This window comes from Leucopleurus acutus (genome assembly GCF_964270905.1).
Source record: "Leucopleurus acutus genome assembly, chromosome: 6".
Taxonomy (NCBI): domain Eukaryota; kingdom Metazoa; phylum Chordata; class Mammalia; order Artiodactyla; family Delphinidae; genus Leucopleurus; species Leucopleurus acutus.
In genome coordinates this window covers 46,589,207-47,669,367 of record NC_139149.1, presented here as the reverse complement: position 1 = coordinate 47,669,367, position 1,080,161 = coordinate 46,589,207, and the positions used below count along the sequence as shown (strand labels likewise).

General features: G+C 38.6%; 6 protein-coding genes and 2 pseudogenes across 27 annotated transcripts; 4 read left to right on the top strand and 4 right to left on the bottom strand.

The window, feature by feature from the left end:
- Positions 1-8,156: 8,156 nt before the first annotated feature.
- Positions 8,157-125,396, top strand: PLA2R1 (phospholipase A2 receptor 1; the record flags this gene model as incomplete). Its single annotated transcript, XM_082841351.1, is given in 35 exon segments — positions 8,157-8,220; positions 8,223-8,283; positions 8,285-8,336; positions 8,338-8,367; positions 8,369-8,544; positions 8,546-8,688; positions 22,774-23,157; positions 26,180-26,353; positions 37,678-37,851; positions 43,059-43,172; positions 43,990-44,133; positions 47,369-47,563; positions 48,859-49,016; positions 51,897-51,995; positions 55,253-55,365; positions 65,372-65,541; positions 77,304-77,506; positions 79,047-79,192; positions 82,742-82,826; positions 85,059-85,191; positions 85,765-85,800; positions 86,268-86,425; positions 91,914-91,978; positions 98,385-98,488; positions 100,046-100,185; positions 107,844-107,961; positions 108,652-108,782; positions 109,155-109,302; positions 112,460-112,698; positions 114,275-114,443; positions 116,302-116,442; positions 118,282-118,398; positions 119,677-119,853; positions 122,568-122,776; positions 122,778-125,396. Coding segments are annotated over 35 exon segments (4,815 nt in total). The 3' UTR covers positions 122,823-125,396.
- A 50,091-nt stretch (positions 125,397-175,487) lies between these two features.
- On the top strand, positions 175,488-307,145 carry LOC309963253 (CD302 antigen; the record flags this gene model as incomplete). Of its 4 annotated transcripts, XM_082841539.1 has the most annotated exons (40): positions 175,488-175,581; positions 181,147-181,518; positions 187,349-187,519; positions 190,189-190,353; positions 196,785-196,895; positions 198,022-198,162; positions 200,630-200,824; positions 201,763-201,920; positions 203,992-204,102; positions 204,656-204,744; positions 204,868-205,037; positions 207,391-207,590; positions 208,159-208,301; positions 219,569-219,650; positions 220,575-220,643; positions 223,066-223,180; positions 226,728-226,763; positions 227,155-227,330; positions 228,001-228,068; positions 228,350-228,429; positions 229,018-229,157; positions 231,204-231,309; positions 231,541-231,701; positions 237,165-237,294; positions 240,460-240,686; positions 244,845-245,010; positions 246,495-246,662; positions 247,867-247,983; positions 251,389-251,583; positions 254,243-254,469; positions 256,025-256,193; positions 259,824-259,973; positions 266,328-266,450; positions 267,952-268,119; positions 292,266-292,376; positions 298,687-298,803; positions 299,607-299,780; positions 301,054-301,080; positions 304,466-304,669; positions 307,047-307,145. In XM_082841539.1, 39 exons carry the CDS (start codon positions 175,488-175,490, stop codon positions 304,666-304,668), a joined length of 5,625 nt encoding a protein of 1,874 aa, XP_082697665.1. The 4 variants fall into 4 exon arrangements, with proteins under 4 accessions (XP_082697665.1, XP_082697664.1, XP_082697666.1 ...); XM_082841538.1 differs by lacking the exon at positions 307,047-307,145 and having other exon boundaries at positions 304,466-305,083; XM_082841540.1 differs by lacking the exons at positions 292,266-292,376; positions 298,687-298,803; positions 299,607-299,780; ... (1 more) ...; positions 304,466-304,669; positions 307,047-307,145 and adding an exon at positions 269,892-270,070.
- Positions 307,146-307,584: 439 nt separating this feature from the next.
- MARCHF7 (membrane associated ring-CH-type finger 7) lies at positions 307,585-356,022 on the bottom strand. Of its 7 annotated transcripts, XM_082841546.1 has the most exons (10): positions 341,737-343,944; positions 329,924-330,119; positions 328,128-328,280; positions 325,406-326,510; positions 321,847-322,016; positions 315,850-315,959; positions 312,855-312,968; positions 311,329-311,377; positions 310,569-310,686; positions 307,585-308,862 (listed from the first exon to the last, which is right to left on the bottom strand). In XM_082841546.1, exons 1-10 carry the CDS (start codon positions 341,941-341,943, stop codon positions 308,775-308,777), a joined length of 2,310 nt encoding a protein of 769 aa, XP_082697672.1. In that variant the 5' UTR covers positions 341,944-343,944; the 3' UTR covers positions 307,585-308,774. The 7 variants fall into 7 exon arrangements, 6 of the variants coding, with proteins under 6 accessions (XP_082697672.1, XP_082697673.1, XP_082697671.1 ...); XM_082841547.1 differs by lacking the exon at positions 310,569-310,686 and having other exon boundaries at positions 307,587-309,200; positions 341,737-343,943; XR_014326288.1 differs by having other exon boundaries at positions 307,588-308,843; positions 310,627-311,377; positions 341,737-343,943.
- Positions 356,023-356,112: 90 nt separating this feature from the next.
- BAZ2B (bromodomain adjacent to zinc finger domain 2B) lies at positions 356,113-737,883 on the top strand. 10 transcript variants are annotated; one of them, XM_082841894.1, is made up of 41 exons: positions 356,113-356,214; positions 357,606-357,793; positions 411,673-411,772; positions 439,505-439,868; positions 534,018-534,060; positions 604,448-604,594; positions 623,467-623,655; positions 628,037-628,198; positions 629,141-629,334; positions 635,478-635,681; positions 635,999-636,394; positions 640,736-641,342; positions 642,997-643,290; positions 644,463-644,523; positions 645,310-645,418; positions 645,688-645,789; positions 655,670-655,880; positions 661,715-661,807; positions 661,923-661,984; positions 666,707-666,772; positions 668,454-668,519; positions 669,918-669,962; positions 670,182-670,208; positions 671,444-671,509; positions 681,123-681,263; positions 683,656-683,910; positions 684,877-685,091; positions 685,947-686,021; positions 686,850-687,093; positions 694,207-694,269; positions 695,286-695,430; positions 709,707-710,362; positions 710,751-711,024; positions 711,205-711,360; positions 711,741-711,901; positions 716,385-716,695; positions 717,084-717,219; positions 721,964-722,110; positions 729,259-729,521; positions 729,783-729,926; positions 734,351-737,883. In XM_082841894.1, the coding sequence occupies exons 6-41, from the start codon at positions 604,450-604,452 to the stop codon at positions 734,502-734,504; spliced, it is 6,639 nt and encodes a 2,212-aa protein (XP_082698020.1). In that variant the 5' UTR covers positions 356,113-356,214; positions 357,606-357,793; positions 411,673-411,772; positions 439,505-439,868; positions 534,018-534,060; positions 604,448-604,449; the 3' UTR covers positions 734,505-737,883. The 10 variants fall into 10 exon arrangements, with proteins under 10 accessions (XP_082698020.1, XP_082698017.1, XP_082698025.1 ...); XM_082841891.1 differs by having other exon boundaries at positions 628,031-628,198; XM_082841899.1 differs by lacking the exon at positions 623,467-623,655.
- On the bottom strand, positions 426,728-427,624 carry LOC309962998 (small ribosomal subunit protein eS6-like; annotated as a pseudogene). Its single transcript has 2 exons — positions 427,396-427,624; positions 426,728-427,280 (listed from the first exon to the last, which is right to left on the bottom strand). The product of its transcript is annotated as a small ribosomal subunit protein eS6-like (transcript).
- LOC309963265 (Golgi-associated RAB2 interactor protein 4-like) lies at positions 469,503-471,279 on the bottom strand (annotated as a pseudogene). Its single transcript has one exon. The product of its transcript is annotated as a Golgi-associated RAB2 interactor protein 4-like (transcript).
- Positions 737,884-750,568: 12,685 nt separating the features above from the next.
- Positions 750,569-827,266, top strand: WDSUB1 (WD repeat, sterile alpha motif and U-box domain containing 1). Its single transcript, XM_082841727.1, has 11 exons — positions 750,569-750,639; positions 752,843-753,299; positions 755,133-755,317; positions 759,262-759,354; positions 764,085-764,178; positions 778,759-778,792; positions 780,052-780,092; positions 780,173-780,279; positions 781,005-781,184; positions 789,648-789,788; positions 826,849-827,266. Exons 2-11 carry the CDS (start codon positions 752,902-752,904, stop codon positions 827,004-827,006), a joined length of 1,431 nt encoding a protein of 476 aa, XP_082697853.1. The 5' UTR covers positions 750,569-750,639; positions 752,843-752,901; the 3' UTR covers positions 827,007-827,266.
- Positions 827,267-830,805: 3,539 nt separating this feature from the next.
- TANC1 (tetratricopeptide repeat, ankyrin repeat and coiled-coil containing 1) lies at positions 830,806-1,060,139 on the bottom strand. 2 transcript variants are annotated; one of them, XM_082841889.1, is made up of 27 exons: positions 1,060,045-1,060,139; positions 1,005,843-1,005,945; positions 987,607-987,686; positions 957,788-957,988; positions 918,856-918,960; positions 907,679-907,809; positions 906,453-906,639; positions 892,987-893,250; positions 886,478-886,600; positions 885,365-885,646; positions 884,438-884,595; positions 881,840-882,071; positions 880,521-880,687; positions 878,125-878,732; positions 873,552-873,660; positions 872,166-872,288; positions 863,026-863,262; positions 861,010-861,195; positions 858,516-858,594; positions 843,190-843,323; positions 841,479-841,602; positions 840,950-841,125; positions 837,831-837,963; positions 836,377-836,468; positions 834,562-834,708; positions 833,548-833,648; positions 830,806-832,876 (listed from the first exon to the last, which is right to left on the bottom strand). In XM_082841889.1, exons 3-27 carry the CDS (start codon positions 987,665-987,667, stop codon positions 831,439-831,441), a joined length of 5,598 nt encoding a protein of 1,865 aa, XP_082698015.1. In that variant the 5' UTR covers positions 987,668-987,686; positions 1,005,843-1,005,945; positions 1,060,045-1,060,139; the 3' UTR covers positions 830,806-831,438. The 2 variants fall into 2 exon arrangements, with proteins under 2 accessions (XP_082698015.1, XP_082698016.1); XM_082841890.1 differs by lacking the exon at positions 892,987-893,250.
- Between the last annotated feature and the right edge of the window lie 20,022 nt (positions 1,060,140-1,080,161).

The window sequence follows — 1,080,161 nt, the reverse complement described above, 5'->3', positions numbered from 1 at the left end:
CTGGCTAAATACCACACACTGGGAAAGCCGTTAATTGAATTAAATTGATATAAATTGCTGTCTAGACTAAGGTGAAAAACTAGTTCATTAACTCATTATGGACCTTGGCCCTTAGCCCAATGAATTTTTACTTGTTTTCACCCCTTAGTACTCCAGTCACTGTGGGTGTTATTAGTTAAAATACCATAGTACTGGTAAATCACTACATAAAGCAATATTTTGAACACATCCAGAAGTGTTTAATAAATGGCTGGGGGAAAGCTGCTGAAAGTACATATTAAATAGGTTAGAAAACTCATGTCTTATGTAAACCAATATTCTCTTTTATCTACAGTACAGTTTCCTCTTAATGAGATAGCTTATTATGTGAAGTTAATGAGTAGTTCAGGGTAGGGCTTTAACAGTAAGTCATTTAAGCTCTCTGTCCTCATCAGTATATAATGACTGTAATAATACCTACTTCACAGTGTAACTGTTGTGGGTATCATCTAATAATTGTAGTTACATCTCATGAGCACTCACTACTTGCCAGGTTTTGGGTGTTTTGCATGTATTATGTTATGGAGTGGGCACTCATCGTGCTCCCTTTTACAGAAAGGAAAGAGAGGCTGGGCGAGGCACAGTGATTTGGTGTAGGTCACAGAGCAGACTCCCACCCAAGCAGACTTACCTCTTCACCACCACGCTGTGGATACAGGTAGCACTCCAGAAATGGCAGCTCCTTGGAAGAAACACGGTCTATCGTATGGCTTTTTTCTCTACCCAGCAAGAGACCAAATCAATCCTCAGTCTTTGTTTGCCCCCCAGATATTTTTTTTATGTAAGTAATAACAATAATAAAAACTACCTTTGCTGAGTGTTTACTCTGCCAGTCACTGTTCTAAGCAGCTTCCAGGTATTTACTCTTTTAATCTCCATAACAGACCAATGAAATGGCGCTATTATTGTTCCAAGTTTGCAGATGAGGCAACTAAGGCACCTGGAGATAAAACCTGCCCTAGTCATACAACCAGCAGATGACAAACCCAGGCTCTGAGACTGGCAGTGTGGCCCCAGAGCCCCCTCTGTCTGCCTCAGCTTGTCCACCTGTGATCATGAAGCCACGTCCTGTGAGATCCCCTCATCATCATCAACTTCTCTCCTGCCAATATCTTCAACTCCCTGTAGGTAATATCCTGATTGGGTGACATCAATCTGGATGAAGCCCGGTGTCCACCTTCTCCCTGCAGGTAGCTGGGCTACGGAGCATCATTAAGAAAACAAAAATCCACTCTAAAATCATAGTCCCTGACCACATCTGGGCCCCTGGTTATGCCCAGATTTCCGGCCACATTTCCCCAGCAGCTCTCTCTGAGGACGTCAGAGCCAGTCTCACCTCCTCTCCCCAACTCCAGCTCTCCACTCATGCTCAGCAGATGAACGCCCCTGCTACTTCACAGAGAAACTAGAACTAGTTTATAGATTTACCTGTGTCTACAACCATTATTTCCTATATTCCTGCTATCAAGGGAGGCATCACCTTCCTTCCTAAAGTGAATCCTTTCACTTTTTGCTCTGGAAACTTCTTCCTTCTCGAGGACCTCACTCTGAATTTTCCAACAGTAAGTATCTTTGAATTCCCCCTCTCTGCTGTATCCTTCCCATCCGCATTTAGATGTGCTCAAGTCGCTCATCTAAAAAATAACAAAGTAGGGCTTCCCTGGTGGCGCAGGGGTTGAGAGTCTGCCTGCCGATGCAGGGGACACGGGTTCGTGCCCCGGTCCGGGAAGATCCCACATGCCGTGGAGCGGCTGGGCCCGTGAGCCATGGCCGCTGAGCCTGCGCGTCCGGAGCCTGTGCTCTACAACGGGAGAGGCCACAACAGTGAGAGGCCCGCGTGCCGCAAAAAATAATAATAATAATAAATAAATAATTTTAAAAAATTAAAAGTAACAAAAATAGCAGCAACTGGTTCACCCTCATCCGCAACCATATACGCACAGCCTGTGCAGCTATATGTCCTGCGCCCCACGGCCACCAGCAGCTGGGAAGAGTCGTCTTAGTCATCCCCAAACCACTGACGTGCCTTCTCCTCCAACCATTAGGAGCACTCTCCACAAGGTCATAATTTCCCTCCTCGTCCCCAAATCCAGTGCACAGTTCTGCCCTTACATCCATTGATCTCTCCAGAGAATATGGAGCTGTCAATGATTCTGTCCTTGAAACATTCTTCCCCAGCTTCCAGACACCTAACTCCTTCTCAGTCTGTTTCTCTAGCTATCCCCAAATGTTGTTCCCTATGATTATTTTCAGGCCTCTCCTCTTTTCTCTTGACCTACAACAACCACATCTTCTCCCATGGTTTTAATCTACTCCCATGGTTTTAATGATCAACAACAGATAACTTCCAAATCTATGCTTTCTGACTTTAATACACATATATGGAACTGTCCCCTAGACATCTTCACCACCCTCTCAACGCATCCCAGACTGAAACCCTACTCCTTCCCCAAACTTGTTTCTCAGAGGATGAAGCCACTAGGTTGCCATGCCAGAAATGGGACATCATTCTTGATGACTCTCTCTTTCTCCCCAACACACCCGCTCAAACACTAAGTCTTGTTGATCTGATCCTTCCTCTTATACATCTCACAAGGTGTGTTCACTTTCCCCAGTCTTCTACTGTCTCCTTTCTAGTCCAGACAAGAGCCACCTCTTTATCCAGGATCCTGCCGCAGCCTCTTAACCCTTATGAATTGCTCACCTCCAGTCCGTTCTCCATACTATGGCTGGAATGTTCTTTCTAAAATGTAACACATAAATCTGGTCACAATGAAACCCCCTAATGGCTCCCTGCTGGCTCTAGCATAAAGGTTTTTTAACATGATTTAAGACCTAATCTCAGCTTTCCTAGTTAGCCCTAATGTTCCTAGAACCTCCCACCTCAGTACCCAATAAAAGAACTTCTCAAACACCTCATGTCCACTCTTGCCTCTATTCCCTCTGTTTGGAACATTTTTCTGCTCAGCTAAATCTCTCCTCTCCCATCAGCCCCTCATTCCCATTCCCAGGCAACCACTCACCTGCTTTTTGTCACCACATTTTAGTTTACAGTTTCCAGAATTTTATGGAAATTGAAGCATAAAGTATGTACTCTTTTTTGCCTAGCTCTTTCACTCAGCATAATTATTTCAACATGCAACCATGTTGTTACATTCATCAGCTGTTCCTTCCTTTTTATTGCTGAGTAGGGTTCCATTGCTTGGATATACCTAAATCTATCTATCTAATCATCCGTTGCTGGGTATCTGAGTTGTGTACACTTTCGGGCTATTACAAATAAAGCTGCTATGAACATTCGTGTACAAACTTTATATGGACATGTGTTTTCATTTTTCTTAAGTAAACACTTAAGGGTGGAACGGCTGGATCATATGGTTGTTGTACCGGATTGAATAGTGTCCCCCCAAAACCATGTCCACATGGAACCTCAGAATGTGACTTTATTCAGAAATAGGGTATATTCAGATGTAATTAGTTACAATCAGATCATACTGGATCAGAGTGGTCCCTAAATGCAATACTGATGTTTTTATAAGAGAGAGATGAAGGGAAGAAATCCATATGATGATGTACTACAAGCCAAGCGATGCTAAGGTTTGCCAGCAGCCACCAGAAGCTGGTTGAGAGGCAAGGAACAGACTGTCCCTCAGACCCTCAAGATGGAACCAATCCTGCCGACACTTTGATTTTGGACTTCTGGCATTCAAAATTGTGGGAGAACTAATTCCTGTTGTTTTAAGCCACCCAGTTTATGGCGCTTTGTCACGGCAGTTCTAGGAAACGAAGTAGTTATATGTTTTTTTTTAAAAAACTTTTAAAAAGACTGTCAAACAATTTTCCAAAGTGTTTGCACCACTTTGCATTCCTATCAGCAGTGGGTAAGAGTTCCAATTTCTCCACATCCTTGCTCGCACTTAGTGTGGTCAGTCTTTCTAACTTTAACCATCCTAATAGATGTGTAGAAGTATATCACTGTGGTGTAAATTTGTATTTCCCTAACGTCTAATGGTCTTGGAGATCATTTCATGTATTTACTTGCCATGTGTACATCTTCTCTGGTAAAGTGTCTACTCAAATCTCTTGCCCATTTGATATTTGGGTTTTTCTTATTATTGAGTTGGAGAGTTCCTTATATATTCCAGATACAAGTTCTTTATCAGGTATATGATTTGCAGATATTTCGTCCCAGTTGGTGGCTTTTCCTTTCATCCGCTTAAGCATATCTTTTGAAGTTAGCTAGCTATTCAAGGTGCCAATTTGGATGCCACGTTTTCTTCGCATCACTTTCTCTGAGCCTCAAGCTTTGATGAGTGGCCCTTCTAAGGACTTGTCAAGTCTCAGACACATTCTCATATCATGACATGCATTGTAATTGTTATGATATTAGTTTGTTATTGTAATTGCTTGTTTACCTATTTGTTTCTCCCCCAGACTCAGAACTCTGTGATCATGGTCAAGGACTCATCACACCCTGCTCTCTGCTGCATCCTCCACACCAGTACTGAGATGGACAGAACATGCTCACGTTCATAGTCACTGTCTGTCTCTCCAGACTCACTGTCCGTAGTTCTCCACCCTGCACTGTGTTCTGGAAAGCTGACTTCTGTGGACTCCTGGACCACTGACTACGGGCTGGGTCAGCCAATTGGAAGAGATCAGAGGGCAGGAGAAGAAGGGACAGGCTCTTCATTTTCTAAGCTTCCCCCCGACAGGCTCCAGTTTGGTAACAATTGCTCTTCTCCTGTCCTGCCAGATGGCCCCTGTCGCAGAGGTACAGCTCTCATGAGGTCCCTATAACTGCTCCCTCCCAGGTTCCTTCAGGCCCCGATACAGTCATGACAGCTTCCAGCACTGGCTAGAACCTAGGTCTTTCCCTTCCTGTTTCGGTTCCCTTCACTCTGCCCATAACTTTGTAAATAGTGTTTCACTATAAACCACTATAAATCAGGGTCTCACCCTTTCTTGCGGCGACTCTGATTCCTACAGTGCTCGAAATACATTTGTTAATCTTGACCCTCACCATAACCCACACATTAAGTAAGTTTTAAATCCTGAATCTTCTTCACCATTTTCGTTCAACATCATTCAGGTTTCTAATATTTTTCTAGAGTTTCAAATGACTCCATACACTCTATTCCTGTCCACCTCCTTCCTTCCTTCCCTCCTTCATTCACTCACTCAGCAGAGACTTTTGGAGAATTTACTAAGGGCCAGGAACTGTGGGGCCCTGGAGAATCAAAGAGAAGGAAAATGTAGTGGGTTCCTCAAGGAACCTACATTCAGGTGAGAGCTATAAATAAAGAAGTAATTCTAATTCAAAATGATGGAAGATGTACAAGGCCTGCAGGTGCAGGTGTTCCGGGCCGCAGGGGGCAGGAGACATCATTTCAGCAGGACAGAGGTCTGCAGAGCTCGCTCCTGAGCTCCCCTTTGCTCATTGCTGCCCTGCTTCCTCCCCACACCCTCACAGCTCCCATGAAAGGACATTGAAAATATGCTAGACTCTGTCCCAAGCACTGCACAATCTTATCTCATTTAATACAGCAGCAAATAGTACCATCTGCATCTTACACGGAAGGAAACTGAGGCTAAGGAGACTAAGTAACCGGCTGGTAAGTAGCAAAGCACCTACTTTCACCATCACACTACCCTACCTCCCGAATCTGAAACAGGCGCAAGACCCGGGTATGGGGAAGGATCATTTTCTTGAAGGTGTAAGATTTTGCCACAGATTTCCACCTCAAAGAGATGAAAACGAGCCCTTCTGGAATCTTCTAATCATTGAATAGGAAATTTGGTGTCAGTAGGCCAGGAAGCTGTCATCACCATTCTTCATTACGCTAATTGCTTTGAAGGTGAAATATGGCTGGTTTCTCCTCTTTATCCTGTTCATATTCATAGCTCTGCTACTTTGGAATATCATCTGCTCTGGGTCAGGGAAGGCTTTTTCCCCCCATTAGAGAGAGGATACAACTGAAGCCTATAGCAGGTGGATGTCTCACCGGGATCCCACAGCCAGTGGGAGGCAGTCCTGTGTCCCAGTGACTGACCTCGTTTGCCAGGCTGCCCAGTAGCCACCCGTTGCTTCAGCCAGGCCCGCCTACTCACTCTCTCCCGTGCAAGCGTTTCTCACTCCAGACTTCGTATTTTCTCTCACGACTTCCTCCCATCCTAGAACAGCCTCTTCCTCCTAAATACCCTTCACCCCATCTGAACACATCTAGCCCTGCGCAATCACTCTAGCCCCTCCTGGCCTCTCCCACTTTTACGTTCACTGCACTGCACCTCACCAAAGATTAATATCAAGGCTGCACTTTCCTATTTAATTATGCCACTTGGATCACGCTCGGCTGCCTCAATAGATGCCAGCCCACTCAGACAGGGCTGAACCATCTGTACTTTGGGGTAATTCCCATAACACATGATGTAGTGCTGAGTCACAGGAGAGATTTATAAGTACTTCATGACTGAGGTCTATCTAGTCTCATATGCTGAAAGCATCCTTTTTCTGCATGTTTCAGGCAGGGATACTGACTTCTATATGTAATAATATGCTATTGACTCAGGGCACACTTTGGAAGTTTTCACATTCTCTCAGCCACACCTCTTACTCCAGCCACCTCTGCAGCAGCCAGCCCTGCACAGGTTCCCTCTGGGGCAACGTGACAGCACCTCACCTCTGGCCATGCCATGCACCTGTTGCTGCCTGCCACAGGGCTTTCCGGTTGCCAAGGCACGGGACCAAGCTTGGAGCTTACCACTGCTATGGAAGTGTGCAGAGGAGTTAATAACCCTAGGACCACCTTCACTAGCAGAGACGGTCAGCCTAAGGATAAATGTTTCCCCCCTTTCCTCTTCTCCCCAGGACAGACAGTTCTGAGACCTTCCGAGGCTCCTGCAGGACTGAGCGCATGTTGCTACGACAGTGGCCAAGGCAGTAGCTGTCCTTGCTTCCTTATTTCACTCTGATCTTCAATCCCACTCTCTGCCAGAGATCTCAACCCAGGCTCTGCTTTCTGGAGAACCAGGCTAAGACAGTTTTATTAGTCTGGTTGGGCTGACTCAACAAAATAGCAGAGACAGGGTGGTTTAAACAACAGAAATGTATTTCTCACAGTTTTGGAGGCTAGAAAGTCCAAGATCAAGTTCCTGAGGGTTTTGGTTTTTGATGAGGTCTCTCTACCTGCCTTGCAGATGGTTACATTCTTGCTGTGTCCTCCATTCCTTAGTGCCTGGATGGAGAGATCTCTCTCTTCCTCTTCTTATAAAGCCGACCTGATCTAGGACCCCACATTCAAGACCTCATTTAAACTTGATTAACTCCTAAAATTCCTATATCCAAATACAACTACATTTGGGGGGTTAGGACTTCCACATATGATTGGGGAGCTGGTGGGACACAATTCAGTCTAAAGCTGACAGTGTTACTCAAAACTATTGGTTTGGTCTTGGCCAACAGGCAGCTGAGAAAGGCAAGGTTCTCCAAGACCCCATCACCTTCCTTTTATTTTTTTAAAGCTCCCTTTTGCTTTCTTCCCTCCTCTTATGTTTCAATGACTAGCGTCATAAGCAATGTTTTGTTTAATGACTGTTTAGGAAAGATCTTACATTAGCCTGTTCTCATAAATATTGAATGTTTCTAGTGTTCCGCCAGTTATTTGAAAGACTACCCTTAGAAAGACTACATTCTAGTCAGGGCTTCCTAGTTTAGGGAGGAACTTTTGCCAAGTTAAGGAGTAACCTCTTCTTAGAGCAAATCACTTTGCCTTTCTGGACCGGTTTTCTAGGTATAAAGTGGGACAACGCGGTAACAGCTGTAACACAGGATAACCCAGCTATTTTGCTGGGTTAGGAGGATCCAAGGAGAGGGAAGGGGGAGGTAGTTTTTAAATGGGAAAGGAGCTCAACAATGGAAGAAGCTTCAGCGTACCCTGGAGTGAGGAGGGTGGAGACCCCGGCGCACCCCCAGGGATCTCTGGGCTCCACATTCCAGGGGAGAGGAGGTCCAGAGCGCTCCCAGCGCGCCTGGGTCCGCGGAGCAGCTCGGTTTCCTCTAAGCTGCCTGCTGCCAAACCCGCAGCGTTTACCATAATCCGGGTGGCTTACAAACCCAGATGTCAGACTTCCCGTCCCAGATATTCTCAACTCGCTCACCCCCAACTCCTATTTGGCCTCCGCAAGAAGGAGAGAGAAGGCTGGAAGCAGGAGGCGCGTGCACGGGGCAGCTTCACCCCTCCTCTCTCCCCAAAGGCAGGAATTTCTGGGATGGGCAGATGGTCCACCCCCTCCTCCTCCCTCCCGCTCCAAGCCGGAGTGGGTAGGGCGGGGAAAATCTCCTGGACTTTTCCGCCTTCCAGCCCATAACCCCGAGTGTCCGCACACTGTGGCGACAGGGGTGACGGTGACGGAGTGGATCTCCGGGACGCAGGGGTGGCGAGGCCTGGGGGAGGGGTGGAGCGCGGAGGAGGCTGCGGTCCCGCCTCGCCCACCGCAGGGCCGGGCGCAGTGTTCGGCGAGCCCAGTGGTTAGCGATGGCGCTGCTGTCGCTGCTGCCACCGCTGCTGCCGCTGCTGCTGGCGGTGCCGGCGGGCTCCGCCGAGGGCGCGGCGGTGGCACTCACCCCCGAGCGGCTTCTCGAGTGGCAGGGTGAGTGTCCCCCGGCCCAGAGGGACCAGATGGGCACGTCGGGGGCGGGGGGTGGGCAAGAGGAGGAAGGGGCGAAGCTGGGGCGGGCGAGGGTGGCCGGGATTATACGGTGGCCCGCGTCTCTGCCGTCCGGAGAAAGCCCTGCGGATGGGCTAGTCCTGCGCCGGGACAGGCCCTGCACCCCCCTCCCCCGCCCCGCTTCCTCCAGGCCTCGGTCGGGGGCGCGGCGTGGGGCGGGGCCTCGGCTCGCAGGCGGTTCGACTCGGCTGCGGCCGGGGACAAGCTGCACGTAGGAGGGTAGGAGATGTTTCGAATGTAAACTTTCCTGGAGCGGTGTATTTGGGAGGACCATCTCTGGGATACATGACGGCAAAAAGATGTCCCATTTTGTCCCCTCCCAAAGCAAGCGCTCTGGGTGTACGCTGCCACCTGCGGAGTGGCCCCAGCCTGGCTTCTCCTCTCTGCCCCTTCGGGAAAGAAAACAATCTTCTCTGTTAACGCTTCTCAGACCAGATAGGGAAGAGGAGCCCCTGTGGCCCCAATGAACTTGTGAGCTGGAGCAGGTTACCCTCTTTGCTCTTCAGTTTCTCCCCTTTGAAAAATGGGGCCTGTGACAGACATAGGGCCACTGAGGGTAAAATGGGATCCTTTGCAAGGCGCACGGCAGGCCGGCGAGCGGAGAGTTCCTGCGGAGTTACCATGGCCATATACACGTGTACACGGGATCAACGGATCAAACATTTATTGAGCACCTACTGTACACAAAATTCATAAAGGGCTATGGACAGAGACAGAAAGAGAGATCACCGCTTTCGTAAATAACTGTATGGGCTGCCTCTGAGGCCAAGGAGCCAGCGTGCAAAAGTGCAAGCCCATGTGTGAAGGGAGGAAAGAGGTTGGGAGAAGCTAAATAAACCAGGAGAAGCCTCCAGCCAGCCTCCATGCTCTCAGCCTTTGGGGATGAGCTTGGACAGAAGGAGTAAAACATGTCACCAATGTCTGTGTTTATTTTTTTCCCCTCTCAACATGTTATGTGTACATTTTGGAGGTAATCTTCTCTGGACTGTATTCTCTAGCATTCCTAGGAGGCTTTACCGGGGACAGGTTGAGCAATTCTTATTCTAAAGTGGCCGAAGGTCAGAGGCCTCTTACCTCCTTTGTCATTTCAATAAAAATGCTCCTGCAGAGGCGCCCGTGACCCCATGGGGGTGATCCGTCTTCACAAACAGTCGCTGTGCCACGCTTGTTTCTTTACATTTTAAAATGTGGGTCTTGCCTGGGCACTAAATGTCTATCTAGAAGAGGGCAGCAGCCGGGAGGACAGAAGCTGGAACCTAGCCACACAGAGAGAATGCGCTGGTGTTCCTCTGAGCCAGGATTAGCACTGATGGGCTAATCGCTTCTATATGTAGCAGATCCAAATCCCGGCTGAGGTAGTTGCTAATCAGTGCCTTCTTTTTAATAGTCAAGGACACTATGACGTTAGAATCATCCACTACCTCCTGTCCACTCCAGGTGACAGTTTGCAAATCTGAAGGCATTTGACATAGTTGGCATAGAGATTCTTCAGATGTGAAAATGCTGCTCCTAATTTCTGAAGAGCACAGAGACTGTGTGACATTGACTGCTCCAGTCCTCACACAGGCTCCCCTCCTTGACTCCAAGCACTCACATCAGTGGAATTTCAAGTATAATCTAGATGGGTTTAAAATCAGGTTTGTCCAAAGATGGAAAAACAAAATCTTACCGTTAGAAGGAACCTGAGACATTGTCTAGTCCAGCCATCCATTTTTCAGATGTAGAAGCTGAAATACAATAGTGTTTTTTAGCTGTGTTTGGGCTCCTACGTTTGCCCCTGTGTTCACTGGACTACATTAACTTACTCTTAGCCATGATTGGCATCCCCAGAGCAACCAGGAGAAAATATGCACCTATGTCAGTTTCACATCCACTAATAAGGGATAGGTAGTAATACAAGGCAGATTATACATAGAGTGTTTATCATCTGAAAATTTCTTTGATATGTGTTACTGATTGATCTCTTATTTATTATATGCATTCCAGCCTTGAGAGGCAGATGATGGATAGTATTGTGCTGACTTTTCAGTCATTTACCAATAAATTTGTACTAAAAAATCAGTAGATACAGTGTCATATAGTAGTTAAGTTCATGGGCCCTGGAACCAGACTGTCTGGGCTCAAATCCTGGCTCTACCATTTATCAGCTGTGTGACCTTGGGCAAGTTACTTAAGCTCTCTGTGCCTCAGTTTCCTCGTATGTAAAAAGGGAACTAATAATAGTACTTACCCAAGTATTGTCCTTTTGTTTCAGTATCACCACGGTGCCCTCTTCCTCTGGCCAGTCCAGACCATTTTGACGTGTTGACAGCCCTGTAACAATTACTTCCCTGTGCACAGCACTGTACATGGCATGTCTGCAGCCTCTCTCCTACCTCTAGTTGCTATAGCAAGGGACCTCATTGTGGTTCTGAAATCTGAGCCCTTCATTCTAGCAAGTGCTAAAACTTGATAATTTCATTCAAGTACCCCAGATACTGGGAGGGTAGAGGGGAGATCAAGGAAGGGGACAGGGCATCCTGGGGAAAACTGGGCATAGTCTCTGTGGAGGTTGCTAAAGGAAATGAACTGGGGGCAAGTAAAAGAATTTTGAAGCGACGTTGAGGGCTGAAAATTATAAATGTGAAATGGCCCCAACCAACATAGTAAGAGAGCTTCCCCTACAGCACTCAGCTTCCCAGCAGCAGGGGTGGAGGGAGCCCATGGCTGTGTCAGTCCTCAGAGACGGTCAAGGTAGGCTCTTTTGAATGGCCAATGACCAAGGGAAGTGAGGATGAAAGTAAGGAGATGAGAGAGACGGCAGAACAGGAAGGGTAGTGATTATACAATGGAAATAATGAATTTTGGAGGCGGGTCCATTCTCAGTAGTGACCAGGTCCAAGGTGTTGCTGCAGAAGTGGTCACTAAAACGAGAACAAGTGAAAGAAGGTCCTCGGAGCAGAGGGGGTCAAGGAACCGAGTGTCCAGAGCAGTACAGACATATACGTCTGAAACAGAAGTTTCATTAAAAAACACCCTTACCTGATACGATGTGCTGCTACTTTTCTACTCTGTTCTACTCTATTTTGCTTTGTAATGTTCCACTCTATTTTGACTTCAGAGTGTTGGGAGTGAAAGGCCTTGGGGTGGGGAGGCCAATGGAGTGTTCGCTGGAGTCACGTAGTGAATGTGAGGAAGAGGTTCAGGGCGGTGCGCTCGGTATGGAGCAATGAAGAGAGGATGCCACGAAGGAGAGGTTTCTGAAAGAGGGTGGTGAGAGCCACCCCCTGGAGGCAGCAGTGGGAAGGAGTCGTGACCCTGAGATTTTCCCCTTAGCTCCCATTTCTAATACAAAGGTCAAAATGCCCCTCACCACAGCCAGCTGGGTGCCGTTAGTGCCTACCCTTCCTTCACAGGTGAAGACAGGTTGAGTAACTTGCACCTACAGGAGCTTGTAGAGTAGGGATGTGAACCGGATCCACAAGCACTAATGCAGAGGACCCCTGTGTAGCCTTGCGACCTGATAAAATAGCTCATTCTTATCCCGCTGTTTGCTGGGAGCATGTGACTTGACCTTGTGACAGGAGGAACAGGAGGCCAGCCTCTTGCTCTCTTCAACTCCTCCTTTTCCAAACCTGTGCTTCCACATGTAGGAGTAAATATTTTCACAAAGCCGGAATGTGCAAAGCCATTGATTTTTTTCTAGGCAATTTATATATCCCTGGGCAATGAGCCATTCTCCTAATCTGGGGATTTGGAATTTAAGTAAAAGCATGATCAGCTCCTGGTTTAGCTGCCCTGCCTGGCCGTCCATCACTCCAACCCTCGGACTCTGTTTCTTCCATCTCCGTTCATCATCTTTCAGAAACTCTTCCACTTTATACTTTTCTCATCCCATTTTCTCTGACTGGCTTCTTTCCTCATGAGCCTTTGAGAGTCAGCATAGACTTCCAATTTTTCTGGTCCTTTTTACTCTTCCTCATTAGCTCCTAACCTCTTTTCCTATTATTGGTTGTCACAGTAACTGATACTACACCATGTGGGTTCCACGCCAATTACCAGAAAGGTTGAGCCATACAGAGTTTCGTTGTCCCCTCAGCTTCCCTTCCTTGAGCTAAGAGTTTGCTTATTTATATCAGGGTTTCTGAAGAAACAATTCTTTGTTCTGCCTCTTCTGAACTCATCCCTATGTGATGAATCTTCATATAATCTATCAAAGTAATGTATTTGAGACATTTATAGACCCTTGTCTCCATCTTCTTTTAGAAATTATCCTTGAAAGCCTTTTAGGAGATGTTCCAAAACAAAGCTAGGAACATAAATTATATTTTTTAATTGATCAGAGTGAAAAGAAATATTACAATTCATAAAAGAAACAAACCCAAGAACACCTTATAAACACTACAGTGAGTCACTTAGGGTAGAATATTTTATAAAGTCATTCAAGAAAAATGGAGGAATTTTATGAGAATTCCTCTAAACTGGGTTCTGTGATACAGAGCTAAACAAAATAGACAAGAGTTTTCTGCTTTCATGCGGGGCCACATGACTTTCTAATTGACTATACTTTCTAGACTACAACAGTTCCAAAGAAATATGCTAATGAAAAAATTTCCTTATTTCTGGCTTTTTGCATCACACTCTTGAGAAATTTCCTTTTTGGTTATGAAAATATAAACAGGAAATTCAAAGTAATTATTTAACTATAAACATTGGTCTTATTTTGCTGCTATTTTTCACTACCCATGTCCAAAGTTAAGATCTGTTTTTCTCTTACTAACATTTATAAAGGGGTCGTAGTGACTGAGGTAGTCCTTATCAAGATCCTATGAGGACAGCACTATAATTAATTAAGCCCATTGTGCAGATGGAGAAACTAAGGCAGATACTCTCAACCTCAAGCAGTTCTGCCCTAAAAGAAGTGCTCTGTGGTTCGCCAAGGTCTTTTTTCCACAGTGTTAGCCTTGGCCAGTTAACAGGGCAGTCTTTATGGGCGTGTGACCAGAACTGTCTCGTAGGGCTCCATGCTCAGCAGGGCCTTGCCCTTGGGGTTGAATGCTCTGTGGTTTGGGATCTTGGAATTCTTAGTAATTTTTTCTTTTTTTTTCTTTTGGTACACGGGCCTCTCACTGTTGTGGCCTCTCCCGTTGCGGAGCACAGGCTCCAGACACGCAGGCTCAGCGGCCATGGCTCACAGGCCTAGCCGCTCCGCGGCACGTGGGATCTTCCTGGACTGGGGCACGAACCCGTGTCCCCTGCATCGGCAGGCGGACTCTCAACCACTGCGCCACCAGGGAAGCCCCTTAGTAATTTTTATTTCTGAATTTGTTCTTTGGGTATGAAAGAACCTGTGGGACGATGGAGCACAGACCAAGAGATTAAAGCCTCCAGTAAATCTCAGTCCCTCCTCACGTCACCTCCCCATTTTCCTTGGGTGGGTTTTCAGCCTCCCCGTCCATACTCCTGTGCTCCGTCCACCATGGCAACCAGGTTGCCTTGGGGCTGGGAAACTGGAGGCCCAGGGCCTGGGAGTGGATGGCAGTGGTATATGGGGGCAGGACAAGGCTGCTCTCCCCACCGGGTTGGCAGCACCATTGCATGTTCCGTGGGGACTGAGTGGGGACCTATCACCTGTCTCCAGTTCAGGTACTGAGCGTGTTCCCAGAGCTTTCTGCCATGGAGGTTGCAACCCCTCACAGGCCCACGGGAAGTGAAGATTGACTGGACTTCCCTGTCCCCTCCAGGGCCCTACATTTTCATTTTACTCTGGGCTCTGTGAATTACGTAGCTGAATAAGAAGCATGGGACTGTTATGAGTTGAATTGTGTCCCCCTCAAAATTAAGATGTTGAATTCATAACCCCCCAAATACCTCAGAATGAGGCCTCATTTGGAGACAGGGTCTTTTCAGATGTAATCAAATTACAATGAGGTGATTAGTGTGGGCCCTAATTTAATATGACTGATGTCCACCTAAGAAGGGAAAATTTGGACACAGAAATACACGTAGAGTAGATGATATGAAGAGACACAAGGAGAAGACAGCCATCTACAAGCCAAGGAAAGGGGCCTGGAACAGATCCTTCCCTCACAGGCCTCCAAGGAGCCAACCCAGCCGACACCTTGAATTTTGACTTGTAACCTCCAGACCTGTGAGATAACACATTTCTGTTTAAGCCACTCAGTTTGTGGTACTTTGTGATGGCAGCCTTAGCAAACAAGTACAAGGACTAACAATATATCTACCATTAAGAGTTGGATTTGGTTGTGTTTTCTTTTTCTTTCTTTCTTTTTTTTAAATATTTATTTATTTATTTGGCTGCACCGGGTCTTAGTTGCGGCATGCTGGATCTTCATTGCCATGTGCAGGAGTTTCAGTTGCGGCACACAGGCTCTAGTACGCGGCATACGGGATCTAGTTCCCTGACCAGGGATAGAACCTGGGCGCCCTGCATTGGGAGTGCAGAGTCTTAACCACTGGATCACCAGGGAAGTCTCTTGGTTGTGTTTTCACTTCTGTCTCCCACTTAAGTAAATACATATTTTTCTTAAGTGAGTATATTCTCAAAGCAGATAAGATGGATAGCTCAGTGTAAACGCTTCTGCTTTCAATAACGTCACGTCATTTCCAGGGTTGTTTGGTTGTTGGCTGAGTTGTTTTCTGCTTTTGTTTTGGTGACCCAGTCTTTGAATCATATCCCCCAGGGCTTCCACACGAAGGCATGTTGAGGGAAGTTTAACAATGTTCTGTCTTATTGTTTCTTGCCATAACATGGTCTTCTGTAGCAAGACTCCCTGGTGACTGAGATGGTATATTTTCAGCACAGTCTATAAGATGTTAACAGAGCTGCTGTAAATAATGGGTTTTACACCAGCAATGTCTGAATGTCTGTTAGATACTTTCCAGTTAAATAAAGACAAAAATGATGGAGGAATAGACTAAAAGCTAAAAGGAAGAAAAATGTTTTCAACTCAGTTTAAAAATTCACTGGTAAGATACAGAGACACAGCGAAGAACTTTGAAAGAGAGAAGATTTTCTGCAGAGGTCAGAAGATCTACTGCTAAATGTGATGGACGAAAGGGGAGGTGGGGAGGGAATGAGAGTGGCAGAGTGGCGAGAACAGTCTGGAAGGGTTAATCTACTTCACACAGGGGTTGGTGACAGGCAATTTGAATCCTGACAAAACTAGAGCCCGGTGTAGCAGATTAAGCCAGGTTTAATTTTTCCTGCATGTGAGAAAGTATTGTATGCCTCGTGGAACTTGGAGTGACGATTTTGGGAGATTAGAAAGAAAAGAGAAGAGAACATGTAAAAAGATTTAGCAAGAGGGGTCCCACGGGCATGTGGAGGGGGTGATTATCCAGGTTCAGAAGCTGCAGGAGAATAAAGAAGGCTCAAAGTCAAGGACAATGCTAGGGCAGGGAAAGAGAAGAAGTTCTGAGACAGGACAAGGGCATATTTTAAAACATACTTAACTTTTTAGTTGATTATAGAAATCAATTGATAGGAAGCCACGGGCTTTGTTAAGTACTGTCAGATTGTCAAGAGATAAACACCAAATCTCAGATGATCTGTGATAAAAATGCAAGTATTCATGCAGAGATGGCCAAGGAGGAGAGAACACACTTTTCACTTTGTTCTGTCCTTTCAAGTACAATGCACATGCTGCATACTGCAAACGTCAGAAATTCCTTGCTTATTGGTTTGGAAAGTCATATTAAGAATCCAGCTTCTCTGCATCGTTCAGCCATGAACGGGACTTGATTCAGCCCCACACAGCATTCCTTCCTGCTACAGAGTAATCTAAGTAAGGAAAACAATCAGATCTGAATCGGAGTCACTGGACAGGACAAACCTGAATTTGTGTAGCTGGAAAATGTCGATACATCTCAAGAGAAAAGCTGCTCAACTTTAGATTGGTTTCAGGGCAGAGATGCCCTCCCCATACTTCCTGGACCCTTTCCATGCCGAAACTGAGATACTGTCAGAAGAGCAAGGAACTGGACAGATTCAAGAGATGCTCCGGGGAAGGAAATGCGTGAGCCCAGCACCAGCTGTGTGGGTAGATGGAGTAGAAGAGGTTTAAACCCAGGAGAATGGAGTAGGAGATTGAAATTGGAGTGCAGTTGGCAAGCTGTGGGCTTCCTATTAGGAAGCTTGTCTTAAACATTGCACTTGACGTGAACCATGCATTTGAGCGTTTCCTTCCAGTTCCCATAACATGGAAGGGCCCAGAGGCCGGTTTATACGTCGGTTGGATTAGGTGCCACCGTCATGGTGTTATTTATTAAACACCAGAAAACCCTTTGATTGCCTAAAATCCACCATAAAAAGAGGATTTCTTTAGGAATTGTTTCATTGTTTGTTTCAAGTGTTGTTTTTTTTTTAATCAAAAGAACATACATCTCACCAAGGCTTAACATTTCAAATCATATCTTATTTATGTAACACTTCATACCTCAGCCAGTTCTAAGAGGAGCTGTTTAAAGTATAAGGCGACACTAAAAGGTGGGTGGAAGTGATCAGAAGGGGTGCTGAGCATGAAATGGAAGGGCCTCAAGAGGAACTTCCTGCAGGGACCCCCAGTTGGCACTCTTCCAACTCTAATCGCAGCCCTAGGCTTTAGACTCCAACCTCATGGTATCTTAGGGATTGGCTGGCATCTGACAGTGTATCAGATTCCTGAAGCCAGAAAACAAGTCATTGCAACTACCTTTTCCAGAATCCTCCCATTCTATCGAATAGCAAATCCTGTCATTTCTTCCCTCTTTGAATTCTCTCTCTAGTGACTAGAGTCTAACAATTCCCTTCCTTTCTCATCACCACCAGTTGAACTGACACCTCTGTCTCTCTTGCCGGATCAAAGCAATAGCCTTCAGACTGTTCTCCATTCTGCACGTGGGCTGTCTCAACCCAGCTAAGTGAGAACTCCTCCAGGGCAGGAACTTGGACATTTGTCTCATACCTCTACTCTCCTAAAACCATGCTGGGGACACAAAAATGCTCAATAAATGTTTTTATCGAATGATTTACCACCCTGATTCATCTTCCACACCACAGCCTCAGTCATGCCTTCTCTTGTTCCAAAAATTCCCTTTATCTGAATAATATACAAATTTTTGAATAAAATTTAAGCTTTTCATAAAATGGCCCCAAACCACCTCTTTCCAACTCTATATTCTACAACCACCAAACACTTTTAGAGAGTGAGGTACTCGTCACCCTAGAGCTAATTATTTTCATCACCTCTGAGCTTTGATGACTTTTGCTCTGTCAACAGTGCCCCCTGGCCCAACCCTTCACCTCTCTGTCTATACCTCCTGCACTACCTGAACTCTCCCTCTGTAACGAGGACAGGTACCCATGCTGGTCTAGTTCACCCATGTACCTCCATGTGCAACAAATATTAGGTCCCTATCAAATGTTTGTTGAATGAAAGTGTGTGTGTGTGTTCTTGTGAGAGAGTGACTGATTGATTGATTTCTCTGATCTTCTAGGCCAAAGTGACCCCTTCTAACTCCTGCCTTCCACCTTATTGTGCTTATACCTCTTACGTCAATATGTATTTTGGCATTAAGTTATAGTTCTTCCTGTACACTTCATGATGTACTCCCAGGGAGAACATCAGTTCCTCGAGGGCAAACACTATGGCACATATATCCTTCTATCTGCAGGGCTCCTAACACACCACCATAACAGGCGCTCAATTAATGTTTGTTTGAAATTTCAAGTCTCTCACTTCAAATTATTTGGCAACAATCTACAGCAGCTCATTTTCTGCTTTCTAGGTTATAAATGAATGGATGTAAATAGAGTTAGACCTATATGGTTTTCACTAAGTATATCAATATAAAACTTCTAAGAAAAAAATGGATTTGGAAAAAGAAATGTATAAGAATGATTCAGTTAAATGAGCTTTACAGTCCCATCCAGCGCTGAAGTTCATGGTTCTGGGTGTATGGGTAGGGAGTCTCCTGTGCCGTGTCCATGTTCCTTCCAGTGCTCTTCTGCTGTCTCCTCCCTGGAAAATGGGCCAGTACGTGCACACACACACACACACACACACACACACACACACTCCACCTAGAAAGGTCTGATGACACTGAGGTGCCGTGTCCACCTCACACATGACATCACTTGAAGATCCAGTCAAGTGTTTTAAATTCTAGTCTATTTTCTTTTTCTTATCTTTCATCCCTTGTTTTTAAGGGCTTATTTTAAGTGCAGTTACAACGTTTACTTTGGAACTGATGGAACTCCCTTCTTTTCATTAACTAGGAGACTTCCCATGATTCCAGAACGAATAGATATCGTTTTAAAGAACAGATATTTAGATAAATGATTCCTCTATCTCTGGTACCCTACACAGTGCCTTCCACATAGTCAGCAACCAGTGAATGTTTGTTCAATGAATGAATAAATAAATAAGTGAATAAAGAAATTCTCCTTCCATTCCTTAGAAATACATGTGACCTTGTGAGGCCAAAGGGTGGATCTAAAATCATCTTGTCTTGAAAGGAACTCAGAAGTAGAAAGTAGCGCCCCTATCTTCTATGGATTTTATTTTATTTTTTAAGGATGAAAATCAGTTTATAAGTTACTTCTAGTAAATCAATCCTTTTTCTCCTCCTAAACTTACAATTATTAAGGGAAGTATAATAGCATTTTACTGCAAAGAGATTTAGTAATTCTGGCAGTACTTCATTAATCACTTAATCAGTGTTCAAGCAGAACTGATGTCCTTGACATATATAATCAATCTTGATTCCTCCCACATTTGATCTTCATCCTTTTTGAAATCTGTCTACAGACACTAAGGATGGGTGGCTTATTTTCATCTTATGTTTTTGTTAGAGATGACTCATATGCACATATAATGATAATCTGAATATTGATACCTATATTGGGTTTCCTCATAGTCTCTTTGAAAACAGTTGTTTTCTCTTCAGTGAATTTATGGAGATTAATGGTGCTAGGACCAGATTCTATTATAGCTTAATGGGAAAATGGGATTGGGCCGTTTTTTAGCTTAGTGTGACATATTATTCTTTTGGTGATGGCATGTTTATTGTTATTGGTAAGCCAGAGCTACTTGTTTATGATACATTCTGAGGAACTTTTCCAAAGACACATCCTAAAGGCAGCTGGGCTTAGAAATATGATAGCACCCTAAAACTGAGCAGCAGGGAATTAAGTTTGTCTAATATCTTCTGCTTTGGAAAGGTGTTTTTATGACCAGTGGTAGAACTACAAAAGCTCTGATTCTACCACTCCTTTTCTCTTAACACTTAATAATTTGGACATTTTAAAACATTATTTATTCATCTCAAGTTTTAGTGATTTATAATTTCCATGTCCATTTACTTACAGACCACTCATTTACCCATCCATACACTGCTGGTTAACATCAAGCATTTCTGTCTTTCTTGTAAGAGAGCTGCAGCATAGACTTTACAGGTTGACAGTGTGGAAGATGAATAGATGAAGACTCAATTCATAATCTCACATGTATTTGAACAAATGAGACAAAGATTTTGTCACCTGGTTATTTGAGGAATATTTTTCCTCCATGAAAGGTGATAGCATGGTATTTCTGGATTGTTTAAAACTAAAACGTCTACACCTACTATGTGCTGCAGAATCTAAGGTAAAAATGAGCTTTTGTGCTCATGTTACAAGTCTTTGGGGGTATGCTCAAATTAGTACTCTACAGGTGTTCAACCAGACCTACGGCTGGATCTGCAGACTAAGAATCAGGAAGCCAGAAAGATGGCAATGACAATAATAACAACAACTCACATTTACTGAGTTCTTCCCGTGCCATGGTAGTGCATGTTGTGCTTTGCAAGGGTTATTTAATGGAATATGCTTAACATCCCTATGAGGTGAGTATCATACATATTCCTAGTTCAAAGAGGAAAGGCAAGGCTCACAGAGATCGAGAAATTTGCCCAAAGTTACAAGTCTGGTCTGTGGTGGATCTGCCTGATTCCAGAGCTCTCAACCACCAGCCAGGTAGTCTACCCACCTATCTTAGGTGTATAAACTGAGGCACAGAGGGCTATGGTACAGCCAGTGAGTTGCAGAGCTGGATATATTTGAACATATATATTAGATAGAAGCTAAAGTACAGAACAATTATAGTAAAATAATTATCCTTTAGTGAAAAATTAATGGGACTCTGGGCTAGCTAGAAAGTTATTAGTAGATTACAACAGAAATTAAGGTTAACATTCTACCCAGGCATGAAAAGGTGAATAGGAGAGCTGGAGAGAAGGTTAATAATTATCAGAGTCCACACTGCATTGGGGAGAGGTAGATTTGATCTTGAATGACTATACTAATAACTACACAGACATGGGCTTCATTAGGAAAACAAATTTCCTGATCTAAATGAAATCTCCCTAAAACAGTTCATTCTCTGCCCCCTGCCCCCACTCCTTTCTCTTTTGTTCTGATGTATGGTGATCAAAGCAGTTTTCTGACAACTATTTCAACTCCTCAAATATAGGGTTATAAATAAGGTTATCAATTATTACATGAAGTATAGCTTCCATTAATACACCGACAATCTTTTTTCAACAGTGTCTTAAGCGATTTTGGTTATTGTAAATCCGTTCTCCTTGGCCTGAGCAACTTTAGAAAAACAAAAAGAACTTTTACCAAAATGAAACATTCCAGTGCATGAGCACGCTCATTCTGCAGTGTTCCCAATCTCTGGAAGGCTCTGCCTGTGTCCACTACGCCCCTGCCACCGCACACGCCTGGCCCTAAATCACAGCCGTTTTAAGGGAACCTGATAATGTCCCTTTAGATTTTTGAAGAATGGACAGGAAGTAAGATGTGAAAGCAGAGCCTAGTGAATAGAACAAAAGAGCTCTTGGACCTGACCAGACAGTCTGCGCTGAGTAACCCAGCAACCATGAGCCTAAGTAAGCAGCAGCTGCTGGCGTGTTTAATCAACATCAAACATTTACTGAACTTCCACGATGTGCTCAGGACACTCTGAACTTGGATAAAAGAAGTCAGACATGATTTCCACCTTCAAAAACCCTGTGGGAGGACATGTTCATAACTGTTGTGTAATAGATGCCTTCCAGGTCAGCGACTTGAGGTAAAGTCAGGTAGTGGGCAGGTAGATACCACTAAGTCCTGGCTGGGCCCTGCCAGCTTTTCCAAAGGAAACTCACCCAAATCTCTTCTTCTGGCTCCCAAAGATTAGCGGCTCAGGGGTATATCACAAAATGCCTCCTTCCTCCACATTCCCACGTGGCCTATGTGGTCTCAATCCTGTCACAGTGCTCTTGCAACCTCTCATGTACCTAGGTGAGGGGCCTCACCTAGTGTCCTGGACATCTGTCTGCTGTTGCCCAACAAGGATGGTCCCAGGAAGAGTCCATCCCCATAGCGTATGTCCCCATCCTTCCACACCTGATGGACGCAGCACAGAAAACAAATGTGGAGAAGCATTTTTTCTCACCAGCATTGCGTCTTATATCAAGATGCAAAGCAGCCCTTGACTTCTATCCTTTAGGTTTTCTACTGAAATCTGATGGTGGAAATTTTCATTTCAGTGGCTCTTGATTCAGCTGCCATATTCCTAACATTCAGGCACTTGTCTGAAGAAAACCAAAGTGTCACCATGCCTCTGGGCACCCAATGTCTCTCCCTTGCAGCGCTGAGGATTATCACCAGTCCCCGCTCTCTCTTCAGTTGTGGCGAGCTCCTTTTCTATCAGTACCATTCCAGAGTGCATTCACAAACATCCCTTGTTACTGGAGGGCCAATGCTGTCTTAGACCAGAGGTTTTCCATTAGCTCTAATAAGTCCATGCATGCTTCCCAAGAAACTCCTTTGTTTTGTGCAAATCAGGCCCCTGTGGTGGACCCCACACATCAACTTCAGATCTGTTTGCGACAGCCGTCAGTGTGACATATCACAGCTCAGACATGCACGTTGGGATCCTCCCGACACTGGTTAATTATATATGAAGATTCTATACCATATCTTCTATTTTGCTGTTTCAGATAAAGGGATCTTCATTATCCAAAGTGAGAACCTCGAGAAATGCATTCAAGCCGGCAAATCTACACTGACCCTGGAGAGTTGCAAACCACCCAACAAGTACATGCTGTGGAAGTGGGTTTCAAACCACCGCCTCTTTAACATCGGAGGCAGCGGCTGCCTGGGCCTGAATGTGTCTAATCCAGAGCAGCCACTGAGCATATACGAGTGTGATTCCACCCACATCTCCTTGAAGTGGCGCTGTAACAGGAAGATGATCACCGGCCCGCTCCAGTACATGGTCCAGGTGAAGCACGACAACACGCTTGTGGCCTCCTGGAAATATCTTCATAAGTGGGTTTCCTATATGTCAGGCGGTGGAGGCATTTGTGAATATCTGCACAAAGGTAAAAAAGAATTTCAACCAAAGTACGCATGAAATGATATGTTTAGCAAGTTTCCCCGTAAGTAAAGATTTGTAAAATATATGAAAGAGGTGCACAGCACCTAGAACCTCCAGACACTTCTGCTAAATACAATTTAGTTGCTTACTCGCTTACTGTAAAAGGATCACTGGAGGGGGCTTCCCTGGTGGCGCAGTGGTTGGGAGTCCACCTGCCGGTGCGGGGTACACGGATTCGTGCCCCGGTCCGGGAAGATCCCACATGCCACGGAGCGGCTGGGCCCGTGAGCCATGGCCGCTGAGCCTGCGCGTCCGGAGCCTGTGCTCCGCAACGGGAGAGGCCACAACATTGAGAGGCCCGCGTACCGCCAAAAAAAAAAAAAGGATCACTGGAGTCTTGGAATGGGCTTGCTAAATTCTGCTAAAGAAACAGAACTGCGAATTTGAAGGTATTAGAGGAGAAAACACTTCAATAACTTTGGGAATCAATGGAAAGGAGAAAGAACAGGAGGACGAGGGAGAAAGAAAATAAAAATAGAAGGAAAAGATTTTTTGAAGTTAGACTTTCAGGACGAAAATAAGAGCCTCTCCTGTCAATATTTCTTTTATTGTAGAAACTTTGTCCCATGTATGGAGTGTGTCTGCAGGGCACCTCAGTGCCTCCTAAGGCCTGGCTGGCATCCGTGTGGTGGTCATGTTACAAGGCATTTATTTATTTAATTTATTTTTTAAAAGATTTTTTACATGGACCATTTTTAAAGTCTTTATTGAATTTGTCACAATATTGCTTCTGTCTCATGTTTTGGTTTTTTGGCCCCGAGGCCTGTGGGATCCTAGCTCCCCGACCAGGGATCAAACCCACACCCCCTGCATTGGAAGGCGAAGCCTTAACCACTGGACCGCCAGGGAAGTCCCGTGTTACAAGGCATTTCAAGGCAGACTATTGTCAGGGGTTATTTGGTGTGTGCCGGGGAGTAGGAAAGCACGGTTTTGGTGGCAGGTAGGGGGAGGTGTTTTCATTTTCCATAGTTCTGTGATATTTGGTATTTTTAAGCAGAGAAAGAAAGCAGCTTAGTTCTGAAATTCTGAAACCTCAAACCTGTTTGTCAGGCTTTGTTTTGTAGCTCTCTTCATTCATTCATCCACCCATTCACCGTCCATCACGCATCCATCGAACACTGACTGTTTCGGTGCCGGGCATCTGATTTACAAAGGCCAACAAGACAGGTGTGGTCCCTGCCCTCGTGGTGCTCTGTAGAGTCATGGCTTACTAAGAGCTTCTATTTCTAAGAATTCTAGGAAACAGAGCAAGGAGCTACCAAGATCTAAAGCAAGACTTTCTCCCGTACCTGCGAGAAATGGTAAAGAGAGACAGCCAAGGGCAAGCCATTTTCAGGACTCACTGCAGTAAAGCAAGTGCTGCATACCAGCACACTGAGTAATCTACCGTTCTAAGGAAGAACTTGGCATGTTGTTCCAGGTTAACATTTTAGCCATATGCCCACGCTCACGATGCATGCAGAGGAAGACTGAGTAGAAGGCAGAGGAAGGAAACAAGAGGATGTGTCCTGGTATACCAGTAGTTCCTAACAGCCTCAACCTCTAGGGCTGGTGGTGTGGAGTGAACTCAGGCAACACCCGCCCCCCACCAGCTGTGGGAGAGGGTGGGAATCTCCACAGCCAGCCCCTTCGCTCCAGGACCTACTGATTTAATTGAGGGTGGCCCTGATCTCCCTCACTATAGAAAGCCCCAGCTGAGTCATGAAAAGTTGTTGTTTTCTGCTTAAGGCCAAGGATGACTGATCATTGAAATACTCTGAGGGAGCAGCCAGCCGGCCACTCAGCAGGGCCGTCTTTCTCCTAGACCACTGCTGGGGCCTCCAGCCGGGCATCCACTTTGTCTTCTCTCTGTGTACATCCTGTTTGCCACTGTGCACCCCGTGAGTCTTTAAAAATCGGATCATGTGACTTTCCCATTCAAAACCCACTGAAGACTTCCCACCGCCTCCAGGGTAAAGGTCAAAGCCCATGATGTGGCAGAACCGGCCCTCTGTGAGCTGACACTCCAGTGCCTTCCTGGTTCTGCCTCACACGGGGCCTCCCTGCGCTTCCCCGTCCGCCCCTCACAGTTCTTGTCGCAGGTCCCTCGTGCTCCCCGGTACTTGCTGCTCCTTATGCCCCAAGAACTCTCTTCCAAAGACTTAAACCTCTTCCCCCAGTTCTTATTCAGAGAGGCCTGCCCTGACCACCTTATCAAAAATAGTGCCTCTACCCCTTCACACACACACACACACACACACACACACACACACACACACACACACACAGTCATTCTGCTCTTACAGTATTTTTTCTTCATGGTACTTACCACTACCTGAAATTACATGTTTACTTGTATATTTGCCTTCTCTTTTTTTCTCCCCACTAGAACAGAAGCTCCATATGAAAGCCAACTTTTACTCATTTGTTCATTATTACATCATATACCCAGTGCTGGACACATTAAATGCTCAACAGATGTCTGCTGAATGAATAAATTAATAAATGCCTATGAACCTCTAGATTCAGATGCTGATGGCTGATGTATTTGGGGACTGGAAGATATTTTAAAGTGAAATCTCCAACTACATACAATATCTTGAAATAACCAATAATGGAAAAGAATCTGAAGCTGTATACCTGAAACTAACACAATACTGTAAATCAACTATAGTTTAATAAATAGATAAATTTTTTCTTCTCATCCATTCACAAATATGTATGCTACTGTAGCAGTGCACCATAGTGAATAAACAAGGAGATAAACATACAAACAAACCATTTATCAGCATTTCCCCTGAACACAGCACTCAGCCTTGCACTTTTCCATACACTATACACTGAAGTCCTGAGGGTTCACTGTGGTAAAGCGAGGGCCTTGCCCAGTGTAGATTTTCAGTCAATAAAGAATGCATTCACTTTATGACAGTTTCCAAAGATAAAGCTGACATACTACTTATTTGACTTTGTCCTTTTCTTTCTCCTAGATTTGTATACAATCAAAGGGAACGCCCACGGGACACCGTGTATGTTTCCCTTCCAGTATAACCGGCAGTGGCATCATGAATGTACCCGGGAAGGGCGGGAAGACAACTTGCTGTGGTGTGCCACGACCAGCCGATACGAAAGAGATGAGAAGTGGGGATTTTGCCCAGATCCCAGTAAGAATAAAATCTAGTCTTCCCCGTATGTCGTGAAGGAATCAAGGACGATTAGAAAGTTATTGTATCTAAAGGAAAGCACTGAGATTGATCTACTAAAATCTGAATAAGCTCTTTGATTCCATTTATCCAGGCTTTGATTTTGTGTTTGTTTTTGCCTTGAAAAGACAATTCTGATGTATATTCCTTTTTTTCCCTAAGTTTGAAAGATGTTAATTAGCCATTCCTCATTAAGTTCAGTACATAAGGATGCTTTAACCAGAATCAAATTATAATACTCTGTGATCTCATTAATCCCAGCTTCCAGGAAGGATACTTCAAAACAAACCTGAATGTGTATAAAGCTCAGTTATCCTTCCAATCCACTCCCTCTTAAGAGCTGCCTTAACTTCTCCATGTCCTGACTGCTTGCTTTGCCCATTGTCACGTCCAGGCATCAGCTGGCCCTTGATGATCTTTTAAAAATCACAGTCGCCCTTGTTATTTCTCGACAATGAGTTCTTGTCTTGATTCCCTTTCCTTGTTACTCGATTTCTAGCTATAACCTCAAAATCTTTTTCTCTACTTAACCCAATTTTCAAGGTCCAATGACAGCTGCAACGTTCTAATTTTTTTTTTGTCAGTTAGTACTTTATTATTTTATTGTATTTTCATTTAGCTTAAAGGTTGCCAGTGGTTCTTAAGTATTGGGGGTTATTTATATATACCTTCTACTTTCTGTATTCAATTTCCTTCACCTTGGTTTCTGCAAGGCAGAGAATATAGCTTTTGCAATCTCTTCATCTTCCATGCCTACCTTCCCTCGGCATAGTTAACAAAATGCCACAAAGAAATTGAAACAAAAAGAAACTGAAGAGATTAACTCCAAAGAATCTGATTTATAAATTGCCTGTTGAATTGTTTTCTAATCTAAGAGCCAGTACAGCTTAGCGAATTAGAAAGAGTGTAGGTTTTGAAATCGGAAAGACCAAGGTTGGAGTCCTGCTTCTTCCCAACAATGAGATCCTGAGTCTCAGCTTCCTCATTATAAAATGGAGATAATAACAGTACCTATTCGGGTTATTGAGAGGATACAATTAGATGATGCACCTAAGCCACTTATCATAGTACCTGGTACTCACCAGGATTACCATCATCATCATCATGGCATCATCAGGCCTAATTTATCCTTTCAGCATGTGCTTCTGAATCAATGATCCTACGTCTTTATTATCTGTCAACAGCACTAAAGCTAAGCATAGTGTTAGGACTTAGGACCCTCTCTTCCAAGAACTTGGCCTCTAGATGGAATACAGGACAGACAGATTTGCTCCATGCCTGGAAATGCAGACTATATTTGACATGATGCTCTAGAATCACCTGGGGGATAGTTTAAAACATATATCCTTGCCCAGTCCCGGAGATGCAGTCAGCGTTTGCATTTTTGACAAGTGGCCCAGGTGATCCTGTGGCAGATAATTCTTCATCAGATAATTCATAATATGCAGGTAGTTCTACGCAACATACATCTATATACATGGGTGATATCAAGACATTTAGCAACCAATCTAGTATGAGCTCTTGGCCAATCCAAGTGGAGACCTTAATGTGGAGGTTAGGAGTCCCAGAGGCCCACTGCTGGTATTAACCCCTTATCTGCTGTAATGTGAGGGGATGCTGAGGCAGCAAGGGGCACTTGAGGAGCTCAGGACAGCAGCTCCTCACCAACCAGCATGAAAGTATTTCATCATTTATTGACTGTCAGATCATCAGCCTTCTCTATCTGAATCTGAATGTCTGTATGGAGGTTTATGTGCATGTAATCCCTACACTGCTCGGATTCTTGAGTCAGATGTCACATTATTTACATCATCTTCTCTTTCCATTTCTATCTCCAGTAGATGTCATTATTAAAAGTAAAGAAACCGGGCTTCCCTGGTGGCGCAGTGGTTGAGAGTCCGCCTGCCAATGCAGGGGACACGGGTTCGTGCCCCGATCCGGGAAGATCCCACATGCCGCGGAGCGGCTGGGCCCGTGAGCCATGGCCGCTGAGCCTGCGCGTCCAGAGCCTGTGCTCCGCAACGGGATAGGCCACAACAGTGAGAAGCCCTCGTACCAAAAAAAAAAAAAAAAAAAAAAAAAAAAAGTAAAGAAACCAATACTAATAAGATTAACATGTATTTCACATGGCCCTAATACTGTTTTAAACTACTCTATTCTCCTTGAGATTCTTTGAAGGGCACTGTCACCATGCTCTGTCACTTTAGCCAGTTATGGTTTCCCAGGTGGAAGCCTGGGTTTAGTTGTGCCCAGGGCTTTTCAGTGCCTAGACTATCTATTTGTTCAGCTTCCTACAGTTCAGAAGCGTCCTCCACTTGACAGCTTGCCAGATTCCAACTCTCCTAACCTTTACCACAACCACCAGAGAGCATGTTTATTTGTGCAGTGCTAAATTACATGTCCAGTTTGCTTCCTTTCTTGTTACTTTTGGTTCCTGGTGGCCAACTTAAGTCAAAATGATGTGCTGGAGACTGGAATCTGAGCAAGCAGATAGTTCTTTCCATGGGGTCAACGAGTGGACAGAATAGAGAGGAGTGAGTAGATTAAAGCAAAGATTCATACTTCTGTATCTCATCTTCCTTACACAGAAAGTTTTTAGTATCTCAATGTAGAATAATGCCCTTTTTTAAAAAACGATTGTAAGTGATCACAATGTAAATTTAGTGCCAATAAACACATACAAAAACACACTAGCAGGGAGGGATATGATAAAACATCTGTCACTATAGATCTTCAGGAACAAGGATGATATAGAAGAATATTTCTAGGTTTGTTTGCAGGCAATTCTGTGTCATACTGTGTCCATCCTGGTTGTGTGTCTTACACAGCTGGAGAGTTAGGCTTAGTAGTTTGATATATTTTTAGGGTACCAACCTCTGGGATGATCTGATTGCCCTGGAACCTTATTCACCTGATACAATTTTTATCAGTAACTTGAATGATGTAACAGAGCAGATAGGTACCAATATTGATGTATGACTGCCAACCTCGGCTTTGTCAGCGGTATTATTATGTGTCTCTTGTCATGCTGCTCTCTCACTCCCAGCAAGGGTCATACAAACCTCTCTACTCTCCCCTGACTTCTAACCCTGCCCTACATTCTCCTTCCCAACTCTTAAGAGATGACCTCAATCCCTACCTCTCAAAGAGAACCGGATCCATCAGAAGGGAAGTTTTGACAACTTCCTGCTCCCAAGCCTTTAAGCCTACCTGGGTTTGCACCCATCTCCTTTTTCTCCTTCCTGTGCAATAGTGTTCCTCCTCCTACCTAGGGCAAATCTCGCCATCTGGACTCTGGAGCCTCCCATCCAATCTTCTCCAACTTCTATCTCAGTGTTTCTCAAAGTGTGGTTCCAGCAGCATCAGCATTCTATGAGAACTTGCTAGAAATGCAAATTACCAGCCACATCCCAGACACCTATATCAGACATTCTAGAAGTGCAGCCCCAGCAGTCTGTGTTTTAACAAGCCTTCTAGGTGATTCCAGTGCACACTCCTACTCTAACATAGATGAATGATGGATCCTTCTCATTAGCAGTTAAACCTACTCACGTCTTAAAATAACATCTTAAAATAATACAACTCCTTCATTTCCACTTCAGCCTCCTGAAAATACCTATCTCTCATCCCCTGCATAGACAGACTTCTCAAAAGAATTGTCTCCCCCGCCTCACCTTGCTTTCATTCCTCAGAGCACTGTCTCTTCTTGGCTTCTATGAAGATGTATGCCTGACCTCCATTTCCACAAACCATTCATTCACTCTTTTCCACAAATATGTATTGAACACTTGCTATGCACCAAGCACTCAGCTGGGTGCTGTGATTATAACCACAAATGTGAACGATGAAAGTCATGGTGCCTGCCCTAATGAAGTTCACATTCAAGTGAATGCTGCTGAAGGGCCTGATTTGACAAGGTCTGAAACTAAGTGTTTGCTGGATCTGGCAACATGGAGGTCATTGATGGCCTTGACAAGATATATACTCTAGTTACCAGATTGAGTGGGTTAAAGAGTAAGTGGAAAAACAGAAGAGGAAGGAAGGAACACTTCCCAATTCATTTTATGAGGCCAGTATTACCATGGTACTGAAACTAAAGACATCACAAGAAAAGAAAACTACAGACTAATATCTCTTATGAATATACATGCAAAAATCCTCAACAAAATACTAGCAAACAGAATCCAACAACATATAAAAAGAATTATACACCATGACCAACTGGAACTTATCCCAAGAATGTAAGATTGGTTGAAAATCTGAAAATCAATTAATGTAATACCTATATAAATAGGAGAAAGGACACACAATTATCTCGATAGGTGCAGAAAAAACATTTGACAAAACTTTATATCCCTTCATGAAAAAAACAAAACTAAACTAAAAACAGAAGAGAATGTCCTCAACCTGATAAAGGGCATCTCTGAATAACCCACAACCAGCATACTTAATGGTAGAAGACTAGATGCTTCCCCATAAGATCAGGAATAAGACAGACTATCCACTCTCAACACCGCTATTCAACATTGTACTGGATGTTCTAGCCTGGGCAAGTAGGCAAGAAAATTTAAGTCATCCAGATTGGAAAGGGGGTTGTAAAACTATCTCTATTTGCAGATGACATGATCCTGTATGCATAAAATTTTAAGTAATCCACTAAAAAACTACTACAACAAATAGACTCATTCACAGGATACAAGATCAGTATATAAAAATCAATTGTATTTCAATACTGTAGCAAGGAACAATCCAGAAATTAAATTAAGAAAACAAATCAAAAAAGAGACAGACAGAAAACAAATCCATTTATTGTAACATCCAAAAGGATAAAATCCTTAGGAAAAATTTAACGAAAGACATGAAAAACTTCTCTCTAAAAACTACAAAATATTGTTGAAAGAAATTAAAGAAAATTAAATAAATGGAAAGACATTCCATGTTCATGTGATCAGAGGACTTAATATTGCTAAGATGGCACTACTACAGCAATCTTTATCAAAATCCTAGCTGACTCCTTTGCGGAAATTGACAGGCTCATCGTAAAATTCGTATGGAAATTCAAAGGACCCAGAAGAGCCAAAATAATCATGAAAAGGAAGAACAAAGTTGGAGGACTTATACTTCTCATTTTCAAAACTTATGCAAAGTGACTGTAATCAAGACAATGTGATACTGTCAAAATGGAATAAAACTGAGAGGCCCCACTTATGATTAATTGATTTTTTGACAAGGATGCCAAGACAATTCAATGGGGAAACAATAGTCTTTTCAAAAAATGGTGCAGGGAAACTGGATTCCACATTCAAAGTAATAAAATTAAACTCCTATCTCTCACCTTATAAAAAAAATTAACTCCAAATAGATTTTTAAAACTTACATGGAAGAGATAAAACTATAAAACCCTTACAAGAATACATAGGGGTAAATCTTCATGATCTTGAAAATGCAATGAATTCTTAGATATGACACCAAAATGCAAGCAACAAAAGAAAAAAATAGATAAGTTGAACTTTATCAAAATCAAAAATTTTTGTGTTTCAAAGGACACAATCAAGAAAGTGAAAAGACAACCCATGGAATGGGGTAAAAAATTTGCAAATCAGATATCTAGTAAGGGACCTATATCTAGAATATATAAAGAACTCATAACTCAATAATAAAAAGACAAAAATCCCAATTTAAAAATGGGTAAAGTGTCTGAATAGACATTTCTCCAAAAATAGATTTACAAATGGCCAATAACCACATGAAAAGATGTTCAGTATCATTAGCCATCAGGGAAATTCAAACAAAAACTACAGTGAGATACCACTTTACATCCCACAGGATGGCTAAAATCAAAGAGACAGACAATAACAAATGCTGACAAGGATATAGAGAAATTGGAACTCTTATCCACTGCTGAAAGGATTGTAAAAGGATACAGCTGCTTTGGAAAACAGTCTGTCAGTTCCTTAAAAGGTCAAACATTGGGTTACCATATGACCCCTAATTCTACTCCTAAGTATATATCCAGGAGAAATGAAAACATATACCTACACAAAAACCTTTACACAAATGCTTATAGCAACGTTATTTATAATAGCCAAAAAATAGAAACAACCCAAATGTCTACCTATTGATGAATGCATAAATAACATGTAGTATACCCAGTAGTATTTAATGGGATATTATTGGACAATGTAAAGAAATGAAGTACTGGTACATGCTACAACATGGATGACCATTGGAAACATTATGCTAAGTGAAAGAAGCCAGTCACAAAAAGATCACACACTGTATAATTCCACTTATATGAAATGTTCAGAATAAGCAAATCTATAGAGACAGACACTAGTTTAGTGGTTGCCTTGGGCTGGGGGTAGGGGTGAGGACTGAGGGAAAAATGGTAAGTGACTGCTAATGGGAATTGGGTTCCCACAAAAATGTTCTAAACTTGATTGTGTGATGGTTGCACAATGCTTTGAATATACTAAAAACCATTGAACTATATACTTTAAATGGGTGAGTTATATGGCATGTTAATTATATCTCAGTGAAATTGTTTTTTTTAAAGAGTAAATGAGAGATGAGAAATTGGAGACAGCATACGTATAAAAATATGTGATTAATGGGGGTAGAGAAAAGGTAGAGACTGCGATGGGGAGGCCAAAGGAGGGATTTTTTTTGTTTCTTGTTTTTGAAGGATGAGAGCTGCTAGGTCACCTTTGAATGATTCTGGAAAGGATCTAACAGAAAGAGGTTGAGGATGCAGGAAAGTGAAACAATTGGTAAAATAAATATGGTCTCTCAGAAGGCAGAAGGAAATAGGGTCCAGATCAAAGATGGACAGACTGACCTTTTATGGATGTAAAGACAACTCCATGGGAGGGAAGAAGGAGAGGATAGTACAGGTCCAAGAAGGTTGATGGATTAAGTGATGGGGAAAATGAGGAGAAACGAGTCCAGTGGCTGTGGACTTTCTCTGAAGAGGGGGAAGAAAGAGTGAGAGGTTTGGACAACAGGAAAGGTGTGAAATGAACACGGTGGCTGCTGGGAGAGCAAGCTTTTTAGGGAAAACCGGTAATGTTTCCAGGAAGTATTGGGGGTGGTTGATAATGAATCCATCGGATGACTTTTCTTGGCAGTGCTCATCTGTTGGGTGCAGGCATGGAGCAGGCAGATGATTGGGTCCCTCTGTTGGAACGTGCTCCATAAAGTCACTAATGGACTCAGTCCTCATCTTACTGAAAGATTCAACAACGTGTAACAAACTGACACCATCTTTTTCCTTGGGCTTCTGGGGCCCACACCTGCTAGTTTTCCTCTTTCCTTTGTGGCCACCACTTCTCAGCTTCCTTTGATAGCATAGTCTCCTCTGCCTAACTGCCTTTAAATTCTGGTGGTAAGCTTGGGAAATAACATGAAAAAGTTGGAACATGGTACCTGCTCTCCTGATACTTAATTTTATCAGGAAAAACAGACAATCAATAAGCAATCCCATAATGCGTCATTTAATCTCAACTGTGATCAGGCCTGCCAAGGAGCATGTAAAGCATTGGGGATGAACAGCAGAAATTGCTGACTTGGTTTGGTATCCCTTTTACATGAGATTTACCAACAGAACACTTTTCAGGGAGCAGATATTCAATAACTATTTGCTAAGTGTATGAAAGACCAAAGAGAGAAAAATAGTAACTCTGTAGCCTGGAGTTGCTTCAATAGTATAAGAGTTCTTTTTTTTTTAAAAGAATTCAACCATTTTTTAAAGTGGCAGGAAAGATACACCTGGGACAATGACAAAGCTGTATACTTAGGGATGACAAAAAAGCCGTATTAATAGAGAAGGAGAAATGGCTGCATCTCAGTCATAATCTATAATAAAATCAGTGTTGACATGAATATACTTCAGTTCATTAGAAGAAAGGTGTATTTTGAAAGGGAAAAAAATCACCATCATGCAAAAGATTTTTGGCAATCTTTCTTCAAACAGTAGGAGGTGCAAAGATATATAGGATGGGCTTCCCTGGTGGCGCAGTGGTTGAGAGTCTGCCTGCCAATGCAGGGGACACGGGTTCGAGCCCTGGTCTGGGAAGATCCCACATGCCGCGGAGCAACTGGGCCCATGAGCCACAACTACTAAGCCTGTGCGTCTGGAGCCTGTGCTCCACAACAAGAGAGGCCGCGATAGTAAGAGGCCCACGCACCGCGATGCAGAGTGGCCCCCGCTCGCCACAACTGGAGAAAGCCCTCGCACAGAAACGAAGACCCAATGCAGCCAAAAATAAAAATAAATAAATAAATAAAAAGATATATAGGACATAGCTGCTTCCTTCAAGGAGCTCAGAATTTAGCGACAGAAGAGATGATATAAAGACAACCAAAGATGCAAAGAAATATAACAATCTGATGGCATCCCTTAGACTAGAATTTTTCAAGAAAAAGTAAATGTACCAGCCTACAGTTTTCAGTGGCTTAGAAGCAGAAGTTAGTTATGAATAAGCAAGAGGACTAAGAATAAATACACGCAAATGCCCCGGGCCAGGACGGGACCCTGTGGCAAGGGAGTTCCTGGGGAACAGTCTCTGAGGACAAGATGAGCATGCAGGAGGCCTCCTGGGGAGGAGTCTCAGGATCGATACACACGGAAACGAAGGGAAGAGAGCAGGATTGCACAGGACGGTGATGCAGGGCTGGTGACTCCCCACACTGACCCACAAGGAGTTCTCAGGCTGGATTTGCCCCTAGTTGGGGTGAGAGGAGGGGTCTTATAGCCCTGCACTGACCAGTCATGGTTTGCAGACTGCACTTAGGAAGGGAGAGTGGTATTGGGCAAGGAGCCTCTTCAGCCAAAGCAATCCTTGAAGAAGGCTTCATGTTGAGAGGTGTCTGCTGGCAGCTGGGGAAATTAGACCTTCGGTCCTGAAGGGAGATCAGAAGAACACATCACAGTGCCCAGGCCCAGGGTGGCACGTTCATTCCACTTGTTACCATGAAATCTTCAAATCGGATCCATGGAGTGACACGCAGCCCATCTAGAGAAGCAAAGAGAGGACTTGTGTCTGACGGCATAGAAATACAAATTCTTATATTTTAGTTACAACCAAATTTTAATGACAAATGGATTGCCTTGTTAGAAGAATATGGGCACCTTTTGCAAACATTTGACTGGGAGTTTCCTTTTGATTAAACTTAAGAACTGGCACACATAACACAAAGCCAGGGGAGATCTAACAAAACTGGGAAGTGTAATTTGTAGCCCAGACAGGATCACCTGTAAGCCTCTCATCTTAACTGTTTAATGTATAGAATTCAGGAAGATTTCTGCAAAAGGCTGCTTTACGTAGCTTAATCCATGTCCTGTTGAAAGGGCAGGACCAACTGTTGGCAAAAATGGGAATGAGATCAACTGAAGTGTCCTCCGAACCTTTTCTTATCATGGCATGGCTTATCATGGAGGTAATTAGGACTTATTATCAAATCTTTACCCAAGGCAGTAGATGAGAGGTAGGTACCCTATACCCAGATCTCTCCTTTTGACATCCTTCTCCTATCTCCCCTTCTGACATCCTACTATCTTCTAGTAGCCGAAGGCTACTCATACCTGCTCTCCTTGGGAAGTGCTTCAAATGATTTCTTTCAAACCAGGGTTTCCCAGTGTTTGCTTTGTGAACCATTTGCATTAGAATCAGTAATACGTTAGAAAGTCAGCTTTCTGAATCCCACCCCGACCTTCCAATTCAAAATCTCTGAGACTGAGAACCAGGAACCTGTGTTTTTTTTTAAGAAGCTGGCTAAGTGATTTTTGTGCACACTGAAATTGTAAACACTCCTCTTTCATGGCCTCAGCTCTCACACAGGATGAACAGGGCTAAACTGATGTCTGATAATGCTTAGTGTGTTGTCCATCTCCTGGATGGCATAGCTTTTTAACTGAAGATGGTCTCTAAGGGTTCAAACTCAATGGGGAAATTTCAGCCACCAGGGCAAGATGATCACTGAAGATGTCCTCCTCCCTTTCTCTTCCTCTTCCTACAGTTTTCCTTGGTGATAGACTTGTCTTCTTGGTGATAGATCCTCCTTCAATCTTGGATCCTTCTATAAATACACGTGTCAGTCAGGAAACTCTGTAGACGACCTTAGATTTATATAATAGCTTCTCCTTAACTAACGCCGTTCTGGGGAAGGCACATTGCAACCAGATATGAAAACAAACTTTCCACATTCCCAAGGGAGCCATCTAACTAAGTATTGTGGGGAAAAGAAAACAAACCAAAAAGATTTCATTGTCAAATAAGTTTGAAGTATACTGAATTAAAATGAAGCTGTTTCTTTATTAGAGAACTTCTCAGAGGCTTTAATATGCTGCTGTGTATTATGAATTCCCCGGAGGAGGCTACACATGCACTGTCCCAGCTTTTCTTGGAGAGCTCTTGAAGCTGTCATACTCTGTGGATTGCACTTCGGGAAAAGTTGTTCTAGATTTTAGCAGATTGTCTGCTCATCAGTTACACTCATGCTGTAGCGTGGTTCCCATTGTCTGAAATTCTTCGGCTGAGTTTGACTCCAGGTAATTTTTATGGCTGCTTAGGTTCACCTTAGGGTTTGAGTTAAAGCACCCAAAGTAGGTCTTCATTTGCTGTTATTTCAATAAACTTCAGATTTCAGAGCCACGTCTCATATTTTATTAAATTTACTTTTAAGCAAACTACACAATCCTTGGCCAATGTTTTGCAAGTGGATTTTGCTTCTCCTCCTTTTGACTGAGAGAACTTTCTTAAACTAAATATCAGTGTTCCTGTTCTCAATGTGTATTTGAAAACTTCTGTTCATTTTAGAGTCATGTTTCTACTGTATCCCTTTTATTCCATCTAGCATTTTGGTATTGGCAGGGAAAAGCTTTTTGAAACAATATTTGCATCTATCTCAGATAAATACTTCCGTTCACACAGCTTTCAGTATAAAGTTCTGACTTTAAAGAATTCAGATGTTATTTTCACAAATATCTATACTCCAATTGTATTTCCTTCTCTTAAAAATAGCTAATGTCATTTTCCCAGAAAGGATCAGAGCTTCTTTATTGATAATTTCTTGAACTTCCTTTCAGTCTTGAACAGGTTTTACCATAAAGTGTTTACGGGAAAACAATGCAGATTTCATCATAAAGACCTAATCAAGAATAGATAAGGGCTCTGAAGAAGTTTTAGGAGTTGCAAGTTGGAATCACGCCATTCAAATTCATCTTAGAAATATATCGCCATATAAATAAAATAAGATTATAACGTTTTAATGGATTTTGTTTTCAGCATCTACAGAGGTGGGTTGTGACGCTGTCTGGGAGAAGGATCTCAATTCACACATTTGCTACCAATTCAACCTGCTTTCCTCCCTCTCCTGGAGCGAGGCACACTCTTCATGCCAGATGCAAGGAGGTGCTTTATTAAGTATTGCAGATGAGACTGAAGAAAATTTCATAAGGAGTAAGTAGGTGGATAATGCACATTGATGTCGGTACAATTAAAATGATTGGTGTTTACAGTTATGTCCATGTATGCCAAGATGCCTTCTGGAAAGAAAAGGTCCCTTGGAAAATATTTTTCTGTTATTAACATGGCCCAAACTCACACCCAGAATTTTGACCTGAACCCTGGGCCATTCCATTTGACACCTGGCCGTGCCTCTCTTATTTTCTCCCCCCTGGAAAAGAGAAGTTGAGGCTACAGCAAGGGACCCAGGAGAATTTTCAGCTCCAACAAGTGCATAGGGAGACTTCCAAACTTAAGTCCGAATTCCTGCTTTGCTGGGGAGCTTAGCCATTCCGTTTCCATTTATAAATAATTAAGCTGTTTACTAATTAAGCAGAATCTTGCCTGTCAGTCACTGTGTGTAGTAGGGTTTCCAGTGGATGCCAAAGAACTTAAAATTTAATTGGAAAAGCAAAAGCACACACATGTTAACTAATGCTGTAAAGTAATAACATAAACTGTCAAAAGACTGCTAAGGAGCTGGGTCTGATCTGTTTCACCTCTCACCTAAACTCTCTTTTTACTTCTCTTTTATAGATTAAATGTGTTTGTAGATGGGTACATGCAGCATTTAAAAATCTTTCTGAAACATTTGAAAGTGTCACAAAACTAGTCACTTTCATTAAAAGTTTCTGATGCTTTTTTTCCAAATTATATTACACATGTTTCTTCTAGAATAACAATAATAAAATTATTCTAGGATAATTTTAAAAGTTCAAGTATACAGAAAGAAAACCAAAGGAAAAACTCTCATAGTTCCACAATCCAGAGATAACCATGTTTCTTCTGCAAAAAAAACCCCATACAAATGCATGCGTAATCCATAGTATCTATGAAAAATGCTATTGAATAAAAAGATGAGGCGGTTGTTGCACAGAGGTTAGGAACAGGGGCCAAAGAGCCACCTGCATGGGTTTGAATCCCACCTCCATCACTTACTAGCAGTGCTAAAGAAGTAACTTAGGGCTTCCCTGGTGGCGCAGTGGTTGAGTGTCCGCCTGCAGATGCAGGGGACGCGGGTTCGTGCCCCGGTCCGGGAAGATCCCACATGCCGCGGAGCGGCTGAGCCCGTGAACCGTGGCCGCTGAGCCTGCGCGTCCGGAGCCTGTGGTCCGCAACGGGAGAGGCCACAACAGTGCGAGGCCCGCGTACCGAAAAAAAAAAAAAAAAAAAAAAGAAGTAACTTAACCTCTCTGTGCCTCAACTTCCCCCCTCTATCAAATGGAAATAATAACAATACCTACTTTTTGGTGGTGAAAATTACATATTATAGAACAGGTGAAAATTTAGAAAAGTGCCTGGCACACAAATCAAACACTCAGTATGTGTTAAACATTTAACAGCAACTACGCGCACAGTTTAGTAACATGCTTATATAATTTACCTGCATAGAACGAACATCTGTCCGTGTCTATAAATACAGATCTATATCATAGTTTTTAATGGTTACATAGTGATACAGGTTAGAGATAATATATTTAGCTAATCTCCAAATATTAGATAGGGATAGGTAGGTAAAATTCTTTATTTTGTTTTTATTTACTTATTTGTTGCTACGTAAAACCATCCCTCACATACCTTTGTGCATAGATCCCTGATTATTTCTCTCTAAGTTTGTAGAAGTGGATTCACTGGGTGGAAGAGGAAGCATATTTTAAGGCTTTTGAAAGTCATTAATAACTTCTAGAAGGATTGTAACAAATGCATGAACAGTATAGTTCTGCCCTTTTCCCCACAGACTTGCAAAAGTGGGAAATTATCACTGAAACTGATCTGAGTGAGTCATATTGCAGGAAAACACCCATTTCCAAAATCACTATTAGCCTGTAATGGTATTTATAGAAAATTCTGTGCACCATTTATGAATTACAATTGTTATCTATTTTGACTGCTGGGATCTTCAATAAGAGGGTTTGGACTTAATCAGACTTGGATAAAGATTAAAGGAATAAGATATGTCAGAGACTTTGATTTAAATACCACAATTTTATAATTAGATTTCGGGGATTGTTTAGATTGGGAAAACAGAAGAGTATTCATAAAGACAGAAGCTTGTTCTGACCAAGGTATTTTTTAATGTTGAAAATAGTCTACTGTTTCTTGTTAATCGCTGATGAACATTAACTATGGTATAAGGAATTATCTAAACTGCCACAAATGCCAGGAAATAGCCAAAGGAATTTCAGTTTGCATTTATTAGTATAGAATTGTGAGCCAATTTACTTGTAAGGCTAAATAGACTATTTTTGTACTTTTAAACACAGATTAGAAATTATACAATGATTTTTTAATATGTACTGTTAAAACAGTCACACAGAGGGTATTCAAAATAACTCTAAGGTAAGAATAATTAATACTTAAATATTTTAAGTAGATTACTTGAAAGCAGCACTTGGCACTTACCCCGATATGAAATGTGGAAATTTCTCCGTCTTGTCAATCCATCTTCCATTCTGCCTTCTGTCATGATGACACCAGTTAGATGATTTAATCAAATGGTGCTTTTGGAAGGACTAACCAAATAGACATTAGAAAGAGACTTGTGTTTATGCCCCAGAAACTTGGAAAGGCAGAGCCCATGAATGCTGTTCCTGTCCAGTGATTTCAGGGATCTCAAAATTATAAGGCACCTTTTTCTCTTTCCTTAAAGGTTTAGCTTCTTCCAGTTTTCCACTGTTGTTTCAAAATACCCAATCACAGAAGGTGCTGCAGCCTTGTGATGTGAATGCACTAATCTTTACAACCTTGGTGACCATACAATCGATCATCCAGACTGAGACCCTTTGAAGAGTAAAAGGTTCTGCCATCAATACTTATTCTGGAACTACCAGGATAAGCCATGAATTTTCCAGGCAAACTGGGACATACAGTCACCCTATTTATCACTCTTATCTGTCAGGGTCTCAGACTCAGGCAGGGCCCCTGCATCTGGCTCAGAATAAATTAGGTTCTGAAGCAGATGAATCATAAGGGATCAATGCTGTCCTTTATAGATTAGAAGATTCAACGGCAACATTTGAAAGTGTCACAAAATTACTTCCACTAAAGTCTCTGACACTGTTTTTTCCCCAAATATTACAGCACGCGTGGTACATGTTTGTTGTGGAGTAAATTTTTAAAGTTCAGGTGCACAAAAAGGAAAACCAAAGAAAAATTTCCCCTAATTCTACAATTTTGAGAAGCCATATTTTTCTACACACGCATGTCAAGGCACATGTTTCTACATAGCACTGATAACAAAATTGGAATTGAATTAAAACAGGAGGAGCCGAGGCACAATGGTTAGGAGAAGGGGCCTACAGAAAGCTTTCTCCCACACCAAGCTGAAGAAGCATTTGCACTGCTCATGGCCCCAACCTGCTATTTTTTTTTTAAACATCTTTATTGGAGTATAATTGCTTTACAATGGTGTGTTAGTTTCTGCTTTATAACAAAGTGAATCAGCTATACATATACATATATCCCCATATCTCCTCCCTCTTGCATCTCCCTCCCTCCCACCCTCCCTATCCCACCCCTCTAGGGGGTCACAGAGCACCGAGCTGATCTCCCTGTGCTATGTGGCTGTTTCCCACTAGCTATCTATTTTACATTTGGTAGTGTATATATGTCCATGCCTCTCTCTCGCTTTGTAACAGCTTACCCTTCACCCTCCCCACATCCTCAAGTCCATTCTCTAGTAGGTCTGTGTCTTTATTCCCGTCTCACCCCTAGGTTCTTCATGACTTTTTTTTTTTTCCCTTAGATTCCATATATATGTGTTAGCATACGGTATTTGTTTTTCTCTTCCTGACTTAACTTCACTCTGTATGACAGACTTTAGTTCCAACCACCTCACTACAAATAACTCAATTTCGTTTCTTTTTATGGCTGAGTAATATTCCATTGTATATATGTGCCACATCTTCTTTATCCATTCATCTGTCGATGGACACTTAGGTTGCATCCATGTCCTGGCTATTGTAAATAGAGCTGCAGTGAACATTTTGGTACATGACTCTTTTTGAATTATGGTTTTCTCAGGGTATATGCCCAATAATGGGATTGCTGGGTCATATGGTAGTTCTATTTTTAGTTTTTTAAAGAACCTCCATACTGTTCTCCACAGTGGCTGTATCAATTTACATTCCCACCAGCAGTGCAAGAGGGTTCCCTTTTCTCCACACCCTCTCCAGCATTTATTGTTTCTAGATTTTTTGATGATGGCCATTCTGACCGGTGTGAGATGATATCTCATTGTAGTTTTGATTTGCATTTTTCTAATGGTTAATGATGTTGAGCATTCTTTCATGTATTTGTTGGTACTCTGTATATCTTCTTTGGAGAAATGTCTATTTAGGTCTTCTGCCCATTTTTGGATTGGCCAACCTGCTATTGATCCCTCTACATACTCTGGTCCCGTGGATTCTGCTCTCCTCTTGGCCAGACAACCCCCATTGGCTCTCGACTGGACAGCCCTTCCCCCATTTCTTTAGCATACCTGAAATTTGAGGGCTTGCCTCCTGGCACTAACAACACTTAATATGCCTTCTGCTTCCTAGCCAGACCCCTAAGGAAAAGGTCCTCTAAGTTGTTCAATTTTTTTAACTGTGAAATATTTCAAGAGTATTGACAAGTGTAAACATTACATCTCTGCACACACATACCCATTATAGAGATTTAATAGCATTTCTTCCTATTCCTCTTTCTCAGGGCCTGAGGTAGCCTGAGCTCAGTGTACTTGGGTCCTGAGCCTCCAGATTGAGGCCACCAGACACATGTGGCAAAAAAAATAGGAAGACAGAGGGGCACTTTGTAGGACTAGCCCTGGGCACTTCCTCCTTCCTCCTCTAAAACCCTCAAGTGGGTAAGCTCACACGGGTCAGATGGTCTCAGATTTGAAACCATGAACTGTTGATGGATTGACGACCGTTGAGAGGCAGCATTCCTGTATGCTTAGATTAAACACTGCACAGTTGCTGTCAGTGAGCCTTTAGGAGACTGCCATGTTTCTCAGGTTGGCTTTTTTTACTCTGAAGCACCAGGGTGGTGTTTAGTGGCACTTAAACTCTTTTCTGCCATTGATGGAGTTAATTTATGACTCCATGCCCCAGGAACAGGAAAACAAGAAAGACGTGTAACATTGATATTTTTTTTGAAACTCCGTATTTCTCTTATTTCAGAGCACTTTGGCAATGAAGCAGTGGAAGTATGGATAGGTCTGAATCAGCTAGATGAAAATGCTGGTTGGCAGTGGTCGGATAGAACACCACTCAACTATCTGAACTGGAACCCAGGTACCTGCAGCGTTTTGTTTACCTTCAACAGGTGGCATCTTCCCATAGCCTAAAATAGCAATATTTCCCACATATGTATACGACGTGTTATTGTGAAAGTGGCTTATAAGCATTTTTAAAGCCTGATTGAATTTCTATAAGGCATGCTTTTCCAAACGAGAAAATGGAGGCCAAGAAGGTAAGCCAAGGGTGCATGAGGATTTGGGTCAAAACCAAGATTCTAGTCAGTTGTTTTAAAAATAGCAACAGAGATAAGAAATTAAATCTCAGAAGTAGATGTTTATGTACAGATTGTTTTCGTATATTTTTCCCTACTCTCTCCTAGTCAATTTCCTCTCTCTTCAGTTAACCTTTGCCCTCCAAAGATATGATCAATTACTGTCTTACATCAGTATGTCTCGCACAAAAAAACGAAAATTGGTTTTTCTTATGGATTCTAAGTCAATTACATTAACTGTGTAATACAACGCACTCACATTCTGTTTAAATGTGTTGTTTAAAAGATTGTTATAGTTGAACCTTGAATAACTAGAAAATATAATAAAGTACGATTGCATTTTGTGAAAAAAAAATAGCAACAGATTGAAAAATATCTCTCTACCTTAAAACAATAAAATCAGCTGTTGCTAACTTTGGGAAATCATTTCATTGTCATGCCTGGACTTCAACTGCAAAATCATAAATATAATATCTTATAGGATTTACTACATATGCCAAAGAGAAGGGCTGTCTCCTTGATGCTAAAACTACATTTCAGTATATATTGAACTAACTGCTTTTGCTTCTAACATTAAGTACACACATATTGTATTTTCAGAAATAAATTTTGAGCCATTTGTTGAATATCACTGTGGAACTTTTAATGCATTTATGCCAAATGCCTGGAGAAGTCGGGATTGTGAGTCCACTTTGCCTTACATATGTAAAAAATATCTAAACCATACTGATCACGAAGTAGTTGGTGAGTGTTTTTATTTTAAGCTGTTTTTATAAGTAAGTTGCTTACTTGCCCTCTCAATATATTCAAAGTCCTTTATTTTTTGCTAATAATTTATAATTTAAACTTAGCTAAGGCTAGTTTTTATGTGAATAAAAATGTGTAACAAGATAAGATCTGTTATTCCAAAGGCACCATGAATTTAATAAATGCATTTAGGTTTTTACTAAAAACTAAAGCAAAATAACCTAAGCATAGAAAACATTTTCTCCCTCTCTTTTTAAAAACTTTGCTTTCTTATTCATTCTGCCTTAGAAAAACAAGATATGCTTCATTTTCTATTCTAGTTGAGTTTTATTTATTTATGGTTACCCTAGAAATTAAACATATGAATTAGAAAATAGTTTTATAAAATTATTTACTTCATTGATCTCCTATCATACTCTATATCTCTTGTTAGTAATACTTCCTCCTTGAAATAACAAACAAAATTTTAGGTGTACCTAAGACTTAAATACCACATAATTACAATCTAGTACCTGAAGCTCAGTTATTTCTATTGTTAAGATCTATTACTTCTTCTTAGTTTCTATGGAATTAATGTCTGAACTCAGGAAGTAGAGATAAAAACATAACCATTTTTAAAGAATCATTACCAGCATAATTAGAAACAACTCTACATTTAAAACAATAATCTGAATTATCTTTCTAAAATATTATCCCTTACAGTTAAGCTTTTATATTTTATTTTATTTTTTTATAGATTTATTTATTTATTTGGCTGCGTTGGGTCTTCGTTGCTGTGTGCGGGGTTTCTCAAGTTGCAGCGAGCAGGGGTTACTCTTCATCGACATAGGCAGGCTTCTCATTGCGGTGGCTTCTCTTGTTGTGGAGCACAGGCACGCGGGCTTCAGTAGTTGTGGCCTGCGGGCTCTAGAGCACAGGCTCAGTAGTTGTGGCTCACGGGCTTAGTTGCTCCGCGGCATGTGGGATTTTCCGGGACCAGGGATTGAACCCATATCCCTTGCATTGGTAGGCAGATTCTTAACCACTGCACCACCAGGGAAGTCCCCAATTAAGCTTTTTAATTTATGATGTTATGTTAATTTACAATATTGTGTTAGTTTCAGGTGTACAGCAAAGTGATTTAGTTGTGTCTGTGTGTATATATATATATATATATATATATATATATATATATATATATTCTTTTTCAGCTTCTTTTCCATTATAGGTTATGACAAGATACTGAATATAGTTCCCTGTGCTATACAGTAGGTCCTTGCTGTTTATCTATTTTACATAGAGTAGTGTGTATCTGTTAATCCCAATCTTCAAATTTATCCCCCCCTTTCCCCTTTGATACCCATAAGTTTGTTTTCAATGTCTGTGAGTCTATTTCTCTTTAATAAGTAAGTTCACTTGTATCATTTTTTTAGATTCCACACATAAGTGATATCATATGACATTTGTCTTTGTCTGACTTACTTCATTTAGTACGAAAATTTCTAGGTCCATTCATGTTGCTACAGATGGCATTATCTCATTCTTTTTTATGGCTGAGTAGTACTCCATTGTATATATGTACCATATCTTCTTTATCCATTCATGTGTCGATGGACATTTAGGTTGCTTCCATATCTTGGCTACTGTAAATAGTGCTGCTATGAACATTGGGATGAATGTATCTTTTTGAATTAGAGTTTTCATCTTTTCTGGAGTTTTCAGGAGTGGGATTGCAGGATCATATGGTAACTCTATTTTCAGCTTTTTAAGGAACCTCCTTACTGTTCTCTATAATGGTTGTACCAATTTATGTTCCTGCCAACAGTGTAGGAGGGTTCCCTTTTCTCCACACCCTCTTACAATTAAGCTTTAACTTTTATTTTCCTTTAAGTAGCTAAGCCTAAAGATATCGTAGAATATGGGGGTGAGGAGAAGAAGCATCTCATCATTTTTTTACGTAGAGATTTTTTCATTATGTCAAGAATGTGCTGACATTGTTATCACTGTTATTGTCCTGTCCCTCCCTCTTTTCCTTTCATTTTCCTGCCTCAATTTCTTCTGTCTTCATTTTTTTTCTTATGCCCTCCTGCACTGCCTCCTGCTATCCTTCTTTTCTTCAATTTTATTTGCTCTCCTGATCTATTAATTGAGGTCAGAAGACCAGAAATGATGGCAGCTAAGCTAAGTTTGTTTGGATTATTTGCTGTTGTTTCAAGTCCAAAAAATACTTTTGATGATCTAGTCCAGTGTCTTCCAACTGTGCATCCAGGGTCCCCAGGTTCCTTCCTTATCTCCACCCTTACGTCAATCAGAGAAGTTCCTCTTTTATCTTTTTATCTTACCTCTAGAGTGAAGTTTCGGGTTCATTTTTTCAAGGGGTTCTGTGACTGTGTTTTTAGGTTGATATTATCTATCTATCTAAGTGTTCTAACATTCATCCACTGTGATTCTAATAGCTGTCAGAGTCCTAGAAGTGATTTTAAAAGAATGTCTTGTTTCCCAAATTAGTAGTGAAGTTGTTTCTAACTAAGTTAGTGCTTAAGGGAGGCACCCAGTTGTGGTTAATAAAATAAAGTAAAAATGCTGTCATCAGGCTGGGGGCAAGCTCCTGGAAGAGGAGAGCCAAAGTTGGCATGCACACAGCTGCCTTCCCTGCCAGTGTTAAAGCATCATGGCATTATTTTGCTGTAAGTCGAACCCAGAGTCCATATGAACCCAGAGGGACATCAGAGGCACTAAGCCTGACCCCCAAAATAAAAGCTATCATCTCTGCTCTAGATAAAGTGGCCAGAATTTCAGATTCTTTTCAGCTGAGAATAACTATCTACCCCCTCCACCTAATACTGTTTATAAAATCCTTTAAAAAGCATTTAAATTGTGTTCCATAATACTCCTTTTTTAGTGTAAAAAGGTTTTTTTAAATGGATAGCTCTAAATGCTAAATTTTATATCTAGCCCTGACTCTCACTTTGGTTGTATGACCTTTATCAAGTCTCCTTAACCTCTTTGTGCCTTAGATAGCTCATCTGGAAAATGAAGCACTGAGATCCATTAGATCCTAGTCCAGATCATAGATGGGATCCTTTTCAAGTCTGAAGATCTAGAATGCTATGATCTATATCTTATTGAATCATATGCTTCTGTTTTTCGAATTTAAAAAATAATCATATATTAATGGTGATTTATATTGGGGGTAATAAGTAATGTTAAAACAATTGTGGTAAATAACTTTGTTTTTTGTTTGTTCAAACAGAAAACGATGCTTGGAAATATTATGCTACCCACTGTGAGCCTGGCTGGAATCCCCACAATCGTAATTGCTATAAACTTCAGAAAGAAAAAAAGACCTGGAATGAAGCTTTGCATTCTTGCCAGTCCAATAACAGTGCATTAATAGACATAGATTCGTTAGCAGAAGTGGAGTTTCTTGTAACCCTCCTTGGAGATGGTGAGTGCCAAGTGTCTTTGGTTTAAGAAGTATGAAATTAATGTAGTAACTCTCTTTATTAGTGAAGTTGAAAAGAAATTAAGCTATTTAAAATTGATTCTTTATGGCACATGTATCTGAAATTTCCAAATAATATCCAGGAGTGAAAATTCACTGAATTTTTACAAAATACATATTCAGAAACTTTGTAACATCTCATAGATGCCAGATATATTACATGTTTTCATTTTTGGGTGTTTTTTTTTAAGGGGGAATGGTCATTTCCTGAAATTTCTAATTTAAAAAACCTGAACCTGTAATTTAGCATGATGAGCACTAGATAGCAGTAATGTGCTGTGGCCATGTAATCCAAGCAATAAAGGAAATTCCTTACAAAATTGATTATATTAAAATAACTTTAGCCAGTGAAAATGGGTAATTTATTTGGTGTGGTGTTTTTCAAGCTGTGTAGCATGCTCAGGGGTTCCAAGCTCTGAGGCCTCCGCCCAGCTTTACCCACCAGAGCAGATCTGCCCCTACCTATGTCATATATGGACATAGAATTCTGCTGGAAAACATTGAAATCATTGACTGAGAGTAAATCTTTTTTTAGTGGAAAAATCCGGCGTCTACTCTATTTCAATGTTAGGTTTTAGTTTGGAGTGAAAACAAAACTCCTCTGTCATTGTTCCTCACCCTTTGCATTTGGGATTGAAAGAATCCTGTGGCTGCCTCTGTGTCAGCGGGGCACTGGAACACTCTCCCAGCCACCGAGCGTCTTTTCTCCCTACCTAGACTGGCCAGCTTTATTTTATTTACTTTTCCAGCAACCCCACTGCTCCTATTCAATGTTTCTAAGAATTTCTGCTCCTTTTTTTTCCCTAGCCAAAAGAAGAAAAGTAAAGCTAGACATCATTAAAAGGTTTTTTTCTAAGTGCCTTTTCTTAATTCGATTGACCTTCCTATTTTTCCTTTTTCGGGGTAGAAGAAAAACCAGACTTTGCAGATCTACTTTCCATACTGTAGCACGAACTAACTAGAGTCCTGGCAATCTGACTTGCTTAAGCTTTCTCCTTGCCCTGGCTTTCACTGACACTCTGCCTCACTTATAAGGCCTATGTTGAGCAGATCTAGATAGATTAAGGGGGGAAGGGTTTAAGCAGGTATTTTATACCAAAACTTAAACAGGTTTCATTCCAAGAAGAAACAAAGAAGGAATCACATGCAAAGTGGTATATATTGGTAATAGCCCCTCTGTGTTATCACCTTTGCAGATACTAGGATTCTTGTAAGTAATTTACATTTATCTCTTGCAGAAAATGCATCAGAAACATGGATTGGTTTGAGCAACAATAAAATTCCAGTTTCCTTTGAATGGTCTGATGGCTCCTCAGTCATCTTTACTAATTGGCACACACCTGAGCCCCAAATTTTTCCAAATACAAGCCAGCTATGTGTCTCAGCGGAGCAATCTGTAAGTTGATTCATTTGTTCAACGCTCACTTTGCTGGACTTGTACTGAGGGCCACCTGTGCCAGGGACTTGAGCTGTGGCAGAGACCAAGACAGGCACAGTGCCTGCTCCTCCTGGGGCTTCCACGCTAAGCAGTAAAACATATACACACTAAAAACACATGGTAATTATAGTTGTGATAATAGCTCTGAGGACATAGGTTCAAGATGGTGAGAAACTTGGGTTGGGACAGCTACTTCAGACAAGACAGTCAAGGAGGGCTCTCTGAAGAGGTGACATTTAAGCTGGGACTTGAACAAAAAAAAATCTCTTGACGAGCAGGAGAACATTCCAGGCAGGGGGCAGCTGCCCAAGGCAGGCCAAGGCTTGCCATGTTTGATAATCAAAAAGGAGACCAGGATGGTGTGGAGGTATGGACGGTGAAAGGTGGTAGGAGATGGGGCAGGAAGAATGCAAAAATGTGAGGCTTATAGGCCTGGGATAGGACCCACTAAAGGGCTTCAAGTAGATGAAAGCATGATCTGATTTACATTTTAAGAGCAACTGTGGCTGCTACATAGAGAATTGATTGGAGAGAAGAGAGTGGAAGCAGAGAAACCAGTTTGGAGGCTACTCCTGTGGTTGAATTAGAGTAGTGAATATGGAGACAAGAAGACAGATTCAAGGATCCTCTAGAAGACAGGAATTGTTGCTAAAGCAGATGTGGGGGTGAGAGACAGGTAGGTTTTTGGTTTGAGCACCACCATTTTGGTGGATGGGGGTGCCACTGACCACCCTGGTGAAGATGAGGGGAAGAACCAAGGAGTTCGGAAATTACTCTGGAAGGTGATGGTTTTTAAGCTCCATTATCTTCTTAACATAAAAGGATTTCAACACTGCATGTAACCTCTTTGAAAACTGCAAATCAATGGAAAACCTTGCTGTTTTCTTCACATGAATGTGATGGTCCCAGTGACCTTAACATTACACTTACCTTTATGTGCTAGTCTCTCATTTATCTAAAACCTCTGATTATACAGAATTTGTTTCATCCCAAGCCATTTGAAGGGTTTTTTATATGTTTAGAATAGACAATCTCTTTGATCAGATAGCTACTGAGCTCACTGGTGAGGTTTTAGGAGGTTATTGGGATTTGGTAGGCATGCTTACTCTTTTAAGACACCGGGATACCATATCAAGTTCCCCCAAGAAGCAGTTTATTAAATGTTACTTAAGTAGCTTGACAAAGTGATTGTGCCAGCCAAACACGGGAAATGTCTAAGCACTTACTTTTTTTTTTTAAGCCCTTACTTTTATGACACATTTCATTGTTTTATCTTTCAAGGCTGTCACAAATCCATGCAGTTACAATGATGGTGCTCAGGCAGTGTCTCAGAGTCACACTTGAGGGGGAACAATGACCTCTCCAAATGTTTGTTTTGGGTGTTACTCTGCTGAAAACCACTGTAGTTTATTCTACAGTATTTGATGCTTTATTGGTTCATTAGTTTTGATATAATTAAGGTGATCTTCGTTTCCTATTGACATTCTCCTTTTTTATTTGACAGACATGGGTATCTCACTTAGCATATTCACAAAGCAGGAGCCAACATTTGGATGGAGAAGTTGTTTTTAAGAGAGTGAGGATAGGTATTAATATTATTGGATGTGTTAGGATGATGCTGCTGTAAATGTGGTATTTTGTGGCCCCTTTTTAGCAACTCAGTAGCTCCTTAAACAGTAGATGCATAAAAAGTAACACTTATTCCCTTAAAGTTGAACTCAATATGAATGTAATTATTATAATTAACTAGTTACCTAAACATGGTCGATACCTCAATTTGAATCTGAGAGGTTGGTAACCATTCATCTGTCCATCCAATAGTTACTAAGCAACTACAGTGTGCCTGACAATATCCTATAACTGGATGGTTTGCTGGAGACTCCATGGGGATGGGCTACAAGGCTGCTCTTACAGGTGAAGGCGTCAGCCTCCTACATAGTATGTTTCTGAGGGTCATGGAAGAGCTCTCTACTCACCTAAAACCCTGCATGCCCGAGATACCTAAATTTTGAATTTGAATTGTGTGAAAATTTAAATTGTGTTGGTTTTAGCCTAAAGGTCTGGTTTGTGTTAAAATAAAAAATCCTTTGGGAGGATAAAATTTTAATCAGTTAGCAGTTATTGTATTTCATCATCAACGAAGGATATGAGAACAGCCTTCATTAGAACTAGGAGAAGACATGAAGGTATCTGCCCGTCATATAAAGAGGAAATGGAGTGGGGCTTTGGAGAATTCGTGATGAAGAAGGGTACTGGGGGTTGAACATGAAGTTCAGCTATGATAATGTTATCTCGGGTGATTCATGGTGCTTTCCAGGCATTTCCCCAGCATCAGGTTTATACAGCATCAGGTAAGCAGCAAAGCATTCAATTTAACACCTAGAAGTGATTGGAGAGAAGCAGCAGCATTCTCATTTGGTCAGGGGAATAGTTTCATATAAGTGGTTCTCAAAGTGAGGCCCCCAGACCAGCAGCATTCACATCAGCTAAAAGCTTGTTAGAAACACAAATTCTCAGGTCCCACCTGACTTACTGAATGAGACACACGGATCCCAATCAACTGTGTTTTAGTAACCCCTCCAGGTGATTCCAGTGCACACAGAAGATTGAGAATCACTACTTATCCCATCTTTAACGAAATACTGAGAGCAGTTTAATGTAAAGCCAGACCTCCCACTCGTATGTAGAGAATCAACCTTTTCTAACACAGGATCCTGACACATTACGCCCCCTTGAAACATGCATTATTAATCATATTTTAATTCAGAATTATTGACTTTGATTATCAGCATCAATAATGGAGTGTATTCATTCATCTTGTAATATTTTTCCTCTTAGGAGGGACACTGGAAAGTTAAAAATTGCCAAGAAACACTTTTTTACGTTTGTAAGAAAACAGGCCGTGTCCTTTCTGACACTGAATCAGGTTGCCAAAAGGTAAGAGCTGTGAACACTGCAGGGACTTCATAACCAGACTGATTTATCCACCATCAAATTAAAGTGAATCTCTCCCCGTCTCTTTCCTGCCTTGGCTTCCTCCTCTCTCTCTTTCCCCTCCTTCCCTTCCTTTCTTCTTTCCTTCCCTTCTTTTTTTTCTGAGTGGGCTCTTGTAACAAACCAAACAATTATCAGCTAGGGGCACATGAAAGATTTACAGCTCTTGGAAGGATTGTTGTCTTACCATCTATTTCCACCCAAGACTAGTTTTCTTTTGAGATAAGAAATGTAAATGATCCTGTTATACCATCTGTATAAACAATGCCTATCATGTGATACACTGTCTCACACGCGGTTTTCATTGTCTTCCAATGAAGACTGTCAGAGTGAAAGCAAATGCATTCCTTTGAGTCAGAGAGTGACCTTCTGTACCCAGAGTCTTGTTTTCCTTTTCACTTTTCTTAAACTTGAATATTTGAATAAAATACAATAACAAAGAGAAGTGCATGTTTGCAACACATTTGTTATTTAGGAAAGGGATAATAAAAATACTTTGTATTTTAAGTAATAAACTATTTTTGGTACTTAAAGTACTATTTTCAGTACTAAAAATAATTAAAAAAACATACTTTAGGTTTAAACTTTAAAGGTAGAAAATAATCTGTCTTAAATTTCTTAAAATACATTCAATATTCTGCTGTGTTACAAAAAATTTATCTATCAGTGTCCTTAGCACATGCATTCCCTCTCTGTCTCATCACACACACCCACACACACACACACACACACACACACACACGCCTAAAAATTTTGGATTTAACTATTGGAGATTTTTATGCTGTGTGAGTCTCAAAATGTTCACAAATCTGGTTTTTATGCAATTCTCTTTTAATTATTTTCTCTTCTAATCCAGTTACTTATGTTCCAATTAAACGATAACCCCTCTCTTCAGAAACTGCATTTGATTCATTCATCCACGTGTAAGCATATTAGTTACTCTTCACACTTTAGCTGAACAATACATGTGCCATAGCTGACACGTGACCAGACGTCTTACCTAATGATTACATTTCCTGAATTAGTTATTACTGATCACTGATCTAATCTCTATCTGCTCAGAAATATTGAAAAAAATCCATCCTACAGTGGCTTTCAAGGCAACTCAACATGTTTTATTTATGTCAAAAGAGTAATTAACTTCTTACACAGCAGAAACAACTGATGTTCTATCTAAACTTTTGTATACTGCTTCCCTCTTTCTGACCAGCCTTATCAATATTTAAGGATTCTGGGTTCAGAGCCAGTTCTTTACTCTTATGGCGAAATTCCATTAATTTCTTTATGCATCTATGAATATGGTTTCGAAAGTTTCCTTTCTTTTAGCCATCTGCTTCAGTGCAATTCTCTAAACAGTCTGCACATGCAAAACCAACTTACAAAATAAGTCTGGATAATTTCAAAGCAGAAATTTTTTAAAATTTTATTTCCATCTGAGTCACTTTTGGGGGACTAGATAATATGAGCAACGTTTCAGTACTGTCACCATCATGATTTCATGTAAAATGAAATGGCATCTCATGTACAAAGGATATTCACAAATACAATCAATTATTCTTCCCGCTTTCATTGTGCGGACAAAGGCTTATAGTAGAGTCTTTGTTTTCCGGTTATTACTATGCCACATTTCCCCCTCTTTCCTTGAGCCTGTTCAAGTTCTTGGGTTTTTTGTTTTGCTAAGCAGCCTATGATCTAAAAACCACTAATGAAGAAGGAGTACTTTGTCAGAAAGGTCAAATTGTCAGCCTTCCTCCTCCTGTCCTTCCAAATACAAAAGCAGTCTAACCTCCCTGCCCCCTCTGGAGTGACCCACGGAGGGGTTCTGGCTGACACTGTCAATTACTCACACAGATAAGGCTGGGGAGAGAAGTTAAGGGAGTGAATTCAGAGCACATCCTGGCGGGCTGGATGTGGTGCTCCTGTGATCCATGCCTCATTTAATAATGTTTTGAACTAAAATAGCTTATTTCTAAAATAAGATTTTTCTCTAATTTACTGCAAGGTTGAGACATTTTCTGAGTAGTATAGCAGAAATCATTTTATATCTGATCAAAATCTGGCAAGTATTGGCATGACACAAAATGAAGTGTATTTTAAAACTGGTGAATACATAAAAATAGACTGATAGAAGTGATATGATTTTATAATATTGGAAGAGAAAGAACTAAAATAACTAAGTCGAAATATAGAAGACTAATGAACCCATGTCTCCTGTACTGTATGATTTTAAAGAATAGAGCCACCCTTCTTTGCTCCCAGGGCTTAGCCATACACGTTTGTCATTTTTTGTCTAGGTGCCAAAGCTTGTTTGCTTTCTCTCTAAAAGGCTAGCCAGTTGACTAAGGAGTAATCTTTACCAAAAAGTATATATATATATTTTAGCCAATTTCTATTTGGAAGCTTGACGATCCAGACAAAACCATTCTGGATTGCACCAAAATTAGGTTCCAGGCCAGTATATCCACTAGTCTCTCACTTAGATTATCTAAGTCCCTAATCTCAGTGGGATAACATGAAATAAGCAGTATGAAAGACCCTTAAAAAACAACAACAACAACAACAGTACAGTGTTATCTAGATACTTATGTCCTCTTTGCTCATACCGAGTTCCTGGCTCTATTCTGGGGTCTCTGCCTGCATTTTCTCCCCTTGATTCCCAGAACAACCCCATGAATACTATTATTATCCATATTTACAGAGGAGAAAACTAAGACACATAGCGATTAAATAAGGTCACATGATGGTGGAGCCAGGATTCAAACCCATGCATTCTGTCCTTAAAGCCAACATGTTCGATTTTTACCATCCCATAGGAACCATTTACAGTAAATCTTATAAGTCTGAACAGAGAGAGAGAGAAGGAGAGAGACAGACAGAGAGAGAGAGAGAGAGAGAGAAAGAGGAAAGGAGAGAAGGAGAGATCTTGAGTGAATGTCCCTTTTCTTTAATTTGCTTTTAAGGTTTTGGGCTTAAAGATTTTAAATTAGTTAAAACATTTAGGTTTTAAGAATTAATTAAACAAATGTAGAAGTGGCTGTAGCTAATGGCAGATAGAATAAATATAAATATATCAAGACAAACATTCAAGTTTTGAGTGGGTCAGAGAAGAAACTGGTAAATGAGAATACACCAAAAATATATATATTTTACTGTTTAACTAAATCAGATTGTGTCCTTAATTTTCATTTTCCTTGTTTAAGGGATGGGAGAGACATGGTAGATTCTGTTACAAAATTGACACCGTCCTTCGAAGCTTTGACCACGCCTCCAGTGGTTACTACTGTCCTCCTGCACTTGTAACCATTACAAACAGGTAAAATAGAAATTTTCTATCAGAAACATGCAGTGCTTTTTGGCCGTGAGGGTTCTTGGGATGATAAAATCTAGCCACAATCAGTAACTAGTGAAAATCTAAAGTGTACTGTACAACAGAGTATTAAGTTATTTAAATTATTGATTTAGATGAATTTAAACCATACAATGTTAATTTTTTTTTTTTTTTTTCTTTTTTTTTGCGGTACGCGGGCCTCTCACTGTTGTGGCCTCTCCCGTTGCGGAGCACAGGCTCCGGACGCGCAGGCTCAGCGGCCATGGCTCACGGGCCCAGCCGCTGCGCAGCATGTGGGATCTTCCCGGACCGGGGCACGAACCCGTGTCCCCTGCATCGGCAGGCAGACTCTCAACCACTGCGCCACCAGGGAAGCCCCTACAATGTTAATTTTAAATTGATTTTTGAGTAACAAATAGTAAAATTTAAGATGTCTTTTATTTTCCATAAAGATTTCTTAATTACCTAGCTTTGCTAATATATTCAGTTGTAATGATATTTTATCTAAGTGCTTGTAATAGAAAAGAAATATGTTATTTAAATATGAAGTATTTTTTAAATGTAATGTGTATGAGTCATGTGGAGTTTTTTTAGAACAAAAGTAAGTAAAACTAAACTGTGGAGGATTTTCAAATGCTTCCCCATTGCTTCTTAGGTCTACGTTTGTTTAGATTTAGATTTCTCTATGCACAGGTATCTTTACCATACAAACAGAGAAACTGTGCCCTTTTCACACTCCATACAATTTGCAACATGTTACAGATGTGTAGCAAGGGATAAAAGTACCAACATCAGAAGAGACCTCAGTGTCATTATCAATGCCAGGAGGACGGTGAGAGCTGGGAGACAGACTCCTCCGGGCTGAAGACAGAATCAAGGTAGAAGTCTTCAGTGGTTCCGTGGAAAATTATACCCACAAAGCAAGTCGCTTGCTTTTTTACCGAGGTCATTGCCTTTAAAAAAAATCTGTTGAAGACCAGGAATCAGGACAACTGGTGCTATGGTTTTATCTAGAGACCCCTTCACATGCAGGTCTAACCTGTAGGAGGAATTCTGTGTGCTTTCTCTGCTCTCCCCACATGGGACGTCAACGTCAAAGCTGCCAGTGTTTCCTTCCTCCTCTTACCTCTTACCTTCTGTCTCAGTCTTTCCTCCAAACAATGCACAGGAATGCACACATATACACACACACATACACACACACAGAGGGACAGATTGACCGCATTTGGCAAAATAAATTGCCGGGTGAAATATTTTATGCTCAAGAAACCCTTTCTTCGGGGCACAGCACTACTTCTGATGTATCTCAGTGTTGTTTTTAGTTCTCCCTTCTCCTTCCCAGAATAGCTACCAGGCAGAAGAAAGCCTTTATCCTCAGCCTTGTTCACCCACCCACAAGCTTTCGAGAGTACCTTGGGCTAGAAGTCCTCCAGTCAGTGAGTCAGCATTGGACTTTATTCAGGATCTTGATCAATGAAGATATGCTCTTTCGTTAATTATAATGTTTTTCACTGAAGAAGAAGGTCTAATTATTTCACCTGTTTTTACATCTTATTCTTTCTTTTTTTGTGTGTAATATTCATTGAGTGTCTATCACATACCTGGCACTGTGTTAACTACTTTTCATATGTTATCTGACTATGCAAAAATCAACAGTCAAGAGTTTATTAGAGGGACTTGCCTGGTGGCACAGTGGTTAAGAATCTGCCTGCCAATGCAGGGGACACAGGTTTGAGCCCTGGCCCGGGAAGATCCCACATGCCACGGAGCAACTAAGCCCGTGTGCCACAACTACTGAGCCTGCACTCTAGAGCCCACGAGCCACAACTACTGAGCCCACGCACCACAACTACTGAAGCCTGTGCACTCTAGGGCCCATGCTCCACAACAAGAGAAGCCACCGCAATGAGAAGCCCGCGCACTGTAAGGAAGACTAACCCCCGCTCACCGCAACTAGAGAAAGCCTGCGCACAGCAACGAAGACCCAACACAGCCAAAAAATAAATTAAAAAAAAAAGTTTATTAGAGAATTATTTATTGAATATCTATACTGTGAGAGGCATCATATTAAACACTGGCATGCTGTACAAAAAAATAAATAAAAGGCATAGTGCAGTTGCCCAGGTACCACTTGCAGGCCAGCAGCAAAAGAGATAGAACATAAACGCATGAAACAAGTGAAGAAAGTGGAATAACACAATAAATGGACAAACTCAAAGTGACATTACAGATAACTCATAGTGCCAAAGTGACCCAGGTAAGGCAGAAACCTGTTAGAGTTCAAACACTTCATTTTCTAAGAATCCTTTGGGGACCTCATGCAAATGATAGCAAGTGTCTAGAAAACAACCTACTATGTTTCATTTCCCCCAAAACTGAATAAGAGTGTGTGCTGTGAATACTATACATTTTTTTATAAACTGTATTCAGTAGCCAAAGCTGATGTGTAGTCCAACTCTAAAACAGATCTATAGCTTGGGTAAATTTGTTTTCATCCCCTCCTCGACCTCCTAGGCCCCCCAGGTGACCTTTTGCTGGCATGCTACTCAGTCACCAGTCAAGCCCCCGAGTACTACATGTTAGTCCCAGTGAGGCATCTCTCCCAGGCAGTTAACATGCATCAACACTGCCTTGCAAACATGTCTGCATCCAGAGCAATGACTCAAAACTGAGACATACAAGTTGAAGACAGGAAGTGTCCTAAGCTCTTGATTTTTATTCATTCGGACCTTATAAGAAACAAAGACCCACGGCATACTGTTCTTTGAGTGACAATTCACATTCGAGTATTTTTCAATAGTATCTTTTGTCTGAGAAGGTTGGGCAGTAGATGGACAGTCTCCTCAGATCCAGGAGTATCCACTAGCAACCTTGGTAATCATTTTCTTCCATTACTGATTTCCTGTTTGAGTTAAGACACCCCTGTCACTCACCAGTACCCAAGCTTGTAGCTGCTAATTGATTTTCTGCTCTTCTGCACAACTGAGCAACAGATTTTATGGGCACAATTAGAACCACCTGCTACAAATTACGTCCTTCTTTTGTTATGGGGCAACTGCTCCTGGCCTAGGACTTTTAACACTTCGTGGAAGAGAGAGGGGAAGAAAAACAAACCCTTATTCCCAAATAACAGAATTTTATTTGCTTGCTGTTAGAAAATTTTGTTAGGCCTGGCCACCTGCTTTCAGACAGAGCAGGAATGCAAAACTTGAGTTCCAAAGTTACTATGGATAATTGTCTAAATGCATGTATATCTAAACCTTCGATCAATCAGCCTTGGAATATTTGTACAAAATAATCCAAATGACATTCGATTTTGAGAATTTTGCCCCAAATGAGAAATGCTGCAATATCTCATTTTTTCCTAAGTTTAAACGTGCATTATTTGCAAGCATTTTTATAGCTCTGCCGTTTTCTTGCAACCATATCCCCTAAACACTTTTACAGTTAACTTTTTAATATTGTGGAAAAATATAATACATAACAAAATTATCATTTTAACCATTTTAAGTGTACAGTCCAGTGGCATTAAGTACATTCATATTATTGTACAAACATCACCACCATCCAGCTCCAAACTATTTTTCATCTTCCCAAACTGAAATTCTGTATCCACTAAACACTAACTCCCCATTTCCCTTGCTCCCAGCTTTTGGCAACCACCATTCTACTTTCTGTGTCTGTGAAGTTGACTACTACGGTTACCTTATAACTAGGATCATACAGTAGTTGTCTATTGTGCCTAGTTTATTTCACTTATCCTGATGTCCTCTAGGTTAATCCATGTTGTAGCATGTGTCAGAATGTCCTTCCTTTTTTTTTTTTTTAAAGAAGATGTTGGGGGTAGGAGTTTTTATTAATTAATTAATTTATTTTTGCTGTGTTGGGTCTTCGTTTCTCTACGAGGGCTTTCTCTAGTTGTGGTAAGCGGGGGCCACTCTTCATCGCAGTGTGCGGGCCTCTCACTATCGTGGCCTCTCTTGTTGCGGAGCACAGGCTCCAGACGCGCAGGCTCAGTAGTTGTGGCTCACAGGCCTAGTTGCTCCATGGCATGTGGGATCCTCCCAGACCAGGGCTTGAACCCATGTCCCCTGCATTGGCAGGCAGACTCTCAACCACTGCGCCACCAGGGAAGCCCTGTCCTTCCTTTTTAAGGCTGAATAATATTCCATAGCATGGATATACTACATTTTGTTTATCCATTCATCTATTGATAGACACAAGATACTTCTGCCTTTTGGATATTGTGAATAATGCTGCTATGAATATGAATATCCAAATAACTTTCAAGTTCCTGCTTTCAATTATTCTGGGTACTATACCCAGAAGTGGAATTTCTGGATCATATAATAATTCTATTTTTAACTTTTTGAGGAAAAACCATACTGGTTTCCATAGGAGCTACAACATTTTACATTCCCACCAGTAGTGCACAAGGGCTCCAATTCCTCCACCTCCTAGCCAACGCTTGCTTATTTTCTGTTTTTACATATTAGCCATCCTATGGATGTGATGTGGTATCTCATTGTGGTTTTGATTTGCATTTTCCTAATGATTAGTGAGCTGAGCATCTTTTCATGTGCTTATTGGCATCTTTATATCTCCTTTGGAGAAACGTCTATTCAAGTCTTTTTCCCATTTTTGAACAGAAGTGTTTGTTTTCTGTCATTGAATTGTAGGAGTATTTGTATATTCCGGATATTAATTGTTTATCAGATACATAATTTGCAAATACTATCTCCTATTCGTGGGTTGCCTTTCACTCTGTTGATAGTGTCCTTTGATGTGCAAAAGTTTTTAATTTTGATTAAGTCCAATTTATCCTTTCTTATTTTTTTGCCGGTGCTTTTGGTGTTTTATCCAAGAAATCACTGCCACATTCAACGCCATGAAAAATTTCCCCTATGTTTTCTTCTAAGAGTGTTACAGTTTTAGCTCATATGTTTAGGTCTTTGATCCACTTCGTGTTAATTTTTGTAAATGATGTAGGGTAAGAGTCCAGCTGCATTCTTTTGTAGGTGGATACTCACTTTTCACAACGTTATTATTGAAAAGACTGTCCTTTCCTCATTGAATGGTCTTGGCACCCTTGTGGAAAATCATTTGACCATATATGCAATGATTTATTTCTGAGTTCTCTATTCTATTCCATTGGTCTATATGTCTGTCTTTATGCCAGTATCACACTGTTTAGATTACTGTACTTTTTAGTAAGTTTTGAAATCAAGAAGTGTGAGACCTCCAACTTCGTTCTGCTTTTTCATGCTTGTTTTTGCTACTCAGGATGTCTTGAAATTCCGTATGAATTTTAATATGAATTTTTCTACTTCTGCCAAAAAAAAATCACTGCGATTTTTACAGAGATTGCATTCAATCTGTCGATCACTTTGGGTAGTATGGACATTTTAACAATAAATCTTCCAATCCATGAATATGGGATGTCTTTCCATTTATTTGTGGCTTCTTTAATTTTATTTTTTTAACATCTTTATTGGAGTATAGTTGCTTTACAAACTTGTGTTAGTTTCTGCTGTATAACAAAGTGAATCAGCTGTATGTCTACATATATCCCCATGTCCCCTCCCTCTTGCGTCTCACTCCCACCCTCCCTATCCCACCCCTCTAGGTGGTCACAGAGCACAGAGTTGATCTCCCTGTGCTATGCAGCTGCTTCCCACTAGCTATCTATTTTACATTTGGTGGTGTATATATGTCAATGCTATTCTTTCACTTTGTCCCAGCTTACCCTTCCCCCTCCCCGTGTCCTCAAGTCCATTCTCTACATCTGTGTCTTTATTCCTGTCTTGCCCCAGGTTCATCAGAAGCTTTTTTTTTGATTCCATATATATGTGTTAGCATATGGTATTTGTTATTCTCTTTCTGACTTACTTCACTCTGTATGACAGACTCTAGGTCCATCCACATCACTACAAATAACTCAATTTCGTTTCTTTTTATGGCTGAGTAATATTCCATTGTATATATGTGCCATATCTTCTTTATCCATTCATCTGTTGATGGACTCTTTGTGTCTTCTTTAATTTCCTTCAGCAATGTTTTCTAGTTTTCAGTGTACAAGTCTTTTGCCTCCTTTGCCTCAAGTTCGTTCCCCAGTACTTTATTATTTTTGATGCCATTGTAAATGGAATTATTTTCCTTTGCAGATTGTTCATTGTTAGTATATAAAAATGCAACTGATTTTTGCGTGTTGACTTTGTATCCTCCACTTGCTGAATTCATTTATTAATTCTAACAGTTTTTAATTTTTTGGTAGAATGCAGTTAACTTACTTTTTAAAAACACACTTTGGGGCTTCCCTGGTGGCGCAGTGGTTGAGAGTCCGCCTGCCGATGCAGGGAACATGGGTTCGTGCCCCCGGTCCGGGAGGATCCCACATGCCGCGGAGCGGCTGGGCCCGTGAGCCATGGCCGCTGAGCCTGCGCGTCCGGAGCCTGTGCTCCGCAACGGGAGAGGCCACAACGGTGAGAGGCCCGCGTACCGAAAAAAAAAAAACCACACACACACACATTTTGGTTACCCTTTTTAAAATTACACAATAGAAACATTCTCATAGGTATAAATTCAAGCAAGCCAGAAGAATATCGATTAAAAAGTGAAAGTGCCCCCTTACCTATACTCTTGCCCCCTCCCAGCCAATCTCTCTTCCCTTCCCAAAGGTAACTGCCACTAAAAGTTTGCATTGCTCTTCCAGGTTTATTTCTTGTGTACATATTAGATGTATTTTCTAATTCTATATTTTTCTTCTAGTCTTTTGAAAGAAACAATATCCAAAAAACTTAACATTTCTAGTTCTTGAGGAATACCGTCAGAAACTTCTTGCAGTAGTGGTCATGACACGCCTCCCATTTGAAAACTACTGATATTCTACTGCCATTCTTCATTTAAAAGAAAGCAATTTATCACTTTAATATTAGTTCAGCAATAGAGTTAGTTATTTGAAAATGGTATCAAAAGTGCTAACAAGTGTTTTATTGGGAGAAATACAATTGCAATTACTCAGCTCAAAGCTGAGTCCCTCCTAACCAAATCATGTATGTATATATATATATACATATATATATATGTATATATATATACACATACATACATACACATATTGTTTAAGTTGAAATGGCTCTCTAGTGAAGCTACTTCCAATGCATTACGTTTTTTCAGTCTCTGGTTTTAGGTACCGCAAACACAGTCATTAATTACTGATTTCTGCTAACTACTGTGTTATTCACAGACAAGAAACATCTTTTTTTTTTCAGCTACTTATATCACTGGCTAAACTGATGAAGAAATATAATGTTCAATTAGAGATTTAAGCATAAAATACCTTTTTCAAAGTGTGCATTTTTGAAATATAAAATATTTACTTTGAAATGAAAAAATGTGTCAAGTATGCCAAAAAATGCATTGCTATCTTCAAATTGCATTTTTTTAAATTAAAATTTAATGTTTAGCACCATAAGCAACAGATTCTTCTCAAACTGATAGAAGTTCAAGATACACTTGTTTTTTTCTGGTTTACATTGAAAATAAACATTTGATCGCTTGCCTTTTTAAAGGATTGATGGGAAATTTTTTTTTCTGATTTTTAAGAAGTATTCACCTACAGACTTTGATTTTATAAGTAGGTTATAGGCAAAATATTTTATCCTTTGTTTTTCTGAAGAATAACAATTTTTACTTTACTGAATTCCTCAAAAAATACATAAAAATATGTACATATGGTTATTGTTTGTTTCTTAAATCATAATAACATTTAAATTAAACAACATCAGTGAAACCAGACAAAAAATCCAGATATGAAACTCTGGAATATTCTCAAATGAAGAATTCTAAAACACAGGGCCAGAAAAGACTTTAAGAGGTCATCTGCTCTATTACTGTTAAGCCAGAGTTTTCACAACTCTTTAAGTGTTTGAAGCCAAACAGTGAGTGATAAAGAATATAAAAAGATCTCTTGTTTCTTTATCAGTTGGAAACAGACACTCAAGAGACTGCATGCTGTTATCCAGAGTTAATTTCTTAGAGTACATGGTTTAGAAAAAAGATATAGTTGCTGAATTTTGTTATTAACAATGCCGTCTTCTAAACTGGACCAGGAAAAACTAGAGTCCTGTTTTTATCTGAAGGTTATAGGATTTAATGTATTAGTATTATATGTAACTGCTTAAAAGATATACTTGCCAATTCAAAAAGCAGATTTGTATTGTTTTGAGCAATGATAAATGGTTATAAAATAGCAAATCAGAGTGGACTAAATAAATCTAAAACCAACAGGGGACAAAAGCAAAGTGTTGTCATGAATAATGATACCAGAAGCCAAGCTCACAGACAACGTTCTCTCTCCATTATCCAATAAATGCCATAGTACAAGGTAATGGAAGAACCAGTGATGTCCCCTGGGTTTAGAACCAGCACAGTGCCTAGTGGTCCTGACCGTAGCCTCCATGGTGCAGTGCCTTGCTGGCCTCCTAGCATTGTAGTTTCAGGCACCAGCTATGCATGATAATGATGCTACTCTGCCTCAGAGGGGAGAAGGAAAAATAGATCCTATGTTATAAGAGCACGGACCAGTGGAAGTGTAAGGAAACTTACAGAGCATCTAGAGAGTATTTACTTTTATATACCTTCTTTTTTTATATATACCTTCTTTCTGAAGCATGTTTATGTAAGGTTCTGCCACTGCAATCTGATTTAAAAAGAACTTTTCTAATTTCAAATGTGTGCTATTTAGATTATCAATAGACTATCTGCAGAAAATATTCACTAAAGCATATGCTCTGCAAAGATGAGTATCATGGGTGCCTCATAAAACTAACTGTTGCTAGTGATGTTCATAAGGCAGTTAAAAAGTTTGCCTCTTTGTGTTCTTTTCTCTTTCTCTCCCCTATTTCCTTTGAGACGCCTCTATTCTTGAATGACCCCATTTCTTCTGCTTCCTTTAGCAAGTTAAAGATGCATGGTAATGAAAAAAAATCCAAAATCAGATGAAAAAGTCTAATTTGCTTTCTCCTTACGTTTCCTGGATAATTTCATCAGGCGTTTCCTTTCTTAATGACTCAGCGGGTCTGGCCAAAAGTTACCACTGTTTGAAAGGTGTTTCTTCAAAACTTTACATGTATTGAAAGTAAATTTTTCAAGATAGTTTCCAATTTAGCTTAAAATTTCAATGCTGGTTAAAGTTTAATACACGGTTCTGTTAGGTATTCATGTGGAAACATGTATACAAATTTTCTAGATTCTGCTTTCAATGCATTCATGTTGAAGAGGGAGCATTGCCAGCAGTCAATGAACACTAATTCATTCAGCCATTTGGGGAATATAGTGGGTGTACTTCTTTGGATTAGTTCCTAAGGTTTTAAATTTATCTTCAGTGAATATGCACATCTGAACGCATTTGAATAAGCCAGTGACTCCATGTGCCTGTGAACAAACTGCTCTGGGAGACATAAAATTGCTACTCCAATTTCTGTTCCATTCTCACCAGGCAAGTGTGGTGGGTGGGCGCATGTGAACCCTGTGTCCGGCAGATGCTCATTCAGAAAAGCATAGGGTCCCTCCTCCTCTCTCTTCTCCACCTCCCCCACCGCCACCTCCCCACCACATGCACATTACAGCATGTGTGTGCTGTGTGGCCTAATTACACAATAGGGCATATGTTGCGCCAAGAAATGTATTGCTAGCTTTCTGGACTTTACTACCTACACTCCGAAACTGGAACCGGACTCTGTTCCTTGAAAGAATTGAGCACCACCTTTGAGGATCAAATTTTCCTCACTCATATATTTCTGGAAATTGCACTGATGTTTGGCATTTATTAGTAACATTCAGGGTCTTTGAGTATTTTTCTGTCCCATGTTCTAAAGAATTCATGAGAAATGCTTACACGGGTGCCATTCTGTGCACCTTGTTATGTTTTAACGACATTTCTTTATTGCCCAGAAACTTACTATAATCATTTCCTTTTTCCCTTTTTCAGGTTTGAACAGGCTTTTATTACCAGTTTGATCAGTAGTGTGGTAAAAACGAAGGACACTTATTTTTGGATAGCTCTTCAAGATCAAAATGATACAGGAGAATACACTTGGAAGACGGCAGGGCAGAAGTCAGAGCCGGTGAAGTACACACACTGGAATGCACGTCAGCCCCGTGAGTAGAGGGCACTGTCACACCACTTCTCCCTCCTGTTTTCTTTGCCCCCAAATTCTATCAACCTCATGGTCCACCTCCTCTGATTCTTCCTTAGTGTTTTCTTAATGCATAAATCAACTAAAACAATTACCACCGGTTCTCAGCGGTGATATATGGCTAGCCATTTTTTAAAGTATAATTCATATGAGTCATTTGACGAGTTCAAGGTATAAATTCATTGCTCAAGACCACACATGCCTTTGTTAGCAGAAGTCCAGTTTCTCCCTCCTAAAGTCTTTTCCTCATCCGCCCTCATTGTCCAAGAATCTCAGGGGCTTACTCAGTCCAGAATACTCTGTCATACTTCAAAGCAGAGTGAATGGGCACATTTGAGCATACCTAATCAGTTCACAGTCACTGCCATGTGACTTTGCTGTGGAATGTTACTTAGGTAACATTCTTGCTAGTCCATCTCCTCCATGGACTTCTGTGGTACCTTAGCCAGAATTTCAGAGTTACAGGTCTATTAATTCACCATCCTGTGCTCAGCTCTGGATCCCAAAGCATGAAACTGTGCCGGAGAAGCTAATGGTTTCAGCCATAATCTACACTAAAACCAGGCCCTGTGGACCAAGCTTTAGGCCCTTGTGTTAATCTTAGGTCACCAACCTAGATCCAACACACCTTTACCTCAGTGTGAACCCTGTTTGGATGCCTGGATCCCTTTATTTTTTTAAAAAAAAATAAATTTATTTATTTTATTTATTTATTTTTGGCTGCTTTGGGTATTTGCTGCTATGCACGGGATTTTTCTACTTGCAGCAAGTGGGGGCTACTCTTCGTTGTGGCTTGTGGGCTCTGGAGCACAGGCTCAGTAGTTGTGGTTCACAGGCTTAGTTGCTCTGTGGCATGTGGGATCTTCCCGGACCAGGGCTCGAACCCATGTCCCCTGCATTGGCAGGCAGATTCTTAACCACTGCACTGCCAGGGAAGCCCTTGGTCCCTTTCTTGCCTGGGGATCTCAATCAGGGCTACCCCAATAGACAATAGGCAATAGGTTATCTTTAAATTTGTATCTAGAGGAAATGGGTTAGAGGCCTCAAGCTCCTCCCTGAGGAAAGATAACTATTATTATAATATTATAATAATTGTTATCATATATCACATATATAACAATAATTAGAGAACTAAACACCAATTAAAATATATTTTTAGAGTGGTTCAAAAAATAAGACCCAAGTATATGTTGTCTAAAAAAACCCCACTTTAAATACAGACACCTATAGATTAAAAGTAAAGGGATAGAGAAAGATATCCATGTTAACATTAATCAAAAGAAAGCAGGAATAGCTATATTAATTTGACACAGAGCAGACTTCAGAATAAGAAAAATTTCCAGGGATAAAAATGGACATTACATAAAGATAAAAAAGTCAGCTCTAAAGAAGACATAACAATCCTTAATGTGCATGTACCTAACAACAGAGTATCAAAATATATGAGGGAAAAACTGATAGAACTCCAAGGAGAAATAGATGAATCTACTGTTATAGTTAGAGACTCTTAACACCCCTATGACAGAAATGGACAGATCCAGCAGACAGAAAATCAGTAAGGACAAAACTGAACTCAACAGCACTATCAATCAACTGGATATGATTGACATCTAGACTACTTCATCCAACAACAGCAACAGCAGATTACACATTCTTCTCAAGCTCATGTGGAACATCCACTGAGATAGACTACATTCTAGGCCATAAAACACACTTAACAAATTTAAAACAAGTCATACAATGTCTGCTCTCAGATCACATGAAATTAAATAGAAATAAAGAACAGAAAGATAGCTGAGAAAATTCCAAAATATTTGGAGATTAAGCAGTACACTTCTAAATAACACATGGGTCAAAGAAGAAATCTCAAGAGAAAATTTTTTAACATTTTAAATTAAATGAAAATGAAAATACATTTATGAGATGAAGAGAAAGCAGGGCTTAGAGGGAAATTTATAGCACTGAATGCACATAATAGAAAAGAAGAAATATTTAAAATCAGTAATCTAAGCTTCCACCTTAGGAAACTAGAAAAAGAAGAGCATATTAAATTCAAAGTAAGTAGAAGAAAAGAAGTAATAAGAATTAGAGCAGAAATCAATGAAATTGAAGACAGGAAATCAATAAAGAAAATCAATGAAACTAAAAGCTGGTTCTTTGAAAATATCAATGAAATTGATAAGCCTCTAGCCAGGCTCACTAAGAAAAAAGAGAGGAGACACAAGTTACTAATATCATAAATGAAAAAAAGGGACATCACTACAGATCCCATGGACATTAAAAGGATAAAAAAGGAATATTATGAGCAACTCTATATCCATAACTTTGACAACCTAGGTGAAATTGACCAATTCTTTGAAAGACACAATCTACCAAAACTCACACAAGAAGAAATAGACCCTCTGAATAAGCCTACATCTATTAAGAAATTGAATCAGTAATTCATAACTTTCCAAAACAGAAAGCAGCAGGCTCATATGGGTTCAACTGGTGAATTCTACCAAACATTTAAGGAAGAAATTATACCAGCTTTCTACAACTTCTTCCAGAAGTTAGAAGCAGAGGGATACTTTGTAACTCGTTCTATGAGGGCAACATTACCCTAATACCAAAGTCAGACAAGGACATTACAAGAAAAGAAAACTACAGACCACTATCTCTCATGAACATAGGCACAAAAAATCTTTAACAAAATATTAACAAATTGAATCCAACAATGTATAAAGAGGGTTACACACCTCAGTCAAGTGGAATTTACCCCAAGTATGCAAGGCTGGTTCAACATTTGAAAACTTATTGATGTTATCCATGACATCAATAGGCTAAAAAAGCAAAATCACATGATCGTATCAATAGATGCAGAAAAAAGCATCTGACAAAATTCAACACCCATTCATGTTAAAAACTGTTAGCAAACAAGGAATAGAGGGGAACTTCCTCAACTTGATAAAGAACGTCTACAGAAAACCCACAGTTATCATACTTAATGGTGAAAAACTAGCAGCTTCCCCACTAAGATCAGGAACAAGGCAAGGATGTTCCTTTTCAACACTCTTTTAAACATTGTACTAGAAGTCCTAGCTAATGCAATAAGACAAGAAAAGCAATTAAAAGGTACAGATTGGAAGAAAAAAGTAAAACTTTGTTCACAGATGACATGATTGTTTATGTAGAAAATTAGAAAGAATCAAAAACAATTCCTGGAATTAATAAGCAATTATAGCAAGATTGCAGGATACAAGATTAATGCTCAAAAGTCAATTGCTTTTCTGTATACCAGCAATGAAAAGGGGAACTTTAAATTAAAAACATATTACATTAACACCCCTCAAAATGAAATTTTTAGATATAAATCTAACAATATATATAAGATCTATAGAGGAAAGCTATAACCTTTAATGGCAGAAATCAAGAAGAACTAAATAAATAGAGAGAGATTTCATGTTCATAGGTAGACTCAGTATTGTCAAAATGTTACTACTACACAAATTGACCTACAGACTCAATGCTATCCCAATCAAAACACCAGCAAATTATTTTGTGGATATTGACAAACTGGTTCTAAAGCTTATAATGAGAAGCAAAAGACCCAGGATAACCAACTCAGTACTGAAGGAGAAGAACAAAGTCAGAGGATTGATACTACCTGACTTCAAGAGTTATTATAAATCTACAGCAATTAAGACAATATGGTTTTGGCAAGAAAAAAAAAAAAGACAAATAAATCAATAAAAAAGTATAAAGAGCCTAGAAATAGACTGACACAAAAATAGTCAGCTGATCACTGAAAAAGAAGCAAAAACAATACAATAGAAAAAACTTTTTGACAAATGATGCGTGGCCAATTGCACATCCACATGCCAAAAAAAAAAAAAAAAAACTAGACACAGGGTTTACACCCTTAACAAAATTAACTCAAAATGGATCATAGCCCTAAATGTAAAACACAAAGCTTTGATATTCCCAGAAGAAAAGATAATAGAAAACCTACATGACCTTGGGTATGGTGATGACTTTTTAGATACAACACCAAAAGCAAAATCCATGAAATAAATAATTGATGAGCTAGATTTCATTAAAACTAAAACTTCATTAAAACTTGTGCTCTGAGAAAGATAATGTCAAGAGAATAAGAAGACAAGCCACAGAATGGGAGAAAATATTTGTAAAAATCATATCTGATAAAGAACTGTTATACAAAATATACAAGGAACTCTTAAAACTCAACAAGTAAACAAAAAACTCAATCTAAAAATGGACAAAAATCTTAAAGAAGATATATAGATGAAAAGTAAGCATATGAAAATATGTCGAACATCATATGTCATTAGGAAATTGCAAATTAAAACAACGAGATACTGCCACACACTTATTAGAATGACCAAAATCCAAAACACTGACAACACCAAATGCTGGCAATGATTTGGAGCAACAGGAGTGCTCATACATTGCTGGCAGGAATGCAAAATGGTATAGCCACTTTCAATGACAGGTTGGCATTTGCTTACAGAAGTAAACATACTCTTACCATACAATCCAACACTTACACTCCTTGGTGTTTACCCAAACGAATTGAAAACATGTCCACACAAAGACATGCATACGGATTTTTTTTATAGAAGCTTTATTCATACTTGCCAAAACTTACAAGCAATCAAGATTTCCTTTAGTAGATGAGTGACTAAACTGTGTTACATGCAGACAATGGAATATTATTCAGCGCTAAAAAGAAATGAGCTATCAAGTCGTGAAAAGACATGGAGGAAACTTAAATGTGTATTACTAAGTGAAAGAAGCCAATCTGAAAAGGCTGCATACTGTGTAACTCCAACCATATGACATTCTGGAAAAGTCAAAACTATGGAGACAGTAAAAAGATTAGTGGTTTCCAGGGGCTGGGGGAGGGAGGAGTTTATAGGCAGAGCACAGAGGATTTGGAGGGCGGTGAAACCATTCTATATGATACCACAATGGTGGATATATGTCATTGTACATTTGTCCAAACCCATAGAATGTACAACATCAAGCGCGGCCCCTAATGTAAACCATGGGCTTGGGGTGATAATGATGTGTCAATATAGGTTTTAACAAATGTACCATTCTTGTATGGGATGTCAGTAGTAAGGTACGTGGGGCACAGGGTATAAGGGAAGTCTGTACCTTCTGCTAAATTTTTCTGTGAACCTAAAATGCTCTAAAATATATTGTTTATTTATGTATTTATTTTAAAATCTATACTTTTAAAGGATGCATGCAAGGTGAAGTAAGACAAATTAGATTCTTTGTGTATAACCATCGGTTTAGGAAATTTGTATATAAACCGGCGACTGCATAGCTCTAAACAAGAAACATCACAATTCACTCAATAAACAACCTTCTCATTCTACAAATTTATGAATGTTATTAAAATGCAGAGAATAGTAAAGTTCCATGTCACACTATTACTGGAAAAAAAACCCAGGTATCATTTCTAATATACTTTGTAATTTTGTTAGGAGTGTCTATACCTGTCAAAATAAATTAATATATTTTGAGTAGACAAAGTTCTTAGTTTTTAATGTTATCTTCCTTGGGGCATATTTGAATGTCTAAAATTTGGAATTGAAGCAGAACTCCTTGTCATTCATAAGTTTCTGCTGTAATTTATTTGAGTGGCACTACTCTTTTTCTCTTTTCCCTGAAGCAAAAATAATACCGTGATGCTCAGTTTGGCTGCTCAGGCTGACTGACATTGAGTAAATTGTCTCTGAAAATGTAAATCTTTTTTTGAAGAAAATAGCAATATAAAAACCCCTGTGTTTCCTTTTTTTCTTTTAAATTGCAGTTTGCAGAAACACCATCCTAAATGACATTTTTTTTTTCCTGCCTGTCACAAAAGAATCCAATAGCTTGGTTCCCATGTCAGAACCTTAATCCAGCCCAGACTGACTACATAAATTGACCACTGAACAGGAAGCCTGCAGCTTTTTATAAACTCAGTGAAGACTCTGTCTTTATGTCATATCATCAAAATATTCAATCTGTGGTGGAATCATAGTCCTGCCATTTTTTCAACCTTATATTATGTTCACCAAATAGCATAATGAACCACCATATATACCCATCACCCAGTGTCATCAATAATCAACCCATGGTCAATCTTGTTTCATCTATACTCCCACCCACTCCTCCCATTTCCCATATTTTTTCATAGAAAATCCCAGATATCATATCATTTCATCCATAAATATTTCAGTGTTATCTCTAAAAGATAAAGACTCCTTTTTAGAAACATGACTATAATACAATTATCACAACTAAAAGTAATTAACTATAATTCCATAGCATCATAAATCTTCAGTTAATGCTCAAATTCCTAAATGATTCATAACCATTATATAATGTATTTTAGAGTTCTTCATTTGAATCAAGATCAAGAAAAGGTGCATGCACTGTAATTGGTTGGTATATCTCCTAAAGTCTGTTTTAATCTGGGTTTTCCTCTTCCTTGCCCACTGTCGTTTTTTAAAATTTTTATTTGTTGATGCAAATGTGTTTGTCCTGTAGAGCTTCCTTCAGTCTAGGTTTTATTATTATTTTTTTTTTGTGGTACGCGGACCTCTCACTGTTGTGGTCTCTCCCGTTGCGGAGCACAGGCTCCGGATGCGCAGGCCCAGGGGCCATGGCTCACGGGCCCAGCCGCTCCGCAGCATGTGGGATCTTTGCGGACCGAGGCACGAACCCGTGTCCCCTGCATCGTCAGGTGGACTCTCAACCACTGCGCCACCAGGGAAGCCCCTAGGTTTTTTTACTGTATCCCCGCAACACATTAAAAATGTGTTACTCTTCTGGAAGAGGCCCGCCTGCTATTCTAGGAAATAACAGTTCACTAAAGAGTATATACTGCTTGTTGAGCTGGAAGAATAACAATATACTACCTTTGGTATAAAAAGCAAACATTTGAGTATTCTTTGCACTGAGTGTCACAGTGCTAATAAATGGAAGTCTTTAATATAAAAAAAAGTTACTCTATTCTTTTTATTTTTCATAAAATTGATATTTTTAAAAAGTTGGAACCAGAGGCCTGATCTGAATCAGACTCTTATTTTTTTGGAAAGACCATTTCATAGATAGTTGTATGCTCCATATGGAGGCATATAATGTCCAGTTCTCTTACTATTTGCAATGTTAGAAGCCATTAATGATCGATGCCTAGATCCACGGATTCATTAGGGATTTCTTCATAGCTTCATAGCTGGGATATTTCTATAAAGAGATAATTTCCTGCTATCCTTACTAAAACAACAACAAAGAGACTATGGTACTTGGTATTTTAAGAGAAGTAACCATTCAGGTAAAACAGGAAAAACAGTTTTGATCCATACTAACTAGTGCCACTGATTAAAGGGAAAGATGGCAAATAGGGCCTTTCTCATTTAGGGAGAAGCTAATGCATTAGAAACCTAAATGTACTTTGTACTTAGATTAAGGATTCAGTATAAATGGAGGCTGCTCTATGGTGAAAGAAAACAGGTTAGTCCATCCTTTAAGACATTCAAAAATACTCTTCCAAGTTATATTAGAGTTTCACAGTTATTTCATAGAGAAAATTTTGCATCCATCCATAACTCAGGCTCTGTGACAAAAGGTTTGTGTTTCTAGATCTAGATAGCACTGTGAAAAAGGTATGTTTCACTCATGGGATAACTCCAGAGTATTTACCCTAATTGTCTCAAGTCAGTGGAAATCTTCTCTCAGTGACAAGGAAAATGGGATTGCTTAGTCAGATCTGTTTTCTTGAAACTGCCCTACACATGGAAAGGAGAACCGTATCTAGCCAGCAGATAGATAGTTATCCAGATAGCTAGTTATCCATTTTAGGTCGCATCAGAGTACTGAAATGAACCAACACATAAATGAGGACAAACAGCCTCATTTCTGAGCACCCTTTGGGTATTTCCCATATCTTTTTATAAATATATAGGTAACTGTCATACACACTAAAGATGTGGTAGTAGATCTTCAATGAAATGCTATGGTCTCACAAAGGAGAGAAGCATGACCAGGGGAAAGAGAGGGAGCTCCATAGAAATGGAGAAGCATAGTTAGAGGGGAAGCTTCAAGCATTCATTCAACAGCTATTTATTGAGTGTCCACCTCCTCTGTACCTTGACATTGTCTCATGGTAGACTCAGTTAAATATGGTTTCAAATTCCAGATCAAACCCTCAAGAACTACATGGCCCTAAGACAAGTTACTACACCTCTGTGCCTTGGTTTTTCCATTAGTGAACTGTAGATGCTAATATCCACCTCAAAGAGGTTTTGAAGTTAAATAGGAAAAAGACCATATAAAATGCCTAACATGGTATCAGGCAGATAAGCAGAACTCCATGAAACCTCACCTTCCCTGACCCAAAGCTTCACTTTTCTCCACAGAGAAGGAGAGGAGAGAGATGGAAGGTGGCTGGGGCAGAGGGCCTGAGATTAAGGATGTGAAAGTTGTTGCAGGGAAAGGGAAATGAGTAGACAGGCTCAAGTAAAATAATTGTCTAAAGGCCCAGTTATGATTCCCTCCTGCCCTGAGGCCACAAATAGATTTTGTTTATTTTCAGGTATACGGCCAGAGAAGTGAAAGATGGAGGCTTTCCCAGGTTGGTTCAATTTACTACAAGGCTAGATAGCTTTACCAAATTGAAGAGACTAGACTAGTTGGTTCAATTTACTATAAGGCTAGATAGCTTTACCAAACTGAAGAGACTAGACTAGTGAATTGGAATTTCTTAATTAACTGAAAGTGTTCCCATTTGTGTTTGATGGAGAGGGTAAAGGGGCGGGGATAGAGGGAGGCTAAGGCAGGTGAGGAGAATCAGTTCAAATGTGAGATTCACCGCTAAGGGATAGGATGACAGTTGCTCTTTTCCAGTGGGAAATGAGTTAATCAAATTGGAGAACAATTTCTCTGGGAGAAGAAACACCTCTGCTCTTTTCCACACCCTACCCTTATTATCTGGCTTTTCAGGCATCCCCACAACATAAAATTATAAATTTGGTTTATATCTCCCTTAGCCCAGTCTCCCTTTATTATACCACTTTACTGCTTCTTTGAGGCTGAGACTCTAAAATTTAGGTCAAATGTTCCATTAAGTTAACCATTTTCGAATACCAATAACACTACCGCACACTTTTTATCTTCAGAGCAGTTCACAAACATCTTCTTCACTAATGAAGATGAGTTGAATATCTAGTGTCTAAAACCAAAGCTATTTAATCATTGTCTGATGTGGGAAAGTAAGACAAAATGCAAGACCAACAAAAAAGTATATTGCATTTTAAACTTGCTGATTTGAGCTTTTTAAAAATTCTTTGAACATGCAGGCAGAACCTGTGCCACAAAATCCCAGCTTTTGTAATGAAAACAGTCAAAATAAGAATAGAAGCAACATCTTAGTGATGGTTTTAGCCCTTCATAGCTTTCAGGGAGCTTTTTAATATATTATTTTATCAGATCTTCATGAAAATCCATAAGAAGAAAAGGAATTATTGCCCCTATGTTTTAGACAAGGCTTTTTGTGATTTATGAACCTTGAGTTTCAAGTTACTAAGTATTTATGCTGGGACTAGAACCCCAGAGTTCAGACCCCAAGTCAAAGGCTGCTGGGAAGGAAGGATGGAAGAGTCAGGTGGGAGTGTGTGTTTTTTCCTGCTCTTTCAACTAGAGCAATTCCATCCATATACATATTAGGTTTTCGGATTCCACATGGATTTCCACAGTTCAATTTCATTCGAATTTCATTACACAGAGCAGGCAGCATCTCCTCTGTTGTTCATGACCCAGCTAGATTGTGAGCTGCGTTCCACAATTACACTCAGCAGGCCTGCAGTGCTCCATCACAGCAGGGGCAGTGGCATGCTATACTCTCTCCCCTGCTGGGCCCCCCAGACTCCACCTTGAACTCTAACTAGCTCTTCTGGCCAGTGGAGCCAACTGATGGCCTTTGTGTGGACCAACTCTCTCTGTTGACTTCCATTCCTTCTGCATGTCACACAATCATGTTTTCTTGTTTACCACTGGTCATTTTCATCTCCGTGGGTCTCTTTGACCATCAGCGTGCACACACACATACGACTGTGAGCTTCCTGCAGGTGTCTAACACGGGGTGTGCAACCAGGATTGTTGAAGACACAAACACTCGTGTTGCAGCTTCATTATTCTTTCTCCTTCTTCAAAAACTCTTTTCCATTCCTTCAGGAGGAATGTAAATCTTTGTACATCTTCCTCTGTCTTCTTCCTCCTCATTCCACTCCTCATTATCTCTCTCTTTAGTCTTTCTATCAGCATTAAACAACCAAAACATGGCTGGCAAGGATAATGTCAATTACCCTGTATCTACAGAAATTGAAGCCATTACTTCTGAAGGGAAATTAAGCAAGACAAATATCTAGTACCAAGTGACTACATTTTTTAAAGTGCCTTTAGGTCCAGAATCGTCACAAGTCTTTAGATGCTTCATCTATAATCGCTTGCTTTTTTAAAAGCACTCCTTGAAAACTTTTCTCTCCTTTTCAAACTTCAGCTCAAATGTCAGTTCCTGCAAATCCTTTATTGACATCCTGAGACTCCATCACTCCTTCTGAAGTCTCCCCACAGAAATTTTAACACACTGTTACCATAGCACTTAATCCATCATGTTTGCTGCCATTAATCGTTTATTTGTTTGTGTCTCACACTAAACTAAATGTTTTTTGTCCTTCTATCTCAAGCAGCTAGTAATATAAAGCCTAGTCTGGTACATAGATACAGATGCATAATTTTATTGTTGTTGTTGAATGTTGATTTAGTTAATTGAATGATTGCTCTGGATTGATGAAAAAAGAAGCTCATTTTTACTCCATTTTTATTCTATTTTTGGAATGGGATTGTTTTCTACTAGTCACTGAAATTTGAAGTGCATTTTTTAGCTGTCTTATGAGTTGTACACATTTGATGACAAACTTGAGAATCTTAACATAGAAATTGCTTCTATGGAAAAATATGTTTCATCTTCCAAAATGTTCAAACATATGCAAAAGAATAAAATGGAATTTGTCCATAACTAAATGGTCTTTCCCTTTTCCCTGATGTCTGCCCCATTCCTGCCCCCAGAATTTCACCCCTTTTAGAATATACCTCATTCTCTCCACTCTTCCATGGTGTACAGTTTGGTTTTCTGTTGTGTACCTTGCAGTCTGCTTTACTCCATCATTTATGTATTTTTTTCCTGTTGAATCTATTTCCCAGAGGATCAACACCATGCATTTTTCATTGTTAATTTTTCACAGTAGGGTTTCAAAGCACAGTGTACAGGGTAGGTATTCAATAAATGGTGAGTTAAATTTTCCTCTGCACAGTTAAAAAGCTCAATCATTCAAAGTAGAGGGATGTTGGCATTTGATGAGATATGGGGGATATTTCAGTCCCAAGTTGGAACAGCACCTAATTTCCCATAATTTGCCATCTGAGCTCAAAATGCCCCAATTTTAGGCTTCATATTCTCTCTTCTCTCACTTTGCCATCTACTATTCTCTTCTCCAGAGATGAAGAGAAATGAGACGATCACGCCAATAAAACATCCTTTTTCATCTTTATTGTTCTTGTCTGGATGCTTCATTATGAGATGTCAATTATTCAACACTCTAATGAGCTGTCTTCCAAGCACAAAACGTTCTAGTCATCTGGTATTAAAGTGTTGTTTTCTGCTTTTAGGCTACAGTGGTGGCTGTGTTGTCATTCGAGGAAGGAGTCCCCCTGGTCGCTGGGAAGTGAAGGACTGTAGACACTTTAAGGCAATGTCCCTGTGCAAGCAACCAGTGGAAAATCAGGAGAAACCTGAGCAAGAAGAGAGATGGCCCTTTTCCTCCTGCTATTTGGATTGGGAGTCAGAGCCTGGCCTGGCCAGTTGCTTCAAGGTAATACGAAGGTTACATGGGCATTCTCAATGGGACCAACATTATTCATACAGATTTACAGAGAGATAGATATAGAGTGAGATATATAGATGTAGAGAGAGATACAGATATAGATATATACACATATGTGTGTGCGTGTTAGAAATGTCTTTTTGCAAATCATCTTTAGATCCTAGATTTAAATCAGTATCTACAATCTTCTTCTCGGAAATACATTTTTGAAATATGATGTTTTTGTTTGGTGGTTTTGTCTTTGGTTCATTGTACAAATAGAGATTTCCAAAATCCTGGGAGAAAGTTCTTCTCCAGCACCTGGGCACATGAAGCGCAGAATGGAGACAGCCTCTACCTCTAGAAATACTGCAGTCTCATAGATGGCCTGAAACACCTGTAATATACTAAATTTAAATGTACACAGGTATAATCCTACATTAAATTCATGGAATAATAGGCCCAGAAGTGACCACACAGAGCAATAAGTTAAACCTTAGAAATGAGTAAACTGCGGCATGAAGTGAGATGAAGTGATTTGCCCAAGATCAAAATTATTTATTGACAGAGTTGGAATAAACTGCGGTCTTGGGACTCCCAGTCCAGTGCTTTTTCTACTACACATCACCCTGATATGTCAACAAATACATGGTGTGTTTGATGGGCATAGCAGTAGGGCTTATGAATTTAAAGTGATTCGAGAAAAGGTTCCCAGCGGAGGTGGGTTTTGACATATAATTTAAAATATGGAAATGCTGTGCTGTGGTCCATGGGACTGGGAAGGTTATTCATCCTGGTCTCAGCAAATCAGAGCCTGGTGAAGCCTGGCCGCAGGGTGCCTGCCGGGCATTAGAGACTCAGCATAGTGTCAGGCAGTTAAAAATGAGAAGGGCGCAGAGGCCAGAATCTGAAGCTCCAGGTCTTCAGTTCCTCACCCTTGACCTTAAATAAAGTCAAAAGTATGCCCGCCATTTGACTGACTTCTTCCTGCTACTGTGAGGACAGCTGAGAAACAGGAAAGAATTTAGTCACAGCTAAGACCCAAAGACCCTAGAAATATACCCGCCCTAGGTCCCAGGTCTCATTTCTCATTTCTTTGCCTGGGTTAGCCAGATTCATTCAGCTATGGAATACTAGGTCTAATCCTAGCTCTGCTAGTTTGTGGCTGTGTGACCTGAAATTTGTAACCTCTCTTATCCTGACTGTCCTCATCTCTTGACAAACATTTTATTAAGGGACAAGCATATCCCAGTCACAGGAAATTTAGGAGGGGGAAAAAAAAGCGTTCTCAAGGAGGAAAAGAGTCCTCATCTGTTAAACAGAGCCTATCATATCCTCCGCATGACTTTGTCATGAGAATCAAATGAGGTAATGGTATTACAAAAACTAGACACACTTTAGTTCAATAAATGTTATTTCTCCCTACTCGGTCAAGCTTTTAAAGTAGAACAATGACAACAATTATATTATTGTCATCTTCTTGTCCAGAATTAAACAGCCTCACCTTATTCATGACCGTGTCAACTTTTTTTTTCCTTTTACTACACAGGTATTTCATAGTGAAAAAGTTCTGACGAAAAGAACATGGAGAGAAGCTGAAGAATTTTGTGAAGAATTTGGAGCTCATCTTGCAAGCTTTGCCCACATCGAGGAAGAGAATTTTGTGAATGAGCTTTTACATTCAAAATTTAATCGGTAAATACTTGTTAATTTTGAAAAATTTCAGTCGCATATTTTGTCTCCAAGTAATGGCTTCTTAGGCATGAGTATCCCAATATCGGGGGGTATTTTGGATATTCAAAATCTCAAGTATTTAAGTCTAAAACCAACTAAACACTAGTTGGGAAAGAAAAATACATACTTACAGTTTTATATTTATATTGCACTCACTACTCATTCCATAAAACAAAGAACAAAGTGAAGATTGTTTTGATATTTGAAATCTTTTCTGTGTACCTCAAATCAGAATTTTAGAGCTTTTCTGCCAAGTTCAGAAATTATCTAGCCCAGTGGTTTTCAAAGTGCTGTCTGAGGGTCCGGAGGGTCCTGAGCCCCCAGAGCAGGAGAGGCCAAGTGGGCAGAGCTCCTGGTTCCCTGCTCACTGACTCAGCAGGTCCAGCCAACTCCCCTTCTAGTTGTTTTGTATATAACAGGAGTCCATGTGAGATTTGGTTTGAAAAAAAGAAAGTCCCACTAATTTTTTTAAAAAATTCCAATCCAACCTTCTAATTTTACCTCTGAGGAAACAAGCATTCACTTGTCTGCATCCATTTTGCAAGTTTACAGAATATTGAATTTAACGAAGTTGGAAAATCAATCAAATTTAAATTTGAAGAAACATAGGAGGTCTTGTGCTACCTCTGACCCAATACGGGAATTTCTTCTACTTACATTCCCGTGGTCATCTACTGTCTTCATCAGGGGTCCCCAACCTCCGGGCCGCAGACCAATACTGGTCCGCAGTGTATTAGGAACTGGGCCACACAGCAGGAAGCGAGCAGAAGAGCGAGCTAAAGCTTCACCTGCCGCTACCCATTGCTGGCATTACCGCCTGAACCGTCCCGCCAATCCCCCCACCCCCGGTAGTGGAAAAATTGTCTTCCACGAAACCAATCGCTGGTGCAAAAATGCTGGGGACCACTGGTCTACATAATTCCTTTCAGTTTCAAAGTGCTCTTTACTTGGGATAAAACCCATTCCATCGTTGGAGGCTAGTTTCAAAGATCAACTTTCTAGTAAGCCAGGTCAAGTCTACTCTATTTTCAAATATTTGAAAATAGCCATCATGTTCTCTTTTAGTAAGTCTTCTCATCCCTTGGCCTCTTTCTCTAGAATGTTCTTGTTGGTTAGCATGTATTTTGAGAATATCTTCTATGGAAGGGACCCTATTATATGCATGGGTGGCTGGAGAATGCAATAGATATGACAGACAAAATCCTGCCCCTGAGGATGTCATGGTCTGGGGGCGGGGGCATGCCCCATATATATGTAACACAAATATAATACCAGGTACTCTGTTCCAAGCTCTGGAAATCTGAAGTCTCAATGAAACACTTACCTGAATCTCAGAGAAAATCCAGAACTACTTTTTGAGGAAAATCCTGGCCTTCCCCACAAGTTTCCTTTAGGACCCTCCCCTAAGAAGGTTAATATGTAACATCTATCAAATTATTCATCTCCAGTATCTACAAAAATGACCTCAAAGGTGGGAATATCTCCCAGTGTGTGTCTCATGAAGTACTCCAGGGGAAATAGGGGATTTTGTGGTCAAATATGTTTGCAAAACAAGGCACGATCTTGGAAATTTGCCATATACTTTAGCATTGTAAAGGCTTCTAGAAGGAAGCAATTTCTTTGACTGCAAAACCCTTTTTTTTTTTTTTTGAGACCACTTACCAACATCCCATGGAACTTCTAGTCCCTGCAGGAAATGCTGGCCTGAGACCATACTTCCCAAATCTGGCTGATTCTCACACTCACTTGGGAGACTTTTTCACACAGTGCCCTCTGGTCTCACGCCAGAGCCGCTGAGTCAGATTCTCTGAGGCTGAAGAAAAGTTCAAGAAGCTTCCTTGTCGATTGGTTTGCTAGTCTGGTGTGGGGCCTCAGATCCAATGGAGATGTGATCGTCTCCACTTTTCTAAGTTGTAACTTGGCTTCATGACTTCAGCCCCTTGCAAAACATCCTTTCATACTTGCATATTGTGAGGTTTGCTATATGAAACAACACATGAAAACTGCTTCCAAGTTTGCTGTAACATCAAATTTCATTATAACACTTGTATTTATATAAATTCTCACACTTGGAATGTCAAGAATTTAGTGAATTTCGTGTCAAGTATCTATCAAATTATTGATCTTCGGCACTTAATCACGAAAGCTATATAACGTATGTTTTACTTTTTGTCCAGACTGCCAGGGAGTTCAGTCAAATCTCATGCTTAATTATACCAAATAAACCAATTCTCATAGTTAGCATACATGCTTCTTCTCCTTCTTATGGCGCTGCTTTTCTATTTTATTATATTCATATTATATTATATTAATTAAAGTTACATAATTTTAGGAAAATGAGGAAGAGAAAATAAGTACCAGTTCATCGTTTAGGAGCCAATATACAGCAGGAAACATGTAAAATTCTAAATTCAGTCAGGAAAGGAATAAAAAGCTCTCAAGGCAGGGAGAGTGACGTGAGTTTTCAGCCTGGCCATTAAGATTAATATGCCTGGTTTAACCTTAAGGCAGCATTCTCACCTTCCCACAACCTTAAATGTAAGTTATTATCATGGCAGTGACCAATGCACCTCAGTGATTCTGACCTTTTCTAAGTCACACTTTACTTTCATTTGTATCGTTCAGGCAAAGGAGCTCAAATATCTGAGAAGGGGATGCTTCAGAACAGGCTTTCTTCTGTGCACTAAGGAAAATAAAGCATCTGTCATGACTTCTGGATCTTTTAACTCTTTAATTCTTCAAAATTATTCTCAGAAAATTATCTTAGTCAGATGATTCCTTGTATAATTAGGCTTTATTGCTTGATTTATTGAGTGCTCTCTGGTTTGACGCATTCGTCCTCAGCCTAATAGGAGGGAAGATGGTTCTCTGTGGGGCTTCTCACCAAGTCTAACCAGTGGTGACGGCTGAAGTTAATCTACCGTGCCTCAGACTGGTTTGCTGTGGATTTACATTGGGACATTTAAAAAAAAAAAAAACCAAAAAAACAAATCTGCTGTGTACCTTTTATTAAATGGGGTGGTGGTGATTAACCTTCAGAGAATACATGAACATTTGACAAAAGAACAACAAATTAGAAGAGTAAAGTAGTATAAATAGTATAGTAAATTAGCAAATAAATAGTCCTCTAGGGAAAAGATGTTCCAAAAGTTCTTACCAACTTGCTTTCATGTGTTCTTGTCTTAATTGAAAGATATTGCCATTCCTAATGAACATGCGAAAGCCATGTTCTCAATACGGGCTGACTGTTCCCCCAGCTGCCCATCACCAATGAGCACACCATACAAACCAAGAGAAATGGGAAGTGAGATTAATCTTCTCTCAGTTCATTTTATAGCTCAGGTTTTGCTTACAGGAAATGTTCAATAAATGCTTGCTGACTTGACCAGTTTTGCCAGTAGCATCAGCTGTTCCCTACACAACTAAATACTTTAAAATATTTCTTGAACATTTTACATAATGTTGTGAATTCAACGGGAAGAGCCAAGTTTTTGTTTCCTCTCTTCATAGGACAGAAGAAAGGCAGTTCTGGATTGGATTTAACAAAAGAAACCCACTGAATGCTGGCTCTTGGGAGTGGTCTGATGGAACTCCTGTAAGTCTTTCCAAGCTAGAGAAAAGAAAATGAATTCAAAGCAGGTGGCCCTGGAACCACTTGGTAAACCAACCAAGAGAACCTGGAAAGAATGATCATCTTCTCCATGACCCAAACCTAAATCAAAAACTGCACCAGACCTTGGTACCAAAAGAGTTATTTCAGCAAGGTCTTGAGAAACCTTTGCTAGCCAGATAGTTCTAAAGCCAGCTATAAGATCTCATCCCCAAAAGGAATCAAATTCTCTGAAAAAGCCCCCAAAACCATCTCCCATGTGAAGAATCTCCAGCAGAGAAGCAACTGTTCTCTAAAATAATACCAGGCTTCCTTTGCACCAGCACCCCCCCCCCCACACCTCTGCTGCATAGCACCTGATTGTGTGAGTGTGGGACCCTTGTCTGTGTCACAGTGAAAAGAAACATTTTCAGTTTCTCTCACTCTAAAAGAACAGAAATGCCAGCCTTAGAAACAGCTCCTCCTTCCCAGACAAACCAAGTTATTTGGAAGGGAAAAAAAAGACTTGCTTTTCATTCAGCCTCACGTGTAAAAAAACCTCTATGAAGGAAAGAGGGAACTCACAATTACGTTTTGGGTTTTTTTTTTTTCAGGTGCAATGAGGATTTCTCAGATTTTCCTCATAATAGGGAAAAAAACAGTAGCAGTATCCCAGATTAAAATGAGATCCATCTGAAGCCACATGCAAAATCAAGTTAGGCACATGCAAAATCAAGTGATTCAGTTTCACCTGTGAACTGGGGTTAGCAACAGCCTGCAGTGAGCATTTAATGCAGCTCCTGTTCATTGAGCCCTAATTATGTTCTGAGCACTGAGCTGAGTGCACTCCTGCATGATCTCATTTCATCCTTACAGTGATTCAATACAGTGGGTATTAAAATGATTAAAGAGTTTGCCTAAAATAATACATAAGAGAGACAGTATTTGTACACAGGTTGTCTGCCTCCAAAGCCACAATATCATAATGTCTCCTCGTTGGCAAAACAGCGGCAGCCAAACTTTGAAATAGTAAAGATCAATAGAGAAAAGGGATCTATCTCTAGGCCTGCTACATAGATGGTGTTCAAATCTGTAGCAAGGAAGGGGTTTGCGGAAAAGCTACATGCTTATAGTGGGAACAAAAATAGTAAGAGTGTGCTAGTTTAAAAAAATAACGATTCTACCCCAGTACTGCTTCTTTGAAAAGGGCATCAGGACCAGAGAACAGGAAGAGATCTTAGAGATCACCCAGCCCCACCCAACTGTTTTGCTGATGAAGAAACCAAGGCCCAGAGAGTGGAAGGGGCATAGCAGGGTCGACCTACCCCATAAATGGCAGCCACCACATGGCACAGTTGGGTGGTTAACATTAATACGGCACTTGGAGAATAAGACGTGGTACATAGAGGCTGAGAATGCGTTTTAGTAAAACAAACAAACAAACAAAAACTCATCAGTAATAGGAGAGGAATAGACAATTTGGTTCAGAATCAATGAGATTAAGCGATGAAGCAGTGGACTGAGTCCCTTGCCACTTCCCTCTGGACAAAATGAATATCAAACTCATGCCATTCTCTGAATCTGAGCTTATATATATTTAAGTTAGATGAATGGTTGCATGACCGTGTAGATGTTTGAGGAGTATAAATGGTTTCAAAACCCTCTTTTTTTCAAATTTTGTACCTCAGTTTTACTCACGGTCCATCCCCTCTTCTGTCAAGTAGTCATCAAATCATTGAGAAGGTTGAATCTCTAGTCGCTACCCCGTTACGTGATCATTCCTGGAAAACATTGGATAGTTTCCTGATTAAAGCTAGGGTTGACTTAGAAGTCAGTGATTAGAGACTAAAAGCCTAGTATTTATGCAAAAGAATCTACATCAAAGGTGAGACTCGATTCTGAAAGATCCTTGAGCCTCTAAACAGTTTACCCAGGATCCCAGGGCTAGCCTAATCTTGCCAGTGAGAAAACAGTGCAAGTTCATCTGACTTGTTCCTTCTGGAGAAAAGAGTAGAATGCCTCTTAAAGAAAGAAAAAAAAAAAAAGGCATCTTCAAGAAAAAAATGATAAAGCTTTGATCAGCTTGCTTTTCACAAATGTGGAACCACCTTTAACTGGCATCATAACCTACTTCCTCCAGAAGTCTATTGTGATTTATTTACAGGGATGTCTTTTTGATCTTTTGAAACTTTTTGCGGGGGATCGTTATTAAGGAATAATGAACTTCATCTGCTGCAGGTTGTCTCTTCATTTTTAGACAATAATTATTTTGGAGAAGATGCAAGAAACTGTGCTGTTTATAAGGCGAATAAAACGTTGCTCCCCTCATACTGTGGTTCCAAACGTGAATGGATATGCAAAATTCCAAGAGGTAAAAATATTAATAAGATCTTTACTATTTGTTTGCGTTCTAATAATCTATAGCATTTTCCCAAGTGAACAGTTACAGAGGTCTAAAATTTAAGCACCCTGGAGCACAGTACCAACAGCCTTCATGATGAACCAAATTGTACTCTTTTAGCAAATAACGTATCATGGGGGAATGAGAAAAGGGGACACCAGTGCAGTACGCTAACTTAGTAGGAAATGAAAATAACTGCCTATGTTGTGGAATACTGTATTTTGCAAGTACAACCTGGAAGAAATGTCACTGTGACATTACAGGCAAACAAAATTACTTATCAAATGAGTAAGTGAAAGCACCTGGCACAGTGTGTGACACACAGTAGGCTCTCAAGTATTCACATCCTTTTCTCTTTAACCAGAGGTCTCTCTTGAGCTTCCTCTTCAAGTTTGAGAACTTACCACTTTCCAAACAACACCTGGTTCTTAAATGATCTTTTAAAAAGCAAAGTCCAAAATATTGTGTTTAGACCTAAAGTAATTCAGAGATAGTATACCTGTAAGTAAAGTTCACTCAAACCGGTTTGCTTTCACTCTGCAGATGTGAGACCCAAGATTCCACCCTGGTACCAGTATGGTAAGAACTATCCTGGCAGTTCTTGAATTTCTAATTCTGTGCTGTTTTGTAGCATTACTGTGTTATTACGTAGCTCCAATCGAGTTTCTCTTTTCTTGTGTCAATTGAGAACTAATTTTTTCAAATTAACAAATTCATCATTAATAAATAATCAAACTAATAAATGTCACTAAATATTACTGAAGACATATCATAGCTTAACTCCATTTCCATGACACATGATTTAAAAATATGTATCTATCCCAGACTTTTGAATATACGTGAATGTTTCTTATATGAAATAGACCAAGGAGAATAAGTAAATTGTATACTTATTTATGTGTGGGAGTGGGTGTATACACACACATTTTCTTAATGCTGAGTGACCAAATTACACATTTGGGGTCAATCATAGTATACCCTGTTTAAGTCTGTATTACATTGCTCAATAATTGTTGCCTCACCTGTGTTGCTTATTTTTCTTTCAGATGCACCCTGGCTCTTTTATCAGGATGCAGAGTACCTTTTTCATACCTCTGCCACGGAATGGTCCTCCTTTGAGTTTGTCTGTGGCTGGCTGCGCAGTGATATTCTCACTATTCATTCTGCACGTGAACAAGAATTCATCCACGGCAAAATAAGAGCGGTACTTAAATATGATTAAATATGAGAAACTCAGAGCTTAACTCCTTCTTCTGTCCTTGAGGGATTTTGTTTTTATATTACTTCAGACATTTATCTGTTTCATTAAAAGTCTTAGATTTTTAAGAACTGTTTTTCTTCCTGTCACAGAGATTTAGAGCAAATAATGGAAACACAGGTTTACGATGCTGGTCAGTCATTTCACTTCTCCTCATGCTTTTTTAGCAACAAAGGATGAGTAAATAGCATTTTATTGTTTTTGTGAGGTTCATTCCATCATTCAATGCATATTGAATGAGTCTACTCTTCTAGGGGCTGAGGCTCTATCAGTGATTAAAATAGACCAAAATTCCTGCCCACCTGGAGTTTTTAGTCTAGTCTGGGAAGGAAGACTGTAATCAATATAAATAAATAGAATTACATAATATTTTAGAAAAAGATAAATGGATAAATGCCATGGAGGAAAATAAAGCACAAATGAGCGACAAAGAGTACTGGGAGGTGCATGGCTATTTTAATGTTTCAAATTTGACTTATAAGAGTACAATATTTTTTTAGACTCTATGCAGAAAATGGTAAGGAGTGGTTCTCCATTTCAACTTCAGATAGAGAAATCCTTTGAGAAGCTAGGCTTGTTAGAAAGCAGCATGCAAAATCCATTCAACAATGAATAGACTGCCAAGGAATAGTGTTGGTTTTCAGTGTATTTCTTCAGCAAGCATTTATTGAGCATTAGGTATGTCTCAGACATTGTGGTATTTGTCAAGGACACAAAAATAAAATACAGTCAGTGTCTTTAAAAAGCTGGAAATAACATGATGTAATAAGGGAAAAGGGAGCAGTATGTACAAATTACCAAGGGGGCACCAGGGAGGAAAAACCTCATTCCCAATTTTCCCTAGGAAATTGTTGAAGATAAGAAAGAGCCTTTTTTCTTTTCCCATAATTTAACATTAGTTCATGCTCTGCAGGAAGCCTTGGTTGCTCTATCATCTTTTCCTATGCTTGTAAGCTGACTGTTAAAATGAAGCTCTGGATTAAAGCATCCTTGACTTGTAAGAGAAATGTCTCCCCTCACACCTCATTGGGCTTTCCTGTTTCTATAACTCTGTTTGATACACATACAGCCTGTGAAGTGCATGCAGGTTGGGACTACTACTGCATTTTGATGGAAAAGTCAAGAACCAGAGGAGTTAGGTGACAACTGCACGGCCTTACAGAGACTCAGTGGCAGACCAACCATGAGAACTGGATGTTCCCCAGTATTATTGGTTCATGCATTGTTTTACTTCTCTTCATCTCCTACAAATGGAACACTCAAGCCAAAACTGTAATATTAAGTATCAACAAATTACATATCATGACCTCGGAAAATACATTTGTTTCTTTAGCTAGACAGCAGACTCCTCACCCCTGGTGGCAATAACGAGATCATGTGAATGGCTAAAAAGGAATCCATGGACATGCAAAGTGCACGTCCCAAGAGGAGCTGATATTTGGCCAATACTTACTGTAACAGTGTCAAGCACGGCTAAGTACTAACATTTAATGGCATTTAATCTTTCTAAGAACTCTCTGTGGGAAGTTCTATCGTCAGCATAATTTACAGATGAAGAAGCTAAGACTCCAAAGAGGTGAAGGAACTTTGTTACACAGCAGCTAAGTAGTGGAATTTGGAAGTGATCTCAGGTCATCTGACTTACAAGGTCATTTTAAAAAATGGCCGCAGGCAGCAGAACAGCATATTCATTACATTAAAATGCTAGTTCTAAAATCCATCCAAAAAAAGGAAACCCTTGTTCATTGTTGGTGGGAATGTAAGTTGGTGCAACCTCTACAGAAAATAGTATGGAGGTTCCTCAAAGAACTAAATCCAGCAATTCCACTCCTGGGTATATATGTGAAAGAAAAATGAAAACACTAATTCGAAAAGATACATGCACCCCAATGTTCATAGCAGCACTATTTACAGTAGCCAGGACATGGAAGCAACCTAAATGCCTATCAACAGAGGAATGGATAAAGAAGATGTGGCACATATATACAATGGAATATTAGTCATAAAAAAGAATGAAATTTTGCCATTTGCAACACGTATATGGACCTAGAGGGTATCATGCTTCGTGAAATGTCAGACAGAGAAAGATAAATACTGTACGTTATCACTTATACGTGGAAGCTAAAAAACAAAACAAATGATTAATATAATGGAACAGAAACAAACTCACTGATACAGAAAACAAACTAGTGGTTATCAGTGGGGAGAGAAAAGGAGGACAAGATAGGGGTAGAGGATTAAGAGATATAACCTACTATGTATAAAATAAATAAGCTACAAGGATATACTGTACAGCATAGGCAAATATAGCCATTATTTTATAATAACTTTAAATGGGGTATAATCTATAAAAGTTTTGAATCACTATGTTGTATAGCTGAAACTAATATAATATTGTAAAACAACTATACCTCAACTTTTTTAAATAAATAAATAAAATAAAATAAAATCCCTCCCCCAAAGATGGCTGTCAGCTATGTCTCAGATATGCACAGTAAAGGGCTTCTTTGATCGTTCCAGCAGAGCTTAGCTCTTTTAGGAACCTCTGCAGGTCTTCTCTCTTAACCTTTCCCTTAATTCACTCTCCCAGTCTTTGGTTGTTGGGAAGTCAGTGGAAATGGCAGAGTTAATACCTCCCATTGAAGGGAAGAGTAAAACCCCACAGGCTTAGACATTTGAAAAGGCATAGCCATTGCCATGATCTAGTTGAGGACTAGATCTAGTGATCTCAAACCAGACAAACCTTGTAGTGTCTTATATGGCAACATTATTACCTAACCTATGACCATATTAATAAAGAATGCCCTGTCAGTATTATGGGTGAGTGGCTGACTGATCTAACACTGCACTGTGTCACAGAAGAAAATCATCATAGGGAATGTGCAGACCAAGAATGGAGCAAGAAAGCCAAATGGGAAGGGTATCGATTTAGAAAAAAGAATGCTGTACATTTCGAAAGCATTTCTTCCTCCTACTTAGTTTATAGCAGTTAGGCAATGTTTGTTGGTGGTAGCGGTGGTATTTATGGTGACCATTTACATTTCTTAACCAAGAAATCCCATGTCTAAGAATGTCTGGCTGGAATGAGTCAGTCCGGAAGTTCTGGATGAGGAACTAAACATGTAGAGGTCATACCACTCATTCTTGTGGCATGCCCATCCTATAGTTACAGGAAGAATAAGAATTAAATAATTAAATAGTTTTAAAGTTACATATGTATTGTATAGCTCCTCTAAGAAGAGTAGTAACTCAGAAATGTGAAAGACAAAGACAACATTCAGTTGGGGAGTAGAAGAACTAATTATTGAAAAAGAAAGCTGGATGCATTTTTTTAAATCTGAAGCAGAATTTTTTTAACAGAATATTTCCAGCTTGGAAAAGTGATGAGTCAGAATTTCCTCTTTGACTAACAGAAGACCACAAGGCATGATGTGAGGGAATTTTTGAGTACTAGTTTTTTGAGCCACCTTGTTGGTCAGATTAATGCCAAAAAAGTAAAAAAAATGAGCACTTTAGGAATTGTTTGACATGAACTAGCATTTTTATGCTGTGTTGTACGATATTTGCATTTCAAAATTGCAATTTACTCTTACTTTTAAAATTTTATTTCAAAATATTTCTAACAAAAGTATATCAAATCTATTAGTCATCTTCAAAAATCTGGTGTTTTAAATCCTTAAAATAACTTGGTTTTGCTATTTTTATGGAAACATTTTAAGAGATGACAGGTTGTTCTTCCTTATACTGCTTAGTAGATTAATATACTGGCTATTGCTGTGGGTTATTTCTTTTTGGTGTGTTCTTCCATATGATGCTATCTATAATGACTGCTTTTCTGTAACAAAACATAATTGATACTATGAGGTACACGGTTGTATCACATTTTTTATACAAAAGAATACTAACGTCTTCTATTGTTGCGGTTTCATACCTAAACTGAAATTTACAACATCTATTTTTCACATTGGATTTTTCACTTTGGGTGTCTCTATCTTGTCCTATGAATTTCTGTTCCATATCACAACAGGTTGTGATGTGCCCTGTGGAGGATTACCGTGCTATAATCGAGGTAGTAATAAATATGCCACTTAAGATGCAGTAGTTATACTTCATCTTTAGAGGTCCTTAATTGGGGCAGTGAACAATCGGGCCATGATTTCCACTCTTGTTGCACATAAGACCTCTTTAGATTGAATGAAACTGTTGTGGTTCTTCCACTGATTTCAAAGCCAGTCTCCATGGACCCATTCTAAAATCTGACAATAGGAGTCTAAATTCAGCATGTAAGAACACGTCCATGAAACAACAACTCAGGGATCCAAAATTATAGTTGCTCCATCTTGCATTATTTTCAAATTGCTGATATGGCAGACAGCCACACTGATTAAGGAGTAAAAATACCTGTGTATAAATTAGAATGTTAGAGAGCTATTAGGTTCTGTTGTATGATGACCTGAAATTCACATGGAAAAATATTTATATATCTTAAAATGCATTCCCAAGTCTTTACAGAAGAAATGAAAGTGTAAATTTAAATGTACAATGCCTTCAAATTAACAGGATTTTAGCATAAAAAATTAAGTTACATTTCACACACAGCACACACACAATAAAGAATATTGATTTAAAGGCCTTAGAGAAATCCCTAAAGCCTGTTCTTCTTTTATAGTTAAAGAGGGAATTTCAATTTCCTGGGTCATAAGTCCAGTATTACATCTGCTCTAATGTGCATATGCATGTGCATGCCTATGGTGTTTCAAGTTTATTCTTTATCGTACTGGGATCTATGTAATAAATAATGGTGTAAATTCATAAAATATATAAAGGATAATTTTCTAGTTGTCAAACACTGGAAATACTGTAGTATTATTTTGTCCTATAATGCAGTTTCCATTTGAATGGGGAGGATGCTAATACTTAGTTTAAAAACTTACCAATCAGACTAGTGCCTAAAATACAAATTATTTTTACTATTGAGGTCTTTGTGCCTCGAATTGTTTTTCAAGTAGGTGGCATGTATAGTAAACTTCTATAAATCACTGAGCGCATAAACCACTAAATTTTTAGTCAAAAAAGGAATCCACATTCTATTTTACTTTACAATATTACTTTTTAAATTCCTATTATGAGAGTTAAAGAATTTACTTTTAAACATATATAGGAAACATTGTAACAAAGTTATGGCATGTTGTATGAAACCAAAATAGCTTTCAATATTTGATTCCAATTTTCTTACATAATGAGGAGGGAGTAGTTTAGAATAATGAAGTTTCAGGTCTTCTAAAGATGCTAGGCCTTAGTGTACTCTTCTTTAGATAACTGGGTAAAATACTGAAGAATAGAAAGCTATTAACAGTGACCCCATTAATCTTAATAGTGAAAAGGGAAAAAAAGTAGGATAAATGCTGACATTCTCTCTCTCTTTTTTAAATAGCTATCAAAGTATGGTGTAAACTGGTGGATTGGACTTCGGGAAGAAAGAGTCAATGATGAATTTCGGTATGGACATTGATTCATTTGCATTTAACTTTAACAGGTTTTTATTTGCAGAATGATTGGACTATATCTTAATGGTTAACTTGTTGAATAGGAGATTGGTTTAAGATGGTGCAGTAGAAGGATATGCTCTCACTCCCTCTTTAGAGAACACCGGAATCAGAACAAACTGCTGAACAATCATCAACAGGAAAACACTGGAACTCACCAAAAAAGAAACCTCACATCCAAAGACAAAGGAGAAGCCACAATGAGACTGTAGGAGGGGCGCAATCACAATAAAATCAAATCCCATAAATGCTGGGTGGGGGACTCACAATCTGGAGAACAGTAATACCACAGAACTCCATCCACTGGAGTGAAGGTTCTGAGCCCCACGTCAGGCTTCCAAACATGGGCGTCCAGCAATGGGGGGAGGAATTTCTAGAGAATCAGACTTTGAAGGCTAGCAGGATTTGATTGCAGGACTCCGACAGGACTGGGGGAAACAGAGACTCCACTCTTGGAGGGCACACACAAAGTAGTGTGCACATTGGGACTCAGGGGAAGGAGCAGTGACCCCATAGGAAACTGAACCAGACCTATCTGCTAGTGTTTGAGGGTCTCCTGCAGAGGTGGTGGGTGGCTGTGCCTCACTGTGAGGACAAGGACACTGGCAGCAGAAGTTCTGGGAAGTACTCCTTGGCATGAGTCCTCCCAGAGTCCACTATTAGCCCCACCAAAGAGCCACGTAGGCTACAGTGTTGGGTCACCTCAGGCCAAACAACCAACAGGGAGGGAACCTAGCTCCACCCATCAGCAGACAAGCAGATTAAAGTTTTACTGAGCTCTGCCCACCAGAGCAACAGCCAGCTCTACCCACCACCAGTCCCTCCCATCAGGAAACTTGCACAAGCCTCTTAGATAGCCTCATCCACCAGAGGGCAGAAAGCAGAAGCAAGAAGAACTACAATGCTGCAGGCTGTGGAACAAAAACCACATGCACAGAAAGATCCACAAGATGAAAAGGCAGAGGGCTATGTACCAGATGAAGGAACAAGATAAAACCCCAGAAAAACAATTAAATAAAGTGGAGATAGGCAACCTTCCAGAAAAAGAATTCAGAATAATGATAGTGAAGATGATCCAGGACCTCGGAAAAAGAATGGAGGCAAAGATCAAGAAGATGCAAGAATGGTTTAACAAAGACCTAGAAGAATTAAAGAACAAACACCTAGAAAAATTAAAGAACAAACAAACAGAGATGAACAATACAATAACTGAAATGAAAACTACACTAGAAGGAATCAATAGCATAATAACTGAGGCAGAAGAATGGATAAGTGACCTGGAAGACAGAATGGTGGAATTCACTGCCGCAGAACAGAATAAAGAATGAAAATAAATGAAGCCAGGGCTTCCCCGGTGGCACAGTGGTTGGGAATCCGCCTGCCAATGCAGGGGATGCGGGTTCATGCTCCAGTCCAGGAGGATCCCACATGCCGTGGAGCGGCTGGGCCCGTGGGCCACGGCTGCTGAGCCTGCACATCTGGAGCCTGTGCTCTGCAGTGGGAGAGGCCACGACGGTGAGAGGCCCATGCAAAAAAAACAAACAAACAAAAAAAAGAAATGAAGACAGCCTAAGAGACCTCTGGGACAATATTAAATGCAACAACATTCATATTATAGGGGTCCCAGAAGGAGAAGAGAGAGAGAAAGGACCTGAGAAAATATTTGAAGAGATTATAGTCATAAACGTCCCTAACATGGGAAAGGAAATAGCCACCCAAGTCAAGGAAGTGCAGAGAGTCCCATAAACCCAAGGATAAACATGCGAGACACATACTAATCAAATTGGCAAAAATTAAAGACAAAGAAAAATTATTGAAAGCAGCAAGGGAAAAACAACAACATACAAGGGAACTCCCATAAGGTTAACAGCTGATTTCTCAGCAGAAACTCTACAAGCCAGAAGGGAGTGGCATGATATACTTGAAGTGATGAAAGGGAAGAACCTACAACCAAGATTACTCTACCCAGCAAGGATTTCATTCAGATTCAATGGAGAAATCAAAAGCTTTACAGACAAGCAAAAGCTAAGAGAATTCAGCACCACCAAACCAGCTCTACAACAAATGCTAAAGAAACTTCTCTAAGTGGGAAACACAAGAGAAGAAAAGAACCTACAAAAACAAACCCATAACAATTAAGAAAATGGTAATAGGAACATACATATTAGTAATTACCTTACAATGAATGGATTAAATGCTCCAACCAAAAGACACTGGCTTGCTGAATGGATACAAAAACAAGACCCATATATATGCTGTCTACAAGAGACCCACTTCAGACCTAGGGACACATACAGACTGAAAGTGAGGGGATGGAAAAAGATATTCCATGCAAATGGAAATCAAAAGAAAGCTGGAGTAGCAATACTCATATCAGATAAAATAGACTTTAAAATACAGAATGTTACAAGAGACAAGGGAGGACACTATATAATGATCAAGGGAATCAATCCAGGAAGAAGATATAACAATTATAAATACATATGCATCCAACATAGGAGCACCTCAATACATAAGGCAACTGCTAACAGTGATAAAAGAGGAAATCGACAGTAACACAATAATAGTGGGGGACCTTAACACCTCACTTACACCAATGGACAGATCATCCAAACAGAAAATTAATAAGGAAACACAAGCTCTAAATGACCCAACAGACCAGATAGATTTAATTGATATTTATAGTACATTCAATCCAAAACCAGCAGATTACACTTTCTTCTCAAGTGCACACAGAACATTCTCCAGGATAGATCACATCTTGGGTCACTAATAAAGCCTCAGTTAAATTTAAGAAAATTGAAATCATATCAAGCATCTTTTCTGACCACAATGCTATGAGATTAGAAATCAATTACAGGGAAAAAAATGAAAAACCACAAACACATGGAAGCTAAACAATACATTACTAAATAACCAAGAGATCACTGAAGAAATCAAAGAGGAAATCAAAAATCACCTAGAGACAAATGACAATGAAAACACGATGATCCAAAACCTATGGGATGCAGCAAAAGCAGTTTGAAGAGGGAAGTATATAGATATACAAGCCTACCTCAAGAAACAAGAAAAATCTCAAATAAACAATCTAACTTTACACCTAAAGGAACTAGACAAAGAAGAACAAAAAAAACCCAAAGTTGGCAGAAGTAAAGAAATCATAAACATCAGAGAGGAAAGAAATGAAATAGAAACAAAGAAAACAATAGCAAAGATCAATAACTAGAAGCTGGTTCTTTGAGAAGATCAACAAAATTGATAAACTATTAGCCAGACTCATCAAGAAAAAGAGAGAGAGGACTCAAATCAATAAAATTAGAAATGAAAAAGAAGTTAGAACAGACACCACAAAAATACAAAGCATCCTAAGCGACTATTACAAGCAACTCTATGCCAATAAAATGGACAACCTGGAAGAAATGGACAAATTCTTAGAAAGGTATAACCTTCTAAGACTGAACCAGGAAGAAATAGAAAATATGAACAGACCAATCACAAGCACTGAAATTGAAACTGTGATTAAAAATCTTCCAACAAACAAAAGTCCAGCACCAGATGGCTTCACAGGTGAGTTCTATCAAACATTTAGAGAAGAGCTAACACCCATCCTTCTCAAACTCTTCCAAAAAATTGCATAGGAAGGAACACTCCCAAACTCATTCTACGAGGCCACCATCACCCTGATACCAAAACCAGACAAAGATACTACAAAAAAAGAAAATTACAGACCAATATCATTAATGAATATAGATGCAAAAATCCTCAACAAAATACTAGCAAACATAATCCAACAAAACATGAAGAGGATCATACACCATGATCAAGTGGGATTTATCCCAGAGATGCAAGTGTTCCTCAATACATCCAAATCAATCAATGTGATACACCATATTAACAAACTGAAGAATAAAAACCATATGATCATCTCAATAGATGCAGAAAAAGCTTTTGACAAAATTCAACACCGATTTATGATAAAAACTCTCCAGGAAGTGGGCATAGAGGGAAACTACCTCAACATAATAAAGGCCGTATGTGAAAAACCCACAGCAAGCATCATTCTCAATGGTGAAAAACTGAAAGCATTTCCTTTAAGATCAGGAAGAAGACAATGATGTCCACTCTCACCACTATTATTCAACACAGTTTTGGAAGTCCTAGCCCCAGCCATCAGAGAAGAAAAAGAAATAAAAGGAATACAAACGGGAAAAGAAGAGGTAAAACTGTTACTGTTTGCAGATAATAAGATACTATACATAGAGAATCCTAAAGATGCCACCAGAAAACTACTAGAGCTAATCAATGAATTTGGTAAAGTAGCAGGATACAAAATTAATGCACAGAAATCTCTTGCATTCCTCTACACTAATGACAAAAAATCTGTAAGAGAAATTAAGGAAACACTCCCATTTACTATTGCAATAAAAAGAATGAAATACCTAGGAATAAACCTACATAGGGAGACAAAAGACCTGTATGCAGAAAACTGTAAGACACCGATGAAAGAAATTAAAAATGATACCAACAGATGGAGAGATATACCATGTTCTTGGATTGGAAGAATCAACATTGTGAAAATGACTATACTACCCAAAGCAATCTACAGATTCAATGCAATCCCTATCAAATTACCAATGGCATTTTGTACAGAACTAGAACAAAAAAATCTTAAAATTTGTATGGAGACACAAAGGACTCCGAATAGCAAAAGCAGTCTTGAGGGAAAAAAACGGAGCTGGAGGAATCAGACTCCCTGACTTCAGACTATACTACAAAGCTACAGTAATCAAGACAATATGGTACTGGCACAAAACAGAAATATAGATCAATGGAACAGGATAGAAAGCCCAGAGATAAACCCACGCACCTGCGGTCAACTAATCTATGACAAAGGAGGCAAGGATATACAATGGAGAAAAGGCAGTCTCTTCAATAAGTGGAGCTGGGAAAACTGGACAGCTACTTGTAAAAGAATGAAATTAGAACACTCCCTAATACCATACACAAAAATAAACTCAAAGTGGATTCGAGACCTAAATGTAAGACCGGACATTATAAAACTCTTAGAGGAAAACATAGGAAGAACACTCTTTGACATAAATCACAGCAAGATCTTTTTTAATCCACCTCCTAGAGTAATGGAAATAAAAACAAAAATAAACAAATGGGACCTAATGAAACTTCAAAGCTTTTGACCAGCAAAGGAAACCATAAACAAGACGAAAAGACAACCCTCAGAATGGGAGGAAATATTTGCTAACAAGTCAATGGAAAAAGGATTAATCTCCAAAATATATAAACAGCTCATGCAGCTCAATATTAAAAAAACAAACAACCCAATCCAAAAATGGGCAGAAGACCTAAATAGACATTTCTCCAAAGAAGACATACAGGTGGCCAAGAAGCACATGAAAAGCTGCTCAACATCACTAATTATTAGAGAAATGCAAATCAAAACTACAGTGAGGTATCACCTCACACCAATTAGAATGGGCATCATCAGAAAATCTACAAACAACAAGTTCTGGAGAGGGTGTGGAGAAATAGAACCCTCTTGCACTGTTGGTGGGAATGTAAATTGATACAGCCACTATGGAGCATAGCTGGAGGTTCCTTAAAAAACTAAAAATAGAATTACCATATGACCCAGCAATCCCACTATTGGGCATATACCCTGAGAAAACCATAATTCAAAAAGACACATTCACCCCAATGTTCATTGCAGCACTATTGACAATAGCCAGGTCATGGAAGCAACCTAAATGCCCATCAACAGACGAATGGATAAAGGAAATGTGGTACATATATAGAATGGAATATTACTCAGCCATAGAAAGGAATGAAATTGGGTCATTTGTAGAGACATGCATGGACATAGAGACTGTCATACAGAGTGAAGTAAGTCAGAAAGAGAAAAACAAATATCGTATATTAATGCATTCATGTGGAACCTAGAAAATGGTACAGGTGAAACAGTTTCCAGGGCAGAAATAGGCACAGATGTAGAGAATAAATGTATGGACACCAAGGCGGGGAAATGGCAGGAGTGGTGGTGGTGGTAGTGTGATGAACTGGGAGATTGGGATTGACCTGTTTACACTGATGTGTATAAAATGGATGACTAATAAGAACCTGCTGTATAAAAATAAAATTAAATTAAATTTTAAAAAATTTGTTGAATAGCCTTCAAACATTATCTTTAACTTATAAATTTTCATTTCCCTAACCACAGACATGAATTTATTTTTAATTTAATAAAATATTATGCCTTCAGTCCATATCCCAGAACTCCAAAAATGGTGTTGGAAAATGAACGTGCAGAATGAGAGAAGACCTTTAATTTTTTGATTTTCCTGCAGCTGGAGAGATGGATCACCAGTAATATACCAGAACTGGGACAAAGGAAAAGAAGAATCCATGATTAATCAGAGCCAGAGATGTGGCTTCATTTCATCCATAACAGGTTATTTTGTTCATCCACTTTTGGGTTTATAATACAAACATAATTTTCAGAAGACTTGAAGTCTCCTTTTCATTGCATTAGTTCAGTGAGAAGGTTTTGTTTGGTTATTTTGCTTTTCAACTGAGTGTGTTTAATTTTATAAGTCTTAAGTCTTAAGGATGACCATTCCTACAGTTTATTCCATGCATTCATGTTCTTGAAAATAATTTACATCCAGATAAGTCCTTCCTCTTGAACCAAAACTACCAAAAATGGGCCCACTGAAATGGGTTAAAAATTGCCTGACAAATACTATTCTCTATGAAATTTCAACATGGGGCCATTTTTTAAAATCTCTTTGTAGGATCCAGTTTATAATTGGTCAGAACTTTAACCTCTGAAATTTACTTTCATTTTCCCATTTAAGAAAAATTTTCATTGAATTCAGTGTTCTTTTTTTAACACCAGGCATTAATTGCTGCCTGCCTTAGAACACCAACTCTTTGCCAGTTGGATTTAGAAGTACATGCACATTTAAGATGGGTTTTTAAATTATATTCATCAATACAGTGTTATTGGGGTTGATTGTCCACTCATATCCATCCCGCTGTTTCTATCCAATAAAAGGTAATGATGTCCCTGACTCTAACAGATTCTCCCAAGTCAGGAGAGGGATAAACATGGAAAGCAATCTCTGATGTAAGGGCAGCTGCAGAGAAAGTTAAGAGAGGAAAAACCATGTTGTTAATCAGCTCGCTTTTGCCAGCAGGTGTCACAACAGCCTACAGAAAGGCTATTTGTGATTCTGGAAGAATGGCAGCTAATCGGCATTGAAAATAGCATTCCGGCCCCTCCTTCAGAATGCCAATATCTTTTTGGCTTATACCCCTCACACTAGAAAACTGAATCTGCCCTTGCAATTTACATGCATCCTTGCCCTATTCTGGAATTTGTAACTTGAATGCAAATGAAATGCATTCTATAAACCTTTACTCTGAAAGTATAGCTCTTCTAATTAAAAGAACATTTTCCAAGAGACTGAGGACTTTGGGCTATATTCCTGAGGGCATGTCTCTAAATGTGTGTGTTTTGTTTAAGGGTCAGGGTTCAGAAGTGCTTCTTCCTTAGAAGTTCCTGAGTTATTTTTTCTAAATTATTATATTTTTAATAATTATAAAGTAGAAATGATCATCTATTGTTTTAGAATTTTTTTATCTTGAGGTTGAATACTTTAAGTCAAAAATATTACTCTACAAAGTATTCTTTGGCTAACCAAGTCAAATATTCTTAAAACTTTCATCAGTTTTGTGATTGCAATCGCAGTATTTGTTTAGATTTTTTTTTTCTTTTGCATTTGCAAACTTTCTACATTCTTAAATTAGAATTACTGATTTGGCACCTTGCCCAGTTAGCTCTTGTCACTAGAGAATTCTATGATTAGTAGTTAAATTTAGTTCAATTTCTAGATTTAACAAAGTCTGGTAAACCACAGCAGTCATAAAAAAACAGTGACCAATAGAGAATGCCTACAAAGAGTCACCATTGTTTCTGGTCATTTCTAACCATTTTCTCTTCCAGGACTCTGGGCTAGTGAAGAGTGTTCAGTTTCTATGCCTAGCATCTGTAAGCGAAAAAAGTTTTGGATCATAGAGAAAGAGAAAGATACACCAAAAAAACATGGAACATGTCCCAAAGGATGGTTATATTTTGACTATAAGGTAAACTTGTTTTCAAAAAGTTGCTTTTGTTTCTCTTTTGTAGGTTTTACTTTTAGAAAGTAATCAAAAAGCAGGTGTGGCTTTGAAAAACTATGAGTTGTCCATTGGACCTGGAATTTTTTTGTCACAATTTTCAAGAGATTTGAGAAGTTTTCTATTTAGGGACAGATCTCTTGAAATTAAAAGGTGTTGTCAAAAACAGCCTTGACACCACCCTTCATACGTATACTCAGTTTTTGCTACTGACATTGTCATTCATTGCGCTGTATGACTGTTTCATTAGGGGGGATGTGGATGCGTGCACATGTGTGTGGGCGTGTGTGTGCGTGTGGGCATGTGTGTGGGGGTGGGCATGTGTATCTAGGCCCTGTTCCCAAATGAGCTGTCAGCTCCAGAGGGCCCAGACTGTGTCTTCTTCTTTTGTGTCTTCCCTGCCTGGAGCCCTCATAGAGCTCTATCCGCCTTGTCAACTGCCTGACTAATAACGTAGCTCCGTCAACTTTGTCTTGAGACTCATATAGCTGGTACTTCCATGCAGAATTGGATTTTTTTTCTAAATGGCCAGTGGGGATACTGTAAACTAGATTTATTATTTCTGATACTGTCTCCAATTAAGGCTGAGACTTCCCCTCTACTCCTTATGTTTTAAAATAAAATAACTTTATAAGCCTTAGGTGGAAGTAATTAAAATGTATCTCAAATTATAAATGTTTAACTCTTTGATAATTAAAAACTCAAACTGTGTCATAATTTCATATGCTAGTATGAAATTGCTCCTCCATCATGGACAATTTTCAGTCTATGTGTTTAGTTACATGGGTAGGGCATTGCCTCCCTTGTGATCTTCCTCTCATTGTTAATTTGTGAAATGGGGCCATTTGGACTTAATACACATTTATTGAGCACCCACTACGTATCTGGCACTGATATTTTTAATTGTGGTAATATTCACATAATATAGAATTTACCATCTTGACCGTTTTTAAATGTATAGTGCAGTAGTATTAAGTATAATCACACTGCTGTGCAATGACTCTGCAAACGTTTTTCATCTTGTAAAACTGAAACTCTAAACCCATTAAACAACAACCCCTCATTCTCCCTCCCCACAGCCCCTGGCAACCACTATTCTACTTTGTCTCTATTAATTTGACTATTTCGGACACCGCATGTAAGTGGAATCATACAGTACTTGTCCTTTTGTAACTGGCTTATTTCACTTAGCACAGTGTCCTCCAGGCTCACCCATGTTGTAGCATGTGTCAGAATTTTCTTCCTTTTTAAGACTGAATAATATTCTATTATATGTACATAACACATTTTGTTTTTCCATTTATCCATTGATGGACATTTGGGTTTCTTCTACCATGTAGCTAACTGTTTCTGCTGGCAATTTCATATATATATAATGAATACATATATATATATAATGAATATATATATTTCTTGTTTTATTGAATTTTTAAAATACACAGGATTGTTATCCCATCTTACCTATGAGAAGGCTGAGTCTAATAAAATTGTGTGGTTTTTCTGAAACTTACAGCGAATAAGTGTCAGGCTGAGAATCAACCTTAAGTTTTTTGACCCTGAGTCTTGTCCCTTTCCTACAGCTGCCACTTCATATAAGAACTTAAGAATTACCAATCACCTTAGCTCTATGACACAATCAGTCCGGAGGCACTGTGAAATATTTTCTAAAATAATATAGTCATTCTCTAAAATGTTATATAGTATTGAGACACTATTTTTAATAGTTGATACCTTCAGTCTGCTTCTTATTTTCTCAAACCATAAACTCTTTCTACCAGTTGTAAATTATTTATACATTTCAATATGACAAACATAGCAAATATTCAATAGAACTTGAGTATAACTAAGGTTTTTATTAAAACCTTTGACAATTAGCTTTTTATTGTGGTAAAATATGCATAACATAAAATATGCCATTTAAACCATTTACAAGTGTACAATTCAGTGGCATTAATTACACTCACAATGTTATTCAACTATCACTTCTATTTCCAAAACTTATCATCATCCCAGACACAAACTCTGTAATTGGTTAAGCAATAGCTCTCTATTCCCCATCCCCTCTAGCCCACAGTAAGCTCTAATCTATTTTCCATCTCTATGAATTTGCCTATTCTAGATAATTCATATAAATGAACTCATACAATATTTTCCTTTTGTGGCTGGCTTATTTCACTTAGCATAATGTTTTCAAGGTTTACCCATGTTATAGCATGTATCAGAACTTCATTCCTTTTTATGACTGAATAATATTCCACGCCACATTTTGTTTATCCATTCATCTGTTGATGGACTTTGGTTATTTCTACTTTTTAGCTACTGTGAATAAATCCGCTATGAACATTGGCATACACGTATCTGTTGGAGTCCCTGCTTTCACTTCTTTGGGGTATATACCTAGGAGTGGAATTGCTATATCATATGCTAATTCTATGTTTAACTTTTTGAAGAACAAGCAAACTGTTTTCCACAGTGGCTGAACCATTTTACAGTCCTGCCAACAGTGTATGCTAGCAATTTTTCCTCATCCTTGACAACACTTGTTTTTTTTGTTTTTGACAACACTTGTTACTACCTGTCTTTTTGATTACTGCCAACACTAGAGTCTAGTGTTATCTCACTAGATTTGGTTTTGATTTGCATTTCCCTAATGACTAATGATGTTGAGCATCTTCTCATGTGCTCATTGACCATTTGTATATTGTCTTTGGAAAAATGTCTATTCGACTCCTTTGCCCACTTTTTTATTTGGGTTATTTGTCTTTTTGTTATTGAGTTGTAGGAGTTCTTTATGTAAAACCCTTATCAGATATATGGTTTGTAGGTATTTTCTCTCATTCTTTAGGTTGTCTTTTTACTTTATTGATAATGTTCTTTGATGCACAAAAGTTTTTAATTTTAATGAAGTTTAATTTCTCTAATTTTTCTTCTGTTGCTCATGCTTTTGGTGTCATATCTAAGAATATGTTGCTAAATCCAAGTTCACAAATATTTACCTCATGTTTTCTTCTAAGAGCTTTATGGTTTTAGCTCTTATATTTAAGTTTTGGTCCATTTTTAGTTAATTCTTGTACCTGATAGTTTTTCACAACTATTAAAACAAGTGCATCCCATGTATAAAAAAGAATATTTTAAGGAAATTCATGACAAGTCATACCCTTGGCATTAGAGAAATAATTCTTAGAAACTTACAATGGTTGTTTTTGGTTTACCCTTGGCCATTGTCCTTTCCTTAAACTTTCTTATCTACACAGCTTAGCTATATTCCATGTTTCCTCCTGTGTAAACATGGGGAGTATGTACCCATATAGGCATGGTAATAGTGATGGTGCAGCAGACCCAGGGCAAAAGAGCAAGTGAATGCTTCCTTTGAAAGAATAAAAAGGGGCATGAGTAAAGCATAGACACACACATGAGAGGAGAAGGGCTTTCTGAGGCTAACTATGGAGCAGGATTAAAACACCCTTATGTAGCTCAGAGGGTATTTTTAATTTTTATTGATAACTAGTAGCTAGATTAATGGTTCACAGCCCTGATCAAATATTTAGAATCACCAGGTGGGCTTTCTGAAAATATCAAGGTGCAAGTGACATCCTAAAGATTCTGATTTAATTGATCTGCATGGGATCCAGGCATCAGTATTTTTTAAGAGCTCCCTTGGTTATTCTAATGTGCAGCCAATAATTGCCCAGCAATGCAACAGTTACACAACTTAGTCTTCTAATCATTCAGAGGATTTGATTACTAAAGATAGGGTCACAGCAGGCTTCATGAGAGGGTGACCTTTTACAGAGTGAGATTTCAGGGTCCCCAAGTGTGTCTCCCCACCCACAGTGCTCTCCCCTGCATATTAATGGCTAAAATCCCACCACTGGAGTCTCATTCCTTTGCCTTAACACTTTCCATTATGTTTTTTAAGGGAAATATTTCTGAGATGGCCTCATCTGTCACCTACACTTTGGGATAAGTGGGTTTATCAGATCATTAGAAAAGGTGGGAATAGGAGGGTTAATAGTTGAGAGGAGTGGAAAGCCCAGTGGGCATAGTTCTGACTAACAAAAAAAAGCTACAGAAGGAGAACTGGGAGATAGCAACGACAGACATTACTGACTTCAGTATTATGAATAAGCGTCACTGTATTATGTTCCACTAAACTTTGCTTCTCGTTTGTCAACTTCCTAGGACAAATTTTCATTGGTTATTTCTAAGAAAAAAATCCCACTTGGTTGACTCTTCACCTTTAAGAGTTTCAAAACTGAAATACCAGAAGTTAAGTGTCTTTTCTCATTTCTCATATTTTCCCCATGTTTGATGATGTAAAAGAGGTTTGACCAGGGATTACCCCAGGAAGAGTGAGTCAGTAAGATACTTGTCACAGCAGAGTTGTATGTAAGAGGAAGAAATTCTCTGTGTATATTAGATTAACTCTTGGGCTTCTACTTATACATTTTTATTCAGGGACCTGGATTTAGTGCTGATGGCTGCTTTGCACCATCTAATTTTGGATTAGCCAATATTTGGTTTCATGCACGACACAGTTTTTCCTTAAAAAAAAAAAACACTCTCTCCTCTTTTAAATTATTGAAATTCTTAGCACTTTATTCATTCATTGCATTTAACTATGCTGGATATTGGCAACTCAATGGTGAGGAAAACAAATATAATCCCTTCTCTTTGGGAGCTTACAGACTAGAGGGGGAGAAAACATTAGCAAATCAATCAGGAAAATAACTCTAATTTACAACTGTGACACAAGCGATGGAGAGTTACACAGTTCCATAAAAGTATATAACAGGAGGACCTGACTGAGGTGGTCAGAAGGACAGGAAACATTAAAAGTAGGGGAAACTACATGTACTAAGGACCTGTGGTGAGAAGGAATGTGACATACTGAAGAAAGTAAAAGAAGCATAGAGAACTAGAATGTAGAAAGTGAGACAAAAGAAGTAGGCAAGGGCGATTATTGTGTTAAGAGTTTCTGGTTTTTATCCTAAGAGCAATAGGAAACCCTGAAGGGTTTTAACTAAAGAGGGATATGATCATCAGGGTCGAGTTTTGAAAAGAATCATTCAGGCTGCAGTACCAAAGATAGACTGGAGGAAGGCGAGGTTGAGGAAAGTAAGAGCAGTTAGAAAGATATTGCAATAGTCCAAGCAAGAGATAAGTCCTTTGGGCTAAGATGATGGTGGCAGAGACTGTGGGGTGGTGGGAATAGGGAGAGTGGTGACGGTCTCAGAAATGAGATGTCCAAATGGTAGGACCGAAGGGGTGATGAAGGTGACTGAAGGGTGAGAAGACGTTCAGGTTTCAGATTTAGGTAAATGCATGACTGACTATGCCATTCAATGTCAGTAAGAACACTGAAAAAGGACCAAATTTGGGAGGAAGATCATGAATTCCATTTTCAAGTATTGAACTGGAAATGACTTTGAGACAAAAGAGTTTTATATTCAAAACTCGTTTGGAATACAGTAAGGTATCCTTAATTCACAGTAATATCAGAGATGCATTAAACTTGATCACATTTTGCAAATCAGTAAGTAAATAAACAATTTAAAATTGAGGGTGTTGTACTCCATCTTGCTACTTTGCTTTAATTATTGACACAATTTCAAAGTGTGTTAGTAAACATGTTATATTTTTAGAAACAATGAAGTTGTGGCAATGGGGGTCTACACTCCCATACTCAAGCTGGTAAATCCTGGCTGAGGCAAACAGGGTAGGGGGTGGGGGCTGGGTGGGAAGCGGGGGTATGTGTGTGTGTTTTCTGGAGAGATTTATTGAGCTAAATGAAACAGTGAGGTTCATTGGTATTTATGAATGGTTCATTAGTGCAACCATCTGAACACAAGGTGAATTCACATTAAATGATAAGACTTTCTAATAATTAGTATGCGCCACTCTTTGGAATTTGTAATTAGAGGAAAGAGGCAGAATGAAAGGAAATTGATAAAAGGGTAGTTGTTATAAAATTAAAACCCTTTAAAGCCAATTCCATTTCTTTGTGAAGCAAATAAGGTAAAGGGGATCAGAAGAAGAGAAAATGTACTTCCTCTCTCAGTTGGCAACTCAAATTCAGGCTAGATCAGAGTTTCTGGTTTTTATCCTAAGAACAGTGGAAAATCCCTGAAGGGTGACATGTTCGGAATTGGTTTCTGAAAAGAATTACCTGAGCGGTACTGACATCAGGGGCTGGATAATTCCTTGTTGTGAGGGACTGACCGGTGCATTATAGAATGTTTAGCAGCATCTCTGGTCTCAACTCGCTAGCTGCCAATAGCAGTCACCACCCCCTCCCCCCTTGGACTGTGACAACCAAAATGTCTCTAGACATTATGAAGATATCACCTGAGGAGAAAAATGGCCTTGTTTGAGAACCACTGGACTAAATCCAGAATCCTGAGAATGTCATTTGACAATCATTTCAGGGTCTATTGGCTTTTACTTTGTTGCATAAATATTTACTGAGGACCTTGTTTGTTTTGCTGTTCAAAGAGGAGCAACACTTAGTCCCTCTGCTTTGTAAGGAGTCTATGACGGTAGGGAAGGGATGGGGGACTCATAAACTTAGAAATTAAAGAAGGATGCAGAAGGACGCGCTCTCACGTGGCATGGAGGTTGCCACATTAGCCTAGAATAATCTTGTAGCTGGGATTTTCTCAGTGGCAGACCTCAAGATCACACCTATCAATGACCAGGGTTGGCTATGTTCATTAATGAGAGAATAATCCACATGGAATATTTTTGGCATAAAGTCTCTCCTGACTTCTCTGGAACTTTGCCTGATCTGTTGCAGCCTTTCTCTTCTATCTTTCCCTCTCCTCTGACTCCATATAGCCCAACTAACATGATTAAATTTCACTGATCTTGGTGAGGGCGTGATTTTCTTCAACTTGCCTGATCTGCCTAGCAGTTACCATTCCATATTTCTCATCCCATAATAAGTAACCCCTGCCACGCCATAGACATGATTCTCTCTCGAGTGAAAATCAACTCTCACTGCCAACCCCACAGCCAAGTTCCTTTTGACCTTGTTGGCATCCCTCCCCTTTGTTTCTCCTTCCTAGGTTTCCTTGGTCCTCCCTTGCTTTTCTTCCCACCGGGCTCATTTTTTTCTTTTCGGGCTCTTCCTCATTGACTTTTGGACCACATGGCTGACTCCAAGTATTTAGTGAATTTAAATACCTGATATGGTTTGATTCCTCAATATTCCTCTCTCACTTAAAGTGAGGAAGTGTATTTGTAAATAAAATGGAACAAATCTATTAACTACCACCAAAAGAAATATTTTCAAGATTAAATCCTCCACTGTAAACTCTGCAGTCAGGCTGGCTCCTTTTAGAAGGAATGCTATTTTTCCTCCAGCTGAAGACATCGTTCTGACATCCTGCATCCTCTGTTCCCGCCCGATGCAAATGTACAAAAGGCACTGACTCACCCTGAAAGCTGGTCTTCTTTGTTTTTCTTTCACACCTCTGGAGCAGCTGGGGGGGGGGAAAAAAAAGAGTCATTTCTCTGCAAGAAAATTATAAAAAATTTTCAAAGCTGGTCCTCAGTATCTTTAGGAAACTTTTAATTCATTTAGAAAAATATGGAAATGAATGCTTTTTTGGACATTTTTATAGTGCCTTTTGATGAAAATCCCCAAGGACCCAAGCGATTGGAAGAACTGGACATCTGCTCAAGATTTTTGTGTTGAAGAAGGGGGGACACTTGTCGCCATTGAAAACGAGGTGGAACAAGGTAGAGTACTCAATGTTCAATCAGGCAAAAATCACCATTTTTATTCAAGCGTCTGTTAAAATAGTCCTCCAAAATACTAACATTTCCAAATCAACATTTTAAGTGTTATATTGCTGGTGACACGTAAGTTTTCAGTCTGACCTATAAGGTTTATATCATGACATCTGTAAAAGTTAGTACACTCCATTGTTTACAAACTGCTGATTTTGGGGAGCCTTTTGTCTCACCAGGCGTAGTGGAAAGAATAAGGATATATTTATGATCAGCATTTCAAAATGGCTAAAATAATCTGAGGTATAGTCGATTATAATTGCATGGTATAATTTTTTAGATCCCTTTAGAGTTACCTACACACTTTCATTTGCTATTTAGGCAATAATCGTATACTTTAGTTAAGTATAATGGATAAACCCTCTTTTGTTTAGAAAGGCATTGAATGAACACTGGAAACTGTTTTACTAATGATATGATGAAATCCCAGGCTTAGCCAGCTAATTGCTGTCAATTTAAACTGAACAAAAGTGACAGAGACGGCATCATCTTAATAAGGACAAAGTAACAAATTCCTACAGTTGATTCGTAATTAAGTTTTGCTATCATTTAAATAAAATCATAGCTATAAACAGAATTTGATGATTACCCAAATGGTTTATATGGTACTAAATTTGATAATGTATTCTTATTTTTCAGCTTTCATTACTATGAATCTTTTTGGCCATACCACTAATGTGTGGATAGGGTTACAAAATGATGATTATGAAAAATGGCTAAATGGAAGACCTGTGTCATATTCTAATTGGTCCCCATTTGATATAGTAAATGTAAGTTTTAAGATTTATTTTTTAGAAATCATTTTAGCAAGAGATCCTATTTGAGACTTGTTTACTGAAGTTTTTCTTTTTTTTACTTCCTATATTTTGTAGGCATAAATTTTTATTAGTTGGTTGTTAATATATTAATTTTTAATAATGTAATTTCATATAATTGTCATGTGTTCCATGAATATAATTTCTTTACTCATCACAATAATTATTTATTTTGTGGGTTATGAACTGATTTGTGAACAGGTTTATTAAATGCAAATAAAGGAATAATAGTGTTTGAATTTTTTAAATTATGTCCTTAATAAAAATAACAATGTTATAATAACGTTATATGTTACCATTTTTAAAAAAACATGTATTCTTTTGAAGATTCCAAGTCATAACACCACCGAAGTTCAAAAACGCATTCCTCTCTGTGCCTTGCTGTCAAATAATCCTAATTTTCACTTCACTGGAAAATGGTATTTTGAAGACTGTAGAGAAGAAGGCTATGGGTTTGTTTGTGAAAAAATGCAGGGTAAGAAATATTTGTTTTTTTATTCCTTTCATTTCCATGGCCCACCCTTCTCTTCCACATTTGTTTTACACACTGTATAAATGATAGTTTCATAGCTAAGTGCCAGCACTTATTTTTTTAAGCTTTACATATATATGGTCACTTAATCTCCACTACCTCAGGGTTGTGCCCCCTAGTGGGGTTCTAAGGACTCCAGAGACCACTTGAGTGATGACCAAGTTTATGCATCCATCTTGGTCATATTAAAAGGCTTTACTGCTTGTTCTAGGATTATGTGTCTGTTCAGATATTTTAAAAAAGACACTGAAAATATGTTGGAAGAGAGTCAAGGAAATAAACCAACTCAATACTTACTCCTTTCTTGGAACCCTAAAATGGTCTCTGTGGCTAAATATGGCAAACAGCACGTTTCCAGATATCAGAACCCCCAATGACTTCTGGTATGAAATACCAAAGCTATAGTATTACAGGTAGCCAGTGGGGGCATGAACAATGCGAATACACTGTAAGTGACCTTGAGTAACAAAAATAAAAACAACAACAACAATAGCTCACATCTCATGCCTTTACTGAGTCCCAGGCTTCCCTAGAAGGCCATAATTTGTGTCTGGAGCTGTGTGGAATTCTAGGCAGCCTAGGCTACATATGCTTACTTGGAATACGAATTATACCTCTCACTGTTGCATACATGTGAACTCTTTGATGATACTAAGTATCAACCCATCCTCAGAAAAGCTGTTCCTGAGAAATCCTCTTTCCTAGTTCACAGTTATCACTTTAGCATGGTAGTGGTCAGGAACTGAAAGATACCAGATCAGCTATAGCAAGAGTATTATGAGAAGAGCAGAGTCTCATCAGAAAAGAAATAACATCAATACGTCATTACTTGTACACTTATGATGCACCTGGCACTGTGCCTTGCTTTCTATAAGTATTGTGTCATAAAGTCCTCCCGACACTTCTATGAAGTAGGTAAAAGTCTCCACATTTTACAGATGAGGAACTTGAGGCTTAGGAAAAATAAGTAACATACTCAAGTTCTCTCAAATACAATGATTCTATTCTAGGACCTTGATGTTGACCTCTTCTTGAAATGTACTCTCTGACCACTTTCTCTCTTTGATATTTTTGGGACTAACAATGTTTACGTTCTTTTGGAGATAGTATAGAGCAGTGGTGGTGGAGTTCAAATCCCACCTGGGTTCCTATTCCACCTCTATAAATAAACTGTCAGTCAAGTTTCTTATCTTCTCTGAACCTTGATTTCTGCATCTGTAAAATGGAATAATAACTATCTCACAGACTCTACATATATACAATGCTTAGCAAGCTCCTAGCATGTGTTTAACAAACAATTGTTGCTTTTGTTATTATTGTTTCTATTATATTATTATTCAACTACACAAGTTCTTGTAGTCTACAGTGAATATCCAAATTCTGACTCCTCTTCTTTGTGTGCCATGTGAGTATGTGTTTACATTGGGTTTCGAACCTAAAGTCTTTGAGCTGCCTGAAAGAATAAAGATATCTGAATAAAAAGAGAGACAAGGGCAAAGTCAAGACCCCCAATTTTGAACTTGGTTTCCAGTGGATCTTTCTCAGGGCAGCAGATGGCAAAATCATAGTGCTCAAAATCACTTATGTTTTGAAACTTGATGAAATCAATAACATAGGGAGAAACTCATATATGTGAAAATACAGGGGCATGTCTTAGTGGGGAAAACCAGTTAAATTGGTATTTGGGTCACACATACAAAGAATTTCAGTTACTTTAATGTTAATAATTGTTATCATTTTTAAATGGCTACTTTGGTATTATGTTGGTTTTGTATAAATAACATTTAGTCTTGGTACATCAGCTGGCAAACAGACTTCTACGAAGAAAACCAGATGATGAAAGTGTGGTCCATCAAAATTTAATTGGTGAATAGATTAATTTTACTTTGGTTTTACAATATGTACTACTGCTATACTGAGGTAACAGTTTCAGGAAAAGTCAAAGCCTCACCCTGCCATTTTTATTTGGGAGAGTGTGACAAGAAGAGGAGAGGAGAGCAAGAAGCAGCATTTATTGAGTGCCTGCTGTGTTCCACATCCTACAGTAGGTGCTCTATGTGCATATCTCCTTGAATTTTACCCGCACGCCTCTAACGAAGGCCTTAGTAATCTCTTACAGAGCAGAAAGTTAAAGTTTAGAGAGATTAACTAATTTGGCCATTTAGGGTCAGGACTGCAATCGAGTCCCAGGTCTTTGGACCTATCCACCATGCTCCTTTTCAACCCCAAACGTGATAAAAACCAGTATACAGAGAGAAATCCCAGCCACCTTGGATCAGACAGTTGAGAAATGCTTACCTTTTTTGTGTGTTTTAGGATGCCTAAACTCGGCCTAAAGATAGTACAGAACAAAAAGGCAAATGCTCTTAGTAAAGAGGAAACATCTGTATGTAACACATGAGCTTGGTTCTCACTTGATCACAGCCACTCATTTATACAAAGCACCAATGATCATGTGTGGGAAAACCTTGCCTTTAATTTATAAATCTTGACTCTGATAGGTGACATATTAATAGTAATGGTTTCTAAGAACTGTATGTATTTCTAAGCATTAACTTATTTTTTAACTTCTCTTTAGAAATTATACATGTTAGCATTAAACATGATAGCAACTATCATACAGTCCCAGAAGTTTAATAAAGTATTATATTTGAGAATATGCACTTGTAAATTGTGTTTGCAAAGCAGTGTTTGACTGCATTATATATGTTAATATTCTCTTAGTAAGTATTAAGTTCTGCCAGCGGCATGCGTTAGGCTGAGTGTACCTAGTAGAAGTAAGCTTGCCTAAGGAGATCCTATCAGTTCCACCAAAAAGTAGTCAGTTTGACAAGGGATTGTCAAAACTGAGAAATCTAGAAATGATTCAATATATGTTTATATATATATTTAAAACTCATTCATTAAATTTCCTAAGTGTTTTCATTCTTTAGTATCACCTATGCTTACAGGTATTGTCTTCAGTTTGAAATAGTCAATTCTGGGAAGAAAAACTCTGATGTTAACGACAGCATGGATCATTGTACGGGGATCCATGCTAAGCTTTGCCTCCCCCTTCTCATCCAGGTTCTACAAATAATTTTTATTGTTCTTTTTCTAGATACTTCTGGACACAGTATAAATACATCTGATATGTACCCAATCCCCAGTACCTTAGAATATGGAAACAGAACTTACAAAATAATTAATGCAAATATGACTTGGTATACAGCACTAAAAACCTGCCTGATGCATGGAGCAGAACTGGTCAGCATTACAGACCAGTACCACCAGTCTTTCCTCACTGTTATCCTCAACCGGCTAGGACATGCCCACTGGATTGGACTGTTCACTGAAGATGTAGGTGTCCTAAAATCCCTTGGACAATCCTTGCATAATTAAGTTTCATATCTATATCCTTAGTGGTATAGCCACTGAAATTAGCACAGAAAAAAAAAAAGCCATGAAATAACAGTAAATGTAACATTTAGGTAATTGGATTATACAATAACTACTGACCAACCTCATGAGCAGCATATAACTACAAAAGGTGTCCCTTTTTAGGGTAAACATCTACTTGCCTAATTTCTGGAAATTCATGCCCTTCAAAGTTTCTCTGAAGATGTCTGAAAAATTTCAGGATACTGACTTATATGTGCACTGGAACACATACTGAACTCAAGCACCTGCGTTTGGGTAATATGTTGCCTTTAAAGAATCCCCAAGAAAAATGAATCATGCTTCCTGCATAGAAATCCGGTTATTAATTAATGCAGTACCCCTTGGAATTTAACATGTGCGTTATTTTCCCCCTCTAGGGAAATGGTTTGGAAAGTAATATTTTTAATTTTTTAAAATAAAAGTATTACACACTCAAATAGCGAAAAGTAAATCTATTCTATCCTGACCTCTAGTTCTACTCCTCAAAGTTAATCACCGTAAACAGTTTCTTGTGTGTCATTTAGAAAGTTTCTGTGTATGCATATATATACACATGTAATGGATTAGTATGTATATTTTTTAAAATATAAATGAGCTCATACTATATATACTGTCCTTAAGCTTGCTTTTAATTTAGTATACGTTGTTCAGCTTTCTATGTCAGCTCATAAAAATCTAATACATTCTTTGAGACAGCAGCATATATGGATATACCACAATTTATTAAATCATTCTCATGTGAATGGACATTTGGGTTCTTCCCAGTTTTCACAACTCCAAACAATGCACAACAAATATCCTTGTACAAGTAGGATAAATCCCTGGGAATGAAGTTGCTAAGTACCCTTTATAAATTTTAACAAGGGATGGTACCAGACTGCCCTCTAAAATTTTGTGCCAATTTACATGCTAACAACAGTGTATGATGGCATCTAGTTTTTTCACATCCTTGCCAACACTGGGTATGTCAAAATTTTAATCCTTGCCAGTAGGATAGGTGAAAGGATGGTATTTCATGGCTGTTTATTATATTTTTGTATTACAGAATTTTTAACTTTATGTAGTCAATTTTGCTTTATGGCCTCTGGATTTTTTTATCAGACTCGGAAAGATTTTTCCCATGTCAAGAGTATAAAATATTTAGCCAAGTTTTCTTTAGCACTTTTATGTTTTCAATTATATGTATGAATCTTTGATCAATCTTAAATTTATTTTGGTATAAAGAACAAGATATTGATTCAACTTCACTCTGATTGCTTACCAGGAAATTATGGTGGGAGGGAACCAAGGATTCTCCAAAACTAAAGAAGATATTGCTTATGGCAGATAGTCCTTTTTGTCAGGCCATACCCACAAGCTGTCCTAGACTTCCTGAAATATAAGTCTAGATGTGGAAATATAAATCCATGCGTGAAGTGAGAGCTGCTCAGACAGCATTGGGTGACATTGCCAGCATTCATTGGCAAGGAAATGATGGCTCAGTTTCCCTCCACAGAATGGTCTTAATTTTGACTGGTCAGATGGCACCAAATCCTCCTTCACTTTTTGGAAAGACGATGAGTCATCCTTCCTGGGTGACTGTGTTTTCGCCGACACCAGTGGACACTGGAGTAGCACAGCCTGTGAGTCATATCTGCAAGGAGCCATTTGTCATGTGCCCACAGGTAGGTTCAATTCTATTCAACTCAAGAAATACATACTGTGAACCTACTGTATGCAAGGCACTGTGCTAAGCAAGAGCTGTGAGGGAAAGTAGTAAGAAGTATCTGCCCTCGAGAAGTATTCGGTCTGGTAGGTGATGTACAAATAAGTGTTACATGAGGCAGGGCTACCAAATGATATAAGAGCCATAGCAAGTGCTGTGGGGGGTTAGCAAGAAAATGGACACATCAGATCCACTCAGGGAAAAGCAAAAAGCCTTCTTGAAGGACAGGACTGTGGAGATTGGTCTTGAAGAATGGGTGTGATCAGGAAATGATGGGACATGGAGAGGCATTCTGAGCAGAAAAGCTTGGGCAGACATGGGAGGAAGAAAGGACTGGGCATGTAGCTGAGCAAAGCTGGTGTTGGGATTTTCCTGCATGGCAGGATTTTGGTAAGAGAGAGGTAGGAAATCAGGTTAGAAACGTAGGTTAGGAGCATGTGTGGAGGACCTTGAATACCACTGAAGATTTATGTTTAAGTCAAAGATTAATAGGATTCTAGAGCATCATCATCACCATTATGGTAATAATATTTGTATTTATATTATATATGTATATATAAAACATGACAGTAATGATAATAGTATCTCATTACACTGAATGTTCACCTCGCCCAACCAGATGAGCATTATTTTAAAGATGAAACTTAAACTCAGAACATTAAATAGCTTCCTGAAGATCTCACAGATGTCTGTCAACAGCACCAGGAGCAGAAGCCAAGTTTCCTTGATCTCTGATGTCGTGTTTATCCCATTAAATCAGGTCCCCTTTCCTTTGATTGCTATGGTGTACAAAAAGAAATTTCCTTAACACTAACTGGTTTCTTTTTAAATCTCTCATTTAGTAAGTGTGCATGTATTTACTTACTCTCTGGATACTATAAGTCAAATAGCACATATATTATGTAAGGTCAGCTCAAAACAATTCAGGACAAGAATATAAATGATAGCCATATGTATTGGGAAAGCTAATTCTCCTTCTAAAACACCATGAAGTTATCCTTCTTTTTTTAATAACGCTACATTTATTGAGTGCTTAAGTGACAGGCACTAGCTCACCTAACTTCTTAAGTTGTAAGAAAGATGTTATTGTTAGCTCTCTTTTACGTGTGTGGGAGTGTGTGGAAGATAGGTAACATACCCACAGCCATGCACCTAGGATCTCAGTGTGGGTGCGTCTGACTCTCATGCTTGCCCTCTGAAACAAAGACTTCCCCCAATTCCCCTTAGTTATGTGTTGTGTTATGTTATGTCATGATATGATATGATTTCTTATGTTATGATATGTTGTGTTATGTCATGTCATGATATGTTATACTATGTTATGTTATGATATATTATGTTATACTAATGTTATGTTATGTTATGATATGTTACTTTATTGAATGCTTTATTTTCTCTAAGTTGACTAGCAGGTAAGGATTTACTAAATCTTCAGCACTGAATGGAACACATTCTGTACATTTGGAAGTGTCTTTTACCAACTTCATTCAGCTGCCAGTATTTCTCTGAATCACATCCCCCAGTTTTTCCAACCTTTAGGACACTAATTGTAAATATTAAAGATAACACCCAAACTAAGCCTATGAAGCTATGCATGAATATACCCTGTTATGTGTAGGAAAAGATTATTTCTGCCAGACATGCTATAAGCCATTCCAGTTTTGTAATCATTTACATTAAACCCACTCTTTCAGAGTATTATCATGAAACTCTCATTACATATATTTATCTTGGTCTTTCATAGAATGTAATGCAATGTTTATCTCAATAAGTGAACCCAGTCACCACCCTGAAATCATAACTCATTTTGTTCATAGAAACAAGACCATTTGGATACCCAGAGTTGTGCTCAGAAACATCTATTCCCTGGATAAAATTCAAAAGTAATTGCTACAGTTTTTCTACCATCTTAGACAGTACGAGTTTTGAGGCTGCTCACGAATTTTGCAAAAAGGAAGGTAATTCTTTTGTTGTGGTAAAATGCTTTCAATGTGTTCCTTCTTGACATTTCAGTAAACAATGTAGTTTTCTTCATTTGTCTGATTATTTAGTGATTTTAGAGGCAACAAAAACAATTGAAAAAGTAAATATTATTGAATTTGCTTGTTTGGGGGATGGCTAAAATGTTCAATGTCCAGTATACAATTAAAAACCCAAGACAATATTTCAGGATACTGCACTTTACCAAAAAAGTGTTCCCTTTGAATGAATTTGAATTATGAATCTTTAATGTTCCTGAAAATTAATATTCTATTCTTTAAGTACAAGCTTGTATCTTTTAATAAATGTCATACTACTTTTAAAATTCTAGTCAAAAATTACTTATTAACAATGGAAACTTTCACTTTTCAAAGCCTGAGCTTTTTAATTTTTTTATTGAAGTATAGTTGATTTACAATGTGTTAGTTTCTGGTGTACAGCAAAGTGATTCAGATATGGATAGATAGTTAGATATATAGATATATATTCTTTTTCAGATTCCTTTCCATTATAGGATATTATAAGATATTGAATATAGTTCCCTGTGCAACACAGAAGGACCTTGTTGTTTATCTATTTTATACATAGTAGCATGTATCTGTTAATCCCAAGCTCCTATCTTATGCCTCCCCCAACTTTCCCCTTTGGTAACCATAAGTTTGTTTTCTATGTCTGTGAATCTGTTTCTGTTTTGTAAATAAGTTCATTTGTTTCATTTTTTTAGATTCCACATATAAAGGATATCATATGATATTTGTATTTCTGTCTGCCTTACTTCACTCAGTATGATAATCTCTAGGTCCATCCATGTTGCTGCAAATGGCATTATTTCATTCTTCTTTATGGCCAATATTCTATTGTGTATATATACCATATCTTCTTTATCCAGTGTCGATGGACACTTTAGGTTGCTTCCATGTCTTGGCTATTGTAAATAGTGCTGCTATGAACGTTGGGGTGCCTGTATCTTTTCAAATTAAGAGTTTTCACCTTTTCTGGATATATGTCCAGGAATGGAATTGCAGGATCATATGGTAACTCTATTTTTCATTTTTTAAGGAACCTCCATACTGTTCTCCATAGTGGCTGCACAAATTCACATTCCCACCAACAGTGTAGGAGGGTTCCCTTTTTTCCACACCCTCTCCAGCATTTACTATTTGTAGACTTTTTGATGATGGCAATTCTGACTGGATAGCATCTCGATATTATTGAGATGATATCTCAGTATAATTTTGATTTGCATTTCTCTAATAATTAGCAATGTTGAGCATCTTTTCATGTGCCTGTTGGTCAGCTGTATGTCTTCTTCGGAGAAATGTCTAATTAGGTCTCCCGTCTATTTTTTGACTGGGTTGTGTTTTTTTTGATATTGAGCTATATGAGCTGTTTGTATATTTTGGAAACCAAGCCCTTGCTGGTCACACTGTTTCCAAATATTTTCTCCCATTCCATAGGTTGTCTTTTCATTTTGTTTATGCAAAATTTATAAGTTTAATTAGGTCTCATTTGTTTACTTTTGCTTTTATCTCTTTTGCTTTGGGAGACTGACCTAAGAAGACATTGCTATGATTTATGTCAGAGAATATTTTCCCCACATTCTCTTCTAGGAGTTTTATGGTGTCATGTCTTATATTAAATCTTTAAACCATTTTGAGTTTATTTTTGTGTATGGTGTGTGAAGGAGTGTTCTAACTTCATTGATTTACATGCATCAAAGCCTGAGCTTTATGAATTATGGTATAGAAGACATTATTTTAATTGTATTTACATGTAAACACAAATAGTTATTCATTTGCTGTTTGTCTCCTTTATAGGATCTAATCTTTTAACAATCAAAGATGAAGCTGAAAATTCATTTCTCCTAGACCAGCTTTTAGCTTTCAGTTCTTCTGTCAAGACGGTTTGGCTGAATGCTCAATTTGATGGTGACAGTAAGTGACTGGGTAGAGAAGAGGAGAGGGCATAAATAAATACACAATGGTCAAGGTTGATGGAAATGGCATCTGCAAACCAGAAAACTTTCCTTGGATACATTGCTGTTTAAAAAAATACCATATATCCTAAAGCCATGTCTTCCAAAGACATCATTGCTAACCCCTTTTTATACCTTCTTGCCCTTTGAAATAATCCCAGAAAACCAAAAATGAAAACAAACAAGTTTATCTTATACTTAATCTTGCATTATGAAGATGCTTGGCTGGAACTTTGTGTTCACAGACTTAGTCATAGACACCAAACCATATTTACTTGAAAATACCCCAGGTTTCTAAATGTTATAAGAGCACAACAGAGTTATGGAAATATTTCAGTGATAAATAGTGCTAGTAGAACTGTTATTTGCTACTCATAAAAACCAGAGTTTGTAATCAGACGAGAGCATGCTATTCTTTTCTTTATGTAACTGATGGTTGTTGAAAGTACTTGTAAAGAAAATTACTTTAACTGGTATAGAGAACTTGTTACAGTGGTGTACCAAGGTAGAGGATGGGTCCATGCTGGCAAGGAAGAGTATTTCAATCACCGACATTGCTTAAAACTGCTAGCACAGGGTGATAATAAAAAGCTGACTGACTTATGCTTAGTTTTATTGTTTGTTTTAAATCCTTATCACCTACACATGGATGGATTCTACCACTGCCCCCACCCCTTGGTATACCACTGGCTTGCTTTTTAAAGAAGCTCATTGTACTCTGTGCTCATAAAGGACTGTTTGCAACTACTTGATTTCTAAGATATTCAATATACTGAAGTAATGAAGTTTTTTTTCTTTAAGCTTTTAAGTCCAAACTACAAATTTTATTATTCTATCTATAAATCTAATAAATTTTAAGGGGCACTTTACAACAAAAAAGAAGCTCACTGTAAAATTCTTTTAGAAAGTTATCTACTTTGTAATGATATAGCTGTTAGGACTTTAAATGATTTCTTTAAATTGTTTGTAATGATAGGGAATATTTCAAATTCAAACTGTTACATTAAGAAACATGATATCTTGAATGAACTAAATTAGAAAAATACATCTAAAATAAAGAGAGTTGTTCACAAGGCAATTTCACTTATACCTACCTTTTGATGTTGAGTTCATGACTGTTAGTGCATCAGATAAGGAGAGAGTCTCATTAAATTTAGGGGCTGCTTTTTAAGGTTCATTCCAGACTTAGTATGTTTGATAACCATGCACATAATTCATGTTAGCATTTTTTCCACAGATGAAACCATAAAGTGGTTTGATGGAACTCTCGCAGACCAGTCAAACTGGGGTATTAGGAAGCCAGAGATGGACCACGTCAAACCCCATCTGTGTGTTGCCCTGAGGATTCCCGAAGGAGTGTGGCAGTTATCCTCATGTCAAGACAAAAAAGGATTTATATGTAAAATGGAAGCAGGTGGGTAAAGTTAGAAAGTAAATCTTCATTTTGCTTCTACCTTGACTAAAGTTGACCCACCTCCTTAGCACTTAAAGCTTTTAAAATCTAAGTATTCAGAGAGTATTCAGATAGATTCTAACATTGTCATCTTGTTTTACATCAAACAAGTCGGAGAACATTTCAGCTCCTTCCTCTGATATGAAGGAAAAAAATCATTATAAATCAAATCAAAGACTATGACTTTCTTGTGTCACCCTAGCTGTTAACTTAATGGGCAAAAAAAGAAGTTCACCTCAAGCAAATAGAGCTGGGAATGTAAACCAGCAACCCTCATTCTGGCAGCTTCTACTCAGAATTTTAAGCTCCATCTTTGGTCCCAGGAAATATAATTCAGGTCTAGGTATCCTTGTTGTGGATAAGTAGATGCGATTCTCTACTGCAGGCCATAATATATTATAAAAGTCATATAACTTGATCTTGAGCTATATACTTAGGTTGTGGCGATTATAAATAATTTTAGAAATATAAGCCAGAAAATTCTAGTCCGTTGCAAATAATAGAGCTTTCTAAGAGAAGACATTAACAAGGATCATTAACAGTGGGAAGGTGTTTATAGTAATCACAACAGTTTCTAGATGCAGGTATTAACAAAGAAGGAGGGATTGATATGGCCTGGGCTCCTGAAGACAACTTCATAGAGGGGATGAGTCTTTGGAATCGCAAAAGATAATGAGAATAGAGGAGGGAAGGAATATTGGATAAAAGGTCCAGAATGACTAAAGGCAGAAATTGAGAATGAGCTTAGACTGGACCACGTTAGGTGGTGTTGGGAATAAAACCGTATTACTGTAGGATCCATCCACAGAAAGTGCTGGGCTAAAGAGCTGAACTCCATGGTGAAGGACGCAGGGGACACCTACATGCTCTAGAGACACCAACAGTGGAGTCACACCCATCTGATGTAAAGGGAGACGGTTGTAATTTGAGTGATAGAACTGGGAACAAAAAAGGGAAGGTGGAAATGGGAAAAGAGAATCATCAGGCTTTGGTGACTGATTAGATATTGGGAATTAGAACAAAAACTGGTAGGTGTGGGAACCAAACTTTGAAGCTCTGAAAGTGTAGGTATCAACTCTGTGTGGAAACCATGACTAACCTATTAGTGTGCCCAAGCAACTGCTAGCATTCGACTATCAAGAACAAATCAGAAACATCTTATGTCTCTTCAGGACTTTAAAGCTTCCTGTACTACATAAGACACCTCTTTTATCCTACACAGCAACTTTCCAAGGCAGTGAAGCAGATACAGTATTCCCATGTTACAGATGAGAAAAGTACTTGTCCAAACTGAGGCTACATGGAGAACTACACTCCACATTTTCTGATTCCATATGCCCCTTCTATACCTGCCCGCTGCCTCCATCCTGAGAATGAATACTCGTTCAACAGTCTTTAAAAAGTATCTTTACACATACACCATACTACATGTTTTCAATAATATTATGCAAAATTATACAATATTATTTTAAAATTGCAAAATCGAGGTGTTTTTTTTTTTAAAGTGTATTTTTGCTATTGGTAATGTTGACATTTCTTTTAAGAGTGAATGAGCATAAGTAGTGCACTAAGGCACTTCCTCCACTCACAAATCCTTTACTGCTCTGCCTCTGGGTCATTCCCTACATATTTCTCTGGATCTTTGCTTAGAGCAAAAATAGCAGAGTTCAAACTTTGATATAGAGTCTACTTGGAAAAGATACATTCTTACAGTAGAAAATCCTCAAACAGGAACCCTCTAACTTTTTGAATGGAGGAGCTATTATTCATTTCCCAAGATTCTTGAGATCTAAAAGGTGAGAAGGTCCTGATTTTTTTAATCTTTGCAAAAAGCCAGGGAGGTTACCGTTGCTGGACCAACTCCACATCAGATCCCAACAAAACTGAGTTCCTTGCAGGCAGGGACTATATTTTACTCATATTTTTAATGCAGCACCGTGCTGAAACTGGATGGGGATTCTTCAGCTTAAAAAAAAAAAAGCAGTGTATGTGTTTGTGAGCACTAATAATGATTATTATAAATCAGGGGTCAGCAAACTTCTCTTTAAAGGACCAAATAGTAAATATTTCAGGCTGTAGGAGCCATATGGTTTCTGTCACACTGCCTTTGTAGCACAAAAGCAGCCATAGACAATAGAAATATTATTAGTGTGGCTGAGTTCTAATAAAACGTCATTTGTGAAAACAGGTGCCCAGATTTGATCCATGGACCATTATTTGCTGAGCCCTGCTATAAGCAATGACATAACTTTGCTGATTAAAAGGAAATTTTGGTCTCAGTATTTTTTGTATTTGGTTTTAGATATTCACACAGTAAAGGAGGATCCAGGAAAATGTAGGATTAGAACAGTAGTGAAAGTTTTGATTTTTCATAGAAATAATAAAATGGAAAGTAATGGGCTTCCCTGGTGGTGCAGTGGTTGAGAGTCCGCCTGCTGATGCAGGGGACACGGGTTTGTGCCCCGGTCCGGGAGGATGCCACATGCCGCTGAGCGGCTGGGCCCGTGAGCCATGGCCGCTGAGCCTGCGCGTCTGGAGCCTGTGCTCCGCAACGGAAGAGGCCACAACGGTGAGAGGCCCGCATATCACAAAAAAAAAAAAAAAAAAAGTAACTATGTGACAGTATCTATCTTACTACTTGTCATTGAAGTTTTCTTTTTTTCATCTTCTTTCAGGACCAAGTCACAGCATTATACCCCTTGCAGTAGCAGTGACACTGATAGTAATTCTGGCAATTTCCACACTTTCCTTCTGCATATACAAGCACAATAGTGGTATCTTCAGGAGACTTGCACAGTTTGGAAATCCTTACTATCCTGCAACCAACTTTAGTACAGTACATTTAGAAGAAAATATTCTCATTTCTGATCTTGAGAAGAATGACCAATAATAATGAAGTGAGAGGATGCCACGGCCATGAGAATGAGTAAAGAAGAGTACTTTCCTTTACAGACCAGATGCCGCTCTAATGTGAATCGTGTCACCATTTTAATTATTCTTAAAATGATTACTGGTTTTGAATTGTAACCAAATCAGATAGGTGTTCATTTATTCATTTCCTCGAACTGTGATCTATTCTTTAAAAGGGGAGATTTTACAATGGCTATTCTTCAGAAAACAAAAACTATTAAAAGAAACTCCCAAATGAAAACTCTCAAACCAATGTGAATAATAGTTTTTGCATTAATATGCTTCTACCAAAAATTTTTGGGAATTTTAAAACTAATCTGGTATCTATTCAGACATTTGCCAATACTCATTCCATTAAAAGAGAGAGGCAGAGAAAAGCAAAACAAATTTTAAAGTCCTACACTTGTATAAGAGAGGAAAAAAGAAAAGGCTTTTGAGAGGTTTCTTGTTTGTTTTTTAATCTGATCAGTTTAACAGCAGGGTTTGGAAAACACTAATTTCTAAGCTTAAAACTCACAGGTTCTGGGCTCTATACTAGTATTTAGGGTGACATTCATTTTTATTAGTTCTGACTTCTCAAACTAAAGGAGAAGAAAAATAACCTTTCTTTAAATAGTAAAAATCTTGGTTAGCAGCACAATTTCATAAGCAACCATGCAATGTGGCCTAAAATCATCAATTACTAAATGATGACGAAGTTGGATAGTTAAAAAATCTTATAGATAAGCTCAGAGGGACTTGTTATCCTAATACTGTTAAAATCCACAAGCTTTATCAAAGACTAAAGGTATAAAATGTATATATACCACTCCTAACAACCAAAAGATATAAAATGTAACTTGAATTTAAAGGGGAAAAATGAAAGATGTGAATTACAGTTTCATCAGAACAAGACAAGTACTAAATAAATTACTCTTCAGCAGTAATCTAGATACCTTTGCTATATAAAGGAGTTTATCTGGGGAGTTCTATTGAGTAAACTAGGGTTTGGGGGAACCGACTCCATTTGCATTGGGCTAGTTCATGCAGTCAGGAAAAAATGATTAAAAGTATGATACTATCCATAAATTAAAACTCATAGATTTGACCTTCCTTCATTAATTTCTTATAAAGTAAAAGGACTTCATAATCAATGTTCAAAAGTTTACTCATTGCGTAAATGTTTACTGAGTTCTTGTTAAGAACCAAGAGCCATTCTAGAAATTGGAGGTATTGGGGCGAGCACTTATTTTTGAATGAAGGAAAACCTACAGTAAACCAGTAAAGAAATGCATAAGAAGAAAATATCAGGTGATCATGAAAATTAAGTAAGGTTCTGTGATAGAGAGAAACTGGGGGAGTCTCCCTAGAGTGTGCATTTTAGTTATTACAACCAGCTGCCTCAAAACTGGTGACAAGTAGTCACAAGATGGAGCTTGGGAGAAAGTATGAATAAGTTTCTAAGTGGAAAACTATCATCATTAGAAATACAATTTGAAGAACGTGTCCTAAGAATGAAGTCCTTGCAGCCTGAAATAGTTAATACAGCTTCCAAAAGCAGCTCTTTGCTACTGCTGTGCAGTTTACACACTGAGACAATCTACTTCCATAATTTTGTTTGTTTGGGGACTTTATTTTTTTTTTAAGATATTACATTATGTGACAGTTGTATATTTATGACTCAAAGGAAAAATTGGCTTGGACTAACCAGATGTTATAAAAGCTCAATTTAATAATCTGTCAAGTGAAATTAAAGTTCTGTTCTTTTTAGTGGACTTGGTAAAAACTGCTAATCAATTATCCTTCCAGTCAAGGTATATTGAAGTTGAGTCGTCAGTCACACATAAAAATTTGACAAAGTATGTCATTAGTAAAGTGCTTCTGCAGGAAAAAAAAAAAACTGTATTGCTTGTCAGTGCTCTGTACTTTGATATTTAGTATTGAAACACATCCTAATGGACAGATCACGCGCTGCTTCCCATTACTGAAATTTCAGAAATAGGAATTACTGAAATACTGTTTTATTCACATACGTGCACTTTTAAAAACTTTCTTCCACAACTATTTTTAATCTGAGCTAGATTTCATGCTATACATGAAAAGAAAAAAGTAGCAGGGTCACAAACTCATTCACACGTAATTAACGTGCCCCCTCCAGAAAACAGTCAATTATTTCCTATAACTCTGAGTAACAGAAAATCTTGGATTTTTCCAACTGAAGGTATACTGGGCTCTTCCAATTACAGCAGTCTTCTTTCAGTTTAAATGTTTCTTCTATTGAAAGTTCCATTCCCTATCAAGGGTGCATTACATGGTCTCACTAGATAAACATTCAGTCTTCCGGAGTTTCCATTCCCTCCTCAAAATGGTGGTTGGATGTATGAGAACTTGTTGTGTCCTTGTGGTACTGTGGGGAGTAGGTGATAACTGACTGTGTCTGTGTTATCTGGTGTCCACTGATGGTGGCTGTCTGGCCCACACCTGGGAATTCTACTGGCGTCTCTATGAAGTTTGTATTTGGTGTAACCTGTAGTCTAGTCTCTTTGGACTGGCCCCATCCTGGCTTTCCCTGGCATTGCCTTATCCCTGGCTGTGACTCCCATTCAATTCTGCACCTGGACATTACAGTTCTTGGCAATAAGGCCATGTCACCTCTGCAGCACTATCAGTTAGTTACTCCCTTGGTCAGGGGAGGCTTAATACTGGACCAAACAATCCCAAAATCTCATTGGCTTAACACAGCAAAGGTTTATTTTTCATCCACACTAACATGGGGTTGCAGGAAGACTTCAGTTATTCATTGGTCCAGGCTCCTCCTAAATAGTAGGTCCTCCATCTCCTAAGGCCTTGGTTGCCTCAGTGGGTCCCCTACCTCTGCCTGACAGAAGAAATTAGAGATCTATCTTCGATTAATTATGTAGCTTCCATGGGCTATTGAAATACATTCTCTAAGTTAACAGTCTTTAAATTGAGAATATGTACCCTGTGGATGCATAAAGACTTCCAAGGGATACAGGGGCATGGAGAGATATATATATATATATATTTTTTTTTTTTTTAGCAGTACGCGGGCCTCTCACTGCTGTGGCCTCTCCCATTGCGGAGCACAGGCTCCGACGCGCAGGCTCAGCGGCCATGGCTCACGGGCCCAGCCGCTCCGCGGCATGTGGGATCTTCCCGGACCAGGGCACGAACCCGTGTCCCCTGCATCGGCAGGCGGACTCCCAACCACTGCGCCACCAGGGAAGCCCCAATATTTTTAAGGAGCTCAGTTTCCAGACTCATTAACCTTTATATATATTCTTTCTTAGAATTGACTTGCCTGAGATCAGGGTGTCATGCTGGTTCTTCTTTCCCACCTCTTTTTGCAGAAATGTCCTTTTCTACCTCAAAAAAAAAAAAAAAAAGACATGTCTTTTACTCCAAATATTATGATGATGCCTTCTCTTGGTAAAATCCTCCATGGCACCAGACAAAGACAAAATTTCAAAATAATGATGTCAGTGAAACTTCTCACGTAAATTCTCATGTCTTCCTCTGTTTTCATACATTTTTCTGTTAAGGATGAAGTGGTGGATTAGAAAAGGGTTATTTTGCCCCATGTTAGGATAGTCTAAATATGCATTGTGTGTGTATGTATATATATATATATATATATATATATATAAACTGCAGGAAAGATAACTGCCTTCCTTTGAGACTTTATCTCATCCAGCCCCTGTCTATTATGAAAGACTATTTCTGGAGAGAAAATCTAGGGAAAGCAAAGTAAAGACAGTGCAGCTATTGATAAGACCCTGAGGTGTTACCTTATCTGGGCTAAGAGCTCATGGCAAGACTTTGCGCTTTACTTATCTTAGATTTCTAACTGAGCTTTGGGGATGAGTATTATCATGCTTATTTGAATTGCAAAATGAAATCAGACTTTTTTTGAACATTGTCTTATTTGGATCATTTCTTTGACAATGAAGATTGGCTTTACCAATTAAGTTTTATGATGAACATTTTCATTCAATTGGATGAATTATATGTGCAACTCCAGTGTTCTGATTAAAACATGTATTCATATAAAGACATTTTAATAGAAAAGTAGTATCAACAAAAGTATGATGAAATTAACAATATTTTATTTTTCCAAACCTTACTTTGTATGCCAGGTAAAGCAAAGTGCCCGTAAGTGAAAGAGTAACAGGCAAAATTGATAGTCATTTTTAAAAGGAGTAGAGAACTCAAGTTTCTGGGTCTAGAAACACAACATGGCACTTCCGCTCACATATCATTGGCCAGAGTTATTCACAGGGTCCATCCTAACTGCAAGGAAGTCTGGGAGGTCTCCCAGTGTGCTCAGGAAGGAGAGGATAATGGAAGACAGTGAGCACCAGCAATCTCTGCCAGATTTTCTCAGCACATATAGCTACAAAAGAAAGGGAGTGCGGGAATAGAATTCATGCTGAATCCTGGCTCATCCTAGCAATTTTTAATTAATATTAATTACCTTCTTCTATGATACATCCATTTCATTAAGAGATGCGTTACCTATAACATTTTAGTTTTATATATACTATTTATTAAGCATTGTAATATATTCATGTTGGTCTGATCAACTGTGTGCTGATAGTAATTGAAATGGCAACTCAATACAGAAGAAAATGTATAACACTGCCTATGTTCACAGGGAAATTTTTAAAAATAATTTTAACTTATATACATATTTTACTACAGGCAAATATGGCAAGGAAATGAATAAAATAGTTTCAAGAATAAAATATTAGGATAAAATTCTGTGTGGAGATTAGAATGGAAATACAAGACTAAACAGAAAAAGAAACAAGAATCTCTGACTGCTAAGAGCTTGTTTCTGTGTGTTTCTATCTTTAAATAGACTATGATAGAATTCTAATTATCATGGTATCACCAATCAAAAGAAAGAGAGCTCCTCGGTGAAGTGGTTGATTCCAGGTCTGGGGCAGGAAAAATACAAGATGAAACTGAAATATCTTGTGATGCTAGAAAGTAAGGAAATGCTTACAAAAAGATGGGGTCATGTCCAAAGGACATAGGACTAACCTGAAGGAGTCCCCAATGGCCAAAATTGGAACGCTTTGAGAAACAAAATAAAAATAGTACTGGATTTTAAGCATAGAATAAATATCTATGAATCCATATTAATGTAAATAAATAAATGAATGAATAAATAAGTAAATTGGGGAGGAGCAACAGTTCTTTTCTACAGAAGAATCCCAATTAAAAATGTAGAAGGAATGAGAGAAAAATCACCATTAGGAAAACACAACAGTAATCATTGTCACAGGCAAGATCCACCAGTGCGTGCTAAAATTCGTGGATGAACGTTTAAGGAGAAACGGGAAATGTTCATAGCTTTAAAATAGTGCCTCCAAAATAGTCATTAATTACAACTGGAAAGTACTAACTTTACAATGGAGAAAACTCTTTAATCGTGTAATCAAGGTTAACTTAAGCAGTAATAAGCCACATCAGTATCATGTATCCTCTAGAATGATGCCCTGAGAAGGGCACACGACTTTTTTGGTATCCACCCCAAAATAATGTATAATCCCAATTTAACAATAAAAAAATCAGACAAATCCGAATCGACGAACATTACACAAAATAATTGATGACTTCATAAGTGTCCAGGTCATGAAAGATAAGGAAAGATTGAGGAAATGTCACAGATTGGAGGAGAATAAGGAGCCATGACAACTAAATGCAAGGTAGAATCCTGGATTGGATCCTGGAATGGAAAATGCACATAATGGAAAAATGTGAAATTAAAATCTATAGTTAGTGGTACTGTATCAGTATTAATTTCTTAGTTTTAATGATTGTACTATGTTTATATATGTACCATTAGAGGAAGTTGGGTGAATGGTGTATAGGAATTCTCTGTACCGTGTTGGCAAATTTTCTGTAAATCTAAAATTATTTCAAAATAAAAAGTTAAAAATCTGCTATGATATTAGATTCCACTGGATATATTGAAAGGGTGACATGACGTGTTTACTTTTAAATGTCATTATAATTTGATGAAAATTGCATCCTAATTATAAACAATTTTAGATGTCAAATTAGAAAGGCAGGAAGCGATATACATTTTTTTTCAAAATTCTTTTAGGAAGTATGCAAGCAAAAATTTTTGAGGACTACTGCTGTATGACATTCTTTTCTCCTGCCCCAAATGAGAAGGAAGAAAAACCCAACTTTTCTTCAATCCGTCTATAACAGCTCACCTGGTGGAGGATTTGGACAAACATAGGTCTTGTCAGCCACAGTTACTTCTATTTGCTTTCTGGCCTCTACGTTCTTCTTTTAATTCACCTCCATAGTGTCTTATCAGCACTTCTAATTCTCTCACTTGTGCTTATCCACTACAACCTAATGGCTTAGTCTTCATGGTAGACAAAGTACAGAAGGGGAAAAAAACAAAACTTGCTTAGTTTCCTCTTTGTTCTTCGGGAACGAGCATTGGGAGGTATTTCAAAATGTTACATCCATCAAAATTCTTATTGCCAACATTTATAAGAAACTTTGTGGTGATTATTACTATACATGGTTGGAATCTTTATTCTCTCTTCCTCCACCCCTCAAAACAACGATAAAGAGCAGCAATTGGCAGGGCCAAGTCCAGCCTGCTGCCTGTCTTTGTAAATAAAGTTATTGGAACACAGCCATCCTCATTCATTCCCTTATTGTGTATGATCACTTCCAGGCTACAACAGCAGAGTTGAGTGGTTACAACATTGATGAGCAATTCTGACCAGTAAACATTTATTGAGAGCCTACAGTGGCCCAGAGAGGGCCCTAGGTTCTGGAGCTGCCAGTATGAACAAAACCCCATCTCTGTGCTCATGAGGTCTCAGAGGAAGAGGAATATGTAAATAATAAGTGTAATATAATGCAATACAAATATAAACAAGATGAAAAGAATCAGAAAAAAAGGGTACTGATTAATTCTGTCAGGTAGAGAAAGAAGCTTGACAGAGAGAGTAGTGCCTATTAAATAGTAGAAAATTTTAGATAAAAGAGATTTCTTTGATATCTTTTTGAGTTAGAAAGAAAGTTTTTAGTTTGGGGCCAATAATGAAGAAAAGATGTACCGAATTTGCATACACTTAACTTTTGAATCCTCAGAAAAAAGACAATCACAAGAATGGCAAACATTATTACCTTTGAACTAGGGCTAAATCTATTTAAAGCCAACTTGTTTATAGTTCTTCCTAGTTATTACTGGAGTGGAATGGAAAGGGTGAGTAAATCTGCATTGCTGATCATACCATGGCATTATTATTTACTTCCATAAACAATTTCAGTTTAAAAGTCTATATTATATCACGTGTTATATGAGCAACATAATTAACACACATTACGGCTCTCTTAATTCTTAGGCATAAAAATATTGGCTTATATTGAAAAAAACTAAAGGTTTTATAATTGAACATTAGAAATAAACACTTAAAAGTTATATCTATTTTAGAAACATTGACTTAGCTGTTCATGGTTCTCTAAAGATGAAACTTTTGGTACCTTGGATTACTTACAAGAATTTACAGCATTCAGAATCTTATCTCTGATGTTTACAACTCAGTATAAAATGACTGAAAACTCGGATTTGTTCACTTTTATGTTGTAAAATTTGAAGTACAATAGTGTATGCACTTTTTAAAATTCAGTTATAATATTCAGGCTTATATAAAAGGTTAATATTTTAGGTGTACTTATAAATATGTTGAACCATATGTTTTATTTCTTAAGTCAATTCCATTAGTACTGTTGCAATTTTAAAGTTTTTTAGAGAAAAACAACAGTGTGCCTAAATCTAAAATACTAGATAAAAAAAGTGAAAATCTGCATGTGTTTATAAAGCCTAATGAAGAATTCTAATTGCAAAAGAAAATCTGTAACCAAAGCCACAAAATGAGTACTATGTATACCAGTGACCTTCTTTGCTCAGAGTTAATTAACACAAGCACTTGCTTCTTGCAGAGCACTTTGCTGTAATTTAGAACAAATTAAGGGAAAAAATCATTCAAGTGCTGTTTTCTTCACACCATGAAGTGAGCACGATGGGCCAAAGTTTACTCATTTAAAATATTGTCATCCTTTTCTTGTAATTATGAGTAGCAATACCTTTTTTTTCCCAGGCTTCTATTTAATAATGGAAATTGATTTTTAAAACTAATATAAAATGCCATTTTCCGTTTCTCATTTCTCCTAAGTCTCTCATTTACATTAAATTCAAGCATTATATATTATCCTGGGTATTTTCCAAATATTTTGAATTTAATATGGCAAATTATTAAAGGAACTTTTCCATATTTTTCTGCCCCTCCTCCAACCCTGAAATTGCGACTTTATTACTGTTTCTGTTCGGTAGTTTATTAATTAACCTGAGCTCCTTCAGTCCCAACTTATGAGGTCATGTCCCCAAGAGGTTGTTTAAACTTTACTCTTCACCTTCTCTGACAGTGGAGCTTTGCAGGAGCTGGAAACCCAACTCAAAAGATGTAGGAATCAGCAGGAGTCTTACCTCTATGGAGTTTGGTTAGAGGGGAAGACCCAGAACAGAAGGCAGAATCAGGAAAAACTCACTGGAAGGATTAGGGAGGAATGGGAACTTAACAGGGGTGTTACCTCATGTGTTACCAAAAGCTTTGGCATTCCTGATTAAAAATTTGATTCTGTGGAGACTGAGAAATTTGTTCAAGACTGAGCATCCCTGAACAGATGCAGTGTTTACCCAAGCCATCAGTACTTGCAGTCTTCAAGCAAGGGCTCCTCTGGTTGGACCCAAAATTGTTTTATTCCCATTTCACTCCCTGTGACACCTAAAGGTGCAAAGGAAAAGCAGTCTCTCTGCTCACTGCCCAACAAGCGGTGCATCTGAGTGAAGCAGCGCCTCCTGGCAACAGGGAAGGATCAGAGAGCCTGGTGACTCTGGCACTCAGTAGAAACTCCCTGGAGTTGCTACCTCAATTTATACTCCCCAAGGGAAGTTTAGAGAGATATTGAGCAAGAAAACCAATTTGTTTATCTTCTGCTTTAGAAGATAATCTGTAATCGCATATTAGTAAGTAAATTTCCTGTTCCATTTTAATAATAAACTGAATTTGTTTAAAAATGTAGTTCCATGGGTGGTAGCCCCTATAATTATCCTGTAGTTATTATCATTACTCATACTGCATTTGAAGCACTCTCATTTGACTCAGTTGGGATCTCTAGTTAGGGAATCAAAAATATCAGTTACAGCAAGGAATCGTAAAAAGTGATAGATGCATAGGTAGCATAGACATTTTATTTTTCATTAGAACACATAAATCTACATTTATCCACAAACGTCTTGGTATAGGGACAGTATCATTCATTTCAGTATGGCTTCCTGTTGGTCTCGTGTATAAAGCATATCCGTAAGGTTTCCTTCAAAATCACTGGTTTCATGGTCTTTAGTGGAGTGAAAATTTAAAGATATCTGTAAGCCAATCTGAGTGCAAAGCCCTAATTTTTTATAATTTTCCCCAATATTTATAATTGTCTTGCTCAACAACAGAATTTTTAGCTATTCGCCTTTACTGAGTCTTTGCAAAGCTTTTAGTTTTCATAAAAGAATTCTCTTTTTATACTCATATTTTGCTTCAAAATTTAATTAAACTATAAAACTACAATACCTAGTACAACTGGCATAAATGGATTTGGGAACAGACACAGCCCATCACATTACCCATGTATATGAGAGAATTGGCGGGAACGCAGCCTTGCCTTCATTTTTTTTTTTTTACTCTCTGGAATGTCAGTGCTCTCTGAGAGCACCTTACAATGTAGTGCCTGTTTTCTTTTTCATTTTTTGAATTTTATTTTATTTATTTTTTATACAGCAGGTTCTTCTTAGTTATCCATTTTATACATATTTGTGTATACATGTCAATCTCAATCTCTCAATTCATCCCACCACTACCACCATCACCCTCGCCATTCCCCCCCCCTTGGTGTCCATACGTTTGTTCTCTACATCTGTGTCTTTATTTCTGCCCTGCAAACCGGTTCACCTGTACCATTTTTCTAAGTTCCATACATATATGTTAATATATGATATTTGTTTTTCTCTTTCTGACTTACTTTGCTCTCACTCTCTAGATCCAACCACGTCTCTACAAATGACCCAATTTCATTCCTTTTAATGGCTGAGTAATATTCCATTGTGTATATGTACCACATCTTCTTTATCCATTCGTCTGTTGATGGGCATTTAGGTTGCTGCCATGACCTGGCTATTGTAAATAGTGCTGCAATGAACATTGGGGTGCATGTGTCTTTTTGAATTATGGTTTTCCCTGGGGATATGCCCAGTAGTGGGATTGTTGGGTCATATGGTAGTTCTATTTGTAGTTTTTTAAGGAACCTCCATACTGTTCTCCATAGTGGCTGTATCAATTTACATTCCCACCAACAGTGCAAGAAGGTTTCCTTTTCTCCACACTCTCTCCAGCATTTTTTGTTTGTAGATTTTCTGATGATGCCCAACCTAACTGGTGTGAGGTGATACCTCTTTGTAGTTTTGCCTTGCATGTCTCTAATAATTAGTGATGGTGAACAGCATTTCATGTGCTTCTTGGCCATCTGTATGTCTTCTTTGGAGAAATGTCTATTTAAGTCTTCTGCCCATTTTTGGATTGGGCTGCTTGTTTTTTTAATATTGAGCTGCACGAGCTGTTTATATATTTTGGAGATTAATCCTTTCTCCGTTGATTCATTTGCCAACATTTTCTCCCATTCTGAGGGTTTTCTTTTCATCTTGTTTGTAGTTTCCTTTGCTTTGCAAAAGATTTTAAGTTTCATTAGGTCCCATTTGTTTTTTGTTTTCATTTCCATTACTCTAGGAGGTGGGTCAAAAAAGATCTTGCTGTGATTTATGTCAAAGAGTGTTCTTCCTATGTTTTCCTCTAAGAGTTTTATAGTGTCCAGTTGTACATTTAGGTCTCTAATCCATTTTGAGTTTATTTTTGTGTATGGTGTTAAGGAGTGTTCTAATTTCATTCTTTTACATGTAGCTGTCCAGTTTTCCCAGCACCACTTATTGAAGAAACTGTCTTTTCTCCACTGTATAGCCTTGCCTCCTTTGTCATAGATTAGTTGACCATAGGTGGTTGGGTTTATCTCTGGGCTTTCTATACTGTTCCATTGATCTATATTTCTGTTTTTGTGCCAGAACCATATTGTCTTGATTACTGTAGCTTTGTAGTATAGTCTGAAGTCAGGGAGTCTGATTCCTCCAACTCCAGTTTTTTCCCTCAGGACTGCTTTGGCTATTCGGGATCTTATGTGTCTCCATACAAATTTTAAGATTTTATGTTCTAGTTCTGTAAAAAATGCCATTGGTAATTTGATAGGGATTGCATTGAATCTGTAGATTGCTTTGGGTAGTATAGTCATTTTCACAATATTGATTCTACTAATCCAAGAACATGGTATATCTCTCCATCTGTTTGTCTCACCTTTGATTTCTTTCATCAGTGTCTTACAGTTTTCTGCATACAGGTCTTTTGTCTCCCTATGTAGGTTTATTCCTAGGTATTTTATTCTTTCTGTTGCAGTGGTATATGGGAGTGTTTCCTTAATTTCTCTTTCAGATTTTCTGTCATTAGTGTAGAGGAATGCAAGAGATTTCTGTGCATTAATTTTGTATCCTGCTACTTTACCAAATTCATTGATTAGCTCTAGTAGTTTTCTGGTGGCATCTTTAGGATTCTCTATGTATAGCATCATGTCATCTGCAAACAGTGACCGTTTTACTGCTTCTTTTCCAATTTGTATTCCTTTTATTTATTTTTCTTCTCTGATTGCCATGGCTAGGACTTCCAAAACTATGTTGAGTAATAGTGGTGAGAGTGGACATCCTTGTCTTTTCCTGATCTTAGAGGAAATGCTTTCAGTTTTCACCACTGAGAATGATGTTTGCTGTGGGTTTTTCACATACGGCCTTTATTATGTTGAGGTAGTTTCCCTCTATGCCCGCTTTCTGGAGAGTTTTTTTTATCATAAATGGGTGTTGAATTTTGTCAAAAGCTTTTTCTGCATCTATTGAGATGATCATATGGGTTTTATTCTTCTATTTGTTAATATGGTGTATCACAGTGATTGATTTGCCTATATTGAAGAATCCTTGCATCCCTGGGATAAATCCCACCTGAACATGGTGTATCATCCTTTTAACGTGTTGTTGGATTCTGTTTGGTAGTATTTTGTTGAGGATTTTTGCATCTATATTCATCAGTGATATTGGTCTGTAATTTTCTTTTTTTGTAGTATCTTTGTCTGGTTTTGGTATCAGGGTGATGGTGGCCTCATAGAATGAGTTTGGGAGTTTTCCTTCCTCTCCAATTTTCTGGAAGAGTTTGAAAAGGATGGGTGTTAGCTCTGCTCTAAATGTTTGATAGAATTCACCTGTGAAGCCATCTGGTGCTGGACTTTTGTTTGCTGGAAGATTTTTAATCACAGTTTCAATTTCAGTGCTTGTGATTGGTCTGTTCATATTTTCTATTTCTTCCTGGTTCAGTCTTGGAAGGTTATACCTTTCTAAGAATTTGTCCATTTTTTCCAGGTTGTCCATTTTATTGGTATAGAGTTGCTTGTAGTAGGCTCTTAGGATGCTTTGTATTTCTGTGGTGTCTGTTCTAGCTTCTCCTTTTTCATTTCTAATTTTATTGATTTGAGTCCTCTCTCTCTTTTTCTTGATGAGTCTGGCTAATGGTTAATCAATTTTGCTTATCTTCTCAAAGAACCAGCTTTTAGTTTTATTGATCTTTGCTATTTTTTTCTTTGTTTCTATTTCATTTATTTCCTCTCTGATCTTAACGATTTTTTCCTTCTACTAACTTTGGGTTTTGTTTGTTCTTTCTCTAGTTCCTTTAGGTGTAAGGTTAGATTATTTATTTGAGATTTTTCTTGTTTCTTGAGGTAGGCTTAATTGTTATAAACTTCCTTCTTCAAACTGCTTTTCCTGCATCCCATAGGTTTTGGATCGTCGTGTTTTCATAGTAATTTGTCGCTAGGTGTTTTTTGATTTCCTCTTTGATTTCTTCAGTGATCTCTTGGTTATTTAGTAACATATTGTTTAGCTGCCATGTGTTTGTGTTTTTTACGTCTTTTCCCTGTAACTGACTTCTAATCTCATAGCATTGTGGTCAGAAAAGATGCTTGATATGATTTCAATTTTCTTAAATTTATTGAGCCTTGATTTGTGACCCAAAATGTGATCTATCCTGGAGGATGTTCTGTGTGCACTTGAGAAGAAAGTGTAATCTGCTGGTTTTGGGTGGAATGTGCTATAAATATCAATTAAATCTATCTGGTCTATTGGGCCATTTAAAGCTTGTGTTTCCTTATTAATTTTCTGTTTGGATGATCTGTCCATTGGTGTAAATGAGGTGTTAAGGTCCCCCACTATTACTGTGTTACTGTCGATTTCCCCTTTTATGGCTGTTAGCATTTGCCTTATATATTGAGGTGCTCCTATGTTGGGTGCATATATATTTATAATTGTTATATCTTCTTCCTGGATTGATCCCTTGATCATTATGTAGTGTCCTTCCTTGTCTCTTGTAACATTCTGTATTTTAAAGTCTATTTTATCTGATATGAGTATTGCTACTCCAGCTTTCTTTTGATTTCCATTTGCATGGAGTATCTTTTTCCATCCCCTCACTTTCAGTCTGCATGTGTCCCTGGGTCTAAAGTGGGTTTCTTGTAGACAGCATATATATGGGTCTTGTGTTTGTATCCACTCAGCGAGCCTGTGTCTTTTGGTTGGAGCATTTAATCCATTTTTGTTTAAGGTAATTACTGATATGTATGTTCCTATTACCATTTTCTTAATTGTTATGGGTTTGTTTTTGTAGGTCTTTTTCTTCTCTTGTGTTTCCCACCTAAAGAAGTTCCTTTAGCATTTGTTGTAGAGCTGGTTTGGTGGTGCTGAATTCTCTTAGCTTTTGCTTGTCTGTAAAGTTTTTGATTTCTCCATCGAATCTGAATGAGATCCTTGCCGGGTAGAGTAATCTTGGTTGTAGGTTCTTCCTTTTCATCACTTTAAATATATCATGCCATTCCCTTCTGGCTGCCGAGAAATCAACTGTTAACCTTATGGGAGTTCCCTTGTATATTATTTGTCGTTTTTCCCTTGTTGTTTTCAATAATTTTCTTTGTCTTTAATTTTTGTCAATTTGATTATTATGTGTCTTCACGTGTTTATCCTTGGGTTTATCCTGTATGGGACTCTGTGCTTCCTGGACTTGGGTGGCTATTTCCTTTCCCATGTTAGGGAAGTTTTCGACTATAATCTCTTCAAATATTTTCTCTGGTCCTTTCTCTCTCTCTTCTCCTCTGGGACCCCTATAATGCAAATGCTGTTGCGTTTAATGTTGTCTCAGAAGTCTCTTAGGCTGTCTTCATTTCTGTTCATTCTTTTTTCTTTACTCTCTTCCATGGCAGTGAATTCCACCATTCTGTCTTCCAGGTCACTTATCCATTCTTCTGCCTCAGTTATTCTGCTATTGATTCCTTCTAGTGTAGTTTTCATTTCAGGCATTGTATTGTTCATTTCTGTTTGTTTTTTGTTCTTCTAGGTGTTTGTTCTGTTAGTAGTTCTAGGTCTTTGTTAAACATTTCTTGCATCTTCTCGATCTTTGCCTCCATTCTTTTTCTGAGGTCCTGGATCATCTTCACTATCATTATTCTGAATTCTTTTTCTGGAAAGTTGCCTATCTCCACTTTATTTAGTTGTTTTTCTGGGGTTTTATCCTGTTCCTTCATCTGGTACATAGCCCTCTGCCTTTTCATCTTGTGTATCTTTCTGTGCATGTGGTTTTTGTTCCACAGGCTGCAGGACTGTAGTCCTTCTTGCTTCTGCTGTCTGCCCTCTGTGGATGAGGCTATCTAAGAGGCTTGTGCAAGTTTCCTGATGGGAGGGACTGGTGGTGGGTAGAGCTGGGTGTTACTCTGGTGGGCAGAGCTCAGTAAAATTTTAATCTGCTTTGTCTGCTGATGGGTGGGTCTGGGTTCCCTCCCTGTTGGTTGTTTGGCCTGAGGCAACCCAACACTGGAGCCTATGTGGCTCTTTGGTGGGGCTAATGGTGGACTCTGGGAGGGCTCACACCAAGGAGTACTTCCCAGAACTTCTGCTGCCAGTGTCCTTATCTCCGCACCCCCACCTCTGCAGGAGACCCTCCAACACTAGCAGGTAGGTCTGGTTCAGTCTCCTTTGGGGTCACTGCTCCTTCCCCTGAGTCCCGATGCACACACTACCTTGTGTTTGCCCTCCAAAAGTGGAGTCTCTCTTTCCCCCAGTCCTGTCGAAGTCCTGCAATCAAATCCCACTAGCCTTTAAAGTCTGATTCTCTAGGAATTCCTCCTCCCATTGCTGGATCCCCAGGTTGGGAAGCCGGACGTGAGGCTCAGAGCCTTCATTGCAGTGGGTGGACTTCTGTGTTATAAGTGTTCTCCAGTTTGTGAGTCATCATCCAGCAGTTATGGGATTTGATTTTATTATGATTGTGGCTCTCCTAGCATCTCACTGTGGCTTCTCCTTTGTCTTTGGATGTGGGGTATCTTTTTTGGTGAGTTCCAGTGTCTTCCTGTCAATGATTGTTCAGCAGTTAATTGTGATTTTGGTGCCCTCACAAGAGGGAGTGAAGGCATGTCCTTCTACTCTGCCATCTTGAACCAATCTCCAGCCTTGCCTTCATTTTAACAGCATATTTCACAGAGGGCTTGGCTGGCCCACCAAGGCAGTGAAGTTTTCAGCTTCTTCTTCAGCTGTTAGAGTTTGAGATTTACTCCAAACACAGGAAGTGAGAATTTCCCTCAGAACTTAACTCTGAAATCCACACAGAATGGATCTGAACATAAATAAGCAAGTCATCTAAAAGAGAGAAAATAGCTCCCCAGGCCACCTGTCTACCGTCTAGATTTCAACTTGATTAAACATGTCCGAGGAAGGGAGTGGGGAGGGGAATCACTGCCCCATGGAAGTAGGCTCAGAGACAGACATCCTCGACAGTGTTGGGGGCAAGGGGAATTGGATATTGGGCAGAGTGTATTTTAGCATTCCAAAGACATCCCTGGGTGAGATGGATGTATTGTTAAACCATTTTACCTTGTGGTGTAAGCATAACTATCTTGGTTCTATTTCCATGCCCAACAAAAACCTCCTTAGTGTAGATCTGCCTAGTGTTGTGAGAATGTCTGACTTCCCAGACTTTGAGTATATTAGGCTCTTAGGAGAATGGTTGCCTATGGTAAAGGAAATAGCTTGAGACTGTGATTAAATTGCCCATGCAGCTTGAAAAACGGTGCTGATTGTATAAGTACTAATCTTAAATTTCTCATTGTTAATTAATACAATGGCATTTTGATAGCTACTTCAGTCTCCTGTGTGGTTTTGTTGGGGCAGTGATGGGTCCAGAATGTTGCAGTAGGAGGTACCCAAGGGTGGGTAATCTCATTGGAAAGGGGATCTAGATGCACGGAACTTATGCTGGTACAGTGACTGAAGAACAGGTCATGGTGCTTACTTGGATGGCAGAACAATCATAAATTGGCATAAAAATCTCTACCCCAGATTTTGTGGGTGTTTAGTTAGGGTGAGTCAAGGCATGACATCCCGTAGTCCCAGAGTGACTAGGGTGAATTTCTGTGGCTTAAAACCGAAAACCAGATCCTGGGACACGGTTGTGATCTTCAAGGTCCATCCCATCTCCACTTAGCCTCCATTTCCTGTGAAGACAACTAGGTTTCTTCTACCAACTCTCATTCTATTGATTTCACGGTAGTATTTAAGGGATCACAGATGTTTCATGAACCCTGTTTTCCAGATAACAAAAACAAGGCTTCGAAATATTCTTTGATTTAACCAATGAATGATACATGGCTAATTTGTGGCAAGGTTGGAATTAGAATCTGTCTCATGATTCCCAGTTCCAAGCTTTCATCAGTAGTCTGTGTTGCCCGCAGTTTGGCTGACCCCAGAGCACTGTAAGAAAAGTGGAGGTTCAGAGGAGTGAGGGGGATGGTAGACCAAGGACAGTGAAAGAGGCTGGGCTATAAAGTCAGAGAAGGGCATATAGGCTTCTCAGCTAACCCAGATACCTGGGAAGTTGAGACATAGTTGCAGTTCTGCTTTGGAATCCAAACAGGTCTGTGGAGCAGGGAAGAAGCCCCAGGTAGAGCTCTGAAAGTGGGGAGTTGAAGGAAGAAGATACAGGAGGGGGATTCAGGAAGCCCAGAGGAGATCTACAGAATACCTGACGAACAACTAAAAGCAAAGTTACCCATCTACTTTTTTTGATGGACCTTATGAATAGCAAGATTTCCTCCTGCAGTCCTGGATAGTAGCAGGAATTAGGTTGGTTTCTGTTTTGTTCTGTGTTCCTAGAGACCAACATATTCTTGCTAAAAGCTAGTGCAGTCAGTCTGTCAAAAAAAAAAATCAAATAGTCTGGTAAGAAATGCCATGGCTTAATAGTATTACAGTGGTGGTAGGTATCTTACAGGTTGTCCAAATAACTGTGGCAGAGCAATAATTCTACATTTTGAGGTGCATGTGTATATAAGACAGGGAGGGAACCATGTAAAAGTTACTGAGATTAGCATTTATAGCAACTACATAGATGTCAATGTAAATACATTTTGGGCTCTTCTGTATAAATAATCTGAGAACATTGTTTTTATTGTTGACACTTAGCTGTAGGTTTCTAAGACACACTTAAAATCCAATTTGTTCCCTTGAGCACTTTTTTGTGAATCTGGCAGCATAACAAAAACTTTCTTTTGGAGACCCAGAATCAAAGTGATGAAAAAAAAGTTGTGAAAAAATTTATTTTTTCTTTAACCTTAGAGGCTTCCTATTTCTTTGATGAGAGATTTTATTCGGGAAGGGACTGTTATGACCTGATTGACAATGATCTTGGCTCCTCCAGACACTGACTGAAAAGTTTGGGGCAAATACCTAACACTTTCTGGCACTCCGCTTCTCATTATAAGATGAGAATCATAACCATGTCACTTTCTTACTTTCCAGCACCAGTCACTTCTTCCTTTATTAGATATGACTGGCATTTTTAGAAAAGTATATTTTAGTCCTTGTCTCTCCCTTGGGTTCTAGAGTGGTTTTGTGTATATCAAACATTCACCAAATGCCCATCTCTGTTTTAACGCCAACCCACTCATTCGATGTGACCTTTGTGGTTGGGGGAGGAAGGATGAAGGAGAACTGGAGAAGTTTTGGAAGCTTCACTCCATGAATTAATACTTCTGCTTCAGCATAATTCTGGTATTTGATCAAACATAAAAAGCTTCGAGCTTTTAATGTCCTGCTGACACCAGTATCAATAAAGCATTGAAATGGAAGCTTTCTGGCGGCTGATTAGAGGGAGATTTTATTTCACTGACTTTAAGACTAAGCATACCTTTTGGTAGATTTTTCTCAAGGGTAAGCTACATCATGCATTATAAATCAAATTCAAGAGCTTTAATAAAGGACCCTTGGTAATATATTATCACTATGTTTTGGAATGGCGATAAATGACTGCTTTTTATAGTGTAATTTAAAATAATAATATGGATTACAGTTGTGTTCAGTCATGAAAGTATAATCTAACAGTTTGGGCTTATAATAACCTTTTTTCCCTTGACAGTGTCCACTCTAATTTTAGCCCAAGCATGGCTTACTTGGGAATGATTTACTGTGCTTGCTGTTAGAGTCTAGTAGGGCTGAACATGTGTTTAATTGGAGTTTTACGTTGTTGTCTTGAAAAAGCTTCACACGAAAATGAAATTGAAAGCTGGAGGATAAAGACTGTCAAAGTGTGAGCTGTTCCAATATCAAAAGCATGACCCAAGCTTGCTGTACCTATAGGGGCCCTCCAGGAAATGGGGAGCTCATGAGAAGTGGAACTGAAGAGAGTTTAATGAAGGAGCTATTTATAAAGGTGTGGGAAGGCGCCAGGGAGCAACAAAGGACAGTGAAGCACCCAGAAATTCCTGCACTAGGAGACTTTACCACCCCAGGCCTGAAGAGATAAGTGGTTTTGCTGTTCCTGGATCTGGAAAAGGCTGTGGGACTGGGGCAGGGTATGGGTGCTGTGGCCTCAGTAGAAGAATGTGGTCACTGTTCGGTTGCATTTAGGCAAGGAGGGAGTCAGGGAGATTTGAAATCTCTTTGCAGAGTCTCCCATTGGGTGGACCCAACGAAAGCTGGAAGGCAAGGAAGTCCAAGTGATATAGTCTGAGTTACAGAGCAAGGTGAAGACAGGTGGGGCGTGGATTTGGAGGACCATCCAGCATACATACCAGACTGCAAGTGAGGAAACATGAACAAAACTGATGCTAAGAGGACGCGGGCAAATGGTTCCTGGATCAGCCCATTGTGGTCACTGGCACCTTCAAGAGGAAAACAAGCCCGACTTGAATAAGAAACGAGCCGCTGAGAGGAGCGACAACATGGAGGCTGTATATAAACTTTTTTTTTAAGTGCGGGAGTAGAAAGAAAGATAGCCAAGAACGGTTATTTTACAATGAGGGACATTGAGCATATTTCAGGCCACTGGGCAGGAATCTGTAGAAGGTGATGAAAATTCCAGAAGAAGAAAAGGAGGGAAATAAGATCCTAGAGGATGTGGGAAGGGTTGAGATAAATACCAGCAAGTGGTGGTGGAAGGTGGTGGCTGGAAGAGAGAATGGAAATGGGGACAAGCAAATCTTGGTATGGCTCCTTTAATTCAATGTAACTAATATTTACGATGTGTCTACTATAAGCAAGTACTCTGCTCGGAACTGAGGGTTTACAAATTTGGGTAAGGCAAGCCATGACCTCAATGAGCTGAGGAGCAAGCCACGTTAGACAACCTGTAATGTTCATTCAACCTTAAATGTGCTATAACTTTAACATTTTTAACTGAAGATATCAATAAAAACAAATTAGAATTTAATAAGGTCAAACAAGATACAAATTGCTATAGGAGTTCAGGGCAGGAAGCAGGCACTTGCAGCTGGAAAGGTTTCCAGGAGGAAGCTGGATAAAGGATAAAAACACACAGTGGGGATGATGAGTTTGGAGGGTTTGCCAGAGAAAACAAAAGGTATAAACAAGAGCACACACACACAAATTGGATGTTAGAGAAGATATGCATTCATTATGAGGCTTCCCAGCATTTGAATCTCTTGTCTGAGGTTCCTCTGAATTATGAGGCAGAGAGCTATCACTCTAAAAGCTGAAAGGTCAGATCCTCAATTGCCCTGTCACCTCTAAGTCCAGGACAGAGGCGCATGGGTTAGATTCATCAATTAGGCACACCCACCACTGACTGTAACAGTGGATGTCACTGCAGTGGCTCTGTGACATGATTTTATCCATGGTTTCCCATCTACTGACTAGATTCATTTTCAGAGCCTGGTTTTCCAGCCCTCCCAGCAATTCCACACGCTCTCTGAATCCATTCAATAAATTTCTTTTCTTTTTAAATCGGCTATATTTTCTTTATCTTGCTTGCAACTAAGAATCCTGACAGATATGATAATCCTGACCAATACTGATGTGGAAAAGCTCATAATCCAGCTTAAATGAAGAACTGGGGGGATCCATTAGCCAAGGCTATGTCAGGAAAACAAAAAGCTCTCTAAACACATCAAGTTAAAGGGGATTTAACACAGAAAATTAGAGGATTACTCGGTCTCTAGAAGGTCCAGGGAAAAGGTCAGAGCAAAGGTCAGAGAAGCCACTGCTGGAATTCAAGGAATTTAGAAATGCATACATTGTAGAAACCACTATTGAGGATCTCAGCCCTCTGCAGCAGCAAAGTAGGTGATTCTCAGGCGGAAGCCTGGAAATCTTGGCATGTCTGCCCAGATGTCTGCCATCCACAGATGCTCATGCACTTGCGCATACCTGCAGCTGGAAAACAATGGTTCTCCTCTTCCACCTCGCAGATCTCATGGGTTCAAATGTTGCTAGGACCAATTACTTAGCTGTATGACCTAGGGCAAGTCACTTAAACTCTGAAAGTCTCTGATTATTACCTTAAATCAGGGGTAATCACAACTTCTCAGAGTTATATGAAAAGTGCTCAGCACAGTTTGGCATGCAGTGAGTGTGTATTAAATGTAACCTGTTACTGCTTAGGCCTTGAACCTCCATGATCTGGCTGCCACCTCTTCTAGTACTGACACTGCCCCCAGCAAGGCCCCCAGTGACCGAGTTGTTAAAGGTGATAAACATTTTTCCATTTATTAGAAGACAGCATTTTATTTAATTTCTTCAAGGTATTCCACACTGTGGACCCCTCTCTCTTAATTAAAACCCAGTCTCCAAAGTGGGGCATACAAGATGATTCACTTGGGTGGGAAAAGAAAATCTTGCAACTTCCATTGATTGTAACAGGCACCATTATTTTATGTATCAGTAAGAAGGAAAAACCATGCCAATTAAATGCGATACAGCTTTCTTGTCATTTACACGTTTAGTTAATACTTTTTACAAGAACTCTTTTAGCTTTATGTAAACTTATATATTTATTTAAACTTACAAATATTGGTGGTATGATTCGTTGTGACTAAATTCATATATGTGTGGACACTGATGTCGTTTCAGCTCCCTGATAGACAGACATAAAATGGGAAAAATAAACATCTTTTACTAAATAAAATATATTTAGTTTATACCTAAAACTTAGAGAAATTAAGTTTTACTAATAGTTACTTATGGATTGATAATGTTATATGTATATAATTCATAAGTAAATATATATATATGGGTATTGTTCAAAAAAGCTATCGATTGGATACACAATTTTTAAAGTTTGCAGACCACTGATTTAAGCCATCTCCAATAAGTAATAGTTTCATGGTTTTCTTCCTCCACCTTTTCTTTCTGACTGTCTTCATGCCTCCTCTCTCCCCTTCCTCCCTCTTTTCTCCTCCATATTAGTATTCCCTAGAATTCTTTCATTGTTTAGACAGTCCTATAACTTCATCTGATGACTCTCAAATCTCTGTCTCCAACACAGATCCCTCCTGAATTCCAGACTCAGTGAATTTCTCCACATCCATACCATTAATACCTCAAGTTCACCAAATCTAAAACAGAATTTGTCTTCCGCTTAAAACCTCCCCCTCCTCCAGTCTCCCTTATCACAGCAAATGGTACCATCATTTGAGTTGCCCACTTTAGAAGCTTGGAATTTATTCTTTCAATTCCCACTTTCCACTTTCAGATACCAAACCTTCCAAATAGCTCTGGAATATGTTACCTGCTCTCCTTCTCCACTGTTACTGTTCTAATTTAGGCCCTGGCTGCAATAGAAACTAGGTTATGTTAAAGGCCAATAGCTCCATCCACAATGTAAAATTAAAATGAAAAAATAATTTCCATCATTAGTTTATCATGCTAGAGTTACCGAGATCATCAAAATGGTCCAAAACCAAGACATCTGCTGCTAAAGGGTGTGTGCCAGGACTCAACACAATATTGTTTTAAGCCAATAATTAACTGGGATGTTGAATTGATTTTTTATCCCATAATTTGGTGTCTAGTGACTTAAGTATCTGGCTGCTAGAGAAAATCCTATTTTTATTTGGCAAACAATTTTAGACTGGATTGATTAGCCATGAAATGAATGCAAGTGATTTGCACAGCTTAAATATGCACCTAATAGTTTAAATATGAGATGATCTTGACAGCTTTCCAAATAGTGCTGATATTCTAACAGAGCTATTCACTAACATATACCAATATACTCCTTACATAATACCATTACCATCCCATGTTTTCTTTATATCTCCAGAATTTCCCATTTTCATCTTGACTAAACTCCTAAATTCTTCATTCTAACACCTTTCAGCGATGATGGACTGCGGCAAATACAAGACAAGCTACACAGACGATTGCAGCTTTATGGCTGACTTCATTCTCCTCTTCCAATATTTACAAGTTAAATGCAGACAAGTTTGGTTGCAAAGTACAAAACCCAAGACCACAGTATACAGTAAGAAGAGAAATGCAAAGAATCTCAACTGTACTTGGATTGAGAGTCATCAAAGTAAGTTTCGTTAAAATAATTGGGAAACCTAATTGTATAATACTATAAATAACAATTATATCTCTCACCCTTTCAATAACAGCTTATAATATTCAATGTCCCTGAGGAGACCTTGAAGATGGGAGAGGAGTAAGACGTGGAGATCACCTTCCTCCCCACAATTATATCAAAAATACATCTACATGTGGAACAACTCCTACAGAACACCTACTAAATGCTGGCAGAAAACCTCAGACTTCCCAAAAGGCAAGAAACTCCCCACGTACCTGGCCATGTGGCTGACAGGGTCTTGGTGCTCCGGCCACGTGTCAGGCCTAAGCCTCTGACGTGGGAGAGCCGGGTTCAGGACATTGGACCACCAGAGACCTCCCGGCCCCACATAATATCAATCGGTGAGAGCTCTCCCAGAGATCTCCATCTCAACGCGAAGACCCAGGTCGACTCAACGACCAGTAAGCTCCAGTGCTCAACACCCCATGCCAAAAGCTATCAATTGGATACACAATTTTTAAAGTTTGGAGACCACTGATTTAAACCATCTCCAATAAGTAATAGTTTATTACAATAAGTAACTAGCAAGACAGAAACACAACCCCACCTATTAGCAGAGAGGCTGCCTAAAATCATAGTAAGTTTACAGACACCCCAAAACACAGCAATGGACACAGTCCTGCCCATCAGAAAGACAAGATCCAAGCTCATCCACCAGAAAACAGGCACCAGTCCCCTCCACGAGGAAGCCTACACAACCCACTGAACCAGCCTTACCCACTGGGGCCAGGCACCAAAAACAATGGGAACTACGAACCTACAGCCAGAGAAAAGGAGATCCCAAACACAGTAAGTTATACAACATGAGAAGACAGAGAAATACGCAGCAGATGAAAGAGCAAGGTAAAAACCCACCAGACCAAACAAATGAAGAGGGAATAAGTAGTCTACTTGTAAAAGAATTCAGAGTAATGATAGTAAAGATGATCCAAAATCTTGGAAATAAAATGGAGAAAATACAAGAAATGTTTAACAAGGACCTAGAAAAACTAAAGAGCAAACAAACAATGATGAACAGCACAATAAATGAAATTAAAAATTCTCTAGAAGGAATCAATAGCATAATAACTGAGGCAGAAGAACAGATAAGTGACCTGGAAGATAAAATAGTGGCAATAACGACCACAGAGCAGAATAGAGAAAAAAGAATGAAAAGAATTGAAGACAGTCTCAGAGACCTCTGGGACATTAAACGCACCAACATTCGAACTATAGGGGTCCCAGAAGAGGAGGAGAAAAAGAAAGGGTCTGAGAAAATATTTGAAGAGATTATAGTTGAAAACTTCCTTAATATGGAAAGGAAATAGTCAATCAAGTCCGGGAAGTACACAGAGTCCCATACAGGATAAATCCAAGGAGAAACACCCCAAGACACATATTAATCAAACTATCAAAAATTAAATACAAAGGAAAAAATATTAAAATCAGCAAGGGAAAAACAACAAATAACATACAAGGGAATCCCCATAAGGTTAACAGCTGATCTTTTAGCAGAAACTCCGCAAGCCAGAAAGGAGTGGCAGGACATATTTAAACTGATGAAAGGGAAAAACCTACAACCAAGATTACTCTACCCAGCAAGGATCTCATTCAGATTCCACAGAGAAATTAAAACCTTTACACACAAGCAAAAGCTAAGAGAATTCAGTACCACCAAACCAGCTTTACAACAAATGCTAAAGGAACTTCTCTAGGCAGGAAACACAAGAGAAGCAAAAGATCTACAATAACAAACCCAAAACAATTAAGGAAATGGTAATAGGAACATACATATTGATAATTACCTTAAATGTAAATGGATTAAATGCTCCAACCAAAAGACATAGACTGGCTGAAGGGGTACAAAAACAAGACCCATATATATGCTGTCTACAAGAGACCCACTTCAGACCTAGGGACACATACAGACTGAAAGTGAGGGGATGGAAAAAGATATTCCATGCAAATGGAAATCAAAAGAAAGCTGGAGTAGCAATTCTCATATCAGACAAAATAGACTTTAAAATAAAGACTATTGCAAGAGACAAAGAAGGACACTACATGATGATCAAGAGATCAATGCAAGAAGACGATACAATAATTGTAAATATTTATGCACCCAACATAGGAGCACCTCAATACATAAGGTAAATGCTAAGAGCCATAAAAGGGGAAATCGACAGTAACACAGTAAGAGTAGGGGACTTTAACACCACACTTTCACCAATGGACACATCAACCAAAATGAAAATAAATAAGGAAACACAAGCTTTAACTGACACATTAAACAAGATAGACTTAGGACATTCCATCCAAAAACTACAGAATACACTTTCTTCTCAAGTGCTCATGGAACATTCCCCAGGATAGATCATGTCACGGGTCACAAATCAAGCCTTAGTAAACTTAAGAAAATTAAAATAGTATCAAGTATCTTTTCTGACCACAACGCTATAAGACTAGATATCAATTACAGGAAAAAAACTGTAAAAAATACAAACACATGGAAGCTAAACAATACACTACTAAATCAAGATATCACTGTAGAAATCAAATAAGAAAAAAAAAATACCAAGAAGCAAATGATAATAAAAACATGACGGGGCTTCCCTGGTGGCACAGTGGTTGGGGGTCCGCCTGCCGATGCAGGGGACACGGGTTCGTGCCCCGGTCCGGGAAGATCCCACATGCCGAGGAGCGGCTGGGCCCATGAACCATGGCCGCTAAGCCTGTGCATCTGGAGCCCGTGCTCCGCAACGGGAGAGGCCACAACAGTGAGAGGCCTGCGTACCGCAAAAACAAAACAAAACAAAACAAACATGACGACCCAAAACCTATGGGATGCAGCAAAAGTAGTTCTAAGAGGGAAGTTTATAGCAATACAATATCCTACCTCTAGGAACAAGAAAAATCTCAAATAAACTACCTAAACTTTCACCTAAAGCAATAGGAGAAAGAAGGACCAAAAAAACCCAGAGTTAGGAGAAGGAAAGAAATCATAAAAATCAAATCAGAAATAAATGAAAAAGAAATGAAGTAAATGTAGGCAAAGATCAATAAAACTAAACACTGGTTCTTTGAGAAGGTAACCAAAATTGATAAACTATTAGCCAGACTCATCAAAAAAAAAGGGAAAAGACTCAAATCAATACAATTAGAAATGAAAAAGGAGAAGTAACAACTGACACTGCAGAAATACAAAGGATTATGAGAGATTACTACAAGCAACTATATGCCAATTAAATGGACAACCTTGAAGAAATGGACAAATTCTTAGAAAAGCACAACCTTCAGAGACTGAACCAGGAAAAAATAGAAAATATAAACAGACCAATCACAAGCACTGAAATTGAAACTGTGATTAAAATCTTCCAACAAACAAAAGCCCAGGACCAGATGGATTCACAGGCGAATTCTATCAAACATTTAGAGAAGAGCTAACACCTATCCTTCCCAAACCCTTCCAAAATATAGCAGAGGGAGGAACACTCCCAAACTCATTCTACAAGTCCACCATCACCCTGATACCAAAACCAGACAAAGATGTTACAAAAAAAAGAAAACTACAGGCCAATATCACTGAGGAACATAGATGCGAAAATCCTCAACAAAACACTAGCAAACAGAATGCAGCAGCATATTAAAAGAATCATACACCATGATCAAGTGGGGTTTATCCCAGGAATGCAAGGAATCTTCAATATACCCAAATCAATCAATGTGATACACCATATTAACAAACTGAAGGATTAAAAACCATTTGATAATCTCAATAGATGCAGAAAAATCTTTCGACAGAATTCAACACCCATTTATGACAAAAACTCTCCAGAAAGTAGGCATAGAGGGAACTTACCTCAACATAATAAAGGCCATATACGACAAACTCACAGCCAACATGGTTCTCAATGGTGAAAAACTGGAACCATTTCCACTAAGATCAGGAAAAAGAAAAGGTTGCCCAGTCTCACCACTATTACTCAACATAGTTTTGGAAGTTTTAGCCACAGCAATCAGAGAAAAAGAAAAAAAATAATAAAAGGAAAAAGAAATAAAAGGAATCCAAATCGGCAAAGAAGTAAAACTGTCACTGTTTGCAGATGACATGATACTATACATAGAGAATCCTAAAGGTGCCACCAGAAAACTACTAGACCTAATCAATGAACTTGGTAAAGTAGCAGGATACAAAATTAATGCACAGAAATCTCTTGCATTCCTATACACTAATGATGGAAAAGTCTGAAAGACAAGTTAAGGAAACACTCCCATTTACCTTTGCAACAAATGAATAAAATACCTAGGAATAAACCTACCTAAGGAGACAAAAGACCTGTACACAGAAAACTGTAAGACACTGATGAAAGAAAGATGATACAAATAGATGGAGAGATATACCATGTTCTTGGATTGGCAGAATCAACATTGTGAAAATGACTCTACTACCCAAAGCAATCTACAGATTCAATGCAATCCCTATCAAACTACCACTGGCATTTTTCACAGGAGTAGAACAAAGAATTTCATAATTTGTATGGAAACACAAAAGACCCCGAATAGCCAAAACAATCTTGAGAAAGAAAAACGGAGCTGGAGGAATCAGGCTTCCTGACTTCATACTTTACTACAAAGCTACAGTAATCAAGACAGTATGGTTCTGGCACAGAAACAGAAATATAGATCAATGGAACAGGATAGAATGCCCAGAGAAATACCCATGCACATATGGTCACCTTACCTTTGATAAAGGAGGCAAGAATATACAATGGAGAAAAGACAGCCTCTTCAATAAGTGGTGCTGGGAAAAATGGACAGCTACATGTAAAAGAATGAAATTAGATCACTCCCTAACACCATACACAGAAATAAACTCAAGATGGATTAAAGACCTAAGTGTAAGACCAGACACTATAAAACTCTTAGAGGAAAACATAAGCAGAACACTCTATGATATAAATCACAGCAAGATCCTTTTTGACCCACCTCCTAGAGAAAGGGAAATAAAAACAAAAATAAACAAATGGGACCTAATGAAACAGAGGCTTTGCACAGCAAAGGAAACCATAAACAAGACGAAAAAACAACCCTCAGAATGGGAGAAAATATTTGCAAACAAAGCAACTGACAAAGGATTAATCTCAAAAATATACAAGTAGCTCATGCAGCTCAATATCAAAAAAACAGACAATCCAATCCAAAAATGGGCAGAAGACCTAAATAGACATTTCTCCAAAGAAGATATACAGATTGCCAACAAACACATGAAAGGATGCTCAACATCCCTAATCCTTAGAGAAACGCAAATCAAAACTACAATGAGGTATCACCTCACACCAGTCAGATGGCCATTGTCAAAAACTCTACAAACAATAAATGCTGGAGAGGGTGTGGAGAAAAGGGAACCCTCTTGCACGTTGGTTGGAATGTAAACTGATACAGCCACTATGGAGAACAGTATGGAGGTTCCTTAAAAAACTAAAAATAGAACTACCATATGACCCAGCAATCCCACTACTGGGCATATACCCTGAGAAAACCATAATTCAAAAAGAGTCATGTATCACAATGTTCATCGCAGCACTATTTACAATAGCTCGGACATGGAAGCAACCTAAGTCTCCATCGACAGATGAATGGATAAAGAAGATGTGATACATATATACAATGTAATATTACTCAGCATATTAAAAAGAAATGAAATTGAGTTATTTGTAGTGAGGTGGATGGACCTAGAGTCTGTGAAACAGAGTGAAGTAAGTCAGAGAAAAACAAATACCGTATGTTAACACATATATATGGAATCTAAAAAAAAAAAAAAAGGTTCTGAAGAACCTAGAGGCAGGAAAGGAATAAAGACACAGATGTAGAGAATGGACTTGAGGACACGGGGAGGGGGAAGGGTAAGCTGAGACGAAGTGAGAGAGTGGCATTGACATATATACACCAAATGTAAAACAGATAGCTAGTGGGAAGCAGCCACATAGCACAGGGAGATTAGCTCGGTGGTTTGTGACCACCTAGAGGGGTGGGATAGGGAGGGTGGGAGGGAGAAGCAAGAGGGAGGGGTATGGGGATATATGTGTATGAATAGCTGATTGACTTTGTTATACAGCAGCAACTAACACAACAATGTAAAGTAATTATACTCCAATAAAGAGGTTAAAAAAAATATTCTATACCCCTGCATGATCTCCCTTATCACTCATCTCCTCTCATTGTAACTGTCCTAGTTAACACTCTGCTTTCTCTTGCTGGACTTTCCTAACAGCTCTCCCAGTCTTACCAACTTTAAATGTATCCACAGCTGGCAGAGCCATCTTGTCACCTTTTTAAAATGTAAATCTGGTTATATGTTTTGTTCTTGTTGTTTTGGTCAAACGCTTTCAATGGTGTGCAGTACACAGGATAAAGTCCAAGCTCCTAAGTGCTGCACACAGAACCTTTTCTTGACATGGCTCCACCTTACCATCCAGCATCACCTGTGGCCACTTCTGCACCGACAGACCTTGCTCCGCTTCTAGGTATCCACTCAAGCTCCCAAATGCTCTGCACTGTGTCATGTCTTCATGACACTGCATATACAAGTCTCAGTACTAGTAAGTCCTTCACCCCTCTCCCATATAACAACCTCTTTCAGCTCCCAGAACCTCCTACTCTGGAAAATCTTTCGCTACTTATCTAAGCAAAATTAACTGGTCCCTCTTTTAAGCCAGGACCCTGGTGTTAATGTGTCTCTACTGTTGCACTGAATCCTCCTAAATCATAAATGCTTCTTCACATGTCTCATTTTCCATTAGGCCCAGAGCTACTTGAAGAGAAGGACTGTATCTTGTCTATTTTTATATCTCCAACACTGACTTGAGTAGCTAACAGTAATAATAAATATTAGTGATTACACACTAGGACTGTCTCAGGTGCTAATCTAACTGTTTCCCTCATTTAATTCTTACAATACCTTTATGAATTAGGTAATATTATTAGCCCCATTTTATAGATAAGAAAAGTAAAGCACAAAGTAGGTGCTTAATAATGTTAATGAATATTGTTGCTTTTTAAAAAACTTAAAGTATTCATATCATCATTACTCCTGAGAGCTCCCAGATACTATTACAACATGAAGTGGGTACCTTGGCGCAGCAGGGTAGATGCAGTGGCATGAGGATAGCTATTTGATTTGGAAAGACCTAGATTATCTGCCATTCTGAATTCAACTCCACATATAATGGGCTTCAAGATTAACTGCTTTGTTTCTGTTTTTGTTTTTGTTTTCACATGCTATACTGGCTCTGTAAATCATTTTCCCCTTCCCTGATCTTGTCTGTACCTAAACAACATGAATCATTGGCATTGGTATTTCTTGTCCATTCCCTTAAAATGTCCAATACAGAGATAAGGTTGCCAGGCCTGGGAAGAAAAAAATGCCCACCTCAATACCACTGAGTGAGCAGTTCTTGTGCTAATTTAATATTTATCTGGTTTGAGTCCTTCTCTCCAGCAAGTCTCACTATTAAGATGGATTTGAGAGTTATCCTATATTGCAAGAAACAGTTGTTCTGTGAAACTACAGTTTTGCAATTCTTCAGCTACATCACTGCACATGAGCACATGAACTTAGACTGTTAACCAATACTGGTTATTTCCAGAAAGCATTTTCATTTTAACAACTCCAATATGCTGAACTCAAATGCATAATAAATGGGGGGGGGGGATGGTGGCTGGGTGGAAGATGAGAGGCTGAGGTATTTGTCCAGGGATTGGTGTCAAATCACACAGTTTGTAGCAACTACCTACTGCCCACCATGAAGCTGGCTCTGCCAGTGAGGTAGAGAAGTGTTACAAAAACACCTTCAGTTTCTAGACTAATTCATCAGAGATACCCACCACCCATACTGAAAATCCCAGAAGGATAAGTTCAGTAACAATCTAGTTAGTCCTTCCAGGTGGAATCCACACCTCACCTGACATAGGTGAGGAAAAGGGAAAACAGAGCAGAATAATAAAGTAGTTGAACCCAAGGATTTGACTATCTTGTTCTTCTGTTGTGGGAGTCACGCCTGTTGTCTTTACTTTACACTTAAGGTATTCTGTCATTACAAAAAGCAGTGATGGGGGAGTTCCCTGGTGGTCCAGTGGTTAGGATTTGGTGCTCTCACTGCAGAGGCCTGGGTTCAATCCCTGGTTGCGGAACTGAGATCCCGCAAACTGAGCAACATGGCCAAAAATTTTTTAATTCCTTAAGTTTTAAAAAAAGCAGTGATCGAATAATAAAAGACTACTTCCCCAGGGGAATGAGAGAGTTCAGCTGGGTGAAACCATGGCACATGCCCACAAACAAAGAATTCTGTACACTTTTACTTCTACTCTTTTCAACTCTTTCTACTGCTTCTTGCTCCTGGATCCTGCTGCCTCATGAATTCTTGCTAACTCTTTGTATTTGTCATCCCGAGATCCATAAGAGAGAGGACGTGATTAGTTCCACGAATCACAATAGTCCCTGCTGAGCAACCTCTAATGCCAGGCCTGTAGAACACAACTAACGGTGCTCTGTGCAGATCCCCTCTGGTGGTTGTGCTATGTCAATGCACTTCAGTCTTGCAGTGCTTTCACTCCCAGCAGCCAGCACCTGCATCTCTTTGTCAGGGGGCTGCCCTCAAGTTGCATAAGGCCCAGCTTTTTCCACATGCACAGAGAGCAGACAGTGCCTGGGAATTGGTATCCCCACCCCAGCCTCAGCTTTTGGCCAAAGACTGATGAGTATGGGAGTATAAATGCCCCAGCTCCCTCACCCCTAATGGGATTGTCTGTGATGAGACCCACATGTCTCCAAACCTCTCTACAGAACAGTTACAAAGTTACTTTCTGTGGGGCTTTGCTTGACATCCCACCCTTGTTTGTCTTACTTTTATCCTTGTCCCAGGTCCACAATGCTCTAGATTTTTCTGGGAATACTTCCTATCTCAAGAGTCCTGTGACAGTGAGACAAACCCTACATCCTATTTGAAGATTCTTTTCAGGAGGGCACTTTCACACAATTATCCCAGGGCCTGCTTTTGAGGAACCCATCTCAGAAAAGGCCATTTCATTTTTTTTCTTGAGAGTTTTCAATCTGCCCTTCTTAACAGCCTACCTTATGGATTTTGGTTTATGTTCATAGAAAAGAATATTTCATACTCTGTTAAGCCATGCAGAAACTGGCTCTCTTTGAGGCAGAAGCCCATCTTTGATCTAATCAGCTGTGATTGGAGCTGCAGGGTCATGTGGAACAGAGAGCATCGTAATCTGTGCATACCCTTTATCAAAGGCTTTGGCCATAGGCCTTGGCAGCCTCTCTGAGTATGAGAAACAGAATCTCAGAGCCAGAGAGCTTTCCTGAGAACATATTCATATTTATTTGGATAATGCCTGCTGGGCATAAATATGGCAAGGGGATAACAAGTAAAGGCAATAATTGCGAACTGTGTATGTCAAATTGAAGAAACCAAAATGCTCTCTGTAGTGGAAATGATGAAAAAGTGTGGAAATGATAATGTGTCATTTGTAATCATAAAGCAGTACCTTAAAATATGAAAGACAAAGATGTAATAAACAAACTTGGGAGTATAGTATCAAGAGGGAAAGCACACCTACAGGTATGCACGTGCACATGCACATGCACATGCACACACACACACATCAACTCTTTTCACTAAGAGCAACGTGAGGTTGAACCATGTTTAAGAACCTTAACAGTATCTCCTTAGTTTTCCATTAACTCACTCATAGGGGAAGTCTGACCACCCATGGGGCAGAAACTGTTTACAGCTATTTACAAGATAGCAAGGGTATACATTTATTTATGGTTGTATTCTGCTTTTAATTTTTGAATTGTTAGGTATCTATCTTTCATTCTGTAAATTGCATACAGAAACATGGTAGGTGATTTACAGATTAAATCATTTAACTGTAAGAATAATAAAACACTAAAAAAATCCTTTAGACTTGATAACTACTTACCTTAACTCACACACAGACATCACAATACAGCAGTAACACTATAAAACAGCCATGAAATGAAAGAAATCACAAACACACAAGGTACTTTTGAAGGAAATGAGAAGAGAAAGGTCCACAAATATTCCACCCCCCCCAAAAAAAAATTCTATCCAAATTTGTTTGTGATGACCTCATACAGCACAATCACCCAAACTCTACCCACAAAAGGGAGGAAAAAAACCCCAGTGTCCTTTATGGAACAAGCAAAGGTTTTAATTTTTATTCTTGAATTATCATCCATTGTTGTTGCCTGACAGGATTTTTTTCTTTGCATTAAAAGGAAAAGATTTATATATTTGACTAACTTAAAGTTTAAAACGTCTGGAAGATAAAGGAAAAAGATATACATCAAATTTGTAAAAGATATATGTAATACATATAACTGAAAAAGGTTTGGTATCCAGAATATATAAAGAACTTCTAAAAACCAATAAGAAAAATACAAACAAATAAGTAGAAAGACAGCAAAACAATGACTATCAACACACAAAGGAAGAAGATCAAAAGGCAATAAACACAGAATGCTCAATCGCTGACGACAATATAAAGCAGTGGAAACAGAGTTCACATTGGTGAACTGAGAGTTCAATTGCTCACCATTTTGGTGAACAATTGGCGACATTAAAACAAGTTGAATACACATACCTTAATTTCTAGCAATTTCCCTCCTAGCTGTATATTTTAGAAAAAGTTTCATTCATGTACCCAAGGAGTCACATGGCCACCAGTTTCCTCATCATGTGTTCACCAAATATTAATTTATCTCCACTGTTTTCTTTTGTGTGGAGCTTCTCTAGTCCTCATCCATCTTTTGATATGAAGGCAATGCAGTGCAGAAGGTTTGAGAGGAAAGAGTCTGAACTCTCCAGGTTGCTCTGCACATAAGTATTACAATCAAGAAAGATGCTTTTTTTCTCACACCATATACAAAAAATAAGCTCAAAGTGGCTTAAAGATCTAAATGTAAGACCTGAAACCAAAAACTCCTACAAGAGAACATAGGCAGGACACTCTTTGACATAAATCACAGCAATATTTTTTTGGATCTGCCTCCTAAGGCAAAAGAAACAAAAGCAAAAATAAACAAATGGGGGCTTCCCTGGTGGCGCAGTGGTTGAGAGTCCGTCTGCCGATGCAGGGGACACGGGTTTATGCCCCGGTCCGGGAAGATCCCACATGCCGTGGAGCGGCTGGGCCCGTGAGCCATGGCCGCTGAGCCTGTGTGTACGGAGCCTGTGCTCCGCAATGGGAGAGGCCACAACAGTGAGAGGCCCACGTACCGCAAAAATAAATAAATAAATAAACAAATGGGACTTAACTGAACTCAAAAGCTTTTGCACAGCCCAGGAAACCATCAACAAAACAACCTACTGAATGCGAGAAATTTTTGAAAATGATATGACCAATAAGGGGTTAATATCCAAAATATATAAACGGCTCATACAACCCAGTATAAAAAAAACCAGCCTGATTAAAAAGATGGGCCAAAGACCTAAATAGATATTTTTCCAAAGAAGACATACAGATTGTTAATAGGCACATGAAAAGCGCTCAGCATCGCCAACTATTAGAGGAATGCAAATCAAAACCACAATGAGATATCACCTCACACCTGTCAAAATGGCTATCATCAAAAGATCTACAAATATATTACAAATATTGTCAAGGAGGTGGAGAAAAGGGAACACCTGTACACTGTTGGTGGGAATGTAAACTGGTGCAGCCACTATGGAAAACCTCCACTACGGATGTTCTTCCAAAGACTAAAAACAGAACTACCATATCATCCAGCAATTCTGCTCTTGGGTATATAGCTCAAAAATTCCAAAAACAAAAACAGTAACTCGAAAAGACACATGCACCCCAACATTCATAGCAGCTTTGTTTACAACAGCCAAGACATGGAAGTAACCCAAGTGTCCATCAACAGATGAATGGATAAAGATGTGGTATATATATACAATGGAATAGTACTCAGCCATAAAAAAGAATGAAATTCTGCTATTTGCAATAACGTGGTTGGACCTAGAGAGTATTATGCTTTGTGAGATAAGTCAGACAGAGAAAGACTAATACTGTATATTATCACCTATATGTGGAATCTAAAAATAAGACAAACAAATGTACATAACGAAACAGAAAAAACAATAATAAAAAGCTTTGCAGTGGCTCTTACCTGACTTTGAGTCATAGCTCTGCCATTTGCTAACCATCTAGCTTTTGGCAAATTTTCAAGCTAAGTCTCAATTTCCTCATCTGTTAAGAAGGGCTAATAAAATCCACCTCAAAACTAAGAAACTAACATTGGTGCAATACGGATAACTAAACTACAGACTTTATTTAGATCTCCCCAGTTTCTTCACTAATATCCTTTTCCCAAAATCCCATCCAGAACATCACATTATATTTAGTTGTCCTATCTCCTTAGTCTACTCCTCTCTGAGAAAATTCCTCAATCATTCTCTATCTTTCATGACCTAGACACTTTTGAAGACTAATGGTCAAGTATTTTGCAAAATATCCCTCAACATGGGTTTTCCTGATGTCTTCACATGATTAGACTAAAGTTATGGATTTTGAGGAAAAAATACCACGAAACTGATGAGTCATTCATTACATCATACAGAAGGTACATGATATCAACATGCCTTATTTCTGGTGATATTTGTTTACCTAGGGTTTTTATTTTGGGTAATTCATTAAGTTGTTTACTAAGTCATTGCATTTAATATATATATATATGTTTGAATATATATTCTTAAGTTGAAGTATAATTCTATATGTTATATATCACACATATATGTTATATAACAAAACACATATAAACAATTTAAATGTTTTTAAAGCTTAAAAAATATAAACCAAAGAATAGGAAAAGATATTTGTAATATTTATAATTGAGAAAGGACTAATTTCTAAAATATGCAAAGAGTTTCTACAAACCAATAATAAAAAGATAGACAACTAATTTTTTTCAATGGGCAAAACACTTGAACACATATTTCACAAAAGTGAATATCCAATGAGCCAATTAACACATGGAAGGGTGCACAATCTCATTAGTCATCACAGAAAAGCAAATTAAAATCACAGTAAGATACTACCACACATATACCAAACTGGCAAAACTTAAAAGTCAGAAAATCTGTTGGTTTGATTGCAGAGCTACTAAACTCTTCTACACTGCTGGTGAGAGAGTAAACGGGCAAAAGAACTTTGGAAAATAGTGTGACATTATCTGTTAAAATTTGATATATTCAAACCCTGTGACCAAGCAATTCCACTTGTGCAATATTCTCAAAACAAACACATGCACTTGTACATCAGAATATTTGTACAACAGTGCTCAAAGTGCCTTATTTCTATTTGCCAGAAACTGGAAACATCATCAAATGGATAAACAAACTGTGGTATATTCATCCAATGGGATATACACAACAATGAAAATGTTAAAAAAGCACAGCTACACACAACAATGTGAATAAATTTTACAAACATAGTATTGAGCGAAAGAAATCAGATATAAAACCATACATAGATCATGAACCCATCCATATGTAGTTCAAAAACAGGCAACACCTAAGGGGTCTATTTGTAAGAGTTCCAACTATAAAGTAAATCAAGGACATTATTACCATGAAAATGCAAATAGTGGCTACCTCTAGAGAGGAGGGAAGGGTGTGTGATAAAAAAAAAAAGCTTCTGGAGTACTGGAAATATTATATACTTTTTGCCTAAGTGATGGTTACATGGATATTCACTTTGTAATTGATTATACTGTACATTGATGCTTTACATACTGTTTCATATATGTTATGTTTCAAAATAAAATATAACAAAACAACTGTGCCATCAGTGATGTGACAGTATTACTGGGGAAAAGACATACATATATGGAAAAATTATTGAAACAATACAAAACATATGATCAAATGCCAAAGATAAGAGGTATTGCTATAAGAGGTCAAAGAGAATAGGCTTTGAAGGATCAAACTTTGCACAAAAGAGAAAGGACAGTCCAGGTTGGCGGAACATGAACAAAAGTTGCATATTCAAATTTCCAGTGGTTAGTATGGAAAAGTAATGAATGATAAAGTTGAATAGGTAGCATTGGATCAGTTTAGTAAGCCCCCTCTATTTGATAACATGTACATCTGTGTTAATGAAGACATGAAATATTAATACCTACTATTTATTTGTTGCTTATTTTGTGCTAGGCAACTTAAGGCTTGCAATAATCTTATGACTATCATTATCTATTCTTTTTTCAAATGAGGAAACTGAGGCTCAAGTTAAGAACAGTGGGCCCTCTGCACCCATGGGTTCTGTATCCAAGGATTCAACCAACCACGAATCGAAAATATTTGGGAAAAATTCCATAAATTTCCAAAAAGCAAAACTTGAATTTGTCACATACTCTAGCAACTATTTACATAGCATTTACATTGTATTAGGTATTATAAGTAATCTAGAGATTATTTAAAGTATACAGGAGGATATGCATAGGTTATATGCAAATATTACACCATTTTATATTAGGAATTTGAGCATCCATGGATTTGCGTATTCAAGGGGGGTTCTGGACCCAATCCCCTGCAGATACCAAGGGAAGACTGTATCTTGCCTAAGGACACAGCTACGAGTAGTGGGGTGAGGACTCATGTCCACATGTTTTGAGTTTAAAGCCCATGATGGAAATAAGGACCAACCTATCAGGAATGAATACTCCTAGTAAGTAGTTGTCTCTAAATACCATTTCCTACTTAAGGAAGCAAAGATCTTTAGAGAAGTGGATGATTCCAGCTCTGAAACCGGACATGTACAGGTTAAAGCTGAAACATCTTGTCATTCCAGATCACAAGGAAACTATGAAACTCCTACAGCCATGACTCTGCTGGCCAAAGTGGAATGTCAATAAATATGATAACTACAAGGGATTAAAACACATAAAATATGACTAAATGATTTTTAAAAAACTAAAATCTCATTGGTCCCCTTTGGAGGATGCTAGGGAACCACCTCCTTATTTTTAAAACTGATAAATAAAGGGAAAGAATCAAGCATTTTCCTGCCTTTCCTATATGATTTGTAGCTCTGGGTAACCAAATAGTTGATAAGGGAAAGCTTCTCTTTAAAGAAGCATCCAGCTAATAAGTGAAGGAAAAATGGTAGAATTAGAACATCTCCCTTTTCTAATTCTTAATAAACTAAAGATTCCAGGTAATGATCATCAGTGGCTGATAACATCACCAAACAACAAGAAAAAATATGATATTTTGTGCTCCCTGACAGAAAAGTACCACACATAGGAAATAGTACTGTCAAGAATAAGTTGAATCTGAATCTTATAAAGCCTACTACTAATTTATAGGAAATATGAGGGATAATGGAACATGTTAAACAACACAACACTGATGCAATAATAAAAGTTCAGACTGTGAGAAATTCTACAAATGAGCTGGCTCTTCCTCACACAAGTACAAGGGGAAAAGAATGGAAAGACAGGGTGCCCAGAGATTAAGAGATAACTTAAGAGCTATATCAACTGGTGTCAATGTAAAAGCAAAAAACATTTATAAGCTAACTGGGGAAATGTGAACACCAGTTGGATATTTAACAGTATTAAGGAATTGTTGTCAATGTTTTTACGGGAGATAATACGGTTGCATATTTTACGTGATCTTATCTTTTAGAGATGTATGCTGACATATTTACAGATGAAATATTTGATGTCTGAGATTTGATTCAAAATAATCTGTGAAGAGTGGCGAGTGGGTCAGAGTACAGATGAAACAAGACTGGCCACATATTGATAACTGCTGAAGGAGGGAAATGGGAACAGCAATTGTCTCTACTTTGGGTGTCGCTTTTACATTCTACAGTAAAAAGTTTTTTTAAAAGATTTAAACATGCTCAGAGTCTCTCTTCCTCTGATTCATGGAGAAGGAGAGACAAAAAATATTGAAGAGGGGAGAAGTGTGATTGGGAGCACAGCTAAAAAAAAGGGGGGCTGGCTTTTCCTCCAAGGCTGAGAAAAAGATAAGTTTACAGAGAAGAAAAATAGAGACCTAGTGAACTCACATCAAGTGGCCTCTAGCCTATCAGCAAAGTGAGAGGAATGTTCCTCTCCATGGAGGAAGCCCATGGGGAGATGGAACTGGGTCCTGAAGAGGAAATGGTTTGGACCATCTGCTTTATGGAGATATTAGTGAGTTGACAAAAGGCGAGCAAATGGTAAAATTGGTAAATACGGTAATGTCATAGGTTCATGCCCCTAGGTAATAGAATTTCTTAGTAGGATTCTCACTATTACACTTCACATATATTTCTAAAAATTAGCAATCCAGCATTCTTAACTTCACCCTTAACTAGCAGGTTAGGTGGTCCTGAACTTTGTCCCTGGGTTATGAGTCAGCTTTGGTATATGGTCATAACACCTCTGATTTCTAAAGCTGGAAAACCTGACCTTCTTTATCTTCTGCTAAAGTTGGAAAAATAACTGTTCTAAAGTGTAAACCTGATCAGTTTCCCCGAGAAGCAAGGACTCCTAGGCTTTGGTTATTTATCATTTGAACTGTTGTTTTCTTGGAACAGATTTGGGCAATGGATTTAGTTAATCTGAGAAAAGAGCCTCCAATTACATAAGTAAAAAGCAAACACATCACCTCAGTTCTTGCCTCTTTGACAAAACATAGTGAATGCACGTCTCTGGCAAAGTCAAAACTTACCCCTTCATCGCATTTCCCACATCCAGAAAATCATCTGTACCACAATTATTTCCTTATTCTTCAAAGCATGCTCCTTTGATGAAAATGTTTCCTAGAGAATTCCCACCATGCTTGAGATATTGCACTCCTATCTGAAACACATCACTGATCTTTACAACACACTCCTACCAGCTACACAACTCCTACAAACATCAGCATCCTCTTGATCTGTGACCCACCCTTGCACCATCACCTCACACCCAAATTCCACCTCTGCCCCCAATCAGAAGTAGCTTGCTAGCCCTAAGTTGCTCTTGTTGGTGTTTTGGACTCTTCCTATGAATCTCAGGGGTCTACAACTAACCCCTTTAGTGTTCCTCATATCCACAATGGTCACTGAATCCTCTGAGCCTCAGTTTCCTTGTCTATCAAGTGAGAGGGCTGATAATGAACTCCAAGATCTCTATGAGCTCTGTAATTCCACAGTTCCTTGGTGTCTGTGCATGAGGTTAAGTCAAGCAAGTGAAAAAGTCTACCACATCGACTCCTTGTCTAGTCTCTTGCATCAATGTTCTGTAGACATCCTAACAGAGTATTTCCTCATCTGAGAATTCTACAGTTGAAAGTCTGTGAAGGAAGTTCAGTTTACTTTAACAGGAAGAGTTGTTTAAATTTTTTTGTTTGTTTTTTAAGTGGATGAATTACAATCTCGTCTTTGACCTTTGGGGTCTATGTCTATGACTATAGTTCTCATGAGTTTAGTTATGACCAGGAATAAGCACAGATCTTTATTATCATAGTGTAGTGGGAATTGTTTAAAATTTATTCTTAGACCAAGCCCTTGCCTGGGTCTCCTGGGTCTTCCTTACTACACCTGAGACCATCTGTGGGCAGCCTCAGTTTAAATGCATCCCACGCCGGCTCTCCTTATGCCACAGCTCCTTGTGCAGTGAATACACTCCACTTGCAGTTTTTCTTGTTTACATACTAACTCAATTTTGGATGCTGTCTCAGGTATAATTTTTTTGTAAGTTGAATCAGTATCACCAAGGTCCAATAAGGAGAACAAAACAAGTTCAACAGAAGAACTTTACTATCGAGAAAGAACTAGTTACAGAGGTGTTGGAGGGGCTAAAAACAAGCGCTAATGAGGCTATGCAGAAGGTAACAACTACAAGAAGCTACTACTACCCATGAGGTCTGAGGGACAGAAAAGGGCTGGTGCTATCAGCACAAGAGCCAGGGCTACCCTGTGGGAGCTAGAACCTTGGAGAAGGAACCATTCAAAAGGAGCTAGAAACAAAACAGGGGTTGCCTGGTGGGTGAGGCTTCCAGGCAGGAGCTGGAACCACAGAGGAGACACAGCACTGCTAGACAAACTTGCAAAGCAGAGAGGAGAGAAACACCTCAGGGCCTCCCCTTCCCAAACTTCCATCTCCTGTCAGAAACTCCCACTAGCTGAACCTTATCAGAAGGCAGTGGGTGAGGGAGCCTGAAAAATGCAGAGCAGCCCCTTGGGAGTCAAGGGAGGGAAGGTCAGGGAATGGATCCAAGAGAAAACGGACAAATAACCTGTACAAGAACTGGAAAAGGAAATACAAATAAACAATAATCATAGGAAAACATGTTCAACCTCATTAGTAATCAGGAAAATGCAACTTTAAACCACAATCAGATACCATTTTGCCTCCCACCAAAAATGTTAAAATGCCAAGTGCTGATGGAGATGTTCAGCAGTGGAAACACATGTGCACATCACTGGGAGAGCAGAATGGAAAGCGCATTGACATCGTCTAATAATGTGATGCTGAACATACACTATGCTCCAGGAATTCCACTTCTAAGAACACACCCTCAGGAAAATCCAGCAATGTGCACAGGAGATGTGTACAAAAATGTTCACAGAAGCATTGCTAAGGACAGCAAACCACCCAGCTGGAACCTACCCAAATGTCCACCAAAAAGAGAATGGATAAAGTGTGCTTTATTCTTATAATTGAATACCACGTAAAAATGAATGAATTATACCTACAAATGTCAACACGGATGAACGTCACAGGTGTAATTTTGAGCAAAAAGGAGAAGTAGGAAAAAAACTTGAAATGATTCTATTTGCATAAAATTCAAAAACAAGCCAAGTTATATACACTGTTTAAGAAATGAATCATAGATGGGAAACTGTAGACAATGAATGATAATTCAGAGGAGTGTTACTTCTGTGTGGTAGTGAGGTGGGTATAATCAGGAGGAGGCCCCCAAGCATAGCCACTCTTTTTTAGGTATGATATACTTTACAATTAAAAACATGACTTCAGGGGGGACCTTCAAGATGGCAGAGGAGTAAGACGTGGAGATCACCTTCCTCCCCACAAATACATCAAAAATACATCTACATGTGGAACAACTCCTACAGAACACCTACTGAACACTGGCAGAAGACCTCAGACCTCCCAAAAGGCAAGAAACTCCCCACGTACCTGGGTAGGGCAAAAGAAAAAAGAATAAACAGAGACAAAATGATAGGGACGGGTCCTGCACCAGTGGGAGGGAGCCATGAAGGAGGAAAGGTTTCCACACACTAGGAAGCCCCTTCACTGGTGGAGATGGGGTTGGGCAGGGGGGAGGCTTCGGAGCCACGGAGGAGAGCGCAGCAACAGGGGTGCAGAGGGCAAAGCGGAGAGATTCCCACACAGAGGATCGGTGCCCACCAGCACTCACCAGCCCGAGAGGCTTGTCTGCTCACCCGCCGGGACCGGTGGGGGCTGGGAGCTGAGGCTCAGGCTTCAGAGGTCGGATCCCAGGGAGAGGACTGGGGTTGGCCGCGTGAACACAGCCTGAAGGGGACTAGTGCACCACAGCTAGCCGGGAGGGAGTCCGGGAAAAAGTCTGGACCTGCCTAAGAGGCAAGAGAACATTGTTTCCAGGTGCCAAGGAGAGGGGATTCAGAGCACCGCCTAAACAAGCTCCAGAGACGGGCGCGAGCCGCGGCTACCACGTGGACACAGCGACAGGAATGAAACGCTAAAGCTGCTGCTGCAGCCACCAAGAAGCCTGTGTGAAAGCCCAGGTCACTTACACCTCCCCTCCCAGGAGCCTGTGCAGCCCGCCACTGCCAGGGTCCCGGGATCCAGGGACAACTTCCTGGGAGAGCACACGGCATGTCTCAGGCTGTTGCAACGTCACACCAGCCTCTGCCCCCACAGGCTCGCCCTGCATTCTGTACCCCTCCCTCCCCCCCCCGGCCTGAGTGAGCCACAGCCCCCTAATCAGCTGCTACTTTAACCCCCTCCTGCCTGGGTGAAGAACAGACGCCAGAGGGCAATCTACATGCAGAGGCGAGGCCAAATCCAAACATGAACCCCAGGAGCTGTGCGAACAAAGAAGAGAAAAGGAAATCTCTCCCAGCAGCCCCAGGAGCAGCGGATTAAATCTCCACAATCAACCTGATGTACCCACCAACTGTGGAATACCCAAATAGACAAGGAATCATCCCCAAATTGAGGCAGTACACTTTGGGAGCAACTGTAGACTTGGGGTTTCCTTTCTGCATCTACTTTGTTTCTGGTTTTATGTTTATCTTAGTTTAGTATTTAGAGCTTATTATCATTTGTAGATTTGTTTATTGATTTGGTTACTCTCTTCCTTTCATATATTTTTTTTTTCCTTTTTCTCTTTTTGTGAGTGTGTATGTGTATGCTCCTTTGTGTGATCTTGTCTGTATAGGATTGCTTTTACCATTTGTCCTAGGGCTCTGTCTGTTTTTTTGTTTGTTTTTTAGTATAGTTTTTATCACTTGTTATCATTGGTGGATTTGTTTATCGGTTTGGTTGCTCTCTTCTTTCTCTTTCTTTTTTTTACTAGTTTTTATTTTTTATTTTAATAATTTTTTCAATTTTTTATTTTAATAACTTCATCTTATTTTATTTTTTCTTGCTTGCTTGCTTTTTTTTTCTCCCTTTTCTTCTGAGCCGTGTGGCTGACAGGGTCTTGGTGCTCTGGCCGGGTGTCAGGCCTGAGCCTCTGAGGTGGGAGAGCCAGAGACCTCCTGGGCCCAAGTAATATCAATCAGTGAGAGCTCTCCCAGAGATCTCCATCTCAACACTAAAACCCAGCTCCACTCAATGACCAGCAAGCTACAATGATGGATAGCCCATGCCAAACAATTAGCAAGACAGGAACACAACCCCACTCATTAGCAGAGAGGCTACCTAAAATCATACTAAGTTCACAGACACCCCAAAATAAACCACCAGACACGTTCCTGCCCACCAGAAAACAAGATCCAGCCTCATCCACCAGAACGGAGGCACCGGTCCCCTACACCAGGAAGTCTATACAACCCACTGAACCAGCCTTACCCACAGGGGGCAGACACCAAAAACAACTGGAACTACAAACCCGCAGCTGTGAAAAGGAGACCCCAAACACAGTAAGTTAAACAAAATGAGAAGACAGAGAAATATGCAGCAGATGAAGGAGCAAGATAAAAACCCACCAGACCAAACAAATGAGGAGAAAATAGGCAGTCTACCTGAAAAAGGATTCAGAATAGTGATAGTAAAGATGATCCAAAATCTTGGAAATAGAATGGAGAAAATACAAGAAACGTTTAACAAGGACCTAGAAGAACTAAAAAGCAAACAAACAATGATGACGAACACAATAAATGAAATTTAAAATTCTCTAGAAGGAATCAATAGCAGAATAACTGAGGCAGAAAAACGACCTGGAAGATAAAATAGTGGAAACAACTAACGCAGAGCAGAATAAAGAAACAAGAACGAAAAGAATTGAAGACAGTCTCAGAGACCTCTGGGACAACATTAAATGCACCAACATTCAAATTATAGGGGTCCCAGAAGAAGAAGAGGAAAAAAAAGGGACTGAGAAAATATTTGAAGAGATTATAGTTGAAAACTTCCCTAATATGGGAAAGGAAATAGTCAATCAAGTACAGGAAGGGGAGAGAGTCCTATACAGGATAAATGCAAGGAGAAACACACCAAGACACAAATTAATCAAACTATCTAAAATTAAATACAAAGAAAAAGTATTAAAAGTAGCAAGGGAAAAGCAACAAATAACATACAAGGGAATCCCTATAAGGTTAACATCTGATCTTTCTGCAGAAACTCTGCAAGCCAGAAGGGTGTGGCAGGACATATTTAAGGTGATGAAAGGGAAAAACGGACAACCAAGATTACTCTACCCAGCAAAGATATCATTCAGATTCGACGGAGAAAATAAAACCTTTACAGACAAGCAAAAGCTAAGAGAATTCAGCACCAAAAAACCAGCTTTACAACAAATGCTAAAGGAACTTCTCTAGGCAGGAAACACAAGAGGAGGAAAAGATCTACAATAACAAACCGAAAACAATTAAGAAGATGGTTATAAGAACACACATATCGATAATTACCTTAAGTGTAAATGTATTAAATGCTCCAACCCAGTCATAGACTGGCTGAACGGATACAAAAACAAGACCCGCATATATGCTGTCTACAAGAGACCCACTTCAGACCTAAGGACACATACAGACTGAAAGTGAGGGGATGGAAAAAGATGTTCCATGCAAATGGATATCAAAAGAAAGCTGGAGAAGCAATTCTCATATCAGACAAAATAGACTTTAAAATAAAGACTATTAGAAGAGACAAAGAAGAACACTATGTAATGATCAAGGGGTCAATCCAAGAAGAAGATATAACAATTGAAAATATTTATGCACCAAATATAGGAGCACCTCAATACATAAGGTAAATGCTAAGAGCCATAAAAGGGGAAATCGACAGTAACACAAAAAGAGTAGGGCACATTAACACCCCACTTTCACCAATGGACAGATCATCCAAAATGAAAATAAATAAGGAAACACAAGCTTTAAATGATACATTAAACAAGATGGACTTAATTGGTATTTATAGGACATTCCATCCAAAAACAACAGAATACACTTTCTTCTCAAGTGCTCATGGAACTTTCTCCAGGATAGATCATATCTTGGGTCACAAATCAAGCCTTGGTAGATTTAAGAAAATTGAAATCATATCAAGTATCTTTTCCGACCACAACGCTATGAGATTAGATATCAATTACAGGAAAAAAACTGTAAAAAATACAAACACATGGAGGCTAAACCATATGCTACTAAATAACCAAGATATCACTGAAGAAATCAAAGAGGAGATCAAAAACCACCTAGAAACAAATGACAATGAAACACGACAGCCCAAAACCCATGGGATGCAGCAAAAGCAGTTCTAAGAGGGAAGTTTATAGCAATACAATCCCACCTCAAGAAACAAAAAAATCTCAAATAAACAACCTAACCTTACACTTAAAGCAACTAGAGAAAGAAGAACAAAAAAACCCCAAAATTTAGCAGAAGGAAAGAAATCACAAAGATCAGGTCAGAAATAAATGAAAAAGAAATGAAGGACACAATAGCAAAGATCAATCAAACTAAAAGCTGGTTCTTTGAGAAGATAAACAAAATTGATAAACCATAAGCCAGACTCATAAAGAAAAAAGGGAGAAGACTCAAATCAAGAGAATTAGAAATGAAAAAGGAGAAATAACAACTGACATGGCAGAAATACAAAGGATCATGAGAGATTACTACAAGCATTATATGCTAATAAAATGGGCAACCTGGAAGAAATAGACAAATTCTTAGAAAAGCACAACCTTCCAAGTCTGAACCAGGAAGAAATAGAAAATATAAACAGACCAATCACAAGCAATGAAATTGAGACTGTGATTAAAAATCTTCCTACAAACAAAAGCCCAGGACCAGATGGATTCACAGGCGAATTCTATCAAACATTTAGAGAAGAGCTAACACCTATCCTTCTCAAACTCTTCCAAAATATAGCAGAGGGAGGAACACTCCCAAACTCATTCTACGAGGCCACCATCACCCTGATACCAAAACCAGACAAAGATGTCACAAAAAAAGAAAACTACAGGCCAGTATCACTGATGAATATAGATGCAAAAATCCTCAACTATATACTAGCAAACAGAATCCAACAGCACATTAAAAGGATCATACACCATGATCAAGTGGGGTTTCTCCCAAGGATTCTTCAATATATGCAAATCAATCAATGTAATAAACCATATTAACAAATTGAAGGATAAAAACCATATGATCATCTCAATGGATGCAGAAAAATCTTTCAACAGAAATCAACACCCATTTATGATAAAAACCCTCCAGAAAGTAGGCATAGGGGGAACTTACCTCAACATAATAAAGGCCATATATGACAAACCCACAGCCAACATCGTTCTCAATGGTGAAAAACTGAAAGCATTTCCACTAAGATCAGGAACAAGACAAGGTGGTCCACTCTCACCATTATTATTCAACATAGTTTTGGAAGTTTTAGCCACAACAATAAGAGAAGAAAAAGAAATAAAAGGAATCCAAATTGGAAAAGAAGTAAAACTGTCACTGATTGCAGATGACATGATACTATACATAGAGAATCCTAAAGGTGCCACCAGAAAACTACTAGGACTAATCAATGAATTTGGTAAAGTAGCAGGATACAAAATTAATGCACAGAAATCTCTTGCATTCCTATACACTAATGATGAAAATTCTGAAAGAGAAATTAAGGAAACACTCCCATTTACCATTGCAACAAAGAATAAAATACCTAGGAATAAACCTACCTAAGGAGACAAAAGACCTGTATGCAAAAGTTATAAGACACTGATGAAAGAAATTAAAGATGATACAAATAGATGGAGAGATATACCATGTTCTTGGATTGGAAGAATCAACATTGTGAAAATGACTATACTACCCAAAGCAATCTACAGATTCAGTGCAATCCCTATCAAACTACCACTGGCATTTTTCACAGGAGTAGAATAAAAATTTTCACACTTTGTATGGAAATACAAAAGACCCCAAATATCCAAAGCAATATTGAGAAAGAAAAACGGAGCAGGAGGAATCAGGCTCCCTGACTTCAGACTATAATACAAAGCTACAGTAATTGTGCCAGTATGGTACTGGCACAGAAACAAAAATATAAAATAAATGGAATAGGATAGAAAGCCAAGAGATAAGCCCACGCACATATGGTCACCTTACCTTTGATAAAGGAGGCAAGAATATACAATGGAGAAAAGACAGTCTCTTCAATAAGTGGTGCTGGGAAAACTGGACAGCTACATGTAAAAGAATGAAATTAGAACACTCCCTAACACTATACACAGAAATAAAGTCAAAATGAATTAAAGACCTAAATGTAAGGCCAGACACTATAAAAACTTTTAGAGGAAAACAGGCAGAACACTCTATGACATAAATCACAGCAAAATCCTTTTTGACTCACCTCCTAGAGAAATGGAAATAAAAACAAAAGTAAACAAATAGGACCTAATGAGACTTAAAAGCTTTTGCACAGCAAAGGAAACCATAAACAAGACGAAAAGACAACCCTCAGAATGGGAGAAAATATTTGCAAACGAAGCAACTGACAAAGGATTAATCTCCAAAATATACATGCAGCTCAATATCAAAAAAACAAACAACCCAATCCAAAAATGGGCAGAAGACCTAAATAGACACTTCTCCAAAGAAGATATACAGATTGCCAACAAACACATGAAAGGATGCTCAACATCCCTAATCCTTAGAGAAATGCAAGTCAAAACTTCAATGAGGTATCACTTCACACGGGTCAGAATGTCAATCATGTAAAAATCTACAAAGAATAAATGCTGGAGAGGGTGTGGAGAAAAGGGAACCCTCTTGTATTGTTGGTGGGAATGTAAATTGATGCAGCCACTATGAGAACAGTATGGAGGTTCCTTAAAAAACTAAAAACAGAACTACCATATGACCCAGCAATCCCACTACTGGGCATATACCCTGAGAAAACCATAATTCAAAAATAGTCATACCACAATGCTCATTGCAGCACTATTTATAATAGCCAGGACATGGAAGCAACCTAAGTGTCCACTGACAGATGAAGTGGATAAAGAAGATGTGGGACATATATACAATGGAATATTACTCAGCCATAAAAAGAAATGAAATTGAGTTATTTGTAGTGAGGTGGATGGACCTAGAGTCTGTGAAACACAGTGAAGTCAGAAAGAGAAAAACAAATACCCTATGCTAACACATATATATGGGATCTAAAAAAAGAAAAGGTTCTGAAGAACCTAGGGGCAGGACAGCAATAAAGACTCACACGTAGAGAATGGACTTGAGGACACAGGGAGAAGGAGGGGTAACCTGGGACGAAGTGAGAGAGTGGCATGGAGATATATACACTACCAAATGTGAAATAGATAGCTAGCGGGAAGCAACTGCATAGCACAGGGAGATTAGCTCCATGCTTTGTGACCACCTAGAGAGGTGGGATAGGGAGGGTGGGAGGGAGACTCAAGAGGGAGGATATTTGGGGATATATGTATATGTATAGCTGATTCACTTTGTTATAAAGGAGAAACAAACACACCATTGTAAAGCAATTATACTCCAATAAAGATGTTAAAGAAGAAAAAAAAACATGACTTCAGGGGCCCTAAAAGTTCATACTCCCTCTCCTTAATTGTAACTGGCAATAAAATAATAGTAACAACCACACACACTCATGCAAATTCTTGGTATCTTCACTTATGGCTACTGACCATGGTCAAGTTGTTGATACTGTCTGTGTTGTTTCAGTTTCCACAATGAGTATAATAGTAATAAATAGTAGTGAAATGGCACTTCCCTGGTTGCGCAGTGGTTAAGAATCCGCCTGCCAATGCAGGGCACATGGGTTCACGCCCTGGTCTGGGAAGATCAAGGCCTGCAGACCCTCACTTTCACCCTGATTTCTCTCTCTTTTAAATACCTAGACCTCCTGTTACCTGCACCATTTATGAGGCATTTACCACGTATTTATTCTTTTATGCATCCAGCAACTCATGGGCTAGGTACTGCGAACATAGAAGTGACTAAAATAGATACAGTCACCACATTCATGGGTCCTATGGCCTGGGGAGGGAGACAGACATTCAACAAACGAGCAAGCACGTAATTATTTAATCCAGCTGTGCTGAGTGCTATCAAGACAAAGTGTGGCATGCACTGAGAACCTGTCACAGAGGAAGCTCCCCTAGCCTGCAGAGTCAAGAAAGATTTCTTTGAGGAAGTGACATTCAAGTTGAGGCTTAAAGGATACACTGCTTTCTACTGTCACCATAGACAATAAATGTTTATTTAGGATCTATAACCTAGGTGGAATGTCAAGGCACATGTACTTACAGAAAAAATAGCCACAGGAGGTAGCACTACCAAGGGAACAGAATGTACCTTCTACCGATGATTGGAATCCGGAAGGTTAGAGACTGTCTTAGAAACATTTTATATAAAGTATGAGATTTGAGCAGGGCCTTAACTGGAAAGGTGGAACTAAGACAAGGATGGGGGAAAAGAGGAATTCTTGATAGGGGAAAAATATAAACATATGGGCAGAGATAGGAAAAGGCAAGACATTTAGACAGGTTGCTTGAATCAAGGAGTGACATAGGAAAGTAATTAAAGACAAAGAGTGGGGTCATAGAGGGGCTTGCTTTATCTTACATGGAATTTTCTTCCTTCTTTGAAGGAATGGCCTTCTTTGAGACTCTCATGAAAGCCTTGGACCCCTCCTCATAAGAAAGAAAGAAAAGAAAAGAAAAGAAAAGAAAGAAAGAAAGAAAGAAAGGAAGGAAGGAAGGAAGGAAGGAAGGAAGGAAGGAAGGAAGGAAGGAAGAAGGGAGGGAGGGAGGGAGGAGGGAAGGAAGGAAGGAAGGAAGGAAGGAAGGAAGGAAGAAAGAAAGAAAGAAAAAGAAAGAAAGGAAAGAGCATTCATAAAGCTGCATACAATTTCAGGGGTTCACAATCCCCCTGAACTCCCATTTAGGAACCCCTGCTATAAGCAAGTAGCGCTGAAAGGGTGTGAGTGAAGGAAAGGCAGCACGTTTCAGACCATGTTTAGAAGCCTTCACTTTCCTGAGAGGCTAACAGCTGTTGGCAGTGAGGTTAATTGAGAAACTATTGCAATATAATGCAAGCCAGAGCTCATACCGCCCTAGGCTAAGGTAGCAGCTTTAGGCACTCATTAATTAAGTAAACTAATATTTATCGAGAGCTCACTCTGAGACAGGCCTGGTTCTATTAATGAAGAAAAAAAGATCACTGCTGTCAAGGAGCTCCAAGCTGGGCAGGATCAGAAAGGTAAGCAGCCACAGACGTCGAGGGAATCAGAGCAGTAGCAGATTGTCTTACCCAGAACTTGCCACTGCCCATTCCCTACAGAATTAAGTCAAAGTCTTTAATATCTTGTTCAAGGCATTTCACAAAATAGCCACATCTCACTTTTCTGCTGTCATTTCCACTTAGGCCTGCATGACAGCTTCTTTCAACACACACCTGCACCCTGCAGGGTGGCCACACGGGACTCTTGACTATCTTCTGACACTGCTTTGCCTTTTCCTGCCTCTGTTCTGTCAGTATTTTCCTCCCACCAGCTATGCCTGGTCAAATGCCTACCCATTACCCATGCTTCAAGGCCCAGTTGAGGTGTTGCCTTCCTTGAAGCTTTGTGGAGTCTCCCCATTCATTCTGCCCTGATTTACTGTGTGTGCCTCACTCTCCCCCAGTACTCAGTAAGCTGGAGAGGGCAGGGTGTCATCCTTTGATCTCATCCTGGGAAGTGCCCAGTTCCTGTGCTGACAGGTGCTCAATATATACACTGAACCCAAAGGCAGGGGCTTGGTGAGAGAACAGGGCCAAGGGAGCTTTGGAAGCCATCATCCAAGCCTTGGTGGTTGGCATCAGAAAAGGTAAACTTCCTATTCACCTCCTCCTGGAAGAATTCACCCTGTAGGGAGGGAGGGAGGCCATCCCCGGCACACACCATGCGCTCAGATAATACGGGTTTCAAAATATAGGACATTCAGATCCAGGTAACTTAGATCACCCTGTTTATAATGATGGCGGTTCCCACAGGCTGAGGATAAATTCTACTCTCACAATTACCAGTTTTGGATGCAGACTTCCATATTTCTATTGGATTATTATTGTTGCTGTTTAATTATTAAGAAAAGAGCTTACTTGCAAAAGCCAAATGGTTATAAAGCCTAATCATCCTTGGAAGTATTATAGGGTCACTCGAATAGCTCTTGCTTTTAATTCTTTAACAACTGTGGGTCGAACCTCATTGTGCCATTACCTCACCTTTGTTTGCACTATCAAAATACGCAAGACGTTGCCAAGGACGACTGAATTCTTTGGCTCGACCGCAGCTGTAACAGGATGGGTGCACATTTCCCTCTTTGGGGTACGAGGGGATGTGGGTGCCTTCCCAGGCCAACCGTGCAAAAGGAAGAAGTCTTGCCTGACTGAGGGGGGCTAGGCAGAAATCAAGGTCCTAAAATGAACACTCACCAGGGCAGTGCCAAGTCCCAGCAAGGGCCGCGTCTCCTCAACTTTACTGAAGAAGCGGCGGGGCGCAGGCCCCCCTCATCCGTTAGTCTGGGTGACGCTCTGCCCTCTGGCCTGACGCTCACCACCCGCCTCCTCGCGGGGCCGCCCTTCGCAGGTGCGCAGAGCTCCTTACGCATCGCCTTCCCGCCTTGTATCCGCCCCGCCCCCCCCACGCCCTGGGACCGAGGACGTGCTGATCCGATTGGCCGAGGGCGGCGGGGGCGGGTCCGGAGCAGCCGGGGAAGCCAGGGGCCAAAGGCGCTGGCGGGGCTGACTGCGCGCAGCGGGAGTGCTGGGTGCTGAGTGCCCCCGAGGACTCGACTGACCCGCCCGAGCCGGCTCAGGATGAGGACGCGCTGGGCCACCCCTCTCCGTGCGGCGGAGCTGCTCGTGCTGCTCCTCCCGTGCTTCGGTCTGGTGGAGCCCTCTGGCCGCTCAGGTAACCGCGGGCGCGTCCGCTCGCCGGCCGGCTAGGGACCTCGACGTTGCCAGGCCGGCTGACTTTCCCCAGTTCGGGTTAGGGCTGCGCTCCGGGGTCACGTCACCTCTGCTTTGCTAGGGGCTGGAGCCGGACAAGTGAGCCGAAGGGAGGTCCAGGGAGAAGCAGCTCCATTACCCCCCGGGGTCCCGGAGGAGGGCTGGGTGGGGCGTGGGAGCGCCGGGCTTTTCTCGTGCTGAGGGCGAGGAGTCCACCGTAGCGGAGGCACCCAGAGTCTTTTCAGAACGAGGCTCCCGCTCCTTCCTCGTCCTCTCTCCTCTAAAATCTTGCTTCCCTAGAGTATAGGGCTCCTTAACACCACCACCCCCCCAAGTCCCATCCCGCCCATCTCGCCCCTCCTTCGTCCCTTGGTCACCTTGGCCACTCAATGTCAAGAGGAGCTTTCCACCCACAGCGCCAGAATGAGTAACGATGCCCTGACTTAACTGCGCTCATGGTGCACATCAAAAAGCCATGTCTCCTACAGTGACCATGGCCGTGACTCTGTTACGATGCCCTCCCCCAGTGCCTCGAGCAGCGAGCGTTTCTTCTACTTGGCTTCTCAGCTCCAGACGACCGCCCCATGCCCTACCCCAGAGGCCGGTGGTCCCGCGGTGGAGCTCAGGTTGCTTGCCCGGAGACCTCCTGCCTGTCGCTTCAGAAGCAGGACCAGGATCAGACACCCTTCGCTGATGCTCTGGGCAGTGCTTGCCGCACCAGCCCCTTCGCGGCACCTGGAGTATGCTTTTACTTTCTCTTTTTGCCTTGGCCAAAGGTGCGCTGAGGATTTTGTTTCTTAGTCTGGCCGCTTAATAGGCAATCCATGAGCCGTCCCTACCTATCACTTCCGTCATCTTGTCTAGATGAGGAAGTAAAAGATGGTCGAGGGAGTTTTTGAAAAGCTTCAGTTTGCTTGTGGCATTTACTTTCTTTGCAGCTAAACTGAGTTACTATCTGAGTTATAGTTTGTTCAGAGTATGAGTGGCATCGTCTTATCTACATCCAGAACTTTTTAGTTGACCCTGTGCTGATTCACATTTCTGTGTTCTTTGATCCTCCATGTTGGAAACTACCTAAAGGCCTTTACTGCTGTGAGAAATTCTATTCTGCCTGCCCCATAATCCAGAGAGAAAATTTTCACCACAGCGACTAACTATAGTCAAAACACTCTAGCCTTTCAATCACTATACTCTTGGTTTCCATCTACATTTGCTTTAGTCTTATCTGTTTTGTCTCCCCCACAGAACTCAAGACTTCCTTAATTTTTGCAGTCTCTGCAATCGCTGGCCTTTCTCCTTAACCCAAAGCAAAGAGCACCAGCTTAACGCCATTCTTCCTGCACTAGGTCCTCGCAGGTATTTGTTTTCCTGCATCCTTCCCCACCTTGAGCAGCTGCTCTGATCAGCTTACACACACCATCAGACCAGACTTGTGGCCCTATTAAGGGAAGCGCTGGAATTTTGAAACCCTAGCCACTTGGGTAGCTTGTTGGCAGTATGCCGGCTTCATGATGCTGGTGATGGCGTGCACTCCATCCCATGTACGCAGCTAGGTTTGCGCAGGTGGTCTCCATTGCTCAGACGCTGGAGGAGTACCTCTGTGTCCTTGGGGAAATGCCAATTGCTTAGTTAACTTTTTTTGCCTCCTTGGAGAGCCAGCAGCTTGAAGTAAACTAATTCTTCAGGGACTTCTGAGGTTCTCACCAGCCCACACCACCCAGTCTGAACCCCATGACTTTCTGACTGCTAGTACACTGATGTGGACCCAGGTGTCACTTCAGGACCTGTTTTTTGTTTGTTTGTTTTGGCTTTATTTATTTATTTTTGGCTGAGTTGGGTCTCCGCTGCTGCACGCGGGAGGACCTGTTTTTGAACTGGCAAATCCAGACTTCTGAGTCTCTCCTAGTGTACACTCTGTGCACACATGGTCGCAGCTCCACAAAATGCTTAGCAGTGTGGGCTGTGGAAGTTCCCCTGAAACTAAAAAAGCTGCAGTCTTCATCGTTCTTGCCTTCCCAAGCCATCTCTTCTCCATTTGTCTGTGGTTACAAAAAGTTGAGGTCCAGCTTCTCTTTGGAATGTGCAGAACTCTTTGGTTTAGGGCTTGTAACAAAGGAGTTACTTCACAATCAGACAATAAGACATAGTTTTCCTGTGATGGTCTAAAAATTCATTTTCAATTATGATAATGCTATGTAGCCATTTCCTCTCAAACACCAGTAAAATGTTTATGTAAAACGAAACATTAAAAAGTGCTGCTAGAGGTGTTGAGGCTTCTTTTCATCAACCTCTGTCTTTTAGACTTGTCCCAATATTGTATTTGTAGGTAAATATTAAAATTCCATTTAGGGCCAGTATAAAGTGAACAAGATGCAATATAGGGCTATCAATAAAGAATCTGTTTTATAAATTGCTCTGCAATCACCTTTTCAAAGTGTAATACGTTTCTGATATATGTCATAGACCCTTATTAAACAAATTTTCTCAATAAATTATTTTCACACCTTCTTAGTTCTTCCCACTCTTCAACCTACCCTCCCAATAGGGTCGCAAGACTGGGGCAGACTGAACGCTGCTTCTTAAGGGTAAAGAAAGATAGGGGAAAACATCATGAGTACAAGACTCTCCCTAGGTTATGTATTATGTACGAATGCTTACACATACATCATGTATGAAGGCTAATAACAAGTTTCCTTAAATCATATCAATAATTAATGTATTTGCTAAGTGATCACTATAGGTGTCAAGCATTGATATTACATACTTGGTTAAAAGACAGATTTAGAATGAGGCAGGTATCTATAATCACAGATGTTTGCGATTAGGTAAGAAGCTTGGCAATTCCTATTCAATGTAGCTACTCCACACCTCTCCTGTAGTCTTTCAGAGGTCCTACAAGCTTGTTAAGTCCATGGGTGTCCTAAAAGTTAAACATACAGTAAATGGGAAAGGTTAAATTTTTTTTCTCTTCTAAAGAGTACTTATAAAGCAGCACTGTCACTTAAGTGCACATGCCCAATACAGATGGAATTCAAATGACCTAAAATTCTACTAGCATGACATAATAAAGTTGTGGACATCTGTTTAAGAATAATATGCAATGAACTTAGCACAGACCTGTAAAGCCTACAAGGCTAGAAAAACTCAGTTAGTAGAAGCATAGGATGTTAGTACTGGAAGTGACTTAGATTTCTTATATCCACTGCTTTCATCTTACATTTGGAGATTAGAAGACCCTGAGGAGATTAATTGACTTCCCCAAGGTCTCCCAGCTAACCAATAGCAGAGGGAAGTCTTCAGTCTAGGACCCTAACTCCTTATTCCACTGCTCTTTCCACTATTCTAAGAGCTGTAGCTAATCCATTGCATTCTGCAAAGGCAACTTAGAAAATCTAGAACTCCAGATTGCAAAGGTAGGCAAAGCTGGGGTCAAAGGGCACAGAGCAAAGTGCCCAGGAAAGATTATAAAGTGCAGGGAGATTATAGGGCAAGAGAGGGGACGGTTCCAGCAGGGGTGGCCACCGCCCACTCTCCTGCAGAAGCAGACTTCTTTTTTTCTGCGGTAATTCCTGATACTTTGGAACACAGGAGAGGTGAGAGGGAATAGGTTGGGAAAGAGGTACATCACAGTCTGATAATCTTCTAAAATAGTACATTTTCCTTTTTTTTTGTTAACTATCCTTCCAAGCTGTGCCCATAAAATAGAGAATGGCAGAGTGATGTCAAAGAAGAGTGAGGGATGGAAGCTGCTATCCAAACAGATCTAGCTGCAACCCTAGGCAGTATTTTAAAATACCAATTTGAAAGCAGAAATAAAGTTTTAAAGGATTTTGTTCTTGTTGTTCCTGTTGTTTCTCTTGGTGCTGCTACTGCTTTTTTTTTTTTTTTTCTTTTGTGGTACGCGGGCCTCTCACGGTTGTGGCCTCTCCCGTTGCGGAGCACAGGCTCCGGACGCGCAGGCTCAGTGGCCATGGCTCACGGGCCCAGCCGCTCCACGGCACATGGGATCTTCCCGGACCGGGGCACGAAGCCGTGTCCCTTGCATCGGCAGGCGGACTCTCAACCACTGCGCCACCAGGGAAGCCCCTGCTACTGCTATTTAAAACAAACAAAACTTCCGTCCAAAGTTCAAACTGGAATTGGACTTAATTTTATAGTTGTTATTTGCATGGTGAAATTTCCCCTCAAGGCCTTACTTAGTGTGAGAATTTTTAACTCTGCAAGCCTGTGAATTATTACTAGAAAAGGTGTTTAGTGTTAGTAAAACCACTGAATGTGAGGCTGGTATCAAAATCAAAGTGCCTTTTGAGAACTAAAATCTTACAGCTCCTTCTGCTGAACCCTTTGGTTCATTGACAGAGATTGCTTACGTTTGTCTAAACTATTTCAGCTCACCAACATGAGGTTCTGTGCTATACCTTCAAAAAGTGTTTCTTTGTCGGAAAATGTTTCTTTGTAAAAGCACTGACCAAGTTGTTCAATTGTGGTTTTCTGTAACAGATGTGACTCTTGCTCCACAAACTCAGGTGTGCAAGAAGCAGTGTACTACTTTACTTTCATAAAATCAAATTAAGTTTTGTTCTGAGGTCCCATTCTACCAGATTAACAGAAATTCAGTTTCTGTCACTACTGAGGTCTTCCCCAGCTCATGCAAAACTGCCAGGGAAGCATTCAGGGAGATCCCTCCCTTTGCCCTCAGCTCACACTGATTACTTCTGAGTTTCCCGTTGTCCAAACCTACTGGGTCTTGAATCCTGTGGCTCAGGTGATTTCTGGAGCTCAGGTTTGACCTTCCCGGGTGATCCAGGTGGTCAGTCCCCACATCCCCTCCCCAGGGGCATCCTGTCACCTTCCTGGAGGTTCAAGAGTGGAGCTTGTCATAGGTCCCCCTACCGTCAGAACCCAGGCCACCATTTCCTCTCATCCTTTTATCTCACTATTCTGCTTCTACCCTATTTCCTCTCAGACACATTAATGTTATATAATAATTTACCCTGCTGTAGTAGCCAAAGTGTAAGCAAGGCAGAATTGCAGTCCTGAATAAGCTCAGGATATCTTTCATTGACTACAGGTCACTTATCTAAAGAAGATGAAAACTAAGGAGTTTCTTCATCTTATTAAATAAGGGGGAGAAATAGTTCAGTGAATGGCAATAACAAATATGCATAGTATTCTAAGTGCTTTACATGTATGAGCTCGTTTTATCCTCACATCTACCCTATGAAGTGCTGTTTTACAAAGGAGGAAGCTGAGGCATAGCAGGTAGATAACATCCTGATCACATGGCCGGTAAGTAGCAGAGGCAAGCTATAAACCCAGGCAGACTGGCTCCAGAGCCCATGCTCTTACACAACACTGAACTGCCTCTCTGGCTCTCACTGTCCTCCGACCTTGTGTAGAACATTACAGTTTATACAGCTTGGAGGGTCTTAACAGTCCAGGGGTGCTCCTTAGCAAACAGGGGCCAGGGCATATCAACCACATAATTCAGAATCCTGAAATGTCTTTTCTGCCTGTCTTGTCTCAGGTAATGATTCATTCACCATCGTTAATGAAAACACAGGCAAGTGCATCACGCCACTGAATGACTGGATAGTAGCAAAGGACTGTGATGAAACCAAGGACATGTTGTGGAAGTGGGTGTCCCAGCATCGACTCTTTCATTTGCAATCTCAGAAGTGCCTTGGCCTAGACATTACCAAACCCGTGGATTCCTTGAGAATGTTCAGCTGTGACTCCAATGCCATGCTGTGGTGGAAATGTGAGCACCACTCTCTGTACGGAGCTGCCCAGTACAGGTTGACTCTGAAGGGTGGGCATGCCATAGCAAGTACCAATTCATCTGATGTCTGGAAAAAAGGAGGCTCAGAGGAAAACCTCTGTGCCCAGCCTTACCATGGTGAGTACTGGAGAGGCACATTGACTCATTTGCTGCTGTATTTGGTGAAAGTGGCCTTGAACATGTACCACTGACCACAAAGAGAGTCATACACTTGTGAGGGGAGTGAGCTGGTGTTTAGTTCCAGACACCGACGTCAGTGCCATTTGCTTCCTTTAACAGGCAAGGCTAGGAGAGGTTAGGTGCCTTGTCAGAGGTCTTGCAGCCATTCTGTGGCACCCTGGGATTCGAAATCTCTCCGATGCCTGAGCGTATGTACTTCCTATGATTACATCCTGAACTCCAGAGAAAAGGAAATGTTAGAGGAACAGGAAGTCCTCTACACAGGATAAAAGTGAAATGATCTAGTAAAGTTGAACCTATTCTAAGTTAAAAAAGAAGAAAGAGAAAGGAAAAAAAAGGAAATGAATTTCTTCTTGTCTGCAGATTTGGATGTAATGGAAAAACTTTAAGAGTCTTGCGGGCTTTACTTTTATTTTTGGCATGGCTATCACACTTTGATATTTGAATTTATGATTCAACATTTTAACAGTGGACTTTTTCCTCACTTCCTTCCAAAAATAAGTATATGAATACAGATCTTCCTCACTAACAATGGGGTTATGTCCCTATAAACCCATCATAAGTTGAAAATATCCTAAGTCAAAAATGCATTTAATACACTCCCAATGAACATCATAGCCTGGCCTACCTTAAATGTGCTCAGAACACTTACATTAGCCTACAGTTGGGAAAAATCATCTACCACAAAGCTTATTTTAAAATAAAGGGTTGACTATCTCATGTAGTTTATTGAATACTGTACTGAAAGTGAAAAACAGAGTGGTGTGTGTCAGTTGTTTACCTTCATGACCGTGTGGCTGACTGGGAGCTGTGGCTGCTGCTGCCCAGCATCATGAGAGAGGATTGTACCATGTACTGAGAGCCCAGGGAAAGACCAAATTCAAAGTACGGTTTCCATGGAATGAGTACCGCTTTCACACCATCACAAAGTCGAAAAATCATAAATCAAACCATCGTAAGTCTGAAACTGTCTTTGTTGCCTTTGGGGGAGCTGATCATGAACTTTGTTTTGAGTCTAGAGACTCAGTGATAACAAATTTCTAAGTTTAGAAAGAAAGAGTAGATTCACTTTTTAAACCTCTAAATGTAAATTACCCAAGCAAACCTTTTTTTCATTATGTTGCTCTAACTTACATCAAATGTTGGTGCATACATATATGTATATATATTTAATTATCTAAGTCTTAACTATTGTCTGTGCTCGTCTTTGTACATTTACATAGCTTTACAGAGATTTTCCTCTTCTCTTAAGCTAAATTTGGCCTCCCATTCTTCTTGTCTGCACAATTTTTTCTCCTAGGGGAACCTCTTTCTGTTTCCTAGTGAAGATGCAGCAGCTTCTGAGATGTCAGGTTCTGCTGTTACGGGAAATATTAGAGAATCAGAGATGGGATTTTCCTTTGCTTTAGTCATCATCCCTTAAGTAGTTGAAAAGTCTGCTTCTGCTAGCCACCTTCCTCCTAACCTTAAAGAGCAACTGGGCTTCCCTGGTGGCGCAGTGGTTGAGAGTCCGCCTGCCGATGCAGGGGACACGGATTCGTGCCCCGGTTTGGGAGGATCCCACATGCCGCGCAGCGGCTGGGCCCGTGAGCCATGGCCGCTGAGCCTGCGCGTCCGGAGCCTGTGCTCCGCAACGGGAGAGGCCACAACAGTGAGAGGCCCGCGTACCGCAAAAAAAAAAAAAAAAAAAGAGCAACTGCTTTCTGGATACCACTTAATGGCAAGCTTAAATTTTGTGCTATAAAAGCCTTTCTGTAACTTGGCAGCTAAGAGAAAACATGGAACCAAACAAATTGCCTTTTGAACTGGATTTGACTTGTTTTCTTGTATTTGTTCAAGGATTAGAAAAGATAATTTTCTTGGCAGGGCTCTTCCTGTCTCCTGCTCCTAATTCTTTTGAGGAACGTAGTTGTAATTATAAATTCCTCAGTCCCCAAAATGCCTTTATCTCAACGTAACTGGTTTTCTTTGTAATCCTATGTGTTTTATTTTATGCATTTATAATATTCTGCTGAGAAGGGGGCTCGTGTGCTTCACATGGCTGCCAAAGTGATCAGTAGCACAGAAAAGATTAAGAACTCACCTAGGGGACTTCCATGGTGGCACAGTGGTCAAGAATTCGCCTGCCAATGCAGGGGACACGGGTTCGAGCCCTGGTCCAGGAAGATCCCACATGCCGCGGAGCAACTAAGCCTGTGCGCCACAACTACTGAGCCTGTGCTCTAGAGCCCGCAAACCACAACTACTGAGCCCACACACCTAGAACCAATGAGAACAACAAGAGAAGCCACTGCAATGAGAACCCGTGCACCGCAATGAAGAGTAGCCCCCGCTCGCCACACTAGAGGAAGCCCATGCATAGCAACGATGACCCAACACAGACAAAAATGAAATTAATTAATTAATTAATTAAAAAACAAACAAAAGGAACCCACCTAGGGTGTCACCCCAGAGAAAGCTAAACAGTGCTCACCAGCAAGAGCCCATAGGCATAGAGTGTTTCTAGACCTTAGCAAATACAGTATTTGGAACACTAAATTTCCAGATAAGAAACTTAAAAATTTCTAAGAAAAGATGCATGTAGTCCTGACTTATCAACATATACCTCGAGTTTTAACATGCACAGAGGCCAGGGCCAAACGTGCCTCTTCTTCATTCCTCTCCAGGTGACTTGTACCATCGAAGTTGCATATATCAGAAATCTACAAGTCACTCTACAGTTGCCCTGCTTTCTTCTCCCACCATTCAAATTCAATCAAATATTAAGTCCTGGCAATTCTACTCTTTTAAATTTATGCAGTCCCTTCCTGTTCTTGGGTTGGAGACTGCTGTCTTAAGTTAGGGACTTCCCCTAGGACTGCTCTCTCAGACTCCTCATGTTGGTCCCTGCCCCCTCCTTCCTGTCTAATTGTACAGAATAAGAAAGATAAGATACCTGAGTTCAACAAAATGAAGTTCAAGGTAACCCAGCTTGTTACAGCAAAGCTAAGGCTCAAAACCAGCATTGTGTTCCCCAAATTTAGCTTCTTTTTTTGGGGCCTCTCACTGTTGTGGCCTCTCCCATTGCGGAGCACAGGCTCCGGACGCGCAGGCTCAGCGGCCATGGCTCATGGGCCCAGCCGCTCTGCGGCACGTGGGATCTTCCCGGACCGGGGCACGAAGCCGTGTCCCGTGCATCGGCAGGCGGACACTCAACCACTGCGCCACCAGGGAAGGCCAAATTTAGCTTCTTTATTTCTCCCTTGACTTTTGCTGTATAATTTCTTTTTTTTTTACCTCTGATATAAGAACATTTATCTGTCGTTGTGTCCTGGGTTACCTCTCTCCCCAACCCCCATCCTGTGTGAGCCATGTTTCTCTCAGAGAAAAATTTTAGCTGTATAAATTTTATGAATAAATTGCTCTTGACTAGCATCCAGGTATGCATTTATATCATTAAGATATCTTGACCTCACTAGCAGTCTTCAAGTTTTGAATGTTTGGTGAATCATGCGGAGGAAGTAGACAGTGGAGGGGTGGCTCCAGAAGTGTCTACATTCTGAGCAACTCAGAAGCCTGCCGAGCTCTCTGAACGTTGGAACTATTTTGTCTTGTGTTACCAAAGAGATTAATGTTAGTTTTCAGGACTTCCCTGGCGGTCCAGTGGTTAAGACTCTGTGCTCCCAATGCAGGGGGCACGGGTTCGATCCCTGGTCGGGGAACTAGATCCCGCATGCAGTGCCGTGCGGCCAGAAAAAAAATGTTTTCCATGTAAGCATCTCATCTCACAAATTTGTGCCTATCGTAGAATAAGCTGCTGTCTTAAGGCTGCCATCACCATAAATTCATACATTCAGAGAAGGTTCTTCTCAAGAAAGCCTGTGTCTCTGGGGAGACGCTTGGGACTTAAGAGGTCCAGTAGCATCGAACAATGTGCAAGAATAAAACTAACACAGTATTGTGAAGCAGTTTTACCCCAATAAAGATCTATTTAAAAAAAGAACCCTTAGTGAGCAGTTAGCATAATTTAGCTGCTGCTCTTGTGGTGGTTGTTCCATGTTATCATTCTTCAAAGCATATTGTGAACAGGAGAGCGTTTTAATTGAAGCCCAGCTTTGAGCTATGACACTACCTTGGAACCTGAGAAAGCAGCCATTGATGTCACAAGTTGTCCTTATATGTCAAGGACTCTAATCAGAGAGTCAGTTCTCATCCCTGGCACAGCTGAATGACTGAATGTTTCACTTAACTTTGCAAAAATGGGGATTTCACAAACAAGTGTAATACTTGCCCTACTGATCTTGTGGGCTGATGGGAAAGAACAAGTGAAAGTGCTTTGTATTACAGAAACACAAGGTTTTACCAAAAAACCCTGATGGTTCTACAGATGATAGTCATTGTGCTCAGGGACTCTCCTTTTAAGTGCTGTAATTTGGGAAGAGAAATTGGTCATGAGCTATTGGGAGTTTTGGTATGGTTAAAAATAAAACATGCTAATAAGCGGAATCCTTACAAAATATAAGGTCAAATTACTCTTTAACAGAAGTACACTGTTCAAACCCATTTATATGTCAGAGGAAAATCCAATGTTCCTTAAAAGATTGTTTGCAAGTAAAAGCATCTAGATTACTCTTCCTTTTGCTGTACTGCTGCTTAATACATTCTAAACTGTCAAATTAAGTCTCACACTTAAGTTAAATGAACATTTGAGAATAATAAAGGATATGGAATCAAATTCTACCTTAAGCACACTTTCAAGCAAACCTATGAGACATTTTGAGGGACCCTAATAGCCTGGTAAATGATGCTAAGATCTGATTACTATGCTTTACCTAATAGTCATTATTTGATCTGGTAACAACCACGGTTTTAAACAAATTAAGGCTATGGAAAAAAGTGAGCGAGATAGTCACAAGGTTAGCTGTTCTATAAGACACCTCTCCAAAAGAACTGTTATCAACATAAGTATTTAGCACTTCCTCCAGCATTTCCAGACATATTTGAGGTTAGAATAATTTTTCAGTTCCTCTCTGTGTACCAGAGGAAATTGTTAAAAGGAAAAGCTAGTTCTGCTACCTTGCTGGTCACCAGCTGGTTCCATGACTGCCTAGCTGAAGCTGGTTCTTCTTTCAGAACCTGAATTACCATGTCCTGCCCTCTCCAAGAGACTGCTGAGAGACTCAGCAGCCCTTCGTCCTCCTTCCTCAAAATGCATAGCCTCAGTTCTACCACCAGACTGTAAACAACAGGGCTATTTGTGCATCTCTCTAACTGCACAGTTAGTTTCAAAGTCCACAACCAGCCTCAGTGATTCCAAGGTATTTTCTAGCCTCACTCTTACTAAAGAAAATAGAGTGTAAGTTTAATCTCAAGCGGGGCACCCCTTCTGGTGAAGTACTCTGCTACCCGCAGTAGTCAGTTGATCCTTACTTGGTAAAGCTGGAATCTTTTAGCTCTTCATCGCATCACAGTTAATGAAGCTTTACATGGATCATCTCATAGAATCTCATGAACAACCCCATGAACCCCATATCATTATTCCTAATTTGCAAATGCAGAAACTGAGACTGATAGAGGTTGGAAAGCTTGCCCACAGACACACAGATGATCAGTGGAGGAGCCGGCATCCATGCTCTGAATCTCCACACTGTGCAGCCCACCCAGATACTATATTCTCATACATGTGAAAACGTAATCTTGGTTTCACAACAGTTTTAGAAATTAGTTAACTAAAGCTGATTATCCAGTTTTTAACTCTTCTTTCCTCTACTTTCTCCCCAACCCACAGAGATCTATACTAGAGATGGGAACTCCTATGGGAGACCTTGTGAATTTCCATTCTTAGTTAATGGGACCTGGCACCATGAGTGCATTCATGATGGAGATCGCAGTGGGCCATGGTGTGCAACCACCTTAAATTATGAATATGATCAAAAGTGGGGCATCTGCTTACAACCAGGTATGTATGGGCTGGTAAACTTCATATGTGGAAGGGAAAGGATACCATTCCTATGAGGCAAAAGGGAGAAGGAAGGGTCCATCGTGACTCAAAAATGACGAAAACAAATATCCTAGAGAAGGGGTATATATTTGAGGAAAGAGAGAGAATTCGTGTGTAGCTAAGAACTTACTTTCAGAAGTAGGCCAGGAAGAAAACCAAGACAGAATGTTGTGATGGAAGACAAAGGATGAGGAAGTGTTCTATACCCGCAGATACCTTAGGAAGGGGAAATGGACCAGGCAGGAGCAGTCAGGAAATTGCTGTTGGCCTTTAATAGAGCAGTTTCCAAAAAACTAGTGTTCAAAGAAGATGGGTGATAGTGGACTGAGGAAGCTTCTTTTCAGATGATGGAGACTTAAGTATGTTTATTGCCTGAGTAAAGAGCAGCGAACAAGAGACAGATATCCCTATCCCTCTCAAAATTGGTGACGTTGTTCCTTCCGCTGTACCTGTACGTTGGTCAAAGCATTTTTTCTAGTTGCTTCTTACTTGAAGCAAACTCTTCAGGATGTGCTAAAATATTCATTGTTCTTTAGAAAGAGAGACCAAAGCAGCAGCTGCATCTGCATCTCAGTATATAACCGAGACATATTTTCTCGATAATCTGGTGAGAATTACAGGGGATCATGGTACCTGACATGTGATGGGTGCCTAAGAAATATTTTTTAATGGGCAATAAGTTAAAAGAATCTACAGTAAATGGAAAGGAAAAAGCTCCAGGCCTAAGTAGTAATAGTTATTACTTAAAGTAGTAATAGTTATTACCTGGCACTGCCGAGTGTCAGGTACTATTCTAAGCATTCAGCCTTTCTTAACTCATTTAATCCTCACACAGTTCTATAAAGTAGGTACCATTATTTAGCACCATTTTACAGATGAGCAACGTGAGGCACAGGGGAGTTAATTCATTTGCTTAAGGTCACATAGCTAATAAATTTCAGAGCTAGGATTCAAACCCAGGATATCTGGCTCTGAAGTCCTTGCCTCAAATAACTGTACTATCCTGCCTTATTCAGTAGTCAATCTGGTGGTATTAGTAATACCACCACCAGAGCTCAGTTCTCCTTAAGGGAAGCTGAGCTTCAAAATGCAGAGTCCTAAGCAACTTGAAGAAATTATATTGAGCCAATGGTTCTCAAACTTCAGGTTGCAACAGAATCACTTGGAGAGTTTGTTAAAATACAGATTTCTGGGGCCTTGGTTGATGAAATAGCCTGTCTGGGTCAGACCATATTTGTGTGGAGCCGGGTGGAGATCCCAGGATTCCTGACCCTTATTCCCCTGTGTATTTATCCCATTCTACCTTGCTGCCTTGACTGACATGTGTCTTGGTGCCTTTAGCCTACTTTGGATGGAAGGGGGGATTGTCAGTGCATTCATGTGACTCCCTTTCTACAGAAGAAGCAAGATTGTGAGTTTCTCAAACCTGAGAACTGCCAAACCATGGAGACTGTATTTTATAGCAAACACACTGCCCTCCTGCTGAAAGTTTCCAGATTTACAAGTGTTGGCCTTAGTGGTAACAAAGAACCTTTAGGCAATGCACTTGCAAATCCACCTATTTTGTTTTTACCAAATATCAGAACAACCTCTGTTGTTATTGAGGACATTCAGAAGTGGCTGAAGAAGCAGTGTATGCCATTCAGAAGATCAACAACACCAGACTTAGACAACAGTACTCTGGTTATAGCTTTGCCACAAACACCCCTATATCTTTGTTCCTATCTGTGAAATGAAGACATGACACAAAATGATCTCTAAGGGGCCTTCCAGCTTGAGAGTCCATAAGTTTGACTGGTTATGGGAGACCCTTTGGAAAAACCCCAAGTGAAACCTGGGATACGCTTGACATAAGTTATGTTGGTTTTTTCTTCTTGTTGGGAGCACATAGGAGGCTGTGAGTATATTTTTGAACTAGTTGTATCAAGACCTACAAATCTTGTCCCAGAAAGAGCTTGAAGGTTCTTCATCTGAAATTATACATGCTTTTTAGATATTTGTGAAAGAAAATGATGTTCACATGCGTATCTGTATGTTTATAAACACATATATGCACGTATATATGTACATATAGATATACAATGCATGTATAATGTTAGTTATATAATATTTGTCATATATTAAATCATCTATTAAAATATTAAGGAGAAAATGGACTGAGTTTCCCAAATAAGGTATCACTAGGCTTTAAATCTTGGGCACTTAAGCAGCATGTCTAAACACACACACATGCATATCCAGTGGTTTCACTGCAGGCCATGAGCAAACCCCTCTGCAGTCTGCCACCATCTTTAAGTGAGCTCAGGGGTTGAGCACAGTTGAAGACTCCTACTTTGAGGCAGAGGGTAGGCATGGGCTAAAACATGGCATTGTAATTGATGGGGGTGAAGGGAGGGTAGAAGATAGGAGAGTGGAAGCTTTATCCAGCCTAAGTCATTTCCTGTCCTATGACTTCAGTTTTTTTGTGTAACCAAAGAATCAAAACGTTGTCCAGTAGAACAATAACAGCCTCCATTTTAGCATATCCTAAGAGTATGCAGATTGAATGGCAGTATTTGTAAGCATTCTAAGTAATAGACAACATTGTGCCCTTACTTTATGATCACTAACGTATCTTTTTATCAAAGAAAATGGCTGTGAAGATAATTGGGAAAAGAAAGAGGAGATGGGAAGTTGCTACCAGTTTAACACTCAGGCAACTCTTTCTTGGAAAGAAGCTTATGTTTCATGTCAGAATCAAGGAGCTGACTTACTGAGCATCAACAGTGCTGCTGAGTTAACTTATCTTACAGGTAGGTTTAAGTTGCGTGTGGTAGAGCAAATTGCTGCGATTGTAAAGGTGCTGTCTGCCTTCTGTTTTCGTATCTAGGTATGTTGTTTTCTGCATATATTTATCTTTTCTTGGGATTTAAACTTCAACACCAAAGCCCACAAGTAAAAAATACTGAATATAATCCTATTCTGTCTATTGAAAATGCATCTCATGATAGAGACCAAGAGAGGTTAATATTCAGAAAACGAGGTGAGGTAGCAAGATTAAACTGCTACCTGAAGCCTAGGTGAAAGGATTTGAAGAAAGGTAAGCATTAAACTCTTTGAACATTGAACGGTAGAGAACTTGAGGAAGGTGGAGAAGGTGGCTGAGTCAGAGTAGATCACCTCAGTAAAAAATCTTCACACTTGAATAAATGAGTTCAGTTCCACATCCGTAGATTCAACCAATCATAGATTGTATAGTTCCGTAGTATGTATTTAGTGAAAAAATCTGCATATAAGTGGACCTGCATAGTTCAAACCCATATTGTTCAGGGGTCAACTATAATTTAATCATCATTACAACACCATAAGACAAGTATTTTTATCCCCACTTACAGATTAGGAATTGATGTTTAGAAATAATATACCCAACATCTCAGAGCTATGAAGTACCAGAATTGGGATTTGAATATCAACATGTATAACTCCAGAGCCCTTGCTTTTTTACTATAGTACTTACTCCTCTTACATATCTTTTTTTTCTTTGTTTTCATCATTAAAAGTCTACTGGACTTTCACATTCCCACCAACAGTGTAAGAGGGTTCCCATTTCTCCACATCCTCTCCAGCATTTTTTATTTCTTGCCCTTTTGACAACAGCCATTCGAACAGGCATGAGGTGATGTCTCATTGTGGTTTTGATTTGAGTTTCCCTAATAACTAGCCATGTCGAACATCTTTTCATACGTATGTTGGCCATCTGTATGTCGTCTTTGGAAAAATGTCAATTCAGATCGTCTGCCCATTTTTCAGTTGGGTTGTTTGTTTTTTGCTGTTGAAATGTATGAGTTCTTTGTATATTTTTAATATTAACCGTTATAGGATAAATGACATGCAAATATTTTCTCCCATTTGGTAGATTGTCTTTTTGTTTTGTTGATAGTTTCCTTTGCTGTGCAGAAGCTTTCAGTTTTATATAGGCCAGTTTATTTACTTTTGCTTTTGTTTCTCTTGCCTAAGGAAACATATCCAGAAACATTGCTAACACTGGTGTCAAAGAACATGCTGCCTATGTTTTCTTTTAGGAGTTTTATGGTTTTAGGTCTTACATTCAAGTCTTCAATCCATTTTGAGTTGATTTTTTTGTGTGGTACAAGATAGTGGTCTAGTTTCTTTCTTCTGTACATGGCTGTCCAGTTTTCCCAATACCATTTATTGAAGAGACTATCCTTCCTCTGTTGTATGTTCTTTGCCCCTTTGTTATAAATCAGTTGTCCATATATTCATGGCTTTATTTCTGGGCTCTCAATTCTGTTCTTTTGATCTATATGTCTGTTTTTCCTGCCAATACTCTACTGTTTTAATTACTATAGCTTTGTGGTAAAATTTGAAATCAGAGAGTGGCTACCTCCAGCTTTGTTCTTCTTTCTCAGGATTGCTTTGGTTATTTGGGGTCTTTTGTGCCTCCAGGTAAATCTTGTTTATATAAAATTTTGTTCTATTCCTGTGAAAAACCTCATGGGGAGAACTTGAGAGTATTGTGTTAAGTGAAATTAGTCAGACGGATAAAGACAAATACTGTACGGTTCCACTCATGTGAAATATTTAAATAAATAAACGAACAACCCAAACCAAACAAAAACAAACACATAGATACTGAGAACAGAGCAATGGTTATCAGAGGGGAAGCAGGGAGAGAAGTGGGTGAAATGGGTAAAAGGGGTCAACTGTGTAGTGAAGGATGGAAACTAAAATTTGGTGGTGAGCACGCTGTAGCGTGTACACAAGTTGAGATATAATGTTGCGCACATGAAACTTCTGTAATGTTATAAACCTGCGTAACCTCAAAAAAATGTCTGCTGGTCTTTTGTCATGCTTTTTGGCTTAAGCTTTATTCAGACCTCTTTCTTATCGTTTTAACCTTTTCCTGCGTTGTTCGGGACTTAAATAATCAGACGTCTTGAATAGAAATCTGTCAAAGAAGCATAATGGGCTAGTGTTTGGCAATGGAATTCTATTCCAGACCCCGCTGAAACCTTACAAAAAATATTTTTGAGAGTAGACAGGACCAATACATTTAAGTCTCCCAAAATACTGACATTTGGAAACTGATAGCTTCAATGAAGGAAAAAGGTGTCAAAGTGTGACTATCAACACCATACCAAACAATCTAATGATGCCTTTGGAGGAATAAATGTTGCAGGGTTCCTTTATGCATCAGTTTTCTTTAATAACACATAAAAGTGAGAAAATGTGTTGAAGGACCCAGTTTTCCCCTATCCCTGGCCAGACACTCCCCACATTTTTTGCATATCACTAATTTTAGAGGTACAGCCCTTTCTAGTGATCCAAGCTTCTCTTTCACTGTGAGTGTTCTTTAGGGATATCAGTATGCCTAATTATGACTGCCGGTTTCCTAAGACCTAAGAAAGCTGTACTTTAACATCTGGAACATTTCTTGAAGTCCCTGTTAATATTGTGTTCCTTCCCTGAAAACTACCATGTTAAACAGTGGGCTAGGAACAGTGGGGCCCACAAAAGTGAATCAGAGATTTTGTGATCAAAGTGCTTGATCTACTCAGGGAAATAAGAGTTGTACATACGCAGAGGATAGTGGAGAATGTTATTCCTAAAGGACCTCAGGGTTTCGCAGCTACTAGTTAGGTGGGACTAGGGAATTTGCTGACAGAAATAAAGCAGAATCAGCTCTCTTGAAGATAAATCCCATGCAGTCTAAAAGAACTTTCTTTCTCTTTTGTGCCTGCCCTGCACCTAATTAGCTTGTTTCGATTTTGTTTTACTAATACAGGGACCTACGGTGGGGGATTTGGTTTCCTCAGCCTCGCTGGATTCTGTTTGAGAGTCTAATTTCCTATGGCTCTGGCCTTCCCGGGGACCTGTAACCACAGATTCAACCCCAGAGCTCAAAGGAGGACTGAGAGTCCCCAGAGCAGGAACAACACATTTCAGTTCTTTCAAATTTATCTCTGGCCTCAGGGGCTGCTCACTTTGAACTACCTTGATAGTGACCCAAGGCTAGAACACTCCTAGGTCAGGGCCTCTGCTTGCTGTGGCCTTTCTGGTGTTCATCCCAGATGCATGACCATTATCAGGCCCTGCAGTTTCTCATTGTGGGAAGAGGAATAGAAATATAGGGTCATGTCGGAATAGGGGTGTTGGGAACAGTCAAGAACATATAGCTCATTGGACTCGCCCATTTGATTAGATATAGGAACTTACGCTAGCAATCATCTGATTCTTGATGGCAAAGATGGGCATTGATAGAGTCTCAAATTGGTCAACGCCCTGCCAAACAATCTAATGATGCATTTGGAGGAAATGCATCATAGCTTTCCTTGCCTGGACTCTATGAAGGAAAAAATCAAGCTCCAAATTGTCCAGGCCATATAAGAAATCCCTGCCCTTTGCATCTGCCCAACCAGGGCCCTTAAAATTTATCACACCCACCTGGCACGAGACACATAAAGAGCATTTGAATTTACCAACACAGTCACAATTTTAAAATCTTATGATTCTAGTGAAGAATAAGTCATCATCAATACAGATCACAAATAGAACATTGTGATGAAGTAAACAAGAGCCTGACACCCTCCAAACATCATTTCGTTCCATTGTAAATGTGTACTTGTCATGTGCAGGCGAACAATAGGATTATTCATAGGAAGCAGTAGGATTATTCAGACTTCCTGCTGGGGGATATCTGGAAAGTCTTCATGGAAAAGAGGACATTGAACTTGGGATAGATGGGAAGGATTGGTCCTCTATAGTATCCCTGGTTGGATTGGTCCTCTATAGTATCCCTGGTTAGAGATGAATGAAAGGAATTCTGAATGTCAGGGTATGGTTGAGTCTGGAGTACCATCAATATGTCATAGTTCCCAGGACTTCTTTAGGAATGCTGGAAAATCAATCACATTTACTAATGAAGAAAGATTTAGATTAGAGTAATTCCTCAAGGTCTTGCTATGCCAGTGCTGGCAGCCTTTGCTTATGCTAACAAGGTGAAAGGAAAGGATAAATCCAGAGTTCCCTTCAACATTCTCCTCAAGCCATCTACCCAAACATCCACCTGCTCCTTCCTTAGTACAGAGAGTATCCTTATCATCTATCTCCTTGAGAAAAGTGAGGTGAACCCTTAGTTTGTCACCCTCACACTTACAAATTTATCTATACTGTTATTTCTCCAGCTCGTTCAAGGTTAACTACTTCCTCCAAGCTCATTGTATCCACATCAACTGTTTCTTCTATCTCTTATACTTTTATCGACACTCACTCTATTAACTCTTCCCCAGTAGGCTATAAACTTGTTTAAACTTCTACCATTAAAAATTTTTTCCCTAGACCCTGAAGCCCTACCTCTGTCTTTCACAGTAAAGCTCCTGGAAAGCACAGTGTATCCTTAAAATTCACTTTTTTTTTTTTTTTTTTTCTTTGCGGTACACGGGCCTCTCACTGTTGTGGCCTCTCCCGCTGCGGAGCACAGGCTCCGGACACGCAGGCTCAGCAGCCATGGCTCACGGGCCCAGCCGCTCCATGGCATGTGGGATCCTCCCGGACCGGGGCACGAACCCGTGTCCCCTGCATCGGCAGGCGGACGCTCAACCACTGTGCCACCAGGGAAGCCCCTACAATTCACTTTTAACCTCACATTTATTCCTCACTGGAGTGATAATTGGGCCTCTGTCCTACCACCCTCTTCCCAGACTCCTGCCCATCCCTTGGATGTTGGTGTCCAGGTTACTGCTCTTGGCCGCTTTTGTCTTTGCTGGTGCTATTTCTGCTTTACCCAGGGATTCTCCTCCACTCCCAGGTGTCAGTTCTGGTGAAGTTACTTGTTTTAGGCATTTGGGTTCTAAAATGTGAAAGTAAGGCAAAAATTACATCTAGTCAAAATTACCCTCAAAGAGCCCTTAAAGTGTGGATATGGTTCTCTGCATGCAAATCACACAGATATATCTGATATGTATGATGGAACAAAATCCATACTTTAAGAATTATTTGTACTTATATAATATATATATTATGTAATATAGAATTGTATTTTATATTTATATATAGAGATACTTGAATTATATATATAATACTATAATATATCATACAGAATTCTCTGGGAGGAATTGAGAAACTGTTATCATGGTTTTATTGCTGGGAATATTTCAACAAATTTATAGAGATTCCAGCCTGTTAGCTCTTCCTGTTTGTCAACATCATCCTTGTCTTCTGTAGACCATTTCATTAGTTGCTTTATCTCTTCCACCTGGCCTTTAATATCTTCAAATTCTTTGTGATGTTGATAAAGTCGTACCAGGTTCTTGAATAATGGTGTTGACTTCCTTGACAGTGGTGTGAAAATCCTTACAATTGTTCGCACATTCTTTTTTTAATACACATGGCCCCATACAACAAGCATGATTGCATCCATTGCTTGTGAGCATGTGCACATTGAGTGGCATATCAGCACTTAGCTTCTCTATTTAAAGTATTTCTGCTTCTCTTTTTCTTTTGTGCTAATGTCATCTAGTTGTCAAATAATAACTTTGAATGATGCATCTCAACTGTAACACGAGTGTTTGTGTGTGTTTGTGTGTGTGTGTGTGTGTGTGTGTGTGTGTGTGTGTGTGTGTCCCATTCTGTATCTCCAGCCTTAATGTCTCCTCTGGACTCTAGAGTTGTATATCCCTTGCCTAGCTCAGTACATATTTCTGAAGCAGTACTGGTTACACTTCATCATTTGGGGATCCATATCTGTGTCCTACTAGATTGAAATCGTCATGAGGGCAGGACTTTATCGTTTTGGTTTTTATGTCCTTAGCACCTGGCAAATGATATGTGCTTAACGAATTTAAACTGTCAGTCTGGAATATAAACAGACCTTCAAAACTTAGATATGTAATGGAAACTACTTTTTCTATATCAGTACAAGAGGGTTAAAAGTAGATAGTGAAACATCTACTCTGAGAAAATTCTGTTCTTACTGGAAGAAAGGGAATTGGACAAGCTAATGGGAAAGCAGCAGCGAATTAACTTAGCAGCCTTTGGGTTTCTCCATAGACTGCAGTTTTGTTGCCTCTCACATCATCTGCCTTTGTTGGATAGACAGCCTCCTACAGGGTTCCTGCCTCATAATCAAGGCCTTCAGATATTTTTGCTATTAGTATAAACTTAAGTCTGACTTAGATAGTAACAGGTAATTTTGTCACTTTTTAAAAATGTGTAATTCTTACAGAAAAAGAAGGCATTCCAAGAATTTTCTGGATTGGTTTAAATCAGCTGTACTCTGCTAGAGGCTGGGAATGGTCAGACCACAAGCCATTAAACTTTCTCAACTGGGACCCAGGTAATTGCTCCCTCTTCCGCTTACTATGCACAGAGCACAGTCTTCAAAAAAAATAAGAGCTTCCCATCCCCTGAGAGCTTGTACAAATTTCAAACCTTGACAACTCTTATTATGGTTACCTCTCAGAAGAATAGTTTTTCCTACACGCTTGTGATACCATTATAGGCAAGTTGACCCCCAGCATGGGCAACTGAGCATTTGTCCCTAATCTTTAGAGTGACCCTGCATTTTTAGATAGGAGCAGAATGAGCCCCGCTACGTGGCCCAGGAACCATTCTGTGTCCCTGAGAGGACTTGACGTGTCCATGACTGACCCATGTTGTGTTTCATCTGCAGCTTAACTCTGATATGGAAATAGTTCCTCAAACTGTTGGTGTCTTCCGCTGCAGCACCCAAGTACTGACAACATAATGGTTATATTTTAATACACAAGAAAAGACCTTAAAGAAAATTTTATACTAAATAAACAAACCCTAACTCACTAACTAGCCAAAATGCCTTTTTCCCCCCTGGAAGGAAGGTTTAGATACCTTTTTAAAAAATAAAACCATAGGCTTCTGACAAATGTAGAATGTAAAAGTTAACACTAACTTCAGTACCAAAATATTCTGCATACATATAAGAAAAACAAGTTAAGCACAATAAGATACCAATACATGGGGCATTTTAGTTAATGGAATTTTATAAGTAGTAAATAAATTTTCTATTATCTCAGTAAATAAAATCTTTAAAGAGAATTTAATCTTAAAGCCTTAAAGGCATGGCAGAATCATAAATCGGTATTTTTATTGTGTAGGGTAGCAAATTAAGAGCTACTGACCACAAGATATGACATGCAAGTTGGTTTGGGGCAGAGGTTTGGTTTTTGGTTTTGGTTTTTAAATTAACTACAACAGATCAGAGTATTCCTGCCCCCCCCACCCCCACCATATCCTGTATTTAAGAAGACATAGGTAAGCACATGATTGTCTATTGCAGCTTAAACATTTCAATTTAGTTGAAAGTTTTAACTATTTTATGAGTCCCCCTAAAAGCAGAAAATTAGGAATACAAGTTATTTTTTTCTAACCACCACCCTTGCCCCCAACCTTCTTCTTTTAACTCTTTGAAAATCCTGCTGTTCAAGATGTGCCGAGTGCACCTATAATTGACAGATCAAGCTGTGCGAGAATGGATGCCGACTCGGGTCTGTGGCAGAGTTTTTCCTGTGAGGCTCAACTGCCCTACGTCTGCAAGAAACTGTTAAATAACACAGTGGAGTTGACAGGTACCTTTCTCACTTCCTCCAACAAAGAGGTGCCACAATTACAGTTTTGTGAAGTCAAGTGAATCCATTTCAGATACCTGTTTTCCCCTTTCCTTCACCTGATACTACCAGTGCAGGGGAGTATTTGGTTTTGAACCTGTGGTTAGACATTATCAACTCCACATGAGTAAAGCTTTGGTTTGGTATATGCCCATGAGAAGGCAGAGATATTCTAGATAGGAAATATATTTCTGTTCACAGGTGGCTCTTCTTTCTCTAGAGCAGAGTGGTTTCCCCAGACCAAGAGCATCAGCTTCACCTGTACCTGTAAGAAATGCAAATTTTCAAGACCTGCCCCAGATTCACTGAATCAGGAACTCTGAGGGTGGGAACCAGCAATCTGGGTTTTAAAAAGCCTTCCAGGTGATTCTGATACACACTCAAGTTTGAGGGCCACTGCTTTAAGGCCAGGTCTTACATATTACCTACCTCCGTGGGAAGTAAAAAATGATGGACACGGGAATGTTCCCACCCCCTTCCCCACAATGCCCACCCCTTCTTTGCCCACCTCTCTCTCCTTCTTTGCCAGACTAGTTCTTTGTGTTGCTAAGTCAGGTAGAAAGGAGGGGTGCAGATGGACAAAATATGTACACAGAGGGGGTTTTTTCCAGGGAGTTCGGGGATAAGAGAGACACAGGACAGCTGCAACTTCTGAGCTGCAGAAAAGTTTAAAAGTTTGAAAGAAAAGTCTTTGAAAGAATGAAGAAGAGAAATACCCTACTGTCTTTCACAGCGCCCACCGTATACCTGGTATTTGATTAAATCCTCACTGAATAAGAAAAACTAATACTTAAAACTGGGAGGAGAAGAGGAGGTTTTAAAATGTCTTGCTTTAAGGAATGTTGGGGGAAGAGAATAAAGCATAAAATTTCTTATCATCCAAATAGGAGCATAAAGCTATATTTTAAGTTTAAAAAATAATAGGGGAAAATGAACATTTATCTTCCAGGTTGATTCAAACCAAATTTAGTCCATACAATAAAAGGCATAGCAGAAAAAACAGCACAAAGAAAATAAACCAGGATGACTAATGATAGATCAAATAAATATCCTGTAGTATCAATTGTTAAGTAAATCAAGATGCTTCCACATGATTGAACAGTAGGCATTTATTAAAATAACTGTGCCAGCAGGAAAATACAAAAAGCAGAACAAGGGGCTTCCCTGGTGGCGCAGTGGTTGAGAGTCCACCTGCCGATGCAGGGGACACGGGTTCGTGCCCGGTCCGGGAAGATCCCACATGCCGAGGAGCGGCTGGGCCCGTGAGCCATGACGGCTGAGCCTGCGCGTCTGGAGCCTGTGCTCCGCAACGGGAGAGGCCACAACAGTGAGAGGCCCGCCTATCGCAAAAAAAAAAAAAAAAAAAAAAAAAAAGCAGAACAAAATCATATGCCTACCTATCATTTTAATCTTGTAAAAATATGTATTCATAGAGACAAAGAATAGAATATGAAAATAATTATTTCAAGTTCAATTATGGGTGTTTTTCCCTCTGTTCTTTTATTATAATTGTAAAATATCATAATAATGAGTGCTATTTCAGAACCTTAAAGCTAATTGAGTTATTTTACAAGTGTGAGAAGCTGAACCTGAATTTTATCGTCTAGTAAAAATCAAACTGTCCACATTTTTAAGATGCTGTGTTTTCTTATAACAAACATTCCAAGTGGTCCGAATCCATGAAGCCTGAAAAGCCAAACTGTTTTCTAGTTCTTTTAAGAGGGGTAGGTAGAAGTATTTTGTATGGTTTATACCTTGCTCTTTTTCTCTAATCTTTCTTGACCATCACTTGAGTGAGTTATATTATAGTCAAAACAAAGAGTCCCTCATTCCATGGGCTGTAGGACTCGCAGAGGGGAGGAAAGAAGAGGTCCAGAGATGCCCTTTTCCTCCAGTGATGCCATTTCTTGGGTGTGAAGTGAATAAATGTTTTATTATGTTGCTTAAATCTCTGCCTGTTCTCTGTTCAACAGTGAGCATTAATGCACATTCCTTTGCTAAGCTGACCATACATGAAAAGGAGGCTCAACTTCATAATCTCTCAAAGTCAGAGACTGGAGGGGAACCTCACAAATCCCATACCCAGGAAGAGATTTGTCAACAACTGGCTTACCCCACACTTTTCTTCTGTCTACTAGGACTAAGGGCAATCCCTCTTTAAATAGTCTGTGGCCAGCCATGTAGCACATTTGTATCCCTTTAAAGTCACATTATTATCTGAATCCCTGCAGTCACTCTTATGATGTTATGTATACATTAGGCACCACAAAAATGCATGTCACTGTACCATCTGACATCACATTCTCCAGTTTTCCAGAAGTCTTATGATTCAAGAAAGAAGAATTTGCAATTCAATATTCAGGAATTTAAATATTGATTCAAAATAGATGTGTCTTTACTGGAATATAAATAGCTTCTTTTCCTCCAGATGTTTGGACATACTCGGATACCCGCTGTGATGCAGCAGACTGGCTGCCAAATAATGGATTTTGCTATCTGCTGGTAAATGAAAGCTATTCCTGGGATAAGGCACATACGAAATGCAAAACCTTCAGCAGTGACCTCATCAGCATTCATTCTTTAGCAGATGTGGAGCTGATTGTCACAAAACTCCATAATGGGGGTAAGTTTTTAAGATATCCTCTTTGAGAGGTTTAAAACATTTGAAAGTATCCCCGTTTTCAGATTCTTAGCAAGAATGAAAAGCTTATAGTTTGATCCTGTACATCAGCATGGTCTAATAGAATTTTCTGCAGTGATGGAACCATTCTGTAATCTGTGCTGTCCAATTCAGTAGCCACCAGCCACTTGTGGCTTTTGAGCCCTTGAAATGTAGCTAGGGCGACTGGAGAACTGAATTTTTACTTTCATTTCATTTTAATTGATTTACAGTTTTAAATAGCCGCATGTAGCTAGCAGCTACCAACCTGACAGTACAACCATCGATTGAATAATTTCCCTCTTCTGATAAGCTAAATGCTGTTTAAATTACTCCCAACACTTAAGTGATGATTGTTTCACTTTTATAATTATTTGAAAGCTGAAAAATGAAGAACGAAACACTAGAGAGCCAGTATTAAGACCTCCTCCTAGGATTCACCCATAGTAATAGTAAGTACTAGATACCTATTCTGTGCCAGCATGGTGCCAGCTGTTTTACCTGGGAAGGCAGTATAGTCATTCCATGGCCGTGATGGACAATATCCTTATTCTAATTGGAATATCTATGACTGTATTTGTAGAGTTTCATTATTTCTCATAAAGCAAGGTTTATCTAAACCAGGTATCAGGAACATCCAGCCTACAGGTCATAGTACAGCTGTTCCACCTGTGTGCCCTACCTGTATAAGTGACCTGAAAAGCCCTCATCATCGGGCCTGCCTAACTTATCAATACTTTTACAGGTTAATTAAGAGTACCATTTACTGAATTAAAATTTTAAAAGAAAAAAAATACCATCAAGGCTCCTAACACCCCATATCAGAATGTAAAACTCAGTAGCAGTGTACATATTGAAGGATGTAATTGAGTAACCAAACAAATAAAACATTTTTCTTTTAGATGCCAAAGAAGAAGTATGGACAGGCCTTAGGAACATAAATACACCAACTCTATTTCAGTGGTCAGATGGTACTGAAGTTACTCTGACTTACTGGGATGAGAATGAGCCACATGTTCCCTACAATAAGACTCCCAACTGTGTTTCCTATTTAGGAAAGGTAGGAAACCTCCTCAAGTTTATTTCTATCCTTATTGTTATACCTGAAAATCTAATAATAATAATAAGATGACTTTGGTTGGGATATTTGTGTTTAAGCTGGGAAAGAAAATAAAAGGTAATAACACTGTAGACTGTCTTTCCAGTAGCTGCTGAGAAAAGGTAAATAAAGCAATTACTAAAGAAGCAATCCAGTTCCTGTCTGAGAGTATCTTCTCTGGTGTGAAACAGATCAAGAGAATCCCTTCAGAGCTCAGATCCTTGTGCCAGATTGCTTCTGAGAAGCTGCTTTCTCTCAGTACCACCAGTGTGATATTTAGCAGGTAGCCACAATGTGACCTGGAAAATCCCATCTTCTCATGTTCAGATCAAAGTAAGCCAACTTTAAGAACTGAAAAACTATTGTTAAAAAATTAGGTCTGACTTTGTTCAGAGACTATCTTACTCCTATAGAATGCATAAATGTTTACTGAGCATGCTTTGGACTTTCAGAAGAGTCCAAAATAAACTATTGAGCCGAAAGGACATACGTATCTCTATATTTTTGTTTGTAGCACTTTCCTGTGGACTCCTAATTGTTTGGGAGGCCAGTCGTGTCACTCAGACTTCTAGAGAGACTTAAGTGGAAGCCATAAATGGTAGGGCTATTTAGAAGTGTTTCAATAGTAAAGATGTGTAAAGTAAAGGTGTAAAGCTGAATTTAGAAGGGTGTCCCATTTAATGCTCTATTTAAAAGGGTACACAGGATATCTTTAAAAGAGTATCAAAGATAGAAATGAGGTTCCATAGGCCAGAGTGAACTGATGGCTGATCTAGACAGCTTCCAACATTCAAAACTGACCCGCATCACAATTGACTTACTAAAATTTAATTCAAAGAAAGCAGAGTGACTTAAGCAAAATCAATGTTAAGGAGCACATTTGAAAGCTGGAACTTTGACGTCTAGACTGAAGTAGAGTTGGCAGAAACTTTTGATTCTAAATTCTTAGGGAGTAGCTATTCTAATCACCATCATCATCTTAAATATGAGGAAACTCAGACAGGGAGATTAGGTGACCTGCCCCAAATTTTCTTTTGTTTGTTTAACATCTTTATTGGAGTATAATTGCTTTACAATGGTGTGTTAGTTTCTGCTTTATAACAAAGTGAATCAGCTATACATATACATATATCCCCATATCTCCTCCCTCTTGCATCTCCCTCCCACCCTCCCTATCTCACCCCTTAGGTGGTCACAAAGCACAGAGCTGATCTCCCTGTGCTATGTGGCTGCTTCCCACTAGCTAGCTATTTTACATTTGGTAGTGTATATATGTCCATGCCACTCTCTCACTTCATCCCAACTTACTCCTCCCTCTCCCTTTGTCCTCAAGTCCATTCTCTACATCTGCATCTTTATTCCTGTCCTGCCCCTAGGTTCTTCAGAACCATTTTTTTTCTTTAGATTCCATATATATGTGTTAGCATATTTGTTTTTCTCTTTCTGACTTACTTCACTCTGTATGACAGTCTCTAGGTCCATCCACCTCACTACAAATAACTCAATTTCGTTTCTTTTTATGGCTGAGTAATATTCCATTGTATATATGTCCCACATCTTCTTTATCCATTCATCTGTCGATGGACACTTAGGTTGCTTCCATGTCCTGGCTATCGTTGCCCCAATGTTTTTTAACCTGTGGACAAACTGGCTGTGTCATATGGAAGAGGACTAGAACTCTGGCAACTCTGTGGGCTGGGTTCTTCTCTCTTCAACTTCTGTATAGTGTGCTTTGGTGGTTTTATTGTCACACTTATAAGAAAATGAAATTCATCCCCACTGTGACCTTGAGGTGATGCTGAAGTAACAGGCTTCCAGGTTTGTTGGGTAGCATTTTCTAGGAGTATGTTCTCAGATTTAATCATTCATTTATATTCATTTTCTCCCCCTCCCTTTCCTCCTTCCCCTCCTCCCCCTCTCCCTCCCTGATAGTTGTGGGAAGAAACTATCTTGATTTAAGATAAGAGTTCAATTCTAAATATGTGGCAAATAATTTCTCTTGTGGGAAAAATTATTTTCTGTTTTTTAAAAGCTAGGTCAGTGGAAGGTCCAATCATGTGAAGAGAAACTTAAATATGTATGTAAGAAAAGGGGAGAAAAATTGAATGATACAAGATCTGATAAAATGTGTCCTCCAGATGAGGTATGTAAAACCCCTGTGGAAGTTTTTCTAAGCAATATTATACCTTCTTGGTTAGATATAGTAGTTGAGACTTAAATGCTTTAGACTTGGAAAATAGAAGAAATTACTAGGTTCTGTTCATTTATACATTAGAGCAAGCCAGAAGGTGGTGAATCATAGATATCGACACTCTTACAGAAGAAGGAAGAGTTATAGGAAAAATAATTATCTATTCATGAATTTCTATAAAAATGTATATGATTATATCCTCAACGCTAATTTTTTACTTCTCTTACTCGTATTATTCTTATTCAAAAATAATTGAACTAACAACTGTTATACTCTTATGATGAGCTAGGCATTAGGGGTAAAGAAAGTTAAGACATTCCTTCTGTCTGACACAGGCTCACAGGCTTATGGAGGTTTTCTATGAAATTGTATCCCACTCTCATCATGTGTTTAAATTCCCTGTCCATGTCCTTAATTTCCCTTAGTTGTAAGATGTTACTTATGTAACAGAAACTGGCTTGTTATCAAGTGCAGAAGACAGTGTGATATTTTTCCTCTGTTTTAGGGCTGGAAGAGACATGGAGAAGCCTGTTACAAGATTTACAAGGATGAGGTCCCCTTTGGAACCAACTGCAATCTGACTGTAACTAGCAGGTGTGAACTTTTAACTCTGGGTTCCTTTGCTAAATAATCTTCCTAAAAAAAGTGCGTCTTCAATTTATATAGTATTTCAGTCACTGTAAAAAAACACCTACTAATTTGACTCTCATTTTGTAGATTTGAGCAAGAATACCTGAATGATATGATTAAAAAGTATACTAAGTCTCCAGAAAAATACTTCTGGACTGGCCTGAGGGATACAGATGCAAGTGGAGAGTATAGTTGGGGAAGTGCTGGTGGAATAAAGCGGGCTGTAACCTTTTCCAACTGGAATTTTCTTGAGCCAGGTGAGTGCCTTAGCCTTGAAAGCAGTAGAATACAGTGACTTGTGAAAGGGAGCATTCCTCCCAAATCTGTTCTTCACATACCTTTGAAATACGAAGGAGATGATGATTTTCAGGACTAGAGTCTGTCTACGGAACCATAAATAGAAGCAGCGACTATGTCTTCCCTATGAAATCCTCGGCAATTACCCAATAAAAGCTAGAAAACTCAGTTCTCAGAAACCACCATCTAATGGCACAGAGCTAGAAGCATCAGTGTGAGTTTGTTATCTTTTCCACGTAGTCTCAAACAGAACCTAGAAGCTTCATTGAGGAGCACTTTACATTTTCACCTCTCTGCTTCTTAACTTCTTTCTGCAAAATTGAATGTGTTTATTTCTATTATTCTCAATGGGTGAGAATTAAGGAGGCAATGTATTATAGGTATTATTTATTCTGAAAGGTAGTTTATCCTTCTTTAGCCTAAAGCGTTGACCATAATTAGCCATAGAATCAGAACATTTGAGCCAGAAAAGGCCTCAGAAGGCCCTTCTGATTTTAGAGTTGAGAAAACAGAGGCTTAGAAAGGTGACGTACTTGACGAAGGTTACCTGGTTACTGAATTGCTAAAATCCAGATCTGATTTCTAATTCAATGCTTTTTAGAGGACTTTCGCTTTTTATGAGACAGCATTCGACTTTTCTTCCTTTGAATTATTTATATTTTCTTATGTTTGTATAATGGAATCATGAAGACCATTTTTATAACGTAGAAATTGGAACATGTGAATGTGTAGTTAAAAACACTGTTTGAAATAGAGAATGCCCACAAAATTTGTAATACATGATCATCAGTATAAATATGAGTGGTATTGATAATAACAAGATCATCTTTTTACTTGTAGAAGATGGAGGATGCAGATGCTAATCCTGGTTAAATTTCATCTTAAATTAGAATGTTCTAAAATACAAAATACATGATTTCTTTTATAGACACTCAGACATTTTAGAGTCAGTGTCACATTCTTCATGGATAAGCCTCAGTGGTGGGGGGCAGGGGTGCTTAGGAAGTAGCTGTAATAGCTATTCTCTCAGTCTGTAGCCAGAAAGACTGCCTGTAAGTCCTCTTTACCATTATTTCTCCCAGATTCAACCAGTTTGGTTTGCATTGGGCAAGCCATGGATAGGGGGTAGAATAAGAGAAAATAGCACACCCATCCAGGGTAACACAGCATTATTTTTCCCAGTTCCTTGTTCCTCTTGCTGTCCTTGTATAATGAGACATGAGACCATATGGCTTCTCTGTGTGATGGAATGGAAGTTGTCCTTATTACTTTGCAATGTATGTTCTTCTTGTCCTCTGCGCATTTCCAGCAGTGTGATGTAATGGGAAAGGGAGCATGGCATTTTGCCAGACAAATCTGGGTTCAAGTTCTGACTCCTCCACTCACTAACTATGATTGTGGGCAAGTCACTAATTCTTCATCTGGAAATGGATCTGACAATACAAACTATCTTTTAATGTTGTAGTGAGTAAATAAAATTCTGGCTGCCATAAAATTAATAGTAAACAAATGTATATTACCACACACCTCCTTCTACCTTTATTGTACCAGCTCTTCCTTTGGATCTGAATCTGAGAGTCTTGTTTTGAGGTTTACTAAGTTGCTTAAAAACTGTTGAAAGCTGTTAGATGAATATGAACGATTTAGACTGTTCTGAGCACCATAGTGGTTTAGGGTACAGCTCTACACACACACCACCTAGATTCCAATTCTGGATCAGCAGCTTTCTCACATGTGACCTTGGACAAATCACTAATCCTCACTGTACCTCAGTGTGACAATAGAATCCACTCTATGTGAGGATCAATTCACTTAATCCTCTTAGAATAGTACCTGGCAAGTAGTAAACACTTCTCTGTATTACTGTCATCATTATTATTGTGAACAACACATTTATTTCCTCCATTTTCTTTCCTATTCTCTCTCCCCACTTTGAATCAAATAAAGTGTGTAGCTACTAGAAAATGTTTGGGCTTTAATTTTTTAATGTTTTTAAAAAATATTTATTTTATTTTTTGGCTGCGTCGGGTCTTAGTTGCAGTACCTGGGATCTTCATTGAGGCATGCGGGACCATTGTTGTCGTGCACTGGGTTCTCTCTAGTTGTGGCATGCAGGCTTCTCCCTAGTTGTGGCTCACGTGCTCAGTAGTTGCGGTGCACGGTCTTAGTTGCCCCGCAGCATGTGGGATCTTAGTTCCCTGACCAGGGATCGAACCCGCGTCCCCTGCATTGGAAGGTGGATTCTTAACCACTGGACCACCAGGGAAGTCCCTTTAATGTTATTTTTAATTAAACTTTTCTGTTCAACCCCAGCTTCTCCAGGAGGGTGTGTGGCTATGGCTACGGGAAAGTCTCTTGGAAAGTGGGAGGTGAAAGACTGCAGAAGCTTCAGAGCACTTTCAATTTGCAAGAAAATAAGTGAGCACCCTGAGCCTGAAAAAGCAGCCCCCAAGCCTGAAGACCCCTGTCCTGAAGGCTGGCATAGTTTCCCCTCAGGTCTTTCTTGTTATAAGGTAAAGTAATATTCTCATTCAATCCCTCAATGAAGCTATCTGTCTACTATCCTAGTCCATGTTTTTGTCCAAACTGTGCTCCTTCCCAGACATATACATCACCTACTGAAGTGTTTGGGAGCACAGAGTCCTTGTCAGGGTATCATTGAACCTCTGGTGTCAGATGACTCATTCCCATATAAACTCATGTGCTAGCCAAAAGAGCAGGGCCAGAGCCAGAACTGGCTCTTTCCTAGGGTTCTTTTGTTTTGGGAAATTGGGTGAGCTGCATGCCATGCTAATACTTTGCTTACGATTCTCATATCCCTTTAATTATTGTTGTCAAATGAAGAGTTCTGTCACTTCTTACAAGTCAAAAATTTTACTTTAGGGTCCGTGTCAGTCTGGCCTCTAGTTGACACTTTCAGCAGAACCTGTCTGTGTCACAGTATATGGACCTTTACCTATGACTTTATTACGCTTCTAAGAGTCCATTTCAGGGGCCCACACATTTGACTGTAATTGACTTTGAACTTATGAATACTTTATGATTATACCAGGAAACAAATTAACATTATATTTTGTTAAGCTATTTCATATAGAAAGAATTGTAAGAAAGAGGAACTGGGAAGAAGCTGAGAGATTCTGCCAAGCACTTGGAGGGCACCTTCCTAGCTTCAGTCATATGGATGAAATAAAGAAATTTCTTCACTTTCTAACAGACCAGTTCAGGTAATACTTTTAGAATGAGATCTTCTCTGTTAAATTTGATGTCCTCTAGATATTCAGAATTGACATGTTTTATTATCTAAAAGGGTTATTCAGTACTTTAACAGTCATTCAACATCAAACATTTTTATGTACAAGACGCTATGAGGGATTCAGAGATGAAGGAGACAGAGTCCCCACCCTTTGTGTAGTGTAATAATGTCCAGCAGTGGGGATAAGAAAAGTATGGTGGAAAAATCTAGAACACGAGTAAGGAGAGGCCATGGGAATTTAGAGGAGGGAGGTAGTGTTTCTGGGAGGTATAATTGGGGAAAATGTTATGAAGAAGGATGGTTCTTAGGAATTAAGGTAATATTTGAAAGTTAAGATGGGAGAAAAAGCCAGGGAAAGCAGAGCATAAGCAAAGGAACTGGGACTAGAATATACAGATATGGTGAAAGAGAAATGAGCTAAAGAACTTAGCTAGAAAATGGAATTTGGATATAAAACTAGAACACCCTTTCTTGCCAGGGAAGGAGTTTAATAAGTCAATAGACAAAAAACAAACAAACAAAAACAAAGTGTGTGTGTGTGAGAGAGAGAGAGAGAGAGAGAAACAGACAGACAGACAGACAGACATGGTAGGTAGATGCAGAACAATTAATTATAAGGCTATTTCTACAGCTGGTAGAAAACTACATTGAAGAAGGGCAGTAAGATGGGACAGTAAGGAGGTGATCAGAGATGTAACAAAGATGGAGTCAATAAGCCACTGTGATTTTGATGTTATGTAGAAGGAGGATTCCTGAACAGTTTTCTTGATGTCCTTAAAGATAATGTGGAGAAATATGGCCAAGGTGTTGCTGCCGTAGAGGGAATTTTTTCTGAAGCTTTGGGGACAATCATAGGTATGAGGGGCTTCTACTTCACAGTTTATTTTTCCCCTCACTTTTTTTTTCTTTTTTAAGAGAATGAACTTTTAAATTTATTTATTTATTTATCTTTGGCTGTGTGGGGTCTTAGTTGCAGCATGCGGGATCTTTCATTGCAGCACATGGGCTCTTCGTTGCAGTGCACAGGCTTCTCTCTAGTTGTGGTGCACAGGCTCCAGAGAGCATGGGCTCAGTAGTTGTGGCGCACAGGCTCTCTAGTTGTGGAGCGTGGGCTCAGTAGTTGCAGCGCACAGGCTCTGTAGTTGTGGTGCGTGGGCTCCAGACATCGTGGGCTCAGTAGTTGCGGCACACAGGCTCTGTAGTTGTGGTGTGCGGGCTTCAGAGATCGTGGGCTCAGTAGTTGCGGCGCACAGGGTCTGTAGTTGTGGCATGCAGGCTCCAGAATGTGGGGGCTCAGTAGTTGCGGCGTAATGGCATAGTTGCCCTGCGGCATGTGGGATCTTATTTCCCGGACCAGGGATCAAACCTGTGTCCCCTGCATTGGAAGGCAGATTCTTAGCCACTGGACCACAAGGGAAGTCCCTCCCCTCACTTTTTGAATCGAAAAGAAGACCAGAACTTGGGGTTTCCCTGGTGACGCAGTGGTTGAGAGTCCACCTGCCAATGCAGGGGACACGGGTTCGTGCCCCGGTCCGGGAAGATCCCACATGCCACGGAGTAGCTGGGCCCGTGAGCCGTGGCCGCTGAGCTTGCGCATCCGGAGCCTGTGCTCCGCAACGGGAGAGGCCACAACAGTGAGAGGCCCGCGTACCGAAAAAAAAAAAAAAAAGAAGACCAGAACTTGTAAATCAAGGATTCAGGGTATACCAGGCAAAATTATGGAAAAGAAATCACCACCTGGACATACCCTAGTGAATACTTTCCTGATCGTTTTGACTCAAAAAAACAAAGACTTCAAAGAAAAATAGCAAAAATAAAACAGGTGCCAAAACACAAAATCCAGCTAGCCTTCTTCTCTAGGACATTAAATATAAGAAGGCATTTTAAAATTGACATCTAAAGAGTTTTGAACTGGAAAATGTGGGCAATGTGTTGATCTTAGTTCCCAGTTGCGTGGTTTTTCATTTGTGAAGATAGTAATTGATAATGCTCCCTACTTGAAAAAAATTTCAGACATATTCCAGTTGAGAGATGAATAAAAATCAAAACACATGAACAGGTATTTTGTTGTTAAAGAATTAGAAGGAAGAATGCATAACATAAAAACATAGCCCCAGTCTAAATAATGCAATATATGTAATTATAAAATTACCCTAAATTATCCTAAAGTTAGAATGTAATTATCCTAAATTCTGAAAGAGAAACAAGAATATTTTAATAAAACCAGGTGTTAACTCTGGTTAATACCAGAGTTTATAACTCTGTTTATAAATAAAAACTGAGATGTAAAGAGATAAAATGATTATGAAAACTGAAAGTATAATAAATTCTTCATTTTACCTGGAAATCATATTTAGAAACACAGAGTTTGTATTTTTTTAAAACTGTAAAGAGTATGTTCATCTACTGAATATGTAATGAGTGGGAGAAAAAAGGCCCATACAGCAAATTATAAAGGAATAAAATAACAAAGCATAAAGCCTGGCATAAAGAAGATGGCAGAAGACCAAATGTATCCATTATCAGTTATGTTTAAGTCCAAGTTTGCAAATGTGTTCAGTAATGAAACCCAACTCTATGCTGTTGAAAGATACCTAAAACAAATCTTGCCAATTAGTACCTTTCCAAAAGCCCAAGGAATATTATGTTCTTTTCCTGGAAGGAAGGGACCACAAAGTGTTTCAGAATCAAAACATTTTGATAAAATCCATATTTTCTGACACTCCTTTTAAAATTAAAACCACTGGCAACATTTTCATATTGCAGCAATAATTAGTGCTGATTAGCCAATGGCCCACCAAAATGTGGCATCACTCTCCAACTTGTTATGGTCTCCAATTTATTACTCCTTGGCCACTTCACTTATGTTATTTTATTTCTTTATAATTTGCTGTATGGGCCTTATTTACCCAAGTAGCATTGAGTTAATAATCACAAACTTAATGCAAAAATTAGAATGGGAAAATTAAAATAATGGGCAAAATTATATTGTGTAAATGTGAATGAAAAAGCTAGAGTTGTAGTATTAATATTAGATAAAGTACAATTGAAGTAAAAAGACATTAAATGGGAAAATGCGATCTTATTATTGATTAAAGGTACAATCTACAGTGAAGTTATAATAGTCAAGAACCTTTACACACTTAAAAGGTATCAAAATGTATAAAGCAAAAATATTAATTATATTGCTAAAATTTTTCAATAAAAAATAGTGAGAGACTCTAACGCTCATCGCATTTATCGATGAACAAGACAGGTAAAATAGAAATAACATAGAACATATGAATAGTATAATTAAGGTTGATTTAATAATACCCTCTTTATTTATAGATTAAAAAGTCTGTATATACTTCCCCTTCAAGCTCTTTGCCTGGATCACTTAAAATAATGGATCTATTAGTTTAAAAAAAAAAAAAACCCTAACATTTCAAAGTGGTAAAATTATACAAGTTACATTAGAAGTGAAATCAAATCCCCATCACCTAAAAATTCAGTGTTTTTAAAAAATTTTTTATTGGAGTATAGTTGATTTACAATGTTGTGTTAGTTTCAGGTGTACAATGAAGTGAATCAGGTATACATATACATATATCCACTCTTTTTTAGATTCTTTTCCCAAATAGGTCATTACAGAGTATTGAGTAGAGTTCCCTGTGTTATACAGTACATCCTTATTAGTTATCCATTTTATATATAGTAGTGTGTATGTATCAATCCCAGTTCCCAATTTATTCCTTTCCCCCCGGTAACCATAAGTTTATTTTCTACATCTGTGATTCTTATTTACAAAATAAACATTCAGTGTTTTTAAGAACTCTTTTAGCAAGTAAATCAAAACTGTATAGATGATAATAAAAACACTCATTCTGAAATTCATGAGATACAACCAAAGCTATAGCTGGAGGTACAGTAATAGCTTTAAGGGCTTTAATTAATTATTTATTTATTTTGCGGTATGCGGGCCTCTCACTGTTGTGGCCTCTCCCGTTGCGGAGCACAGGCTCCAGATGCGCAGGCTCAGCGGCCATGGCTTACGGGCCCAGCAACCCCACAGCATGTGGGATCTTCCTGGACCAGGGTGCAAACCCGTGTCCCCTGCATCTGCAGGCGAACTCTCAACCACTGCGCCACCAGGGAATCCCAGGGCTTTAATTATTAAACAAAAATAATGAAAATAAACATTCACCTAAAAATTAAAATATTTATCAACATAAATAAAAGGAAACCATAAGAAAGAACCTAATAAAGATAAAAGTGAAATGAATTAGAAACTAGAAAAGCAGTAGAACTGACAAATCCTAGAGTTTTATCTCTAGAAAGAAAACTACGAAACAGAGGAAAAAAACCTACTGATGACTAAATCATGAAAACAAAAAGAAAACAGTTACTTAAAATGAAACCTAAGTAAGAGATTATAAAATCCTTTCAATGGAGAATTTTTTTAATTGGTAAGAATCCTATGCGTAATTCTGTGTTATTATAATGAAATTATTAAAGTGAACAATATCTAGGGAAATATAAATTAGTATATAATTGACTTAATAAGTGGAAACCCAGTATTCCAATAGCCATGGAAAAAATGGAAAAAGTTAACAAAGAATTTCTTCCAAGAAAAAGATAGGAACTACAGATATGGTTCTATATGTGAACTCCTTCATATTTTAAAAAAGAGATCATTACCACGTATTTCAGTAGTACAACCAAGAGATTGTATTCCATTACATAGAAACTGGTGCAAGCATTCAGTTTATTTCACAAATAGTCTAATTCTGATATCACAACCTGTCAAAGATAGCACAAAGAATTATAGACCAACCTCATATCTAGACTTGAAAAAATAAATACTAACGAGGGATACAATAACAAATGCAGATACACTGCTTATTGCATGCCAGATAATGTCCTAAGTATTTTCTACTAACTAATCCTTACAACGGCCTATGAGGTAGGTTACTATGCCCATTTTATCTAAATGGGGAGATGGAGACACAGAGAAGTAAAACAACTTGCCCCAGGTTATGTAGTTAGTAAATAAAGGATCCAATATATGAACCCATTAGAGCCCATTTTCTTAACCAACTGTGTTATAGTACCTCAAAATAACATGCCTTAATCATGTAGGATTTCTTCCAAGAGTACAAGGTTGGGCCAGTATTAGGAACTCTATATATCTAGTCAAATACGTGATCATCTTAATAGGTGCTGAGAATGCATCTGGTAAAATTCACTATTCATTCCTGGTTTTATATATAAATATATACTTAACATAATTAATATAATTAACACATAATTTCTTATTAAATTAAAAATAGAAGTGTAGTTCAACCAATAGCCATATGACACTTAATGATTAAACATTAAATGCATTTCCGTGAAAGTCAGAAAAAAGGTAAAGATGCCTAGTATCATCACTTTTGTTGATCTTTGTTTGGAATTTATCCCCTGTTCAGTAAGATTTAAAAAAAGAACATTGCAACATGCAAGTATTTATAATGTATTAAGTGGGAAGAAAGGCAAATTATAAAAGAGTAGAAAATATACTATTTACATCAAAAAGTAGACTGCAAAACTACGTCAGAAAAGATCATCATTGTTACCTCTGGAAGATAAGATTTTGAATGCGTGTTTAAATGTTTGAACATTTTTCCACATTTTCCAGATTTGCATTAATATGCTAACATTGTATTTTCTTCATTAAAGCAAGTAAAGTCTCACTACAGTGTGCTTGGAATCTGACGAAAAATACAATACATGCGTTCCATAAATAATCATTTATTAAGCATCTGTTGTATAATTTCTAGTATTTTAGACTTCATTTTCTAGCATTAGAAATTAATATTCAAAATTTCATTGCACACTAAGCTAATTTGAATATACAAACTCTTAAGTTTCTTTCAAGGTGAGTGTTTCTTAGCTACTGCCCACAACCTTGAGAGTAGAGTATAATGAATGCAATATTCAGACCGAATCTTTCCAGACATACATTTATTAAACAGTCATTGAAGCAGGCAAAAAACATGTTATATAACCTGTCTTGTAAGCTTACAACATCCCGGTAGTCTGTCCTTTGAGGTTCCAGTGACCATCTTGCATGGAACGCTCATTTGAGGTAAATGTGACAATGTTCCAAAAGCAGGATTCTTCTGTTCCCACTATAGCTGGCATCAGGCAGTCCCAGTCACCTGACCCAATGACTGGACATGGGATCATTAAAAGATCAGGCCCCAGGGCTTCCCTGGTTGCGCAGTGGTTAAGAATCCGCCTGCCAATGCATGGGACATGGGCTTGAGCCCTGGTGCAGGAAGATCCCACATGCCGTGGAGCAACTAAGCCCGTGCGCTATAACTACTGAGCCTGCGCTCTAGAGCCTGTGCTCCACAGCAAGAGAAGCCACCGCAGTGAGAAGCTTGTGTACTGCCACGAAGAGTAACCCCCGCTCGCCGCAACTAGAGAAAGACCGCACACAGCAACAAAGACCCAACGCAGCCAAAAATAAATTAATAAAAATAAATAAACTTTTTTTAAAAAGAGGGATCAGGACATAGATCCTTTTCCAGTGGTACAGGATACCAGCCTCACCAGATTCTCATACCCCTTCATGAAGAGTGAGAGTGTCCCTAAGTATTTTTAGCTCTTCCTCATATCTTCAATTTTACCAGTGAGTGCCCATTTCTAAGATCATGCTGATTAACAAGCTTCTAAGTTTGCTGATATTAACCTATTTCTGACATTTACTCTGCTAACAACCAAAGTCTCAGGTACGGCTTTTGGACTGCAGTCTCCCTTGTGGTGGCTGCCTCTGGAACATAACCTTTCTAATACCCTGCTGACCCTCCCTGAAGAGAGAATTTCAGCTGGGCAGCTTGCTAGCCCCTAGATCTCAAGCTTGACACACACAATATCATACTGTCTAAGCTAAAGTATCTTTAAGGAAAATACTGACATAAACAAACTGGGTTTTGAATCAAGTTCCTAACCCAGCAAGAGATTAGGAACCTTTAAGTGGTTCAGGGAGCCGTGGATAAGTACTAAGCAATGAGGTTGTGGATACAGTCAGCCCTCCATATCCACACGTTTCACATCCGCAGATTCAATCAACTTCAGATCGAAAATATTTGAAAAAAATTCTGGAAAGTTCCAAAAAGCAAAACTTGAATTTGCCTCATGTTGGCAACTATTTACGTAGTATTTACACTGTTTTAGGTATAATAAGTAATCTAAAAATAACGTATACAGGAGGACATGTTTAGGTTACATGCAAATACTACCTCATTTTATATAAGGGACTTGAGCGTCTTTGGATTTTGGTATGAGGGAGGTCCTGGAACCAATCCCCTGTGGATACCAAGGGGCAACTGTATTTGTGGGAATCAGTTGATGAAAAATGGAATATCATATATGATATAAATGATCATTAAGAGCTTCTATATACAGAACAAATTACACTAGAAAACAAAAGTCTGAGAGGTAATTAAGGACTCTTTCTTGATTTTTTAATTTCTAGTCACACTTGATGAGTTCTCCCCCTCAATTAAAAATTTAAAAATACAGGTTCATTATGTAAAATTGGGGAATGTAAAAAATGATAATGAAGAAAATTAAAATCACCTCAAATCCTAGCTCCTAGTTATAAACTTAGTTAACATTTTCTGTAAATCTTTTCCATTTTCTTCTATTCCTATCATATACTTTATTTTCTACAGAATATACAATGATTAGGTTTTTTTCTGATCACAGAGGAAATGTATATTGAATTTAGAAAACAGAAGAGCACAAAGGAAAAACACATCACCATAATCCTTTCACTCATAGGGACTATATTTTATTTGTACTCATCCTAGCAGCTAATATAGTACCATGTATTAAGCAGACTGTAACGTCTGCTTAATACGTGCTCCATTAATAGATCATTTGCCCATGCTATATTTAGACAACGTATTCTAAAACTTATTCAATATTATAACCATGGCTTGAAGGGAAGAAAGGAAGCCAGCCCATTTATATCAGAAAATGATTCTAAAGCTTATTCCTTGAACACCTTAGCTTTTTATTTCAGGGATTGACCTTGCTCAGCAAGACGTCCATTGCCCAAATTGTGTTTTGCCTGCCAAGGAATAAGGTCAGATTACTGCTCTGCTTCTCACAATCTAAGTTCCACGTCTCTGTATTTCAATGAAAAGGGTTCATGGTGCACCAGATCATTAAGGCTCTAAAATCTTTGCAACTCTTAACAGCAGCCCACCAGGGAAAGCCATTGTAGAACGAAAGTAGTTTTAGGATTAGGGAAGAAAGCCTTGTTTGCAGTGCGATTGCTGCTGTATGCACTACCTCCAGTGATGTGGCATGAGTGGATTTGGATATAAATCTAAGGCTTTGCAGACTAAGCGCCCTCATCAAATAGTGTTTACTGGGGGTTATGGTTGAGGTGCTGTTTTCCTTAGGAACCAGACGCAGCAGGAAATTTGATTGAGAGTAGAAATTTTAACGCAAATACACAAAGTAACCTTTCGTGCAATGTCTTCTTAACCTCATAGCCTTAAAACCATATACTTAGTGTTTGGAGCAGAAGAAATTTATATACAGAGAGAAATTTTCAGTTTGATTTACTTCCTCAGTTATGATCCATTTCTTCCCACAAATTTTTTTTCTTCCCTCGAATTTTTGAAAATCCACATTAGAGGTGTGCAACAATTAATGTGATTTCCAATTTCTTCTTCTCTTTACCTACCTACAGACAAATCAGGCCAAACCAGGAAGAAGTTACAAATGAGGAAATATTTTCCACCTCTTACCACACACACACAAAAAACCCACAAGTAGCTAGTATTTACTATATTTATAACCGAATAATAAATCTCTTGAAATGGAAGCTGAAAACTATAAAGGTCTGGGTTGCAATGAAGTTCAGTCTCAGAAAGTAGTGAAGATGAGAAGCTTCGGACAACGGGATAAACTTCTCTCTAGGAAACTGTTCTCTGAGATGCAGCAGAGGAGGCAGAAATGGGCTTGAATGCAGAGGTTTCTAAGGGAAGATGGGGAGCTAAGAGCAGACTGAGTGGAAATGGTGGGGCCAGACCCCTAAAGAAGCTTTCTGTGGGAGCTGCCTATAGAGTAAATGCAGATGGCTAAACGATCTTTGATCATCTTCCGGTCGTACTGTTGATTGTGCAAAGAAGATAAAATATCTAATGCTTACTTTAGGGAAACACAAAATTCCGCCCAAATTCTCCAGGCCCAAATACATAATCTACAAAAATTAGAAAGAAGTGAAGTTTGAGGAAGCAAACTTGACCTCCTCTTTATTTTAGCTGTCTGACTTTAATTATAATGTATATGGCAATTATCTAGACCTGGTGGTTTAGAAATCCAGCAATAGGAAAGTATGATACATTTGGAAGTCTGTAGGAAAGTTCTGATTAGTTGAAGACACAAACTGCAAAATCCTTTTTTAGCTGCTAAATTCAAACTAGACTTAATTGTCTCCACTGGAGTTATCTTAACTCTGCAAATTGGTAATCTTTCTTTCTGAAAGAAAACAGTAAAACAATAAAAACTGAAAGGGGACCGCCCTCATATTCCATTGCAGTAAGTTGAAAAGCTTGAGGTTGGTAAGGTGAAAAACATGCTTATTGATGTTAAAATATGAGGGAATGTTGAACAGAGGAAAGAGACGAAGAAAAGCAGTTATTTCATTAAAAAGTGAGAAATTAATTTAAAATTAAGTTTGTTCCTGCCTTGGATTCACTGGCAAATATTTTTAAATGCAGACTTACTCTGTTTCCCAGCAGTCTTGTAACTGTACGTTCCATACATTCCATATATTCTACTGAACTTGAGAGTAGGGATTAACTTTAGATTTGGATTCTACCCCTTTTCTAATATGTGTTCTATTTATACTTAGCATTTATATATGCATTGTTTTGCATATATAACATTCACTCATGTACTGGTGGTACATGACATATACAATCAGAAGGTTAAATTATATGGAAATAACCAGCATCACCAACCCACCACCCCCGCCAAAAAAAAAAATTGCATGGTAAATGGTCTACTTTTTAAGGCCTAAGAAGTATACTATATTTTAGAGAGTATTTTCAAATGAAGTTAGAGGTGGAGAAATTTCTTATGGTTATATCGCTTCAATTTATTGAAAATATCTCCCTGGTTTGAGTATAAGTTTAATTGAGGGGAAGGGATCACTTACAATGTATGTCCCTGCCTGTATATGTTGTTGTATGTATTCTTCCTTGGAATGCCTATCCTTTCCCTGCTCAGCCAACTTGAATACTGGCATGTGGTAAACACTCAGATTATGGCTCAAAAGAAGTGTTGGCAATTCTTCAAAGACTGTCTTTTGTCCTACTAACTCTACAAAATGTTTCCTGACTTCCTACAGTCCACAGTGACCTGTCCTTTTTCTGAAATTTTTGTAGTACTTAAAATGTATGCAAATTTTTATCATTTGATGTTTTTCAAAAATGGTCTCATATTTTCCTTGTTCATATATATCTTGTCTCCCTGACTAGTTTATATGCCACTTGAGGGTAGATATTATGTCTTGTACTTCTCTGTATCATCATTGCTCATAGCTCAATGCCTTGTACATAAAAGCATCATAGTTATGATGGTTAAATATATTCACTTAAGTGATTGCTTAATTATATTGCTCTGGTATAACCCATGGAGTTTGGTATTTAGAAAATATTGATACTTGAATGCTTGTTTTACTTTAAACTTAGTGGGCAGAGGGAATTAAATTTTTTTAAAAATCTCATTTAATAAAAGGTTAGCCAAGCCAAAGGTTAGCCAGGTTCTTCATTTTAAAGAAAAGATACTTGATAGTTATAGACAAATGCTTTAAGGAAATGCTATGTTTGTTTTTGTATCTGAAAACATTATCTAAAATTGAAGCTCTTCAGTAAAAGTTTTGAAATAGTCATATACTTTTTTCCCCCTCATAAGTTTTTCAAAGCAGAATAGTTTTTGCCTTTCATATGAAGAAAATAACATAAAATTTAGTTTAAAAAAGTCTGGTACTTTTTTGATAGCTACCCTGTAAATAGGGTTCAGTTTCATTTCAGGAGACTTGTTTATATAGCTTGAAACTATGTTTCTCAGTTAGTGAGAAGGTCTTCTGAATAAGCTTACATGTCTTAAGCATTTTAGAGATGTGGATGCTAAATGTTTTTGCCAAATGCAGTGCTCAAATTTTCTTAACATTTCCTTTTCACATAGTGACCAGCGTTGGCTTTGGATAGGTTTGAATAAAAGGAGCCCTGACTTACAAGGATCCTGGCAATGGAGTGATCATACACCAGTAAGTTTAATCTTTCTCGTTTAGGATAATATGGAAAGAGTATTTATTTCAATAACAAGAAAGTTGATTGTTAATTAATATAGCCATACAACCATTAAGTTATGTAGATGTATCTTTATTGAAATGGAAATAGATTCACATATATGAAGTGGGGAAAAATAAGTTACTAATCTCACTTTTATTAAAAAAATAACCATACACATAGTCTCTCTACATATAATCCAAAATACATAAAAATATAGATATATAAATATAGCGGTAATTTTGGGGTAGTAAAAGTGATTCTTTTTCTTTGTTTTTTTTTTCCTTTTTTTCATAATGAGCAACGTTTATTTTAATTATTTAAAAATATGAGTTATATAAAAAAGAAAGAATTTTAATTGGAGGAAACAATTCAGGAGAACCTTAAAAAGTCCTTAAATATTATTTCAAATGTTTACATTATCCTAAGGAGAGGTTTTAGGTAACACTTAGAGGAGCAAATTATTCTCAGGTATTAAATATTTGCTCCACATTACCGTTGTGTCAAGTCATTGTGTGTTCTTTCGAAATGTAAAATTCCTTGACTTCATTTTCAAATTGTAGCATATCCAAGAATAGTCAGTCGAATAACTAACATTTCAACACATGCATTTAAAAAAAGTATTTTGCAAGCTCCTGCTTCTTTATGACTCCAACTGTGAACTTAATACATGATTAACCTCCACTTCTGAAACTGTAGCCTCCTTTGTTTGGAATCTGAAGACCTCATGGCATTTTATAAGTCCTCACGTGATTTAGCATCCTGACATAAAAAAGAAATGAAAAAGTTTTCCTCCCTTGGCATTTGAACACACTTGAGTTATTAAAGCTGCCTAAATTACATCTAAATTGCAGATATTTATACATCAGTCTTAAATTATCAAGCCTCTCTTGTCTTTTAAGGTGTCTACTATTATCACGGCAAATGAGTTTCAGCAGGATTATGATATCAGAGACTGTGCTGCTGTCAAGGTCAGTACAATGCTGGAAAATCTGCATATTTAAAAAATAAATCTGGCAGTATGTGCAGTCAGGCAACAGACCCATGAAGTGCCTTTTGCGTGTGGAGCATGATATTGGGTGCAGTGGGAGGTTAGAAGTACACCCATGGCCCAGCCCTCAAGCAACCTAACTGACACTTAATTTGAGAAGATAAAATTCATATTCAAGAAAGACGACTCTTGTTACTATGCAGTAATAAGCTCCAAATGAGTGGGCTGAGGAGGGTTAGTGAAACTCAAAAGAGGAAGTGATTTCTATTGCCTATTTCCAGAAAGAGGTGGGACCTCAACTGGACCTTTAAGGATGGATAGAGTTTGTACAGGTAGGATAGGGTAAGGCATAAAAGAAAGTGGGAGTGGAAGGGAGAGGCTAGGGCAGTGAGGGGAACAATGCAGATCAAGAAGTTTTAGTTGGTGCTGTGGTTGAAAACAAAGGTGGGAAGTTAGACTGATGCCAGGTTAAGGAGTTTGTGCATTTTTTTGGTAGGCAACAGAGCATGATTAACGGTTTTTGTCAAGAACTACGGAGGGTGTGAGAAGATTCATCTTGAGGCAGATTTCAAGATGCAAAAGATAGGACCAGAAGACATGGAAGACCAGTTAGGCCTCTTCCTTTGCAGACTTCATTTGTTTATTCGTTCCATAAGTAGTATGTCCAAGCAGTCTGTGATGCTCTGGGGGGTCAACAATGACAAGATATAAAACAGTCGTTGTCTTCACAGAACTTACAGTCTCGTAGGAGGTAAAGACAAGTAAAAGGGCAATTACAAGGGCTATGACAGACAAAGTGTATGTTTTATGCAAGAACAAGAGTGTTCCAGGAGAGTAACAATGACGGTGATGATGGTTATGATACAGCAGCTAACGCTTGTTGACTCATGAGCCAGGCACAGTCATGTCACGTATATTATCTCACTTAATACTTAAGCAACCTTGTCAGGTAGGTACTGTTACTGTATCCATCTTACGGGGAAGAAATGTGAGCTCTGAGTAACTTACATGATTACAGAACTGAAATTTAAACCCAGGTGTATGGGTCTACTATGCTATGTATGGCATTTACAGAAACAGTCAGAAGGGGTATTTGTTTATGGAGAAAATAGTAGTACATTTTAGTTTTAACTGATGTCTTGAATCCAGGCTTGCAGTAAGAAATATGCTGTAGTAAGTTAGAATAAAGAAACTGGAGTTGAAGGAAAATGTTCATTAAAAAAAGAGTTCTCTAATGGCCTAGTGGTTAGGATTCTGGGCTTTTACTGCCAGGCGCCAGGTTCAGTCCCTGGTCAGGGAACTGAGATTGCACAAGCCACGCAGCGCGGCCAAAAAAAGAAAAAAAAAAATCGCAAAGGGCCAAGAAGTGGATTTGAGGCGATTACCAACATTTTATAAAATGTAAGAGGATGAGGAGGGAGGAGACATCTAGAAAATATCTTTGCTATGTAAGCCCAAGAAAGAGATTCAGGAAGATGATTGACCAGAAACGTTGCACGAAGGTTGAGACCAAGTACTGAGAAGGCCATTGGAAAGCATTATTTCAAAGTAACTGTTTTAGTAAAACACTCTGTAGTATCATGCTGTTTTTATAGAATTCCCAGTTTAACACATGAAAGAATGAAAACTTAATAGAAGTTTGTGAAGTTTCCAGAACACTGATGCAATAAACTACATTCTATGCAAGTTGTGTCCCTATGTGTGAAAAGATTGGAAGAACCTACCAAAAAAACTAAATAGAAGAGACATTGATCAGTAACAAGGCCAGCTAGGGCAGTGTCTGGAAGGAGAATCTTACCTCACCTGCCACCTTCTAACCCTCCAGAATGTTGCCCTTAAGAGATAGCAGTCCAAAAACTGATGGATGCTCCTACCAGGTCCTGTCCTCCCCTTTCCTTTCCCTGTTGCTTGCTGCCTGGAATTTGTAGAGAGCCATCTTAGACCACACAGAGGAGGGCAATATCCCAGAAACACAAAGCAACGCCAAAGGTGGAACTTGGGCCCCTGATGCCAGAGTTTTATGTCACTTTTCACAGATCTGCTGTGATCACAGGCTGGTGTTTGGAAACCACTGAACCAAATATTCTTTTCTAGCTTGATCTTCCCAAAATTTAAAGTTGCAAGATTCTACAATTTCATATCAACAAAAAACAGAAAAAAAAAAAACCAGTAATTTGCATTTTGGACATAAACATGACCCTATGCTATATTTTATCAGTCCCTTTGAAGGCTCTTGCTTAGACTGTTACTGCTTAAACACTGCATTCTTTCATGTGTTCATTCATAAACATATCCTAGGTGCTAGAGCTAAAGCAGAGTTAAAGACCATAGGGCTTACAGTTTAGTGTTGTATAAGGGCTGCATCAACTTGAAAATATTCTACAATCCTCTTCCTCCTTTAGGTCATTAATAGGCCATGGCGAAGAAGGTGGTATTTCTATGATGACAGAGAATTTATTTATTTAAGGCCTTTTGCTTGTGATACAAAACTTGAATGGATGTGCCAGATTCCAAAAGGTAAATTTAGTTATTCCTTTTCACAGTCTTCTCATGGGAACTTGTGAATGCTGAGCCAGAGTACCTAAGAGGGCATTTTAGTCTCTAATTATAATTTTAAAAGCCTTTGACACTACAGTTAATATATTAAGCTCCATCCTGCCTGACTCCTACCCCTAGTAAAATGCTGCCTTATTGAAATTAGAGACTACCTTCCTCTTTTGTCATGAAAGAAATTGTATAGGAGATAAAATTTAAGGCTAATTTAGGGAGATTAGGTCTTGGAATGAAGGATTATTTCAAGTGAAAGGAGAGACGAAGTAGAGGGAATCATTTTAATTTTTACTGTGTTGCAAAATGAAGGACGAAATGAAGACAGGCTTGGGAAGAATGAAGCAGGTCCCCAATCTAAATTTTACAATTTAGAAACAGTTTTCAGTGAGCTCAAAATTACTAGTAGTTTATCTCATTCAAATTCAGGAAACCAGTTAGCTCGATAGTAGAGCCTTTGGTGACAAAACAGAGAGAAAGGGTAATAAATAGATATCCTTTTACTTCACTTTTTAGTAGGAAAATGTCAAGGATGTATTACAGAAAATGTTAAGATTTTAACTCCCAAATTATTTTTAAGCAGATATTAGATGCGTTAAATTAATTAATATAATGGTAAATGCACAGGAAGTTCCAAAATGAATTTCTGAACTGAATGTAAACAGATCATTGAAACTAAAGGGAATTCCTCATATAAGTTTTCAGAAACCCAAAGATTATCTCATGGAACTGCCCATTAGGAGATTGTTCTTCTTTCCTAAACAAAGCTACCATCTTGCCTTTAAAAGAGCTTCAGATGCAACATCCAGTGCAGTAACTGGAAAGTCTCTTTCACAGGGCAAACTGGGGGGTCATTAATAAAAGGGGAATTGTGTGTGTGTGTGTTGATGGGGTTTTTCTTTTTTGTGTGTGTGGAGTTTATTTTTATTTATTTATTTAAATTTGTTTATTTATTTATTTTTGGCTGCGTTGGGTCTTTGGTGCTGCATGCGGGCTTTCTCTAGTTGCAGCGAGTGCGGGCTGTTCTTCACTGCAGTGTGTGGGCTTCTCATTGCGGTGGCTTCTCTTGTTGTGGAGCATGGGCTCTAGGTGCGCAGGCTTCAGTAGTTGTCACGGGCTCAGTAGTTGTGGCTCATGGACTCTAGGGCACAGGCTCAGTAGTTGTGGCGCATGGGCTTAGTTGCTCCGCAGCATGTGGGATCTTCCCAGACCGGGGCTTGAACCCGTGTCCCCTGCATTGGCAGGCGGATTGTGAACCACTGCGCCACCAGGGAAGTCCCTGATGGGGGTTTTCTAAAGGAGAAATTATACCTGAGTTAGTTAGTCCTGATTATTGATTAAACCTGAAAGAAGAAAAAAGGAAAACCAGCTTGGATACCTTTCAAACAAGTGGCAAAGTAACTAATATATAATCAACTTGGACAATATCTCTGGCTTGAAGCATTAGTTGTGACACTCCTATTATTCTTTGGTATTTGGCATGCCACAGAGAGTGTCACTGCTCCCTCCAAAGTATGCTTTCACTGGTAGCTGTTCCCCTGCCTCATGTTTGAGTACTGAGGCAGACCCTAGAGTATACACCAGGAAAACCTTAGAAATGACAAACCAGTAACCACAGGAAATATTATGAAGAACATATGGTTTTCTTTTTTCTTTTTAATGTATTTGTTATTTTAAACAAAAGAGAAGGGAATTAACTAGCTTAGCAAACATAAATCAGGTAACCAAATAAATAAATCTTTTAAATAATTGCACCCCTGCTCTCTCCAATACAGAAACAAAATTAAAAACTAAAGAACTTCCTGCCTCAGCCTATTTGCAGTCATTTGAAGCAATCAGTGATGGTTTGATCCAGGGTTTAAATGTTATATTAACTCCCCTTTGACAGTCCCTAAATTTCTGAGTTACAATGTGTCACATTCACTGGTTGGATATTTTCTTGGCTATTAGAACAGCCAAAGCCTGCTCAACTGGACACTTCTGTATTAATCTGTGTTTTCTGGTTTTCTTAAAACAGTTTACCTCTTCAATAGCCCAAATCACCAAACCTTTTCTCTAGCTCTTGCCTTTTTTATTACCACATACAGCTGGTTCTAATTAGTCCCCTCCTCTCTAAAAGGGATATTTTGACAACCTACTTTTTTTTAATTATCATAATCACTATGGATATATATACTTTTTAAATATTCCTTTTTAGTTGCAAAAACAGTAGCAAAAATAAGGTTCATAAAAGTGTTTTTAGGAAAATGACCTATAAACACAACTTTTTTATATTGTGTTTCTTGATACCTTGTACACACATGCATGTTTGCAATCCTGTGTAAAAAGGCACCTTTTATTTTGCTTTTCTTACTAATTTAAATAAATTTAAAGGTTAGCCATAGCTTCCCCCAACATACAAATGAACAGAATTCTTTGACAAGATTACAAACAAGAAACTATGTCTATTTTTTTAACTGATTTGCAGCATTGTTAATGGAAATTATCCAACATACAGAGGACTGAGTTAGAGAGAAAAACCACAGATGCTGGATATATAGGCAGTCCTCAAAGTAGGGTCCTCTCGTGCATTGGCCCTGATACAATAGCAAAATTAAGAACAGCTATTTTACCCTGTAATTTCTAAAATTCCTCAGATTATGTCTTTGGCTTGAAACCATGTGACCTATGACCAGCATAAAAAGGGAGAGGAAAGCAGCTAGCATCCTGAGAGGAACTGTTCTGTGCCTGGCCCTGTGCGGGGTGCTTGCATAGGGGTGATCTTATATGATCTTTACATTGTCTTTGTGATTTAGGTAGGAGAATTTCATTTTTATAGACTAGAAAGTTGGGGCTCAGGGAGTTAAACAACGGATCCCAAGTAGCACAGCAGCAGAGTCTGAGGGCGTTCAGACACTGACTCACCCAACTTCAAAGACCATAATTCTTTGTACGGTACCATATTTCCTGCTGGGTGAATTTTATTATTTTCTTCCCAGTTTTGTCTCTCATTTTCTCAAAAGTTTCAGTACTGGATCACTGAACATTTTTTTCCAAGGATATCTTGGGAGGCAATAAACTCTACCAACCTAGGTGTATTCAAATTGCATTAGATGGAGACGTGGTTCCTGAATAACCTCATCCTACAGTGATGATTATTTTGGCGCATGTTCCTTAGTGCGTCTATGTAATGTATACAATGTATTCATTTACTTATTTGTACTTTCTAATTATTATCTATACTTTATCCATCTAGTCTTCCTTTGTGACTTCCGTGATGTAAGGTAGAGAACTGCTAGTAATGCTGTATTAATATTTAACAAATCTGCCTTTTTGGTTGCCACAAGAACAACTTTAGTGTGGGCCCCACAAAATTCAGTGTTATGAAGTGATCATAACATGAAAGGAGATGGTTTGGCCAGAAATGGACAAATCTCCGCCATACTGCAAGTCCTCCTGAGTTAGACTAAAGGCACTTATTAGTACGCCATGGTCTGTAATTGGATACTAAACTTAAGCCATTTGCTTTCTTCTACAGGTCGTACTCCAAAAATGCCAGACTGGTACAATCCAGGTGAGTTAAGAAAACTAAAATGTATCCAAAGCTGCTTTTACCTTTTCAGTGACGTATTTAGTTAATTATTTAAGGCCAGGCCTAAGTGCCGGCTTCTTCTCTGTCGTGTCTTCAAATGAGATGAAGTACCTCCATACAGGGAAGGTGATTAGCTGGTGTGGGGTGAGACTCTGAGGCTGGATTTATCCTTCTCTGTGAGTACAGGAGGGTAACAGAGTCGCTCACTGGCTCAGGAATCCTTGGTTGGATCCTTCCAGGCAGCACTGCCCTGGCCAAAGAGAGCCAGTAATCTAAATGGATAATTATTTATAAATAGTTTTGAAAAATAATCCATGCTGAGAGGGTACAGTTTGGTTTATGCAGTCATAATTGTGCTATTTTTCTTCTTTAGAGCGTGCTGGAATTCATGGACCTCCAGTTGTAATAGAAGGGAGTGAATATTGGTTTGTTGCTGATCCCCGTTTAAACTATGAAGAAGCCGTCCTGTATTGTGCTAGCAATCACAGCTCTCTGGCTAGTGTAACATCTTTTGCAGGACTAAGAGCCATCAAAAACAAAATAGCAAATGTAATTTAAAAGAACGTATTTTTTAATATTTTCTTATTTTTACATTTATTCTGTTAAAAAAATTTCAAAAATCTAGAAAAGTTAAATGTTCCTCTCAAGTAAAATTTGCCTAACAACATATAAGTTCATCACTTTGGGTCAGAAAAGTTAAAAAGAATTGCTTAATGTTTTAAAACATTCAAGATTAATTATTAATCTCAGTTGGTAAGATGAGCTTCAACAGATAATATAAATTAGTCTAATTCCTTGTCACGTTTTTTACTAAAAGTTAACTTGGTAGTTAACTTGAGATTCTGTTTCTAATAATAACTAATTTTGCAAAATAGTTTTTTGGAGGAAAAATAATTTGTATATTTTAAAATTTATAACTAGTAGCAATAGGATACTATATGTCCAATTAATATATGCCCGTAATTACAGTGACCATATTTTTTGTATGCAAAATAGGGCCTGTGAATATAAAAAGAGTTTCTAAACTACTTTTTTCTGTGAAAGGACCTGGTTTATGTAATTTAGAGACCAAAGTAATGAATATCTGGAAATTATAGTGGTTTGTGGTTATGATGGGCCAGGGTATAAAAACAAAACTCTTCTAGAAAAGTCAGCACATATAAGGATGGGTGTTTAGTTGTTTTTTGTTTTGTTTTGTTTTTGTGGGTTTTTTTTTCAGATATCTGGCGCTGAGGAGAAATGGTGGGTGAGAACTACTGACCAGCTAATAGAACGTCGTTTTTTGAGGTATGTGACATCCTTGATGGTGCCTTTGTAAAGTTATCGTTTAAAAGAAGCAGTCCCAAATCCCTTTTTACTAAATGGAGTACTGTTTATAATTAGTTTTGAACATTAATCCATAAACTACCTAGACTAGAGAAACCAAATCCTTTAGCAAATGAGCATCAAGAAAAAGTAGTATAAAATAATGGCCTAACATTAAAATTAGAATTAAAATTACTTCAGGAAACAACAGAAGGGAACATGTAACTACGCTATGAGCTGACACATCTCTTATTTTCTTTCAGCTCACGACATCCATTTCATCACTTTCCTATAACATTTGGAGAGGAATGCTTTTACCTCTCTGCCAAGACTTGGTTTAGCGGTAAGGTTAATTCCAAATCCTTTAACGTTCATTACGTAATATGTGAACTTCAGGTTCAATTACTAGCTTGATCTCGCTTTCCTTTTGATTATATGTTTGGCAGCTTCGTCATATTCTGATTTATTGCTGATGACAGTAGATCAAGTTCCAAATGCAAATAAAGGTGCTTTTCACTGTGAATATTTTGACTTCCTTTATCCTAAAGCAGTTACTTAGAAATAAACTGACCACTTTCATAACCAATAAGGATATAGACAAATTCACAAAGATGAACAGGCAGCAATTCTAAAGTATAGTTTAGGTCCCTTTCCCCCTCATTAGCCTTCTTCAACTCTATTTCCTGCCATCAGGAACCATAGTAACTGTGTGTGTACCAAGTATGTTCATTTTTATAGGCAATATTTGTATGCTACAACTTACTAATATGAGTGATAATAATAGAAGACAAAAATAGCTAGGGAAGAAAAGGAATATATTTTAACCATTTGGGAAAGATTGATTTAAAGAGACTTTCTTCACTACAGGATGGTTTTAAAATGTGCTGAATGGAAAATTCTCACCACAGTAATCCTACTTTTCATTTCTCAGACATACATAAACCAGCAGACTGTAGTACGAAGTTGCCCTTCGTCTGTGAAAAATACAATGTATCTTCATTAGAGAAATATAGTCCAGATTCTGCCGCTAAAATACAGTGCTCTGGGGATTGGATTACTTTTCAGAATAAGGTAAAAAGAGAATTGCTACGTTGTGCAAATGATGATTGCTTTCATGATGGTCATATGGCCTGTGGCAGAATGGCATCCCACCAAGTAACTTCACTAAGATAGACTCTGCATATTTCAGTATCTCACCTGATTCTCTACATTTTCAGAAACGAAGTTAACTCTCAAGTTAATCACGCGTACAGGTCTTTCAGAGTACCGTGTTCCTGTTCTGTTGCTACTGACACTTAAACTGCCAAAGCTGATCTTTCAGTGAATAGTAATATATTGACTAGTCAGGACTATCTCTTTGGCATGTAGGAAACTGGCTTAATTTTCTGACTGATAAATGTTCCCCCTTAAGGAAAACATCCAAGCAGCATTTACCAATCAAATTAGACCAGCATTTCCCAAACTACTTTTTGGGAATATACACATATGCTAACAAAATGTTAATCATTGATGTTGCTTCCAGAGCAGGGTTTATGATTAAGTAGCTTTGGGAAATGCCACATTCTATATTTACTTCCTTGAGATGCACAATTCATATTGGTGTATGTATCTCTTAGGAAATGCATTTGGCTGCTAAAAAGATTACTATAGTATGCTAAAACATTTATTCTCTCAGATAAAAGAAGTTTGAAGATAAGCAGGCTGGGGTTGGTATAAAAGCTCTGTGGTCTTCAAAACCAGGCTTCCTTTGTCTTTCTGCTCTGCCATCCTCAACTTATGGCTTCCAAGCTCAAGTTCAGGGTGTTCTCTCTAGAGTCTTTTCTAGAAGCCACCCAATGACTTTATATTTCTCTGGCCATTCCAGTCTGTAAGGAGGCTGAAAAAAAAAAAAACCCATTTTATAGCATGTTTCAAGGAACACAATTTGGGACATGCTACTCCACACTAACATGATCATAATATCAAGAAGAAAAAGGAAGAGGTGTGTCTGACAGCTGAAAGCATCTGTAGTAAAGTTAAAATATTAGGGGTATATTTTGACTTTTTAAAATTTGGACAATCTTCCCCCCCCCCAAAGTACTAGATTAATTTACATAGCTGATGTAAATTTATGTGGTTTTTTTTGTTTTTATTGAAGTATAGTTGAATGAAAATATATTAGTTTCAGGTGTACAACATAGTGATCTGATATTTCTATAGATTACACACCATAAAAGTTATTATAAAATTACTGACTATATTCCCTTTGCTATGCATTACATCCCTGTGACTTATTTATTTTATAACTATTAGTTTGTGTCTCTTAATCCCCTTCACCCCATTAAAATATCCTGTCAAGAGACAGGGGCATGATTTCTTTAAAAATGTGGTTTTTCTAATATAAGGTAATGATGAAGAATACATATTTGAAACCAAATGGAGCAGAGTCTAAATGCTGACCATACCGTGCTATGGCTATTTCACTTATGGGTAAAGTTACTTAATGTCCTTGTACCTCAGTTTTCCCATTTGTTGTGAGAATTAAATGAGATAATACTGTGCAAAGTGTTTTAGGAAGGAAGCACTCAATAAATGGGAGATTTTTTTTAAAAGTAGCTCAAGGACTACTCTTCAGTTGCTTAAATTAAGTGTAGAGTTGCATTCTTGGGACTTCCCTGGTGGTCCAGTGGTAAAGAATCCACCTTACGATGCCCGTGACATGGGTTCACTCCCTTGTCAGGGACCTAAGATCCCACATGCCATGGGGGCAACTGAGCCTGCACGCCACAACTACTGAGCTCGCGTGCCTCAACTAGAGCCCACGTGCCACAAACTACAGAGCCCACGCACCCTGGAGCCCACGCGCCACAACTGGAGAGAAGCCTGAGTGCCGCAACGAAGAGCCCGCGTGCCGCAACTAAGACCTGACGCAGCCAAAAATAAGAAATAAAATAAATAATAAATAAATCTTTCAAAAAAAAAAAGAGTGTAGATCTGCATTCTTTTGGTACTACTTTGTGAGTGTCTGTATCTCACAAACAGAAAATTAGCAGCCTTCTAAAAGATGAGGCATTTTCTTCCTATGTGAGCTTTCCCATGTGTGGAATCTTATACTTCATATGTGTTCTTTGTTTGCAGTGCTTTTTAAGGATCAAACCTAAGTCTCTTACATTTTCTGAAGCCAGCGATACTTGTCACACCTATGGTGGAACCCTTCCTTCAGTGCTGAGCCAGAGAGAACAAGGTAGCAGAATTGTTTCGTAAACATGTTTTATTCTGATCTGGAGGCCATGTTTGTGTTGGGAGGCTGTGGGGAATTAACACATACAAAGAATCTTATTAAATTACTTTTTACAGAGTAGGTGAAAGATTATCCTGGTAGTTAGATAAGCAAGAGGTATTCATTGACATTTTTAGTATATCTCTAATTTGAATAAGTCAAATGTTTTTTAAAAAAAAAAAATCTTTCTGACAGATTTTATTACATCCTTGCTTCCGGATATGGAAGCTACTTTATGGATTGGTTTGCGCTGGACTGCCTATGAGAAGATAAACAAATGGATGGATAACAGAGAGCTGACATACAGTAACTTTCACCCATTATTGGTTGGTCGGAGGCTGAGAATACCAACAAATGTAAGGTTGTTTTTTTTTTAATCGGTAAACTACGTAGCTCTATGAAATACCTGAGTCTTCCACAAATTATTGGATTAAGAACAAGGGCCTATTTCATGAGTCGACTTATATGAAACGTCCAAATAGGCAAATCTATAAAGATAGAAAGTAGATTACTGGTTGCCAGAGGCTAAGAGGCTAAAAGAATTTGTGGTGATGGCCTAAAGCATATGGGATTTCTTTCTGGGGTGGTGAAAATGTTCTAAAATTGATTAGGGGTGATGGTTGCACAACTCTGTGAATATACTAAAAACTATAGAATATATGCTTTAAATCAATGAATTATACCGTCTATGAATTATATCAATAATGCTGTCACAAGAAGAATAACAACAGAGCTTCCACAGCCTTCACATAGATGTCCTAGTTTTTCATAGTAGCATCAGATTCCATAGCACTTATTTCATAACCATGTAAAACCATCAATAGTGAGTTACAAATAGAAGCTAATATAAATGCTTTACTTATCATCTTGGAATTTGGAGCTGTCAGCCTCAGTCTCCTGAGGTTAAAAAGTACAAAGTCTGTGGTTAGTGATCATTATTGCCTAAGATCTAAATGTAAAGAAGCTATAGAATGGAAGAAGGCATTATATCAACAGTAGTTACCCTGTACCATGATATTGCTGCCCACTACTTCTGTCTTCCTTATTTACTGGATACAAACCACCTTTTGCACAAAAGGCAAAGATTAAGAGATTAACTTTAAAGTTGAATTCCAAAAGTACATCCTAGACAATATCAACTGATATTCCTGATGCAATGGAACTTTGCTCAACGTTGACGTTGGTGGTAAAGGGAACTCTGCAACATGTGTAATTATGTACAAAGTAAATATCAAAATAATGCTTGGTTATTGTAGAACATTTGGAAGTTATAGAAGAGTAAACAAAATAAAGAAAAATATCAACCCTTATCCTGCTTATACTTAGGCTGGTAGCTTTTAAACTTTTAACTCATGACCCATAGTAAGAAATAAATTTAAATTACCATTCAGCACATAGATATAAATATAATATTGAATTGAAACAAAAGTTTCAGGAAATAATACTTACCCTTAGAGCTTATGTTTCTTTCTTTTCTATTCTACTCTAGTCTGATCTAGTCTAGTCAACCTATTTTCTGTGTTCTATCCTATTCTATTTCATTGTCACAAATAAGAATCAAGATCCACTGAACTGGTTTCATGAGCTACTAAATAAGTCTCAAACCATATTTGAATCCTGATCTAGGAAATCACAATGAATATTTCAGCATTTTTCTTCTAGGGCTTTTCTATACATTGTCTTCTTGACATAGATGAGATCATAGTATATATACTGTGGTATCTACTTTTCTCACTTAGTATTATATCATAAGTAGTTTCTTATGCCATTAAAAGATGTGCTTGATAAGCATTTTGATGGCTGCACAATATTTCTTGATAGATATACCATCATTTACCTAAACAATGCTGGGTATTTTGGCTGTTTCCAGTTTTGCATAATTCTTAATAGTGCTGCAATTAACATCTTCATGCATAATCTTTGCCGTATATTTCAGGTTACCTCCCTAAGATAGATTTAGGAAGTGATATAGCCAGATCAAAAAATATAAGTAGTTGTAAAACTCTGGTTACCAAATTGGTTTCCAGAACGGTTTATGAGTTTATATTTTTGTCAGCAATATATTGTGACTACTTTTCTATTCATACCAGTGTGTTAATAATTTCCAACATTTATTGAGCAGCTAATATGTGTCAGACACTCTGCTAATGCATCACATGCATTATTTCATTTAATCTGCACAATAGATGTGAAACAGTCTGTACTCCTCTCCTATCTTAGAAATGTGGAGACAAACAGAGAGAGTCATGTAACTTCCCAGAAATCATGCAGGGTATGCGTGCAGGGTCGGCATTTAAATCCAAGTCTGCAGAGTCAGCATTCTTAGCTTCTCTACTGCATTGCTTCTACTACAATGCTCTAAGGAGAATTATCTTTTTAAAATTCTTGCTAATTTGATAGTTTAAATGATATCATATTTTCATTTGTATTGCTCTGATTTCTAATGAAAACATATAAATTCAGTAATAATTTGAATTTCATCCAATGTGAATTTCTTATTCCTTGACAATTTATCAAAGCCTTCATGTATTTCTTATTGATTTTATGACTGTGTAAATACTAAGTGTGCTAACCCTGTGTTTCTTGCATTTATTGCAGATATTTTCACAGGTTTTTTTTTTTCTTTAGGTCTAATACCAAAAATATTACAGAAATAAGTTTTGATTTTTTTGGTATGTGTTCAACTCTATTTCTTTTTTTCCCCTCCATTGCTTTTAGGTTAGAAAGTCCCTCATGTAAATGTTAGTTAAATGAATGCCTTTATTTTCTTCATTTTGTTTTATAGCTTGCTTTTTTGTTCTGACAATATGATACATCCATGGTATATGGCATATGTTGTCAATGGTTACTTAATCCTTTTCCCTAATCCTGGCCAATTGTCTAGCATCATTTGTTGTATATACTTCCATCTGTTAAAATCAATATAGAATGCCTTTTTTATCATATGTGAAGTGTGCATGTGTATGTATCTGTGTGTGTATGAGACATATTCTTGTATAGCTCCCACACTGATCTAAATACTATAATGTTGCCATATTTCAAAAAATATAATAGGATTAGTTATCCTTTGTTGTATGTCTTTTAAAAATATTTTTAGCTGTTTTTGTCTATTCTTCAAGACAAACTAGAATTATTTAGTTAATTTCCAATCTAAACAATTCAATAGAAAACTTCTGATAAGAATTTGACAACATTTTAGGAAGAATTGACATCTTTTTATTAATTTTCCCTCAAGAATATGGTGTAACATATCTCTCCATTGATTCAAGTCTTCCTTTTAAATTCCTCAGTGAAGTTTTTAGAGAAGTTCTCTTTCTTTTTGCCATTGAGAATGGCAGTTTTTTAAAACTGTCTTACTGATATGTAGGAAATCTATTATTTGGGTATTTTTGTATATTTATTTCATAGGCATCCATCTACTAAAAGCTCTTATTACTTCTCAGAGTTTTTCAGTAGATTTTCTTGGGTTTTCTAATTAGATAATCATAATTGGCAAATAACCATTCATGCTTCACTACATGTGGTAGGACTTCCAGAACCATGGTAAATACCAGGAGTAATAAATAACATCCTAGACTTGATCTAGACTTTAATGGGAATATCTGCAGTCTTTCATTATTATATTTGATGTGGACTTTTTGTTTAAGATATATCATTTATTTAGAATTTTTATTCAGGAATAAGTAGTGGATTTTCTAAAACTTGTTTTCACCATCTATTGAAATTGTCATACAGTTTTTCCCATTAGGCCTATGGATATGTAGTATAATACATTAATAGATGTTCAATTAAACCATTTTTATCTCCTTATCATAAAATCTAGTTGCTGAGAGTGGGTTATTATTTTACTACTGAATTAGATTTGTTAGAATTTTATTTGGGAATGTTTTCATCTCTGTTCATAGAGTTAATTTTTTTAAGCTTTTTTTTTTTTCTGATCATGTCAGCTTCATAAGATGAACTGGGTAGTTTTCTGCCTTTGTGTTTTGAAATTATGACTCAGTCTGGGGAATTATCTTTCCCTGAAAATTTGAAGGAACTGTATACAAAACCATGTGATATTAGAACCCTGTTCAGAGATCATTGTTTAATACTAAAGGGATTTGGTGTAGTAGGTGAGGGCTAAACTCTAGAGTCAGACTGAGTTTGAATTCCATTCAGCCATTTCGTATGCCTTAGGAAATTCACTTAACTTTGCTTAAGTCTCATTTTTTCATCTGTAAGTTCTGATACTGTTGTTCCTACAGCACAATGTGAGGATTGCATAAAATATTTCATTTAAAGCTTTTAAGCCCAGTACCTGACATATAGTTTTAAAAATGAGCATTATTATTAATTTTCAATTTCCTCTAAAGTTACTGGTACATTTTAGTGTTTCTACTTTTCCTTATAACAGTTATGCTAATTTGTATATTTCAAGGAAGTTGTCTATTTCATGTAGATATTCAAATGTATTAGAATGAAGTCGTGTCTGCTATTATCTTTTAAAATCTCCATGTCTTATTTTAATCATTTTTACTTTTTCTTATTTAGATTTTTACAAAAACTAGTGTATGTTACTGGTTTTTTCCTCCCCTTTCTCCACCGCCTACTCCTATTGCTTGAGATATACAAATACTACTACATTTTTCTATCCTGTTTTTCTTGGAGTTATATTTTTGCTGATTTTCTAATCTCATATTGAATTCTTAGTTCATCTTTCCTTTAAAAATCAGAATGCATTTAATAATACATGTTTGCCTTCACGTAAAGTTTTACTCATATCTCTTGTAATATTTCTCATATTAGTCTTTCCTATAATTTTTTCATTTTTGTTTTAATGTTTATTGAATAGCATGAGAGTATGCAGTTTTTTTAAAACTCTTTTAGCTCCTGGGATAAGCTTACTTTTCTTATTTTTCTGAGTGTGATATGTTTCAACCATACAGAAAAGTATAGGGACAATACACTTTGAATAAATATCCATGTCTAATGTTATTCATATGTGGTCAGAGAATGAAATCTAGATAGATACTTTTATTTATGGATGTTTTATAGTGACAAGTATAGGATCAAAGCTTTAAAGTGAGTTCTCTATTGGGTGGTACACCATTTGTCATTATAAAAAGTTTATAAACATCTAATGAGTTGAATTAACAGTCATTACTTTTTTGCTTACTTGCAACGTCAAAAAGGAGAGCAGAGTGTTAAATATTATTATAATTGTGTATTTGTCTTCTAACAGTTTTTCTTTATCTGTTTTGAAGATGTATTCATCAATATTGCCACTATTTTGTTCTATAATTTCTAAAGTTAATTGCCCTTTCCCATGTTTTGAAAGTTTATCAGAAGACACAGACCTACTAGAGAATGGACTTGAGGATACGGGGAGGGGGAAGGGTAAGCTGTGACAATGTGAGAGAGTGGCATGGACATATATACACTACCAAACGTAAAATAGATAGCTAGTGGGAAGCAGCCGCATAGCACAGGGAGATCAGCTCGGTGGTTTGTGACCACCTAGAGGGGTGGGATAGGGAGGGTGGGAGGGAGGGAGACACAAGAGGGAAGAGATATGGAAACATATGTATATGTATAACTGATTCACTTTGTTATAAAGCAGAAACTAACACACCATTGTAAAGCAATTATGCTCCAATAAAGATGTTAAAAAAAAAAAAAAGAAGGTTTATCAGGATTTTCTTAGTGATTTCATGGTCAGCTCCTTAATGGAGTTTTTTACAGGAAGAAAAATCCAATTTGGAATATAAAGTTCCCTTGCTGGGATCTTCAGACTGTTAGTTTCATAATTGCTTGTACATATTTGCCTTTTTGTTTAGATTTTTGATGAAGAGGGGTCCTACCACTGTGCTCTAATGCTCAACCTCCAAAAGTCACCTTTTACTGGGACGTGGAATTTTACTTCCTGCAGTGAACACCATACTCTGTCTCTCTGTCAGAAATATTCAGGTATAGATTATTATTTAGATAACTATGGTACTTTATGCTGTTAGATATGTACAGTACTTTTTCACAAAAAAACTTATAAATTAATATTGATTTGTAATCATACAGCTTCCTTAAAATTTTAGCATGACTAAATCCATACTGGCTCAGTGAGTCAAATTAGCTCAAATAGAATGTGATTTTTTGTCAAGATCATTGCCATAATTAAATATCAAAATTAAGTATCCAATGGAGTTTGTTAATCGGTGTTATCTAATGACAGTAAATTATGGTTGCATTTTGTTCTCCTTTCTACTCTGGAATTTTTCAGATTTTACTGTCATGAGGAAAGGAGGAGACAAAAAATGTTTTTAACTGAGTTCGGTATAAACAATCACGGTTAAATCTAGGACTCAAAAAAAAAAAACGATGTGAAGCATTATAAATGGATCACTGTCTATGCCCTCCTATAATCCAAATAAAAGTAAAATGTTTACTTAAAAGTAGGAATCATCTATATATTCAAAAAGATATTTTTTTAAAGGTATTAAATCATTTTCATTGGTCACAGTAAGTTTTTAAACAAACAATTAAAAAAAAAAAACCTTTGCCATGTAATGAGAACTTCAAGTAGCTAATCCATGTGCTTCTGGGTTTTTATTTTATTTTATTTTTATACAGCAGGTTCTTATTATCTATTTTATGCATATTAGTGTGTATATGTCAATCCCAATCTCCCAAGTCATACATTTGTTCTCTACATCTGTGTCTCTGTTTCTGCCTTGCAAACCAGTTCATCTGTACCATTTTTCTAGATTCCACATGTTTGCATTAATATACGATATTTGTTTTTCTTTTTCTGACTTACATCACTCTGTATAACAGTCTCTAGGTCATCCATGTCTCTACAAATGACCCAGTTTCATTCCTTTTTATGGCTGAGTAATATTCCATTGTATATATGTACCACATCTTCTTTATCCATTTGTCTGTCGATGGGCATTTAGGTTGCTTCCATGGCCTGGCTCTTGTAAGTAGTGCTGCAGTGAACGTTGTGGTACATGCCTCTTTTTGAATTACGGTTTTCTCAGGTATATGCCCAGTAGTGGGATTGCTGGGTCATATGGTAATTCTATTTTTAGTTTTTTAAGACACTTCCATACTGTTCTCCACAGTGGCTGTATCAATTTACATTCCCACCAACAGTGCAAGAGGGTTCCCTTTTCTCCACACCCTCTCCAGCATTTGTTGTTTGTAGATTTTCTGATGATGACCATTCTTACCGGTGTGAGGTGATACCTCATTGTAGTTTTGATTTGCATTTCTCTAATAATTAGTGATGTTGAGCAGCTTTTCATGTGCTTCTTGGCCATCTGTGTGTCTTCTTTGGAGAAATGTCTATTTAGGTCTTCCTCCCATTTTTGGATTGGGTTGTTTATTTTTTCAATATTGAGCTGCATGAGCTGTTTATATATTTTGGAGATTAATCCTTTGTCCATTGATTCATTTGCAAATATTTTCTCCCATTCCGAGGGTTGTCTTTTCATCTTGTTTATAGTTTCCTTTGCTGTGCAAAAGCTTTTAAGTTTCTTTAGGTCCCATTTGTTTATTTTCGTTTTTATTTCCATTGCTCTAAGAGGTGGCTCAAAAAAGATGTTGCTGTGATTTATGTCATAGAGTGTTCTACCTATGTTTTCCTCTAAGAGTTTTATAGTGTCAGGTCTTACATTTAGGTCTCTAATCCATTTTGAGTTTATTTTTGTGGATGGTGTTAGGGAGTGTTCTAATTTCATTCTTTTATATGTAGCTGTCCAGTTTTCCCAGCACCATTTATTGAAGAGACTGTCTTTTCTCCATTGTGTATCCTTGCCTCCTTTGTCATAGATCAGTTGACCATGGGTGCGTGGGTTTATCTCTGGGCTTTCTATCCTGTTCCATTGATCTATATATATGTATTTTTTTATCCCTTTTCTTTTCTTTTTTGTTATTTAAATGTATTTACTTAATTATTTATGGCTGTGTTGGATCTTCGTTTCTGTGCGAGGGCTTTCTCTAGTTGCGGCAAGCGGGGGTCACTCTTCACTGCGGTGCACAGGCCTCTCACTATCGCGGCCTTTGTTGTTGCGGAGCACAGGCTCCAGACGCGCAGGCTCAGTAATTGTGGCTCACGGGCCCAGCCGCTCCGCGGCATGTGGGATCCTCCCAGACCAGGGCTCGAACCCATGTCTCCTGCATTGGCAGGCAGACTCTCAACCACTGCACCACCAGGGAAGCCCTGATCTATATTTCTGTTTTTGTGCCAGTACCATACTGTCTTGATGACTGTAGCTTTGTAGTATAGGGTGAAGTCAGGGAGTCTGATTCCTTCTGCTTAGTTTTATTCCCTCAAGACTGCTTCGGCTATTCGGGGTCTTTTGTGTCTCCATACAAATTTTAAGATATTTTGTTCTAGTTCTGTAAAAAATGCCATTGGTAATTTGATAGTGATTGCATTGAATCTGTAGATTGCTTTGGGTAGTGTGATCATTTTCACAATATCGATTCTACTAATCCAAGAACATGGTATATCTCTCCATCTGATTGTCTCATCTTTGATTTCTTTCATCAGTGTCTTACAGTTTTCTGAGTACTCCATGCGCTTCTGAAGAACTTTTTGCTAAATTAATCTTTGCTCATTTGTCTCATACTTTTTAGTAACTGCCTTTTTCAGAGAGGTACTGTAAATCAATAATTCAAATATATCCTCTTAGGGGTGGTTGTATACATTTTTTCGTGGGTTCTCCCAGATGAAAACTTTAAGGGGACACCCAACACCTCCTGTTGAAGCAGTTCAAACAAAGGAAGAATTCGACACCGATCTGAAATGGTAATCTTATTGCCATTAGAAGTCGTCTACTTTTATTTATAGCTTTTCTCCTATTGCAGTTTACTTTTATTTATAGCTTTTCTCCTTCCTAAATCAGATCAACTAAATCAGAATTTTGTTCTAATTGTAAAAAACAAATTTGTGGTTCACAAATTTACCTAAGGTATACAGCAAAACATACCTAGTTCTCCCACCCAAAGTCTAAAACAAATGAATAGATAAGTAATATCTAAAGTACATTATTACAGGGAGAAATTTGAAAAAACGTCCCATGACTTGCCAAGTAGGTGGTTTTTGTGGCTTTATTTTTCTTTTACACACAGAAATTGAAAGCAGACAGACCTTGCAGAATACTTCAGAAACTGTGAAGTATCAAAATAATCTGTACAAAATAATGCTGAAGACTCTGACTTGGACTGATGCTCTCAAGGAGTGCCAGAAAGAAAACATGCAGCTGGTGAGCATCACAGACCCTCACCAGCAGGCCTTCCTGACTGTGCAGGCGGTCCTTCATAACACTTCTTTATGGATTGGACTCTCCAGTCATGACGTAAGTTTTCAGTCCCACTGCCAGGATTGGGTGACGGAATGTGACATTTTTTATTGCACACAGCATCTCTCATATCAGACTAAAAGAAACCAGAGATCATAAAATCTTACTCCAGTGAATGAATTTCATGAGGTATGTAATTTTTAGCAGCAGTCATCTTTCCACTGTTGAAAGATCAGGTGCTTTATCGTTTAGCTTAAGAAAAATGTCTAATGGACATAGGTAGCTGAGCACTTCTTTTTATTTATTCCAGTCGAAGATGGAGCTGGAATCAGGAGCTGCCATGTCTCCTCAGCCAATGAAAAGAAGAGAGGGAGGGAAGAATTAAAAATTCAGATGGGGTTGGGTGAGCAGAAGCCCATGAACGTTATTAAAGGGCTTTTTATCCCTTTCCGAATCAGCAGACTGAAATTAAGCCACTCTGCAAAGGGATTAGAATAGCGCTTTGCCACATCTCAAGCCCTGATCTTGGGTACTTCTCATTCATTTCATAGCCCAGCAAAGAATGCTAGTCTCCTATTAATTCCCAGCACTAAAGTACATACATGTAGCACAAACAGGAATGTTTATGCTACTAAAGCTTTTGGCTGTAATTAATAGGGAATCTTTTTTTTTAAATAAAGCTGTAGCATTCCTCTTAGCATTGTAGGCCATTTTTGCCTCTTTTCTGAGCCTTGTATGTAATAAGCTGATGCTCTACCCACGGAGATGTATTGAAAAGTAAGATATAGGGCTGGTCTAAAAGGCTGCGTACGTTGTGCACTGATGGGGGTGCCACTTATTTATAAAGATTGTGATGTGAATTTTGCTTCCTGCGTCTGTGCAGTGTGTGACCCGTAAAGCCCTAGTTAGATAAGTGTCACCTGAACCAGTATTCCTAATCCACTCTCGGAGGGAAGGTAATTGGGAGAGTAGGAAAGAAGTGTCCATTGCATTATGAAGCAAACCTGAGTTATGTAGATGGTAGGCTAACCCTCAGTATACCAAGATGGTTTTAGGGCTGCATGGAGAAAATGTGATTGAAGACAAGTTAAGTCCTTGCGCAGACCCCAAGTTGAACTGGAGAATGGATGAAAAACTTAAAACTTAAGACTCAGAAGTAAACATTATCTTTGACAAACTCTGGACTTACTACCACCAGCATTTGTCAGAAGCTCAATTAAAGAAGCAGTATTTAGAAATTGCTTGAAGACTAGCTTCTCCAAAATTCTGGATTTTAAAATGTACCCTCAGGTCCAGCCAGGTTATCAGCTTGAACTGCTTCCCTAGACCTCACAGTATCAATTCCTTCATAACATTGCTTTACTTCCTTTCTCTTTTGTGTTTGGCATTATGTGAAACCCATCACTGTGTCTCTTGTGCGGGTGGTAATTAAGTTATCACATTTCCTAGTTTTAACCACCTTAAACCTTTTTAAACAAAAGCAGTATTGTCGCTGGAGAAAAATCATGAAGTTAGAATAAATTAAAAGAATAAAATTGGAATCACCTATAATTCCAGTATCTAGTGATAAATGTGGTTTAAATATTTGGTATATATCCTTCAAGTTATTTTTCTATGTACACGTATTTATTTTTAAGGCACTTCGGATCATACAGTTTTGTAACTTTATTTCCCCACTTGATGATTTCGGTCTTCTTTCTTATCCTATTTTCAGTCATCACCTGTGTTTTTCTTTTCCCTTTTGCTCTTTAACATATTAAATTTTACATAGCTCGCTCTTTTGTATCTTCATGAGCTGCCTGAAATCTTTGGAACATGGCAGAGTGTAAGTAAATACAACTTTACATTGAAAGCAATGGGAAGGTTTTGAAAGATTTTAAACATGGTAGTAACGATATCAGATTTTGACTTGAGAAAAACTATGCTGGGCAGAAGCTGGGGAAGGAAGTGAGCAGTCCAGAGATAGAAGACCAGTTAGAGTTTCTTGTAGACATTCATGCAGGAAATGATGTTGGTCTGGACCGAGGCATGTTTACAGTGTCTGCAGTGCAGCAGTTCTGGGTTATAGAAGGTCTGGAGTGTGGCTGTGAGAGCAGGTCACTCGAGTACATAGAAGTGAAAGTCCATAGAAGAAGAGGAAGTCAAGAAGGCTTGGGAACGGTGTGAGTCATCCACATGAACACAGACGTCCCTAAGTCAGTGGTTGGACCAGGAGGACAGAGCAGGGCATGGGACACCTCCTTAGTAAATATCAGGAAGGAGCAAGGGGGCCAAGACCAAAGTGAATGTCAGAGAGACGGAAGGACTCTGGGAGTTTGCCAAGACCTCAGTGAATGTCAGACAAGAAGGGCATAAACCTCAAAGGAAATGACTGAAGGAAATAAAAATACCCACTACCTCATTCTCATGGCTCTGTGGTATCTGAGACTAAAAAAAACAAGCAGCCTTCCCTTGGGGATGCTGAAAGGAACTTATTCTATTAGAAAAGACAGGTTTTAATCAAGATCAATCAAGGTCTAGAATTTAGTGAAGAGATACTTACAGTCTTAATAAAGAGATTTAGTGTTCAGTAAAGAGATGGTGGGAGTGGGATGACTTATCTACAAGGAACAGAAGTTCCAAAGGCCCAGGGACCTGGATTAGTTGAGAGTGCAACAGGGGGGAAGGAATCCAGGGTAATACTCAGTACAGGCAACATCACAGGGGCAAAGGGCCACATTTGAGGCCACTTGGTTTAGAGATTAACTGGCCATAAGTTTACAACTGGAACACTGGTAGAGAACACTTCTGAATGAAACAGTTGGTGGCGTTGAGGTTTGACCACATTTGCTAGTTTTGGTTCACTAAGGAGACTGTGAGACTGTGTGTGGCCTTTGGCCCAATGTTCCAAATAAACCAGTGATGCAAAATTGCCCCAGGCCTCAGGAAAGCATAGCTCAGTGGGTCAGTGTGGAAGGGCTGGTGCTCTGGCAGCACCACAGGAAAACTCAGGCAGGCCTGTACTTCACAATCCATCTCCTGCACATCTGTACCTACCTTGTAAAGCCTCTCTCAAGACAGGTGGGTGGTCAGGCCCTTGTCAGCATGTAAAGATAGATGTTCACAGACTTCTAGCGCACAATAGAATGTATTGAATAAGGAAATTTCTCTTCAAAGACAAATGTGAAAAGGGTGGTGTGAGAGCCACAGGGCCTGAAGGTTTAAGAGGAAGGGAGCTGACGTCTCTGTAGCTCTTGTTGTGTACCAGATAGCCACTGACTTATGTGTCTTACACGTTACCCCATTAATTCCAACCCCATGAGATTAAGTGTCACATCCATTTAATAGATGAAGGGATGGAAAAGTGGCAAGGTAATGCCACAATCAAAAGCTAACAAGTGACCGAACCGGAATTCAAAACTAGGTATGCTTAGCTCTAAAGCCCGTGTTCTTTCCACTACTACATATTATCTCTAAGTTAATCAGAGCTTACAGTGGTCCTCACTCCATTTTAGCTTTCTGATTTCCAACAACCAATGGTTCCAATTATGTGTGAGGCAGCAAAGCATAATGGTTCAGACCATGGACTCCAGGGCCTAAATGGCCTGGATTTGTATCCCAGCACTGTGGTTTACATTCTGTGTGACTGTGCACATTACATGACTTCAGTTTTCTCATCTGTAAAATGGACATAATAATAGTACCTATCTCGTATGGTTGTTATGAGGATTATATAATATTTGCAGAGTACCTAAAACCATGCCTGGTATGTAGTAAGTGCTGTGTAAATATGTGCTAAACATAAGATAAAATTAAAAATTATTAGATTGGGGACTTCCCTGGTGGAGCAGTGGTTAAGAATCCACCTGCCAGTGCAGGGGACACGGTTCAAGCCCTGGTCTGGGAAGATCCCACATGCCACGGAGCAGCTAGGCCCATGCACCACAACTACTGAGCTCACACACCACAACTACTGAAGCCTGCATGCCTAGAGCCCATGCTCTGCAACAAGAGAAGCCACCACAATGAGAAGCCCACGCACTGCAATGAAGAGTAGCCCCAGCTCGCCAGAACTAGAGAAAGCCTGTGTGCAGCAACGAAGACCCAACACAGCCAAAAATAAATAAATAAAATTAAACAAATTTAAAAATTATTAGATCGACCACGAGGGTCAAAATCATACAATAGGGATAACATGAAGTGTAACCACTTAAGATATATTTCTGCTCCATACAGGATGAACTCAACTTTGGTTGGTCAGATGGGAAACATCTTCAATTTAGTCGCTGGGCTGAAAATAATGAACAACTTGAAGACTGTGTAGTATTAGACACTGATGGATTCTGGAAAACATCTGACTGCGATAATAATCAACCAGGCGCTATTTGCTATTATTCGGGAAGTATGCTAATTTCAAATATTTTAATTCTTAAATTGTTATCAGTCTCATGAGTAGTGGAATTTTGAGGAAATGGTTTTGTAAAATCTGGTTTTAAAATTATAAAGCAATTATAATCATGTCCTTTTTACAACAAAATCTGTTGTGAAAATTTGTATTTGAGGAGAATTATTATATGTTAAATATTTTGTCATTAATTTGTTATTTTAGATATGTTTTATCTTTATTTTTGTCACCTGACGATAGTAATTGACCTTTGAGTTTTAAGTCCTTGTTAGCCTCATTTTGCATACATTTTGTGTTTATATTCTTATGGAAAACTTACACTTGTGGGAATTCTTTTGTAATTCTTATCATCAATGCTTAACATTTCTTTTATGAGTCACTGTTAAGATTCATTTGGTTGCTAACAGTAATTAGCTCACGCTAGCTTAAGCCAAAAGGAAAATTTAGATCCTCAGAAATGGGGATAGAGCTGAGCCTCCCGAGGAGAGGGGATCTCAAAGCCAGAGATGCTGTCTTGCACCTCTCCTTTCTGTTTCTCTCAGTGGATCTGCACTCTTCTCTTTATGTACTTCCTGCTTCTCTCTGCACTTCCTGCTTCTCTCTGCACATGGTGAAACGTGGCAGCTCTGCAGCTTTCAATTTTAGCCGTAACTGGAGATGAATTGACTATCTCTGAATTCCACTTTTCAAATCTGAAAAGAATTGAAAGAGAGAATCTGATAGACTCAACTTAAGTCAGATATGCCGTCTCTAGCCCAGTCGGAGGAAAGTGGTTTTACAGCTTCCAGGGGCCCACATCTGTGGGTTTGTGGTTAGAAAAAACACTACTTCACAAAGGGAGTTGCTGTGAGCTGGGAGAAATATTGCATAGTCTCTACCATGTGTTGAATCAGTGTGATTGGCTTTGAATAGAGCATATCTCTATTTGCATCTTTTTGAATCTGTGGCCTTTTCATAAAATGAAAAAGAAATGCTGAATTCAGATTTTTCTAGATGTCAGATTTTAAATTATTTCTGTTTGCTTTGGTTAAAGCAATAACTTATTTAGAACATCAAGTATTTCATAAGATGTTCTTTTAAAGTTAGAGAAGGTATCAGTAACCAGAAAATTGAAGATGAATTCTCAAAGTCATATTTAGGTGCCTCTTATTATGTTTGTATAGTTTCTCTGAAGTGGCCCCTTGTATTAGAAGTTTGGTGATGCAGGAAGACAGAAACTGCATTTAACCTAATAACACCTCATTTTCCACATTCTTCTACTCATTCCACATCAGGGAAAAGAAAATTGTATTAAGTAATTTCCTTCCTACAGAAAGCCGGTTAAGAGGTCACATTTTATTTGAGCATAAACAGAACAAGCATCACCAGGCTATTATTTCTTGGCTTCCTGAATATTTCCTACAAATCAAGTCTAATTATGATGAACAGGATTTAACATTTATATCTGAAGTTAGAATTCTTACCATTAATTCTTTTTCTAGATGAGACTGAAAAAGAGGTCAAACCAGTTAACAGTGTTCGATGTCCGTCTCCTGTTCTAAATACTCCATGGATACCATTTGAGAACTCTTGCTACAATTTCATGATAACAAAGAATAGATATATAGTGACAACACGAGATGAAGTTCATTCTCAATGCCAGACACTGAGTGAGTATGTTGTATGGCCATTATATGTCGCATTATGCTCGTTAGTAAACAAATCTCATCTGAGTGTATTATATTCAATAAATATTTCTAATTAGCGCTAGTAACTAGAACTCAAAAATATTCATCTCCTAATTTCTACATTATCAATGACAAAGTATTAAAATTTGTGTTTAGTTAAAATGGAAAGTATAGGAGTTATCTCCTTTCTTACCCATCCATTAGGGAACTAGTCTCTCTTTAGATGTATAAATGGGTTCTACTTAAAAAGAGAAAGAAATGACACTAGAGAGCAGAGAGCTGGATATTAAATCAAGTTAGGCTGTGGGCAGAGAGAAAATAGGCCAGTTTGAGTAGTTGAAAACTTAGATAAGCCAGAAAGAAGCAGCTCTGCTTAAAAGAAATACATATTTCATACTTTCAGCTCTCAGGACTCTCCAGATATTTCCTATGAGATCCACTGAGGATTTGTGACTTTTGAACAATGGACCCATCAACTTTATAGGAAGTTCCTATGGAAAATATCAAACCATTATTCCCCAAAGTGTGTTCTGTGGAACACTACTCTTGAGATGTTCTGTAAAGAAAAAGATCCTTAGTTAAAGAACAAGGGTGAGAAATACCACACATCTTCACTTCCTTTTAAACATTATCAAATGTGCATTAGCATATACTTTAAGAAATACTGACATGAATGAACTAGTTTACTTTTGGTTAACCAAAATTTGTAAAGTTTTTTTCAGTGTAGCTCTTTTCCGAGGAACACACTTTGGGAAATATTAAACTTTTAAAATCCTGTTACAACAGTCATCGCTAAGGAAAAGGAAGGTCTGTCTTTTAGCCCATCTAAGAGGTTTTTATTTATTATAGTCTTTGACAGTGTGTCATTAATATAGGTGGATTTGTACCAACTCAAAATAAGCCTTAAATGGGGAAAAGGAAAGTGAATCAATGTTTCAAATTCTCCTCTCAGCTACTAGTTTTCCACTATTCTGTGAGACCAAATTGAAGATCAAAATGTTTGAAAATGTTTTAACCTATTCATTTAGTACAACAAGATAGTTTTAATTTATATGTCTTTCTTATTTTCTACTATTGTTTAAGTTTTGGAGTGTGTTAAACTGGGAAATAAAAATTACTAAATCTGTCAAACAAAGTGTTCTAAATAATTAATTATTTAAATTATTGACTCTTTTTTATTTAACAGATCCAAAATCACATATTCTGAGTATTCGAGATGAAAAAGAGAATAGCTTTGTTCTTGAGCGGCTTCTACACTACAATTACATGGCTTCATGGGTCATGTTAGGTATAACTTATGAAAGTAAGTTGTAAATCTACTGTTTTTCACTATTTATATTCATCGTTCATTATAAACTACTTGTTTATCAAGCTGTGAAAGTATATTCTTCAGAGTATATGTTAATCAGTATACAAAATTATAATTATGCACTTAGCATAACTTAATACAAATACCAAGACAGTTTTTGTGTCTCTGCTCTGCCACTAAAATGCCTTTACCACCAAGCTTAGAGTTAAATGGTGGAAAATAATTTCCTTTCTTCACCCTCCCTCCTAGCAGTACAAGACTGACTAAAATGACTGCACTCCTGCATAAATCTCCAATACTTACTTTATATCTCTATGTATGTGGGATGAGTGAGAAGAGAAATACGCTTCTACTAATGTTGCATCTTTGGTTTTATATCATTGGCTTGGGGTATACATTACAAAAATGAGACACATAGTCTGCCAATGGGATAGAATATTTGAGATTGCAAATGCCACAAATTCAAGATATAATTGCTATGAAAATTTTTTTTAAACACAGACTCTAATAATAGGGGAAATAAGACCAATTTAGAAAGATACTCAATTAGAGGTATCCTGAAAATCATAAAGTTTTGGAATTAGAAAAAAATCACTTTGTGGGCATAAAGCATTAAAATCATACATTCACCCCAAAAAAAGGGGCTTAATAAGGGGCACAGGACAATGATAGCTAGAGGTAGGGTAGGCAAAGAAACTTAATTACTCAAATCTGACCATTTTAAAAATAGTCTTCTCTTTGCTATCTAACGTGTCTCTTTCTTAGAATTACTCAGGTTTTTCTTAAATGTTTATGGCTTGCAGATGAGTTAACAAAAATTAAGCTATCAAGTAATGGGTAAGACTTGGGTTGCCAGCTGAAGATTAGTTCATCATGGTAGGACTTAGTTGCCCAATTCTTTTCTCTGATGATGCTTGAACACTCTTAAATTTAAGAATGGAAGAAAATGGAGAAGAACTAGGTAGAAAGTTCCCAGGCTTTACCTGAAAGTGACTGAGGAAACAGTGATCCCATGTGGAGCAACAGAAACTATACCCAGGATATAGTTAGAGATTTCAATTGTACCCTTTGCTGTACTTTGTTAGTTATATTATCAGAAACAACTGAAAATGTATTCTGTATTCTGCAAAGCATTTTCAGATCTGTAGGCTTTCTTTTAATCATCTTAACTTCTTTTATAAGATGTAGTTGTAACAAAACTTCTATTAAAATATACAGACATATAAGAGACATATAGAAAGATATTTCCAGCAAACAGTAAATTTGGCTTAAAACTAATTCTTACTGGCTTAATTTATATCCATAGTGGTTTTTTATCACTTAAATATTATTTAATTGTATATACCACCTATACAAAGGATTCTGGTTTTTTTTTAAAGTTCTGACTCTTCAAAAGTAGGGCCGCGAATAGAAATTACTAAGAGAAGCCATGTGTCAACTGAGAGATATTTCAAGCCAAGTGAAAAAGTGACTCTTCTGTTATAACAGCTTTAGAAATATACCATTGCCCATCGCATGGGCCAGAAAATTGTAACTTTATTAACATTGGGGGAGAGGGAGAGAGGGACTCAAAGACATGAGGTGAGATAAAGCAGCAAGCAAGAACCAAATCACATGTACCAGATTCCTTGTGTATCATGGCTGCAGGCAGATGTTTAGGTAGAATGCCTTGGGAGACGGTAATCAGTGAAAGGAAGAAATAACCAGGACAACAAGGAGTATGTGTAGGTAATAATGACATCACTCTTCATACCAATTCATAATTTTAATAGGCCTAGCAACTTGTTTTACCAAAAACTTTAGTAAGGTATATTCACGTAGCATACAATTCAGCCATTTAAGGTGTACAATTTAGTGGCTTTTGGTATAGTCACAGGGTTGTGCAACTATCGCTGTCCCCCAAAGAAACATCATACCCATTTAGCAGTCCCTCCTCATTCCCCATCCCCTCTCCCAACCCTCAGCAACCACTGATCTATTTTCTGTCTCTACAGATTGCCTACTCTAGGTATTTCATGTACGTGAGATCATATAATATGTGACTATTTTGTGAATGGCTTATTCCACTTAGCATAATGGTTTCAAGGTTTATGCATGTGGCACTGTAGCAAGTATCATTCCTTTTTTGGCTGAATAATATCCCATTGTATGGATATACCTCATTTTATTTATCCATTCATTAGTTGATGGGTATTTAGGTTTTCACTTTTTTGGTTATTATGAATAACATTCATGTACAAGTTTTTATGTGGATATATGTTTTTGTTTCTCTTGGGTATATACCTAGGAGTGGAATTGCTGGGTCTTTGTGTAACTCTTTGAAGAACTAACAGACGGTTTTCCAAAGCTGCTGTACCATTGTCCATTAGGGGTTCCAATTTCTCCATATCATGCCAACAGTTGCTTTTATCTGTTATGTTGATTATAGCCATTCCAGTGGGTATGAAGTGGTATCTCATTGAGGTTTTTATTTCATATCCCTATTGATTAATGATATTAAACATCGTTTCGTGTGCTTATTGACTATTTGTATGTTATCTTTGGAGAAATCTATATTCTGATCCTTTTCCCATTTTTTAAATTATTTGTCTTTTTTATTACTGAGTTTTAAGCACTTTTTAATGTATTCTGGATATAAGTCCCTTGTCAAAGAAATGATCTGTAAATATTTTCTCTCATCACTTTCTTGGTAGTATAATTTGTAGCACAAAAACTTTAAAAATTTTAATGAAGCCCAGTTTGTCTATTTTTTATTTTATCACTTGTGTCTATCGACTTTGCCTATCCTAGGCTCGTGAAGACATACTCCTGTGTTTTCTTCTAAGAGTTTTATAGTTTAGCTCTTACATATAGGTCTGTGATCAATTTTGGGTTTTTTGTATGGTGAAAGGAGAAGGTCCAGCTTCATTTTTTTTGCATGTAGATATCCTGTTGTCCCAGGAACTATTCTTTCCCCATTGAATTGTCTTGGCACCCTTGTCAAAAATCAATTGACATAAATTGTGCACAGTTTAGGTCCAGAGAAGAGGTTTCTATCACTAGTTTTATATATGTTAATTTTTTAAATAAAATAATTATGTTAATTTCCATTACAATTAAACATATATGTAGGAAAAAATGAATATTGGATGAAAAAAATAACAGAATGTAAAGTTATTTCAGGATGGTAGAATGATAAATAAATATTAATTTTCATGTTTATAATGTGTACTTTCTATATTAAAAATAAGCATGGTTTACTGTTAGAAAATATTTTAGAGGGATACACATAATTATACAACCTTTTAGAAGGTGGTGAAAGAAGAAAGAAAATTAGTTGAGTTTGAAATATTAACCTCATAAGTGTAACTCAAGTCTTGATTTAATCTCTAAGCATAGAAAAAAGTGTTTCTTTTCTAGATAATTCTCTCATGTGGTCTGATAAGACCACGCTGTCGTATACACACTGGAGATCAGGAAGACCAGCTGTAAAAAATGACAAGTTTTTTGCTGGCTTGAATACTGATGGCTTCTGGGATATTCAAACCTTTAATGTTGTTGAAGACATACTTTACTTTCACCAGCACAGCATTCTGGCTTGCAAAATTGAAATGGGTAAGTATGCTAATGTAGGGTTTCTACTCCAGGGAAAGAGAATGTAAAGTCATTAGCTTCACTAGCGGGAATCATGCAGTTGTACTTTTTGAGTGGCTCCCTTGTATTCAGTCCTATGAGAGGCGCTGGAGACGTCACAGAGGAAGGAAAAGACACACTCCCTGGTGTCATGGTCTTGATCTCAAGGAATAAAATGTAGTTGGGGAGACAGCATTAAATGTTTATCACTGTTTTATGCAGGTTAGTCTTAGGTTATTTGGTACAGGCTTACATTTGTTGGGAAGTCAAAAGAGACCAATGAAAACAGGAATAATGAAAACAAAGAATGTACTGAGGAGGAGGGAAGACTTGGTTGGGCCTTGAAGGCTGGATAAGATTTCTATAAATAAGGAAGTGTGTTTGGGTAGAGTTTTGACATTACAGGCCGAAAGTGAATGTCTCTCAACCTTGCCTAATTCCTTAAATATGTGTATTTTTAAATGCATGTCAGTTTTTAAATTTTCACAGCTTGAAAACTGTTCCTATGGCCATTCTGCTCTAAGCCCTCTGCTAACATGGAGCCCATCACAGTTGCATCCAGGCCCATTTTCTCCCTCCACAGTCCTGCAGAATAACTTTCTGATGCACCATTTCCATCAACAATCTCCAGGGATTCCCTATGATTAATTGCTTTGAGTTCATGTAAGCTTTTGAGACTTTTTAGAAACCAGAGTCTCTTCTAAAATTCTAGGCTTTCTCTCAGTCTCCATTTTTTTCCCCATTTTTGGTTCAGTAAGTATCTTTTCCTGTCACGCTGATCTCTTCACTGTCCCATGTACAGTGTATACCCATTCTCATTTGCACCTTTATTTATGGTTTTTTTTCCCTGTCATGATGTCTTCTACCTTCTTTTTTCTTTCCTTTTTAAATAAAATTTTCATTTTAGAATAGTTTTATATTTACAGAAAAGTCACAGAGATACTACAGAGAATTCCCATATATACCATAACCAGTTTCCCCTGTTGTTGACATCTAACATTAGTATGGTACACTTGTCACAACAAATAAACCAATGTTGGTAAATTATTATTACCTAAAGTCCATACCTTGTTCAGATTTTCTTAGTTTTTACTTTATGTTGGTTTTCTGTTCAGGAATTCATCCAGGATACTGCGTTACACTTGGTCTTCATGTCTTCCTAGGTTCTTCTCAGCTGTGATAGTTTCTCAGATTTTCTTGCTTTTTTGGACAGTTTCAAGGAGCACTGGTCATGTGTTTTGTAGAATGTCCCTCAGTTTGGGTTGGCTGATGTTTTTCTCATGATTAAACTGGGGTTATGGGTTTGGGGTTTAGGGAAAAAACCACAGAGGTAAAATGTCATTCTCATCACATCCTGTGAAGGGTATATTCTGTCAGCATGACTTACTTATCACTGTTGATTTTAACCTTGATCACCTGGGTCTAGGTAACGTTCATTAGCTTTCTCCACTGCAGAGTTACTCTTCTTCCCCCTTTCCATGTCATACTCTTTGTAAGGAAGTTACCATACTCAGTCCTTACTTGTGGAATGGAGAGTTATTCTCTACCTTCCTGAGGTGGGAAGTATCTATATAAGTTACTTGGAATTCTACACGGGAGATTTGTCTATTCTCTCCCGTTAAAAAAAATTTATTTCGTCATTTATTTATATCAGCACAGGCTCATGGTTATTTATTTTATACTTTGGGTTATAATCTAATAGACTATATTATTTAATATTTTGCTCAAATTGTTTTAGATTTGGCCATTGGGAGCTCTTTTACTTGCCTTCTGTGTCCTTTTGAAATACAATCATTGTGGTTTTGTTATTACTGTTGTTTGTTTTTAGCTGACTTTCTGGTTACCTTATTTCTTTTTGGTTCTAATTTCATCTAACCTAAAGTCTGGAGATCTAATTTATCAAGCAGGTTTTCTGACTCCCTTAATTCAGATGACTCTTTCTTTCTCTAGTCAGTCACACATATTTTAGTGGTTAATTGTTTTGCCCTCATTTCAGGTGGTGTTGTTTTCTGTGCCCAACTAATATGTGAGCTCCTTAAATAAAAGACAATGTTTATCCCTTTGTTTAATCACTCAGACAATTGTAATAGTTAAGAGCCTATTATATATGCTGTGGCTATAAGAGAAAGTATGCATTTGACCTCCCTTATTAATAAGAGGCCCAGTTTTATTTATTTTTTATTTATTTATTTTTTAAAGTATCTGATCAAGGCTATCCAAGGGTTCAGGGGAGGAAGTTTTTTTTTTTAATATTTATTTATTTATTTATTTTTGGCTGTGTTGGGTCTTTGTTTCCGTGCCTGGGCTTTCTCTGGTTGTGGCAAGCGGGGGCCACTCTTCATCGCGGTGCGCGGGCCTCTCACTATCGCGGCCTCTGTTGTTGTGGAGCACAGGCTCCAGACACGCAGGCTCAGTAATTGTGGCTCACGGGCCCAGTTGCTCCGTGGCATGTGGGATCTTCCCAGACCAGGGCTCAAACCCGTGTCCCCTGCATTGGCAGGCAGATTCTCAACCACTGCGCCACCAGGGATGCCCCGGTTTTATTTAACTTTTGAAATGATTGCATGTCCAACCTTACCCAAAATATGTATTTTGAATAATTTAAATTTAATCACTAACACTTTTAATTTAAATATTACAGTTGACTACAAGGAAGACTATAATACTACTCTGCCACAGTTTGTTCCACATGAAGATGGTATTTATAATGTTATTCAAAAAAGGGTAACGTGGTATGAAGCATTAAATACATGTTCTCAAAGTGGAGGTCATTTGGCAAGTGTTCATGACCAAAATGGCCAGCTTTTTCTGGAAGATATCGTAAAGCGCGATGGATTTCCACTATGGGTTGGGCTCTCAAGTCATGATGTAAGTCTTGTTTTGTTTTCCAGAAATTTTCCAAATATGTTAGAGGGCTGGAAATCTGAGCATAAGATATTAATTCAAAGTATAACATCAGATTAAGTCCTCGGATTACATTTGCATCCCATAGTGCTTTCTATCTTTTCACAACATAGAGCAAATGGAAAATTATATTTATAGAGTGATCTAGGCAAATGGCCAGGACTGCAGCTGCCCTGGACACTGCCAAGCCATCCCAAGGGCTTAGTAGATTAATGTCTCAACGACACCCCTGTAACCTATTTGGGATAGACCAGTTGGAGAGCTGGTGAAAAGGGAATAGCACAGGATCAGAAAAACCTGAGTTCCAATACGAGTGGCAGGTCTTCTGTTTACATGTTGGGTGATCACAAGCAAGTTATTAAACCTTTGCAAGCTTATTTCCTCATCTGTAAAATTGGGGTGATAATATTTTCCTTAATAGAGGATTATTAGCACAAAATTTATACTGTATAAGGTGCCAAGTAAAACTCTTAACATTAGGACTAATAGATGTATATTTTCTCCCCACTTTCCCCCTAGAAATTAACACTAATTTGAAAATAATTTTCTGCAGGTAAACACATCTTTTGTACCACTATTCGAACCCTATTAATTAGTATATTCATGTACTGATAATGATGTCTAGTATACAAAAAATAGACATCTATTGAGATTAGAATTGAAGGCCTAATTTAAATAATCTTTAGAACAAAGTGGGGAAAATAAAAGGATGGCAAATTAGGATTATAGAATCGAGGACAAGTCAAAACTAATCTTCCCGTATGAGTTTCTTGGGAAGTATTTTTCTCTTCCAGACCCCTGCTGGTTGATGACTTCTGTAATATGAAAAAATCTAGCCAGAGACACAAACCACAAAACTATAAAACATAAAAGACAATATTTAGAATAATGTGAAGGTTGAGACTGTAAATCTGTAATTGTGACAAATGGAAGACATTTGCATGTCATCTAATTTCAAGTGTTATATAAACTCATCCTTTAAACAAAAAAAAACAAATCTAGAGATATAGTAACCCTGTCTCTAACTTTAAAGTCCTATTTAAATTATGCCAGAGCAAATGTCTCAGATCAATGCATCAAAAATAAATCCCTGATTTTACAAGTTGGTCCAGATCTACAATACTTGTAAGCAAATAATTAACACTCCATCCCTGTATTTTTTATAGCATGCATGTTCTTCTTTTTTTTTTTTAACATCTTTATTGGGGTATAATTGCTTTACAATGGTGTGTTAGTTTCTGCTTTATAACAAAGTGAATCAGTTATACATATACATATGTTCCCATATCTCTTCCCTCTTGCGTCTCCCTCCCTCCCACCCTCCCTATCCCACCCCTTCAGGCGGTCACAAAGCACCGAGCTGATATCACTGTGCTATGCGGCTGCTTCCCACTAGCTATCTACCTTACGTTTGTTAGTGTATATATGTCCATGCCTCTCTCTCCATGCATGTTCTCCTTAATGTTCTTTTTGAAGTCATACATCTGAATTCAAGTTATCTCTATTATTCTTAACACAGGGAAGTGAATCAAGTTTTGAATGGTCTGATGGCAGTGCCTTTGACTACATCCCATGGAAAGATAAAAAATCTGCTGGAAATTGTATTGTCTTGGATCCAAAAGGAATTTGGAAACATGAAAAATGCAACTCTGTTAAGGATGGTGCTATTTGTTATAAAACTACAAAATGTAAGACTTGCTTTCAAATAACTGTATATTTACTGAAACATGACATTTATTTTATGCACATGATTAAATACTCAAAGGAACTTTTTGTAGATTTTAAATAAAGTTTATTCACAAGTCCTATCAAAATACTTTTGATACTTTGTGAAGAGAAACAAATATGATATGCCCATTCAGGGAATTTGTTCTCAAAGACTTTCAATTGTTCTGTCACTAGATGAGTTTTACTCTAGAATTTGTGAATTTTAATTTCACTTAGCAATGTTTTTCAAAGACTGAGATGCTTCTTTTAAAAAAGGGTTCCACAGCATAGAAATTTGGGAAATACCTCTATGATTTACCGTATTGATGGCTCTGAAAGTTTCTATAGTAAAGAGTTTCTATAGTAAAGAAATGTTTTGTGTAACTAAATGTCTTCCAAACACATAGGATCCTTAAAATCTAAGGAAAGAGCCCCTTCCATCAGGGACTGGACCTGGGGTCGTCCCTGGTGGGTGGAGTACGAATCATGATGAAGAGCACAAGAACCTACAACACAAGCTGTAGAGGCGCTCTGGGCAGGCCACGAGATGGTGGCCATGTGGTTATCTGAAGCTTCTGGTTCTCTCAGTGCTTACCATATTTTCTGTTCTGAAGAATCCTCAAGAGAAGATTTAACATTTGGAATTTCAACGGATTTAAGCAGAAGAAAATGTGAACATCTTATCTAGATATACAAGTGAATACAAGAAAAGGAGAATAATATAGAGAATGAGGAATAAAGACACAATCAAGAACTGACATCTTAGTTGTTAGGTATAGAAAATAAATTTAATCTTTTAGAAAAACAATTGAAATACATGAGAAATATGATAAAGCATGTAGAAATGGAGAGGACATCTGTGTTAGAGAAACAGACTTTATAGGATAAAGGAGAAAGAAAACAGCTCAAACACAAATTCAGTGATGTACTGGGTTGAATGGTGTTCCCCAAAATGCATGTCCACCCAGAACCTCAGAATGTGACCTTATTTAGAAATAGTCTTTACAGAGGTAGTTAGTTACGATGAGGTCATACTGGATTAGGATGGACCCTAAATCCAGTGACTGGTGTTCTTATAAGAGGAGAGACTCAGACACACAGGAAGAAGGCCATTTGATAACAGAGGCAGAGATTGCAGTGATGCAGCTACAAGCCAAGGATTGCCAGCAACCACGAGAAGCTAGGAGAGAGGCATGAAACAGATCCTTCCTCAGAGCCTCTAGAAAGAACCAACCCTGCTAACACCTTATTTTCAGACTTGTAGTCTCCAGAATTATGAGAGGATAAATTTCTGTCGTTTTGAGTCAACAAGTTTGTGCTAATTGATTATGGCAGCCCTGGGAAACGAATACAAGTGCAAACTTATACTGGATCTTAAAAAGAAAATAACAAGTACTGGTGAGGATGTGGAGAAATTGGAACCCTTGTGCATTGCTGGTGGGAATGTGAAATGGTGTGTAGCCACTGTAGAAAATGGTATGATGACTCCTCAAAAAATTTCACATAGAATTACTGTATGATCCAGCAATCCCACATCTGGGTATGTACCCAAAAGAAGTGAAAACAGGGACTCGAACAGATATTTGTAAAACCATGTTCATAGCAGCACTATTCACAATAGCCAAAAGGTAGAAGCAACTCAAGTGTCCATTGATAGATGAATGGATAAGCAAAATGTGCTGTGTACATCCTGTGGAATATTGTTCAGCCTTAAAAAGAAAGGAAATTATGACACATAATGCAACATGGATGAACCTTGAAGACACTAACATTATGCTTAGTGAAATAAGCCAGTCACAAAAGGGCAAATACTGTATGATTCCACTTATATGAGGTACCTAGAGTTGCCAAATTCACAGGGACGTAAAGTAGAATGGTGGTTGCGGGGAGGAGGGAGGAATGAGGAGTTATTATTTAATGGGAACAAAGTTTCAATTTTGCAAGATGAAAAAATTTTGGAGGTGGATGGTGGTGATGTTTGCACAATAATGTGAATGTACTTAATGCCACTGAACGGTACAGTTAAAAATAGTTATAGTGGTAAATTTTATGTTGCGTGTATTTCACCCCTTTCAAAAAAGTTGAATCTTCTTGAGATGAATATACAAACTTACCACAATGCAAGAGTTGGAAGCAAAACTTCATGAAGAACAGTAAGGACAGAAAATGTATGCAGTCTAAAACAGCCCAGTTGCAGCCTGGACTAGAAACAAACAGACTTTGAAGATAAGGCATTTCCACATGTTCCCAGTGTAAGAAGAATTTTTTTAAAGCCAGCCCATTCATAAAAGTCCACTTGTCCTAGCCATGCATTGGTAGCCAATGTTCAACATGTTTTGCATCTAATGAAGTAACACACATTACTGCCTGTGCAATGAAGGAGTAGTCAGCTGTATATTTTTGGCAAAGAAACTATATTCACAATGTGGTAGAATCAAGAGCTTGCTAATACCGTCTTCCTCCTCCGGCAGCACTAATGAAGAATTGTCACAAGTCTTACACACTTTGCAGATGAATTTGCAGATGACCAAACGTCATCTGCAACTAGGAAACTTACCCAGGAGTAATCAATTGTCAAACTGAAGGAAGACTTAGAACTCAAACTAGTGGCATTAGTGGGAAGTATGGAGGCAGAAGCCAATCAAATAACTAGATTTCAAAAAAGAACAAGCCCAGGGGGAGAAACAGAGGATGGAGAAGCAGAAGGAGGAATGGAGAGCCATCCTGAAGCCTCTTGATGAAGAAGGAAAGGACAGCAGCCATTCTTCTGGAATCATAGGGATCATAAATAAAAAGAATTCTACCAAACTGTGACAAGGAGAAAAAAGCAGAAGAGGCCTTCAGTGACTGAAGGATATGCAGACCATACATAATGCATACGGAACAATGGTTTGGGTTGAGATTACTGGCCATACGAGGTCAGATATTTGATTCAGATAATCTGTACCCCACCAACAGGATGCCAGCAATTTACTTTCCAGTTCTCATACTCTCTTCTGTTGGAATTAACAATGGTCTTAAGGGGCACAGGCTTCGTTACACAGGCTTCTTGTGTTACACAGCACAATTAAAAATTAAAGAGTTTAAATGGAAACAAGGGGAATTGTTAAGAGCTGCGAAGCTACACTTCTTTTGTTTGAGACAGATTTTGCTGTGCTGATCTGTTGTGCTTTGTAAACAAATCACCAAATTTTCACTTGTGGGTGTGATTTTTTTTTTATGGCAAGGTACAACTACGTTTTTATTATTACTATAAAAAGGAATCCAAAGAAATAAAGAATTTTAATTATTATTTCAAAGTAGTTACAGGTCTACCCAGGCTGTCTTTTCTTCTTCTCCTAGTCTGTCTTTCCAACTGTTTTTACTTTAGTCTAAATTCATCTTAGAGGGCTAAGTACTTTCCTTTGTATTCTCAGTTTTAAAAATGGTATCCCCAAAACTAACAAGAATGCAAGTGTGGGCTGTAGCTCTCTCCGATGTGTATTGAGTTGAATGCTTCTTACCCACAGGAACCACAGTGTCAACCACAGTGTCAGTGACATTTAATGAGAATTTAAAAGTCAGTCATTTTTTTCTGTGCATTTTCACAGTTATGTCTAACATTTTTACAGCTAAAGAGGTGTCCTCTCATACATACTCATCAAGATGTCCAGCAGTAAAAGGGAATGAGTCACAGTGGATTCAGTACAGGGACCACTGTTACACATCTGATCAGGCATTGCACAGTTTCTCAGAAGCCAGACGGTTTTGTTCAGAGCTTGGTAAGTTAAAATGTGTTGACTTTCTTTGACTCAGTAATTTAATCATTGGAATTTTTCTTAACGAAACCCTTTAAAACAAAGATTGTATTTTTTAAAATATTTCTAAAGTACTCACTAATTATAATAGCATTATTACCCAATTGCCAAGTGGTGGGGAAATGGTTAAGTATTTTATGATATATGAGCTCAATGTAATATTGAAATAGCCATTAAAAATGATCAGTGTCAAAAAAAAAAAGATCACTGTCAGACCTAGGGACACATACAGACTGAAAGTGAGGGGATGGAAAAAGATATTCCATGCAAATGGAAATCAAAAGAAAGCTGAAGTAGCAATTCTCATATCAGACAAAATAGACTTTAAAATAAAGACTATTGCAAGAGACGAAGAAGGACACTACATAAGGATCAAGGGATTAATCCAAGAAGATATAACAATTATAAATATTTATGCACCCAACATAGGAGCACATCAATATATAAGGCAAATGCTAACAGCCATAAAAGGGGAAATCGACAGTAACACAATAATAGTAGGGGACATTAACACCCCACTTTCACCAATGGACAGATCATCCAAAATGAAAATAAATAAGGAAACACAAGCTCTAAATGACACATTAAACAAGATGGACTTAATTGATATTTGTAGGACATTCCATCCAAAAACAACAGAATACACTTTCTTCTCAAGTGCTCATGGAACATTCTCCAGGTTAGAGCATACCTTGGGTCACAAATCAAGCCTTGGTAAATTTAAGAAAATTGCAATCATATCAAGTATCTTTTCTGACCACAATGCTATGAGGCTAGATATCAATTACAGGAAGAAAGCTGTAAAAAATACAAACACATGGAGGCTAAACAATATGCTACTAAATAAACAAGAGATCACTGAAGAAATCAAAGAGGAAATCAAAAAATACCTAGAAATAAATGACAATGAAAATATGACAACCCAAAACCTACAGGATGAAGCAAAAGCATTTCTAAGATGGAAGTTCATAGCAATACAGTCTTACCTCAAGAAGCAAGAAAAATCTCAAATAAACAACCTAACCTTACACCTAAAGCAATTAGAGAAAGAAGAACAAAAAAACCCCAAAGTTAGCAGAAGGAAAGAAATCACAAAGATCAGATCAGAAATAAAAAGAAATGAAGGAAACAATAGCAAAGATTAATAAAACTAAAAGCTAGTTATTTGAGAAGATAAACAAAATTGATAAAGCATTAGCCAGACTCATCAAGAAAAAAAGGGAGAAGACTCAAGTCAACAGAATTAGAACTGAAAAAGGAGAAGTAACAACTCACACTGCAGAAATATGAAGGATCATGAGAGATTACTACAAGCAACTACATGCCAATAAAATGTACAACCTGGAAGAAATGGACAAATTCCTGGAAAAGCACAAGCTTCCAAGACTGAACCAGGAAGAAATAGAAAATATAAACATACCAATCACAAGCAATGAAATTGAGACTGTGATTAAAAATCTTCCAACAAACAAAAGCCCAGGACCAGATGGCTTTACAGGCGAATTCTATCAAACATTTAGAGAAGAGCTAACACCTATCCTTCTCAAACTCTTCCAAAATATAGCAGAGGGAGGAACATTCCCAAACTCATTCTAGGAGGCCACCATCACCCTGATACCAAAACCAGACAAAGATGACACAAAAAAAGAAAACTACAGGCCAATATCACTGATGAACATTGACGCAAAAATCCTCAACAAAATACTAGCAAACAGAATCCAAAAGCACATTAAAAGGATCATACACCATGATCAAGTGGGGTTTATCCCAGGAATGCAAGGATTCTTCAGTATATGCAAATCAATCAATGTGATACATCATATTAACAAATTGAAGGAGAAAAACCATATGATCATCTCAATAGATGCAGAAAAAGCTTTTGACAAAATTCACCCATTTATGATAAAGGCTCTCCAGAAAGTAGGCATAGAGGGAAGCTACCTTAACATATATGACATAAAGGCCATATATGACAAACCCACAGCCAACATCATTTTCAGTGGTGAAAAACTGAAAACACTTCCTCTAAGATCAGGAACAAGACAAGGCTGCCCACTCTCACCACTGTTATTCAACATAGTTTTGGAAGTTTTAGCCATGGCAATCAGAGAAGAAAAAGAAATAAAAGGAATCCAAATCAGAAAAGAAGAAGTAAAGCTGTCACTGTTTGCATATGACATGATGCTATACATAGAGAATCCTAAAGATGCTAACAGAAAACTACTAGAGCTAATCAATGAATTTGGTAAAGTAGCAGGATACAAAATTAATGCACAGAAATCTCTTGCATTCCTATACAAGAGAAAGTGAAATTAAGGAAACACTCTCATTTACCATTGCAACAAAAAGAATAAAATACCTAGGAATAAACCTACCTAAGGAGACAAAAGACCTGTATGCAGAAAATTATAAGACACTGATGAAAGAAATTAAAGATGATACAAATAGATGGAGAGATATACCATGTTCTTGGATTGGAAGAGTCAACATTGTGAAAATGACTATACTATCCAAAGCAATCTACAGATTCAGTGCAATCCCTATCAGACTACCACTGACATTTTTCACAGAACTAGAACAAAAAATTCACAATTTGCATGGAAACACAAAAGACCCCAAATAGCCAAAGGAATCCTGAAAAAGAAAAATGGAGCTGGAGGAATCAGGCTCCCAGACTTCAGACTATACTACAAAGCTACAATAATAAAGACAGTATGGTATTGGCACAAAAACAGAAATATAGATCAATGCAATAGGATAGAAAGCCCAGAGATAAACCCACGCACATATGGTCACCTTATTTTTTTATAAAGGAGGCAAGAATATACAATGGAGAAAAGACAGCCTGTTCAATAAGTGGTGCTGGGAAAACTGGACAGCTACATGTAACAGAATGAAATTAGAATACTCCCTAACACCATACACAAAAATAAACTCAAAATGGATTAAAGACCTAAATGTAAGACCTGACACTATAAAACTCTTAGAGGAAAACATAGGCAGAACACTCTATAACATAAATCACAGCAAGATCCTTTTTGACCCACCTCTGAGAGAAATGGAAATTAAAACAAAAATAAACAAATGGAACCTAATGAAACTTAAAAGCTTTTGCACAGCAAAGGAAACCATAAACAAGACGAAAAGACAACCCTTAAAATGGGAGAAAATATTTGCAAACGAAGCAACTGACAAAGGATTAATCTCCAAAATATACAAGCAGCTCATGCAGCTCAATATCAAAAAAGCGAACAACCCAATCCAAAAATGGGCAGAAGACCTAAATAGACATTTCCCCAAAGAAGATAATCAGATTGCCAACAAACACATGAAAGGATGCTCAACATCACTAATCATTAGAGAAATGCAAATCAAAACTACAATGAGGTATCACCTCACACTGGTCAAAAAGTCTACAAACAATGCTGGAGAGGGTGTGGAGTAAAGGGAACCCTGTTGCACTGTTGGTGGGAATGTATACTGATACAGCCACTATGGAGAACAATATGGAGTTTCCTTAGAAAACTAAAAATATTACTACCATATGACCCAGCAATCCCACTACTGGGCATATACACTGAGAAAACCATAATTCAAAAAGACTCATGTACCACAGTGTTCACTGCAGCTCTATTTGCAATAGCCAGGACATGGAAGCAACCTAAGTCTCCATTGACAGATGAATGTATAAAGAAGATGTGGCACATATATACAATGGAATATTACTCAGCCATAAAAAGAAACAAAATTGAGTTATTTGTAGTGAGGTGGATGGACCTAGAGTCTGTGAAACAGAGTGAAGTAAGTCAGAGAAAAGCAAATACCATATGCTAACACACATATATGGAATCTAAAAAAAAAATTGTCTGACGAACCTAGGGTCAGGACAGGAATAAAACACAGACGTAGAGAATGGACTTGAGGACACTGGGAAGGGGGAAGGGTAAGCTGAGATGAGGTGAGAGAGTAATATTGACATAAATACACTACCAAATGTAAAATAGATAGCTAGCGGGAAGCAGCCACATAGCACAGGGAGATCAGCTCGGTGCTTTGTGACCTCCTAGAGGGGTCGGATAGGGAGGGTGGGAGGGAGACGCAAGAGGGAGGGTATATATGTATGCATATAGCTGATTCCCTTTGTTATACAGCAGAAACTAACACAACATTGCAAAGCAATTATGCTCCAATAAAGATGTTAAAAAAAAAATGATCGGGCTTCCCTGGTGGCGCAGTGGTTGAGAGTCCGCCTGCCGATGCAGGGGACACGGGTTTGTGCCCCGGTCCGGGAAGATCCCACATGCTGTGGAGCGGCTGGGCCCGTGAGCCATGGCCGCTGAGCCTGCGCGTCCGGAGCCTGTGCTCCTCAACAGGAGAGGCCACAACAGTGAGAGGTCTGCGTACCGCAAAAACAAACAAACACACAAACAAAACAAAACCAAAAAAATTGCTAAGTAAACTAATATGTGAAAATACTGACAAATGAAACCGTTTTAAATATAGCTAGATATGCTTAAATGAAAGGATTAAGAAGCTGATTTTTTGTAAAGTTGGTTAAGCAGTAAATGCAAAATTGTAGATTTTTCATGACCTAGTCATTAATAAGTAAGCTTAGCCTTACCAGGAGGGTAACAAAGTCTAAGAAGTATGGGTTGTTCATCCATTCTGCAAAAGGGATGGCCCACACCTCTGAACACTATAAGGGACAGGACTTTTTGTCTTCAGATTTAACTAGAATGAAAGAGCAGCGATGATTGGCTCCCTCCCATGAGAAACTTGGCGGGTAGTCAAACTGTGAAACGACCTCTAGGGAGACCACCTAGAGTATTTCAAGTACCTGCATCCTTGGGTCTCAGTTTAGGCAGGCAGATGACATTTATCTTATTTATTTTACTAACTTGTGGAGACACTTTACTGATTTAAAAATCTCCTTGTTACTGCTTAACTACATGATGGAAACTTTTGTGTGGGAACTGTTGTGTGTTATACATGTTACACATGATAGGAACTATTTTGAGCTCTATATACATGTTCTGAAAGTCAGAAGCCTTTTGCTCCTAAAGGAGAAAAAAAGGTTTACTGTCAATCGTAGTGTAGGGTTTAAGCACTTAAGCCTTGGAGACAGACAGGTCTGGGTTCAAATCCCAGCTTCCATACTAACTAAGCTGAATGATATTGTGGAAGCTACATAATTGTTTCTCTTTCTCCTCTGAACAATGAGAATGAAAATAGTACTCACTTCAAAGTTTGGGTAAAGGTTGGGTTGTTGTAGGAATGAATGAAATGGGATAATGTGTGCTAATTTATCACAGAGCTCTGCAAATGGAGAGCATTCGTAACTACTCTTATCATTAGAAAACTTGAGATTGACTTTCTATTTCTAAAGCTGTCTAGCTATGAAAGTCTAACAAACTTACTTAATCTTCTTGCCCCTCCATTTCTACATCTGTAAAATAGTGATAATACCTTTTCTACAGGATTACGTAGTATTAAACAAGGTAAAGTACCTGCACACACTGTGGTGATCTGTAGAGGAGAAAAGCCTTTCCTTTGCCCTTCTTTAAATACGTCACACCACAAAAGAAATGCTTTAGTTCAAGTATCGGTAAGCTTGTTTGGGTTGAAGACTATTTGATTCCATTTAGGATGGATTTCCAAGTCTAGTTATTATTTTGTTTCTATCCCTTGCCTGATGCTGGTGATAGCACTGTTATCTCTGTGGGTTTAGGGCAACCTCTCAAACTTCAAGAATACTCACTCATTCAGTGCCATACTATATTTAGGAACTTACAATGGATGACCAAGTACTCTTATGTATAAAATATTATTAAAAGGACGGCCAATGCTCTCTGACATCCCAAAACTATTTGCTTTCATTTTCATTTTAACAGAAGCAAAGTTAAAGCTGAGTTATTATACAGAACTGGTTGTCGAGGAGAGAGTGTTGAAAGTCTATAGGGGAGCACAGACTTCTACCATTACATACCCCATTCTTATGACTTGCTGTTTATACAGAAAGGTCTCACTGGTTAGGTAGTTCCAAGATCCAAAAATATTACCAGGTAAACATTTTGAGGAAATGTAAAATTTCTCTATGCAAAGTTTCAATCTAGAACATTACTAACTTTTTTAGAAGCTATTAATGTTATATTTTTAAAAATCTGAAATAAATATCAGATTTTAAGAACATTCCATGTCAAGTTTGAATATCTTCGTGATCTTGATCATGATAGTGTTTTTCAAATGGCTGGTTGAGAATAAACCACTTCCCTAGTTCGCATAAAGCTAATTGGTTTGGGGTTTGTTTTCCTTCAACAGATCATTCTGCCACTATCGTTACCATAAAGGATGAAGATGAGAATAAATTTGTGAGCAGACTGATGAGGGAAAATAATAACATTACCATGAGAGTTTGGCTTGGATTATCTCAACTTTCTGCCGGTAAATGACATATCTGTATGTACAGTGGGCAAAGAGAGTTCTAACTTGTCCTAAATACCAAGTCAGCCTCACTAAAGAATGTCAAGTGGTGGCTAATTCGAATGCTTCTTGGTGATGAATAAACTAGATCTGCTGTTTTAGAGGCTCATAAACTCCTAATGAATAAACAGGTGACTTATTAGTAATGATGGAAACACTAATGAAATAGAAAATCAGGTTAAATCAACTGGAATTGTTTTAGAGGCTTAAGATACTTGGGTCAACAGAATTTGTTTTTCTCCTGTGGCAATATCTGTGTCCCTCGTGTCCCCCACCAGGAACCCTTAGATTTCTAGTGTCTATCACACAGTGTTTTTGTAACTTTTAACTGTTATTCAGAAGTTCTCTTCCTGTTGTTCCCTTCCCTCTTGGAACGTTTTTTACCATAGAGCTAAATTAAGTATTTTGTTTGTTTGTTTTTGTTTGTTTGGTTGGTTTTTTTTGGTTTTTTTTTTTCTGTACGCAGGCCTCTCACTGTTGTGGCCTCTCCCGTTGTGGAGCACAGGCTCCAGACGTGCAGGCTCAGGGGCCATGGCTCACGGGCCTAGCCGCTCCACGGCATGTGGGATCTTCCCGGACCAGGGCACGAACCCGTGTCCCCTGCACTGACAGGTGGACTCTCAACCACTGCACCACCAGGGAAGCCCTAAATTAAGTCTTAATGGTGATTTTTTTTTTCATACTAGCTTAGTAAAATGGCAGAAATTTGGTTCAAAAAGGTTTGTGGAAGAGTTTTTCAATAAGGCGTAATAGATAGAGGGTTTCAGTGCACTTGGAATTGATAAAGAATGAAGAGTACAAATTTGATAGAAGAATAGGAAGTCTGCTTCACATTTTATGCAAATTTGAATTCTAAATAATTAAAATAAATGTGAATTCCAAAATATTAAGTATGTGTCAAAAAGTCAGTGAATTCAAAGTTGGCCATCTAAATGAATTATAAATTGTGTTTATACTATCACCACAAGGTGGTGCAACCTCAGCTGGAAAGCAAAAATGGAGTCACGGTGAGGAGGCCTTCTTGGACCCTGCTGTACCTTTCCTCGCCCACCAGCACACTGGGAATGATTTTTAATGGGGGAGGGGGGCGGAGAGCAAGAGAAAAGGGATACAGGTCTTTAGAAGTCTATCCGTCACACAGTAAATGTACAGGCATTCTGCACTTTAATCAAAGTACCATATTCTACATCAGTGCTGTCTAACAGAACTTTCTGCAAAGATGAAATTGTTCTATATCTACTCTGTCCAACGTAGTAATCACTAGCCATATATGGCTATTGAACACTTGAAATGTGGCAAGTGCAGGTGATGGACTGATTTTAATTTTTTCACTTTCAATAAATTTCATTTTAAAATAGTGGCACAGCACAGTTCTAAGGAAATAAATTATATGAGCCATGCACCTTTTAACCTTAGTAATTTAGTTGCAGTAAACATAGTTATGCTTAATTTCTTTCTTTAGATCAGTCCTGGAATTGGTTAGATGGATCAAAAGTGACATTTGTCAAATGGGCAAATAAATTTAAGAGTGGCAGTGGACAATGTAGCATTTTGTTAGCTTCAAATGAAACTTGGATAAAAGTTGAATGTTCACGTGGCTATGGAAGAGTTGTCTGCAGAAGTCCCTTGGGTAAGTATGTAACCTGTCCTTAAGGAACACTTTGCAAAATAGGTCAGGAAATAATTGTACAATTCAATTATGTGCAAAGTTTTGTACTTTGTCCTAAAGTACTTAGTCCTTAGAGTATATCCAAACAATCTTAACTCATAGATTCTTTTCCTCAGAAAAATAGATAGATTACAAATGACAGTAAATGCAAAAGATGTCTAGGACTCCCAGAGGAAAGTGCTAAACTGTCCAAACTTTGTATATTCTTTCCTAAGAAAAATGGAAGCTGCCAGAGTATTAGGGAGGTCGTTTCTATGAAAATGTTAAGATGTATTTTATTCCATAGTTCAAACACGTAAAAACTCAAAGGTCTAATTCTGCAGTGTGTTTCCTTTCTCCTCATTCCCATAAAACTCATAATTAAGAACAATGCAAAACTATTAAATTACTTAAAATGTCCTGAGTATCTATAGGAAATCATAATTTGAACTTCCATTTCATCATAACTGATACATAAAATAACCACAAAAATCTTAATAAGCTCTAAAATTTTCACATCAACATTTTTAAAGATTAGCATAAAATGTTCAGTTTGGTGTACAAATATTAAAAATAAAACCCTAATTCTAGGTGACCAGTATCTATATATTTATGCATTGATTCAGCAAATATTTAGATTACCTGTTTTATGTGTGGAGCTATACCCATGTACAAGACAGATAAGATTCCTTTTCTCACAGAGCTTACAATCTAATGGAGGAAGACATAATAAGTAACCAAGCAGGTCTATTTTTAAAAGAGAGGAAAATATCAAATAGTTATAAACTCTATATAATGGAGACTAGGAGGTTGATTACTCTAGATCAGGTTATCAGAGAAGACATCTTAGAGCAGGAGATATTGAAGCTGAGATCGGAAAGGCCTTGGGAACCAGGGTAGGAGTCATAGCAGGCAGAGGTGCCAGCTGGAGCAGAGAGCCTAAGTCAGAACAACCTGCTGTGGCCTCAGGGAAGAGCTGCCAAGTAGACAGGTGCCAGACACTTAGGGCTTTGGAATCCCGAGTCAAGAGTTCAGGTTCCATTCTGAGTGGAATGGAGAGTGACTAAAAGATTTGGGGGGGAAAAAAAAAGATTTGGGGGGGGAGCAGGGTTAGAGTGGTATAAACCAAGAGTTCTGTTTTGGCATTTTGAACTATCCATGTGGAGATGAGCTATCCACATGGCATGTGCGGTGTGTGCCTTTGGACATATGAGAGAGAAGGGAGGTCAGCATAGAGATGGTATTAAAGCCATGGGAAAAAATGAGTCCATCTCGACAGCATGTAGACAGGGGCCTGGGACAGTGTTTGAAATTGAATAGCAAGGAGCTAAATGAGGTCATCCTAAAGGCTTAAATTCCTTTAAAGCAAATAATACTTTATTTGGCACTAGGTAAGTCAAACACAAACATTTACAACTTTTAGCAATTTGCTATCAAAGTAAGGTAATATACTGGGAATGATGGTCTCAGAGATGATGGGAAGGGAAGTGAGAATAATGATAGCACTTTAATTTCTTTGGAAGAAAATTGCTATAGCAATGAAGAAGATTTGAATGAAAAGAGTTAAATTGGAAAAGAAAGCACTTAAGTATCTGATGATGAATTTGAATTGTGTTCACACTATGAAACAATCAGGTACTTATTGTATCTAATTTGTACAGTGTTTACATATGTGACATAGAGCCTAATGTATAAAATCAATAATAATCACTTTTATATTCTCTCCTCCACTGTCAAACCTTTCCCTGTTCTAGGCCCTGATTACAGAGGAATGGGTATCACATTTGCTGTGCTAAGTTTCTTAGCTCTCATCAGCGGATTGATCTGGTTCCTTTTCCAAAGGAACCGTTTGCACTGGGTGGGCTTCTCTTCAGTTCGGTATCAACAAGGAGCCAATGAAGATGAAATTATGCTTCCTTCTTTCCATGACTAAACTCTTCTAAAGGTTTGCTAATTTGCACTGATGGTTTAGGAAAAATGGGCCATTTAAAATTTTCCCAGTGTCAGTATTTACTCTGTTTCAACGTAGAAGTCTTAAGTACTTTTTCTTTTTTTGTTTAATTGCTATCCTGGTATCTACAATTACACAATTACCCACAAATGCCATGTTTATAACTACTTAATAGAATGAAAAGGAACCAAAGCTGGAACTAAAGTCCAAATTGTTCATAAGGTAATGTTTAATGTGCATTTTTCTCTGTAAGGATGTGGTTGGTAATAAGGATATGTATATTTTAATGGTATTTTAACACAACGTCTTAGGAAATCAAAACTGGCATATTACTAGGTCACAGATCTACCTTTTAAGAACATCCGAGCCAAATGCAAAATTAGTACCTCAAGGTAAAAACACAACTGTAAATAATGTCAACATTGTTTTAAAATAGTCATTTGTAGCATTTGGGGGAAATTATTGAGCAATGAAACATGTAAACAGCAAAATGGTGCCTCTTGGCAAGAGTTTCTTATACTATTCCAAAGATATTTCACACCAAAATTATTTAAATGCAAATGTTTTGTTCTGTTCATAGTTTTCTTTAAAAAAAAGACTTTAAAAAAAGATTTAGTACTTAACATTTTTCTGAAATGTGTTTTTTTGTTTTATGTACAACATATAACTGTTTTCTTTTTAAAGGGAATCAGCTAAGGATAAGACTTTTTGAAAATTTCACAATTAATATACTTATATAGTATGGCAACTTCTGACTAAGAAATTTTTATTACTTTGTTGCCTTTTTACATAAGCTAAGGAGAAAAGAGGCCTGTGAAGGTAACTGTGTATCTCACATTTGTAAAAATGAAAATTTTACCATGAAACTCTAAACCTTGTGATTACTACTAAAATATTTAAAATTAGGAATGGTTTAGGAAACAGTCTTGTGGTTATCGTTTTGAATTTTACCACCTAGAATATATTCTTAATAAAAGCTTCTACTGCATATGATGAATGTTCTATTCAGTGTTTAACTTATACTTGTACTTTAGAATATTTTTGTATAAAATCCACAGATTTATTTTAAAATTTAGAGTGTTTATACTATGATAACATTGTAAATAAATTTCTAAGACAACGTTAGTATAGTCTAAAACTCTATAGTACAGTTGTCCTGAACTATTTTTTTACTGAATTTGTTAAAGTAATTCTCTTGCTCTATGATCTGTACAATTTTAGTTGTTAAGACTTTCTTCAAAGAACTAAACAAACTGGATGCAAAAAGTACAGGTATATGTAGTAGTGATGCCATAATAAAGTCATTTTATTTTTTAAGTAAAAGTGTTGTTGATCCTTGTTGGGGAAAAAATATCTCTAGATTGGGCTTTATTATGTTAGGCATATAGCATGACAAGAAATAAAGTGTCCAGCTATTGTAAAGCAAGGCATCCTTAAGATTTTGTGTGCATTTTTAAAAGAATAAACGTAATCATCCCTACATCTCTGAATGTTTGATTTTAGGCTCTTTTTTTGATTCCTCTGACTCAGCGTTTCTTTAAACTACTGGATCAGCAGGGATTCCACCTATGATCCACTTGCTTCTCATTCTGTGTGCTCCCTTCAGGAGATCCAGTACACCACCTCCCACCCCACGACATTCATCAACCACTTCTAAGTCAGTAGTTCAAATATCTAGTTTATGTTTCTAACTCCCACTGAACAATCTCCATGAAAGTCCTTCTCAACACGATCAGAACTGCCTGTATTGTGTTCCCTTCCTCATTTCCCCTGTTCCAAATGTCTCAGAGGAACTGAAGACAACTTTTTCCAATCTTCCTAACTAATCCAACACCCACATGTGGTCTGACAAAATTGATATTTCAAAACCAGGCACCTAAAAAAGCAGGCAAATACACCCAATGATCAGGTATAGGGGACAAATTTAGAAGTGCTACCAATGACTATCCTCTCACAGCACGTTCCCTTCCCTGATCCCAGGCCAAGATGTTTCGTTATCTGGGAGATCTCCTCTGCAAATAGTGTTGGCAACCCCCAGTCCTGACCCCTCTGCTGAGTTGAATCTAGGGAAAGCCAGAGATTCAGGTTCCTTTCTCTTAGGTTCATTTAATCCTAAAGCCCTCTTGGAGAAACAAAGACCTAATTGTTAGGTCTTTGCTCAACAACTTTTTATCTAAAAAGACAAATTTTAACTATATATATCAAAGACTTTTTTTTTAATTAGACCTCATGATCTGTACAAAGTTAACTCTGATTTCCTGTATAGTCTAAATTCAGACATTTTCACAATATTACATCTCAACAAATTTAGTATATACCTATTTCTCTTTTTTCCCAAGCTAACTTAATCACAAGCAGAATTTGAGACTTTTTTTCTATTCTCCCAAACAGTTCTTCTTCTTATATTCTCCGTGAATTAATATGAAGACAATATACCCCTTGTTTCCCAAGCTAGAAACTCAGAAATCAACCTTGAATTCTCTCTTTCTCATCTCTCTAATCCAACAATTCTGTCAGTTTTTTCCCACACTTCTCATGAACTGGTTATCTCCATTGCCAGCTGTCTTAATTCAGACCTCTATCCTTTTTGCTTCCTGGATTATCTGCACGAGGCTTTTCACTGCTCTTCCTCATCAGCCTTTCCTTTTCATCCCATTTTTTCCCGTTCCTGGGCCTAGGGGACCTGAAATTCACAGAGGAGGACTCCTCCTCTGTTTTGGTCTAAAGTTATCTAGGCCTAACTTATCTCACAGCAAGGGAGCTCAGCAGTGCCCAGCCCAGTACCCTCCCCAGGGACCTTATGTGGGTTGATGTCAGTCCTGAGAAGTCCTAAGAGGGTATCTGGTTCCCTGGCCAAATACCCTCTTAATACAATGTAGGGTCAAGTCAATATTGCTCCAATTGCTAAACAACAAAGAGCCAAAGTCAGATAAAACTGGAATCCAGGAATCAGGAAAACATTGGTGATTTTAACCAATGGAAATGCAGGAGATCACCAGAATCCAGATGGGAGTGAGCTGAAAAATGAAAGGGAAATTAGGAAATAGAGAACGTGAAATCTTGAGAAGTATGTAGAGATGGGCCATAGCTAGAGAGAGGAGGAGGGTTGAAGAAGATTTTTTCCCAAAGGAGAGCAGAAAGAGATTCACAGGTTGAGAAGCTTAGAGGAAAGAAAACAAAACACATCAAAAACTAAAAACGATGGACAGAAGTTGATGATGCCGGGGAGAGATGGGGCATCATTAATGGAAGAAAATCTTGGAGCAGATGGGATGAGAGGCGCAGTTCTAAACCCACATAAAGAGGAACTAGGTTTGGATGGGCTGGGAGGAAGCATGCATTCCTCTCTGAGGACAAAAGAGAAAGACCTGTGTGAAAGGGAAGGGAGAGCAGATAAGTCTTTGAAGATGTTTGTCTACACCTGATGGCCCCTATTTTCCTATTGAGTAGAAGGTGAGGTTTTCTGCCGAGAAAGACAAGTATCAAATGGGGTTTCAGCTTGAAGAGCATAATAAAAAAATTGAAATATTCTATGTGGGGAATGAGAGAGGATAATGACCAAGACAAAATAAAAAGACTGCAGAAGAGGCTTACTGGGCCCAGATGAAATTAAAAGCCATATATTAGTAGAGGCAAGCATCAAGAGGATTAATAGATTTCCTCTACCCGCCCTCAGCTACTTCACTAGAATTGAGGGAAAGGAGACTATGAAGAAGAAAGAAGAGACCCCATCCTCAAAAAATTAAAAATAGAACTACCATGTGATCCAGTAATCCCACTTCTGGGTGTATATCCAAAGGAAATGGAAATAGGATCTTGAAGAGATAACTGCACTCCCATGTTCATTGCAGCATTATTCACAATAGCCAAGGTATGGAAACAACCTAAGTGTCCATCAATGGATGAATGGATAAAGAAGATGTGATACACACACACGAATATTATTTAGCCATGAGAAAGAAAGAAATTCTGCCATTTTCAACAATATTGGTGAATCTGGAGGGCATTATACTAAGTGAAGTAAGTCAGACAAAGAAAGACAAATATGTATGATATCACTCATATGTGGAATCTAAAAGAGCCAAACTCATAGAAACAGAGAGCAGAATGGTGGTTACCAGGGGTGGGAGTAGGGGAAAAGGGGGAATGTGGTTTAAGGATACAAACTTCCACTTATAAGATGAATAAGTTCTGAGGAATATACAGCATGGTGATTATAGTTAACAATACTGTGTAATATAGTTAAAAGTTGCTAAGAGAGTAGATATTAAATGTTCTCATCACAAGAAAGAAATGGTAATTATGTGACAAGGTGGAACGCTATGGTGGTAATCCTTTTGCAATATACATCAAATCAACACACTGTGCACCTTAAATTTACAAAATGTTGTATGTCAATTATATTTCAAAATATTTCAATACAGCTGGAAGTTAAAAAAATTTTTTTTAATTTTGAAAAAGAGGGATAAAAGGAAGAGACCCCAGGAGTCAGAGTTGGCCAGGTGGATGCAACAGAGAAACAAGGGAGGGCATGGTATCCAGGCTGGATGAAGAAGGGAGAAATAAAAGGCCAGGAAAAATGAAGTCAAGGGATTGGAGTCTGGAATGAGGTCAAAGAGAAGTGAAAGAGAAGGAAAAATAAAAGGTATGAGGTGTGACTGGAAAGTAGAACATCATAGTGAGAGATTTTGATGAAATAGTGTATTAGTCCATGCAGACGTGGTTAAGTAGTCTGTTTTGTCATATTAGCATAAAAAATGAGGAAGTATGCATCAGAGTTAACAGTGGGGAAAATATGCCTTCCCTTAGTTCAAATGACTTAAAAATAAAAGACTGCTGAAAAGGGTTATTTGCCTAAATGGTGTTGATTCATTAAGGTTCTACTTCTATTGTAAATCTAGCCATTATTTGACAATTAGTTTTCACGCAAAGTAATCCACATTGATACAATATGCTTTGGTGCCCGAGGTGGGGGGTGGAGATGACTTTTCCAAATACATGACTGCATAGAGCTGTTCATTTTACTTGTGTAGTTAGCAGGACAGAAGTGTCCAGAATCAGGATGTTTTCGTATTTAATAAACATTGTGTACATTTGGAAGGATTTGCTTTGGATTTGGGTTTAGTATATAAACCCGTTATTGACAGTCTGAGAGGAATGATGGAAATAAATAAGTTGAGCAAGACATTGATACTTTGGCAAGAGAGACTGAACCTGGAGAGGGTGGGAGAGTCCAGCAGAAGACCTGGGCTCTGGTTCATTTTTTGGCATTCACTGTGTGCCTGTGGCTAAGTGATATCCCTTCTTTGGACGTCAGTTTCCTTATCAGTAAATGAAGATGGCCCCTACCACCTCTAACATTCTGTGACTCTCCTTATAGACCCCTTTGGTCAGATAGATTTCCTTGGTGCAATCACTCCATTTCCGACTGGACTATTAGAGAAATGGAAAGGGTTAGAAAGGATTAGAAAAGGTTAGACTTGATCTTTTAGAATAGACTTTAATTTTTGAGCAGTCTTAGGTTAAAAAACGAGCAGAAAGTACAGAGAGTTCCCATATACCTCCTTATCTCTCGCCATGTTTCCCTGTTATTAGCATCTTGCATTAGTGTGGGACATTTGGTAAAACTGATGATCCAGTATGGATACATTATTATTAACTAAAGTCCGTAGTTTACATTAGGATTCATCTTTATGTTGTATATTCTATGGGTTTTGACAAATGTATAATGATATGTGTCTACCATTATAGGATCTTACAGAACAGTTTCACTGCCCTAATAGTTCTCTGTGCTCCACCTATTCATGCCTCCCTTCCCACCTCCCCCAACCCTTGGCAACCACTGATCTTTTACTGATACCACAGTTTTGCCTTTTCCAAAATATAAAGTTAAAATTACAGGGTATGTGGACTTTTCAGATTGTCTTCTTTCACTTAGCAATATGCATTTAAGGTTCTTCCATGTCTTTTTCATGGCCTGATAGTGCATTTCTTTTTAGTGCTGAACAATATTTCATTGTCTGGATGTACCACAGTTTATTTATCCATTCACCTATTGAAGGATATCTGGGTTGCTTCCAGATTTTGGCAATTATGAATAAAGCCACTGTAAATATCTACATATAAATTTTTGTGATAGGGACTTCCCTGGTGGTCCAGTGGGTAACCCAATACAGGGGGCCTGGGTTCAATCCCTGATCAGGGAACTAGGTCCCACGTGCAGGTCGAAACTAAGAGCCCTCATGCCACAGCTAAGAAGTCTGCATGCTGCAACTAAAGATCCTGCATGCTGCAACTAAGATCCACATGCCACAACTAAGACCTGGCACAGCCATAAATTAATTAATTATTTTTTTAAACTTTAAATAAAATTTAAAAATAAATAAATAAAATATTTTAAAAAATTTTGTGAATATGTAAGGTTTCAGCTTGTTTGGATAAATACCAAGGAGCATGATCACTGAATCACATGGTAAGAGTATATTTAGTTTTGCAAGAAGCTGCAAAGTGTCTTCCAAAGTGGCTGTACCATTTTGCATTCTCACCAGCAATGAATGAGAGTTCCTTTTGCTCTCCATCTTCATCAGCATTTGGTGGTTGATTTTAAAAGCCATTCTAATAGGTGTGTAGTGGTATCTTGTTTTAATTTGCAATTCCCTAGTGACATGTGACGTTGTATGTTTTCATATGCTTTTTGCCATCTGTGTATCTTCTCTGTCAAAGTGTCTGTTCAGCTCATTTGTACATTTTAAAATTGAGTTGTTTGTGTTTGTAGAGTTCAGACTTGATTTTAAAGCACTCTTTTTTTTGGTAATGACATGAGACAATGTCAGGGTTTAAACAAGCAGCCTGCCTGGTCTTGATTGTCTGGTTCCAGAGACACTCACTAGTGGAGTTACAGTTGCATAGTTTATACATATAATAAGTATGGGTGGTTTCCCTTTTTTTTTTTTTTCTTAAACGACAGAAATTTATTGTGTCACAGTTCTGGAGGCCAGAAGTTCAACATCAAGGTATCCATCAGAGTTGGTTCCTTCCACGGGCCGTATAAGCGTAGTTTAAAGACCCTTAATCCAGGAGCTGCTGACAGAGAAGAGTTGTCTGAGGGCCACAGTCCACTGAGAGAAGAGCCTTTGAAAAGGTTTCTGACCATTAGGTCCAAAGGACAAACACCACTTTAACCAAGGCATCAAAGTTGGCATCACCAGTGATGAGACAGAATGACATGGTCCTCCTGGGCTGGGCATATGCCTTCTGTGGTACTCTTGCCAGAAAACAAACAACAACAAAACAAAAACATAACCTGAATCCTGTTCTTCTAATCTCCCTCAGGAGGAGACATCAGACAAACTGAAACTAAAGGACATTCTACATAGCGACTGGCCAGTACTCTTCAAACTTGTATCCAGATCGATGGTGAAAGATAAGCAATGACACAGGAACTGTCCCACATTAAAGAGACTGAGGAGACGTCATATCTCAATAGTGTATGACCCTGGATTGGATTTTAGAACAGAAAAAGAACATCAGAGGGACAATCGGTGAAATGTGATAACGGCTGTAGATTAGTCCACAGTATTACACCCGTGTTAATATGCTGGCTTTGACTCATTGTACTGGAGTTACATACGACGTTAATATTTAGAAAAGCTGGCTGAAGGGTTATGGAAATTCCTTGTACTACTTTGGCAACATTTTTGAGAGGCTGAATTTATTTCGGTTCAGATGAAATGTTTTAAAAATCACGGAGAGCCGGAGCGCCGGCCGGAAAGCAGCGCGGGCGGGCACTCGGGCGGGTTAGGGGCCGCGGGTGGGAGGGGTCGGGCGGCGGCTCCGCACTTCCGAGCAGCGTGCGCGCCGGGACCGCAGCACAGTCATGCCCCGCGCCGCGCCCCCCGCTCTCCTGCTGCCGCTGCTGGGCCTCACAGTCGCCGCCGCCGCTGCGGGTAAGCTGGCCCCTTGCGGCGCCCCCTCCTCGGCCTGGGAGCCCGGGCCCGGAGCGACCGCCTTCCCGCCGCCCGGCGGAGACTCTCCACCCGCTCCGCGGCCGAGGGCTTCAACTCCACGGGCATGTCGCGCTCCCCTGCACGCCCACCCCGCGCGCACCCGTGCGCCCTGGCGTCTGGTCATCCCCCCCCCCCGCACCTCCGCGTTCGGTGGGTTCCGAGAGAGCGCCCCCGGGGAGGGGGTAGCCGGGGACCCGAGAGCGCCCTTCGTCTCCCGCCGCGTCCACATCCTCGGCGCAGACCCCACCCGCGGACAGGGGTCCCAAACGGCGCTAATTGACAGGAGAGCGGAGGGACTTCGAGCCCCAGGACGAACATAGTTTCAGGGCCATTTGGGGCTGAAAGGAGAAGTGGGGAAGTTGGCTGCGGAGATGTCCTCAGCTCGTGAGCGGCGGGGGCGGGGGGTGGGAGGAAGCTGGCCCTCTTTTGCTCTCGGCGTTGTTTGACCAATTGGTTGGTGTTCAAGTTGTCGAAACAGGAAAACAGTTCAGCCAAATAACCCTGAATGGAAGTGGGACGAGAACAGGCGAGGCCTGGATTCCACTTAAGTCGTGTGATTTAAAAATCTTTAAGTCCAGTCTGCTGTTGTGCAAGTGACATCTGAAAAATTATTCTTGATTAGTCAGTCATTTCCAAAATGAATCGTGAGGAAAATGGACAATTCTCTTGAATGTTTTGTGTTTTTTTAAACAAGTTTCTCTTGCAAACATGTCAAAAATGTTGATGGGGGAAACTCTGGGGAAAGACTTCCATCCAAAATCACTGATTGAACAATTCCAGGAATTAAGGAGCAAAATAAACAAGAACTAAGTGAGTACTTGCGTGGGTTTGAATAAAATGATTATGCAAGAGTTTGGCTCCCCCCCCGCCCCGTGAATTTCACTGCCATTTTATAAATTCCTGCTGGAAGCCCGCTGACAGGCAGGAATATATTAAAGGATCTCAGTATTGGAGGCAGCAGTAGAGTAAGCGTCTCAGAAGTTGCCTTTTTTTTTTACAAACTCAAAGCTCCTATCCTGACACCTTTTGTGGACCAGCATTTATGACCAGTTGTGGCATCTGCTGCCTGTGGAGGAGCAGAAACAAGAGTTTCACACTGTTGAGACTGAGCACATTCGTTTTGTCCAAAACAAGCTGGGCCAGAGATTCTGTGAATCCCTCCTTACGCACGCCCTCCTTGTGTTTGCCAGTAACATCTAAACGCCCATTTAAGCCACCCTCTGGGTTGCCGCGCCTTCATATGTCAGGCTCAGTAAAACAAATACTTTTCTTGTCAGATTTTTTAAAAAGTCCGTTTCTAGATTGTGTGGTATTTCTCTTCTTAAGAGAAGCTGTTTTGATCAGCAATGGAAGACAGGCTGTTACCCACCTGGGCTCTTGGGCTCCTGAATAGAAATTGACGAGGCCAGATGAGGAATTCAGGCGAGGCTTTATTAGGGATGCTGCAGCGTGAGGGAGTGAGAACAAATAACAAGTGCCCTTGCTTGCTCCCTAAGCGGGGGGGCGAGCTGATCCCCTAAGTGGGGTTGAGGGTAGGAGCAGACATGGGTGGCTGGAGAGGTTGCTTAGGTGGGCTGCCCACCCCCTTGGTGGTGCTGTGTGCAGGGATCATGCGCAGTACCCTGCCTTTGCTCCTGGCAGCTCAGAAGCGGCGGTTGGGTTTTGATCTTTTTGTATCTTGTTGCTCATAATTTGCCCCAACTGTGCGTGCGTGCAGTTATTTTTAGTCTCTTATAGTTTCTTTGCATTCTGTTGCTGGAGGAGACGTTTGTCCAGGTGCAAGCATTGCAGCAAAGGGTCCCAGGTCCCAGCCTGTCTCAAAACTATCTTTGGAAAGTTTTGTTCTTTTTCCTTTTATAAGTCAAGTATGGTTAAATAGACTTTTCAAGAGCTGAAGAAGTGCCTGTCGAATAAATGATTGCTATTGATGAATCAGCCTCTCTCAGGAGGTTTGAAGGATTAATTTAGAAGGAGCATGAGCTTTGGAGTTAGGTACAGACTCTGTGGCCTTGATCGAATTGTGCAACTCATTGCACTTCAGTAAAATGGAGATAATACCCATGGGGCTGTAGTGAGCATTCAGTGAGAACTCCATGTCTAGCACCTATTCCAGACATGGTGAATCCTGGTTTTCCTTTGTTCTCTTCATACGAAGTGAAGGGTAATTATTGCAACTAGAAAATTATGTCACAAGTGCCGCTTTATGTCTGTTGATGTGTATGGTTACCGAGCACATTCCCATACATGTTGATAACACAGGGCTGAAAAACTATGTGTTTTATCATCATACTTCACAAATCTATCTAGACAAGATCAGGAATCACATTTGGCTTAGAACTAAGTAAAGAAAGAGCTTTTCAAGGTTCTCATGGAATTTGCTGAATGGCAAGGTCTTAACAGAAGAGCTCCTAGGATGTTGCATAAAGCATAAATGTAATATTGAAATGGAAATTATTGTTCTCTGTTATTTTGGAGTTTATTAGTGTAAATGATCTTGTGTTGTTCTTAGATATTATCTTGAAAAAGCACAATGAACAAAAAATACCTGAGTAAGATTCCGTGGCATCCCTTTTAAAAAGTTCTTCTGTAACGGCACTTGTTGTACATAGTACATGATCGGTGTCTGTTTCTTGGGTCAGTGGTTTCCTGTGAGCAGCGTGAATATAAGTGAACACAAGCATGTTAGAGGAAACCCCATTCTGTGGTCACTGAATCGTTTCTCACTTTGAGTTGCCGTAGCCTACAATACTCTGCCTCCTTCCCTGACGCCACCTCTTACCGCCCTTCCTGCTATCCACTCTGTCTATCCACGATGACCTCTGGGCACTCAGCCACCTCCTGGCTCTTCTGCCCAGACCCCCCTCCCCTTCCCCAGTCCTTGGCGTGGCTGCCCACTCCCATATCGTTCAGAGCTCTGTTCATATGCCCCCTTCTCTATCACATCCCCGTGTTTTCTCTTCTTCAGAGCACTGAATTCTCTCAGAATGAATCTCGTTTCTTCACTCTCTTCTTGCTTTTCGCTCCCCTTGCCAAGGGAGCTCCATAACAGCAGAAACTTTACTATCTTGTGGATTTTTTGTTTTGTTTTGTTTTGAAAAGTGTCTCTGTACTTTATTCTAATTTATAATGAAAGGATAAAAAATTTAGATGAATGATTTAAGAAGTAGGGGGCGATAATGGGATTGCAGTTTCCTTCAAGTTATTTTTACTTCCGCCCATGAACTCATCTCATAATTGAATTCAAAGCATTAAGTCACCTTAATCTATTGATGTGACTTTTTCTGGCCCTTTGTGAATGGAGCAGTGATGTTTCAGGGGAAATTATTTCAGATTGTAAATTTTGAAATGTTAGTAAGTGTTCATTTGCCTTCCAATGAAAAAGTGAAATAGTAATTAGGTATTATTTCAGGACTTCTTTCATTGTTGAGAAGCTTTTAGAAATGTGCTTCCGTGTTGAAAATTAGTTTTGCAACAGGGTTGCTGTCCACAATTTTTTATTATACATATCAAGTATTTAAGATTATTTTAGATTTTGAGGACAAATCTTGAGATTGCATCTATAAGAGAACAGACCAGCGTTGCCCAGTAAGAAAGGTGCAGAGAAGCACTGGCACCCTCATTCTATGAATAAAAGTCATGACAGCTTTTCTGAGAAGGGACGTGAAGGGAGAAGATGGGGGTGGACATCTTGGAAGCTAGGTTGGGTAGCGTGGGGAGGGGACTGAGTGTCAGAGTGGCTGAATTTCCTTACAATTCGGGGATATCTTTGCAGCCCAGGCCCTCCGGATTATCAGGGGCCTGGTACACCATGTCCTCCTCCATACTTAATAAAGGTAATAACCAGCGCCTCTTTCTTCCTCCTCCTCTGCCCTTGTGGAAGGTAAGTGACTGACTCATGTCTAATAGGAGAGGGGCGAAGGTCTTATTATTGGCAAGGAAAAAAAAGTACAATCTTGCCTCCTTTGTTAACATTCAGAACAAGTCTGTCCCAAGGATCACTTCCTCTTATGCTGTGCCTGGTTCTTTAAAAAAATTAATTACAAGGGAACAGAGAGTTCCATTAGAGCTGACTGGTAATGCAAAACATTCTTGTGGCTCTGCCATTTTAGTCTTTTAGCACATGATAATTTTTTTTGTTTTTTGGTTTTTGGCGGTACGCGGGCCTCTCACTGTTGTGGCCTCTCCCGCTGCGGAGCACAGGCTCCGGACGCGCAGGCTCAGCGGCCATGGCTCACGGGCCCAAGCCGCTCCGCGGCATGTGGTATCTTCCCGGACCGGGGCACGAACCCGTGTGCCCCGCATCGGCAGGCAGACTCTCAACCACTGCGCCACCAGGGAAGCCCAGCACATGATAATTTTAAGCGGAGGATCTATTTGGAAACTTTTGGAGTTAAGTACAAGCTTTCAAAATTTTCATCAGGCTCCTAAATTTCTGTACATATTAAATCAATAGAATTATAAAATTATACAATCCATGAAGAGTCATTTAGGTGCGTTATTAATAACAACCTAGCTTTCAGCAGCTGTGAAGAAGCAAGAGTAACAGAAAAGCACTTTGGAGAGAGCATTGTGGGCAGGATTTTTTTTTTTTTTTTTTGACCCAAGGATGTTTCTTGAAATATACTTTCTAGAAAACATTACAGAACCCGTAATTGAAAACTTATGGCAGTATTTTGGGGAGACAGGTTTTTCATTATAGCAAAGATACTTAGCCTTGAAAAAGACTTAGTTTAGCCTTTCTGCTTATGAAGTGCGTGAACCTCCGTAGTTCCCTCCCAAGAGGTATCAGCCTCTGTTGGAACACTCTTCTCCCAAAGTAAATATATATCTCTTGAGTAGTGCTTAAAGCTTGTTTCTGGGGCACTCACTCTGACTGGGAGCATGAGAAGAAGGGTTCAGTGCTACATTAACTGGAGTTAATTGCTAATGCTGAAATGAGCCTAAGGAAGAAACAGTTGAAAGTTGTAAGGATATGAAGTTAACAGTTTGTTTTCTGCTTTTCTGCCTATAGCTTTTTGTTTTTATTTTTGGGTTTTGGGGCTTTTTCTTGTCTTATCACGCACTGCTTATTGAATTATTCAGCAAGGGGCTTTGTCAGTTATCATTATCATCACGCTCATTCCCATCCCAGAGGCCTGTGTGACCTAGATAAGTACTTGGCTCTTTTCCTTCAGCTCCTTCAGATCTCTTTTTGTGTAGGTCACCTTTACAGTGACGTCTTCCTTGGATACCTTTCTACAACTTCAACCCCAGCCCCCACCCTACAGTCAGGACCTGGCATCTCTTATCTGTGGTTGCTAGCCTCCAAGGCGGCCCCAAAGATTCTTGCTTCCTGGTGTTCATACTCTTCACTGAATAGGGCTGACCTGTATCCTGTATAACCAACAGGACACTGTGGAAATAATGGAGAGTGGCTCCCAAGGCTGGATTGTAAAAGACATTGCACTTCTACCTTGTTGTCATTTGAATCACTTGCTCTTAGGGAAGCCACCGGCCATGTCATAAGGACCCTTGAGCAGCCCTGTGGAGAAGTCCAGATGGTCAGGAACTGAGGCCTTCTACCCACAGCCAGCTCCTACTCACTTGGTGGCCGATCCTCCAGCCCCAGTTCACTTTTCAGATAGATGCAGCCCTGACTGAAACTTTATGAGAGGTGCCAAGCCAAAATCACCCAGCTAAGCAGCTGCTTCTGAATTCCTGATGCAGAGAAATTGTGTGAGATAATAAAGGTTTTTATTGTTTTAAGTTGCTAATTTGTTACATAGCAATAGATTGCTAATGTACTATCTAAATAAAATACCAGGGCTTCCCTGGTGGCGCAGTGGTTGAGAGTCCGCCTGCCGATGCAGGGGACACGGGTTCGTGCCCCGGTCCGGGAGGATCCCACATGCCGCGGAGCGGCTGGGCCCGTGAGCCATGGCTGCTGGGCCTGCATGTCCGGAGCCTGTGCTCTGCAACGGGAGAGGCCACAACAGTGAGAGGTCCGCGTACCGCAAATAATAATAATAATAATAATACCATCTAACATATTATTTTACCTATTTATCTTGCCTTCATGTATCTGCCTCAACTAGAATATAAGCTCCAGGATGGCAGGATTTTTGTTCCTTTTTATTCACTGTGGAATCCCTAGCACCTAAAACAATTTTCTCACAACAACTCCCCGAGATAGGTACTGTTATCATCCCCATTTTACAAATAGGGAAATTGGAGCACAGTTAAGTAACATACTCGAGGTCATGTAGTCAGAGCCAGACTTTTCTCCATAGCTTAATGTGCTTAATCAGAACCCTGCACTGTCCCATTTCTCTGCAGGCTATTTGTGTTATGTACAAAACTCTATCATAGTTATTATTGGGCGTACAAGTTAGGTTTAAGTTATGATCTCCGTTGTCATGCAGTTAACAGTCCAATTGGGAAAACAGGATAAGTATCAGATAACTACCATACAGAAAAGCAGGATTTATCGGTGCACATGAATGTGTGTTGGTCATCAAAGGATAACACAGCCCCTTTTCCAAGAATGGCTTCCTACAGTTCTTATGCATAGGGCCATGGTTTGTTCCGTATTATGCTCATCATCCAAGCCATAAGTAATCAAAGGCTGACTACTCTAAGCTAGGTAGGGGTACCTTGTATGTAAGAGCCCTAGGAGGCCTGTTTGCTGGGATAATATCCTCCGATTTCTTACTACCCCATGTATCCTTGCAAAACATCTCTATTATTTGGGGTAACCTGAACAAGTCTTTAGTCTTTATAACCAGAAAAGGCCTCTTACATGTTGTATAGTGCAAAGTCCTGTAGAAGTTCAGAGGAATCAGAGGTTATGGGAAGGTGAGGGTTGGACATTTCATGGAGAACTGACACATGAGTTGCTACTGATAAAAAGAATATACTTTGTAGATGGTTTGGAGATCAGAGTTCATTGTAATTGTAAAGCCTAAGAGCTACAAGTATACAAAGAAATAATTTATAAATTTCACTTCACTTGGTGTTGATTATATTTTTGTATACTTAATAGACATGCTTTATTCCATTTAAACAGTATTTCAAAAATTTTTTTTTTATATTCTTGAGTTATTTATTGTCAGTACAAAATCCTATGTATAGTTTTGACTAGAAATGATACAAGAGGGCATTTCTTAACCCGTGGTTCAAGACTTCCAGTGTTTCACTTTATAAAGGTGTTTCAGGTGTCCTTAAATGTGGTAATGGAGTCTGTTTCCATTTCCATTTTTTTTCAATTCCATAAGGCTAAAGAAAAAGCAACAAAGGGAACCAGAAGAAAATAGGAGAAGAAGAAAGAGTCAAAGTTTGCAATTCAGAGTATGTGCCCTTGTGACTTTCAATTTGAGTATCATTCTGGAAATGATTGCTTTTCTTTTCTCTCTCACGTCTTAATACATAAAACATCTGGTGGGAGGAGTGTGGGGAGGGAGAGACCTGCTTAGTTCACCCATTCAACAAATATTTGACTCCTTACTAGGTGCCTGTCACTGTGCTTTTTATGGTGTTCCATTTTGCCTGGGATTTCTTTTTCCTTTTCCACATGGTAAACTCATTTGTCCTGCGAATTGCAGCTCAAATATTGTCTCCTTTTTGAAATGGTTCCTTACTCTACAAGTTATTACTTTTTCATCTATAGTCTTACAGCATTTAACCTCTCACACCTTTGTTATTTATATGTGTCTGACTCTCCTATCAGACTGAGCACTTCAAGTGTAGGGCCAATTCCCCTTAAATCCTTTTATCCTTACCCCTTAGCACTGACCGTCGTATCTGACACGTGGGAGTTGCTCAGCAAATGATTGTTGGATGGATGATGGTAGCACTTATCGATAACTTGCTTAAAAGTGTGAAAGAGGGAATTCTGCTTCTGGCTATAGTGGAGTGGGATACTACCGCTCCCACTAAGAACAACTGGAAAATCTAAATAAAATTCCATAATAATGGTTTTTGCAGGCATCAGAGAGCTGCTAAGGCAACTCGTTGATGCGAGCCCAATATTCTGTGCACTACTTTTCCCTTTAGGAGAGTTGCCCAAATTTTAAGCAGCTAAAAGCAGAGCAGAGTTTTTGGCATTCTCATGGTGTTAAGGAGACAAAAATTTGAGTTTTTACTTGCCAAAGAGGAGGGACTTTAGCTAATATCCAGGCTTTCAGTTGCAATCCATGGATATTGGGCCTCACAAAGGCTGTAACATCCCCCTCAGGTGGACTCCACCCTTGATTGTATTAAGATAATCTTCAATACTCCAGATGCCTACCAGAATCCTTTCTAGGGGAGAATGACATCCTCTAGAGCCTCTGCAATGTTTTTAACTTTAAATATTAGATACCAGATACTGTGCAATTTTTCCTGCACAGTATCTGGTATTTGATATAAAAAAAAAAAAAAACAACTACCAGGCATAATAAGAAACAGGCCAAAACGGGGAAAATAAAAACAGACCAACAGGTGACCCAGAAATTAGAGTTTTCAAAAATGAACTTTAAAATAATCGTAATAGGGACTGCCCTGGTGGCACAGTGGTTAAGACTACACACGCTCCCAATGCAGGCGGCCCGGGTTCGATCCCTGGTCAGGGAACTAGATCCCACATGCATTCTGCAACTAAGGAGCCAGCAAGCTGCAACTAAGGAGCCCATGAGCCACAACTAAGGAGCCCATGTGCCACAACTAAGGAGCCCGCCTGTGCAATCAAATAAATAATAAAATAAAAATTAAAGAAATAAAAAATAAAATAATCGTAATAAGTTCGAGAATGTTTATAAGATTGAGAATTTCACCAGAGACTCAGAATCTATAAAAATACAAACAAGCTGAAATTCTGTAACTGAAAAATAGCTGACATTATGAACTCAGTAGATGGGTTTAATAGCAGATTTGTTAAAACTGAAGAGTAGATTAGTAAACCAGAAAGAACAAGATTATGATATGGAGAGCCAAAAGTATTAAAAATAGAAAAGAGCAAAGTGAACATATTGGACATGGTGAGAAATCTAACATGTATGTATTTTGAATCCCAGAAAGGGAGGAGAGAGAAAATGGAGGAGAAGCATTATTTGAAGTGATGATGGCCAAGAACTTTCCAAAAGTGAACAGTGAAAATAAACCCACAGATTCAATAATTGCATTACATTATTACCAGGATTAAAAAAAAATACTAGGCATACCACTGTCAAACTACTAAAAACCGAAGACGACAAAGAAAATCTTGAAAGCAGCCATCAAAGAGTAACAATCAGACTAATACCTGATTTCTCAATAGGAATGATGGAAGCCAAAACAGTAGAATTATATACATCTTCAATGAAAGATAAGCTGCCATTCTAGAATTTTGTACTTGCAAAAATAGCCTTCAAACAGGAAGGCAGTGTAAAGACATTTACAGAAAATCAAGCGTTGAGGGAATTTGTAATAGACCTACCATTAAAGGGGTTTATTCAGGCAAACAGAAAATTATTACAATTAGTAATACAGAAATGTAAGAAGGAATGAAAAGCAACAGAGAAGGTAAATATGTGTTTAAAACTAAATGAACATTGACCGTGCAAAATAGTAATAACAATAACACAAAGGAAGAGAAGTTAAATTACTGTAAGATCCTAGTGCTGTCTAGGAAATGGTAAAAGTACTCGTTTATTTTAGGTACTAATAGATCAAGGTTGCATGCTGCAATTTTCAGGGTACCCACTATAGAAATAAAATTAAAGAATGTGTAATTAATAAGCTAAAAGAAAAATGGAATATAACATTGTTTAATAATCCAAAAAGAAGACAACAAAGGGGGAAAAAAGAACATAAAACAGGTAGGACAAATAGAAAATGAATAGTAAGATGTTAATAACTATGTTAAATATTAATGGAAATACTCAAAAGACAAAGATTATCAAACTGGGTTTTTTGGTTTTTTTTAAACCTACTTGTTTAAAAGGATTATAACCACCTTGGAAAAGTGTTCGGCAGTATCTGTCAGAGCTGGACACATGTACACTCTATGGCCCAGCAATCTACTTCTAGAAATACACCCACAAGAAAGCATGCAGGGCTTCCCTGGTGGCGCAGTGGTTAAGAAACTGCCTGCGAAAGCAGGGGACACGGGTTTGAGCCCTGGTCCGGGAAGATCCCACATGCCGCAGAGCAATTCAGCCCGTGCGCCACAACTACTGAGCCTGCACTCTAGAGCCTGCGAGCCACAACTACTGAAGCCCATGCGTCTAGAGCCTATGCTCCGCAACAAGAGAAGCCACCACAACGAGAAGCCTGCGCAATGCAACGAAGATTAGCCCCTGCTTGCCACAATAAGAGAAAGCCCACGTGCAGCAAAGAAGACCCAACACAGCCAAAAATAAAATAAATAAATTAAAAAAAAAAAAAAAAGCATGCATATGTGCACCAAAACACGTGCAGAGGATGTTTATAGCATCATATATTGTCATGGCCACGAACTAGAAACTACCCAAACATTCATCAACAGAATGAATAAAGTCATACAATACTATATAGCAATGAGAAAGAACCTACAGCTACATGCTACAACATAAATAAATCTCATAAAAGTAATGTTTATCAAAAGAAACCAGACACTAAAGAGTACATACTGTATGTGTTCATTACTATAGAGTTCAAAAACTGACAGAACTAATCTGTGGTGTTAGAAGTTAGGTGTGATTACCTTTGGAAGTGAGTGGACCAAACGGGTTTGGTTAATGGTCTGTTTCTTCATCTCACCGATGATTACATGGGTATGTTCATTCTATGCAGATTCACCAAGATAGGTATGTATGATTTGCACATTGTATATTGTATCTCAGTAAAAAGTTTAATTTTTAAAAAGTATAGTCTCTCGGTATCTTCAGGGGACTGGTACCAGGACCGTCTGTGGATATCAAAATCCGAGGATGCTCAAGTACCTTATATAAAGTGGCGTAGTACAGTCGGTCCTCTGTATCCGAGGGTTCCACATCCACAGATACCGAGGGCCAACTGTACCAGTAACGGTGTTAGAATTGGCAGCAAGGTCAAACCGGTTCTATTCCAGGGTATAAGAAAACAGCATGCTTCTAGAAGGAAAAGATGAATACACTGCAAAGGGAGTGTTTGAGGATGCTGAAGGGATGATAAATTAAGCCATTTAAGGATGTAGAGATAGGATTCATTCATTCATTTAGCAAAATATTTTGGTCCCTATTATAGTCCAAGGAGCTATCTGAGGTGTTGGGGATTCAAAAATAAGGCTCGGCCCCTATTTTCAGAGAGGTCACTGTCTCTAGAGAAGGGTGCCGAGGATGGTAGAGTTAATAAAAGCTGCAATATATTGAGCACCTTCCTTGTACTAGGCACTGTGCTGTGCAGTTTTGTTGCTTCTTAATGTTCACGACAACAGTCCAATGAGGTTGTTATCCCTTTTTGCCTGAGGAAATACAGGAAATAAGTTGTCCAAGGTCTCACCACCAAGATAAAAATACAGGTCTGTCTGACTTCAAAGCTGTGTTCCTTCTGCTACTTTACATGGCCATTGAATGGTGAGTTCGAAGAGAAAGGACTATGTGGTGAAATTACAAGCAGAAGTTAAAATACATTACAGTGGTGGTGTCTCAGAGAAAGTGGTGTAGATAGATGGCCTGAATCTCGAAGGATGAGCAGTGGGTAATGTTGATGGTCTGGAAGTGGAAACGGAGGAATAAAAGTCTTTTCTTCTGAAAAGAAGGCAGCAGAGGTGTATGGAGAAACTGAGATGGCTGAGTACTGCTTCTCAGGAAGAGGATCTGAGGGTTTGCTCCACATACAGACTTTCAACCAAGCACCTTGTTTTCAGGCCCTTCCTGAGCCTTCTTCCTACAAAATGCCTTTCCAATTCCTGAACTTTTCTAGACTTCCTTGCTATTTTAAAATTTAATTTAATTTTACTTTATTTATTTTAATTTTTATTGGAGTATAGTTGATTTACAATGTTGTTAGTTTGTTAGTTATGTTAGTTTCAGGTGTACAGCAAAGAGAATCAGTTATACATATACATATATCCACTCCTTTTTTGATTCTTTTCCCATATAGGCCATTACAGAGTATTGAGTAGAGTTCTGTGTTATACAGTAGGTCCTTATTAGTTATCTGTTTTATATATAGTAGTGTATATATATGTCAATCCCAGTCTTCCAATTTACCCCTCCCCCCCGTTACCCCCTGGTAACAGTAAGTTTATTTTCTATATCTGTAACTCTATTTGTTGTGTAGATAGTTCATTTGTACCCTTTTTTTAGATTCCACATATAAGTGATACATGATATTTTAGACTTCCTTGCTTTTTAAACATTGGAATCATACTGCAGATATATTTTTATAGTGAGATTTTTAAAAATTAATGGTTTACTGTGAGCATTTTCCCAAAGCAAAGTGCTTGTTGTTAAAACATCCCTCTCCAACTTTAAGCCACCATAATGGGAAAGTTCTAGATTCCTACCCGAGTTCAAACCAAGGTAGTCACACGTGTAAGACAAGAACTTATAAACAGCAGGAAGGAAAAAAAAAAAAGAACCTATATACAAAATAAATTGTATCTTGGGATGCCTACCCTCAGGCTAGTACATCTTGGATGGTTTAAATGTAGCAGTATGAGGCCAGAGAAAAACTCATGACTCACAAATTGAGATAATTTTAAGTAGCCCATTGTATTAATTAGGTTATTGATTCAGCTGCTATAACAATGACCTGAATTATCAATGGCTTAACAAGATCGAAGTTTATTTTCTCTCTCTTTACAACCTGAGTGTGATATGTTGGCTTCACTTAGGATCCTTTTATCTTGTTGCTGTTATTCCTAGGCTGTTTCCATTGTTTACACAATTGATTGAAGATACCTGGCTACATTTTAGCCAGAGGGAAAGAGGAAATGTGGTCCAGGGAGCACACTCTCTCCTTTTAAAGGCATATTTTTGCACATTTCACTTCTGCTCACACTTCATTATCCAGAAGCCACCAGAAAACTGGGAGATAGTGTAGCTTGGTGGCCTGTAGTCTGTGCTGTATACGAAGCTGAGGTCAAGTACTGGAGACAACGAATGGGCTCGGCCATATTCTGAGCTTAGTGAGATGGAGGTTGTTGAATTCAGACTAACATAGCTGGTTGTTCAATTCTGATCTTTGTAGTAAGCCATTCTTCTACTTGTTTATATTAAAATTGTAATTCAGGGAGTTCCCTGGCGCTAGGTCTAGTGGTTAGGATTTGGTGATTTTATTGCTGTGGTCTGGGTTCAATCCCTGGTCGAGGAACTGAGATCCCGCAAAAATAAAACCAGGTAAAAAGTGATTTTCCCTATACAGACCTAAGAGAATATGGAAGGTTAATGCCTTAATGTTCCTTTATTCACTAGAATTCAATGACATCTTCACATCCTTTCTCCATTCTGGCCAGTGAAATCAAGGTCTTAACAGGCCTACTTTTGCTTCTAATGCTAACTAGTGAAATTCCAGAGGCAAGGCTGAAAAATACACATCTTTATAATGAATAACACCAAAAGATAGAGATGAAGGAGATGACCCTCTACAGCAAGAGAGGAAGAAGTATGGTTCTGTTTCATAAAACGAGTTCAAAGAATCTGCTTTGATGAAGTGTTAAATTAAAACATTCATAAAAACATCAATCTTGTTTTCTTGTGCAATAGGAAAACTTGTCTGAATATTCATAATCTAGCAACTTCTTTTCTTCTCTGTCCTTGAAAGTATATTTTGAACAAAAAGATCTTGTAAGACTCTTACGACTTTTGAAATTGAATTGTTACTATATACTGCAAAGATAACCTTGAAAGAGAACTTGTAATTCTGATTGGTTTTCTTCCTTGATAGTTTATTGCCTTGGTTATTAGCATATGTAATATGCTATAATTTACATGTCTGAACTACTAAACACCTAAAGACTTGTAACTTTGCTCTGTCAAATCAGAAGGGAATCAGTGGTGCATTTTCCTTTTCCCACATGTACAATGGTGAAAAAGAAATTCCTATCACGCTAGTCAATTTCTTATTTTAACAAAGACCAAGAGCCTTATGGCTAAATTAACAAGGGAAATTGCCGTTCTTTTTATTCTGTGAAAATTTAATATCTAATATCTTTATCTTTAGGAATTCATGAAATTAAAGTTATTTAATAGCGTATCTCTTTTTCCACATAGACTGCCCTTCATCCACCTGGGTTCAGTTCCAAGACAGTTGTTACATTTTTCTTCAAGAAGCCATCAAAGTAGAAAGCATAGAGGATGTCAGAAATCAGTGTACTGACCATGGTAAGGAGCTTTTTCTGTTTTGTTTTTTCGCAGATCAGTAAAGAGTGTTCACTAATTTCTTTAAAAAATAGTTTTGTCGTATCTCACTTTTACCTTGGTCCTTGTAATAAATGGACAACTTTTATTCTATAATACACAAGACAAAAACAGTGGAATTGGGGTATACCCTTGAGCGGGAAGACAGTTGTTGGACCACACTGCCCAAAGCAGAGTGACAGAACCTTAGCAAGAGCAGGGTGTATTTAATGTAAGTACTCTGTGTCAGGCACTGTTCTTAAGCACATAATATACTTTAACTGGCTTTAATTATTACAGCAAACCTGTCAGGTAGTAAATTATTAGCCTCCTTTTATCAAGAGAATAAAACTAGTTCAGTTATTTGTTAGAGGTCACACAGGAAATCATTGGCACAGCCAGGGTTCAAACCAGGGACTGTCTGATTTTAGGAGCAGCGTTCTGAATCACTCTTATTCTGCCCTGAAAGTACTGTTTCAGGCATGCAGTGGGGGCAGAAGTTAGATTACATGGGACTGTGATGTGAGACGGTGGTAAAGAAGCATACCGTTAAATAAAAATTAAAAAAGGGCTATGTATTTGCTACATGATATGCTCGTATTCTCTGGGAAATAGAACTTCACATTTTGAAATCTTTTAAATAAAAATGTCATTTTAAAAAAGGTGTGCTTGGGTGCTCTTTATATATTTGGCTGTTTGGCCCAAAGTGCATCCTTGTTGTTAAGCCGCTTATTGTGATACTTGTCAGCTCAAACTAAAACGATGGTGTGAGTTACCATGTTTTTCCACTGAGATATCTATGATGGTGAGATGAGAGTCCTTGATTATTTAAAGGTACTTGTTATTACTGTGTGAGATCTAAAAATCTCTTATTTCATTAAATTTTGTCTTAAGCATATTCATAACACCAGCATTTAAAAATGTGCTTTACTGGGACTTCCCTGGATGTCCAGTGGTTAAGACTCTGCGCTCCCAATGCCGGGGGCATGGGTTCCATCCCTGATTGGGGAACTAAGATCCCGCATGCCACAGGGCACGGCCAAAAAATACATAAATAAAAAATAAAAATAAAAATGCCCTTTATCTAAAAAACACAATTTCTGACAACCCACCAATTAACATTTTGGGAGACTATCAAATTGCTTTAATTAAAATCATATTCACTTATTATAGAAGGAATAAATGTAAGCATAGGAGTTTTAAATCCTACAAAGTGCCACGTACTACTCAGTACATATTTTCCTTACTTGCTAAATGGTGTTGAACATTGGCTCTTTGAAAACAAGACATTTCCGACATGCTAATATGGTTTCACTCCAAGGAAATGGAGTAATAGGAATTTTGCTGGTCTTCCGAGATTTTTATTTTTATATATATGTATGTACGTATGTACATGTGTATGTATGGCTGTGTTGGGTCTCTGTTGCTGCGCGCGGGCTCTCTCTAGTTGCAGCAAGCAGGAGCCACTCTTCATTGCGGTGGCTTCTCTTGTTGTGGAGCACAGGCTTCAGGCGCGCGGGCTTCAGTAGTCGTGGCGCACGGGCTCAGTAGTTGTGGCTCGCGGGCTCTAGAGCACAGGCTCGGTAGTTGTGGCGCACGGGCTTAGTTGCTCCGCGGCATGTGGAATCTTCCCAGGCCAAGGCTTGAAACCATGTCCCCTGCATTGTCAGGTAGATTCTTAACCACTGCGCCACCAGGGAAGTCCACAAGATTTTTTTAAAGGGTGTTTCCCCAACAACTATTTTCTATCTCTTTTTTAAAAACCATTTATGTCAGGTATACTTGGACATAAACACAGATTTCAATAAACAAATTACATTGGAGGCTCAGAGCCAAGAAAAGACATGTTCCTGTACTCCTATTAGCTTGTATGAACCACAAGGTCAGATTTCGTCGTCCAGCTTTAATACTTAACTTCAGCAGTTAAGCAACTGCATACTCTACAGAGGCATAGTTTATATTTGTTGACTGACTTCCTCTACAACTAAACTGTAGTTAATTGTATTTGCTAATTTTTCTTTTAGAAAAAGAAGCAAAATGAAATTGAAAACACCCAGCAACTTTGAGGCCTAAGTTTTGATTATTTGAAGTCCATTAACTCTACTTCTTCAAGTAGAGTAGCCACTTAGGAATTTTAAATCGTTGTATATAAATTTGCTTATAAAGTTTATCTTGTGTCTAAAGAAAAATGTCTTTTTTCCCAGTTAAATATTTATAAATTCAGTTTGTCTTACTGATTTGATTTTTTTTAATTTCTCATACATTTCTGATAATCTCATCATTTATTTGATCATCCTCTACATTTGCTTCCACTCTGGAAATACCCATTTCATTGATGAATCAGAAAATTAGCTAAAATTGGTTAATATTACCATTACTTTTTTTGGCTAGGGTAGTGTTTTGGTTTAGAACAGTAGGTGGACGTGAATTCAGTGTTTGCTATATATGAAGAAGGAAAAGCATAAGGAATACTAGGACATTTACATTTGGATTTATAAAATCTTCACAGGTATACAAAATCCTATCTTAAACCTATAATTAGGGGTATAGAAAATAGGTGACTTGTTACCTTTTGGACTGCTGAGAGCTATATTTAGAAATATTCCCAGTGCTTTGTGGTAATTTACTTGATGTTACTTGTACTTATTTTGGGTACTGTTACTGTTCATCTAGGAAAATAATTGTGAGAGGCTAAAATTTTTCTTATTTTGCAACATTTACCTTTGATTTAGATATTTTCATTATACTAGAACAAATAAATATTTCCAGTCTTTCCTTTTTGTGATCTGTGTATGAGCTATGTCACTAACCATAAAAAGAATTAAAGACCCAAATTACATCTCAGCAGGTAGCATCACTGGTAATGCATTGTAAAAAAAAAAATTCGCTTGAGCACATGTGTTCTTCAGGGATTTATGCTATCATTTGTTAAAGAAAATTAAAGTGTGTCTTTTTTCCTGACGTATTAATTTAAGTTTATACAGTATTTACTTAAATTGCAATGTTAAAAATCATTCAAGTTCCATTGGCTGACACAAGGTCAGAGAAAGGAATGAAAATCTCATCTCTGAACACCTAAGCCTAAACTCTAACCTAGTTAAATATTTCCCTTGAGGATTTTTCTAAAATGGCATTTTGGTTACATTTCACAACTAAGTACAAGTAAGTATGAGGGTAAAACAGATTAAAAGTCTGTATGACATTTAACAGGAGGTGATAGCAGCTAGAACTGATAAGAAAACCATAATAGAATTTTTGAAAATGGAGCTATAACTGAGAGAGAGAACCTTGCTGAATTCTAACTTTGGATTAAAGTATTAAGTATTTTAGAGGCTTCCCTGGTGGCGCAGTGGTTGAGAGTCCACCTGCTGGTGCAGGGGACGCGGGTTCGTGCCCCGGTCCGGGAGAATCCCACATGCCGCGGAGCAGCTGGGCCCGTGAGCCATGGCCGCTGGGCCTGCACGTCTGGAGCCTGTGCTCCACAACGGGAGGGGCCGTGGCAGTGAGAGGCCCGCGTATCACAAAAAAAAAAAAAAAAAAAGTATTAAGTATTTTAAAGGTCAGTCTTATTTTTTCTTTTCTTTTAAAAGTTCTTAATTACACGATTAGTGCACAGTCGCTATATAGAAAAGCACATATGCAAATATTTTAAAAATAAAATTACCCTAAATTGTACCATCCTAAGGAAATGTAATGACTATTAACATTTTGGTGAGTATCCTTCTAGACTTCCAACCCCTCAGGCAGATATATTTTAATAAATATTTGATATATATGTATATATACATGTATATATGTATACATGTATATACTATATGTACATATATATTTCCATAATCTACATTTTCCCTTAAACATATTTTTCCATGGTAGTAAATATAGAATGCATATTTCCTAATAACCGTACACTATTCCTCTATATAGATATGCCGTAATTGATTTAATCCTCTAATATTGGTTATTAAATTATTTCCAGTCTTCCAGTGTTGTAAATGTGATGATCATCAATGATTGTGCCTATTTGAGCAGAGCCAATGATTGCCTTGCATACATCTTGCCAAATTGTCTCCAAAAAGGTTTTACTAATTTTTACTCCAACTAACCACTTATGAGTTCCTATTTTTCTACACCCTAAGCCGGCACTGTTTAATTGGCACGTCTGAAACTCTTATTTTCATTCTTTTACCAGTGAAACTGCATTTTTCACACACTTCTTGTGTTACATTTCCTTTCGTGAGGGTGAATTGTCTTTTTTTTTAATTGAAGTATAGTCGATGTACAATACTAAGTAAGTTACAAGTTGAACAATATAGTGATTCACAATTTTTAAAGGTTTTACTCCATCTTTGGTTACTATAAAATATTGGCTATATTCCAGTGTTGTACAATATATCCTTGTAGCTTATTTTATGCATAATAGTACCTCTTAATCCCCACCCCTATGTTGCCCCCTTCCCCCATCCCTCTCCCCACTGGTAAGCACTAGTTTGTTTTCTATACGTGTCTACTGCCTTTTTAACAGTCTGAGACCAATTTTTTTTTTTTTCTATTAAGGTGTTTGCCTGTTATTTTTTATTCATAACAGAGCTTTAGTCTGCCCAGTTTTTCTTCTTTAACAGTATGGTTTGTTTGGGGGGAGATTTTAGGTCCTGTAGTTTTCTTTTCCCCTGTAGTTAAATTTATTTTTTAAGCCTCTTTTAAAAGATGTGAAAGTAATTGCCTAATACAAATTTTTCTTACCACGTCATGACCTAATGGTTTTTTCTCGTCTCCATATATCTGTTAATTACCAAAAAGTTACTGATTTTAGAGTGGTGTCATAAATACAATGGCCTATTATTTAAGTTTCCTGTAATCAGTGTGTTCCCTGGATCAGCAGCATCAGTGTCACCTGGGAACCGGTTAGGAATGTAAATTCTCAGGCCCCATGTCACTCCAGCTAAATCAGAAGCTCTGGGTGTAGGAGCCAACATTGTTTTAACAAGCCCTCCATGTGATTCTGGTGCACACTAAAGTTGGAGAGCCACTGATCCAAGGCAGTATTCTCAAGTTTTCGGAAGTTTTTGTTAAGTCAGGATGATTTTGGAAGAATGTAATTTAATAATAGGAAAGACTTCCTCATCTCTCCATGTAGTACCTGGATTAGTTGTAGTACCCAAAGCTTCCAAGATAACTTTAAAAATGTTTAGGATCAATGACTTCTCCTTGGAAAATTATGAAAATTTTAACTTCTAAAATTACTGAGACTGGAAAGTCATGTTTCTTAGAAACATTTTGATGTTTATTCCTCACTTAGCTGAGTACAGCTGAAAGGATGTATTTTTCCCAGGGGTTAGATGTACCTTCCCCACCAGATTTCTGGTTGCTTTTAAGCTCTGATGTCATCATTCATTCTTCACTTGCAAAAACATGCAATATCATGAGAGAAATGAACTCCATTAGCGTTTTCTCCTAAGTGTTATCCAGTTAAGACAGTGGAATGATTTTTTTAATTTGCAAGAGAATCTTTGTTGGGTTAAGAAACAAGATAAAATATATCTGGGAAAAGTGAAGTTATTGCTAATATTTTATAGGCTGCTATGTAGCTTTTAGATTGAAAGGCTAAAAAATGTGAGACATAAAATATATGTGGCTGCTGCTCCTTACTCAAACCAGGTGAGACAGTACCAGGAAATATCAGCTATCCAATGAGAACAAGGACCAAGGACCTCCTTTATCACTTTCCCTAACCAGGACTTCCCTAAGGGCGACCACAGAGGAAAATATGGGAAGGCATGGGCTTCAGGCAGCAGGCACATGGTGGCCAGTTAAGTGAGGCCGGTCAGAGACCGCTTGTTACTTGAACTTCACTAGGTCTTGGGACTGTTCTGGCAAGTTGCCCTGGTAGTTTTCAGCTCTCCTCAGTGTGGTCAGAGCTACTCCTCCCTATAATTGTGAACTGAGGGCAGGAGGGGCCATGATTGCTAGAGGAAGGGGCAGTGAAAAGTTGAGATGCAGGAAGTGTGTTCTACTGCTCCAGCCTTCCCATGATGTTTTCTTTCCGTGTTGTTTACGAGATTACTAACCCTAAGTGAATGAAATAAAAAGTATGATTCTGTTCAGTTTATCACATTATCATTTTACTTTTCTCATGAGTATATTGTCTCTTCAGAAATGTGCATGACATTTTCAAGCTTAATTTTTTAAAAGGATGTAAAATATAATGTATTATAATAATGTGTAATTTGTATATACTTCATGTGATTTTCACTGATTTGGGGAACATGCTGATTTCTTCTCCCTAAAATAATTTCAGGAGCAGACATGATAAGCATACATAATGAAGAAGAAAACGCTTTTATACTGGATACTTTGCAAAAGCAATGGAAAGGCCCAGATGATATCCTATTAGGCATGTTTTTTGACACAGATGGTAAGTGATATTTATACTTAAATTGTTTCTTACATTTTTTTCTTAATGTTAGTAAAACTGATAACTTTCTTTTAGATTCTTCAATTCTGTAGTTCGCTATTTCCTGTGGTTTCCAGGGATTGTATTTTCAGTATGCACCCATGTACCACAGCTTTCCCCTGAGCAGCTCAATGTGTGTCACATATGAAAGTTAAAGTTGATTCTTTCATCTGGATTAAAATATGGCTGTAGACTCAGTATTTCTGTAATATGGTAGGGTAATAAAAATTGGTACAAGTGTCAACAATAGGATAAAGATAGACAACTGTCAGGGTAATACTATGTAAATGTATTTATTGTCACTGTTGAAAATAGAAAGTACATAATTTTCAAAATGAAATGAAATTACTAAGGTTACCATTAACATTTTAACTATTTTCTTGACTATTTCTTCATGAAAATTATATATATATTTTAATCACAAATGGGATCTTCTTCAGAACCTTTTTGAACCAGTATCTTTTGCCTGAGTACAGGATATATTCCTCCTTCTAATTTAAATCCTACAATCAGAAGTTTAGACCAGACATATCTTAGTAACTTCCCACCTTTAAAACTAGACCCAGGAAATCCCTGGTGGTCCAGTGGTTAGGACTCCATGCTTTCACTGCTGAGGGCCCGGGTTCGATCCCTGGTTAGGGAACTAAGATCCCACAAACCATGAGGCGTGGCCAAAAAGTTAAAAAAAAATAAAGCTAGACCCTTTCTTTGACTTTAACACATTTTATACTGTCATAATGTTAAAAATTTTCCTTAACTGACAGATGCCAGCTTCAAGTGGTTTGACAAGTCAAATATGACATTTGTTAAGTGGTCAGACCAAGAAGATGGCGAGGATCTAGTTGACACCTGTGCCTTTTTGCACACCAAGACAGGTGATTGGAAAAAAGGAAATTGTGAAGTTTCTTCTGTGGAAGGAACCCTTTGTAAAGCAGCTAGTAAGTATAATTGAAGGCCTTTTTCCATTCTAAGAGAGGTGGGGAAAATAGGGCTGGTTTTAAAATAATTTTCTTTGTGATGTGTGCCTCAATATAAAGAGGAAGTAAGACTTCAGAAGATACTGGGTTGGTTTGCTCCCAAGACTCTTGGAAGTCAAATATGTAATCCTATTACATTTCAGAGGTAGGGCCAGATCATGTGAACCAGGCATACTTTTATTCTATCTGCTTATTCTTAGAGCTTCTAAGAAGTCAAAAATTTCTTATGTTGTTCAAAGGAATTATAATAGCCTCTTTGTGATTTGGTTAAACAGTGGAAGTGGTGAAAAATAATCATGGCTGATTCCAGAATTCTAATGTTAGCGTAAAAAGAATTTGATTCAAGGACATCTTTGATTAGGCCAAGAAAAATTGCATCATAGTTTATAATTTACTCTGAATTAAAGTATAAGTTTTCTTCTCACACATCACAGTGCTTTCTAATGAACAAAATTATCCTGTCCCCAAATATTTTCATATTATTGTTAAACATTAGTTCTTTTATGTTGTAGAAAGAATTGTTTTCTCACTAAAGACATTTAAATTTCAAAATACGATTTTGGGTTGCTTGAAACAAGACAGAAACAGCCATTTCCCGCATTGCATCCGTAATATTCCCCCCTTCTACTCCAACTGCAAACCAAAACTATACATCTGCCTCCGATTATTTCCTTTCTTTACATCTGGAACTACATACAATTTTTTTTTTTTTAAACTTGCCTCAGCAGGGTTTTTGACTAATCAGTCACACTTTTATGGTAGTAGCATTTGACTTCCAATATTTGTTGGATTTTTAGAAAGTTGGTTCTTTTCATATACTATGCCTCAGGGCACCACTATATAAGCCAAATTTTTAATTAAACTATAACTTCAAAACATCAGAAATAGTGAGCAAGTCTGTACTACCAAGGTAAGGTCACAATTGTATACTTTTACTGTTTCTACAGACTTTCCAACCCAAATCCTCTGATTTCCCTCACTTCATCACACTGTCTTTTTCTTGAGTTCCCTTATTCTTTTTCCACCAACTGAGCTAATGAGTTTTTTACCTCTCTACATCCTTTTTTAAAAAAACTGAGTTCAAAACAGATAATACAGACACATGACCAAGCAACAGAAATATGGGTAATACTAAGCTATTAAAGGGTTCGTTTTAAACTACTTTGAAAGTGTTTAGAAGCATTCTTAGAATAAGGCATACTTAAATTAATTATGATTTTCTTTTGTATTCTAGTCCCATATGAAAAGAAATATTTATCAGGTAAGTATGGTCTTTTGTTAAATTTTTCCCACAAGAAAGAATATATTAAGATTCTGGCATATTAAAGTAGTACTGAAGACCTCTTTAATTATATGACAGTGTAAAGTAGAACAACTTTTATAAGAATACAGAAAGACTTGACACTTTAAATATATCTGCAAGTTATGTATGAAATGAACATTTTTTAAAAACCAAATTCTATCTCCTCATTGCTCCATTATCTGTTTTTGTGGAAAATGACTGCATCTTTTGTTAAAAAAATTTTTTCTTATAGTTGTAATTACAGTTCACGAAGAATCTGTCTTAGGGCTTACTAAATGTATTTTTTGGGAAAGGAACAGGTAATATATTTACATGGTTCCAAAAGCAAAACTATATAAGGCAAACACTGAAAACTCTGTCTCCTTCCATCCTATTCTACCTGAACCCTTATTGGGCACTAATTCAGTTTCTTCTTTAAATGTCTAGTGTTTCTTTTGCCAACATAAACAAATTAAGAGATATGACTTATTTTATTCACTAAATATCTCTCCATATCATTACCTATAGATAAATCTTCATTCTTTTTTACAACTGTATACTCTTCCATTGTATAGATACATTCAATTATTTACCAACTCCAGACCCCTACTGGGTTGTTTCCAAACATTTGCTATTATTACAGTGCTGCAAGGAATGAATCACCTTGCACAAAAACATGTTTATCTTAGATTCCCTGAAATATAACTGCCGTATTGAACATGAATATATAACTTTGATCAATACTGATAGTTTCAGAGAAATTGTACCATTTTGCATCCCCAAAAATAATGTATGAATGCCAGTTATGAAATTTTTGCAAATTGTGTAGCATAGCTTTTAACCTCCATATTTTTGATGTGTAATTAACTGAGGATAAAATGCACAATCTTAAATGTACACCTTGATGGTTGCTTATGTATAAACCTGTATAACCACCACTCAAATCGAGATAGAACATTTCCATCACACCACAAAATTCCCGCATGCCCCTCCCAATAAATGCCCACCCTACCAGCATCCACCCCACAGGCAACCACTTTTGCTTTCTATCATCTTAGGTTAGAGTTGTTTGTTCTTGAACTTCACATAAATGTAACTTTTTCAGTCAGAATATTTTGATTCATCAGTGCTGCACATATATATTGTACTTTTTCTGTTGCTGCATACTACTTTATAAACACACCATAATTTGTCCATTCTCCTGTTTATGGATATTTGATCATTATTAGTCTGGCATGAATGTGATCGTACTATGAACATTCTCATACTTTTTTTTTTGGACCTTTGTTCTCATTTTCCTTGAAACAGCCATAGGGTAGCTAATAATGTTTAGCATTATTAGAAATAATTTTTCAAAGTGGTTGAACCATGTTAACATTCCTGCTGACAAGTTCCATTTGCTCTACGTCCATCCGATGATGGTCTTGTCAAATTTTAGCCATTCAGATGCGTATGTAGGGTGATCTTATTTTTATTTTTTTGCGGTACGCGGGCCTCTCCCGTTGCGGAGCACAGGCTCCGGACGCGCAGGCTCAGCGGCCATGGCTCACGGGCCCAGCCGCTCCGCGGCACGTGGGATCTTCCCGGACCGGGGCACGAACCCGTGTCGCCTGCATCGGCAGGCGGACTCTCAACCACTGCGCCGCCAGGGAAGTCCGAGTGATCTTATTTTAATTTCCCTGATGAAAAATGAAGTTGAGCACCTTCACACATTTATTAGCCATTTGGATATCTTCTTTTATAAAATGCCTATTCTTTTGCCCTTATTTTTTCCTTAATATCATGATTACTCAGTTTGGAGCTTGCTATGACAGAAGAGGAGGAAAGGAGTGTTTATGGGTTCACTGGGTTCATGTGTATATAGGAGAGTTAAATCCTCACTCTTCTATAAGATGAATATAACATCTAAAAAAAAAATCAAGCAAAGCACCACCTCACACTCATTAAGTTGGCTATCAAAAAGAAAAAAGAAAGGGAAGAAAGGGAGAAAGAAAGGGAGAGAGAGAAAGAGAAAAAAAGAGAGAAAGGGAGGGAGGGAGGAAGGAAAGAAAAGAAAGAAAACAGAGGGACTTCCTGGTGGTCCAGTGGTTAAAACTCTGTGCTTCCACTGCAGGGGGCATGGGTTTGATCCCCGGTTGGGGAACTAAGATCTCACATGCTGCACGGTGCAGCCAAAACCAAACCAAACCAAGCCAAAAAAAAAAAAAGAAAACAAAATAACGAGTGTTGACAAGAATGTGGAGACCGTGGAACCTCTGTGCACTACTGATGGGAATGTAAAATGGTGCATCCGCCGTGGAAACAGTACAGGAGCTTCCCCCAAAAATTTAGCATAGAATTACCATATGATCCAGTATATACCCAAAAGATGTGAAAACAGGGACTTGAACAGAATTTAAACAACCATGTTTATAGCAGTATTATTCTCAGTAGCCAGAAAGGTGGAACCAAATCAAGTGTCCATCTACAGATGAATGGGTAAGTAAAACATGGTATGTACATAGTATGAATATTATTCAGCCTTAAAAAGGCAATTCTGACACATGCTACAACATGCATGAACCTGGAGGACACTAGGCTAAGTGAAATAAGCCAGTCACAAAAGGACAAATACTGTATGGCTCTAATTATTTGAGGTACCTGGAGTAGTCAGCCTCATTGACAGAAGGTAGAATGGTGGTTGCCGGGGAGAGGGGGGAATGGGGACTTAATATTTAATAACAGTTTTCAGGTTTGCAAGATGAAAGTTCTATAGTTGAATGGTTGTGACACAGCACAACAATGTAAATGTACTTAATGCTACTGAACTGCACACTTTAAAATGGTTAAGATGGTAAATTTTGTTATGCATATTTTACAATTAAAAAAATTTTTTTAAATCAGAGAACAGTATAAGCATGCATGGAGGCAAATAACAGAAGTAACAAGAGTGGCTGCTTTGAAGAATGGTAATTAAGGGTGAGTAGTAGTAGGGCAGGAAGAACACAGTATTATCATTACATACCCTGTAGAACTATGAATTTTAAGCTATGCACATGTATACTCTGGATAACATAAAATGATATATGCAAACAGAAATATATGGTGAAACCTTCAGTGTGGATAATTTCCATTTTAGGATCTTAAAGTAGACTGGAGACCTGCAAAGTTTATTTCAAATTTTGAAGTATGGCAATTATTCAAGCTAAGAAATATAAATCTTGATAGGAATAAATGTGTGTAACTGTTTTTCTAACCAATGTGAGAAATTCTCAAAATAGTGAAATATTTATGTGATGAAACTATATTTGTGCTCCCCAAAAAGCAATGCTATCAACTTGTGTATCCTGATTTCCCATATTTTCTTTTGTCTTTTCCTTTTCAGATAACCACATTTTAATATCAGCTTTGGTGATTGCTAGCACAGTAATTTTGACAGTTTTGGGAGCAGTCGTTTGGTTCCTGTACAAAAGAAGTTTGGATTCTGGTTTCACCACAGTTTTTTCAGCTGCACCCCAATCACCTTATAATGATGACTGTGTTTTAGTAGTTGCAGAGGAAAACGAATATGATGTTCAATTCGACTAAGGTTCTGGAAATCTCAGATTAAGACATCAAATACCTTGACAATGATTCCTATGCAAGATTTTAATATAAAACCTAACAATGAAAATCATGGTTTTTATGATTACCTAATTCCAGTAACGTTCACTATTCTCATGTTATCACTGACTGTGACAAAAATTAATCTTTAGGATTATAAGAACAAAGTTTTTTAAAAAGTAACAATCTTAGATATAATTTAATGGTTTTAACCACCTCCCCAAATGCACCTTTCACTTGAATGAAGGAAAGCTTAAAGCCTGATTTACTATTTATTAATAGTAAATCAGGTAAAAAAAAAAAACAAAAACCCAGTCTACTTGTTTTACCTCCTCCATCTTCCCTCCCAGAGTGAGTTGAACCACCTTGGTTTATAGTTGAATTAAAAAAAAAAAGAAAACTTCTACTTATCACTATAATTTTAGCAATCACTAGGCCTTTAGTAATTTCTATGGTCGTGCTCCTTAATCAATAAGATATGGAGAATAAACCTGACCTTAAAATAGATTCTCTATATTTAGATATCACTTATGCTGGTTACTCTGATAATTCCTCTAATATTTCCATCTTCATGATTTAGTAATGCAGAAAATTTTACAGATTTTTAACACCCCATATGCCATGTAATTATACAGTTTCAGTACTCTTAGAACACTGTTTTGGACCACAAACAAACAGTATTTAGCACTGATCATAAATGGTCAGAATTTCAGTAAGATTTAATAAATAATTTTGTGAAACAAAAAAAAATTACAGCCATACCAGGAAGGTGTAGAGGAGGCTGGCATTGCGGGTAACTCTTGGGTCATAGTGTCCTTCAAGGATTTTTCTCCTACTGCCATATCTGTTCCTATATATCTCATGCTCCCCAAGCCTTGATGAAGTTTATCATTCAATGACATGAAACCTGTGTAAGCAATAACTGCAGAGAAAAACTAAATACTACTGTAGTGATCATGTTCAAAGTTTTCAGTATGTGTACTGTACATTTTAAGACAATGGTGAAATAATCATTTGGGGGGTAAAAAATGAAAATGGAAGAAAGCTGAAACTATGATTTCTTTAGCAACTTAAAAACACAGAATTAGAAAAGATAATGTATGTACTTCACATAAAATTGTATTTACTTTACGTAGAAACTTGGAAGTGCGAGGAAAGTAATCTCTCTCCCTAATGCATATCCCATCATCTATCATCTTATGGGAATACTTTTCACATGGATAGAGACACTATCTCTCAAGGTTGACCAGTGGCAACGAAGTCCTAGCTTGCGCCATCTGTTTCCACTGGCCACCATGAATCAGAAACATCCCTCGTCACAATTAATGGCAGTTTTCTTAATGAGACATGAATAACTGCAAAGTGAATAATGTGACTATGTGGTACTAAAAAACAAACTTTATACTAGGTGTTATTACAAAACAATTATGCTCTGTAAAAGCTTTGAGATTTTGTGTATTGATTGAGATGTCTATTTTATTACTGATAGAGTATTAATAGTGCTGCTAATCGTGAACATTAGACTGGAATTCCTTACTGCTTTTGCTACTCAAATTCTACCACTCCTTTAAGAACTGAGGCCAGCCATCTGTTCCTTAAAGCTTTGTAACTATCAATCAATCACAGATCTTTACAGTATCTAATACAGTAGCCACTAGCCACATGTGGCTATTTAAATAAAGTTCATTTCCTCAATTGCACTAGCCATATTTCAAATGCTCAGATCACATGCAGTTAGGAGCTACCACGATGGGCAATGCAAATTGTAGAACATTTCCATTATGATAGAAAGTTTCAGTGGACAATGCTGCTCTAGAGTCTCCCCTTCCACTTCTACATAACTAATTTTCTTCAGTTCATTTCAATAACTTCTACCTAATAATGACAGCTCTACCAAAATGGCTGTTTTAACTGATTTAATTTTCCATGTTTGATTTTATTTTCAAACAAGTCCTTAAAGACCCCGGTAATGCAGTGCTAAATCTTAATTCTCTTTATATATCTGAACATCTGTAGTAGGCCCTTGTATCTATTTGGTGGTCAACAGATAACTGAATCATTCAAGTCTGTGTTTATTTTTAATATTAACAGTAACATTAGCATGCTTGTTTATATTCAGAATGTATAAACTGCTTTCTTCAAACATCTTGGTTCTACCCAATAATGACAATGTAATTCTTATGTTTGGCAACTATTACTACTATCATTACTTTTAGCTGCCATTTACTTTAACTACATTTTCTTAGGAATTTGCAATCTTAAATTCTTAGGAACTTGAGTAGTATATGGTCTCTATTTTGTTCAGAATTTAAAAGTGATACCAATGAAAGATTTTTCTTATTCCCTCTAATTCACATTTACAGGACATATGAAGCTAATACAACATTGAAATACTAAGTGGTACAAAGGAACTACAAGAATACTATAAAGCCCAAGCCACTGTCTGTATCTGTCATTTAGCAGTTAATATAGCAAAACCATAAATAAATTGTATGCACACCAATGGAATGTTTTCTACCATTTACTCAAAATTTTTAAATAAAAAATTCTGTGGGTTAAGACACTACATTTTCATGCTGAGTTCTATTAAAAGCATAAATGTTTCAAATTCAAAGCATCCCTAAAGACCTGTAGAATAGATATTGATACTGACATCCTTAATTTTGCATATCTGCTTTAAGGAAGGCAATGCAAAGATAACAGGCAGAAGTTGACACGCAGAAGCTGAACAAGTATTTTAGAAACAAACAATTATATTTCATATAAAATGGGATTTAAAATAAGATTCTTGGCTATAAGGTTTGAAGGCTTCTTTGAGCACCAGTTTAAAAGGAAACATTTCAAACTATAAAGTAAATCAATCAGTATGCACTTTATTTCAAGCCGAAGTTTTACATTAAGACCAACAATCTGACTGAATGTGGGCAAACTGTTGATTCACATGTGAGAAATTACATGGTTTCTATTTGGGTTCTGAAAAAGTAGCTGGACAAAAGACTATTTAACCTGAAACCCACCTGCAGGCGTTTTTAAGTGTATCCTAAGGGTGTTGACAGAGAAAATATACAGTGTTAGGACATATACACAACTCAGGACCACAGTATGGTGAACAGTTAATGTTCATCTCTTCTCTAAAGGTAGTGAAAAATATTAAGTCATCAAATAAATGCTTAGAATTACCAAGGAACAGTTAAAAACGACCAGGATCCAAACAGGTTATTTATATCATATTTATCTATAAAGAAGTGACAACACTAAAAAACACATTGAAAACCAGTGTTTTAAATTCTGAATGTGGGATTTAAAAATATTTAACTTGAGACTGCAATAATATTTTTAACCAAATAGCATCTGACTGGCAATTCTGATATAATTTACAGCTGTAATATTCCTAAAAGGAATATCTACATACTATGGCCTATCAAATATAATCTGCATTTTGCACATCAATACAAAAATTTATCCATTTGTACACTTTATATATTTTAAAAATTAGACCATTGCTAAGTGAATTTAGAATTCAAATTAAATTTGGAAACCTAATATAATGAATGCTCTTCTTAACTTTCTCCCCATTCTTTTTTTTTTTTTAAACACTGGAAGCAAGTGATTATGAAAATGAGACCGCAACTTAAGGCATTTTAAAAAGAAAAATAATTAGGTGCCATTTGGCAATTTATTCTAAAAGCATACTTTGTCCCACTTTTTTCACTAACGAGACTAAAACACCAACCTTTTTTCATAAATATAACTACAGTAATCACAACACAAAAAAGGGCTGTCAGCATTGCTTAGATATTTAAAACAAGGGTAACACTTTCCCCACTCATCTAAAAGAAAAATACTTTTAATTACCAGTTTATAAACATCAGATTCACTGGCCATGTTAAAAGGCCCAGCAGAATTTTAATTCAGCAATACTTGAGAATGAACATATATATACATGCATAATATGTGTGTGTGTATATATATATTTTTTCATTCTATATATATATAGACAGTAAATGTATTCAATAGGTATTTCCCCAGAAAATTAATTCATACTTAATTGCCAGTTTTAATAAACACTGTTCACAGATCATCCATTTGTCTCATGTGAAGTTAGGCAATATCAAATGTTCTGTTATGGTCTCCATCTTCTTCAGAATCATCCTCTGAAGCTGTTGAAAGAAAACAGGATGATCAAGAATGATTTTAAGGGGGATGAGAATGGAAGTGTAAGTATGAAGCCAGAACAGCAATGACTTGTACGATAAAAACCCCAATGTAGTATATGCCAGGGTTAGGGCGGTCTGACTGTGGGTGAGGCCCGTCTACAACGCTCCCACCCCCACACTTTTTTCTTCTGTTAGTTTTTATTAAAATGAAAATGTTTAAAAGTGTGATCCAAGAACATCTAAAAAGTTTCTGAGATCAATTTGTGTTCATAGTAGCTAATGAGAAATACACTAGAGAAAGAAAGAGTAAACTTAAGGCAAGTGCTCTCACACACCTGAGTAGAATCTGGCTTATTACCGCTGCGTGTTTGATGTATCCGATGAGAATGAAAAAAATGTACATAGAATAACAGGTTATGGGTGTTCTTGAAATTTACATCAGAGCTATGTCTATACAATGCCAAGAAAAAGCTCTAGTTAGTCAAAAAAGCTTTATATAGACACAGCCTAAATTAATATAATTGGATTTAGTAAAAACCTTTTGTTGAGATTATTCCTATGCCTCCACATTGTCAGAAATTTATCACTCTTGCAACATGTCCGACCTCAATTTATTTTAAAGTCATTAGTGGCTCAAGAGTTTAATATAAAACTTCCACGAACGTCTTTAAGAAGGACACAGTAAGTACAAGACTATGTAACTGTCTGCATGTGAAGGAAAACGGAAGTTCACTAAACATCCTACCGGCATTTCCCCTATTATCAAGGGCAGAAAGGTTAAATGTACACTCTTCTTGTATTTAATACTGGACAATTTAAGGGCAACCAGCAAATGGAATCAACAAGAAAAAATTATGCAACACGTATAGATGAAACTTCAATCTCCATATATTTACCTTGCAGAAATTTAAAATCCACTTTAAATAAATATCAAGCATATACTTAGCTCATGAAGAGTAAATCCTATGCTTAACTTTTATGCAATATCATGGAGAAATGTTAAACTAAAAAATAAAATAGCTTTTCAGAGAATTTCTCATGTTTTCTATTGGATTAACTCTACAGAACAAAATTCAGTCAGAACCAATTTTCAGAATGTATTAATACTCTAGTACTTAGAAGTTAACTTGTAGCACCCACATCTTTCACTCTCAGTTGAGTCTGGGTATATATTTCAACTTCACCTTTTTCCTCTCATTCACAGGTAGACCCTCCTATATGTTTAGAAAACTAAATTCTAAATGAGAATGTTAGTTGAAAAAAAACAAGCAATCTGGGGAAAATGTACACTGCAACAAATTACTCTCATCACATTTGACAAAGTATCAATTATAATTTACAAAAGACAGAACTAATCTTTGTACTAGCTAACATGATGGATCTGAACTAAGAAGGAATGAAGGAAAAAAAGATTTACACTAATGAAGTCCCACTTTATTATACCATTTGATTCCTTTATATACCATTTCCACACATACTAACTAAAATTGTGAAAATGCATTACCTAGTTGTACCTCTAATCCTTTTAAAACTTAAAAAAACCTTACTTCAAAGGATGCTAAGCTTTCTCTAGTGGTAAAAATATTATGCACACTACAGGTTAACAGTCCAAGTATTTTGAAGATGAGTATAGAAGATAATCAACTGGAGAATACATATATAAAAACACTTCAAAGAGTGTACTGGAATCTGATCATGGGATGCCAGTTGCTTTGGGTGAAAAAGCACAATAGGGTAATCTTGGATTCCCAGGAACTGTTCCAGAGCCACCAATATCTGTGCCCACCTGGTATGAAGCACCCTGGAGGTTGTAGGACTTTGAGAAGAGGGTAAGCTGTGCAGATGCCTGTAAAGATTTGGGCATTAAGTGCCTTCACATAGGAGCCCAGGCAGAAGTCCTAAAGCTGGAACGTGATCTTAAGAGATTGGAGCTGCTGGCGGAGCTGGCTGCCTATTAAAGGTCCATGAGGACCTGAACAAGGAGCAAAAAAAAAACAAAAAACTATGGCTTCTGTTAGGGACTCAGAATTAGGACTCTTTCACCATTATATTCCTAGAACTATATATAAACCCAGGGAACACCTTTTATGATCTAACAAAGCTAAAGAACAAGTAAAATTTCACACACAAAAAATCTAAAGAAGTGTGTTTTGATTAGTAGTTAAACGTCTTCTTTTAAAAAAGTGTTAACATTAAAAGTGTTAAAATTAAGGTGATTAAATATGTTTTTATTTTAAATAAAATACCGATGGTTATAATAACACCCTTCCATACATTAAAATTAATTTAATTTTTTAAAAATAGGCTCTTAAAAAACTAGTGTCAGTTGCCCAACCCATCTTTCCCAAATCAATTATTCTGGTATTATTAAGCCTATAAATGAAGCTCTAATTTGGTAGAAAGAGTATATATATACTTAGGTTTTGCTCTGTGGGTTTAATTTGCAAAAGTAAATTCAACAAGTCTGGGGAGGGGAAATTCCACCTACTTTCGAGATCTTCCATATGTGCCTGAAGAGTTCTTGCAAGGTTAATAAACTAGAAACAATGCAGAAAGAAATACAGTAGTTTAAATGTAGCAAATGGATCTAAAGAGAGAATCAGTATAAGAGATTCATTTCTAATTAAAAGTCAAACATAATTTTAAGCCTTTAAATAGGGGGTCTTTCTCCCCCCACATCAAAACTTACAAGCTTAAGGATATGATTTTTTTTAATGTCTTATATAATCATTATTACCTATGTAAAAATCATATATTAATCATGTAGAAACTGGGAGCAGATATAATATTCTATGAATACCGCTGTCTTCTTGCATTGATATAATACTTCCAAAAACTATGGAGAAAAAAATTAAACCTCTGCGTTTTGGACCCAAGTGAACTTTAGTGGTCAATTAAAATAATAAATCAGTATTTTCCTGCCTAGAAGTATTACATTTGACTCCGTACTTTTAAAAAAATCATAAAAGTGACTTCCACTTTAATATTAACTTGTGTATACCTTTTACAAAGGCATGAATTCAACACATATTATTATATACTTTATATGGTTCGTTCACTCTGAAGAGGTAAGTTGCCTGTTTAGAAATCAAGAGCTCTTTGCTCAAATTCTGAAAGCTCTTGATAGTTCGTTCTCTTTTCTCTGAATGATAATAAATCTGTCAACTGGCTCACAGGAATAGTGTTTACATGATTACAGAAAAATGTTCTACCCATATACACTGAATTGGCTATTTGATAATTTTCAAAATATAATGGAAACATTATACCTCACCATAAACTCTACTAAATTTTCATCACCAAGAGAATATCTATATAAAAAATAGTTTGAAGGATATGTTTATGAACACATTTCAAGATAGTAGGTGTTCAGAATGCTACTGTAATGAGATATAGACTCTAGTCCCCACTACATAAAATGGGCAAGGCAGTATAAATTTCCATAACAGTACTATTTAATTAAAAATACCTAACAAACAGCTAGCTTAAGTGTTAAATTAAGGCAATAGGGTATAGACTAAATACCAAATAGTCCAGATCTTAAGTAGTTTGAAATATGGAGGCTTAAAAACTACTACACTGGTAATCTTTTACAAGATAGTAACAAATAAATTGAAGTTAATTTCCCATACTCTTTCAGTTTTTGGAGTTCAATTTCAGGTTTCTAAGTTAAAATACTGAGTCTTGTTTTTGTTTTTTAATTAAAAAGAGCATTTTCCTTAGTACTTCCAATTCTGTCCCCATTTTTCACTGAAATATATTCCAATCACCTTCAAGAGCTAGAAAATTACTTCTTTTTCTAAAACAGCTTTATGAGAAAATAAGGCTGCTTGATAAAGACGTAAGGCAGACAGCAATTTCTATTAAATCTACAGTACCTTTAATTTTAAGAAAGATTTTAATGTAAGAACTCCCCAAAGGAAATAGACTGTGAACATATAAAACAATCTGCTTTCCAAAGCAAACACTTGTTGCATCACATCCTCCCTTTTCCCCTGCTCCAAGGTTACTTACTCGGACACGTGTGCTTGGTTCATTCGTATTTCCCATCATATCAGAAAAGCTTTGTTCGCACAAGTGCAGTAACACAACTAGGTAGAGACCAGAGCTGATAAACTCATACTCAGCCTTCAAAAGGGAAGCAAACGAGAAAAAGAATATGGAGAATGAAAAATTAATAGACAAAGAGACTGACATCCAAAGCATACTGAGAAACTAGAGAAAATGTATTCATATCCAGTCTTAGTAAGAGATACAGCATCATCCATTAAACCAAGAAATAAAAAGTCATGCTCCATAATTTCATAATTTTACTAATGCTGTAAGGTGTACAAATAGGTGTGTGAATATCCTCTTTATTTTCATACAGTCTTCTTTTATGTAATTTATATAAAAGTGGGACTTTTAACTCATTTGATGGTAGAATGAATGCTCTGGTTCTATCAAGTTATAATGCACCTAACAGATTTTATTAATACAAACGGCTACAAATGTTTACTTAAAATTATCATTTCATCTATAGCTAAATCAATAAATTATACAATTAAAACCTAGTCAAATGGGTCAAGTGTCTATTACATAATATAATTAACTTTAAGGCAACAGCAGATATAAAAATGAACTAATAAAGGTAATAGAGTAACTGTTCTTCGTATCATTCACACAGAAATTTATAGTGGGTAAAAACTGTCCTTTGGTTCAAAATTGTTGTTCTGAAGCTAAGAATACAAGTCATGAATATAGTGTTATTAAAAACCTAATCTGTCCTGTAATTTTTATACAGTGAACTACCTGTAAGTTGTACCATTTTTGGCAATTAACTCATCTGAAGTTAAGAACTATATGTTCTTAGTAACAACTTCAGCAAGTAACGGGTTATCAGATTCCACAGAGCATTCAAGAAATCTGAAATTGACTTATTAAAACTTTCTTTAAATCTTCACTTACTTTTCTTATTTTTAACTTAAAAGGAAATAAATTTATATCCTCAAAATTTTTAAAAAAATTTTAATGCTTATCACCTTGAAAAAATTGAAGCTACTGGACAATGAGGAAATAAACTGCATTAAACTAATCATTTCAAATGAGAGTAGTTCTTGGGCCCCCAGAATCCAAGATTCACACAGAACAAAGAAGTTAAAGCCAGGAAGCTTAATCAAGACCGTCATTGCTTTTACAATGACTCCACCTAATATTTCCTCACACTTAAATTATTTAAGATTGTGGGTCATTAAATCCTTGGAGAACCATGAAAACATTCCTGGTTGAATCGAAATGCCAAAGAACCACCTTTAAGAGACATGATGGAGCACCTAGAGAAGGAAGAATGGCAGAAGAAAACCATCCTTTGAAATCTACTCTCATTTTGAAAAGATGAAAAAAAAATTTTTTTCTTTCCATCATTCTATTTTTACATACTCTTTCCCCCGTTCTTTAAAATACCAATGCTCAGCTATCTAGAAAGACTCCTTAGGGATTGAAGACAACTCCTTGCTGAAAACACTATTCTCTTTGGACAAGTGGCTCATTAAAGAATAAAGTAATAATTAGTATGAATAGCATCTATGCTACATCAATTGCCTTAATGGTTCATTAATTAAATCAGTGATTCTTAACCTGGATCTAAGTAATCAGCTTCAAAGGATCTGGGAATCCCTTAAATCATATACAAATATTGTGTCTTTGTATATTTTGTTAGGAGTGTGATTTTAATCAGATTTTCAAAGGGTATTCATTATTCCCACATTTTAAAAGTAAAGGGTATCCATAAAAGATCATGTTGCTTGATTCCATTTATGTGAAATATCCATAATGGATAAATCCAGAGAGACAGAAGGCAGTTGGAGGTTGCCGAAGGAAGCAGGGGACAGGGAGCAACTGGCTAACAGGTACAGGATTTTCTTTAGGAGAGATGAAAGTGTCTTGGAAGTAGATGGCGGTGGTGGTTGCACAACATCGCAAATATACCAAATTGTTCACTTTAAAATGATTTTTATGTTTATGTGAACTTTACCTCTATCAAAAAAAGGGGGGTGTCCACTACTCCTTTAAGTGTTTTTCAAGCATTCATGCATTCTCCCACCATCATATCTCTTTTTATAACAATTATGCTAAGCACACTTGGAGAGTACGGTTCTTGAGTCATCCTTGTAATCTCCTTTAACATCTTTTTTCCCCAGTATTTTCCTTTAGGAGGAAGAAAAGGGGGATAATATTGAACTCTTCATTCTACCTATCTAAGCATCTCAAAAATTTTTTTTAATTTAAAGCTTCAAGAAACAAAAATTAGTGACCGAATCATTATTAGGAGGAAAACATTTATCAATAATACCCCAAAATCTGAGAAATGAGAATATTTGAAAAAAAAATTAATAAGATCAGATTATTCATTATATGAATAGACTATAATGACACAAATACTAAAACAAAGAGGTTTATAAACAATGTGAACTTGGAATAAAAGATTTCATAAGTTGTTCAACATAAAGTTGGAGGTAGGAATGAGGAGAGTGGAGGGAACCAGGATAGTAGAAGAACATGGGGGCAGATAGGCACATAAAAAGCTATTCCTAACATTAAAAAAAATGAAGGGAGGAAGGGAGGGACGGAGGGAGGGATGGAGGGAGGAAGGAAGGAAGAAAGAGGATGAAGATCCAGGGCTTGGTGTTTCAAAAATGTTCTAGGACTAAGAGGTATTCACAACTAAGACAGCTCTTAGCATGCCTATTTGGGGACCACTTAGTAAGCCTTTATTTTCACTTTTATTTAGCAACCATATAATAAATTTTACCTTAATTTTAAACCTGTGACTTGCTTTTTTGCCTTTCACTTTCAAAAAGTTATAGGAAAGTAAAGAAAAATTATAAAATCATACCTAATGCAGTAAAAGAAAATTGTTGTTATTATTTTAATGCAGGTTTTCTGACCATGATTTAATCTTTTCTTCAAGAGTTGTCCTTTAAGCACAGAATAGACACTTACCAAGGTAAATTAGGCAAAATATACTAACTTGTTCATTTGCATGAGCTCTATGTAGTTCATGAATATCAAAATCCTCCAGGTTAAGCTGCAACTTCTCTTTACAGAGTTCACAGGTGGTTACAGCCTCTAGCGAAGAACCTGGTAAAAAATTACAAGTAAAGCTTAATTTTGCAGGGTCACCACAAAACATTTTTCCTTGTAGGTTTAAGCTTGGAATACAGAAAGGAAGGCAGGGAGGAAGAGATAGCAGGGAGACTGTGCTACGACCATAAACCAGTAATGTCTCCTAAAATATCAATCAGTAACACCTGATGTGCATGTCAAGTCCTACTCTGTGGTACCTAAGCCTCCACCCATTATTTGTGGTTCAGCCCACCAGATGCTCATACATTTTGATATGGGAAGCTGACAATGGAATGTTATCTGTACTTCCTACTTCAAGTACTCTGGCAAGATGCCAAGAAAACATGGTATCTAAAACAACTAGTTACATATACTCAGGCTAGAATCTTTAATGTGACAACATATACTAAGACCTTCTGTGGTCTAAGAAATGTGTCTTCCCTGCAGGATAGAAGGCAAAAAAAGGGATCCACCTTTGTTCAGATAAAAACAGCCCCCCTCTGCCATGAAAAGAATGAAGTCCTTATACATGCTACAACTAAGTAAAATAAGGCACAAATAAGATACAAAAAGGATAAATGTTGTATGATTCCACTTGTAAGAAATATGTAGAATAAACAAATTCACAGAGGAAGTAGATCAGAAGTTAGCAGGGGCTGGGGAGGAGGGGGAGAAGGGTGTTAGTGCTTAATGGGTATAACATTTCTGATTAGGATGACTTAAAAGTTTTGTAAATAAATAGTGGTGATGATCACAAAACATTTGGAATATACTTAATGTCACTGAATTATATACTTAGGATTGGTTAAAAGGGCAAATTTCATGCTATATCAATTTATATTTTACCACAATTAAATAAAATTCCGTCTGTCCTATAGGCACTCAACATTTGGTTACTCCTAAGCTTCTGGCTCCAATTAAGTAAGTCTTGTCTAATTAAATAAATAGACATTTTCCCCCTTGTGTTTATTTTTAGACAGGGTTTTAAAATGAAAAAATGTACTAAAAATTAGAGCAAGTCATGTGCATAAACAAGATAAAGATTTAGATTCAATTTAACTAACATTTACTGAGTGTTTGTTATGTGCCAAAATAGATTAGAAGTTCTGGAGATTCAGGATAAGTCCATAGTATTATGACCTGATGGAGAATATAAATAATGTGAAACTTCATAAGGCTTTCTCTTAGCAGACATTTATTCTGATTCAGAAGCAGGAAAAAATGTGATGGTCATAAAATATGGACACTGGATATCATTAAAACAAAGTCTTTCACATCTTAGGGTTTCATTTTTCTCTTCCACGGAACAAGTGACCTACAGAAGTTGTTCAAAAAGGCCATACGCAGATGGGAGGAATCCATTTATCCCTACAATCTTTAATCCAGGACTCTGTCCTTTATACCCCACCTCATTCAGTAGGCCCTGACTGCATTTGCCTAAACTTGTACTAGACGTATTCTATTCATCTTTGAACATCCTGTAGAGTTTTAACAGTCCATATATAGTAGCTGCCTAATGAATGTTGAAATGAATCTCTACCAGAGAATCACCTACCAGATGGGGTCTTTATGTAAATACGAGAAAGCCTTGTGGAAACTTAAAAGGAAGGTTCAGTTCTTGAGATCTTAACATTCATTTGACCATGAATACTTATTATTACCTTTAAAACCTATTTAACTGAGTACTTACTATGAGTCCAATACTGTGAGAAACTATTCATAAACATCATCTCATTTGACCATAACAAGCTATTACTCAATTTTATTCATGATGAAACTGAGGCTCAATCCCAGACCTACTTAAAAACGTTTAGGAATGGATGTGAGGCATCTATATTTTTAAAAACTCCAATGGTTAATATTTTGATCAGCAACCAGGGTTCAGAACCAATGTTAAAAGAGACTTACTCAAAATCCTATAGTTAAGTGTTGGAGTCAATATTCCAACCTAAGCGTGTCTAACTCCAAAAATCCAATGTTCTTAGACAGTATATTGTGTTATCTGTTTTCCTGCCTACATAATACTAACAATCCAATTGCAAATATAACAGAAGGTGAGTCAAGTTGTTTTTCATTTTGGTAATACCTAACATCTCTGGACCCTTGCTAAGTGTCAAGAACCATGCTGAGCACTCATTTTATCTTAATAACACCCCAGGGTGGTGACTAATAAAGCCTATGAGGCTGTCATAACACTATACAGCCAAGAAGAGGCTGCTACAGGTAAGACAGCCCTATCCCACAGGTTCGGGAGCAGGTTAGGTTACAAGAAAAGATAACCCCCTACCCCAAGGAGGCCTTTGCTAACCTTGCTGCAGGAAAAAAGTTTCCCACTAGCCTCGTAATCTCCAGTTTGAATAGGTTACTCAAACTCCTCCAACGGATTATTAAAATTAATACCATCATACCTCACAACCTGTTTGCCTATGCTACCCAGCTATCATCATCAGACTGTCCTTTTCACACAATTATGTACATTTATTACTCTGGTCTAATTTCCCACCCTACTAGTCACATTCTTACCCTACGAGTAACATTTCACTAGGTCCTCTGGTACTTATAGTCTAACATTAAATTCCTCTTAACCAATCTCCTTTATGAATTATCTCTTCAACTGCAAGCCTGAACCACAGTGCCTCACAAACTGATACATACTCTTCTGCAGCCATTTTTTCCCCCACAATGCTTTGTACCTCAGGACCAAGAAATAGGGATAGATGCCCCCTCCCCACACCTATTGCTGTTTTGAAACTCTAAGTCCCTCCTCGTTCATTAATGACTTTAGCACGTCTCTTCTTTACCCAGCTTATTTCTTGGCTATTTCAACATGCACATAAGACCACATTTGATTCTGACTTCCTCAACATCCCTGCTTCCAATATTACCCTTCCCCACCTAAGCCACCTACTTTATGGTCATACCCTTGACCCTGTCATTGCAGTGTACTACTGCACTACTCCTAAAATCCGTATTTTAAGCATCGTCTCCTGTGCACCTACAACTTTTCATCATTTTAGCTCACGTACTCTGGCAATTCTCTTCAATGTCACTGAGATTCAAAGACACTGACCCTACCACTTCTCGCTATCCACTTCCTAATGTCCTTACTCCCTTCCTTATTTTGTCTAATTTCTAGGCTTACCACAACTACAGCCTTATAACACCCGTAACTACCTTCATCATACTTGCCTGGCAAAGGTCTCAACCCCATCGAACTCAAATCCTCATCTGTATCCAAGTATCTGAAAACTGCTTCTTAAAAAAATGTACATGTATCCCAATCCCACTTTTAAATCATATTCATGGCCACAGATTTTTATGGACATTAGTACTACCTGAAAACCCTGAAAGCATTTTAGAATGTTATTTTCCCCACACATGAAAATCTCTTAACCCATCCCCTCATCAGCTAAAGACCTTACTAAGAAAACAAGCAATTATATAGGAATTCAAGCACCTTCTCACCAAAGCAACAAACTGATCAATAATCCATATCTACACTAGCTTTCTAGCAATGAAGTACCCTTTTTCCTATTAAAGGCTAACTACTCAACTTGTGCTCTGGATCCCATCTTTCCCTTCCCTTTTTTTTTTTTTTTTTTTTTTTTTGCGGTACGCGGGCCTCTCCCGTTGTGGAGCACAGGCTCCGGACGTGCAGGCTCAGCGGCCATGGCTCACGGGCCCAGGTGCTTTGCGGCATGTGGAATCTTCCCGGACCAGGGCACGAACCCGTGTCCCCTGCATCGGCAGGCAGACTCTCAACCACTGCGCCACCAGGGAAGCCCTCCCTTCTCTTTTCATAATTTTTTTTCTCTCCATTGTATCTCTTGTTAAAATAAAAAATGCCCTCAAATTTCTACCTCGAAACAAAAACAAAAACATGTACCATGACCCCATATAACTCTCCAATTCCTACTGTGTCTCCAATCTCCTTGACAGTAAAGCTTATTGTAAGAGGGCGTCTATGCTGCTGCTTCCCCAGTCTTACTCAGCTCAATTTAATCATAAAGACACCTCCCCACCACCTCCCCAGCACTGAAGTCACCAAGGTCATCCATGCTACCAAATCCAGCTGTCATTTCTTTGTTCCTTTTTTTTTTTTTTTTAAGATGTACATGGGCCTCTCACTGTTGTGGCCTCTCCCATTGTGGAGCCCAGGCTCCGGACGCGCAGGCTCAGCGGCCATGGCTCATGGGCCCAGCCGCTCCGCAGCATGTGGGATCTTCATGGACCGGGGCAGGAACCCGCGTCCCCTGCATCGGCAGGCGGACTCTCAACCACTGCGCCACCAGGGAAGCCCCATTTCTTTGTTCTTATCTCTTTGTTCTGATTTCTCTGCAGTACCTGACAGGGTTGGTTACACCCTCTTAAAACATTTTCTTCTTCTGGCTTGCACAACACTACATTTTCTCAATTTCCTTCATACCAGACTGAGGCTGCTCCTCAAATCTCCTTCTCTGTTCCCACTAAGCGTTTGGGTGCCTCAGGGCTCTGCCCTTGGGCTCATTTTTTTAATATCTGCTCTTGCTCAAGTGACCTTACTTAATCTCAAATCTTAAAATATTACGTGCTCATGATTCCTAAAACTGTTATTTTCTGCGCTAAAACCCCTGAAACATCACACCTGTCTTGCTAACTGCCCATAACCATTTCCATATGGTTATTTAATAAACAGTTCAAATACAGTATTTCTAAAACAGAACTACGTTTCCTCTCCCAAATTTATTCTATTCTGTCTTCTTTATTTTCAGTAAATGGCCCCACCATTTATTTAGTTGCTCAAGGCAAAAATATGAGCTTCGCTAAGTGTTCTTTCTCCTTCACTCCACCACATCCAATCCACTGGCGAGTCTTATAGAATCTACCTCCAAAACATACCAGAATCCCTCATCCATTTCTACCACCACCATCACTACCTCTTGTAAAGACAGACTCCTGGTTGGTCAACACAATAGATTCCCGGTTGACCTCCCTGCTTCTACTCTTGTCCCACTAAACTCCACTCTTCACAGAGCGGCCAAAACATAAATAAGATCATTTCACTCCCTTGACCTTCAGTGGCTTCCCACGACACTTACCTAAAAATCTAAGCTTCTGACATTAACTCTCAAAGTCCTAAATGAGCTAGCCTCTGCTAATCTCTCTTACCTCAACTTATCACCCCTCTCCTTTCCCACTAATTATATTCCAGCCATGCTGGGCCTTCATTCAATTCCTCAAACACACCTAAGTCATTCCCACCTTAAAGTCTCTGTACTAGTTGTTCTGTGTGCTGGAATGCTTTTCCTTTCATTCTAGAATAGCTAGCTCCTCTTCGTTCAAGTATGAATGTCCTCACCTCAACAAGGCATTCCTTTAACACGTAATCCCACCAGGAGAGCAAGTGCCTTGTCTGTCTTGTTCTCTGTATCCCACATCTAGAACAATGCCTGGCTCCGTAATTGTTCTCTGTATCCCACATCTAAAACAATGCCTGGCTCCGTAACAGGCACCTAATAAACAACGACTCCCTACAGTAATCTTATTGCTGCATAGCAACATTAGAGACAATAAAACTTTCTCAAGGACACACAGTTGGTAAACAATAAGAATATTTCTTTGATTCAAAAAGATATTGCATGATGTAAGGGTTACCAACAATAACAAATTACAGTTGCATTATACATGTATGACAGTAGATTGTTCAGTAAATGAAATATAAGAAACACTATTATACATTAAATTTATGAAGCAAGACTAATGCTCTTCAATGCTTTTGCTTCAAAAAATGATTGATGCTTTTGATAAGAGTATAAATTTGACAATCAATAAATTATAACCATATTTGTTAATTAAAATGCATACATACGTGCATCTCTTGAAAAAACTGTGAAAACAAAATACACAAAAGGGTAAATCTTACCAGAGTTAATTTTGGCCTGTAACCATTTTTTCATACACTCTTGGTGGACATATTGCAAACTTCCTGTGCACTTGCATGGCTCTATCAGCAAGTTAGAGGATGATGCAGCTGCCATCTGACAAATTCTACATAAATCACCTTCTTCTTCTTCAGAGTCCTCTAAAAGGAGGCTGGAAAAGAAGGTACATTTCCTAAACAGAGCTATCAAAACCATCCTGGTTGGTCATTTCCAATCATACATAATCCCAAACAATATCATGGTCTCTCTAGGTAGAAAAAAGGCAAACAACAATAATAGTAAACAGGAACTTCTAAGAAAAACTGTATCAGTAAGAATAAAAATTATAATAAATATTTTAAAGGTAAATGAGGTAGGCTATCCTATTACTTATCTTCAAATGGTTTAAGTAATTATCTTTGGTACCACAGTTTATTTTTTTAAATTTTATTTATTTTTTATACATCAGGTTCTTACTAATCTATTTTATAAATATTAGTATATATATGTCAATCCCAGTTTCCCAATTCATCCCACCACCACCACACCCCACCCCTGCTACCAGAGTTTAAATTCCATATTTTTCACAATCAATTTGTAAGTTTCACTAAGATTTTAATTTCTGCAGTACCATAGACTACTTCAATTCCAGCAGTATAAAGATAATGTACTTATATACCCATCACTTTTGTCCCTGCAAAACTTTTTTTTTTTTTTAATATTTATTTGGCTGCACCAGGTCTTAGTTGCGGCACGAGGGATCTTCGTTGCAGCTTGCGGGATCTTTTAGTTGTGACATGTGGGCTCTTAGTCGCAGCATGCGGGATCTTTTAGTTGTGGCATGTGGGATCTAGTTCCCCAATGGGATTGAACCTGGGCCCCCTGCATAGGGAGCACAGTCTTAACTACTGGACCACCAGGGAAGTCCCTGTTCCCCCAAAACTTTTAAGACAAGTTTGATGAATTAAACAAATATTGACTTGTGATTTTTCAATTTACATGTTAGCAGAGCCACATATGTTTAAACTGATAAGCTTTTTGTATTAAATCATAATTAAAAAAACAAAAGAAGAGATTTAAAAATTTTTCATTTTCCCCACCCCAGCGATATTATTAAATCATCCTTATTTCTACAAGGGTAGGCTTTTAAAGTGTGGAGCAGTTTCCATTAACCTATGTCCTCTATTTCACAGGCCAACATGTACTGCTTAATTTAAATGCAGAATGATCACTGTAAGACAAGTAGTTTTTTAAATTAAAATCCCTATTGCCTTAGTCTACTGCTGACATGAAAAAGGTACTCAGTAAATTGATGATACAGAATGCTAAACTGTTACTGAAATATAACCTGGATTATATGGGTTCCAAATGAGTTTAGCAAAAGATGTGTGGAAAGAGGAACAGGCGTACTTTTAGGTGACTTTCATGCCTAGGATTAACCAGAGAAACAACCTCAAGCATTAACATTTATGTTTTACCTTTAGATATAACTTTCTTTGGTTGGTAAGTTTTTACTTTGGGAGACTCAATTCTTTTATACTTTTATTCATTTAATTGTAAAGTATCTTATAATCCTCATTTTTAAGCAAAATATGTAATAAAGGAACACACACATATAAACTCTGTCAAAATAAGCAACAAATGCTGCTTTTTAAACTATCTTACCAGACAGGGTGGTGATGGCTTACTTAGTTTCTCTTTGGAAATCACTAAATTAATTTTTTGCCCTACTTACACTACTGCACTCAAATTAATCTAACTTTGAGCACAAGAAATATAATAGTTACTACATTACTCAGTAGACAGCTTGCAATTAGAGGGAGCCCCTGTAATAACATTAAAGCTAACACTACTAGGGCAGAGTAAATCTTTCTACAAGGAAGGAAAAAGCGCAAATTTTAAAAGAAGAGAACAGTCACATGGTAACAATTTGTCCTATATAAGGGAAAGTGGGAAGATATTAGTCAATGCTCAGTATCTCAGAAAGCATGCGAAGCTCCCTTTATTCCCCAGAACAAGATTTGAATGTATTTCCTGTTAAAGACCATAAGACCCTAAAATGATATAACAACTATGCTCCCCCAAAATTCCATCACATGGGGCCTTTATGAACAAGAAAAAACAAAAACACCCAACGACCTTAGCTTTACGTAAGTCTTTTCTTCTTACAAGTATATTTTACATGTACTATCCTATCCCATTTTATCATAAAACTAATTTTAATAGGTGGAAAAAGTAAGTAACTACACTTACATGACAAAATAATTAAGTTGGAGTGAAAAATCTCAGATCTTTAATTTTTTTTTTTTTTTTTTTTCGGTACACGGGCTTCTCACTGTTGTGGTCTCTCCCGTTGCGGAGCACAGGCTCCGGAGGCGAAGGCTCAGCGGCCATGGCTCACAGGCCCAGCCGCTCTGCGGCATGTGGGATCTTCCGGGACCAGGGCACGAACCCATGTCCCCTGCATCGGCAGGCGGACCCTCAACCACTGCGCCACCAGGGAAGCCCTTTCCCAAAGATTTTTAAGCAACTAAACTCTACAAAAGATTTCACATGAATAAAAAGATTCTAAGTCCTGAATTTAAACTGCTATCTCTGTCAAGTAGTCACAATATATAAAGAATATTCAGTATACATTTGGACTTAAAAACAAAATTTTAAAATTTGTGGAAACGATTTTAACTTATTCCAAAAACGATCTGAAGTGAGAAATACAAATAAATGGTAAATAAATGATCTTATTTTTTTGTTATTTATTTATTTTGCTGCACTGGGTCTTAGTTGTGGCACGTGGGATCTTTAGTTGCGGCATGCAAACTCTTAGCTGTGGCATGTGGGATCTAGTTCCCTGACCAGGGATCAAACCCAGGCCCCCTGCATTGGGAGCGCAGAGTCTTGGCCACTGGACCAACAGGCAAGTCCCAATAAATGATATTATAAAGGCTGAAACATTGTCTTGATAATCCACAACGACTTGGGCTGCTTTACCAATCCCATTTAGCACTAGTCTACCTAGAAACAGGGTAAGAGATTAAGATTTTGTATATGTAAGATTTGTATATTAAGATTTTGTATATTTTATATATACATATATCTATATGTATCTGTAGCCAAAGCTGGTTAAAAATAACCTTTAGATTATTTCCCAATGCAATCTACACCCCCAGTGCCCACCACCAGTATTAATTCTTATCCATTTTACCTCTGAGCAAGACGCTAACATCTTACTGGATGTAAATTTTAAGGCAAGAAACTTCAGACATCACTCTTTTTTGGCGGGGGGTTCGCAGGCCTCACTGCCGTGGCCTCTCCCGTTGCGGAGCACAGGCTCCAGACGCACAGGCTCAGTGGCCATGGCTCACGGGCCCAGCCGCTCCGCGGCATGTGGAATCTTCCCGGATCGGGGCACGAACCCGTGTCCCCTGCATCAGCAGGCGGACTCTCAACCACTGCGCCACCAGGGAAGCCCCAGACATCACTCTTATGAGAAACCATTTTAGAAACAAACAGTTCTTTCTCTCATCTGTTCTTCACAGGCTTAAGATAGGTATTCAAACTTACCTCTCTTTTATTTTTTGCAGTCTTTCTGGGTCTCTTGAGGGTACACTTTTAGTTTTATCATTTTTTCCATCAGATGAACTCCAACCTGAAGGAATAATATCTACAGTGATCATGACATTGTCGGTCAAATTACTTCCAAGTGCCGGGGGCACTGCAAATCGGAATAAGGAACCAGGAAGGATCCCTGTTATTCCTGTACTTCGTCCACTGTGAGCTGAATCTGATATGGAGCCACCCGTAGCAGCACTGCTTGGTGCTGCAGATGCTTGTGGTCTGCTGGCAGTAGCCCCAAGGGGATCACTCTGTGCTTCAAGGTGAACCACTTCATTTGATTCTCTTCTAAAAATATGATGAGATCTAGATGGTATATCAGAGGTAGATATCCTTGAAGATTCATCTCGTCCCTCTCGCCTCCTTCTAGAGAACAAAGGTGTGCATCTATTTCTAAGTGAGGAAGATAACCATGGTCCTGTATTTCTACCTTCAGATTCTTGGTTAAAATTTTGGGAATCTGGCTCAGAGCTATGATTTTGGCTAAGAGATGACAAACCCCATCTTCGCCGAAGAAATCGAAATCCCTGAGAAGCTTCGGATGCCCTGTTATCAGGACCATCAGAAGCTGATGCTGCATTACGAGACTGTGAAGCTGTCAAGATTCTTGGAGAAATGTAAGAATTCTCAGAACTCAATGATCTTGTATTCAAGGAATCCTGACTAGACCTTCGTGAAAAAAAAGTAGATGACATACTAGAAGCTATACGTGACAGCAATCTCCTTGTTGTACGCCTACCTTCATTGTCAGAAGATTCTTGAAATGATCTTTGAGATGAGCCAACCCTATTTGAACTGCCTATAGTTGAGGTTTCACCTCTATTTGAAATATAAGAAAATCCAGGCTGTATACTGCTTTGGGGAGATTCTAATTCTCTTGGAGAAAAATTTGATCTTAAAGAATTTCTACCAGAGTCCCTAGAACATGGTATGGTCTGATGTTCAGAAGGCATTTGGTGATTTGTAGATGATGTATTCAATTGTAAAGTGCTCAAAGAGTTCTCTTTTGGTCTTGCTCCTTGTGAATATGAAGAAGGAACTCTGTCTTGAACATCTATTTTTGAAAGAAAGGAAAGGTAGTCAATTACATGAAAAATTTGTGCATTATTAAGGTTGTGTCTATTAACCACTAATCACTGCCAAAATTAAACACTGGATTCAAACTGAATACTGGCATATTATAACTATACAGATTAACTATTATTACAGAAAAAATAAACATATTTATCTATCTTTCTATACCTTTGGTAAAATCCAATACTGCTGTATAAAGTCAGCATTACAAATTTTTTAAAAAAGAAATGTATTATAGCTTATGAGAGGCAAACATCAATCTACCAACTTGATGAAGTTAAAACAGTTGAATTTATTAATCAGAAATTGATATGGTAGAAGAATATCTAACATCTAAATGGATAAGGGATTTTAAATGGGCAAAGAAATTCAAGGTAAATGACTCATAACAAGTAAAAGCAAAATAATAATAGAGTGTTTTGGAGATTTTTCTTACTCTGGAACAAGAACAAAAGTTACTTCACATAAATACTATCACCCTTATAATTTTACAGCAAACCATGCTAACAGTTCAAAATTTCTCCAATGTTTTATCTTTTCTTTCAAGTTAACAGCAGTGACTCTTATACCCGGTTACTCATCAGACATAACTATGCTTTTTTTTTTTTTTTCCCAATACTGAGTCAGAAAAGAGCCCTGGCATCTGCGATTTTAATAGTACACTACTGATGGTTCTAATCATCAAATGGAAAGAGAAATACCAAAGCATTCCTTCATAAAGAATATTCATCCATACATCTAGTTTAACAGCTAGATTGCTACTGTGCTAATACATGGTGCCTCATGGAAGGATTAACTGTTAGGGACTAAATCAATTCTATTCTGTACATTTTTACGCCCCAAACCGAGAAGCTACCGACACTGTCTACACTAAAGCTCCTCCACCCAAAGCCAAGCAAATGAAAAGATGCTTTCATTTGTCTTAAATAAAGCAACGGCTTGCCCCAACAGATTATTTAAAATAATCTAGTTAAATCTTTAAATAGAAATGTATTTTCTTCTCTGTAAATCAAATTCCACTTCTGTCTGCTATATTTCTCAACTTCAATTAGCACCTTTTATCTTCAGTTATTTAGTATTATTGTTTTATGGCATTTATTTTCTTTAAGGTGGCTCTGTCGCACAATGGACAGTGCATTGGACTTCTATTTTTTTTTAAAGTTTTGGCTTATGTACACTGACAGAAACAGTGTGGGTCTTTATTCCAACTAAATGAAAATAAAGACAAATTCATGTTAAACTAAAGGAATTCTAAATTATGTCTTAAAATGATTTCAAGTTGTAGTTAATTTACAAGGCAAATTATATTGTAGTATACAAGAATTATCAAGTATATGTAAAACATACATTCTTAAGAGTGAAAAAATTATAGGCAGACAGAATCTGGATACTCATGTATATCTAAATATTTTATATTGTTTACATTTTTAAAAGTAAAATGACAAATAAGGTTGAAAACATATCAAGCTATCCTGTATTCTAAATCTTTATAATATTCACTTCATTTATTCCTTTGTACTGTGATTTTAATGACATACAAAAACAAAAATGTAACATTATTAGATAAATTATGCATAACAATATAGTTTATACATACATGATGAAGTTGTGAAATCACCACTTCGGTGACTATAATCCATAAGATTACTAATGGAGGAATCTGCTCTCCTCTCTCTCATTAAGTCAGTTCCAAATGATCCAAGTACCACTGATGACGATCTGGGAACTTGACTATGCCTCCAAGAAGAATCTTAAAATAATTGAAGAAGTCTTAATTCAGAGAACGCTTTCAAGGTTTCTGATGACAACAGATCTTCAGTATTACACAGAGAGGTAATTATGGTTTATTACAGGAATCCCCAGTTACACAGTTGCAATCAAAAGCAAAACTGAGCAAAACATAAATTATTCACTAGTGAAATAATCACTTATAAAATTATCTCCTACTCAAACACATCCTTCTCTAATACTATAATCTACCCCCATCTAGGATGTCAATGTCTCACTCTGTAGAACATCTGACCGTACGATATATAAACATGACGTAAAATGATTACAGAACAAAAATATAAAGCTTGCCAAAGATGCAGAATTTCATGAAAAGTTGATCAAAGTGATGTCGGAGAACAGCCAAAATCAAAATCAAAGCCATCTTGAAATGGAAGAGGTTTATACTGTAGGTTATAATACTATTTTGTCAGAACTATTATTGCCACCATATTTGGTTCATTCTTATGCTAAGAAGTAATGTATCGTTGCAATTATAATCTAAACTTTGTTAGATATGATTTCATTTAAAAAGAAATTAAAAACTAAGTCTCAAAACTTTCCCCCCTCACCATTTACCTTGAAATTCTGGGTCTTCCTCTCCTAGTCCTAACAGCCTTAATAATTTCCCTTCGTTAAGGGAAACAGCCCAGGGTTAATGCTATGCCTTCACAGACCAGAGGAGAACAAAAGTATCTCTACACAATGGTATGTGTCTACAAAGTTAAGGTCAGTCTGCTCTTACCCATCACACTACTCTTAAAATCCTTCAGATGGGCAGTGCCTTTCCCATGGCGGTCCTGCCTATCGAAATAGAAAGGAATCGCTTACACTAATTCAATTAGTAGTACATATGCATTTCAAGAATATTATTCTCCAACTGTGTCATCACAAGTTTTATCTTACCTTAAAACTATTTCAGGCATTGGCTAGTGTTTCATTTGAAGAGAAGTATAAGTGAGGAAGTACCTCTCAACAAAAGATCTTTCCAATTTGTGCAACAAATGTGTGCCTGTATCTTAGTATCTGTGAGTACAAGATACTAAGCATGGAACTTTAAGCATAAGTCTTTCATACCAGAGTGGTAAAGTGACTTGTCCAATGTCACATAGTTAGAGGACTAGAACCATAGCTTTCTAATTCCTTGTATAGAACTCCCACTAGAATACCGCCAACTATTTTTTGTTTAACTAAAGAATTTCTACATTTTCTGAAAATATGTGTTATATAGCACAATGTTTATTATTTACAAAAAATATGCTAAGGAAACATGTATCAGTAAATCTGGCTTTCTTATTAACAATTTAAAAATTTACCTCCTATAGTAACCAGCAAAATACATGTCACTTTTACTAATTTTATTACCATATGTATCAGCTATTCTAATTAATTAAAATCTGCTAATATCCTGTTTGTGTAAGATATCTGTACCAAATTTAGAACAAAAATCCAAGATGAAGAGTTAATTTCAGTTCTAACTTAGTTAAGATTTTGGAACCCCCGCTCTATTTCTGATCCAGTCTTATGTGCAATCTACTTGCTTATTAGTACACTACATCTTGGGAAAAGGGCTTTTGTCCAAAATACATACACAGTGATTTATATTTATACAAATTTAATTATTACCTGATACTGCATTTAAACCATGTCCAACACTTCTCCCAGCTGAGGTAGATGTACAGTTTGTACAGGAAAGTTTAGGTCTTTTTGAATCATGATCCCGTTGCTGGTTTTGCGATCTTGAACGTGCTCCCTGAGTTATCTCAGACTCACTATACCATGTAGACTGAAATGGTAATGCAGATGCTGATGCTGATGTAGACTGTAAGTTAAAAAAAAGTTTTTTAAAGGAACAATAAAACACTTGCAATTTTTAAATATTAAATTTAAATATTACATTTAATCTACAGTGCTCTAATAAATTCCCAAGGACCATTCATTCCTCACAGACACAAATTTTTCTACCATGTAGGTTTTTCATAGTCTTTGTTCCCTTCTACCACTTGTCCCTTTACTTTATACTTTAATTGTACTTTGCTAGGTAACCAATCTGATTTAGATTATGTCTTCTATGTAACTGAATATAAACACTAGTCTAGGAAACACTGAAGAGTAAAAACTTTATATGTAATCATTTTGTTCTCCTGGTTTAATATTAACCTTTTGAGGAACCTTGTTTCCTCTTCTTAGATAAACAGAACACCAAGAAAGGCACCAATACAGAAAGTGACTGTGAATACTCCACTATAAAAATAAGATTTTCAACTAATATAAAATGTATCTGGATCTTATGTCCATCTCAGGAATACAGTAAAACACTATAAATGGTACTAAAAAAAAAATCCTAATATACGGAATTTCTTCATCAGTGAAGGAAGAAACAGCTAAAACTACATACTGTAAAACTCTAAGCTCAAGGTTTTTTCTTTAAACATATAATTATATGTACAACAACATGAAATAACACAGAAGTTACAATGTACACACACACACGCAAACACAGAAAGAGACCAAGAAGGACGAATTTGACGCATAATCTCTGAATTGCTTGAAGACACTTACCACTAACGTAAAAGTTATTTCTAGGAAATAACTTATTCTAGGAAATAAAGGAAAAAAGACATTTATAAACCATTTTAACATGTAAGTAGATGGTCAGTAGTTCATTTTATTGAAGAATATTAAAATGAAACAACATTCTTTAAAGTGTTATATTTCTTGACAAAAGAAAAGTTAAAAATGGAATGTTATCATGGGCCATAAATTCAGTCTATATTAACCTAGTATTATAAACATAAGAGCCCAAATAATGTGCTCCATCAAAGAGTTTTAGAGTACAGATAAATAAATAGGTATAATGTAAGTAAGTACTGTAATAGGAGATATGTTGAAAGTTTTACAGAAAAAAAAAAACTATGTCTGAGGAAAGCAGGGGAGAATTCATAGATGATTAACTATGAACTCCATAGGTGGAGTTCACTGAGTAGGCAAATGAGGAAGGAGATTATAGACAGACAACACAAAAAGATAAAAAGATGTCTCAACTATTCTGCCATGGGAATTCTTCTAAGGCATCACTACTTACTTGATCTCCGATTATCTTTTAATTATGAGAAGCATACTGCATGCATTCAGGGAACTGTATTAGTCCATGGTAACTCTACAGAATAAACTGTGCACATACATGGAAAAGCAGAAGATGCAAAGCTGAAAAAGTAGGAATGGGCATATCAGGATTTCATCCATCCCTTGCCCATTCAATATTTTGCTAATTAAACGGAGAACTCCTCAGCTTAGCACAAACTTGGTCTCACAAGCCTTTCACACCAAGCTGTCCACAGAGCCCCCAATCAATGAACTGGAATAGCACATGAGACGAAATTCATGAGATATTTCAAAATGAAATCATTTTATGTGCCATTGTCAAGGTATCAGGGACTTAATCCTGCAGGCCAGTGGTTCTAAGACCTTTGAATATCAAAGACCAAAAATTTAAAAAAACTGGTTTGATTTAAAATTTAGGAAGAACTGCCACTTTTGACAGGTAAGGAAAACGAAAATAGCGAATACCACCTAACCCCATTCCCCAATCTTTTAAAAAGGGCATTTTATATGCTCCTAAAACAAGAACATAACAGAATAAAACAGACTTGTAAGGTGAATAAATTTTACTTGTACAAAATTCCTAACTTGTCCTTATTTTTCTCATTTTGCATGGACTGGACAAATTGTTATTGAATAGCACCTCCACAAATAAGACTTTAGGAGCTACTGAAGGAGGTAATACCATCAGATCAACTACTTAAAAGATCTTTAGAGCATTGTGGAAGGTTAAAAGAGTGGTATGGACAAAAAGTGGGCAAATCAGGAAGTCACTGGACTAGCAAGAAATGCTAGTAATTCCCATTACTTTCGTTCGTTGGGACGAAAGTAATGGGAGTAGAGAGCCATTATAAAAGATAAAAATTCATCAAATTTAGAGACAACGTGAGAAATGAACAAAAAGTCTATAAAGTCACTCCACAGTTTTCTGGCACTGGCCACTGGTGAGATAAAGACACACTCACTGTTCGGCAATTTTCATGACTCACAACTCTAAAAGGTAGCCTATATGTCATCCCAGAGACAAAAATACTCAGTATAGGAGAGGAGAAATAAAGTCTGACCAATTTTTCTGCTGGCTTAAATTCAAAGTCAAACTTTTCCCTGGTTCCTACCAATTCAATTTTGTCCACTGTTCAAATAGTCTCAGTCTGAAGCAATTAGCTTTTTTCCCCCCTCTGAATTCTTTTAACAATTAAATAAAGGATGGGGTTCATTTATACACTATCTTATCTCTTTCGCTATCTAAAACTACTGGTGGCCAAACGAAATCAGGAAGAGTCTGTCTCCAAAGTATACTTAAGTATACTGCCTTGCAGACACCAGATGCTTAAAAAAGTACTTTGTTGTTTGCACTTCTTAGCTGTTATGAATAATGCTACTATGAACGTCTGTGTTCAAGTTTTGCGTAGACATGTTTCTAATTTTCTTGGGTGTAACTAATGGGTCATATAATACCTCAAAGTTTGACTTTTAGAATAATTAATAAACTGTTTTCCAAAGTGGCTGTACCAGTTTAAAACCCCACAAGCAATTTATGAGGGTCCAAATTTCTCCACAACCTTGTCAACTCTTGTTATTGTCTCACTTTTTAATTTTATTTTAGCCATTCTAGTGGGTATGAAGTGGTGTCTCATTATAGTGTACATTTGCATTTCCTAATGGCTGATGTTGAGCATCTATTTATGCATTCATTTGCCATTTGTACATCTTTGGACACATGTCTATTCAGGTCCTTCGCCCATTTTAAACTGGGTTTTTTTTTATTGTTAGGACGTAAGAGTTCTTTACATAGTCTGGTTACAAGTTCCTTGTCAGATAGCATATCATTTACAAATATTTTCTCCCATTCTGTAATTTGTCTTTTCACTCTCTTCATGGTATCACTTGACTCACTAGTTTTTTAATTAGTTAAGTCCAATTAATCTTTTTGCATTCATTACCTCCAGACTAAGAACATTCATATGAAAATAAGAAGTGGATAGAATTATTAAATATCCATTCAAGTTCCATGGAGTTCTCTCTCATTTTCACTAAATTTCCAGTCTCTACCCCAAATAAGTAACAGATTTGGCTCCTGTAATAAACAATTTTTATGGGTTACTCTCAAAAGGCTACCTGTGATTAGAAAGGAAAATTGTATGGTATGTGCAGGGGGCTGTCTAGCCCAACCAAAGTAGCTGAATACTACTTTGTGTATCTGAGAAATCATACTAAACAGTTTGAAAACTTGATGGAAGGGAAGTTTACAAACATTCTGTAACTACTAGCAGGCATCCAATTTTCATTTTATTTACTTACTTATTTTTATCTTCATGATACTTATTTAGGTTGCCCTTCCAACAAGAGGTTTTCGGGAAGGACAGTCAATGAAATCATTATTTATTTACCATTAGTATTGTATAAGTCAGTATTTGCATTCAGAAAATAATTACTTCTAAAAAAGGCTAAAAAATATTCCCAATGCAAATGCCCTTAAAACAGTACAGCAAAAAAGAACCTTAATGAGAAAATATTTGTAAATCATATACCTAATTAGGAACTTGTAACTAGAATATATAAAAGAGTAAGAATCAAGAGTAAGCTTTCAAAACAGAAAACACCAAGCCCACATGGGTTCACTGGAGAATTCAATCAAACATTTAAGGAAGAAGTTATACTAATTCTCTACAATCTCTTTCAGAGGAAAGCAGCAGAGAAAATACTTCCTAATTCATTCTATGATATGATGAGGCCAGCACTACCTTAATTCCAAAACCAGACAAAGACATAAGGAAAGAAATCTATAGAGCATTCTCTCTCATGAACACAGCTGCAAAAATCCTGAACAAAATATGAGCAAATCGGGAAGTCCCTGACAGTATAGTGGTTAGGACCTGGTGCTTTCACTGCTGTGGCCTGGGTTTAATCCCTGGTCAGGGTACTAAGATCCTGCAAGCCGTGTGATGCAGCAAGAAAAAAAAAATTAGCAAACTGAATCCAAAAAAGTACAAAATCCAATACCCCTTTATGATTAAAAACTCTCAGCAAACTAGAAATAGAGGGTAGCTTCCTCAACTTGATAAAGAATGCAAAGAATGCACAGTTAACATTATATTTAATGGAGAGAAACTCAAAAGCCTTCACACCAAGATCAGGTACAAGGCAAGGATGTCCTTTCTCACTTTTTTTAAAAACTGACATATATTGATATATAACATTATATCAGTTTCTAGTGCACAAGGTAATTATATAGACACACATATATAATGACCACCACAATAATTCTACTTAACATTCCCCACTACATAGTATAATTTTTTCCTTGTGATGAGAACTTTTAATATCTACTCTTTTAGCAACTTTCAAATACACAATACAGTATTATTAATTACAGTCACCATTCTGTACACTGCATCCCCATGATTTATTTTATAACTGGAAGTTTGTACCTTTTGACCACCTTCACCCATTCTATACTCTGCTTTGGGTCGTACAGATATTTTAAGAATATTAATTCTTCCAATCCATGAGCATGGAATATCTTTCCACTTATTTGTGTCTTCTTCGATTTCTTTCATCAATGTCTTATAGCTTTCAGTGTAGAGGTCTTTTACTTCCTTGGCTAAATTTATTCCTAGGTATTTTATTCTTTTTGATGCAACTGTAAATTGGATTGTTTTCTTAATTTCTCTGACACAATAGATTTTTGTGTATTGATTTTATATCTTGCAGCTTCACCAAATTCATTTATTAGTTGTTTTTTGATAGGACCTTTAGATTTTTCTATATATAGTATCATATCATCTGCAAATACTGATAGTTTTACTTCCTCCTTTCCAATTTGGATTCCTTTTATTCCTTTTCCTTATCTGATTGCCCTGGCTAGGACTTCCAATACTATACTGAATAAAAGTGGCAAGAGTGGGCATCCTTATCTCATCTTGCTCCTGATCTCAGAGGAAAAGTTTTCCACATTTCTCCAGTTAGTATGATGTTAGCTCTGGGCTTGTCATATATGGCCTTTATTACAATGAGGTACGTTCCCTTGACACCCATTTTGTTGAGTTTTTATCATAAATGAATGCTGAATTTTGTTCAATGCTTTTTCTGCATCTATTTGAGATGATATGATTTTTAGCCTTCATTTAGTTAATGTAGTGTACCATGTTAATTAATACGCAGATGTTGAACCATCATTCTTGCAAGCCAGGGATAAAATCTCCCTTGACCATGGTATACGATCCTTTTAAATTATTGCTGAATTCAGTTTGCTAATATTCTGTAGAGGAGTTTTGCATTTATGTTCATCATACTAGCCTTTAATACTAGCCTTTAATTTTCTTCTCTTGTAGTGTCCTTGGCTAGTGTTGGTATCAGGGTAATGCTGGCCTCATAAAATGAGTTAAGGAGTGTTACCCCTCTTCTATTTTTTGGAAGAGTTTGAGAAAGATTGGTATTAATTCTTCTTTAAATGTTTGGTAGAATTAATAAGTGTTCTGATCCCAGACTTTTTTTGTTGGGAGGCTTCTCCTTACTCATTACTGGTCTGCTCAGATTTCCTAATTCTTCATGATTCAATCTTCATAGGTTTTGTGTTTCTAGGAATTTATCCATTTCTTAAAGGTTGTCCAATCTTTTGGTGTATAACTGTTCATAGTAGTCCCTTATGCTACTTTTTATTTTTGTGGTATCATTTGTAACATCTCCTCTTTCATTTTTGGTTTTATTTATTTGAGTCTTTTTTTTTCTTGGTGAGTCTAGCTAAAGATATGTCTATTTTGTTTATCTTTTCAAAAAGCCATCTCTTATTTCACTTATTCTTTTGTCTTTTTAGTCTCTATTTCATTTATTTATGTTCTGATCTTTGTTATTTTCACTTCACCACTCTTTTTTTCAACACTGTACTGGAAGTTCTAGCTAATGCAATAAGGCAAGAAAATAAAGTAAAAGGTATACAGATTGGGAAGAAAGACCTTACTTGCAGATGACATGATTATACAGAAAATCTGAAAGAAAAACTCCTGGAACTAACTAATAATTATAGAAAGGTTTCAGGATACAAGGTTAATATACAAAAGTCAATTGTTTTACTATATATCAGCAATGAAAAAGTAGAATTTGAATTTGAAACTAAAAACTCTTACAATTCAATAATAAAATGACAAATAAACTGATTTAAAAATGAGCAAAAGATCTGAATAGACATTTCTCCAAAAATATAGAAATAGCTAATCAGCACATGAAAAAATGCTCAACATCCTGAGTCACCAAGGAAATCCAAATCAAAACTACAAGACACTACACTTCACACCCACGACAGGATGGCCAGAATCAAAATGTAAGATAAGTACAGGAAAGGATGAAGAGATCAGAACTTTCATGTATAACTTCTGTGGGAATATAAAATGGCCCAACGGGTTTGGAAAACAGTGTAGCAGTTCCTCAAAAAACTGAACATAGAGTTATTGTATGTATGATTCAGCAAATCTACTCTTAGGTATATACCCAAGATAACTGAAAACATTAGTCCACAGAGAGACTTGCACATGAATGCTTACAGCAGCATTATTCATAATAGCCAAAAGGTGAAAACATCGCAAATGTCCATCAGTGGTTGAATGAATTAACAAAATGTAGTACATCCATACAATAGAATATTATTCATCCATAAAAAGAAATGAAATACGGATACTGCTATCATCATGTAGATGAACTTTAAACAAACATGCTATGTAAGACAAGCTAGTAATAAAAGACCATACAGAATGTTTCTACTCATGTATATGAAAGTTCCAAATAAAGAAATCTACAGAGACAGAAAGTAGATTAATGGCTGCTTATTGCTCAGGGGGAGAGGAGGGAGACAGTTTAGTGACAGCTAAAAGATCTGGGATATTCTCTTGAGGTAATGAAAGATTCTGAAGTTGACTATGGCAATGGTTTGCACAATTCTGTGAATATACTAAAAATCACTGAATTGTACACTTTAAATGGGCAAGTCATATGTTATATGATTTATATCTCGATAAAGCTATTATTAAAAAAATAATCTTAACAATTGCTGCAAATGCAACCAATGTTATCCACTGGACAATGCTTAATCAAGAGAAATCATATAACGCACAAAAATGGAAGCAAGTCCAGAATAAAATGCTCTTCCTTGTCTCCTCATTTCCATGAATCAATGCCTTGACTGTGATGACTGACAATTCCTGCTTAAAAATTTTCCAGACCATAAGCAACAACTTAAAACTTTGACCTCTTCTTTATTTTAAATATTCACATGCTGGAGAGTATCCATATCCCGGCTAATGCAGAAGTCTTACATTCTAGTTTCTATTCAGAATGAGCAGTCTTCTCAATTATCACAAAAAAGACAGCTGATCTTAAGAATGTATGGATTCATGATGCCCAACTTTATGAGAAATCTAGGTAAGAAACCTTGTGTTTACACAAAATGGAATGACTAGGAGTTCATTTATCCCTCAAAATATCCTAGGATTAATATCTGGATCAAGACAAACTACAAGAATGTTAATATTTAGATCACTCTGTTGTCCCTTTACAGAACTATTTTCACTGACCTATAGTTTGACATCATGTCCTTTGCATATACTGTTTACCAAGAAATAGTTTCACTAAACTAGGTATATACTTATAGTATGAATACTGCCCTGAAGACACTGTCTTCTATATCATTCACTGTCCCCGCTTTCAGACTAAACTGCCAAGCACTGCTTCCTTTTCCTTATGAACAAAACACCTTATAGACCTGGTTGTGTTTCCCTGTGATCTCCTGCCACCCACACAAGGGCCGAAGTTTAACTTTAGAATACTGCCAAGGGCTTACAAATGCATATCAATGTTATAACCAACCTTAACTCACTCTCAATATTTTATTTGTATTTTCCTGATTGCAATTAAAACTATTTTCATTTTCTTGTCCAATTGTGTGTGTGTGTGTGTGTGTATGTATATATGTATGTATTTCCCTGGAAACTACCTTTGTAGCAGATAAACAAACCAAAATGAGCAGAAAAAAGGTTAATGACCATTGGTTATTTTAATTCTTGAAAATATATACTTTGCAAAATATGCAATAGTACTGAGTTCTGTAACTTAATATACAAACTAGAAAAAGATGTAAAAAACTGTAAAAAACACCTAGAGGGCTTCCCTGGTGGCGCAGTAGTGGGAGTCCACCTGCTGATGCAGGGGACACGGGTTCGTGCCCCAGTCTGGGAGGATCCTGCGTGCCGTGGAGTGGCTGGGCCCATGAGCCATGGCCGCTGGGCCTGCGCATCCGGAGCCTGTGCTCTGCACCGGGAGGGGCCACAACAGTGAGAGGTCCGCGTACCGCAAAAAAATAAATAAATAAATAAAATAAAATAAAACAACACCTAGAACCTCCATAAAAAGCCTATTTTATTATTTCATATTAAAAGTAATCAATCTCTCCACAAAGCAAGAAGTGGGATTAGGGGTTGCTTAAATTAAGTTACGGAAAAATATATAAAAGTAACAAAAGTAATTACATATTCACAGAATACTCCCAAATTTTCACTTTTAACAATATGAATTACATAAATTTTCTTTCCAAAAATATCTAAAATTCTATTTACTGTTACCAAAGAGATTAAGGTGATCACAGTTTTCTACCATTCAAATTGTAACAAAAATTTAAAGATAGAGTAACAGAAATATCAGCAAGATTAACAGCAGAGGCAGCCCAGCTTACAAATGGCCAAGAACCAAAAGACATTTAGAAAATCAATTGTTTGGAACTTAGAACCTACATTTGCCAAAGACACAATGCTATCCAGAAGTCTTAGATTCTTCAGCTCAGGCACACTGTATACTAATCCTGGAACTGGGAGAAACCACTTATCTTTCCAGATTTCAGATCTTTATTTATGAAATGACACAAGCATCTGTCCTATTTAACTAAGATTAAAAATTAAAAATTTGCTGCAAAATGTCAAGCACTGTATAAATAAGGTGTTTTCTTATCATCTGATCCATAATGTAAATGAGATTGAACTACTATGCCCTGTTCTGACCCTCCTTTCTCAAGGTTCACTAAGTATAATAAAGAAGGGGAGGGACTTCCCTGGTGGCACAGTAGTTACGAATCCACCTGCCAATGCAGGAGACAAGGGTTCAATCCCTGGTCCGGGAAGATCCCATATGCCACAGAGCAACTAAGCCTGTGTGCCACAGCTACTGAGGCTGCGCTCTAGAGCCTGCAAGCCACAACTACTGAGCCCACGTGCCACAACTACTGCAGCCCGCGTACCTGCAGCCTGTGCTCCACAACAAAGAGAAGCCACCACAATGAGAAGCCCGCACACCGCAACAAAGAGTAGCCCCCACTGGCCGCAATTAGAGAAAGCCCGCGCGCAGCAACGAAGACCCAACGCAGCCAATAAATAAATAAATAATTTTTAAAAAAAGCGGGGAGGATGAGTGTTGTGTCCCAGATGGTTTTGAGTCAGAAAATATCAGCAATTAACCAAAAAAGTTCCCTTTGATATTCAAAGGTCTCTTTCATTCATTAAATACACATCTTGCTGAATAATCTTAATATTAAATAAAACTAAATGTGTGATATATAATTTAAATATTCTGATAACATATTATACTATCCCCTAAGGATATTAATTATCTCTTTAAACCAATGCAAAGCCAGGAAATGATAACAACAGCAGTCACAATGATAATTATAACCTGTAACATCTGAACTCTTACTAGGGTCCAGGCACTGTTGTTCTAAGTGCTTTACATGTATTATTTCTTCCAATTAATTTTAACAGTAACTATGTGAGAAAATTACCATTATCACCATTTCACAGAAAAGGAAAAAGAAAAGTACTTTCCTCAAGAACACAGGAATTTCAGTTCCTAAATCAAAACTAAAAGAGCAAAGCAGCCTACAAATAGTTGACAAGATTGGAAATATTCCTATAACCCATTAAAGAAAGAAAGAAAAAGATCGGAAGCTACTTAAAATAACTGAAAAACATTAAGGAAAACACCAAAATTTATAAAACTGATTAATCTTATTAAGAACCAATAAAACATTTAAAATTTTTTTTCATGTTTGCATTTGCTTAACTTCCACAATGAAAAATTAGACTTTCAGAATAATCTATGACATTAAGAACAAACTGGAAGAAAAAGTCTGAAAATATTACTTTAAAGTGAATGTCAATAAGTTTTCTAAATATATTCAAGACTCTTAGTCTGGTTTCAGAGTCTGTGTTCCTCACTAATTAGCTATACGAAAAATTAGACAAAGATCAGTAGACAAAATTTTATTAATATAGGAAAAAACCCCAATTGTGTGCTCTTAACAAGTCACAATCATTTAACCTACAACATTTCTGTAGAATGGAAAATATGTGATTCTGCACCTCTGGCAAGCATACTCTTGCCTAGCAACAGAGTAAAAAAAATACATTATCAAACAACATTTAAAATAAGTCCAAGTAAACAGTACACATAATGTCAGCAGGCTGGCAGTAGATATGGGCATTTTAGAGAAATTATTTTATTTCATTTGTGCTTCTCTGAGTATTTTATAAAATGCTTATTACTACGCAGAAGAACATTCAAATGACTTTATCATATAGTACATTGCATGATATATAAATATATAAACATTACTTAAGACTTAAACAGACATTTTCACTAAAGGATTCTCTTAGAGTCAGTTACCGAAACATCAGACTTTTGGCAAATGTCGTGCGATTTAATGAGGTGTTCAGCCAATAATGCGATAAACTTAACATTTGAAAGATGAGCAAGATAAACTGTGTTAAAGCTACAAACCATGCCTCTGAGATTTACAGTTTTATACTACAACCATTGTTATAACAATAACAAGCTATTTCAAAAACCAAAGTGTTATTGGTCCTAAGGAAAATTAGCTACATAAAAGGAACTTAGATTGCTTTATGTAGATTATGAATCAATGCAAACTCATTACTAACTGTAAAAATAAAACCCCATAATTCATGTAAAAGACAGCCTGTTAATTCAACTGATACTTCAATGCTTTTAGGTTAGAAGGTTTCCAAGTCTTTGGAAACTATGAACATTTTACTTATGACCACAATCCCTTATTCAAAATTCTTAAGTTCAAAACTTTGAAAAACATTAAGTTTTTGCTAGTGTGGAACATTAAATCAGTCCGCTGCAGATATATTAATCTTTTGATTACAGGATGCCTCAGATCCAGCTGAGGGTGTTATAAACACACTCTACTACTTTTCTAAAATCCAGAAAATCACATGGCCCCAAGGATTTTGAAAATGAGACTGTGTATATACACACATTCCAAATTAAGATGTTACCTGATATTCAGAATCCAGTCTAAACGAAGAGTCCCTTGAGTGATAGGTATCATTTAAACTACTTCCTCTGCTTCCAGACATCATCCTAGCACTTAAAGAGCTAGAGGGTTGAACAGAAATTCTTCTTGGAATCCTTGAAGGTTTAGACTCCATTCTTAATGTTTCCTGTGAAATGCAAATTTTGATTAATTGCCTTTTGGAAAACATGCAAACCTTTGATTCTTAATCCTCTCCTTAATGATCAGCTCAAATCAAGAATTAACCATGCAAATTAACCGAATGGTAAACTGTGAGATTATCATCACTCTCCTTCTACAGGCAGAGGTCTGAAGACCATCAAAGGTTCCCTATTGCCCATAAAATGAACATGATAAAAGTGGTGATGAGAAACTGAGGTTTGTTGTTTCTAAAGCCTGAGCTCTTTTCCTTATTCAATTTCCTCTATATAAAATCCTAGGGACTTCCCTAGTGGTCCAGTTGGTAAGACTCCACGCTCCCAATGCAGGGGGCCCGTGTCTGATCCCTGCTCGGGGAAGTAGATCCCGCATGCATGCTGCAACTAAGACTCTGCATGTGGCAACTATGAAGTCCGAGTGTCACAACTAAGACCCGGCACAGCCTAAATAAGTAAATAAATAAAGTAAATAAGTAAATAAAATCCTACACGAATCAGCCCTTGACTCTTGTTATTCCTATTATGAATGTTCGATACTCATAGCATTAGCTATACTGTAGTATCTGTACATTCCCTAACACAATATGCTCTCACAGGACTTTGTATGTGCCTGCAAAGTCTATACATTCCCCATTCAATTCCTGGGCATAGTCTTAAAACAAGATCAAGTGTTCCTTCCACTTTTTACATACTTTTTTAAAGACATCATACTACACACTGTAATTTGTTTTCCTGTCTCCCCTTCTCAAAAGTGAGAATAATTTCTAAGTTTTCTTCACTAAACATTCCTGAACACATGCCAAGAGTCACCATTAGCTGTGCCTTATTTTTTAACATGTTGTGGATTCATACAACATGTACTCCTTTATGTCTGGCTTCATTTGCTCAACATTATATTTGTGAGACTAATTCTGCTGTTGCATGCAGCTGTAGTAAGTTCACTCTGATTAGTTTATGTAATATTCCACTGTATCAATACACACAATTTATTTGTCTATTCTACTGCAGATGGACACTGGACTGTTTCCAGTTTTAGGCTATTACAAGTAAGGCTGCTATAAAAACATTAATTTTATAAATTAAAGAAAAACTTTTAAAGTTTTCTGGGGAAAGGATTTACAATGAGGCCTCTGAACAACTGAGATACCACCAGTCTTGAGAGTAAAAAGAGAAGGGCAAAAGAAAGTAACAGTAAAAAGAAATCACAATAATCTCTTCAACTCCTCCCAGTTATCCACTTTCAAGGTCAAAAATTATTCCCTTATTTTTCTGGTAGTGGATTGAAATTAAGGCAAGAAAAATGTACTTCACTTGCCTAGATAGGTATATTTGCTGTATTAAAACCTTCAAATCTAAACATTTAAGTTAAAAATATCTAATTCACTTTCAACTCATTAACTTATCAACTAAGTTTTAGCATCATTCTACCTTAAAAGTTACTACAAAAGAATTTCCTTTCTCAATATCTGCCTCAAAAACAGGGTGTCAAGCAATGACAGAAAAGAGGATGAATATGCAAAAACATCAACAAAACATATGGCCAATACTGCAGTAGGATACACAACAAACATGAAAAAGATGTAACACAAGCCTAATATCAATTAAAATTATTCGACTAAGAGTATCTAGCTAATGAGAAACCAGAGTAAAAGCTACGCTCTGGGACATGATTAAATCAAAGATAGCTTATCAGAAAAGGTCTGTTTGAAGTCCCAGTTAAACATGACAAGGTTATCCTTATGCATCTGTTTTGGTCCCTCTTTCCAAAACCCCTATAAAATGACAGTCGATGAATCCAAAAGCTTTAACTATGAAAAGAATAGGAAAAGGGACCATAATAGGCAAGAGATTTCAATGTTATATTTGGAAAATCCAAAAAAGTCCGAGGAGAGGTAGAGTAATTCAGCAGAAAGGATAAAAAATACACCCTAGGTACTTTCTAGAAAGAGGTAGGAACTGGAAGCAAAGCAGTTGGCCTTAGCATCCTAGAAAGAATCAAGACCTGGAGATACAAGGTATCATAAAAAAGGGATGATGCATGGAGTTGCTGAATTAAAATCTGTACTTGGAGCAGTAAAACCCTCAATTCTCCCCCTAGTACCATTCTTCCGAAAACAGGATATTTATTCTCTGGAGAATAAGGATCTCCCATGTAACCCTCCCCACCCCCACCCAAGAAATATACAACCATCTCTGCAAAGGTTAAGTATAAGGAATAAAAGAAAATCTATATATTCAATGTTGAGACCCAAAAACTCTTTCCTGGTGCTGTTTTTACAATGCTGTCAGAAAACCAAACAAAATACCTGAGATAAAATTTCTGGATACTGACATTTGGAATGCTTCCAATTACACAGCTAGCCTGCCATTTGACCATCCTACCCAAAGCAAAGTCCACTAGTCACTAAGAGTTTCTAATCAGCTTTTTTTAGTGCTTCCCTCTAATAGACAAACATCAAGGATCACTAGGTATCCAAGGAAAACCTCCCATAAGACTAAAGTAAATAACAAAAAAAGGAACTTAAGAGAAAATCTGGGGAAAGGAGCTAATTAACTACTATCCTCAAAGGGAGCAAAAGACATTCATTCATAAAATAAAAACAGGATGCTTGAGAAAGCAATCAGTATAATGAACAGCTTGTGGAAATTCAAAATGTTACACACTTAAAAAAGAAATGTGATACACTAAAATAAACCAACAGAAAGATTGGGACACCTCCCAGAAGTAGAAAATGTAACTCAAAAAACAGGAGAATTGTCCAGGGGAGTTATCGATCATTTGACGGTAAGTATGGTTACAGAAAGAGAGAAAAAAGAAAATAAGGTAAAGAAAATTATCAAAGAAACGAAAGAACTTTTCTAGAATTGAAGGACACAAATCTCCACACTGAAAGGGGTCAAGAGTACTGGGCAGGATCAAAGAAAAAAGACCAACACTAAGTACCATTTATCATCTTGAAATTTCAGAACACCAGAAAGAAAGAGAAGATTCTATAATTTACAAGAATGGAAAAATGGGTCATATACAAAAGAAAAGTAATCAGAATGGCTTCTTAATTACAACTTTAAAAACTCTCAAGACAATAAAGCAATGCCTATAGTACTGAGAAAAAAATTTAGCATTGAACTCCTATCTAGCAACTAAATGTGAGGTGGAGAAAAGAGTATTCAGACATGAAAGATTTAAAAAAACTATTAAAAAACAAAACCATAAGAAGTTAGTTAAATGAAGAGCAGGTCCTAGGAAAACAGGAGTGTAAAGAATTAAAGAACCAGACACAGAACCCAGGAAACAGTTACAAAATTATGTGGAAAGCATAGGGAGCAACTGATCAAGACTGGAACAGGATCACAGAAAATGGAAGCAAATTCTCAGGAAAAAATAGCATCATACAGAAACTATTTTGGCTCGTGGCAGAGATGATAATACAATTGGGAAAAAAATGCTGAGTACTTAGAACAAAAGGCAAATTTAATACATTAATTTTGTAACTTGGGGAAACAGAGCTATTGTTCAAGAAAGGAGATGCTGCACTGTTTGGGTGAACTCTTTAATATTTATATAGTTAAGATAGTGTAAACATAAGATTACTGTATCAATTTTGCTACAAACATGCTGTGTGATTGAGCCACCACAATGGTGAATAAAAAAGCACATATATAATACTAAAAAATCATGAACACATCATTTAGAAATATGAAGGTAAATCCTAAAACAGCTAAAAGGTGAGGATTGCTGCCTATGGAAAGCGGGACTGGGAATGAGGTAAAGGGTGAGGCAAAGGACTGCTGTTTTCCTTTTAAGCAGAGATGACCATATTTCCTGGTTTGCCTAGACCAGTCCCAGTTTATGGCAAGAAAAGTCCTAATTTGTGCTCATTATCCTGGGACAATTATTAATAGTACTTGCGCTGTCTCTTAAAGGGGCCTGGTTTGAATGACAAAGCATACAGTCATCTAACATAAATCTTTACTTCCTTCAGCTTTTTATAAATTCTATATATACATCCATATAAAAATTTTTATTAAAAAGGTGCATTATGAATTGGACATTTAAAGAAGGCATACGTTAGTAGAAAGAATACTAATGGTTAAATACTGACATGCAACAGCCCATGAAAGATTTAACAAGTAGCAAATTTGTTATTTTATCAAGAAGGCTCTACAAACACTAAACAAGGGACTGTATTTGTTGAGGATTTTAAAAGGGAAGATAAAATGTCTTTAAAAAGATACAGGTCTATAGATGGTTCTTTAATAACAGTGCTTCTTAATCATACCTCTCGTATTTTACTTTGATTATATTTATACCCAATTCTTACTGCAGAATAAAACTAACCTAGTAGGAAATCTCTCAAAACAAAGCTCTTGGGAGAAAGCAAAGAGGCAGGGTCCTCCGAGAGCTATAATTTATACTGCATGAAACTATTTTTGGCAACTCCTCTACATAAATTGATTGAATTTTGACAATGTAGGTGTTACCAGAAAACTTATGTAATCTGGTTGTATAACTGTAGGTCAAAAGCACAAAAAATAGAATAAAATAAATAAAATTAATTAAAATAAGCAGTCCTTGAAAAACTTCTACCAGACCACTTACAAGGTACTACAAGGCATCTTTTCAAGTTCATTCATTCAAGAAATAGTTTTTTACATGCTTAGTATGTGCTAGGCACATTAATTAATACCAAACAAAGGGGACAGGGAAAGGGGACAACACTGAACCTACTAAGATAATGACTATGAAGAAGCTGTAGTCTAGTAGAGAACAAACACAAATAACCATACAACTTAAACAGTTATAAGTGCTCTAAAGGAAAAGGTATAAGCCAGAAAAAAAGACTAGCAGGAAAAAAGTATCTGAAGCTCAATGCTTTTAACCAAGACTTAAAGAGTAAAGCACAAAAAGTTCATATGTACAATCTTTCCTCAGTGGTCAATATAATAGCCTCTTTCTTTCCTTTTGCCTCTGTAGTTTCTTTAAATTTGATTCTAGAGTCGGATAGTTGAACTGTCTTTCTAGTGATAAGATAAAAACTTATCACCAGGGCTTGGTTTATAGATGTGTGTCCACCTATGCTGACACATGGGATCCTGTGCTTGATTAAAAGCTCTACTGCTGACATCTTGAAATTATTAGTACTTTAACCTCTGAACTTGTATTTTGTAAGTGAAGTCAGATAGGATAGTGAAGCATGAGCTTGAGAAGAAGAGATATGTACCTGTCTGCTATGCCTTGCCACTCAATTTGCATACAGCCCTCATTGCTATGAAGCTTCCATTATTAACATGCTTAATTTTTACTCTCTTTGAGCCTCACTCAAGTCCTAGGCATGATGGATCCACTGGACTTGTGCTCATGTTCCTTATCAACACATCTATGTCTGAGTAAGCTGAGGCACTGACAGCTCCAAGAGGTCATTCCATTTCCATTCTTCAGAACTTGCTTCAACTTCAAATGCAGAAGGAAGGTAATGAACCACAAAGCCACAAAAATCTTATGATCAACATTTGAGATTTTTACTACATTGAACTTTTCAACTTGTGAAGATTCTCTGAAGCTGATATTTAACTGCTAGTTTACCCAACTAGTCTTAATATCACTGTTAAGTGTTCCCTTACCTTCAGGCATTTTAATAGTAATTGGCATGAGCAACAGGAGTGGAAAACAGATATTCATACCAACTCCAAAATTTATGTAGTCTTTCGTCTCATAAACCTGTGGCTTGTTACCTAGTAAAAAATTACTACATTTTTAATAGGTAATTTCATTCAGCTGGGCTTCCTAGGAAACCTCTGAAAAGTTCTTTAAAGCAAGTTCATGTTTTTGGTGGCCCATTAAACACTATAAATCTTAACTTAAACTTTCTTAGTCTAGGTAAAAAGCCTCAAAGAATTCTCTCATTACCTGACATGCAAAGTTCTGTGCCCAATGCTATCTGCAAGTTAACAAGATCTCATAGTCTCATGTCAAATGCAACTGAAAACCTATCACACAACTTATACTAAAACAGACAAATTTAAATTGAATTTTACAATGTTTTTCAGCAAGACTTTACTTGAATATGAGGCCTACTCTAAGTAAACCAACAAAGTTTGTCTCTAATAATACCACACTAGGCCTTGTCTAAAGGGAACTCATCATTAATCCACACATTTTCTTCGTTTCTATTTCACCCTACTAGTAACAGCACCACTCCCCAATCATACTTTCAACTGTTTTTCTACTACCTTAAAAGCAAAGTCTAAATTCTTTGCCCCAGTATCCAGAACTCTAACCTACCTTTTCCAGTTAACTTCCAACTACCACCTTAAAAAAAATCCTAGTTCCAGTTCACCCTGGTGGGGAGAATGTGGCAGGAGTCTGCCTGCATGCTATACCCAGGAGACAGGGAGAAGGGCATAAATCTTGGGACAGCCCCACCTCTGAGGATCAGGCACACAGAGCCCACCTAAGACTGGAGATGGATGCATAAAACATAGAACACCTCCTTTCACCATGAACTTTGCTCCAATAGGAAGGTGCAGCAGTTTACTGCTGAGAGAGTTACAACAGCTTTAGAGCCTTAGTGGTGCAGATGTGCAGGGCCTGCAGGAAGTTGAGGCTAGTGAAAGAATACTCAAAGAAATCCTCCAGCACTCCAGCCTCACACTAAGCACCATGCAGCAGCAATCCACTACTGCAATACTTTGAAAATATATAAAGCAATAATAAAGTTCAAACCCAGCTTAACTACAGACTAAACCAACTCAACCCACCACACTAACAGTGACAGAAGAGTATGTCCACATCCAGGCATCAAAATGATTGATCTCAGTCTCTACTATTCATTTCCACTGTTTCCCATTCAATCAAAAATTAAGACACAAAAATACAAGGAAAAAAAAAACAGTCCATCATCAAGAGATAAAAATCAACAGAACCAGATGAAGAGATGGCCCTAATGTTAGCAAACTGGGAAATTGATGTATTTACCAGTAGCCTAGGCAAACCTGAAAAACTAGGGAACTGGGAAATAGGCTAGAGGAAAACTATCCAGAATGAAGTTTGGAAAAACAGATAATGATAAATACAAGAGAGGATTTAAGAGACACTGAGGAAAGAGTAAAAAAACTACTGTACATTTAAGTAAAGTTACAGAAGGAAAGAACTAGAGCACAGAAAAAATTTGAAGAGAAATTGGCTGAAGTGATTTGATCACAGTCAAGAAGCCCCCAAAAAACCAACTAAAATAATTAGCAATTACACTAATTGCTAGATTACACATTCATACCAGAATGCTAAAAATCGTTACACTTAAGAAAATTCTGAAAATGCTATGGGAGCATTGAATGGGGATCCAAAAGTTCCAACAAGATGAGAAAGATTTCAGATGAGGTGTCATCTGAGTTGACCTTTGAAGATTGAAAATAAAAAAAGAGGAGGAAACATAAAGATGCTAAAGTATGCTGAAGAACTGGAAAATAGAAAATAATGTGTTAAGGATGAAAGCAAAGGCGTGGAAAAGGAGAACACGAAGGACTCTCAAGGAAATAAATACATAAGGTAGATTATATCTGGATTGTAAAGGCAATCTTGTGTCCTTTGCTCGGAAGTTTGTACTTTAATAAGGCAACAATTCTGAAGCTTTTTACAAGCACGTTGTGTATTACTTTTCTCCCTAAGGATCCCAGAAATTAAGTTCCTGACAGGCAATTAGAGCTTTCAAAGATGAAACCATCAGTGGTCCAACAAAACTTCAGTTTTGTCTAGCCTTAATAATAGATTTATATAGTTCCCTGAATTTCTTACAATTCTGAAAGTAAATAATCTTATTACCTTTGTGGAACCATGGGAAAGAAACCACTGCTATAAGGTTTAGTAGGCTCAGTATCTACTAAAAATTTTGAGGCAGCTAAAAACAAACCACCCACCCACGCCCCAAACTAAGGACAAGTTATTAGGAAGAGACACAGTGGCTCCAAACAAATTAGTGAGAGCCAAAATATGGATAGAAGGTAGATTCAGAACATCCCAAGTAGAAAGGAATGTAATGGGGGTGGGGGGGGATTGGATTATTCAGCATACTGATGAAAAACATTTTTCTCTTTATTTATTTGCAGGGAGTTGGGAGTGGAGGACAAAGAAGCACACCAAGATGAGTTATAAAAAACAGGTAGCCTGAAGTACCCAAAAGAGGTCTAGAAGCATGCTAGAAATAGTTCTGAAAACCCAGGAGCGCAATCTGGGCTAACTGATTTTCAATCACTTACACTGATTTTACTTTTTCCCATACACATATGCTACCTCCTTGCCTTCTGCTTGAACTGTAACTTCTATCTCATCACTCTTGGTAGCCCCGCCTCCCCCCCCCCCCACTGAAAGTCTAATTAGTAGAATTTAGGGCACTATGAAAAAGTAAACTGAAAAACTTCAGGCAGTATAGGAAAACACTTGGAACAAAGGAGTTCTACACATTACTTAAGAGTAAACTTTTTTCTGAGCACCGCCACAAGTTGTCTACCAAATAGGACTTGAATTTTTGTTTTCTACCAAATTTGGAAAGCTGTTAATTCCTAAGAGAAATAGCAGAGCAACGCTCAAAGGTTTTTCGATGATTCTGCTTATAAAGGGATCTCTCAAATAACATGTATCCTCTCAGATCCTCTCATGTGATCCTCTACAAATCACTGTGTCCCCTTCCTACAATAACAGTCTTGTTCAGGATCTGTCAACAGTCACATAGTAGTCATAAACCAAATGACCAGACAAACAAAAAGGCTCCAGCCCCATTCATACTAACAAACAGTACAACCTACACCTAAGACTTTCCCTTTATTTTAAAACTATTCATTAACAAAGGTTCTTTTTCCAAAACAGGAAACAGGATAGGCAAGATAAATTAAGCACTGCCCAATTTTTAGCATATGAGCCAACTTCTAACTTTTGTAAAAACATAATATTTGAGAATGCTAGCTTTTAAGTCTGTCCCTTACTTGGTATGACTCTAGCCTTAATCTAATGCTTAATTTCTTCACCTACAAAATGGGAATAATAATAGTACCAACTTTACAGGTATATCATGAGCTTTGCTGGCACACAGTATATAATCCTCAAATACCAGCTATTATTAAGCAATACCATCAGATGTTAACAGATTTTCATACAAACAGCTTAGTAGGCATTATTTTGGCTTTTTCATTATTTGAAATTTGTCTTTAATACATAGTGAAGACTTTTTAAAGTCATTCAGATTTATGTACAGGAGAATACTTGCTGCTGAGTAAAGAAAATGTACATACCTTACATAAGTATATGCATACGAAATTGGGGGAAAAATAGCCATTATTCACATTTTACTGTACATCTGGGTGGGTTTTGTTTTCTTAACTTAGTTTTCCAAAACTTCTTTAATGTATTTGACCTAACTTTGATAATTAAGGGAAAGTTACTGGCAGAAGAAAAGATTTTTTTTTATCTTACATTACAATAAAATCTATAAAGAACTCCTAAAAACAATTCCCTTTATAAATTGTAGTACTGCTAGTTTATACCCCTTAGTATCTGTATACCACAAAGGAAGTAGTAAATACTAAGCAACAGAGTACTATTCTATTCTGGTAATAATAAATGGAAAATAAGGTCAAAATCACTTTGCAAAATGGAGTTTAGATTACCTGAGTACGCTTAAAAAAATTTTTTTTTTCCTATGAAAAAATTTCAAACTTACACAAAAGTGGAGACAATAATAAGCCTCCAGAAGCCAAACAACATTCTTCAACAATTATCAACATTCGACTACTTCACCCTCCTCTATTTTAAAGCAAATCCCAGTGATGACATCCTTAAGAATGTCTGTTCTTAAAATATTCTAAGCAACCTGTGGTAATTACAAAGTATGGCTACAAATCCCTCCCAGCTGAATACCCAGACCCTTTTGCATTGTCCTCTAGCTGGTCTGCCTGAGAGGAGGTGGAATCTATTTCCCCACCCCCTGAGTGTGGGCCACCTTGTGAGACTTACTTTGACTAAGAATACACTATGACATGATTTCCAAGGCTGTAAGAAGTCTTATAGCTTCCACTTTCACTCTCCTGGAATGCTGTCTTGGGACCCCCATGTCATAAAAGACCACACTAAGCAAAGCCTCCATGTTTAACCAACACCAAGTGCCAGAAATGTGAGTGATGCCATCTTGGACGTGCCAGCCTGAGAAATCCTTCAGCTGAATAACTGATACATGAGTGAACCCAGGGGAAACCAGAACTACCCAACAGGCACAGAGAACTGTAAAAACACTGTAAACAGTAGTTTTAATCCACACGGTTTTGAGGTGCTGCGTTACGTAGCAATGAAGTAAAGCTTTGTAACTTATTCCTTTTACTTTCCTACAATTATCATTATGCATCCGGTCTTATGAAAAATCTGATTCGATTTCAGGGTTTAACTTAGACTTCGTCTTTAATATCCAGGGGAGTTACAGTTACTGAATTACCAAAAGCACAACATTACTATACAATAAATTCATGGCATTAAGACCACAGTTATCATAGAAAATACCAATGTATTTCAATAGCCAATAATCTTCCAGAAATATAAACACAGTTACAATTCCTTTATTTACCTCTATTTGGTATATCCTTTTGTTTAAAAAATCTGCTTCTGGGAAAAAAATTTTTTTTTCTTAATGGGAAATCCTAGTGTTTTATTGATCCTAGTGAACATGGAGACATGAAAACTAAAGGTAGTCACATAAGGAAAGCACTTCTAAAGCACAGAACTTGTGGGGTCTTTAAAAAAATGTCTTGATTTTTAGCTGACAAATATTTAACACGTAAAGATACAGCCAGGTCTTAAAAAATACTATCAATAACTAGAAAAAAGTTCAACATCTCCATGAAAAACAGGACTATGATGTTAAGTCTACGTTAGAATACTTTGAAGTAATCTGTCCTCCTTTGAAGTGTATTTAATCTGTGTCAAGTTTCAATCTTCATTCCATAACTGGAAACCATTTTAGAGTTATTCTGAAAGTGGGAAACACGTTACACTGAAGTGCAATGATTATAATGAAGAGATGAAAACTAACTTTTAAGGTTCAAAATATGCCTTCTTAAAGTTATTGACAAAAGTGGGTATATGACAGTAGGTAATTTTAAAACCAGGTGTTCAACTTATCTAGTCTAACCAGTAGAGCCAGAGAAATACATTTGAGAACAAGAAAAACCAGTTTTCACCACATGAGTTTGGACCAGAGAAGAAAAGTTAAAAATTAAGATCATGAAAAGTAAAACGCAGCCAACTCTCAAATTATAATTTTATCCTGCTCCCCATTTCTGTGTTCATCTTATGATTAGCAAGTGTATTAAAAACAGAATTTCTGCAAAATAATAATTGTGAGAAGATAAATTATTTCACTATAATTCTGCTTTAGTGAATTCAAGTAGATCTTAGTAAGAACTCAAAATCTTTACTCAGTTTTAAACTGTAATTACACTAATGTGATCAGTTGTTGATTAAGTTATTTAACAGCTAAAACGTTCATTAGTTAAGTTTAATTTGTTGGTTAAAAATGAGGTTTGATACAACCTTGTGCATTTCACTTATGCATTCCCCACTGTTCTTTATTACTAGCACTTAATTATCTGTAGTAACAGAAGGATGTATCAGCATAGATAATTTAAAATCATTTTTTATTTGGCTTAGGGACACAACAGCTCTTTATTCCCAACAGCATAGAGCACTAACTTTCAAAAACAGTACTGAAGGTCTTTCAGGTCATGCTCTAACCCTCCATTCAATTGTTTCAGCTATGGGAAACAAACTGTATATTCCTAAAACAAACCATGATACCATGACTTTCAGTTTCCTTATCAAACTCCTAACCATCCTTCACATCTCAGTTCAAGTAATACTTCCTGTAAAAATTTCCCCCAAGATCAAACACCTCTTCTCTGTGCTCTCACAATACTACCATATATCAATACTTACACTAAGATAATAGCAGTTGTTGTTTATACATTAGTCTGATGATTAAATTGTGAGTTGTGGAAGGTAGAAGCTGTGTCAACCTCCTTCTTGTAATGTGAAGCCCTAATCTAGTAGCTAAAATACAACAAATAACAAACTTTCAAAAATTTTTACATTATTTGATAGTTTTACACCATTACAATTATTTTCCTAAAATTAAGCGGGCAACTCTTGAACATATACCAGATGAACAGCTGTGTGAAATGGATATGTAGCTGGTTAAAAACTGGGGCCATGGATGTCTTTTTATGTTTAACCTGATTATCTGACACCTTCACATAGAACATATGTGCATGTCTATATAGGGGCATCTTTGTGCTTTACCTGGGAAATTAAGCTCTCTTACCAATGTGACAGAAACAGAAATTGCCTGTACTTAAATAAGCAGGAATTTTTAACCATTCTTATTCATGACATTTGACCCAGCACGCAACTTCAGAAAAAAACTCAGGACTATGCTTACCGACCATGCTGATATCTGTGGTATAATTTAGGGCAAAAGAAGAGCTGTAAAATGTTCTTATCTAAAAACATTTGTAGTATAGAACTTATATAAGTGTATATTATTGTGTGTGTTGAGAAGCAATCAGTACTCTGTGAGGGACATATTACAGGGAGAGTAAAATTTGAAGAATGCATGAATATAAACAACTGGACTTAGTATCATTTCCAGCTGCTTACATTCATCCAAAGTTCATTCTGCAAGTATTATGTCCCCCAGCGTGCTGACTGCTACACACTACTTCATCTAATTTAATCCTCATTTCAACTCTAGGAAGAGGTTAAATAATTATGGCAAAATCAAGACTCAAACCCAGAGCGGCCTCTAATGCCTCCTACGCCACTGCTGTTTCACAAAATGCTGTAGAGCTGTAAATCAAATACTGACCCCATTTCTGAAACACAATTTTATCTCACGGAAAAGAAAAAATCTAGTTACAGTGTGTGTCTGCCTTTTTAACAACAGTATACCGTTTGATTTTAAATCAAAAATTCATCTTTAACCTTATCTCTTAGTCCTAGACAGAAACGAAGAGATGAGAGAAAGAAAAGGGGAAATTTTAAAATTATTTTATTATAGAAAAAACAAAACCTAAAACATCCTACAAAACCGAAAAAAAATTACTCAATTTCACTTGGCACCTTTGCTCTTAATAGCGCCAAACGACAACGGTCGTGATCAATGTACTACCAAGACAGAGATGTTCCCCATATATTTACATCTGTTCGTAGGAAAAAAGAATTGTAGTATTTTTGCTGTGTGTACACATTCATCTTCTCTACGCAGTTTCAACAAAATGAGGGAGTACTGTATTCAACTACTAGTGCCTTCCATATTTCACTTCTTACGCCAACAGGTCCGTTTTTATACATACCACCACCTAGTTCAATTTGAATAACATACAACTTACCACAATACAAAAGGAATCCCAAAGTATCACGATACTCAAGATCTGGGACGATCAATAAGCAAACCTTTATCCCATCTAAGGGGCTGGCAAAGTCCCTTCAATTCGAACCTGGGTTGGCAGAGCCCTAAGCCTCCCTGTCTTCAACACCTCGCTCATCAAATACCTCACTCGTGACACTCCCGGCCCGCCCCGGAGGACCGTCCTCACCCCCGTCGAGGAGGAGGTAGCCAAAGGCCAAAACAGGGCTCAAGCCCCTTGCCCTCGCCCGCCGCACGTCCACAACGAAGACGCACAGCCTGCCCCCTCCACCCGTCACAAACTCCAACACGGGACGAAAGGCCGCCGGCAGAGGAGGCCTGTGCCCGGTTCCCCTTAGTACCCGCGGTCCCGGATCAAGCTCCTCCGCCCCGATTCTGAGAGGAAGGAGGCGGCCTCGGCGTCCCCAGGCTAGCACTTCGTTTCCTCCCCTCCCCCACCCGCGGCCTTTACAACCCCCTCCCCGAGAGGGAGAAGCCCGAGCTCCGCAGCTTATTACCCCTGCTCCAGAGCTGGCACTGAACAGGGCCCGTCCCGCTTCCAGCGATCACACCGCCGCCTTCCTCCTCGGAGTTCGAGGCCTCTAACAGAGGCAGAAGAGTCGGCCCCGAATCACAATGGCGTCCGCCCGACTCCCGGATCCGGCGCAGAACCAGCCACCACCGTTAAATGCCCCTCCCTTCTCCTTCCTCCACTTCGCGGCCTCCCCCGACCTCTCGCGAGAGTGGTGGAACTGAGCGGATCCGAGAGCTGCGGGCGGGCTCGACGTACCCCACCGCGGGGTGGTGCTCTGACTGCGACAACCGTTGAAGGGCTGCCTCCGGGGAGGCAGCGAGGCGCCACCGGTAAGCGGCTGCGGCTGGTCGGCCATCGGGCTGGTGGCTGGGCCGGCGAGTGTGCGGGCCGCGGGAGCGGGGCGCTGGAGGCCCGGCCCTGGTTGGCCGTCGTCGCCTGCCTGGTGAAGGGCTCAGATCCAGCCCTGCCGCTCCCCAGCGTCCAAGTCCGCGCCACAGTCTCTTGCCCTCTCCGGCAAACCTGCACGGCCCACTGCTCGAAACACCGCCCATCGTTTTTTTTTTTTTGGCGCTTGGTGAGTGGCGCAGTGAACGTTTATTGACTTGAATCAAACACTGCCTTTCCGACCTCCCCCCCTCCTATTCCCTGCCCGCCCTAGGTGGTGGCAGCGAGCTGTCCTCTTTAAAGGCTGGAGCTCATTTGTCTGGGACCTTTCGTTCCTTGCGGTAATTCGGTGTTGGTGGTGGTGTACTTTTGCAGTCATGTCTTTTAAATCGTGATACTAATCTTTGGTAGTGTAGCTACAGATTTTCCAGCAAAAATGCATCCATTTAGAAACAGGGAGGAAAATTGTGAGGTAAATGGTCTGATGAGAATGAAACGAAACCTTCAAGTAAGTGAATACTAATGAATAAAAGGGAGTAGGTTAGAGGAAAAAGCCACAGTTTCTGTGGATTTAGGTGATATGTGGGTTTTGAATAATGTATCAAACATATAAGTTCTTCACCGGTGAAGATAAGTTATTGAAACTTGGAGGCATACTGATGACACTTGATTTGTAAACTGACCTGTTTTATTGGGTTGTTTAAGCAATTCATTGGATCCAAATAATTTCAATAAATGAAGTATGAAGTTTATGTGTATTTCTTTGTCATTTCACTTGGAGAGTGTGCACTATCAGTATCATCTCTATTTCTCTCTGTCTTGGGGACTAACAGACTGTCCATGCTTCACTATTGTAAATTGTAAAATACTAAAGATCATTATTATTTAAAGTTGGCACATAAATGCCAGTATAACTTTTAAAAATGTGAGTTGAAGATTAACCATCTGGTGTGGGATAAAGTGAACAGAGATTAAGTTTGAGAAAATTAATTTACCATGTATAGAAAACTGTTATTTTCCCCCCAGCCTGTTTGAGTGTACCTGTAGCATTGTGGTTATGGGTATACACACCCTGAAGCATCAGACTGCATGGGTTCAAATCCCAGCCCAGCCTCTTACTACCTTTGTTGTCTTGAGCAATTCTTTAACCTTGCCAAGCCCAGGTTTTCTGTAAAATGGAGTTAATAAGAATACCCATAACCCACAAGGTTGTTGAAAGGATTAAATGAGATAATGCATCAGTTCCTGGAACATAATAAACATTCCATAATTGTTAGCTATTACATTCCTTGTCTAAACCACTACTAATATTATCTTCCTGGGGCTTATTACACAGGTCCCTTAAACATCTTCTTCTGAAGTACATTGTATGCTAGGAGGAATGACTGCACTATTTTCCTGAGCTATGGCAGTCAGACTTGATAGAGGTGACTTCTCTACAGAAACCCCAAACCTGGTAAGGATGGTTCAGATTTTGGCAGATTGTCGCTTCATCCCCACCCAACGCTGATAATATCAGCAGAGGTGAGTGTGGCACCAATTTCCTATGCTAAACAGAACTTCCAAATCAGTTTCTTGTTGATGCTAGTAAATAAAGACCACTAATAAGTATTTTTTTTAAGAATTATTAGTTGATATTGTTTTTAAATGTCCTTTCTCTGATTTGAGTTTCCAGATAATTATCATTATCAGCAAATAATTATTAAGATTTTCTACGTTAAAGACAGTTTGATAACAGATTGTAGATACAAATAGGTATGATAGTGACTATATTTTCTGAACTTAAAATCAGGACCAATGATTTGATGGCAACTTATTTGAAATTAGAACTGTTCTGACCAATTTAGACCCCGCAGTTGCCTTTTTTTGCACAGAGTTCCCCCACTTGACCTTCCTTTGCTGAACTTTTTATGCTTATGACCAACTCTGACATACTTTTTTGTATCTAAATATCTTTGTTCACCACTTGCCACACCAACCCATTAGTTTCCATTTCCGAACTTGACTTCTCTAAATTAAGGTCTTCTTTACTATTATTAATTTATCCCCTTTTACTTTATAAATTTGTCTGTCATTTGGCCATGATCATAACAACCCTTTACTCTTATGCTTAAGTATTTCTTCAGCTACTTGATAGGTTAGAATTCTCTTTCAGATATTGAATTTCAAAGTTCCTGTTTTCCCCACATTTTAACATTTACAACCTTACCTTCCAAGAAGCTTCTCTATGGTAAGGGTAATTTTATAGATATTCTCCACTTTGCATAAATGATGTGATCGTGAAAAGATGTGATTATATTTGCTTTTTGTAAATCAAATTAATTTAAATGTAGGTTATTTCTTAAACTTTTGAGGAACAGAAGGTAATACCTGGGATGAAATAAGAGTGCTTATTGGGGGGCCCCTAAGTTGAAAACAAAGGATGCCAATTCTTCTTAAATGGGAGTTTTATTAATCTCTGGAGAAGGGAACCTTGTGGCATAAACCAAACTGAGGCTCTACTATTTAAAGTTATAGATAACTTTAAGTGTATGGTACTTATTATTGAAAAATAGCTATAGATTGAAGACTCTGTCTTCAAAGGAATATGTTACTTAAAAGGTCCTTTGCTTTAAATCTTTGATGTAAAAAATTCTTTTTACCAAAAATAATAAACCCCTGATTTAGTGAATTTTAATTTTCCCCTTATCAAGTTCAATTGAAAGGTACCCCATTTAATAAGTGAGCATCCAAGACATGTTGTTGGTTCACTTCTGTTGGATTAGAAGCAATAACTTTCAATCCCTAAAGCCAATAGGTAAAACAATATAAAAACAAATAAAAAGAATACCATCTTGAAGCCTTCTCTGAGAAACTCTTTCTTACGCTTAAGCTATGGTCTAGATCTCACTGGTTCTAGAAAAATCATTCCAGATCACATTGCTGCTCCAGAACATCTGGCCTGGTCAGGAACAATTCTCAGCTTATGGAGCACTTGGAATCCATGTGTGAAACACCTTTCACACTGCCTGAAACATGGAGTTTTTAATAAAAGCAACTATCTTTTATTATCGATAGTACTAAAGGTTGGAAAACTATGGTACAAGGCCAAATGTGATCCACTACCTGTTACTGTAAATAGTTTTATTGGAACACAGCCAGGTCCATTAATTTATGTAGTCTTTTTTTTTTAATTTATGTAGTCTTATCTGTGTATGTCAGGGTTCTCCACAGAAACAGAACCAATAGTATGTGATACCTAACTATCTATCTACCTGTCTACCTATCTATCTATCTATCTACAATTACTATACAAAATATCTTCACTACAATGCCTAAATTAGCATATGATTAAATAACTCGATACTCTGGCCTCCCCAATTTAACCACAAAATTAACCATCAAAGTCTATGACTGCTTTTGCCTACAGCGGCAGAGATGAGTAGCTGTGATAGAGATGATATGGCCCAGAAAGCCTAAAATATATTTACTATTTGGTTTTTTCATAGAAAGTTTGTTGACCTCTGGAATAAACCATAAAACCAGATTGAAGTGACCCCTGTTCCTTTAATGCTGTCAAGCCAAACACATACATAACAACTTCAGATTGATAATAATCAAGGACTATGCTCGGCCTCCATGGCCACTTTGGACTATATTTTGTGAGAATGCAAGCAGAAGAGCATCTAAATACTGATACGAATTCCTTGGATATGCCCTCTGGCAAGTTTGGTTGCAACGTCCTTTTTAATCTTAATTTTCTTTTCATGTCTACATTTGTGTACAATTTTATAACAATGTAGGTATGTGATTACATCGTACATACTAGCTATTTTAGTACAGGATGGTTCTTTTGCTTTTTTCCCCCCTTTTTCTTTTCTTTTTTTCCTCTTTTCTTCCCTTATAATTTCCTTTTTAATTTGGCTCTCTTACCCATATTTACTACTCCATAAACATTCTTGAAAAATTAGTGAGTATCCTTCTGCATTTTTTTCTGCAGTTATACAATGTTGAAGGAATAGTTATTTAACACACACACACACAGAGAAATACTCCTATAGAAATTTTTTTTACCATTTATTTTATAAATCAGCATCAAATTTCAATGTGCATATTCATCTTAATTTTTCAATCAAAAGTACCTTTTTCTCTAAATCCCTATTTATATTGATTGTTTATCCTTTTGTTTCTTTTTTTAAAATAAATTTCTTTCTTTCTTTATTTTTGGCTGTGTTGGGTCTTCGTTGCTGTGCCCGGGCTTTCTCTAGTTGCAATGAGTGGGGGCTACTCTTCATTGCGGTGCACAGGCTTCTCACTGTTGTGGCTTCTCTTGTTGTGGAGCACAGGCTCTAGGTGTGAGGGCTTCAGTAGTTGTGGCACATGGGCTCAGTAGTTATGGCTCGCAGGCTCTAGAGCACAGGCTCAGTAGTTGTGGCGCATGGACTTAGTTGCTCTGTAGCATGTGGGATCTTCCCAGACCAGGGCTCGAACCTGTTTCCCCTGCATTGGCAGGCAGATTCTTAACCACTGTCCCACCAGGGAAGTCCTATCCTTTCTTTTTGATGTCATAGATATTACTACTCTGTCCTTCCTTCACAGTGTTTTTTCAACTCTATCATGTGTCTGTTGACTTGCCATTTATTATCTTTTGCTATAGATATGTTCATATGGTAAAATGTGTCTGTGATTTCTTTTATAATTTTGGGGTTTGTATCTTAGCTTAAAAAGTATTACCTATCCCTATATTCTATCATGTAATATCCTAGATTTTTCTAGACTATGTTTAATTAAACTCAAATCAATGTTTGTATATGGAATAAGATAATAGGATCTAATTTTATTTTCTTCTCAATGGATAGCCAGTTTTGCCAGTAGCATTCCTTAAATAATCTATTCTTTGTGATTAGAAAGACTACTCTTGTTATACATTGACTTTTCAGATTTCTACTGGATTTATTTCTGGATTTTCTATTTTGAAAACAGAACTATTCAGAACTATAAACTAAACAGAATTATTTAGAACTATAGTTTATAGTTCTAAATATTGTTTTGCTCCCTTTTGAATCTTTTTCATATATCAATACTGTTCTGCATTTCTGTCACCTACCTATTCAATTATAAGGAATGGTAACTATTTCCTTCAGACTCACCCAATATACTTAACCAGCTTTGCATTATACAGTGCATGTTATACTACCAAACTGCCTAAGAATTATCTTAATTTCTTTTCCCACTATTCTTGTTTCCTTTTCTCAGCAGTTTGCTAAAGCCATTGAATATACTTCAGTTATCTAAAAAATCTCATCAATACTTTTGTATATCATAATAATTTTATAAAAATGATATACCTACGCACATACATACTATTCAGTTTCTTAAATCACCCTGTTCTCTATCCCAGAGTCCAACCTAAGTTTTCTACCATGGAGCCTTAGTCACTCTTGATAAGTTGGCTATTTGTACCATGGACATTATAGAAGAAATCCTACATTTTCTCTATTATGTCATCATAAAAGGTATGAAAATGGTGATGTGCTTTAAATCTTTCATGTAGGTTTAATGTTTGTAATTCTTAGCTTTAGCACATCACACAAACGTGTTTGTTGATTTTTGTTGTGGTTTGAATATTGTCTTCAAAGCTAAGAACTCTGTACTTTAATTAATTATATTTTAATTCAGTTTTTAGAAGATATTAATTCAGTACTTTTTTTGTTTTGTTTGCATACTGTTAATTTTGCCTAAATTTGTGGGAAGGCTTTTCTCAGGAAAGTGATTGTTTCATTGTTTTCAAGTCCATTTAGTAAGATATTTTTAAATCTTATGAACTTTATCTCAAATAGTTACTTGAATTGAAAGTTTTGGGCATGTGTTTGCATATTAGCGTCATGGGATTTGAATGAAAATATAAATTTAATGAATATTTGGTTTCCTTTATGTCTTTTAACAGTCTTATAAATAAATTGATATTACCATTTTGTTAGACTTTACTTCCTTAGGTTGTTTGATAATCAAATGCTTTTCTGATACCTTAATTTTATTACTAGTCATAGTAATACAGATTGCTAGAATACTTCTAAAATACAATTATTTTTGTGAAGTTGTATATCAGGATTTTAATAGGCCTTATTAATAACTTTTTATCTGAAGAAATAAGATATTAATCAAAGTACAGCATTAAAAATTAATTGAGGGCTTCCCTGGTGGAGCAGTGGTTGAGAGTCCGCCTGCCGATGCAGGGGACACGGGTTCGTGCCCCGGTCCGGGAAGATCCCACATGCCGCGGGGCGGCTGGTCCCTGTGAGCCATGGCCGCTGAGCCTGCGCGTCCGGAGCCTGTGCTCCGCAACGGGAGAGGCCGCAGCAGTGAGAGGCCCACGTAATGCAACAATAAAAAAAAAAAAAAAAAAAATTAATTGAGTAGATGAAAATATGTATCTAAAAAGTTTGGGGAAAGAATTTAATGTTAAATTTAAATAATTCTTATGGATAATGTCCAGAAAGGAAAATGTTAGTATTTAGTCTTACCTGTGCTTGGAAGAAAGCCACATAGAAACTATTACCATTTCTTCTCTTTGTTGAAAGAAAAATGTATACAAAGAAGTAAATGTTACTACAAAACTTCTAAATGAACCAAAGTAGGAGAAAAGCAACTCTTAGACATTGATAGAAGTATTGCCCTATTTAGATTTTTCTTGCTATCAGAACCACATTTGGAATTTAAGCTTTGTTCACAGCAAAATTGGCACAGACTATCTTTGCAATACTCCTAACTTACTATTACTTTTTTTTAATTTGGCTGTGTCAGGTCTTAGTTGTGGCACGCAGGATCTTCGTTGCAGCACGCAGGATCTCTTGTTACAGTGTGCAGGCTTCTCTATAGTTGTGGCACGCAGGCTCTAGAGCGCATGGGCTCAGTAGTCACAGCGCATGAGCTCTCTAGATGTGGCAGGTGGGCTCCAGAGCACATGGGCTCAGTAGTTGCCACACGTGGGCTCTCTAGTTGTGGTGCATGGGCGCTAGAGTGTGTGGGCTCAATATTTGCAGTGCGCAGGCTTAGTTACCCCGCAGCATGTGGGATCTTAGTTCCTCAACGAGGGATTGAACCTGCATCCACTGCACTGGAACGCAGATTCTTAACCACTGGACCACCAGGGAAGTCCCATTCCTAACTTATTTTATGCAAGAAAAGAATGTGTCATGGAAAAGAAATGAACAAAAATTATTAATATAAGGTAGATGAAAAAAATTCCTTTTAAGACAAATAGAATGTGAAGTTGATTTTTAGAATACAGATAGAATTATTAAAAAATTTTTAAGTAGTAGTAAGAAAACATTTCCCCTTTTTTCTGAATTAAAAAAAAATTAGAACTTAGCATTCCATCACCTCCTGCAGATGAATGAGTTAATTACCTTTATTTATAAAAAAACAAATGACTCAGGTCTCCAGTCCTTAAGAATGGGACCATGTATTTCTGTTAAAAATCAAGGAATAGTTGTTCCAGTTTCCACTTTCACATAAGGAGCCTGGAAGTCCTCCGTCTACCTTAACAACAAGTAAAAAGCTAAACAGGCTGAAAAATCAATAACTCTTTATGGATCCATAAGAGAGGGAAGAACAGAGGCAAACCTCTACCCCCAAGACTGGAGAAACAGACAGGCATTTGAATACAGGGAGTTGTGGTTTATGGGAGGAGAGACTCAAGAACTCAAATCACCACAGGAAACAGGGCCAGGTAGGAAAACCGGAACTGTAATTGATGAATTGCTGGAGGCTCAGTGTGGACAACTCTAAGAGTTTAAACTCCAGGGAGACCCAGTCACAGGGGGCGCCCCACAGTATTGTGAGGTTTACCTCCAGGAGCTTAACCAGATTTCCACAATAAATATCAAAGAAAAGTTCCATCAAGCTTCTGGCAGGGAGAGAGGAAAAGGAACCATTTTGAAATACACCACAGCATTCTACTCTTTTTTTTTTCTTACAAGTATCCATTCTTTATTTTTTTTTAACATCTTTATTGGAGTATAATTGCTTTACAATGTTGTATTAGTTTCTGCTGTATAACAAAGTGAATCAGCCATATGCATACATATATCCCCATATCCCCTCCCTCTTGCATTCTCTTCTTAACAAACCCTGCCCTCAGGGGAAACTAGTTAATTACAGCCTAACCTGCTGAGGTATTATCAGAGCCTAAGTAACCTTGGGAAGAGAAATAACCAACTCTAGCCATTTTGTCCCACCCAAGGGGATAGAAAAAAACTAAGAAACTCTTGTGAAGTTCATGGTCCAGAGGCATAAGCTCACTAAAAGACTGAGACCTAACCATAGGACTGTAGAATGCTTCCCATCCCCCCATGCCTTACCACTACATTAATAAAGGCCTATTTATGGCAATTCCTTTTACTCAGTATATTGTGTCTGGCTATCAAGAAAAAATTACAAGGCATACCAAAAGGTGAAAAACATAATTTGAAGAGACAGAGCAAGCATCAGAACCAGACATAGCAGAGATGCTGGAATTATCAGTACAGGAATTTAAAACAACTATGATTAATATGCTAAAGACTCTAATGGATAAAGTAGACAGCATGCAAAAACAGCTGGGCAGCGTAAGAAGAGACATGGAAATCCCAAGAAAGAACCAAAAAGAAGTGCTAGAAATAGAAAACACTGTAAGAGAGATTAAGAATGTCTTTCATGAATTTATTAATAGTCTGGATATATGGCTGAGGAGAGAATATCTGAGCTAGAGGATATCAGTAGAACCCTTGAGAACTAAAAATCAAAGAGAACAAAGACTTAAAAAGAAAAAAAAGAACAGAATATCCAAGTGTTACCTGAAAATGGGTTCACCTCTTGGTGGGTGTCAAGCCAAAGAAACAAGCAAGGCAAAAATCGGGAGAGTGAAGATTTATTACTTGCAGCAAGTAAGGAGAACACCGGAGATCTTTCCCAAAGTAGTATCTCCCCAACAGCAAAATTGGGGAATTTTTAAGCTGAGGGTACATGCATATTCATGAAGGGACTTGAGCAGGAGAATTCAGCATAGATTTGAGGCAAAGGTTGACAGAGTCTAAGCTTTAGTTGATTGAAGTCACAAGGGTCAGAAAGAATCTGAAAAAGAATAGATATATTGTACATGTATAACTAAATTACTTTGCTGTACACTTGAAACTAACACACTGTAAATCAACTATACTCCAATATAAAATAAAAATTTTAAAAAAAGAGAGAGAATGTAGAGTCCCCCAGATGTGAAAGATTTTTGAACATGTTATTTAACTCTATCTAGAAAAGATGAAAGCATCACTTTTATATAAATTTCATAGGAAGAAACAAAAAATCAGCAGTAAATGAAGACTTTTTGAGGCAATATTTTTCTAGTAGAACATTGTCATATTATCTCAATATTTCTAAAATATTTTAATAAAATAAAAGTTTATTAATAAAAATAGTAAATTCTAATGGATAAGATATACATTATATTATTAAAAGAAAAGGTCAGCATCATCATCCCTTAGGTTCCAATTGATCTAGTGGTTGAGCACTTTAGGCTAATCTTTACCATTGAAACATAATTGGGAGTCTTTACAGCAGTTATATATTCTTTTGTTACTATTTTGTTACTATTGTTACTTCTCTTGCCTGATAACAGTTGTTTGTTCCTGGGTTCTTTTGTTCCCTTAAGATCATTAATTACTGAGACCTGTTCAAGTTCAAGCACTGTGGCCAGGATTAGATCACAAAATGGCCTAGGCCAAAAATGTCTTCCCTTATGTCAAGAAAGCCATGCCTGGTTCTCTTTTTCCGGGGACCCTCCACCCTATCTGCTTACACAAAGACTGAGGGACAACTAGAAAAGGTTTAACATAAGTGTAATGTTACTATCAGAAGAAAGAAAGGAACAGAACTATTTGAAACAAAAATGACTGAGAATTTCCCCCAAATTAATGTTAGACACCTAACCACAGATCCAGGGAGCTCAGAGAACATCAAGCAGGGTAAATGTCCCCCAAAACTATACCTTAGCATATCACTTTCAAATAAAAAAAAAATCAAAGATAAAGAAAAACATCCTGAAAGGAGACAGAGTTAAAAAACACCTTACCTATAAAGGAACAAAATAAGAATTACATCCAACACCTCCTCAGAAACCATGCAAACAAGAGGAGCGTGGACTGAAATATTTAAACTGTTGGGAGAAAAAACCCTCCAACCTAGAATTCTATATCATGTGAAATTACCTTCAAAACTGAAGGGAAAATTGACAAACAAAAATTGAGAGAATTTGTTGCCAGTAGACCTACCTTGCCAAAAAAAAAAAAAAACACTAAGTTCTTTACAGAGAAGGAAATTAACGTAGTTCAGAAACTCAGACCTACATAAAGAAAGGAAGAACAGGCTTCCCTGGTGGCGCAGTGGTTGAGAGTCCGCCTGTCCATGCAGGGGACACGGGTTCATGCCCTGGTCCGGGAAGATCCCACATGCCGCAGAGCGGCTGGGCCCGTGAGCCATGGCCACTGAGCCTGCGCGTCCGGAGCCTGTGCTCCACGACGGGAGAGGCCACAACAGTGAGAGGCCCGTGTACCGCCAAAAAAAAAAAAAAAAAAGAACATCAAAAGAAGGAAAAAGTGAAGATAAAATAAGAACTTTTATCTTCCTTATTCTTAATTGAACTAACAGTAGTTTATTCAAAATAATAATACCAAAACTATATGCAACTATGTATATATATATATACTTAAGTATTCTCATATATAAGTGAAATGAATAACAGCAATAATATAAGGAATAGGAGGAAGAAATTAGAATTATTTTGTTATTATGAGGTATACTACATGTGAAGTGGTGTAGTGTTATTTGAAAGTGGATTTGGACTATTGTAAATGTATACTGAAAACTCTAGGACAACCAATAAAAAAGCAAAAAATGGGGCGTCCCTGGTGGCGCAGTGGTTGAGAATCTGCCTGCCAATGCAGGGGACATGGGTTCGAGCCCTGGTCTGGGAAGATCCCACATGCCACGGAGCAGCTGGGCCCGTGAGCCACAATTACTGAGGCTGCACGTCTGGAGCCTGTGCTCTGCAACAAGAGAGGCCACGATAGTGAGAGGCCCGCGCACCACAATGAAGAGTGGCCCCCGCTTGCCACAACTGGAGAAAGCCCTCACACAGAAACGAAGACCCAACACAGCCCTAAAATAAAAAAATAAATAAAGCAAACTGTCAACAAGTAAAAACAAATAAACACTATTATATTTTTTTTAAAAAGCAAAAAATGAGGTATAACTGATATACTAAGAAAGGAGAGAAAGTGGAATCATATAAATGCTCATTTAAAACCATAAGAGGAAAAAAAAGGAAGAAAAACCCATAAAGCTAAGTTCTGTAGGTATTTATAACAAAAAGAAAATAAAACCACAAGAGGCAGGTAAGAGAATACTGTGAACAGTTATATGCCAACAAATTGGATAACCTAGAAGAAATGGACAAGTTTCTAGAAACATACAGCCTATCAAAACTGAATCAAGAAGAAATAGATAATTTGAACTGACCATACTAGAAGTAAAATGGAATCTGTAATTTAAAAACTTCTTCAAATGACAGTCCAGGACTGCATGGCTTCACTGGGGAATTCCACTAAATAAACAAAGAACTTGTACCTATTCCTCTCAAACTCTTCCAAAAGATTGAAGAGGAGGGAACACTCCCAAAGTCATTCTATGAAGCCACCATCACCCTGATACCAAAACCAGGCAAAGACACTACCCAAAAAGAAAATTACAAGCCAATATCTTTGGTGAATGTAGATGCAAAAATCCTCAACATAATTTTAGCAAACTGAATCCAACAACAAATAAAAAGGATCATACACCACGATCAAGCTGGTTTCATTCCAGGGTCACAAAGATGGTTTAGCATATGCAAATCAATCAATTTGATATACCACATTAACAAAAGAAAAGACAAACACCACATGATCTTCTCAATAGATGCAGAAAATCATTTAATAAAATTCAACAGTAACATCAACAAAAATCAACATTTATTCATGATAAAAACTCTTGTCAAATTGGGTATAGAGGGAACATATCTCAATATAATAAAAGCCACTTATGACAAACCCACAGCCAACATAATACTAAACAAAAAGCTGAAAGTCTTCCCATGAAATTCTGGAACAAGACAAGAATGCCCATTCTCACCACATCTATTCAACATAGTATTGGAAGTCCTAGCCACAGCAATAAGAAAGAAAAAGGAATAAAAAGCATCCAAATCAGAAGGGAAGAGTAAAATTGTCACTATGTGCAGATGACATGCTGTATAGAAAACCCTGAAGACTCCACACGAAAACTATTAGAACTGATAAATGAATTAAGCAAGGTAGCAGGATACAAGATTAATATACAGAAATCTGTTGCATTTCTTTACACTAACAATGTAATATCAGAAAGGGAAAGTTAAATAAAATTGTTTTAAATTGCATTAAAAAATACCTAGGAGGGCTTCCCTGGTGGCGCAGTGGTTGAGAGTCTGCCTGCTGATGCAGGGGACACAGGTTTGTGCCCCTATCCGGGAGGATCCCACATGCCGCGGGGCGGCTGGGCCCATGAGCCATGGTCACTGGGCCTGTGCGTCTGGAGCCTGTGCTCCGCAGCGGGAGAGGCCACAGCAGTGAGAGGCCCACGTACTGAAAAAAAAAAAAAAAAAAACTAGGAATAAACCTAACCAAGGAGGTGAAAGACTTATATGCTTAGAGCTATAAAACATAGGTAAAGGAGATTGAAGAGGGTTCAAGGAAATGGAAAGATAGCCCATGCTCTTGGATTGGAAGAATTAATAGGAATTAAAATGGCTATACTACCCAAAGCTATCTACAGGTTTAATGTGATCCCTATCAAATTACCCATAACGTTTTTCACAGAACTAGAACAAATAGTCCTAAAATTTATATGGAACCACAAAAGACAGAATTGCCAAAGCAATCCTGAGGAAAAAGAACAAAGTTGGAGGCATAACCCTTCCAGACTTTAGACAATACTACAAAGCTACAGTAATCAAAACAGTGTGGTGTTGGGACAAAAACAGGCATATAGATCAATGGAACAGAAAAGAGAGCCCAGAAATAAACCCACACATTTACAGTCAATTACTCTGAACAAAGGAGGCAAGAATATGCAGTGGAGAAAAGACAGTCTCTTCAGCAAGTAGTGTTGGAAAGCAGGACAGCTGCATGTAAATCAGTGAAGTTAGAACACTCCCTCATAACATACACAAAAATAAACTCAAAAGGCTTAAAGACTTAAATATAAGACATGTCACCATAAAACTCTTAGAAGAGAACATAGGCAAAACAGTCTCTGACATAAATCGTAGCAATGTTTTCTTAGGTCAGTCTCCCAAAGCAATAGAAATAAGAACAAAAATAGATGAAGAGGACCTAATCAAACTTAGAAGCTTTTGTACAGCAAAGGAAACCATAAACAAAACAAAAAGACAGCCAGTAGACTGGGAGAAAATGTTTGCAAACAACGCGACCAACAAGGACTTAATTTCCGAAATATACAAACAGCTCATACAACTCATTGACAGAGAAAAAACACAATAAAAATATGGGCAGAAGACCTAAATAGACATTTCTCCAAAGAAGACATACAGGTGGCCAAGAAGCACATGAAAAGCTGCTCAACATCACAAATTATTAGAGAAATGCAAATCAAAACTACAATGAGGTATCACCTCACACCAGTTAGCATGGGCATCATCAGAAAATCTACAAACACCAAATGCTGGAGAGGGTGTGGAGAAAAGGGAACTCTCTTGCACTGTTGGTGGGAATGTAAATTGATACAGCCACTATGGAAAACAATCTGGAGGCTCCTTATAAAACTAAAAATAGAGTTGCCATATGATCCAGCAGTCCCATTCCTGGGCACATATTCAGAAAGGGTGAAAACTCGAATTGGAAAAGATTCATACATCCCAATGTTCATAGCAGCACTATTTACAATAGCCAAGACATGGAAGCAACCCAAGTGTCCATCAACAGATGAATGGATAAAGAAGATGAGATTATGTGTGTGTGTGTGTATGTGTGTATATATATATATATATATATGGGGTGGGGAGAGAGTGAAATATTACTCAGCCATAAAAAAGAGTGAAATAATGCCATTGCAACTACATGGATGGACACAGAGATTGTGAAACTAAATGAAGTAAGCCACACAGAGAAAGACAAATATTATATGCTATCACTTACATGTGGAATCTAAAAAGTAGTACAAATTAATTTATTTACAAAACAAAAACAGACTCACAGGCATAGAAAACATATTTATGGTTACCAAAGGGGAAGGCGGGGAGGAATAAATTGGGAGTATGGAATTAACAGATGCACACTACCATATATAAAATAGATAAACAACAAGATTTTACTGTATAGCACAGGGAACTATATAAATATCTTGTAATAAATTATAATGAAAAAGAATTTTTAGAAAAGAGTGTATGTGTGTGTGTGTGCATGTGTATCTCTGAATCATCACTTTGCTGTACATCTGAAACTAACACAATATTGTAAATCAACTATACTTCAATTAAAAAAAAACACAAGAGGCAGAAAAAGTGGAAGACAAAAATAGGAACAAAGAACAAGGGCAAAAAATATAAAACAGTAACAAATATAGTAGATATAAATCCAAATATATCAGTAACTATGTTTAATGTCAATGGTCTAAATGCATCAATTAAAAGACAGATCATCACAGTGGATCAAAAAACAAGACCCAAGTATAAGTTGTCTACAAGAAACCACTTTAAAGATAATGAAACATATAGATTAAAAGTAAATGGATACACCTATCAGGGAGGACAGAGAAGGCTGGGCTGCTCCTCCCCAAGGTATTGTGACCCTGTGCCTGTAGCCTGAAAGGGACACACAGCCCTGTGATGGCCTGTGGCCACAGGGGCCCTGCTCTGCCCCCACTTTGTCCGTGGTGACATGACTGTGCCTTCTTTGTGTGCTAACTTATCCCATTACTACCTCGATATTCCCACTGATTCCCTTTCCTGTCAATTTCTTCAACTTTAAAATACTGTATTGAGAGCAGTTTCCTAAGTTACCCCAAATCCTGTTCAGAACAGGGATGCTTCCTGAAGTCAGGATGGAGGGGAAACAGGCGCGGTTGGGGAAGGCTTCTGCTCCAGAAGTGAGTGGATGTGAAACAGCCCTGCTCCACAGTGACTGGTTTTGTCCTGCTACAGTTTAAAATTGAGGCATACTTGACATAACAAATGCACAGACTTTAAGTGTGTGGTTTGAGGGGTCATGACCAATGTCCACACACGTGTAACCATCCCAACCAAGGCAGAGGTTGAAGATAACAGATTTCTATCTTCAGTGATTTTTTTTTTTATTGGCTGCACTGTGCGGCTTGCAGGATCTTAGTTCCCCGACCAGGGATTGAACCCAGGCCCCGGGCAGTGAAAGCGAGGAGTCCTAACCTCTGGACCGCCAGGGAATTCCCATATCTTCAGTGATTTTTAGAAAGAATTTCTGCTGATAAAATGCATGCTCATGGTAGAACACTCGGATTGTGCAGAGAAATCCAGGGCAGGATGTGGCAGGGCCCCCACCATGCAGCTCCCAGATAAAGAGGCTGCCCGCCTGCCTGGTGGCATCACACCACCCAGACAACCACTGCTAGCATTTCGGTGTATTTTCTTCTGTTTTTTTCTATGCACATATATACATATGTTAAAAATTTTTTCTATGCATACTTTTTTACATATGACATCAGATCAAATTTAGTATTTAAAAACTTACTGTAGAATAAGCATTTCCATATATTGTAAAACATTGTGTAAATATGATTTTTGAGAAGGCTTTGGTGTTTACTTTGTGATATTTGATTCAGCTAGTGTTGATACAATAAAGAGTTGATGTTAGGAAAAAAAAGTAAATGGTTAGAGAAAAATAGTGTTACCATGCTAACACTAATCAAAAGAAAGAAAGCAGCAGTTAGCTATTTTAATTTCAGACAAACTAGATTTCAAAGTAAGGAAAGTTATCAGTGATAAAGAAGAGGCTTACGTAAGTGATAAAGGGTTCAATTCTCCAAGAAGATATAACAATTTTTAATGTGTATACATCTACTAACACAACATCAAACATGAGACAAATGCTGATAGAACTGCAGGGAAGAGTAGATGAATTCACTATTATAGTTGGAGACTTCCACATCCCTCTCTCAGAAATGAACAATCCAGCTGGCTGAAAATCAGTAAGGACTATTTGAACTCAACAACACCTTCAGTCGACTGGATATAATTGATATCGATAGACTGCTTCATCCAAAACAGCAGAACTCACATTTATCTCAAGCTTAAATGGAACATTTACCAAGATAAACCACTTTCTGGGATATAAAACACACCTTAACAGATTTAGAAGACTAGAAATCATACAGTGCTGTGGTCTCAGACCATAATGGAATAAACTAGGAATCAATCACAGAAAGACAGCTAAAAAAGATCCCAAAATATATGGAGATTAAACAACACACTTCTAAATAATATATGGATCAAAGAAGAAATCTCAAAAGAAATATAGAAATATTTTAAACTTAATGAAAACAACTTATTAAAATCTGTGGGATGCAGTGAAAACAGTGCTTAGAGGGAAGTTTATCACATTGAAAGCAAGTATTAGAAAAGAAGAAAAATCTAAAATGAATATTTCCACCTTAGGAAACTAGAAAAAGAACAAATTAAATTCAAAGTAAGCAGAAGAAAAGAAATAATAAGAACTAGGACAGAAATCAATGAAATTGATGTCTCTAGCCAGGCCAATTAGGAAAAAAGAGAGGACCCAATTTACTAATATCACATGTGAAAGAGAGGACATCACTACAGATTCCATGGGAATTGAAAGGATAGTAAAGGAATACTATAAACAACTCTGTGCCCACAAATTGGATGACCTAGATGGAATGAACCAATTCCTTTAAAGACACAATCTGTCAAAACTCACACACAAAGAAATAGATAACTGAATAGGCCTATATCTATTAAAGAAATTGAGTCAATAATCCATAACAATTCCAAAACAGAAAGCATCAGGCCCACATGGGTTCACTGGTTAATTCTACCAAACATTTAAGAAGAAATTAAACCAATTATCTACAGTCTCTTTCAGAGAATAGAAACAGAAGGAATACTTCTTTTTTTTTTTACTTTATTCTAATTTGAGTCAGCTTACACTTACACATATAATCAAATATTAAATTAAATTAATTATCAAAAAAAGATAATTAGAAGAAACTTAAGAGACCACAGAGAAACAGGCACTCTCATATTGCAGATGGGCGTATGAAGTGTTACAATCCCTACAAAGGGGAATTTGGAATTCTAGATGAATTTACCACTTAGACCTCAAAAAATCCACTTCTAGGAATATATCTTGAAAATACACCTGCATCCATGAGAAATAGCATATGCATAAGTGTATTAATTATCTATTGCTACATCACAAATATACTTACCAATCGTCTCAGTTTGTCAAGGACTGTGGATTTTACTGAAACTCATAACTTTCAGTGCTCAAACTAGAACAGTCCCAGGCAAACACAGACTGTTGGTCATCCTAAAAACAAATTGTCCTAAAATTTATATTTTTTCTTTTTTTTAATTTATTTTTTTATACAGCAGGTTCTTATTAGTCATCAGTTTTATACACATCAGTGTATACATGTCAATCCCAATTGCCCAATTCATCACACCACCACCACCACCCCCCTGCCGCTTTCCCCCCTTGGTATCCATAAGTTTGTTCTCTACATCTGTCTCAATTTCTGTCCTGCAAACCTGTTCATCTGTACCATTTATCTAGGTTCCACATATATGCGTTAATATACGATATTTGTTTTTCTCTTTCTGACTTCACTGTGTATGACAGTCTCTATATCCATCCACGTCTCAACAAATGACCCAATTTCGTTCCTTTTTATGGCTGAGTAATATTCCATTGTATATATATACCATATCTTTATCCATTCGTCTGTTGATGGGCATTTAGGTTGCTTCCATGACCTGGCTATTGTAAATAGTGCTGCAATGAACATTGGGGTGCATGTGTCTTTTTGAATTATGGTTTTCTCTGTGTATATGCCCAGTAGTGGGATTCCTGGGTCCCCAGGAATAGGGTTCCTTTTTAAAGAACCTCGATACTCTTCTCCATCCTGGCTGTATCAATTTACATTCCCACCAACAGTGCAAGAGGGTTCCCTTTTCTCCACACCCTCTCCAGCATTTGTTGTTTGTAGATTTTCTGATGATGCCCATTCTAACTGGTGTGAGGTGATACCTCATTGTAGTTTTGATTTGCATTTCTCTAATAATTAGTGATGTTAAGCAGCTTTTCATGTGCTTCTTGGCTACCTGTATGTCTTCTTTGGAGAAATGTCTACTTAGGTCTTCTGCCCATTTTTGGATTGTGTTGTTTGTTTTTCTAATATTTAGCTGCATGAGCTGTTTATATATTTTGGAGGTTAATTCTTTGTCTGTTGATTCATTTGCAAATATTTTCTCCCATTCTGAGGGTTGTCTTTTTCTCTTGTTTATGGTTTCCTTTGCTGTGCAAAAGCTTTGAAGTTTCATTAGGTCCCATTTGTTTATTTTTGTTTTCATTTCCATTACTCTAGGAGGTGGATCAAAAAGATCTTGCTGTGATTTATGTCAAAGAGTGTTCTTCCTATGTTTTCCTCTAAGAGTTTTATAGTGTCCGTTCTTACATTTAGGTCTCAAATCCATTTTGAGTTTATTTTTGTGTATGGTGTTAGGGAGTGTTCTAATTTCATTCTTTTACATGTAGCTGCAGTTTTACCAGCACCACTTATTGAAGAGACTGTCTTTTCTCCGCTGTATATCCTTGCCTCCTTTGTCATAGATTAGTTGACCATAGGTGCGTGGGTTTATCTCTGGGCTTTCTATCTTCTTCCATTGATCTATGTTTCTGTTTTTGTGCCAGTACCATATTTTCTTGATTACTGTAGCTTTGTAGTATAGTCTGAAGTCAGGAAGTCTGATTCCCCCGCTCCATTTTTTTCCCTCAAGACTGCTTTGGCTATTCGGGGTCGTTTGTGTCTCCATACAGACAGATTTTTTGTTCTAGTTCTGTAAAAAATGCCATTGTCATTTGATAGGGATTGCATTGAATCTGTAGATTGCTTTGGGTAGTATAGTCATTTTCACAATGTTGATTCTTCCAATACAAGAACATGGTATATCTCTCCACCTGTTGGTATCATCTTTAATTTCTTTCATCAGTCTCTTATAGTTTTCTGCAAACAGGTCATTTGTCTTCCTAGATATTTTATTCTTTTTGTTGCAATGGTAAATGGGAGTGCTGCCTTAATTTCTCTTTCAGATATTTCATCATTAGTGTATAGGAATGCAAGAGATTTCTGTGCATTAATTTTGTATCCTGCTACTTTACCAAATTCATTGATTAGCTCTAGTAGTTTTCTGGTGGCATCTTTAGGATTCTCTATGTATAGTATCATGTCATCTGCAAACAGTGACACCTTTACTTCTTCTTTTCCAATTTATATTCCTTTTATTTCTTTTTCTTCTCTGATTGCTGTGGCTAGGACTTCCAAAACTGTGTTGAATAATAGTGGTGAGAGTGGACATCCTTTTCTTCTTCCTGATCTTAGAGGAAATGCTTTCAGTTTTTCACCATTGAGAATGATGTTTGCTGTGTGTTTGTCATATATGGCCTTTATTATGTTGAGGTAGGTTCCCTCTGTGCCCACTTTCTGGAGAGTTTTTATCATAAATGGGTGTTGAATGTTGTCAAAAGCAATTTCTGCATCTACTGAGATGATCATATGGTTTTTATTCTTCAATTTGTTAATACAGTGTATCACAGTGATTGATTTGCATATATTGAAGAATCCTTGCATCCCTGGGATAAATCCCACCTGATCATGGTATATGATCCTTTTAATGTGTTGTTGGATTCTGTTTGCTAGTATTTTGTTGAGGATTTTTGCATCTATATCCATCAGTGATATTGGTCTGTAATTTTCTTTTTTTGTAGTGTCTTTCTCTGGTTTTGGTATGAGAGTGATGGTAGCCTCATAGAATGAGTTTGGGAGTGTTCCTTCCTCTGCAATTTTTTGGAAGAGTTTGAGAAGGATGGGTGTTAGCTCTTCTCTAAATGTTTGATAGAATTCACCTGTGAAGCCATCTGGTCCTGGACTTTTGTTTGTTGGAAGATTTTTAGTCACAGTTTCAATTTCATTACTTGTGATTGGTCTGTTCATATTTTCTATTTCTTCCTGGTTCAGTCTTGGAAGGTTATACCTTTGTAAGAATTTGTCCATTTCTTCCAGGTTGTCCATTTTATTGGCATATAGTTGCTTGTAATAGTCTCTTAGGATGCTTTGTATTTCTGCGGTGTCTGTTGTAACTTCTCCTTTTTCATTCCTAATTTTATTGATTTGAGTCCTCTCCCTCTTTTTCTTGATGAGTCTGGCTAATGGTTTATCAATTTTGTTTATCTTCTCAAAGAACCAGCTTTTAGTTTTATTGATCTTTGCTATTGTTTTCTTTGTTTCTATTTCATTTATTTCTGCTCTGATCTTTATGATTTCTTTCCTTCTACTAACTTTGGGTTTTGTTTGTTCTTCTTTCTCTAGTATAGGTATAAGTTTAGATTGTTTATTTGAGATTTTTCTTGTTTCTTGAGGTAGGCTTGTATAGCTATAAACTTCCCTCTTAGAACTGCTTTTACTGCATCCCATAGGTTTCGGATTGTCGTGTTTTTATTGTCATTCGTCTCTAGGTATTTTTTGATTTCCTCTTTGATTTCTTCAGTGATCTCTTGGTTATTTAGTAACGTATTGTTTAGCCTCCATGTGTTTGTGTTTTTTACGTTTTTTTCCCTGTAGTTGATTTCTAATCTCATAGCGTTGTGGTCAGAAAAGATGCTTGATATGATTTCAGTTTTCTTAAATTTACTGAGGCTTGATTTGTGACCCAAGATGTGATCTATCCTGGAGAATGTTCCGTGCGCAGTTGAGAAGAAAGTGTAATCTGCTGGTTTTGGATGGAATGTCCTATAAATATCACATAAATCTCTCTGGTCTATTGTGTCATTTAAAGCTTCTGTTTCCTTATTTATTTTCTGTTTGGATGATCTTAACTTACTCTGTGTGGCCAGCATTAGCCAGGTTACAAAAGCAGACAAAGACATTACAAGAAAATGAAACCAGAGACCAATATCACTTAAGAACATATGTGCAACAATTCTCAACAAAATATTAACAAACCAAATTTGCTGAAGTATAAAAAGAATTATATATCATACCCAGTGGGATTTATCTCAGGTATGTACAGCTGTTTCAACGTTTAAAAATCAATTAATGCAATACATCACATCAACAGACTGATAAAGAAAAAACACATGATCATGTCAATAGATGTCGAAAAAACATTTGACAAAATCCAATACCCATTTGTGATAAAAACTCTCAGCAAACTAGGAATAGAGGGGGATGTTCTCAGCTTGATAAAGACTATCTACAAAAACCCTACAACTAACGTCATACTTAATGGTGAAAAACTTGAAGCTTTCCCACTAAAATCAGGTAGGAGGCAAGGATGTCTCCCTCGCACCACTCCTTTTCAACATTGTACTGGAACTCCTTGCTAATGCAATAAGGCAATAAAACTTATACAGATTGGTTCACAATATATACGTATATCAAATCACTATGATGTAAACTTTAAATATCTTACAATTTTATTTTAGTCATATCTAAATAAAGCTGAAATTCGAGGGGGAAAGGTATATAGTTTGGCAAGGAAGACATAAAACTGCCTTTATTTGAAGATGACATGATTGTCTATGTAGAAAATCTGAAAGAATCAACAAAAACTGGAACAAATAAGCAATTATAGTAAGGATGCAGGATACAAGGTTAATATACAAAAGTCAATTGGCTTCCTATATACTGATAATGAACAAGTGGAATCTGAAAGTAAAACTCAATACTATTTACATTAGCAACCCCCAACATTAAATACTTGGGTATAACTATAACAAAATATGTATAATATCTATAATGAGGAAAACTACAAAACTCTGATAAATGAATCAAAGAACTAAATAAATGGAGAGAGATTCCATGTTCATGGTTAGAATTAGTCAATATTGTCAAAATGTCAGTTCTTTCCAACTTGATCTGTGGATACAATATTATTCCAGTTAAAATCCCAGCAAGTTATTTCATAGATGTAGACAAACTGATTCTAAAGTTTATACAGAGATGAAAAAAACTCAATAGCCAACACAATACTGAAGAAGAATGAGGTTGGAGGACTGATGCTACTCAACTTCAAGACTTATTCTAAAGCTGCAGTAATCAGGAGAGTGTTGTATTGGTGAAAGAATAGACAAAATAGATCAATGGAACAGAGTGGAGAGCCCAGAAATAGATTTTCATAAATATAGTCAACTGATCTTTGACAAAGGAATAAAGGCAATACAGTGGAGCAAAGATAGTCCCTCCAACAAATGGATATCCACATGCAAAAAAATAAATCTAGACACAGACCTTACACCGTTCATCAAAATTAACTCAAAATGGATCATAGACCTAAATGTAAAATGCAAGAGTGTAAAACTATAGAAATAACATAGGAGAAAACTTAGATGATCTTCAGCATGGTAATGCCTTATTAGATGTAACACCAAAGACATGATTCAGGAAAGAAATAATTAATAATTGGGACTTCATTAACATTTAAAACTTCTGTTCTATGAAAGACAATCACAAGAGAATGAGAAGTCAAGCCACAGACCGGGAGAAAATATTTGCCAAAGAAATGTTTGTTGAAGGACTGTTACCCAAAGTATACAAAGAGGGACTTCCCAGGTAGTTCAGTGGGTAAGACTCCACGCTCCCAATGCAGTTAGCCCAGGTTCGATCCCAGGTCAGGGAACTAGGTCCCGCATGCATGCCGCAACTAAGATCCTGCATTCATGCTTCAACTAAGAGTCCGCATGCCGCCACTAAGAAGCCCACATGCCGCACACTGCAACTAAGACCTGGTGTGGCCAAAATAAATAAATAAATAAATAAATTTTAAAAAGCATACAGAAAACACTTAATCCTCAACAGTAAGAAAATAAACAACCTGATATTAAAATGAGCCAAAGACCTTAACAGACACTTCACTAAAGACGATATACAGATAGCAAGTAAGCATATGAAAAGATGTTCCACATCATATAGAAAAAAAGTTTGCATGTCGTCAGGGAAATACAAATTAAAACAACTGGGAGATACCACTATATACCTATTAGAATGGCCAAAATCTAGAACACTGACAACACCAAATGCTGGCAAGGATGTGGAGCCACAGCAACTCTCATACAGTGCTTGTGGGAATAAATGTTACAGCCACATTGGAAGATAGTTTCTTACAAGATGAAAATGATTTCTTACAAAATACAATTACTCTTAACCATATGATCCAGCAATCACACTACTTTGTATTTACCCAAAGGAATTGAAAACTTATGTCCACAGAAAAACTGCACGTGAAAGTTTATAGCAGTTTTATCTATAATTGCCAAATCTTGGAAGCAACCAAGATGTCCTTTAATAGCTAAATGGAGAAATAAACTGGCACAACTAGGCAATAGAATATTATTCAGAGCTAAAAAGAAATGAGCTATCAAGCCATGAAAAGACATGAAGGAAGCTGTAATGCATATTGCTGAGTGAAAGAAGCCAATCTGAAGATATGAATCCAAGTATTTCACGTTTTGGAAAAGGCAAAACTATGGAGACAATAAAAGATTAGTGGTTGCCAGCGGTAGGGGTGGGGACAGATGAATAAGCATACCACAGAGAATTTCTAGGGCAGTGGAAATATCTGTATATTATTATGATGAATATATGTCATTATACATTTGTACAAACCCATAGAATGTACAACACCAAGAGTGTAAACAGTGGACTTTGAGTGATAATGATGTAGGTTCATCATTAGTTAAAAAAAAAAAGTGCCATCTGGTGAGTGAGGTCGATAATGGGGGAAGCTCTGCATGGGTGAATGGTGGGTGGTATATGGCAAATGTTTATTCTTTCCTCTCAATTTCAATCCTAAAATTGCTCTTAAAATATAAAGTCTTTTTTGAAAATCAAGGAGTATTTTAGAATAACCTTCATTATTATAGAAAAAATTATTACTTAGAGAATAAATATATAAAAAATAAAAATTAGCAGCTTCTGTGTATCTATAACTGAATGCTGCCTTAATATTTGCACTGTAAAACATACATATAAATTTTATTTTAGAATAGATGTGTCTTTTTCTGGGTGGCTGATGACTCAGGCTAATCACATTTAGATTTAATTTATAGAATACTTTATACTTTTTTTTTAATCTTCTGGCCACCCTGCACGTCATGAGGGATCTTAGTTCCCAACCAGTGACTGAACCTGTGCCCCCTGCAGTGGAAGTGCAGAGTCGTAACCACTGGACCGGCAGTGAAGTCCCTATAATATTCTTTTTGATTGCATGATTAGAAAATTTTTCTGTAGTTTTTATTAAAAGCTAAGCATTGCTCTATTTAGCACATCAAAATGAAGTTTGTAGTATTTTTCTTTAATCAAAATTTGTTTGCCAGTTAAATTTGCTCTAAAGTTATTTATGATTAGTAAATCACCTGTTTAATTTAACCATGAAATCTATTCACTTAGAGTATATATAGGTAATATAAATTGTGCTTGAACGTCTTTTTTCTAAGAAAAAGTAGACTACACCACTTTTTGAGATTAAGAACTTTTTCATCCTGTCCACTAGTGTCATGGACTGAATGTTTGTATCCGCCCCCCATATTCAAATTCATATGTTGAATCCCTAACCCCCTAACATGATGATATTAGGAGGTGGTACCTTTGGGAGATAATAGGTTTAGATTATGTCATGGTAGTGGGACCCTCATAATGGAATTAGTGCCCCTATAAGAAGAGGAAGAGAGAGTCATGTGAGTATACAGTGAGAAAGTAACTGTCTGCAAACCAGGAAGTGGAGCCTCACCAGACACCAAATCTGCAGGCATCTTGATCTTGGAGTTCCTAACCTCCAGAGTTGTGAGAGATAACTGTTGTTTAAGCCATCCAGTCTATTTGTCCTAGAAGTCCAAGCTAACTAAATAAAATAATATAGAATAAACAGTAATAGCAAATAAATAGTATAAAAAGATTCTGTTAAATGGAACTTACAATTAGTAGCATTTACTCTTTTATAATTATTTTGTAAATTGCAAGTCTGATATTAGGGAAAAAAGTAGTATCTTTGAATTGCCAGACTTTATTATTTAAATAATTAATGTTTGGGGGTAGAAATCGCCATCTACAAATAAAATGTCAATAGCAAGTAAAATAAAACAAAACCGATTCAATTATTTATTTTATATTCTAAATGCTTGAATAGCAGTTCACTGAATTATGGTATCTTCCTATAATTTGAAAAGAGGAAAATGACATTTAAAAACTTTATGGATATCTGTTGTGAAAAAGATTTTTAAGTGGTTAAGTTGAAGATATAATTCATTCTCTAAATTTCTTTCAGATAGCCATTATTGGGAATTCCCTAGTGGTCCAGTGGTTAGGACTTGGCATTTTTACTGCCGGGGCCTGGGTTTGATCCATGGTTGGGAAACTAAGATCCCACAAGCTGCAAGGAGCAGCCAACAAAAAAAACATAGCTATTATTATAGGTTAATTTTTTTCATATGCACTGTTTTTCCTTTTTCTGTCTTCTTGGGAGAGCTGTAAGTATCTTACATTTAAATACGAAACGCAGACTCTTCAGAATATATGCATATTTCTATGTCATTCCAAATTATCATAGATGTTAAAAATATGATATAGAAATACAGTATTAATGCCAAATTCTCAAAGCTTTTTAAAAAAACATTTATCTGAAAGGTGAATAGCTGGCTGTCTAGGGTTATTTACGTTTGTGATTTATTTTAAATAATTTTACAGATAAAAAAATTTAAAATAAATTCGTTAGTTTAAGGCAGTTGGTAAGATACAAAATTTGAAAACTTTATGTCCATATCCTTTGCTGTGTTATAATCTAACATATATTTAGTATGCTTTACATTGATGTTTTAAAAGTATGGTAAAATAGTTTTCTATTTTAAATACTTAGAAAGTTTTATTAGGATAACTTGATTAAGTGATTTATACTAGTAATGAGAGATAGTATTGACAGCTCGTGTATTTCAGACTCAAGAGACCATTTTAAGGTGGGCACTTTTTCATTACTTCACATCTTTAATTTTTGAACAATTTCTAAAGATTCTTACTTGTTTGACCTTTTTCTGCCAGTAATGAGTTTGCATTGTAATGCCATATGAGTAAAAGTCCCTGGACTGTTGACTCCTACGGCTGAGATGAGCAGCTAAGATTAATACATAAGGTTCTAGGAATTATGAGTTGATAGAATGTGTTGTAATATAAGATGAATAAAATCCATTGTAGGCTTTGTGGGTGTGGCATTGCAACTGGACCTAGTAGGGGTGAGATTCAAATAAAAAGAAGTGAGAAGTAGCATTTGGGGTGATTGATTAATCAAAATGTGGAGGCAAAATACTAAAGGACATGTATCCACTGAAATTTATTATAAGCTCCATGAAGAATAGAATTTGAAAATTCAGGGTTTCTTCCTAACCATGGCTTTTAAATAATAATATTGATGTGCTTGGACCTACTTAAATATTGATTTAATCTACTCAATTCAAAAATCTCTAATGAAGGGGCACACTCAGTTTTTCAAGGGTTACTTGAGACTGTTCCTCAGTTGTATGTCATCACAACCCTCTGAGGATAATGAGTATGTCTAACTCCATCTTACATTCTTTGCTCTGTTGCCACATACTGTTTCTAATATTTGGGATAACCAGAAAACAGTCCTGGCAAGATGTAGGCACTCAGTAAATGTTAAGCAAATGAGCGAACAAGGAGAACAAGGAGATATTGGGGTTTTGTTTTTTGTAATGTACTTAAAGTTAGTTAAGCGGTAATTATCTGGTAGTAGTACATATGCCCTAAATACATTTTAGGCAGAGTAAATACTGTTGCTGAGAAATCTTTAGTTCAAGATACTATTTAATTATGTAAGAAATGTTTATAGCCATTAGAAATTTTAAAATTATCGGGACTTCCCTGGTGGTCCAGTGGTTAAGAATCCGCCTTCCAATGCAGGGGACGTGGGTTCGATCCATGGTCGGGGAACTAAGATCCCATTTGCCGCAGGGCAACTAAACCCACACCCGGCAACTAAGCCCGCGCACCGCAACTACTGAACTGAACACACAAGCCACAACTATAGAGCCCACGTGCTCTGGAGCCCGCATGCCACAACTAGAAAGAAGCCTGCGCGCCACAACTAGAAAGAAGCCTGCGCACCACAACTAGAGAGAAGGACGCGTGCCACAATGAAGAGCCTGAGTGCTACAATGAAGAGCCTGAGTGCCACAATGAAAGATCCCGTATGCTGCAACGAAGATCCTGCATGCATGCTGCAACTAAGACCCAACACAGCCAAAAAAAGAAAAAAAAATTTTTTTAAATTATCATTAGTGCTTTTGGATACAGCTGTAAAGTGAACAGACAGATCTTAACTCCCAAGAACATTAAAAAAGAAAGCACTGATTCAAGGTAGTATTAAAACTCACCATTATATAGAAATATGATAGGAAGGACTAAACATTTTTATTACGTGACATAGTAGCTCATATTAAAATCTTTTTATATTAAGAAGAAAAAGACTTTGTATAGGGAGGGTGGGAGGGAGGGAGACGCAAGAGGGAAGACATATGGGAACATATGTTTATGTATGACTGATTCACTTTGTTATAAAGCAGAAACTAACACACCATTGTAAAGCAATTATACCCCAATAAAGATGTTAAAAAAAAAAAGACTTTGTAATACTATATAATATATAGTATTTGATAGAAAGGGATAAAAGTTTTTTTATATATGATAAAAGAGTACCTTTTAGTGAAATATTTTTATATTGAAGAGAATAGTAGATTGTTGGAGATACTTTTAGCTTCATAAGATACCACAACAAGTGCTCTTGCAGTGTTTTTTAGCATAGTAACATATACTAGGCAAAATTATAATTATTGGTAATTTGCTTTAAGTCTTTTCATTCTAATATTTCAAAGTATATTAAACCTTTCAAAACATCTCATAATAGGTATTATCAAATTAATTACATATCTCATATGCAAAAACAAAAGCTGAGAGTGGCAAAAGTATTTACTTATGATCACATACCATTTAACTGATGGAAAATGAGTAGTCCCAAATTCCCAGTAATCATTTCTAACTCCTATATAAAATAAAATCAGTACAGTAATACCTAAGGAATGCTATTGTAGCTGCAAAAATAAAAATACTACGTCACAGCAATTTAAAGAAATATCAATAGCTTTACAAATAACAATTTTGGAGAGGATGTGGAGAAAAGGGAACCCTCCTACACTGTTGGTGGGAATGTAAATTGGTACGGCCACTATGGAAAACAGTATGGAGGTTCCTCAAAAAACTAAACTAGAACTACCAGATGATCCAGCAATTCCACTCCTGGTTATATATCTGGAAAAAACAAGAATACTAATTTGAAAAGATACGTGCACCCCAGTGTTTGTAGTAGCACTATTTACAATAGTCAAGATATAGAAGCACTCCAAATGCCCATCAACAGACGAATGGATAAAGAAGATGTGGTATGTGTATACAATGGACAGTTAGTCATAAAAAAGAATGAAATTCTGCCATTTGTAGCAACATGGATGGACCTAGAGAATATTATGCTTAGTGAAATAAATCAGACAGAGAAAAACAAATACTATATGATATTACTTATATGTGGAATGTAAAAGAATAATACAAATGAATGTATATGCAAAACAGAAACAGATTTACTGATAATGAAAATAAACTGGTTTTAATAAGGGAGTGAGAAGGGGGAGGAGCAATGGGATTAACAGTACAAACTACAGAGTATAAAATAGATAAGCAACAAGGATATATTGTATAGCACACGGAATTATAGCCATTATCTTGTAATAACTTTTAATGGAGTATAATCTGTAAAAATACTGAATCACTATGCTATACACCTGAAACTAATATAATATTGTAATTCAACTGCACTTCAATTAAAAGTAATAAAATAAAGAATAAATATCTTCACTAAAACAAGTATTCCAACTTAATTTCTGTTAAATGCAGATAAATGTATTTTTGTTAGATATTTGTATTTAAGGAGATAGTAATTTAATTTGATACTTTATTTTTAATGTCATGGTCATTAAGTTTTTGACATGGGCTCTGTTCTGGTAAGCAAAGCTCAAGAAAAGCCAAAAGTAGCATAGGCTGTGAATCAAATAGTGTCTCATATAGACTATTTATATGAGAGTACAATAAACTACTAATTTATTAAACTTGACTATTAAAAGAAAAAGAATTTTCCTAGTGGAGAGAGAAATGTAAACAAAAGAAAGTAGCTCGTTTTGCAAATAGGACTTTTGCATTATTTTGTATTTTAGTTAATAGGTTTTTTTCTTCCACTGTTGTCATCACTGATTAGATAGCACATGATATATTAATTATTTGAATATCATGGTAGAAGTACACTGTCTTTAATAAGAGTTCACCTTATAGTGTATTGACCATTGAGTCAATGAAGATTAGCCAGTTGCAATATCATCCTCAAGTAATATTACCATTGCAATACTAGAGTAGACGTAACCTAGACTATTAAGAACCCAAAAGTCCTTCATCCAGGAAAAACAAACAAACAAAATGCTTATAAAAATATTAAAAGATTGACTGGGTAACTGAAATAATGGCAAATACATGAATCTGAATTTCCCCACACATCCTTCAAAAAAACAATAAAGAAGAACATAAAACTACACATAACCCATGTCTCAACATAACTAGAACATAGAGAACATTCAAACTTCAAATTATCTGTAAGTAGAAAAATGAATACCAAATCATTCACACTCTTGTGCAAGCCTTGGTGGAGAGCATGGGTAGTCTGCGAAAAACTGCACAGGATAAGAGGGGAACTAGTTACAGGCTTAAGACTGATCTAAAATCACTTCCGGGAAAATAAATTTCTCCCACATTACTGAAAAACATCCTGATAGGCAAGAATAGACCGCAGAAAAGGGACATAGCAGTTTGCATAGGACTCAAAGAGGCAGTTTTGGAAAGGCAACTGTTTTGGGGAGAAGAGGGTTAAAAAGGAAGAAATAAATGCCTTTTAGAAGCTAAACAGTTAAATAGAGAAGGGAGAGAAGAAAATTTAGGAACCTGCAAGGCAGAAGAATATTTTTTAAAATAGGAGGGCAAATTGTTCACACCGCCCAGCCCCCAAGTCTAATCAATAAAGAAACCGTACTTTACCTAAAGCAGAGGACACTTTTGAAACTAGGAATCTTATAAACTCCCCCAAATTGCCAGTTCTATTCACAGACGTGCAGAAGCGACAGCAACTTGAACTATATAAAACTCATTTAAAAAGAAAACAGAGGGCTGGGCTTCCCTGGTGGCGCAGTGGTTGAGAGTCCGCCTGCCAATGCAGGGGACATGGGTTCGTGCCCTGGTCCGGGAAGATCCTACATGCCGCGGAGTGTATGGGCCCGTGAGCCATGGCCGCTGAGCCTGCGCATCTGGAGCCTGTGCTCTGCAATGGGAGAGGCCACAACAGTGAGAGGCCCGTGTACCGCAAAAAAAAACAAAACAAACAAACAAAAAAAAACAGAAGGTGAGGATAAAAAGAGTTCAGTTGATGAAAATATCTATTACCTACCTCTCCTCCTGCAAAAAGGCATAAAAATAGACACATAGATCCATGGAATAGAATTGAAAGTCCAGTAATAAACACTTACCTCAGGACTTCCCTGATGGTGCAGTGAATAAGACTCTGTGCTCCCAATGCAGGGGCCTGGGTTTGATCCCTGGTCAGGGAACTAGTCCCACATGCATGCCCCAACTAAGAGTTTGCATGCCACAACTAAGGAGCCTGCCTGCTGCAACTAAGACCCAGTGCAACCAAATAAATAAATTTTTTAAAAATTACCTTTATGGTCAATTTATCTTCACTAAGAATGCCAAGACAATTCAATGGGGAAAAAATAGTATTTTCAACAAATGCTGCTGACAAATGGATGTCAACATGCAAAGAATGAAGCTGAACCCATATCTCACTCACATCATGCACAAAAATTAACAAAATGGATTGAAGATCTAAATGTAAGAACTAAATATAAAATTCTCAGAAGGAAGCATACGTATAAATCATCCTGACCTTAGATTCAGCAGTGGCTTTTTAGACATGACACCTTCAATCAACCAAAGAAAGAGTAAATAAATTAGATGTCATCAAAATTTTAAATGTGTGTGCTTCAGAAGACACCGTCAAGAAAGTGGAAAGACAGCAACATACAGGAGAAAAAATTTGTCAGTCATATATCTGACAAGGGACTTGTATCCCGAGTACATAAAGAACCTCTTACAACTCAATGATAAAAAGACAACCTAATTTTATTTTATTTTTCTTTCCCATTATGGTTTATTACAGGATTTCAAACATAACTCCCTGTGCTGTACAATAGGACCTATAGTTTATCCATTCTATATGTAATAGTTTGCATCTGCTAGTCCCAAACTCCCAATCCTACCCTCCCCCACCACCCCTCCCCCTTGGCAACCGCAAGTCTGTTCTCTTTGTCTGTGAATCTGATTCTGTTTCATATATAAGTTCTTTTGTGTTGTATCTTAGTTTCCCCATATAAGTGATATCACATGGTATTTGTTTTTCTCTTTCTAATTTACTTCACTTAGTATGATAATTTCTACGTCCATCCATGTTGCTGCAAATGGCATTATTTCATTCCTTTTTACGGCTGAGTAATATTCCGTTGTGTATACTTACCACATCTTCTTTATCCATTCATCTGTTGATGGACATTTAGGTTGAGGAAATCACTTTTCAAAGTCCTCTGCATCTGTCCTCCTACTGTAGCAAGTTTGCATTCACATCAGACCCATGTATCACACCTTACTCTGTGATATATGCTTTCATATGTGTGGTTTTTTACTACTGCCATCAAGAACAAGGCAAGGATATCTAGTAACTCCACTACAGTCTAACATTTTACTGGAGATATTAGGCAATGCAATTAGATAAGAGCAATCAGAAGAGGTATAACAATTGGAAATTAAGAAATAAAACTAACTCTATTTGACTATGATAGGAAAGTATACGTGGAAACCCTAGAGCAAAGATCAGCAAAGTAGCCTGAGAGCCACATCTGATCACATCATTTTGTTTGTGTATTGCCTGTAGCTACTTTTGCCCTACACTGGCAGAGTTGGATAGTTGTGATAGAAAGGGTTTGGCCCATAAAGTTGAAAATACTTTATTTGACATTGTACAGAAAAAGTTTGTGGACTCCTGCCCTAGAGAATCAAATAATAAAACTATCTCAAACAATAAAATAATTCAGTAACTAGAAGGTATATTAGCATTCAGAACTCAACATTCTTTACATATACAAAAACTTACCAGTTAGAGGATATAGTGGTTGGGAAAACCCCAGTTAAATAACAACAAAAAAGATAAAATATTTGGGAATAAATGTAACACATGTACAAAAGCTATTTTAGAAAAACTTTAAAACACTTCTGAAAGACACAAAAATTGAACTGAACCAATGAAAAGACAATTATCCCTACTTTATAATTTTAACATAATTTCAATAAAAATACCTACTCCTTTTTTAAAAGAGAGCTAGACAAGTTGATATAGAATTCATACGGAAATACAAATACATCAAAATAGCCAGGAATTGTTTCAGGCAAGAATCATCAATGGATCGTACAACTAATTCATGAAGAGGTGATGACAAGGAGGATATTTTTGCAGTGTCAAAATAACCTCACCACAAGGTACTAACTAATCATTAATGGAAGAAAAACAGCAACTTTACAGTGGAGGCATCACCTTTACCATTGTCAAAGTTAATGTTATTAGTAATGGGACAAATAGACATCATGCGTCCTGATAGGATGCACTGAAAAGAGCATAACATCACTTCTGTGGCATTCCTGCAAAAATGTATAACCTGAATTTAAACAAGAAACATTAGTCAAACCCAAATTGAGGGGCATTTTGCAAAATAAATGGCTTATATTCTTTAAAAATGTCAAGGTCAAGAAAGACGAAGAGGGCTTCCCTGGTGGCGCGGTGGTTGAGAGTCCGCCTGCCGATGCAGGGAACACGGGTTCGTGCCCCGGTCCGGGAAGATCTCACATGCCGCGGAGCAGCTAAGCCCGTGAGCCATGGCCGCTGAGCCTGTGCGTCCGGAGCCTGTGCTCCGCAACGGGAGGGGCCCCAGCAGTGAGAGGCCCACGTATCGGAAAAAAAAAAAAAAAGAAAAGAAAAAGACAAAGAATGAGGAACTTGTTCCAGATCAAAAAATACTAAAGAGATATGACAATTAACTACAATTCTTACCCTGGAATAGACCATGGGCCAAGACAGAAACAATAATTTATTTTATTCTGTTTTTGTTATAAAGTACATTAGTGGAACAATTGGTGAAATGTGAAGGTCTGTGGATTGGATAGTACTGTATTAATGGTAATTACCTTATTTCGATAAATGTACTTTTTAAGGAAATACATTGAAATATTTAGGAGTAAAGGGGAATGATGTCTGCAGCTTGTTATTAAATTCAGAAGAAAATCTGTAGAGGGAGGAGAAAGAGAGTGATAAGGCAAACGTGGTAAAATGTTAATGAGTTTGGAGAATCTGAAGTGTATATGGCAGTTATTTGTACTTTTTTAAAAAATAAACTATTTTATTTTAGAATAATTTAACGTTTACAGAAAAGTTGAAAAGATAGTACACCCCTCACCCAATTTCAGTTTCCTCTGATGTCATTTTTTTTTTTTTTTTGGGTACGCAGGCCTCTCTGTTGTGGCCTCTCCCGTTGTGGAGCACAGACTCCGGATGCGCAGGCTCAGCAGCTGTGGCTCACCGGCCCAGCCGCTCCGCGGCATGTGGGATCTTCCCGGACTGGGTCACGAACCCGTGTCCTCTGTCCTCTGATGTCATTTTAAATTACCGTGGTACATTTTTCAAAACTAAGAAACAAACATTGGTACATTACTATTAATTAAACCACAGGCTTTATTCAGATTTCACCCATTTTCCATTGAATGTTCCTCTAAACTCCAGACTTTAATCACGTTTCACTAATGTTTCCTTTAATATCCTTTTTCTGCTCCAAGATCCAATCCAGGGTACCACATTTCATTTATTCATCATCTCTCCAATCTCCTCTGGTCTGTGACAGTCTCATTCTTTCCTTATTTTTCATGACTTTCATAGTTTTGAGGAGTCTTGGTGAAATATTTATAGGTTGTCTCTCAATTTTGGTTTGTCATATGTATTTCTCATAATTAGACTGGTGTTATGGGTTTTTTAGAAAAAGTACTACAGAGGTGAAGTACCATTCTCATCTCACATTATGTCAGGGAGTGGATGCTATCAACAGGGTAATTCTAGTGATGTAAACCTGATTATCTTGGTTAAGGAAGTATCTTCTAGGTTTCCCCTCTGTAAAGTTCCAGGTTTTCCCCCATCCTATTTGGAAGGGAGTCACTAACTCAAGCCCACTCTCAAAGGCAGGGGCAGAGGGCAGGTTTAAACTTCACCTTCTGGACAGGATTGTTTCTACATATATTATTTGGATTCCTCTTTAGGGAAGATTTGACTCTTCTCCCCTACTTATTTATGTATCATTTATTTATATTTGTATGGGTTTGTATATTTTTATTTGGGAGGTTATAATCTAATACCCTCTTTGTTTGGTCGCTCTAGTAGCTCCGGCTTTGACCATCTGGAGTCCTGATAGACTTCTATGGCCTTTTGTCATGTCCCCACCCTTTTGGTTTGTGAGCATTCCCTTGCTTTCTGGTAGTACAAAGTGCTTCTGCCTTGTCTTGTATTGATATTTTCCCTGTTCCAGCTCTACAGTCTGCTGTTTCTTCACAGTCCCTGGCTTTTTTTTTTTAATCAGAGGATGATATTTAAAAACCGCATTCTTGGCACTGAGTGGTTTGTGTTTTGTAGCTTATAAGTCTGAAATCACTTCAAAATAAAAAATAAAAATAAAAAAATTGAGTTAAAAGTTGTAAAATGCACATCCTATTTATTATTTTTAACTGTTCTACCTTAGTTATTATGTAAATTATCAAATGTTACATTTTAAAATTCATAGATGTGCATTCTTTCTAAATAAATTATACTTATATTTTACTTGGTATCTGTAAATTATTAATAAAATTTCTACAGCCTCAGTAGAACATTTTTGTATGTTTTAGTTGCACCTTTTAAATAGAGTGGGGTGGGAGAGAGACACAAGAGGGAGGAGATATGGGGATATATGTATATGTATAGCTGATTCACTCTGTTAAAAAGCAGAAATCAACACACCATTGTAAAGCAATTATACTCCAATAAAGATGTAAAAAACAAACAAACAAACAAATAAATAGAGTGGAAACACTCATATCTCCCTCTTATGAAAGTCATAGAGTTCTATGATTAAATTCATAAAACTTTATATTACAAAATTAATGAGCAGTCTAGTTCAACATGCATACATGAAAGGGCATAAAAAAAGATTTTGACATTACTCTTAATTCTTTCAAGCAATGATACCTCCACCCTTAAATTCCATTTTAGTAAATAAGCATGATGTGGACAGCTTGGCCTGTTTTTGTTTGTTTGTTTATTTGTTTGCTTTTGCGGTACACAGGCCTCTCACTGTTGAGGCCTCTCCCATTACGGAGCACAGGCTCCAGACGCGCAGGCCCAGCAGCCATGGCTCATGGGCCCAGCCACTCCACGGCATGTGGGATCCTCCCGGACCGGGGCACGAACCCGTGTCCCCTGCATCGGCAGGCGGACTCGCAACCACTGCGCCACCAGGGAAGCCCAGCTTGACCTGTTTGACAGGAAATTCTGTATATGAAAATGTAGGGACTTCCCTGGTGGTGCAGTGGTTAGGAATCCTCCTGCCAATGCAGGGGACAGGGTTCGAGCCCTGGTCCAGGAAGGTCCCACATGCTGCAGAGCAACTAAGCCTGTGCGCCACAACTACTGAGCCTGCACTCCAGAGCCCATGAGCCACAACTACTGAGCCCATGTGCCACAACTACTGAAGCCCGTCTGCCACAACTACTGAAGTCTGTGAGCCTAGAGCCCGTGCTCCACAATAGGAGAAGCTACTGCAGTGAAAAGCCCAAGCACCACGATGAAGAGTAGCCCCCCATCGCCACAACTAGAGAAAGCCTGCGGGCAGCAATGAAGACCCAGCACAGCCAAAAATAAATAAATAAACAAACAAATAAATATTTTTAAAATGTAGCATTTCTTGGGACTTCCCTGGTGGTCCAGTGGTTAAGACTCCACGCTCCCAATGCAGGGGGCCTGGGTTCAATCCCTGGTTGCGGAATTAGATCCCTCATGCTGTGACTAAAGATCCCACATGCAGCAACTAAAGATCCCGCATGCCACAACGAAGATCCTGTACGCGGCAACGAAGATCCCGTGTGCCACAGCTGAGGCCTGGCGTGGCCAAATAAATAAATGAATATTTTTAAAAAAGAAAGAAAATGTAGCATTTCTTAGAGAAGGTTTTTAAAATACCTCTTTGTTCTATGACATATAAGAAGGTTACTACTATACCAGATGCTTCTATTTTGTGTCTTAGAAAGTCATTGTAGGAAATAATTTCTTCCAGACTATAAGAATGAATAAGAAAAGTGTGCAAATGAGGATATAGTTATGCTTTAACTCTTAGTGACACTAAGAGTATATTAATAAATAATGTAAAAAGGAATATGAATAAGGATAGTTACAATGTAACAAAGGTACAATTTGTATAATCTCATTTTTATATAAAAGAATGTATACAGTTGTTCCTTGGCATCCGCAGGGAATTGGTTCCGAGACCTTCTGAGAATACCAAAATCTGCCATTGCTCAAGTTCCTTATATAAAGTTTGCATATAACATATGCATGCACATCCTCCTCTATACTTTAAATCATCTCTACTCTACTTATAATACCTAATGCAATGTAAATGGTATGTAAATAGTTTCTGGTACATGGCAAATTCAAGCTTTGCTTTTTGGATCTTTCTGGAATTTTTTTTTTCAAATATTTCTGACCCATAGTTGGTTGAGTCCATGGATGTGGAACCCTCAGATATGGAGGACTGACTGTATATATGTGCATAGAAGATTTCTCAATCCTTGTCAATCTGCAGGTTGCTACTATTGGTGTGTCATGAAATCAATTTAGTAAGTCCACAGCGAGCATTTTTTCAAGTTAAATAGAGTTGAAAATGTCAGTGTTTAGCACATAGTGTAATTACTATTACTGCAACATTTATTTCAAGTGTATATGTGTGTACGACTGATTTCTGGGTTGTGATGTAAAATGCATTTCTTATTTTGAGTCTGAATTTTAAAAAGTATTTGAAAAATATGTTTCTAGAACTGTAGACCAAAAACATTTAAGAGTGGACCTCTGAGGACTTCCCTGGTGACGCAGTGGTTAGGAATCCGCCTGCCAATGCAGGGGACACGGGTTTGAGCCCTGGTCCGGGAAGATCCCAAATACCACGGAGCAACTAAGCCCATTTGCCACAACTACTGAGCCTGTGCACTAGAGCCTGTGCACCACAACAAGAGAAGCCACCGCAATGAGAAGCCCGTGTGCCGCAACTAGAGAAAACCCACACGCAGCAACAAAGATCCAATGCAGCCATAAATTAATCAATCAATTAATTAATTAATTAAAAGAAAAAAAGAGTGGACCTCTGGTTACCAGAAGAAAGATTTTTGCAGTTAGATGTTTTGGGAGAAAAGGTCTGGAAGCTTTAACTTCTAACATGGATTTTTATTCAAGGCATGCGGGCTTCAGTAGTTGTGGCTCACAGACTCTAGAGCGCAGGCTCAGTAGTTGTGGCGCACGGATTTAGTTGTTCCACGGCATGTGGGATCTTCCTGGACCAGGGCTCAAACCCATGTCCCCTGCATTGGCAGGCAGATTCTTAACCACTACGCCACCAGGGAAGTCCTGGAAGCTTTAACTTCTTTATACTCTTTTTGCATAAACAGTACAGAGAAACAAGGTAACAAAATCATGCAAATTGGTGATTAATTTGCAGCTTCCAAACAAAGTTAATACAGTTTGTCATATCTTCCCTACCATGATCTCTTCATAGCTCTGTAGAAGCTTCTGAAGCCTGTTGTCAACTCTCTTCCTCTCACCTTGCTACTTCAGCCATGTTCCTCAGAGCTGGCTAAATGTGCTATGTAATATACAGTATATGGACCACATTAATTTTCTAACATCCTTCATCCTCCCATAAAATCTGAATTCTGAAATATTTCTGGTCCTAATATTTCACATAAAAAGTTGTTGATTTATTTCTTTGTTATTTCATCAACAGTTGATGAAATGCCTGCTGTCAGTCTTAATTTTCATACTTTTAGGAAATCTGTTTATACTTTCTGGTAGATTTAAGATTTTCTCTTTATCTTTAATATCCCACATTTTCATCATAATGTATCTGGTTGTGACTCTTTATTCTGCTTGTGCATTATCAATCTGTCGATTTAAATATCTCCTCAGTTCTGGAAATTTTTCAGCTATTATCTATTCAGTATTGCTCCTCTATTATTCTCTAAGTAATTTCTAATATTATTATTACCTATATGTTGGAGCCTTTAGTACTATCTGTCCTGTCTCTTAAATGTACTTTTCTATTTTTATTTCTATATCTTTCTGTATTGAGAATTCATCCTATTTCCTTGGCAAACAGTGTTGTATAACCAAAATCTATTTCCTCCACTTTTTCTTTATGAACACTTTTTCATTGTTTACTCAGTGGGTGACTGTGTGCTTTAGAAGAGACATAAGGAGTACAGACACATTGGAACACTGTTTGGCAGTTTCTTAGAAAGTTAAACATGCACTTACCATGCAACCTAGCAGTCCTATTCCTAGGTATTTACCCAAGAGAAATGAAAACTATGTTCACACGAAAAAACTACACATGAGTGTTTGTCAAAACCTGGAAACAACACAAATGGCCCTCAACTTGTTAATGGATAAACATAGTATGGTACATCCATGCAGTGGAGTACTTCTTAGCAATACCAAGGAATGAACTACTTATAAGTGCAGTATAATATGGATGAATCTCATGTGCATCTTGCTAAGAAACCAGGCAACATACTGTAATCATTGTGTTTATATGACATTCTGGAAAAGGCAAAGCTATAGGGACAGAACTAAGAGGACAGTGGTTGCTGGCAGCTAGGTGAGAGAGGAGTTGACTACTCTGGTAGACTGAATAGTGGCCCCCCCAGAAATGTCCACACCTTAATTTCTAGAACCTAAAAATGTTGCTTTGTATGGCAAAAGGGACTTGCAGATATGATTAAGTGAAAGAACTTGAGATGGGACATTTATCCTGGGTGAATCCTAGATATAATCACAAGATATTTTATAAGAGGTTAATAGAGAAGGTGGCAATAGGACAACAAAGCAGAGATTGGAGTAATGTAGCCAGGAACCAATGGATGCTGGCAGCCTCTAGAAGCTGAAAGAAGGAAGAAACAGATTCTTCGAAGTCCCCAGAGGGTAGCACCCTGTCAGCACCTTGATTTTAGCCCTAAACAACTCATTTCAAGCTTCTGACTTGCAGAATTGTAAATTTGTGTTTTTAAGGCACCAAGTTGACACATCTTGGCTATTGTGAATATTGCTGCAATGAACATAGGGGTGCAGACATCTCTTTGAGATCCTGTTTTCATTTCTTTGGATGTATACCCAGAAGTAGGATTGCTGGATCATATGGTAGTTCTATTTTTAATTTTTTGAGGAGCCTCCATACTGATTTCCATAGTAGCTATACTAATTTATATTCCCACCAACAGTGTACAAAGTTTCCTTTTCTCCACACACTGTGTTAGTTTAACTAAAGGTTTGTCACTTTTATTTATCTTTTTCAAAAACCAACTCTTAATTTTATTGATCTTTTTAATTGTTTTTCTGCTTTCTATTTCATTTATTTCTGCTCTGATCTTTATTTCCATCCTTCTACTTAGTTTGTTCTTCTTTTTCTAGTTGTTTGAGGTATAAAGTGAGGTTGTTTTTTTGAGCTTTTTCTTTGTTTTTAATATTGGCCTTTACCCTTTTAAACTTTCTCTCTTAGAACTGCTTTTGCAGCATCCCACAGGTTTTGATATGTTGTCATTCCATTTTCTTTTTTTTCAAGATGCAGGCATACCTTGTTTTACTGTACTTCACCTTGGTGCTTTCCAGATACTGTGTTTTTTACAGATTGAAGGTTTGTGGCAACCCTGGGTCAAACAAGTATATTGGGACCATTTTTTCAAAGGCATTATTTTAAAATTAAGGTATATACATTGTGTTTTTAGACATAATGCTGTTGCACACATAGTAGACTGAAGTATAATGTAAACATAACTTTTATACGTACAGGGAAACCAAAAAATTCATGTGACTCACTTTATTGTGATTTATGCTTTATTATGGTGGTCTGGAACCCATGATATCTCTGAGGTATGTCTGTATTTCTTGATTTCCCTTTTGATTTATTCTTTGACTCATTGGTTATTTAGGAACATATTGTTTAATATCTGCAATTTGTGAATTTTACAGGTTTCCTCACGTTATTGATTTCTCGTTTCATACCACTGTGGTCAGAAAAGAAACTTGGTATGGGTTCTAGGTACTTTCACCATAAGCATCTTTGCCACAGACATCTTTGCCACAAGCATTTCTGCAACATAACTAATTGACCTTAAGTCAATTTTTCCGTGAAAGTTAAAATAACTGATTGACGGTTTGGGGGTTGACAGTTTGGTTTCAACTCGTTGAAATGCTTTGGCATTTCTTCTGGTTAGCAACATTATTGATGGCTTTATCGAGATAATAATGATTTGCCACAAGTGTTGGTTTCTTATTTTGAACACATCCTATTGCAGGAGAATAAGGGCAAGAGCCTTGAAGGCACATAGTTGAACCCACATTTCGTGTAGAACTTCGAAATGTCTATCAAGGGACATATGACAATATACCAAGAACAGCTAACAGCATAGAAGGCTTTCACAATGCAATGCAAATCTCTTTTACAAATATGTGTCCTAGTATTTGGAAAGTGATACCACCTCAATGAAGGAAGAAATTTTGGCAATAAAGAAAAAAATGCAATGCCAAAGGAGGAGATGAATCAACAAGCAAAAAAAAAGTATAAAATACTATGAACAAAAGACTTGGAAAACAAATGCTTAGGTGCAACACACAAAATAAAATCAGTTATTTGCACAGCATTGCCATGAATCTACACACATTTTAAACACATTCAAATACTTTGTATTTCACAGGAAAGTCTTCTTAATTTTGTTGTTAATTTATCATGTTTCTTTATGTCCTTTTTAATGCCCCTCTTTTATTTTTCATTTCATTTTTTATGGCAAAATTGCCTTATGGCCAGTTAGTTATATGGCAGAAATGTTCTTGGCATCTACAGCAAAGATGCTTGTAACTGAAAGTACCAGACGTCCTAGGTATGATTTCAAACTTTTAAAATTAGCTAAGACTTGTTTTTTGACCTATCTTGTGATATGCTGGGAAATGTTCCTTGTGCACTTGAAAAGAATGTGTATTCTGCTGCTATTTGATGGAATTTTTTGTATATGTCTGTTAGCTCCATTTGGTCTAAAATACGGTTCAAGTTCAATATTTCCTTGTTGATTTTCTGTCTGGATGATTTATCTATTGTTGAAAATGGGGTATTGAAGTTCCATGCTATTCTTGAATTGTCTATTTATCTCTTCAGATCTGTTAGTATTTGCTTGATATATTTAGGTGTTCTGATGTTAAGTGCATATATATTTATGATTGTTAAATTGTCTTGTTGAATTAACCCCCTCATCATTATATAATGACCATCTTTGTCTCTTGTTACCATTTTTGACTTAAAGTCTATTTTGTCTGAAATAAGTATGGCTACCTCTCCTCTCTTTTGGTTTCTACTTGCGTGGAATATCTTTTGCCATTCCCTTGCTTTGGGCCTATGTGTGTATTTAAAGCTGAAGTGAGTCTCTTATGGGCCGCATACAGTTGGGTCTTTTTTTTTAATCCATCCAGCCACTCAATGCCTTTTGATTGGAGAATTCAATCTATTTACTTTTAGAGTAATTCTTGATAGGTGAGGACTTACTAATGCTATCTTATTGTTTTCTGGCTGTTTTATAGTGCCATTATTACTTTTTTCTTTTTTGCTGCCTACCTTTGTGGATTAATGACTTCCTGTAGTGGTATGCTTTAATTCACTTCTCTTTATCTTTTTCTGTATTAACTGTAGGTTTTTGTTTCGTGTTTACCATGAGGCTTACATAAAGTATCTTATATATATACAACAGTCTGTTTTATAATGGTAACAATTGAACACATAAAAAAACTCTGTCCTTTTACTCCCTTCCTTTTATGTTTTTGATGTCACCATTTACATCTTTTTATATTGTATATCCCTTAACAAATTGTTGAAGCTATAGTTGTTTTTAATACTTTTGTCCTTTAACCTTTATCTAGAGTTAAGTAGTTAACGCATCACTGTAATGCATTATTATTAGGGTATTCTGAATCTAGCTATATGCTTACCTTTATCAGTGTGTTATATATGTTCCTATGTTTTCATATTACTAATTTGCATCCTTCTTTTCAGGTCAAAGAGCTCCTTTCAGTATTTCTTTTAAGGCAGGTTACTGGTGATAAATTCCTTCAGCTTTTGTTTACTAGGGAAAGTTTTTATTTCTACCTTCAATTCTAAAGGACGGGTTTACTGGGTAAAGTTTCTTGGTTGTCAGTTTCTTTCTTTTAGCACTTCGAAGAATATATTATCCCATCCTCTTCTGGCCTGCAAGGTCTCTGTTGAGAAATCTATTGATAGCTTTATGGGGGTTCCCTTGTATGAGAACATTTTTTTTCTCTTACTTGTTTTAGAATTCTTTTTTTGTCTTTGGTTTTAAACAGTTTTATTATGATGTCTTGGAGAAGGTTGTTTTGTATTGAAATTTTGAGGTGACCTATGAACTTGGATGTCCAAATATTTCCCCAGATTTAGGACATTTTCATCCACTATTTTTTAAAATAAGCTTTCTACCCCTTTCTCCCTCTCTTCCCCTTCTAGGACTCCAGTGATACATGTATCATTTCACTTGATGGTGTCCCATAAATACCATAGGATTTTTTCTTCATTCCTTTTCATTTGTTTTTCTTTTTGCCCCTATGATTGGATAATTTCAGTTGCTCTGTCTTCTAGATCTCTCTTCTGCTTGTTCAAGTCTACTGTTGAAGCTCTCTACTAAAGTCTTCAGTTCAGTCACTGTATTCCTCAGCTCCAAATTTTTGCTGCTTCTTTCTACGTTTTCTATCTCCTTGTTTAAGATCTGTTTTATTCTTCTGTTGTCTTCCTGATATCATGAAATTGTTTTCCTGTGTTCTCTTGTAGCTCTCTAAGCAATCTGTAGAAAAATTATTTTGAATTATTTGTTGGGCAATTCCTGGGTCTCCATTTCTTTGGGGCCACTTACTAAGATTTACTGTATTCCTTTGGCAGAGACATATTTCCCTGATTCTTCATGATCACTGTAGCCTTGCATAGGTATCTGAGTGTTTGAAGAAGGAGTCACCTCTTTCAGACTTTAGGGACTAACTTCAGTAAGGTAACTGTTTCACCTGATGGGGGCACACTAGAAGAAGTTGTGACCTTGGTTCTAATGGTGTGGGGTGTCAAGTGCAGGGGCATGTGGCCGTACCAGGTACAAAGGGCATGATATCTTTTTGACTCAGGCTGCTGGAATTCATAGCATTGATAACTCTGTGGGCATTGGAGAGCACTGCAGGTGATTTACAGTGGCATCAAGGGCTGTTGGTGTCCTCAGCAACTCTTCCAGGTCCAGCAACTAGGGACAAGGGCAAGCAGTGGTGGGAGCTGGAGTCAGTGGTGTGCTTACACTTGGCTGTGGGGGTCAGCTGCTAGTGCCTATGTCGTGGCAGGGGCCAGTTGCAGACATACATGTAATGGTAGGGGCCAGGGCTGATTATGGGCTTACGGAAACTGTGGAGGCCCTGACTGTTGGCATGCTCTCCTGTGGCTGCCCATGCTTACACCAGGTGTGCACACTTCAGTGGAGGCCAGTGATAGGAGTCAGACTGGGGGCATGCAGGTGCACAGCTGGAAATGCTGGCTACAAGTGAGCACTGTGGTGCCAGCTAGAGACAGGAGGCAGGGCCTGATCTGGTCCCACAGCAGCTGCGGGGCCTTGGCTTTCTGCATGCTCGCCTGTGGGTGTACACGCTCACCCTGGGCATGTGCACTGTAGTGGGGGCTGATAGTAGGTGTCAAGCCAGTGGTGTGCAAGTGCACATGGAGGGTCTAGCCCTGAGCACAGCAGTGGAGGTTTAGGCTGATGTCTTGCACTTATGTAGCTGTAGAAGCCCCAGCTGGCTGCTAGTGTGACTACCAGACTCTGGCAGGGACAGGGAAGGACTCAGGTGGCTAGTGACTTAACATTTGTGCAGCTGCAGTGAGCTGTTTTTAACAAAATTTTATTTCCTGTGAGGCGAAATCTGCCGGTGGTCTTCAGAGGCTATGCTGGCTATTGGCTTTATCAGTAGTGAAATCTGCTAAACTCTGTGAATCTAGATCACTCCTGCTGCATGTCTGTTAGTAATAGTCTCTGCTTTTCTTCCTTGTACCCAGCTGTCTCTATACGTCTCAGCTTAGCTGGTCTGGGCCAGGTGAAACCAAAGCAGTACCTTCATGGAGTGCCCCAAGAGGCTGGAGAAGCTGTTCACCCTGCTCTTCCTTTCCTGGCAAGAAGAACTCTTTCTAACTGGAAGGTTCCTTCTTGGTGCTGAACAATACTAGCTTGGGGGATGGGATGATGCAGCCAAAATGAAGCTGTCTCCCTTCTCTTCTTGTGTGATTATTTTCAGTTTGTTATGTTGCATTGTGCTTCTAAAACTTCCTAAGTGACTTTAGAGGTCTCCCAGAGCTAATTCTGCACATTGATAACTGTTCAATCCTTGATCTTTCTGGGGGGGATGGGGAAGCTGGGTTCTCCTATGTTACTATTTTTACCTACAACCTCTCCTTAAAATTTTATCTTCCATTTTTATGTTTGAAATATAAGGAGGGAGTCCACTATTATAATCTAACACTGATGTTTACCAAATAGGTAGTATGAAGGCATAAAAACAGACTTATCAAATAAGTGCCACACACAGAACTGGAAGAGTTAGCTTAATACAATGGGTGACAAATAAGATTTTAACAATTTCCCAACGAACTATAACCTTCTCCTCCTCTTTTTCTTCCTTATCCTCCTCCTCCTTCTTTTTATCTTCCCATCCTCCCTTCTTCTTCCTCTTATTCCTTTTCTTCTTCCTTCTCCTCCTCTTTTTTCTTTTTACAAGATTAAGCTCCTTTCCCTTGTATACTTTGGATTTTGTTCTGGTACTAATGGCTGTCCAGAACTACCCTGTCAGTGTTTCTCTTGCTCTGTCTTATGAAAAACTACACATTTGGAAGGTAATAGACCTAGGATTAAGGGTGCTACAGAGCATTATTTTTTTTCCTAAAATGTTGTATACAGACTGCGCTTTGTTGAGAATAATTTCCCCTAAAACCAGAAATGGAAAATTTGTTGCAACTGGAGTCCCAACTCTGATTATGTAGTCGTAGCAAACCTAGAGCTGTGTATTGAGCATTCTGAGGCTACATCAAGGCTCTACAGCAAAGTGTGCCTTGATTGACTATTGACATACGCCATGAGCAGAGGAAGAGGAAATAGTGGACCCATTATTTGCCATTCCCTTCCTATATGTTTAAGTAAATTATGATGTATGCCTGGAAGTTTGATTATTCAGTGTTTCTATTTCATGTTTCCCATGTATAAGTAGAAATAATTGTCCTCTTAATGCCAATTCCTGAATAGTGGTGAAGTAATTTAGACATTGAAAGTATTTATTTAAATTCTTACCCTTATGAAAGTTATATTTTGTGTCACATTTTCTGTATACATATGACTTATGAAATGCTTCTAATAGTAAATCCCCTACATTTAAGAATTACAAAAGAGCCTAGACACAAATGTTTATAGACTCTTTATTCATAATCACCCCAAACCAGAAACAACCCAGAAGTTCTTCAATGGCTGAATGTGTAAACAAACTATGGTATTTCTCTTTACGCTGTACTATGCTATACACCATCCCATATATTATATAGTATACCATAGAATACTATTCAACAATAAAAAGGAATGTACTGTAGATACATGAAACAACTTGAATGAATCCCAGAGGCAACATTGCTGAAATGATGAAGCCATTCTTGAGAGTTAACATTCTGTATGATTCCCTTTATAAACTACCCTTGAAAAGACAAACCTATATTGATAGAAAAACAGATCAGTGGTTGCCAGGAGCTAGGGATTGTGGGAATGTGTGACTTCAAATGTATAGTACAAGAGATTTGGGGGGGTGGGGGGTGATAGAAGTGCTCTGTATCCTGATTGTGGTCGTAGTGACATGAATCTGTACATGTGTTAAAATTCATAGAACTATCTACTCCCAAGGAAAATCAATTTAATATAATTTTAGCCAAATTTTAGAAAAGAATGTAGAATAGTAGTTTGAGTTAGCTTCAAGTTGTAAGTGTGCTATGGTATGAAGTGAATGGAAAATTTTGAGGATAAAAAGATCTAAGAAATTCTATATACAAAAAAACCCCAAAGAACCCACCAGTGTATACCTAGTTGGCACTTGGGGTTATTATTTAGTGTCTTATGAACTTGATTTGTATCTTGTATGTACTTGTATTTTGTAATGGAAAGGGTATAAAACATCTATATTATTGATATCACTCTATCACTGTCTGGTTGAATAAACTTGAGCAAGTCATTTAATTGCTCAGGTCATCCGATTCTTTTTCTATAGAATAAGAAGTTTGGATCCTGTGCTTTTTAAACTGAAATACTCCTAATAAGCATTTTACTCCAGAATATGCGTTTGCCTTAATATATAGCATTAAGTAAAATAGAGGCTCTAGGACATGCTTCATGGTTGTTTTTTTTTTTTTTTCTGTTGGCTTCATATAGTTCCTGACATCCCATTACATCCTCTAGTTGAAATAGCGTGAGACTATATAATCTAATAATCTCTCTCCTAGCTGTAAATTTTTGTTTTGTTTTAATTTTTTCCAGATAACTCTTTTGAGTTTTCAGTTTTTAAGTATTCAATTTTTAAATACTAGGCAGAATAGAAAGTTAAGACCACTAGATGGGGATGTAAACAATACAGTGTTTGTTGTTTATCTTGTGCTCAGAAGTAACTCCACACAGTCTTAAGCATAAGTCCCTGAAGAGTGCAGAAAACAAAGAACAAATCCACACAAGTACTTGTTTTTATCTTTCTAAATGTCGGTGATATGGATTTGGGAGAAATTAACCTTCTGATTTAAGAGGGAAGTCTGTGGTCAAGTAGCATATTGTAAAACCATAATTTCTTTGAATGACTCTCCATGGTCACAATATGTGATATTCATGGTTTTATGACTTTATTTTGTCCTGCTACATATTTAATGATAGGTACAAAATCAGAAATAAAATGTAACAATTAAGATACATTGTAATTTCTTCTTCTGGGTTTTTCCATCCTCTTTTCAATACTTTAAAAAAGAATGATCATTTGTCTCTTTAAAGGTACATCTAAAATTATGCTAGTTTCATGACTTAGTAATTTTTAGCTTTCTATATATAATTAGCAAAAACATAGCTACACAAAACATTATCTTTAAAGAATTGCTTTTAAACAAAATACCATTGTGTTATATTAAAAGACTGTGCAAATAGTCTTTTGAAGAGTACTTAGGAAAAAATTAGGGAAAGGGAACTTTCTTTTTTCCTTTCTTATCTCTCAAATGAGGGGAGTTGAAATTGCCTTATTTCTTGAGAATTTTCTTAGCTCATACTATGTATTTTTTTACTTTTCAAACAAATGCACATGGTTATTGATAATTATATGAGCTTTGGTATCTATACATCATATCACTGTTGAAGATTACCCTTCAACACAGTATAGGACTTCTATCCAACAAGGGCTGACACTTGTTTTCTTTTAGGAGACTGTCTTAGGTTTTTAGTTGTTCAGTATTTCATCCTCAATATTTGGGCTCAGCTAAAATACAGAGGATTTTAGCACATTTATTATAATTTAAATGATTTATCCAACAAAACTATGACAACTTATGGCATAATTGGGATGAATTATAGATTATTACATATCTGAAATTCTCAGGTAAAATCTAGCCCCAAAATGGAGGTCTAAGACTATGATATATATATTTATTTATTTATTAAAGCCTGGTGGGATTTTTTTTTCTTCTTCTTTATTTTTGGCTGTGTTGGGTCTTCATTGCTGCATGGGCTTTCTCTAGTTGCGGCCAGCAGGGGCTGCTCTTCGTTGCGGCGCACTGGCTTCTCATGGCGGTGGCTTCTCTTGTTGCAGAGCACAGGCTCTAGGTACGTGGGCTTCAGTAGTTGTGGCACACAGGCTCAGTAGTTGTGGCTTGCGGGCTCTAGAGCGCAGGTTCAGTAGTTGTGGCACACGGGCTTAGTTGCTCAGCGGCATGTGGGATCTTCCCGAACCAGGGATCGAATCCATGTCCCTGCATTGGCAGACGGATTCTTAACCACTGCGCCACCAGGGAAGTCCCTATGATATATTTAATATTTACATCTTAGATGAATAAATGTAACAATTTTTAAGGGAGTAACCCTTCTTGTAAGTGACTGTCTACTTTTTTAAGACTGTGATTAAAATACATATAACGTAAAATTTACCATGTTAACCATTTAAAAAAATTGTGGTAACAAAGACATAGCATAAATTTTACCATTTTCACCATCTTTAAGTGTAAAATTCAGTGGTAGTAATGACATTCACACTGTTGTGCAACCATCTGCTGTTTCCAAAGCTCTTTCATCACCACAAACAGAAACTCTGTAACTATTAAGCAATAACTCCCCACTCTTACTCAGCTACTGGTAACCTCTAATCTAATTTCCATCTCTGAATTTGTCTTGAATGACTCAATTTTAATATGATTGCATATTTTTAATTTTTCTACTTGGATGAAAAACATCTAATGTGGTAAAGCCTACTGTTTTCATTTAGAGAAATTAAAACACTGAGCAGTACTGTGTACATACATAAAAACACACAAATAGCTATGAAGCATCACAAAGAAACAAGCCCCTGGTATCTGTAAGTTTACTAAACATCTTCTTCATTCTTAGGGTTTCCTAAATTCAGGATGAAGAGAGCTTACATTTCTTTTGTACTATCATGTACTTTATCTTAAAACAAAAATCAGTTAACCTATATACATACATACATAATTAAGGTCCCTATTTTATTCATTTAAAGGTGACAAATATAATAAAATAGTATAACATAGGAAATAAATAGAGGAATACAAATGAGAGGGAAAAAGGATTTTTAAAAAATCTTTCATTTTAAAGGTGTTTCCATTTGTTTAACTGTTTTAGGTTGTACTCAGGACACATTAGTTTAAAACTACTAATGGAAGCAGCAAATAAATGGTATAAAAATATTTTTACTGATTTTAAGAAACTGCCTCTCAGATGAAACTATTTTAAAGATAGGACTTGCACTGTAAGTCAAACATAGCCACTGGAGTTTTTCTGAACAAGAGTCAATAGAGACTTATAAAGATTGGTGTCAACAACTAACTATTCATACCTAGAATTTTCTGAAGAGGAAATTTAGACATGATTCATAATTTAATTAAAGGCTTCAGATTTTGGTGTTGCTAAATGGGAAGATACACAGTAAGTAGATCAACAAGTGAACAGAATCCTTGTAGAACTTTCTGTGCTAAAATTAATATTTGATTCATATCATAACTAGATATATTGAACAACACTGGTAGGCAAGAGATAATTGAAGTCTTTCACTTAGACAAGCTAATATTTTGTTATATTCTCTAATAAGTTGATATGCTGGGAAATATAAAAATAGATGGATAATAAATCAGTTGGGGAAATATGGAGAATTATTTTTCTGTACATTATTTTAGATAAAAGTGTACCTGAATTGTCCCAGAAAAATAGTTACTTGATCTGTTTTTTAGTATCTCTTTGATGGGCTTTCTTAAGTTTCATAATTCTATAACTGGAAAGGTTTTTTCTTTGTAATGTTTCACTTATGTTGCTATCACATTCTTTACCCTGAACTTATCCTTCATATCCTCACTTGAGTAGAAATGGAGAATAGTTCACTAATGCATACAATTTTTTCTATCTCTGATTGAAGAAACAGAGGGATTTTAGAGTTGTTTGGCTTGTTCAACATCCATTAAATTACATTCTGTTGGTGCCTTGTTGTACTGAAGAGACTGGGAAGCTGAATATTGCATTTCCTGAATCCCTTGCTGCTAGCATTCTGAATACACATTAGATCCCTCTAATAAAATGCATTCCTGAAAATGTAGAAGGAAGAAGTGAAGTAAAGGCTTCTGCTCCTCTTGGCTGTTGCTGCTAGCCAGCAGGTTCAAGGCGATGTTCAGAGGGGTTGTTCTGGGAGTCATTTTTAAAGGCTTTTTAGAACCTCTTCCTCCAGCCCTTCTTGCAATTTTGTATTCATCTCATTCCCTGTGTCAAATACCTTTGTTATTTGGGAAACAATAGAAGCATTGCCACCAACTCAGGAAAAGATAAGGATGCCTAATATTGCCTTGGAAGTTTTAGAAAGACAAAGAATTTACAGGCATAAAAAATTGGAAAGGAAGAGAAACTGTTTCTGTTTGCAGAGGGAATAATACTATATCCAAAAAACCCCAAAAGAATTAGGGGAAAACCTAGTGAAAGAATGAGAGAATATAAATATCAGGTTATAAAATCAACATTAAAAAATGAACACTTTTGGGACTTCCCTGGTGGTGCAGTGGTTAAGAATCCGCCTGCCAATGCAGGGGACACGGGTTCGAGCCCTGGTCCAGGAAGATCCCACATGCTGCAGAGCAACTAAGCCCGTGTGCCACAACTACTGAGCCTGTGCTCTAGAGCCCGCAAGCCACAGCTACTGAGCCCATGTGCCAGAACTACTGAAGCCTGCGTGCCTAGAGCCCGTGCTCTACCGCCAGAGAAGCCACCACAATGAGAAGCCCGCACACCGCAATGAAGAGTAGCCCCTGCTCGCCACAGCTAGAGAAAGCCCATGAGCAGCAATGAAGACCCAACACAGCCAAAATTAAATAAATTTAAAAAAAAATTAACACCTTCATAGACTCAAAAATAAGCAGTTAGAAGGTGTAATGGAAGAGGAGACTAAACTTTTAGTAGCAAGACAAAAATAATGCAAGAAAAAAAATCTAGACATAAACTCAATACAAAATGCCTAAAACCATTAAAAAAAAAAAAAAAAACCACACAGAAGGAGCCCAAAGGAACCATGAACCAATAGAAAGGCATATTATGTTTTTGGATATAAATTTATTAACATCATTAGAAGGTCAGTTTTTCTTAATTTATAAATTGAAATGTAAACCTCAGTACAAATATCCTCCTTTTTGTTTCTTTAGTTCATAAAGTTTATTAAGAAAAACAAAAAAAAGCAAGAATAACCATTAAAATATTATAAAAATGATATTTTAAAAAATGATACAAATGAACTTATTTGCAAAACAGAAATGACTCAGAGACATACAAAACAAACTTATGGTTACCAAAGGGGAAGGGGAGGAGGGATAAATTAGGAGATTGGGATTAAAATATACACACTACTATATGTAAAATAGATAACCAACAAGGACCTACTGTATAGCACAGGGAACTATACTCAGTGTCTTGTAATAACCTAGAATGGAAAAGAATCTAAAAAACAAATATATATATATATGTATAACTGAATCACTTCGCTGTAACCTGAAACTAATACAACATTGTAAATCAACTATATTTCAACCAAAAAAAAATTTTTAAGACAATAGAACATACAGTACAGCTACTATAATTTAAACAATGGTTTCAGCTCACTAATGCAATAGAAAATCTATAACTAGACCCAATTTGTTAAAATAGCATTTAAAATCAGTGGGGAAAAGAAGGACTTTTAAACAAGTATTGTTGGGATAAACTAGATATACACATAAAGAAACAGCTGTAAGTGAAATGTTTCTCAACCACACACCAGAATAAATTCCAAATTGAACTGTGAAAAATGGAAATGTACAAAGTGAAACCATATAGCTACTAGAAGAAAACATGGATTAATTTCTTTATTACCTAGGAGTGGATAAATCTTTTCTAACCATGATAATAAACTATTGATAAAACTGACTATTAAAATGTTTTAAATCAATAGTTCATGATAATAAAATAAACTATTGATAAAATTGATTATAGAAAAACAAATTTATTTTTCAAAAATAAGTTTTTTGAAAAATAAAAAGCCCAACTTTCAAACTTATAGAATTTTCTTTTATACTTTTCACCTCAATTCATAACTATTAACATTTTCCACATTTGCTTTCTCTCTCTTTCTATAACAGATACATTATTACTATTATTATTATCATCTGTTTAATAATAGTTGCAGGCATCATGACCACATACCTTTACTTTATTTATTTATTTATTTATTTATTTTTTGCAGTATGCGGGCCTCTCACTGCCGTGGCCTCTCCCATTGCGGAGCACAGGCTCCGGACGCGCAGGCTCAGCAGCCATGGCTCACGGGCCCAGCCGCTCCGCGGCATGTGGGATCCTCCCGGACCGGGGCACGAACCCATGTCCCCTGTATCGGCAGGCGGACTCCCAACAACTGCGCCACCAGGGAAGCCCCTATAATAACTAGAACTGGTTGAATCTGTAAAAAGCCGTAAGTCCATGATAATGCTCAAAAAGAACAGATTGTGTTCTGTAAAATCATACCTATATATGTCTGGGGATCTATGGTCCTCAGTTACAAAATACACAAAAATATATACCTCATGGCTACTGGCTAAATAACTCATCAAGGATCAAGGAGTAGACTGTGGAGAAATGGATCTGTAACTGTGGTCCTTAGACCATGTTCAGTATAAGAACCTCCCCAATACAAGTGTGGTTGTACATATGTTGAAGGAGCCTTCAAGGAAGTCTGCGGCTTAGTTCTGGACAAATGCTCAGGGAAGCTTGGGATTTGACCTATAACTCACCTACCTCTCAGTAAATTCCCCCATGCTAGGTGTACATTGTATACATATATCAGGTTAGCTGGCAAACACTTTCTAGAATCTCAAGCAGTGGGAGAAGTCAGGAAGCTATAACACTCCCCTCCTATCAGGAGTATAAAGTAGGTGCTGCATATCCCTGCAAAATACCTTCATTCTGTTTGGTTAGTATCACTGGCAACTGTGTATTTCCACGAGGATTCTAGGGACCCAGGATGCTGTACAGGATGAAGTGTTGTCTAATTTCTATTTTTCCTATTTTAATGAAAGTCATATAGTTCTTTTTGTGTTTATCCTTCCCAATTGACACATTTATAGGAAAGAAAAAGTAGACAATTTTGACAGCTGTTGAAGATTCTTTATGTACAATGTGAGTCTTTGGAACTAGCAATTAGAAGGTTACAATTTGTGTATTAAACTGGTAGAATAATATAAATTAACTAAATGATAATCCTTAAGTGTATCCACAGTTGTTATACCCTTTGATCTTCAGCATTTTTGAAGTGTGTACCATAAATCCCATTGTTTGACTACGAGCGCTCATATTTTTGAGCAAAATTACTATTACTATTTTCCTGTCAACCGGAAAACTATTCTTATATCATATACAAAAGTTTAGAATGTTTATTTATGGAAAATTAAATAGTAATTTCACTATAACATGATAATGATATATTTTTTAAAAAAGGCAGAAGACAAAGGGTTTGTGGGATGAGTGTGATGTGAAGAATTTTCAGGTCACTCTGAGGTCTGACAGAATGATTATATAATTGTATATTTCCCAAGTGAACCATTCTAAGAGGAGTTGAACAATATTGCATGCAATTGGGATTTGTTGTTTTATAAAAGAATTTATTGATATAATTACAAACTATATCCATGAGAAGTGGCTGTTAGTGAAGAAAATACATGGTGAAAGGCAATTAGCATAAGCATATCCAGTCTTTGATCTTAGTGATATAAATATATTCTTTACTAAGAATATGTGAATCCTTTGTTTCTATTAGTTTGACCAATATCTTGAGTATCTCTGAGCAGAAAACATTCATGTTCACCTGTTGAGCAGGCCTCTGATGACTTCAGGAAGACTAGACAATTTTTTCTTTTGTCTTATTGGTGAAATCACCCCATAAGTTCTAACTATCCTATTTGATTTGTTCTCTTCTTTTTAAAATTGGAACTTTTATCTCTGAACTTATTTAAGAGATATTATACTACTCATTTTAAAAAGGATTTAATGTAGCATCTTCTAGAAGGGGTTAGTTTTTGATGTCTTATGTAGCTACTAAGTATTTTCTATCTTAGTGCATATCTCTCCTTCATGTATTTTTTTTTATTTGGAATGGTGTTTTGGGAGAATTAAAGTATTTTCCAGGAACTCTGATGACTCAGTTGAATTATAAAACATCAACTTGTAAGTGAGCAGCTCTGGTCATTCCAACATGGACAGGTTATGAGTAAAGACAGTAGGAAGGACTAGGTTTAGAGGACTGATATATTGGATATAACAGGAAATCAAGGGATGAGGTGTGTTGCAGTGCAGTTTAGATCCATGAGGGCTATTCTAAGAAAACTATGCCTAGACACATTACAAAATGAAACCCTAAGATAAAGAGGAAATCTTGAAAGCAGACAGAGGAAAGTGATGCTTTACATACAAAAGAACAGTGATTCAAATGCCAACAGATTTTTCATCAGAAATCAGTGGCCATAAACGAAAACAAAAACAACAGAAGAAATCATAGTGGCCAGGAGACTTTAAAACTGAAACTTCAGTCAACCCAAAATTCTGTGTCCAGTGAAAATATCCTTCAGAAATGATGGCAAATTTAACACAATTTTATAAATGGAAAACTAAGAGAAATTTGTCTCCAGCAGACCTGTACTACAAGAAATGGTAGTGGAAGTTCTTCAAAGGAAAAAAGAATATTAACAGAAAAGTTGGGTCTTCAGGAGCAAATGAAGAGCATCAGAAATGGTAAATATCTGGATAAAAATAAAAGACTATTTTTATCCTCTTAAGTTCTTTAAAAAAGACCTGTGGATGTTTAAAAGAAAATTATAACATTGTTCTTTGGGGTTTTCAATGTATGCAGATGTAATCCATAAGTGTATAATAAAACAAATCAATAAGCTGCTAGGAAATATATAAAACTATTTCAGAGTGTGGTTGGGGGGAGGTGGTTAAAGGGACTGTATGCTTGTGAGGTGTCTATATTTTGCATGAAAATGTACAGTATTCTGGTTGAATTCTGATATATTTTCTTAAATAAAACACTAAAAAAATACAGAGATATGTCTTAAAAGTTGATAAAAGTATTAAAAGGGAAGATTAAAAATTATTTGTTATATTTTTAAAAGATAAGAAAGAAGAAATAGCAGCAGTAACAGCAGAGAGAAAGAATAATAAAATATTGAATGAGATCTGATGATAACAGTAATTATATTAAATATTAAAGGTCTAAACACTGCAATTAAAAAGCAGATGTTGTCAGAGTGGATAAAAAAGGAAGACCAAACTATATACAGCTTACAAGAATTATCTTTTAGGTATAAAAACACACAGATATGATGAAAGTAAATGAATGGACAAAACTATACCAGGCAAACAATAAGCATTAAAAGCAAGGAATAACTATATTAATATCAGATAAAATAGCTTTCAAGATAGAGGGTATTATCAGAGATAAAGAGGGATAGTTCATAATGTTAAAAGGACATTTCAGGGGAAATGGATCAAGATAGCAGAGGAGTAGGATGTGGGGCTCACCTTTTTCCCGCAAGATACATCAAAAATACATCTACATGTGGAATGACTTTCACAGCACAGCTACTGAATGCTGGCAGAAGACCTCAGACCTCCAAAAGGGCAAGAAAATCTCCATGTAACCAGGTAGGACAAAAGAAAAAAGAAAGAAAAAGCAAAAAAGGAATTGGGATGGAATCTGTGCCCCTGGAAGGGAGCTGTGAAAGAGGAAAAGTTTCCACACACGGGGAAGTCTCCTCACTGGACGGGAGATCAGCCAGGACAGAGGGGGAGATTTGGAGCCTTGGAGAAGAGCACAGCAACAGGTTTGTGGAGGGCAAAGCTGAGAGAGACCTGCACAGATTAGCGGTGCCAACTGGCATTTCCCAGGCTGAGATGCTTGTCCTTTGGGGCTGGTGGACGCTGGATATTGAGGTTCGGGCTTCGGAGGTCAGACACTGGGAAGAGGACTGGGATTGGCTGTGTGAAGACAGCCTGAGGGGGCTAGGGTGTGGTGCACCACATCTGAGGGAATCTGGGAAGAAGATCTCCTTCCCAGAAGGAGAAGGGTGTGCTTGCCATAAGAGTTTCTTTCTCCTTGTGCCCTCAAGTGGCAGGGCACCGTCTACATGAGTGGGGGCAGGCATGAGCCATCACTGCCATCTCAGACTCCAGAGGCAGTGCAGACTGCAGCCTCTGTGGAGGTTCCTGTGAACAGGTGCAGGTCACCGCCTCCACCTTCCCAGAAGCTTGTGCAGCCCACCAACACCAAGTGCCCCACAACCCTGCACCAACCACTGCCCCTGCCTCCCCTGGGGTGCATGTGATCCATGCCACTTCTAAGGGTGCTCTGACCTGGCACCAACCACTGCCCCCACCTTCCTGGGAGTATGTGCAGCCAGCTGCCTTCGCCAAGGGACCCATGACCAGGAGCCAACCGCTGCCCCCGTCTTCCTGGGAATGTGTGTGTGGGCCGTGCATCCGCACACCCCTTATCAAGGGGATAATGGCCAGCACAGGCTGAGGAAAGAGATGGCAAGCATCCAAACCAAAAACAGCACTCACACCAAAAAAATATTAAACCCACATAAGCTATGCAGACATGCTCCCGCATATAAATAGCCCTCTAACACTACAGTAGATAATTTGTTTGTCCTAAACTCACAGAGTAAGAGAAATATAAGCAAAATGAAGAAGCAGAGGAACCACTCTCAGTTAAAAGACCAAGAAAATTCCCCTGAAGGAATAAACAATGAAACAGACCTCTTCAGTCTAACAGACACTGAGTTCAAAAAGGAGGTAATGAAAATACTGAAGGGATTAAGAAAGGCTATCAACAGAAATGCAGATTACTGTAAAAAGGGACTAGAAACTATAAGGAGGAGCCAAAAACAATTAGAAAATTCATTTGCCAAGACGAAAGCTGAGCTCAAGGCAATGAATAGCAGAACGAATAATGCAGAAGAAAGAATAAGTGACATGGAAGATAGAATAATGGAAATTACCCAATTTCCAGACAGAAAATTTCCATTTGACGGAAAGCCAAATTAAAAAAAAAATGAAAGCAATATAAGAGACATATGGAATAATATAAAGCAGGCCAATCTATGAATAACAGGGATTTCAGAAAGAGAAGAAAGAGAAAAGGGGATTGAAAATGTATATGAAGAAATTATGGCTGAAAACTTCCTACACCTAAAGAAGGAAACAAATATCCAGATACAGGAAGCACAGAGAGTCCCAAACAAGATCAACCCTAACAGACCTACACCAAGACATAGTATAATAAAAATGGCAACGTTAAAGATAAAGAGAGAATTCTAAAGGCAGCAAGAAAAAAACAGAGTTAATTACAAGAGAACCCCCATAAGGCTATCAGCTGTTTTCTCTACAGAAACACTACAGGCCAGAAGGGAGGGGCAAAATATATTCAAAGTCTTGAAAGAGAAAAATCTGCAACCTAGAATACTCTACCCAGCAAGATTATCATTTAGAATACGAAGAGAAATAAAGAATTTCTCAGACAAGCCAAAACTAAAAGAATACAGCAATACTAAACCTATCCTAAAAAGTAATATTGAAACCTATCCTAAAAGTAATATTAAAACCTATCCTAAAAGTAATATTAAAACCTATCCTAAAAGTAATATTGAAAGGTCATCTCTAAATAGAAAAGAAGCAAAAAGATATAGGAAGGAGGAAATCACAATTGGAAAGTAAATCACTTAAATTAACCAGGCTACAGATCAAAAAGAAAAAAAAACTGTGAAAGCAATGATAAATAAAAGGAACAGCAAAAGGATAAACATGAAGATGTAAACAGGGACATCAAACTCATAAAATGTGGGGAAGGAGAGTAAGAAAATGCATATTCTTTTTTCTTTTTTAGAATGTGTCTAATTCTAAAATGTGACTATCAGTCTAAAGCAAACAGATATAGGGAGGGGTTAGCATACTTGAAAAACAGGGCAATCACAAATCAAAAATATACAGTAAATTCACAAAAACCAAAAAGAAGAGAACGCAAGCATAAAATAAAAGGAACTCATCAAACCATAAAAAGAAAAACAACAAGAAAAAGAAGAGAACAAAGACTACACTTGATCTTGGCCAAAAGGCCGAGAAGCAATTGAGAACAAAGACTAAACAAAGAATCAACTGGAAAACAAGATCTGAAATGGCAGTAAATACATATGTATCAATAATTACCTTAAATATCAATGGACTGAATGCTCCAATCAGAAGACATAGAGTGGCAGACTGGATAAAAAAACAAAAGCCTACAATATGCTGCCTACAAGAGACCCACCTTAGAGCAAAGGACACACATAGTTTGAAACTAAAGGTATGGAAAAAGATATTTCAGGCAAACAGAAATGACAAGAAAGCAGGAGTTGCAATACTCATATAAGACAAAATAGACTTTAAAGTAAAGACTATAGAGAAAGACACTATATAATGATAAAAGGATTAATACAAGAAGAGGATATAACACTTATCAACTTATATGCTACATATAAGCATTTAGAATGCTACACCGAAAAAAACTGCTGAACACATATTCTTTTCATGTGCACGTGGTACATTCCCACATATAGATCATATGATTAAAAAAAAACAGATCAACAAATTTGAAAGGAATGAAATTATATAGAATATATTCTCTTAACCCAACACAATTAAAATAGAAGTCAATAACAATAAGATAGGAAAATACAAAGTATTTTGAAATTTAACAACGTACTTTGAAATTTAACAACATACTTTTTTCCTTTTCTTTTGGCAGCGCAGCTATGTGGGATATAAAGTTCCCTGACCAGAGATTGAACCTGTGCCCCCTGCAGTGGAAGTGCAGAGTCCTAACCACTGGACTACCAGGGAATGCCCAACAATGTACTTCTAAATAAATTATAGAGCAAAAAAGAAATTAGAAGGGAAATTAGAAAATATTTTGAAGTGAAAGACAGTGAAAACACAACATATAAAAATTTGGGGGAGGGGCTTCCCTGGTGGCGCAGTGGTTGAGAGTCCGCCTGCCGATGCAGGGGACACGGGTTCGTGCCCCGGTCCGGGCAGATCCCACATGCCGCGGAGTGGCTGGGCCCGTGAGCCATGGCCGCTGAGCCTGTGCGTCCGGAGCCTGTGCTCCGCAGCGGGAGAGGCCACAACAGTGAGAGGCCCGCGTAGTGCAAAAAAAAAAAAAAAAACGAAACTGCTCCCAAAAAAGTACATTAATTTTTTTAAAAATTTAAGCAGAGTCATCAGTGATACACACTGTAACATAGACAGATTCTGCAACTTAAGTTCAGGCAAGTTACTGAGACAAAAACTTTCTGGAAAATAAAGCAGAATCCAGAGTTGCTATATGCTCTCTAAAATGTAGTTTTCAAAAATACTAGACATGCAAAAAAAAAAAAAAAAAGAAACAGTGACACATACCAGAAAATAAGATAGTCAGTAGTAACTAACTCTGGGTCCAAATGTTAGACTTAGCAGACAAAGATCTCAAAGCAACTATTAAAAATATGTTTTTAACATTTAAAAAACTTAAGTTTAAAGAACTAATGGAAAACGTAGTAGTAACAACTCAACAAAAAAGGAATCTAAATAGAGAAATACAATCTGTAGCAAAAGAACCAAATAGAAATTCTAGAGCTTAAAAATACTGGAAAGTACTGGAATGAAAAATTCACTAGATGGGCTCAGTAGTGAAAAGAAAGACTCCATGAACTTGAAAATTATTAGAAATACCCCAATGCAAGGAATAGGGAGACAAATTGAAGAAAAGTGATAAAAAAGAATCTCAGAGAACTTTAGGATAGTATGAAGTATCCCAACATACATTTAATGGACATGCTAAAATGAGAGGAAGGGTCGGGAGTGGCAGAAAAAATAATTAATGAAAACCCCCCAATTTTGATAAGAACATTAAACTAGAGATTGAAGAAGCTCAACAAACTCCAAATATGAAAAAGACAAGGGATACACCTGGATACTTTACAGTGAAACTGTTGAAAGGCAAAGACAAATAGAAACTCTTGAAAGAAGCAATAGGAAAAAAACTCATCATGAATAAGGGAGCAACAATGTGATTAATAGCTAAGTTCTCTAATCAGAAACAAGAAGAGCATCAAGAAGACAATGTAATGACATATTCAGGGTCCTGGAGTTGAGTCTGGTAGGGGAACTGACAACTAAGAATTCTATATGCAGTAAAATTATCCTTCAGTAATGAAAGTGAAAAACATTCCTTCTAAGAAAACAAAAACTAAGATTTTATTGCTTAGCAGATCTGTACTACAAGCATCACTTAATGAAATTCTTCATCATTACTTAATGATACTTAGCAATAACTCAGAGCCACATGAAGGAATGAAGAGCACTAGCAATGGTACATGTGTGGGTAAATACAAAAGACCATATAATGTTTTTCCTTGTCTTCTTATTTCTTCAAAAACCAAAAGTGTTTAAAGCAATAATTATAGTACTTTATTGTTGGACATGTATATGAAAGTAATATAATTAATATTAAGATTACTAATGAGGGTGGTTGATATGGACCATATAGGAGCACATTTGCTATAATAGAATTAAGTCAATTATTTATCTGAAATAGATTGTCATAAGTTAAAGATTCATTTTTTAACCCCTAAAACAATGACTAAAAAGAAACTTTACAAAATCAAATAATTTAATCGAAAGAGGAATTACAATGTTACATTGAAAACATACTTATTTTATGTAAAAGACCCTAAAGGAGTAACAGAGGACCAAAAAAGACATTTAGAAAGCAAATATCAAAATGGAAAATAAAGTCCAACCATATCAGTAATTACAATACTTGTGAATGGACTTCGATTGAAAGACAAAAATTTACATTTCTTATCTTTATTCCTGTAAACAGTATTATGACTGTCTTCCATTTGCCTTTCCAGATCCACTCTTCTCCTTAGTATACTTTGCTTTTTACCATAGGAAGCTTATTTGTTTGGATCATATGGGTGTACCCTCTGGCACCTGGTCACTTTTTACCAATGAGGAGACCCTCAGGAATACTGAAGGGAAGAGTATGTAACAAGCATTTATTTTCCCTGGCTCCCTGTGGGGGCACAGCAGACTATCTAGGTCTGTACACTGAAAGTGGCCTTTTCTACACTACTCCCTCCTTCTGATTACAGTCACTAACCCCTCTACTTAAACCTACAGGTATAAGGAAAGGGAAAGTTGTTCTGCTGTTAGCCTTGGGTTATGGCACTGTCCCCTGTGGTTCCTCTTCACTCTTACTTTTATAAGTAGTACCTTTGTACCTTAACCTCCCTTGGATTGTCCCAAGTTGAATATGCCATCTGTGTCCCAAATGAACCCTGGCTGATATATCTATGAATTTTTAGGTAGGATTTTTTTTTTTTTACTCCATATCAGCCATCTTCTTTTAAATCTTTTTCAATGTTATATATATTTTTCTTCATTCTGAAAAATCTTCAAAACTCTCACATCTTTATTCTGTTTTAGTGTGCCTATAATGCATATATTAATTATTTTATTTGTTATTTTGCATTATGTAATTCCTTCTATTGATGAATTGTTTTTCAGTCCATCTTGTCTTTTTAATTTCTATCTTTGCCTCTCCTGTTGCATATTCTTTGAAGTAACCAAGCAGATGAAAACTGTATGTTTACATTCTGTTCAGAGGAAACCATTTATAGAATGTATGCTATTTTACATTTGCCACAGTGTCTTTTCAAAGCAGTCTCCTCTTTCTCCCTCCCTCCCCCCCACCCCCCACCCCCCGCTTTCTTCTCATGTAACCCCATCTGACATTTTTTTCAATACACAGCATTGAAGAGGCACCCCTGTATATGTAAATATATATATGTGTGTGTGTGTATATATATATATATATATATATATGTATATTTATTTATTTTTTGCGGTACGCGGGCCTCTCACTGTTGTGGCCTCTCCTGTTGCAGAGCACAGGCTCCGGATGCGCAGGCTCAGCGGCCATGGCTCACAGGCCCAGCCGCTCCACAGCATGTGGGATCTTCCCGGACCGAGGCACGAACCCGTGTCCCCTGCATCGGCAGGCGGACTCTCAACCACTGCGCCACCAGGGAAGCCCACCCCTGTATATTTTTACTTTAAAACAACTGCTGGGAAATAGCCCTCTAAGCATTAACTTTGAAGGCAAATTTCTACCTCATTTTGAAATACCCATTGACATTTGTCTTGTATGGATTAGTTGACCTGTCATGTGTTTTTTGTCTTGGGTTTTCTGTCTAAGTTAGTGTGAGATCTCAGTTTACAATGCTTAGAATGTATGTGCTATATTCAAGTCTATCTTTCCATCCTTTTCCACTCCAAGTATGCAAAATTTTGTAGGTTTCCACCATGTGCCACTGCTTCTTTATATTTCATGCTGGCAGTTTTAGTCTCTGAAGATATTACAGACAAAAGAAGCTAAGGTGGAACCTTTGGAATCAAGCTTCTGATTCTGGCTGCCTCAGCATATCATTCTGTATAATTGGGAAATGCCTATCTTTTTACTCATCAGTACCTTGCAACATGTAGTGGTAGTTGAGTTCTTTTTCTGTCTGTGTTAGTCTGTGCTATTCTTATTCATGGAATGTACTACTGATTCCATTCCCATTTTGTAACAGTGAAAATTCCACTAAAATTTTATTGTTTAAAGTTTCTGTACTCTTTTAAGTCAACTCCCATGTCCAGTTACTCTTGCTATTTTGTACTCCATTAACTCCCAAAGAATTTTAGATGAGGAAGAATTCATTAGAGGTTATCTAGTAGAACTTTCTATTTGTTGAAGATATAGTAAAGAGGTTAAATTAGGATTCTAGGAACAACCAAATATAATAAAATACAGGCAGGTCTTCTGTTTGCCAGTCCACTGCCCTTTGCATTATTTCATGCTACATCTTTTATTATTTGAGCTTATTTGTAGTGAATTCCATTAGAAAGAACCTTACTATAGTGATCAACATATCTAGCTTTTAGTTATAGATATGTCATTAATTAGCTGAAAGATTTTGGAAGTCACTGAACTTTATTTGTAATTACAAAATAGATCATATAAGCCAGCTGATCCAGGTTTCCTTTAAGATCTATTTCAGTTTTAAATTCAATTCTAAATGGTTTTCATTTATAAGATGCCAAGCAAAGACTACCTTAAGTTTTGGTGAGAGGGACCAGGTGACACAAAACTTGTAAGCTACGATTCTTTCCAACTCTTTTATATATTCTTTTAAAGTAAGTATACAATATCTATCTCAACTGTGCACAGTTGAGATTATGTACACATTTGAACAAATTCAAAAATAGTCTAATAGGAGAAATCTTACAGAAATGACATTTTTGAAAAACCACTAATGTCAAATGCTTATCAGGTATTTGTTAGTTAAAATTTTTAAACAGTTTTTTATAAAGAGGTAGTGTAGGAGGTTAGTTGAAAATGCCATCTTGAATACTCAACATCATTCATTATGGTGAAATGTAAACAAAAAGCACTTTACACTCTTTACACCCACTAAGGATGGTTACAATATCAAAGACAGAGAGCAGCAAATGATGGTGAGGATGTGGAGAAATTGTAACCCTCATATGTTGCTGGTGGGAATACACACGTTACAGCTACTCTGGACAATAGTTTGGCAGTTCCTCAAAAAGTTAAAAGTATATGACTTAGCAATTTCACTCCAGGTGTATACCCAAGGGAACTGAAAACATAGGTTCACCAAAACCTGTATATGAATGTTTATAGCAGTATTATTCATAATAGCCAAAAGGTAGAAACAATCCAAATGTGCATTAGTGGACAAATGGAAAAAGAAAATGTGGTATATCCATACAGTGAAATATTATTCAACAATAAAATGGAATGAAGTACTGATACATGCTACAATATAGGTGAACCTTAAAAACATTATGCTATGTGAAAGAAGCCAATCACAAAAGACCACATGTTGTATGTTTCCATACATATGTAATGTCCAGAATAAGCAAATCCATAGAGAGAGCAAGTCGATTGGTGGTTGCTAGGAACTGGGTGAAGAGGAAAATTGGTAGTGGCTGCTAATGGGTATAGGATGTCTTTTTAGGGTGATGAAAATCTGGAATTAGACAGTAGTGATGATTGCACAAACTTGTGAATATACTAAAAAACATGGATTTGCATACTTTAAAAGGGTGAAATTTATAGTAAGTGATTTATATTTCAATAATAAACATCTAAGAACTTCCCTGGCGGTCCAGTTGTTAAGACTCTGAGCTTCCAATGCCGGGGGCATGGGTTCAATCCCTGGTTGGGGAACTAAGATCCCACATGCTGCGCAGAGAGGCCAAGTAATAATAATAATAACAATAATAATAATAATAAACATCTAAAACATGATAAGGTAGGTCATCACGAAATTGTTCAAAACCAGTGATAAAGAGAAAATCTTGAGAGCAGTTTGAAGAAAAGAGACACATGACTACAGGGCAACAAATATCAGAATTTAAGCAGATATAGCATCAGAAACAATGTAAAGAGGAAGACCATAGACCAGCATCTTTAAAATAAAGAAAATACTTTTAACCGAGAATCCTATACCCAGCAAAAATCTTTGAAACATGAAAGTGAAGTCTTTTATAGATATACAAAAGCTGAAAGACAAGTGATTTTTAATAAAGGTACAGAATCAACTTAACGGAAAAAGGATAGTCTTTTCAGTAGATAGAGCTGGCAAAATTGGATATCCATATGGCAGAAATGGATTTTCATCCATACTTTGCATGATATGTACAAAGTAACTCAAAATGGATCACAGGCCTAAATGTAAATAAGACCTCAACTATAAAGCTTCTAGAACAAAACATAAGGAAAGCAGAAAATCTTCATGATTTTCTACTAAGATTTCCAAAAGCTGGATCAATAAAAGTAAAAACTGATAAATCAGTTTTTATCAAGATAAAAATAAACTCTGCTCTTAAAAATATACCCTTAGGGCTTCCTTGGTGGCGCAGTGGTTGAGAGTCTGCCTGCCGATGCAGGGGACACGGGCTCGTACCCCGGTCCGGGAAGATCCCACATGCTGCGGAGCGGTTGGGCCCGTGAACCATGGCCGCTGGGCCTGCGTGTCTGGAGCCTGTGCTCCGCAATGGGAGAGGCCACAACAGTGAAAGGCCCGCGTACCACAAAAAAAAAAAAAAAAAAATACCCTTAAGGGAATGAAAAGATGTACTCATTTCACTAGCCACTCCTTCTTAATTTCTTTTCCTGGTTTTTCCTCATATCTCCACCTTCTAAGTATTGCAGTATCACAGAACTGAGTCTGTGTGAAATCACTCTTTGATCTCACCATTTCATATTTTAAATACTATAAGCAAGTAACTCCCAGATTTGTATTTCCAGCCAGGACCTTACCCCAGACTCCAAACTTATATAGCCTTCTTTGTGCTTAACATCTTCACCTGGATATTTAATTAGTGTCTTCAACGTAACAAGTAACAAACAAACCTACTGATTTTTAAAAAAATAGATTTATTTTATTTATTATTTATTTTTGGCTGTGTCAGATCTTAGTTGCGGTGTGCTGGATCTTTGTTGAGGCATGCAAGATATCTTCATTGCAGCGCTCAGGTTTCTCTCTAGTTGCGGCGTTCGGACTCCTCTCTAGTTGTGGTGTGCGGGTTTTCTTTCTCTAGTTGTGGCGTGTGGGCTCCAGGGTGCATGGGCTCTTTATTTGTGGCGTGGGGGCTCCAGAGTGCGTGGGCCTTGTAGTTTGGGGCATGCAGGCTTTCTCGTTGAGGCTCACGAGCTCAGTAGTTGTGGCATGTGGGCTTAGTTGCCCCACAGCATGTGGGATCTTAGTTCCCTGACCAGGGATCAAACCTGCGTCCCCTGCATTGGAAGGTGGATTCTTTACCACTGGACCACCAGGGAAGTCCCAAACCAACTGATTTACACCAAACCACAACACCCTCACCCAAAGCAGCTCTTTTGCAGTCTCCCTATGTACATAAACACTAACTTTTGCCTTCTAGTTCCTGAGGACAAAAACCGTGGAGTCATCATTCACTAGAACTCTTTCTCTTATAGCACATATCAAATCCATCAACAGATCCTTTACCTCTACCTTCAACATATATAAAGAATCTGACCCTTTCTACTACTTCAATCACTACCATCAGTTCTAACCTTAGTATGATCATCCTTTGCTTAGAATTTGCAGCGATCTCCTACATGGTCTAACTTCCATTCTTTTTTCACTAGTCTGTTCTAATACTAAAGCCAGAGAGAACTTTTTCAAAGGTAAGTCAGGCCATGTCCTTTCGTTGCTCAAAGCCACACAGTGGTTTCCTCCTCAGGATAAAAATTCAACATCTTTGTATAATGGCTTCAAAAACCCTGCAGAATATGGCGCCATCTGTGGCACTCTCTTGACCTTATCTCTTGGTGCTCTTCTTGACCACATCAGACTATTTACTGTTTGTTGAACAAACTAAGCATGCTCCTGTCACAGGACATTTGTAAATCTTGTTCCCTCTGCTTGGGAAGCTCTTCCCCCATAAGACTACATGCCTTATTCCCTCACTTTTAAAAAGTCTGTGCTCAGATGTCTTATCAGGAGGCCCTTTCTCACCTTTCCTAGAACTTCTTGTACATCTTGCTTTCCCTACTTTTTTCCGTAAGACATGTCAAAATTATATATAGCAGGCATGTGCAAACTATGGCCATTGGATAAATCTTAGCTACCACCTGTTTTTGCATATAAAGTTTTCTTGGAACACAACTATGCTCACTTTTTTATCTGTTGCCTATGGCTGGCTTTTCACTACAATGACAAAGTTGAGTAATCGCAATAGAGACATGAGACCTCTAAAGCCTAAAACATTTACTGTTTGGCCATTTACAGAAGAAGGTTGCGGACCCTGATATGCACTATGTGTTTGCTTGTGTTTATTGCCTGTCTCTCCCCACGAGAAAGTAAGTCCTATGAAGGCAGTTACTTTTTTCACTGCTGCATCCTTAGCACCTAGAATAGTATCTGGCACATAATAGGTATTCAATAAGTATTTCAGGAACAATTAAATGACAATTAAAGAGAATACATGATATGGTCTAGTAATTAAAGGATATATTAAAGGATTTTAGGCTTTAAAGACAAAAATTCTTTTAGATTATAAGCTTTGTTATTATGTATCATTATCATTTAAAAATAAATACACTTTTTTTTTTCAATTAAGCATGTTTGCAATTAAGAAAAGAGACTCCTGTGTAGGGGGAATTCCCTGGTGGCCTAGTGATTAGGATTCCGGGCTTTCACTGCAGTGGCCTGGGTTCAGTCCCTGGTCGGGGAACTGAGATCCCGCAAGCCACGCATGTGGCCAAAAAAAAAGACTCCTGTGTAAAGATGGTAGAAAGAAGCTACAGAATTTCCCTCCTCTGATACCTAATGATATGATCTTCAACAATTTTTTTTAAAAAAAAGATAAGAACAGCAGAACCAGAAGAAAAAAAGGAAACAAAACATTTGTCAGCAGTAACCAGAAATAAGAAACAGGATAGAATCTCAATGTCATATATTTCAAAAGATGATAGCTGAGGAAAGAAAAAGATTTGCCAAAGCATGGAATGGCACCCAGCCCCATTCTCCCCCAAATCTTATCTTAATGTCAAGATTAATGATGATCTTGAGATTCATCATTGATACAACTGAAACAGTAGGGGGAGTAACTGTGTAGAGTCTCCTTACATTTTTCTTTTTCTTACTATGTGAAAGTAGAAAAAGCTGCTGGGAAGAGATGTCTGAAGGTGAAAAGTGAGGATTAGGGATGATTTCCTGGCAGAAGCAGAGGCTTCAGGACTCCTGAATTGAGGGAATGGTCTATATCCCAATGGCTATCTCCCTATAGGAATAAGTTTGTTCCCTCCCCAAGTAGTTAGGGTGAAACACCAGGAAAATCTCAAAGAACTGATCCCAATTCCTCCAACAAAAGCCACACATAAAAGCTGCCGCACACAAAAACAGAAATATGGATCAACGGAACAGGATAGAAAGCCCGGGGATAAACCCACGCACATATGGTCACCTCATTTTTGATAAAGGAGGCAAGAATATACAATGCAGAAAAGACAGCCTGTTCAATAAGTGGTGCTGGGAAAACTGGACAGCTACATGTACAAGAATGAAATTAGAACACTCCCTAACACCATACACAAAAATAAAGTCAAAATGGATTAGAGACCTAAATGTAAGACCAGACACTATAAAACTCTTAGAGGAAAACATAGGCAGAACACTCTATGACATAAATCACAGCAAGATCCTTTTTGACCCACCTCCTAGAGAAATGGAAATTAAAACAAAAATAAACAAATGGGACCTAATGAAACAGAGGCTTTTGCACAACAAAGGAAACCATAAACAAGATGAAAAGACAGCCCTCAGAATGGAAGAAAATATTTTCAAATGAAGCAACTGACAAAGGATTAACCTCCAAAATTTACAAGCAGCTCATGCAGCTCAATATCAAAAAATCAAACAACCCAGTCCAAAAATGGGCAGAAGACCTAAATAGACATTTCTCCAAAGAAGATATACAGATTGCCAACAAACACATGAAAGGATGCTCAACATCACTAATCACTGGAGAAATGCAAATCAAAACTACAATGAGGTATCACCTTACACCAGTCAGAATGGTCATCATCAAAAAATCTACAAACAACAAATGCTGGAGAGGGTGTGGAGAAGAGGGAACCCTCTTGCACTGTTGTTGAGAATGTAAATTGATACAGCCACTATGGAGAACAATATGGAGGTTCCTTAAAAAACTAAAAATAGAAGTACCATATGACCCAACAATCCCACGACTGGGCATATACCCTGAGAAAACCGTAATTCAAAAAGAGTCATGTACCACAATGTTCATTGCAGCTCTATTTACAATAGCCAGGACATGGAAGCAACCTAAGTGTCCATCGACAGATGAATGGATAAAGAAAATGTGGCACATATATACAGTGCAATATTACTCAGCCATAAAAAGTAACGAAATTGAGCTATTTGTAGTGAGGTGGATGGACCTAGAGTCTGCCATACAGAGTGAAGTAAGTCAGAAAGAATAAAACAAATACTGTATGCTAACACATATATATGGAATCTGAAAAAAAAAAAAAGGTTCTGAAGAACCTAGGGGCAGGACAGGAATAAAGACACAGACATAGAGGATGGACTTGAGGATACGGGGAGGGGGAAGGGTAAGCTGGGATGAAGTGAGAGAGTGGCATGGACATATATACACTACCAAATGTAAAATAGATAGCTAGTGGGAAGCGACCACATAGCAGGGAGATCAGCTGGTGCTTTGTGACCACCTAGAGGGCTGGGATAGGGAGGGTGGGAGGGAGACGCAAGAGGGAGGAGATATGGGGATATATGTGTATGTATAGCTGATTCACTTTGTTATAAAGCAGAAACTAACACACCATTGTAAAGCAATTATACTCCAATAAAGATGTAAAAAAAAAAAGCTGCCACAAAAGCTCCTCTCTTCTTATTCTTTGGCCATACAAAAAAATTCACAGTACATAAGTTTCTTTTTTGACATTTTTAAAGATTCAACTTATATTATCTTTTTTTTTTTTTTTGATGTCTGATCTTATTTATTTGTTACTCTTAGAACATCTCACTTTTGACTGGACTCAGAAGTAGAAGCTCTCAGCGAGGACAGCCTCCGTTTCTTCGCAGTCTCTTCCTGGTGTTTTTCTTTGGCCTCCTTCATTCTCTTGGCCAAAAGTTTAGCAGATTCTGCAGCCTCTTATTTTTCTTAGTTCGCTGTTTCTTCAGAGCAATACGCCGACGTTTGTGTTGCAGAACACGTGGAGTAACAAGACGCTGCACCTTGGGTGTTTTGGTCCTAGGTTTCTTACCTTCTTTGTTTAGGGGCTTTTTCACAACATACTGGCGGACATCATCTTCTTTAGGGAGTCTGAAAAGTTTGCAGATTCTGCTAGCTCTTTTGGGCCCCAGGCGATGAGGCACAGTAGTATCAGCGAGTCCAGGAATATCCTTCTCCCCTTTTTTTACGATGACCAAATGGAGAACGCTCATTTTGGCATCCACAATGCAACCCCGCACAGATCTGTGCTTTCTTTCTCCAGTCCTCCTTGGTCTGTAACAGGAATGCCCCTTACTCAGTAGTAGGCAGACTCGGCCATGTCCAGAAATGGGCAGAAGACCTAAATAGACATTTCTCCAAAGAAGATATACAGATTGCCACCAAACACATGAAAGGATGCTCAACATCACTAATCACTGGAGAAATGCAAATCAAAACTACATGGGTCAAGACACCCTGCTTCATGGGGAAACCCTGTTTGTCGTTCCCACCACTGATTCGGACCACATAACCCTTCCATTCTTCACCCAGAGCGTCAGCAGCAACTTCTGTAGCCATACGCTTCTCATAAAAGTTACGAAGTTTTCATTTATCTTCCACTTCAATGAGTTTCTGGCAGCCAGTGGCTGGAAAAGAGATGTTCAGCCTCATTCTGAAGCAGCCGACCACCTCCGAGGCGCCAAGAAAAAGAGCTCAACTTATATTATTTCCAGGTGATTTCTATCATTTGATTTGCCTCTCAGAGGATAATTTTTTTCTCTCTCTCTCCAATTGCCTCTCTTCAGTCAAGAATGGGAAAGAGAGAGAAAGGTTATAGATATATGGGGGGAGAGAGAGAAGTAATAAAAAGTAATTTTAATGCACTTGGGCTAGGATCTGTGTAGCAAGCGGGATCTTATTTCCCCAACCAGGGATGAACCCATGCCCCCTGCAGTGGAAGCATGGATCCTAACCCCTGGACCACCAGGGAATTCCCTGGGCTGGGGTATTTTAAAGCCATTGACTCTGTTTTAAACAAAATATGATGACTTTTTTTGGGTAAACTATTCTGGTAAAACAGTAAAAGCTTCCCAGAATAAGCACAAAATAACACTTTCCAGTATTTTTGTCTCTAAAGGTAGAAAAGACACTAAAGCTAAGGAAGTATTAATTCAGTGTTGCACTTCTCAGAGCAAAAGTAGATATAAAACCATACAGTTGCCAAGTTTATTAAACCTGCAGCAAAATAATAAATATTATGTCTGGCAAGAACTCAGGATCAACTATTGGCAGAATTCCTTTAATGTGATAGTTTTGGACATTATAATATCAATGATGTAATAAGAAAGCATAGTTACTCTACCTACTCTTTTCTTAATATAAATTTATTTATTTATTTTTGGCTGTGTTGGGTCTTTGTTTCTGTGCGTGGGCTTTCTCTAGTTGCGACGAGCGGGGGCCACTCTTCATGGCGGTGCGCGGGCCTCTCACTGTCGCGGCCTTCTCTTGTTGCGGAGCACAGGCTCCAGACGTGCAGGTTCAGTAGCTGTAGCACACGGGCCTAGTTGCTCCGTGGCATGTGGGATCTTCCCAGACCAGGACTCGAACCCGTGTCCCCTGCATTGGCAGGCAGATTCTCAACAACTGCACCACCAGGGAAGCCCTCTACCTACTCTTAACATGTGCATGCTAACAGATACTTTACAGTTGGGTGAAACCTTCTATGTACAGAGCATACATGGATGTTTTACTGTTTATGAGGGAGAAGTGCTTGACAGCTTCTTGTTTGTTTTTCTTTTTAATCACTGAAAATCCATGCTTAAAGGGAAAGAAATTTTTAAATTTTGGCTTGTGATTATTTTTTGAGCCAAAAAATTTTCTGGAAAAGGTTTGTTGGATTCAGTATTGACAGAGTACAAGCAGAGAACAGGAACAACATCTCTACACTAGTTAAAGAGTTGACACTTAAATATTATTTCTCATAGTGCATTATTGCCAGAGCACAATTGTCTGTAAACAATATGGACTTTGATCTTCATTCAGTTTTTAAAGGAAATCATGAGAATTGTGCCTATGATTGAATTTTGGTCCTTGAGTATATATTCTTCAAAATGCTGTGAAAAAAAATGAGCAGTGAATAGAAAACTCTTGTTTTCCACCTTGAAACAGGTTGGCTGTCAAGAGGGAAGTTAGTCATATGCATTTTTGAAATCAGACATGATATAAAAATATTTTTTCATGGGAATTCTCTGGCAGTCCAGTGGTTAGGACTCAGCACTTTCACTGCTGGGGTCCGGGTTCAATCCCTGGTCAGGGAACTAAGATCCTGCAAGCTACTCGGCAAAAAAAAAAAAAATTTCTTCATGACCCTAAAAAAGACCATTTCTGTGATTTCAGGTGGCTTGCCCCAATGGCAGCATGTATCAGAAGCTTGAAAAGCCTAAAATTGTCTTTCAGGGCTAAATTATTACATTAGGGCTAAATTATTACATTAGTGCTGAAAATAATATATTAGGACAAACTATAATGCAAAGAAGGCTTTATTACTATGAGATGGACTGTTTCACAAATTAGGATATGCATTCTTCTTCCGCCATCTCCACCCAGAAAAAATAACCACTTCTAATGTGTACTCATTTCACTTTGAATACCTCTATTAGAGTATTTAACACATTGTATCAGATATTTTGGAGTATTTACATTTCTCAGTTGGACTGTGCACTCCTCAAGGGCTAGTGATCGTGGTCCTCCCCAAAAGAGGTGTGCTAGTAAATCTTTCTGGGAATAAAAATAATTACAATTTATAAATAATAACATATACAATACTGTATTGTAAAATCCATATAGGCGATTGATTCTTACAGAATGCTTTGGTTGATTTTTACCAAACTCTTGTTTCTATAGCCCTGTCTGTAGCCAACCTATAGGTGTGCAATTGTTGAAGAATGTAGTATTAACATAAATGGTCATTGATATTTTTGTCTAAGTAAAAGAGTAAGATGAAAATTAAACTTTACTTTTTCATCAATGATGTGACTTCTCACTAACTCATTAATAGTTTTAAAATAGTATTAGAAGATTATTTATTTCAGCGTAACACTTTAAATTTAATTTGATTAATACTTTTTTCTATTACTTAAGTCTAGACCAGTGGTTCCCCAACCTTTTTGGCACCAGGGACCAGTTTCATGGAAGACAATTTTTCCATAGACTGGGGGCAGGTAGGGATGGTTTCAGGATGATTCAAGCACATTACATTTATTGTGCAGTTTATTTCTATTATTATTACATTGTAATATATAATGAAATAATTATATAACTCACCATAATGCAGAATCAGTGGGAGCCCTGAGCTTGTTTTCACTTGCCACTCACTGATAGGGTTTTGATATGAGTCTGCAAGCAACTGATTTATTATGGTCTCTGTGCAGTCAAACCTCTCTGCTAATGATGATCTGTATTTGCAGCCGCTCCCCACTGCTAGCATCATCACCTCAGCTCCACCTCAGATCATCAGGCATTAGATTCTCATAAGGAGCGCGCAGCCTAGATGCCTCACATGCACAGTTCACAGTAGGGTTCGCACTCCTATGAGAATCTAATGCCACCACTGATCTGACAGGGGGTGTAGCTCAGGTGGTAATGCAAGAGATGGGGAGCGGCTGTAAATACAGATGAAGATTTGCTCGCTTGCCCACTGCTCACCTCCTGCTGTGCGGCCCAGTTCCCAATGGGCCATGGACTGATACCAGTTCGTGGCCCAGGGCTTGGGGACCCCTGGTCTAGACTATCAACAAAACATTAAGCTCATGCCCTGATTTGTAGCATTTGCCGATTTCTAGGTTGTAAACATTCCCACTGTGGTCTGTTTCAAGCTGCCAATGTGATATCACTGGTAATAGAGTTGGGAAGAGATGGGCAGTAGCACACCACTGTATAGCTTTTTCTGCATGCTACAATGGACATAAATAACCTCAAGGGCATCGATAATAGTAAAGCATAATAAAATAAGAAGTGATGAGTTGTATTTATTTGTTTTTAATATAAGTTTGAAAATATTTATTTTTGGTAATGGCTGTGTTTAACTAGTAGCTTCAAGAATCCCTAAAGATTTAATTTTTGACAGCATGTGCTTGTATGAGTTGGATTCATCACACTGCTGCCCCTGGAGTGGTCCCATGCATAATCTACACAGCCTTATGTGACTGATTTGTTAATTGATTTAATGCAATCAACTTAACATGTTCATCATATGCCCTTGGCTTTTATGGAGGATTGCTACAAGAAAGACCATACAAATGATGTCTATGCATTGGCTATAAGATTACATCAAAACTTTGACATTTTACTCCAATGTTTTAAGTTTGTCTTATTGAATTGGTTACTTTCTTATTTATCAGACAAGAATAGTATCCTGTTCCCTCTTTGTTTTATCTGCCTTGAAACTCACAGGTAAATTGTACACTTGATCATAATAACTGTTAGTGCAGACCAATAACATTTCATTTAAAAAAAATCTTATGTTCAAATTTTAAGATATATATATGTATATATACGTATGTACATATACATACATATATACATATAATACATATACAGACCTTCATTCATAGATATATATGTATACATACAAACACAATTTCAAATTAGGTTTCCTAAGGTACATTTGATATGAAATGTTGAATAAAGTCTTAATTTGTTTCCTTTATTTACCAGTTTTCAAAGTAATGAGTTGGTTCCCTAGCATTCTTCAAAGGTGAACAATGTGTTTTTTAAGTATCATTATGAACTCATGTCTTAAGATATATTTGTTATGTTTCAATCCATTGTAGTTATTCTTAACAAGTTCAAATTGTCTCATCTTTGGCCAGTGGGAGCCAATTCAAGTTGGGTTCTTCAAATTTACTCTCAAGTCCTTTTTATATGACCCCAATAATCTTTGATAGTTTTCATGCTTAAAGGTATGATAGGGTATTTTAGGCTTATCTTGGCCATTACCTATCCCAAAGCTAGAATCAACCTTTGCTTCAAGGAATTTGTTTCAGGGGCAAATGATGTTTAGTGTCCATAATTGGAAACATAAGTATGTGCTTGTTGCTACTGAAGTAGTCCCTGGTTTTAGGCATTTACAGTGGGCAGAACTAAGAAATATATATTTTTAAATATAAAATATGTGATGAGTTCATTCTAATACATCCAGTTCAAATTCATGATCACAGAATTTTTATGTAACTCATTGATTTTACATCTGTTTCTTTTTTGTCCCACATCCAAAACACCAACTTAATTATCCATTTGCTTTTTCTCAGACTATGCATACAATAATATTACAATAACACTGCCAATTAATACCACAAAACTATGGCTAATGATAACAAATTAAGTTCCTATTTTGTTGCTTCTTTAAAGTTCATTTTCTTAGTTTAAATCCTATGAGGAAAGTACTGTTAAATTATTGTGTTTGTATGTGATTTTTAAAAATTACTGTGTTTAAAGTCACTTAGAATATTCTTCTCTGTATGGTTATGCCACCAACTCCATATACAATTAAGTTCATTTATTTCATTTAGAAGGGATTGCTTTTAAAATTTAATGTATTTTTGTTTTATAATTATGTAAATTATTTTATGTTTCCAAAATCACATTTTTATGAGAAACCTTCCTACTATTCTATCTTTACTACCCTGCTCTTTTCCTTTTTACAGGTAACCACGTGTTTTAAGGTTTTGACTTTTCATTTCATTTAAAAAGTGAAATACATATATAGATGAATGGTAGCATGCCATAGATGCTTTTCTCTACTTTGATTTTTTTTACTTAACAAAATACTGGAGCTGACAGTGAAATACTTTATATTCCATATATTCTTTATTCCTTTAAAAAATTGCATAGTACTTCATTGTATGTGTGTACCATAATTAATTCAGCCATTTCCCTATGATGGAGATTTGTGTTATTTCCAGATGTTAACCTAAAACAATAAACGGCCAGATATTTTACCAGCAAAATGGGTTTATTTGGGGGCAGCAAAGAATTGCAATTCGTGACATGTGACTCTGTGAATCACATGCAAGTCCAATAAAGAAAAGGAAAGAAAATTTTTTTATAGAGAAGGGGAAGTTGGGAGAGATGTTGATAAACAAAAAGTCCATTGGAGGAAACTGGGAATTCAAAGTATAATGGCTCTTAATTGGCTGAGTTGTGACAGTTTCATTGGCTGAGCTGTTGCCAGGCAAAGAAGAGATCTTTCTTGCTTCTGCTGGCATTTGTAGTAAGTAAAACAGTGTCACTTCCAGCTGGAGATGCATGGTATGTCTTTTCCTATTGGGATCATTGTATGGACCTTGACTGGTACATGGGCTCCCTCTTTTGGCCTTCAGACTCCATTTTAGTGAGGTTTCTCTATTAATTTTCATGCAGACTTTTGCTATAAGAAACAGTGCTTCAATGTATATTTTCTTATATACTTATTTTATATTTTTTCAGTTTTGGTCAGATTCTTGGAAGTGGGATTTGCTAGACACAAAATAAATGCATATGTAACTTTGCTAGATACCGTAAAATTCTCTCTTGGAGTTTTTCTATTTTTCACTCTAACAAAGAATATTTGAGAGTGTTCCTTTTCCCCACAACTGCCTCACTAACAGGCTGTGTTGTGAAACTTTTGGATTTTTGCCAATTTGTTGGGCGAGACATAGTATCTCAGTGATTCTTAATTTGCATTTCTCTTATGAACAAGGTTGAGAATGTTTCTATTTAAGGGGCATTTGCATTTCTTTTCCTGTGAAATGTCTGTTCACATCTCTTGCCATTTTTCTCTCAGGGTGTTGGTGTTTTATTCATTTTTAGATACTCTTTATATGTAGGGTTATTAAATTATCTCTGATATGTTACAGATTTTTTTCACAGTTTCTCATTTGTCTTTATACTTCACTTGCAGTATTTTTTTCTTTTTCTCAATACAAAAGCTTTTTATTTTTACATATTGAGATTTACCAATATTTCACTTTACTGCATCTAGTTTTGACCATTGTTAGGAACGTTTTCCCTACTCTCCAACTATAGAGGAATTGACCCATAATTTCTCCTAGTACTTGTGTGGTTCAAATTTTTATATTTAAATATCTGATCTTTTTGAAATTTATTCTTGGAACAGATCCAAATTCGTCTTTTTCCTTATGACTACCCAGTTATCCCAACATCACTTATGAAAACGTCCATCTCTTCCTTACTACTTTGAGATACAGCCTTTGTCTAAGTTAAATTTCCATATGCACTTGGGTAATTTCTCAACTTTCTATTGTGTTTATTGGTCTTTTTATTTCATGTGCCAATGCCACTGTTAAATTATTAAGCCTTTATAGCATATTTTAATATCTGATATTACACCCTCCCCCTACTCCCAATGCTCTTTTTCAGAGTTTTCTGGGCTTTTCTTGTTTTTTTTTATTCCAAATGAATTTTATAACCAACTTGTGCTTATAACAGCATTCTTTTTTTGGGGGTGGTGGTGGTGGTGCTGTGTGCCTTGTGGCACGGCATGCAGGATCTTAGTTCCCCGACCAGGGATCAAACACATGCCCCCTGTAGTGGAAGGGTGGAGTCTTAACCACTAAACCACCAGGGAAGTCACACAACAGCATTCTTAATCAGCAGTGTTTATTTGAAGCACCATCAGAATTTTTTTAAAAAAGGAAATAAATACTAGGCCCCCACCCAGACCTAGTGAATCTCTAGATATTGGGCCTGGGTATGTATATTTTGAAAAAGCTGTCCAGTTGATTTTAATAATCCCATTTAAAAATGACCTAAGGGGACTTCCCTGGCGATCCAATGGTTAAGACTCTGCGCTTCCAATGCATGGGGTGCGGATTCGATCCCTGGTCAGGGAACTAAGATCCCATATGCTGCGCAGCGTGGCAAAAAAACCCCAAAAAAACTTATAAAGCATAAATTCAAGGTCTAATTCCAGACTACCTTATGATTTGTTTTACCTTACGTATTCTGGACCTTACTAAGTGACTGCAGCATTTACCCAGTTCCCTAAGCCAGAAGCCTCTCTAGTTTTCCTTTAGTTCTTCCTTTCCTTTAACTCTCTCTGTTTTCAGTTGGTCACAAAATCCACATTTTACCTCAAAAACGTCTGGCTTTAAACCTCCAATACCACTGTCTCTTACCCCTTTTCTCATGGACTGTTAAGCAATCTCTTCATACTACAGTCTATTATCTGCACTGCCTACACAGTTATTTTTCCCTAAAAATAAGGTCGATCATGTCACTTCTTTGCTGACCTTTGTTGGCTCTCAGGATAAATTCAACCATGGTACTCAAGGCCTTTCACTCTCAGGTCCAAGCCTCCTTTTCCTCCTTAGTTCCTGTTATTCCACACCTCACACTGAATATTCCTGTTACAATGAATTTCTCACTAGTGGATGGACATCACACCTAGTAGCTCTTTGCATTTAAATTTATGGTTTCTTTCACTTAGAATCTGCTCCTGCCTTCCTTGCCTGGTAAGCTCTCAGTATTTGAGATGCAGTTCAAATGGCATTTCTTTGATAAAGCTTTTTATAGACTCTCAGTCAGAATTAGTTGCCCCATTCTCTTTATTCTCACAAAACTTTATTATTTGTATCTTTATAATGTGATTTTTGTGAGTCTTTAATCTCCCAGGAATTTCACACTTTCAACATCAACCAGAATGTGAGCTTTTCATGTTTTTCCAGCCTCTAGCAGAGTGCACAGCATACAGCAAGCACTCAAATGTTTGTTCAGTGAATGAAAACAAATAAAGCTTCATTAGTCTGTACTGATTGAAACAGAAACAAGACATGACAATGGCCAACTTGTTCTACTATTAAGATCTCTCCTTCGTTTGGCTTTTTGTAGTTTATAGTCAGCCTAGACTTTGTTCTCTGTCCATGGCAATTCCTTACTCTTTGAAGGTCCATGTACAATACCTACAGTAGTAAATACCTGTCCATCTTTATATCTGCCTGTTTAAGAAGTTCTGTCTTGGTCCTAAAAATAGATGATGCTTTATAGAAGAACGTGCAACAATTTAGTCTATAGTGGTGGAATAATTAGTTTATGGCATTATAATTTAGTTAAATTATTGGTATTAGTAATTAGTTTAGGTATGTATCACATAGAATTTCAGAAATAATTATCAGTTATATTGGAAAAGATCTATTTGATCATTAAATTCTTTTACATCAGGTATTGATTTAGATGATGATCTTAAGTAGAAGACTGCTATGGGAGACAAATTATTTTAAAACTTGTGATTATTTTCTCTTTTTTTACCCCCTCAGCTCTATGATTATGTTGTCATCTCTGAAATGATCAAATGTGATAACATGAAAAAGGGAAGGAATCATATTAAAAAATAATTTAGGCACAACTTCTTAGTAAATGGGTATCAAATACTGGAGTAATCCAGTTTCAGATTTTTAGTGTATCATTATTTTTAAAAATCAGTTTTAAAGGTAGATTAAATTGGATAATTAATATATTTGAATTACCAAATAACAAATTATTTTAAAGATATATTTTAATATAAAAATTGAAGCTTTTGTTTTTTATTGAAATATAGAAAATTCATTTTATGAATTTTAGATATCAATCTGTGTGAGTTTTTCATTTGTCAACTATTTTGTTAATTATTGATTTTCATTTAACTGTATTTCACCTTTAAGAATGTTGCAAAAATATTTTTCAAACTATGTAAAGAGCCCTGATGATAATAAAAATATAGTTTTAATATATTTTAAAGACACCAAGATCAAGTTCTTCATTATCACCAGTTTTATCCCTTATTCTAACCTTTGATGACACTAAGTCTTATTTTAAGTTACTTCATCATTCAACCAAGGAAAAGACAACTTTGTGTTATATGTGGCTTCAATTTTAAATTATATATATATACATTCACACACTCTCTTTAAAAATTTTTTTGAACTGTGGTTCTAAAGTCTCCCAGGAGAATGATAGGAATTTCTAATGTGAATTTTTCTATAAGTTAATCACTTTCATTATCTGTGAACCATTTTTTCTATTGATTAGGCATATATCCAAACTTTAAATTACTAAATGAGTTTTCTTATGTTAAATAGTTTCCCCCACAGGTTTTTTCCTCTAAAAACTAGGCAATGTAAATTACATATTCTTATGAAACTTATTGTTTGGAAAACCAATGTGTCATCTTCAAACCCAGTATTATTTCAAAATGTTATTGGAACCAAAAATTGAACTATGCTTTGCAGTATACTGTTTAAAGTATTTAAGTAAAAGATACAGCCTAGTTATCTAAGTTATTCAAGTGTGCCACAACTTTATTTCAAGAGAAATGTTTTAAGAGAATTCTTTATGAAAATTGAGACAATTTGAATCTAGCTATTTCCTTTTATCCTTTCAAAATTGAATATTTTCAACAGTAATGCTAGTGATTAGGCAAAATATCAGAAATGGATTGTTGAAATATTAATATTAAAATACTTTATTTACATATAGAAATATCAGTGAATTGTCTTGTTTACTTCCAAATATTTTAAAATACTGTTTTGAGTAATGACCACTATTCTATAAAATGCATGAACTTTATTATATGTTACTTTGCTAAAGTAATATGTAAATGATGGCTTTCCACACTTGTTGTAGTCTGTATTTTTCTTCTGTAACATTATTAGTAAATTTTGATATTGTGGAACTGTTGACCAGTCATACATGTACAGAGCTTGGCCTCTGAGTTAATTAAATATGAGTTAATAATATATTATAAGGAAATTATTATCCTTATTACAGTTATTAGGTAGTTACTCAAATTATAGCTTCAAAAGGAATGCAGAGCATGGAAAACTCAGGATTAAATTATGCATTTGAACCTTAGGCCAGCTTTTACTGTAAAGACAGTTTTCTGCTAAGACTGAAATTGTATGTCATTGAAATTAAATGCTTTTCTGGGGATGGAAGGTTCCAGTTTTTAATGAAATTACTGAGTGTGGTGTAGTGAAATGATTAAAATCTGTATTCCGGGAATGTGGCAGGGAAAAAAAATCAATAAATGCTAGCACAGCTTTGCTGCTCAATGTGAATCCTGAGAATGAAATAAACTACTACAAAAATAATAATTAAAAACATATCAGCACATTAATTTATTTAGCATCAGTCTCCTGAGACATCATCTTCACTAATTTTTAGCATACATTTTACTATATAATGAGCAGCCTTCTTTTCAGATATCCCTATTAGACAGGCAGTATTTCTGCCCTTCCCCCCAGCGCTCCTGCATTGCAATCATTGTACTTGCACTTATTATGTTACAAATGACCGAGGTAAGGCTGACATTCTCAGTGCATGCAAAAAGACCTAGTCTGCCAAGCTTTTTTTTTTTGTCTTAATGAAGCAGCTTTGTGAAATCTCCCCATGTGTTAATACTAATGAAGATCCTCCAGCACAATTAAAATCACAGCCAGTGGCTGAAGAGGAAACATAAAACAATAGCATCTTTTAAGATACATTTATCCACATATGCATGCACAAAATATACATATATGGTCAAATTAATTTTCTATAGCTTGCCTTTCACTTGCTCTTTATCCTGAAAATTAAATTATGCAAGTTTTAATTATATGAACTTTTGAGACTTTAATGTGTTCCAGGGGAAAAACACTACCTCAATGAAAAAAATTTTTAATTATTTATCTTCTTGGGTAATAAAGCGTTACCACGGTTAAGACCTTTTTAAAAGAATCATTTTTAGGAAGCTACAGGGTGGTGTGCCGTAGGAGGGAATTGGGTGGACTTCACCTTTAACTTTTTTGGTTTTAGGATGCTGAAATTGGTGGGAGAAAATGGAAGGGTAAAAAACAGGAAGTTGGAAGAAATTCTGGGGATAGACAAATAGCATACCTTGTGTGTAATTTAAAGATGGAGCAATGGGCTACCCAGTTTTCACTTGATTTTTTAAGTGTTCTAATTCGTACAATTAGCTATCCTCCCCCCTTTTTCTTTTGCCCTCTCAGAAGCTGGGGGGAAAAACTACTGAGGTTACCTTTTACAGTTCTAACGTATAACTTTAAAATGATTTACTATTTTAACGTTTTATATAAATTTTAACTCAATCCATAAACATTACAGCAGCTTAACTTGCCGGTGTCAGGGCAGTAACGTTTTACCCCGGGACCATTTTGCGTCCTGCTTTTTATTTTATTTTGAGTTCCAAACATCCACGAATTTTTGGCATATTACATTAGTTGGCTTTTAGAGTTTAACCAAATTCTGAGTTTACAGACAAAAAAGTTTAGGTAGAAATGGTTAATATATGCTCCCTATTCGCCAGTGTACTTTTTTTTAAAATTACGTGTTCAATCCTATTTTCTGTCTTCTCTACTTTTAACGGCAAAACAAAACATTTGAGTTTCTTAACTTTTTCCTGGGACAAGGATCGGTGCAAACTCAAAGCTACAGGATTCTTGGGAGGAAGAAGCAACCCCCTCCCTCCCTTGGCTACTTTAGGAGCTGATAGGTCATTTATTATTGGAACTGAAATGGTATAAACAATTCTCTTTTTTCCCTTGTTAACAGCAACTTTCATTGTTAGAGAGAGGAGAGAGAGAGAAGCCTCGTTGGTTGACGTCACTTGGTTCATGAAGCCTTCGCCTAGAAGTGAAGCTGCTGAACAAACCTTGAGAAGAATCATCTCCTGCTTCAATCTGCTGCTGGATAGGAACTAATCAGAGAGAGAGAGGCGGAAGACGGAGAAGGAGGGCGTCCAGGGCTTTCCCGATCACAAATTTCACCTCCACTCCAACTCTCTTTATACTTTTCTTGCAAAAATAATAATAGAAATAAGGAGGTGGTGGGGTTTCCAAAAACAAAAATCGTAACCTTCAACCATCTGGGGAAGGCAAAAATCCCATCAACCGCAACTCTCAGTTCGAAAGTAAAGGTGAGTTTAAAATCCTCGGGTGTGAGGGGTGCGGGTGACGATGAAAATTCCAAATATCGTAAAGCCGGTTGAAACCGAAAAGGAGAAACTACGCTCCAGAGAGCGGGTTAGACTCCAGAGTTGCTTATCTCGAGGCGCTCGCCCTGCCCGCCCTGCTCGCCCTGCTCGCCCTGCCGCGGCTGTTTACCCTCGCCGGTCGGTCTGTCTCTTTGTTGTGCTGGCTGGAAGGCTGGGGTGGTGCTCGGGGTCCCGAGTGCAGTTTGGGGGAGGAGGACGCGGAGATGCGTGGTTCTGGGTGGGAGGGGGGGTGCGGTCTCAGGAGAATGTAAACTTTATTCCTAGCTGCCGGTGCGGGACTTCGGTCTAGCAGGGCCGCGGGCCGTGCCTTCGCCGGCGCGGGCATACGCTGCCGTGGCGAGTCTGCCTCCTTTGTGCCGGCCGCCCTGCTCGGCCGCCCGGGCTTCGCGTGTCCTTCCTCCCTTCGGCTTCCAGCGCTCAGGTCGCCGCCAACAGTTTGGCTTCTCAAAAAAAACAACCTCTGGCACTGTTGCGATCGCCGTTCCTACCCGGGAATAGCCGCTGCTCCCCCCATCCCCGCCGGGGTAGTTTCAAGATACACCCCCCCCGTCCGCCTACTGCTGCCCTTTTTTGCCTCCGCCCCCTCTTCCCTGTAGGACTGCTTAGCTGCGCCTGCTACACCCCCCCCCCCCCCCCGATTCGGGCCTCTTTTGCTCTCTCTCCTGTAGTAGCTTGGAGCTCAGGAGTTTACGGAAAGTGAGCTGGGGGGGGTGCAGGTGGGACTGGGAAAAGATCTGGATACCTGTGAAGGTCTGTTTCAGTACGCAGAGGATTAGAGGAGCATAGCTTTTCCGACAGTAATGTCTGTCTCCCAGCAGTTCTTCCCCGGGAGCTGCCCCCTGCTCTCAACTCTTCTTCGGTCTTCTAGTGTTCTTGTTGCTCCCCCTCCCCCCTTCCCTTTCGCGGCTCCTCTCCTCTTAAAGTAGTTCCACGAACCCTAGAATTGGGACTTGGGAAAGGAAGGAAGTGTTCGGAGAGTCAGAGCTGGCCCTGCTGTTTGGGAGATTTTCTCTTCTTTTCTCTCCCTCTGTATTTATCTTTTGTGTGTTGCTTCCTTATAAAGAGAGAAGCAGCTGCAGTCCTTGGCCGAGTTGTTGAAATTTATCCCTTTGTGTATATTACAATATCCTCCATTTTTTCCCTCTGCCCTCTAAACAACAAGCGTTTCGCCATCTTGGGCAATTTTTATTCCCAAGTCCCTCTTTTTTTTTTTTTTCTTATTTTTTAAGGAATGGAAAGAAGCCTTAGAAAGTCGAAAAGTGTGTCTGGGTAAGACAAAGTTTAGGGAATGTTCAGGGGGTCCAGTGACGTCATGTAAACTTTATGGAGAAATTTTCCCAGGAGTAAATTTTTCGCTTAATTTTTTTCCTGTTTTAAGCGACCATGTAAAGGACCATGTAACTTAACAGGCTGACGATAAGCTGTGCTCCTTATTTTTGTGTTCTCTCAAAGTGAGCCCTCAGTTTCTGCACATTTTATGTTTTGGTAACAGGTGGAAAATTATGTGCAGAAAAATGGTGGTAACTTTTATAGTGTCCTTTGGTATTCACTTAGCTTTTGTCTGCATGTTTCTTTAAAGGATTTGAATGTTATTTTTAATTAACATGTTTCCTTTCTTATTTACTCCACTCTCTTCTGTGGATTTGTCTTTAATCAGCTTGGTTAATATTTACGTATACTTATTTTAGATGACTTAGATCCCCTTTTGTAATTAACTTATATATTTTACATATGCCTTTACATTTGAAAAGGTACAACTACTGAAAATACCTGGAGATACTGGATACTTTAAAAATTTAGTAGCAGTATTAAGTAAAACTATTGGTGAAAATGTAGTTAGTATTTAAAAGGCAGAATAGATTTTAAAATATATTCTATAATCTCAAGTTATGCCCTTTGTCAACCATTATGAAAAGATAAACAGTAAAACTGGCGTTTTAATTTGCTTGTCTAAAATAGTTTTTCACCTCACTAAAGTTCGGTTGGTCACATGATCAAACTTAATGATACACTGACTGGTATATAAATAAGAGGCACTGTAAATTGAATGGGAAAGTGGAATTCTGTCTGCTGTAGTCATTTTCAGTCAGCATATTTACTTCTCTTCTAACAAGGACATGAAACTGTCTATTTAATTTGCATTCTCTTTGTCTTCTGGGTTGGGGAAAAACATTGACTACAGTTAACTCAAAAAAAGCTAATAGAAACATTTCTGAGTACATTGAAAAGGTTTGTCTAACACATAAAAACTTATGTTGTATGTGGTATGCTTTTATCTCTGTAGCAGTCATATTTGGTGTTTTCTGCTATGTTATTTATTTAGGGATTTGCTTTATGTAAAACGCTATATAGAAAGCTTGACTGAATTGAGCCTGCCATTTATGTGAATTGTAGGTAGGTGAAAAATGTTTAAATAGTTAAAAGCACATAGAACAGATGGTTCTAAATTATACATGCAACAAAGGACTAGAAGATTTGGCAGATTATAAATGGCAAGCAACAGAGGATAAGCAGTTTAAGAAAATGTTAGTTAAGTACATTTGATGTCTCACACCTATTGTAAACACTGTACATATTGTCACTGTGCTGCATAATCAATAACTTAGACACATTGAGGTGCTTGCAAGTTTCAGAAAGAAAAAAGTAAGATTTTACAAATGTTTGAAACGAATTGTTGAATATAAAATTATTTTAAGCCTGTGATGACAAGAGTTTTTCTTTTTTTTAGAAAATACAATTGTATGCTTTAAAACAGGAAGTTATTTATAAGAACTTAATATTGTTGTACTCATATAATGGTTTGGAGAGAAGTAGGAGTAGATATATATTTTGAAATACAGAGAATAGTATATTTACTGTTATTATATGTTAAACTAGGGCTGAACTGTGTAGCAGCATTTACTCTTTCAAACACTACTGAAAAATATTTTTAGACTCTGCAGTCTTGTAAATGCATTTAATAGAGTACTGTTGGCATAAGTTACTAAACACATATTAAATGAAAGAAGGGTATATTTTAGTATTAATTTTTGGGTTTGTGCATAACAATAATAAGGTTTTACTTGGTAACTATAGTTTACTCTCAGTTTTAAAAATGGAAAGATTTGTGTGTAGGTTTTGCCTTTCTAGAAGAATCTGAGTAATTATATTTTGCAGTTTCAAAAGATTTAAAATAAAAGTATTCAATTTGGCAGAAATTTGTTTTTATTTTTATAAGCCATTTATTTAAAATGCATATGAGACTGTAATGGAAACCTTGGAATTTTAATTCTGTTGCCCTTTCTCCCATTTCTTTGTTTGCATGTTTATTATAGAACTGCAGTGTAAAGGAGCAGATGTTTTGCCAAACATCCTGATGTGTTGCTTTTTCTTATGGGAGTGCATAACTGTTCCTTCTGATGCATCAACTTGACAGCTGGTTGATTTCATGGAGCTGCTAAGAAGCCATTAGTGGTGTCATTGAATTGAAACAGAACAGTCACTCCCAGCTCGAACTGCAATTGTTAATGTCTTTGTTGCTACTTTTGTGTTACTATACAAGATGTAGGATATCACAGTTGCATGAAAGTTCAGTTTTTTGTCTTATCTCCTTGAATTAGTGAAAGTATGCATTAGAACTTGATTACTTTTAGGTTTAAAGGTTTCTCAAAGAAAGCTTTTAAGTTGTAGTTTTTGGGTTTTTGACCTAGTCCTAGCTAGAACCACCAAAAGAAGGTATGATTTAGCACAAAGTAATGTGGGGATTTTGACCCCTAGATGAAATTACATCATCAAGGTTTAATGATTTTTAATAAACTTGATATTCTGAGGGATTAATTCAATTACCTAGCGAGGTATTTTAAGAAGTTTTTGCTTGTATTTAATTAAATATTTTATATCATAAGGTTTTAAAAATACTGTGCTTTATTTAATAAATGTTGACTTGTTTGAATAAACATTTCTTTAAACTTTTGTTGCAGAAGATAATCAGAGGAGAAAAGAATTATTGAGGAAAAGGGCAATTTGGGGTTTACTTTTCTTTATAAGGAGGTAAAATATCACTAAATAATTGACTATTAGCCATTAAATGATTTTAAAATTTGAAATTATATTTTTATTGTACTAGTAACTTTTATTGGTAGTTTCAACTATCATACTGTGGTACTAAAATGATGTCAGATCACCATTGATGCCGAAGTGTTTTCTACTTTTTCTAATTACTTGCTTTTTTTTTTGGTGGGAGAGGAGATCGGAAAGGAGAATTTAGAGTGATAATCTCAACAGAAAAAAACACATTTAAAAAAATTTGTGTAAAAAAAACGTAAGGGTGATAAGTTTAAGGATAAAACGTAGCTTATCACTGTTAAGAGATATTTTCTAGTTGTAATATTTATTGATTTTTAATTTTAAAATCTTTAAGTACACTAACAATTTTTCAAAGAGCTTGACATTTATAACATACTTAAAAGTTTGCTTTTAAAAAATTCTTAAAATGAAATTGATAATTAGAATAGATAATTTGCTGAGGTAAATCCCATTAAAAGGACTTCTTATACAATATAAACAAATTTAAACACTTATAATACACTGCTGAGTGATTTCAGAATTATGATTTCCTGAAATAATAAGTTTTCTGAACATGCTTTTCTTTTAAATAGATCATACATTACTGAGACTAAAGGTAAAATTTATATTTGGATAATAATGCTTTTATATAACCTTTTAATATAATCACCATGCAGTTTCTTGAAATTATTCTGTTACCTTAGCCTATGATTCAATTTTTGAGAAATATATTTACTCATAAAATATTTGTGTCATGTCAGATATTCATATAAACTAAATGGTAAATTGAGTTGTATATTAAATGTAAGCTTTTTTTAAAGGAATCTCAATGCTTAGCTCAGTTTTAGAGATGATGTAATTTTAATTGTAGTGCAAATAAGCATCCCGTAATTTAAGTAGGAGTTTTTCCACATTGGGTTTCTTAAAGGAAAGCAGTTCTAAACAGAAGAGTCATAAAAAGTTTAAACTTTCATTCATAAGTTTTTCTGTTGACTCTATTAACTTTGGAATTATGAACAATAAATATATTTGATTGATTTACAATTACATATGGAGCTTAAACTAAAACGAATTTACATGACTTTCAAATGTGTTTTGAATGCTTTGTGATTTGTGGCAAGTCATAACATAGTTTGAGATGTAACATATCTAAGAGAACTGATATTTTAAGTTAAACATTGAGCTTTTTAAATGAATAGCTCTTATAAGAATATGAGGTGAAAGTAAGTACAGTTTTTATCCCACATTTAGAATTTACTATGTAAGATAAGGTGTTTTTAGAAATAAATTAATGCTTTGAAAAGTTGTTTTTATAATTTATGACATTTGGCTTGTACTTTGGTTTTTTTAATGCCTTTCAAATAAAAATTAAATGTTAGCGATAACAGTAATAATGAAGGTAATACATAGATCAGAACCTTTACTAACTTTATGTATGCACACGTATGCATGTGTATGTAAGGAAAAAGGAGCATTTTGTTTGAAGATAATTATTGTACTTCAGCTATGTGTAGACATAATTGTGTGTTTTTCCTCTGTTTTCTCCTCTTAACACTTTTCCACAAGCATGCACTCATTAATCAAAGACGGTGCACTCCTGCTGAGGGCAGAGAGGTTCATCAAATTGGCAGTCAGTTTGGTGTAAAGAACGGTGTCCTGAAGCTCTTAACTCGCTGGGACATAAATAAATCTAAGGTCTTTGTATGCAAACCCTGGAGGTTAATACTGTATAATTCAGTGTCCTGTCTTTGTTTTTATGATTGATGTTTTTAAATGTTTCAAGCTTGATGCAAGTCTTCTAGTAGGTCAGGTCTGACAATCTGATTGGCCGAAGTAAGAAAACATTAGGTTGTCAGAAGGACTTTGAGTTTGCTGCAGAGATTTTGATTTTTTTTCATACGAGATCATTGTTATATTGCCTGAGCTGTTATAGGAATGTACCAATGATTGACATCCCCTGCTGTGATAATGGACCCAGTGCATGAAATGCCAATAGTTTGGTCCTATTTGTTCAGAAGCTTACTGCTATTTGTATCCTTAACAGAGCTAACATGTAGAACAAGCAAAACTACTGGGATTTCTCTGTAGAAATAGTGCTGGGATTTGGCTTTAACATGAATTGGTTGCATATTCATAATTTAAGAACAGCTGGTTACAGCAAGCACATAGTCATTTGCAAGCTATTATAAACCATTCCACTCACACATGGAGCCTGTGCTTGGTGGATTTTTTTTTTTTTTTTTTTTATTGATCTACCTGCATTTAAAATCTGGTCACTGCTGCTACAGAAGCTCTTCATTTTAGCTGTGTTTGCAACATAGAACAGCTTCAATTTTAAATATTTAAACTAAATGCTGAATAAAATGAAGAAGCTTTGAAGGAACCAAATGTAAAAGGTCAATAATGTATTACTCATTATATGTCTCATCTTGGCCCAAAACCAACCTAGATTGTACAACCATTGTAATTTTTGGAAAATATGTTTTATGATTTTGTCCATAGATGAATAATCAAATTATCTTTGATATGAAAATATTGTTAATTATATTTTACTAGTTATGTATAGTTTTAATATATTGTGATTATAATAATATATATAATAATATATATATGTTATATATATTATTATATAATAATGTGATCACAATAAATATATATCACAATAAATATATAATACACACATAAATATAAATAATACACACATAAATATATATCACAATAAATATATAATATAATGTAATCACAATAAATTGTGATTAATTAGCATGTAAAACAGTTTCATCTAATATGTAGTAAAATGACAGTACTTTTAATTTTGAGTGGTATAAGGCAAGATAGAAAGGAAAATCAACAAGACATTACAATTGGATTAGAATAATGCTAATCCTAAAACTATAAAGCTATTCAGAATTTTTAGAAGGAATCTAATGAGGAGTCTCTTCTGCTTTTTGGGTCACTTCTGGAATATAAAGCACAGCTATACAGTTACAGTATTGAAATGACATGTGTAAGCTAGTCCAGCTATAATAGTGTCCTGTATGTTGTGCTGCCTAGTAGTGACTGAAAAGAGGAGAAAACCACTACATCCCAAGTTTTCACACTGAAAAGAAAATCACTTATCCCAAGTGAGAAGAGTAGGAGGAGAAAATGTTAAATGTGATTTCAGATATTCTGGTAGGAATCACAGGGAGCTCTGCCTTGATTTGTGTATGTTAAAGTAAGTGGATGCCTGAGTGATTTACAGTGGTGTGGTGATTATATCAAGCTTTCCACACAGCATAGTGTTAGGTTCACATGTGCATGCATGTGTTTGTCCCTACACTAGATGATGAAGTAGCTTTCAGCACTTCAAGGTTGAGTACCAGTCCTAAGAGTGCATTTTACTGTTTCTTGGCTTCACAAATGGCTGGATATGTTGGTAATATCACAGAATATATGGCCAAATTTAATCCAGCTGACAGTAGGCTGTACATTTTTTAAATAATAAATTCAAAGGTTATTAAAGGACAAAGTTTTGCAATAACTTTTATATATATATATATATATATATATATAGTTAATTTGCCATTATTGGAGGTTGCATTAGTCATTTTGTGAATTATTCCATGCCCTTTTTTTCTCTCCCTTTTGACGATTGGCCTTTCAGTTATTTCTCTGCTCTTTAGCATCTTAACACAGAATAAGCTGAGGAAATAAAAGGAAGTAAATTTCAAATGAGTCTGGTTTTGCTTCCTCCCCCAGTTCTTGGTAGATCAGATGGAGAGGAGTCCTTAGATTTTCACCAAAATGAAGGCTTAGGATTTTATTTGTCTACCTTTTCTGGTTCTCATTATAACAGATAATTATATTTAGATAAAAAGAAAAGTGAGTTAATGGATTCAATTTTTAAAATATTAGTAACCTAACAAAACAGTAGAAAATTTAGCCAGTACTTGAAAACTGAATTGACTCAATAACCACAACTACAGGAGAACCACAGGTATTTGATACACTTTTATTGTTCTAGCACTAATAATAGGGGAAAAGGAGGGCAGCTACCTGCATTCATCAAGTTTGTACTGAATGCTGTCTTCAGGCATACTCGTGGAAAAAAGTTTGTGAAAGCTCAGAGTAGGCGAGAGATGACTTTTGTTCGGAATCATTAGAAAAGGCTCTTTGGTTTAGGCAGCTTTGAATTAGACCAAGAAGAATGAATAAACTGAATATTCAGAGATCTGGAAGAAAGAATGCAACTAAAATAGGACAGCCTGAGCCCCCTCTAGAACAAATTAATTCAGGCTAGATCTACTGGGCATCTGGAGTGGTTATGCAGCCTTTTTGAGGTCACCCCAGAAGGAAGAGAAAATGTTATGGGGTCCTACTTTTCCTCCATTGCTTTAAAAGTCTGCTGCTTGGCTTTCTCTGGAGAAGGTGGGTTGATCAGTTTCAAATCATCCATTTCAATGATAGGATTGTTGTTTGTGGAAGCCAGGTTATAACTGACAAAACTGCCCTTTCTGGTCAGAGTTATTCAGATATTGTGCTTAACGTAAGATTAACCAGAACCACTTTCTTCTCCCTCATTATATTCCTATGCTTCTATAAATGTTTTTTCTTGAAACCTAATGCACGGTCATACCTACTAAGAACATTGAGCAAAGAGGACATCACCTCTGTTTCCCTTTTTTTAGATTTGATGATGACGAACTAGCTTTCCAAGGGGGTTTGATGTCTTCTGACTCAAACACTTTTACTTCTTTTAGTTCCTTTGGATGAATGAAGACAGACAGACATACTGGCTGCACTGTCAATAATGGGAATATCCATAAGGACAAAAAGCAACCGAATGTATAAGCCCTTTAAATTACATCAGTACTGAATTTCACTTATAATAGAAATTCCACGAAGAATAGAAAATATGAAAAGGAAAGATTTAAAAATATTCAAAGACAAATGTACAAGAAAGTGTCATAATTTTCATTGATTAGACTTTTCCATACTTCATTGTTGCTGTACTAAGATAATGAAGCTTATTCATTTTCCTTATTTGCAATATTGTGATGAACATTTACCTGAAGGGATGTGTTAGAAGAAAACCTTAAAACTTTTATGTAATCATTTCTTAATCTTGATGATGATGAGTTTTGAGTAAATGAAATGTGAAAATGATTGGAAATAGAAGGCTATCTAGTATCTGAGTTTAGAGAGAAGCCATACTTATTATCTTTTCTGGTTTCCATGATGACATGGTTGTTGAAACATAACTTCTGGACTTCCTTGGGAAAAGGGTCATTGTTAACAAAAAAAACATTACGGTGATGTAAGAAGGAGCAAAGCCTATCTTGTGCATCTGAAAAAATTAGGGAGCAGCCTGTAAGTCACAGGATAATGTATTTCTCCTTTTATGGGTTATTAGTGTAGCATAATGGAAGAAATAGGGTCTGCAAGGCAACAGTAACAGAGATTGTGGGTCAAATCTATTTTAAAAGAAGGGTACTGCAGAGCTAAAGGAAATGTTGAGGGTAGGCAGTAACAACAACAAAAAGAGGAGACAGTTTTAAAGAAGGCTTTTAAATGGAGTCAAGAGGAGTGTAGCACTATTACGTAATTTAATCCTCTTGGAAAGTATCGAGATTTTCTTCATTCTGGTCTAAGTACCTTAGCATTAAAATTCCTGTGCGTTCTTATTAATATTTTTAGCAGTTGTTGAGAAAATAACTCTTATCTATAATCATACCTTGGGATTTTGAAGTAGGAAGTTGACGGGTTAGGGAAGGGCTGTGTAAACAGTGAGATAGTTTGTCCAGGAAGAGAACATGTAATAACTTTGGCCAGTTAGGTAAAAGCTCCTTCCCCTTCCCTCTCCAGAAGGAGATGTACTTGCCAAAACTCATAAAAGAGAAGAATTGGTTTAAAGAATATGTAAATGCTTTTGTACTAAGTGTGAAATGGGAGGGGAGGAGCAAGGCATGCTGGGGGGAGGAGGGGAAGAGCTAAAGAGAATGTGACCCGAATTTCCCTGTTTTTGTTTTAAATGAAGTGTTGTTCTATGACATAGTACCTTGAATTTGACCTTTTTCATTTTAATGTGAAACACCGTTTGTGAAATAGGTCATTTTTGGTAATTTATTGCAAATATTTTATTCTTAGGAGGGAGCATCTGATATGTTGCAGCTGAAGTCCAGAGATACAACTAAATTAAGTATATGGGCCTGGGTAAAAATGAATGTTTTTTTCTGTATTTGTAATCCTAGTGCTTCACAAGTGAGCAAAAAATAATCCTGTAGCCACCCATGGAAACAATCACTTAACTAGTTCCTCATGTTTAGTACTGTTGTGATATGTTAATAGTTCTGTATTAGGCAGCAGTGATTAGTTAAATAAATTGTTAGTTAAATTGCGAACGAGAAACGGGTCAGCATCTATTTTTTAATAACTAGAAACAATTCAAGGTGCCCAGAAATAAAATGTATTGTCTATAATATGCTCAAGGAGTTAATAATTTACATAGAAAGGATGTACAGAAAGTCTCATCTTTTGTGATTTTTGTATTAGAAATTCAATTATTTATGTCAGGAAAACAGTTTGGGGTAGGAAAGGAAAAACAATTTCTTTTTAAAATTAATTAATTAATTTTTGGCTGCATTGGGTCTTCATTGCTGTGCGCAGGCTTTCTCTAGTTGTGGTGAGCAGGGGCTACTCTTCAGTTGCGGCGTGCAGGCTTTTCATTGCGGTGGCTTCTCTTGTGGAGCACCGGCTCTAGGCGTGCGGGCTTCAGTAGTTGTGGTGCTGGGGCTTAGTTGCTCTGTGGCATGTGGGCTCTTCCCGGACCAGGGATTGAACCCGTGTTCCCTGCATTGGCAGGCGGATTCTTAACCACTGCGCCACCAGGGAAGTCCCGAAAAACAATTTCAATAGCCATCATTGACTTAGTGAACTTATGCTCCAAGTGGGATACATGTCCGGTGCTCTCTGTTCCTGAGTAACTCTCACAGTGGGGCATCTTGCAGTAAATGTGGCTCTTATGTCTTAATATAAATGTTTTTTGTATATCATCATAGCTTCTAAATGCAGGCTAGCTATGGGTATCCTGAGCTCAGTTACATAAATTGCATCTGCTTTATTGTTGGTGGTAAAACTGGCTGTGTTGGACTTATGAGGAACAGTATAATCTGTCTTCAGTGTGGTCCATGTCAATGATATATATTTAAAATTGTAATAATATTGGAGTATGGTTGATTTAAGGTGATATTTTTTATTATATTTTAATACAACCTACTGAATAGAACCTACCACACTCCCCAGTCCACCAGTAAGATGAGTTTCTACTGTATATGAAGGTTGCATGGTTTGAGATAGTTTATATGCTTAAGTATTCCTGTCCCCAAAATGTTAAAAAAAAATTGCTTTGGATTTAAAAGGGTTCAGGGAATGGTGAAACTTCAGTTGGCCTTTTTTTTTTTTTTTTTTTCAGTTGGGCTTTGAAGGAAGTAGTAGATATTTTAGCTTAGAACAGCAACCTGAACAAAGGAGAGGATGGAGGGAAACCTACCTAGCTAAAATTTGTTTGAAAATCATGGGAGATAAAGTTAGAAAGCGGGTTGGGTTAGCTAATAGATTTTCAAGCAGAGGTGTGACATGATTAAAACGTTGTTTTAGAAAGATAGATTTGGAAGAAATCTGTTAACTGTATTGGAAGAAATCTGTTAACTCTATAGAAAGAAGAGGCTATTAAAAGAAAGATCAGTAATTTATTACAGAAATTCCAATGTTAGGTGATAATGACTAGACTAATAGCAATGTGAATGGGCAGAAGGATTGATATGAGGTACATAATTTAAAGGAATGGGGTTGGGCTAGTTGGGGGAGGTAGGAGATTGTATTACCTTACATTTAAATTAATTTCATATGACCATAACAATAATTTGATGTAGTTGAACGCTTATTTCCTCCTTTTCAGACGATGAAAGTGAAAACTAGAGAGATTGACTGTGGCTTACCGCTCACCAGTGGTTAGATATTTTTTCTAATACATCATACAATCTCATGATGAGTTTAGCTTAAGACAAACTCTTATCTGCTTTCTAAAACCCCTCTACTTCCCTCCTGGTATATCACATTATGTATAGATGAATAATCACATCCAGTTAGCCTAATATTTTTCATTTGCATTTATGTTTATAGCTCTGTATGTATTAATACCACTGCCAGACATCACTCTCTGAAAGCCACTGGGAGATAGGAGGCAACATACCGTATGTTATGGATCCCTGAGCGTAGACTTTCATGACTCCATGATTTTGCATATGATCTTCCCTATATGCAATGATTATTTTTTTTCTTCTTGCTTGATAGAATCTGTTTATTTTCTAATATCCTTATGAAGAGTTACTTTTGTGAAATCTTCCCAACTGTCTACCTCCCCACAAGATTATCAGATTCTTCCCTTTGTGCCCCAGTTGAGTGCTAATGGTGGAATACATTGTTGTGCAAATAGATTCTTTCCTTCTTACCTTTATAAATAATGCTTCAATGAACATTTTTTATTCATAATGCTTTTATTTGTTGTTGTTTGACGTTATTTCATAACATGAATTCCCAGAAATGCAATTGCTGGGTCAAGTGCTAGGAATATTTTAAAACTCTTAATCTATGTATTGTGAATTTGGCTTTTGCAAGGATTGTATGATTTTATATCTCAGTAGCAATACATAACTTTACCTATTTACCCCACTTTCATTGGATTGGGTATATTCATTATTTTTAGCCCTTGCCGATTGCATTGCAAAAAACTGTACCTTATTTTTTATTTTATTTTTTTGACCATGCCACACGGCTTGCAGGATCTTAGTTCCCTGACCAGGGATTGAACCCAGACCCTCGGCAGTGAAAGCGCGGAGTTATAACCACTGGACCACCAGGGAACTCCCAAAAAATGTATCTTATTTAATCTGCATTTCTGTGAATAATTAGAGTGACCATTTTTCAGTGTCTTAACCTGTTGTATTTCTCTTCTGTAGTTAGTCTTTGACATTTACCTGTTATTGCACTGAGATCTTAGTATGTTTATGATAAACTGTAAATTCTTCTAAATATTAATGGTATGTTTTAATTATATTTACTATAATTATTTGGCTTTATAATAATGTTTTAATTTACAGAAATGTGAAATATTAAATTGTCAGTTCTTTAGATTTTAAAAAACATTTTATTTCCTTTTTTTTTTTTTTTTTTTTTTTCCGGTACGCGGACCTCTCTCTGTTGTGGCCTCTCCCGTTGCAGAGCACAGGCTCCGGACGTGCAGGCTCAGACGCCATGGCTCACGGGCCCAGCCGCTCTGCGGCATGTGGGATCTTCCTGGACCGGGGCACGAACCCGTGTCCCCTGCATCGGGAGGCGGACTCTCAACCACTGCGCCACCAGGGAAGCCCCCTTGGCAGAATTTTTAGAGTCACTTCTCATATTTTTATCTTATTTATTTATTTTAAAAAAAAAATTTTGGAGGACTAATTTTTCTCAATGAAGGTATAAATCTTTAGATTGAAGAGAAGCAGAGTTTTCTTTTTAAATTGAAGTATAGTTTATGTATAGCATTTTGTTAGTTTCAGGTGTACAGCACAGTGATTCAGTTATATATATATATATATTTTTTCAGATTATTTTCCATTATAGGTTATTAGAAGATATTGAATATAGTTCCCTGGGCCATACAGTAAATCTTTGTTGCTTATCTATTTTATATATAGTAGTTTGTATCTGTTATTCCCATACTTCTAATTTATCCCTCCCCCGACTCCCTTTCCTCTTCGGTAACCATAGTTTGTTTTCTATGTCTGTGAACCTATTTCTGTTTTACATATAGATTCATTTGTATTATTTTTAAGATTCCACATATAAGTGGTTTCATATCATATTTGTCTTTCTCTGTCTGACTTACTTCACTTAATATGATATTCTCTAGGTCCATCCATGTTGCTGCAACTGGCAATATTTTCTTCTTTTTTTATGGCTGAGTAATATTCCATTCTATATACAAACTACATCTTCTTAAACCAATAGTCTGTTAATGAGCACTTGGGTTGCTTCCACATCTTGGCTATTGCAAATAGTGCTGCTGTGAATATTGAAGTGCATGTATCTTTTTGAATTAAGAGTTTTCATCTTTTCCAGCTATATGCCCAGGAGTGGGGTTGCTGGATCCTGTGGTAACTCTAAATTTAGTTTTTTAAGGAACCTCCAGACTGTTTTCCACAGTGGCTGTACCAATTTACATTCCAACCAACAGTGTAGGAGGGTTCCCTTTTCTCTATACCACCTCCAGCATTTATTATTTGTAGGCTTTTTGATGATGGCCATTCTGACCAGTGTGAAGTGATGATACCTCATTGTAGGTTTGATTTGCATTTCTCTAATAATTAGTGATGTTGAGCATCTTTTCGTGTGCCTCTTGACCATCTGTATGTCTTCTTTGGAGAAATGTCTATTTAGGTCTTCTGCCCATATTTTGATTGGGTTGTTTGTGTGTTTGATCTTGAGTTGTATGAGTTGTTCGTACAGTATTTTGGAAATTAAGCCCTTGTCGGTGGCATGGTTTGTGAATATTTTCTCCCAATCTGTAGGGTGTCTTTTTGTTTTGTTTAGGGTTTCCTTTTTTGTGCAAAAACTTTTAAGTTTGGTTAGGTCCCATTTGTTTATTTTTGCTTTTATTTCTATTGCCTTGGGAGACTGACCTAAGAATCAGTCAGAATCAGCACTGACATTGCTACAGTTTATGTCAGAGAATGTTTTGCCTATGTTCTCTTCTAGGAGTTCTATGGTGTCTTACATTTAGGTCTTTAAACCATTTTGAGTTGATTTTTGTATATGGTGTGAGGGTGTGAAGAAGTGTTCTAATTTCATTGATTTACATGGAGCTGTCTAGCTTTCACAACACCACTTGCTGAAGAGACTGTCTTTTTTTCCCCATTGTATATTCTTGCCTCCTTTGTCTTAGATTAATTGACTGTAGGTGTATGGGTTTATTTCTGGACTCTCTGTTCTGTTCCACTGATCCATATGTCTATTTTTGTGCTAATACCACACTGTTTTGATTAGTGTAGCTTTGTAGTATTGTCTGAAGTCTGGAATGGTTATGCTTCCAACTTTGTTCTTTTTCCTCAGGATAAAAAAAATTTTTTTTTTATTCAACTATTGTTGATTTACAATACTATATTAGTTTCAGATGTACAACATAGTGATTCAATATTTGTATAGATAATACTCCATCTAAAGCTATTACAAAATAATAGCTATATTTCCCTGTGCTGTACAATATATCCTTGTTGTTTATTTATTTTATACATAGTAGTTTGTATCTCTTAATCTGATACCCCTATCTTGCCTGACCCCCTCTCTCTACTGGTAACCACTAGTTCTGTATTTTATTTTTGGCATTTAAGTCTTCCCCATTCCTTTTTGCTAGGAAAACTGTCTTTTAATGCCCATATTAAGGCCCAACTTCCCATCAGTACTTACTATCTATACTACATTTCCTCAAAATCTCTGCTATAAGGAATGTTAAACTAGATAACTAAAGATCAGCTTTTTAAAGCATTGTCAATTTTTTATTATTTTTTTTCTACCTCTTGTAAAAGGACTCTTTCTAAAAAATATTAATTTTATTAGATAGTTCTGAACATATTAAAAATAAATTTTCATTGATCAGGTAAGGATGTTATCCTGGTAAATAATTCTATTTCTTATTAGATACCTGAATTAAGACTATTTGAGAATATAACTTGGACCTTTAAAAATAAATTCTTATATTTGAGCTGTTTGCTTGTTTATGATAAAAATAAATTGTAAATGCAGCTCTACAGCTTGCCGGTTATTTCTTCTTACAATTAATCATGTTCCTTGCCCTTTGATTTTTCTTTTTTTATATTCATTTTATTGTTTATTTTCTAACTTTTAAAAAAATTGAGGTATAGGGGCTTCCTTGGTGGTCCAGTGGCTAAGATTTTGTGCTCCCAGTGAAGGGGGCCTGGGTTTGATCCCTGGTCAGGGAACTAGATCCCGCATGCCACAACTAAGGGTTCTCATGCCACAGCTAAAGATCCTGCATGCTGCAACTAAAAGATCCTGCATGCTGCAAGGAAGATCCCGCACGTGGCAAAAGAAGATCCAGTGTGCTGCAACTAAGACCTGGCATAGCCAAATAAATAAATATTTTTTTTTTTTAAAAAAGAGCACTCTAAAAAAATAATTGAGGTATGATTGACATATAACATTATATTAGTTTCAGAAGTACAACATGACTTTTCTTAAAATTAAAAGTATATTTTTTACTAAAAAATACTCTCAGTTTTGAAAAACACAGAAAAGTATTAACATAAAACTTTCAAATATCCAAAATTCTATTATTTGCTTTTTAAATTTATTTTATGTTGCAGTTTATTTAGTGAAACGAAAGTGTTCATAAATGAAACAGCAAGTTAGTGTGATGAACCTCCCCCTCTAAAAGGTGTAAATGAGGGGAGTGGGCATGGAGTGAAATACTTTTGTGATATCAGCTAAGAAAGAACCAAAAAAACCCATTGGATTAAGCAATAAGAACACTGGTGACCTTGGCAATAATAGTTTCAGTGGAATGGTTTGGACTAAAGATGAAGAAATAGAAACATGGAGTTTAGATAGGTTTTCTTTCTTTCTTGTAAAGGAAAAGAAAAATAGATTGGGAAGTGTTCAGGAAGGAAATGTGGGCTTGAAGATGACTTTCTTAATAATGAAAATAAAGATATAGCGGCAGGGAATATGATTCAGAAATTCTTTGAGAAATGAGAAGAAACAGGTTCCAGACCCATGTTAGACTGATTGACATTAACTAGGAGAAGGAGTACTTCTGTAATTAGAGGGAATTGGAAAATCTGTGGATGTATACACCAGTGAGATTGCAGCTTTGGTGGAAAGAAATTTCAGAGAGTTCAGATTCCAAATATCAGAAATTCTTCAACCAGAAATGGCTTTTTGCTGTTTTTTAATAAAACAAAGTTTTAATTTCCAATCTTTTTTCTATGTATGCATGTATATATGTATATGTCAATATATACATATATATTTTACAAAATAGCAATGTTATATGTAGTTTTGCATTCTGCTTTTTACACTTTATTTTCTTTTTGGATTATATTATGAGCATTTTCTCATGTCATTAAATATTTTTAAACAGCATATCATAATTGATTCAACTATCTAAGTTTGGGACATTTAAATTGCTTTTGGTTAGCATATGTTACAATATATAATGGAATAATATTACATCAAACATCCCTAAGCCTTTTTGCATATTCTAATTTATTTCCTTATGATACATTCCTGGAGATTGAATTGCTGTGTCAAAGCATATGAATATTTTACATATACGCAGCGGTATTCTGGTATTCTGGTAAATGTTAACAACTGGCTTGTATGTCTGGTGGAGGGAGCCCTGATTTGTAGTGTGTGTTGTTTCCTTTGGTGTAATACTCCAAACATGGTCTATTTCAATCCAACAACTTAATACCACTGAACAGATATGAGATGTGCAGTCATACAACCATTATATAGTATTTACACCAAACTGGTAAAGTAGATGTAAATGATGTCAACAGCATAGGCAATAATAAAATGTAATAAAATAAGTGAGGTAATTAGGGAGTGATCAGTTTTAAGTGTTTATTACCTTATTTTTAATATAATTTATTGAATGGTAAGTTTATGTAATTTAACTTTTAATAATGACTATGTTTAACAACTGGGTCACAAAATTCCTGAAAATTTAACAGTTGGCTCTTGTGAGCTACTATGAGTAAGCTCCAGCACACCACTGCTAGGTTATCTTTTTTTTTTTTCTTTTTTTATCCTCCTCTTCCTTTCCTCTTCTCCTTCCTTCTTCCCTTTTCTGATAGTTATGGTGGAATTTTTCTTCCAAGATTGCTGTTTTCAGTATAGGAAGAAATATAAATACTTAGAAGACAAATGTTTTACTCTTTTTGTTTATGGCTTCGAGGTTAATCTTGCTTTACTCTTGAATTTTATTATAGATGGACTCTATTCAAGTGAAAGAAGTGAGGTGTGGATTCCCAGCTTTTTTTCCCCAAAACTCTCTTATTGTTTCTAATAATTTTTTACTTGATTCTCTAGGATTTTCTAGATATATAATTATATTATGCAAATAAAGATAACTTTGCTGCCTTTGATCCTAGTACTTATAACTTTATTTTTCTGTGTAAAGAATAAAGTTGGTCAGTACCTACAAAGCAGTGTTAACATTGAGCATCCTTATTTCTTCCTGATTTTGGAAATGCTTCAAATACTGTATCATCGTCTATTAGCTTCTTTAATGATGGCATTTCCCTCACTAGTTTTGGCGCTTTTTTGGCGGCTTTCGGTTTGTTATATGTGTTTATGAAAATCACATTAAGCAAGTATCCATTTATTTCTATTTTATTAAGACTTAAAAAATTCAGAAAGGAAGTTTAATTTTATGTAAATGCATGAGAAGCTTGGTAATTCTTGATGACCTTCTTCATTTACCTTAGTGTTGTTTAAGTTGGTTGGTTGGTTTTTGTTTTCTATTTTGTGCTAGAGGTTTAGATATTGATGGCCTTTGATATTTGGGGTAAGCAACAAGGTGACCTGAGCAACAGAAAATAAAATTCACATATGTTTTCCCCTAGAACTTTTTCTCTGAATCTCTTGAGATCTGTGCTGTGGGTGTACCTGTGATCCTATGTTTGAGGGTCAGCCTTTGATTTTAGCAGTTCTACTGCTTCATCCTGGCCGACCTGTGAATGGGGCCGTGGGAGGGGGCAGCAGGAAGAGGAGAATGGCCACTCTAATACTGTGGTTTATGAGTTTTTTATGGTGAGTCAGTGCTTACTTATGTCTGCCTAGTCAGACTTGATCATTACCTGCAAAAAAATGGCTCCTTTTCAACCCTAATGACTGGTTGAGGAAAATGAAAACAATGAGGCCAAAACGTAGCCCATGATGTTTTTCTGCTGGGTGAACATGGGTCCCGAGTTCTGTGATTCCCACTTCTCCTATAGGCCTTTCGTGTCCCTAAACTTTAATTCTGCAAGTTACGACTTAGGGTATTTGAGAATATTCTCACTTATTTCCTAAAATCTACACCTTGTATTCTTGGGGCATATATGTATAAAATAAAAATCTTTTTATAATGTTGGTATTTTCCCTGGCTTCTTGAATAATGGCATTTCCCTCACTAATTTTGGTCCTTTTTGGTGGATTTTTGGCAGTGATTATGTGAATGGATGCTATCTTATTCAGATTTTAAAGCTCGTTTCACATATCCAAAAAATTCTCCTCAGAAAACGTATACCATTTTAAACTACTGCTGCTGGACTTTGAGAATTTTTTTCATTGTATTCTTAATGGGAATAATTTCATTTTAATTTGTATATCCTTCATTGTTACCGATAATCATAGGTTCCTAAATATATTGAGGTATGGTATTTATGTTTGAATTGTTTAGAAGGAGTGGTTTCGGCAAGAGTTTTGGAGTGATGTGATAGCAGTAATCCCCAAACAGCTGGTCTCATTGTAAGGTATGGCTGGTTATTTTCACAGGTGCAAAAAGAGTTAACCATGTAGGCCTCCTTGAGTTGGCTTTTGCAAACCTAGAGCCTGTACACTACTGTACAACTACAAGGCTACAACATTAACTTGACTGTAACTTTCCATAGGGAATCTCAGCTAGGACATTTAAAAGCTACTGTTATTTGCTTTCCTCAGGCTAGGAAAGCAAGCCCAGGACACTACCAGATTTCACCTACAGAAGTATCCTTAAATATCCCTCAAATTTCTTAAGGTTCCTAGCCTGCCAGCAAGTGATCTTCCTTATCACATGTAAGGCTGAGCCTTATAAGCCAGGGACCAGGCCAGGTTTCCTGCAAGGGCTCTCTAGGCATTGGATCCTTAAGTAAAGCCAACCTTAGTTTCTTACAAATACCTGTTTAAATGAGCATTGTTCTCAAATGTGATACTCTAGGTAACAAAACTTGGGTTGCTTAATAGATTTGTCCAATTATATCCTAATAAAGAGGAGGACAGATTCTTAACTGTATCTGTGCAGATATCTCTACTGCCATGAAAGGGTGATTCACTAAAGAGTTTCTGAATTCTAAGGGTTAGAAAGAGTCAGATAATATTTTTAAAGCTTCATTTTAGTTTACAAAAGCAGAGTTTACTAAAGTGTTGTGGTTATAGATAGCTTAAGAAGAAAGAAAACAGAACACTACAACATTGTCAACAATATTCCAGTCAAATTAACTTTCTATAGTCAGTTCATTCAGTACTATGTGTGTAGTTTTTGTTGTTGTTTCTCTGGAGCTTGGGTTAGCTGTCTGTTGTTATGTACGTTTCTGCTTCTAGACTAAAAAGAGTCCTGGAAATTTTTACTTAGTCCAAAGATGGTCTGAAAGTTGTTCGAGAGATGTCACCAAAAAGCCTTACTGATATTTTATTCTTTGAAGTATTAATAGTTACAACTACCTGGCACAATTCTTTCCACAAACTCTGAAAGTTTTTTGTTGAAGACACAAACTCTCGCTTATAGCTTATAGGCAGAGCTTTCAAGAAAACATCAAAGTAAAACAAAAGCTCTCTGTGGAAAACAGAGACTTAATGGCTGTGGTTAATTTGTTACTCTAATTCATAATATGAAAATGGAAGAGAGTAAAATTCTCTATTGGGGTATGGTATGTAAATATGTCATAAAAGTTTTGATCAGCATTTCCCCTGAGGGTAAAAATATAATGGACAGTGAGGGCATTGAAACATCTCCAGGGACTTCTCACACCACAAAATTTCTGAAATATTTACATTAATAACATGTTACCTATACAGACTTAACCTAGGAAAGGATAGGTGTCTTTTTTGATTTGACAATTTTTCCCATGTGACTCTTAGAATAGTAACATATAAAACAAACCTAATTCTTTCTAACACCTCTGTTTTTATAAGGTGAAGCAACAAGTCTTTTTGGCTTTCTTGAGGCACTCTGGGAAATCTCAAAGATAGGTTAGTATAAAATATTGTAAAAAGTTTTATATAGTCTATATTTAGGATATGATTAGGAAAATGCAAAATTGAGAGTTGTTAGAAGATTCGGGGCTTGATAAAAATAGAATGGTGGGTACCTGAGAAATAATATTTGGTCATCTATTTAATCAAAGTAACATTAAAAATAAACATAGAAGATAATATGTTTGCTGATTCATAAGTGAGGAAGAACCTTAATTACTTTTTTTTTTTTTGGATAATCAAGGAAATAAAAAAGTGAGCATAAAGCACAGAAAATTATTCTGGTAGGACACAGCATTTCTACTCTTTGCGCACACTGCACAGAAGGTATGGAATAGCCTTTCATATTGAAGATAAAGGTATTAATCAGTACCTCAAGGAAGCAAGCCCATCAACATTGAATGAAATTTGCTAAAATTTAAAATGTTTCATAGCTTCTTTTCAGAATTGGCTGTTATAAATCAAGGCAAACAAAATTCACTTTCCAAGTTAGGTCCTTCTTTATTTTCTTTCATATTCTGGAATAAACAGACGCTTCACTAAGATCCCCTTAGAGGTTAGTGGTTCTCTCTAAGGGGATCTGCGAGGTCAAAACAATATTTGTAACAATACTAAGATGTTATTTGTATTATTGTGCAATACATTAATCATTGCTATTTTCAAATGTATCAGTAAATAAGTATTTAAAATAATACCTCGGTTTTAATTTCCAATATGGTAAACATCAATAGCTATAATCCATATAAAATAAAAGCTCTTTGGAGTCCTCAATAATTTCTAAGAGTGGAATGGGGTCTGGAGACCAAAAAAGCCCAAGAATCCCTTCTTTGGGATGAAACACTTTTTTTTTTTGGACAAATAAATGCACATACTCAGTTGTACTTCTCTGTCGCTGTTGCTCCTAAGGTAGCCTCAACTGCTCATATTGATTGTACCTTTTAGCTAAACTAATTTCTGTTTCACAGAGAAAAGTTAGAGGTGGGTAATTGAGAACTGTCTGCCACACACCAGCATTTTAGCAGACTAGCAGAGCTCTTGATCACACACAAGACAACTTTTTATAGCCATATAAATGCCTTTAAACCTTAAAGAGGCAAAAATCAACACTTTCATTAACATGACCCAGAACTATAGCCTGTCAATATTAAAATAAGAAGCAAAAGTATATAAACTTAAAACTATGCTTAGTAATTAATGTTTCAGTATTTTATCTTACTTAGATTTTTTTCCTAGGACTCTAATAATCATCATTTAGTTAACTCAATTTAATATCAGTCCAAGGCTTTAGGTTACCTAAAGATTTTGAAATTACCTTCAAGCTGCCATGCTACAAAATAGTTACTGTTGAAGAAAAATTTTGCTAGAATATTGATCCTATTTATTAGAACATAGAAAATTTTCAAAATTATAAACACTGTATGGGATTAATTTTAGCTTATTGGGTTAAAGACATAACTTTTATTTAAACAAAATTTATTAATCTGTTTACCAAAGATTTTCCTTAATTATGCAAACTTGGGTTCTTAAAAGGTCCTGACTTTGTTTTTATTATTTTTAAAATTTGTTTTGTAATGCACATTTAAAATATTAGAAGTTCAGTTTTTTTATTCTCTGAGAAATTTGGTTTAAAGACAATGAAAGGCCTGGAAATGGATAGTGGTGGTACTGCACTATATGAATGTACTTAATACCACTGAAATGTACATTTAAAAATTATTACAGTGGTAAATGGTATGTTATATATATTTTACCACCAAAAAAAAAAGACAACGAAAGGCGCAGATAACTAGGTAAGATGTCCTAGATAGGATATCAGCAATCTTTCTTTGCCTTTGGTAAGTCTTCCACCATTTTCCTCTTAGGAACGTTATTACAAGAGAGGTGAGATTTGGATGTGCAGAACTAAAGGTATAGTTCAGATTGTCTATAGATAAAGATGAGATGCAAAAATTTGGCCAACATTTGAATATTCACTGTGGAGAACAGTCGTAGATAGGGTTGAAATATAGCTTTTGGACATACTCTTTGTTTTCTGATGTTTACAGGTTAGGATATCATATGTTTTATAAATGAACATTAAAAAAATTATTTCATTTGTCACAAGGAGATGGGGGCTTACAATTTTTCTGTTTCCCTTAGCAGTAGGGCAAGCCCATTTGGTAGGAGTTTTGGCCAAACTGCATTATATTTTAGTGCTTTACTTTGTGATATATTTGTCAAGTATTTGCTAAAGTCAAGGAACTCTTAGAGTTGGGATGGGAGAAAATAAAAAGATGAATAAGATACTTTATTGATTATCTAATTCTGTTTAGCAAAAAATTTCTAGATTTAGCAGCTTAAAACAACAAATACTTATTTCAGTTTCTGGGGGTCAGGAATCTGGGATTAATTTAGGTGGTTTTAGCTCGGGTTTTCTCACGAGGTGGCTGTCAAGTCTGTAGGGACGGCAGTCATCTCAAGTCTCAGCTGTGGCTGGCGGATCTGCTGCCAAGCTCACAGGTTACTGGCCGACCTCAGTTCCTTGTTGGCTTTGGCAGGAGGCCTCAGTTCTTTGTCACATGGTCATTTCCATAGTGCTGCTTCTGACATGGCAGGTTGCTGCCCCCAGAGTGAGTGATGAGAGACAAGAGACAGAGACTCTTTGCGGTGACAGTGTTTTGAGAGAGGAAGAAGAAAAGTTTGAACATAAAGCAATTTTGAAAAGAATAAACAGTTTAAAAATTCTAATAAAGTCATGATTTTGAATACTCACAAACTTAAGAGGATCCCAGAAAAACTTAGAAAATATACTGAAGAAATTTCCATTCTAAACACATTGTATATATTTCACTGGTATAAGGTGTGTGTGTGTGTGTGTGTGTGTGTGTGTGTGTGTGTGTGTACAGGAAAGGTTCATATCCGTACTAACAGAAGGTTTATTTTCATTCTTAAAGATAGCTGCTTTGCTTGACTTAAAAAGTCATATTAGGATCACTATTTCAAAGAAAAATCTTAAAATCAAGTTCTATTTAGGATCACAAAATATGGTATAATATTTAAAAGCCTTAAATCTAGTACTGTGAAATTTGTTCTAGAAAGTGAATCAGGACACTTGGTGATTCTAGGTTTTTGTTTTGTTTTTGTGGCCAGAGTGGAATCAAATTTTTAGAAAAGTTAAAAGTAAAATGTAAATAATTCTCAATTAAAACAATCAAGGGAAAAATACTGGACTGGTAGGCTCCTCCTTTTGAGTCTTTAAGATTGTATGAAATATGATTCCCTTCTTCCTTTTTACATTTTAGATTTTCTTAAAATGAAATTACTGTATATGCCATTCAATACTTGACTCTCACTATTTAACTGTTAAAGTATTTGCTTCTGCTTCCTGATTCTACCTTTGTTACCATAGAAACAGAAGCTGACTAGGGAACTTTTAAGATGGCCAGTAACTGAAATTAATGAGCATTCTAACTCATCACCTGTAGTTGTTGTGTCCCATTCCTACTCTTGTTTTAATAGAAATAAGCAGGCAACATAAGGCCTGTTGACTAGGAGGCCTTAAAAAAAGTAGAAAGGACTAACAGATAGACAGACACCTTTATTCTTCACCTGTGTGTGCTCCCCCAACCCCGTGAGGCCCCCAGGACGATAGTCAGCCCTGCTTCAGTGGTACCTGGCCCCTCACACCTGCCCGCCCTGTGCAGGTGTTCGGCACCAGCCCCTAGGAACATATGCTGAGGCCGTGGAGCGTGTGAAGAAGGCCAAGGTGAGGCTGCTGCCCACCTGGGCAGATGCTGACCAGCGCAGTGCTCGTGTGCAGGGGCTCGGGGTGGAGGGGGCACAGGGCTGGGTCCACGCTGAGCCCCGAGAGGCCCTCACACCCCCACCCACCCACAGGCTCCCACAGGGAGGGAAAAAAAAGCCGGCAACTTAACTCCTTTGCTTCAGACTTCTTCACTTGCCTAGAAAGCTACACTGTGATGAAAGAGCTTTTCTAATAGCTTGGGAAAGAGATTTTCATTCTTGTGAAACAGTTAGATCACTTTCCATTTCCATATTATTATACATTAAAATGTTTATAATGTGCTTTTCATTTGTAGGTATTAAAATAATACATGTTTTTCTAGGGGATGAGTTTTGATATTATTTTGATGTTAGCCTCCTGTGGTCAAAAATTTTTTTACATGTTATTTAAGTGAACCTTGAAAAATAAATACAGATCTTAAACTCTGTAAGAAGGTATTAAAATATTATTAAATTTAACCAGACTGTTATTTGTTTATCATGTCAAGAAATAAATGTTTTAAAATAGTTAAATTTTAGGAAGTTCCCTGGCGGTCCAGTGGTTAGGACTCAGCGCTTTCACTTCCAGGGTCAGCTTCGATCCCTGGTTGGGGAACTAGGTTCCTGCCAGCCACATGGTGTGGCCAAAAAAAAAAAAAGTTATATTTTAAAATGTAAAATGTCGTGTTTTAAGGCTAGTTAGCAGCTTTTAAAACGTGCTTCTTCGCATTTTTTGTTTTCCTCTTGAAATGTAGATAAATCTGATAATGTCCATATTGGGAATAGGAATTATTAGAGATTGCTAGAAGTTTGCTTCCTTCATTTTTTTCCCCGTTTTTTTGCAATTAAGAAATAGCATACCTTTTGGAATTTTTTGCTTTAGAAACCTAAATTAAAGTTTCCTTCCTCTGGTTGTTGCCTTTAAAATTTTTAATTCTTATATTGAATCTATCTTATAGATTTATTTTTTGTTTAGTTTTGGAGAACTTTTACTTGGTTTTCCTTTGAGTGGTTGATTAACAAAACAGTAGTCCCTAGGTTGGGCATTGTTTCCAGGACCCCTGTGGATACCAAAGTCTGTGGATGCTCATGACCCTTATATAAAATTGCATAGTATTTGCATATAACCTAGGCATATCCTCCTGTATGTATGTGTATATATATATATTTTTTTTGACTTTAAAATAACACCTATTTTATTTTTGAGTTGGGGCACAGAATACCAAAACTGGTTGATTTCCTTCCCCATGATTCTCCTACTAGCCATTAAGATAAGCCCAAGCCAAATGTATCACTTTTAAAAAATATACTGAGTTAGGACATCTCTGCATATTGTGTCCTTTCTTGGGAGTTAACTGATGTTTATGAATCCCGGGAAGGCTAGTTCTGGGAGGGATTGTGGAAGGTTTCCAGTGACAGCATCAAACATCTCCCCTATCAGTGTGAAGATTGTGATGTATCATTATGGGATGATCTCCAGCCAGTTATCTCAACTCTCTGGGTCTCGGTGTTCTCACTGGTTAAAATCGGATGCCTGTATACTTTAAATCATCTCTAGATTACTTATAATACCTAATACTATGTAAATGCTATGTAAATAGTTGTAAATACAACATAACGGCTATGTAAACAGTTTCTGGATTTGGGGCAAATTCAAGTTTTGCTTTTTGGAACTCTCTGGAATTTTCTTTCCAATGATTTTTTGATCCTCGGTTGGTTGAATCTGTGAATGTGGAACCTGCAGATATGGAACCTGCAGATATGAAACCCGTGGATACTGAGGGTCAACTGTAATTGCTTCTTGCTGGGTGACCTTTGTTAGGGTATTGTCTTTAAATCTGGTTCATTCTTAATTCTTCTTAGACTACATGATTTTTAGCCTCCAGTCTTCTATATTAATGGTCTTATTCTGAACTATTTTTGATTGTGCTTCCCTATCAGTTAAAATTTTTTGGAGCATAGATCACCAATATATGTACATTTTTAATGAACTACATAAATTTAATAATATTCTAATATAGTATGTAGGATATATGATGTACTAATGAATATAAATGAGATAAAGATGATATAAATAGGATCCTAAAATATTTTGCTAATGATGAAGACTTTATATTATTAACCAGTTTCTCAAAGTGCATTGAACATGTAGGGGGGTAGTTGTTAACAATAGTAGATATCTATATTTCAAATGATGTATTGTTAAACTCATAGTTATTTTTAGCTGAGGTCATCCTTGTTTTTTCCTCATAATGTGGCGGATAACTTGGAGCAGAAGCATCAGCTTTGGCATTTTCATGTTGTCTCTTGTGACTTTATTACTAGTATTATATTCTGTCTTAGTCCGTTTAGCCTGATGTAACAGAATACCATAGACTGGGTGGCTTGTAAACCACAGAAATTTATTTCTCACAGTTCTGGAGGCTGTGAGATCAAGATCAGGGCGCTGGCAGATTCCAAGTCCGGTGACAGCCTGCTTCCTGGTTCCATAGACCATGGCCATCTTGTTTTGCTGTGTCCTCATGTGGTTGGGGGAGCAAGGGAGCTCTTGGGGGCCTCTTTTTATATCGGCACTAATCTCATTCATAAGGGCTCTGTCCTCATGTCCTAATGTTAGCTAGCAAGGGGTCACTGCCTGATTCACATAGTAGCCAGTACTATGGTACAGGCTTTTGAGAAAAGAAGAAGCTTTATTGTGATGTGAGCTGGCAAGGCTCAAATCTGTCTCTAAGATCTAGGGTTCGGTCAAGCTTTTATGAGTTAGCTGGTAGGGTTGGTATGTGGATCTTCCAATTGGAGAGCTTTGGAACCTGGCCATTTATGGTAAAGGGGCTTCAACATCACATCTTCCTGGACGATGGACCCTTTGCTTCTGAATGGGTTCTGGTGTTCTCGTTCCGGTCATGTCCCGGTCCTTTGGTTCCATGGAGCAGGGGGATAAACTTTGGTTCCAGGTGTATTTGAGGTCAAAATTCTCTCCTCTGCACATGCTTCAGCTGCATGATTGGTGGTTTTGTTCTGTAGTCTCTTAAAAAACAACTCAGTTATCCTTCTAGAAACAGGATAGGGTCAGTTTGGGCTGGTTACACTAATTATCTCCCAGAGGCCCTCCCTCTTAATACCATCACATTGGGGTTAGGATTTCAATATAAATTTGGAGGGGGTGGTGACACAAACACTCAGACCATAGCATATTTAATGCATTACTTTTTTTTTTTTTTTTTTTTTTGCGGTACGCGGGCCTCTCACTGTTGTGGCCTCTCCCGTTGTGGAGCACAGGCTCCGGATGCGCAGGCTCAGCGGCCATGGCTCACGGGCCCAGCCGCTCCGCGGCATGTGGGATCTTCCCGGACCGGGCCACGAACCCGCGTCCCCTGCGTCGGCAGGCGGACTCTCAACCACTGCGCCACCAGGGAAGCCCAATTATATATTTTTAAGTATATTTTTATCATGAAAAAGGGAGAAAAGTCACTATATCCCACCTGAATGGCTAAAAGGAAAGAGCTAAACAGTATCAAATGTTGGCAAGGATGTGGAACAACCAGGACTTTAATATATTCCTGGTGGGAATTATTATTTCCACAGTCATTTTGGAAGGAAAATAGCTTGGCAGTATAATCAGAAGCTGAACATATGCATATATTCAATTCCATTCCTATGTATATGCCGAACAGAAGTTTATGTATATTTTTACCAGCAGATCTGTATATAAATGTTCATAATAGCACTATTTTTAATAGCCCAAAACTGATAATAGCTTAAATCAATAACAGAATAAGTTGTAGTATCATCACACAATGGAATACTGTATAGCAGTGAAAATAAATGGACGATCGCCAGGAAAGTCATGCACAAACCTCATAAATATAATGTTAAGGGAAAGAAACCAGAGTCAAAGAGTACATACTATGTGATTCCAGTATGTAAAGTTGAAAAAGCAAACAACATTCATCTATGGTGTTGGAAGCTAGGGTAGTGGTTACCCTTGAGTGACTGCAGGGGGGCACTTCCAGAGTTGCAGTGATGTTCTGATTCTTCACCAAGTGCTAGTTTCGTGGGGTTGCTTATCTTGTGAAATGTCTTCGTGGGGTTGCTTATCTTGTGAAATGTCATCGAGTGGTATGCTTACGATGGCACACTAGCTAATACTTGCGGTTCTGATTGCGAGCTAATACCTGGGCAGGGAACGGCTAAGTCTAGATGAGAGTGCTTGCGGTTCTGATTGCTAGCTAATACTTCTGTCCACTGAATAGCCCGAGGGGACATGAGTCCTGTTCTTGCTATGTTTACAGACCTTCAGGGGAAATAAGCGTTTATAAAAAGAATAGGGGGATAGTGAAGGAGAGCTTCCCAGACCATAGTCTGACTTTGAGCCATGGCCCTGGGGGGCAAGCCAGAAAGGAGTGGAGGCCAGATGCAGCACTGCTGTTGGCGCTGAGCATGTGTGTGAGGTGGGGCTGCCCTTGTCTGGACACTGGGTCTCAGACTGTGGCACAGCTGACATCACAGAATCCACTGTGAGGCTATGGCTGGGCTTCAGGACCTAGAAATTCCGACAAGACACCATGCATTCTCAGATTGTTTGGTTTTTTATTTAAATTGCAGTAAGGAAGCTGAAATGGGCTCTCCAGGGGTATTTCCCTGAGCCCTGGTCCCCTTTGCAGCTCCCAGCTCTAGGTACTATTGATGGGCTTCAACGGTCACTGGCTACACGGTCTCAGATGTCACACCTCCAGTGATCTCCAGCCCCTGGCCACTCTCTGCTGTCTCTACGATGGCCTCCATTCGGGTCCCTTGCACTGGCTTCGCCATGATGCTCACATATTTATCGCGTGAGGAGGCCACTGTCTTTGTAGTAAGCCTGGCTCTGACATTCCTGAAGAAAGAGCTGATTCTGCTGAGTCTCTCGGTGGTGGGACCTGAACTCGCTGTAGATAAGCTCCTGCCCGATTTGTGCGAGGTCCTGGACTCGTTGGTGATGGGAGCATGGCTGATGTCTTTGTGAGCAGTGCCCTGCTCGCTGCCCCCCGGGCTGCCATGGCCTTTGTCCTTTTGGTCATCTCTAGTGGCTCTGCGGCCGCCTGAGCACGGGCCAGCTGCTTTCTGGATGGTCTTGTTCCCTGCTGCCTTGTGGTGGCTTTCCACTGAACTGCAGAGCGAGGGGCTCGTAAGAGCTCTGTCCTCTCCCCAGTGCTCCCTTCTCTCCTTTCTTCCCTTGCGGGCCTGGGACACCCTCTGTGAGCTGCCATCCTGTTCACTCACTTTGCCTTCCTGTGGCAAGGTTGAGATGAGGGTCCCCTCGTCCTCCTCGTTGGCTCTTCCTTCAGCAGTCTTGCCGGTAGGTTCTGCTCCGACCACAGTCACGCTGGCCTCTGGGGAGAGACTGGTGGACGTGCTGGAAGCATACCCTGAATAGTTCGCGGCACCTGCCAAGCATACCCTGAATTTTTCGCAGCACCGTTTTCCTGCTCCTCAGGGATGTTCTGGCAGTGCCCCCAGTGGCTATGTTGGTTTTGCTTCCTCCTGGACCGTTGCTGGCTGTGGCTGCTGTGGCCATGCTCTGCTCTTCAGGGGCAGGAGACTTGATCACTGCCACGCTCAAAGCACCCACTGCGGTGCCTCCTGCCACCCCCGCTGTCTCCACCTTTGTTGTTGCCCGCGATGCTGACGCTTTGTCAAGCACTGTAGGTTTTGCTTTTGCAGTGGCCACATCGGGCATGGTGTCGGGCTTGTGGGAGTCCAGTTGGATCCCCTCCCCGCCAGCAAAAGCGGCAGACGTGGCCCCGGACAGCTCAGAGCACGTGTGGAGGCTGCAGATGCTCACCTGGTCCTGATCCCACTTTCCTTGGAAATCCTCCACTTCTGGGCTCCTGCCGTCCTCCTCCTCCTCGAACACAGGCAGGCCGATCATGTCCCAGGCTGGAACGGCATAGGTGCGGCTGTAACTCTCTACTGGTGGTCGCAGGAGGTAAATCAGCTCTTCCCAAGAGGTGAAGAGGTCTTCCTGTGCGTCCGGAGGGGCACACAGCTGCAGGTACCAGGAGCGGCCAGTGGCAAACTTCACGCGCAGCTGTTGTTTCTCGCGATTGTGAGTGGAGATGCTCACGAACGTCAAGGGAAGGAGCCTGGTGAGCTCTAAGGTCTTTGCAGGCTCGTGGCTCTTGCCCTTGGCGGCCTGGCTGTGCTCAGCGTGCTCTTCACAGTCGGTGGCCCATCGGGCCAGCAGCATGGTGTCTGGGAGTGGGAGGACGGGGCTGCTGGATGTGATGCCCACGGTCACCATGCAGACACAGTTGTGCACGTCAATCAGGTCTCCCCTCTTCGTGATCTGGATAAAGTCGCTCTCAAATATCGGTGCGTACTTGAAGATGTCATATTCGCCATTGCGCAGTTGCTGCTGCAGCTTCCCCGTGGTGGTGTTGAACAGGCCCACCCCGGTGCTGCTCTGGGCCGTGTGATACGGGAGCAGAGAGTCCCCACTCATGGCTGCCTTTGATCACGACAGGCAGCGCGGTTAAGGTGGGCCCCTGGCTCTTCCCTCCCTCGGCCTCACTGGCAGAAGAGCGAGCTGCGGTGCTCGTAAGTCACACACAGGCGGCCCTACGGCAGGTCTTCCAAGCCCACCCCACAGGCCCCCAGCTTTGCCTCAGGGTCTCCCAGAGGCAGGGGTGTGGGTAGGGGCACAGATGATCACAGGGGGACGCTGTAGGGCGCCTGGACCCCAGGCTGAATCTCTTCAGGTGTGTAGAGAGGTATGGTAGGCTCCCCCTCTGCCTCCCCTCACTTCTGCTTCTGGGTTTTTATCTCCCCAAGAGGGTGTGGTGAACTTCAGTCCTAGTGAGAGAAGTAACCACTTTCTCAGCCTAACCCCCCGGCACAGCCTTTTTATCCTCTGGGCCCTTTGTGACCTATCACTGTCGCATAGCCCTTTGCCTCATTGTGACCTATCACTGTCACATAGCCCTTTGCCTCATCCCCCAGCTGCCCCCTCAGGGCAGGGCCCCCATCCTCTCCCAAAGGAGGGGGAGGACATGTCCTCCCGCGGAGGACAGGCCCGTCCTGCCAGGGACTCAGGTGCGTACCGAAATAAAAATGTCTTCAACTGGGAAAGTTTTGTGTGGGTCCTTTTTCTTTTCCTCCCCCAAATTCAGCTACTGGATGAAATCTGTAGGAATGTAAGATGATGGGATAAATTTGAACCATTTAAGCTCATGGTTTAATTGTATCGAATAACGTAGAGTTGGCAGTTGCGATCCTTAGTCTGTCCTTTCATAAAATCTCAGTAAACGTTGACGACGGTGATTTTTAATAATCACATTAAAAATTGCTTCTCCTAGGCACCATGCTGCATTCTTCACATATGGTGGTGAGAATGTACTGAGTTTGGTACTGTTAACTACTGTTCCCAGTTTATAGGTGAAGAAATTGAGGTTGTATCTCCTGTTTAAATTCCCAGAGCTAATGGTAGCAGAGGCACTATTTGAATGTAGGTCTACCTGATTCTAAAGCCTTTGTTCTGAACCACTACAGTACTTAGCCTCACAAACAAAGCTTGGCCCAGCCAAATGTTTTCAAACTGGACTGATTTAATTACCTTTAAGAGGACCTATTTGGTGCATTATTAGAAGTTGTGTAATTAATTTTATGTGTGTATATATGTTATGGAGAGAACCCAAGACAGCAGTTGGGCTGACGTGGGGATTAAATTATCCAGGGGATCACTCAGATCCTCCCTTCCTTTATGCTTGTGCAAACAGCCTGTGTGTGGAAACCTAGTTATTCTTATGACATGTCCTCCCCCAGTGAAATGGGGGGTGAGTAGCCTGAGATGTAAGCTTTTATTCCAAGAGCCTGCCAGATGCCGTCCTGTAGTAACCTCCCTACCAGGCAGAAGTGGTTTGGAAGCCTTGACACCTGTGGGGAGCATGTACCATTAGACATCCCGCCTCATTGCCACTCCCACAGAGCTAGTCACAGAACAAGTGATTTCTAAATTGTGACTTGAAAGTTCTGAGAAAGGCCCTTGCTGCCAACTCTCTTATCTCCAGTTTGATGTTATGCTTGAAATCCCACCATAGAGATTCATTCCTTGAGGATAAAGGCTATCTTTCTGTTAAAATACACACACCTGTCCCTCAACAGATGCCTGGATAAGCAAAATATAGTCTCTCCATACAGTGGAATATTGTTCGGCCATAAAAAGGAATGAAGTACTGATATATGTCACAACATGGGTGAACTTTGAAAACATTATACTCAGTGAAAGAAGCCACATATTGTATGATTCTATTTATAGGAAATAGCCAGAAGAGGCAAATCCATAGAGACAGATATTAGATTAGTGGTTGCCTAGGGCTGGAGAGAGCAGAGAATGGGGAGTACAGGATTTCCTTTTGTGGTGATGAAAAATTCTGGAACTACATAGTGGTGATGGTTACACAGTATTGTGAATGCACTGAATGCCACTGAATTGTACACTCTAAAATTACAGTGGTGAATTTTATCACAATCACACACACACACACTCCTGCTCATTTAATAGATGGGTTAAGAGCAGTTATCTTTTCATTGTTCCCTGTCTCAGGGGAAATCATTCAATCTTTCAGCATAAAGTATGTTGTTAGCTGTAGTTTTATTTCAGAATTGCCCTCTGTGAAGTTTAAGAAGTTCAATTCTATTCTTAGTTGTCTGGGAATTTTTATCGTGAAGGATTATTGATTTTTTTTCAAATGCTTTTTCTGCATCTATTGAGCTGATTACTTGATTTTTTTTTTTTTTTTTTTGGCGGTATGCGGGCCTTTCACTGTTGTGGCCTCTCCGGTTGTGGAGCACAGGCTCCGGACGCGCAGGCTCAGCGGCCACGGCTCACGGGCCCAGCCGCTCCGCGGCATGTGGGATCTTCCCGGACCGGGGCACGAACCCGCGTCCCCTGCATCGGCAGGCGGACTGTCAACCACTGCGCCACCAGGGAAGCCCTAGCAAATTTTTCTTATTTTTCGTTACTAAAATTTTTTTTTGAAGGTCTAGTTGGCTTCATTAGGCAATTCATGAATCAGCCAGCATCCCATTAGCAACTAGAAGGGCACTCCAAGGGGTTGTACAAAATGGAAGGGTGGGGCAAGGGAGCTATTAGCAAAAGAAAAGAAAGAATTACTTTTAGACCAGGACATCTTTTTGAAGTCAAGGGAAGGCAGGGATTTTTTTAGGTGCAGATTGCTTCTTTTTCCTCTGGGGGCAGGGGGCAGGGTTGGGGCGGGGTGCAGGTTGGATGGAGAGGGCCCATGTGACAGATTACCTCATTGCTGCCAACCAGAAAATTCTAAACTGGTTGATTAAGATTACATTTCTGGGGAAGAGCATAACTGCAATTGTCAGGTATTAAGTCTAGGTTTGGTAAAATGGGCTTTTGCACAAGTGATGCCATTTTGGGCCAGTGGTTTCCTCTTTAACAATTCCCTCCCCTTTGATCAGACTCTCAGCTTAACAGAGAGATGTGATTAAAAATTAATGTATTAGTGTCACTCTCAGCTACTGATCCTTGGCGTGGCATGAAGTTTTTGCTTAATCTCTATGACATCTATGGGTCACAGTTCCAGGTTCATGAATTTTAAGTTGGTCATTCTTTTGGTTACTTTTCTGACATTCCAGTCTTAGGGATATCATTTGCTTGGCAGTTGGCTGCTGCAAAATGCATTTAAAATTTTTGAGAGAATACAGTGCCAGGGAGATTATTTTGATTTAACTATGAGCAGGATAATTCCCAGTGTTTGGAGTGCACTTCAGAGCCCTGGTCTGCAGGACTCAAACCAATCAAAGACCCCCTTGAAGGGGGGTCTTGGAGTCACCCTTTTAAGCCAAGTGGCTTGCTCAATGGTCTTATGTAACTGAGTTTTAACTTTCCCAGAAATGTCAATCCAGATACAACGGGGGGGGGGGGGGGTGGCCCTAGCACCTTCTTGCTTAGCTAGAAGATAATCAATGGCTATTATATTTTCAAGAACAACTTTGGCTAGAGAGTGTTAGGATCTTTGCTGGGCAGCTAATGCTTTAGCAGCAGCGGATTCTGCAGTACGTTCAAGAGTTAAGGAGAGGCTTCTGATTATATTCTGATTCATATTTACTCCTAACCAGGGAAATATAGCCCTGCCAAAGGAAGCGAACCCTGTATCATGAAAATCCTCCTGGTAGGGTTTTTTTTTTTTTTTAGAACAGTGAGTGGCACAGTTAAATAACCTAAGAGGCATTGCCCAGCTGTGCACTGGTCATCTAAGCATTCATAAGCCCAAGGATAATGATAATCACAGACAAAGATAAATCCTATCAGGGCACAATTGTCCATTCAAGCCAGGAGTTAAGTTCGATTTTCTTCTAGCCTGAAATAAAGAGTTATTCTAAATCCAAAGATTACTTCCCTTAGCAATGGCCTGGGAGATACAAATGAGGGTATTATCTTTCCAGGCCAATGTCAGAATAAAGGAAAGAAAGAAAAAAAGAAAGGGTTTCATGTTTAGCTAGAGTAGGGAGTCTTGATCCGGCATCTTGGGCAGAAGCAGTCTACATCGATATCAGCTACTTCTTTTCCTCATCAGTTTGATTTGTAGGTCTCCATTGTTTATACAGGACCAGGTATCAGGTGGGGCCTTTTTCAGCTGTGAGATGTGTACCCAAGGCTCAATACTTTCTAGTTTTGCAGCAGTGTCAGTGGTTAGGAGCAGTTGGTAAGTGGGGCTCCAGGGTTGACTTTATTCTTGGTGATTTCCAATCAGAAGTGTGGGAGAAAATGGGAAACATTAGTTTGGTGAGTCTAGCCAGATATTTGAGGAAACTAGAAGAATTCAGATCTAGTCCAGTTTACAGGTATATAATAACAAAAGCTCAAAGGCAGTTAACAGGACTAGAATCTAATGTCTACAAAGGTGCAAACATAATTTTTCTCTCTACAATTACCCCACTTTTCCCCAAAGATAATCATAGTGAAACAAATTTGTTTATATTAAACTTGGCCTGATTTATTTATAAGTACAGCAAGAATACTGATTGACCATATAATTTCTTTTTAAAAACTGCTTTGCCTGGGACCTTGTAAGCAGGGTTCCAGGTTGATTTTTCCAAGCAGTTCATTGAAGCTGTCTGGTCATATCTGAGTCTATGCACATCTCTTTTAAATGTGACATTCCATTCAAAGCCTTAGTAATATAGCCCATGTATCCCCCCAAATTGGACTCTGTATGATTTCTTCCTACATTTAAATAAATTGTTTAGTCTTTTTTTGCTTATGTATATCTCTTTAAGGTAGAGAGGCTAAATATTAAATCTATACCTCATATACAAAGAAATTATTTTAGATTAAATTTTTTATTTTACACGTATTTTAATTTTTAGTTTTAAAGATACACAGCAACATTCTCTATGGAGTAGATTTATTTGCAAATAAAGTTGAACAAAGTCACAAAGTTGAAATAAGCAGGAGTTATCAAGGGAGAATTATTCACCTAGGGGGCACTTTCAAGCATGTTGGATGTATTGATTCCATAGTGACTAAAGGGCAGCTGTTGACACTGAGAGTGCAAGGCCAGCAGTATTAACCATCTGCAAGGTTTGGAACAGCCTCACTCCAATGAAGAATTGTCCCATCCAAGATGATAGTAGTAACTGTGAAACACAGGGCTAAAGTCGTATTTTAGAGTTATCATTTGTTAGGAAGACTCACAATTAATTCATAGATTATTTTTTCTATATTATAGATTAAAATTAAAGCTCATTTACGTATGTTGATATAATGACAAAGTATGACCGTAAAAGATATTTTCCTTGCATTGGCAAATTGTTTTTGCTCATAAAATTCATTGTAGCACTGAGCAACTACTATTGGTAATTCATTTGGCCAGGTGCTGAGACTATAGAGATAAATAATAGTTACTTTTCTCCCTGTTCACAGGCTAGTAGGAGGGAAGAGTCATATAAATAATTACAATAAAGTATGATAAGTACATCAGAAGAATTAGATTTAATGTAAAGAGGTAGCTCTGAGAAAGGTAGCTCAGAGGGGTAAGGTTTTAGGGAGAAAGTCATCATATTGTTAAACTCTCTGAGGGAAAGGACTGCCTGCATCTTTTCATCTAAAACTTACATATTTACAACACATGTCACTGGACCTTAAACTTGGTAGTGTAATCATAGTCAATAAATATTAGTGATTAAACAAGTTGATATCTTAGCAAATTTTTTGGGGGGGGGGCGGGGCATGCCATCTTAGCAAAGTTTTGAAGAATTAATTGAAGTATGGCCAGGTAGGCAAAGTGGGAAAGGACAGTCAGGCTTAAGGAACTCGGACATTGTAGGAAGTGTTAGCAAATAACGTTAGAAGATGAGGCTTAGATTAGATAAGCAGTGAAGAAGCTTGCAGGTGATGGGACATCATTAAAGTTATAGGTTTGTTTTTGTTTTTAAATATTTATTTCTTTATTTGGTTGTACCAGGTCTTAGTTGCGGCGGGCGGGCTCCTTAGTTGTGACATGCGAACTCTTATTTGCAGCATGCATGTGGGATCTAGCTCCCTGACCGGGGATCGAACCCAGGCCCCCTGCATTGGGAGTGCAGAATCCCATCCACTGCGCCACCAGGGAGGTCCCAAGTTATGGGGTTTTAAAATTAAGTATTTAGAAAGGGGGAGAGATATGATTAGATTTAGTTAGATTTAGATTTCAGAAAGGTATCTCTCTTAGCACTGTGGAAGATGTAGAGGGAGAAGAGAGAGACGTTATCATTTCTTAGTTGTGAACTTAACACATGTAAGACCTTGTAGGATCAAAATGTTACCTGAAAATCAAGTTTTCATACTTTAATTTATATTATTTAGTCTTAGAGTTTATATTATTCTAGTCTATATTTTGTATTGAATAATTTTAATTTTTCAATGCATTTTTAGTTATCCTTTATAACTGAGTAAGTTTTTTAATGTTCAGAATAACTAATTCATTTATACTAGTGGTGTTTGGATATAGACAGGGAGAATAATTAGTTATCTTGCTTAATTTTTTTTTAAGTAAGGAAGTTTTAAGCCTGAAGTTAATAAACTGGTTCAGCTGAAGATTAGTTAACATTTTTAAGGCAGCTTGATAAAAAGCTTAGTACTAATTCGCAAGAAAAATTCTGAGTTTTATGTAGAATTAGGTGATTTGATTACTTCTACTCAGCAGACTTGAATATAGCCTAGTACCTTCCACACAAAAACCCAAACAAACAAAACTATTTGGGTCACAAAATGAAAATATATTTTCCAGAGTCAAGTGATAACTTTTTGTCTTGAGATCCTCTCAAATCCTTTTTTGCTATGCCGAATGTAACTTCTAATCATAATATAATTACCACAGACTCTAGATCGTCAATAAGTTAACAATTAAATGGCGATCTTTTTTTTTTTTTTTTTTGCGGTACGCGGGCCTCTCACTGTTGTGGTCTCTCCCGTTGCGGAGCACAGGCTCCGGACTCGCAGGCTCAGCGGCCATGGCTCACGGGCCCAGCCGCTCCGCAGCATGTGGGATCCTCCCGGACCAGGGCACGAACCCGTGTCCGCTGCATCGGCAGGCGGACTCTCAACCACTGCGCCACCAGGGAAGCCCGCGATCTTTTTTTTAATGTGATTTTTAATGTTAAGGCTGGAGATGTGAAATAATTATATTATTGTAAAAACAATAATCCGCATCTTTACCACACATAAAATGACTTATTAATACATTTAAATTCTAAATATTAACTCTGCCTTACTCATACTTAAAATAAGAAATTTCTTAATGAGCATTGTAAAGGTGACTTTTGCTAAAATATGGAATAAGTAGCCCTGTAAAGAAAAAAGCCATTTATTTAGGTCAATAATGTTAAAAAGATTATTTTTAAGTAAGCATTCAGGCAGCAAGCAGGTCACTGCTACAAGCCTTCTCATAAGAGAGAGAACTGGAAAACTTGAAAGCTGTCTGGCTGGCGCCATTTGACGTAGGGACAAAGTCCTAGTCATTTAATGAGAGCATCACCATATTATGGCCATAAAGCTAATACATAGGAAATATCTGGTTGATTTGTTAGGTGATTCTGAGTATCAGAAAAAAGGCAACTATTTAAGGAAGAAGGGAAAGTATCTTAACCGTTTTATTTAGAATATTTAAATGTGGATACTTAAATTTTTAAAAATGGCTTCTGTTATTTGTAGAATTTACAGGAACGAAAACTTCTCCAGTGCATTTGGAGCTGATAGCTATTCATTTAATCCTTTTAGTTCAAAATGGGAAATCATAAAAAAAGACATACACATTTAGATGTAAGCATTTAATAAATTGAAACTTTCACATTCATTTGCAATTTTTTTATGTGTTTGCGAGGGCCAAGCCATACTTTTTCTTTGAGAATGGATTCCCTAATTGGAAATTATTGTTGTCTTTCTTGAATACACATTGTTGTTTTTCTTGAACAAACTCCCCGAATAGAAGTTTCATATCAGATTCTTTAAATTGGTGCCAGAACTTAGCCACTTACTAAAATTTCTGGGTGCAGATCCCAGTACATTTTTTATCATGTTTCCTGCCAGTATTTTATACTTGTTTTACCTACATATAATTTACCTATATCTAATTTAACAGCAAGTCTTTTTAAAAACCCACTTTTATCAAGTTTTTCAGAAGCATTGAATTTTCAGGGAAATACCTTTTCTTTTTGCACTGATTGTTTTATATTGTAATTAACTGAATTATATGAATACAGTATCAGATATTACTAACCTTAATAGGTTTGAGAACAAACAAAATTTCTTAGGCATGCAAATAATGGAAACAAAAATATGATGGCCTACTGGAAAGAGAAATAAATAATTGCCATTAGGATTTTTGCCTTTGCAAAACTTCTTCGTTCCATGGGCCTGGTATTACCCACACTCATCATCACATCAAATCATCTTTGAAAGGTATCTCAAAGAGATCTGCCCTGAGGTAGTTCCGGGAGGTCATCCCTGGTATACTCACCCTCCTGCTCCCCCATACCCCTGAGGTTTTTATTACATAGACACAACACCTTCTGTTTTCCTATAGTGTCTTCATATTACTCACTTATCTTCCTCTTGCATCATAGTTTTTCCCTTTCTTGGATTATTACAATCAACATGCTAGGAAAAAAAAAATCCTCTCTTGACATTTTCATTCCCCTCATTATTGTCCTAATTCTCTATATTTGCTACTTATAATGCTCTCCTACCATTCCTTCTTGATCTGGCTTCAGTCATGCTTTTGCTTCATATCAACTTCACTGAAACTGTTCTTGCCAGTGTCTCTGGTGACCTCTGTAACTTCAGTCAGTTCTCAGTTCTCATCTTTCATGACAAAACTTGTAGCATTTGACACATTTTACCACTCTATCCTCCTTGAAACATGCTTTTTACTTTTCATTCCAGAATTTCAGTTTGTTTCTTCTCCTAGTTTTCTATTCTCCCTTTTTTGCTTGTTTCTCTTCATCTCGCCATCCATGCTCCATGCTCCAGTCCTTGCACAACTTCTGTTCTTTCACTGTCATCACTTTATTGTGAAATAATTCACTCACCTGGATTTAGATAGCATCTAAATGCTAATGACTCCCAAATTTGTTTATTTCTTTTTTTAAAAGGGGAATTTAAAAAATTGAGATATAATTGACACATAATGTTATTTTGGCTTGAGGTGTACAGCATAATGATTCAATATTTGTGTATATTGTGAAATGATCACTACAGTGAGTCTGGTTAACATCCATCACCACATATAGTTACAAAATTTTTTTCTTGTAATGAGAACTTTATTCCCTTAGCAACTTTCAAATATACAATATTAACTATCGTCATCATACTGTACATTACATCCCATGACATTATTTTATATTCAATTCTCTTCACCCATTTCACACACCACCCCCATCCATTGCCTCTGGCAACCACCAGTCTGTTCTCTGTGTCTATGAGTTTGGTTGTCCTTATTGTGTTTTTTTCTTTCTAGATTCCACGTATAAGTGAGATCATATGGTATTTATCTTTCTCTGCCTTATTTTAGTTAGCATAATGCCCTCAAGGTCCATACAGTTATCACAGATGGCAGGATTTCCTTTTTTATTGCTGAATAATATTCTACCATATATACACACATATATATATATATATGTGTGTGTATGTATGTATCACATTTTCTTTATTTGTTTCTTTATACATTGATGGACACTTGGACACTTAGGTTGTTTCCATGTCTTGGCTGTTGTAAATATTGCTGCAGTGAACATCAGGGTGCATGTATCTTGTCCAGTTAGTGTTTTCATTTTCTTTGGATAAATACCCAGAAGTGGAATTGTTGGATCATATGGTAGTTCTGATTTTAACTTTTTGAGGACCCTCCGTACTATTTTCCATAGTGACTGAACCAATTTACATTACCACTAACAATGCACAGGGATTCCCTTTTCTCCACATTCTTGCCAACACTTTATTATTGTGTGTCTTTTTGATGGTAGCTATTCTAACAGGTGTGAGGTTGATATATCACTGTTTTGCTTTGCAGTTTTCTGATGATTAGTGATTTTGAGCACCTAATCATGTATCTGTTGTCTGTATGTCTTCTCTGGAAAAATGTCTATTCAGATATTCTGCCCATTTTTTATTCAGATTGTTTGTTCTTTTGCTTTTGAGTTTTATGAATTCTTTATATGTTTTGAATATTAACCCCGTATCAGATATGTGATGTACAAATATTTTCTCCCATTTAGTATTAATTGCCTTTTCATTTTTTTGGTGGTTTTCTTTCCTGCATAGAAGCTTTTTAGTTTGATTTAGTCCTACTTGTTTATTTTTGTTTTTGTTGCCTTTTCTTTTTGTGTCAAAACCAAAAAGTTATTGCTAAGACCCATGTCAAGGAACTTACTGATTATCTTTTCTTTCAGGGGTTTTATGGTTTCAGGTCTTACATTCAAGTCTTTAATCCATTTTGAGCTAGTTTTTGTGTATGATGTAAGGTGGTAGCCCAGTTTCATTCTTTTGCATATGGCTGTCCAGTTTTACCAGCACTATTTATTTAAGATGCTATACTTCCCTGGAGAGTGGTCAAGATGGCAGAGTAGAAGGACCCTAAGCTCACCTCCTCTCACGAGCACACCAAAATCACAACAATCTGCAAAACAGCCATCATTGAAAAAGACTGATAGCTACCAGAAAAGATCCTCAGATCCTCTACAGATAAAGACATAAAGACAGAACCACAGCTAGACTGGTCAGAGGGGTGGACTTGTGATATAATCAAATCCCATACCCACCCCAGGTGGGCAACCCACAAACTGGAGAATAATTATATTACAGAGGTTCTCCCACAGAGTGAGAGTTCCAAGTCCCATGTCAGGCTTCCCAGCCTGGCAGTCCGGCACTGGGAAGAGGAGCCCCCAGAGCATTTGGCTTTGAAGGCCAGTGGGGCTTGACTGCAGGAGCTCCTCACTCTTAAAGGCCACACACAAAATGTCATGCACACTGGGACCAAGGGCAAAAGCAGTAATTTGATAGGAGCCTGGGCCAGACCTACCTGCTCGTCTTAGAGCATCTTCTGGGAAGCTGGGAGGCGGCAGTAGTCAGACTGTAGTCCTGGGCACATAGACAGTGGTGGCAAATATACAGGGGAGTATTCATCTGCATGAGCTCTCCTAGAGGCTGACATTTTGGCGCCAAGACCAGGCCCCACCCAGCAGCCTGTAGGCTCCAGTGCTGGTAGGCCTCAGGCCAAAGAACAAACTGGGCAGGGGCACAGCCCTACCCATAAACAGACAAGCTGCCTAAAGACTTTCTGAGCCCATAGCTGCCTCTAGACACACCCCTTGACATGGCCCTGCCCACCAGAGGACCAAGACCCAGCTCCACCCACCAGGCGGCAGGCACAGTCCCCTCCTACCAGTAAGCCTGCACAAGCCTCTAGACCAGCCTCACCCAGCAGAGGGCAGACACCAGAAGCAAGAAAACTACAGTCCCACAGCCTGCAGACACAGGCCAGACACCACCCTGGGACCAGCTGGCCTCTGGCCCTTGGGTGATCAGAGAGGAGTGCACTGCTGGGATGCATAGGACATCTCCTACAGAGGGCCACTTCTCCAAGGTCAAGAAATGTAACCAACCCACCACACACGTAAAAATACAAATAGGAATTCAGACAGAATGAGGTGACAGAGGAATATTTTCAGAAGAAGGAACAAAGTGAAATGACAGAAGAAGAATTAAGTGATGTGGAGATAGGCAATCTACCCAAGAAAGAATTTAGAGTAATGATCATAAAGATGATCAAAGAACTAGGGAGGAGAATGAATGCACAGAGTGAGAAATTAGAAATTTTCAACAAATAAGTAGAAAATATAAAGAACATCAGGAAACGTACACAAGCCACTTAGATAGCCTCATCCACCAGAAGGCAGACAGCAGAAGCAAGAAGAACTACAGTCCTGCAGCCTGTGGAACAAAAACCACATTCACAGAAAGATAGACAAGATGAAAAGGCAGAGGGCTATATACCAGATGAAGGCACAAGATAAAACCCCAGAAAAACAACTAAATGAAGTGGAGATAGGCAACCTTCCATAAAAAGAATTCAGAATAATGATAGTGAAGGTGATCCAAGACCTCGGAAAAAGAATGGAGGCAAAGATCGAGAAGATGCAGGAAATGTTTATCGAAGACCTAGAAGAATTAAAGAACAAACAAACAGATGAACAATACAATAACTGAAATGAAAACTACACTAGAAGGAATCAATAGCAGAATAACTGAGGCAGAAGAACGGATAAGTGACCTATAAGACAGAATGGTGGAATTCACTGCTGTGGAACAGACTAAAGAAAAAAGAATGAAAAGAAATGAAGACAGCCTAAGAGACCTCTGGGACAACATAACATAAGACGCAACAACATTTGCATTATAGGGGTCCTAGAAGGAGAAGAGGGAGAGAAAGGACCAGAGAAAATATTTGAAGAGATTATAGTCGAAAACTTCCCTAACATGGTAAAGGAAATAGCCACCCAAGTCCAGGAAGCGTCACGAGTCCGATACAGGATAAACCCAAAGAGAAACATGCCGAGACACATAGTAATCAAATTGGGAAAAATTAAAGACAGAGAAAAATTATTGAAAGCAGCAAGGGAAAAACGACAAATAACATACAAGGGAACTCCCATAAGGTTAACAGCTGATTTCTCAGCAGAAACTCTACAAGCCAGAAGGGAGTGGCATGATATACATAAAGTGGTGAAAGGGAAGAACCTACAACCAAGATTGCTCTACCCGGCAGGATCTCATTCAGATTCAAAGGAGAAATCAAAAGCTTTACAGACAAGCCAAAGCTAGGAGAATTCAGCACCACCAAACCAGCTCTACAACAAATGCTAAAGGAACTCCTCTAAGTGGGAAGCACAAGAGAAGAAAAGAACCTAAAAAAACAAACCCAAAACAATTAAGAAAATGATCATAGGAACATACATATCGATAATTACCTTAAACGTGAATGGATTAAATACTCCAACCAAAAGACACATGCTTGCTGAATGGATACAAAAACAAGACCCATATATCTGCTGTCTACAAGAGACCCACTTCAGACCTAGGGACACATACAGACTGAAAGTGATAGGATGGAAAAAGATATTCCATGCAAATGGAAATCAAAATAAAGCTGGAGTAGCTATACTCATATCCAATAAAATAGATTTTAAAATAAAGAATGTTACAAGAGACAAGGAAGGGCACTACATAATGATCAAGGGATCAATCCAGGAAGAAGATATAACACTTATAAATATATATATTCACCCAGAATAGGAGCACCTCAATACATAAGGCAACTGTTAACAGCTATAAAAGAGGAAATCGACAATAACACAATAATAGTGGGGGACTTTAACACCTCATTTACACAAATGGACAGATCATCCAAAATGAAAATAAATAAGGAAAGAAAAGCTTTTTTTTTTTTTTTTTTGCAGTATGTCAGCCTCTCACTGTTGTGGCCTCTCCTCATGCGGAGCACAGGCTCCGGACGCGCAGGCTCAGTGGCCATGGCGCACGGGCCCAGCCACTCCACGGTATGTGGGATCTTCCTGGACCAGGGTATGAAACCGCATCCCCTGCATCAGCAGGTGGACTCTCAACCACTGTACCACCAGGGAAGCCCAGGAAACACAAGCTTTAAATGACACAATAGACCAGATAGATTTCATTGATATTTATAGGACATTCCATCCAAAAACAGCAGGTTACACTTTCTTCTCAAGTGCGCACAGAACATTCTCCAGGATAGATCACAACTTGGGACACAAATCAAGCCTCAGTAAATTTAAGAAAATTGAAATCATACCAAGCATCTTTTCTGACCACAACTCTATGAGATTAGAAATGAATTACAGGGAAAAAAACGTAAAAAACACAAACACATGGAGGCTAAACAATACGTTACTAAATAACCAAGAGATCACTGAAGAAATCAAAGAGGAAATCAAAAAATACCTAGTGATGAATGACAATGAAAACACGACGATCCAAAACCTACGGGATGCAGCAAAAGAAGTTCTAAGAGGAAAGTTTATAGCAATATAAGCCTACCTCAAGAAACAAGAAAAATCTGAAATAAACAATCTAACCTTACACCTAAAGGAACTAAAGAAAGAAGAACAAACAAAACCCAAAGTTAACAGAAGGAAAGAAATCATAAAGATCAGAGCAGAAATAAATGAAATAGAAACAAAGAAAACAATAGCAAAGATCAATAAAACTAAAAGGTGGTTCTTTCAGAGGATAAACAAAATTGATAAACCATTAGCCAGACTCATCAAGAAAAAGAGAGAGAGGACTCAAATCAATAAAATTAGAAATGAAAAAGGAGAAGTTAAAACAGACACCACAGAAATACAAAGCATCCTAAGAGACTACTACAAGCAACTCTATGCCAATAAAATGGACAACCTGGAAGAAATGGACAAATTCTTAGAAAGGTATAACCTTCGAAGACTGAACCAGGAAGAAGTAGAAAATATGAACAGACCAATCACAAGTAATGAAATTGAAACTGTGACTAAAAATCTTCCAACAAACAAAAGTCCAGGACCAGATGGCTTCACAGGTGTATTCTATCAAACGTTTAGGGAAGACCTAACACCCATCCTTCTCAAACTCTTCCAAAAAATTGCAGAGGAAGGAACACTCCCAAACTCATTCTATGAGGCCACCATCACCCTGATACCAAAACCAGACAAAGATACTACAGAAAAAGAAAGTTACAGACCAATATCACTGATGAATATTGATGCAAAAATCCTCAACAAAATACTAGCAAACAGAATCCAACAACACATTAAAAGGGTCATGCACCATGATCAAGTGGGATTTATCCAAGTGATGCAAGGATTCTTCAATATATGCAAATCAATCAATGTGATACACCATATTAACAAATTGAAGAATAAAAACCATATGATCATCTCAATAGATGCAGAAAAAGCTTTTGACAAAATTCAACACCCATTTATGATAAAAACTCTCCAGAAAGTGGGCATAGAGGGAACCAACCTCAACATAATAAAGGCCATATACAACAAACCCACAGCAAACATCATTCTCAATGGTGAAAAACTAAAAGCATTTCCTCTAAGATCAGGAAAAAGACAAGGATGTCCACTCTTACCACTATTATTCAACATAGTCTTGGAAGTCCTAGCCATGGCAATTAGAGAAGAAAAAGAAATAAAATGAATACAAATTGGAAAAGAAGAAGTAAAGCTGTCACTGTTTGCAGATACATGATACAATACATAAAGAATCCTAAAGATGCCACCAGAAAACTACTAGAACTAATCAATGAATTTGGTAAAGTAGCAGGATACAAAATTAATGCACAGAAATCTCTTGCATTCCTATACACTAATGATGAAAAATCTGAGAGAAATTAAGGAAACACTCCCATTTACCATTGCAACATAAAGAATAAAATACCCAGGAGTAAACCTACCTAGGGAGACAAAAGACCTGTATGCAGAAAACTATGACACTGATGAAAGAAATTAAAGATGATACCAACAGATGGAGAGATATACCATGTTCTTGGATTGGAAGAATCAACATTATGAAAATGACTATACTTCCAAAAGTAATCTACAGATTCAATGCATTCCCTATGATATTACCAATGGCATTTTTTACGGAACTAGAACAATAAAATCTTAAAATTTGTATGGAGACACAAACGACCCCGAATGGCCAAATCAGTCTTGAGGGAAAAAAATGGAGCTGGAGGAATCAGACTCCCTGATTTCAGACTGTACTACAATGCTACAGTAATCAAGACAATATGGTCCTGCACAAAAACAGAAGCATAGATCAATGGAACCAGATAGAAAGCCCAGAGATAAACCCATGCACCTATGTTTAAATAATGTATGACAGGGCTTCCCGGGTGGTACAGTGGTTGAGAGTCCACCTGTTGATGCAGGGGACGTGGGTTTGTGCCCCGGTCCAGGAGGATCTCACATGCCGCGGAGTGGCTGGGCCCATGAGCCGTGACTGCTGAGCCTGCGCGTCCGGAGCGTGTGCTCCGCAACGGGAGAAGCCACAGCAGTGAGAGCCCCGTGTACCACACACAGAAAAAACCAAACAAACAAAAATAAAACAAAACAAAACAAAATAATAATCTATGACAGAGGAGGCAAGGATATACGATGGAGAAAAGACAGTCTCTTCAATAAGTGGTGCTGGGAAAACTGGACAGCTACATGTAAAAGAATGAAATTAGAACACTCCTTAACACCATATACAAAAATAAACTCAAAATGGATTTGAGGGCTTCACTGGTGGCGCAGTGGTTGAGAGTCCGCCTGCCGATGCGGGGGACACGGGTTCATGCCCCAGTCCGGGAGGATCCCACGTGCCGCAGAGCGGCTGGGTCCGTGAGCCATGGCTGCTGGGCCAGCACGTCTGGAGCCTGTGCTCCACAATGGGAGAGGCCATGGCAGTGAGACTCCCACGTACCGCAAAAAAAAAAAAAAAAAAAAAATGGATTCGAGACCTAAATGTAAGAGCAGATACTATAAAACTCTTAGAGGAAAACATAGGAAGAACACTCTTTGACATAAATCACAGCAAGATCTTTTTTGATCCACCTCCTAGAGTAATGGAAATAAAAACAAAAATAAACAAATGGGACCTAATGAAACTTCAAAGCTTTTGCACAACAAAGGAAACCATAAACAAGACTCAAAGACAACCCTCAGAATGGGAGAAAATATTTGCAAACGAATCAACAGACAAAAGATTAATCTCCAAAATATATAAACAGCTCATGCAGCTCAATATTAAAGAAACAAATAACCGAATCCAAAAATGGGCAGAAGACCTAAATAGATATTTCTCCAAAGAAGACACACAGATGGCCAAGAAGCACATGAAAAGGTGCTCAACATCACTAATCATTAGAGAAATGCAAATCAAAACTACAATGAGGTATCACCTCACACCAGTTAGAATGGGCACCATCAGAAAATCTGCAAACAACAAATGCTGGAGAGGGTGTGGAGAAAATGGAACCCTCTTGCACTTTTGGTGGGAATGTAAATTGATAACAGCCACTGTGAAGAATAGTATGGAGGTCCCTTAAAAAACTGAAAATAGAATTACCATATGATCCAGCAATCCCACTACTGGGCATATACCGAGAGAAAACTGTAATTCAAAAAGACACATGCACTCCAATGTTCATTGCAGCACTATTTACAATAGCCAGGTCATGGAAGCAACCTAAATGTCCATCGACAGACGAATTGATAAAGAAGATGTGGTACATATATACAATGGAATATTACTCAGCCATAAAAAGGAATGAAATTGAGTCATTTGAGATGTGGATGGATCTAGAGACTGTCATACAGAGTGAAGTAAGTCAGAAAGAGAAAAACAAATATATTAACGCATGTATGTGGAACTTAGAAGAATGGTACAGATAAACTGATTTGCAGGGTAGAAGTTGATACACAGATGTAGAGAACAAACGTATGCACCCGGGGGGGGGGGAACCGTGGGGCGAGGGGGGCCGGATGGTGGTGTGCTGAATTGGGCGATTGGGATTGACATGTATACACTGGTGTGTATAAAATTGATGACTAATAAGAACCTGTTGTATAAAAAAATAAGTAAATTCAAAAAATAAAGAAAATATAAAGAACAATCAAATAGAATTAAAGAATACGATAACTGAAATGAAAAATATATCAGAAGGAATCAATAGTAGACTAAATGAGGATGAAGAATGGATCAGTGAGCTGGAAGACAGTAATGGAAATCATTGACACTGAATAGAAAAAAGAAAAAACAAAAGAAATGAGGACAGTTTAGGAGACCTCTGGGATAGTATCAAGCATGCTAATATACTGACAAGGGATTAATTTTCAAAATATATGAGCAGGTCATATAGCTTAATATCAAGAGAAAAAAAAATTGGTCAGGAGACCTAAGTAAACATTTCTCCAAAGAGGACATGCAGATGGCCAACATGCACATGAAAAGATGTTCAGTATCACTAATTATTAGAGAAACGCAAATCAAAACTGCAATGAAGTGTCACCTCAGAGCAGTCAGAATGGCCATTATTAAAAAGTCTACAAATAATAAATGCTGGAGAGGGTGTGGAGAAAAAGGAGCGCTCCTACAGTGTTGGTGGGAATATAAATTGGTGCAGCCACTATGTAGAACAGTATGGTGGTTCCTTGAAAAACTAAAAATAGAGTTACCAGGACTTCCCTGGTGACACAGTGCTTAAGAATTTGCCTGCCAATGCAGGGGACACAGGTTCAAGCCCTGTGGGAAGGGGAAGATCCCACATGCCGCGGAGCAACTAAGCCTGTGCGCCACAACTGCTGAGCCTGTGCTCTGTGCTCTGGAGCCTGCAAGCTGCGACTACTGAGCCCACGTGCCACAACTGCTGAGCCCATGCACCTAGAGCCCATGCTCCACAATGAGAAGCCATTGCAATGAGAAGCCTATGCACCACAACGAAGAGTAGTCCCCGCTCGCCGCAACTAGAGAAAGCCTGTGTGCAGCAGAAAAGACCCAATGCAGCCACAAATAAATAAAAAAAAAATAAATGTTCCTTTAAAAAATTAAAAATAAAGTTACCATATGGTCCTGTAATCCCACCCCTGGGCATATATCTGAAGAAAACTCCAATTCGAGAAGATACATGCACCCCAGTGTTCATAGCAGCACTATTTACGATAACCAAGACATGGAAGCAACCTAAATGCCCATTAACAGATGAACTGATAAAGAAGATGTGATGTATATATACAATGGACTATTGCTCAGCCAGAAAAAAGAATGAAATAATGCCATTTGTAGCGACATGGCTGGACCTAGAGGTTATCATATTAATTGAAATAAGTCAGAGAAAAACAAATATCATATGATATCCCTTATTTGTGGAATCTAAAAAAATGATACAAATGAACTTATTTATAAAACCAAAAGTGACTCACAGACACAAAACAAACTTATGGTTACTAAAAGGGGAAGGGGAGGGATAAATTAGGGGCTTGGAATTAACATATAAACACTACTATGTTTGTTTAAACAACAAGGACTTACTGTATAGCACAGGGAACTATACTCAATATCTTGTGTTAACCTATAATGGAAAAGAATCTGAAAAAGAATATATATATATATATATATATATATATATATATATATATATAACTGAATCACTTTCCTGTACACTTAAAAGTAATACAGCATTGTAAATTAAGTATAGTTCAACTTAACAAAAAAAAGATGTAGGACATCATGGGGAGAAAAAGATGCTATCCACTCTGTAATGTGTATTCTTGGCTCCTCTGTTTAATTAATGGGTTTATTGCTGGGCTTTCTTTTCTGTTCCATGATCTATGTGTCTGTTGTTATCCCAATACCACACTCTTTTGATTAATATAGCTTTGTAATAGTGTTTGGAAACGTGATGCCTTCAGCTTTGTTCTTTTTTTCTAAGATTGCTTTTGCTATTTGAGGTCTTTTGTAGTTCCATACAAATTTTAGGACTGTTTGTTCTATTTCTGTGAAAAATGCCATTGAAATTTTGATAGGCGTTGCATTGAATCTGTAGATTGCTTTGGGTAGTATGGACATTTTAACAATATTAATTCTTCCAATCTATGTGCATGGACTGTCTTTTCATTTTTTTTGTGTCTCCATCAGTGTATTATAGTTTTCTGTGTACAGATCTTTCACTTCCTTGGTTAACTAATACCTAGGTATTTTATTCTTTTTGATATGATTGTAATGGGGCTGTTTTCTTTTTTTTTTAATTGAAGTGTAGTTGATTCACAATGTTATGTTAATTTCTTCTGTACAGCAAAGTGATTCAGTTATACATATATATATATATTCTTCTTTTATATTCTTTTCATTATGGTTTATCACAGGACATTGAATATAGTTCTCTGTGCTATATAGTAGGATCTTGTTGTTTTCTTAATTTCTCTTTCTGATAATTCATTTTTAGTGTATAGAAACAACAGATTTTTGTATATTGATTTTATATCCTGCAGCTTTACTGGATTCATTTTTTAATTGTGACAGTTTTTTGGTAGAATCTTTATGGTTTAAAGATTCTGTATATAATATCATGTCATCTGCATATAGAGACAGTTTTACTCCTTTCTTTCTGATTTGGATGCCTCTTATTTCTCTTTCTTGTCTAACAGCTTTGGGTAGAGCTTCCAATACTATGTTGAATAAAAGTGGTGAGAGTGGGCATTCTTGTCTCTTGTCTTGTTCCTGATCTTACAGGAAAATCATTCAGGTTTTCACCATTGAGTATTATATTCGCTGTGGGATAGTCATATATGGCCTTTATTATGTTGAGGTATATTCCTTCCATACCCATTTTGATGAGAGTTTTTATCATAAATGGATGTTGAATTTTGTCAGATGCTTTTCTACATCTATTGAGATGATGATATGATTTTTATCCTTCATTTTGTTATTGTGGTGTTTTACATTAATTGATTTCTGGATGTCGAGCCATAGTTGTATCCCAGAGATAAGTCCTACTTGATCATGATGTATGATCCCTTTCATGCATTTTTATAATACAAAATATAATACTTTGTTCAGGAAATTTTCATCTGTGTTCATCAGATTTAATAGGTCAGTAAATTTCCTGCAGTGTCTTTGTGTGGTTTTAGAATCAGGGTAATGCTGGCCTCAATGTGAGTTTGTGTGTGTTTCCTCCTCTTACATTTTTTGGAAGAGTTTTGAAAAGGACCTCTTTTTAAAATGAAGTAATTAAAAGTTGAAATTTTTTTTCTTGAACTCAGATTCTCATAGCTAACTGCCTCTTTGATATCCATACCTGCATGTTTACTAGGCATCTCAAATTTAACATGCTCAATGTTAATGTTGGAGAACTGATACTACCCAACTTGAAGACATAGGACTGCAGTAATCAAGACAGTGTGGTATGGGCAAAACAATAGACAAATAGCTGAATTGAACAAAATGGAAAACCCAGAAATAGATTCACATAGGCAACTGATCTTTGACAAAGGGGCAAAGACAGTAATACAGTGGAGCAAGATAGTCTTTTCAACAGTTGGTGCTGTGATATCCAGACATCCACGTGCAAAAATTAATTTTGACACAGACCTTAGAACCTTCACAAAAATTAACGTAAAATGAATCATAAACCTAAATGTAAAAGGCAAAACTATAAAACTCCAGAGGATAACATAGGAAAAAACCTAGATGACCTTTGGTATGGATGCCTTTTTAGATATAACACCAAAGCCATGATTCATGAAAGAAATTATTGATAAACTGGATTTTATTAAAATTAAAAATTGTCCTATGAAAGACACAAGAGAATGAGAAGATAAGGCACAGAGTGGGAGAAAATATTTTCAAAACACACATCTGATAAAAGACTGTTATCCAAAAGATATAAATAACTCTTAAAACTCAACAATATGACAGTAAACAATCTAATTAAAAAGTGGGCCAAAGATCTTAACAGATAATTCACCAAGGAAACACTGATGGCATATAAACACATGAAAAGATGCTCTGTATCATATGTCATCAGGGAGATGCAAATTGAAACAACAAGATACCACTATACACCTATTAGAATGGACAAAATTCAAAACATCGACAACACTGAATTCTGGTAAGAATGTGGAGCAACAGGAACACTCACTATCTTTCTTTTTTCTTTTCTCTTTTGATGGTGGGACTGCAACACAGTGCAGCCACTTTGGAAGACAGTTTGGCCGTTTCTTACAAAACTTACCATATTCTTACGATAGGATCCAGCAATTGCTCTCCTTGGTATTTACTCAAATTAGTTGAAAACTTTTGTCCACACAAAAACCTGCAGTTTCATTCATGATTGCCAAAACCTGGAAGCAACCAAGATGTCCTTTAGTAGATGAATGGGTAAAAAAACTGTGGTACCTCCAGACAATGGAATACTATTCAGTGCTATAAAGAAATGAGTTATCAAGCCAGGAACGGACATAGAGGAACTTTAAATGCCTATCACTAAGTCAAAGAAGGTAATCTGAAAAGGCTACAGACTGTATAATTCCAACTATATGACATTCTGGAAAAGGCAAAACTGAAGACAGTAAAAAGATCAGTGTTTGCCAGAGGTTGCAGGGGGAGAGAGAGATGAATAGGCAGAGCAAAGAGATTTTTTAGGGCAATGAAACTACTCTGTATGATGTTATAATGGTGGATACATGTCATTATACATTTGTCCAGACCCGTAGAATGTACAACACCAAGAGTGAACCGTAATGCAAACTGTGGACTTTGTATGATAATGATATATTCATGTAGATTCATCTTTGTAACAAATATACAATTCTGGATGTTGATAATGGGTATGCATGTGTCAGGGCGAGGGGTATATGAGAAATCTCTGTACCTTCCTCTCAGTTTTGCTGTGAACCTAAAACTCCTCTAAAAAATAAAGTCTACAAAAACCAACTAACCAACTAACCCACATGAGTCCTTGCAGTAACCTGTAAGGCCTTGCATGATCTTCCTTACAGCCCGTTAACCTCTTTCACATCATTTCTTGCTACATTTCCTCCAGTTTACTCTAGGCCAGCTACACTAGCTTCCTTATTGTTTCTTCTATACATGTCAGATACACTCTTGTCTTAAGACATTTGCATTCCCCATTTCTTCAAATAACCTTATGGCTTGTTCTCATCTCTTTCAAACCATTGCTCAAAGGGATCCTTTCACATGACTCTTTCCTTTAATACCCTAAGCAAAAGTGGAAGCCTTCCACCCTGCACTTAACTGTCTATCCCTTTTTCCACTCTGTTTTTTTTATGGCACTTAAGGCCTTCAAATATTTTTATTGTAGATTTTCTCCAGAAGAAGGCAAGAATTATTTTTTGTTTTGGTTCACTAGCGAATAGCATCTAGATAGCGCTTGGCACATAGTAGGCACTGAATACATTTTTTGTGGAATAAATGAATCTCGTATTATTATAATTGATTTACTTGTCTCTATTTCACTTGACTATAAGCTTGATAGTCAAGTGCTGCAACTTCTGTTTCTTCAGGGTTTAGCACACATGGTTGCATACATTTGTTCAATTTATCAAAACATATACTTCTCATTTTACACAAGTATAATCATAACAAAATTACACATTGGAATTTTTTCACTTATGTTGACAAGTATTATTTTAGTTGCTATGGATTCTACATAGTTATACATATCATTTTGTTGAATTAACTTTCACAATTCTTATGAAACAATGTAGGGAATTAATAAAACAGATAACACTGAAAAATTCTCTTGGGTTGTTGTTTATCCTTTACTTAGCTATTTATTGTTAGGAGCATTTAACTTTTTTACAGCTTGTATTTATTACAGATAAGGTCTAAGTGAATATTTCAGGAAGCCTTTAATTCAGTAACCTAGAGGTACACCATGGTATTAAAAAATGCATGAAATTTCACATTTATAAAAGAGCCAGTATATTTCTGTTGTGAAAAGATTCACTTTAAATAGTATGAACTGCCCTAGTGCATTTATATTTTTTTCTTGGCTACTTGTTTTTATTACAGAAAGATATACTTTTATTTGGAAAAACCTGAATCTATCAGTTTATAAAGTAAATGTATCCCCTTAGGCCCTGCCAATTGCCATTTCCAGAATCACTGTTAAAGATGTTCGTTATGTATCCTTTTAGATCTTTTTATATACATATGACTACATATAAATATATGTATACATACGGTTGGCTCTCGATATCCATGAGTTCCATATCCGTGGATTCAACCAACCACAGACTGAAAATATTCAGGGAAAAGAAATTCTAAAAGGTTCAAAAAGCAAAACTTGAATTTGCTGAGCTGGCAACTATTTACATAGCATTTTAAAAATAAATAATTAATTTGGCTGCATTGGATCTTAGTTGCGGCACACAGGATCTTCGCTGCAGCACATAGGCTTCTCTCTGGCTGCAGTGCGCGAGCTCCAGAGCACGTGGGCTCAGTAGTTATAGTGAGCGGGCTCTCTAGTTGTGGCGCGAGGCCTCCAGAGTGCACGGGCTCAGTAGTTGCGGTGCACGGGCTTAGTTGTCCTACAGCATGTGGGATCTTATTTCCCTGACCAGAGATCAAACCCGCGCCCCCTGCATTGGAAGGCAGATTCTTAACCATTGGACCACCAGGGAAGTCCCTACATAACATTTACATTGTATATACTACTACTTACATAGCATTTACTTTGTATTAGGTATTATAAGTAATCTGGAGATGATTTAAAGTATACTGGAGGATGTGCATAGGTTAGCAAATACTGTGCCATTTTATATAAAGGACTTGAGTCTTTTCAGATTTTGGTATCCTTGGGGGTCCCTGTGGATACAAAAGGACAAGTGTATACACAAAAACTAAAATTAAAAAAAAATAGCTAGTTAATATCTGTATTTTTCTGTAGTTTATCTCTTCTAACTTGTGTCACAGAGATCTGCCATATCAATATATAAAATATATTCTTTGTAAAGATTACACAATGATGTATAATTTTATAATTTCTTTATTGACAGACATATAGTTTATATCTAATTATCGTTAAAAGTAGGTTATACAAAGTTAAATATTTTTTCTGCAGTACAGTGTGTATGAATCTCCAAAGAGCGTAAATTATATGCAATTTCCTGAACTTATTTCACCAATATTTTCATGAAGCATGTAATTCTTTCAAAGAGCTTGTCATAACTCTGATGCTCTATTAAATGTATTTGGAGCTCTGGTCAATCTTCTTATTTTACTTGTAAGAAAATTGAGACTGAGGTAATGGAAAATTGAAACCATACTCACGGTTTCTTGATACTTGTTCCATGTTGTTCCTTTTGCTTTGAAATTAATCTTCATTTAGTGCTTTTTCCTGAATTCAAATAGGAAAGTTAAACACTGGAAATTTTTATAAGGGAAAGATACTACAGGAAGTTAACATTTGTGGGTCTGTAGGTTTTTCTTGATATCAGTATGCTATGTCTTGGTAGGTAACTAGTGACAAGTGAAAAAAAGTTAGGATTCAAGCAGGTTTCTCTTTGGAGAATGATAATGCACTGTACTGCAGAAAAGAAAATATATAACTTTGTATAAGCCACCCTTTCTCATAATTAGAGACAAATAAAGGAATTATTAAAAATTATACAACTTTCCTTAAATCATTTAAGTCCTGTGACATGAATGAACTACTAGTTCCTTTCTTATGTTGAATAAGTCTTTCAGTAACTTTAAGAGTAAGAGTTACTTGAAAAGTAGTATTAAGTTTGAATGTGCCTAGTAAATTTCATAGTTGTTTCTTTTGCCTTGGTCTTCATCATTCAAGTTCCTAGTTTTAATTATTGTAGTGTATAGGAAGACTCTAGTCAATCTAGATTAATTCTAGGTATGTCTTAAAATAGAGATACTGTTGAATCTTGTCACCTTAATTGATCTTACTTTTACCTTTCTCTGATCTGTCCGGTTCCCTCCCTTTTTTTTTGGTCTCCTTGAGAATTTTATTTTATTTTTTACATCTTTATTGGAGTATAATTGCTTTACATGGTGTGTTAGTTTCTGCTTTATAACAAACTGAATCAGTTATACATATACATATGTTCTCCTATCTCTTCCCTCTTGCGTCTCCCTCCCTCCCAGCCTCCCTACCCCACCCCTCTAGGTGGTCACAAAGCACCGAGCTGATCTCCCTGTGCTATGCGGCTGCTTCCCACTAGCTATCTATTTTACGTTTGGTAGTGTATATATGTCCATGCCACTCTCTCACTTTGTCACAGCTTACCCTTTCCCCTCCCCATATCCTCAAGTCGATTCTCTAGTAGGTCTGTGTCTTTATTCCTGTCTTACCCCTAGATTCTTCATGACATTTTTTTTTCTTACATTCCATATATATGTGTTAGCATACGGTATTTGTCTTTCTCTTTCTGACTTACTTCACTCCGTATGACAGACTCTAGGTCCATCCACCTCATTACAAATAGCACAATTTTGTTTCTTTTTATAGCTGAGTAATATTCCATTGTATATATGGGCCACATCTTCTTTATCCATTCATCCGATGATGGACACTTAGGTTGTTCCCATCTCCTGGCTATTGTAAATAGAGCTGCAATGAACATTTTGGTACATGACTTTTTGAATTATGGTTTTCTCAGGGTATATTCGCAGTAGTGGGATTGCTGGGTCATATGGTAGTTCTCTTTTTAGTTTTTTAAGGAGCCTCCATACTGTTCTCCATAGTGGCTGTACCAATTCACATTCCCACCAGCAGTGCAAGAGTGTTCCCTTTTCTCCACACCCTCTCCAGCATTTATTGTTTCTAGATTTTTTGATGATGGCCATTCTGACTGGTGTGAGATGATATCTCATTGTAGTTTTGATTTGCATTTCTCTAATGATTAGTGATGTTGAGCATTCTTTCATGTGTTTATTGGCAGTCTGTATATCTTCTTTGGAGAAATGTCTATTTAGGTCTTCTGCCCATTTTTGTATTGGGTTGTTTGTGTTTTTGTTATTGAGCTGCATGAGCTGCTTGTAAATTTTGGAGGTTAATCCTTTGTCAGTTGCTTCATTTGCAAATATTTTCTCCCATTCTGAGGGTTGTCTTTTGGTCTTGTTTATAGTATCCTTTGCTGTACAAAAGGTTTGAAGCTTCATTAGGTCCCATTTGTTTATTTTTGTTTTTATTTCCATTTCTCTAGGAGGTGGGTCAAAAAGGATCTTGCTGTGATTTATGTCATAGAGTCTTCTGCCTATGTTTTCCTCTAAGAGTTTGATAGTTTCTGGCCGTACACTTAGGTCTTTAATCCATTTTGAGTTTATTTTTGTGTATGGTGTTAGGGAGTATTCTAATTTCATTCTGTTACATGTAGCTGTCCAGTTTTCCCAGCACCACTTATTAAAGAGGCTGTCCTTTCTCCACTGTACATTCCTGCCTCCTTTATCAAAGATAAGGTGACCATATGTGTGTGGGTTTATCTCTGGGCTTTCTATCCTGTTCCATTGATCTATATTTCTGTTTTTGTGCCTGTACCATACTGTCTTGATTACTGTCGCTTTGTAGTATAGTCTGAAGTCCGGGAGCCTGATTCCTCCAGTTCTGTTTTTCGTTCTCAAGATTGCTTTGGCTATTCAGGGTCTTTTGTGTTTCTATACAAATTGTGAATTTTTTTGTCCTAGTTCTGTGAAAAATGACAGTGTTAGTTTGATAGAGATTACATTGAATCTGTAGATTGCTTTGGGTAGTATAGTCATTTTCACAAGGTTGATTCTTCGAATCCAAGAACATGGTATATCTCTCCATCTATTTGTATCATCTTTAATTTCTTTCATCAGTGTCTTATAATTTTCTGCATACAGGTCTTTTGTCTCCTTAGCTAGGTTTATTCCTAGATATTTTATTCTTTTTGTTGCAATGGTAAATGGGAGTGTTTTCTTGATTTTATTTTCAGATTTTTCATCATATTTCTGTGCATTAATTTTGTATCCTGCTACTTTACCAAATTCATTGATTAGTTCTAGTAATTTTCTGGTAGCATCTTTAGGATTTTCTATGTATAGTATCATGTCATCTGCAAACAATGACAGTTTTACTTCTTCTTTTCCATTTTGTATTCCTTTTATTTCTTTTTCTTCTCTGATTGCTGTGGCTAAAACTTCCAAAACTATGTTGAATAAGGGTGGTGAGAGTGGGCAACCTTGTCTTGTTCCTGATCTTAGTGGAAATGTTTTCAGTTTTTCACCATTAAGGACGATGTTGGCTGTGGGTTTGTCATATATGGCCTTTATTATGTTGATGAAAGTTCCCTCTATGCCTACTTTCTGGAGGGTTTTTATCATAAATCAGTGTTGAATTTTGTCGAAAGCTTTCTCTGCATCTATTGAGAGGACCAGATGGTTTTTCTCCTTCAGTTTGTTAATATGGTGTATCACATTGATTGATTTGCATATATTGAAGAATCCTTGCATTCCTGGAATAAACCCCACTTAATCATGGTGTATGATCCTTTTAATGTGCTGTTGGATTCTGTTTGCTAGTATTTTGTTGAGGATTTTTGCATCTATGTTCATCAGTGATATTGGCCGGTAGTTTTCTTTCTTTGTGACATCCTTGTCTGGTTTTGGTATCAGGGTGATGGTGGCCTCCTAGAATGAGTTTGGGAACACTCATCTTTTCGAAGATTTTGAGAAGGATAGGTGTTATCTCTTCTCTAAATGTTTGATGGAATTCGCCTGTGAAGCCATCTGGTTCTGGGCTTTTGTTTTTTGGAAGATTTTTAATCACAGTTTCAATTTCAGTGCTTGTGATTGGTCTGTTCATATTTTCTATTTCTTCCTAATTCAGTCTTGGCAGATAGTGCATTTCTAAGAATTTGTCCATTTCTTCCAGGTTGTCCATTTTATTTCCATAGAGTTGCTTGTAGTAATCTCTCATGATCTTTTGTATTTCTGCAGTGTCAGTTGTTACTTCTCCTTTTTCATTTCTAGTTCTATTGATTTGAGTCTTCTCCCTTTTTTTCTTGATGAGTCTGGCTAATGATTTATCAATTTTGTTTATCTTCCCAAAGAACCAGCTTTTAGTTTTATTGATCTTTGCTATCATTTCCTTCATTTCTTTTTCATTTATTTCTGACCTGATCTTTATGATTTCTTTCCTTCTGCTAATTTTGGGTTTTTTTCGTTCTTCTTTCTCTAATTGCTTTCGGTGCAAGGTTAGGTTGTTTATTTGAGATGTTTCCTGTTTCTTAAGGTAGGATTGTATTGCTATAAACTTCCCTCTTAGAACTGCTTTTGCTGCATCCCATAGGTTTTGGGTCGTCATGTCTCCATTGTCATTTGTTTCTAGGTATTTTTTGATTTCCTCTTTGAGTTTTTCAGTGATCACTTCGTTATTAAGTAGTGTATTGTTTAGCCTCCCTGTGTTTGTATTTTTTACAGATCTTTTCCTGTAATTGATATCTAGTCTCATAGCGTTGTGGTTGGAAAAGATACTTGATACAATTTCAATTTTCTTAAATTTACCAAGGCTTGATTTGTGACCCAAGATATGATCTATCCTCGAGAATGTTCCATGAGCACTTGAGAAAAATGTGTATTCTGTTGTTTTTGGATGGAATGTCCTTTATAAATATCAATTAAGCCCATCTTGTTTAATGTATCATTTAAAGTTTGTGTTTCCTTATTTATTTTCATTTTGGATGATCTGTCCATTGGTGAAAGTGGGGTGTTAAAGTCCCCTACTATGAATGTGTTACTGTTGATTTCCCCTTTTATGGCTGTTAGTATTTGCCTTATGTATTGAGGTGCTCCTGTGTTGGTTGCATAAATATTTACAATTGTTATATCTTCTTCTTGGATCGATCCCTTGATCATTATGTAGTGTCCTTCTTTGTCTCTTCTAATAGTCTTTATTTTAAAGTCTATTTTTTCTGATATGAGAATTGCTACTCCAGCTTTCTTTTGGTTTCCATTTGCATGGAATATGTTTTTCCATCCCCTCACTTTCAGTCTGTGTGTGTCTCTAGGTCTGAAGTGGGACTCTTGTAGACAGCATATATATGGGTCTTGTTTTTGTATCCATTCAGCCAGTCTGTGTCTTTTGGTGGAAGCATTTAATCCATTTACATTTAAGGTAATTATCGATATGAATGTTCCTATTCCCATTTTCTTGTGTTCCTTGCCTAAAGAAGTTCCTTTAGCATTTCTTGTGCAGCTGGTTTGGTGGTGCTGAACTCTCTCAGCTTTTGCTTGTCTGTAAAGCTTTTAATTTCTCCATCAAATCTGAATGAGATCCTTGCTGGGTAGAGTAATCTTGGTTGTAGGTTTTTCTCCTTCATCACTTTAAATATGTCCTGCCAGTCCCTTCTGGCTTGCAGAGTTTCTGTTGAAAGATCAGCTGTTAACCTTATGGGGATTCCCTTGTGTTTTATTTGTTGTTTTTCTGTTGCTGCTTTTAATATGTTTTCTTTGTATTTAATTTTTGACAGTTTGATTAATATGTGTCTTTTCGTGTGTCTCCTTGGATTTATCCTGTATGGGACTCTCTGTGCTTCCTGGACTGGATTAACTATTTCCTTTCCCATATTAAGGAAGTTTTCAACTATAATCTCTTCAAATATTTTCTCAGTCCCTTTCTTTTTCTCTTCTTCTTCTGGAACCCCTATAATTCGAATGTTGGTGTGTTTAATGTTGTCCCAGAGGTCTCTGAGACTGTCCTCAGTTCTTTTCATTCTTTTTTCTTTTTTTTTTTGCGATACACGGGCCTCTCACTGTTGTGGCCTCTCCTGTTGTGGAGCACAGGCTCTGGACACGCAGGCTCAGCGGCCATGGCTCACGGGCCCAGCCGCTCCACGGCATGTGGGATCTTCCCAGACCGGGCCACGAACCCGTGTCCCCTGCATCAGCAGGCAGACTCTCAACCACTGCACCACCAGGGAAGCCCCCATTCTTTTTTCTTTATTCTGCTCTGCAGTAGTTATTTCCACTATTTTATTTTCTAGGTCACTTATCCATTCTTCTGCCTCAGTTATTCTGCTATTGATCCATTCTAGAGTATTTTTAATTTCATTTATTGTGTTGTTCATTGTTGCTTGTTTTGTCTTTAGTTCTTCTAGGTCCTTGTTAAATGTTTCTTGCATTTTCTCTATTCTATTTCCAAGATTTTGGATCATCTTTACTATCATTATTCTGAATTCTTTTTCAGATAGACTGCCTATTTCCTCTTCATTTGTTAGGTCTGGTGGGTTTTTATCTTGCTCCTTCATCTGCTGTGTGTTTTTCTGTCTTCTCATTTTGCTTATCTTACTGTGTTTGGGGTCTCCTTTTTTGGGTCTCCTGCAGGCTTCAGGTTTGTAGTTTCTGGTGTGTTTGGTGTCTGTCCCCAGTGGCTAAAGTTGGTTCAGTGGGTTTTGTAGGCTTCCTGGTGGAGGGGACTAGTGCCTGTGTTCTGGTGGATGAGGCTGGATCTTGTCTTTCTGGTGGGCAGGTGCACGTCTGGTGCTGTGTTTTGGGGTTTCTGTGGACTTACTATGATTTTAGGTGGCCTCTCTGCTAACGGGTGTGGTTGTGTTCCTGTCTTGCTAGTTGTTTGGCATAGGGTGTCCAGCACTGTAGCTTGCTGGTCATTGAGTGAAGCTCGGTGTTCGTGTTGAGATAGAGATCTCTGGGAGATTTTTGCCATTTGATATTACATGGATCTGGGAGGTCTCTTGTGGACCAGTGTCCTGAAGTTGGCTCTCCCACCTCAGAGGCACAGCACTGACTCCTGGCTGCAGCACCAAGAGCCTTTCATCCATACAACTCAGAATTAAAGGGAGAAAAAGTAGAAAGAAAGAGGAAGAAAGAAAGAAAGGAAGGAAGGAAGGAAGAAAGGAAGGTGATAAAATAAAATAAAATAAGGTACAGTAAAATAAAGTTATTAAAACAAAAAAAATTATTAAGAAAAAAAATTTTTTTAAGAAAAAAAAAAACAATGGACGGATGGAACCCTAAGACAAATGGTGAAAACAAAGCTATACAGACAAAATCTCACACAGAAGCATAGACATACACACTCACAAAAAGGGGAAAAGGGGAAAAAATAATAAATCTTGCTCTCAAAGTCCACCTCGTCAATTTGGGATGATTCATTGTCTATTCAGGTATTCCACAGATTCAGGGTACAGCAAGTTGATTGTGGAGATTTAATCCGTGGCTCCTGAGGTTGCTGGGAGAGATTTCCCTTTCTTTTCTTTGTTCACACAGCTCCTGGGTTTCAGCTTTGGATTTGGCCCTGCCTCTGCGTGTAGCTCGCCGGAGGGCGTCTGTTCTTCGTTCAGACAGGACGGGGTTAAAGGAGCCGCTGATTCGGGGCTCTGGCTCACTCAGGCCGGGTCGAGCGAGGGGTACGGAGTGCAGGTGAGCCTGCAGCGGCAGGGGCCGTTGTGACGTTGCACCAGCCTGAGGTGCACCATGCGTTCTCCCGGGGAAGTTGTCCCTGGATCCTGGGACCCTGGCAGTGGTGGGCTGCACAGGCTCCCCGGAAGGGGTGTGTGGATAGTGACCTGTGCTCGCACACAGGCTTCTTGGTGGCAGTAGCAGCTGCCTTAGTGTCTCATGACCATCTCTGGGGTCGGTGCTGTTAGCCGCGGCTCGTGCAAGTCTCTGGAGCTCCTTTAAGCAGCGCTCTTAATCCCCTCTCCTCACACATCAGGAAACAGAGGGAAGAAAAAGTCTGTTGCCTCTTCGGCAGGTCGAGACTTTTTCCCGGACTCCCTCCCGGCCGAAGCCCGAGCCTCAGCTCCCAGCCCTGCCCACCCCGGCAGGTGAGCAGACAAGCCTCTTGGGCTGGTGAGTGCTGGTCGGCACCGATCCTCTGTGCGGGAATCTCTCCCTTTGCCCTCTGCTCCCCTATGGCTGCGCTCTCCTCTGCGGCACCGAAGCTACCCACCTCCGCCACCCGCAGTCTCTGCCCGTGAAGGGGCTTCTAGTGTGTGGAAACCTTTCCTCCTTCACGGCTCCCTCCCACTGGTGCAGGTCCCATCCCTATTCTTTTGTCTCTGTTTGTTTTTTTTTCTTTTGCCTTACCCAGGTACGTGGGGAGTTTCTTGCCTTTTGGGAGGTCTGAGGTGTTCTGCCCGCGTTCAGTAGGTGTTCTGTAGGAGTTGTTCCACGTGTAGATGTATTTCTGTATATCTGTGGGGAGGAAGGTGATCTCTATGTCTTACTCTTCCGCCATCTTCGCCCTCTCTCGGTTCCCTCCCTTTTTGTGGACATACTCTTTTTTTTATGATTTTTAAAAATATTTAATTAATTAATTTATTTACTTACTTTATTTTTTTTGGCTGCATCGAGTCTTAGTTGCAGCATGCGGGATCTTTGTTGCGGCATGCGGGATTTTTTGTCACAACAAGCGCCCTCTTCACTGCGGTGTGCGGTCTTCTCTTTAGTTGTGCTGTGCAAGTTTTCTCTCTCTCATTGTGGCGCTCGGGCTCCAGAGCACGTGGGCTTTGTAGTTTGTCGCACGCAGGGTCTTTCATTGAGGCTCACAAGCTCAATAATTGTGGCACACAGGCTTAGTTGCCCCATGGCATGTGGGATCTTAGTTCCCCAGCCAGGGATTGAACACTCATCCCCTGAATTTGGAAGGTGATTCTTTTGTTTTTTAAAAAAATTTTATTTTATTCATTTTTTTATACAGCAGGTTCTTATTAGTTATCCATTTTATACATATTAGTGTGTGTATGTCAATCCCAATCTCCCAATTCATCCCACCACCACAGGCCCCCCCCCCACCACCACTTTCCCCTCTTGGTGTCCATACATTTGTTCTGTACATATGTGTCTCAGTTTCTGCCCTGCAAACCAGTTCATCTGTACCATTTTTCTAGGTTCCACATATGTGTGTTAATATATGATATTTTTTTTTCTCTTTCTGACTTACTTTACTCTGTATGACAGTCTCTAGATCCATCCTCATCTCTACAAATGACTCAATTCTGTTCCTTTTTATGGCTGAGTAATATTCCATTGTATATATGTAACACAACTTCTTTATCAATTCATCTGTCGATGGGCATTAGGTTTCTTCCATGTCCTGGCTATTGTAAATAGTGCTGCAATGAACATTGGGGTGCATGTGTCCTTTTGAATTACAGTTTTCTCTGGGTATATGCCCAGTAGTGGGATTGCTGGGTCATATGGTACTTGTGTTTTTAGTTTTTTAAGGAACCTCCGTACTGTTCTCTATAGTGGCTGTATCAATTTACATTCCCACCAACAGTGCAAGAAGGTTCCCTTTCCTCCACACCCTCTCCAGCATTTGTTGTTTGTAGATTTACTGATGATGCCCATTCTAACTGGTGTGAGGTGATACCTCATTGTAGTTTTGATTTGCATTTCTCTAATAATTAGTGATGTTGAGCAGCTTTTCATGTGCTTCTTGGCCATCTGTATCTCTTCTTTGGAGAAATGTCTGTTTCGGTCTTCTGCCCAGTTTTTGATTGGGTTGTTCGGTTTTTTTAATATTAAGCTGCATGAGCTGTTTATGTATTTTGGAGATTAATCCTTTGTCTGTTGAGTCGTTTGCAAATATTTTTTCCCATTCTGAGGGTTGTCTTTTTGTCTTGTTTGTAGTTTCCTTTGCTTTGCAAAAGGTTTGAAGTTTCATTAGGTTCCATTTGTTTATTTTTGTTTTTATTTCCCTTTCTCTAGGAGGTGGGTCAAAAAGGATCTTGCTGTGATTTATGTCAAAGAGTGTTTTTCCTATGTTTTCCTCTAAGAGTTTTATAGTGTTTGGTCTTAATTTAGGTCTTGAATCTATTTTGAGTTTATTTTTGTGTGTGGTATAAGGCAGTGTTCTAATTTCATTCTTTTACATGTAGCTGTCCAGTTTTCCCAGCACCATTTATTGAAGAGACTGTCTTTTCCCCATTGTATATCCTTGCCTCCTTTGTCATAGATTAGTTGACTGTGGGTGCATGGGTTTATCTCTGAGCTTTCTCTCCTGTTCCATTGAGCTATATTTCTGTTTTTGTGCCAGTACCATATTGTCTTGATTACTGTATCTTTGTAGTATAGTTTGAAGTCAGGGAGTCTGATTTCTCCAGCTCTGTTTTTTTCCCTCAAGACTGCTTTGGCTATTCGGAGTCTTTTGTGTCTCCATACAAATTTTAAGATTTTTTTGTTCTAGTTCTGTACAAAATGCCATTGGTAATTTGATAGGGATTGCATTGAATCTGTAGATTGCTTTGGGTAGTAGAGTCATTTTCACAATATTGATTCTTCCAATCCAAGAACATGGTATTTCTCTCCATCTGTTGGTATCATCTTTAATTTCTTTCAGCAGTGTCTTATAATTTTCTGCATACAGGTCTTTTGTCTCCCTAGGTAGGTTTATTCCTAGTTATATTATTCTTTTTGCTGCAGTTGTAAATGGGAGTGTTTCCTTAATTTCTCTTTCAGATTTTTCATCATTAGTGTATAGGAATGCAAGAGATTTCTGTGCATTAATTTTGTATCCTCCAGCTTTACCAAATTCATTGATTAGCTCTAATAGTTTTCTGGTGGCATCTTTAGGATTCTCTATGTATAGTATCATGTCATCTGCAAACAGTGACAGTTTTACTTATTCTTTTCCAATTTGTTTTCATTTTATTTCTTTTTCTTCTCTGAGTGCTGTGGCAAGGACTTCCAAAACTATGTTGAATAATCGTGGTAAGAGTGGACATCCTTGTCTTTTTCCTGATCTTAGAGGAAATGCTTTCAGTTTTTCACCATTGAGAATGATGTTTGCTGTGGGTTTGTCATATATGGCCTTTATTATGTTGAAGCATGTTCCCTCTACGCCCACTTTCTGGAGAGTTTTTATCATAAATGGGTGTTGAATTTTGTCAAAAGCTTTTTCTGCATCTATTGAGATGATCATATGGTTTTTATTCTTCAATTTGTTAATATGGTGTATCACATTGATTGTTTTGCATATATTGAAGAATCCTTGAATCCCTGGGATAAATCCCACCTGATCATGGTGTATGATCCTTTTAATGTGTTGTTGGATTCTGTTTGCTAGTATTTTGTTGAGGATTTTTGCATCTATATTCATCAGTGATATTCGTCTGTAATTTTCTTGTTTTGTAATGTTTTTGTCTGGTTTTGGTATCAGGGTGATGGTGGCCTCATAGAATGGGTTTGGGAGTGTTCGTAAGACGATTCATTACCACTGGACCACCAGGGAAGTCCCATGTGGATATACTCTTATTTTGTTTCACCAATCAAATTGGTTTAACAAGGAATGTAAGTTTCTTGCTTTTCACTGTCAGAGATGTTGCTGCGAGAAATGCTTGTGTGTGTGTGTGTGTGTGTGTGTGTGTGTGTGTGAGATTATTTCCTTAAGGTGAAGTAGAATTATTTGATCAAGAGTACATACATTAAATTTTATCTATTTTGGCAGATTTCTCTGTAGAAAAGTTGTGCCAATTTATATTAACATTAAGTGTATGAGAGTTCCCATTTTCCCACCCTTTTAATCCTTACCAATCTAATAAGGAAAAAATTATATAACATTTAGATGTATGTTTATTAGAACATTAGATGTAAGTCGTAGTGTCAGTTTTCTTTGGTATTTACGTTTTCTCTGGAATTTCCTGCCTGTATATTTTGTCCACTTTTCTTTTAGGTAGATGTCCTATTTTAGTTATTCATAAGAATGAAAATTTTACCGCATATGTTGTAAATATATTTTTCACAGTTTGTTGTTTACATTTTAACTTTGTATAATTAAGTGTATAAATTTAATTGTATACATGTTCCTTATGAAAGATTTTCATTTCATAAGTACTAAGATTTTTCTTTTCCCTTTACATTTTACAGCTTTGATGTTAAAGTATATGCTAACCTGCTATAACAAAGAGAACGAAACTGCTAAATAAGATAAAACTTTCTTTTGCACATAATAGCCCAGAGTGGAGTGGTTGAGGAATGGCTTTGTCATCCCTACCATGCGAATTCCATATGTGAGTCCAAGGTGACTGTACTAATTGGTGCTTTCCTTTCTCCCAGCATCAGAGAGGGAGGCAGAAGTGGAAGGTGGGCCTCTTTTAAGAATATAACTTGGAAGTTGCACAAATCACTTTGTTCATATCAAGTTGTCCAGAACTTAGTCAGAAGGCTACAAGAGAGCATTGGGGAATGAAACTGACAGCTGATAGTGAAGTGCCCAGCTAAAATTTGGGTTTTTGTGAGGTGTTGGGGGGAATAGAGTTCTGTCACTAAGCTAAAAAGGAGAGAATGGACATTGAGGGGATAAAGAGTGGTCTGTGACACAGATGCCATGCTTACTTAGCAGGAGGTCATTCTTTGTGCTAAAGTGATTCTGCTGATATTTTTTAATGTTTTCCTTTTAGTCTGATTTGGAAATCTGGAATTGTGTGTTATGGATTCAGTCTAATTTTTCTCTTAAATTTCTAGTCAGTTGTCCCAACACTATTTATTGAATTCTTATCCCGTTTTTCACTCATTTGAAATACCTCTTTTAAAATATATACTAAACTCACAGGTGGGACTTCCCTGGGGGTCCAGTGATTAAGACTCTGTGCTCCCAATGCAGGGGGCGCGGGTTTGATCCTTGGTCAGGAAACTAGGATCCCGCATGCTAGCAGCATGGCCATAAATAAATAAATAAATTCACAGGATTGTTTTTGTATTGTTTGTATTGATTTTGCATCTTCTTATTTCTTCCTCAGTACCTCACTTTTAATTGCTAGCTGTTTAAGTTTTGATATTTCTTAGGGCAGACCTCTAATCTTTGCTCATTTACTTAAGAATTCTTCTGTTAGTTATTTTTTTCAGATATATTTTGACCATTTTTGTCAAGTTCCAAAAAATAACCCTTTGAATTTTGATTTGGGTTGGATTAAACTTACAAATTTTGATTTATTCTGTTGTTTTATTTCATTTTATAATTTATAGATGCAATTTTTCTTGATTTTCCCGGGAATAGAGGGTATTTTTTCATTCTTGTTTCCTCATATATATCTTTTTCATTAATCTTTTACATACTGTTTTTATTTCATGCATTTTAATGACCAAATTTTTGTTCAGCTTCCTTTTTTCCTGGTTAAGTCATCTTCATATAAGGGCAGATTTATATAGACCTATTATTTACTTAAGAATAGGTAAGATTCTTGATTTTCTTCCCTGTTTATCTGGATACTGTTTTGTATCCAGAGGGCTTTGATAATGTAGCTTTATGCAATCATTTAGTTCCTCATTCTGTAGCCTGAGAGGGTTAAGGAGGAAATTTAACCTTTCACTTTGTTGATTTTTTTTTTTCTTTGAAACCCTTAAATTCACATTTAGGCTGATACCTTTGAGAAACTGCTTGCCCAGGCTCCAATTCTGTTTTCACTCGCACTTTAGAGTGCCCACTTGGTAAGAAGATAGTTTGAAAATTTATCCCGCTGCCTAAAAGCTCTCTATCTGGTGAGACTATATCCATCCATGCTCTCATCCCTACCAAGTATGGCCTCTATTGCTGTTATTCTACAGCTGTGAAAAAATTCCAGGAAGATTGGTGTTGATCTTTCCTGTAGTGTTGCTTCTTATATATTGCCAACTTGAGAGATTATCCCTCCAACCACACCCCATGATCGGAGCGAGCCCTAACGAGTCTTTGGAGTCTGGGTCAGAGGTAAACGATGAGGACTGGCTATGCTTATTCACTTTCAGCTTTGCTTCTGCAACAACGATGCTTTTGATCAATGGCAAGGGAAAGCATATTCCAGTGTGGTGGACCAGCCTTTTTCCATGACTCTCTTCTGTCTTCATTCCTTGCTCCTAACTCATTTGATCCTTTATTTACTTGGTTCTGGCTTATAATTACAATGATTCAGGTTAAACCCTTCTCACTGAAGAGCTCATCTTGAAAGAGAACTAATGTATATTTCACCATTATTTACTATTTGCTCTCCTATTGGTTCTTCTATACATGCCCCAAACAAAAAACTTTTAAAATCACTGTCTGATTCAGTGTTTTTAGTGCAGCAGAAATTTTGGAAGTAGAACATGTTTGCTTTTTGCTGACCAGCACAAAATGAAGTGCCAAGGTGCCTGTGCTTCTATGAGGTATCTAGCAGATATCATGAGATAATCTTGATGGTTTAGATCTAGTAGGATAGTGACAGTATCCTGCTTTTGGTTCTGCATAGCCATTTTTTAATATTTCCCTTCACCTATTCCTGTCACATGACCAAGAGAAGTCCTTCCAGTTGTTTAGGTTTGGAGCACATTGGTTTTTAAGTCCTGTGTGATCTGCCACTTTACTGTCTGTATAATTTTGTTAAATCACTTGATCTCTCTCTTAGCTTCAGTTGCCTTTCCTTCAGTGATGCTTGCTCTATGTACCTCATTAATATATTAAGAAATAATACAAAAATATATGTAAAGTATTTTCATAAACTGTAAAATTTTATTCAGATAGACAAGATTGGAGCTAGGACACTATAAAGTAATTACAGGAGACAGATTTGGAGTTCTATCAGAAGATTCTTTACTACTTATATCTTTTCTATAATTAAATCAGGGCGTTAAGCCCTTCCATGAATACAAAGTCTTACTCACCTTTTTGTAATGTAAATTGTTTATAGGGCTTATCTAGTGATGACATAAGGCAAAAACCAAGGATGGTATATAATGTGAGAAAGCAACACTGTCCAGCAGTCTATGTATGGTATTGGCACAAATACCTTAATATTGTAGGAATGAATTTTCGTCTGAATATATAACTTCTAATTTACTGAGGCTCAGATTTTGTAGAAAATTAACAGAAGTAGATGGGAAAAAGCACTCTAATCTATTTTGCTCTTATGTTCATCTTTTGTGTCAATCATATTACCATACTTCCTTCTCATCATTATAAACTGAGACTAAATGAATAATAATAAATAAGATAAAACTTACAATTGAAAGGAAAAGTAAGATTAAAAAATAATGAAAGAAAAAACAAAAAGGCTACTGAAAAATTAAAACAAAGAAGCAGGAAACAAGAAAATGAACCAAAAGTAAGATAAAATAATTTTAAATAGATAGGATAAAAATAAAGCACTTATGGAGTCTCATAAGGATCAGACACACAAGTTGACATTTTATTTGTTCTGCTGTTATTGAATTATAGTTGTCAATTACCACATTGGCTGAGTTAACAGAAAACCGATTCATTTTGATCCATGAAGTGTTAGTCAGCAAGAACTGAATTCAGCGATGCAAAAAATGTTTTTTCAACATTTATAACATTATAAACAAACATAGCTCAAGGTAATTTCCCACAAGTACTGAATCTTAAAATTACTGACCAAGATGCAGAATGTCCTGATGCAAATGACCCCATTATATTTGCCGAGTTTCATGAAAGGCACAGATCTGACATCATTCACAATTAGGTATGATAAATTGATAGTGCTTTGAAATTACATGTATTTTTAAAAAATTATTTTTGTAAGAGCTATATGTTAATAATTCCCTGTATTCTTTAGTGTTGTGAATTAGAATTCCATTTGTAGCTTGTACCTAATTAAGCACAATTTTTAACTCTTTGTGTATAATTTCAAACTGCAGAAAAGTTGCAAGAAAAAGAATCCTGGAGAACACCCAATATAGCCTTGATCCCTTTTTCCAAATTCACCTACTTTTGCTGTTGTTCTGTACCATTTGAAAGTAGTGGCCCTTTACCCCTAATGCTTCAGTGTTTAATACTTAAGAATAAGGGTAAAGTTATAACCTCCTGTGCACATTTCTCTTTAATAGAAGGAATATTATCCTTTGCATTTATCCTCCATTCAATACGGAATCCATTCTAGGATGAAGTTGTGCAATTGATTGTTATTTCTCTTTGGTTTCCTTTAAGCTATAACTTCTCTACAGCTTTTCTTTATCATCTTTAACATTGACATGTTTGAAGAAAATATCCCCCGTCACTTTCTTTTCAATTGAGTGCTCCTAATTTGGGGTTGTCTGATATCTTTGCATGGTTAGATTTAGGTTGCACATTCCAGACCAGAATACCACAGAATACTTGCACTGTCACTGACCACCTTTATGTTCAGTTCACTGCAGTTAACTCATTGAACTTTCTTTTTGCTTAGCCCTTTTACTCTAGTTGTACCACACACAATCAGGTTGTTACTTAAGAGTGCTCTTAAAAGAACACATGGTGTGTGGCTGACAGGGTCTTGGTGTTCTGACTGGGTGTCAGGCCTGTGCCTCTGACGTGGGAGACAAGTTCAGGACATTGGTCCAGCAGAGACCTCCCAGCCCCATGTAATACCAAACGGTGAAAGCTCTCCCAGAGATCTCCATCTCAACGTGAAGACTCAGCTCCACTCAAGGACCACCAAGCTACAGTGCTGGACACTATATGTCAAACAACTAGCAAGACAGGAACACAACCCCACCCATTAGCAGAGAGGCTGTCTAAAATCATACTAAGCTCACAGACACCCCAAAACACACCACTGGACACAGTCCTGCCCACCAGAAAGACAAGATCCAGCCTCATCCACCAGAACAGAGGCACCAGTCCCCTCAACCAGGAAGCCTACACAACCCACTGAACCAACCTTAGATACTTGGGGCAGACACCAAAAACAATGGGAACTACGAACCTGCAGCCTGTGAAAAGGAGACCCCAAACACAGTATGTTAAACAACATGAGAAGACAGAGAAACACACAGATGTAGGAGCAAGGTAAAAACCCAACAGACCAAACAAATGAAGAGGAAATAGGCAGTCTACCTGAAAAAGAATTCAGAGTAATGATAGAAAAGATGATCCAAAATCTTGGAAATAGAATGGAGAAAATACAAGAAACATTTAACAAGGACCTACAAGAACTAAAGAGCAAAGAAGCAATGATGAACAACACAATAAATGAAACTAAAAGTTCTCTAGAAGGAATCAATAGCAGAATAATTGAGGCAGAAGAACAGATAAGTGACCTGGAAGATAAAATAGTGGAAATAACTACCACAGGGCAGAATAAAGAAAAAAGAATGAAAAGAACTGAGGACAGTCTCAGAGACGTCTGGGACAACATTAAACACACCCACATTTGAATTATAGGGGTCCCAGAAGAAGAAGAGGAAAAGAAAGGGACTGAGAAAATATTTGAAAATTTCCCTAATATGGGAAAGGAAATAGTCAATCAAGTCCAGGAAGCGCAGAGTCCCATACAGGATAAATCCAAGGAGAAACACGCCAAGACACATATTAATCAAACTATCAAAAATTATATATGAAGAAAAAATATTAAAAGCAGCAAGAGAAAAACAACAAATAACATACAAGGGAATCCCTATGAGGTTAACAGCTGATCTTTCAGCAGAAGCTCTGCAAGCCAGAAGGGAGTGGCAGGACATATTTAAAGAGAAGAAAGGGCAAAAACTACAACCAAGATTACTCTACCCAGCAAGGATCTCATTCAGATTCGACAGAGAAATTGAAACCTTTACAGACAAGCAAAAGTTAAGAGAATTCAGCACCACCAAACCAGCTTTACAACAAATGCTAAAGGAACTTCTCTAGGCAGGAAACACAAGAGAAGGAAAAGACCAACAGTAACAAAGCCAAAACAATTAAGAAAATGGGAATAAGAACATACATGTCGATAACTACCTTAAATGTAAATGGATTAAATGCTCCAACCAAAAGACATAGACTGGCTGAATGGATACAAAAAACAAGACCATAATAATAATAATTATTATTTTTTGCAGTACTCGGGCCTCTCACTGTTGTGGCCTCTCCCATTGCGGAGCACAGGCTCCGGACGCGCAGGCTCAGCAGCTGTGGCTCACGGGCCCAGCCACTCCGTGGCATGTGGGATCTTCCCCGACCGGGGCATGAACCCATGTCCCCTGCATCGGCAGGCGGACTCTCAACCACTGCACCACCAGGGAAGCCCGGGTATACAGTAATTTTGAAGTTTAGAATTTGGAAGACCTAAGAGGGGTTTTCATAGATCTCCTTTACATTGTGTCAGTTAGTTAATAAAAGCAAAGCATTTTCCACTCAAATATTGGTATTCAGAATTCACAGCACTTCAATTACTGTATCCTTGAAAAGAGATATGTCTTCTAGAATAGACGTAACTTAAAAGTTGCTGATAGAAACAAAATATATTTGTATAAATTTATATTATAGTTTCAGAGATTTGTCTTTGATTATTATACAGTTGTCTGTTTTCTAGGGCAGAGAAATTCAAGTAAAATGTTTTGTAAATAGACATTATTAAATGTATTAAGGAAACATCTATCTAAAAAGACCCTGTTTTGAATCTTTCTATATATTGCTTCCTGCTGTCCAGTTACTGTATTATACTGGCAATTCTATCACTCATTTCTAATAAACTGAACTTATAGTACATTCTCCACAATCAAGACTCTAAATCTTTTTCACTTTTCTCAAGCCCTCAACCCCTCTACCTTCCCTTGCAATGTTTTTGTTTGTTTTTAAAATAATTTTTTAACATCTTTATTGGAGTATAATTGCTTTACAATGGTTTGTTAGTTTCTGCTTTATAACAAAGTGAATCAGATATACATATATCCCCATATCTCCTCCCTCTTGCCTCTCCCTCCCACCCTCCCTACCCTACCCCTCTAGGTGGTCACAAAGCATCGAGCTGATCTCCCTGTGCTATGTGATTGCTTCCCACTAGCTATCTGTTTTACATTTGGTAGTGTATATATGTCCATGCCACTCTCTCACTTTGTCCCATCTTACCCTTACCCTTCCTCGTGTCCTCAAGTCCATTCTCTATGTCTGCGTCTTTATTCCTGTCCTGCTCCTGGATTCTTCAGAAACTTTTTTTTTTTTTTAGATTCCATATATATGTGTTAGCATACGATATTTGTTTTACTCTTTCTGACTTACTTCACTCTGTATGACAGACTCTAGGTCCATCCACCTCACTACAAATAACTCAATTACGTTTCTTTTTATGGCTGAGTAATATTCCATTGTATATATGAGCCACATCTTCTTTATCCATTCATCTGTCGATGGACACTTAGGTTGCTTCCATATCCTGGCTATTGTAAATAGAGCTGCAGTGAACATTGTGGTACATGACTCTTTTTGAATTATGGTTTTCTCAGGGTATATGACCAGTAGTGGGATTACTGGGTCGTATGTTAGTTCTATTTTTAGTTTTTTAAGGCACTTCCATACTGTTCTCCATAGTGGCTGTATCAGTTTAAATTCCCAGCAACAGTCCTTGCAATATTTTTTAAAACTTAAAAAATTTTTAAACATTGCAAACATACACACTATAAAATAATACAATGAAAATGCATGTACTGTACCTATTATCTTGTTTTAATAAAAGTTAACCTTTTGCCACATATGCTTCAACTTATTATTTTAAATGAATAACAACAGATACATTTGAAACCTCGTATAATGGATAACCCAATCCCATTCTTTCTCTTCCCTCTCTCCACAGAAGAGAGATTTATGTTGATCATTCCTATGAAAGTGTTTGTACCATTTTTTACCACACATGTATATGGTATGCAGCATTGTTTGGCATGTTTTAACACCTTATGTAGCATTATACTGTATATATCATTTTTCAACTTGTGTTTTTCAATAGTTTTTTATTTAAATATTTGTCCATTTTTATTCATGTACTGTAAGTCATTCATCATAATTGCTGAATCATACTTCATTGTATGACTATAATACAATTAATTTCTCTTCTCCTAATAATGGATAGGTAGAATGCTTATAATTTTTTACTATAAATGCCACAAGGAACATTCTTCTATTTGTCTTCTTAGACATAGCTGTGTGAGTACTGAAGCATATCTATCTAGAACTAGACTTGCACCTTGAAATGATTAGCTGTTGACAAATTGCTCTCTCTCTGATGGTTGTACAATTAATATTCCACAGACCAGTCTGTGCTGTGTTTTGGCACAGCTCTGACCTCATGGCTGCCAGTGGACCACTCTCCCATCCCTCAGGGTGTCCTCTTCAGTGTTCCCAAGTGGCTCAATCCCCCAATGCCTACTGCTGTCTTGGCAGTAGGCCCCTGGCTTTTCTAAACATCACCATTCAGGAGAAGTCGCTGTGACAAAAATGCATGCAATTTTCCATTTCTTTTGATACTGAATGAATTTGATATTCAGACTTAAATTTTTTACCAGTCTGACTGATTATTAAATGATAGCTGATAGTTATTTTAAATTCTCTGATATTTCTGGTTGAGGAGCTTTCATGTGTTTACTAGTCAAAGTTTCTTCTTTTGTGAATTGCCTATTCATATTCTTGGCCTATTTTTCAAAATTAGGTGTATTTCTTACTCTACATATATCCTAAATGCATTAGATATGTCTTCTCTCATTCAGTGCCTTGTCTTTTCACTTTGATTTAAGTGCCTTTGTTGTATAGCAACTTAAAAATTGTTAATTTTCAAAGTTAGCTTTTTATTTTATGATTATGCTTTTAAAAAAATTTCGCTGTTGTTTCATTGTTCCAGTGAGAACGCAAAACTTAGTTGCTTTAATCAACAACAGTTATTTTATTATATATCCTGGTTTCTGTGTGTTCAGAGTTCAGAAAGCTTATAGCAAAGTTGTCTTGTTTCTGTTCCACATGCCTCAGATGGAATGACTGGAAGTCTGGGGTGGCTTGACTGCTGTGGGCTGGAATTATCTGGAGATACCTTCGCTGGCATCTTGTGGTAGATGCTAGTTGTTGACTGGGACTTCACCTTGGCTGCGAGCCAGAAATCCCACAGAGTTAACTTATTTCATTGAGTAGGAATTATAATATTAAGCAGAAGTGGTAACAACAAACATTTACCTTTTTTTTTTAACATATTGGGAATGCTTCTTTATTTTAACTATTGTTTTTGACTATTAATATGTTGTCCTCTTAAAGAAATTCTCTACTGTTCCACTAAGTTGGATAAGAATTTTTAATCACAGTTTAGAGTTAAATTTTCTTGAATACTTTTTATTTCTCAGTTTTGAGAAGATATTATAATTTTCTCTTTTGAATTAATTAGTATTGTGACCATGATTAATAGCTTTTCAAAAACAGACTCATCATTGCATTCTCTGAATGAAACCTACTTAATCATGATTTGTTAATAGTATTTTAATATTTTGCTTGATTTGATTTACTAGTTTATTTAGAATTTTGCAATTAAAATTTGTTTGGTTTTGCTTTCAAAATTAAACTAGATTCATAAAAGGAGCCTTTTCCTCTTTGTCTGTCTTTCCTCATTTTCATAATAAATGATGTATACTTAATCCAAAAGAAAGCAGGAAAAGAGGGAAAAGGAACATAAAAACGTAGGACTAATAGAAAACAGGTAGCAAAAGGGTGGATTTAAATCCAGTCTTATCAATAATTATAATAAATGTAAATGATCTAAATACTTCAATAAGAACAAGAGATTGTCAGATTGGCTAAAAGTCTAAGGCCCAACTATATGCTGTTGAAGAGAAACTCATTTTAAATATAAAGACCTAGGTAGATTAAAAGTAAAGTGCTATAAAATATATACTCTACAAATGCTAATTAAAAGAAAACTAGATTGATCATATTAATTTAAAGCAAATTAGATATTAAAGCAAGGAATATTATCAGGGCTGACAGAAATTAATGATAAAGGATTGCTTTCATCAAGACTTATCAAGACATAAAAATCCTAAAATTTTGTGCACCCAAAAAATAACAAACAAATAACTTTATCTCAATAAGTTGATGTCTTATATAAAATGTATAATTTCCTAGAAAAATGAAGTAGCAAAATTGTTTCAGGATTTTTAAAGACCGGAGTAAATGAAGAATCAAGAAAGAAACACTGTCAACAATTACAATTACCCTCCCATAAAATAAGAAAAAAATAAACAAACTAGTCATTAAGGAACAGATAACTGTATTTTATATAAAACTTCTAACTTTGAAGCTATTACTTTATTGTGTTTTGGTTTCTGTTGTTGCTGAAGAATAGTATGTCCTTATTCCTTATGAGGTCATCTGTCTTTTTCCCTTTGACATCTCTTATGATTTCCTGTTTATCCCAATGCTTTGGAGTTTCATCTTGTGGTGTCTAGATATGGATGTATTTTTATTTAACCTTTTTGAGACACAAAATATACTTTCAATCTAGAAACTTATCCTTTCCTCAATTCTAACAATCACTTAGCTGTTAACTCTTCAAATACCAGTTCTGTATCATTTCCTTCATTTCTTTCCTATGGCCCTCCTATTAGTTATGTCTGAGCCTCTTAATGTCTCCTATGTGTCTCTTAACTTTAAAAAAAAAAAGGTTTATTGAGATATAACTCACATCCCCAAAATTCTCCCTTTTAAATACACATACAATTCAATGGTTTTTCATATATTCACAGAGTTGTATACCCATCACCACTAAGTAATTTAAATTAATTAATAACATTTATTTACTTACTGTGCCATGTGGCTTGCAGGATCTTAGTTCCCTGCCCAAGGACTGAACCTGGGCCATGGCAGTGAAACCACCATGTTCTAACCACTGGATGGCCAGGGAACTCCCTTAGAACATTTTTATCATCCCATGAAGAAATCTCATATAAACCAGAAATCACTCCCTATTTTCCACTCTCCCAGGCCTTAATAACCAATAATTTACTTTTTATCTCTATAGGTTTCCCTATTCTGGACATATAAATGGAACCTTATAATACATGGTCTTTGTGACTAGTTTTCTTCATGTAATATAATGTTTTCTAGGTTTACCTATGTTGTAGCATGTATCACTGCCTTCCTTCCACTTTATTACCAAATAATCTTTCATTGTAGAAATATACCATATTTTGTTATCCATTTATTAGTGATGGAGTTTTGAATAATTTTAAATATTGAATAATTAGGAATAATGCTGCTATGAACACTCATATATAAAATCTACGTACATATAGATTTTTGTATGTACATATGTTTTCAGTTCTCTTGGGTATATACCTGGCAATAGAATTACTGGGTGACATGGTAATTTATGTTTAACTTACGGAGGAACTGCCAAATATTTTCCAAGGTGGCTGCAACATTTTGCAATCCCATTGGCAATATTTAAAGTTTACAGTTTTTTCACATCTTCACCAACACTTGCTATATTTTGTATTTTTCATTTTAGCCATTCTAGTGGGTGTGAAATGGTATCTCATTATGGTTTTGCTTTGCATTTCCCTGATGGCTAATGATATTGAGCATCTTTTCTTGTGCTCATTGGTAATTTTTATATCTTCTTTGAATAAATGTCTATACAAATCCTTTCCCCATTTTTAAATTGTGTCATTTGTTTTTAATTATTGAGTTTTAAGAGTTTTTAATATATATTTTGGATATAATTCCCTCATTAGAGATATGATTTCCAAATATTTTCCCACATTACATTGGTGTCTTTTCACTTTCTTCATAGTGTCCTTTGAAGCACAAAATTTTTCATTTAGATAAAATTCAATTTATCTATCTTTCCTTTGATTACTTGTGCTTTTGACTGATTGCTTTTACTTTTAATGTCAGATATAAGAAATTATTGCCTAATCCAAGGTAGAAAAGATTTACATCTATATTTTCTTTAAAGAATTTTATAATTGTAGCTCTTACATTTGGTTCATTGATCCATTTTGAGTTAATCTTTATGTATGGTGTGACGTAGGGGATTCAACTTTGTTCTTTTGCATTATGGTTATCCAGTTGTCCCAGCACATTTTGTTGAAAAGACATTCTTTCCTCATTGAATTGTTTTGGCACTGATGTCAGATATCGATTGACCATAAAAGTAAAGGTTTATTTCTTGATTTTCAATTCCATTTCATTGATCTAAATATACAGCAGTAAAGCATTAGCACACTGCTTTGATTGGTGTAGATTTGTAGTAAGTTTTGAAAGCAAAAAGTGGAGCCCTCTGACTTTGTTCTTTTTCAAGATCGTTTTAGCAACTCAGGGTCTCTTATTACCAGACTTCTTGCATCAAGTTTTCCTTTCATGTCTTACCTCTGTGTAGTCTTGTTAACATTTCATGGTTTTTTTTAATATGAAATTATTTTCTTGAGGATCACTTAAAATATTCTTTGGGCAAATTCAGTCTACCCCTTATTCCCCTGTCCCATCCTGTACTTTTTTTTTTTTCAATTTTCTATCTTTCCCTTCTTCTCTCCCAATTTCCAGAGTTTTTTCTAACTTTTTTTCTCTTACAATATTTCCTTTTCTCTTCCAGCTAGTTAGTAAGTACCCTTCATATCCTTAGTACTCTGCTAATCTCTGGAAAAGAAAATCTTTTAAACACTATTCTTACATTGCTTATGGTAAATAATATAAGAGACAAGTATATAAATCCATGCTAGATCCTCTTTCATAAAGGAGAATCAGATTTTTGTTTTTGATTTTGATAATATGCTTTGGTTTAAGTTTTGGTGAACTTGAAAGTAATATTCAGTTTAAAGGAGAGTGCTTATGCTAAAATAATTATTAAAGATAAAAGCAAACATTATCTATATACAAAAATTGAATACAAAAGAATAGGAAAAAGGAAAAGCAAACTCTAAAAAGTGACACAAGAATGACTATACATTTTAATAAATAAGTGTGATTTACTTCTTTTGTATTTACTTTTCACTCATTCATTTCTCCAAAAATAAGTATTGAGTATTACTGGGTTTTTTTCCCAAAAACGAGCAATGAATTCTCCAATTCTTCAACACCAACTGGGTCTCCAAGAATTTAATTCAATCCGTACACAAACTATTCAGAGTTAGTACAGATTCCATAGATTGAGGTCTCTGTCCTGCAAGACTGCTCTCATTTCTTTTTTAAAAAATTTAATTTATTTTTTGGATGCATCGTGTCTTAGTTGTGGCACATGGGATCTTCACTGAGGCAGGTGAGATCTTTTGTTGCGGCATGCAGGCTCCTTTCTAGTTGTGGCATGTGAGTTTTCTCTCTCTAGTTGTGACACATGGACTCCAGAGTGCATGGGCTCTGTAGTTTGCAGCATACAGGCTCTCTAGTTGAGGCACCCGGGTTCAGCAGTTGTGGTGGCGCAGGGTTTGCCCTGCGGCATGTGGGATCTTAGTTCCCCAACCAGGGATCAAACCCGCATCCCCTGCATTGGAAGGTGGATTCTTTACCACTGGACCACCAGGGAAGTCCCTGTTTTATATTTTTATTGAAGTTTCTTTTTTGTTTAAGCATATGATAGGAAAAGGAAGAACACAGTGTGCACATTTTGTAGTATGTGGTTATTCTTTGGATTGCTCCAAAAACAGTCATTGTTTCATCTTGAATAGCTCACTTCACAATTGTTTTAGAAACTAAAGGCAGATATTCTCTTTGAAATATTACAACCTTTATGCTTGTTTAATTCACTAGCAGTTTTAAGACCAAGAATCTATTTTTCACTTAAACCATCTTTTTAACTTGTTTTGAGAACAAAGCTGGGTGTTATTAATATGTAATGATTATGTATCACTGATAATATCACAAATATATGTTGGAGATATAAGGCAAGACATATTTGTTATGATGTTATGATGATGTATATTCATTGTTACTTGATAAATGCTGCCTGCACATCACTAGGTAGAGCAGAGAGCATGCCAAGTAATGTGAGGGGTTAGGTCATGGAAACTCTAATATAAGGAAAAAAAGAGTAAGTAGCATAATAAAACTTAGTATGATAGAAGTGAATTAAAATTATGTCTAATAAAACTTAGATATTCAAGTACTTTAGCTTAGTAGCTTTTCATGATCTTGTCCTCTACTCCCAGCAAATTCAATATTATCTTTGTTTCAAATTCCATCTCCTAATAATCACAATCAGGAAACTCAGAAGTGTTCTTTTCACCATCCTTTTTACCATGAATTCCAACTGCTGTTTGAATCTGGTTAACTAGTTTGATGATCAGTAAGGTACTTTTTTTCTAACCTAGAACTTTAAAGAAAAACATTACCTGTTCAAACTAGAGTAATACAGGCACTGGCATATTCTTGGACGTTGTTGAAAAAAATCAAGCCAGCATTGCTGTTAAAGCCCCAAATAAGAGAGCTTTTAATTTTTTTAAAGCTTTTCAGTCTGCATAAGAACTCAATGAGCATGCAAGTATTATGTGCTGTTACTTTTTCAGACAGTAATCCATTTATCTTGTTAAGTTTTTTTTTGAACTCCTGCAAGCTGTTTTACTATCTCCCCTTTTTTCTGATTATTTGACAATTGCCAGTTTTTGTTGAATGTTAAAACAATATGCCTCCTTATGGATATCAACTGTTCATTAACTAGGTGGTATATTTGATGGTGAAGAGGAAGAGAATTCGCAAGCAGTGCAAGGATTTAGTGTTGACATTAATATTATACAATAGATCCTTATGATATCGAGATGTGTATTCTGTCTCAAAGTAGTTTTGATCTGCCATCTTCATTTTCACAAATTATAATCTTTTTTTTTTTTTTTTTTTTTTTTTTGCGGTCCGTGGGGCTCTTACCGCCGTGGCCTCTCCTGCTGCGGAGCACAGGCTCTGGACGCGCAGGCCCAGCGGCCATGGCTCACGGGCCCAGCCGCTCCGCGGCATGTGCGATCTTCCCGGACCAGGGCACGAACCCGTGTCCCCTGCAACGGCAGGCGGACTCTCAACCACTGCGCTACCAGGGAAGCCCCACAAATTATAATCTTTTACGTTTGTCACTCTTAATTTAGAAACTGGTAATAGATGACAATCTTAAAAATTCATTTTGAACACAACAGTGTTCACAGTGTGAACGCCACAACAAAAACGATAACCCAATTAAAGACTGGGCAAAGGATTTGAATATTTCTCTAAAGAAGTTTTAGAAATGGCAATAAGCACATGAAAAGGGACTCAACATCATTAGATATCAGGAAATGCAAATCAAAACCACAATGAGATAATACTTCATATCTACTAAGAAATATAAAAAGACAAAAACTGACAAATAAGTGCTGGTGAGGATGGAGTATATGGCAGTCTCATATACTGTTTGTGGGAATGTAAAATGGTACAGCCGCTTTGGAAAACAGTTTTGCAATTATTCAGTAAGTTAAATATAGAGCTACCATATGACCCAACTTCCATTCTAGGTATATATCTAAGAGAACTGAAAATTTATGTCCACACAAAAACTTGTACATGAATGTTCATAGTGTTATTCATAATAGCCAAAAAGTGGAAACAACCAAAATGTCTATCAGCTGACGACTGGGTAAGTAAAATGTGCATATAATTGGATATTATTCAGCCATAAAAGAGAGTGAAGCACTGATATAAGCTACAATATGGATGAGCTTTGAAAACATGCTAAGTGAAAGAAGCCACGCACAAAAGTTCACGTATTATATGATTCCATTTATATGAGATGTCCAGAATAGGCAAATTCATAGAGACAGAAAGTAGATCAGTGGTTGCCAGGGGCTGGAAGAGAGAGTGAAGGGGAGAATAGGTAATGACTACTTAATTGGTATGGTGTTTCTTTTGGGGTTGATGAAAATGTTCTGGAATTAAATAGTGGTGATGGTTGCACAACATTATGAATATACTAAAACCACGGAAGTGTACACTTTAAAATGGTGAATTTTATTTTATGTGAATTGTATCTCAATCTAAAAAATTCATTGTGATTTCTGAAATTTTAATATTTGGCAGAAGAATCCCTGAAACATGTAGAATACTGCTCTGCATTGCCCATATCTTATCCTTGATTAAACTTATGTGTGACATACTTGAACCATATGCTGTTTTCGCTGCTAAAATGCTCTCTAGTATGATGGCAATGGCCAATCTCTGAGGGAAGTTAAAGAAATAGTTCTTCTAAACTCATTATTTGGGAATTCCCTGGTGATCCAGTGGTTAGGACTCCGTGCTCTCACTGCTGGTGGCCTGGGTTCAATGCCTGGTTGGGGAACTAGGATCCCACAAGCCATGTGGCATGGCCAAAACAAACAAACAAACAAAAAAACACACAAAAAACTCATTATTTTGTTTATTGCTGGAATATTTTTGACCACTCAATACAACGACTTTCCTCAGGTCACAGTAACAAAAAGAGCTGTGCTTTCTTTAAGAAAATTATTTCTTTTCACTTTATGAGTACTGTGAATAATATATATAAGCAAAAGCTGCATATGACAATCATTTCTTCTTTGCATTGGTTATCAGGAAACTCAAAGACATATATTTCATCCTTCAGCAACATAGAGTACAGGGCCTTATGACATGCAGTTTTGAAACTAAGCTCTTGGCCTGATCTTATTTTTTTCACTCTCAGGTTCTTATTTTTATTATGAATATTATGTACCTTATTAGTAGCTTACCTCATCTTAGTTTATTACCTCATATTTTAGAACAAGACAGGGTATAAAAATATACAGAGATAAAGGATGTTATAATTAGAGGGAAAAAAAGCCTGAAATGCAAATGTGTTTGAGAAACTTATCTAGATTAATTTACCCTAATATGTAATTAGTAACTGTCTTTATAACTTTCAAATTCCTTATAACTATCTAAGTTTTAACTTTTTTAAGGAGGCAGGGGAAAATGGTAGGAAGTAATAAGCAAAAAGAATGGAACTTTGGAAATGATAAACATTTGTATAAATGATTGATAAACATTTGTATAAATGATTGATAATTGTATAAAATGATTGATAATATCAATATAATGATTGATAATATGAATTGCTTTCTGTTTTGCATAGGGTGATAAGTTATAGAATAGGATGGTGCTGGAAATCCGAAAGTGGAAATAGGTCAGTCAGTACAGAGGAGGGAAAAGGGAAAATATGGTGGAGATGTTTTCTGAAATTGCTGGCTGTACTTTTTGTCTAACATTGATCCTATTTAAGCCCCACTGTGCATAATCAAATAAGAGCTGTGTATGGCATTATTTTTATACTGTGCAGCTGCATGTGTATAGCTTAGAAGGACATTGCTGTCACATCATAAAATATGTCAACATTGCTTTCATATTTTTAACATGGCAGCCTCTATTACAAAATAATATTGTTTCTAAAGGATTTTTAATTTAATTATATGTGGTACTTTCCCCTATCATTTTTAATATAGTTTCCATAGAATTATTAAATTAGTTCATGTCTTTATTATCTTTGCATTTCTAGCAGCAAGGACAGATTTATACATTTATTAAGTGCTTAGTAATCATTGATTTTGCTTTTGTAATTTTCCCATCAGCATTTTTTCCTTCCCTAAATCCATCTCATCAGCATATAAACATGCTGTAGTATTCCTCCATCTTAATACAAAAACCTTTCAAGGTCCCACATCCCCCTCAAGCTACAGTGCTGTTTCTCTACAGTTTTTTATAGCAAACCCTTTCGAAGAGTTTTCCATATATGCTGCTTCTACATCCTCATTGCACTTTCTCTGCTTTACTTATCCTATTCAGTGCTTTTGTCCACACCACTCTGATGACAACATTCGTGTCCTGGGCACCAGTGAAGTTTATCTAGCTAAATCCAATGGTCATTTCTCAGTCCTTAGGTTAAGTGTTTTCCCAGCAGCATTGTCACAGTCAATCATGTCATGTTTTTTTCTGAAACTTTTCACTTGGGTACTTTGCCAAAACCAAATTCTTGATTTCTTAACACTATCACTATCGCCATCACCAAACTTATTCCTACCCAAGTCTTCTCCATCTCATCCATGTTGTTACTAATAAATGCTTTTAAGTGGCATTTTTTTTCATCAAGTACATAGCAATTAATTGGATCTGAGCCTTACACCTCTCTTTCATCTGTATACCTCAAAAAATTTTATAAGCATAATTAACTAAAACTTCACAACATCCTTGTGAAGTAGATAATTATGGCATGGCAAACTGATGTACTAAGAGATTCCCTAAGGTATCTTATGCATGTATGCCAAAATTTTGAAAGTGGACCAGGGTAATGTAGTCCCTGTTGGAAGCATTAGACCAGATTTCTTTTTTATGATGAAATCATTCTAAGAATTCTCAGGAAAAGTAAAATAGTAGTAATGATTACTTAATATCCCTAAATATTCATAGCAAAGTTCTTTTAATAGAAAAGAGTAAAATGTGTATTATCTGAAATCTAGTATTTATTAGTGATGGCAACTTTGTTATATCTAATGAAATATATTTTTTTTGATTGTATGTTGTTAGATTGCTTAATTGCTTCACCAAATCTTCATAGCCATAATCTGAATTGGATCTTTGAAGGTTTGGAGTGGAATAGTTTCATTTAAGTCTTTTAGCTATGGTACAAGAAAGCTTTATAAAACTACGAGCTTTGTGTTTGTCTTGATTGCTAGCCTGTTCGAGTAAGGTAGTTTTTTACAAGGCAATCTTATCAGTGGCAAATTATTCGTTTGGCGTTTGTTGACAAGACTGAGATGGACTCTAATTTTGATAAAAACTAAAATTTCCCCAAAATTTATATTCAAATTATGTATTTTAGTTTAGTTAATAGTAATTCCTAAAGGCTTTACCTCTCTATTGCTACAATTTGAGTTGAATTCCCTAAAAAACTTAGAGAAATAAAAATACAGCCAAAACAGCATATAATTTTTCTCAAATGAAGCCCTTCATTATATTACTTCATCTAAGTGATTAGTTCATTTTTGGATATTGTGTATATATTAGCCTCAAGAGTGTTTCAACACCTCTTGACAGTGCTACCACTTTCTTCTTCTACTGGATACCCATTTATGGCTCTAAAGCAGAAACCCATGAAGAGGGAGTAAAGATTTTGAGAGGTACTAAATAGTGTTGGAAGAATAGGGTGGTAAACTTTAGAAAAACACACAGCTTTATATATACTTAAATTAAAAAACAATTCACCAAGATTAATAGCCAGTTGTGCTTTGTTTGCGTGGTTTTTATTATCAGCAAAATTATAAAGTTGCCATCTGAGCTCTAGCTAAACTTCATTGTAGTAAAGCTTATGTTAGTTGTCTAAAAATTTTGTATGTTAACCTGTGGGAATTATAACTCTTCTAGAGAAGTTTCAATCACACAGAACTGTAAGGACAAGTGTTGCAAATGAAGGATATGATATATTTTGAGGGAATGACAGCTTTTTGTAGTAAGGATAGTGAAATTATTGATATATTTTGGTAATTTATGGAAATATAATTTTATAAGAAATGTAAAATCACTGATAATACAAGAAGTGCTGTTTTATTTTATATTTATTTTTTATTGAAGTATAGTTGATTTACAATGTTGTGATAGTTTCTGGTGTACAGCAAAGTGTACATATAGATTCTTTTCCATTATAGCTTATTACAAGATACTGAGTATAGTTCCCTATGTTATACAGTAGGACCTTATTTATCTATTTTACATATACTAGTGTGTATCTGTTAATCCCAAGCTCCTAATTTATCCCTCTCCCCTCTTTCTTGTTTGGTAACTGTAAGTTTGTTTTCTATGTCTATGGGTCTATTTCTGTTTTGCAAGTAAGTTCATTTGTATCATTTTTTTAGATTCCACTTATATAGATATATAAGTGATATCATGTTTGTCTGACTTCACTTAGTATGGTAGTCTCTAGGTCCATCCATGTTTCTGCAAATGGCATTATTTCATTCTTTTTTTAAAAAATAAATTTATTTATTTATTTATTTATTTATGGCTGCGTTGGGTCTTTGTTGCTGCGCACAGGCTTTCTCTAGTTGCAGCGAGCAGGGGCAGCTCTTCGTTGCGGTGCGCAGGCTTTTTATTGCAGTGGCTTCTCTTGTGGCAGAGCACGGGCTCTAGGTGTGCAGGTTTCAGTAGTTGTGGCACATAGGCTGAGTAATTGTGGCTCGTAGGCTCTAGAGCACAGGCGCAGTATTTGTTGGGCATGGGCTTAGTTGCTCCGCGGCACGTGGGATCTTCCTGGACCAGGGCTCGAGCCCGTGTCCCCTGCATTGGCAGGCAGATTCTTAACCACTGTGCCACCAGGGAAGTCCCTATTTTATTTCTTTTTATGGGTGAGTAATATTCCGTTGTATATATGTACCACATGTTCTTTATCCATTCATCTATAGATGGACATTTAGGTTGCTTCCATGTCTTGGCTATTGTAAATAGTGCTGCTATGGGCATTGGGGTGCATGTATCTTTTCAAATTAGAGTTTTCTCCAAGAAGTGCTTTTTTAAATGCTATCTGTTTATATTTGGTTTTACCAGAAGTAGTATTTAGTAGTTTAGTATGAAGTAGTTTAGCTGAAGAGAGTAGTAGTTTGGAAAGAGTGGCAAAAAGTTAGAATCGTGGTAAATCACCTCTTTAAGAACTTAAAGAGATGTACAACTTTTTTGTTTCTGCTTTTGGTTTTCTTTAATACTTAAAGCAGTTCTCTTAAGGGGAAGCTCACTTTGTTTTAGGTTGTGATATGACAAAGTTTGGTGTTTTAAAATGAGAAACTATCATTTGTTTTATTTCCAGACTTCTCTTGGGAGGCTATAATCACTTTTTAACTTCCTGCGTATCTCTAGTGTAGATAGTGGGCTCTGGTTATTTTCTAACAGCAGGTGTTGAATTACAGTCGTCCCTTGGTATCTGGTAGGGATTGGATTAATTTGCATGGATTAATGTGCAGTGGCAGGAATCATTGGAACTCTGGCCTTCACAGCTTCTCTGAACATTAAGGGAAGATGCACATCTAATATTCTACTGAATACCCTGCTTAGACCTACAGGTGAAACTGAGGACAGAAAGCATTCAGTGAGTATTATGCACCAAAATACTGCTTGGAATTGGAACTATCCATTCAAGCTGCCTGTTTTCTTTCCTTCGATGTCTTCCCCCCATGAAATCAGAAAAACAACTTTAGCCAGACACCAACATAGTCAACTGTTTGTATGGGTCAGGAAATGATTTCTATCACTTTAGAGCTTTGTTGCTTGTAGATAAAGTATCTAAATTGATTGGTGCTTTTATAATTTGACAAAACTGCTTAACAAAACTTATATTAATGTTATATAAAGTCTTCTATTTATATGCCTACTCTAGACTAGACGGCAGGCTTCTTTCATACATACCGTATTACGTGCTTAGTTAAATAAAACTCTTGTCTTGTTGTTAAAGCTTGCTCATGTTTTTTTCTTAAACCATAATAAGAAAGGGAAAATAATTGTTGGAAAAAGAGGTTCCCAAGGATCAGAACTATTAAAATTGTTAATAAAATAAATTTCTTTTTTTTCTAAGTTCTGTTGAGGTTTTAGTCATAACAGTGCATGAATAAATGAAGTAAACCACTTCTACCCAGCTGATTTAGATTTAAATTTAAAGAGATTTAAAACTCAGTTCTCCAAAATCTAAGACTACTTCCTCTTATAAGCACTATGGTACATTAAGAATTCTTCAATAAAGTAAACCTTCTTTTCCACCCAACATAAACTTGAAAGTTATTTGAAGATAAAATAATTTCCCTCCAAATTTGGAGCACTGTTCCTGAATGGAACATATTCTGCCCAACACAGTTGACAGTTTTTTCCCTATGTCTAAAAAAAATAGAGAAAATAAATTTTCAAATATTTTAGGAGGATCATTTACACTTTGATCTTAGTATAGTTTCAGAAATGCCTAGTTGCGCTAATACGGTAGTCACTAGCCACATGTGGATACTTAAATTTAAATTAGTTAATATCTAAAAGTCAGTTCCTTAATCACACTAACCATATTACAAGTACTCAATAGCCACATTTGGCTATGGGCTGGGTATCGGACAGTGCAGATAGTGAACTTTTCCATTATTGCATTAAGTTCCATTGCATGGCTCTGTATAGAATAGAGTTGTCCCTTGATATCAGTGGGGGATTGATTCTAGGACCTGCCACAGGTACCAAAATCAGTAGATGCACAAGTCTCTTATATAAAGCAGCATAGAACAGTCAGGCTTCCCTTATCTGTGGGACCCACATCCCATGAATATTGATATGTATTCCATTAGTGGTAGATCACATTTTTACCAGTTTCTCCGGTTTTATAAATTCCTATTATTTACAAATATCCTTCCCCCCTAAAGTATTGCTTATTGAAGCATGTGATTTTTTTCCTACCAAGTAATTTCCCCAAGTAATAAAAATAATAATAATAATAGACAGGATTTGAAATAGCTAGATGATGGTAGAAGCATGTTTAGATTTTTATAAAGTTTGTTATTAACCTTAAAAACGTATGCCAAATTGTGCATACTTGTGATTCTCTAAAAAGTGAATGATAAAGACAGAATTTCCATGTCTACAATCCAAGATTGCAACACTGAAATAGCCTACCAGTAGCATATGGTTTATGAGATTACTTTTCATATGTAAATTTTAGAGAGAATTTTTATTATATAACCACACCTTGAAATGAGCATAGAACACAGAGAAAACATTAAACTGGTATATGAATTAATGATTAAATATTTTAGTGACTATTACTTTAAATGAATTTTAGGGTTAATTAGCATATATTTTCATGTTCAGATTGAATAGAGTGAGAAAAAGCCAGTAAATTTTTTATTCATTTATTCCTTTGAACCTTTTCAATAAGCTTGGTAGGGATAAATATCCTTATGTTGTATATATTGAAACTTATGTAAGGTTGTCAAGTGAAGGTGAAGTCTTGAGTATGCTAAAATTGATTAGATAAGGAAAGACTTTTTCCATTTGGGGGCAGAGGAAGAAGAAAAATAGAGATAGTTACATGCTAATTACTGGAAACATAGTAAATATAGTTGGTAAACTGGTAAATATAGTTGAGATTTTCTCTGTGCATATTTACTAAGATGGTGTCTGGTGGGGGAAAAGTATATAACCAATACATTAGTTGAATTATGTTTTCATAAAATGTAATATTATTTTTTATATGTCTAATTTGAATATATTTCCTAGTTTCAAGATGATTTTAAAGAATTACCTTTTCATTGTAAAAGCCACCCAGGATTTTTATGAGAAGCCCTAAGATTTGTCTGACTTTAACCTCTAGTGTCGTCTTAATTTCATGTATTTTTTTTCCTCATGCATGTGCAAATATCCAGTAAGTTATGTGTAAAAATTGCTACTACCATGATGAAGGAATGCCTTTTTTAAAAAAAAAAAATTATTTATTTATTTATTTATTTTGGCTGTGTTGGGTCTTCGTTGCTGCGCGCGTGCCTTCTCTAGTTGCAGCGAGCGGGGGGCTACTCTTCCTTGCAGTGTGTGGGCTTCTCACTGTGGTGGCCTCTCTCATTGTGGAGCACAGGCTCTAGGCACACGGGCCTCAGTAGTTGCGGCATGCAGGCTCAGTAATTGTGGCTCACAGGCTCTAGAGCACAGGCTCAGTAATTGTGGCTCACGGGCCTAGTTGCTCCGCAGCATGTGGGATCTTCCCGGACCAGGGATCGAACCCATGTCCCCTGCATTGGCAGACGGATTCTCAACCACTGCGCCACCAGGGAAGCCCAGGAATGCCTTTACAAGGTTTTTATACTCTAAGGATTAGGGCTTTAAATCAAGTATGCATTTTAAATTATAGATTTAGTCTTAATTATCTTGTTTTTGTCCAAGAAAATAAAAAATAAAATGGAACATTTATCTTTTTATTCAGTTACTTATTTTATTTGAATGTAACTATTTAAAAATATTTAATAGCTTTTTTAATTACAGAGTTTTATAGAAAGTATATTTGGTTCTTTCACAAGCCTTTTTATTGACTCTTTACCATCACAAGCCTGTTTTTTTTTGCATTGATTGAAGTTGAAAGCATAATGCTAGGAAGGAGTTCACTGAAGGCAGGTCTTTGGATACAGAGATTAATGCATTCCATCTATGTAGGCTTTTTCTGATCTGATCTGATACGGTGGGAACAGATAATTTGGAGAGAATAAGTTTCTGGTCTTATATTCTTTTATACCTCCATGCATCATTTAAAGCTAACATGTTCTCCTCCTTAGAAATCTTTCCTCTTTCGCCTTCAGTGTATTTTCCATTTCTCTATTTCTTGGACTTAGAACATAACAGAACACCGTACAGTGTCACCTCTCTTGCTTCCCATGAGCCTTATTTATAGGTATCCCCCAAATTCTGTTGGATAGTCTTGTCTTTTCTTTATATTCATTCCCTTGGTAAACTCTCTTGGCTTGAATTGTACTTTTTATATGACTGATTTTTAAACCTTGGACTATTCTAAATCGCAATATCTACCCGTTGTTGAGAAGCGTCTCCATTTGAATAGCCTGTGGTAACACTGGACTGACTTACTGTCCAAAATAAAAGTCACTCCACCCTACCACTACAGGTTTCTTTCATTGTGTCCCTGGTAATCTTTCTCTGCTGTCCTCGTTCCGGTGCTTAATTTAGCATGAAGTCCTCTTGTTTCTCCATGTAAGATGTATCTTGGGTTTCCCATTCTCTCTGTACTCATCTGCACTATCCGGACCCTCACTGTATCACATCTGTTAACTCACTACAACCACTTTCACACCAACCCCGCTTTGCCTTTTTTTTTTTTCTTGAGCTTCCCAAAATCTCCCTGCAGTGACTTTTTAAAATGTATACAAAGTTGTTAATGCATATTTTCCTTAAATAGAAATTGTAAACATTTTTATTTATATATCCCTCTGGGCATAGTGCTGGATGCAGTAGGGAATCAGTAAGTAATTGTTCACTCATTCATTCAGCAGCTCTTTCTTGAGTAGTTGTTGGGTTCCAGCTGTTATACTAGTGCTCCAGTGATCTCTCATGCAGCTTACAGCTGAAACCAGTCTCTGGTGAGAAGAGAAGTCTTCTCTGAGGAGGTGGCATTTGTTATCAGACCTGAATGAAATGAGAAAGCCAGTCCTGCAAAGATATGGGGAACAGTTCCTGCAGGCTGAGAGATCAGCAAATGTCAAGGCCCTGAAGAGGGACAAGTTTGGTATGTTTGGGGAGTATCAAAAAGGTCACTGTGACTGGAACATAGTAGAGAGAGAGTGACAGGAGATGTAGTCAGGAGACCAGGTGACAGAGGGACTAATAGGCCATGGTAGGTATTATGGATTTTATCTTACGTGATGGAAAAGCCTTTGGACAGTTTTGAGTAAGGGAGTGTTGTGAGCTAATATATTTGTTGCTAAGTTAAGAATAGAAGTAGGGAGACTATAATAGTAATATTGGAGAGCAATATCTTGAACTAGTGAGGTAAAAAGCAGTAATAAGTGTTTTGAATTAAGGATAGAATGAGGAAGAATGGTTGGCAGGATAGATTGGATGGGAGGTGTGAGATAAAAAAGGAACCAAGGAAAACTCAGTTCTGTGTGCTTGGACAAGTCATGTATCCTCTCCAATATCTATTTTCCTGAGTATATAATGAGAAATACCTCTTTCCCACTTCTTGAAGGAATTGTTATGAGGATCTGATGAAATAACACATGAAAGCTAATTATGAATCTTAAAACACCATTAACATTGTATTAATTTTTAACACTAAACATTTTAAAGTTCACCTTAAATTAAATCATACCTTGTTAATTAAGAAATTTCTAAAAGCTTAGATTTGACAGGAATAAGAACTCTAACCCATATACAGCTTAGGAAATAGTTTAACTTATAACTTTCCCTGGGTTTATAGTATATAGTTCCTTTCCAATTATATTTTCAATCTTTAATAGTTTTGACACTGTTCATAAGGATTAGCATGAAGCAATTTCTCCTATTAATTGATAATAAGTAGATCATGTTCTGGCCATAGACTACACTGCTAATCTAATCATAGAGAAAAAGGTAAACAATACCTGGCTGTCTTTTGTTCTGTAGTATATTTAAGACACTGTGATTCTCCTCTCTGTAAATATTTGAAAACAAATAAAACTAACCCAAATGACCTATAGTTTATTTACTAATATGTTATATTACGTTAACCCTGGGGTGTTGTTGATTATAACAAAACATAATTTACCATACTATAATAAATAATGACTTATAAATAAACCCCAGGTGTTTTATGCTTATTTGTGTCATGCCAATTGTACTTTTCCTGACAATTTTAGATTAATTTAAATATGACTTATGGCATCAAGAAAGACAGATATTCTAAACAAACTTTTTAGTTTCTGAAATCACTTACTCAAGTATGATTCAGCTGAATGCTATTTCTGTTTTTTTATTGCAGATTTCTCAACAGTTATGTCACAAGATTGACCACATTGATCACAGTAAGACTAAAATGATAATTAAGCTTTTAAGAATGTTTTGTTTTCTCTGAGAATGAGAATTAAGTTAGAAAATATTTATGATTTTAGATTGTTGTTCTTTCTTTCAAGAGCCAAATGAATGTTTACATTTAATGATTCACATCTCACACTCTACTTATTTAAATACTTCTTTAAATGATTTTAAAACATTTTAAATGAAAAATACACTTAATTTATAACTGAAATTATATGCCTAATTATACTAACATATTTCAGTGTGAATCATAATCTGAACATCATCTTTTTTAGTTTTTGTTTTTATTAAAATATGGCATGAAACATTTAAGGTGACTTCACATTAGGAAAAAAAATTACAAAAATAAAATTACTGGGGACTAATCACATATTAAGGAAAGACTGTGAAAACAGCATTGAAAGGATTCTTAGACTTCTTGATTAAATTTTTCATTGATATTTAAATGATTTATAAACAGTCTTCCAAATATGGAGAGTTGTTGAAAAAGGATAGTTCTCTTAAGAAACTGAACTTTTCTGCTTTAATTTTATTTAAAGTGTTAATTTCTACTGTGTATAAGGAAATATGTTACTTAAAGAAAAACTTTTATCCAAGGCCTTGATCTACATTATTAGAAAATTCTAACTATTAAAATCTGAATTGCAGTAATGAAATTTTACAGCATTTTTGAAAACTCCTTTTAAGTAACAGAGGAAAAAAATTGAGTAAATTATTTACTCAGTTAATCTGCTTCTTAAATCCCGTTTTAATTGTTCATTAGAAGCAGTAATTATCAGAAATGTTATTCCGTGTATATAAAACCTTAATGTTTTAATATTTTTTTGGAAAACTGGTACATTTGTTAAATTTAACATTTTTCAGAGAGGCCAGAGACAACTTTTATTCTATTCTATTTTTAAAGGCTTTATCATCATCGAGTCTACAGATGTATATGGCATGTTCATTTTCCTAAGGGAGCATTTTAGCTATCTCTGATTTGTTGCTCTTTGCTTGTTTGTTTTTTCTTAATCAGAACTTTATTGCCCTAACTGAATGGTTTACAACAAAATATTAACATATTTCTGTAGTAACCTTCTGTGTTGCATCTAATGTTTTATAATCAAGGAAGTTAAAATTAGCATTGGATGAAAAAGGTGGGTTTTTTTAATTAAAAAATGCTAACTCTCAGTACATTTTTAGGGTAATATTAAGGGAACACTTAACTGCAACTGTTCTGAATTCAAGAAATTTCAGGAAGAGAGGTGGTGTTCAATATTATCAGATGTTAAATAAGTTAAAAATTAAGAAGTATTCATTTGAGAGTTTCATAAGTGACTGATAGTAGAAACCCTGTGTAATAATGTACGGGTTGTGAGGCTTTCTCTAGCTCCTTGTGTCAAGAAGAGGGTAGATTTCATCACTGATTCAGGCTGAGGGTATTGAGAGAGTAGTTCAAGTGTTGACCATGGGACTGGAATAAAATGAGGCCAGGGAAGGGCTGATATATTCAGAGAAAATGGAGAAAGGACTGGTCAGAGGTAGATAAGCTGGTGAAATGAGATGATAAAGAACTAAAAGAGTAGAATGCTGTGGTTAGGAAGGGGCTATTATAGATTGTTTCAGAGCTGGAGCTGGAGTATTCGTATATAATATATACCTTGTATATTTTTTTCTTCAGAACTCAGGAGAATTTCTGTTTTTATTCCTTATGTTACATTTCTCTGAAGTGTCAAGATCTTCTAAATGATCTCTTTTCCTCCTGGCCATCATCAATTCTATTGAAGCCTATATGTGATCCTCAGTTGAACTTTATTAAAGCGTTGCTCTAATTCTTTTATGTCTCTACCTGAAGATGTATAGTGACTTTCCATTTCTTATAAGTTCAAATTAAGGCTTTCTAACTTGGTATTCAAGACCCCTCCTCAGTTTGGCTCTAACATATTTCCCAGACAAATATCCTATTATTCAAGAAGAAGAACCCTACATTCTATACAATGTGAACTACATACTCCACCTTGAGTATACATTTTGTCTCCATACTTACATTCATGTCATTCCCTTTTCCTAGAATATTCTTTTTTCTTTTCAGTCTTTTGTTTCTCCTGATGAAATCAAACCTCCCTTCTAATGCCCTGTATACCTGTAATCATCTCTTTGAGGCCTTCCCTAATCATCCTAATTGAAAGTGATTCTCCCTCCTTAGTAGTTTGGTGATGCTTAATTTTTATTATTCTTATGTAACTGATAACATATATTCCCTTGTATTCTGCATACTTTAATATGTATTTTCCAATTGAGAAAATGAGTATTTAGCAAATGTTGCTAGTAATCATAAATACCCCAGAAAGAACTAAATTAATTAGTATCTTTAGTTTTCTTATATTAAAATTGAAACAAGGATATTAATACATGCATATCCAAAATTGAACCATAGGAAGCAGGGTAGTTAGGAAAGGGCATAGGTTTTAGAACCAGAGCGAGTTCAAGTACTGATGCCACTGTATACTGTGTATATGACCTTTAGCAAGTCAGCCTCTTTGTGCCTCAGTATCTGCAGAAAATGATTTATGCATATATTTAAAAGGATTTTTATAAGTATTAGTTACCTTTCTTCCCTCTTACTTGTTTAATGTTATAGTTTACTCCTTTATTGATATGAGAGGGGTAGGACATCAACTATAAAGATCAGGGATATATCCAAATTTACCTTACTTACACATTGTGATCCTTTCATCTGTACGTTTTAATGTATGGATTTTTAGTTTCTACATTACATATAGTAATGATAACTTTGTTGACTTACATAAGTTCCAGCAAGGAGGCTGATTAGATCTGTTGATACAATGTGCTTTTTTCAGGGTGGGGAGAGTCAGATCTCACTAGAATACAAATATCTTAAAAGGCCAGAATGAACTTTAGAAAAGTTTAGGTTGTGCTACATTCCCCTTATATAACAGATGAGAAAACCAACATCCAGAGAATATGAAGGGAAGTAACATGCATAATGGTTAAGAAGAGGAACTGGGTCAGAAAAACCTTTAAGTTTGTGCTGTAATATTTATATAGCTGTTTTGATCTTGAGTCAGTTACATAGTCTAAGATCCAGTTTTTTTCTCTCTAAAGCAGAGTAGTGTTTATACTTCAGGAGTGTTGTGAATATTAAATTAGAAAATGCTTATAATAAAAGCGCAGCACAGAGGCTGACATGGTAAATTCTTTTGACCCCTTGTCATAGTCATCATCATCTATCCGTAAAGTTACTTGCCCAAAGTCACATAGTGTGAGATCTTGATCCAAACCTGGTTTTGCTTTATTCTATTATAATTTTTACTTCTGTTTTATGATCACCTCTTAATTGATTAAAAATCTCTGAATGGCATTTGTAGGAAGTATAATAAAATAACTCATAGACTTTTTTCTTCTCACATCTCCCCCAATCCTCTATCTTCTCTGAGAGTATTCGTGCAATTTTGCTTACGTGCAGTTTTGTTTATATGTAATTTTATTAATACAGTGGCTATATTTTATTTTAAATATTCTTATTTAACATTTTGCTTCATATTTAGTAACTTGTTACAAAGCAACTTTTAAAATAAAGCGGCTTTTCCTGTTTTTATTAAAATTTCTTTTTTTCCTTTGGTAATTTTATTGTGAATATTATTTAAATTTCATAGAGATTTATCTCTACCATTAGAAATATTTAACTTAAAAATTCAAATTTAGAAGAAATTACTATATAATTTTACAGTGTACACACTATTAGAAATATTGGTGTTAGATAGTAAATTTTAAATGTCAGTTAGGTACCTACCACAGATAAGATATAAACAAGCATGGCAATGACTGATTCTTGTACCCTAATATCAGTTTTCTCCGTCTACTAGTTTTGTTCCCAGCCTATGACTACCTGGAATAAAAGTATCACTTTCAGTCTCTCTTACAGCTAAATGTGCTCATGTGACTAAGTTTTGGCTAGAGATACATAAGCAGTAGTACTGTGTGCACCTTGCAGAAAGTATTGTTAAAGGAAGGCGGGCACACCCTATTTTTCCCCCTTCCTCCATGCTTGCTGAGATGTGGGCATGATAACTGGACAATGAGTGGAAACCACAAGCTAAGAATGGGCAAAGCAATAAGATGGAAAGTCTCTGATAACTTCAGGATGTCACCCTGCCCGCAGTGACCTATGACTTGAGTGAGATAAACTTCTATCTTGTAAGACACTTGAGTTTTGGCTTTCTGTCACTCATAACCAAAATTAATCCTGATTACATCAAGATAATTTTACAAAGTTTATGCCATTATTTAAATGTCTTTGATTTGTTTACATTTCATTTATTTTTCTTGGACTCTTGTCACTTTTTTGATAGCTTCAATTTTAGGAGGAGAATACAAAAGGGAATGATTCACTCACTCTTCTAGGAGAGGAGACTAGGGAAATCTCTAAAGAGAAGGGAGACATTTAGGCTAGATTTCTGAGATATGAGTTAGAAGAGAATCCAGAAAGAAAATAGGCATATAGATTGGAAACAACATATGTTCAGGGACATGCAACTATTTTAGTTAAATATTGTTGAAATGTAAAATTTGAGGAAGTAAATGAGCCTAAAGGTCAGATCTTATAGGAATTTACAAACCAAGAAGTTTGGTAAGTGCTAAGTACCTAGCGAAGTTTCTTTTAATGTTAATAATTTTAATATTACTTATGGTTTTACCATTAAATATTTTTAAAAGAAATACATTTTTATACAAGCTTTTAGGAAGGAAGAACAAAACTATTATTTATTTATTCACGGATTAAGATACTAGGTGATTTCTATTTGAGCCTTTAACAATTTTAGAAGACATATTATTACATTTTACAGATGGCTAAACTGAGACTCAGAAGAGTCAAGTGTCTTTCCCAGTGTGGTAGTTAAGTCATTATTTGGAAAGTACAAAAATCAACCATTTAAGAACAAGTCTGCTATGTGTTGTCTGACCTTTATTTTTCTACTTTTCTAATACCAAAAAGAGCGTTATAGTCAAATTTAAAATATCTTTGGTAAAATATAGTAACAGTGATCAAACCAGAAGTAAAGTCTATATAAGAATTTCCATATTTTATGCCAATGAATACATCTAAAATATTAAATTAAAAAATCTAATATCTTAAAGTTATAAACTAGTAAACATTTTGTTTTCTAGAGTCTGAATTGTGAAGAGTATCTTCAAAGTTAGTGTATAGTAGCCATTTAAATTACTTCATACAAATCAAATTTCCATTGCTATTCCTAAGTGTATATTTGGATAAAAGAAACCTCCATCTCCTATTGCACCTCACCAAAAAGTTGCACTGTTTTAACATTAATGCAGCTAAAAGCATGCATGGTGTTCTTAGTATGAGTACCTATAGATAGAAATGACACCCTGCTGCAGAGACCCAACTGAACTTCTCTGAACAAGTAAAAGTATATAATGTTACACACTCGTTTGGTTTAAAGATTACTTCTTATCTGAAAACTCTAAATGAGCTACTATTTAATAAATCTGCCTAAAAATAGAAAATACAGTAACCTTAATATATCTTAGAGATAATTGTAGAGGCATGAGAGAATATAAAAGAAAAACTAATTTTCTAATTTGGTTTGGTGTTTTTTAATTGTAATCAGCAAAGAATCTAGCACCTAGACCACTAGGTCAGTGTTTTATGAATTAAAGTGACTTGAAAGTTAATCTGGTTAATACATTATTCTTTTCCCCTCACACTTTCTAGAACACCAATGCATACATCTGCTGTGAGATGTACATTCATTGAAATGTTAGTCAAGGAGTAGATAAACTACAAGTACAGTCTACAGAAACTGTTTTTAGGGATGAGAAGAGGGTGTTATAGACTGAGTTATGGGGTTATGATATTTGACTCTTCATTCCTTTTCTATAAATAGACAAATGAAAAACTAGAGGAGAAAATATTTTGATATAAATGGAAAAATTCTTATTGTATTGCATCAAAAGGGTACCTAAAATTAGCATGTCATAGATGTTTAAAAAAATCTGACTAATACAAATATTCCTGATGCTCTCCTTATGTGAGTATATTTAAAAAACATTTAAAAAACATTGCATCAATAGGTACATTTCCATCATAATATAAGATAGTATGTGTAATCTTTTCCATGTTCAAAGTATGCCACTTATTTTTGTAATACTTGCAATTTTATTATCTGATTTTCTTTCTTAGGAAAACGTCCTCAACTTTTGTTCATAAAATTCATAATTATTGTCTCTTTATTGCCTTTACCAATGAAAATTCCTGTGTCTTTTTTTACTCTAGTTTGTTTCATATTTTCAGTGTTGATCATACACACTTGGCACTAAACTTAAATATCATAGCTCCCCTCAAATGTTGCCTCTTCCATGAAACCTCTGCAGTTGGAATTACTCTCCCCATCATTTCTGCCTGTCTAGTATTTGTTATTTCTATCACAGTATTGTTCTTCAACACTGGAGTTCCTTGGACCTCCTGAGTATGTAGATATATTCTCTGTGGGGGAGAGAGAGAGTTTGCTATAAGAATTTACAAAGTTCAACATTAATGTGAAAGAAATATTCTTGGATCATCCGGGATGCTTACCTTATAAACAGTCACTGCCATCGACTTTCAGGGCAATGATTGTATTTAATTATGTCAGTTTAATAAGAAAAGAACAAAAATAGATTTGATATGTACAAATGGTTCATTTGTACCAACTGAAGGCCAGTTGACATCAGAGTGAACTAAATTATAGCTTTGTAGTAATTTGAGTAGAAAGAAATGGTGGAATATTAAATTGTTCAGCGAATGCTAGACCATAAGATACACATGCCAAACTCAAAGGTAACTGGAAACTAATGGGGAAATAGCAGTCAATACCATATTCATGTTGAGTACAATGATTTTATTTTAGCAAAAACATCATATTGATAACAATTAGAAATCCATTAGTTTTGTAGCTTTTATGTGCACACTTTGTAAATTTGTTTCGATACTATTTTTGAATAAGATCTGGAAGCAAGAAGAAGAGTTTATCCTTATCCATAGTTTTACTTTTCTAGGTATTTCAGTAACATAATAATTTAATTAGTGTGTCAACACGTGTCCACAATACATTTTTTTCTCCCTTTATGAGGATTTATACATAACCTAAGTTTCAGAAACATTCTTATAGAGCCTTTATCTGCCATATGAGGTGATTTGTGTGTTTGGCTGTTTCAACCATTAGACGGTAAAGTCCTTACAGTCTAGTGAAGCCATAGATTATGTTTTATTAATTCTTGCAGTCCCCTTAGAGTCTATCACAATGCCTTATCCCCAGTAGTGGCACAGCAGATATTTATGCAAAAAACTGGCCTATGCAAGTGTGCCTCTTAGTGTTGATAATCTGTTCAATTGAACTAGAATGGATAAATATATAGAAAACAATATAGGCAATATATACATTTTAACAATTTGAAATTCATGTAAGTTAACAAATTCCTATTTTTTTTAAAGGAAACACACTCTCCTTATGACTTTTGAGTGGTTTGTTCCTTTTTTAAAATTAATTAATTAATTTATTTATTTATGGCTGTGTTGGGTCTTCGTTTCTGTGCGAGGGCTTTCTCTAGTTGCAGCAAGTGGGGGTCACTCTTCATCGCGGTGCGCGGGCCTCTCACTATCGCGGCCTCTCTTGTTGCGGAGCACAGGCTCCAGACACGCAGGCTCAGCAATTGTGGCTCACGGGCCTAGTTGCTCCGCAGCATGTGGGATCTTCCCAGACCAGGGCTCGAACCCGTGTCCCCTGCATTGGCAGGCAGATTCTCAACCACTGTGCCACCAGGGAAGCCCACAAATTCCTATTTTTAAATTACATGTCCTGTAGGATTTTGGTCACTTACAGTGTTGTATGAATTACTTTAATTAGATAATCAAAGGACCTGTAGGGTGCCAGTGGGAGAATGAAGGTTTCATGGCAGGCTAGAACTGAATGTGGAGATGTAACAAGAGTGCTTCAGTGCTTTAGAACAAACATATATTTGATCTGTTCTTATGATTTATTTCACCTTTCAATTCCTGTCCTTTAAGGGAGAATTAATAATGAAGGCTAATTATGTGCCAGAGAGTTTCCAAGTATCATTTTATCTTAGACTTATTGATGTTAAGTAACTGCTCCAAGTTGACATAATTAGTTATGGTCGTAACTGGGTTTCAGGTTCGTATTTCTCTAACTAAAGACAATAATGTTTCTACTATAATTTATTCAAAGAATATAAAACTAATTTGTGTTCAAGAGACCTGAGTATATATACTTAGAAATAAAGTACATAATGCTCAATAAATATTTGTTAGCTGATTGAATGACAGAAGCAGAATTATGGGAGAAAGAATTCTAGAATCAGCCGGTATGTGCCCTGAGGTGATTTTCTAAGACACATTCTTCAAACAACTCATATACTGCCTTTCTCTCTCTTATTTAATTATCTTTAGTTTTGTATACCTTAGTTATAGTATTGATACTCAGTAAGGAAAGAGACATGATGTATGCTGTAAATGGAAAGTTGCTTGTTCTCAAATATTCTAATAAAATATTCCCTAGGTAGGGATTGTGAGTCTTTCATTCGGTCAATCAATATATTATGTGCTTCACATTCAGTCAGTCACTCATTCATTTGTTCATTCATTCAACAAACATTTATGGAGCACAGACATATTCTACCATCTACCAGTTGGGGATGCTATGGTCAATAAGACAAAGTTCCTTCTGCTATTAAGTTTACTTTCTAGTAGGAGAACAGAAGTAAAGAAATAAATATTTTCAAATATTGATAAGGGCTCCAAAGGAGGGGGGAAAGTAAGGAAAATGTGATAGCGTACACTGGGGGCAGGGTAGAATGAAGGGCAAAATACATATAAAAGTTTAGGAAGACCTCCGTGAGGAGGCAGTGCTTGTGTTGAGAAATGAATCACCAGAAGGAGCCAGCCACATGAGGATCTGAGGAACTAGGAATCACAGTGCCAATGGAGCTAGGACACTGTGAGCTTGGGGAATTGAGGTAGACAGATGTCACTGAAACTAGTTAGAACTCTTTCTAATGTGAAGAGAAGCCACTTTATAATGGTTGATTTTATTTCCCCTCATCCCTTGTTTAACTTGAAAATGTACTACATTCAGTTTCCTATTGGAAGCTTTAAGGAGGAATGTCTATTACATTGGTGACATTAAAGCATTGTTGTAAATTCTTTATGTTTTGTATGAATTTATATTTTTGGAGACATTCTACCATCTTATTCCTAAATTAAATACCATTAGTATTGTAGTTAAGAAGTTTCTATCATCTTAAAGAGAAATTCATGGATATTCATTATTCCTTTTGAATTACTTAGGAAGTTTATAAACATGGAAAATATACTGTCCATCTTCTCTTCTTTGAGAGCTTACAGTCTAGTGGAGAAACTGACACACAAACCAGTCATTACATATGTGGAGGATGTCACAATAGAAGTATATGTATAATATTTTTTGAATATAGAAAGGATGGTGTGATCCCTGGAGGTGGGAAAGGCCTCATCAAAAATACTCATTCTATAAAAATGCTCATTCTACAAAGATTTTCATCCTGCTTTTTTAAAAAAATAAACAAATAAATAAATAAGTTTGTTTGTTTATTTTGGCTGCATTGGGTCTTCATTGCTGCTTGTGGGCTTCTCATTTTGGTGGCCTCTCCTGCTGCAGAGCACGGGCTCCAGGTGCTCGGTCCTCGGTAGCTGTGGCTCGCGGGCTCCAGAGCGCAGGCTCAGCAGCCGTGGCACACGGGCCCAGTTGCTCCGAGGCATGTGGGATCCTCCCCGACCAGGGATCAAACCGTGTCCCCTGCATTGGCGGGTGGATTCCCAACCACTGCCTCACCAGGGAAGCCCTCATCCTGCTTTTTGAAGCATACTAGGAGCCAGGTATCAGTATTTGAACAGGGATGTTTATGCTGCAAAAAAATCTTTACAAAGAGTTTATGATTTCCAGCTATATAGCAAAATAAATAAATGGTATTTAACTTATACACTAGAAAGTCAAATTTCTCTTCTAAGTGGAGGGTGAAAAATCGTTATGGTGCTCTTTATTACTGCTGCCCTTTTCCCCTTCTGTTTTCTCTCACCCTTTACCTTCCATTTTTGTAAGTGTACCTGCAGTAGGAAGAAGATAAAATGTTAAAAGTTTTGAAGGAAGTCTTCACAGCAAGTTTCGTTTTTTGTTTTTGTTTTGTTTTGTTTGTTTTTTGAAGGGGGTGTGTCATTGTAAAAAGAGAATTGATTTATTTCTGAGCGGTGATAGCATCTTCTGAGGTCCTCAACTGGGAGCTTAGATCTTTCAGTGGTGAAAGCAGGCGTTCTTTTCTTCTTCCTGATCTTAGGAGGAAAGCTTTTGGTCTTTCACCATTTACTATAATGTTAGCTGTGGGTTTTCCAGAATGCCCTTCTTATGTTGAGAATGTTACCCTATATTACTAGTTTTCTGAGTGTTTTTTTAATATGAAAAATTGGTGGATTTTGTCAAACGTTTTATCTGTGTTGGTTGAGATACTCATGTCATTTTTTCCCCGCTTCGTTCTGGTGTGGTATGTTACATTGATGGATTTTCTTGTATTGAACTATTTATTCTTAAAACTTATTTGCCTTCTCAATTAAGCCTTTCTTACACTCCCAAATTGAATAAAATATCACTGTGCTCCTCTCTAGGATGGAGAGCCGTGACTATCTTTTATTATTTCCTTTAGCTGCTGTTTATAATTTATTTGCTTACATCATTTTTAATATTTTTAAGATCTCTTAAACCTTGTTTATAATAATGCATAGTCTTATGAATCTCTTTAGGAAATATAATCTCTAATCAGTTTTTGTATAACATATAATAAGTTGATTTTCAGTAAAAATGCTATATGTTTGATCAGTACATCAATAAATATAATATCATTTGAATTTAATCTTGATAATTTTTTAATATATAAAGACTTTTTTTCTACTTTGCAACGATAGAAAATGCACTATTTTATTTTATCAATAAATTTATTTATTTATTTATGGCAGTGTTGGGTCTTCGTTGCTGTGCACGGGCTTTCTCTAGTTGTGACAAGTAGGCGCTACTCTTCGTTGCAGTGCGTGGGCTTCTCATTGCGGTGGCTTCTCTTGTTGCGGAGCACGGGCTCTAAGCGTGCGGGCTTCAGTAGTTGTGACATGTGGGCTCAGTAGTTGTGGCTCATGGGCTCTAGAGCGCAGGCTCAGTAGCTGGGGTGCACGGGCTTAGTTTCTCCACGGCATGTGGGGTCTTCCGGACCAGTGATCAAACCCGTGCAAGGGACACAATTTTAATTTATTTTTAATTATATAAGACATACCTTATCAACTTTTAAGCCAGGCACCTCTGAATAAGCACCTGAGGGTCTTTTCTTTTTTTTACTGTGATAAAAATGCATAACATAGAATTTACCACCTTAACCATTTCTGATTGTACAGTTCAATAGTGTTAAGTATATTCACACTGTTTTGCAACCAATCTCAGAACTTTTTCATTTTGCAGAACTGAAACTCTATACACATTAAACAATCCCCATATTCCCTCCCTCTAGCCCTTGGCAACCACCATTCTACGTGCTGTTTCTATGAATTTGATTACTCTAAGTACCTCATATTAGTGGGTTTATAAAATATTTTTTGTTTTGTAACTGGCCTATTTCACTTAGTATTTATAATGTCCTTGAGACATTCAACCATACTGTAGCATGTGTCAGAATTTCCTTCCTTTTTCAATATATATATTGCATTTTATATATATATATATATATATATATATCACATTTTCTTTATCCATTCATCCTCCAGTGGACACAAGTTGCTTCCAACTCTTCACTATGGTGATATCAACATTTTAAAATGACATTTTTATTTCGTTTATTAAGCATAGGTTTAAATGTAACAGTGTTACAACAGTTTAAAAGTTCAAAATTGCTTTCATTTGCTAATGTTTGAAGTTCTTACAGTATCAACAAATACACTGGTTTAGTTTTTTTTTATTTTTTATTTATTTAGTCTGCACTGGGTCTTAGTTGTGGCTCGTGGGATCTTCCTTGTGGCATGCGGAGTTCTTAGTTGCAGCATGCATGCGAGATCTAGTTCCCCACCAGGGATCAAACCCAGACCCCCTGCACCAGGAGCACAAAGTCTTACCCACTGGACCAACAGGGAAGTCCCACACTGGTTTAGTTTTATAATTTTTGTCCTAATTCAGAAAAAGATAACTGCATCCAGTTAGGCTTTTCATTTTAAAGAGAATTATCATTACAGTTTTTCATTTTTACATTGGTTTTTTGAAATAATAAAGACATTTCGAGGTGCTGTATAAGAATTTTTTTTCAATTTATTTTTTATTTTTATTTTTGTCTGCGTTGGGTCTTTGTTGCTGCACACGGGCTTTCTCTAGTTGCAGTGAGCAGGGGCTACTCTTCGTTGCGGTGCGCGGGCTTATTATGGTGGCTTCTCTTGTTGTGGAGCATAGGCTCTAGGAGTGCAGGCTTCAGAAGTTGTGGCATGCGGGCTCAGTAGTTGTGGCTTGCGGGCTTAGTTGCTCCGTGGCATGTGGGATCTTCCCGGAACAGGGCTTGAACCCGTCTCCCCTGCATTGGCAGGAGGGCTCCTAACCCCTGCGCCACCAGGGAAGCCCTGTATAAGAATTTTGATGAGATGAATGCAGTAGGAATTTGGTGAAGATCTTGGGATGATTTTGCTGAATTGTCATTTTATGTCCTTATTGGCTTTCATTTCTTTGTTAATGCACCTCATGCTTCTATTCTTTAACAAATTAAAAAATGTAAAAAAGCATCAAAACCTTCATGGCAACTATGCCAATGTTCATAGGGATTGAGTATCATGAGCATCCTTAACAGTTGTCCCTCATTACCATACGTGATATACATTTAGGGTTCTCAGACTATTCTTTTTTGCGTATTGAGAAAGTTATATTTTCTTTGTTATTAAAAATAGATTTTTAAGCTATTACCTCATTTAAAAATATGAACACTGTGAAACTATGCATGAAACTCTTTGAGAAGTTTTTAACTAACAGTATTCAGTTGTAACCTCTTTGTGGACAAAACTATCTTATTCACATATGTCTGTTCACAGTGTTGGAGTTTAAGCCCTCAAACTTGTTTCCAGTAAGTATTTGTTGGATTGAGTAGGTTTCTAAATGTGTATGTATAGTTATTTACACATGTATTCAGCAAATCTGTATATAATTTTACCCATACTGTGATCTAGTTACCTTCTATTAATTTTTCTTGTCTAAGGCATCATTTTTTTTTTTAACATCTTTATTGGGTTATAATTGCTTTACAATGGTGTGTTAGTTTCTGCTTTATAACAAAGTGAATCAGTTATACATATACATATGTTCCCATATCTCTTCCCTCTTGTGTCTCCCTCCCTCCCACCCTCCCTATCCCACCCCTCCAGGCGGTCACAAAGCACCGAGCCGATATCCCTGTGCCATGCGGCTGCTTCCCACTAGCTATCTACCTTACGTTTGTTAGTGTATATATGTCCATGACTCTCTCTCTCCCTGTCACAGCTCACCCTTCCCCCTCCCCATATCCTCAAGTCCGTTCTCCAGTAGGTCTGTGTCTTTATTCCTGTCTTACCCCTAGGCTCTTCATGACATTTTTTTTCTTACATTCCATATATATGTGTTAGCATACGGTATTTGTTTTTTTCTTTCTGACTTACTTCACTCTGTATGACAGACTCTAGGTCTATCCACCTCATTATAAATAGCTCAATTTCGTTTCTTTTTATGGCTGAGTAATATTCCATTGTATATATGTGCCACATCTTCTTTATCCATTCATCCGATGATGGGCACTTAGGTTGTTTCCATCTCCGGGTTATTGTAAATAGAGCTGCAATGAACATTTTGGTACATGACTCTTTTTGAATTTTGGTTTTCTCAGGGTATATTCCCAGTAGTGAGATTGCTGGGTCATATGGTAGTTCTATTTGTAGTTTTTTAAGGAACCTCCATACTGTTCTCCATAGTGGCTGAACCAATTCACATTCCCACCAGCAGTGCAAGAGTGTTCCCTTTTCTCCACACCCTCTCCAGCATTTATTGTTTCTAGATTTTTTGATGATGGCCCTTCTGACTGGTGTGAGATGATATCTCATTGTAGTTTTGATTTGCATTTCTCTAATGATTAATGATGTTGAGCTAAGGCGCCATTTAAAGAGGGATTAATATATGAGAACTTGGGGACCAAACCAATTATCAAATCATTGTAGTAGCAATAACTCATTTAGACTGTTGCCACACAGATATCCTCAGCATTGTTTAAGGAAGCTACTGGACAACTGCAGTAACTCCAGACCACTTTTTACTGTGGATTTCACTTGGAGAGGTGGGGAGAGAGTTGATTTTATTTTAGTTAAATGTTAATAATGAAAAGAGGATATTCATATCTTTGAAGAGAGCTGAGTTCATTATTATCTGAAGTTGTACTTTTATAAGTAACACTATTTCTAATCTATTTTTTTGGTCTATTTTAAGTATTGTATTGTGATCATTTTTGCATACTGAATATTGGACTTATTAGGAAAACTAGAGAAGGTTTAGTCTTCAAATAAAATAAACATATATTTTAATAAGAAAGGTGTCACCTTGTAGATCGAAGTTTATGAGTGCATAGAAATATTTTTCCCAAAGAATAAAAATTTACCACACTGTAACATGCGTAGTACCTGCCAGTGTAATTATATCTTTGGTTGAGTATAATGTAAATATTAAGTACTGAGAAATTAATAGTAATAAGCTCTGATATGCTGTTTTAATTATTTATTGTAAGCATACTTCATGGAAGAAATAAGGCATTACTAGAAGTTGACTTCCCTCTTTTGTATGTTTGTTAAATTTAAGTAGTTTCCTGAAAAATATTAAAGCTATAACTTAATATAAAAATTATTTTTAGAATACAAATTATTTCAGAATATGATTTAATTGTAATTTAACATTTAGAAAAAAATTGTTTTATTTTGTTTCACACATACCTCTAGAAGCACACTTTATAAATCCTCCATATATTTTTAATCATGACATTGGAATAAATATGAGGTCCTTTTCTTGAAATTATGAGTAATCATTGTATAAAAATAAGTATGAAATATGAATAAAATTTTGATTTGATTGTGGCCTCTCTTTTTAAGAAACTTTCTAAGAATATTTTCTCCTTTAACCAAAGTTTATATCCATTATGTTTTTTAGATTGCACTTTGGGGTTCATTTCCCCTTTGAAATATTGTTAAGCTATGATTTTCTTTGTATGTGGGTTAGTCTATATCAAAAGGCAACTTTTTATTATTTTACATACATTCATTTTACCTCACCAATAAAGTTATGATAAGCTTAAACATGGAAACTATTCTGTTTTGGTTTTCCCTTAGTTCCTAGTAAAAGGTGTTTAATGAGTTAGCTAATGAGTAATGTAGGATCAAAAATGCAGGGTTAGTCCTGAAATTGCTGCTTTTGCCTTTAGTTTTGTGGCAGTTGTGTTTTGGTTGTACCTGTAGGTGAAAATAAACATTTAAATAATTTTTTGGTTGAATTACTTTGTATTTCTCAACTTTTCATATGTACGCAAAATGTTAAATCTTCAATCAGTCAGGATTAAGACTGTTTCAAAAGATTGCCTCTACAACTTCAAGTTTATTCAGAAATTAATATGATGTGTTATTATAAAACTGAAAAGAATCTTAAAATCATATTATGTTCAGTACTCTCCTTTTAGAAAACCAAACCTTAGAGTGATTGGCTGGATGTTACACAGTTTATGGCAGAGACTCCAGCATCAGTAGCTACTTCCTAATCCAGTTCTTTTTCTGAAAATTAGATGATTTTATTTCTTTTTAATGTATTATATATTTCTTTCATATTATTTTAGAAAGATGATCACATTTCAGGTCTATCTCTGTTAATAGTATCACTATTTCCCACATCAATATATGAATGCTGTTATCATTTTGCATTACTCTCCTTCCTCTGGCTCTAGATAATCCAAACTTAAAAGTGGCTGTGTTCTAGCTTCAGTATTTTTTGCATTCTTTGTCTTCCTGTCATTCCTGCCACCACCCTATTTAGGTCATGTTTAGATTGCTCTATTGGTTTACTTACTAGCTTCTCTGTCTCCAGGATTATGTCTCCTCTTCTTACTGCTTATGGTTAACATTGCCATATTAACATATCTGAAATCATGATTTCTTTTTCCGTGTCTTTGTTTATAATATTCCTTTTTTTTGTGAAGATTCTTTTTCTGCCTCTGCATATATATTCAAATGCTGTACATCCTTCAAGACCCAATTCAAATCTCATTTCCTTTTCAGGACTAGCCATATCTACCCAAAGGGAGTACCCTTTGAAAATTTAGGGTCAGTTAGTATCTGTAATCATCTGACGTCTAGTCTCATGGTATCCTATTATCATAGCGTGCTAGAGCAGGAAGAGACTTTAGATATCACTTATTCTAGTCACCTCACTTTACAGGTGAGTAAGTGGTTTTTCTAGATAAATGACTAAGTACTTGGAGGGTTCAGAGCAAAGATGTATTTAGACTTGTCTCCTAACCTGTAATCCATAATTTCTTCTCGTGTAACACACTTCCGCTCACTGTAAAATACCTTGTCTTTTTATATAGTTTTTCATGAGTACGTTTATTATTTCCTCTACTTGAGGCCGAGAATCTTGTTGTAAACTTTTTATACTCCCCTTAATGTTTTGCACAGAGTAGGTCTTAATTCATTATTTACTTTGTAGAGAAGCAATATTTTAAGTAAGGTTATTTCCATTTTTATAAATATTGATGATTAAGTATTATACTGCTTTTTTTTTTTTGACTGCACCATGTGGCATGCGGGATCTTAGTTACCCGACCAGGGATCGAACCCATGCCCCCTGCAGTGGAAGCACGGAGTCTTAACCGCTGGACCGCCAGGGAAGTCCCTATACTGCTTTTGTTTAAAAGGAATGGAAGAAGAATTTTTAATAGTTTTTGGCAGTTTGCATCTATTTCCACTAAAAAATAGTAGGAAACAACAAAATATAATTGAAAAATTTTCTCTTTCATTGCTAAGTAAATGGGTTTCACTTGTTTACAATGTAAAGAACACAGATTCGAGTGCAAAACTAAATTTTATCAACATTTCTTCATTGCTTTAATGTTCTCAGTTTTTAAGGATATAAAATGTTTTATATGAAATAATTTTAGAGTAGATTATATTAAATGGAAACATGATATAGTTCTGTTGTCTTAGTTGAAAACTACCTAGTAGAGTCTTTTCAGGTTTTAAAGTTTTATGAATATATCTGATTGAAAGCAAGTAAGTAAAGCAACAAGAATTATAGCAAATATATGCACTTTAAAATTCCTTTACAATTCAGCATGAATAAAAATGGTACATTAGAGGGTAGTTTAAATACCTATCAGATGAATAAAGCATGGGCTTCATGCTTATAGTTGGGGATATATGTATCTTCTGCATTAGATGTATTACAGAGGTGATGTCAAGGTGAAAGCAAGCTTGCAGAATGGTTGGAAATCATTGATATTCTGACTTGGAGGCTGTAAATGGCTCAGTGGCAGATGGAGTCTTTGTCAAGGAAGAAAAATGGCAGCTTTGGAGCATCATAGATGTTTTGCTAGCAGCTCAGCACACAGTCTGTGACCTTCTAGACTCCTTCTAGGAGTCTTTCTTATGCTCTAATAAATTGTCCTCAGCTTTTATTCACCTAACATAGTTAAACAGTACTCATCATATTTCAGTACAAATTGAGGTGTTTTCGTTACAGAGAAATAGAAATATGTTTTATTATCTAGTTTTTAAAGAAGTAAGCTTTTAAGGGAACAGGAATTTCTTGGAATCAGAAATATTTCTCAGTTAGTTTGCAAGGGTAAAAACAATAGAGTTTAACTGAAAAAGTATATATTTAGAATTACAGAATATTAAAGCTAGAAAATATGTTAAAAATCCTAGACAAACTTTCTCATTTTACAGATGAAGGAACTGAGTCTCATAGACTGTGATTCAACCAAGGTCATTAAACTAGTTCATGAAAAACGTTAGGTGACTCTTAGATTATGACTTGTTATACATATAAAATAGCTTTAGTTATGAAGGTAAAAGAAACTAGTCTCTTTGAATAAAACTTAGAATACTACAGGGTATACCTACTTATTCATGACCACTGCATAATGAGCATACATAATTTTAGAGACTTTTATTTACTATTTAATTGCACATATTTTTATTGGAAAGACTTCAAGTTTATCATTTTAATCATTGCTAGATTGCTGTACAGAAAAATTTTTGTTGAATGAAGAGTTTATACCTGGGTCAAATATGTATCTTGTGTTGATTTATTTGTGTATTTTTAAAGGTTCTTTCTTTTAGAGATAGCATTTCATATTAAAATATTTGAGGGTTTTGTAGATTTTTGTACTGAAATGTTTTGAATGAAATATTGTTGCATGTATCAGTGAGAAATCCAGTTTTTAGAGGAATCCAGCTTTTAGAGGTCTCCATGAGAGTGTACTACCATGTGGAGTATATTCAAGTGGACAGCTGACTTATACTGAAGAGTAGTAAGTCATGGCCAAAATTAAAAGTGGAAGCATTACACACGTAAAACCTACTAAAGCATTTGACAGTTGCTAAAGTTATACAAAGGAATCTCTGTACATCATGGAAGAAAACTACCCTTTGTTCTAGAAGGTCAAGGTTGCTGTACAAATTGCTTCAATTTGTAGTCTTTCTTAAGCCAGTGTCTAAAGAAGTAAACTTAAAGAGAAATTTAACAACAATTATTCAAAATAATGTCCATGCATTTTCTAAAGATAAAATTATACAATTAGGGCTTTCCTCGTGGCGCAGTGGTTGTGAGTTCGCCTGCCGATGTAGGGGACACGGGTTCATGCCCCGGTCCCAGAAGATCCCACATGCTGCGGAGTGGCTGGGCCCGTGAGCCATGGCCACTGAGCCTGCGCGTCCGGAGCCTGTGCTCCGCAAGGGAGAGGCCACAACAGTGAGAGGCCTACGTACCGCAATAAATAAATAATACAATTAATTGTTTTTGATTAGGAGAAAAATTTGAAAGGTCCCCAAATCTTGAAGTAAGTTTTTTTTCTTTTGGGTTTTTGTTTTTAAGGATAAAACTGGTTAGACCTTTTAGATAGAAAGTGGGCATAAAAAATATTAACCATAACATCATAAAGAATACTATTCCTATTAATGGATATGTTGATATGTAGCTATTCACCTATAATCTACTTTGATATGAAGTAAATACACTCAGATAGAGGTTAAATGATGGTTACTAAATTATTCAATAACTAATTATTGGGTGCCTAGTACATGCAAATGCTGAGGATAAGGCAGTGAACAAAACAGACTGTGCACACGTGGGGCTAACAGTCAATGAGCGAAAGAGATAACAGTTAATAAACTAATATTTACTATATTAGATGGCAATCAACACTATGAAAAAAGATAAAGCAAATTAAGAGTCATGAGTGTCAGGGTTGTGAAGTTAGTATTTGTTATAGGGTGGTTGGTGAAGCCCCTCCTAAGAAGATGACAGTTTAACAGAGATCTTAGGAAAGTGAAGGAGCAAGTCATGCATATATCTGGGTGATGACTCTTCCAAAGAAAACAGCCGGTGCCAAGACACTGAGGAAGATTGTACTTGGCATATTCCGGTAACAATAAGGAAACCAGTGTGTCTGGAGTGCTGTGAGTAATGAAAGGGAGTAATAAATGAAGCTAGAGAGATTTCACATAGACCTACATTTAAGAATTAAGTTTTTTTAAAAAAAGAGAATATTGAAAAAAATTATGCTGTAAGCTTAACTAAAGCTCATATTGTTGCTAAACCAGTTATCCCCAAAATAGTTTTGCTAGAGCCTTAGTTGTGTAGAGTGAGAATTGCTTGATAAAAAGATTCCATGGTCAAGTAAGTTTGGAAAACCTAGGATTAATGTTAAACAAAGGTAAACAGGTTTTGTTTTGTTTAACAACTGTTTAGGCACATCTTTTAATGTGCTAACATGTTTTGTGAATCTCCAATCTTTGACCCTTCCTTCAAAGAACCGCTTAAGAGGGGCTAGTGTTTTTCAATGCTTTGGTAAATGCTGTATTATATAATCCTACAGATTAACTATTGGTTACTAAAAGGATTTTCCACAATTGCTGTTTCATAACCTCTATGCTCCTTAAGCCAACATTTCTCTCTGCCTCCTTTTTCAGTAAAGACAACATTTCTTTATTGTTTTCCTAAGTAATTCTCAAATCCATCCTTTTTTCTCTATTCGTGATGCCTAAATCTTTATGTAGGTTTGCATCATGCCTCACCTGGGCTATCACAGTAGCCTCCTAACTGGTGGCTCTGCCTCTAGTCTTGCTGTGTCCAGATTCAGCGTCCTCTTCAGTGACCATTTAAATGGCATCACAAATCTAACTTGATTATTCACCTACTTAAAATCCTTTACTAGCTTCCCATCACTACAGAATAAAATTGAATCTCATTTACAGGGCACATGATATCTTCTACAATCTGTCTCCTATCTACATCTAAAATTTTGCCTAAATTTCCCATACTTAGTATTCCCCAACTTTGAAACCATTTATACTTCCTTAAAGCAGGCAGTGGGTTTATAGTCTTTTTGCCTTTGTTCAGTGCTATTATTTCTTCCTGACATAGCTTTCCCTCTGTGAGTAGCCTAATTTCTCCATTCTTAAAGACTTAGAGCAGACATACTCTTCTTGAAGAATACTCTCAAGTTCTTCCTGTCTAAGTCAGGTACACTGATGTACAATTCTGCCAAAGCACTTAAAACAATGAAGTAAAACTATGTGTTTTCTCCATTCTCTGTATCCTGTACCTTGTATCTGTATCTTAAGTGCTTCATACTTTAAGTAGATACCCAATAAATATGGCAAATAACTCTACCAAGTAGTTGAAGACTTTCTTATAAACAGATCTATCAGTTCCCCTTTTTTCCAGTTCAAGATCTGTTTGGATTATAGACATAAATGTAAAACATAAAACTGTAAAACTTTTAGAAGAAAACATAAGGGAAAATCTGTAAGTCCTAACTTGGTGAAGCGTTCTTATATTGATACCTGACACAAAAAACCACAACCCTTGAAAGTAAAAAAATCAGTAAATTGGACTTTACAAAAATTAAAACTGTTTGCTTTGTAAAATACCCTGTTATGATGGTGAAGAAACAAGCTATATACTAGGAGAAAATATGGAAAACCACATATCTGACAAAGGACTCATATCTAGGATATATAAAAACTCTCAAAACTCAACAGTAAAAATGCCAACAGTCTAATTAGAAAACTCGGTAACATTTCACTGAAGTAGCATTTCACTGAAGAGGATATCCAGATGTCAAACGAGCACATGAAAAGATGTTCAAAATCATTAGCCATCAGAGAAATACAAAAATGAACTATCACTAGTCACCTATCAGAACAGCTAAAACAAAAATTAGTGACAATATCTACCACTGGCAAGAATGTGGAGAAATTGAGCTCTTATACATTGCCATTGGGAATGTAAAATGGTACAACCACTCTGGAAAAGAGTTTGGTAGTTTCTTAAAAAAACAAGAAAACAACTAAACATATGTGAAATACATGACCCAGCAAATGCACTCCTGGTCATTTATCCCAGCAAAATGACTGTACATGGTTGTTTATAGCAGCTTTATTTGTAATAGCCAAAACTGGAAACTATCAAAATGTCTTACAATAAGTGAATGGCTAAACACGGTATGGTGTGTCCATATCATGCAATACTACTCAGCAATACAAAGGTATCAACTATTGATACACAGATCTCAAGGACATCAGGCTCAGTGAGAAAAGTCAATCTCAAAAGGTCACTCAATAATTCCATTTATGTAAAGACAAAATTATAGAGACTGAGAACAAATTTGTGGTACCAGGGGTTAGGGATGGTAGAGGAGAGCGGGGTTTGGGTGTGACTGTAAAGGAGTAGCATGAGAAAGATCCTTGTGGTGATGGAATAGATCTGTATCTTGTTTGCAGTGCTGTTTACATGAATCTAGATCTGTGGTAAGATGACATAGAACTATATGTATACATTGTAGTTAGTTTCCTGGTTTTGATATTGCACTATAGTTATATAAGGTGTAACCATTAGTGGGACCTGAGTGATGAGTACATGCAATCTCACTATACTATTTTTGCAACTTTCTGTAAATATATAGTTATTTCAAATTAAAAAGTTACAAAATTGTCTTTTTTTCTTCTACCTTCCCACCCATCTCTGAGAAAAAAAAAATTGTTTTACCTTGCACCTCCATGTTTATTGCAGCATTACTTAACAATAGCTAAGACGTAGAAAAAACCTGAGTCCACGGATGGATAAGTGGATAAAGAAAATGTGTTATATATTTATACAATGGAATATTACTCAGCCATAAAAAGAAGGAAATTCTGCCATTTGTAGCAACGTGGATGGACCTTGAGGGCATTTTGCTACATGAAGTAAGACAGAGAAAGACAAATACTGTATGATCTCATTTATATGTGGAATCTAAAAACAAAAACAAAAAAAATTACCCAAACTCATAGTTAATAGAGAACAGATTGGTGGTTGCCAGAGGTGGGGGGGGTGGGTGAAATCGGTGAGGGTTTTCAAAAAGTACAAACTTCCAGTTATAAAATAAATCAGTCCTGGTAAAAACAAACAAAAAATGTTTTGCCTCCTTACCAAACCTAAGAGTTTATTCATGCTTTTTGATTTTTATCCTTTTCTGTGTCCTCCAGAGACTTGTTTCATTGATTATTCATAAGACATATCCAGCTTCTCCTTACTTGACTGATTTATTTCAGATTGTCCTATCTTAAATGATAAATAGAAGTAAACAAACCAACAAAACCTTTACTTCCCATAAGTGGTTGTATTTGTATATTAAAGATATATATATCCATGTTAACATGTGTAGCTCTAGTTCATTTATTTTAATTGCTATATATTTCATTATAAAAACACACCACAATCTTTTATTTATTTTCTAGTATTTCACTATGCAAATAATGCTGTAGTTTACATTTTTGTATATGACTTTATGCATATGTATGAGAGTTTTTCTGGGTTACATACCCAGAAGTAGAATTTCTGTGATATTGACTACATACAGCTTTGATTTTACTAAGTATTGCTTAATTTCTTTCTGCAGTGGTTATATGAGTTTACACCATAAGTGCATAAGAGATTTCCTGGTCTACATTTTTCCCAACTTTTGGATTTTCCTTAATTTTTGCCTTCCTACCCCATCTATGTAGAATCTGCTATGAAGTTCAATAGATTTTACATCTATAATTTAATTTTTTGTTTCTTGCTCTACTTTGACCAGTCAACAAGTAAAAAAAGAATTGATTCATCTTATCTTTCATATTCATATTTATCTCCGTATTTCTGACTCAACTGCCACAATCTTAGTTCAGACCCTTTCCTCTTGCCTAATCTTTTGCAACAGGCTGAATATTGTAATATCCCTCTTGGAAATCGCTTTCTGCTCCAATTCATCCTACTTAAAACGGCTAGATCAATATTTCTAATGCAAGTAGTTTATCACTGTTTGCAGTGTTGAATAAATTTAACACTTAAAGTGATGTTCAAGGTTGTCTCTAATAAGGTCCTAAACTAGCTTTTCAGCCACATCTCCCACTATTTTCTATATATGCCTTATATACTAGCTAGACTAGATTACATTCACTTATTGATTGATTAATGCATTCAAACAGTAGATACTGAAAGCTTTTATTAGGCTATACAAGTGTATTAACACTTGAGTTTTGTAAGTGCTACTACTATAAAAATTAATAACTCATGCTTCTTGTTATTGGGGGACTTGCAAGCTACCTCAAGCTATTCTTTGAGCATGCCCAATACTTTTCAGCCTCTACCCTCAGCATATTGTTTTCCCTCCACTTAGTATACCGTTTTCCCTAGTTCCTCTGCCTAGCCATCTTTGCCTTTCAGAAAAATCCTATATACTTTTCAAGGCCTACTTAAGATGTTAGCTTTGCATGAAGTCTTTTCTGATATCCACAGTTAACTTTGCTCCTATAGTACTATATTTCTGTTGCTTTCATGGCACATACTGTATTTCATGTATTTGTCTTAGCCTTCCACGGTGATAAGTACTTTGCCTATTCATCTGTATTGCCCATATAGCATATAACATAATGTCTTATATAAGGTAGGCAAACTGTTAACTAAAATAATTTAATTGAAGATAACATATTAGTTAAATCCAAGTTCACCAATTAGACCTATTTGGGGAAAGCTCAATTTGAATTAGAAAAAAAATGCTTAATTATGTAATTTTATCTTGTGTTCTTACTTTAAAACAGTATAGAAAAACTAAATTATGGGTGGGTTTCTATTTAGTGATCTTTACAACTTGCTTTGATGAATAGTAAACTTTATCTGTGATCAGTATAACAGTTGTTCAGTTCACTTTTAGACTCTTAAGTTCAAATTCCCTTAAATCAGGTTTTCAAACTGTACTCTGAGGAATCGTATGAGTTGGTTCTGTTGAGATGTGTTGGCTACTGCTGGGTGCTTCCTCTGCCCCAATGAGCAGCCCTTTATTTCTTTTTTACTATACAGGGCTTCTTCACAGGATTTTATTTAAAAAAGAATTCTTTTGTTGAAGTAGTTTAAAATAATTGCTAAGACTGTGTAATACTTCAATTTTATCCATTTATTTAATATTTTCTAAGATCTTACAAAAATACATTATTCCCACCTTATTTTTTTGTATTACTACAAATTTAAAATCTGTAGTCCATGTGAATATGAAACTTCAGATAATTAAGCAAATAGTAGGTAATGGGCTTTGAACGTGACAAATAGTTTATTCTCCGAGTATTCTGCATTTTAATATGGATTTTTGAGGAGTTATTAGAATATCAGGAGTTACTGGAATTGATATACAAATTGTTAGGTAGGCTAAGGAATTCTCTAGATCATGGCTTCTTAAAATTTAATGTGCATAAGATTCTGATTCATTTGGTCTGGGCTAGTGCTTGAGATTCTTTATTTCTAACAAGTAGTTTCAGCGTTGCTGGTCTGTGGACTACAGTTTGAGTAGCAAGGAGCTTGATAACCTTCCAAAGCCTATCACCACATTTTATTAGGATTTCATCCTTTGCCTTAGTGAAAGTAGGTTTTCAGTATTGCCATAGACATTTTTTTAGCTGTCTGTTTCTCTACAGTCAGATTTATAATTTGCCATTTTAACAGAAATATCTGGGGTTTTAGGGAAATACTTTGTGTGTGGATTAATGATTGCCCTGTGATTATGTAGTTCTTTGTTTAAAATTATCCTTCACTATTTTTAAAATAGTTAGCCTTGAGAACTATTAGACTGTCAGTGCCAACTTTCAGAGAATTTAAGTTTGATAAGGAATGTCTTGTTTGGTTTACTTTTCCAATAAAACTGTAATATTTATTGACTTGTTATTTTTCAGGATATTGTTTGAGGTTAGATATTAAGTTGTTATGAAAATAAAAATAGGAAACAGTTTTGTTTGGCTGAAGTTGTTTTAGCTGGTATACGTACTGCTTTTAAAAAAAACTATTATAATCATGAATTAGTAGCAGTTGTATACCACAGCAGGCTAGGCTGTTAATTTTATCTGTAGTACACGTGAACTGAAAACTTAATTTGTGTAAACGGACAACCAATAGGACAGATAGTCATTTAGTTAAATAGCTTATACTCAAAAAGATATAAATCAGTTCTGAGGGACATTAATGCTTTTCTTTAAGACATATATATCAAATATTTTCATAGCCTTTTGGGCTTTTATAGAAAATTATAATAACTAAATCGTAAATTTAAGTCATAAATCTTTAAGGAAATTCTCAAAATTGCTTAATTTTGATAAATGGAAATTAGTGATTAACTTTGTAGACCAGAACAGCAGAGCATTTTGGGGGGAAAAGTTATGATTTTTATCTAAAAACATGATTATTATATCAGCCTTACATTATTTCACTTACTAATTGTCAGTAGTGAGAACTGCTGGAAGAATTACATTATTACAAAAGTGACTTTAAAATATATTATTATTTTCTTATTTCTTAAGTAAGAACTAATATTTCTATAAAAGTTTTTATATGGAATTTATGTCAAATGTTGATAAAAGTTTTCTTCAAACCTGATTCAACAATTTTGTATAGAAATAAACCTCCTTTGTTTCTTCTGGTAGCATCTATTGATTTTTTTTTTCCCAAAGATACATTAATAGTGCTGATAGAAGCAGAACAATTGGAATTTACATTAAAAATAAATGTGATGAATAAAAAGCAGTACTCTATATAATAATGTTATAGTCTTGATTTTTCTTTACCAAAGTTCCAAAATCTAAAGGACAAAAATACTGACAAGGTCAAGAAAAAATGAAAGAAAGAACAAACGGTGCAAAAAGAAAATGACACTGGGGTCTTGGTTTAATACATATGTATTCCAGGTTGATGGTTGATTTCATTAGCAAATCTCATTGTTATGCAATGTCTGTTCTTCTGCAGCAAAATGAATATTGTATTTTTACAGGCTCTGTGTGTATCTATTATGTTACAATAAATGAAAAAATATATATGTGTAGCTTTCTTTGGTTTACTCTTTTCAGTTTGTCTTTTAGGAAAAGAAAGAAAATTGAATTATATTCTTTCTTTTGTTATTAAATTTATTCAAAGCTTTCCAATTTATATTATAGATATATTTCCTACTTTTGTTCCCTGAAACAAACAATTGTAAGGTGGTTAATAATGTAACCATTTAAATTATCCTATAACTTTTTACATGAATAGACTATAATCTTGATTGATTTAAGCTGATAATTAATATGGGGTTAACCATAAGCTTTCTAACATATTTTTAAATGTTAGGATGGGTTTTCTTATCGCAAGAAGAATGTTAAGCAAGTGTACATATTATGCCAAATGTAAATACTACTACCTTTTGCAATAGCAAAAATTGTATGTTGAGATTACTATAGTTAGATTTCAATTTTCATAAAATAGGAAATTCAGAAATAACAAATTTCAGTGGCTCCACATTGGAAGAGTTCATTTAATCAGGTAAAAGACTGCATGACTCTTAGGGTTATGTATATGAATTCAAATGTGGATCAAACTGTACTGGACACAATTGTCATTTAATTTTAGTTATTTGGAGGTCTGACAATAATTTACAAAATCTAGTTGGCTTTTGGTAGTGTTATCAAAAGTTGTCACAACTAAAATTCTTTTGATAAGCTCGAAAATAGAAAAGCCCAAGATTTGATTTAATATAGGTTGATTGTATATCATTTAGAAATTATCTATATAATAAAAATTGGGGACTTCCCTGGTGGCACAGTGGTTAAGAATCCGCCTGCCAATGCAGGGGACATGGGTTCGAGCCCTGGTCCAGGAAGATTCCACTTGCCGTGGAGCAACTAAGCCTGTGCGCCACAACTACTGAGCCTGCGCTCTAGAGCCCACGAGCCACAACTACTGAGCCCACATGCTGAAACCACTGAAGCCCGCACCTAGAGCCCATACTCCGCAACAAGAGAAGCCACCACAATGAGAAGCCCGCACACTGCAACGAAGAGTAGCACCCACTTGCTGCAACTAGAGAAAGCCGGCGCGCAGCAACGAAGACCCAACACAGCCAAAAATAAAGAAATTAAAATAAAAATTGGCCTTCTGGTTCACTTGATGCAATCATAATAAGTAACTTGTTTATGTTGGACAAACATGAGCTGTTATAAATATGTACAGCAGTTTATTAATGCACCATCTTAAGTTAATTTGTACTTATAATGTTTACATTTTATTGTTCACGATGGGTAATACAAAATAAGAAATTTCAAAATCTAGTAAGGGAGATCCCTAAAATAATTAGAGAGTAATATAGAGCTAAATCATGTGCAGAAAGAAGGTTTTCTGGGCTCAAATAGTTAGGCTCTGAGTGAGGAGCCTCCTGAAAGTGATGAGATCTAAGCTGATAGTGTGGTAAGGAAGAAATGGGAAACAATATAAACAAACTGGTAGGTAAGAGAACATAACCTTGGCATCTTTGGGAGACAGCGAAGAGACCAACACAACTGTAATGGAATATATTTGCTACTACTTACTTATTTTACCCCACATAAAAATTAGATTGTAGCGTTGTTAAATTTTAGTATTATTCAGTCCAGATGTATGGTGTGTTGAGGTGCTACTATTGTGGACCTTGTTTTATCTTGTATAATAAAATGGGAAATAGGAAATTGCTTTTATATTAATTTTACTGTCTTTCTCCCCCACCAATAATATGAAAAGTAAATGCTGCAAAAATATGCCAAGATTCATGCTCTAAAATAAATTGAAATTGGTGCAGACTGTCTGAGAAGGTAGGAATCTAGAAACTCTAATAAGTCAGATTTCTCTACCGTAGTTACAAATACCAAACTGAGGAGGAATGTAAATCATCAGAGATTGGGCTCCCAGGCTGTTGAACTGAGTAGGATCATGGAAGGTCAACAAAGAGGGAGAGAGGAACTGTTTTAAGTTAAAAAGAGAGATCCCTCTTAAGTGTCTGGACCTATCCTACCAATGTCTTCTCCTTGATCTGGAACCACAGTTATCACTTGCATGTCCATTTTATTTACTCATCCAGCAGAAGAATCTGCATTTAGAAAATGAAATATGAACTTGGAATATGAAAATGGACTGTGAATTTAACAAAAGATGCTGGGGATTGTTAGTGTTTGTTTAAAGATCCCAATTAGATACATAGCTTCCTAGCAAGTTGGCTCATTTTCTGGGTAACCTTTCATCATATTATGATACCAACTTGCCCCGAAGAAAGGTTGAAAGGAATTCCGTATGAAATTTGTTATTTAATCTCTGTAAAGATGTTGTTGAGAAAATTATTTTTTTGTCCAGGGTTGCATTATTGAAAAGTATGAAGATATTTCTCTCAGTTCTAAGTACTAGGGAAAGCTTTGGTGCTTATTTGTAAAATGCAGCTTATACAAAATGAGAATTTTATAATTTGATCTTGTTTCCCACTTTACTTTGATTGCTAGGAAGCTCAGAGCTGAACCACTCACGTCTTAGAGTTGTGCAAGGCCTTATGACAGGCGTTTCTATGTTCCAGCTTTACTTTGTGTTTCATCTTCTTGCTTCCCTTTATTCATATTAATTTACATTTTGAAAGCATTCTGTTTTACTAATCATATGTCCATAAGTCACCTTAAGTTATTTTGAAATAAGATGGGATATAAATAACTATGGAAAGCTTCTTTATTGTCAGCAGAATGTAAGCAAATAAATGTAGGAGCCTCTCTTCCTTCTCCTGTCCCCTTTCCTGTCTTTCATTTTCATTTTGCATGAATTCTTTAAGTCATGGAGGGCTAATCTCCTCTGTGGTTCTTAGACCTGCCAGGGGCAAGGGAATCATTTCTGGAGGTTTTTCCCTGTACAGAACTGCCAGGTATAGTTTGTTGTGCTAAGCGTGCTTTACGCAAGAGTGCCTGACTGCGAGAACAAGTTAGAGCTGAAATATATCTAGAGGAGGAAAAGGTTTCCTTTTCTCACATGTTAGCTCAGAGGGGGTCTTTTTCTAACTCAGAGGGTATCATATTTACCCTGGTTTTCATCCTTGCCCTTTCAACCGAATTGTAAACTCTTACCCTGAAATTTGCTGACATTTGATAAAAGCTACCTTGAATGAAACAAAATTTCAAATTTATTTTCTTTACTTCTCTATTTTAATTTCATTATCCTTAGTTTTCTTTACTTCTCTATTTTAATTTCATTATCCTTAGTTTCCATATGGGAAACTAAGATACTCATGGCTCTTTGAAATAATTGAAATAATAGTTTTCTAATTTAAAATTTTGTTTTGTTTCCATATATGAATTACATAGTCAAAGCTACCTATTTGGTAGGAATTATATCTTAAATTATCTATAAAGGAAGTAAGGGCTGTGTCTTGCATTCCAAGTAACTATAGGATATTTGAATTATTTAATTGGACCAAGAAATTCAGCTGAAACTTTTAGTAATAGTTTTCTGAAAATTTGCTATTTCATGCATCATCATAGTAAAGATGGTGGTTAGCAACTTGCATTAATGTTGCTCAGTATTAAATATGTACTCCTTTCAAATGATACATATTAAATGTTTGTAACATAATCTGTTCGATATTTTGTATTCTTGGCACAGTCTTGTCTACTTAGGTGTTCTTTTTGTTGTCAGTGATTTTATTGTCACTTTGTTTTGTTTTCTGTTGCAATACATTAGAGTTTTATTTTGCAGAGTAAATATACACCTGATTTAAGTTATATAATTTAATGCCTTGATTATATTGCTGTAAAAAGGTCATTAAGAGCTCTTTGCATTAAAATTAAAGCATGCTGTGTTCATAATAGTTAGGACAGATGCTGGGCCTTAGAATATATAGAATTTTAAAGATAAATGAAATTTTGTAGATTAAAAAAGTCTCCTAAATATTTTTAAATTAGTGAATTTATCATATTGACAGAGTGTGTGTTTGTTTTATATCCTTAGTTAGTTTAAATCAATCTTCATTCAACTATACTAGAAATTTCAGAGTGAAAAAACAGCAATTTGGAGGAAAAACTAAGGACAGAGAAATTTAATTTTCAAGCTAACAATATGTATTTTTAAATGCTCAAGTTAAATATTTTATGTTTTGTTTTCTTTTTGAAATATGAATTTTAAATGATGCAGGGAGTAGCTTCAAGTTATGTAAACTTTTTGATTCATATAATTGAGATTTTTTCCCAAAGACTGCCACATGAATTATAGTTTTATTTTGCAAGAGCTTGTCTTTATTTATAACTCAGAAACTTCTTTTATCTATTTTCTTGAAGGAATTGAAATTCAAAGACATTTCCCTACAGTTAGCAGGTTTTTGAACAGTTAATCTTAGTTTCTTTTCAAACCTTGTTAGCTAGTGTTGCCTTGTTTTTAAATTTACCTGCCGAGAAGTAATTTTTAAAACCTACTTAAACAGATTCGTTTCTCAAGCATTCCTTATTATAAACTGTGTGCCTTCACATGTCAGGAATAAACCCTCCTTAAAAAAGGAAGAAAGATAGAACTCTTTATTGTCTGTTTTGACGTTAATAAAATTAAGAAAAGAAAGATTGAGACATCAACCTCACCTGGCTTAGTTTTGTCACGTGAGCATTCACGGTTACTGGTGATCTAAGTGCTCCACCTGCCTTTCAGTTTGTTTACCAGGAAATCAAGATGTGTAAACTGCAGGAAGTACTATTTGACCCTCTCCGACAGTATCTCATTACAATAATTGCTAATCTCTGAATAAGACAGCCATGTTTTGTGAGTAACTGAGAGAGGGAGGTTGTGTTAGGTAGATTTTAGGTGTTTCAACAAATAAAGCATTGTAAATGCTTACTTGGATTATGTTTTCATGATAGCTTCTGATAAAACACATATGGTGACCTTTGGGGTCAGCAAAGCTAGGACACAATAGTAGGTATTCTTTCATGCCTTTTAACTGAAAAATATCACGGCTTGTTGTTTTGGAGTGCTGTCACTGCTCTGAATCGAAAGGATAATGGCTACTTCCTGATTAAACCCACTCTCCACAGTAAGCTGTTAATATTATACTGTATGTCTTTTTCTCCTGTAAATGCAGTAGTATTTTGTGTTTTCTTTACTTTTTATCATTGTCTTTTCTTAGATATATCTGTTGTAAGTAATTCCTGAAGTTGAAGTTTACAATTAGAGTAGAAACTACTGTTTTAAGTTTGGAGGATTTTTTTTTTTTAATGGAAAAGTATTTTTGTTTGGTATTAAATCCAACTTACTGTAGATTTTGGTTAGAGAAATTAGCTTTTAAAAAAGACATTGAAATGATAAATTATATTAAGCTGTCACTTTCTTGGCACTCTAAGCAAAATTTTAAAAATAACTTATGTAGTAAATCAGATTAATTTTTTCAGGGAATATTTGGGTAAACTAATTTTATTTTTATTTAATACATTTCAGAAGTCTATTTAAATATATTGTCAGGATTATTGATAATTGTTTTAATTATTAAATTAAATTATTATTCTTAAATTAATTATGAGATCCCTGTGATGTAAAAACAATATTAAGTACTCAGAATATAAGAAGGGGAATAATGAGCTTCTTAGTTTTAATCCTAAAGCTGGCAGTCACTCCATCTGTGGTCTTGGGACAATCATTTAAACTGCTTACCTTGGTTTTCTTGCCTACTGTTCATATGTGTGCTAAGTAAAATGAATGTTGTTTTTCTTTATGGTAGTACAAAGTGTAAAGAAAATGATTATTCATAAGTATTTTATAAAATGGACCCTGAACATAGAATAGGAAAACATTTAGGAGTCACAGTAGACAAGGAAATAATAGAAAAATTATTTCTATTGTAAAATAGTGGAAAGTAAAGTTTAAAATAAACACCATATAACTGCCCTTTTAATTTCAACAAAATTGTTAGTTTTGCTAAATCCCTAATGTAACATTACCAGAGGATTCTACATATTGTTGGGTACATGACTAAAATGAGAAGTGGAAAGCTTGGAGGTGATTTAGTAAAGAGTCACAAATATACTTAAATTATTTAACTTTTTCTCAAAAGTCTTATTCCTGGAAATGAGATTATTTAGAGTAGAGGAAAGAAGATGTGTATATATTATAGGCCTATAAGTATAGTTCACCTAAAAAGTAAGATGTTTAATTTTTAAACTCTAGAACTAGGCATCCTGGTTATATTTTAAAATACTATGAAATTATTAAACACTGAAGGCAGCTACTGAAGATGGTCATAGAACCTAACATTCAGAAATATTTTAAAAATATTCTGGGATAATGTAAATACTTTTGCTGAGACAGTTAAGGTAACTTCTTTTGCAAAATGATTATCAAAGATATTTTAGGTAACTCGGTAATTTATGTTATTGGTCATTCTAAGGAGATTCCAAAGATTGTATTTAATGAATATTCCAACTTGGTCAAGTTATTGAAGTAGGACTTATAGTAGTGCCTCTGTTTAATTTGTTATTTATTTATTTATTTATTTTTGCTGCATTGGGCCTTTGTTGCTGTGCGTGGGCTTTCTCTGGTTGCGGTGAGTGGGGGGTACTCTTTGTTGCGGTGCGGTGGCTTCTCGTTGTGGAGCACGGGCTCTAGGCGTGCGGGCTTCAGTGGTTGTGGCATGCGGGCTCAGTAGTTATGGCTTGTGAGCTCTAGAGCACACGGGCTTAGTTGCTCTGCGGCATGTGGGATCTTCCTGGTCCAGGGCTCGAACCCATCTCCCTTCACTGGCAGGCGGATTCTTAACCATTGTGCCGCCAGGGAAGTCCTGTTTAATTTGTAATAGCAAATAATAGATGTCACTTATTGAATACTTAATATGTGCAAACTACTGCACTAATTTTATTGTAGGAGAGGCAAACTTTTAACTTTACCCTCTTAGAGTTCTATTTGGCAGGGCCTGAGAATTAAATTGACGTAAGATAGATCAACAGGAGAAAAGCATACACCTTTATTTAATACATAGTTTTGTGTGAAACAGAGTCTGCAAAAGGAATGAAGACCAAAGAAATGGTGAAATCTACTTTTTTTATGTTACGTTGACCAAAGAGAGGCAATTGTGGAAAAGTGACTAAGCTATTTGGAGAGACTAAAGGAAGATAAGAATTATTTTAACAAGGTCTGTTTGTTGAGAATTCTCTCAGTCTCAACTTTTCATCTTTGATGATAAGAATGTTACTTTCCTTCTGGTATAGGGAGGACATCTTTCATATAGTAATTTCATTTCCTGCTTTTAAGAGAAAGGAGGAAAGTCAGTGTTTTTCTTGTATTTGCTGTTTTTCAAGTGCCTTTAACTCAAAACAGTCAATATGCCAGAGCAGCGTATTTTGAAGAAGGATGTTCTGAATTCCTTCAATATCATCTTATTTTACATTCATGATAATCACATGAGGTATAGGTAGTATCATTACCCCCATTTCTGCTGATAAGGAAATAGCTGTAGAGAATTTAAATGATTTCGTCAATGTCCTTTAGTCAGTAAGTGCCAGAGCCAGACCAAAATCTCTAACAAAATCTAGAAGGAACTCAGTCTTCAGTGTCATGCCTTTAAGCATTGTGTTTATATTTTGGAGATAATAAAGGCGCTAAAGACCTTGATTTAGATGGGGTTTTTTTTCAGCAGTTTATCAAATATTAGAATCCTTACTAAGTGTCAGACACTATAAGTACATTCTGCGATAGTAATGGAAAGCAAAATTAAGTCCCTCGTTTCACGAAACTTACAGTTTAGTGGAAGAGGCAAAAATATAACAGCCTATTAGAGTACCATGTGATAACTGATATAATAGGGGTAAGTGCAAGATACTAAAGGTGACACAAAGAAGTTCTAATGTCTTCTTTTATTTATATATTTAATTTATATTTGGGGTGCTGTTCTAGGGATATATAAGTAAATAAAATTTTCAAACGTCTCTGCTCTTGTGGAACGTATATTAGGGCGGAGTCAACAGTAAGCATAATAAATAAGTATATAGCATGTTAGAAGGTGACAGGTGTTATGGAGGAAAGAAAAAGTAGAGGAGGGTAAGAAGGCTGTGGTGGTGATGAGTTGGGTGGTGTTTGAGCAACGATCAAGGAAGTTAACTATGCAGATATCTTTGGGAAGAGCCTTCCAGGTAGAGGACTCAAGGCAAAAGCATACCCGGTGTGTTCAGAGTAATGATTGGAGTAGAGTGAGGGAGAAGGGAGAGTAGGAGGTTTTGACAGAGGTAATTGGGGCTCTACAGAGCACTGTAGGGACTTTAAGGAGCCATTGCGGGCTTTCGGTAAATCTGGCTTATATTTGTAAAGGTTCACTCCACTTGCTATGTTGAGAATAGACGGTAGGGAGGCATTGACCACCAGTTAGAAGTCTCTTAGAGTAATCTGACTGAAAAGTAGTGGCTTAGGTAAGGCTGGTAGTGGTTAAATTCTGGATGTTTTTAAGGTACAACCAAAATGTTTTCTGATGGATTGGATGTGCAATATGAGAAAAAGAGAAGGCCAGATGACTCCAAGGTTTTCTGCTGAGCAACTAGAAGGATGGCGTTGCCATCAACTGTGAGATGGGGACGGTTTTCATAGGGAGCAGGTTTGGGATAGGGATGGACAATCAGGAGTTTGGTTTTGGATGTGGTAGATTTTTAAGTGTTTAATAGATATGCAAGTGGAGATTGTGGGAAGATTTTCCAGAGGAGATACCATCTAAATTGAGGCTGAAGAGTGAATTGGTGGTGATTTATGATGAACTTTGAGAACATTCTTTATACACTTAAATGAATTGGCTTTTTCTATTTTTACATATTTACAAACTAGAGTAACGTCTAAACATCTAAAAAGTAATAACATTTAGAAGTAAAAAAATTGTTTATCCCAACAAATTATTCTAAGTAGTTAAGTTTTCGGAGTATTTCAGTAGCTACTGTATTCATGAGTTGTGCTGGGTGCTTTTACGTATATTGATTCTCACCGTAATGCTGTAAGGTAAGTTTTATTTCCATTTTACATTTGGAGAAACTGAGTCTGAAGATTACAGTTGCCTAAGGTCATTGATATATTAGGTGATGGGTCTGGATTCAAATCTAGGTATTTAGATTGTATTGTCCATGCTCCTTATTTTAAAAATGTATATTTTTAACCTTGCAAAGTTTTAAACATTTGTTTAAGGTCTCAAGGAGTTGTCTTTTTGAGCATTAGTTATTCTGTATTGTAGCATAATGATACCCTTGAGACATAAGATTTGTAGACTCTTGGTCATGGAGTCAAGCCATTTGTTGGTCTTTTTTAAGTTCCTACACAGCTTTCAGTACAGTTTCCTATTACAGATACTCTCTCCATTCCTGGCCCTCGTTCCCATGTGTAGTGCTTAATATGTGCTTAGAAATTTACAGCTGCTATCATCGTCATCTTTATCCCTCTTTCTAATATGCTGGGACCTTGGGAATCTCAACCCAAGCTTGTTGGATCATGTGTAAATTGTAAAGCCTCAGAGATTAAGGGTATGAGGACTTCCCAATTAATGAAGAATGAGTTTTAACTCATTTATTTTGTCTGATGGAAACCATTTTTTGTTTCCTTCTCTTTATTGACTGTTTTCTGGGGAACTGAATTTGATAAATAGCTGTATTTCTGGCTGGAAAAGCAATATTCTCTGAGACGCCAGTGGGTATTTTCACTGCAAAAGTGAACATAAGTCATTCTACTTTGGTAGGGAATAGAAATATAGCTGTTCATTGAAATAGATTTACTTTTGAGGTAATGATGCCATATTTTAAAAACTCAAACCTTTTGCCTTTAGATCAAAATACGTTATTTCTTAAATTTCATGTGAGCTAATACTCTTTTGCGGTACGCGGTCCTTTCACTATTGTGGCCTCTCCCGTTGCGGAGCATAGGCTCTGGACGCGCAGGCTCAGCAGCCATGGCTCACGGGCCTAGCCGCTCCGCGGCATGTGGGATCCTCGCGGACTGGGGCACGAACCCGTGTCCCTTACATCGGCAGGCGGACTCTCAACCACTGCGCCACCAGGGAAGCCCTGAGCTAATAGTCTTTACATTTATGATATGTTTTCAAAGACATACTTAAGAGCAAATCATTCAGACATTCTGCAGGAAAGAAATATTTTAACAAACACATATTATGCATTTCTCTAAGTACCAATTAAAAAAAGAAAACCCTGTTGTGGATTAAAATAGCCTGTAAGCCTCAAAGGTCATTTTAAGCATATACTAATTTTCTATATAGGTAGAAAATTTACCTAGCCTTTGTATCTCTGTTCTATAAGTATATAACTTTATCGCAAGTGTGCTATATCTATTTCTCAAGTTTTTATGGTATTTTCCAGAGGAATATCATGTATATATATATATATATATATATATATATATATATATATTCATTCTTCTTATTCTTTTCTCTAAAGTCTTCCTTGTCTCTCATCATTATACCCCAAATTCTTATGTATAATTTATTTTAAGATCACTATAATCACTAAATAAGATTTTTAAGTAAACAAAACTTTTGGTTGGCCCCCAAACACCTTTTTTATTATAATTAAATTGTGTAATTTCATATTTTATTTAATCCTGTTCAGGATTAAATGTATATATCCTGTACATTTCTACTTAGACAAAAAATATTTGTATATATGTTAAATGTGTATTCCTCACTTTTTTTTTTTTTTTTTTTTTTTTTTGCGGTACGCGGAACTCTCACTGTTGTGGCCTCTCCCGTTGTGGAGCACAGGCTCCGGACGCGCAGGCTCAGCAGCCATGGCTCACGGGCCCAGCCGCTCTGCGGCATGTGGGATCTTCCCGGACCGGGGCACGAACCCGTGTCCCCTGCATCGGCAGGCGGACTGTCAACCACGGTGCCACCACGGAAGCCCTCAACTTTTTTATTTTTTGTTTGGATCGTATCTTATCTTTAATTCATTTGGGGAAAAAGAAAAGTGATTGGTCAATTTTCTGTTAAAAGTATCCTACTACCTATTTTTAATAGTTATAAAACTAAGTCTATTACATCCTTGATTCATTGGAGTGCCCAGGGAATGAGTATTCTGATTATTTTTTCCCAGAAATAACAGTTGTTATTGAAATTCTTACTTAATGGATAAGTGCAAGTGTAAAATTGAAATATTTTTTGATAATTTGAAGATGATAGAGGGCTGTTGGATTCTGATTTGACAATTTCAGCTACTACTAATCTCGTTTGGTAAAAAAAAAAGTACAAACAAATATTAAATATGAGTCTTGATTTGATAATTTGAGCAACTAATCTTGTTTTGTAAACAAAGCATAATCAAATATTAAATGTGTAATAGTAATTTAAAAACACCAGAGATTTCAAAAGGAGGATGAAATTTAGTGCTAAATGAGTGATATAAATAAGTAAAATACTATGAGTTGATAATAAGAGAAGGTCATAGAATGATCAGGGAAGGCTTCTTTAAGGAAAAGGGACCTGAGCTTCAAACATTGAAGAGGGACTTCAAACATTACTTGTTATAACATTTTTATTGAGATATAATTTATGCACCATACAGTTCACCCGTGTAAAGTGTACAATCCAATGGCTTTTGGTAAATTACATTATTACATTTTTGAAGTGGTAGTAAAAGTATATAACATAAAATTTGCCATTTTAATACTTTTTATGTTTACAATTCATTGTCATTAATTACATTCAAAATGTTGTGCAAACATCACCACTGTCTATTTACAAAAATTTTCATCATTCTAAATAGAAACTCTATAACTGTTAAGCACTAACTCCATTTCTCCCTACCCCTGCCCCTGGTAAACTTGAATCTACTTTCTGTCCTGTTGATTTGCTTATTCTAGATATTTCCTATAAGTGAAATCATATAATATTTGTCCTTTTGTGTCAGGTTTATTTCACTCACTGTAATGTTTTCAAGGTTCATCCACGTTATAGCATGTATCCCAACTCCATTGCTCTTTAGGACTCAGTGATATCCCATTATACATATAAATAAATATTATATATATAATACAAACATATAAATGTATATATATATATATCATTTTATTTGTCCATTCATCTATTGATGGACATTTGGATGTACAAATATTTGTTCAAGTCTCTTTGAATTTTTTTTGGTATGTATGTACCTTGGAGAAGAATTGCTAGGTCATGTGGTAATTTTATGTTTAGCTTTTTGAGGAACTGTCAAACTGTTTTCCATAGCAAGTGTCTTATCAAGCATTAATTTTTATTTTATTATACTATAGATATACAGTATGTAAAAAATTAAGCTGAATGAATACTGGCTTCGGTAAATACCATATATTTTTTTAAAAAGGATCAAGGAAAGAAAAGAAACAGAAAGCCATGTGTTACACATGAGAAAATGTGTATGTATAAAGAGCTACCTCTTAAAGTGAATTTTAATAAAATAATTAAACCTTCGGGTTGTATGTTATCTCAATATTGCTCTAGTAGTTTATAAAACATGGTCACCAAATTTCTATTTCTCAGTCCCTAGGCATCTATTATAAATAGATAGGTACAGATATTTCTGTAAGTAGTTAGTGCAATTTAGTTTATTTCTGCCCAATTTTAAGGTACTTCTATTTTAGTTTTTTAGTTGCCTTTTTTGCACTGTAAAGTAAAATCTCCCTTAATTATATCTAACTGGAAAATATTCCAATATATTCTATTTAGTTATTTTATATTTATTTACTTCATATAGGCTAACATTTTATATAAGTCTGAGACAAAAGACTAGAGGTATTTCAGTTGACATTTAAAAAATGACTCTCTCAAAGTATAAATTCTGGAATTCAGTGTGAGTTAGGAAAACAGTGTTTACCTATCTTTTCATATATCAGTGAGGGACCACTAAGCCAAAAGAAGCTTATTTCATGGGCTTGATAAGATCATGTGACTCAGGAAATGGGAAGCAATATTGGGGTAGGGAAACTTTTTGACCTAATTACAGATTTCCCTAGGAGAGATATGTAATATCACAAGCACACATAGAGTAATGAATCACGCTTGTGAACTCAGTATGGAAATAGTAACAGCAGATGTAATGAGTCTTCCTGGTAAGAATATTGGTTAGGATATCAGAGAGGTATTTCTCATCAAAGATGTACATGTGAATATTTGATGCATAGGGAGTTTGAAATAGCCAGCAATTTTGAGAAAATTGACACAAGATAGCTCATGGAATAATTTTTGTTTTCTTTGTTCAAACCTCTGAGACAAATTCCTTAATATTGATTTGAGCTTAGTGAGTCTTTCCACACCTAAGTAGGAACAGAGATCGAGGTTATGGGGTGTCTAAATCATCAACAAAGTTTAGACTTAGGGAAAAACTTTGGGGAAATAATTTTCCACTTGGTTAAAACCAAAAAGACAATAGTCTATTAAGTACAGAATTGTGGTAGACTTTTAAATACTTTGAATAACCTACTGAAAATTAAATAATTAGATAAAATATTTAAAAAAAATTTTATTGTGGCATTGTTGAGCTAAGGAAGTAAAGAATTTAAAGGGATAAAAAACTAAGTGAAATAGAAAATTTGAGGAGAGGGATTAGAAGACAATATTCTTAAAATGTCCATAGTACATAAAGAGACCTACAGACTGAAAGCAATTCCTATTAAAATCCCAATGGCATTTTTCACAGAAATAGAAAAAAAACAATTCTAAAATTCATATGGAACCATGAAAGATCACAAATAGCCAAATCAGTCTTTAGAAAGAAGAACAAAGTTGGAGGCATCAATTTCCTCATATAAAAATATATTACAAAGCTACAGTGGTCAAAACAGTATATTACTGACATAAAGACAAACATATAGACTAAAGGAACAGAATAGAGGGTCCAGAAATAAATCCATGCAGATACAGTCAATTAATCTTCAAAAAGGGTGCCAAGAATATGTGATAAGGAAAGCCTAGTTTTTCCAACAAAAGGTGTTGGGAAAACTGCATATTCACATACAAAAGAATGAAATTGGACCCTTATCTTACACCATACACAAAAATCAACTCAAAATGGATTAAAGACTTCAATGTAAGATCTGAAGCTGTAAAATTCCTAGAAGAAAACTGAGGGGAAAAGCTTCATGACATTGATCGTGGCAAAGGTATCACGGATATGACACCCAAAGCATTGGCAACAAAAACAAAAATTAATGAGGGAGACTGCATCAAACTAAAAATCTTCTGCATAGCAAAGGAAACAATTGTCAGAGAGAAAAGGGAACCTATGGAATGGGAAAAAATATTTGCAAACTACATATCTGATAAAGTGTTAATCTCCAAAACATATGAGAACTCTTACAGTTCAATAGTAAAAAAACTAATAGTCTGATTTTAAAAATGGGCTAACAACTTGAGCAGACATTACTCCAAAAAAGACATACAAATGGCCAACAGGTGTGAAAAAATGCTCAATGTCACTAATTATCAGAGAAATGCAGATCAAATCCACAATGAAATATTACCTCATACCTTTCAGGGTGGCTATTATCAAAAAAACAAAAAACAGTGAGTATTGGCTAGGATGTGGAGAAATTGGAACCCCGCACATTGTGGGAATGTAGAATGGTGCAGTCACTTTGGAAAATAGTATAGAGGTTCCTCAAGAAATTAAAAATAGAATTGGGCTTCCCTGGTGGCGCAGTGGTTGAGGGTCCGCCTGCCGATGCAGGGGACACGAGTTCGTGCCCTGGTCCGGGAAGATCCCACATGCCGTGGAGCAGCTGGGCCCGTGAGCCATGGCCTCTGAGCCTGTGCTTCGCAACGGGAGAGGCCACAGCAGTTAGAGGCCCGCGTACTGCAAAAAAAAAAAAGAAAAAAGAAAGAAAAATAGAAATAGCATATAATCCAGCAAACTCACTTCTGGGTATTTATCCAAAAGAATTCAACTCACAATCTTAAAGACATATTACTGCACCTATATTCATTACAGCACTGTTCACAGTGGCCAAGTTGTAGAAACCACCTAACTGTCCATCAGCAGATGAATAGATAAAGAAAATGTAGTTATATGAATACAGTGAAATAACTATTTCTCCTTAAAAAAAGAAGGAAAATCTGCAATATGCAACAACATGGATGAACCTTGAGGACATTATGCTTAGTAGAATAAGCCAGTCACAGGAAGACAAATACTGCATGATTCCACTTACATAAAATATCTAAAATAGTCAAATTTATTAGAATCAAAGCGTGGGATGGTGGTTGCCAGGGACTGGGGGGAAGGAGAAATGGAGGGTTACTAGACAGTGGGCACAAAGTTTCAGTTAAGAAGGTAAATAAGCTCTAGAGATCTGTTGTGCAGCATTGTATGTACAGTCAACAGTAGTGTATTGTACCCTTACAAATTTGTTAAGAGGGTAGATTTCATATTGAGTGTTCTTGCGACAGTAAGAAAAATTTTAAAAAAAAAGAAATTAAAAGAGGGTAAAAAAAGACCACTGAAGTCAGCTTTCTTTTCAAGATACTTGCTGCACCCTGGTGATAGGAGTATTTATTAGGTTGTGTAATATTCCATAGTAGAAATCAAATTATCATGCTATTAATTCTTTTTTTAAAAAATATTTATTTATTTACTTGGGTGCATTGGGTCTTAGTTGCGGCATGCGGGATCTTTTAGTTGCGGCATTCAGGATCTAGTTCCTTGACCAGAGATCGAACCGAGGCCCCCTGCATTGGGAGCGTGGAGTCTTAGCCACTGGACCACCAGGGAAATCCCATCTTGCTATTACTTCTATTTCAGAATATCTCTACTTCCAGTTAGAAGCAATATGGTCCCTTTTGAACCTCACTTTTTCAAACTTTTAAGTTCCTTCTTTTTAAAAGTATCTGTACCTTTAGTATAACTAACTGTTATCTACTTTGCCCCTTCTCATTTTTGTTATTTTAATTATTCTTTTATCATTCAATTTTAAAAGATTACTGGTCATGTGGTCAGAAGCATCAAATGAATCCTAGATCTAATTTTATTTCCAGTATCTTAGTGCACTGATTGAAAAACACATCTAATTTTCCAAAATCAAATTAATCCCTGATGAACATGTAGACACACACTCAAATAGACTTAATGCCTTAGAACTTTCTGGAACTAGTTTATGTGAAATTCAAATGAAATTTTTTTAGAGATACCACTGCTTTTTTTCTAGGAAGAATACCTTTCCAAGTCTTAGTTTTCACCTAATAGTTGGAATTAATTTTCTTTCTAGATATAATTTCTTTATTGCCATTTCTTGAGAGGTTATATTCTAGAGTCTAGTGCTTCTACACTTTTTACATACAAAAAACAAAAGGAAAAACTGTCCAAATAGACTCGGAGGTTGATATTCCAATTTGAAGAATCCTCCCCTTTACTGATCCAAGTAATGTTTCCTTTCACTTTGAAAGCTTTTCAAGGTCCTCTAAGGAAATATGGTTAGAGTTAGTGTCTCTGTTTGTCTCTGACATATTCTCTGAGTCTTCCACACCTATCAGTTTTTCCAGGATGCTACCCCAGACCTTGTCACCGGTAACCCTATCAGACTGGATGGAGTGGTGTTCAAGGTATGTTTGTGGCCCTTGCCTACTATGCAAACACTGGCCTTTTCCAGTGTAACACCAAATGTGGATGAGTCAACAGCTGGGGAGTTTCTTTGCTTGCTGTTCCTCTTCCCAGATCCCCCTTTTTATCTTCCTTCTTCCAAGATTGGCCAGAATTCCTATTATCTCGTTACTCTATTGTAGTGATTTGAATTCTGAATTTTATTACTGAGTCAGCCTAATAAACTTTTTCTAGAGTTCTTAGCAAATTTCTCAAGGTTTTGGGCTTCTCTTCAGTATATCAGGCTACATTTTAGAAGAAAACCTCAATTTTTTGTCCTCAGGAACATTGAGGTCTCCTTGCTGCCATCCAGCTTTTCTTTGATGGCCATCTAGCATCTGTCAGAAGGCTCTCTTTTCTTATAATTCCAAACTTAATTGGGGACCCCAGGAATCTATAATTTTTCATTACCATAGTTTAGATACTTTTTTAGGAATACCACGACTTCTCTGTTGGCTTATCCTGTAAAGTGTCATACTTGATATTGAACAAAGGGTTTGTTTGTGAGTGATGGATTACTTATCAGTCCTACTAATAGTGCCAATTTTTGGACTCTTTAACCTCTTTGGATATTTTATATTGTTAAGATTCTTTTACTTACCTCCTTCTTTCCCTTTGCTTTTTCTTACCCTCCTCACATCCTGGGACACAACTTACGGAGGGTGGAAACGGACTTAGTACTCTCAGTTATTCATCTCTAACTCCAAAAGGAAAGTTTTTAGGATCTCAAAAATTGGGAAGTGGAGAACAGGACATTGGTGGTAATGATGTTTCCCTTGCTGGCCCTGTATTGTAATAAATATATAGTTTGTAAAAGGCAGGTCCTGTTCTCTAAACTGTAGCCTAAATTATTAATAGTATCCTTTCTGAAGGTTGGGGTGTTTCCTGAAACAGGCCTATCTGGTTCTTCATGGAATTACTGCCTAAGTACTGGGAGATATTCCTCCACCTAATAAACAGCTTATAGAAGTCTATATCTATCTTCCCTCTCTGGAAGCTTTTCTAAAATCTTTATTGCCTAAGAAGATTGGTTTATTCTAATCTGTTTATTTCATTAATCATTCTGTAGACATGATATTGAAACTGAACTTTATGGATATTCAATTATCTTAGTATAATATGCCAAATTGTAATTCAAATCTCTTGAATATCTGGGACAATAGGTTCCGTTGCTAGGTCCAGTTACCCTCCCATCTTCCTGGCTCCCTCTGTGTGGGTGAGGTGGAGCCTGAGGAAGTGATAGACCATGGTAAGGGCTACCTGGTAAGGGATATGTGGGTAACTGTAGAGCCTTACCCAGATAGTCACTTGTCCTTGTAGAAACTTTTTTGGAGGAGTGGTGGTCCCGTTTCCCTACTTCCTTTCAGTATGCCTAGTGTATATGTAAAACTCAGTTTAAATAATCTACTGATAGGACATAGCAGCCAGTGCCTATGAGAGTTCTTTGAGAAGAAGTGGAAGGGGAGATCCTTGGTTTGGATTTCTCTGTCCTTACTATGACAGGAAGATGGCTGGAAGTTCTCATACCTGCCCTTGTTACCAATCACCCGGAATGCTCACCTGGATACAGGGTAGACAGTCTGTAATATTCATTTAGCTTATGCATATATACCTATTTAGAACCTTTGTGTAACAGTAAAGCCAGTTATAGAAGCTCCCTTTACATGTATTTGCTGTTATGAATTATTTGCTGTATACAATTATTTACTGTATGAATTATTCTGTTTTTATTTTCCCACTTGGCTTTTGGACTTTAAAATGGTGATTATTTCTGTTTTTTTCCCATTTTCTCATTGTGCTCTTCTTTTCCAGGCTGTCTGTATATTTTTCCTACTCTTCTTGTACTCATCTTAATCCCTCTCACCACCTCATTTTAGCAGATCTTTTTCTTTTTTTCTTTCCATTTTAGTCAGACTTATAGCATCCTTAATATTAGTAATATTATATACCAGGCCAACAGTGCAGTCAACACTAGTTGATTGTTATTTTCATTTGAACCCCCAGATTGATATTATCTAGTAATGTTGAATTGAAGCTTTGTAAAGCACTGTGGCAACGATTCTCAACCCTCCTTGCCCATTAAAATCTCCTAGAGGGCTTTCTAAAATTATTAATGCATAGCATAGCCCCCATCCCCAGAGATTCTGATATAATTGGTCTGGAATTGGGCTCTGCATGTATATAAATATTTTTAAGATCCCCCAGGTGATTCTAATGTATAGCCAGGATTGAGAATCATTGCATTAAAGAAAGTCTAGCGTAAAACTTTTTGTAGTAAAAAATTCATTTAATAGTAAATATTTGAAAACCTAGTAGTTGAAGGCACTATGCCCAATTCTCTTCTACTGTGAAATAAATCATACACTCCTTTGTTTCACTAGATTCTAAATTAAAATTTTTTTAATTGGTCAAATTTTCTCTGAGTAGATGAGTCCCTTCATTTGTAGTAGCTTATTTTATCTGTGGATATTTTGTAAATCATTTTCATAATGTTACTCCTCCTGTTCATCAAGATTTAAAATAAATTGATAGTGTTTATATAATAAACATGTAGCTTTGTAAATCAAGTTCTGTTTACTAAGGCAGATTTTGAAACATTTTTGCTGTCTGTGTCTTTGTTTAAAATATAACCTTTATATAAGATTGAAGAGTAGACCCAAACAAATTTATGTGAAACTTTGTTAGAGGAATATTCTAGACCTGTACTTTTATGTATTTGTATATAGTATTTTATATTTATATGAAAAAGTATCTTATTGTGTACGCTGGGTGGAATCTCGTTTATCTATCCTCTATGGGACTCCGATACACGTCTTAAGAGAGAGATGTTCAGTGAGATTCATAAAACAAATGTGACTCTACTGACCCCAGGGTGTTGCTACGTTTTAAGTAAAGTAAAATTAGCTAACAAAAATGAACTCGTAGGCCCTAACTCCTTACTTTAGTGAATTTGAGAAGTTTGGTATAACTATGGAAAAGAGTTTAATAGCACAAATAGGTCACATGAATGGCAAGTTACTTTTTTTTTTTTTTTTTTTTGGTTTCAACAGTTTATTAAAATTCGGAAATGGGGACTAGGTGCCAACAGAAGACACTCTGTACTGTGTGCTTTACAAGTCAGGTTTCTTGAATGATAGATAGGGTAAATTACTAATCAAGAGTGATGCTTTTCCTTTAATTATCACATTTATAGTATATTTATAATATACTTAGACAAAGTTAAAACAAAGTGTAGACATTTATTGTATTCAATTTACTTGACCAGTTTGTGGAAGCTTTTTGAAGAGATTTTCTGATTTACTTTTTTAGGTGAATGAATTTTTAGAATTAAAGAGGTCTTCAGCTATTTATTCAACAAATATTCTTTGAACACATTCTATGTGCCAGGACTCTTCTAGGCTTGTGAAGATACGGTAGTGAACAAAATGGATATATTAGTCAATAGTCTTGTGGGGGAGTCAGACAAATTAGAAAAATAAATGAAATATTTTAGATGGTAATAAGTGCTAAGGAGAAATGGTGCTGGTGATGTAGTGCTGATTTTTAAATAATATGGCCAGGAAAGGCCTCATGGAGAAGGCAATGTGACAGGACATTTGAGCATTCTGAACTAAACTTTCAGGAGAAGGTTAAAAAAAAAAAAAAGGAGCATTACTGGTGTATTTTAAAAAGTAAAGTCCCAAGCATATGGGAAAACTATAGTTTAGAGATGTTAAATTGCCCAGTGTCACATGCTATTGATTAGTGTCATAGCTGCAAATGGAATTCAGGCATCCCTATTCCCTATGCTCTTTTCTTCCTTGTTATTTTACTCTTATTTGGGGATATGAGGATGAGGTGAGGTTAGTTATTAAATATGTTATTGTTAAACCTTTCTGCTATTTATTTAGAAGATCTATAATCACCTAAAAATTGATATTTTAGATAAGAAAACATAAACAATGATAAAATGTGTTGCTCCTAAGTACAAAATTACAGAAGACCAAAAAGGATAAGTTAATATTCATACTTAAAACAGAGTGGGTACTGCTTGAAAATAAGAATGAGTAAATTTTTCTACTATTATGGTAGTGGGATTAGGTTAAGTGATAAAAGACTTGGAATGCAAGATAAAGACTACTTTGTATTAACTTTAACAAGGTTATGGGAGTTGTCCAACAAAGCAGCTGGGAAACACTGGAGTTAGTATAGGGTATCAAAGTAGTTTCCAAGGGAAGCCAAGGTCTTACACAATAAATGAAACCATCAAATCAGAAAAATGAGGAAGAATGAAAAGTTGATAGTAGTGACAGCACTAGAGTAGAATCAAGTAGAAACAGGAGAGCGGGTTCAAAATTAGGATCATGATTGACAAGTATATGTCTGTCCCTCTTACAGGTCCTTAATATTTGTTGTTGACTTTGGAGTGATAGATTAAAGGAAATGTGTAGGCCTTGTTGGTCAACATTTTTCTACTTCAGAAACTGAAAATGTATAAGCAGTTTGTGTAGTTATTGACAAGTATATTTAAGAAAACTTACTTTAAAGTTATTCCGACACAAACAATTTATAAGAAGTAAGGAGAGACTTTTCTCAATCTTAAGTTTCTCATTTTTTTTAACTGACTGGCAACTGATGATAAATATTAAGTCAGAATTCCTCATCTGTAAAATTGAAGTAATAATGCCTGATCTACCTACTTCAGTGTTTGTCCTTAGTGTAATGTGAGAATATATGCACATACTTTTTTTGGTAAATTATCAAGTTCCATATAAATTTTAAAGATTATTATACATTTTCATTCAAAGCCTTTTATTGAGGTCTTACATTCTAGGTTTAAGGCTGTAAAGGTGACAAGCAGTAGTCCCTGCTTCTCAAGGATCTCACATTGTGGTAGGAAGTCAGATATCAAAACAGAAAATTGCTGTACAGTGTTGTAAGTGCTTTAATTAGGGAATATACCAGAGCAACAAGAAAGGAGTACCTAAGACTACCTCAGTGAATTAGAACGGTTCCCCAGATTAGGTAATAACATGAGATGAAACCTAGAATGTGTATAGGAGTTTAACAGGGAATAAGGGAAGGACATTTGAGGGAAGTGAACACCATGTACCAAATACATGGCCTGGATACATGGGAGACCATATTATATTTGGGGAAATGGCGAGAAGTTTAGTTACTTAGTGTATGAGAAGAGAGTGACACCAAAGATGAAGTCACAGGCCTCATTAAGGAGAGCTTTTTATGCCAAACAGAGGACCTGGGATTTTATCGTGTATTTGATGGAGAGATAATGAAAGACTTTTTTAAGTGGTAGAGTGGCAGGATCAGATTTTTATATTAAAAAGATTACTATTAAAATAAATAGGATTGCTGTGTCTGCGTGGAGGAGTGGAGAAGAGAAGCAGAGGAACCTCTTAGAAGGCTCTTGCAGTATTTCCAGTAAGAACTGACTTAGGATTATGCTAAAATGATGGTGGGAATAGAGAGAAGATATTTAGGAATCAGAGTCAGCAGAAGAGAGTGAATAATTTGTGGTTTAGTATCTCAGGCTTATTTATCTCTGTTAAATCTCTCTATTATAAAAATCTAGCTAGTCATGTGACTATTGGAATGAAGTTGTGGAACAAGTCTGGTAAGTACTTAGGAGCTTATATGTTGGATAAACCTGTTAGTTCCCAAACTGAATTAATGTAACTTTAGCAAGTTAAAAAATTATTTCTGTATCTATCTCTGTCTCTGTCTCTACCTCTGTCTCTGTCTCTATATCTATAGAGAGGGAGAGAGGAGGGAGGGAGGGAGGGAGGTAGAAGGGAGGGAGGGAGAGTGATGTAAAATTAACTAAATGGATGAGTGCCTGAGTTTGATAAGTGAAACATGAAGGGTCATACTAGGGACATTCTACATTTAGTCTTGAATATGGAGGCTAGAATTGAGAATACTGATTTTAAAATTTCAATAGAGAATACATTAAGTCAAATAGCATTTTATCAACATGAGATCCAAAGGTTCTTGTTTTTAACAGCTTTATGGACATACAATTCACATACCATACAATTCACCCATTTAAAGTATGTAATTCAGTTTTTAGTGTATTCACAGAGTTGTGCAACCATAACCATAGTCAACTAAAACATTTTCATCATTCCCAAAAAGAAACCCAATTCCCATTAGTAGTCATCTCCCATTTTTCCTCAACTGTCCCATGGCCCAAGGCAACTACTAATCTACTTTGTGTCTTTATAGATTTGCCCTTTCAGGGCATTTCATATACATGGAATTATGCAGTATGTGGTCCTTTATGATTGGCTTATTTCACTTAGTATAACATTTTCAAGGTTATTCCATGTTGAAGCATGTATCAATACTTCATTCTTTTTATTACTCAATAATATTTCATTGTATAGATATAGCACATTTTATTTATCTGTTTATCAGTTTATAGTCATTTGGATTATTTCCACATTTGTGTACAAGTTTTTGTGTGGACATATGTTTTAATTTCTCTTGGGCATATAATTAGGAAAAGGATTGCTGGGTCATCTGGTAACTCTATGTTTAGCCTTTTTTTTTTTTTTCAATTTTTTTTTCAATTTTTTTTTTTTTTTTTTTGCGGTACTCAGGCCTCTCACTGTTTTGGCCTCTCCCGTTGCGGAGCACAGGCTCCAGACGTGCAGGCTCAGCGGCCATGGCTCACGGGCCTAGCCACTCTGTGGCATGTGGGATCTTCCCGGACTGGGGCATAAACCTGTGTCCCCTGCATTGGCAGGCGGACGCTCAACTACTGCGCCACCAGGGAAGCCCATATGTTTAGCCTTTTGAGGAACCCAAATATTCTTAACTTTTGAACATTTGAAGTGGAATATTCAGATGAGCATTTAAAGTACAGACAGTTTTGTAGTTTCAATAGAAATATATGGTTCTATCATTATACTACATTTATCTTAGTAATCAGTAAGCTATTTATAAAGGATACTTAAATTTTTTTATCACTTTAATGCTTGTTTTTAGAATGATCTTATTATTGAGTTGGTACTTTGTAGAAATACTAAAAAAATGGCTTATAGTTGTATTTATTATATCACTATATTTAACAGTTATATGATGTTTTCATGTATTTAGTGCAGGTCATGTTAAGACACATTTGAGATGTATACTTAGAGCCTTGTATTATGAAAGTAGGCAGTTAAATTCTCTCTGAGCAATGTTTTGAAGGGTCTTGAATCTTCCAAATGAAAAGTTAGGAGTATTATTATATTAATATTTTGGCCTGTCAGTGCAATAAGGAATGGACCATCTATATGCAGTTCAGAAAATAATAAAAAAATTAAGAGGAAAATGGAAGAGGCGTATTTGAAAGGATGTTAGTGCATAATTTGACTAAGTTTTATAGCTAAGAGATGGTATAGGGAATTATTGTAACTATTTGTGAATTTTTAGAAATTATTGAAGTCATAAAGGAGAAATCTTGGTCTTTAAATTACTAAAAAAAGTTATACTCTGAACAAAATTAATTTTTTGAATAATGAAAGTTATAAAATTATGCATTATCTTCTCAGGAAAAAGCAGTTTTACTATTTTGCTTATCTAAAAACTAAACTGAAAGTGTTGCTGGTATTTAAAAACAAAATTTTAAATTTTAGTATTATCTAAAGCTAAAGTAATGATAACACTCTTTTGAGAGGCAGATTGACAGGGGATACTCTAATATACTTCTTGACCATCTATTCAGATTTACCTGTGAAAGAAATCTGCTTGGAAATGAAAATGCTCTTGACATTTTTAATTTATTTTTGCTCACACTGAATTATGAAAGAAATAGTATTGACTTTTAATGAGCTATTTTCTCACTCTTGTATATTTAGTTTGAAGAAAATAAAGATATTTGCTTCTGAATCTTGGCCAAACACTCAAGAACAAAAGACCTAGCGGGAAGTGTGCTAAGCATTCTCTTCACAATTGCTCTTTGAAGGAGGTGTAATTAATCCATTTTACTGATTCAGAAACTAAGACTCAACAGACATACTGGCTATGTGTTGAATAATACAGTGAATTCATAAAACAAATACAGTCCATGTAATTGGTAGCTTCCTGGGTAGAAGCTAAAATGCTCTATAGTTCAAAGATGGGAAGTTGTGGCCTAGGATTAGTCAGATACAGCTTTATGGATAAAGTGATTCTTGGGCCTATATTTGAAGGAATATAGTATTTAGATTGTTGAAAGGGAAAACAGAATAGGTAAATAGCATGAGTAAAGATGACAAAAGAAGACTAAACATGACATTTTTTGTTAGGAAGTTTTCTACCAGTCTCAGTTGCAAATAACAGTAACCCACTAAAACTCAATTAAAAGGATAGGTACTTGGAAGGCCACAGAGAAGTCTCAGGGAATATAGAAAAATCAAAAAGGCAGTCTAAGGAAAAGTACCTGAGATTGGCCATACTCTTATCTCCTCTCTCTCAGGACCACTCCCCTCTCTGTACATGTATCCTTTCAACATTTTTCCCAACCCACTTTTCTTTAGCTTGTATATCTTTAGGCCCATAGCCTTTATAATCTCCTACTCAACAACAACTTCCCCTCCTATTAGTTAAGACATGTGTCAGGGAGAATCTGATTAGATCATAGCATCTTTCAGAGGCAGCTAACACATGTCATAGATTTCCGGTCAGCCATTATCTCCTTGGGTAATGTCTGGTTCAGACAGCTTTGACCACAGGAGTGGGGTCATATGACCCATTGTTGAGGGTCAAGAATTACCGCAGTAGCAAAAAGTCCTGTCTGGTACCTTAGATGGTCTGTATAGAGGAAGCATGAGTGAAGCACAGGGAAATCTCAGTGGGGCATGGACCTCCTACATCCTGGATGGGGGTGAAGGGTAGGATTTTGCCTTCAGGGAAACTGTCATCATATAAAAATTACTTCAAGGCAGAGATCTTTTTTTCTTCCTGGTTGTTTACTCTATCAGTGATGTTATATCTCCCCAAACTCTTAAGCTTTTGCACTCCCACCCTGCCTGCCCACCCCTCTCATCACCCTAGCTCTTCTTTCCCACTTTTATGTAGTATGTGAGGAGGTGGATTTAAAATTTTTCCTTCCTGTATTTTTAACATATTTTCTGAATTTTGTAAAGTGAGCACATACATTTCTCTTTACTAGAAAAAATTTTTTTAATTTGTAGTAATTTATATTTGGATTAAATTATGGTGAGAATAGTGTGAAATGAAGATTATTTGATGATGAACTTTTATAAAGGAAAGATTATGACATTCATCTTTATATTCTAGCAACTAAGCCATTATATAATTTTGTAGTAGATGATCAATAATAGTTGTTAAATGAATTAGCAATAGGCCAGCTATAAGAGGCAGAGAGAGAATGAATCCTTTATGTAAAATAATTTTTCCTTGAAATTTTACTAGAATTCTCAAATTTCTCATTGTCTTTAACTTCAGTAGTATTGAGTTTTTAAATGTATTTCTTCTTTGATTAAAATTTATATATAGTTTTGGGTACTTATCTCTTTCTCCTACTTTACTGTAATATGAGATACTGCCATGTGGTCTCTGTAGATATTAAAATTTACAAGTATAGATGAACCATAAATGTAATCCTTAGAGAATAATTAAAAGTATATAAATATCCTGTATATAATAAAACAATTATAAATCTGTACTTAGAATTGGATTCTAGAATGGCAATTTATTTTCAGAAGCATTTTACTTTTTCATACTAAACGTTTTTTTATTTTCCTGAATATGAGAAAATGTGTAGCTTTTAATATAGAAATACCTAATCGTTAACAAAATAAAGGATAAATGTGATATCTTTCCACTGCATATTTGACTTATTTTCCTACTTGACTGTTTGCTTATCTACACATATGGCCCCCCAAAAGGCTACCCCAACTCCTAAGTCTATACCATCTTTCAATACCTGGTATCACTGTGACAGTCACATAGCTCAATTTCTTGCAAGTAAGAATCTGTTTAACTTAGCCTTGATTAGATTTCCACCATTGCTTCAACCTATTAGACTCTAAAACCTTGAAGTAGACTACTTAACGTAATTGACTTATTTGTTATATCCCAAACACCTAGCATCCTTCATGGTTTAATAAGTGTTGTCTGAAAGGTTGAACATAGAACGTTTTCATAAATGGTTAAACTTTGTATAATTGATGTCACTTATAGCATCTGGGTGAAAGAACTTTGATCTATCCTTAATTAGGTAAGTGTGCAGAGTAGAAGACTAGTATTTAGGTGGCATCCCAGGTGCCCAGCAAATATAATGCCCCATATTTCTTTGTCATAGGCTGGAAAATTAACAGTATAGGTCTCTGGGTCCTAAAGGAATTCTAAGAATTTTTTATAACCACTCTCACTTTAATGGACTGTTTACAAAAAGCATGAATTCTGCTAGTGTAAGTATACACACAAACACACACAAGAGTGTATATATAGTGGTATATATAGTATATATAGTATATATAGATGCTATACTAGTATAGCATCTACTATGACTAGGGATTGTAAAATCCTTCTGTGTTTGCCTGTAAAAACTGTACATTATTGGGAAGCCACATAGATCAGCGTTTTTCAAGCTTCTTTGACAGCAACCCAGAATATTTCACTTTTTATGACCCTACTATGTGGATTTCATGATCCTCTGATGGGTTATGACCCACAGTTTTAAAAATATGGCTGCAACTTGGACTAAAGAATTCAGTAAATAGGAATGACTTAAAATTTGAGGATTGGTAGCCAGTGTTTCCTGTGTATTATTTATCTTCTGTCACTGGAGTAGTGGGTTTTTCTGAAATTCTGATATAAGTTCTAGTATAAAGAGTAGTAGTTCACCAAGTCTTTAGCTTCTTTTCCAACTCTTGAAAGATCCTACTTATACCGAGTATCATCAGCATCAGTGGAGGGGCAAGGGAAAACCCAGGCAAAGAAATCCTGTATCTGCTCCTGTTCTATGAAGCCACTTTTTTTTTTTTTTTCTGTTTAATTCTGTCTCTAACTAAACACATTGAGAACTTTTAGCAGGTATATGTGCATCACCTCTTCTGCAAATAATAATTGGACTTACAATGTTGTGGATAGAATAAAACGCTTCATGGTTTAATAAGTGCTGTCTGAAAGGTTGGACATAGATTGTTCTCGTAAATGGTTAAACTTTGTATAATTGATGTCACAATTGTGTTAGGGATATTTTAATGGAAACATTTAAGAAGTAATGCAAGATGTAACAAGAGAGTTATTTGAAGTTACCTTCTAAGTGAATAGTTCAAGTTTTTAAGGAATAGTTTATAACTCAACTCCATTTTAAATAATCTCCAAGAGATTTTAAAGATATTTTCAATATTTTGGTAATATACTCTGTAAACAAACCACGACAGCATGATAATAGTTTCAGTTTCTTCATGGAGGTAACTACTGACCCAGATAACTTCTTGTCCATCAACCTTCCTCTAGAAAACTTTAATAAGGTAGTATCTGCCCTAAGGCTGCCAACTCATGCTTTGACAGTTTTAACAGCTGTAGTTACTCAGTATGAAGCAGGCTACCTCACTAAGCAAGATTTCAGTGTCTGAGGGAAAAGTATCATTTAGACAAGTGCTATAGAACAGAACTTTCTATAATTATAATGTGATGTCTGTTGAGCACTTGAAATATAGCTAGTGTGACTTTTAAATTTTTAGTTTTAATTAAGATTAATTATCTGCGTGTGGTTGGCTAATGGCTACCATATTGGACTGTGCAGATTTAGACATTGCTTTTGATACACTGGTCTTTGGTTCATCAGAATTGCTTGTCTAGTTGAATGATGTCCATAAAAATTGGAATAAAATCTAATGAAAAGACTTGATTTTTAAAATCTAGTTAGAGGTATAACCACACAGAGGAGAACTATTTAAGGTGACTTAAATATTGTAATTTGACTATATGTCCCTAGTGGACTATATTCTGAGGACCAAAACTACTGTGTTTTCAGTGAACATATTCTTGTATTATTATAATTTTGGTATTGTTATTCTGAGGCTATTGCTTGTATATTGTGTCATAAATCAAATGAGTAACTCTGTGTTGTAAAAATTGATCAGGTACAATAAAAATCCTATAGTCCTGAGTTTAAACTGAAAGTGTTAACAGGACCCTAGTTGTAAAAGAATGAAATGCAATTTAAAAAACCATTTTTTTCTATGTTCCAGGCCTGTAACCTAATTTCATATACTCACAATAGCTGAAATCTTTGCTGAGGCTTGCACTCATGAGGGTACACTCTTCCATTCTTACTCCCCACAGTTATGTACATGTTCTTGACCCCTTATCATGTCTGACCCCTTACTTCTTTTAACCTTTTGACCTGCTTTACCCATTTCTCCCATCCCTCTTCCACCCCCTACCTACGGAAACCACCAATCTGTTTTCTGTATCTCTGAGCTTGGTTTTGTTTTGGTTTTGAGATTTCACATATAAGAGAGATCATACAGTGTTTGTCGTTCTCTGACTTATTTCACTTAGCATAATGCCCTCAAGGTTTATCCATGGTGTTACAAATGGCAAGATTTCATTTTTCTTATGGCTGAATAACATTCCATTATATATTTATTTATCACAATATTTCTTTATGCATTCATCCGCCAGTGGCCACTTAGGATTATCCCATATCTTGGGTATTCTAAATGGCCCTGCAGTGAACATGGGGGTCCATATGTCTTTTCAAGTTAGTGTTTTCATTTTCTTAGTATAAGTACCCAGAAATAGGATTGCTCATAGTATATTCTTGGCTCCATTGTCATAAATTAGTTGACCATAGTATGTATGGGTTTATTGCTGGGCTCAATTCTGTTCCATTGGTCTATGTGTCTATTTTTTAGGCCAATACAATGTTCTTTTAATTACTATAGCTTTGTAATAAAGTTTGAAATTACGTAGCATGATGCCTCCAGCTTTTTTATTCTTTCTCAGGATTGCTGTGGCTATTCAGGGTCTTATGCGTTTCCATACAAATTTTACAATTGTTTGTTCTGTTTCTGTGAAAAATGCCATTGGAATTTTGATAGGGATTGCATTGAGTTTGTAGGTTGCTTTGGGTAGTAGGGACATTTTAACAATATTGATTCTTCCAACTCATGAGCACAGAATATCTTTCCATATTTTTGTGTATTCTTTAATTTCTGTAATATCTTATGGTTTTTAGTATACAGGTCTTTCACCTCCTTGGTTAAATTTATTCCTAGGTATTTTATGCTTTTAGTTACACTCATAAATGGAATGTTTCCTTAAACTTCTAGTTCAGATAGTTTGTTATTAGATTATAGAAGCACAACAAATTTTTGTGTATTGATTTTGTATCCTGCAACTTCACTGAATTTATTTATTAGTTCTAATAGTTTTTTGATAGAATCTTTAGGTTTCTCTCTATGTAGTATTATATCTTCTGCAAATACTGAGAGTTTTACATCTTCCTTTCCAATTGGGTTTACTTTTACTTCTTTTTCTTATCTCATTGCTGTGGTTAGACCTTCAATACACTATGTTGAATAAAAGCAGTAGGAGTGGGCATCCTTGTTTTGTTCCTGATCTTAGAGGAAAAGCTTTGAGCTTTCCACCATTGAGTATGATGTTAGCTGTGGGCTTGTCATTATGGCCTTTGTTATGTTGAGGTTATGTTCCTCTATACCCATTTTGATGAGTTTTTATCATAAATGGATGTTGAATTTTGTCAAATGCTTTTTCTGCATCAAGTGATATGATCATATGATTTTTATCTTTCATTTTGTTAATGTGTTGTATCACATTGACTGATTTGCTGATGTTGAGCCAGCCTTGCATTCCTGGAATAAATGCCACCTGATCATGGTGTGTGATCCTTTCAGTGTATTTTTAAATTCAGTTTGCTAATATTTTGTTGAGAATTTTCACATCTATGTTCATCAGAGTTACTGGGTTATAATTTTTTTTCTTGTGGTGATCCTTGTCTGCTTTTGGTATGAGTTGTCTGCTTTTGCAAGAGTTCCCTCCTCTTCTATTGTTTGGAAGAGTTTGAGAAGAATTGGTGTTAATTCTTCTTTGAATGTTTTATAAAATTTACCAGTAAAGCTGTCTGGTACTGGACATTTGCTTTTTGGAAGAGTTTTGATTACTCATTCAATCTTCTTGCTAGTAATCAGTCTGTTCAGATTTTCTATTTCATCATAATTCAGTCTTGGTAGGTTGCATGTTTATAGGAATTTATCCATTTCTTCTAGGTTGTTCAATTTGTTGGTGTTTGATTCTTTGTAGTAGTCTCTTATGGTTTCTCGTATTTCTGTGGTATTAGTTGTAGTGTCTCCTCTTTCATTTCTATTTTATTTATTTGAATCTTCTCTCTTTTTTCTTGGTCAGTCCATTTTGTTTATTTTATTTTATTTTATTTTGGTCATGTGCACGGCTTGCGAGATCTTAGTTCCCCGACCAGGGATCGAACCTGGGCCCCCTGCAATAGAAGCACAGAGTCCTACCCACTGGATTGCCAGAGAACTCCCCAACTTGTTTATCTTTTTTTTTTTTTTGCGGTACCTGGGCCTCTCACTGTTGTGGCCTCTCCCGTTGCAGAGCACAGGCTCCAGACGCACAGGCTCAGCGGCCATGGCTCAGCAGCCCATCCACTCCATGGCATGTGGGATCTTCCCAGACGGGGGCACAAACCCGTGTCCCCTGCATCGGCAGGCAGACTCTCGACCACTGCGCCACCAGGGAAGCCCTTGTTTATCTTTTTAAAAAACCAGCTCTTACTTTGATTGATCTTTGCTCTTGTCTATTTACTCTCTATTTCATTTATTTCTGCTCTAATCTTTTTTTATTTCCTCCCTTCTACTAACTTTGGGCTTTGTTTGTTCTTCTTATTCTGGGTCTATCAGGTATAAAATTAGGTTGTTTATTTGGGACTTTTCTGGTCTATTGAAACAGGCATTTATCACTGTGAACGTCCCTTTTAGAACTGCTTTTGCTGCATCCCATAAATTTTGGTGTGTTACATTTCTACTTTCATTTGTCTCAGATATTTTTTTATTTCTCCTCTGACCCATGGTTGTTCAGTAGCATATTTTTAAATCTCCACCTACTTGTGAATTTTCAAGTTTTCCTTGTGTAATTAATTTCTAGTTTCATGCCATTCTGGTTGGAAAAGTTGTGTGACATGGTTTCAATCTTCTTAAATTTATTAAGACTTATTTTGTGTTCTAACATACGATGTATACTGGAGAATGTTCCATGTGCATTTAACAAGAATGCGTATCCTGTTGCTTTTGAATGAATGTTCTATAAATATTTGTTAAGTCCATCTGGTTTAATGTGTCATTTAAGGCCAGTGTCTCCTTGTTGATTTTCTTTCTGGATGATCTATCCATTGATGTAAGTGGGTATTAAAGTCCCTTACTATTATTGTATTGCTTTGTATTTCTCCCTTTAGGTCTATTTATATTTGCTTTACATATTTAGGTGCTGCTATGTTGTGTGCATATATATTTACAAATTTTTTAAGTTTATTTTGTCTGATATAAGTATAGCAGAGCTACTCTAGCTTTCTTTTGGTTTCTGTTTGCATGGAATATCTTTTTCTGTCCCTTTACTTTCAGTCTGTGTGTGTCCCAACATCTTAAGTGAGTCTCTGGTAGGCAGCATATAGATGGGTGGGTTTCTTTCTTTTTTTTTTTTTAAATCCATTCAGCCACTCTACATCTTTTGATTGGGGAATTTAGCCCATTTACATTTAAAGTAATTATTGATAGATATGTGCTTGTTGCCATTTTGTTAATTGCTTTCTGGCTGTTTTTGTTGTTCCTCTCTGTTCCTTTCTTCTTCTCTTGCTCTTTCCCTTTGTGTTTTGATTACTTTTTTGTGGTATGCTTATATTCCTTTCTCTTTTCCCCATGTGTATTTACTATAGCTTTTTGCTTTGTGGTTACCATGAGGCTTACATAAAACAACTCATATCCATAACAATCTGTTTTAAAGTTGATAACAAACTTGTTTGATTTCATTGTAGAGCTCAACATTATTACTCTCCCTCCCTCACCTATATTTTATGTTTTTGGTGTGCTGTTTTGCATAATTTTATCTTGTGTATCCCTTAACTAATTATTATAATCATAGGGTTTTTTTTACTACTTTTGTCTTTTAACCTTCATACTTGCTTTATAAGTGATTAATCCACTACCTTTATTATATATTTACCTTTCCAGTGAGATTTATTCTTTCAAATGTTTTCTTGTTACTAGTTTTTTTCAGCTTAGAGAAGTGTCTTTAACATTTCTTATAAGGCAGTTTTAACTCCTTTAGCTTTTTCTTCTCTGGAAAACTTTATCTCTCTTTCACTTCTGAATGATAACTCTGTGAGATAGAGTGTGCTTGGTTGGAAATTTTTTTTTTTCAGCACTTTGAATATATCATGTCAGTCCTTTCTGGCCTGCAAAGTTTCTGCTGAAAAGTCTCCTTATAGTCTTATGGCAGTTCCCTTGTTCATAAAATTGTTTTTCTCTTGATGCTTTTAATATTCTCTCCTTGTCTTTAACTTTTAATATTTAGTTATAATGTGTCTTGGTGTAGGTCTCTTTAGGTTGCTCTTATTTGGAGCTCTCTGTACTTCCTGGATATGGATATCTGTTCCTTTCCCAGGTTAGGAATTTTTCAGCCATTATTTCTTCAAATAAGTTTTCTCTCCCTCTTATCCTTATGGGATTCATATCATGTGAGTGTTAGTCCATGTGATGTTGTCCCATAAGTCCCTTAAGCTGTCTTCATTGATTTTCTTTTTGTTTTGTTGTTTGTTTTGCTGCTTTGATTGGGTGAGTTTCACAGGCTTGTCTTCAAGTTGATTGATTCTTTCTTCTGCTTCATCTAGTCTACTGTTGAACCTCCTCCCCCCACACCTCACCCTGTGTATATTTCATTTCAGTTCTTGTATTCTTCAGCTCCGTGACTTCTGTTTGGTACTTTCTTATATTTTCCATCTCTTTGCTGAAGTTCTAACTGAGTTAATTCTTCTCCCCAGTTCAGTGAGTATCAGTAGGACTATTACCTTAAACTCTTTATCACATGTATTCCTTATCTCTGATTTTATGCTTTTTTTCCCCCCTCAGGTTTTATCTTATTCTTTCACTTGGGACATATTCCTCAGTTTCTTCGTTTTGCTTGACTCTCTGTGTTGGTTTCTATATAGAAGGTGAAACAACCACCTCTCCCATTCTTGAAGGAGGGGCCTCTAGTATGAGATGAACTTTGTTATTCAACACTGCCTCAGCTCTTGGTTTTCTCTCCAACCTTTGCGCTTGTCCAAATAGCCTATTTTTAATAGCTCCCAGCAGTTGAGAATGTTCTAAGATCTGTCACTGTCCTAAAGGGGAGGATCTCAGCACCTAGACCCTCAGACATCAGCTTTTATAAGTATGCAAATATGTACAGTCCTGTGGGAGAACAAGTATAAGCCCTGCTTGCCACTAGAGCCAGATGATCTGGAGGTGTCCCCTGGGCAGGAATCACAAAAGTCAGACCTCCAGATGAGTATATTAGCTCTTTTCTGGGTTTTACCAGCAAGCTGGAATAAGGCAGTGGGAGAGTACCAAGTCTGCCCCTCAGGCCAGAGTTTCAGGACAAGCAAAGAGGCCTTCTTACAGAAAGACTGGGGAGTGTGCCTCAGTTCACTGTCTGCATAGTGCCATGGTGATGGTAGCCTGTCCAGAAACGTCTCTGCCACAGTCCCATAGGATGCAAGAATGCAACCTCCCCGCAGCCACCAGAGCCAGGTGATAAAGAGTGTTCCCTGGGTGATAGCTGCAAAAACTGGGCCACCAGACATAAAATCCAGGGCATCAGACATTTGTAATGTTCCCCTCCAGGAGACACTGACATTGTGAAGCATGGCAGAGGGTAAACACGAAGATAAGGCCTGCCCTCTGAGGTGTCTGGAAAGGATTACAGTCAGCCCCCAGACGCATGTTTATTTAGAAACCTGCCCCTCAGTCCACAGGCATGATGATTAGCTAATAGGCCTTCAGAGAAAGACTGAGCTCCTGGGTCTGTTGTCTCTTGCTGTGCCCCTGTGCCCTAGAGGTGGTAGCTATTTAAGAACTCTTTCTTCATGGGTTATAGTCCTGTGGGACCCACAGGCATAAGCCCTACTGGTCACCAGAACCAGGTGATGTAGAGGGTCCCCTAGATGATACCCACCAAAATTGGGGCACCTTCCTGGAGATACTGGTGCTCTGGAGCACAGCAAAGGGAAAATGCAAAGATGCAGCTTGCATCCCTGGTGAGTGTTCCAGCACTCTCCTAGAAGTGTGTGTTAAATTAGGTGTCTGCCCCTCAAGTGAGAGCCTCCTTCATTTTTTAAGTCTGGACACCATACACGGCCTCTTACCTGGGCCCTGGGGTCCGAGCATGTGAGTTCTTTCAGAGGGCTTTCTCAGATCTCTGCAGTCCTGTGGGTCTCGAGACAGGAACCGCACTGGTTTTCAAAGTTAGATTTTTTAAGGACTCATGTCTAAAGCATATGGGATGCCCGATGTGGGTTTTGAACCCTCAGCTCCTCAGGAAGAAGCTCCAGGTTTTGAGTTCCTTCTGCACTGTGGGTTGCTGCAGCATGGTGGGGTTTATGGTGGGGTTTCATCCCAGCCTCTCCTACCATCTTTGATGTGTTTTTCTTCTTGTTTGCCCAATGTGTAGTCATCATCCACCCAGACTTTAGGTTTTTTGAAAGGAAATTCTTCCATATATAGCTGTAGGCTCAGTGTGGCTGTGGGAGGAGGTGAGTTCGGGATTTTCTTATGTCACCATCTTGAACTGGGACTTCTGCACAACATTCTGAAAGATAATTTCTTGCAATAACAAACCTGTAGAAATCTTTTTTAAAAATTAGTTTAACTGTTATTAATACTAGCACATTGTAAATCATTCAAGTGGTTAAAAAAAAGAAAAAGATATATAGTGAAAAGAATTCTCGCATCCTAGATTAATTCCCTAGTCTCTTTACCTACAAGGAAACACAGTTGCCAGTGTCTTATATATTTTTCCAGAAATATTCTGAGCATACATTCATGAGAATATATCCCTTTTTTTCTTTTTCACACATGAGATCTTGCTATTTCTATTCTTCCTCACTTTACTCTTTTCATTCAGCAGATTAGCTAGTCTAGATCTACTTCATTCTTTGGTAGCAGCTGCATAGTATCATAATTTAACAGTTTCTTACTGATGGAATTTTTTGTTTGTAAAAGTCTTTGCAGTTAATATGTTATAATAAATATTCTTCACATGTATCTTTACCCATATGTGTGATATGGATAAATTGAAGACTTTTGAACAGGAGAGTGATAATATTAGATAGAGTTAAGGTGACCAGGACAAAAATATTTCTGCATTGGTGTTCATAAACTTTTAGGCTAATTTTGTTCTTTAAGAAGTATGCTGTTTTCCCTGTTAGGTTAGCTCTGCTTCTTCCCCATTGAAACGGATTTTTTATTCTAGTTTATCAGTCATGTAGTACTTGGCATCTTTCTTTCCTTGACTTCTGAGTATATGTAGATATTTTACATAGAGTTACTTGATTTTGGTTTGTTACCCTGTTTTATTTTCTCAATCTGTTACTAATCTGCCTCAGTTACTATCCAGAAATGTCTTAGAAATTTCAGTTAATTGTAATTGTGTTTCTTAGTTAAGCAAAGATTTGGGTCTTTTTGCTTGTTCTTTGGGACCCCTTGCATTTGTAGGTGAAAGGATCAATTAATCAGACATTGTCTCTCTTTTAATCCTTCTAACATTTGTATCCTTTTTAGAAATTGTTAATTCTCATCAGTATTTAAATTCACAGACTCTACCTACAGTTTAGTTGATCTGTATATGTTAAATCTTGTTCAAATGTTTCTTTAATATTCTTTTATATCCTTTCTTGTATCTTAGGATAACCTCTTCCTCACAGATAGCTCGTTGCAAAGGAATACTTAATCCTTTGGATGGAAAAGTTTACTCCTTGAATAGATATTTACTGAGCAGTATGAAAATCAGTGCTTTACTCTTGGCTAATTTTCTCATCATCAAGTCTCTTGAGGTATAAATAAAACAAGAGTAAATCTTTAAAGATTTAACAGAAATCTGTAATTTAGAATGACATACATTTGAAGATAGAATGAAGGCAAGTGGTAGGGAGGATGAGGGAAATGAGAAATTAAATTGTTAAATATGTTAATGCAATGTGAAGGTTTTTGGTTGTTGTTTTGTTCTTTTTCATCAAATTGATATGGATTTGAGGGCTAGTTTAATTCAATCCCATCATTTTTCTGGTAAGGAAACTATTATGTAGAGGTATTGTCAGAGACTTGCTCCAGCTCACAGGCTGCAACCAGAGCACCTGACTGCCAGCCCACTTTTGTTTGGGGATGTAATTGCTTGACTGTTTACTGTAGTAGTTAAAAATGTGTCAAGCGGCAAAGGAAATTGATCCCTTTCATATATTCTTATTTTAAGCTACAATGTATTATACTTAATAAGTTGAAATGACTATTTCTGAAAATGTAGGTAAATAAAAATGTTATAAATAGAATCATTTTCCTTCAAAAATATTATACTCAGAAAATAATTTTGTTTGTTGTCTAATAAGGTATTTCTGCCTCATCTCCTATTTCTCTAAATCCTTTAACAGAAAAATTTTTGTTGCTTATTTTTTGTTTTGCTATGTAATATTTTGAAGTATTGTTTATCCAAATATTCAGTTTCCTGTAAGTTATTTTTTAAATAGTTACATAGGGCTTCCCTGGTGGCGCAGTGGTTGAGAGTCCGCCTGCCGATGCAGGGGACACGGGTTTGTGCCCCGGTCCGGGACGATCCCACATGCCGCGGAGCGGCTGGGCCCGTGAGCCGTGGCCGCTGAGCCTGCGCGTTTGGAGCCTGTGCTCCGCAACGGAAGAGGCCACAACAGTGACAGGCCCGCGTACCGCAAAAAAAATAAAAATAAAAATAAATAATAATAAAAAATAATAGTTATATAAAAGCCTTTGTCAGAACTTTGAGAAAATAATTGATTTATAAAGCTCTACTGTTAGTGATCCTGCTAAAGCAAAAGAAGCAGCATAGTGACTGTCTCCTGATATTCTTTGCAATTATTGTTTTTCACGTGAGGTTATATTGTAAGGAAAAGTGAGTGTTCGCCAAATCTACTTTTGTGCCTTGAACTCCCACAGAGAACTTTTGGTATTGTTAGCAAAGATAAAGACATTCTAAGAAAACTCTTTGCAGGAGAAATATCTGTCTATTTATATATTTACTTTCTGAATCTTCAGTCTATTCTATAGCTATACTTTTAAAGGATTCATGCAGGTGAAACAGAGGGCAGCTGATCATGTTTATGTTTTGGAGCCAACTTGTCTTGCCCGTCCCTATTTGCACCTGTTCACATTTACACCTAGCAGCTGTCAGTGTTCATAAGCTCTATGTTTACAGAAAAAGGAACATCTGATATGTGTGAATTTGATTAGTATTATCATTAACAACTAATCATTGAATTTTTTTGGCGTGTATAAAATCATCATGCAGGGAAGAAGTTGTTTGTGGTAATTCTGATTTTTGTCTGTTCTCAGAATTGTTATAGGTAAATATCATCTCAGTAAAATACAGTAAATTCATGTTACCCAGTGTGCGTGAACATTATGATGTGCATTAATTGTATATTATACATGATCAGTTTTAAACAATTAGGACGAAATGTAAAATAATAAACTCTGGCGGTATGCTGGTAAAGATAGGTTGAATATAATTTTATCATTTATTGCAGTGGCAATAAATCAGCTTGAAATATCTTCTTATAATAATTATAAAGAACTGCTACTTAACAGAAAGTTTTGGTTGATTGAATTCCAAGTAATACAGTTTTTGATACTTTAGATCAGAATTTCTTAACCTTAGCACTACTAACATTCTGGGCCAGGTAATTATCTCTGTGGGAATGTCCTGTGAATTGTAGGGTGTTTAGCACTATCCCTGCCTGGACTCTTTCTATGTGATACCAGTAGCGCCTTCTCAGTTATGACAATCAAAGCTGTTCCCAGACATTGTCAAATGTTTTCCTAGTAGATGAGGGGGTATTACAGCATCACCTCTGGTTAAGAACTACTGCTTCAGACCATGGGAAAGATCTCTAATGGATCAAATCATTTAAAATCCCTTCATCATCACACATTTTTCACCCATTCACATCAACAACTTTTTTTTACTGTAGTGTTATATGTTAAATTTCAGTTGTAGTAATCTTTACCCTACCTGATTAGCTTTGTAAATAAGAAAATCCTGAAGTTATACATTAGAAAATATCCTCTCATGAATGGCCTTAAGCTAAAAGACATACCTACTAATTGATATTCTCCCATAGGTGAGTGTGTTGTGGTGGGGATCATGTTCTTACAGTCTGCTTATTTTTATCTTGTGTCTGGGCTGGTTTTGGCCACAAAGAATTGATTGGATGGTGTTTGTTTGGAACGTGAGATGAAGGTAGTATTCCTAACACACAGAGTCAGAATGAGAGGCTATTACAGGAGTGCAAATATCAGATCTGGATGCTTTGGCCAGAACCGAAATCTGGGAATAGGTGGCTCTTGGATACTATTTTTATTTTAATGAGTGTATTTTTCTAAGATGGTTTGAATAAATGGATTTCTGCCAACTTTTATGCAGTATGCTTGAATGATGAATAATAACTCCTGTGATCACAGAGTAAATTTTTTCAACTGATAATTAATATGTTAATTTTCATTTATATTTGTGCTCCAGGTTTTTTTGAAAGTTTTGAGGTAAAACACCTTGCCATTTGTACTTACACAATTGTGAGGCTTTTTTTTTTTACTTGTTTCTTTTATTTTTTTTATTTTTAAAAAAATTTTTTTACATCTTTATTGGAGTATAATTGCTTTACAATGGTGTGTTAGTTTCTGCTTTATAACAAAGTGAATCAGTTATACATATGTTCCCATATCTCGTCCCTCTTGCTTCTCCCTCCCACCCTCCCTATCCCACCCCTCTAGGTGGTCACAAAGCACCGAGCTGATCTCCCTGTGCTATGCGGCTACTTTGTGAGGCATTTTTAAAAAATGTTTTAAAAATATTTTATTTTATTTATTTATCTTTTGGCTGCATTGGGTCTTCGTTGCTGGGGCTTTTCTTTAGTTGCGGTGAGCGGGGACTACTCTTCGTTGCGGTGCGCAGGCTTCTTATTGCGGTGGCTTCTCTTGTTGCGGAGCACGGGCTCTAGGTGCACGGGCTTCAGTAGTTGTGGCACGTGGGCTCAGTAGTTGTGATTCGCTGGCTCTAGAGTACAGGCTCAGTAGTTGTGGCGCATGGGCTTAGTTGCTCTGCAACATGTGGGTTCTTCCCGGACCAGGGATCGAATCCATGTCCCTGCATTGGCAGACGGATTCTTAACCACTGCGCCACCAGGGAAGTCCCAAGGCATTTATTTTAAATTCTTTATTTTTAAATTTTTATTTGAGTATAGTTGCTTTACAATGTTGTGTTAGCTTCTACTGCACAGCAGAATGAATCAGCCATACATATACATGTATCCCCTCCCTTTTGGATTTCCCTCCTATTTAGGACACCACAGTGCATTAGAGTTCCCTGTGGTATACAGTATGTTTCCAACAGTTGTCTATTTTATACATAGTATCAATAGTGTATATGTGTCAATCCCAATCTCCCTATTTTAAATTCTTATCATAATTTATCTGGGTAAAAAATGTCAAACATGCTATGCATATACATATAACCTATAAATAGATGTGACTCAGAAATATTTACTTGAAATGAATAATCTAAAAATACCTTTTACTGCCACATATACCCATGGATAATTATATGCACAGACATTCACTTATTAAAAACAATTGCTGACAGTTATTGAATGCTAGGTATTCAGAACTTTATATGCATTATCCCATTTAATCTTCCCAGTTATACCTTCATACTACTCATGAGGAAACTGGAAGTTCACTGAAGTTACATAATTTATAAGGTCATAGCTAATAAGGTTCAGATACAGTTTTTAAACCCAGATAACATCTATTATCAAGTGTCTTGCTGATACAATGTAATCTCTTTCTTTATTTCTTCAAGGTCTAAGTTTACACTCTTCAATCCCAATGCATACATATATATATTTTTTTTAAGTGCTTACTGTATGCCAGACTTTGCTTTTTCTTTTCTTTACTTTTTATTTTGAAATAATTTTAGACTTAAAAAACAGTTAAAAAGCAAATACATAGTATTCACCTATATTTTTTACCCAGCTTTCCCTAATTTTATTAATTTATATAACCATAGTACAATTATTAAAATTAAAAAATCAGAAAATTTACATTGGTACAATGCTATTAACCATAAACTACATATCTTTTATGAATTTTACCAGTTTTTCCATTAATGTCCTTCTTCTGTTCCAAAATCCAATCTGATCCCACATTATTTAGTTGTTGTATCTCCTTAGTCTTCAACCTATGGCAGTTCCTCAGTCTTTCCTTTTCTTTCATGACCTTGATACTTGATGAATACTAGTCAATTATTTTGTATATGGTCTCTCAGTTTGGGTTTGTCTGATGTTTTCTTATGATTCAACGGAGGTTATATGTTATTGGGAAGAATACCACAGAGGTGATATGCTCTTCTAAGCACATCAGAGGATACAGGATATCAATATGTTTTATTATTGGTGATATAGTTTCTCCACTGTGGTGTTTGCCCTTTTTAATTAGTAGATATCTTAAAGGAGATACTTTGAGACTATGCAAATACCTTGTTTCTACTCAGACTTTCACCTACTGCTTTTAGCATGCTTTGGTGCACATGTATTTTAAACTTTCTCCTTTGAATAGTTCTTACAATATGGCAAGCCAATGATTGTTTTGTGAATTATTCACTGTTACAAAGGCATTGCCTTCCTACCTTTTAACTTTCAAGTTGGTGGCTAGGATTCTTTCCAGAGTTAAGCTTAACAAGGAACAATAGTAAATAAAATCTGAATTCAATAATATTTAACTTAAAAAGAAAAACTTGAAAAGCCAATCCTTGTTAATGCAAGCATAAAACAATCTTCATTCTAGAGTAGCAAAGGCTAGAGTGGATTTGTTAAATTTCTTTAAAATGAAAAGAAAGGTATCTATAAGATGAACATGGAATAGTTGACCAAATTTTGAGTTACTAGAACTAAGAAATACCTATTAAAACATGAGAAAAAAAGTTTTAACTTAAGGCCAGTGTAACAAAAAGTACTTTATGTATGAGAGGAATACTGGCTAGAAATATATATCTAAGATTAAAACAGTTGAAATAAAAGAATATATGAATAATGTATATAATAGAACTTCTAAGGAAAATGGCTGCATAAGCCTGTTTTTTAAAAAAGAGGTAAACTTTCCCCACTTAAATGAACAGCAAGAACAACCAGAATAAATGAGAAAACTGCACTTTTACTGAAACTGAAAAAGGCCCCCCAACCTCATACTACTAGCTCTAGTTCTACTCTTTTGTACTGCCAGGTTTCAATTTTATTTTACCTTTAAACAGTGTTATAACAAAGGAACTATTTGTGCCTTATTTCTATAGAATAGAGTCTTAAAAGTAGATTGGTAGGGCTTCCCTGGTGGCGCAGTGGTTGAGAGTCCGCCTGCCGATGCAGGGGACGCGGGTTTGTGCCCCGGTCTGCGAAGATCCCACATGCCGCGGAGCGGCTGGGCCCGTGAGCCATGCATGGCCGCTGAGCCTGCGCATCCGGAGCCTGTGCTCCGCAACGGGAGAGGCCACAACAGTGAGAGGCCCACGTACCACAAAAAAAAAAAAAATTGAGATATAATTCTCATATAACATTATATTAGTTTCAGGTGTACAACATAATGATTCGATATTTGTGTGTATCGTGAAATGAACACCACAAAAAGTTAATATCCATCAAACACACAGTTACAAATTGTTTTCCTTGTGATGAAAACTTTTAAGATCTACTCTCTTAGCAACTTTCAAATGTACAATAAAGTATTATTAACAATGGTCACCATGCAGCCCATTACATCCTATGACTTACTTGTTTTATAATTGGAAGTTTGTACCTTTTGACTCCTTCATCCATTTCCGTTTTAGATTTTTAATATCAACATAAACTATTACAATAAGACCAATGTAAGGTTGTACCCAAAATAGCTAAGCAAATTAATACAGATGCTTAGAAGTGGTTAAGTCATTATAAATGGATCATACTAAAGACATTTTGAGACCATAGTTCAGACTAGACTCTAGTATAAACTCTAAAATGTATTTGTCTATTTTGGGCAGGACTCACTGTATTGGGGATTACCAGGTCAGATTCATGGATGTTTAAGACCTACAACTATATTGGTATCTGGATTTAGAAGACAGGGTTACAGTTCACTCAGACGTGGTTGTATCTTCTTGATTCATTAAGATAATATGGGTATTATGATGTAAGTGAATAGACCATGAGATGATTTAAGAAGAATAAGAACTTAATATGCTATTTTTCCTAAAGTTATGGCAACACACAGTTTTATCAAGTTACTGTATTCAAATGACTATTATTATTATTTGTGTGTGTGTGTGTGTGTGTGTGTGTGTGTGTGTGTGTGTGTGGTATGCGGGCCTCTCACTGCTGTGGCCTCTCCCGTTGCGGAGCACAGGCTCTGGACACGCAGGCTCAGCGGCCATGGCTCACGGGCCCAGCCGCTCTGCGGCATGTGGGATCTTCCCGGACCAGGGCACGAACCCACGTCCCCTTCATCGGCAGGCGGACTCTCAACCACTGCGCCACCAGGGAAGCCCTATTATATTTTTATATAAGAATATTCTGCAAGTCTATTAGAAGAAAATTTGGTATACTTAACATTAAACTTATTTCATAAACTGGTATTTTAAATTGTATTATTTTTATTTATTTCATATTTTATCTCTCTGAAGAACATGTATTTCTAAACTTATTTCATATTTTAAAAAAGTATTCCTAAAAGTTTGACTTATTTTAAATATGTTTAATTCTTTTGCTTAATTCCACTATTTAATACTGTAAATTAACATTTGTCTCCCTCCCATAGATATGGAGTCTGGAGAACGGTTACCGTCCTCAACAGCCTCCTCTGCTACACCAACTTCATCTTCTATACCTTCTGTGGCTTCATCAGTTTCAAAAGGCGGCCTTTCCACTGGAGCTGCTTCACTTAGCTCTACAATCAACCCATGTGGTGAATACCCTTTATTAACTCAATTTTAGAATGCCATCCTTTTACTAATTTGCATTCATAGTGTTTTATTGAACTCTGAATCAAATGTTCTCATTACATCTGTTGATCTGTTGAACAATGGCTAGGTTAAACATTTAGTCTCTGCCTTTTCTGTATTTTATCAGCACACTGGAGTAGCACTGCTTATTCCATGTTTTCTATGATTTTTAGAAGCTTTGAGAGTTTCATTTTAATATCTTCCTTTGACCATTTTAATTAATAAATTAATACATGCAAACTCTTTTAAAACAATAGACCCATGAGGGAGTGAAGAAATATAAAGGAATCCTTGATGGTAAGATAAGGTCCCAATGCCATGGACCATTTGCCCTAAATTTGCTTCCAGTATTCGAAATGACCTTCACCAAACCCCAGCTGTCCTAGTTCACAAGATGTATACTAAGGCATATCATTTACCTGATGGAAAATATGTTTAAAGTTTTAAATATTTTGAAAAATATTTTAAGCTATTTGACAAATTTTTCTTAAACATGAATGAAGTTTATGCTGCTAAAAAGGGAACTTTATTTCAGTAGTGAAAATATCCTCAGTTTTAGTTTTATGTGGAAGGTACTTTTATTTACCCCTCAAAATCACTTTTTGCCCAAACACGTGTTTGGATATTTGGTAGAATACATTCTTTTTTTCAACCTAAACTTGATTAACTTATTCCTTTATCACTAGGAAGATTTTTAATCTTAAATATATTTTATCTTATAGATTATTTCATATGTTTAAACATTAGAACCAAATGATATTTTACTTTTTAAAAATTAGATTTATAATTTTGGGTAAATGAAATACATAAATATGGAATGTTTGCTGACAAAATACCCTAGCAAATTGTCAAATATATATTTATTGAATTATTCTGATTTTTTCCAATCAATGGAATGACAAGGATGTCATTTTATTAGAACAATTTTCTAACATTTTCTTAGTGATTATAAAATAACTAAAATAAAATACCATTACATTTTAAAAAATAAATAAAATTCCTGTTCTCTCGCACCTTGTACAATCTTGGTTAAGGCATTCATTTAACAACTTCAACCACATTTCCATTGTGTATAAAATGATGGCTATATATAAAATGATGAATGCCTTTGATGACATGCTGTGTTCAAAAATAGTGATACCATGGTTGGCATTTTACCTTGTTTCTTTGTCTAAATGATTGCACACAGCTGTACTTTTGTAATTATTCTTTCGTGCTTTTTATAACTCTTCTCCTTTCATTTGTGTCAGCTCCTTTCATTGTGTTCCTCCCATCTGCTGTCTTTGTATTTACTTGTGAATTTGTATTTAAAATATATAATATTTCTAGGGAAATGTCCTTCTTTTTTAATGTTGAAGCTTTCACTCCTTGAGTACAGAGCCTTGAGTTTTCTGGACCCTTTGCTACCACCTATTTCTCACTTAGTTTTCTGAATTAGTGACACTTGAATTGCTTATGATTCTGAGTAGTCACCTGTTGGGCGCTGTTTTTTGTTCGTGGTAGTTGAGAGTTGCAGAAGGGTGGGGTATGCTTAGTTGCTGAATAACATCAGAAATTTCCTTATCTAGAAAGGAATTAGTTTTCGTCATTTATTTGCAAGTAAAATAGGTTGTTGAATTTTTATGTGGAGATACTTAAATTGAATGAAACTATAGTTTATTTCAATGTTTATTCCAAAGTATATCACTTATTAACACATTATACCTTTAGTACCTACAGCATGAGTTTTTTTCTTTCTAAGAAAATTATTTTTTGTTTTTAACATTTGCAGTGTTGTGGTTTATGTTTAAAGTAGAGCCTTACAAGGCATGGAGAATGCTCAGTTGTCCTGCATAATTCAGTTTATCATATTTTCCTGTCTTCTCTTATTTGATTCATTGTTTTTGGCCTAGTCGTTATCTGTAATTTTCTCCTTTTAAAAGTAAAATTATAGAATGATAATGCACCTAGCCTCTTTATTTTAAACAATTTGAATCTCCTCAATGTTTTTGATGTATAGAAACAACAAAAAAGAATTTTCCTATGTAAAATGTCAAAACCTCACCAGTTCTTTAATGGTCCCTTTGAGGACATTCTTTGGTTTTAAACAGTTATTTTAATTGGCCTTTCTCTGTCATCTTCATTAATGATATTTCTGTAGGAATTCTTCTGAGTTACAAAGGATTTAATTCAAGCCTACTTTCGAACTTTGAATGATCAACTAATTTCTTTTGAATCAACACCTTGTCAGGGTCTGGGAGTATACATATGTACTGTTACTATTATGATGCTGGTAGAAGATGTGAGACTCCTAGGTCAGAGATTTTATTACTATAGCATAGCAAATAGCATAAACATCATGTTGGCATTGGCTCCCCATGTCTCCCAAGTCCCACAGGGGCAACATGGAGGGGCCCAGTTGAATCTTATACATATAGTGGAGGTTGTGTCACGGCTTAGGCAGCCCACTGCTTTTATAGTAAATGAAAGCAAAGCCACTCTTTGTCTGGAAGGAAATGTCACCTCATCCATCAAGGTTGCTCACTGCAGTCCTGAGAAATGGTCCAGTTTTAAAGAGTGGTCAAGACCTTGCATTCTTGGCAACAACATGCAGGGACCTTGGAGGACTGTCTCTCACAACACGCCTTTAATTTTATTACAGTAACTTGGATAGAAAATAACACTGCAATAAAGATTGATTAATCTAAGGCTCTCTGCATATAGTGGGTCTTGTCGGTCTTAGAAGAGTTATATTTCTTTTCCCTTTAAAGTATAATTTTTAAAAAATAACTTGCCTACTTCTAAATAATTTTGGACAGCTTTCAATACATATATTGGCATAATAAACAAAACAATTAACTAAAATATTAAAAGATAGGCTCTAAAAAGTATAAAAGTATTAGCCAAGGAAAGCCACAGATAATGAACAAAAAAATTAACTAATTAGCTGTTAAGAATAAAAAGAAAACATAGTGGGCTACATGGCTCACATACTAGTGCTAGTGAACATATCAGTTCCTCAGAGAAAAACGAACTTTTTCCTGGCTCTGAGTGGTTTGGGGAATATACCACCAGAACCTTTGTATAAAAGGCTGCATGATACACAATATCCTATATGCCAATTTCATAAGTATTCAGACACTATTTCACCTATTATCTCTGAGTGAAAGCTGAAAGAATAGTATTTCAGCATAGTTCCAAAATTAAACTTTACAGAGTGGATTTGTTCGAGATTTGTGGTCATTTGACCTAATACAAACAAAGCATAGAACTTTGAGAAATTTCAGTGATAGTTAAACTGTGCCATAGACCAGTGGTTTTCAATCCATTTTTGAGGTAGAACCCTTCAAACAAAACTTGTAAAATGCTGAATGTATAAAACAGAGAAACTGTTTAAAACTTCTCTCATTAAAGCTGGGGTATGCCTACTTTTCTTTTAAAGTTAGGGACTGAATTACACATGTATCTTATGCGCAGGCTCAGCGGCCATGGCTCACGGGCCCAGCCGCTTTGCGGCATGTGGGATCTTCCCGGGCCGGGGCACGAACCCATGTCCCCTGCATCGGCAGGCGGACACTCAACCACTGCGCCACCAGGGAAGCCCCACACATGTATCTTAATTGCAGGTCTACCTCTGTAGAACTGTGCCAAATCATGGTATATTGAGGAAATCGCAAGTTGATCAGTCAGGCCTCAACTTAGGGTATGTGTCAGTTATGACAATGATTAACTTTGAATAGGAACACATGGCAAATACACGTACCAGTCCGTAGATCCGCAGTTCTGAGGTGGGTGATGCCATCACAGACCTGGGCTCCTAATTTTATATCCTGTCTTCTGAGGTATGGGACCTTCATGCTCACGTGTCTTATCTCATGGCTTTTAGAAGGCTGATCCACCTACAGCCCTGTTTTCCAGGAAGGAAGAAGGTGGAGTAGAAGAGCGCAAAATTTGTATGCCAGCTTACTTTGACCCCTTTTAAAGAGCTTTCCCAGAAACCCCATCCAGAGATTTCCACTTAGTATCTCTTTTGTCGGAACTATATGAATGGTAATCTCAGCTTCAAGGAAGGCCAGGAAAATTAGTTTTTAGCTGAGCATATTGCCATCCTGAAGAAAATAGAGGTTATTAGTAAGGAATAAGGAGAGAATGGATAGCCAGTATCTGCTATGGCTAAATGGAACAGAGGGACAGGAGATCAAGCTGGGGAGTAGGTTAAGGTCAGATCATTTAGAACTTCATGCACCATGTTTAAGAGTTTAGACAGAATGATGTATTGACTAAAAGCAAGGACTTTGCAATTGAAAGGTCCTGAAATTGAATCTTGGCTTGTCCACTTATTAGCTATGTGAATTTGGGTACATTACCCCTTTCTGAACTTCGGTACCTCATCTATAAAATAAATATGATACCTATTTTATAACGATAAATGAGCTAATGCCTGACATAGAATAGGTACCTAGCAAATTGTAACCTTTATTTATATTCATACTTGATCAAGTGGAAGGATTTTAATGCTTTGAAAATGCTAGCATGCTAGCAGCATGTAGAGCATCAGTTTGCAATGAGGATGGGACTAGAGGCAAAGAAGACCATTAGAAGGTACTTAAATTTATCTGGGTGAGAAATGATAAGGGCCAAAATTAAGGAGTTATTGGAGATGGAGAAAGAAACAAGGTTCCAGAGATATTTGGGGAGTAGATTCTTGTAGGATATAATGACTGGATTTGGGCAAAGGGATGTTGAGAGAGAGATTGAGAGAGAAACCCTGACATGACTTGGATAACTGGGAGACGGGTGATGTAATGAGAAATGTGGAGGAAGAATACGTTTTAAAGTGTAAAAGGGTCATTTATCTTTTTGCATGTTGCATTTGAATGGACTGTACATCCGTGTAAATACTCTTGGTAAATATTAGAGTTGTTGCCAACTTTTGCCAGTTACAATGTTATGACCATCATTATACATGAATCCTGATGCATATGCATATGGTTTTGAAGATGTCTTCAACTTTACCAGTAGTACCAATTTATTTTCTCATCAGCTGTGTATTATAATTCCTGATGCTTATCATTCATGTTGACACTTGTCATTGCCAGACTTTTTGATTTTTGTCGATGAATATGAAGTAGTGTTCATTAAGGTGCCTTTTAATAAGTTTATAGCTTTTGGAGTTTTCCTCTCTTTTGAAGTGATTGTTTAGGGCTTTGGTGCATATTTCTATTGGGTTGTGCATCTTTTTCTTATAGATTTGTGAGTTCTTTTTATATTTTGGATGCTGGTCCTTCTTTCAGTTATCTTTGTGGGAGATAGCTTTTCCCACATGGTGTGTCTTTTTTTATTCTACATTGTCTTTTGATGAAAAGAACTTCCAATTTTAATGTCGGCAGATTTACCAATATTTTTATTTATGGTTATGCTTTTTGTCTAAGAAATTGTCCTCTACCTCCAAGGTTATGCATATATATTTTTGAGATTTCACTTATCTCTCATTTAATATTACTTTGAAAAGTATATGGTTATCAGATACCAGGCCAGTTGTGATAGACTGAATTGCCTTTTTGGTTTTGGAACTATCACCAGTTGAGATTGTTGTTTGATGTATCAGTGAGTTCAGCTAGAGATAACATAAACCACTGATGCTATTTTAAGCAGAAAGATTTAATACAAGGAATCAGGTACTTATAAAATTATTGAGGAGCTGACCCCTGACCCCCATGAGTGATTTCAGAGCATTACTGTTGAATTGACCTGCTTAAGGAAATTACCTCTAGTTCAGTCAGGACACCATTGTGCTAACTGGTGGCTCCATGGATCATACCACCTCAGTTGCAATCCCGTGATCAAGAACCACTGACATAACAGGCTCCAGGGCTGTTCTGTGCTCCTGCTAGATCTGCACCAGCAAAAAGGATACCTCATGTCCTGCCAATCTAACAGCTTAACTCAGTGCCAAATACATCTGATTGGCAGAATCTAAATTATATCCAGAATCCTGGCTGCAAGAGAGACTGGTAAATATACTTTTTAGCTGTTCAGCTTCTGCATCACAGGAAGGTACACTAAAAGGAGGTTGGGGCACATGTTAAATTATGAGCCAGTTATCTATCCATTTCAGCTCATCTGGTGATAGCCCCCCTGCCATATCTCCCCACCTTTGTATTATAATAAACTCCTGATACCTATACATGAACTTTATTCCACCTTCAGTGGTTCTTTTCTTCTGAAAAAAATAGTATTTCATTAGTGCATCTAGTAGCTCATATATACTTACTACAGATCTCTTTTGATATACTATTCTATGTAATAATATAAGTTAAACCAAATAAAATAAATGCTTAACTCAAGACGATATGGCTCTTAACTGTCACAAAAGCAAATACCTATCAATTCTTTTTAAAGATTGCAAAAAACTTTTCAAGGACTCCATTCCTCCTACACAGTATCATTCATTTTTCTGTATTTATTGGATCATGTCCATTAGTATAAAAGCATGCTCATAGTATCTCCCATCTTAAAAAATAATACACACCAAAAACCCTTCCCTCTTTCACCCCAAACACTCTTCTGGCAATTACTCTGTTTTCTCCCTTACTTTATAACCAAACTTCTCAAAATACATAGTTGTATGTGCTTTATCCTTTTCCTCATCTTTTATGTATATCTCAGTCCACACCAGTGTCACTTTTCTGTCCTCATCTCACTCAACCTCTCGGAAGAATTGACACAATTGACCAGTCCTTCCTTCTTAAAAACCTTTTTTAGGGAAGAGTTTGTATCAAATTGATAATATTTCTTCTCTAAAAGTTTGGTAGGATCCACTCTGAAGTCATATGGGCTTGGAAGATTGTTGTTTTTTTGTTTGTTTTAATGTTGTTGTTGAGGATAATAAATCAGGAGTTCAACATTTTTTTTGGCCACGCTTGTGTGGGTTGTGGCATTTTTTTAGTTCCCCATCCAGGGATTGAACCCGGGCCCTCGGCAGTGAGACCATGAAGTCCTAACCACTGGACCACCAGGGAATTCCCAGGAGTTCAACTTTTAAAATAGAAGTATAAAACTATTCAGGTTATCTTTTTCTTTGTGAGTGAGCTTTGTTAGTGATGTCTTTCAAGGAATTTGTCCATTTCCTCTAAGTCGTTGAATTTACAGGTACAGAGTTGTTCCAAATAGTACCTTATCCTGGGACTTCCCTGGTGGCGCAATGGTTAAGAATCCGCCTGCCAATGCAGGGGACATGGGTTCGAGCCCTGGTCCGGGAAGATCCCACATGCTGCAGAGCAACTAAGCCTGTGCGCCACAACTACTGAGCCTCCACTGTAGAACCCGTGAGCCACACTACTGAGCCCACGTGCCACAACTACTGAAGCCCGCGCGCCTAGAGCCCATGCTCCACAACAAGAGAAGCCACCGCAATGAGAAGCCCGCGCACCACAACAGAGAGGCTCCTGCTCGCCGCAACTAGAGAAAGCCTGCACACAGCAACGAAGACCCAACGCAGCCAAAATATTAATTAATTAATTAATTTAAAAAATAGTACCTTATCCTTTGAATGTCTGTAGGATTTGTAATGATATCTTCTCTTTCATTATTGATATTAATAATTTGTGCTCTTTTTTCCTTTTATTAATCTTTTTGACAAACTAGATTTTGGTTTCATTGATTTTTTTTCCCCGATATTCTGTTTTCTGTTTCATTGATTTCTGCCCTTTATTATTTCCTTCAGTTTTTCCATGGATGGGATTTCCTCATCTTTTCTCCTAATTTCTTGAAGAGAAAACTTAGATCATTTATGTTAGACCTTTCTCCTTTTCTTATATATGCATTTAATGCTATGAATTTCCCTTTTAAATACAACTATAGCCACCTCCCACAAATTTTGATAGTTTTCCTTTCATTATCATTCTAGTAAAAATATTTTCTATTTTCCTTTTTGAATTCTTCTTTGACTGATGGGTTGTTTAAAAGTCAGTAATTTAACATTTAAATGTTAAATGTTTCAGTTGATGTCCATTTTAGTTTTATTGTGGTCAAAAAACATACTAATGATATGTGCTCTGTTTTTTGGCTTCCCACTGCCACTTTTGCAGACTGGCCCCCTGTGGGTCGCGACCTCTGTGCCTGTGAAAGTTGTTGGGTCAGCCAACTACGTGGCAGAGATGCTTCTCTTTCTCTTTGTGGTTTCCTTGCTCCTAAGATTACCCCTTGATTTCCAGCTGCTCTGCCAGCTTTCGACTCTGTTCTCTGACACTTCAGGCTTTCTAATCATGGTGAACGTATGCACTCAATTAAGGAATACATCAAGTTAAACGGATCTGCTGTGTGTAGCTCCGACTTTCTGTACGTTCTCTCCTGGCTATGTTGTGGTGCCCCACGCACAGTGTACTTTTAGCTAGGCACTTGGAAAGTTTAATCTCTGAATTTGAGTCTCCTTCTTTCTGTGGTTTGATCACTGCCAAGATTTCCCCTTTAAATTTCCTGATTTCTTGATGTTTTCTTAGCCCTGGAGTCTGACCTCTGGCACCTTTAGTTGATAAGCCTGTTGTTTCATCTTCCACTGTTTTCTGGAGTTATAGCTTATAGTTTAGACAGCAGTATCAGACCAGAAAGCCACAAAGTCACACTTCTCACCCCTTCTTGTTACCATTTTTTCCAGATTAAACCTTCCCCTGACTTTCCTCTGCTTTTGGATGCTTTGTAGTATCTTTAGTTTTGTTGTTGTTGTTTTTTGATATTTATTTATTTATTTGGCTGCACCAGGTCTTAGTTGTGGCATGCGGGATCTTTTAGTTGCTGCATGCGGGCTCTTAGTTGCGGCATGCGGGATCTAGTTCCCTGACCAGGGATTGAACCCCCGGGGTCCCTGCGTTGGGGGTGCGGAGTCTTAACCACTGGACCACCAGGCAGTCCCTTGTTGTTGTTTTAAATCACATTTTTAAAATTATTTTCTGTGGATGATTTGTGTGGCCACTTCACTACTACTCCACCATTACCTGAAGTTGTCCCCCGCAAAACGAATCACTTTCTTTTTAAAAAAATTTTCACCTGAGACTCCAGGGGTGACATGTGATACAATCTAGCCAGTCCAAACATCATATTTCCCACACAACGATGGTTAAGTGATTGGTTAAGGAAGGCACATGAGACTAATCAAAGGCAGAGAGATTCTGTTCTAGGATTTTTACTGGGACTGATGAGGGAGGATACCCTTTTGTCCCACAAACCTAAAATGAAGGGCCTATCTGAGGAAGTAGAGCCAAGAGATGAAAGAGAAATTAAGTCCCAGTAAGCTTTCAGCCAACCTTCTTTATCTGAAGTGTGCCTTTTCCAAATGCTTTTATGTTATGTGAATCAATACGTTTACCTTTCACTTAGCCATTTTGAGCTGGATGTTTTGTACTTTTCAACCTAATTGATATACCCTCCATGATCGAATCCCAACTCAAGGTCTCAACCATGTTCTCTCTTTGTCTTAGAGGAACTGCATAAGGCTGATTTTCATGCTCTGTCTCAGGTTAAGTGTCCTGAGACATTAGAGAAGTCTCCTCTGTTCATAGTGTCTAGGTAATTGCTCTACTATTACCTGTTTTTGCACCTAGTAATTTCCTCCATAGTACTCTTAACAGTTTATAATTATAGATTTGGTGTTGTTTTACTTATTTGTCCCTTCTTCTACATTTAAAAGGCAGGGACCATACGGTTTTTTTTATTGATATGTATCCAGTCAGTGCCTGGCACAAAACATATGCTCAAGAAACAATTGTTGAAGAAAGGGAGGGAAGGAGAGGTGAACTCTCAGGAATAGGACTTGCAAATTAAATGATAAATTTACTCTAATTAATAAGTTTTCTAGGCTGTATTATGCTTTGCTCTGGTAATACCAAATAACTGTGCTGATTTGAGTTAGAGATGGGCATTATAAGCCACAGGGTGAAGAATCTTAAAAGATCAGACCTTACTGATGAGGCATTGAATAAATAAACCCTGAAAATACAAAGTTATTAATTAGAACTTCTTATTTAAAAGATGGAGCTTACGTTTACAGTCAATAGAGAATTGTCAAGAGAATGAGATAGGCTTATTCTTGAGGGTTTGGATATAAAGCCAAAGTTTTAGTCTCTTTGAGTATTTATATTATAGTATGAACTATTATAACAATAGTTGTTTTTTAGTTGTCTATATTCTAGATATCTCTAAGTCACAAATAAAGGCCCTGGAATGTTCAACTGTCTAGCTTTTTTTGCCTTTCAGTAGATTTATTTAATGAAGGGTTTGATCACAAGGCACCAGGTATTTTTGAAATATATTTTACCTAACTTTAAAAAAAAAATTATTTATTTATGTATGGCTTCTTTGAGTCTTCGTTGCTGTGCGCAGGCTCTCTCTAGTTGTGGCGAGCAGGGGCTACTCTTCCTTGCGGTGAGTGCGCTTCTCATGGCAGTGGCTTCTCTCATTGTAGAACACGGGCTGTAGGAGCACGGGCTTCCGTAGTTGTGGCATGCAGGTTCAGTAGTTGTGGCTCACAGGCTCTAGAGTGCAGGCTCAGTAGTTGTGGTGCACGGGCTTAGTTGCTTCGCGGTATGTTGGATCTTCCCAGACCAGGGCTCAAACCCGTGTCCCTTGCATTGGCAGGTGGATTCTTAACCACTGCGCCACTAGGGGAGTCCTTACCTAACTTTCATGAGTAGAACTTCAGAGTTTTAATTAGAATTTTATAGGTAAATTACTAAAGAAAGGTAATGCCTTCAAATCAACTAAGTAATCTTAAAAATGAACCTAGGGTTATGGATAAAATTGTTTCTTCCTCCCCCCAAAAATATGTTGAAGTCTTAATCCCTGGTTCCTCAGAATGTGACCTGTTTGGAAATTGGGTCCTTAAAAGAGGTAATCAAGTTAAAATGAGGTTATTAGGGTGAGCTCTAAACCAAAATGACTGGTATCCTTATTAAAATGGGGGAATTTAGACACAGAGATGTGTACAGAAAGAAGCCCATGTGAAGACATAGGAAAAAATGCCTGAGGTTACCAAAAGTTAGGAGAGAAGGATGGAACAGATCCTTCCTTAGTACCTTCAGAGGGAGCATGGCCTTGCCCACACGCTGCTTTCAGACTTTTGTAGCTCCAGAACTGAGCCAATAAATTTCTGTTGTTCTAAGTCACCCAGTTTGTGGTACTTTGTTATGGCAGCCCCAGCAAATTAATATATGACTTTTATTTTAATGCACATTTTAATGCACTACCATTTTTGATGATTAGCTGTACTTTGCAGGTTGTAAACTAGAGGCTGATTTTGCAATGCTGTAAAAATATGCTGATCGTTTAAAGAACTAGAGAAAAGAGTTTAAAGACATGTTGCAACAAGTTTATGTAGCAATGAAAGGTGTGTTTTTCAAAGTTGGTTTTAGTAATTTTTGTTCATTATGGGAAAACTAAGACTTCTTTATTGAAACATAAGTAAAATAAGATTTCAGAATTAGATTGTTTTCACTGTTATTTTTTATATTTCATTATAAAAATAAAGTACATCTATATTTGAATATAGAAACATATATAAAATATAGTGTAATTTTAGTATTTTAATCTGTGAACTCTAAATTCTTTCATTAGATCTAACAAAAATGCTTTTTTACAAAAGAGCAGCTGCTCCTATCTTTGAAGAATAGTCATTTGCCTGAAGATTGATACATATTGGCTGAACTGAATCAAAATCTTGTTCACCATGTTCAGTGTTATGTAGAGTAGTAGATTTTGTTCCCAAGGCTACCTAGACTTTTTTTTTTTTTTTTTTTTGGCTGTGTTGGGTCTTCGTTGCTGCGTGAGGGCTTTCTCAAGTTGAGGCGAGCGGGGGCTACTCTTGCTGCGAAGCACAGGCTCTAGGCACGTGGGCTTCAGTAGTTGTGGCACACGGGCTCAGTAGCTGTGGCTCAACAGCTCTAGAGCGCAGGCTCCGTAGTTGTGGCGCACGGGCTTAGTTGCTTCATGGCATGTGGGATCTTCCCGGACCAGGGCTTGAACCCGTGTCCCCTGCAATGGCAGGCGGATTCTTAACCACTGCGCCACCAGGGAAGCCCTACCTAGACTTTTAATGATTTTTTTTTCTAATGAAAAGACTGTTTGAAAGGAAATTAGTAACTTTATATTGAATCCTGGCAGATACTAACTTAACCGAGTGATCAAAGTTAATATCACCAGCACCATATAGCAACATCACAGACCCCAGATATGTTGTGCTGAGGACACATTGGGTACTCTTCCCAATCATGTTTAATTAACCTCTTCTAATCATGAGAAAGCATCAGACAAACCCACGTTGAGATATATTCTACAAACTACCTGACTAGTACTCTTTAATGTATCAAGGTCATGAAAGACAAGACTGAGGAACTGTCACAAATTGGAGAAAATTAAGGAGACACAGTAACTAAATGCAATGTGAGATCCTAGATTGGATCTTAGCACAGGAAAATGACACTAGTGGAAAAACTAATGAGATCTGAATAAATTCTTTATTTTAGTTAATTAATCGGGGTTAACTTCTTGGCTTTGAAAATTATTTTTTATCATATAAGATGTTAACATAGGGGAGGTTGGAACTCTGTACTATTTTTGCAACTCTTGTAAGTCTAAAACAATCTCAAAGCAAATACTTAAAAATAAAATGAAAGACTTTATTTCCATACCATGCTTTTCTAATGTTAAAATGTAAAGGTTAATTACTAAAAAAGTTATGAGAATAAAGGAATGAAATGAAGATTATTGGGGGGAATATTTTGTCACCATTTGCTATAGAATTCTTTCTGTTTGTTCTTTAATCAAAGTTCAAGTTTGTAGAATTTGTACATTGTGAGTTTCAGAATATTTAAACATTAATATGTTTAAGAATTTTAATATATGGGCCAATAATTTGAGCATTTCTTTAACTTACAGTAATTTCACTTTGTTTATTACACTCGGTTATTACTAGTGTTAAAGTACTCTTGTAACCTATATTTGAATGTGCTACCATTTTTCATGATTAACCATACTTTGCAGGTTGTATACTAGAGGCTGATTTTGCAATGCTGTAAAATGTGCTAACAGTTTAAAGAACTAGAGATAAGAGTTAGAAGACATGCTGCAACAAGTTTGTGTAGCAGTGAAAAAGTAAAGGCATTTTTAGCACACAAAAAACAGCATAGGTAGAATTCTGTCATAGTAAGCATTCTCCTTGATTTTTTAAAAAAGATTAGATGCTTTAGGATACTTATTCCTTATAATCATTTTGTTTTAATTTGCTATTTGGGCTTTTCCTGATTGATAGGAGATTTGTCCACTGGTAGTGTAGGTTCAAGACATTAGTACAGTATTTATATTATTTTGTTCTTGTGGGAGGGAAAAACCCTTATTGTGTCGCTACGTGAAGTTCATTAATATTAATAAAGACACTTGCAGTTACCGTGCATTGCTACTGAGACACTGGCATTTTGTGTAACTGCTTTTAATCACTTACATATAGATTGGCTAGTACAATCTGAAAAGCTCTGCTGAAAAGTAGTCAGCTTACTATAACGTAAGTTGAGGATTTAGACATTACAGACATATATTTTCATTATGCAGTACGTGCACATTGTTACCTGTCAGTTAAAATGGAAACTAATAAAAGTTGCATCTATAATATTGCAACTACGCTTGAATGTTAATATCTGTAAAAAAGAATAATTATGGTGTTCTAAAACTGTTCTCATTTTATGATGTAATTTATCAGTTTGCAAATGTGTTCTTTGAGCAAAATTGAAGAGTTTTAATCATAACAGGTTTTTATTTGGGAGGATCTTCTGATATTAGGTATATTAATGTAGAAAAAAGTTACTTCTTCAAAAGCAGGGCATGCTAACATCCAAATAATTTTATTTTTGTAGTCATAAATCTAATAGAGCTGGTTTGGCTTGTGTTGTCTTTTGTTTCCTATAAGAAGATATTCTGCTCTTTTGTTAATACAGAATATGCTTTGTTGTAAATGTAGTTGTAGAGTTCACTGAGTCATCTCCAGTCTGTGATCAAAAATCCCCTTGTGAACAGTGGCTTGAAGTTTCAAGACAGTTGGAGAAGGCGAAGGGCATTGTCCTGGCAATGAAACCAAAGGGTGTAACCGAAACAGCACCCTCTTGCTGTATAACAAGATTAAAGCTACAACATAGATGTCATTAAATTAGCTTCTAATTACCCAAAGAGCTTTTAGTAACATTGTGAATGCTTTTTATAATTGGAACAGAGAAAAAATGTGATATATTGTTATCACTTAAAAATGACTCCTGGTTATTCTAGCTTTTTAAAGGAAGAGAGAAACAAAGAATTGAAAACTACCATTTTAGAGTTATCCACAGCAGGTATTATTATGAAGTATTATCCCTGCAACTGCTAACAGTTTGCTTTATACAGTGTTTTGTACAGAGTAAAAATGATTAAGAAATGATTCTTTCCTTTATAACCTTATACTCTAGTAATGGTATGATGAAAGATTGTGAATAATCATGAATATTCAAAGGAGGTCCAAAACATATCTGTCTGGGAGATTCAGGAATACTTCTTGGGCAATATTTTTTTGAGATGATTATGAAAGGATAGTTAAGGTTATAAAAGGCAAAAGAAGTCAAAGAGCATGTTATATAAGCATGGAGGGTCTGAAGAAGAAGAAATAATGTGACCCAAAATACAACAGTGGGAAACATTCATTAAGCACCTGTTATATTTCAGATTATGCCAGGTATTGGGGATTACCGAGATGAATGAGATTCAGTTTTGCTCTCAGGGAGCTAAAATCCTAGTTTAGAATTCATGTGCATAGAAGTGATAGTTAAAATAGTGGAAGCCCATGAAATGACTGAGGAAGAAAATATAAAGAGGAAAAAAGAGACAGTTGGACAAAATCTTTAAGAATCTTACATTTAGAAAAAAGAAAACCCAGTAAAGTGGACAGTAGTATTATAGTTAAGTATAAGTATAAGTATATAGTTAAGAAGAACATCAAAATAATTCCATGACCCAGAGCTTAAGGGTAAACATGGGTTTTAATAAGGAAGAGGCAATCAGCAATGCCAGATTTATAGAGACAGGTTAAAAATGAGAAGGGCAAAGATTAATGGAATCTAGTGGTTAGGAAGACTTAAGTTCCTTTACAGACAAAATGGAAGGGAGGCTTGGACTTGGCACAGCTATTAAAGATTCTGAGAAGTGAGGAGGAAGTAGACATACAAGTGTAAGAGTTTTCTTTCAAGGTTAACAAGGAGAGATGCCGAGATGGGATTGAGAGGGAAGGAGATAGATAGGGTCAAGGGACTGGTAGAAGATTGAGAGAGACCAACGGTCATGCTGAGAAATAAGGAAATGGAAATGTGGAAACCATGGTTAGAGTAAAATTTAAGAATTTAAGAGCTTGGAGGTGGTAGAATTTTATGTGATCAAATCCAACATGTGGCCTAAATGGAATCAAGGAGAAATAAAAGGCCAAGTGGTAATTAAAAAAAAAAAAATTAGGACCCAGGGTTGGTGACATGTAAGGCAAAAGGAAACTAGTAAGAATCATCCTTGCAAGTTTAGATGAAAATTCAGGACAACTTCCTATTCTGATGAAGCCCTTTGGAATCAGTCCCATGGATGTGCCTCTTCTGCTCTTAATGAGTAATCAATTCACTCAACAGATATTTATTGTATATCTACTATGTACAAGACACTGTTTTAGGTATTTGGGATCTGTTACTAAATCCTGTATGTGACAGTACCAGTTTATAATATTAAAATATTAACTAATTTGTTTTATACATTGTGGTATGAAAAACAGTCTTATACTATTTCAATTATGTTCAAACCATTGAGTTCCTTAAGACTAGGGATTATGTCTTATTCATCCTTGTATGCTAATTACTAAACGTAGCACCTGGTGCTTAATAGATATGTTCATGAAATGTGTGAATTATGGAAACTGTTGAATAAAGAACAGTAATTCTGGAAGGTTTTTACATGGAATTAGTAGCTGGCTTTTTTTTTAAAGGCAGTGGCAAAAACAATACTAAAATTGTATGTACTATTACAGAGCCTTTTAATGAGAAAGATACACTTTTGTATCACTGACTTCTGTATTCTTGCTATAAAGGCAAAATTTAGTAAAGATTATTAAATGTAATATGAAATTATTTCTCTTCTGTTGTATAACTTTATCCATGTAAAGCAAAGAAAATCTCTAATGTGTGTTTTTAATAATGCATGGTATCATTGTAATCATTATAATGTGGGCCTGATATTCTTTACTAAATATAGACGTGAACCTTTTCTTACCAACAAGGAATAGGCCCTATGGATTCTGTTGTCACTCGAGTACTTTCTATGCTTTAATTATCTTCAAAAGTTTTATAAGAAAGAATAAGAAAATAGAGTAAGGTAGCTTCTTCGTAATTTTGCTAGGCATAGATATAACTCTGTGAACAAGACTATATTTTTTTCCCCAGTTTGAATCTATGGTGAATAAAGCTCATATTTTGTTGAAATTTTATATTCAGCTCTTTCTAGATATCACTCTTTTTAGAGTTAAAAAAAAGAACTTTTTAAATTATCAAGTTGTGTAAGATCGATTCTTAATTATTGCTGCAAGAGTGACAACTTCATTCAGGTATTACTCATGTTTTCTGTTCATGAGACTCCAAGGTTTAAGCTCATTTATTTCTTCACAATTAGAAAATTAATGTTTTAACTATACATCTAAGAATGCTGCTTACTAGCAACTATTTCTATCAGTTTCTGACCCTTTATAATTTTAATGTGTTCTGAATTTTTATAATATTTTGTGTAGTTTTGAGCTTACCTCACAAAACTTTTTGTATTAAGTCACTGCTACATATATATAGTTGACAAATATAATTTAAGAACTTTTATTTTATAAAATATAAATGAAAAATGATTCTAAAATTCACAAACTGAATGTTTAGCTCAACTTGCTTATCAAGAAAACTGATGTAGAAGGAAATGTAACAGATCATAGTATGTTTATAAATAAAACATTTGATTAAGGACATGTCATTCAGGAAGTTGAATTGATTAGTGAGAATCGGGGATTTTATAGGCAATCACATGTGAAAATAAACACTGGCTCTTAATGTTATAGGCTCATTTTTTAGAGAAACTAGCTGGGTTTTTGAGAATTTGTTCTTCCCCCCCACCAAAAAAAAATTTACACAATCTTTCTGGTGCCATAGCACTAGTCTTAAAAATAGTGATGTTTGAGTAACCTCCTTTCTTCCAGTAGCATGCCCTATTTTGTTTTGACTTAACTTCAGTGCTAATTGCAGTCTAGAATTCTGATTACACAAAAGTACCAAGTTCACAGATTTTCTGTTTAGGCTTTGATGAACAAAAACTAAGATTGGCTGACTTAGAAAATATACTCAAGTTTGTATCCTTCCCTTGTTCTCCTCCCTCAGTTTCTTTGTGAGCCTTCCTTGTAAAGGCACTTTGAGGATCTTCCCTATGAGATCTACTTATTGCTTTGTTATAGTGGGACCTCAACCCTCAATCAGAACTTTTTACCTTGTAGGCTAATGTAAGATATACTTGATACAATCTATTTAAATCTTACTACTTCAATGAAAAATATAGTGTTATTTCAGTAAAGAATATAGGGCTTATATTAGTCAATGAGAGTACACTGTGACCTCTTTGATGACTTCCTCTTAGTTTTCAGTGAATAAAAAAGCAAAGAGGAGGGATTTTGTTGATAACTAAATGATAACAAAAATATACTTATTTTTAAGTTGTATTTTTTAATTTACTTTAAACATATTGTATTGAAACTATATTGTAGTGCATAGTCAGGTCTGATATAAACAGGATAATAAGGAAGCCTTATGTTTATTTTAACACAGAGCGCAATAGCTTTCATGCAGTAAATTCTTAAGATAGCCTGGAGTGTGGGTTTTTGATATTCTGTTTCCACAGTATCAAGCCAGGGAAACTTAATTATTTCCCGGAAGTAAAAGGAAGATTTCCAAGTATTAACAAATCTTCTGCCAAATCCCTACAAACTATGAAAAATAAGTTGTGTTTTTGATGGTATAACACTGCAACTTGGGGTTATGACACTTAGTACTAGATTCTCTTTAGAGTAAACGTAGAGATTGAAAAACCACACATTTGGATTGAATATGAACTTTCTATCACAATGTTTAAAAATGACTTTTATATTGATAACCACCCTCGGATGCATTTAGAAATAAATTAGTAAGTTTATTTATTAAATCTTTATGCTGTTGTATACATTGCCTTATCAGGCTAGAATATAATCCATTTTTGGTATCAACTCTCCTCACTTAAAAGATGTTCGATGGAGAACATAGCTTCAATTCTGGCACATGGAAACTAGGAACTCTTTGCCTAGAGTGTATGACAGTTTGAGTAATGAATTGGTGACAGATTCTGGATTTATTTTATTGATTTTCAACTTCGTATTAACTAGATGTTTTTATCTTCCTTCTTATGAGTAAAAAATTTTGATAAAATATTAATGTGCATGTATTAGCAGAAAGTTTGCCTCACTTTGGCAGGTCAAACTTTACAATTAGTGAAAGTTATGTACTTAAAGCGTCATTCTCAAATCTCAAAATTCAAAGTAAATAAGGTTATACCATTCGTTTTAATTATTTTTAGAGTACTTTCATGTTTCTAGAAACATTCTGCAGGGTTTGAAGAACAGAAATGCAAAAGAAAAAAGGTATAATAAAAATTTAATAGATAAACTATTATAAATTTTAACCCACTATGAACGCTGAAATCAGATAAATCTCATCTGTTTTTTCTAGTACAACTTTAAGTGTGTTTTTTTCCCTCCCAGGACATTTATTCAGAGCAGCTGGGGATCACCTGTTTAACCTGTCCACAGTGTCGAGTGCCTTCCCAGTGGTCAGCCACCCAGTCTTTGGTCTGCATTCAGCCAGCTCAGGGCATTCAGAATTTGGTGGTTTGGGGACACTTGGTACACCCACAGCCTTAGCTGCACATCCCCAACTAGCGTCTTTTCCAGGTAAACATCTGTTACAAACAGTGTTCAAGGAAAGGAGGAAAGCTTGAAAATGTTCAAGCAGTAGTTTGGTAATTAACTTGAACAAAAAGAATAGTATATTATGCCTGGTATATTAAAGCTCTTGTGCAAGAATTAACTCAGTCCTTTTTATCCTGTGCAAAAAAATAAAACACTCTGTGTGCTAGGTGGCAGCACAACTGACTAGGTATTCAAGTGTTAAGCTAGAAAAATAGGCATCTGCCACAAAAGTGAGTAATTAGGCCAGGTTTTTCTCATGCTTTTTATTGAAGTAGAAAAGTATATGTATGGGAAGTATAGAGTTTGATTAATTATTCTCAGCTTCATTTGATTTTTTAAAAAAATATTTAACTTACAGTGGAAAACTGCAGTCCAGTTCTTATAATGAATACACTTTTATTTTGAGTTCTCATTTCTCTGCATTTAGAAGTAAGATGAGCTTGGCTCTTAAATTTCTATTTTTTTCATATTTCATTAAAACAACCATAGATTTGCACCACTTGTATGGCAGGAAGACCAGAATTATCCCAAATTCTACAGATTATGAGGATTTAGGAGTTCAGTAAGACACCAATTAAAGCTTAATTTAGACAAACATACTGTAATTTCTCTTGTTATATTATTTTGAAAGTCTAAACTTTAATGTGTTTCCTGATTAACTTTACCTTAATAAATTTTAGTTAAGCATGCATGATTTACTGTTATAGAAAGTAGTTTAAAAATTAGAGCATAATTCAGAGACAAATAGATCTGAATTTAAATCTGGCTTTGTTACATTTTAGCTGTGTGACCTTGATTGAACAAGTAATCTGACCTCTCAGCCTCAGTTTTCTCATCTGAAAAATGAGAATAACAATAATAATAATAATAGTATCTGCCTCTTAGGGTTCTTGTGAAGATTAAAGGCGATAAGCCATGTTTAGTGCTGAATGCAGTGTTTAGCACACCTAATTAGTATGTAATTGGTAACCATCATTGTTTTTATTCTTGTCGAGTGTTTCTTTAAAAGGAAACAAGTATCTTGTTTGAATTATATATGTAGAATGGAAAGTTGGCTAAGTATATATTTCAAGTACTATTTCTTGAGTCATATTATTTCTTTAATTCAGAGAGGAGATAGTAATGTGGCTAGAAAGTTAAAACAAAGTCTTAAACTAAGTCTTGACATTTGCTTTAAAAATACTAATAGGAATTTATTTCAGTCAGTTTTGAGCATGGTTGCTTAGCAAGATGAGTATTCAATAGGTATTTGCTGAAATATAGTATTGCTGAATAAAAAATTAAAATAGATAATAGTAATATAGATAGTTGCTAGTACCTTAAATTTTAAAAATTGTTTTATCATAGTTTATTATATTTGATATAGTTTGATATATAAAGTATTAATTACTTTTGAGCATTTCTAAACCACAATGTAATTATTGTATAATTAAAATCAAATATCTTTTGCACTGAAAACATGGTTAACAGGTGTAAAGAGTTGCTCATCTCAACTTCAATAATGTTGATACTTCCACTGTATAGAAAAAAATTTTGATAACTTCCCTAGCCTACATAAACTATTCACTCATTCATTTCTTATACAAAGTTCTTTGAGCATCTACTGTGTTCTGTGCAGTAGGCCAAGCACTGAGGAATATACTAACATAGTATATGTTATGTTGCTTATAGTTTTTAGGAGATAGATAAACAGACAATTACAAGACAGAGTCTTTAGTGGTAAAAGTATGCCTGTATAAGCATACTTTTTTGCCAAGTGAACAGAGACTGTACCTTGTTTTAGAGGCCTCATTTGTTTAAGTTGTACGTTTTGTATAACTTAAATTTAAATTTTCTATGATTAGTTTTATTCAAAAGGGTAACCAAAATGCCAAAAATTTTAAATCACCTACTAAATAGATGAAGATACACAGGAAGAAATTACTAGGAATTTTAAATGAGAAATAGTTTATTTTTAAATATTATCCACTTCTAAATGTGTCTACATTTCAGATGACTAAATCAACACATGCAAATTACTTAATGGATATTAGTATAGTAAAGTTTTTTATATTGAAATAGTATTTCACGGTAAGTTCTTTTAAAACATTTACAGTTTTTAATCATTATATTTTTATATTACTGTGAATTTTCATGAAGTATCTGACTATCAAGTTTGAAAGATTTTTAAATTCTCCTGTCTTCTATGTTCAAATTGAGATTCAGTATATCCTCTGAAATATTAGAATCTTTCAGTTGAATATGATTAATGTTTTTACCATGCAGTTACTGCCCTTGAATACATTTAGAAATTCATCATGTGCTGGTTTATGTGATTCTTATTTTGTATATTTCATTTTATCAACAAGCTAGTTTGTGAGTGACTAAATTTTGTTTTTTTATTTTCTTAAATTTGGAAGAGAAATAAGCTCATCACTTGTCAAAAATTCTGTTATTTCCCATGAATTATTAGACATTTATGAAGCTTGTGATCAGAAGCGCTATCTTTTTCATCTTTTTATTTAATTGATCTTATTTACTTGTATTTTTACTCATGGTGTCACCTTATTTATAACGTACACATTTTCCAGTTGTGTTTTTTTCTAATCCCTATTGTGTGCTTATTTACCATTGACGTTCTAAGTACATTTTTATGTTGTTTCTGAGTTTGATTATGTCTAAAATATTTGAGTCTTATTACACTTTGACTGCCTTACCGATTTGTGGGTTGTTTACAAAGTCTGAACGTTCAACTGTAATGCTTTAATTATAGACTCTATTTTAAATAATATGAATATTTCAGGAAACTGAAGTTTCCTTTTTTATCAGCTATGTAGGACCTAGTTTTCAAACCTATAAATAACAAGAGATTCCAGCTGTGCTAATACAAGCCCCAAATACATAGTTTTTCTTCCTATCTACATACAGTTCTTTCATCTAAACAGTAGATAAATGATTTATGGTTTTGTATAGTTATTCTTGGTTCAGTTCCCATCATTCAGCCACTGCTGAATATACATTCGTGTCATTTCACTAGCAGTGCCTTCCTGCAGTGCAGAAGAATAGCTTTTGCAGTTTTCTGCTTATACTGTTTTTTAGACCTTTCAGAATGTCAGTTACCATGAACATTTCACTTTTTATTAAGCTAAACTTTTGTCTTTAGCTAATGAAGGTGCACATCACTTAACATCCTATTTTTAATAAAGAGATATTCCTAGAAAAGCTTTAAAGATCATATAATACAGTACACTGACAATATTGAATTTTTCCCATACTATATTATTGGGGTTTTTCCTCTAATTTTTTCATGGTTATCAAGTCAATGAAAAGTATCCTATATCTCTTGGAAGATTAGCCTGAAAGGTAATAACTGATTTGGTAATCTAGCTGGTTAGCCAATTGGAAAATATTCTTTCCGAGATTTTACATGGGGCAATACAAGACTGTCCATTGGGTTATTTCAAATTTCTTCTTAATCTTCACCCTTCCCTAAATAATGTATTCTATAAAATTTGTCTTCTCTCCTTTTCTAAAAGTTTTAACTAAAAGCCACTGTTTGAATATCTAAATTGCATTTGATGGTTTTCTACCATTTAGTCATTTTACATTGATAAAACATTGTTATCTGTAATTTATGAGAGGAAGTATAAATAAAATTCAGGCTTTCTTCATTAACTTTAAGGGGAGAAACTATAAATCTTTTATATTTTAATGTGACTTAACTTGTTTTAAAAATCTTCTTTGAAGCACTTTTCATTGCTTAGACACCCCCCCCCACCAAAAAAAGGCTTACTGATTTTGCTATCTCTATTGTTTTGAGTATAGGATGTTTTCTTCCAAAAATGCATTTGAGATATGCTGGATCACAGTGGTCTTTGTATTATTATTTAAACCACCTGATTTATCAAAGCCAGCTTTATATTGTATGTAATTTAAGGAAATTCTTAACATAGGTTGTAGATGGTAACCTTAAATTCTAAGGTTTTAAAGTAGATTAAAATAGTCTTAAATATTGTTTCTTTACTAATTTAGAAAAATTATGATGTAAGTCATCAAAGAGTCAAATAGTTCTTTAATATTCCAAGTTTCCCATTTTATTTTTAAAACCATAGACTACTTTTGTTCTTCATAAATTTGAACTCAAGGAAGCTGCTAAGTGAAGATCCTTGGATACTGTCTTAATGAGCAGAATAATGAGTGTATAACTTCTAATCAGCTGTCTTATAATTAGAAAGATGATCAGAACTATGTGTAATTCAGCAATTCTGTTCCAAGATGAAATTTGAATTTTTTTTCGGGAATAAAATATAAAAAGCACTGTTAAATTAGCTAGAAAGTTAATTCAAATATTTTTGCTTGTTTGATGTTTGACTTTGAGGTGCAGAATGGTGGCGAACAACAGATGTTCATACGCGTGCAGGGGCAACCTTCTTTCCACCATTACTGGGAATTCCACCACTGTTTGCTCCTCCAGCCCAGAATCATGATTCTTCTTCATTCCATTCGAGGGCTTCGGGAAAAAGTAATCGAAATGGTCCTGAAAAAGGTATCCATGTTAACTTTAAGTGAAGTACTACAAATCCTCCATTTCAATACCTATTTTTAATAGGGTTCACATTTAGTAACAATTATGGGGCATTGTGCTAGACACTTTCACATTGTCTTGCTTAATCCTTATAATAACTCTTTGAGATTGGAAGCATTGTCATTTTGCAGCTAAGGTTAAATAAGTTATTCAAGGAAGCACTGTTTACATGTTGACATTGCATAGCAGAATTTAACCCAGGTTTTCTAACTCCAGACTCCACTGCTTTTTCCTCTGTATCTCATTACCTCCTTCACGTTCACTCAATAAAATATATTACTTTTTCTGTAATTAAGCATTAAATTAATTAAAACTAATATGTTAGTATGCCTTTTTCTTTTAAATTGTCATTAATATTTCATAGTTGATAACTGTTGTTAGAATACATTTGCAAATTATAATAGCATTTTAGATGTTTTTTATTACCTTTCTTTTCACTTAAGTAAGTGTTTGGGGAGTTTGCTCCGAAAGGGGGAATACTCGCATTTAATTATCTTTCTAAAAATTTTTTAATTGAAGTGAAATTCACATAAATGTAAAATTAACCAATTTAAACTGAACAATTCAGTGACATGTAATGCATTCATAGTGTTGTACAACAACCACCTCTATCTAGTTTCAAAACATTTTCATCACCCCGAAAGGAAACTTCATCCCCGTTAACCAGTTTCTCTCTATTATTCCCTCTCCCAGTCCCTGGCAACCACTAGCTTGCACTCTATCTCTATAGATTTACCTGTTGTGAATATCTCATATAGATGGAATCATAATTTGTGTCTGACTTCTTTCACTTAGCTTAATGTTTTCAAGAGTCATCCACATTGTGGCATATGTCATTACTTCATTCCTTTTTATGGCTGAATAACATTCTCTTGCATAAATATATTTATTTTTACTTTCAAGGTGTAAATGGGTCAATAAATGGAAACAATACGTCGTCTGTATCTGGTATCAACACATCTGTACTATCCACTACTGCTTCAAGTTCTGTGGGACAAACTAAAAGTATAAGCTCAGGTGGAGGAAATCGAAAGTGTAGTCAGGAACCAAACAAAACCCAGCCTTTGGATGCTAGAGCTGACAAAATCAAAGATAAGGTAAGTTGTTCTTTGAGGCACAAATATAACAGATCGATATAAGTATTCTAAAGATCAAACCACCTGAATCTATGGAATAACTTTTTATGAATTATCAACTCCTATTTTTATAGATATTCATTTTTGCGGGGTGGTTTTAGTATTATGCATCTAAAAAATTAAAACTGTCAGCACCAGTATAAATAATACAAATAGTAGTCATAGATAAGATTTATTGAGAACTTAACACAGGCCAGTTCTGCTGTAATTGCTTTGCATATAGTATCTATTTCAATCCTCCTTATACCCCTACTGAGGTAGGTACTATTATTATAAACTGGGAAAAAGAGCCCCCAAATAGTTGGCCATTAAGTGGTCAGGATTCAAAGTCAGGCAGGTTGACTCCAGAGCCCACGCTTTAGGAAAACAAAAACAAAAAAACTTTCATTATGGAAAATTTCAAATATACACAGAAGACAGAATAGCATAATAATCCTGTGTATCCATTATTCAGTTTCAACAGTTACCATCTCATGGCCAATTATATTTCATCATAACCCCAGCTGAATTCTCCTTTTCTCCTTTGCCAGTTGGCACTATGTTAGACCTTGTCATTAGAGGGTCCTAGAGACACACTGGAAGAGGAAAATGCTTCTGTTCCTGGTTCAAGTGTTTTCTTCTTGGTCTTATGCTGTGGCTGCCAGTGGGTGGCTTCCTCACCAGCTGGCGGCTACTCTGCCAGTTGTGTTCAGGAGACCCGGTAGTGTATACCGTCTAGTGAGTGTCACTGACATCCCAGCAGGCAGCTTATTAGTGAGTTTTTCTGGGATGCCAGTGGTTGGCTTTCTAGCTAACTTTACTGTCACCCCTGATAGCAGATCCCCAGCAAGTTTTTCTGGCACTCCAGCAGGTGGTGTCTCCTGTGTACCAGCCTTGATCTGTGATACCTCAGTGAGCTTCTCTGCCATCCAGTGAGCAACAGCCACATCCTTTCCAACAAAGTCTGAAGTTCAGCCTTGGGTGAATGAGGGGTTGGAGAAGAAAGACCCTCTTCCGAGTTTATTTTAGTACTCTACCTCAGCCATACAGGAAGTGGCTCTTCCCTACATTGGCTATTCCGGTATTCTTCACAGGTCTCTTTCCCTCTTAGTAGTTCATGTTCTGTTACTAGTTGTTGCTTCCTTATGATAAAATTTCGCTGTTCAAATTTATCACGTGGTTTCTGGCTCCTGACTAGACCTTGTCTGCTGTAGAAGCAGTATCAGGAGTAGGGTGGGTATGCAGATTGCACATGGTAAATTCACTCCAATATTCTGGTCACTCTAAGCCTTTGGATTTCCTCTTCCACATCATGCCAGGGAAGCTGTGACATTTCAACTTTACTAAGTATAGTTCACCACTGTGTCCAGATTTCATTCATCCAACCAAGTAAGCTGAGATACCTCCAGCTACAGGAACTACCACATTATATCCAGAATTTCTAGTAAGTGCATCTGTATCGGTGAATTTGGTCTGCTCCCATTGGTAATTTCTTCTTGAGAGAGAAGTCTTGGTTTATTCTGAGTTAAAGCCTTAGCATCAACTGCAAACATTTCGGAAACAAAGATAATAACTAGAGCAATGTCTTTTCGTCTAGATTTTATAAAAACCACTTTCAGGGCCTGATTTTTCTGGGGGAAGAGGGTCAAAAGTTTGTGCTACTGTAATACCACTTTCTCCATGACCTCAGCTATAATAATAAGGGAATTGAAAAGCTTGTGACACACCACAGCAAGAGCAAGGTATGAGTAGTCACTGATTTCAGATAGCGCTGATTTGAACTTTAAATCTGAACAACATGCCTCCCAGGCTCCAATTTTTAACCCCAAGGAACTATTTTATCAAATTTTTCTTTGTCCTTTCTCAAGACAGCATTGAGCTCCATATATTTTCCGGGATCAGCTAAACAAATAAAGGTTTCTTCCCTTTTGCCCAGCATATTTTATAGAAATACTTCCTCTAGATCTTTCAGTTCCCTCTCAACAGAAGATAAATGTTTTCCAGCACATAGCAAGACATATGAGGGTCTGGGGGAAGGTCATCTGGTGAAGCCTCAAAGCCTAATGATAGCCATCACAAAAATTCGACAGGACTCTATTTAGGCCCCAAGACAAACATTTACTTTCCTCTTCAAGCCACCCCACTGAGCACTTGAGCAAATGTGATAAAAGACTCTTGGTTGTTTCCTTCCAGGGACACAGGTTTTAGGGTCATACTTTCCACCTGTTCCTCTTCAACTGCTCTTTAGTCTTTTCCCTTATGATTTGTTTCAAGGGCATTCACATTAGTACGAGCTCCAAAGGCCTGTCTCCGTACTGCTTCTAGCTTCTCTGCACACCAGACGCTGTCTGAAAACACCACGCATTCCTTGCTCCCATGGTACTTTGAAGCAGGTCGTAGACATAGTATCATGGAATATATTTATATCTATATGTATTTCTAAAAGTTAAGCGTCCATGTTTTTAAACTTTACACTATCCTACCTCTTAGAAGTAGTGCTAAATCTAGTAACATCTAGTATCTCTAGTGCCTTTGTAAGGTACAAGGCAAGACTTTGGAGGAATGGATTTGAAACAGATCGTGTCCTTAGTTCTAGTAAGGAATCAGTATTGACATTCCTAAACAAAATTGGTACTGTTAAAGTAGAAAATATTTCCAGGAGCAGATATTAAAAACTTGCAGAGGTACCTCTTTAATGATATAAAGAAATTCCAGGTACCATAGGGGTGTTGATTTACATCTACATAGAAGTAACACTAGAGAGAGATTGACTATCAATGTGAGGGATACTAGAACTTAAGATTTCAGAAGCGTATCTTTGGATAATACATGGTCTGGAATGAATTTGCGTTAGTAGGTTGTTAAATGAAGATGAAGTTAGTTGAAACTGAAGAAGAAAATCCTATACTATTACCCAATGTTTTTCAGTTTTAAAAACTTAAAAAAAAAATTTGCTTCATCAGCCCTTTTCATGTGTAGTTTGAAAAATGTTCTTCAGCTGATTTTGATAATCCCTCCTGGGAGGCAGGGTTACTTATCTCAGTAGTACTCATTGAAAATCATTGATTAAGTCCAGTTCCCTCTCATAGTCTACATGTATATTTAGAATAAATATAAGTATTTTAAATTAAACAATTAAAGTAAGTCAACACAAACTAAAATATACTAACATACAGCCTGTTGAGAAAAAAAATAAGACAATTCAAGGTTAAGTTCCACTCCTGCTGCCATACAAATTATTGTTACCACAGCAGCTGTAACAGTCTTTTAAAAACATAAGTGATTTTTTATCGTTTTAAAACATCCTGTGTTATCACTCTGTCTAATAGTTTCCTATCCCACTAAGAATAAAATCCTTGCCCTGGCCCATAAGACCATGTGTGGTCTCACCCCTGCCAGTCCATCCAGCCTTATTTCCTACTGTTCTCTCCCAGGTTTCTGTGCTGTAGCAGGTCTAGCTGACTTTTCCATTCTTTGAACATGTCAAACTTGTTTCCAGCTCGTGGCTTTTGCCTTTGCTGTTTCTCCTGTCTTGAAAGGCCCTTTTATCTTTCTATGACTGGCTCTTGCTCTCCATTTAGGTCTCAGCTCAGAAGAGTCTTACCTGACAACTACGTCTAAATGTCCATCCAGCACACACTGTGTACTCAATTATCCTGTTTTAGTCATGGTATTTATCACTGAAAAACCCTTATTTATATTGTTTGTTGATTCTCTTCTCCCTGTTCCCATGAGAGCAGAGTTGCTGTCTGTTTATCACACGCTTGTATCCCCAGAGACTAGAGCAACTGTGCCTGGTACATAATAGCCTTGAATATGTATTTGTTTTGCTATTGAATGTAAGAAATATACAGTGAAATGAAAGTTCAAGGAGAGGGTTCTGAAAAGCTTTCCCAGGTTGGTTGGGGGGTGGAGTTTATTATTAATAAACTCTCCTTTGATCATTTTTTTATGAACCTAAGAAGACTCATTTTTAAAATGTATAAATGACAGAAAAAAGACAGACTACCTAATTGTGAGCAGGCAAAAGGACCACCCTCACCCCCCACACATGTTAATAGGGACCAAGGAGACGGAATTGGTGGTATTGAAATTCATTTTTCTCTAATACTTGGACTTGTCTACTCATGTCTACTTTTTTTTTTAACATGGGTACTAAATTTGTTACCTTATAAAACACAAACCCTTTGCACACTGTCAGAGTATGCTCTGCAAAGACCACCTGCACCAGAATCACATTAAGGGCTTGTTTCATACAGATCCCTGTGCCTGTTTGGAATTGGGACCCAGGAATCTGCTGGTTGCAGTAACTTCTGTGCTGAATATTATGCTCCCTAAAGCTTTAGAACCCGCATCTCTAGACCCACTCTTGGGGAGTATAGGACGCATCTGTCATGCTGCCTTTAAATTAAAACTACACAGATTACTTGGACATTGAAATAGGAGTTTATTTTTTTCTGCCAAATCACGGTAGCTCCCTCATTCCCTTCCTTACTTAGCCTCTACTAAATCCGAAAGTGATAACTTTGGATTTGACTTTCATAGTCAAATGAAATGACTTTCATAGTCTTGCTATACATGCTTAGAAAACTCAACAGCAGATTTTGGTTGCAAAGAAGGAGCGGTTTCTCTGCCAAATAAATGATAGGCTTAATGTTATTATATTACTATTGTTTCCCTTTAATCTCTACTTTGGTCTTTCTCGTCCTTTGATTTCCTTTATTCCAATTCACTTTCTGCTTTACTGTGAGGGAAGAAGGTAGCTCAGGGAATGATGGAAATATTAGCTTATTGAAGGGTGTGTCTGTGGAGGAAGCATTACAGTTGCTAGTTTGGAGCAGTTAACACAGTACCATGGCAAACAGAATATAACAGGAGTGACTCTCCTCACTCATGTATTTTATATGATTTAAATCAAATTTTAGAAGACACAAAGGAAAGAGTGTAGGTTTGCAATCTGTAACTACGGCTTCAACCTGGCATCCTGTTGTAGAGGTGTGTGTATTACTGTCTTTTATTCTCCAAACCCAGTAGTTATGAAAGGCTGTATTTCTATTAAGGCCATAACTTTTCTAATTTGCTGCTTTTGTAATTTATTGCTGATTTTTCTGTATCTTGTTCTCTATTTTATCTACCAGCAAACACTATAGAAATGTTCCTAAGTAACTTTGGATTGTACTCAATCTTGTTGCTCTGTCGTTTTGACATTTCTCCTTTATAGTCTTCCTATTGGCAGAATTTTAACTTTTTCATTGTTATATAGTTACTAGTTATAATTCATCTCATTATTTTTCATCTTTTTATCCACTACCATTGTCTGTCCTTTAAACACACAACTTTCCTTTTATGCGACCAAATGTCCCTTTCCATCTTTGGATTTTCATTGTCCTATAGGATTTTAAATGTTCCAGAAATTAATCTCCTTCTTTATCATATTTTTCTATCTTTTTGATTCAGAAATATTAAAAAACTTAAATTCCTTGACCCTAATTAAAGCAGCCCCTTAAGCCTTTTTCTACCTATTTTATCTTCTCTCCAGTACTTTTTACTATATGGGATTATTTGTTTTGAAATTACTCTCTGTCTAGTCCACCACCACCACCCCTAGAATGTAAGTTTCTTGAAGGCAGAGGCTCATCTTAGACTTCACTGGAGTCCAGCACCTAGAAAGGTGTGTTTGGCTACTGACTCACTATTTGCACAAAGAAAGAAGACTAAAAGCTAAATGTAGAACGTCAGTGTATGTAACCCTATCATAAATTGCTCTTTTTAATCTGTCCTACATTTTGAAGCATGGCAGTCATATGAGTGTGTATATATGTATACATATGTACATATATACACACTATATTGATGTTTTCAATATTCTATACAGAATACTGTATAGCATATTGACAGAGTTTATACTTTTTACTGGAGAATTCCATTCAGATAAGTTAATTTGATCAGTTGGTTGAATAAATACCCTTAAAACATGTGACTTTTTACTTTTTTCCAAAATGACATTTTAGAAAAATGTTTTGAGATTGAAAATATCATTAAAAAATTAAAAGAGCATACCTCTTACTGAAACTTGAATTTTCTCCAAAAATAGAAGTCTTTTTAAAAATCTTGTCTTTATCCAGAAACCAAGGAAGAAAGCTATGGAAAGTTCTAGCAACAGTGATAGTGATTCAGGCACATCATCAGACACATCAAGTGAAGGCATTAGTAGTAGTGATTCAGATGATCTAGAGGAAGATGAAGAAGAAGAAGATCAAAGTATTGAAGAAAGTGAAGATGACGATTCTGATTCAGAGAGTGAAGCACAACATAAAAGTAACAACCAGGTAGGTACAAATCATTTCATTGGCAATATCTACACATTATTCAAATTTAGGAATTAACTGTCTTATCTTAACTCTCAAAGTCTATAAAGTTTAAACTTAATCATTGCCTTTAGTTCTTCCTTTTGCATAAGAAAAAAAAGGAGGTGGTGAAACATTTTTAAAGGAACATTTTGTGTATTTTTTAGTGAGTTTTATATATCTGTTGTAAGTCATTAGGAACACTTTTTTAAGTACCCTTTTTCTCCTCCATGTTTTACTCCTTGATGCTCTTTGTTTTAATAGACGTTAAGAAGTTGCCTTTTAATTTGTATTTACAGGTGCTATTACATGGTGTTTCAGACCCAAAAGCAGAAGGACAGAAAGCAACTGAAAAAGCCCAGGAAAAAAGAATACACCAGCCATTACCTCTTGTGTCTGAGTCCCAGACTCACTCATCATTCCAATCCCAGCAGAAGCAGCCTCAGGTTTTGTCACAGCAGCTTCCATTTATTTTCCAAAGCTCTCAGGCAAAGGAGGAATCTGTGAACAAACACACAAGTGTAATACAGTCTACGGGATTGGTGTCCAATGTGAAACCTTTATCTTTGGTAAATCAAGCCAAAAAGGAAATTTACATGAAACTCATAGTTCCTTCTCCTGATGTACTTAAAGCAGGGAATAAAAATACCTCTGAAGAATCTAGTCCTTTGACCAGTGAATTGCGTTCCAAACGGGTGAGTTAAAAATTATTTATAGAAGAATTTTACTATTATAAAAACAGCTTTTATATAGTCTTATACAAGTTTAAACTGAATTCTACTCTTATTGTTATACTTTCTTAGTCACCAGGAATAGAATATGCACATCAGAAAACTAAATTTCTCTGATTTTATATTTACATACACATCTGTTGAATGTATTTTTGGAAACACAGTCTTGTCATTTTTCCCCAGGTTTAATGATTTAGCAGTAAGGGGAGAAATATGTTTGTATTGGACATACTTTACAATTACTTTTGTTTAAAATCAATGTCCTTTTTTTTCTAATAGTAGTATATTCTTTTTTAAAGAAATGAACTCTTGAGTCATTTACCTCTGTAGTCCTATAATTTGTCAATTTTAAGTATAAAAATCCTTTATAAAGAATGCTTTTCCTTTACCATTCTTAATTAATTATACAAAATACAAAATATTTTTAGTAACGTTACTTCTATAAACACCAGAACCACTCTCATCAGAGAATTTTCTTCATCTTTATTTTCTTGCTGTTAGTTTTATATTATAATATTATATAGTCTACAGTCATATGTCCAGAAGAATTCTAGTAATTAAATAACCAGTGCTTTTTATTCTAGAACTCACCCAGACTAGAGAAAAAATATTATTTTTGAACACAGTCTCCTGTCTTTTGGTTATACAAATTATCAGTAGGCATCCTAATCATTGGAAAAGACCTGTAGAGCACTTACTGTTTTGCCAGCCATTCATTGTTTTAAGTGCTGAACATGCATTTACTCATTGGATACTAACATCTGTAAGTGCCACTAATAATATTATGTCCATTTTCAGATGATCAAATTGAGATTCATAAGACTTACATAACTCTCCCAAGATCACACTGCTAGTTGGTGATGGAGCTAGAATTCAAACCTAGGCAGTGTGGTACTAGAATCCTTGTTCTTAATCACTGTGGTATGCTGCCTTTCTTTCTCAAAAAAGTTGCAATGTCCTTGTCCACTGACTTTTATTTTACAGTGAAGAATTTCAGAACAAGGTCAAAGAAAAATGACTTGAGCAAATCAGGCTCTTTTGAGAATCTAAATGAGTAGTTCTCAAGACTAAGTGTACATTAGAATCACCTGGGAAACTTTAAAAATGAACTAACCACCTTAGAACAATTTAAAATCAGGATCTCTTGTGTTGAGACTGAGGTATTACATGTCTAAAAAGCCTCCCAAGTGACTCAAATGTGCAGCCAAATTTGAGAACCACTGATCTAAATGGAATGACCAGTGGTATCATAGTATCACACATATGAGAACTTGTAATGCATGGGTCAATCATAGGGAGTTATTGACATCACATTATTGACTCTCCTTGAGAAATTAAGCAAATTAAAAATCACACTGGATTATTTTAATTTTTCATTAATATATATTCCACTTTAAGACGAATGTATAGAGCCACATCGAGTTACTTGCATTATGAAAGTTTTCTTAATTTTTTCAGAGTTTCTTAAATTCTTAAAGATTTTCATATGACTGCCTATTAGAAAGTCATTTATTAAACACTTGCTTTTAAATGTAGCCAAGCTAGGCTTTCTACACATAGGATCTTATGTAATCCTTACAAAGTTGTGTCAGGTAAAGGAACTAAGGCTCAGAGAGGTTAAGTCACTTTTCAACATCATATAACAAGTTAAGAGCAGACAGGTTTTAAACCAAGATCATTCTGATTTCAAAGCCCATGATTAAGATGAAATAATTTGGTGTTTCTGAAATGATAATGGTTGTTAATGGGAAATATTTTATGTGAATGGGCATTCATAGTAGACTCAACTCTCAATGACTTTATCTACTTTTTATTGGTATCTACTATTGAGTTAAAGGGTATTTTTAGAAATATTTCTCTTATATCAGTTCTCTTTCTTTATGTGACAGTCTAACATAGAATTTTGCTTGATTTCTTATGATAGTCTTAATTGTTTCATGCTTCCTGCTATGTATCTGGCTCCCACACTAGTCTTATGATTTTCTTCAGTGTTATTTAATCATTGGATCCTTTCATACCCTTATACTGTAGACATTTAATTTAAATCAATATACATTAATCATATATAAAGACCAGGAGTGAAAAATCTTTATCAAGTTTTGCCTAGTGGATTTTTTATGACCTTACAGAGACTCAGGTAAGAACTAGGGGAGCAAGAGCTTGGTGGTAGGACAAAGCTTCGAACCTCTCTCTTCTCATACTCCTGTCACCCAAGGGGATATCTTAAAGTAGCAGGACACTTGCTGCTATACAGGTCTCTTTTTTCTCCCCTCCTACTTTATGTACACCCCTAATATCAAAAAAGATAGCATGTTTGCTGTAAAAGAGTTACTGATACTAGTCTTGGGATAAAATACAGTGATCGTTGGTTATTTTCAAAAACCTTCAGATGTCAGCATATGAGAAGTGATTCTTCAGAGTTATAGAATGAGAAATAATTTCAAAAAATTAAAATATAAAATTTAAAACTAAAGGGAAAGTCTTTATTTTCATTACTCTTTTGATCCTATGTATTTGGAAGGAATATTTACTACCTATTAAAAAAAGAATACAAAATGATTATGTGACAAAATTTTGTTCTAAGAAATGAAAATACACTAAATTTTTCTGCTGAAAATTTAAATCAGTATATGTATAAAATATGAAGTATAAGTACATTATATGTATAGTCACATAATATAACATAAAATATTTGTTTCATATAAATATTAAGTAAAATTATATTAAAGTATCTTATGTAAAAATTTTGCCATAAAATTCTTTTAAAAAGGTAAACACAATTATGTAGTATAATATTCCATATTTTATTCACTGAATAAATACCAATTAAGCAGTTTCTCTTTGTGAGGCATTGCTTTATGTATCAATACAAATATAATGTGACAGTCTTTGTTTACAAAGTACTAACTTAATTTTCTAAACAAATACAGTGAGGATAAGTTAAATAAGATAAAGAAGTTTATATGGGAATTTCTTACTGCTTATTAGTACTGGTGCTTTAAAATATTTAATAAGTCATTCTATATGGCATTCCATCTGCATTTATACTTGTGAAATAACCCACCACAAGGCTTTGCTGACTTGAGTGTTAACAGCCCGGGTCCAATGCTGACAGTACTGCTGATTTTAATTTCAAGGCAACCATTTTCATTACAGAATTTTACCTTTCAAAATTCAACTCTATTTCTATTAACTTGATATTTTAATCATCCTATTTCGGTTTGTTTTTTTATATTTTAATTATATAAATTTAATGAAATTCATATGATGTTATTCTTTTCATGAAGATTCTGATAGCCAAATAATTTTTTGTTTCTTATTTACATATGTAAATTTTATGGCTTAATGGTTTACAAAATAATTTTTCCCAAGGAAGGTATAATTTTTCTAAACTATTTTCTAAACTCTTTCCAATGTTAATGTGCTGAAGGCACTCAAAAGTATATCCCACAGAATGTTGAGCCAGCCTTCCCACTAACCTCAAATCATGATTACTGTAGGTAATACAGGATAGAATAAAAGGGGGTATAAAGGAGCTCAAGGATAGAGGCAATGAGTGCTTTGGGCTGGGACAAACATGGAAAGCTTCTTGGGTTGGCTTTTGAAGAATGAACAGGATTTCATCTGCTTGAAATTTATTAGAGGAAGGTATTTCACGCAGAGAAAATGGTGATGGCAAAATGTGCAGGTGGTGAAAGTATGACATGCACAGGGCATGGCAAATAGTCCACTTGGACAACAAAGGTAGTAAAAAGTAACTTGAGGATCAGATTTAACTGTTTAGGGTTTATAAAGTTGGCAATGATGGAAGAGGCACTAAAGGTTTTGACCAAAGAGCTAATGTAATAAAATACGGCTTATATAACGAGAGAATTGGCATTGGCATATAGCATATATTGGGAGTTGGTTAGGAAGAAGTGATAGTACAGCTTAAATTTGAGCAATATTTCAATGAGAGAATCCAAACCACATAGTAATATGGCTGACTTGGAAAAAAGAAAAGTAAAAGATGTTTTGAGAGTTTCAAGTTTGAGTTATTGAGAAAAACGGGAGCTGTAGTAATAAGAGGTGGGCAGTCAGGAAACATGTTTTGAAGCAGAAAAACTAATTGAATTTTTAAATATATTATGTCTAGCAAGATTCAGGAACCAACTAGTCATTATTGCCACTACTTTTATAGCACTTGTATATCATGATTTAAATTTGTATATGAGTAGCTGTGTCAGATACAGAAGGCAAAAAAAAGTAATTTTTGTTCTTATGGTACATTATTGTTTTGTTTCTTTTAAACTTATGTTTCAACAGGAACAATATAAACAGACATTCCCAGCTCAGTTAAAGAAACAGGAGTCATCTAAGAGCCTGAAGAAGGTTATTGCAGCTTTGTCAAATCCAAAAGCAACCTCTAGTTCACCAGCACATCCAAAACAAACATTAGAAAACAACCACCCTAATCCTTTCTTGACAAATGCACTTTTAGGTAATCATCAACCAAATGGAGTTATTCAAAGTGTCATTCAAGAAGCTCCTCTGGCACTTACTACCAAAACTAAAATGCAGAGTAAGATTAATGAAAACATTGCTACTTCAAGTAGCACCCCTTTTTCCTCACCTGTAAATCTGAGTACAAGTGGGAGAAGAACCCCTGGCAGTCAGACAACTGTCATGCCCTCTGCCTCTCCCATACTGCATAGTCAAGGGAAGGAAAAAGCAGTTAGCAATAATGTGAACACAGTAAAAACACAGCATCACTCTCATCCTGCAAAATCTTTAGTGGAACAGTTCAGAGGAACAGATTCAGACATTCCTAGTAGCAAAGATTCTGAAGATTCAAATGAAGATGAAGAGGAAGATGATGAGGAAGAAGATGAGGAAGATGATGAAGATGATGAATCTGATGACAGCCAATCAGGTTATTTTCTATTTTTAAGTTTAAAGTATTTCTCTAAATGCTATGTGAACCAAAACATTTTAAAGAGGTTGTTAATTCACAGACTGAAAATCATTGTCATTCACTGTGTTTCACACAGCTATGCGCCTTTCTATAATGAGTGGTAAAATACAGGAATAATTGAAATTGGAAATCCTAAATTAAGTTCTCAGCTCTGTTATTCATTTAACATTAAACAAATAACTTTAAATTGAATATAAATAATTCATGAATTAAGAAATTCAGGAACTTGCTTCATTTTCATTTAATTCATGACCACTCATTTGTCCTTTCTTTTTCATCTCTTCTGCTGCTTGTTATACTGTGTCACTAGATATTTTGAATAAAGGTAAAATTGTAGTCACAGTCATTCAGAAAATACCAAAAACCTATATCCCTATGAATATTTGTTAGCAACACAGAATGTATTTAACAACATATATAGAGTACCCCCTGATTTTATTTTGATTTACTTTCTAGTTTTCTTTTTAATTTTTTTGGGTTTTATTTCCTCTTAACTCTCCTTCTTGTTCCACAGAAGATTGAAAACATAAATATAAGATAGCTTAAAATTTAAATACAAAGATGAAATACATATTATGAAAGGTTTTGGATTTGTTCCTAGTCAGCCACAAATCCAATTGTAAATTTTCTATCTACCAATATGAAGAGGAAAATATAGTCAATTATACAATTTAAAAAGTGTCTATAAGGTAAAAACAACCTATTTGCTTAGGGTAAGAACAGCTTTTCCTGATATTTTTCGTAGGGTTCCCATAAACACAACTTTGCATGATAGATCGTGGATATCAATATTAATCACTTTCAAAGATAATTTTTATAATGAACTTCAGTGTAGACAGCTAGTACTACACAAAAAACAATTCCACAGAAGCTGTTGTTCTGGGAACGATTAAGATACAGTCCAAGTATTAGTCCTGTGTTATCAAGTTTAACCCAGAAATAGATTTTACATATCTATAGGAATGGATGCATTTATAGGACTACATTGCTAGCATGAACTTAAATTATTAAATCATTAAATTATTCCCCACAATTATTTCTGTAATCCTAGTCTTTTGTAAAGCCTGAGAAACTTGATGAAATCTTGCAGCTAAATAGAATAACTGTAACCCCCAAAGCCAAACATCTCCCCGCAAAAATTGTTTTCTTTGGCCTCAAAGCCCAGAAGAAAGGATAATGATAGTTCCAGAGTTCTCTTCCTCATACTGAACCTAGTATACTTCTTAAGCTACTAGAATCTATTAATTTAAATAATCAATTCTGTTTCCTCTATACTTTGGCTTCTTTATTAAATTAAAAGTGCTTTTGAAACCACTAAGCAGAAACGCATCATGTGAATACTGTCATGTGAGAAGAACTGTTTTATGATTTAAGTTTTATAATCTGAGTAAAACAGTTACTTTTAATGAAGAATTTTGAGGATTTATGGCCTGCATACATTGTACTCAAATAGCTTTTAAGATAGTAATTTTTACATTTACTCTTCAGAAAAGTTGCTCACTTGAGCTCTCAGTCACAGATGCTGATTCCTGAACTATTCCATTTAGATACAAACTGCAAACTGTTGGTGATTATCTAGTTATAATATACAAATGCTTCTTTTACTTCCCAGAATCAGATAGTAATTCAGAATCAGATACAGAAGGATCAGAAGAGGATGATGATGATGATAAAGACCAAGATGAATCAGATAGTGATACTGAAGGAGAGAAAACTTCAATGAAACTGAATAAAACAACTTCCTCTGTCAAAAGCCCTTCCATCAGTCTCACAGCTCACTCAACACCTCGTAACCTCCACATAGCAAAAGCCCCAGGCTCTGCTCCTGCTGCCTTATGTTCTGAATCCCAGTCACCTGCTTTCCTTGGCACACCTTCTTCCACACTTACTTCAAGTCCACACTCTGGTACCTACACTTTATTTTTATTATGGTGAAGTAGAAGTCAAACCATAACAAGAATTCTTATTTATACAGTGTTCTGGGGATGATCTCACTGGAATCAAGGGCTAGATTTTAGGTTGGCTAAGAAAGGTCAGCGTGTATTTTCAAAGGATATGACTCATTACCATTTTTATTCTCTGTGCTTCCAATTTAAGAACCTGATTGATGGCAGCTTTTGAGTTTGCATACTTTCCTGTTTTTGTGTTCAGTTTATGCTTCTAGAATTTAGAGTTTGACAGTGGACTTTTTTTGTAATTTATAAAAATGAGCTCACTTGGTTACTTAAGGTACAGTTGCGTATCTGCCCAACACATAGCCAATGTCATTTGTATTAGTGAGTTAGCATTATTATTCCTTTAACATGCCGTATCTTTTTTTTCTATTTGACCTTTTATAAACTTGCAGAGGTCTTCATTAAAAGGTTTTACATTAATACTCCCAAATTAATCTCTATTCTCATTCAATAGCTAAGAAAATATAGATGTGTATAGTAAAATATTATACTGTTTTACATATTTCACTGTTTTCTTGAAATTTTCTAGTTTTGTTTTCATTTGCCACAAACCAATATGATATCCTACTAATATAAGATGTGTGCATTTGCATTGGTGAAGCTTGATCATTATCTATGAAAAATTTTCCATATAATCATAATCCTATTCTTTGTACTCTAGATTAATTAAAAGTGTTTTTGACTATAGATTCATATGGCTATAGAAGTTATATTATTTTAAAATGTATGATCCAGATGTTGAAATTTTTCAGCATCTTAAAACTCATATTTTCAAAGAAAACAACTGTACATAGTTTTCCAAAACCTCTATCTGCTATTTTCCTCCTACTTCTTTAGCCATTTCATGAATAACAAAATGACAGGAAAGCTGTATATTTTTACCTTGCATTGTCTTTTCATTAGAGAGGAATACTAGTTATTCTGTCATGCAGACCAAAGAAAAACACCCTTTATATACAATGTGTTTTGTTGAAAAGAATCTAAAAATAATGCACAAGTTGCAGAAATACACTAAATAATTCAAGTCATTAAGATATATTATTCAAAGAAAAGTTTCAAAACTATCAAAGTTTTCATGTATGTAAACTAATCTTTTATGTTAACTGGTTGAATTTTCTTGAAGGCACTTCCAAAAGAAGAAGAGTAACAGATGAACGTGAGCTGCGTATTCCTTTGGAATATGGGTATGCAAAATAAGATATATCTTTATACTTCCCCCCACATATTTAGGCATGTTTGATTTCTCATTCTCTACTGTTAATAAGAGAAGTGAATATACTGCATAGTTATTTGTTAGAGCAGAGGAGCAAAGCTGATATATCTGAAGTTGATATACCAGAAAAAAAATTAAGACTAACTTCTGGGTTTAGGTATAACAGATGGGAACATATGCATCCAGGTGGGAATATGACTGAAACAGTCACAAGAGCAAATCATTTGGCAAAGAGCAGAGACACAGTTAAGAGTGTCAGAGGTTTTTGTGAAGATAGATTTAAAGGAAGGTGAAAGCCACTGTGGGCGAAACTGAGGGACTTGAGCAGAGTTTGGCTAAAATGGTTGAATAGGAACTGAGAATTTTCATGATCCCCAAAGAGCAGAGAGCCAGGTTTACTGTACTCTTCTCATTTAAAGCTTTTCAGCTGTAAAAAAATCAGTACACATTGACACATGTGCCTGAACATGTCCGAATACCCAACGTAATGCCAGTATGATCTCTTAAAAAATTTAATGGAGTTTAATATTTGTAAATTGAGTCCTTGATTAATTTTTAGTTGAATTACTTAGCAAAAATATCTAAATTATTTTAATAGTAAATGTATCTGAATTGCATGACTGGCTGTTTATATTTGTTTTCTTTGTATTTTTCATGTTTTCTAAAGAGCATGTGTTCTCAAACTTTTTTAAATTTTTATTTTTAAAAGCTTTCTTAAAATTACGTATGTGATAACCCTCATTTCTATTATGTGTAGCTGGCAGAGAGAGACAAGAATAAGAAACTTTGGAGGGCGCCTTCAAGGAGAAGTAGCATATTATGCTCCATGTGGAAAGAAACTTAGGCAGTACCCTGAAGTAATAAAGGTACATACTTTTCACCAAATGACACACATTTGGTGCCTATTAAGCATGCTTATGGAAAAAGAAGTACACTCCTTTCTCAGATAAAGTTCCTTGATACAAAATATTCTCTTGTATGGGACTAATGAATGTGCTTAACCTAAATTGATCTCCTGTAAATCCATAGCCCCTTGATAGAATATGCAAAACAGTAGTGTCCTGAAGATAGCTATACATCAGAGCTGGGTTGTAATTATTAAAACCTGAAGTGGAAAAATATGTGATTTTTTCAGTATCTCAGCAGAAATGGAATAATGGATATCTCAAGGGACAATTTCAGCTTCAGTGCAAAAATAAGATTGGGTGACTTCTATGAAGCCAGAGATGGACCGCAGGTATCCACTTTTTAAAAAGTACAGTCTTTGAACCAAAAAGTAGTAACATAACCTAAATGAAGTAAATTTCACTACACTCTGGAGCATTGCCTTTTGTTAGTTAATTCGTGTAGCTATACATATAACTTTGTGGTAAACACTCACAAGACCTCAATTTACTATATTTCAGTAACGAGGAGCTTTGACATTTTTTTCAAGTTTCTTAAGTAAACTTTTTCCTGTTTGTTAGTTCTGTCATTAATTTTACAGTTTATACAGGTATAAAAGAATCTGTATGTTCATGAGAAATATAGGAAAACCTTAATTCCCTGAAAGGTAAACAGTTTTTTGAAAATTAATTTGAATAGGAAAAAACGTGTTGTTTATAAGTCAGTCCAAGAGAGGATAAATATGCCTTCGTTTTTGGAAGGATCTTGTCCATTTGATTATGCCATACTACATGACTCATTGTCACAAGTCTGATAATTTTTGATGGGGGTAGGGGGAATTCCATAATATTAAATGAGTGAAATTTCTGCTTTTTGCAGAAATTGAATTTTTAAATAATTATACACATTTCTGAAATAATGACCACAGCTCCCTTTGAGTTTGAGGATTAAGTACACAACCTCACCGATCAGCGCAAAGAACTTACCACTGAAACCTTGTTTCCTATATGTGTCCTTTAATGGTTTGCCTTTGTTCCTTACTTAGATTGAGCTACATATGCTTATTATTCCCTTTAACTTTATTAGCTCCATTGAAAGAGGTCATAGCTACGGACTAAGGAGACCTAGATTCTTGTTAACCCATGAAATAGTTTTGTGATTTCAAACAACAAAATAAGGCCCACTTTTTCTTCAGTTTCTTTATCTGCAGGATAGAGACAATCATAATTTTACTTCTGCCTCATAGGATTATGGTGAGGTTAAAATGAGATCATACGCATGAAAATGTTTCAAAAGGTTAAAATGCTCAACCAACTGAAGTTGTTATTTTCTTTCTTGATTGAACCTTTCTCTCTTTTGGCCCATTATAATGCACAGAAAGATTTTTTCTGGCAATTAATATTTTCTGTTGTGAATAGACAGGCTTTTCCATACTATTTACCCTTTAATTTTATAGTTATAGAAATAGAAGAGGCCTTCCTAATTCTGCAGGAAGTTCATTTTGAGAGCTCAAAGATTAAGGGAATTTTCCAAGATTACACAACCTCAACCAGGCAGAGACATAACTGAACTCAAAATTTCTAACAAGTGTTCTTTTGCATTCATTGTGTAACCTATTTTCCATTGTTGTCCATGACTTTTTATGTCCACATCCACTTGTTTCTTTACCAGTAATTCTAAAATGCCAAAATATATTCATCTGAGGTTTAACTTATTTATGGAAATATATTCTAGGATTTTTCTTTTCTAAACTTAAAAATGTGTCTAACTTGGACTAAATTTGTCACCAAACAGATTCTCGGAATTTTAGTGAACCACAGTGTTATTTTACGCACTCCATATATACTAGATCAGTTTTTAAGTCACAAAACATATTAGAAGGCAATAATAATTTTATTTAAAAATTCTCATTTTTTAAATCTTTTGATTTTCATGTTATCATAACCTTACTTGTTTCATTTAAATATGCTAAAGATATCTTTATGTTTTTAAGTTCAATAGAATTTTATTCTGAGAGGAAAGCTAATTGCTGTCCAGTACATAAAGGACTTTTAGTTTTTTATCAGTGATAATTAGACTTAGTCTATAAAGCCTTATTAGGCAGAACAGATTGTTCTTTGACATCCATTCACTTTTTATTAAACATAATCAGTGTTTTCCAAAGCATATTGTCTTGTTGAGAGATCAATTCCAATCAAGGAAATATGATGAATTACTAAATCCAGAATGTGTTAAGCTGCCAACATTTCAGCAGACTACTAAGGGAAAATATTAGCAATTTTGACTGTACTTCTCTTGGTTAAAAAATAAGAGTAAGTTGAATTCATTTCAGGATACTTTTAGAGAACAACAATTAAAGGTGAGTAATCAAAACAACATTTAGTTAATTAATTAGAGATGCATATAGTTGAAGAACCATATACTTTTTTATTGTATGATCTATATGTATAAGCATATAGTTAATTAGAAATGTATATACTTACAATTTTCTATGAAAATGAGCAAAGATTACATATTTTTGGTAGAGTAACTGTCATGTGTAATAACTTTGATTGGCTTAAATTTCGTAGAAGATATAAAATATAATTTGGGATAAAGACACTGTTACCAAGCAGTGATGATCTGTATATGTTTACAATAGGTCTGCCTCTATACAAATTGTATAAATGGTATGATGGCTGTATGTATATTGAAAAACAACACTATGCATATTGAAAGACTGAAAGGAAATGTACCAAAATTTTAGTAATGGATGTAATGATTGGTGGTACAGTGGAACTTTTTTTTCCTATGTTCTTGCATGTTTCATAATTTCTAAATTGTGCTTGTATTACATATATAGTATGAAAAACAATTTCCTATTTATAAAATAATTGCATCTACCCCTTGTAATCCAATAAAGCTGAGCATGCAGTTTTCCAAATGCATGGAGATTTTACATAACGATTTTAAGTGTTACCGCTACAGTTTTCCAAGTTTCATATATTTATTTTTGGTGTTTGATAGCAAATGAAATGCTGTATTTGTAAATTCATTAGTATTCTTAATCACTCTCCTAATAAAACATTTGCATTGGAAAATGTAATTTTCTCCATCATATTTTTCTTTTTTCTCTTAAAACTTACCAAAAAAAAAAACCAATAGTAGGTCTCTAAGTTCTAATTTCATTCAAAGTATTTCAAAAAATTGCAGCAATGGTATTCCAAAGCTCTATATTTTACAGATGAAATTTAGGAAATGGTAATTTCTGTTAGAAGATAATATCTGCAGTAGAGAACCATGGTTATTTTATATGTTAATCATTTTTGACTCAAGGTATTTCTGAGCTTAAGACAGTGACTATATATATATTTATTAACAGCAAACATTTGTTGAAAGTATTGACTAATTTTGTGTGCAGTACAGTAAGATGAGAGGTAGAGAGTTCATATTTATTGAAATTTAGTAAATTCATCATTAACTAAAGGACAAAAATCTAATGATTAACTTTAAAAAAATTAAAAAGAGAAGTCCTTAATTAAATAAGATAAGGTTGACACAAGAAATTGGGTTTGGGGGAGCCTTTAATCTATCCATTATCAATTTTATTTATTTCAATCTACAAATGTGGTAAGAGATTTGCAAAATCATCTACTGGTTAGTATCTACTGATCCTTAGATACCAAACACTTCCTCCTGGCTTCTATAAAAATCATGATTTTAAGGATGATAGATTTCATGGAACAAAATGAACCATGGCACTCTTTATAATCACGTGATATACTGGCTGGCTACCTTCTTACTGAAATTCTTTTAACTATTTTAACCAGTGAAACCCCTTTGAAAAGGCAATAAGGTAAATATATTTCTTACAGACTTCTCCATCACATTATAAAGAACTAGTTGAACCTAATGTTTATCATTGTTTTCATTTTATTTTGTTTTTGAGTGTCAGAATAATAGAAAGTATGGTTGAGCTAGGCAGATTTTGGTAAATATAAAATAGGGTTATTTTTATTTTCCTAAATATGATACTTAGGTAAAAAGGTAAAAAGTATTCACATTTTTGTTAGCGATATATGAAGGTTTCAAAATGAATTGTTAATGGCAAAGATTATTTTGAAATATATGATAATCTAATTTGGGAAGGATTTTTTGTGTGTGAATGGTAGAGAACAAAACGTCTAAGCATAAATATAACAATTAAGTTTATTTTTTTCAACCAGGAAGTTAACAAGCAAAGGTCAATGAATGTCTGCTGCATTCAGGCCAAAAAAGCAAAGAAAAGGAAAGCTGCAAAGAAGGAATAATTAAAAGTGACTTAGGAAAAAAACGTTGCTCTCTCTATTTGAGATGTATTTTTTAAGATATTTTTTTAATGGCATAATGCCACGAGAAAAGAAAAACATCTATAGTTCTTACTGAAAAGAGCCTTTTTTTCTTAGTCATTTAATCAGTTGATATTTGTGGCAAATACTTAATGTTCCAGGCATTTCTTCCCAAATAAATTTTCCCTAAAGGCATTTTCCATAAAGGAAATTGTGAACACATTTCACTACAGAAATGAACTTGAAAGCCTGACTCTGAGGAAAAACTAATGTTCATGGAGAAACTGCAGAGTACAAAAGAAATAGAAGTTATGATCATTGGTTTAGAGAAGCTTGTTGTCTGGGGAAGATAAAACACTAAGCACAATGCTTTTCAGCTAAAATCAGGGTTTTGTTAATAAGGAATAAGGGGAGACTTCACAATGAAGCAGTCAACACGCAGTCTGTGGCAAGACTGTAATGCCGGTAATTATTTCAAATAAGTAAAGAACAAACGATTGGGAGTCAACACCCAGGGTTCTAATTCAACTCTACTGTTAACTGTCATACCGAATGCAACACAGCTGTGGGCATATATGGACCCTGAGAACACGAAAGATCAGTACCAGAAGTCCAAAACTCTGGAAATTTATGTCACTAATCTACCAGGTAGGATTTTTGATGGCTAGGCAAAGGCCTATACTAGGAAGCCAACTGTAAGAATCCAAGAGTAGCGCTAAGGAGATATCTGACAGTTCTAACTCTTTGAGGGTAACCTACTGTCACTGGAAAGCATAGTCAGTGTTATGGAAACAGTTGTATCAAACCACATCTTCCTCAACTGTTTTTAATAGGTGACAACCATCTCCCAGCATAGATAACTATTCTTACTCTTTCACATCTTTAAAGTGCTATTCAGTATATGATATTAATATAGTTTATTATTAAGATTAAGAATCCCTAATGCTGTAAAGTTTATGGTATATAAAGCTCTCACTACCTACCTCTGGCACTACAAAGTAGCTAAAAATAGACATAATACTAAACTGTGAATTAGGTGTAAGGAAATCCAACAAAATTCTGATTTTTCTCATGAAAATAACTAATGTCTTTCTTAAAATATGGAATGTCAAGTCCTGTGAAAAATATTTGATGTCTTTGCTTTGCTTGTGCCCTAAGATTTTTCTTAGACTCCTAGCAGGGTAATTCAGCATCCTATGTTACTTTGAAAAACGGAATCCTACTTTTCTAGGCCTTAATTTCCTCATCTGTAATGTGAAGTATATATATTATAGGAGGTCTTTAAGATCAGTTCCCTTTTAGGTGTGACATTCTAAAGTTTTTTAATAAACTAAGTATCAGGAAGTAAAAGATTCTGAAATTACACTTAAAAGAGAAAAGTAGTAGAAAACAATTATCCTTGTTTACTTGAACCGTGGTTAAATTTACTGAAAATTATTTAGCCAGAAATCAATTTGGTAAATGATCCTTCACTCAATGACCAACAGACCTAAAATTGTCAGACCAATGCCTTAAGCCAGATTTAAAACATTCATCACAGCTATTTTTCTATCAGAGTCAAAGACTGGGATAGATAGAGGTCCTGATCCAGAAAACTATGAGTAAAGATCATCTATTCGCTTATATAACATTGAGCGTTCTAGAAGTAGTAGGCATCTCAAATATTAATGAGGGCATTGACACTTAGTGGCCCAGGACTGCAAATCCCTGGTGAAATTGCTGCAGCAAAGTCTTGGTGATACTAAAACTTAAAAAAACAAAAAATAAAAAACCACAGTAATTGGTTTTTGGTGGACTGGTTTACTTTACTTATATACTGCTTTCCCCCCAAAATAAATAAACCTTCAAGTATACAAAATCAAGCAAAATGGGAGCAACAAAAGAAAAATAAAGATAAGCTAGAGTATAAAATTGAAGCAGGAGTGAGACTTGATAACACCTCCCATTAAGACCTAAACATGTTTCTGGTAAGCCACAAATTGACTTTAGTTATCAGTGAAATGTAAGAGTTAGGACTGTCAAATATCTCCTTAACTAGACAATTCAGTGTCCATAACATAAGGTGAAAACAAAGCAGTTGCTCATGAGATGTTCAGAGTATCATTTATGAAGAATAATAGAAAGGTTGAAATAGAAAATCCTATTTAAGTTAAATTTCTTAGCATCTTTTTTGAATTTCTGAATACAGAAAACATTTAAAAACTAATTCATTTCAAATGTTTTCTTTAAAGCTCCATTTTGTCTTTAAAGTATAAAATACCTGAAAGCAATAAATTTATTTGCCAGTTTTCTCAAGTATTTCTCCAGACCTTTCTGGTCTCCATTCAGACTTCTCTCCTTCACATCCAGGAAGTTCTCTCTCCAAAAAAAGACTAAAGTATTCACTTTCCTTTCCACTCTGATTCTCAGGTCCTAATCTAGACCATCATTATTTTTTAAGTGGACAATTGAGGCAACTTACTGTCCCAACCTCTAAACTTTTTCAAATTCATTACTGCTGAGGGTGTGGTCCTTGAATCACCTGCATTAGAATAGCCGGAGCCTCGGGTCCTAGTTAAAAATGTTGGTCATTTGGGGGAGAGAACTCTCTCTAGTTTACCTTTAGAAAATGTTATGCCAATACAGAGTAGGTACTTCAACAAATGTTCAAGTAGTTGGAAACTATTTCTATTATACATTATAGTCTTACAGTGTAGTCTTGTATAATGCATTAGAGTGTATAGTATATAATGTAGTTATCTCATTCACTTAACCTTAATTATTTTGTTCAGTCTTCTGAAATAAAACATAAGCCCTTTTTTCCTTCTCTTTGTAGTATTTACAGAAGTATGTTATTGCTAAGGCTTTAAATTAGTAACTCTTGAAAGTGGAATTATAATGGTATAAGAGACTTAATCTGCCATCATCTCCATCAATCATGCCATCATCTCCATCTATTTTCTTTTTATCCGTATCTTTTAAATCTTAGTCAAGAAAGATTATTTTCAGGAACCATTTACTATCTTAGTTTTAAAAATTAAGAAAAAAAGTAATAAATTTACTCTTTTGATGAATAATTTCAAAAAATTTATAGCATATGAATCAAGTGATGTAAATTGTATTTGCTTTTCCTAAGGAAAAGTTTATTAAGAAAATGCTTCTTTTTTTTCCTTACCCACGATTATCTTGGCTACTCAGTGAATTAAAGCTGTAATATAAGCTTCAGATTCCTAACAATCCATTTCTCATTTTCTAAAATCCAGGCATCAAAAGACATTATATGTAGTCCAATATATGCAACTCCCTTAGAAAGCATTTACTTTATAAATGCCAAGGGCAAAAATGTAAATGATAATGTCACTATAATGTTACCAGTTTGGGACACCAACATATTCTATTCCTTTTTTGACACAGGCAGGTATATTTTCCTAGCTGAATACAACATAACTGTAAAATTATAACTGAATAAAAAAATAAATTGATCAACCCCTTCAAATCTTGGCTAAAAGTTGATTTTATTATTAATAAGGTACTTTAAAAACTGAATGCAGATTCCTTTACAGACTCCTTTATTAGTCTTTCTCTTCTACTTCAAGTGTCACGAATGTCACTTTTATATTTTTCAATTTATGTGATGCATGCTGCCTTGGTGCCTAAGAGCGTAATAGAAAAATGAAAGCCTGAACTAATCAAAAGCTTCCCATACTGGTGAACATAAAAATGTTTCGATGGCTTCCTTCCTAGTGGTTTATGGCGTGAAAATGCAGTTGGTACAACTACTGTTTCTGTTGACTTCATTGAAATCTCAGCCAGAAAAATTCTTACTTTCCTCAGAATTAATTTGTAAAATTATTTTTAACCTGGCAATTACTGAAAAGAATTAGTATAGATATTATTTTAAACATATATGGATTATATGCATTAATTTTTTTCTGCCACAATCTTGCCTTGCCATAATCTTGGCTGTGCTTTCATGGCTGAATACTGTGATCAGTCATTTTTCAAGTATAAGAACATCTTTGTGACATCAGTTAAGTACATGTAGTGGTTAAGAGCACAGGTTTGAGAGTGAGACAGTTGGGTTCAAATCATAGTTCTGTTCCTTATTGCCTCCTTACCTTAGGAAATTATTCAACTGGGCCTGAATTCTCTCAGTTGTAAAGTAGGTACAGTAAAATCCACCATATTAGATAGTACTGTTGTGAAGATTAAAGTACATAATGTAATCAAAATGCCTGGAACTAAGCAGAGTGCTTGGAATGTGGGATGTAACCATCATCCATAGTGGTAGCAGGAGTGGTATTTGTGTTTTTCGTACCCATTGAATGAGATATTCATAGTCTCCTTGCCCCAGGTTAGGTATCATGGCATAAAGTATACCTCAAGAACTTTTGATTATTTTTGGTTGCAGAATTGCCCATAGTGGTTCAAGCTAAATTCCTAGTTTGAGATTCTTTTAAGAAAAAAAGCATGTTTAAAACATTTTCTTAAATGTCACACTAAAGGAATTATCTCTTTAAAAAAAGAAATAAGAAAACAATTATATTAGAAGGATTATTTTAAAAGGGTGCCTTTCCTGTATTTGAACATGTTGATTTGGACAATAAGTAAGGTAATATAATAATGTATTTTTTAAGAGAAAAGCAGCTCATCACAAACAAATAATATATTTGTTTTGAATGACATATGAAGGATAATGAAAACCAGACACTGATGGTATCTATACGCTGAACAGGATTATTCCTATAAATACACTAGCATTATGCTGGTGAATGTGTTTCCATCGGGAGACTTATAATGGGAAATCTCAATTATACACCATATATTCATCATTGGCTGTAGAAATTATCATGTGGCCAATATTATTTTACATATACCCCCATCCACTTCTCCTCTTCCATAATTTGTTGAAGCAAATAATATACATGTTATTTCCTCTATAAATGTTTCGTTCATATCTCTAAAAGTTAAGGACTCTTGTTGTCTACAAGGGTACCATGGTACCATTATGACACTTTAATAGTTCCTTGATATCATCAAATAATAGTCATTGTTCAAATTTTCAGTTTCCCTTAGCTGTCAAAAGTTTCTGAACAGTTCGTCTATTTGAATCAATATCTAGGTAAGCTCCACACTTTGGGATTGTTTGGTACATCTTTTAAGGCTCCTTTAATCGTCCCACAGGTTTTTTTACCTCTTGAAATTTATTTGTTGAAGAAACTGTTGAAGAAATTTGTAGTATTTCCTCGACTGGATTTTGCTGTGTAGTTAACCATACACTTCTCACCCAGTTTTTCCTGTTAAGTTATAGTAATTAAGTCTAATCTAGATTTGATTTCATTTTGTAGGGGACAAGACTAATTTATAGGTGATCGAGTGAACCTCCATCAGGAGGCTAATGTCTGTCTGGTTGTCTCTCTTTTTGGTGATTGGCAACCATTCAAGTTCAGTGCTTAGACTCATTAATTCATCAGGTATTGCAAGATGCTGATATTCTAACTCTTACATTCCATCTTGATTTATTAGCTCTAATATTTCTATAAAGAGAACTTTCATCTGTTATTTGGATAGTTTAATGTTTGGTTTAACTGTTAACCCATGAGAACAATCCACAGAGGTGTCATCACACAACTAATTTTCAAATGTCCGCCAACTTTATGGTCATTGTAGTTCAGAAATGGTCATTTAAAAATATATATCTATTTATATGTTTATAGATACAGATATAAATCTCTTTGTGTTTAAAGTTGAATTCATTAAGAATATCAAAACGATGCCAAGTCCATGAGTAATTATAAATTTAATTAAAAAAATAAAATTCCTGAAGTTTGTACCAGCTTTATAAATTTCAAAATATCTGTGAATTTGCCTAGAATTTTCTGACATATTGATCACTTGTGTTTATTTCGTTTGTAATCTTTATTTCTATAAAATGTTAATTAAAAGGGAATGCAGTGGTGTCTTTTGAAAGAAGAGGATGTCATTCCCCGTATCAGGGCAATGGAGTGTCGTAGAGGAAGACCACCAAATCCAGATAGACAGCGAGCAAGAGAGGAATCCAGGATGAGATGTCGGAAGGGTCGGCCTCCAAATGTTGGCAGTGCTGAATTTCTAGATAACACAGATGCCAAGTTACTAAGAAAACTGCAAGCTCAAGGTAAGAAACAGAACGTATCTGACACTGTAATAGTCATATTAAAAAGTGTAAATATTTCTTATATTTTTGACTGATGAAAGATTAACACTGCTCTCAATTTCTAAAAAGTAGATATTTGTGTTAGAATAAAAATGAGAAAATAAGGAGTCCCACTGGTAACTGGAGTTCTTTGATTAGGTAAGCTCCTTTCAAGAGCCATATTCATAAACACAGCAGACCCTGTGTGTTGAGAACTACAAAGGTGGGTGATAAGCTTTTAAGGCTTGCACTGAAAGGGCATCTACCAGCACTCGGCACATGCCTTAAGGTTGTGCCAACCTTCTGGAAATTCTCATTTTAACAGCTCCCGATTCCTTGAGGTGGTACAAGGGGATAACTCCAAAATATGTGGATCTGTGGAGTAAATTTTCAGTCAGAGAACTCCAATTACTGGTAAGTAACCCCAGTCTTTGGGTTCTTCTGTAGTATGCACATATTACAGATATTTTCAAAATGCCCAAGTAATAGATTTAATTCACAAATATTTATTTTAAGACCATCAGAAAGTATCACTGTCAAGCACAAAGTGCTCATAATAACCTCAAATGTATTTATGACTCAAAAGTGTACATAGCGCTTCCCTGGTGGCACAGTGGTTGAGAGTCCGCCTGCCGATGCAGGGGACACAGGTTCGTGCCCTGGTCCGGAAAGATCCCACATGCCGCGGAGCGGCTAGGCCCGTGAGCCATGGCCGCTGAGCCTGCGCATCCGGAGCCTGTGCTCCACAACGGGAGAGGCCACAACAGTCAGAGGCCTGCGTACCACAAAAAAAAAAAAAAGTGTACATAAATTGTTAACATTAAGTTCCCAGGCTATGTCTGATACAGAAAAAGCTGGCATAAATAAAACAGTCCTGCCCTGAGTTTGAGTTACTAGTTACAACTGGGAAGGCTCTTCTTGTGAAGGGCTTCTTGTGAAGGCTATCTGAATATATATCAGTATATGTGTTGGTGTCTTATATTCACAAGCATATATATCAATGTAAAATAAAAGTTCAACAATAAGAACTAACTTAGAAGACTAACAGGATTTTACTTCGCATAGGTTCTCTCTGGGGGAAAAGCCTGACTTATTTGTTTATTGTAAACAACATCATAATGTTGACTTCTTTGTAGCTCCTTTGTTTTTGTTATGAAACAAATATCTATGACAAAAGCTCATAGAACAGAAAACTTTCTGTAAAAGATATTCATGAGTGGAATCATTATTAACAGTTTTTTGTTAGGCTATCAGAGACCCGTATACATAAACTGTACATAAACTCCTATAACACATGCCTTCAAACACTCATATATATACATATGCATATATAATATGTTCTATTACATATATATCCTTTTTGATTTCTAAAATAAATGGCTTATAGTGTACATACTATTCAGCTTGCCTTTTTTTCCACTTAATTTATCTTGAACATCTTTCTGTATCAGCACTTAAAAATCAACCTTATGCTTTTAATGGCTGAATAGTGAGTGATACTGTGTATGATTCTACCACACTTCATTAAATTAGTCTCCTTTTGGTGACTGTTCTAGCTATTCCTGACATTCGCTATCACAAACAGTGCTGCAGTAGTACATATTACACATATCTTCACATCCTTCTACAGGTGTGGCTATGTATAGTATAAAATCCTAGAGATAGAATCTCTGAATCAAAGGGTGTGTGCGTTTTCAATTTTGGTAAATAGCAGGCAAATATTATCTCCAAAAAGTTGGCACCAGTTCATACTTCCACCAGTGGCATGTAAGTTAACTGCCTGCTATGTAACTTAATGTTGTATAAGTTTTTCTCTGTCTTAGTATGTTTTTAAAATATTTTTAAAAGTTATTCTGTTTGGTTTCTATTAAGACGTTTATCTCCCTTGAATAGTTATTAGTGAAGGTTAAAAATAAGTTAATATATTAACAGATACAGCCATACATGATGAGTTTTTAAAGTTAGTATTGTCAATAAACCACTGGCTCTTCTGAAGAATGTATAATAGTGGGGAATGTGCATTGTTTGCGTAAAATAAGAAAGCTTGAAATTAACTGATGTCCAAAGTCTGGGCTCTTCATGCATGTTTTGCATATCTTATACAAATAGCATTAATACTTAGTATCCAAAATGGCAACTTTATATTTGCAAAAGTAACCAAATTTTTACAAAATAGAAGTTGATTATTCAACTTTTACTCAAGGTTTTTTCTCCCTCTAGATTTCAAATTGGTTTGTATTCCATTACATACTTTTCCCTTGTTGTATTATGTTGCATTTTGCAAATTATTTTACATTTGACCTTACTGTGTATATATGTTCTTTCTCGCATGTATATAAATGTTAAATATTTAACATTAGATAAATAATAATTATTAATATGTACAAGCAACTGTGGTATAATATGTATTTTTTTTTTCTTGGGAAGAAAAGAAAATAGCAATGAATCACTATCACCCCTTTTATTTCTAAAAGGTTTCTACATTAACAGTTTGAGGGGGTTATCCAAGGGGATTCTATAAGTTTCTGTTATATATTATCATCGTACAAGGACTCAACTAGGCTGAACAACTGGACTTAATTTGAAGAAAGATTCAGAACAGTAAAATAAATGCAAACTTTGAATGTACTTTCAAGCATTGTGAAATGAGAGGTCTCTAATTTCTCAGGGAATACAAATAAGAATCTGACAAAGTTTGAATATGAAAAAACCTTTTAACCTATCTAAATAAACCTGCTTCTTAATTGGCCAATACCATTCATATCTCAGATTTTCTGAGATACCGAGTAACACTTGTCCATTTCATACATTGTAGGATCTGAGATGCCCTAGTCTGTGCAATGCCCCAGTATTTTAAGATGTTCCACTAAGGAAGAAAAGAGCTGCCAATTTCTACACACACTCTGATTTTAGACATGTGTAAAAATGCATCTTAGAATCAAAGAAGTGTGGTATATGTAAAATATCCCTAATTCTAAGTGAAAATAAACTTTATTTCAAAATAAATTTTTACCTTTGAAATTTAAAGAGACAAATTCTTCAACCATGAAAGATAGTTTTCAAATTAATATTTCAAATGCTCATTACAATAATAATATATTCAGGGCTTCCCTGCTGGTGCAGTGGTTGAGAATCTGCCTGCTAATGCAGGGGACACGGGTTCGAGCCCTGGCCTGGGAAGATCCCACATGCCGCGGGGCAACTGGGCCTGTGAGCCACAACTACTGAGCCTGCGCGTCTGGAGCCTGTGCTCCGCCACAAGAGAGGCCGCGATAGTGAGAGGCCCGCGCACCGCGATGAAGAGTGGCCCCTGCTTGCCACGACTAGAGAAAGCCCTCGCACAGAAACGAAGACCCAACACAGCAAAAATAAATAAATTAATTAATAAACTCCTACCTCCAACATCTTAAATAATAATAATAATATATTCAGCAACCATAAACCAAATAAATGGGAAGATATTGGGAGCAGTTTATTCCTCAGAGCCTGAGTGAATTTTCTTGGTCTCTAGCTCATTCTCCTTCCTCCATAGTGTCTCTAATTTCTTTTAACATTTTTTTTCATGTTTTCTCCAGCTGTTCGTAACGTGAAAGTTAAGCTATATAAATTTAAAGTGATTAATCCAAATTGTATCTTCCTTGCTAAAGTGAAAAGATATGAGTTGAGCTTTTTAATGTTTTTCTTTTCCAGGAGTTTAAACATGAAAATTACTGTTAACTTGTGTGGAGTTTGAAATTGACTGATACATTCATATACAAAAAAATACGTCAATATATGTGATAAAAATTTCTTTATTATAAGCCAAACTTCTATTAGAAAGCATCAGTTTAGCTTGGAACAAAGCATCATACTTATGCCACCTTTTCTAGGAAATTTTTTTTTTAACCACTTAGCAACCCTTTACATTTTAAGGAGATTTAGGTCTTTATATCAGAGTTCAGTGAAAGCCTTCAATTCTTATATGTTAAAAAATAATGTTTACCTGGATCTATCATAGATGAGAACAGTGTCCTGCAGGTGTATTATTATCAGAGCTTGCTAACTCTGCAGGCCAGTTGATACATTTTTATTTCCCAGAGTATTTCGTGAACAGGAGAATCCTTTTTATGCGGCTCAGAAATTTTTGATGATGCTTAAAACTTAATACTGAAAATTATTGGAAGATTGGAGGTATACTTTAGTATCAGCTTCTGTTTCATCTTTTATTAACACTTCAAGTTTCCTAGATAAAATCAAACCTTCTTAAATCCCCTCCCCTTTTTTTAAGTCTTCATGATAGGAAATCAACCGTAGTAACCAACTGCACCTCAGCTGTTACAAGGACATAGGGTTAAGTTTCTTTCTAAAATCTCAAGGCATTTAAATTTCTCCAAGGGTTTTAGAAGTAGTAACATATAGACTGTGAAGTCAGAAAGTCCTGGGTGTGTATCTTAGCTTTGCTCTTTAACTTCTGGGAGCCTTAGTTTATTTCATTTGTAAGCTGGGCATAATGTTGCCTATCTCATAAGGTTGTTATGAAAATTAAACAAGATCATGTAAATTTAATACAACAGTTCAATAAATGGTGGAGGTTATGAGTAGAGCTCAAGTGATTACCTAATCATATTCATTATTAGTGAATATAAGTTTCTTAAAATTCTTCACCTGCTACAAAGTTGAAAACAATGTCTAATGTAAAGTGGTATTTTCTAAAATGATTTTATGAATGATACACCACTTTTATAGTTAGCAGTATTTTGATCAAGTTTGCCAGCAGAAGAATGTGTAACGTTACGTGCTTTTCTGTATCAGCTACCTATTGCCACATTAAGGCCAACCACAAAACCTCAGTGGTGTACAACTCTAAGCATTACCTATTTGTGCAGATGGAATGAGCTGGTGGCAGGTTAGGCAGTTAGGCATCTCTGCTGATCTTGGCTGGGCTTTTTCTCATTAGTGGAGTCAGCTACCTCCATGTGTCGCAACCTCAGGCAGCCTAGCCCGAACTTGTCCTCATAGTAAAGGGCAAGGCACAAGAGTAAAAAGAGTAGAAAGAGTACAGGTATACTTTCAGACTTCTACTTGCATCACACTGTTTACATCCCATTGGCCAAAGAAGATCACATGGCTGAACTCAAAATCAAGGAACAAGAAGATATATTCCACGCATGTCTTGATGAGAGAGGACCGCAAAGTCACATTACAAATGGCATGGATAGTCAAGGAATGAAGACTTGGGACCATTAATTATGTCAGTCTATCCCAGTTTCATACATTTGTCCTTAAAAAGTATGAGAACGAGGTTGTCCTTAAAACTCATTGACATTCTGTACTCTTTATTTAGGAGATTTAGTCGCTTTCCTTCATAAATGAAAATATCAATGGATTCAAAAATTTTACCATTTATATAGCGGACTGAAATGCTAAGTTTGGGGGCTTTGTTCTATTTTGGGTTCTCTTTCTTTTTTTTATGTATTTTGTTATTTTTAAGACTGAAACTGAATCACTTTTTTTTACATATTAGCAGGTACTTTCATACTAAGTGAGGATTACATGAAATGTGAAAAAAAATGTACTTATATTAGCCTTTGCGATGAGGAGTAAGAGAGGCATCATTTTTCTTATGTATATGGGATCATATTCGATGAAATAGTTTGGCAATTTCTAGGGGAAATGAACATGACATTTTCTGAGGTTCTCCTACTTGGTATCTAATGTTTGGCAATTTTCTTAAAAATTATGTCCTTCATGATGATACCAGTTTCACAGGTATTGTTTTTAGGTTAGCAGTTATGTAAAGTTGTTAATAACATTCCTTGAAATTTTGTATTTTTCAGAAATAGCCAGGCAAGCAGCACAAATAAAACTTTTGAGAAAACTGCAAAAGCAGGAACAGGCTCGGGTTGCCAAAGAAGCTAAAAAACAACGAGGTGGGTGATTTAAGTGGTAGCCTAAACTTGAAGAGTGAGTATTGGGTAATTCATAAGAGGCATCTCTTCTTTGTTCCTTTTCTGATGATATCTGTGCCTTGATTTTTCATCATAGCAATAATGGCTGCTGAGGAGAAGCGAAAGCAAAAAGAACAGATAAAGATTATGAAACAACAGGTATGTTTATTCATTGGAACTGATTTTTAAAACTCAGGCATTGTTTTGGGGATCTATCTGTATCTTTCTCTGTGTACATTATTTTCATTTTGATTTCTGAAATAACTGTATTTCACGTTAATGTTATGTATCTTATTTAGAAAGTTGTCCTCTTCCATTAGTTAAAATTCACCTCATTTTATTTTATTTTATTTTTATTATTTTTATTTATTTTTGGCTGCATTGGATCTTCCTTGCTGCACACAGGCTTTCTCTAGCTGCGGCAAGCGGGGGCTGTTCTTCACTGCGGTGCGTGGGCTTCTCACTGAGGTGGCTTCTCTTGTTGCAGAGCACAGGCTCCAGTAGTTGTGGCATGTGGGCTCAGTAGTTGTGGCCTGTGGGCTCTAGAGCACGGGCTCAGTAGTTGTGGTGCACAGGCTTAGTTGTTCCATGGCATGTGGGAAGTTCCTGGACCAGGGCTTGAACCTGTGTCCCCTGCATTGGCAGGTGGATTCTTAACCACTGGGCCACCAGGCAAGTCCCTAAATTCACCTCATTTTAAAGTGAAGTCTTCTACTTCCAAGTTTTTCTAAGAATTGATTACCACCGGAGCCTGTGCTCCGCAACGGGAGAGGCCACAACAGTGAGAGGCCCGCGTACTGCAAAAAAAAAAAAAAAAAATTGATTACCAAACAGTAAATTGTATAAGTACTTTTAATATCCTGATAGACTTTGAATATAAGTTGACATCATGAATAACTTTCAAACTTTTTAAATTAATGTATTAGTAAATGAAGGATATTCCTTAAATATTCAAATTTTAATAAGAAAAGTTGTCCTAAAACATGTAAAATACTAGTAAAAAATTAAATTCAAGTTATATAGAATAAGGTTTGCCTCCATTGCTTGTGATTGCTTTCAGAGTTACTAAAAAATTACTGCAGTCGTCTCTCAGTATCCACAAGGGATCGGTTCCAGGACCCCCATGGATACCAAAATCCACAGATGCAAGTCCCTTATGTAAAATGGTGTAGTATTTGCATATAACCTATGCACATCTTCCTGTATACTTTAAATCATCTCTTGATTATTTGTAATACCTAATACAATGTGAAGGCTATGTAAATAGTTGCCAGCATGGGGCAAATTCAAGTTTTGCTTTTAGGAACTTCCTGAAAAATTTTTTTTCTAATTTATCTTTGATCCATGGTTGGTAGAGTCCATGGATACAGAACCTGCAGATAAGGAGAGCCAACTACAGTGCAAAAAATGAAAAAAGCATCATTTCAGCAGCATTCTGTTGTATATCTACAGTACCTCTCCTGTGTGTAGTTTTCAAAATTAAGTATAGGTAAATAAAGTAATTTTAAAATTCTTACAGGTAAAGTATTATATGACAAGATATTCAACTTTATTGAAGATGGGAATGTGTACACTACTCTCCCATCTCCATATATTCACTGTAATCATTAAAGCAGAAAGGAAATGGGGATAACTAATATTCTTTAAAAAATTTTTAAATGGCAAGTAGTTATTTCTGAGTATGAAATGAAGCCAATTGTGTTATTATATAAATAGCTGCTAAATAAATGGCTTGGATTGGATTTGATGTGGCTGTCTCGAAGGTTCTTTCCAGTATTGGCTAAAGCAGTATGATTAGAAAGAGTTGATATGGAATTGGGATTCAGAATTTAGTTTACAGTCAGGCAGACTGTAAGAGTTGAATATGGGCTCTGCTACTTAAGAATTTTGTAACCTTAGATGAATTTCTCAACCTCTAAGTCTCTGTTTCCTCCACTGTGAAAGAAAATAACTGCATTATCTGAAGATTAAATGAGGTGATAAATGTAAAGTACATGCAACAGTGCCTGGCACAAAGCAAATGCTCACTTTTTAAAAGATGATATAAAACACCAAACTGCATACTAAACTCTTTTACCGTAATTTAAAGTAGTCAGCAGTAAACTTGAATTCCTTTAGTTTGTTAATTCCAAATAGTTTGTTAATTGTCACTGCTAAAGACACTGTAAGATTGACTTATAAATATCTAGTCTAATGAATGCCTTTGTTAAAATATAAATATTTACTGTATATCACATATATATAAAAATAAGTTTATGTTTCATTTTAAAGTGAAATACTATTGTTTCTAAATATTATACCTTTTTATAGCTCATCCTATTTCCTAATGGCTAGAGATCCATCAAATCTTATCAGCACTTTAAATTCAGCTCTGTGACCCTAAAGTCTTGAAGTGGCTACAACCTAAATATACATGGTTTTTGCTGCTCATCAAAAAATCAACTGCATAGCACAGGGAGATCAGCTCTGTGCTTTGTGACCACCTAGAGGGGTGGGATAGGGAGTGTGGGAGGGAGACGCAAGAGGGAGGAGATATGGGGATATATGTATCTGTATAGCTGATACACTTTGTTATAAAGCAGAAACTAGCACACCATTGTAAAGCAATTATACTCCAATAAAGATGTTAAAAAATAAAAAAGCATTGGAGTACCAACATTTCAGCAACGTTAATACAAATGAGCTGATCATAGAGTTTTGTCAAGATATTTATCTGAGGCTAGTTTCAGAATACAATCTGACTTATTCCTTATTGCCAACAAAGTGAATCAAAGTATAGCTTAGGTCTACTCACATAGTCAGTTACATAATGCCTATTTTAAAGTCAGCTTTAGATCTAGAATAAAATAGTAGCATGTGCTTCTGGATTACTTTTTCCACCTAGTAGGCCAGTATCACCAGATAGTCCTCAAGACAATATTCTGGAAGCTTACAGAAGCATTATTATGAAGCAGAAGGAACAAAAGCATTGGAATGTGACCAAGGCTCTGTATTTACTATTTGATTTAAGGCAAAATATTTACTCTCTAGGAACTTTAGCTTTCTATTAGGTAAAAAGAAGATAATTTCAACTCTTTTCATGATCAATAAGATATTTTATGTAGAGTGCCCAGTTGAGGGGTTGGATACCCAATATTATAAAGTGAATCTGTATTATAATAACTTATAAATAATGTTTATCTCTACTAATGCTAATGACACCACTACCATATATATGTGTGTGTGTATATATATGTCTATGTATGTCTACGTATGTATATATTGAGATCAATAACATCAGTGTACATAAAAAGAAATGTTTAAAAACGTTAAAGTATAGCTTGCAAAGGTACAGCTAGCATCTGGAAATTGGAACAGGTATTGTAACAAGCAGTATAAAATGTGTTCGCTCTGGAAATCCTACGACAAATGCAATTTGCTAGTAGGAAAATTGGGGTGTTTGGGGGCAAACGATGTATTGTTATTGAGTACCAGTTTGGGACTTTCAAAGGGGTTTCTGAACATGAAATTGTTAACATTGTGCTGATAGCATATGAGATAATGTATTTAAATCAAAATGTAAAGTTTTATCAAATTTTAATCACTGAATTCTAAAACAATAACTAGTACATTAAATTTAGACAATGTGAACACCAATTATGCCATTGGAATCATTCTCTAGAATGTTCAATTGTAATTAAGCCTTTTTAAAATAATATTACAGATTATTTCTGAATTTGGCTTATTGTAGTAGTTAAAAGCAATGTAGGGCTTCCCTGGTGGCACAGTGGTTGAGAGTCTGCCTGCCGATGCAAGGGACACGGGTTCGTGCCCCGGTCCGGGAAGATCCCACATGCCGCGGAGCGGCTGGGCCCGTGAGCCATGGCCGCTGAGCCTGCGCGTCCGGAGCCTGTGCTCCGCAATGGGAGAGGCCACAACGGTGAGAGGCCCGCGTACCGCAAAAAAAGAAAGAAAAAAAAAGCAATGTAATATTATCATGTGAAGTAAGAAATTATAGTATGGAAATTGTTAATGATAATCGATTACAGTTGTGTGGCACCACACACTTTTTTTTATTATAAATTTATTTATTTATTTTGGCTGCGGTGGGTCTTCGTTGCTGCCCGCGGGCTTTCTCTAGTTGCGGTGAGCGGGGGCTACTTTCCGTTGCAGTGCGCGGGCTTCTCATTGCAGTGGCTTCTCTCATTGCGGAGCACAGGCTCTAGGCACGCGGGCCTCAGTAGTCGTGGCTCGCGGACTCTTGAGCGCAGGCTCAGTAGTTTGGCACACGGGCTTAGCTGCTCTGTGGCATGTGGGGGGTCTTCCCAGACCAGGGCTCGAACCCAGGTCCCCTGCATTGGCAGGCGGATTCTTAACCACTGTGCCACCAGGGAAGCCCCTGCCACACACTTTTTTAAGCATTTTTAATTTATTCATGACATAGTGAGAGAGGGCAAACACCTCTCCCTATTTTATACAAGAGTAGTTATTCTTTGCTCAAGATCGTCGTATGAATGACAGTAACTCAGGACTAGTCTTAGGTTTTCTCACTCCTGATACACTATTTTTCTACTTTTCTGTCCTGTTTTTATTTAAAACTAAGTATAATTGTAACTGCAGATACTTATAAAAATTCACAGGTTAAATGAGTTTAGTTTATGTAGTTTCTGTATACATATTTAGCATTTGTATTTTACAAATTGTTTTGAGAAATTTTATAAAGTCATATTAATTTGACATGAACTTATATATGATGTTAAACTAAACAAGTTTTACATCCACCATGGGCAACCTTTGGTAACTCTGTATTTATATCTTAACTTATTTGATTTGACTTAAATACTTTTCACCTAGATATTTAGTTTATTTTATTATCTTAAATTATTATAATTTTTTCTACAGGAAAAAATTAAGAGAATACAACAAATCAGAATGGAAAAAGAGCTTCGAGCCCAGCAAATTCTAGAGGTAGAATTCTTAAATGTGATATGATTAAAGTAATATAGTCATATATTTTAAAGTCTCCAAAAATAAAAATCTTACCTACATATTCTGCCACTTATACAAATTAATATGTCCATCAGAAACTCTCTTTAAACATAATGCATAGAGTAAGACCTTATCTGATCCTTATTTAGCAGACTCATCTAATCCTAACAACCCAGGAAATAAGACAAAAGAGACGAAGAAAACATGGAAACCTCTGAACAGCCAGTATAGGTGTCATAAGGTTCATGTGCTGAAACTCGTGTTCTTTACTTTTAGAAAACTCATTAGGACTTATAGTCAGATATTTACTTTTAATTTAGAAATAAAACATTACAAGAGTGAAAGTAAATTTTAAACGTAGAAACAGTTTAATCAGCTTGTTTTTCTGGCTTCTAATATACCCTGCTTCCCCACAAGTTGATGGAATAGGACTAGAGGACATATATTGGAATCAGTAAAATAATAGCCACAAGATAGCAAGGGAAAATACAGAAAAACTCCAACCAGCATGTATAGGAATTCAAAAGCCTACCAAGAGTCTGTAATCTTTTAGTTGAATAGCAAGCAATTTTCGACACCTTAGCAGCTGAAAGGCATTACTCTGTGGAACTGTACAGTATAATAACTGATGTTCAGAATAATTGCCCCAAGTCATCAAGAAAAAGCCAAATTATATTTAGCGTAGTGTGTCTAAGCAGTATATATCTCAAAATTATTTCCATCCAAAATAGTGAAAATAAACTTTTAATGTTCAGAATTGCTATAACCTCCCAGCTATTCAGGAAACTCTTGGTATAAATGATTTATTCCCTGAGGGTGTCAAATAGCTGAAGTGTTCTATGTTACATGATTATTCCTTCTAGAAATATACACATGTTTCCTTATCCATTTCAAATTAATTTTAAAAATCCAAATCAAAAGTATTCCTACCTTCAAGTAAATCAACAATAGCTACTGGATAGTTATCAAACTACTAGATAATTAATGACTTTAACATTATGACGCTCAGATTTGGTATCATGACCTTGATATTCAAAATGTACTTCATGAAAGATTATAAGTTTCCATTCTATCTTTTTAAAAAACCTTTAATCACAATATACAGCTAGAGAAAATCAGATTTAATGTGTTTCATTTATATCAGCTGAGTAATGGATTACTTTATCTCAAATTTCAAGTATTAAAAAAATCCAAATAGACATGTTCATTTTTAAATGTGTTACTGATTTATTATTTAAGTAACTTTTATTATCAGTTAAAATCTATCCCATCTTCTAAATTTTTTATGATCATTTTTTACTTTTAAAAATCAGAAAAAAAAGGAAAAATTACATAAAATTTTTTCTGTGATTAAGTTTTAATGTAAAATAATAAACACTCAATTATTTCAGACTTTTAATAGAGTTTGAAGAAGTCAAGAAAAGCTGACATACTCTTATGAATTTAAGAATTTTTTATATCTTAATGCTAATCTATACATTAGAAATGAAATTAGTATGTTAAGTACAATATTAACTGTGGGAAAATCTGTAATTGTTTACATATATGTTCCATGTTGTTTTGTACCTGTGAGGCATGTAGCTCCATTTTCAAGTCATAGATTACTTTCAAGTTGCAGTGGTGCTGTTGCATGACTTTGAGACCTGTTTTGCATGCACAGGCAAAAAAGAAAAAGAAGGAAGAAGCAGCAAATGCCAAATTATTGGAGGCCGAGAAACGAATAAAGGTTAGTTTAGATGAGAATCAGTTTTCATTTTTCAAAAATAAAAGCTGTATGATATTATACCAGTATCAATTGTATTAAAAAAAAGCCCTCCTCAAAATGACTATCTAAAAAAATGTTTAGCACAGATAAAACATGTGTATAGTGTGTGTTTTTATTGTATGTATATTGTATGTATATTTTTATATTTCGTTATACAGGTTATATGTGATACTTTGAGCTCTTTAAATAGCAGACCAAATCAGAAATGCAAACTATTGCATAATACCTGTATACAGTTTTGATGGATAAGATCTCCCTAGAGCTATTTTGTATCATTTAAGTTTCAAATTGTGTTCCAAATCGGATTCTCTCCTTAGATTATAACGTTCTCTTTGTTAATGTCTAATAACTGTTTTAACTATTAAAAAGTGAAAAGCCTACAGAAACAAAAACCTAACTTTATCAGCTATAATTTACCAATAATAAAAGTAGCCATTGTTACATATTGTAACTTGATGTGTTGTTTGGGGATGTTTTGGTTTTGATTTTCTGGCGTGAAACATAAGAGAGTTGGACCCTCACTCCCCCACCAGCCTCCACCCCGACACACATTACACCCCTACCTTCCATTTTTTCTGATAGTTATTTACTGAAATTGGGCAGCCATGTGGTCCTACCGGTTCAAGAAACAGCCACTACAGCTATATCTTATAAAACCAGGGAACTGTTACCTTTTTCTACATAGACTCTCTTACTTTGTTCTTTAAATTTCTACTCCTTTTCAAAATGGCTGCCCTTAATATTAATTAATCCGTATTTTATCTTTATAAAAAGATTCAAATTGGTGACATTCCCAGAACTGTTTGGATTAAGCCCTACCACTTTGGGATGGTGCCCTCAATCATAGGTGGGCATAAAAATCTCCAGCTGATTCCTTTTCTCTTGTCACTTTCATTCCTACACAGTGATGGAAATGATATAGATGCTGTTAATCCCAGAGTGTATTTAGGGATTTATATTCAGAGTGGAGAGAGTTTTAATTAGCTAGATTTGACGGTTGCTTCATTATGTTTTCTTTTTTTTTTTTTTTTTTAGTGCCAGTTGTATCTGATATGCTCTGTCTATCTAGCTAGTCAGTTCAGTGAATGGGTCATTGAAGTGTGTTTACTATTAGGTCACTGAATTTTAACTCTAAATGTCTACTGAATAAGGATCCTTGCTCCTGTCCTACAGTTTTTATATATTAGGTAGAACCATATGAAGTTGCCCCTATATAAGTAAAAAATTATTGGATGTTTGCAGTTTCATATGGTTCAACCTAATGGAAGACTATAGAACCTCAGAAAAGGAACTTTTAATACTTGTTGCATGTTCTAAATTTTCCCTAAAAATCCATCTTAAAAGTTTCTTATTTTTAAGGAAAAAGAAATGAGAAGACAACAAGCTGTTCTTCTAAAGCATCAGGTCTGTAGACACATAGTTATACAGTTGTCGAAATGTACATTTTATAATTTTTCTTAAATCTATTTTTGGAAAAATCTTCAAGATATTTTCTTTAAAAGTTCCAGTATAATTCCTGCTTAAATTCCTGGTTTTGGGATTGGTGTCTTTCGGGGGGTTAAAAATTGGTTTCATGACTCTGTGATTTCTGTTTCATAATGTTGTGCCAACTCTTTCTACCAGGAGTTGGAGAGGCATAGACTAGATATGGTATGGGTATGTTTATTTCTGTACATCTAACACCGCATTGTGATTTGGTTGTGATATGGTTGTCATAGCAATGCATAAAGTGTAGCACTGGCTGCTGTCATATTACATACTGCTGCATGGCTTTACAGCACAGTGCATTGCATACATCTGCTTGTCTGTCTATAAAGAAATATGGTACATTTCCAAGATTTTCAATTGAATTGGGCAGGCCTTATATAAGGCTGCTGTCTAAAAGTTTACGTTACTGATGTCACAGTGAAAGTTGGATCACTATCCAATTAGATACGACTATGACCCATATTCTCCCATCATTCTAGATGCAAAACTGCCATTGAATACAATGGGAATTTTGAGTTAGGTTGATGAGAGAATATGAAATATATTCTGGTTTTATGGACAAATTTTAGAAATCTTTAGAAATATCCCTTTGGGGGAACCACGTATATTTAATCAAAAAGAATGATTCAGTACTATAGCTATGTGACTTTTTTATTTTAAAGTAAAATGAGACTATCGAAGTAAGCTAATGCTTACCTTATTTTCATACTGTGCCTTTTAGATTCCACCTACGAGCCCATGGTGCAGCTTTTGTGGCTTTAAATAGTGCATCAAGTGGCAGACATCAGTAAACAGGAATATCCCATTTCATTGATGTTGTTATATGAATCATGCCTATAACAGCTTGAAAAAAACTTTCTAATTTGTCGGTGGCTTATTGGATTTACAAAATGATAGTGTACTTGAAATAAAAATAACTAATTCTAAAACCATGAAGTGAAAGTGAATATAAATCAATTTCTACCTGATCTAAAAATTTAAGAACAGCACAACCTTTGGTTTAATTGGCTGTAGTACATATTTGTGGTTTTTCTAATAGCAGATGTAAGGTAACTGACCTGTTCCAGCCAACCATTATGCTTTTTGTTCTGCCAGCTTTTGAAGGAGCATCACAACTGACCATAAGTAAACCTTGTATGCTTCTGTTTACACTGTCTCCATGTTCATTGCTTTACCTTTTTGCTTTTGATTGTTCTTGTATTTGCTTTCTAAACCTGAACTAAAACATGCACAGACTGGCCATTCTTGTCTTATATTTAGTATTTACTGTGACTTGTCTATAAATGCTAAACATGCTATACCGAGTTTTTTTGTTCTGTTTTGTTTTGTTTTTCCATTTGAAAATCAAACTATTAACTATGGTTGAGTTATATTCCTAATTTTATCTGGCCTAATAGGAACGAGAGAGAAGGAGACAACATATGATGCTTATGAAAGCTATGGAGGCGCGTAAAAAAGCAGAAGTAAGTGTATGTTTCTGGAAAAATATTATCTTGTCATAAATTAATATTGTTTCTTAAAACATTGGCTCTTCTAAGTATAGATTTTTTGGAGTAGGGATTGTCATGATTTACCGACTCTCATACATAAGCAAACCAAAGGTTAGAGATAGTAACCAAGTGTTAGAACATAAAAGAATCCATAGGATGGATTCCAATGTATGAGTTAATTTTCTTGGCTGAGATTTTAATTACCTTTTTAAAATATAGTGAATGGCATTCATTTGGATAAAATGAATTCTTCTTACTGTGACCAGAGTTTCACAAAATTACAGGCATGCCTAGACAAGTCCTATGTGTCCTAATTCAAACATCAGTCAGTTCAGCCGTGGACTTCTGCCCTCAGAATTACTCTTTAGCATTCTATGTGTAAAATTAGGCCTAAGTACTATCTTTGAAATAGACTTTTACCATATACTTCAGAATAAGAAAATTATTGCAATAAGTCAAAATGAACTTATATGGATGTTAATAGAAATCACTTAAAGGTTTAAAAATGTTACAAAGGAATGCATTCTGAATTAAAACAGTTGAATAGAGGTATGGCCATTATAACCAGGGCTTTGGAGTTTCAGAGACTCAGATACCTATGCTGGCTCTAAACCAACTTGCTTTAAGCTCGTCAGGTTATTTCTTCTTTAAAATTGAGAAAATGATTCTGGTAGGATTATAAGATTATCAAGTGGGATAAGCATTTAATAAATAATAATTAATGAAAATGAGACTATTTGGTCTAGAAGTTGAGTGCCCTATATTTCAGCTTTTTAGCCTCAGCTGTGGCTTAAACTCTCATTACAGATTTCTGATATGAAGGCACAGTATGTGTATTGTTTAGGAACCTGGACGTTGTAACCAAATGATCAGGATTTGAATTCTAATTTCTTACATTCCAGCTATATGACCTTGGGCAAGTTATTTAACCTCTCTGCGATTCAGGTTTTTCATCTGTAAAATGGAGATGATACTAATTCCTATTTCATAGGGTTTGTAGTTATGATTAAATGGGTGTGTGTCTATATGAGCGTATGTGTAAAGTTCTTGGAACAGTGCCTGGCACCACATAATGCCTACTTACTTATCACAATAAGTTATTTATTACTATGTAAGTGTTTTTTTCCTTACTTGTTAATTATCCAGGGCCACTGACACCCTCTACACCTAACACAACAAGGGAATCTACACATGGATTTATAACCACAATCTCTGAAAAATGACAGGCAGGGAAAGAGAGAGAGGTGACAGATTCCAGGATTGGGCATGGCTGCGAACTCTGTTCCCTTCTGAATGCAGTGGCGGGAAGAGTAGGGAAGGGGATTAATTAAAATTCTAAAAGCCCGACCTAATTTTCTCCTATCTGGAGAGATGGGAACTGAGGGAATAACTCAGGGAAAAGACCTGGAATATCCCTCAAGAGTCAAGTTCTTCCCTGCCAGATATTCCTCTTACCAGAAGGACCAAGAAGAACCAGGGCTTGTTATTCTGATTTTTCCTCTTGGAGAGGAAAGCTAAAGAAAGGCAGAATAATGAAAATAACCAAGAGCATTATCTCCAGACGTACTAGGATTTGGTAGAAGGGGACACCCAAGAGAATAGTAAGGATAAGATCATCCGAGGGAGTGAATGCTCAGGTTAAGAGGTACCCAAAAGGCCCAAAAGTCATGACCTCTCTCACTGGTTTTTTTATATTTGCTCTGTGGCCTGGGAGGAGAGTAAGAAAAGCTGCTGAAGAGAGGTGAGTAAGATCTGCATTGAGTGGAAGGTAGCAACCATGGGATAAATGAAGATAATTCAAATGAAATCTTCTAAGAATCTCTCAAGACCCAAGAGCATCTTTCATGGGAAAAGGATATACCCTTGGCTAGATAGAGTGAAATCAGGTACACTGCTTCCAATGAAACTTGGAAAGGGATATGAGAAACCGGGTACAGCTCTCCCTCTTCTAGCTACCTTCATCCTCAGAAAAAAAGGAACATGAATAGCATACAAAATACTCTTCAATTTGAAGTACTTTGAAATATAAAAACAATTATCAGATAAAGTGAGAAGAAACTAAAGGAAAATTAACCCACCTACATTGGAGCAATGCAAGTTCATGATAGGGCTGCCCGTATCAAGCATGAGTAATTAGAAAAGAAATGCAAGAAAACTATGCCAAAATATCAAACCAAAAATATATGTGTGTACGCATGTGTGCATGCATGTATACATAAAGTAACAGCTTAAAGCATAATAACTTAAAGAACCTGTTTTCCCTGCTTTCATTCTTGCTTTCCTCAGCACACTCCCTATGCATTCTCCACAGAGTAGCCGGAGTGATCTATTCAAAAAAGAAACCAGATTATATCTGGATAAACACTATCCAGTGGCTTCTCATTACAATAGTAATAAAGTCCAAATTCCTCACCAGTGACATATCAGACCCACATGCTCTGACCTCTGCCAACCTCTCCAACTTTACCTCATACAATTTGTACCTTATGTACTATGTTCCAGTCATTTTTGTCTTTTTATTATTTCTAAACAAAGGGTCTTTACTGTTGCTGTTCTTCCACTGAATATTCAAGTGGTTCTTGTCTATTGTTCAGTCATAGGTCAAATATTAACTTATCAAAGAGGCCTTCCCAGAACAGAGTACATTATATGTTTTCTGTCTATATAATTTTCTTTATATAATAATAATAAAGTCGTTTTACTTTATTCTAGGTGGTTTTCTTTTTTTAAACACTTAGGAACTATTATTTAAAATAACAATACAATAACATATGTTACAAATAATCCTTTATCAGGATGTTTGAGAGAATCCCATAGGTAAAGCTGAATTCTCAAAATGTTTTTATCCTCTGATAACTATAGACCTGTGAACAGGACTAGAGAATTTTACCAGTTATTCAGATTTTTTTTTTTTTTGGCCACACCGTGCGGTATGCAGGATCCTAGTTCCCTCCGACCAGGGTTCAAACCGCGACCCCTGCATTGGGAGCCGTGTAGTCTTCTTAACCACTGGACCACCAGGAAAGTCCCCAGTTATTCAGATCTTAAATTGTGTTCCTCTGTTGAATGATACCTATAGATCTTAGTAATCAACTGAGTATGTTTTTACATTTCTTAAAAGACTGTTGTGTACACAGCATTAAATTAGATGCTGCAGGAAAAGCAAAAAAATTAAAGACGCTTTTTATCATATCAGAGAGAGAAATCTTTACAGTATAAACAGTTAAGCAGTGACTAGGCATATATTTTTACTGATAATCCAAACTTTCACCATATCTTTTACATAAACTTACACCTCCGTGAATATTAACAAACCCTTCCTATGTCTATTTGTTCATTTCTTCATTATTAATGTGCATGAGATGTAACTAGAGTAATGCCAGTAATGGGCACATCTTGGCTTCATATTCTGCCTCTTATTACCTCCTAATAGCTCAACTGCAGTTTTTTCTGTTGTTAACTGTTAAAAGAACAAACTTTATTGTAAAGTTAAAGCCATATGATACTTAGGCAGGGCCAACTCAAAATTCTAAAATAGCCTATGTGTAACCCTTGATTCTAAACTTTAATACCTTTAGACATTTAATTATTAAGTTGTGAAGAAAAAAATAAGATAAACAAAAATGCTGATATTATGGGTAATGTTTATAGAATTATGAGGTTAAAAAATTAATTGCTTTCACCTTGTTAATTAAAAATCTCTTATAACATCTGAATTTATTCCAAGAAACTCCCATAATCATCAAAAAGGTAACACAAACACCATTTTTTTGATTTAGTGTTAACTTATTTTTCACTAAAAATAAATTTTTTAGTGAAATAAAATTTAGTGTTAACTTATTTTTCACTAAAAAATCCCAAATTTATATTGGTTCCCTAACTTAGGAATCTAATTTCTATAGTTTTTCCTTTATATAAATCTATAATTAATAAGAATATTCAGACATATAAATTACCTTACTTATTATTATATTAATTTTAGTGTATCATCATAGTTCATAAGTATTTTTACTATATAATGTAAGAAAGGATAATCTTTAGCCTCATGAATAAAAAAGGCTTATGTCCTAGTATAATTCAAGTCTTACAATATATTTGTGCTCTTATTATTACTAATCACTGGAAACTTAGGTTGGTTTAAGCAGTGTGACAAAGTAGCTCAAAATCTCCTGTTTCATTTATAAAAACTTCAAACTATGTCAGTCACAAATTTATAAACACTTTACTCATATTATCTGAATAATCAACCGTCGTACCGTAACAGAGTCTTTTGTATATGTGTCTCCCCAAGGATCAATAAACAACAAAAGGTTGTTAAACATGCGTCTATTACAGAATGACTATGTCAGCACTTTAGGAGACAAAACCATAAAATAGAAGAGAGTAGTTCAGGTTTCAGAAATCATCTAATAATTTGCAAGCATAAAAAATGTATAACCCATTCAATGATTCAAGTCATGAGAATATTTTATAATCCTATATTTATACTAATCATTACTTAGTGAAAAATAAAAAGAATTGCTCATGTAGACAGTTTGTTTAAACAAACCCATTTTTCAGTTGAAGATATAATAAATGTACTTTTATGACATACTTGTGTATTGTACTTTATATAATGTACTTAATTTCAATTTTAAAATTAAATTGTCTTTAAAAACATGTAAGGGCTTCCCTGGTGGCGCAGTGGTTGAGAGTCCGCCTGCCGATGCAGGGGACACGGGTTCGTGCCCCGGTCCGGGAAGATCCCACATGCCCCGGAGCGGCTGGACCCGTGAGCCATGGCCGCTGAGCCTGTGCGTTCGGAGCCTGTGCTCCGCAACGGGACAGGCCACAGCAGTGAGAGGCCCGCGTACCGCAAAAAAAAAAAAAAAAAAAAAAAAAAAAACAACCATGTAAAATGATTTTATATTAACTATTCAGTAAAATGTTAAATGTCATACACATTTAAAAGATACATGCACAATTTTGGAACGAATTATTATCAATGTAATTTAGATGTATTAAAATCTCTACTTATCTGACTCAAGAATTAACAATTTTGATTTTAATTTAGGAGACATTTGTATAGTAGTAGCTACTCTGAGAATATTTGGTGATAGTTAATCTAAAGTAAGTACAGACTTTTGTGTAATACTTTGGTGGATTTTATGAAAATGTGATAACTGGAAATTTTTACTCTTTTTAAATATTATTTTATATTGATACCTGTAAAATACAATAAAATATAATATAAATAATATATCATTTTATTAAAAATTTTAAATATAAGGATTTCTTTTATCATGGATTCATAATTTTTTCATTTGTTTAAACTTAATTTATTATTACATTTTAAATGTAAAAATAGGCCCTTTAAAAAAATTACCCTGATTTTTCTACTCACGTTCAATATGTGATGTAAAATAGTATCACTTTTATTCTTTATATCTGTCTTCTATAAATGGCTTATGTTATTAATCTTATTTACACTTTATTCTTCTTGCACCCTGAGGTAAATCTGTGTCTCTTAAAGAATATTTATGTCTTTGAAATTTAAGTACAGTTGCTGTGAATAGAAATGTAATCTCCTAATTATGCCCAGAGCAAACACCTAAGAGACCCAGTAGAATCATAAAATACAGGAAACATAGACATCTTTGCAACATGGCCTCTTAAAAATGGCCTGTTTGGCAATTTGATAAGTTGTAAAACTTTATAATAACAGATCCTCCTACCACACTCATTGCTTAGTTTTTAAATTTCTATGATTCTAAAATAGAATAAATTCATTTCATACCTTTGTTATTTTGCTATAGAGTTCTAGAAATACTTTCAGTTATGCATTTAGAGTCCCTACAATAATCCTTTTATGCATTTAAAATTTTCACCCTATGTATCTTAGGCTATTTAGTGTAATCTAAATTTAACACTTTTGCTATTGAAAAGTGTTGCAACTTTGAATGAAATTTAAATAACTTCTTAATTAGGATATTAGTAATATTTTGATACAGAAAATTTCATTACTATAATTAAGATGATAAAAAGATATTTTATTGTAAATGACATATATACCAAGAATCTACATTTATTTCATAAATTTTTACATCTAGAAAACTGCGTAAGGACGGGGAAAGTTGGGAATAAAGGCCCCCAAAAATTGGAAGGAAGCATTCTAATTTGCTTCTAATTGTTTATAGTCAATCTAAAATACAGTTAAGAGCTATATTTCGTAGTCATTTGTAGACACTGTAAGTTATTGCCCTGAAATTTAAACAATGTGGCATTTGTAGATTTAATCATTCAGCAAATTAATCAATGCTTAAATAATTTTTATATGCTAATGCACACTGTATATGTCCATTAGAGACATATGATAACTATTATAGTTGGAAATAAGAACAATATTTAGACCAGTGCGAGAGGAAAATTGCACGGATACAGGCTTGAGCTGTCAGAGACAAAGATAATATTAAAAACTCTCCTGAGGGTTTCTGGCAAATTATACTGCTGGGAATTGAATAGGTCCACAAAGAGGTGCAGAAGTTGGTTCCTCTGATCTCTAGAAGTTCACACTACAGTGCGAGAGATCAACTTTAAACAAATAATTGTCACTCAGTGCAATAAATGCTGTAATAAGTTATGTGGAAGCTCAAAAAAGGGAAATATTAAAACTCCTGAACTAGCTGTGGGAAAAATTAAAACACAGGCTTTATTTCTGTGTGAAGTAGGAAGGGCTATGCATTCCAGTCAGAGGGGATGACAGGTACATAAATACAATGTTGCAACTAAACAGGACCTCTGGGGTCTTGGGAGGAAGGTGCAAAGAGGGGGTTAGTCAATTTTAACCTTGTGCATATACCTCTCTTGGCTTTGCTGCTTCTCCTCCTCTTCTTCCCCCCCTCCCCCCTCTCCTCCCCCTCCCCCCTCCCCCCCCTCCGCCCCTCATGATCATTATCATTATCATCCAAGCAGTGCCTCAAACTGGTTATACTGTTTGCTCAACACAGTTGTATCACAAAATGTGCCTAGAGTTTGGGAGATTCACTGAGAATCATGAGATAGGAGACCAGAACTTGTGTGGGGCTAGATTGTGACTGTCTTTATATGCCATTTTAAATATTAGTTGATCGTTGAGGGGATCCTAGAAGCTCTGGTTCTTTGAGAGTCATTTTATACCAAAACCACAGGATTTGTATTAGTCCTATACAATTCAGTAGAAGTCACTAAATAAATTAGTGAATAAATGCATTAAATTTAGAGACTCCGTGTTTCCCTTAAAGTATCCCATTGAGAGAGTAGATGCTTGTCTTTAAGTAATAAAGGTCCTATGAATTTCTAAGATTTCTTGCAAACCTCCATTTCATCCTAAGGTATAGATGTCACTTTTACATTCTATTCCATATTATGGACATGCTTTTTTAATTCGAAAGATACTGCATATCACTAGGTAAAAATAATAATATCCAAGAATCATGCTTTCTCAGCTCTTGGCTGGGAATGTATTACTTCTCCACTCCTCTCTGTCTCCCCCTTGGCATGCTCTGCCGCAGCAGTCAGCGTGCTGTCTTACCAGTGATAATTGAAATGGAGATGGTTAAGATATGGGCAAAAATGCTAATATACTAGAGGAAGCAATAGTGCTAGGTTAAAATTATAGGTAAGAGCTATAATTAGGTAAGACAATTAAGAGAAATTAGGAATAGGAAGGAGGTGGAGGTTTTTAATTAGGATTTGTATGCAAGATGGGAATAATGACCTTCCTAACTGGAGTACACCAATATAAGGAGGTAAGGAAACAATAGATGTTTATCAGGAATAGCAAATAGTTTGACTAAATTTACATAGACTATAACAGTGGGAGATAAGGTTGGAAAAGAAGAGAGTCCTGAATTCAAAAGTAAGGATTTGGACTTTATTTTGGCAAAAATAAAGAAAATTGAAAGACGTATGTGGTAATAGTTTAGAATTGCCTGTTGATTGTACCATTATTTCTCCTCTAATAAATAAGAGTTGTATTTGATTGGATTGTGGGCAGAGGACAATGAGATATAACCTCACACCTGTCAAAATGCCTATTATCAAAAAGACAAGAAGTAACAAGTGTTGGCAAGGATGTGGAGAAAAGGGGATGTTTGTCCACTGTTGGTGGGAATGTAAACTCGTGCAGCCACTATAGATAACAATATGGAGGTTTCTCAAAAACTTAAAAATAGAACTACCACATGATTCAGCAATCCCACTCCTAGGTATTTATCCAACGAAAATGGAAACACGAACTCGAAAAGATACATGCACCCCCATGTTCACTGCCTCACTATTTACAATCGCCAAGACATGGAAGCAACCTCTGTGTTCATCAATAGATGAATAGATAAAGAAGATGATATATATATGTATATATACAATGGAATATTACTCAGCCATAAAAAAGCACGAAATCTTACCATTTGCGATAGCATGGATGGACCTGGAGTGTATCGTCTTAAGTGAAATAAGTCAGACAAAAACAAACACCATATGATTTCACTTATATGTAGAACCTAGAAAGCAAAACAAACATAAAACAGAAACAAGCTCGTAGATACAGAGAACAAACTAGTGGTTGCCAGAGGGGAGGGGGATTACGGGGAATGGATGAAATAGGTGAAGGAATTAAGATATCCAGTTATAAAATAAATAAGCCATGGGGATGTAATGTACAGCATAAGGAATATAGTCATTAATATTGTAATAACTTTATATGGTAACTAGACTGGATTATGGTGATCATTTCAGAATGTATAAAAATATCGAATCACTGTGTTGTACACCTAAAACCAATATAATATTGTAAGTCAGTTATACTTCAGTTTAAAAAGAGAATTGTATTTGATGTGTGACGATAAAGTAATGACACCAGTATTATTATAGAAAGTCACTTCTTCCAAAAGAGTGCCATACTCTACAACAGGGAAACAGGATGATTATTTCCATATTGTTGCCATTACCCAAAATAATTTTAAAGCTTTTGGAATTGCCTTCAAAACCCATTTTACATTATTTTAAATGTTGTTTAGAGTGGTAAATAATATTTTTATTTCATCATAGGTGCACGTCTTAAGACTAGCTAATTCCTTTGAAAGAACTGCGTTTGCAGATTCAAACATGTTGCTTCCATTTTCATGCTGTAAATCTTTTCTTGCTTCCTTGAGCTACACAAAAATTTTTGTTCATACTAGTTAACTTTTTTTTATGAATATTTACTTGCCCATGTGCATTTTATATACCTGCTTTTATTAATAACTATTTTATTCTCATATTATAACCTGGGAAAGGATTGAATAAATTTTGAATAATGAAATAATCTGGGTTGAAACTAACATTGATATTTTGTATATGTATGTATATATACATACAGTCATAAGATTATTTTGAAACTCAAAAGGTGAAAACGCTGAAAAGCAAAATATGTCATTGTTTCTATGTAATTCCAAGTCTATTCCTAAACATCCTAAGAGAATTTTTTTCATGGAAATAACACTTTGATTACTTTTTAAATTTTAACTGGAGGTTTTTTAAACACGTATAATGATTAAACAGAATATGTGGACATGGTTTTCTTTTTAAGGAAAAAGAACGGTTAAAGCAAGAAAAACGTGATGAGAAAAGATTAAATAAAGAACGTAAACTAGAGCAACGAAGATTAGAATTAGAAATGGCAAAGGAACTAAAGAAGCCTAATGAAGACATGTGCTTAGCAGACCAAAAGGTAATTTATCAAGTAAACCATTTCATTAATAAATTTAATTTTTTCTGTGTTCTCACCTGATTCCTTTGCCAGACCTGCCATCATGCAAGCCTTGTGTTTTTAGCTGGAGCAGTGGATTTCCAAGTCTAGGTCAATCTGTCCCTCCTGGATGGCCACAAGTAAACCTCTCTAGAGCCCTGTGCTGATAATGGCAGTTCTTAATATACAAACGGAGCACTGCAAACCTTTTTAATTTAAGAAGAAATACTACAGAAATCTATAAAAATGAATTATAGAAATAGATAGGATTTCTGTGTTTCATTTGGTCCTTCCCAGGCATTTAGTTACAGAAAGATCTAACTCCTCCCCCATGCCTCCATGGATGTTTAAATAAATTAGGATTCATAATCTATAACCTCCTTCAATGCTTTAGTGATGGTAGCTAACTATTGAGTATGTTTAGTACATGCCAGGCCCTATGCTAAGTGCTTTAAATGAATTTTCTCATTTAATCCTCACCACAATCCTATAGGACTGGTATTTATGCCCATTTACAGATGAGAAAACTTGAGACACAGAGAGGTTAAGGAACTTGCTCAACATTATACAGCTCATAAGTGGCAACTTGGATGCAGTCCCCAGTTTTTTAAACTCCAGAGCCCATGCTGTTTATGATCCTGAAAGCCAAGAAATGTATCCAAGCAAAGTACCTCATGTGTGTTTTCTCTTCCATCATGCTTCACAGATTTATAATGTTGCTAAAATACAGAAAAGTAGCAACTTGGAAAGAGCAAAATCACCGTGATAACTGGCATGATTTCACATACTTATGAATAGAAATCAATTATGTTTGGCTATAGTTAAGAAGATAGTATTCCTAGAAAATTATACAATAATGCATATCATATCTATAATACTGTCTCAGTAATAGAATATTATACTTGGTCAATAGCATCTATATTTACTTACATGCCATATGATATACAGATAGTGCTTGTCTCTTGATTATGCAAGCTCTTTTCTAAAGTGCTTAAAGCAAACTTTAGTACCCAAGTGGAAAATTTAATGATACTAATATTCTATTTATTTACCGAACATAAATGCTTCTAAATAAAAATGAAAGTATACATTCTAGTTTTAGTCAATTGGATGTTTAAAATTTCCTAAGCACAGAATGGGTATAGTGGTTAGTCAACACATTTAATAAGCTCCTGGTGAGCAATTTTTTTAATCCTAAGTGAGCTTTATTTTCTTGCTAATCCTAAATGATCTTTTTTTAATCCTAAATTGTCCTAAGTGATCTTTTGTTTTCATTTAAATCCATATGCACTATATCAAATATTTGTAAGTCCATTTTAAGCCTTACTGTCGTTAGCTTTGTTATATAAATTTTTAGAATCATATGGAAATGTGTATGTCTGATCTGATTCAGGAAAAAAGAAAACTCAGAATTAAATGGTTTTCATATGTAACAAAAGATTTGTATGATATCAGCAACTGTCCACAGTTCTGTGTTTCCACACACTATTAGTAGAAAAAGTCTTCGGTGAGTTATTTCAGCAAGCACAGAGTGGAGGAAACGTTTTTGAACAAGGGCAAATTTAGATAAATAGAAATATTTACAAGCTACATTTTTCTCAATCAGAATTGAAAGTACTATTATTGAATCCCATTCATGGACAAAAATGTTTTTAATTTAGGTTACTTACTTATCTAACTTTTAAAATGTCCATAACAACTGATAATACAGTTAGTCATTAAAATGTTAATATGTGAGCATATTTGAGAAATAGCAAGAGAGCTCTCTAATTTTAACACTGAAATTCAATGTTTCGCTAATGTACGGGAAACCTAAAGACTGATAGTTGCAGTATTACTGGGTTCTTGATAGGGTCATGGGTTCTGGTCATGTGGACCTAGTAATTTATCTGCAGTCATTAACTAAAGATGGTACTCTCTCCAACCATACAGCACACAGATGCACACTGTTAACTTCTGAGCTCCCAGAAAAGTGTGAATTATAAATCAATCTACATCAGTAGAAGAAACTATTGCACATGCCCTACTAAGTATGTCCATGTTAAAGTACTTTTGAGATGTTTATTTCTTATGTTACCTGATTTTTGGTCCAGTTGTATAACGTGTGTTTTATCAATACCTAAGTTAAAATTAGTGTTCTCTTTTGCAGAGATCTAAGTTCATGTTGAGTTCAACCAAAATTTATTAGTGGTTACTTGTGTTCAGGATTCTATGCTTAGTACCAAGGGGTTATAGAAATGCCCCCAGGGAATTTACAGTCCAGCGGGAAAACCACTGGTATAACACAAGAGAAAAATAGCAACTTACTTTACTTCAGGAGCTATAAAATCATGGCTTTTTGAACTACTTTTTCTCTCTTTTCTTTTATTTTCAGCCTTTGCCAGAGTTGCCTCGTATTCCAGGACTTGTTCTCTCTGGAAGTACATTTTCAGACTGTCTGATGGTGGTGCAGTTCTTACGAAACTTTGGTAAAGTTTTGGGCTTCGATGTGAATATTGATGTTCCAAACCTGAGTGTTCTTCAAGAGGGATTGCTAAATATAGGAGACAGCATGGGTGAAGTACAAGACTTGCTTGTGAGGCTCCTCTCAGCTGCTGTATGTGATCCAGGTCTAATTACAGGATACAAGGTAAAAAAACCCAAAATATAATTTTTTTAATTTGTACTATCAGTGCATTGATAGCTGGCTTTAGTGTATTAGCAGAAGATTGTACAGACAGATCCAATTTTTTCTACATAACTTCGTACAAAGTTAAAGGTAGATTGGTACAACTGGTGCAAACTTAGAAAAACCTGGTTCACAAAGCCTAAGGAATGTAAATCATCACCAGATTACTTTCTTTCCCTCTAGCTTTTGGTAAAAAGCAATCTGATTTAAGGAAATACCTAAGTGATATTCAGCAAAACAGAGAATTCTTAATTCATAAAGCAATTAACTTATGTGTGCCTTCTGAAATTATACTGTGTTCTCTCTGAAACACTATGAATAACCGAGGCTAATCAAGGCCCCTACAGACCAGCATGTTAAGATACTGTACTGCTAAGTGGATACTCAATAAGTCAAATTTATCTTAATTCCAATTAAGATACACATTTCAGTCAGCTTTGCTCTAGGTAATGTAGAGAGAATCTTCCAGATGCACCTGTTACTTTTTTTACCATCTCCCTATTCATTCAGCATACTAGGCAATAAAATCCGTGACACCATAAAGCAAGAAAACACATTGCTAGTACTTTTCAACCTCTCCCCCACTACTACTGGTAGAGCATGGAAAAGCTTGGGATAGTGTCTGTAGTCAAAGAAGGTATGGTGAGACCATTTTTAGCCACAAGTTTACATACCCTTCCCCCCACCAAACTTTTTAACCAAGGGTTTGAAGAAGGAAGAGAAAAATTACAAGTACTTGAAAACTTGTCTATCATCTGTTGACTAAATGACATTGAACGTCATGTTTTATTGCCACTTCATCAAAAATGTGAATAAAGCCCTTGTCAGTAATACCTAAATCATATAATACCAATATTTAAAAGTCTTATTGTTTATATCTTATGAGTCGTTGTGGTCAATACTGATAAAAATGCCAACCTTTTATAGGCCAAAACAGCTCTTGGAGAACATTTGCTGAATGTTGGTGTGAATCGAGACAATGTTTCCGAGATTTTGCAAATTTTTATGGAAGCACACTGTGGACAAACTGAGCTTACTGAAAGCCTGAAGACCAAAGCTTTTCAGGCTCACACTCCAGCACAGAAAGCCTCAGTTCTGGCTTTCCTGATCAATGAACTGGCATGCAGCAAGAGTGTGGTGAGGTAAGCATATGCCCAGACATTTCTGGTGATTCTTTTCTGTTTTGAATTTGTCTGGTCACAAAGTAATTACAGAAAATTTTGTAAGTTACAGACTACCACAAAGAAAAAGATTAAAATTACACTAATCTCACCATTCAGAGATGACTACTGCTAATAATGTTTCAATGTATTTCTTTGCAGTCTATTGGAAAAGAAATTTTGAATCATACTGTGTATAGTCTTTGTAACCCGTTTTGTTTATTTGGTAATTTTGTTATTTATTTGTATACTGAAGTGTAAGCAGGTTTTTCTTGCTATGGCTCCAGAATCCAGCACTGTTGCAAAAACCTAGAATTTTTCTTTCATCTTTTGATGATAAATGACTACCTGATTTTCCTTAGTAGCTGCCATTTGTAGAATTATCTACCTACTTTTTATCATGTGCTGATACAATCTTAATATTATTTATTTATTGTGTATTAATTTGCACTTAAAAAAAAGTACTTAATCTCATTTCAGAGTCAAAGTAAGTCCTCCACTATAATATTTGAAGATTTGGTGAACAAATTCCATGTTCATCTTGTTCTTACTGTTCATTATTTTACAGATTTTAATTATGTTACTTTTATTCCTTTACCTTTCTAGGAAAATAATCAATCCAAACATTTCAGAGCCATGCATTTCTACCATTGCTGGGCATCTCTAAGTTTTCTACGCATCTCTTAGCTATGTATTAATATAATTTTTCATTTGTTTTTGCTGTTCATTGGCAATCATCATTTGTACTTACCCCAAAACTGCGTCATTTTGCTTACCAAATTAATGTATTGCATAATGGATTAATATATGTCTTCTAATAAACTTTTGCATTGGCAGTGAAATCGACAAGAACATTGATTACATGTCAAATTTGAGGAGAGATAAATGGGTGGTAGAAGGTAAACTCCGCAAGTAAGTCATGTTTTATTAAAACTAATATACTGTTTTCCTTTTTTTGCAAGTTTCTGAGTAAAACATACAAATTGCAAAGGTAGAATTTAAACTTTATTTTGTCTAAGAATTAGAAAAGGTAAAGCTTAATTAAGATGAGATATGAAACTAATAGAACTCAGTGCCAGAATTTTCAGTAGACAAAAGATATAATGATATTCACTGAGCTCATATGCTTCAAACTTAGAAGAAAGTCAATTTATCTTTTTTCTTTCAAAGAAGTCAAGCAATCACATATTCTAAGATTGTTGTTGCTATCAGGTTATTTTGGTCACAAATAGAATCTGTTTGGAACTACTACTTTTTTCCTTAATTGCTTTCTAATTAAAATTTGCTTTTATAGAAGGCCTAACATATCCAAATGTATTCAGCATTAAAACTTAATTAGCTTCCTGCTAGGAAATATAATGCTGAGATTATTCAGCTTCTGTGTTAAGAGGATAGTTTCTTTGCAGTAACTTGAATTGAAACTTATTCAGTCAGGTAGTATAGGATCAGGTCTTACCACTTGGCCATTCCTGAGTTAGTCTTCTCAGTTTTCTGGTTTTTTAAAAAATGTATTCTAATTCCAAAGAGATAGCCAGAATAATTCTTGAATGTTAATATATTTTGTAGTTTCTGGGAACATACTTCTTAAGTTTCCTTCATGCTAATTTTTATTGTCATTCATTTATTGATTAGTGTGAGAGAAATACCATAAGGTATTTTTGCTTACAACTCATAGTATGCTCTTCAAAAAGTATAAGAAGAAGGCTTTTCTTCCATGTCATCATTTTTTCATACTTAAAGGCTCAGAATCATTCATGCTAAGAAAACAGGCAAAAGAGACACTTCAGGTGGCATTGATCTTGGAGAAGAACAGCATCCATTGGGCACACCCACTCCAGGACGCAAACGAAGAAGGAAGGGAGGAGATAGTGATTATGATGATGATGATGATGATGATAGTGATGACCAAGCTGATGAAGATGATGAGGATGAAGAAGATAAAGAAGACAAAAAAGGAAAGAAGACTGAGATCTGTGAAGATGAGGTAATCAAACTTAGGTCGATTTCAATACTTAACTAATATTACATAACATATTGATAATAACACAGAATTTGAAGTCAAATAGATTTGGGTTTGAATTTCGTTGTCACACTTGACTCAGTTTCTTCATCTGAAACTGAATATTATAATATTCACCTCAAAGTTTTTTGTGATGGTTAGGTAAATATTGAGTAGAATACAATGCCTTCTATACAGAGAGGGCATTTACATTGAATAAAAGAAGTTAAATTTTCCTGTTTATATAATGAGAGTTCTCCAGAGAACTATTCAGATTCTTAATTTTAGGTATCCTTTTTCATTCTATCTATTTAACATGCTATCTTACATTTATTTTGTACAATACTTCATGCCTTAAAAGTGTTGTCAGGTTTAATGAAACTGATGTATTTCTCAAAGCCCAATTTATTAAGTGCCTAGCTCTAGGCTTTTTTTCTTTTCCTTTTTTTTTTTTTAGCTCTAGGCATTTTTGATCAAAGTCCCCTCTCAATTTACAGTCTCACTGAGGAAGATTTACAGTAAGAAAATGTAATGTGTTAAGTGTTAACTGCTTTGATAGCGGTATTTACAATGTACTAGGCAGGTACAAAGGAAGGACATTGAACCTTTCTGAGGAATAAATTTTCACAAAGGCTTTCTGGACTCATTAGCTGAGGCTACAAGTTGGACTAAATGTTAACCTAGAGAAGAATCCAGGAATCCATGGAAAAATCTTCAAGCAGAGAGAACAGCATGAGCAAGGGCGCAGAAGCCTTGAAACCACAACGTGCTTTAAGCGACTTACAAGTGCTCTAGTGTTACGAGACAGCTTCACATGGCTCAACTGTGAACTCGGATTTTATAGTTTTGTGGTAATAGGAAGCCACTGACGGTTTATAAGTGAGGGAATGACATGGTCAGACTTGATTTTTTTCATTGGCTCACTATGGCAGCTCTGTGGAAGATAGAAATAGATTTGAACAGAGCAACATCAGAGGTAGGAAGATCAATCAGGAGATATTGCAGTAGTTTAGGTGAATTACGAAGGGTCTGAAACTGGACTAAAGGAAGGAAAGGATTCAATAAATATTTAGGAGGAAAAATGAGTAGTATCTGAAGATGAGCTGTGTAGGTTGATGGAGGGAGAGGTAGGATTGATACCAGCTATCTGGCTTGGGGACTGCTTGCTCTGCTATTGTTGCCATTAACTGAGACAGAGAAATCAGAAGGAGCAGAGGAAACAGATGACAGGGGAGGAGGGGAATATGGAACAGATAACTGAAGACAGGAAATGATGGTAGGTTTATTTTGGACATGTTGAGTTTGAGGTGCCTGTTCAGAAGCTCAGCCGTCAGTTGGATTTAAGAATCTAAAGTCTGGGGGCTTCCCTGGTGGCGCAGTGATTGAGCGTACGCCTGCCGATGCAGGGGACACGGGTTCGTGCCCCGGTCCGGGAAGATCCCACATGCTGCGGAGCGGCTGGGCCCGTGAGCCACGGCCGCTGAGCCTGCGCATCCGGAGCCTGTGCTCCGCAACAGGAGAGGCCACAAGAGTGAGAGGCCCGCATACCGCAAAAAAAAAAAAAGAATCTAAAGTCTGGAGAAGAGTTTAGTCTTGAAAGTGTAGATCTGGAAGTTATTATTAGCACATAGACAATAGTTTAAAATAATGAGTTGGATAAGTTTGCACAGCGGGATTGGTTTATTAATTAGAGTAGTGGACTGAGGTTGGAACCCCAGGGAATGTCAATATTTAAGAAGAGCCCACAAGGCTTCTTGTTGAAGAAGGAACAAAGGTGTAGAAAATTTCTGTAGTGGGTCAGGGATTTCCAATACCAAGACCACCTCCACAGTCAGAGCGATTCACTAGGATGACTCACAGAAATCAGCATCTAGTCATGCCATGGCTACGAGTTATTACAGCAAAAGGAAACAAAGCAAAACCAGCAAAGAGAAAGGCATATGGGCCAAAGTCCAGAGGAAACCAGGCCCAGCTTTCAAGAGTCTTTTCCCAGTGGAGTCACACAGGATGGGCCTAATTCTCCCAGCAGTGAATTGCGACAATCTGTGAAATGCTGTGTTCTAAGGAAGCTCATTAGAAACGCTGTGCCCAGAGTTGTTTATTCAGGGCTGGCCACGTAGGCACCCTCTGCATAACATGTGCCAAATTCCAGATTCCCAAAAGAAAAGTAGATGTTCAGTATAACCCACATTGTTAGCACAGTTTAGGTCCAGTGAGCTATTCTTACCAGTTAGGGTGGGGGAACCCCCCAAAATTCAAGTTTCCAGACACTAGCCAAGGGCAAACTTTGTAAGCCGACCTTTCAAGGGCCTACAGTGTTAACTCTCTTCTACGCATGTCATAATAATAAAAATCAAGAAACTTGAACATTTTAAAAAGGAGGGAATGATAAACAATGTTAAGGGAGCAGGGGCCTCGTGTGACGAGGACTGAAAGTGTTCGTTGTATTTGGCAACACAGAGGTCATTGGTAACCAGTGCCAGCACCGTTTCGTTGGAAGGGTGAGAGCACAAGCCAGGCTATGATTGATTGAAAACAATAGAAAGTGAGAAAGTAAACTTAACTATTTCAAGCATTATTCCTCAAAAGAAAGGGTAGTTCCTAGAGGCAGACAAAGACCAAGGATTTTTCAGATGCAGAAGGTTTGAGATGATTTTTGGTTGAAGGGAAAGAGCCAATTAAATAAGAGAGGGGCACTGAAGATTAAAGAGAGGAAGAGAATAATTAATGGTATAAGGTCCCTAAAAATATTGGAGGGGATTCAATTAAGGTAAAGAGAGGGGCTAGCGTTTTTTTTTTTTCGGTACGCGGGCCTCTCACTGCTGTGGCCTCTCCCGTTGCGGAGCACAGGCTCCGGACTCGCAGACTCAGTGGCCATGGCTCACGGGCCCAGCCGCTCCGCGGCATGTGGGATCTTCCCAGACCGGGGCACGAACCCGTGTTCCCTGCATCGGCAGGCGGACTGTCAATGACTGCGCCACCAGGGAAGCCCGGGGCTAGCTTTGAAGAGCAGGCTAAAGGCAAGAAGGCAAGGTCACAGAGGGGTGTGTGTGTGTGTGTGTGTGTGTGTGTGTGTGTGTGTGTGTGTGTGTGTGTGTGTGTGTGTGTGTGTAAGGGAAGCTACCATAAGCCATGGAAATGGACATATATAAAAGGGAGATAAAGGTTGATGTTTACCTTTTACCAGAAAAGAATGCTAGAAATATTGATAGGGTTGCAGAATGGCATTCAGAAAACAATATACAGCCAACTATTCCTTCTGCCCTTGATGCCAGGAGTATTTAGCCAAGGAAGTCTAGAAAGAACTCTTCTCCTTGTATCAACTCAGTACTGCTGGAGAAATAAAGAAAGAAGACTTAGAGAGATGAATTATTGATGGAATGTGTGAAAATAATATCTAATCAAGACCAATGACAAATTACTGAATCAAATTTTTTACTAAATCTGGATAATAATATAATTTATAAGATCATGTGCTATACAATTTCTCGTAAGTAAAAATAGCATAAATACAAAATATTTTCACAAATTCCACCCCCCATGTTATATTTTAAACCAGAATGATAAAAATCGTTAGAGTGAGCTTTACTTCTCTTAAGAGTACCAGGCTGAAAAGGAGACTACACTGAGATTCCTTGCAGAAATTACTTCATAATGTTGTATTTCTGAAACCACTTGATCAAATACTTTCATGCTGTGACAAATAATGTGAAGGGTATATAATTTGGGTATCAGTATTGTAATTACCCAAAGATACTATTTATAACCAATCTGCTTCATTTGGCAAGTAGAGCTGTTTCCACAGCAGGAATTAAACTTTTCTGACCAATACTAATCACCTTTTTATAGAATTAGCATCCCTTTTCAGCACTTAATATTATAAATTGCTTTAAGGTGTTAACTCTCATAAATTTGACAGCCTTGTGTTGGGACTTCAGTATCTTCTACTGGGTGGTCATCCCACTAAATTGGAATTTATTTACAGAAATTATGTGTTTCACCTGGCCTTTTTCACATGGAGAATTAACAAACTATGCATTTGTTTTTCTTTAAGGGAGATGAAGACTATTAAAAATCAGTACTAAGGATTTAAACATCATTTTTAATATTTTAAGACCGGATGTGTCATTTAAAGTAGTCATTTTTATTTTTTATGAATGTTGAATTATAGAATTAATTAGAGTGATCAAAATCCTGGCAAATGTGTATTTGTTATTAATGTGAGAAAACAGTTTAAAAACATTTAAAAATAATGAATATTTTAGGACCTAAGAAACCAAATTAGCATTTCCTTTAAATTATTTGAGAGTTTTTCTTTATCATGAAGAAGTGGTAACCACTTATCAATTTCCTAATAAAATTAAAGGTTAACTATTTAATGAACCTTATTGATAAGATTATCCTCTGAAAATAGGTCTGGCCTCTTGATTAAAGTATAGGTAGAGTGTCAGTAGTTATACTTCTTAAAGGACTAATTGCAGGAGCCTTTCCATTGAGACCCATGTGATCCCTTTCAATTAGAAGATACTGCCCTGAGACTAAGATACTGCCCTGAGACAGTCACAGTCTCAAGGGTGATTCCCACTTTTCTTCACTCTTCATTCCTTCAACACATGGACTCTTTCCTTAATACTTAGGTTTGTGTTGAAATCTATGTGAGCTTTAACCTCACAAGTTGCTGTGGAGGAGGTTATGTGGACAATTAAACTTTGATATGTAGTGACACATACAACAGCCTTCTCTTCTGATTGGGAAACCATGGGGAACCATGGCAGGGATAGATTCTGCGTTCTTAGCTTTGTAGTTATTGCCTCTCTGGCCTTTCAAATTCCTTCATATCTCTTAAATTATAAGGACTGTTAGCCAAAGCTCCTTTAAATAAAACTTTAGTAGATATTTTACTTCTTTTTCATCATAAGGAAAGTCTTAGAACTGGTAGTTAGCTAACTTGGCTGATACATAGCTACTTTGATGTCTTATTTCAAATATTTGTTGATAGAGTTGATTTTTACGTAAGCAAATTTTCAAACATCCTGCTGGTCAAACGGTCACTATACAATCATATAGCTATTAAATATCTATTTAATTGAAGAGTCAAGGTTTAAGGGTCATTGAGCCTGTTCTCTTTTAAATAGAAATGATGTATATATGGAATCTTAAAAAAAAATGGTTCTGAAGAACCTAGGGGCAGGTCAGGAAAAAAGACGCAGACATAGAGAATGGACTTGAGGACATGGGGAGGGGGAAGGGTAAGCTGGGACGAAGTGAAAGAGTAGCATTGACATATATACACTACCAAATGTAAAATAGATAGCTAGTGGGAAGCAGCTCATAGCACAGGGAGATCAGCTCGGTGCTTTGTGACCACCTAGAGGAGTGGGAAAGGGAGGGTGGGAGGGAGGGAGACGCAAGAGGGAGGAGATATGGGGATATATGTATATGTATAGCTGATTCACTTTGTTATACAGCAGAAACTAACACAACATTGTAAAGCAATTATACTCCAATAAAGATGTTTAAATAAATAAATAAATAGAAATGATGTTATTATTACCACAAATAATATGCCTAAATGCCTTTGTAAATTGGTCCCCTAAATTTGGGTAAAGGAGTAGATAGAGAATGGTAAAACTATTGAAGTTTTCCTTTCACTTCTTTCTGTTGGCGAGATAACTATACTGGTTTAGAAATATCTGTTCTTGAGAGTGGTTGGTGGCAGTGTGGCTTTTTTAAAAAGCATATAGAAAGTGAACATCAAAAACAATTGCTTATGTTTTTTAAACCTGAGATGTACCTACATTTTCTAATTAAAGGACAACTTTCAGAAAGAAGGAAAGTAACCTTATTTATATATTATGTACCAGGAACTCTGCTAGTTGCTTTCAGATCTGTTCTTATTTAGTCCTCACAAAAATCCCATGTTACAGATAATGTTATCACAAGATAATGTTATCACCAATTTACAGATTAGGAAACAGTTTTAGAAGAGTTAAATAATTTGCCTATATGAAATCGTGCAGCTGAGGTCCAAAGAAGCACATATACTTTATATTATGTCATGCTTTCCCTCTAAAACATATACTTTGGGTGTAGCTTTCCTATATTCATTTTGTAGAATGAAAAATTTTATATAATCACAAAATTTCTATTTAGGAAATCAGTACTCTATATAGTAGGGATTATTTTTCTTCTAAAAGCTCAATGTGTTCAAAATATAACTTACCCTTTTTTGCTCTAAAATGACTCTTTCAGTTAATGATACCAATATTTTTGCAGTCTCCCAGATTTAAACCCTTAATATCATAATTTACTCCTTCCTTCATCTCCCTCACCCATTTCTGCCTTGTATCCATGAGCTGCCAGGACTTAACAGTTCTGACTATGTACTATCTCTTATATCCATTTCCTTTTCTCCTTTTCTATTTCTTTTATCCTAGTACGACCCACATCCTCTTTTCCTCTTGAATCATTGCAACAATTCGCTAACTAGATTTGCCAACTGTAGTCCTTTCCCTGCTCCAAGCCATCTTACAACTATTACCATACTAATCTTTGTAAAGCATAGTTCTGGTATTTAATCTCCCTCAAAGGATCATATTATTGTCCATTGCCAAGCACTTACAGCTCTAGATAATTTAGCCCTAAACTCATCTGTGCCTCATCTCCCCACCTTACCTCTTCAGGTCAAACTCTTTCTGAAATGCCCTGTCCTCTTTTCTCTGATCAATCAAATCCTAACAATTCTTCAGTAGCTAATTAAAACATAACTTCTTCCATATAGCCTCTCTTGGTATAGGTTCCCACTAGAAGTAACCTCACCCTTCCCTGAGCTCCATGACTCTTAATCTCCACCTCTCTTGAGGTCCTTATAGCTTTCTGCTGTTTGGCAGTTTTTATTTATTAGTGTAATGTTTTATGTGTCTCCCTACCAGATTAACACTTTATCGGGAGCAAGAACTGATATTGATATTCTCATTTCCATGGTGCCTATCCTAGTACTTTGTATATAGGAAGGAGGCTTTCATTAAATATTTGCTGATTGACTGAATAAATAAATCTTAAAAACAGGTAAATGATACTGTATTTTGTTATGTATAGGATGAAGGTGACCAAGCAGCAAGTGTTGAAGAGCTAGAAAAACAGATTGAAAAACTGAGTAAAGTAAGCACTTTTCAGATTACAGTTTATTTATTTATTTATTTATTTATTTTGCAGCATTTCAAAAATCCACCTTGTATGGGATTAGTTTTTCTGGTTGCTAAATAAAAACAAGCTTTTTTGTAACTAGCTAAAATGAGGAGCTTTAGAAACATTCTCACAATTAAACCTTAAAAGTTTAATGCCAAGGTTAAAAACTTGCCTCTTAAGACATGGTACTAAATTTCACCAGGGCCTCTATTCTTCAGGTCTTCTTTTAAGTATAAAATACCAATAAATGCATGGTTTTATTTCTTGGAATTAATTACTTTAAAAATTCAGTCGAATTTTATGATAATAGTTTTGGCAGCTCATGTTTTATTTTATATTAGTACATTTATGGATTTTATTTTCACTGGATTTGTAAACTATAAATGTTTATGAACTTCTCATTAAAAATTGAATTTCAGTAGTATTAGTGAAGTTTTAGATGAATTTTTTGTTTTAAAAAAATGAGTTTTTAAAAGTATTATGAAATTGATATTATGAGATACCTGTATACTATAGCCATGTTAGATTCATCACAAATTTATCCCAAAATTTAGTCATATGTTACCTAAGTTTACAACATGAGTATAAAAATAGGCAAATAGAGGTCTGGTCAATTACATATATGAGTGTTATTTGTTACATATTGTAATCAATAGAATTAAGCCGATTTGCTTTGGCTTAATGAAATACCTGGTCACACTGTTTATTATTAAGTATAAGACATGCTTTACTATACTATACTTGATAAAATAAACTTAACTCTTTAATCCACGGCAACAAAAATATTCCATCTACCCTCAAAGTAATTTCTATATTTATAAGTGTAACTAAAATTGAAGTCAGGCTTGTAATATTTAACTCTTTTGCTGTCTTTTCCCAGTAGTGAAATTTATCTGCTCTAAAGGCATAATAAGTGTAAAGTCGCTTATGTATTAATTTTTAAAGCACTTAACATCCATAGCTTAATTATATGCATCATTTTTTAACAGCAACAGAGTCAGTACAGAAGGAAGCTCTTTGACGCTTCTCACTCTTTACGTTCGATGATGTTTGGCCAGGATCGTTACAGACGCCGGTACTGGATTCTTCCCCAATGTGGGGGGATTTTTGTAGAAGGCATGGAGAGTGGTGAAGGTAGGAACTATTAATCTGTTACAAAGTAATATAAGGAACCATATTTTTTAAAAACCCTGTTACTCCTTCAATATATTTTGTGCTTCCAGAATCAAATCTGCTTTATGGATAAACATTGTAAAACCTTGATTCCCATTCCTTTTGAACTCATAATGCCCCTGGCTCTGATAAATATTCCTTCTCTCTCCATGATTTTTCTTCTGCCACTCTTTCTGACATCAAACATGAACTATTCTTTTTCTTTAGCAGACAAAGGTCTTCACCTGTATTATTCTTTATAACTACTCCTCCATTTCTCTTCCTTCCCATTTTTTCCAACATGTGGTTTTATTCTTTAACCTTCCCAACAAGCATACATCCCAACAGTATCCCTGGAGGTAACTTGCTTCAATCTAAGACCCTTATTATAATCCTCATTCATCTTGAAATCTTGTTCATGTTTGAAATTTGTGATCACCTCCTCCTCCATTAAACTTCTTCCTTTCTTCAGTTCTGAATTACCACACAATTCTACAGTCTACCTTTGGACTATTTTTTCGCTGGCTCCATTCCTGTTACATTAACTAGCATGTAACATAATGCATATACGTGCTCAATAAACCATCTGAATTGAACTTTTTAGAACTCTGTACCTGGACATTTACAAATGTTTAAATTCTGATGGGGCCCAAAGCGTTATGTCAGTGCTTACAGGTTTCAGGGTATAGCTATTTCCCCATGGTGGCACATGAAGGAAAAACTTCTTGCAAAACATTTTTTTTTTGGAACACCCACTATATGCCAGGCATTTCTAGGTACTGCAGGAAGTTGAAAGATATGAAAAACATAGTCCATGCCATGCAGAAATTTAACAGTCCATTGCAGAGAGGGGATTGATTAATCACATAGACATCTAGAACAGAAATCATATAAAGTAGTTGTTTTTAAATTGATGTAGATGTTGATTTAATAGGATAGTGTGGTGGGTTCTTTTATTAACTGTTTGCTTAAAATATTTAAAAATAAAAGTATTTTTAACCATGGAAAATATATTAATTAATTAAAATAATAAATTAAAAATAAATAAGTGGGACTAATCATATTAAAAAGCTTCTATACAGCAAAGGAAACCTTCAACAAAATGAAAAGGTAACCTATTGAATGGGGACAAATATTTACAAATTATATATCTGATAAGGGACTAATATCCAAAATATATAAAGAACTTATACAACTCAATAGCCAAAAAAAAAAAAAAATCTGGTTTAAAAATGGACAAAAGATCTGAAAAGACATTCTCCCAAAGAAGATACACAGATGGTACATGAAAAGATACTCAACATCATTAATCATTAGGGAAATGCAAATCAAAATCACAGTGAGATATCACCTCTCACATGTCAGAATGGCTGTTACCAAAAAGACAAGAAGGGCTTCCCTGGTGGCGCAGTGGTTGAGAGTCCGCCTGCCGATGCAGGGGACATGGGTTCGTGCCCCGGTCCGGGAAGATCCCACATGCCACGGAGCAGCTGGGCCTGTGAGCCATGGCCGCTGAGCCTGCGCGTCTGGAGCCTGTGCTCCACAGCAGGAGAGGCCACAACAGTGAGAGGCCCGCGTACCGCAAAAAAAAAAAGACAAGAAATAACAAGTGCTGGTGAGGGAGGATGTAGAGAAGAGGGAACCCCTGTGCACTGTTGGTGGGAATATAAATTGGTGCAGCCACAATGGAAAATAATATGGAGGTTCCTCAAAAATTAAAACTAGAACTACCATATGATCCCTAGAAATCTAATTTAAAATGACAAAGCTGTGAGTCACTTGAGGGTGCAGAGCCTTGGTAAAGCTAAAAAGCAAAATAAAGAAATGTCCCGGTGAGTGGCTTTGCCTTAGCTGTATTAAGAATCACCTGAGAAGCTTAAAAAAAAAAAAGTGAGACCTACCCCAGAACAATTAAATATCCCTCAATTTGATTAAGGGTCACGTCATTCGTAGTCACTTGGGCATGTAAACTTGAAGTTATCTAGGACATAAACTTTTCCTTCAAAATATCTGCAGTCAGTCTCTTTGCAACACTAGTGAAATCAGGTCTTTTTCAATATATATCTGAATTATTACCGCTGTCCTCAGCTTCTCTCTGTGCAATCCCCTTCTTCCATTGCATTCTGGCATTGTATCATGTCTGTACTCCAAAACCTCAAATGACTCCCTATTGCCTATAAGATGTTGAAATAAATCTGTATGTAACCTGGCATTCAAGGCCCTCTATAAATCTGACCTCAAAAGATCTTTACATGGTTCTCCAGTATGAATGTACATAAACCAGTCTATTTACTGTTGCTCAACACATGTGTATTCCTCCCCCTGTAACTTCACTGTGCTTTGCCAAATTCTGTTCAATGTAATGCTAATTTGCCTTTTCTTCAGATATCTAAATTTTGCCCGTCTTTCTTGATCCAGCTCAAATCCTAGCCCTTTTGAAACTCTTCTCTAGCTTATTTAAGTGGAACCAATTTTTACTATCTGTGAGTTCCTAGAAAACCAAATAATTATACCATTATCTTGGCACATTGATCCACATACTATTTATTTATTTTACTTAAATTTGATAATCCTTGTATGTACAACTTTTTATTTTCCACAGTGTTAAGCATAGTACCTTATATACCTAGGCACACTAAAAATGCTTTAATTAAGAAAGTAAGTAAATAATTAATTAAATGTCTATAAGGTTTATAAGAATAGCTTATAGGAGACTTTCTTTTTTTTAAATGTTAGGCCTCTCCAGTTAGATAGCATTAATTGAATTTGTAGTTGTTAGAACTCAGTTTCCATTCAGGCCCCACCACTTAACCTCTCTAGACTCTGATTTTCCTCTCTACAATAGAATTTTAATAGGCTCTGTATAAATTCTTTGGTTGTTATAAGGATCATGTCACATAGTGAATCTAAAAGAGCTACAAGATATTTAACTATTAATTGTACCTTATACTATTATTTGGGTTCATTGCACAGTACACGGGAAAGGTAGGAATAACTTTTTATTTAAAGATAATTTTCTCATAAAATTTTTATTAATTCGGTAATTTGCATCTGCCGTATTATTCTAAGTGCTATGGAAGTCATAAAATAAACAACAGATGTAGATTCCTTTTCTTTAATTGTGTTTACTATGCACCTATACTGTGCCTTGTACTGAGTACTGTGGAAATACAAAAGAATCAATTAACCTATCTCTATCCACAAAAACATCACAGTCTAATTGGAAAGATATAGCATATATGAAGACAAAGAACAAAAGCATGTAAATATGTAATATTATAGGCAAGTACTATATCTGAGAGGCAAGGCTGATAAGGATGAATAAGTACCAGCTGTTAGAAACTACCATGAAATAAGTGGGTAATGAAAGTTAATAGAGTGTTACCAATATGCTTTTTTTTTTTTTTTTTGGTCTGTGTTGGGTCCTCGTTGCTGCGCATGGGCTTTCTCTAGTTGCGGCGAGCGGAGGGCTAGTCTTCGTTGTGGTGTGCAGGCTTCTCATTGGGTGGCTTCTCTTGTTGTGGAGCACGGGCTCTAGGCGCATGGGTTTCAGTAGTTGCAGCATGCTGGCTTAGTAGTTGTGGCACACGGGCTCTAGAGCGCAAGCTCAGTAGTTGTGGCGCGTGGGCTTAGTTGCTCCGCAGCATGTGGGATCTTCCCGGACCCGGACTCGAACCCATGTCCCCTGCATTGGCAGGCAGATTCTTAACCACTGCTCCACCAGGGAACCCAACAATACGTATTTTTATATTCTGCTCATTTATCACTTTTTAAAAGTTCTATAAAAGCACAGTCTTTACTTAATAAAGTTAGATTTAATACTCATCTATTTAAAAGTTTAAGTACACAAGTTTTAAAAAGAATCCCTATAATATCATTATGATCAATAATATTACACAGAGATGATAATCAGATCTTGGATTACCTATATGAGTATAAGGCCTGTGGAAAAATCTCCCACTTCTAGAGTGAGTGTATAACAAATTTTAGAACTGTTTGGAGTGAAGAGAGAATCAAAATTGACCCTCCTGTGGGTATAGCTAGCGAGTTTCATCTGGAAAGCAGAGAGTATCTACATTTGTATCCATCCATTCATCCGTAATATGAACAACAGGAACCGCCCAACCACCTACTGAAATCATGAAAGGTACCAAAAACAGAGAGGAATATTGAGGTATAAAAACTCAGGATCCCGGGCTTCCCTGGTGGCGCAGTGGTTGAGAATCTGCCTGCTAATGCAGGGGACACGGGTTCAAGCCCTGGTCTGGGAGGAGCCCACATGCCGCGGAGCAACTAGGCCCGTGAGCCACAACTACTGAGCCTGCGCGTCTGGAGCCTGTGCTCTGCAACAAGAGAGGCCGCGATTGTGAGAGGCCCGCACACCGCGATGAAGAGCGGCCCCCACTTGCCACAACTAGAGAAAGCCCTCGCACAGAAACGAAGACGCAACACAGCAAAAATAAATAAATAAATTAAAGTCTTAAAAAAAAATTTTTTTTTAATAAATAAATTTTAAAAAACTCAGGATCCTGGCATACCAAATAGAGTCCTCTTTTCTGCTCTTCAACTCCAGGAACTTCACAAAAGTAGGAGGACCTTTATGAGGTATAAGCAGTATTCAAAGTAAAAACAGTCCAAGGTAGCCAGACCAGACAAGTCTTACAGAGGTCATTGTTGAAGGGGTTGGTGCAGCTATCTTTTATTTTTTTAAAACACAACATGATTATATTTTAATACACAACCAAAATGCAAAACACTATAGTAAATTGATGGCAATAAAATACAATATTGGTATTTCATTTGCATTGCATGACAGATGGTTAACATCCTTAGACCTAAATGAGTTCTTAGAAACCAGTAACAAAGACATTAATAAACCAAGGGAAATTAAAACAAAAACAAACCAGAAGAAAATGAAATAACACAAGTGACTAGTAAGGATTAAGCGTATATGAAGATGACTGAGCTGAACAATAACAGAAGAAAAGCAATTTCTTTGAAATATCATATTACTAAAGATTAAAAATTTAACATTTGTACAGTTTTAGGAAACATACCCACATAAACACTGGGGGACAACATGAGGTCCCATCTATATAGTAGGGGAAACTCTAGTTTGGACTCAAAACTATAAAATTTTGGATATCCTTAGTTCTAGCAGTTCCAATTCATTGGAATTATTTCAACAAATTAGTTGGATAAATTTACAATTTATATATAAATCATGTTTACTGCATGGAAAATGTGTAGCTAGTATATAGACCCCCCAAAAATGACTTGCATATTAATTTATCAGTACACCCAAAAGTATGTGTACAAAATTTCATTAATAGTAGGTAACATAGTCGGAGGTGGCAGAATTAGAGGAGGAAAAAAAGCATTTAAGAAGTAAAATATTGGGCTTCACTGGTGGCGCAGTGGTTGAGAATCCACCTGCCAACGCAGGGGACACGGGTTCCAACCCTGGCCCAGGAAGATCCCACATGCCGCGGAGCAACTAAGCCTGTGTGCCACAACTACTGAGCCTGTGCTCTAGAGCCCGCGAGCCACAACTACTGAGCCCACATGCCGCAACTACTGAAGCCCGTGCTCTTAGAGCCTGTGCTCTGCAACAAGGGAAGCCGCCACAGTGAGAAGCCTGTGCACCAAAACGAAGAGTAGGCCCCGCTCGCCACAGCTAGAGAAAGCCTGCGCACAGCAACAAAGACCCAATGAGGCCAAAAATAAATTAATTAATTAAAAAAGAAAAAGAAGTAAAATATTATACTTCACAAATTTCCACATCCTTTGAAATTTTGAAAAAGATGATTTTTTGTTAATCAATTTTAAATTTCCCTGTGATAAGTGAAAATTTTAAATATATGCACTTAATACTTACGGGAGCATTGAAATGAAGCCTCAGAATCACACCATTCTGAACTTCTCCGTGTAATCATGCCACCATCATTCAGGCTTCTGAGATTTAGTCCAATGGCAACAATGAGAACAGTCAACATGCCTGGTTACAATTGGAGCTATCTTCTAGAATGCTATTTCTGCATTCTCTACTGCCTGTGGGTAAGGGGGAGCATGAATCAGCCACCCAATACCATATTAGTAAGCCCATTGTTAAATGGCAGAAGCTGTGAAAAAAATCCCAATTGTTTGTATAATTTTTGGAAACTCCAATATATAACAAATACGTTTCAGTCTTAATAGTATGTGTATTGTCTGCACACACAAGGGACACAGTAACTCCATATCCAGAAAAGGTGTATATTATTCAGTGGCTAGAGGAAATCAGATATCCAAAAGCTAGCAAATGTCATCAGAGTCTCTTTGTCAGAGACTTTAGTCACAGATACTTGTAGTGCTACTATCAAATAAAGTTGACTAAACAGGGTTGTTAAATTGTGAAATGAGGTTGCTCAGTACCCCTACCTGAATCTCTGCTTGTTTAAGAAATGCAATCTTGGGGCTTCCCTGGTGGCGCAAGTGGTTGAGGGTCCGCCTGCCGATGCAGGGGACACGGGTTCGTGCCCCAGTCTGGGAAGATCCCACATGCCGCAGAGCGGCTAGGCCCGTGAGCCATGGCCGCTGAGCCTGTGCGTCCGGAGCCTAGGCTCCGCAACGGGAGAGGCCACAACAGTGAGAGGCCCTCATACCACAAAAAAAAAAAAAGAAATGCAATCTCGGGCTTCCCTGGTGGCACAGTGGTTAAGAATCCACCTGCCAATGCTGGTGACACGGGTTCGAGCCCTGGTCTGGGAAGATTCCCACATGCCGTGGAGCAACTAAGCCCGTGTGCCACAGCTACTGAGCCTGCGCTCTAGAGCCCACGTGCCACAACTACTGAAGCCCACGTGCCTAGAGCCCATGCTCCGCAACAAGGGAAGCCACTGCAATGAGAAGCCCGCTTACCACAGCGAAGAGTAGCCCCCACTCACTGCAACTAGACAAAGCCCATGCACAGCAACGAAGACCCAACACAGCCAAAGATAAATAAATAAATTTATTTTTTAAAAAAGAAGAAGAAATGCAACCTTTCTCCTCCAGCTATGCAACACTGTTGTACAACCTGGCCCTGTAAGTATAGCTGGGTTTTGGCAACATACCTGACCAACAGGTATAGAAGCTACCAGTAGAGGTCACAAAAAATAAGTCCAACTGATATGTGGGCATCCTTGTGCAGGACTTAAATACCCCAGTCTGTCCATGCCAGGTATGCAACCTGAGGAAGGAATGAGTTCATGCAAAAGCTTTTGCAGTGGTTTTGATTCTGGTCTTCCAGCCATAGTGAACCCAGAATCCCAACCCCAGTAGGGAAATGTGTTTGCCACGGCTCTGTTGCATTCTGAAACAGTAGATACTTGGTTCCTCATGTCTAGCAAGCCCATAAACGTTAGAGGCTGTTCTCCTTTCCAGCATAATGAACTGAGGAGTATGGTTAGTGATCCCTTGGAGGAGACCCTGGGGACTGAGCCCAGCCCTGGTCCTCCTTAAGTTTGAAAGAGCTTAGGTCAGGTAATAAAGAAACCTAGCTTCAGGAGTTGAGTCAAACTCATAAGGTGGAGCTGACGTAATCCCATTTCAAGAGAGTCAAGTTAATGTAGGGTATTTCCCTCAGCTCTATTCTCTGAGTTCTTTTCTGAGGAGTGTAGAGGCCATGAGATCTTACCAGATGGTTTGTGGGAGTGAGGCTTAATAGCTGTAATCCCTGAAGGAGATTCCTTACCAGGGACCTTCTCCACCTAATCTTCTGGTGTCTCCCACTCTTCTAACAACTCTTCAGTATGGCATGTGAACCATTCAATATTGTGTCTTACCTCACAGGAATCTTTTTCTCGGTCTCAGTAGGTCTTTCAAGTTTCTGAATAGGACCACATTCCCGCACTCCAGGATTACACAACCATCAACTTCTGTCCTATTAATCCTTCTGCTTATGAGCAATACCACACTTAGTGGTGTGCAGGAGCCTCTGCCAGAAGTCTAGCCTGTCTTTGATTCTTTTTTATTTTTATCTTCTTCCTTTGTTCCTTTTTTCTTTTTCTTTTGTATGGAAACCTGTACCACTTACTAAGCTCCCTCTTTCCATTTCCTCCCCTGAGATGGGGCGTGTGTGACCTAAAAGAACTATTTCATTTCTATCAGTGCTTCACACGTGATGGAGTAAAGTCAAAGCAGTCATCCACTCAGATGGACCTGTTCTGATTTGATCATTCAACATAATTTGCACCAAGAACATGTTGTCAGGCCTTCCCCTCTCAAGCCCTGGGTTTTCTTATAATCATGCTAACACAGCCAGGGTCTCAGAACAGCTACATCCTCTGCGGATCTAGTCCCACTCACATTCAAGGGTCAGGAAAATCACGGGGCTATATTTTACCAACACTACCAAGCATTCAGTTTGGAAACAGGGTGGCAACGCCTATCTCAGCATTATTAGTCAACCCAGACGGCTCATTCTGTAACAGGGGCATGTGTTCCCCCTTCTCAGCTTCATTTAATATCACTGCTGTCCCTCCATCATGCAAACAAACACGCCAAACCTCTAAGGATCCTTCCAAGTGCGTATGGTAGTAGACCTGTTGAGAACCTAGTTCTTACTCTGCACACTGCTGGATTTCCTCCCGCGGTTGTGTCCACTCAGATTCCTTTAGAGCATGCCTCACAATAACTGGCTTTTCACATACACAGGGGCCAGTTGCCTCATGTATTAGTGGGAGTTTGCCCCACTTTCCCTTCTAAAGGGGCTGCCGTCACCCTTTTTAGTTTACCATCCCCCCCTTAGGGCTCATGAAAATCTCTAAGCTGGTAAGGAAGAGAGACAGAACTGGATTTCAAGTCAGCTTATCACCACTAGTCATCCTCCTTAGTATACCACTTTTATGGCTTCTGCCGTCTTCAGGCATTGCTACTAAGACCATTCTAACTCCACCAAGTGAATTACCACTGACCCCAAGAAGGAATTCTTCCACCACTGGGTGTGCCCCTTCCAGAAATCCATGACATCAGGATTTTGTTGGTCACCAATTGTACAAGATGCATGGTCACAAAAATCACTAATGACATACATAGTGCTAATAACAGCATAATTTATTACTGAAGGCAACTTATAAGCAGAGAAGTTACAGTACATAGGATCTCCCAGCTCCCATAATGGTTCCATAGGACTTGGATGTGTGACAAGAACACTCCAAGAGACAAAACATTATACCCCATACCTTGCTCTCTATTTATGGGTTAGTGTAAGAAGGGGTAAGAAGCACTGAATTTCTCTAAGTAACAGTAAACATGTCAAGGGACCTTTGGGTCTAGGAACAGTGCTTACAGGTATGCATACCAAGAATCAAAATCTACACACCAAGGATCCTGAGAACAGTGCTGACATTAGCTGGCTAAAGGCCCTGCTATCCTTCTGCTGGCCCCCAGGAAAGTGGGAAGGAAGAAAGCCCCATGGCCACGCAGCCAAAACCAAGGATTTGTTGCCCTTCAATTCACTGTTCTGTTTGGGGTATATTGGATTGTGGATAATTCCTTCAGTATTGGAAGGAAAATGAAACAAGTTTTTTGTACTGTGATGTGAATATTACTCTTCCATTTTGTATTAGGATATGTTTACAGCATTAGGTCTATAAGTATAGAAACTAATTCCTGTTAGGATGAGTGGAGGAATCTTACCTGAAGGATGAAGGTATTATGGTAAAAGGCATCTTTTAAAAAAATTCCTGGATCAGACTGGGAAGGAACAATCCTAGATAGACAACGATAAGAACCTGCTTCCTTGAGTCTTCTCCACAGTAATAGCAAGATGTCTCCTAGGAGCTGAGTTGTGGTAGTACTGACAACATGAAGTCACTTAAGGAGCTGTGAAAGTACTCCTGAGGTTAGGCTATACTGAATGGGTGAGAGCCTTTGAACCCTGGGAGGAAGCCACTGAACAGAGACCTGTATTCTAAATGCCAATGTTTTTACATTTCTTGTGTTCTTTGTTTGTGTTTCACTTAGATTTTAGTAAAATCTATTTGAAAGTTTTAGCCTGCTTCAGCCCAACTAAGGAGAGCCAAAGGAAAAAATTTCATTCGAACTGAGAATCGTGGACCCCTAGGGTCCAGTGACAACTATTAGGTAAACTAAAGGGTTTCAAAGTGATTCTGATTAAGCTCAAGAAGACATAGTCTCTTTTCCAATAGCAAACTTGCTCTTATTAGGATTGGTTTCAATTGGTTTAATTGGGAAACGGTATTTTCTTTGTCATTATATACTTGCAGTTACTACCAAGGAAATCAATCAATCAACGGCACTCCCTGTTTCATCTCTTACTTATTTTCCTCTTCTTTAGTCTGTTTTGAAGACTTTTTTTTTTAACATCTTTATTGGAGTATAATTGCTTTACAATGGTGTGTTAGTTTCTGCTGTATAACAAAGTGAATCAGCTATACATATACATATATCCCCGCATCTCCTCCCTCTTGCGTCTCCCTCCCACCCTCCCTATCCCATCCCTCTAGGGGGTCACAAAGCACTGAGCTGATCTCCCTGTGCTATGTGGCTGCTTCCCACTAGCGATCTGTTTTACATTTGGTAGTGTATATATGTCCATGCCATTCTCTCACTTCGTCCCAGCTTACCCTTCCCACTCCCCATGTCCTCAAGTCCATTCTCTACGTCTGCGTTGAAGACTTTTTTTAACACTCATTGATACATGTCAAAGAAGTAAGGACTGGAAAGAACAGAGGATTGTGTGAAATAGGAGATAGACAACTATTTAAAAAATCTTTTTACTAAATATCCTGTATATTTTTCAAATTTTTAAAAATAATTTTACACTTCTGTTAGAGGTTTAGTTGTTTATAATTAAGCAATTTGAATATAAAAGTTAAAGACAACCACGAATAGGCTATTGAAATGTATCATCAGCTCACTTTCCTAGGTGCAAATGGGAAGTCATCAACTAGTCTCAAACCAGTAAAAAACTTGTCTGTTGGTTGGTTGGTCTGTTTGTTTTTGGATATATGACAGTGGTTTTTGAGATACTAGTTCTCAGAATAAATCAAGCACAAATATTAATGTTTCCTTACTAGCCAATAATTTGTGTAAAGTTAAGGAAATTTGTGAGCATGAGTATTTGAAGAGAATATTTGGGACTCTTTTCATGTGGGCCTAATCGGAGGTGATGAAGTAGGGTGGTCTTCTAAGGGCAAATGTGCAGAAGTGCATAAAGATCATATGAGGCACAATATTTTTTTCTGGCTGTTTTTAAGATTTTCTCTATTATTGGTTTTGAGCAATTAGATCATGGTATGTCTTGGAGTAGTTATGTATCTTCATGTTTCTGTTGCTTGGAGTTGAGTTTTTTGGATCTTTAGTTTATAATTTTCATCAAATTTGGCAATTTTTCGGCCATTACTTTTCAAATTTAATGACCTTGTCTGCTAATGCTACTGTCTTGTCAGTTTGAGGTTAGTTTTCATTGATTGAGTTCTCTAATTACGTATCATTCATGTATGTCTTTTAATTTTGATTGAATGCGAGACATTGTGAATTTTACCTCGTTTGGTGCTGGATATTTTTGAATTTCTATAAATATTTTTGAGATTTGTTTAGCTGAAACACAGTTAAGTTACTTGGGAGAAGTTTGATCCTTTCAGATCTTTCTTTAAAAATTTGTTAGGCAGGACTAAAACAGTGCTCTGTCTAGTTTATCCCCTAACTAGTAAAGCAAGATCCTTCTGAGTACTCCACCTGATGGCCGTGAATCTTGAGGTTTCCCAATCTGGTTGGTAGGAACAGATACCAGATACCCAGCCAGTATGAGCACCTGGCACTGTCACCTCCAATCCTTTCAGGTGGTTCTTTCCTGGTCTCAGATAAGTTCCTCTCATGTACACACTGCTCATTATTCAGCTGAATACTGCAGATCTCTGGAGTTCTCTCTCCATGCAGTGCTCTCCTCTCTAGTACTCTCTCCTGGGCACTGTAGCTACTTTGATCTCCCTGGACTCTCAGTTCCATCTCCTCATCTCAGGGAGTCTGCCAGGCTCCACCTGGATTCTTCCTCCCTATGCTGTAGCCTGGAGATTAACCCAAAGCAATAAGCTGGGGCAATCATAGGTCTGACTGTGTTTGTTTTCTTTTTTTGTTGCCTGACGTCCAGTTTCTTGCAAACTGTTGTTTCATATATTTTGCCTCTTTTTTGGTTGTTTCATGCAAGAGTGTAAATCTAGTCCCTATTATTCCATATTGTCCAGAAGCATAAGTCTGAAGTATAGGATTTTAATTTGGGGTAGAAACTAATTTCAAGAGAAGCATGTGAAAGCCATTTCAAACATTAGTAGAGGATTGGTTAAGTTATGGTGTATCCATAAAATAGAATATTATTCAGCTGATTGAAAAAAATGAAGTACAGTTATATGTTTTAGCATGGAAAACTGTCTAAGGTATTTAGTGAAAATATCAAATCCATCCTTTTATTTCATCATTCAAGAAATATTTATGGAGCTTCTATTTCATAGCAGCCACCATGTTAGGCATTTGGGATCCAATAATAAGCAAGAGAAACATTGCTCTACTTTTAAAAGCTTGCTGATTTAAATTCTAGTGTGTGGGTGGGAGTGGAGTAGAAAATAAACAGATAATTAGGTTATTGTTTATAATGATAAATTCTGTGACGGAAATATGTAGGATGATATTCTAAAGTGAATGGGTAAAATAAGACACAAGGCTGTATTGTACAACACAGGGAATATAGCCAGTATTTTTAAATAACTGTAAATGGAGTATGACCTTTAACAATTGTGAATCACTACATTATGTACCTGTAACTTATCTAATATTGTACGTCAACCATATGTCAGGAAAACAAATAAATCAAGTGAATGGAATTGGGAACCTACTTCAGATAAAATGATCAGAGAAAACCTCTGTGAGGAAATGACTTGATCTGAGACATGAAGGATAAGGAGCCAGTCAACAAAACAATATCCCAGGTAGAGGGAGCAGCAAGTGCAAAGTGCCCAGAAAAGGAAAGAACTGGGCATGTTTGAGAAGCTGAAAAAAAGGAAGAAAGGAAGAGCAAGGTTAGCAAGGATAAGAGTGGTCAGAGGTTGTAGGAATTTTCAGGAACCAGACCATACAGCATTGTAGGCCTTGCTTAGGAGTTTGGATTTTATTCTGAGTTGCAGAAAAGTGAAGGGTAGTATCCATTTATGTAATACTGCAAAATGATATTCCTATAGATGCATGTAAGATTTCCAGAAGGATATATAGACATGATAGATTAACCATGGTTACCTCTGAAGAGTAGAAATAGGGACGAAGGGAGTAGGGCAGAAAGGGTTTTCTTTATACCTCTCATTACTGAATATTTTACCTTGTACATATATTACTTTTCAAATTGAATAAAGTAGTGGATTTATATTTTTTAAAGAGTTCTTATAAATTATTTTAAAAACACTGTTCAAAAATGTGAACCAGAAGTTCACAAAGGAGAAATGCCAGTAAGCCCATGAAAAGATACTCAGCCTTACTGGAGATCAGAAAAAAAAATAGTGCAGCTTAGATTTTTATTGCCCAGATATTGACAAAAACAAAAAATACTGATAGTATTTAGTTTCCTTGAGGGTGTAGGCAAACAGATGCTCTTGCTTCTGGTATGAACATGTATTGATCTAGACTTTCAGTTTGACAACATATTTCAAAAACTCTGAAAAGTATATATCTTAGGACTCAGTAAATCATTTATAGCATTTTTTATAATAGTGAATAACTTGGCCCTATTAATAGCCATCAGTAGAAGATTGATTATTTAAATTATGATATATTCTATTGAATATTCTATAGCCATTAAAATTTATGATGTAGTTATATATTTATTGACATATCAGGATGTTTACAGAGAAAAACATGTAGGTTAGGCATTATGTATATAATAAGATTTCCTTTTTTTTAATTTATAGGTTTAAGTGTGTATGTGTGTACATATAGAATGCCTGGAAGGATTTAGACAAAAATATTAATAATAATTTTTGCTGTGTATTAGGGCTTTTAAATTTTTTATATTTTAGTTTTTTCTAAAGATTAGTCACAAAATTACATTAATTTTCCAATGAGCAAAAGAATCTAATCTATAAAAAAGGGGAAAATGGGGAGTATTAAGTAATCTAGAAAAGTTTCCTAAAATATTTATGCATATAACTTGATAAGTAATAAAAGAATATAATTATAGTATTGGTTTGATCTGGAGTAACTGATCTTTATAATGCTTTTCAATTTTTTAGGACTAGAAGAAATTGCAAAAGAAAGAGAAAAACTAAAAAAGGCAGAGAGTATCCAGATCAAAGAAGAACTATTTGAGACTTCTGAGGACACTTTAAATTGTTCAAATCCAAATCATTGTGAGCAAAAGGAAGATACTAAAGAAAAAGATAACACAAATCTGTTTCTTCAGAAACCTGGTTCATTTTCAAAATTAAGCAAACTTTTAGAAGTAGCTAAGATGCCTCCTGAGTCAGATGTAATAACCCCCAAACCAAACAGTAGTGCAAATGGGTGCACATTGTCTTATCAAAACAGTGGAAAACATTCATTGGGCAACATTCAATCAACAGCAACACAAAGCAGCGTGGAAAAGACAGACTCTAATAATCTGTTCAATACCAGTTCAGGTGGTCCAGGGAAGTTCTATAGTCCTCTCCCCAATGACCAGTTGTTAAAAACACTGACTGAAAAGAATAGACAGTGGTTTAGCCTTTTGCCAAGGACACCTTGTGATGACACATCACTTACCCATGCAGGTATTTCAACTGCTTCTTTAGTGACCCCTCAGTCTCAGCCACCATCTAAGTCACCTTCGCCTGCCCCAGCTCCTCTTCTTGGATCATCTTCTGCTCAGAATCCTGTTGGCCTAAATCCATTTGCTTTATCACCTCTTCAGGTTAGTGCTGCTAATTGTAACTCATTTTTATGTTGCTTTATTTAATCTTTGACCCCATAAAGATTTTCTCTCAAGGGAAATCAGTTGAATATTTATAATATTATCTCCGCCATGGTTTGAAAATTGAAGAGTCAGACTTGCTATCACCAAGATTCATCAGAACTACTGATGTCTAAGTCAAAGCCTTCTTTAATTACTTTTTAACTTATTACTGTTGCATTATATCCAAAAAGAAATTACTTGGGGAGCAAATGAAATGACGTATGCCTCTAATTGTGATAAGTGAAAGAATGTGTTTTCCGAATTTTATAAATAATTTCTGGTTCTAAACACTTTTCCTAACTTCTTAGATTGTTCTACTTTTTAAATGTTTTGGGTTTTTTTGCAGATGAAAAGTGGAGTATCTATGATGGGACTCCAGTTTTGTGGGTGGCCCACCGGTGTGCTTACTTCCAGTAATCCATTTACATCACCTTTACCTAGTCTTGGATCAGGGTTGGGATTACCAGAAGGAAATAGTAATTCATTCTTGACTCCTAATGTTGCTTCAAGTAAAAGTGAATCTCCAGTACCACAGAATGAAAAAGTCTCTTCAACTCAGCCTGTAGCTGTTGAAGTAGCAAAACCAGTAGATTTTCCTAATCCAAAACCTATTCCAGAAGGTAGGTACATTGAGATGGTTTATAGCCACTTACTTACTTTATTTTATTGTTATAGATTCCTGCATTATAACCGAATCTTTGATGGTTTTCTACATAGTTATAAGTCTTCTGTTTTGCATTGTGCCATTAATTTATATTCAAAATATTTGTAAAAAGATCTACATATTTATCTTAACTCAGAAATGCAGTTTGGTTGGTGGAGAATTATTGACCCAGAGGACCTAAAAGCTTTGCTCAAAGTGCTCCATCTCAGAGGAATAAGAGAAAAGGCGTTACAAAAACAAATTCAGAAACACTTGGATTATATTACTCAAGCTTGCATCAAAAATAAGGATGGTATGTACCTAAAAGAGACTTCTGCTCTCTTGCTTAGTTATGAGAATTAGTTCTTTTATCTTAAAACATATTTTAGTATATCCTAATTCTTAATTTATTACTAATAGGCTTTTTTTTCTATGTTGTTCAACAAACAGTAACTCTTTACATTTCTTAAATAGGTATTACTTTCTTATAATTTCTCACAACCTGCAGACATATTGTTTTGTTTCTTAAAAAAGAATATTCCTACTTTTAAGAGTAATCTGCCTGTGTATGCACAAGTACATTTGTGTGTGTTAAGTTACACGTATATGTTATCCCTGGAACCTTATTCACTTTTTAGAAGAAATCATTGGGGGATGAAGTGGATTTTAAAATTAATTTCTCTTCAAATATAGTTGCTATTATTGAATTAAATGAACATGAAGAAAACCAGGTAACTCGAGATATTGTGGAGAACTGGTCAGTAGAAGAACAAGCAATGGAAATGGATTTGAGTATTCTTCAACAGGTAGAAGATCTAGAAAGGAGAGTTGCATCAGCAAGTTTGCAAGTGAAGGTAAAATTGATTGGAATGAAATCTGTTTTAAGGATGATGGAAGGTAACTATTATTTGTTGTATACCTGATATGTGCCAGTTACTCTGCTAAATGTTTTCACTTTATCTCATTTAATTCTCAAAATGATCCTGAACTAATTTCCCCCATCTTACAGGTAAGGAACAAGACTCAAAGTAAGTAACCTGCCAGTGGTCATATCGTAAGCTAAGTGTATTCATCCAAGTCTGTCTGACTCCAGAACCTGTGTTCTTTTTACCAAATCTTGCTGCCTCCTTAGTGGTATTCAAAAGTGTCATTTCTAGTTTTATCCATGATAAATATAATGCTCTATCAAATTCCTACTAAACTGTTTCATATAGAGGAACCTCCTTGCATCAAGCTATGTTGTATGTCAAAATTTCGCTCTATATAATTTAAAATTGGAGAATATAGATATATCCAAATATACACTGTATCATTATACACATACCCACACACCCTACATATATATGTAAATTTTAAATTTATTTATCTACTGGGCATTACCATGTCACAAGCATTATCATGATCAGACTGGCTTCCAATGGACGGGCAAAGGAAAGCTTTACCTTAGTGCAAGAATTTTTAGTTTTGGTAGGAGAGATATAAAGTCTTCTCAGTTGATAATAAGGTGATGTCTCTGAGAATAAATGGATGGATGATGAATAAGTATGAGACACCTGAAAAGGTTTAGAAAATCTAGTATCCATGTAATTTGATTTGCTATTTTATGTTTTATTCAGAATGAGAAACTTATGCCATAATACTATCCTATGGCATTTGGAAACTTTTGAAGTTCTCCAAAAAATGTCACTTTCCAGAGCTAATAACATATCCCTTTCTTGCCGCAAACATAATTACCAACTTTGGGAAACAAAATATATCATTTGTTGACTCTATTTTGCTAGCAAACTATATCTTCCTCCTAGTACTATAATACAGTATAAAAATGCCTCATTTATTTGGCATCTTCAACAAATGAAGTCTTCCACACAAGTTAATTTTCTAGAGAAATGAAAATTATTCCATTTAGCACCATAATTTTTTAACATGTTTGTCAAATCGCTTATGTTACGCATTACACTGCCTTCTTAAATTGAGAATAATGAGTTTGATTTAAATTATCTTGGTGACACAGGATCATTAGTGCGAAGACCAATTATTAGATGATGATTCCCTCAGGAAATGTGAAGAGGTTTTGCCCCTACATTAAATGGTCCTAGTGTGCTTTGCTTTTAAACGACTGTGTCTGCTTTCTATAGTCTGTTTCTGTCTTCTCTCACAGTCAGTTGCTACTACTTGCTGGTTTAAATTTGGTTGGTTCTTCTGGCCCAATTTTCCCCCAACTTCCTCCACCTAATTTGCCAGTTCTAATTGGCTATTGGTTGGGAAAACATATCACCAAGATTTTTTTTTTAAGATATAATTTTATTTATTTTTGGCTGAGTTGGGTCTTCGTTGCTGCACGCGGGCTTCTCATTGTGGTGGCTTCTCTTGTTGCAGAGCACAGGCTCTAGGTGCGTGGGTTCAGTAGTTGTGGCGCACAGGCTCAGTAGTTGTGGCACATGGGCTTAGTTGCTCCGCGGCATGTGGGATCTTCCCGGACCAGGGCTCAAACCCGTGTCCCCTGCATTGGCAGGTGGATTCTTATCCACCATGCCGCCAGGGAAGTCCCAAGCTTTTTTACGTTAAGTATAAAGTCAGGGTGTGGGCCTGAAACATTTTCCTGGAGCCATACTCATATTTTCCTGCATTAACCTTATCACATTACTGGCTGCTTAGACAATCTTGGCTGTGTTCTAAGTATATAAGAAAAGTAGAATTTGTTTTTTAAGTGAAATGTTTTAATATTCTGTTATTAAGGTATTACTAAATTGTTCTGTATTATTCTGAAAAAATGAATTATATTATTCTTGAAGAGTCTAAAAACACAAATGATGAAAATAACCACAAGACATTATTTTAACCTCTATAGAAGATTTAATGTTTTTTTTTTAAGAAAATAGAGTTATGTGTTTAACGTGGGGAACTAGCCATTGTGAAGACACATCGCACAGGTGGCCTGTGGGACTTACTTAGGTGCATTCATTTATATTTTTAATATTGCTGATAATTTGGACATTCTTTATTATTTTGTAGGAAAATCTGCAAGTCTCTTGTCCTAGTTCTGTTGTTGCGAGTATACAAAGAACCTAATTACTCTTCCAGCTCCTCTAAAGATAGCTCCTGTGTCTCTAAGTTTTCTCTTTTACAAGCTAATTAATTCCTTCAACCATTAGTCCTGTGAAAGAGTTTCCATGTACACGATTCTCTTCTGTATAAACACCAGTGTTAATATCCTGCTTAAAATGTTGTATCCATACCTGTACATAGCGCTGTCTGAATGTGTTCATGGGACTTTTACTTTCCTTAATCCAGCACTATACTTCCATTAATGCTGCTTGAATTTTGTACTAGCTTTTTGGCATCCACATCATTCTCTTGCTTCACTGAGTATACGCTATGAAAAAACAAACTTTGGCCCTCTTTCAAAGAGCTTTTAAGCAAGTTGTATCACATATAGTATTCAATATTTCTGTGATTAGTTGCCTAACCTTCAAACCTAAAATTTACATTTATCATTGTTTTATTTTTATTAATTTCATGTGGGTACATTTTTCAGCATATGGAACTATTTTTATCTTAGTCCTGTTATACAGAATATTAAATTTTCTCCCTAGTTTGAAATCATCTGCAGATTTAATAACAATCAACCAAGTTACTCATAAGTGTATTAACAGGACAAACCAAGTACAGAGCCTTTTGGACACTGGCACTGGGGACCTTTTCTAAGGTGACACAAGTTCTGTCAATCACCATTTTTTGGAAGCAGTTTTCAACCGTCTAGATTTCTTTAATCTAGTCTTCATTTTTTGTCTTGTCATTTACCTTGCAGACATCAAGATATGCTATGTTTACAGGGTTCTCTTGATGTATGAATTTAGTACCCTTTTCAAAATACGGGAATGCGGTTCATTTGACATGACTTGTACCTAATGCACTTACATGTACTATTCATAATTCCATCCTTACTTCACAAATATAAATGTTCTACTGAATTAAAGAAGAGGAATTGATCCTAATATACAAGATAAAATAATTATCTCTAAAGAGGTTTAATAAAAAGGATAATGTTCATTCTGTTTTTCATTTAATATGCATTTACTAAGCCCCTATTCCACATCAGACAGTAGGCACCACAAAATTGGATAAAATGTGGTTTCTGCTGTCAGAAATCTTGTCATCTAATAGGGAGATAAGTCATATATACATCTCCACAGAATCTGTTAACTGATCCCAGAGGAGTACAGAGTCATACATGAATTTAGAAAAAGAATGCATAACTTCTGATGGAGACATGGGAGAGATCAGGGAACATTTCACGTAGAAGTCGAGATGGAACTTGAGAAGGTGTGTCAGCTTTTGACAAGGAATGCCATACTAGGAAGAGGGAACAGCCTGAGCAGAGCACCAGGATCCAGAAGTTTAGGGCATGTTTGTGGAGTTGCAAGTTGTGGAATTTGCAGTGTAGGACGTGTGAACGGGAACATGAGAGGAAGAGGCAGATTGAGGTACTTGAATGTCATGATAAAAATATGGACTTTGTTAAACAGTAGGGAAACTTTGAAGGATTTTGAGGTAGAAGATCAATAAAAGCAAGCTGAGTTATAAGATCATTCACTTATTCAATCAACACGTGCGTATTGAGTGCCTACTCTTTGCTTTCACTGTGCTGGAGATAAAAGGAGTAAAAGCAGACGTGGTCCCTGCCATCATGGAATTTAGAGGTAAAAAGATGTGAATCAAATAATCACAATAGTAAAAAATTGTGAGTACCACAAGGCTGTGGCATACTATATGGTCCTTTGTGGGCTTGTAATAGGGAGACTTACCTGCTAAAGCAGGTCAGGGAAGGATTCCCTGAGGACTTTTAAAATGAGAGCTGCAGGATGAGTGGATTTAACCAGGTTAAGAGCAACAGGGAAAGGCTCTACAGACAAATATAACAGCTCACGCAAACTCCTACGGCTGGAGGAAAAACGGTAAGTATTGTACAGACCCCTGTACTGAAGAGTGGTAGAAGGAATGGAAATGGAAAGGAAGAGCTGAATTCAGAGACCACGGAGCGATTTCTGTTGAAATGAATAAGCATGTGGTCTAAAGTCTCTCAGAATACTTTGCTGATTTTCATTATACCTTTCATAATATCAAAAGTTATTAAATTTTCTTCTTCAAACTTCTCACAACTGTTTCTTTTAATTTTTTATTCTTGTTTCTACCTAGCATTAGGAAACACAAGATAAAAACTTTTAGAAAAGATCCTTAAGGTCTGCTGGTGTCTGCTGCTGTATTTTAAGTAAAGGTAATTCACCCAGCAGGCATTTTAAGAGGAAACCATAATAACATTATTCTTTTGATATATAGGGTTGGATGTGTCCAGAGCCTGCATCAGAAAGGGAGGACTTGGTATATTTTGAACATAAGTCATTTTCTAAATTGTGCAAGGAGCATGATGGAGAATTTACTGGCGAAGAAGAAAGCAGTGCACATGCACTGGAACGGAAGAGTGACAACCCCCTAGATATAGCTGTAACCAGGCTGGCTGATTTGGAGCGGAACATTGAAAGAAGGTATCTGAAGAGCCCCTTAAGTACCACCATTCAGATCAAACTGGATAATGTGGGCACAGTTACTGTCCCTGCTCCTGCACCATCCATTAGTGGTGATGGTGACGGGTAGGTTATTGAGATTAACTTGAAAAATTATTGTGCTTCTTTGCTAATTGGAGCCTATTTTCTATTGCCTGTTATCTATGTATCTTCTTGTATGTCTGTGATCCATATGGATCATGCTGTTTGCATGGTGCTTTGTAAAAACATTTTTTTTTGTTGTTATGTGCGTTGATAATCCTGCAAAGTGATCTTACATTTACCTGGTTGTGACTAAGCTTTGAGGCACGTAGCCACAGTCTGTGCACTACATCAAATTTAGTTGCTTAAACCTTATACTTATTGGCTGTTACATGTTTTTGTCATTGCTTGGCTTTCAGTGTGATGATTGTTTCACATTCAGTAACCATAAATGTGGACGTGACCTACTTAATTTTTCTATATTTCAATGCAGAATTGAAGAGGATATTGCTCCAGGGCTCAGGGTATGGAGAAGGGCATTATCAGAAGCTCGCAGTGCTGCACAGGTAGCTCTGTGCATTCAGCAGTTACAGAAATCAGTAGCATGGGAAAAATCAATTATGAAAGTTGTAAGTGTTTTTATTTAAGAAATACTATAATTTACTTTGTCCTGTTTTTTTTCCAATCTTCAGACATTTCTTAATTATGCATTACTTATTGTCAAAATAATGTATGCTGTACTTGAGAATTTCCTTAATTCTTAAATACTGTATAGTTTGATACTTTCCTCCTTATTTTGAGCGTTTTGAAGGAACCTACCAAATGTTATCTTTCGTTTTTTTAAATCTTGTCTTTCTCTCCTTTGAATATTGTTTATAACTCTGACTGAAGTTGTCTTCTCCATTCTGTCAACATAATAGTTGTTAATCTGAATGTTTTGAAGGCCCTTTCAATCTTGTAAACACTCCAGTTGCTAACATTACCTGCTAAGTACGTTCACTTCATTTCTAAAATATCTATATTTGTACCAATTTTCTTTTCTTAATGCCAGAAATACTTAGCTAAGTAAATACAGAATAAGCAGAGAGCTCTTCCTTTATGCACCAATATCATGTTTTGGGTTGGCCAAAAAATTGCCTTAGGTTTTTAAGTAAAAATAAAAGATACATTTTTCATTTTCACCAAGAACTTTATTGAACAGCGTATTCACCCTTTTGTTCCACTACCTTCTACCATTTTTCAGGCAACTTCATAATTCCATCTTCCCAAAACTTTTTATCTTTTTGAGCAAAGAACTGATCCAGGTGCCTTTTACAGTCTTCCAGGGAATTAAAATTTTTTCCATTAAGAGAATTTTGTAAAGCCTAAATAAATGGAAATCCAAAGGTGTAATGTCTGGTGAATAAGCTGGATGAATCAGAGCTTCCCAGCTAAGCTGTAACAGTTTTTGCCTGGTCATCAAAGAAACATGCAGTCTTGCATTATACTGATGGAAGATTATGCATTTTCTGTTGACTAATTCTGGACACTTTTTGTTGAGTGCTGCTTTCAGTTGGTCTAATTGGGAGCAGTACTTGTTGGAATTGATCGTTTGGTTTTCTGGAAGGAGCTCATAGTAGAGGACTCCCTTCCAATCCCACCATATACCGGCCTTTGGTGTGGTTGGTGGTGTTTCATTTCGCTTGCCCCACTATCTCTTCCATTCCACATTATTGTACAGTACCCACTTTTCATCACCCATCACAATGTGTTTTAAAAATGGAACATTTTCGTTATGTTTAAGCAGAGAATCGCATGAGGAAATACGGTCAAGAAGGGTTTTTTTGCTTAATTTATGTGGAACTCAAACATCAAAGCGATTCACATAACCAAGCTGGTATAAATGATTTTCAGCACTTGATTTGGATATTTTGAGTATGTTGGCTATCTCCCGCATGGTATAACGTTGATTGTTCTCAATTAATATCTTGATTTGATCGCTGTCAACTTCAACTGGTCTACCCAACTGTGGAGCATCATCCAGTGAGAAATTTCCAGCGTGAAACTTCACAAACCACTTTTGATGTGTTCAGTCAGTCACAGCACCTTCTCCATACACTGCACAAATCTTTTTTTGCATTTCGGTTGCGTTTTTACCTTTCTTGAAATAATAAAGCATAATATGCCGAAAATGTTGCCTTTTTTCTTCCATCTTCAGTATTAAAATGGCTACACAAAAATTCACCAATTTTGATAACTTTTTTTAAATGCACGCTGATATGATAGGTGTCACATACAATCTAACAAAATTGTTTTGAATGAACTTATAGACAACTAAGTGTTACTAGAGCCATCTTGCGGAAAAAAAGCGAACGAACCTTTTGGCCAACCCAATATTTGGATATGGTTGGCATTGAGTAGATCTTTTAGTCTTTCCTCTAACAGTTAAAAATGTTTTTTCTCCTTCTTTGTTCAAGCCCAGTTAGTTATCGTGTAGTGGCCTCTACTTTGTGCTAGGAAACAAATGCTATATGTTCAAAATAAAAGCTATATTTCTTATATTTTCCAGAGAGAGATTTATTTTAAATCATGTACATGTCCCTTTTGCCTCTTTTGTATCATATACAGAAATATCTATTATATGTAGACTTTTATGAATTACTTTAACAGTTGCTTTTGAATTACAGGTTAGCTTTAAAATTCAAACATTTGAGATTTGTTTTCATGAATGACTAAGGGTAAAATACCTATTTTAAATAATCTTCCCCAAAGAAAAGAAGTGATTCTTAAATAATTTAGCATTCTCTCCTTCCTTTTTACCTCTATACTTAGACTACTCAGTACTTTATTCATTCTATACAAATAAATTTGCTTTCTTCTATGGTTTTTTTCACTTCTTTCTAAAATGTCCATGGAATAATGAATCTGCATTTTTCACAATATGCTCAAATTTAGGTCTTTCCCTATATAGATTAGAATTTACTATAAGTTTTAAGGCATTGTTCAGGTCATCTGGTAGCATTTTTACCAGGTAAAAATAATTTTCCTTCTAAAAATTATTATTAAAACCAATTTTAAAGTCACCTTAGACAAATATATTTGGTGAAATGTAGGCTATAATGATAAAAAAAGATTCAATTCCTATATCAGAATGAAATTTGTACAGTTACTTTTCTCATCTACACCAAAACAATCATCACAATATAGGCAGTTTTGTTATAACCTATACACAGAAACCCAAAACTTGTACCAAAATCTACCTTTATATTAGTGTACTTACTTTCTGCAATCTAAAGTTTTATTTTAGGTTTTGCAAACTTCTTTTCCATTGTTATTAATAAATTAATACACATTCATCATTATTTAACTCCATCTCATAATTTTTATTTCTTTTTTTAATGTTTAATAATACATTATTTGCTATAAAACTACTTTGAAAAGAAGGCAGAGTTTCTTATTCAAAGATTAATGAGCACTTGGTAACCTTGAATTAGAAATGTAACAAAACCTATAATAATCCTCATAAGAAGTCCTAAAAAAAAAGTTAAAGTGCTCAATGTCTTTAGAAATATCCTCTTTACCAGAAACCATGCTTACTAGGAAAGAAGGAGCTGCCACGATTTGCCTCCAGATACTTCTCAGCCCACAATATGTTTTCTGTTGTTAATGTTAAGCAATCGGCAACATCCACTGTTTTTTTTTACTGTGGTAGCAAAGGAGTTAAAACCAAATATTACTACATTTGCTCTAACATATTGTGAGCTGTTACTGTGGATTTTCAAAAATGTTATGAACTTGATACCTGCCACCCTTTCTTAATAAGTATCAGAAAATAATTTTATTTTTAAATCATAAATGTGAGATGTAAGACAGGCTTCATAGTATTTTTAGCTATTGTAGAAAACAATGAGAATTTACTTAATGTTCATGAACCTGATTTTTAAAATTTATTGTTATAGGGATTGAAATATAACCTTCGAAATATTATTTCTCAATGAGTATTTTTATAATAGACATTTTAAAGAAATAACTCAAATTTGGAGAAATAACACCATATTAAGGTATTTAGTGATGTGGTTATCAGGAAAGGTCATAAAATAAATAAATACTTACTGTTGGGATATTAAACTACTGCTTTTGCTCTTAGTGCACATGCCAGTTTCAGTATTACATGTATATTACATATATTTGATAGATATTTGTTAAGGTGAATAGCATGTATCTGCTGTTTTGATAAGATTCTTAAGCTATCATTGGTGTACGTATTGAGTTATGAAAGACTATTTTAGACATTCCCAGATTAAGATTTAATGTTTTATTGAAATTAAATTAAGTTTGAACAATTAAGCTATTTTGTTTTTAACAGTATATAAATACATAACTTAAAATTAGTACAAATGATTTATAATTTAAATGTTTTAATTATTTTCAATTGAAATATAGTTGTACAATATTATATTAGTAATGTTTTCATTTTTTGGAATATTGATTACAGGACATTGTCTACTGTGACTGAAATAAAAACTAAATGTCAAAATATAATGTTAGTACTTACCATTTTTTAAAGCCATCTTTAAAGTTTTTACCTGTCTAATCTTCCTTCTTTCCCTTTGTGAAACTTGTTATACAGAATATGTGTGCATGGGGGAAAAAAAATCTCTTTATAGATTTTAAAGTTCTTAATGGTATTAGAAGTTTTTCAACAGAGAAGGAACAATTTTATTTTTAGGCCTAGAAAATAAATTATGACTTCTAAATTCTTTTATTTAATTTATTGTATCAATTTCTTTTTCCCTTAGAAATCATTTTGTAGGATCCATTTTCTACATTTGTGACACATGTTTGATTTGGGTTGATTTCCAAAGTTTCCTGATTTGGACATAGTCAAAATACAGTGACATCTTATTATTATTATTTATAATTCTGTTACTAATACATGTTCCTAATTTTGATCTTAAAAATTACTCTAACTCTTACTTATTTCTTTCTCAGGATATCATGAGGATGCTAAGATAAGCAAGTGATGAAATATATTAAAAAATTAAAACACCATGTATTAAAGCTATTCATTGCTTTATGTGCTCTAATGTCATGTTAATTATTTCGTATGTTAATGTGTACATGCTTCTGAAGTGTGTGCAGGCATTCAGCCTCTAGCTTTGTTTTTTGCAGTGTACCTGAAATGTGCATTTACCCCAACTGAACTGCTCACCCCATCATGTGGTCCATATCTGTGTAACGAGAGATACATAGATGTGTATGGCTACTGTATATTTGTTAGCAAGCGGAATGTTCATTACTAATATAAATTAGGAATTAATGGTGTGTTTAATATCCCCAAAACTATTATTTGTAGCAGAGTGTTAATTTTAAATGATTTTCCATGTATTATAGTACTGCCAGATCTGTCGAAAGGGAGATAATGAAGAACTGCTCCTCCTTTGCGATGGCTGTGACAAAGGCTGTCATACATACTGCCATAGACCCAAGATTACAACTATACCAGATGGGGACTGGTTTTGTCCAGCTTGCATTGCTAAGGTAAGACTGATCTAAAACTAAATTTTTTTTATTGAAGTATAGTTGATTTACAATATTGTGTTAGTTTCGGGTATACAGCAGAGTGATTCAGTTGTATATTTTTTTTCAGATTCTTTTCCATTATAGGTTATTACAAGATTTTGAATAGAGTTCCCTGTGCTCTACAGTAAATCCTTGTTGCTTATCTATTTTATGTGTAGTAGTTTGTATCTGTGAATCCCATACTCCTAATTTATCCTCCCCACCACCACCCCCAGCAGCTTTCCCCTTTTGTAACCATAAGTTTGTTTTCTAGAAATCTGTTTTGTATGTAGATTCTGTTTTGTATATAGATTCATTTGTATTATTTTTTAGATTGCACGTATAAGTGATATGATATTTGTCTTTCTCTGTCTAACTTACTTCGCTTAGTATGATAATCTCTAGGTCCATCCATTTGTTGCAAATGACAATATTTCATTCTTTTTTATGGCTGAGTAATAGTCCATTGTATATGTGTACCACATCTTCTTAAACCAGTTGTCTGTTGATGGGTACTTGGGTTGGTTCCATGTCTTGGCTATTGTAAATAGGGCTGTTATGAACATTAGGGTGCATGTATCTTTTCAAATTAAGAGTTTTCTTCTTTTCTAGGTATATGCCCAGGAGTGGGATTCCTGGATCATATGGTAGCTCTATTTTTAATTTTTTAAAGAACCTTCATACTTGTTTCCATACTGGCTGCACCAATTTACATTCCCACCAACAGTGTGCTAGGGTTCCCTTTTCTCCACACCCTCTCCAGTACTTATTATTTGTAGACTTTTTGATGATAGCCATTCTGACTGTTGTGAGATGATACCTCGTTGTGGTTTTGATGTACATTTCTCTAATACTTAGTAACGCTTAATGCTGAGCATCTTTTCACATGCCTGTTGGCCAGCTGTATGTCTTATTTAGAGAAATATCTATTTAGGTCTTCCACCCATTTTTCGATTGGGTTGTTTGTGTTTTTGATATTGAGTTGTATGAGCTGTTTGTGTATTTTGGTTGTTAACCCCTTGTCAGTTGCATCATTTGCAAATATTTTCTCCCAGTCTGGTAGGTTGTCTTTTTTTGTTTTGTTGGTTTCCTTTGCTGTGGAAAAGCTTTTAAGTTTGATTAGGTCCCATTTATTTTTGCTTTTATTTCTTTTGCCTTGGAAAAGTGATCTAAGAAAATATTGCTATGATTTATGTCCAAGAATGTTTTGCCTGTGTTCTCTTCTAGGACTTTTATGTCTTATGTTTAGGTCTTTAAACTATTTTGAGTTTATTTTTATATATGGTGTGAGGGTGTGAGGGAGTGTTCTAATTTCATTGATTTAGCAGTCCAGCTTTTCCAACACCACTTGCTGAAGAGACTGTTTTTTCTCCATTGTATATTCTTACCGCTTTTGTTGTAGATTAATTTACTGTAGGTGTGCGGGTTTATTTCTGGGTTCTCTATTCTGTTTCATTGATCTATATGTCTGTTTCTGCCCCAATACCACACTGTTTTGATTACTGTAGCTTTGTAGTAGTGTCTGAAGTCTGGAAGGGTTATGCCTCCGGCTTTGTTCTTTTTCCTAAGGATTACTTTGGCAATTCTGGGTCTTTTATGGCTCCATATAAATTTTAGTATTTTTAAAGTAGTATTATTACTTAAAACTTTTTAATTGCCAGATCAAAATGAAGAGTTTTATGGGGATTTTTTTTTGAGATATAATTGTATACTGTAAAATTCATTTTAAAGTGTGCAATTCAGTGGTTTTTAATATATTCACAAAGTTGTACAACCATCACCACTATCAAATTCCAGAACATCTTCATGATCCCCAAAAAGTATGCTTGTACACATTATCATTCACTCCCCATTCCCCTTCTCTTCTCAGCCTTTGGCAACCATTAATCTATTTTCTATCTCTGTGGGTTTGCCTATTGTCATTACATATACATCAAATCATACAATATGTGGCCTTTTTCTTTCACTTAGCACAATATTTTCAAGGTTCATCTGTGTTCTTGTCCTTCATCTTTGAAGTCAAATGATATTTCATTATATGGACAGACTACATTTTGTTTATCTGTTCAGCTGATGGACATTTGGGTTGTTTCTACATTTTGGCTTTTATGAATAATGCTGCTATGAACAGTCATACCCAAGTTTTTGTATGAATATATGTTTTCAATTTTTCTGTTATATACCTAAGAGTAGAATTGCTAGGTCATATGGTAATAAGCATATGTATTTTAAGTCACTTTGCAGTCACATATAAATTGGAAACCTGTGAATTCTAATACTAATTGATTAAAGAGTAGCACTATGATAAAGTAGAAAGAAATGGGTTTTAGAGTTATAAAGTAAGGAGTAAGAAGTGTGAAAGGGTTAGAATGTATTGAGGGCCAGACTCTTCATTAGGTTTTGCCTATCTCAGACACTCTCTTCCATGTTTAATCTCTTGACGTAGTTACTACCAGTAACTACCACCACTTCGTAAACTCAGTTTCAAGCATCCATCTCTCCACTGCCTCCTTTCTGTCCTGTTCACTCCCTCTAGTGCTCCAATTCCAATAATTCTTTGATCTCATCAGGACCTTCAATTCATTTATCTTAAGACCTTTTCACTGTCCCTCTCCCCATTCATGTCCTCTCTTTCCTCCTATAATCACTGCATCCACCCTTAGCTCCTGTGCCTCTCTCTCACTTGGTAAAACCATCATTCTGTTTAATCCAACTCTATGACTTCTCCAGCACCTATATATCCAGATACAAAGGTATCTTGAATGTGGCTGGAGAAAACACCCACCCCTTTAAATTTAAGGCTAAGAGGGCCTTTAGTGGTGCCTAATAATTTACTGTCTCCTCCATCCTCATTCTCAGCTGATGACCTTACTCCCATTTCACTATGATAATGGAAGCCATCAGAAGAAAATATCACAAGCATCCACCACCACACTTACCATCCTTCCTATATCTGGGCTCTCATACTCTACCCTCCCTCCTGTTGCCATGAACTGCTTGTGTGCCCCTAACTAAGCCAATAACCCCACTTGTGCTTCAGATCCCATCCCCTCTCACCTCCTTAGGAGAATGGCTCCAGCAGTTCTGTCTTCTCCTGCATCATCAGTTTTTCCTTCTACACTGGGTTCTTTCTCATCAGCCTACCAACATGGTACTCTTTCTCCCACCTTACAAAAACTAAAGAAAAACCCTCTTTTGACCTCACTTCTTCCTTGATCCACTTCCCCCATTTCTCCCCTTCCCTTTACTGGAAAGTTTTCTGTTCTGGTTCTTTCTGATTCACTCTTAAACTCACTCCAGTCATATTTTCATCTCCACAGCTTCTCCAAAATTTCTCTTACTATGCCCACAAATGACTTCCACATTGCTCGGTCCAGTGATCAGTGCTTAGATCTCATCTAACCCATCACTTACATTTGATAGAATGGAACTTCCCCTCCTCCTTGAAATCCTGTTTTCACTTGTCTTCTAGGATACCATACTCACCTGATTTTCTTCTTGCTTTTGCTCCTTTTCAGTCTCCTTTGCTGGTTTTTCTCACCTCCCAGATCTATAAATATGGAGTGCTTTCTTAGGTTCAAAGATATATCTGTAAAATGGAATCGTATCTGCTTTGTGGGGATTTGTAAGGATCAAATATTGTGTGTTTGAAGGTTTTTATGACTTTAAAATTCTGTGATCTATTTTGGGGGGGGATATATTTATATTAATACCTTATTATATTTTAGGCTATATTTTACAAAATAGCAGAGGTCTCACATGGCACCATATTCACTAATAATTGCTTTTTTATTTCTCATTACTTGATCATTTTTGTTATATATAGTGAAATGTAGTTTAATAATAATCTTCCCTGGTGGTACATAACTTATCTTTTAACTTCATAAATGTCAAGTTATAGAAAAGTGTCTCTAATACTTTATGAATTACTAACAAATCAGTGTTTTAATTCTTGGGGGTATCATCTGGTAGGCTATAGGAGGTTTTGTTTTCTGTAAATTTGCTTAAATTAGAATTCTGGCTATGTATCATTCCAGGAATGGACTAGAAGATGTGAGGTGTATGATCTCATCTAAACCCTTCTATGTAAATGCAGCTTTCTAAGCCTCTGCTTTCTTGTTTTTTAAATGTGGTGGATTAGGTGTTATGTGTCTTACAGCAATAAAAAATGTTATAAACATTGGATTTTGGTAAAGATTTTTAAAGTTAAGATTTTAAAAATATCTTTCCAGTAATTCAGTTATTTACAAATATCTATATTATACATCTTGCTCTCAAATAGCTATCTGCATACGTCATTGTGACTGTTTTTATTCTGTGTATATGTGTGTTTTCATGCCAATATATATACATACACTATGTATATATATTAAAGATAGATATATATACTTTCTCTCAGGATCACAGAATCAAAAAAACTTGCATGTGTGTATATATACATATTTATACACACTCATACACACACACACACACACACAAGAAATTTTAAATTCCAGTGCCTACAAAAGCCAAATAACACAAAAGAGTTGGGACTGTAGCAAACAGGAAAGTCAAGCCATGGCCCCATTTATATGTGACAGACATTGCTCAACTCCAGCCGTCATGCAGACATGTGGGCCCAGTGTTCCAGGATCTACCAATATTTCATTATGGATTTTTATGCATGCCCTCCCAAATGTTAAATGTTGGCAACAAATTCAGGATTTTTACAAGCATTATGAGCCAAACAACAACACATTCTGTGGGCTGTTTACAGCCTCTGAGCCACCAGTTCACAACTTCTGATATATAGATATACAAGCATAACAGAAATGAGCCCTTGTATGTGTAATCTGATAGGTTCAGCTTAAGATATCCTGAAGTTCCTCTTTGGATTTGGGCTCTAATAAGGTAGAAAGGGTGAGGAACGGGGACTTCTCTGTCCAAGAACAAAGTCATCAGTAACAGAGCAACTGTGTAAAAGCTTGCTTTTAAAAGTGTATATGCATGATCTAATGAGGTAAGCTGATAAACATCATTTATAAAAGAAAGAGAGAGGCTCCATTGTCTTTTTAAAACATCGCCAAAGTTTTTATTTCTGTGAATTTAAATTTTATGTTTTCTTACTATGAGTATTAATCTGTTAGAATATGATCCCAAGTATTGGGATCCGTAACATCTTATGGAAAAACCCGAATGAACTTTTTGGCCAACCCAATAGTATTTTCATTCAAATAGGAACTAGAAATTTTGACCCATTATTCATGAAATTTTGTTCTTTTTAAGTAACACAATTATTCAATCTAACTTAATTTAATCTTCATTAAATAGACCTTTTCCTCATGAATTAAGCATTCTCTTTCTCTTTGTTTATGATTTCAGAGTGCTAAAATCTCAGTGTAATATAAAAACTCAAAATAATCAGATTTTAGTGAATAAAAATTAATAAACTAAATGGAGAAGAGACTTAGTAAAACATTTTAATTATTCCAGTTAGTTTCAAGGTGTAGTGATTCTTTCATATGGTATGGGGAAGATGTTAGATTTATGGTTTGTTTTATTATTTTAGTCAATTAAAATATCTCTTTAACTATACTTTTAACCTACCAATAGAGAAACAAATAATTTTAATTGCTTGATTAAAAGCAATTTTTAAAAATAATGCTAGAAGAGGTCCTGAAATCCTCAAAGAAATTGGTATGAAATACTCCAGAGAAACGTTTTTCAGCCAAATTCATTTCAAGGATATATACAACTTTAAATTACAGCTGATTGATATCTGACCCTAAGTCTTAAGTCTAAGATTTCTTAATAGTCTGGGTAAGAGAGGAAATAATTTGCTAAAAGAGGATAAACACTGTTCCGGAAAATTAAAACAAAAACCATACATTACAGGGTCTTTGCACTGATATTCTTCTATGAGCTGATATATTTATTGTAGTATTGTAAAATCTGAAAATACAGATTTATTTCGCTATTTCTAGGTTGGGGGATGTGGTGGGCAGCTACTGTTACATCAGTGTGCTGCCTGTACATTGTAGTTAGATTGCGTAAGGCCATGTTGAGTTTTTTTGAAGTTGTTTTTTTTTTCGTGTAATTTTAGAGCTAGAATGACCGTACGAATTGTGTGGCTTATCTTTCTTATTTTACAGGTTAGAAAACAGGGACTCACAGATATTTTTGTACGAAGTTCCATAGCTAGTTACTGACAGAGCCATAGCTGGAAATCATATTCTTTGATTCCAAATATAATCTCTTTTATACTATTTCTTTATTGTTTTCCTCAAAAACAGACATTTTTTTCCCTCTTCCTTCACCTCTGCTTTGTTCACATCTGGTAACCACAAGTTTGTGGAACTCTATTCTTATAGAAAATGCTTTTTTTCTTTATCTAGAAAGAAATATCAATTTCCAGTAGATCTGATCATTTACAAAGGACTTTTTCTCTATTGGACACTTCATGAGCTATTTTCCTTGTTTTGGCCTAGCTTCTTAATTATCTCAACTTTCTTATTAATAAGATCTATATTTTTGTTTATATTCAACCTTTGTTCTTAATTATACTGTGCTCCAAAAGATAGTACTTTTGTATCTTTAAACTCATTCAGTTAGTGACTTAGACCAGGGGTCCCCAACCCCCAGGCCTCAGACTGTTACCTCGGTGGCCTGTTAGGAACCAGGCCGCACTGCAGGAGGTGAGTGGCAGGGAGCGAGTGAAGCTTCATCTGCCGCTCCCCAATCCTCCCCATTGCTCGCGTTACCTCCTGAACCATCCCCCATCCATGGAAAAATTTTCTTACGTGAAACCGGTCCCTGGTGCCAAAAAGGTTGGGGTCCGCTGACCTAGATTAAAGAAATACTGCTGATAAGTTCTATAGTTCCAAAGATGGATTACCACGAGATCAACATCTTCAGATTTTAAGAATTCCTAAAATAAATTTTTCCCTCTTTATTAGATTTTTGCCTCATATTATGGGAGAACAAATTCATAGATCTCTCTTGAAAATAATAAAATGATCATCAACCTTCGAGATCAGAGATAATATTCTTTTTCTTGGCCCTGTCAGGCTTTCCTAACTTAAAATAATAAAAGGCCTGTAGACAGTTATTTTTCTTATACCTCATTTCCTTTTTTTTTTAAATTAAAGGCAAGTGGTCAAACTCTAAAAATCAAAAAACTTCATGTCAAAGGAAAAAAGACTGAGTCAAAAAAAGTCAAGAAAGTAACTTTAACAGGGGATACTGAGGATGAAGACTCTGCATCTACAAGTAGTTCATTAAAAAGAGGAATCAAAGACCTGAAAAAAAGAAAAATGGAGGAAAATACTTCTATTAGTTTGTCAAAACAAGAAAGTTTTACTTCTGTTAAGAAACCTAAAAGAGATGACTCCAAGGACCTAGCTCTTTGCAGGTATTATTTCAGTTTTCATGTACTGTATATTTACAACTTCCTATTTTATTTGCTTAGAAATCTTCTGCCATACTAAAGGCAACTTTTTGACAATTTGTGTAAGTAGTAAATGAAAGTCTATAGTATAAGTAAATATATTCTTTTATCTTTTTAAATAAATTAATTTGCATTTTTTACTTGAAAGATTATGAAAGGTAAATTTTTAATAAAAATAGATATTTCTAAAGCATAGATACTGATTTCAGACATTGTTTTCTTTAGTATGATCCTTACTGAAATGGAAACTCATGAGGATGCATGGCCTTTTCTACTTCCTGTAAACTTGAAACTTGTTCCTGGTTATAAGAAAGTTATTAAGAAGCCTATGGATTTTTCCACAATTAGAGAGAAATTAAGTAGTGGACAGTAAGTAAATCATTTCAGTTCGATATTTATTGAATGCTTGGTACATGCTGGGTACTTTTCGAGTGAGCCAAAAATACATTAACAACAAAGACATAGGCTCTGCCTTTGGAGAGGGGTGTGTGTGTGTGTCACTCGCGTTTGGTCAGGGTAGTATAGTATGTAAGACAAATCAATTAAAATTATGTAAATAATTAAAAAGTAGTGTGATAAAGCATTTTGACATTGGAAGGGCACCAAACTCAGCCTGGAAGGTAAGGAAGAGTATCAAGAAAGCCTCCCAAAGTAAATTACATGTAAGCTAGAGCTTGTATTGTACATCAGTGGAATATTGACACTGTCTCATGTGGATTTAATAAAAATTGACTCTGTAATATTTTCAGATTATTACAATGTAGAGATAGAAGATCACTGGAAATTTTAACTATTAAAAGCTTTATTGTGGGGCTTCCCTGGTGGAGCAGTGGTTGAGAGTCCGCTTGCCGATGCAGGGGACACGGGTTCGTGCCCCGGTCTGGGAGGATCCCACATCCTGCGGAGCGGCTGGGACCGTGAGCCATGGCCGCTGAACCTGCGCGTCCGGAGCCTGTGCCCCGCAACGGGAGAGGCCACAACAGTGAGAGGCCCGTGTACCGCAAAAAAAAAAAAAAAAAAACCTTTATTGTGAGTTGTTGGAGAATACTAAAAATGTGTTTATTAAATGTGGAAGAAAATTATTATTTGCTCCTCTCTACTATATTCTCTTTGTGATCCTATCCAAAGAGCAAAATGACTTCTGGCCACAGTTAATGATCTTTGTTAGATTGCCTCAGACTTCTTGCCAGAGGGTAGCAGCTGTTAGATGTTGGCATTTAGTTGGTTCTGGACATTGGACACTGGTTCTAAACATTTTGGAGCCACAAGAATAAGGCTGTTCTCTTACAAAACAAGCCCACACAAAAGCATTCCATGTGTTAATGGCCAGGAGCTGTGCATCTCCCTTCTCCATTCTCCCTGCACCCTTTATTCCTGCATACCAGTTTACCTTAGTGTAGCCCATGCGCATCACTTCAAGCAAAGTCATAAATAAGGAGAAAGAAGGAACTTTACATTTAAAAAAACTATAACATTTAATTGCATTATTATTGTTATTATTATTATGTTCTTTCTAGATATTCTTTTGGTGAAAATCACTGTAATCTGTAATTTAAACTCAGTTTAGAAGAGTTGAGTAGAACTTAACTCATAAAGATCAGTGTCTGTCTTACATGTATCAGATGATTTACGAGACTGACCAAATGACTATTTTATTTCTCTGGAGGCTGAACTGTCAATCTTTTAAAGAATTATGTCTGTCCCATTTTATTATTTTTTAATTTCGAAAGGGACCTGCCTAAATTCCGAAAACATTAAAACTATTGGTTCTTTTTTTTTTTTTTTTTCGGTACGCGGGCCTCTCACTGTTGTGGCCTCTCCCGTTGCGGAGCACAGGCTCCGGACGCGCAGGCTCAGTGGCCATGGCTCACGGGCCTAGCCGCTCTGCGGCATGTGGGATCTTCCCGGACCGGGGCACAAACCCGTGTTCCCTGCCCTGTCGGCAGGCAGACTCTCAACCACTGCGCCACCAGGGAAGCCCAAAATTATTGGTTCTTATATGATCCAAATAGCAAAAACTTCTGTCTATATATGAACTGGTTTTTTTGCTTTTGCTTTTTTTTTTTTAACATCTTTATTGGAGTATAATTGCTTTACAATGGTGTGTTAGTTTCTGCTTTATAACAAAGTGAATCAGTTATACATATACATATGTTCCCATACTCTTCCCTCTTGCGTCTCCCTCCCTCCCACCCTCCCTATCCCACCCCTCTAGGTGGTCACAAACCACCTAGCTGATCTCCCTGTGCTATGCGGCTTCTTCCCACTAGCTATCTATTTTACATTTGGTAGTGTATATATGTCCATGCCACTCTCTCACTTTGTCACAGCTTACCCTTCCCCCTCCCCATATCCTCAAGTCCATGCTCTAGTAGGTCTGTGTCTTTATTCCTGTCTTACCCCTAGGTTCTTCATGACCTTTTATTTTTTCTTAGATTCCATATATATGTGTTAGCATATGGTATTTGTTTTTCTCTTTCTGACTTACTTCACTCTGTATGACAGACTCTAGGTCCATCCACCTCACTACAAATAACTCAATTTCGTTTCTTTTTATGGCTGAGTAATATTCCATTGTATATATGTGCCACATCTTCTTTATCCATTCATCTGTTGATGGACACTTAGGTTGCTTCCATGTCCTGGCTATTGTAAATAGAGCTGCAATGAACATTTTTAACTTCCATAATTCTCCAGTTCCTGGATAGAGGATGAACCTAAACCTCAAAATAAACAGGCTTACACATTAACACAGAAGTACCAAAAGATCTGCAAAATCTAAGCTCCCTTTTTTCTTTCTTTTTTTTTTTTTTTGGTACGCGGGCCTCTCACCGCTGTGGCCTCTCCCGTTGCAGAGCACAGGCTCCAGACGCGCAGGCTCAGCAGCCATGGCTCACGGGCCTAGCCGCTCCGCGGCATGTGGGATCTTCCCGGACTGGGGCACGAACCCGTATCCCCTGCATCGGCAGGCAGACTCCCAACCACTGCACCACCAGGGAAGCCCTAAGCTCCCTTTTGAGAATGAGCGCCAGTAAATGGAGGAGGTCACAGCAGAAGCAAGCAGAGAGAAGCAGTTCTGTATAATCCTGTTTGTGATGCCAGGTGTGGGAGACAGAATTCAGAGAATTCAGACTCCTCTCACTTCGACTTATTTCATTAAACCCAAATTAATGAGCTGGGACCCAAACTCACAAACAGTATTTCAAATTTTAAACTAGAAACTTAGAGAACAGAGGGGAGGAAGTGCCTCCTTTAATGAATCTTTCTGGGTTCCGTCAGCCTCCCCCTCCTTCTGTTGTACTTATTTCATCTAGAATCTCACCTAAACTTCTCTCCCGGATTTGTCTCCCTAGTGCTAATCATTAACCTTTTCTTGTAGTAAGGAACAGTCTAAAGAGATAAATATTTCTCAAGGCAACTTTAAAATATTTTATAAAAATTATTCCCACACGTGTTATATGATTGCATTTATATGAAATGTCCAGAATAGGTAAATGTATAGAGACCAAAAGACAAGTTGATGGTTGCCACGGGCTGGGGATAGGAAGGAATAGAGAGTAAATGCTTAATGGATAGAGTTTCCTTTTGGGGTAATGACAGTGTTTTGGAACTAGGTAATGCAATGTTGTGAGTGTGCTAAATGCCTTAATTATCTACCTTAAATGGTTAATATGATGTTATGTGCATTTCACCTTAATTTAAAAAGTAATAATTCTCAGAAGAAAAGGAAAATGGGTGAGGTTACACAGGGCTGACAATTCTGTGAGCTCATTACAGATAAAGAAATTTTCTTCTTTTATTATTGCACATATTAGAAGAAAGGAGTGAAAAGACTGTACAAGGTATTTCATCAAAGAAATAATTCCACTTTTACCAGATCTCAGAGCTTCAGTGTGCGCTTCATAGGTATTTCTAATGGGTAAATTATTTTAGTATTCAATTTGTCATAAGTTAAAGTTAATTTAAATTTGACTTTCCAAAAGCCCTTTTTCAAAATGTATTGATTTGGCTTGAAATGCACCACTCCTTCCTTACTAATAAGTCTAGTCGTGCACCTTTCAGTTCTCTTCTCTGTGTTCTTACAGGGAAAGAGGACTGGGATTATCCCACCAAAAAAAGCACTGAATTCACAGTGCTTCTCATTGAAAGGCAGTTTCCTGATAATGCTATCTCCAGTAAAGAGATAGCACATGCTTTTTTTGCTTGTTTTCGATCATCATATGACAGTGTTTGAGCAAAAGAGCATATCTGAAGAGAGAAGAAGGGAAATGGGAAAGGGGCAAGGTTTAACACAGAGTGACCTATCCTGGGATGTATGTAAAAGCTACAGGGCAAGTGTCATGTACAGTGCATGGGAAGCATTTATATTATTTCTACTGTAGCTAAATATTTTTGAGTGTAAAAAATAGGGTACTGCAAGTGATACAGTTGGTCAGAGTTAATAAACTAATCAAGTAGGATGAGTCCTGTAACAAAATTGTGATACAGGTCGAACAGGAAATTGGATGTAAGAAAAATGCAAGTTTGTTGAAATATATCTTGATCTTCAAGAGAAATCTGTTTTCCATTTAACCTGTCTTTAAATTCTATAAGTCCAGAACACGTGCAGTCTTTTAAACATCCTATTTATAAGAGGGTATAATATGTTTTATATCAGTTTAAATGCAGTTACCCTAATCTTTTTCTTTTTCCTTTCAATTTTATGTTTTATTTTATCTTTTATTACCTCTTCATTTGTTTGCAAAACAAAACCAGCCTACAAAAGCAACCTGTAATCATGTGTTTTCTTCCAGGTATCCAAACCTTGAAACTTTTGCTCTAGATGTCAGGCTTGTTTTTGACAACTGTGAAACATTTAATGAAGATGATTCTGATATAGGCAGAGCTGGCCACAGTATGAGGAAGTATTTTGAAAAAAAGTGGACAGATACTTTCAAAGTGAGCTGAAGTTATAATAATCTCTTTTTTTTTTTCCTTTTAAACAAGGACAAACGAACCAGCAATGTGAACTGTATTTACATACATGTGCAAGGCACATACATAATGACTTTTTTTTCCTTAAAATAAATATCACACAAAAAAAAAGTATCAGAAGAATGATACCGTTTTTAAAGGCTTCACTCCTACAACAACCAAGGCCCTTGGTTATTGGTTTGTGTGATTTATCAGCTAATTTAGGTAGAACAGGGAAGCACACCCAAAGAATTTTCAAAGGAAAGGGTGTTATAGTGCAATAGCAATTAAAATGTATCAAATCGCACTGAATATTCAACACCAGAGCTCTAACGTGGGAAATGGTTCTCCTTTCCCTCTCAATAAATATCTATTTTTCATTTTTTTACTTTGTAGTTTATTTTTTAGTGAATGTATTTAATTTTATGAATTATTTATGATTAAACCACATCCAGAATCTTCGTTTTCTGTGAAAAGGAAGAACTAGAAAAATTGCTTTAAATCTTGAAAATACAACAAGGAATGTTTTAAAATATAAAACAAAGCCAAGTTAAACTGTTTACACTGATGTGCTATAAAAGCACCAAAAATAAACTTTACTGTAGAGTTACAAGTACATTTTTATATATATATATATATATATATATACACACATATATATGTATATATATATATGTTGCTGCATCACTTGTGTAGTTAAATTGTATTTCAAGACAGTGAAGAAAAATTGACATGTATATACTGTTCATTATTGTTTATATTAAGTCTTGTTTTAAATATGTATTATGTGTATATATTGTTTGCAGACATTATTGTTTATGCCTTAGAAGGATTGTAGCATTTTATTTTAGTCTGAAGGTAATTATAGCTATACAGCTTGTACAGTAATTATCCTCTACCAACACTGTGGCATCTCCTTGATCTTGGTAGTGCCTGCCTTTGAAACAGGGTGTAGGGGATATTAGTTTTCCATTTTTTCTATTTTGTTATATAATTTTAAGCCACCAGGGCCTAAATTAAAGTATAATCATTTGTATCCATGTGGAATAAAATTGTGACAATTTCCTACGCACACAGTATTTTTTCATAGAAACATTTCCCTCCCATTTGCCTTGCCTCAGAAATAAATTTAAAAGACATTTGTAACCACTGTGTTTTATCTACTGTGTGTTGTGGTGGCCTGTTGGAGGCAAGTAGATCAGAATTTTTTTGTACCTATGTAAGAGTACTTGAAGTTTTATTTAAAATAAAATGTTGTGGAAAAGGTAGCATTCTTTTTTTTAGGAGTGTTATTTTTCACTACTATGTGTGGCACGGATACAATAAAAGACTTTTACAAACTAGTTTTTTAGTTTTTCTTAATGAACCTGGAATTTTTTTTTTTCTCAAAAAAAGCTAGTTAATTTAAATTTGCTTTTTACAGAATCATAAAGGAGGAGCAGCAGAGTGTGGTTCAAAGAGCATTGGGCTGGGTGGAGGAAGGTGGTCTTAAGTCAAGTGATGTGACTTTCATGAGTCTCTGAACCTCTCTGGACCACTTTTTATTGTTTATTTCACATTTCTAATATGAAAATATTAAAATTTTTTTAAGGTCTTGTTCTAATAGGTGAAATGTCTCTATTGTAGACATACAACCCAGTTGTCATTAAGAAAAATTTATTATATAAATTTGTCTAATAAGTCATGAGATACAAGTTCAAGCATTCATGAACTATGATTTGATGCCTTGCTGGGGTCTGAGGAATCATTGAATGAACAAGACAGGCACAGGCCCTACCTTCATGGAGCTTACAGTCTAGTGCAGACGTGATCCTTAGCTAATGTCCTTAGTAAAGGGCTTTTCATAAGTAGTGAAGGGAGAATAGAAAAGTTTTGAAGAAATATTAAGCTTTAGAATGCTTCATAACCTCAGAGTATTTTCCAAAATTCCTAGAGTGTTTGTGAAGGCTTATATGAAAATCAGCTGTTATTATGTACATATGTCGGTTTCTGTTAACCAAATATTACAGTGATGCCTTAAGGAGCTGGTGCTCAATCAAAAATACCATGTGGAACAGAGAACAAGGTGGTGCTGTGAATCAAGTGTGTGGTTTTTGTGTTTATAGAACTGGCTGCCAGATGCTCCATGGAGAGTCGTCTTCATTGGGGTGTTTTGCCTTAGGGAGCACATGTGGTTACATTACTTTATATTAGATGGCATATAAGAGCTTGATATTAACATGTCTGATGTCCGAGGGGCGAATGAGAAATAAAATACTTAAACACACACGAAGAACAGTTTTTCAATGATTAATTTTCTTTTAAAAATAAATTAAATATCCCTGAAAAAAAGAAAGGTGACTATTGGCTACTTTGGACTGCTGTCTTCATTGTTGCTACTCAGCAGGAGTAGCTGTTCAAGAAGTACTGGCCATGATCCCCAAAGGGCCACAATTAGTCTCCAGAACAATTGTTACAACACACATGTGGATCATTTGTTATGTGAATGACTCTTGCATTCACGGTGCCATAGGTTGGGCCTATCTTCAATAAAACCAGTATTATTATTCTCCTCAAATATAAAAACATTTTCCTAACCCTCTGCTATCATACAATTACAAGTATGCACAACATACTTTTTCTAAGATAAATTAGACTTTAACCTGAACCTTCTCCATTTTAGTCCTGGTTGCTCTGTGAATTGTAAAAACTTGGCCTGACCTCAAGTATAGATTTTGATTTATCCTAAGGATAAACCAATCAATCCACTACTACCGAACCCCAAAAATAGTCATCAGTTTGAAACAACATCTAGAGAGTAAATTAATATATTTATTTAGTTGTTAACCGTGGTTAAAATTAAACAAATGAAAATTTATCTGTGGGTGTACCTTGAACTCAAAAGAACTAAATTACCATAAATGCAAGGTAATCTCTTTTTCTTATTTCAACCCCAAAATGAAATTTGTTAAAAGCATTAGTTTTAATCAAAATCATGAGGGAGCTGATCTGTCTTTGGTACCTTAATGCACCCCCTCTGTGCTCCTTCTCTTTTCTATCCCCTCTACCCCCATACCCTTTCAAGAAATTTAAAATCCTGTTCATTTAGGCTCCTATGAAACACATCCTTAACAAGGAGATCTGATATCAATGATTTACTCCTTTTTATAAATTGTATTTGTGGGCTACCTCTCTCAAGATTATTTGCATTTGAGAAACAAAAGAAGTTTGTGTTCTGTTAAAAGAATTTCATTCCAACAAGGAGATAAGAGAGGTATTCTAAGACAATTGAAATTTTCCTTCCACAGGAATATGACTCATAAAAAATACAACACAGAGAAACTAGTAGAACCTTATCTACTAGGAATTTTGCCTCAGTTAGATCTCTTAGGAGGCCTGCTTGGACCACATTACAACTCTGCCTAAAAAAAAAAATTTTTTTTTAAACCTCAACTACACAGAATTAAGATAATTCCTCTCCTCAATTCATGACACACTCTTCACATTGTTGTTGCAAAGCCCCTTTTCTTTCATTTTCTTACTTCCTCCTCTTCAATTCCCTTTCCCCCCACATACAACCACACATGTCTTTCCAGTCAACCTTTTATATATGTATTTAGCAACACATACATCTTTAAAAATATATGGTGTGGGAAAATATATATATATATTTACTGTGTTTTTCAAACTTGTATCAGTTGCATTATGCTATACATGTCTATTTTTCTATTTTTGTTTCTTTTGAGTTGAAAAAGGAATACATACTGGTTCATTACTTTTGATTGCTACAAGGTATTCCATCACAGGCGTATGCCACATTTTACTTTCAAACTTCTCTCAGAATGAAAACCTAAGTTGCCTGCAACTCCTTGTCACTGCAAATAATACTGCGGTGAATGTTGTCATACATGTCTTCTATGGACCTGCGTGTGCAAGCCTGTTTCCTAGATGGTCCCACATGATTCATGCCCCTGTGTAATCCCTTCCCACATTGTATCGGGTTTCGCCTGTGTGACCAACATAATGTGGCAGTGATGTGTGAATTCCCAGACTAGGTAATAAATACATTGCTATTTCCACCTTGTTCTCTTGGATCACTTGCTCCTGGTAAAGCCAACAGTGTTGTTGAGGACACTGTAGCAGCCCCACGGGACAGCCAACAGCTAGCACCAACGTGCACGTCATGTGACAGCAGCATCTTAGAAGTGGATCCTTCAGCTGAAGTTAAACAGATGACAGGAGCCCCGGCCAACATCTGGACTGCAACTTTACAAGAGACACTCCTGAATTCTTGACCCATAGAAACTGTGGAATAATAAATGTTTATCGTTGTTTTAAGCCACTCAGTTTTGAGTAATTTGTTACACAGCAATAGATAACTAACAGACTGTGGTAAGAGTTTCTCTAGGATCTATATGTAGGGGAGAATCCCCAAGTTGTTAGGTATGTGCACACTAACTTTCCACGCTATTGCCGTACTACCCTCCAGATGACTACACCGGTTTACACTCCTACTAGCAGTGGAAGAGGATTCTTCCCCCTACTTCTCAACCAGTATTCAATATTTGTTTGGATTAATTTTCACTAACAATTTATTACAGATTTTGAATTCGAATACCATGTTTTGAGGGATATCGAGCAATTTCTCCAATCTTTTTAGCAGCTTCAACTTTGATTCTTTTTATAGTTTTTGTTTTATGTAGACATCATATCTAACCCTATCTGCTTTTTAGGGACTATAAAACTGCCCCAAATTTTATATTCAGCCAATGATATTCAGGAGACGAGCAGGCAAAAGCTCAGGTAAATGGAGGTGAGTAGAAAATACTGAGAGTTCTTAGGTATTGTTGGAGCTCATACAGACTTAGGAGTTACTGTAGCAAAAGCAGTGCTTGGAAGTGTGATGGGTAACAAGTTGGCTAAAGGCAGGGTTAAAGGAAAAGATAATTTGGATCCTCTGGACCTTCACTGGAAGAGAATTTTGCACCTTAGCAAAATTAATATCTGAGATTTATTTGTTCTATCTCTACCCTGACCATACACATGAAGATCGTTTGGGTTGTTCTCACTTGGATGACTAAATAAAAGCATTGTGAGGTATACTATAAGTTGTATGTAGTTCATTCTTGAAACTAAAAAAAAAAATTTAAGTATCAAGCTGGACTTCTAAGAGTGCCCTTATTCTCCCTGAACAAACTCCTTACCATGTCCTTTAATAGAAAATAGCCCTGGGACTTCCCGGCTGGCGCAGTGGTTGAGGATCCGCCTGCCCATGCAAGGGACATGGGTTCAAGCCCTGCTCTGGGAGGATCCCACGTGCCGCGTAACAACTGGACCCATGCACCACGACTACTATGCCTGCTCTCTAGAGCCCGCGAGCCACAACTACTGAGCCCGTGTGCCACAACTACTGAAGCTAGCGTGCCCAGAGCCCATGCTCCGCAACAAGAGAAGCCACCACAGTGAGAGGCCCACGCACCCCAGTGAAGAGTAGCCCCCACTCGCCGCAACTAGAGAAAGCCCCCGTGCAGCAACGAAGACCCAACACAGCCAAACATAAGTTTGTTAAATAAATAAATAAAAATTTAAAAATAGCCCTAATAATCATGGTAATGGATACCAAAGAATGTGGTTGAATCTTGAAGAGGGATTCAGTAGTGAATGAAAGAGACCTAAGGCTTATAGCCAGTTGAGAATAAACCTCGTGCTGAGATGAAAGGAAAGCTCAGCAAGGTCATTACATCACCAAAGGCTAACAAGACATTTACATGGCAGGTTTGTATGGAGACAGTGGAAGGCCTTGAAAGGTATGTTCTCATCTGTGATTCCTCCAATTCTTCAATTACGTTTACAGCTCTTCTTCAATATTGCTTTTCTGAATATCCTCATTATAGCAAATCTCAATTCTTTTGAATATAGAAGTGACTGTTTAAAAACAAAGGCTGATTCTATTCAGCCATTAAAAATTATCATGAAAATCTATATTAATATTGGTAAATTAAGTGAAATGGCTGGTTATAGTATAGTATGTATAGTAATTCTGTTAAAATATATTTAATGCACTTAGCACGGGGCAAACTTTGCTGGGATGCATATACTAAAATGTTAGTGCTTTTTTTCTGCAGGGATGTATAAAACATTAACAGTGCTTTTTTTCTCTGGTTGGTAGAATTTGGGAAGACTAACATCTTTGTCATCTTCCTTATCTATAGATCATAATATCTCTGCAAAAAAAATGTGCTTTTTTTAACATTTAAAAAGTCACAAACCAAGTATGGTAAATTTAGCTGGTAAATATAACTGGTGAATATACTGAATGATGCCATTTAAAGGTTAAGGCATAACATTTACATAATAATTGAGTTGTGGATTACTTTCACATCTATTATTTCACTTAAGTTAAATAGCTTTTTATTGTATAGGTATTTTTCATGTGGAAGACACTTTAATTGCCTATTCAGTAGCTGGCTGTCTTGTCTTCTTCCTTCCATCCACTCTGTAGATGTTGGTTGGCTGTAAACTTCATGGGAAAGTGGGCACTTTTTTAGCCCCAGGAGGATAAATCTTTTAATTAGTAAGCCAATCATGGTAATTCCATTCCTGTTGAAAGTGATTGCTTAAAGAATGAGCATGTGATATAATCCTGGGCAGTGACATATGTGAGAAGTCTTCTGGGGAATTGTTCAGAGGAGAATTTCTGTCCCTTTTGGTCTTTGGAGATGGTTATAGGAGGCCATGATGCTTGGAGCTACTGCAACCATCATTCAGCTATGCAGAGACAAACCTGAGAGATGACAACAGTAATGCTGAAGATGGGGGAAGTGAGGGAGATGGAAAGGACTTGGGTTCTTGATGACATGAGCCATCAAATTAATCTTAGAGCCACACTACCTCTGAACATTTTGCTAGATGAGATAATTTATTGCATAAGCAATTTTGATTTGAATATTTTGTTTCAGATGAAAGCATCTTAATATAGCCTGGGCTACTGCTTTGCAGCAATTCAGGCTACATGCTGCACAATTCCAGAGGGCCCCATTCATATAGGCCAGGATATAGCCCATTTTACAGATGACAAAACCAATACCAAAAAGGTCGAGTAATTTATGCATTGGCAGCAAACTTAGTAAGCTTCAGTTGGTAAGGTCTTTGGCCTTCAAATAAAATTCCTCAGAACATAAGACTGATTTTCTTGATTACTTTGAACATTATTTGAATGCATTTTCTCACCAAAATATTCCAAAACTAATTTGAGCATTGGTAGTGTTATGGAATAATAACAAGATGGTAATTTTTAAGAGATGAATGTATTCTACTTTATTTAGAAATAGTTACACTGCTATGGAATCAAAATCTGAAAAGAATATTGAACACTAAGTTCACTTCTGTACATGAGGAAGGAACTGGAATTATCTTTAGCCTCCTGCTGTAAGCAATCAGGCAACTGAACAAAGTATATAAAACAAATGTTTTTAGACATTAGACTACAACACAAGACTAATTCCTGAAATAAGAGTAAGAAATGAAGCTGGCCTTACAATTACCCTGGCTAAAGATTTAGTATCTGGCGGTGCTCCAGTCTTAATTTTATTATCTTACCCATTATTTTGATTAACTCAGCACTTTACAGCATGCGATGCAGTATCCTCCACAGGTAGAGGATTTTCATTGCAGTTCATCCTTTGGTGTTGATGTTTTTCATTATGGGACTGGTGCTATGATGGCATAAAATATGTCTAAATCCTTAAGGTAAGTTAAGAGTCATATTATATGAAAGACAAGTGGAAAGGAACTTCATTTTATAATGTGGGGTAACCCAGGTTTGAATATAACAGATTGATGTCTTAAGTAAACTTGGAATAAAAGTTATATTCCTTACTCATCTTCATATAGATTCAAGTATTACCTCTGTAGTGGTTCCCAATCTTTTCACTATTATGTACAACTGTTGTTGTTGTTTTTATTTCCATGTCGCAATGCTTGAAGAGTTTTATTTACAAAGCAGTGGCATTTAAAAAAATAATACCTTGTACACCATAATTACAGGCACACGTGCCGTTCATTTGAGACTATTTGGGTCATTAAAAATAGCATAAAGCCCCTAGTTATAACATTCAGAGTCTGCCTAGAAGTTGGAAAACCTCAGCCTTACTTATCATTGATGATTCCTGTATCAATAAATACACACTATATTCTTCTTCTGACCTCAAACTCTATCTTAGGACATGACACAGATAACACAACCTCAACAATCTAAAACTGATCTCATTGTCTTCCTACTTTTCACACTTGCTCTTTCCCCTGTATTCCATACCACGGTTAACAGAATCAACATACATCTAGCCACCCATGGTAGGAAACCTCAGAATTCCTTTGGACTTCTCACTTTACCCATCTCTCCATGACATCCTGAAGAATCTTCCTCTAAAATTCCTATGGTGTACATTTATCTCCAATTTTCCGTTCCCTCTGCCACTATACTAGTTTAGGCCTCATCATTTGCTAAGTACCCGTATCTCATTTTTTCTAGCCATCCTCCCTTTTTATTTTATTTTTTTTAACATCTTTATTGGGGTATAATTGCTTTACAATGGTATGTTAGTTTCTGCTTTATAACAAAGTGAATCAGTTATACATATACATATGTTCCCATATCTCTTCCCTCTTGCGTCTCCCTCCTTCCCACCCTCCCTATCCCATCCCTCCAGGCGGTCACAAAGCACCGAGCTGATATCCCTGCGCTATGCGGCTGCTTCCCACTAGCTATCTACCTTATGTTTTGTAGTGTATATATGTCCATGCCTCTCTCTCTCTAGCCATCCTCCCTTTTTAAAAAAATTGTGGTTAAATATACATGACATAAAATTTGCCATCTTAATCATTTTTAAGTGTACAGTTCAGTGGTGTTCAGTAGATCCATATTTTTGCACATCTATCACCACTATCCATTCCAGAACTGAGACCCTATATCCATTACACAGTAACTCCTCCTTCCCCCAGCCCCTGGCAACCACCATTCTACTTTTTGTCTTTTTGTATCTGACTTATTTCACTTAACATGTCTTCAAGATTCATCCATGTTGTACCATGTATCAGAATTTCCTTTCTTTTTAAGGCTGAATAATAATATCATCGTATATGTATAGACCACATTTTGTTTATGTATGCATCTGTTGATGGACATTTGGGTTGCTTCCACTCTATAGCTATTGTGAATAATGCTGCTATGAACATGGGTGTACAAATATCTCTTCAAGACTCTGCTTTCAATTCTTCTGGGTTTATACCCAGAAATGGAATTGCTGGATCAGATGGTAATTCTATTTTTTAGTTTTTAAGGAACCACTGTAATGATTTCCACAGCAGCTGTACCATTTTGCATTCCCTCCAACAGTACACAAGTTTCCAATTTCTCCACGTCTTTGTCAACACTTGTTTTGTTGTTTATTTTTTGGCGGTGGCCATCCTAACAGGTGTGATGTGGCATCTCACCGTGGTTTTGATTTGCATTTCCCTGATGGTTAGTGACAAGTATCTCTCCACTTGCTTGTTGCTCTTTTGCACATCCTCTTTGGAGAAGTGTCTGTTCAAGTCCTTTGCCCATTTTAAAATCAAGTTGTTTGTTTTTTGTTGTTGTTGAGTTACAGGAGTTTTTTTTTTTATATATTCTAAATATTAACAACCCTTATCAGATATATGATTTACAAACAGTTTCTTCCATTCCGTGGGGTGCCTTTTCACTTTGTTGATTGATTATATCCTTTGATGCACAGAAATTTTTAATTTTGATGTAGTCCAATTTGTCTGTTTTTTTCTTTTGTCTATGTTTTTGGTGTCCTCTGCAAGAAATCATTTCAAATCCAAGTCATAAATCATTCCCCCTATGTTTTCTCCTAATAGTTTTAGCTCTTACAGTTAGGTTTTTCGATCCATTTTGACTTAATTTTTGTACATGGTAGAAAGTAAATGTCCACCTTCATTATTTTGCATGTGCATATCCAGTTTTGGCCATACCATTTGTTGAAAAAACTCCTTTCTCCATTTCGTGGTCTCAACACCCTTGTTGAAAATCATTTGACCATATTTGCGAGGATTTATTTCTAGGCTCTCTCGTCTTTCCCAATGTTTTTTTCCATTGTTGTAAGAAGTTTTGAAATCAGTCTAGTCATCCTCCTTTTGTCCACCACTCTGCCATCTTGAACCCAGATCTGATTCTGTTAGTCCCTTGCTAAAAAGGTATTTGTGTAGCATTAAAGGCTCTTCAGACTTAGCCTCGGCCTAATCTTAGTCTTTTGTCCTATCATAACCCCATCCTCTCTTCCCTACATTGGCTACTCATCCCGCAAAATAACTCCAGAACACAATGTATACCCACCCACCACCTGCTAAATGCTATTATTTGTGCCTTCCTCTATTCTCCTTCCCACCCTCCACCCCCAGGTGGCAGTTACTTTTTACTCCTATAGAATTTTGTTACTATCAGAGCCATTATCACATCAACTAAATTATGACGGGAAAGATTCCATTCAACTAGCTAAAGTACCATGTCCAGGTTTCCAGTATCGTGATATCTAAGAAAGAGACTGAATTATCTGAAATATACTAGGTGAGCATATAGACTCAACACAATGAGAATGAGATATGCTTGGGAGTGTTTTATCCAGGCATGGTAAGGGCAGGCGAATCAGCCCTTCTCCACAACACAGCAAACCACAATGCAGTCTCTGACAACTTCTGGGGTTCTTTCCTGGACAATACATACAAAACAGCATATTTTACCCCTCAAACTCCCCTTTTTCTCTGTTCCATGATGCTTATCCCCTTTTTTGTTCCTGAGAAAATGAAATATCTCAGCTTCCTTGATTATCACATTTTCCAGTTCTGCCTATTTAAAATGATTTCTAGCTATCTGATTGGAATTCTGCACATTTCATGAGTCATGTGTTTATCGACATGCTTTTATTTTATGACAAGAGATAATTGTCCATTATATATGGATTTAACTGGCTTTCTTAGTCCTCCACTCAAATTTCCTGTGAGCAGCTAGAATTCATATTCTCCCATAAGTAAGGGTATTGCTGTTATGGGCTGTGTATCTCCCACTCTCACCTGACACAGCTTCTCAAGAGATTGTGTCTTACACATTTTTTAAACACCCAGTATCTAGTATAATGTCTGACATATTAATGGCACTCAGTAAAACTTTGTCAATAAAGCCTTCCCATCAAGGAAGATACTCAAAAGAATGAGCTATACTCTCTGAAAGCAATGCCAAAATCCAGGTTCTAAATATCTTTTAGGTAGCAGCTATGCTGGAATAAATGTTTGAATTTTCCAAATGATTGCCTTGAAAAGGATAGCTCTTATTGCACGTATATGTTGGATTATATTTCATGAAATATGAGGTCATATTACTTTATAATCATATCTTGAAGCCTAGTAATGTTCTGATAGCATACAGCTGCTTCCTGGGACGTGTTAAAGAGGCTCATGTCTGTAATAAAAGACCTAAGACATCCCAGGTGAACCAAATAGGTCAAAAAGAAGGGATTATCTGGTACAAAGTAAAACTTCTTTGTAAGTCTCCAGATTGCTTTCCTCTGGTCTCTAACTTTGATCTCATTTCCTTTCTAAGAGGAGAGTACCTATCATCTGGTATAGTCATTAATACCATAAAATCAAAGACATCTTCCTGGGCACATGATGGAATTGTATTTCCTATACTCCTTGTGGTTGAGTGAGGCCATTTGACAAGCTAGTTCTGGCCAAAGAGATCTGAATATAATTATCATGTGCATCTTGTTGGCCAAGTATTTAATTTCTCTCCTCTCCCTCTGGCACAGCTACTATTAATGCTCAAAATGACTCATGTTCTGTTAGCCCAGGTCTCTGATTTAACTATGTTGAACATAATTCCCAATGGACACATAGCATAAACAAGAAATAAACCTTATTTTAAGTCACTAAGATATTAGGGTTCATTGTAATTGCCTCATATCCTAGGCTACCCTGATGCAGACTGGCTATTAAACCATTGGATTAGAAGGAAAAAAATAGGCCCTGTAGGGCTTAATATCTTACCTCTCTGTATCCCATCACTTATGAAATGGTCCTGGAAAAGAACTAAAATGCACAATTGAAGAGGGTCTTGGCAAAGTAAGTAGATTGAACTGTAGTAATGTGTCATGGTCAGGAAAGATTGCTAATATATTTTACCTTAGGTTCAAAGGGGAGACACTGCTTTTGAGAAACCTCATGATGGAAAACACACAACCAATAAGAAAGTGGAGGGGCTGGAGTGCATTTTGACCCAGTGAAACTTTGGGCTGATATGGATTTGTGTGGACAATGCTTTATGCTATTATTGAGACCCAAATTGTGATCGACCTAAAAAAGATCGGTAGATTTTATTAATACAGAGAATTACAGGGCTTCAGCCAACACAGTGGTTAGAGGGATATTTATAGTTGTAAATCCTATATGGAAAAAAAAAATCATAAATCAGTAAGCTAACCTTCCAGTAGAAAAAGAAGACCAAACGAAGCATTAAGCAAGCAGGAGGAAGGAAATAATAATTAGAGCAGAAATTAATAAAAAGAATAGAAAAAATTAATTAAACCAAAAATTGGTTCTTTGAAAAGATCAACAAAATTGACAAAGCTTTAGCTGAACCAACTGAGAAAAAAGAGGGAAGACTAATTACTAAAGTCAGGAATGAAAGGGGACATTGTAGAAACAAAAACGGACTTTAAGTGAATACTATGGACCAAGTAGATAACTTGGATGATAATGACAAATTCCTATAAGATACAAAGTACTGCAACTGACTCAAGAAGAAAGAGAATATCTAAATAGACCTATGACAAAGAGATTGAATTAATAATTCTGTAAGTTGGGCTATTATCAAGTGAATTTGATTATACGATGTCTATTATATTCTTATAAAAAACCAGGAATCTGAAAGTAAAAATGTGGGTTTCTTTTTCAAAACTGTATTTTAAATCTTGAATTCTCTTGTGGAGCATTAGTAACAAGATACTGGAAAATAAAGAATTTGAGAAGATGAGACAGAAGAAATAAGAAAAAAATTTTAATTATAGGAAATAAAAGTCCATAAAAATCCATAAACAAGAAGAATGTTTCTTGTACCAAAGAGGAAGAAAAGGCATAGTTGGAACTGCAAAATTTCTTTAGCATGTACAGATACCAAATGCCATCACATTTCTTTCTTGTCTGCTTATTTTTAGCTACATGTATGTTTTCTATCATCAGGCAGCTCTCACTGTGCCCACTGTGAGCCTTCCTCATCCTCATTTGGCAGCCCCTGGGTCTTTCTTCTATCTGTATGAAACACCAACTTAAAGAACTCTAGCGAACTCTTATTACTTGGCTGGCATCCAGGACTATGGGTGGATTAATGGAAACATGGCCAGTTAGAGGGTGTAAAGTTTATTTAATGGCAAAGGATAAGGGGAATTCGGAGACTATTCCATAATGCAGAAGATAACACAGCCTGCACCCAGTTACAGCTTCCTCTCTGCTGGGAGGTAGCGCTGTAGATAATACCAGGTGTGGAAAGTGAATGATTGCATCAGTATGAGAGAATCCCTGGGCCTTTCTCATGGATATTTTTAGAAAATTTTTTGAAGTTTAATATACACTACACACAAATGCATGTATTATATATATTGAGCTTGATACATTTTTTGCAAACTGAACACCTCCAGGGAGTTTTTTACATCTTGTACTCTACCTTGCCTGATGGTTCTGGAAACTCTGGCCTTATTTGCCTGCAAAGCAGAACAACCCAAATGCATTCCTGAGTATTTACTGTGAAACTGGGTATTTCCCAAGCTCATCCCTACACCCATCTTTTCTAATTACTTCAGTGCCTATCATCTCTCTCTCCTTTGAGCTCTTGGTTACTCTCAACTAAACATTGGAATAATCATTGACTCACTAACTGATTCACACCTATTCTGTTCCCACTGGATTGTATTTGGAGAGTATGTATTGCTTATTATTTAACTGAAAAGTTAGTTTTCCCTTAAATATACCACTTAAAATTGTTTTCTATATTCCCCAAGAAGCATTATTACAAGGAACAAAACTAGAAATTAATGATAAAACAGGATTAATTATTGACCACAGTTACATAATTAGAGCAAAAAATATATAAAGTGTTCAAATCTTTAATGTTCCAAGTCAAAGTTCCAATTATTTGACACTCTGTCCTATGTAGTAGGATAACCAGTTCACTCATGTGATCAAAGATCTCTATAAATTCTTAAAATGTTTCTCTAATATATTGCCAAGATATTTTAATTAACATCTCCCAAATTGCCAATTCACAGACCAGAGACCAGCTACAATAAAGCTTCCTGCTTTGAAACTGCCTGTCCTGCAAAACTGACCATACTGGGCTTGAGATCTCCATGCTAAATTACTGGCCTGTGTAGTCAGGAGTTTCTTTTACATATTCTACTAGAAGAATATTATAACAAATCTTACCCATCAAATTAGTGAAAATTTAAAAAAAATTACTCAAGTCTGTCAAGAATGTGGAGAGACAGGCACCACCATATGTTGCTGAGAGGTGAAACCATACAGCCTCTCTGAAAAGCAATATGGCAATATTTATTAAGACTATTTACACCCTTATGCCCAGTAATTCCATTTCTAACAATTTCCTTAGCAAATTTCATTAAAGTAAATATTTATGTACAATGTCATTGAATCCAGTATTATCTATAATAAGCACAAAAATATAGAAACAACTGGGAAAATGTTAAGTAAATTATGGTATGTTTCTGGGGCTGTGGACCATTAGGCGGAAACAGTAATTACACTACTGAGAAATTTTAGACGTGGAAAATGCTCAGGATACAAGTTTAAGTTGAAAAAGGTAGTTAGCAGGGCCTTTTGTAAAATTATTGATATTATTATTCATGAAAGACTGAAAGTAAATGTATCTGAGTGGCTTATTTTTGAGTGGTGTGATTATTAGTTGTTTTTCTTATAGTTTCTATATTTCCTAGAGAGAGCTCTATTATTTATACAATCAAAAAGTTACTTTTAGAAAAATACTGTTTGGGCAGTACTTTGGCCTGTAATCAGGTTTCAAAGTGTCAGTCATTATGCACTCGTTAATCAATTTAAAAATCACAGGAACATCTCAAAATCATGAATTTTTGATCTCCTCTTTTCCCTTTGTCTTTTTCATTACAAATCTTCAGCGAATCTCAATTTCATGTTTAAATTTGAGTATTTTAGGTTATTACTCTTCAAATATGTGACTTTGGTTTCCTCAGGTTTGTAATTTTTAAATGTTTCCTCGCTGAAGAAAACTCTTTGTACCTTTGATTTTAATCTGAACATGGTTCAATACTGTGACGTGCACTTAGTTCGTAAGTGTTAGCACGCCGAGGAACTTTTTTCTGGTCAATTTTTTAATCTCAAAAGGGACTGGCAAAACCAGTTCGTAATCAATTACACGTGGAAACCACGGCGTAAGCTCCACGTGAGCTTAGGAGGCGCTCGGAAACGCTATAAGAAATGCACATCGGGTTCAGGTGATAGCAGTATATCCTTTCCAGCAGCCTGCCCTGGAAAGACAGATTTGGGTAACCTGAGCACAAAGGCGATGGCATAAGTCATGAACCACTGAGGTGAGAGCTGGCCGAAACAGAAAAGACCAATCAGGGAGGTCACAGAATAGACAGAGCAGGATAAAGAAATACAGCAGAGGAAGGAGGCTCAAAAACTTTCAGCTGTAGTAACTGGAGAGTTAAAGGGGGCATAAAATCACATTTCAGGCACTCGCTAGACCTTGAGACCTCAGCTTCAGCAACCAGAAAAAAATTTCAACTAAAGGAAATCCGGACTCATTTTTATCCTAGAGCCAGGTTTTAGTAACCTCTTCATTAGCAAGCGAAAGGGCGCGCATGCGCCGCGGCGCAGGCCGCCTCCCGGGGGGGCGGGGCTTTCCTTTCGCTTTAGGACGTCCGCCGGCGTCGGCTCCGCCCGCCTCACCTGCGCGTTACGTGCCCTGCGCCACTCGCCGGCATCTGAGCAGTGATTCCCCACCGTCGTGGGTCTTCGAGGTGAAAGGGGCAGTGCCCATGGGCCAGTTTAACAGCGGCGGAGGCAGGTGGGGGACCTTGACTGGGGTCAGCCCGCCGAACTTCCCCGCTCGAGGTGTCTAAACCCTCCGTGTCTCGGCGTCAGGTTCTAAGCGCGCGACAGGGACCTGCTGAGACCTTGACCAGAGCGATGCACGGTTTTGCAGCCTCGGTCTGGGAGCCGGGCGGCGCCTCCCGGCGGGGCGTGAAAGCCCCAGCTGGCTTCCATCCCTCCCCCACAACCCGAGCGCCGGTCCCCGCGCCCCGGAAGGCCCTGCTCCCCGCCGGCCGCGCTCCTGCCGCGGGTCCGCTGGGGCCTGGTTGGCTCTCACAGTTGGGCAAATCCTTGGTCCCCGCGTGGGCGCGGTGGGAGTAGGTCTCGAGCTTTATGTTGGAGGATTCTTGGCACATTTCGGGTTTGCCTTGCATTAGATGGGTATGCGTGTGTTCACACTGGCGAGTTGATTCGGGGATATGACCGGAAATTGAGTGTTCGGCTTGAAGGCTGAGGTTTAAGTGGACTACCACACCAGGTAGGGGTAGACTTGAGAGCGCGTTTCAAAACAAAGAGTTCAGCTGATTGCGTCTCTGTCCTTGCGACTGGAGGGCCTCGAACTGCAAAGGGGAGCCGAGCGCCACAAGGGTGAGGAAGTTTGTTTGGAAAATTACCCGTGTGCACTTGCACAGTTGGGATTTGGGAGTTCCCCAGAAAGCACCTCCTGATGGCGTTTGTTTCCAGTGCAATACCTTAGGCGGTAATCTACCAGGGTTTTTGGTGGTTGGTTGGTTGGTTGGTTTTTTAGACTTCATTGAAGTTTGTTTGAAAAAAGAGGCTGAACTTTTGGGATAAGATAAATGTTGGAAAAGGCTCGCTCCATTTATTTGGAAAGATTTCTGTAAATAATACTAGAACAAGGTATTATGAATTTTACAATTCAAAGTTACGCCTGTCCCTTCAGGGCTGATTATTGCCTCGTTCTACACCATTTTTCCACTGTCAGATTTTTTTTCTTTTTTCTTTTTTAGTATTAGTAGCTTTATTTTTAGTTATCCAATCATTTTGTATTATATTCACATATAATGTTTAAAGCCTAGAACTGGATTTGGGGGAAAATGTTAATTCAGCAAATATTTATTTGACCACATTAGGTGCCGATACTGTTTTACGTTTTACATGTTGTGGATACAGAAATGAGCGAAACAGACCCGATCTTTGTTGGTTTGTGCTTACCTTCTAGTGAGGGGAGACAAGTAATAAATATGTCAGAGGGTGGTAATTGCTACACTGAGGATTAAAATAGGGTGATGTGCTAGCCTGTAGAGGGGCTACTTTAGACTGGGAAACTCTCTCTGAGGAAGGACACTGAAATTGAAATCGAAATGTAAAATTAGATCCCAAAAGCAGGGGATACGCATAAGAAAACCACTTTGTGAAGATCTTAGGTGTAATCCTTTTGACCAGGGAGGCTGGAAAGAGGGAGGGTGAGGGAAAGTGGAAGGAATTGAGGTCTGAGAAGTAGGCAAGCAAGAGACAGACCATGTAGGGTTTTGTAAGTCTTGGTGAGGAGTTTGGATTTTATTCTAAATTTGTAAATTTGTTCTTAGGTGCAGACCAGCTAAGTCCATTTTTCGCCACTCTTTCTTTTTGGTTTCCTTGATTTATTACATTGATTCTTCATCTCAAATCTTTTATATCTTTTTATTCTTTGTCGGAAAAGATGACAAACCATGACATGATAGCTTTCAACACTGCCACTTAAATTGTGAATGAAACCTTCTGGTCCTTTTTTATGAGTGAACTATATAATTCTGCATCTTAAAGGCAGAGCAATAGCCTTGGCTCCGTCCTGTGGAAGGAGCAGCAGAGTTTGTTAAGTAGTGAAAAATCTTTTTAAGCTGAGATTAGCTGATGTGGAATGAGGCAGTGTTGAGTAGCAGTTAGTTAAGGGAAAGTCTTCAAAGGTGAAATAAATACCCAAGGTTCTGGATGTTCGGTGTCAAATCAGTTTGAAGTTATTTGACTAGGTTCCTTTTCAGGAGTTACGGAATTTTATTGGTATAGCACTGGTGATTGTGATAGTCATCAGAGGTTATAGTCTTAAAATGTTTTATTTCTCTCCAAATTATTCTAACCCCCGGTATAATATATTGTCTTTTAAAAACTTTCATCGAGCAAGTTAATTGATTTTGGCTCTTTTATATTGATTTGAGTTGCGTTTATTTGATTCCTAGGATGAAGTAACCTTTATCTGTCTAAAAATTGTGGGATATTTTACTTCAAGTTAAAGAACATGGTGAAACTAATTCACACGTTAGCGGATCATGATGATGATGTCAACTGCTGTGCCTTGTCCTCTTCCCTCTTGGCCACTTGCTCCTTGGACAAAACAATTCGCCTGTACTCCCTGAGTGACTTCAGTGAATTGCCACATTCTCCATTGAAGTTTCACACCTATGCTGTCCACTGCTGCTGTTTCTCCGCTTCAGGACATATTTTGGCTTCATGTTCAACAGATGGTACCACTGTGTTATGGGATACTCAAAACGGACAGACTTTGGCAGTGTTGGAACAGCCCAGTGGTAGCCCCGTGAGGGTTTGCCGGTTTTCCCCAGACTCCACTTGTTTGGTATCAGGGGCAGCTGATGGAACTGTTGTTTTGTGGAATGCACAGTCATACAAGTTATATAGGTAGGAATATTTAAACGGCTTTCCGTTTTTAATCCTATTAACAGGTCCACAAAAAAAAGAAGAAAAAAAAAGGCAGAATATTTTGATGACGTTAAGAAGCAGATAATTTTTAGACATCACAAGGAAAAGTATTTTGACCTATCTTTGAAGGTCATAAAAACATATGATTCTTGAAGTAGATTTGCTTGGCTCTGTTTTAAATTTCCAGTCTCTCTTTTGTAAAATAAGATTAATCTTGTTAGACTTTCATGGATTTTTTGGGTAAGAGTTCGGCCAAAAAAACCCCCCACAATAGTCTTTTGAATAAAATTTAGTAATTTTAGGCTTTATTTTTGTCACTCGTGGCTCAGGTGTTCTCAATAATAAAGTAATGTAGGTAAATCTCACCTACACAGCTCTTTCCTGACTAGGATTCTTGCTGACCAAGCCCAGAAGAAGGAACCTTGTGATCAGCATGGTGTTATGTTATCATTTCTTTTTTAAAAAAATCACTTAAAAAACTCCTTTTGGATAAAAATACATCAATTAATTTACACTGGTAATGTGTTGCAACTCACCAACATTAAAACCATGCACTTGTATGTATTTATAGTGTGGTGAAATATATATAACATCAAACATTTTAACCATTTTAACGTGACATTAAGTACATTAAAAACTGTAAACTTTCAAATGTTACCAATTAAAATAGCTTAATGTACCTTCCTTTCTCCCTACCCCCCAGCATCACTCAGAGCACAAATGGTAGCTGGTAAACAACTGTTACTCATTTAGATTTGGGTCTTTGGATTGAAGAAAGTGATGTGATTTAAGTGGTGTTAATAAACAGTTTAAAGAGAAAGCACAAGAAGAATGAAATGCCTTTAAGTTATTTTGTGTGAATGAAATACAGCTGTCAGCTAACGAATCTTTTTCACTTATTGGGTGATAAATTCTGCCTCCCTAGCATTATTTCTCTAATGTATGTAATTAATGATATAAAAATGGTACACTGCAGTAGATTTAAGCACTGGCTAGGACACTGCACTAATTGTTGGGTTTTTACCAGTTTTTCCTAATTGAGAAAATAATTAATATTGTTAGGCCAGTGCTTCCTAATCTTCCCTAGATAATTTTAACTTGTTCACAGCATTTTCTTTACATAAAGAATTGGTATTTGAAGATGGGATGAAAGTTCCTGGGTGATTTTGCTGTTTGTTGTTTCTAGGTGATTTTTTATTTTTTGTTTATTTTTTGCGGTACGCGGGCCTCTCACTGTTGCAGCCTCTCCTGTTGCGGAGCACTGGCTCCGGACGCGCAGGCCCAGCGGCCGTGGCTCACGGGCCCAGCCGCTCCGCGGCACGTGGGATCTTCCCGGACCGGGGCACGAACCCGTGTCCCCTGCATCGGCAGGCGGACTCTCAACCACTGCGCCACCAGGGAAGCCCTCTAGGTGATTTTAATACAAAAGTTGAAAGTACTTTTGACCCCAGTACCATGTTTTTCAATCAAAAAGTTATATCTTAAAAAAAAAAAAAGTGACTGTAGTTGATATTGTTGGTGGTTATTGCTTTTTTTGTTAAGCTTTGTAGATTTTAACATGTTCCTACTGACTTGCCATATGGAAAAGTATGAAGATATTGTCGACTTGTTTGGTTAAGATAATGTTTAGATCCTCTTTTAGCAAGCACATAAATGATATTTTATTTCTCTAGGCATCTACTGCCTTTTATCTCTAGTTCTGTGATAGCCATTTATCCTCTTTTTAGTATGTCAAGCTGCTGTTAGAGATTGTAATGTAAAGTAAAAGATTCTCTGAAATGAAAATTCCCTTTTCTTTTGCTTTTATTTCAGATGTGCTAGTGTTAAGGACGGCTCCTCGGTGGCCTGTGCATTTTCTCCTAATGGAAACTTCTTTGTCACTGGCTCCTCGTGTGGAGAGTTAACAGTGTGGGATGATAAAATGAGGTGTCTGCATAGTGAAAAAGCACATGATCTTGGAATGACCTGCTGCGATTTTTCTTCACAGCCAGTTTCTGGTTAGTTATTTTACTCTTGTAAGCACTAGTAATTCCCATTTGCAATTTGTATGTGACTTTTCATTCTTTTACTTATTTTCACTTCATCATTAGTAAAACAACAAGCCCTTTTAATTCATTCCTTTCAAGGAATCATCCTTCTCCTTTATCTTTTTTGATCAAAATGAAATCACAAATATTTTTTAGGGAAAATCAGGATCTTTGGGAAAATATGTGGGGGCTGACTCAACTTGGTGCAGCAGATCTGGATTCCTTGAGTCCGGTAATGTAGAGGCCTTAACCCTGTTGGTTTTACTGTGATTTTTGAAATATTGTCTATTGATATTCAAATAGAAATGTGAAGTGTAAAAATTGGAAACAGGTTTCATTTTCCGTTTACTAATTTAATCTTTCAAAACATAAATTTATAAAGCATTTGACAATACAGTTAGTTTTCAGAAAAAGAAGAAACAAAAACTCCTGAATATAGACTCTTGGTTTTAAATAAATACAGTGAATTGGGAAGTTGTCTTCTTTTATTTTCATCTTCTGTGTTAGGATGAAGCTCTGCTTTTGGCTACTCCAGTCTTATTGCCAGACCAGTGCTGGCCCATAGCAATATAATGTGAGCTACGTATGCAAATTTAAAATTTTCTAGTAGTAGGTGAAATTTTAACATATTTTACCCTATATATCTAAAATATTATTTCAATAATTGATAGTAAAATATCAGTGAGATATTTTACTATATTTTGGTATGAAGTCTTCGAAATCTAGTGTGCATATTATGTCACATCTCAATTTGTAGTAGTCACACTTCAACTGTTCAGTAGCCATGTGTGGCGAGTTACTACCTTATTGGACAGCTCAGGTCCAGTAGCAGGATGGCTTTGGCACGCCCCTATTTCAAAACCATCAATGGCATATTAAAATATGATTAAGGTAAGATAAAATACCAAACACAAAGTCTGTAAGTACCTTCATATTCTGTTTCCCTGCCTCATCCCAAATCACACTTGGCTTCATGCATTCTCTTGCCACACTGGCCTCCTTTCATTCCTTGAATGTCTCTTAAGATTTTTCCAAGGGTTTTACATGTGGACCCTTCACCTGGTTCACTATTAGTCATCCTTTAGCTTTCAGGTAAAAAAAAAAAAAAAAAAAATCACTTCAGGTGAGTTTCCCCTTCTCTTACCTCCTGCACACAGTCTAAAGTATTTTGATACAGTCTTTATTTGCACGCTTTATTTTTCTTTTAAAATAGGACTTAGTGAAGTATCACAGGCTTTAATTATATAGTTATTTATATGGATTGTGTTTAATGGTGTTTTTCCTGTTAGATTGTAAGGCAGGGCAGGGCCCTGGGTCTGTTTTATTTACAGTGCTTGGAATATAATAGGCCTTGAAATGCAGACTGATGAATAGGATTGATTTGCTGAAATTTCTTGTTTTTGTTTTCTTAGCCTTTTAGTATCATATAGCAGATTAACAGATTTTCTTTTCATGAACCCATTTTTATATTAAACTCCCTACCTAATTTACTTATGATAATTTATTCTTTTAATATGTTGTTTTATGCTGTTTTATTCTAAGAAGACCAGCTTGTAACAGACAAGAACCATTTCTTCCATTCTGTGAGACCTCCAAAATCTTACAGGCACTCAGTGAATCTTTAATGAGTTATATAAACATAGGGAGATTTAGGTTTCCTTTTTGATTCTAAGTTACCTGAAAAAAAGATTTTCAATTAAAATACCATTTTTATAGTGATATTAGAGTAAAACTAAGGACATCCTTGTTCTGTCTTTAGAGGGGTTGCAGCTCATGGGTCCTGGAAAGGTTCACTAAACTAGGCAGAAAATTTGGTGAGATTCTAAAATAAGTTTAATACTCACATCCCTACCCTGCCTGTAGAGTATATTTCTCAATATACTTCTAATATGTCCCTCTGTACTTTCTTTAGTTCAATTTCTGTTAAAATAGATATTAACCTTATGTGTAAATTCCCTGAAACAGATCAATATATGCTTTAAAGCATATAAACCAATAAATGATTATTATAGGAATTTGTGGTAACTATGTATTTTCTTAAAAGACAAAGTATGTAATTTTTAACTTGTTATTGTTTAATTTGGTATTTGTTAATATCTGTAAATACTTATGACATATTGACTCTTCTGTCTTTGTGACATTTTGCTCAAATAAGGAAAAATAATACTGTTTGTGCTGGAGGATGAATGTTCAATTCTCTCCAGTTTTTAAGTGAAAAGACAGTTTGGATTAGATTATTATTACAATTTAAATATTTTTCCTGAAGAAAAGTTTATTTTTAAATATTATATTTGGATCTCAAGGATAGGCATATTTTAAGCTTTATAATTTTACATTGTCCTAGATGAATTCTTACTACTGAAAGAAACTTCTGAATTAACTTAAGGATCTTATTTAGTCTAGAAACAATAGGGAAAAAAAGTTCTCTTAACTGAGTCTAGTACTTAAATATTTTACTCTCAGCCATTTTTGGGTAAACTGTTTTGCCTTAAAAAGATTTAATGATTATTAGGAATTGCTTACATCCATCAAGATCTCTGAGAAAGGATGCTGTTTGGCTGAACCTGTGCTACAAAAACAAAAATGCTGTTGAAATGTGGAAGTCCCATGCAGTTAGAAAAACTTTCAGTGAAAAAGAAATTTTAATTTGTTTTATGTTAATAAAGTATATGTGCTTTCAACAAAACAGGGAGTCCATAGGAAGCATTTATTTTACATACCCAGGTGTATAAATTAAATACCATATACTAAATATTTACAAAACAGGAGTGCAATCTTTTTTTTTTTTAATTTATTTATTTTGGCCGCGTTGGGCCTTTGTTGCTGCACACAAGCTTTCTCTAGTTGCGGTGAGCGGGGGCTACTCTTCGTTGCAGTGCACGGGCTTCTCACTGTGTTAGCTTCTCTTGTTGCTGAGCACGGGCTCTAGGCACGCAGGCTTCAGTGGTTGTGGCATGCAGGCTCAGTAGTTGTGGCTCACGGGCTTAGTTGCTCCGCGGCATGTGGGATTTTCCTGGACCAGGGCTCGAACCCGTGTCCCCTGCATTAGCAGGCGGATTCCTAACCACTGTGCCACCAGGGAAGTCCAGGAGTGCAATCTTAAGATGGGTAGTAGGTTTCTTAATTGTGTCTTACTGCATATGAGTGCTGAAATTTCCTTTGACCTGTGATATTAGGTGGAATTCATATAAAATTGAGTTGGTGATACCAATATTTACATTACCCACAATATTTAGGAACTTATCTAGTAGGTAGATAATGATACACTGAAAGTATCTAAGTAAGCATAACTAGCGGGTTTTTTGTAACACCAAATTTAACTGATTACTTTCCCTGATTTGTGTAATATTTTCTACCAAATGTATTGGACTGAATTGATGTTGTTTTGGATTTATGTAATTCTAGTCTTTGTCTTGATTAAATCAAATGGGGAAACAGTCTCATTCCATGTGAATTAAGACTAAGTTTTTAAGTGAACATATCCTAAAAAAGTTAAGTTGGGAGCAATTAAGCATTTAACACTCATCTCATAACTGACTTTTCTTCCTAATTTTTTCCATCAATGCTAACCTCATAGACTCTAAAATTGGGTTGGAGGGTGCCCTAGGCTTCGTGGCTCAATATTGGCCCTTGCAACATTGCATTATATCCTTAGTGGAAGGGAAATAAAAAGGTATTTTGTTGTCACAACTTCAGGGGCTAAAGTCATAATCCTTTGAAGTACCTTGCTTAAAAGAAATTCTTTAACCGACATTTCGTTATATGGTATAAATTAATTAATATAATTAATATTGCCTGTGAATGTGGGTTAAATGAATAGAATTAACAGATCTGAGTTAAGAAATTGAAAATTTTTTGGTTTAAATGTTTTAACAATTCTTGTGTATTTATTTGTAACAAATTTATATTTTTAGGTGGAGAACAAGGTCTTCAGTTCTTTCGACTGGCATCATGTGGTCAGGATTGCCAGATCAAAATTTGGGTTATTTCCTTTACCCATACCTTAGGTATGTATTCAACTAGTAGTTCTCTAAAATGATTTTTTGTGATTCAGGTAAAATTTATATTTTACTTAATCTTTTTCACTAAAGAACTCTGGATATCTAAAAGTGATTATAAAAATATATTTTAAGAACTTTTAGTCAAAGTAATACATATACATGATTTAGAAATTATATGCACACTACTGATTATGACCTCACCACTACCACTACACACATTGCTGCTCACACATTCCTCCTTTTTCTGTTTTCAATTTTTTTGATGGTTTTCAAAGTTTCTCTAAATCCTGTTTACACCACCAAATTTTATTTTTTATTTATTTATTTTTTAACATCTTTATTGAGGTGTCATTGCTTTACATTGTTGTGTTAGTTGCTGCTGTATAACACAGTGAATCAGCTATATATATACATATATCCCCATAACCCCTCCCTCTTGCATCTCCCTCCCACCTTTCCTATCCCACCCCTCTATGTGGTCACAAAACACCGAGCTGATCTCCCTGTGCTATGCGACTGTTTCCCACTAGCTATCTGTTTTACATTTGGTAGTGTATATATGTCAATGTCACTCTCTCGCTTCATCTCAGATTGCCCTCCCCCCTCCCCGTGTCCTCAAGTCCATTTTCTATGTCTGTGTCTTTATTCCTGTCCTGCCCCTAGGTTCTTCAGAACCATTTTTTTGTTTTTTTTAGATTCCATATACATGTGTTAGCATACGGTATTTGTTTTTCTCTTTCTGACTTACTTCACTCTGTATGACAGACTCCAGGTCCATCCACCTCACTACAAATAACTCAATTTCGTTTCTTTATGGGTGAGTAATATTCCATTATATACATGTGCCACATCTTCTTTACCCATTCATCTGTCGATGGGCACCTAGGTTGCTTCCATGTCCTGCCTATTGTAAATAGCGCTGCAGTGAACATTGTGGTACATGACTCTTTCTGAATTATGGTTTTCTCAGGGTATATGCCCAGTAGTGGGATTGCTGGGTCATATGGTAGTTCTCTTTTTAGTTTTTTAAGGAACCTCTCTACTGTTCTCCATAGTGGCTGTATCAATTTACATTCCCTCCAGCAGTGCAAGAGGGTTCCCTTTTCTCCACACCCTCTTTAGCATTTATTGTTTGTAGATTTTTTGATGATGGCCATTCTGACCGGTGTGAGGTGATACCTCACTGTAGTTTTGATTTGCATTTCTCTAATGATTAGTGATGTTGAGCATCCTTTCATGTATTTGTTGGCAATCTGTATATCTTCTTGGGAGAAATGTACCACCACATTTTAAATTTGTTCATCGTAGTTATTGTTTTTTGAGCATGTGTGGGTCTTTCCCCCATGCATTGTACTATTCTTTCAGGTGACTCATCAGTCAGGAAACTTGTCTTTCATTTTTGGTATACAGTATTCATTTATTCTAATTCTTCTCTACTTCTCTTTTTATAACTCCCATTAGTTGAGTGTTGGACCTCCTGACTTGATTCCCTGTGTCTATTTTTCCCCCACATTTATCTCTTTATCATTTTTTCGATCTTAGGAAAAAATTCCTTAGCTCTATCTTTTAACCTTTTTGAATTTTTTAATCCCATCAATAATATTTTCAATTTCCAAATGCTTATCTTTTTTGTTTCTTTTTCCTAGTGTCCTCCATTTAATGCATGATCCTGTCTAAACTCTCAGGATACCAATTAGAGGCTTTTTGTTTTGGCTTTAAGTTCCCTTCTGTTTCCTAATGAACTTTGTTTGCTCTTGGGCCCTTTTTTGTTTACCCTGATCTTTCTCTTTCATATGATTACCTTCTTCAAATGCCTGATGATCCTTAGTATTCCATTTACTTTCAAGAATTAAACAAGAAGAAGAAGTTTAAAAGCTCTGTGCACATGGTAGTTGTTTGTATTTGCTGGCTTCTCTTTAGGATAAGAAGGTGGACTATTGGCCCTTATTGCGGAAGGGTTGGAGATTCAGAGAATGTGGAGCTGGAGCTGCCATCGAGCTCCCCAGGCAGTCATTGTTTTCCTTCATCCTGGGGAGAAGCATCTAGCTTTCATGCAGCATACTATGGGTGGGGTCAGGGAGGGATGGGAGGTAGATATTGTTTTATAAACAGACTTAAAGTTAATTTTTCTGTTTTCAGGTCTGTATCTCTGACTTTCTTTTTCCTTGGCTTTTAATAGTTGTCTTTTGGGGTTTTCTGTTAATAGTCCTAAGTCTTTTGGGGTTTTCTAGGGAAGATTAGCTTACTTCTTTGCTGTAGCCCCCTCATTTTACACCCCAAGCTGTTCTCTATATATAATCTCGTCAATTAATTTGCATCTGCCTTTCCAAAATTGGTTTCAGTTTCTCATTTCCTGATGCCCCCCTTCCCCTTCTCTTCATTGATGTGAATTTATATCTTTATTAATTCCTTCATTATCATTTTAATGGGAACTCTGAAATTATATGGTCAGTTGGCCATCTTGCTTCAGATGCCCAAAAATATTCTTATTTTATTATTTGTTACCTAATAAGCTTTAGCTAAATCATGAGTTATATTTCATTGTTTATAAAATTATTGCCAGAGATGAACAAAGCTGAACACTAGTTAAAGCAGTAAGGAAGGATTTTAATATACTATTGCAATAGATTTTAATCAGTAATATACTATTGCAAGTGTCCAGCATGAACTGAGCTTAACTTCAGTTTATACAGAGGTGACTGTATTTTAAAGGGAGAATGAGGGAATAAAGCAGGGGTAAATGGGGGCTCCGTAGCATCCAGGAAGTGAAAAAATTACAAAAAGCGAGAAGTGAGGAATTTGTCCATGTGAAACGCATGTGAGTTTGTAACTGGCACTTATGGAAGTTAGGCTCCTCCCCTCTCACAGAGCCGGGGAGACAGGAGCTCTATCTTCAGGTGTTGGCTGGAATAAACGTAAATTCTTTTGGCAGCCCTGAGTTTTCCCAGGCAGGCACTTTATAAGGGGGGTAGGGTCATCCTAGGGATGCAACCTTGAACTCTTAGAAACTGTGTTAAAGTCTTTGTAGGCCAAGGTCAAGGCCTAGTCCAGGAGGCATCTCAGAAGAGCCTGGGTAGAGTTCGGTCAGGGAGAGAATCTTTGTCATTATGCTAGTGTATAGAGAAGGGTCTGCTATTACGAAGTAACAAATACATTTCTTTTTGTGGAAATTTACTTTATTGTCTGTTAAGTTACATTCAGTAATTTTTTAATGTATTCGGTGACATGCTGGTAAAGATAAGAGTTCTATTACTTCTCTGGTCTATCCTCCCTCTTCCTTCTGTTATCAAGGTGAAATTCTTATAAGAAACCATAAATATAGTCATGTACGTGGATGTTCTAAATACAACATATCTTTAATAATTCGAAAGCAAAGCTTTTCATACGTTGGCTGGAAAATGTGTTTTTACACTGGCTCTTTAAAAAACATATATAACAGTATATAAACATGTGCAGTTAAAGCCTTTCAATAAAGCATTTAGCATTATTTGCACCTTTTGGCGGGCCTCTCACTGCTGTGGCCTCTCCCGCTGCGGAGCACAGGCTCCGGATGCGCAGGCTCAGCGGCCATGGCTCACGGGCCCAGCCGCTCCGTGGCATGTGGGATCTTCCCGGACCGGGGCACGATAACCGTGTCCCCTGCATCGGCAGGCGGACCCCCAACCACTGTGCCACCAGGGAAGCCCCTGCACCTAATTTTAATGCTGATTTGTAGAGAGGAATAGACAAATGGATTTTATACTTGCGAATGTAATAGATTCTTAGGATCCTGTTGCAGGTTTATTAAATCTTCATTTAGTTTGCAACTTAACATTTTTGCTTTGTTTGATTGATTGTGCCTACTTATTGATCTGTATATGCCTAAGTATTGATCAGTGCCTTGAATGCCTATATCTGCTGTCCCATATAAAAACATATTTTTTTCTATTTTGGATAGAAATAAAATACTTAATAATAAAGGGAAATAAATATATATTTTTTATTTGTTGAAACTTTAACCTGCTCTAATGATCTTTTTGTTTAGTTAAATGCTTTATATCTTAAGAGCCATTAACACTTCGAAAAAATTCTTATTAGGTGCGAGAAAATTACAGATTTCACTTATTTCCTTGTCTTGCCAGGCCAACTTCTTAGTGATTGTTTTTATATGTTGTCACTAAAATACATTGAATTCCCTCAGCTTACCTTTAAAAGAGTTATGATATTCCTTTTCAGTAATTATAGAAAGCATAAAAAGAATTTTAGTGTTACCATACTTGTAGGAGTTTTATAGGATATATCGGAATTATAAGATGTTACATTACTATTATTTTTAATTTATGGAATCAGAAAATATTTTCTTAATATCAGATATTTAAAACTACAGGTATTTGATTCTTTTAGGCGTTTGGGCAGTTGGTGTGTGTGTATTTTTTAAGATACCAAGATTGAAGTATAGTTTAAAATTTCAATTAGTTGAAAATTTTATATATTTAATAGTTTAAAATTTTTTAATTTAAAAATAATTTGATGATTATAACCCCCATCTAGCCTTTGCTAACCCCACCATTTTCTTTACCCATTGCTGAACTTTTGAAACCACTTAATCACTTGAGTTGCATGACAATTTTTTTTTCATTTTTGTGTCTTTGAGGTACTCAAAGATTTTATTGAACAAATAAATGAAATAGTTTTTACTTAAAAATAAATTCTAAGCACAGTCAGCTTGCTAATTTTTCTCACCTTGTTGTTTGCAGGTTTTGAATTAAAATATAAAAGTATACTGAGTGGGCACTGTGCTCCTGTTCTGACTTGTGCTTTTTCTCACGATGGGCAGATGTTAGTTTCAGGGTAAGTTACTTAGTTTAATTTCCTTAAACCATTTTGGTATGAAATAGAGTAGACTTACAGAAAAGTACATAAAACATAAGAGAATAGGTTGATAAATCATTGTGATGCAAACTTGTAACCGCTGCTCACGTCAGGAAATAGACCATTGCTGGTTTTCCTCTAGAAGTCCTCCCCTTCCAAGTGCCCCTTTCTGGTGACAGTACCTCAGGTCATATGCAACATTGCTTTTTCCTTTTAAATTGATTTAAAAGAAATCATACATTATGAATTATTTTGTGTCTGGCTTCCTTTACTCAACATTACGTTTGTTTTCCTAGTGGTTGAACAAATCTGATGTATATAATACGTGATAGGAATCCAGTTTCATTTCTTTCCACATGGATATCCAGTTGTCTCAGTACTGTAAGGTGAAAAGATAATCTTTTCTTCACCATTTTCATATGCCACCTTGTCAGAAATCACTGATCATATATGTGTGGGTCTTTTCTCAGCCTGTTACTCTGTTCTGTTTTTCTGTTTATCCTTGCTCTGATATCTTTCTGAGCCTTTATAATTTGGCTGTTCCTGGCTTTTGACACTTCCATGTAAATTTTAGAGTTAGCTTGTCAGATTGCCTCCAGTTCCTCCCTCTACCCACACAAACCTGTTTAGATTTTGACTGGGATTGTATTGAGTCTGATCAATTTGGGGAGAATTGACATCTTTATGATGTTGAGTCTCCAACCCATGAATATGGTGTATGTTTCCATTTATTTGTCTTTTGATTTCTCTCAATATAATGTCTCTCAATAGAAGACAGTTTATTTGTCATCCTTGTGGAGGTCCTCCTCATCTTTTATTAGATTTATTCTAGGCACTTAATTTTTTTGTTGCTATTATAAAAGATGTGGCTAATATAGGGAAATATATATGGAAAGACTGGATTTATCTGTTAAGATTCTAATTTTGGATTTTTTATGTATAAAATCATATCATATGTTAATTATGGCTTTTGTCTCTTCCTTTCTAATCCTTATACCTTTGGTATCTCCTGTGCCTTACTGAACTGGCTAACTGGCTACCAGGATAATGGAAATAGTGAAAATAGCCAACCTTGTCTGACCTAACTGCAAAGGGAACGCTTTCATTATTAAGTGTGATCACTGTAGATTTTGGGAGATAAGCTTTATTAACTCTTCTGTTCCTTAGATATAGTTTGTAAGAATTTTTTTTCATGAATAGGTGTTATAGTTTATGAAATGATTTTTTCATGCATCTTTTGAAATGAGCATATGCTTTTTCTTTTTTATTCTATAAGTGTCATAAATTATACTGATTTTTATAAACCTGCTTTACACATGTTAACTGATCTTTTGTTGGAATAAATACAACTTAGGCCATATTATTTTTGTGTATTGCTACAGAGAAGTCAGTTTTATTCTGACTGTTGCTTTTTTTGGATATAATTTATATTTTTTTCACTGGCTTCTCACACATTTTTGAGTTTTCTGCACATTTACTTTGATGTATCTAGTATTGGGTTTCTTTTTATTTAGTTTGCTTGGAATTTACTGAACTTCTTAAAGATGTAGAATGATATTTCATCAGTTTGGGGGGAAATTCTCATTTATTATCTCTTCCAATATTGCGTCTGTCCTTTTCTTTCTCTAATTGGGGGATTCCAATTAAATGCACATAATACCTTCTTACTGTAAACTTTATGACTTATTCTCTCTTTTCTATTTTATTTTGAATTTTTGAATTTTATTTATTTTCTTATACAGCAGGTTCTTATTATCTATTTTATACATATTAGTGTATACATGTCAATCCCAATCTCCCAATTCATCCCACCACCACCCGCCCTCTACCACTTTCCCCCCTTGGTATTCATACGTTTGTTGTCTACATCTGTGTCTCAATTTCTGCCCTGCAAACCAGTTCATCTGTACCATTTTTCTAGGTTCCACATATATGCGTTAATATACTATATTTGTTTTTCTCTTTCTGACTGACTTCACCCTGTATGACTGTCTCTAGAGCCATCCACATCTCTACAAATAACCCAGTTTCATTCCTTTTTATGGCCGAGTAATATTCCATTGTATATATGTACCACATTTTCTTTAATTCGTCTGTTGATGGGCATTTAAGTTGCTTCCATGACCTGGCTATTGTAAATAGTGCTGCAGTGAACATTGGGGTGCATGTGTCTTTTTGAATTACGGTTTTCTCTGGGTATATGCCCAGTAGTGGGATTGCTGGGTCATATAGTAGTTCTATTTTTAGTTTTTTAAGGAACCTCCATACTCTTCTCCACAGTGGCTGTATCAATTTACATTCCCACCAACAGTGCAAGAGGGTTCCCTTTTCTCCACACCCTCTTAAGCATTTGGTGTTCGTAGATTTTCTGATGATGCCCATTCTAAATGGTGTGAGGTGATAACCTCATTGTAGTTTTGATTTGCATTTCTCTAATAATTAGTGATTCTTTTTGTTTTTTAATTGGAGTATAATTGCTTTACAATATTCTGTTAGTTTCTGCTATACAGTGAAGTGAGTCAGCTATATGTATACATATATCTCTTCCCTCTTGGACCTCCCCCTCCCCACCCCCTATCCTATCCACCTAGGTCATCACAAAGCACCAAGCTGAGCTCCCTGTGCTATACAGCAGGTTCCCACTAGCTATCTGTTTAACACCTGGTAGTGTATTTATGTCAAACCTAATCTCCCAGTTCATCCAACCCTCCTGTTCCCCCTCTGTGTTCACATGTCCGTTCTCTGTACCTACGACTCTATTGCTGCCCTACAAATAGGTTCATCTGTACCATTTTTCTAGATTCCACATATATGCGTTAATATACGATATTTGTTTTTCTCTTTCTGGCTTCACTCTGTATGACAGTCTCTAGATCCATCCACATCTCTACAAATGACCAATTTCGTTCCTTTTTATGGCTGAATAATATTCCATTGTATACATGTACCACATCTTCTTTACCCATTCATCTGTCTTTGGACATTTAGGTTGTTTTTGTGTCCTGGCTGTTGTAAATAGTGCTGCAGTGAACATTGGGGTACATGTGTCCTTTTGAATTATGGTTTTCTCAGGGTGTATGCCCAGTAGTGGGATTGCTGGGTCATATGGTAGTTCTGTTTTTAGTTTTTTAAGGAACCTCCATACTGTTCTCCACAGTGGCTGTATCAATTTACATTCCCCCGCAACAGTGCAAGGTTCCCTTTTCTCCACACCCTCTTTAGCATTTGTTGTTTGTAGACTTTTTGATGATGGCCATGCTGACTGGTGTAAGGTGATACCTCATTGTAGTTTTGATTTGCATTTCTCTAATAATTAGTGATGTTGAGCAGCTTTTCATGTGCTTCTTGGCCATCTGTATGTCTTCTTTGGAGAAATGTCTATTTAGGTCTTCTGCCCATTTTTGGATTGGGTTGTTTGTTTTTTTGATATTGAGCTGCATGGGCTGTTCATATATTTTGCAGATTAATCCTTTGTCCATTGATTAATTTACAAATATTTTCTCCCATTCTGAGGGTTGTCTTTTCATCTCGTTTGTCGTTTCCTTTGCTTTGCAGAGACTTTTAAGTTTCATTAGGTCCCATTCATTTATTTTTGGTTTTATTTCCATTAGTCTAGGAGGTGGGTCAAAAAAGATCTTGCTGTGATTTATGTCAAAGAGTGTTCTTCCTATGTTTTCCTCTCAGAGTTTTATAGTGTCCGGTCTTACATTTAGGTCTCTAATCCATTTTGAGTTTATTTTTGTGTTTCGCGTTAGGGAGTGTTCTAATTTCATTCTTTTACATGTAGCTGTCCAGTTTTACCAGCACCACTTGTTGAAGAGACTGTCTTTTCTCCATTATTTATCCTTGCCTCCTTTGTCATAGATTAGTTGACTATATGTGTGTGGGTTTATCTCTGGGCTTTCTATCCTGTTCCATTGATCTATATTTCTGTTTTTGTGCCAGTACCATACATAGTCTTCATTACTGTAGCTTTGTTGTATAGTCTGAAGTCAGGGAGTCTGATTCCTCCAGCTCCGTTCTTTTTCCCTCAAGACTGCTTTGGCTATTCGGGGTCCTTTGTGTCTCCATACAAATTTTAAGATCTTTTGTTCTAGTTCCGTAAAAAAATGCCATTGGTAATTTGATAGGGATTGCATTGCATCTGTAGATTGCTTTGTGTAGTATGGTCATTTTCACAATATTGGTTCTTCCAATCCAAGAACATGGTATATCTCTCCATCTGTTGGTAACACCTTTAATTTCTTTCATCGGTGGCTTACAGTTCTCTGCATACAGTTCTTTTGTCTCCCTTGGTCGGTTTATTCCTAGGTATTTTATTCTTTTTGTTGCAGTGGTAAATGGGAGTGTTTCCTTAATTTCTCTTTCAAATTTTTCATCATTAGTGTATAGGAATGCAAGAGATATCTGTGCATTAATTTTGTATCCCGCAACTTTACCAAATTCATTGATTAGCTCTAGTAGTTTTCTGGTGGCATCTTTAGGACTCTGTATATGTAGTATCATGTCATCTGCAATCAGTGACAGTTTTACTTCTTCTTTTCCAATTCGTATTCCTTTTATTTCTTTTTCTTCTCTGATCTCTGTGGCTAGGACTTCCAAAACTATGTTGAATAATAGTGGTGAGAGTGGGGGCTTCCCTGGTGGCGCAGTGGTTGAGAGTCCGCCTGCCGATGCGGGGGACGCGGGTTCGTGCCCCGGTCTGGGAGGGTCCCATGTGCCGCGGAGCGGCTGGGCCCGTGGGCCGTGGCCGCTGGGCCTGCGCGTCCGGAGCCTGTGCTCCGCGGCTGGGGAGGCCGCAGCGGTGAGAGGCCCACGTACCGCAAAAAAAAAAAAAAAAAAAAAAAAAAAATAGTGGTGAGAGTGGATATCCTTGTCTTGTTCCTGATCTTAGAGGAAATGCTTTCAGTTTTTCACCATTGAGAATGATGTTTGCTGTGGGTTTGTCAGATATGGCCTTTATTATATTGAGGTAGCTTCCCTCTATGCCCACTTTCTGGAGAGTTTTTATCATAAATGGGTGTTGAATTCTGTTAAAAGCTCTTCCTGCATCTATGGAGATGATCATATGGTTTTTATTCTTCAATTTGTTAATATGGTGTATCACATTGATTGATTTGCTTATATTGAGGAATCCTTGCATTCCTGGGATAAACCCCACTTGATCATGGTGTATGATCCTTTTAATGTGCTGTTGGATTCTGTTTGCTAGTATTTTGTTGAAGATTTTTGCATCTCTATTCATCAGTGATACTGGTCTGTAATTTTCTGTTTTTGTAGTATTTTTGTCTGGTTTTGGTATCAGGGTGATGGTGGCCTCTCATTCTCATGGTAGAATGAGTTTGGGAGTGTTCCTCCCTCTGCTATATTTTGGAGGAGTTTGAGAAGGATATGTGTTAGCTCTTCTCTAAATGTTTGATAGAATTCACCTGTGAAGCCATCTACTACTGGGCTTTTGTTTGTTGGAAGATTTTTAATCACAGTTTCAATTTCAGTGCTGGTGATGGGTCTGTTTATATTTTCAGTTTCTTCCTGGCTCAGTCTGGGAAGGTTGTGCTTTCCTAAGAATTTGTCCATTTCTTCCAGGTTGTCAATTTCATTGTCGCATAGTTGCTTGTAGTAATCTATCATGATCCTTGGTATTTCTGCAGTGTCAGTTGTTACTTCCCCTTTTTCATTTCTAATTCTGTTGATTTGAGTCCTCTCCCTTTTTTCTTGATGCATCTGGCTAACGGTTTATCAATTTTGTTTATCTTCTCAAAGAACCAGCTTCTAGTTTTATTGATCTTTGCTAGTGTTTCCTTCATTTCTTTCTGATCTGATCTTTGTGATTTCTTTCCTTCTGCTAAATTTTGGGGGTCTTTTGTTCTTCTTTCTCTAATTGCTTTAGGTATAAGGTTAGGGTGTTTATTTGAGATTTTTCTTATTTCTTAAGGTAGGATTGTATTGCTATAAACTTCCCTGTTAGAACTGCCCTTGCTGCATCCCATAGGTTTTGGGTTGTCGTGTTTTCATTGTCCTTTGTTTCTAGGTATTTTTTGATTTCCTCTTTGATTTCTTTAGTGACCTCTCGGTTATTTAGTAGTGTATTGTTTAGCCTCCATGTGTTTGTAATTTTTACAGCTTTTCCCCTGTAGTTGCTATCTAGTCTCACAGAGTTGTGGTAGGAAAAGATACTTTATACAATTTCAATTTCTTAAATTTACCAAGGCTTGATTTGTGACCCAAGATGTGATCTGTCCTGAGAATGTTCCATGAGCACTTGAGAAGAAAGTGTATTGTGTTGTTTTTGGATGGAATGTCCTGTAAATATCAACTATGTCCATCTTGTTTAATGTGTCATTTAAAGCTTGTGTTTCCTTATTTATTTTCATTTTGGTTGATCTGTCCACTGGTGAAAGTGGGGTGTTAAAGTCCCCTACTATGATTGTGTTACTGTCGATTTCCCCTTTTATGGCTGTTAGCATTTGCCTTATGTATTGAGGTGTTCCTCTGTTGGGTGCATAAATTTTTACAATTATTATATCTTCTTCTTGCATTGATCTCTTGATCATCATGTAGTGTCCTTCTTTGTCTCTTGTAGTAGTCTTTCTTTTAAAGTCTGTTTTGTCTGATATGGGAATTACTACTCCAGCTTTCTTTTAATTTCCATTTCTATTTTCATGGAATATCTTTTCCATCCCCTCACTTTCAATCTCTGTGTGTCCCTAGGTCTGAAGTGGGTCACTTGTAGACAGCATATGTACAGGTCTTGTTTTTGTATCCGTTCAACCAGTCTGTGTCTTTTGGTTGGAGCATTTAATCCATTTACATTTAAGGTAATTATCGGTATGTATGTTCTTATTACCGTTTTCTTAATTGTTTGGGGTTTGTTATTGTAGGTCTTTTCCTTCTCTTGTGTTTCCTGCCTAGAGAAGTTCCTTTAGCATTTGTTGTAAAGCTGGTTTGTAGTGCTCAATTCTCATAGCTTTTGCTTGTCTGTAAAGGTTTTAATTTCCCCATCAAGTCTGAATGAGATCCTTGCTGGGCAATCTTGGTTGAAGGTTTTTCCGTTTCATCACTAAATATGTCCTGTTGCTCTGTTTTGGCTTGCAGAGTGTCTGCTGAAATATCAGCTGTTAACCTTATGGGGAGTCCCTTGTATGTTATTTGTTGCTTTTCCCTTGCTGCTTTTAATATTTTTTCTTTGTATTTAATTTTTGATAGTTTGATTAATATGTGTCTCGGTGTGTTTCTCCTTGGGTTTATCCTGTATGGGACTCTCTGTGCTTCCTGGACTTGATCGACTATTTCCTTTCCTATGTTAGGAAAGTTTTCAAGTATAATGTCTTCAGATATTTTCTCAGACCCTTTCTTATTCTCTTCTTCTTCTGGGACCCCTGTAATTCGAATGTTGGTGGTTTAATGTTCTCCCAGTGGTCTCTCAGACTGTCCTCAATTCTTTTCATTCCTTTTTCTTTATTCTGCTCCCTGGCAGTTATTTCCACCATTTTATCTTCCAGCTCACTAATTCGTTCTTCTGCCTCAGTTATTCTGTTATTGATTCCTTCTAGAGTATGTTTAATTTCAGTAATTGTGTTGCTCATCACTGTTTGTTTGCTCTTTAGTTCTTCTAGATCCTGTTAAATGTTTCTTGTATTTTCTCCATTCTGTTTCTGAGATTTTCGATCTTTACTGTCATTATTCTTAATTCTTTTTCAGGTAGGCTCCCTATTTTGTCTTCATTTATTTGGTGTTGTGGGTTTTTACCTTGCTCCTTTGTCTGTAACATATTTTTTTCTAGTTTCTTTCTTTTTTTTTTTTTTCTTGATGGATGGTGCTATATTCCTGTCTTACTGGTTGTTTGGCTTGACACATCCAGCACGGGAGGTTGCAGGCAGTTGGATAGAGCTGGGTCTTGGTGCTGAGATGAGGACTTCTGGGAGGCCTCACTCCGATTGATATTCCCTGGGGTCTGAGGTTCTCTGTTAGTCCATCAGTTTGGACTTGGAACTCCCAGCACAGGAGCTTGGGCCTGACCTCCGGCCTGGGAACCAAAATCCCACAAGCTTCATGGCACGGTAAAAAAAAAAAAAAAAGGGCGGGGGAAGAAAGAAAAAAAGAAGAAAGGAGCAGTAAAATATCAAAGAATAATAAAATAAAATTAGAAAGATGAAAAATGTATTAGGAAAAATAAAACTATAATTGAAACAACTGCAGCAAGGTAAAATAAAACCACAAAAGAAAAAAGTGTGTGTGGGAGAACAAGCCAAAAGGAGAGAGCAGTAACAAAGTGTAAAGAATAAAGTAGAATTAGAAAAATGAAAGGTTTATTAGGAAAAATAAAAATGTAGAAGAATCAACAACAGTGAATCCGCAAGGTAAAACAGAACTCCAATCGAAAAAAGGCAAAAAGAAAAAAAAAAAACCTTGACTATGGGGGTGGAGTTTTGGCAGTGGTGGAACTTAGGCAGGGGTGGGGTTTAGGGTGGGGTGAGACCTAGGCAGGTGGGGGTGTGACGTTTGAGCCTGGGGCGGGGCCTGGGGGGGGACAGCGTGGGGGGGGACATTCAGGTGTGGTGTGGGGCCTCTACTTAGGACCTGCCCGGAATGGGAGAGGCATCAAGACCTGAGGGGGTCCTCTGGAGTGTGGAGTTCTGGAGTTTGGAGGTAGGGCCCTGAGTGAGGGTGTGTGGGTGGGGTGTAAGCCCAGCTCGTTGGAGGGGGTCTCCGAGTGTAGAGGTGGGGCCCTGGGTGGGGGTGTAGGGGCGGGGCTTGGGCTCTGCACAGCAGGAGGGAGGCTCCGAGGGCAGAGGATTAGGCCCGGGAGCCCAACAGGCTTCCCCATGCCTGAGTGGACAGGGAAAGCACTGACCCCTTTCCCTTCTGTTCCTTTACGTCCTGCCGTACCGTCTCCCCCAGTGTCTCCCCCGTCGCTGCTGGACCCCTAACCGTGGGTGGGTCCCACTGGGTGTAGGAACTCCTCCCCTCCCCCAGCTTCCCCTCAGGGGTCCCGGAGGTCCGGCCTTTACTTTTGCTCCCCCTTCCCACCCTCCCACTCCCTCAGGACCTGCACAGCTGGAGGGAGCCTAGCTGGGCAGAGGATCAGGCCCCGGATCTCAACAGATTCCTGGGGGTCCGAGTGGGCAGGAGAAACCTGGCCACGCCCCCTTTTGATTCTCTGCCCTCCCAGTGGTTCCCCAAGTTCCTCTTCAGGCGTGGGATCCCTTCCCCTCCCCCAGCCGCCCCTCAGCAGCGCCAGTCCTGTCCCACATCCACTTCTCCTCCCCCTTCACTCCCCCCACGCCCCACGTCCTACCTGGTAGTTGGCTGTTCCTCCCGTCCCCTTAGGTGTCCGTGGCCCCCCACCGGTGCCTGGTAGGTGCCCTAGTTGTGAGGAGATGGGAATTCCGTGTCCTCCTAGTACGCCATCTTGACTCCACCCCCCTCATTGCTTTTTAGTCTTAGGATTCTTTGACACTCTTAAAAGTTATTGAGGACTCCAAAGAGCTTTTGCTTATAAGGGTTCCATATATTGCTATTTATAGGAAATAAAACTAAGAAGACTAAAATATTTTAAGTTTGTTTAAACAATAATAAACTCGTATATTAACATAACATTTTTCTTTAGGAGAAATAAAACCAGAAATAGTGAGAAACATGGCATTGTTTTACATTTATGAAAATCTCTTCAGTATCTGGGTTAGCAGAAGATACATAGATTCTCATATCTGCTTCACACACTTCATTAGCTCTCAGGGCTATGATGGCATCACATGTCATACAGCAAAATGTGTAGGAACTTTTTCTCTACATCTTTCTCCACATCTCTCCTCTAATAAGTTTCCTCTAGCCCCTTAGCCGAATTTGTGTTTTGTTTCACCCTTACTTCTCTTGATCCAACCAGATAAAGTTAACATTATATGAATTAGCTGCTATTCAAACAGGAAGAGTCAATCTTTGTAATTCAAATAGAGGTTGCCTTTTTCCATAAATTCTCAGTTCTAGTAGTTATGATTCTTTGGAAACCAGTTTAAGAATGGCTATCATTGTTAGAGTTTTAAGAGTTCAAAAATAACACCTTTTTTTCTTCTTCTTGAGTTGAAAACCAGTAAGAGAGAAATACTGGACAGATAACTACTAGATAGCGGGACTGTAGATCTGCAGCTGACTTGTTCACCTGCTCTTGGGTGGCATGGACCACTGCAGACTTCCCCTGAAAGGGCAGATCAGAAAAAAGAAAATCCAGAAGGGGCTGAACCACATGGCCCAGCATCTTCCCCAGACTTTCCAGTCATCTGTCATTCCTTTCCTGCTAAGCAAGAGAGGGAGAAAAGAGGCCAGGGATCTTATTCCAGAAAGAACTGGAAGTAATTGTCCCCCCTCTTCTCAACAAGATGCTTGTTTATGTTTTATCTTTTATAAATGTGGACAACAGAGTTTTACTGTCATGAATTAGTAATGGCTCAACAGCCACCCTCTCTCACTCAGTAATGACTAGCATAAGAAGGCTTAAGGTCACCTTTCCAAAACTCAGATCATCATTTATTTCCCCGTACTCTCTACAACATTGTTAACAGAACTATTGAACAAGTCAGTTCTTTAGACAGAGTCCATGTTGCAGTTTGGTTATCATGAGGGTTATTAGATATTACACGGCTTGAAAAAATAGATGTCTTGTGAAAACTCTAGTGAAATTTGAATAGTCATGCGATCTGTTTTGTAAGTTTTTAGGATAAAACTGTCAGGGTGTGTGCCCATTATGAATCAAGTTTAATTATAATACATTCATGGGGGATGATGTTCTAGGAAGTGTAAAATCCAGAAACACAGGTTACTGAGTTTTAATCCCAGCCCTGCCATGCACTAGCTATGCAACCTCAAACAAGTTCTAGTTCCATATCTTCTCTCGGCTTCATTTTTCTGAATTATAAAATGGGGAAAGTCAGAACACTTTCCTCATAAGAGTGTTATGAAGCTTAAATAAGAAAATGCAGGCAAAGCATTTATTAGGTTTGGGGCACAATAATTGCTCAGTATAGGTTCATTAAATATTATGTATATTACAAGAATATTATTTTTATGTATTATTTTTGTAATCCAGAACATTAGGCAATTATATAACATATAGCATATTATTTTACTCCCTCATTTTCTGATTTCTGCTTTTTCTGGGTTAAGTTTTAGCCATTGATCTATACTGAGGGGCATTATAAAACAGCTGTTTGAAACTTACCATCTTCATTCAGGAAGAGTTGTTGGGGACTATGTTTCATAGCATCACCTCTGTAAAGACTTTGGGGAAAATAGTTCCTACAGGTCTCAGTCTAAAGAATTGATGTCCCTTTCCCATACATTGGGTTTGTGTTTCTATCTTAAATTGTATGACAGAGCGTGTTTCCTTTTTTAAATTGCTATTGAAGAAGCTCGGCAACAAACCTGCAGCCCTCTGTTAACGAAGTGGACTCTATGTTGTGACATATATTTTAAATACTAATCTTAATCTTCACCTCTTTCCCCCACCTCATCTTTATGTTCTCTTCGTCCCCAGTTTCTTCACATAATTTTTATCTTCTTTTTTCTACATCTTTGTAAGAGACTACACATACTTTCCGAATGAGAAGAAACATAGATATATATTTAAAATAAAAATGTGTGAGTGTAAAATAAATCTTTAAACCTTAGGAACATACTTGACCTAATGAAATAGTTGTGGGTAATTTCATTTGATTAGTTTTTTGGTCATTGTATAAAACTGGTTTGAATTAAAATGCTTTAGGTGATTTGTGACATGGGTGGCTGTACGACGTCACTACAGTGTCACTCATCTCCCTTGAGCTTGTGATTATATGCTCTTCCATATCAAGCACATAACTGTGTGTTGTTGCTCTTGCCTAGCAGCTGTGCAGATAAAATTGGCGTGTTTCTCTTGTATTCTTTTTTTTTTAACAAATTTATTTATTTATTTATTTTTGGCTGTATTGGGTCTTCGTTGCTGTGTGTAGGCTTTCTCTAGTTGTGGTGAGTGAGGGCTACTCTTCATTGCGGTGCGTGGGCTTCTCATTGTCATGGCTTCTCTTGTTGCGGAGCACGGGCTCTAGGTGCGCAGGCTTCAGTAGTTGTGGCACGTGGGCTCAGTAGTTGTGGCTTGCGGGCTCTAGAGCGCAGGCTCAGTAGTTGTGGCGCACGGGCTTAGTTGCTCCGCGGCATGTGGGATCTTCCCGGACCAGGGCTTGAACCCGTGTCCCTTGCATTGGCCGGCAGATTCTTAACCACTGCGCCACCAGGGAAGCCCTCTCTTGTATTCTTGAGTGAGTGGAGTTAAGGTTTTAGAGTGCCACAAAATGGTAGGAATGGAGTACCAAAAAGACTTAACAATTAATGCATCCTTTATAAGGGAAAGTGAGGTTAAGGTGACAGGGCAGATTGTGGGTACTGAAAGAATTATATATAGCAGGGGGAAGAGTTATATATAGCAGGCAAGAAATGTATAACCAGCGGCACCAAACAATCAGAATTTTTGTTTGCTGTTGGCTCACGTTCTATTTAGGGAATATTTTGAGGTTTTATATTGTTTTAGTAGTTTCAAGGTATTTTATGTCTGTTTACAGTGGTTATAATTATTTTCTGCCTTTGAAACCCAAATCTTGAATATTGAAAACTATTATTTTTCCCTAATCCTAACTTCCTCCCCCCCAAATCTAATCAGTTATCAAATCCCATTACATCTTCCTTTGAATTCCCATTAGTCAAATTAGGGACTATAGGAGGCGAGTTTAAAATCCTTTTAATCTCTAAATGGGCACAGGTCTCTGCCCATAATCTCTAGTCTTCTTGCCTAGATTCAGTAGACTCTTAAAGAGTTCTTCATGTTTGGCCTTTTGCTTCTCAAATTCATTTTTATACCTCATCAGCAAGTGAACCTATTTCATTGCCATCATGGCTGGCTATCTGTTGCCTACAAGACTATCTAATGATGATTCAGCTTCTCAAGTGATACATCATTAGGATGAGTTAGGTTTAATTGCACTAGTGGTAGTCTCAGAAAGTGGAAATTCCTTTTAGTTTGTTTTAAGGATGCTAAGAAGTAATGAAGTTTTCCCTAAGAATTTTAGATATTCCAGAAATAATACTTTGTACTTCGAGGAATTTAGGACAAAATAAGAGTGTCTATAAATCATGTCTAGCATATACATATTAGCTGCTAATATAGTTTCTCGGTGTTTTTTGGCTGGAATTTAATGTTTAATGCTATAATTCTGGTTTTTGATGCCAGAATGCATTTATATGCTTCTTATTTGCTTGTATTTTATTTTACATTGAACAGCGTACAAGTTCTATTTTGAAATTATGGCAAAGATTCTGTAGTCAAAATCCATCACCAACACTGGAGAGACTACTAAATATGAAATTTTAAGTCTTATTCAAAGGAATTTTGGTGGCATGTGGGATCCTAGTTCCCCAACCAGGGATCGAACCTGAGCCCCCTGCGTTGGAAGCTCTGGGTCTTAACCACTGGATTGCCAGGGAAGTCCTTAAAAGAATTTTAAGCCTTCTAATAGGTGTGACTCCTGTGGTCAGACTGTAATCAGCTACCTTTTAATAATAATAAGTACAAATACTATTAAAGTTGTGCAGAGAGCAGTAACACTCGTATTGTTGATATGTTTTCTTGCTTTGCAACATATATCATGGCATAACAGCTATATCGGGGAAAATATCATGTAGAAACATATTTATCTGTTGTTCTCAATTAAGTAGTTTGTTATGTTATTGCATTTTTCTTTGTATGATGGTTTTCTTTTTCACCACTAGAATAAACCCAGATGGTTGTTTTAATTTTTTTTTTTTTTTTTTTTTTTTTGTGGTACGCGGGCCTCTCACTGTTGTGGCCTCTCCCGCTGCGGAGCACAGGCTCCAGACGCACAGGCTCAGCGGCCATGGCTCACGGGCCCAGCCGCTCCGCAGCAATGTGGGATCTTCCCGGACCGGGGCACGAACCCGTGTCCCCTGCATCAGCAGGCAGACTCTCAACCACTGCGGCACCAGGGAAGCCCTGGTTGTTTTAATTTTTATAGCATTGAAAGAAACAATGTAGGGTCCATATCAAGTTTAGAATCATAATTTTCAAAAATGAGTCACAATCAAGACATATATACATATTGATTAGTAATTAAGGCACGGCCATATCAATAATAGCAATGCTATTTGGAACAAGAATCAAGTAGAATGTACTAGCTTTTCCTTGTAGTAGTTTTTCCCTTTGAGTTACTAACTTGATATGAGATTACGTCTTATTTATACATTACAAATGCTTATTCTGTTTATGGCTATATAGTATAAATAGCATGTGCTAGCGTTTAATAGAGTTTATAATTTTCTGATAAATTTGGTATATGGCATGTAGTTTTTTTAAATAAAAATTTATACATATAAAAAAATAGACTGCATTCTGAATGTGTGCATATCAATATGTCAGCCTTAAAAAGTTATTAAAATGATTAAAAATACTGATTACATAAATACTGTACTTTGTTTTTATAGAACTTTCACCCATAATCTTTTTTTTTTCTTTTAAAGATCAGTGGATAAGTCTGTCATAGTGTATGATACTGTAAGTATTTCAAAATCTTGTGTGATCTGTATAAATTATGTTTGCTTATTAGGCTACTGAACTTCAAGTTTAGCTAGGCAAGATGAGAAAAATGTACATATTTTTTCCGTTTAGGATGCCCAAGAATATAATATATACATTTTCAGAAATGCTAAAATAGTTATGCAGGTAAGGTATTGCTTCTGGAACAAGCCCTTAAATATTTCAATAATGGTTTTAAGATAGACAGATGTTTAGTCTGATCAAAGAAAATACAGATTTAAAGAGCATCAATATTAAAAAATCACTTTAAGTCAATTTTTCTTAAACTCTTACACCAGGTTTCCATAACAACAAAGGAGTGTTTACCCGAGGGTTTTGGGAAGGTATAGCTGAAAGCGGCTCTGTCACTTTATAGAGTCCCACCTGGATTTAGAGACTAGTATAAGAAGAGTAGGTTATAAAGGATTTGGAAAAAATAGGGCTTTTTGGTAGATGCATGTGAATAAAGACCAGGTTGCATAAGTATGAAGAAAAATGAACATTTAATATATAGTGAAAGTATGATTGACGAAAATATTCTCCAAGAGAAATCGGTGTTGAGTGGGACCTTACAGTGGTTGAGCTTAGGTTGTAGCTATGCCAGCAAAGAAATAGAGATGTGAATTATCAAAGTGTAGTGGGTCAAGCAAGGAAGCTAAGCTAGTCCTCCACACAGCAGTTAAAATTATTGAGTTCTGGCAGGAAGTGGGCAAGAGTACTCAAACGAGGTGAAATAGATCCTTAATATTTCTCAGGAAATTTTCACGAGATTTTACATTCACAGAAATAGCTATAATGTTAAATTTTCTCCATAAAATATGTATATGAGTCTTAGTTAAATAGATCTAGTTGTTGGATGGCCCGCTAAGTGTACTCAATATTGAAATGACTAATTTCTACTCACTGGTCTGCAGTGGGTACAGTCAAATGCCATAGCAAAAATACAGATAATTTCATGGTTACTATTAGTTAAGTTGAGACAAATCAGCCAGGACTATATTACACTAAAAATTTCAGCAGACAGCAGTGCTGATAATTGAGAAAGAGTGAAATAAGTACTTGATAATGTTATTAGTTATAAATGCTATTCTCTATTCATTGGGTAAAGTTTTGGTTTATATTAGTGACTCATAATATTAGAATACATAGAGTATATAAACCATTCAGGTCAAACAAGTCTTTATCAGTAGCTTTACTCTTGCCTGAGTAAATATAAAGCTGTTTGTGTTGTTTTTCAGAATACTGAGGATATACTTCACACCTTGACTCAGCACACCAGGTCTGAACGTAACCTCACTTTGTATTAATATAATTAAAAACTTGGTCTGAGGATATATAATAGTTGTTTTTATTAACTAGGTATGTCACGACTTGTGCCTTTGCACCCAATATCCTTTTACTTGCTACTGGTTCAATGGACAAAACAGTGAATATCTGGCAGTTTGACCTGGAAACACCTTGCCAAGGTTAGTAAGGATATCATGTGTAACCCAGTTCAGCACCATTCACCATTAAAAGGAGAAATTCAGTAATTTTTGGACAAATTATTCATGTTGCTTTTCTCAATATAAAGCATACATACAAATTTAATATAATTTAAAAATAATTTTAGAGAACCCAGTGTTAAAGTTAACCCAGACATCTACATTAAAACTGTTGGTAAATGCTTTTGGATGCACATTTGTGTATATCATACCTCCCATAGTTTTGTAAGCTCTTTATTTATACTCCATACTAATTTTTCAGTTAAATATAGCCTAGAACAAAATAGAAATGATAGTTTTATCTTGTTGCTTTTATTTTTGGTTTTCTCAAGCAACATTGACACCTAATTTAGGAGTTTTATTTTTATCACTGTCAGAATTAACCAATTAGTGGTGCTGGTATGCAGATGACAGATCACATATAATACTTCTGCTGATATGAATTTTATATAATAAAGATAAACTTTTTCTGGAGTGTAAAATGTTCCAAAAGAGTAGCATTTAATGTAGCATTAAATAATACTTTATACGTAGTATTATTTGATTTTTAAAAATTTCTTAAAGGATTTTAAAGTAGAAAACACAGACTTAAGAAAATTTCATTTACTTTTTAGTACAAAGTGAGAATGTTTATAAAGGATATACTTTCTCTTGTTTTTTCACTTACTTTTTGTTTGTGGGGTTTTTTTGGTTTGTTTGTTTTTAAGCAAGGATCGCAGAAGATCAACCAAAGCAATTTACTGAAGATTGGTCAGAGGACGATGTCTCAAACTGGCTTTGTGCACAAGATTTAAAAGACCTTGTTGGTATTTTCAAAATGAATAACATTGATGGACGAGAACTGTTGAATCTTACAAAAGAAAGTCTAGCTGATGATTTGAAAATTGGTAAGACCTAGTGAAAGTTAGGCAGTCTTAAAAACACCTTTTAATAATTTACTCTGAGATTGGTTTTAATTGCATTAATGGTTTCCTCTTAATATTCTAGCACAGTAGTAGTTCTGGTATATGTCTGTGTGTAGAAGTATAGTATATTTTTATTAGATTATGGAAAAGAAATGTTACATACTGTTTCTTTAGGTAATTAAAGCTATCATGTAAAGCTGTAATTTTTAAAATGTATATATTTTTAAAATTGTGATACAATTCACCCTTTTATGAGTGTACAGTGCAGCGACTATTCAAGTTGTATAACCATCACCACTGTCTGATTCCAGAACATGTTCATCACTTCAGAAAGAAACTCCATTCCCATTAGCAGTCACTCCTCTTCCTTGTCTCTCTAGCTCCTGGCAACCACTAATCTACTTTCTGTCTCTAAGGATTTGCCTGTTCTACATTTCATAAAATGTATGGCCTTTTGTGTCTGGCCTCTTTTGCATAGCATGTTCTCAAAGTTCATACATGTTGTAGTATATATTAGTACTTCACTTTTTTATGGCTGAATAATATTCCATTGTATGAATTTATCACTTTCTGTTCATCCATTCACTGGTTGATTGGATTTAGATTGTTCCCAGTTTTTAGATTTTATGAAAATTGCTTCTATAAACATTCATATACACGTTTCGTGTGGGCATCTGTTTTCAGTTTTCTAGGGCATTACCAAATCATATTGACAGAACTTGGCCAGAAGAAGATGTCTCCTTTTGTGATTGGGAGTTGGGAATGCGTGTTATTAAACTTAATTGCTCAGGAAGAAAAGACCCTTTACCAGCTTGAGGGCTAGTAGCTCCTCAGTATGGGCAATGAGCAACATTTGGCTATATTTAATATAACTCTGAAAAGGCATCTGGCTCTTAATAAGATGACAAATTAAATAGGCCATCAGCTCCTGTACCCTCTTCCCCACCCCTTCCCCATCCCTGGAAATGCTACATAATTGAAAACTGATGAGTCTAGACATAAATAACCATCAAATATACAAAACAAAACCCTGAAAACTGTCGAGTGGAATTGGTAGATCATATGGTAACTCTGTGCTTGCATTTGAAGAACTGCCAGGCTATTTTCCAAAGCAACTGTGCTTTTTTATATTCTCACCAGCAGTGTATGAGGATTCCAATTTCTCTGCATCCTCATCAACAATTGTTTAGTTTTTCAATTATAGCCATCCTAGTGGTTTCTCATTGTGGTTTTGATATGCATTTTCCTGATGACTAGTGATGTTGAACAACTTTCCATATGCTTAGTGGCCATTTGTATATCTTCTTTGGAAAAATGTTCAGATTCTTTGCCCATTTTAAAAACTGGGTTATTTGTCTTTTTATTGTTGAGTTGTTTATATAAATTTAGATACTAGACCCTTAATCAGATATATGATTTATAAATATTTTCTCCCATTCTGTGGTTTATCATTACGCTTTCTTGAAAGTGTCCTTTGATGCACAAAAGTTATAAATTTTGGTGAAGTCCAGTTTATCTGTTTTTTTTCTGTCATTGCTTGTGCTGTAGGTGTCGTATCTAAGAAACCCAAACCTAATCCTGAATCTTGAAGATTTACACCTGTGTTTCTTCTATGACTTTTATAGTTCTAACTCTTACATTTAGGTGTGTGATCAATTTTGACTTAATTTTTGTATATAATGTGAGGTAAGGGTTTAGCTATATTCTTTCAGATGTGTATATCCAGTTGTCCCAGCACCATTTGTTGAAAAGACTATTCTTTCCCCTTTAAATTATCTTAGCACCCTTTTTAAATATCAGTTGACCATAAATGTGAGGGTTTATTTCTGGACTCTCAATTCTATTTCACTGATCTATTTGTCTGTCCATATGCTAGTGCCACAGTGTCTTAATTACTATAGCTTTGTAGTAAGTGTTGAAATTGAAAATTGTGTGTCCTCCATCTCTGGATTTTTTTTCTCTCCAGGATTGGTTTTGCTCCTTTGGGTCCCTTGGCATTTCCATAGGAATTTTAGGATCAACTTGTCAAATTCTGCAAAAAAGCCACCTGACTTTGATGGGGATTATACTGGATTTCTACATCAGTTTGGGGATTATTGTCATTTTAACAATATTAATTCTTCTAATCCATAAACACAGGATTTTTTTTTTTTTTTTGCGGTACGCGGGCCTCTCACTGTTGTGGCCTCTCCTGTTGCGGAGCACAGGCTCCGGACGCGCAGGCTCAGCGGCCATGGGTCACGGGCCCAGCCGCTCCGCGGCATGTGGGATCTTCCCGGACTGGGGCACGAACCCATGTCCCCTGCATTGGCAGGCGGACTCAACCACTGCGTCACCAGGGAAGCCCAGTACAGGATATTTTTATGTTTATTCAGGTCTTCTTAATTTCTTTTTCAACAATGCTTTGTAATTTTCAATGCACAAGTCATTTTTTCTTAAGTGTACAATCCACTGGTTTTTAGTGTACTCACAGAGTTGTACAACCGTCACCACTATCTAATTGCAGAACATTTTTTTTTTTTGCGGTACGCAGGCCTCTCACTGTTGTGGCCTCTCCCGTTGTGGAGCGCAGGCTCAGCGGCCATGGCTCATGGGCCTAGCCGCTCCGCGGCATGTGGGATCTTCCCGGACCAGGGCACGAACCCGTGTCCCCTGCATCGGCAGGCGGACTCTCAACCACTGTGCCACTAGGGAAGCCCTAATTGCAGAACATTTTTATCCCCCCAAAAGAATCCCATTCTTTCCTCTTTCTAGCCTCTTGGCAACCACTGATCTATCTTCTGTAGAAATAGGATCTGCCTATTTTGGACATTTCTTTTAAGTGGAACCATACAATATGTGGCCTTTTGTATCTGGCTTTTTTAATTTAACCTTTCAAGGTTCATCCATGTTTCTGTATGTGTAAGTACTTCCTTCCTTTTTATGGCTGAAAAATATTCCATTGTATGGCTATACCACATTTTGTTTATCCACTCATCAGCTGATGGTCATTTGAGTTGTTTCTACTTTTTGTCTGTTGTCAGTAATGCTGCTGTGAAGATATATGTATGAGTTTTTGTGTGAGTATATTTTCATTTCCCTTGGACATATGATTAAAAGTAGAATAACTCTACATATACCATTTTGAGGAACTGGCAGACTGTTTTCCAAAGCAGCTGTACTATTTTACATTCCCACCAGCAGTGTGTGAGCTTTCCGATTTCTTCACCTCTTTGTCAGCACTGGTTATTACCTATCTTATTGATTATAGCCATTCAATAGATGTGAAGTGGTATTTCATTGTGGTTTTTGATTTGCATTTACCTAATGATATGGAGCATATTTTCGAGTGTTTATTGGCTGTTTGTGTATCTTCTTTGGTTAAAATTGGTTTGTCTTTTTATTGTTGAATTGTAAGAGTTGTTTTATGTGTTCTGGTTATTATCAATACATCCTTATCAAAAGCAGTTTGAAGTCTTAGTTGTGCTCTAATGAACATAATACTCAGACACTTATCAGTGTGCTCTAGTAAAATCTTAATTAACCAGAAAGCTTAGGAAATAGGATGTCCATAGTGAATTTACTGTTACTGAGGAGTCAAAGAGCAAAAAAAGTGTTTGTTATAGAAAATCATCTAAAGTATAGTAGTATACTTTCATTACATAGTAAATATAGTATGTGAACCTATTTAAGTGTCTTGGAAGCTTATGGCCTTTTAAGAAGTTAATAGAATGATGATTTTGTGAAAATAATTAGAATCAGATGGTTTTGTACTCAGGCCATACTGTGAAAGCTATTTTTGTATCTCTAGTAACTTATTTCCTTTATAGTTTACTCTTTCTTCCTGAAAGTAGGTAATAGAGTACAGGGGTTTTTTTGTTTTTGTTTTTGTTTTTTAAGTTCTGGTGAATTTAGCATGTTCATTAGCTGATTTCTCATTACTCTCTCACAATAAGTTTTAACAATACCTTATCACACATGACAATATAAAATAATAATTTCAGATTTCAACAAAGGATGTTTCAAAACATAAGAGAGCATAGTAAAAACAATAGGAATAGAATTCTGTCCCAATAGCCCGATAAATAAAGTATAAGAAATTCTTACAGGATTCAATTAGTGGCCTGAAATAGTTTTTGAAGGTGAGTCTCGGGTTTAGTAGTTATGATCATTTTGACGTTCAGTGAAATAAGTTTTGGAACTACCAGGCTCAAGCCAAAATTGAAATATAATTTAAATAAGTCTGCTGTGGTCTAAAAGCTGAATTAGGAAGATCATTATAAACGGAGACAAGAACATTGCATACTCTCTAGTAAGTAAGGAATTTGCTTTGTGTTTGTGCTTAAGATTTGGAAAGTTAGCAAATACAACAAATTAAATACAGAATAAATTAGTAAGTAAATTTTTAAATAAATTTTTAAATAATTTTTTTCTACATCATTCTATAGTATCAATATTTTAAATTTTTTGCACAATTATAAAGGGTCAGCAGGCTAACATTAATCTTCTACAACTGCTACTTTAAGCTACAGTGGATTTCTGTTAGTCTTGAGTTTTAAGAAAAGTAGGCTCTTCCTCAAAACAGTAAATTGGAGTAATAGAGAAGTGAAATTGGGTCTAGAAAAAAATGTGTTAAGAGGCAAACTGATGAGTATGTGATAATGAATTTTACTCTTGTGATGCATAACTATTTTACTTGCATTTGCTTTTGTGGTACAGCTGTTAAAATGGTTCCTATGTCAATGTGAATAAATATGAATTTAACATTCATCATATGAAGGAAGTTAATTAATTTTCAGTGAAGTGTATTAGAGTATTAGGGAACGAAGTAGTATATCTATAACGTTTGACACTTAAAACTTATTTTTAAGGAGTCAAGCAGTCTATCAAATCTTTTTTCAATGAGCCTTTGTAAATATACAATAAAGGAACCTTCTGTAGATTTGAGTATCTGTTGGAACCTGGTGTTTTAACCTAGAGTAATAGTCCTTTTCTAGGATAGTGTTAATGAAAACTAAGGGTACAATAGACATACAGTTTTAGGTAGGAAATAACTCCTTATATCTAGTGCTATATTTGCATAAGGAATATCCAGAAAGAGATTACAGGTACAAGAGATCCTTGATATTAAGAGAGGTATGTCTTAAGACATATGTGTATCCATGAATTTGTGAACTCTACGATAGCCTTTAATATTGCAACCAAAAGGCATAAAGTATGAAGATAAAGAGCAAGGAAGTCTCTTTGAGATGTGATCCTAGGCAAGCAGTAAGTCCACTAACTAGCCACGTGATTTTCATCTGCAGTTTGGCTTCAGATTATATCCAGGACTCAGGAATATTGCAAACTGCTACCTATCTTGGAGTTTGGAATTGCTGTAGACGATATAATGGTAGAACCATGGAATGACAAATGACAAGGAACTGTTGTATATTGTGTCAGTCCTTACCCTTATATTCAACTAATTATCAGTCATAGATTTATCAGTCATAGATTCTTAATTGGGAATGAGGTTTCTTCAAAGCGTTCCCTCTTCTTTTTGCTCTTGTCTTTCCAAGAAACCATGAAAGCACTTGAGACATTTTTATCATTTTCTGCTTTAAAAATTATAATATCAAATTATTATATCAAATGCTTTTTAAAACTTTATGCACCAGCTGTCTTAACATCCTCAGATTTTGGAAGTTTCATGTTTCAAATTCTAGTAATACTTCCTTATGTAGACTTTCACTTGTTGCCTAACTGCATATACTGTTAAGCAATAAGAACATTTACCATTTTTTCTTTACACACAATTGAAGTGAAATAGTCCTTTCACATGTATAGGCCTGTGTACTGACCTGCTGTTAGAGTGGGCATAACCCTTCCAGTTCAGCTGCTGCGCTTAAATTGGCCTACCCCACTTTCCTGAGAGTAGGGCATTTCGGGGTCTCCATTCCTCAGGCCTATCAGATGTCCTGTTGCTTCCGCATTGATATCAATCACAGGTCTTATGGATGTTGGTGGTTTATTCTCTTCCACTTACCTAGCGGGATTCATGAGGATACCCGGCTACCTTGTTTTCTGGAGGTGTCGGTGGGGTTTGATTTTGCTATCTCGTTGCTCTGTTTTTATGTGGGGATTCAGAGAAGTTTAAAAATTATACTGCTTCTACCACCATCTTCTCTAAATCCTTTAAAAAATCCCTACTGTACTTATAGTTTTGTGTCCCTTTTCTTTCCTAATACAGTTTTATGTCTTGTTTTCTCTTGATCTTTCAAGTCAGAAGTTTGTTAATAAATTTTATTTTTAAAAAATAAAAAGTTTTTAAGTTTTTTTCTCCAAGAAACCAGCGTTTGATTCTGTTGTTCTGTCTCAGGGCATTGCAGAGGTGATTCAGTGACCAGCCCAATGGGCTGTAATTGTTAGTCCAGGCCATAGCGCTCTCTTGTTATCCTGCCTCCAGCTCATGCTGGTGTTGCTGCCTTAGCAATGATATTTACAGGACAAAGTTGGGGAGAGTGAAGGCTACAAGTAGAAAGGTATTTCTTCCATTTGTGTACACAAATCTCTGCTTTAAGCTGTTTCCCATCCCCTACTCTGGAACCTAGTTAGTTCTGTTTCCTTGAGGGTTTTCTGAATTTTGTTTTGTATTTTTGATGGTTATTTGTGTCCAGACTCCATCAATTCTCAATTATGTAGCATTTCCAGGGATGGGGAAGAGGGTACAGGAGGTGATAGCCTGTTTAATTTGTCATCTTATTAATAGCCAGATGCCTTTTCAGAGTTATAGTAAATATAGCTAAATATTGCCCATTGCCCATACTCAGGGTTTACTAGCCCTCAGCTGGTAAGGGTCTTTTCTTTCTGAGCAATTAAGTTTAATAACACTCACTGCCAAACCCCAATCACAAAAGGAGATGTCTTCTTCTGGCCAAGTTCTGTGGATATGATTTGGTAACTGCTTGCCTGAGGGCATTCTTAAATGACATTAAAATTAGACAAGGGTAACACACAATTTAACCTTATCCAGTACATTTTGAAATAGGGTTTCTATATTCTTTATTAATAAACATTCTAAATATTGGCACACATGTATATTCGACAGGGTAATATATATATTGTTTTCAGAATATTAAATACCTCTATATCCTTATTACATGTTGTATAATTTTCCCCTTAAATGATATGACTTAATTATGTTAGTAGTTACGTAATTATTAATGTGTCTAATTAGTCTAATTATAAAAGTGTTTATAACATGGTGCTTTTAAAAAATTGTATTAAAAATCCTCAATTTTGTTTCAATGAATTACATAGGAGGTAAGTCATAGGAAAGCAGTAAAGCAGTTCCTAAGATGTAGGCAGCTGCTAGGTTGACTTACCATACTTGCATAGATATGGTCAATGAGTCCAAATAGATTTGAACAGTTTATTACTCATGGCACAGCAGGCAGCATGAGCTTCATATTTAAATTGGTTGCCCTTTCCACCTAGTCTTGTGGGGGCAATTTGTGTTGGTGTCATAGCTGAGGAGCCCTGAGTTTATGAACCCCCCCCCCCAATCTTATAAAGGGACTGCTAGCAAACTAGTCCAAGAGGAAGACATTATCTTTGTTCTTGTCAGGAAACAAATCTGCCCTTAGACTGGGAGGGAAACACTATCTCTAGCTTCCAAGTAAGTTTGCAGACATCCTTGAAAAGATTGCTAGACAAAAGGTGTCATAAGGTGTGTATAAACACATGGAGAATTACCTTCCAATCAGAAAGAAAGCTGATTTGGCTTTTTATGGGAACTCTGAGGTGTTCTGAAATGTTGTTCTTTTTTCCTACCCACCCTACACCCTCCAAACACCTCCACCTAAAATAGAACTGTCAGCTAGATTATCTAAAAATATAAACAGATAATCACACTAAACTTCCTAAACTTCATTGTATTAATCTTCCCGAAATTAAAAACTAAGATAATTAAAAAAACTTAAGATAAAAGTAATACAAATGAATTAAACATACATGTAGAGTCTTGGACAAACATATGAACTTTATTTGAGATTGTGTTTCATATGAGAATCAGCAAATAATATACCCAATTTCATAATGTTTAAAAATAGATGGAATTTTTATATTATCAAATTGAACATCTTTAGAAATGATTTTTAGGAAATTTTTTGTTGTCTAAATAAATTAACCTATAATAATGAGCCTTTTCTGATTTTGTGTGGTATATTAGTATTTGGGCAATCTGAAATTCTTGAGGAACTTTGAGAATCAAAAGTTATTTAGAATAAACTTGCTGAGTTATTTTAATCACACAGTATTCTATACTACAAATATTGATTAAAGAATTTATAAAGAAAAGGTTCCATGTGGTAAAACTGGATGTCTGAAGATTTTTGGTTGTAGTAGATGAAATTTCTCTTTGCTGAAGACTTGCATAAAGGTTAGAAGTAATAGTTCTCCAGCCCTAACAGAATAATTTCTTTTCAGAATCTCTAGGGCTGCGTAGTAAAGTTCTGCGGAAAATTGAAGAGCTCAGGGCAAAGATGAAAACGCTTTCCTCTGAAATTCCTGATGAATTTATATGTCCAATAACTAGGGAGCTTATGAAAGATCCTGTCATCGCATCAGGTATGTGATGCTATTCTAAGTTTCAGGGCATATTATGTACTAAATGAATAAATAATGTAGACAGTTCACAGAAGTTTGTGTTTAAATGTGAAACTTTTTCAAAATTTATTTCTCACAAGTTCTTTTTTTTTTTTCTTTTTAAAAATTCCTTAGATCTGAGGTGAACTACTGAACATTGTATGTTTCTTAATGAATAAAATTGGATGGAGCAGGTTTGGATAAGATTAGAGACAAAAGAATCTTGACAAGCCTTACTTAAACTTGTGAAATATGTATTTAGTTACTAGAATGTATAGTTAAAATACTGTTTTTTAAGATAGACTGTTGAGATCTATTATATTTATTTTGTCTATCATGAATTTAAACAACCTTACAGAAATAAGAATTTAAAGGATATAAAGTTACATCATTTCACATTAATTTCTAATCTTTGTAAATGAACACAGACATACATACTTTACATAGTTGTAATCAGTGAATCCATATCGTGCTTTTTATTTTTAAGACTATTATATACATTTCTGAATATTGACTTAGTCGACATAATTTTCAGTGTTAATAACTTTATTCCACTGGACCTCTATGCTACAATTTGACTCTTCTACTATTTGGTGTATGTATATGTTTGAAAAGCTTTATATTGTTAATAGCATTGTGCTGATATCTTGGTACTCCTTTCATTGTGTTGTTACCATTACTTAGGGGTATTTTCATGACATGTGTTCCCCAAAGCAGAATTAACTGATCAGAAAATATATATATATATATATAATTTTTTTTTTTTTTTTTTTTTGGCGGTACACGGGCCTCTCACTGCTGTGGACTCTCCCGTTGTGGAGCACAGGCTCCGGACGTGCAGGCTTAGCAGCCATGGCTCAGGCCCAGCCACTCCGCGGCATGTGGGATCTTCCTGGACCGGGGCACGAACCCGTGTCCCCTGCATCGGCAGGCAGACTCTCAACCACTGTGCCACCAGGGAAGCCCCCAGGATATTTTATGAATGTTAAAAAGAAGAGTTTTGATAGTTCTTGTTAGACTTTTATTAGATTGTTTTCTAGGAAAAAATAGTTTAGAATGCTACCAGAAATGTATGTAAGTGTACCTGTTTTTCCAGTTTTGTGATCATTGAATTTTAGAACTCATTTATTTTTGCAAGTTTAATACTTGTTTGAAACTGTATTCCTTTTTTAAAAAATTAATTTTTTTTTGCTGAATTTACATTTATTTACTCTGATTTTGTTTCTTATGCCAGTAGTGTACTTTTACAGTTACACTAAATTATTGTTAAACAGTAAGTAAAAATCTTAAAAGTCTTTAAGAAAGTGTGCACATGTGGGCCCCTTTCTATTTGTTTTTATTTCTCAGAAATCTTTAGACTGCCTCATTTCTGGATCAGTTATAGTGAAGGCAAAATTCCACTACAGTGGAGGTGTAGTGGAGTGTAGTCTGAGAGTGAGTTGATGGTTGATGGGGGTGATTATAAACTGGGACTTACATCCTAAACTTACCCAGCTCATCAGAGAGACAGGTATACCAGATTTGGGGAAATTTGTAATTAGATGCAGGCATTAATTATTTAAATACATCTTTTCTTAATTGTAGTAAAATACACATAAAATTTACTGTCTTAACCATTTTTAAGTGTATTACACTATTGTGTAACCAATCTCCAGAATATTTTCTTCTTGCAAAACTGAAACTATATACCTTCTTGTTTCTATGAATTTGACTATTCTACATATCTCATATAAGTGGAACCATACAGTGTTTGTCTTCTTGTGTCTGGCTTATTTCATTTAGCATAATGTCCTCGAGGTTCATCCACATTGTAGCCTGTGTCAGAATTTCGTTCCTTTTTAAAGCTGAATAATACACCATTGTATGTGTACACATCTTGTTTATCCATTCATCCATCAGTGGATGTTTGCTTTCCTTCCAGCTTTTGGCTATTATGAATAATGCTGCTTTGAACAGGGATATACAAATATCTCTTTGAGTTGCTGCTTTCAATTCCTTTGGGTAAATGCCCAGAAGTTGAATTGCTAGGTTATATGGTAATTCTTTTTTTTTCTTTTTTATTTATTTTTCACATCTTTATTGGTGTATAAATGCTCCATGGTGTTTGTGTGCCGCACAACAAAGTGAATCAGCTATATGTATACATATATCCCCATATACCCTCCCACTTGAGCCTCCCTCCCACCTTCCCTATCCCATCCCTCTAGGTCGTCACAAAGCACCGAGCTGATCTCCCTGTGCTAAGCAGCAGCTTCCCACTAGCCATCCGTTTTACATTTGGTAGTGTATATATGTCAGTGCTACTCTCACTTCATCCCAGCTTTCCCTTCCCCACCCCGTGCCCTCAAGTCTTCCCTCAAGTCTGTTCTCTATGTCTGCATCTTTATTCCTGCCCTGCCACTAGGTTTGTCAGTACTGCTTTTTAAAATTCCATATATATGCGTTAGCATACAGTATTTGTTTTTCTCTTTCTGACTGTCTTCACTCTGTATGACAGATTCTAGGTCCATCCACCTCACTACAAATAACTCAGTTTTGTTCCTTTTATGGGTGAGTAATATTCCATTGTATATATGTGCCACATCTTCTTTATCCAATCATCTGTTGATGGACATTTAGGTTACTTCCATGTCCTGGGTATTGTAAATAGTGCTGCAATGAACATTGTAGTACATGTCTCTTTTTGAATTACGGTTTTCAAGGGTATATCCCCAGTAGTGGGATTGCTGGCTCATACGGTAGTTCTATTTTTAGTTTTTTAAGGAACCTCCATACTGTTCTCCATAGTGGCTGTATCAATTTACATTCCCACCAACAATGCAGGAGGGTTCCCTTTTCTCCACACCCTCTCCAGCATTTATTGTTTCTAGATTTTTTGATGATGGCCATTCTGACTGGTGTGAGGTGATACCTCGTTGTGGTCTTGATTTGCATTTCTCTAATGATTAGTGATGTTGAGCATCTTTTCATGCATTTGTTGGCCATCTGTATGTCTTCTTTGGAAAAATGTCTATTTAAGTCTTCCGCCCATTTTTGGACTGGGTTGTTTGTTTTTGTGATATTGAGCTGCATGAGCTGCTTGTATATTTTGGAGATTAATCCTTTGTCAGTTGCTTCATTTGCAAATATTTTCTCCTATTCTGAGGGTTCTTTTTGTCTTGTTTATGGTTTCCTTTGCTGTGCAAACGCTTTTAAGTTTCATTAGGTCCCATTTGTTTATTTTTATTTCCCTTTAGGAGATGGGTCAAAAAGGATCTTGCTGGGATTTATGTCAAGAGTGTTCTACCTATGTTTTCTTCTAAGGGTTTTATAGTGTCTGGCCTTACATTTAGGTTTTTAATCCATTTTGAGTTTATTTTCGTGTATGGTGTTAGGGTGTGTTCCAATTTCATTCTTTTACATGTAGCTGTCCATTTTACCCAGCACCACTTATTGAAGAGACTGTCTTTTCTCCATTGTATATCCTTGCCTCCTTTGTCTAAGATAAGGTGACCATATGTGCGTGGGTTTATCTCTGGGCTTTCTATCCTATTCCATTGATCTATATTTCTGCTTTTGTGTCAGTACCATACTGTCTTAATTACTGTAGCTTTGTAGTATAGTCTGAAGTCAGGGAGCCTGATTCCTCCAGCTCCGTTTTTCTTTCTCGAGATTGCTATGGCTATTCGGGTCTTTTATGTTTCCATATAAATTGTAAAATTTCTTGTTCTAGTTCTGTGAAAAATGCCGTAGGTAATTTGATAGAGATTGCATTGAACTACCCTGCTTTGGGTAGTATAGTCATTTTCACAATATTGATTCTTCCAATCCAGCAGCATGGTATATCCCTCCATCTGTTTATGTTATCTTTGATTTCTTTCATCGGTGTTTTATAGTTTTCTGAGTACAGGTCTTTTGTCTCCTTAGGTAGGTTTATTCCTAAGTATTTTATTCTTTTTGTTGTGATGGTAAATGGGATTGTTTCCTTAATTTCTCTTTCTGATCTTTCGCTGTTAGTGTATAGGAATTCAAGAGATACTGTGCATTATTTTGTATCCTGCAACCTTACCAAATGCATTAGTTCTAGTAGTTTTCTGGTGGCATCTTTCAGATTTTCTTTGTATAGTATCATGTCATTGAAAACAGTGACAGTTTTACTTCTTCTTTTCCAATTTGTATTCCTTTTATTTCTTTTTCTTTGAATGCTGTGGCTAGGACTTACAATACTGTGTTGAATAATAGTGACAAGAGTGGACCTCCTTGTCTTGTTCCTGATCTTAGAGGAAATGCTTTCAGTTTTTCACCATCGAGAATGATGTGGCTGCTGGTTTGTCATATATGGTCTTTATTATGTTGAGGTAGGTTCCCTCTATGCCCACTTTCTGGAGAGTTTTTATCATAAATGGATGTTGAATTTTTTCAAAAGCTGTTTCTGCATCTATTGAGATGATCATATGGTTTTTATTTCATTTGTTAATATGGTGTATCACATTGATTGTTTTGCATATATTGAAGAATCCTTGCATCCCTGGGATAAATCGCACTTGATCATGCTGTACAGTCTTTTTAATGTGCTGTTAGATTCTGTTTGCTAGTGTTTTGTTGAGGATTTTTACATCTATATTCATCAGTGATGTTGGTCTGTAATTTTCTTTTTTTGTAGTATCTTTGTCTGGTTTTGATATCAGGCTGATGGTGGCCTCGTAGAATGAGTTTGGGAGTGTTCCATCCTCTGCAGTTTTTTGGAAGAGTTTGAGAAGGGCGGGTGTTACCTCTTCTCTAAATATTTCATAGAATTCCCCTGTGAAGCCATCTGGTCCTGGACTTTTGTTTGTTGGAAGATTTTTCATTATGGTTTCAATTTCATTACCTGTGATTGGTCTGTTTATATTTTCTCATTCTTCCTGGTTCAATATTGGAAGGTTGTACTTTTCCAAGAATTAGTCCATTTCTTCCAGGTTGTCCATTTTATTGGCATATAGCTGTTTATAGTAGTCTCTTATGATCTTTTGTATTTCTGTGGTGTCAGTTGTAATCTCTCCTTTTTCAGTTCTAATTTTATTGATTTGCGTCCTCTCTCTTTTTCTTGCTGAGTCTGGCTAAAGGTTTATCAATTTTGTTTATCTTCTCAAACAACTTACAGTTTTATTGATCTTTGTTATTGTTTTGTTTGTTTCTGTTTCATTTATTTCTGCTTTGATCTTTATTTCTTCTACTAACTTTGGGTTTTGTTTGTTCTTCTTTCTCTAGTTCCTTTAGATGTACGGTTAGATTGTTTGAGATTTTTCTTGTTTTTTGAGGTAGGATTGTATTGCTATAAACTTCCATCTTAGAAGTGCTTTTGCTGCATCCCATAGGTTTTGTATCATCGTGTTTTTTTTGTCATTTGTTTGTAGGTATTTTTTTATTTCTTCAGTAATCTATGGTTATTTAGCAGCACACTATTTAGCCTCCTTGTATTTATGTTTTTTTACAGTTTTTTTTTTTTGTGTGTGTAATTGATTTCTAATCTCATAGTGTTGTGGTTGGAAAAGATACTTGATATGATTTGTGACCCAAGATGTGATCTATTCTGGGGAACTTTTCATGTGCACTTGAGAAGAAAGTGTACTCTAACGCTTTTGGGTGGTATGTCCTGAAAATACTAATTACGTCTACCTGGTCTATTGTGTCATTTAAAGCTTGTGTTTCCTTATTTATTTTCTGCCTGGTTGATCTGTCTGTTGGTGTAAGTAGGGTGTTAAAGTCCCCCACTATTATTGTGTTACTGCGAATTTCTCCTTTTAAGGCTGTTGGTATTTGCCTTATGTATTGAGGTGCTCCTACGTTGGGTGCATAAATATTTATAATTGTTACGTTTTCTTGGATTGATCCCTTGATCATTATATAGTGTTCTTCCTTCTTGTAACAGTCTTTATTTTAAAGTCTATTTTGTCTGATATGAGTATTGCTACTCCAGCTTTCTTTCGATTTCCATGTGCATGGGATATCTTTTTCCACCCCCTCACTTTCAGTCTGTATGTGTTCCTAGGTCTGAAGTGCGTTTCTTTTTTTTTTTAACATCTTTAGTGGAGTATAATTGCTTTACAATGGTGTGTTAGTTTCTGCTTTATAACAAAGTGAATCAGTTATACATATACATATGTTCCCATATCTCTGAAGTGTGTTTCTTGTAGACAGTGTATATATGGGTCTTGTTTTTGTATCCATTCAGCCAGTCTGTCTTTTGGTTGGAGCATTTAATCCATTTACATTCAAGGTGATTATCGATATGTATGTTCCTATTACCATTTTCTTAATTGACTTGGGTTTGTTTTTGTGGGTCTTTTTCTTCTCTTGTGTTTCCCACTTAGAGAAGTTCCTTTAGCATTTGTTGTAAGGCAGGTTTGGTGGTCCTGAATTCTCATAGCTTTTGCTTGTCTGTAAAGCTTTTGATTTTTCCGTCGAATCTGAATGATATCCTTGCTGGGTAGCGTAATCTTGGTTGTAGGTTTTTCCCTTTCATCATTTAAAATATATCCTGCCACTCCCTTCTGGCCTTTAAAGTTTCTGCTGAGAAATCAGCTGATGTCCTTATGGGATTCCCTTGTGTGTTATTTTTTGCTTTTCCCTTGCTACTTTTAATATTTTTTTAATTTAATTTTTGCTAGTTTGATTAACATGTCTTGGAGTTTTTCTCCTTGGCTTTATCCTGTATGGGACTCTCTGCACTTTCTGGACTTAAGTGGTTATTTCCCTTCTGGTGTTAGGGAAGTTTTCAACTATGATGTCTTCAAATATTTTCTCAGACCCTTTCTGTTTCTCTTTTACTTCTGGGACCCCTATTATTCAAATGTTGGTGTGTTTAATGTTGTCCCAGAGGTCTCTGAGACTGTCCTTACTTCTTCTCATTCTTTTGTTTTTATTCTGCTCCATGGCAGTTATTTCTACCATTTTATCTTCCAGCTCACTTATCCTTTCTTCTGCCTCAGTTATTCTGCTATTGATTCCTTCTAGAGTATTTTTAATTTCAGTTATTGTGTTGTTCCTCACTGTTTGCTCTTTAGTTCTTCTAGGTCCTTGTTAAACGTTTCTTGTATTTTCTCCATTCTGTTTCCGAGATTTTGGATCATCTTTACTGTCCTTACTCTTAATTCTTTTTCAAGTAAGTTGGCTATTTCATCTTCGTTCATTTGGTGTTGTAGGTTTTTACTTTGCTCCTTTGTCTGTAACATTGTTTTGTTGTTTTTTTTTGATGAGTGGGATTGTGTTCCTGTTTTACTGGTTGTTTGGCCTGAGGCGTCCAGCACTGGAGTTTGCAGGTGGTTGGGTAGAGCTGATCTTGGTGGTGAGATGAGCACCTCTGGGAGGCCTCACTCTGATTAATATTCCCTGAAGTTCTCTGTTAGTCCAGTGATTTGGACTCAGTGCTCCCACCACAGGAGCTCAGGCCCAACCTCCGGCTGGGAACCAAGATCCCGCAAGCTGTGCGGTTCAGCAAAAAATAAGAAAAAAAGGAGTAGTACAATAACAAAGAATAAATAATAAAATAAATTTAGAAAGATAAAAAATGCATTAGGAAAATAAAAATATAATTGAAACAACTGCAACAAGGTAAAAGAAAACCACAACAGAAAAAAGAGAAAAAAAAAGGGTAGGGGGAACAAGCCAAAAGGAACGAACAATAACAAAGTATAAAGAATAAAATAAAATTGGAAAAATAAAAGATTAGAAAAAATATAAAGGAGTCAACAACAAGGTAAAAGTGAATGCCAACCTAAAAGAAGAAAAAAAAAAAGCCTTGGCTATTGGGGGCGGAGCTTATGCAGGGGTGGAACTTAGGTAGGGGCGGGGCTTAGGCTGTGGTGAGACCTGTGGGGGGGGGTTATGTTTAAGCATGGGGCGGGGCTTAGGCTCAAGACCCACACAGCTGTCAGAGGCCTTGGGGATGAGGCCTAGGCTTAGGACCTGCGCAGAAGGGGAGAGGCAGCACATCCAGAGGGCCTCCGGAGTGTGGAGTTCCAGAGTTTGGAGGTAGGGCCCTATGTGAGGGTGTGTGGGTGGGGTTTAGGCCCAGCTCATTGGAGGGGGTCTCAGGCGGTGTCTCTGAGTGTAGATGTAGGGCCCTAGGTGAGGGTGCAGGGCTGGGGCGTGGGCTCTGCGCAGCAGAAGGGAGGGTCTGAGGGCAGAGGATGATGCCCACAAGGGCAGCAGGCTCCCCGGTGCCCAAATGGGCAGGCAAAGCGCTGGCCGCATTCCTTTCCATTCTTCCGCCCCCAACAGTCTCCCCCATCACTGCTGGACCCCAACCATGGGTGGGTCCCGCTGGGTGTAGGAACTCTTCCCCTCCCCCAGCCGCCCCTCAGGGGTGCTGGTCCCAGAGGTCTGGCTTTTACTTTTGCTCCCCCTTCCCTCCCTCCCACTCTCTCAGGACCTGTGTGGCTAGAGGGGGCCTAGGTGGACAGAGGATCAGGACCGGGATCTCTGCAGGCTCCCAGGGGGCCCAGTTGGGCAGGGGAAACCCTGGACATGCTCCCTTTTGATCCTCTAATCAATTGTCCTCCTAATTGTCCTCCTAATTGTCCCCCCCTTCCCCCTTCTGGGCGTGGGATCCCTTCCCCTCCCCCAGCCGCCCCTCAGGGGTGCCGGTCCCATCCCACCTCCACTTCTCCTCCCCCATCACTGCCCCCCACACCTCACGTCCTACCCGGTCACTGGGGGTTCCTCTCATCCCCTTAGGTGCCCATGGTCCCCCACTGGTCCCTGGTAGGTGCTCTAGATGTGCAGAGATGCAAATTCCGTGTCCTCCTAGTCTGCCATCTTGACTCCGCCCTGTCTTGCAGTCTTAATGTGAATGTTTCTGTAGAATAAATTACGTAAAGCTGCAGTTAGTGAAGGATACTGACAAATTGTCCTCTCAACATTATATGGGGTCCCTATTTCCCATATCCTTGCCTCTACTGGGTGTTAGCAATCTTAATCTTTCTCATTCTAATAAGTGAGAAGTAATCTCACTTTGCATTTTTTTGTATAATATTGAGTTTGAGCACTTTTATATGTTTTTAACCACTTATAATTCCTTATGTGACTCTTATTCATCAGCATTTAATTCAAATTTAATTTCATTATTTTTAGTTACTATTTAGTAAGAAACATACTTATGGGAGCCACTATGATCTAGTTGTTGAGCATATGCACTGAAGAACCAGACTGCCTGGGTCTAAATCTGTTTCATTACTTATTAGCTGAGTTACCTTGTGGGAGGTTATATAATCTTGCTGTGTCTCATTTTCCTTATGTACAAAATGGGATACTAGACTTAACCTCATGGGATTCTTATAAGAATCAAATGAGTTAATGCATGTTAGGTACTTAAAAAAGCACCACTCAATAAATGGCAGTAAACTCGTTTAATTTCAGGCTATGAAATTTTCTCTGAGCATGGTAATGGCTGTATATTTTTGGCTTTGGTATGTTATATCAGGACCCTTATTTGCAACTGAAAGTAACTCAACTTGAATTAGGTTAAGCAGAAATGGTAATTATTAATAGTTACTGTAGGGCTTCCCTGGTGGCGCAGTGGTTGAGAGTCCGCCTGACGATGCAGGGGACACGGGTTCGTGCCCCAGTCCGGGAAGATCCCACATACCACGGAGTGGCTGGGCCTGTGAGCCATGGCTGCTGAGCCTGCGCATCCGGAGCCTGTGCTCCGCAACGGGAGAGGCCACAACAGTGAGAGGCCCGCGTACCGCCAAAAAAAAAAAAAAAATAGTTACTGTAAGTGAGTCTCAGGAAAAACTGGCACCAGAGATGTGAGTGTTGTTGGGGTACTGTTTCTTATCTGCTCCAAGGCTTCTGAATAGCCACCTTCTGTGATACTCAGTGTGCCTTTTCCATGTGTTAGAAAAACATGAACACCTGTAGGTCCCAAATTTTACATTTTACAGTTTCACCCACCAGAAAGGGACCATTCTGACATTTCTCTCTAGTGCCAACTCCAAAAATCCCAGAGGCTCCCCACCTGATCCAGGAGCCTACCCCAGTGCTAGTCTCTGCAGGCGTGAGGTGCAGCGCTGAGATTTGTCTGACCGTGGAGAGTAGAATTATATATAAATGGAGCAACATCCTAAGGAGGATAGTGGTGGAAGGGACAGTTTCCAGAAAAGGGGTACTGACCAAATAATAAATATTCACTACCTAGATTTTGCCATATTCTCCGTATCTTCAATTTCTAAGTAATATATACTTTCAGCTTACATTTCTACTTTTACCCAAAGGTTGGTAGAAAAACTGTTTTAAACTTTGCAAATTGTTTGATTAGTTTTGAGGCTGTGTTTTGGGAAAGGGGTGTGTCTAGTTTTGTTGCATGGAATCAAATGTGAAACTGTATTTCTTTGGGGAGTTAAAGATTTTCCTTGTATGTTTGTTATAAAATTTATATGGTTAATTTTTTATAAAGTTTCGATGGATATTTGAAGGAAAAGAATTTCTTCTCTTTGGTTCCAAAATTATTTTTTGCAACATTATTGATATATTACAGTATATCAATATATAGATAGATATAGATATCAAATTGATAACTGTCTAATTCAGATCCTCTGTGTCATTGCTGTCCAGTAGAACTTTTTGTGATGATGGAAGTGTTCTTTGTACTGACCATTGTAGTAACATTAGGCATATGTGGTTATTGAGCACTTGAAATGTGGCTACTGTTACTGGGGATATGAATATTTTACTTAATTGTGATTGATTTAAATTCAAATAGCCACTTGTGCCTGCTGTATTGGACAGTACAGCTCCATAATCTATTTTTTTGGATAAAATTTATTGAGGTATAATTTAAATAATAATATCTCTTCATTTTAAGTATACAGTGTGATGAGTTTTTGAAACGTGTATACCTGTGCATCCACCATCATGATCAAGGTATAAATGTTATTATCATCCCAGAAAGTTATTTTATCCCCTTTACAGTCAATATTTTTCCACCCCTGGCCTTATGTAACCACTAATCTACTTTTTGGCACTCTAGATCATATTTGCCTTTCTAGAATTTGATATAAATGGAATCCTTCAGTATATACTTTTTGTATCTGGCTTTTTTCACTCAGCAGAATGCTTAGGATTCATTTATATTATTGCACATATCAGTAATTCATTGCTTTGAATTGTTGAGTAGTGTTCCATTACATGGATATACCATAGTATATTTATCCATTAACTGTTAATGAACTTCTGGGCTTCTCCAGTTTATGGCTATTATGAATGAAGCTACTGTAACATTCATGTACATGTACATGTCTTTGTCTGGACATGGTTCCTTTCTCTTGGTTAGTTAGGAGTGAAATTTCTGTGTATAGTAAGTGAATGTTTAACTTTCGAGAGAGACTGCCAAACTGTTTCTCAAAGCAGTTGCACCATTTAAGTTCCCAACTGAAAATTCCAATTTCTCCACATACTTGCCAACATTTGGTATTGTTAGTCTTTTAATTTTTGCCATTCTGGTGGGTGTGAAGTGGTATCTCATTGTACCTGTAATTTGCATTTTTCTGATTATTAGTGTTGTTGAGATTTTATCCTGTTTTCTTCTAGATGTTTTATAGTTGTATATTTTATGTTTAGGTCTATGATTTATTTCAAGTTAATGTTTGTGTACTTTGCAAGATAAGAGTAAGCTTTTCTTCTTTTCCTAAATGGGAATTCAACTGTTCCAACAGCATTGAGAAATCTTTTCCCATTGAATTATTTTAGCAACTTTGTTGAAAATCACTTGACTGTATTACTGGTCTGTTTATAGATTTTCTGTGACCTGTTGATCTTTATGTCTGTCCTTGTGCCGGTTACATCAGTGCCTTGATTACTGTAGCTTTATCTTGAAGTAGGTCTTCTTTTTTTTTTTATTAATTAATTTTTGGCTGCGTTGGTTCTTTGTTGCTGTGTGCAGGCTTTCTTTAGCTGTGGCGAGCACAGGCTACTCTTTGTTGCAGTGCGCGGACTTCTCATTGTGGTGGCTTGTTGCGGAGCATGGGCTCTAGGTGCACGGGCTTCAGTAGTTGTGACACACAGGCTCATTAGTTGTGGCTCGTGGGCTCTAGAGCTCAGGGTTAGTAGTTGTGGCGCATGGGCTTAATTCTCTGTGGCATGTGGGATCTTCCTGGACCAGGGCTTGAACCCATATTCTTAACCACTGTGCCACCAGGGAGGCCCTTGAAATAAGTGTTGAAATCAGGTAGTATAAGTCATATTAGTTCTTTTTTTAGCATCTTTATTGGAGTATAATTGCTTTACAATGGTGTGTTAGTGTCTGCTGTATAACAAAGTGAATCAGCTATATGTATACATATATTCCCATATCTCCTCCCTCTTGCATTTCCCTCCCACCCTCCCTATCGCACCCCTCCAGTTGGACACAAAGCACCGAGCTGATATCCCTGTGCTATGCAGCTGCTTCCCACTAGCTATCTGTTTTACATTTGGTAGTGTATATATGTCCATGCCACTCTCTCTCACTTCGTCCTAGCTTAACCTCCGCCCACCATGTCCTCAAGTCCATTCTCTACATCTGCATCTTTATTCCTGTCCTGCCCGTAGGTTCTTCAGAACTATTTTTTTGTTTTGTTTTTTTGTTTTTTAGATTCCATATATATGTGTTAGCATATGGTGTTTGTTTTTCTCTTTCTGACTTACTTCACTCTGTGTGATAGTCTCTAGGTCCATCCACCTCACTACAAATAACTCAATTTCATTTCTTTTTATGACTCAGTAATATCCCATTGTATATATATGCCACACCTTCTTTATCCAAGTTCATCTGTCAGTGGACACTTAGGTTGCTTCCATGTCCTGGCTGTTGTAAATAGAGCTGCAGTGAACATCGTGGTACGTGACTCTTTTTGAATTACAGTTTTCTTGGGTATATGCCCAGTAGTGGGATTGCTGGGTAGTATGGTAGTTCTATTTTTAGTTTTTTCAGGAACCTCCATACTGTTCTCCATAGTGGCTGTATCAATTTACAGTCCTACCAGCAGTGCAAGAGGGTTCCCTTTTCTCCACACCCTCTCCAGCATTTATTGTTTGTGGACTTTTTGATGATGGCCATTCTGACCAGTGTGAGGTGATACCTCATTGTGGTCTTGATTTGCATTTCTCTTAACGATTAGTAATGTTGAGCATCCTTTCATGTGTTTGTTGGCCATCTGTATATCTTCTTTGGATAAATGTCTATTTAGGTCTTCTGCCCATTTTTGGATTGGGTGGTTTGTTTTTTTGATATTAAGCTGCATGAGCCGCTTGTATATTTTGGAGATTAATCCTTTGTCAGTTGCTTCATTTGTAAATATTTTCTCCCATTCTGAGGGTTGTCTTTTGGTCTTGTTTATGGTTTCCTTTGCTGTGCAAAAGCTTTTGAGTTTCATTAGGTTCCATTTGTTTATTTTTATTTTTATATCCATTTCTCTAGGAGGTGGGTCAGAAAGGATCTTGTTGTGATTTATGTCATAGGGTGTTCTGCCTGTGGTTTCTTCTAAGTGTTTGATAGTGTCTGGCCTTACATTTAGGTCTTTAATCCATCTTGAGTTTATTTCTGTGTATGGTGTTAGGGAGTGTTCTAATTTCATTCTTTTACATGTAGCTGTCCATTTTTCCCAGCACCACTTATTGAAGAGGCTGTCTTTTCTCCACTGTATATTTTTGCCTCCTTTACATATTAGTTCTTTTTCAAAACTGTTTTAGTTATTCTTGGTCTTTAGCATATTTCTATATAGACGTTAGAATTACTTTCTCAGTTTTTATGGAATAGTGTGCCAGATGTTTTTCTGTGTGTGTGTTAAAAAATAAATAACACTACTGTACACTTAAAAATGGTTAAGAAGGTAAGTTTTAACAGTATGCACATTGTTCTGTGACAGATCTCTAGAACTTTTTTATTTTGCAAAAATGAAATTCTCTATGCATTGAACAATTCTCCTGTTCCTCCTCTCCCCAGCCCCTGGTAACCACAGTCTACTTTCTGTGTCTGTAGTTTACATACCTCATATAAGTGGAATCATACAGTATTTGTTTTTTTGTGGCTGGCTTATTACATTCAGCATAATATTTTAAAGGTTCATTAAGGTTGCTACAAATGGCAGGATTTCCCTTCTATTAAGGCTGGATAATATTCTGTTGTATGAGTGTACCCTATCTTGTTTATCCATTCATCCATTGTTGGACACTTGGGTTGCTTCTCCCTCTTGGCAGTTGTCAGTAATGATGCTGGGAATATGGGTGTGCAGATAGCTCTTTGAGATTATGCTTTCAATTCCTTCGGGTATATACCCAGAAGTGGAATTGCTGGATCACATTGTAATTCTATTTTTAATTTTTTTGACGAGCCTCCATACTATCTTTTATAGTGGCGGCACCATTTTACATTACTGCCAACAATGCACGAGGGTTCTTATTTTTCTGCATTCTCACCAACACTAGTTATTTTCTGGTTTTTGTTTTGTTTTGTTTTGATAGTGACTATCCTAATGGGTGTGAGGTGATTTCTCATTGTAGTTCTGATTTGCATTTTCCTAATGATTTGTGATGTTGAGCACCTTTTCATATGCTTGTTGGCCATTTGTACATCTTCTTTGGAGAAATGTCTATTCAAGACCTTTGCATATTTAAAAAATGAGGTGGTTTATTTTTTTTTGTTGAGCCCTAGGAATGCTTTATATGTTTTAGGTATTAACTTACCACATATATGGTTTGCAGATATTTCTCTGTAGGTTGCCTTTCCACTCTGTTGATTGTTTCTTTTGCTGCGGAGAAGTTTTTAAGTTTGATGTACAGTCAGCCCTCTGTATCCACAGCTTCCCCCCAAATTCCAGAAAGTTTCAAAAAGCAAATCTTGAATTTTCTGCACGCTGACATCTATTTAAATAGCATTTACATTCTACTGGGTATTATAAGTAATCTAGAGATGATTTAAAGTATATGGGAGGGGAGATTGGTTCAAGATGGTGGAGTAGAAGGATGTGTGCTCACTCCCTCTTATGACAGCACTGGAATCACAACTAACTGCTGAACAGTAATCGACAGGAAGACACCGGAACTCACCAAAAAGATACATCACATCCAAAGACAAAGGAGAAGCTGCAATGAGACGGTAGGAGGGGCTCAATCACAATAAATTCAAATCCCATAACCGCTGGGTAGGTGACTCAAAAACTGGAGAACAGTTATACCACAGAGGTCCATCCACTGGAGTGAAGGTTCTGAGCCCCATGTCAGGCTTCCCAACTGGGGGTCTGGCACAGGAGGAGGAATTCCCAGAGAATCAGACTTTGAAGGCTAGCGGGATTTGATTGCAGGACTTTGACAGGACTGGGGGAAACAGAGACTTCACTCTTGAAGGGCACACACAGGGTAGTGTGCACATCGGGACCCAGGTGGAAGGAGCAGTGACCCCATAGGAGACTAAGCCAGGCCTGCATGCTGTTGTTGGAGGGTCCCTTGCAGAGGCAGGGGGTGGCTGTGGCCCACTGTGGGGACAAGGACACTGGCAGCAGAAGTTCTGGGAAGTACTCCATTAGCCCCACCAAAGAGCCCATAGCCTCCAGTGCTGGGTTGCCTCAGGCCAAACAACCAACGGGGGGGGGGGTGGGGGGGAACTCAGCCCCACCCATCAGCAGACAAGCAGATTAAAGTTTTACTGAGCTTTGCCCACCAGAGCAACACCCAACTATACCCACCACCAGTCCGTCCCATCAGGAAGCTTCCACAAGCCTCTTAGATAGCCTCATCCAACAGAGGGCAGACAGAAGAAGCAAGAACTACAACAATCCTGCAGTCTGTGGAACGAAATCCCCTTTCACAGAAAGATAGACAAAATGAAAAGGCAGAGGACTATGTACCAGTTGAAGGAACAACATAAAACCCCAGAAGAACAACTAAATGAAGTTGGAGATAGGCAACCTTCCAGAAAAGGAATTAAGAATAATGATAGTGAAGATCCAGGACCTTGGAAAAAGAATGGAGGCAAAGATCAAGAAGATGTTAGAAATATTTAACAAAGACCTAGAAGAATTGAAGAATAAACACCTAGAAAAATTAAAGAACAAACAAACAGAGATGAACAATACAATAACTGAAATGAAAAATACACTAGAAGGAATCAATAGCAGAATAACTGAGGCAGAAGAACGGATAAGTGACCTGGAAGACAGAATGGTGGGATTCACTGCTGTGGAACATAATAAAGAAAAAAGAATGAAAAGAAATCAACACAGCCAAAGAGATCTCTGGGATATTAAACGTACCAACATTTGCATTATAGGGGTGCCAGAAGGAGAAGAGAGAGAGAAAGGACCTGAGAAAAGATTTGAAGAGATTATAGTTGAAAACCTCCCTAACATGGAAAAGGAAATAGCCACCCAAGTCCAGGAAGCACAGAGAGTCCCAGGCAGCATAAACACAAGGAGAAACACACTGAGACACATAGTAATCAAACTGACAAAAAATAAAGAAAAATTATTAAAAGCAACAAGGGAAAAACGACAAGTAACATGCAAGGGAACTCTAAGGTTAACAGCTGATTTCTCAGCAGAAACTCTACAAGCCAGAAGGGAGTGACAAGATATATTTAAAGTGATGAAAGGGAACAACCTACAACCAAGATTACTCTACCCAGCAAGGATCTCATTCAGATTTGATGGAGAAATCAAAACCTTTACAGACAAGGAAAAGCTAAGAGAATTCAGCACCACCAAACCAGCTCTACAGCAAATGCTAAAGGAACTTCTGGAAACACAAGAGAAGAAAAGAATCTAGGAAAACAAACCCAAAACTGTTAAGAAAATGGTGATAGGAACATATGTATTGATAATTACTTTAAACGTGAATGGATTAAATGCTCCAACCAAAAGACACAGGCTTGCTGAATGGATACAAAAACAAGACCCATATATATGCTATCTACAAGAGACCCACTTCAGACCTAGGGACACATATAGACTGAAAGTGAGGGGATGGAAAAATATATTCCATGCAAATGGAAATCAAGAGAAAGCTGGAGTAGCAATACTCGTATCAGATAAAATAGGCTTTAAAGATGTTACAAGAGACAAGGAAGGACACTACATAATGATCAAGGGATCAATCCAAGAAGAAGATATAACAATTATAAATATATATGCACCCAACATAAGAGCACCTCAGTGCATAAGGCAGGTGCTAACAGCTATCAAGGAGGAAATCTACAGTAACACAATACTAGTGGGGGACTTTAACACCTCACTTACAACAATGGACAGATCATCCAGCCATAAAATTAATAAGGGAACCCTAAATTTAAATGACACAACAGACCAGATAGATTTAATTGATATATATAGGACATTCCATCCAAAAACAGCAGATTACACTTTCTTTTCAAGTGCACACAGAACATTCTCCAGGATAGATCACATCTTGGGTCAAAAATCAAGCCGCAGTAAATTTAAGAAAATTGAAATCATGTCAAGCATCTTTTCCGACCACAACGCTATGAGATTAGAATTCAATTACAGGGGAAAAAAACCGTAAAAAACACAAACACGTGGAGGCTAAACAATACGTTACTAAATAACCAAGAAATCACTGAAGAAATCAAAGAGGAAATCAGAAAATACCTAGAGATAAATGACAACAGAAACACGATGATCCAAAGCCTATGGGATGCAGCAAAAGCAGTTCTAAGAAGCAAGTGTATAGCAATACAAGCTTACCTCAAGAAACAAGAAAAATCTCAAATAAACAATCTAACCTTACACCGAAAGGAACTAGAGAAAGAACAAACAAAACCTAAAGTTAGTAGAAGGAAAAAATCGTAAAGATCAGAGCAGAAATAAATGAAGTAGAAACAAAGAATAGCAATGATCAGTAAAACTAAAAGTTGGTTCTTTGAGAAGATAAACAAAGTTGATAAAGCATTAGCCAGACTCATCAAGAAAAAGAGAGAGAGGACTCAATAAAATTAGAAATGAAAAAGGAGAAGTTAGACGCCACAGAAATACAAAACATCCTAAGAGACTACTACAAGCAACTCTATGCCAATAAAATGGACAACCTGGAAGAAATGGACAAATTCTTAGAAAGGTATAACCTTCCAAGACTGAACCAGGAAGAAATAGAAAATATGAACAGACCAATCACAAGTAATGAAATTGAAACTGTGACTAAAAATCTTCCAACAAACAAAAGTCCAGCACCAGATGGCTTCACAGGTGTATTCTATCAAACATTTAGAGAAGACCTAACACCCATCCTTCTCAAACTTTTCCAAAAAATTGCAGAGGAAGGAACATTCCAAAACTCATTCTATGAGGCCACCATCACCCTGATATCAAAACGAGACAAAGATACTACAAAAAAAGAAAATTACAGACCAACATCACTGATGAATATAGAATCAAAAATCCTCAACAAAATACTAGGAAACAAAATTCAATAACACATTAAAAGGATCATATACCATGATCAAGTGGGATTTATCCCAGGGATGCAAGGATTTTTCAGTATATGCAAGTCAATCAGTGGGATACACTATATTAACAAATTGAGGAGTAAAAATCATATGGTCATCTCAATAGATGCAGGAAAAGCTTTTGACAAAATTAAACACCATTTATGATAAAACTCTCCGGAAGGTGGCCATAGAGGGAACCTACCTCAACATAATAAAGGCCATATATGACAAACCCACAGTAAATATCATTCTCAATGGTGAAAAACTGAAAGCATTTCCTCTAAAATCAGGAACAAGACAAGGATGTCCACTCTCGCCACTATTATTCAACATAGTTTTGGAAGGCCTAGCCATGGCAAGCCATGGCAATCAGAGAAGAAAAAGAATGAAATGAATACAAATTGGAAAAGAAGAAGTAAAACTGTCACTGTTTGCCAATGACATGATACTATACATAGAGAATGGTAACGATGCCACTAGAAAACTACTAGAGCTAATTAACGAATTTGGTAAAGTTGTAGGATACAAAAGTAATATACAGTAATCTCTTGCATTCCTGTACACTAACAACGAAAGATCAGAAAGAGAAATTAAACAGTCCTGTTCACCACTGCAACAAAAAGAATAAAATACCTAGGAATAAACCTACCTACGGAGGTAAAAGACGTGCACTCAGAAAACTATGACACACTGATGAAATATATCAAAGATGACACAAACAGATGGAGTGATATACTGTGTTCTTGGATTGGAAGAATCAATATTGTGAAAATGACTATACTACCCAGAGACATCTACAGATTAAGTGCAATCCCTATCAAATTACCAATGGCATTTTTTTACAAAACTAGATGAAAAAATCTTAAAATCTGTATGGAGACACAAAAGACCCTGAATAGCCGAAGCAATCTTGAGGGAAGAAAACAGAGCTGGTGGAATCAGACTGCTGACTTCAGACTATACTACAAAGCTACAGTATTCAAGACAGTATGGTACTGGCAGAAAAACAGAAATACAGATCAATGGAACAGGATAGAAAGCCCTAGATTAATGGAAATAAAAACAAAAATAAATGGAACCTAATGAAACTTAAAAGCTTTTGCATGGCAAAGGAACCTATAAAGAAGACGAAAAGGCAACCCTCAGAATGGGAGAAAATATTTGCAAATGAGTCAAAGGACAAAGGATTAATCTCCAAAATATATAAACAGCTCATGTAGCTCAATATTAAAAAAACAAACAACCCAATCAAAAGCACAGAATACCTAAATAGGCATTTCTCCAAAGAAGACATACAGATGGCCAAGAGGCACATGAAAAGCTGCTCAACATCTCTAATTATTAGAGAAATGCAAATCAAAACTACAATGAGGTATCACCTCACACCAGTCAGAATGGCCGTCATCAGAAAATTTGCAAACTACAAAGGCTGGAGAGGGTGTGGAGAAAAGGGAACCCCCTTGCACTGTTGGTGGGAATGTAAATTGATACAGCCACTGTGGAGAACAGTATGGAGGTTCCTTAAAAAAACTAAAATTACCATATGACCCAGCAATCCCACTACTGGGCATATACCCAGAAAAAACCGTAATTCAGAAAGACACACGCAGGGCTTCCCTGGTGGCGCAGTGGTTGAGAATCCGCCTGCCGATGCAGGGGACATGGGTTCGTGCCCCAGTCCAGGAGGATCCCACATGCCACGGAGCGGCTAGGCCCGTGAGCCATGGCCGCTGGGCCTGCGTGTCCAGGGCCTGTGCTCTGCAAAGGGAGAGGCCACAACAGTGAGAGGCCCGTGTACCACAAAAAAAAAAAAAAAAAAGACACATGCACCCCAATGTTCATTGCAGCACTGTTTACAATAGCCAGGTTATGGAAGCAATCTAAATGCCCATCTACAAGACAAATGGATAACGAAGGTGTGGGACATGTGTAGAATGGAATATTACTCATCCATAAAAAGAAATGAAATTGGGTCATTCGTAGAGACGTGGATGGACCTAGAGATTATCATACAGAGTGAAGTAAGTGAGAAAGAGAAAAACAAATATCGTATGTTAACGCATATATGTGGAATCAAGAAAAATGGTACAGATGAACCTGTTTGCAAGGCAGAAATAAAGACACAGATGTAGAGAACAAACATATGGACACCAAGGGGGGAAGCAGAGTGAGTGGTGGTGGGATGAATTGGGAGATTGGGATTGACGTATGTACAGTAGTATGTGTAAAATAGATATTAAGAACTGGCTGTATTAAATAAAGTCAAATAAAATTCAAAAAAGTATATGGGAGTATGTGCATAGGTTACATGCAAATACTATGCCATTTTATGTAAGGGACTTTTGCACCTGTGGATTTTGGTATCCACAGGGGGTCCTTTAACCAAACCACTTTGGATACTAGGGACGACTTCAGTCCCATTTGTCTGTTTTTGCTTTTGTTGCCTGTGCCTTTGGTGTCCTAGCCAAGAAAGCATTGCCAAACTCAATGAATATTCTCTTCAACAAGTGTTGCTGGGAAAACTAGATATCCACATATGGAAGAATGAAGTTGGATCCTTACTTTAACCATATACAAAAATCAATTCAGATGGATTAAAGAACTAAGTATAAGAGTTGAAACTATAGGGCTTCCCTGGTGGCGCAGTGATTGAGAGTCCGCCTGCCGATGCAGGGGACATGGGTTCGTGCCCCGGTCTGGGAAGATCCCACATGCCGTGGAGCGGCTAGGCCCATGAGCCATGGCCACTGGGCCTGCGCGTCTGGAGCCTGTTCTCCGCAACAGGAGAGGCCACAACAGTGAGAGGCCCGTGTACTGCAAAAAAAAAAAAAAAAAAGAGTTGAAACTATAAACCTCCAAGAAGAAAGCATAGGGGAAAGCTTCATGACGTGGAAAAATGTGTAGTCTTTCCCCATTGTGTAATGTTGGCACCCTTGTTGAAGATCATTTGACCATATATGTGAGTGTTCATTTCTGAGCTCTCTATTCTGTTCCATTGGTCTGTATGTCTGTCTTTATGCCAGTACCACACTATTTTGATTATTGTAGCTTTGTAGTATGTTTTGAAATAAGAAAGCATGAAGTTTCTAGCTTTGTTCTTTCTCAGGGTTGTTTTGACTCTTCAGGGTCCCTTGAGATTCCATATGAATTTTAGGATAGATTTTTCTATTTTTGCAAAAAATGCAGTTGGGATTTTGATAGAGATTGCATTGATTCTGTAGATCACTTTGGGTAGTATGGAGTATTTAACATTATTAACTCTTCCAACCCGTGAATACAGGATGTCTTTCCATTTGTTTGTGTCTTCTTTTATTTCTTTCAGCATGTTTTGTAGTTTGCAGTATAAAAGCTTACAAGGATTTTGCTTGGGATAGTGTTTAATCTGTAGATCCCTTTGGTATTGACAACTCCAATTCACAGGTATGATATAGCTCTCCTTTTATTTAGGTGTTCTTTTAAAATTTAAACTGAGTTTATTTTATTTATTTTTGGCTGCGTTGGGTCTCCATTGCTGTGTGCAGGCTTTCTCTATTTGTGGTGAGCAAGGGCTACTCTTCATTGTGGTGCGCAGGCTTCTCACTGCAGTAGCTTCTCTTGTTGCGGAGCATGGGCTCTAGGTGCACGGGCCTCAGCCGTTGTGGTGCACAGCCTTAGTTGTTCCGCAGCATGTGGAATCTTCCTGGACCAGGGCTCGAACCTGTGTCCCCTGCACTGGCAGGTGGATTCTTAACCACTGCACCACCAGGGAAGCTCTATTTAGGTCTTCTTAATGTTTGCTAAACAGTGTTTGTGTTTCGGTCTATAGGTTTTGCACATATTTTGCCAACATTATCCTTAGGTATTTCATTTTTTATAACAAATTTGTAAATATAACTTTTCAAACTTTCGATTTCCAGTTCTTAATTGCCTGATACTTCACACTGGATTTTGTAGATTTACTTTATTTTTTGACTTGCTTAATTAGTTTATTAGTAACAAGAGCTTTTAAAATAGATCCTTTGACTTTCTAAAGTAAAAAAAAATTCATTTTATTTTTTAGATTCCACATATAAGTGATAATATACAGTATTTATTTTTCTCTGACTTATTTCATTAAGCATAGTACCCTCCAGGTCCATCCATGTTGCTGTAAATGGGAAAATTTCATTCTTTTTTATAGCAGACTAGTATTCCATTATATATACATACCACATCTTCTTTATCCCTTCATCCATTGATGGACACTTATATTGCTTTCATACCTTGGCTGTTGTAAAAAATGCTACTATAAACATTGGGGTGCATGTATCTTTTTGAATTACTCTTTTCATTTTCTTCGGATATATACCCAACAGTGGAACTGCTGGATCATATGTAGTTCTGTTTTTAGGTTTTTGAGGAACCTCCATCTTGTTTTCCACAGTGGCTGCACCAGTTTACATTCCCACCAACAGTATACTGGAGTTCCCTTTCTCCACATGCTCACAGCATTTGTTACTTGTTGTCTTTTTGATGATAGCCATTCTTACAGCTGTAAGGCTCTATCTTATTGTAGTTTTAATTTGCGTTTCTCTGATGATTAGCAATGTTGGGAATTTTTTCGTGTGCCTGTTGGCCATCTGTATGTCTTCTTTGGAAAAATGTCTATTCAGGTCTCCTGCACATTTTAAAATCAGGTTCTTTGTTGATACTGAGATGTATGAGCTGTTTATATATTTTAGATATTAACCCCTTATCAGTTGTATCATTTGCAAATACTTTCTCCCATTCAGTAGGTTGTCTTTTTGTTTTATTGCTGGTTTCCTTTGCTGTACAAAAGCTTTTAATTAGGTCCCATTTGTTTAGTTTTGCTTTTGTTTTCTTTGCCTTAGGAGAAAGATCCAAAAAAATATTGCTACAATTTATGCAAAGAATGTTCTGCCTGTTTTTTTCCTAGGAGTTTTATGGTGTCAGGTCTTACATATAGGTCTTTAAACCATTTTGAGTTTATTTTTGTATATGGCATGAGAAAATGTTCTATTTCCATTCTTATACATGTAGCTGTCCAGTTTTTCCAGCACTACTTATTGAAGAGACTGTCCTTTCCTTATTGTATTTTCTTGCCTCCTTTGTCATAGATTAATTGACCGTGAGTGTATGGGTTTATTTCAGGGCTCTCTATTCTGTTGCATTGATCTATGTGTCTGCTTTTCTGCCAGTACCATACTGTTTTGATGACTGTAGCTTTGTAGTATAGTCTGAAGTCAGGGGGCATGATACCTCAGCTCTGTTCTTTCTCAAAATTGCTTTGGGAATTTGGGGTCTTTTGTGTAAATCTATAGATTGCTTTGGGTAGTATGGACATTTTAACAATATTAATTCTTCCAACCCAAGAGCACCGGATATCTTTCCATTTCTCTGTATCATCTTCATTTTCCTTCATCAGTGTTTTATAGTTTTCACAGTATAGGTCTTTCATTTCCTTGGTGAAGTTTTTTCCTAGCTATTTAGTTATTTTTAATGCAATTTTAAATGGGATTCTTTTCTTGCTTTCTCTGATAGCTCGTTATTAATGTATAGAAAAGCAACAGATTTCTGTATATTAACCCTGTATCCTGCACCTTTACTGAATTTATTCTAATATTTTGGTGGGGATTTTAGGGTTTTCTATATATAATATCATGTCATCTGGAAATGTGACAGTTTTACTTCTTCCCTTCCAATTTGGATGCCTTTTCTTTTTCTTATCTGATTGCTGTGGCTAGGCCTTTTTTTTTTTTTTTGGCTGTGCTGGGTCTTCATTTCTGTGCGTGGGCTTTCTCTAGTTGCAGTGCGTGGGCCTCTCACTGTCACGGCCTCTCGTTGCGGAGCACAAGCTCCAGACGCTCAGGCTCAGTAGTTGTGGCTCACGGGCCTAGTTGCTCCACAGCATGTGGGATCTTCCCAGACCAGGGCTTGAACCCATGTCTGCTGCATTGGCAGGCAGATTCTCAACCAGTGCACCACCAGGGAAGCCCCATGTGGCTAGGACTTTTAATACTACGTTAAAGAGATGTGGCAAGGGCTTCCCTGGTGGTGCAGTGGTTGAGAGTCCGCCTGCCGATGCAGGGCATGCGGGTTCGTGTCCCGGTCCGGGAAGATCCCACATGCCGTGGAGCGGCTGGGCCCGTGAGCCATGGCCGCTGAGCCTGCGCATCCGGAGCCTGTGCTCGCAACGGGAGAGGCCACAGCTGTGAGAGGCCCGCGTACCGCAAAAAAAAAAAAAAGATGTGGCAAGAGTGGGTATCCTTGTCTTATTTCTGATTTTAGAGGAAAGGCTTTCAGTTTTTCACCATTTAGTATGATGTTAGCTGTGGGTTTTTCATAAATGGACTTTATTATGTTGAGGCATGTTTCCTCTATACACAAGTGATTTTTATATGTTGATTTTCTATCCTGCAGCTTTGCTGAATTTATTTTTTGTGTGGAATCTGAATTATCCTCTTTACATATTGCTGGATTTGATGTGCTAATACTTCCAGTATTTTTATATATGTGTTCATAAGGGGATATTGGTTGTACTTTTCTTGTAATGTCTGACATGGTATGAAAGTAATTATGGCCTCATAAATGATTGCTAAGTGTTTCCTCTCCATTTTCTGAGTTTGTACGGTATTGCTATTATTTTTTCCTTAAATGTTTGTTAGAACTTACCAGTGATGTCATCTAGGCCTGAAGGTTTTTGTAGGAGAGTTCTTAACCACAAATTCAATTATGAATTCAAATCCAGCTTTAATAGGTTAGTTCACAAAATTGAATTTGTGACTGTTCTCTGTTGGAGGTTTGCATTTTTTATCATCTTAAAATACCCTTGTTGGTATCATTTAATGTATTTTGTCTTGAATTTTGTCTCATACGTTTCAGTCTTGGCTCTCTTGTTTTTTTTAACAGCTGCATGGTATATTTCTTTCATTTTATGTATTTTTAAAATAAACGTAAGTATACATATTGAATTTTCACATAATCAAGTCAAGAAGGGTAGTCAATATTGTGACTTAACATTAATCAGAAGCACTTTATTTTTCAAGTGTATATATATATTTAATTTTACTGAAGTACAGTTGATTTTCAGTGTTAATTTCTGCTGTGCAGCAAAGTGATTCAGTTATACACATATATGCTTTTTCATGTTCTTTTCCATTACGGTTTATCAAAGGATATTGAATATAGTTCCCTGTGCTAGACAGTAGGACTTTGTTGTTTATCCATCCTATATATAGTAGTTTGCATCTGCTAATCCCAAACTGCCCAACCTTCCCTCTCCCTTGGCAATCACAAGTCTGTTCTCTATATCTGTAAGTCTTTTTGTTTTGTAGATATGTTTGTGTCGTATTTTAGATTCCACATAAAAGTGATATGGTATTTGTCTTTCTGACTTCACTTAGTATGATAATCTCTAGGTCCATGCATGTTGCTGCAAATGGCATTATTTCGTTCTTTTTTATGGGTGAGTAGTATTCCATTTTACCATATCTTCTTTATTCATTCATCCGTCAGTGGGTATTTAGGTTGTTTCCATGTCTTGACTATTGTAAATGGTGCTGCTATGAACATTGGGGTGCATGTATCTTTTTGAATTATGGTTTTCTCTGGGTATATGCCCAGTGGTGGGATTGCTGGATCATATGGTAATTCTATTTTTAGTTTTTTAAGGAACCTCCATACTGTTCTCCATAGTGGCTGTATCGATTTACATTCCCACCAACAGTGCAAGAGGGTTCCCTTTTCTCCACACCCTCTCCAGCATTTGTTGTTTATAGGTTTTCTGATGACCATTCTAACTGGTGTGAGGTGACACCTCATTGTAGTTTTGATTTGCATTTCTCTAATAATTAGTGATGTTGCTTTTCATATGCCTCTTGGCCATCTTTATGTCTTATTTGGAGAAATGTCTATTTAGGTCTAATGCCCATTTTTCAGTTGGGTTGTTTGTTTTTTGTTGAGTTGTATGAACTCTTTGTATATTTTGGAAATTAAGCCCATATTGGTTGCATCATTTGCAAATATTTTCTCCCAGTCCATAGGTTGTCTTTTTGTTTATGGTTTCCTTTGCTGAGAAGCACATTTTTATCTAAATTAAAACAGAGAGTGTCTCTTTTGGGTCTAGCTTCTTTAAGTATCATGTTTGTGTGATTTGTTCGTGCTGTTGCACAAAGCAGTAATTGTTCATTCTCGTGTCAGTATACAGTTTATTTATCCATTCTACTATTGATAGTCATTGCTGGCTATCGTAAACATGCTGCCATGAACCTTTAATCATTTTTTGTGTGTATAAATGTACAAATGCATTTCTGTTGGGTGTATTCCTAGGAATGGATATACGTAGTTATCCGGAGTGGTTGAATCAGTTTATACTTCCACCAGCAGTGGGTGAGAGTTCTAGTTGCTCCATAGCCTTCTGTACATTTAGTATTGCCTTTGTTTTTCATTTAAACCTTTGTGGTGCCACCCATTCATTTTTAAATTTTATTTTATTGAAACAATTGTAGATTCACACTCTGTTCTGTAAGAAATGAGAGAATTTCTTGCACTTTTCCCAGTTCCCTCACTGGTAGCATTTTGCAGATGATACTGTACTATTACAACTACGGTATTAACATTGATGCGATCCACAAATCTTATATTTAGATTTCCCCAGATGCGTATTAAGTTGTATACAGTTTTGCCCCTTTTGGAAGTTTGAGTATCAACCACTATTGAAGACAAAACCCACAAGGACTGCTCCTGTTGCCTTCTTATAACTATATCCATCATCTGCCTGCTCTCTTCCCACCTCCACGCCAGTGTGTCCTCTGTTTCTAAAATTTTGTCATTTCAAAATTGTTATATAGATGGGCTCATACAGTATATAACCTTTTGGGATTAGCTTTTTTCATTTAGCATAATTTCCCAGCTAGTCACCATCCATTTATTTTTAGCCTTCCTGTGTTATTTTAGAAGTGTTCCCTGTGGAAAACATACAGTTAAATTTTAAAAATTCAGTCTTATCTTTAATAGAACAGAACCAATTTCTTTTGCTTTCTTCTACTTCCCTTTTCCCCCTTTCTTTCCTGAATTGATCACATGTCCTTTTTGGCTTTTTTCTTCCCCATGGTGTTTTGGAAGCCCTATACCTTACATCTGTTGAATTAACTGTCTCAGAAAAAAATTTCTGAGACTTGTTTCTGCCTGTATTTCAGCATTCTTACACAGTATTTTTTTCATCTATCCTTTTAAATTATGACTGCAGCATGTACTTGGTGAAAAACACTTAAGCAACACAGAAATAAATATTTTGAAAATGTGGAGACTCTTCCATACTCTGGTATATCCTTCCAGATATTTTTCTAGCCACTTATAATTTTGTTCTATAACAAATAGGATGATACATTAAAATTTCTTTATTTAATATATATCATAGTATTCTCTTGTTAGTATATTCAGAACTATTTCATTCTCAACTGTAGGACAGTATTTTATGGTATGGATGTTCCATATATTAACTCTTACTCTGTTAAGACATTTCGCCAAGTAATTCTGCAGAAAAAAATCCACAGTCATATAGTATATACAGGTATACTTGTTGAATTATTTCTGTTGGATAAATTCTCAATACTGTTAGGCACTGCCATATTTAATTTTTTTGTTTTAATTATGCTCAGCTTTATTTTTAAATATTAGCATGTGCAATTTTTGTCCTTTTTGACCTCCAGATAAATTTTAGAATCATTTTGTTATGCTACAAAAGACAATCTCATTGACGTTTTGATTAGAATTACAGAAAAATCTAAAAACGAAATGTTAATTTGGGGGTGGAGCGAGTAGGAGTGACAACTTTCACTAGTCGAGCTTTCCATCTCTTCTGAACATTTAAATATGTTAATTTTTAGAAAAATAAGTGTTCACATTTATAACTCATCATTCTAAATTGTAAAAACCTAATAAACCTTATCTGAGCACGCTGATTTTTCTCTAAAGCCTTCACAGTGTTACCAAACCCAGGTCTGGCTGCTTGCTGCTCGAAAGCCAATTCTCGAGAGACAAGTGTTGGTAGGAAAGGAAAGGTTGCTTTATTTTGGAGGCTGGCAACTGGCGGGGAGGGCAGATGCCAGTCCAAAGCCTGACTCCCCCTGCCGACAGTTAGGGTGCAAGAGTGTATATAGACAGAGGGAGGGGGCTACAGGCAGAAACAATACAGTCAGCTCTGACAGTCATCTTGAAATTGGTCATCGGTGGCCTTACCAGCGTCATCTTGATCGTTTTAGGTACAGTTAATCTTCAGTTCCACGTTCGGTTCCCATTTCTTTGAGGCCAGTTCTTGTGGCAGCTTATGACTAGAGCCTGGTCATCGTGTAGATAACTTCTTCCACCTGGTGGAGGTTTCAGTATTTATAAGACAGCTCACAGGATATGGCTCAGAATATTATCTGTAGCCCTTAAGGAGGAACTAAAGGTCCTTGACTATGCTTAATGACTAAACTATTATTATTTGATCTCCTTTGACTGTTTTCCTTCGTTTCTGCACTCCGATTAAACTTATTCTTTGGCTAAAGTTTTTCCACAGACAAAAGGCAGGCTGAGTACATGGTTGGGGGCGGGGGGCAAGGACCACAGGGTCCTGCTCCGTTTCAGCGGTGATTTATCTCAGTTATTTACAGAGAATACATTCTTTAGCGTCTGTTGTTTCAGTGCAAGTATAATGTCAGTTTCTGATTTTTTGTTTCAGTTTGATATGTATTTTTATTTCTCTTGTTCAGGGTACACTGCTTCTTGAATGAATTCTGTGCCTTTTATCAATTCTGAAAAACTTTGCTATTCTCATTCTGTACACCTTCTCCAGCTTGCCTACCAGTCATCTCTTCTGCATTGTGTTAATGCTACACCATTGAGATTTTCTTTCAAAATTTCAGTATTTGTCATTTCTGGAAATCTGATTTAGCATGTAGATTAAGGGGCATAGACTGCTTGGGTTTAAATCCCAGCTGTGTCTTTCCATACTTGTATGATCTTGGAAAGTTATTCAGACCATGCATGCATTTCTTCATAAAGTTGTACAGATTAAATAATACAGGCAACAGTGCCCTGGAACAGCCTAATGATACACAATTAGCTGTGTAAGTATTAAATATTTCTTTCATAGTACATTGTTTTACATTCATTCCCATTTTAGGAATACTCACTGGTTGTTTCTATTATCAGTTTCTGAGGTTTGTGTGATCTAATCCTTCTCTTTGTTTCTGCATGCTTGTCTTCAGTCAAGTGTTACCTGTGGAAGTTGAGTACAGGAAGAGGGCATATAGCTCCAAAGGCGTGTTGGGCTTGCTTTGTCTGTTTCTCAGGACAACAGGTGGGCAGCGGTGGGCTAAGAACTTGGACAACAGATGTATTAAAAATTCAGAGCCCAGGCCTGTGAGCTAATAATATTTTTCACTTGAACTTTTTTCACTAGAGCAAAGCCATTTGAACCTGTAAGTCAGCTATCCATGTTAGAAATGGTGACTAAAAGAAGCACCTTTTAAGTATAATCTAGTAAGAAATTTGGGGGTTTAATCTTTATTACTAGAAATAGCAGTGTATGGAATGAATAAAGTAAGTGTCATTACTTTGGTATCTTATCACAACTTAATTATCTGAGTATATTCAATAATTATGAAGTAGGGCTTCCCTGGTGGCGCAGTGGTTGAGAGTCCGCCTGCCGATGCAGGGGACACGGGTTTGTGCCCCGGTCCGGGAAGATCCCACATGCTGCGAAGCGGCTGGGCCTATGAGCCATGGCCACTGAGCCTGCGCGTCCGGAGCCTGTGCTCCGCAACGGGAGAGGCCACAACAGTGAGAGGCCCGCGTACTGCAAAAATATAATAATAATAATAATTATGAAGTAAAATTCTGTGAATAGAGCTTATTAAATATTTATTTCCTAGAACTATCTGGTATAGCTCTTTTTTTTTTTTTCTTTCTGGTATAGCTCTTGATTTGTCAACTCAGTATCTTGGTTTATAGCAAGAGTCAGATGGTACTGTCTGGGCAAAAATAATTTTAAAAATTATTGAAAGCTTTAAAATCCTTAGGTCAATTTAAAAAATATGAAAACAAGCAAACTTAGTTAATACTGAATGTAATGTGCACTATATATTTTCTTTTAAAAATTGTCAGTTTTTTCCCCTAGTGATACATGTTTGATTTCAAATAAGCTAACTCTAGTTATAGTAAACTTCAGGCATGAATTTTTAAAAGAAACCCAAATTTTCAGATGCAGTTATTTCTAGTTACAGTGTTTCATTGCTTTTTTAATTATACATGACAGACAGACAGTCTGTGGGTGGGGAAGCGGTCCTTGCTTTGTATTGCAGCTCTGATAATACCTTTTAGTGCTTTGGGATGAACTTTGGTAGAACAGTTTGAAAGCTGACATATAAATAGCAATGCTCTAGAGCCACTCAGAATTCCTACTTTCTCTGTTAAACAAATGTTTCAGGGAATGTATTTGACCCCAGTAGAAAACTGTTGATTATTCCAAAGAATCACTACTTTATAATATCATAGAAAGCTTATATTAAATTTAGGATAAACTGTGACCAGTGTAACTGACTTTCTTATAGCAGGAAGCTTGTACCTCCATAGAGTGAATGGGTTGATATTTTATTCACTGCTACTGCTCAAGAAACTGACAACCCACAGGCAGGGAAGGAAAAATTATTCATTTAAGGGAATTCAATTAAAGGTGATAAAATACTGTAAGATGATAATAGGCTCTAACAATGTAGATATCATAGAACTATTAAACATGGAGAGTAGAGAGTATGAAAAGTTGAATAAGCTCACTGATTATTAACTGAGTAAAAAGCCTATTTGAAATTTAGACAGTGAGGGACAGAAAAAGACTACTAGCTAATTTGAATATTACTTATATAGTAAGGAACCAATAGACACTAATACTATTGGTCTCATCTTTTTAAAAGGTATTAGTGTAAAGGTAAACCAGTAGATCAAAAATACAAACTTCCCTAAGTATCAAAATGGAAGAAGCCAGCTCTACAGTGAAAGAATTTATGTAAGTAATCTATAAAAATATAAAAAAGAATGACAGAACTATATTACCAAATGTACTGATAATAAACAATTTGGCTTACCTCATCCCTAAAGAGATGAAAGATTTGAGGTTAGTTGACAAAGCATAATCTAACTTAAAGATTCAGAAAGGTTAGAAATAAAAGGATAGACAAAAATGAGACAGTTGCAACTAAAAATAAAGGAGTTACATACTTGCCTGCAAGAGAATTCAGACCAAAAAAAAGTTAAAATGACACAGGATACTATATAATACTGAAGACCACGATTCTCAGTGAGGACAAACCATTACTAGCTATGCAGTCCCAAACACAGCAACGACTTTCACAGAGCAGAAGCTACAGACCGTGTAAGGCAATGGAAGGAGAAATACAGCACAGTAATAGGCCTGATCATACCTCTCAGTCCAAAATAGGAAGTACACCTTCTTTTTGAATAGATCGCCAGAAATAACAAAAACACCATTGGGTCACCACAGTGGAATGTAACTAAGAAATTAATAACAAAAGTGGGCCCCTTTCACCTGGAGGGTTAAAAACATGCTGTTATCATATGTATCTAGCTTGGTGGCAAATGAATTAGCTGTCACTGAACTCACAATATTTCACATGCCCATCATTTTTCAGAGGCCAGTGTGATATGTAAGATTGCGGTTCATTATATATCAGCTTTGCATGAATAAAAATTGAGTATATTTTCCTACAGAAACTATTCTTACAACTCAATAGTAAGACAAATAACCCAACTGAAAAAACAGGTAAAGGATTTGAATAGACCTTTCTCCACAGACGATATACAAATGGCCAATAAACACTGGAAAAGGTGCTCAACATTATTAGGGAAGTGACAATCAAAACCACAAAGAGATACCACCTTCACACCCACTAGGATGACTAGAATCAAAAGGATGGAAGATGGCAAGGAGATGCAGAAATATTGCTAGTGGGAATGGAAAATGGTGCAGCTGCTGTTGAAAACAGTTTGGCAATTCCTCAGAAAGTTACCATGTGACCACACAATTGTACTTCTAGATATTTATCCTAGAGAATTGAAAATATGTTCATACAAAAAGTTGTACTTGAATGTTCATAGCAGTCTTATTGATAATAGCCAAAAAGTGGTAATAACTCAAATGTCCCATCACTGGATGGACAAATTTAAAAATCTGGTATATCTACACAATGGAATATTAATCAGATATAAAAGAGAACAGATACTATACATGCTACATAGATGAACCTTGGAAACATTATGCTAAGTGAAAGAAGCCAGGCAACAAAGGCCACGTGTTGTATGGGTCTGTTTATAGGAAATGTCCAGAATAGGCAAATCCGTAGAGACAAAGTAGATTAGTGGTCACTGGGGGAGAGGAATGACTGCTAATAGGTTCAGAGTTTCTTTATGGAATGATGAAAATGTTCTGAAATTAGATAGTGGCGATGGTTGCACAACTCTGTAAATTATACTAAGAACCACTGAATTGTATATTTAAAAGGGTGGCTTTTATGGTATGTGACTTATATCTCAAAAACAAAAGGTGGTACAGTATCTGCAGAAAGCATCTATGTTCGCTAGGATGCAGGGAACAAAGAGAATGAGTTGAGGTTATTAGAACCTCATGTGGGTCTCTCAGAACCAGAACTCAGGCTTCTAAGAAGGGGGAGCTACCCAGCTGGTGCTTCTTTCTCTAAAGGGGGAAGGGTAAGAGCTTTGGGCAGTACCTACAATGAAGCAAATATAAAAAAATTTGGAGAGTATAACCAGTTACCCCTGCCAGATAAAGGGCCCTGACCAGGCACAACACTGATAGGAGCCTTCACCTTGTTTTTGTCTCCTTCTAGAGAAATCCTATTGCAGGACTTAACAAGGAGCCAGCTGGCAAAGCAGAAATGTGGTTTACAGTATCCTGGCTCCCAGCATGCTGAGTCCTCAGCATTACATATGGATTTGGAGCTGAGGCACCATAGGTTAATAGGGCTAATCAGCATTTAGCAAGTTACATCAATGAGGAATCAATAGCCTTCGTGTGTGTGTGTGTGTGTGTGTGTGTGTGTGTGTGTAAACAAAAAGCAGTTAAAAGGTATGATGGAAGACAATTTACAAGAACAAAAACAAAACACTATAAAACATCCCTGTAAAGTCTACTTGGAAAAAAAATGGAAAGCATAGCACACTGATAGACAGGAAGACTCATCGTGAGCAAGATGTCACTATTAGGCTTTTTCCTAGAAATACAGAAGGTGATTATTAGGTTCCATTGGAAAGAACACACAACAAATAACCTAGATAATAAAAAACAAAGAGCCCTCCCAGATATTAGAACATGTTATAAAGTCTCTATAAAGTATACAGTGTGAGATTGGCACATGAATAGACTAATGGAAAATAATAATTCTTAAAATTAATAATTCTTAAAATTAATGGAAAATAATTCTTAAAAATCCAGAAATTGATCCAAGTACATTTGGAAATTTAGTGAATGATAAACATGAAATTTTAAATCAGTGGGAAAAAATAAGGAATTTAAAAAAAGGGTATTCTGACAACTAAGTAGTCATATGGAAAAGGATAAAACTGGCTTCATCTGTCATACTACATATCTAAATTAATTCCAAATGAATTAGACATATAAAAAATGAAACCTTTACAAGTCCCAGAAGAAAATGTAGGTAAACTCCTTGATAACCTGGAAATAGGGATACTTGCATAACCTGGACTCAAAATCCAAAAGAAATAAGTATAAAAATTGAAAAATGTTCATATTCCATGGATGAAATAAACATTAAAAAAATTAATATCAATCCTTCTCAAACTCTTTCAAACAACAGAAGAGGAAGGAACACTTACAAACTCATTTTACAAGCCAGTATTACTCTTAAGAAAACCAGACGAGGACACCACAAGAAAAGAAAATTACAGGCCAATATCATTGATAACCATAGATGCAAAAATCCTCAACAAAATATCAGCAAACCACATTCAACAACACATTAAAAGGATCATACACCATGGTCAAGTGGGGTTTATTCCGTGGATGGAAGGATTATTCAGCATCTGTAAATCAATCAGTGTGATACATCACATTGACAAAATGAAGGATAAAAATCGTATGACCATCTCAATAGATGCAGAAGAGCATTTGCCAAAATTTAATATCCATGTATGATTAAAAAAACTTTCAATAAAGCAGGCATAGAGAGCATTACCTCAACATCATAAAGGCCATATATGACAAGCCCACAGCTCATATCATACTCGATCGTGAAAAGCTGAACTCTCTCCCTCCAAAGATCTGGAACAAGACAAGGATGCAGACTCTCACCACTTTGATTCAACATAGCATTGGAAGTCCTAGCCAGAGCATTTTGGCAAAAAAAAGAAAAGGCATCCAAATTGGAAAAGAAGTAAAACTTGTCTCTATTGCATATGATGTAATATATATAGAAAACCCTATAAAGCCCACCAAAAAACTATTATAACTAATCAAACAATTCGATAAAGTTGCAGGTTAACAAAAATTGATATATAAATATCAGTTGTGTTTCTGTATACTAGTAACAAGCTAGCAGAAAGAGAAATTAAGAAAACAATCCCATTTGCAATTGCATCAAGAAGAATAAAATACCTAGGAATTTAACTCAGGAAGTAAGAGATCGGTACACTGAAAACTACAAGACATTAAGGTAATTGAAGAAGACACAAATAAATGGAAAGATATTCTGTGCTCATTGATAAGAATATTGTTAAAATGTCCATACTACCCAAGCAGTCCACAGATTTAATGCAATCTCTATCAAAATCGCAATGGCATTTTTCACAGAAAAAAACAATCCTAAGATTTGTATGAAACCACAAAAGATTCCAAATAACCAAAGCAATCTGGAGAAAGAAAAGCAAAAATCATGTTGCACACCTGAAACTTCTGTCAGTTACATCTCAAAAATAAATCTTCTGAAATAAAGAACAATCTACTAGAAAAGTGAGCCAAAAATATGGTCAGTTTACAGGAAAATGAAAAGCAAATGGCTCAAACATACAAAGAAATGTTCTAGCTCCCTCATAATAAAATAAAACTACTTGATACACTATACCATTGCTCATGAGAGACTGGTAAAAACTCAGTTTGACAGCACATTCTCTTGGTTGGGCTCTGGGGAAGATTCAGGCACTCTAAATGCCATTGCTAGTGGGAAAAAAAAATGGTAGAATTCCTGTGGAAGTACTAGCATTTCTAACAAAATTGTATACATTTTCTCTGATGCAGCAGTCCTACTGCTAGCATCTCCCCCCAAATGATAGCACTCACTGTTCACTGCAGCACTATTTGTAAAAAGGTATTGGAAATAACCCAGATGTCCATCAATACATCCATACAGGGGAGTACTGTGGGGGAATAAAAAAGCAATGTACAGTTAAGTAAAAAACAAACCAACCAGGTACAGAATAGTGTGGAGCATGCTAACTTTTATGTAAGAATGTATATGCACTGTGTCTGTACACATACATTTGCTTATATTTTCAAAAGGAAAGGGTAAACAAACTAACATACATGGTTACCGATATGGGAAGGGAGAGAACATGGGTTGGACAGAGAAACTCTTAATGTGACTTTTTATAGTTTTTACTTTGAAACCATTTAAATGTTAAAATACATCATGAAAAACAAACCAGTCTCTAAAAATTGGGAGGATAAAAAGGGAAGCAAATGGACCACATTATATGTCCAGTAACATAATCAGAAATTTTTTTTTCAAGTGATTGTCAAACACAGGATTTCAATTAGACAACCCTAGTGGATCTATCTTGGTGACAGAAAGAGCCAGAAAAAAATCTTTCACAGTCTTACATTAGTAATGTATTGGCGTTGTTAGTTTGAAACAGTTGTATGCATTGCAGATTAAAAGAAATAGGTTAATGTGTAAATGTAATTAGGAACTAAGATTTTAAGTTTAAGAGAAAGAGCTACAAGTATAAAAAAAGTGAAGCAAAACCTCCAACCTTAACACATGCAAAAAAGTTTGTAAGAATATGGTATGAAAAACCTTAGCCAATGAATTTTTTTTTTTTTTTTTTTGGCATAGTAAATCCCTTTACTGTCAAGTCCTTAGTGGGGTGAGCTCTATAATCTCTTGGTATCTGTTTCCCTGACTTTTCAACATGTCGGAAAGTTTTGCCTTGTCATCCCCAGAGCTTTTTGCTCCCATCTTTAGCCACATTATCTGACACATAGCTGACAGCACTGGCAGGGCACTGTAGCTTCACTACCACTTTCCTCTACCTGGCTCGTTTCCTTTCTTCCTTTGTGCTACATCTGAATTTTTGACAGTCCTTTTTTCAGTTTTTTGACACTGTTCGAGGTAATTTGTGCAATCTTAATGCATCTTAAATGGTAGAATTTAGGATGTTGTTGCAGAAATATTTGGGGAGCAGTGGTGCTAGACAAGACTACCACTTAAATTACAGTAAAGGCCTTGGCAATGGAGTTTTTGTACCCATTTTAGTAATCCTAACTTCCCTTTCCTACATTGCAAATAATTTGTGTATGTGGTTTGGTTTTGTTTTTAGATGGCTATTCATACGAAAAGGAAGCAATGGAAAATTGGATCAGCAAAAAGAAACGTACAAGTCCCATGACAAATCTTGTTCTTCCTTCAGTGGTACTTATACCAAATAGGACTCTGAAAATGGCCATTGATCGATGGCTGGAGACACATCAAAAATAAAACTATTTTATATTGCATTATTTATATTTTCTGTGATTTCATTTGAATGATTTAAAGGTAGATACTAATCAGACATTATTAAAAGCAAAACAGAAGGAGAAAGGTAAACTTCTTAAACTTAGTTACCTATAAAAACTATTTACTGGCTATTTTCATTCTTAAAAACATAGGAACTAAGTAACACATATAACATCTTTTCTATTTTTACTATAAAAGCCTTTTTATACTAGTGAAAAAAAAGCTTAACCTGTAGAGAAGTAAAGTTTTACAACTTTAAATTTGCCATGCTCAAATTTATTCTTGTTATAGATCATATTCCATTATAACCAAAGATTGGAATAATCTAGAATATAACAGACAAATCCTAGTTAATAACTGTTCATTTGATAACTCTTTGGAGTTATCCTTCTAAAGAGAATTTTTAGCAAAACAATTGTAGATTTGTTTATGACTAAATTGAGAAAATCACTTTGACGTGTTTAATGAGCAATTTTGTTAGATTTTAAGTTTGCAAGGTAGTAATGATTTTTCCCCCATTGTCCAAACCTAGGTACAAGTTAGATGGAATAAATTATCACAGATACATCAAGTTGACTTTGCTGAAACATATAAAGTGGCAAACTAGCCTCCCTTTACAATTTAGAATTCTTAAAAGTTCTCACATAATAGTTTAAGCTAAGGTGACTATACATTTTTACACAACAGACCGATAGCTAATACAACACCCTGATAAACATTCAGAAGAAAACTTCAAGTTCGGAAAGCTGAGGTTGTGTTGACTCTCCATTTGTCTCACAAGTTGTTTACCAGAATGGAAGCCATTAGTGGGAAAGCTTGTTAGAACTAAACTCTAAGGGCAGGCAGGGACCAAGACTCTGTGCTTACCCCCGAAATCCTCACTGCCGTCGTTCTGCAATTTGAAAACACAGAAATAAAAGGGAAAAATCAGTGTAAGTATTTATTCCGTCAGCCTTTTCTAGTGTTTTATAAACTTATAGCTAATATGCTGTATGTTCACAGAAGGGTGGAAAGCTACCACAGAAATCTCCAAAAACCTGTTCTTTGTAATTGCTGCTTTGTAAAATTTCTGTCATCCTAATGTATTACTGAATTTTATTTCCTTTGTGTCACAGCTGGGATTCACAATACGTGATTCTAGAAGAGTTTTTTTTTTTTTCATACTACACATGCCGCTCACATTCTTACTCATGAGGACCAAAAGATGGGAGCATGTTCTAGAAGGGGTTTTTCTATTGTATTCTATAGAGGAAGTATGCTAACATAATTCTAACAGAAGACTGGGTGAGATTGACAGAGCCCACCATTGGACCAGATATCTTTTGTTTTGATAAAATAGACTTATTTTCCAAAGAAGGCTGGCTGGTTTTCACATAAAAATTACTGAAAATCACTGAAGTCATTGATAGAAAACAGTAAATGTTGGTTATTTGCTAAATGTGTTAAAGAAGGTGATTTTCTTTTTTACGTTTCACTAGGATAGTTTCTTGTTAAATGGCTGAAAACTAAGATGCCAATTTACAAAAGTGAAGTGCATCTGTTTTTATATACAAACAAACCGAAGCGGAGCTGCTACTCCTTCCCACAAACACAAGCAAACAAACTAAATAAACCAAACCCAAACTCACCCATAGGAAAGGACACCACACGGCCCCTCTGCACTCTTGGGGACCACCATCCGTGCAGGACTAGGCAGGAGCAGCCGTCACCTACCTGACCACTGCCCGGTCCTCAGCACTGACCAGTAGCATCCCAAGGAGACTGCACTTCCTGGGGTAACTGGACCAAATACCTTTACTAAGAATCTATCAAAATCATAATGTAATGTATAATACATTCTAATATTCACACTGGCAGCATCACAGGAAGTCATCCAATAAGAATGATTAATAGAGTTTTCCCCTCCTACCCAGTTTTTTGTTTTTTACCTTTAGTTTAAATATATAGCTTTCAAGAGTGACTGAAAATACTTTACTTGGCCTTGCTAGTAATAGCAGTAACCACACAATAACCTGAAGTTGCTTAGGCTTAAGATTCCACATCAGGATTTTATCACAATACAACAGTTTAATGTTCACACTCATTCATACTACTTTGAAACTGAAACATGTGGTTATAAAGACAAACACTTTTAACTCAAAGATAATAGAAATATGAAGAACAAACTTTCACACTGGCACAGTGTTCAGTGTATGTATCGCCAAAGTGGGAGTTAAATGCTGAAGATGCACTGTTGCCACTAAAACCACGCTCCAGGATTTCCGAACAGAGAAGTACAGAATGCTCTTCATGCGTTCTTCTCATTTCAGGCAAAAAGACTAATTTTGACCCTGGAATGTTTTGGGATTTCTGGAAGCCATTACCCTTGTTCTGAAATTATTAAATAAAATTAAATATGTATTTGTAGTATTACTGAGAAACAGGCTTTCCACTTCTTTAGGACAAAATCACTCCGGATTTAAGCAAGGCAGATAGCTGACATCAGGATCTTCTCTACATAGCCATTGTTTCATTTAATGCAAAACAAATTCTATTAATTGTCTTTATTCCATATGGAAAAGTACAGTAGTTGTGCAGAAACAAAACTACATAACAAAAGAGTAAGACTTCCACAAATATTAAAGAAAACAATAAACAATAAATAAGCCATAGTAGTTATAGCAGAACTCATGAGACGCCTCTAAAAAAGACTGACAAAGCTGTACAAAGTACTCTGTACACACTCAGGAACAAATGGAGAATGACACCAGAAGAGTCCTATTCGTACAAAACCATAATGATGCTCACAGGGACTTCATTACAACTATTCGTTTTTAAAACATTCTGTAAATATAGAACTTCCTTCTCTCCAATTCTAGAAAATAAATTTCACATCCCAACATACAAAACAAATACACTCCCACCACCTCTCTCAAACTAGTATTTTAACATCCTCCAATAGCACACCATTTTCTTATAAAAATACCTTTAAAATCAAGGTTCACTCCTGTACCTTATCTTTACAAATGAATAATACATCAGTTTGGACTTAAGTAGCACCTCAAAGGTGTTCATATAAATGAGATAAAGTGCTGTTACTGGTATACTGTTAACATGCCATATATATTATCGTTCAGTGCAATAACCAGCATGGATGAAGCTTAAAAAGAACATGCAAATATATGACCTTAAGATTAACTACTTGAAATAGTTATATTTACAAGTCTGAATACAACTTGGCTATAGGATATATACAACATGTGGCTATAAAGTAATGACTATAATAAAACGAAAGCAATAACCAACCACACCTTAAGTATCCGAATTAAATATTGTCATTAGAGGACCTTGGAAGGTTTGTTCCAGGAGTGCTATCATTGATAAAAGCAGTCTGGGGACCAACTGAGAGCTAATTTACATGTCACCGAGAATGCTGTCTGTAGTCTTAGTATTTTAGCCCAAATTCAACTTAACCACCAATCATGATTCCAAATGGTTTATACTGTTTCCAAATATTAAAAACACCTTGAAGCGGGAATATAGTTCCAAAAAAAGGAACCATAACACAGAAATAGGTGTTTAATCTTTTTAAGGGAACTGCTATAAAGGGAACAATACTTGAATGTTCTTATATTTTGCTTAAAAAACAAAAAAAGTGAGCCATATAACACGTATAGTCACATTCAGCTAGAAATTACTCAGGTCTTTCATATATATATACACGTGCACATACACACTGACCCTTGAACAACAAAGGTTTGAATTGTGCAGGTCCACTTATACACGGATTTTTTTCCCCCAGTCAATACATACTACATGATCCACAGTTGGTTGAATACGAGGATGTGGAACCCTCCACAGGGCCGACTAAAAGCTACACTGTACATTTTTGACCGTACAGGGGATGGGCACCCCTAAGTCCCATGTTGTTCAACAGTCAACTGTATGTGTATGTGCATATATATATAAATTAAGATATGACTCATTGGAACTGTAACTTGAAAATTCCATCTTTTCCAGAACATATCACCTGGATATTATGTCATGAGCTAAACTTATCACTAGACATTTACATTATCTAAGAAATAATATGATCTTACCACATAGCAAAGGCTAGGAGAAAAGTGATAAAAACCAAATAATTTCAAAAGAGAGAAGCATGAGTTAATGTCTTCTTGGCTGTCTTCAATTTTTAACTTAACAGGCATAACTAGCTGTAGTTTTCAATTCTGGTTAGCATTCTTATTTCTGGTGACTTCTATCTATCAAAGAAATTTAATCCCACATTTTCAACATATCAATGGCATCTGATCCACCCCCAAGGGAAAAATAAATATGTGACTAAAGAGTAACTTTTCTCACAAACCACCATTTAATGACTACCAGGAGCCAGCACACCGTTTTCCAAATACCACACGTGGGTCTCCCTCACGGCTCACACGTTTGATTCTATGAATGATCGCTTTGGTTTTGCTGAAGGGAGGTGACTCCTGTGGGCTTCACTGCTGATGTGAGGCTGCTGTTTAGAGAGACCTTCCTGATACGCATGAGAAACCGTCTTAGTTACCCGGCTGTCTTGGCAGTGGACTGGAATTTGGCACTTCTTTTCTTCTAGCTCCTTCCCCTGGGCCCCGTTGTGGACCCCTCCACCCAGAGTAGACACAGAACGGGTTTTGGCTTGGCTACTGTATCCTCCTGCTTGTTTGAGAGAGGGCTTCTCAGAGCTTGAGGCCTGCAGGCCAGCCGCGGAAGGCATGTTCGTCGGCAGCCCCTCTGGCACCGTGCAGTGCCAGGCGCAGCTGGGAGGGTGGCTCTGCTGCTGGAACCTTGCTGTCTTGTCCATGATGCCCATGAACGGAGTACTGCGCGGCCTGTGCTCAGCTGGGCCACTCGGAGCCTGGCTACCAACCCTGTCTTTCATTCGAGCATCTGGTCCTTGGACCTTGAAGCCCTCTGAAAAACTGCTGCTTGAAGCCAAACTACTGGTTGAACTTGACATCTTGATGCTGCTTGACGGAGAACCGGAAGAGCCTGAGCTGGTGAGGGAAGCCGGGTGTCGCACGTCGCTGCAGCTCACTGGCCCGCCTGGGTTTAGAGGGGCTACGTCCACAGCCACGGTGGCACGAGACAGAAGCCTCTCTGCAGTTTTTATCTTACTCGGTAGAGGATACGCAGCGTCACCCTCACTGGGCTGCAGCTGGACGCTGGGGATGGGCCCCAGCCGATCTCCCGAGTGGCTAGAAGCTGCTCCCACAGGGAAGGTGCCTGTTCCCTCCAGATGCTGGTTTCTGCTTCCGGCGGCGGGGGTGGCAGAGAGTCTTCCAGGCATGGGACTCGGGGGAGGATTCTGCGAAGAGACCTGCGTTTTCGAGCTAGCATTTCTCAGGCCAGCTTGCCCAGAACCCAGGTGCTGGCTGGTTTTCACGATCTGCGCCTGCTTGGTGGGCTGCACCCTCAGCCCCGGCTGAGCGACCGGCTCCCTCGGGGGCTTGCTAACCCCCAGCCGATTCTGTGGCGATAGCGGCCTCATTTTGGACTGGAGCCCTTCTTGAAGGTTTCGGATGTATGGGGAGGGGGCAGAGGAGGGCGGCTGGGGCCTGGGAGCGAGGGGAACGGATTCTTCCTGTGGAGAAGTCTCCTCCTCTTCAGCCTCCTCGAGGTGAAAGCAGTCGTTCAGGCCGGGGGTCGGGGCGTCCTCCTCGTGGTCCGAGTCGGCGGGGGGCGCTGGCGGCGGGCACTGCTGCTTCTGCTGCTGGCTCCTCTGCAGCTGCCTGCATTCCTCTTCTACGCGCGCCAGGAGCCTCCTGATCTCCTGGTTGGTGGGACAGAGCTTCACGGCTTCCCGCAGGTCAGCCAGAGCGGCCGTGAACTGCCTTTATATTAAAAGAGACGATATAATTACAGGCCACGTAAGAACAAGCTCTGAACGTAACTGTTCATAAAGCAGCTCTGCTAAAAGAAAAGAGAAGGTAGCTGAGTGAGTGCTGCACAGTCACGGTGTGGACGGACCCCACGGAACTAGCTTAGAGTTCCTCGGCTAAGTGGCAACGCTGAACTCTAACCCAGACCTGAGCGGCTCCGGGGCCCTGCTGTCTCTATAAAGACCACTGGGCTGGGGTGAGCGCAGGCAGAAAGCAGTGGGGGTCAGAATCCTCTTAACGTCACCTTCCCCATCCCTCTCACCACGTCCACCTGCAACTCAAGACCTATGGACTCCACCCAGCCTCCCCGCCGCCGCCGCCTCCCGGCGTCTCTAGTTGGCGGTCTCACTGGTAACATGGACTAAGCTAGGAACTTTACGTTGCAGATGTCACCTGTGGGGAGAGTTACTGAGACGTCTGGAGAAAATGAAAAGTTTAGCCATTGCTAATGACAGCCACTGCTGCACCTTCTGGAAGCTAGCTGTTCAGTATTACAAGGGAGGAGAGGCACTGAGTGATGCTCGTGCATCAGAAGCCCCCAGAGTCAAAGCAGCAGCTTTGATGTCAGAGAAAGATAAGCAGGCTTCTCTAGTCACAGTCATATATCTAACCCCAGACGGTACCTGCTGCTCCTCTTTGCTCTCGCTCTGGCATAAAAGGCTTCATAGGACTTTGGTTTCAACTCGAGAGCCTTGGAAGCAAATTCTTCCGCCATGCCGAAGTCCTGGTATCAATATTTAAATACACAAGTCAGAAGCAGCACTGAAACATGATTACAAGCAACCTTTTAATAAGAGTTTTGCTCTAGAGGTTAGTAGAGAAGTGGGACACATTTGGAGCGAGATGAAGGGGAAGGTAAGTTGGTTTTCTTATTGTGAAGTTAGGAGACAGTTGTAGCTTATTAATGTTCTTAGAAGAAGAATCCCACAGAGAAGCAAAAACCGGTGACTCAGGAGAGTCAGTGACTCGAGAGAGAGAATGGTGGTGGAAGCAGCGCAGCAGAGGTGAGGGCTGATGGGAGCCCGCCCCCGGGGGGAAGGGGAGCCTCAGAGGGGCCCAGACACTGCAGCACCTGCAGCAGGAAGGTGGGCAGAGTCCGTGGGCATAGAAGCAGGCAGGTCACAGATTTGGTGGAGGGAGGATGAGGTTTAAAAAAGAAAAACAAAGAAAGTGGTACTGAAACAAATCTAGTTACTAGTTGCAAGTTAACTGTGAGTTAACTACAATTAATTACAAATTAACCAGTTCCCGGCTTACCCTCTGAGCAAACATAATAACACTAAGCTGATTATAACACATTTGTGGTGAACTTTACAATGATGCCCTTTCCTTCTGAATCTGGGGACAGCCACTCGTGCTGGCAGCGTGCAGTTGGGCAGCGGTGGAGGAGCAGTTTGCATGTGCTCGTCATCACTGAGGCAGAGAAACTACGTCCATGTGCACTCTCTCAACACCTTGGGAGGTGGGTGGTGCTGTGATCTAATGATGGTCACCCCAGACAAGCAGCTCCCCATGTGCCAGGTTCACAGAAAAGTGCAAACAAACCAGACAGGAGGTCTCATGATTTGGTCTGTAGAAGGGCAGGCCTTCACCACTGTGAGAACAGCTAAAGGACTGGAATAAGGGGCCCGGCTTACATTTGTTTTTCTTCGGCAGCGAGACAAGTTGAGATAGAGGGAAATCCTTAGCTCATTGAACGGTCTCATGTCCTCTCCGAATCCTTCTCGAGGAAGCTTCCTTAAGGCATACTGGTACCTCTGGGCTGCCTCTTTCATCTTCCCCTTCTAGGATTCAAAAATCAGAGAAATTTATCGTTTCCAGAGGCTCCAAGATGGATAAAGATCCTGATGAGGACAGGCCACGGCCAGAACCAGTCCACTGACTGGGCTGGACATGCAGCTTCACCGTCCGCCTAGGCGTCTGCAACCAGAGCTGGGTTTACGGGAAGGGATCTGTAAATCGCCAAACCCATAACCATCAATCTTAATTAAAACATCAGATTATCTTCTCTGTTACATATTTGTGACAACCATTCCGTGAATGATCTCTCATCTAAAGATACTTTAATGCAGAGTGTAACAGAAATCAAATGGAGAAACCACGCCGTCCCTAAAGCAAAGTAGAGTCTTGTGGATAAACCTAGAGCTGCTGTAGAATGATAATTTTTCCTTTAAGAGGAACTAAAGCACGGGCTTTAAAACTTAGCACAGCACTCACTGCACGTCATTTTCAAGGCTAAAGAAATCCATTTGCTCTGTTGGTTCTGTTGCACAGCAGGTATGAAGTCTGTCGAAAATGGCTAATAATTGCCTACCAAAATTCATATTAAAACCACTTCAAAGCCACAACGATACACACTCTGAACTCAATTTCAAACTGATTCCAGGCCAGGAACCCTGCTGGGTCATGCTATATGCCTATTTATTTGTTGTTATTAAAAAAGAAAAGGAAAAACGAAAACATAGAAAGTACAGCAGCTTCATGCCAGAAAGGATTAAAATGGTCATGATGTAGTTTTCTGTTTTCATCATCTTTTAATTCTGTCTAATCACAGACCTGGAAAGAAAAATGATCTATGGAAATGGCCTGAGCATCTCTCTAAACTCGGGGTTGGCAAACTACGGTTTCTGAGCCAAACCCGGCCTGACACCTGTTTCTACAAACACAGTTTGACTGGGACACGGCCTGGCTCATTTGTCTGTGTGTTATCTTGGCTGCGTCTGTGCCACAAGAGCAAAGCTAGAGGGCTGTGACAGGGACCACAGAGCAAAGCCTGACATGGTTACTACCTGGCTCTTTCCAGATGAAGTATACTGCCCTCTGATCTAAACTGCATGTGTTAGTTTGAACATTTTTACTTTAAAATCAAATTTACTAATCTTTAAATTGTCTTTCCATTTCTAAGGGAAAATGAGAAAAAGAAATTAATTCCACCTCCTGAGTAACTGAGTGTTATCTATTACTTGACTATTTTAAGTAAAAATCTCTCCAGAAACAGTTTCAAATTCCAGAAGCTTACAGACATTAAAATTAAGATAATAAAGGCTTGGGAGATTTCATGATTCTTTTCTTCTGAAAATGTCTCCTGAGTGTTCCTTCCCCATGTCTCACGATTCCAAGCACCAAGGAATTTCCTGTAGGATGTGCCTGTTAAACAAGAAGCGCCTCTGCCTTCGCATCAAGGCTTCAGGCTGTAAGTCACAGTTACAGCCCCAAGGATTCGTTCAGAAATAATGGTTCTCAAACACAAAGAGGAGCGCTTTCCACACTGAAGATTCTGCTGTGAGGATATCAAATCCCGGGCACAAGGCTAGGTTAGCACTTCCCAGAACTTCTATTAGCTGAGCTATACGCATTCTGGGCAGTAGCACAGCTACATCCATTATACCGCAGACTAAGAGGCTGCTCATAGGTTGTTTACAGGATCACAAGAAAAGGGCGACACCACTTACTTTGTACATCAAGTTTCCTTCCTCCATCAATTTCTGTAAAAGTATAATCAGAATATCAGGTTTGGAAGTAGCCATCGCCCAGGCAGCATTTCCTGCAAAATAAACATGCGTTCAGAGACATTCCAGTGGGCTTGGAGCAAAGGAGCTCAATGCTTCCGTGGCCCCGTCACAGCTAAGCCCACAAACAGCAGAGAACCCAGCTGCAGAGGACACTGCAGCATGTCCTGCAGGTGTATTGTCCTGCGTGACAATACAGCGAAGGGAAGGGAGCATTTAGCAGGGAGTTGCACCCCGCACACCCTGTCACTTGGGGGGACATGCAAGCATCAGCGCAGCCATGAGCCACCCCTCCTTTCTACGGGGATTTGCTTCCCAATCATCTCTTTAGTTCCCCGCAGTGCTGTCAGGACCCCGCGCAGGTGGAGGCGAGGCTTCTCAGCATCTCTCACACTCGCTGCAGAGTCACCACCAAATCCACTCTGAGATGCCAGCTCTGGCCCTGCTGCCCTCCTCCCACCATCCCCGCCCTCGGCCTCCCTGCTCCCGCCTGTGTCTCCTTCTCTCCCGGCTGACGCACAGCCACAACCTCTGTGTAAGCCTCTTCCAAACACGCACAGGGAGCAACGCTTAAGGGCACGGCCTCAGGAGTCGGACTCAGGTTCAAGGTGACCTGCCGCTCACTATGACCTCAGGGGAGCTATTCACCATCTTCAGGCCTGGGGTTCCTCCTCTGTAACATGATGCTTTCATCATTCCCTACTTACAGGGTAGGTGAGGATGAGATAAGTTAAAACATGCAACTGCTCAGAATAGCTCCTGATACCATGAGCTGCTTAATAATGTCATTTCACCACCTTCATCGCGGTCCCCTCCCCAGAACTGCTGGCAGCCAAAGGTCTGGCGTGAGACCAGAAAAGACAGTGCCGTATGGGGCACTCTTCCCCGCACTCTGAACCCTGGGCCATGTTCCAACCTCCTCAGAGCTCCGGTCCCTGACATTATCCTCAAGTCACCCCGTCTCGTCTCCAGAAAGCCCCGAGAGCTCTCCCTCCCAGAACCTGTGCTAGGGTTGCCGCTGCCCTTCCCAGAGGACTAGCCGCCCCTCCCGAACAGCAGTCCTCGCACTCGTGGGTCATTACAACCGCCCTCCAGCTCCTGCCCACCCGCCCTCGGGCCCTCCCCAGAGGCCCCCGGAACTGCTCCCGCTGTGGCTTCCCAGGGCTGGGCTGTCCTTCAACACTGGCCTCTGCTTTCTGCCCACGTGGGCTGTAATAATATGAGTCTTTTACACACTCTGAATGACTGTGATTAACTGAGCCTTAGAGAGGGACAAAAAGTCTCCACACGCCTGACATCTTACTTCTTCACCCGGGAGCAGGTGGGTACGGTCCCTCGCGTACTCTAAAATCTGAAGGTACCCTCCCTCTCGCTGGTGAACTGCAGAGTTTACTGACCTAACTTGGCTCCTTTTCTCAGCAGTGTAATCACTACAGATGTGTTTCGACAACCGATGGCTCTGTCCAAGGGCCGCATGCCGCTGTGGTCCACGTGCTCGATCACGGCCCCCTTGTCGACCAGGTACAGCACCTGCAAAAGGGAGACACAGGAACTGAGGGCGCGGGTAGCAGGAGCCCTCACCTTGCCCGATGCTGCAGCTGGTGTAGGAGCCAGCGGTCTTAGCTTCACTCTGGTCTCAGATGCTCTGGCCTAACGGGATCTTAGAAGGGAAATGAAGTTGACATAGAACAGAGCAGAGGAGCTGCAATCCACGGCTCAAACCCACTCTGCTAAAGTGATTTTGATGTTGGCAATGAGACAGGCAGGTGGATGTTCCCGGGGCGGGACGTGTGTCTGTGCACCCACAGACCACAGACAGTACACGCACGCTATCACCTGTCTGTCTCACCCCACTTCCCAGGCCACAGAGATGAGACACAGTCACCTTTTCATCTCCAGTTACTCAGGAGGCAGGCTTCTGCCATAGCTCCAACGTGCTGGCAGGTTACGGCAATGACACTTCAGAGACACTCAGACCCACACAGCCTGGGTGCAGAAGCTGGAAAGACCAGGATCAACTGGACCCGATTATAACTCACTTTAGGGCTTAGGAAAGAGACCTGAATATGGGCACTGTAAAGGTGGCAACTGTGAGACCATGGTACAAAGACTGCCTTGATGTAATCAAACAGCTGTCACTTGGACTAAACCGAGAACAACAGGGAAAACCATGCTGGCCACTAAAATTGCTCTATTCACTGGAAAAGTCTGTAGCCTGCTTAGATTTTCACATGGATCTAGTAGATCCTATCAGTCCACCAGCTGTTCAAAATGACACTACAGGGATTAATATCCAGAATATATAAAGAACTCCTACAACTAAACAAAACCTCAAAAACCCAATTTAAAAATAGGCAAAGGCTGTGATAATCCGTAATGGAAAAGAATATGAAAAAGAACATATATATACACATATATATATATATATATGTGTGTGTAACTGAGTCGATTTGCTGTATAGCAGAAATTAACACACTGTAAATCAACTATACTTCAATAAAATTTAAAAAATAGGCAAAGGGGCTTCCCCGGTGGCGCAGTGGTTGAGAGTCCGCCTGCCGATGCAGGGGACACAGGTTCGTGCCCCGGTTCGGGAAGATCCCACATGCCACGGAGAGGCTGGGCCCGTGAGCCATGGCTGCTGAGCCTGCGCGTCTGGAGCCTGTGCTCCACAACGGGAGAGGCCGCAACGGTGAGAGGCCCGCGTACCACAAAAAAAAAAAAAAAAAAAAAAAAAAGAATAGGCAAAGGATCTGAACAGATATTTTTCCAAAGGTGATTAAAAAAAAAAAGCCAATAAGCATGTCAGAAGATGCTCATCATCACTAGGGAACTGCAAATCAAAACAACAAGCTATTAACTGTTAGGATGGCTGCTATCAAAGAAAAGAACAAAACAGAAAATAAGTGCTGGAGAGGGTGTGGAGAAACAGGTAGCCATGTGCACTTTTGGTGAGAATGTAAAATGATGCACCCACTACGGACACAGCATGAAGCTTCCTCAAAAAATTAAAAATAGAATTACCCCTCGATTGAGCAATCTTACATCTGGGTATCTATCCACAAGAATGGATAGATCTCGAAAAATCTTCAGGCTCTCGAAGAGATATTTGCACACCTGTGTTCGTAACAGCACTACTCATAATAGCCAAGAGGTGGAAGCAACCCAAGTGCCCAATGATGGATGAATGGATTAACAAAATGTGGTAAACACATAAATGGAACATTATTCAGCCTTAAAAAAAGGACATCCTGACATATGCTATAACGTGAATGAACCTAGAAGACATTATGCCAAGTGAAATAAGTCAGTCACAAAACAACAATATTGTACGATTCCACTTGTGTTCAGGGACCTAGAGCTGTCATTCACAGAAACGCAAAGTAGAAAGGTGTTTGCTGGGAGCGGAGGGGGGGGTAACGAGGTAACTGTTTAACGGGTGCAGTTTCAGTTTTACAAGACAAAAAAAGCCTGGACTTTGGCTGCACAACAATGTGAAATGTATGTAACACTACTGAACTCTTCACCTAGGAATGGTTACGACGGTAAATTTTATGTTACGTGTTTTTACCAAGACTTTTTTCAAATGACACTTAGAATGCTAAGATCCTTCACTCTTCCCTAATGTTGATAAACGACAGGATCTGGTAATGTAACATAAGCTGAAAGAGAAAAGTGTGCAGATGTGAGGTTTAGTTAAAGAGCTGTTTCTGAAAATCGACATTTAAGTACAGTGTATAATGTCCAGGAAATTGAAACTATTTAACTGTAACCTCACTGCCTTGTAAAACCATCAGGCACAGACGTGCAGCGTGGGGACGGCTTCTGCTCCGAGGTCCACGGCCCCCAGCAATACAGTACCCGTCTGTCTAGCTAATCCTCACCTTAGACACACGGAACGATTCATAAATGATAATTCTCAAGGAGAAATGAACATTCCTCCAGCACCTGCTTGGTGCCTGGGATATGGACACTGACAAGGTGGATTTTGCCCTGAAAGACATCTTGTGGTTTTTAGTTTATTAAGGTTTTATCCCTTCCTTCCTCAGTTAGACTTGGGCCTTTGGCAAAGAGATAAAGACAGTGCCCAAAGCATTTTCTGTTATTTCTAGACAAAGCCGCATCAATTTAAAAACAAACCAACTGACTATTTGATGAGTAATTTCTCACATATAAAAGTGATTTTTAAATGATCTATACAGGCATTCTATTTACATGGAAATTGTAAGAAAATGAAACGACATATGCACGTGTGTACACATATTCATGTATGTGCGTGCAGTTTGTAATCATGGAATTTTAAGCCTTTAGAGTCTATTAAAATCTTTACCCCAGGTCTGGAACAGATTGCGTGCCACAGAATTAGAGGAAAACGAAAGCCACCCCACAGCACACGCGTATGCCCCGGCCACACGGGGCCAGCGTCACGCACACTTGGGGATGGCTCAGCTCCCGAGTCTCCACGCGGCCCAGTCCGCCTGGCACAGGTGGGGAGCGTGGCCGCCGCGGTACCTACGGTCTCCGCATCGCCGTAGAAGGCGGCCAGGTCCAGGGGGCTGCGGCCGTTCTTGTCCGTCTGGTCGATCTTGGCTCCTTCCTCCACCAGGAACTGGACCACAGCCCTGTGCCCTTTCAGACAAGCCCAGCTTAATGCCGACAGACCCTCTTTGTCCAGAGAAGAAAGGGCGGCACCTGAAAGACAAGCCCATTCACAGAACGTGACCGTGGAAAGACAAGGCCAGAGGCAGACCCTTTCACACCCGCAGGGGCCTGGCCTAAACAGCATCTGAAGCCAAGGGTGAAATGACCATCCCTGCTGCAGCTGAGTAAAGGGTACGGGGGATGTATCCCTATTCCCTCCACTTGTGTGCAAGTTAAAAACTTTCCATGACAAGAACACTGAACAAAAAGATTTTTTCAAAAACAAAACAAAGACAGCAACAAAAAAAACAAAAAAACGAAATCAGGAAGTACTGAACGAGTCTGCCAAAGCTCTCGCCCTTGTCCCTCCAAGAGAGTCCCACGCAGGGGGGCAGCGCGGCTACCTTTCGAAAGGAGAAATTCCACGGTGCTCAAGTGCCCTTCACAAGCAGCCACCATGAGGGGCGTCCGGCCCTGCTTGTCACTTAGGTTCACGTCACAGCCACGGTCCAACAGCAACCTAACGATCTGAAAGAGACACTCGGGATTACACGCTTCCTGCTGCCCCTTGAATCACGTGCTCTCTACTCGGGATGGTTTTTCCACCTTTCAGAGTAGTGAAAGGACTCTCCTCTTTTTAAAAACCCCTGTAAGTCGTGTGATCCATGGGGCCTGTAAAATCCTTCTATTGTATTCCTTCGAACAGACTCTTCTTCCAAATATATCTTCTCTTTAACAAGCCTGCTTCATTACTATGTCTGTAAAACTTGCACACACAAGGCAGAAATGTGGAGAAGGGAGGATTCCAAGCACAGTCAAGTGATGACAGGACAGCCACTACAGGGCACGTGGGGTAGCTGAGCAGAACTAAAGGGAAGGCACGACAGCCACGGCCCCATGGCGGTGCTGACACCACGTTCCTGCAGCAGGCGGACGCGGCACGGGCAATGGATGCGAAAACACTCACCCACCCTCTCCCCTCAGCAGTCTGCTTCCTGAGGCTTAGGACTGGGGGACCTTCATAGCAGGTGATTTTTAGCAAAGCTTCCTGGAGGAGAGTTTCAGCCTCCAAGTTATGCCTATAAACAGTATATGGTGAGAAGGGGAAAAAAAAACCCAGAGAGGGGTCTCTTACAATGACCATCCTGGAGGGAACTGCTCTGTCCAGGGGGTTGTGGTCCAGCCTCTCTCCCTCCGGCACCATGCTTGTTTTATTGCCACCACAGCAGAAGGTGGCATGTTCCCACTGCTCTCTTGTTCCTGACACACTAACGTATGTCTCCAGACTCCCCCACGACTTAGGGAACACGGAGAACAAGAGAGAGGATTATTAGCCAGGGCATCTCAAGGACTTGTGAGATAGGCAGGGAGTGGCCGGTACAAACCAAGCTCTTAGAAACGGGAAGGAGAAAAGCCAGAGTCTCGGTGGGGCACCCTCACAGCTCCTACCAGCAGAGCTAGCAGGAACCGGAAGGGTTGCGACTCCACGCTGTGAACCTGGGTCTAGAAAATTCCTTCTATAATGGACATGATGGGGAAATCCATCTGTCTGTTTGCAGCTGTGTGTAACCTGGTGCCAGCCATGGGGTAGATACATGGTCACTGTTTACAAAATGAAGGAATAAATGACTGAACCACTGCTATCAAGGACCCCTTGCTCCCTTAATTAGACTAAAAGCAACGATGCGTCGCTCCTTGTAAAAGAAACCAGCCTGAATCACAGTGCAGGACCAGAGGGAAAGGCTTCCCCTCCCAAGGAGCACAACAAGGCCACTCTTCTCCCAAGCCTGCTGGACAAGTGGGTTGCACAACCACAGCAGCCGCTGTGTTACAGCAAGTCTTCTGCTGTCGGGATGGGGTGCACCCACTCCATTTCCCCTCCCCGGTTACGGGGAAGCAGCTGTGGGTCTCTGACCTGGTTACCGGCCTTGCTCCCAGTTACCAGCCAATGTGGCTGACTGTGCTAGCCTGTCAAATGTCTGCCTTGATACAGCAGTGCTCACAGCACAAGCAGAAGCCAAGAATGTGGAAAAGATGGGGCCCAGCAGGGGAGACGGGCAGTAGCGATCTCTATCCTATTCACTGTTTCTGAAGCACTCGGGGTCCCCCGGGTACCTGCCAATGCCCCTGGCGTGCCGCACAAAACAACGGAGGGACCCCTCTCCTGTTAGTCCGAGACGCAGCAGCTCCACGCTCCAGCAGCAGCTCGCAGACCTCCAGCTTGCCTCGTCCTGCAGCGGCCGTCAGGGCTAGAGGGAAGTCACAGGGGGAGGAGTCTGTTAGTATGATGGCCACATGGCAGTGGCTAAAGGTGGCCACAGACTCTCTCACGCTCCTCCCACTGAGAGGAGGGGGACCACGTATCCTGCCCCCCTTGGATCTGGGTAGGCTCTGTGACACCTTTTTCTTTCTTTCGTTTAAAAAAAATTTTTTTTTCGCTGTATCGGGTCTTAGTTGCGGCTCGCAGAACCTTTCTTTGTGGCACGCAGGCTCTTCGTTGTGGCATGCCGGCTTCTCTCTAGTTGTGGCGCGTGGGTTTTCTCTCTCTAGTTGTGGCGTGTGGGCTCCAGAGCGCGTGGACTCTGTAAGCTGTGGCCCACAGGCTCCAGAGTGTGTGGGCTCTGTAGTTTGCAGCACACAGGCTCTCTAGTTGAGGCGCATGGGCACAGCAGTTGTGGTGCACGGGCTTAGTTGCTCTGCGGCATGTGGGTTCTTAGCTCCCCGACTAGGAATTGAACCTGCGTCCCCTGCGTTGGAAGGCGGATTATTTACCACTGGACCACTAGGGGAAGTCCCTCTGTGACACCTCTGACCAACAGAACACAGCAGACATGATGTTGTGCCAGTGCGTGGGCCCAGGCCCTGAGGCGGGCAACTTCCACTTCCTTGAGCGCTCCTTGGAACCAGCTGCCACGCTGTGAGGAAGCCCAAGCAGCCCTGAGGTGAGACCCACTGGGAGAAGCTGTGTGTGGCCAACATCCTAGCAGCCAGCGAGCAACACTGTCAACTACGTGCGTGTGTGCCATCCTGGAAAGGGGTCCCCAGACACAGTCAAGCCACACCAGCTAGAGCTGTGAGAGCAGAGATGAGCCGTCCCTACAAGCCTGGCCCAAACGCAGATTCGGGAGCCACTAAGTGTTTGTTTTACTGTCGTCTTTTTTCACAGTAAGAGACAACGAGAATATAGGGCCACACAAACACAAAGATCAGCATTACTGTCAAGACCAGCTTCTTACCCTAAAGTCACACGTTTCAATCAACAAGAGCTAACGATTGCTGAGGCAGTGAGAGCATATCACATCCTTCCTGCCTTCAGGGAGCTTAGAATTTCTGTAACAAGTCCAGATCCTGGGTTAAGAATGTCAGCAAAGGAACAAAAGGACAATTAGGCTGTGGAGGGCCTTGAGTGCCCGGGCGAACAGCTCAGTGTGATCCTGAGGCAGGGAGCTGTAGCTGGCAGCAGAGGTGCTGCGGGAAGGTCAGCCGAGGACAAAACGAGCACGGTGTGAAGGGAACGAATGCAGGCCAAGCGTCCTCAGGACACCCTCACAGCAGTGACTGCGCCTCCCCACCCCCAAGGCATGACTCCTAATGGGGGCTGGGGAGGCAGAAAGACGGGTTTAGTTAGAAGAGGGGCTCTGCCATGGCATGAACCACTGTCTAGAGGGAAGGACGGTGGCAGGTTGCAGGGACAGCCCCAGGCCAAGACAAAGCTCTTCAGCAGAGGACAGGAAGGGGCGAGGGTGGGAGACGGAGACACCGCAGTTGGGAGTGTCTACAACACAGAGGGGGAAGGAGAGGATGGCGCCTGACGCTGCGGCTTGGCTCTAGTCCTAGGGCGACTCCATCTCTACATACAACCTCACACCTCAAACTTCTGGCTTCCTGAATAAAGTAAGCGTCCCTCCAAATCAGTCAGACATCTCAGTATGAAAACTAGGAAGGCACAGGAATAGATCCTTCACAAAAGGTGAAGTCCAAAGGCCAACGAACTTATGAAAAGCGCCCAACCTCACTAGCAGTCCAAGTAATTGAGAAATGGGACTCGCTGCTGGTTGAGGACGTACACATCCTTCCACGCAGCAACCCAGGTGTAGATGGGTGCCCGGACGTGCCCCTGGAGCACACGGGGAGGCGTGCTTGTAACAGCCTGAGCTGGAGCAGCCCAGCTGGCTGTGGACAGCCGACCACAGGTCATGGTGCCAACACTACACGGCCACCAAATAAACACCACACGGCTAAATGCAGTGCAACGGGTCCGCCTCCCAAATTTAACAGAGATTCCAAGAAGCAAAACACAGAAGAACACACAGGGCAATAGCTCAGAACTGAGAGCACTGCTGGGCGGTCTCAGGACAGGCCCACAATGGCCCCCTTTCCGGGAGGGCAGGGCCGGCGTCGCTGGGAACCCTGGGTCTCCCGGCGTCGCTGAGACGGGGAGCCAGGGGCTCAGCAATGCAGCTTCCCTGTGTCCTCTCCAGACCCCCTCTCAGGACAGACACCATGCCTACTCCAGCTCTGTCGGCCGACCATGGTTTACCTCCCAGGACCGCACACACCCAAAGGATGTAAACATGACACCTGGACCTCAGCTCCCTCTCAGGGACAAAGAAGTCGCCAACCACTTTACTGATTTTCTCAAGACAGGGCAACCAGTAAAAACCACAGACGGAGTGGAAGCTGTCTCGGGTCTCGACCACGGGTGCCATTCCTATCCGTGTTACACAGACAGGCTCGTTGTCACCCATCGCACATCTAAACTTGTAAATAACTTACAAATAAATACCGTAAACAGACCAGTACGGATATCGGTTTATAGACGGACGCATTGGGCTGGAGGTGGGAGTTCCCATACCCCAAATGTCTGAACATCGGTGGCCAAGTGATCCTGTCTGTCCTGTGAGCTTCCACACTAGCGCGTCCTGGTCCTGGGCCGGGCATGCCCGTCACGGTCTGCTCCTGCCACGGTGTGAATGTTGGCGATTCTGAAGTAACGTGGGCCTTGGGGCGCTTTTCTTTACACTATCTGGATGGGTCTAACACCACGTCCCTGCAAGCGGGGGCTTTGTGAGATGGAAGCTCTGGACGCTGAGCCACTCCCTGGGCCTGCGGCTCCCCGGCATCCTTCCTGCAATTAGGGAGCCCCTCCTCTGCCGGGAGCGGCCTGTGGCACGGCGGCGGGCACTGGCGCTGCAGGCGGGGACGTGGCCAGGTGCAGGCGGGACACCGTGGACGTAATAAGCTCAAGTCTCTTTTATTTGGTAAACAGGTTTCATCCGCATTATAAATGGGGCCTTTAAGTCAGGATTTCTGTTGCAGCTGCCACTGATTTTTTTTTTTTTTTGCAACAGCACATCAAAAATGACAGCCCGGCACTAAAAATAGGGCCCCGTGTTTGAAGGAGGTGCCAGAGGAGCCAGAAGTCGGAACAGCTGACAGTCGGAGGGGAGCACCGCCCAGGCCCGGAGACAGGGCTGGATTCCCTTCTCCCTTCCAGCCCGACCGGCTGCACTTCTGGTGATTAGCCTTCTTCTGAGATGGTGAAGCGCCTATCAGCACAGGCTGGGAGTCTCACACAGCCGGCCTAAAATGGATCACACCTTCCTAATGAGCCTCTCGCTTTCACCCCGATGCCCCAAACAACAGGACCTGTGTTTTCCTTTTTCTACTCAGAGGGACTCTTTTTGTTGCCGTCACTCAGGACCCCTGAGGCTAAGGGTGTATCTCAAGTTCTAGCAGCCGCGAGGACTTAAGGATACCATATTCAGAAACAAGCCAGGCTGAAGAACAGTCAACCAGATGCTCAAACAAACAAAACCAGCAGAACTCTGCTCAGGAATTCCAGTTATTCTGCTGAAAAGGCTGTCCTCCGAGCAGACCAGCGGCCCCTAACAAGGGTCAGTGCTCTCTGCCTGGCCGGAGAAGGGGGAGGGGCCGGACAGGAGAGAGCGCCTGGCAGCAGGGCAAAGCCGTGGCTTCCGGCCAGAGGAATTCAGAGAGGAAGGAGAAAGAAGACCTCGTAGGAAACGGCGGCTCTCAGAGCCAGCCTGAGCTCACGGCGCTTCGTAGGACTCAAACTGAACATAATTCCTTCTACCGCAAAATCCTCAACAAGATGGCATTTCTGTAATTAAATTCCCACGAAGGCATGTGTCATTTTCTGATTCATTTTACCTCGGCCATACTGTCTTCTGTCTTCAGAGCATGAGTACGTTGGTCGTGGCAGATGTTCATTTTAAGAAAACCCAACTGACCCTCAACAATACGAAATCCTCACTGAAAACATCAGTGAGAGATGGTTCCTGGTCAAATGGATCATTTGCAGGAATCTTTTAAGAACTAAAGTTCTCTGGGCAGAGATGTGATTTACAGAAGCTCAACGGCAACCTGCCTGGAACACAGTCATTCCATGAGCAGGGCTGTTTGTGATATTTGATGGCAGGTCTGTCCCTCAGACACACAGGGGTGTGTTCCTGGGCCAGGCCGGCAGGCCTGGGGGCTTCAACAATGGACTGTCACCCCCTCTGCCCACATCCTTCTCTCCCGACTTACAGAAAAGGGCGACAGGTCAGAGCACACGCAGGCAGTCCCTGCTTCTGGACAGTGACCTTTTCATACACCACACAGTGACGAGCCAGCCCACACCCCCAGGCCCCAGCTGAGCACGCGAGCCAGAACAGTGCGCGCCCGCAGAAGCGCGCTTCCCGCCGGCTGAGACGGCGGCCCGGGTCGTGGGCAGCATGGCCCGGCTTTGCTTCCATACGTGTGTTCACTGGTGTGATTTATTTCCTGACATGCTGGCTCTTCCCATCTTTTATAAAAATGGGTGGAAAATGAATCGTGATAAGCAGCAGGGGTCTCATACATGTCATCTAGTTGCGACCAAGATGGAAACCATTAGATGCGACAAAGGCAGTGAAGACAGAACCCGGGCCGGAGGAGAACAAAGGTAAAAGTGCACGTGGAACGCTGGGGGATTCTCAGCTATTTTATCTAAATGCTGAAATGTAATTTGGGATTCTATAATTTTTTAAACCTCTTTGGGAATGGCAGCCCCTCGCCCTGCACTTAACAAATGACCTCTCGAGGAGTTGTCACCCCAGAGGCTAGTCGGCCTGTGTTTTGCTTTGCTGCCCTTTGGGTCTGGGCAGGGCTGCCACTCAGAGAGGTTGGTCCCAAAGGCCTCTGAATGAAAGCAGTGCCCTGTCCTCGCCCTGGGAAGGCAGGCAATACCCCCTCCCCCTCCCACGGACAGGGCTGAGATTTATAAAAGTCCAGTATCATAGCCTTGCTTTGTTAAGTATTTCCTTCCTGGCTGAAGGAGGGGAGGGCTTCCATTAGAAGAACAAACTCCCCAACAGCTATAAATTCTTCATCTCCGCAAAGATCTGAATCCTCAACAATGCAAAGGATAAAATAAAACACAACAAAGATTGCTCTCACTGAAAAATGCCATTGCACCGGGAGACGAACCCCCAGGAGCCTCCAGCACCCCCAGCCTTGACACCCGTGCTGGGAGGGCGACCTTGCGAACAGGAAGCCGGCTCTGCCCCAAAGCTCTCTGAAGCTCACCAGTGGCTGTTTGGAACACCTTCCTTATTGTGCTGACCCTGCCTCCTCATTCTGCACTTGGCATTAAGTCTCCCAGGAGGGCCTGCAGCTGCAGGCCGGGCTGGGGTCAAGGAGAGGGAATCTCTGTTGACAAGGCAACAGGCGGCAACCAAACCACACATAAAGATGCCCGCACCAAATCAGCCCATTTCCCAATGGACTACTTACAAAGCAAGGCAGAAACGGAATCTGAGGAACCAAGACACCCCTGGCATGTGACCAGTTCTAGAGTAAAAACATGCTGCCAGTCTCTGTACACAGGTTAAATAGGAACCTCCAATTACCAAGGAATTTTTTTATACAAATAAAATGTGTCATTGCCATGAAATGGGACTTCCCATGTGACCAAAATTCTTTTCCATCCTTCAAATCCATAAAGGAATTGCAAAGTAACTAAGATTCTGTCACTTAAGCATTCATTTCAATGCTCTATCAAGACCAAAGGTATAGCATAAATATATTACAATAATTAATATCAACAATCAGCTCATCACAACCTTTGCAGCATATCGTATCTGTTGAACACTTAAAGCTGCCGAGCTCTGGGCAAAAGACTATGGGTAGGGCTTCCCTGGTGGCGCAGTGGTTGAGAGTCCGCCTGCCGATGCAGGGGACACGGGTTCGTGCCCCGGTCCGGGAAGATCCCACGTGCCGCAGAGCAGCTGGGTCCGTGAGCCATGGCCGCTGAGCCTGCGCGTCCGGAGCCTGTGCTCTGCAGCGGGAGGGGCCACAACAGTGAGAGGCCCGCGTACCACACACACACAAAAAGACTATGGGTAAATTCCTACTTAAGCTTGACAAGAATCCTTCGAATTAGAAGATTATGATGTCCATTTTATTGAGGTGAAGGAACTGAGTCACATCATTTGCCCTGAATCATAAAGCTGATTCAGTGTCAGTTAGAAATTAAACCCAAGCAGCTGAAAGAACCTGGAGGCATGCTCTCAATCAGAATAGGAAGATCCTGGTTATCTGAGAGTTTGGGTCCTGGTTCTGCCACCCATTCACTGTGAAACCTTGATGAAATAATTAAATTTCTTTGGACCTCAACTATCTGCACCTATACCATAAGCTTCTTAGTCTCTTTCAGTGATATGCTTTGTGATTCTAAGGGTCCTAGGTCTTGAGAACTTTTAAAGAAGGGTAAGAAAACAGTGCAATGTGAGATTACTGGACAAGACGGCAGAACAGAAGGACCTTGAGCTTACCTCTTCTCACAAGCAAAAGACGAAGATCCTGACATATTTTAATAATATACTCTGACACTTGTAAACTGCCTCCTACATGATGCTTCATGGCCCTTCAAATTCATAAATTTAATATACAACTAACTTCTGGGATTTCCCTGGCGGTCCAGTGGTTAAGACTTTGCCTTCCAATGGGGGGGGGGGGGGTGCAGGTTCGATCCCTGGTTGGGGAGCTAAGATCCCACATCACATGCCTTGGGGCCAAAAAACCAAAATATAAAACAGAAGCAATACTGTAACAAATCCAATAAAGACTTTAAAAATGGTCCATATCAAAAATCTTAAAAATACACACATACACACACACACACACACAACACTAACTTTTACAAGGCAAGTACCACTCATCCTGGTTTTGCAGATGAGGAAAATATGGTCCAGAGAAGTCGAACAACTCACCTCAGGTCACACAGCTAGTGGGAGGGAAGATAGGATTTGAAGTCAGGGAGTCTGGCTGGAATCTGAGTTCTTAATTCTCACACTTCTGCCCCTAAGAAGTCTCCTTTTAAAAAATATCCAACTAATCAAACAGACCATGAACGTTGTTTTAGAACAAGGGTACTAGAAAGCACTTTTCTTCTCCTGAAGAGCTGTTAAGCTTTCTCCCACAGACAGTAAGAATAATCTGTAATGACTATGTTTCCTTCTAACCCTGGTCACACAGCATCCTACGGCCAAAACAGTAGCTCAACCTAGTAAACATTCAGGACATTATGGCAGGGATATCCCTGCTCTTCCTCATGTCCAATTCCTGACTTCTTCCCCTCTTCTTATATGTATTAATTCAAGTAAGCCTCTTCAAATCCTTTGAGGAATTATGTGTGCTATAAATAACATAATTCAATTTAAAAACAAGTTCCTAAACTATGGATGACATAAATCATGTTTCATACGGACTTTGTGCCAAAAATCTTTCAGGGGATCGCAGCTTTGACCAGCTGTCACTTGCAAAGTGTGCTGAGAATGTTCCCATTTTGGACAGACCCCCTTACACACCGAATCACGTGAAGCACGTACAACGTGCTCCTTCTTGTGCCCTCAAAGGGCTGGGCGTGCGCTGAGGAGAACAGAGCTATGGGCAGGACCCCATGTGAGGGGTCAGTGTTTAAAAAGGGGGGCAGTTTCGACAAAACCATCCTACACAAGTTGAGATCCAGGCTCAAAAAAAGAGAACCCAAGTATCACTGCTGTAGGAATTTGGAAGAATCAAGGATGATTTTTCTGTGGGAGAGCAGGTAAATCATGTTAGGAGGGAGTGACCAAAAGAACAAGCAGCCGCGTCTGCGGGTAAAGATGCTCTAAGCTCCCAAAATGTAGATGAGCACATGCCTTTCTGGTGAAAGCCCAAGTTTTGTTTTTGTTTTTTTAACGAATAGGAAGGAACTCCCTAGAACAAAGGCCTCTGTGTACAGCGAAAGCAGCAGGATGAAGGCGGAGCACAGGGTCCCTGTAAGCAGTCAAGCTACCAGCCCATCTACACCTGCAATGCCTCTGCGGGTTTCGGGCCCCCACTCCTTGCCCCCCACCTGCCCTGTAGGACAGGGACACACAGGTCCGCTGATTCCTGCTGTCCTCTCAGCAGAGGAAAGGTCTCCAGAACACACCCACGTCACGGGCAAACCCCAGGGGTCTGCTAGAGCAGGAAGGGGACAGGGTGTGGACAAACCCAGTCCCTTTGGTTCTTACCCCCCAAATCCTCTCTATTGTTAGGGTGACCCCATGCCCATCTCCCTCCTTCCAGAGCCTGCACTACCCCCTCCCCCAGTACCTACATTACCCCCTTCCCCAGTGCCTACATTACTCAACTTTGTCCCTCCCCTTTCACCGTCCTGGGTTATTCCCCAATTCCCCTCCATTCAGGGTCCAGAGCTCCCCCCTCCCATCCTCTCCAGGGTTCTGGGTTATCCACCCTTCCCCTCCCTGCCTAGGTCCTGGGTTGCCCCCTCCACCCAGGATCCTGGATCACCTCTCCCCACCTCATTCTGGGTTATCCCCTCCCTCATATCCTCTAAGGTCCTGGGTTACCCCTCTTTCATGCTTTCAAAGGACAACCAAGAACTTCTACCTTGTTTAGGACTGACAGAAACCTGGATTTCCACCAATCTTACTATACTTTCCTAAAGCAAACACCAGCAGAGGAAGGAGTGCCTGGACAAGGATTTTCCAACAGCAGTACTGGCGAGGGGCTCGGGACCTCCAAAAAAATCAGGTATCTTCAGTGTACAAGAGAAGTCACTTGCTTTTCCCTACAAGATACATTTAGTAAATTCCTTCACACAAATTCTCCACATGCCCCAACAAGCAAGAGACCGATTCTTTTCTTTCCAGTCTCTCACCTGAATTCTGCCCTGAGATGTACCTAACCTGTGTGAAGGCCAAACTCAATCCAGTAAGTCTCAAGCATTCTTTAAATTCTTACCAAACAATAGCCCTCCTCTCTCCAAAAGACCTAAGGTGAAATCTGAATAAACAAAGGGTTATTTTTAAATCAACAACAAGGCATCCTGTCGCCTGACATGCATGCACCGAGCTCTGGGGTGGCTTTGGGTGTGATGAGCTCTGCTGTCCGTGGTCCCTGCAATGAGAGCAGGAGGACACCTCACCCCCAGAAGGACAGGCAGAGCCCCAGAGTGGAAACTGAAGCAGCTGTAAGGAGACGAGAGGGAAACTTTTAAGACATCAACGACGAAGTACAACTCATTACCTGGCTTCCTGGCCCCGTAAGGAAACAGATGTGAGGACCCGCCCCCAAGACTCGCCTGGAAATGCCCACCCCCCAGCTGACAGGCTGGGCCTGAGACTCAAGTCCCATCCAGACTTCCGTGCAGAATTAGAGAAGAGTGAGTGACCTGTGATCAGCACACACGCTGGACTAAACTGCCTGTGTGAACTGTGACGATGGACGGCCACGCAGCTAAATACTGGGGAGAAAACTTCAGCCCTTCTTAGAAAGACAGGAAAATACGGCGCTGTTAACAGCTTTGGCAATAAAAACATAGTGTTTACAATGATTCAACTTCTTTGGAAAGTGTTTACCAACTAAAAGAGCATGGACAACATAAAAGAACACTTGGCATGAAACATTTCCGTCAGACGTCTACCTCCCTCTGACGGACAGGGCCTCTCAGGTCAGACATTAGGGAAGGGCAGCCCCTGGGAGCAGTCGTACGGCAGGCGGGACAGCGTCCTGTCCGTTGGTGAAGCCCACGGCTCCAGGCCTGCTGCAGACCAGCTGTGAAGCAGTGAGAAGGATTTCCGAGGGACAAGAGTGTGAGGGCGCGGCACATCGGGGGAGTGGGCAGTTGGGCTGGTGATGCGGGGAGGGAGATGTTACGGACACACAGAAGGGGCTGGCACGGTCCATCCTGGCCTGTCACCCGTGCCCACACCACGTGTGGCTGCTAATAGCTGGGTGTTCCAAAAGATGTAACCCAGCACCCAGCCACACTGATGACTGGGATGAAGGCATCTCAGCCAGCCTGGAATCCAGCAAGACACGAAGACACCAGAGGATTGGGTCCCGATGAGCAACTGGGCTCCTTACCTCTCCCCTCCAACAACACAATTTCTCCCAAATTATTCTGCAAAGTGAGTGTCACCTACCCTAAAAGTTACCTAGCTTTGTTTTCTCTAAACCCGCTTGTCCGCTCATTCAACACCTATGTGACAAGCACCCGGCAAGATCAGTGGCTAGTGGCTACCTGGCTGGACAGCACAGAAAGCAAGCATTTCCATCACCACGGAAAGTTCTACTGGACAACACGAGACCAGACACAGTGACCACACACAGAGGTGAGCACAAGAGACCTGGAAAGTTCTGCCCTCCTGAAGCCCACAATTTGGGGACGACAAGCTTGCATCAAATAAGCAACACCAACAATCGAATTTATCAGTGGTAAGTACTACGAAGGGAACTGCAAGGTGACCCCAAGGGGCCGGGGCTGGGAAGTCTTTGCTTACAAGACAGGCAAACTTGCTGAAACAGAAGGGCCTTTATGCCCCTGTAAAGAGCGTGAAGTTCTGCCCAGAGACAGACAACAGGCTCACAGACTTGACAGTGGCCTAGAGTTTGGAAGCACAGTTCCTCTGACAATTCACAACACCATGAGTCACCAGTTAAGCATTTCTGATCATTCCACTTTGGGCACATTCCCATCACACACGGACAAGGAAACAGTAACTCGGTTAGGTCAAGACTTCGTGGGAGCCAGTACTTGCTTGTTATGGCTGTGGAATGCCTGAAACAGAGATAACGCAAGCATCTGATGGTTCAGGCTGCCTGGAAACCATGGGATCAAGGCTGTCCGACCAAGAGTGTGAACGTCACAAGCAGAGGGTCTCGGCTGCCTCGCGGGCAGACCGCTTGGTGGAGATGCACCCCAAGCCCACTGCGCTGTAGCTCCGAGCTTTCTCCTTACTCCCCCCTCCACCTGAGTGTCACACTCCTTGAACTGCGTGAGCCCGAGGAGAAGCGCTAAAGAGCTACAGGACTGATTTTGGAAGGGCTGGATCTAGACATCAAACAGACGTAAAAGGCAAATGGCTCCAAATGCTGGTGGAAAGGGAAACTTACATAAATTAGGCCCTCTGCTCTCCAAAACCAGCAGACATACAGGCATAACTCATTTAATTGCACTTTGCAGATACTGCTTTTGCTCACTTTGTGCCCCGGTGTCATGTTTTGGTAATTCTTGCAGTATTTAAAAATTTATTATTATTATTATTATGTACTCATTATGGTGATCTGTGATCAGTGATCTTTGGTATTATTGCAAAAAGATTACAACACACCGAAGGCTCAGATGATGGTGAGCATTTCTTTAGCAATAAAGTATTTTTAAATTAAGGTATATACATTTTTTAAAGACATAACGCAATTACACACTTAATAGACTACAGTACAGTGTAAATGTAACTTACATGCGCTGGGAAACCAAAAAATTTGTGTGACTCACTTGTACTGTGCCATTCACTTTATTACAGAGGTCTGGAACCAAAGTCACCATATATCGCCAAGGCACATCTGTATTCTGCAACTTTTCTTAAAACTCTGAGTTTACTGCAATAAACCCCAAAGTAAACATTGTTCCCATTTTAGATGAATGTCTTAAAAATCTACTCTATACACTGTCTTGTCTCTTTATACCTAAGGCAGGAGCCACCCCCTTTCGGGACACTGTTTGGTGACTCCAGGTCATCAGCAGGGAGATGCTCAGGGCACTGAAGACACACAACTGAACTTACTGCCATCACCTCCACGCGGATGGGGCTGGGTGACAGAGGGCCTCCCGTGGGGCTGTGCCCCCTGTGCTCCCTCCTCCCCGGCTGTCCGCTGTCATTATTTCTCACTGATGAACTGCTGCTTCCAGTCGGCAACAGGCATGAAAACCCCACTTGTGCAACACACAGCAGCTCCCCCGAGATTGCAAAGGTCCCTCCCAGCAGAAAAGTGGAGGAGGACTTTGCACACTGATTTAGCGCTCCCACCTCCTGGACATGGCTGGGAGAGGACAGATGGGCGGGTAGCTGTGCTCCAAACAGGGCGGCGTAGTGCTGCACGGAAACCAACGGGCCCTTCAAAGATGGGCAGGTGAGCCAAGAACACACCCCAGAGACCCTCTTGGAGCCCCATCAGCTGGCTTTTTTTTTTTTTGCGGTACGCGGGCCTCTCACTGTTGTGGCCTCTCCCGTTGCGGAGCACAGGCTCCGGACATGCAGGCTCAGCGGCCATGGCTCACAGGCCCAGCCGCTCCGCGGCATGTAGGATCTTCCCGGACCGGGGCACGAGCCCGTGCCCCCTACATCAGCAGGCGGACTCTCAACCACTGCGCCACCAGGGAAGCCCGTCATCAGCTGGCATTTTAAAGCCAAGCTGTCCATAGCTAACCTACACTGAACAGACCACACAGGGTCAAACAGAAATAAGGAATGGCATTATTCACACACAGAGTCTGGTTGTCCCGTCACCTGCCCACACCCCAGACACGATCACTCCTGGGATCCTACCCTCTCACTGTGGTTGGAGAAAGACAAGCTCCATCCTAGAGTGCCTTGGACACAAAGCACCACTGACCACACCTAGGAAAGAGGATCAAACAAACCAGGAAGCAAAACAATCGCTTTCACTCTGAGGGTCCCCAGCAATTAGGAAGCGTGCACAGAGCAGCTGCTGGGGACCCACCAGCTGGCAGCTTGGTGAGAACAGGATTATGAGCTGACCCATCCACTCAGGCTGTCATCAGCACCGGGGCCTTCTCTTCCAGAAGGCATTCGGGGTCAGGTGGTGTGGACCCTATGTGGCCAAACACAGACCTCACAATCTGAGCAATGCAGCAGACACTCGTGCAAAGCCCCATTATTTGCAGATGTTTTCTCATCTAAAACCTCCTCCTCAAGATTTCAAAGTATTCCTCTGACAACCACAGACCTGGAAATCAGAAGGGTTTGTGGTAGCCGACACTGGTGGACATTTTTGAAGGAACACAGGAGAAAGGTATCAGATAGAAAAACGCGGAGCAGGCAGGATTGGTTTTACTGACAGGCAGCCACAGAGCGCTGCTGGGGCCTCGAAGCCTGAGAAATAGTGCTTAGGTTTCTCTTGGTTTACATTTTTTCAAAAGTCTCTCAAAGGCTTGCCTGAGTTAATTCACGCTTAATGCCTGCTGAGGGAAGATGTGACCTGCTTCTCAGGCTGCGAAGTGGTCTGGAGGTTATGCATGAGGCTTTGGAAGGGAGGGGCTGAACTCTTACTCATCCTTTCACTGAGGTTGATGGGCGTCTGTAGTTTCCCTTACGTGCTTCTTTAGCCTGCAACCTAGCAGATTCTCAGGGGGGAAGGGAGGGAGGTGGTTACTGAAATTCAGGACTCATCATCTCCAGACAAAACAGACTGCTCACACAGGGCCCTCAAATGAAGCCCTTCTCTGCTTCTCTGGACTTTTTTTTTTCCAGAAAGAAAACTCAACTCTAATATTAAAGATTGGAGATTCTTATTTGAGCTAAGTGAGGGCTGTCACTGTACTGCTACTAGCACTGACCCTCATCATCATCACCAGCTCCTCTCATTACTGGCACTGTAAGGCCGGCACTTTAGACAGCTTCTCACAGTGCTTCTCTATTTGTCCTGAGGCCACGAAACCACCTGGGTGCCCTGTTAGGAAAGGGTCGTCTTGGACTCACCCTAGACCTAATGAATCAGAATTTCTAGGCTCAACTGCCCCAGGGAATCTGATCATTGGGAACATTTGGCCAAGATTATCTCATCTCATTTAGTCTTCACTGCAATCCTATAAAAACTTATTTACCTCGTTTGACAAGGAGGCAAAGTTACCTGCCCCAAGTTGAATGACCAGGCAACGGAAGGCAGGGATTCGGACCTTCTGGCTAAGCACAAAGAAAGTCACGTGCTAACCTGCCCAGCTATCCTGCTGCCTGCAACACAATGGGAAGTGGTAGAAGCCGTCCTTCTATCAAATTACAGAGCAGTCCCTACTGTGGCACAGAGAAATGGGTGGGGGAAAGACTCCAGACGGAATTAAGGCCAGTATTTACATCCACACACGTGTACCCCAAGCATAATCCGATCCCGTTTGGGGGTCCTGTGCTCTCCCTGAGCCCCGGGTCATGCCACCTCTCCTCCTGCCGGGACCTCCATGGCCCACATCAAGCAACTGTAAGCCCCACGTGTGTGTGTGATGGCAACCGTGGTCGGGGGGGTGAGCACCTGTGATACCCACCAGGAAACTCTGAGGCTTTTCCTAGTAAGTATAAGTTAGCTGATGGACTCTACACAGCACCATTTGGCTTGTTAGGAAATAAGTGAGAAGCATGTGGAAATAAATCTCTGCAGGAGACACTGAAGTCATATACGCTATGTATACACACAGGACACAGCCCGGAAATGCATATTAAACACCTTGGTTACATCTATTAGACAACAACTGCTAACAAAGTCTTACATTTCTAATACCGATTCAGTCAAATGGAAAATTTCAAAGCAGTGTTATTTATATTGAGCTGACAAGTATCCAACTCAGATGTACTCGTCCCAGGCTTCCTTCCTCCACTACAGCTCAACACACACCCGCACACCCTTGGAAACTGACTTGTTAGCTGGTATTCAGGACTTTAAGCAGATCCACGAGGACTGAGTGCTACTCTCCTTCCAGGAGGCAGGCCAGAGCCTTCCTTGCTGAGCACCTTTGATTCACCTGAACATGGGGCTGGAAGTTCCCACTCTGCTCACTCTGCACGGGTCACAGGAAGACCAGGTCGGTTAGGACATGAGAAAACTCAGCAAAGCAGAAACCACGACCTTATTTGGGTATTTCTAGCTGACATTCATCACATGCACAGAAACTGCTGGTAAATCCAAAATGATTCAAATTACACTTGCTTCTAGAAAAGTTTTACTAGCCGTTTGGGAAGCTTTAAAAGCTCTTAACTTCAAATGCCTTGTGATAAAGTAACAATATATAGGACTAGATGCATCCCAAGTCATTCTTAAGACAATTAGGCCAAAATGCGGGCTAAAACGTCAAGAAGCTACTTGGCCCCGACTACAAGCAGTGGAACCATAATTACCTGTTTCTCCCCACAGTGTGTCGGTGCCATTGATGTCTATTTCATGCTCCTTTTCCAGTCCCAGCAAGCACTGGACCACCTGTCAGAAGTGGCAAGGTGATTTAATGAGTTCTCAAAGCCATATGTGCTTATTGTAACCTATGTATCAAAGGAGAGAGTGTGTTGTTTTTTAACCATGATTATCTTATGCTGCACAAGGAGAGAAAACATGATGAAAATGGTTTTCTAGCATAATTCGTATGCTATTCACACTTTCCCTTTGAGGAGGAGAAGAAAAAAAGACAGTGAATTTCAGCAACATTGTTCAGGACTACTAGGTACTCAGAATTCTAATGAATTCCAACATGACCCAAATATGCCAGCCTAATCAACGAAGGACAGGGGAGATCATACACAGTGCAGTTTCTGCATAAGTCGCCAGAAGACGGTGACTCCCTTTTTTCACAAGGAAGGAAAACAAGGTGATGTACATACCTTTTCAGTAAAATAAAACAGTGCTGTTGCAAATTTCTCTACTGACAACATTATTCTTTTCCCCTCTGTCAAAGAGCAGGCGGGGTCACAGGTGTGGAGGCAGGGGTGCTGGCCCGCGGGGAAACAGAAGTATCTGAGCCCCGAACCAGAGCCAACATCCACCCCACTCGTGTGCAGCGACCTTGAGCTCGCCGAAGCCATTTTCCAGTCTCTCAATCCACTCCCAATAAGGGCCCTACATCCTAGTCCTGAAAACCTGTGAATGTTACCTTACATGGCAGGAGGGGATGTGCGGATGTGATGACGAATCTTGAAATGGGACGATTATCCTGAATTATCCAAGTGTATATTTGATATACACTTGATAAGAACACAGCTGTTTATAAGAGGGACAGGAGGAACCAGGGTCAGAGGAAGGAAGACATCAGGAGACAGGAGCCTCAGTTAGAGTGACACACTCTGAAGACAGAGGCAGGGTCACAAGCTAAGGAATAAAGGTGGCTTCTAGAAGCTGCAAAAAATAGAGAAACACTCTCCTCTGGAGCCTCCAGAAGGAACACTGGCTTCCTGACCCAACTTAATTTCAGCCTCTGACCTCCAGAACAGGTTGTTTTAAGACACTGAAGTCTGTGGACCCTTGTTACAACAGCATGAGGAAACTAATACACCCTTCAAGTCTTTTGGTGAACAAATCCTGTCCTTTTCCACGGAACAGTTACTGGATGTCCTGCAGTTGCTTTTCCACAGCTCCCCGCAGCCAGCTTTAAAACGAGCTGAGACCAAGGTCACATCCACTGTGGCTTCCCTGTGCTCCCTAAGATGATTTTGCACATTCTGGACACACACAGATTTAGGGAACAGTTTAAAGAGGAAAAACACCTACATTCAAATAAGTGGACTTAACGTGCTCTCTCTGAATCTATGTATATGGGTATTTAAAAGTATTTATTTACATTTTTATTTTAAAGGAATTATAATAAACCCACCACATGGTAACAGTTAACACATTTTTAGGAAATGAGTATTTTCTTCAAGCTAAAACATATAGATGAGTTGACTGGCCTCGTTTCACATTTTTGTAAATCTCTTTTATGTCTGTATTAAGAAAAGACAGCTGCGTTTTCTTATATGCTCCTGCATTCAACTTACTGCAATATATTGTGTTGGCTGGAGTAGTGTATGTGTATAGTTTTGATGTTTTAAATGCCAACAATAAGTTAGCAGTGTGTGCGTGTATCTGCTCTAGTGTTTTAAATGCTAAAAGTCAGCCAGCTGGCTTTGCAACCAAATTTACGTTTTAGTCATTGTGGGGAAGAATCTTACCAAACGCTGGCAACTCTGTAACTGCTTGAAGATACGTAATACAGCGTGAGAAATACACGGAGAGAGAGGGTAAAATATGATTAGATTTACAGACATACGGGTCAGGAGATGCCAATGAATTCTTCAAATCGAGGAATACTGACACCTACCAGAAATGAAGTGCTCAATGTGACTACGGCATGAGGTTTTCCTTCAGTGCAGGAACCACGAATGGTAAGCACTCTTTCATGCTACCAGAGCACTGAAGTTCTATTTTTAAAAATCCTTCAAATACTCAAGAATAAGTTTATAATTAGGATTCCATGTGATTATTGTTAAAAGATCACAAGGACAAAAGAATGAATCAAAGGGGAAAAAGGTAGACAGCAGAGCTAGAGGGTAAAAATAGAACAAGGAAGGAAGAGGGGAAGAAACAAGGAAGAGCAGAGAATGCACACCATGGAGGGGCTCCGCGTGGGAGCAGCCAGCCCCTACCGGGCCAGCACCTGAGACTGTGGGCACTCCCCAGCGTTTTCACTCACAGGACAGGCTTGATAACAACAGAAGATCTTTACACGTGGTGAAACCCTCATTTTCTTTCATTCCTTTGGTGTATCACAAGCTAGCAACTCAGAAGAAGGTGGATGCAAAACACCAGACCCACTGGGCTACACGGGGCTCCCAGTTTCCCAGGAAGAGCCCTGGCAGCCCCACTCACCGAGCTGTGGCCCATGCTGGCGGCCGCTGTCAGTGCCTGCTGCAGGGCCTGGCTCTTCCTCAGCACGCCTGGCTGGGGTGGGCCCACGGACCACTCACAGGTCAGCAGGTAGCGGAGAATGTCGCCGTGGCCCCTCAGTGCGCTGTGGACCAGCGCGCACTGGCCTTTCTTATCCAAGTGGTCCACCTGGGCGGGGTGGGGAGGGGAGGAACAGGGGAAGGTCATGGTTTAGCATCACTTTGTCACAGTGCCCCACACATGCTCTGCACAAACCCCATCCCACTGCAGGTGTAAGGGGATAATGTCCCAGTATGTCTCTCTGGAGAGTCTCCGTCTGAATTACTATGGTGTAATTAATGCACTATTCCAGGCCTCGAGTTCCCTCTGTACAACTAGTGATCACAAGACATCCTCCTCGCAAATGACTCAGAGCTCCAAGTTCTCTGGGAAGCAGGTATGAGGACAGACCAAAACCTATACTTCCCAACCTTGGTAACTTGGGCAGAGTATTCTAAATCTGCTGCGACAAGCTATGACTTGGGGAGTAGAGCAGTTCTTTGCTTACTGAGACAGGAAAGCCAGCGAAAGGAAGGGATCTGGAAAACCCAGCTCTGAACGAGGAAGAGCAGGAAGGGACCCCAAGCGGCATTTTACTGGGGAAGGCAGGTGACCCAGGACGTGTCAGCATGCTAAGTGTGGTCGCAAAGCCAGGAAGGCCGGCTAGCCACAAATGGGGAGTACCCAAGTGCTGCATACCCCCTAATGGTGCAAGAGGCAGCAGACAACACATCATTCCCTGTCTAAACCTGGAAACATTAGCCTGGAAGAGGATTCAGGGCCCAGCCTTGCTTGCAAATTCTGAGGATGCTCTACACCTCAACCCAGAGGCTTTTGCAAGAGCCACTACACAACCCATCCCCTCCTACAGAGCTTTCAGCTGGCCTCCGGATAAAGCCCAGCCACGATTTGGAAGTGGAAATGGAGGTGTGGTGATGAGCAGTAATGAAGCCACTGGGAAGGCTTACCAGCAACATTTCCCTTCTTCCATGAGCTAAGGGTGACCTGTCCCAAATGCTTTATTTTTGAGAGAAAAAACCAAAAAGACTCCCATAGTTACTATAAGCCTAATATCTTGTCGTTGAACTTTAAAGATCCTAACTATAAAGAAGAAAGACACACGTCAGTGATTTACTTCTACTGTGGTTCAAAAGTACCTTCTCCCTTCCCCCAATGAAGTGCTTATAAACCTAAACAGAGTTTACTGGGAACTTGGCACTGTTCTCATTTAATCTCTTAACATTGATAGTCCTCGAGTAACCCCTTAACAATATAGTCACTGTGTATTGTTAACGTACTGATTTACTTATGCTCACACAACAGCCCTGCGGTAGGTCCTGTTGTTATGCCCATTTTACGGATGAGAAGCCTGAGGCACACAGGCTCAACAACTTGCCCAACGTCCCAGCTGGCAGCTGGAGAAATGAGAATTTGGGGCCTTCCAGTGTTCCTGCAACCCTGTGCTTAAGCACATGCCTTCCAAGACCCACAGAACTCATTTTATTGTTTTTTTTTTTTTTTTTTTAAAAAGACATGAAACGGAATAAGAAGAAAGGAGAAAAAAAATCAAACATTTATATGTTTTCAACCCATCCAGTGCTGCGTTAAATTCTGTGACAAGTTCCAGGGCCACGCTTGCAGGCTTTTGAAAGGCTGGCCTTACTCAGGCTGCTGGCGGTCGGGAGCCTCCCCTGGGGCAGGATTAAGCAGAGTAAGAGCTTCGAACAAAACACACGGCCCCTCTCTTTCTCGGAGGTGACACACACACCCACATCAGGCTACATCACACACTGTCTGGAGCCTGCAGCTCCACCTACACTGTGGTGATTTCTGTTCGCTGCAACTTGACAAAGCAGAGACCAAAGGGAGCTTGGCCCAGAAAATGAGAATTCTACAAGCAATGGAAGACCCCTCCCACCTTCGCCCCTGCCTCCCCCGCCGGAGAAGGCTGCTGCTTACCCTCGCCCCCTTCTTGGCCAGCAGACACACCAGCTTCATGTGGCCGGCAGCGGCCGCGTAGCAGAGGGCAGTCATGCCGTTCTCCGACGTGCCGTCCAGGCAGGCGCCAAATTCCAGGAGCAGAGTGACCACCTCCTCGTGGCCGAGGTGAGACTGGACGCACAGGATCGGGGCATTATTTAACACTTCGGTCCTGTAGTTCACGTTGGCCCCTCCCAAAATTAGGAGACGGCTCACCTGTGGGAGAATGTCCCCCAACAAGATTAATTTCTCACGTAGATGTCAGTCACAACAACATCTATGGAGAAAGGTGGTATTCTTGATCCAGTGGTTCTCAAAAACTTGAGTGTGCACCAGTGTGACCTGCACATGCACTGAAAATGGACATCCTTGCCGGTGGGAACGTAAAATGGCACAGCTGCCACAGAAAACAGTATGGAGGTTTCTTAAGAGCCAGCAATCCCACTCTGGGTACATATCCAAAGGAAATGAAATCAGGATCTTGGTATCTGCACTGCTGTGTACGGAAGCACTGTTCACAATAGCCAAGAGATGCAGGTGAACTAGAAGGTCAACAGATGAATGGAAAAATGTGATATGTAAATACATACAGTGGAAAATCACTCAGCCTTTAAAAGGAAGGAAATCCTGTTACTTGCCACAGCACAGATGAACCTTGAGAACATGAGGCTAAGTGAACTAAGCCAGCCACAAAGAGACAAATACTATATGATTTCACTTATACGAGGGACATAAAGTAGTCAAATTCATAGAGACAGAAAGTACAATGGTGGCTGCCAGGGGCTGGAAAAAGGGGGAAATGAGAATTATTTAATAGGCATGGAGATTTAGTTTTATTCTAGAGACCTACTGTACAATAATGTGAAAATATTTAACGCTACTGAATTCTGCCCTTAAAAATAGTTAAGATGGTACGTTTTATTTTATGTTTTTTTAATCACAGTTAAAAATTTAGAAATGCACATTCTCTGGAATCAGACCTCTGTATTCAGTAGGCCTGGGGTAGGGCCTGAGAATGTGCCTTTATTTATTTATTTATTTTTTGCGGTACGCGGGCCTCTCACTGTTGTGGCCTCTCCCGTTGCAGAGCACAGGCTCCAGACGCGCAGGCTCAGCGGCCATGTCTCACGGGCCCAGCCGCTCCGCGGCATGTGGGATCTCCCCGGACCGGGGCACGAACCCGTGTCCCCTGCATCTGCAGGCGGACTCTCAACTACTGCGCCACCAGGGAAGCCCAAGAATGTGCCTTTTTAATGAATTCCCCCCAGGTGATACTGATGCTGTTGGTCTGGGGGCCACCCTTTTTTTTTTTTAATTTAATTTATTTATTTTTGGCTGCATTGGGTCTTCATTGCTGGGAAGGGGCTTTCTCTAGTTGCGGGTGAGCGAGGGCTACTCTTCGTTGCGGTGTGCATGTTTCTCATTGCGGTAGCTTCTCTTGTTGTGGAACACAGGCTCAGTAGTTGTGGCTCACGGGCTTAGTTGCTCCACAGCATGTGGGATCTTCCCGGACCAGGGCACAAACCCGTGTCCCCTGCGTTGGCAGGCGGATTCCTAACCACTGCGCCACCAGCAAAGTCCCTGGGGACCACACTTTGAAAACCACTGTTTGATCCAAATAAAAACAGAAAATTCATTTTGGGGGGCAATGAAATAATCATCACAGGATTAAATAATTAACAGTGAGATAATAAAGCCAAAAGTGAAAGCAAATACTCTCTTTTCTTTACAAGGAATTGTACCTTCAAGAAAAAGCAGAGCACGTGACAGTGTTCGCACGCTTGGGGCTGTCAGCAGCACAAGACTCACAGAAAATCAGCGGCTTTTTCTACTAATCACTACATCCACCACCCACTTAACTCCTTGGACCCAGATATCAAGGGAAGTTTGTTATTTGTAGGTTTTAAAATAAAATCACAGAATACCTTAGGCAAATTTTAGCTATGCTAATATCTTCTTCAAATCTCCAAGTCGTTGGGAAAATGACACTCCTTTAAACACCTATTAAGAGGCCCACTGTGTTTCTTCTAACAGTTCCCTTCAATGGTCCCGGATCGACATCAATCACTCCCAACAGACCCTGGCCACTTCCGGGCTGCCCCTTAGGTGTGAAAACCACACAGACTGGGTCTCTTATTTGACCGGAGACACATGGGATCATTAAAAGATACAGAAAGATGACAAAACACACAAAATTCAAGGTATTTCAATGATATGGTGTCCACAAGAGTAGCTGACAGAATACTTACAAAATGATAGAAATTATTATTCTGGTGGTGACACCACACCTCAGAAGAGTGAGACAGCATACAGACAGGTTAGAACCCAAAGTGTCAAACCTGAAGCGGTCTGGGTTGCCACTGAAGCTTGAACCCCGGGTGACCCAGCCCTTCAGCTCCTTCTCTGACCTCGTCTTCCAGCACCCTTACCCTCACTTCCCCGCACCGTGACCATGCTGGGTCTAACGCTTGTCCTACAGCAATGGCAAGCAGGCCCTGGCCTCCTGGTCTTTCCCTCTTTCTCATATAGTTCCCTCTGCCAGGAATAAACACCCTTTCCATAGCTACAGATGACAAAGGATCACTTCCTATGGGTCCCTGCTTCAATGCCAGGACACCAGGGAGAAGTCCCCCCATCCTATACAGAATGCCCCCAGCCCTCCCCATGCACACACACCCCCCCCCCCAACACACACACACACACAGAGGCCGACCCCGTGCATGGCCATCTACTCTGCACACTCCACTTCCCGGCTCAGCCCATGGCACAAGATACTGGTTCTAAGACACAGAAGTTCACAGAGAAGAGAGGTCAACAAAGCCCCTTTATGGGTGAGGATGGCCCACAAGTCAGTTCCTTCCTGCCATTAGGATCATCACTTACCTTTAAGGAAGGACCGCTTGCAGTTGGGGGGAGGGATAAATTAGGAGTTTGGGATTAACACATATACACTACCCTATATAAAATAATCAACAAGGTCCTGTATAGCACAGGGAACAACACAATATTTTGTAATAACCTAAAAGGGAGAAGAATCTAAAAAATTATTTATATATATAAAACTGAATCACTTTGCTGTACACCTGAAACTGACACAACATTGTAAATCAACTATACTTCAGCTAAAAAAAAAAAAAAGGAAGGAAGGACAGCTTGTACCCAAGTGACCAACACCTGCCTCGTCATTCACCCAATCAGGGGGACCATCTTTCAACCCCATCTGGGTCAGCACCAACCCAGCCTCCTGCAACAAACCAGCACGTGAGGATGGAAGGGCAGAAAAAGCAGGGAGGAGAAATCCGGAGAGCTGTCCCTGTCCCAAGAGTGACATGCGACACTCAGCCTCAGGCAAACTCACCCCTGCCAAGCTTGCTCTTCCACCCTATGTAGGTTTGCTCTTAAGAACAGCACAGACTCAAATAGGAGTTGAAAGCATTTTAAAAGGGTAAGTTCTCAACCAAAGTAAGGGTTTTTGAGAAAATTATTTTCCTTTGAGTAACCGCCAACTGTATAGCAGGAATAAGACAGTGCTGCTGACACAGCTGGGGATTTTATCAAGGCCTATGAAATCAGTTCTTAGGCAAGAGGAATTACAGAAGAACCCTAGCAGCTTTTTCAAAGCACACATAACATCACTGAGGGGCACGTCGGACTCTGGTCACCAAAGGACAGGCAGGAATTGTTTGTAAATTCCCAGGGTGACTTTGACAGCCAGTTAGTTACCCTCTCTCTCCTCTCTCCCACCAATCCCATTCCCTCTTCAGATTCATAAGCCTAAGAGAAAAAGATGAATTAAATAGTCTGAGTTCCCAATCAGCCCCTTAACTAACTTGCTGTGTGATTTTCATAAAATTACTCAACCTCTCCGTGATTCAAGTGCCTCCTAAGAAAATGACAGTACACCACCCCATGTTTCTACTGGACAGAAACTCTTTCCTAAGAATGTTGGCAGGTGTTGTTTCAGTGCTGTCTTCCTGAATACTTTATAAGAAAAGCCTTATGGAGGGTATGTGCTTAGGGGCAGAGCTTTCCTAAAGGTATCTGTTATCAGTTCTCTATCTGCTTCTTCGGAAAGACATTTCCTTTGTGGGTGCAACGCTGTGGGTATTTTTACCACTTACCCCCCAATCAGTCTGTGGATCTACCCCGAACCCACGTTTCCTAACCTCGCTGCACAATGAAATCACCTGGGAGCTTGCAAGTTTCCAAAGCCCCAGCCCCACCCTGGGAGATTCTGACTTGGCTAGGGCCCGGGGCTCCTGAGTGGCTCCAGCTGGCAGCCATGGCTGTAAACATGTCAGGTGCAGAGCGCACCTGTGGAAGGAGCACGGGCTTGCTCGGCGGCAGGCACCCTTCCCGCTGCGGGATTTGCGTCACCCCGTCACTGCCCTCACCCTCAGTTTCCTCATCTGAAAGGTGGAGGTAAAAACAGTTTCACCTCCTCGGGTTGTTGTGAAGATTAAAAATGAACGTGCCAGACACACAAAGCACTTAGCACAGCCCTCAGCATCCTGTAAGTGCTAAATAAATATTACTTGCTATTGTTACAATCACCTTTGATGGAATCTTTAGAAGAGACAAGGGCCCTAGTCCCTGACCCCTGGAAGGCACAGGAGGGCGCTCTGCCCCAGGAACCTGGAGACCCGGAGGGTCTGGCCTGCCTGGGCTGCTCACCAGCACAGAGCAGCAGGGAGACCTCATGCTTATTTGAGGACAGATGTGGACCCATTAATGCCTCATGATGGGCAGCTCCCCTTCACGACCACCAACCTGCACACTCACAAGTTCTCAGGTGCTTGCAGTAGAATCTCAGTTCTCACTTGACCATATAATAAATGCCAAGTATTCTCCCAAGAGCTTTAACATCTCAATGAGGTCTCCCATCACTCTATGATGCAGGTTCTTTTGTTACTTTCATTTTACACGTGAGAAAACTGAGGCTCAGAGCAGATAAGCCACGAATCAGCCCTGGGCACAATGCTAATTAGTATCACAGAGCAGTCCAGCAGCCGAAGCAGCAGCTCTGGCTAAGATTACTCCGCCTTCGAGGAAGGGGTTTTAAATGGTTCTTCCTGTACATTTTCTCCCAATCACATGGAAATCGTCTGGTCATCACCACCACGAAGCTCTCCCCGGATAACACCTGGAAATGGCAATATTACCTATATACTTCTGGATTTGATGAATACAAAAATGAATACAAGAAAATAAAAAAGGGGCTGGGGGGTAGGCAAAAATGATGTGCTCCTGAAGAACAGAAGAGGCTGTCCAGCAAGGTCGTAAAGTGGGAAGCTCAGTTTTCTCATTAAGTATGTTGGAGGTTCTCATCAATACAACCGGTGTAAATGTGTGCTGCTGCCTAGTAGTTATGCAGAATATGACTGGATCCTCTGAGCCAGGGAAGTTGGGCCAAAGTCCGTGCCTAGCTCCTGTCTCCTCCCCTGCAGCCCCAGCTCCAGCTCCAGCTGAGCGAAGAATCACAACCTTAATTCTCTTGAGCGCACAGCCTTCGGGAGCCTGTGGCTGGCAGCCGGTCCCATGCGACTACGTGAGCAAAACAACCAGCTGGACGGGAGCCTGAAGGCACTGGCGGCCAGCTCCCCAGTGGGCCAGCCAGGGCCCGGGCTGGCATAAGCCTGGCCGGGCAATGGGAGATCACATTGTTAGAAATCACAGGCATGCCACCGAAATTAAAATTCATCTACCAAGTAATCATCCGGGAGCAAGGCGCTGTAATTGACCAAAGTAGCAAACTGCAATTATTGCTCAAAATGACATCCCTTCCTGTAATGACATTTAATACTCTCTAAAAAAACTCCTTAATTGCATGCATAATTTTAAATTACCGTAATTTGTTCATGAGTCTGTGAACCTCCCCTCTTTTCTTTTTCTTGAAAGATAAAAGAAACAGAAGGATAATGAATGCCTTAAAATTCGGTAACCAAGTTATACAATTTGGGGGATAGCGTAGAGGTAGGTGACACTGGAGTTCTATAAAACAAAGTAAAGATGAATAACTCTTAAAATTGCAAATATGTTAAAGAGGAAAGTTTATAATCCCAGGAGGGTCAAGCTCATTACATTATTACACTGTACCTTTTAATTTACTGCCTTAAAAACTCGTATTCAACAGAGTATGATGTTTCCCATTTACTTTTCTCCACATTAAAATAACTTTTGGGCCCATAATTCATTCAAATGGTGACAACAGATTCTGCCATTTTAATTTTTCTTTCTTTCTTCCTTGCCATCATTACAGAATTTTATTAATTATGGAGAAGCCAAAAGATATAATTTTAACTGAAGTGAGAGATGAAACAGTGTTATTACAGTAAACTCAATTCCAATTTCTATAAAAAGTAAAACAGGGCTTCCCTGGTGGCGCAGTGGTTGAGAGTCTGCCTGCCGATGCAGGGGACACGGGTTCGTGCCCTGGTCCGGGAAGATCCCACATGCCGCGGAGTGGCTGGGCCCGTGAGACATGGCCGCTGAGCCTGCGCGTCCGGAGCCTGTGCTCCGCAACGGGAAAGGCCCCAACAGTGAGAGGCCCGCATACCACAAAAAAAAAAAAAAAAAAAAAGTAAAGCAAAAAACAAAAATTCTAAACACAATTCCTTCATCACGTGAAGTCTACGCTTGGCGTGTTCTCCACCTTTTGCAGAGTAACGCTATCTAAAAAGGAAGCGCTCACTTTGACCCCGGGCAACAGCTTAGAGCTCGTGCTCCTTAACTATAAAAGCGGCTTCCCTGTCCTCACCCCATGAAACTTGCACGTAGCTTCAGTCGGGGCACAAGCCCTCAAGCCTAGCGGTCTGCAGAGTGAGTAGAAATGTCCAAAGGAGCAGGGCTGAGCACAAGGTTCCCAGGAGCGGCTCCCTGGGGCTGCTCTACTCCCAGGCACCCCACCCAGGGGTGAGCCAGGCTGAAATCCAATGTGGCCTCTGCCCACCAAGCCTGGAACCCCAACAGTGCTGAGCCCACCTGCACTTTTCTATTTGCAAAAGACCTTGTCCGAACCCACCGGGGGGGGTGGTGGCCTTTCTCTAACCAACACCCAAGCTCTTCACTGGGCAGCAGGGCTGTGGGTGAGCTGCCCCAGGGTCAGAGCACCGCTAGGTCCTTCCTGACACCCAGGCTCCTCCCTTCTATACACCAGCAGGCGGAGATGTAATGTCCACCACAGGGACTACAGTTAATAACACTGTATTATATATTTCAAAGTTGCTAAGAGAGCAGATCTTAAGTTTTCATCGCAAGAAAAAATTTATAACCATATGTGGTGATAGCTGTTAACTAGATCTTTTGTGGTAGTCATTTCACAATCCAAAGAAATAACACATCGCTAGGTTGTACATCTGAGATGTAATGTTATCTGTCAATTATATTTCAGTTGGAAAAAAAAAAAGCGAAAGAAAATAAATACAGCCTGCCCTCTGTATCAGCAGGTTCTGCATCTGTGGACTCAACCAACAGCAGATTGAAAATATTCAAAAACAAAAATTTCCACAAAGCTCCAAAAAGCGAAATTTGCATTTTCTGTGTGCCAGCAGCTACTTACATAGCCTTTACATTGTGTTAGGTATTGTAAGTACTCTAGAGATGATGTAAAGTATACTGGCGGGGGGGGTGGAAAATGGGACTTTCCCAGCAGTCCAGGGGTTAACACTCTGCGCTTCCACCGCAGGGGGCACAGGTTCGATCTCTGGTGTAGTAACTAAGATCCCACATGTCGCAAGGCGTGGCCAAAAAAAATAAAGTATACGGGAGGATGTGCGCAGGTCATATTCAAATACTGCACCATTTTATATATGGGACTGGAGCATCCTTGGATTTGGGTATCTGTGGGAGGTCCTGGAACTGATCCGAGGGACCACTATACACCAGGAAGGCAAGGAAGGGAGAAGAGGGAGGAGCGTTCACATCACCAGACACAGAAAATGCTCTGTAAGGCCCTGATCCCCAGACACACACCCACGGTGTAGGTGCTGAGGGTGGGACGTACTGACAGCAGGGGAGGAGAGGCACAGAAGTCCCCCGGGAGTGGCCCCCAAGCGTCCTCCACGGCACCATCTCTGGGGCACGTGGCCCCCTTCCCAGGTGGATTTGATGAACCAAAGTGAGGAGAAGTAGAAGACAGATTCCTGGAAACTTCCAGGGCTTCCCTTGACCACACTGCGACCATGTCACGGCACCTTTGTGCTACTAAGGAGAGAACAGGTATGACTGTTCTCATGGAGGTGACTGAAGGGGAGAACATGTCCTTGGGAAACGATGTCAGAGCTTTTGAAGGCAGCCGGACACGTCAGGGCCTGGGGCTGAAAGGCCTGGAGTCTAGCAGGTGCGTCAAACAGGTGAGAAATCTAAAATGTGAAGACACTTACGATCTCATCTTACTTTGCTCTGGGAAAGATGGTGGTAAAGTGATACGAGATAGTAATTTCCACGTTCTGTGGGAGTTAACTCCTCTTTGTTGCCTTAACGGATACTCGGCCTCTGTGTGCTGCAGATTCTTAGACTGCACTAAATGAGGAGGGAAAATCTATCCTAAAAACCTCAGCAGAACGTCGTGACATGATAGCCACTGACCAAGAGTGAGGAAGCTCTTGGTTCAGCAGAGGGCAGACCCTGCTACGCTTTCCGTGGTCATCAATACACATGAGCACAAAACCTTTAGTAACAGTTTCCCTCTGTGTGCCCACCACTTTGTGTTACTCAGCAGTGCTTAATTTACTACGAACCATAAAGAGACAGTCCAGATTTCAAACCAGGATGCCCTGAAAGTCCATTTTCCCTGGATATCTGACCAGGGTTTCCTCTGACCTTTGGTTTCCTTTGGGAATTGCTTCCCTTATCTCATCCACTCTGAAACAGTCACCACATGCTCACGTAGCAGCCCCTGACCACCCACCTCTTCCTGCCCCAGTGAAAGCTAAACTTGTAGAGGAGAACCGGCAATAGAGCATTCGGGTCTGTGTGCTTTCCATCGGGAAACAGCATCTTTAGTAGTAGCGTCCCAGCCTTCTCTGGCCACCAGCCAGTGTTGGGGAGAGCAGGACTGTTGGAGCAACAGCGGCCAGGGGGGCAGGGGGCTCTGGCCCTCCCGGCAGAGGGTCACTTACCTTCACATTGGGAGTGTAGAGATTCCTGAGGGAGGCCAGGGCGGCAGACAGCCCCTCGGTGCTGTACCCGATCCACAGGGCTTGCAGATGGCTTGAAGAGATTCCAGTCTTCTTACTGAGGCCCTGGAAGCAACAGCGACAAATCAGCTTCAAGGTCTCCTTTCCCACCTGCAGTGCGGGTCTGAAAGCGGGTGTGCCCGGGAGGGCGCAGGTCCCTGCTGAACGCGGGGCAAAAGCTGTGCACACAGAAAAGGCCTGAACCTGTGAGCCTTCCCGCCCTAAAGCCAAGGGTTGAGGAACTAGCCTACATCAACTGTACGCCTGGGGAAAGGGCGGGGGCAGATGAGGAGAAAGTTTCTCTTTACAGAGGTTCTCCAATCAATTAAAGGAAGAATAAATGTTAGAATATCACCATCTGGAACCCCAATGAAGGAAGAGACCAATCGTGGCCAATGGCATCACACCAAGCACACATGCTACGCATCCTGACACTAGAAACCTTATACAGACTTACAGAGCATTTTAATTCTAACAGGCCGACCTCGAAGATACTGTGGGTCTGGTTCCAGACCACAGCAATAAACCGAGTCATGCAATTTCTTTGGTTTCCTGGTGCACATGCAAGTTACGTTTACACTATACTGTAGTCTATTCAGTGTGCAATAGCATTGTCCAAAACAATGTGCATACCTTAATTTAAAAATACTTTATTGCTAAAAAACGCTAACCATCATCTGAGACTTGGGTAAGTCATCGTAGTAACATCAAAGATCACTGATCACACGTCACCACCACAAATGATAATGAAAAAGTGTGAAATATTGCAAGAATTTCCAAAATGTGACACAGAGACATGAAGTAAGCAAATGCTGTTGGAGAAATGGTCCCGAAAGTCTAGCTCAATGCAGCGTTGCCACAGACCTTCAATTTGTAAAAAAAAATTTTGCAAAGCACAATAAAGCAAAGTGCAATAACACAAGGTTTACCTGTATAAAGTAATTGTGACACCCGGTGGGGCAGAGGGGGTGGGGATCAAACCTGAACCTGATTAAGCCGCTTGATATAAATACCAAATGATAAAAAAATCCAGAGGAAAGAGGAACACGTTAACGTAGGCCACAAGAAATAAGGACACAATCAGAAAATCCAGGTGGTATGCAACTACACAGGTCACAAAATCTGGTTCAACAACTAAATAACAAGGAAACAAAGGGAATGAATGAAGTGGAAGCTTTAAGTGAAAAGAAAAGATTTAGAGAGGGAAAAAGTAAAATTTGATCATAGCGGTAGATACACACTTGAGCGAGAACAATTACTTTTAGGGAGGAGGCTGTGCTGGGAGTGAGGCTCATGGAGGGCTACTCCCTGCAGTGGTGTGGGTCTCACCTTGAAAATGTGTGCCTTCAGGATGTGATGGCCGAGCTCCATGGTCTGCTGGCGGTTCAGCTTGCCCTCCTGTCTCGAGAACATGAACGCCAGGAGAGCATGCCCGTTCCTAGGACGAGAAACACACAGGTTGGTAACCAAAGACCCGAGTCCATCTCTCTGCAGGCCCTCGGGGCGAACATCGCCCCTCGACCCCTGAACTGTTCTCCTGGTGCTTCAGCATCACCAAACGAAACGGGTGGAAAGCTGCTTCTTCACAGAAGATGGTCAATGCTGTTTATTCCTCGAGTCATTTTAAGGGCTTTCTCAGGCTTCCTCTATCTCTGTGGAGTGACTCAGAGAGAAGCCTCCGGACAGGGCAGGTCTTTGAAGATGGAACCACCCGCCCCCTATTCATCCTCCATCACTCTCTCATCAGTCTATTTGTTGATTTAGGTCTGTCACAAAAACGTAAACTCCATGTGACTAAGGGTCTTGTCTAAGTCACAGCTATAGCCACAAAACCTAGCAAATGCCCAAGACTCAGTAAGAACGCAAATACGCATTTCTTGGATGGATGGACGGACGGACGGACGAAGGACAGATGCGCAAGTGGACAAACGGAGCAGGACCGTCACTGGACCTGACGTTCAGGCCTCCCCTCAGTACAATCACCACTGGGGACAGACCTGGGCCAAAGGACAAGGCCTTACAATGGAAGGGAAAGAAAAACCAGGCCATGTACAGCAACAGCTCACGATCAGAAACACCTAGAATTCTAGGCTTGAATGGAACACAGATCCTTCCTTGTAGGGGTAAAAAAGCTAAGCTGTATGAGTAGGTTTGCTGCGTCTGGGCACAGGGTAGACATTCAACTGACACCACCAATTAATCCCCCAACTAACCCTCTCATGAAGAAGCCATCCCACCCATTTTCCCCCTCTACATCCGTAGGACTCATTCTGTCTCCTGTGGACTCCATGCCTTTGTCTGAGCCAATCTGTTTGGAAAAGATGCTAAGGGCTGCTTATTCCAAGGTCACAGCAGTGACCTCTGTGCAGGGTGAATTATTTTCATTTCTATTAACCTGACAAACTTTGAAGTGCTGTTTTGCTGAGGAAAAGCAGCTAGTTGTGGAGGAAAAGATAAACTGTGAAAAAGAAAAGCATTCTTCTAAATGTGTTTTCTAGTAGTCGCTGATCTAGAGGATTAAAAGCATTCATCATTTAAATCATATTTATCTATCCAGATGCTTGCCTGTTTCTCATATCACGTATAAATCATGTTACAGATGACGAAATCAGGGCAGGTGGAAACCATGAGATTGCTTTTTATCCTGCAGGGGAAGGCATGACATTTAAGACCACACTGCCACTGAGTGCCCTGCCTCGCGTCCTGTCAGGGTCTAGAGCACATACCCTGTGCTCCCTCACACACACTACCTCCCAGACCTCAGGCTTCGGTTTCCCCTCTCAGATGAGAGCCTCCCTTGCTCCCATGGAAAACACTCTCTGCCACCTTCCAGTGCTCCATGCCCTACCTGGTCCCTATCCATGGGCTAGTCCCACATCACTCTAGTCAGGGCCACTCTCCCACCCACGGGCTCAGCTATCCTCAGTCTCCCAGTCTGCCGGCTCTGTGGCCATGCCATCTGCGTCCAACACAAGGACATGCCAAGTACTATGGCTGGCTGGCCCTTGTGGGTGACGATCACGCAGCCCTCAGTGGCTGGGCCAAAGGTGTCCAGTGCTCTGAGCTAAGCCCGTGGCTTCCCACCTCCCCGAGGAGACAATTCACCATGCAGTCACTGGGCACCTGCACTCCTCTACATCCCATCTACCTTGGCGTCCTTCCTTCCTGGCCCTGGGATCATGTGCCCCCTTTTAAGTCTACCTGCACTTACGAGTCTGTTCATTTTCTGAAGCTTATACATATCAAGCTTTTACTACGTGCCAGATGCAGAAAGTTAACTAAATTATTTCATTAACTTGTTCGACCCTGTGAATCACTATGTCTTATGATCCCCAATTTGTTTGCATGGGGAAACAGAGGCCTGGACAGGTAAATGATCTGCCCGAGATCAAACAGGTGGTAACGACTGTGCAGAATTTGACCACAGTCTATGCAACGTGAGTGCCTTCTATGCTCTTCATCAGCGTAACCCGATTTCTCATTCATTCATTTGTGCATTAACATCCCCCTATAACCAGCACCATGGCTTAATGATGGGGATCCCACGGGGAACAACGCAAGGTCCTTGCCCTGAGGAGGTCTCAGCAACTGGACTGGAGACACGCAAACAAGACAAAATCCAGCTGGAACGGCACTGTGCACGGACTCAACGGGAGCACAGAGGAGGCTAGCTGACCCCGTTCCCTTGTGTTTCCAATTGCTCCCTCTTCACTGACTGTGTTTCCCCCCCATGCTGTCTCAATGATGCTTCCGACAACGTCCCGATCCCCTGCGTTGTTAAAAACATAAACCAATACCCTTCCCCACCCTCAAACTACCCGAAACCTCTCAACCCTTCCACTTCCCATGCCAGGACGTTGGCTCTCTCCTCTTTCACGCCTCACAACCCAATGGAAGGAATCTCCTAAGGATCTAGGACCCTCCTCCCACAATGAAAAGCCAATGGCGTCCCCTTCATCCTCACCTTCCTTCACTTCTTGGCGGCATATACTCCCCTCGCCTCCTTCCGTGCAATCCTTCTCCTTGACCCAGAAGTCCAGAGCTCCCTTTCCTCTCATTGCACTTCCTCACTCCATCCCACCATTGCCTCTCCATCAATGACGCCAGATCTTCAACGCCAACCTCTCCTCCAACCGTTTAGACCCCACCTGCCTCAGAACCTCACCACCAACCCCATAAACTCAAACTGCTAAAATCCAAAGCCGCCCATGCCTTTCTCACCCACTCTAAGAGCAACGCCATTCCTAGTTTCTGAAGCTTAACGCCTCAGTGTGACCTACATACAGCACCTCCTTCTGCTCGACTATGCCCACAGGCCAAGCCAGGCCCATCTATCTCATGTCAGCAAGGCTGGCCTCCACCTCACCATCCTCCTAGAAAATGATCTGATTTGGCTAAACGTGTCACAGCACACGTTTCACCTAGTTATTACGGTCTGGCTAAATAACCTGGAACTTAAAGTTTATAGCCCCAAAGCAGGTTCAAAACATAATAAACTCTTAGCCCAGTACTGCCTAAGAAAACACCTTATCCACAACATGAAAAGAGCTGCTAGACCTAGTGTGTCAATGTTAAGTCAACAGTCATGGAAGGAAGGGAGTGTGCGGCTCACAAGTGCATATTCATTTCAACTCTGGCCCCAGCATCTGACACAAGGTCCAGTCCAGCCCAAAGCAGACGGTTTAGCAGCTTGTCAGACCTCTTACACGAGGCTGAGAGCAATTCTGACTCACAGAGGGCAGAAGCCACTCAAGACAGAAATGATGGACTTCCCTGGTGACACAGTGGTTAAGAATCCACCTGCCAATGCAGGGAACATAGGTTCGAGCCCTGGTCTGGGAAGATCCCACACGCCGTGGAGCAACTAAGTCCGTGCGCCACAACTACTGAGCCTGCGCTCTAGAGCCTGCAAGCCACAACTACTGAGCCCACGTGCCACAACTACTGAAGCCCACGCACCTAGAGCCCGTGCTCCCCAACAAGAGAAGCCACTGCAATGAGAAGCCCACACACGGCAACGAAGAGTAGCCCACGCTCAGCAATGAAGACCCAACGCAGCCAAAAAAAAAAGACAGCAATGATGTCAGCCAAGGCCAGGGCCAGGGCCAGGGCGAGGTGGTGGACATGAACACACCCTTACTGAGAGCGTTCGCACCTTGAAGCACCCAGTCTTTCACCCTGACTGGCACCATATGCCACAGGGCAGGCAGGCTTCCCACCCGTCTCCTCCCCTGGGCGGTGAGGAGACCTGCATCCTGGCCCAGCCCTGCTACAAAGCCTCAGTGGAACCTCTGACTCCCCGGATGCAGGTGCCCCATCGCCATCTTGTAAGTGGGACATCTGAGCTCTGAACCTGAATCCTCCCGACCCCAAGTCCCAGTCTGTTACATAGTGCAGAACACAAATGCAAAACGAGGAGGCCAGACGTGATGGCTGTGCTGCCCTCTGGGCCCACAGACACATCAGATCTCTGGGACAAGATGCCACAAGCTCAAGGGGTGGCGGGGAGTGGCAGCACCGAGGATGCGAGACAGTCCACAGACCCTCCGGTGAAGAAACTGAGCCGTGAACAGGCTCGAAGGAAGCCGGCTGTTCCCTGCGGCTAATGCCACACTCTCCCACGGGTGACCCATGTGCAAGGGGGCAGGGATCTAGAAGAGAATCACCAGAGAAATATGGCCCGGGCACTGCCGAGCTTCTCTTTCGTCCAAATGTACTGAGGAGTCCTAAAATTCCAGCAATTAAAGGAAGGAAGCTTTTGTTGTAGCAGCAGAGAGAATTTTCCATCACCCTTCCTGAATTATTCATGCTGTACTGTCTTTCTGTTAAAGAGCACAACTAGTGTTTGGACTCCCTTCCCCAGTCACACATCAGACTCCCTGCACAGAGCTGCCCGTCGTACCTGGGTTCACACAGGAAGGCCGTGTTTTCACCATCTGCTCTCCACACGAGCCACTCCCTGAAGGACGGGTGGCAGAACATGCGGGTTTTGTCTCGCCTCTTAATGAGGAAGCAGGAGAGGGCATCCATCCTCTGCTGAAAGTCCTCCCAGCCCTGCTCCCCTTGGATGTGGCCGGCATTAATCGCCTGGAAGATCTGCTCGTCGGTCATGGGGTGGAGGGACGCGAGGGCCACGTTTAAAATGGGCAGCGCTCTCTCAAAGGCGGACTGGGTCATGAACTTCATGTTGCACTGCAGCAGGTAGAGCTCAGACAGCGACACGGGCACCACCTTGTAGCTGGCGCTCTTGATGACCAGGTGGCCCCTCTGGAAGAGGTCCAAGGTGAGTTTGAGGTACAGGTAGGAGCCGAGGCTCCGCAGCACCAGGTGGCTGCTCACTTTCCCGATGAGGGCGGCGTCAGCCTTGCCGTTCAGAGAGATGTTGCTGAGGATGTCCTGGCTGCTGTGGACCCTGTGCTGGACGTAGGCGTGCAGGTCGCTGTGGATGTCCTTGTTGTCTGGGAAGTCATCTAAGGACAGCTTGACGAATGGCAGCTTGCTGACGATTTCCTGCAAAAGAATGAGACGCCCAGTGCCACTCCACAGAGCTTTCTTTTTCACATCAGCTGCATTTCAAACCAGATCCACTGGTTTCCTTTCAAGGAGGATTTTCACGGATTACAGGGACTCATTGTTTTGTATTAAAACATGTAATAGGATAAACTGAAGATAAAAGGCTTATGTGAAAGAAATTCCTGATGCGAGATCAAATCAGAAAAGGCTTTCCTGAGGTCCTCATCCGAGGACGCAGAGCCAAGAGAGATGGAAGAGCCTCAAGCAGATGGCGGCGGCCTGGCTGCACCAGCAAAGGGGCAGTGAGACCCCCAGGTGACTTGATACCCGTAATCTTTACACTGTGCAACTGCTTATAATAACAAGGACAGACACAAACCAACGCCGTACGTCTAAGACCATGGCCAAACAAGAGGCATCCTTCACTGTGCATTAGATACTGGGGCTGCATAACCCAACTGGGACATCTGAAACTGCCCCCAGGCTGGGCTCCAGTAACAGCCTGCCATAACAGAGCTGCTGGACATTCGTAGAGCCCACTGTCATTTTGGTTTTTTGTAGTTGCTGTTTTTTGGTAAACTTAAATTGAAGTGTGATACACAGAGGTGCACAAGTCCTAACTGCACAGTGTCAGTCACTTCCACAAAGTCAAATAAACCTGTGGGACCAGCAGGTAGACAAAGAACATTGCCAGCTCCCAGAAGCCACGTGTCCCTCTGCCATCCCACAGATAAGCAATGTCCCGACACCTAACAGCAGAGATGAGTTTTTTTTTTTTAATCCCTCTATCATTTGTGAAGTAGCTAAGTACATGTCCTCATTGAATGTGACAGTCGTAGGAGACAGGCTGAGGACAATTACCGCACCCCCCCATTTTACACAGATGCTAACGGAGCCTCTGAAAACTTACACAGCTCACATGTAAAACACAGGACTCCTGCTTCTGTGCTGCTGACTGCCAGATTCTGCTCGCTGTGTGAAAAATGACTGAAAAGTGTATGGATCAAACATCCATAAAAACAAACATCAAGTTCGAATGAGGTCTAATTCTACTTTTAAGGAGGAAAGAAAGAACCCAAATGCTATTTTAAGATAAATATCATCCTAAAAGGGAAAAGATCAGAATCTAATGTCTCGTGTCTTTACTAAAAATGGATAGGAGGGAAGGAGTCAATGGCTGTTAAGATACAATTTTAGGGTTTAAATGAGGGGACAGATGAGGAAGAGAATTTAAAAAAAAAAAAAACACTCTTCATCTCGCTGCAAGCATTACCTCATGTCTAAGTTTTATGAAAAACTAGGCTTTTATTCAGAATAGGCCTTAAAAATCTTTCTCCTTCATCTCTCCCTTTTCCCTTCATTAAAACAAACAAACAAAAAAACCCAAAAAACAAAGTCCCACTACAAACCCATACAAATCACTACAAGCAGGAATAACTTTAAAATCTGGTAGACCTGTTAGCCAGGCGCCTCAAAGAGCCCCCCCAAACTGAGTTATGGTGAACCAGGGCGAGACACTTCTATTTTAGAAGCACAAGTACAGCTTGATGATAATAAGAAACTCACTTGACATCTTGATAAATGTGCCTTGGGGGTAAAAAGGTCAGAGTTTTCCTGTTTAGAGCTCTGTGCACTAATATTTCAAAGCTCTAATACAGTTTTCAATTCAGCAGCTAAAGGGTTGACAATAGTTCAAGCTGTTAGCATTCGTCTAAAACTGTAATTGTAAAAACTGTAAAATTGGGGTTTGGGGTCTTGGAAAGGCATGTGAGAACTCTTTTTTACCTGAAAATTCGCTCTTACAGTCACAATCAACTTCAACCACGCAGGGAATTTAGAAATAATCTTGGTAATAAATGAAGAAAGTGTATCTCCGTAATCAGGTTTATGAAACTCAGCTTCGTTTAAACCATCTATCAAAATAATGTATTCTTCTTCAGGAATTTTCTGCTCTAAAGGAGAAAATATTTTTTTTTAATTAGGAAATTACACATTTCTATAAGATAGCACCCCCCAGTGTATTTTAATGCACAATTTAAAGTGGAAGGGAAAACTAAAAAGGTTTACATATGGCAGAAGAAATGGTTTTCACAGAAGCATACTTTCTATTAAATTTGTAATGAAAACCAGAGCGCAGAGCCTAAAGAAAACCAATTCTCACCAAACAGTTTTCAGAAACGTACTGTATTACACACATCAGCAGAATCTCACCCATGTATATGATACACTTAGCTCTTCAAAAACTCCTGTCACTGGGGAGAGCTACAGCAAAGATAACCAACACGGACCGAGATGAAATCCGCCAAAGACTCTAGGTTTCCCCACCCCGCAACCCCGCCTAGAGCTCCCTGGATGGATTCTGGCGAGGAAATCTGACCCTCAAAGGGCAAAGTATCCCGTCCGAGGCACACAGCCAATGGAGGCGAGAACTCTGCTCTGCAGAGACTCCTCCAAGCCCGAATCTAGTTTTCTATTCATTAGTGCCAACTTTCTGCCCAGGGATGAGGTGCAATGACGACATATCTCTTTCAATTCCCTCTCTCTGGCACCATCTGGCAGAAGTGCTACGTAGGCAGGTAAACTAGCTCAAAAGGTGAAGAGTGAAAGGGGGGAGGGAAGATGGAAAGTCAAAGGCCCATAATATCACTAATGCCCCTACTGTGGAGAAGATTCAAGGGCAAAAAAACCAAACGGACACTTCTAGAAACAGCTTCAGGTTCAACTGAGCAGAGGCCCCTGGAAAAACATGCCGGCAAGTTCCCCAGACAATCAACTTACACCCCTGCGCCTCAGGAGTGCAAAATATGCAGGCAGCAGTTCCTAGACAGCAAGTCATCTAAGGAACCTATGGTTACAAATTAGCTACTTTGGAAATGTTCAACCGCGGAGTGAATTCTCACTAGAGATATAAAATTGAAAACAAGGCCATCTGGAGTGGAGCCAGGAGGAGCCCTGGGGAGACGGTTCTGAGGAAGGGGAGGAGAGATGTACTCACATCCTCCCTGGGCCCACTGCACTCGTACCCCAGAGTCAAGCGGACCCCCACCCCGCTTCTGAGGACTGTCCTGGGGAGAGGGAGGACACGGGTGGCTGCTGGGAGGTACCGTGTCTCAGGCTTGCGAGTGGCTCCAGCACACCCCTCTTGAACGCGGCCACTGGGTCCTGCACACAGGACCTGAGGCTCAGCACGCTCTGGAGCTGGGGCTCCCTTATCAGCAGGTCTCGGTAGGCGGCCAGCTGATGGGACCGGCAGAGCAGAGCAGCGATGCTGTGCACGAACTCGGGCACCAGGCACGTGTAGGTGTTGTCGGCCTGGCAGTAGTGGTAGGCCACGACCTGCAGAAGAAGCAGAGTGGTCAGCGTCGCCTCGTCCTCTTCACACGGCACCTTGCGGGCTCTCCATCAGGGATGCCGTTTTCCCGTTCTCTGAGGTAACAAGAAACGTTGCTTCTATTCCCCAAGACTGAGTCATTATTTAGCTTAATTGATCCAGTTATCCCTTTACTTTGGGAGGAATTCTGAAGTTTGGCAAATTTCAGGCCGACTTTTACTTGCAGCCACAAGTCCGTCTTGACCGGCACTAAGATCAGCACAAGTTACTCTGTATTGAACATAAACTCATAAAAGTCATTCACAAAACTTAAAGCCCACCCTGGTTTGAAACAATTCCAAGCAACCCCGACGTTCTCGACATCCACAAGTACCATACAAGTACCACAAGTGGTACCATACAAGTACCACAAGTACTACATTTCCGTTTTCAAAAACAGCAGCATCTCCTTGGGGAACTCATGTGCGGCCCCCAAAAAGCAGATAAAATTGGTGGCAATGAAAGCCAGGCTCTCAAGTCACAGCTGCTTCCTCTCCCTGGCAGGAGGGCCGCCGCCAGCGACACCATGGAGAACTTCAACAGCAACACTGTCTGAAGGATCAACGTCAGACACTACCAGATTCCTGCCTATCTTGTGAAGGGACACATAGGAGGAGGGAGGGTCCTGCCCAGGCACTGAGAGGATCCTTTCTGTTGCGATGGATTTGAAGTGGCAACAGGCTAGTCATGAGAGAGACCCCCAGGGAAGTACCAAATGCGGCACTGTCTTGAGAGGAGAGGCACGCTGCCGATCAATGGAGAATCTGAGACTGTCCCAAACGAGGATGAATGGAGGCATATACGTACAAGGTAAGGGGGGTGCAAAAGGTCAAAACACACTCATGTAAAGTGCTTTATGTGTTTCAGAAGGGTCTGCGACACTGCTGTCCCACTCAGCCCTACAACCCCTACGTAAGTAGGACAAGAACCACTAGCTACAGTTCAGAGGTGAGGGCAGCAGACAGACAGGTTGAATGACTCGCCAGGGTGACAGACAGTCAATGGAATATCTGGGATTCGATTCCTGGTCTGTAGACTCTTAAAAAGCAAGGGGCAAGAGTAGATGTGGCCAATTTGGAACTGCCCTGTGACTTCTCGTTTTGATTAAATTTATCATCGACACTCAGAGGAAAGCTGACAGCTCTTCGCCTCTCACCTGGAAAGACATTAGCTGCAACACAAGAGGACCTGTGAGCTTGTACGAACCACCAATGAGCTAGTACCACAGTCCACCTAGCATGGTGTTTGGCAATCCAACAGTGGGTGATGAAACCAGTTTGGAGCATAAAAGTTTTTCTTTTTTTAATTTCATACAGTGAATTTTATAGGATGTAAGAATGAGTGTAGTCTTATAATGCTTTTTCTTCAGTTGGGTGTGTGATGCTGTGTGTATCAGGTGTTTAGTGTAACATGTATTTCACATTATGGGTCACAAAGTGGTTTGAAAAATCACTGTCACGGGGTGGCTTTGAAGTCTGCACTACATCCCTCATCTCAGGTCACCCACTCATGACCAGAGGACTGCCCCGAATCAGTGGTCAGGGCATCAGGGCTGCCCATGCTGGGTGAGGAACGGCCCTCATCTGGGAAGCAGAAGCGAGGAGAAGGGATCTGGGGCAGAGGAGCTTTCCTTTCAGTTCCCCTGCACCAACCTCACCCCAGGGGCTTTCCTCGCTAGATGCTTCTCACCGCTGTCCACCCCTGGTGGTTCTCCAGCTCCACCAACTCACGCCACTGCTGCCCCAGGAGACCCAAGTGGCTCACCAGGAATGAGAGGTGTAACCGCTTCAATGCAGGAGGGCAGCTTATGAACCTGTGCCAGATGTCAAGCAGATAGAAAATTTCAGAAGGATCATGACTGACCATGAATCTAGGAAGGGAAAATTGGCCAAGTCTCTTACAACATCACAAAACACCTCTGACAGAGAGACACTTGGAACCAAGGGCTCTAGGCAACAGAGTGCAGGTGGGGCGGAGCCCTGGGTCACTGGGTTAAAGGCTCCCAATCTCCTGCTCTCATACGCAATGAAGGAGGACACATGCTTATAAGGATGGATTTGTGGCAAGTGCAATGATACCTCTGGCTGCTTTGAGGAACTCTTTCAATCCATTGTTTAGGAGGAATAAAAGTCTACAGCCAGTGTCCTAAGATACTAATTTTCATTAATACCTTTTATCTGGCGTACTCTACCACAATTTTATCAAAAGCTACACTTTCGCATTAAGCAACTCTTGTCTCTGTTTTAAGATCCCTTTTTAAAATTCACTTCTCAAAAGGCAAACTAGCAAACCTCTCTCTTTGGAAGGCTCCCACAGATCAGGAGCAGATTACCTTAGAAGCGAGGTATTTCACTGCATCCTCTCTCGGTCTCTGGTTCTCTGGAGTATCAGACCCAGACCCAGGGGGGGATTTAGCTGCATTGATACCACTTGTTGAAGAACTTGGTGAAAGCAATGGAGTGAAAGGAAGATCCTGGGAGGAATCTGAAGCTGCAGCAAAGAGACTAGTTTCATTATTTACAACAAGGATAGGGTGGAATATTGAACATATTTCTTGGTCGGACCCAGAAAGTATTTTAACGGGTAATGAGTGAACATGGTAACAAATGCAAAAGCCCAGATGGGGATACAAGGCTCCCTCTCAGCCCTGTCTTCCGCCTTCCAGGTGCCCTCCCAGGAGAACTGCTGTTTCTGGTTTCCTTTATTACATTGCTTTTGGTTTAAAAAAACAAAAAACCTTTCCTGGCTCACTTGTCCCTGTTTACCATGTTAGAGACACTTTCTTTTTTTACATATAAAGTAAGCTAAGCATAGTCAACTATTTGGCTACTCCTGATTTTAGGTTAGTTTTTGTACTTTTGGTAAATCTGGCATAGAAGACAAAGGCTGTGGGAAATAGGGTGTGAACGAATTCTGCGCAGACTCCTTCTGGCTTGCTGTGCCAGAAGTCTAACCCGCTCAGTTTTAGGACCCTGAATTCCCCAGAGCATCTGATCAGGCCTCACTGCCCACATCAAGAAGGCGACAGGCCTGACAGTTGGGAGAACACCAGGCAGGGCTGGCCTCAAGCCACGTTACAGCTGCAGAGGCCCATGGGAGATAAACTACTGACAGTTCTCCAGCACACACTCGCCAACCTGATACAGCAGCTGGGACAACCTGAGGAAAATGGGGAATTTATGTCTATCCCAACAGCAGTTTCCTCCGTCTATCATACAGTAATATAATAAACTAGACAAGCAGTTAAACAGGGACACACTTTTCGGTGATGAACTGGGGCTGTTGGAAGCAATCTGCCTCATGCGGCTTCCATGGCAGCTCAGTGCCACCAGCTTAGAAATGATCGCCGTCTTCCCAAAGCCCACGTTTCCGACAACCACGGCTCCTCTGTTTTCTGTCAGTTCTGTGTTCCTCAAGTTTTCTTCTATCTGGTGAAAGAGCCAATCCCTTCCCACAAACACAGAGTCTGTAGTTATGCTCGGTACTTCGAACAACAGGGGTTTCAACAAAATGTCTTGCGGCTTGTAGGGAGCAAATCGTGCTTAGAAAAAAAAAAAGATCATTATTTTAGAAGAATGACATAATTTTATACACTAAAAAACTCAGTTTATCATTGCTTGTATGTTACTTTTAGCACAGACTTTAGTTTTACCACACAAGGGATCTGGAAGTATTAATATTACCAGTTTGGTTCTAGTAATACTTCCTAATACCTCATTTATCGTACCCTATTGGCCTTACAAAGGGTCCTATTAAAATGACTTTCTAGTCCTTTCATGCTTCTAAGTTATTTTCATGACTCAAGAGAGACACACAGAGGATTAGAGAAAGTGGCGAAGGGACCAAACCATGTCTCATCAGTTTATCTGAAACAGTACTTAAGACATGTTTCTTCCACTCCTACAGGAATAAAATGGAAATGCATTTTCCCTGGAGACAGAGTCCCAGCTCTTATCAGGGTGTGGTGGTGCTTTGCGCCCCTTATGGTGAGATTATTGCCCACCCAACTGTGCACTACGGGTAGAAGAAGCAGGAGGTGGCCCATACAGCCCAAGGAACTGTAACAAAGCCCATTCTTTGTTGATGACCAAAAAAATCTAGTGAGTGTTAAAGGACTCCTCACTTCAAAACAACGTATTGCAGAATAGTTTTTCAACTCCAGGAGCAAGTTAATCACATAGTATAAGGAAGAAGCCCCAAAACTGTTAAGGATGGCCTCCTAGCACACCTTACTAAAAGATAAACTTTTCGCATACACACTTCATAGCATGTTTTTAAAACAGCTGGCTTGAATGCTGGTTACCACAGGCTTTCCGTATTTAGTGAATGAGCTCATCATAGCCATGATCACAGCGGATGCAAAGATAAATACCTTTAACTTCCTGTGCCCTGCCTCTGGCCGTATTGTGCCACGGTAACCTAATGGATGTCCGAAGGGGAGCATTTCTCTGTCCGTCTAAATAACTCAGATCTTCCAATTTGGTTGAGCTCGTCGCTGTAATATTAAACTGAAGTTTAGTCTCTTCAAAGTTGAGTTTAATATCATACCCAAACTACTATAAATTATAAATTACTAAGCAAGTCATTTCAGGCTTTCAACAAAACTTACTTCAGGGTTATTTTGGTTTTGTTTGCCCACCCCAGTTAATTTTTCCGGCAATGTCATTAACTGAAAAGTGGACAAAACTAAGTGCTCCTCATTCTTGAGTCAAAGTCACGTTGATATGGTTGCCAGGAGTCTCCATTACTCCTGGAAAGAGACAGACCTCACCAAAAAATCTTATGAAGAAAATTGACAATCGAGGGTCACTCAGTAAAGCTTCAGTATGGACTGCAAACACGCAGCACGGTGACCTGTCTTCTCTGCAGCTCCAGGGAGCCTTCTGCTGTTGCTGGAATTCCAACCTTGTTAACTAAGTGAGCAGATTCTGCACAGACAATTCCACAGTGCTCAGAACCCTAAAAGTCAGCTTTTGGCGGTAAAAGTAGCCGAGTGGACTTTATCAGAAAGCTTCAAATTTTTATGTCTACGTTATAGATTATATATTATACTATATTACATCTATGTATGTATTTTTTAATTCTAAAAATAAGTAATCACATTTACCTCTGACCAAATCAATAAGATTCACAGCACATAGCTACCTGTTAAAAAGCATTAAGGATCGTTAACTGAAGCATATATCATTTCAACTGAACATCAGTTCAATTATAAAAATAATCAGTACAAAATAATTTTGTTAATTCTTAGCAAATCTTTAAAGCAAATATACAGTACATGTTTTTGCCTTAAAAAAAAAAAAGGAACCTCCTCTTATTTACATACACATCCTAGGTCACAATGAGAAAAATCTAAATAAAAATAAACCTAATTGGGTTTGTGGGTTAAGTAGTCCAATTATAAAGTACCGACAATCCTAGACATATGATTATCTTACAGGATGATAAAATACAGATTATCATTTGAGGGTAAATGACGGGGGAGAGGGACTCATATTCCCTCTAAGGCTTCTAAGGACGGGTGAAATCATTAGTGCAACAAACGTTGGAGGGACAGAAGTCAGGTTGGGCCATCTGCCTGCTGAAAACCCTCTGGCTACCCCACGGGCTCTGGCGCAGCTGCCGACCACCGACCAGGACCATCTGCCCGACCTAGGCCCTTCCTTACTTCCCCTCCTAAGGCCTCGGTCCTTTTCTTCCTCACTGTTAGCACCACCTCCTCTCATTCCTTCAACAGGCACCTGCGTGGCTCCATGGCCTGCCTCTGTGATGATGTGTCCCCTCTTGCTGCAGTCTCCAAAGGGCAATCAACCATGTGCCCTACTCACCTTCCCAGGCCATGGAGAAGGATCAGACACCTTGACTCTAAAAAAGCACACACTGATGCTTCTTCAGTGCACACCCACAGCCTGTTCACACACCCCGTACACATTATGTCAATATGCAACACAAAACTTTCCTGTTAGAAAGACTCGGCTAACTCCTTATGCAGGACGTCCAAATGGGCCTAAATTATGGGAATCCAATGGCAACCTCTAGCTTCTCTCCAGGTCCTTCACAACCAGGGCATGTGAAACTTCTCACAGGGCCGCAAGGACCACAACCATCACCCTGGCTCCCTATAATAATATAGCTTGGAACATATCTCCAGGTTCCCACCTGGGACCTGGGACTCTGACTCGGGCCTCTGCAAATGCCCCCCTCCTCAGCATGCCTCACTGTGAATAAACGCACATGTTGAAGGCTGAGGTAGGACAGTCCACAAGCTGGTTCAGTTTAGAGCTGGAAGAGCCACGACTGCCTGACCGGCTGCTGCTTCAGCCCCGGAGAGCACAAAGACGCCCGCAGCCTCCAAAGGTTTCCCGTTTGCCTTTCCACCCTAACCCGTCAAAACATGACATTCAGTTCATAATCCTGTAACAATGGACAGGTTTAAGAAGAAGAGACTATGAAGGGCATGCCAAAGAAAGGGTTGCAAAAAAGCCCTAGTTTGACACAGAGGCAGAAGACAGTGGGGTTTTGAATGCCTCTTTTCAGATATCCAGTCACCACAGCTTCGGCTCTGAAGCAAGCAACAGAGCGGCCCCAGCAACTCCAGAGCTCTATTTAAAACATGAATATGCTGCTTTGAAATGGACCACTGCTCAGCAGGGCTGCCAGCCCCCAGCTGCCAGCTCCCTCTGCTTTCTAAGGTATCATCACAGCCACTGAGAGGGATGGAAAAGGAGCAGCAGTGACGCTGCAGCTGCTTAGCACCGCACCCAGGAGACGCCCACCCAGCTGATCAGGTGACTAGGCTGACGTGCTGTCCTCTCACACGTGCCTACGGATGCTCGGACACTACAAAAATTAGTTCGCTTCTGGTATTTAACAGTAAGTGCTTTCAAAAGCCTGAACACTATACAGGGCCCAGAAAAATCAGAGAGGAAACAATAATTTCATGCTGCAATAAACCTACTGCTAGTATCCCTACAGTTAAATTAATTATAATTAATTTATACTCACTGCATACATACATTGTGTCTAACATCTGGGTGAGAGGTACATTTTAAGATGCTGCAGGAAAGAGGGTTTTTGGGGGGAAAAGGGGGTGGGGTGGAGTAGGTGGAGTGAGAAGCACAGGGAGACTTCTCTAAGCTGAGCAAAGGGAAACATCTGTTGAAACACCATGGATTAACCTATCAAAGGTAAATACCATTAAGTCCAGGGCAATTACCAGTTAGAGTTTCAAGAAAATTGGCTGGTAATTTTGCTTGTTGATTTCCTACACTAAACACAGTGTTCTGTGATTCACTTAGAATTTCAAAAGACAAAAACAGGTAGTCCAAAAGGTAGAACCCAGGGACCTCCCTGGTGGGCCAATGGGTAAGACTCCACGCTCCCAATGCAGGGGGGGCCCGGGTTTGACCCCTGGTGGGGGAACTAGATCCCGCATGCCGCAACTAAGAAGCCCACGTGCCGCAACTAAGAATGGGAGAAAATATTTGCAAATGAAGCAACAGACAAAGGATTAATTCCCCAAATATACAAACAGTTCATGGAGCTCAATATCAAAACAAACAAACAAACAAACAACCCAATCAAAAAATGGGCGGAAGACCTAAACAGACATCTCTCCAAGGAGGACATACAGATGGCCAAGGGGCACATGAAAGGATGCTCAACATCACTAATTATTAGAGAAATGCAAATCAAAACTGCAATGAGGTATCACCTCACACCAGTCAGAATGGCCATCATCAAAAAATCTTCAAACAATAAATGCAATAAATGCTAAAGAGGGTGTGGAGAAAAGGGAACCCTCTTGCACTGTTGGTGGGAATGTAAATTGATACAGCCACTATGGAGAACGGTATGGAGGTTCCTTAAAAAACTAAAAATAGAACTACCATATGACCCAGCAATCCCTACTGGGCATATACCCAGAGAAAACCATAATTCAAAAAGACACATGCACCCCAATGTTCATTGCAGCACTATTTACAATAGCCAGGTCATGGAAGCAACCTAAATGCCCATCGACAGGCGAATGGATAAAGATGATGTGGCTGAGTAAATTACTCAGCCATAAAAAGGAACGAAATTGGGTCATTTGTAGAGATGTGGATGGCTCTAGAGACAGTCATACAGAGTGAAGTAAGCCAGAAAGAGAAAAACAAATATCATATTAACACATATATGTGGAACCCAGAAAAATGGTACAGATGAACTGGTTTGCAGGGCAGAAATTGAGACACAGATGTAGAGAACAAACGTATGAACACCAAGGGGGGAAAGCAGGGCGGGTCGGGGGGGGTGGTGGTGTGATGAATTGGGAGATTGGGATTGACAGATATACACTAATATGTATAAAATAGATAACTAATAAGAACATGCTGTATAAAAAAATAAAGTAATATTCAAATTTTTTTTAAAAAAGAGTCTGCATGCCACAACAAAAGATGCCACAACGAAGATCTCACGTGCCACAACTAAGACCCAGTGCAGCCAAAATAAATAAATATTTTTAAAAACAGGTAGAACCCAATTACCCAACTTCTGGATTATCCAAGATATCATTTTAAAGGCTTCTCACTCTGCTTTTTAATGAAGGAATAAGGTGTCCGCTTCATACATTTTGATGTGGCATATACAGTAATAACCTGACTGCAGCTTTCTAAATCAATTCCACTTCAACAAACGCTTTTACAAAGAAAAATCTCTGCAGAGCAAAACAATCACCACAGCTGGCCAACTTACTTTCATCATCTTTGACCAAAAAATTTCGCTGTACGAGACAGTTAACACGGAAGTGACAACTCCAGTTCTTTGTGACAGGCTCAGTGACAGTACAGGCAGGCAGCCTTAGGAACTTGTTTCCATATCCTCACCCCCCAGGGGAACCATGTCCCCTGGGGAAGCTGGCATCACCCTTCCTTCACCTGCTACTCCTTACTCGGCCCTCATGTACCAAAATACCTTTCCTATCAAATGGCAATTTCTCTGTGTTTACATGGATCTTGACATGCAAACACTTCTAAGAGATTTCAGTATACGGTCCTTCCCATTTTACTTCAAGCCTTCGGACACTGAGCGTTGCCTACTGCCCTGTTTGTAGCAGCCTGCCTTCTAATCCCTAGATAAACAGCTCTGCATATAGTCTATAACCTAAGTCTTTTATTCTTTTCAATGATACTTGAAAAATCTTGGCATTCCCTCTTAACTGAGGTTCAGCTTTAGGGGTAAGAGGGTGGGCAATGAAGAATCTACCAGACTCCCAGCTTGTTAGCAGAATTGATACTACTATGATGTAAGGCACTTGCCTATTTCCTTCCAAAATACGTTTTTAGTTTATAAAATATGCAACACGGAGAAATGAGCAAACCCATTAGGCTGGGCAGTCACTGCTCAACACCAGAGGTAAAACCCTCCCAATTCCACAGGAGGTCCAGTTCAAGTGCATCCACAGATGCTAATGAATGAGCGCAGCAGAAATCAGAAAGCCTGCTCTATAATCACTGCAGTCTCCTGGAAACGCTCAGCTCATACCCACTGTCACTTCACGTGGCAGGAAACCACATAAAAGAACATCAAGCAGAAAACATAACCCGAAAGGGGGTCCTTTTACCACTATTAAGGTAATTTATTAATGTGTTTCCTAATTCTGAAATAGCTTCATCAAATTGAATATGAGCTTGCTATTTTGTTGAAGTCAATAAAGCTATGAAGTCCTGGGATAATACAAATGAACCATTTATCACATCCAGGTAAAAATGGTCTAAAATGCCTTGGGTGCAACATATTATGCCGTAGCTAGTGGGAGGGTGGTGGGAGGACACAAAAGCTTCTGGAAGAATCATCACTCAATACGCATAAAGCTCTCAGTACTTCCCTCTGGCAGGCACGCCAAATCCCTTTGAAAGTGAATTAAGAGTTGTGTCTCTGAACTTTTCCATTAGGGCCATTTATTTATCAGCTGCTTCAGAGTTCCATTGTAAAACACACCCAATAACAACCAGAGCGGCCTGGCACATCCCAAAGGAGCAATATAAAATCACAGAGAAATCCTTTGATGTAGGAAGAAAGATCCTGGGTCCAGGCCTTGGCAGAGGAGAAATTTAAAGGCCTCATTGGTAACAAAGATGATCAAAACAAGTTCCTCTTCTAAATTCAACAGAAGAGCACTGAGTTTAGAAACTTGGGAGCTTAAAGCAGGCACGACAGCTCAGAGGCAGAGTTCCCTTCCCCACCCACTGAGAACTAGTCTCCTTGCCTCACAGCCACTCGCTGACCAGTCACCCAGCACCAATCACCACTTCTGCATTCTCGTCTCAGCTCTGGCTGCCGCATCTTGCTGAAGGGCACGTCTGTCTCACCTATTTTCATTTCCTCTCTTTCCTGCTGCTTGTGTTTTAAACTATGAGCTCCCTTGAAACTGAATTATACAAAAATTGGACCTCGTATCTGTGTAATGGGCCTCATTTACAAAAACTTAGTTTGAAAGCTGGATTAGAAATTCTTTGAGCGAATATTAACAAACTCATTCTAAACAACAATTCCCATTGACCAAGCTGTAAATCCTCAATTAACTCCGGCTCAAAATAACAAAAAACAAGGACAGAGTTTTTGGTGCTTTCTTCCCTCAAACACAAAGAGCCATACAGTGTAAATATTCGATTTAAAGAATTCCAGAGGGGGAGGGTCACTTAAAGACCATTAAGTGTGGCCTTATGTTTACCCTCATGTTTACAGATGGGTAAACTAAGGCCTACAAAAGGTAAGGGCCTGAGCCATGATCACAAGTTTGGCCTGTGTCTGGATTAGATTCCCAAGTGAAGAGAGTGAGCAGGGGGCACCTCAGACCCAGTGAGATCACCCTTCCAGGGAGAGGCGTGGCCTTACCTGCAACTGAGTTGGGCCGTGGCATTATTAGCGAGCTGGAGCTCTGAGAATAAGGGACCGGACCATCTCCAACTGAGGCTTCGGCTTTGGGCAGCACACTCTCCGCTGGCCCAGGGGGCTCCTCTTCTGCCACTGGGGAGCAATTATCTGCCCTGCGGTCATGAAGCACTCCCTTCTGTACCCCTAACCTTAGGCTTCCGTCCTTATTCCATTCCAAACTGGAGCCACTCCGGTCATCATTTTCGGATGAACTTGTAATCGTGGCTGAAATGAGAGACCAAAATACTTTGAAGGAAGCCAGGAATTGCTGGTGCCATTGAGAGTACACACACACACACGCACACACCCTTCCCCATGATCAATGGAAAGCTTTCTGGCCCGCACAGATTTTTATCCAAGTATGTTTCATACAGTGTATTTTAGTAAATTAGAAGAATGTTGCTTATCAGGGGAAATAAACTGCTAAATCATTCTACAGGGGAGGAAAAAGAAAACTCTGAGAAGAAGATAATGAAAAAGCTGTCTAAAAGTACCTGAGAGCTAACAGTAAATCTATGTAATTTGGAAATGATATAGCCTGTCTTTTAACAAAGATGAATTGCTCACAAAAGAATTCAAATCTCATTAAATTCCCTTGAACCTTTAAGTATTTTTCCCAAATTAATAACATTTGTGTATAAAGAGAGGGGGCAGGGCAGCACAATAGTTAATACGGAAAAGATGCAGGAGAAAAATCTATAAAACAAAAACACAATTATTAAGTCAAGCAGAGATTTGATCCTTAGAATTAAACTTTATAACATCTGTTCAAGACGATCCAGAGAGGCTGACGTGACTTTATTCCTTCAGCAGCTCAGAATGGAAACCTCTACGTAACCAGCGCCGGGAATACGCAAGCATGGGAAGGGACACTTGACGGCAGAATTAAAATTTAACCTCTTCGAAGAAAAACAGGATGGAAACATCTTGGCAAAAAAGGAAACATCTTGGCAAAAGAGGACGAATATGACGAAGGAAAGCAGCAGCATTCGCTCCACACATCTACAAACAGCCGCTTCTGATTTAAAGACGCTGAGCCATATGTGATCCGCTTGCAAGCAACACTGGCTTGAGTCCTTGAGAAGAGAGGCCAGGTCCTCTGATCTTTATTTGGATCCCAGCAGCTCAGGCCCTTAACTGCAAGACTCAAATGGGAGTGCACAGGGTCAGAGGGCATTCAGGACCCAGCTGCCTGGATGAAGCGGCTTCTTCAACATACCCCGACGATACCCACTTTACCAGCAGGCTGGTGAATTAGCTCCAACAGAGTCTGTCATCTAGGATCAAAGGGTCTGAAGGGGTTTTGTTTTGTTTATTTTTACAACGCTCTTTATGGTTTAGAAGTAAGGACAAAACAATTTCCTCCTGTGATGCGACCGACCGCAGGGTATCCTGTCCCAATTCTCAAACTATCTTTGCTCCTACTGGACTTACCACCCACTGCTTATCTCCCTGTTTAAAAATCCCTTCTACATGCTGAAGCCTCCTTAGAGGACTCACCACAAGCTGATCCCTTCCTTTTCTGAGCACATACTCAGTGCTCAGTAAATGTTTGCTTATTCAACGAATGAGCAAATGAACAAACTACATTTAATCTCACTGTTATTGGTTCAGGATTGTGGACATTATGTCTCTAACCAAAGTGTAAGCTGATTTGAGATGGGCCTGTCACATCTTTAGGGTACCTGTCATGACTCCCAGCATTTCCAAGTTTTCTAGCAGGCGTATGAATACTAATCTCTCTATCTATTTGGAATCGATCACAGTCTTCATTGTGTGTTTTTTAAATGGATCATTCATATTAACATACGTATATTAAGTATGACTCTTTCCATCCTAAAAATGCAGGTGGTGGTAGTAATAGCAGCAGTTGATATTTATTGAAGGTTACTGTATATATCATGGATTGTGCTAAGGGCATCACAGGAATACTCTAATTTATTAATGAGATTATTGCCTCAATGGTAATTAGTTACTAATGATAACCCTATTAATAAGCTGTGACTGTGTTCCAAATTCTCATTTAAAAGTCCAGTGCTCAGGACTCAGAAAGCTTTTCCTGCAGGCATGTTGTCATTAGGTTCCCAGGCTACCCCAACGCCTAAGTTAAAGAAAGCGGGTGGGGCGACTGGTCTGGTTTTTATGTTGTGGCTGTCTTATCTGGGGGCACACGTTCTTAAGGTGAAAAACAAACAATGTCAGAGTGATGTTCTTTCTCCTTTGCTCTCCCGAAGTGCCAAGCACTTCAGAATCAAACCCCTAAGGATCTGATCCTAACTCAGACCTCAAGCAGTGGGAACAGAAACTGGGACTTCCCTACTCCCTGTTACCAGGGACAGCACCAGAAGTAGGGCTTCCGGAACCCAAGCAGCAGCTAGGCAGGGACATTCTGGTCAGGGCTCATGGGATGCAGGGACAGGCTGAACGCCCAGTTCTGTCAGCACAGCCACAGGTGCCCAGGCCCTGATGAGTGGCACCATTCAGGTCGTGGCAGTGAGCGGAAGGGAAGCAGGTAGAGGAAGAAGGTCCCCAGGCAGCTGGGAAGAGAAGTCCCAGATGGGGCCACGATTTCAAAAGGAGGATATTACGAGTTTACAGTATGTTTGTAAGGAGGAGACTCTCCCACTGTCCTCAAGAAGTTCAACTAAGGGACGCGTTCCAGAGTCCACACTGAGCAGGGCCCTCTCAGAGGCAGGCAGGTGAGGAGCTCTGAAGCCAGGGCCCTCCCCCAAAGATGCTCCACTAAGATGGCCCCACTTCACAACATTCCTCCCTGGGATCCAGTATCAGACCCAGGCTGACGGCTGGAGGCCCCAGCAGTGAACTTTCATCTCGGTTCAGCTCTGAAGCAGATCCAGTGGGGCAGATGAAGGCCCCAGTTCTCCCACACGACCCAGGAAGCACACCAAAGAGGGCAGCTCCACAGTCTCCAAGAAAGGGAAAGTATTTCTTATAACACATGACAAGCTACTCAAAAAATACCTATTCTTCTTCCAAGCTAACAGAAATAAATTCCTAATTAAGTTAACCCAGTCACCTTCAAGTTTTAACACACACAGGGCAACATCCTAACTATGATGTTTCTTTTTTAAAAAAAAAAACTCTAAAAAATCAGTGTCATTTGACATTTTCCAGAGACTGGATAATCTTGAAAAGTTCCCTAACAACTCAACTCAAAAATTCCAACATCTTATGACTTCAACTATTATAGAAGCCAGTGTTCATCAATTAAGACTTGCCATCATCACTCAGGCTGGGTCTCAGTCACTCTGCAAACACACAGGATTCTGTAAAATGAGCAACTTATCAGGCCTTAAGTTCTACCAAGCTACGAGGTTAGGCTGTGCCTTACAAGTCAGTATTAAATTAGGTTTGGTGCTGCTCATTGATTCTCATGTGCTACTACTTCCGACTCTCCATGTAACTTGAAAATTCCTTTTAGCCAAGGACAGGGGGTTATCTTCCTCTGTAGAAACAGCACATTTAACCAGACCTACTAGTGCACTGGGCTATACCACCTCCAAAGCACTTTCTAATTATGTTAAGACATATACATGATCAACACAACACGAGAGAAGAGGTGGAAAGGCTGAGAACCATCAATCCCACTTTATAGATATGGAAACACACTGGGGAGAAACTGATCTCTGTCTCTCTCTGTCTGTGTCTCTCTCTCTCTCTCTCTCTCTCACACACACACACACACACACACACAGTTAGCGGTATGTCCAATACCAGTCCTTTTGACTGCACATGCAGTATGTATTAAAACTCCCTTTGCCTTGTACAATTCTCAACATGTAAAAGGAGTTCTGTAAAGTATCTGTGGCTAAAAAGTATTTTGCAGTTCATGAAATCTGCCTTGTTAAAAACAGCAGCCCCTGGGCAGGGGCTAGTGGAGAGAGGCCAATCATGGGCTCACAGCAGCCAGGAGGGAGTCTGACTGGGAGGTGGGAGAAGCAGAGATAGAGACTCACTCAGTCATTAAACGTTTTGCTACATATGGCACTGCAATAAAATGATTCCTTCTCCTTCCGAACTTTCCCTCATCCCCTCTTTGCTTATTGAAGGTTCTTTCATATGTTGCATGTTCACTTGAAACAGAATTAAAAAAAACAAAAAAACAGTAAAGTCCAGGGCCCAGTAAGTAGTTTGGTGGGATCTAAATCAAGTTGTAGGTTTAAAAGAACATCAAGAAATAAATTAAGGGACTTCCCTGGTGGCGCAGTGGTTAAGAATCCGCCTGCCAGTGCAGGGGACATGGGTTCAAACCCTGGTCCAGGAAGATCCCACATGCCATGAAGCAACAAAGCCTGTGCGCCACAACTACTGAAGCCCGCACACCTAGAGCCTGTGCTCCACAACAAGAGAAGCCACCACAATGAGAAGCCCGTGCACTGCAACGAAGAATAGCCCCTGCTCACCGCAACTAGAGAAAGCCCACATACAGCAAAGACACAATGCAGCCAAAAATAATAAACAGATAGATAGAAATACATTAAATTGACTATTTAACGTATTAGTCCAGAATTATAGATGGACTAATAGAATTACAGATGGACTAATTATAGATGGACTAATAATTATAGACTAATGCATTAGTCCAGAATTGTTTAGAAACTAAGGGCCACTGATATCAAACGTATACACAGAGCCAAATTCTTCTCTCTCTTAGCTCTGGAAAAGACAAGAGGTGAAAAGTGCAAGGGGCTTGGTTCAAACTTTGGCTTTTCTTCTTTTGAGGACCCACAAGGGGGTATGTCTCTCTGGGCCCACTACTAGGAATGGGCACATTTTTGTCTTACCTTACTGACATCATCTTGTGTGTTTGATTGTGTTTCTCCCTTTACACAGGTTACTAGGAATCTTAAAACTTTCTGCCCACTTACAAGCAAAATTAAGAAAATCTTATGAACCTGACTGCTGACTTCATCTTTTCTCTCACTCTTTCCCAACTCATACCTTCCCTGAAAAAGAAAAATCTTGTTTTAGCAAATGCCTATGAGCATTTCAAATCCACTAGGGAGGGATGAAATATAAATAAATAAATATCCCTAGGAAATAAGAACAACAATAGCGGCTAACATGAATATTATAATAGTGTTAATCATGTCCGGGTCCTGTTCCAAACTCTCTCCCTGGGAGAGAAAATTAGATAGAAGGGCATATGTAAAGTGCCTCGTATATCATAAGGACCCAAGAATGCTTTCCTCCCCATACAACTGAAGAAAAATAAAGTAGCACTAATAAAACCCAAACAAACATCTTTCAGCTTCTATATCCAGTTTAATGGTTGACGGGAAGAGTCTAAAAGTTAAAACACGGGACCAAAGAATTAGAGACCAAACAAGAAAGAAGTAGACCGGTTGCTTATGAAAGTGGAGGAAGGGAAGAAGTGAGTAAAAAAGGAAAATCCAGCTAGTGCAGACACTGTCTCTTTGACCCGACTGCAGAAAGATCATCAGCAACTCTAGAAAGTGAAGAGCGTCCCACCAAGGCTGGGGCAAGATCAAAGTGACAGGTCCAGGAAGCCACGGGCCCACCACCTGGTCCTTTGGACCCGACAGCACTCGGTGCACTCCTCTGCTGTGCACTCCTCTGCTGTGCACTCACGCCTCACACGGTTCAGGCTGCCGTGCCACACTCTGGACTTCCCTGAGTGACAAAGGGGGAAGACTGCAAGGATGAAACCAGCCTGCTGGGAACCTTCTGACCAGAAATGCCAGACTGTGCTTCTCCCTCTGCCCCACCCACATACTAACAAACCGCAGGGAACAAAGTCTGAGGCTCGCTGCTCTCACCTCCGGCAGCCCAGGAAGGCGAGCGAAGGCACTCACATCTGGCAGGATGGGGGCGGGGGGCGGGGGGGGGGTGGCCTGAGTCACCTCTGGCTCTTCCTCTCGCCACTCTGCGTGGACAGCAGCGCGTGGCTCCTCTGGCCAGCCCTGGGGAACCGCCGAGGGCCCTGCGCTTTGGCTCGTGACAGACAGATCTCTGTCCCAAATCTCTGGTTCAGTGCTGAAGCACAAGGCGCACTCTGCTGTGACAGGCAGCGAGGCCAGGGGCCCGAACAGCAGCGCTCTGTGGGCAGCTGGGGCGGGGCAGTGGGGGAGGGGAGGACAGGCCTCCTCACTCGGCCACACCATTCCAACCTCAGCCCCACCCCACATGGCCCAGACTCAGTGGGACAGGGCAGGCAGCGGCCTCCGGAGAACAGCCTGCGGACCTGAACAACAGGAAGTTTTCTAGCAACAGCACGTGACACGGTGTCCTCGTAAGGCTTCGCATAACCTGAACACCAAAGGCCTAGACGCTGGCACTTCTGACTTAGTCCAATGACTCCACAGAATTCTGGATTCTTCCAGAGAAAAGCAGAAGGCACTATTAGGGGTTGGTATTATTATGCACCTACGGCATACACCTTCCATCAGAGGGCACTGCCATGTTTTAAACCCTTTTCAGCTAGTGACAACTTGCCCAAGTTTCAAAGGGCAGGAGACCACTCTTTGGTTCCACAGGTAAACAAGTTTTAAAGTAGATACTGTGCCTATCTCTGTTGTCCCAGTACTGAAAAAAACGTGCTCCTGGTGTGCAGTGGGTGCCAGTAAATGCTTCCGACAAAACAGCCCGGAGAATCCAACCACGGTCTGAATACAAGTACAGCAAGCGCTTTGCTAACTCGCATCACCGCCAAGGACTTCTTTCCCATGTTAAGTACGTTACCAAATTATATATGTAAAAGCAAATTTTCCTCCTTCACCCAAGAGATTAAAAAGCTTCTATAATTAAGGATGATTTTTTAAATTGCAGGCAGTGTAGCAAAATGAATAGTAACACAGATTTGAAACACTCTAAATAGTTATTACCAAATCAATTTCAAAGCATTTCAATTTAGTAGCAAGCAGGGCAAGACAGGTGGCAACAAAGCAGTATTAGCATAAAATCAAAAGGACAGGAGTTACAACAAGTTAAAAAGGAAAATAAAGTCCAATTAATTCCTCTTTGTGTGCCTCTCTCTGCATCTGATCATCTCCCTTGGGACACAAAGTCCAGGAAATAAAAGGTCTAAAGCTACCTCTAGAATCACTTTCATTTTACAAGCCTAGGAAGGCAGAGAAGAGAGATGCAGGAAGATAGAAGTCAGCCCATGGGTAACTTTTCTTTATGTCCTAAGCAACTGGGCAGAAGAACAAATACTATCAAACTCCAGCAAGGATGCTAATCAAGTGTCCGGTATTTCACTGCAAGCCACTTTGGCAGGAGCAATATTCCTGTGAAGGTAATTCCCCTGCCTAAATATATACCAACACAGCCAAAAATAAAACAAATAAATTAATTAATTTAAAAAAATGTATACCTGCCTCCCAGCTTCAAAGTGAGCAGGGGGAGAGCAAATGTAAGCTCCCTCCCCCGCCCCCCCCCCCCAGAGAAAGGGGAAAGGCAGCAGGAAAAGCCTGAGTTCTTGCTTTACCCTCTTAAAATTCTGAGCACTTAATCATCCTGAAAGCTACCTGGCCTGGTGGAATGCGGGTGGCTCAGGTGTGGGGCAGCAGGGCAGGTGGAGACACACCTGATCTGCTGAGAAGACACACCCAGTGCAGGAGATGGTGGGGTGAGAGGTGAGATGTGCCTGTCCTCCACTCAGAACTCCCTCCCCTCCCTTCATGGGGCTGTCCTAACACCAACTCTCAAAAGGAAACCCATCCAACACGCTATGAAAGCCACTGGGAGATTATAAATGTCAGCAGGTACAAGCAGGTGGCAGAGAAAGGAAATGGAAGGCATGAGTGACTTTTAATGGCCTCTCTCTCTGCCAGAATTTTTTAAATTGCTACCTGGAAATCCTTCTCCTGGGCACCTCTATCATTAATGGATAGGAAGGATTTATTATTGTTTTAAATCTTGATAGGAAAGCTGAGTTTTGTTTGTTTCTCCTCATCCAACATCCATCCTCTTTCTCCCTAAATAAATAGCCCATTTCTCTGAAATAAATACACACACACGTAAAATACTGAACATGATATGGACATAAACAAAAACTAAACAGTATCTTTAAATCAAGAAGTGCTTTAAAGCCTGCTATTCTCAGTGATGTTTTCTTTTTTTTAATCAGCTTGGTTTTCAGATTCCAATGAATACACATATAGGCATACTATGTGTTATTGCACTTCACAGAAATTGGGTTTTTTTCAAATTGAAGGTTTGTGGCAACTCGGCATTGAACAAGTCTAAGGGCGCCATTTTTCCAACAGCATTTGCTCACTTCATGTCTATGTGTCACATTTTGGTCATTCTCGAAATATTTCAAATCCTCTACCAACAAAAAGATTACAACTCGCTGAAGGCACCGATGGTGGTCAGCATTTTTTAGCAATAAAGTATTTTTTAATTAAGGTAAGTACATTGCTTTTTTCTTTAGACATAATGCTGTTGCACACTGAACAGACTACAGTACAACTTTTATACACATTAAAAAACAAAAAAATTTGTGTGACTCGCTTTACTGCGATATTTGCTCTGTTATGGCGGTCTGGAATCAAGCCTGCAGGTCTGCCCGTACTTAATTTTTTTCTAAGCCGGGATTAATAGTCTACAATTTCCATTTGTAACAGTTGGAAGCAAGTTATATTCAAGGGACTGTCACTAAGAAAAAATGTTCTTTCCACCATGGAGGAAATACCTTTAAATGCTACTTCTTTATAAAGTCTTCCTTTTCAAAGCAAATAATTAAAAAGCTGCTTCATGGTGACTGAGTACAGCTGCTGTCACATTTAGAAGGTCTTCACATTGCAGCTTTGAAAATCAGACACTAACTTCTAGGTAATGCCAATGATTTTATTATGTAAAGAGTAAGGAATTTTACTTTAAAAAAAAAAAAAAGAGGGCTTCCCTGGTGGCACAGTGGTTGAGAGTTCGCCTGCCGATGCAGGGGACACAGGTTCGTGCCCCGGTCCAGGAAGATCCCACATGCCGCGGAGCAGCTGGGCCCGTGAGCCATGGCTGCTGAGCCTGCGCGTCGGAGCCTGTGCTCCGCAACGGGAGAGGCCACAACAATGAGAGGCCTGCGTACCGCAAAAAAAAAAAAAAAAAAAAGACATTTGTAGGGAATGTAGTTAATCCCATCCAGCTCAGACAGTATTTCTACATGACAGAATTATTAAACTTCTAAAGACATTTATGTTGGAAGAACTTGGAGCTCCTGAAATAGGATGCAGCGGGACTCCCCTCTGCATTACACCGTGAACATGGGGCAGGGGGTGGAGAGGGGCCCTGCTAGGCCTTGGCCTCCACAGAGAGGGACTGGAAGGGGCCCAAATAAATTCCTCTCATGGTCATTAGCCTGCCCTTTCTCCTACTAAGCAATTCCCAAAGGAAATTCTCTTCACCTGCAAATGAATCAAAACCAGTAGAAACAGAACCCAGGCAGGGCACCCTGTGGCAGCCTGAGAAGGCTGTCTGGGCACGTGGGAACACAAACTTCCCTTCACGGCATCTGTTGGGCAAAAATATTTAGACTGAATAGAATCATCATGAAGGAAGTCACCTTGAATAGTAAGGGGGAGGCCCAGGAATTTTTAAGGATGGGTTAGCGTTGTTAGAAATTTCCCCTAAATAAACTGTGCTAATACTGTACGTGGAGCTCTGGTCTGAGCCCTGGATGGGAGCCTACAGCTTCCCCAAAGCTTGCTATGTCACGGCAGCTGTGTGCTCTTTACATCAGCCCACTCCCAAACCTTTGCCACTCCAGCCTGAGCTCCATGGGTTGATAAATCTCAAACAACTTCAAATGGAAAATTAAATGGAAAGCCTCTTCCTCCCTTCTCCAGGCCCTGTGTAATCCGGAACATGAATCTTAACCAGCCTGTTTTACAAGCAGCTGCAGGGCCTCCCAAAGCAGGAAGCCAAGATATCTCGCCTTCATCGGTGCCCAATGGGATCACTGTGTTCTTGAATATTTTACTCTGTGGAACAGTTAAGATGCCCAAAGGCTACACCTTATAAAAACAGACATGTTCGTCACTGCCCACCCCCCAGCAATCACAGAACCACAACTGAGTCACAGATCCCTGCTCCTTGAAGAGGCAACGGAACCTGCGTACCCTGTACTGATTCAGGAGGAAGCTCGTCCCTCCTCTGGCCCTGCCACGCCCACCTCTTCACAGAGAGCTGTGGGTAAGTCTGCCTGGAGATGAAATGCTTGTTTTTCCTTCTCCTCCCTACCACACCTCCAGTGTGTCCCTTGGCAACAGGTTCTAATTCTGCAGGTCACTGAAGGAGAGAGAACAGAGAAACACTGTCACCAGCACAGGGTTTCCCTCTCGGCCACCTATGGTCCTCGCTCCCTGCAGGAGATCAGGTGACCAGGCACGAAGCACAGTCGCATGAAGCAGGGGGTCTTTGCTGAAAGAGGGACTCAGGAACCTCTTCCCGGTTCCTCCCACTTTCATCTCAATTGTTGCCACTTTTTCCTGTTCAGCTGAGTTAAGGGAACATGTTGACTGAGTCAAGGAAGGAAGGACAGCCTCAATGACATGAAGTGGGTCATTTAACTTTAACGACAAGACACAACTTAAAATACAGACGACATGAAAAGACTGGACAATGCCAACTTGGAATGGGAATCCCACATAGCTTCCTTAGAAACCAACTAAACCACTGCCTCCTGCAATGCAACTTGGTAAGTAGCCACAATTCTCTTTCCTTAATTTCTCATGCCCAACACCATGCTAGGAGCCCAGTACATAGCCAGAATAAGATAAATGAGACCCCCTAACTATGTGGAGACAAAAGTAAATAACAAAACAAAAATAAGTAAACCGAGGGGCTTCCCTGGTGGCAGAATGGTTGAGAATCTGCCTGTCAATGCAGGGGACACGGGTTCGAGCCCTGGTCTGGGAAGATCCCACATGGTGCAGAGCAACTAGGCCCATGAGCCACAACTACTGAGCCTGCGCGTCTGGAGCCTGTGCTCTGCAACAAGAGAGGCCGCGACAGTGAGAGGCCCGCACACCGCGATGAAGAGTGGCCCTCACTAGCTGCAACTAGAGAAAGCCCTCGCACAGAAATGAAGACCCAACACAGCCAAAAATAAAATAAAATAAACGAAAAAAAACTTAAAAAGAAAAAAATAAGCAAATCGAAAATACTGAGATGCTACGGAGAGCGTGTAATAGGGGGACTAACTGGTCTGGGCTCAGCAGGGACTGTATTAAATCAAGCACTAATTAAGAGCCTCAATACTCCTGCAGTTCAGTCGTTCACTGACAATGCAGAAGACCAACCAGCACCTTTTCTTTTCCCTCTTTAGAACACCTTTAACATAGCAGCAATCTCTCAATGAGAGAAAGAGACAGAGTGAGAATGAATGAATGAATGAATGAGGGTAGTCTTCTGTCACTGAAAAGGTTTCTGTCAAAACAAGAAATTGGCTTGGCCATAATCAGAGGCATGAGACGTCAAGGCCAGAACCCAGAATAAGAAGTAAAAGGCTGTCAAAAAAAAAAAAAATCTGTAGCACTAGCCAATTTCTTGAAGGAAGACAAACTCTGAGGAGGAGAGGACATTGCAGAAGGCTAAGAATGCTGTAAAGAAAGTCATCTGGAACAGCTAAAGCCACCACGGCTCAAAGTCCGCGCACCGCAACAAAAAGTAGCCCCAGCTCTTTACGACAGCGCGAGTCCGCGCACAGCAACGGAGGCCCCAAGCAGCCAAAAATAAATAAATAAAAAATTTGTAAAAAAAGAAAAAAGAAAGTCATCTGGCTATCACAGAATTAACACCAGAGATCCTCCGGGGGTGGGCAGCTCAGAGAGACGGGGCATGAAAACAGAGGTAACACTGGGAAAAATTTGTTAGACAAAACAGCAGGTGGGGAAGCAGAGTGAGATGAGAAAGGGGAATTAGCAGAATAAGCTCACTGGAAGGGCTTGACGCTGAGTGAGAAGAATTCAAACCTGCTACAAAAACCACAACCCACCATTCACATGAAATGTCCAGAATGAGCTAGCCGGTCTGTAGAGACAGAAAGTCGATTACCAGTTGAGTAGGGCTGGGGTATGCGGGGAAACGAGGTGTGACTTCTAAGGGTACAGGGTTTCTTTCTGAAGTGGTAAAAATATTCTGAAATCAGATTGTGGTGACGGTTGCACAGTACGGAATAAACACAGTCCGCTCAATGGTTTAAATGGGTGAATATTATGGTATGCAAATTATATCTCAATGAGACAATTCAAACAAAAAGGAAACAAAAACCCATAGAAGATCCTGATCCAAGTGAAAACTGAGGGAAGAGACTGCCTTCCTCGTGCTGACCGGCCCCTCACAGAGCCCACTACCCAGTCCTAGGCATCTCACAGATCTTCTGGGGCAATCGCCAAAATAAAACTGGATGAACCTGCAGACCTGGGTTTTTCGAATTACACTTGAAAGAAATTGCAGGCGACTGGAGAAAACAAAGCTCAAATGTCACTGCATTTGGTTACACATACATAAAACATAAAATATCCCTCAAAGATATGTGCATCACTTGGGCAACAGGGAGGGGCTGAGCTGTGCCGGAGAGCACTGGTGTCAGACAGCAGCATGGCCTCAGCACACAAGAGACCTGAACGGCTCCCCCGAAAGACACCAGGCTGCAGACTGGGACACACAGGCGCCCAGGCCCTCCTGCAGAAATGCGAACGCACTCTGTCTGGGATGGTATGTAAAAACAAGGGCTCTTAAATTCCCTGGTTGATGCTATTGTGAACATGGGACTAGAAACTACTGACCTAATCAGAAGCCTTACTTTTGATTTCCTTTGAGAAGGAAAGAAGTGTGCAAAGAATTCAATGAAATGTTGCTCAAGTCACCTAGTCAAGCAGCCTAAGGGTCAGGACTACACTCTGCGTCTCCAGACTCGCAGCTCAGCACAAGCACACCTACTTTGTGGGTATGGGCATGGGTGTGTGTGGGCAGTTAGGTTTCCTCAGAAACTCCTGGCCTCCAAACAGTGGTCAGATGCCGTTATAAGAAACTAAAGAACAAACACCCAGAAATACGTGGGAGATCAGTGACCTTGAGACTGAGCTGGGAAGACTTCTCAATATGCAGGGATCTCCTTGCCCTATGGTGTGTCCTATCCAGACCCGATCCCCATCAAGTAGAATTGCTCAGTGAGGAGGGAAGATTTTTGTAACTTCCCAGGCCAGACCTGATCTGGAAAATTTTTTACCGAATGAGTCCAGGGTTATAAAAGTAAACACCAGGAACGTAAAAGCCAATGCTTCATCCTCTCAGCTGTCCATGGAGCCGGTGCTATCTGCAAAGGACAGGGCAGGCCCGACCTTCAGAAACCACGCATGCTAAAACCCTCTTAAGACGTGCCAGGTGAACGCTCTGGCTGAAACGCACGGAACCAGCACATGACCGAGGAGTGAGCTTCTTACCTATGATTCCACTGTCCTTGCTTTCCAGGGTGGAACTAGGGCTGCTAATGGTCTCACAGGGACTTATGTTGGCTGCCGTCTTGCTGACACAGCTATTCAAGGTTGAGCAGGGGCTATCGGTGCTAGGAGACGCGGTACTGCTTGTAAGTGTGGAGCAAGGACTGATGCCTTGGCTCAGAGCTGTGCACTGTAAGATGAAGGGAAGGAGGAGTTAGCGCAGCTACACATCCCTTTGTTTTTGATGCTGAAACAATGAAACTACAAACCGGAAAATGGAATACAGTTTTGTTTTGTTCTTCAAATCTAGGGATCTTAATATATATGGTCTTCCAACATTTAAAAGAGAAATCTCCTAGTTCTGTTCCCCCGACTTTGCCATCTTCTTTTTTCTTAAAAGGGCAGTCTTAGAAATAATTTAGTGGGAATGTGCATTTAGTAAAGCAGAAATAGCAAACAGGCAGACTTCCTTTCATTTAACGTCTGCAGAAGACAAATGGGTTCTTTGACCTCTGTGCGTTAAATCTGGGAATTCTGTTTTTGTAATGTTTCACAAGCACTGCAACCTGGTTCAATTCCTTAAGATTTATGGGCTCTGTGATCAGGGGAAGGAGACGGGTGGCCACTGCGATCTTAATCAATGCATGACACCCTCCCTGAGACCCTCGCAGGGGGCAGAGGCTCCGGCCCCTCGTTGCTATTCAGACGTACACTTCTCATCTCAGATGTGGCAGGCTGCTGTTCCCTAGGAAGGGGAGTGCTCCTCCGTAGATGGACCATTTGATCTCATTTTATTTTGTCTCTATATATAATCTCCTATAAATCTTTTCCTCACCCCACTGACCCTCCAAAATTTCAACGGATAAAAATGCACAGGAAAGCGTATACCAAAGCAGCCAGATGAGAAGAACGGTGCTATAAAGATACAAGTAGTGTCATTACTAAGGGATTCTCTCAGCCGCTTTAATTCATTCCGCTACTCTTCTCCGGGTGGTGATCAGGTTAATGTGGACATTTTCGTAAATTCTACACCCTTCTGCTTCTCCTCACCGCCCCAACCTCAACTACAAAGATTCACAAACACACTGTTGAAATGAATTTCAACACGCAGCAGCCCAGACTCATTTGGCCCGAACAATGACCTCCCCACTCAGGGAGGGGGGAAGACGGTCATGCCTTCATTCATCCTCTGAGCAGGTATGACATGCAGTGTCCTCCTCGGGCATTACCATGGTTTCGTTTTTTTCTTCGATGGTGATGTGTGTGGAGCTTGGAATCCCTTCTCCCAGTAAAAATCCCAGCCTTGTCAACAGTTCTTGAGCTGCTGGCGAACAGCTCGGTTCGTTATCGGCCTTTGCTTCTGGAAGAAAGAAAGAAAACAATGAAAGACACCCCTCTCTGGAATTTCAGTATCGCATCTGGAGGAGTTGGCATTACAGCTGCCTGTCTGGTGCTTCTGCGTATTTTTATAAAACGCACAAAGTTTGACAATGCTGCCTGTCCGCCAGCAATACATTCTAATTAAGAGACTGTGACAGGTTAAGCAAACAGTAAAAGAGAAACTCCAAGTGCAAAGGGTGAAATTGTTGACCCGAATCAGGAGACACGGTGTCATTTTCTGATGGCAATTCCTACTTCCATGGCATGAAAAATGGGTACTTCAGACACCAAAGGCAGAAAAAGGCCTACTCCTCTTCCTCTTGAAGAGCACGGTGTGTCCAATGCCAACAGGAGGCTGAAATAAAGTAAGATCCAAGTGGCATGCTGCCAGAGCTATTAGATCCGGGGGCAGAGGGGGACTGAAATGCAAGCTCTCATTTAACAAGAAAGAGGCATGACCACTTCAGTGGAAACTTCCTGTGCACACCCCCTAGGAGTGAAAGTCAAAACCAGGATTCCAACCCAAGGGTCAATCATCAGGGATCCACGTTGAAACAAAGATCTTAAGTCCCAGTGAACTGTGTCCCGAGAGACAGGGCCCAGTAGTACACCCTGCTGTCCATGGGGAGGTGCAGAAAAATGGGTTGTCTTCTCAGCACACTCCACAGTAAGGCTGGAAGCACGTTCCACCTGAACGTCACAGGGCATGTCTGGATGCCCTAAGCCTGGTCATCTTGCTTGGTGCACTCGAGATAATTTTATTGTTGGACTTGACTTAAATGTTGAGCTGTAGATTAATCTTGTATCCAAAGCCTGAGGGAACTTAATGTTGGTGGACAAAATGATATTCACATCATTCTAACAGCTCTCTTACAGTTTTAAGTCAGCATCCATCAGGGAATGAAATAACGTATAAAGTTAACTGTGCCTACAAAAGTTAGAGCTTAAGAACAACATACAACCCGTAATAGTCGTTCATCTTAATGTTTTGTTGTTTTTTGTTAATTGTCTAGGTACCTAGATCCATACCTTCATGAACAATCTTCCCTGGATGTGGAAATCTACAGATAATAGGGAATAGGTCACAGAAAAATAAAGAGAGGAAAGAACAAATTCGAGATATTACTTTTGAGCTACAACATCAACACCAAAGTTCAATGCTAACTTTGCCTTTTGTAAGGAACTACAAAAATCAACATAAGCAGAGCTGAGAAGACCATCTGTATTATACTCACCCACATTATGAGTTTTGCTAAGTCATGCTCCCAGGATGGCAGCTGTAAGAGGAACTAGGCTGACTGTATCCTCAAGGAAGGAAAAGTACCCCACCCCTTGGCTTGCTCTCAAAAGCTCCCAATGTTTAGGGTGAGAAGAAGAGCTGTTTCCCAGCTTGGACAGTTTTCAGTTGCTCTAGAATACTGCAGAGATAAAATAACCAAGGCTTGATCGTTGTGGGTTAAAAGAGCCCTGATGTTTCTGGATCATTTGAGATAAACCCATAACACGAAGGAGCAGTGGCCCCAAACCAATGACAGGGGTAAGGGAGCCACCCCAGGGCAGGTCAACCACACCCTCAAAGCCACTCTACAGAAGGTCCCTTCCCACCAGAGACCTCCAACCACATTTTGACTCTTAAGGTACATGGGCACTGGGGAAAGGAAACCAGGAACCAAACCAAATCAGCATGACCCAGGCACACCCAAGGGCTGGACCACTTCAGAACAGGATCAGTGCCGCCCTCCCCTGCCCCAAGGCTCAGGCAGGGCAGCTACTTTATCTTAGGTGTGGCAGCTGTACGGGAGGGAGAGAACAGGATGCAGCTGGAAAGGGGAAGAAGTGGGTGAGGGGCCAGTACTCAGCACTTTCTCTACTCCACACCCCACTTTCTTTTCAAAATAATCTCTACACTGCTTCCCAATTGTGACCTGCCCCAGAATGTCTAGCTTCTGGTTCAACCTGAAACACTCTGGGGAGAGAGCCAAAAACTACTCCCAGTTGGCAGCTGCCGTCACGAAATTTACCCTGACTACAAACAGGGCCACAGCCAATGGCTCACTCTGAGACCCGCATCCTGTGTAGGTCCTGGGTGGGAGGGGGGCCGGAGGCAGCAGATTCACCCCAGATTGTCAAGGTTTTCATTAAGAAAATAATAATTTTATATATGCATATCATTGTATATATATATACACACACACACACACACACACACGTGTGTGTGTGTGTGTGTGTGTGTATAAATTCAAAGACAACTAGTCATCTAAACTTCCCCGCTTCAGACAAGTTGGGGAGCAGTGGCCATTCCAGTCTCCTGAAGAGACAAGAGATGCCCAAATTCATCATTAACTTGTTCTCTTAACTGTTCAATCTGGTCTTTGTCGCTACCAACGTTCCAAAAATCTACCCAGGTTTGGGAGGAATGAACAGATGTTCTTTATTGCAGTTTTGGCATCCATTAAGCCACTACAATTTTCTTTCTTCCAGAAGCTTCCCAACTGTCTTTTCATATTACTCTTTCTACTAAAATATCATCCTAGTGACCTTCCCCTCAGAAGTCGCCTTTGGTCTGAATTCCTTAATCCACATCAAACTGTCCGCATCTTTCCTTCCCTAATGCACAGAGTGTCTCTCGCTGAACTTTTCATTCTGGCAGAAGGACCCCTGGGTGAAGTGTGACAGTGCCATTTTGGGGGAGATGAGTTGCCTGGGAACACACACTGATACACTCGACTGTGAAATGGAAATGTATTTGTCCTTCCATAGTCAATTACCAAATACTGAGATTTGAACAGTCAGATAGGATTTTCTTTGAGCTAATGATACCAGAACGACTCCCAAACCAAAATTCAATGGGATACTCTAGATAGTCTATTTTCATTTGTGTAGTTAATATTAAATCACTCATCAATAATGGGTGTACCTTACCCCACAGCAGTGGGGTAAGGGCTGGAGAGAAAGACCTCATCTCTTAGCAATGCTTTAACATCTCATAGATTTAAATAGCCAAAGAACTTATGATGACTGTAGCTGGAGGTGAGAGAGTATCTGGCCTCACACTCCCTAGGAACCCGTTAGGTAAGTGGAGAGCGATATTCCTCCCAATAATGTTCTCATGAAATCCTCGCTATTACGCCACTGTGGAATAATCACATGGAGAAAGGCAAAGGGAATTTCTTTGATCACTCCCTGCCTGGCTCTTTTTACCTGTTCACACCTGTTAGATCACATCTGGGGTGCCAACATCCAGGTACGGTCCACAAGGTGACTGGCTCCATCCTAATTTCAAACCTATTTGTCCCCTTAATAACCATCCCCTCACCCTCCCCCCCTACAGGCTCAGAGGAAAAGACTTCCCCACACTAAAGCTATTCTGGACCCCTTACAGCGTGAGCCTCTCTAAACCTCAATTTCCTCATCACGGAAGTGGCCATCACCTACTTCTTAAAGATTGTGAAGCTCAAAACAAATGTGAGAAACATCTCATGAGCCGAATATCTTTGAGATAAAACACTGTACCAAAGTTGGTCATTATTTCTACCAATTTTAACACCAAGAGCCCACTTTCTCACTATTACTTCATTTTCTGTTTTCATGACTTCCTTTCTATATTTAATGTGCATATATTTCTCTTTCCGGAAAAAAAAAATAGTTTTCTGTTTAGAATTTTTCTGCCATAATTTAACTTTTTCTGAACTCACTATTCCTTCAAGACAACAAATCCCCTCCTGCTATCAAACTGTTCCAACTTGGCCCACACTTAACTGCTTTCATTTCCCATATAATCATTCTGCCTTCTTTAAAGCCAGACGCTATTAGAACCTTGGAAGTGCCTGGGGATTACCAGTGATAATGCCGTCAAGAGAAGCCTTTTCTCCACTCTCAGTCTCCTCAAACTCAACAGAGCGCTGGGCACTGTTGATGACGCTTGGCTATTCACTAGCAGGTAACCGTGAACCACTGACTTAACATCAGCTTCCAAGACAGTACTTCTGAATCAAGTCTGTTAAGTGAGACACAGCCTTGATTGATGTTAAATCCCTGCCTCTGCCTCTACCTGTCTAGGACCTGCTTCTTGCTAAACCTCTTGCCTTCGTTGCCTTCTACTCCACAAACATTTTCCTGTTTCTTTCTGCTTACTCCTTCTCCTAAGGCATCGCCATTCCCTCCTCCTTCAATTTCCAAAAATGCTATTTACAGAGGAGCATCTATCCATGAACCTGATCTGGTTCTGTCAATAACTGGTTTCTAGTCTGGAATACCAAAACATAGTTATCATATAAGTTATCTTTAGGCTTTTCATCTCATGCATCCCATACTGAAATTGTTACCAAATCTTACCATTTCCTGTTTCAAAATGTTTCCTGAATTCGCCTTTTTCTCTTCAGTCACACTGCCGCTTTAAGTCCTCATCCTCTCCAGTCTAGATAACTATTAGTCTGTGAGTCAATTTTCTCACCTATTTTTATTTTCTCCCTCTCTTTTCCTTCCTCTAAGCCAGTGGTTCTCAAATCTTTTAGTATCAGAGCTCACCGTTAAAAAGTAAGAACTCCAAAGAGCTTGGCCTTATATGGGTTATGTCTACTGATATTTAGCATGTTTGAAATTAAAACTAAGAATGTTAAAATCTATGTTAATCCATTTTGGGTTAATAAAAATTACACTAACAAATAATATTTTTAATAATAACCGTATTTTAATTTAAAAAGTTAAGAGTGGCATTGTTTTACATTTTTGCAAATTCTTTTTAAGGTCTGATTTAATAGAAGACAGTTGGATTCTAATGTCTACTTCTGCATTCAATCTGTTGTGATAGGTTCTATGGGTTGAAGCATGTGAAGAACTGTGGCTTTAGAGAGCAATGTATTGAATAGTTGGGAAAGGGAGGAACCTTTCCAGTTAATTACATGTATTCTTCTTTGACACCTCCCCAATCTGACAAGTAGCAATTTCTTAAAGGTTAGTTCCAATGTTGATCTGAATCTGAATCAGTGAACTTTCTGTACTCTGTTACAGTAAAATCCAATGGTCTGTTTTATGCTTCAAATGGATTTTACCCATGCAAGATTTTGTAACATCACGCACTGGGTCATTTGGAAAATACTGGTTTTGCAGATCTTGCAAGTGCTGACACATTTTATTATACAACACCAAAATATCACATTCATTAACATCACCACAGAAAAGTCTTGGGAAGCCATCAAGCTTTTTGTGACAGATGCAAATTCCCCAAAACCTAATTTTCATTCGAAAGGTCAAATTGTATCATTGGCAACTAATCCCTGTCAGGATTTTTTGTTTGTTTTTTTAATTGAAGTGAGGTGTTCATTTTGTTCCTTTTCGAGGAAACATGTCAAATACCCAATTCTGAATAACCCTGATTTGTCAGTTGTACTTTCAAGTAAAAATGATGTTCTTTTTTTTTTTTTTTAAAGAAAGGCTAGTCCAGCTTGCAATTCAAACAATTACACAGGGGCTTTTCCTTGAGACAACCATCATACTTCAGCACACAGTGGACGTTGCTTTCTGCGGACTTCCCATTTCATCACACAGAATATTAAAAGGATGGGTATTCAAGGGTCAAGACTTAAAACTCATTATTTTTAGGGCTTCATCAAGGACATTTTTCAGTGAATTATTATTTCTGCTGCAAGTGAGTGTTGGTAAAAAAAAAAAAATACCACATGTAGCCCTAGAATAGCAGGAGCCCCTACTTTAACGTGTATTAAGGCATCAGAAGTCTTACCAACAATTGCCCTTGCACCATCACTGCAATTGTCAATGCAAAAGAAATGGAAATATCTTAGTGTTATTATGCAAAGAGCTGTGACTTCACAGACCCTCTGCAAGGGTCTTAGGGGTGCCTAGAAGTCCATGTGCCACTCCTGTAGAACCTTTAAGTCTTCAGTTGTACTAAATTCTCCCTTCTCATAAAAATAATAAATAAAACCCTAGTCGCAGACTCCCTCCACCCTACTAACTGATCTCTCATCTTCCCTTACTTGCTCAGCTCCTTAGGCGTAAAAGATAACCTCACCAATTCCATTTCCTGATCACATACCTACAACTTAAACCCATTCACCGTCACAAGCCTCCTAAAACAGCCCTATTAGGCACAGTAACTCTCTTTTCATGCCCCATCTCCTCTTTTGATTTTCCTGTAAATTTCTGACCTTGGCAGATACTCTGCAAGGAAGAAAGTGGCAACTGGCACATCAGACACTCAGAGGGGAAACCCATGGATACTGTGTGGTCTTGTGGGTTCTTCTACCCTTTGCTGGTGCTTCTTCCACCTTATTCACAGCTCAAAAATAAAATACCAAAGGTTTTCAGGTCTCTTCTCTCAATGACCTTTTCCCTAGTGTAACGCAGCTAATCTCATCACGTCCCCTCTAAGTAAAAGGCTGCTCAATTTACTTCCTGAGCTCTTTCTTAAGCCCCAGTTTGATTTTTCCAACTGTTCATTGGACACTTTTGCCTAGATGTGCCCAGACCTCAAACTCAACATGCCTGAAACTGAACTCAAACCAAAATGGACAGGTCCCTCTCTCCTAGTGTCTGGTTAATGTAGTCTCAAAACCCTGATGTCATCATCTTTGTCTCTTACGGCTTCCAGATCCTTGCAATTCCTCAGGAATCTTCCTGTATCACTTTTTTCCTGATCCTGTTCTAATTTTTTTTTTTTTTGCGGTACGCGGGCCTCTCACTGCTGTGGCCTCTCCCGTTGCGGAGCACAGGCTCCAGACGCGCAGGCTAGGTGGCATGGTGCACGGGCCCAGCCGCTCCGCGGCATGCGGGATCTTCCCGGACCGGGGCACGAACCCGTGTCCCCTGCATCGGCAGGCGGACTCTCAACCACTGCGCCCCCAGGGAGGCCCCTGTTCTAATTTGAGATCTTATTCTCTCACTTAACTACTGAAATCATTTTCTAACCATTCTCCCTGACTCTAGTCCCTTTCCTGCCCCACTCCATCCTATACTTTGCCAACAAGTGAATCAAGGCATAGTACTCCAAGCAAGTCTTTCCCGGCACAGCACCTCCATCTGCACCCGACTGGTCACCCAGCTTGGATTAGTCAACACTACTCCCCCACCCCTGTACTACAGTTACTCTGTATATATAGGTCTTTAATCCCTGACCAGACTCTAAGGCTCCAAGAAAAAAGGACCTATGCTTGATAACCCATCTCAAATAGCATCCAACACAGTACTTTTCACAGCACAAGAATTTAATATTTATTCAAGGGAATGCAGAACCAATGGCTACTCTACCTCTAGTCTCTCCTCCACTACACACATCCCAGGGATGTCCCCCTTCTGTACCTCCATCTAACTAAAACCTTATCCAACCATCGGTCAAGTGCTGCATCACCATGCTAAGAAGCTGAAAATTAAATGAGCAGGAGCAAGGTTACCTCTTGGGAAAGGAAGAGAAATGTGATCAGGAGGAAACACAGTCATGTTTTATTTCTTAAACTGAGTAGTGGGTAGACAGGTACCATATTCTTTATACCTGTTTCATTCTCTACATCTTTTTGAATGTTTAAAATAGTGATCAAAAGCATAAGGCATCAATGTGTACTTAAACACATATCTAAAAAAGATTCACTCCTCCCAGTAAGACAGTCCTGCATTTAATTATTCTGCTGTTTCATATGTGTTGGTTTTATTTGCTAACCACACTGCTAGAGAAAAAAAGTTTCGTCGTATTTTGAGACTTCACCAAGCAATGACTCATGAGACTAAAGCTTTCTCACCCCTCCCCATCAAAGCTTGCTCAAGTAGCTAAGGATAGATTGAAGCAAACCTAAATGGATTATGGGTGCCCCTAATTCCAAGAAACATAGCTGTGAATCCTATTATAATCTAATAACCCTCCCTAATTTATCTAGTTTTCTATTTTCCCTTAAGGCAGAGGTATTGTTTTGTGGGTGATATTTTCCCCTTAAACAATATGTTGGTTTAGCAATAGGAAGCTTATTTGTGAAGAACTTACTCTATATGACACATAGCTTATTAGGATCATCTGACAGGAAAAAGGGGATTGTATTTTGTTCGAGGACCTCACTAAGTCACTCTTTTTGTCAGAGTAGGAAGCGCTGTTTTTCCAAAATATTTTAAAATACGGAATAAAGTAGAATCTCTTTCCATAAAGATGTTTCCAGGTTAATGTAAACTTTAATAAACAGGTTCTTTGCTTATAATAAAAATGTTCATCTGCCCATATCATATATCCCACTACCCAGATGGCTAAAATAAGCAGATTGCACATAAATACAACTGCTTATAAGTTAATGGATAAATTCAAAGTGCTCATTGGTTTTGTTTTACTTTGATTTAAATTTCAGAGAGCTAAGAGTCAAGAATTTATGGAGCAACACGACCATAAAGTGAGGCAGCTTAGTCTGGAAAAGGTATTTCAATTCAAGCATCCAGGAATAACTTGATATTTCACGAGTCTATGGGAAATTTCAAAAGCATTTCATGAGGGGCTGTCGTCAATAGTTTGTTGGTCTGGGGATTACTGCAATGCTATTATTGACAGAATCCAGAAAAGTGTCTTAGAGACTTTTTTAAAAATGCCCAAAGGAAATATGGAAAGTATAAGCCCAAATTTTAAATTAAAACTTAAGTAATGCTGCTACCATGAAACCCTAGAAATTAGGATTTAGTCCATCATGCATGCATCTGTACATGCTTGGGCTAATACTCAAACTCAATTAGTTTTAATTTGCTCCAGCCTCGCCTTTAGATTCAGTGACCTGGACATAAAATTTGTACTTTAATATGGCAAACTTAATTAACCCCATTGAAATGTAAAGGATTCCATGGGGATTACAAAACACACCATCGTTTACTAATCATCAAGTTAAATTTTGTTAGGCAACCACCTCTTCATCAACCAACAGATAACTCTCCTGGGGCTTCCACCGGCTTCGCAGCTAGCCACAAAAGACCACGTGCCCGCAAGCATGAACTACGCCCCTTTCCCGACGCCCAAAAAAGGGGAAATGTATCTGCTTCTTAATTCTAGGTGAAACTTCTGGAAACTCCTGGTGTGTATTCGCAGCCCGGGTATGTCATAATTTCAGTCCCCATGGAGACTGATGATGCTGAATCCAGGAGTTAGGGTCTCGAGAGTAAGCCCCTCTGTAAGCAGACTGCAGGCTGCACCAACAATATCAATCACTCTGCTTGAATTTAGCTCAGCTGGCAGCCAAGCGTAAGAATACCTCCTCCCCTAAGAAAGCCAATTCTGCCTTGGGCAAGGGCAGAAAAGTTCACAGCGGGAACTGTTTTATAACCTCTTTTCTTTGCCCAATAAAAATCCCAAATTTGTCCTCATTCTTACCCCAGGGGGAGCCCTAAACTCTAGACAGGATGTCAACAGGACTCCTGGCCACCGAGGAAGGCGTCACATAATGGAGTTCACACCAGCCAAATGGCAGGGGCGTAACCAACCAGGACTCCAAAGGCAGGTGGGGATGAGGGTAAGGGAGGGGGCAGGCTTATTCTGAAATGGGCAGACAGCTCAGTAAATTCAGATTATTGATACTCACTTCAGAGGAACAGGTTTTCACTTTCTTTGTGACACCCAGAATAGAAATGAGCGAGAAGATTGACCCACAGACACCTTGCACACGTGAATTCACAACCAGGAGGGTCCTCATGTCTGCAGGGTTTCCGGCTATCCTGACCAGACAGCACTGTGGACCCTCGCCCCTCTGCACCACCACACACCTGGTGCCCTGCCCCTCCTCAGCACAAATCCTAGTGGGAACCTCCTACCTAAACCAAACGGCTGGGTGCCTGGACAGAAGGAAAAAGGGTGGCCTTTCTCATGCCAGGATGCAGGCAACAGCATCTCTTCCCTGCCCAGAATGCTCAGCTCCTGGTCCCATCTCGACCCCCGCCCACCCCAAACTCCTATTCTTGATTTTCATCTCCTGCCAACCCCTCACAGTCGGCTCATTTTTAGCTCTATTTTCACCACCACCACTGCCACCCCACTCCACGTTCCTACCATGCCCTACACTTCGTACCCACTCCCTCCTATGCCTCAGCAGAAACATGAAATGCACATACAGTGGTAGAACATAAAGAAGCTATACCCCTCTCCACCCACAATTAGGGAGAGGAGGATGCCAGGTCTTCCAAGGTGGAAATACGGGTGAGTTTTCTCTTTCAGCATTACTACATAAACCTGTGTCCATATTGGGGGTACAACAGGCTTCTCTACATATGCCAGGATTCTTAACCATGTGTTTCTGCAGGAAAACAGGATGTAAGTTCAAAACACATAAATTAAAGACCTTAGAGTTGTGAGTTGTGGACACAACCCCCCACCCCAGAGAAAGAAACAAACAGGTACATTCTGGAATCGATTAAAAAAAATAAAGAACTATTAATACATCTACGAGATGCTAGAGTATGTACCGTCTGTTACACGTATTTCCAGATACAGGGAAAAAAGCAAAATATAAAGTGTCTTCATGAAAAGTTTCAATCAGTTTGGATTTTTTTTTTGCCTCTACTTCAACATTCTCTGAAGAAAAACTTTTGATGTTTAAAAAAAAAATAAGCAGCTTTCAAAAGCTACCAAATGCTTTTAAGAAAGCTAGTTATTATAAGCTTTGTCTAGCTACAGTTTCAGCTTTTCAGCCAAAGCCTGCTGTTGAATATTCTAAAACGATGGAGCACTAAAAAACAAAACAGAACAAAATCTTGGAAGCAGTCTACTGGCTGGCTTTTCATGTCCCCCCGAACCAGGAAGGTCAAAATTGACAGGAAGTTAAGTCTCAACCTGTAAGCAATGCATATGCACCCACTCAACTATTCCTACCCTGTGTACATAATCCCAAGAATTTACATTAACTAAACAGATCTCTGTAACTGCCCAAGGAAAACCACCTCCCAGATACATTCAGCTTAGCAAAGCATTCCTGCAAGAGGCACTCAAGTTTTCATTCAGAAGTGGAGTGTCATGGTGTAAAATCTTTAGGGGGGAAAATCATTGAAAACATATTCTTACCATTTTCACTGGGCTCTGTTGGCTTGGGCACGTCTCGGAACGGGATTATGACTGTATCTCCAGGCACTCTGGGGCTTTCCACATACTTGGGCTTCCTGACGGGACCTGCAGTGAGAAAGATCTGAGTGTGGCTAATTTTTTCCAGCTGCAAACAAAGCTTCAGAATGTACAGTGTGTGTCCTCACCAGGACCCAGATAGGCCTAAAGGAAGAGCCGGCCCCTTCCCCTCCCTTGAACACACACACAGTCATTTCAGTACAGATGTAAGAACGGCCAGTCTGGGCTGCCAAAGAAAGGGCTGTAAGCTCAGCTTGGAGAATATAAACTCTGACAAAAACAAAAGCTGCTCTTTTGCTGTGCAGTCTCTACAGCCGTCTTTGGTGTATGTCACGTAAGTGATTTTGACATGTCCAGACCTGGATGGCTCATGGCAAAGGGTTTTTTATTTGGAATTTTTCTCTAACTGGGACCAAGATGATCAGGTTGCTGGTATCTCCAAAGTCAGGAGGCAAGGATTACAAACAGCCGGGCTATAACATCAATATGCTCTGCGTGGCCACAGACCGCAGGCATTTTATCAGCCTGGTGACGCAAAGCAATTGTGTGGGGCAGGGAAGCCGGCTAGTTTCTTGGTAGCTGACACAGCTACCTTCGGAAAGGCAGAACAGGCAGTCCGGCATACGATTCGGGGACACAAGAGAGCCTGAGAATCATCTCTCTCACCTCCCCTTCATCCCCAACTTATCATCAGAAAATCTGGAACTCTGAATTAGAACGAATGGAACCCTCACACGTTGCTGGTGGCAATGCACACACGCAGCCGCTTTGGAAAACAGCTGGGTGGTTCCCCAGAAGTTTACACAAACAGAGTTATCACACGGCCCAACAAATCCACTTCTATGCAAATGTATGTTCAGACAAAAATCTGTACATGAATGCTCGTAGCAGCATTATTCATAACAGCCAAACGTCCATCAACTGACAACAAAATGTGATATATTCATACAATGTAACATTACTGGGCAATAAAAAGAAATGAAATACTTATTCATGCTACAACATGGACAAAGCCTGAAAATATTTTGATAAGTAAAAGAAGCCAGGGACTTCCCTGGCGGTCCGGTAGCTAAGACTCCGTGCTTCCAATGCAGGGGACGCGGGTTCGATCCCTGGTCAGGAGGGAACTGAGATCCCACGTGCCACGCGTTGCAGCCAAAAAAAAAATAAAGTAAAAAATTAAGTAAAAGGAGCCAGTCCCCAAAGACCACATGTTATATGACTCCATTCATATGGAATGTCCAGAACAGGCAAATTTATGGAAACAAGTATGAATGGTCGCCAGGGACTGGAGGATGTGCGGGCTTGTGGGGTGATGATGGCTAAGGGGGCTGCGGTGATAAAAATGGTCTAAAATTAGGTTGTGGTGATGGTTGCAAAAACCTGTGAATATACTAAAAACTGCTGTAGTGTACACCTCAAATGAGTGAACTGTATGGTTATGTGAATCATATCTAAATAAAGCTGCTTAGAGAAGAAAAAAAAAAGATTGCCTATTTTGTCTGGTCCTTTCAAACAGCCCATTACATTTTGGTCCAGAATCATCCACTTGACTCTTATTTTCCTTGGTTGTCTTATACTTAAAGTGTGATTTTAACAATGCCACAGAGACAGGCAACATTTCACATCAGTAAGAGAAAGGGTGGAGGAAGAGTGCCAGACAGTGGTTCACAGATCTCCCTCCTGCCCAACCCTGAGCCACAGCCCTGCCCCTCCCAGGTCCTCAGCTCCACCACTGCACACTGAAGGGGTAAGTCAGGTGGCTTCTGATTATGCTTCTGTGTCAAACATGTTATGCATCTGAGAAATTCTATTCAGAATGTGGTTTACGGTGAAAGTGCTGCCACCTAAAGGTTTACTGCAAAAGCATCTACACTATAAAAACACTAATAATTCCCAGCCAGTTATAATGTACCACATCTGAAAATAGGCTGCATTATCAAACAAGCTTATAGAGCTTGACAGATAGGGGTATTATTTCAGACTTCAGAAATCATGGTTCTAAAATGGTTAATGTAGTATTTAACCATATGGCTGTCTTCATAATTGATTTAACCCCGTCAGAAAGGGAATGTTTTTAAAGGTTAAAGTGGAATGGTTTGGGGGGGGGGGGCGTGGAGAGAAGGAAAATTAAGTGGAAAATGTAAGCTATACAACAGTACACAAAATACAATTCAGATTTCATCAAAAATACACACTTATCCATATACAAATATGCATGAAGGGAAAGACTGGGGGGCGAGGGGAAACAAAGATATTTGCTGTGAAGGAGACAGTAACTTGGAAGAAGAGCCTGAACAGGGCAGGCAGAAAGGGACAAATACGAGAACCGTTCCACACTCTTGGTTCCCAACCTACTCCCTATGGTAAAAGAGATCAAGGGCACCTTTTTCGCATCATCTGCTCTCCTCCATTTAAAGAACTCAAGGGAGCTAAAGCCTTCTTTTATTATCGTCCAATGATTCACATTGCCCCAACCAGCAACCATGAACCACTCATGAAGTACCTGTAAGATTCTGTTCACCTTAACTCCTCAGGGTATAGTAATAACCAATCTAAATAGATCTACTTCCAGCCAATCTACCTACGCCACACATCCTTCAAAGATGTTCTCTAACAATAAGCACTCTCTTCAAAATGGGCTATTTCACATGGATGTACAGCTGTTGTTAGGAATGGTTAGAATGTGAACCTCAACGTCACCCAGAGCCTTCAGAAAGCAGCTATGCCCATCTGTTTGTCTGTAACTGTGTTCTACTCAGAGGCCAACCCCTCACTGTAAGAAATACTCAACACTAAGGAGACGGTGTTAAGAGCAGATCCTCTAGAATGGATAAAGAAGATGTGGTACATACACACAATGGAATATTACTCAGCCATAAAAAAGAACAAACTAATGCCATTTGCATTACATGGATGCCATGCATTACATGGTCCACATGGATGGACCTAGAGATTGTCATACTGAGGGAAGTAAGTCAGACAGAAAAAGACAAATATCACGATATCGCTTATATGTGGAATCTAGAAAATGGTACAAATGAACTTACTTACAAAACAGAAATAGAGTCACAGATGTAGAAAACAAACTTATGGTTAGCAAGAGGTAAGGGGGCGAGGGATAAATTGGGAGATTGGGATTGACATATACATACTACCATACATAAAATAGACAACTGATAAGAACCTACAGTATAGCACAGGGAACTCTACTCAGCACTCTGTAGTGACCCATATGGGAAAAGAATCTAAGAAAGAGTGGATATATGTGTATGTATAACTGATTCACTTTGCTGCACATACAGCAGAAACTAACACAACATTGTAACTATACAATGTTGTATACAACTATACTCCAATAAAAATTAATTAAAAAAAAAAAGAGCAGAGCCTCTAGACCTGGGCAGACCTAGGTTCAAATACGGTCTCCCTCCCTCTCCAGTTCGGACCTCAGTACATCCCAGAGCTAAACGATGCATGAGGGAGAGTTCAGCTCTAAGGGGAAAATCCTGAAAGCAGAGGGCAGGTCTCTCAGGTTCCCACACTTGGCACAGTGCCTGGCATAGCGACCTGTCAGGCTGGAGACAAAAGGAGACCTAGAATGTAACGAAGTAAATACAACTGTATTCAGTGACCACACAAGGCTACGCACTTACATATATTAATTCATTCGATCCTAATAACTTTGGGAGAGAAGCATTATTTCCCCCATTTTTAGGTCAGGAAGCTGAGGCTCAAATCAGTGGAACAATGTGCTCATGGCCCACACATGGCAAGGCAGGAATTCAAATGGTTTTGTGGTCTGTGCAGGTTTGAAGCCCATGTACTGAATCACCATTCAGCACTTATCCAACTAGGAAATCTAGATTAAATAGGCAATCCTAGAAAAGGCCAGGGCAGTGGAACCTTCCAACACCAAATCCGCAGGTCTTGGCTATACATTCAGCAAATCTTTTATTCATACTCACTTGTCTCTGATCTCCCCTTTTACTAAGAGTTGAAATATTATGAAGTGAATATAAACCACTGCTCTCCAACATGATCCTTTTATTTAAATTGCTTTTCACAAACAGCTGAACCTCAAATGCTATAAAACCAGATAAATTTATAACTACAGAGGTTTTCTTCTTTCCCCCTCAATCACTCGTTAGAGACTCTGGGCGCTTTCCATTAAACACAGCAGATGAACACTCATTTGCCCTCACTCCCTTTCAAAACACCATTAAAGCTGCAGTAAAGGGATTTAAGAGAGACCAGTGGGAAAAGAAGACAGCCACAGGCAAGAAACCAAACTTCTGAAAGTGGAAACAGACTGCCGAGGAGCATGGATGAAACACAGCAGAAGAGGTTAGGGCTGGGGGTCGGGGGAGGAAGGGCTCAGCCTCCCAGACAGCAGACACCTCTGAAGGCAGGGGCGCGGCAGGGCTGAACGCAGGACCATGGGTTGGAAATCTATTGAAGGGAGAGTAAGACCCACAGAACCCCTTCCCAAACCAGGAAGCATTCCCTCCTTCATCCTGGAAGCAGAGCTTTTCCCCTGGAAAGGCTGAATTCCGACACCGTGGAGATTCAACAGCTAAACTCTTGAGTGCTACACTAAAACACTGGGCTTAAGAAAAATTCTCCATGTGGCCCCAGATGCATCTCTCCACACTCCCTGCCCCAGCTGCGAAAATGCTGACAGCAAGCTTGCACACCAAGCAGGAATAGATTAGAGGATTCCTCCCTGGGACGAGAAACAGTTGCGGACAAGCCCTCAAAGAAATGGTGGATCCCTGACCATTCACGCCACCATAAAGCCTGCCCCCCCCCCACACCAACCCTACCTTTCAATCAGCTTTGTAGTACCTTGTACTTACTTACAAACTAAAATTATCAGACACTCAAGGAAAGACCCTACCCTAAAAGAAAACAACAATAACAGGTTAAAAGAGAAACCCTGAGGAATCAGGGTTATAGGAGGTACACCCTCCAGAAAGAGAAGAGCTACCGTTTCTACTACATAGGGGGCACTATAACAAGGGCCTTCAGGGTCTAGTGAGGTGATCAGCTGACCAGACTGACCGCAGGACAGACAACCGAGGCCACACCACTTAAGACCCATTGTAATCACTGATCTTCCATTAAAATGCCGTCTATTAAACCACAAGGACACTGAGTTCTATGCCACTGAAATGAAAAACTCCTTCCCAATGAAGTGGCCAAATTCTTTATCAACAGAGATCAAAACTAAAAAATCCATCCCCCTAACACCCCCCTTACTCAGGGGAAACTACTGCCCAGCACCTTTCTACACACAGCTTTTTGTTTACAATGAAATGTTCAACATTCCCAAGCATAAACTACCTAAAATAACTTCCCCTCTTTATGTAAACCAAGCGCCCTCAGGTTAATCCCCCGCAATTAACCAGAATCCAATACTACAATAACAACTACCCAGAAAGCATGATATGCGGGCTCCTAACTGTTTAAGGCAAGAGGCTCTTAAAAACAAGACTGTCAGGTATTAGCTTGAAAACGGGCTCATCCAGTAGCCAATGTGCTTCCTTGCCCCGCCGGCCTTGCCACCCAGTCACTCCTGGGGACCCAAGACACTGGTATAAAGCACTTTTCAAGCTTAACTGGGCATAAGGATGCCACGGGGGTCTTGTCAAGATGCAGATTTTGATGCACGTACCAGGTATAGTCAGGACCATGGGCCATACTTTGGTAGCAAACGCATCAAGTATGCAAAGCACAGGTCACCACAGGCGGGACCTCTAAGGAAGGCCACGCTTCTGGCAGGGTCTGAGCAGGGTCTAGGGCCGTGGATGGGGCACCAACTTGCCCAGTTTACAAGGTTTAAGATAAACGGGGATTGTTCTTGACCATAAATTACACCCAGTTCATACTCTGGATCCCTTTCTTCATCCCGATTCCCCACCTCCTCTGCCCACCATTCTCTACTCTGTGACACAGGGGAAGGGGGCTCTCAAATTTAAAGATAAAGGGCTCTCAAGATGAAGAGAAACATACAGTGTGCCCCCAAAGAGGTTACAGAGGTACCCAGTAGGCAGCCGGCACAGAAGAGCTCCTGTAAGCTCCTTGCACTGTACAGAAGGGCTTGTGTCAGCTGGAGGTGGGGGAGGGGCAATCTCCATCCATCAAATCGGTCTACAGCCTGGAGCTCAGCCTTCTCCCTGTGCCTTTCCTGCCTTTATGTAAATCTCCAAATACACTTTTCCCAGTGGCCAGCTTTCCTACTCCTTTTGACATTTTAATCACACAGCTGACTATTTTGCTGCTTAGAAACGACCATATAAGGAATATTTTTTTAAAAAGGAATGGCAGAAATAAACCAAACTGGGCTTTATCTCTAGGCAGTGAGAGAGAGAGAAGGGCAGGGGTTACTTTTCATTTCTGAGTGTTTCAGTTAAAAATAATTATATATATATATATATATATATATATGTGTGTGTGTGTGTATATGTGAAAGCAAAATTTGGGACACAGAACACCTGAGGCTACTTACTACATTTAAAGCAGATGTTACATTTTTCACGACATCTGAAGACTATGAAAAGTGACCCTCCTGTGTTATCAATCATTTTAGAGGCTTTTTTTTTTTTTTAACCATCTTGAACTTTCACAGTAAAGGTTCCTGTTGATTGTATCTGGTCTGAGTTTTCATCTCACACTGGGAAATGTTCACAACAAGATGAGAAAAATAAAAAGGATGAGGAAGAGGATTCCTTTGGGGGGGGCGGGGAGGGCGGGGGTACCTTTATCACTAGGGCAAATGTCATTAAATAGTCAGTAAGAAATGGTAAACTGTGGTAAACTATCAGATCACAGTCTTGGATTTTTAAAGAGCACAATACCTGCACAGAGCTTCCAAAGTCTGGCCCTTCTCTCTCCCCTACACCCAAAAGCAAGCATTGTGGGGGGAGGGAGAGACATGCACTTTGGGACTGAGAAAGGGGAAGACTTAGCCTAAGTTTATGGGATGGAGGGAACCTGGCCTTGCCTCTGACCACTTTGTCCCACGCTGCGGTGAGGCTGGGCAGGTGAACTGCCAGGACTGCCCACAAGCCTATCTATGGGGGGTGAGAGCCTCTTCGGAAGATTCACTTTGAGGAAGAAGAAGCCAAATGATGAACTGACTCAGTCAGAAAGCCTCGGCCCAAGGGGAGGGCAATTTCAAGCACAGTGTGTCATCTATCACTTGGATTTCTCCTACAAGAAGCAGCAGAGAGGCTGTAAATAAAACTCCGGAGTGCTACTTGAACGGACTCAGCTCCAGGGAATGACACCTGGGTACCGGGAGCTGATGCGGGGCAGGGCTCCGGGAGAGAAGCACCAGCTGCCCCAGCGGCCAGAGCATCCCTGGTCGTGAACACATGACGTGCCCCTGGGGAGCTTCCCAAAACTTCCAGAAACACGTTTACAAGGGCCTGGGACCTTGTGTGAAGAGAGGTGGGCAACAAGTCAGTGTAATCTGAGTTACTACTCCTGTAACCTCATTACCCAAAGACAGGTGAGGTCTGGGGAAATTCAGACTGTTAATTCTAGGGAAGAAAAAAAGCAGAAGGCAAGAGGGAAAAAATGGGTAACGAAATACGAAAGTTACCTGACATTACTCTCATGAAGCCTCCTTTTTCTTATTTTGAATACCTTATTTTTTGTAAGAGTGCATTGAGAAGGGTGGACAGCCTTTATTTACTCATGCGATGCACAGGCACCGTGCGATGTAAACGTGCACTGCCATTAAGGCACTTAAATCTAGTAGAAAAAAAAAGTCTATCAAAACGGAGCCATCCCCCTTTCAATAAAGCATCGTTAAAATAAATGTTGGCAAAGATTTGCAAGTCTCAGCTTGCAGTGTGCACGTTTACAGCACCATGAACACAATAAATTCTCAGTTCAAAGTACCCTGAGCAATGTTTCCACTTTCTCCCAAGGCACTCTGTCTGCCATGCTGTTCCTATACTTTATCTAAGTTTTCATGTATTACAGCATGGAAATGCATTCATTCACCTTATTTATTTACTCAACAAGTATCTGTTGCACATCCACTGCGTGCCAGACACAGGGTGACAACAAGATGTGACGGCACTTCCCTGAAGCTCTCAGTTGAGGGGACAAAAGTCTTTATCACATCGTCTGAATTTTATTTCAAAACACTTCAACATAAACAGTGCGATATAAATGTGTGTCTGTCCGTTGCCTTTAATCTCCTGCCTGAGGGCAATTACTTGTCTTAATCTGGACTACAGGCTCCTGAAATAGTTAACTAGCCTTTAATCAGAAGGCCACACACAACAGCTAAGGCCACCACAAGTCCAAGTTGGTCAGCTAGCCATCCTTATCAGCAACCAGCACCACGGTCACGCTAATTAGCACCCTGGAGGTTAGAAATGGAATTTCACACAGGTTAAATTACTGACTTGTTATTTAGTATTATGGTTGCTGGAAATCTCTTTTCAGTGGTGAATTCATGGTATTTGAGGAAAGAGGATAGACTAGAAATATCACAAAAGCACCCTGGCCCATGTATGACCCAGGCAGATGAAAATCTAGCCGGCCCTCACAGATGTGCCCTAGGCTTGATAAGTAAGTGGCTGGAGGTCCAGCTACTGATTCCAGGGAATTATTTGGCCTCTGATTCAAAAATGTCAGGATAACTGAAGTTCTGTCTGTGGTAGGGAGAACTCCAAAGATGTCACTCCAAGATTCCCAGGCCCTGATTATTGAATCAAACACAATCCAGGCACTACTGTGAAGGGGATCTGCAGGTGGGATTAAGAATTAAGGTTACTGGGCTTCCCTCATGGCGCAGTGGTTAAGAATCCGTCTGTCAATGCAGGGGACACGGGTTCGAGTCCTGGTCCGGGAGATCCCACATGCCATGGAGCAACTAAACCTGTGCGCCACAACTACTGAGCCTGCGCTCCAGGGCTTGCGAGTCACAACTACTGAGCCCAAAGTGCTGCAACTACTGAAGCCCACATACCTAGAGCCCGTGCTCCACAACAAGAGAAGCCACCACAATGAGCCTGCGCACCGCAACGAAGAGTAGCCCCCACTCACTGCAACTAGAGAATGCTTGTGCGCAGCAACGAAGACCCAACACAGCCAAAAATAAAAACAAATAAAATAAATTTTAAAAAAAAGAATTAAGGTTACTAACCAGCTGACCTTCAACTAGAGAGATCATTCTGGATTACTGAGTGGGCCCCATGTAATCACACGAACCCCTAAAAGCAGAAGAGGAAGACTGAAGTCAGTCTTCATCTCATGAATACATGTGATGTGTCCCCTGGGGGGATTCCAGAACTTCCAGAAACCTTTTTACAAGGGCCTGGGGCCTTGTGTAAGGAGAGAAGGGTAGCAAGTCAGTGCAATCTGAGTTAAGAGTATGAGGTGAAATGAGACAGAAGGCAGTGGGACCCAAAGCCTGAGAAGGATTCAGCCCTTCTGGACTTGGCATGTTGCTAGTTTTGAAGACGGGAGGAAGGGGGCCACGTGCAAAGGAATGCAGCCAGCCTCTAGAAGTTGAGAACGACACCTAGCCAAGAGCCAGCAAGGAAATGAGGACCTCAGTCCTACAGCCATGTGGCACTGAACTCACCCAGCCCGAATGAGTTGGGGAATATTTCATCCCCTGAGCCCCAGAAAGGAATGCAGTCCCAGCAACATCATAAGCTGGGCCTCGTGAAACCCAGAGCAGAGAACCCACTGTGCCAGGACTTCCAACCCACAAAACTCTAATATAATCAATTTGTTTTAAGCTGATATCTTTGTAGTAATTTCTTAGGGCAACAGTAGAAAACTAACATGTCGTCCACGAAATGCTGCCATACTTGCTACAGGTAAACACTGAGTGTGACGTGCCATGAGGGCAGCGACCCTTCTAAAAGGACAGAGCTGGAAGTTTACCAGGCATATGAAACAGGTGATATGACTGCACTGTGCCAGCCTGCTAATAAACCTCTATACGGGCAGAATGCCATCTGACCCTTGTTTTCATTCATACCTGAGTTTACAGGGAGGAAAACTCTAGCCCTCACGTCTTGTAACTACTGGTAGTAGTTATAATTTACCATAAAGAATCTAATACCTGAAGTTGGTTTTGTTTTGCAAGTAAGAATCACTAACCAAACCATCACAAATAAATGAATAACCACAAACTTTGGTTCTAAGATGTCTCTGGAAGAAAGATCGGAGTCCTTCCTGGAATCATTTCAGTTTCTCTAAGGAACTAGGGAAGGAGCCCATAAGGGGGAAGGAGTTCTCCTGATATTTAGCAGGAGATGAGCCCTGTGCTGCGTGATGAAGTAAAGACCCCAGAAACAGGGAGGCAGGGCCCTGGAGAACTTTCTTTCCCTGAGGGATCAAAGTGCGATCCCTGGACTGGACCGGCAGCAACAGCATCACCTGGGATCTTGTTAGAAATGCAAATTCTCAGCCCCACCCCAGAGCACCCGGATGATTCTGATACTCATGCTTGAAATCCACCACAGGGGTTAGCAATACAGGACCTTGTCCATGCCCTGAGGCAGCTTCCAATCAAATAAGAAGATTAGAAAGAGCTGCCCAGCGGACAGTGTTAAGTGACTGGGGAAAACAGCAGAGGGAAGAGGCGGGACCTGAACTGGGCCTGAGGATGAAGCAGCTGAAGGAAGAAAGCCACGCCTCTTCTGTTGGCTTCCACAAAGTGCCACGTACTCAGTAGGTACACAAAGGTTAATTTTGACAAGAAAAAGTTCCTTTCTGCTTTTTGAATAAATTATACGTATTTGCTATAAACTAATAACTTTTATGATTCGGGGTTATTTTTTCAAATATTCATTCAGTACAGTGGCTACTGCAGAATCCTGTTCTAACCCTCATTCGTTCTTTTTGCCAAGGGCAGGAGATCTGTGGGGGAAGGGATGGGGTGGGAGGAAAGAGCATGAGTTCCAGTCTATCCAGAGGTCCCACCTGTTGGCTGGTGCTCCATGACGCTCCTAAACCACCCTGGAGAGGGCAGGAGAAGAGCAGTCGTGTCTCACGCCGCGGCAATCCATCCTCCTCAGGGCCCAGGTCCAGACTTGCCCATCCTCTTCAAACAAAGCTCTGGTGCACACACACACCCCACCCTCCCCCCTCTGCAGGAACCCCCGGGTCCTATGTCACAGAGATAATGGCAACAGAAGGAAACACCTGAAAGTCTCCTCAGCTCCTTCCTCACACACACTTGCAATGGCACTCATCCTGTCGTATCTGTGTAAAGTTAATCCTTCTACCTATGCTCAGGGTGCCAAGATCAAGGGCAAGGAAAGGTGAGAGGGGTGCAGGATCCAACAGTTTATACAGAGAAATATCTCTAATGGTTACCCTGGATAGGAGGAGACTTTATGAGCTTAATTAGATTAAGTTAAAAGATTATCCTTGGATGTTAGTTACAACCTGACTAGCTTGCACTGAGACCATTAAGATCCAGTTAGGACAATGAGCTACCACTACACACCTAGTAGAATGGCTAAAATTAAAAAAAATTTTTTTTGATGATTAAAAACTGCTCGTGATGGGCTTCTCTGGTGGCGCAGTGGTTGAGAGTCCGCCTGCCGATGCAGGGGATACGGGTTCATGTCCTGGTCCGGGAAGATCCCACATGCCGTGGAGCGGCTGGGCCCGTGAGCCATGGCCACTGAGCCTGTGCGTCTGGAGCCTGTGCTCCGCAACGGGAGAGGCCACAACAGTGAGAGGCCCGCGTACCGCAAAAAATAAATAAACTTTAAAAAAACTGCTCGTGAGGATGCAGATCAATAGGAACTCGGGCTTCCCTGGTGGCGCAGTGGTTGAGAGTCCGCCTGCCGATGCAGGGGACACGGGTTCGTGCCCCGGTCCGGGAAGATCCCACATGCCGCGGAGCGGCTGGGCCCGTGAGCCATGGCCACTGAGCCTGCGCGTCCGGAGCCTGTGCTCTGCATCGGGAGAGGCCACAACAGTGAGAAGCCCGCGTACCGCAAAAAAAAAAAAAAAAAAAAAAAAAAAAAAAAAATAGGAACTCTCCTACACTGCTGGTGGGAATGCAAAATGGTACAACCACTTTGGAAAACAGTTGGCATTTTCATATAAAAGTACATTAATACATTTAACATATCACCAAGCCATTCCACAACTACGCATTGACTCAAGAGAAATGAAAATATAAATTTACTCAAAAACCTGTATGAACGTATTTATAGCAATACATGCATACACATTTACTCATAATCACCAAAAAAACCCTGAAAGCTATTCTAATGTCCTTCAACTAATGAATGGATAAACGACAGTATGTCCATGCAATAAATTAACACTACTCAGCAATAAAAAGTAAAGCGGTAAGACACAACGTTGTAAATCAACTATACTTCAATAAGAAAAATATATTGGGGGAAAAAAAAAGAGGTATTGACACCCACGACGACGTGGATGAATTTCAAATGTATTATGTTTAGTGAAAGAAGCCACATTCAAAAGGCTGTATAACGTATGCTTCTATTTAGATGACATTCTGGAAGAGGCAAACTACAGCCTTGGAGAACGTACCAGGGGTTGCCCGGGAGTAGGGGTTGACTACAAAGGGGCAGGAGAGGGAACTGTTCTGGGCTTGATCGTGGTGGTGCTTACACAACTCCATGTATTTGCCAAAGCTCATAGAGCAAAAATAATTCTATTCTATGTAAATCAAAAAATAAGTGAAAAAAATTTTAAAAGAGTGGGCCTGACTGAGGGTATCTTTCTGTGCTGGGGAGTGACTCTAACTGCACGCAACTTCTATCCCGGGTAAACATCTCTGACCCACCGAGACGCAGAACCAACCAGAGGCCAGCCCCAGCATCTGTCATCTCCTTGCACCTTGATAAGACAGCCCTCGTTTTTAACTGGTCACGGTTTTCAAAGTACCCAATACCTGGAAAGAAATGAGAGATCACAGGATATCCCTTCAGTGGGGTGCTGGGGGCTGTTTATGTAAAGCAGGCTCTCCAGGCTCTCTCATTCCATAGGTGTGGACTCTTGTGGACTGACTTCCTATCAACTGAACTACTTCACAGCTCTGCGAATTGCAAAAAAACCGATAGCAATGCATATGAATTTTGTCTAGCAGAGACTATAAATCCCTGTAATCCAAATTCTCATTTAGACTGGTCTTCATGTCTTGCTTGTTCCTGCCTTAACGAATGAGCTAAATAAAACTGTGGACACAGGACCTTTTTATATTTACATGTCATACTTCTGCTTTTTTGAAAAATCATACTTCAGCAGCACAGCGTATTAAATGAATAAAAGGCTGCATTTTCTAGCCTTCTTGGCAACCACTGAGAGGAAAGTGAGTGTTGGGTGGGATTTCAAGAAGGACTGTCTAAAGGGAGCCAACCCAGCTGGGAGAGGCCCCTTTCTGGCAGAAATGCTGACATACCAGGTGCTACTCAACACTCCTACCGGACACTGAGGTGACCTTGTGGTGAGAGGGAATGTAGGCTGATAACAGCTCCCAAAGGAATGTCCAGGACCCAATCCCTAGAACCTGTACAGATTACTTCATTTGGAAAAGTGGTCCATGTGGCTGTGGTTAAGGATTTTTGAGATGAAAGCATCATTCTGGATTATCCAGGTAGGCCCCAGATGCCATCACAATAATCATCACAAGTCTCCTTATAAAAGAAAGGCGGGGCTTCCCTGGCGGCGCAGTGGTTGAGAGTCCGCCTGCCGATGCAGGAGACACGGGTTCGTGCCCCGGTCCGGGAAGATCCCACATGCCGCGGAGCGGCTGGGCCCGTGAGCCATGGCCGCTGAGCCTGCGCGTCTGGAGCCTGTGCTCCACAAGGGGAGAGGCCACAACAGTGAGCGGCCCATGTACCGCAAAAAAAAAAAGAAAGGCAGAGGGGGATCAGACCATCACACACAGAGAAGGCCATGTGAGACAGAGAATGGAATGATGAAGCCACAAACCAAGGAATACTTAGAGCCATCAGAAGCTGGAAGAGGCGAGGAACCGATTCTCCCTAGTCTCCACAGGGGATGCAATCCTGCTGATACCTTGATTTCTGACTTTCGGCCTCCAGAAGTGCGAGAGAATACATTTCTGTTGTTTTAAGCCACCAAGTTTGTGGTAGCCCCAGGAAGCTAACGCCAAGGATGAGCGCCAAGCTAGGTTCCCTGACGACACCTTGAACTCACCGAGGCTCCGAGCCACGTACCTCTGGACCATTAACTAGAGACAGAGAAACACATTTTTATCTTGGTTAAGCGATTACGTATTTGACTTTTTTTTCCTTGAAGCCAAACTTAATCCTAATACTGCGGCATACTGAGATCATGAGTTCCTGGCCCCAACCTCACCTTGCCTCCGCTGATCAATCATATTGGTTGTCCTGCAATCTGAGCGAGGTTGAGAATTAAATGAAGAGCTGAAGGAAAAAGAAGGCAAACCCAAAGTATCAAAATAACTGTGTTACGGTTAAGATTAAGTTTGCACCACTGGGCATAATCAGGGAGTATGTGTAGTAAAGAATTTTTAACGTTTTTAAAATGTGGCATATCAGAGTATCTAACTGATTAACTTCATGATTCCTATTTGAAATGGGTAATTTTCAGCTTTAAGTAAAATTTACTTCAATATATTTCTTATTTTTATTACTTTTAAATTGAAGTATTTATACTTCAATTTATAATATTGTGCTAGTTTCAGGTGTACAGCACAGTAATTCAGGTTTTTTGCAGATTATATTCCATTACAGGTTATTACAAGATATTGCATATAGTTCCCTGTGCTATAGAGTAAATCCTTGTTGCTTATCTATGTACCTCGCATCTTCTTAAGCCAGTCGTCTCTTAATGGACACCTGGGTTGCTTCCATGTCTTGGCTATTGTAAATAGTGCTGCTATGAACGTTAGGGTGCATGCGTCTTTTCAAATTGGAGTTTTTGCTTTTTCCAGATGTATATGCCCAGGAGTGGAACTGCCGGATCACATGGTTCTAAGTTTTTTAAGGAACCTTCGTACTGTTCTCCATAGTGGCTGCGCCAATTTACATTCCCACCAACGGTTTACGAGGGTTCCCTTTTCTCCACACCCTCTCCAGCATTTATTATTTGTAGACTTTTTGACAACAGCCATTCCGACAGGTGTGAGGTGATACCTCATTGTAGTTTTGACTGGCATTTCTCTAATAATTAGCGACGCTGAGCATCTTTTCATGTGCCTGTTGGCCATCGGTGTGTCTTCTTTGGAAAAATATCTATTCAGGTCTTCTGCCCGTTTTCTTGGGTTGATTGTTTTTTTGATATTGAGTTATATGAGCTGTTTTAAATGTATGGTTTTAAATTAGACGATAAACATAAGATTTGTAAGTTGAATTGAAAGGCCATGGAAAGCCACGTTTAAAATTAACTATGATACAATGAACAGTAATTTGAAACTTATATCATCATCTGTACACAAAATGCTGCTCTCAGACATCGAAAGCCTCGTTTTTATACATTGGAGAGACCATTGTTAAAGTCAGTCTCTCACTTTCATAATGCTCACTGGAAGGAATTCAAGACGGAAGGAAAGAAGGAGGGAGGGAGGGAGAAAGGAGAAAAAAAATCCCTTAACTCCAAGTCCACAAGTCACCTACAGCCCCCAGCTGGCCAACATAGCTAGCCATCATTCATTTCTGGCCCCCCAGCCACATTCTAGAACCTTCCACGTGCTACTGCAGTCCTCACTGTCATCGCTGTGTACTTCTCAGCAACCCCAACGAACTCCTCCACGTTCCTGGCATCTGTACAGAGGAGGCACTCTGCTCTGAGACGCTCTCAGGTCAGGAGCAGCCTGCAATCTTGCTATGCACAGTCAGAGGCTGGTGTGTCGGGCCACACACGAGTGGCCTCTAATAGTCCCAGAGAGCCATGACAGGCCGGGTGTGTGAGCTTGAGGCAAACGTCCTTCTCTGACCTCTGTGGTGAGGAGCTCACACTTGAACGCACGTGGTTTCCATTATCTGAAACACCTCTTGAAAACATCGGGAACCTAAGAGGGCAGCAGCTAAGTGATATTCGGGGGGCTTAGCTGTTATCTCTTTCGAGGTTGAACAGGACAAATTGCACTCACAGATGACATAGGTAACCCATGACATCACTGACAAGGAGCCAGATGACGAGCCACAGGCAGAGCTCATCTCCTCCCGACACAGCTGCCACCCCCTGTAATGACTGAGACAGTCACAGCCCTCTCAGCTCCAATGTTCAGCTTTCTACTAGTGTCTTGGGTTTAGGACACAGCAGAGGGAAGGGCTGCCACATTAACTGAGTTACAGTTCAAGTTCTTTATGAACTTTTCTTATCCATCAAAGCAAAAACGATTTTTTTTAGCTAAATAATGGATGTTAATACACTTTATTAAAACACACAGATCGTAAGTGTCCAGCTCGACAAATGTTTACATATGTATATATCTATGTAAAGCAATCTAGATCAAGTTTTAAAATTTTACAATTTCTTTTAAGAAAGTTCTCTCATGGTCTTTCCAGTGAATAGCCATTCCTCTCCTCAAAAGCAACAATTTTACCTCACTCTCAAAAGCTGATCAAGATTAACATTAAATTTGGAATTCCTGGGCTTCCCTGGTGGCGCAGTGGTTAAGAATCCACCTGCCAATGCAAGGGACCGGGTTCGAGCCCTGGCCGGGGAAGATCCCACATGCCGTGGGGCAACTGAGCCCGTGCACCACAACTGCTGGGCCTGTGCTCTAGAGCCCGCGAGCCACAACTAACGAAGCCTGCACGCTTAGAGCCCATGCTCCACAGCAAGAGAGGCCATGGCAATGAGAAGCCCGTGCACCGCAACAAAGAGTAGCCCCCGCTCGCTGCAACTAGAGAAAGCCCACGCACAGTAACGGAGACACAACTCTGCCAAAAATCAGGAAAATAAATAAAAAATTTTTAAAAAATTTGGAATTCCTGATGACACACTGATTTATCACAACAAAAAGAGCGACTGCTTCTTGATTTTCTTTAGAACCAACTCTAACAGGCTGTCACACGAGTCTCCAGCTTAGCACTCCCTAACCCCCAACCCAGGTCAACCACAGGCCGTATTAAACTATCCCACCAACTTCCCCACCTCTCCCGTTCTGAAGACTCCTCCTATGTATGTAAGCATTGCAGGAGGCAGAGGGCTGCTAATCCCCCCCCGCCCCCGCCCCCCCCGTTCCCACACATCACGGTGGGCACTTGCAGGCTCCCTGGCCAACTTCCACACAGCCTTAAACTTCTTAAAACATCTGGCCAAAGAAGAATGGAACAAAATAAGTCCCCCACCTGCGTACACCCAAAGATAAAAGCTCCAGAAGTTCAGAGTTTCAACCTGTTGCACTTTTATACCTCAGCGATTAAACAATTTTGAATAATCAGAAAAAAAGCTTACCTTAAGATACGCATCACAAGTTAATGGGGACTTCCCTGGTGGTCCAGCGGTAAAGAACCTGCCTTCCAATGCAGGGGACGCGGGTTCGATTCCTGCTGGCGGAACGAAGATCCCACACGCCCTGGGGCAACTAAGCCCGTGTGCCACAACTACTGAGCCCGTGCACTTCAATGCGAGAACCCGCATGCTGCAAACTATAGAGCCCACGTGCTCTGGAGCCCACGGGCCACAACTAGAGAGAAGCCAGTGGGCCGCAACAAAGATCCCTCGTGACGCAACTAAGACCCAAAGCAGCCATAAATAAATAAATAAAGTAAAAAAAAATTTTAAGTTAAGTTAATGTGCCAAAAATAATAATAACTACTGGGAATTTTAACTTTAAAGCGTTCACTTTTTATGTAAACCCAATCATGTATAAAGGCAAAGTCAGAAATCAGCCTCTCTTTTAAGAACTCAAAACATTTTTTTCTTCAAGTACTTTAGCTACTAGACATCCACGAGGGTCAGGAAAAAGACATGGGTCTCTAGAACACGGCAATCCTTCTGCATTTACCACACGGTGGCGTTGCTTCAACACTAATTCCAGACAAAATCCAGAAGTGTATTTCTTCACCACCAAGACAATAACACTTGCAACCCGTTAGGAGCGTGACGTCCAGAAAATTTTTTGTTTTTTTTTTTTTTAAGGTTTTAGGCAATATACATATGGTTAACAGTCTATATGGATAAATTAAAACTGCTCAGGCAGCAACTCTGCCCTCGTTTTAGGCTGGACTTCACAGAATTCTGACATATTTGCCAGGGGAAGGCTGATCAGCCTGACAGCCAGCAATGCAGTGTGTTGGGCAGAAGGGCCGACCGAGTGCCTGAGTGAGATGTCTCACGGCGCAACACTGCCATGTCACCTACCTGTGAATCTACACTGATATAAATAGGTAAGTGAGGAAGAAGACACGAATCGCTCAAGGCAGAAAAATTCCAAATAATTTATGTACATACTCCACTAACAAGGTGGGGAGCCCAAGTCCCCACCCTGCATGGGGGGCTGTGCATAGCAACTTCCCCCCAGAGAGTAGAGGATGGAGAGGGATGTAAGAAAAAGAGTAACTTCACCCTGGAGAAACCTGGCAACCTCCACCTGGGCCGGGTGAACAACGTGAACGAAAACCGTGGTAAGTCATGTTGAAGTGTCAACATGATGTGATGAGAAGGGTACTTTACCTCTGTGGTCCGCCTCCTCAAAACTAAAGTCTAATCATGAGAAGCATCAGACAAACCCCTCAAAGAGGGGCATCCTACAAACCACGGGAACAGTAGCCTCAGAAGTGCCAAGGTCATCAAAACCAAGGAAAGTCTGAGAAACTGTCAGAGCCAACTGGAGCCCAAGGAAACATGACAAATAAATGTCATAGGGTATCCCTGACTAAGATCCTGGATATTAGGTATCAACTAAAGAAACAGGAAGTACAGACTTCAGTTAATAATAATGTATTAGTATGAGATCATTAGTTGTGACAATGTATCATACTAATATACTATGTTAATGATAAAAGAAAGTGGCTATGTGGGAATATATGGGAACTCCAAACTATCTTTGAACTATTCCAAAATAAACTTTTTATCTAAGGCTCAAATGGTAACTAAGAGAAACCTTCACATACAGGAGAATTCCTTCAGCTTCTGTATTAAGGAACTTAGGCTGTGTTCCCAACAATCCCTTGACGTCCACCATAGAGGAGGAAGGTTGTTGCAGGCTGAAGGATGTGCCCCCAAATTTCATACGCTGAAGTCCTACGTCCTAGTACCTCAGCATGTGACTATATTTGCAGACTAGGTCTTTAAGAGGTGATTGAGTTAAAATGAGGCCATTGAGGTGGGCCCTAATCCAATCTGAGTGCTGTCCTTACAAGAGGAAATGTGGACAAAGGGACACCAGGGATGCACAGACACAGAGGAAAGACCATGTGAGGACACAGGGAGAAGGTGGCCATCTGGAAGCCAAGGATAGAGGCTGCAGGAGAAACCAAACGTGCCAGTACTTTGATCTTGGACTTCCAGCCTCCAGACCTATGACAAAATTAATTTCTGTTGTTTAAGCTACCCATCTTGTGGTACTTTGTCATGGCAGCCCTAGCAAACCAATACAGAGGTGAAGCAGAAAAACAGTGCTTCACTGAATGTTACGTGAAGGACAGCAGTGGGAATGCAGAGCCTGATGTCTTATGTGCCATGTGTACCTTTTGAGAGGGATCTGACCTAAGGCTGCTGTTCTGGGTGGCCACTAAGTGACGTGGAGATGACCCGGGCTTTGGACTCGGGCAGACTGAAGTCCAAATCCCAGCCAGTCCCTAAGTAGCTGTATAACCTTCAGGCAAGTTATCTAAACGTTTGGGTTTTTCCAGCAACTGTAAATGGGATTGGTGCCTACATCTCAGGGTTAAAAATGTTTACAGAGGGTCTATCTAGTACACGGTAAGCACTGAAAAAATACTAAGTTTCCATTCTCCCCTTCCTTTCCTCTAAGGCAAAAGTCAGGTTGGTAAACTATGGTCTAGGGGCCAAGTCTGACCCACTGCATGTTTTTATAAATAAAATGTTACTGGAACATGGCCATGACCATTCATGAATGAACTGTCTATGGCTGAGCTGCGCTACAGTGAAAGGTGAGTGGTTACAACACAGACCATATGGCCCTCAAAGCCTAAAATATTTACTATCTACCCTTGACAGAGTTTGTTGATTCTGCTGTTTTCCTATTTCCGAAAGCTGACAGATGCTTGTCATTCCTCATCATACTTGAACTTCCCAGCATCTGCCACAGATGCCAATGTCTTGAGATCCTTCCTCCTCCCTGGAGGCCAGTGATCTGAGCTCAGGCTCTGCATCTCCAATTCCCTGGTGCTCTTCACAAGCAAGGATCTCTGCAGAATACCAAGCTTAGACATATTCAAAGTCGCCACCCCACCTGGCCAACCTGTTTCTGTGTTCCACACTGTAATTAATCACACCAGCACCTATGCCTGTGGCTGTACAGAGACAGCATGACTTGCAATCCCAGCACCGGGGTTGAAATTCCACCTGTCAGAGCCTTACCTAAAACACGAAAATAATGACTCCCCTTGGAGACCCCATAACAATAGGGGGAAAATGTGAATAAAGCCACTAGTGCAGCAAAAAGTTTTTGAATCCAGATCTATCTGGAAACCCAAGCTAGAGACCCTAGCAAGCTTCCCAACTGCTGTGCAAAGAATTTGTTACAGGATGTGCTGGGATGCAGATCCCCCAGCTCTGTGGACCGCAGGGCAGTCTGGGGCAGTGCTACAAGGGACAGTCCATTTACCCCACTGCTGGACAAATATTTCCTATATGTGCCGTGATATGAAACGGGTTCACAAGCCCTGGCCCATTTTGCACTTTTCTTCCTTCTCTAATTCTCATGTACAAATGGGTCACCACAACCTACAGACTCCTTTTCCTAAAATGTTCTCAAATGGACCTCCACCTCCCTCCATCCTCCTTCTCTGTCACTGCCAAGGTTTCGGCTACTATACATCCTTGGAATCATTACAGAAGAGTCCCAACCAGTCTCCTCTACTCCAAGATCGCCTGCACAAAATAAATACTTACTATCCCAACCCAAATCTATTTATTTCATCCCTCTATTTTAAAAACAGTCAAAAGAATAAGACAACACTGCCAGGAGAATCAAATCCTCCCCGGCCCCACTGTATTTCCATCCTTGGTCCTCAAATGCAACCTGTCCTATAATGCTGTGTGAGATTGAGCCACTGCGGGCCAGTCCAGACTTCATGCAGGGTTCTTCTTCCCCTACGGGGCAGTCTTCCCACCCAACCCAATCCCTGTCTGCCATGTAACCCCTAACTCATGCTTGACTAGCACCCTCCAAGGTCACCTGCGCTTGGAACGTTGCCAGCTCCCCCAAAGAGATGCTTGCTCTTCTCTGTGTGGTCACAGCACTCTGTAGACACCACAGTGTCTTAAGAGTCATCGCCTCTCTCACTAAACTGGGAGGCCCCCAAAGCTTAAGGCCAGAGCATGTATTTACCTTTACATCTACCTCATCTCTAGAGCAGAGCCCAACACGCAGCTGATGCTCAGTACACCCCTTAAAACAAATGTTTATGGAACCTCATGAAATCACTGAGTGAAGGAAAGATGGAAGTAACTCAGAGTGCCTCTGAAGCCATTTGGAAAAATAAAGTTTACCACCAAAAAAAGTCCCAATTCCCATCCACCCACAGTGTCCTCTTAAGAAGGAAGCCTTGAACTATCTCTTGCCAGCTTAGCTGCCAGCAAGTCCAGGAGAGCTGGGGGAGAAGGAGCTCGGAAGAGCGCTAATGCATAAAAAAGGGCTGTTTTTAAAGGCTAAAGGGCACACAAACTAAGACTTGCCAGTATGAAAGGAAGAAATGTGGAACATGAGCCACAAAAATAATGAAAAGGTGTCCAAATGCAAATCAAAAATGTGATTCTCTTAAGCAGTCTGCTAGGACGTTCCTTTCTCGTTTCAGGGAAAACAAATGGGACTCAACACATCTTTACTTTTTCCTTTCTGTGTATCATGAAGAAATCTACAAGCAACAGTGCGAGTCAGTCACATGACTGGCAGGTAACAAGCTACAGTCATATTTTTCCTGCCTTAAAAGGACCTGTTATTCCTCAACTGCTTATTAAAACACCACAAACTTAAGAAAAATATGCAGTAAAACTTAACATCAAGTTAATATCAAGTCCTTGGCCTGGACTGTGACACCACTTCTTCCTGACTGAGAGTCTCGTAGGGCTCAGGTGGCCGTTCCGAGGCATCCTGTACAGCCGGGCAGAAGCAAACGTCACCTCAGGACAACACACAGATGCTGGGTGGTTTCCCTACTCTCACCCGCAACATCTTTAGCACCAGTTTGCTTCCTTGGGAACTGCTTTCCACACTCCTCCAAAACATGGTTACTTGCATCCTCACAGGTTGACCTTTATCACTTTCAATAAGAGCTAAAATGGGACCAAGAATAAACAAGGTATTTGGTCGGGAGCAGCACAGACAACAGGAGATGAAAACCATGACCAGAGCTAACAAACCCATATCCAAATATCAACAATTAGACTTTACAGGTCCCTGCACTGAAGCTGTGGAGCTTTCCCTGCTGTCCATGTCAGAAAACCAGGCTGAAGCCAAAACAAGAAGTATGAGAGAGGCCAACAAAGGGAGAGAGGGGCGAATTACCTGCTCTCGGGAATCAGGGGCAGCAGAAGCGTTTCTTGTGGGGGTGTTAGGAGCCAGGCACTCGTCACACATTCCCTCTATCCTCTCAAAGGCCAACACAGTAGGTAGTTCATTCTCATTCCCAGATGAGGAACACCGAGAATCAGAGAGCTGGCAAAGTAATTTCCAAGGACACAGAGCTACTGAGAACAGGATTCGAACCCAGGTCTGCCTGTCTTTTAGGTCCAGAAGCTTCCCACAATGCCACATAGCTTGGGTAGAATTTCTCCATCTAGGAGGCAGCGAGGTAAAAGGCGGAGTGTACAGGAGCTCAAGCTTGTCTAACGCAAACAAGATCTGCTTAAACCTCACAACTTCCAAAAACACCCCCAAACAAACAAATCATGGACTCTGCAACTCTTTTGCATGCATATACTCATGTTTTAATGTGTACATGAGAACATATACACACTCATTCAAATCTTAGAGAATACATCTGGCTCTAACAGGAACTGTAGAAGTGGAAAAAAAGGTTATAAATTATTTTGTAAAAGTAAATTATTTTTAATAAAGTTATTGAATTTTTGCTAAAGAACTCAAAGTCGACAATCATTCTTTGATTAACACAACAGGAGATTCCTAGCCTGTCAGCCTCACCACCAAGACCTCTAGCTTCCATGTCAAATATTAACACTAGACTCCAGGATGTGTACAACAGGCGCATATTTTCTTTTGATTACTGAAGACCGTCAACATCCAGAGTCCTTGTGAAACGTCAAAATGCCTGAGACAGACGTGTCCATAACACTTCCTGCATTCTCAGATGCCACTCCCCTCCTGCATTACAGTGGAGCAGAGTTACCTCACTTGCTTTCAACTACATGTGTTCTACGAGATGGGGGATGGTTCTGGAGGATGAGACACACACATCTGCTTCTCCTTCAGCCACTCTCAGCCCCTACGTGCTTTTCACATAGTGGAATTCTGGTGTATAAAGTACGTGATTTCTGGTACAATGCCATCCTAAGTACAAACTATCTACTTCACCTGGTGCAAAAAACAAAACACAACAATCTGCCAATGGCAGAAGAAAAATGGTGGTACCATCCAAAGACGCTGTGTCTACATGTAGCCTTTATGAGCCATTTAAGGGATGCTCAAGGGTAACCTGATGCAAACGTTTCTGCCTTACATTCTTTTTCATTTACCTGGGTAAGGAGCAACTTTGTAACCCTGTTCTCGTGCTCAGCTTCAGACAATACGTAGCTGTCTGCTCAACTTTCATTGGACTTTTGCTCTCACTGCCCAGTGAACACATCTGAACCATTTTGGAGCACTTACTCTCTATCAGCTTCATGAATCACTGTTTCTCATTTCAACGAAGAGCTCACGGGAGCTTCACAGATTACTGAGGCAGGGCACCACCAGGAATCCGACCTTTTTTCTTTACCTAATTGTCTCTTTCCTGCTAAGAACTACTGCTTTCTTAAACGTTTGCATTTGCATCACTAGTTCCAAGAGCTGGCTTCCTTTACAGGGGAATTTTACGACATAATTTTAATTATTTCACACGAATCATGTGCAAACCAAAAGAAGATGAATAACATAAGTAGTTGATGGCAGAGCTGGAACTGGAATCCAGACAGTCGGTCAGTCACTGCGTTATGCTGCTTTCATCCTATTCACTGGGAACAAAGCCTGCTGCACATCAAGAAGACATATGTATGCCAGAAAGCATACAGATCTGAGGGTGAAATTCCACTGGGAAGCATCTGGCTGAGGACAGGGAATCAAGAGGACCGATACTGTGAGAATCAGCCACTGAGTCAGATAAAGGAAGTTGAAGATGGGCTCCAAGGCAGACGGCCGCAGTGAAATAGCCAGCACCAAAGGAGAGCTTGGGTACCATGCCCTACGCTTTACGGTATACATCTCAATTTCACTTCCCCTATAAGAGAAGCCCCATTATTACCCCCATCGCTCAGATGAAGAAACACCTATAACTTAACCAAGCACACCCAGTGGGAGGTGAATACAGTTCTAACCTGCCCAAGACTGGGGTGGAGAAAGGCACCTATCAGGATCATTAACAACTCAGCGAAAACCAGAGACTCACAACTCCCTAGCTTATGGTGGCTAACTTATTCTCCTAGGCTTTTCCAAAAGTGAAATTGATTCTGAGTAGGCCTATATCTATTAAAGAAATTGAATAAATAATTAATAACTTTCCAAAACAGAAAGCACCAAGCCCAGATAGGTACCAATTCTCTACAATCTCTGTCAGAGGATGGAAGCAGAAGGAATACTTCCTAACTCACTCTATGAAGCCAACATCGCTCTAATACCAAAACCAGACAAAGACGTTATAAGAAACCTACAGAACAATATCTCTCATGAGCATAGATGAAAAAAATCCTCAACAAAATACTATCAAGTTGAATCTAAGAACATATAAAAAGAATTACAGGGCTTCCCTGGTGGCGCAGTGGTTGAGAGTCCGCCTGCCGATGCAGGGGACGCGGGTTCGTGCCCCGGTCCAGGAAGATCCCACATGCCGCGGAGCAGCTGGGCCCGTGAGCCATGGCCACTGAGCCTGTGCGTCCGGAGCCTGTGCTCCGCAACAGGAGAGGCCACAGCAGTGAGAGGCCCGCATACCGCAAAAAAAAAAAAAAAAAAAAAAAGAATTACACATCACAACCAAGTGGAATTTATCCCAGGTATGCAAGGCTGGTTCATCACTGGGAAATCAACTGATGTAATCCATCACATTAATAGGCTAAAAAGCAAAATCACATGGTCATATCAATAGATGCAGAATATGTATTTGACAAAATCTAACACACATTCTTGATAAAAACTCTCAGTAAACTAGGAATAGAGGGGAACTTCCTCACCTTGATAAAGATATCTATAAAAACTCTACAACTAATATACTTACTGGTGGAAACAAAAAGCTTTCTCACTGAGATCAGGAACAAGGCAACGATATCCCCTCTCTCCACTCCTTTTCAACATTGTACTAGAAGTCCTAGCTAATGCAATAAGGCAAGAAAAGGAAATAAAAGGTATACAGCTTGGGAAGGAAGAAATAAAACTGTCTTTATTCACAGATGACATGACCGTCAATATGGAAAATCTGAAAGAACTGACCAAAAACTCCTGTAACAAGGGATTATAGCAAGGTTCTAAGATACAAGGTTAATATACAAAAGTCAATCAATTTTCTATATGCCAACAATGAACAAGTGGAATATGAAATTAAAAATAGGATACCATTTACATTAGCATCCCTCAAAATGAAATACTTAGGTATAAAAAGCAAAATAGATACAAGATCTATGTGAGGAAAGCTACAAAAAGCAGAAGAAATCAAAGAACTAACAAAATGAGAGATGGTCCACATTCAAGGATGGGAAGACTCAATACTGTCAAGATGTCAGTTCTTCCCAAATTGATCAACAGATTCAATATAATCTCAATCAAACCCCCAACAAGTTATTTTGTGGATACTGACAAACTGCTTCTGAAGTTTCTATGGAGAGGCAGAAGACCCAGAATAGCCAACATAACAGGGAAGAAGAAGAACACAGTTCTTCTACCAGACTTCAAGATTTACTATAAAGCTAAAGTAATCAAGACAGTGTGGTATTGGCACAGAATAGACAAACAGAACAATGGAACATAACAGAAAGCCCAGAAATAGACCCATATAAATACAGTCAACTGATCTTTCACAAAGGAGCAAAGGCAATACAATGGAGCAAAGTCTTTTCAACAAATGGTGCTGGAATAACTGGACATCCACATACAAAAAAGTGAATCTGGACACAAACTCCACACCCTTCACAAAATAATGGCTCACAAACTTAAAACTATAAAACTTCTAGAAGGTAAAATAGGAGAAAAGCTATATGACCTTGGGTACGGCAAGGGCTTTTTAGATATAATACTAAAGGTATGATTCATGGGAGAAATCACTGATAAGCTGGACTTCATTAAAATTAAAAGCTTCTGGGCTTCCCTGGTGGCGCAGTGGTAGAGAGTCCACCTGCCGATGCAGGGGACACGGGTTCGTGCCCCGGTCCAGGAGAATCCCACATGCCGTGGAGCGGCTGGGCCTGTGAGCCATGGCCGCTGAGCCTGCGCGTCCGGAGCCTGTGCTCCGCAACGGGAGAGGCCACAACAGTGAGAGGACTGCGTACCGCAAGAAACAAACAAACAAACAAAAAAACTAAAAGCTTCTGCTCTAAGACAATGTCAACAGACTAAGAAGATGAGCCACAGACAAGGAGAAAATATTTGTAAAAGATGTATCTGATAAAGGACTGTTATCCAAAATATACAAAGAACTCTTAAAACTCAACAATAAGAAAACAACCTGATTTTTAAAAAGGACCAAATCTTAGCAGACACCTCACCAGAGAAGATATACAAATGGCAAATAAGCATACAAAAAGATGCACCACAACATGTGTCATCAGGGAAATGCCAATTCAAACAACAAGACACCACCACACACCTATTAGAAAGGCGAAAATCCAAAACATTAACACCACCAAATGCTAGCGAGGATGCAGAGCCACAGGAACTCTCATTCATTGCTTGTGAGGATGAAAAATGGGTACAGCAACTTCAGAAGACAGTTTGTTAGTTCCTTATGAAACTAAGCACTCTTACCATATGATCCAGCAATCACGTTCCTCGGTATTTATTTACCTAAATGAGTTGAAAACTATGTCCACACAAAAACCTCCACACAGATGTTTGCCGCAGTTTTATTCATAACTGCCAAAACCTCAAACCACCCAGATGTCCTTTAGTAGATGAATGGATAAATAACCGTGGTACATCCAGACAATGGAATATTATTCAGCACTAAAAAGATGAGCTCTCAAGCCATGAAAAGACATGGAGGAATCTTCAATGCCTATTGCTAAATGAAAAAATCAATCTGAAAAGGCTACATACTGTATAATTTCAACTCTATGACATTCTGGAAAAGGCAAAACCATGGAGACAGTAAAAAGATCAGTAGTTGCCAGGGGTTTGAGTTGGGGTAGGGAGAGAGGGACGATTAGGTGAAGCACAGAGGATTTTGGGGGCAGTAAAAATTCTGTATAATACCACAATGATAGATACATGTCATTATACATTTGTCCAGACTCAGAGAATGTCTAACACCATAATGTAAACTTTGGACTTTGAGTGATAAAGATGTGTCAATACAGATTCATTAGCTGTAACAAATGTACCCTCTGGTGGGGATATTGACAATGAGGGAGGCCATGCATGTGTGGGGACAGAAGTCAACAGGAAATCTCTGTACCTACCATTTAGTTTTGCAGTGAACCTAAAACTGTTCTTAAATAAATTCTATTTTTTAAAAAAGGTGAGCTCATTAACTACCACTTAGGACCTTTGGCCAATAAAGGAGCATTTTGTGGGTGAGAGAAACAAAAAGAAAGTCACATCTCCTTGGAAGAGTTTCCTAAATTTTATTTCTCAGAACCCTTGCACAGAAAAGGGGTTCCATCTGTAACTGTTAGCTGGTAACTCCCAATAAACCCCCAGAGGCAAAGCTTACTGGTTTCAACACTCCAGGCCTGAATAATGAAGATTTTCTTGATGGTCCCGGTTTTCCTTTTGCAGGACGCTCCAGCTCTTACTGACCTCTCCTCTAGAGATCACCATTCTATGTCCACTTTCGCTTCCCAACTCCCAGCTTTGCACACCTTTGCCACTCTGCCTGGAACAACGCCAGCTGTTCCTGCTGACCCACCCACAGACTTGCTTCACTACAAATTTGAGGATTCAGGCTGGAACATCAATCCTTCCTTCCTGTCGGTTTTGACCACTCACTAACTTTCATTAATGTTAGATCGGGGTGCGATAGCTTCCATGGGCTTCTGTGACTTCTATGTTTCTCTGTGAATCAGAAATGATCAAAAAGAAGAGGTTCCCACCGCCACTGCCTCTGCTCCCATCTATTTTCTTAAGGTAGAAACCCTCATTTCTGAGCACGGCACTTGGTTTGTTCTAGCCGCCATCTGACACCACCAAAGGGTGCACCTGACACTGCCGTAAAGTAGGACTGGGTAAAACCTCCAGTCATCATTAACTACAGGTGGCGGGAATCACGCAGCAAAAAAATGCCAGAAGCCCGAGAAAGTAGAAGAGTGACAGGAACATAGAGAAGGAGGCATGAGAAGGCTGCTGACCCAGTTTCAAACATACTCCTCTTTGCCTATCCCTGATCATAGGAAAGTCCTGAGAGAGATACGACCTTAATTAAGCATCAGTTCTCTCTAGATATGGGGAAAGGTATGTTCCCAGCTTTACAAATGCAAGGTGCTGCAATTTAAATTGCTTTCCTGATTTTCAACCAATCACATGGAACTGGTGAAGGTGGACTACTAAAATCCTACTCATTTTAATAGGTGCATACCAGTGCCCCATCACCAGGGTAACTGTCTGAAGGAAGTGATTAGATTCTGTTTCCAAGTATCCAAGGGGAAACACAAAGGCAAGATCCAAAGACAAGGAACTCACGGAATGTCAAGGCAGTGAAACGCCATGAAAGGCAGTGCAGAGGGAGGAGGAAGCACAGTGCTACAGGTGTTTGGAACAGTAAGTTTTTTCTCATATAGGGAAAAGGAGAGACATAAAGGAAGGCTGGATGAAGCAACAGATGCAAGCCACACCTGAGGTCAACTCTGAAAGAGAAAGTTTTGACCTAAGACAGAAGAAGGAGAATAAGCAAAGGGGAAGTGGAACAGAAGGGCTGGTCTGGGCACAACAGTGACTTGATCACTCAAAGTCCATTCAGCAGGAAAAGAATCGTCTTGTCAATAAATGGTGCTGGGACAACTGTATATCCTTCCTCATGTGCAAGAATGAAGATGACCCCTACCACACACCATTCACAAAAAAATGGAGTTAAAAAGGATCCAGACCTAAATGTAAGAGTTAAAACTATAAAACTCTTAGGAGGACACATAGGCATAAATCTTTGTGACCTTGGACTAGGCAATAGTTTCTTGGATATGACATCAAAAAGACAGTGGCAAAATATTAATAAACTGGACATCAAAATTTGAAACTTTTGGGCTTCCCTGGTGGCGCAGTGGTTGAGAGTCCGCCTGCTGATGCAGGGGAGGGACATGAGTTCGTGCCTCGGTCCGGGAGGATCCCACATGCCGCTGAGCGGCTGGGCCTGTGAGCCATGGCCGCTGAGCCTGCGCGTCTGGAGCCTGTTCTCCACAACGGGAGAGGCCACGACGGTGAGAGGCCCAAGTACCGCAAAAAAAAAAAAAAAAATTGAAACTCTTGCACTTATGACAATAGTATCAAGAGCACAGAATGGAAGAAAATTTTGCATATTGCATAACTTGTATCTAGAACATACAAAGAATTCTTACAATTAACAATGAGGTACCAGTTCACATGTACTACAATGGCTATAATCAAAAAGATTGATAATAACAAGAGTTGGCAAGGATGTGGAGAAACTGGAAACCTCATGCTCCACAGCTGGAAATCCAAAAGAGTGCAGTCATGGTGCAAAATAATTTGGCAGTACTTCAAAAGGTTGAACATAGAGTTATCATATTAATCCAGCAATTCCACTCCTTGGTATGTACCCCAGGAAAAAATGAAAAGCTACAATCACACAAAAATGCATACACAAATGTTCATAGCAGCATTATGCATAATAGCCAAAAAGTGGACACAACTCAAACGTCCATAAACTGAAGAATGGATTAAAAAACGTGCATATATAATACAAACATGAAAGAAGCCAGTCACAAAAGACCACATATCATATGATTCTATTTATACGAAATGACCCAAACAGGCAAATCCATAAAGGAAAAAAACATAGATTAGTGTCTGCTTAGGGCTGTGGGGTAGGGGGCTGGAGGGAGGGAGGAATGTGGAGTAACTGCTAATGCAAATGGATTTTTTTTTAAAGGGACATAAAAATGTTCTAAAATTAGATTGTGGCAATGGATGCACAACCCCGTGAAAATGCTAAACACACTGAACTGTAAACTTTAAATGGATGAATTATATGATATGCAAAATATCCCAATAAAGCTGTTTTTTTAAAAAATGCAAAGGGATAAATGATAATGGAAAAATATGTAAATCTGAATTGAAAGAACAAAAAACTTTTGTGAGTCATAAAACACTATAAACCTAATGGAAAATCATGAACTGGGAAAATTTTTGAATAACATACATGACTGATGGCCTTAAAACAAACAACAAGAAAGCTGTGGTAATTCAGTAAGAACTCTATATTGCCCCAGTAGAACAGAAGACAAATACCACAAGAATTCCCCAAAGAAAAAAGTACGAATGACCAATAAGTATATAATAATCCATTCACAACATTAATCAAAACACTTTTCAACTAGTAATCCTAGAGTTAAAGCCTATCCAATGAAAATATAAACAGGCTTTTAAATATTAATATGTAAGAATGTTCTTTATTTAGTGGGAAACTGGGATCGTCTTACATGTACGATGCTAGGGAGACTGGGCAAATACTCTCATTTATTCACTACAGAAACAAGGCAGGAAAGAAATTCAACCGGACTTCCCTGGTGGCGCAGTGGTTAAGAGTCCGCCTGCCAGTGCAGGGGACAAGGGTTCAACCCCTGGTCTGGGAGGATCCCACATGCCACGGAGCAGCTAGGTCCGTGTGCCACAACTGCTGAGCCTGCGCTCTAGAGCCCATGAGGCACAACTACTGAGCCCACGTGCCACTACTACTGCAGCCCGCATGCCTAGAGCCTGTGCTCTGCAACAAAGAGAAGCCACTGCAGTGAGAAGCCCACACACCGCAACAAAGAGTAGCCCTCACTCGCGGCAAGTAGAGAAAGCCTACGCACAGCAACAAAGACCCAACGCAGCCAATAAATAAAATAAATAAAGAAAAAAACCCAGAAATTCAACCAACTGTCAGAAATGGTTGTCTTTTTAGGGGCACGGGGGTGGAAGGGACCAAGATTTACTGTACCTTGTTCTGTACATTTTTGTAATGAATTTTCCTCCACAAATATTCTAAAATTTTAAAAATAAACATAATATCTACATCTACCTTCATTGAAAAGGAATTTTATCATATAATCACATATTCTTTACCAAAGTTCTCAAACTTTGCTACATATTAGAATCACCTGGGAAGATTTTTTTTAAATCCCAACGCCCAGGCCATACTTCACATGCACTAAATCAGCATCTCTGAAGGTAGGACCCTTTTTTAAAGGGCTGCTTTAAATTTTAAAGCAGTCTTCTTTAAAATTCCTGGGTATGATCGCATGGTACAGCCAAATCGTGTATGGGTGAACCAGGATTCACAGGCAGGAGAATTAACGGCACTCAAAGGTCCTTAAGTTCACAGTGGAGCAAACCGAATGCACACAGGTCTGTGTGTGAGCACAGAACAACAAAGTATGTGTGTCCTGGTCATGGCTGCATGGAGCAGTAAGGAACAGGCAGGGCCGCCCGGCTCCTTGGAGTAGGCGGTCATATAACAAGTTTGCAGGAGGAAACAAAGAGAGCTGTCCAGTTCACCACAGCAGGAGGAACCATCCTTGCTGAAGGTCAGAGCCCTGATTGTGACCTGACTACTCAGAGGTGACAGCAGGACTGAGAACTAGCTGGTTCTTCCAGCAGACCTGTGCTGAGACTGTGTGTTCCCCGTGCTATCCTCCACCTCCCTAGGAAGAAGCCTCGCAGATGCTTGTGTGTACAACCTCCAGCCTATAGCCTCCCCCCGGGCATGCAACCAGAACACAGTGCCATGTCACCTACAGCTCATGTGTCAGCAATGTGCAGACAGAACAATGCAGACTGGCACTGGCATAGGAGAACGTGCTAGGGCAGGGCAGGGGGCTGGACTTAGGGCAGCCTCTACCTTAACTTGCACACTGGGGCAAGTTCTGTAATGATGCTTCCGGATCTGCAAAGAGGCCTGACTGGTTGTGCCCTAGAGGCCTTGCCAACCCCAACCTGTCTGTGATCCTCCAAGGTCCGCACACAGAACAGAGACTGCGGCAGTAGCTAAAACTGGAAGCCAGCTGAGTGTGGTTCTGACTATGAACTTGATCTGACTCAGCTGTGATAATTCCCCTGCCACAGTACCGTGGAAAGAAAGAAAAACTGGAAATTGAGAAGCGCAGACAGAAGGGAAGTTCAAAAGAGGAGGGTTACAGAACGACTACTCTCAGCCTCTTCTTGCTGATTCTCAGTGGTCCACAGCGAGGCCTGACGAAGCACCCTACTAACACCATCCACTCAAGACTGTCCCCTGAAGATGTTGACTTCAAAAGTAGGCACTCAAAGAACGCTGGCGGGAACGTGTAATCAATGCAGCTTTTGTAAAGTGACTGGGCAGTATGTACCAAGAATCTTTAAATCTTTAAAAATGTAGTCCATCGGGCTTCCCTGGTGGCACGGTGGTTGAGAGTTGGCCTGCCGATGCAGGGGACACGGGTTCGTGCCCTGGTCCGGGAAGATCCCACATGCCGCGGAGCGGCTGGGCCCGTGAGCCATGGCTGCTGAGCCTGCGCGTCCGGAGCCTGTGCTCCGCAACGGGAGAGGCCACAACAGTGAGAGGCCCGGGTACCGCAAAAAAAAAAAAAACCCAAAAAACATGTAGTCCATTTAGCGCAATACGTCCACTTCCCAGAACCTGCCACTCTTGAGAGATCAGACCTATGTAAAAGTTACTGAACAAAAATATTCACATGGGGAGTTCTGGAGACTGGGTGCACAACAAATGTAAGTGTATGTAACATGACTAAACTATACATTTAAAAATGGTTAAGATGGGAAATTTTATTATGTGTATTTTATCACATCTAAAACTAAAACTTCAGGCTTCCCTGGTGGTGCATTGGTTATGAATCTGCCTGTCAGTGCAGGGGACACGGGTTCGAGCCCTGGTCCGGGAAGATCCCACATGTCGTGGAGCAACTAAGCCCACGCATCACAACTACTGAGCCCACGTGCCACAACTACTGAAGCCTGCGCGCCTAGAGCCCGTGCTCCGCAAAAAGAGAAGCCACCGCAATGAGAAGCCCGCGCACCGCAACGAAGAGTAGACCCCACTCACCACAACCAGAGAAAAGCCCACGCGCAGCAATGAAGACCCAACACAGCCAAAAATAAAATAAATTTATAAAATTAAAAATTCATAGGCATTTAACAGCAAAAACAAAATACCTTGGCTCACGCTACAATTTTTTTAAACTGAAAAATAATGTAAATATCTAACAGCCAGAAATTAGTTAAAAATCAATTACGGAATATTGAAACAATGGACATCGAATGTCAAATTCTTAAAGCAAACTGGAACGTGCTCATGATATAATATTCAGTGAAAAATGGCAAAGCGCGTGTGGTCCTGGGTTTAGGAAGAATCGATTGAAAAAAAAAAAAAAACCAGAAAATCAAAACACTAAGCATAGTTCTGTCTCTACACTGGGATTTCCAAATTTTCTACAAGAAACACTCCAGCAGGGTGAGGGAAGGAGGGCCTTGGTGGACATTAATTCATGGTCCAAGAATCAAAGGGCAGAATGATTTCCACTTTACAGCCTGTCAGCTTTGAGGTTTTTCCCTTAAAGAAACAGACAGCCAGAGGGGTTTTCAAAACTGCTGCATCAGCTCTGTCAACTGACACAGAACTGGGACTGGAGACGGCAGAGATGCAAATACAGCAGCTCCCCTCATACGTTCCAAGACCCCCAGTGGATGCCTGAAACTGCTGACAGTACTGAGCCCCATGTATACTATAGGGTCTTTTCCTATGCATATATACCTATGATAAAATTTAATTTATAAGTTAGGCAAAGTAAGAGATTAACGGCAGTGACTAACAATAAAATAGAATGGGGCCTCTCTCTCAAAGTACCTTACTGTACAAATTTAACACATTTTCTATCTTAACTAAAGCACATCACATACCGTGGCCATAACTTTTACAGTCTGAGGTGCGAGAGCAAAACTAGCACACATTTTTTTCCTTCTTCACAATTTCACGAATAGAAAATTCGTTCTTACCATAGATTTTAGCTACCTCTGCATATGATTTTTTTTTCCTTATTAAGTCAAGAACCTTTTCACTTACAGGAAAGCACTTTACAAACCGTTCTCTTTGCATAACTGAACTGCCAGCATCACTACTCTTGCACTTCAGGTCCTTTATTAAGTAAAATAAGGGTTACTTGAACCCAAGCACCTCGATATCACAACAGTGGATCTGATGACTGAGGGGGCTATGCAGAGACTAATGGGCAGGGCACAATGGACAGAGGGACGATTCACAATCTGGGCAGGACAGAGCGAGACTTCATCACGTGAGCTACTCAGAACGGCACACAATTTAAAACTTATGAACTGTTGGGACTTCCCTGGTGGTCCAGTGGTAAAGAATCCGCCTTCAAACGCAGGGGATGCGGGTTTGATCCCTGGTTGGGGAACTAAGATCCCACATGCCACAGGGCAACTAAGCCTGCGTGCCACGACTACTGAGCTCATGCACCTCAACTAGAGAGCCCACGTGCCACCAACTACAGAGCCCACACGCCCTGGTGCCCGCCAGGCTGGGTAGACCACAAGTAGAGACAAGCCCGCGCACCACAATGAAGAGCCCGCGCACCGCAACAAAAGATCCCACGTGCCCCAACGAAGATCCCACGTGCCCCAACTAAAGACCCGACACAGCCAAAAAAAAAAAAAAAAAAAAAAACTTATGAATTGTTTACTTCTGGAATTTTCCATTTAATATTTTTGGACACTGACCACGAGTAACTGAAACCAAAGAAAGAGAAACCACAAATAAGGGGGGATGACTATAAACAGCACTACCCAGCCTCCCCATATGCGAGGATGAGAAAAGCAGTATCACCCACTTTTCACCATCTGCTGTTTTACTCCATTCAGTGTTTTAAATGGTTGCTCTGTGCCTCCTTTTGATCCATAACGGGCCCAAAGTGATCTGGGAAATGTAATCCAAATATAAAGTAACAAATTATATTACTAATAAACAATCCACAGGAAATGGGCTTGCTCTTCTCTCGGAGACCAAAGAATGCACTACAAATATTAATGAATTCTTAACCCAAAAAGGCTTGCACCAGCCACAGAACTACTTAATGGATACTGATCCTTGTTTTCATTATCAGAAAATTTATGTTTCATTTAGAAAAAAACAAAAGATGTGAAACAGTACTCAGGAAACTGAATCTTCCGACTAGCAGTGAAAAACATATCAATAAGGTGGAGCAAGGTGGAAGGAGAGTAAATAAAAATAGTAACTAGCAATGTAAGTGGAACGTAAGAAACTCAAGTCATGTGAAATGCAGGGTCACATTGCTGCAACATTAACGACATTTTCTCTGGTCCTGAGTTCCCATGGCCCAGGAGCCAATCACCACGTATACTAGCATACAAACTTTCATTATTAATGCAGGCTGCGCTGAGTGCCTGTGACAGGAGTTCATAGTATTTGACCTTTGCTAGAATAACAGTTTCGGGCCAACAGTTTCTTGATTAGCGTCAATTAGTGAAGACGTTCTACCCAAACAAGTAAAACAGGTTTGGTTCTTGGTGCAGTTTTTTTTCATTTTGTTTTTGCCTTAAACGAAAGAAAAAGGCATCTAATCTTACAAATGAGAACAGAAGTCAGCATCTTTCAGAGTTGGGGCTGAAAGATGATGTGCTCCTGAAGCAAAGCCAGATGGGGAGGGAAAACAGAGGGGGTGGGGTAGGCGGGGGCGGGTCTCTAACTATGGGCTCTGCGCACACACCATATTTACTGTATCATTAGCAACAACAGTGCTAGCTTTTTAAATAGATGGCTATTTTAAAATCCAGTGCATGTTCACAACCGTATGTCAACTATTTTTATAGGCAGGTAGAACATTAGGACTCTAGATACTTTTCCAACAATATGGTTTAAACAGAAATCTGTGTGTTCAACACTGGAAAAAACATTGTTTACTGTCTGACGCATCCTGAGTCACTGCCATTTTTAAGCAAGCACCTCTGCCTTTAACTTTCCTTTTCGAATTAAAATTACCAAGATAATGAAACCAAATTAACACTGTGAGACACTAATTTGATGTACAAATTTGGGCAATCCACAAACACTGCCCCACCAAAGAGGAATCTGCTTAGTGTATTTAATTATCATTTGGACCAAAAGCATCTAATATGGAGAATATTTCCTTCAACCCACTAAAACGTTGAATGTTGCAGAGCTAACTACTCCCTTCTATTCATAAGGCCTTGCAAAGACCTTAGCAGACATAAATTTATTCCTATGGAGAAAAACAAACTTTGGGATATTTTCTCTAAAACCAAAGATATCTAATTTGGTCAGGACAGAGGAGATGAGGCCTTGTCAGGGATTTCTCTGCAGGTGTGCCTGCAGCCTAAATGAGACTCTTCTGGCTTGCCACTCTGCCCAAGCTTGCCATGCCATTCATTGCTACCTGATGTCCCCCTAAAATGCCACAAAATAAGTAAATAGTAACTGTGAAGTGATGAATATGTTAGCTAACCTTATTGTGGTAATCAGTCTGTAATATATTTTATATATATATATAAAATCACCACATCGTATACCTTAAACTTACAATGTCATGGGTTGATTATATTTCAGTAAAGCTGGAAAAAAAATTTTAAAGATTGAAGTCCCACTAAAACTAACACTGATTTTTTTATTAATAAAACTATATCTGAAATGCAGTATTCCCCAGAGTCTCTCTGGTGTTGGCCAATCCTAGGGCCCAAGCAGCATCAATTCATCTGCAGTAGCACAGACTATAGAGGGAAACCTCTATTATCTGTTTTATATAGATGAGGTATACTTGGAGAAGACATCATGCCCGTCCTCAACCATCAGACATAGGAAGCACATACACACTAATTCAAGAAAAAAGGACAAATGATGAAGCTAATAAGAATAAAAGTAAAATGCTGTGCACAATTTGTAAAAAAGGAGTAATTCCAGTGGGCTAACCGGCAAAAGAGGCAGTGTGGGAACTGGAATTTGAAAGAAGAGAAGAAATCTGACAAAGAGATATAGCAGTAGGGGGAGGGCAAAGAGAAGAAAGGACATTCCAGGAATTTCCCCAAATACTGATAAACAGGTCAGATTCCTTGGCACAGGAAATCACTTCATACCAAAGAGGTTTCCAAGTTCCAGCTAATGACTGGATTGTAAACAATGTTGTCCAAAGTAAGAAAGTTCTAGAATAAAAGATTTTGGACACTCACCAATTCACAGCACCATTTCTAACATTCAGAGCTTAAGGTTTGCGCTCTTAATTTTACCCCACATAAACTGCAAATATCCACTAAATGATTCAGAAATAATGCCTATAACATCTCAAGTAATACACTCATTCAGGAGATTAGAAAAACAGATGCCAATTTCACAGTCCCAGAGCCTATCTTAGATCAATTCCAAACATGTTTATGTGTAAATGTGACCAATTCTTACAGTGGCATATGATCAGTAAGGCCCCAATTTATCTTGCCCTCAGTAAACAAATACTCAGAAAACCTAAAAGAAGATCAAAGAACTTTTATGATTCCGTGTATCATTATTTTGGAAAGGTCTTCCTCACCTCTGATTAAAGTTAAATAATGTTTGAGTTTTTATTGGTAAAGTTAAGTGCAAAAAGTCGGTAATAATAAGGGAAGCCAAAATACTTCATACAAGTAATCCATAAGTCCCTTGTTCTACCCCTTTACAAGTCTGAATTTTCACCAACAATTAAATTTTATAGCTGCTCAAATGCTGGATGATGTAATCAAGGAAACACATCAGTATATAGCGCTGGGTGGTAATAAACAGACTGTGGTCGGATTACACTTGCCAAAATCCATAACCTTTAAACATACCACAATGAATTTAGATTATAGCGTTGCCCTAATTTGTGAACAAGAAAACAAAACTGATGGTTAATATTGATAACATGAATCTTTGTAGAACTATAGCCTGGGCAATCAAAATAGTTTATATATAGGTTGAACTAAAGAAATCAATCTATTCAAATCATCTTTTTTTTTTTTTTTTTTTTGAAGATTCCCTTCTTCTACAAGTTACCGTAACAAAGAAAAAACCTTCTCCCAGAAGATTTCTTATAAGCACTAGTTCTGCCTAATTCCAATACATGCAGCTCGGGGGCTGTTTTGTTGCTCGCTTACCTGGGGACTTTTTGGTTGATCTTGATGGCACAGAGTGAGACTGTCGAGGCAGCAGAGGTGACGAAGGCAGAGACATGGAGACACCTTTGGCCAAGCTCACCCTGTAGGCGTCCTCTGCCACTGGAAGGCTGCTCACAGAAAACTCACCACCATGGCAAGGGGGCAGGACTGGAGGGGAAATCTCCAGACCAAAGTCACCTCCTGGAGTGGAGAGAGAAAACCTTAGGTTAGGCCATCCGTGATAGCTAGATGCGAATTTAATTCCTAAGAACTACATTCTTAGAATTCCCATATGCCATATGTGTGTGTGGAATTTTTTTTTTTTTTTTAAGATTCTTCTTGCATCCCATTCACTTCATACTCCGCATGGCACAGACTCCACCGTCCTACAACTCAAGCAGCCCAAACCCTTAGTCATGCGACTGGAACCGTGGCTCACTGATGAAGCAGGTTCTCCTCAGTATTCAACCCCTAAATGAACTTAAGGACAAACAAGCTTACTGTAACGAAATTAAACATTCTAGGGAACTCCCTGGCAGTCCAGTGGTTAGGACTCTGCTCTCTCACTGTCGAGGGCATCAGTTCAATCCCTGGTTGGGGAACTAAGATCCTGCGAGCTACGTGGTGTAGCAAAAAAAAGGGGGGGAAATTAAACATTCTAGGGTGGTAGACGTATTTTAAAAAAAAAATACAGAGGAGGCAATTGCAGTGTAGAGAGGACACAAGGAAGGGACTACATCGGCTAGGACCAGCACCTCTGAAAAAATACAGCCAGTCCTCAAGTACTCAGACGACATGCTTTCCTCCTTACCCCCAGGTATATACAAAGAAGCAACTGAGATGCTGCAAGAAGAAGAGGTAAATCATTTTCCTGATGATTAAAAAAGCATCTTTAAGCTCTGAATTATATACAGCAGAACTGGAAAGGTACAGAAAGTTTTCCACAAGCAAACTTTTCTCTCTGATGAAAGTTATCCAACTGATGAAAGTTTACCACACCTTCCTGACTCTGAAAAATCGAGGCCTGGATTTGAACTTAAACCGTTTGTCTAGCCAAGTGGGAACTCAATTTTTGCAGATCTTTGTGTACAATACTGAAAAAGGATGCAACCCCAACTGTCAAGTTCCCAGTGGCATCACTGTACTTGTTTTTCATGTTAGGAGGCACGGTGAAGTAGAGAGGTACCCCCTCCACAGACCAGGGGGCATTTAAAACAGGCAAACAGGCTCATGCATGGCTTCCAAAGGCAACTCAAAACAAGCAGAGCTGTGAACAGAAAAGCCACAGGTTCCACAAGGCATAAGTTGGCACCATCAGAAAGGTAATTTCAGTCTCAGCTGGGCCAGCTATGCTTGAAGGGGTTTTAATAAACTTGGGAAACTAAATATCCAAATGACTGACATTTGAAGAAACAACGAGAATTACCAGGAAACTCTCACTCGAATTTTCAAAAACAAGGACATTATGTCAACACCCAAGACAAATAAATTGACTTTCTGCCCATGAGGGAGGGAAGCAGGAAGGAAGGAGTTAATGGAGATCCTTACTTCCTAAGTCCAAGTGAACTGCAGTGTCTCCCACTCTGGTCCTCTTACAACCCTTGCCCACCCTGCTTCCCGAGCCTGCACTATAAGATACCATCACCACCAATGCCCAGGACCCAGGAGCTAATCTCTTAACGCCACCATGGACAAGCCTGAAATCTTTCAAAAACCTCCTCATTGGCGTCTTAAGCCAGGGCGTGAAGCCTCCTAGCTGCTTCCCCTTCAACAGTCTGGCGAGGAAACAGATCTTAAGGCAGAACAGGGGGTGCACCACAATGCCAACTCCCACTGGGGCTGAAAGTCCACCATGCTGAGACTTGGGACAGTTGAAGGGACAGTTGTTTTCTCTGGTCCAATATCAGGTTCTCATGACCAGTCCCTACCACCACCTCCGTCTCATCTAGGAATGCAAGCAGGTGCTGTACCTGTAAGAATGGTGCCTGGTCATCTGATCCCTGGATGTGTCACAAGAAACCCTAGGAGACAGACGAGAACTTGGAAAGCACTGAGGCTACAGCCCACAGCCCCAGGGAGTTACACACACAGAGTGTGGGGGGCCTTGAAGAGGCGACACTGGTTTTCCATGTGGCTTGAAGAAAGCTACCCTGCCCTGTGGCTGCCCTTGCACTGCCTAAATCACCAACCTGGGTACCCAAATAGCTATGGGATGGCCTGATGGGAGCAGGCGCTGTGACAAGGCACTGTCTTTTCCTACTCACACACGAGTATCTCTGACCGAAAACAAACAAACCTCAGATTTCAGGTCACTTAATCTGGATGAGGACACAAAATGAGGGAGAAATGCATCTTTTATGACAACATCAGAAATAAAACAATGAGCTCATTACTGAGAGAGGGTTTATTTTCTTAAATACTTGGAATTCTTCAGTGACACAAGAGAAATTGGGGACTGAGGGGTAAAAGAGAATTAAAGAGTTTCCTAATTACAAATTCTGCCCATAAACTTTGTTTATATCAAGCAAAGCAAATATTTTCATTAACTGCAAGTCTGGTGGGGATGAGTTTCCAAAGAAAGCCATAACCATGAAGACCTTCAGCTTTCGGAGCAGCTGTGCTCCAGCACTTTGATTTTATGTAGTCTGCAATAAAACAGGACTTAGAGGTGGGGTTTGGGGAGGAAGGATCTCTATTTCAAGTTTACTTTGACATCTCACCATAATATCAGTCCCAAACATGCTGTTCTGTTGGTTTATTTTTCAGATCCCTAACATCCAACTTCCTTTTATCAGAAAGGCACAAAGCAGGGAAAGGAGTTTTATGTATGAGCAGGTGGCGCAAAGAAGTGGGTGATCCAGCGGCTTAGAAGCTGGAGACAGCACTCCGGAGTCTGGTGCTTTAACTGCATCAGGCAAGGGGTTCAGGTCAAAGTCAGTCCAAGAGTATCACAAGGATGCCGACGCCAGTGCCAGAAAGTGAAAGTCTCCTGGGGCATCCATAGGACTAAACAATATTGGTTCCTGGCAACAGGACACCAGAAATCCTCCAGTTGATTTAACATTCCTCAACAGATGCTTAAAGAGGTTTAAGAGGAATTAAAAACATCTCACTGCAACAACCAGTATGGCCAGCACATTTCTTTTAGCTTTGAATACATGTTTTTCTGTTGACTGTGACCCATTTTATTCCCCACCTCAATTAAGTGATGGGAAATACACCTCAGTCCCCCTTCCTGTTGCTGCAGCAGAAATGCCCAGGCCAGGTAGAACGATGCATCCCTTCCAGGGTAGGAAAACCATATTATCAACTACCTCCCTCCAGTTCCTCTGGCAGGTGTTTCCCATTGATTCATCATGGACACTCACATCCACCCCAACGTGCTTTCACTCTCAGAGAGCACCTAGTCCAATCACACAGGTTCTCAGACAAGAAGCCAGGGCATGGGGGTTATCCGTGAGGAGGAGGGTCACAGCTAGAACTTCCAAAATCCCCCCAAGTGGCTGGCTCATGCTCTAACATACTCACTACTCTACACATTTAAGAACTTAACTTTGGGGAAAAAAAAAAAAAAAAAGGAGGTACTCAAAATAGACATGTTTTTATTTTGTTAAAAACATTATTTGGCTGTGCCGGGTCTTAGTTGCAGCACGTGGGATCTTCATTGCTGCGTGCGATCTTTAGTTGCAGCACACAGGATCTTCAGTTGTGGCATGTGAACTCTTAGTTGCGGCATGTGGGATAGCGCTCCCTGACCCGGGATTGAACCCAGGCCCCCTGCACTGGGAGCACGGAGTCTTAGCTACTGGACCACCAGGGAAGTCCCAAAATAGACATGTTATTGAATGAGTTAATTCTATAAAGGGGTCAGCACATTTTTGCTGTAAAAGTTTAGGCTTTGTAGGTCACACACAGTCTCTGTCATTCATATACATAACATACACACACACATACCTTTTCTTATTTTAAAATCACCAACTCTGAGTTTCAAAAATAAAAGACCTGAAAGGGCATGAGGGTATAAGGTTCTTCCTGTTTGTAATAAATATAAATACACATACGGATATATGGAATAAATAAAAGTAAATACACATACATATATACTTACTCACACGTGCAAAAACTAAATCCAAGTCATAGTTTGCAAAGATAATAGAATTATCAAAGGGGATAAAGCCATCCAATAAGGCTTTTTAAATTGGCAGAAATAGCTTGTGATAACAGTTCTTTTTTAATTTTTTCCACTATTACAGGCTGTGAACAGGGATTTAAACTCATAATGGCAGAAAATGCGAACCTGGGAGATGATGAGTCTTTAAAGGCGGCTATGCAGAGTGGCAATGTCCAACATTACAGATTAAAGTGCATGGAGTGCAGGATTAAGGAAGGCTTAAAAAAAAAATGAGGGCAACGAAGCCAGGGAGATGAAAGTAAAACTGCATTTCAAAAAGAGTAGATCTGAGAAAGGCAAGGGTGAGCTTAGACATTCAGGTAAATAGGTCTGCAGATGCAGGAAGTAAGATTTCCATTTATTGTGCCATTGAAGTGGCTAGATGGAGGAGGGGGGAATGGAAGCTTAGAATAGAAAGAGAAAAGATGTTCTGTTTATCCAGTTCCAGAAAACGGGACTTGTGCAATACATTTAACTAGGGCATTAAATGTGTTAGGGCTTCTTTTGTGCAGTCCCTGCCTGGGAGTGCTCTCATGTTTCTTAAACATATTTTCCATCATAAGGCTTTATGACCATATAACTCATATATCTTTACAGAAACCTAGAAAATTGGAAAAAATTTCCTCCCGCAAGATCCAGTATCATTTTTGAAACCCTCAGAAGTTTCTCTCTGCAACTGAAAGCGCTTTAAACCGCTTTACATCTTATAGGATCTCCCCAACTACCCAGCCAGAGCTGATTGTTAATGTGCATTTTCAAAAAGAAAGATTAATGTATCCAAGAAAGCAATTTTCCAAAACATTATTCACACAGTCATGACTAATTCTCAAACAATACTGCTGAGAGGCAACAAAGCAGCTAACTCCAGAGTACAGAAAAATCTGGTCAATAGGACAAGTTTACCCTTTTGTCTTCAGAACTCCAAGTGGGTTCTAAACAGAGCTCAGTAAAGACTATCCTCACAGTTTTATTCTTAATACTCAAGGGTTACAGAACCAAATGTACTTTATTCCAAAACAGATGAGTAAACAGACTGGCATTTCCTCTCTAATTGTCAAAGTTTTCCCTTTAAGGCATGTTGCCATGCAAGAGATTCTGAGCTTTAAGAGTATGTATATGACCTCAGAAACACTCCCACTCCCAAGCCCCGAGGGTGCACTTTAACATAATAAATGCTTTTTTAGATATACTATGTGTTAGGACAGGGTTTCAGGCACTTTGTATCAGTTGCAGCCAACTCATGAAGGTAGGTGCTAGTATTATGTCCCTCCTTCAGTGAAGAAACTGAGGCACGGAAAGCATCAAGTATCTCGCCCAAGGACTCGGGCAAATGGCAGAGTCAGGTCTGACCCCAGGCAGTGCGATCCAGAGTCCATTCTCTCGGCACTGCTCCCCTAAGGAAAGGCTACTGAGAGATGCCTTTCCACATTATATCGTTTTGTATCGCTAACAGGGAAGATCAGAAATAGTCTAGGTAGGTCTACACGCACACAGTACCCGGCCACTGTGAGAAGAAACCTGTTCCCTCACCTATTTTCACTTTTCATGCTGCTTAATTAGCTCCACAGCACTCCATTTGGGAGGCACCCAGGCCCAGTGTTCATTAATTTTCTTTCAGTCACACCTTATGCTGTCACCATACAGGCAAAGTAGATCCGAGATAGATGTTCGGTCATCAAGCACCCTAAATAGTTTCCTCTTCTTTCACTTTATACTGTAAACTCATTAACTCTCGCAGCCTCCGGGCCTGCTCTCTCTGCCTGGGGTGGATGTGCTGAATGCCATTCCCACCACACAGGACAGAATCCTGACGCTCTACATGGCCAGGTGATGAAGGTAGCCGTGGGGCAACTGTGGCCAAAAGCAACCCGGGTTCAGGGTTCATCTTAAATCTGCGTGGAATTCATTATCCTACACTTCCTTGTTGGGATAAACTCATTCCCCAAGTCCATGGGTCCTGTCAAACACTCCACACTTGGACTCCGAGATCTGCCAGGCCCGCTGCTGCACAGGACTGGAGCAGGAGTTCCCAGCCCTGCCACAGAAGGGAGCCCGAGCCCTTCCCGGGAAGGCTGTCGTGAGTGCTCTGGGGTTCAGCCTGGGCACCAGTCGTGAGTGAAAGCTCACTAGGTGATTCTCACGTACAGCCAGGAACGAGAACCGCCAAAGATTGTGAGACCACAAGAAAGTGGTCAAAAAGATCTGAAACGTTTTGTGTTCCTATTACAAGATAAGGGGTAGGGAGGAAGGGGTGGGAGGGAGATGAAAAGAAACTTGAGGGAATAATCATGTAGATGATTAAATAAATGTTCCCCTTATGCACAAGATGCATTCCTTGAGTGTATGTATATATACACACCTGTGTTTATAAACACGTGTGCACACGCTGTATGTTTTTTTAATGTGTATATAAATAATGTAAATATACACACTCGTACATGCGTGGAAGGTCTCTAAGAAGAACACACAGGATCCAGGAGCAGTGGTTGCCTCTGGGAACAGGAACTCACCAACTGGGAACACGGATGGGAAGTATATACACTTTTAAATGGTTTACATTTTTTGCTATGTGCATACGTTTCCTATAAATATTTTAAATCTACGTTTCCTAGGATTGAGCCAGGTGTGGATATGAAGATCTTAAGTCTAACTGGGCCACACCCTATGGCCTAACTTGGCAAGTGGGTGAGATGAAGCTCCCTTCCACAAAGACTGTTCAAAGTGACGGTGTGCGTGCTGACTGGTCGGAGGTGAGCTTGTTTCTGGTTGACGGAGGTGGACACAGGACAGGTGAGTAAGAAGAGCCCCAGGGCCGTGCTCTGAAAGAGGTGGGACTCTCGGCAGCCCCAAGCATTCCCGCTCCCACTGTGCAGCACAATCTTCCTCTCTCCTCACCCTGCACCCTGGCTCTTTCATGTCCTGGTCATCTCTGCTGCTGTGGGTGGAGTGTGGGCGCACTCATGGAAGCAGCTCACACAGGATAATGCAGGGCCCTAGGGAAACACCAGGTCTGCCAGGGAGAGGGCAAGATGAGGGAGGGGTAGGCATGGGGACCTGTTAGATGGGGGGTAGGGGAATAAGGAGAGGCTAAAAGGGAAAGGAATAAGGCAGGATGGGACCTAGGAGTACAGCGGTAGGAGGAAGAGGGAAGCAGCCAGTGGTGGGGAGAGGCAGGGTGCGGGCGGTATCCCGTTTCTGTTTTCAACTATTGTATCTGGCTAACAAGCCCTCCCAACACCCTGATAAAACACCTGTAACTACAAAGTAAAAGACAACAGCTCACAAGTGCAAAGTCTACTCCACAAGATAAGGGAGTGCCAGAAAAGCAAAGAATTCCTAGCAATTTGAAGGACGACAATGGAGCTTCCTTTGTTTTCATTGCAACAACTGGTGGCCTAACCAGGCTTCAGCCCACAGGATGGGGAGACATCCATCCCCTGCCCCAGTGTTGGCTCCAGTATCTCCCCCTATAGCCACCAGCAGAAACCAACGGACTCCACTAGATAAAAACAGAGCTGATGAGATCTTTTCTCTTTCCATGAAAAGCCAACTCCCTGAACACCTCCCTCAAAATAATAAATGGTGGGAGACTGAGGAGAATGTAGCTTATTAGCAAAAGGAAAGGGGCTATTCTTTTTGAAGATTCAAACAAAGAAGGCTGAGATAAAAATTCAGTGAACTGCTTGTCACCCTCAATAGAATATAGGGGGACATGGCCTCTATACCCTTCATACGGCATTTCTTTTTCAATTAGTATAGACTAATATTAAAGAGGAAGAAAAGCAAGGACACTTCAAAAGCAATAGCCGATTATTATCCACATTTCAGGCATAAAGAGTAGAATTAACACTACAGAAAGTCCACTCACTGATAAAGAACAAGCTTGAGGAGGTGTCCCCAGGATGTAGGGGGAAGGGGCAAACATTTTCATGAAGCAAGAAAAGAGTACAGATATGGAAAACAAAGGTATTTCTGAGGAGAAACAAGCACAAAATAATTTTTAAAACTCAAAGAAAAAAAAAACAATCTTTTCTGAATTGAGGTTTGCAAATTAAAAAAGGACCCGCCTCAGAATGGCCATCATTAAAGTCTACAAATAACAAATGCTAAGGAGTGTGTGGAGAAAAGGGAACTCCCCTACACTGCTGATGGGAATGCAAGTTGGTGCAGCCACTATGGAAAACACTATGGAGGTTCCTCAGAAAACTAAAAATAGAACTACCATATGATCCAGCAATCCCACTCCTGGGCATATACCCAGAGAAAACCATAATTCAAAAAGATACACGCACCCCAATGCTCACAGCAGCACTATTCACAATAGCCAAGACATGGAAACAACCTAAATGTCCATCGACAGATGAATGGATAAAGAATACATACAACGGAATACCACTCAGCCATAAAAAAGAAATAATGCCATTTGCAGCAACATGGATGCAACTAGAAATGATCATACTAAGTGAAGTCAGAAAGAGAAAGACAAATACCATATGATATGACTTATATGTGGAATCTAAAATATGGCACAAAGCAACATATCTACAAAACAGAACCAGACTCACAGACATAGAGAACAGACTTGTGGTTGCCAAGGGGGTGGAGGGAGGGAGAGGGATGGACTGGGAGTTTGGGGTTAGTAGATGAAAACTATTACGTTTAGGATGGATAAACAACAGGGTCCTACTGTACAGTGCAGGGAACTATATCCCATCTCCTGGGATAAACCATAATGGAAAAGAATATAAAAAAGAACGTATAGGGCTTCCCTGGTGGCGCAGTGGTTGAGAGTCCGCCTGCCGATGCAGGGGACACGGGTTCGTGCCCTGGGAGGATCCCACATGCCGTGGAGCGGCTGGACCCGTGAGCCATGGCCACTGATCCTGCGCGTCTGGAGCCTGTGCTCCGCAATGGGAGAGGCCACAACGGTGAGAGGCCCGCGTACCGCAAAAAAAAATAATAAATTAAAAAAAAAATAATGTATATATGTATATAAATGAGTCACTTTGCTATACAGCAGAAATTAGCACAACACTGTAAATCAACTATACTTCAAAAAAATGTATTGCTAAGGCCAATGGCAAAAAAAAAGGACTCACAGTGCTCTAGGCTGTTTCCCTAGAGGGAGACCCATACCTAGACGTATCCTGGCAAAACTTTAAGTTGATAGTTTAAAAAAAAAAAAGTATCACAAGCATCCAGGTAAGTATATAGTTTTATAAAAATAATTAAGGGGAAACAAAACTGCAGAGACTTTCAAAGGAACCAGAACCTAGAACCCAACTGCCCTCAGACTTCTTCTATTAGTTCTTAGGGCTGCTGTAACAAAGTACCACAAACTGGGTTATTTAAACAACAGAAATTTATTCTCACATTTCTGGAGGCTGTAAGTCCAAAATCCACATGTCAGGTGGGTCATGCTCTCTTTGAAAACTCTAGGAGAGAATATGGTCCATGCCTTTCTCTTAGTTCCTGGTGTTGCCTACAATCTTCAACGTTCCTTGGCTTGTAGACACATCACTCCAAGCTCTACCTCCATAATCACATGTCATACTTCCCTGTGTCTGGGTCTCTTCTAAGGACACCAGTCCCTACAGCAGAGCCCACCCTAATCTATTATGACCTTATTTTCATTTGATTATGTCTACAAAGACCCTACTTCCAAATAAGGTCACTTTCACAGGTATCAAGGGTGAGGACTTCAACTTTTTCTTTTTGGAGGGACACAATTCCACTCACAACACTTCTCTTCTCCAACATCAAGAGCCGAAAGCCAAAAAGCAGTATCTTTGAAACCTGAGGGAGCAAAGAGCATGACCAAACCTCATAAAGCCAAACCAAGTTTTCTATCAAGTGCAACGCCAACCAAAAAACATTCTCAGGTACTCAAAGGCTCAGAAAACGCCCAGCCCATTTATCCTTTTTGAGGAAAAAGTTACTTACGAATCAAAATTAACTACTCAACAGTGGGGACATTATGAGTGGGGGGAAAAAGCAATAAACTATAACTCATGCCCAGCCTTCAACACTTCACTCAACTGTCCCTCTTCTGCTTCCACTCCCTTCTCACTCAGGAAATGAGTTTTTCAAACCATATCCTTCACCCCATGGTGCAGAATTTTTTTTTATAAATTTATTTATCTTTGGCTGTGTTGGGTCTTTGTTGCGGTACGCGGCTTCTCATTGCGGTGGTTTCTCTTGTTGCGGAGCACGGGCTCTAGGCGCGCAAGCTTCAGTAGTTGCAGCACGTGGGCTCAGCTGTTGTGGCTCACGGGCTCCAGAGTGCAGGCTCAGCAGTTGTGGCACACGGGCTTAGTTGCTCTGCGGCATGTGGGATCTTCCCGGACCAGAGCTCAAACTTGTGTCCGCTGCATTGGCAAGCGGATTCCTAACCACTGCACCACCAGGGAAGTCCCCAGAAAGAACCTCTTTATCTGGTGACCTCTTAAAACAATAGCACCCTGTGCCAGAACTTGCTAACAATGGCTAACATTTTCTACATGATTGTGACACTGGGCAGAGAAAGCTCTCTTTACTGCTCCTCACCAATAACGCACCCCAAGGAAGAAGAGTAGCACACAACACCACAATGACCATTTTCATTGCCAAGGAACTGAAATTAACAAAAAAAGAGGCATTTAAGTTTACCACAGGATCATTTTTCAAACATGCAGGATAAACATTTAAGCTAGTGTGCACAATTTTTTTTTTTTTTTTTTTTTTTTTTGCGGTGCGCGGGCCTCTCGCTGTTGTGGTCTCTCCCGTTGCGGAGCACAGGCTCCGGACGCGCAGGCTCACGGCCATGGCTCACGGGCCCAGCCGCTCTGCGGCATGTGGAATCTTCCCGGACTGGGGCACGAACCCGCGTCCCCCGCATCGGCAGGCGGACTCTCAACCACTGCGCCACCAGGGTAGCCCTAATGTGCACACTTTTGTATATGCCATATGATGACAATGGGAAAATAACATGCACCACCAAAGACTAGAAGGAAATTCAATAAAACGTTGATATGGTTATTCCTAAGAGGGTGGGAACTATCAATGGATTTTTCCCTTCCTTTTACATTTTAAGGTTGACGTATGTTCTGACATTTTCATAACGAGAATGTTTTATAAGACAAAACACACTTTTCCATTAAACATTTATGTAACCCATAAATTTTTATCTATCTCCTTTTACTTCCAGAGGTTTCCCAGCAAGCGCCTCCACTGGATACCTGTCAAGTTCCTGCTCTCATGAGTTCCTTTCTTCAGGAAGGAGGGCTCACTTTTCCTTTATCCAGGCTCTTCTAACTATGCCCACTGGTTTTACTTAATCCACCCGGCTGATTTGCCCTCATCCATCTAGTCCAAACTGTCCACAGTCATCTATCTCCCAGGTCTTACTGATCGGGGATGTTCTTCCTTGTTGATTATTCCCACAGTGAAGCTACGGACCGGCTTCCTGTGACACCCACTGTGTGATCCAAGATCCAGTTCCCTACCCTGTACAGTTGACCCCTGAACGACATGGGTTGGAACTGCGTGGGTCCACTTATACACAGTTTTTTTTTTTAATAGTAAAAACTACCGTACTACACAAACTGTGGTTGGTTGAATGCACGGATGTGGAACTGCAGAGATGGAGGAACCACGTATACAGAGGGCTGACTATAAGTTATATGCAGATTTTCAACTGCGGGGAGGGTCACCACACCTCCCTGCCATGTTGTTCAAGGTTCAACTGTATACTTCAAAGCAGTCAAAAGGAACCTCACTGCCCTAGCTCTGTCTACACTTTCCTCTGCTTTTAACTTCCAATCTCCAAAAAATTAATCCTTCTCTTAGCTTTAAACTAAAAACTGGCAACCTGAATATACCCTCTTATTTATAAAAACATAGAAAACTCCACTTTTTACACAGAACATCCTTGGGAGGGGGTGGGTGTGACTGAGGAATGATGAGGGAAGGACCACCGTCCCCACATCACACATCTATGTAACAGTGCCCCAGAACTGTGCCATAAGGCAGCCCTGGGGACTGTAATGACACACTGGATATCCAACTCCTAAAGCCATCCTCCACCCTCAGTTACACACGTAGCGCCACCATAACTATCAGAGCTCGCTTACCCTCGAGCTCCACATTGAGTACGTACCCAGGTAACACATCAGGATTGATTATGAGTTTTCTGTTTTAACGATATGTGTATGCTCATTGAATACATCTGCCCTAATAATGAGGGTGATTAAGCTAACCATTATTAAGACCTTACTTGATGTAAGAGACCCCCTGCTAAGCACTTTATATCCATTAGCTAATTTTTTCAACGTATTCCATTGCAAGTAAATGCTGTCACTGCCCCCTAGTTACAGACGAGGAAACTAAGGCTAAGGGAAGCTAAGTAAGTTGCCTGTAAGCGGCAGATCCAGATTTGAACCCAGGCAGACTTGAGACCACAGTCAGAATTCCCAATCACGGCATTACCCTGGTCTGCCTTCCCACACCATGTGGATCCCCTGACCAAGGTGCATAACGAACATGGAGTGCTGCTGGTGCTTAAGGAATTCTGACTATCATCTACAGATAATTTAGCAAGTCATGTTTCTCTGAATAATAATCATCAGGAACATTCTGTCATACTGGACATGCTGACATTTTGGGGGTGGAAAAATAAGTGGAGGGAAAAAGACTTTTAGAACAATACCATAGCCAGCACACCACCCCTCACTGACTACTCAAATCCAAACTCTGGCAGTCCCGTCAGCAAAACTGTCTGCCAACAGGCCTCGTTACAAGAGAAAGGGAGAGTACACGGAGCAGTGCCATTTATCCCGCTTCAACTCCTTACAAGGAAAATGGGACCTATAAACATTTGTGGGAAAATGCCTCAAAGTTTCTAAGCAGCATTTAAAGTTTCTCCCCCACAAACAGATTAAAAATACAATACAACCAACTCAGTATACATTCTAGAAAGCAGCAGAATAAATCAATTGTGTACATGTGGCTTTTTATCAAGATCCCTTTCAGACCTGTACTGGGGAGCAGGGAGTAGGGGAGAGAATGAGATGACTTTTCACTCTTTGACTCTGTCATTTTATTTGTTATATTCCTGCTCCATCATTACCACCACCATCACCACCATCACAAAAGAAAGAAGGAAGGGGGCTTCCCTGGTGGCGCAGTGGTTAAGAATCCGCCTGCCAATGCAGGAGACACGGGTTCGAGCCCTGCTCTGGGAAGATCCCACATGCCGCGGAGCAACTAAGCCCATGAGCCACAACTACTGAGCCCACGTGCCACAACTACTGAAGCCCACGCGCCTAGAGCCCGTGCTCCGCAACAAGAGAAGCCACTGCAATGAGAAGCCCGCGCACCACAAAGAAGAGTAGCCCCCACTCACCGCAACTAGAGAAAGCCCGCACACAACGAGGACCCAATGCAGCCAAAAATAAATAAATAAATAGTTAAATAAATAAAATAAAAAGAAAGAAAGGAGGGAGGGAGGGAGGAAAAAAAAAAGAAAACAGCATTGCTCAGTTTCTGAAGCAGCAGCCTCAATGACATGTCTGGTAAAATATCTTAGCAACAATGTCAATATTGTCTCACTCCAGCTAAGCATATTAACATTCCACTCTAATCATGATTTCTCAAATATAAAATGGAATGTGCATTACTTAATTCATTCTGAGTATCACTGGGAAAACAGCCCTCTAACAATTTCTATAAGGCTGCATGACAAATTAACAACACTGTAAATAAATGACTAGATAAACAAACAAATAAATAACATATATATATCTGTCCTGGGATAAACCATAATGGAAAAGAATATAAAAATGAATGTATAGGGACTTTCCCTGGTGGTCCAGTGGTAAAAAATCCACCTTACAGTGCAGGGGACGTGGGTTCGATCCCTGGTCAGAGAACTAAGATCCCACATGCCGCAGAGCAACTAAACCCGCACACCACAACTACTGAGCTCGTGTGCCTCAACTAGAGCCCACGTACTGCAAACTACAGAGCCCAAACGCCCTGGAGCCTGTGCGCCACAACTAAAGAGCCCATGCACCACAACTAGAGAAGAGAAAACCCACACTCCATAACTAAAGGAGAGAAGCCCACGCACTGCAATGAAAGATCCTGCATGCCTCAACAAAGATCCCACATGCCTCAACTAAGACCTGACACAGCCAAAAATAAATAAATGATAAATCTTAAAAAATATACATATATGTGCAACTGAGTCACTTTGCTGTACAGCAGAAATTACATTGTAAATCAACTATACTTCAATTAAAAAACAATTAAACATCAAAATTATATTCAATGGCTATTCGTTTTTGTGTATCTAACTTGCAAGTGTGAGAATAAGCAAGTGTTGATGAGGAATCTGCATAAACACAAGAACCAAATAAAATATACTGACAAATTACTCTGATCAAATCCTGCCCCTTGTTATTTCTGTAATAGAATCCTTTCACTCATCTGCTCGTATACCTGTATTTCAAATTCATCTTTATAGGGCTGCCAAGAACAGAGTCTACTAGATAGTGGGGGAGCTCCTTTTCCTAAGAGTTTTCCAAGTCATACCCCTGCCAAGGTTGGCTGGAGCTGGTCCTGCACAGACACAGGAACAAATGGCATGCCAGCGGCTCCCAAACCTGGCTAACCACTCAAAAACCATTAAAAAAAAATTACAGAAGCCTGAGTCCCACCACGGTGAGTAATGCAGTAGGTCTGGTAGGAATCTGAGTCACAAGTGCCTTGGATGAACTAGCCAGGTTTAGTAATCGCTGCACTAGAGCCTGCTCTTGTAAAGCCGAGGTGAGTACTGAGTCTCACAGGTACACCCCCTTTGAGTGCACGCAGCTTCTCTTCGCAGAGAGAGAAGTGGTGGATCCTTGCAGTCTGGCCTCACATTCCTCCCCCTCCTCCCTCCCAGCAAACACATGCCACCCCAGACGGTTGCAGCAACTGCCCCACAGCACTCCACTAGGGGCAGGCCTACCACACTCTCTCCTCCTGCACCAGATGGAATGGCCCGGGCCGTGTATGCCACACAGACAAGGGAACCAAGGAGACAAAAATATCTGAGATGCCGCCATTTTGGCCTAAAGCCAAAAGGAGAGGGTCAAGGGGCAGGAACAAAGAAGCCAGAAGGGTAGAGAAATTACCATCAATTATAATAAGAGCAAACATTTATGAAATGCTTACAATGGTCCAGGCACTGTTCCAAGCACTTTAACTCACTGAATCCTCGGGACAACCAACAACCCTCAGAGGGAGATGCTGTCATCATCCCCATTTTACAGGCGTAAAAATGGAAACAATGAGGTTAATCAACTTGACCTGGGAATTGAACCCATGCAACCTGGCTGCTATACTGTCCTGATCATAAGGTTCTGGAGACAGAAAGACAAACTGGATTCAAATCCGGGCTCTGCCACTTAGCAGCTGTTTAGTCTTAAGCTAGTTCCTTAACCTCCACTAATCAGCTACTGTTTATAAGCATGCAGCACACTATCTGATACACAGTAAACACTCAAAGAGCAACTTTTATTAGTACTGCCACATTTTACCCCAGGGGATTCACTTCCTGATGAACTGCAGTTCACTTCCTAGTTTCTTCAATACCTTGAAGAAAAACATCTCACCTGCCCCTCACAACGTTCGAGTATCAAAAACTCTCCATGTAAATTCAAATACCTGTATATTTTATTTCCCCAAAACAGATACTATGTGAACGAAAAACAAAACAAATTCCCTTCATCATCATCATGCCTGAAGTTTTTAAAAAAAACAAATCTTCCTTTCATTTGACCCTCGTAATTACTCTATGACACAGATAGAGACTGTTACCTTCATTTTTTTAAATTAATTAATTTATTTATATTTTGGCTGCATTTGGGTCTTCGTTGCTGCACACGGGCTTTCTCTAGTTGCGGTGAGCAGGGGCTACTTTTCATTGCAGTGCACAGGCTTCTCATTGCAGTGGCTTCTCTTGTTGTGGAGCACAGGCTCTAGGCACACGGGCTCAGTAGCTGTGGCTCACGGGCTCTAGAGGGCAGGCTCAGTAGTTGTGGCGCACGGGCTTAGTTGCTCCACGGCATGTGGGATCTTCCCGGACCAGGGTTCAAACCGGTGTTCCCTGCATTGACAAGTGGATTCTTAACCACTGCGCCACCAGGGAAGTCCCTGCTACCTTCATTTTATAGGCAAGAAAACTGAGGTTCAGAAAAATGAAACAACTTTTTCAAAGAGAACTAGTAGGTACATTCAAACTGGAACTCTTACCTAAGTTTCCTGAAGCCAAACCAGCAGAGTGCTTATTCATCTTTAAGATGCCGCTTCCATAACTCAGAAGGAATTTGAGGTACTGTTTGGGGAGCCCAATAACCATGGTAACAATTTAATGGATAGAGGGGGGAAAACCCCAGAATCTCTTAATCTCCAGAATCTTAGAGCTAAGGATGTAAGGAGGTTTAATCAGATTAACAGCATCAAAACTCTCACACAAAGCAGGGAAAGAAAGCCGACCTCCCTGAAATAATGACTTATAACCTCAGTCACTTTTCAACACTGAACTTACAGAATTAAAACAAAATCCTTCCCTTAATCCTATAAAAAATGAAGTCTGAGTTAGATGAATCTTCTTAGGTTTTATAATTCAAAACTAAACATGACATGTTTCACTTGCTTAGAACTCTAGCTAGTAAACAATCAATGGTTAACCACTTAACAAAATATTAAAACACCTATTGAAACCAACAGAAAATCAGGTAAATGAACAGGCAGGACAAAGAAAGAAATGTAAATTTTATTTTTGTCAAATACTTATATACTATCTGCCAAGCATGGATTTAAGTACTTTATAAATATTAACTCATATAATCATCATAAGTGACCCATGAGGCACAGAAAGGTTATGTAATTTGCTCAAGTTCACACAGTTACTAAACTATGGAGCCAGGATACCAATCCAGGCAGTGTGGCTTCAAATGGCCCATAAACATATAAAAATGCCTTTGGATTCACTCTAAAGAATTGCAAAATTAAAACAATGAGATATCACTTTTGCCTATTATACTGGACAAGATGAAATACTGATAGTTTGATTATAACCTATGCTGATAAGCATGTGAATAAACAAGCATTCTCACATACTGAAGGTGCCACTGTAAATTTATTGGCACCTTTATGAAGGGCAATTTGACAAAATTTAGGAAAATTATAAATGAATAAACTTATTAACCAACAATTTTTCTTACAACTATCCTTATGAAAGGACAGGGAGTTAGGCACAAGGATATTTACTCTAGTATTGATTGTAACGACAACGAAAAAGATAAAACCATCAAAGGGAATAATAAAACAAGTTACAGAATATCTGTCTAATGTAACACTGAGAAACTTTTTAATAAGCCTATATATTAGTATGTGCTGATATGAAAATATGTCTAAAAATGTATTCAGTCAACATAGTAACTTACAAAATAAAACACAGTGTAAAGTCTATCGGTTTTCTTAAGGATCTATACATGTACATTATGCATGCATACACACATATATGCATTGAAAATATCTAGAAAGATCAAATAAACCATTAACATTAATTTCCTTTGGGGAGCAAAAATGGAAGCAGAGAAGAAATGGGGGGTCTCTGTAATTTTAATACCATTGTATAGCTTTTTTAATGATTGTATATTTAATTATTACATTTACGGTGTCTGAGTGACTTTACAAAAAAGAAGGATGGATTTATAACAGTCTCAAGGACATCAAGCAGAAATGGGCTTTAAGACACAGAAAAAGAAAGAGATATTACAGTGCTACTGAATCTAGATTAAGGCCATGTAAGAATTTCTGAAATAAACTTTCTAGGGAGGGGGGGGAAATACTTCTAGAGAAGGAAAAAAAATCAAAACAAGTAGCCCTGGAGAGAGAAATTATAAAGTAATTCACTGTCTTCTATCTCAGGGATGTATTTTCCTTTATATTTACTCAGTGCTAGAGATAAAAATAAGGGAACTAGCCAGAGACATAGTAGAAACTGAACTAGTCTGGAGTCAAAAGCTATACCTTGAGCCCACATCTTTGTTTTAACAAGCTATAAGGCCTTGGGCAGTTGCTCAATGTTTTCCAAATAGTTCTCAAAAACTGAAGACACTGAACTCAATTTCTTAAAGTCCTTCTAGATCTAAAACCCTTTATTTCATTACTTTTTTTTCAAACTTTAGCTTAGTTTGAAAAAAAAAACATCCATGTACCTAATGATCTAAGAATATAAGCCATGGACAATGTTTTTTACACTTAAGACTACAGCGATTTATTAAGGAGATGCTTTCCTGTCTGGAACTATCCCTGCCCGCTATCAGAAACTCACAGGATGAGGGCTCCCAGCACATCCAGGGAGCAGGAAGCGCTTAGACTTTTTTGACTGTGTATGTACAGAGGTAGAATGTTATTAGGTGCTGTGGAAAACCTAATGACTCATTTGTGTTGGTTTTATGTCTTTATTTTGGTTTCTCTATAAAATAAATTTCTTAAATATAAGTCGATCAGACTAGCAGATATCTAGCCTCAGCACAAACATGAAATTTTTAATAATGCAGGAGACACTGCTACCCACTGAAGACAGGCAATGGGACTTTCAGCAACTTCAAGGAAAATTCCCCTACCAGTAACTTTATAAGGAAACCCCACTACTACACACCAGGGCCACACTTGGAAAAGGGAAGAATCAAACTAAAGAGTCGCTCACATTCCCAACAGAAAAAATGTACAAGGACATAAAAAGACAATTATTGAAGAGGAACTATAAATGGGCACTAAATATTTAAAGAGGTCTTCCGATCTCAAAGAAATGCTAATTAAAAACAAATACAGGGGCTTCGCTGGTGGTGCAGTGGTTGAGAGTCCGCCTGCCGATGCAGGGGACACGAGATCGTGCCCCGGTCCGGGAGGATCCCACATGCCGCGGAGCGGCTGGGCCCGTCCGTGAGCCATGGCCGCTGAGCCTGCGCGTCTGGAGCCTGTGCTCCACAACGAGAGAGGCCACAACAGTGAGAGGCCCGCGTACCGCTAAAGAAAAATAATAATAAATAAAAATAAAAACAAATACATGTTTCAACCTATAAACTTGACAAAGATGATTAAAATCCACAAATACCCAATACTAGAAAAAGCCATGCAAGCAGGCACACTCACACACTGCTTACACAGGTGGCAACCAACACAATCCTTCTGGAAAACAATTTGTCAAGAAGTACCACGAGCTTCTGAAAAGTTCCTCTCCTTTCACTATTAATTCCTTATCTAGAAACATTCCACTAAAATAATCAGAGATTTATACAAAGATACATATTTTCCAGAGGTTTTTTTCTTTAATGAATGAGAAAAATATGTAAACAAAATTCACCCAAACAAAATCATGGTATATTGGTACAATAGACTCTTAGGCATTTTTCAAAGAGTAATGACATTAAAAAGGATAAAGCAAAAGACAAGAATTAAGAAAAAACCCCAGGATATTCTTTATCAGTATTTTACAAATTTTCTACAATGAGCACATATTATACTGGGCATTGATCAAAGGCCCATATTTATTCTGACTTTAACTTTTCCAAAACCAAAATGGATATAACAGTTGGTGGCACCTTAAAATTGCTACCAGCCAGGGAATGGTTGCAACGTGGCAAGCACTGACCATGCAAACCTATGTTATTACATCTGGTAGAGTGACTAGACAATGATAACCTCCTCCAGGTTTCAGTCAACAGATCACTTAAAGTCCACTGTGGAAGGAATAAGAGCCCTGAATTTTATCTGAAAGCCTTCCATTAAAACTTCCTTCTGAGACCATGAAAGAATGGCATCAAACTTGCAGAATGCATGATCTGCAGCTTGGAAGAAAAGTCCTGGAGAAAACAGTGAAGGGCTCAGAAAAATGCTGCAACATCAATGCTCTATAATGTTAGAGAAGATGATGTCATATGAAGAAAAATGAGTATTGACAACTAGGTGAAAAAAATTATTTAGAAGAATCAGGTTCTGAACATAAATTTGAAATACCTTAACCAACTTATTTCATTTTCCTCCCATTTTATGAAAAAGATTGAGATATGTAAAAATAACTTTCTAAAGAAAGGAAATCTTCAGTAAAGTATAACATTTTAAGTAGTAAAGTATGTCAATTTAATTGACAGCAGTTCTTTCTTCCTTAGCAGTACCCAAAATAATGGTGTGTTTTATAATCAATGAAGTACTGTGTAACATTTATAATCAGAACAATAAAGACAAGTGCTGTGGGCTGAACTGTGTTCCCTCAAATTCATATGTTGAAGCCCTAACCCCCAACATGATGGTATTTGGAGAAGAGGCCTTTTAGAAATACTTAGGTTTAAATGAGGGCATGAGGATGGGGCCTTCACGATGGGATCTGCATCCTTATAACAAGGGGCACTGGAGTGCTTGCTGTCTCTCTTGCCATGTGAGGATTTCAAGTATAAGGCAGCCATCTGCAAGCCAGAAAGAGAACCTTCAACCAGAACCTGATCATGCTGGTGCCTTGAGCTCAGGATTCTAGCCTCCAGAACTGTGAGAAAATAAACTTCTGTTGTCTAAGCCACTCAATCTCTGGCATTGTGTTATGGCTGCCCAAACTAAGACAACAAGAAAATGTGCCATCAGAAGTCAAAACATTTTTAACATCTGGTACTTGGAAGGAAGTTTTCTACATAACTCTAAAGTTACGTAGAAAACTTTCTTGGGGTGGGTTGGTAAGGTGGGAGGCAAACAAGCCCTCGCAAAGATACGAGACATTAACATATAAATTGTTTGAGAACCAAACGTAAGATCATCAGGAAGTTAGCAGTGCACAGGTGGCTCTCTTCCATCCTCAACCCAGAGTTTGCATCCTCTTCTCCTCTGCTACCAGCCAGTTTCATGCTCTATATAAAATCCAGACAAGTGCCCAAACCATTATAGGCCCCTATGTGTATGTCTTATATCAGAGACATCACTATTACTGAGTACTCTGGGCTCTGGAACAGTCTCAGGGCACAAAGAATGTCATCATGTACCCAATGTAGCAGTATGATGCTCCCAAAGTCCCTTAAAAATGGACAACTCTCACACAAACTTTTAAGAATGAAGAATTAAAAATCAGCTCTAAAGTCTTATTTCACCCTGACCCCCATGACAGTGCTGTGGTCACCAGAACACAGGACAAGAATCTCTGATTCTATATTGGCACCACTGATGGCTGATGTGTTATAACCAGCCTGCCACCAAAGGGAGAGGGGGAGTGAGAGACAGAGACAGATACAGATCCTACATTCCAACTCCATGATTTCCAATATGAATAAGGGTTTCTCAACTTGATGCTGTATACCAAGGCTAGGGCTACCCAACGGGTTACCCCTGACGGCCGTCTGTCAACAGCAGGACAAGTATAAGGTCAAAGCCCTCAATCCCTAAAAGAAGAATCATTTAGTTTAGACCATCCTGCATGGAAAAAGAAGTCAACCTAGGTCAAAACTTTTGGTAGCCTATCTCCCCTCTCAGGAACTATGTTTGCCAATAGATTACATCAAATCCAGTTTTCTACATTTCTGTAGAATATGTATAAAACTTATGCAAATAGGTCACATGAAAACTCAAATATGGAGCTTTTAATGAGAATTAAGCTATACATGACAAAACTCTCTGAAGACCTGGTCTATAGAAACTAAGACCATTGGTTGTTTTTTGTTTTTTAACAGTAAAGCAGCTTGCATGAACAAAAATCTGTGAAATGAAATTAGGTTTGACATAAAAATGGACTCTGAATTATTATATTTCTGTATTAGCTTTCTTGTTGCATTTACACATATACATACAAAAAGGGACCCAAGTAAATAAATATTGTCGTCTGAGAATTTTGCTACATCCTTTATGATGATTCAGATAGGCTGTGACTTGCTAGAGGTTGTATTGGCCATAAAAAGGGGAAGATCCAGGATAAGTCTTGATTTCACCTTCTCAGTCCAGACTTTTCTCTAATTACGCCTCTCATAGGAAACAGCTCAGATGGACTAGCCGTGGTCCATTATGTATAGTGCCTGACACACATGATAAATGCTCGGTATTTGTGCCCATCCTTCTCTTTCATACTTTATATATCCCTAAAATGTATGGGGAAGCTATAAAGAGGATGGGCAATGGAGCCTTCCACATATAAAGACCTTTACTAATAAGGATATGTTGAAATGAAACATCTCAGCAACTTTATAAACTGTACTTAGAAATCTATTCTTAAAGCTGCTTGCTAACTCCTGAAATGTCTTTAGTAAGGGGAAAAGCCTCTCAGTTTAACTTCACAAAGAAAAAAGGATAAAATGCAAGTGACATGATATAGGTTAAAAGGTAAAACAAGTTATAAATCAAAGTATCAATCACCATACAACAGACAAATGACTCAGAGCTGCTTCGGTTTTATCATGAGGAAAAGGCTAAAGATGGCAGAAGAGCCTTTAGTATCCAAAGTCAATGGCAGAATCGGTATTTAGAGAGAGGACATCACGGATAGAAGCTTCTAGAACATCATTCTCTTGCCTGAGATCAACAGGGAAGGAACAAGATGTTTTAGAAGGATTTTGTTTGTTCTTTAAAGTACCAAACAGTTTTCTCGAGAAAGAAACTGAACATCTAGCAGAAGTCATATGTCAAGCAAGGCACTTCTGTAGACAGGTTATCTTATTTAACCCTAACAACATCCCTGTAGGGTAGCTTAAATAGGTTAAGAAATCTGTCCAAGTACACAGGGAAGTGAACAAGCTAGGATTTGAATTTGCATCTTCAGATTCCAAAGTCTGTGCTTTTTCGAGACTCTGAGGTGTGAGGGGTGACAGAGAAAAACTGATGAAGGGACCAACGGAACCAGAGGGAACGGCATTCCCACTCCTACTAGTAACCAGCCTGTTCCATTCTATGTTCAAATCCTGTCCTACAGGATTTTGCAGAATTTATTTGAATGCTCTGGTAAATAGAAATACAATACCTTTAGACTGAACTATTTCTGCTTATTTGGTTGCTTCGGAAACATTTTTTGAGTCAGTTACCAACAAGATACCAAATATCCGTAGCTCAGCAAGACAGTCCCTGCACTAAATTCCTCAATAACAGTCCACAGCCACAAAAAATGGGCAACGCAGCAGAGAATAATCAAAAGCAGCTTCAGATTTTCCGGATAAAACAAAGCATCGTTTGTATTGAGGCATTTTTAGAAGGTACCACTGAAAGCCAGACTGCAGCCTGGAATGGCTTAAAATACCACATTTAACAATCACATCAATGGCTTTTAAACTTTAGAGGCAAACAGCTTCCTTTTACTACAAATTCAAAGTGAAGGATTAGATGCAAAGCTAACAGATTCAGGACACATTCAAGCTTAGGGACTATCCAATGCCTTAATTAACACCATTAATTACAAGTGTATTGAGCCAACTAGCTGGGTTTTAATGATGAGACAGTGAAGGTCAAAATTTTTAAATAAATTGCTTCAAACTAAGCCCCCCTGCTGAAAAAAGAACACCAATAATTAAATTGAAAGGAAAAGCCTAATAAACAATTATTTTGGCATATTTAGCAACCTTAATCAGTCTATATTTTAATTGAGACAATACCACAAGTAAGAGTTCACCAAACTTTGCTCTTCTGCCTCAACTTGGAGCTACTGGGTTGGCCAAAAGGTTTGTTTGTTTTTTCTGTAAGATGACTCTGGTAGCACTCAGTTGTCTTTAACTTCATTCGAAACAATTCTGTTACATTGTATGTGACATCTGTCATAGCAGCATGCATTTAAAAATAAAAGACATTATAATTGGTGAATTTCTGTGTAGCCATTTTAATATTGAAAATGGAAGAAAAAAGCAACATTTTTGGCATATTATGCTTTATTATTTCAAGAAAGGTAAAAACACAACTGAAACGCAAAGAAAGATTTGTGCAGTGTATGGAGAAGATGCTGTGACTGATCGAACGTGTCAAAAGTGGTTTGCGAAGTTTCGTGCTGGAGATTTCTCGCTGGACGATGCTCCACGGTCAGGTAGACCAGGTGAGCAAATCAAGACACTTAGAACAATCAAAGTTATATACCACGCAGGAGACAGCTGACATACTCAAAATATCCAAATCAAGCGCTGAAAATCATTTGCAACAGCTTGGTTATGTTCATCGCTTTGATGTTTGGGTTCCACATAAGTTAAGCGAAAAAAACCTTCTTGACCATATTTCCGCATGGGATTCTCTACTTAAACGTAATGAAAACATTCAGTTTTTACAACAAATTGTGAGGGCGATGAAAAGTGGATACTATACAATAAGGTGGACTGGGGCACGCGAAATAAACCACCACCAACCACACGAAAGGCTAAAGAAGGTGATATGTATATGGTCGGATTGGAAGGGAGTCCTTTATTATGAACTCCTTCCAGAAAATCAAACAACTAATTCCAACAAGTACTGCTCCCAGTTAGACCAACTGGAAGCAGCACTTGACGAAAAGAGTCCAGGATTAGTAAACAGAAAAATCATAATCTTCCATCAGGATACCGCAAGACCGAATGTTTCTTTGCTGACCAGCCAAAAACAGTTACAGCTTGGCTGGGAAGTTTTGATTCACCCGCTGTATTCACCAAACATTACACCTTCGGATTTCCATTTATTTAGGTCTTTACAAAATTCTCTTAATAGAAAAAATTTCAATTCCCTGGAAGACTGTAAAAGGCACCTGGAACAGTTCTTTGCTCGAAAAGATAAAAAATTTGGGAAAGATGGAATTATGAAATTGCCTGTGGAACAAAAGGGTGAATACGTTGTTCAATAAAGTTCTCGGTGAAAATGAAAAATGTGTCTTATTTTTACTTAAAAACCAAAGGTACTTTTTGGCCAACCCAATACTTCCACACCAATAGCGGGCAAGTAGGAGAGCTGGACAGGGCAAGAGACAATGGCTTCAAGATTGGCAGAGGCAAAAGGGACACAGAGAGAGAGAGAGAGGGACTAGCCCTTTCTAGGAGGGTAAGAGGCCTTGCCCATCTAATGCTTCCAGATTGGTGTCACTATTTCCAGGGTTAAAAGGAAAAAAACAAAACCACTATCAACAGTGAGATTTGATTACATCGTAGATGTTAGATAAAATTAGGTTTCATTTCTTGGAGACCAGTAGGAAAAAAAGTCCAAAAAACTAGCCAAGACATGTACTTGCTCTGTGGAAGCAGTACCCATTATAATAAGCTATACTAGATATCTGTGTTGGTTAGCTTTTGAAGTGGAGAGGATCTGCAAATGTCTACAACTGAGAATCCTCCCTAACGCACATCTTGGTGGGGGATGAAGTCCACCTTGCCCTAGACTTGCTCAGCCTCTCCTACAGCCAGAATCCAGGCATGGGAACCAGGCTCAGCCCTTTTGATGTACCTGCCCCACATTTTCAATTTCTCCTTGGTTATTCTTAAGCATTTTCACTTCCAGATGAATTTTAAAATCAACTATGTCAAAAGCAAAACAAAACAGGATTTTTAGGGCAGTGAAAGTACTCGGTATGATACTATGATGGTGAATACATGTCATTATATACTTGGGCAAACCCACAGGATGTCCCACACCAAGAGTGACCCCTAATGTAAACTATGGTCTGCGGGTGATGATGTGTCAATGTAGGTTCATCAGTTGTAACAAATATACCTCCTTGATAGGAGAACATTGATAATGGGGACGCTAGGAATGAGTGGAGGCACGGGGTATACAGAAAATCTCTGCACCCTCCTCTCAATTTTGCTGTGAACCTAAAACTGGCTCTAAAAAAATTACGTCTTTAAAAAGAAAATAGTTGGGGCTTCCCTGGTGGTGCACTAGTTGAGAATCTGCCTGCTAATGCAGAGGACAAGGGTTCGAGCCCTGGTGTGGGAAGATCCCACATGCCGCAGAGCAACTAGGCCCGTGAGCCACAGCAACTGAGCCTGCGCATCTGGAGCCTGTGCTCTGCAACGAGAGGCCGCGACAGTGAGAGGCCCGTGCACCGCGATGAAGAGTGGCCCCCGCTTGCCACAACTATAGAAAGCCCTCGCACAGAAACTAAGACACAACACAGCAAAAATAAATAAATAAATAAATAAACTCCTACCCCCAACATCTTCAAAAAAAAAAAAAAGAAAATAGTTGGGATTTCATTAGAGATTAAATGGCATGTATAATTTTGTAAGAGCTAGTCAGTTTAAAATAATAAATTTGCCCATTCAGAAATACAGTATTTCTTTCCATTTATTCAGTTTTCCCGTAAGTCCTTCAACAAAGTTTTATTATTTTCTTCAATATAAGGCTTGTACCTTTCTTCTTAGGTTGCTATTTAAAGTTTCTGTTTCTATTATAAAATGAGACTTTTTTCCTTTTCATTTTCTAAACAGTGCTGCTAATTTCCTATGCTGCTCTTATATCCACTCTAAACTCTTACTAGGTCCAGGTTTGACATCAATACTCTGAAATCTTAAGAGTTCAGTAGGGCTTCCCTGGTGGCGCAGTGGTTGAGGGTCCGCCTGCCAATGCAGGGGATGCGGGTTCATGCCCCGGTCCGGGAGGATCCTGCATGCCGCGGAGCAGCTGGGCCCGTAAGCCATGGCCGCTGGGCCTGCTCGTCCGGAGCCTGTGCTCCGCAACAGGAGAGGCCACGGCAGTGAGAGGCCCGCGTACCGGACAAGACAAAAAAAAAAAAAAAAAGAGTTCAATAATTACTTTTAAATTAAGGAACTTTAATGATAGTGACATGAAAGTTTGCTGATAGTAAAGGTCATTTACACACGTGGTAGAACGTTGTAGGCCTCTCTAGAGAGCTTCAAAATAAAGATAACACCTCATCCGCTTGTTTTAGATCAAGGTCCTAACATAACAGCAGGGAAAGAAAAAATAGATGCCCTCGTCTTGCCTTCCCCACATGATGGTTTAATATTGATTTTTGCTCCCTTAGGCTTGACTCAAGGTCAAGAGAACTCATTTGCACTGATGGACTAGTGGAAACAAGGTAAATGTAGTTTCCAAAAAAATTTTAAAGTTTTTAATATTGCATTCCCCAGTGTGATTCTACAGCCTCCAGAAAATACTTTTTGCTCAGCTATAAGCATTTCCTAGGTATAAAAAAAAATCATCAAAAAGTAATTTTGCTATTTTTAGAGCTGACTTAATGACTTCAATAACTTTCAATAATTTGATATCTCACTGTACATAATACTTGAAATATCCTTATATACATATAACTTAAATTTCAACACCTGCTAAAATTTTACCAATAAAGTGACATTTTCTTTTAGGGACAGGCGCTGAGGATATAAAAACTTCAATACTTATGAAAAATACTTGTTTTCTTTTGAAGAATACTAAGTTTAACTCAGTGATTTTCCAAATTCTCAAAACAGGTTCAACATAAAAGTGTAGCTCAAGATTGTCTGTAAAAACAATCTACAAAGGATATGAAAATCTGAACTCAAAATTTTAGACAAATATTTTCTAAATTTCTGTGACTGTGAGTTCAAGTACATAAAAATGAATTTTCCTTTGTCTTTACAACAAAGATTGGTTTAATTGGAAACAGTAGAGCAAAATTTTTCCATATTGCAGCAGATATTATTACCCAAGTTTCACAGCGGTCTCAGTAGATTAGCCAGCTTTAATTTACAGAGAAACTTAGCTGTGATTTACTTATATAATGAGAGCTGGCACAGAGCTCAACACATGAATGGTCAAATTCCAAGTATTTTCCCCAATCATCTTGTGACATAACTTCGTCAAGATTTAAAATTCCATCTGCTTTGTTCCCCAGTGGAATACAACCAGGTTCTAGTTAAGAGAAAAAAGGCATACACCATACAGATGTTTTATGAGAAATGTTCCCATTGCTTTTTCAAGTTGGTTTGCATTAGTGAAAAGCCAAAGTGTGGGAATTATTATGAAGAAATGATTCAGAAAACACAATAGTTGCTCTTAAAGACCAAAGGGGGAAATAAACCCCAAATAATACGCTCTACAACTGGAAAAGTTTCAAACGCAAACAGTGTTCACTGTCTGGCCCATCTGAAAGGCAGGGTGCCGAAAATCATTAACATACTGTAATTTCACATGAGTCTGGCACGGATCAAAGAGGATGGTAAGCCTGTTGTGAAAGACTCCATTACTAAGCAGAGAGTTTTGGCTTGGAGACCCTGGCCCTGAGAAAAATAACCCACTGGTTGGCAGCTCCAGTCCAACAGACAGCTTTAGGATCTAACTTTATCCTGGAAATTACAAAGGCATGTAAAGAAGCAAATAACATAGTTCCTAGGATGAGTGTCAGTTGAGCCAAAACTGGGGGAAAATTTGTTGTTGTTGTTTTTAAGACAGCTTTTCGAGAACTAAAGAGAAGGATGTTTTGGCCTTAACCCAGCAGAGGGTGAAGGGTCCCCTGGATAGAAATTATGTGCACTGAAAATTCCCCGTAGTAACAATTCTAATTAATTATTCAAAGCTAGGAGTTGATTTTCTAAGGTCAAGAGCTAACCTATGGTCTCCTGTTTCGATCATCAAAAACTGGTTTCTTCTTTTCTTTGCATCTGCTTAGCCAGGCATTAATGAGAGGCTTTTAATGGAATCTTATCAGCAACTTTACAACAAAGTCTCTACTTTTAAGGTTAAGTTTGCCTTTTGCAGGTTTGGTTAAAGGGAAATTAATAATAGAAAATTTGTCAAGGTTCCACATAACCAAAAAGTTTACAAGTCCGCTTATTCTTTTACAGAAACAACATATATAACAATATTACCACAAGGCATTACAAGATCTTTTGAATTAAAGAGTTAACTATAATTCAGCCTACTTATTTATACCTTAATAGAAATTAAAACTGAAGTGTTATTCAATATACAATAACTCAGACACCAGCCATTCTCTGACTCTGGATTAACATGAGTTTGAGGGAAACGGCACATTTCAGGGAAACCGATCGGTGCTAACAGATTTTTATTGTGCAAGACGGGTAGATAACATGTAGTTTTTCTGGTGAGCGGTCCCCAAAATAACCTTACAGTAGCTTATCACACGGAATGCAGCGTAGAGTCACAATGACCACATATGCACCAGAACTCTCCCAACAGGAATGAAATCCAAGCCAAATTAAGTAGCTCTCATCATAATGAAAACTTAGCAGCCTGGCATTGAGTGTGGCTACACCTGTTGGGGGAAAATCTGATACTCAAAAGATGAGGACCAGTCAGCCAGCAGTTGGTCAAACATATAAAATGCAAGCATGCGTGGGAAAAGAGAAAGCGCTTTCTAGAAATCAAATTCCTGGACACACCTGCTCTCCCTCAATGTCTATAACTCTGCCTCGGGATCTGAATGACCTGTTAAAATTATGACCCTTACAAATATTCCGGGAAAGGATTTGGTTCAGAACCCAAACTCAATCTTCAAAGGCACTTCCCAGGAGAAAGCTCACGAATGTATTTAGTTTCTCATGGCCTCCAGGTTGCTGTTTCTTCTAAGCCATATCACTTCTCTGACCCATTCCCAAGGCAGTAACATCTGCCCCGCCTGGATTAAGTGGGGCCTTGCTGGCTCACGCCCACCATGCTTGCTCAGCTCACCTCAATCCTGGACACATACCTGTTTCCTTCTTGCTTCCCTTTCCTCCCTCTCGGCTTTTCTTCAGCACAGCCTTTAACATTTTCAACACTCTTCCGCTTCTAAAGAGAAAAGGAGAAGAGGGAAGAGGAATTAAGTATTATAAATTGGAACGTAACTTGCATATTGACACAAACAGTGACTTGTCTTCGAACAAACGGATCACTTAGGATAATATAAAGGTACCTTGAGCTTTACATTAATTTTCTATGAATAAACTAACATGGGGAACTAAATGCTAAGACACAAGGAGTGTTTTATAATGTTTAATGAAGTGATCAGAAGTTCACCGTCTTGTTATAAGTTAAAAAAAAACACAACAGCGCATTCTCAGCATTCCACATCTAATTAAGGTTATGAGGCTAAATCTGGACACATTACTGTAAGATATCTGGCATAGGAATGTGGGTCTCCCAACCCCCATTCATCAAAAGAAAACATTAAGACAGAATCAAAAAGATAATGGTTAAGAAGGAAAGCTACATGGTTAAAGGCATGTTTTACAGGTGCTACTGATTATTTAACCTTAAGGAAAACATTTGGGAAGGTTAATCAGAATGAAACATACCTTAAAAACATTTGCAAAATAAATACAGTGGGAACACATTTCAACACTGATGTCTGGGGTGTCTGATCAAACAGCACACACTGCAATGGGTTTTTACCACATATTGTTATGACTTTGGGGCAGGGGTGGGGGGAGGTAAGAAGAACAGGCCCACGGCTGAGTCCTTTAAATAATGAGCTGTATTTTTAAGCAGGGTTGTACTGAGCACATAAAAACAACACAATGGCCCAGGCCTAAGGTGAAACATAAAACCACCCCTCCAGCAAAGAGACAGACAAAAGGACCATTATTTCATCAGTTAGTCAGTCTCCTCCAGCTCTCTCTTCCCTCCACTAACTCAGATGAGATGGCTAGACAAAGCAAAAACAGTATCAAATCTGAGTGGGTTGTGTTACCATCACACCCTTGTTAACGCACTAAGGAGAAGCAGGTAGAAGAAGGCAAGTAGCTTACTGCTGAAGAAAACAAAGAGGGGGATGACTCCTCTGTAGAAAACCTGCCTTGTTAGCATCAACGCTTCCAGTGGTCTCTGTATAACGCCCCGCACAAGTGCTCGACCCCAGAGTTGAGCCGAGGTTTTGTGGAGCCCACTGAGAGGGAAGAAGGGTCCCAAAGTGCTGCCATGCACAACATAAGCACCCAGGGTGACCTTTCTTATCATTGGGTCCAGGCCTGTATTTATTTTTCCAAGCCCTTTGTTTTCCTGATGAAGAAACAGAGACCCTGGGAGGCTGACTTGCCCCAGGGTCACGAAGCTAATTAACAGCAGGGCCAGAATCCAAATCTGCCGACTCCCAGCAAGGGTCCTTCTTCCCCAGTGCTGGCCTCTCTGCTTAGAGCAATGAAAGCTTTGGGAAACAGCAATCAAACAATCAAAAAAATTAACAACAAACCAACCAACCTGAAAGATACTAGGAAGTAAATATCTTAAGCATAATTTGGAAAAACCCATAGTGAAGCCTATTAGGGTTAAATCATCTTACAAACAAGTCTTTACACACAAAAGGAACATGGCTTAGAGCCTAATTCTTTTTAAAAATGCTACTTGAATGGACCCCTGTGAAAAGACTTGGGTTTCACATAAAGGGCAAACACTGAATCTGGAAGTGGGCCACAGTGTGCTTCCATAGGAGAGGTGTGGAAACACAAATTTCTCCTGACAGCCATGCTTGAAGGAAACAATGCAAAATGTTGTGGCATAAAAAACGGTAGGAAGAGTTAAAAACTAGATGCCTGGTAAGCACAGACATTTTCTTCTCCAAATTAAAAAAAAAATCAACCAACCCTTCAGGGTTTGTCATTTAGCAAAGACTACATACTAAAGAAATAAGACAAAAATATCAATGGAGCCAGGCCAGCAAAGCTTGGCCAAAGTCCTTAGGGAACTTTTCCCCATGTTTCCCTGGATCACTGAACAGCTCAGGCCCCACCACGGCGGTGAAGCTGCCCCTGATTAATGACCTTTGTCACCACCAACCCACAACAGATCTACAATGCCACTCGGAATACACAGCCCACAGGGCAAGCAAGGACTGGCAGACACGGACTTGGGCATCTCATCCCAGACACCTTAGATGTCTATTTTTCGGAGCTCAGCTGTTTTCAGGATAGTGAAATCTTCCCCATCAGTGATCTCAAGTGAAGAGGCTATCAGATATTCGCTGTAAGTTCTCCCAGTTCTAGTTTTCCTCCCTAAATAATAACTCAAAGGAAAGAGCTTAAATTTATACTCTAAAAGATATTCAAACTGCACATGGAGAAACTTTAACTGATTATATATCTGGCTGCAAAAATTAAGGAACCCCCATACACACACAAGCTAGAAAGGAAAAAAAAAGTGCTCCCCGTGGGTTAAATTCTGCAATTAATACAGATCAGAGTAGAGCTGTGCAAAGTCCCAATCAGTCATGGCCTGAAAAATGTAACTGGAACGTGACACTCATCAACAGACCCTTTAAAGACTATGCCCATCTGAAGCAAGGTGGTCAGAAAAAGCAACTATAGTAATAGGCTGGAGGGGCCAACGGTGGCAGTATAGTCCAGAGAAGATTATCTGCACACCTGACAGTACCTGTGAACTTATAAATACATACTCCCACATCCAGTTCTGGAAATAGACCCATCAGGCTATCGGACCCAGTGCTATTAAACACTGGCATCATAACTGCTTCCCCTTCTTCTGATCCTGTTCTCAATGAGCAGTGCCTCTTAATTTGGCTTTTTAACCTAACAACAGTGGGGGAGAGTGTGCTGGTCTAGTCCACCCAACACAATTGTCTAGCTTGTTGACAGACATGCTTCTGGGAATAAATTAATAAACCAGTGTTCTGGCTTTAAACAAAAGCTCTCATGAGCTTTGTTCAAGGGAATCACTTTGCCGAGTACCATCTATTTAAGACATAAGGAATATTAAGTTTCTGATTCCAGTTTGAGTACCAAAAGGAAGACAGTGGTAAATTCTTGAATGCAAATGCCACTGTGAAGCAGTCTTATGAGGGCAGCCAGCGGGCTCTCCCTGAATGACACCTTCTGCATCACTTCCCTTCCTGTAGCAACTTCAACTCCTGACAATTTTCCCCTAAAAAGGGTGAACACTGCCCTGCTACAGAAGTGAACCACATAGAAACGATGCAAACCAGCCTTCCAGACACACAAAAAGAAACTGCCAGAAGCTATCAAGTTCCTACTAGAGGACCATACATGTAAGGAAGTTCTTATGGACAAGCATAATAAGATAAAACAAGAAAGGCTGTCCTTTTTCACTTTAAATACTATAGATCAAAAGGCACAGGTGTAACTCAAATAAATACTGGCCAAATAGAATCCCTCAATTTCTGCCCCATAAAACTTTAGCCTCTATCACACAAGTAGTATAAATATATGGCTGGATTTAAGGATTTAAAAATAAATCTTTGATGGCACTTCCCTGATGGTATAGTGGTTAGGAATCCGCCTGCCAATGCAGGGGACCCGGGTTCGAGCCCTGGTCCAGGAAGATCCCACTTGCCATGGAGCAACGAAGCCTGTGCGCCACAACTACTGAGCCCGCATGCTGAAACTACTGAAGCCCGCGCCTAGAGCCCGTGCTCCGCAATAAGAGAAGCCACCGCAATGAGAAGCCCGCGCACCGCAACGAAGAGCAGCCCCTGCTCGCCGCTACTAGAGAAAGACCGCACGCAGCAAGGAAGACCCAATGGAGCCAAAACTAATTAATTTTTTAAAAAAAGAATGAATAAGTCCTATTTAAAAATAAAAAATAAATAAAAATAAATCTTTGAAAAAGTAGAGAACTTCAGCTCTCGTTTCTTCATATATTTTTGAGGAAGAGAGAAAAGACCAGCCTCTAGATTACAACAACTGAAATGATCTAATGGGAGAAAATTTCCTATAATGTTCATTTCAAAGAAAGTAAAATGAGTATATGACATTACCTTTAGGTCAATCATCTGAAGTCACCTAAATTTCCTTATTTTTCTACTATCATTCGACATCTAAGTTTCCCAAATGCCATAGATGCCATAGATTCTTCTTTTCAAAACCCACAGAAGTTAAACCAACTATTGAGCTTACTTTTACTTCTTAGATTTCTCCTTTAACACAAACTCTTTGCAGATAGGCACAATGTCTCCATGTTATTTGTTAAATAAAGCATTCCGCAGTGATTACAAAGGTATATAACAAAAGGTATCCTAGATTAAACAGTGAAATGATTTAAAAATAAGAGAAAAATCTATTTCAGTTTGCAATCCCAATGGCAGTATCATAACCATGACCACCTTGTCTGAAATCATAGAATAACACCAGCCTTAAAACTTTCCTCTTCTGGAGTGCCATACCACCTATTTATGAAATTTCAAATCGACTCTGTGAGCTGAGGGCAGGGACTATGTTTATTCTTTAATAGATACAAACAGAAGCAGGAACACAGCCATCCCACACACTCTGTTCTCAATATTTGTTGACAGATTTAACTAGGCTGCAATGAACACAGATGAGGCATTTCCTCCAAATCAAGCAATTAACCAACATTCATAGCAGTTTATAAATTACAAAGAATATTCCTATATATTCTCATTTGCAAGGAATGCAAGAAAACAGTTAAATCCAAGAGATACTTGGGAGGAAAATGCTGCATTTCATAATGTCCCTTCATGTCCACACCTGAGTCAGCCTTAAAATCTCAAGATAATAAACCCTTATTATCCAGTTATCCTGGACACCTAAACACACGCTCTGTGCTCACTCCACTAAAAGGAGCTTCTTGCATCAAACCATCCATCTGACCTCAAAGCAAAGCAGTCTCAGAAGGTGCCTCCTTTCTTTTGCCAAAATAAATAAAGACAGAGTAGCAATATCTACAAGTGAAACACTGGAAAGTAAGATGCACAGGATCATTAAGAAATTTTTTTTTTAATTTAAGAGAAGAGATGCATCAAAAACATCCTCAATTTTAGGGGCTCAAAAACGTCTCAACCTAATAAGACTAAGACTCACCTACACGATAGCCATGTCTTCTGTAGTACTGCCTTTAGAACTTTCCTTTGCATTGGCAACCTTTAGTGTTTATCAAAAGCAAGGAAATGGGTGGTGGTGATGGGTGGGGAGGTGCTGTCTAAAGCAGCCTACAGAATAGATAATATAGTAGAGAGGAAGTAAGAGAAAACAAAGCAGGACAGAGACCACAAAAGGAAACAAAGCCCTGCTAGAGGGGGCAATGGCTGCTGCTGGAAATTCACGGAAAACTGCCTTCTAGAAGCTTCCTGAAAGCAAGAGCCATATCTTGACACTCTTTTAAAGATCCCAGGAGGCTGGGGAAAAACCAACTCTTGATGAATACTTGAAATTCTAGGAGGTCTCTCTCCCATTTTTCCCCCCGGGGTAGTAGAAGGAGCCTAGGAATTAGGAGACCTGGTCCTGGCATTGTGACTGGGAACATGTTACCAAACTTCTCTAGGATTCAGACGCCTCGTCCAGGAAAGCGGGTGGGGAGGAGAAGGGGTTATTGATCAAGAAACCAGAAAGCAATTGTAATAGTAAGTAAAAAAGCGGCCCTTGGTATTGCTTAACATGCAGAGCTGGGAAACAGGACATCATTCGGCTGTGATTTATCCCCTAAGACACATAGACCCAACCATTTGGTCCTCTTTCTTCAAAGCCATTCTACAAATTGTGCCTCTAATTCTGCTGCTCTTTTCTTTAGAGTTAGGTTTGTCTTATACTCAAACCTGACGTCTTTTTGCCTAAGTTATTAAAAGCAAAGTAAATTTACAGTCACAAGTAATATGGATGTAAAAGAGTTCTGGGCATGAAGTTTGAACTCAAATGTTTAAGTTCTGATGCACAAGATTAAGTGGAAATTCCCTATTAGATTGAAATCATTTTCAACCCATATTTAAAAGACTCTGTAGAAAGATATACAAGTTGTTTTGAGAAAAGTGTCCTTAAATATCTAACTCTCCTAAGCCAGTATTTCAAGCTGCTAAAAAATTACTCTATACAAGTTTGTTTAAAGACGTTTTCATTTTGATAACACTTGGCAAAAAAGAAATTTCACTTTCGGAAGAAAATATGAAGAAGCTACCTGTTTCTGGCTACAAGAGCCATTTTTCTAGATTGTGAAGGAATTTGTTCCATTCAACTTTGAACACTATCTCATCCATAGAGCCTTCCCAGGCCATGATAGTCAAAAGGTATCTTTAATTCCACATGCCACTTTGTACTTACAGATGGTTATCAATCAAAATCACAGTAAAAAATGTTGAACTCTACAAATCCCCCATGGCACCTAAAGAAGTACCTTACATGCAACAAACACTAAATAAATCTCCTTAAATGAAAGAATAGCAGGATTGTTACGGAGGGGAAATCAAAATCAATTCTCTCCCACAAGGGATTTGGACTAATAATGTAAGACTTCTTCTGATACCAAGTACAAATTTCCAAGTTTATGGCCCAAGTTATCTGACTTATACACGAGGAACAGCACATCTCCATAGCAGGACCTGTTCTGTTACCAGGCCTTCAGAAGCACCAGCTGCAGGCAGGTTATATTTTGGCGTTTCGAATATGCATACAGAAGGGATAAGTATAATAACAGAAAACCTGAAAGCAATACATTCTGCCTCAAACCAGGAAGGGCTCAGACAGGGAAATAACCAAGGGCAGCGTTCCTGGCAATAATCGTGCCTCCCAGGCCAATGGCTCTGGAGCAAGATTGAGCACCAGTCTTGCAGAAAGCCCCTGCTCATCCAGAAGCTGTCTTCACCCGGACGTTCCCCAGCCAAGCACCCACCTCTCAACCTAACAGCAAGACACTACCTAACTCGAGGACAAAATAACTGTGACATTATTACCATCACCACCACCATCTAGACAGTCATAGATACTTAATCTATTAGAGAAAGCAAAGACACTTCCCAAGCCCACTTCAAAACCCACCTCAAAAGCTTCCTCTTAGAAGCCTTCTGGGTCTTATCTTAATTGCTCACCCACCTGCTTCCTCCACTAGTCTGCGGGACTCTGGATGGCCAGACCTTGCTCTGCTTCACCAGCAAGCACAGTATGCTTTCTCACTTCAGTATCAATGGATACATCGGGGAGGAACATAATTTTTCCAGCTATAATTCTCAAAGGAAATAACTGTACCTCAAAACACACTGCCAGCCTAATAAATTTAGGTAAATATAGCATCCTCATTTAAAATGCAAGGCCCATGGGACTTCCCTGGTGGCGCAGTGGTTAAGAATCCGCCTGCCAATGCAGGGGACACGGGTTCGAGCCCTGGTCCGGGAAGATCTCACATGTCGCAGAGCAACCACCCGAACAGCTCTTATTTACTAAGTGTTTACTGTGTATCAGGTAAGGGGAAGAGCTTTACATTCATATGTAATCTCATTTTATCCTTAAAAAAAAGAATCTATGGGACAGTTTTACTGATTCCTTTTTATTAATAAGGAAGCAAAGGCTCAGAGGGATTAACAACGTTCCCAAGGTTACACAATTTGTAAAGGTGAAGCTGGGACTTGAACCCAGGTCTGCCTTGAAAGCTCAGACTCTGACCTGCTGCCTCCAAAGTCCTCAATGAACTGAGGGAAGGTGGGACAGGGAGGTGACCAGGAGAGCACAGAATACAAGTCTAAAGGACACAGTGGCTTTTGTATGAGGGTGAAAGTACCGTTGTTATGGCTCCAGCCGAGGAGAGCTGGGAGAAAGCCAACGCTAAGCCACAGCGGCCATGAGGCCAAAAGCCCGTACAGAACCACCTAGGGTTTGAACATGAACCACAGACTTTGCATGTGGTCCCATCCTGTCTCACAGAGCTCCGTGCAGGATGTGACCAGGATCACAGGATGCTCCCCTGTGGAAGGTTTATAGCAACTGGAGACCCCAGTCCCAACCCTCATATGGCGGTTAGCTCCCTAACAACCACCCCGATGACATCCTCTTTTCTTTTCCCTTCTCCTTCCCGTTAAGTTTTCCACTTGTATCACACAACAGAGCTATGAACCTGACCACCTTCTTGATGTGTGACAATCACAGGTCCCTGAGTAAAGGTAGGAGGCATTACATTAACAAAATGACCTTGGGCAAGTTATTTCACCTTTCACGGGCTCATCTGTCTAACAGGAACACCGCTCCCTTTACCGTTTGACAGGACAATACCAAGTCTCTTCCACCTGTAGGTGCCATCACTGTAAGGGGGAAGATTTATTTCTTGTTCCTAGGGCCACTGTCATCACAGTAGCTGATAAACCATCACCACAGATGAAAAAGGAACTCCTCTGAGGAGTCTACGGCATGGGTTGATGATACGCCTTTGGTATGAAAGGAGAAGAGACCTTGAAGACATGTCAGAAAGTCCATTTTTCAAAAAGTGTAAAGGTACTCAATCATCAGTGCCAGCTGAATGAAGCCTGGTATCATAAATCTAAAGAAATTAAATTTTTTAAATTGCACTGCAACTGGCCTCAAAGTGAAAAAGGTCAGACAACTTCAAAGATGCCCCATGAAAGGCAGCTATTCATTACACAAAGATTTCTTGCTTACGGAGCTGACAGACGGATCTTTCTCTTAAAGCCCCAGAATACAAGATGTCAAAATCCCTCCTCCACTTCTGTCAGTGACTTGCTAGGATGCTCTGAACAAGGTTTTAACCTCCCCAGGCCCTGATTTCATTAAGTTGGGAGTTTGCAATACCCATGTAGTTTTTTTTTTAAGCTCCCCCAGGTGATTCTGATGTTCAGCCAGCAACATGTATTTAACACTAATTATATTCCAGGCCCTGCTCTAAGCACTTTACTTTTATATATATACACACACACATATATGTATGTACACACACACACACACACACAGTCATTTAATCCTCACAACCGCCCTCTGGGGAAGGTACTATTAATGTCTCCATTCTGTGAAGGCACAGAGAGGCTGGGACTTGCCCAGGGTCATGTAGCTCATGGGGGCCCATCCAAGCAGTTTCACTCCAGAGCCTGACCACGAAGTCCCTATTCTATGCCTACTTCTTTGGATAAAAATGAGAGACGAGCTCCCAGGGGCCTGGTGACGTGGTAAAACAGACAAAACCGTCAAACAGGGGGAGAAAAATCATCTTTGGCCACACATACACGCGTGGACACACACACACACAAACACAACCCGCCCCACCCCCAGAGAGGCATCCCATGCCTCAATCTATCTTGAAAAAGAGAATCTACCTCTATCAAAAGACACCTCCTGTCCACTCCCTCAAGTTCTGCTAGGCATCCATCTTATCAGTTACTTCAAACTACAGTGTTGTCAATGTGTATGATCTGGAGGCATCACACGACAAAATACATGCAACAAGAAGAGCACACTCTTCAATTCATGAGCTTACAGGGGGAGAACACGGAGATGGGCCATACTGCCAACGAGGAAGATTATCTGGGGGCAGAGACCTCTGTGTCACATGGGCAATGCTTCCCCTATTCCCAACACTTACCCGGAAATTCGGAACTACGTTTTTCAAGAGGGGAGCTCAAAAACACAGCAACAAAAAACACTGCCCATTTCTCACTAGAATGAGTTGTACGAAGCTTATTAAAAGGTGATGGGCTGGGGCAAGGAACGGCCTGGTACCCAAGCTTTCCTTCTCTGGGCTGTTTTACACAGTCCAATAAATGTAATATGGTCTTAACCTTGGACATCAAGTTCTAAAATAAATTGGGGAATGCCTGCAGGGCTAATGCAGTGGAGAGCTGAATCAAATTCATACAAGCCACGCAGGATCATCTCTTCCCACAGCTAAAGCAAATATCTCAACACATGGATCACGGTGCTCTTATCTGAAATTTGTAAGGGAAACCATTCTGGGCCATAAACATTTGACTGCAGGGCAATCTCCAAGTGCGACTGCCACAGGGGCCCATGAGAAAGATCACATGGGAACAGGTGATTGGCTACATTTTTTAATCCATTCCAACAGCCCCAAAATGGGGGAATACCAGAGCTCTAGACGATAAAAGTCAAAGACAACTCATGCTAGGAAATAAAAGCCAAACATGTAGAGTTTTGTTTTGTTTTGTTTTGTTTTTAAATGTTAACAAATCCAGTCTCCAAGGAAGATAGGAAAGATAATACAAGGGTGTCATCCAAGGCAGGAGCATGTGACCTTTTAAGTGCCACGGGCTGCTTCAGCAATCTAGACCCTCCAATCAGAATGTCCCCAAGCGATTCTGACATAGAAAATGCGATTACAAAGAAAATCAATTATATTGAAACGACATCAAAATATTTAGAAAGCAATCTGTGATAATAGTAATGTGTGCTTCTTAATGCATAAATAACACGACACAAGAGCAGGTCTAAGAGCTACTGTAGTTTTCTGAGCAGTGGTAGACATAACTGATAGCTTAAACTATCTCCCACAATGTGATACAAAAGTGTAATTTCTAAGTGGCAAAGCCACAGGTGCTGACAGTACATGGTTTATGGGCCCCTTTCATGATTGGAGGGGAAAAAAACACATTTTGGCTAGAGGATAGTGAAAATAAAGATGTACTTTTTTTTCTTCACCCACTCACCCACATTCACAGATCCTCTGAAGTGTATCCAATGACCCTAAGGGTTAGGGACCCTGACCCAGAGAATCAGAGTCAGACCCAACAGAACAATTACTCAGACTTGCCAAAAGTTCTGCTAATAGCCCAGGAGTTTCTAGAGAAACAGTAGCTCAGTTTTACACCACTCATGGAACAACTGAAATTCAGGAAATTAGATGGTAACTTACTAATTGGCACACATTAGCAGGACTGGGTATTCCACATATGCACCACTCTTAACATTTAAATGCCAAGTTCCATGATTAGTTTTCAGAGTAGTCTGTAAAAGTTCTATTTAAGAAGGAAGTCCATCACCACCAAATTACTAACTCACAATAGCCAGTCTGGCACTGAGACAGAGGCAGAGGCAGAGACAGAGCACGAGAGAGCGCTGTAGAAATTTACAGCATGAGACAATATTCAAAACCAGGAAAGCCAGGGTGCATATTGGGGACAAGTGTGTTTTACATCACTTTTATTGTTTTCATGGATGCTCTTCTTACCCTTTTAAAAGGTATTTAAGGTCTAGCAATATAGTCTTCCAGTTAACTGGATCAGGCTTCCTAGTAAGACTGGTACCCAAGGCTTGGCCTCTTCTGCCCTCTCTGCTTCATACAGCCAGGCCATTCCCCAGCTGCATGCCTTCACAGGGGATGCCCTATGAAGATAAATATAATTCAGAGTCCAAAATACATGGACTTACGCTGGGCCATTGCCAATTTCTCATGGATCCTGGGTAACTGAGACGGTTTTTGTTTCCATGATTAGGAACCTACAACAACAGCTGCAAAAGTGTAATACTTTTTCTAGACTAATAAAATTACCTAAATCTGGCTCACTGTTTCAGCTGTGGCACCAGCCACACTTCCCAGAAAGATGAAAGCCTTGTGCAGTTTCCAGAAGGGCTGGGATGGTAGCTCTGATCTAAACTGGAGGCATTCAACCCCAACCCAACAGCAAAAAACACATCAACTAAGTTCTGAATTACAGAATTCCTATGCATGGAGATTACAAACGTCATTTTTAAAGTCAGATAAAACTTTAATCAAACCTGTGAAGTTCAAGCTTTACACTTGAAGTTAGGTGACATGCCAGGTATGAACATCAGATTTTTTTTTTCCTCTAAAACACACTGACAGGTTCAATGAAGGCCCTTTAACTCTGCAGTGAAACCTTTGATCATGGATTCTGTCACCACCTCTCGACACATACACACAAGTATGAAACATATCTCAGACCTAAGGAACAAAATCGGTATTGTGAAGTGGCACGGAAACCACACTTGCACATACATATACACAGAGATCACTCTCCTTTCAAGTTGGGGGGTGAGGGGCTGAGTTGCAGAAACTACAGTCTCCAAACTGGAAAGGTTCCTTATACACAGTACATGAACACAGTTACAAAGTTATTTCCTAAATATGTGTGTGGTCCCAATGCCTTCTTAAAGGAAAAGCAGCCCAATTAGAACCCAGTGGAACACATGTTTCTTGAATGACTGAATTAGAGACAATAGATGTGAAGCTGTTCTAGATAAAATGAAGATGTTGCACAGATGTACTAAGCTGTCACAGTCTCACTGAAACATCTTTCTGGTACAGAAAAATATGTGAGTCTGCAACAGAGCTGGATATAAAATAATAAATACCTGGCCCTTGTCTTTATGTAGTCCAACTTCCCAAGCCAATTCCCTTATTCCTTCTCACAAACCTAATAAAGTCCATATTTCAATGTACTGATAACTCACTGAAAACCACAAAGCCATTCATTTCCAATTCAGACTTATGTTATGACTTCTTAAAATTATCTCTTCTTATCAACACTGTAAATCTGTAACAAACAGAAGAAGACCTTTACTCCACGAATTCGACAAACCACCATAAAAATAACAGCAAAGGTGGGGACACAAACGCACCCAGTAGCAGGCACCGTTACGTTTTCCACTGTGAAGTGTCTGGTTTGGTCCTCACAGCAAGGAGGAGGCAGGGACTATAATTGTCCTCTCTGATGAAAGGAGGGGATAAAGAAAGTGAGAGTCAGAGAAACTTCGTAGCCTGCCCAGGCCACACCTTCCCTCTTAACACGGCACTCCATTTCTTCTCTTGAAGAACACTAGACCCTCACTTTTGGCACCCTAAGCCTTGGATCCCGAAATTAAATGATGTACAAGACCAGCCTCTATTGCACAGCATGGGGCCTAAAGACAGGATATATAAAACCAATTTGTCACTGTGGAATTTAGAAACCATTAAACCTTCACTAAAGAGAACCCTCTCCTCAGAGGACCTTGTTACCAAACTATGATGGAAAAGGGAGAACTATGACGGAAAACAAAGGGCATTTCCTTCTCAGGACAGGGCAAGAGGAGAGAGCTGTGAGGAAACAAAATGCAGAACCGTCTGTGCCAGGATTTAGGGATTGTTTTGGTACAGTACATCTTGAAGTCCATCCTCCTAAGATCAATCAAACAGAAGAAAAAACTTCAGTAGACTGCTTTAATTCACTTGCCTAGACCTAAATACGTACTATCTGGTTTCAGAGATCATATCCTCATCTGTTCCAAAAGTTATATTCAGAACTAAGAGCAAAAATCAGATCTATATATACTATTCTCATTAACAAGGTTTTTACTTGGAAGGGACTTTTCTGCCTTTATTACTGCAAGCACACGAATGATTCAATCAGCACAATCAGAGGTCCAGAAGACTTTATATTTTCACATGCTGTTATTTAAAACCAAAAAAAGAGGCTCATCTGGGGCTTCCCTGGTGGCGCAGTGGTTGAGAGTCCGCCTGCCGATGCAGGGGACACGGGTTCGTTCCCCGGTCCGGGAAGATCCCATATGCCGCGGAGCGGCTGGGCCCGTGAGCCATGGCCGCTGAGCCTGCGCATCCGGAGCCTGTGCTCCGCAACGGGAGAGGCCACAACAGTGAGAGGCTCGTGTACCGCAAAAAAAAAAGGCTCATCTGGGCTGGCCAACTGTATCAACTTCCACAACTAAACAGAATTTCTCAAAATTGTCCCTGAATTTTAAAGCACTTTCCCATAAAAACCCTGCAAGGGTAAGCAGCATGACCCTACCATCCTTATCTCAGGCTACCCAGCTAGTGCACAGCTAACAAGAAAACAAGGGATTGAACCCAGATGAAGCCACAGAAGACATAGACCATGGTTTTGCCATTTAAGAGTCTTGTGTTTACCACCTACTATGTTAAAAAAAAAAAATACACACACACACACACACAGAAATTTGAGTAAGACCCAGTTCCTGCCTTCAACAGTCAACCTACTCACTAGAAATCTAAATCTGTGGCATCATGGGAACATAACAAGACAGAGTGACATGACAGTAAAGGCTTTGGAGGCAGGCAGACCAATCCATAGGGTTAAAATCCCCAAATCCTAACCCACCATGCTTTACCTACCCTGTGATCCTGAGCCTATAACTTAAACTCTCTAAACCTTAGAATCCTCCTTTGTAACAGAGATGACATACTACAAAATAACTGTAAGAATTAGAAACAACATGACAAGTACCTAGGACTCTGCCTAGCAAGAAATGTATATGACATAAATGGTCCCACGTTATTACATCTGCTTATACAGCCCAACTACAACTTTTAAAGCCCAATTAAATGTCACTGGAATGGCCTTTTCCTTTCTTATCTGGGATATTAAAATGATAGAACTTGGGCTTCTCTGGTGGCGCAGTGGTTGAGAGTCCGCCTGCTGATGCAGGGGATGCGGGTTTGTGCCCCGGTCTGGGAAGATCCCACATGCCGCGGAGCGGCTGGGCCCGTGAGCCATGGCCGCTGAGCCTGCGCGTCCGGAGCCTGTGCTCCGCAAAGGGAGAGGCCACAACAGTGAGAGGCCCTCGTACTGAAAAAAAAAAAAAGAACTTAATCGCCAATTAAGATATGGAGCTGACTGAGTGAGGGAGGGTGAAGGATGAGTCACACATTTCTGGCTTGAACAGTGCCAATGACCAAAGTGGGAAAAGCAGACAGAAGCATGGGGGTGAGGGAACTTTGGGGGGTGGAGAGAGAAAAGCAGGCAATAATTAGGAGGAAAATGAGTTCAGTTTGGATAGCTCAAGTTAAAAGTACGTATGAGTCATCCAAGTAGAAATGTCCAAAAGATTGTTTAAGACAAGGGTAAACTCAGAGAAAGACTTGGGGGTGATTAACATGTGGGTGGTGGCTAAAGCCACAGGAATATTGAAGCTCCCCAAAGAGGCTGAGCAGACTAAAAGCAAACCACCAAGGATGCAAGCCCAGGGAACATGAATATTAACAGCAGGAAGAGTAGGGCCTAGGAAGAAACGAAAGGAGAAAAGTAGGAAAAATGCAAAGGAACACAAAGGAGAAAGTTTCAAATGAGGAGTGATCAATGTATCAAGTGCTACAGAAAAGTCACGTCACAAGTCCTATTAGAGGCCATGTGTGACCTTAGGAGCAGTTTCTATAAAGTTGAGGTGATGGAAACCAGAGAGCAGATCATCTGTAAGGTCTCTCCCTAAATGGTAAGGTTCTTTGATTTCCAAATAGACACCCACCATTCTCCAAACCCATCAAATTATTAAAACCAACAACAACAGATTGCAAAGGTTTTTTCCCCCCAGAGAAAGGGAAATTTGCAAAAGAGACATAGTTAAAACCCACAAAAGCCATTTAACATGATCTTTGCTATTAAGCTCCTATTTCCTTGAAGCTGGTCCCCAGGGAAAGAGAAAAGAAAAATTAGCTTAAATTCTCTACCACCCAAAAACTGGAGGAGGAAAAAATGTCTAACTTACTAAATTTCCTGTCCAATAACTCTCTTAGCGCAGTGCATATAAATTGCTATTTCAACATTATTTTGAGAAATGTGTTACCACAAGTCGGAAAGGCTTTGGTTTCAATATGCAAATCCCTGCATACAGTGGTAAAAATTCCATTTAAGCAGATTCCCACCTGGATTTCTAAATAAGCCTAAGCTCTCGTTAAATTTAGTAAGTTGTTCTTCAGTGTCATTTTCCTCATTCCTTGTATACTTACAGCCATAGAAAGTGTTGTCCTATGCAATTTTAAATAAAAGTTATAAAATGGTTCTACGATGCAAATTATGGCACTACAAGGGACTGCTCGCCTTGGCAGTATAAACTGGTCACACTAGTTAGCAGAGTTCAAAAATAATGCCCCCAAACATCTGCTCAGGCTCAGAAAGAGGTTTTTGTTTTAAGTCTACTCCCCATACAAATACCTTTCAAGAAGTTACACACCATCACCTCTTGAGGAGCTTCTTAAAACATACACACACAGATAGCAGGGACGCCCACCCCATCCCCCAAATTCTAGTTCATCAGACCTAGGGTGAGCCCTGGTGCCCTAATCTTTGAAACCTCACAGGAGATTATGATATGTACTCCCCTGCCATGTGCCTGTTGAGAAGTTTTTACCTTCTGGCAGGATTCCCACAAAGTTGAGGTGGGGGACAATTGGCCACTGTGTTCTTCATGGACGACCCAGGCACGGCAGGAGGGGTGAGCACAGAATATGAAATCCCAGGAGTAAGCCATGCTGGACAGATGGCAGAGCGCACCTGCACGTCACATGCATGTCTCAAGAACACTCAGACGTTTGGAAGCAGCTTTAACCTTGACCCCATCTCCTACGGAGGAGCACCCACAGAAAAGAGATCCAGGGCAGAGCCTCCAATGTCCCTAGTCAACCGTTCCATCCTGGACCTCCTGGGGATCCCTACTCCACAGCCTCAACCGTAAGCACCTGAGCATGGATAACAACAGTCCTCCAAGCTGTGCGCACTTAGGATGGGATTAGAGACTCCTTTCTCAGCCAATTCTCTCTCTCCTTAAAGGAAAGAGGGAATATTTGAGTCCTACTATATGCTCCACACTGCAGATAGGGAATACAAACAAAAAAGGAGACACAGAACAAACTCTTAACCATCAGGAGCCTCCGGCCTCACCAAACCCCTTGTAGTAGGTATTTTTGTTTCACAATTTACATGTAAGACTGCAGTACAGGAAAACCATAGTACAGGAGAAGTTTAGCAACTTGCTTAAAGTTCCTAAGGCCCAGGAGGGGAAGGACACACTCAGAAGAGGCTAACAAGACAGTATGTAGAGGGGCTTCCCTGGTGGCACAGTGGTTAAGAATCTGCCTGCCAATTCAGGGGAAACGGGTTGGAGCCCTGGTCCGGGAAGATCCCACATGCTACAGAGCAACTATGCCCGCGTGCCACAACTACTGAGCCTGCACTCTAGAGCCCATGAGCCACAACTACTGGGTCTGCGTGCCACAACTACTGAAGCCTGTGCGCCTAGAGCATGTGCGCCGCAACAAGAGAAAGCCCCCGTGCAGCAACGAAGACCCAACACAGCCAAAAATAAATCAATTTGTTAAAAAAAAAAAAAAGACAGTATGTAGAGCAGATGGGAGATGGAACCCAAGTCATTGTAACTGCTGTGGCCCTAAAAAGCCAACCTGGGGGGGCTTCCCTGGTGGCGCAGTGGTTGAGAGTCCGCCTGCCGATGCAGGGGACACGGGTTCGTGCCCTGGTCCGGGAAGATCCCACATGCCGCGGAGCGGCTGGGCTCGTGAGCCATGGCCTCTGAGCCTGCGCATCCGGTGCCTGTGCTCCGCAATGGGAGAGGCCACAGCAGTGAGAGGCCTGCATACCGCAAAAAAAAAACAAAAAAACAAAAAATCAAAAAACCAACCTGGGAAGAGCAGCTGGGTAAGGCAGGTGAAAACATTCCCTTATTTGTCTCAGTAACTAAAGGGAGGTTTGTAATTAAACTTGAAAAGTTTTTCATGGGGATTGGGGAACAAGAAAACGACATGATAAAGAACAGACATCACAATATATTCATCTATTGACTAGTTATGTTGTACACCTGAAACTAATAGTGTTACATGCCAACTACATCTCGATTTAAAAAACAGCAAAAAAAACTGACAGCCAGTCTGACATTATTAAAAGTCTGAAAATGTTTATCAGTTCTACTTCTTTGTTTACAAACTATAAGATATTAAGCCAGTCACACAACATATATTAGATGTTTTTAATGGAAAAGCACTGTGCTAGGCACCATAGAGACCAAAAAACCCTGAAACGGGCACCAAAAAAAGTCAGCAAAGTTTTAGAAGAATGAATCAATGCATCCCTATTATTAATAATGACTGCTTTAACATCGTAATTAAGTCACGAATTTTTAAAAAATTATTCTTAAATTTCTTTGAACAAAATCCCAGTTCAGGGCTTCCCTGGTGGCGCAGTGGTTGAGAGTCCACCTGCCTATGCAGGGGACACGGGTTTGTGCCCCGGTCCGGGAAGACCCCACATGCCGCAGAGCGGCTGGGCCCGTGAGCCATGGCCGCTGAGCCTGCGCGTCCGGAGCCTGTGCTCCGCAGCGGGAGAGGCCACAACAGTGAGAGGCCCGCGTACCGCAAAAAAAAAAAAAAAAAAATTCCCAGTTCACTTTCAAAGACCTCAAAATTGTTCAGAAAGTAACGTATCTTGGGAAACTTGGTCTGTCAGAGCACGAATTCTCCCTGGGTCTCACTCACCTCGCTTCACCCCAGACTCTATTTGCTGGCAACAGAGAGACGCTGTCTTACTCGGGGGGCACCCAGAAAGTTCCTCTGTGACCACAGAAAGCTGAGAAGAGAACTGCAAAAAAGAAAACCGGTCAGCATACCCGTCCTCCGACGCAAGAAGCACAGAGCTTATAAAACTAGCTACAACCGGGCTTCGCTGGTGGCGCAGTGGTTGAGAGTACGCCTGCCGATGCGGGGGACGCGCGTTCGTGCCCTGCTCCAGGAGGATCCCACGTGCCGCGGAGCGGCTGGGCCCGTGAGCCATGGCTGCTGAGCCTGCGCGTCCGAAGCCTGTGCTCCGCGATGGGAGGGGCTGCGGCGGTGAGAGGCCCGCGTGACGCAAAAAAACAAAAACAAAAAAGCCACAGCTACAACCAGGACTCCAGACAAAGCAGTGATGGAGAGGAAACAGCTGTCAGCATCTACATACTCTTAACAGGGGAAAAAACAGGGTGATGGGCTGGCAAATCCAAGAAAACTCATTCCTTCTCCCGATACCCTCTGTCCAAGTGACCTCCCGATACCCTCTGTCCAAGTGACCAGGGACACTGACTGAAAGCCCCTTGTCTTGAGCAAGGTACTGCAGTGTCCGGACTACCTTCTCTATCTCAGGTTTTCTCTTTAAGTGATGCTAATGGGTTTGCAGCCCAACGCACAAATGTTTCAAAGGTTTGAGATATCGAGCCAAGAACCTCTCTAAAGCACTCAGGGCGCTCAAGTTCTCCAGAACATTTTCTTCCCACCTCACTCTTCACAGGTCCCAGCTCTCTATACGACTCATCATTTCCGAACATACCGTCCAATCTCACACCTTCGCTCTCCCCAGTCCCTCATCCTGAAACCCCTCCCCCACTCTGGAGATGAGTCATCCTCCAGGTACAGCTCAAGTATCACCTGCCTGCCCACCCCACCCTACCCACTCCCATGGAACCTCCCCAGTCCTTCCTCTGCAGTCAAAGCACCTTGAGAGTGGTAGAATGCAGGGTACCTGGATTCTAGCATTTGCTTCCTGCTGCCTTGACCTCCCCTCCTCCCCGTTTCTCAAGGGCTGATCTTCCCTGCCGTCCCCTACATCACCCTCCTGCTGTAATCACAAGTAGAGGCAGATGTCAATGCATGTTTGTTCATTAAAGGATTCCAACAAGAGGTTCTCCATGACTGACTAGGAGTCCATTTCCTTGGGAAATATTCTTTTTTACTGCTACTCTGGTACTGGAAGACATTCTTTTTCAAGGGTGCTATCTATGCTCAAACACACCGACAACCGGGCTCTGGCTCAAGTCAATCCCCTTGCAGCAACGCTGCCGGGCTTCACTGCCAAAGAGGACGGATCGTGTGTAGTCACGTTGGAGCCAACAAAACCACCTTGGCAGGGCACCGGAGTGTAATAGGTTTGTGCATGCAAAGTACGGGTGGAGGCCTTTTCTCCCTTGTAAGTCTGTTTGATGAGCTCTACAAGACATGCCCCCCTTACCCACTACGACTCCAAAGATAAGAACGGAGTATGGGAGCTTTTCTCTGGGAGGAAACCAGGGACCGAGGCAGGACACAGGTCCAGTCTCCCCCCCACTTCAGGACTGCTGAGGTCTCATTCAAGGAGAACGCAGAGGAGAAACCTACACAGTCCAGGTGGTCACCCTCTGTCAAATCTCACCTCATGTTCGGCGACAGCCCGTAAACTCTGCCAAGCCTTCTGAGCGCTCCAGGTTTCTCCCTCCCGGGGTTGCTGACCTCACTGGTAGTATTTAAGCATTCACTGCAGGACAGCACCACCTGGTGCACAGCAGCTCAAATATCTGAGGCATCCTCCTATTATTCACTCATAAAAGGGATCACCTGCCTCTTCACCGAGACTCTGGCAGCCAGGGAAGGAATCCATCTCGCAGCTGCCGCAAGGATTTCAGCCAACCTCCTTCCACATAACACACCTCAGCAGAAAAGGCAGTCGCCTCTTCTGTCCCAACCACAGCCAACAGACAAATCTAAAAGAATAGCCCACGACATGCCTGCTGTCATGCAGACCCTCTGCCCAGAGCACGCACGGACCTGCGTGCACTCTTATAACTACATCTCTAACAGGTGATGCACACACGTGCTTTCTCTCTGGCCTCTTCACCTACAGCAACCCATTTGTTACTACCTCTGTAAGGGCGGGGTGGGTGGGGCAGTCCTTTCTGAGTTTAAGATGACAAAGACAGCTCTGTAAATTACAGAGTCACAGAAGTCCCAAGGGGAGGTGACTTCCTGCAAGAAGGACTGTCCCTACAGTCTGTTTTTGTGGTGATGAGATCACAGAGTCTAGATTCTGTATTCAGTCCTACATGGGTTTTAAGGGCCATATTCAGTAATTACAGAAAGGAAAAACGGAGGTCAACGAGACCAGAGGAACTCTGAGTGGTGTTTGAGAAGTTACTTATAACTACAGTTAGATCACTCATCCACCAGACTCAGAAGAGAAGCTAGGCCTCGAGTTTTCAATTGTCCTTTAAAATCAATGTTAGATGAGGAACCAAATGGAACTTTTTACTTTTTTACATTTTCTCATTTCACCACTCCTCCACCCAAAGGGTTCCATTCAGTTTCCATGCACAGTCCAAAATTTGGGCCCAAGACAGCTTTGAAAAACAAGCATTATGCCACAAAATATTCTCATGTAAACTGCAAAAGAAGACAACATACACTTATTGGAGGAATTTTTATGGAACCTAAAACACAGACGTTCAGAGACCAGGTGAATGATTGCCAATGATTGCCTTCAATTGCCAATCACTACCTTTTCATTTTCATGGATCTAATTTCCAATTAGTTCCTAAAAATAAAACCTGAAAAGGCTTTTGAGGAGAATCATTAGGGTTTACCTCCTGGTCATCACTGTTTCAAAGATGAACAGAGAGACTTTAAAGTTGTTTATCCAACAGAAATAAGCTTTTTTCTCTTAAGTATCCTTCCAGAAACCTAGCATCGGGCATCCTCGGATCACCATGACTAGGGGGTTGTGTTTATCGTCCAAAGTGTGTGTCCGGCGATTTCGTGTGGCAGTCCAAGTCCTCCAGCGGTACAGGGTCTTGCTGCACTGAATGCTACTCCAGAGAGGGTGAGTCCCAGAGAGGGTGACCAGCGTGATGAAGCCCACAACCTTCACTGGGTCACACCCCGCTCTGAGCGCTCACGCATCGCAGTGGAGAACAATACCACAGAAATCCTGAAGCCAGTAAAAGGAGGCTCCTGTCTTTGTTTTGTTTCATTTTCAATGCTGGTGCTTAATAGAAAGCAAGCTTAAATAAAGGCAAAAAATAGGAAGGAGGAAAACTCTGGGGACTCGGCATCCGTCTGGGACTCGAGCAGCAACAGGCATTATATAAAAATACTTATTTCCATTTCAAATCTTGTGGCTTCCATTTTCCTTAATACAGGTGTAGTGCTAGTACCGTTAAACCTATCAAGTACACGGAGGTGGTTTCAATCCTCACCACCCACCAGAATCTCCTGGGGAGCTTTAACAATTCTGATGCCCAGAAGAATGAAAACAGAATCTCTGGGGACCCAAATGTTACTTTTTAAAGCTGACCGGCTGATTCTAACGCATAGCCAGGACCTGGAACCACTGCCCCTGACCTATCCTCAGGGTGTTTTCTTCTGTTGCGGCAGGTAGGGAGCAGGACATATTTATGCCTAAAAAAAGGGAATGGGAGGAGAAACACAAATGGACGGGGAGAGGGCTGGAGGAAGCTGGAGTGAATAACACCTTGCAGGGGATGATCGCTGGAGTGGGTGCGAGGTAGGGCCTGGGGGGTGCACACTCCCCAGAGAGAGGACGGGGTGGGGACAGACCGGGTCATTCCCCAAGTAAGCCCTGGATAGGCACTGTCATGGAGTTGGTGAGAAGAAGCGATTCACAGCTCATCGGTAAAGACCATCCCTATGTCAAGGGTTTGCTATGTGAGAAGTGATTATAATATGGTTTTCAGATGTGAAGACCTGGATTTACCACTATGATTTCTCCTGGTTCTTCCAGTAACAGTACTGACAGGTTTGCTTGGTTTTTTTTAACTGATAACCCATATTTTCTTGCTCACTAAATCTGACAGAGCACACCCTCATTACAGGGTAACTGCCTCGAGTTACAATGCCCAAAGAACAAAGCTTTCCTAGGCTCCTATGAGAGCTGAATCGAAACTTGATCTCAATTAGCATCATGATGTTCTCTCAGATGCGACAGTGCGTGGATAAGAGATGCTGGGTACGTGGGGGAAGGGTGAGGACTGCAGGGAACACCGTCTCCAGCTGAGGAGAGCTAATTCTATTCTCACTTCCTTGTTCCTTAGTTCGTAGGGCTACCTGCTCTCTACCTGTCCTGTAACAGAGGGACAAAAATCAGGCTGTCCAGCTGGGATGCCTCCTTCCCAATTTCAGTCTCTCATGGAGGAATTAACCAGTTTTACATTATCCATCCATTACCAGTGGTGCCCAAAGTATATCCTGCAGGTCATCTGTACCAGAAGGACCTGGGCCATTCCTGGATGCCCCAGGCTGCATACGAAGGGAATCATAATATCTGGAGTACAGCCCAAGAGTCTGCATTTTAATCAACCACACAGACACAACGGCCTGTGAACCCGTCATAAACCCTCAACAACTCCTCCTTTGAAATAGGTTTATCAGAGGTGCTGCTAAATCTCTCCATAACCTCTGCCACTTCCTAACTGGGCTTTCATTAACTCACCCTCCTCCGTGGTCTCCCAGGGTAACTGGTCTCTCCAAGGTACACTGCATGGCCATTTACTCAATACCACTGCTGGCTCAAAGCTCCCAACTCAAGTCACGCTTCTCTGAACGCACACCTGATGCAAAACTTCTCTACCAATTTCAATTGAGGGTTTCAGGTCTGCTAGTTCTCTCTCCCAACTAAACCTCAAGCTTCTTGAAGGCAGGGCCCACATCATCCCTCTGTATCTTCCACAGGGCCCAGTACCTCTTAGGTTCCAAGAGCAGTGGTTGACTAACAGACCAAGCTCTTGCCTCAGCCCTGGGTTTTCCTTCTTTCACCTTTTCATTCTCCCTGGGAAAACTTTCATTCTCTCCTTTCCATAACAAAATTGATTCAGGCAAAGGTGGGAGAAAAGATTTACATACTAGTGGGGAAAGAGTGGGGGCGGGGTGAAAGACATAAGCCAGCAACCTCAACTCTCCAGCAAACACCTAGAAACCAAGAAGATCTATTTAGTCTCTGAAGCTGCCAAAATCAGTAACTAAATTCACACACAATTCAGAAGAGAACTTCCCAGCTTCTTCCCATTTTTCTCCAACACCTCCTTCCCAGGCCCTCCCTGAGAGCTAGTTTACTCCTCTTCTAGATACAACTCTAACAGGAGGGAAATATTTGTTTTTCCCAGTCACCATAAATTAAGAAGGTGGAGGGCGACTGCTAGATCAAGGCACAATGAAAATCCTGAGAAATTATGCCTGACAGGAGACAATGTATAAAATCCCAAACAGCAGATTACAGGCCGTTATAGTTTAAATAGGCTTTCAATCCCCAAAACTGTCCAAGAACACCTAAACCAAGCATTTCAAAATAGCACCATTAGTGGCTCTGAGAGATCACCCCAGGCACTAAGAGAAGGTTATTTTCTTTTAGGTGGATCTCCAGTAACTACATTCAGGAGAGAAGATGCCCACAGAGGCAACCTCAGTCCCTAAGAACCAAGTGTTCTCAAAAATAGGAATGGGCACTGAGAATTCCCTGGTGGTCCAGTGGTTAGGACTCAGCGCCTTCACTGCCCTTTCACTGCCGTGGCCAGGGTTTGATCCCTGGTCGGGGAGCTAAGATCCCACAAGCCACAGGATGAGGCCAAAAAACAAAACAAAGGAATGGGCACTGTATCCAACTGCAATGCACTGTCCCTATGTGGTCTCCAATACCAGTGACCATCAGAACAGACTTTCAAAGGCACACACCCCTAGGTGTTGCCATCCTGATTGGGAGCCTTCCTTCTGGCTACTCTTACACTTGCCACGTGCTCTCATCACTTCCCATCTACCTTTTCTTGTGGTACTTGTGAGTGAAGCTGCTCACCAGATCATAAACTTCCTTGAGCAGAGGGATTGCACCTTTTGCATGGACACCATGCCCCCCATCTCTGCATCTCACAGCTGATGCCTACTGACAGTCTGGAAGCCCTACAGCCAGATGATCTTAAGGAAGGAGGTATCTAAATGAGCTGTTTTAAAACAGCCCAAGCATTTCTATAGTCTTTAAAGGTATTGGTTTTCCTGCTTTCTGACAGAGTTTTTAAAAATACAGGTTTAAATGTTAGAATTCTGTGATCAATGGGGCAAGCCTCGATTTACTTTGCAGTCTAATCTGTACAGGACAGAGAGAGCCCAGGCGTAAATTCTGCAACAAACTGCATGTGCCTGTCTGAACCGCAAAGGTTAGGGTGAGTTTATCCTTGATCTAAAGGAAATCTAACCTCAAACGGCTTCAATCATTCATCTAACTCAGAACTGATTATTGGGTAACTTCATATTTATGTCTCGATACGTAATAGCATTCAAGTACCGATTTGCTTTAGGTTTAGTAAAGAGAGTAATGAATTTAACTGGTAGTTCTATAATCATAAGGTTACGATTTATACTTGGTTCAACGAATTTTTTTTACCTAAATCGAGTTAAAAACTCAATCTCTGTCCAGATTCACAAAAGTAACTCTCAGGTTTGTTTCAAGCTCACTGTTGAATATGCTACTTACACTCTGAGACCCGTCCATTTACAAACAAGCTACAACGACTCACCCAGTACCGAAAGCTTATCTCATCAGGTCTGGGCTGTCCAGGCCTTCTAGGCCTGGCCTGCTGTTTCCAGCTTCCACAGCCCATCCTTCCTTCCCCACAGCTGAAGCCTCTTGACCCTTGCCCGCACCCTCCCCTCCCTGGCGTGAGCCAGCGGGAATTTCTAGAACAAGAGATTTAAACAGCTCAAGCCAAGTTGTTCTTGCTGCTTAACCAGCCCTGACCTTATTGTGTCTAATGACTGGGCTTCTCTCTCCTGCATTCCACAGGCCTGGGTGACCCTCTCGCTCGGTTCTGATAACTGAGCCCGGGCCCCTCGCTGGATAACCTGTAAGTCCTTGGGCTCCGAGGCGCTGCCTGCCTCTTGAAAATCCTCCAGGGGACCGGAGGTGCACCCTGAACCCACTGGGCTGCAGCTGGTCAGGGGACACAGGTGCTCCGTCAGGCTACTCTGCCGCCCTGCGCCGCTCCCTGCCAGGCCACCAGCGCTGCAGACTCCCGTTCTTTCCTCCCGGCGCACAGGACTTCCAGCTGCAGGTGCCAGCACTGCTGTCCCCACCTCCGGGTGGAGGGTTCCTGGCCCAAAGTGGGCCTCGCAGGGAAATGACTCATATCACAAAAAGCCGAGGGTCCTCTGGCCAGAACACAAATAAGTCACAGGATCTGAATCTTAACCTATCAGAAATTAAAACCTCAGCAATGAGACATCAACAAAGCAAAAGCAAATAGGATATATCTGTTCCCTGAGAATTCGACACCCCCATGCTGCCTGTGGGTACTGAAGCCACGGCGCCCTTGTTCACTAGTTCTAAGATGAAACCCGAGGAAAATCAGAGGAATGGCGGCAACTGTGTCTTCCCTGGGCGGAGGGGAATCAGAGGACTTCTTATAAACCACCTCAAAGCTAACATCCATGGCTACTGAATATGAAATACAGAATATGAAAATAACTAGATAATTCTCTGCAAGAAATCAAGTCGTCTTCTAAAACGCTATTAACAAAGCTAAATTTATATGTACATTTTTATCCACAGCCTTAAAAAAAAATCAGACATTAAAAACTCTAGATGGCTAAACTGTCTTCCATTTCAAAATAACATAAAAACAGCAACCTTCATTTTCTGGTCAAAGCTTATTTTTGCAACACCTATCATTTTCTACAGAATTCTAGCATTTTCTGCTTCCTACCACTATTTTGTAGAAAGACTTTTCCCCCTTGGCATTATATCTTTGCTTTTTGATCTTGTTAACAATCCTGAAAATTCCAACTTGCAATGTTTTCAGTCCTGGGAAGGAATAACACACAGTCATTTAAAAACCAAAAGCAATGTCAATGTTTCCTCAATGACACAGCTGCTGTGAGTGACCAGTGAATAAAAATTTGGGTTTCTTTGTTGTTGGGTTTTTGTTTTGTTTTGTTTTGTTTTTGGCAGGGGCTGAGGGGGTACATGTGGATAATGACTTCTCTCCAAAATAATTATCAAAGTTATTGAACACATGGTCAAAAACAGTAAGGCATTATTAGTAAAGCAAGAAGTACTATGATAAAGTACTATAATAAAGCCCAGTGAATATACATGAACAAAAGAGGTTGCTCAAGGACTCCAGACAGGAGAGGACCCACTCTGTGTGCCAGGCATTACATGGTGCACAAATTCTGTATTACAAACCCTAAAAAAAAAGAAAACAATGAGGCATATGATCCAGCAATCCAACTTCTGGGTATTTATCCAAAAGAACTGAAATCAGGATCCCGAAGAGCTCTCTGAACTCTCATGTTCCCTGCAGCTTTCTTCACAATAGCTAAGACTGGAAGCACCCTAAATGTCCATCAACAGATGGATGGACAAAGAAAATGTGGCACATCTGTACAATGGAATATTATTTAGCCTCAAAAAAAGAAAATCCTGTCATATGCTACAACACGGATGCAACTTGGGGACATTATGCTTGCTCGATGAAATAAACCAATCTCAGGAGCACAAACGCTGCAAAGATTCCAATTCATATGAGGAATCTAAAGCATCAGACTCATAGAAGCAGAAGGTAGAATGGTGGTTGCTAGAGGCTGGAGTGGGGAGTGGGGGGTAAATGGGGTGTTGCTGTTCCATGAATATAGAGTGTCAGTGATGTAAGATGAAAAATTTATACCGATCTGCTATACAACACTGTACTTATAGTTAACAATACTGGATCATACACTGCAAATTTAAGTTTTAAGTGTTTTGTTTTTTTTTTTTAAACCACAACTTTTTGAAAATGAGGAAACAGGCTCAGGAATTCAGATTATGCTGGTTTCAAAGCTCCCATCCCTTCTACTGCTTCATATGGCCTGCTTGCAAGAGAAGCATAAACAACATAGATTAGCATATAATTATGGGCTAAACTGCATAACAGAAAAGGGGAGGGGACAGGGAACCAAAGAAGGCTGAAGTAGTTGAGGAAAGCCTCAAAGTAGAGGGCAACTTAGGCCGACCCCTGAAGGTCAAGCTGAGCCCATGAAGATTGCAACAAGCCTGGCATCTGGGTGCAAACACTGGGCTGGTCCAAGCTTAGAAGGCATGCTAGGAAATCGCTTTCAAAGGCTGCAAAGGTAGCATTATGTAGAACAAACTCCATGCTTCCAGCTCGTGAACTAAACCCAGAGGGCTAAAAATCAAAGCAAAACCAAAGGAAGTGGTCAGAGTACCCTAAGCCATTTATAATCTAGCCCTCCAAATTTGAGTGTTTTTTGAATCCTGGAAAAGGCCTTGCTATTGACAAGTAAGTACAATATAAAAAGTTATAAGGCACAGCCCTCTATCAGGGTCAGTCTGAGTTAAAATGATCAGACTTCAATGATCAAAGTACGAACACCTCAAAAGGCTGTCTGAGCAACCAAATAATGTACATCCAGGGCTTTCAAATCATCTCAGTTCCCCCACCAGGGATTGAGCCCAAGGTCAGGGCAGTGAAAGCACCAAATCCTAGCCACTAGACCACCAGGGAACTCTCTCCAACCTATTTTTAAGTAGCAGAACATTTTTCTTGTACAATTTTGAAATGATGAAAAAGATATTGATCTCTCTAGGAAAAATTTTTAGCTGTCTTTATTTCTCTTATTTTTTTTTAAGATTTTTTTTGATGTGGACCTTTTTTTTTTAAAGTCTTTATTGAGTTTGTTACAATGTTGTTTCTGTTTTATGTTTTAGGTTTTTTGGCCCTGAGGCATGTGGGATCTTGGCTCCCCAACCAGGGATCGAACCTGCATCCCCTCCATTGGAAGGCGAAGTCTTAACCACTGGACTGCCAGGGAAGTCCCTAAATTTTTTTTTTTTTTTTTTTTGAGCTTAAACAAGCTTTATTTGGGAGCGCTTTATTCCAAGTCCCCTCTCCAGCCCTTAAACTTTGACTTATGGCCTATATCTCACACTCTAGTCCTTAATTATATGCCACTCTATATTGTTCATCCTTTTCTAATATGTGGACAATATGGTAAAGTGGAAAAGACAGGAAATTTGAAGTCACAGTAATCTGCATTCTTGTGCTAGCTTGCCAGTATTTTTCATATTTTTTTTTAACTTTAGAGCAATCTTCTTCAGGTGTGTGTGGGGGACATTAAATTTGAAAAACATTCATCTTAAGTTCAGCAAGTCCTTCAGTTTTAATTTCAGTTATATTCTGTTCAATTTAAATAAAACTTACTATTTTATTTTAATGTCTGAAGTAAATTTCTGAATGGTAAAATTACTTTTCTGTACTTTTAAAGAAATTTGTACCAGAATGTAGATTGCTTTTGTCAATGGGAAAATAACTTTTAAAAAGAAAAGCCTTAATTAGTTTCAGTTGAATGCAAGAAGGGCCCAAACCCTGCCCTCTGGCTTAAAACATGGATTCAAAAACCACTGGCAACTACCAAAGTAGTTGCAAAAGGTCAAATATTAGATGAATATGATGATTATGCATCATTCATTTGTAAATAATCTGTTTTAAGTTAACCATTCGCCTTACATTGTCAATTACGGTATTATGTGTAAGATGGTCAGCTCTTTTAGTTTGGGGTCCTGGGCTAATGAGGTAAGGACTTGAGTCTCTTTTCTTAGCTTCATGTAACTCCAGACTACAGACATTTCACAAAGGCACAACAGAAGTTCTAAAACCACACCTGTACTAGCAAACAACTTCAAATCCCCTGGTAGTAATCCATAGTTCAGAAGCTGTTTATATGAGTGGTAACAGATTATTACACTTTAACTTAATAAGCCCTGTGTTTCCCGCAGTTGGTAGAGAGAGAAAAGTAGAAGCACTATGGTGTCTAGAAAAAGACTATTGGACAGTATTTCGGGCAGGGGGGCGACACTGGCTACACCACACAACAGATATGTACATCCGAGAGGGTTATGTCTATACCACTCAACAGGTGTGTATGTCCAAAGGGTTCTGGCTATACCATTCAACAGATGGATGACCTTGAACCAGTCTCTTAAATTTGCTCGCCCTGACCAGCTTCGTATGCAAAGTCAGCAAATTGAATTAGACGTGTTCAAGCCCTTCCGATACTAAAACTCAATCTAAGTCCACAAACTCTTGATTAATTAACTCCGAATTTAACAAAATAAGGCATGTAAAATCCTTAACACAGGGGCGAGCACGCCGTACGCATGTCACAAACGCTGGCGGCTGTGAATAAAATAAGGCGGTTCAGGTTTGTATGTGTTGTACACAGCGTATACTTGAGTATCTTTGGTGGGATTTTCTAAAGGAAAACAATCACACACTTTAAAGTCCTATTTTAATCAGCATCGTTAAATCAAAGGAGCCCCAATGAAACAATAAATTATGAAGCTCCGCAGGAGAGGATATGAGCCTCTCAAAATCAACCGCTTTGTTTTGTTTTGAATTAGACTTTCAGTGAACTCTTGGCAGCACGCAGGTGGAAATCATGAGCGCTGTCGAGACTCACTGGCTCAGCACACATTAACTGAAAACGCTGCAGCTGGGGAAACAAAGATCCGCGAGACCCTGCCTCTGGGTCCAAACAATGGCAAGCGATGAGTGTCCTAGGGGTACAAACTGTTGAAGGGTCTGGATAAGTACAAGGCTTCCGGAAAAAAAGGTCTCACACTAGTGTGCCACAGATATCCTGTCTGGCCCACACGCTTTGTTGTAGTTTCTACTTGAGTTAGGTCGCAAACACTCAGAAATCCAGAGGTCATCTCTCAATAATGGTCTAGCTTCTCTTGGAAGTTTGGGAGTGCCAGCAGTATTGAGCCCGCATTCCTACTCTGCGACACCCCACGGCAGGCAGCCGTGCAGCCCCTCGACCTCCACTACTCCCTTAATTAACCCCACCACTGGAGCTGAGGCTCAGCCTTCCCCCTCAGCTCACTCCCTCGCTAGCTCAGGATGCCATCTGCCTTTGCTCCCTCCACCTGCGTATAATCAAGGAGAGCTCAAGAGCTCTGGAGCAGAGACAACTGAGCTGGCACCTCCACTCTGCCACATACCAGCCATGTCATTATCTTACGCAAGTAATTCATCTCTTAGCTTCCCATCTGCAAACCTGGGTATTAATAGTATTTACCTCATAAGGCTGGTGTGAGGGGAAATGTGTCGTTACCTGCAAAGCGCCTCATACGCAGCAACTGCTCTATAAATATTAGATGTTACTACTCTCTGGCCCCTGAAGGCATGTCAGTTTCAAACTTCTGTCCTAGAGCTTTAATAGTCTAAGGTTACCTAGTAAATTATTTTATGATCAAAAAGAAAATGGCATATGGTGAAAGCTGTTCAGATACAGCTTAAGCATCATGAGACCCGCTACTCACAAAGGACAAATATTATGATTTCACGCACATGAGATACTTAGAAGAGGCAAAGGCACAGAGACAGAAAGTGGAATAGATGTTGGAGGGGCAGGAGGGAGTGGAGGATGGGCAGTTAGTGTCTAATGGGTATGGAGTTTCTCTTGGGGAAGATGAAAAAGTACCGGGGATGGATGGGTGATGACTGTGCAACAGTTGGAATGTACTTAACGCCACTGAACTATACACTTAAAAATGGTTAAAATGTAACTTTTGTTATGTATACTTTAAGACAATTTTTAAACAATGAATGACAGAGCCGACATAATCTCGTCTGCTGCTGTTTGCTAGAATCAAGTTGTTAATGATCCCAAAGACCCCCAATACACTACAAGTTCACGTTCTCAAAAGCCAACTACTGCGTTTCCCATAATGGTTTAGGAAGAACTGTATTAACTATTTTAACAGCTGTGCAGCACAACCGTGGGCTTTCTTCTCAATCTGGAGGCCTCATGGGGATGACTCTGTAGCAGATACAGTTATGAGGCCAGTGGGATAGCCTTTTAATACCTGTCTACAGCAGTCGGGCTGTTCTTCCTTCATTATAAAATGCTCCGCACAGACACCTCATTCTCTCTTTTCTCTCAAAAATATACAAAATGGGCAGCATCCTGCCAAGTACTATGTAACTGGCTGCCTTTGAACTGTGGGATGCCGGGTAACAGTGACAAGACGTTTTAATCTCCATGCCTGTTCTACAACAGCATTCAAAACATGCACACACAAGAGTCTTGCCAGGCTGCAAATCAACAAGCACAAGAGAATGTCCCAAACTCTTTGAGTCAGGGTCCTATTTTTTAATTTCTATATGTGGCTGCTTTCTGTGGCATCGGTCCTTCATTTTTTAAAAAAAGTACATAAAATAGAAGCAAATTTAAAACTCTGAAAACTGCATTTAACCTGAGAAACACACACACACACACACACACACACACACACACACACACATTATATCCAGTATACATCTGCAGTCTTCCAACTCAGAACCACTGCAAACATTCATTTCCTAACCTTTACAGGGCCACCCCGCCACGAGTTTACAACCTTGGGTCAGACAAACTGCACTTAGCTCCTTCTAAGAAGAAATTGCACTGCACTTCGAAATTTCTTAACTAAACTGATGCCTTTTTGGCAGCAATGTTGTTTGGCAGGAAAGATCCCTCTAAATATTACTGAATAATCAAAGTGATAGAATATATTTTGTCTTTTAAATATTACATTTTGAGTACCATCCCAAACTTGGGATGGGAGAACTACCTGGTACCATGATTTCCACTGCTGCCTGAGAGTTAAGAGACCAACTACCCAGGTGACTGTATGTCCTATATATAAACCCTCAAACTCTGATGATCATTTTCCCCTGCTAAGACCAAAAAAAGTATTCCAGAAAGACAAAAAGGGAAAAGATCATAGGCAAAGTGCACACTTTATATCTCTTTAAAGCCAACGTGTGCATCAAATGACAAGTATTTTTATACTCCAGGGATCAAAGGCGGAGAAGATAAATGTTTTAAAAACTCACTAAAAAACAGCCTCAAACAAAACTGTCTCCATATAAGAAATGGCTTCAATTTACTAGCCAGCATAGCAGGAAACTGCGAGCAGAGGAGTTGGTATTTTTGTGAGTAGAAAATGTGGCCTTCTCTGTCCAAGCTGCATATACGCCAAATAACAAATCTTTATTAAACAGGGCTGGGAGAGTTGTTGAATTAGGAGACAAAAAGAGAGTTATGACCCCAGATCTGCTGCTGTTATGGGCTGAATTGTGTCCCCCCCAAAATTCTTGTTGAAGACAACTCTCAGTTAAGTGAATGTGACTGTATTTGAAGACAGGGTCTTTATACAGAAATAATCAAGTTAAAGGAGAACCTAAGGGGGGCCCTAATCCAATATGACTAGTGTCCTTATAAAAAGGGGAAATTTGGAAACAGAGACAGACAATGTATAGAGAGAGAAGATGACGTGAAGACGGTTATAAGCCAAGGAGGGGAGCCTAATACACATCCTTCCCTCTCAGGTTTTCAGAAGGAACCAACCCTGCCAACACCTTGATCTTTTTTTTTTTTTAAACATCTTTATTGGAGTATAATTGCTTTACGATGGTGTGTTAGTTTCTGCTTTATAACAAAGTGAATCAGCTATACATATACATATATCCCCATATCTCCTCCCACTTGCGTCTCCCTCTCACCCTCCCTATACCACCCCTCTAGGTGGTCACATGCACCGGGCCAACACCTTGATCTTGGACTTCCAACCTCCAGAACTCTGAGACAATAAATTTCTGTTGTTTAAGCCACCTAGTTTGTGGGACTTTGTTATGGCAGCCTTAGCTGACTAATACAACTATTTACCAACACATACGGTCTCAGATTCAACACAACCCAGTCCTCAGGGACCTTTCCTTGATCAAGTGAACATAAGACAACACCCATGCAAATATCTTGTAAATCTACAAACGGCTATGTAGCAGTCAGCACTATAAGGCACAGTGGTTACAGAAGAAATCTAAAACTCTTCCTACCCTCTCCTAATTGGCATAGGAATGTACAATGCGTTGCAAATTGACCACACCACTATAAATCAGGGCCAAGAATGTATTTTTTAAAAAGCAAATTCTATACTTATCAGCTCACCACCAAAAAAGCAGAGTCAGTTTTAAGACAGGATTTTTTCCCAGGACAAATGGCAAATACAGCGTAAATACTCTCATATTCTGTGAAGTCTGGATACATAAAGATGTGTTATCCTCTGTGTCTCACCCCCTTGGGACACAATTTTACTGCAGGAATATGATGTAACTGCCCTGCTTTTGTCCACCAAACAGAACATAATATGCCTTCAATATGTCAGCCTGTTTTACCTCCCTAAATACATAATTGATTTTCAACATTTTATGCTCCAGTTACTGCCCCAAAGCAGATTGGGACAAGTTCACATTTCAAATGCTCCTTCTTTTCAAGAACAGTGAACGAACTCTCTTCAAGTTTTCTTGGAGGAGTCATTTGCTTGCCACTTCTCCAGTTTCTCTGTCACTCACATGTACATCCTCATGCATCAAAAAGGATCCAGAACTTACACAACTTGACTAAAAAACAGCCATATATTATACTATGAGAAACAACCAACAAGAAGAGAAGGAGGAATTGTCTTTATTTAGAACACTGAACGAGTAGCTAGTTACATTCCCAACAGAAACAGAATTAGGACCAATGTCAAAAAAAATTAAAAGCTTAAACTTCCCTTAAAAAAAAAAAAAGTAGAGCTATATATTTAGGTCATTTTATTTTTAACCACAGCCTTCTAAATGACCTGAATATCCCAACATCCACTCTAAATGACAAGTTTTATAATTCCTATGAATAATTTAGTTGGGCAAATTTGTTTTACTTGTTGAATAAAAATGTTACTTTAGAAAATGACAAGCCAGTTTTGCCCACAAAAATTTTCAGTCTGAACATCTTCCATTCCTCTTAGGAAAAAATAGCATGGGAGGGGAGAGAGCAACTTTTAACACTGGGTCTCTGGAACGGCAGGGACTTCAACAGCCATATGGAAAGGGGCAGTTTTTGTTTACCTTGAGTTTTCGAGCTATTCACCATCTCCAAAAAAGAAAAAAAAAAAGCCGAGAAGTACCAAGGTATTTTAAAGTTCCAAAGGCACGTGTTTGAATTCAGCTTCTGAAAGACATTGCTATTAGCACAAGCAGTTACAGTGACTTTCTTAGAACATCGAGTGAATAATATAAGCCAGAATGTTTCACTTTGACATCTACTAAAATGGAAACAGCAGCGGCACTGGCCTCAGCAACAATATGGTCTGGGGGTTTTTGTTTTGTTTTTAAATCCAATTTCACTTTCACAAAAGCCAGTATCTCAAGTAGAAAAAAACTTATCCAGAATGTTGCTGGCCTTGGGAAACAGACCAACGTTCATTCCTGGGGGGTGGGGCTCAGGGAAGCGGGGGGGTGTGCCTCGTTCCTGGCTCCTTTTAGGTGGAGAGCAGGCTTCTTTCTAGCTTACCATCCTGGCCCTACACCCACCTCTTCTTAGAAAGCCAACGAAATACCTCATCCTTGAAGTCTGGGAACAGAAACTGGGGATGGTGACACAGCCCCTCCCATCTTCTTCTTCCTGGGTGCCAAGCTACTCTCTGGAGGCACACATCTGAGTCTTCTTAAACATCCTGGCTCTATGGGGACAGGCCTCCGCGTGGGGAAACCCTGATGGTCCAGCAGCACATGAGCAGCCAGACAAGCCTGACTACTGTGGGGCTCAGGTTAGGAAGCCTACTGTTGACGTACATTTAAGACACATTCTCCAATATTACTTCCATCAGTTAAAAAAAAAAAAAAAAGGTACAATTTGAATTCCTGATGTTGTCTTTCTCCTGTCTCTATGAGAGCTCGTTCAGAACTCAGATTGACACGATAAAAGCGGGGTGTCATTTAGCGCCCCTCCCTCAAATCCCAACAATATAAAGAATGAGTTTTCCTGTTTAAGGGATAGACTTTGAGATCTTACTCTCTTTAAAAAGTGTATTTTCCTTCTAGTGACCTGTGAGACAATAGAACAACTCTAAAGCCCAAAACACTGACTTTTTTCCATTTCATTCAAAACTGACAATGAATCACTTGTTACTATTATTATGACCCTTTCTCACTGTATTCCAGCTCAGCCAGTGATTAGAGGTAGCTGAGTGAACTTATCCATATTACTCACACTCATTTATAAAACGGGAATAGTGATATCCCTACCTCGTGGGTATAATTTATAGAGTGAATGAAATAATGAGGATTAAAGGAACCTGTACATAAAGCCCCTGGAATGTACACAGTAGGTAGTGTTAAATAAATGTCATCTCCCAGGCTCATCTCTTCAAAACGGACACACTCATTGAGAATCAGAAGGGGCTTTAGGAGATTATTCCAATAAACCTTTCTTTTACTTTTAGAGGAGGAAATTGCGACCCAAAGGTCACTCAGAGAAAGAAATCTAAAGCTTTTCATTCATTTCTCTAAACACTTATTTCTGAATGTTATGCCCTTCCCACACTCTTGAAATAGGATTTGGTGGATTTCAATCTGTACACCAGAGCCATGTGTTAGTACTGGGTCTGCCTTTACTGTACAAAGGATGGAGAAGAAGACTCACAGGGTTTATGGGCATACCTGCCCTTAGGCCAGGCCCACCACCTGACGCTCCCACACCTTTTCAATGAACGAGCAGAGAAGGGCAGGCACGGCTGCATTCCCCTAATGAGTCATGTTTCTGGAATCAGCCTAACTCTTCCTTGATTCCCTCTTGGAGTGAGGTCACTTTTCTCAATGGCTCCCAGCAACCCAAAATCCTTATTTTATCAGTTTCTGAATCTATTTCTATCAAGTATTTGCCTATTATCACAGTTTCTCAAATTCTCCATCTAAGCCACAAACACATCAACCAATAATTTATGAGAGTGACTAAGCCTTTTTTTATATAAAATTAAGGACAGGAATATTTACTGTGTTTTCTGAATGATATTATAACTACCATGTAAGAAAACTTCTCCAGAGCTGAATGCTGCCAAAGACTAGGTCCCTCTATCTACCCCATCTTTCAAGGAAGTTCCTAAGCGAATGGAACGTACCCACCAAGGGTCCATATTTGCTTTTTCCTCTGGTTCTTTACCATCTGGCCCACCTACTTCCAGAAGAGGCCTCTTTCTCTCTCTTGTTGTGAAATGCTTCTGCTGAAAATACTCGAATAGCACTCAAGTATTTTACTTGTGAGTAATCAATAAATTGCATCACTGTTGAAAAGCTATCAAATTCCACTTTCCATTCAGTACTAAGTACAGTTTTGCACATTCTCAAATGAAAATGAAGCTTTGGGCAACCCATCAGGTGCTTCTCCCGTCTGCTTTTAGTTCTTCAAAAAACAGTAATTTTGAATTCTAAATCTGTCTAAAATTCCCAGTTGATCACAGTAGTTAAATCCAGTCCCAGAGATCAACAGAAAATCACAGATGACCAGTCTACCCCAACCATCAACCTATTAAATTCATATTCATCACCACCTGTTGGTCTGAGGTGCCAGGCTGATGAGCTCTACCTTGGAGGGATACTACAGCACCCTCCTCCAGGTAAGCAAACAACAGTTTGTTAACTTGATACTCTCCCTTCACACGATCTTTTAAGTCCAGAAACAGGTAGAGTATTTGACAATCTTAGAAAGTGTTAATTTGTGAGGAAACTAAGACTAATTTACCTGAAATATTCCACAATAACGACAAAAAGGGCCCTACTCTATGCTCTGCTCCTGCCCTTCCAAAGACTAAAGCAGCCTCCTCACAGGTCTCTCCTGGGGGCTTCGTGGTGCTCAGCCACCTCCTCACTACCTCTCTATCCACCCATCCCTCCCGCCAAGGTCAAATCCAACGATTTCATCTTACTGAAATGGAGCAGGACCCTGTGGGGCCCTCCCTGGTACAAACGCTTTCCATGTTCCCAGTTTCTTGTTGGCAGGAAATAGACTTCATTCGGCCTCCTTGACCTTCCCTGAGTTCCAAGGGGCAGATTTAAACAGCTGCTAATCAGGGAAGGGAGGGGAGATGCAGAAACAAAGGAGGAGGGGTCAAGAAACAACAGTGCAACCCTCACCCCAAATTTTGCCTATAAAAACTTTTCCTCAAAAACCATCTAGGAGGGCTTTCCTGGTGGCGCAGTGGTTGACAGTCCGCCTGCTGATGCAGGGGACACAGGTTCAGGCCCGGGTCCAGGAAGATCCCACGTGCCGCGGAGCGGCTGTGCCCGTGAGCCATGGCCGCTGAGCCTGCGCGTCCGGAGCCTGTGCTCCGCAACGGGAGAGGCCACAGCAGTGAGAGGCCCGCGTACCGCAAAAAAAAAAAAAAAAAAACCACCATCTAGGAGTTCGGGGTTTTGGAGTGTGAGCCACCTGTGCTCCTTGCTCAGCCCTGCAGTAAACCTTTCTCTGCTCCAAACTCTGATGTTTTGGTTTGTTTGGCCTCACTGTGCCTGGGGCACAGGAACTTGTGTTCAGTAACATTATTTCCACTTTCTCACTTCTAAATGATTAACTTGCCTTCCTTACCACTCCATTCAAGTCTCTTTCCTTCAAAGAGCTGAAACACCCTTCAAATTTAAAAGCAATGTTGCAAACCTTGTGTATGAACTACATTTTTTCCTCTAGTCCGGCGTGCCCAGCATAATCCATTATGGGGAAGTGATGTGACCAATCTAATGGGGGTACTTTAATCCTTAGGAGTTTGGTCTGTGATCACCTCACCAACATTTCCTAGCAGATGGCCAAGGAGAGCTTTCTGGTTTACCCCCCAAAACATCCTACACGCAATCTGCCTGACAGTGTACCTCTCTGTCACTATCTCATCCACCTACCACTCCAAAAATCTAGCAAGCCCTCTTTCAAAAACTGCTATGTGCTTTCTCTTCTAGATGACTTTCGGTCTTTCTAAACCAGACCAAAAGTAGAGGGTGCAAGGTGATCTCTTGGATATAGAAAAAAGGTATTAGAATGCCTAATCATGTTTACTTGTCTCATTCTTCTATTTCTATTTTTGTGGATTTAATAATATTATAATTCATAAATATACAAATGTTGCAGGTACGAGCAGAAAGTATTTTACTGATAGAATTGCTATGTCAAAAATGTTTAGGCTGGGCTTCCCTGGTGGCGCAGTGGTTAAGAATCCGCCTGCCAATGCAGGGGACACGGGTTCGAGCCCTGGTCCAGGAAGATCCCACATGCCGAGGAGCAACTAAGTCCGTACGCCACAACTACTGTGCCTGTGCTCTAGAACCCGTGGCCCACAACTACCAAGCCCGTGCACCTAGAGCCCGTGCTCCGCAACAAGAGAAGCCACCACAATGAGAAGCCCGCGCACCATAACAAAAAGTAGCCCCTGCTTGCCGCAAGTAGAGAAAGCCCGCGTGCAAAAACAAAGACCCAACGCAACCAAAAAAAAAAAAAAAACAATGTTTAGGCTATTGGGCTAAAGAGTAACACCTTCATTTTTTTTTCAAAGGAATTTTGCCTTTTTTTTTTCTTAATTTTATTTATTTATTTATTTATTTATGGCTGTGTCAGCTCTTCGTTTCTGTGCGAGGGCTTTTCTCTAGTTGCAGCAAGTGGGGGCCGCTCCTCATCGCGGTGCGCGGGCCTCTCACTATTGTGGCCTCTCTTGTTGCGGAGCACAGGCTCCAGACGCGTAGGCTCAGAAATTGTGGCTCACGGGGCTAGCCGCTCCGCAGCATGTGGGATCCTCCCAGACCAGGGCTCGAACCCGTGTCCCCTGCATTGGCAGGCAGACACTCAACCACTGCGCCACCAGGGAAGCCCACACTTTCTTACAATACACTTCTTGGTGCTCTAAGGACAATTCCTACTAAAATGCTGTATTCTAGTTTTTTGGCTAAGAAAATATTGTGTATTCATGTAGTGTTTATTTTTTTAAATTTATTTATTTTTGGCTGTATTGGGTCTTTGTTGCTGCACTCAGTCTTTCTCTAGTTGCAGCGAGAGGGGGCTACTCTTCATTGTGGTGCGCGGGCTTCTCACTGTGGTGGCTTCTCTTGTTGCAGAGCATGGGCTTCAGTAGTTGTGGCACAGGAACTTAGTTGCTCCGCGGCATGTGGGATCTTCCCTGACCAGGGCTAGAACCGGTGTCCCCTGCATTGGCAGGCGGATTCTTAACCACTGTGCCACCAGGGAAGCCCCTCATGTAGTATTTAGATGGTAACAATATTCTCATTACTAAAATCAGACCTCACTCTTGGCTTTCCTATTATATCTCTGAATTATATTTTCTCATTCAGGTGTACTCTTAAAGACAGTCTCCATAGTTAAAGAAAAATTTTATCTTTACTTCAAAATTAAAACCAAATAAATGATCAAACACCCTTTAAAAGATAAATGACACCCAAGGCAAATTTTCACACATACGGCGCTTTACAAAGTACAGGCACTGTTCTAACTTCTTTCTCATTTAATCCTCATAATATTATAATTATAAAATTATGTCGGGCTTCCCTGGTGGTGCAGTGGTTGAGAGTCCGCCTGCCGATGCGGGGGACACGGGTTCATGTCCCGGTCCGGGACGATCCCACATGCCGCGGAGCGGCTGGGCCCGTGAGCCATGGCCGCTGAGCCTGCGCGTCCGGAGCCTGTGCTCCGCAACGGGAGACGCCACAACAGTGAGAGGCCCGTGTACCAAAAAAAAAAAAATTATGTCATATTTATTTTTAATAAAGTTAATTATTAAAAATAGTATATTTTAATAGATGGAGAAATTTTCTTTCGGAAAACTCAAGACACCTCTAAAACCATAGTAAATAATATTTTCAGTGAAAGAGTTCTGAAGACTAATCATTATTCTCTGTGCCTTTCACTTTCTTCATCTACCTATTGTCAAGGAATCCCAGTTATTAATGGTGTGGCCTTGGGCAGGCAACTTAACTACCCTGTGATGCAGAATCCTTATCTGCATTGAGTTCACTCACTGCAGTGCCTACTCTGTGCCAGACACTGTTCTGGGCTGGGGGATACGTCTGTGAACAAAAGACAAGATCATGTTCTCAAGAAGCCGATTAGGTAATATCCGGATGGCACCTGGCCCAGAAGATAACTGTGCCTCCTGTCAGTCATCATTATTTCTCAAAACTAAGGATCACCTTAGTTATCATTATCTTAGTCCTACTTTCATGTTAAAATAAATTCCCATTTGCCTTATTTTACCTAGCCCCCAAATGTTTCTTAGCAAGAGAAAAAGGGCAGAAAAGTAAAATAATTCATCAGAATTTGGTACCAGCAAGCATATAAACTCTACCTTTCCTTGAAAAGAACTGTTGTAAAGTGCTATAGATCCAGCCAGCTACTGGGGATAAAACATATCACTGTCAGGAACAAGATTCTGCAAATGACTTTTGATGGACAGCATGCCGCTGTGCTTTGGGTCTTCCCAGGACTTTTCAATGATGCTGATGAAGGTCTATTTACACCTGGAGGTTATAGCGGATGTGCTGCTGCACCTCTGACAGCTGCAAATTTTCACTGCAGTGCAACTTAATCCCTCATGATGTCAGCTTCCAGACTGCCCTTACAAGACCTGCCATGAGAACATCTCTTTACTTATTCAAAATTATTATATAATCACAGGCCATGCTAGCCACGGTCGCCATGCACAGAAAGCAGCCTGTCTTTCAGCACAGAATCTAAAACCACCAGCAGGAGAATAAATGAATTCTTCTGAATCCAAAGTAAACACATGAAGTAAAATGATAACAGGAACTCTCAGGAGAGCACTTCCCTTATAAACAGCTTAGATCACTTCACAAACACCTGGCTAAATCCAAATATCTGAGTCAGGCCCCTCATCTCCACCCGGGGCGGGGGCGGGGTGAAGGTCACAAATGCCACCGGCCACCACTGAAGACAGGATGCGCCTTAGGTGTTTAGGTTACAACCTCAAAAACTTCCTAAAGAGCCAGGTAAAATCTATTTCTTAATATATATGTTTCACCCCATTCCGTTAAAAAAATCTGCAGCACAATCTTTGCAGTTTGCTGGTTGGCCAGGTAGTTGGCCATGATTTGACCTCACCCTTGGTATTTGCTCTGTCAGCATCAGAAACACAGCCAATCCTCCTCACCCCCGCAGCCTCCTCCTCCCCAAATTCATGCACTGAAATTCAACATCAGGTTGCAGACTTAGACTCAACAGGCAATAGGAAGGAAGGAAGGAAGGAAGGAAGGAAGGAAGGAAGGAAGGAAGGAAGGAAGGATGGGAGGAAGGATGGGAGGAAGGGAGGGAGGGAGGAGAGGGGGAGGGAGGGAGGGAGGGAGAGGAGGGGGAGGGAGGGAGAGGAGGGGGAGGGAGGGAGAGGAGGGGGGAGGGAGGGAGAGGAGGGGGGAAGGAGGGAGAGGAGGGAGGAGGGAAGGAAGGAAGGGGAGGGAGGGAGGGAGGGAGGGGATGAGAACAGGGGTATGGGCTGAGCCCCAACTCTGTACTGTACATATCTCCAGCTCCTCCCACCGCAGGAAGAGCCTGCTGCCTACAAGACTGTCTATAGGGGCTTCCCTGGTGGCGCAGTGGTTGACAGTCCACCTGCCGATGCAGGGGACACGGGTTCATGCCCCGGTCCGGGAAGATCCCACATGCCGCAGAGCGGCTGGGCCCGTGAGCCATGGCCGCTGAGCCTGCACGTCCGGAGCCTGTGCTCCGCAACGGGAGAGGCCACAACAGAGGCCCGCGTACCGCAAAAAAAAAAAAAAGACTCTGTCTATAGATGGCAGGTACCTCCCCCGACACTGGGCCCTTATGCTTCTCTGTAGCCCCCAAACCCCTCCTGAGACCAGGTCAGAGTTACCTGGACTTCCCATCAGTTCCATCACAGCTCATGCCTGATCTGGACATGCAAGTCCTCGCATCCCTGCATCCGACCTCTCATCCCCACGGTCCTCTCTCCCATCCCCCACCCTCCTTTCCTCATCCAGCATTTTCCCTATTCCAGTCCTACCTCTACCTACAACCCCTTCCCTCTCCCTCTCCACCCAGTCTCTGGAACCTTCTTTCCATTGTTAAATTCCCTAGGGATTACTGGCAAGGGTTTGAGAGTCAGCGGATCTGGCAGTGCCCAGCCTCTGGCGTTTTCTGGATGGGAGATGTTGAATGTCTTCAAACCTGAGATTCATCATCAGTACAGCAGGGTTTACCTATCTCGGAAAGTGAGGATTAAATGAAAAATACACATAAAGCATTTAGCAAAATCCCCGCACACTTTCAAATATGAAATAAGTGCCCGTTTTGTACCAGGAAAATCATAAATGGTAGCGATGATCATTTTCTCCCCCCCGCACCTTTTTATTTTTCATGGTGGTAAAATAAACACAACGTGAACTTTACCATTTTAGCCATTTTTAAGTGTACACTTCAGTGGCAGTAAGTACATTCACATTGTTGTGCAACCGTCACCACCATCCATCTCCAGAACTTTCTCAGCTTCCCAAACTACAACTCTGTATCCATTAAACACTCACTTCCCATCCCCCCTTCCCCGCCTTGGACAGGGCCCCTCTCTACTGGGAGGTGCTGGTGGAGGGCTTCTCTTCCAATCCCATGTAAAAAATTCATCCTCCTTTGAGGCTCTCACCACTCACAGTCATACCACCCTCCACCCCAATTCTCAGCTGTCACCTACCTATTTTTGGTAACTTCTCCTCTTCACCAGGCAAAAGGGGAGGGGCTCAGTTCACAATCATCTCTTCAGCCAACAGTCAGCTCCCAAAGGAATGAATGAGAGCAGCTAGGTCGGGGGTGGGGGAGGTACTTGTACAACCCGGATTGGAATCCATCAATTATCAACTGTGTGACACTGAGTCACACCTTAACCTCTCTGGGCTTAGTTGCCTCACCTATTAATGGGAATAATAATACTTCATCATGAAGTTGTTGAATGAACAGTTCACAGCACTTAGAGCAGTGCCTAGCACACAGCATTAGGGACGTGACAGCAGTTACTATCACCATCACTGCACTTGAGCCTCTGATCCTGGGACTCTAGTGGACTAGAGTCTACGTCATTCCCAGGGCCACAACTCAGAGTCAGAGGGCACAATTCATTGCTCTTGCCGGTGACCACAACCTTCTGTCCCTCCAGCTCTCACACCCCCTCATCCCCAGGGTACTTGTTCTCCAATGTCCCTCGGTGTGCCTCTTTCTGCATTGAGGGTGATCTTCTGACCCAGCCCCCTCGCCAGCATCCTCGATGCTCTGCACCCCTCTTCTCTGGCCACATCAATGCGAATCCACACCACTACTCAGCTTCTCCACACCTATGCCCTAGGCCTAAAAGTCCCCAAAGAGAAGTGGCCCCTCGCATGGAGACACGCCACTACACTTGAATATCTCTACCCAAAAAGGCCCCCGGTATCCTAGAAAGGCCCCTCCCATTCCCCAAGCAACTATCTCAAACTTTGATCACCATTCTTCTCAACCCTGCTCTAGCTTTCCTCCCACTTCACCCAGAAACCCAAAAAAGCAGGCTTGCTATGCTGACACCCCAATTTCCTGCCCCTGTTCTTTACCCACCAATGTATCCACACGCGCCTCCCCTGGTCTCTCCTCTTCACTCTAATTCCCAATCAACCTTTCCACCGGCCTCTGCTACAAACACCCTCCTGCGCTCCACCTACCTCACACTTAACCTACTTTGTTCCCCACTGTTTACCTTCCACACCTCAGCTTGTGTCCCCTCCACCCAACCGCCACCGCACCTCGCTACTCCCTTAAGATGCTGCTCAGAAATCACCTCCTCCAAGAAGTCTCCCCAGACTCCTCCGACTCCTGTAATATTCCACACACACCTCAACAAACTTCCCATTGCCATTTCTTCTGACTGTGTCTCTCCCTGAGACAGAGGTACATGGTCCATTGCACATTCTCAGTGCCTGGCACATAGGGGTAGCAATAACTGCTGAATAAATCAAAGGATAAGGGCAACAGATCCTGCTTTCTGCTCTGAAGTGTTTTATTAAACGTTTTATTAGAAACAGCACCAATTAAGATTTGTGATCAGTCACTTACCTATGATGCCATATATTTTCTTCCTCTGATCTAGACTAAGAAGCGTCCCTTCCCCCTGCCTGCCCAGAACAAATATTCCTTTGATAAAAGAAAGAACCAGAAACAAAACACTACTTCCTCCTCAACCGAAACAGAAAATCGAAAATAGCAAGACAGTTTATGAAAAGTATCCAGCTGACACTGGCTTAGGTAGGGATAAGTACAGTTGTCCGTGCTTAAGAAGGGAAAGGGAAGTTTACTTTGGACGGCTATTTGGGGGAGGCAACGAGATTCAAGTACTAAACAAGAGAGTTGACCAAAATAATAAGTCTTGGGTCTACTGTAGGGCAAGGAAGGAAGAGGAAGCAAGTGGCTCCAGTGGAAATTTCCTTCCTTTGTCTAGTTTCACTTCAGGTATGGCTTCCATACTAATTTCTTGATACTAACTTAACGACGATTTAATTTATAGGAAGTGATTTCAAACGGCCCCCGGGCACTGCAGATGGTACCTCAGGGGCCCATCTGTTTCAGGATGAAAGCTTGGTGCACACCATTACATCACTCTGGCCTTCCTCAGCAACTTCCTATCTGACAAAATCTAGACGTTTGCTCTGTCAACAAAATATTTGTGTTTGTCCCCAGCTCTGGCCTCGGTTCCTGATTAGTTTTAAAATCATTATGCACCCAAGCTGAATAGGGTTACTGTTAGCAGCTGTAAGGTTCTCTTCTGGGCAAATCCCCAAGTCTGTGGTTTTCAGGGAGTGATTTCTGTCCTTTCCGCATAATTACACACTCTCCTGATTGATGAGCTGATCAGCCCTCCTACCCCCATCCAGAGCGAAAGCCTCTCTCTTCCCGCTCTATTTATTTTCCCAGGGGCCAGAGGGGAAGGGAGAATGGCACGGGGAGGGGGGCCTTGGGCTCTCCCCACATAAATGCTCAGGCATTATACAACAGTCCCAGTCCAGACATGCCACTCCTTCCAGCCCCTGAAAGCTTCCCACATTGGTTAACACCATTTGAGGTATTGAAAACACGTGGCACGAAACCAGCTGCTATTCCTGGATGCTCACAGCCTGCCCCCCAACACCCCAGTGCCCGCTAGCACAGGTCTACTTCAGTCAAGCATGGTCCCCAAATCACACACATCCATGATCACCTCTGACAGTGCATACGTAACCTGCAACCTCCCAACTTTTCATCCGCCTCTGTTCTCCACAGAGCACAACCACAGACATAATGTTAACTGTGAGCGCCTGGTAGGCGACAGACCACAACCTTGGCAGAAATTACATCTTAAACAGGTTTTGGTTTTTGCTGTTGTTGTGGAAGAGGGGGTTACACGTATTGATCATTACAGCTTACTCTGAAATATCTGTAAGAATAAGGTGGGTCGATAGGTAGTATGTAATAAAGCAAAGGCCACAAAATCCTAATTGTAGAATCTAGGTGGTGGGTACGTTCACTCTACATTTCTTTCAACTTCTCTTTGGCATGTGAGCATTTTCTTAATTAAATGTTGGAGGGAAATGTTTTCAGTGCCTTTCTAAAAAATTAACTGAATTCCAGACTTCACCTGTGTTTGTGTTTCACCAACTTTCCCACTAATGTCCTCTTTCCATTCCAGGACCCATCCCAGGATCCCACTTTGCAAATTACTCATCCTATCTCCCTAGTCTCCTCTGGTCGGTCACACTTTCTCAGTCTTCCCTTGTTTTTCATAACCTTGATGGTTTTGGAGAATACTGGGCAGGTACTGTGTATTATATCCCTCAGTTAGGATTTGTCTGATGTTTTTTCTCAGAGTTAGACTGGGGTGATGGGTTCTGAAGTGGGAACCATGGAGGTAAGTTGTCTTTCTCATCACATCATATTAAGGGCGCATGCTCTCAGCATGACCACTGGTGATATCAACCTTGATTATTTGGTTAAGGTAGTGTTTATGAGTTTTCTCCACTGTAAATTTCCCTTTTCATTCTTTCTATAATCTATTCCTTAGAAGCAAGTCACTAAATTTCAGCCCACACTCAAGAGCTGGGGGAAATGAAGCCCCCGCTCCGGAAGGGGTAAGTATCTACATAAACCATTTGGAATTCTTCTATAAGGAGGACACCTCTTTTCCCTACATAGCTTATGTATATTTACTTTAATCTTTGTGTTACAATGCAGTACCGCTCTATTTATTTTGCTGCTCAAGTTGTTCCAGCTTTGGCTATTAGGAGCTCTTTGAGGTTGGCTCCTACGTCCTTTGGCATGCCCCAGCCTTGGCTTTTTGAGCATTTCCTTATTTTCTGGTAATACAAGATGCTCTAGACCTATAATTATCCATTTCTCCAAGAAGTCCTGATTACTTTTATTGAAGGATGGTATTTAGAAACCAAGACCTGGGTATACTGTGGCTGCTGGGGTGTCATTGTTTCCAAGCCCTCTCAGTGAACAGATCTAGAAAATACACGTATGTATACTAACCCATGTATGCACACTCACCTATCTATATGAAGCTAAACATATGCTCATACTGAGTTCACAGTGATGTCTCCAACTCTAACCCAGTACTGCATGGTTCCCGGCAGCCTTCTGCCCTTGCTTATCTGTAAATTCTCTCTCCAACGGTGGGAAATCTAGCTCCACCTTCCACTATCCATTTATTTATTTGTTTGACCCCTGAATACATTTCAGAATTGTTAACCCGTGCTCCCATGAGAAACAACCTCACCAACTAGAGTACATTGTTGATGTACTGTTTGTTTTGTCTTTAGCCTTACAGTGTCTAGTCAAAACACCATTTTCCAAAGTTACTTAGGTTCATGCCTTTTTGTCCTTGCCCCCTTCAGTGAGGTTATGCCATACAATTGTAATACAGGGAGATTCTTTTGCCAAAGTCTGCATTCACCCTGGGACACACACCCACACACCCTCCAGGTTTTTGTTTTTAATTTGTATACATTTCTTACATAAGGTTCTTTTTCTTTTCCTGCTTTACTGAGGTATAATTGACAAAATTATGTAAGATAGTTACAGTGCACAAGGTCATGTTTTGATGTACATATACATTGTGAAAGGATTTCCCCCCCACCCAAGTTAATTAACACACCTATCATCTCACATATTTACTTTTTTTTTGGTGAGAACATGTAAGTTCTGCTCTCTTAGCAAATTTCAATTATACAATACAGTGTTGTCAACTATAGTCGCCATTGGATCCTCAGACCTTATTCATCTTATAACTGAAAATTTGTACCCTTCTACCAAACTCTATTTCCCTCGTCCCCACCAACCACTTTTCTAGTCTCATTCTACAAGCTCAACCTTTTTTCTTTTCTTTTTTTTAATGATTCCACATATCAATGACACCATGCAGTGTTTTTCTCTATCTAGCTTATTTCACTTAGCATAATGCCCTCCAGGTTTGCCTGTGTTCTCGCAAATAACAGAACTTCCTTTGTTTTTTAAGGCTGAATATTATTCTATTGTGTATATATATCACATTTTTAAAATCCGTCATCCACTGATGGACACAGGTTGTCTGCATAAGTTCCTTAGTGCCAATCTAAATAGTCTACTTAAATACTTGACATCACTTTCTATTGGTATACATATTTTATTTTATCCTTAGTACTTTAGTACTTATATCTGAGTGTATCCCACAACACCTATAATGATCCTGAACCACAGTGATTACTCAGATACTAATAAAATGAACAGATTCTATGAATTTAGTTTTTAAAACTACTATGCTAAATTGACTGTAACAGTTTAATTGCTAGAGAATAAAACTGTAGAGGAAGAATGTTCATTGCAGTGTTATTTAAAATTCAATAATAAGTAAATAGTTTTAAATTATACTACATTATAAAATATAAAATTATATTATACCTATAGGCTGGAATATGAATTACATGCAATCATTAGAAATCACTTGTTAAATATATACTAATATGAGATAATATGTACCTTATGTGTGTGTATCTAAAAACAGCGAACTATGTAATAAAAAGGACAGCATATCGTTTAACACATCTATCATATACATGTACGTCTGTGCAAAGAAAAAACACTGAAGGAAGGACATACCAAAAAATTATTTTTTTAAGTTCCTTTCTGCCTTCTTTTTTAATTAAAATTAAAGGACAGAAGATTGTTTGCTACATGGGAAACTTTACAGAGGGTTCTTCCAAGACATAAGGCATTGGACCAGACAAAGAGGAAGAAACAAAATCAGGAGTTATCTACTGGAGTTCCATATCAGGTAAGGACCAAAGAAAAGGGAGCAAAATGCAGGGTTGATGGATACCCTCAGGTCACCTATAATCTGAGACTAACATAAAGAAGGTGAGGACAGTGGTGCCTGTGCTAATACGTCCACTACAGACAGAAGTACAAGAGTGGACTGGAGAGCTGTCTGGGAAGCATCCTGAGAAATGTGGGGCTTGGACAGAGCCTTCAAGGACAGGAAAGATCTAAATGGGGGAAGGAAGGAGGCAGTGTGAATGGGGACAGGTATTAATAAATCTACCCACCCACCTGGAAGTTTTCTCATCCCATTCCACAAAAACCCAAGAAAAAAACCTTAAGAAATGACAGCCACAGTGGGAGCTTCCGGTTAAAGTGTCCGGCCCTCTTGGCAAAGGGCTTGCAGGGAGTGAGGCAGGATTACCTAACGGGATCTGGTTAGCCTATAGCAGATTGGATGACACTCAAGTGGCTGATAACAGGGGCTTAGCTCTGGGTTTTCAAAGATTAACATTTTTAAAGTGGAATTTACACTCTATCCCTATAAAAAGTGCTTTTATTTATTTCTGGCTGAGTTGGGTCTTCGTTGCTGCACGCGGGCTGTCTCTAGTTGCGGCGAGCGGGGGTTACTCTTCGTTGCAGTGCGTGGGCTTCTCATCGTGGTGGCTTCTCTTGTTGCGGAGCACAGGCTCTAGGCGTGCGGGCTTCAGTAGTTGTGGCACGCGGGCTCAGTAGTTGTGGCGCACGGGCTCTGAGCGCAGGCTCAGTAGTTGTGGCACATGGGCTTAGTTGCTCCGCGGCATGTGGGATCTTCCCAGACCAAGGCTCAAACCCGTGTCCCCTGCATTGGCAGGCAGATTCTTAACCACTGTGCCACCAGGAAGCCCAAAAGTGCTTTTTAAAATAGAACAACACAAATAAACACATAGTAACCATGCATTACACTGAAAGGGTCAATGGCGACAATGACTAACTTTCAGCTTGTTATAACTTTCCAAGGCACAACACTGTGCCCACCTGCCAGCCACCTCCAGGACCAGATCACACACAGGTGTAAACACAGAAAGAGCTATAGGACAACCTTCTACAAATGCAGGGCCACACACCCAGAGAATCTGCATCTCAACTCTAAGAGCTCAGGAGAAACAAGTATTTGGTTAACATTTAACTAGACAAGGCAGCAGATGTTTTACACAAGTTATCTCTTAGTCTTCACAACCAGCAAGGCAAGGATTAGTCTTGTAAATGGCCACTCAGTTTGGAAATGGCAAAACTTCAATTCACGCTCAGCTCCATCCAGCTCCAAGCCCGTCATCTTTCACTTGGAGTGGTGTCATGTGTTTCAACAAACCTCAAAAGCAAACTTAAACATACCTTCGGTATCACTCGTTTACAAAAAAGAGATATCTGGTCAGTTTTCTCTCGAAATAGTTCTTTCACAATATAATTCATATATGATGCCAAGAATTCAATTTAAAAATCTAAAGTATATTTTAAGCCCCAATGCAATAAAGTTAACCACTTATGACTTAGCAAAATAATATCAATATTACAAAGCCCACAAATAAATCAACTTGATTACAAGTTGTAAATTTTTTTAAATGATGGCATGTCTAAAATATTAAAAACTCAACTTTTTTGCAATATGAAGACCTCAAATTGAGACATGAACATCAAGACTGATCTTTTTCATCCTCAATGAGGACTAATCTAGTTTGTATTCTAAAATATATTACCCTCTTCCTCTCTATATCCTTTCTCCTCCCCTTCCACTTACTCTCCCCTCCCCACAAAAAAGAGGTTCTCCTTCTACCATTAATTGCAAAACAAAAGTTCTATCCTGTGGTCTATAAACCATGAAATATAAAAGGTTAGGACCCCTTGATAGTTTAATCTCTGTTGTCCTGAGATAGAAATCCCCCTAGAAGGTTAAAACCAAGTATGTCAGGTATACGAGAGTTACTTTGCCCAAACCACCTGAAACGTTTTCCATATTAAAATGATTTAATTTCTTAAGCTCTCTTTAAATGCTTTGGAGTGACACTGTCAAATACACACTGAAGATGTTTGGAGTATCACTGCCAAACCTTAGCATATTCATTCACACAGGAAGCACTCAAATGCTGTTAGTTACAGAGTAAAAGAGATTTCAGGACAAAAGACAATGTCTTCTCTTTAGGCAAACCAGAATAAAACTTTAGTAATTAATTTTTTTAATTAACAAGAAAGCTTAAGGGTTGAAATTTGGAGGTGGAGAGAAAGGAAATCCTGATGTTCTTATTTTTTTGAAGATTTCTTTTTTAATACAGATTGTAACAGTAACAAATAATGAAAAATATGGTGTAAAGTAATTTTTTTTTTTTTTTTTTTTTTTTTTTTTTGCGGTACGCGGGCCTCTCACTGTTGTGGCCTCTCCCGTTGCGGAGCACAGGCTCCGGACGCGCAGGCTCAGCGGCCATGGCTCACAGGCCCAGCCGCTCCGCGGCATGTGGGATCTTCCTGGATCGGAGCACGAACCCGTGTCCCCTGCATCGGCAGGCGGACTCTCAACCACTGCGCCACCAGGGAAGCCCTAAAGTAATTTTTTAACTAAGGAAAACTGTCAACCCTACCATTCAAAGATCTTCCACACTTGTTTTCTATGTACACAAACACATTTAAAGGGGCCCAGCTTAGAACCTGTACATAGTAGACCCTTAAATGTGTCAAACAGTTACATAATACATACTTTGAAGGGAAAAAAAAAGCATAAATGTGGTTACAGCATACATACTATTCTGTGGCCTATTTTTCAACTTAACAGTAGACAGAAGACATCTTTCCATACCACTCCACTCAGCTCCCCCTCACCATGTATAAAAGGGCTCGTTATTCCATTGTATGGGTGACCAAGTTTTCACCAAGCTCCTTTTGAGGTAAACATTTGGTTTTCCCAATTTTTTTTTTGCTATTAAGCAATACTGCAATGAAAATCTATATAACTTTATGTGTTTGTACAATTATTTCCTTAGTATAAATTTCCGGTGCTGGAATTTCTGGGTCAAAGAGTTGTCATGCTTTAAATTAGCACACTGACAGGTTACCCTCCAGAAGAGATGTCCCCATTTATTCTACCAACACTGTATGACAGTACTCTTTTCCCCATCACCCTTACCAACACTGGTATTATTCTTTCTCATCAAACCAACAGGGAAAAAAGTTCTATTACATTTAGTGAGCTCCTACCCTGTGCCAGGTACCATCTTAAAAGGCTTATGTGTATTTGGATAACCCTGTGGAGGGAGGTTCCCCCATCCAGCAGTCTAACTGATGGGAAACTAATGCCCAGATATGTTAAGTAACCTGCCCAAGGCCATACACTGTCAAAAATGCTACTGGGGGGCTTCCCTGGTGGTGCAGTGGTTGAGAGTCCGCCTGCCGATGCGAGGGACGCGGGTTCGTGCCCCGGTCCGGGAAAATCCCACATGCCGCAGAGCGGCTGGGCCCGTGAGCCATGGCCGCTGAGCCTGCGCGTCCGGAGCCTGTGCTCCACAACGGGAGAGGCCACAACAGTGAGAGGCCCGCGTACCTCAAAAAAAAAAAAAAAAAAGATGCTACTGGGGTGTGAACCCAGTTCACCTGTCACCAGAACACACAGTAGAGCAATTAAATTTCTTGGAAAGGTCAAAAATCTGTTCACTCACTTACTCTCAATGGAACCCAACCATCTCTTCCCCCAGCAAGACCCGCTGAAAATTCTGATTTCATGACCAGTAGAAAGACTGCTGGGCCGGTGTTAGGAGAAGTGAATTCAAGGTTGAATTCAGCCGCTTACAGGTAGCTGCTGTGTGACTCTGGGAAGACTGCTTACCGACTCTCTCCTTGGCTGTAAACTACCCATATCTTTCATCTCTATCTCAAAATGCCGCTGCAAAGCCCAAAAGGAACCTCTATTCCTTCAAAAATAGCACTTTCCCTGTGCCCTGCACTGGTGACAAGAGGCCATCCCAGCTCCAAGGGTATAGGAAAGAAGAACATCAACCCAGAAAACCAGCACAGCTAGGAGATCACACAGGAGCGTGAGTGATTCAAGGGGCCACAGGTGAATGAGTCACGGTGTACCACGAAATAGCAGCCATCCAAAAAGGCACGGAGAACAATGACACAACACCTGGGAAACGCATGAAGTCACACTGAACAGAAGAGCCTCTAAGTAAATGTATATTTTAGTTACAATTATATTTTTTACAAAGGCATATGCAAAGAAAGCAAGGGAATAAAGTCATGGACGTCGTATTAAACAAATAATATTCTTTTCTCCCCTTTCCCAAACTTTACAGAGCATCATTTAACATTTATAATTCTTAAAATATTTTAATTGCTAGGAGAGCACAGATGGAAGTGATTAATTCTGACTGAAATAATGTATGTGAAAGTGGGAAGCTCTAAAACCCCCCATGAATGGTATTATTGTCAGAGCATGAAATAATCTAGCATTCCGCATAATGGCATTACAGTGCACTAACACAAGTTATTTTTACACTCTGCCACTTGGTTTCCAGCTCACCTGATAATGTACAGCATCAGTCATTTCTTTACAGTATTTTCTTTTTTATAAAGAAATGGGTGCATGTGGGAAAATGGCCAAACAGTACAAAAGGGTCTGCAGTAAAATGCAAGACTGTCGTCTATCCCAGCCCCCCAGCTCCTCCCACAGGCAGCTGCTGTAAGTAGTCACTTATTAATACATATACACTTCCAAAGATGCCCAATGCATTTTTTTTTTCATTTAGTAATATTCTTGTAAGTTTTTCCTTAAGAGCACAAATAAACCTACCTCAGTCTTTTAACATCTGCAGATCACTTTATTGCATGGACACACCAGAATTTATCAGACTACACTATGAAAATGTCTGACAAAACTATCAACCACTATTTACATAATTCTTTTCCCTTACATTGGATTCTCCATCCTAGCAAATTTTATGTCTTCTAAGCTCTTCAGCCAGCATACCAAGCCTGCCAGCACCTTCACAGACACCAGGCTCTCGGGGCTCCTTTCCCTGTACTTCCTGCTTCCAGCCAAACCCAGGCTGCATACACTTCTCCCAGATACTCCATCCATCCATTGCTTATGCTGTTGCTTTGGCTGCAACCCATCCCACATTCCTTTGCTTGGTTAATTCTTACTCAGTCCTTTAAGTCAGGGCTTGGGCATAACCTCCTTCAGGAAGGAAAGGATTTCCCAGCCCTCAAGGCAGAGGAAATGCTCCTGTGCTCGGTTCCTGCTGTAGCCTGGGTCTTGGCACCTAAGCGCCTCATGATGAATGTGTATGCATCAGCCCTGACCACTAGAATTTAAGCTCCCCAGGACAGAAACCACCTCTTACTGATCTCTGTAACTGCTGGAGTTTAGTACAAAATCTAGAACACTAATTGTATTTAATACCCATTGAATCAAGCTGAAATGAATAAGGAAACTTCTGAACACCTCTTACCTTGGTAAGAGGGCTTGGTAGGTACCAAGCCCTACCAAGATGTACTGTACGAACATTATTTCTCACTGGGTACAATGATCCCCATTTTACAGATGAAGAAACTGAGGGCCCTGAAGTTAAGAAATTTGTCCAAGGGCATTAATGGAGAGCTGAAATTTGAAACAAAGTCTACTTTACTCCAGAATCACTGATCTCTCCATTATGCTCTTCTTCTACATGTTTGGATGCTGGAAGTTAAGCGAAGAGGTCAAATGAGCAGTCCCTAAGGGTAGGACATGTTAATTAACACTGTGGATAATCTAAGGGCACTGTGGTTCCCCCCTCCAAAAGAAATCAGCCAAAAGCAATCTATAATGTAGGACTAAAATGGCAAAAAAACAAAAGGGTTATGAACAAGCAAGTCTTGTCTATAGCATCCACAAATATGCACTTAGCACACCCAGGCTGAGCCTTTCAGGAGCCATTCAAAATGAGAACAAGCAGACTTAAGCAGCTGCAATATCCCCACTTAATTCCACCAGCTTGCTCTCCCTGTGAGCACTGCTGGTTTGTCCCAAATTTCTCCCCACTCCCCAACACTGCACCATCTAAGTCCCCAGACCACTTACTAAAACTGACCTTTGAACCAGCACTCCTAAAGGATTTAAAGGTTGACTGGTTCTGGGCTTCCCTGGTGGCGCTGTGGTTCAGAATCCACCTGCCAATGCAGGGGACACGGGTTCGAGCCCTGGTCTGGGAAGATCCCACATGCCGCGGAGCAACTGGGCCCGTGAGCCACAATTAACTGAGCCTGCGCGTCTGGAGCCTGTGCTCCGCAACAACAGAGGCCGCGATAGTGAGAAGCCTGCGCACCGTGATGAAGAGTGGCCCCCGCTCGCCACAACTAGAGAAAGCCCATGCACAGAAACGAAGACCCAACACAGCCATAAATAAATAAATAAATAAATAAATTTTTTTTAAAAAGAAAAAAAAAAAGTTGATTGGTAGCTACCAACAGATAGCTACACCTATCATGGGCAAGAGGTGGGAGAGAAGGGCAGCACTGCAGGAGTAGGTACCAGGGTCCTGTTATCCTGCTATGAGACCTGGGGCCAGATATCGACCCTCCAAACTGGGCAGAGTAAGAATACCTACTTCCTCTTAAGGTCTTTAAAAAAATGAAAGTAGGTAATTTAAGAATAAGCACTTACCACAGAACTGGCACAAAGTTAAGGGCTCACTGGCATCTATCCAGTGACGGAAGAAATCAACCAGAGAGCAAGTGGGCCCCCTCCCATTCCCTCCACCAGGATGGGGACTAAGGAAAGGCAACTGAGAAGCCCCCTAATTAACACAGGAAGTAGTAAATGGCATTTAGCAAAGGTGGGAAAACCAGAGGGGGCAGCTCCTGCCTCCCACACAGGAGAAGTATGAACCAATCAGCAGCAGTCAATGAACCCAAACCTTGTTCACTAGGGGAGACAAAGAAGCAAAACTTATCCCAAGGGTAACCAGACACCAGCAAAAAAGACACACAGGCTGAAAACAAAAACCAAAAAAAACCCTTTCTGGCATATCATCAGCCACACCCAAACAAGAATGCCTCCTGACTCTGGAGGAAAGGTGCAATAAGGTAGGTAAGGGCTGTAAGGAAATGCACTGGGCAGTCAGCCCTGAATATACTGCCCAGTGTAGTGGGTAGGCACTTGTGGTGTGCTGACTGAAGCACATCTCCACCCCTCAACCTCCCTCCCATGGTTAGGGAGTATGGCTGGGTTTGGGTCCAGGTGTTTGGACCCATGTCACTCAATTCCCAAAACAACCTTCAAAAGTACCAGCATTCCAAAGTCACAGAAAACAAGCTCAGGAAGGCTAGGTAATCCGCCCAGGGTCACACTGATGTTAAGGGGCTGAGCTGGGACTTGAACCCAGTCTGTCTGGCTTCAAAGTCTCATGTACCAAAAAAAGATAAGACAGGGGTAGCGGGTGGAGGGGCTCTGGGGGGAGGGAAGGGGGGGAAGTCAGTGAAGGTGGCCAAAAGGTAAAACTTGTAGTTATGAAATAAGTCCTGGGGATATAATGTACAGCATGGTGACTATAGTTAATGATACTGTATTGTATATTTGAAAGTTGTCAAGAGAATAGATCTTAAAAGTTCTCCTTACAAGGGAAAAAAAAACTGTCGCTACGTGTGGTGATGGATGTTAACTAGACTTACTGTGGTGATCATTTCACAGCATCTACAAATGCTGGATCATTCTGTTGCACACCTCTAACTAAGATAATGTTACATGTCAATTCTATCTCAATAGGAAAAAAAGAAAAGACCCAACTGACAGAGAAGTAGGGGAGAGGGATCCAGGCTGGAGTCAGGACTAATAATAAGCAAATAGTGTAATAACCGGCGGGTTGATTGGGTTTAAAATCCAGATTTCAAAGAGTTCAGTCCCTTTCAGTGACTTTTTTTTTCCAGCTTTATTGAGATATCATTGATATGTATGTAAGTTTAAGGCATACAACATGATGATTAGACACACATATATAGTATTGCAAAATGATTACCACATTAAGGTTAGCTCATACCTCCATCCCCTCACATAATTACCACTTGCGTCTGTGTGTGGTGATAACATTTAAGATCTACTTTCTTGACAACTTTCAAATCTATAATATAGTACTGTTAATTATAGTCACCATGCTGCACCTCAGATCCCCATTCAGTGACTTTTTCATCTGTGACAACCTAGGCCACACCCAGGCAAACCAAGAACCCCATGCTATTATTCCTCACTCTCTACATTCCAGGTTCCCTCCTCCAACCTATTTTTCATAAGCAAGAAAAATACTCAGAAACTAATTTCACTAGAAATTTCTTGCCAAAGGTCCACTTAAAAGGCAAAAACAGGGCTTCCCTGGTGGCGCAGTGGTTGGGAGTCCGCCTGCCGATGCAGGGGACGCGGGTTCGTTCTCCGGTCCGGGAAGATCCCACATGCCTCGGAGCGGCTGGGCTCGTGAGCCATGGCCGCTGGGCCTGCGAGTCCGGAGCCTGTGCTCCGCAACGGGAGAGGCCACAACCGTGAGAGGCCCGTGTACCGCAAAAATAAATAAATAAATAAGCAAAAACAAACCTAATTTTGAGGGCTTGCTACTTTTGAGTATTAATCCAAATAACTAAAAAGCATCCTTAGCAGAATTAAATATGAATGTACATAAGTTCTTAAAAACAAGCAATTCTCCTAGGTGTTGCTTTTCACCAGAGATCAGCGTCATGCTACTTAAAGAGCTCTCAAAAGCTCTGTGATAGAAGTAAAATTAAAAGACAGCCTAGACCATTCACAGCCAAACATTCTCAAAAGTATGATCCTGTTGCACCCTTCCTCACTCATCCCAAGGTCTTGATACAAATGTAGTGGCCAAACCCCACTCCAGACCTACTGAAATACCACCCGTGGGCAGGCCTGGAAATGTGCATTCGGCGTAAGTGCCCCAGGTGATTCCTATGTGGAGCACAATACTGCTTGGAACTAGGGGTTACAGGAGTAGAAGCTGTTACCTATCTCCACCCGCAGAAGTTCTACTCCAAGCCCACCCAGAGGACGTGAAGGAGTTTCTACAGGGAGGTGGGGATGCTGCTTCAAGAACCAAATTTCCTACTGCCCACTGGGCATTTCCAGCTGGGTATCCCAGAGGGGCCCTGAACCTGCCCCTCCCGTCCTGAGAGAGTTCTCGGCTCCCGGTATCATTCATCGTCCCCAGCTTGCTGCCCAGCCTGGAAGCAGCCTTGCTCTCTACCTTCAGTCAGCTGCCAAGTATTCCTTTTCTGTTCTGGAAGCAGCTTCCACTCCACTGCAAAAATCACCTCTCCATGCACACGTTCTGTGTTCTCATCCCTGTTCTAAAAGCACGGTGACAGAGGACCGGCAGCCTGAGTTCAAATCTTGGGCTGAGCCCGTTTCCTTGTCTGCAAAACGAGGATGACGACAACAGCACTCTGAAAAGTTTTTGCGAATGTTCTATGAGCTAACGCACCCTAAATCCACGTTAAAAGGTATTCAACTGACTTTCATATTCTTCCTCCTGTTAACTCAGGCCCCGAACATCATCTTTCACCTGACCTACTTCAAAAGCCTCATAACAGAGAGCCCTGCCACCCATCTGTCCCCACGCCAGCCTCTCCTCCACACTGCTGCCACCCAAGCTTTTCTCCAACACGCGGCTCTGATTTCATCATCTCCCTGCTTTAGAACCTTTGACAGCTATCACTGGCTGCATAGGATCAAGTCCGTACTTCTTTGCCTGGCAAGCAAGGCCTTTTGCAATCTGGCTCTCCCCTCCCTGCCACTGTACCCAAATGCCAGGCGCCATCTGTTCTAGTAACAACACCCCAAACATGACTTGTATTTTCATGCCTCCCAGCCTCTGCTCAGCAGGCTCCCTTCATAGAAAGCCCCTCACTCTCTTCCCCACCTGGCAAAGGGCTAGGCATCCTCCACCTCCGCCCTGAAGCCTTCCCCAGCCCCAACTCCTCCTCCCCTTCCTCCTCCTGGCTCCCGCTGCGCACGTGTCTCTCTAACATTTGTACTCTGCATGCACTTGTCTCCTCAGACTGACACAGAGCTGGGCTTCAAACTTAGAAAGGCACAATGACAGCCCTCAAGAAATATTTGTTGGAAAAATTAATGCAAGACTTCCGCCACCCTTTGACAAGTGCAAACAGTTTCGAATTTGTCAAACAGTTAACACCTTCATGGTAACTTTTTACTTCTAAAACTCCTAAGGATATTATATTCTCTGAGCTAGCTAAGACTGCTCTTAATGAAGAAAGCAAAAAAAAAAAAGCCCTGTCAAGGTCAAATGCCTATAAATCCCATCAGCTTAGAACTCAATCACTATCCCTCTAAAAATGGTATCTCATCACTGTTTCCACGACAGGAGGGGCAATCACGCTCTTTGATTCCTCTTGGCTTGACTTTTGTACATGGAGCTGGACAATTTAAGGAGTCCTTCTTGCTTAAACAAAACATTACAGAAAGGAAGGGATAAACAAATTGTTACTTCACGGCAGGAAAAAAGAAGTGTAAAAGAGCTCCAGTGAAGAAAAAAGAAAAAAAAAAAAAGCTCCAGTGCAGCTGAACTTGAGTGGCCTCAGGGAATCAAGGTCATTCTCACAGAACAGGTACTACCAGGGCAGGGAGCAGCGTGCGCCCTTGTCTTCGTGAGATCTCTTCTTCCACAAGCCATTAACAAAGCCAAATGCCCCAAGACTTAGAAACACCTGATAGAAGAAAACGTATCTCGCTTCACCCATAAATGCCTATTTAAGCAACCTCCAAGCTGTTCTTTGACTTCTGCCGTTCAAAACGTAGGCTGTTCAAACGTAGCCCGCTTCCTTGTCTGCAAAATGATAACAACAGCACTCTGAAAAGTTTTTGCGAATGTTATAAGAGCTAATGCACCCTAAATCCACGTTAAAAGGTATTCAACTGACTTTCATATTCTTCCTCCCGCTAACTCAGGCCTCGAACATCATCAGAATTAATCATATTAATTCTCCCTTCCATGAGTCTTTAATAGGACACAAGCCAGCAAAGAGAGTCCTCCCCCCTCGTGAGGATTCGGGGCCCTTCAGGGAAGCACCGATGCCTCTCCTCTGAAGGGAAGACTGCGCGCCACGTTGGCGGTGGCCCTGTTCATAAATAAACCACACGTAGGACTTGAGTGCGGCACTACAGACTTATTCCATCTAAATAAAATAAAGTTTCTCATTCTAAACCGCACTCCAGCAAAACTCTACATAAAGTGTGCGGAGCATCTCATGTTCTCACAGGCTTAGTAAATAAATGGACTTTTTAAATACTGACTTTCATTAAAACCAGAAGGTTTTTTAGCAATATCCTCATGGCCATAATAAAATACCCATTTTATTCTCTGGTTCCTTCTCCTCTATATATTACCATCTAAAAATGTCCCACTTGTTTGTTCAAAACATTTCATATAAACGTCTCACTATATTAATATAAGCAACTGAGAAATGATGCATAAAGGTTATCTTGAAATCAAGCTCTTATCTGGACTTCTGTAACAAGTACCTTAAAGTTAGCAATTTTTAAAACCCTCAGAACAAACAGAAACTTCCATTCAATTACTGATCCAGAAAGCTGAATTTAAAAATTGGGTTAGGGAGCTTCCCTGGTGACGCAGTGGTTAAGAATCCGCCTGCCAATGCAGGGGACTCGGATTCAAGTCCTGGTCCAGGAAGATCCCACATGCCGCGGACCAACTAAGCCCGTGCTCGGCAACGAGAGAAGCCACCGCAATGAGAAGCCTACGCACCGCAACGGAGAAGAGCCCCCTTTCGCCGCAACTAGAGAAAGCCCGCGCACAGAGACAAAGACCCAATGCAGCCATAAATAAATAAATGAATAAAATTTTAAACAATAAAAATAGGGTTAAGAGGAGAAGGGAGAAAAGGACCTGTTTTGGGCACCTATGAGCCAAGCACACTGCTATGTATAGCTAATGTATGTCAGATGTTACAGAAAACCGAACGAACTTTTTGGCCAGCTGAAATATTTTGTGTAGGTTCTCACCTTCAGTCTTGGCACGAACCCTATAAAACAGGAATTACTATTCCATTTTACAGACAAAGCGACAGAGGTCCAGTAAACTACCCATGGTTCATCTGGCTTCAAAGATCATGCTTTTTTCACTATCTCCTATATATTTGTATTTTTTAAAAAGGAGGAGAAAAAAGCAGTGTATATGTGTATATTTTTAGTGTACTACTATAGGTACAAAGCACTACTCTGTCCAAGGCACCTTATTATTCACAACAGGCAAGTTGTAATGTATAAAATAGTATCCCTGCCCACTAAGCAGTAAACATAAGAATATGCTGGGAACTGCCAATGATAGCTTCCGTCCATCAAAGCTACTCTATATATATCATGCTATTCTTCATTAAGACATACAAAACTTAAAAGTTTGATTTTTCCCAGACAACAAGCACTTGGAAAGATATCAAGGGAAAAAACTTAAATATCAAATTAAGTTAGCAAAGTCAGTTATGATACGAACTTTTATTTACATGTCTGGGTTTCCAACACAATGTACATATAAAATTATCACCCTGAGGGTGTATTTAGATTTATGGCTGTACTTCAAATCAGCATAAGCATTTATCAGAAAAATATTCTGTTAAAATTTATCGAATAGAGGTAGAATTAATGCATATTCCTAAATTAATGTATTTAGAAATAAATCTTTATAGAACAGTGTTTTACCATTATAACTCAGGTAACTTGTCATTCTGAATAAAATTCTACCACCAGAAATGTTTAACACTCAAGCCATTTTACCCAAGAGTCACATGATTTATAGTCTTAAGATATACTGAAAACTTATACCCATTTAACCAGGTCAACTATTCAGAATACCATGGTGTTTCCAACCACAACTGGAATAAATTGAACTTGCACCCCTCTCCCACGATATATTAATAAATTTCCAAACAAACTCTAAGCCATTACTTCTTTTTTTTTTTATAAATTTATTTTATTTTATTTATTTTTGGCTGCTTTGGGCCTTTGTTGCTGCGCATGGGCTTTCTCTAGTTGTGGCGAACGGGGGCTACTCTTCGTTGCAGTGCTACGGCCCCTCATTGTTGTGGCTTCTCTTGTTGCGGAGCAGGGGCTCTAGGCGCACGGGCTTCAGTAGTTGTGCTCATGGGCTCAGTAGTTGTGGCTCGTGGGCTCTAGAGCACAGGCTCAGTAGTTGTGGCGCACAGGCTTAGTTGCTCCATGGCGTGTGGGATCTTCCCAGACCAGGGCGTGAACCCGTGTTCCCTGCATTGGCAGGCGGATTCTTATCCACTGCGTCACCAGGGAAGCCCCCATTACTTCTTTATATTTTAAAGAAAGCAACTTATGAATTGCTAAATTAAATTGTCTGCTCCCAAATCATAAGGAGAAAAAAGCACAGTCTAGGACCTATTCTTGCGAAAAATATTTAACCTGAATCTAAACGTGCCTTTAGATTAAAGGAAAGCCTCTAGTTTACAGAAAATACAGATGACAAACAAACAAGGTAAACACCAACACAAGGAAACAAATTCAGATACGGTACATCCTACAAGTTCTCTGCTGAAAGTCAGCAGAGGGAGGGAGGAGGTGGTATTTTTCTATATTTAAAAAACTACAGGGACAAAAGCAACAACCCACAGTGCAATATGTAACCCTTGACTGAATCCTGGTTCCACAAAACAGAAATGGTGACAAATGACATTTGGAGGACAATTAGATAACAGTAAGAAATTACTGTTAATTTTATTAAAAGTGATAATGAGGTGGTGATTTTTGTCCTTAAGTCTTTAGTTAGAAATGCATACTAAAATTTGTCAGCTGAAATTATATGATGCCTGGGATTTGCTTTAAAATATTTTGGCAAATTAACCCAACGTTGTCTTCGCTAAAAGATGCTCTGCAAAAAAAGCTTCTACAATTCAATGCACTTGGGAAATACTAACTCCTCTGTTTCCCTTCAAGGAGATAGAGAATGAACATTAGAAATAAGAATGCTCAAAAGTCCTGCAGTTAAAAACAAAAACACCTGTTTTACTTTTGTTACCCCAGATCTTCCTGCTTATTTGAACATAAAACCTTGCTTCCCTGCATAATGTCTACTAATTTCCTGAGAGTCCATTTCCGTGGAACCCACTTTGGGAACTGCTGCCTTATCTAGATAAACCACCCTGAGGTAAAGTTCTCTTAAGTCACGTGCAAGTTTCAAGAATCCTGAATAATCAAATATTCACAACTGCATCTATCTGCAACTTAGGAGCCGCTCACTTCTTCTGTCTTTTGAGTCGATAAATTATTATACTTACTCTTTAAGTTAACATGCTTTAATTTATGTCATACTCTTTCTGTAATACGAAATTGCCACTGGAAAATCTCCCTCAAATGGACTTAAATTTCACGTATTCATATCCACTTTCTTGGAAATCTACAATGGAATAGATTTCATATTCTTAAGTTTCAAACCACACCTAGTTTTCACTTTCAAAAGTATCTTGAGATATTTCAAAGGGTCCCTCCCGAAACCCTCTCCAGAGACTCCTCAAAATCAGTAACTGGCTTCACAGAAAAAAAACACAAAACAGAACAAAACATAACCTCAGATGAAAACTCTTTCACAGTCCTTCAGGTGGTACTTAAGGGTTCCTAATAACTTACCTCAGAGACCCCCAGATTTCCACCTTTATGCACCAGAAGTGGTCCCATTCTTATAAACGGATCCTATGGGTACTTGAACAACTAAATCCCAAGACAAATTCACCTTACCACAAATTCTACTTACTCCACGGCTAAAAGTTTTATAGCAAGCTTTGAGATATCTGTAGTTCATTTGAGAAAAACTGTGTCCTATTCCCCAATACTTTTAAAAAATCCTTTGGAAATTCACTTAAAAGTAACACAAAAATGGCTAACAAAGAAATCTAAGCTAGAAGTCACTACTACGAGGAAAGAATCAAATTTGATGTCTCCCTGGTATCTAGGAAGTCATTTACAACATTCAAAACCCTTTCATATACATTCCGTCATCTGACCCTCAAAACCCTGGAGAGACGCCTGTTTTCCATCATAACATATATCTAACATGGCTCAATTTGAAAGCTGACAACCTGTCAACCCTCAATTATCCTTACCATGGAGAGAATGTCGGCATAAATAATTTGATTCAGCTGAGCAGTGTAGTGTCCCTCACCTCCTGTCTCTCAGTGGGGATGCTCAGGCCAGACCCTACCACAGGGACTATCACACGTGATTTTGCTTGGGGGTACTTGCAGGCAGCTAACTGTCCATAGGCATTTAGATCTTCACACATATCATCCTCCAGGCCTTTCCTATTATCCCACAAGCAGCGTAGACTCTCCTCTGAGCTCACTACACCTGCCTAGGATGGTCCAGTAATATCTTTGTAGCATCATCCCATGCAGCTTTCCATTTTCACCCATGCCAGTGTTCCCACATAAAAGAAGGACAATGTGGAACTGCAGGCAACACATATGCGGGCAGACAAAACTGCTTTGGAATAAAGTGACCCTGGTTTGGATCCTGGATCTTCCTGTCTTGGCCACGTGTGCTCCTTGCTCTCAGATCCCTCACATGCACATGGCTCTCTCTACCTCCTAAGGCTGTCAAGGGCTGGGGGAGAGAGACCCTCCCCATGGTAAACAGCATAGAGCAGTGTTTAACAACTGCGGGGTGTCTGCCTGCCTTTCTCCCAGAAGCAGAAACAAGCAATTTTTAAAAATGACTAAGGCAAGCCAGGACCCAACCATCAAGAGGCCTACAGCCCATAGGCAAAGCAAGCAGGCAAACGACTTTTTAATAAAAGACAAAAAGGGAAAAACATTACAATCAACGTACAAGCAACGTGCTGGGGGGATTAAATGGCAGGAACCATTTAGAGGCAGAAGGGAGAAATCAGAAAAATGTGAATGAGAAAGCAATATTTACTTAAGCTAGGCCTTGAAGGGCAATGAAAATTTCAGTGGTGGGGGGAAGGAGAGGACAGCCTCCTCAGAGGCAAAATTGAAACAAAGTAGGACAGTTACAGTCTCAGTGGCAGAGACACATGGAGGACAAGCGGGTGTAGTAAAGAAAGTTACAAATCAGACCATAGAGAATCTTGAAACCTATGAATAAAAGGGGAACAGCCAGGGCTCTTATCTGTCCTTGCATTAGCTATGGTGTTTTCAGTTGCGAGTAACAAAAACTACGTGACAATAAGGGACAATAAATGACTTACACTGGGGTTTCAAAACCTTTTGATCATGCAGGCCTAACAGTAAAAACATTAAACATGTACCCCCATAATTTATAATTAAAACACTAGTTACGAATTACATGTGTATACTAATGTAGTATATACATTATAAAACATCCACCAAAAACTATTTAAAGGATGAGAACGATCCAAACTATTCTTAGGTTTATTTGCATTTATTAATACACATCCATGCACAATTTTGGTGCCAACTCATTAAATTTGATTTAAAAGGCATTTCCTAAGGACATGTCTACATGTTCTTATTCCTGTAGATTTACATCATTACCATTCAACTTTCTTTGCAAGAATCTTTTTAAACCACTTGCCTATTTTGTTGTAGTCAGTCTACTTAAAACTAGATGATAGGGCTTCCCTGGTGGCGCAGTGGTTGAGAGTCCGCCTGCCGATGCAGGGGACACGGGTTCGTGCCCCGGTCCAGGAAGATCCCACATGCCGTGGAGCGGCTGGGCCCGTGAGCCATGGCCGCTGAGCCTGCGCATCCGGAGCCTGTGCTCCGCAACGAGAGAGGCCACAACAGTGAGAGGCCCGCGTACCGCAAAAACAAAACAAAACAAAACAAAAAAAACTAGATGATGTAACCCATAAATCCATTTACATGGATAGAGTTCACCAAAGACAAGAATAAGAATGAGGGTACCACTGTCAGTTCCACCAGGTTGTAAAATGCCTCCTCTTCCCTCAGGCGACCTTCTATAACCTAAGTGACAAGAAGACTTTCAGATATAACAACCAGTGTCAACTCATCTATTAAATATTAGTAAAGCTTATTTTTTTTTCTAGATAAACTTTTAATATTTTCTTTCTCCCCATATTGGATGGTCTGGCACACTCCACTTTGGAGATCACTGCCTCAAACAATAACAAAAAAAAATTTTCCCACATAAGAAGTTCTGAGTCACAGTGGTTTTAGGGTTGGTTAATTCTGCAGCTAAAAAAAGTCCCTGTGGTCTTAGGCTCCTTCCGTCTTTGTACTCTGTGATTTTCAGAGTGTCAACCTGTTTTATTGTACTGACAATCTTAGGTTCTCAATATGGTGGGACCCAATAGTTGGTCAAACACTTAATCATTAACCAGTCACAGGTATGGATGGTATTACTAAGGTTAACTTGGCTTAATCAAGATGCACTCCCTGGGACCGGAGGTACACCCAACTTACCCTGCAACACATGGGCAATGGAAAACTAATCAAAAGCAGCATTATGTTATCAAGCAATGTGGTAAATTCTTACAGCAATGGGCCCCTGCTATGAATCATGTAACCACCAGAGCATGAGTGAGCCTAGACCAAGGCAGAAAAGCCACCCTGCTGAACCCAGCTCCAATTTCTGAATCCCAAGCAAATAAAGGGTTGTTGGTTTAAGCCACAAGAAGGAAGGGAGGACCAGGATGGGGAATGCTGTGGTATGGACAAGAAACTATCCCTGCACCCCAGCACTCTACATATGTAGGACAGTGGGTGAAGAAAGAACAATGCTGTTTCATTTCCACAGAATTTTTAAAGTTCAATCATCTAGTTCAGAGTCAGCAAGCACTCAATAAACATTAAGAATTGATGCTACTAATCCCAAGTAATTTAGTATAAAGCATGGCAGGCAGAGGGGAGTATAATGGGTTACATGGGAATAATGACCAACTTCGGAGTTTTTTGCAGTAATTCAATACCCTGTTACACAAGTGCCTGTGCACGAAGCAATTCAAATCTCCACAGAGTGTGGAAAAGTCTACTACTCTCAAGACTATTGGGTATATATCACAGGAGCATTAAAAATGTTCACATTATTTGGCATATTGGTATGTTGTTATGACCATCAACACCACTTTTGGAAACATATCCTGCGTTAGACAGCGAGCTCTTTTTGTTTACCCAGCTCCCTCTCTCTTCCATTAATAATAACCCCCTTCTTTGTAGGATACTTTGTCTCCCCACAGTCCCATCTTGTGGGTCTAATGGGGACTGCCAACCGTAACTCTCCTTTGGCTGGCATCAGGCCAATCTGGGTTCTCTCCAGGGTTTTCTCAAATTGGAACTGAGTACAAAGAGTCAGTTTCTTGATGACGAGAGGTTTTGAAGGTACCAGCAGCCAGGTACCCCTGTGTGCTGGGCCCTATGATTTTTTAATTTATTTTTTATTGGGCCCTGTGATTTAATGATGAGTAAATCATATCTGAGCCAAAGGGCTCTGATAGCCTGAGAGATATTTCTTTCCAAAACACCTAAATGTCAAAATGGGCTGGTTAAAATAAATTATAGTAATGTATGTAATGGATTTACTGAACAGCCATTAAAACAGTGCCAAAGAAGAATGTACAGATATGACAGGAGAAAAAACACATCCCATAAGTATATACTGTACTCTAAACTGTGCAGATACATTACATGCACCCTTGTGTGTCGAATCTTTTACATATTTCTTCAAAAGCACATGTAATAGAAGATCCCATTTTTGCATGAGCATATATGCATGAAAAGGTCACAGCCAAGTGTTTCTTAGAGACTTCCCCAACTCCGACCCCAACTCACAGAGGTAATAAGCCTCTGTTCTGGGCGTGGCAGACAGGGTGGTGAGTGGTGAGTCACCGTGGTTCTGGGCTGTACGGCTGAACATCCTGGGTTCACATCTATATAGTTGTGACTGGAAGATTTTTACTAATAAATTCCCTCATGGTAGCAGCAAAATCTGTGCTAAAATTCAGGGACTATGCCATCCCTCTGCCACACTTTTTCTTGTCCTTGACATTCCTACCTATAGGACTCTTCTTTCCAGAATATTCTCCTTGATCACACACACCTGCAGGAGCCCCTAGAGACAACATCTACCCTCGAAGGGTATCTCTCATCAGTAACACAGCCAACCCAAACCAGAACCCCTTCGACACTGCACAAGATAACGTCTCCCGATAGCCTCCTTTATCAAAAGTCCTCCCCTAACCTTCAAAATCCATTCTCCTCATAATAAAAAACCAGAAGCCATTCTTCTGCTTTGCTGCTCTTGTCCCCTTCTGTTACACTGATAACCAAGTCTCCCAACTTCATCAGCAAATACTGCTTCATAACACTGTCTCTCCACGCACACCTGAAAACGGCAGCCTTTTTATTTTATAGTCAGCCAATCAGAACTCACTGATGCATCCTCTTCCTGAGGTTTAAACCCCATTGCTTAATATTTTAAAAAGATGGTCTTCTGAGAATAAGTTTAAAGAGCTGAAGATGAACAGGTTGCTCAGACATAAAAGACATAAAATAATTTTATTTTAGAACCTTTTAAAGAAAATCCATACCAGCTTCCAGATGAGTGTCAAGTTGCACTCACCGCTCTTAAATAGGCAAGCAGGACACAGTACAAACATTTAGAGTCACAGTGAAAATGGGTCACCTGCAGCCTACTACTTCTTTACCGTTAAGCCAATAGCATAAGGGAAGAATTTATTTAGCACAGGAAGTGCTGCAAAATCAGACTTACCCAGACATCAGTAGAAAGAGCCCAAGAAGGATGTCACCAAAAATGGGACATTTATCCAGGCTTTGTAATTCAGCTGAGAGATATCAAGAAGAAAGGCAAATGATATGTTCATTGCTTATTTTAAAAAAGATGTACAGATTTGAGAAGTGATTTCCTTAAGAATGCTGTCTGGGTTACTAGTCTGGATTATAAATCGCACTAGACCCTGAAGCCTCCTTAATAAAAAAGAAGTTGAAAATAAACAAATGGTTAGTTTGAGGTATGTGAATTTCTGAAACTCTCTTGGGAAGAAAGTTTTATTACCATTATTACTGAACTGTTTTTAGTCTCTGACATCAAAGCATAGATGTTAACCCTGGGGTTCTGAAACCCGAATAACCCATAAATGAAATGCCACATATTAACATTAGTCTGTTTGTCAAGTTTTAGCCAACTTACTTGTGATTCCGTGAATAAAGAGAGATATGGGGGTGGGAACAGGGAGAATCAGAAGACCTAGGTTCAAGTTCACCTCCACCATTTATAGATGATATCAAGCAAACTGATCTAACTTGTCCCGCCTCAGTTTACTTAACTGAGGGTTCAAGGATAAAATATGTAAGTAAAGCCCTTTACAAACCCCAAAGTACTATTCTAATATTACAGTACTGGCTCCAGAATGCCTACATTTCTCAAACTACTGGATAGTCACAGAACTTTGCGGTTGAAAGGTAATCCCATTACAGGGATGATAACAATGAGAAAACTAAGGCCCAGAAAGTCTTAAGAGCCTAGTGAATAGACAACATTTGTAAACTGGTGGGAGGTTGGGAAGAGGTTCTAGTTTTTCCACCATTGAAATATGCATTTTAAAGGATGGTTCAAAACAAAGCTATCCTAGGAACTAAAACAAATCTCTCCCCAGCAATACATATATTTCTTCTGCTTTACTTTGCTTTTGTAAACTTTACTCCTGTAACTTACAAGTTAAACAAACTTTTCATCAGAAAGATAAAAAATAAAGCCATCGGCTTCCCTGGTGGCGCAGTGGTTGAGAGTCCGCCTGCCGATGCAGGGGACGCGGTTCGTGCCCCGGTCCCTGAAGATCCCACATGCCGCGGAGCGTCTGGGCCCGTGAGCCATGGCTGCTGAGCCTGCGCATCCGGAGCCTGTGCTCTGCAACGGGAGAGGCCCCAACAGTGAGAGGCCCACGTACCAAAAAAATAATAAAAATAAAAAAAAATAAAACCATCTCCCTGACTATGAGACTCACAGCCTACTTGTAACCCAACCCAGAAAAAAATCTTTACAATTGGGTTAGAAATGTCTAATGGAAACATCGACATAACATGAACCTCCAGCTATGCTGGCAGACATCATTATAATATGGATTACAGTTCTAGCAGCCCAGGGATACTGATTTTAATGTAGAATTAATCAGCAACTCAGAGGGGGGTGCTGCTTAAAAATGAACAATTTAATCGAGAAAATTCCACTGTCTTTAGATTTGTGCCCTCAATCACCCACTATGGCACCAAATAAATTGTGTGTGGTTAAAGAGACGAAATGTGCTTTTCTACAGGCTGTTATGGGAAGCAGAAAAAGGCTGACTATGAATCAGTTATGTTTTAGTTCCACGATGGACATAAATTATGATAATTTAGACATTCTGGTGGTTAAACCAAAAAAGCAGGAAAACCATGGCTCCCAAGTCCCAGTAAAAGTTAAGTTTGTGGTATCACAGCTGAAAGACAGGGTCATGAAAAGTGACCTTAAATTTATTTCTGGACTTTCCTGCCTCCACTAAAATCGATGACACTATTTCCCATCTCTTATTGTCAAATCACAACAATCCGGAAGCCTGGACCGAATTCACTTGGCAGGTAACAGGAGCAACCCTAAGAGGAAGTCCTGAAGGATGTCAGATACCATATTTCCTTCACTCCCACATACTTTTCATCTTAATACCTCCAGGATATATTTACGATGAGTTCTGACTGACACTCACCAAGCATTCTGGCTGACACAAATTTTGCAAAAACTGGCATACTCCAAGGGAAGGTCCCTTGTGAGATCTTCAGTAGCTTAGATGAGTAAAACAGTCAGACTACCACTATAATGAACATCTCTCGGTGGCTCATAAATTCTTTCATTCCCAGCAATCAAAAAGCAGCTGTTAAAATCCTGGAATCTTCCTAGTAGCAGATCTTAAATACCTCCAAGCTGGCCAGGGAAGCTTCCCAACTGCTTTCTTCTCCTTCCCCTCCCCCATCCCAGGAGTGCCAGGCTGGCAGGAATAACGATGACCCAGGAAGGAAAGAAAAAAAAAGGGGGAGGGAGGGAGGGAAGGAGGGAGGGAGAGGGAGAGGGAGAGGGAGAGGGAGAGGGAGAGGGAGAGGGAGAGGGGGAGAGAGAGAGAGAGAGAGAGGGAGAGAGAGAGGGAGAGAGGGAGAGAGGGAGGGAGGGAGGGAGGGAGGGAGGGAGAGAGAGAGAGAGAGAGTAGCGGATCTGGTGAAAGCAGAGATGCAGACTCCCTTCATTTCCACTACGCATAAATACCAACTCTCTGTACCAACTCACCAGGTTTCTCCTTTCCTCTCCTATCCCCATCCCCCTCCAAACACATTAACTTCTGCAGTCTGATGGTGTGGCATTTGGAGTTAATGACCTCAGCAGTCCTAAGGCCATTCCTCAGAGATTTTTAACCAGTCACTTCCTTTCCATGCCAGAGCTCGAGGCCCATCCCACGGGAAGATTCAGCTTCCTTTTACCTTGTAACCTGCCCAGACGGCGATGCTCCTAGGGTCAAGTTCAAGATGAAGGTGCCCTCCTAACCTCCCGGAGTTGACTCAAGCAGGGAACAGCGCTACAGAGACGAGTCCCACCCCTCAAGACACGGGGATCTGGGGCTGCCAACAGTGGACTGGAGGGGGTTGGGAGGGGTAGACTGTCGCCGAGCCCGGCGTCCTCCGAAGCCCTGGCCGCGGCGCCGTATTTCTACCTGGCCACCGCCGCATTTCCTCCCGGAGCCTTACACAATAAGTGAAGTAAGTTTTGAGAAGGCCGGTCCAGAGACATTTCTGTCTGCAAACTCGGCACACAATGCCTTGGGGCTTCCTTCCTCGCCAGCCGTTCCGGAAAGCTGCCGCGCCAAAGCGGGGAGCCCGTCACACCCACAGCGCTGCGCGCCCGCACCCCAAAGTCCGGCAGGAAAAACGTGCGCCCTGACATAAGTCCCCCCAAAGAAGTGAGCACTCTTCAGTCTCCAAGAACGGGGGGGATACACAATCTTGAAACAATTCTCACTCTCCCTAAAGATCTAATCCTAGCTCCCCCCCACCCCCAAAAAAAGAACGTGGATATACTCATCGCAGTGTTCTTGGAAGCGAAGCAATACTTTCAGCCCAGAGTGGGGCAATATGACTCCCTCCGAGGCTTAAGTTCACCCGTCAACTTCGCGACCCACGCTCACCTCCGGGGGCGTCCCGGACCCCGCGGTGCCAGGTGCGCTTCTTCCTCGCCTCCCCCAACCCCAGGTACCAGGCGCAGCCCAGGCCCTTGCCAAGCCCGAAGGCAACAGAGGAGGCGGGAAAGGGGGCGCGGAGAGGCGCCGGGAGGAGGTGGTCCAGAAACTCGAGCGTGCAGTCGCGCGTTCCCGGCGCCCCCGAACCCCAGCTCCGCCCGGGGCCGACTCGGTCTGGCGCGGAGCTGAGGCGAAGGGAAGGTACCGATTCTCCAGAGCCGCCAGGACCGAGGCCCGAGGCGCCCAACAAGTTCGTGCCTATCCCCGGAAAGCTCCCGGGTGTGCCCTGCGAAGGGGGGGCAGGGAGCCTCCAGAAACTTTCCCACATGCCTTTCCACTCTCCCATCACCCTCTCCTCCTCCCGAGACCCCCGCTCCCCTCTGCACCGCAGCAGCTGGCGCTGCCCGGGACGCGCGGAGGCCGGCGGCGGCGCCAGGGCGGCGGGAGTTACCTACCGGGAAAGTTTCCAGCCCCTCGGTGCTGTTCCCCACCGCTAGGGCCGGGCCTCGGGGCGCGGCCAGCTCTGCGCTCCGCGGCTGCCTCTCCGCCAGCTCCCAAAGCGGCCGCTGCTCCCGCAGCTGCCACAGCTCAGGCTGCGCTCCGGCCCGTCCCCCCGCCTCGCACGGCCCACACCGGGGCCTCATTGGCAGCGCGAATCCCCGCCCTTGCGCGTGTTCCCGAAGGCACCTTCCTCTCGCGCGCCCGCCCGGGCCGCGCCTCCCGCGCCCCTCCCCGCCCAGGCTTGCGGCGGCTCCCGAGACCCACTGGGGCCCGGCGCGTGAACTTTCTGCGGGGTGCCCAGCTTCCCCCTTGGGGGCTAGTCCCCCGAGGCTGCGCTTGGTTCCCTGCAGGATTGGACCCAAGATGGGCAATAGTCCATCTTTTTTTCAACCTCTAAAAAAATCAGTGAAGTGGCCTGGCCTCCCCTCCTTGCTGCATTTTGAAAAGAGCCGAGGAGGACATATGGGAGCAATTAACCAAGATGAAGTTTTGGTGGATGTTTTAGGGTGACTTGTGTGGCTTTCTTGAATTTTCTCTGCCTCACTTAACTACATACACACTCACTCACTTTCTTGGGCAAGAATGAGCTACGGCAGATGTAAGGTGTAAAGGGCACCTCGCCTGCTGTGTCTTTTTCTTTCCCGAACGCGAATTAGGGAGGTTTGGGGACCGGTGATTGCCTCGAGCGTCCCCGGGGCCGGGTCCCAACAGCCTCCTCCAGCCGCTCGGGGCTGGCCCTGTGTTGTCTGTGCTACAAACTTGGAGGGCAAACGTCATGCTTATATCGGCGGGAGGAGGGAGGTATGGAGGTAGGAGAAACACAAAGATGCTATTATTGTTTCGGTCGGTAGCAGTAAATTAAATTCCCGAGTTCCCAAAATGTTTTGTTATCCCCCAGCAGAGCAAAAGCCGGGGTAGGGCCTATGGATTCAGGAATCCTGGATTCCCAGGCAGGCAATTCAGGCTGGGGGGCGCAGCCTCCTCCACACCCGAAGGCTTTTAGACCAGCCTTGTTCACGGAGGGATCAACTAGGACTGTTGCTGTCTTGTGTGGCCTTCGGGAATCATGCACGGGTCACCCCAATGGTGTGTCTAGAGCAGGGAATACAGAAGTTGCTATAAATGGATTTATTGGCAACCCCTAACCTTGCTGTGGCAAATCCGCCTTTAAAGACAACTGTGTTTTAAACGAGTCCCCACATAAAAACTTCAACCTCACGCAGAGCTTCCCAATATAAAGATACCCGGTGAGAGGAGCGTCCATATTTAAAGTTCCGGTGAAAAGGGACAGGAAGTAAAATGCCACACAATCTCTTTACATAAATAAAAGATGACTGAAACTTGCTGGCTTTTTCACCCACAGTTTCAAAGGCCTGATTATTACTGTGCTGATATTTGAACAGTAAACGTATCAGCAGGTTTGAAGTCTTCCTGAAACAAAGCAGGATATGAATATTTAAATAAAATATAAACTGACTAAATCAGAAGAGCAGTTGACTTATTTCTTCACTCTGAAATGTCCCATTGCTGAAAATTATGGTAATCTGTTTTAATTTCTCTTGAAATGCACAAAAGTTACCAGTCTTTCAACAACAGATGAAAAAGCAGGACAGCAACCTCAGTAATAAAAGGATGACACAAATTAAAGGAAAAAAAAAAAAAACTCCACACTAGTCTAACTAATCTTAAATATTAAGATATAAAAGAAACAATCCTAGGGAAATAGACTGGTACAGTTCCCTGCCTCCCACTTCGACTTCATTATAATAGGTGAAATGTATAAATGGATGAAATTTACAATTTGTATCACATTTTTCTGCCTTTGGCTCTTCTAAGTTATATTCTCCAAGTTTTTGATGAAATTGCTCTGTTAAATTGGGTTTTGAAGACAATGAAATTCATTTTTTTCCCTCTATCCTCCAAGCTCCCTAAGTAGCAAGTAGAAAATCACATAAAGTAAATATGCTAATTACCGGCATCATCTTTAAATTATTTCTAGTTGAAAATTTTTTGTCTTTATAGCTTCAGAAGTCACAGTCATTAAAGAAGTAACTTCATCGCTGCCTAGTTAGGAGTGTTTAACATTCTAAACAGGCATACAGCTAGCAATCTGAAATTTGTACACAGAAGGGCCCTGTCTCCCCTTCTTCCTGTAGTGTTTATATAATCCAAACTACCTATGTTATTAGGTAGTTATAATTAACTATGTTATTATGCACAGTCTGATCTCCACCTTTAAACAGTTAACATTACATACAGTATGTCATACTAAGAACATCAAAGTTGTGTTAAGCTGTGAGTGAAAAGGGTACATTTTATAGAAAACAAGGCCAAAAACACAGAGTAATAAAAATTCATGGGTGAGGAAAAAAAAGGGAGATCCATTAAGACCAAGTCTGCAAGAAAAATTTATGAACATTTTGTAAGCAACTAAGTAAGTGTAGTATTAGTGGAACACAGGTTCAAAAAATGAATTTTAATGATTTTTAAAAATCTGCTTTTCCCTTAAAAAAATAAAAGATGTTTTTGGTTAGTTGTTAGGTGAGGGCTTGAGTTTTAGGGGGAGGGGAAGGCAAGAATCACCTCTTGCTTTTCTTACAGTATTTCTGCTTACCCTATCCAATTTAAAAAGCTCACTCATTACATTTCTGTTAATTCCAGTCAAAAAAAATTAAAAGAAATATAGATCACATGAATGTTATATGTTGAACATGTTCACCAAGCATACATACAATATACTGGATTCTATTTTTAAATTTTCTGTCAGTTTGCCAGCAGTGTAGCTTTTCTCAGCAGAGTGAAAGGAAACAGCAAATAAACTGGTTATTTTACCCTACAATTTATTACCCAGGGTAATAGGCTGAGGAAGGCGTGAGAAAAGAATGTGCCTTGTGAGTGTTAGTACGCTATTTTCCCTTGCTCAGATTCTTAAGTACTTCTATTTTAAAGCAAGACTAAGTTAGGATCATAGCCAGTGTTTATTATGGTATGTGTAGTATAGAAGACATAGTGAGAAGTGAAATGTTTAAAACAGTATAGTACAGACTGCCAACAAACACATGAAAGAATGCTCAACATCACTAGTCATTGGAGAAATGCAAATCAAAACTACAATGAGGTATCACCTCACACCACTTAGAATGGGCATCATCAGAAAATCTACAAACGACAAATGCTGGAGAGGGTGTGGAGAAAAGGGAGCCCTCCTGCACTGTTGCTGGGAATGTAATCGATACAGCCACTATGGAGAACAGTATGGAGGTTCCTTTAAAAGCGAAAAATAGAACTACCATACAACCCAGCAATCCCACTACTGGGCATAAACCCTGAGAAAACCATAATTCAGAGTCATGTGCCACAATATTCACTGCAGCTGTATTTACAATAGCCAGGACATGGAAGCAACCTAAGTGTCCATGAATGGATAAAGAAGATGTGGCACATGTATACAATGGAATATTACTCAGCCATAAAAAGAAACGAAATTGAGTTATTTGTAGTGAGGTGGATGGACCTAGAGTCTGTCATACAGAGTGAAGTAAGTCAGAAAGAGAAAAACAAATACCGTATGCTAACACATATATACGGAATCTAAAGGGAAAAAAAATGGTTCTGAAGATCCTAGGAGCAGGACAGGAATAAAGATGCAGACCATAGAGAATGGACTTAAGGACACAGGGAGGAGGAAGGGTAAGTTGGGACGAAGTGAGAGAGTGGCATGGACTTATATATACACTACCAAATGTAAATAGATAGCTAGTGGGAAGCAGCCGCATAGCACAGGGAGATCAGCTCAGTGCTTTGTGACCACCTAGAGGGGTGGGATAGGGAGGGTGGGAGGGAGACGCAAGAGGGACGAGATACGGGGATATATATATATATATATATATATATCTGATTCACTTTGTTATAAAGCAGAAACTAACACACCATTGTAAAGCAATTATACTCCAATAAAGATGTTAAAAAAATAAAAAATAAAACAGTATAGTAATTAAATGCAAAAACTGAGACAGGACTTTAAAAAAATGAAGGCAAGGTAGGCAATCCAGACTCAAAATAATTCAGCCCACAAACAGTTTGCCTACTTTGGAGTGTTTTTTAATGTTTACAGAATTCATTCTGCTTTGATCCATTCATTCCTCCTTTCCCTTTTAACGTTTTGGAGAGGAAACTAATTTTTTAAAACCTGGGGAATAATGAAATAAGTTGGGTTATATTTAGAAATCAGTTGGGAAAAACAAAGGAATTACATACCCTTACACAGTTCCTGTGTGTGTGACAATCCAAGGTCACACACATATACCAACGAATGGTCAGATGTGGGCTAATGGCAGACATCCATCCAGGGATATCAAAAGCCATACTTGTACACAGTTATTCAGGCAGTTAAATTAAAAGAGTTGTCTAACTTGACATACAAACCCCTCTGCAGGTCTTGCACATGGCCTGCCAATATTGTAGAAGCTCATCGCATAGTGGCTAGGCCGTGAATTATTTAAACTGATAAGGAATCCGCTGAGGGAAGAAAGCAGGGAGATAGATTCAGGGGTTCACATTTCCTTATTGGAATATGGGAGTAACTAAAATCCTGGGAGAATCTGGTTTAAGATGGCATGCCTCTGACTAACATTTAAAATATAGATTTAGTCCAATATTCTGATGGTGAAATGGTCTGTTGAGGAAAGAGAAATTTCCTGTGTTCAGGAAGGGTAAGGTAATGCAATCAGGTAATAATCCTTCCAATAAATGTTGTTGAGTCTGGTTAAGATGGCTTAAAAAGAAAGGAGAAATGTGCTGTTAAGTTTGAGTATAACAAATGCATTTTACTATTCCCCACCTTGTGAGGGGTGCCTTCCTTCTTCTCAGCAAGTTATATGAAATTCCGGACATTACAGTCATAATATCTAGACTCCAGTTCTGACTTTGGCGGTTATTGTTTGTGATTCCTGGAAATTCACTTAGTTTTTTTGAGCCTCCGATCCCTCAACTGTGAAATAAGGAGGGTAGCATGGAATCTCTGCCTCACAGATTTGGTGGGAAGATTAAATGAAATAAGGTGAAAAGCACTTAATAAATTAGAAAGTGCTCTACAAAAGCTAATTTTTATTTAATAAACAATAAGCTATGTTTTCCCTCCCCATTACCTGGGACCACTTTGTTTGGAATAACAACCTAGAGACTTGATCAGGGCAGCCCAGAGGGCCCTCGTTTGCCAAATGTGAGAGGAAGAGTGCCTTAACAATGATTCAGAAGTAGATAATAACTCCAATCAAGCCCTCAGAGGCTCATCTGGGGGTAAATTGGCAGTTCTTGTCTCAAACAGTAGTAGTCAGGGGCCATTTTCATTATTCTTCTGTGTTAGTGATAAGGAAGAAAAATTGTAGTATATATACAATACAGGTGGACCTCACTTTATGCAAATCAACATATGGAAATTCTTAACTACACAATATACTGATTAAAAGGAAACGTTTCTTCTTTAAAAATTCTTGCTGAGATTCTTTCCAAGTGCCACTACCATCTTATTTACATTATTAATAACTAATAATCATCCTTTCAATTCTGTGAAATAGTACTGATACACTAAGGAGATTATGAGCTTGAACCCATATAAACATTTTTTGTAACACCAAGCACTAGTCAAAACTCCTTTGCAGTTGCATATTTATTTGAAGAAATATAAATCAGACACTAGCACCTACCACAAGATTTGGTTTAAAGGGCAAACAGTGAACAGGAGGCATAAATATGGAGAGTCTAGACTAACCGGAAAGTACGGTTTTGTTTAAAAATCAGTGAACAGGAGGCATAAATATGGAGGCATAAATATGGAGAGTCTAGACTAACCGGAAAGTACGGTTTTGTTTAAAAATCAGTTTGCTGTTTCCCCTTTGATGATCAAAAATCCTAACGCAGAAATGGATGAGGAAAATTGATTCTATTGATGATGATGATAATCAATTTCCTAGAACAGAGAGAGGTTTCTCTACTAAAGGGCAATGTAGGATAGACAGAGACAACTTCCAAGCCAAAATGTTCATACAGCAAGATTCCTCCATTTAGAAAACTATCTTTTAAACTAGTCTTGGTATTTAATACAATAATTAGAAGTTCTATCTAAAACAGTCTATTAAAAATCTTTAAAGTTGGGGCAGAAATGTTTAAATCTACACTTTTGCACTCTAGATCTTTCGTGTGTGTCATGTCTAAATGTTTCAATCGCTTTAACGGGAATCATGTCTGCCTAAGAGAAAATAGGGCATGATGTAATTATCACTGGGCTTCATTAGAGAAGTCACCCCTTACCTAGAGCATTTGTTCTAAAAACCAGCTACTTAGTAAAGATTGATTTGACTACCTAGTGAGCTGTAGCTAAAGCCCTGTTACCTTTCAGTGAATTCAAAGCTCTTCTAGCTTTCACAGCTAATCTATTGCCTCTCACTCTTCAAGGTTTTCTGTGCCTTTGAAAAGACCACCTGAAGGGAAAGAGATTACTGATACAATTACAATAGGAACAGGTTAAAACAAGACATCAGGAACCCAAAAGAAGACAGCAATCACTGGGGGTTAAAATTAGATGATGTCCTCTTAGGCTCTTCATCTTCTTTCTAATTCTCCACACCCTCACTCTGTCCCCAAGAGCCAACCAGAATGTTAGAGGCCTAAATTTTGTTAACAAAGAATTGGTACTTGCAATTTAAAAAAAAAAAAAACTGTCCTAATATTTATCTGGGAATCTATATTTAACTTATTCAAAATAGGGTGGCATTTGGAGAAACTGGATCACTCATACATCGCTGGTGGAAATATAAAATAATACAGCCACTCTGGGAAATGATTGAGCAGTTACTTTTAAAAACAAACAAACAACAACCAAAAAAACCCTAAATATGCAACTACTATATGACCCAGCAATTACACTCCTGGACATTTATCCCAGTGAAATGAAGACTTGTGTTCACACGAAAACCTATACACAAATGTTCATAGCAACTTTATTTGTAATAGCCAAAAAGTAGAAACAACCCAGAGATCCGGCAACAGACAGTCAGTCAAACAAACTGGTTCATGCATGCCATGGAATACTTACTCAGCAGTAAAATGGAATGAACTATTGGTGCACACAACTTGGATGAATCTGCAGGGGATTATGCTGAATGAAAAAAAGCCAATTCTAAAAGGTTACATACTGCATGATCCACTTATATAACATTCTTGAAATGACAAAATTATAGAAATGGAGGACAGATTATTGGTTGCGAGGAGTCAGTGTTGGTGCAAGGTGGAGGGAGAGCAGAGTGGCTATAAAAGGACAACAGAAGAGATCCTTGGAGTGATGGAAATGTTGCTGTTTCTTGACCATGTCGATGTCAATATCCTTGTGGTACTGTTCTATAGTTTTGCAAGATATTACTATTTGGGATAAACTGGGTAAAGGGGACAGGAAAGCTCTATATTAGTTCTTACAATTGCATGTGTTGGAAAAAGTGATCCCAAGACAAAAAGTTTAATTTTAAAAAATCAGACGGCAAAAAAAAAAAATACTCAGGAAGATGAAAACCAAAATAATAATAGAAAAAAACTGTCATTAAACAAAAGGTCCTGTGTATCATCACTCAGAATGACAAACGTATCAAAAGCAAAGACAGTCTCAACATGTTGATTAAAACATAACATCCAGAGGCCCTTGAGAAGAGTGATCTGTACAATAAATAATGCTGATGGCCAAATGGCAGAGTTGTTTAAAGTCTGGTCATAGTGAATCTGACAGCTTTTCCCAACTAGAATGTGAGCTCCATAAGGACAAGGAATATGTTGCGTTATTGAATGAATATAAGTTGTGCATTTTTTCCCAGTTATCTATTGCTGTGTACTAAACCATCCCAAACTCAGTGTCTTTGTATAATAGAAATCTAGGGTTTGCCTGGGCTCAGCTAGGCAGTTCTCACTCAGGTTGCGGTCAGAATGTGGCGCTGGTGGGGTCTGGAGCCTGGACTAAGAAGACCCAGAAGAGCTGGGGCTCCTTAGGCATCTCTCTATCCGTCTCCACGTGGTTTCTCCACATGGTGGCCCCAGCATAGCCAGACCTCTTACATGGTAGCTGAGGGCTCGCAGCACAAGTTCCCAAGAGCATCTGTGGAAGGTGCGTGGCCTTTTCTAACCCAGACTCAGAAGTCACACAGCAACCTTTATGGCTCTTGTTGAGAGTGGCCATAGTGTAATAAAAAGGCCTTGGGCTTCAGAGACAGGCAGACCTGCATTCACAGCCCAGTTCCCCCTTCTTGGCAAAGTGATTTAACCTCTTTGTAACCCAAGGTGAAACTGTTTTCTTAATAACTGGCATCAGAATTCACCTTTAGAAGGTATTCACTGGGAAAACATTTATTGGGTCAGGAGGTAAGAACTTTGGACCTCAGTGTAAGTTGAGAGGCAAGGCATTACAGACAAGGGCTAGACAGCTCTGAGTGTGACAAGGAGAGGAATCTGTGTTTGCTTCTGAGGAGAGGAGGTAAGAGGAAACTGCAAGATAGCAAAAGGTGCAAAGCAATGTGTACGACTAACCACCCCTCCCCACTGCCCTGAGAAGTTCCCTTCAACGGAGAGGCTAAAGGACATTATAAAAATGATAGAACGTCTATTACTAAACTGAAGATTGTTTACAGTCACGTGTGCTTCTGTGTGTCCTTCTGTGCCATTCTCCCCTCCCTCTGCAGCTGACATACGAATTATACTTTAATGACAATGTATTCACTTTTCAATGTAATGGCACAAAGTAGATATTCAATAAATAGTAACAGGTATTATAGCTATTGATCAAAAATTCAAATTTTACATGTCTTAATAAAAGTGACTAACTATTCTTGATATACCAGTTAAAGCCATCAGAGAAAATTAAGCTTAAAAAGGCTTAACCAATAATAGTGTGTTATTGGCTCACTTAAGTGGCAAGGCCACAGGTAGAGTAAGCCTCAGAACTGGATGATCCGTCAACTCAACAAGGTCATCAGAGATTGATTTTCTTTCCACCCTCTGCTCAGCTATGTACCATGTGACCTCCATCCTTCATCTTAAAGCCAATTCCCCTTGGCAGTGGAACGTGGCTGCCAACTGCAACTGAGCTGTGTTTCCCTGTTTGCATCTAGTAGGAGAGAACACACATTCTTGTCCCAACATTATAAGCAAGAGTCCTGAAAGTCACCTTTATTGGACCGTCTGAGGTCTAGTGTCCGCTTCTAAATCAGTGACTGTGGACAGGGGCAGGGATGTACTGATTGGCCTGAGTCAGTCGTGGCCTATCTCTGGTGTGATATCTCTGGTGTTAGAAGAGGAGGTGGTTAGTTTGCCTCGAAGCATGTGGGCAATGCCAGGAAAGGGTAAGTTCCCCAAAGAATATCAGATTAGGGAGAAGCAAACAAAAAAATATCTACCACAACTGGCAAATATGGATTACAGGCAAAAATCCTCCAGATTATGCACTATATGGGGGGAAATAATCAAGGGGAGCTTTGGTGATTAAAAAACAAGTTATATGGTTTTTTTTAACCACAATTTAAAAGAAAAAGCTGGGAATCACAGATATAACAAGAAAAAAAAAAACAAAGGGAAGAGAAAAGGATAACGGATTGAAAATGAAAACAGAAGTATTGGAAAGAAAAAACAGAGGCAAAGATAACTTAATTGTAAGAGTCTTGGCTCAAGAAGAAGCTAATAGGTTTGTTTTTTCCTTGAACACAAATGACACAGAGGCCTAATATAAGTTTTATGAGAGTCATCAGCAAAATGGAACAGAAAAGAAAAGAACAGGAACAACTTGAAATAAATCTCACCTAAAAAAGGTGGGAGGGCTTCCCTGGTGGCACAGTGGTTGAGAGTCCGCCTGCCGATGCAGGGGACACGGGTTCGTGCCCCGGTCCAGGAGGATCCCACATGCCACAGAGCGGCTGGGCCCGTGAGCCATGGCCGCTGAGCCTGCGCGTCCGGAGTCTGTGCTCCGCAACGGGAGAGGCCACAGCAGTGAGAGGCCCACGTACCGCAAAAAAAAAAAAAAAAAAAAAAGATGGGAACAAATACTAAATAAGGGATGGATACAAGTAAAGAAGCATCTGAAACCCAATTATCTAATGGCAAAATTTATGCAACCTTTTTCCCTTTTAATGTATAAATTCTTTGAATACTACAAATGGAATAAATATAGTTAACAATAAATACTGAAATTGTATAATATTTGCATGAGTGTCCTGTGGCTGCTGCCACGAATTACCACAAACCTGGGGGCTTCTAACAACAGAAATTTACTTTCTCACAGTTCTGGAGGCCAGAAGTTTAAAGTCAAGGTGTCAGCAGGACAGTGCTCTCTGCTCCCTCCAAAAGCTCTGGGAAAGAATGCTTACTTACCTCTTCCAGCTTTTTTTTTTTTTTTTTTTTTGCCGTACGCAGGCCTCTCACTGTTGTGGCCTCTCCCGCTGCGGAGCACAGGCTCCAGATGCACAGGCTCAGCGGCCATGGCTCACGAGCCCAGCCGCTCTGCGGCATGTGGGATCTTCCCAGACCGGGGCACGAACCCGTGTCCCCTGCATCGGCAGGCGAACTCTCAACCACTGCGCCACCAGGGAAGCCCTCTTCCAGCTTTTGATGGCGCCAAGCATTTCTCGGCTGTGGCTGCATAACTTCAGCCTCTGCCCTCACCTCTGCATGGCCTTCTCCTCTGTGTCTGGGTCTTCTCCTCTTCTGTCTCAAATCTCTCTCAGCCTTTCTTTCATAGGAACTCTTGCCATTGGATTTAGGGCCCCTACCTACATAATCCAGGATGATCTAATCCCAATATCCTTAATTTAATCATATCCACAGAGACCCTTTTTCCCAATAAGGTGATATTCCCAAGTTCCAGGCATTTGGACCTGGACCTATCTATTTGGAGGGCCGCCCCTCAACCTACTACAATATTTGTTAAAACAGAAAAATAAGCTAACCAAATTGTATAAAGATCCTAAGACTAGATTTAAATTTTCAAATCAATTATATTTGCTAATAAAATGCTTATTTTTTTCTGCTTAATACAAGTAATTTATTTTATTAAATTAATGCACATATGTGTAGTCATCTAGAAATTTGTATCATTGTAGTTAAAGACATGCAGAGCAATTAGGTTAATGACAAATGGGTGAAATCCATTTCCATTAGTAATTTTTTAAAATGCAACAAAAGGGGACTTCCCTGATGGTCCAGCAGTTAAAACTCCGCACACCCAATGCGGGGGCCCCGGGTTCAATCCCTGGTCAGGGAACTAGATCCTGCATGCTGCAGCTAAAGATCCCACATGCCGCAACTTCCCGCATATTGCAACAAAGATGCTGCGTGCCACAACTAAGATCCAGAGCAGCCAAATAAATAAATAAATATTTTTGAAGGCTTTGGGGAGCCATCGTACACACACTACCTTAATAAAATATATATTTGAATTATAAAACTCAGCTTATAAGTCAGGGTCTAGTCAGGAAAATAGAAACCAAGCTAGGTATTTCAAAGAGAGGGCATTTCATATAGGAAACTATATTGCTGGGAGAGCTGAAATGTCAAAAAGGGAGAGGTAGGTAACCCTGAGATCAGTAGGACAGAAAGACAGAAAGCAAGTGGGAAAACGAAGAGGAGGGGGCAGCACTATAATAGCACAGGACTGCACTTCTTACTGCGTCACTGGGAGCGCTAAACGGGATGCTGGGAACACCAGGGACAGGGCAGCCAGAGATGAAGTCACTTCTAGAGATACTGCCAGAAACAGAAAGAAAGAGACTTATGACTTCTCCCCTCTTTTCCTCTAATGCCTTCTAATTCTCTGCTGACACCTTCTACTGGCAGAACTTAACAGGAAGCCAGCTAGAAATGAGGCCTGGGAAATGCAGTTTCCAGGCTCTTAGCCCCAACATTTCAAAGCAGATTATAGGAGGGCTGATATAGAGCTCAGAGACAGCAAGTAAATAGCAGATCCAGTGATTTGGAAAAGCAAGTGTATTTCTACATTGCTGATAACACTGTGAGTCAGAACACAGCTAGAAATAAGAAACTCTTCATACTCATTGACTAAACAGTGCCACTTAGGGGAACATGACTGAAAGAAATAACTCAAAGGCAAAAAAGAAATAAAAACTTTGTACCAAGATGTTGAAAGTGGCACATTTATAACAGCAAAACCACGAAAACAGCCCATATACTCAACAGTAGGGAGATGATTAAGCAAACTGTGGTAAATGGATGTAATAAAATACTCTAACGGTTAAAAAAAAAGAACCCATGTATTTCAAATAAGTATGAAAATGTTCACATGAAGTGAATTTAAGGAAAAAAAGTAGAACTTTTAGAACTGTATGTGTACTATAATAATTACAATTGTGTAAAAATGTACAAAAGCATATAAACAAAGATCAGGGGAGATGAAGTAATGCAACTAGTTTAGAGCTTAATGCTTCTTAGGCTTCTTTTCTTCTATAAAGTTGCTTAAGTTCTTAATTTAAAAAGAAAAGTAAGCGAGTCTTTAATTGTATATTTAGATTCCAAACCAAATGAAAATTATGTGTTTCATGTTAAGCTGCTTTGAAGAAAAAACCAACAACACACACACACACACACACACACACACACACACACACACACAATACAACCTGGCTAACCATTCCCACCATAGCACTTTTTACAACTCTGGCATGAGTCACTGCCATGGCCCGAGGCCAGTGTCCAATTGGTCTAGAGATTTTATTTTACAACCTGAGAAGACTGGCTCTCTCCCAGTGCCTCTGGTCTCCTGCCCTGAGCTGAGCCTTTCTTCTTGTTGCTATACTTCACGTATTTTACTACAGGCTAGGAACTGCTAAAGTTAACTAAAGCAATGAATAAAGATAACAGGGTGGGTAAAAAACAAAACAACAAAAACCAAAACAAACAAACAAAAAACCCATTAGCCTGTTAATGACTATTCGGATTTTTGTAAATATTTCTTGCTTCAAAATGGTCTGTTCTCCCCTGCCGCTGCCCCATCCTCTGCACAGACTGAAGTGCCTTATACCCTGCCTGAAACAAAACTCCCTAAACCCACAGGGCAGAAAGGCCACACCTTTGATTCACCCCTCCCCTAGCCCATGTTGCTTCTCAGAACCTTGATATGCCAAGTACTTTGCACTCATGAACTCTGCCTCATTAACAGGCTCATACAGATGCTTGTCACAGCTGCCTCGTGACAACTGGGAGTCTGAGAGTATGTGGTTACAACAGGGAAAGTATGACAGCATAACTGCCTCCTGCAGGGACCTGCTGGCAGATTGCCCAAGAGACCTTGGCCATCCCCTGGGTTGGCTCTCTGTGTGGTTGATTAAGCAGTTAGAGGCCTTCCAGGAGAAACAAGCGCCCAACTCGATTAGCTTGTCATTTTTGCCTTTTGTGATGACTTGAGAATCATCTTCCAAACGGTGTCTAGATTCCTGTTCCAGTTTCTCCACCTACCATCTGTGCGACCCTAGGTAAGTTATCTCAGCCTCCATGCCTTGGTTTCCTAATGTATAGAATGGGAGAAATAACAGGAAATAGCAGTAGCTGCTTCATAGTTTTGCTGCAAAGATCAGGGACAATGCCCTTAAGGCCTAATGGAGGATACTGCTAGTTTTCTACCCAAGCTCCATTCTACTTTTCTTTTTTATTAACAGAAACACAGTTTTGTTTGAGGTGGCAATGTGCCCAGCTAAAAATACTCTGTCCACAGACTCTCTTACAGCTATGGTGACCATCTGATTCTGTTCTACAGGGAGGGGCTTCCAAGAAAAAGACAGTTTCTGATTTAAAAAAAAAAAAAAAAGGGACAGAGCCAGTTGGCATGTGTATTTTGCTCTTTGTCCTTCCTTTTTCTTTCTGTATAGAATGGGGATACCTGGAGGAAAAGCTGCCATCTTGGAACTAAGAGAACAAAAGCTACGTGCTAAGAATGGTAAATCAGGAAGCTAGGAGGAACCTGAGCTCTCTCTGATTTTCTCAAGCTGCTGTACCAGGAGTGGGCTACCTACTTCCTAACTTCTTGTTAGATGAGAAAAATGAACTTCATTTGGCTAACCATTGGGGTCGGGTTTCTGTTATATGCAGCTGAGTGCTATCCTGACCTAAGCACTATCCTGACCTAAGCACTCAGCATACTGCCTGCCAATAGTAATACCTTAATACAGGTTACTTTTCATTTTTCTGTAAAGCGTCATGATTATAAGTCACCTGTCATGGCAATGAGCACTAAGAGAGTTTCACAGTTATTGCTCTGGAATTTAGTTATGGTAAATAGTGCATAAAGTTATCCCTTGTCAACTATGACTAGTAAAACATTCTCATTATTCAGAGACACTGGCTGTAATAACATTTGTTAAAATAGAATTTGACATTGTACTGTTGTTTTTTAAATTGCTGCTAGGTTATATTCAGCTAGTCGTCTGAGGAGATGATTTTACTGATAAATCTAGAAAATTTATGAGGGGGAAGGGAATAGGACATTGAAAAAAAATTTTTTCCCTCTTGGTTAATCTTTCTTTTTTTTTTTTAACAAATTTATTTATTTATTTATTTTTGGCTGAGTTGGGTCTTTGTTGCTGTGCAAGGGCTTTCTCTAGTTGCGGCGAGCAGGAGCTGCTCTTCCTTGCAGTGCGCAGGCTTCTCATTGCGGTGGCTTCTCTTGTTGCGGAGCAAGGGCTCTAGCCATGCGGGCTTCAGTAGTTGCAGCACACGGGCTCAGTCATTTTGGCTTGTGAGCTCTACAGTGCAGACTCAGTAGTTGTGGCGCACAGGCTTAGCTGCTCCATGGCATGTGGGATCTTCCCGGACCAGGGCTTGAACTCGTGTCCTCCTGCACTGGCAGGCAGATTCTTAACCACTGTGCCACCAGGGAAGTCTTTTTTTAAATTTAATTTTACTTTTTTTTTTATACAGCAGGTTCTTATTAGTTATCCATTTTATACACATTAGTGTATATATGTCAATCCCAATCTCCCAATTCATCCCACCACCACCACCCTGCTCCCGCCACTTTCCCCCCTTGGTGTCCATATGTTTGTTCTCTATATCTGTGTCTCAATTATTGCCCTGCAAACCAGTTTATCTGTACCATTTTTCTAGGTTCCACATATATGCATTAATATACAATATTTGTTTTTCTCTTTCTGACTTACTTCACTCTGTATGACAGTCTCTAAGTTCATCCACATCTCTACAAATGATCCAATTTCATTCCTTTTTATGGCTGAGTAATATTCCATTGTATATATGTACCACATCTTCTTTATCCATTCATCTGTTGATGGACACTTAGGTTGCTTCCACCTCCTGGCTATCGTAAATAGAGCTGCAATGAACATTGTAGTACATGACTCTTTTTGAATTATGGTTTTCTCAGGGTATATGCCCAGTAGTGGGATTGCTGGGTCATATGGTAATTCTATTTTTAGTTCTTTAAGGAACCTCCATACTGTTCTCCATAGTGGCTGTATCAATTTACATTCCCACCAACAGTGCAAGAGGGTTCCCTTTTCTCCACACCCTCTCCAGCATTTGTTGTTTGTAGATTTTCTGATGATGCCCATGCTAACTGGTGTGAGGTGATACCTCATTGTAGTTTTGATTTGCATTTCTCTAATAATTAGTGATGTTGAGCAGTTTTTCATGTGCTTCTTGGCCATCTGTATGTCTTCTTTGGAGAAATGTCTGTTTAGGTCTTCTGCCCATTTTTGGATTGGGTTGTTTGTTTTGTTAATATTGAGCTGAATGAGCTGTTTATATATTTTGGAGATTAATCCTTTGTCCATTGATTTGTTTGCAAGTATTTTCTCCCATTCTGAGGGTCGTCTTTTTGTCTCGTTTGTAGTTTCCTTTGCTTTGCAAAAGCTTTGAAGTTTCATTAGGTCCCATTTATTTATTTGTGTTTTTATTTCCATTACTCTAGGAGGTGGATCAAAAAAGATCTTGCTGCGATTCTTGTTAAAGAGTGTCCTTCCTATGTTTTCCTCTAAGACTTTTATAGTGTCCGGTCTTACATTTAGGTCTCTAATCCATTTTGAGTTTATTTTTGTGTATGGTGTTAGGGAGTGTTCTAATTTCATTCTTTTACATGTAGCTGTCCAGTTTTCCCAGCACCACTTATTTAAGAGGCTGTCTTTTCTCCATTGTATATCCTTGCCTCCTTTGTCATAGATTAGTTGACCATAGGTATGTGGGTGTATCTCTGGGCTTTCTATCCTGTTCCATTGATCTATATTTCTGTTTTTGTGCCAGTACCATGTTTTCTTGATTACTGTAGCTTTTTAGTATAGTCTGAAGTCACGGAGTCTGATTCCTCCAGCTCCGTTTTTTTCCCTCAAGACCGCTTTGGCTATTCAGGGTCTTTTGTGTCTCCAAACAAATTTTAAGATTTTTTTGTTCTAGTTCTGTAAAAAGAAAAATGCCATTGGTAATTTGATAGGGATTGCATTGAATCTGTAGATTGCTTTTGGTAGTATAGTCATTTTCACAATATTGATTCTTCCAATCCAAGAACATGGTATATCTCTCCATCTGTTTGTATCATCTTTAATTTCTTTCATCAGTATTTTATAGTTTTCTACATACAGGTCTTTTGTCTCCCTGGGTAGGTTTATTCCTAGGTATTTTATTCTTTTTGTTGCAATGGTAAATGGGAGTGTTTCCTTAATTTCTCTTTCAGATTTTTCATCATTAGTGTATAGGAATGCAAGAGATTTCTGTGCATTAATTTTATATCCTGCAACTTTACCAAATTCATTGATTAGCTCTAGTAGTTTTCTGGTGGCATCTTTACGATTATCTATGTATAGTATCATGTCATCTGCAAACAGTGACAGTTTTACTTCTTCTTTTCCAGGACACTGAAATATTTTGATGAACATTTATTTTGTTTGGTGGAAAGAAATGTTCATTTCCAAGAGATGCTTGCTTTATTTTCATTTATGAATATAGTAGATTAGTTTCTTTGCAACTCAAGAGCATTTTAATGCTTTCTAAGTAAGACTGGTGGTGGGGGTAGGGAGAAGAGAATGTTGTTGATTCATCCAAGAGTAAATCTGAAATTTACTTAAAAGCTCTAGGAGATTTGTCAAGACTTTCTGAAGGGTTAGTATATGACACCATAAATAGCTTGCCCTCATATCTCTGCTTCATCAAGCTCCTCTACTTGGACTGAGATATGGAGTCACTCCCAACATCAGAAAAGCTATTTCTAGCTTCTGTCTGGAAATATAACTTCACCATGTTGACCAGGGTGAAATCAAAGAAACTATCAGATGTCTCCTCAATCCACTAATTAAATTGCAGTCCTCTTTTCTCCATTTTTATACTTTCTTGTTCAAGTAGAGGAAAGCAACAGGATAGGTTGGGTTATGCTACAGTCACAATATTAAAATCTCAGTGGCTGAAGATATCAAAATTTGTTCTTTGTTCATTCTCTTCAGCCTTCATGGGTCAGCAGGACACTCTTCTCATTACAGTCATTGAACCCAAGCTGAGAGAAACCACCACCTTGAATGTTGCCAGTCATCACATCAAAGGAAAAAACCTTGTACTGGCAGTTTCAAATATGTATCACTTTTGCTCACAGCTCAATAGCTAGAACCAGTCCCATGGCCCCAGGCAACCAAAAGTGGACCTTGAAGGGCAATCCTACCATGTACTGAAAAGGGAAGCACCAACAAGAGTTGGCAAATTGCACTGACATTAGAGAAACAGCATCACTGAATGCCTGGTATATACCAGCTGTGTGTCACAGCACTTGTGTTACCTAATTCTCAAAACAAATTTTGATATTAACTTTAATTTTCAGATGAGAAATCTGAGGCTTACACAGGTCAAGTAATTTGTCCAAGAGTCCCATCAAATATGTAGATTTGATTTCAGTTTCATCTGATTCCAGAATCTGAGCTTTTTCTATTATTTCCCCAAGCCTCCTAGTATAACATGTTCAGCTGCTCACAACCTCACAACCTTGAGGGTTCGAGTGGAATAGCGGGGTAGGGAATGGAGAGAAGGGTAGGGTTTATTGTTAAGAAATACTTTTCTCCACAAAGCCAAATGGTCCATATTTCTGTGGCCTCATTAGTACCACGAGGGACCAAACAAAGTAACCTAACCAAGGATCTGAAATTGAACCCACCAGAACAGAAACAAAAAATGACTAAAACGAGATTGTGGAAAAGGAGATACTAAGGATGCCAAGTGAATCAGTGCCATCAAATTGAGAGGCAGCATCATGCTATTTCTTTTCCTCAAAAACCTTCAAGGGATGCCTTCAGAATGCCTCGCATTACCCAGGGTGAAGTCCCATTTTTTTTTTTTTTTTTTGCGGTACGCTGGCCTCTCACTGCTGTGGCCTCTCCCGTTGCGGAGCACAGGCTCCGGACGCGCAGGCTCAGCGGCCATGGCTCTCGGGCCCAGCCGCTCCGCGGCATGTGGGATCTTCCCGGACCAGGACACGAACCCGTGTCGCCTGCATTGGCAGGCGGACTCTCAACCACTGCGCCACCAGGGAAGCCCTGAAGCCCCATTTTTTTAAGGAGCTCTCTTGGCTGTTCCATAATTCTCAACCTTAATCCATAAGATTATTTACAATTTTGGGAAGTTCATTAAAAGCATTATGTATATATCAATATTATTGCTCTGAATATACGAATGCTGACAGGGATTCACATTTTGACTTGAAGTATGTACTCAAGCATGCCTGCGATACGGATTCTATCTAGAAGTCTCAGGCAAAGCACGGTTGTGTACCATAGAACTGCTTCTACGAGGGATGTAATTTTCAGTAAGGAGAGAATGATCCTTTAAGCTTTTAAAATGGTTTTTTCACTGTGACTCATTTCTACTCCATTGTTAATGGTTAAGACCTTAAGTATTCAACAAAAGTTGAAGATGTGGATATGATATAGCTAGATTTTGATTTCTCTAAGTACACACTAAAAAAAACCCTCTAAACTTGAAGCCATATAATTCCTCCTGTTGTGAAGACTGTACCTAAAAATGCTTGTGATGTTATATTACACGTAAAAGGCAGTCCTTACACTTTTACAACACCATTGGTTCTAGAGCTGCTGGGCAGCCAGTTCTCACCAGCTTCAATATAGCAACCTGGAGTGCTTGCACGGGTCAATGCCCCAGCTCACCTCTGATTAGGCCTTTTTTTTTTTTTTTTTTTTTTTTTTTTTTTGCGGTACGCGGGCCTCTCACTGTTGTGGCCTCTCCCGTTGCGGAGCACAGGCTCCGGACGCACAGGCCCAGCAGCCATAGCTCACGCGGCTGCTCCGCGGCATGTGGGATCTTCCCAGACCACGGCACGAACCCGTGTCCCCTGCATTGGCAGGCAGACCCTCAACCACTGCGCCACCAGGGAAGCCCTAATTAGGTCTATTTTAGCAACACTTGTGTGTGTTATAGATTACAGATGATCCCCACCCCGCCCCCGCCTCTCAATTTTTCTTTAGTATTACTTTTATAACACTTTTATGACAAAATGGTTTTTTTAATTTGAAAAGTGCATTTACAGTAAGAGATCAAATACTGCAGATTACACACTCCTATATTACTATTTTTTTTAATGGAAATCACTATGAAGATAGAGTATCAAAGACTCAGAATCATACTCTTAAAATAATCAGTAAGGCATGGAAGTCAAAACTCAATTTTAAGAGGAATGTCCTAGAGTTGAGGGTCAACCCCGCCTTATAACAGCCAAAATTTAAGTCACCTGAATAAACAGAGAGACAAGAAGGAAAGGGCAACCTGAACTCTGCAAACTCTCATATTTAAAAGAAGAAACAGAAGAGGTAATTCCAATTGACCCCTTGTGTTTTATGGGTTTTGCATCTCTGGGAAGGTTAAGATGACAGCCCATTCTAAACACACGTCCATTTACATTAGCAGCCTTTTCTATGGGTGACTTAAGTTCATATTTGAAACATTCCAACAGAGAAACAGAAAAGACATCAAAGGACCAAATAAATCCATACAAACATGGGAATTTGAAAGCCAGTTTATTTGGACTTTATCTCAC

What these genes read in the sequence shown, in the direction of transcription:
- MARCHF7 (XM_082841546.1), bottom strand. Translation starts at nt 341,943, where the DNA reads ATGTTTTCCAAAAGGCAATTAATCAAAATTTGCATTTCACAGGAAACA. An exon ending in GACTGGATTCTGAATATCAG is followed by an intron (nt 330,120 to 341,736) that starts GTAACATCTTAA and finishes TTTAACTTACAG; the next exon opens with TCTACATCAGCATCAGCATC. An exon ending in GAGCTCATGCAAATGAACAA is followed by an intron (nt 312,969 to 315,849) that starts GTTAGTATATTT and finishes TCCCTTTTGAAG; the next exon opens with GCTGAGTATGAGTTTATCAG.
- BAZ2B (XM_082841891.1), top strand. Translation starts at nt 604,450, where the DNA reads ATGGAGTCTGGAGAACGGTTACCGTCCTCAACAGCCTCCTCTGCTACA. An exon ending in AGGCGCGTAAAAAAGCAGAA is followed by an intron (nt 671,510 to 681,122) that starts GTAAGTGTATGT and finishes TTTCTTTTTAAG; the next exon opens with GAAAAAGAACGGTTAAAGCA. An exon ending in TTGCATCAAAAATAAGGATG is followed by an intron (nt 711,361 to 711,740) that starts GTATGTACCTAA and finishes CTTCAAATATAG; the next exon opens with TTGCTATTATTGAATTAAAT.
- WDSUB1 (XM_082841727.1), top strand. Translation starts at nt 752,902, where the DNA reads ATGGTGAAACTAATTCACACGTTAGCGGATCATGATGATGATGTCAAC. An exon ending in ACCTTGACTCAGCACACCAG is followed by an intron (nt 780,093 to 780,172) that starts GTCTGAACGTAA and finishes TTTATTAACTAG; the next exon opens with GTATGTCACGACTTGTGCCT. An exon ending in CCTGGAAACACCTTGCCAAG is followed by an intron (nt 780,280 to 781,004) that starts GTTAGTAAGGAT and finishes TTTGTTTTTAAG; the next exon opens with CAAGGATCGCAGAAGATCAA.
- TANC1 (XM_082841889.1), bottom strand. Translation starts at nt 987,667, where the DNA reads ATGTTAAAGGCTGTGCTGAAGAAAAGCCGAGAGGGAGGAAAGGGAAGC. An exon ending in AAGAAAAAAACGAAACCATG is followed by an intron (nt 906,640 to 907,678) that starts GTAATGCCCGAG and finishes TTCATCTTACAG; the next exon opens with TGCACAGCTCTGAGCCAAGG. An exon ending in CTGTAAGAGCGAATTTTCAG is followed by an intron (nt 878,733 to 880,520) that starts GTAAAAAAGAGT and finishes ATTCTTTTGCAG; the next exon opens with GAAATCGTCAGCAAGCTGCC.